Consider the following 1,088,890-nt stretch of genomic DNA (forward strand, 5'->3'; position numbering starts at 1 on the left):
TGAAGATGTGACATGAAAATAAACCATGACATCAGCTGAACATGCTCAAAAATCCCCTCTGGTCTATTAATAACTTCTTCTAACCAGAAATGTAAGCGGGGCATGCTACCTTCAAACTAGCCACCTCTGCGCATGACCTCGCTCTGACTGCTTCTGTAGAGAAGGTGTGTACAGCTGTGAATCGGTTTCTGATGGTGGAAACTTCACTCCTAGCTTGAACAGAGGAAGACTGGCCAAGTCACAAGCCATGAGCAAAGAGAAGATATTTTGTGAGGACAGTTCTAGAAAATGAGGGTTATGTGTTAAATGCAAATAAAGGAAATGCAATCTTGCTTTATAAACTGCATATTGTAAGTCACTTTGGATAAAAGCGTCAGCTAAATTACATGTTATGTAATGTAATAATGGCGCGGGAGTAGCAGAGCAGAGTGAAGCCAAACTGTACAACTGTCTGTACTTTGTCGACAACGTTACTGTTCAAGGTCGTTGTAACTGTAACATTATTGACGATGAACTACTGCATTGAGTATCTTATTGCTTTTATAATATGGTTACTAGCAACATTATACATAGTAAAGAAAATAGTATATAGCTTATGGCGGTAAATCACTGTCAGAGAAAGAAACTAAAGAAAGGGGATAGAAAGTCGAAATTACCAGAAATGTAAGTGGGGCATGCTATCTTCAAACTAGCCACCTCTGCGCATGACCTCATTCTGACTGCTTCTGTAGAAAAGCTGTGAACTGCTGTGAACAGGTTTCTGCTGGTGGAAACTTTACTCCTAGCTTGAACAGAGGAAGACTGGCCCAGTCACAAGCCATAAGCAAAGAGAAGATATTGTGTGAGGATCTTTAAAATTAGCTATAATGCAGCGGGAGTAGCAGAGCAGAGTAAAGCAATAAGTACGAGAGGCTGCTGCATTTACAGTCTTTTTTGCCACCGGGCGAAAAACAGAAATGACAACTGACGGTCGTGCAAAATCAAATTGTTACGGGTCGATGTAAACAGTTGTACGGTACATTATGTCTCAATGCAGTACACCCTGTGACTCTCAACCAATCAGAATGCTTGATTTCATCTACCCGTATTATAACGTCATATAATGTTAAAATGCAATATAACAACTCAAATATTATAGTGGATACAAACGGAGCATTTCATAGAAGTCTGGCCGAGAACCAGCTGCTCTCTGCGAGCTGAGATGAGGCTGACCGTCCGGTGCTGAGGGACCTCACACCTCCAACAGCCTCGGAGCAAATTGTTATGAAGGTTGACTGTTGACAAACCGACTGCATAAATGTTGCTTAAACAACTAACTTCCTCTAAAAATGTCCCCTCTATTAAGGGACAGCTGTCCCCTACAAAATGGCTGCTGCAGACAAACTGCAGCTCCCAGAAGGCATCAACACTTACACAGGTGTAGGAAGGATTGGAACAAGAAGGAACTCGCGGCAAGGACTAAGCCTGGTGAAGTTGTTTGTTTTGAGTAAGAGCTTGTTATCTCCTTCGGGACGCTTTAAGTTATTTATTTTTGGCTGTGCTGTGAGAGAATAAAGCTTTTTTTTAACTTTATTTGCAACTCTATGGTGTTTTTGGTCAACCTGCATGCACTGCTCCTCCCTAGCAGGCCGTAAGGTCTGCCTGTGACCTTACAGATGGTGGAGAATGCGGGCACTGGGGAATGAGTGAAGAAATTGATGAGTTGACTGAGATGTTTCTTTTCTTTGACTTTGAATACGAGGGCACCAATTCCAAAAAGAGCCCCTGGTGCAGAGGCTGTTGGAGAGCCAGAGGGCTCAGCAAGAAATCAGCGCAGCCTCGTTGCAACAGCAAATGGCAAATCAACTCAAAGAGCAGGAGCTCCAACAGGTACTCACACAGGTGAAACCCAAGGTAGCGGATTTGATCCCGAAACTAGGAGTGACCAACGATGTAGAAGCGTGTCTGCGTGCCTTCGAAGCCACAGCAGCTCGCAAGGAGTGTCCGAGGACCTAGTGGGTTGGACTGCTGGCGCTCTCTAGCAGGCCGAAAGGGCTGCCCCTGACCTTACAATATGTTTACAGCCTTTTCATACGTGCGTGCATGAGTGTTTCAGATAGATAAATATCATCGTTTCACTTGTATGCATGTAAGCATCTCATATGTATGTGTATATGACGCAGTACAAACAGGGAGATAGGAGGCTACCTGGGAAAGGCACCGACTTGAGTCTTCCTAACTTAATTATTGCCTAAGCTTTATTTAAAACCATCAGGCATTCAAGCCGCAAAAAAAAACTAACAAGTCAAGTCACAAAGCTCTGTAGTCAATCTACGACCAGAGTAATGAGAAGTTGAGGGAAAGTTGTTACAGATTAAACATATTTTAAAAAATTAGCAAATCCTGATATTGAGTGTCGACTGAGTCAGAAATCCAGAATAAAACATCATCTCGGCTCATAGACATTCTTCATTTTATATGTTCTCATATTTTATCACTTTTGGGGATGTTAAAGATAGATCATAGGACCAGATGTGTCTGTATCGGTTAATGATGACAATCTTGAGCCAAACTGAATTCCATTGAAAGTTTATTATTGTACAATACTCTTTACATCTGGGATCTATTTTCCTGACATTCAGTCAGTGCTTTTTTTAGGAATGTCCACCGTAAAACAAAGTTATAATTGTCACAATCAACAACATACATTTCATGCCATATTGGAGGCCATAAGGTGACATTTACAACTTCAATTTTAAATAAACATTATATGCACTGAGTGTGTGTGTGACTCTGTAACTGTCCACAAAGTCTAGTAATGGAGGGGGTCTTCATTCCACACACTGGGATCTATTTTTACCAAATGCTATCAAATATACAAAGATATAGAGCCTCTGCTTCTACTGACACTTTTCTCACCCCATAAAAATCTGTTCAACCTAACTTTACTCTATAGATGTAAGGAAGAGTGTTTCCTAAGTAGGACGTACAGCACAGAGTCACTTCGGGTTGGCCAATCACAAGCAGTCTGTCTCTAAAGAGTGGAGAAAGTTTTATGATGATCGTCATTCAACAGAAGAATTTGAACACGATGTCATCTCCAAGGTTTGCCGTCTATGTGACATGTTTGTTCTTGTGGAAAATGGGTGAGTTGGGTTTTTAACTTTTCATGCTTATCTTTATATACTGTACATACATACACATGTATTTTAGATGTATATTGAAATACATATATATATATAAAATGATGTGTATTTGCTTGATAGGTCTTTTCACTTCATTTTATACATAATATATGTTAAACATATATATTATATATATATATATATATATATATATATATATATATTAAATTATATATATACTGTATTTAAGAAGCAATTGTGTCTTTTTGGTATCTCTTTACACTTTAGCTTTTTGAGTTGTGTTTTTGTTTCTAACTTTGGTAGAACTTTGTTTTCTGTATGTATATATATATATATATATATATATTTGTATATTCATATAAATAAATAAGAAAATAACTATTGCTTGGTATCTCTTCTCACTTCAGCTCATGCAACTGATCCTAAATTGTCGTCACCTGTGCGTCAAGAAAGAGGTTTTGCATCAGTCGGTGTTGGAGACAACATTACTTTGGAATGTTTCTATCAGAATAACGATGGAGCGTGGCTTCACTGGTTTAAGCAAACGCCGGGACAGAGACCAAAGCTGGTCTCCACCTTTTATACGTACAGCCCAAAAGGCAGTTTTCATCATGAATTTGAGAACAATACACGCTTTGCACTGGATACGGATAAATTAGGTGAAAAAGTCATTCAAAATCACTTGACAATTTTTTATTTAAAAACTTCAGACTCAGCAACTTACTACTGTGCATATAGCAATTCATTTATGTTGACTTTTGCCGAGGGCACAGTTGTCAGTGTGCAGGGTTCTAGTACAAACATCCCAGCTTTGCTCCATCAGTCACCATCAGAGACCATCCAGCCAGGAGGCTCTGTGACTCTGAACTGTACAGTACAAACTGGGACCTGTGATGGACAACACAGTGTTTACTGGTTCAAAGACTCTGAAGAATCTCATCCAGCACTCATTTACTCTGATGGAGGCAGCACTGATCAGTGTGAGAGGAAATCCAACACACAAACACACACCTGTGACTACAACCTGCCGATGGAGAGCCTGAATCCGTCTCATGCTGGGACCTACTACTGTGCTGTTGCCTCCTGTGGACACATTCTGTTTGGAAACAGGACCAAACTGGACTTTAAAGGTAAGTTATAATCCAGCTCATTAGATAAATAGTTTTTAAATCAGACTTGATATGAACACAAATATAAATATACAGGTGAAACTCGAAAAATTACAATATCAAGCAAAAGCTCATTACTTTCAGTAATTCAACTTAAAAGTTTCACCTGTATATTTAGTGAATATATATATATATGTATATTATATATTTTATAGCCATAATCATCAAAATTATATCAAATAACGGCTTGAAATATCTCACTTTGCATGTAAGGAGTCCATATAATATATTAGTTTCACCTTTTAAGTTGAATTACTGAAAGTAATGAGCTTTGGCACGATATTCTAATTTTTCGAGTTTCTTACTCTGCAGACAAAGGTGACCATCTTGTCCTGGTGTATTTATTGAGTGGAGCTTTGATACTCACCACCATCTTAGTTTTTTTACTGGGGTTTTTTGTCTACAAGCTGAACAAGAAAAACATCTGTCAGTGTTCGGGTAAGTTGTTCTGCTTTATCTGACACATTGTATTTATTAAATATACATTTTTTAAAAAGGAGAATTTCTATTTTTCACGATTAGATTCTCACGTCACCGTATCAGCTCCCTCCACAGGAAACACAGAGGTAAACTTCAACTAATAACTTTAATTTTCATTGTGGATATTGTTTTATATTTTGATATCTTAATACTGTTTTTCATATTTTGTCACCAGGGTTACCAAAGCGCACAGAGCCCTTATTATGCTGCTTTAAATCTCAATGTTCCCAGTGGATCAAGGAGGCAGAAGATGAACATTGATGCTAAATGTGTGTACTCTGGCATTAAGCAGTAAAAGAAACTTTAAGATTTAATTGTATTTTAAATGTGAAGTAGATATCAGTGTATGAATTCCGGTATAATTAGGAATGACGTTTACATTTAGACCTCAACATTTAGTACAAGGGCAGGAACGTTTTTTTAAGTTCATGCCAAGCCATTTTGAAAAAATTAGTTTTGTATCATCCTTAATGATCAAATATAGCCTATATAATACTTTCAAAATATTATGTGCATGTGTGTTCATTTACTGGAGAATTTCCCTTGGTTTCTTATTCATTGAGGGGATAAGTAGTAAAAAATGTTCTGGTAAAGAAAAAGGTATCAGGAGCATCCCCAGACTGTGAGTTATCATTTATTGCTGGATTGTTTGTTTTCAAGCATTCAGTAGGTCTGACTGGATGGTCTTTGTGTCTTCTCCTGACAATCTTGCTGCCCTTCAAAAATTGTTTGAACACTCTGAAGAATCTCATTCAGCCCTCATCTAGACTGATGGAGGCAGCACTGATCAGTGTGAGAGGAAACCCAACACACAAACACACACCTGTGACTACAACCTGCCGATGGAGAGCTTGAATTCGACACAGGTAGGAGATGGGTTTGAGAAACAGGAGCGTATGTCAGCTATTTGTTTTGTAAAATAGATGACAAAGTCGCCAGGAAGAAGGGTGCAGGTTTGGGGGGTTCGAGAAGGTTGGAGAAGATAGAAAAGAGTGGTTTAGAGTTGGAGAAAATGACTCAATTCTGGATTGGTAGACAGAACTTTTGGCAGCAAAGATAGAGGAGAGTTGAGAGGAGAGTTGAGAGGAGAGTCTCTGCGACAGCGTTCGGATGCAAGAGTGAGAAAGAGTCCGTTGAGGGGATTGCTGATAGAACAGAGGAGGCCAGAGAGGATAGAGAGAGGGCGTGAATGTTGCAACAAACAGGTACAGAGTCAGTTGATGGAGCGGGTTCGTTAGTTATAGAGAGTGGCAGAAAGTAGGAGATGAAGAAGTGGTCAGAGACGTGAAGTGCAGTTACAGTGAGGTTAGTGGTAGAGCAAGTTCTTCGAGGAAATGACTCGCTTTCTTAAACATTCTTTACACATGTTTAGCAGAGAGATTGGTTTACCCCACCAACAGTGTTGTGCCTGAACGCGTTCATTGAACGATAGTTCATGAACTCGTTCATATTTTTGGCGAACGTGAACTGAACGTACTGTGTTAATGCCCGATGAACGTTACTGTGAACTCGTTCATTCTGGTGTCTGTGAACGGCGCGTTCTTTCAGGTTAACGTTGTTCAATTAGGATGCCAGATTTCTATAGAAAACACACCAAGAACGCGCCTTAATAAGTAGCGGAAAAAACACCCAATCTGGCAACACCAGCCACCAGTGTCGCACCGCGCATGCGTCATCAAAAAAAAAGAAATGCATGGAGGCGACAGCAGCGTGTAGCAAAGAGGCGGCGTATAATCATTTAAATGAGTTTTATGAAGTTACTGACAAGGTCGGTGAGGATGGGAGGAATCTGACCTTTCTTTGCAAGCATTTGTACCTTAATGATAACTGTCATGTTTTTGTTCCTTATTTAAAAAAGACCATTCAAGCAGCATGTGTGTGAGAATGTACTGTAGGGGTGAACGCTGCAGCTGCTGCTAGTGTGGAGTGAATGGACAGCAACATTAAAGCAACAATCCCCTCAATGCTAATGTAAACCCTGGTTGGATAAGGATTCAAAATTGGATATGAAGATTAAATCTGATGCATAGCTTCAGTGTTAAAACTGATAAAATAATTGCTGTCTGTGGTTCTGGGTTGTGGCAATCATTTTGAAAAATAATAGCTTGCAGCAACATATGGAAAAAAAAGAACTGGACTAGTTGGAACTGTGAACTTAGTTCAAATATTTTGAAGTTTGAACTATGAACTGAACTAGTTCATTTTCAAATTTGTGAACTGGACTTTGAACTAGTTCATGTAGAAAATGAACTTTCCCAACACTGCCCACCAAGTGGTGACAGGAACAGGAAGGTGCTTTTTTGTGTGACCTATAAGCCTGGTGCTGTAGCTGAGAATCTTCAGTTCAAAAGTGTGACTAATAGACTAGTGAAGTTGTCTTCTCTCTCATAAGAAGAAATGTACTTCACATCAAGGCACCACTAAAACGTGATGATGCAAAACATCCTTGTACACCCTTAAAAGTTTGCTGGATTTGCTCCATCAGAGTATCTCCTTCCACAGCTTAAAAATGACCCTCATGAGCCATTCATTCACTTGTGGAACTGCTGTAAAGTGAGCCACTAAGATCAAAACAACAACACCGGAAAAGAAAGAAGGAGGTGTATATGGGATTCAACATTTTAAAGCATTTTAGATGGACTATAGTCAAATGAACAGCCAGGGAGAGATTAAATGTTAATTTTAAACATGTTTATGTATCAAACCAAACATGAGAATGAAAATGAAAGTGAACAACATGTGTCTCATTTAAGTCCATAATAGTTCGTAAAGTTTTGGTAGCACTTCATGCTGGTGAATAAACTGATGAAGAACTGTGATTAATACATTTACATGTCTAAATAATAAAGTACTGTTATTGTTTAATCAGTACATTTTTATGTCTCCATACTGTAGCTTGAAAAGACACCTGAGTGTACTTGATAACAATATATAAATATAAGTAAAGATGCTTTGAGGAAACTGCCTTAAAACATGTTTATTTTTTAAACACATTTGTTATCGTCCACTGATTTAAGTTGTTTTAATCATATATATTGAATTATCTGAACAAGTTGCGCAATACAATAATTTGACACAATAGGTGGCAGTGATCATGTGATCGTGTTTCCTGAATAGGAAGTAGTGTCACTTTGGTTGGCCAATCAAACACAGTCTTGTGAGTGAAAAATGTAGAAGGATGAAGATTGTTCTCATTCAACATAAACATTTCAACACAATGACATCTCCAAAGTTTATCTTCTATCTGACGTGTTTGTTATTGGGGAAAATTGGTGAGTTGTTTTTTGTGACTACAGTTTAAATCTTTGTGTGTGGCCACTGCTGATGGCATTTAATCAAATGTGTTGATTCAGAGTATCATGAAGTGTAATCTCTTCTTCTCTTGTATCACTTCAGTACAGACGACCGACATGGATTCTGTTCCTCAAGGGCAAAGTTTTCTATCAGTTCAAACTGGGGAAAACTTGACTTTAAATTGTTTTCATGAAGCCGGTTCAGCAGTAAAGCTTCACTGGTTTAAACACACTCCTGGACAGAAACCAAGGCTCATCTCAACCTCCTATCGGTATTCAATACCTACATTGTATGATGAATTCAACAATCAACGCTTCACATTAGATGCTACAAATAATCTGAATCACCTGACAATAACAGATCTGCAAATTAATGACTCAGCTACTTACAATTGTATAAGCGGTGATACATACAAATTGGATTTCTTGGCGACAATTACTGTCAGTGTACAGGGTTCTAGTATAAACATCCTAACTTTAGTCCATCAGTCACCATCAGAGACCATCCAGGTAGGAGGCAATTTGACTCTGAACTGTACAGTACAAACTGGGACCTGTGATGGACAACACAGTGTTTACTGGTTCAAAGACTCTGAAGAAACTCATCCAGCACTCATTTACACTGATGGAGGCAGCACTGATCAGTGTGAGAGGAAACCCAACACACAAACACACACCTGTGACTACAACCTGCCGATGGAGAGCCTGAATCTGTCTCATGCTGGGACCTACTACTGTGCTGTTGCCTCCTGTGGACACATTCTGTTTGGAAACAGGACCAAACTGGACTTTGAAGGTGAGGTTTTTGATCAGAGGATTTGTTATTTCCAACTCAAAAAGTCTGTAAAATACTTTTAAGGCAAAATATCATAGAAATGTATTTGATATATGTCATCATTTTGATGACTTTTCATTCAACTATTGTCTCCCAATAAGACTTAAGCTGTGTACTGTCTTTGTTTCTCTACAGATAAGGACTCTCGTATCTTGGTGTATTTATTGAGTGGAGCTCTAGCATTTACCACCGTCCTTAATGTCCTTCTGGTTTTCTTGCTTTGCACGATGAACAAGAGAAACCGCTGTGAAGATACAGGTATTGTAAAAAAAAAATGTGTGTGGCTGACAGTGTGTGCGCACTTCACACGTTCTTATAGTGTGAGCACTTTTATTTTTTATTTTTAGAGTCTTTGGCAAGATGTTCAGCTCCCTCAACACCAAATGCAGAGGTAAGGTAACAATCCTTATTCAGGGCACAGTTATAGTGTCTATAAAGTACAATATTGTGGTTTTTCTTTTATTGTTAGGATGAACGAAACAAATCAAACATCCAATATGTGGCTGTAAGAGAACACAAGATCAGCAGATCTAGCAGACAAAGGAACAACCTTGAGATTGAATGCACATACTCAACTATAAAGCCATAGGAGTGTACGTGCTTCAAAGGGGTACCAAGCAGACACTGAGGTCATTTTATCACTATGTCTTTCTTGTGACTACGTGAAGAAGCAGAAACTGTTGCTCCTTTCTGTAAAGATGTGTCGATTCAACCTGTTACTTTAGGGCTTTGCTACGGCATCCGTTCACACTGATTTAACTGTATTCAGAGGGGAAAACTTAAATCTGCATCAATTTCACCTTTTAGCAAATCAGATAGCTAAATCCTTTTGCAAAAAATGCTTCATATTTATGTCTTTGTGTGTGAGATAACTGTATGAATCAAGTTTTCAAAGGAAAAGAAACAGGAAGGAAGGTATGTCATGGAAAGAACAGTTTCAGAACTAACATCAGATGTATGACCCTAAACGAAACGATGAGTCAACGTGCTTTTGGCTTTAAGGTTCACTGAGCTTTTAGGTCAATCTTTTGGGTCACCAGTTGAAGGGCTTTTTGTTTGTCAGCTTGCTGCTGTGAGTTTAATCAAACATGATGATAGTACGGTGGCCGAGAAGGTTCAGACAAATACAAAAGCAACAACACAACCGCAAATGCCACAACGCAACACGAACGCCACAACACAAAATACAAAAGGCACATCACAACTGCAAATGCCACAACACAACACGAACGCCGCAACGCAACGCGAAAGCGAAAACGGAAGTAGCTGCCCACGGGAGCGAGCGTATTTTGGAGGAACGCCCACGGGAGCGAGCGTATTTTGGAGGAACGGAGCTGGAGGATGCCAGATCGTTTAAGAAGTAAGTGAAACATGATTCCTTACTTTAACTGTAGCCGCAAGGAATCATGTTTCACTTACTTCTTAAACAATCTGGCATCTTCCAGCTCCGTTGTTACGTGCCTACTGGTTTTTGAACCTACTGGTTTGGCTACGCGTTTAGATGTTATTAAGAGAGTAATCCTACTTGGGCAATGTGCTAGAAAACCTGACAGAACTATGTATTTCACGCTACGCCACCAAAAACCAGTTGTCTTGGCTCACCCTGAACCAAAAGATGTTCTTGCCACTGACGATTTGCAATTTCATGATAAGTAGTGAAATCAGTAGGGGCATTTGACAGCTCGGTTGGCCGACGGCGTAGCGCCGCCGTCTTATAAAGTTTTGCTATTTTGCTCGACTGCGAGTTCGAATCCAGGTTGTGGCGATCTTTTAATAAACGTATGTTCTTTTATTTATTTCTTTATACGTAGCAGTGATGTAGTGCTCACTTATACAATCATAATCGCTGCATTGGATATGGGATGCATTTTGAACATTTTCAGAAATATGTTTGCGACTGTGTGACGGATCAGGTGACCGAGGCAGACAACATCTGCCGCTGTCGGGGCAAAACAAACACGCACGCGTAGCCAAACCAGTAGGTTCAAAAACCCAGTCGGCACGTAACACCGGAGCTGGAGGATGCCAGATCGTTTAAGAAGTAAGTGAAACATGATTCCTTACTTTAACTGTAGCCGCAAGGAATCATGTTTCACTTACTTCTTAAACGATCTGGCATCCTCCAGCTCCGTTCCTCCAAAATACGCTCGCTCCCGTGGGCGTTCCTCCAAAATACGCTCGCTCCCGTGGGCAGCTACTTCCGTTTTCGCTTTCGCGTTGCGTTGCGGCGTTCGTGTTGCGTTGTGGCATTTGCGGTTGTGATGTGGCTTTTGTATTTTCGTGTTGCGGCGTTCGTGTTGTGTTGTGGCATTTGCAGTTGTGATGTGCCTTTTGTATTTTGTGTTGTGGCGTTCGTGTTGCGTTGTGGCATTTGCGGTTGTGTTGTTGCTTTTGTATTTGTCTGAACCTTCTCGGCCACCGTATGATAGTTGTGGGAAAATGTGTTTAAAAACCACACACAGACACAAACATTCCAGATCAGCTGTGCTTTATGTGTTAAACATGCAACTTTTCTGATGTAAAAATCAATAATGTTATATGTGAATATGAAATACTACCAATTGTTAGTATGAAGTAATAACTTGATTGTATTTCGTGCAATGGTAATAAATGTATGTGATGAATAGTCAAGATTTGTTGCCTTTGAGCCTTAATTTCACACACAAAACCTTCTGGCCTGTCACAATATTCACTGATGGCATTAGAAATAATGCAAGTTCAAAGTCCTTCTGCAGCTGCTTCACTTTTCAGAAACAAACTTTGCTGCTTGGGTGCACCACTCAGCACTAGATGCTTTAAAAAAAACAATACACGACGTGCTCCACTGCTCATTTGCCTTGTTCATTTGTTTTGCTGAATTAAAAAAAAGCAAAGCCAAATTATACGCTTTTTCTGCAATTCTTCTGTGTATGACAAAAAACATTATATTTAAGACGAGTTGAAACATTAATCTAAACCATTAGAAGGTTTGTGAAAACATCCTTCAATCAAACTCTTACTTCTTCAGGAGCTGCCATCTTTGTTTTGAAAGGACAAAGAGTTGACGCAATGTTGCATCACACTCACCGAAACCACATCCGTAGCTGTCAGTAGCATTAGCAGCAGTAGTAATATCCGCTGATTGGTCCCCATTTTTCACATTATATTTCACTAAGAACTCTGTCTGCACCCCAATACAATAAGATCAAAGGGATTTAAAAAATCAGTAGAAGCACTCATTTTACTAGAAAGGACCACAGCACCAACTGAAAGTATCCATCTGAACCACGTTCAGCAATATGAGGACGAAGAACCAATCAGGACAGAGGGATGTGGGAGTATGTAGGACATGTGGTAAAATGTGTTTGCCACCAAGAAGCAGTTCATACCCACAGTATATGTGGTTTCCACCAAGGACAGTAGATGGAAAAGAGAGAAAAGAATACAAAATGCATGACAGACTTTAGAAAGATATTCAGATCTAAAAACTGTCTGGAGAACGATTTTTATTCTGTTTCCATGCTTTTGTCAATGGAGTTGACAATCTATGAATATGTAGTCACCTTAGCGCTTCCTCATGTGTACTATGTATGGTCAGTACATTAAAATGAGTAAAATACAATGCTTTTAAAAATTTATTGTTTGAGCTTGTTTCTTTGTAGAAATAATACATTATACAAATTTCCTAGGTGGCTATGCTGGTTCCTGACGACTTGGTACAACTTCAAGTAAGTAGGCCAGATACCATACATCTACTTCTCCAATCGCCACACAATACGTACGAGTCCTATTCCCCGGCTGGACAGTCACACATAAGAATAGATACTGCAAAAAACAATCAAGGAAACAGAGGCTTTGGACCTGAACTTGAAGTTCTGAGATTTACAAAAGAAGCCTGCGTGTTTATACTTGCAAAAGCATGTGGATCCAGAGTGTTCACAACTCTCCTAAATGTCACAACCAAGTCCATCTACCTTCTTGGCTGAAGTTTCAGGTTGTTTTGGGTACAGAGAATGTAGTTTTACATAGTTATTCTCTGCCAGCATCTTCAAGCATCTTTATGGTCTGACTTCAAACACCTGTTTGTATAGTAACTACTACTAAAATAGATTTATTCTACAGAAAAAACAAAAAAACAAAAGGGTGCCGAGAACAGGTCTTAGCCAGGAGCGGGTAATCCTCTTGTAAGGCCAGTCAGCAGGTGAGTCAGGGTCCCGGTACTCTAAGAAAAAAGATCCGACAGGTAAGTAACAGTGTCTAATTTGCATAAACGACCAGATGGTCTGTACATATAGCTACCGCTCGGATGACGGAACGATCTGGCGGCGAATGGCAGGAAGCCCCAGGTTTATGTAGGGCCGTCCTTGATTGCAAATCCCCGTCAGCTGTTTCAGCCACACCCTCTGCAACAGAGCAAGGGGGAGTGGCTCTCTCCTGTTGACAGGCCTGGAAAACTAAGTTAATAGGAACAAAAACACGAGGGGCTGCTGGGCTGACAGTTGACAGCATGACACTAAGACTGATAAACTTTTTTCATTTTCACCCTTTTAGTAGGGTTTTCCCAAAGCTCTGCACAAATCCTTGAGCCAGAACTTTGTTTCCACTGGTGGCAGAAGCATTTTGGTAGAGACCCCCTGATTTAATGTCGTTGATGGGTCTCCACAGCTTTAAAATGGAACATGAGAAATTGGTCATTGTTCTCTGCAGAGCGTAAATGCTTTTTTAAGCATGTCCGGAACAGTTTCCTAACATTAACGCATGGTTATAATTGTTACCATAACCAAAAAGGTCCTTTGACCTTAAAGGTATATTTAATCCAAACATGATATTTACTTAACCTGAACAAATAACTGTCAACCCAGATGTGACAATACAGAGCGTCAGTGCAGCAGCTGTGGTTTTCAGCAGGATGTTGATAATCTTTCACAGCCATCTAGAAGCTCCTTAAATCATAGACCAGTAAAACATTCAACAGCAGCGACGGGCTTTTAAAATGAAAATACTGCAAAATCTGAAGCTAATACAGCTACTGACGGCAATTCTTAGAAGGAGAAGACATTAGAACTTAGTTGAAATACTATTAGAAAGCTACTTTCAACAAACTAATCGCATGATAGAATTAATATGTGGTTACGGGCAATGAAACATCAGTAAATGAGAAGCTGACATTAAAAAATCACTTGAATTATATGAGTTAATGATAGTAATAAAAAGAATATGATCTGAGCTTGCATGCGTATCATTTTAATTTTATATTCCCTTCAGCAAAATTCACCAAAACAATGATATTGAGAGTGAAAAAACCCGGGTCGATGCATCATTTTGGCTCAGAGATATTATTCTTTTTACAAATAATAAACATAACATAATATTCTTTTGTTAAAGTCCAACAAATGTACATTATTTTATATATCTGATCTACAGAGCAGGATTTCAAACTCCAAACTCATAAGAGACACACAGAGTCACATGGGGTTGGCCAATCAAATGCAGTCTGTCTCTAAAGAGTGGAGAAAGTTTTAAGATGATCTTCATTCAACACAAGAATTTGAACACGATGTCATCTCCAAGGTTTGCCGTCTATGTGACATGTTTGTTCTTGTTGAAAATGGGTAAGTTGTGTTTATATTTCTAACTTTTCATAGAAATGCTTATCTTTATATACTGTACATACATACACGTTTAAGATATATATTTTATATATATGTTTATAATAGATAATTTCCTATTTTCTTTTTTGAGTTGGGTTTGTCTTTGTTGGAAATACTTATATTTACATACAGTATATATACTGTATATAGAAAATAACTATTGCTTGGTATCTCTTCTCACTTCAGCTCATGCAACTGATCCTAAATTGTCGTCACTTGTGCATCAAGAAAGAGGATTTGCATCAGTCGATGTTGGAGACAACATTACTTTGGAATGTTTCTATCAGGGTAAAGAAGGAGCATGGCTTTACTGGTTTAAGCAAACGCCGGGACAGAGACCAAAGCTGGTCTCCACCTTTTATACGTTCAGCCCAAAAGGCAATTTTCATCATGAATTTGAGAACAATACACGCTTTACACTGGATACGAATAAATTAGGTGAAAAAGTCATTCAAAATCACTTGACCATTTTTTATTTAAAAACTTCAGACTCAGCAACTTACTACTGTGCATATAGCAATTCATTTATGTTGACTTTTGCCGAGGGCACAGTTGTCAGTGTGCAGGGTTCTAGTACAAACGTCCCAGCTTTGCTCCATCAGTCACCATCAGAGACCATCCAGCCAGGAGGCTCTGTGACTCTGAACTGTACAGTACAAACTGGGACCTGTGATGGACAACACAGTGTTTACTGGTTCAAAGACTCTGAAGAATCTCATCCAGCACTCATTTACACTGATGGAGGCAGCACTGATCAGTGTGAGAGGAAACCCAACACACAAACACACACCTGTGACTACAACCTGCCGATGGAGAGCCTGAATCCATCTCATGCTGGGACCTACTACTGTGCTGTTGTCTCGTGTGGACACATTCTGTTTGGAAACAGGACCAAACTGGACTTTGAGGGTTAGTGACTTGTTTTAGTCGAGGTTGTTGTATCTAATTGGTGCTTTAAAGAGACGTGTTTCTGCCCTCTATCCATTTGCAGATGAGCTGGACTCTCCTTTCTTTGTCTATCTCTTAAGTGGATATTTGGTATTCACCAACATCCTAGTTGTTTTACTGGCTCTTTCAGTGTGCGTGATGAACAAGACTAAAAGCTGCCAAAGCACAGGTAACTATAGCTGTTTGTATGTGACAGCTTGGTTTCACTTAATGCAGCTTTTTGAATAAAGAGCTTTTTCTGTTTTCAGAATCTCGAGCAAGATATCCAGCTCCCTCCACGGCAAATGCAAAGGTGAAAAAGAACTATTCAACTGAGGGACCTTTTTACATTTGTTCTGTGCATTTTCTCCTGAATATTGTTTTATGTAATAATGATCAACTAATATGTCATTCATTAGGGTGACCCAAACAAAGAAATCCTGTATTATGCGGCTTTAAGTGTCCACCTGCACAACGGATCAAGAAGACAGACGGATCAGACCTGGAGTGAATGTGTTTACTACAGCGTGACACAGTAGAACTGGACATGTGACAACGTTTTATTTTTCTTTATTTTTAAATTGTCCATCCTTTTTATCAATAATTGTTTTCTGTCTTGACGTATATTTAGAAGCTTAGATCCAACAGCATCCAGATCATCTGATATGTTTTGTGTTCAACTTCATTGTTTTTTTCTCTAACCAAATCAATTGTTGTTTTTTGTATGTGAAAACGATGTCATCAATGATAACAAATAAATGTAAGAACAATTTGCAGCACTTTGAAGTTCATCTTTTTTTTAGTGTGAGTAAGAACAAGTGGTGACAGGAGCAGAAAAGGAGCTTTTTTTGTGACCTAAAAGCGTGCAGCTGATGATCGTAAATCCAAAACTTGGACTAACACTGGACTAGCGAAGTTGTCTTTTTTTTCTAAGAAGAGGAAATTGTCTTTACAGCAATGTAACGTAATACACGTAATAATGCAAAACCCATTTTTACATCTTCAACCTCCATCCGCTCAAAGAGCCGGAAGCAGTTGTCTCAGTACAGCGGGTGGGTTGGAACATTGTGTGTCCCTGCACACAGATGATCTTCCGTTGTATGTGAATTACCCAGTAGCATCCTCTCCCACAATTAAATCCATTTTGATGGAATTAGATTCATTTTCAGGGTATAATAATAATAAACTTCAAAAAGAGTGATTTGTACCCAATAAACAGTTTGAATGGTTCTCAGTACCTTTTCTTTGAGCCTGTTCAGGTTTCAGGTACCTTGGTGTGAACATAACCGGCAGTCAGACCTGTCTTCAAACCAAGCCAACTTTAACCCGTGGTTGAAAACATGAAAAATGATTTTCTTTGTAAAGCAACCTGCCCCCGTCGGTACCTGGAAGGATGCAGTCTAAAATATATGAATGTATTCTCCAAATTTCAATTTACCAATATTCTTGTCAAAGTCATTTTTCCGATCTATTGATACAATTATTTAAACTTTATCTGGAGAGGTAAGTCGCCACACATAAGCCTTTCTCCAACGTGTCAAGGACACGGGTGACCTGGCTCTTCTTAAATTCATTTTTAATTTTTGGGCCACTAACATTCGTTGTCAATTAATTCTTTGCTGTTGAAACTGTTTTTTTCCCGAAAAATTCTCTAACTCGTTGACTTTATTCATCTGACTTGTGGTGAGGACTCACACACCCTCACAGACCAGGAACTTTCAGTAACACACACCCACAGAACACCCTAGAGATTCAGATCCTTCAATTCATGGAGATTTATTGGAGCAACATACACTTGAATAAACCAGGCTCTAGTCTCTTGTCAGAAAGACACTAACGAGTCAATGATATAACACCTTAGTTTATACATTTCTTTGACTATTCCACTGAGTTAAACCCTCCCCCTCTATCCTAACTGCGTAATATCTTCTTTATGTTTTCATCACTATGCTCCCCCTCGTCCTCCATTAGCCCTACCTTTCTGGTATGTTGAAGCTAGCCTGGCTCCCTCATTCTGGTCCATTGACCCTGTCTCGCTGCCCCCCCCCCACCCCCACCCCCTCCTCTGTCTCCTAGCACCTACTCACACACTCATGAGACATGTGTCCCACTGCTAGTGTCCCTATACTATCTCTTCCTGGGCCAGACACTGCTCTAACCCAACTGTGCTCACTAAACTTTGAATTTGGATTCAATTTCATCTTCACTTCAAATTTCAAACTTCTTCTCTGGGTCCGATCAATAATCTATTTTCGTCTTCTTTAGTGGACAAAAGCTTCTTACAGAGGAAAAGTAGAAGACGGAAGTGTTTCAGAGATCTTGACCACTATGACCACTTCTCTAGTTTCTACTCTGTTTGTGTAGAGGTGACCTGGACCGTTCAAATCTCTTCAGATACTTTCAGGTTCACCACTTTGTAATGAACCCCCCCCCCCCCCCCCCTCCCCCCCATACCCTGAACTCCCATGCAAAACTATTACATGCAACTCAGAAGGGACTAATCACAAGTTTTTAGACAGATTATCACTACAATTGATACTTTTTCTAAAAACAAGACCAAATGTCAAAGTGAGTTCAATTATAGGGTTAACAAATCTTGTGCCAGGCTTGGTCTTATTCCAGGTAAAAAGTGGTCCACAGGATGCACCTAAGTAACAGCAGATTAGCCAAAATATTACAATATCATGACTCGGGATGTAAACCGTGTGATTGTCTTCAAGCAGATCTATTGCACATGTTTTGGACCTGTACTAAACTAGAACATTTCTGGTGCTATATTTCCTATATTTTAACTATTGTTTTAGGGACGAAGGTACAACCATGTCCTCTTCTGGCAGTCTTTGGAATCCCAGCCAAACACACATATATGGTACAAAAGAGAAGGGTACTATTGCCTCTACCTGTCACGGTTTGGCTCTGCTTCACGTCTTATTTTGTAGTTTTCTTGTCTCTCGTGTCTCTGGGTTAACTTCACTTCCTGCCTTGTCTTGTGATTGCTTGAGTGTTTCCACCTGTGTCCAATCACCTGCACCTCCCTTGTGTATTTAAGCCCTGTGTGCCAGTTGTTCTTTGTCGCGTCATTGTCCATGTCAGTCCTTGTTGGTGCACGTTCTGTTTGAGTTTTGGTTTGAATAAATAGCACTTTGTCGGAAGACCCTGCGTCTGAGTCCTGCCTGCCTGCCTGCCTGCCTGCCTTCAACCTGCACCAGCACCAATCCTGACACTACCACTCTCCTGACGCGTCGTACAATACTTCTTGCTTGGTAATCTCCATAATCACCATCTCAGTCTGCCTGGCATAAAGATGTGATGTTATTCTGAAGTCATGAAAATGTTAAATATGCACTCAGAGGCTGTAATGATTATTTCACAAAGAAATGGCAACCTTTCATTTTATCTTTCCATAATCTATCAGTGTTTTGCACCTCATGAAACATCCTAGCTTGGCTCCATCAGAGACCTATGAATATGGAGTCACCTGAGCGCTTCCTCATGTGTACTATGTAAGGTCAGTACATTAAAATGAGTAAAAATACAATGCTTTTACACATTTATTGTTGGGGCTTGTTACTCCATTTGTCTAGCAATATGTGATTGATGTTTATATTTCTTTAGTATAAAGATGTGAAAACAAACCCTGACATACAGCATTACAGCATACAGAAATAACCCTTCTAACCAGAAGCAACCTTCAAACTAGCCACCTCTGTGCATTACCTCATTCTGATTGCTGCTGTAAAAAAGTTATGAACCACAGTGAGACGGTTTCCACTGGGGGAAACGTCACTCCTAGCTTAAACAGGAGATGACTGGCCCAGTCACAAAACATGAGCAAAGAGAAGCCATTTTGTGAGCTTGACAGCTCTAAAGAATTAGGGTCAAGGTGTTGCAAATAAAGGAAATGCAATCTTGCTTTACAAAATACAATAATGCCGTGGGAGTAGCAGAGCAGAGTAAAGCATTATGCTACGAGGGTCTGTACTTCGTTGTGAATGTTACTGTTCAAGGTCGTTGTTAGGCCCGATGCGTTGTCGAGGGCAAGCAAACCCTTGAACTGTAACACCGTTGACGACAAACTACTGATTTGAGTATCTTATTGCTTTTATAATACAGCTGCCAGCGACATTATAAATTGTAATGGAAATAAGTACATAGCTTCCTTTCAGCACAAAAAAGTTGTAGAGGCATAAACTGTCATCCATCAGCCAGTCAGCATCTGTGAGATTTTAAATAACTCAGGATGCCACTGGAAATGACTTACGATGAACGCCCTGCGTTCATTCAAAGGTCTGTGGGTATGGAAGTAAATCTGTGCCATCGGGGGTTGAAATAAAAAGTTGATTGAATTTCTAGCACTGAATATTTATGCATTGAAATTATCTACCTGAATGTTTTTCAACATTAAAACACCGCAAAAAAATTCAACCTAAAGTTTTTTTTTTGAAATATTCGAAATGGAGGCTACAATATTCAACCCCAAAAAATTCAACCTTGGCACACCAACATCCGGAGGTTACAATATTCAACCCAAAAAATGTCAACCTTGGCACACCAACATCCGAGACGCTAAGGAAGAGCAATCGATTCTAGATTCAAGATCAGGAGCGTGCGTCAAGCTAAAGGAGCGAGCACCCAAAACACCTTCGGCTTCGGATTGTAGCCATGTCCAATAATAACGGGGCTTTAACTCTTCTTTATGCCATCAGTGTGGTTTGTGTCTGTAAGATTCCGTAATAGACAGCTGACATTTGTACATTAACAGACTGTATTGGACATGAACTAAGCGGAAGTTAAACGAGAGCGTACAGCCGCTCACAATACGCCTCTTCTTCTAGTTTTGAATTCATTTAATGATGCCGAGATCCTTCGACAAGCTGTTAGTAGTGATTGGCGGAGTTTTGAATCCAGGAACGCGCTTGAAGAGGGACATGAGCCGCTGTATCGTAGTGGGGGGGCAGCGGCTTTAACGGAGCGTGCAGACGCATAAACCCAACAGGACATGCAGGAATAACTGCAGTAGCGCCGAGTGCGGAAAGTGGTCGGTGGAAGGATCCTTTTTCTGAGCGGCACAAGCCGATCTCAGTTGGGTATTAAGCGGCATTCAAAGTCCACGTAACGTTAAATGAGTCTTCATGGCCATGGTTAAACTTTATTGAGGATCTGGCACAACACAGCGACCTGCAAGTAGCGCAGAGTCTTACATAAAGGGGTGTACGTCTTAATGCGAGGCTTTAGAATTTAACTCAAAGGGATCCTGTATTTGCTCATAAAGTCTGAAACGAGAACCCATTTTTCAGTGACGGTGTTACGTGCCTACTGGTTTTTGAACTACTGGTTTGGCTAAGGGTGCGTGTTTGTTTTCCCCCGGCAGGCAGGTGTTGTCTGCCTCCGTCACTTGAGTCGTCACACATTTGCAAACATATTGTGCTGAAAATGTTCAAAAATGCATCCCATATCCATTGCAGCAATTACGATTGTATAAGTGAGCACTACGTCACTGCCACGTATGAAGTAATACATAAAAGAACATTTATTAAAAGTCCGCCACAACCGGGATTCGAACCGTGTCACGCAAAATAACATTGTGCCACAAAGCGGCTGCGCTACACACTCAGCCAACCGAGCTTAAGGGATTCTGATTGATTTGTATAGTTGTAATAAAGTTGTATATCGTCAGTGGCAAGCAAACGTTTTGGTTCAGGGTGAACATTTGTTCTATTATGTATTTCTTCATACGTTGCCACACTGATGGCATGAAGAAGAGCCCCGTTATTATTGGACATGTTTACAATCCGAAAGCCGAAGGTGTTTTGGGTGCTCGCTCCTTTAGCTTGACGCACGCTCCTGATCTAGAATCGATTGCTCTTCCTTAGTGCCCCGGATGTTGGTGTGCCAAGGTTGACATTTTTGGGGTTGAATATTGTAACCTCCGGATGTTGGTGTGCCAAGGTTGAATTTTTTTGGGTTGAATATTGTAGCCTCCATTTAGAATATTTCAACATTTTTTTTTTTAGGTTGAATTTTTTTGCGGTGTTTTAATGTTGAAAAACATTCAGGTACATAATTTCAATGTATAAATATTCAGTGCTAGAAATTCAATCAACTTTTTATTTCAACCCCCGATGGCACAGATTTACTTCTTCTACTGTGGGTCTTGAGGGGGGAGTGCATATGATCTGAAAGTTTCCACAATTCTAACCAGCCCTTCATGGCTGACATTATGCACACAGTGGGGACAAAGAAACCACAGAATATTCTTTGCACGTTGTTTATTGTGCATGTTGCCACATAACCAAAGGTATGCTGCTACTGTGACTGTGTGGCGTTCCCGGAGAGGGGAGGTATGCCTGCCCCCAACAGGCAAAGCCTAAACGTGCTGATATGTAAGCTGCGTATTAAACGCATGGCCTACCCAGTGGAAGATTTAGGGACTGCAGATGCCAGCAAAAGCTGCCCTTCTTAAATTTGCGTGGATGTGGAGGGTTGACTTGCCAGACCCAGTGTGTGAAGTCCTGGGGAGCTGCGATTGTGGTTGATGTGGAAGGAATATTCTTTCCCAGATGTTGGAGGTAAGCCTTGGTGGTGTTAAAGGAGCTGACTCGTGCCTGAAGGGTGGAGACTACGTTTATGTCTGTCCTGGATGGTCACGGAGTCGCTGGTTGAGAACATGCACAGGTTCTAGCATTCTTACTTAGCCTTTCGGATTTATTCCTGATCCTGATTTCCTCGCCCTTTTCCGTCCTGATTCGGGTGCAGTTTTACCAAACACACACAAGGAAAGTCAAGTTAACTGACGTCATCGCGAAATTGGCATAATGGTAATGTGCGCTGTAGGAGAACATGCTCTGCACCTGCCGCAACATGCGCTGTGATTGGTCAGTGAACCAGCATGACATTTGTCCTGAACATAAAGCTATCTAGCCTTTTGCTGTTTGGAGCCTGTGAGTCAAATGCAGACATTTATTCCAGTGTGTCAGTGAAGAAACATACATTTCTCGAGTTGGCAACACTGTGGAGGTGACGGGGAGGGATCGACTAGCTCTCTGCCAACTGAAACCAGCCTCTAGCTCCAGCTGTCGTATGCGTAGCCTTGCCTCTTTGTCAGCCTCTATTGTCAGTCTTCTAACCTCTAATTCAAACTTTCTTGCCGGTTTCTTGTCTCGTTGCTCTATCTCCAGCCAAGCTAATCTCAGCTTGAGCTTAGCGGAAGAGGAAGCAGTACCGCCCGAAGAAGGTGACGGGTTGTATTTGGGAAAGGTGAATGTCCCTCCTGAACACCGTCCTCCGACCATGTAGGAGAAAAGCCAACCACCCGTCCATCTGCAGTCTCCTGCCCTGAGACTTCACCAAACTCACTCTCCCCTCCCTTCAATGAACAGAACCCTTGTTCTATCAATCCCTTCTGGACCAACCCCAGAAGTTCAGCCTTAAGGGCCTGCGTAGGAACAGATATTTTGTAATGGTCGGCTATGGCATAGAGGTCTGCCTTACGCAACCCTACCAATTGACCAACAGAGGGCGCTTCAACAAAACTGGAGATGGCTGAAGTAGCCATCATGTACACTACTGCGACCTACCGAACACAACTGAAAACCACACGTCATCCAAACTCACAACCCCTACTACTATACCGTACTCACCAGCCACAGAGCTCACTGCAGCAGGGCCAGAGGGGAGCCAAGCAAGTTGGATCCCGGACGAGCCCCCACTATGTTACGTTGCCTCTTGGGGGAGGAAACGCAACGACCCGCCGCTCATGACCTCAATGCAGCATGGATGAAAAAGGTGCGGTGTGTGTAAATGCACTGACGACCAAACACATATAACCCGTAAAAAGGAAATGTTTATTAAAAAAAATATATATACGGGTTGCTTGGGTAAAGGGGCTGGACGGAAGCCAAAACAAAGAACGAAACAAAACAGTCCCTCTTGCCTACCTGACCTGAAACACCCCCCCCCCCCCCCACTAACCTAGCTTTGAGAACTAACAAGGCTTGGCTCACTAAGCAAAAAAGTGTTTGTAGACAGGAGAATGACTGTAGGCCCATTGGCAGCTTGCCTACACACTCCCAAGGTGCTTCCCCTTTTCCCTGGGAACAAAAAGACAGGTAAATACAAAACTGAAAATACTTCTCACAGAACAAAAGTCACAGAACAAAAGTCAGTCACCTCTCGCTCTTTCTACCCCCACACAGGACACAAGAGAAAGAGAGAACCACAACAAAAGTGATCTCTTATATATCCTTCCGAGGCTGGGACACCAGGTGCTGCCACTGACGAGTGGGTGGGGCCAGATCTCCAATCTGGGGACGGCTGCTCCTGGAATCACCTGAGTTTTGGAAAGACAACAAGCAGACACAGAAACTGGGGTACGTAACACTTACGAACTCACGCATGGAGAAAGGGAGGCCAAGTGTTGGGACTACGCCGTTCTTAATTTTTTTGTCTTCTTGCTCGTCTGTCTGGGAGCTGCTGCTCCTCGTAAGGCGAGTGCAACACAGGCCGCTCGGTGGGCTGCTAATCCCTCTCTCGAGTTGTTGACCCAGTCTTCTCCAAACTGGATCGTCGTCCAAATCGAACCTTGGTCTGAGTTGCCAAAAAATGCCATGCTGTCAGAAAAGCCAAACTGGTTGGCTAGTACTAAACGAGCCTGCCCCCGATCAGCTGGCAGCGTACCAACAGGGAGATAGGAGGCTACCTGAAGCAGGCACCGGCTTGTTGAGTCGAACTTAATTCACGCCTAAGCTTTATTTAACACCACCAGGCTTTAGAAACGGCAAGATAACAAGTGACAAAGTTCTGTCACGATCTACGAACAGAGTAAGGAGAAGATGAGAGAAAGTGACTACGGGGGTAGATAGACGGGTCTACACAACGTTGGAATTGGAAATAAGAAAATACTCATTGTTTTTTTTTTTTTACTCAGAGTCAATCTTTTTTTTAAGCATGTCCCAACAGCTTCCCAACCTTAAAATGTGTTTATAATTGTTACCATTACAACATCACAACAACCTCAATGGTCATTTTTATCTAAGCATGATATTCATTTAACCTTAAGAAATAACTTACTTTAACAAACCAACTGTGTGACCCTGCAGTAATGTTTTATGTACCTGTTTTTCCCGTCTATGTGCAATACAAAGTAACAGAGCCAATGCCATACACTTCTCTCACGTTAAATCTTTTCAACCTAACTTTACTTGATCGGTGAAGGGGAGCATGTTTCCTCAGCAGGACGTACAGCACACAGAGTCACATGGGGTTGGCCAATCAAACGCAGTCTGTCTCTGAAGAGTGAAGAAAGTATTGAGATTCTCTTCATTCAACACAAGAATTTGAACACTATGACATCTCCAAGATATGGCGTCTATGTGGCGTGGTTGTTCTTGTGGAAAATCGGTGAGTTGGGTTGTTGTTTCTATATTTTCATGGAAATGTTTATGTACTGTACATACATACACATGAATTTAAGATGTGTATATATAAAATAGTTGTTAAGATTAGGTTACTTTTCATGGAAATGCTATTCTTTATATACTGTACATACATATATTTGACTGGTTTTGTATATATATTTACTGTATATGAGAAATAATTGTGTATTTGCTTGGTATCTTTTCTCACTTCAGCTCATGCAACTGATCCTAAATTGTCGTCACCTGTGCATCAAGAAAGAGGTTTCGCATCAGTCGATGTTGGAGACAACATTACTTTGGAATGTTTCTATCAGAATAACGCTGGAGGAAGGCTTTACTGGTTTAAGCAAACGTTGGGACAGAGACCAAAGCTGATCTCCACCTTTTATACGTACAGCCCAAAAGGCAATTTTTATCATGAATTTGAGAACAATCCACGCTTCACAATGAATACGGAAAAAAGTCAAAATAACTTGACAATTTTTGATTTGAAGGTTTCAGACACAGCAACTTACTACTGTGCATATAGCACTTCATATGTGTTGACTTTTGCTGAGGGCACAGTTGTCAGTGTGCAGGGTTCTAGTATAAACATCCCAGCTTTGCTCCATCAGTCACCATCAAAGACCATCCAGCCAGGAGGCTCTGTGACTCTGAACTGTACAGTACAAACTGGGACCTGTGATGGACAACACAGTGTTTACTGGTTCAAAGACTCTGAAGAATCTCATCCAGCACTCATTTACACTGATGGAGGCAGCACTGATCAGTGTGTGAGGAAACCCAACACACAAACACACACCTGTGACTACAACCTGCCGATGGAGAGCCTGAATCTGTCTCATGCTGGGACCTACTACTGTGCTGTTGCCTCCTGTGGACACATTCTGTTTGGAAATGGGACTAAACTAGATATTGAGGGTAAGTGATAATCCAGATCATCAGATGAATAGTTGTTGGATTTTTTTGCAGTCAAACACAAAGATAAAAGCTGGAAGCTTATTTTCTGGTTTCTGCAGACAAAGGTGACCATCTTGTCCTGGTGTATTTATTGAGTGGAGCTTTGATATTCACCACCATTCTGGTGGTTTTACTGTTTTTTTTGGTCTACAAGCTGAACAAGAAACACATCTGTCAGTGTTCGGGTAAGTTGTTCTGCTTTATCTGACAGATTGTATTTATTAAATATACAGTTTTAATAAAGGAGAATTTCGTTTTTTCACGATTAGATTCTCACGCAACCGTATCAGCTCCCTCCACAGGAAACACAGAGGTGAACTTCATCCAATAACTTTAATTTTCATTGTGGATATTGTTTAATATTTTTATATCTTAATACTGTTTTTCATATTTTGTCACCAGGGTTACCAAAGCGCACGGAGCCCTCATTATGCTGCTTTAAATCTCAATGTTCCCAGCGGATCAAGGAGGCAGAAGATGAACATTGATGCTAAATGTGTGTACTCTGGCATTAAGCAGTAAACTTGCTTTAATCAAAATTATATATGTAATTTAGTTATGGAAATAGATTTTGGAATTATTATAAATGATGTATATGTTTAGACCTAACACTTCCGATGCCAACATTTAGTACAAAGGCAGGGAATGTGCCTTTTTGTAGTTAGATGCTAAGTATGGCCAGCAATTTGTAATTTGCTTGGAAATGATGGTCATTAGTGATCAAATATAGCTGATGTATGATACTTTGATTTTGGCACAATATCATGTGCTTTTGTTTTATTTACTGTATCATCTCCCCTGGTTTATTAGTTATTTTGGGGATAAGTAGTGAAACAATTCTGGTAGTAAGTCAAATGGATCAGGAGCATTCACAGACAATAATTATCTTTTACTGCAGGGTGAGTGATTATTGGTGAAGCAAATATGTCTGTAGTATTGAACCACCACGTTGGTGTCTTTCAGTAAGTGTTGCTCCAATAAATCTCCAAGAATTGAAAGATCTGTATCTCCAGTATGATCTGTGGGCTTGTGTGATTCTGAAAGTTCCTGGTCTGTGAGGCTGTGTGGTGTCTCACCACGAGTCAGAGAGATGAAGTCAACTAGTAAGAGAAAAGCCAAAAAACAGCTAAAAATGTTATTTAAAAAAATCCAACACAACATTTGGCAAACTAGCCAGGAGATAGGGAACTAGCATTGTTACGGGAAAAGCAGAAGAGCACGCTTAGTGGTGAAAATGTCTGTGATAATGATTAGTGATAGTATTATAGTTTGTAGTGGTGTAATTATAGTGTGTTACTAGATATTAGTTATTACATTTGCAGATTATTAGCTTCCATATTAAACACAATTTATCGTCCTATAATTTATTTAATTACTGTACACATAAAATCCTGGCACAATATAACGTTAAAGCCTAAGGTAAGGTTTGTATTCCTTCCTTGATGGATTTATTCCACCTTCTGTCCCCAAAAAGGGGTTTTCTTTCTTTCTTGTTAGTGTGTTTCCGCCTGTCCACCTCCACTAGCTGCTGCTCCAACTGCCGCCGGCCCCTGCACCACACCAGGCTCGTTAAAGGGGCAGAGCGGCGCACCTGCCGTCAATTTCGGAAAGCACCCGTTGACCCCAATGAGGTGCACTTTTAGGTATTTAAACAAATAAAACCGCATCTGCAATACTACATTAACCACCACACACAGATAATCAAAACATGCAAACGATCAAATTTGATAATAAAAATGGAAGTAAAAGCATGCAGATACAAAGATCTAAAAATGACTGTATAATTAAAACAAAATGGTCTCTAACGGTTACACTATCTCATGTTTCTTGTTCCCCAGTGTAAGGTATTTTCTACTATTCCTTGACATTTTCCCTGTGACCCTCACTTGGTTGCATTTTTTAAATTTTTTTCTATTTCTGGCCTCAGGCCTACTTTTTCCAAATGTAGCAGAGGGGAGCTTATATTACTGGAAACCCCTTTAATTACCTCGCCAGCCAATCATGGGTTGACAGGCCTCAGATAAATACGGCGGGAATTACCTTAGCCCCACTCTGTCTGAAAGTATTGTTTCTGCACTGATGTCGTACCCGGGGATCTGTTGTCGCTGGTAGCAGCATGAACCCGGCCTCCTACCGCCATTTGGAGCCGACGGATATTGCCTGATCTGGGACTTTTAGCGGGATTCGAGCGGATCGTTGCAACCGCGGTGGCTATGGCCATCGACTTTCATTCCAGGAACGCTGCCGTTTTGCCTACGATTCTTTTCTGTGGACCAACGGTTTCGCCTAAAAGCAGGTCTACCATGTTTTTGATTGGTGCAGCGTCGCCCACAGAGTCGGACGCAGCTCTCACCGGCACTGCGCCTGCATTGTTGTGTCTTGATGTCCAAGCGTTAGAAGTTTTAAAGAGACCGTTCCTTTTAGATTGAGCCATTTTAGCGTGCCCTCTGACAGGGAGTGTCAAGACTCACTCTGGCGTCGGACTTATGTGAGGTGGCTAACTGAGCCGCCCCTGGGGCCTGTACCATGAAGCTGGTTTAGGTGGCTAGCCAGCTATGTTTCAGTTTAGTTTCCACCAACCCTGGGTTTTAGGTACTATGAAAGTAGCTCAGCTTCAATCGGTATTCGTTGCCATGGTATCTTACGCTGCACGGCTAAACTGCTGCGAGTCAGGTTATGTTCTGCATTCGAGATCTCAGTCAGAAGTTTGACCAATCAGCGGTGAGCAAAGAAACATATAGATGACGTAATTAATTCCGCTTCAGTTCTCTGTTGCAATCATTAAAATGGCTTCACCTTTTCTTCCAAATCCTGTGGACATCTCAGCGCAAATTGTTAGAAGAGCACTTCGTAGAGACAGAATTTTTAGGGACAGACAACATCCCCTTGACTTTCCAGATACTTACTTGTATGAAAGATACCGATTTTCCGCGGAAGGAATAACTTATCTTTGCGATGTAAGCCGCAGCCCTAGACTTAGTTTAATTGACGTATATGGCTCTTTGTTTTAATGAAGCAATAAGGTACGAGAGGCAGTACTTTATCGTCCAATAATGTAACCGTACGAGTGTGATGTTAGGCCTGACGCGCAGTAATACGGTTACCAGCGAAATTATAAATAGTAAGTAAATAGGTTTCTTTCAGCACAAAATATTTGTAGCCACCAAACGTTTTGTATCACATTTCATCAGTTTAAAGGAAAAATAGTCCCTGTACAGCATTGGGTCCCGCCCATCTCATTCATTCACATCGCTCATGAGGTCCACCTTAATTGTCCGGTTGCGAAAGCTGGAATGGCCTGAAAACGATCATTTGTGGGGTTTCTGGGGGGTTTTCGTTGATCGCCACCAAGCTAAAAGCTAAAATGTCAACTAATGGATGCACATAATCTCACCTGTTACTGTGAGTGCACAGTGATGTGGAACGTTCGGGTCAATGTGAACAGCAACTGTACATTATCGCTCAATATTGCACCCCCCGTGACTCGCTCTCAACCAATGAGAACGCTGGATTTCATCTACCAGTATTATAGTATTGTATATGTAACGTGTCCTTGTGTCCTTGTATAATAAAGTCTGGTTTGGAGTGGAACCACGTCTCATGCTACTCTGTACAAAAGAGTGTCTTAAGACCTCTTGTTACTGTGTGGGCAACACCTAATCCATTGGTGAAATTTCCTAGGTGGCTTTGCTGGTTCCTGAAGACTTGGTACAACTTCAAGTAAGTAGGCCAGATACCATCTACTTCTCCTCTACCTGTTTGTATAGTCATTTAAGCATGTCCGGAACAGTTTCCTAACATTAACGCATGGTTATAAATGTTACCATAACTAAAAAGGTCCCTTAACCTTAAAGGTAATTTTAATCCAAACATGATATTTACCTGAACAAATAACTGTCAATGTGTGTTGTGCTAAAAAGCCCCCCCTCTCCTACCCAGATGTGACAATACAGAGCGTCAGTGCAGCAGCTGTGGTTTTCAGCAGGATGTTGATAATCTTTCACAGCCATCTAGAAGCTCCTTAAATCATAGACCAGTAAAACATTCAACAGCAGCAGAGGGCTTTTAAAATGAAAATACTGCAAAAGCTGAAGCTACTGATGGCAATTCTTAGAAGGAGAAGACGGAGTTGAAGAAATTAGAACTTAGTTGAAATACTATTAGAAAGCTACTTTCAACAAACTAATCGCATGATAGAATGAACATGTGGTTACGGGCAATGAAACATCAGTAAATGAGAAGCTGACAAAAAATTACTTGAATTATATTAGTTAATGATAGTAATAAAAAGAATATGATCTGAGCTTGCATGCGTATCATTTTAATTTTATATTCCCTTCAGCAAAATTCACCAAAACAATGATATTGAGAGTGAAAAAATCCGGGTCGATGCATCATTTTGGCTCAGAGATATTATTCTTTTTACAAATAATATACATAACATAATATTCTTTTGTTAAAGTCCAACAAATTTACATTATTTTATATATTTGATCTACAGAGCAGGATTTCAAACTCATAAGAGACACACAGAGTCACATCGGGTTGGCCAATCAAACGCAGTCTGTCTCTAAAGAGTGGAGAAAGTTTTAAGATGATCTTCATTCAACACAAGAATTTGAACATGATGACATCTCCAAGGTTTGCCGTCTATGTGACATGTTTGTTCTTGTTGAAAATGGGTAAGTTGTGTTTATATTTCTAACTTTTCATAGCAATGCTTATCTTTATATACTGTACATACATACACATTTAAGATATATATTTTATATATATGTTTATAATAGATCATTTCCTATTTGCTTTTTTGAGTTGGGTTTGTCTTTGTTGGAAGTACTTATATTTATATACAGTATATACAGTATACTGTATATAGAAAATAACTATTGCTTGGTATCTCTTCTCACTTCAGCTCATGCAACTGATCCTAAATTGTCGTCACCTGTGCGTCAAGAAAGAGGTTTTGCATCAGTCGATGTTGGAGACAACATTACTTTGGAATGTGTCTATCAGAATAACGATGGAGCATGGCTTCACTGGTTTAAGCAAACGCTGGGACAGAGACCAAAGCTGGTCTCCTCCTTTTATACGTACAGCCCAAAAGGCAGTTTTCATCATGAATTTGAGAACAATACACACTTTACACTGGATACGAATAAATTAGGTGAAAAAGTCATTCAAAATCACTTGACAATTTTTTATTTAAAAACTTCAGACTCAGCAACTTACTACTGTGCATATAGCAATTCATTTATGTTGACCTTTGCCGAGGGCACAGTTGTCAGTGTGCAGGGTTCTAGTACAAACATCCCAGCTTTGCTCCATCAGTCACCATCAGAGACCATCCAGCCAGGAGGCTCTGTGACTCTGAACTGTACAGTACAAACTGGGACCTGTGATGGACAACACAGTGTTTACTGGTTCAAAGACTCTGAAGAATCTCATCCAGCACTCATTTACACTGATGGAGGCAGCACTGATCAGTGTGAGAGGAAACCCAACACACAAACACACACCTGTGACTACAACCTGCCGATGGAGAACCTGAATCCGTCTCATGCTGGGACCTACTACTGTGCTGTTGCCTCCTGTGGACACATTCTGTTTGGAAACAGGACCAAACTGGACTTTGAGGGTTAGTGACTTGTTTTAGTCGAGGTTGTTGTATCTAATTGGTGCTTAAAAGAGACGTGTTTCTGCCCTCTATCCATTTGCAGATGAGCTGGACTCTCCTTTCTTTGTCTATTTCTTAAGTGGATCTTTGGTATTCACCAACATCCTAGTTGTTTTACTGGCTCTTTCAGTGTGCGTGATGAACAAGACTAAAAGCTGCCAAAGCACAGGTAACTATAGCTGTTTGTATCTGGCAGCTTGGTTTCACTTAATGCCGTTTTTGAATAAAGAGCTTTTTCTGTTTTCAGAATCTCGAGCAAGATATCCAGCTCCCTCCACGGCAAATGCAAAGGTGAAAAAGAACTGTTCAACTGAGGAACTTTTTTACATTTGTTCTGTGCATTTTCTCCTGGATATTGTTTTATGTAATAATGATCAACTAATATGTCATTCATTAGGGTGACCCAAACAAAGAAATCCTGTATTATGCGGCTTTAAGTGTCCACCTGCACAACGGATCAAGAAGACAGACGGATCAGACCTGGAGTGAATGTATTTATTACAGCGTGACGCAGTAGAACTGGACATGTGACAACGTTTTCTTTTTCTTTATTTGTAAATTGTCCATCCTTTATCAATAATTGTTTTCTGTCTTGACGTATATTTAGAAGCTTAGATCCAACAGCATCCAGATCATCTGATATGTTTTGTGTTCAACTTCATTGTTTTTTTCTCTAACCAAATTAATTGTTGTTTTTTGTATGTGAAAACGATGTCATCAATGATAACAAATAAATGTAAGAACAATTTGTAGCACTTTGAAGTGGAACATTTTTTTGTGTCAGTATTCAATTCAGGGGCTTCTTTACACATGTTTAGCAGAGAGGTTGGTTAACCCCACCCCCAACTAGTGGGGACAGGAACAGGAAGGATCTTTTTTGTGACCTAAAAGCCTGCAGCTGATGATCTGAAGTCCAAAACTTTGACTTAAACTGGACCAGCGAAGTTGTATTTTTTTCTAAGAAGAGGAAATTGTCTTTACAGCAAACTTCAAAAAGAGTGATTTGTACCCAATAAAAGGTTTGGCGTGCCACAATGACTGGTTCTCGGTACATCGCAGTCTGCCTGGCTTAAAGATGTGATGTTATTCTGAAGTCATTCAAATGTTAAGTATGCACTCAGAGGCTGTGATGATTACTTCACAAAGAAATGGCAACCTTTCATTTTATCTTTCCATAATCTATCAGCGTTTTGCACCTCATGAGACATGTCTGGTAATTCTTACTAATTTATCTGGCCCACCGTCGTTCTCTCTGATTAATTGTAACTAGATTTAACTACTTAACCATAGTTTTACAACACTGTGCTACAAACTCTCTGTAAATGAATGTGAATGTGTGTGTGGGTAGGTGTGTGTGGGGGTATTTTGCTAAACATTTGTTTGTTTCTGTTATGCTTTATGTTAATTAGCTTTTCCTTTATTTTATTGTATTTTATTTATTTTCTATTTTTGTTTGTTTGCTTTGTCTAATGTCCTTTTCTTCTTCATCTTTGTAAACTGAATTCTACATACACCAAACATAAAAAATACTTGAAACCTGTTTGTCATATTGTGCATTCTCATCCATATATGTAAGTATCTCCAACTACAGCTTGAAAAGGACCTTTAAAAGGTGCTGCCTATTTTCCTCATGATCCGTTCAGAGCAGACATGACATCTCAGAAGGGGGACTCAAGGATCAGTGTGTGACATTTCAACGGATCTATAAGCACGAATGGAATTTTGATATCATCATTATGTTTCCAATAGTTTAATCACCGAAAAATAATGTGTTTTCATTAGCTTAGAATGAATCCTTCATCTACAAAGGAAGCTGTTCCTCTTCACAATTGTTTTCGTCTTTCGGAGTCATGTTTGTGCTTTAGCCCTGAACGGACAAATTAAACATTGGCTCTAGAGAGATGCTTCCAATATTTGACCTTACCTTGAGGCCACCGTAGTTGGCCAAGTGAGCGGCAGAGTCCAAAATCATGGAAACACCAGCCAACCGTGTGACTTATGTATCGCGTGTATGTCAAGGATGAAAAAAGGCTAACAGCTCACCCCGATATAACAATGAATGTGAAATGTGTCCCATTTAAGTAACCAATAGTCCATAACAATCCATATCATTTTGGTAGCACTACATGCTAATGAATGAACTGATAATGAGCTGTGATTAATACATTTACAGGTCAAAATAAGAAAGTTAGAATATTAAAAGTTATTGTTTATTCAGTATATTGTTATGCCTCTGTATATGTATCTTGAAAAGTGAGCTGAGTGTACTTGATTTCAGTATACCAAGTATAGCTACTTTGAAGAAACATTATTTTCCACTGATTTAAGTTGCTTTAATCATATCTATCTAATAATGTGAACAAGTTACACAATACACTAATTTGACTCAACAGGTGGCAGTGAGCGTTTGATCGTGTTTCCTGAATAGGAAGTAGTGTCACTTTTTTTGGCCAATCAAACACAGTCTTGTGAGTGAACAATTTAGAAGGATGAAGATTGTTCTCATTCAACGCAAACATTTCAACACGATGACATCTCCAAAGTTTATCTTCTACCTGACATGTTTGTTTTGGGGAAAATGGGTGAGTTGTTTTTTGTGAGTACAGTTTGAATCTTTTAAAGTGTGTGGCCACTCCTGATGGCACTGCTTCCAATATAGTGATTCATAGTAAAATAAAGTGTAATCACTTCTTCTCTTGTATCGCTTCAGTTCAGACGGCCGACCTGGATTCCTCCTCATCTGTTTATCAAGGGAATAGTTTTCTATCGTTTCAAACTGGGGAAAACTTGACGTTGAAATGTTTTTCTGAAACCAGTAGAACAACAAAGCTTCACTGGTTTAAACACACTCTCGGACAGGAACCAAGGCTCATATCTACCTACTCCAGGTACACAAAAAAAGCTTTTTATGCTGAATTCCAAAGTTCACGCTTCACATTGGATAATGAAAATGATCGGAATCACTTGACGATAACAGATCTGCACATTAATGACTCAGGTACTTACTACTGTGTGAGCAGCAATACACATACATTGGATTTCTTGACGACAACTACTGTCAGTGTGCAGGGTTCTAGTACAAACATCCTAACTTTAGTCCATCAGTCACCATCAGAGACCATCCAGCCAGGAGGCTCTGTGACTCTGAACTGTACAGTACAAACTGGGACCTGTGATGGACAACACAGTGTTTACTGGTTCAAAGACTCTGAAGAATCTCATCCAGCACTCATTTACACTGATGGAGGCAGCACTGATCAGTGTGAGAGGAAACCCAACACACAAACACACACCTGTGACTATAACCTGCCGATGGAGAACCTGAATCCGTCTCATGCTGGGACCTCTTACTGTGCTGTTGCCTCCTGTGGACACATTCTGTTTGGAAACAGGACCAAACTGGACTTTGAGGGTTAGTGACTTGTTTTAGTCGAGGTTGTTGTATCTAATTGGTGCTTAAAAGAGACGTGTTTCGGCCCTTTATCTCTTTGCAGATGAGGTGGACTCTTCTTTCTTTTTCTATCTCTTAAGTGGATCTTTGGTATTCAGCAACATCCTAGTTGTTTTAATGGCTCTTTCAGTGTGCATGATGAACAAGACAGACAGCTGCCAAAGCACAGGTAACTATAGCTGTTTGTATCTGGAAGCTTGGTTTCACTTGATGCAGCTTTTTCTGTTTTCAGAATCTCAAGCAAGATATCCAGCTCCCTCCACGCAAATGCAAAGGTAAATAAAAAACTATTCAACCGCTGCCTTACAATTTAGTAAAATAAATGCATCTTCCTCGTTTATTGTTTAATTTAATATTGATCAACTAATATGTAATTTGTTACTAGGTTTACCAAAACAAAGAACTCCTGTTTTATCCAGGTTTAAGAGTCCACCTGCACAACGGATCAAGAAGACAGACGGATCAGACCTGGAATGAATGTGTTTACTACAGCGTGAAGCAGTAGAACTGGACATAAGTCCAGTGTGTCCCGCAGGATGACTTTGCTATTGTGAGAATTACAGAAAGACATACATTGGATTACTATAAAAGTAGCTCCGATTCCAAAAAAGTCCACTGGCGGTCGCACTCTGTGAGTGAGCGCATGCGTTAGACCTCCGCACCTCCGCAAGGTAGTTCCTTTTCCATTGAGGAAAAAAAATCACGTCAGGTCACCGCGCATGCGCGATCGCTTCTGAAAGGAGAGTCTCATTGGGGTGTTTTTTATGTCCGATGTGTTGTGCGCTCCCTGTTGTTCCGTTTGGTAACCCGCTACTGCTCCTGGTTGTTATTACTCGGGCGAGCGCCATGAGTTGGATTGAAAAGTTGAGTGAAAAGCAGCTCGCGAGCCGAAAAGTCTGTGGACCCCTGCGTTAGACCTTTTGCAACCACGGCGCAGCAGCACCCGCGTGAAAATGACTGTGTCCCCCGTCGTCCGTCCGCGCCCCTCCCCCTATGATTTTGAATGGTCTGGCCCACATGAGATCACAGTGGTATCTGGCCCAAACCTAACGTGAGTTTGACACCCCTGTTCTACGTGGTCTACAGACAATCAGATCATCTGATGTTTTGTGTTCTACTTCATTTTTGTTATCTATAACCAAAACAAATGTTTTTTTGTATGTGAAAAAAAAAAAAAATTCCACTTCAAAGTGCTACAAATTGTTCTTACATTTATTTCTTATCACTGATGACATTATCAGTGATAAGAAATAAATGTAAGAACAATTTGTAGCACTTTGAAGTGGAATTTTTGTGTGTGTCTGGATTCAATTCAGGGGCTTCTTTAGACATGTTTAGCAGAGAGGTTGGTTAACCCCACCCACCAAGTGGTGACAAGAACAGGAAGGTGCTTTTTTGTGTGACCTATAAGCCTGGTGCTGTAGCTGAGAATCTTCAGTTCAAAAGTGTGACTAATAGACTAGTGAAGTTGTCTTCTCTCTCATAAGAAGAAATGTACTTCACATCAAGGCACCACTAAAACGTGATGATGCAAAACATCATTGTACACCCTGAGCCTACAGCGGGTGAAAGAGTTTGCTGGATTCCAAGGGCGTAACCATGGTGATAGACATTGAGGGGGGTCCAAATGAATACCCTTCCCCATAATTATTTTTTGTTAAGTGCATTGCCTACAAATCTATATTTATACATGAAAATGTGCACATTTAGAACACAGTTTCAAGGACTGCATTGAACATTTGAATTCACATCTAAAGGAATAAAAGGAGAACAGATATTTTACATTTGTTGTGCTGTATATTGGGGGAGACGGATTGTTTTTTTTTCTCAATATTGGGGGGGACACGACCCCCACAAGGAATGCGTGGTTACGCCCTTGCTGTATTAGCTCCATCAGAGTATCTCCTTCCAAAGCTTAAAAAATGACCTTTAAGATGCGGCCTCATTTTCTCATTAGCCATTGGAGCAGACAGTGCTTTTTGGGGGGGTCGGGGTGGGGAAGTTACCGAACAGGGTGTGACATTTCAAGTGATCTATTAGCAGGAGTGAAATACAATATTCATGATTATGTTGTCATTAGTTCCATGAAGTTAAGAATGTGTTTTCAATAGCTGAGAATTAGTCCTTCAAATCTACAAGGAGAGCTGGTCCTCTTCACTAAATGTTTAGTGTTTCACAGCCATGTTTCTATAGTAGCAAAGAATATTTGCACAGATGTTTTCAATATTTTACATTCCCAGGAGGCCACCGTAGTTTACCCTCAAACTTATGGAACTTCTGTAAAGTAAGCCGCCAAGTGCTAAACCGTGGAAACACGCAGCCAACCACCACAAAAAACATATTTATGTATCAAACCAAATATAAGTATGAAAATGAAAGTGTTCAACAAGTGTCTCATTTAAGTTACCAGTAATTAGTCCATAATAGTTAATAAAGTTTTGGTAGCACTTCATGCTGGTGAATAAACTGATAAAGAACTGTGATTAATACATTTAAATGTATAAATAATAAAGTAATGTTATTGTTTAATCAGTACATTGTTATGTCTCCATACTGCAGCTTGAAAAGACAGCTGAGTGTACTTGATATCAATTTATCAAGTAAAGATGCTTTGAGGAAACTGCCTTAAAACATGTGTTTATTTTTTATACAAATTAATTACATTTAGTTACAATCATATCAAATTATCTGAACATGTTGCACAATACACTAATTTGACTCTATAGAAGGCAGTCAGGATGTGATTGAGTAGGATGTACTGTCACTTTGGTTAGCCAATCAAATGCAGTCTTGTGAGTGTGAAATGTAGAACAAATGAAGATTGTTCTCATTGAACACAATAATTTCCACACAATGACATCTCCAACGTTTATCTTCCATCTGACGTGTTTATTCTTGTGGAAAATGGGTGAGTTGTGTTTTTTGAGACTACAGATTGAATCTTTTATAGCGTGTGGCCACTCCTGAAGGCACTGCTTTATATGTGTTGATTCATAGGATCACAAAGTGTAATCTGTTCTTCTCTTGTATCGCTTCAGTTCAGATGACCAACCTGGATTCCTCCTCATCTGTGCATCAAGGGCAAAGTTTTCTATCAGTTCAAACTGGGGAAAACTTGACTTTGAAATGTTTTCATGAAGCTGGTTCATCAGCAAAGCTTCACTGGTTTAAACACACTCTCGGACAGGAACCAAGGCTCATCTCAACCTACTCCAGGTTAACAAAAGCAACTTTTTATGCTGAATTCCAAAATTCACGCTTCACATTGAATAATGAAACGGATTGGATTCACTTGACGATAACAGATCTGCACATTAATGACTCAGCTACTTACTACTGTGTGAGCAGCAATACACACACAATTGATTTCTTGACGACAACTACTGTCAGTGTGCAGGGTTCTAGTACAAACATCCTAACTTTAGTTCATCAGTCATCAGAGACCATCCAGCCAGGAGGCTCTGTGACTCTGAACTGTACAGTACAAACTGGGACCTGTGATGGACAACACAGTGTTTACTGGTTCAAAGACTCTGAAGAATCTCATCCAGCACTCATTTACACTGATGGAGGCAGCACTGATCAGTGTGAGAGGAAACCCAACACACAAACACACACCTGTGACTACAACCTGCCGATGGAGAGCCTGAATCCGTCTCATGCTGGGACCTACTACTGTGCTGTTGCCTCCTGTGGACACATTCTGTTTGGAAACAGGACCAAACTGGACTTTGAGGGTTAGTGACTTGTTTTAGTCGAGGTTGTTGTATCTAATTGGTGCTTAAAAGAGACGTGTTTCTGCCCTTTATCTCTTTGCAGATGAGGTGGACTCTCCTTTCTTTTTCTATTTCTTAAGTGGATCTTTGGTATTCACCAACATCCTAGTTGTTTTAATGGCTCTTTCAGTGTGCGTGATGAACAAGACAGACAGCTGCCAAAGCACAGGTAACTATAGCTGTTTGTATGTGACAGCTTGGTTTCACTTGATGCAGCTTTTTGAATAAAGAGCTTTTTCTGTTTTCAGAATCTCAAGCAAGATATCCAGCTCCCTCCACGGCAAATGCAAAGGTAAATAAAAAACGATTCAACTGCTGCCTTACAATTTACTAAAATAAATGCATCTTCCTAGTTTATGGTTTCATGTAATATTGAGCAACTAATATGTAATTTGTTACTAGGTTTACCAAAACAAAGAACTCCTGTATTATCCGGCTTTAAGTGTGCACCTGCACAACGGATCAAGTAGACAGACGGATCAGACCTGGAGTGAATGTGTTTACCACAGCGTGACGCAGTAGAACTGGACATAAGTCCAGTGTGTCCCGCAGGATGACTTTGCTATTGTGAGAATTACAGAAAAGACATACATTGGATTACTATAAAAGTAGCACCGATTCCAAAAAAGTCCACTGGCGGTCGCACTCTGTGAGTGAGCGCATGCGTTAGACCTCCGCACTGCCGGTAGTTCCCTTCCATTGAGGAAAAAAAAAAATCACGTCAGGTCACCGCGCATGCGCGATCGCTTCTGAAAGGAGAGTCTCATTGGGGTGTTTTTTATGTCCGATGTGTTGTGCGCTCCCTGTTGTTCCGTTTGGTAACCCGCTACTGCTCCTGGTTGTTATTATTCGGGCGAGCGCCATGAGTTGGATTGAAAAGTTGAGGGAAAAGCAGCTCGCGAGCCGAAAAAGTCTGTGGACCCCTGCGTTAGACCTTTTGCAACCACGGCGCAGCAGCACCCGCGTGAAAATGACTGTGTCCCCCCCCCCGTCGTCCGTCCGCGCCCCTCCCCTATGATTTTGAACGGTCTGGCCCACTTGAGATCACAGTGGTATCTGGCCCAAACCTAACGTGAGTTTAACACCCCTGTTCTACGTGGTCTACAGACAATCAGATCATCTGATGTTTTGTGCTCTACTTCATTTTTGTTTTCTATAACCAAAAAAAATGTTTTTTTTAATGTGAAATGAATGTCATCAGTGATAAGAAATAAATGTAAGAACAATTTGTAGCACTTTGAAGTGGAATTTTTGTGTGTGTCAGTATTCAATTCAGGGGCTTCTTTAGACATGTTTAGCAGAGAGGTTGGTTAACCCCACCCACCAAGTGGTGACAAGAACAGGAAGGTGCTTTTTTGTGTGACCTATAAGCCTGGTGCTGTAGCTGAGAATCTTCAGTTCAAAAGTGTGACTAATAGACTAGTGAAGTTGTCTTCTCTCTCATAAGAAGAAATGTACTTCACATCAAGGCACCACTAAAACGTAATGATGCAAAACATCATTGTACACCCTGAGCCTACAGCGGGTGAAAGAGTTTGCTGGATTCCAAGGGCGTAACCATGGTAATAGACATTGAGGGGGGTCCAAATGAATACCCTTCCCCATAATTATTTTTTGTTAAGTGCATTGCCTACAAATCTATATTTATACATGAAAATGTGCACATTTAGAACATAGTTTCAAGGACTGCATTGAATATTTGAATTCACATCTAAAGGAATAAAAGGAGAACAGATATTTCACATTTGTTGTGCTGTATATTGGGGGAGACGGATTGTTTTTTTTCTCAATATTTGGGGGGACACGACCCCCACAAAGAATGCGTGGTTACGCCCTTGCTGTATTAGCTCCATCAGAGTATCTCCTTCCAAAGCTTAAAAAATGACCTTTAAGATGCGGCCTCATTTTCTCATTAGCCATTCAGAGCAGACAGTGCTTTTTGGGGGGGTCGGGGTGGGGAAGTTACCGAACAGGGTGTGACATTTCAAGTGATCTATTAGCAGGAGTGAAATACAATATTCATGATTATGTTGTCATTAGTTCCATGAAGTTAAGAATGTGTTTTCAATAGCTTAGAATTAGTCCTTCAAATCTACAAGGAGAGCTGGTCCTCTTCACTAAATGTTTAGTGTTTCACAGCCATGTTTCTATAGTAGCAAAGAATATTTGCACAGATGTTTTCAATATTTTACATTCCCAGGAGGCCACCGTAGTTTACCCTCAAACTTATGGAACTTCTGTAAAGTAAGCCGCCAAGTGCTAAACCGTGGAAACACGCAGCCAACCACCACAAAAAACATGTTTATGTATCAAACCAAATATAAGTATGAAAATGAAAGTGAACAAAATGTCTCTCATTTAAGTTACCAGTAATTAGTCCATAATAGTTCATAAAGTTTTGGTAGCACTTCATGCTGGTGAATAAACTGATAAAGAACTGTGATTAATACATTTACATGTCTAAATAATAAAGTACTGTTATTGTTTAATCAGTACATTGTTATGTCTCCATACTGCAGCTTGAAAAGACAGCTGAGTTTACTTGATATCAATTTATCAAGTAAAGATGCTTTGAGGAAACTGCCTTAAAACATGTTTATTTTTTATACAAATTAGTTACATTTAGTTACAATTATATCAAATTATCTGAACAAGTTGCACAATACACTAATTTGACTCTATAGAAGGCAGTCAGGATGTGATCGAGTAGGATGTACTGTCACTTTGGTTAGCCAATCAAATGCAGTCTTGTGAGTGTGATATGTAGAACAAATGAAGATTGTTCTCATTGAACACAATAATTTCCACACAATGACATCTCCAACGTTTATCTTCCATCTGACGTGTTTATTCTTGTGGAAAATGGGTGAGTTGTGTTTTTTGAGACTACAGTTTGAATCTTTTATATCGTGTGGCCACTCCTGATGGCACTGCTTCAGATGTGTTGATTCATAGGATCACAAAGTGTAATCTGTTCTTCTCTTGTATCGCTTCAGTTCACACGACCAACCTGGATTCCTCCTCATCTGTTCATCAAGGGCAAAGTTTTCTATCAGTTCAAACTGGGAAAAACTTGACTTTGAAATGTTTTCAAGAAGCCGGTTCAGCAGCAAGGCTTCACTGGTTCAAACATACTCTCGGACAGAAACCGAGTCTCATCTCATCCTACCTCAGGTTTACAAAAGGCACTGCTAAATTCCAAAAATCACGCTTCACATTGGATACTGAAAATGATCGGAATCACCTGACGATAACAGATCTGCACATTAATGACTCAGCTACTTACTACTGTGTGAGCAGCAATACACACACAATTGATTTCTTGACGACAACTACTGTCAGTGTACAGGGTTCTAGTACAAACATCCTAACTTTAGTTCATCAGTCACCATCAGAGACCATCCAGCCAGGAGGCTCTGTGACTCTGAACTGTACAGTACAAACTGGGACCTGTGATGGACAACACAGTGTTTACTGGTTCAAAGACTCTGAAGAATCTCATCCAGCACTCATTTACACTGATGGAGGCAGCTCTGATCAGTGTGAGAGGAAACCCAACACACAAACACACACCTGTGACTACAACCTGCCGATGGAGAACCTGAATCCGTCTCATGCTGGGACCTACTACTGTGCTGTTGCCTCATGTGGACACATTCTGTTTGGAAACAGGACCAAGCTGGACTTTGAAGGCAAGTCATTTTCGATCAGACGTTTTGTTATTTATTCCTCTTCATATAGTCAGTACAATACTTCAAAGGAAATGTACAATAAATGCAAAGCATTTGTTATTTTCTTATTGAATAATCACCTCGGAAAGGTTAATTTAATGTATTTTCATTCAACTATTGTCTCCCAATAAGACTTAAGCTGTGTACTGTCTTTGTTTCTCTACAGATGAGGACTCTCGTATCTTGGTGTATATCTTGAGTGGAGCTCTAACATTTACCACCGTCCTTAATGTCCTTCTGGTTTTCTTGCTTTGCACGATGAACAAGAGAAACCGCTGTGAAGTCACAGGTATTGTAAAAAAATATTCTGTGTGGCTGACAGTGTGTGCGCACTTCACACGGTCTTATAGTGTGAGCACTTTTCTTTCTTTTTCAGAGTCTAATGCAAGATGTTCAGCTCCCTCCACACCAAATGCAGAGGTAAGGTAACTGTTAGTTTAGTGTTAAAACCATCCCTATTCAGGACACAGTTGTATTGTCTATGCAGTTCAATTTTGTGGTTTATCATTTCTCGTTAGGATGAACAAAACGAATCAAACGTCCAACATGCGGCAGTAAGAGACGAGATCAGCAGATCTAGCAGACAAAGGAACAACCGTGAGATTGAATGCACATACTCAACTATAAAGCCATAGGAGTGTATGTACTTCAAAGGGGTACCAAGCAGACACTGAGGTCATTTTATCACTGTGTCTTTCTTGTGACTACGTGTTGAAGCAGAAACTGTTGCTCCTTTCTGTAAAGATGTGTTGATTCAACCTGTTACTTTAGGGCTTTGCTACGGCATCCGTTCACACTGATTTAACTGTATTTAACAGGAAAAAGTTACATTTCCATCAAACTCACAAATAGCTAAATTATTCTTGTTCATGCTTGTATGTGAGAGATAACTGTTTGAATCCAAGATGTTTTATGAAGGAAAGGAAAAAACTGCAAGCAAAGTTTAAACGTCGAGAGGAGAGTTAGAAGACTAAAATCAAATTCTACTATTTTTTTGTGTGTGCTGAGAAACAGTCAGTAACGCCCAACAACAAATCATGCCACTGATATTTATACTTACTCATATGTACTTTCAGATGTGCCTTGTTTTGGATTTGTTTTGTTTCGTTGTTGTGTTTGTGTAACGTGGAGAAGTCGCACCGAGTCTCTAAACTAAACTTATATCATGATGGTAATTGTTGGAAAATGTGTTCAAAAACCACACACATACACAAACATTCCAGACCAGCCGATGTTTTGTTATGATGTCAAAATCCTTTTGGACACAATGTTATGAGTGAACATGAAGTACTAACAATTTCAAGTTTGATGTAATAACTTCATTGTATTTTGTGCAATGGTAATAAACACAAATGATGAATAGTCAAGATATTCTGCCTGTGAGCCTACTCTTTTGCTTTCACACATTGAGGAGGTTGTCTATATGAATACATCCATGAATATGAACGTCAACTTTAAACTCATGTGTGTACCATGTACGGTCAGTCAATGGGCTATAGTACGTTTTATTTAAAGAGGAAATAATAAAATGCTTTCACACATTTATTGTTCAGGCTTGTTCTTCTGTACAAATAAGACAGTTATTACGTAGGGAGAGAGTTTTTTTGAGATCACAGAGATCCGTTATGACGTCGCGATGACGTCGTGTACGCACCATCGATGCTGAAGGCAGAAGAACACGTTACGTGATGAACACCACACACTGCAGCCGAGCATCCACTGTCTCTCACACGGTCTCACACACGGTCTCACACATGGTCTCACACACTTTATCTCATACAGTCTCACACACTGTCTCTCACACTGTACAGTGTTGCGATGCAGAGAACGTCTGGAAAGCTTCTGCATGTCGTTTACTGCTTCAATTTTCTGATAATGATTAATAGATACATACTGATTCTATACACAGATTCACACACACACATAGTAAAACACCTAGTTCCATGTGGTAATTTATGCATACATGTACATACGATGCAGCCATTTTCACAGAGTTAAATTGACTCTGTGAGATTCTATTTTAACTCTAAGCTGATGTTTATATTGTCCCAATCTTGTCAGTGTTAAATCAACACTCAACACAGTGTTAACAATGTGATAAGTATAAAAAATAAATCTGCTCATTGTTAAATATATTACATGTCAATCAGATTGACACAGGAAAAACTCCCCCAAAAATGAAAAAGCATTCAATAGGGAGAATAAAGGGAAGAAACCTTTAGAGAGAAAGAGGAAAAAAGTTTTGGTCCCTATTATGTAATGCAACAACTCAAATATTATAGTGGTTTTGAAGTGTTGTAGCTATAAACTGTCATCTATCAGCCAGTCAGCATCTGTTAAATTTGAATAACTCAGGAAACCACTGCAAACGACTTGGTATTAACGTCATGAGTTCTCTCTAAGGTCTGCGGTGCTGAGGGGGGGGGGGGGGGTTAATGCTCTGAAAGTTTCCACATTTCTAACCACATCTGCAATACTACATCAACTACTTCAAAGCTATAATAATATTAAACTTTATTTAACAGCATCAGGCTTTCGAGCCGCAAAATAACAAATAACAAGTCAAGTGACAAAGCTCTGTAGAGTAAGGAGAATGTGAAGGAAAGTTGTTATATATGACAAGGGAGGGACTGAGTTGTGGATCATACTTAGAGCAAAATGCAGTTAGAAAGCTTTTCACTGAGGGTTTGCGTACAACAAAAGAAGAATGGCAAAGGTTTCTGACACTGCTGATCCTCCTCTGAAGGAAGCAAATAAATAAGGCAATTACAAATGTTTGACCTTGACCTTTAGGCTTTTCTTTGTATCTCTGTCAGTGCAGCAGTAGTTTTCAGTAATTGTTATGATCAAAATTGACTTAACCTTAACAAAGAACTTAATTTAGCACTCCAATGTCACCCTCCAATAAAACATTACATACCTGGGTTTTATTTTTCAAAAAAATGTACAATACCAAGATACAGAGCCAATGCTTCTACATACATTTCTCTCACCATGGAAATCTTTTCAAGTTAACTTTACTCTATAAAGAGAGCGCGTTTCCTCAGCAGGACGTACAGCACAGAGTCACATGGGGTTGGCCAATCAAACACAGTCTGTCTCTGAATAGTGGAAAATGTCACGACGCAGGGTCCGAGGGCAGGGAGGGAGGACTCAAACGCAGAGTTGATGAAAAATAAAAGGGCTTTAATAGTCAAAACTCAAAATCAAAATCGCTCCCACCAAAAAGGGGAGGAAGGAGGAGAAAACAAAACCAACAAACAAAACAGGGACCTGGACTTGAAAACACAAACTTGACTTACGTGACACATGAACGGTCGACATGTAATGACGCCACACCAGACAAGGGACTCACAGGGCTTAAATACACAAGGGAGGTGCAGGTGATTGAACACAGGTGGAAACGATCAAGCACGGCAGACAATCACAAGGGAAGACAGGACAAGGCAGGAAGTGAAGTTACCCAGGAACACCAGAGACATGAAAACTACAAAATAAGACAGCAGACCCAAACCGTGACAGAACCCCCCCCTCAAGGACCGAATTCCAGACGGTCCTAAAGGGGGGCAGAACCATGAAAATCAGACAAGGGGCGGGAGGGTGGGGACCCGACAGCTATGGTCCGGCGGCCTGCCGGGGCGGCGGCCGGGCGTGGGGTGCTCTGGGGGTCTGCCGGGTCGGCGGCCGGGCCTCAGGGTCTCGGGGGGTCTGCCGGGTCGGCGGCCGGGCCTCAGGGTCTCGGGGGGTCTGCCGGGTCGGCGGCCGGGCCTCAGGGTCTCGGGGGGTCTGCCGGGTCGGCGGCCGGGCCTCAGGGTCTCGGGGGGTCTGCCGGGTCGGCGGCCGGGCCTCAGGGTCTCGGGGGGTCTGCCGGGTCGGCGGCCGGGCCTCAGGGTCTCGGGGGGCGCCGAGCTGTGCGGCTCCGGCGTCGTCGTGGCGTGGGGCGCAGAGCTGTGCGGCTCCGGCGTCGTCGTGGCGTGGGGCGCAGAGCTGTGCGGCTCCGGCGTTGTCGTCGTCGTCGTGGCCGGGGGCGCCGACCCAACCCCTGACCCCACCCCCCCTTCAAGGACCGACTTCCAGGCGGTCCCAAGAGGGTGGGAGGGAGGGGTCATGGTCGGGGGCCGTGGGGACGGGGCTGGAGGGGTCATGGTCGGGGGCCGTGGGGACGGGGCTGGAGGGGTCATGGTCGGGGGCCGTGGGGACGGGCCTGGAGGGGTCATGGTCGGGGGCCGTGGGGACGGGGCTGGAGACTGGAGTCTTGGGGCCGGAACGGGCGGAGACTGGAGTCTTGGGGCCGGAACGGGCGGAGACTGGAGTCTTGGGGCCGGAACGGGCGGAGACTGGAGTCTTGGGGCCGGAACGGGCGGAGACTGGAGTCTGGGGGCCGGAACGGGCGGAGACTGGAGTCTGGGGGCCGGAACGGGCGGAGGCGAGGCTCTGGGGGCCGGAACGGGAGGAGGCGAGGCTCTGGGGGCCGGAACGGGAGGAGGCGAGGCTCTGGGGGCCGGAACGGGAGGAGGCGAGGCTCTGGGGGCCGGAACGGGAGGAGGCGAGGCTCTGGGGGCCGGAACGGGAGGAGGCGAGGCTCTGGGGGCCGGAACGGGAGGAGGCGAGGCTCTGGGGGCCGGAACGGGAGGAGGCGAGGCTCTGGGGGCCGGAACGGGAGGAGGCGAGGCTCTGGGGGCCGGAACGGGAGGAGGCGAGGCTCTGGGGGCCGGAACGGGAGGAGGCGAGGCTCTGGGGGCCGGAACGGGCGGGGGTCTTGGGGCTGGGGGCGTGGGTCTTGGAGCTGGGGGCGTGGGTCTTGGAGCTGGGGGCGTGGGTCTTGGAGCTGGGGGCGTGGGTCTTGGAGCTGGGGGCGTGGGTCTTGGAGCTGGGGGCGTGGGTCTTGGGGCCGGTTCGGGCGGAGACGGGCGTGGTTGGCGCCGTCGCTGCCGCCGAATGCGGAGGTCCAGGGCGTGGGGGTCGTACCTGGCCTGGAGGCGGGCGGCCAGCTCCAGCACCTGTTTCCAGCGTGCGCTGAGGACTGGCGGCTGGACGCTGGCCTCCATCGGCGAGGCCCAACCTGGGTCTGGAGAGCGGCGAGGGCGGTGACCGGGGCGCTGCCTGGAGCCTGCTTTCGAGCCAGGGTTGGCGTTGCGCCGGGCAGCCAGCTGCGTGCCGTGTGGGTCCCCAAATGCCAGGCGAGTTCCCAAAAACGGATTTCTTGGGTCAAACCCTGCTGAGTCCTTAGGTGGTGGCGTCATTCTGTCACGGCGCAGGGTCCGAGGGCAGGGAGGGAGGACTCAAACGCAGAGTTGATGAAAAATAAAAGGGCTTTAATAGTCAAAACTCAAAATCAAAATCGCTCCCACCAAAAAGGGGAGGAAGGAGGAGAAAACAAAACCAACAAACAAAACAGGGACCTGGACTTGAAAACACAAACTTGACTTACGTGACACATGAACGGTCGACATGTAATGACGCCACACCAGACAAGGGACTCACAGGGCTTAAATACACAAGGGAGGTGCAGGTGATTGAACACAGGTGGAAACGATCAAGCACGGCAGACAATCACAAGGGAAGACAGGACAAGGCAGGAAGTGAAGTTACCCAGGAACACCAGAGACATGAAAACTACAAAATAAGACAGCAGACCCAAACCGTGACAGAAAAAGTATTGAGATTCTCTTCATTCAACACAAGAATTTGAACATGATGACATCTACAAGGTTTGCTGTCTATGTGACATGGTTGTTCTTGTGTGTATATATATATATATATAATATATATATATATGTATATTTAACCTGAGAACATTGTTATGTCTCTATACTGAAGCTTGAAAAGACAACTGTCTGATATCATGATATCAAGAAAGGATGCTAAAAACATGTTTATATTTGATAAAAAAAACTTTTTTTTTGTTTAAGTTGTTTTAATCATATATATATATATATATATATATATAATTTTTGAACAAATTGCGCAATACACTAATTTGAATGAATAGGTGTCAGTGATCATGTGATCGTGTTTCCTGAGTAGGATGTACTGTCACTTTTTGTTGGCCAATCAAACACAGTCTTGTGAGTGAACAATTTAGAAGGATGAAGATTGTTCTCATTCAACACAATCATTTCGACACGATGACATCTCCAAAATGTATCTTCTACCTGACATGTTTGTTCTTGGGGAAAATGGGTGAGTTGTTTCTTGTGACTACAGTTTGAATCTTTTATAGCGTGTGGCCACTCCTGATGGCACTGCTTCAAATGTGTTGATTCATAGGATCACAAAATGTAATCTGTTCTTCTCTTGTATCGCTTCAGTTCAGACGGCCGACCTGGATTCCTCCTCATCTGTTCATCAAGGGAATAGTTTTCTATCAGTTCAAACTGGGGAAAACTTGACGTTGAAATGTTTTTATGAAACCAGTACAATAGCAAAGCTTCACTGGTTTAAACACACTCTCGGACAGGAACCAAGGCTCATTTCAACCTACTTCAGGTTCACAAAAGCAACTTTTTATGCTGAATTCCAAAATTCACGCTTCACATTGAATAATGAAACGGATTGGAATCACTTGACGATAACAGATCTGCACATTAATGACTCAGCTACTTACTACTGTGTGAGCAGCAATACACACACATTTGATTTCTTGACGACAACTACTGTCAGTGTACAGGGTTCTAGTACAAACATCCTAACTTTAGTTCATCAGTCACCATCAGAGACCATCCAGCCAGGAGGCTCTGTGACTCTGAACTGTACAGTACAAACTGGGACCTGTGATGGACAACACAGTGTTTACTGGTTCAAAGACTCTGAAGAATCTCATCCAGCACTCATTTACACTGATGGAGGCAGCACTGATCAGTGTGAGAGGAAACCCAACACACAAACACACACCTGTGACTACAACCTGCCGATGGAGAGCCTGAATCCGTCTCATGCTGGGACCTACTACTGTGCTGTTGCCTCGTGTGGACACATTCTGTTTGGAAACAGGACCAAGCTGGACTTTGAAGGTAAGTGTAATCTCATTCCAATTAATATAGTCAGTATAATACTTTTAAAGGCAATATTATATATATACATTCAACATTCAACTGTTGTGTCTCCCATTAAGACTCAGGCTGTGTACTGTGTCCTGTTTTTTGTTTCTCTACAGATGAGGACTCTCGTATCTTGGTGTATTTCTTGAGTGGAGCTCTAGCATTTACCACCATCGTTACTGTATTTCTGGTTTTCTTACTTTGCACGATGAACAAGAGAAACCGCTGTGAAGTCACAGGTATTGTAAAAAAATATTCTGTGTGTCTGACAGTGTGTGCTCACTTCACACGGTCTTATAGTGTGAGCACTTTTCTTTCTTTTTCAGAGTCTCATGCAAGATGTTCAGCTCCCTCCACACTAAATGCAGAGGTAAGGTAACTGTTGTTTTATCATTCAAACCTTATTCAGGACACAGTTATATTGTCTAAAATGTACAATATTGTGGTTTATCATTTTTTGTTAGGATGAACAAAACAAATCAAACGTCCAACATGCGCCAGTAAGAGACGAGATCAGCAGATCTAGCAGACAAAGGAACAACCGTGAGATTGAATGCACATACTCGACTGTAAAGCCATAGGAGTGTTTGTACTTCAAAGGGGTACCAAGCAGACACTGAGGCCTCTCGGCACAGTCTGTCCCGTCTTTCTCACTGAAAAAGGTAAATCTCCATCAAACTGATAGTAGATGATAGTAGTTGTGGGAAAATTAGGGGTGCAAACTCTTCAACTTTTTGGTTATCTGCCGTTTTTGAGGGGGGGAGCCCTCCAAGTAATATATATATATACATGTATATTCAATATTTAAAAATATATATTCCCCAAGGAGCATGCCCCGGAGCCCCCGAGGGGCTTGACACCTTGTCACCTTTTTCTTCCCTGATGAGTTTGCACCCCTGGAAAATGTGTTCAAAAACCACATGTATATATACACACATTCCACATCAGCTGTGGTTCTTCAGTGTTAAACATGCATTTATTTTGACGTAAAAATCATTTTGGACACAATGTTATATGTGAATATGAAATACTACCAATTGTTTCAAGTGTGATGTAATAACTTGATAGTAATTTGTGCAATGGTAATAAATACAGATCAAACAAATCTTTTGCCTGTGAGCCTTCCATTTGTGTTTTTTTTTTATATACAAAACCTTCTGGCCTCTCACAAGATCCCCCTGAAGTTCAAGTTCCTTCCACGTTGGCTCCACTCAGCACTAGATGCTTCAAAAGCAAAACACAGTTATCCTCCACTGCTCGTTTGTCATGTTAATTTATTTCACTGGACAACAATTTAAAAAAAACGAAGGCGAATTATAAGCTTTTTCTGAATTCTTCTTGTGGCAAAAAACGATCTTTAGGAACACAGATCTAAACCACTAGATGGTTTGTGAAACCATCTGTCAATCAAACTACTTCAAGAGCTGCCATTTTGGTTTAAAGGACAAAGAGTCGACTCAATTTTGCATCACACTCACATAAATCACGTCAATAGTCAGTAGCATTAGCAGTAGTAGTAATGTCCTCACAGGACCTGATTGGTCCCCGTTTTCACATTTTTGTCATTAAGAACTGTCTGCACCCCAATACAATAAGATTTTAATTAAAGGATTAAAGAAATCAGCAAAAGCAAAAACTTTTATTCATTTGAATAATTCCTTTTATTGCAGACAGGTGATGAACTAATCGATGTGGTAACTGATCCCATTTCCTCAAATGAGCCAATATTCAGCCTCCTGTAACCTAACAATCTCTGGCAGCCATATGAGGGCCTCTATTCCCCCCCAGCCAGTATAGATATTACATATAGCCTCCCATCCTAAAGCTACAGTGAAATACAGTGGAGACTCTGTCGTTTATTCTGACATCAGACATTGTCAAAGGAGATGAAAAGTGTCATCTCTGCAATGCAGACAAACCAAAGAGATTGAAGACTGATCAAATGCAGATCTCCTACCTGGTGGTACATAGACGAGTTCAAAACACATCCAGGAACTCTGTGTATGTGTATACATCTTTGAATAGGAAGTCAACCTAGCACTTCCTCATCTGTACTATGTAAGGTCAGTCAGTGGACTCTAGTTTTTAAGGGTAATAATGAAAAGCACATTTATTGTTGGGGCTTGTTCCTCTGTATAAATAAGATATTACTTAATTTGTAAGTGTAACTGTAACTGTACTTAACTTAACTTAACTGTACTGGCACGGGGCGAATAGAGGCCCTCATATGGCTGCCAGAGATTTTTAGGTTAGAGGAGGCTGGATATCTGCTCATTTGAGGAAATGGGTTCAGTTATCAGCTGGTGGGTTCTACCTACATTTCAGCCAGTGTAAAAACGTCAGTGCACAGACTAGTCAGGAGTCTTATCTGTGTCCAGTGACTTCTGCATTAAGGTGCCTGCTGTGTTAAGTTGTCTAACCTAGTTGTAAAAGTAATATGAGCTCAGTTAGATGCACCAGAAAGAATTGTATCCTCTGAATCTTGTGCCACCACCCCGATTTGGAGTGAGTACTGTATGGTTTATTCCAAAATGTTAATTTTCTATTTCTTTAGTTTAAAGGTGTGCCATGAAAATGAATGCTGACATAAGCTGAATATGCTAAAAAAAACCTCTGGTCTATTAATAACGTAACCAGAAATGTAAGTGGGGCATGCAACCTTGAAACTAGCGAGCTCTGCGCATGACCTCGCTCTGACTGCTGCCGTAGAAAAGGTGTGAACTGCTGTGAACAGGTTTCGGCTGGTGGAAACTTTACTCCTAGCTTGAACAGATGAAGACTGGCCCATGAGCAAAGAGAAGATATTTTGTGAGGACAGGTGCAAATAAAGGAAATGCAATTTCACTGTACAAACAGCAATAATGCGGCGGGAGTAGCAGAGCAGAGTATCATCAAAGGTTCAGATGCCTACAATATAACAACTCAACTAAAATATTTTAGTGGTTTAAAACACTGGTGTAGAGCCATAAACTCATCTTTTAGCCAGTTAGCATCCGTGTGATTTTAAATAACCACTGCAAAGATCTGTGGTGCTGGTGGGGTTATATGCTCTGACAATTTCCACAATTCTAACCAGCCCTTCATTGCTGACATCATATACACACTGAGTTGTTTACTTGAATTTACCTTAAATAATTAAAGTTAAGAGTTGTGAACCATTTTTTTTTTCAAAACCCGTCACTTAAAAAAACATATGAATAAATGGTGACATAACTCCTTTAGCTTGACGCACGCTCCTGATCTTGAATCTAGAATCGATTGCTCTACCTTAGCGTCCTGGATGTTGGTGTTTTTGCGGCTGAATATTTTGGGCTTAATATTGTAACCATGATTTTTTTTGCGGCTGAATATTTTAACAGTGATTTTTTTTTAGGTTGAATTTTTTGCAGTATTTTAATGTTGAAAAACATTCAGATACCTCATTTCAATGCATAAATATTCAGTGCTAGAAATTCAATCACCTTTTTCTTTCAACACCCGATGACACAGATTTACTTCCATAAATAACATTACAGCTACAAAGTCAATACTCAGAAATAATGAAAAGCAATCAAAAGGAGTAGTTGTTTATCAAACCCAAAAGTCTCTCACAGAGTGTCCATCGAATCAACATTTAAAAAAAAAATACAATTCAGAGTCTGATATGAAATCTAAATTAGCCTAAATCCAATAAAGGAAATTATGTCTTAATAAACCTTCAAGCTTGCTATTCAGGAGATTGTTTGTGAGTGTGTGAAGGGATTCGGGGGAGGGTAGAATGTGAGACGACACCAGAGTTGTTTTGACGCCATATAAAACTTTTTAGTCTTCAATTTATTGAAAGCTGCTAGTGGTGCGGACCAATTTTTGAGGAAAGTATTTCTGAAGTTGGCCTTTGAGTGTTGAGTCTCTTACATTTTTAGATGATAAACTACCAGAGAAGCCTAGCCGTGCACTACCCTACATGCACCCATATGGGTTAATTCAGTATACACAGAATGAAATCCTATCCTTATGAATTATCGTAGTCGTAGTTTGTAAATGATATTTGTGTCAGCGTGTAGTCCAGTCTTATAAATAAGTTAAAGATGAAAAATGAAGCACAGAAGAAATTATTTTATATGATGGGATTTAAAAGTGGTGTGAACAGAAAAACTACATTTCATTGTAGGATTGTTAGAATTACCACCATGCAAAACAAACCATTGCTTCTCTCACATATTTAGCATTAGTGCAGCACTGCTGCACCTGGCCAAACTGCACGTAATTATTTAAAGGTCCTTATAAGTAGAGTATTTAGTTATTCATCAACTAAAGACAACCTAAAAAACAAATGAACATATTTTATACGTGTAATATATTTGTTGGGTTCAATGACATTTCAGCTTTCAACAGGCCACTCCTTTCAGCGTCCTTTCATAACTACACTGTGGTTTTCAGAGGAGACCTTTTCTCTGAAAAGAAAGAGCATGGTGACTCTTAACGACCCTTCACTTCCTTGTGTGTCTGTGCCTGGTTTCGAGCAGGATGTCCTCATTTTGTTTTAGGTTCCCTTGTGAAGCTTCACCACTAAAACTGTCGGTAGATCAGAACCTTCATGTATGATCAAACTATATGTTTAGAAGTTGTTCCACAACAGCATGATTCTCTGCGTTTAACCCCACACAGCTTGTTAAAACTCAACAGATATGTGGTTAAGATGATATGGTTCCATTAGCTGTTAGATAAACACCTGCTGACACAGACATGGACACACACAAAGCATAATTAAAAAAAGCATACATACAGTTAATTTGCCCAAATTGTTTTATTGAGAAAAATTGAATACATTTAGACAACAAAATAGCTGGAAATAAATCATTTTTGTTGTTTTTTTAATTTTTATTCAGAGCTGAATATTTTGAGCCAAACATTTAAGACATCACCGACTCTTACTGATCTCCACCAGGAGACAAATAGTTACCAACAAAAAGAGAGTCACAGTTCTACTGATGGAGAGCCAGACTAAAGTTGTCATCGGTGCCCTTGGGTCTCCTTGGTTACCATCTTTGACGAGCAGCTCGCTTCCATTACCGAGCAGCAGCTCCCCGCAGGAGGCCACGGCACAGTAGTAGGTTCCAGCATCTGAGGAGCTCACGTTCACCTTCTGTAAATGGTAGACGCAGCTTTGTGAAGGAGACCCTGGTGGTGCGGAAAGGTGCTCACACTCATCCACGCGGGTCTTGAGGACGCCTCCGCGAGATCTGTGTTGGAACCAGTAAACACTTTGATCTCCGTCACAGGTCCCGGAGTGTATGGTACAGTTGAAAGTCACAGTGTCTCCCGGATGCAAGGTCTCAGAAACTGGCCACTGGATTATTTCTTTGAGGTTGACTCCTACAACACACAGAAAAGAAGTCTCTATTTGTATTTCATCTACGGAAACATATTAAGTGTATGTAGGGCCTGCGTAATATAGTCTCTTTTTTATCCAGTTATTTTTCTGTGATAATAAATGAATTGATTGGAAAGTTCCTGGAACTGGTCATACAAATTGTTCTATAATCAATGATTCTTATTTCCACGATTAAAGATTATGAGCAAATTCATACTGACAATTTAGCATACACATGAGGTCATTGAAAACAATTCAGATCATTTATTACCGCTGCATTTAATCTATGAAAAATACAAGGATGATACCTTTGACGCTAAGAAAGACCCCGTCTCCAAATTCCGCAATGTTGGAGTGGGAGCTTCCACAAAAGTATCTGGCTGAATCTGATAATTGGACGTCAGAGATGTTTAAATGATTCATCCCTTCCGCCCTTTGCACGGAGTAACGAGGGTTCTTCAACAACCAGTGGTAGACTTTGGATGGTTCGTCGTGCTTGTAAAAATTGGACACGAGCTGCGGTCCGCCGCCAAAGGTTTGTCGGTACCAGGAGAAGTGCATTGCCACTTGGGTGTCGTAAAAGCAATGTAAAGTCACATTGTCCCCAACAGTGGCAGATTTAACCCCAGTGTCCTGTGTCACTGCTGCCGACTGGATCCCTGCCAGCAGGTGAACTAAGTGAAAAAGAGACAATGTTATGAAAGCATAGGCTCACCTTAAATTGGTTGCCTTAACTAGACACTCATACTCTGCAAATGTTTAATACAAAGTCACTTACGTACTCCACCAATGATCAGATACAGGTGCATCTCAGAAGTCTCAAGAACGAAAAAAGGAAGAAAAGAGGACAAACCAGGGTAGAAATGGGGTTACGTTTGATTGGTTGCAAAGATGGGTCAAACTGTGTGGCACTAAAACCTCCGCTATTCCGTCAGTGGAAAATAAATTGACATATTAGGACGGCAAAACATGTAGAAAAACGTTCGCAACGCAGGTTGGACCATTTACAAAAAGTGAGATGCAATTTATAACTTTTTCCGCAACTACTTGCATAATTCAAAGGATTATCACAAAACGTTTGGGTTATATTTTACTTTAAGCTGCCTTACAAAAAAAGCATCATTTCAGGATGTTCCTCTCTGTTTTTGTACAGAGTTGCAAAGAGGTTTCATAAAACAGTAACGTTTCTCAGATTAAAATGATAACAATTTGTTATCATTTAATATTTCGTATCTTTTAGATTTTCAGACCCTCCTGTGGTAAAATAAGTGGTTTTCTAAATGGATTATTGTGCAGGGAAAAATCACCGTGGCCAGAAATCAACAAAATATGAAGGATCCTCATAGTAGCTTCAAAATGAGATGGAAGTTAAGCACAAATTTCCCTATTTTCCCGAGGAAGCCTCTGTAGTGTCAAAATCTGCTCATGCATCTTTCTTCAAAGTGAACCTGAAACATCTAACTGAGGTAACGCCAGTCCAAATGGAACTCTGCTTGTTGGCTGCAATGGAAAGAAAGAGTGGGCCAACATGGCAGACAGAGATCTGTAGCACCACCTCGAGGAAACAAGTTGGACTTGTGTGGTGAGCAGGAGTCAACTGTTTACACTAGAAGAGGAAGAATGGCAGTGTGCCCATGAGCAGGGGCCCCTCTGATCTGATGAAAGCAGCCGTTGGTATTTAATGTGATGTCTGTGGCTGTTCGTTCCTGCCATTTGGTCAGCACCTCACTCGGCTACTTCTTGAATTTTACACACACAACACATTGTGATGATTGCATGGCTACATTTTGAGCTCCATGATGCTGACCCTTGGTGCAACACATTCTCAGTCCCTAACAGTGAAATACTAACAGCTTGGTAGGGGGACCTCTTCAGTGTCATTGCCACCGTGACAGATTCCATTCCATTTCTAAATAAAAGTATAATATATGTTTACTCACTTTTAGGTTTAGGTCTGAAAGTATTTTTGTTAGGTTGATGATATTCATTGTGATGGATAAGTGTGTAAGTAACATAAAAAAGTAGCATTAATCAACCAATAAAGAGCGGCCTTGTGATTGAGAGTCCTGTGTTTGTTCAACCGAACATTCTCCCTAATTAGACTTGTTGTTCTTTTACTTTTTCAGTCGTACTATTGGGGTTAGAACAAGCCGGCGCATACAGTCGCTAAAGGAAGCCTCAGTGAGTTTCTATCAGGCGTTGACGACAAAAGTTTGGAATACGATGAGTTGTGAGTGAGAACCGTTTGACTGGTGGCCCTCAGGGATTCCTCCTCAGCATAGTGCTATTCACACCTTTAGTAGCGAGCAGATATTTTGCCACTTTCAATAAATGACACAGAAGTAGTGGACTGATGTGGACAGGTCAAAAGAGGTGGCTATAGGCAGCAGAATGGGAAATATTGTTTACCTATCGGACTGTCTGAGGCGCTTCTTTGCTTAAATTGCCTCTGGTAGAGAAACGAGGTTGTGAAAGGTTGGAGCTTCCTTACCCAATTGCCCGCCCCTTTTCAATAAGATCCCCTTTACAGGTTTATATTGTGCACTTGCTGTCACATGGTTAAATTCACAATGGAGGGAGTGAACCTAATTACAGCCTTGCTTCTGGGAAGCCTCAGTGAGTACTGATATTAAATTACCGTGATGGGCAAATACTATTTTAGTCCCTACATCATCCAGAAACTAAACTTAACTGCGCACAAATTGGTGATCTAATCTGATGTTTTGATGTCTCACAGCTGAGCAGTAAAACTGTTTTACTGCTTTCTGTTTCAGGCTGGATGTCTGTCTCTGTATCCGAGCCTCAGAAAGTTGTCCAGCCTGGTGAAGAAGTCACACTGACATGCATCAACATTTCCACCTATCCATCTCACACAGAGTGGTTCAGAGTGACCGGCAGGACCAAGCCCACCTGTGTCGCCTCTATGTACGGGTCTGATGGCAAAGTTTCGACCTGTGTGGGATTTGAACATGGATTTAAAATGAGCTCCGACAACATGACCATTTATCTTAAAATCGAGCAAGTGGATTTGTCTCACTCTGGACTGTATTTCTGTGGATTCTACAATGCCAGACATACAATCATTGCCAACGCAACTCTTTTGATTGTTCAAGGTAAGATTGTATTTCAACCATAGTTATAAGCTCATCATTTTAAAAGTACATCTCAGATATATTGTATGGGAAAGAAAAAAGAAAAAACAATACTGATGATTAATATTATTTTATTATAATTAAATGTTATTTTATATTTTATTTTTATGTTAGATAACAGTCAATCTGGTGGTGGAGCAGATTCTAATATTGAGAGTAAGTTCCTTCTTTTTTAAGGTGCAAATGATCAGAGCCTCTCATACAAATGTTAACTGTGTCTTCTTTTCCTCGTAGAAGGGCCTGATGGAATGACAAATCTAATGAGTGTGATCCTGGCAGGTCTAACTCTTTTCCTCATCATAGTTGTTATTGTTCTGGCTGTTAAAATCAAGAAACTTCAGACAGGTGCAGTGGACTTATAACATGTTTAGGAGACATCCAAAGCAAGATATATGGTCAGTAATAATGAACTGATGACACTTTTGTCTTTTGCTGTTTAGCTGTGAATGAAGAACCAGGAGCAGAAAGAAACAAGGTGAATCAACTCATTAGCTTATACTCTACTATGTTTGGTTGAATCGTTTGTCCCGAGCTGCTGAAGATCGTCTTCATTCATAATGGCGACTCGTAACAGCTCAGTGGCAATGTTTTTTTTTTCTTTTGCGCCACATAAGCCGTATTATAAAAGCAGTGTTAAGTATATGAAAGCTTATGCAGAAGGGGGATTGAGAACACTGGTGCTAGAGAAATTAATTTTTAAATATTATTCAAGAGTTCTCTCAAACGGCTCCTTTTATTTACCGAATATGATTTTACAAAGCAAACATTGCCCTAGGTTGTCTTTAGTAGTGTCATTATAGTAATAACAGTGGATCAGGACTGATACTCAGGCGCAGAGGAACGGGGCAACGAAAAAAATAATTAGTTTTGGATCTTTTACTGGCAAAAACTCTACTTTACAAAAGAAATCAAAGTAGCACAGGCATGAGCGGACTTGACACCCTGGAGAAAGCAAAAGGCCTGGCAACAAAAAACAGGCACAAACAAACTGCGTAGTTTGGTTCACATGAAAGCAGACCCTGTAAAAAGAAGAGTCACCAATGAATTGAAGCTTGGGGTCAGCGTGAGTCGGGATAGGGGCTGAACAGAACCGCTTCTTCAAGCCCTGAAAGGCCTGTTACGTGGATGTGAGAGCATGAAGAGGGGTTGCGGCTGTGGAGCTGTAACTACGGATAAAAGTTTGCAAACCCCAGGAACCTCTGGAACTGTTTGCAAGTCCCGGGTTGAGACCATTCTGCTACTGCATTAACCTTTGCCGAGTCCATTCCCACACTTCCTGAGGAATGGCCCCTCCGGTACATGAAATAAGGACTTTTCTTCCTTGACAACGAGCTGATTCCCAACCAGTCTTTGGAGCATATTGAATGTGCTCCTGCTCACATCTGGAAAGGATTAGTATGTCATCAAGATAGACAAACACAAATCTGTTGAGCGCATCGCGGAGTACATTGTTCACAAATAGTCAATTACAAGATGGTGAAAATTGTAATATAACCATTCTAAAAAACATCTTTTGACCTTTTTCATACATGTGTCCTCATGTTGTTTGTACAACCTCTGCTTTAATAACTAAACTGATTCATGTGTTTTTTAATCTCAATTACGCAACAACGGTGAGGTTGATTAAAAATCACGCCCCAGTATTTAGAAAACTTCTATTACATATAATTCCTTCGCTTGTTGACTCAGATTGTGTGTTTGTAACACAGATTGTGACTCTTTTTTTTTTTTTTACAGGATCTGCGCTCAGATGAACCGAACTACGCGGCTATAAGATTCCAGGTGAATCAAAAAAGAGGCCGAAGACCTGCATGTGAGAGGGAGCTGGAGACAAATGTTGTGTATGCTGCCACCAGATAATAGATTGTGGGTGACAAATACAATTGATGCTTTTCGAATTCATCTGCTGGTGTGATTTGATGTGGACGTTTAGTGACAGGAGCCACTGGTAATAAATACATTTTAAATATTTGTTTTCTCTCACTTGTGCTTTTTGCTGTCACTCAATAGTGTCTATACCTCCTTGCATCTGTGTGTTTTGTTTAATGTATGGTGGAGGATGATTCAGACAGGAGGGAGCAACGCAAACATCAAATAGACAGTGTAGAAGACAGTGTTGGTTGATAACCACTGCGCTTCTAACCATATGCAGTCACACTTCTGTGGAAAGCATGGGGGGAAGCTGAGAACTGAAGACCGAACAGAAAACTGGCCAACTTGTTAAAAACAAAATGAAACTAGCTGCTGCACTCAAACGTTTGTGAGAAATAGGTGAGACGGAAAGATACAATAAAACAATTCCACATTTAGAAGAAATCTTCCTTAATTTAAACAAACATACTGAGCTAAATTACCTTAAAAGTAACATCATGTCAGCCTCTGCTTTCGAAACGAAACCAAAAGTTGAAATGCAAATGGTACATCTTTACCAGAATATGCTCCTCTCAGTTTAGACCGTGCTCAGCCGTGATCTCAGGTTACAGCCTTAACTATTAGGTTATGGATGTTGTCTTGTTCACTGAAGTACTTCCGCTCAGATGACTAGATTAAGCAGCGAAAAGTAAGTAGCAAAAGTAGAAAGTAGAAAAAATGTAGAAATTGTGTTGGAACCACTGCTTAAATGTTTATTTATTAGTTTGAAGTTCATTACGTCCCTTCAATTGTCAACAGATCAGATCTTTCGATTATTGTCCTTTCAGAGACTAGTATGCTTGTACTTGATGATTTATTAGCTAATTTCTTTTTAATTGCACTACATTGCATCTTGTTTTTAGGACATTTCATTTCATTGTCACATAGACAGCTACAGGTAAAAACAAAGTATCCAAGCTTGCTCTCCACACTTGTTGAAGTCTGTATTTGTTTGGATACGCGGCCTTTCAAACTTTTTTTGACTCCATTTTAAACTGACAAAGTCAAAGTGTAAATGAAAATTACAAAAAGGGGTGGCTGGCCTGGCCGGGTATTTGTGCACATGTGGGCAACAACACCTCTTGTGTCTCCTCCCCCGTGTTATTTTCCACTGCGGTGAACACTTAGTGCACCAGCGAAAGCCACAGGAAGACTGGCCCTCTGCTCTGCAATAAAACCACAGGCAAACAAAAGCTTTAGTGTCGTCGCTGAAGATGTGATGTGACTTTTAGAATCCGCCAACCTGTTAATCCCTTTTCAAACTGTCCCTTTCTTTGCCGAACGCCACTGACCGATTTTCTCACACTCATTTCGATCTTTTACCCAAACGCCTCGTGCTTGCATTAAAAAGCGCCTTGAGCATTCTCACACCTGAGCCGACGTTTGACTTGTCTTCCTCATTTAGCTGAGACGCCTAAAAATGTATCACACAGCTCAACAGATACTCAATTTTATTTGGGGGGTAATTTGTTGTCTCTATTTCGGTCAAATAACACACAATTTTGAGAGTTGTGTGTAACCAGTTTGTAGTGATATGTATTTGTTGTTACTTGAGTCTTAAAGGATTTGTAAGTAGATTGTAAAGGATTACATACATTGACTACATCAAAAACACAACTCACACTTTAAAGGTGCTCAAATAACTGTCTACGATTCATCCATCCATCTTTTGTAGGCGTGTGACTCAGTAAGTATACAAAGATCTATTTTAAATGAATCTGCATTCAGAGTTAGGTCCCCCCCTGCCCCCTAATGGTTCGTTGCTTCAATGTCATTAAATTAATTGCTTTATGATATACAAACTATAAAATAATATTTTTTCCTTCTAAATGACATTATATTACCTCACTTTTCCGCTTCCGTTCATTTTTTTTATTTGACTTTAAAAAAATAGCAAACAAAATATTTCCCAACATTCCACAGCAGGATCATACCGTTTTTTGTATCTGATTATGTTCACATGATCAGTGGTGGATTTCCTCGTGTCTTCAAACTTTGAAGTGGGCTTCAAACCGCCTGCCGCCAGTATTTTGAGACACTCAACCCAGTCTCCATGGCCGTCCGTAGTGCTTGTAAGGCCCAGGACATCACTCCTTGCAACGACTGCCAGAAACTCAGAGGTGGGAAGCCCTTGTTTTGGTTATTGTGATAGAAAACCCTTTGTGTGACTTTTTGAAACTACCTACTTTCCCCTGGAGCAGCTGCAGGGCAACACTCAAATTCGCCAGCAGGTGGCAGTAGCGGGTTGGCAGGGATGACTGGCGCTGTAACACGTGTATGGGACAACTCAGACCAAGGTTGGCAGGACAGACAGTCGTTTTGAGCTTGTTTTTGACTGTTATCTTCACAATGTGTAACACACACTACACTAATTGTTAACACAATCCACAGATTCCCGGGCCACATTTAAGACCCCCCCCCCCCTCAAATAATCCCTTTACAGGGAGTAATCATCAACCGGGTCTGATAATTGAGGGTCAACTATTCACCTTCAGACTTTAAAAAGTTTAACTGACTTCCAAAATGAGGACACTTTTAAGGATTTATGGGGATGAATTGACAAGAGAAATGCTAAATTAAATATAAAAGTAGTCTTACCTGCACAGTTATCGTCCAACTCACAGCCACTCCGCTCAGCAGGTGCTCCTCCTTGACTCTCAACCTCTTTCAAGCTCTTCTGTTGCCACAGACAGTAGTTTACTTCTCCAACAAGATTCCTACCAAGTCTATTTCCTCCAGCAGTTGAAAAATCAAAGAGCTCGTTCGCCACAGTTTGGCTTTAGAAGTGGTTTCAAGTTTGTGTCCAAGTCAAAGTGCAAAGTGAACGATCGGAAGGTCTGCTGACCTTGAGTAACCTTGTTTGGGTAATCTGTCCGTTTCCATGACTTTCAGTGACACGCGTGCGTCTGTGCTTTCGTGAATGTGATGGAGAAGGAAGAGAGAAATATTTGTTTTCTCACATTTGTTAAGTTGGTCCCGGGTCATTTAGAGAATGTGCTGAGGACGGGGGCCTGGAGTGTGGGAGGAGACTTCATGGTCTGGGCAGTGAGCAGGAGACACCGCTAAATGTATACCTGGAAAATTGTTTGACTTATCTCCACCTTAGAAAAAGACCCAGCTGATTAAAATACCCAAACAGGAACAATGACAGTCGTTTGACAGAAAAAAGCCAGTGTGTTCTGAGCATTGTGAGTAGAATGAAACAAGAAGCTGAGTGTTGTGAATTAGTGCCATCAAGCAGACACAGATCCAGTCTACACACAGTCCATCACCATAGCCATTTCGCTTATTTCAGACTGGTGCAAAGAAAACATTCAAAATACACATGTAATCAATATTTTGAATATTTACACAAAACGAAAAAGAAAAAAGCGAATTATGAGATTTAAAACTTTTATACGTTCACGTTACATTTCCAAAAAACTGAAGTTTTGTGGAATAAAAGTTCTGACCCGGTTCTCCTGGGGTGTCTCCCCTCAAATGTCTGATTGTGCGTCATCTCATTTCATCTGGTTGTAACATTGTAATGCTTTGTGTATCTGGCAAGCAGGACAAGGCGGCCTGAGTGATGGCGGGGAGCAGTGAGGTCCGAGCACTGCGGTCCTACACCAGGCCCGGCTCGTTTTTGTCTTTGTCGTGAGAAACGGTGCCGTGAGTGATCGTAACATTTAAAGTCTATGCTGTTATAAAGTTTGTACCCTGGAAGAATAGAGCTGGCTCAGGTTTATGTCGGACGCACTAAATAGTAAAAAACGCATCCAACACAGCATACTTACATTCTTCAAGTATTATGGGACTGGGACTACGGAAACCTAACTTAGCAGTGTTCAAAATAAATCTTAGTCATATTAGATATGGAGGATGGGTGACATCTACTGACTACTATCAAATTAATATATCTGCACTTAAGTGACATTGGGAATACAACCTCATGAAAAATGTTTGTGGTCACGGTCATGTTCTGTAAGACCAACTAGGTCTATTCTAAAGGGAATCACAAATAACACAATGCATTAAAAACGGAAACAAGATGCTACTCATGAAAACACTAGAAAAGTGTAATGCCAGTACATTAGCGAACAGGGACACTGATTTAGTGATTTACATTTTATTCATACAAGTCAACTTAATCCAACTCAATGCAGAGAATGGTAAATAATTATTGTGTACAAATTAGTTCATTTCATTGTCAATGGATTTCATGTCAACAGGTTATAAATGTCTGCAAGACAGTGTTGAATTTACTTCTGCTTGTGTCCCAGGTCTGTTTTGTCAAACCAAGCATTCCTGACGGCTTCTCAGTAATGATTTCATTTGAAAAATGAAACTCTTGCAGGAAGATTAACATCCTGCATTCAGACATGTAGTCCACATTCCACTCAACAGCAATGCCTACAAATGGACTATACATGCAACTTAAAGTATTTCTCCAGAAAACACTGGCTCTAAAGAGGAACATAGCTGTCTTCATAATGAATATAAACATGGAAAGGGTACATGTGAGTGTGTGCATTCTGTGGTACTTGTGGCATCAGTAGTCCTTAAGACTTACCTGTTCACTCTGATGGTCTGCAGCAGCCTTTGATGTCCTCTCATCCCTGATTCAAGATAAACTAGTCCTCGTTAAGCAACCTCACCTGGTGGGAGTGCAGCAGGTGTACGGTGTTGCACCCTTCTTCCCTTTAGACCTAGAGTGAACAAGTCTCACATTTTTTACACTAAAAAGGGGAAAGGTTAAGATGTACGCGGGGAATGAGGAAGGCTGCATTGTTCCAAAGTCGGGAGATATTATTTAAATCAGCGGAACGAGTTCAGCAAGTTTTTTTTTCTAAACGTTTGAATAATGGTATTATTAAATATATGCGATTATCCTTTGAAGGTATTAGTGTTCGGAGAAATTTAAGCGGTTACACTGATGAGGGACTTTTTGAGCGCAAGGTAGGAGTTTGGGCACATTTGTGAACAACATTACTGCACAAATCCGTTTATTAAAAACAAGTACGACAATGGACAGGTACATGTGAACGCTTTGCGGTAACTGTCCTATCGACAGGGGCTTTCTACATTGGTCAAACCCATACGTCTTGGCAGTTTGAATTTTCACAGCAACACCACATGGCGTTTTTTTTTTTTCTCGATGGGAAAGCGTAACATAATGGAAACGACGTGCAGATTAGATCTAATTTCTAACATGATTTAGTCCATTTAAATCTACAACCATAAGTATCGCCTAGTCTGCTGCGGAAATCAGCAGCTTTCTACGGTCACACACAACATCAGAACACGATTTTTTTTAAACGTAAATGTACTAAATAAAAAAACGCCTAATTCAGACGTCAAGCATAAAAAAATAATACTACAGCACAATGACAAACTAAAACAACCAGAGGAGGGAGGGCGAGTAAAAACTGTCCCAAATTAATAAAAGAAAAATCAGACGTGGACGTCTGTAATTCGGTTCCTCCTGTGAGCATCGCAGTGGAACGCAACGCGCTCAGCCACAGACGAGAGGATAGTTTCACGAGCATCAGGAGGCGGCGAGCGGCGACGCAGTCGACGACGATCCTGAAAAAAGAGCAAATGACACAAATGAACCGCCTGCAACTGCTGGTATGAAGCACGCTGTTCCGTCTCAGAGATCTGAATGTGGCGTTCGGTATCGAGTCACGCTTACCCAGACCGGACACTTATTAGTCGGATTACGTCACAAATGTACTATTTTGATGATTTATTTTTTATTTTTATGTTAGCTGAACCCCAGGAGAGTGCACGGTCGTGCATTAGCAACGCATTTACTACTTCGTACGCATGCTTTTCCAAACCTTAGTTTTCCCCCCCACTGGGACTGGACCGTGCAGCGACAGGCTGCCTCTGCCTTCACAGGGACGCATGGCAGATTCAGGGAAGATATGAACACCAGTCTACCAGGACCTATTCTCACCTTTACGTGCCTGGGCCTTGCTTAATAAGCATATCGGGCAGGTGGTGGCGGAGGCAGCCGCTCTGCGTAGGGGTCCCTGGGGCGTGGAACTCCGTATCCCGGGACTCGGGAAACCGGACTGAGACGAGACCGCTCGTAGGGGAAGCCGTTATTAGCGGGGGGCATTGGCACGGCGGGCGCCCTCCTTAGAGGACTGCGATCTCGGGGGTAGTACGAAGCCGGGGGTGGTGGGAGGGGACGACGCTCATACGGGTCAAGCGGCGAGGGCATAAGACGGTCTCGGGCGACGGCTGAGGGGGGAGGGGGAGGAGGAGGGGCGCCGGCACGCTGGTCCTCGTAGGGAGCCATGCCATACGGACGAGCTCTGTATTTTTCATAGTAATCTACAACGCCGTATCTTTCTCTGTCCCCCTCGTAGGGACGTTCAGGATAAACTGCTCGTCTAGGCGGTGGGGGCGGCAGAGGAGGAGCGGGGTAACCTGGGGGCATGGGGCCGAGGCGGCCTCTCATATAGCCCGGTGGGGGAGGCTCGTGCCTCTCTCCTGGGTAGTGAGGAGGCCAATAGCCACCCCTGTCTGGGGGAGGAGGAGGGTAGTCCTCCCGTTCGTCATGTCGGGGACGGCTCTTAGAAATCTGGACATGGATGCGTTTGCCTAAAAGAAAAAACACAGATAAAAGAAAACGATTTGGTTCACTACATCAAAAGGATCACAACCACAGCATTTAACGTTACAAGCCTCTCTCACCTTGAAATTCAGTGTTGTCCATTCCCTTGATGGCATCCATGGCCTCGTCAGAGTTGGACATGTGAACAAAAGCAAAATTCTTGACTACAGCACACTCTGTGACTGAGCCGTACTCTTCAAAGAGAGCACGGAGCTCGTCGTCTGCGCCCTTTTCTACGTTAGCTACGTGGAGTTTGACTGAGCCCTGGTTCTTCCCATGGCTGGCCTCCACGTTGATCGGTGTGCCGTGAAGCTTGTGGAGGTGCAGGACCTTAATGGCCTTGGTGGCGGCCTTGCGGTCATCCATGTGGATGAAGGCATAGTTCTTTATGATGGCACATTCTGTGACTGTGCCATGCTCAGAAAACAGTGCCTTGATTTCCTCCTGGTCCGCCTCTCTGGGAAGGTTTCCCACAAAAATCTTCACCATTGTTAGAGGTCTGTTTCAGAGCAGAAGAGAGAAAATTGAATGTAGGACTGAGGGACAAAAACATTAAAAATTGCACCCACAATATGTGAACGGTATGGTGTTAGTTACAATATAAATAAACAGTTTATCTACACACAGATATTTTTATCCGATACTAGTGCCCCCGGCTACAAATGAAATTGGCCTGTAAATTTAGAAAATGGCGGATGTCAGTTTTACGCTGCAAGTAAGAGTCTAAATTCACAAAATGTTTGGTGTGAAAAAACGCCTATGTTACGTGTTATTACTATAACGCGGCTATATACAGCACAACACATTTACTGGTCCAGGTTAATGAAATGTTGTTAGTGCTAGCGGTTAGCTTGCCAGTCAAGTCACGCTATGACACAAAGCGCCGCTGTCCATACTCGCACAAACGTAACGTTGAGTTATGGCGTTGAGCTCAACTACAAATATTCCAGATTAGTAAATATTTCGGGATTTGTATCGCCCCGAATTATATAAGCAAATGAATGGTCTGTTAGGCTCAAGTTTACCTTTATATCATGCGGCCTCGACAAATGAATCAAACCGCTTTGAGCAGCTTTCCTTAAACTAAGTCGATTTCCGCTTAGCTTTTCTCCGCTTTGCAATATCCTGCTCGACTGCTATGGGCAATGACCCGCCCTCCTCTGCTTCTGATTGGCCGTATCTCGTTACCGTCCTTGTTGGATTGGTTAAGTTTAAACTCCAAGCTTGAGATTCGTTAGGTTCGAGGTAAATATAAAACGGTAAGCCAATCTCGAGGCAGAGGGGGTGGGTTATTAATTCTTCTTCGTGTGCTTCACAACCAAAACCAGCAGTCAATCCATAATATCTATGATATCACCGCCCACTGTGGTTTAATGGATAATGTCCACAGAAGTGTAACTTTCGCATCCACCTTGTTTTATGCTGTGGATACCATGCAAGGGATTTAGTAAAAAGTACCGTGTGCGTATTGATTGACGTGTAACACAAATACGTCTCCTTAATCAAGTATGCTGACGAGTTACAAAACGAACCGACAAAACAGGCCATCCGCTGGTTTACTGACAAGATTACCCCAAAAATGTAATAATGTATTTGTTATACTACCATTTACTTCTTCATTAAACCTGGCACTACGTGAATATAAGTTATAGAATAGAAGCAATAAGTTCTGATAACCAATCGTCCTGTGTTAATATGTGACTATTCATTGCAGAGTTTATAGTTTCCCGCAACTGTTGTATGTTTTTCTTCCAATCTCACTGGTGGAAAAAAAGGATGACCGAGCACATACACGGTATAAATATAAACTACAGGGTGTTTCTGTTTCACATTGCATCAGCGAGGGACTTTCTGTAGTGAAATGGAACGTTCACGGGCTGATCTTAAAATGGTATTTTAGAGAACGGCCAGGTTTATGATACTTGCGCTCAGTCTTCTAATCTAAATTTTGTCATTTAGATACAATATGATGATGAAAATAAATGCCCAATGAATTTATGCCCAGTATTATGAAACTGAAATGTATTCAGTTCTAATTATACAAACAGATATATCTGCCAATCCCTTTTCAGAAGCGTGAATGGGTTACTTGTTGCCATTTGTCTTAATAAAAGATGATTAACATCAAATTGTCTTAATTGAACTGAATTTTTGTACATTCTCTGCACCTAAATGTTGCCATGACATTGGGAAATAATTTGATTGCTCAAAAAACATTTGAATTGATCGGATGGTCATCATACGTTTCAATTGCGTTATTCAGTGGTAAATTTGCTACTAGAGTGGCGAACTGAGAAAACCCCCTATTCAGTTTCCAAACGCCTCATTTAGATGTTCGTCGTTTACGCGTTGGCACCTGAAAGCAGCATTGCTTTGGGTCTTGTGAAGATGACGAAACTCGGAAGATCAGGTCAGCAGCTTGAAAACAAAGCAGCGACGCAAAGCCTCTCCCACCACCAGCACCGTTACTTGGTCTCCTCTAAGTCACACGACATATGTGCTCCCTCGCGTCTCTGGACTGGGTCAAAGCGTCTCCTACATTCAACTAGAACCTCAACATACCGGTAAGACACGTCTTTTACAGCAGCAATTCAAGTGTTACTTAAGTTTGGACTGGTAACATACACCGCCTCACTGAATTCCTAAAATTTTCTTCTCCTGTCCCAGCAGCCTCTCATTTTCAGGAGGTCGATAGGTCAATCTGTCCTCGGGCTGATTTCACCAGGAGCTATTCCTTTCCACGATGAATGTGTCCCAGACAATGGAGACAGAGGAGGACCTCCTGACTTGCCTCCACATCAAACTTTACCACCCTCAGCAGAGTTCTAAGGGCCTTTACGGGCTGCTTCCTCTGGGGACCAAGAGCAGACACCCAGCCGATGAGCCTCTCAGGCTGGGACGTGACGGCCAGGTCTGCACCTTCGCCCTTGTCGACGTCCGGGTGTCCCGCAAGCAGCTGGCCCTCCTCGCATACCGCAGCCCGCAGAGCCCAGACACACTCTTCTCCGTCCAGAACCTGAGCCAGAGGGGGCGGCTGGCGGTGAACAGCGCCACGCTGGACTACTTGGAAAGGATGGACCTGCCCGACAAGGCCCTGATCCGGTTCGGGGAGTATGAGATGCTGATCACACGGGAGTCTGGCGAGGCCAAGGGGAGTTTCGAGGTAGACTTTGAGGTGCTGGCAGTACCTCCGTCCAGGGAGACATGCACAAGCGTGCCCAGCACGACGGCAGTCATGGAGACGGGTGGCCTCATGGTGACCAGCTACCCAGGAGAACTCAGAGTGGGGCTACTTGGCCCCTTGGAGACAGATGAGACCATCTTGTATGATTAGTAATGTTGCGTTTTAACATAGTCATTGGTTTTCATCTGAAGCGATACTTCTGTTACAAAGTATTATTTTACATTTATTGTATGTCTGTATATATGTTACTCCATGTCTATAGATTACAAAGCTGTCATTTTAATACATCACCTACTTTTAAATACACTAAATGCTGTGACTTATTGAAGTGGTTCATGTCATTTTCAACGTGAGCACATTAAACTGTTTCTTTCTTTGTGCGCACTTTGTGACTCAGTTCAGTAAAACTACCCCATATATCAATAAAGCATATGTTGAAATATGTAACTAGAATATTAACAACATTCAGTTGAAAACAGTATATTTAAAGTAGTTGTTTGTAACACAAAGCTTTTAGATGAATATGTAGTGGAGTAATTTCAATTTAAGTAGTGGAATTAGGTAGTGTTGTAAGGAAATTCTGAAGTACAAGTACCATAACTAATTAAGTACAACACTTGAGTACTTAGTTATTTAACACCTTTTTTCCTAGCAGTTGCTTATCAGATTCAGCATGAAGTGATGTTCAGTTGGGGGGATCTTCAGTTATGGGAAATCTGTTTACGGTTTGAACAAAGTCCAGTTTTTATAGAGAATCTTCAAACGTCTCTTGTTAATTTAACAAGCAGGACAGTAATGTGAGATCTTTTATCTCCTCCTGGAAGCAGATGGGCAGGGTTTAAGTAGAACAACTGCACCCTTGAGGAAGCTCATATAGTGACAAAAGCTCAGACAATGATGGCTGGACCAGTCTAGCAAGTCCTATGCGACCAATGGTCAACAGTAAGAACACGCCAAACAACACGGGTGTTTTACCGAAATCTGAGCGCCGCAGAGGGAGGGTGCTAGAAACAAGATGCCACATTTGAACTGCAATAACCAGTAGGCAAACAACTCACTTCCCCCCACTACTTATTCTTTAACAGATGTGGGAGGATTTCTTTTCCGCTTCCCTTTTGAGTCACGTACAGACGCCTTGGTCTTGGAACAAAATCTATCCAGCCGCGGCTGGGTACTTAGCCAGGATTGATGATATCCAATATTTCTGGGAAATCTAATAAATACCCCATGATTGATATAAAATATATACACAAATAAAAAATATATAAAAACTTTGCTACTACTGTAACACAATTCAGACTGATTTATATAAACATCACTATGTCAACACCTTTACATCAAGGCGAAAGATACCCTTGCTTCTGTATGCTTAATAAAATATAAAGGCAAGTGAAGTTTGTCTAAATAAAGTAGAAGACCAACATGTTTTCAAACTGAATAATGTAATTCAATAAAGGAAATTTATTAGGTGTATAAATCCATCGAAATAAATGCTACAAAGAAACAAATACATTTTGTGTAGGTCATGCCACAAATAACCAATGTGGTTTAGCGATACATGTAGATTGTGGTGGTTTGAGGGAGCCGTCAGTTTGAGACGTCTCAAGTTCATAAGAGTCAATCCCAATTGGGACCTGTAGGGATGATCCAACCAGTTATTTTGGTTTCATCAACAGCAGCAGAGAAACCAGTGAAGGGGTTTTCCCCGGTCTGGACATTCCCTCCGGATTCCCCAACGGACACAAAAAACCTTCACTTTTGGAGCAAATTCACTTCCTGTAAAAAAATTAAAAAAAGATTCACTTAAAGCTCACCAAATTGATAGGTCTGTTGTGGACTTCGTAGTGAAATTGTGTTGCTTTACCTTAAAATACATGGACGTCTGAGCACATCTTTCCCCAAATCATGACGTTGAGGTAATTCACTCCATGGGTCGTTGCAGTTGACAGAGCAGAAGGCGGCCTGGAGACAAAGACAGTCAGAGAAGCCACTCATCCCACCAGAGCTTTGCTACCTCATACTCTATTATTAACAAAGGAAGACAAATGTGACTTTTTATGCTGTGCTGGTAAAGTTAAATGTTCTGATCTTTAAAATAAATATTCAAACTGCATATCATTACAAAAACACAAGAGGGAGTCAGGAGACAATTTGTCACATTAGAAAGTGGTGTTTAAGATTAAAAAAACAATGCCTACCTTTGTTCCCTTGGAGGCTGCACATCTTCCTCCTCCGAGGACTTACCATGATCTGGTATCTCCTGCACCGAGCCTAACAACCTACAAAGAGCAAAAACACTAAGAACACCAACACTGCATGCAATTTGTGGTACAAATGTATAGCTGACAATAGCTGGATGTGGGACTGTAGTGAGAACTCAATGGACAGAGAAATGAAAAGATTTCACTCAACAATTGTCGCGAGACGACAGAAACATGACCTGAACTGATGGGCTTGGCACAAGGCAGGCAACGGTTGCTAAGGACACACGCAGCTCCATGCGAGTCGGGGGCGACGCGCCGCAGCAGATGGACAGGCGTGGAAACGTCAGCATCTAAATCTACTTTATCTACCGTCAAACACTGGGGAAAATGGTGATGAATTCAACCGTCAACGTTAGCCGCTCTGATTATTTATCCCCTGCACGCCGCCTCGCTTTGCATCGCAAGCTCGGTTGCTCAGGTGACGGTGACTTTGAGAGCAGTTTGGAGTCGCAAACAACTGACCACACACCCCACCATGTGTCAAAGGGGAGTGGAGGGTTTAATGCCCGGGTATTACAGAGTACACATCTGGACCGGTGAATGGCGGACAAGTTGGGACTAAAGAGGCCTAGCCCAACGAGGAATGACTTGACAGTTAAAAACGGAGTGTTTTGTTTGATTGTTTTTATTAAAAACCCTTCAAAGGAAAAGCAACGTGTAAAGTAAATAAAATCAAACATAATGGTGCTATATTCTTTTTTCGCAAGAAAAGAACACAAAGTTTAAAAAAAGAACAAAACCAAACTTTTGATTCGTCATGCCACTACACTGAATAATTTTGATTTCGTGACCAAACGTTGGTTAAAGACTAAATTTTTTTTTTTAATTTGAATGACTTCCCTTATGAAATTATGTCAGTTTACCAGAGTCCATATCTATTTAGAAAGATTTATGAGCGGAGGGCTTTCTGCCATTAACAGTACTGCGTCTCACTGAAATATACTAAGCACCTCAGACAGCAACCTTTCCTGCTAAACAAATAAAGTATTTCAATAGTAAAACAAGCAAGAGGAACAGAAGAAGCATAAACAGCTCAGAAAAATACGTGAACTGTAGACATGGAATCATATGTTTTAAAGTATGGGGGCTGTCTGCAATACAGTATCTTCCAGTAAGTCTCAGGCGAACGCAACGCAATCCGCCAAAGACGAGGGGGATGTATAGCGCCACGCACATCAGCAGACGACGATCTTGTCATATTCTAAACCTGGAAAGAGAGCACACCACACATGTCAAGGAGCGGGTTTTAGTCAGGAGCCGCGCAAGACTGATCTCTGATGTTAAAGCAACAATATATTGGGTAATGTTAAAGTTCTTTATTATTGATCTCTTGTCGGACTAGATCTACAGGAATTAAGAGGTCTGGCAGATGGTGATGGGTGCAAACGTGGTTCCTTTTCAACTTACTAATTAAGCACATTGATTTCAAAGGTAGTTACATGTTTGGACACGTTATCATGCCTATATACGGTATTAATGCAAGTATTAATGCTAGAGCCATCGTGTCAGAATCCGTCCGCTCACTGTTCTCACCTTGAATTGCGCTCTTGTGGGCCTAGTAGCCCGGATATCGAGGGGGCGGCGGCGGTGGCTGTGTCCCGTCCGAGAAGGGGTCCCTGGGGCGGGGAGCTGCAAACATCGGCCCTGCATAGATCGGAGCCCTGGCCAGCGGGGAGAGCCGGGACCTCTCGTAGGGGTACCCGTTAGTAGCAGACATCGCAGGCGGAGGCGGGGCTCGTCTGATGGGGCTCCGGTCTCTGGCCATGTAGGAGGGTGGTGCAGGAGGAGGCCGGTCGTACGGGCTAGGGCCCCCCATTCCGAGGCGTTCCCTGACCAGGGCCGAGGGAGGAGGCGGAGGAGGGGGGTTGGAGGTGGGGCGCCTGTCATCGTAGCCCCCTACGCCGTATGGACGGGCTCTGTATTTCTCGTAGTAGTCAACCATCCCGTAGGGGTCTGCGTCGCCATAGCCGCGGTCGGGATACGCAGCTCGTCTCGGGGGAGGGGGCGGCGGAGGCAGAGGAGGGTAAGCCGGCATGTGGTCTCTGTAGGGAGGCTCGGGCCTGTCCCCCGGGTAACGAGGAGGATAGTAGCCTCCTCTGCCCGGCGGAGGTGGATATTCCTCGTCCTCGGGTCCCCCTCTGGGTCGGCTTTTTGATACCTGAACATGTATGCGCTTTCCTATGAGAGAAAATGTATGTTTCTCAAAATCCAGAAAAGCAGAACACCCAAATGTATGTCACCCTACCAAAAAGAAAAAAACTTGCAATCCTACCTTGAAAATCTGTGTTATCCAGGCCCTTTATGGCATCCATGGCTTCATCAGAGTTGTCCATGTGTACAAAGGCAAAGTTCTTGACAATGGCGCACTCTTTGACTGTGCCGTACTCTTCAAACAGCACACGGAGCTCATCGTCGAAGCCTTTTTCTACATTGGCTACGTGGAGCTTCACGGGGCCCTGGTTCTTCCCTCTGCTGGGCTCCACATTGATGGGTCTGCCATCCAGCTTGAAGAGATGGAGCTCACGGATGGCTTTGGTGGCGGACTTCCGGTCGTCCATGTGGACGAAAGCGTAGTTTTTAAACTTGGCGCTTTCGGTCACTGTGCCATACGGAGTAAACAGGGCTTCAACGTCTTCCTTCCCGGTGTCCTGAGACAGGTTGCCAATGAAGATCTTGACCATGGTTGCGCCAGTGTAGTTCTCTAAAACGGAAAGACAGTGTGAGACCACACAGGCCACCGTGTATCAGGAGCGAGCAACCAGTGAGAGCGAATGGTGGATCCGTAACGTCATTATCAGGAAATAGACACTTGTAATCGAGAAGACCGCGAGCTCAGGGAAAACAGCAATATTAATCTTTGTCCATATTGAACTTTAGCCTTTACTGAAGCAGCTGAACGACGTTAACCACAGCTAACGCATTAAAAAAGCTCGAGTATTAGAAGTTCCCGTGTTTTCGCTTCCTGGTCAGAGAGCTTCTAGCCAGGCTGGTTGCATATGAATGGCTTCTATTAGCAAGCTAGCATTAGCTTAGTTAGCCATTTTGTCTCGTGTGACTAACCGATTTAAAGCATGATCGGTCACTGATATAGTAAGCAGTTACGGTTGAAACACATTCAATTACTTGTTAGCCAAGGTCAAAGCAACGAATGGGGGAAGGCCTATATTTTTAAAAACTAACGTTACTCACCTCTTTCTTCTGTTCGCCGCCACAACGAAGTCGAAACTCCCCAGAATAAGATTCAGTGGATTACCAGCTGGCGATAAACGCAAACATAGAAATCTGATTGGTGGATGGACGTGTCGCTCTAAAACTACGGGCTGTGATTGGCTGAAGATTTGAAGGTCTGCTTTATGCGGAAAGGTGTTTCATCATGGCTGCTCGCTCAGAAAGTTTTTTTTTCAATTTTCAACTATTTCCAGGTGAATTACGACCACTTTATTTTCTTTCAATTATATTTATATTTGTTTTGCTTTCACATATGGATATATTTGATTGAAGCCATATAGTTGCTTTATCGTTTGCCACATTACATTATATACAGGAGGTGATCAAGGATTCGATCACCATGTTAGTTGAACATTTTGTCAGTGGAGAATAAATGAGTTTACCTGTTACATTATACAATGAAAGAGAGACCACGGTTGAACGGATTTAAGGACGATATATGATGTATGTGTCTACATCATGCGTTTGAGGGTATTCCATTGTTCCAGTCAAAATATTGATTAGTGCAGTTTTAATGTGTGTGTGTATAACCTTATAGACTAGTTGCAAGAGGAATGTAAATCTTTTTTAACTGAAATTATAGTTACCGTAAACATTGTTAGAACATTTTTTCTTGTGGGAATAAAACAAGTGCACGCTGCACCTGAATTTCATCTGGGCAGAAAAGACTAATCTAACTTTAGATGTTCAGATTTGGATCAAAACCACTATATGAATGCAGTTATTACACAGTAAATCCATGTATGTAAATGAATTACCGGCAATTTGTAAATTTTGTCAAAATATAAAGGTACGGAAATAAGGTGAATACTTAGTTAAGATTCCTGCTTTTTTATTTATAAATACTTATAGATGGTTCAAATGTAACTTGCATCCTCCTCAAAAAAGCTTGTGTAAGAATTGATTAATCCCAAAAGCAAAATTAAAAAGTATTCCTGAAGGATACTTGTTTTAGGGCTTACCATGCTGCCATAAAACTGGGACGGGTGAAGCTGGGTAGCCAACAAATGCAGCATGTCCACTGGGTCGCAGACATGCAGTCCTTCTTACCAAATTCCCCTCACTGCGGGTATTTTCGTGTCACACTCCTGTCCGCCGTCACAGTGGTACTTTAATCATTTTTTTTTTTTATTGGAAAGGGCAGAGTTTCTCACCTCTTTCATTGAAGTGGATTTGTTTTTCTGTTAACGTGTCAAAAAATGTACTGTGTTTCAAAAAAAAAAATTTAAAGGCAGCAGAAATTCTTACATTATCACCCTTTTCGGGGTTTCACATTGGAGACAAAGATAGATGACACATGTTCACACAAAACAACCATTTCCATTAGCCGTCGCTTGGCTGCTGGGTGAGTTATGGACTAAATCAAGAATAAACTGTTCAGAAAAGATGTATACCAAACAATGAAAAGTCCTTTATTGCCATCAGAACATGAGAGAGAAAACCAGAGACAAAATCTGACAAGAGTGAGGACCGACTGCACACACACACACACACACACGCACGCACGCACACGCACGCACGCACCTCAACAGGACGCAGGGGTACAGATACACAAGGGTAGACAGTACTCACACTGAGGTATAAAGGTAAACACAAACAAACCAGACAGGGGCTTCGTCCTCCACTCACACACATGCGACTGAACCGGAGTACAAATACTCAAGTGCTCGTTCATTCTTTAATAAAATCACAATATACGGGCGAGCAGAAATGTACGACAGCAGCATCTGGGTCATCTCAACCACAATCCCATTCACCTGGCTCACTAAACCTTTGGTCATGTGGACGCCTGCTTGTCAAGCACAACGTTGCCCTCCTAAAAAGGTAATACTTTGAGACTCCGACAACTTGTGAGCGAAGGGACAGTGTCCCTTCCCGAATGCTATCCACGGTTAAAAACGCAGGCCTTCTTGACAGATCGTGGGCGGTGGTTGGGGGGGGGGCGGCGGCGGTCAAACTGTATTTGAAGTCACAAATAGTTTCTCTTTTCAAGATAAGAGTTTCTAGGTTAGTTGGACATTCAATGTGTACATTAGCAGCAATTATAGTGAATGAAACAATGGCTTGGTAAGTCAGATTAATAACACCCTTTCCTCATGCACAGGACAGGCACCACTTAATACTCGCTAACTAAATACCATGCACAATAGAAAAATAGACTGCAAACTCACAAGACATACAAATCAAAGTTCGTCTCCAGAGAAGAGGTTGATTTCACTTAAATTTTTTTATTTCATGTTTTTTTCTAAGTTGTGGAAATAGCAACAAAAAAAAAAACTTGTGAGCGGTAACCAAGACAACAGTAACAACATGAGCAGAGAGCCGCTGAGGTTTTCGATTTCCTCTCGTACTCCCACTTGTCAACCCAAAGCCGTCAGGTACAAGACCGACACCTCGCTAGCTTTGTTTGGTTTTTCCTGCCGCCGACCTCTACTTGGCGCCACGCAGGCGAACGCGTTGACTTGCACGCGCATGTATCCTGCTAGTGTGGGCCTGTGTGTCTTCGTGGCTCTCGTTTCTTTTTAAGCTATCCCGATCCCCAGTCAAGAAGCCCTCACCCCCCCCCTCCCCCTCCCCGTCCACTAGCAGCACCCGTGCCCAGAAAGGTGGTCGCCCTTGTGTGCATCTGGAGCTGTGCGCTGCAGTGGTTTATCAAGACACTAGTGTGGCTGGAAGCTAGCACCGCCGCCACAGAGAAAGAGGCACGGTATAGTTCTCTTTAAGTCTAAATCTATAGTTCAAGTCTGCCCTCGGTCTGGTCTCAGCCTGTTCTGTTCTACATGGCTGCATGGGAGCCGCCCTGGACCCTCAAAAGTCCTGGAACGCGTTAGGCGGAGGAGGAAGAAGACGACGACCCCACCCCTGGCCTGTCAACAAGTAGCGACCCCTCGCTGTGCGACCCGCCTCACGTTTTGTTACCTCACCCTTTCCAGTTTTGCTCCGTGGTTGCCAAATATCTTAACTGTGCACACAAAAACACACACGTACTGACCCCTAAGCCGTCCACTCTATGCGGAATGAGGACGAGCGCCTTGAATTTCGTGTTTGGCACGGACTTGTTTTTGCCTCGCGTTGGCTAACCACTCCTTCCTTTTCTGTTCCCTCTATTCACACATTTTAGTCTTCACTCATCTGTTCTCTTTTCCGACCCCCACCTCCTACCTCTAAAAAATAACTAAACCTGGTAGAATACCTCCCGCTTTTTTTCTTCCTCTTGGGAAACAAAAACAAACTTAAATGGAAAAGCTCAAGTTTTTATTTTATTTTTTATTTTTTCAAATTCAAGGCACAATGTCTATCAGTATCCCGATCTGTCTGCCTGCCTGCCTGCCTCCACCCAGGTTCAGTGTGCGGACATCGCGTCACATAAGCTATTGAACTGTCTGCTTGTACGCCGCTCCCTACAGCTTACATCCCTCTCAACTGCACTTTAAGAGACGCGACTGTTTTGGTTGAGAGAGCGACCCGCCAAGTCCAAACCAGTGATAAACAATGAACGAAAAATACACAAATAAAGACAACCGTTTCAAAAAACAAACAAAAAATAAAGTCTCGTCCTGTTTCTCGTATTTCAGTATTTTAAAAATCAAGTCATATCCACCAGCTCTTTTTGGCAAGCTAGTTTTCTTTTTTTTTCTTTTTTTCTTAAATAAGCACTAAGTACTGATAGATAGGATAGCATACACCGGTAACGTGTGTTTTTAAGTAGATGCGTTTGTTGTTTTTTTGTACTTTTTCACTCATAGTATGAATTCAGGTATTTTGTCAGGTACTTTTCACTCATCAGTTTAAGGTTTAAGTTAATGCAAGCAGGGACAGAGTTTGCCATGGAGTCTTGCTCTAGACTTGGGTTCGCGAGGGGCATGGCCGTCTCCTTACGAGACCCCATTGACCAAGGTCAGGGTCTCACTAGTTGCGCTCATGCCTTTGTTAGGGGAACCCTTTGAGGGCGTTGGCTCATCCTTAGTGGTACTGGTCCCGTTCTCCTGGGGAAGAAAAAGGGTGGGGGGGGGGGGTAAAAAGGTGAGTGTCTGATTTATATCAATAAACCTAGGCAGGTTTCAATGTTTCATCCAGCCTGTACCTTGGGCTCTGGGCCAGTGTGGTTTTCCTTCTGCGGCAGGTTCTCTCTACTCTGGGACTCCGCACGGGATATGTAGTCAGCAACAGACACTGGAAACATGTGGATCTGTTAGCTAGAACACTCGCTGGAGGTGCACACACACAGCAGATGGAGTCTAAAAGCCTCGCCAATAACTCTGCAGCCATTAAGTCCTATCCTGTTCATCTCAAAGAGGAAAATGTTAACTAGTATAACCTAGCGACTCACCACTTTCTGCTGTCTGCCTGTCACGGCTGGCTGAACCTCCATCTGGGCGGTTGCCACGGTTGCGGCGGCGGCGGCTTCTGTTGCGGCGCTGAGGTCGGGCCTCATCATCTAACAGTCCGATGAGAAAGCAAGGCAATCAAATCGTTATCATCAACAAGCGTTGGGCTCTTAATAGCAGAGATTTTAAATGTGCGTTTCTGTTTTACGACAAATGACGCGTGTACGGCACAACGGTACTGCTCACCCAGTCCGTTCTCGCTGGGGCCGGCCTGGCTGTCCGACTCTGTGGCAGCGTCCATCACGCTGGGCTCCTGGTCGTTGCGGCGACGGCGGGAGCGCCTGCGGCGTTCTCCTCCCACGCCGTCAGCATTGTCTGTGTCGGCCAGCTCTCCCTCACCCTCCAGCAGGGAGTATGGGTTACTGTCTGGGTCCTTCAGCACTGGATACAACACAGAACATTGTCATTGCAACCAAACCGCTCTCAGGTGTATCGGTTTACATTTGATTTTTCACACCGACTGACTGAATAAAAACCATATTGTGAATCTTCTTGGGCAACATAATACTTTGTTTTACTTTCTCATCCTGGTATTGCTATTGTCGGTAACCTGAACACCAGCTTTACATACCCGAGCTAATGGAATTGGAGGGCTTGGATGCTGGCCCCCCACGGCCTCGTCCTGAGTTAGCGCCTCGGCCCCTGCCGCCGCGTCGGGAGCCTCTCTCATCTCCGCCAATGCCGCGGGGGCGCTGCTCTCGCTCGCCAACTTCCTCTGGCTCCGAAGCATTGGACAGCTCAGAATTTGTGCCTGGATCAAGCAGAGACAAGGCATGTGAACACAAACATAAGCCCACGACAGACTCTTCTTCCATTTGACACATCACTCTCAAGTGTGTTGCCCTCATTCTCACCATATCCAGAGTGCTGGCTGTTGGAGGCCCTGCGCCCTCTGCCGCGGCCTCCATAGGTACGAGAGGTGTGGAGTGAGTTTGTGCTGTCATCTGTCAGGTAGCCTTTCTCCCGCTCAACACCGGGTCCCCCGGTTCGAGTGGGAGGTGCCCGGTACCCGACCCCGATCTGGCGGAGCTGCTCGTCGATCTGGAGACGCTCCATGCGCAGCTGCTCCACCTCCTGATAAATGTAGACGGTGTTCATTTCTGAGCCTGTTCCTCGACACATGGTTCATTTACATTTTTCTCCTCTGTGTCTCCTGTCCTATGGTACACCAGCTACAAACGGTGAATAAAATGTTTCTAAATAAACCACAATATTAAAACACTTTTTTTAAATTTAAGTGAGCTCTCAATGTCCGTCACCAACATGTAGGACTTATTGCACCATCCTCAACATCAAGTAAAACACACAATTGCTAAGCCACCTTTGTGGCCACAACCACAAGTTGACCTGGAACAGTTTTAAGGCTGGTGCATGGTTCTGCAACAGAGTCTGCGTCTTTACGCGCAGTGGTGTCGATGGACTCGTTTCAATTCATGGTTCTAAAAGGCTTGCGCGTGTAGCAAAGCAATTCACCGCCAGAACACTTTGTGGAGTATCGTTTTTTTTGTCGAAGACGACCTAGAGAGTGACATCTTCGTGTGTGGAAGTTGTTGATTTGTTTGCTGCTTTTCATCGCTATTATTTCCCCAGACAGTTGTCCCGTATTTTCCTCCATAACTTTGTACACCGCTCAAAGCGATGTTTGGGGAGATCTTCCTCCATGAATTGGAGGCCATCCGTGAGTCCTTATAGTCTGCCAATGACTGGTTGTACAAGAGTGGTCATATTTCCGTATTTCTCATATACAAAAGCTCTTTAGTCCGATTCATTCGCTGTTCAAAAATTTTCCTTTTAAAAATGGCGGTATTATGCTATGAAAACGAAAATGTGGGACTCGGGAAAGGATGTAGTTAGCACACCTATCACAGCCTTGCGGGTTGCGTGAGGCTTGCGTAGCTTTTAGGGCTATTGGTCGAAACACGCAAGAAGTACGCAGAACCATAAACTAGGCTTCAGTCTGACAAAAGTTGTGTGTAGTGCTTCCATTGTATGCAGATTATCCAACTAACGGGTTTGAAACCAGCCATGGTCTTTAATCATCTGCTGTGGGCCCAGGCGGGCTCTGTGCTGGTTATTACGTCGCCTTGCCACCAAGTGGCAGCAATGCATTAACTTCAGGGTACTGACCAGGTAAGACTTTGGGCAAATTCAACTCACTCAAAAACAAAACAAAAAAAACAGAACCATCGGTACGGAGCACCGGTCAGATGCAGAGTGAAAGTATTGTTTTGTGGTGATCAACCTTCGGAGAGATAAACAATGTCCGCTCACTTTTTAATCTCTTTGGACATTCATAACAACAGTCTTTTAAACAGTTTTTATTGTTAACCGTCACTCACATGACCGCTTTTAAAAAGTATTAAAAAAAATGTGCAGCAAAGCTGCATATGCCATCTTCATTAATGAGGGGGGTCTCAGTTCACTGTGTGACAGCTGCCTCCACCAACGACAGCTGAGCCTCAAGGAAGGCGTGAAGGAAGTGAGGCAGGCCTGGGGGTCTGCTGTTATTTTTGGAAGCTGAGGGTCCAGATAGCTGGTAATCTAAACTCTCTGTACCCTTCACCCCATCCCAGAGAGTGAGGCTATTTATAAAAGTACATGAGGTAGGTGCAAAACGAGGTGCTCTCAGCAGCTTTCCTCATGTGGTATTGAGCAGGGGGGGGGGGGTGGAAACAGGCGAGTGACCAATATAAAAGGACCCATCACATACGCCCACAGCGGCCTCATGTCATGAAGGACTAGTGTTTCTGAGGAACATGTTTCCTCAACTACTGTCCAGATATTGTCGAGGAAAAACACATTTACAGAACCAAAGTCTGCGATGCACAGGAGTCAGAATTTTCAGAGCATGTGGTTCTATTTAATGTGACGTTTTCTAAATGACTGGAACAGAAAAGGCTAGTGCCGCCATCTACTGGTGAATGTAAAAGGTGTACTAACCTGGAGGTAGGACACATGGTACTCCAACAGAGCCTGGGCGTTGCTGATGTTCTCTTTAGTTCCCACAAACACAAAGGGAACCAGTCCCTGATAAAACACAAAGGGAGATGAAGAGCCGAGTTTATCATTTAAAAAAAAAAACAAGCTCAAAAGGACTAATGCAGTTGCAGTTTTTACGCTTTGATCTTGGGAGGGCAGGGGGATTTGGGGAGGAGGTTAGGAGACTCTTAAATCACCTCTTTGCTGCTGGCAGTGTCCTCCCTGACCGCCGCCGGCCTGCCTCCCTCCTCCCGGGGAAGCTTCTTGTCGTTGTCTCCCTCAATCCGCACGCGGACCACACCCGACTTGTCCACAATCTCCTGAATGACTTTGCCACTTTTGCCGATGACTTTACCTGCGTGGCAGAAAAAGACAAAGAAGAATGTCAGGCTAAAATGTGGCGAGCGGGACAAAATGAGCTCCCTTCTCGAATGTAGCTCACTCACCAACAAGGTTCCTGGGTACCTGAAAGTAGTCTTCTTTGAATTCTAGAAACTCTCTAGCCTGCTTTACTGCCTCTGGGGACTGCAACACAACACAACTATTAGGCCAGATTCCATGACAGCATATCCGTGCAAACATTGGGACAAAACTGAAAACCAAGCTCATTAAGCGGCGTACCTCTCCGTAGATTCTGAATGTGCAGCTTTCCTCCTCCAACTCGATGGCTGTGACACCGGGCACCTTCCTTGCCTGCTGGATGTTGGCACCATGGGAACCGATGGCTAGGCCCATCAGGTCCTCCCTGACCTTCACCTCCTCCTGGTACGCGGATGCTAACTGCTTACTTGTCTGGGAGAGGGGGGGAAACGCATGAGTGGTTTGTGTGCAAACGTACAAAAACTAAACCTGACTGGTTGGCTAGGGTTTTTCCTTTTCCAATGACAAACATCCACACACAGTCTATATTAGGTTGATTTTCAAAAAGATGCATGCATTAAAATATACAGAGTAGGTTTACCTCCAAGTGTTTGGTGGCTTCTTCGTTGCGGGACATTAGCATGAGTTTGGTACGGATGCTTCGGAAATGCATGTCGCTCAGAAGAGATGCACGCTTTACTGTGGTTTCATTTGTAGACTGGGGGAAAAAAAGTATAAAGTTACATTTTATGCAGAATTTTCAAATCCCTGTTTGTGAATATAAATGTATTGACAAACATAAGAAATCTTAAATAAACAAAAACATTCTATAACAATTTTGTATTTCTTTTGTCAAAAAATAGGATCATCCAGAAAGAAAGGCATGATTTAAACACGCATCTACAGTAGAGTTACTACAGGTCCATAGTACAATTTTTTCATCAGTTAAAGTGTCACAAGGCCATTCACTTATTCATGAGGTCAGACCCAGCTGAAGTGTGTATTCCGACTACTTACCAGCACAATGAGTTCGTGTGTTTGGGCACTGTAGAAGATGCAGTTGGCTCCGATTGCTTTCCTGAACTCTTTGTGAATGTTATCATTTTCACAGCTGTCAAAAAAAGCACGCACAGGAGAATCAGCTTTGTCACAGATTTTCTCAATGCTGATTTTAATTTAAAAAAGAATCACTCTTCAGGGTGTAAACTTGACACTCACATGTCCCTCAGGTCTTCTGGGATAGGGATGGGGACCTTGTGAAAGGAGTTTCGAGAGGAAGGGCTGTTGGGGTTGAGGGGCCTGATGCGCTCCGCTGTGACAATCTCGTTGTATGTGGCGTCGCATGCGGCGTATTCTATCACGTAGAACTGAAAGCGGCACGCAAGAGATAGATTTTTAAAATAATGTAGCCAGAAATGTTAAAAACACATGAATGTTGGACAAAATAAAAATAACCAATGTGAATTGGGAAAAAAAGCAGCACTGCTGAATTCAATCCATCTAAATAAAAAAGATTAATCGACGTCAGTTCTCAACTAAAAAATGAACTGATGTTCGCTCTCAAGTTAAGAAATTACCTTTCGCTTCAAAATATATTCATTCATCTTGTGAATTAAGCTACACCCTTTTGCACGTTTATTCTCTTTTTGGGGAAAAACAGAAGAAGAAAAAAATAAATAACAAGATGTGCCAGAGTGATAAGAGCACAGAAAAAGCGTAACCGAGGGTATAGTGAGGCAGTGAGATGAACATTGCACACTCCATGCTCAACAGAATAGAATTGAAGCCATCAGTCAATGCTAGACATTCCTGCAGGCTCTTATCAGACTGCTCCAAATAACAGCACTACACCAGCAGCGAGCCCCCCCTGGCACAATAGCCCTACAACGCTATCCCACTGACCCCGTTTAACCTGCAGCTCGGGCTCCTGGTGACTAAGAGCCAGTTCCGGTTCTCGCATATTACAAACAAAGAAATATGTCAACTGTGCCAGCTGCCAATCCATTTAGTCGCAAGAAGTCAGTGTGAGAAAAAGCACTGGGTGTATGGGAAATATAATTTCAATGCACAACGTCAGACCACATCAGGAAATAGTGGCTCTTTAAGCTCATTACTGTGCATTACTACAGGCTTGTATCTTCTCAATACAGCAGTACCCAGAGTGCAATAAAACATTACTGGAAATAGAAAAAAACACTGACTGTAAAGCAAAAGATACTGGCTACATAATAAATATTGAGAGCCAGAGGAAGTTTGCCTGTCAATAATAATTAGAAACTAAATAGCACAAAGGCTCATTAAGCGCAAGGAGCTAAAACTCAGAATCTGACAAGTCCGAGCATTGGCGTTTCCACAGCATTCAAGCCACGGAAGACCACGGAAGTCAAGGAAGACCACATTAAAAAACGGTTTTGCAAATATGCTGTTCTTTGTAATGTGCAAACAAGAACACATTTAAACCACAGTGTGTTGTTTAAGAGTTGCAGAGGTGCAAAAGAGATATGAAAAGCATGTATATGAAGTGGAGTCAGATTTTTTTCTCTCCATACATTTTGTTAAATGGTTACGATCCTTGGGTCATGGAACCACTTACCTCTCCCTTCATCATTCGGACTCGGGCCAGCCACCAGCCACATGGCTCCTGTTCGTTGGCCCTCGAGTAAACCTGCGAGGAGACACATAGTGAATTACACACCGTAACCATTGGCTGCAAAAACAGACAGGATGCCGTCTACCTCTGTATGCCACAGAGAATAAGCAGGGTTAGAGGTAAAAAGGTAGAGGTGGATTTAATGAATAACAAAGACTCAAGTGCACAACGTTTAAAGTTATAATTTACATCTGATTGTACAAAAAGCAACTTATATATATATATATATATATATATATATATATATATATATATATATATATAAGTTGAATATATATTATTCAACTGTTGCACCTCGCAGTAACTTTATCATGTTCAATACCCATATAGCATGAGATGGTTATGATCAAAAAGCTATTAAAAAGAATGCAGATTACAGGTTTTCACCAGCCAGATGATGAAACACTTTATTTTAGATTTTTAATAAATTAGCCTTATAACTGTACTGAAAAAAGGAGTGGTGCTTCTGATGAGGTGCAAACCAAGACCTCGAGTCACGAGGTTAGTGAGAACTCTGCCTTACCTCCACCTCCTCTCCTTCACCAATATCCTTGTTGTATTCCGCTGGAGGAGGCAACCGCACATCGCTGAAGGGCAACTGTCTCTCTGGCTGCCAGCTACAGGAAGACGACAGACAAAAACAAAACTTAATGTTGTTCAAGCTGTCTATTACCAATTCGCTGCTGTGCAGAACACAAGTGGGCATGATAAAAACAAAAAGGTTTACTGTGTATTAAAATCTGTGTCTGGACAGTTATGTATTATGAACATCAGGCAATTTACATTTCAACTAGAAACCTGCTCAACAGGCCTGGCTCAGTCAGTATTGATATCTAACAAAAAAGCAGACGCTAATTTTCATTAAGATTATTCGTTGTATAAAATATGCTACTCTGACAACGCCATGTGCTCAGAGAAGGTAAAACGAGAAAGGGTGGAGGGGGGTCTGTCGTCCAAAAAATGACACAGGCCACTAGACTGCCACCCCACCCACCCTGCATACCTTGGGTGACTATTTTTAGTGGCACTGCGATAAAGACTGACCAGGGGGATGGGTGGGTAGTGAAACGGGACAGTAGGTGGGGCTATGAGTACATTCTGTCAGACTGGCAAGGGCAGGAGGGATCAGAGCAGGAGGTAAAAAAAAAGAACAGTTAAGAGACGTGTATGGACAGCTGCATGGTAAGTAAGGGTGCTGAAGAGGACCATTTTGAATGGGTGAAGCTGGAAGCACTCATCGTCATTCTCAATTACTACCATTCCGTCTACAGATCCATTTTCTCCACATATAGGGACTATTTATAATGAAGCAGGTGCACAGAAACTTACTTGTTTTCAAAAACAATTGATAGCGAGTCTTCGTGGACATCTTTGATGTAACCCTGAGAGAAAAACAGAGACACATTTTTTTCCTCAATGAATACTCATGACAGACTGTGACGTTTGAATTTACAAGTAAACCATGTAACACAGAGCATCTGAGGGCTTTTTCGAAAGCCGAGACATTTCATCACAGACACAATTCTCTGGCTGCAAATGTTGTGCTGGATAAAGTGACAATGAACACTGACTCCTCCTGACAGCCTGGAAATGTCTCACACACTCATAGTATTAAAAGGCATGAGCTTCATTTATTTGTTCAGTGGGAATGAATACTGTAGTTTTTCAAGAGGCATTATCACGAGGGCAATCTACACACCTAGCCTGTATGGATATCCTGTGTAAGAAAGCCCAGCGACAACTACTACTAGAGAGATCACTTAAACATGTTATTTGTCCATCAAGGCCCTCCGTAAATCGGTCACAGACAAGCCGACAAGCCCCCACCACCAGGCAAAGACGAGCTGAGAGGCAAACGGTGGGTGTGGCATGTCTCAGTGTGACAGTACCTTATATGGGACAGAAACCCATGCAGCCATACATGCTTTGGGGATACTCCTGTCAGTACTCCCAAAAGCATGTATGGCTGGCAGAGTGGGGGTGTGGATTCACCTGCTGTGAAGGTGCTGCCTTTGCACTGACAGAGCTGGCTAGGGTTTCAGCCTGGGTCATGGGGGAAAGTGTGAGTAGCCACATTGGGATTTTTTTCCCATAACTTTTCAGCATTCCAATTGCCGTGCTGAGATGGTCCCAGTTATTTCCCAGAACATGCCTCTATCTATAAGAAACCAGCAAAGTATTGCTTCCACCAAATAATGCCAGGTCAAAGAGCAGGCAAGACCTCGGTCTAACGGGACATGACTGGTAGAAAGGTGGGGGCAGAGAGGGGTCCTATTAAGCTTTGTATTGATGTCGCCTCAGCCACAGGCCAGCAGCCATATGCAGGTCCACATGGTGAGCAAGACATTTTGCGAGCAGAGGAGGCAGGTTTGCAACCTGCCTTTACAAAAAAAAAAGATTGCCCGCTTATAATAAAATCAAAATGACTGTGCCAAACTGTAGATTCTCATTCTTGCAAGATGCCCAGTCAAAACATCAGTGCTTACTTGCAATTAACAGACCAGAATTTTTTTAATCCTCATTTTTGCTTCCATCAGCTTGCCTGTCATGTACTTGCTGGTGCAAAAGATACAGCTTTAGGCTATACGAGACCATGTGCCAGTTTTCTTACAGGTGCTGCATTGCCCTGACAGATTCATAAATATGATCCTGATCCATATTTAAAAGAAAACACTGTCTCCAATACCACTAAAGTAAATGAAGCGCATTCAAACAGAACATTTGAATTTTCTCAATCACAGCAGGTAAAAGGAAACACTTTACTTGGAATAGGATATTTTGAATGCTATGAACACATTTAAATGTCCATCTCATTGACATCCACAAAATGAGAGCTGTGAGATAATGGAGGTAGTAGAGCGAAGTGGGAGAGTTCATTCATGCCAGAGCTAAACTGTCACCCTGTAAAACGGAACGACAGGTGAAGCACCATGTGGGGAGTAAATATAGGCTCCTCTAAAAACCACCATGCGGTCGCTAGACTATCTGAATACCCAAAGACAGAAGAGGAGCACATTAAGAAAACTAAGAGCATTATAATAACATCTCACAATGGCTAAGACTAGAAAGCAGGTTGAGGATTTAAGTGAAGTTTACATATTTGATGAATTATAGGAATTATATGTTCAAATCCGTGTGACTGACAAACACTTTTATGCTGAAGAGCTCTTTTAATAACATGGGCATATGGAATTAGATTTGGAGCCACAAATTGGGGATCTCAATTTAATGTTTGAAAAGAAGCTGTGAGACAGCGGCCGTAAAATCTTGAAGTCACGTGTCTAGACATACAACTTTCTTTCGAAAATGAGGCAGAAATGAAACAGAAACTGATCTTTGGCAGCGCAACACACAGAAGATCTGAGATCTAGTTGTGTAGCTGGAACCTGGGTTAAGGGATACAAAGGATATGAGGTAGCCTATGTGAGCTTTGACATATCATCTCACCATCCTTGCACAACAGCTGTCTGATATAAAGCTCGCTTCATAATATATTAAACTATTAACCATATTTCGAGACAAAGCAACATGCCAAGAAAAACGTCATGACGAAACTACGGGAATATTGTTCCTTTGTTGTGCGCTCTATGAATGTTGACTTGTTTAAAAACAACATAATATAGGCCATACATGGGGATGTCAAGTGCACTAGCTTAACAGCTAGCTGAAGCTAGCTACCCAGCCCACAATGGCCAACGGTAACGGAACGCAAAACCATCCCCTTTTGTCAAAACGGGACCTACGCTAATATCCGTCCAGCGGCTCGCGTTAAGCAGGACCTGGGCTCAGGAAAACGAAATCTAACAGCTCACACTGAAACAAAACTTTTAAATGGGACAACTAGTAACTACGACTGTAACCAGGTTACCTTGTAGAAGGCCCCATTCGAGCCGCGAACTTCCACGGCGAGCCCGTCCATACTTGTCGGTAGTTCCCCACAGCTGAGCTTCTCTGTAGCCGTTACGACTCCCGGCGAGTCGGGTACCGTAACCACCCCCAGCTTCGCCGGCCCTTCGCCGCTCACCGGCCGCTTGTGGATTTCCAGTGTTTCTGGTGGTGGGACAGGGGCAGAGGTGAAGGGTTGGGGAGATGGGTGTGATGGTGCCAACTAACGCAAAGCAGACGGCGTCTCCGGCAGCAGCTAGTTCGGAGGCTCCGTGGTCCGTTGGTTGGATTTGGTGCTCGCGAGCTGAAAGGCACCGCCACGAGCAACGTTCGGTTCCGACGTGCGCGAGGTGGAGAAGCAAGCTAATAATGCTATGGAAGGAGGATGCTAGCTGATGGGTAATTAGCTGGGAGGCTAGCTATCAACACCTTGATCCCGTCCGTTTTCAGGGATGCTAGCTGGCTAGCATTTGATAGCCTGGTTGCGTTTGTTGGTTGTGCGTGTGGCGCAGTCGTTACGTTGAATAATTTGACAGAAGTCTGCGGGGGTCGTTTCTTCAGTCTGTAGTGCAATTTTCATTTGCGTTTCTTTCCCAAAAAGCGTTTGAGATGCACAGCCGCCCGGCGACTCCTACTCCAACAACCCGTCCCCAAAAACACACGCCGATAGATTGAATCAGAGTGGTACTGAATGACCACGAACACCCCACCCCTCGATGACCAAACCCCGCCTATTAGGAAAGCCAGGCTCATGATTTGTCAAAAATCTTCGCAATCAACACTAGCTTGTATTAATTGGTTTAGAAAATAAGGGCTGGTCCATACCTGTGGCCAATCAAATCCACGGATATTCATCCGAACACAATCCATTGGTATGTCACCGTGTCAGTTATTATTTTATTGAAATCAACTGGCTCACATATCTAATTTTGCCCACTCATTGATGAGTGAGGACCAACAGCTATAGTGTAAACAGCATTACAGTGACGTTAATACACATATAATGAACCGAGCATGAATTACATTATATGCTTGCAACACAGCAAGGGAAAATTAAAACGCTTTTTACTATTATACATTGTCATTTGATAAATAAGTTTGCACTGTTTTTACAGTGTACACTAGTATTATATATTCTTTACCTGCATCTATCGATCGGCCCAACTCCCAAATTATTATTTTCTATTCATGTGTAACTAAAGAGACTTAAAAATAATTAATATTCCTTGTCTGAGTTTAACCCAAAACTAGTAAAGTGAAGAATAAATCTGTGTGGGTAGAGTTGGATGTTTTATTTCCATACTATCATGAGTGTTGCACCAAAAAGAAAACATGGGCAAAGACGGTTACAAAGAAACTGCTGAGAGAAGCACATGGAAGAGGCCAGAGGTCATGACGGAAGGGTCACACTATACAGGAATACTTACAGTTGCCGAAGCTCAATATGGATTGGCATAGATGGGAGAATTACCTTCTCTATTCATTTATTAATATCTAACCAGCCTCATAGAAACTGCAGGTAAGATTTTGCATAGCACTGTAGGAAGGTGGCTGTGGTCTTTGCAGCCACAGACTCAATAAATGGCAAGGTATATTGTTTCATCACTTCTCATCAACTTTCAGGTAGCAACACTAAGACTTTTTTATTGTGAGCGGCACTCCTCACGCTACTTCACTAACCGCCTGGGTGGCTCCTGCCACAACTGTATTGTCTTTTTCTTTGAAGAACTGCAAGGGCAAACAAAAAGAGAGGAGTAAAACAACTTCAATGACCTGCATTAAAGCAAAACAAGAGGTTAATCTTGCCTCTGGCTGGAATGTCAACAAGTCTCTCGAAGCAAGTTATTCTACGGCCAACACTGACAGCAACAATTATCTTTGCGTTTTCCAGGTGATGGCCGGATTCAAGAGCAAGAATATCAGAAATGAAATAATATTGAGAACATAGAATATTATAAAAAGAATCAAAATTCAACAAGAGACACTAAAAATGAACGGTGGGATTCAAGGAAAATGTGTGTTTCATCAGAGCCCATTGTTCACAAATTTAAGTGCGTGTTATTGATCCATAAATACCCAGTACGTCATTAGGAAGAGCATTCACTGCTGTGAAGATGAAGTGTGAAAACCTTTATTTTGTGCCATGTTATGCCTGGTTTTAGGACTTTTCTGGGAAACTACTAGAATACAGAAAAAACTTTTTGGGATTTGATTCTAATACAGACAACATACATATTTTGTAATCATGAATTGAAACGAAGATTAGGTTATTGTTAAATGATACTTCATTCAGAATAATTAAAATATCACGTTAACATTTGCAATGTGCGCTCCCGCGAGCGGCATCCAGGGCTCAAAAGGAGGCAGAAGGGGCGGGACTCTGTTGAATTGACCACATGGCTCATTTAACCAATGGGAACCAATCTTTCAAGCGCGCGCAACTTGATTCAGGAAGTACGTATTTTGTTGAGTTTACGAGCTAGCGAGAAAAGTCTTCACAAATTATAAAACGCTTAAGTGTCTTGGGTAACAAGAAACAGAGTTCAACTGAACATGTCCGCTGCTTCCGACTCCACGTATATATCGTCACTCGGCAAGGGGGACAGCTTGCATCATCAAGGTGAGAAAAATAAGTTTAGCTACAGACTTAATTTAACGTTAGCTGCTGCTTAACTAGACAAGTAACGTTAACTAAAGTTACCTCTTATAAAATGCGCATTGTTACGTGAAACCTAAAACAAGATCAGAGAAGAATAACGCTGCATATTTCTTAGTCATGCCCCAAGTCCAAAGTAATACGATTTTCTAAACAGTTATAAATATGTCAGTAGTCTCCATCCATTAAGTTTGGCCATCGATAACAAGTTTTCTGTATTTACTCTCATCCCACCCAGTTGTTGCCTCCCTGCCTCTGTGTGACATTACAGAGGAGGATCTGACTCAGAACCCCCAGTTGTGTAAACTTCTGGCCACCCTGTCCCAACATGTGGACCCACATGGACTCACGGTCCCACTAAAAACAGAGCTGGAAAAGGTATCACAAGGGACCTCGTCATACAAAACTCTTTATTCACAAACCCATGAAGCTTCTTGCTTTCCAATGGACGTATTTCATGGTGCTATTTCAACTAAACCTGTCAGACCAAACCACTTTATGTTTGCCACTTCAAGAGAAGAGGGATTTTACCTTTTAAATAACACATTAGTCTGTGACTTACCGACCTCCACTGGTAACCAGTAAGAATTGCATTCACAGAGATGGAACCTGTTGTCTCCTGCGCCGGCCTGAGAGTGTTAGTGTTTATGTTTTTGCGAGCAATTACAAATGCTTTATTCCAGGCTGAGCAGAAGCTGCAGAGCCAGAGGCGTCACTGGCTGCGCTCCGAGAGCCTCCACAAAGCGCTGCAGGAGATGATCCAGGACCACTGTATCAGGAAGCACCATGGCACTGTGCCCCCCGACCAGAGCATGGTACTTTTCACTTGTTTACACAATCACCCGTCCATGAATCATGGGTGACACTTTGCATTATAATTACTTTACTATTATTACTTTGCGTGTGTGTGTGTGTGTGTGTATGTGTAGTTTTTTGATACAATGGAGAAGTGTCTGTTGGTGGCGGAGTGTGTCAGACAGCTGGATCCCAGCAGCACTACCGACCAGGACCAGCCCTCCGTTCTGGGTCTGAACCCTGAACAGATTCTGGAGCTCATGCCATCAGAGAAAGTGAGTCAGAAAAGCACAGAATAATCACCAAAGTCCTACCACTCCATCATAGGGTATAGTGATTCTTCACTGACAGATCTATCTGGTTTACCATCATTTCTGCATTTATTGTCACCAGAATGTTCAAAGAATGAAACAGAGTCTTCCCAGAGAGTTGGAGAAACATCTGAAGAAAAAGTGTCTGAGCCTCCTTTCTTACTATCAACCTGAATGGGGTGCAGTAACTACGCAGTATCTGCTAAGTAAATATCCTCACTCTAACTATATCTACTTTTTTGATATCACTTCACTGTTTTCCAATGTCATTCTAGAAAATGAGAGTGAAGGTCTGAAGAACAGCAAGTTGTCTCATCTGTCAGCCCAACTTGTCAATGAAAAGAAAAGAGCAGAGAGTCTGAAGGAGACGTCCCGTGAGAACTCAGTCCTCCTGCAAAGACAGACTCATCTCTACCTCTCTGTAAGTTTTCTCTTGTTTTTGGCAGTTTATTACATGTTATTTCTTTGCCGCGTATTTTGCAAGTTCACTTTTGGAAAAATAGTTTTAAAATGACAACTATTTTGGTATTATATATGAACATTTTACATAAATATTTTCCTTTCATTTTTTGTACTTCTTTACTTGTGTCCAGGAACTGATTAAGTGCATTCAGCTTCTGCAGTCCCTCATCTTGGACCACAGGTTAAGGATCCAGACAGATCTGGACCGAAAAAAGTTGGACTATTTTGAGGGAAAATGTGAATTAGTCTTACAGAAGATCAGGTAAGGAGTTTTCATTTCATTGCATGCTTTCATATTTTGCTATTCCTTTGTATTTTCTTGTGCCTTTATCTAGAAATGCATACTTCTACAAACAACTCCAATTCTGAGATCAGCAGATTCACATTAATTTCATTAATGTTTTTCTCTTCTCCCTTCAAAGGACTGAAATGGCGGAAATTCAGCTGGACACGTACACAGTGGACTCAATATCTGCTCACAGAAAAATCAGGCAAGAGGGTTCTTATCTATTATTCATATTGCTCCAGTCTGACTTTTTAAAGGCAATACAGTGCTAGTTTAGGGAACGTATATGTTTTTATAATTTAAAAACTCTTGTATAAACTGTAAATTCCTGATTAGAAGCCTACTTCTTATAAAAACTACATTCTGTCTGAGACCTTTCCTAAAAACATGACAGTCGGTCGTTGTGTCTCTATTTTCAGAGGGACGTTGGAGTCTGAGCTGAAGGCCTGTCAGGTGGAGAAGCAGTCTGTTGAGATGAAACTGGCCTCCTTTGAGATCCTGGGAAAAGAGTTTGAGGCCCTGGCCAAGGAGTACTCCAGATTGCGGCAGGAGATAGAAATGAATAACTGGGCTCTGAACGAGTTCAGCCAGTACACGGACAAGTGAGGATCCTGCCTGAGGCCAGGACAACAGCCAGCCCCTACCTTGGCATATTGGGCCATTGCTCACATTGACATGCTGGCTTTTGGACACTTGACACACAAACACTTGGACTTTTGAACTATGTAGCATGTACATTAGTGAGTGGCCTAACTCGCATTACAGCTCATACAAATAGATTATTTTTTTCTGAAAATGTTGCAATAGTAATCAGCATTTCATCTGACTTTATTTCTGCCACAACCCATTTAGAATTCAAGGTGTTTAGCATCCATTACTTTTTAAAAATAAGATACAGCCTTACATTGAGCAATATCTTACATATGATGACTTTTGATTACTTTCTGCATTTCTATATGAAATAATAAATATGATGTAATAATTCAATACATGGTTAAAAGTTTGGAGTTCATTACTATATGTGTTGTAAAATATGAATAAAACGTAGCAAATCAGGAGTATAAGTAATGCTCATATAACTCGATCCTCTGAGCTGATATGGCTTCTCTCCCACAAATGTGCATGATAGTTCAGTAAGCTGCATCCTCTCAGAAATTATGTGAGTCATCCAACAATCAGTTTACTTTTTTTCTGTCTGCTGTGTGTTTAGGTACACATTTTAAAGATTGTTGATAAAGTGATATGAAGTTGCTATAACTTTGTCCTTCATGAACCTCATATATTGTCTGCTCTATTGGTGATCCGTATAGGAATCTCGTACAACATATTGTGCTATCCATATTGCCACAATGAGGAAACGTGTTCGGTAAAACACTTTAGGAAAGTAAGCAGTTTAGAGCTTAAGCCACACGATGGCGGTATACTTTAATTTATGACAGAGGTCATATTTCCTACTGATGATTTCATAACGCCCTTATTGCTTTTCTATACTTTTTAAAACCAAAGACTGAAAACGGTTTATGAAACACAAAGCCATAAACATAACACGCAAACATATTTCAAGATACATTTTAAAATGAGCTGATTTCCTTCACTGGACACATGACAAGACGTGGCATTTCTTAATTATTTCCATGTTTTATCACTAGCACATTCATATCTAGTTTATTCACATCTATCAGAAAATAGACTTGTCTATGGTCCCGATACGTTTTTTAAATTATTATAATCTATTCATGCAGTTTATAGCAAAGATGAAAGGGAGGGTGTTTAACATTTCCATTTGGGTTGTCTGCGTCAGGTTAACGCAGGCTACTCTGTCTATAATTGACGATCTTTGGTTACATCTGCCGCTCTGAGTAGAAACGGAAGTGGGTAAGAGTGAAACCTCTTTCTCCGTTAACCCCTCTCTGCTCTCCCCTCATCAGCAGCAGCAGCAGCAGCAGCCGCCCCGCCTAGCGACGTGAACCGCTGGCTGGTTCTCCTCTAGCCGACTCACTCCAACATCTGGCTGTCACACAAACGGCGCTACCGCGGCATGCTCGTATTCCCACCGGGGCACACGAGGTGGATTACAACCAGCCGGGCGCTATGTCTGAGGTGCGAAAATTCACAAAGAGGTTAAGCAAACCCGGGACGGCCGCGGAAGTCAGACAGAGCGTGTCGGAGGCTGTGAAGAGCTCCGTGGACCTTGTGGTGAGCAGAGCTTTAACGCCAATGCCGTCTGCGGACCGGCGGCGGTCATTTTTTGAGCCAACGCGGATGATGTAAAAACGTTAACGTGTTACCAGCTGCCCCGTTCTCCTATAGGGAAAATGTCATTTTTTTTTTCAATTAATCCTCTACACCGCTAATGGTCAAACTCGTCTACGTGCACTCTTGTCGCACTTTTTGTATTCGTCCTCCCAGTTTTCCATTCGCCGCGCGCGCGTCCCGCCAGCCTTTCACGGTAAGCCGCAGCTAACGGGAAGCTCCGGTAACGTCAGCAGTCAAACGGTTCTTTCCGCGTTTACTGTCACACGTTTCCCCATTCTGCGTGAAAGACGGGGCTCTGCTTTCTAAATTGCCGGCGTTACAACACTGCGTGACATTGTGCGCAGGAACACATGTTTTAGTGAAAAGAAGAAACACGGTTTGGGTCACGTGTCGCTCCTTTTGTGTGCGGGCGGATGAGGAGCAGTGACAGCGGGGCAGCTGCAGCATGGCCCCCCTGTCCTCTAAGGGGGGGAGAGAGAGAGGGAGAGAGAGAGGGAGCCTCTGTATGTCTGCTAGAAAGAAGGCATTGGATGCATGTGCATATAATTGATGCATATTTGTGCAAGATTTCATTAAAGCACCCCCACCCCCCTCCCTTTTTTAATCAATAGCCGGTGGCTGATATAGTGCCTTGGAAAATACAGCGATAATGAGGGATTAGAGCGCAGTGGTTCGAGATGAGTAACACAGAGGATCCTGCTGACACACCGTGTGTGTCTGTGTGTGTGCGTGTGTGTGATAGAGAAATTATGTGTGCGTGAACTAAATTTGGTCAGTAAGACTTTAGACGTTTGTCTTGAGGCCTCCATTGAAATCAGGGCAGATTTCCTTGTTTGTGTTTCATCTGACAAACATTCCCACTTTTGTCATTGTGAAACTCTGGATCTGGTTTGTACGAGAGAGGACTTCTGGTTCCTTTGGGATTAGGCTGTAGTCTTATGATGATGAGGAGGAGGCGAAGTGTGACGCAAAGAGGTCACTAGTAATCATGTGATATGGCTTCGATTTCCGCAACATAGGTGGGAGTGTGTGTCTGTGTGTTGTTTATGGGTCTAGCCACGTGGGACTAGTGTGCACCGATGTGTTTCTCCTCCTGTTTTGGCTGCTCGTTTTATGGAATAAACGGTTGGCTTGGTAACAGAGAACAAACGTTGTTTTGTGTCTTTTTGTGTGTGTATGTGTGTGTGTGTGTTGGGGGGGATTCCCCTTAGGCCTGCTGGGATGATGCTTCCTGTGTGACTGTCCGGTTGTGCATTCTGGTCTTGCATGTTTCTGAGCACAGAGTACTTTCGACTTTGGAAAAGGACGGAGCACATTGAGCACTGGACTCAAGGGGATAATGTAGAGTGACATTTTCGAGAAGTCACACATTTGTGACCAATAACATCCTGTCCTAGTTGCTGTAATATGCTGCTGTGGTTACAGGCCATCACAAATGTCTCCACTTCCACATGCGCTTTGTCTTTTCAAGTCAAAATATCTAATGTGAATCTGCTTATTTTGGATGGAAAAAAGAGAAGCGTTGTTAATTATGACATCGTTTTGCTTCCGATCCTGAGTTCAGGGGGCCTTGTTAGAGTGAATGCACTGTCGCCATATAGGGTGTCGAGGACACATCCCCCATGAACTCCTCACTACACTTTATCGGACATGTCTGTGGTCAGTAGAAAAGTCACCCTATGGGGATTAATCTATCAAAGCATTCCACTGAGTCTGCTGTATATACAAATGTATGGTCGTGGAGAAACAGAAAGGACAAGGGCCTTCTTTTATTTAGGCTTAAATATCCATAACAAAAGAGAACCTACGCTGTTTTTGTGGCGTGATACAACGTTTTCACTAGACACTTTACTAATCATTTACCATAACTACCTCATGTGAATGTAAAGTTAAGCGAGGGAACCACAAACCTAATGGAAACGCTCCAGTGTGTTCAGCTGCTGCACATGTGTTGGATGCGTGAAACCAGCTTTTAATCAGGTGTGTGAATCCATTAATGCAACGAGAAGCTCCCTTTATAGAATAGTTAGGAACAGACAGGGAGCTGGTCCACAGCGGACTACTGATTCCCACTGTGTGCGACTTTCATGTCAACAGTGTGTCTGTGTTTTGAGTGTGCGCACAGCCGGTGTGTTTAACTTTAAATGTCCTGAGCCAACGTGCTAAAAAAAAAACCTGTCCACATCTGCTGAACTGTAGCAAGGCGCAGACATCTGGATAATTTCAATTCAATTCAATTCAATTCATTTTATTTTGTATAGCCCAAAATCGCAAATTACAAATTTGCCTCAGAGGGCTTTACAGTCTGTACACATGCAACATCCTCTGTCCCGAAACCCTCACATCGGCACAGGAAAAACTCCCCAAAATATGAAAAAAACCCTTCAATGGGGAAAAAAGGGAAGAAACCTTAGGGAGAACGTCAGAGGAGGGATCCCTCTCCCGGGATGGACAGACTGCAATGGATGTCATGTGTACAGAATCAACAATGTAAAAGATGTACAATACATTCAATTTCTCTAACTGAAATGATACAAGTAATTGCAAGTAGCAGAAGAGGTGTACGGCAGGACCACTGCAGGGACAACCTCCATCAGATCGAACCACCATCCACAGAGGCTTCTGTGGGGAGGGAGAGCAGAAAGATGTTGGTTTTTGATGACAGTAATATGAATCATATTTAAAGTAATGATGATGGCAGCAGCAGGTGTCAGCAGAGCCATGAGCCAGGAGTCAGAACCGGGGTCCGCACGAAACTATGATCCACGGAGACCTGCTAGGCGAGAAAGCACAAAAAACTCCCGGAAAGAAGCTTAATTAGTGATGTACATTAATAAAGCATGGATGATTGTGGGAGGAGAGAGTGAGAGAGGGGCTCGGTGTGTCCTAAGAAGTCCCCCGGCAGTCTAAGCCTAGAGCAGCTTAACTAACTAACTATAAGCAATATCAAAGAGGAACGTTTTAAGCTTTATCTTAAATGAACTGACCGAGTCTGCCCCCCGGACTGAAAGTGGAAGCTGGTTCCACAAAAGAGGAGCTTGATAACTGAAGGCTCTGGCCCCCATCCTACTTTTTAAAACTCTAGGAACCACAAGTAGCCCAGCATCTATGGAGCGTAGATGCCTTGTAGGACAATACGGTGTAACAAGCTCTTTAAGATAAGACGGTGCCTCACCAGCAAGTGCCTTGTAGGTGAGGAGAAGTACCTTAAATTCTATTCTTGATTTAACAGGAAGCCAGTGCAGAGAAGTTAATACAGGAGTTATATGATCCCATTTCTTAGTTCTTGTTAATACACGTGCTGCAGCATTCTGAATCAGTTGGAGAGGTTTAAGCGATTTACAAGAGCAGCCTGATAACAAAGAATTACAGTAATCCAGTCTAGAAGTAACAAATGCATGAACTAGTTTTTCTGCATCACTTTGAGACAGGAAGTTCCTGATTTTTGATATATTCCGTAGATGAAAAAAGGCAGTCCTTGAAGTCTTCTTTATATGAGAGTTGAAGGACATATCCTGGTCGAAGAGAACTCCAAGATTTCTGACGGTGCTGTTGGATACCAGAGCAATTCCATCCATAGAGACTGTATCACGTGACAGCTGACTTCGAAGGCGCTCTGGGCCTATCATGATAACTTCCGTTTTTTCCGAGTTTAACATCAGGAAGTTGCAGGTCATCCAGGTTTTGATGTCTCCAAGACAGTCCTGAAGTCTAACAAGTTGGTTGGTGTCTTCTGGCTTGATCGATAGATACAGTTGAGTATCGTCTGCATAACAATGGAAGTTTATGCGGTGTTTTCTGATAACGTCGCCCAAAGGAAGCATGTACAGGGTAAATAGAATCGGTCCAAGCACAGAACCTTGTGGGACTCCGTGACCAACATTCGTGGTCCTCGATGATTCACCGTTCACAAACACAAACTGGGATCGATCCGATAAATAAGATTTAAACCAGCTGAGTGCAGTTCCTTTGATGCCAATCAAGTGTTCCAGTCTCTGCAGCAGGATACGGTGATCGATGGTGTCAAATGCAGCACTGAGGTCCAGCAATACAAGAAAAGATACAAGTCCTTGGTCCGATGCAAGTAGAAGATCATTTGTAATTTTCACCAGTGCCGTTTCTGTGCTGTGATGCATTCGAAATCCTGACTGGAAATCCTCGAACAAAGCATTGTTTTGTAGAAAGTCACATAATTGATTCGCGACAGATTTCTCCAGGATCTTAGCGAGGAAGGGAAGATTAGAGATGGGTCTGTAGTTAGCCAACACCTCTGGAGCTAGGGTAGGTTTCTTCAGAAGAGGTTTAATTACAGCTACCTTGAAGGACTGTGGTACATGTCCTGTCAACAAAGACAGATTCATAATATCCAGTAGGGATGTGCTAATTAACGGAAAAACTTCCTTAAGCAGCTTAGTTGGAATCGGATCCAGGAGACAAGTGGAAGAGTTGGATTTCAAAATTGTAGAAGTCAGTTGATCAAGGTTGATGGAAGAGAAACCATCCAAGTAGGTATCAGGGCCCACGGCTGCGTCCAAGGATCCTACATCCGCGGACGGGTTGGCTCCGGTTGGGGGTAGTAGACCATCAATTTTCTCTTTGATAGTCAGAATCTTATTATTGAAGAAGTTCATAAAGTCGTTACTACTGAGGTCCACAGGAATACACGGCTCGACAGCGCTGTGACTCTCTGTCAGTCTGGCTACAGTGCTGAAGAGAAACCTGGAGTTGTTTTTATTTTTCTCGATTAATGATGAGTAATAAGATGCTCTTGCGTTACGGAGAGCCTTCTTATGTTTTAACGCTGTCTTGCCAAGTTAGCCTAGATCCTTCTGATTTGGTGGAACGCCATAACCGCTCAAGTTTCCGCACAGTTTGCTTTAGGTTCCGGGTTTGAGAGTTATACCAAGGCGCGAACTTCCTTCTTGTTGCCATTCTTCTTTTGAGGGGAGCAATACCAGCCAGCGCCATTCTCAAAGAGCCTGTGGCAGTATCGACAAGATGGTCGATTTGTGACGGACTGAAGTTTTCACAGGAGTCTTCTGATATCTTGAGACAGGACACTGAACTTAGAGCAGAGGGAATGGTTTCTTTAAATGAGGCTACAGCGGTGTCCGATAAACATCGACTGTAGAAACCCTTGGCAGGAGGAGGAGATTCTGGCAGTAGAAATTCAAAGGTTATCAGACAATGGTCGGACAGGAGAGGGTTCTGTGGAAAGATTGTTAAGTGTTCTATCACAATACCATACACAAGAACCAAGTCGAGGGTGTGGTTAAAACAATGAGTTGGTTTGTTTACAGTCTGACAGAAACCAATTGATTCCAGCAAAGAGAGAAATGAAGTACCAAGGCTGTCGTTATCGACATCCACATGAATGTTAAAGTCACCCACTATAATTACCTTGTCCGTTTTAAGGACCAAACTCGTTAAGAACTGTGAAAATTCACATAAAAATTCAGAATAAGGACCTGGGGCCCTGTACACTATTACAAAGAGAACCGGCTGGATTATTTTCCAGGTTGGTTGTGAAAGACTGAAAGTCAGACTTTCAAATGAGTTATAATCCAGTTTAGGTTTAAGGTTTATTAAAAGGCAGGAGTCATAAATAGCTGCCACTCCACCCCCTCGGCCTGTGCCTCGGGGGATATGAGTATTAACATGACTTGGAGGAGTCGCTTCATTTAAGCTAAAGTACTCCCCATCCGATAGCCATGTTTCAGTAAGACAGAAAATATCAACATGGTTGTCAGATATTAGTTCATTTACTAAAACAGCTTTAGAGCACAGAGATCTAATATTCAAAAGACCCCCTTTAATTCTCCTAGTTTGTTGCACAGTTGTATTGTTACATTTAACTTTGATTAAGTTATTAAATATAACTCCTCGGTTGTTTACCTTTAACTTAAATAACGGTGTCCATGGGGCAGAAACAGTTTCTATAGAGTTAATTACGCTGAGTGACTGCTCGGAATGAAGCGCAGAGAAGTGTGTAAGACTGCGACTCTGCTTCCTGGTCTGAACTCTGGGTCATGGATTAAGTCCATTAAGAAACTGGGTCAGGTTCTTAGAAATGAGTTGAGCTCCATCCAAAGTTGGATGGATGCCGTCCCTCCTAATCAGACCAGGCACTCCCCAAAACGTTTTCCAGTGATCAACGAAGCCCACATTATTTACTGGGCACCACCTCGACAACCAGCGGCGGAATGACGACATGCGGCTATACATGTCGTCACTGATCAAGTTTGGGAGGGGGCCAGAGAAAACTACGGTGTCCGACATTGTTTTAGCGTATGTACACACCGATTCCACGTTAACTTTTGTGACTTCCGAGTGGCGTAACCGGGAGTCATTACCGCCGACATGTATTACAATCTTACTGTATTTACGTTTATCCTTAGCCAGCAGTTTAAGATAAGACTCAATGTCGCCCGCTCTGGCCCCGGGGATACAAGTGACTATGGCCCCTGGTTTCGCTAACTTCACGTTCCTCAGAATGGAGCTACCTATAACCAGAGTTGGCTTCTCAGCGGGTGTGTCGCTGAGTGGGGAGAAGCGGTTTGAAACGTGAAGTGGTTGGTGGTTAACCGTGTGCTTCGACTTAGACTTATGCTTATTCCGGACAGTCACCCAGCCTCCCGGCCGCTCGGGGGTTGCCGGGGGACGGTTAGCAGGAGCAAACGATACGTCTATGTGGTCCGCACCGACTATAGGAGATGGCTGGTTAACAGGATAGGCGGCATTACTTTCAAACAAAATCATCATCATCATCATCATCATCATCATCATCATCATCATCATCATCGTGTCCTTCGTTCCCTGGAGGCAACACCTGGGGTCGGCTTTGCTCTCTGTGATTGGTGTTTGAGTTTTGTCAGGCCTGCTCGCGTCACGCGGTTACGCCCAAATGTTGGCCCATGTCATTTCATGTTTTACCATCCTTCTGTTTCTCAAGCAGCGAGACTGGCCGCACAGCTTGTGATCACTCAGCTGCTTACCCCTTTTATGAAAAGGAGATCTCTCTCTCTCTCTCTCTCTCTCTCTCTCTCTCTCTCTCTCTCTCTCTTCCCCCCCGCCCAAGCCCTCTCTGTAACACGATCAGCGTTGCAGTGGAGCCACTGTGCGCTCTGACTTGCAGCGCTGCGGTTCAGCTTGTTGCACATGACAGGAAGCAGAGCCGCTGCTCCGGGGTGCAGAGCCATGTGTAATGCTTTCAGCAGATTGGAAGGTTTCTGCGCTGGTCGCTGCTTGTCCATTCAGCACTTGAACCCCATGGAAAAAGATCAAAGTGATCGCAACATCAAGGAGAGGAATCTGCAAATGCCTAAATTTCCTTATTTGAAAGTATGATTGAGGTTGTGGAAGTTACTTTTCATACAAGTGGTCAAAGAAAAAACAAAACAACCTAATGGCAGGTTTCATGCGCCAGACGGCCAAGTCGGGGTCTGGTGGAATAATTTGCAGGGAACATGTACTTGTAACCGGCTTATTTAACAGACAACTTATTGGTTAGAGGACACTGAAAGGAAGAACTTTTTTCTTTTCCATACTAGTGTACTAATGGAGCTGTTAACCCCTTTATACTCCACTGGACGAACACTCAACAGCCAGACGGCGTTCAAAACCACACTGCTTCATTTTCCGAATCCTCAGGAAATGTGGAGTCTTGGGTTGGAAGATTTGAGGCGGTGTAAACGTCAGGGTTTCACTGAGAAGTTGATACCAGCTGATACATAACGTGTAATATCAGACAGTGGCCTTTAGTTGTTTTTTCATCTTTTTTTCCGGCTGCTTACAGCCTCTGAATTTAACCCAGATAGACTCAGCTCCTACTGTACACTTTTGGAGGGGCAACTGTGGCTCAGTGGAGAGCAGGGTCCTTCAACCAAGGGGTCAAAGGGTCAGTGGTTCAATACCTGGCTCCGCTATGGAGATTCACACGCAAATTTCCCACAAAAACAAGCATAGATGTATCTATTAATTGAGATAGATGGGTGATTGATGACATTTGTTTTTACTATTCCTTGAGGAAGCAACCAAACTCCAAGTTGCACCCCGTCCCTTCACAGCAGTGCATTAAAAGCAGAGGTCCAATTTCAGGCCAGAGCAGTAGGAAAGATTTAAAAAAAAAACCTGCATTGACTTCAATGTTTTATTGCCCAGCAGCGGTACAGCAGGAAAACAATGCGGTGCATCACAGCTGCATGGCTCTTCTCTCCATGGAAATATGAAAAAGTGGAACATGACCCAGTCGTCTGTCTCCATTTGTCAGGGTTTCCCTCTCCGCACTCCTCTCACCCCTTAGACGGCGACCAAGGCCATGCATTTACTGGCTAAGACATTCATCACTGTGGTCGCTTCTTAGCTCAAGCTTAAAGGGGCACCTTCTTGGAATTAATTGTGAATCTTTCCAAGTGGTTTAGGTTGTGCTTGTGATCACATCTTGACCTAGTTGTGGAATGCTAAGTTTTGGCTGGTTGGCCCCTTTAAGACAAAATGCAGAGAAGTTGATTTCATAGCCACTTCTCTCTGAAACTCATAACAGGAAGCTGTGATGTTCTGCCGTGACATGTGATTTATTTATTTTCATTATTAAATTCACACACTGCATGTGAAAGCGGATAACTATCAATTCAAATATCATGATTCTCGGCCCCTTCCGTCTTTCCAGATGTTGTTGTTCTCTTTTTTTTGCCATCTTTTTAACCCCCCCCCTCCCGCCCTTCCCCCCCTCTCCGCACCTCCCATAACACTGATCACTGTGACACTGCTCTGAACCTGTGTGATTTCTCATGGCTCTGTTTTTGCATGCGCAGTGAAAGGTCCTCGGGGTGAGCCCTTGTTAACTTCTTTCCATAAAACCAGGTCAGGTGGGCTCGAAGGGGCACAAAGTCACATGTCTTTGTGTTGTTTGTCTTCCCCTTTTTCAGGAGCAGCCAAAGATCATTGAACCTCTGGACTATGAAGCTGTGGTGTTTCAGAGAAAGGCCCAGATCCACAGTGACCCCCACCGAGACCTGCTGCTCTGCCCTGTGGACGATGTGTCGGTGAGTCCTCTCTCCTCCCTGTTCAAGACAGTCTGAGCCCAATGGGAACAAAGTGCTGCAAAACATCAATTTCTAAATAAATGCTTCCCATCATCAGTCACTGTTCACCCCCAACACTCAAATATTTACAATCCAGCCAAGTGCCTCTGCTCTGCACTTCCATGTGGTTTTGTTTAGAAGCACCTCTCATTTTTTTCCATCTGTCCCATTGTATCTGTGCCTTTTGTTTCCTCATTCATCTTGTTCCCTTTGTTTGTGGCTCCCTGCTGTCTTAACATCTAACGGGACATCCAAAACAACTGTCACCATAACGTAGGTTCCTTTTGGTCCCGTGTGCACGCAGGAGTCCCAGATTTTGCGGCAGAGGAGGACCGTTGTTCCCTCGGTGCCTCAGAACGCTGAGCGGGAGGCCCGGAGTCTGTTTGCCAAAGAGGTACTGCAACCCAGCTGTCCTCTGCGTAGGACTTGGCTGCACGCATTCTCATACGGAAAATTTGTAGCAGTTTTTGTAGGAAAGAAAATAATGAAGGGATTCATGGCTGACATTAAATCTCCTTAGTAATAGGACGTTTTCCCTGAAAATTAAGAGACGTTTCTTGGAGACCGTTTCCCCAACCTTTATGAAAAACGCATGAGACGCAGACTGGACAGGCGAGTAGTAAAAAGCCTCTCTACGGATGATACCAGGTTCTAGCAATGAGAAACAGACTCTTCTGGTATGATGTCTGAATAAACTGCTGCTCTGCCAGGCCCTGAATGTGTGTGCGAGGGCCAGCTCTCATGACTGTGACATAGCACGGAAACAGCTGTCATGGATTGGGAACACCGACGCAGCCTCTCCTTAACAAAGGTCCTTTCAGCTGACTTGATTGGGAATTTCTGCTTGGAGCTTTACATCGATTAAGAAGCAATATGCACAACAAAAACCATCTTGAGTAATATCGAGCCAAAGTCTGTTCTTGTGCCACTTTATTTACTTGTTTTAAGTTGATTAATGTGATGGGGCTGGACCTGGTTAGGTCCCTTTGCTTTTGCAGCATGCTCCTTGTTTATGAGTGGATCTGCTGCTTCTAATCCGGCTCTCTGGGTTGATCTGTTTGGCAGTGCATCAAGATGTATAACACCGACTGGCACGTAATCAACTACAAGTACGAGGCGTACTCCGGTGACTTCCGCATGTTGCCGAGGTAAGGAAGCTACGGGTGGAAGGTTGGGGAAAAACTACATAGGGGTTTTTTTTTTTGCTGCCAAATCTGTAACATGTACAAGAAGTTTACTCATCACTCTCATATGGGTCTGCCGGGTGACCACTTGTGTCCGTATGTTGACACTACCTGAGGAAATTAGTTCTATCCCTGTGACCTGCACAAATAACCTATAAATAACTCAAAGGGAAAAGATATAAAGACAATATCAGACGAGGTGAAACCCACAGCAAAGCATGTTGCATGCTTTACAAAGACGTAGCAGGATAGCAGACTTCACCACAGGGGACATGCAGTGGGTAGAAGGCTGATTCATTGAAGACTGCTGACCCTCACTCACTGTTCCTTTTTAATCAATAGCAAAGGCCTGAAGACGGACAAGCTGCCAGCTCATGTGTTCGAGATCGACGAAGACGCCAAAGACGAGGTGAGCAGCGGGGCCTGAGCGGCGTTAGCTCGCACACGTGGATCACTGCATTGGGGATGAGTGTTCTGTTGTTGAATCACCGCCCTTTAAGGACAGATTGTCCCAACGCACACATGCACAGCTTTCAGGGATGTGCTACAGCCCCCGGCTTGGGAAAATTGAAATGATTCCCTTTAATCTTTTTAAATCGCGGAGATGTGACACATACTTTGCTGGGTAGCCTGAAAAAACAAGCAACCGTTCCCGGGACTCTCTGTGACTTATGGTCAGTCCGTCCTTTAGTCCATCCAGCAGTGTGATTCCTCAGAGACTGAGTGCTGGGCAGTGAAACCAGTAGCATTACGTCTCCTATAAATAGCCCCCATCGATCCCTCTCCCTCCCAACCCTGTGCTGGATGAGGCTGAACTTAGACAGAGAATGGGTTTAAGTGAAGGTAAATAAATGCTGCCAGGACGGGGCTGGGGGTGGGGGGGGGTTGGCAGGCTGCAGGGGATGGCTCCATTACTTCTGGAAACAGACCATTCTACTATTACAGTCTCTTTGCATCTTCATTTCCGGCTGTGATGTATTTGCAGGCTGGCAGAAAGACCAGTTAAGAAGCAAAAAAAGAGAAAACACGTAATAACCTTTTACATCCATCCACAGGCCCCATCAATACATTTGTATCAATGCAGTCATGGGCATGGCGGATTTAGCTAAGTGCAACACCGTTGTTAGGGGCAGGGTGTGGCGTGTATGTGTGGTGGTCTGATATAAGGATGAAGGAAGCTGGGGAGAACAACAGCCAGCCAATCAGACTCCAGGACAAGGCTGGGGAGAAAGACACATGCACACCTCAACCCTTTTCATGATGTGTGTGCCTCTGTGTATGTTAATTAGCCCCGCTTGTAATGTGAATTCCTCTGTGGCTGCCATGGGCTGATCAACAGGCCCATGGCAGTTATGGGAGGGAACGGCTGCAGTGACAGGACTGAGGCAGAGTTATGATGAAACCTTTTATGGGAAGCCAAAGAAAAGCTGATGAATTGATTGCACTAGAGAGCGCCTGATTCAAATTGATGGTGGTTTGTCACAGACTGTATAGAATCTGAGAACGGTGCTTAAAGGGATATTGGGGCTTTATGAGGTGACGAGTCAGTGTATCACCTGTAGCAGGCAGACAGAATCACAGGTGTATGTACACAAGTAATGTTCCTTTTTTCTGACACGTTTTAAGTGCACCCTTTATTTAGAATATTTTCACAACTTTCTGTTGCCGTCAGCTCCCAGACTATATTTATCTTTCAGCCTTACCAAAGATGCAAAATAACATGACTGCACTTGCCGACTGGGGAAGCGTTACACCAGCAGTGCATTGCTGTGCTCCAGTGCTGCTACTCATTTGTTACTTGTCTGTTTCTCCAAATTACGGGCGTGTCGACCGCCGTCTCCTCTAGCCGGCTACGTGGACCCCTCACACAGCTCCGCTTAAAACAAACCCAGATATATAGAGCCAGTAACCCAATTGACTTCCAGCGTATTGTTTTTGTGTCCGTCAGGACACATCGTCGCTGTGCTCCCAGAGGGGAGGCATCATGAAGCAGGGCTGGCTTCAGAAAGCCAACATCAACAGCAGCCTGTCTGTCTCCATGAGGGTGAGTCACCACCAGCCTTGCAGTCTGTCATTCACACACAACAGCAAAAAAAAAAACGACAGGGGCCAATCGTGGCGTTTCCCAAAGAGAGATGACACTGGCTTAAAACTCAACATTTCACCGTCATCTTCTGCGTTAGTCCATACAATCCTATTGTGCTATATATTGTATTTGAGAATTGTCACATGAGCTACAGCAATGTTTTTAAATCCGGCAGCAAAAACACTGACATTTCTGCAAGCTGTTCCTCTGACTTGATTATCTGCTACTCTGAATTATAGGTATTCAAAAGGAGGTACTTCTACTTGTCCCAGCTCCCTGATGGCTCCTACATCCTCAACTCCTACAAGGATGAGAAGAACTGCAAGGACACCAAAGGGTCCATCTACCTGGACTCCTGCATAGATGTTGTTCAGGTACTGAAAAAATCAACAAAGTCTCTAATGCAGTTAAGATTAAGGCACAAAATATGGAGCCCCAGCACTTTCTTCACCTTTTCAAACTCTTAAAAAGGAAAGTTTGGATGTTTAGAAATGAGAACTTATTCATAGTCTATGAGCGTAAGTTAATTTCTGTTGTTGACGGGTTGAACAGAAAAATGTAATTTACCCCTTTTTAAAAAGTAAAACATCAACTTGTAATTGTTTACTATGTTTAGAATAATACATATTTAATATAAGAACATTGCTTTTCTCCGCTGCTGTTACGGTTGATTGTTTCTCCAATGGAATTTTTTTTGTATTTGGGTTGATGACCCAAATACAAAAAAATACAAATGCTGTGAGGGTTCGGTTTCTCATCCTCGTGAAAGTCGGTGTGTTCCCCCGTCTCACGGCGCTCAAGGTTCTTTCAGTCGCTATAATCCGATGGTACAGGCCGGTACCTCTTTCAGGTCTGCGATAAGCAGGGAGGCTGCCAGGAAGCTGTCAGCCTAATGAACACATTCAGAAGTCGACAAAGGGGAAGCGTGAGGAGACTCATTGTGGCCACTGAAGCTTGAGTAATAGGTCGGGCATTTGGTCAGAAAATGAATTCAATAAATTACTCTAATGATTAAAACCTTGAGGGGAAATCCTGTTACTGTAAACTATTTGTGTATTGTGTGTGTTTGAGAAAGACCGTTAAACTACAAAAGCATATAAAATCCAATGATTCTTCCCAACTCAGAGCCCTAAAATGCGCCGCAATGGCTTTGAGCTGAAGATGCAAGACCGCTACAGCCACTTCCTGGCCGCCGATAGCGAGGCGGAGATGGAGGAGTGGGTGATCACGCTGAAACAGGCTCTGCAGAGCACCACTGAGGCCAGCCAGGACCGGAGGAACGGTGCAGAGACGCTGGACTGTTCCCTGGGTGAGTTATGCCGTACAATATACTGTATGTTCGTCCAGATCATCTTTCAGCCAACCTATTATTTACTATCTTATTGGATGGTTGCTGTACTGTCAGCGTCCAGCTAGCTAATAATAATGGCATGTTTTTGCCTAACCTCTGACCCTGTTTTGGTGCCAACCAGAGTTAAAATAATCCCTCTCCCTGGTAGTGGAGGGAATCCAAAACTCAAGAAGTCCACTGGCTGTTTTTTCTCATGTAATGATATAGTCTCTCCAGAATGTTCTAGTGAAACTCAATTGGCCGAGCATGGTCGGAGATGCTGAAAAAGGGCCGGGAGATAGATGGAGGTGGGGCACGAACTTTGGGTTTCACTCAGTCCATCATGTGTCACATGGGAGTCAGCAGAATAGTGAATAGCCTCGTTCTCATTTGGCCAGGAGACTAAGATATTAGTTTGCAAAAAGGCACATAGGAAGCCTACAGGGATGTTGTGAGAGTTCACAGGGTTCTGCCTCCTGATGACCTTCACTCACGTGTGCTCACTGTCCCGTTCAATCAGATGACGACGCTACCAGCCAAGGTAAAGGTGAGAGCCTGCTGGAGAGCCTGGGGAGGAGCTTACAACCTGAGCTGATAAAGGTATGGACAAAGGAGGGATGGATGGTTGATAAATCAACACACTGATTTGCTTGGTTAATGAGAAATAGAAATACAGAAATTTGCAAGTTATTCGCTTTTCAATTGTATTTTTCAGCACTTTTTCACCGCATTCATCACATTTATAATCTCATTGATACCGGCATGATGGAAGAGCCATATTAAAGCAGCTCTTTTGTTGAACTCTTTTTTTTTTTTTTCTTTACTTGCCTTCCTTTGTCCGAGTTTATTATTTAAGCTTCAGAACAGCAGCGTTAATTCTACGGAGACCGTCCTGTTTTAATATGTCTCTAAAGCCAGCGCTACACACAGACAACAAAGCCCTCTGTGCTGGTGGTTCACTGCCGTTTGCTGCGGGCCACTGCAGCTGAGTCTGTCTGCAGGCCGGGCACAGGGAGAACAGGGAGAAGGGAGAGGAAGGGTGGGGGGAGATGTGGATCAGGGCTCTTACCGTCACCTGAGGGGTTTGATATGTTAGACTCCATTAGATGCCCTTTTTATCCTTTAGTCTGGGTCTATGTTATTTGTCACAATGGATGGGGGGCAACATAAATTTTCAAATAATAGTTAGACACATAGCCCCATATTTCTACAAGCGAGACAGCGATGTCTTCAATAGAGCATCAGCAAACATGACCACCTAATACATTTATTTCCCGTCTGTTTTTTTTGTGTGTGTCTGTAGTACGCCAGGGAAACGGACCAGCTCAATAAAATCAACAGGAATGAAGGCAGACCAAAGCTGTTCTCTCTGGATTCTGAGACACAGGTACGCAACACCTGCTTATCCTACTTATTTATTTATTTTACCATTGATTCAGACAATTTGATCTCTCCTCCCTCCTCCAACATGTTTCCTTCTCCTTTGTCCTTCTGCTTCTCTCCTCTCCTCCGGATCAATCTTTCTCTTGTTGACTTGTCTCCTGCCTTCACACCTCCCTCTTCTCTCCTGTGCAATATCCAGAGGCTGGACTTCTCAGGCATCGAGCCAGATGTGAAGCCATTTGAGGAGCGCTTTGGCCGTCGCATCGTGGTCAGCTGCCACGACTTGACCTTCAGTCTCCAGGGCTGCGTTAGTGAGAAGGGAGACGGCGTCCTCACGAATGTATGTCGTCGCCTTTTTACTTGGCTCTACTACTTTCTATGTTTCGCCATATACCGCTACCAATGATAAACTTTAAAAGAATATTTTATTTTAAATATCCGAGTTGTATGTGTTTCTTATTTTACACATAGACAAGAGTAAATACATTTGGATAATATATGAATCCAAACCAATACGTTTTTACAGTCAAATGGAGGACCTTTTGATGGTTTATTGAATAAAAACGGGGTTAGAATGTACAGATAAACAAAATAAATTAAAGGGCATGTTGGGAGACTGAAGATATATATATTTGTTTCATGAAAAGGAAAAATAAGTATCAAAATACACACTTGGTTTTGTCAGTATGCACTTAAGCATTATTAATTCCGATGCACAATCCTCTTTCTCTGCCCCAGAAAACACACCTTCATATTTCATGTTGTCCTGTCTGGAAGCAACGCCAACGTCTCGGCCGAAAGATAACCCAACTAGATATTGTTGTGATTGATTAAAAGTCAGTTTGCGTCAAACCTTCCGTACACTGATGTTGCTGCATTGTTTTCCCTTTCTGTCACCTGAGCTTTACATTTTAAACAAAGATTACGAAGTCAGTCTTCTTGTGATTTCCATAAAGGACGTGTAGAGGCATGAGACAGCAGTTAGAACGTGTGTGACCACCAGCTTTCTCACAGGGGCATTGCAATCTGTAGTCATAAAACATTGAGGGGCTTGCTGGTGCTGGTTGAAGAAGAAAATGACTCATATGTGGTTTGGAAGCAGCTCTCTCTCTCTTTCCCTCCCCCTTCATTCTTTCCACAGCCACTTATTGGTTTAATGTTTATTGGATGGTCTGACGTGCAGGAATCCTCCATCCTGGAATAAGTGCACGGTCATCCAAAAGTGTGTGGGTGGTAGCACTGTGGCACCAACAATTGCTTCCAAAATAGGGATGAGCAAATATTTGCTTTGATTATAATCTTCAGAGTTTGGATACATGTCCTGCCACATATTCCATAAACATGCGTGTATGTAATAACAGCCCTACTGAAAGAAGATCATGCATCCAGATATTAGGTGGGGAATAAAGTTAGCAGGAAATGTTATGTGCAGTAAACGAAACCCGGGGCATTGTCTGTGAACAGCTCATAACCGTCTCTTTGTTGGACCCCAGGTGGAACCGTTCTTCATCAGCCTCGCTCTCTTTGACGTCTCCAAGAGCTGCAAGATCTCGGCCGACTTCCACGTTGACCTCAACCCGCCGTGCGTCAGAGAGATGCTGACCGACGCCGCGGGACAGCTCTCCCCTTCATCCGACTCTGAGGGCGTAGGAGGAGTCGGGGTGGAGGGAGGCGGAGTCACAGTGAACGGAGACTCCACTAAAGGGAACGGCCTGCCGGTTCTGCAGAGGGTGTCGGAGGCTCTGATGCGCTTCCCTACACAGGTAGAAACATGAGTGTGACTACTGAGTTGTGTTGAGAGTGACACACCGATGGTAAGCGGCCAGTCAGAGTGGAGGGGGGCGGGTGAAGCTGAGGCATTGTCATGTCAAATCAAGCTCCGATCAAGGTATGCCCAAAAAAAACTGAAATCAATTGGCCTGAATTCATTTTTATTGTCATGATACTTAGTAATTTTATATGAAGAAAAATACTTTCAAATAATAGGAAATACAAATATACCAATCGTTAATTAGTAAAGAGTTCATCAAAACAGGATCAGAAACCTTGATTTAAAAGATTTTGATAATTTTGCAAATACACATTTTTTTTTAGTAACAACCTGGAAGCTCTCAGTTTTGTTGTCTTTGGGACACCCGCTTTATAATTTTGCCACAGGCTCCTTTACAGTTGTTACCTCATTGACGTCAGACGGGGACATTTAATTCAAATTAAAATCTTCAGGATTATTAGTTAAAGGCGAGCTTCTTTTCTGTGGCCTAAATAATATCAAAAAGTTTTCAGTGTGTTATTTCTGCGATCGGTTCGTACAGTTACAAACTTAGATCCACTGACTGCTGATCTAAACAAAGCTTCTTAATAGAGGGTTTGTGTCTACAGGAACCAATGCTGTGTGGTGTGTCCTCAGATGACCTATCAGTACCTCTTTACAAACTTAATTCTCACAGGGTTTTCCAGATGTTAAGTGTGTCTACAGATGGTGGTTGGTTTGTGTCCAGCATGAGGGCCTCAGTTTAACGTATTAAACAAGAGAATCCTTTTGTTAGAGAGCTTATTTGGAAAATGATGATGGCCCTGAAGTGATGATCTTGGCTCAGGAAAACTGCTGCAGGTGCTGTGAGACCAGAAAACACACGCACATGGTCTGTTCCTCCCCTCACGGCCCGTTTACTCGCAAGGGAAACGAAAGATAAATACTGAGTCAAATAAGTACTCTGAGGACAAATGGCATGTTTTCTGCTGATCTCTTATTTCGGATATCTTATCGAGCTGAAGAAGATAATGCATACAGTATATCGTTGAGTCAGTCCCCATTTCCATTTCTCTGAAAAAAATTATGAAATGTTTAACGTTAAATAAAGACAAAGATTAAATACATTTGTTCATATTAGGTAAAAGAGTTTTAAAAGTTAACTGAGAACATCTCTATCTTACGCCTGAGTCGTCATACATTTCTAGACCTCAGCTGTATACGTAACAGACTGCAGCAGCCCAAAATAAAAGTCTTAATTCAAGACACACACACACACACACACACACACACACACCAGACTGGCCTCCACATCTGTGATGAGTGTGCTGTTATAGCTCGGGCAGACCACACTTTAATTTCGGTGCATTGGGTGTGGTCCAAGGATGAAGCCTGCAATCCAATGCATTTCCCTAAGTGTAAATGTTTGAGGGTTTTATAAAACGTGCGGCAGCAAATGTGCACCATTTGGAACCCGAATCAGCTGCATGGCTGTATTAAACGATGCAGATTGACTGTGTAAGGACGGAGTCATGGCTTTGAGTGCAACCAGGAAGTGTCGGTCTGACTCTTCCCCCAACATGTCTATTATTGATGCGCATTTTGACGTCTGCAACTATTCAGATTTAGACCTGCATAACCCTCGAGACGGTGCAACCGATCCCTCCGTCTAACACTGCAACCTTTTATGATTTCGAATTACTTTCTGCTGCTTCAGTCTAGATTGTCTTGCTGACAGAGATTGTAAATGCGACCAGCGTGGCAGAGTTTATTTTCTCTCACCTTAAGGTTGTGTTTGCTCATAAAGACCGGCCCCCTCTCACCAAACCCAAAATAGATGTGAGCGCCATGTGGTTTTCTTGTAGAAGCAGCAGCCACTTCCCCAGCGCTTGCAGAAAAGCAGTGAATGGATTTGCAACTGTTTGAAATGCTGAGGATGAGTGCTCTAATTGGCTCAATTTCTCCACCCCCCCTCTCCTTCAGGGAATCTTTTCTGTGACCAACCCTCATGCAGATATCTTCCTGGTGGCCCGTGTGGAGAAGGTGTTACAGAACGGCATAACACACTGTGCCGAGCCGTACGTCAAGACCTCCGACATCAACAAGGTCCACTGCCCTCACACACACACACACACACACACACAATGAAGGCAGCTGTGAGCTTTCCAAGTCGCCTTTGCTGCTCTGTTTTGGTTCATCTGTCCCCTGTCTGTCCCTGCAGACGGCTCAGAAGGTTCTCAAAGCTGCCAAGCAGACATGTCAACGATTGGGCCAGTACCGGATGCCGTTTGCCTGGGCTGCTAAGTAAGACAAGAATAACCAAAGACTGACAAATATACTTTGATTCAACTTTGGAATAGCCGTGAAATGTGTCATTATGAAAGTATATTTATTTGAGTTTTAAAGTTTTGACCTTAAAGTCCATTCATTTGTTGCCAGGCAGGTGTTCAAAGACGCCCAGGGCAGCCTGGACATGGACGGGAAGTTTTCTCCTCTCTACCGCCAGGACAGCAGCAAAGTGTCCAATGATGACATCATCAAGCTGCTGGCCGACATCAGGAAGTAAGTCATTAGAACGTTGCTATAGATCAGAAGTTTCATCCCGTTGCATATACAGTCTCTGTATTATATAACAATATTTTCCTCTAAATGGATAATGTACTTGTAATGTAATGTAATCTTCTTGTTTTTTTACATACCCTTTTCCTTGTCAGACCAGAAAAGAGCAAGCTTCAGAGCATCCCAGGACAGCTGAATGTCACCATTGAGTGTGTCCCACCTGACTTCTCCAGTATGTTGTCCCTTCGTTCCCCATTTCCTAACGTTTGCATAGCTGGCCTTTAAAACACACGCAACCATGCACAATGTATAGTAGACCCTTTTAAAGGCAAAATATCCCCAATAAAACATATGTTCCTTCTTTCGTTTGCACTTTGGGGCAAATACTTCCTGTTTTTCTCATTCTCAGGCCCAAAGGTTTTTCTTTTAAATAGGCCACAGGGTTTGATTAGAATAACAAAAATGAAACCGTTCATTTGATTGACAGGGTCTCAGCTGTAATCCATGTGTAGCAGTTTAGTATTTGCCGTGTACTAAGCTCACAAACGTGGCGGTGGGTTTAGTGTCGGCTTAGAAACGTGAACACGGTGGCGGAGGTGTGGCCCCCCTCTCACGCGTGCCTTCTCCCACACAGACACGGTGACTTCCTCTTACGTTCCCGTCAAGCCCTTCGAGGACGGCTGTGAGCGGGTGTCCGTGGAGGTCGAGGAGTTCCTTCCCGACGAGGCCAAGTACAACTACCCCTTCACCACCTACAAGAACCAGCTCTACATCCGCCCGCTGCAGCTCAAATACGACAACCAGAAGACCTTCACCAAGGTGTGTGACTCGGGTATAAAGTTAATGCGAATGGGGAAAATGTCATTGTGTTTTGTGTATTGCTGATTATCTGCTCCGCTGTGTCACGTTTCCTCCTCAACAGGCGAGAAACATCGCCGTCTGCATCCAGTTCAGAGATTCAGATGAAGAAAGTGCACCCTCTTTAAAGGTGAGTTGTATGAACTGTATCTATTTGATGAAAACACAGAATTTCTTCCCGTAGAAACTTTTTACAGAATTCCAAGATTATGATTAAAAAAATCGTATAAAAGTGAATACATTACTCTTCCTTGAGGACCCGTAAACTGTCTTAACAAAGAAACTGAAACCTACCAGAGACTTACTTCAGTAAATCCACTGCATCACACAATCCAATGAATTATATCACAACCTATATTAGACTATCGGAAAGAGGTAGGAGGTATTTTATATATGTTTGTATTTCTACTTCCGGCAATATAGTACATGCACCGATAGATGAATAGATAGATATCCGGAGAGAGTGGGGACGAACACCAAGTCTGTTTTCATCAGACAGGCAGGGGCCTAAAGCAAAGGTTGTGAATACTTGCAGCATGTTCCTATGTGAAATTGGATCGATAGCGGCAGCCTCAGACACAATTCCTTTTTTTATTGCTTTTGACAAAGTGGAAGTCAAAGTGCAGGAGAGAGGCACCGCTTACAGAAGCTGATCATTATAGTGGGCAGGGGAATATAATGAATGGTCTTCTTTTTCTCCCTCCACTTCCTTGCGATGTCTCTCTGGCCCCACATCTTAAAAATGTGTGGGTGGAAACAGCCATCAAAGCGCAGTGGATTGCTTCTCTCTTCAGAAAAAATATTTTTCAATTCTGCCGCCAAAACAATGGCCCTCGATGCTAACCCGATTCATGTCAGACGGGCAGATCAGCACCCGGTCATGCGCGTCGTACTTCCGATACCAACAGCACAATGAGCTTGAGCCAGCAGCACACTCCTCAGGAGATTTCTTTTGGGGAGCAGGAAGCTGGATGTTCCACAAGATGGGATTTCCCAGGGGCTATGGTTTAAGAATTCCTCAAACATCTGCCTGTTGACTAGTCATGATCTCAGGTCAGATTCTACCTGAAGCGTTGGTGCAGGCGCTTCGAAAAATTGCTTGATATGATACACGTGTGAACAGCACAGCTTCTGTGGCGGATAAGATCCGGGGCATCTCCCCCAGCCGGGCCTGGACCCTCATCACCATTTGAGGGGCCCCTGAAGGTTTTCCATCCGCTGCTCAGCGCCGGCAGCCCCATCGGGCGAAAGAGGTTCAACCGTGTCCTCAGAGCCTCTCCCTCACTCCCTCCCGGGTCGAATCAGTCTCAATTTGAAATGGTTGGCTCCAGGACTCTGTCCTTCCTCTGGCGGGCACTGCTCGTTATTGTTCATTAGAGATGACTAAAACTGTTAGCATCCTAATTACGGCATCAAGACCAGCCAACAGAACAGGGCTGATTTTTTTTTTTCTTTTTCTCTTGCGTTCTGTCACCCATTGTTAGAATTGTTGGGACCCGCTCAAACATGACCTCGATACACAGGTTGATATTTCTCGCAGAACTTTGGCTCTTCTGATAGAAAGTAGAGCTTTGTGTGTCCAGTCGGAGGCCATGCTTTGATAATTTCAGCCTCGCCTCTCTGGTTTCTCAACTCTTTGTTTAATGTCTGGCTGCTCCGAAGATGCATACAAATGAGGGAAACACCCCCCCCCCCCCCCGTAGTCACAAATCACCGACCACTCACTCACCGCTGTGTGGCAGTGGCACCCGACATCAAAGCGCCACAATTTGATGACCGATTTTTGTTTTCTTGCCTTCCAGTGCATCTACGGCAAGCCGGGAGACTCGCTCTTCACGAGCAGCGCCTACGCAGCCGTCCTGCACCACAACCAGAGCCCGGAGTTCTACGACGAGGTGAGACGGTTGGTTACATTGAGCATTCAACTTTTCACAGAAAAGGAAGCACTCATTCATCAAGTCATCAACACTGAATTAGACCTAACGAGGAAGAAGGAGGAAGAGGAAGAACTAATTTATTTTCCAGTCGCTGTGTTCAGTGCTCAAATTCCTCGGCCAGCGCTAAAATAATCCAATAAATCAGTCTCTGTTATCTCACTCTAATCTGGTCAAACAGTCACTGACGCCTCCACACACACATGAACCCCGGCGCTCAGCGACAGAGGTCAGGATGCCATGACAGAGGTGAATTAGAGGTTGGTCCATATGGTCCCGACATCAAACGGATTAGGATCTTAAAAGTCCCTCATTCTCACACGCAGGCAAGATTTACCTCCCGTCACATCGCAGAGAGAATTTCTGCTCAAACACGGACAACGCTGATATTTAGCTTTTCATATGTTTCGCCTTGATCTTTTTTATCCTCCAAAGAATCTTCAAATACGCTGACAAGCGCTCTTTAAGATTATTTTTTTGTTATTTGTTTAATTATAGACCGGCTCGGATGTCCTTAAATGCTGTCTCTATCTAAATGATTCATACTCCAGTCATAATAATCATTCAAGACCTTCTTGAGCTGACAGTTGGTTACTAGAGCCGGAAAAATGTATGTCTCTTCCTGCGAGTAATTCACCAGGAGCAGGACGCTTGCAAGGGCTGCCCTCTGGTGGTCAGCTCAGAGCGGTCTTCAAAGTGCTGATGTTTCTGATAATCTGGTGAGCTTGAACTAAACTAAAGATTATTTAAACTGAACTAAAGTTTATTTATTTTAAAAAAAAGAAACACAGGAAGTGTATGAGTGAGACTGTTACGAGGATAGTTTTCTAAAAAAACTGCATATTTACCCTTGTAACAATCATTTTTGTAGAAAATACCCTGAATCATGACTTTAAATCTATTGCTGGTATCAGTTTGTTCTGATTGTGACGTCGGTAAGAAGAATGACAAATGTCTGATTTATCAAACTTTAAAAAAAGCAAACCGTTCCCCGGTGTCCAGGTGAAAATTGAGCTGCCGGTCCACATCCACGAGAAGCACCACATCCTCTTCACCTTTTACCACATCAGCTGTGAGTCCAGCAGCAAAGCCAACAGCAAGGCCAGCAGCAAGAGGCGCGAGGGAGTGGAGTCACTGGGTAAGTGTCTCTCTTAATTGGCTCATCATTTCTTTGGCCGTGTTATGTTATGTGTCCTGATGAACGAGGGCCAGTAAGCCAACACCGACGCTCTCCTGTGCTCCAGTGGGTCACTCTTGGATGCCTTTGCTGAAAGACGGGAGGATGCAGTCAGCCGAGTTGCAGCTTCCTGTAGCTGCCGCCTTGCCTCCTGGATACCTGTGTCAGGACACCCGGAAGGTACAGTCATATCGCTTAAACCAAGTACTGGGACTCCACTGTTGCTCCATAATTAAAAGTGAACTACATTTTTCTTATTTGTCTGTACTTCCAACAGTCCCAGCCAGATATCAAGTGGGTGGAAAACGGCAAAGCGCTGTTCAAAGTGAGGAGTCATGTGGCATCAACAATATACGCTCAGGTACAATACTATATTATTCAACCCTTCTATTCTATGCATTGGGGGGCATGTATATGTACCCCAATGCATTGTTGTAGTTCACAGTATCCATAGTCATTTATTAGTAATGTTTGGCACAAGTGTATGCTTTATTCAGAGTATTTGCTCCACCTCGCTGTCAGACCCTCATTTTCTACACAGAACCAAAGCAGTTTTTCGACGCTCTCTTCTAGGTCAAAGGACTCCCTTCGACAAAATCAGTAACTTTACCTCACAGGACAGTTTGTTATTGTGTGATGTTGGCGTATCCCAGATAACCCTTTGAAACACCAGAGCCACACATTATCCGACCGAGGCAGCAGTAGACCAGACACCTCTGTGTTCTGTGCAGTAAATTGGTTGTTCTCAGTAGTGCATCACTTTGCTCCTCCTGTCTGTTTCCTCCAAACTCAAACTACTGTTAGCCGTACACAGTCTATGGTGTAAAGTGCGGATGGTAGTGACATTGAGCGGTTTCACACACAGGACCTGCATCTTCACAAATTCTTCCAGCACTGCCAGCTGATGAGGACGGCCACAGAGGGAAGCCCAGCAGAACTTATCAAATACTTGAAGGTGAGTGAACACAGTCATGGAATTAGTGAAAAAGAAGAAATTATAATGGTTTAATTCTACTTGATCCGATTCTAAAAAAAGATGTATCAATAAATATGAAAGTTAAAGAACTTTTGACCCAAGGTCCAACTTTTGTATCAGAACTAATGTATTAGCTCTTTCGTTTACTTTGTATTAATTCAAATACGGTTACCTCCCATAATATATGTCTATTCTTTCTTGAGTCTTTTTGGACCTTTGTCAAGTCTGTTCTACAGCTTGAGTGACCAGAGTTTTGCCTTTAGGAAAACCTTCTTGAAGACCCCAACTATTGTAATCTGTTGCCTCTGCAATCCTTGTGAAATCGTTGCTCATTAAAATCCAAGTTGAAGTTACGTGTTATTACTCCTGGTTTTCTCTTTCTCTCTTCCTACAGTGCCTGCACGCCATGGAGACTCATGTAATCATCAACTTCCTGCCTACGGTGCTGATGCAGCTGTTTGGGGTGCTCACAGCAGCGACCAAAGAAACCCATGAGATTGCTGTCAACTCGCTGCGGTCAGTTTTCTCACCTTGGTGAAACGTGAATGCGGTAGATGCAACAGATGCTGAAGGTAGACGCTCACTCTGCCCTGCTTCTGTTCCTTCAGTGTGATCATACATATAGTCTCCAGATGTCACGAGGAGGGCCTGGAACACTACCTGCGCTCTTTTGTGAAGGTAACCTACCAACACAAACGCTGCCCTGGGGTATTAATAAAAAAACTGAAGTTTTCCAGAATGAATGTATGTGTTGTTTGTTCCCTTCCTAGTATGTGTTTGTGACCAACAACCCTTCATCGGGAAACTCCGCAACCACACATGAGATGCTGGCCACCGCTGTAACAGCCACCCTCAAGCAAACTGCAGATTTTAACACCAGCAACAAACTGCTCAAGGTGTGCGCTCTATATTTGTTTTACGGGTCACCTGTAGTAGTACTTCTATTGAACAGCAGGAGGCATAGCTTCACCATGACCCTTTAAAAAGAGAGGTCAGTCTTTGTGATGAGAGAAGAATCCCAGAACCATAAAGCTGCTTCTGTCTTGTACTGTGATGTTATGTATTAGGTATTTATTGTATTCCCATACCCCGGTTACACTATTGTGTATTCCTCTTTTATCCCGTTCTGTAGTACTCCTGGTTCTTCTTTGAAACCATGGTAAAATCCATGGCCCAGTACCTGCAAGAAGGCAACCGCATCAAGGTTGGTAACAAGTGATTTCTTCTTCCTGTAGTCAACTAAAGTGAGCAGCTCAGAGTCAAATTCTGTGTGTTTAACAGGCAGTGTTGGGATAGTTCACTTTCTACATGAACTAGTTCAAAGTTCAGTTCACAAACTACTTCAGTTCATAGTTCAAACTTCAAAATATTTGAACTAAGTTCACAGTTTCAACTAGTTCAGTTTTTTTTTCCATATGTCGCTGCAAGCTATTATTTTTCAAAATGATTGCCACAACCCAGAACCACACACAGCAATTATTTTATCAGTACAGAAGGACACTGAAGCTATGCATCAGATTTAATCTTCATATCCAATTTTGAATACTTACCAACCAGGGTTTACATTAGCATTGAGGGGATTGTTGCTTTAATGTTGCTGTCCAATCACTCCACACTAGCAGCAGCTGCAGCGTTCACCCCTACAGTACATTCTCAACAAATGCTGCTTGAATGGCTTGAATGGAACTATCGTTCAATGAACGCGTTCAGGCACAACACTGTTAACAGGGCGAGTCTTTGCAGGAGAAAGCGCAAATGTATATATTTGGCATAAACCTCTAAAGCAGACACATACCAAGTGATGTTATGGATCATGTCAACACGATTAAACAAAGTGAGTGGCCTGAAGCAATTACAACTGGTAGAACTGGAAAAAAATGTGTTCCACACCCTGTGTGTGCGATGTCCTCGTTTGTCACGTCGACCTTTTGCAAGCGTTCTGCCTACATGTGTCATCAGATGCCGCGGGCCCAGCGCTTCCCTGACAGTTTCCACCAGGTACTCCAGTCACTGGTGTTGTCAATCATGCCGCACATCACCATCCGCCACATGGAAATCTTGGAGGAAGCTCGATGCATCAACCTGAGCCTGGCCAATTTCATAAAGGTCTGACCCAACCTGCTTTACTACACTGAAGGCTGTTTGATGGGTCATTCATGGCGTCTTGGACTCCTTACATGGCTCCTCCTGACACTATTCGTTTTTATTTCTAACTCCCCTCCAGAACAGAACATGTGTTTGCCGTGTCTGTTCCCTCAGCGGCACATAATGCGCTAACCACGTTTTCTCTCCCTCAGAGGTGCCTGACCGTCATGAACCGGGGCTTTGCCTTCAGTCTGGTCAACCACTACATGTGTCACTTCGGTCTCAGAGATCCCAAGGTACAGTGTACATATACATCAGCGCATGCTGAAAAAAATGGGTGCAGATTTTCCTATTTCTAACCTGCATTGAGATTACATCTCCAAGAAAGACGTTCTGAGATGGTTTATTTGGTGTATTAGCAGAGAAATTATTATCAAGCACTTTTTTAAATTCTAGTGGAAAAAGTACTATATAAATAAAGAATTATATTGAATATAATCTCTGAGCAAGTGAATGTATTTTGCTGAGAAGATACTTGTTGCGTATTTGATTTGCACATAACAGACTTAACATGTGCCGAATCTCTCGCGCTACCTGGAGGCTCATTTGACTAACAAATTCAACCAAATTAGTTCCTAGTGAACTGTATTTTGACTTTTAGAAGCGATAACTGCGGCGACGAGTATTGTATTTGAACAATGAGGAGAATTATATTGACTCTGGGGCAGTTAACATAACTTTGCATAAACCGTGTGTGGGGGGGTCATTCAAATATTCGTTTCTTTTTTTGGCACGCAGGTGCTGACTGAAATGAAGTTTGATTTCTTGATGGCCGTGTGTAACCACGAACACTTCATCCCTCTGAACCTGCCCATGACTTTCGGGCGCACAAAGATGCAGCGCGTACAAGGTGAGAAAGTCCCACGTCACGTCCTTCCATTTGAACGCAGTACGCTTCCTATCACACATGTAACCACTGACCGTCTCTCACATGAACCTCCCGACAGCCTGCTTCTGACCCACCTCCAACCACACGCGTCCCTTAACCTGCCTGACTCTTTGGTTTACGCATACATGTGTCTGTCCACTGGTCACATCTACCCGATTCTAATTGACACGAATACACACGCAAACAACTGTGAGCTGTGGAAATGCTGCATGGATTGTTTACAGTTTCACCTCCCGATTTATTTATTTTCAACAACCCCCTCCCTATTTTGTGTTTTGTTTGAGGTCAGATTTCATACCGTATGCGACGGAGCTTTTTGGCCCTGTAGGTAGGTGAAGCTCAACGCACCACCCTGCACATCATCGCCACAGAAGTTTGCCGCCGCATGCAAGCGATTTGCACCTCCTTGCTCTGAACTGCACTAACCTCGCCATTCTGTCAGCTTCACGCCCTTTTCTCCTCATAGGACCCCCACCCAATTTCACTCAGCACATGGCAAATGATTTGAATGCTCATGCCTGAGCCTGTGTGTTGCCATGGAGAGCAGCGTGGCAACACACTGTGGCCGTTGTGGAAACCCGTTGGCCTTTCTTTTCATAGTGACGTGATACTTCTAAATATTTTCTCACAATACTGCAGTTCTCTTCCTCTGTTATTTTTTTTTTTCTCTCTCTCTCTCTCTCTCTCTCTCTCTGCCTGTGTATCTCCGTCATTAGGGAAGATAATTGCTGCAGACGGCACTCAGTTTCCAGCCTGCAATGCCTGCTTGGATATTAACACAGCATTATTGTGAAACAGTTGTTTGTATGGCGAAAAATACCACTTCTCTTTTTAGTGGCACAAAAGTAAACAACTTTATACATTACCAAATGTATGCATTGAGAAATAAATGATCTCAAAGGATAATTTCATCCCAAGATCCAAAACACTGATGTATCTTACCTTACCTTTAGAATCTACAAGAATATTAAATGTTTTAGAGTAAGTTTAGTGTTTTGCAGCAATCAACAAAACTGATATCTGCCTTATCTGCAATTTAGTGGAGATAAATTACCCTCGTGAAACAATCTAGATAAATTAATACAAAATAAATATTTTGCCTTCATGTCTCAAATTACAATGTTTCACTTTTTCACAGTATTCCGTGTACGTATTCCGGACAACATGTTATTATATTATTATGTAGTGTATATATCCAATCATACTCGTCTCTAATTATATTTAGAGATATTCTATGTAGTGGAGATGCAGTTTGATTTCTTTCTGTGAATACCTACTAGTTACTATACATCTTCACCAAAAATACATTTCTGGTTGACATGACTGGTTATATTTTAGCACTAGGAAATTGACCTCAACAGATTATGCCCCAATAAGCCATATTTTATCAGCATCAGCTCAGCTGCTACATCTCTACTGACAGTTCCCCTCTGGCCCAACCACAGATCAGTGTCTGGAGTTCAGCCTGACGGAGGAGTACTGCCGTAACCACTTCCTAGTGGGTCTGCTGCTGAGGGAAGTGGCTGAGGCTTTGCAGCAAGGGCCCGAGGTCCGACAGCTGGCCGTCAGCGCTCTCAAGAACCTTCTTATCAAGCATGCCATGGACGACCGCTACACATCATTCAAGGTGAGGGAGGGCAAGGCACTCGATGATTGGAGGAAGAAGAGGCGTGTAGGTCAACAAGTTACTTTTAGGAAGTCACCGGCGCCTTATGCCTTTTTATAAGCTGACATTGTAGTACAAAACTTATATTCATCAGCACGCCATGTCTGGAAATCAATGTTTCCTTAAAAAACAATGTGGAAAACCACTATGTATAAACCAAGACAATGCAAAATGCTTAATTAAAAAAGCAAATATAATGCTTTTACCCCAAATCCTGCCACATGGCAGAGTTTGTGAATCAGCCAATCCTTGTTGAAAGAACTGAAGACTTTGAAAGAAAACATTTTCCCCATTATCTTTAATGCATTCTGCTGGCTGAAAGCTTTGTGCAGCAGCACAATGTCTATAATGCTGTCTTATTATTATTTATTGGATTATTGTCCTTCCAACAAATGCATTACAATACATCATAATGATCGGGACTCGCTGGCAATTGTGTGCTATGGTCTTTCTTAGAAAAATTATGTTTGTACAAAAATTGCAAAAAATCAAGAAGAATTGCCCCGTGCAAATGAACGGAGTTTCGTCTGTAAGAGAGAAAGAAAAAACACACTAAACTTATAATAATTTGAAGCTGCAACATGTGGAAAATATTTCTTTTAATATATATTTTTCGGCAGTCTCAAGTCTCTCACAATATTCTTATTTTTTGGATTGGAGTAGTTTTGCATCTAGGAGCAATGTTTGACAGGTCGTTTCATGAAGAATCAAAGTTCCTTTATAAGCGTGTGAACGATGCCAGCTGCACCATCAAAATGACAGCCACATGCAAGCACTCACTCTCTGGCCCAGTCCCAACCGGCACCCTTAGGGACCCGCAGACTTTGGGACACAAACCCGCTGTCTGAGAGATTTGAACTGTCCCATTGTCAAATAGTTGGGCAGTTAAGGGTCTGTGGTAAACGGTTGACTCCTTGTGTGAACCGTTTCCATAAGTCAGCATTAGTTGCTGACTTAGCCCATTGGAATTACATTAAAAAACAAAACAAATCAGATGATATTCATTCATTTTTTTTTCTTTCATTTTAATATATAAAATGTTGCTATTGAAGCAATTTTGACAAAACACTAAAACATTATTCATAATTACCCCTCAAGAAAAGGGCCTGGAAGATGTTCATATCGAAGAGTAAAGAGTATGAAATACAAAACAGAAATTATAACAAGATCCAATTCACCCTTAAACTAGGTCATACGTTGACCTAACCACGTAAAGGTCCTGGTGACATGCTATTCTGCTGAAGCATTATACGTTTCCTTATACCAGAAGCACTCAGAAGAACAGAAGTGGTAGTTGTGATTCATGGTCAAATTCTGCATTCACATATTTTCCTCTTATCTTTTAATTTTCTCCCAGGAATGAACACAAGATTTTAGTTGTCATAAATAATACATTTTTTCTAACAGTTATTTTTGATGGAATGAGTGTGAGAAAATCCTGTATAATGTAACTGTATTCTAAGGTCAGGGCTAAGATGCCTAGGATGCCAAGGATGCCTTCAAGGTGGATGCTGAGTCACATTCAGGTTTATCCATCCATCATGTCCAGGAGGACTTTCCCCATAACAATGCCTGACACTTATAATGACAGAGTTCTTATTAACCCATTTCTTCGATGTTCCAGTTATTTTATGAGAGGAAAGTTAATGTTTGCATTCTGACAGGTTATTGTTTAACATGGGTCTTGCTCTGTACATATTGTAAACTGCGATAAACTGTGTGCTCATGTCTCGGAAAAGATAGCAATGTCTGTTATGCAAACCAGCCAGTGTTAAGAGTTCACTTCAATTACAGTCTACCTCCGTAACTTCATTTATAAGTATCACCACATGTGTCTGACAGTTTAATCGCCGCATTTCATGTTTTCAGAATCAACAAGCCAGAATATGTTTGCTCTACCTGCCACTCCTTGAGCTGCTCTACCAGAACGTCAAGCAGCTGTCTGCCCAGCCACACACCCCCAGCCCCGGGCTCGGCCTCAATGTGAGTCACCAAAATGAAATGAATCGAAAAGCACAACGAGCCTCTCGTCTGTCAGAAGCGACCGCGCATGCGTGGGGACCTTTCTGTAATTCCCACAATAGCAAAGTCATCCGACGGGCCGGATTTGAGTTTGACACATATGATATAGGTTGTCAAAACTTATTCAGCTAAAAGGACGTAAATAAACCCATTGACATAAACATTTTGAGTGTAGCAGACAATCAGTTTTATGTTCCTTACAATAGGCCTCATGCAGCAGTGCTCTGAATCAGACACATCGGTATAAATTCTTTATTATGGAGACCTGAGAAGTTTCTTGATGATAAATCCTTGGACAAGTTGTTTCCAAGTCCTGTTGAGACACAAATCCTTTTGTCCTTGAGGTGGTAGAATTCTGAGCTGGAAAATTGGCTTAATGTTAATGGATTTTTCACTGACTTGGGTATAAACCCCTCATCCAATTCCGATCTCTTTAACAATAGACCAGAATTGACTTGTTCCATCTTGTGGATGTCCAGGGCTCCAGAGATGACCTGATATCAACGATGTCCACAGACAGCAAGAGAACCAGCACTGCAATTGACAGAGACTACGGTAAATTCCCAGATCACTCATTATCACCACCACACTGGCTACATGTATTTTACACAGGACTCCGCCCATTAGCAGCACTCCCTCGACAACAACGCACTTACCCGAGGCTGGCTTATTCTGGGGATAACAAACTTTTCATCATGTTGTCAAGACGAATGAGAAGGTTCATTGTCAAAGTTTTGTAAGAGTTTCCTAGTATTACATTTCACAAGATGTCCCAAGAGACAGATTGAGGCTAGAGAAGATACCTTTAGTTTCTCGTATGAGTCTTTCACACCGTCTGTCACCAGGGATTCTTTTCCCTGGTGACAGAACCATGGTTTGTTCTGGGACTTCTCAAAGCTTTTTCAGAGCCACAGAAAAATGTATACGCCCCTTGATAGGTGGTTTATGAAGAGCTCTTAATCTGCTAGATATGTTCAGACGAGACCAAGTATGCCCCTTATTGAGCTTGAGTCTCTCTGTCAGGTGGCAGCTGGAGCAGGTTGCAGGGAGGACTCCTCGAACAGAGTGCTCTTTAATCAGACACAAAACCCAAGAACGTGCACCAACAGCGACTGACATGAGACAATGACGCGACAAGGGACAACAGGCACACGGGGCTTAAATACACAGGGAGGTGCAGATGATTGGACACAGGTGGAATCAATCAGGCAATCACAGGACAAGGCAGAAAGTAAAGTTACCCAGGAACACAAGAGACATGAAAACTACCAAAATAAGACAAGCAGACCCAAACCGTGACACTCTCTAATGTCACTGACATGGGGCTCGTTAGAATCGCGTCATGTGTTTTTGTTAATGTGCTGCTTTCGTTTAGCATTAAAACTGCACTGTGTTGGCTCCAGGTCTGCCGGTTCACAACGGCCATGTTGTGAGGAGAGAAGACTCCCGGTGCTCCCTGTTCGTGGACACAGGAACGTTAGACAGCACCGAGGTAAGAACCTTTCAACCCAGCAGAACCGCAGCTGAACACGAAGCTCCAGCAGAGCCAGACACGTCCCTGCTGCTACCAAAAAACGCAGTTTTCTTTGTTTTCATGTAGAGACATTTGGTGTGTCCTGTCAATCCCTTTTTTATATTTTGATTCTTATTTGATTTTATGTGATTCTCTCAATGAAACATTAGCTACGGCTCACGCACACTGTTTTGGATTTAAATCTCTACAGTGCTTGTCCTTATAACAAACCTGGAAAACATCCCATAATGCTTCTGAAAGTTTCCCCGGTTTTTACCGTCTCAGAACTTATTGCCAACATAACAAGCCAGTAGTGCTGAGCGACACATTTGTAGGTCTGATTCCAGAGCTGAATGTGCATCATCCCAGATGTTGAAGGATAGACAGACTGCGAAAGCTTATTTATCAAATGTGTAAACAGTCTTTTCAGCACACCGTCTTCGGTTTATGGCTGTACGTTACTTGAAACAGTCTAATGTTTAAAGCTTGCTTTTACAGATGCTACATTGTGACACTTCTTGCCCCCAACATAACCTCATTTGTCTGCTCCAAACTGTATATAGATTGATTACTGACGTTAAAGGTAACGATAAAAAAAGACCCTACTTGCTTGCTCACTCTATTTCAGTATGATGACACGTGTCCTATATACAAATTCTTTACAATTCACAACCGTTTTGTAGACCATACGTGGACATGAGAATCTATAATAATATTAACATTGTCTTTTTCCTGTCGCTGGAATTGATGAATTTACAATAAAATACTTTCGTACTCTAGCCAATCCTCTGAGCAGACCAACCCACATCTCAAAATAAAAGAAAAGGTTACCATATACAAGACTTCTTTTGCTTGGCTGAGTCAGCAATGTTGTTTTCCACCCCATGGATCTGAATACCTCATCATTAAGTGTGTTTGTGTTGGTCCAGCTGAACAGACGTGGCTCCACCATGAGCAGCAGCCCCATGCCTCCCATCAGCAGACTGGGAGAGTATGAGATCAAGGGCCTCCTGCTGTCCTTCCTGCACATCGTCAAGACCTTGTCAGAAGGTGAGTGATGATTTTTAACTACATGACCGGTCACTCACCATGCACCGGAAAGTACACGACGTTGGGCTGTTTGCGGATGGAGTCCACCCAGAACCGGCTCAGCTGTTACACAAACAATGAGGTTGTCAGCCAGGCGTCAGCCATCAAGGATGTGTCTTTTGGCTGTAGTGGTCTGTCAAAAATCCACAGGAACCATTTATTTATATCTCATTGCATAATGATTAATGTTGTCTTAAAAGGAAAAACATGCATTAAAGAGTTTGACTTTGTATTTGACCGCAGACACTCTCATGGCCTACTGGAACAAAGTCGGCCCTCAAGACATCATGAACTTCCTTAGTTTGCTCGAGTGAGTAGTGGTGAAAGGAAAATAATTCTTCTCACATAATGGTCTGTTTGCAGTGAAAACTGTTTTTCTAATGACATATTGTTACAGTGAACAGTTTTTGGTGCCTTGGCAAATTGTTAAATAAAATAAGCTACCTAGATCCGAATCATTTACGAATGTGTGTCAATGATGTGCACTTCTTAATCATAAGTCAAAGCTAGCCATTTTTCTGTTTCCTTAATAAACATTAATGCATTAATTTATCCTTTAACCTTATTTCTCATGCTGATATCTTGTATTTTTTTCGCTGTCCCTGTAGGACCTGCGTGGTTCAACTCCGTTACATTGGAAAAAGGAATATTGGGCGGTACGGCTTGAAAATATCTAATACTACATGTGAATGTCTTGTTTGTGCATTGCACTGTTGCAGTGTGGTTTGGTTTATTATTACTTCACTCATTGCTTCTGGTGATGTGTTCAGTTACGTATCTTATGTTCATATAATAAATCCGACCGTTAATCTCCTTATTAGTCATTTCTTTTTTTCAACCAAATGTCTTTTACGTTTTATTTAAACAGGAGCCAGGAGATGTGTGCGTCAAAGCTGTTCTCCTCAGACCGGAAGTCTCAGACGATGCCGGTGATGCGCTGCAACCGAGCCAGCCTCATGCAGACTAAGTTACACCAGTTCGGCACCATGGAAGCCTCCTTCACGCTCAATATAGGTAACCACAGACAAATGTATGCAAAGCTTTAGGATACACTTCCTCTTCTCAACAATTTGTTTAGCAGAAGGGTATTGATCTGTTATTGTAATGTTCTAGAAAGGCAAGCAAGGATACCAATGGGACAATATATAGGATGACCTGTCCAGGGAAGCATTAAAGGAATGTTTTGAAGTGGGATTGTATGGGATGCTTATCCACAGTTGATGGAGTTTAGTGAAACAGGCCGAGTACCATTAGAGTAGCAAATTAAAATACGTATATCTTCTACAATATCAGCAGCAGACCAGAAACCCCGGTGTTGTGAGAAGTAAAAATGACAATGGTCTTGCACCTTTGAACAGACCTCTGATTATGGTTCCTTGTGGGAAAATATTATTTGTCTGCAAGGGAGAGATTTGATTCTGAATATAGGGAACATGCAAACTAACAGATTGTTTTTAGGTTTCTTAATCAGGTTTTACTACTCACCTCACCAACAGCAGTAAAGCACATAACATTACATGTCATTTAGCTGGCGCTTTTATCCAAAGCGACTTACAGTGCATTTCATTAAAACTTAATTTCATTAAATAAGCCAATTTACAACATGCTATAGATAAGAGCCATTACAGTACAATTTAAGTGCTACACTGAAAAGGTATGTCTTTAGTTTTTAGTGGAAGATGTACACTCACCGGCCACTTTATTAGGTACACCTGTCCAACTGCTCGTTAACACTTAATTTCTAAGCAGCCAATCACATGGCGGCAACTCAGTGCATTTAGGCATGTAGACATTGTCAAGACAATCTCCTGCAGTTCAAACCGAGCATCAGTATGGGGAAGAAAGGTGATTTGAGTGACTTTGAACGTGGCATGATTGTTGGTGCCAGAAGGGCTGGTCTGAGTATTTCAGAAACTGCTAATCTACTGGGATTTTCACGCATAACCATCTCTAGGGTTTACAGAGAATGGTCCGAAAAAAAAAAAACATCCAGTGAGCGGCAGTTCTGTGGGCGGAAATGCCTTGTTGATGCCAGAGGTCAGAGGAGAATGGCCAGACTGGTTCGAGCTGATAGAAGGGCAACAGTGACTCAAATAACCACCCGTTACAACCAAGGTGGGCATAAGAGCATCTCTGAACGCACAGTACGTCGAACTTTGAGGCAGATGGGCTACAGCAGCAGAAGACCACACCGGGTGCCACTCCTTTCAGCTAAGAACAGGAAACTGAGGCTACAATTTGCACAAGCTCATCGAAATTGGACAATAGAAGATTGGAAAAACGTTGCCTGGTCTGATGAGTCTCGATTTCTGCTGCGACCTTCGGATGGTAGGGTCAGAATTTGGCGTCTACAACATGAAAGCATGGATCCATCCTGCCTTGTATCAACGGTTCAGGCTGGTGGTGGTGGTGTCATGGTGTGGGGAATATTTTCTTGGCACTCTTTGGGCCCCTTGGTACCAATTGAGCATCGTTGCAACGCCACAGCCTACCTGAGTATTGTTGCTGACCATGTCCATCCCTTTATGACCGCAATGTACCCAACTTCTGATGGCTACTTTCAGCAGGATAATGCGCCATGTCATAAAGCTGGAATCATCTCAGACTGGTTTCTTGAACATGACAATGAGTTCGCTGTACTCAAATGGCCTCCACAATCACCAGATCTCAATTCAATAGAGCATCTTTGGGATGTGGTGGAACGGGAGATTCGCATCATGGATGTGCAGCCGACAAATCTGGGGCAACTGTGTGATGCCATCATGTCAATATGGACCAAACTCCCTGAGGAATGCTTCCAGCACCTTGTTGAATCTATGCCACGAAGAATTGAGGCAGTTCTGAAGGCAAAAGGGGGTCCAACCCGTTACTAGCATGGGGTACCTAATAAAGTGGCCGGTGAGTGTAGAGGCTCTCTGCTGTCCTGATGTCATCAGAGGGCTCATTCCACCATTTGGGGGCAAAGATGGCAAAGAGTTGCGATCTTGTCGAGTGTTTTGCAAATGCAGAGCGGCGTGTGCGGGTTGGGATGTAGGGTTTGACCATGTCCTGGATGTAGACTGGTCCCGATCCATTCACAGCATGGTATGTGAGCACCAATGTTTTGAACTGGATGTGGGCAGCCACTGGTAACCAGTGAAGAGAGCGGAGGAGTGGTGTGGGAGAATTGAAGAACTTTAAAGACCAGTCAAGCTGCTGCATTCTGGACGAGCTGCAGTGGTCCAAGGCTGAATCAGTTCCTGCACGGCTTTCTGAATGAGAAGGAGTCGTATTCTCTCGATGTTGTAGAGCGTGTATCTACAGCAGGGGTGTCAAACTAATTTCAGGGGGTGGTGGCACGGACGGTACGACCGACAGGGGGTGTGTGCAAAACAAATCAGTACTAAAAAACACATCCAGCCTCTCGTCTGTCAGAAGCGGCCGCGCATGGGAGTTTGACATATTACATTACATGTAATTTAGCTGACTCTTTTATCCAAAGCAACTTTCATTGCATAATAACCCATGCGTTACATTTTGCTTGGGGAGCAATTGGGGGTTGGGTGTCTTGCTCAGGGACACTTCGACGTGGCACATGGAGCAGCCGAGATTCAAACCGGCAGCCATCCGGCTCCCAGCGCATCACACTACACCATGTGCCACAATCGCCCCCGACACATATGTGATCTACAGGATGGTATTGTTGCTGTAATGTTGAGAGAGTTGGCTGTCAAGTGTCACGCCGAGGTTCCTGGCAGTCAAAGTCTGCGCTATCACGGAATTGACTGTGAGGTCCAGTGAGGAGAATCTTTCCCCGGAAAGAGAAGTAGTTCAGTTTTGTCAGGGTTGATTTTCAGATGGTAAGCGGACATCCACTGAGAGATCAGTCAGACAGGCAGAGACCAGTGCTGCCACCTGAGTGTCTGAGGGAGGAAATTAGAGAGAATTAGTTAGGTGTCATCAGCATAGCAGTGGTAAGAGAAGCCATGCCGGTAGGGCTGCAACTAACAATTATTTTGATTTTAAATAATTTATCGGTCGATTTATTTTATTGATTAATCGTGAAGCTTTAATTTCCAACCTTTTATTCTAAAACAGAACAGCTAATTCACATTTCAAAAATACTTCAGAAAGTACAGGTAGCTCCTTGAACATCATAATAATTTATAAAAAATAAAGAAAAAATGAGAAAATTGAACATTTGTTTTAACGTCAGAACTATACTACACTCAGACGCACACACTCTGAAACACACATCCCCAAAATGTATACACCACATCTAAATACAGCTAACAAATGCCCAAGAGCTATGAGAAGAATTTAAAATGGCATTTGTAAATAAATGCATTAGAGGCTTCTTAGTTAGCAGCGCTGGTTTAATGGATCACCGTGTGTCAGGCGTAACATCAACTACCGTACAACCCACCGTATATTAAACAGCATTAAAAAGTACACATACAAATGTGTCAACAATAACCCAAATGGGACAAACCACAAGACAACAGATTGAAAAATGAATAGTCCAACAAAGGCGAGTAAATTAAAACACGTCTTTAATCTTGCTAAACTGCTTTACTGCTGTCATTAGCGGGCTAACGCTAGCTTGATCAGCTGGATGAGGAGTAAACAACTACAACAGCAGCAGCATATGGCGCTGTGTTTCTCCAAACTCCCTCAACTGTAGGTAAAACACTGTTTATGAATAAGTACCTCATAAAAGCCCACTCAAAGACCTGAACCATCCAATAAATATTTACAAAGGAACCTTAATCTGGACATCAACAGATCTGCACAACCATGTGACTACTGTAGAACATCCTGGTTCTGGTATCTCTCTTGCATAGTTGTTGCCATGAAATATTCTCAAAGATTATTGTAAAAACCTGAATCACTAAAACAAGACCTAACAAGATGTTACTCAGACAAACCTAATAGTGAGTAGTCCCCCAGCAACCACACAAAAAAGGGGAAAAACATTTTGAAGACCTTTTTGAATCATCCAAACAAGTAATCAAAACTGTTTATCTCTGACTGAGCCCGATCTACGTGTTGGTACCTGCAGCCTTGTACCTCGTCAGTTGCACCAGGAGAGCCTTAGTGACAATACTGCCAGACAGGTTGTCAAGTTTGTCTCTCAACAAGTCAGTCTTAGCCTGACTTGTTGCTCAGCTGAGTTCTCGTAAAAATCAAGCACCAATGTTGTGAGAGACCCACAGTGAGCAGTTGTCATATCCCAAACTAACAGACTTACACCAATGCACAATATGGTGTTCAGACCTGAGTGGGCAATCGCTGAACGGACTCTGTGCAGTTTTTAATTTGTTTATTTTTTTATTCATCCTGAACCTATTAAATATCACCCACCACATTGTGTCAAGATTAATAGCCTCTGAGCTAAATATAGTGGATTTATGGGTAAAATCCCATTAACACTGAAACCTCATGGGAGATTTGTGGTCTATTGCAGAGGTGAATGTGCAGGACCAAGTCCATGCTGACCAATTCTGATGCCATAGAAACCACACATGTCTTAATTATTTCAGCATTACATTGTTATTTTTTTATTTTGTTGGACAGACAAATTATTATGACCCTGACAAGCTGAATGATAATATTGGCAGAATTATGCAAGATGATTTGTGTAAATATTTGTCAACTTCAGGAGCATAGTTGTTGCACTATAATCAGTGTTATCAAATGTATTAAAGTCAGCAAATTAAAGATAACGCTGTGAACTGACACAAGCAATAATCTGCTGCTTTTTATACACAGACCCGACTATTGGATGTGTTTTTTATTGTATCGTGAGGCCTTATCCTAAACTGTCTTTCTTGTGTGCGTGCCTGTGCGTGGGTTCTAGGGTCAGGGCCTTCAGAAGCAGAGATCCACCATCAGGCTCTACTTGAGGGCAACATCTCCACAGAGGTCTCTCTGAGTGTTTTGGATGTCCTCTCTCTATTCATTCAATGTTTCAAGGTGAGAGCACACAAGAAAATGTATTGAAACATTTTGATGACCTTCACTGGGCTGTATTTTTTTTTGTATTTTTGTATTGTATTTCCCTGAACTAAAGGTTTTGAAAAAGTGAGCATAACCCCTACGTTTCTCAACGTTACGCTTAGCCACTGACTCCAAAATCTACTTTTTTTTTTTATCAGTTGCTCAACTGTTTCTCAATGAACTTGTTTATCTTTCTCCAAACGAACAAGCGCACACATGTAGCAAAATGTCTCTGTCTCTCTCTCTCTCTCTCTCTCTCTCTCTCTGTGTGTGTGTGTGTGTGTGTGTGTGTGTGTGTGTGTGTGTGTGTGTGTGTGTGTGTGTGTGTGTGTGTGTGTGTGTGTGTGTGTGTGTGTGTGTGTGTGTGTGTGTGTGTGTGTGTGTGTGTGTGTGTGTGTCAGACCCAGCTGCTGGACTGCGACGGTCACAACCCCCTAATGAAGAAGGTGTTTGACGTTTACCTGACCTTCCTTAAAGTGGGCCAATCAGAAGCTGCCCTCAGACACGTGTTTGCTGCTCTTAGGGCTTTCATCAACAAGGTAGGTGGGCACACGGCGATATTGAAACCAGAATGACTGTCACAGGCTTTTTGTCGTTGAGAAAGAAGAATTTCCGCCACCAGTAAACAATCAGAAGTGATAAACGTCATTGGTCTCTGCCACTACTGTTATTGTGGCAGTCTTTTTCTCTCATTGCACTATTAATAACATCCAAAACTTGCACGTAGTGTATTGTCAAGTGAGCGGATGCATAGAATAAACGTCAGTTTCCTGTGTTTGTTTTTGTTGCTGCTGTCTTCTCTCAACATTCACGTATTATCTGATAACTCTCAAGAAATATATTTTTAGATTTGCAGCTTATTCCGATTTACCGTAATAGGATCACAGAGTCCTGGTGGAACATGTCCTGGAGCGCCCAAGGAAGGCGAGCACCCACTTCCCCACTAGTGTACTCTGAAAGCGTCAGAAGGCATGACAAGCTGCAGAAGTTGCTCTGTTCTGACATGTTTTGGTCTTGTTTATAGTAAGATATGGAGACGAGATGGCCATGTTGCAATTTTGATATTTAGGAAGACATGATCATTCATTCACTAAAGTTCTGGGATTCCAACGTGTAATAATTGCACGTGGAATAAAAAAAATATAACATTTAATTGACCGTGCAAAATAGTCCCAAATATACCTGGCAGCCCTCCTTTCATACTAACCATAATCTTCCCATCCCATCTCTGCCCTTTAACACACTAACTCGTTGTCCCGTCAGTTCCCGTCGGTGCTGTTTAAGGGCCGCGTGACGCTGTGCGAGGCCCTGTGCTGCGAGGTGCTCAAGTGCTGCGTCTCCAAGCTGGGATCTCTGAGGGCCGAGGTGTCGGCCCTGCTCTACCTGCTGATGAGAAACAACTACGAGTATACCAAGAGAAAGACCTTCCTACGCACGCACCTGCAGGTAGAGGACCGGCCACACATGTCATCCTTCAAACTGGCCCGGATCAGCTTCTGGTGCATACATGTTTGATTCTCAGGGAACAACATTAAACACTGTTGGTGGTCTGTAACAAGGTCTTGCATGAGCTCAATACTTGTTTGCCCTGATGGTGACCTTTGACCTTTAAAACTTTTTCCGCACACTGCTCCGGGTAGTTCAGATGCTTCCCAGTGGGTGGTGGTGAATGAGGAGAGTGTATACAGACTCCATGCTTATTTTCCGTCTCCACTGCTAACATTAGCAGAAGGCCATCCAGCTTTCCATTAGCTCTCCTTCTACCAAGTTGATCTGCGTTTACCCTCCTTTCATTTTCTGCCGAATATATAACTATTTCCCCTCTCTATGCCTCCCCTCACATTTTTTCATCTAGATCATCATTGCTGTGAGCCAACTGATCTCTGACGTGGCGCTGACCGGCAGCTCTCGCTTCCAGGAGTCTCTCTCCATCATCAACAACTTTGCAAATAGTGACAAGGCCATGAAGGTAGAGTAAAAGGGAACGAGTGTTTGTGTGTGTTTGTTTCTTCTTTATTTAGAGCAGCCACTTTCCCATTTGCGAAAACGGCACACAAATCTCACATCTGAGATAGATTTTGTAGCTCTAAATACAGTTAAGTTATAATAAAGTTTCTTTTATAAAGAGCTTAAGTGTTCTAGCTGTGTCGAGATTTGACTGTTGTGGGTTTTTGGCATAATGTATCAAATGTGTCCAAACATTGGGAACATTGAGGTTCGCAAGATAAAGCGACACTCCTAACCGTGCCATTTATGAGACTCCATGTGAGTTTGTTGCCTCTGTGCATGCTGAGAACCAACCTCAACTGCAGTCACTTCTTTGGCACAATAGCAATTAGAATGATGAGAGTACGCTGTGATTGATGAGAACTTTGTCCAAGACTAACAAATCTGTTTGCCAAATTGCAATTTAAATGATTGGTTATAGCCCAGCAGCAACGTGTTTGCTTGGATTTGAAGCTCATGCCCCTTCAGGTATAATCCAAAGAGATTCAATTTTGATCTTGTGTGTGTGTGTTATATCTTCCCACTGCGTGATGCAGTCCACAGCCTTCCCCACTGAAGTAAAGGGGCTGACCAAGCGGATCCGCACGGTGCTGATGGCCACGGCCCAGATGAGGGAGCACGAGAGAGACCCAGAGATGCTGCTGGACCTCCAGTACAGCCTGGCCCGGTCCTACGCCAGCACCCCCGAACTGAGACGAACCTGGCTGGACAGCATGGCCCGAGCGCACCTCAAGAACGGAGATCTCTCTGAGGTATCAGCACGGCGACTTGGATGTTTGCTTTGTGTCATCGGTTCATACGCCTGCCTCTTCTTATCAAGGCCAAATAACTCACTGTGGAAATAACATGATCAGGTTTCGAGTGACGCCGAGTGCGAAAAGTGGTCGGTGGAAGGTTTCTTTTTCACATTGGCAGGTGCTGATGGTCGGTTCCTCTGTCAGAGCGGCAGGTGCTGATGGTCTTGTTGGACTACTACCACTAGCAGTGCCGTTCAGAAAAAGGATCCCACAACTAGAGGAACCGACCACTGCAACCACCTGCCGCTGTGAAAAAGGGAACCTTCCACCGACCACTTTTCGCACTCGGCGCTACTGCGGGTTTCTGTTATCGCTTTTAGAAATCTTTGCAGACGGTCCAACCGCCTGTCTGCATCAAAGTATGACAACAACGCATATTTCATATTTGATTTATTTTAATATGTTATACTCTTTTGTTAGAATTTAGTGCATTAAAACACTTTAACAATGCTATGAATTTAAAATATAATGATGACTTTACAAATAAATACTCATTAACTTTCCACCTGGCATTTGCCATCCATTTGTACGTGTTATTTTCACTGGTGATAAGCTACCAGTATAGACACAAGGTGTGGCCTGTGAGATATGAACACAATAAACCAGTCACCATACTGATAAGTAAAGCCATGCAGGAGTTGCTGACTGCAGTCTCACATCGGTCTCTGACTCCCTTTTCAGTTCCATATGGAGCTGCACATCTCCACTCTTGATCTGTTTTGGGAATTTGGTCTAAATCTGCTGCTGCTTGTTGTTGTCTCCACAGGCGGCCATGTGCTACGTCCATGTGGCTGCACTGGTTGCAGAGTACCTGTACAGGAAAAGTAAGGCCCTCCGCCCATCTATTGTGTTTGTGTACACACGCATGCACGCACAAACAATGCTTTCCACTTCAATTATGGCCTAGACTAAGTAATCACTAAGCAATGTGTCCAGCATTAAAGGGGACCTTTTTAGTGCTTTTACACGTTAATTCGGGTATCTGGCATGTTTACCGACCCCAAAACCCTGGAGAAAAACACAACTCCCACAATTTGTTATGGTTCTTGTACGTCAGAAACGTCATGCTTGAGTGACTGAGAATGAGCTTTCTTCTCATTCTCTCGTCACTATGAAATGGGAGTCTCTCCACTACGGCCTCCCCCCTACAATCACTATAGATACTGTAACATCTTGGGTGTAGAGGCTCACCCACAACACGGAGGCGAAAAGAACGTACCAGTGAGAAGACCCTCCCTCCCCCCACGCTATCTCTATAATCTGTTTCTTACTCTGTTATTAACCAGAACTCTTCTACTTCTACCTGATCTCCCCCAATCACTGGCCGCCCCCTGCCTAGCATTTACAGTGACTCACGCCGGAGTGAGGGGGATGACGTGACACACAGAGCTAACACACACACACACTCCTGAACTGTCAGAACGGTTGGGGTGGCGTGTCAGGAAGGAGGACTCGGGTGCGGAGTTTGCACGAACAAAATATAGTTTAATAGTCAGAAGTTCAAAAATCCCAGAACTCAAAATTCGAAACTCAAAGAATCCAGAAAGCCGAGGGTGGGAAATACATAGATGAGACGGGGACCAGGAATTAACAATAGACAAGAGTACGCACTTGACATGGCACGAGGACTACAGACTAGTAGACACATTGACACCCACAACATGCAATGACGCGATAAGGGGCACAAGGGGCTTAAATACACAGAGGAGGTGCAGGTGATTGGACACAGGTGAAAACAATCATGGACATTGCAGACAGGGAATGACAGGACAAGGCAGGAAGTGAAGTTAACCCCAGGGACACGAGAGACGTGAAACTACAAAATAAAACGGGACATGAACCCAAACTGTGACGTGAACAGGGTCGCTACAATACGATACTTTCCAAAGCACTTTATTTGTTTTTGCAATCCTCGGATACACTTGGAATAGCTAGCTAGCAGCATTAAGCAAATTAAGCCATCAAGATGTGCTGTGGTCGGCTGCACAGGGGAGAGGGCATAGGTCACTCAAAACAGGTCACTCTGTGGAGGGCTGTTTTAGACAGGGTCAAATGTGTGCTGTTTTAAATTATCCTTGTGGTATTTTGACCAAAGTATGTTACAGACATTTCATTAAGACCCACCACATGATTCATGAATTTTTGATTTTGGTGTGAACTGTCCCTTTAACCTTAAACATGACTAACAATACCCAACCTTCACCAGGAAGTGCTTTCCTCATAGCGCTTTGTCCGGGAAGATTATCACATGGACATGCCAGTTTGTAGACTCACTGTTGTTGGATACAGTATTCAAACCTTCGACAGACTGCAGCACAGAGGCATTATAGTATAAACCAAACAAATGTATTTTTTCATTATTTAGGAATGTCAACGGACAAAGACATTTATTGGGTGTGTGGCAGCTTGGCGGCCTCTCTAAAAAAAAATTTGGCATCTAGACAACAAGCAGCAGTGACTAGGCAGTCTTTTATCATGTGATTTAATAGGAGGTTGTCTCAAACCAGCAAGTTATATTTTAGTTTTTTCTATGATACATGTCTCTTGAAACCAAAGATGGGTTACGGTCACTTTATTTTGTTGTGGTTGACATGTATTTTCCACATGTTTATTTTACTTGTCTTTGCATTTCATCAGAGTTGTTTCCCAGTGGCCTTGCAGCTTTTAAGAAGATTACCTTGAATATTGAAGAGGAAGCTGCCATGAGGGAAGACACTGGAATGCAAGACGTCTATTACACTGAGGTGTGGCCGTCGTCACATGAATTCTTCCTTTGCAAATAGCAATGCGAAGTCATTCCAGATACCCATTTATTAACTGACTGACAACAAATGGCTTGGTTGTCATGGATTTATACATTTTCATACCCACTCAGGCTGGTATCTAAACGCCACACTTGAATGTAGCAGTGATGTTAAAAAAAAATTGTTTGTATCGCCAAGAAAAAAAGAAAAATCATATTTGTGAGATCTTTAACGTCCTCAAAAAAACCATACTTTTTGTAACTTGGCTATTGAAAAAGCAATTTCATGGGCACTCAAATTAAAAATCATCATGTATTGATATTTTATTGTCATGGTAATGTTAATGTGGATAAAAAGAGATTCCTTTCCGAACCCTTTTTAGGAAGTCCTGGTCGAACACCTCGAGGTGTGCGTGGAGGCCCTGTGGAAAGCCGAGCGCTATGAGCTAATCACGCACATTGCCAAACTCATCATCCCTGTCTACGAGAAGCGCCACGAGTACGAGGTACCGGTACATCATCGCCACGCACTCTTAACAGATATCCTGATGAACATAAACAAACTGCCACTGTTTCTAGCCTGTCCTTGCAAAGTAATCCATCTATGTCAGGACTTTGCTTTGTCTTCATATAAATACACGCGTGTAACGTTTACCTTACTCATTTTCCACTCATCAGTAAAGTTCCGGGCTTATTTCACTTGTTGACTTGCACTCACAACGCGGGTAAATGGACCTCGATTGACAACATGAAACCGCATTCCAACTACATTTAATTTCACTCTCACTCCTTGATAAGGCAGCTTGGCTTTGAATAGCTCTTCCTTGCTGCATCCTGTTGGGGGAAGCTTAGGGTCAGAGAGGCTTTGGGCCTTTAAACATCCACTCTGGAGGAGAAACAAGGTCGCCAAATTGTAGTTGGGCTCATAGACTAATCTAATGTGAAAATGACTTTAATTATTGTTTGTTTGTTGAGATGTAACATATATATAGTAACCGTAACGCATGTGCATGTTTGTTTGAAGAAAAAGAAATAAACAATCAAAAAATAGAACCCACTGTGACGCCATTTGTCTCGCCGTTTTTTACACAGAAACTGAGTCGACTGTACGACACTCTGCACAGAGCCTACAACAAGATAATGGAGGTCATACACTCGGGACGGAGGATGCTGGGGACCTACTTCAGAGTGGCTTTGCATGGACAGGTGAGGACTGCCATTTGTTGCTCTATATTGTTTTGTTTGGGTGGAGTCCAGCTATGTTGCTACGGCTATGGAAATACAAATGTATGATTGTTTTTTTGTTTTTTGTGGTTTCTTATGCAAAAATATATATATATATGTGTATATTATTTGTATATGTTTGTTTGGAAAATGCAACTGAGAGAGAGACACAGTAACTCGGCATGCAAAGATTGCATTTAGCACAACTAACAGGTTCCAGCCTGTGGAAGTAATAAAGTTGGGTAACAAATAGCGCCAGTGACACGACAAGTAAGCAGACGCTTTCAGGAAATGTGGCATGCAAATGTTGCAAACTCGTTGTTTCAAACGCAAAAACATAAACAAACAATTCAGAATAAATTGAGATACCCCATTTAATTGGATACTTTAATTTCTTTTGAAAACACCAGTAACTGAACACACTTATTATATACGTATATTACACTTATTGAGCGAGCATATATTTTTTTTGTGCAGGGCTTCTTTGAGGAGGAGGACGGGAAGGAGTACGTCTACAAAGAGCCGAAACTCACGGGCCTGTCCGAGATCTCTCAGCGGCTGCAAACACTCTATGGCGAAAAGTTTGGGCCGGAAAACGTCAAGATCATTCAGGACTCCAACAAGGTGCATTAGGCGAATGAAGGACGGAGACGTTTACAGTAGAGAGCCTTGATGAGAATGCAAATGAGATGCAGACAGAGATGACAAGTCATTTAGCATCAAAGCCATTTAGACAGTGTCAGTTTCTTCATCATTGTGACGTCTCTGTTGACAAGCTGAAAATGGATTTCTTTGACTGCTGTGTTGTGATAGTAGTTTATAGTCTTGATAGTACCTGTGTTGTAGTACTCTTTTGAAGAAGATGGGTGTTTTTATTACCTTGGGATAATACAGGAAAATAAAGGTTGCTGATAGACTGATAGCAATTACTACTCAGCAAGTCACAGCCCAAATGATCTCAATGCGGCTCTGAAATGCAGGGATTTGCAGGGCTACTTTGCTCAAGGTGACTGCTGTCCCACAGGTAAATCCCAAAGACCTGGACGCCAAGTTCGCCTACATCCAGGTGACGTTCGTCAAGCCCTTCTTTGAGGAGAAGGAGGCTCCGGAGAAGAAGACCGACTTTGAGAAGTGCCACAACATCAACCGCTTCGTGTTCGAGACACCGTACACGCTGTCGGGCAAAAAGCACGGCGGGGTGGAGGAGCAGTGCAAGAGGAGGAGTGTGCTCACAAGTACGCAACATTCTTCTTAAAAAAGCATTAACATGCTTGTTTTATAGCGGCTTGTTGAATTGGCACGCGAGAGACAACCAGTTTTGCCTGTCCTCTTTATCGCCAGCTGCCAACACATTCCCGTATGTGAAGAAGCGCGTGCAGGTGGTGGGGGAGAAGCAGGTGGAGCTCAAGCCGGTGGACGTGGCCATAGATGAGATGAAGGCGCGAACGGCGGAGCTGACCAAACTCTGCTCCAGCCAGGAGGTGGACATGATCCAACTGCAGCTCAAACTGCAGGGATGCGTCTCCGTGCAGGTGAAGGTCACACCCAGACACAGCTGAGTGAATCAACAAATAAGAAACTAACTGCTCCATTAACAAATGTCCTGGTAATCAGATCACGCCCAGATCGCATATTTAGGATGGTGAAAAAAGATGGTGGCAATTTTTTGTCGCAGTTTTATTTTCCTCCCCGGTTATTTACTAGGAAAGGCAGAAGAGAAAATGAGATCTCACTGCTGATCAACCGTCTTTTTCTCATGCTTGTCTTCCCAAAAAATCCCCTTTATGACATTCAATATTTTTGTACAACTCAATCTTGGCCAGACAATCTGAAAAAAAAGGAGAAACATAAACCACAGTTGTTGCACAAGGCTGTGCTGGGAGCAGTATTTGGGTCATGTGAAGAAGAACAAATGTTACGTGCCAACGGTTATCTGAGCACAGATCAGAGGACAGGAATGCTCAACACTCAGGCATGTTTTGCTCCAGGTGAATGCTGGTCCCATGGCCTACGCCAGAGCATTCCTGGATGACAGCAAAATCAACCAGTCAGGCCTCAAGAAAATGAAAGACCTTAAGGACATATTCAGGTACTGTTTCAGCCTGTTGGTTCTTGTTTGAATTTATTATTTGCATATCTTGTGTTGTTCCTTCTTCTTTGTTGCTGGCCAAAAATTATTTTTGAATGATTTGATAAATAGTTTTTTTTTTTCATTTCATTTTTGATGATTGCAGGTGTTTTGTCCAGGCTTGCAGTATAGCTCTGGACATAAATGAGCGTATTATCAAAGAGGACCAGTTCGAGTACCATGAGGGCCTGAAGGCCAACTTCAAAGACTTGGTTAAGGAGCTATCTGACATCATCCATGAGCAGGTACTATCAACTTTTCTGTGGGATTTCTGTGTACTCCCCTGTTACACATTTTATGGTCGGGAAATGAAACCCATCCCTCTATTGTCTAAAGCAGAATCAAGACATATGGCTTCAAAACAACACCACACAATACAAGTTCAACAATATTATGACAACCTACACACACACAAAGTAATTTGTTCCTTTCTTTCCTTGTAAACATAGCAACCTTTTTGCTCTGCGCTGTATTTGAACGAATAGGTAACAGAGCAACAAGCAGTAAACCTTTGTCAAACTTGCGGCCTGCAGGCCACATCCGCCACCCCCCCGCCCGGCGGCTGTACCGTTCGCCGGTTGGATATTTAGTGACACGCCTCTATGATTTTAATGCTCTGGCCCGCGTTCGGTCAAAGTGGGCAGTATCTGGCCCGACCCTGAAATGAATGACACCCCTGCTTTACAACATCACTGGCCCAGAGAGAGCCATTACCACCGCACCTACCCTGCTGGTTACGGTTCCTAAAAGTAGCCTGAGGTGGTTTCTAGAAGCTTTCAGCGACGTTAATGTATTTGTGCCTGGAAAAAAAAATAGATCTCTCTGAAACGTCTTGATGATGAGTCGTAATGAGTTGCGGGAGCTATTTAACATCCTGGAATAAATGAACAGTTTCCCATCATGTGCTTTTCTGCTCTTAAAGTCTTTGTTAATAGATTTGAGCATATTCTCCCAAGGGGCACCATGTCTCTAATATCTTGTTGCAATAATTTGAAACCGAGGAAGTGCGTAGCTATTGCAAATGATGATGTGTACTTTCTTCTCTTCCCATCAGTACAATATGGAGTGGCTGTGTTGCAACAGCATTGTTCTGACTGCTGACATTTGATATCCCTTTAGATGCTTTGAGTTGAATGAAATAACTGGTATACCCTTTTCTCTCCATTGTGCTGGCATTTAGCTTTAAGGGAAAAACAGGTAATGTGATCACCGAGTGTCTTGAAGCTCCTTTTTGTCCTTTTTTAAACCATGATTTATTATTTCCCACCTTTTTATGTTAATGTAAACAAATAGTAAATATGCAGAAAAAGGATTTATTATAGTGTGAAAAAAGAGAATGAATAGGTCAAATTCAGCAGATCATAATAGTCCATAAAAGTCCTTGACAAAAGTCTTGTTGCTTGGGTACATGTTGACCTTAAGTGCCCCTCAAATATATCAATACATTTTCTTTTATTTTTTTTACAAGAAATTACTCATTTCAATCCCAACAGCTTTTGAAATTTTTTGTTGCCAAACAAAACTGCTGAAAACCTTCAAAATGCCTAAGATCCACCAAAAGACCAAAGCGTTGATTATCAAGAGGCTGAAGACCAGATCTACTGCTGACGTGGTTGACATCTTCATTTTGTCTTGGCATCAAGTACAAAGAATAAGAAAAATATTTGAAGAGACTGGAGATGTTTTTGACAAGCCTCGGTCCGTCAGACCCCGCAAGACAACTGCTCGGGAGGTCCGTTTGTTGCCTTGAAGATCCAAGGCCAGATCCTTTTCCACTGCAGCAGAGCTCCACCCGGTCACCTCAAGTCCCCGTGTCAACCAGGACGGTTCGTAGAGTTCTGTCTCGAAATGGCCCCCATAGTCAAAATCAGTGCCAAGAAACCGGCACTAAACAAAAGGCAATTAAACAAAACGTGTGGCTTTTGCCAAGGCCCACAGACTGCTAAAAGGATGGATGCTGAAAAAGTGGCAGATGGTGGATTTCTCAGATGAATCTTCGCTTACATCACAGCCGCCACAAATATTGCAGGAGACATACTGGAACCCGCATGGATTCGAGATTCACCCAGAAAACAGTTACATTTGGTGGCGGTAAAACCATGGTCTGGGGTTAAATCCAGTGGGGATTGTACGAGAGATTTGCAGCGTGGAAGGCAATATCATTAGCCTAAAATATTAGCTACTTCTTACAGTCCCAAACGTAAAAGGGGTCAAATATTGCAACAGGATGGTGCTCCATCGCATACCTCCATCACTACATCAAAGTTCCTCAAGGCGGAGCAGATGAAGGTGCTCCCAGTCACCTGACATGAACATCATTGAGCATGTCTGGGGTACAATTGAAAGGAAGCATGGAAGACGAAACCAAAGAACCTTGATGGACTCTGGGAGGCATGCAAGACTGCGGTCTTTGCTATCCCTGATGACTTCATCAATAAATGGTGTGAATCATTGTCGAACCGCATGGATGCAGTCCTTCAAGCTCATGGAAGTCATACAAGATATTAAATATGGATCTCACAGCACCACTGCTTAATTCACTGATCTTATGCAACATATTTTTGTATTTGAAGTCAATTATTTGTTCAATTCAAATACTCTCTGTAGGCGACAAAACTTTTGCCTTGCTAAAATCTGACCTTGTGACGAGACTTTGGTCAGGGACTTTACATTTAAAAAGAACAAGGCACAAACCCCAACACAAGATTGTGGCCAACGCTGGCACCACATGTGTTATTGAAAACAATGCAAATGACCCATGGCCATAACCAAATAATGTTTAGTGTCCGGAACATTTGCATGGCTTCACATGTCAAAAGTACATCCTGGTGATAGATCTACTGTTACCTCAGTGGTGCCAAAACAAACTTGGGTGGATGGCTTGTGTCAAGCCATGCAGAAGAAGAGTTGTGTCTTTCTCTGTGTGCTTAAACAGAAGAAGTAAACTGTGTAGATCGCAGGTAGAATGTGATGTTCTGTGTAAATCAGCAGCAGAGTGTTGGCAGCTTCACGAGTCAGCCGAAGACTGAAGTGGGCTAAAGTGATACAGAAAAGATGAAAACAAGGATATTGAATTAGCAGATGTGACTATAATGGCCTTAAATGGTTGAATTATATATTTGATGACTATCCGACATAAAACCAGATGTATACATGTAGACTAAACGTGAGTGGGTTTTTTCGGCAGTTCACTTGGTATGGTGGCATGGTGGGGTTCGAGGAGACACATCATGTATTTATGGTCACATTCCCTTTTTATCCACCGCCACCATCAAACGCTCTGATGAAGATAAAAGAAATAAAGATCTGGCATTCCGGTTTGTTTACCACTCATGACTCATCGTGGGAGCCATCCACAAACTGACAGCAGCCGTTAGTTTTCTACAGTACCGTGACGATTTTGGAGGGAGGCCTGTATGGACATGACGCTAAACGCTTAAAACTTGTTTCCATTTTGTGCATATTAAAAAGTTGCCTTTGATTTGAGATTAGAATGACCTTGATGACGTGTCTAGATGAGCCTGATCAAATAGTTCAGTACGGTCAGTGTTATTGTAACCTGCGTAGTTCAATAGCTGTCCTTACGGACCTGTCAAGTGAGTGCTGACCTTTTAAAAAAAAAAAAAGGACATAAATAAAACCATACATGCATTGCGCTAGCAGGCCTTGTTTTTTTTGTTTTTTTTGCATGTCATTGCACATCTCACTCACTGTACATTTAGATGTCAATCCACACTCTCCCAGAGGGAGGAGAGGTGCGTGTGTGTCTTTCGTTTTTTTGCATGTCATTGCACATCTCACTCGCTGTGCATTTAGATGTTATCTCATGTCAATCTTCCCTCTCCCCGTGGGAGGAGGGGTGTGTGTGCTGAGAACTCTGCATTAAAGAGTGAACTGTGTTTTTCTCCTCTCCCAGATCTACCAGGAGGATATGATGCGTTCACTGTTACAAAACTCCCTCCATGTGTTCCGTGCCATCAGCGGGACGACCACCAACCTGGGCTGACCTCGGCCCCGCACGTCCCCCATAAAGACCTGAACAGGATGAGGTGGGGAGAAAGCCCCCTAGGAGATGGATCGTAGTGAAACCACAGCAGCAGTGTTTCAGAGAATGTGTCGCTCAGGCAACACCAACTAAATGTCAGCATGTCGGCTATGTGCGAACTCGGGCCACACTTTCCCTTTTTTCCCTCCCGCCTTTACAACAAACTACAGGATCAACCGTTGATTTTCACAGGGAGAGACTGTGCTACAGCAGTTTTTTTTTCCTCCTGCTTTCCTCTCTCTGCAACATCTTCCCTCCAGATCTATGCACTGCATCAGTCTTCCTCCATTTGTCTTTTTCCATACTCAATTTGTAGGAGGGTGGAGCGTTCCAGTCTGGCTGTAATGAACAGACAAGTGACGTAAAGAGCAGCATCTTCAAGCCAAAGGGACCGCCCTGTTTATTGTCATGACTATTTCCTTCTCAGCGAGTTCCTGAGTTAAAGAAAGGAAGGACTTTGAGGGTCTAGTCGAATCTGTGCGATAAAGCTGCTCCTAAGGGCTTTGCTTGGTTTTAGAAGCTCGTTACATTGTGAATGTACGTAAATACAAATATTTTGGAGATAACAATGTCATAAATAATGAGACACCAGAGAAGAAAAGATCAGGAATACAAATTGTTTCCGAGCTTTGGTAAAATGAGAGAAACAAAATAGTTTAGGTGGGCTGATGCACGCGGAGCGCAGCTGTGTGATGATACGCACTTCAGTACAGGAAGTGAAGAGCTCCTCTTATGTGGGTTAACATCCAGTGCCTTTGTGCTTTGCCTTGTCAAGATACTTCCCCATTTTAAGTAATCATGTACTTGTAATAAGACCGTCATCACTCGCTGGTTATTTACAGTATTTCCCAAGTGCTACACTGTATTTAACAGATGAATAATATTTAAGCAAAATGTACATAATATGTTGCCAGGTTGTAAAGTGAATTCTGCATTGTGTATGTACTGTGTCTATATTTGGAACAGTTTGAAATATTCAGTCCAAAACTGTCCAAGCAGAGAAAGCGATTTTTCTTTTTTTTTAATGATGTGCAGCTGCTTGTCAAAATGACTTTGTAAAGACATTTTCCAATAAAACATGGAGAAAATAGACGATGCACACTGATCAGTTGACAAACCAGTCCGACGGGAACATTCAGTCTATCGTGTTAGACTTCGTTGAATCTCCCTCCTGCCGATGTTAACCTTGAGTAATACTAACGTCCACAACAAAGTCCACAACAAATCCTTAACATGCACTCTTCTGGAGTTTTGGTATAACAAAACTGGTGTTACAATATGGGTTGTTTAGCATCCATCATGTTTGGAGCTTGTCTCGTACTAAAGACTTGGGCCCTTCGCTTCTGTAGTGTTGATTTTGACTTTTTTTTTCCTCGCAGTATTATCCCCAACTTTATGGCCAACTTCATACAAAATTGCTTGAGTACATTCAACTTTTTAGCCATTTAGAAACAACCCAAACGCTGCGTTGGAACCATCTTTTCAAATGGTGTTTAAAAAAAAAAAAGGGACTCTTCATTCGTACCCTGCACCGAGCTCTCCGTCCATCTGTAAGTGGCAGAAAAACGATACACAAACAAGTTTCCCTCTGACTTCCTTCCATCAGTTTGGACGCGCTGTGCCTGAAGCCATTAGCACAGGAGCTAATTGACTTATCGATTCCCTGACTCATTAGGAGCCCGGCGACTTCCCGTACACACGGATGGACAGTTTTTTTTTTTTTTCCCCTGACGGGGTGGGTGGTGCGGGACACCGGGAGTTGACAGCAGTGGGCGAGGAAGCATCGCGTTCCCACTCGGCTACCGGCTGTCCTCCCACTTCCACAGATACTCCGCCCCGCTCCTCCCAGTAGACACCGCGAAGCCACTCACGGAGACCGACAAGGTGGCCGCTGCTGACGTCGCTCGCTTTTACTCGCGGGGACTTGTCGTCGACCTCATATCGTCTGACAGTTACCGTCGCGGGGTGCTGTGTGTACTCTGCTGCCGGAGGACCGAGGTGTGTGTGTGTGTGTGTGGCCGCGCTTTCAGTCCCGAGGAGACAACACGAGTCGTACTATGGAGTTTGTTACCCTCCTGACCCTCACCGCCGTCATGTTGGCGGGCCGCGGTGACGCAGGTAAGGACTCCATTAACCGAGTGTGCTGGTCGCAATGGAACCGTAATTGGAGCCTGTTCGTTAAGTGGTTCAGTGGTGCACGAACCTGAGGACGCACGTTTGGCAGCTTTTAATGGCGCACCTTTCACCTGCGTTTATGTCGACTTTCATCTTCTAAAGAGCTCTTGACCCTGTGACTTCTCATTCAGGATTTTTCCATTTTCCTATTTGCTATTATCGTTCTGGCCCACTCAACGTGGCCCAGGTAGACCGCCGGGTTTAGGGCTAAGGTGTACCTGTCTTGTATTTTACCTTTTGAAGATGATGCCTATTAAATGTTGAAGAATGAATTATTATCGGCGAGATATTATACGTTGTTTTGCGTCCGGCGCTTTTAATGAGCATTAGAGTGATATGACTCATAAGCTGGAGCTCTTAACCTTCTATGGAATATGTTTATAATCCAATTTCGGTGACTCAAACACATTTTCAAAAGTAGTTTCATAGGAAGGAACTGATACTTCCGTGGCTTTATTTCTAGAACACAATTCCCGATGGAGGAACCTGTTAACCCGGATTATCGCACTACTTGACAACACATGAAGATGTTTTTACCTTCCGTCACTGAGATCTTATTAAGATAATTACTATCTATCAGAGGAGGAAAGAGTAACAACATTTTGTACTCAAGTAAAAGTACTGTTACTCAAGTAAAATTTTACTGAAGTACAAGTAAAGTTACCAGTCTAAAAAATTTACTCAAGTAAAAGTATAAAAGTAGCTCATTAAAAATCTACTCAGAGTAAAAGTTACTGAGTTACTTTTTTAACAGCTGGGTGGGGTGCGGGATTCTAGTGTAGTTAAAAAAAAGACAAGGGAAAATAAATCTCAATCTAGATGTTTTTAATTGAAGGAAGACCTTTACAAATTAAAGTGTAATAGCAAAAATAATTAAATTAAATTAAAAGCGATGATTTTCGTGCAGATCATCCAATAAAACATTTTTAACATTACTGCAACCACTAAATGTGGCACGAACTGTGGATTCAGTAAAGCAGGGGTGTCAAACTATAGATACCAGATACTGCCGACTGCGACCGAACGCGGGCCACTGACGATCGGCGCGAACGGCTGACGGGGCGGTGGCGTCGCTGACGGGGGGCGTCGCTGACGGGGGGTGGCGCTGACGGGGGGTGGCGCTGGCGGTCCGACCGACGGTTCGCTGACGTCGGGACGTATGCACTCCAGTGGCGGACCGTTTGCTCTGCGATCTCCTTAAACTGTCTCTGCTCTGCTCACTGAAGCAAAACAGTACGTGGAGAATGAATATCAGCGAGTGTAGTCACCTACTGCTGCTAACACATCCCCTCAGACTAGGATTATTTATTTATATCCGTTAATGAACTTTTCTCCTCTTGTTACCCTGGTAACCGCTGTCATTACAGGCGGTTGCGTCGATTCTTACTGTGAAAATCTACGTACTTCCGGTCTAGCGGCTACGCTTCGCATTTTCATTCGATTTCAGCTGGGTTTGCGTTTGTTTTGTCTGTCTCCATCATTGTTGTTTAGCGCGTTCGTTCTTCTCCCGCTCATCACTCAATCAGTGCAGTAATGTTAGTTTCCTGGGCGCGATGTTTTTTTCCTTTGCAATTTTTTTTCTTTGCATTTTTTATTACACAGTAACGGATATGATTCAAGATGTAGCGAAGTACAATACTTCAAACAAAAAATACTTAAGTAAAAGTAAAATTACAGTAGCTACACAAAAATACTACTCAATTACAGTAACGCGAGTAAAGGTAATTCGTTACTTTCCACCTCTGCTATCTATGGTATTGGTTTTTGAGCTATATAGATAGGAATCTATTTTAATTTCACTAAAACTGAAAATACTTTGTTGGAGAAAGCTGACCCATCAAGTACGGGGACCGGTCCTGTAAAGACGCAACAGCAATACAAAGTGCGTCAGCTACGCCAGCGACTTAATCTGTTCATCCGTTATCATATTGTTTGAACTGTACTTAAATCTGAACTGTACTTAAATCTATCTTCGAATGACACTAATTCTCCGTTTTTGTCTCGCTCGCAGAAGGCGTCCCCCCTCCCACGGGTGTGTCCTATGTTTGGCTTGATCTCCTCACGTTGCGCGTGTCCTGGAAGAAGCCCATCGGGAACTTCCAATACATGTACATGGAGAAGTCAACAGGAGAGCAAGATAAAGTAGGGAACCTGCTTAAATCATGGGTCTGTTAGGTTCTGTTTCACATTATGTGATTGATGTATCTGACTATTTAATTATTGTTCTGTTCATTGTTGTTGATTTATTAGTTCTTTCACCAAGAAAAAAACAATTATGCAAGTATTTTTCTTAATGTACACAAAATACCCCATAATGACAAAGTGTAAAGTTGTTGTTTTTTTTCAAACTGAAAATAAGGCACAACATTACTTAAATACTAATATTATTCATCATATTATTATTATAAGTATCCTCTGTAATAAAAAACAAACACACCTGAGAGCTGAATTTCCCCTGCATGAGGCTGTTAAATTATTCCATCTAATATCTCTAAAGCATCTAATACTTAAGTAGCTGTGCAGATAAATAAAAGTACGTTTTTGGATAAGACTGAAAAAATGTTCTTGCACAACGCGCACTGTTTAAATGCTAAAAATGCACCCACACGAACGGACAATACATGAATTACTGTCAAGTCAGTTTTGTATGTTAAGCTATGAGGGGAACAAATGAATGAATGAAATGGTAAATGAATAAGCATCTTAACGATGAAAATTGTAACAGTCCTCCATCCCGAGGCAGTGTTTTAATGAGTGTTAGCATAACCCGTTTTTTTTTTTTCGGTCCTCCAGCAGAGCACGCCATGGAGAAATTTCACAGTGGAACTCCTCACAGAAAATATGGTCTCTGACAATTGGACGTACCTCATTCAGACGGTTGGTGGACCCAGTGTGTCCCAAATCATTAAATCCCCTAAGCCAAGAGGTAAGAATCAGAAAGCTGTCCGGTGAGCCCGTGACGATGACCCAAAGTCCTAACTGAATCCCGCTGCTCATCTGACTTCTTTGTTCTTGCACTGCGCAGCTGAAGTGAACGACATCAAATGTGTCATCCACAAGACAAGTGGCACAGGAATTAACTGCTCCTGGATCCCAGGGAATCAGATGTTCAATTTATCCTATAGGTGAGAATACAGCAACAATAGATGATGTGCAATAGTGATGTAATGGTGGCTGCTCTGAGGAGCTAACTGTTTGAACCTGCCTGGTAAAGACTTGTTCACACAAGGACAATAGTGGAATCAAGAAAAAGCTCAGCCTGGACAGATGTTTATGGTCTGGAGGTCATTTGTGAGCTTCATGAACAGGGTTCGAAATGAGGGGAGTCTGGGGGGGGGTCCCAGACACCCTATAAGTCATTAGGGACCCCCTATAAGAATTTATTTTTGGATTTTGGGGGGTCCCCGACAAATATTTTTAACATTAAAAATGATTGTGAAAAGGTCTTTAGTGACGTTTTATATTCATAACAATAATTTATTTATTTCCTAGCGCGATTGGGCAGCAATCAGGGCAGCTAATAGCATCACAGATAGTTGTTGTGGTCTATGGCGCAGACACGTAGGTTATTGTTGGACGTAATGATTAGAAGAGTGCGTTTGTCAACGTTTCTTGCTGTATGTGTATGAAGCCAAACAACCTGCCACCTAACAGCACCACATTCACAAACATATTGCTGAAAATCTACAAAACGCATCACAAATCCATTGCAGCGTTCACTATTGCAAAAGTGACCACTACATCACAACCACGTATGAAAACATGTATTCAAGAAAATATATTTAAAAAAAGATCGGAACGATCGGGATGCGAAGCCGGTGGGTCAAAACATCCTAAAGCCAACGAGCCCACTGCTCTACGCAGTGAGCTATGGAGATTTACAGGTTCTCCTCTTTGGTACAGGTGTCTTAACGGTCGTTATCTACCGGACCGAATAGCAACTCTGATTTCGGTGCCTTATTTAGATGCCAGGTACAGTCTTTGTATACATCATTATTATTCAATCCAGCGGCTAGTTGTTCCATTAACATAAAGGATGAGAAACGCCAGTTGTATTTGATCAAACCGGACTTGATTGAAGGTGCATGGTGCTGCCATAATGAGTACACCTGGTGGATTTAGGTAACTTAGTTAACTTCCTTGCTCAAGGAAAGATTGACCTGTTATCCACTTTGTCATGTCAGAGATTTATATAAGGTGCTGTAACTTTGTTGCTCCAGAATTAGAGGGTTACCTGTTTGATTATAGCCAATCCACTTCTCCAGACACCACTACAATACTGGGACTAGCCCAAACCATGAAAAACATCCCAAGACCATTATCCCACCTTCAAAATATGTCAATATAATTTTGCCTGCAGTATATAGTGTAGCAAGGTAGTCTTCAGTATTTTTTATAGTTACATTTTAGGGGATTCCCCAAGAGTCCTAAGTCATTTCAAACCCTGTTCATGAACATCTGGCTGAAGGAGTTGCAGAAGCAAGCGTTTCAGCAATGTTTTCAGCAGTCAGTTTCCCCATTTTCTTCTTCTATATATCTTCTCATTGCAGGGTTTTTGGAATGAATTCGAACAACAACAAAAAATTCACACCGTGCACTCGGCCGTACAGCAGTCCGACCAGGAATGGCTGCTACCTGGATCATGCTAAAGCCGAGGATAGTACCTGCATGCTTTTCGAAACTCAGACTGGATACAGCACCTATGAAATGAAACCAAGTCAGTTATAGTATAAGTTCATTATTTATATCATTATACGTTGAGAAAATAAACGGAACACAATTGCTGTTCAACTACTTTTACTGCCAAGTGCATGTGAAAAGACTTATACAGTTTTTTGTTGTTTTACACTTCAGTGGTAGATCCGCCGGAGTTGAGCATCAAAGAAGAAGGTGGTGAACTGAAACTGAGCTTTTCAAAACCAAAGGTTCCACAAAATTGCATCTGGACATACAACGTCTGCTACAGCAAATGCAATCACCCCAAAGTGAGTAGTGGAATTGAACTGGTTTGCAGACAATTTGGCAGACTTAAAGTCTCTCCACACCTGACTAGTGCACCTCTGTGTTTTTTGTGTGCTGCACTGTTTTAGGAGTGTCAGAACTTCATTTGGAACAAAGAGCCGATGTTTGTGCCCTACAAGAAAGACTGCCGTTACGACTTCTGGTCCAGCATCAAGGCAGGCAAAAGTTGCAAAGGAGTTTTCAGCGACTTTGGCAAAGTCGTGTCTTATAGTAAGCGTCCAACCATTTATACTCACACTGATTTCTCATTCAGTGCCCAACAACAAGATCGATACCAAAATGTTAAATCTAAGTGGATATTTCTTTGCGAGGTGTATTTGTTGTAGATAGCCATGCTGCACATTGTGTTCTGCACTGGGTACTTTTCACATTATTAAGAAAATGGAAAAGAAATACTAGAAAATTTGATAAAATTGATCCTGATTCAAAACCGATGTGTTGTGTGTGTCAGATCAGGAAACATTTATTGCCATAATATGTCAGACATACATGGAATTTGACTTGGCGGTTGGTGCATGACGGCAGACAGTACAGTAATGGGCAACAGACAGACAACGTAGTGCAGGAATAAGATAAAAATATAATAAAATATATGATAGGGGTTAGTACGCTAAAGCTATGCGTTTCCTATTCTAAAGCACTAGTGCCACTGTGAAAATACTTTACTGTATGTGCTGCATTCAAATCTGACTTAAGTAAAATAGTGTATCTGCAAAATACACTTCAAGTATTGAAAAGTGAAAGTACTCATTGGATTGTAAATTGTTCCCTTGTTCCCTCTGTGTTTTACGGTTCTATGTGATAGTGTTGGATTCAACACTCTAAATCTAAAAATTAATTTGTCCAAAACAATTCTAAATCGCAATCCGGACCTCAGGAGCCATGAAGGAGTTAAGAAATTGAGACATCTACTCATGTAGTCAAGTGAAAATTAAGACTAAAGGTGTGAAGTTGCATAAAATCATTTTACAAGTAAGTATTCCTTACTTGTATGCTAAAACTTTTTATCTCATTTAAGACTCCACAGCGACTAACGACACGCTGACTGTGGTTTCCATCGTCCTCCCCATCGTCCTGTCCGTCTGCATCTTTCTGTCCTGCTACTGCTTCAGGAGGTACGTTTTTGCACATCGCACAACAGGGCAGATTTTTTTGAACCAACATTCTATTTTTAATAAGTGCATGCCTCATGGTGTAGCTTTTACGCAACGCCATTTGAGATGTGCAGCAAGGAGCACAAGCCCCATAGATCATTGTCTTGTTCTTTTAACGAGACTGTCCTGGACTTCCTCGAAACGCTGCCACTGGAGTCATTTAGGGTTCAACAAGTGTGAGTGTGCGTGCATGGCACATGCCCAACAAACACGCCTCACATAACACTCCCTGAGTCACATGCAGGGAGTGTTAAAGGTTCAGCTGCAATAAGGTACAAAGTGTCATAAAACGATGTCCACGGTGCTTTAAGTTATTTTGAAGTATTCTCTGCAAACACTTCAAGAGCCGTGCTCTACTTTCACTTGTAATTTTCTTCCATAAACACCGGCCATATTGTAGATTCCAGGTCGTGGTGGTGGAAGCATTGTGTGTTGGTTGTGCTGATCTCTGGCACAACGTCTGTTTGCAGGTACAGCTCCATAATTTGTCCCGTCATACCAGATCCGTCAGCGATATTCAAGGAAATGATGATGAATGGAAACAAAGAACTTAAGGTATGTTTTAGGGACAGATAAAAGAAAAAAAAACATTCCAAAAGACATCTATGCTCTGCCCACAAATTCCCATGATCCTTTGTTTTTGCAGACAACGGGGACTCTGTACGCGCCGGTTCCAGAGCCCATTGAATCCTGCAGAGTTGACCCTGTCCCGGATTACATGCTGAAATCCTGACGTACACACGTGCGCTGCGACGCCTGCTGTACCAGTCGGACTCCCACCCTCGGCGGAGTCGTGAAGGAATGTTTTTACAAAGTGTGCTTTACTTCTGGATTGTGTTGAGGCCGAGCGAGCTGTGTCACTGCAGCCCAGGGACAACTTCCACCCCTGGAGGCCAGCAAATGACAAGATATTCAGCAGCTTTCCTGCCAACTCGACCTCAAAGCGCTGTGCAGATTTGCGCCGGTCGGTCAGGCCCGAATAAGGAAACGCATTGATCCTTCAGGGAGGCCCTCAAAAACTGCACACAGAGGGCCACCAGGCTGTGTACCCGGCAATGATGACAAGGCAAGAAAGTTTCCATGCCTGTGATGTACTGATATTGTCCTGTTGATCGTGGGGGGGAGCAGAGGCTGTATTTAAGTCGGTGAGCAGATGACTGTCCCTGGATTGCTGCTTTACTAGAAGATGACAAAAGGATAAGAAGTGACTCGTGTCTTGCCACAGCAAAGGTCTCTGTTGCGGGAATGAAAGCAACTGCCGGAAAGTCGTCATGGCAACTAGACAATGGGCAGGAAGCAATAAGTGGGAAGCACATAGTTATGAAATCTAGTGATTCAAAACAGTTAATTTATCATCAATTAATCTGTACTTGAAAATGTGTCTTGCGCTGTTAAAGCTTTTCAACCTTTGTACTCAACTTTTTGTGGAAAGACAACGTAGTTTTACAGAGTTAAATGCGTTAACTTGGCTTTCAGGCTGCTGGTTTTGTGTAATCTGGCTGCTTGTTCACAATGCTGTATCACTGTTGGTTACACACTCCTTCCTTCCTCAAACGCAAGCCGTCCCTTGTTGCCTTCTCACATTTACCAACACTTCTGTGGGGAAATAGTGAATTCCTGCTGATAATTTTAATTCAAATAAAGAGAAAATAGTTTTAGCTGCTTGGTTGTGATTGCCTGACACTGCTACGGCCTTCATTAGTGTTCCTTGAGTCCACACGAGGAACTGTTATTTCACATGTGTAATTCAGAATCCAAAATTACAAAAAAGAAAACCCACAAACATATTGTTGATGGGTTTTATTGTTAGTTGGCAGGAAATGGAATGTGTTAATGTTAACCATACTGAAGTAATGCTCCAAGATATCCACACCAGCACTCTCAAGATATTGAATCTCATACATATGTCTTCATTAATGTTATTAAATGATACTAACAAACTGTTATTACAGTTAGATCAGTCATGTCAGCACGGCTAAATACAGGGGGGGGGGGGTTTCGTCGTTGCGGGCAGACCGACGCAACGGGGTTATGGGTTGGTGTCCACTGGTTGGCGATACTGCGCAGTGAGGAGTAAACAATTGTAAACGTGAAGTCCCATTCACTGGTGTGTTTCTTCCTCCACCATGATGCCCATTTGAACCACGTGCTTGATGAAGAAGTGCTGGTATGGAGACGTGCTTTCAGACGTGAGAGGGTGTTTGGGGACAGATGTGGACCAGCACGAAGCTCTCACCATCCCACAGATGCTCTGTATGACACTGCGCTTTTCTTTTTTTTTGCCGGATCTGTAAATAAAAAGGCACTATTTGCCGTACTGTCAGAAGTGTGTGTTTGGCACTGAAATCCTTTAGTACACATCTTTATTACCTTCCCTGGCCACAGAAGAATGTGTTATACATCAAAGAGGATTTCCACATATGCGTATAAATGGTTGATTGGGTTTGATGTGCAGTGCTGGAAAATGAAGAGTCAGTAGCTGTCCCGCCCTGAGTCCCTTCCATCACAGGCCTTCCTTAGTTTAAAACAAGGGCCAATTCCTAAGATGGGGTGAAGCCTGCAATGATGCTGGTGCCCCCCAGTGCCAGACAAATTAGCCTTCAGTTTAGATCTAATATGTGAGCAGGCATCTTGCAAAACTGTTACTAGCCTGCAAAATGTTTTATTTGTTATCTTGACCTGTTGCCAGGATGTCTTCCAGTCTTGTTTGTTCTGTGCACATAATAGAAATATATTTAGAATTGGACACAGCTTATAGAGATTTGTGCATATTGTAAAACATATTCTTGCATTGTGAATAAAGGTTTGCAATGAGGCCTAGTATTTAGGGTACATTTAAAAGCAAAGTATAGACTAAATAATACATATTATCCATATAGTGCTTTACATGGCAGGTTACTCAAAGACACTTTACAGTAAAACCGGGTACATTAAGCAGATGAACAGACACAGTAATAATAAAACCAACACATAAAACCATCATATTAAAAGCATTTAAAACAGAGTGTACAACTTTCCTATTAAGTAAATATTTTATATCCCTTCCACATTGTCAGCATGTGACGGTCTTCAGCAGATTTACTTCCGCTTCAGTAAATCTGTGATCGATACCGTGGGCTACTTAAGAAAGCCACTTATCCTGGATATGTGAAGCTGAATCAACTTAGCTCCCCAAACCTGGCTCTACAGGGGGTGAAGTAAGTATTGAACACGTCACCATTTTCTCAGTAAATATATTTCCAAAGGAGCTTTTGACATGAAATTTTCACCAGATGTTGCTAACAACCCAATTAATACATACAGACAAAGAAACAAAACAAGGAAGTTCAGAAATTTCAAAATTTCCCTGTGTCATTTCACATTTATTACACATAACTTCTTGGTTATGGTTCATTTCTATGTATGTATTACTTGGGTTGTTAAAAAAACATATCTGGTGAAAATTTCATGTCAATAGCTCCTTTGGAAATATATTGACTGAGAGAAATGGTGACATGTTCAATACTCATTTCACCCTCTGTATGTTCCATCTTGGGTGTTCTTGACATGACCATAAAGTCCAAGCTACATTCCTCCAGGATAAGATGAATATCCCGGCTTAATCCCTTATCCTGGTGTTGTGCAATGCCCCCCTGCAATATCAAAACTGTCAATAATAATAATAATAATAGTATTCAACAATCCATTTCACTGGTGTTTATACCATTTGTAATCGAGATGACTTTCTTTTAACTGAAGAAATAATTAAAATGTATAAACATCAGATGTGCTCAGAAAAATGGTAAAGGGATATGAACTGAAATAATGAGACTGAAATAATAATGAACATTTTTTAAAAGTCAATAGAATTTCGAGAGAGAAACTTGAAAAGATATAGCAAGTTTTAAGAAAAACTTCCTTTTATAAAGAGTTCACCATACATTTGAAGTTGATTGTATTTGTATAGTTTATATCAAGTTTCATGTATATTCTTTGAATCCAGACAGTGAAATGGGGGTAGTTTTTGTCATGTGATGTTAAATAGACCATATGTAATGAATAACTTTACAATGAATGAATGAATGTGTGGGATTAAAAAAAAAGAAAAATAGGGTACGTTATATACACAACAAATACTTTCATCCGAGTCTCAAAAGAAAACAAAATGTAAGCAATTCAGAAAGTACCCCGTATGCTGTTCTGGTGTGGATTCCACATGTTTAAGTAGAAAATGAACACAACCAGACTTGCAGCTAACTTTCGGTGTGGGAGGATGCTTCCGGCCCAAAGCAATCCCTCCGCCCCGTTCTAGCCTCCTGACCACTAGCGACACCTCTCCTTCTACGTCCAGCGAACCGCAGCGAAACACGGACATTTACCTCCAGGCTTTGCTCAGAACCTGGACATCACGCGGAAGCCGCAGGAACCGTTAAAGCACGATAAAGGATCTCCTCGAAAACGCACTGCAGGACCCCTAAACCCCTAAACGCCCCCCTACCCTCCACCCGAGCTAAAGATGGCCAGGACCCGCCTCAGTTTGGACCTGCTTGTTTGCTGCTGCTTCTTTCTGACAGTGGGATCCCAGCGAGGTCAGAAAAGATCCATAACGTTGTGTCTCTTTGTTAATGGAAAATGTAACGCAGAGTAAAAATCCAAAGGAATCCGCAGACTAGGTCACGGTGTTTCCCGGGAACTGACGTCACGGATGACTCTTAATCGGTGTTGCGCAAAACAACGCGTACAACGTGTAAACATTTCAGTTCAAGGAACTAGATGATGGACGTTTAGTAGCATGAAGTAAAGAGTAACTCTCATTTTGTGTGTATATTCTTTGGCTGAAAACGCGAGTTCCTGTCTTTAACTCATCCGTGGAAGTTCGGGGTTATTCTGACCACATTTTCACTCACAAATCGATCACTTTCACTGTTATCAATGGGGCGAATTTGTGAATAGAGATGTCCTGGATTACACCTGGAAGAGTTCTTTCGGTGTTTTGTAAGACGGGGTTTACGGATGAAAAAAAAAAAGCGATGTGAATGCACATGGGAACCAGATGTAGATGTCTGTCTTTTCTCTCTCTCTGCACATAAGCACCCGTCTCACCACCACGCGATGTTTCCCTGGTTTGGATCAACGAGTTCTGGGCCCAACTGTCCTGGGCCCCACCACCGCATTCAATGGCAAACTGTCATTATGAAGTGATTGGAGAAATACATTTAGGAGAAAAACTTTTCCATGTGAGTATGCATATATTTCTCTATTTAGAATTATATAATTATTTTTAATGACTATCATTATTATAATTATTATTAATAATTAAGGCCCTGCAGCCACAAATGAACTTAATGCCCAGTTCCTATAGCCTATTAAATGGGAGTATAAGGTACAATGTGGAACGCCTCACAATTCTACCAGCTTTGGTGAAAATGTGCTTCACCACATTCCACCGGCGTTCTCATCATATGTTCAGATATTTGTCGTGACAACGTGTCAGAGTTCACTGTATTTGAGGCAATGTCGGTCTTCTGTGCTCTCTGCTCTCTTACAATATGAAATACCTCGCGCCCGCTCGACAAAGCGTGTGCTGCCAGTGCTACTAGTGATGGCTCCCTTGTTCACGCACCTTTTTCTTTTTTTTGTCTTCTCGATAGAGTAAAAATGTCAATACTCAATACTTTAAAAGGAAAATTGTCATGGAGGGAGGCTTTCTGCAATTGCGTGTTCAAACCACCTGCAGCGGCATCCACAGTGAACCAGTTGTAATGATCCTCAAATACCCAGGTAGCTCATTCAGTCGACCGCCGACTTGCATTATCACTGTGATTTTTGCACTCAAATTTTGGATGCTTTTCAAACAGACCAAGCCATGCCCTTTTTGAACCAGTTATGGGCTGCATTTTCATGTGTGTATCTCTCATTTCCTCTCAGACCTGGTGAGGAATGTGCACTGCTACAGCTTTGCCGCCACAAAAGGTCACTGCTCCTGGTCCCCAGCCAGCCAAGCTCCAGATCTTCGGTTCTTCTACTGGTATGTCTGTTTATTTTACACACATTTTGTATTTACACAATCTCTGTGGAGCTGTACATAAAACATTCACGCTGTACATGAAGAATATGTATTTTGTTTTTTATAAAATCTGGCACCATGTAGGAGTAATAATCTGGGGTTCAGCTGAACTCTTCACATATTTTATCGCTCCAGGGCTCAGCTTAGGAATTGTTTGTTGACCATGTGGCACTTTTTTGGGACCCATGCCATATTTGGTAATACATCAGTATTTTAACAAGCTGGCTGGGCATAAACAATCTTTGGCCAATACTAACATTCCTATTACTATCTTGTTTGCCAGTATCGTCAGTAATAAATTCTTCTGTAATGTTCAAAATGTTCAAATTCACACGGTAAATAAATGCATCCTCTCTGAGGACATTTATGAATAAGCTCCTGGGAAGAAGCCAACACAAATAAAGAATGAATCCTACGAACAAACATTGTGTGCGTGTTCAAAGCTAACACTAACTCTCAACGGTGATTCTGAGAAACGCAGCAATATGGAGCCATGAATTCATTTAAATACGTCCTTGTGCTCCTTTTAACAGAACAAGGCCTCGGTAAAGGATAAAGGAAATCTTTTTCCAGTATTCCATTTTTTAGTCTAGTGCCCCTTTATGTGATACTTCTGAAAATTTGGGCCTCAAGTTCAAATATTTATGAATTGGTTCTCAAGCTTCTTCCCAGTTAGCAGAAATGTGGGGAATTTGAACCACATAGAAGGCCACCACGAAGCCTGTGACTGAATCCGGGCCCCAGGGGGCTCCTCTGGGAACATTAGATCCTTTCCAAAATGTCGAGCTATTCCTTTAACTTCCTTCAACACTGGTTTATATGTGTGTATGGATTAGTATGCAGCATGAGAGTAAACTACCTTCTACTCTTTCCCCAATCTTTCCCAGGTTAGTTGATGATTATAGTGAGCCACCTGCCGATGAGACTTCGGTCAACATACAGGAGTGCCTATCGTACAATTACACTGGCGCTGTCAGGACTGGTTGTAACCTGGAGGCGAGAACGGACCAAATCATCTACATCTTTTTTAATGCAACGCTGATGGACACCGTTCCCAGGAACACCTTTAAAAAAGAAACCTTTGAAGACGGTGTGCAGCCAGTGGAAAACCAACTGATTAGTAGCATGGATCCTACCATGGAAACGTTCTGATGAAATACGTCGCACTTCCCCATTTGCTTCAAAGAGAAGTAGCCCAGTGTGCTTTCTCAAAAATGGTTTTGCAATTAGTGTGTGTTTGTGTGTGTGTAAAAACACTGACTTTCAACTTTGTACAATATCGAGCCATCTTAAGGAAGAGTTACTTTTCAAAGGGAGCCCGATGAGCCGCAGTATTTTATGACGTGTACGACTGGATTGTAGTTATTACATCTCTGTCATGTCTGTCTCCCTGCAGTGCGACCTCCTCCCCTTGAGTGGACAGTCAATAAAACTGGGGATAAGTTCGCCATTAGTTGGACCAAACCTGATATTCCAATAGATTGGAGTATTATTATGAGGTACACTGAGTGTGATGAAACAAAGGTAAGAGACACATTATTAAAAATGCGGTTTAATGTCACAACATTTGGTTCATGTCCTATTTGCCACAGGATGAATCCTACTGACTATGAGGTTAACATCTGGGTTTTGAGGGAAATAGCTGTCAAACTATTGACAGGGTTATAATGTAATTTGGTAGACGGAGGGCACAGAGATTCCACAGGATGCCTGGATGTTGGATGTTGACTAGCTGAATAGTCGCTGTAACTGTTTGGCCTTCATTGTCTTACAGAATAAAACCTTTCAGGGGGATAAGCCAGGCGAGTTGGACCTGGTCCCTCACTGTCCTTACTGTATGGCCCTTATTGCACACTTCGTAAATGGAGCGACACCATGGACCAAGGAGAAGTGTTTCGGTACGGCCATCGCCTCCCTCTTTATTTTATTATGTTGTTGAAGAGCTGCATTGAGAATTAAGTGTCCAGAAGCTCAAAGCCACCCTGGTCCAGATGTTCTTCCCTACGGCTGTCAAGTGTTTGTTTGTGAGGACCAGCGGCAGATGTATTCACACCCCCCCCCCCTTATATTGTTTTTTCCCGGTGGTGGGATGTACGTTTACTCAAGTAGCATACATAAATATTTCGTTTTTAACCGGATTTAATTTGTAACTCTAAAATACACTGCAGTCGTATACGTTATGCTCAGGTCATAACGTTGCTGATGTTTTGGTGTGCAGATGCAGACATAGATCCTAAAGCGTGGATGTTGGCTGCCATTATCATCCCACTGATGCTTGTGGGCCTGTTGGCGCTGATGTTCGGGTGTTACAGGAAGTACGTGAAGCCTTCATCTTTTTGCTTTTGCTCCTATCAATTGTGGTGGTTTGCCTCTGATATTTAACTTGTTTTGTTCAGGAATAAGGAGTATATTTTCCCCAAAGTACCACAACCCCGGGACCTCCTCAGCGATATTTCTGACAACAACAACAAGGTGAGTACGTCTTGAGTAATAGGGGGAAAAGGGTAAACAACTAATAGACATTACATTGAAACTCCCCCAGGAGATTACTTACATGAAGACAATCCTTTTTAGGGTTCTTCTCAAACATGTGCTAATATGCATCCATTTGCAGAACTGAAATTGTAACATTATTATATTTTTGTTGTTGACCGGGTGATTTCTAGTGTCACACAGCCCGGCTCTCAGACTGCAACAAAACAGGGAGACAAACGAGCGAGCTGCTAAGACGAAACAATTTGTTGCTAGAAAAAAACAATCAAACAATGTCATGTGGTGTCAGTAGTGCAGTGTGTGTATGACAGTGAGCACAAAACAGAACTCAAACCCAAACACGGCACCGGTGTCACGCCGGTCTTCTTCTAGAGGCACCCCAGGTCCCCCCCGGTGCCAAATGGAGAATGTGTTTAAGGCAGGGCCCCCTCGGCTTAGGTGTGGCTCATCCAGCAGACGACAACAAACCCCTCAGTGAATACATTTATACGAAAAATATAGATATTAAATCAATTAGAACGTTTGGTGGATGTAAGTACTACTGAGGCGGATGAATCCTGCTCAGAGTATTGTGAAAATCATTTTATGAAAACAGACAAGAATATTTCTGGTTAACTGATAGATACCACGGTGAAGCGTTCACAGTAAATTATATACATTAAGACACATATTTTTTAAGTACAACTTAATTCCCCTCAAAAATATTGTGTTGAACATATTTGAATGAGCTATTGATTGAATAGGGTTGTCTTTCTGTATTTTTCTCAGAGCACTGTTCCCGACCTGTACATCCCGATGGATGAAGAAGCAAACTGTAAGATCACTCTGGTGGAAGACCCCCTCATCAACACATAATCTCATAATCCTGCTTCCCAATACTGGGTCAAGAACAAATGTGGAGACTTGACCATTCAACTGATGAAGCGGGGCGATTATAGGTTTGAAGGCGTCGACCTGCACGTCTTCAGAAGAATGGTTGTGTCCTGATTGTTGGATATCTGCTGGGACAATAACGGAGACCTTGGTTTTAACTCCACTTGGACACAGAGCCAACCTTGAGGACCTCCCCAATAGAGTTTACAGACACTTTTTAAAAACGTGTAAAAGACTAGAGGCATTATTTATCTTTTAGTTATCTTTTTTTAACCCTTTATGTGACGTATATTACCAAAGGACAGAATTTGCTCAAATAGAGCTTCTATTTAAGGGCACTGGTTTGGCGTAATCTGAAACTTTAACTCTTCCAATGATTGTTGGTCTGCTCTTAGAGAAGCTCAGAGACTGTTTTGGTGTGTAAATAATGCAAAAAATAGTAATAAAAAAGTTTGAATATTTTGTTGATGCGGCCAGATTGGCTGGGTAGGTGGTACTTATGATGACAAGTAATCTCATCATTGGCCACCAATTTTTCACTGCTAATTGCATGATTAAATTAATCTCCCAATATGGACCCCAAGTGTCACCCTGAAAACCATTTGGCCAAATAGACCTGGACATCCTCATCTAGTCAAACCTGCAGAAACAAACCAACTAATTCATTTTGAGGTTGAAAGTCTAACAGACATTTCTTCAGCAACTCTTTATCAAGAGGTGGATGTGTCAAAATGTGGTATGAAATTGCTAAATGTTGCAGGGCTCTGAACTTTTTTGTTACAATCGGCTTTCCGACAATCCTCGATGAAAGTCCCCATGAAAGGACTTGTGTCAGAGGATTAACAGTATGATTGCACCGACACAATCATGACCGCCTCCACGAACCCTGCTGCACGGGACCAAACCTGGCTCTGTGTTCCACCTTGGGTGTTCTTGACATGACATATGCGCAAAGATGATAAAATCATGATGGTGTCATGCTGTGATTGAGGCCACGATTAGTTTTCTGAAGCAATGGTGTTGTAACTCTACTAGTGTAATTCCACGGAACAATCCACCCACCCTCCCCTGGGCGGGACTACATGTTGAACCGTACATTTCTCCATAATATACACTTGATAAAACTTCTTTCCAAAGTGCGATTTCTAGATCTTCTTGCATCACAAATCAAAAACACATTAATTTTCTCTCTGAATTGCATTAAATTGTCTTCCTCGTTTCGCTTTTCTTTCTAAATATGTCAAATTAACGATGCGTAACCCAACAAATATTATATTTCAATGTGAAACGGGTGACACAAAGCTCCGATTGGCACTGTTTTGACTCGTGTTTTCTAGGGACGAGCTGCATACAATATCCCCGGTAGCACAGTTTCAGAATTAAAGTCCGCGGTGTTACACTAGGTTCTCGTGTATTTATGTGTATATATACACTGAAAGTACGTGCATGTTTCTCATGACAATGAATCCGCATCAAATTGAATTAAGTTGAACTCAAACGGCGTCAACGTTGAGGTGTCTTTTATTTTTTGGAAACGCGTGCTCTGCACTTCCTGTTGCACGCCGGGTAACCTGATTTATCTCAGAGGGGCACCTCGTCCGACTGAGCAACAGCGCCATCTAGTGGTTGGAACCAGGTAGAGCAAACATGTCTGCCCAGACTGGTCCTGATGCTGCAAAGGTACAGAGAGGAGATATGGAGATATATATATATATATATATTTAAACCGTGCCCGCCTGCTATATGATGGCGCAGTCTCTGTGGCGCAATGGAATAGCGCGCTGGACTTCTAATCCAGAGGCTCCGGGTTCGAGTCCCGGCAGAGATGAGCTACTCTGAGGATGCCACACGGCAGAACTGTGGTCATTTTTGTTTTAGAAACGATGGTGATGTTTTGGTTGCACAATGCTAGATTATAATCGTTCCTCACCTACGCAGCGATGATGAAATCTGTAGTGAATATACATCACAACTCCTTATATGCACTATACATGCTTTTTATTCTCTTCTGGTAAATTTACACTAGCTGTGAAAAAATATCCATTATAGAATTACGTTCATATGTATTAGGTGTACTCATCTGAGTCCACTGTTCTTTAGTGGTAGCATTTCCTTTCTGTACATATACATTTTCTATTTATTTGCATTGTAGCTTACATTTTATTTGACTTGCTTTAATATTGAAAAAGAATGGGCTCATCTGTTTAAAAAAATCTCACTTGAGAAAATCCTCAAAACATGATACCTAATGTTTGCAAACAGGAGTCAGACACACACACACACACACACACACACACACACACACACACACACACACACACACACACACACACACACACACACACACACACACACACACACACACACACACACACACACGTGTGCCAAGGCTACTCAAACTCTTGGGAGCAGTAATACATAGTACATAGTTGGAAGATAAACATGCAACATGCTAAAACAGGAGGGGGCTGGTAGTCAACCTCGGATGTAGACGATCATCTTTGGCATCAAAAGATTATAAACATCGAAGCACACGCTTGCTGATTTTTAGATGACCCAGATCTGTACAAAAGACTTTCTGTGGTCCAAGTGATATTGACTAAAGTGGATTATTATTGCAGTTTTTACAACATAATCTTAATTTAAATCATCTTACTTTTTCAGCTTGACTTGTGCCAAACAAGGAGCTATTAAATCGTAAAAGGAGTAACGTGGCAAAAAGATTAGAAATACTCTTTCACAGGATCTCTTGTACAAAAACCCTTGACATTTATCGGTGTGTCTTGAATTAAACCTCATACAAAAACATAATACAACATAAAAAAAACATAAAGATTACACACTGTTTTTTATGAACCATTTGCCACACGTTCCTATATGTATAATTAATTTTAGTTATCTTCTGTAATTACAGCCCTTCCAGCACGTTGTCATAAAGCAGAAAAGGTGGACATAAACCAAAATATTCTTGTATAAAAATAAAGACAAACGGATCTGGTGTGTGCGCGTGCGCAGATGTTTTTGGACCAGTTGTCCTCGAGGTACATGGACGGGTTGTCCTTGGTCCATGACGCAAGTACCAGCGTAAGTCCCTTTCCCGGATCACTGTGCCGACCTGCGACGACGTCAATCTCATGAAGAACCATCACCGAAATCTGTAGCCTAGATTACATGACAGGAATAAGGACATGGTCCTTTTTATTCAGCATGTAATTGGGCTTTACGGTGACATCACCGTCTTTCCCCTCTAAAGAGTCACTATTCTCGGAAGGTGTCAAATTACTTTGGCCTCCTGCAACTGCGTTCAAAAGAAAGTATCTACTTTTAATATCAATTCAGATTAATTCAATTCCTCAGAGCTCAGTGTGACATTACGATATATTATGAAAATATACTCAATTATGTTCAGTAATAACTGACCTCATTCATGCTATATTCCGATTGATGGTGTATCTGTTACATCTCCACCATTTTTAAAAGAAAACGTTTTAAAGGAATTGGTGTTCAGATGTGGAGGTAGGTTACGATTTCCACAATGACTTCATCGCCCAAACACGAGGAGCAGTGAAATCATGCAATCCCGATCATAGCAAATGTGTCAAAAACGATTACGCCCTTCTAAGCGGGTTTATTTAACATTTTTTTCCGAATGTATTTTTTGCCGGGGTTGTTCTGTGAAAGATCCAGAGGGAGAAGAAAAACGGGGCAGTGCTGCTGACGTGAGAGAGATAGAGAGAGAGAGAGAGAGAGAGAGAGAGAGAGAGAGAGAGAGAGAGAGATAGAGAGAGAGAGAGAGAGAGAGAGAGAGAGAGAGAGAGAGAGAGAGAGGAATGCCAGTTAATGAAAATATGACGTCAAAAAAACAGATTACAACAAGGACAATACCGGAAGTAAAACGTTGCTGCATTGAGTGAACTTCTATTATATTGTATTTTGCCAAACATCTTATTGTGTAAAAGAAGACATTGTCGATGTTCTGTTTCGTTTACCAAATTGTTTTCCTACCCAATCCTTACATATATAGGTTATATATTAAAGTATTATGATTGGGGGATATATTTATTTCCAGGATTGTCATTTTTCAAGAGTGTGTAGTAAAATTTTCCTTTAAAAGTTTATTAGCAACTTCTCTATCCAAGTGAATATATAGTAATCCCTCAATGTCTCCTGAAAGTGTTTTGGGGTTGCAGTCCACACCTACACTCATTATTATACTTTGGAAGAAAACATTCTATTTGAAAGTGACAAATATTTGATTGAGGGTTGTACAGGACTGTGCAGTGTGATAAACATTAAACTCACTTCACACACACATTAATGTATCGTGCTTTAATTGCGATTACTAAGTTGAATATTAGTTTTATACATGTATATACTTAAATAAATTCTCTACAATTGTAAACTGTACAACATCTCGTGCAGGGTGAATTTTATTTTGAAAAACAAACAGCCGACGGTTTCCGGTGAAACTGCCGCTAGCTTACCGCCTCAGCACACAGCGGAACACTGACGGACGCTGAAGAGCAAAGAAGAGGAGAGAGGCGGAAAAAAAAGCTGTGAAATGCTGTAAAAGCCGAGCCCGGGGACCAAGGCGCAGGGACGACACAGGGGGACTGTTCTTTCAAAGCATAATTATTATTAAACTCAGCAAACTCCCGCTTTTTGATGCTGTCCACACGGAGGTCTGAGCCAATAACGGACTTATCGGTCGGTTGAACCATGCAGAGGCTGCTGCTCCTGAGTTTGCTGTTGAGTTTTCAAACTGGTAAGGCTGCCTTTTATCCCCTTTTGTTAGCGCACAGCTCACGGAATAATGTGTGAATGTAATGTGTGAAACTACAGAGGCTTTAACTCGGATAGAGAGCCCCTGCGCCTTTTCTGTCGGGGCGATGAGAAGAGACGAGCATATAACGTGATTTCATAGCGTCCCCCACATGAGCCGCAGCAATGGATCACCTCCGGCCTGCGTGCGTGTGTGCGTGTGTGCGCGCGCGCGTGCAGCTTCGTGTGAGCGCGCTCGCGATAGCGTGTCCCTACCGCAGCAATGGATCACCACAAAAAAGCCATATATATTTATATATAAGTGACCTTTGCGTATGACAGCCCCCCCCCCCCCCCCCCCACGTGCAGGACGTGACGGGAATGACAGTGATGGACCAGCGCTGCTCTACATGCCAGCAGCACCTCCACCCTGCTAACGGGGCTCAGTGGCTTGTCTGGCATTGAGACCACCTCCTCCAGTACCTGGTATGAAAGACCGTTTGTATGGTTACCCCCCCCCCCCTCCCAGACAAAAACAGCACCCACTTGGATGCTCCTGTCCTTGCATCCTACCTGTGAGCTTGACACAAAGCCGATTTGCATTTCATTGGGCACAATAAGCAGCCCCCCTCCCTTTCATACCTGCCAGGTAGGCTATTGGTGTGTGATGAGCCATTGGGGGGGGCGATGGCTGTCATTTTTAAAAGCTACCTGTTCGAATGGAGGCCTATTTGTGCATCGTCGTGGACGCGCCTCCAAAGCCTCTCCACAGCCCCCCCCCCACACACACACACACCTCCCCATTGTCTACCTTGGCTGACCGGGAGCGTGCACGCGTCCAGTCCACCACTCCATCATAGGTGGCGGGGGGGGCGGGGGGGGAGTGTTCAGGGGGAGGGAAGGTATGGAAGGGGATGATGTCACCGTGTCTGCCAGGCTTTGTATCGCTCAGCCAGGCTTTTGCCGTACTCTGCATCCCCCCCCCATAGCGTGTTGTTGAGGTTCACATACCGTGAAGAGCGGGCTCCTCTTCATCGGTGCTCCAATCCATGTATGACACAATTTGCTAATATACCCCCCTCCCCGTCCTCCCCGTCCTTCCCTGTTCTCTACATGCTGTCACATGGTGTTGCCCTGTTTGTCCACTCGCAAACTGTTCAGTCCACATGACTAGCTCAGTGACACTGATGATGTTCATGAACACATACACACACACACACGCGCACACACACACACTGATAAACTCTGCCTATTTACGTGCTCAAAGCCATGTGCCCTATTGTCTGTGTAGGAGCCGCTGTAACTGTAAAGTCCGTCATTGCTCGAGCACAAAGACATTTTGCTCCTTCGAAGAAGAGATCAGCGCGCTGCATGTGGAGCTGCGTGTTGTTCAGTTCGATGGGAAATGGTGTAGTAAATGTACGTCCCGGGCTTTTATAAACAACAACAAAGGAGGAGTAAACATAACCCAGAGAGAGCTGGAGTTAATGTGGCCTCAAAAGAGGCGATACTTATCTTAGGTTTTGGGAGCATCTTTCTGAAGAGTCTCAGACTCTTATCTTTTCATTAGACAAGTAAAGCAGCATTTCATGGCCTTTAATTTGCACACACGTAATTGCTTACGAGTGCTAATGATTGAATGGTTAATTAGTCAAGCGGCTAATTAAAGCTTTGGTGAAATCCGAATGTTTTTTTTCTAGTTATTTTCAATTCGGTACGTGGAACAATGCCACTGGTTTGGTATTCATTGAGCATCCCAGCCTCGTATCTACAAACCAACCCGGTCATACGTCCGCCGGTAATGCAGCTGCATAATCGACCATCAGACACACACACACACACACACACACACACACACACACACACACTGCTTTCGCTTCCCTCAGACCAACAGAGCCTTGAGGTAGGACCCATACAGCGGCACCGGCTCGAACCCTGACTCGGACAAAGGTGTCACAGAGACAGTATTCAGATTTGGTGGAGCCAAGACGCGTTAGTGCATTACAGCCCAGCTCTAGTTCTCTATGACCCCCCCCCCTCTTCCCTGTTTCTTCCGACAGATCTGAACATGAGCAGCAGAGAGCCACCTACAGAAACTCCAACTTGTCACTGTCATCTTACGGATCTCATGGGTCATGACTTACACAAATATGCACGGCTGCACGAAACCTCTCTGGAAGCGCCGCGATGCCGGGGGGTTTCGTTGCCATCCAACCATTTTGTGGCGCTGTAGCAAACCGCCCCGAGGATAACTGTGGAGTGACGCATGTAGCGGGGGTCTGTTTTAAATTGTGATCCCAGCACGAGGGAGATGTGGCTCCCTCGGAGCATCGGACCAGTAATACGCAATTTTGAGGCCAAGCTGTTTCTATTTCTTATTTTTAAGCGATCTGAGTGAAGCCCCTTTACTGCGAAGCATCTCCTAATTGACACGAGCCACTGAAAGCAGCCAGTGGACCTGTTTGGGGACCCCGGTCTGGGAATGGAGCCCGTGGTGTCACAGTGCACATCCTCGCCTGTGGTTTCTCATTCAACACATTCTTGGCTCTTCTGTCGCGGCGGGTGTTTGTCCGTGTGCGACATGGCGACCGCTGCTCCCAGCAGACATGTTTGCCCGAAGCGCATTCCAGGGGAAAAGTTAAAAAAAAAAAAAAAAACCTCATCAGAAAACTTTTCATCATCCAACTTTCTGTTATCAAACTCTGAGATGAACAGCTACATGAACGTTTTCTCCAGTGAAGCCCGGAGAATTTAAAAGCCCCGGAGTCTGTTTGTGTTTGACAGGTGCGGGGCATCCGAGTTAAAAAAGACAAAGGGTAAAAAAAAAAAAAAAAACACACACACACTTCCCCCTAAAATGTTCCTTCATGCAGTCCCCCGAACAAGAGAGGAACCCTTCATCACATCTGACTGAATCTATTGGCCTTGTTTTCACAAACCACGCGGCCACATTCTGCAGCGAGGACCGATTTGGGGTGAGGGCCAGGGAGGGGGGAGGGGGGGCGGCTTGCGAAAGAAAGTGGTTTTTGGGGGAGAGGTGCGAGGGAAAGACGGGGGGACAAAGAGGGGGTAATCTTGCGGGCAGGTGGGTGAAGCCTGATGGAGAGTGATTTGACTTCTTTTGGTCTGTTTTAAAAGGTGGGTGAGGTAAAGGGGGAGCCGGTGGGGGGGGGGTTTAGTGAGGAGGGTGCGCTGGATGAAAAGAAAAGCGAGCCGGCGTAGAGGGGGGGGGGGGGGGGGGGGGTCGGGAGGCCAGCGGCTGAGAGAAAGGGACTATTACCCAGGCCTGACTGCCTCCTCAGTGAGGACAGTGAGGCTGCTCGTTCAGACAGAATATGGTCGCGTCCCGGGCTCAAAGGCGACGCAATTCGCCGGGATTGAACCCGCGTCGGAGGGGCCGGCAGAGCTCTCGCCCCGTCCCGCCCTGGCCCGAGGTTAATTGGCTTTGTTCACTTTCTTCTCGGCTTCCTCGCCTTTCTCTCACAAACATGAGCCTCTTTCTAATCATCAGAAGTTTATTTGGTCTCTCTTTCTGTTCCGACTTACTTCTTATTCTCTTTCCCCTCCTAACCCCCGCCCCCCCTCCTCCCCCTGCACACACCATTACTTCTCCTTCTCTTTCCATCTCCCCCTTTCTCTCTCTCTCTCTCTCTCTCTCTTGCTCTCTAATAAGTTCCAGATGTGGTTCCTGCATTCCTCTGGTCGGTGGAGAGAGAAAGAGAAGAAGGGGAGGGGGTGGTATGAGTGGTGGGGAGGCAGTGGGGGAGGGGACAGGAGGAAAGGCACATGAATTAAAACAGGGAGAAGAGGAGCCTGTACTGGGACAAAAACGCACGCACAAACACACACACACACACACACACTTGCAAACGGGGCTTTTTCTTGACCGTGTGTGTGTGCGAGTGTGTGTTAAAGGGAATGGGGGAGGGGTGATGTCGGTCCTGTAACCTCAAAAGTTTTGGGACATTCTCCTCCTTCTATGACCCCCCCCCTCCTCCGTCCTCCCCCTCCCTCCGGAGGAATGTGGCTGAAGCTGATGATGTCACTTCATTTCTCCACTCTCCCAGTCCAGGCTCCTCTACAGGGACACGAGAGGGAGAGACTCGACTTGCTCCATCCATCTTCCCTCTACGATAACAACATTAGGGTCAGCCGACCAACTAAATCGGTTACCACAGAGCGGCGAACGCTCGCCGTGTAATACAACAGCCTGCGGGCTAAATGTCTGCAGATTGCAAATAATGAGTCAACCATCTGTTTGCGGTGATAATCTTCAATGGCTTTGAAATCCAGTCATTAAAACCATTTGGTTTGGATGCATTATTTTGGGCAAAGACTGCCAGATTGCCAACCTAATAATACGCCCTTGAAGCTTACCTTTACATCTCGTCATTTCAACTTAATGGAAGGTTCTACATGGCCGATGACATGTGGGCCAGTGGGGAAGCGTACTGTAGTCCGAGATATAACTCATCATCGAGAGATATCGTGGTTGGCTATTTCAAGCTGAAGAGTGGAAATCATTGCTATTCTGAAAAGATAAAGAAAAGGTTGAGGACCACTACATTAGACCCATTGCCCCCCCCCCCCACATCCTACACCCCTTCCCTTTGCTTTCACAACCTTAAGCGTTTTCGCTATCTACAAAGAAGCCTCCTCTTCAAAGCCACAGAATGCGGTGGCGACGATACTGGCGAGGGGCTCTAAATGGACGTTACTGTGCTCTACGAGGTCAAGGCCTCCGATTTTTATTGGACGGCTCAGAGACAGATGCCAACGAAAGAGGCTACAGCACATACCAATAAAATTAGATTACGCTGGATTGAATTAAAGTAGACCTTGGAGGAGGTGATTTATCAATGGGACGCCGCTTGTAAAATAGTCCCGCCGCTGGATTCCATTACCGGGCCGTGAAAGCTGTCACAGCCGATGGCGCCGATGTTTAGGTGACATTTGGAGGTGGGGTTGCTTTCGGGAACGGGTCGCTGGCCCGAATCAATTGGGAACCACTGCCTTGAATCATGGACTCGTCACGATATCGATCGTGCCAGTTGAATTCTGCGGCGACCCTCTGTGCTACGAGCTGCACGGCGCGCCGCTGCAGAGGGGACGGCTTGAACTGTAGGTATCCTCCTGTCGAAGCTTATCCGCAGGACGGCTATTGTTAGTCCCTGTCACCCTTGGTTACAGCGGAGTCTCCTTTGTCAGCCGCGCGGCATGGTGGCCGCACAAAGGCTCGTGGATTACCAGCGACGGGCCGGCTTTCTAGCACTCGAGCGTATCCGTGTGCCCGTGATGTGTCGGATGCCTCGTTCACAAATTATCATTTTACCCACCGCTGATCCTGGGGTTGCCATGGCCACTGTGTCATTGTGTCAGTGGTCCTCACTGGCTGTAGCTATGGTAACAATATCTGTAACAGGGGTTTGGTTCAAATTAAACTCTTGAGATGTAAAAAAAAAAAAAAAGAAAGCTGGATAGGAAATGAATGTGCACAGCTTTTACGGGACCATGTGCGCTTTCATGCATTAGTATCAAAATGGAGGGACAAAGCTCTGGAGTAATTTCCCTCCCGCCATTTCCAAATAAACGGTTTCTACAGCAACCATTTTGATAGTAATGGAGGGAAGGAACGACGAGGGGGGGGAGTGGTGGAGCGAGAGAGGCAGCTTGCAGGTGGAAAGGTAGCCCGGGAAGGGAATATGGCTGCAGGTGGATGGAAGGCGAAGGATTGATCACTTCTTATAGATGCCTGCCAGACAAAGGGGTGCAAGTGCATGTGGAATGAGAAGGGGGCAAGGCCACAAAGGAGATGAAGAAAGAGAGAGGTTGCTGACCGCTAGTAAGGCAGAGGACGGCGAGGTAAGGTGACAGAAGAAGGCAGCGAGCAGGCAGACAATGCGGCAGACAAAGGGAGGGAGTCTTTCTCTCTGTGGGTCTTTGGCCCCTCTCTGCCCCGATCTTCCCTCTCTGCTCCGTCCCACCTCCAGGAGTCACCTTTGTGTTTGAGTGACACGGTGTCAGCGGACTCAGCGGGACGCCTCCTTTCACTCCCCTCCATCGACGTCTCTCCCTCGCTCCTTTAGCCCCATTGCCATGACGACGGGTTATTATGTCCGTCCTGCTAGGCGGCCATGTTGTTGAAGGATGGCACATGTGGATGAATTCCCACGGTCAAATTAATAGAGGGAGAAACTGCCTGCACTCATGCACTAAGTGTATTACCTTGAAAGGGGAGATGACAACTTATGGATTAGTTGGCTGACAGAACAATAATTAATCCAAATGAACAAAATTATTTGTTCTGTTATTCGTCTGTTTGCAAGAAGAAGTCTATTAAAGTCTAAAAATGAGAATGCCTATTCTCCCTTCATTTATTGCCTTAAACATGACATAACTTATTCAATGCAACAGGAAGTTTATTTAGACCACAAAGCAGGCTTTATGCTTTAGGGATGTAGCTACCTTTTGATTACATGGTTGTTACCCCTGCGTTGTGCGGAGATTGAATGTGTTTTCTTCTCATAACTGTAGTCCTTTCACAGTGCGTTTTCAGATGGTGAAAGTTATTTGTCAGATTGTGTCACAAGATGGCGGCGGCAAAAATACTGTAGTCCACAAACCACTGTGTGAAGTCAGGGAAACGACATCCACTTCCTTAAAAACAGGGACAAAACAAATAACATCATTGTTGACTGGAGGTGAATCAATAATTAGGTCGTGAAAATCATCACACCGGAAAAATGCAACTTCAAAAAAATGTATATTTCATTTTTTAAATTGAATGGTTTATTCAGTTGCCTGGTAGGATTTCTGGAAATTAGATGTAGTATTTTGCCCTCCAAGATAAAAAAAAATATCAAGATAGTCAAGATGCATTGTTTTACAGTGTATTTCTTGCGTGTCTAAATATGTTACATGATAATGCCTACAAGATGCCCAGAGTGATAAAAACAGATGTAGGCTACCGCGCATGAATAATGCATGAATACAATTCCAATGCACATTGCTGCACTGCTGTCACAGCTCCGGGTCGACTCGTTACGAAAACAAACACTGGGTATTTGAACACGTTTTCTGAATGAAAAAGGAGGATCCAGTGGTGAAGACCAAAAGCTCTCCTGCTCACACTGACACGCGCACAGATTTGATCTGACTGATGTATGTACAGTCATCTGCAGAAAAACGGGGGAGGGGGCGAGGGGGGAGTCAATGCCGCATGACTCCCGTGGCTTCAACTTTGTCCTGAAACAATGATGTCATCCTCCCCCGTTACACCTCAGCGCTCTGTGTCTGTGGACCTCGCCGTCTCTTTGTTCCCACTATTCCTGAAGCTCACTTCCCAGCGGCCTCTCGGTAACACCGACGCCTCGGCCTCACGCCGACCACGATATGGAATTAAGACAGATAACAAAATCAATTTGGGGGGCGGATTGACTAACGGTGTAGCGAGTTGGGTTGGTGGGGGTGGGGGTGGGGGGGGGGGGGGGGGGGGAGTGAAAGGGAGAACTAATGAGAGACAAGTGTGGCCGCCTGACTATTAATTGGATCGGTGGATGGAGGATGAGGTCATTGAAAAATGGGTGTACCGGGAGCTGGGGAGGATTTCATCAGAAACCCAGATGCACACACGCGTGCGCTCTCGCAGACACGCTCGTATACAGAAAACTTTCGAGCAGTTCATTTCCACGTCAGCTGTTGCTATGGCGACGCAAGTCTGTGATCCAGTCGAGGCGCAGGATTGGCTGGGGAGGAGCGAGCGAGGGAGGGAGGGGCGGGCAGGGGGGGACTTTGTTGGAGGCATGCAGAGGGGTACGGGGAGGGCGCCAGACACAAAGATAATTACATCGACGCATAACAATCCATACAAATGCCATTTGCTTTAATAGCGTCTGATTTAATGACACCAAATGCCATCAGTGAACATTTCCCAGAACCCTCCACTGCATGCCGTCACTTCCCACCTCGTCTGCTGTCCCGTAGATGGAAGCCAGGCCAGGTTTGCATTTGAATGCTGTTAAGCAAGCTTTGACATTTGCCACCTAACAGCAGGGTGTGTGCCAAATCAAGAGATGCGGAGCTGCATGAGCAGCACACTTGCTAAAAATAGCTACCAAACACCGCTGCACCCTTCGACCCTTTCAGTCATTTCTGGCCACGTATTGACGGTTCATTACCTTGCTTTGAAAAAACACCATCGTGTGGAGCAAGGGGTGCTCCACGGGGCCAATTTGCCGCAGCGGTTCACACTATGGCGGCGTGTCGGCGTGCTTTCGGTGTGTCACCCCGCCAAGCGGTGCATGCGCTCGCCTCCGGCTTTGTGTCAGCTTTGACAAGCCGAGGTTGGCGTCACAGGGTCTGCGGGGGTGGTTGTCCTAGGCCCCGGCTTAATCCTAATCCCTTTCTAAACTTTGACTACGTTTGTATTTAATCCTAGACTAAACTGAGATCCATTCCCAACAGACCCCGGAGATGCTGTGCTGCGGCTCCGAGTCCGAGTCTCTGTGTAATCCGTGTGCAGGAAACCACCTCTACATGTCGATTATATGTCTGGGGTTGTGTTTGTGTGTGCTGGTTAGCCCATGTGGTGACGGTTAGGTCCTCCGGCGCTGCTTGTTTTTGTTTGTGCGGGTGTGTTCGCGTGGTCACGGTCGCGGCTCCCCGGGACCGTGGTCTTTGAGTGGACCGGGTGCTCGGAGTCTCCTGCTAGTGTCTTGGGGATCAGTGGCTCAAGGAAATCAGGACACACTCTAAATTTGTCGCTGCCGCATAACCCACATAATGAAAGAATACAAGCTCCCTCACACACACACACACACACACACACACTCTTGCATTGCGTTTATTTTAACTGCTTTCTGCACGTGATTCCTTCGTTAAGCACGCACACACAAGCACATACAGTCATGTTGAAAAGTGTTAACTGGGCGATATGGAAATCAGAAGGCGATGAACACATGTTTAAATGAGTCAGTGTTTTCAGTGCTCTGCCTTTGCGTGGTTGTTTTTTTTTTTCACTGCAGATTGTGTAGCCTACACTCGGGAGGGTTCAGTTCGGATTATGTTTGTGGTTTACTGAGGCAGTTGAGGGAATACCTCCAGCTAGCATATCTGAGGTGGTGGAGGAAAGGATTTGCTTGCCCTCAGGCTATTGTCAGGTTTGCGTGGTGGTTTAAACCCAGCTAAACTCTCTTTACACTCGTGAATGTATGGGAAAAGGCTTTTCTTGCTTTTTAAGATAGTATAAATCCTCACTGTATATTCCAGTAATTAGTGTTAGACAGGGGAGTTTTATTAGATGAAGGTGCATACAGGAAATGAAAGCAAAAAAAAAGAATCCTAATGTCTAGAACCTTTTTGTTTATGGTAATTTTACTGATCCAGCATTATGTAACTTAAATAAATAACCCCTAGAATGGGCCTGGGACATTTATATACCAGATTTCTCTGAAAAATAAACAGGTGAGATAAGCAGCATCCCATGTCTGGAGGAGGTGGAGAAGGTGAAGCACCCCCTAAAGACCGAGCTTCATAATATTTTTTTACTTATGTAAGAAGCGTCACACGTGATTACATGCATGCTGAGAATTTCATTCTTCAGCTCATTATTTTGGCAGCTGTTCTCAATGAAACCGCTCAGACGGACTGCACACTACCCCCCCCCCCCCCCCCCCCCCTCCATCACCAAATTGCAGAAACAGATCTGGTGAGCACATCAGTGAAGCATTTTGACAGCTAAAGAGACACACAATGTCAAAAGAGTTGTAGACAATTAAATAAGTAGGAGAAAACAACGGCGCTCATTCTGAATTCAAATCCAAGGCTAAGATATTCGCCATGCTAACTCATCATTGAACACCCCTAATTAACTCCACAGAAATGCAATAACACTCAGCCAAACTCTCTTTTGGTCCTTTCACTGTTTGATTTAAATAGACTCTTTTAATAGACTCATTAAGTTAGACGTTAAGACTTTACTAACCTCTTGGTGCTATTGGGCTAAAAAACGAAAATCTCTGCCGATCACTGTTTTCAATGCTTTGCCCAATCCTAGTATTGTTCAAGCAAGCCATTGTAAATTAAAATGTTTTGAGACATAACAGTAAAGCCTCAACAGAATGCAAACACCACCATCTTGATCAACTCTGTAAACTTTGTTTATCTTCAATATTAATTAATCATACATCAACATTTAAAGATTGTGAAAAAAGGGATACTTTGCTTTAGTGAAATAGGCTTGTATAAGGTACCTCTCCATCGTTTAGGTGAATGCCATATTCAGAAGGCTTTCACCATTTTTCTGACAGGCCCAGACAGTTGTTGTTGTTGTTGTATCCATATGTCCTTACAGCCACCAGACTTTGAGCCGTGGTGTTTTTTGGGGTTGTGAAAACATACATTGTTGTGGTGTTTTGCCAGTGTTTACCGCTAGTAATTCTTTTTGAAATATATGCCATTATTTTCATAGCCAATTACTGTTGCTACGTTGGCTTTGTTGATCTTATTAATCCAGTTAACTTGGTTGATCCTCAGGGAGCAAATTAAGAGCCGCTATTATTATTATTTCTGGTTCAGTGCTAAATTATTCTAGGTATGCGTGCTGCAAACCTCCATCCGCATCGGATTCCATTTTCACCGTGTATCCTTGCCCATCTCCTTTATCTTCAGAATATTAATGTGCTGCACTGTCAGAAGCCATTGTTATGATTGGTAAGGAAATCTTTTTGCATGACTGGCTTCCTTTTGCGTTATCTTACCTCTGCAAATTGCACCAAATCGGACATGATGGGGAGAGAGGGCACGCCTGTGTACGTGGAAGAGATGGGAACCGTGAGGGATAGGGGCCGAGGGTCAGGATGGGGGAGGCGGGGGACGTGGGGTCCACAAGAGGCATATGAAAGTTGTTAAAAAATAGTGCGAGAGATGGGAACCTTCAGCAAAGCGCTGGAGGGCTCAGAGGGAGAAGTGTGAGGGAATGAGGGAGGGAGTCTATGTGAGGGAAAGGGGGGGGAGGGGGCAAGTGTTAAAAAAAAGTGGAGAGGACAAGTGAGAAGGAGGGATGTAAATGGTAGGAGGGGAAGAAAAGGGAGTGAGGGAAAAAAAGTGAGAAAAGAGAGACGGGTGAGCAGGGTGGGGGGAGAGAGAAAGTGCTGGAGGGCTGATATTTAATGTGATAAATGAGTTCTGACAGTCCGCCTCTAACCCCCTTCCAACCAGCGAGGAGGAACACAGAAATAGAAAGCATTATGGGTAAGAGCACGTGTACGCCATAATGCACGGATACAGAAAGGAGGGGGTGCATACGGTACGCACTGTAGTGAAGGAGAAGAAGGGGGGGAATCAGTGCAGGCAAAAGGAAATTCATACACAGCATCATGGCTGTACAAAGGAAGGGAGGAGCGAGGGGGGGGGGGGTGCATAAGGAGGAGAGAAGTTAAGCAATGTGGGTAAAGGACATACAACAGTAGAGAAAGAGAGAGAGACAAAAGAAGGGGAGAGCTAATGGTTGAGGAGGTTGTGTGTGTGTGTGTGTGTGATAGGGTTACTACTATGCAGCATCGGGCTACTGATTTACTGTACGAATCGTCCACAGTGTCCGGCTCTCCTCTACTGTTGGGGGTGTTGTGTCTTCAGGGGGCGGCTAATTACAACTTGTCCTCGTTGCGCGGAACAAAGGCGCAGGGGGCTCTCTCTCTTGTCCCTCCTCGTACTGGACTGGTCTGCCTGCTGGGATGGAGGACTGCAGACTGGAGGGAGAGCGTCCAGGAGACAATGACCACCACTGTAGTTTGGGTTTGCGGAGTGGAAGCCTGGGAGATGACTCATAGGGAGGAATAAAGTAGGGGGAGAAAGAGAGACGGGGGCGTGGGGGGAAGGGGGGGGGGGGGGCAGAGAGTTTTTAAGAAATGAAAGTCAGGCCCAAGAAGAGAAGGAGAAGAGAAGGAGAAGACCCTATGGCCACGTCTGTTTGATCTCCCAGCTCCGCTCTCCTGACTCAGCGTTATCCACCTCTTCCCCTTTGTCTTCCCTCTTCCTCTTTCTCCTTCTTTCCTGATTTCCCCCTTGTTTGACACCTCCGTCTTTCCGCGCCGCCCGGTTAAAGATTGTAAGCCAAAGATGCGATCAAAGATGGAATTCCATTTCCTGCCGCGGGGGGGGGGGCAGAATTCAATCAATTTACCATAAAACCATGGCTACAATAATATGCTAATGCATGTGGTTGATTTTATAGTAGCGAATTGCAAAAAAATGACAAACTTGACAAACCCTTCTCTCCCATTTCCCATCCTCTGTCTGTCTCTCCAGTGTGGACAGCGAGGTTCTCTCAGGAGCCGGCAGACCAGTCGGTGGTGCGGGGCCAGAGGGTGCTCCTGTCCTGTGTTGTCTTCAACTACTCGGGCATTGTTCAGTGGACCAAAGATGGCCTGGCTCTGGGCATCGGAGAGGACCTGCGGGGTGAGACATCACACTCGGGCTTCCTTCACTCCTTTCAGCATTTTACTCAAATCCCCTTTTCGCAAAGCTGATGCTGATACTTTTGGATGGAAGCTGCTGGTGGCGGACTTGAGTTCTTTCTGGTTCTCTCTGAAACCGCAACTGCAAAGACGCCTCGGCGCTTGATCGCTACGCCACATTTCAGAAGGCTGAGGGGCGACATATGTTAAATGTATGGTGTCTACAGTGTCTCAGCTGCAACATCTGCAGGGCTCCTCAACTGTGCTCATACTGAAACCACGGAGCTCCCCCACGTAACATTTAGGGGCTATAAGACTGGATCCAGCTTCAGACCTGACGAATACTACAAATGCACAAACACCACTGATATAACATGCATGCCAACTATACTTTTGATACCAAGTGCTGTTCATCCGCGGCCACTTGTGTAGCCCGAGGCGTTTTGGACCAGGAACCAGACTAAGAACCCTGTAGCAGCCACAGTTGGCACTTCAGCTCCATACTTGTTAGCTATAGGTTTATTGTAACAATAAGCACTAAACAACTAGCTATGATGAGGGTGCAAACGGCTCGCTCCTATCTCAAAGGCCTTAACTAATAGTTAAAAAAAATGTATATATATAGTATATGTACTGTATACAGTCTTTAGTAAAATATTCCTTGACGGAGCCAACGGTGCCATTTAATGTTTTACAGACGTGGTTATTTTTTTCCCCCCCAAACAGCCTTTTGAGTGGCCCACTGTGACGTTGCGTGCATGTTACTGCGATGGGAAATGTATGCTGACTAAATGTGTTTGAAGTTACAGCTAGATGGAGGCAGCCAGGAGACAAAAGCGTGCTCTTACGCGGGCTGGTGGCCGCCTCCTTCTGCACGATTCAGCCGACGGCATATGGGAAGCTCTTCGCTCCCTCGGGCACATTTTACAGATTGACACCCTTCAACTCGGTCAGGAAGCATCACGTCATCATCTCACTGTCGCATCGACAGTGGGCGACATCAACTTATAACCGTTAAAAGTCTTATCTATTTTTAATGAGAGTCTGAACCAACCAACTGATTTGTGTACAGCCCTCATTCCATCATACAGCTGCCCTCACTTCTGACTCTGCAGGACCTTTCCGGTCTGATTTATTAAGTCTCCTGCCAGTCTGTGTGCCAACCACAATCTAACCACACAGCTTGTCTTTTTGACAAAACTGGGGGGACTGATGCGTCTCATCGCTCCACGGATGCATTTTCTGTATTGCACTGATTAGACCAAAGGGTGCCGTGCAATTACGGGTTGGAGCCAGTGGGCGCATTTTGAACTGATTGGTCCAGAGGGAGACTGCATCATTCGGGACATGCTGTTGCCTTGTGTTTGGTTGATGTGGTTTTGTTTTGTTATGTATTTATTTTCCACCCCTTTCCTCTTGCATCCTTTAACCATGGTTTATTTATTTTCCTTTCCTTTATTTTTTACTTCCATTCTTCTCCTCATCCACTGTATTCTATGACTTTGGCCTTCATTAGCCTTTCCTTCTGTCCTCTCCTTTGGGCTCCTCCTCCCCTGTCACGCTGTTCCTCTGCGACCTCCTCCTTTATGCTCCCATGTCCCTCTCTCTCTTTTGCACTGAGCTTACTCTCTCCTATTCTCCATTTAACTTCACATCCATGTCTCCCTCCTCACTCTCACCGTGCTTGACACACTCTCCGTTAATGCGCTCCGCTTTCTCTCTGTCAACGCTTCTGTCCCTTCTTTCGCTCCTCCTCCCAGTCCTCGTCTGTCCTGTCTCCATTCCTCCTGCCCCTCTCTTTCTTCTGCCTTTCTTTCTTTGAATCATATTGTTACTGTTATGGTCCAGTGCTTCAAGCTTTTAAATAAAAAACCTGAATGAACGCTGGCCACTTGGTGCATACACACACACACACAGTTGTGAGTTTGTGTATAAAGCTCTGTCCCTCTGCCACCCCCCCCACCCCCCCCGCGCGCCCCTTCCCGCTCTCTGGGCTTTTCATACGTTTTTCTCGCTCTCAACATTTCACATGCAAATGCACATAAGCACACACACTGACACGCATGCATACAGAAGCAAGGACACACAAGGTTAGGCAAGCAGCCAGATGAAATGGGGGTCGGGGGGGTGGGGGGGCTGCACATGGAGACGACATAGCAAATTTCACATGCAATCTACGGCTGGGCAGCAAACAAATCTGCACCATGGACTGGAGTCGCTTTGAGTCCTCTAAAACGTTGCTGCTGTCATAATGCATTCATCCTTTACCCTGCTGGTGAGAGAGAGCATGGATGCCACCTAACGGTGAGAACGTATGACAGTGACACAGCTGGGCTGTGTGGTGGATGGGGGAAGGGAGAAGAGGGATCAGAGAGGAAGGGCCCTGTGTGTTTGATTGTGTGTGTGTGTGTGTGTGTGTCGTGTGAATGTGTAGGTTAGGACACCCAAGTGTGTTTGTGAATGTCAATGACACTGTGTGTCCATGCATCGCTCTGGAGTCGAATCTACTCCATTCATGAAACTGACCTGATGTTTCTGTCAGAATAAACTACCCCGCGCTGCCTGATGTCATGTTTTATTTTGTTTTATCACATGGCTATGTGGGGATACCGAGTGACAAATTAAAAGTTTAGGTTTGAGAGTTTAAATAATATAGATTGATTTTTGTGAGGGAATGTAAAGCTAAAACTGCAGAAGGCTAAATAAATCCATCTGAGTCCCTTTAATGTAATAATATTAATAATACATTTAATTTAGTGTTCTCGGTTAATAATTCTTAAAGACGCTTTACAAGATTTAAAATCATTGTCTAGAGCTTCCTACAGAAAAACGTAAAACACACAGCCTTAGTGAGATATTAAAAGAGTTTTCATTTTAGTTGAATAAAAAAACTGTAAATAGATATTAAAAGCCACCTGTCAGATATAACGTCAGTCCAAAGTGGATCTTATGTGTGTGATCTTGTCTTATTAACTGAAACTAATATGCCTGTCTCTGTGTCCCAGCCTGGCCCAGGTACCGCGTGCTGCGCGTGCAGGAGTTGGGCCAGTACAACCTGGAGATCTTGTCTGCTGATCTGTCTGATGACTCCCTGTACGAGTGCCAGGCCCCCGATGCCGCCCTGAGGTCCAGGAGGGCCAAACTTACCGTGCTCAGTGCGTGTTTGTCAGCGCACATCTCCATTGAAAGCATGTGACATGTTGCGTGTGTTTCTAACGCTCTCTTCTCCCCGCCCCAGTCCCCCCAGACAACCCAGTTATCGATGGGGGTCCGGAGGTGTTGCTGAATGCGGGGGAGTCCTACAACCTGAGCTGCGTGTCCCGAGGGGCCAAACCCCCTTCTATGATCGAGTGGCTTAAAGACGGTCTACCTGTGGATGGGGCTGCCAGCACCACTGTGAGGCCGCATGCACACGTGAACACGCGCGTTCATGAAGCATTTCTGCGGTATTTTATCCGGCTCAAATGTTTGAGCAATACCTTTCTGCCTCTGGTCATCAGGAGGTGCTTCCGGACAGGAAGAGGGTGACCACGCATAGCTACCTGCCCATCCAGCCCGTCGACTCCGACACCGGGAGGAACTACAGCTGTGTGGCCACCAACCTGGCTGTTCCCACGGGAAAAAGCACAACGGTCACCCTCAACGTTCATCGTAAGCAATGAAGTTATACGGCGATGATTGTAATCCAAGAACTATATATTCATTACATTCCCAGTGCAAGAAGAATGCCCTTTTATCTCTATATACAGTTACACCACCCTGCTAATTACCTCTTACATTTTTTACATTTCGCACTAATTAAAAGCCACATGGCGTCCTATTGTGAAACGTAAAACATCTGCCAGCCGCTGAATGTTTTATAGATATGACTAAGTAATGCATAGCAGCCATTTTGTAACAAACCGGAATGCAGCGTTTATTAGATGCTTTAAGGCTGCCGTTGTGTGAGTCTCTCTCTCTCTCTCTCTCTCACTCCTTCTCTTCCAGATTCCCCGACAGTGACCTTGTCCATCGAGCCTCGCTCTGTCCTGGAGGGGGACAGAGTCACCTTCACCTGCCAGGCTCACGCCAACCCTCCTATTATGGGCTACAGGTCTGCATCCACGCACAGACACATTTGTTTGAAAAGTCTTGATGGCGGGAGATTTATGTGACAGCAAATGACTATTTGCTATGTGAAGATTTGTGGAGTAATGTCTACTTGAACAGAGGAAGAGTTGATTCGTGTCCCAAATATGGCAGGCTTCATTCAGTGATTGCAAATAATCAAACCAGTGCGTGAAGCTGTTGTAGACAGACATGCTCCGAATTCAATTTAAAGAATATTTCATCCGATTTTTGTTACAAATGGATGTGGTTTGTGTTTCTCCATTTTGAAAGAAGTGGTGTTCATGTTTTCCTTGTGTATAACCTTTTAACCCTAGTTGGGCCAAGGGCGGCGTGGTGCTACAGGGCGCCAGGGAGAGCGTGTTCACCACCAAGGCCGACCACTCCTTCTTCACCGAGCCTGTCTCATGTCTGGTTTTCAACGCTGTGGGAAAGACCAACGTCAGCATCCTGGTAGACGTTCACTGTGAGTCACACAATACTCATCTCACCTCGCTCACTCGTCATGGCCCACTTCACTCGCTCCAGTGTGGAGTCAGATGATTAAAACACACCATTGATGTGCTTCCTCTGAGTCCTTTGGCGTTATTACCCATTGCTCAACAAGGATCATCTCTCTGTTTCTGTGTTTCTCCAGTCGGTCCAATTCTGTTGGTGGAGCCGCAGCCAAAAACAGTAGACGTTGACTCTGATGTCACCCTAAACTGCAAATGGGCTGGGAACCCTCCTCTCACACTTACCTGGTTCAAAAAGGGTTCGAACATGGTAAGAAGCTAAGAGCCCATGCATTCTTGTAGTCATAATGTTCTTACAGTTCACTCTATTATCTCCGGTGTTTAGAAATGCATCCTTTCTTGCAGTGGCATGTTGGTACAGACAGGTTTCTATGCCACAGTTGGACCAAACAGGTGTAGCACAGTGAAAGCAACTTGCCTCATGGACTGACATACACCTATGTCTAATCCTCTATCTAATCCGTCTTGTCCTGGTATCTCTTTGCCTCTAGTTGTATCATATTTATATTATATTTTCCCACAGCTAATTCCAATAATTACAAATAGATGTGGTTGCTAGGGCAACTGTAAAACCTTTATGATAGGGTTAAAAGAGGATGTGCAATTTTGTATTGTTAACCAGTCAGCGTAGGGGAACAATGGCCACACGTGCAGATATGCAGCATGATCAGTGCAATACATTAGCCTCCCTTCTACTTGTGTCCATGTGGGTTTCAATTTTGTTTATCTCTGTCTTGTTCATATTTGTGTCCTTTTTTCCCTTCGCCACAGGTTCTGAGTAACAGCAACCAGCTGTATCTGAAGTCAGTGAGCCAGGCGGATGCCGGCCAGTATGTGTGTAAGGCCATCGTCCCGCGGATAGGAGTAGGAGAGACGGAGGTCACACTCACCGTCAACGGTTAGAAAACATCCATTCAATTAATGGTTCACTGCCTGTGGAAAAGAAATGTCCAAAGTGGTGGCCATTTATTTGGACGAAAACACCAGGCTTGAATATGTAGTTATCATTTTCTTGTTAGTAATTTATTATATTTCTCTCCTTCCCATGCACTTGTATGTCCTCTCACGTTTCACCCAATGCAGGTCCCCCCATCATCTCCAGTGATGCCGTCCAGTATGCTGTGAAAGGAGAGAGAGGAGAGGTCAAATGCTACATAGCCAGCACACCACCTCCAGATAAGATTGTAAGTGAAAGCCCAAGACACTTTGAGAAAAGGAAATACTGGCATCAAACCAGCAATGATGATTTTAGCCAAGAATCAATTATTCAGACGTAAGAAACAGACACAGAAGAAAAAGCTTTGATCACATGGAGTTCTGAGGTCTGACAGTGATTTGTCTTTCGGTGTTCCTAAATGGCTCCACTCCTGCACAGTAAAGGCTTTTAGCCACTGTCCCCCATTCATTTTGAGTGGTGACTCACCCTTAAACTCTCACAGAATTGTCCCTTCCTTGCCATCACATAAACAAACCAACACTAACAGTAAGCCGCTCCACTTTCAGCTCCTGCGTCAGAAATCAGACCAGATGCTTTCCCCGCTCGGCCGTATCACAGAGAAGCAGAAGTAGTAGTTCCTCTGTGACTGATCCATCCTGACTCACAGTGCACGCTCCTAATGCGAGCGACGGAGGTTGGGACAGGGAAGATTATGAAATATAAAGGAGTGGAGAGGAACAGTTGTCCCGGTAAACGCCACAGCCAAGAGACTCTCCTTTTATGGAATAAATGGGCAGATTATGGGAACATGTGGGTTTATGCATAATTAACTTCGCTTTAGTACATTACTTCATTGCTGAATAATACAGCTGCTTTTAGTGGCTTTAAAATTGGAGACTGTTCAAGATTCACACCAGCTACGTCATCCCCACCCACCCCCACCTCAGCCTGCAGCATCACACAGGCTGTTGCCAGTCTTAGCAAGTCACGCACAGAGTATGTCTACATGTGGGGGGTGTAAATTCCTTCCCCCTCATTAATGAATAGATCTACAATTCTGTTTTATTTTCTGTTTTCATCCTGAATGAGATATTGTAAAATTGGCTCCAAACAAATGTAAAACAGAGGAGGAGAAATAACCTGTTCCAGCATTGATGAACACAAAGAGAAATGTGTCGTGGATGATGATCAGGTAGGGGGGGCACGTGCGTACGGTGCGCTTGACCTGGTCCCCCTGGTCTAACGCATGCGCTCACTCACAGAGTGAGACCCCCAATGGACTGATCGGGAATAGCAGCTGCTATTATAGAAATACAATTTATGTCTTGCCGTAATTCTCAAAATAGCAACGCCATACTAATAAGGCCGCACTGGACCCCCCTGCCCGCCTTGAGTCTGACACCTGTGATGTGGGGGATTTATTGGTAGAGGGCCTGTGTAGTAACCATTCATTTATGATCAAATCTATCAAAATAAAAATCTATTCGGGCATGAAAGAGCGAATAGAATTTTTACAGAACTTACTCACGGAGAAGTCAACCCTCCCAAATAGCACTCATTGTGATATAATCTAATATGGCCCTCTGTGTGTGTGTGTGTGTGTGTGTGTGTGTTTTCTGCAGGTCTGGGCGTGGAAGGAGAACGTGTGGGAGAAGGAGAAGGGGACGCTGCTGGAGAGGTACACGGTGGAGCAGAGCAAATCGTCTGCCGAGGGGGGCGGCGTCCTCTCCACCCTCACCATCAACAACGTGATGGAGTCAGACTTCCTGTCCAACTACAACTGCACGGCCTGGAACTCGTTCGGCCCGGGCACCATGATCATCACATTGGAGGAGACGGGTGTGTTTTATGTTATCTACATTTTCAATTTCTCTAGCTCGGACAAGACAGCATGTAATATTTCCATCCGGAAAAAAGCAAAGGAGACAACGGCTGGGTTTACAATGACAACGAATTACATCTTGGACAAAGGTTTATAGGTTTCTGTATTGTTAAGAAAAAAGAGAACCCCCCTTTCCACTTTATTTGTTTATCATATGTAATTTAGGTTAGAAAGATTGTTTTCCATTAAGATCTAGATTGTGAAGCTATTGGCAGACATAAAATGGCATCTTAACTGAACTCTTTTTCCCTTCCCTTATTCCAGAGGAAGTCCCGGTGGGGATCATAGCTGGTGGGACGGTGGGCTCTACCATCCTGCTGTTCATCTTTCTGCTGGTCCTCGTTTTGATCTTCTACCGGCAGCGCAAAGGCAGTGAGTCATTTCTCCATGTGCTCCACACATGCACCATAAAGACCAGTACATGCACAGTACACGTTTACATGTTTGTCATCATCACGAGACCATATCATCCGCAGCAGACCAAAGAAAATCCAACCCCCCCAATCCCCCAGCTTGTGAAAACACACCGGCCGCGGCGCGTGTGTCCAGCTGTATTCAACCTTTTGCCGTGTTTTGCTTCCAGGTCGGCGCGGGGTCACGCTGGGTAAGCCCGACATCAAGGTGGAGACGATAAACAAGGAGACCCACAGCTTAGAGGAGGACTCCGGCAGCGTGTCCACGGCTTCGCGCATGGTCAAGGCCATGTACTCGGTGAGAAGCGGCGGGATACGTGTGCCTCGGGCCGCACACTGTTTACACAGCCTGTGGTTGTAGAAAAGAAAAACCTCACATTAACTTAGTCACCTCTCCCTACACCGCACCTTTTGGACTAAAAACAAACTGTGTTTTCCCCTGTAATCACTCCTTTTAACACTTTGAATTCCATTTTCTCTTTTCCTGTCATACTCTGTTGCCTCCTTCCCTCTTCCGTTTTGTTATGACACATTCTCTCCTCCTTTTTGGTTTTGTTTTGTTTTTTGACGGTTTAGTTTCTCCCCTCTGTGTCCTTCTCTCCTTCCAATCAGCCCTTTAAAGATGACATAGAGCTCAAGTCTGACCTCCGCAGCGACACCCTGGACACCCGCCAGGAGTATGACCTGAAGGTGAGCTCATTAAAAACCTGTTTGCGTCAAATCCGGAAGCAGATTGTTTACCAAATCCAAACTAGCTGGCGCTTTATGCCAAAAGCCAAAATGATTCAGTGAGGTGGTGTAGTACCTACATACCTACCTGTTTTAGCTTTACCTACCTATTTAATACCTATTCCACTCCACTGTACATACTATATACCTATTTCACTCATTTTCACTAAATATACTGACATACACTGAATATACTTGTATTGTGCACTTCTTCATTTCTTTTCTTTTTTTCTATTTAATTCAATATGTTCGGCTCTGCTATTGTATTGTGCATTTTTAATGACTGTATTGCTGCTACTGCTACACACAAATTTTCCCCGGGGGAATTAATAAAATACATACTCTCTGAGTAACAGTTACAGAAACTCTACTCCGATGACACCGTCATTGCAGCTACGGGTAGCTAGCGACCCATCTACCTACCAACAAATAATATATTGTTCATAGTTTGAAGTTAAAAAGTTTGATACTGTAGTTTGAAGCCAAATGTTTTGTATATATTTATATTCACACTATACTTTAGAAAGTTCCTATATTGTTCAAGATGCAGAAAAACATTTGCCGTGGCAATAAACAGACGTCAATCATTGTTTTGTGCTTTTACATTTTTATTTTATTTATTTATATGTAATCCCAAATGATAATTGATTTGGTCTCAAAAAGTATTTATCCTTCTTTCTGTCCTCTAAATGAGTGACCTTTAAACTTAGTGTTTGAAATTGCCCTCAACATCTGTGACAATACTAGAGAAGAATATTTTAGAAAAATATATTTTTGCAGTTTCTTTTGTTGCTGCAGGCCCTTTTCTTCTCTTCCCCTCACGCTCAGTCCAGGGCACTGTGCAGATTTACTGATCGCTTAAAGGGTTGTCTCTCTGATTTTAAAGACGCAAAACAAAACAATTGGAAATTTTTTTTAACGATGAAGGCTGTTAAGGCATACCCTGCCCATTCAGATGGCATGAATCATTTATATACGTTTTGACACTGTGGGGCTGCGATTAGCTGATGAATGTATTTTCACGCGTAAAGCTGCCAAAATGTTCGGTTGAACACCCCCTGCATGAATATTTTGTGAGGGGCAAACACCAGCCCTCCAGGCTGAGTGCTGCCCTGGATCACTTTGAAGAAGCACAGACATGAATCCACCCCAGGTGATGGTTAGATCACCCTCTGACAACAGCCGCAGTAAGACTTTATTTCCCCTTTCCCCGCTGCCTGAAGCAACAAAGCAGTGAGACAAAGTTGTGTGGGGGTAAAGTTGGGTAGATTAGAGGCAATGAGGGGCCAGAACCACGTTAGAAATAAAAGCAGAACAATATGATGCGCGTGTAGTGAGGAGGGAGTGCGTCCTTCCCGTAACCACACAATCGTGTTGTGTTGTTGAGGGAAGGACGTGTTCAACCACACAATGTGGGCAGGGAACCACCCTGCTGGGGAGGCCAGGAATAAAGTCATGAAAGCAGAAAAGAATTACAATTTTGTAACCCATTTATCTCGTCCAAAAATACATTTTGGACACTGGCGTATGAAAAATATATTCATACCTCTTGTTAATGCCTACTCTGTGCTTCTGCCTCTTGCTGTTCTTCTCTGCCTCTGTCCTCTGTCAGGACCCCACCAATGGCTACTACAACGTGCGAGCCTCCACCCACGATGAAGGGCGCCCTGCCTCCCGCTCCACCTTGCACTATTCCGACTACCGCTCCCCCGCGGGGACACCGGGGGGGGCGGCATCTATCAGCAGCAGTGCCGGGGGCTCAGGAGCCACGGCCAGCGGAGGAGCCCCGGGTCCCCCAGGCCCCCTCACCTCTCCGGGCCGCCCGCAGGCTTGCTATGACCCCCGCCCCCCCTCCAGACTGTCCCACATCAGCTACGCCCAGTTCAACACCTTCACCCGCGCAGGCCAGAGCCAGCAGCAGCAGCAGCAGCAGCAGCCGCCACCTAACCCCTCAGTGGCCAGCGACTTCCCGGGAGACTGCAGCCTCCTGGACTCCACCTCCCAGCTGGCCTACGACAACTACGGATACCCCTCGCACTACCAGACCTACCGCATGGGCTTCGCCCCGTCCAGCCTGGCCACGCTGGAGGCCTGCCCATCCTATGAGATGTACGGGTTGGGATCCGGGGTGGGACCAGGGGTGGGACCAGGGGTGGGACCAGGGGTGGGACCAGGGGTGGGACCCGTAGTGGGACCCGGGGTGGGCCCCGGCTTGGGGGGCCCGGGGGTCGCCGTGGGTCCCGGAGGTCCCGCTCCCTCAGGATCAGAGACTGGACTAGGGAAGTACGGCAGCTCCACTCGCTTCTCCTACACCTCGCAACACTCTGACTACTCCCACAGCCGACACACACAGAGGATGCAGACTCATGTGTGAGGCGGAGGGACGCAGAAGACCCTCACAGTCCAAGCGGAGCATGAGGAAGCATCTTATAAATAGAGTCACATGCAGAAACACACACGATCCTAGATTCACACGCACACATGTGCACACACCAACGCAGACACATACTGCAAAAACATCACACGCAGATACACCCATGCACAGAGCCCGAAGACCCGTGCCCACGAGACACAGATAAACAAGAGACTAGCGGTAAAGAAGGAGCTTTAGTGAGACAGGGATGGGAAATTCCACACAATTTTGAATTCCCTCACTCCCGATGTGTTTGTATATGCTCTGAAAGAGCGGTCGGCGAAAGTCACAATCAAGACTGGGACAGAACGCAAGAAGCAGAGGGGACGAGCGTACGCAGATCTTTTGCTATGAACTGACTTTGTAAATGATGAACGAGGAAGAACTGACTGACTGTCAAATAGGTTAAAAGCTGATCCAGTGGAAGTCATTTCTGGCCATCATCTTTTTTTTTCTCCCCCCGCTGGTTATCTTAATCAATCCTCGTAGAGCACATGTATAATATCCCAGAATGCCCTTCTGTACAGTGGTACGTGCCATTACACCTGTTGGGCGAGTGTGTTGTGGCTCGGATGGGGGTTGGATGGCGTTGTCATCGGTTTGCACTGCATCTACAGTATTCATGCTTAGACGTCCCTTATCTATATCTGTGTAATGTCTTCTTTTCATTTGCACACCAGACTAAAGCTTTGTATTCTATTTTTTAACATTACAGAATTATTTTTGTCAGTGTAAAACATGTAATGTGTATGTACGGACCAAACGTTTGAACGTGAGGCTGCTTAACCCGGTCGTCTGCCTGGGTGCGTTTTGTCAACAGCAGAGCCTGAATTTTAGGCAGGTTATATCGGTGCATATAAGAAACCTAGTGCCAAGTGTTCATATTGTTTCTTCACCTTAGACCATGTATATGCAGTAGATGCTCCTTCTATTGGTGACTGTTGCTTTCCAAAGCAGGCTTGCGGCCTTGACTCATTCCCAGACATTTTTCGTAGGCTGGTGTTCTTTTTTCTTTTGAGCTCCCAACTACAAGTGTGTTGCAGAGACAGAGAGAAAAATACGGATGTTGGATTTAGAACTGAGTGGCCTTACAGGGGATCATGTCGCACATTTCCATTTTGAATCATTCCTCATCGTCTGTCTGCCAAAAAAACAACAAAAAAAACGGCCGGAGGAGAATGTGTATGAAGAGGTTCAATGAAGGCTTGTCCACAATATTGACGTGTAGTACTGTATGACTGCGAGTGTGTGGGTGTGCGAGTGTGAGAGAGAGATCAAGAAGGAGCGTGCGGGCATTGGCACGCACACGGCTTTGTACAGTGTGTTTGTATGGAAGTGTGAATGACTGCGTATGGGAAGCATACTGTAAACACGCAGCGCTCGACTCGAGGAGTGTGCGTGCGGCTGTTGTGTGCATGCCTGTGTGTATACAGTATGTGTGTGTGCATGACTGTGTTTTAAGTGTGCGAGTGTGTGTTTCAATATATGTCCACATCATTTTCTCTCAAAATCCTGTACTTTTATACCTCTGGTAGGACTGTATCCTGTATTATTGTGTCTTTGAATTTAGAAAAATCCAATGTTAATCTTATTGTACTGTTCTTCGTAGCAGAGACAACTGTTCAAAAGATGTACAACAAACATTATCAAACTCTCATTTTTTAATTTCATTATCTTCAATATTTTTTAAAAATGGTATGTAATTATTTTTCCACAGTATTACATAAATAAAAGCACTGTTTTTTTATAGAATCATAGTGTTTGGAGTGGTGTTTGGGAAGGTTGGGATGAGCAAGTACCATTAACATCCTATGTACTGATTACTGATAAGTATGGGCTCCAACTAATATAACTGTTAGGTATTTTAGGACTTGAGTGAGTATTAATTCGTTGAATATCCAAATCAATTATACAGTGTGATAATGTGTGTTTTGTGTTATCATTCTATATGAAGCGAAGAGGATGTTTCTTGGGACCGCAATTTAAAGACGCAGGTAATCAGTAATAAGTGCCAATATCATTTTTTTTTTAAATTAGTATTACCTTTAAGGATTCCTGTATTTATTGTATAAGATAGTTACTTTATTTAGACGTACGTCTACATACGTCATTTTAGTCAAATTAAAACTAAAGAATTTCAGAAAAAAGTGCACTACAAATTATGAACGACCAAGCTACTTTGCGCATTTGGATCCATCAAACCAACAGGTGGCGGTCACGCACGTAGTGCGCTGCTACAATAACCAGAGAAGAAGATGCTCCCCGTGTCATAAGTAGGTGGTTCTCCTTGCAGCCAAGATGGCGGCCACGATGCTAAGGTCGCTTACTAAACTAGGACGTCCTTCAACGAAATTAATATTGAATAATAATTTGCTGAGTCCTGGCTGCACTGTTGTGCAAAACAGGTAAGACTTGAAAAGAAACCTTGAATGTATGTGTAGTCGAAGCTTGAAGTCCTTAAACATACTGTAGGAAAATGCTAGCATAATGCTAGATATGCCGACTTTCCCACGAAATAATACTACTCGCATGCTATTGTTTATATTTCTTTCTGACTGGGGAGCGTCTAAATAAAGGTTGCATAAGCGTATTATTCCAATTTCACCTTTGCTGCTGGATGAAATTGACATTCCTGCTGTTTAGAAGCTAACGTTAGCTAACGTTAAGCTTTAAGTTAACGCTACTGGTAGTCGTCTGATTAGCTCATGTACGATTCCATCGGTTACCGCTCTGTTGTTGACGTTTATTGCGCTGTGTAAAAATCAAAGACTCCCAACCAAAGGCAAGGGCACTTGAACTCTCGGTATTGTAATTGATTTATTTTGATACTAAGAGTTTCGCTGGAGGTTCTTGTGTAGCCACGTATCGATGTTCCAATAATTGGCACTAATCGGAAACTCTCACTTGGTCATCAATGCATAGTCCTTCTCTTCACCCTTCTTTATGACAGACAGAACAAAATGAGACGAAAGTAACATGCAAGAAGTCTACAAGGTGGCCCCTATTTAACACTACAATGCAATTGTTCTATACTCAAAACCAGTGGCTTACTAACACAACTCTACCTCACGTTAAGAATACATTTAATAGTTTGTTTGTTTTACAGGCAGAAACAATGGCAGCCAGATGTGGAGTGGACGGAGCAGTTTGCTGGGGCGGTGATGTACCCCACTGCCCTCAATGAGAAGTGGGTCCCACCCCCCTGGAATGGTAGCCACACACACACACACACACTCACACTCCCTCACAGGATACTACTTGTTTTAAAAAACTTTTTTTATTCGAAATACATTTTTCCAGTTATAATAAAAAAACATTCCAGTCTATATAAGGGAAAGAAAGTTTGGCCGCCTTTTGGCCTGAATGCCAAGCGTCATGTCTGGAGGAAACCAGACACTGCTAATCACATGACCACTACCATCCCGACAGCATTTTGGTGGTGGCAGCATCATGCTGTGGGGGTGTTTTTCACTGCGGGGAACTGAGAGACAAGTCAAGATGGAGGGAGAGATGAATGCAGCAATGTACATCCTCAATGACAACCTGCCCCAGAGGGCTCTGGACCTCAGACTGGGGCGGCGGTTCATCTTTCAACAGGACAACGACCCGAAGCACACAGCCGAGACAACAAAGGAGTAGCTTCTGGACAACTGTGTGAATGTCCTTGAGTGTGGCCCAGTCAGAGCCCTGACTTGTACCCGATTAAACATCTTTGGAGAGATCTAAAAATGTACACAGACGCTCCCAATATAACCTGATGGCATTTGAGAGGTTCTGCAAAGAAGAATGGGAGAAACTACCCATAAATAGGTGTGCCAAGCGTGTAGCATCATACTCAAGAAGACCTCAGCCTGCAATTGCTGCCATAGGTGCTTTAACAAAGCATTGAGCAAAGGCTGTGTACATATATATTTTTATATTTAATTAATTTGAAGAAAAAAAAATCACGCTTTTCATTTTGTCATTATGTGGTGTTTGTTCTTTCCAGGTGCACAGTCTGTGTGTGAGGAAAAATGGTTCCAATTTACAGGCCTCACTGGATTGAATACTTGGGTGTTTGCTGGGCACCATGATCTATGGATCAGGGTTTGACAGTATGATAATTAATGCTAATCAAAATCTGAGTGATTTATGGGGTTTTGACCTGCCGTTGTATAATTTAACCCTAAATAGTATTATAAATTCTTTCACACTTTTTGTACAGTTAAAAGTGTAAAGCAAATGTAAAAGCTTCCAAATTAAATCAGCTTTTTGGCAGAGTACGCATACGAGGAATTTGACTCTGCTTCTCACAGAAAATCAGATCCTCAAGCATTACCCAGTTTTTTTTTAACCTCAATAAAATAATTTGCCCATCCTTACTGTGCTGTTATGTTTTCTTCTCATAGACAAAGATCCTCCTGCAGAGAAGGATGTGTCCAACTTGACCATAAACTTCGGTCCCCAGCACCCTGCTGCTCACGGTGTGCTGCGTCTTGTCTTGGAGCTCAGCGGGGAGTCCGTCAAGAAATGTGACCCCCACATCGGCCTGCTCCACCGTGGCACAGAGAAGCTCATAGAATACAAGACCTACCTGCAGGTACCGAACTGTAAAGACTGTTTCTGTAACTCGTATTGACGAGGTAGTTGTTTGGACTGCCCCCAGTGTTGCTGGTTTAGAAAGACAAAACAGTAAATGGTGACTCCAAATCCCATTTATTGTGTTTGACGACACACGTAGAAATGGCTGTCAAAAAATGTGTTGACATAATAGACGGTGCGAGTGTAAGGGAATATCTCGGCTCTCTTAAAATAGATCAAGACAGAATCTGGACGTCAATTGAAGGAAACAAAATAAAGAGGATCTTCTATCCTGTGTTACATAACTTTGGGAAGTCCCTTACCCAGTTCCTCTTGTTTTAATGCTACAGGCGCTGCCCTACTTTGACCGCCTAGACTATGTTTCCATGATGTGCAATGAGGAGGCCTACTCTCTAGCAGTGGAGAAGCTGCTCAACATCCAAGCTCCCCCCCGTGCAGAGTGGATCAGAGGTACAGACGAGGAAGGGATTTCTGCTACGTCAATACTTTTTATTTAGATGTAGAATTCAACAGAGCTTATTTTGAATATTTAGGTAAATGAATACTATTGACTGATTGAGGAGTTTGCAGTCTGCGACAATGGTTTGTATTAGCATTACATAGACCCCATTTTTTGGTAATTAGCCCCAATGGTCCGTCTCTGGGGCCCGCTCTCTTCGCGGCCAGGTCTGGCAAGTGAGGCTGGCTCACTGCAAGGTGCACCTCTTGTAAGCAGTAAATCCATGAGACCGTTCCTCATGCCACTTCCCTATTATCAAAGCTACTGTAGCTAGCTGTCATCAACCGAGGCTGCCTAACAAGTCACCCACAGACTGTATGTAAGATGTGGATGTTGTCATGGCGATGGCACGTGTTTTGTGTTCAAGCCTCCACCCATTTTGGATAACTGCTTTCGCAATGTTTTCGTTTTATTCGGCCTCATTCGTTCGGCTTCATTTTCCCACCCTGCAAGTTAATATTAAAAAATATATTTTATCCAACCCACATTTAAAATCCTATAGATATTTAGTTTACCCCAAAGATAATTGTAAATATTTATGCAGCTGCATTCTGTAAAGTAGTGTATTTGCTTGAAAGGCAACTTAATTAAAAAAAAAATTGACAGACTAATTTTAACTTTAAACCACTGGGTGTGTTCTGTGTTTGCAGTTCTGTACGGAGAGATGACTCGCATCCTGAACCACATCATGGCCGTCACCACTCACGCCCTGGACATTGGTGCCATGACACCCTTCTTCTGGCTGTTTGAAGAGAGAGAGAAGGTCCACGTCATTCTGTCTGCCTTGTTATTAATCATTTTGTGCTTTTTTCATGACTCCCAACAGTTTCAACATAAATCAAACATAATAACCTTCCAATAGGTTGGATTGATTTCATGGCTCGCGTGTTAGACTGCGTTAGTTCTTGCTGGATATCTACGGACACCTAGGCCTTTGCTTGAAGTTGTTCTGCTGTAAATCGTTGAGCTTGCTCTGTCCCTTCACACCACTACTTTGATAACCAGTCATCTCACAACATCTTCCACAATCAGTTTGCCCAAAGACAAATGTCCGTTCAGAAAGTAAAGTATCCATCGAGCTCATCTTTTTGTAACATTGACTACTTGGGCCCCTCTAATGAACTGCGTGTCCTTTGGTTTTGTTTCAGATGTTTGAGTTTTATGAGCGAGTGTCTGGAGCCCGGATGCACGCTGCATACATTCGACCTGGCGGTGTGCATCAGGTACAGAAATTCATTGAATGATTTGTGTGGCATATTTTTTATAACAAAACACTGCTGGCGTTCGAACTGCAACATATCGGATTCATCTATTCATCAAAATGAGCATGATCTGACTTTCTGATGAATTTAATTGTGTTGCAGGATTTGCCCCTTGGTCTGATGGATGACATCTATGTGTGGTGCAAGAATTTTTCCATTCGGATTGATGAAGTAGAAGAGGTGAACAAAATCTACCCAAGTCCTTAACATGATCCAAATGTCTGTAAAGGTCTTTGGTTAGAGTTCAAACCTGTTGACTTGGCTCTATTCAGATGTTGACCAACAATCGCATCTGGAAGAATCGCACCGTGGACATTGGGGTGGTTACTGCTGAGGAGGCCCTCAACTATGGCTTCAGGTAACCCACGAATGAAAGTCACAAGATCTCCCCTTTAGTTACCTTTCATTGAAACGATAGCATATTTGAATTAGATGGTGTATACACTGATATTTATCATTGTTCTCCCTTTCCACCAGCGGAGTGATGCTGCGTGGGTCCGGCATCAAGTGGGACCTGAGAAAGTCTCAGCCTTACGACAAGTATGACCAAGTGGAGTTTGACGTCCCCATTGGAAGCAAAGGAGACTGCTATGACAGGTAGAAGATGAACAGATGGCAGTATCAGACAAATCTAGACATTGGTAACTCCTGTGAAAAAAAATATTTATTCAACAAATAATAAAATTAAGTGATACGTACCGTGCTTCAGCATTCCAATAACAGATAGAATGGAGATTTTACATTTATTTGCCTTTATATGGAATCTGTATTGAACCAGCACATAAAATTCTGCAGTGTGCATGCTATACCAAAAAAGCATATGTAAATAAGTCATAGTTTAGGATGTCTGAGCTTACAATGACGCATTAGGGCCATTGGAAGTGTGTGAACAAAATTCTGAGACTACAGTGGTTCATTAATGAGAAAAACCTCACTGGTATGTTGTTTTTTTCTGAAAGTACCCAATTCACAGTAATGCCTCACCAAGTCGATGTGATAAAAATAATCTGGTGATTCTGCGCCAAAGTCACAACCTTTTAAAAAAAAAAAATCAAGATTGAAGTATGATTTGGGTCAGGTATCTACTGCAGGCAAATATTCTGCATTCAGAGGCCACTGTGGTCTGAGGTTGATGACATCTTCTAATGTGGTTCCCTGACAAGAAAACATTTTAGTTTAATCTTTAAGTTATTTGCCGTTTGTAAACGTGCTAGTCAGAGGGGTCTGCAGATAGACATCACCTCCCGCTACTACTAAGTGATGATTGAAAGGTATTCCTTTTTGTTATGGCCATATTTAGTTTTTTAGGAAATTGATATTTCATTTCAAGTGTTTTTATTGTGTATCTATAATCCTTAAATCTAAGATATTCTGGGAATGGTGTGTGGGAATTGTACCCAATATGTCAATTTCTGCCTCAGTAATTTATTAAGTTATTTTCCCCACTATGCCGTGATGAACACTCACACGTCACAGGATTCAACATGCTATGTTGGGCGATAATTAAGAGAAATTGCCACATCTGTTTGAAAGGACGGACCCACAGTTTGATCTCTGTGGTGCAGGTATCTGTGCAGAGTGGAGGAGATGAGGCAGTCTCTGCGGATCATGCACCAGGCGCTGAACAAGATGCCAGAAGGAGAGATTAAGGTGGATGATGCCAAGGTTGCCCCACCCAAGAGGTCTGAGATGAAGGTGAGCTCAGTGGGGAAACAAGTATTTTTCCTCTCTTCCTTTCAGCCTGTGGGATGCTTTGTCTTCCCACTAACCGGCTTAACAGAATCAGGCCAGCTTCTGTAAAGTGCCATTTAGTTTGGCTGCAGGACACCTCTAGTTCACCTCAGTTCAGTGTTTTAAATTTCAGTCTCAATGCTCAAGATTCCACCTCCTATCACTCGTTTGTGTTCTCATCATTTTCAAGACAACTGCTGAGACAGACCATGTTGTATGTGCTCCTTCTCCTAGACCTCCATGGAGTCTCTTATCCACCACTTTAAACTGTACACAGAGGGCTACCAGGTCCCCCCAGGGGCCACATACACTGCTGTGGAGGCACCTAAGGTGAGACCAATCATGAAGTAGATAACATTCCTAGTTTAAATTGTCTTTTTTAGGATTTTCCTGACTAACCAGACAAGTAAAGTAATCTGTAGATGTTCTAATATATTTTAACCGAGCAAACAAAGTGTAGGTCTCTGCGGAGCCTCTGTATACACAAGGTTTTTGGAGTCTTAATTAATTGGAAAAGCCTTTAGGGTCCTGTCATGTAATGTGCTTACTAAAGTGTATTTTCTTGTGTCGCTTGCAGGGAGAGTTTGGTGTTTATTTGATATCAGATGGCTCCAGCAGACCCTATCGCTGCAAGATCAAAGCTCCTGGATTCGCTCACTTGGTGCGCACTTACAACTTCACAGACACTGTGAAATATTAAACACACCGGGTATCAATTATTAAAGCACTTTTACCGGCTTCTCCTGGAGGCTACTTCATTAAGTAGATTTTATAAAGTACTAAAGAGGCAATTTTAAAAGCGTACGGAACCCCCTCCTTCCTGCTCATACTGAAGCTCGTGGACATGAACTGCTGTGTATTGTCTTCATGTTTTAATTTGCTTCTTCAAGGATAAAAATGTCTTTAAAGATGCACAAACAAACTAATTGAAGTTAGTGCATTAACCAGAGGCTATAAGCATACATTAAGAATATTATCGAATATAGTGGTCACCTTCCCTGGTTTGCTGTTCTTCAGCTTTTCTTAATATTATTGTTTCCTTCTTTTAGGCTGGTCTGGATAAAATGGCCAAAGGACACATGCTCGCTGATGTTGTGGCCATTATTGGTAAGAGTTCCATCCTCAGAAGGGAAATACTACTTCTATACAAGAACATTAGCTTTTTTGGTACTGAGCCTCTTCTTCTTTTTCCGACAGGCACACAGGACATAGTGTTTGGCGAAGTCGATCGTTAGTGTGGCGCTGCTAACGGGTTGGTCCTCTGAAGAGGAGAGTTCATCCTCTCCGTCACTCAACTCGTAGTCTGGTTCTCTTCCTGTTCACTTTTGACAGATGACTCTACTTATAATTGGTGATGTACAATGCCCAAATACTCCTAATAAATATTTTATGACCGAACAGAAAAGTTGTAAGCTGTATCTTTTTACCATAACATTGCAAAAGGGGGATTTTGGAAGGATTTTAAAAGACATTGAACACCTTTTTTCTTATGTTTCATTTCTTGGACTTGCTTCTGAAATTCAAATAATACTCTTAACTGCAGAGACCGACGTCCTTCCTCTAGTTTGGTGGTGAAAGGGGAGGGGTGTGATGATATCTGAGACAAATGGACGTAGAGCTCACACCACAACTTCCCCTGCAGCCTGTGAAGTAAGCCACGCTCAAGCCTTCACAGGAACGCAGATGAGATAAACCCACCCGCGAGTCGTTGTGTTTTCTGTGTGCTGGTCACTTCCAAGCCTGTGTTACCATGACTGGGGGGGGCAGGAGCCCGTTACTGCTGGTCATTTCTCTGTGGATTAGTTTTGGGAGAGCATCTGGTGAGTTGAGACCTCAAACTGGGATAACTGTGTAAACTAAAGTTTGTATCATGTTATGGGGGAGCGGGGAGGGGGGGGGGGTTCATGTCCATAGACATCCCCATGACTGCTTCATTTGTGACTGAAACGACCCTCCCGCGAGAACCCATATGTGCTGAAAGCGTTATGCACATATGTTAAACTCGCGGCCCACATCCGGTGCCGCCGGGGCGTCCGGAGCGGCCCGCCCGCCGGTGTCCTGCAGCCCGTCCGGTGCGGCCCGCCGCGGGAGTAGGTACGTCCTGCCGGGTGGCAGCCGCGCCGTCCGCGAACCGTCGGCCGCACCGATCGGCGGTCAGATTGCCAGCGGCACCCCCCCCCGCCCCCCCCGCCCCGTCAGCCGATCGTCATCTGGCATCACTGAACAGAAGCTACAATGTTCAGTGGAAATAATTAGTGTTTTCTCCTTTTTATGATCAATTGGATCATGCAACATATGCTGTCGAAAAACGTGCCCATAATAAGTGATGTTTATTCGGAGCAGAGAGGTTTTCTAGTAGAGCAGGCAGCTGAAATGTAGTCTCTATAAACGGTTCCTGTTGAAGAGAAAGAAAGAGAAAAAAAAAAAGCTGACCCTTTTGGTTCCTCTTAGTTGCTGGACTGAGGCAGGGCCGTTTTTTAACTGTTGAACCGGTTGTCAGACACACCTTTGGACAAATACGTTCTTTTTAGAGAAGTGTCGTGTTTCTCATATTTTGGACGGCCTCTGACGAGTTTCTACGGAATTTAGTCGGATATATTTTTCAGTATTTATTCTGTATTTTGTGGCTGCTTACATACACTGTTAGACTACTGTAAAACGGTTATATTGAGATTGATAAGTAAACAGAACAACGGAACAAAAAAACCTTCTCAGAAGGGTATATCAGGCATCAAAAGTTGCTTTCAATTGCGGGGGTCTAATAGGCCAAGAAAATCGTTAAAAGTTTTAAACCCCTAATTCATTTGAGTAATTCTTTTAATGCTTCCACCTCTTGATACGTGGTGATTTGTTTCTTTTTCTCTCTTTGTTTATTCCTTGGCTCCCTTATACTGGACTTATTGATTCACAATTTTAAATATATATCATGTTTTATTTCTCTTTATATTTTTCAAGTTATTAGTTGATGTATTAAAGAAATTATTTTGACATTTGATTAGTCAGTCATCAGACAATTGATTAAAATACCCTAATTTACAATGAATTTGTTTTGCGCAATTGACATATTCAAGCATGGTCATTTAGTGCGTAAGAGACATTCAAGCTTGGATAGTTCCGTTTTAATTCAAAACCACAATTGATAAAAGCATACTTTTTTTTTTTCAAGGAGAAAATATGTGCTATCCATTTTGTGAAGGTAAAAACCAATGGAGGTTGTCACTGAATGTGCACACTTCATTTTAAAACTTGTTGGCCATGTTGATGCACACTGTATTAATAACCACTTGTAAATATAGGGCTGCTAATTGGGCAATATGTTGAGTTGCATTAAGGTCAGTTATTTTTGGGGGCTTACTCGGTGTTTGCCATTTCCTATGCTACACAAGAGTAACGGCAAGCGAAAGAATTCGATAACAAACTGGTCTCTGGCTAAACACATGAGGCTAAATAGATGCTTTCACATCACACATTTTGCGGACTCCTAAAAAAGCTCGTCTAGTGGGTAATTACATTGAGTCAATTAGTTATTCCCTTAATTGTGTGTCAAAAAAGGTGGTAAAGAAGACAGTTCCATTATTTTGTCTGAAATGTATTCATTATTTAAGAGAAGTTTGACATTTACTCTTCCGGTCACATATTTCCTGTCAAACGTTTTTATAAGAACTGTTATGATCTCATCTTTAATTTTGATAGTCCAACCCACAGCACTAAGAGCGCTGATTGGCCAGTGTTGTTGCAGAGTTATTTTCACACCTTTTCTGTGAAATTGAGATTCTCTTTTTATTTGCCCAATCGGCTTGGAAAACATGAATTGATCAGTTTATTTGTTTGGTCTAAGGACTTAAACCTAATGGATGTAAAGTGTGTACAAATAAGAGGTGCATACGATGAGTCTAGGAGCATTTTGAGGGCCTCTCGACTGCTCTCCTGTATTCACCTTCTGTCTGAGACGTTCCGTTTTAGCACCGTTTCTTTATGCCCCCTCTTGCAAACCAGACCAATCTATGAGGAAGACCAGCGTCACATGGGCCAGAGTGGGAAAACAGTCTGTTTCACAATGATTTGCGCAACCCCACAGCTTTTGTCCCAATTCTTGCTGGGACAGGGTCTTCATATATTAAATTAATTCATTTTGTTCTCTGCCTTCTACGTCTGGGACGCGATGTAGAGACGTGTGCAGAACTGAGCAGCACACTACAGCGCATTTTGAGGGTTGAGTGCTTCTGTGGGTAGTGGGGATGTGGTGAGGGGAGGGCCATGGCCATAAGGGAGACTTGCTGTTGGTCTGACGACATCCGCAAACCCCGGAACATCCAAAAAAAGTTGTCTTAATTAGTATGAATTCTTTACAGGAATCATGAAATCAAGTTTTTTTTCCAGCGTTTGGGGGTTGGTAAACACGCCAGACAGCCACATTATCGTGTCAAGTGGAATCTTTATAATATGACCCCTTCAATGGGGGAGGGGGGGGGGGGGGGTAAATTAGTTAAATGACGACATACATAGTGTGAGATTGTCCTACATTCATGTTATAATACAACTAATGTTTTTTCTTGATAGACTGCCGACCTAAATATTGGCCATATTCAGAAATGCATTACATGTTGAGCTCGGCGTCAGATATTTACACGATGTGAGAAAATGTGAGCGCGTGTCGCTTTTCTTTTAAAGGGAATTCATTTTGCAAAAAGACGCAAAAGTTTCCCGCAGTGGGAGTGATTCAAGTGAACGAAAGGCCGAGCCGCTTTTTTTTTGCCTGTAATCAAAAATCTGTGTTAGATAAGATAGTACAACTTTGAGGCTGAATAAAACACTGTCTACGTGCTGTGTTAAGGAAGGGAGGGTTGTGCATTGCAGATTGCAATCGGTTCATCATTAAATTCATGGTGGTGCTTATAATGTTAGATAAAAAAACACATGTAGAGCTTCTTTTAAAGTTCCACCTGCTTTAAAGTTAATGAAAAAGTGGACACTGTAGCTTTGGAGCCTCAATGATAATAGTGATTGAGATGTGTGTGTGTAAAGAGCATTACTTTGAAACCTATTATGGTTGCATATACAATAAGGCTGACCATTTAAACAGTAGCAGCTGGTAGACTTTTACTATTCCTGCAATCGGTGTTAAAGTATTTTCAATGAAATATTGAAACCTCTCATGTACCACAGATCATCGAGCAGCATTGTGTGTGTTCCCCACTTCGTTGTCTTTGCTGCCTGCAAGTATCGCTTCTCTATTTGCATGTGCAAGATAGTGTGATTCTTATAAAAGAAGAAATGAGAAGTCTTAAATGGTGACATTGCCGTTACTCAATAATCCAGTTTCGTAAAGGACAGCTAAGCGGCCTCGTTGCCGCACAGCAGTAGTCATCGCGAGACATACAACGGCTCAATTACCAGATAAAAAAAAAAGGAACAAGGAAGAGTCAAACTGAAAGAAGAAAGTATGTAAGATTAATTCTTAATGATAATGTTAGTCCCACGCCATGAGCCTCTACGATGTCGCCAATTATTCAATTTGCATCATCAACATACACAAGGGCTGTCATGGTGGCATCGCTCCTAATAGAGTGTCCTTCTGTGTTCCCTCAGCGACTCTTACGGAGCCGGAGATCTGCTACGTGCTGGATGGAATCCTCTTCCTGTACGGCATCATCCTGACGGCTCTCTACTGCAGAATCAAGGTACACATGCTACATATTTGCCTTTTGCAGAAAGAAGTAGCCTATCATTGGCAAAAGGAAACGTTATGAATGACTATTCACTCTTGACATGTAATGTATCTGTGGTACAAAATAAAATCTTCACTGATGCACTAACATACAAGGTCAGAAACATGGAGTTTGGATTATTTTAGCTGGCTCACTTGTTTCATATTATGAAGGGGCTGTGCCATATTGCCAGGCCCCTGGAGTGAATGGGTTACGCCGTGCGAGAAGCAGAGCCAGTCCCGGGAGTGGTTTAAAGCATGAATCATTTTCAGCTGTTTTTTTTCTATATTAAATGTTTCTAGTGTGTACAGTGTTGTACCACAGGGCTCAAGTGCCTTGTTGGGTTTAGACCCGTCAAGACTGAGCCTCTAATGCGCTCTCTTTTTATTCTCTGCAGAAGGCTGTGGTCCACCCACTGTGTGTCATGCTTATAATCTGAGTGCAGCTTTTGTGTAACCAAATATGGAATTTCAAAACTTTCACTCCACTGCAGTTTGCAGGGATGTGTGTCTTAGAATTATGGTGTTAGGTTATATATGTTGTTAATTACTAACATAGACCACAATAAAAATGAAAAAAAGGGCACTGTAGCTTTTTAAACACTCATCATTTCTGATTGTCAAACACTAGTTTCACTATTCCCTAATCATTTAACTCTTCGTCTTCTACAGATCATCAATGCCAATGCGGCTGCAGCTGAGAACACAAAGGGCAAGCAGGTAAGAATGAAAACCCTGACTTAAATACACACCAAGACATGTTGTTTAAAAGGGATGTAGAGGGGTTAGAAAAAACTTGATAGCTGAGAATACAAGTCAGCCTTTTAAACGACCTGCCCTAGTTTTCTGATCACAGACCGACAGAAGTTACTGCTTCACTTATTTTATCATATTATATCCTTTTATTAGCCAAAGAACTGAACTCAGCAAGTGTCTTGAAGGGTTCAGCTCATGCTGATTCCTGCCCTGCACTTCTCCTGTACATTCTTCTTTGCTCTTTTTACAGAGTCAATGCGTATCTCCACCCTTTAACCAGCCCAATGTGTGTTACTGTAGTTATACTGATCTTTATTGTCCTTTTCTGCCCCTGACAGACTGGTGATGAGGGCATCTACACGGTGAGTTTTAATGCTGTGAATAGCGGAAAGGAGATGAGTGACAGTTGATTGATTAAACCAGAGAGTGAGAGTTCTTGACATGGTCTTTTTGGATTAAAATGTGTGTCTTAAAGGAGCCATCAGGGCAGCGAGTTTGTGGTGTCACAATGTGTTTAAAACCCCTTTGAAGACAACGTCCATGCAGATGGTGAAAACACCTTGCAATCAGAAGGGACCAGGCTTTTTTGATAGGGGGCTAAAGAGACTTTTGCTAAATCAGAACATTACAGACATACATACGTACTAGGTACTTTCCAGGCGGACAGTTTGAGGAAGATAACGTTCTTTTTTTTTAAATGAAAGCATCTAAACTTCCCAAATTCAAGTATGAAGCTGAACATGTGCATGAAATGCCTCCTTTAAATTATTCTGTTCCTTTTTCCCTTCAGGGATTGACTCCTCGTGCCCAGGACACTTATGAAACAATTGGCACGAAGAAGGGACACAAATAAGTCCAAGAAGCATCAGTTTTTTTTTTTTTGCTCTTGTGGAATCAATGAAAACTTCAGAAGGACAACACAGAGCCAAAGTCTTATCTTTGCCATTATAAATATCTTAGTTATTTTTGTTCTGTTGCAAGTATTTCATTTTTATGCAAACATATTTGTAAAACTGCGATACATACGGACCAAATAAGGATATGTGGTGGATGGATGTAATATTCTGTCTGCGTAGTCTGTCCATCTAACTTCCTCTTTTCGGGCATTTTAAAGATGTCGCTTTTTTTTTTTCATGGCTCCAAAAGTATTCTAGTGTTGTGCAAGATGGTAGGCGATGAATAGTAGTGGCCTCAGCTCTGTAGAGGCCCTGAGCAGTTTTTCCTGCACACCACACGATGGCAGTGATGGTGCCTCTAGTTAAGCTCTTACCTGTCCTTTCTTAAACGCAAACCTGAGAGAAAATCAAGCAAATATCAGAGACTGCTGTATAGTTACCAGTGTAAACTGCTGCCTGTAGGATGCATAGAACTTGTATACCTAATAACTGTTAGCTTATTAAACTTGCTTATTAAAAAACGTTGTCTGTCTTTGAATTGCAGTGTTATTTTAGGTAAAGCCTGTGTCCTATTATGTTATGCAGAGTGGTAAACCTCTGGCCATCATAATCAAAATAACAAGAATTATCAGTAGTGTGGTTACTAGCAGTTTGTATAACGCTCTTCAAGATGTTTGTCCGTCTGAGATGATTTTATCTGTTACGTTTAACCCAAGTCATACTGATTTGATGTGTTTAATATAATAAATAAATGAGCAACTGTGATCAAGTGGACCCAATGTCCAATGTCAAAACAATTAAAGACAAAGCAGAATGTATTGCCAGAATTTAACAGGAGAAGAGGTCTGCAACAGCTATACATGAACAGAATGGCAGGCTTCTTCTTGATGTTTGAGAGCAACACATTCCTCACGATCAAACTCATGATTAGCTTTGGACATGAATCTAATAAAACCTTAGGGCATCATTATATTTTACCATTACGTCCCAGTCAAAACTAAACATGGAGGAGCAGTGTTCAGTCATTCTGCTCCACATATCTGGAAGAAAGTCCTAGAAAGCCGCAGGTCTGCTGAGTCCCTGCGCTCCTTTTGGATGTTTTTAATGGTTTCATGTAACGCACTTTGAATTATCTGGTTGTTGAAATGTACTATACAAATATAATGGCCTTGCCTTGATATCCAGGCTGCGTTACTAGGACACAGTCATAACTGTTTCCTAATCTCTGTTTTCACCCGCCTCTCCTCTGAGCGCAGCATGTAAAGACAAGAAAATAACTGTCATGTGGCTCCCACCGGACCGGAATGGTGACTTTTGCACGTGTGTGTGTGAGTTTGTGGGTTGGTCCGTGTGTGTCTGGGAGAGAGAGAGAGAGAGAGAGAGAGAGAGGTGCAGCTCTAACAGGTGTATCCCAAACAGGTAAAGCTGCTCCTTCTCATTTCAAAGGGCAAACATGATGGCGTGTGCTTAAAACCCAACACACAACCAAACCGAGAGGAATAACATTTTCCATAAGGACTGAGTTTTTACAACCAAAACACTTTTCTTGCCGAGGACGGGACTTTGGAAGGGATCAAGGATGGAGGCATGAGTCCGCCTCTGTGCCGTATGCATGTCTGCTGTTTAGTACACCGATACCTGGACTGATGAGCATTTCAGTGGTGAAATTGTCCCAGCTTGTGCACAGTTAACAGTAACTGCCAAGGAGAATGACACCTCTACCGACCGGACTGTCAGTGTGTGTCTGTGTCCTCTGGATCTTTGGTAAGAAAGCTGTCTGTGTCTTAATCCTGTATGGTGTCCGATGTGATATTCCCTTAGGGCCATAGCATGTGAGCAGTCCTCAACAGCATGTTGTGACCTTATTGTAGGCTGTTTCATATATATTTTTAGTTTTTATAGTTTTCTTGCTTTGAAGAAATGTGCCCCCCAGTATCTCATGCATATTCACGAGCCACACTCTTTACAGTGGACTCACTCAAAGTCTTAGATGGAACAGTGCAGTTGAAAAAAACAAACAGGAAAAACAGGGTGCTGTTGATCAATTCTCCTCCTGTCTGATTCAGGAAACGGTGTGCATGGGCCCTTTGAGTAATATTGTGTCTGTGTGTATGTGTACATGCAGTAGGTCTTTCTACTGTTTAAAAAAAAAAAACCTAAATTTATTATAAAAACATTTGTTGGTGTATATATTAGTTGAGGTTGATAAGAAAATCTCCTGAGTTGCAAACACTTACAAAATGTCAGAGAATGATTGTTAAGAGGAAAACGTTTACAATCCCATACATGGAGGTGGATAAAGACCCAGTGTTATTCCAGTAATGTAGAACAGGCAGATTCCACAGTCAACTGAAACCACACCTGCCTTCAATGTACACTCATCGGGTCTGCTGGTAATGTGAATCACATATTCACCCCAAATCACATATTGAATTAACACCTGTGCGAAGACACGTAAACACCTGAACCGGGGCACGTTGTACAAGTAACGTTGGTCATTTTGGAAAGTCTGAAAATGCTTCAACAGGAAATCCGTGTGGATCAACAAAATCCGGTATATGACAGGAAGTGTTACGCTCTGACTCAAATATTCTGTTCACACATGAGGTGAAAACTGTATTAACACTTTGTGGTACAGTAGTGTGCCATGATGTTAAAAATATAAAGTGAATTTAAAAGTTACACAAGTTATAGCTTAGACTTTCCTGACGTTCTGTTTTATCACCGTGTCAAGGGCACAGCTTTTTTGCCCTTCATTGTACCCAGTGGAGGATTGTTATTACTATTATTTCCTGACTTTTTGCTTACCTCACCATGTGGTTCACCTGTGGTCTTCAGGGTCTCAGCAGCATTTGGATATTCATTTCCCCTTCAGGATGAACTGCTTCTAAGATTTTAATTTTTCATCTAGCGCAACCTTTAGATCAAAATTTTATTATGTGAAATACTCCGATTTGTGGCTTGGTTCCCTTGATACACAGTTAATGTAATGTGATCTCATTTTGGGTTATTGCACCGAAACAATTCAGTTACAAAAAAACTATTATGATCCATACATATTTTGTTAAGCAAAACAGTTGAATGAACACCACATTTGCGACTTTTGAAGCATGAATACAATTGGCAACGATGACAAGCTAACGCTAGAAGATAAACAAACCACACATGACATGGTCACATGACCTTCACATTAGTACCCTGCAACTTTCAATGTGTCTTATTATAGCTTATAGCCACTATACCGCTTGTAAAGGCAGACAGAATGCTATGAGTGGATTTATTATTAGTGTTTTGGAACAGTCCACCTGCAAGCTGCTTTCCTTCAGCGCCAAGAGTGTCATGGTCAGCAACAACTCAGGCCCGAGGCCTAGAGCGGCAACATAATACCATGATGATGAATCCCCTGCCCATGCTTTTGGGTGGCGAGCATTCCCCTCATTTTCATGAGTGGAACTTTTCACAAAAAGGATGATATTTTAGCAGCTCCCTAAGGCAAATATTCCCCTCAGACTTGCAACAAACTCTTGCGATTCCCCATAAACCATACCATACAGGTTGGTGCAATCAGCATCTCATGAATGCCTATCGGTTAAGTGTGTCTGCAATTTTTGAGATTTCTTGAGTACAGCAACGGAAATGCTGAAACTCAAACTGTAGTCTACATCAAACAGAGGGGGAGAATAGCAGCATAAATTGAAGAAAAAAAAAGACCAACCGAAATGCATGCCAGCGTTTGTGGTTTCAAAGTGTTTCAGTGTGTAACCCAATACACACACGTGTGTTTTGTGTGTTTCCTGAAATCTTGAAAGGCTCTCTATGTCCAGACACTCAGATACACTTCTGTTAGTCTGCCGTGAAACCTTATCTTGAACAACGCGTTAAGCAACATATCTTCCCTTGTGCTAACTATGATGGACAACTTGTTTTCGCTCTTTTCCCTCTTGTCTGTCTTCACTATGTTTGCACTCTCCGTAGCCTGTTCATTCGGGCTAGAATGGAAATTCTTGCAGTCAGAACATGTATTATCTTACATACACTGTTTATCTGTATTTCATAAAACCATTGGACAACTTTGACTGTGAGGGATCATGACTGAGGCTCAGACGCAGAGGAATGAAACATCAGAAATACTTTTTTACGTTTAGGATCTTTACTGGAAAAAAACGTTACAAAACAAAAGTTAGACTTGACGTTAGAGAAGCAGAAAGCAAAAGGCCTGGAAACAAAAACAGGAACACCAAAATAAATAAAAAGAACCTCTAGGGTAACTGCAGGCTTGGTACATACAAAATCGAGGTCAGCGGTGGATAACCTGACCTGATGGATAGAGTGACTGATTGGGGCTTAAATATAGGTGGGATGATGGTTAACTGAATTCAGCTGTAGGGGGATGAAACTAACGAAAGACAGGAAGTGGTTCTTGAGGGATGAGTGTGTGGTCAAAAAAATAAAACAGGAAGTTACACTAGTTTTGCAGTCTCTTTAAGAGTCACATGAACTTTGAAACATTAAAACACACTATATTGAATTTAGATATATCAGAAAGGATGCTTTTTTTGGTCTCCGGTTGAGAGAGTGAGACGTGTACCCCACTGCTAAGCTAAACCAATTGACTGCATGCCAAGGCTTTAAACTGTATTAGTCGGAAAATATATGGAAGTTGTATCCAACTTGTAATCTAAAATTTCATCAAGACAGCATACAGCATTTCCTTCTTTCCGTTTTAATGCTATTACCTTCACACGCCTCTCAACATGGTGGCCATGAGCATAGTGAAGCATGCTCACATGCAGTAAAAGGCACAGGTAGAAGGCCCTGGTGAGTACTCGCAGCACAGAGACACTCAATTAGCAACACACACAGCGGGAGAGCAACTTCATTCACTGCTCACGTAGACATTCCCGCACTATATATTTACAGACCTAATAGTTGTTTATTGCTATAATTATGCTCTGGATGTTGTAGAGAACCTTTCATTTACTTCCCTGACAAAAAAGAAGGAGGTCTGACTAAATTGAATGGGACATTATTTTCATTCACTCGAACCGTCTTCAACTTGAAATGTCAGCAAAAAAAATGTCTAGACCTCATTCTTCAGTGGACGTGCACATGCTTTTGTGATATATTCTTCTTCCTATGATGTTTTTTTTTTCTATAGCTATTGTAATTGTGAGGAAAAAAGCTTCAGACTGTAAGTCATAGGTCACTTTGAGGGATATTGTAGAGCTGGAGGACATTGAGTGTTGAGTTCAGCATCACTTGACTGCGCACTGTCACAAGGAAATTATTCCTGTGTCTGCATTTGTTGCACACTTGTTGGTAACGACTCACCGACTCCGTTCTTCTCTCAGTAACAGGGACATGGGGAGACTTTGTGGACGTCTCTCAAGCTAATCCCATACTGTCCCGGGCTGAGGAGCAGACGGTCCTGGCCTGTCGCTACCAGCCAACTGATAAAGTGGTGGTGGTCCAGGTCACCTGGTACAAAGAGAAACCCGATGCCACCAAGGAGCAGATCATCACTGCACACCATAGTAACGGACAGACTGGTCAGTTGGTACCGGGGCTCTTGTGGCGTTCTCTTTGCCGCATGCTCAAAAAAGTTTCTCAAAGAATGTTTTCACAATGAACAGCGTCCTCTGTCTTTCTCATCACCCGCTGTTCTATGATCAGTACAGAGGGCAATTGTCTAGTTTCGGGTTCACACTGCTCCTCAAACTAATGGAGCTCAAAGGCACCGGTTTACACCCATCTAAACAGTTTAGGGGTGAGTGTGACACATGCCGGATCACCCGCTGAACTAAACCCCCAGAGTGTAAATGTAATCTTCAACAGGCATGTAGATACAACGGAAAGTGACCAAAGGAACCCCGAGAACTTGCTGGACTTCCTTTTCTGTGCCACATCTTATCCTTCTAACTCTCTCTCACTTTCTCCCACTGTGTCTCCCTCCCTCTCCATCTTACCATACCTCCCCGCAGCGTTTGGGACCTGGCATCAACGCGTGCACTTTAAAAGCAGCGAGCCCACCGTGGACTCGTCTCTGGTCATCAAGAGCACGGAGGTCTCTGATGAGGGGAACTACCTCTGCCGCATCAGCACCTTCCCATCAGGCAACTTTGACAGAGAGATGTCACTCATCGTGTGGAGTGAGTCCCTTCCTCGTGGTCCGTACAGTAGAAAAAGATTTGCTCCGTCGAGTTTGTGATGGAGGCAGAGGGGACAATATGTCGCTCACCGAGGGAAACTGATAATATTGCAAATGACTTTTCAGTCTAAGTGTGAACACAATGGGTTTCAGTACAGGCCTCACAATATATAATAACGTTATCACATATAGATACTTAATTATTACCTTGTTTGTAAGTAGGCTTTCATGGAGCATTTGTTACACTCCGTATAAGCTAATAATCCACCACGCAGTAAACATAATGTGGTTTCATATGATAAGGGAACTCCCTCAATTAATACTGATGATATTTTATTGGATTTATTGGATAGTTTATTTTCTTCGACTTGCCCAAAACAAATGATTTTGTAGTCTACTTGCCAAATTTATTAACAGGCTGTCAAAAGGTCCTGGGAGCAGTTCATCGTGTATTCTTCAAAAGAAGAACTTAAACGAATGAAGAAGTATTTCTCAGTATACTCAGCCTTCAGCGCAACACTTCGAACTGTCAAAGCTCCGCGTGGCTAATTTTAAACATGTCATTTCAGTTTTTTGTATTGTAAGCTGGCTAGTTTTTTTTTTAAAACACTTGCAAAAAGGGAACACTTAGCATCGATTCCCCCTCAAACAATAACACCAACAAAGCGGTCGCTCATGGGAAATGAATAAAATGTTTCTGAATAATGACGAGGTCTGTGTGTTCATGTAGGTTAATAACTCTTATAAAGACACTGCTTGGGAATATATGTTCACAGCTCATTCTAAGTCTATGTGTGCATTGAGTTGTCATCATTGTCTTCATTCTGACCAAACCTTGTCGTAATCGACCCTCCAGCCGTTCCGATCTCCTCCCTGGACCCTGTGGTTCTGGTGGAGGGACAGACCTACCGACAGGCCGCTTCCTGTCGCTCAGTGGCCCGTCCGCCTCCCCGCATCTCCTGGGACACCGAACTCAACGGCCAGTCCGTCAATCGCTCCTCCGACAACGGGGCGGTGTCCTCGTATTTCTCCCTACACCCCCTCAGGAGCATGAACGGCCAGAAGCTGGACTGTCTGGTGTGGCATCCGACTATGGAGGCCCCACGCAGGCTGCGGAACCACCTGGTGGTGCACTGTGAGCATTCATCTGATTCATACAAAGGCTTTGGCACCTGTATAACTCTACATAGTGTTGCATTATAGAACCCAAGATTGAATTGCTACTTTGTTACTAATCTGAAAAATCCCCCATATATGGCCATTGTGACGTTACAGGATACTGTTTCCTGTGACTATGAACAGTGAAAAAGATTCATTGTTTACCCTTTGCGACATTCGCTCCATTCTTTTTTTTTTTTTGCCTCACGTGCCTCAGCTGAACAAGTCATTTGTTGTTCTGCCTCCCAGTTCCTCCACACGCGGAGATTTCTGGCTACAATGGAGACTGGTCCATGGGTCTGGAGAATGCTGCCCTGAGGTGTGTGGGTGGAGGAAACCCCAAACCGAGTTTCACCTGGATAAGGTATAGGACCAGCCTCCTGCTCTGTCTGTCTGGTACTCGTGTGACTAACTCTGATGTCTGGTCCCTGTAACTTTTCTCACACAGTAATTAGACCAATTATTTCATGGAAACTCCCCAATTCAAGGGTACAAATAGGATGTTCATTTCACCCATGTCCTCCTTGTGGGCCAACGTCAATGCCAAAATTATATTAAAACGCGTCCAGTTGACCTGGGTGTTTTTATTAATGCTAATGCTGTGTATCGCAAAAAGCAGGTCTTTCAAAAACATCTTTACATGCAACATCAATGTTGAGATGTAGAGTGGGTTTGCTGGTGTTAAAGAGGATTGAAATGCACTCAGTATTTTAGTGAGGGGGAGATCTACTACTGGAATACTCCACCCACATTTGATTGTGACATACAGAAATAACTTTGGAATGGTTGAAGTCAGCTTTAGTCTGAATATATTAAGACTGGGCCCGTGTTACTATAGTTAATTTTCTGAAATCTTTTTAGATTAATTAGTTTAATGTAAGCTTTGAATACTGAATACTGAGCCTTATCTTATCCTGACTCGATTCAACTTGAAATGTTTTGCCACCTTTAAAAAGGACTATTACAAATAGTGCCAAGAGTACAGTGGTTATAACATGCGCTAAATACATCATGGATAACAGCTGTGTTGGGCCGTGCATTTCACACCAAGACCTACAGTGACGTCCTACACAGTCCTAAATACCTTTAAATACCGTCACTATGGCTCGACAGTATCGGGGTTATCTAGCTTTTCTTGAAAAGTCTCTCTTAAAAATGGCGTTGTAAATATGTCTGAAAACAAATCGCTTCTTCTCTCCTCCATCAGCCATTGTGGGTTGAAAAAATAAAAAAAATAATGTGTTGATCTACACAATTACATCGTTCAGGTTGCCGCAGGGTCATCAGGTCCAGTTTGCCAGTAGGTACGTCTGCCCCGGCGTCGCCAACTTAAAATCTGATAATTAGCTTGACGCCACCATTTCATTTCCGTTCACTATCCTACAAGCGCACACACTATTGATTTTGTCTTGGACCCCGGAGACACATGACGGATTCAATTAAAAGAAAGCTATAAGAAAAGAAGACTTTGAATAATTTAATATATATTTGTGGAATAAATATATCAAAATGAAAATGTATATTCTGATGATGTTCAGGCTACAAAGGAGGCCTCAGGCACCCCACAACTGGTTAAGAGGGATTAAGGGGTCCCTCGCCTTGCTTTGAGCAACCTTCAGAATTATACTACTTGTTAACGCATCCTTGACATCTACAGATTGCACTTCAGGTTAAAATAACTTAACAGAGTACTGGTGATGGTTTCCCACCTTTTCCACCCGACTTAACTAAACATGTCATGTCATTGTCACCTCCTGACTCTGGAAACTGACAAACTCAGATGTTGTGTCATGTAAAAATGCCCATGTCAAACTCATGACAAGGGTTTGAGTCAGATGGCGGACTTCTTCTGCCTGAGTCACCTCGTGTCATTTCTAAGCAGTGTCCTTTTGGTGCGTAAAGGTATTCTCAGGGTGTGGCATAGAGTTTGGCAAGAAAAATGGGAGCCACAAAAAGTGACTGCACATCTCCCACGGAATTGTGAAGTGACAGTTAGGCCTCAAGGGGAGAATTCCCCATCTGTTTGATGGGACAATATAATGACATGTTTAAATTACTGCTGGAAAAGATTTTAAAAAAAGGTGAGGTTTCTTCTGATTGGATTCTGGCCGGATTTTTGTGTGTTACATACACTTAATAAAAGGAACACACCTCGGTAAAATTAGCTTTTGTAAGGAAAACACACCTCATGCGTAAAAGCATACACACATGTGGATTAGCATATACGTACACACACACACACACATATGCGCAGGCCCAAATCCAGTTGCGGCACACCTCTCCTTACTAGGCATTTCACATGAACACGCACAGATACAATCAGCGGCTGCTGATGGGGCAAACCTGTTGGCTTTGTCAATAACAGGCGGCGGGTGAAGTAATAGTTGGTGTCACAGTGTCGTGTTGCAGCATGTGCTGAAAGCAGACAGATGAGACAGTTTCGCACGAAGGAGGGAGCTAGAGGGGGGGGGGGAATCAGGAAAAAAAAAGCGAAAGGGATGAGCGGCCCCAATGACGGAGGTGAAGTAGTGGGAGCAGGATTACAGGGTGGGGGGGGGGGGGGGGGGAGGAGTCGATAGGCTGAGAGAGAAGAAAGAGGAAGTGCAATTTGTGTGCGGTGTTATCATGAAGCTGGTTCACCAAAAGGTTCCTCTTCTCTTCTGGTGTCAGTCAGTGAAGTCTCTGTGAACATGAACTTTGGTTAGTTTCAGTGCATCCTCTAAAACTGGAAATGCAGTCGGTATTTCTGGGGCAAGGCAGGTTAATGTGAACAGGCAGGGATTAAGATCAAGTCCCTCAAAACAACAACAACACTGAGGCAACACCCTGGAGTGAGTTGCTCATAGGTTTCTAACATGTCTTCCCTGAGTCACTCTACCAGGAATGTTAAATCAGTTTTAAACAATGAAGGGGCATCATGGAAATATGATTGTAAAAAGTCAACAGTTTCAATTCAAATGAATAAATGCTCTTTCATGTGTATGTTAAACAAGTCAGTAAAAACCGCGCCGCCTACAGAGACATCGGCTTCATAAGACTATTTCAGAAAATGTTATCTTATGTATTTTTGTTTTTTGTGGAGTTAAACGTCTCCCATTATTAGGGAGGGGTCAGTGGGAGCCGGCTTTCAGTATTCAGCACCCTACCCGTCTGCTTTTCAATGATTCCCACTCGTTAGAGGATAAATATATTCCCTTCTTAAATTGCTTTAAAATAATTGTATGCTATATGAATTTCCGGAAACAGAAAAAAGGAAAAAGTGAGGGACAATGTTGGATCTTTGTTTTGTTTCTGTCTGTAGAATCGGGGGAGAGTTGCCAGAAGGTGTCATCCCCGACCCTAACGGATCCCTAGTTTTTGGACGACCCCTAAGCTTGTCAGACGGCGGCACCTACCAGTGTGTGGCAAAGAATGACGTGGGAGTCGGGAAGATGGAGGTGGCGATCAGTGTGGCAGGTAGACGACAGCAATGTCAACATCACAGACTGACCTCACTTTGAGAATAAATCTGTGCATCCATCTAATCCGGCCACCCGAATCTTCATTTGACAGAATCTTTCCAGAAGGACAGCATGGGCGACAACATGCTGATGATCATCATAGGGGGCGCAGCTGGGGGGCTCCTGATCTTGATGCTCATCGTTGTCATCACCCTCACTTGTCATCACAAACGCAAGAACAAAAAGCTGGAGCGGGAGCTCACTGTGAAGAAGTACGTGATTTTTTTTTAATTTTTATTATACTATACTCAAGATGAGATAAGAAGAGATGAAACCTTGATGACCTCTGCAGGGAAGATTTAGCCAATTTATAATGGCTTATTGGTGGTTAATTGGTGATTCTAACTTGCCGTTGGTGTGTGATTGAGAGTGAATTGTTGTTTGTTTATATATGTCAGCCCTGGCGACCAGTCCATGACGCGATGTTTGCTGGGATCGACTCCAGCGCCCTCCGCACCCCTCTAAGGATAAGCGGTGTAGAAGATGTGTCAAGAGCACAAGCTGTCACATTAATTTGATCAATGGCTGTGCATTCTGCATGTGCAAAATATCAGCAAGAACTAGGCATGCACTCGGAATAAAATGTGAAAAATAGTCAGTATAAACTCCGTAAAAGCGAATCATTAAAATCCCTTTGATCTCTGTCTCTGGTTTCTCACAGGGAGGAAATAAGCACTCTCTCCAGGCAAGCTTCTTTCCGGAGAGTGAACTCTGCCAGCACAGATGCCAGAGGAATGGTACTAAACAAAACTATTTTTTTTCAAACCTAACACGCAGTCCTACTGCTGCATGGTCTTGGGTTCACTCCCATGTGTCTGAACCACCAAAGCCAGGCTGTGGGGCCCATATGTGGCATTAAAATGATATTTTATTGCCTTTTCTATCGCCTTCTGTGGTTTGTCTGTTACTACTTTGGCTCAAAATGCATGGAGCTTTTTTTTTTACCAGTGCCACAAATAATCCAACCTTCTGCATCTTGTCATTGCAGACCGAGGAAAACATCCCTCTCACGCTGGAGGGAACAATGATGTCCAGCCAGTCTTCCATCAGGGTCAGTCCGCTTATCGATCTTGCTGTGCATGTAGGGCCGGGGGGCCGAGGCTTTACTGTCCAGATGCCAGACTGCCAAATTCTGAGCTTTCACCATTTTTTTATTCTGAATGTAGGGCATTTCTGATGTAAATTACAATAACAACAACACATCCGTGAGCTCATTCTATGCACCTCTAATTTTCTAGAACATTTTGAATTTCTGAAAAGGAAAAGCAAAATGTCAAACTGTCTGATTTCATCTATAATGTTATTTCATGCTGCTGGCGTGGTGTTTCCTAGAAGGTTATTACAGTTCAATGGATTACTCTTGTAAGCACAGCATCTTACACACACACGTTACACCTCTAGCAGCACTGTTGAAACAATGACATTCAAAGTTATGTCGCCTGTAAAAAGCAAACAAACACATTTTTGTATTGAGCTGACATGCTGGGCACTGATTTAAAAGCACTTAATTGGTAGTGGGTCTATTTGACTACTTTTGATCTTGTCTTGAGACAATAATTCTTAAAGGGCTAAGCTGCTTCCACCATTGGAGCAAGAACAGCGGTGTAATTGTAGCTTTATTTTCCGCAAACAGATGTTGTGTTCTCACACTCATCTCACTCTTGACGAAAAAGTGCACATCAGGAAACGCGAAACTGTTGCTTCGACTGATTAATTTGCATTAGAGGTGTATTACCTCTGTATGACTTGACCTTCTTCATAATGACTTGATAATGACAGTCACTTCATCTTAAGATAAGGGTGCGATAACGACAATACAATCTGTGCAGCTTATCGCTGATTGAGTGAACTTTCCCCACACTGACAGGACCAGGCCAACTACCGTGACAGCCGATCTACTATCTCAGGTGGACGGGGAGGAGGGCGGGCGTTTGATGACCTGGGCAGGCCAGTTTTGTACAACAACTCGCAGAGGTGGAAGGACAGACCTCTGGACAGAGACGAGGACCGCAGACTCAGAGTAGAGTCATACGTGAGAACCAGCGCTGTAAGTGTGTCTTTGTGTACACATACATTCTGGTGACAGTGTCAAACCCTGAAGGCACCTGTTTTTGCATTATCAACATCTGCACCTGTACTTATAAAGCATTTCTTTGCAGCAGGAAACTCATTTACACCCTCCCCTGACACCAACGCCCTTCGCAATGGCGCAGTCCATGGAGATCGTAAGACAGCTCAACGGCAGCGCCATTTTCCCGGCAGACGGGGGTTCGAGGCCAGGAAGCGTCACCAAGAGTTACCAGCAGCCTCCTCTGACCAGAAACTTCCCACGTGTAACGGATGACGAGGATGAGGAAGATGAAGGTTTGGGGAGTCCCGCCAGTCGGGAGCATGCTGACGACAGGGACAGCGAGACAAACAGCTCCCAGGTGTCCGAGGCCCACAGTGCACGCTACCAGAAGACTAATGGCACACTCAGGCCAAAATCCCGGCAAAGCCACACTGGGGTCGGTCCCCATGCCTCTGTGATCCACAAGGCCCAGATAGTTTAGCGGGCGGGTGCAAGACATCATGTAAAACTGCAAGACTGGCCAAGCTGTGGTCTTTAGGAGGTGGTTACAAAGCAGATTCAGAGGTATGACTTCAGTCAAGAAAACCAGTGCATGGTCAGGTATGAACAATCTGCACCCTGACTGCTGCACCTTCTTTATTGTGTGGGAATATGGTGCAATAGGATCAAATCTTAAAGGGAAAACCTCCACTCTGAAGCCTTTCGTGGACATTTCTGCGCTGTGTACTCCAGCACAGACAAAAACAATATCACAGCGTTTAATCACGGACAATATTCCTTGCTCATCTTTCGCAATTCGCTATGTAACGAACAGGTGAATTGCAGCTGACATGCCTTTCGTGGGGTATGTCAAAACGTACTGTAGGAAATCAAGAAATGCAAGAGAATTGTTGGAGTCTGTGGGAACGTTAGGACATCAGCAACGTACATTGCAACACCTCGATAAGGAGGGAGGATCTGTGTCAGTAACTGTGCCAGTTTCAGGTTGCATTACACGCGGTTTGGGATCCGATCCAAATGTTTCTGTCTTACCACACCGGCAACATACCTGCACATTGTCTCCGTATGCCTTTGACTTTTAGCCCTGAGACATTTTTAGCAGGTAAAAGCTTCATACAGATAAAACATGACTAAACATGTCTCAGGATTTCTTAATCTGTAAATCTTTATTAATATGCAAATGATGCTTTCATTTTTTTTTATAAATAAAGAAAACTCCAATTATTAAAGTGAATATTAAGGCATAAACATATGGCAAATGAATCAATCAATCTTCCCTGTTCCGGCTGCTATGCAACAATAGTATTTTTAACATATTAAACATCCACACACTCTAAATAAATATATCTCTGTATATGCACACACATATACAATGGATGAAAGCTGGGAAAATCTAGTGCATGTTTGTACAACTTTTTTTTAATTGATTGCGGGCTACTGTTATGAATACATCTGGACTTTAGGACTGGATACCAAAGAGACAAAGTAAGGCAGCCACAGTGTCTGTGCGTTGCAACTTTTCTTCTGCCAGCTGGATTTTTTTTCAACATCGAAGACACAATGCCTCTCCAAGGAGAATTTGACATAAACCAGTACAGATGTTTAGTATTGTGGTAAAACCAAAGATGTATTGTATATGTGTAGATGAATACCAGTGGACATGCTTTGTATTGTGTTCTGTTACAGCCCCGATATGGGAAGCAAAGTGCCATCGGGAAAATATGAAAAATATCACTTTTGCTTTTTTGGCAAATATGAAGTATTATTTCGTTCTCCACACATGTATTATGCCTTACGTTAGAACAGGAATATGACTCTTTGGCAAAGGCGATGTACAGTATATAATTTACTGATAGAAACAGATAAGTGGTGTTTTTGTGTGAATGTTGGTTGTATTTGCTGCAGACAGTGCCTCCTGATGTTAACTGCTGGAAAGTGCAGGGACCTGAATGAGCCTAATGCAAAAGAGTGAACTATGAAAGACTCTGCATTCCACTGTGATTTTGGAAAAACGAGCTTCTTGGTCAATCCCGGATTTTCATTAAATGTAAGGGCTATATATGGGAATCAGCTTGAATTAAGGGGTTGGAAATAAATGTTTTTTGTAAAACTTTGAAGTTCACTAAACCTATTTCCTGGATCTTCCGAATAAGGGAAATGACACGGACATATATTCTGACTTGCCAGCAACCTGTCTCATGAGACTCCTGTCAAGATTTTGCAGGGGTTACTGTGCCCTGGAAAGTTCCTGCAAAAGGACCAAATAAGCTGTGGACCTGACTAACCATTCCTCAGACTATGCGTAGTTTATGTGTCCTACTACATCATGCTGGGTAATCTGTTTATGTTTTGCATTCATGGAAAACGACATGTATGCAGAAGATAAACAAAAAAGGGATTTAAAACATTTTGACACAGGGCCATTCATGGCAAGAACATAACTGTAACATAACAATGTATAAAGGCAACAGGTGGCTGTTATTAGGATTTAGTTTGGCTAAACAAACCCTCACCAAGCAAATGTGTGCTTAATCAAATCACAGCAAACAAGAAATACAGTGTGGCCCCTAGGGGTACTGGGAGCCTTAGTTGGTGGAATAGTGCAGGTAGCTATTAAAATAGAATAGTGTTTGGGTGTAAAATCAAGGTTTTTCTTTGGACCACTTTAGTTCAATGATGAGGGGATAATTCACAGTATTCACCAAGTCTACTTGTTCGTAAGAGCCTCAACATGAAAGGACGTACAAATGTTTCACACCGGACAAACACAAAATGCACAAAACAAGCCTCGGCCGGAAGTGTGTAATGAATGAGGTCAAGCGGGAGGAGGAAACAGATCTCGATAGCTAAGATGGCGGAGGAGCAGCAGGAATCATCACAGGGAGAGGTGGAGGGTGAGAGGAACACTTCCAACGTCGACTGCCCGACTAACAGCGAAGCCACTTCTCTGGCAGCCGAAGCCCGCGTGAGCGCGAGGGCTCGCGCGGCGTTCGAGCCGGGGCCTCGCGCGTAACCAAGGGGGCTGACATGCAGCGATGAGGGGGAGACAGAGGCCAGAGCTAACGTTAGCTAGCTGCTACTGCTACACAAAGAGAAAACGCTTGATTAGTTACTGGCACGGCGATAGCAAGTGACAGTCCCCGAGTGTCTTACCAAAGCAAATGTTAGAACTGTACATTTGGTATCTAATGTAGGACAACCGGTTTTTTGGTTTCAAAACTGAACCCATTCGTCGCGACGAGAATATGTTTTGTTTACGCACAGGTCGAGCTGCGTTAGCCAAGTGCAGCGCGCTGACGCTAGCTGGTGTTGTGGATTAAGTTGTTTTCATGTTAATTGCTGACTGGATGAATGTGCCCGCGGCTGCTTGTGGTGAAAAAACGCAAGATAAAATGTAACGTTAGATGTCTTCATGTATGCGTTGTTTTGGTCGTACCTTATTAAAACCCAACGTCACCCATCTGATTTGTTGTTATTTATGTGATTGCAATGCCGTTTACATCAGCCAGGGCACTCGTATGTATTTTTTTATTTCAAGAAATTACGTAAAAAATAGACGTATTAAAATACATGGTTTTACACTGCGTTATAAAGTGTCCCTGAACGCACCTCTGCCACCTTTTGAAGCCGTCCGTTTTGGAGCTGCATTATGTATCATTCAGCCAGATTTATTTGTATGATCAAATACATGATTCCTGATACTTTCATTCTGTCAGAAATTGATGCCTGTGGTATGTTTTAGTTACCGTCTTAACACATGTTGCGGGTGCATTGATAACGTCATGTTCCATGGGTCCATGTCCATATTTAATGGTGTACCTTTCTTGTATGTGAAACTGCATTTGGGGTATTGTAAATCAGTAGCACCAATCTTTTTTTTATAATTCAAAAAAATGGCAGTGGTTCCACTGATATTTAAACCTGACCAATGTTTCATTCTGATGTGCTTCATAAACAATGGCATAAACCTGAAGCCGTATTGTTAATCTCTTTCAGGGGGGAACTGCCTTGCATATGATGAGGCTATAATTGCTCAACAAGACAGAATTCAGCAGGAGGTGAGAGCAAATGTCCCCAGATGAATGTTGTATTTCAGTTTTTCTTAGTTGATCACACATTTCCATAGAATATGCTGAATAGAATTTTAAGCCCAGTAACTAAAGGCATTGACTCGCTATGACCTTTTCGTAAAATGCGTAATGTGATAAGATTGGATGTTCTTTATGATGAAATGTTTAAATCCATCGCTTTTTTCTGTCCACTTTGTAACCCTTTTTCAGACTACACGAATAGCATGGTCATGGCAGATGCACCCATGAGTGAAGTTTCTGTCTGTGCATGGCCCAAATATTCTTTTTTTGTGTGAGTATCCAGATAGCCAACAGTAGTCCGTTAGTATCGGACAGACAGGATCTGGCGGTGCTGCAGAGGGAGTACGCTGACGATGACGCAGTTTATCAGCTCAAGATCAAGGTCAGTGAATCCACACCGCCTGCTCTTAGGTTACTGCTCCCACATCGGCGTGCATTTCCTCCACAGCGCAGGGTGTCTCTTTATCCACTGCAACAAATTAATATGTTGTTGACATACTCAAATGCCTATTTGATTTTGTACGATTCTTGTTTTTCTGCAGGACTTGCACAAAAAATACTCGTACATTCGCAAGACCCGACCAGATGGGAACTGTTTCTACAGAGCTTTCGGCTTCGCACATCTCGAGTCGCTGCTAGATGACAGCAAAGAACTCCAGAAGTGAGTGTTGCAGTTTGTGCTGTAGTAGCTTTGCGCCTCTCACACCTCTGCCATTTCGGCCCATTAAAGTCTGTGTTGGGTCTGTTTAGGGTTAGTTTTTTCTTCCAATGGCAGATTTTATTGCTTTTGGTTGATTTGTCCTGTGGTCAATATTCTTCATGATACTAACAAAGTTTTTAAAAAAACGCTTGTGCTGGCCGTAATATTATTGGGAATATTTAATTTATCACTGCAGGTTCAAAGCAGTTGCTACCAAAAGTAAAATGGATCTGGTTAACGAGGGCTTCACCGAGTTTACCATTGAAGACTTTCACAACACCGTAAGTAAAAAGAAAAAATCCATTTTATTGTAACCTATAACCTAAACCTCAATGCTGACATTTTTTCCTTTATTACTGAAGTAGCAAATAGCGTAGTTTTTCTATATATTTTATAGTAAACAGTATTCGGTATGAAAGTAGCTTTAAGAGGATTAAGCTTTATGAGGGTTTTATGATTATGCAGGTGAGCAACTTGTAAAGTGATCGTTGCCCTGGCAACTCTGAATTGTCATTTAGGAAAGAACATGATGCATTTGCTCTGCTTGAGAAGACAGGCCGAGATTGGTTCAGCTTGACAGTAATTTGGCAGGATTGACACGTCATTATTAATTTAACTTGTGTCAATAATGTCTTTGCTTCAAGTTCATGGACCTGATCGAACTGTGTGAGAAACAGCCGAGCCTGCAGGAGCTGCTGAACTCCTTCAACGACCAGAACGTGTCGGACTACGTGGTTGTGTATCTGCGGCTGCTCACCTCGGGCTACCTGCAGCGAGAGTACGGTTTCTTCCAGCATTTCATAGAGGGAGGACGCTCTGTCAAGGAGTTTTGTCAGCAGGTGTGTTTTGTTTTTTTAAAAGATTGCAATGTTGAATATCTGAACATTGAAGTTTTGTGATCACATTCCAACACTTCCGACAATTTTCTTTTTCAAGGAGGTGGAGCCGATGTCTAAAGAGAGTGACCACATTCACATCATCGCCTTAGCGCAGGCCCTAGACGTATCCATCCTGGTGGAGTACATGGATAGAGGCGAAGGAGGAACAGTCAATCATCACGTTTTTCCTGAAGGCGGCGACCCACGCATTTTCCTCCTCTATAGACCTGGCCATTACGACATCTTGTACAAATAACACTCCCAACCACAGCCCACCTCGTTCTCCTCCTGCTGTAGGATACAGCAGTGGATTAAAAAAAAATCAACTGCCACGTTGATGAAGCATACATCTGTGTATAAGCTTACACTCATGTATTTGAAAATAATTTAAGATAAAATCACATTACACGCCTCCCTTACCCCTCTTGCCTCAACCCAACTCCCAAGTCTAAATGTCATCAAAATGGTTGATTTAAAATTGTTTGGGAATAAAATAGAAGTGACTCCAGGCATTTAGAGTTGTACAGGTTTTTTTTCTTTTGTGGTTGTAAATGTTATCTACTTGCTTTATGTTGGACTATTTTCCTTTGTTACATTGCGTTTCATTGCGTTTTATTAAAGGGATTTACATCTTATTTCTTGTGTTTTTATTGTAAGGAGTCAGATTGAATATATGATTGTGATAACTGATAACTTTAGATTATCAATTCATCACTTAAATGTTTTGTCACTGAAGACGGAAAACACTGGAGAAAAAAATAATTTCTGTTTGTAAATTGAAACAAATGAATATCAAATAAAGCTCATGTATCATTAACTTTTTATGTTTGATAGTACAGGAACTGCACACAGAACTGTTTTATTAGCTTGTTCACCATGGGCATATACACTCACCGGCCACTTTATTAGGTACCCCATGCTAGTAACGGGTTGGACCCCCTTTTGCCTTCAGAACTGCCTCAATTCTTCGTGGCATAGATTCAACAAGGTGCTGGAAGCATTCCTCAGGGAGTTTGGTCCATATTGACATGATGGCATCACACAGTTGCCGCAGATTTGTCGGCTGCACATCCATGATGCGAATCTCCCGTTCCACCACATCCCAAAGATGCTCTATTGGATTGAGATCTGGTGATTGTGGAGGCCATTTGAGTACAGCGAACTCATTGTCATGTTCAAGAAACCAGTCTGAGATGATTCCAGCTTTATGACATGGCGCATTATCCTGCTGAAAGTAGCCATCAGAAGTTGGGTACATTGTGGTCATAAAGGGATGGACATGGTCAGCAACAATACTCAGGTAGGCTGTGGCGTTGCAACGATGCTCAATTGGTACCAAGGGGCCCAAAGAGTGCCAAGAAAATATTCCCCACACCATGACACCACCACCACCAGCCTGAACCGTTGATACAAGGCAGGATGGATCCATGCTTTCATGTTGTAGACGCCAAATTCTGACCCTACCATCCGAATGTCGCAGCAGAAATCGAGACTCATCAGACCAGGCAACGTTTTTCCAATCTTCTATTGTCCAATTTCGATGAGCTTGTGCAAATTGTAGCCTCAGTTTCCTGTTCTTAGCTGAAACGAGTGGCACCCGGTGTGGTCTTCTGCTGCTGTAGCCCATCTGCCTCAAAGTTCGACGTACTGTGCGTTCAGAGATGCTCTTATGCCCACCTTGGTTGTAACGGGTGGTTATTTGAGTCACTGTTGCCCTTCTATCAGCTCGAACCAGTCTGGCCATTCTCCTCTGACCTCTGGCATCAACAAGGCATTTCCGCCCACAGAACTGCCGCTCACTGGATGTTTTCTCTTTTTCGGACCATTCTCTGTAAACCCTAGAGATGGTTGTGCGTGAAAATCCCAGTAGATTAGCAGTTTCTGAAATACTCAGACCAGCCCTTCTGGCACCAACAATCATGCCACGTTCAAAGTCACTCAAATCACCTTTCTTCCCCATACTGATGCTCGGTTTGAACTGCAGGAGATTGTCTTGACAATGTCTACATGCCTAAATGCACTGAGTTGCCGCCATGTGATTGGCTGCTTAGAAATTAAGTGTTAACGAGCAGTTGGACAGGTGTACCTAATAAAGTGGCCGGTGAGTGTATGTATGCATGCTTAATACAGCAATAGTGTCCATTGTTTTACTGAAATGACCACGGGATAACAGTCATGGTCATACACTTATTTACACCTGGATCTACACATGCGCAGGACGCGACACATCTGCGCGTCTGACGTTATTCATTGAAGATCGTCTATTTAAGGGAAGCACGCTTTCTCGCTACAGTTTTTGTGGGCGACGCGCTGCTGCTGCTAAGCAGCGTGAGAGACAGAGTGAGACCTCCTTCGTCGGACACGTGTAAGGACAATCAAAGTCGCCGAGGGGAAAATGTCTCCGTTTACTAGGTCGCTGACTTTGTTTAGTGGGAGAATAGTGGCAGCGCGTGCAGTCCGGTATCACTCCTCGCTGACAGGTGGGTTCAAAGGCAAACGTCCTAGCGGTCATCTTAATTAGTAACAATGACTGTAACAATACGTCAAAGCTCTGCTGTCACCTGGCTGCGTTTAGTTAAGCTAGCCATAATGTTATAATACTGCAGGTAATGGGTTAAACTAAAACCAGGACTAAGCTAACGCTGTTTGATATGTCACGTCACTAACACAAGTGCAGTTGTGTGTGTATAAAGTACCACTTTTATGAAATTGTGCATTAATGTTACCCTCGGTGGCTACCATATTAGCACCACCGAGCTAAAACTAATGCAACACAACCTGGATACTCGGGTTTAAACTGACAATTCCAGTGTTCATAAAGAAAAGGATTTAAAGCAGGACCGTCATGTTTAGCTCTGCTCAACACTAACTAATGGACTCGCTGCTGAGCTTTCTCATTTTCAACGACCAATTTCAGTCACTTGATTTCTTGATTGTCAGCTGGGTTAATCTTCTATTTTCTTCATGCCACGTTAAGTGTTTTCTAAGGACCAAAGGAAATGTAATATGTTATAAGAAAACACATTTTTCACATGCATGTGTTTGTTTAGTCACAAAAAATATGACATAAGCATGGCAACAATAAGGGAAGTTGTATCTGTGACCCCCCATGTGTGTGTGTGCCTAGCTGAGCTGATTGAAAACATGGATAAGAAAGCAACCTGGGACCGCTTCTACACCGAGAGCAGCAGCAGCAGCCGGACGGCATCCTTCAAAAACTTTGAGTGGTTCTTCGGCTTCGACGCTGTCAGGGACTTCATCATGCCCCTCTTGCGGACCGAGCCCCACCCAGGTGGTGTTCTCCGAGTCCTGGACCTGGGCTGTGGCACCTCTGCTTTAGGGCCCTGCATATACAGACACTCTCCCCTCCCGGTCCGGGTCACTTGTGCGGACATTTCCCCCGTAGCTGTGCGACTAATGAAGGAGCACATCCAAGCCGAACCCATACAACCTCTCAATCTTTCCTCTCGGCTTGAGTTTGTAGAGCTGGACTGCACACAGCTCCACAAGCACTATGGCAGTAGCAGTGTGGACCTTATCGTGGACAAGGGCACTACAGACGCCTTGTTGAGGTCCAAGGAAGGACGACAGAAGGCCGGACTCATGCTGAAGCAGTGTTTGAAGGCGCTGCGGCGCTCTGGAGCTCTGCTCCAGTTTTCTGATGAGGACCCTGATGTCCGGCTGCTGTGGTTGGAGACTGAGGCGCAGGAGTCGGGAGTGATGGCCGTGGATGTTGGGGTGCAGGAGATTGGGGAGCTAAGGGGACTGTCTTATTACTGCTACAATGTGAATCCTCGGGCCATTGTATAGCAACTTTTTTTTCATGGGCTTTCTAGTGTGTCGGTGGTTTCGCCAGCACCCCAGAGCTGCCATCCTCGGCACACTCTATCCCTCCTAATCCTGTTTAACCTTGTGCTCATCACACCTGCAGTTTATGAGTGCCCCTTTCCCCCACACTGCTTGTCTCTTTCCTCTGGTTGCTGCGAGCTTCTCATCGGTACTTTCTAGTATCCGTCTGGTTGGATATGTTTGAATGAACTGGCACTACTATGGCTCTGGGTATGCGTTTAATAAACACCTAAACTTCTTTTCTGCCTCCTTTGTCTGCTTTTGGGTCCAGTCTGGATCTTCTTAGTTGTGACAGCGTTATTGTTTCGAATAGACATACCAAATAATCTTTCAAAATCATTTGTTGTTGGTTTTGGATTTTACCAATAAGAGAAGCATTACATGATTACATCACTACAGGCATGTAAGAAGGATATTAAAACTGAAGAACACATTATTAAAACCTCATTGTCACTCTTAAGATATGTACATTTTTTTTCCATATTTAAATGTAGGTCCTACATGTTCTATAGTCAGATTATTTACATTTGCATAGATAACCACTACGTCAGTAAAATTCAGAAGGAGCTGTGTTTTAATTTCCCTTGATTTTCAAATGAGAGTACAGTAACATTTGTTTGTCCATACACTAAGTCACAGTTAGCAGCATCAAGGTGGAGAAGATCTGAGGGCAATTGCACGAAACCCGGATAAGGGATTAAGCCGGGATATTCAGGTTATCCTGGAGGAATTCAGCTCTGACTTGGCTGCATGAAAGCAGGTTGAATTAAACCCGGCCAAGTAACCATGGCGATTTATTCTTTGAAGCTAGCCTGCTCCAGACCAGACTAAGAGCCAGGCTAAGATTAATCCTGCAGCCTCATGGGTTAAATCAGCTGCCGCTCTGGTCCAAAACAAACGGGTTTAACAGTTATTCCGTTGTTTTCTGAATGTGTTGTGATTTATTTTTTATTTACATGCATCACGTCACTATTGATGTCACCAGTTTGTTTTTAAACTCTACCATTGCAGTTGTTTAGATCAGTGGTCCGTTGGTGGGCGAAACTGCGCACTGAGAAGTGAACAATTAGTAAACGTGATGAGGGCGATATACTGTATAATGTCCATTCACCGGTGTTTCTTCCTCCACCATGATGCCCATTTCTGAACCACGTGTTGGATGAAGAAGTGCTGGTATGGAGACGTGCTTTCAGACGTGAGAGGGTGTTTGGGGACAGATGTGGACCAGCACGAAGCTCTCACCATCCCACAGAAGCTCTGTATGGCACTGCGCTTTTTCCATTCCGAAACTGTAAATAAAAAGGCACTATTTGCCGTACTGTCAGAAGTGTGTGTTTGGCACTGAAATCCTTTAGTACACATCTTTATTACCTTCCCTGGCCACAGAAGAATGTGTTATACATCAAAGAGGATTTCCACATATGCGTATAAATGGGTGATTGGGTTTGATGTGCAGTGCTGGAAAATGAAGAGTCAGTAGCTGTCCCACCCTGAGTCCCTTCCATCACAGGCCTTCCTTAGTTTAAAACAAGGGCCAATTCCTAAGATGGGGTGAAGCCTGCATGGTGCTGGTGCCCCCCAGTGCCAGACAAATTAGCCTTCAGTTTAGATCTACTATGTGAGCAGGCATCTTGCAAAACTGTTACTAGCCTGCAAAATATTTTATTTGTTATCTTGACCTGTTGCCAGGATGTCTTCCAGTCTTGTTTGTTCTGTGCACATAATAGAATGATGTTTAGAATTAGACACAGCTTCTAGAGATTTGTGCATATTGTAAAACGTATTCTTGCATTGTGAATAAAAGTTAGAAATGAGGCCTAGTATTTAGGGTACATTTCCAGAGTAACATTAATTCCCTCTGCTCACTTTTAAGGCAAAGTATAGACTAAATGATAATACATGTTATTCATATAGTGCTTTACATATTAGGCTACTAGGCACTTTACAGTAAAACCAACACATTTAGCACATGAACACAGCAATAAAGCCAACACATAAAACAATCATATTAAAAGCAATTAAAACAGAGTGTACAACTTTCCTATTAAGTAAATATTTTATATCCCTTCCACATTGTCAGCCTGTGATGGGCTTCAGCAGATTTACTTCTGCTTCAGTAAATCTGTGATCGATACCGTGGGCTACTTAAGAAAGCCGTGCACGTGCACATAATACTAGTAGTTTAACTAGATGGTAAAACACGTATGACCAATTAACACTGCGTGGAATTTTTTTGAATGACACACATGATACATTATTAACCATTGATCAGTTTCTAAAATAACTGGAAAAGTTGACAAAAACACACATACTATCCATATACTTATTTCTTGTATTTCCTTGTGTTTTTATTTCTATTTTGGGAAAGACTACATGGAAAACATTAACAGTGCAATTAGGCGATCTTCCATTTAATTTCACATTTTCAAAAATTGAAAAGTCAGAATGTTGCTGTTTTTCAGGAAACTGATGACCAAAAATAACTATTCTATAACTAATCTAAATGATCATCACTGTGTTATTGTAACTTTGGAGTTATGTATCGGCACATCAAATCCCACAGTCAAATTTAAGCTAAATGCTGCTCTCTTGTGTTAGCATGGTATATTGCTGTGGGAAACATGGGAGGCTCATGACTGCATATTGAATAGGCTGCACCAAAGTGATTCAGAAATGTCTCATTCAAATTGCCAAAACATTAGATTTTGTGAATAAATGTTGGATTAGTATTCATTGAAATATTTTTTTTACCTTACACTGACTATACTATCAAGAGCACGTAATTCTAACTCAGTTCTAAATGAGAATATATGAAATTCAACACTATCACATTCAAAATCTTTTTTTAACATGGGTTTGTTTAATATTTCTTCTTCCCTTTTTCATCCAGTTTGCAGCTAAATCTTCAATAAAATTTTAAAGAAAATCACAGATGAATCAACAAAGACAGTAATCATAATGTACAGTCTTAAAACTGTAATACATTCAGATTGTATTGAAGCTAAGTCACTTAACTTACATATATGGAAGTGAACAAAAACGGGTATTTTGCAGCAAGGTCAAGCCTGCTTACTCCCAGAAGATTTTCAAACCTGATACATTTTCATTCATTGGAATTAATTGAGAATGACTGGATTTTTACAGACTGAAACAAATGCTACTACACTAATAACTGCCACAAAACACATTAGACAGTGCAAAGAGTACATAAAGTGACAATCGCATAGCAGTGCATTTCTGAAAATATCCTATTTTCAAAACAAACTGAAGAAGGTCATTGGATCCTCGTCACGGCTCTTTTCCAGCTCAACGCCTTGACAGAAACGTGGAGGGATGAGCCTTTGAGGTTCCACTAGTCCGATGACGTTGTTGAAGAAGCTGAAGGTGAAAAATAAAAAAAACAGTTGAGCAATTCATAGATTAAAAATGCAAATGTTTTTATTCTGTGTAACAGAAAATACAACTAATAAAACTAGTCATGGGGTAAGCAATATAGAAGATGCCTGACTGACTTCTTATTCTTTTCCATTTTACACATGTGTTTCTTCTGTTAAGACCCTTGTGAGTTGTGGTGTGCATACACTCACTTGGTCACCATCCATCCACTTTTGTCGGTGTGAAACAGAGTGCTGACAGGGATGCATCCGAACTCTGTGACAGTGCTCATGTACTTTGCTGCAGAAACAGAAATGGATCACATGGGAGCTGAAGCAACGCAACCAGAAAAACTTGAAATACAAGGGCAGTGATTCGACAAAATAATTCATGTCATGTGCTGCAGCACACCACATGACTTCCCCTTTTTTTTGGTTTGTTTCCTCTTTCTGTACCTGGTCCCTTCTTCATTTGCAGCTCCCCCCCCCAGGTGTTGACTAGGACTCCCTGTCCTGGACCCGAGGAGCTGCCTAAAACAACCTGTCCCAGCAGGGACGCATTGCGTGGAATCTCCAGCGGGTGGAAGTGTGCGTTCAGTGGCTTCTTCAAACATGTTTGGTTCTTCTGGTTGATCTTATACATGACCCCCTGCAGGACAGAATGGCATTATACAGCAGTTTGTGGTGGACAGAGTTCCGATATCTATGGCATGTTGTCATTACCTGTCTGAAGAGCAAAAGTACATCAAGATGGAAGGTCTTATTTTCATAAGCTCCAAACTCTGTGATGCGGATGCGCTTTCCCAGGGCGTCATAGCTGTACTTGGCGTATGCCATCAACTTCTCACTAGCTGTGGCCTTCAAAAAACACATAGAACATTTACAGTTGTAATAAAACGTTTGGCAGTAAGCAACGCTTTGGATATGACGACTTTGCTCAAACTAGAATTATTTTGAACGATACTAATTCTGTAATACGAGTTACGTAAGGAGAGGAAAACTTACAACACTGAGGCTACCGGTCAGCAGCGGCGGGGATTCTGTTGAAATGAAATGAGGGATTTCGTATAAAGATTCCTCGAATTCAGAAGCAAAAACGTAACAGAAAAATCCAAATTAAGCATCAGCTTGCAGAGGACAAACCAGATTTACAAACAAACTAAGCGCCTGTTAACATACTCACCGCATGGATGTGGCCTCTGAGCGAGGCAGCCCACGGACAGGCACACTAACAGGACCAGAGCTCTCATGCTGTTCTCGGGTTGGTAGATAATCCGTTCCCCTGCACACGGATGCAAGTATGCTGCTGTGTGAGAGCGCTCACTTCCCTATAAACCGGCTGGGGAGGCTCCCACTGGGACTCCATTGCCAGGTTTTCTTTTGAGCCCAGTAGCTTCAACACCTGTCGTGTCATAATAAGACACCATTAGTGACACCACGGGTGTGTCCCTGTGACTCAGGTGACACTGTTTTGGGGGGTTTGAACCAGGTTTGAAATCCTCCAAAAGGCTGCTCTGATTAGGCGTGAGGTTAAGATGACATATTCCCAATCAGATGTGGAGACTTTGGTCGGCGGAAATGAACTGAGTGCTTCAGGAAGTAGCAAGTAACCAATGACACTACGGAGATAATGTTCTACTAACTATCATTTATTCAAACTGAATAAATGACTTGATTGTGAAGCTGTTTAAATTCTACATCTAATTCTAACAAATTGTTTGTTAATATCCACAGATGCATATGAACAATTCAATTTGCTATTAACACACAAAAATGGAGTTGCAATGCCACAATGTTTGAATGCTGTTTATTTTATGTAGTCATTGCACACAGTGAAATAAATTAATCTGTGTTTTATTTCTGTATGCACATCACTGAAAATTACATGTGGTCACAGATTCTTTTGTTTTCAGAAATATGTTAGTAAAAAAGGATTCTAGCACATGGTTCAGATGCTTCAAACTACATGTGTTCTTGTAGAGTAAATGAGACGTATACCACAGAACACATTCTCAAATCACTTAAAGGAGGCCCTCAGAGCTTCTTAAGGAACAAGCTGAGGAAGTCTGTTTGCTCTTCTTCATCAGCACTCCTCTTTCCACCCAGGCAGAAGTCCGGAGGGTTGAGCCGATCAGGGTCTGATATCCCAAGGACGTTGTTGAAGAAGCTAGTAAACGAGAAAGATGGAGACATAATGACTTGTTTGGCCCGATACAAATTCTTCCGATTTTCCAAAGTCACACAGTCCTTCCTGCCATTAAGAAGGATTTTTTACAGTGTTGATGTTGATTTACCTTGTCACCACCCATCCAAACTCCCCAGTGTGGTACGCAGTGCTTATAGGGACACAACCGAATTCAGGGACTGTGCTCATGAACTTCCCTGTACGGTCCAACGTGAGAAAAAAATGTATTACAAGACTGTAATGAATGAATAGACAGTTCAAACATTTTCATATTATTCACTAACCTGCTTTGCCGGGCAGATCTCCCGTCCAAGTGTTGACTAGGAGGCCTTCTCCGGGTCCAGACGAGGTGCCAAGAACAACTTGGCCCAGCAGAGACGCATCTTTTGGGATTGCCATAGGCTGGAAGTCTGTCTTCAGGGGCTTTTTCTTGCATGTGCGGTCATGTTTGTTAATCTCATACATGCTACCCTGGTGGATGAAAGTAGTGGGATTAGGGTGACACTTAAATGTAATACAATTATTTCCTGTGCAGAAATAAAAACTGATTAAATCCATGATGAGTGCCAGGAAGGGACCAGAAAGTAGTGAACCGCTAAACATGGATTTCTGTGATCTTTTTTGTATTTTATGCTCACAAACCTTCTTGTCTTGTTGTGCTTCTTAAGCTGATTTTTGATTCTTCAGGTGAATTTATGAACGTAGATAAAGAGATTGAAGGCTATTAATATTGTTACAATTAAGGACTTCAAATCGTATATTCACGTGACTACTTTGATTTATGTGACATATCTGAACCCATATGTGGTTAACACTGACACATTTAAATTCAAAATGACTGTTGTGTGGATAACTTAAGGACCTTGCCATATGTAAATCATTTGCAAGCTCCACAAAACATTTTTACTGCCATAATAAACTCTCATTGCACTTCTGCACAACAACTTGCCAAATGGGAACTACTATTGTTGCTCCATTGTATGGAAGCCCATGGCAGATTTTGTTTAAATGGTAATGTTAAACCCTGAAAATGATCATATTTTATTTAACAACAGCATCATAATTGTCCGTGTCAATATTTGTCATTTGAGTAAAAAGGAAAATAAAACTCATCAATCACATTTATTCGTTTCAGATACATGCCTGTAGTATTTATATGGCCCTTTGGAGGGGCAGGTGCGTGCATGCCGCCATTTTGTCCGCCATTTTATAAGATAAGTGTGTGTGTGTGTGTGTGTGTGCGTGTGTGTGTATGTGTGTGAGAGAGGTCACAACCTTGCATTATGTTAAGGGCTGAATGAGTAGTGATAAAACAATAACATAGATTATAGACAGGATGACCAGGCACATACAGTAGGTGTTATCAGAAAGTGCTTATTTGGGCGTTTAAATATTCAATTTGAATTGGATGTCTACTCTTCCGTTAATACAAATTCTTAAAACAGACCTCATTTGATGTCATTTAGTTGGCGCTTTTATCCAAAGCGACTTTTATTGCATTATAACCCATGTGCCTCATTTTAACTGGGGAGCAATTAGGGGTTAGGTGTCTTGCTCAGGGGCACTTCAACATGGAGCCGACGGGATTCGAACTGCCAACCTTGCAGCTCCCAGCGCATCACACTACTCCAAGCACCACCATCTCAACTACATACTGTTGGTACAATCTGGCTGTAGATGTTGGCACTCCTGTTCTTGTACTTTGCACTTCTAATCGAGAACGACTTCACTCTAAGACAAACATTGGACACATTCACATCAGTGCTGTGGTCACCTCTCTGTAGAGCAGAAGAGCGTCATAAGTGAATGACTTATTCTCGTAGCTTCCCAGCTCCATGATCCGGACCCGCTGTCCCAGTGCATCATACAAGTATCTGGCATAAGTCCACAGCTTTTCATTCTGTGTAGACTGAAGAACGGGAGTGAGTGAGATTACATCTCCTTGTTTCACATTCTGTCATTGTGCTTGGTTGTTATGCTAAGGTCGAGGCCAAATGTATTATGATCACATAAACCATAATGATCACATAAATCTCAGAAAAAAAGATCACTCACCACAGTGAGGCTTCCGCTCAGAAGAGAAGGACTAGCTGTATTATGGGAGAAGATGCGTGAAATTACACGATGGCTTGATTTTACAAAAGCACACAATGACACATTACAACATTACATGAGTCTCTCCCTAGGTCAGCATTGGAAAACTTTTAGTATAGAGAATGCATGACAAATGTCATAAGTAATAACAGCTGAGAGATCTGTTATTTAACTTACAGCATGGGTGAGGCTTCTGAGCAAGGCAGCCTGCCAGTAAACACGTTAAAACCACCAAGAGCAGCATTCTTTAGGATTCCACACTGCAGCCAGCCACAAACACTGGTGCTTGAAAGGGGAGTCACGTCCTTATAAATAGGGAGAAAGGCTCCAGGAGGAGGGTCTGCTTCCAGGGTTTTATTTTTAACCCCGCAGCATAAAATCTGCTGTAATCGGACTCACATCTAGATAAAAGGCCACGTATCTCTCACTGCAAACAACCTCCACCGTATCGTAACTCTAGGCTGCTTATGCTTGTGTGCATGTTAAAGATTCTGCATGCAGCAACGCATTTAGCTCAGCACAGAATGTATAAATGCACAACCTCTCAGTGTAATATGTTCTTTTCATAACAACCATATAGACACAGATTATGAAATCGGTGTAAAGTGGGCCAGGGGTAAAGAATGTTGTTTGTGTCCGGAAAAGACGGAGGCTAATAAAGCCAGAACTGGATTTTCAGCTGAATGGACAGGGAGGCCCATCACATGACATCACTGTCATGTGATGTGGAGGTGTGTCACTGTTGTAAATACAGCAGCACCTGCTTGTCCTAAATTCCTTGTTGTACACACTGTATCCAACAACAGCCTTACATTATACATTCACTGCGTTGTTTTACTCATTTGATTTAATATTTACACTTAAAAGTTGAGGTCATTCATCAAAGGCTGCGTCATTATGCTGCGAGTATGATAACAACACATTATCCATGTATGTATGCCGTTAATTTGGTTGTGATTCTATTCTCAGGCTCCAGTATCATATTTTTGAGGGTGAAAAGAGCAGCAGCTGCATTTACAAAGTTACACAATTATCAGTTTTGTATGTCAATGACAAAGATATCTTAAAATTAAAAGAATTGGTTGAACTTAAAGGTGTACAGTGGTGCCTGTGACTGTCATTTCTGGATAAGGATGGCTGCATTTGATTCATTCATAGCCTGCTTACATTTTATATATATTTTGAAAGTCACTTATCACGTTGGACTGTAATTAACGGTAAAAGCTCATTTCAATATGTTAAATTTGCAAAAGAGCTGAATAGCTAGAAAGTGTGTGAATGGGCGCAATGCAAGATCAGAGCTCTGCGGTGCCAATGATGGAACCGGTTCTGGATCTGAACACACTCAGGAGCGGAGGAAAACACAAGAGAAGGGCTGCGGTAGTAGGCAAGGTCATTTATTCGGCGCAAGGTAAGGGTACACGGAAGGTCTATCAATGGAGGCAAACAATTCCAACAGGGACCAGGAAAATCTAAGAGTTGAGAGCAGGTCAAATTCAAACGACTGATAGGAAATACTGGAGAGCGATGAGTGCATAGAGACAATCTGACAGCCAAAAAGGGAAAGCACAGGAGTATGTATGTCGAGTATAATTACTGACAAAATAAAACTGGACACACGTGTATGTTAATAGAATGCAATTTTTGATAATTTTTTGATATTGATTTCTACTTTTCTACGTTGTTCGTTATGTCGTGCTATTGGAACAAACGGTACTTTGATTGATCATTTCATTATGAAAACACAAACTCCTCAAAGTTTGTGAGGCTGTCGGGGCATTGGAGGTAGTCGGAGCAGCTGGCACACCACATTGCACTCTGGCCCATGCTGCTCCTCCAGGAAGTACCTGAGGCCTCTGGCAGCAAAGTTGGAGGGGCCTTTGGGGGCCCTGGTGGAGTGAATCTGGGGGTCAGTGAGGTAGGTCAGTCCTTTGCCATTTGCTGTCACCCACCCTGCAAGTGAGGATAGATATAGATGTAGCATTAAATGACCCTATTAAGAATATACCAGGAGCATATCAGTAACACACAAACATACCTTGCAGGTCTACAACAACTTCCTGGTAGTCAGAGAGCAGGCAGGTAAAGTGTCCGAAGGCGATGCCATATTCTGTAGCTTGTATACTCTTGTCCTTCTTTACCGTGTTGTTGGTCAGTTTGACAAAGTCTCCTAACATGTAGGGCTCCACTGTTACACAGCCTGCGATCTGATTTCCGTTCAGAATCTATTCAAAGTTAGAAAAACAAGAGGGAAACATTAAAAGAACATCTTTGTGTGCAACATGTTAAAATTGCTGTAGAATATCATCTTCTCCTGAAATCCTGTGGCTCTAAATACTTTTTTATGTGATGTTCAATGATCTTTCACCACTCAAATTATTCCCCAGGAAAGTGTTGCAGTCTTACTACATTGGGTTTCATTTAAGAGGAAGAATTCAGGCCCAGATTGTAAATTGAATCCATTACAAATACTTCGGGCCAACATTCATTTGATGGTGCAGAGACAATCAAGAGAAAACAAAACACTAACTATTTGTACCATTAATTCCTATTTAACGGCTTGTAGTACATCATAGTACTAACTAACAAAGTATTGGCTCTACTACAGAGAGCATAGAGTTTATTTCTGGCTATACTGGATGGTATAATGGGATTACATTTGAATTTCCACCAACACTGCTCCAAGGCTGCTGCAGGCTCCTCTACTATCTGCTGCCTCTAAGTTGTGTATTGTGTGAATTTGCAATTAGAAATGATGTTATTTTAATACAAATGTAACCATTGAACACATGTATTTAATGGTATCTGCTGTCGCCTCACCAGCAGAGCTTCTGAGGGAATGAAGTAGATCTGAGCTGTCATTTCCTTCTCATAAAGACTCTTGTTGAACGCAGTCACGTAGTGCTGGGCTGTCATCTGTCGCTCCACATCTCTCAGGTGAAACTGGATGCCCTTTGGCTTCAAGTAGTCTTTTCCTACATAACTAAGGACATGCGTGCACAGACAAAGTGAAGAAAACACAAATCAATTATGTTTAGGTCAGTTTGTCCCTTGAACGTGTGGCGGCATACCTGCTTAACCTTTCCTCCTGGTGTAAAAACTGCACCCATATAGCCGCTCTCTGCTTTCCCTCCATCCCCATCGGCTCCCCGATGTAAGCACAGGTCTCCCTGGCTGTCCACAGTCCTGTGGCTTTGGAGAACTTTAAATGAAGAGCACCTAAGAGGTACGACATTAGGATATATTAGCAGATTGGCATACAATTGCAATAAATGTTTTTTTATGGAAATTACTTATTTGATGACTTACTAATTTCTAAATGTAAATGTGAAACGCTGAGAGCTAACTGGTATTGATTGTGCTGGTTTTGATGCAAAGGCCTGCTGGCTCTATAATAATAATAATAATATTGAGGCAGAAGTACAAGTCGATAGTATCACCAAGGTCATTCAAATGTATCCATTACCATGGCAACCCATGCTATTGTTGGGATATTTCAGTCTGGACCAACGTGATGGAACTACAGACCAACATTGCCCTCCGGCTAGAATGGCTAAAAAGATTAACTCGTGAAAGAAACCTTTCAATGACTCTGGGAAATGAAACTTACTGTGAGCAGTTCTGTGTGTCTTAAGTTTGAATTGTGTTTTGTCACCGTGAAACCTCTTCAGCAGACATTCATAGCAGACTCCAGCCAGTAGAGCTTGGTAATCATGCTGTGACAACACATAAGGACTCTCAGGGACAACGTCAGCTACAATGCTCTGCTTCACACAGCTGTAGCACGAGGAGTTCTTCATTTGAGGGGCAATTCCATTTTCTGATGAAGTTACTTCACCAGGTTCGTCTTCACTTCGATGGTCCTCCAGCATCTCAAATGAACTCTCGGTGGAGGTTTCAGTGGCGGCACACTGTTCTGGGACAAACTGGGAGACGTTTGGATATGGGGTTGCTGAAGAGTTGTTGCTAGCAGGTCTGGATTCCCCTCGGGATGTGTGGTTTTTGTGCGTGGGATCGTGAGCAGAATCATTGGTCTCAGAATCAAGGGTCTCCAAGAGGAAGAAGCTCCTGTCAGACTCTGGTGACCTGCTGCTTTGACTGGTTCCTTCTTTTGATAGGCTCCTCAGCTGAGGTTTTCTGATTGTGGGAGAGTTTGGGTCAAGGGAAATTTTCTCCCATGATGACTGGGAACCAAAGCTGTCATTGAGTGAGCTGGAGAAGGTTCCGAGAGCTAGCTGGGATAAGGACTGTGCTGCTCCCACAGTGGCTGACGGTTTTGCCACCGCATCGTCAATTACACAATTCTCCTCAGTGTCCAGTGTCTCTATTCCAGCTTGTATCACTTCAAACTTATCTGAACCACAACTCGCATTAGAAGAGGAAGTGGAAGGGATTACAGGTCTCGGGATAGTTTGGGAACTGACTGGAGACTTGTTTTCATTAGTGAAGTGAAGAATGCTGCCTGACCAGTCATCATCCTCAGTGGTCAGACAATTCTGATGACATACATCTGCTTGAGGTTCAACAGCCTGACCTCCTGGGAAGTTGCTGCAGCTGGGCCGAGGAGACCCTGAACTGCTCAGGGAAAAGTTCTGCCATGAAGAGCCAAAGTTATCTGTGCTTCCTAAAGTGGAACACGGGTCAGACCTCTGAGTTGGGTGCACAGAGGTTGTTTTTGAACCCTTGTTTTCTGGCTCCTCTTCATTGGGGGACACTTTGGAGGACTCGGTGCTGCTTTCTGTGTTGAGCGTACCAATGGTCGTACCCATTGCAGTTATACATAACTTTGACCCCTCCATCTTGTCCTTGGTCCTCTTACAGGTTGCGTTGGTCGTCTCGCACAGTGATGCGTGATGCTTTTGTAACCTCAGCATCACCTCGGCGAAGCCTTCCAGAGTAAAATTGACCAACGTGTCTCTGATGTTTCTGTAGCTGTCAGGGATAAAAGACCCCTCATCTGAATTAATGAAAGGCTCCACCCGCAGCAGAAGCTTGACTTGGGTGACCAGATGCATGATTTCAGCACAGAGGCCGTCTTTGTCCTTGATATCTGCATTGCAGTAATCATAGAAATTTGCTAAAGCTTTTTGGCAAGCTTGATTTGCTTGCTCCACAACTTCCACAGGGGCACCGAGCCATTTGTGAGTGACAGTGAGAGAATATGCAGCCTTCAGCAGGGTGTGAAGCTCCTGCTTGCTGGTGACCAGCTCGCCTTCTGCTTTGGTGAGCAGACCGATGGAAAAGGCCTCTCTAGCCTGCAGGAGGAAAGACCGCCGCTGAGAGTCAGGGCACTCCACCGAGAAATTGTACGATAACAAGCAGGTCCCTTGAGTTGCCTGAAGAGATAAAGAGGGCAGAGAGGCACCATGAGTGAGATATAAAACTCCTTAGAATGGGTATCTTATGAAAGGGGACGCCACGGTAAGTCTATGCCGAAATTCTGTGACATTTTGAATGATAAATCTGTGTTGAAATTGGTAAAAGAGGCGTGAGTAACGTTAGCTGTCAGCTGCTAATGTTTATAAAAGTTGTATGTATTGAGGCACATCATAATGCGTTCACAGTCTATTCAGCACAAAATAACATTACGTTATGTGTTCAAATGTAACCTTGTAACATTTAGTTTTCGGTGGATAATCTTTGAGGTGACTCATGGGTGATTGATAATAGTATATATATAATAATTTGAAAAAAGTAAATAAAAGGAATTTCACTGGTATTGTTATAGACTGATGCACTCGTGTACAATGCTTTTAACGTACATGCTTTTACTGTACAAGTATTTTAACGTTGAAAAACATTCAGGTACATAATTTCAATGCATAAATATTCAGTGCTAGAAATTCAATCACCTTTTTCTTTCAATACCCGATGACACAGATTTACTTCCATACTTAACGACCCATCAATAGAAAGACTTACCACATTGGTCAACACATAGAGGGGAGTGTACTGGCTGTACACCACCGCCATCTTAGCTGCCTGGGCTGCCGAGAGGAGACGATGACTCCTGTCACCAAGTAAAGACTGCTCCAAACAGACACGGACAATAAACTATACGAAGGCTGCAATTTAAAAACAAAATAAAAAATATTACATTTATCAAATATACTTACCAAATCAATTTGTGGATTAGTCCTAAACGCGTGGAAGTCCTCATCATTCATAGATACCAATATGTTGGCCAGTATTCCAAGAGAGGTTCCAATGCCCTATCAAAGCAAAGGTTTTCAATGGTGCGCATGTCCACAAGCTCACAATATGGCAACCGTGATAGCAATATTGAGGTTGCATCTGGCCTACCTTTTTATCAGGTTGTGGAAGTGCGTAGTAGCCAACAAGAGAGGCCCAGATTAGCTCTGCAGCCTCACGCCAAAGGCCTGACACACAGCAAAAAACAGCCATAGCCTCAGTGTGTCAAAGTTCTCTTCTACCATTCAGAAAAAGACTCACCAAGCTTCTGCAGAACCATCCCACGTACTTGAACACTAACTGCTTGCACAAGAGCCCTGTCACTTTCATTTTGGTAAACCCAACAACCTGTATGAGAAAGCAAAGCTATGGTTTTTAATTAGCCTGTGAGAAACATAATGCATAAATGGCAATAAGTGTTGGTACCTACCGGTGGCTCCGCTGTTGTTAATCAGACTGCTCAGAATGTATTCTGCCTTCTGTAGTTTGCCTGTAGGGAAGATGATTGGAATGTCTTTCCAGATCTTTACCACTTTAATTGCAGTGTGTAATGACGATTTTCACATCTCATATTATGCGTATTATTTCCCTAAACAATGTTCAGAATGATTTATGAAGTATGAATTAATCCGTTAACACTTATTCAGTGCCAGGTGCTCCCCTTGAAACTAAGAATTTCATTAAAGTCGGCCGCTCTCTGCCACACTGCACCAGAGTTAAAGTAGACCCTGGCCTGCCGTATGACCAGCTGGGGGGCCACAGGAGCGTCAGGATGGCATCTGTGGAGCAGCTTGGTGATTTTCAGCAGCCGGCTGGACTCGTCCGTCCAGTAAAGGAAGCGGTCGACCAGGAAGACCACCGCCAGCGCGGTGCGAGCCTCCCGAGCCACAATGGAAGCCTTTAGAACGACCTGGCAACACAGCAACCATGAATATGGGTCATTTCCATTCAGAAACACCAGGAGGAATCCATCACTAGGCCGAGTCATCGTTACCAAGAGCTGAGATATGTTTTTCTTGATAAGGTCACTTAGGTTGGTCTTGTCTTCGGTACTGACTGCCTGCTTATACTGCCACTTTTCCGGTACAAACGGCCATTTCATATCCATTGCCTCCTGCAGGAGAGAGGCCAGTTCTGCACAGAGCGAGTCTACAGGAAAGAAGTGACTTCATAAATTCAACAAAAGCATGTAGTATACGTACAAATGTGTGATACACCTGTACAATACTTTTGCCCACTCTCAAAGTAACCATATCTTAAAAAATAAATTTAAACTTATACCACCCACTATGATCTCTACTCAAACCCAATCATAACCCCCCCGCCCCCCCATGCCCATAGGACGATTGAACAAATTGCACCATCTTCTGTCTGACCTCTGCAGCTGCAGTAGTTCAGCCTCTCTGCCTCGGTGGGCTCGGTGGACTGTTGAGATGGGGCCACTGCTCCAAGGCACTCCTGCAGGAGACCCCCCACCTCCCGGCTGTCCATTGTGGTAAACAGATGCTGCAGCTATGGACTTGGGATTTTCCCCTGTCTTGGCTTCTTCACCCTTTAAAGTGATTCAAGAAAGGGGAAAGCCAGGGAAAGAATCATAACATCAGCTTTGCTTGTAAATCAATAAAAGAAGGAATACCACAAGATAAATAAAACACACCGAAACGGATATTGATATTGTTATTGAGCGTGATTTTTGGAAAGGTATTTATTCACACTATGTATACACTTATTCAGTCTATAATTGGTTCCACTTGTATTTTTTACCACTGCCACAAATATCAATACTGCCTCAAAGGCTTTTATGCCCAAACTGAATCGGCCCAGTTTGGGCATAAAACTGCAACTATTCACTGCACTCTTCTCCTCAATGCGAACCTACAGTCCTGTTTCAGTACATGCGGTTAATCCATGAGCCATTTATGGTCTAAATGGTTGCAAAGAGATTGAGATTAATCATTGAGGACATTAACATAGGACACTATTTTCAATTGTATCGTGTACGAACAGCACTCGGTGAGTGACGCGTTGGGCTTTGAAACACGAAAGCAACAGACTACTCAAACAATGAAAGTTATTTTTTCTTGTGTCACTACATTTACAATTATAAACGTTTACTTTAGAAAACCCTCTCCTTTACTGTTATGTCCACTTGATGAAGCCCTATTCTGATACACATGTATTAAACAGCACCGACTATGTTTTCTTGTTGTCCTCTTCTTCCTGGTCGGGCAGGACTGCACTCTGGTGCATTCAAACGCTATTGGAAATATCCCCACTCGTCCTCTCCACGAGTCCTCGCACATTAATAATGACTCATTATGCTCTTCTCAAACCGACTGTACTTTCCGAATGTGAGTACTGTTTCATGCACCGTAAAAAGTCAATGCACAGTTTTGCATTGGCTGTGATGTTTAAGTGTTTCACTAATGTAACCCCGCATGACTTGAACGCACTGTGTGACGTTGGAAAGGAGCTATGTAGCAACAGGTGGGCTGCTGCTGCTCTATGAACAACATATGCGCTCAATGTAAAACATACCTGATTGATCGGACTAATCAACAATGCCACATGCCCAGGCTTCTTGTCATTCAGTGTTATAACATTTCAAAAAAAAAAATGATCACATGGGTGAATTCCCCCTCCGATAATTGATATCGGCGAGAAGCCAACACGGATTGTCACGGTGCGTAATGACGCGAAGCGGCTCCTACAAGTGTGTGCACCCGGTGGTGTTGGTGCGCTACCACCGATAGGCGGGACTGTGGCTCTTCTGCTGTGCGATTGTTAGCCGCGCATCTGGAACAAGAGCCATGTGCCCGCTGCCCCGGAGTTCATCACATGCACAACGAACTCGCATTCAGAGCGTGCCGGGAAGGAGGACTAGTGGCGGGTGCACCCATTTAGAGAGCCGCTTGGGTCAAGTCCCGAGAAGGATCCGACCTGATGAGTTGTTGAGCTACCACCCTCTCTCTCTCTCTCTCTCTCTCTCTCTCTCTCTCTCTCTGTCTCTCTCCCCCCAGCAGGACCGCGGTGTTCCCACAGCTGAACAGGCGTTTTGAATTCGGTGCTGCTGGTGATGTAACGCTTCTAATCTCAGCGCTCAACTCCACACACTGTTACCACCGCCATCTCCGCTCCCGGAGCATGGGACCCTTCAAACTCTGAAGGTAAGACATTTGCCACAACTTTAAGTGAAGCCACGATGTTTTTCGTTCCGGTGGTCCGCGCCTTGATCCCCCCCCCCCCCCTTTGATCACCTGGTATAGAGACGTGAGTTTAAATTAGAAATACCGCAACAGTAGAGGTCTTGCGAGGACTTGTCTTCTTGCACCATCAGCCACAGAACTGTAAAAACATCATGCTGACGCATGAGTCACGACTGCACATTGCACGTTACAGCTGCTAAATGCATCTAATACTTTAACAAATTAAATTATTTTCAGGAAGAAGAGCATGGGGGAACACCTATTGCTAAAATTAGTTTGAGGTACAAATAATATTCAGGTGGCGAGCAGTTATTGCTTGACCCCTCTGGGATTGCTTGACCCCAATATCCCAAAACACCTGCTGATGGGGATTCGACACTGGATTATACAAGCAAAGGTCAGACCTTTCTTGCTCGCAACCTCCACTCACCCCCCTCATTACCTGTTCGGACTGCAGGTGTCTTTCTGCAGGGATTCAAGGTGATTACCTCCCACCGCTCTCAAAGCAGCAGGAATTAGGAGGCATCTCCGAGTGCCCGGATGTTGCTGATTACTTGCTCGGCAACGTCCTGGCTCATACTTCACCCCTGTCTTATCCAGGCATGTCTTCATGTCAGATCAGTGGGATTTTACTTGTAAGCTGTAACAGCCTTGCATCCTTGTGGGAGGCAGAGAAGATGTTTTTTTTTTTTTTTTACTCTGGTGTGATGGATTTTGGCCGGAGCTGCTTGTTGCTGATTAACCGCTCCTGTTTTGAATAGCAGACAAGCTTGCTTGTGTGCACATGTTTATTCAGATCAGCGTCTGATTCAGTGGATGCAAATCAGGCATCATATGTGACGGACAAAAGTCCATTTTTATCAGACCGTAGCTTATTTGATTGGCAGTGGCATCAAAGTAACCTCATGGTCTATCATGCGCGTATGTGGAGAGGTACTTAACTTGAAAGATTTATAGTGCTTTAAAGAGAACGGATTTCAAGAATTACAAGTGCCCTCGGTATATTAATGAAATTAACAAAAAAAAAGCCTCTGCATCTCTGTTCCTCTTCTCTCTCCTCCCTCCCTCTCCTGCCGCAGTGCAATTATTTCAGGCCTTTGGAGCGGCCACCCTTAACATTTAGCATCACTTCCAGCCACCTCAACCTGCAGCAGTGTTGCACTTATCATGAAAGCCAGCCATAATTGCATCCATTGTGCATGACTGCTGCTTCATACCAAAGGATCAACAGCCACACATCTGGGAGGAGGAGGAGGACAAAGAGGGGAGGAAGGAATCAAACTGAGGCAGAGCAGAGGGACAATACTCAAACAAAAATGACAAATTCAAGGCAAATAGACGATCATTACAGAGGGCAGACAGGAGCAGCAGCTCAGCCAGACGTAGGTGCTGGATGTTCACCATTGTTGAGGTGTAACGTTCCAATGCACTTTCTTCCTGTATCCATGGCCTCCTTTATCTCAAGTACCGTCCGCCAACTCCATCTATTTCTCCACGATCCCTACACTTTCTCACTTTTCTTGCTGGGCCACAATCACAGTTAGCGTGTGTGGGGTGTAAAGCTGAGAAGTGCTTACCCCGTTTCATCATGTGGCTGGGGATACTTCGGTTCCTCCGTTACCTCTTCAGCTCCCATGAAAGGGCACAGACCCTGTACCAATCTCAGCTTGTCTATATTCACGCTGCTCTCCTCACCTTTAAAGGCATGGCGAGAACGCCAGGAGAGAGTGGCGACAGCATGACAGTGGGAGCCATGGGAGGGAAAGGCAGCGGTTGAGGCAGGGTGTCGGACTTGAAGAGCTATAAATCAGGCTGTGGCTGGGATTAAATCAGTCAGGGGGGCGCACAGTAGTAGACGAGGCCTGTGGGAGGGCGGATCGAAACTCACTGGCTGCTGTATCTAACATAGTGTAGTGATTACTTCGGGCAGTGAATTAGCAGTGATGCATGGCCATGATCAGTGCTACAGGTGTTAGGCGCTGCCTCACTTTCAAAAAGATAATTGAAGAATGTACGGCATCCAGGCCCTGCATGAGAAAAAAGTGCATGAATTTTTTTCTTCTCTTTGCCGTTGTTTCATCGGTCTGTTCGCACATTGTAATCTCTGATCTGGATGCTGCATAATGAATTATGTATTATGACAGCAGGAAATTGTGGTGTTTGTGGTCTGCTCAGGGATGCAAGCTGTTTTTAGGGAGGAATACATAAACAGGAACTAGTCAGGGCTAACGCTGTTATAAAAGCCCCCGGGGGTAATGAAGAGCCTGTGTGAATGTGAAACTCCCATGGGCCTAAACTCACGACATGAAACTAGTTCAGAATGACTGCTGCATGAAAGCCCAGTTCAGCTCGCTGAGCATGACTCTGTGAGGCAGACCGAAACGAAGCAGATGAACACTGCAAAGAAAACGCATGATTCTCCAAATGTACAGTGTGACAGTTCGCTTTGCTTAGTTTAAAGACCAAGTTCGCCAGGTGTCGCGTGGAGGCTCCAGGAAGTAACTGGTCCACAGTCAAAAATAGGATTGGGCACTTGGTTTTTGTTTTGCATACACACACACACATCAGGAACTGGTGACCTCGATATGCAGCTTTGGCTGATTTGCGGTAAAGCCAATGTGTAAAAGCTTTAAACCTGCGTTCTTTCTGTTGGCTAACAGGGGGCAACTCCTTTGCTGTTTGTATAGATCTCTATCAGAAAATTTGATTTTTTATTATTTCTAACCTTGGTAAACATAAGTTTATGTTCTCAATCACTAGTATGGCATCTGCCTTAATACAGGTATGTTTATTTTGAGAAGAGTAAAGTTGTTTCTCTCAGCTTCTTTAGCTAAGTGCTTTCACTTTATTTAAGTTAATTGTTTCGTCATCTCTATATATCTTGTTTAGCATTCAGTCCATGTAAGCGTACACACGGTAAATTGTAAAAATAATACAAAATATAATTTGTGAAAGAACATTTCATTTTTCCCACAAATCTGGTTTCTGCTAAATGCATTCTTCTGGCAAACACCACATTTTATTTCTGTCTTCTAATGCATGACATTTGCCCCAGATAACAGTCTGATAACAGGAAGTGAGCATGTTAAAATCAGCATTGCAGCATTCTGGGTTTTACCCCCAAGAAACCAACTTTAATATTCTTCTGCAACAGATGATGTATCACATATGCTCTCCTGCACTCATCATCACAACATATGAAATTGAACACTGATTATAAATTATTGTCTTTAGATTAAAAGTTAGGAGGACAGAGAATCAGGAAAAACCTCCTAATCTAGAGTCAAAATAAATCAATCTAAAAGTAATGACTATTCATTTGGAAAAAGGCACTGCATAAGAGATCGATTTTTACAGTCTAAACAAAAAGGTGTGGACTCTTTTGTCACGAAACCAACACACCCTTCCGTTACTTGTTCGGAGGCAAAGTTTGAGCAGGAAGTCTCATAACAAAGCAATAACAATGATGTGACACAATGATACATTGCTGCGTCTGCGGGGAGAGAGACATATTATAGAAGTACATGGCAGTGCCCTTTCTGTCCCACACATTGCGCTTTTCATTTGAAGTCAGAAAGTTGAGACGTGCGATATGAGTGTGCCAGATGTGGAACAGGATGCGTGACTTTTTCTTGTTTTGGAGGACGCAATAAAACATTACACTCTAACAGCTGCTATGTCCCAGCAGCACATCGTGAAATATGCATATTAAGATTATCAATCTTTTCAACTCTTGGAAATCGTGCCGCTTGGATCCTTCATATACGTATACAATATTAGTTGTGCATCAGAGGCAGATTCGCGTTGCATTTTTTCTTCTTCTTTACTTTGATACAAAGTTCCTCTTTTTTTCCACTCGAGGTCGAGTACGCTGTCTTCCTGCCTCCCCGTCTCTCTCTTTATCTTCCATTCCTCCCTCCGCCTGCCTATCCCCCTACGTCCCTAAGGAGCAACTTTAACGGCTAATCTCTGTTTGCAGCCGGTGAGCCCCCACCGCTGTGGCATTCTACTTGTCCAGGGAAAAGGAAATGTTTCCCTTCCTGCTTTCAGTACCCGGCAGTCCGTAAATAGAGGCTGTCACCAGCCGCTGCGTAGGCCCCCATGAAGAACTATATCCGTCCTATCATGCAATACCCTTGCTACAACTTCCTGAAACAAACTAGTGGTTGTTGGGCAAAGGGTACGTGGTGTGTGTGTGTGTATAACGTGAGGAGGTGGTGTTTTTTGCTGTCTTGTAGTTTTATTCACATGGACTCGTATGAACATAGTGATGAGATAAACACAACACAATCAATGTCCTAACTTGATAGTTGGATACAGTCGAATACGATGCAATGCTAAATGCTGTAAATGTATGAAGATTGATGCATTCAAAAAGTTGATAATACTTAAATATTTAAGCAACGAGCTGCAAAGCTTTTTTTGGTACACTCAACGCAGTATGGATAATGTGTTATGTGTCAACTCCCGATAAGAAGTTTGCTCATAGTGTGAAGTTTGTAAAAGTTCAGATTATTATTCAGACCTTCTAATATACTTCAGTTAACAGAACGAAAATATTGCTTTTGATCGCATCTACTCAGGTACTTAAGTTCAGAACACATAATAATATAATATTAAATTGGAGTAACTTGAAATTGTGTGTTCTTTTAGTTTTCTTAACTCAAAATCCTTTGAAAACATTTGAACATTTTTCAACTCGAAGCATTTAATAACAAGTATACAACAGTATACAGCTTTTTTGCCAGGAATGAACAGGAACCAGGAACAGGAACCAAAACAACTGTATTGTATTGTCTGTAACAAGATAACTGCAAACTGGACATTGGTCTTTAGAAACCTTTTTGACCAAATCGGGCCAACACATCAATAGCATTTAGTCAAAACACACAGAGCATGGATGAGCCCAACAAGGGAAATGCTGTTGAGATGTCGTATACATCATACAGGACAATAACCAGGGCGATGCTTGTTATTGTTGGACTTGAGCGGACCGTTCTAACATCAACTTCAACCACTGTGAGTGCTTGAACTCACACAAGACTCCTGCGGGTCTGTATTCTACAGAAAAACAGAGAGTATAATGAAAAATCACCCCCTTTTTACGATACAATTTTAATGCAAATTTTAAACACTAACTAAACATTTACACGTTAGTCTTACCAGACAGTTGTTCAGCAAGCCGTTCTGCTCCTCACAAAGAAAGGTAGACCTTGTAGAATATAGACTTTCTGTGAGCAACCAAATGTAATTCTAAAGAACGCTGCACAGATCTAAGAAAGGTGACAGGTTTCATGTAAATGGTATGTACAATTGATAAAAATCTTGTTTTGGAACTTTCAAAAGAAGGGAGAACATTTGGCAAACTGTATATCTACACAGGGGTGCTGCTGGTGCAGGTTGAGGGAGGACTCAAATGCAGGACTTTCAGAAAGGTGCTCTTTAATGGATCCGAACAGGCAGACGTACACAGACCACAGCATGTAACGTAGACAATGACGCGACAGGGGACAACCGGCACACAGGGCTTAAATACACTAGGGAGGTGCAGGTGATTGGACACAGGTGGAAACAATCAGACAATCACAGGACAAGGCAGGAAGTGAAGCTAACCCAGGGACACAAGAGACATGGAACTACAAAATAAAACAGGAAGAAGAACCAAAACGTAACAGTGTGTATGTTTACTAACATATAACATATCTTAGTTACCTTAGAAGATGTCCAATTAACTATACTAAGTTTTCTCTACTACTAAAGGTTTCAGTGGATTGCACTACTTATTAGTAACGTTGCTATTTGAAAATTACAAATTTGCCAACAGAGGGCTTTACAGTCTGTACACATGCGACATCCCCTGTCCCAAAACCCTCACACGGCAGAGGAGGATCCCCCTCCTTGGATGGACAGACGGATGTCACATTTACAGAATTAAATATTATAATTACATAGTTCAAAAAATTAATTATATATTAAACACAATTTTGTATAGACACATAGAGCTTAAGTAGCTTAAAGAATATTGTGTTGCTGATTCATGTTTTATAATTCGGGCCTTCATTCATGAGCTTTATTATCATTTATTTGCTATCCTATCAGACCGCAAATGTTCCCAGGCACCAAGCTCGCAATGATTTATGTCAGATATTTCCTCATGACCATGATCACTTGGTCCTTCACTAACCAGCCAACCAAGACTACCATCCCTGACACACCACCCCGAGTGTGACCAAAATACTGGATACTTTTAACGTGTTTGTGTGGGCGAAAATGAACAGACAGTGTGTGTGTGTGTGTGTGTGTGTGTGTTATTAGTGTCTGCCTAATAGCTAATTAGAGTAGATCAATGTGTCCTAATTTTGTAGCTGTTGACTATTTTCCATGAAAACATCAATCAAACTTGTTATACCCAAATGCCAGTGGGGAGGGAATAAACCTAAATCAATTGCTGTATGGGGGGACTTTGCATCAGCTCATGATGTTAACTAGCATAGAAATGAGGCCATTATGGAATATCGATAGCAGGATGGATGACATTATCTGTTTGTTTGTCAGTGTCTGATAATCCATCAGTGCCAGGGTTACTTTTTAGACATGAGAAGGCAATGACGATTTATGCTGCCAGTTTCAATTTGTTCTGTGGACTTTGTTAGAAGGCATTGGCTTAGTCTGACGTGATTAGGACAAGGAAAACACATCAATACAAGAGTTTACTCAATTCAAGGGAAAATGTATACTCAATTATACTCAAGTATTCAAATATGCTGAATTCCACAGCTTTTTATTGATTGAGTCATTGCGTTATAAGAGGTGGACATACCTTTGGGTTGTGGACTACAGTTTTGAAGGTTTTTTGCCGTCCCCGTCTCATTTTTTTGCAACTAGTGAATGGAAGGGAACAAATTCGAAATGATTTAAATATCATGCCTTATTGAAGAAGAATTGTAACTAACTATTACTTAAGCCCTGAATTAATAATGCTCTGAATTTTGAATTTGAAAGTGTTGTCTGAAGAATACTTGACTTTTCATAGGTAACAAATGCATGCTTGTGCAGCAGTCTTCTGGTTGTTTTATGACAACCATTGTGAGGATGAAAAGGACACCAGTGAGAAGTTATCCTTCTGTGTTAAGCCAGAAGATGTGACACTTTCAGTGCCCACTAAACCAGCAGCACACTACAGATTTTAAATGGCCAGGATTGAGCAGGCACTCGGCAACCTCCCTTTATCCCGGCTGTGCCCCGGCCCACCCGTAATCTGCCTGATCGATGGCCCTGGATCGCCGTCACTAGGCAACCATGGATGACACTAAAGCTCTCACAGTGTGTGCTACCTAATCAATCTACCGCCTCCTGGAAGTATGAACACAAATCAGTAATCATGTGGGTGGAATACTTAAAGAATTGTAAGAAAGGCAGAAGGAGGAGGCCCGTATGTTGTCATGAAAGGGTCGCAACAAAGAGCCCCAGACAGCAAGATGATGACTGGATAGCAAGAAGACATCTTCAAGATGGGCATAGCCCGTGCCGCAACAGGACCCTATCCAATGCAGGTTCACCCTATGCACGGGCCCCTTTGTCTCGTTCAGTGTTACGGCCTGTTAGGACCCTGCATCTGCAGGGAAAGTAACATCCTTGGCTTTTGAGGACAAACTGTCCTGAACTTAACGGTAAAAAAATCCTTTTCAGCTCAGATCTAGATTTCTCTTGTTAATAATGTCTCTCGTTGTGTGACAGTCAAAGACTCAAGGCCACTTTGCTTCTGATTATATTCATGAGATTTGAGCAGTGGTGTCTGGATGTCACAGGTCTTGGATGTTTTTTTTTTTCTTTGATGTTTTAGACTATGGCTCAGACGTCTTTCCTGTGGTGACCTTAACATCCTCACAGGAACTTTCATGTCTATCTATAGCAACAGCACATCATTTTGATTGTGGTCTGGCAGTCTGTCGTATACCTGCTATATCTATCTCATCACGTCCTTTTAGAAAGATTTTAAGTCCACTATTACACTCTTTCCTAATTACCATGGCGACTTCAACTTACTCTCACATTGCTGAAGCTTCGGGGTTACTTCCCCCTGTTTCTTGCTACCCTGCCGAAATGTGTGTTTGCATGTGTGTGGCTGAGACGGCTCGTGAAGCCTGTAATTGAGTGTGTCCGCCCACCGCGTGGCAGCAGTGGAAGGCTTCATTGTGTCAGGCACAATAGACACATACACAAACTCATCAGCCTATGCCACAGAACCACAACATTGAAGAGCCATTAGCACGAGCAGCCTGGGGGTCACTTTGTCCCAGCCTCGGCATTACCTTCATGCTTCATCATCAGCAATGGGCCAAAAATATCCAGGAGCTCTCTTTATCTCCCAATTTGCCACCAGATTGAGCTGCGAAACGTACTGCAAATAGGATTAGTCTATTTTACTTCTTCACAAACAATAAACACGTCCAAGATAGCAGCAAACAAAAATTCACATGGGTTGTCACACTTCTCTTGGTAAAAAGATTCATATTGTGCATATGCATCATGGGTAGAGGTGTGTGGTTTGAAAGTGACTGGGGAGTAAAATGTGATTGGCGTGGTTTCCTGCTGAATTTTGCAATCACCACGTAAATGGTATGTTTCTTTCTTAACTTATTTCCGCAACATGTGTGATGCGGCACCATGAATGTTCAACTATTTGCTAAAATGCCTGTAATACGTCATGTGCATGCAATTGGAGATAAAAGAATGCACTGGAGTGTGTCAAGGACAGATAGTTAATTGTGGTTTCCATCTTGTGTGGCTCTCTATCAGTTTTTCTAAGCTGTCCATCATATTCGGCTATCACAATCCCCTTATATGTATGCTGAATTTGTATTGGTGTCTTTCTTAGTGGGTGAATGCGAATGTGACTCGACATTACTGATACTGTATTTGTATAGCGCATTCCTGGTCTTCTGACCTCTCAAAGCACTTCAGGTCGTCATTTACCCATTCATACACTGATGACAGCAGCTGCCATACACCGTGTCATCTGCCTATCAGTAACATTCACACCATTTACACACGGTAGTCACAGCAACAGGAGTAATATTGGGGTTAAGTGCTTGGAATCGAACCGCCAACCCTCTGATTGGAGGACAACCGGGCTCTCCATTCACTCACAGTTGCCCCTCTTTTAGGTGGTATTTTTTGCTTTTTTACTACGTGTTGTGAAAATTAGTAATTGCTTTACTGCAGTAAATTCAGCTGTAATACAGCGTACAAAGAGGCACACTCTCGCCACTGATGCTATGTGAGATTAATTAGGAGACTCATGGGGCTTGTTAGTGTATGTTAGAGAGGCCCTTTTTTTACATATATCGGTCTGTAATAAATAGATACAAGCTGACCAGGATTGTCAAGACAATTGGAGCAATACGGGGCCGCCAATAAAAGCCAAAAATTACTCCTCCCTCAGGGTGATGCTATGGCTGGTCAATTTATCGGCTGACAGATTTTGTATATCATCTCATGATACTATTGGATTACATTGAACAAAAGATTTTCTGAAAATACCAGACTGTTCTAATATTGAACTTACTCATCATATCCATATTGTGATGTCATCACGTATTATATTGTGAAAGTACTATACGTTTACCCTACTACCATCCTAAAATGAATATGTCAGCAGCTCCACATTAAGTGGGTGTCTAACTCCCTGCAGTGTGGAGCGGTATGAAAAATAAATGACTACACAACGATTTCAAACATGCGGCATCTCCCAAAAAGAATTTCAATTTCCTCTCTCTTTGCTTTCTTCATACAGCAATTACTCTCCCTTTGCTCCCCTTTGATCCTTCGATCTTCTTCTGTATTCAGTGGCAGGAACAAGTCAGACCAGCGAGAGAAAGGAGGGGTAAATAATCCAAAAGAGAGCGGGAAGATGGAGTCCATATTGTCAAAGCAGTCGGCCGCAGTGGACGAGCTCGTGGAAGCGTGCATCCAAGCCTTCGGTAGGTCACTTGAAGACTTTCTCTGAAAAGAACTTTAGCAGGTGAATATGTCTTGCTGATGATGAGTGACGTCCCATTTTCTTCTTCTTCTTCTAGATGGGAGCGGCGCTTTGAAGGACACTTCCTTGGTGCGCATGTTTCTCATGATGCACCCATGGTATATCCCCTCAACAGAAATGGCGAAGAAGCTGGTGCTCAAGTATCCTTCAACATTGCATCTTGCTACCTGGGAGATCTTAATGAAAAAGTGTTCTTCCTTTAAAAAGCAAATTTTGCAGCAAAGTGGCACCTTGACTTTGAAATAAGATCTCAAGAGGAGAGCTGCACTGCTGAGCGCCGAACGAGAATATGTCACCTCGTCAAGTAATAAACCCTCAATGTATTTATTACACCTGCTTGTGCTATTCCTTTGTGACCTTTATCATCATGTAGAGCAAGTCAAATGTGGAAAGGTCTTAAACTTGAGTGTCACAGTATTGTGCAGATGTAAACATACTTTAACTTTCCATCCCTTTGTTCTGCCTCGCAGGTACTGGATCTCTGAGTTTCCAGCAGAGTTTAATCTGAGCCCGGAGCTGGCGGACCAGATCAAAGACTTTAAAGACCTCCTGAGCACAGAGGGCAACGCGAGCCAGAGCCAGCTCATTGACCTCGACAGTGTGTGAGTTGCTGAAAGCTCTGCGTGCTGTTGACAGCGTGAATGAATGTCTTGGTCTGTGGGTGTATATGTCAGCGAGCCCTTTCATTGCCTTTTCTCACATTTGAGCTGAGCTACGCGATGCCCGGGTCAGTGACTTCTCCCCTCTCACTTGAAAGCAAAACCTCCATCTTTTTCTAAATCTAATTGAGTAGGTCCTAAATCTAAGGAAATGTCTGGCAGAAAGCCCAGAAGGCAAACCTCTCCCGTGGGCATCTGTCTGTCACATCCACTTTCCTTTAGTGTTGGCTTTGCTGAGGAGATATGTGATTCATTGCAGCTGAGGCCTTTCAGAAATACACTTTGCATTTGAAAAAGAGAAATCTCTTCTTTCCCCTTACCAGGCCGTCGTATAAATGGAAGCGGCAGGTGACTCAACGTGTCCCCTCGGTGTCCAAAAAGAGGAAAATGTCCCTGCTGTTTGACCATCTTGATTCCTGTGAACTGGCTGAACACCTGACCTACCTGGAGTACAAATCCTTCTGCAAAATCCTGGTCAGTTTGCGTGCAGTCTGTGGTGAAGCTGTTTAGACTGTAATGTTTACAGCTCTTGAATTCCTTGAATTCTCTAGTAATGTCACATGAGGCAGGCTTGTTGTAGTTGCTAAGCAATAAGTGGTTAAAATCGACTTATACTGGCAATACATTTGTTTTATGGAAACATTCAGCTCTTTGAGTGGTATTTTGGGAAGCAAAGGCGATGACGGAGTGTAATTGTTGAATGTTTTGGATCGTTTTAAATGTGCTGGCGCGGTGGGGACTTGCGTTGGTGATTTGTTTTACATCCAAAAGCGACTGTGCGTCAACATAAAACAAATGAGTCATAATCAAAAAATACGAAGCATCTTGCATACTGGTATAAACGTACAATCATTTTGAAATACTCTTAAGGAGGAAGGTTTTCTGTTAGTTATCTGCTTTGTTACCAATGTTGCTACCTCAAAGAAAAAGCCCAGCTTTTGGTAACATTTACAAACAAAGTAAAAAAAAAATGATATTAGGGATTTGAATCAGGCACATAGCTCCTTGCTGGATTTTGTTTTTCGGCTTTCCACCTCCGGGACATATGTCATATCAAAAGAACAGCTGTCAAATTCAAAGCATCAAAACAGAGATATCCTGTCTTTTAGTTTTGAAGGATATGGAGAATACTGCCTTCTCCATGTCCCAAAAGGCAACTCCTTTTGTTTTATCTTCTCTGTTAGATCCATTCTGCGGAAACAGCCAACACGATGTATATACATTGGGTTGCGAGCTTTTGGTCCCATCTAAAAGAGTGAAATGTGTAATGCTACTCTCCTCCTTTAGTTTCAGGACTACCACAGCTTTGTGATGCACGGCTGCACAGTGGAAAACCCAATCCTGGAGCGTTTCATCACCCTTTTCAACAGTGTGTCCCAATGGATCCAGCTCATGGTGCTCAGCAAGCCCACCGCCCCGCAGAGGGCCACCGTCATGTCCCACTTCATCAGAGTGGCACAGGTCTGTTAAGAAAAACTTGTTTCTACAGGGTAACCGTGCATTTGTAGCATTACATGTTGGCATTTTATGGGCTTAAGGGGATCTAAAAGTATCCCTGGTGAAACACTTTAAAACACATTTGAAAGAATGATGATCACCTTTATTTTAGAGACATCTTCACTATTGGACATTGTAATGTTATCACCTAACAAAAGAAAATCATTTTCTTCTGCAAAGAATAGAAAAGGAATTAGACACTATTCATTACAACAGTATGTATGCTTGCGGTTGGTTAAAAATGAATAAATTAAGCATACTACAATCAGTGCGCATGTATGCATTGGGCATAACTCACAGCTGCATGTAAATTATGAGGTACAGAGAGAAATAAAAGGTGGGTGGGTAACAAAAACACATTTTTTATACTTAAGCATTTTTAATATGGGGGCTTTTATCAAGGGAAAAGAATACTTTATAGGAAGAATAAGATAAAAGAAAAAAATAGAAAACAGGAAGAAAAAAAAGGGAAACCAAGAAGTCCATGTGGAAAAAACACATAAAGCATTGCCTATATAGGTAAAACAAAATTTAAGTAAACAAATACACTTGACAAAATCTTGCAACACAATGTTGTCTGTCAATCAAGTCAACCTTATATTTCATCCAACATTGTAGGAATTTTATTCTGTTGCTGTTTCTTAGTCTTTGGTCTAAGATTATATCCATGAGATCGCATCTGGCGTTAAGTCTGGTAGTTTTACTTTTGACGCTAGTGAACAACAAATCCAAAAATATATGACAGAACAGAGACATGGTTGGCTCGGTAAGGCAGGTCATCTGTCCAGTCTCTTGTATTATATTATATCTGCCATATATTTGATCTATATTTGATATATACAGGATCTGCTGTCCATATCAACATTGTTCTCCAAATATTTTCCCAGAATATTTGTATCTTGGGGCATCCCCAAAATATATGGTGTTTTTTTTTGCTCTTTTTTCTCCACAAATCTTTCAGCATGTCTGGTTTATTGTAGATACGTACACGTCTTTGTTTTGCACATAGTTTCCCATTGTTTACACTTCATTATTTCTTCTTCTAATTCTTTCTCCTGTCATTAATATATATTGTATTCGCTCCTGTACCCTTCAAAATTCCCTGGTGAACTTTGGAAACTACTGATGTAGAGCTTCCTTCATACACTTACTGTTAATTGGATTACTTCACTGAGTTCTATCATTACCCGTTTATTAATTTCTACAACTGTAACTGTGTGTAAAAAATCACTTTTCCAATATGTATTTTTCCATTAGTATCTTAAAAGTTTTCTCCATTGTTGTACATAAACCAGTAAGACCTTTATTTGTCTAGTACTTGAATCTAGAGTCTATACTGTTTGGTTTTGTTTCTGTACTCAATGTACAGTCTTCTTCTCCCAAACATGTCACTAATCTAAATCTGGTCCCTCGCTCCCTTCGGTGCTTCTCTGCCCATATTTCTTGACTGTCATCCTTTAATGATAGAAACTTACAAGCGGTCTTGGGCTTACTGTCATCGATAACATTTGAGTTTTATTTGATTATTTTGTCTGTCAGGCGGACTGGGTTGTCCCTCTATGCAACAACCATCTCCGCTGTGCATGGGAGCTTCAGTGGATTTTCATCCTAATGTTCTGCAGTGCTTATGTGGATGCATCCTCATTGATTATTGCCAGTCTACTCCTGAACGGTTACCCATTTTCTTCAGTTGTGCAACAAACCAAGGAGAATTTAGACAATTCCTCGGTCTCAATACATCTGCACTTCGACACACATACAGCTCTTGTTCCACCCTTTTGTCTCATCCTGCTTGGACTCTTTGCAGTGTTTCGGGATACTTTGATCGTGTAGGGGTGAAGACAGATGCTGTTTGTGACCAATCCTGATGTATGGGATGAATGACAGCTTAAAATTCTGTCCAGTACCTCCCCCCTCGATCGTTCTGTTTGTTGGATTTAAAATAACCTTCGTCAGCGCCACGAAGCAACTCTGGGATTTTTGCATCCTCCAAATCTATTTGAACTTGTTCAATTAAATATTAGCATATGTTAACATGCAAAGATGCTTAAGTACCAATAATAGTGGGAGTGCATACACTTGTGACTGCATGGACGTGCGTTTAAGGGGGTTTGGAATATGGTCGCTCTAAGCTGGCATCGCTGTAGACTCTTATTAGACTCATATTTTGAATTGGTCCATACATCAGATGTTTATAGTATAACCATCCACATCCTGAACTGGAACCACGATGATTATTAGTGTTCTCCACTTTGAATGTAATGCCCAACTGTCCTTTGGAACTTACATACAGAATGGGTGAACATTGGAGATAGACCCTCCCAGCTGCAAATCCAGCTGTGAATCTGTTGTGAATCTTAAACAGTATTCAGATATGCAGCCCAGTGTGAGAACATGCAGGGGCAAATATTATGGTCTAGCTGATTACAAGTTTATTCAAGGTGGTTCTGACATACTTGACATTTCCCAAAGCTTCCCTGAGGGTGTGCTTGTTGTGTCCTATTTCAGCTTCCTGTTGGGAGCGCAATATAAAAAACTCACTTTAATCCGTCTGGTTCTTGCCTCCACATAAATTGCATTTTGATCAAAAATGCTAAAATGTATCTTTTGCGTGCAATAGAGAAGCTCCAAAGCCCCTGCATGTTTACAATGAAACCTTTCTAAGGCCTTGCCATCAGTAACGCGCATGCACTGCTCTACTCTCGTGCACTGCTCTACTCTCGTGCACTGCTCTACTCTCCGAATGGTCGGCTGCCTTCCACACTGCTCTGCCAATTGATTCCAAAGGGTGTTTTAGCTGAGCCAAACGATCCCCTTCTGGCAGCCCACCCACACTGCTGTGACCCCATTGATTTTCTGTGAGATGCCACGCAGGCTGAAGGGCAGATGCCCTGCGGAGTGCCATTCACAAAGTATTAGCTTAGGGTTCAAAAGTACAAGTTATAGCCTTTAGTAATATCTTGGTATACACCGATCAAGTGTGTGGATGATGTGCATTTAGACTGCTGAACACATCGTTCTGACTTTTTTTTCACACCCGCATTTATCTGTAATGTAATGTATTGTAACTGACTCCTCATGCTGTAAATCAGTTTAGACCCGTGGGGCCTTCTTTTCTTAAGATACTTTTTGGCAGTGGCCTACACATTCATTCTCAGTCTCCAATTTGATCCTAAATCCTAATATATCCCCCCTCCCGTCCACAGAAGCTGCTGCAGTTGCAGAACTTCAACACGCTGATGGCTGTGGTGGGCGGCCTCAGCAACAGCTCCATCTCTCGTCTCAAAGACACGCAGGCCCACATCAGTGCCGAGACCAACAAGGTGCCGTGCTCACAAACCATCACTGATCTATTTGTGGCGCCCACAGCCAAACACTACCAGGCAAAGTCAATGTTCACTGCATGCCGATGTTCCTATATTGCACCAACTGCCAAGCTCCCTGGCTGTGCCTGTTACTCCCACACAGTGAATTTGAGCTCTATGGCTGGAAAGTTACAGTCTTGTCTGTTATGTAAGCTCTCCAGAATGTTTGTGACTCCTATAAACATATCTCCCCAGAGCTCTCTGTTTGCTGCAAACCTCCATCTCCTCCCCCTTCCATTTGGTGCACCCTAAAATTCCATCCCCATGCTTTCACTCAACATGCAGGTTTTCAACAACCTCATTGAACTGGTGACGTCGTGCGGGAACTACAGTCAATATCGAAAGCGCTTCTCCGAGTGCTCGGGCTTCCGCTTCCCCATACTCGGCGTGCACCTGAAAGACCTGATAGCCGTGCACGTGGCGCTGCCAGACTGGGCCGACAAAGAGAAAACGCGGGTCAACCTGGCAAAGGCCCAACAGCTGTACGCCATCCTTCAAGAGCTCGCGCTGATCCAGACCACACCGCCTCACGTCGACGCCAACACGGACCTGCTCAACCTGCTCACGGTGAGTGGACAGAATGTGGATGTGGACAGAAGTGCTGCATTCACGTTGTCTGCCCTTAAATCCAGGAGAACCCGGGCGAAACAGCTTGAACAACTATGGAGCCAAATCCAGGACAAAAGTTTTGTTGTCGAACATTGAAGAATACATTCAAAATAAAAATAAGTGAACGAAAAATATTTTCGGGTTAAATATAGTTTTGACTTTTTTATAATTTTTTTTAATATATATATTTTTTTCATTCTTCACTTGTATTTATTTTTTGATATTCACTATATTCATTTTTTCGGGTTGCAGATTTTATATTTTCAGATTCAAACTTTTTTTTGAAAAAGCCAAAATAAATACAAGTGAAGAATGAAAAAAAAATATTAAAAAAACTAAAAAAAAAACTGAGTCAAAACAATATTTAACCCAAAACTATTTTTCATTCACTTATTTTTATTTTGAATAGAGTGTTGTATTTTTCAATGTTCAACAACAAAACATTATTTATTTTTCAAATGAAGAAAAAACTTTTGACCTGGATTTGGCTCCATATACAACGTGCTGTCATTTATTATGAGGTGCAGATCCCTCAGACAGCAGTGAAGTAGAAGGAAAAACTTTGAGGACAAAACATTTTATTTCCTGCCAGCCGAACAGGCGGTCTGTTTGATGCACAGGATTTGCTGAGATTTGATTGGCTTGTGGTCAAACTGTACAAACTGCACGATTCAAATCTGTGCACAGAGAGATGCTGGAGATTAGTTTTCTATGCATGAACCTTCAACCTCAAAGCATGCATTTGTTTTTGCAGATGTGGTCCAGAGTTGTTTATGTCAATACTTTGTTAAATAGGAACTTTTTGAATTAAATGTCCACCTCTTTCAATGTATTAAAAACTTAAAAACTAAATAAAAAACTGATGGTGAGTTGAAGTGCCCGTGGATAATGCTGCAGTCCACAGTTCAAACCCCAAACAATCAATATCAGTTTGCTGTATTGCAAATAGTTTAATCACTTTACTTTGCCATCAAACAGCCCTTTACCTTGAGGAACTAAAGCCGTTATCAAGGATCTCTTCACAGCCACAAGCCCAGATAGACACACTAAATCCAGCGCTCAGAACGCAGCCTGCCTACCCTTTCTTTTAGTGGTTATTTTACTGTATGACTATTGTGGGGAAAATGTTGCTGAACTCGGCATAACATTTTGAAATTAAGCAGATTTAAGCTTTATTCTTTGCAAATAAGCTTCAACAGTATTGAGTGGAGGCAGTGTGCATGAGATGATTACCACTGCAAACAGTTGAGTTTAACACATCTAGAAACCCAGGGCGTAGGTGGTTTACACCCCTGCTGCACCATTCACTTTCCGAGGTGGTACCTTACGACAAAGATTAAGATAGCAGAGGAAAAAAAGGTAAATCCATGAAATAAGTAACTCAGATAAGTGGCCTCTTGACCCTCAAACATGCATTCTGAGGCAACCCGTGAAGGTGATCTATATGTATATCTTATATAGGAGTATTTGAAGAAAAGCAGCCCTTCTCAATGTTCTTACTTTCACCAACAAAGAGAGCTGCCACATCCTGCAACAGGAATTGAGTTCAGCTATTGGTTAAACTCTGAAATACAGTGGTGCCTACTTTTGTTTAAGTAATTATTGCACAATTTCTGTAAATCCTATAAACTTCATTTCACGTTTTAAATGTCACTGTGTCTGCTTTATAATATATTTAATTGAAATTGCTGTTCCGAACAACCAATGATACGTAAAGGAAAATCTTGAAAATGATGAGGGGTGCCCAAACCTTTTTCACAACACTGAATGTATCCATCATGTAGAAACCTACAGTAGGCTAGGTCACATGGGAAAACATGTTTAGAGGGACTGGATCATTTTCAACCTAAAAAATAAATACTTTGACCAAAAATGGAATATTTGTATCTGAATATTAAGGAAGTCTATTTGGAAGCTACAGAATGATTATTATTTAGAAGCCTAAATAATAATGGACCCAGCCTTGATTTAAAAAAGGAAATTCAGTGAAACAGAGTACTTCTACATTTGTGGTTGGCTGTTATAACTCTATGATTTAGGCTTTTATCCGTGACAAAGAGTTACAACCCCTGTTCAAGCATGTCTTTGTTGAACTTTACTGAACTGGAAATTGCTAACCTGTGCTGACACCTTGTCTCTGTTCCTCTGTGCTTATTTAAGATTATGTGACTTTTGCTGTCACAAAGCATTGGCTCTGAAATAACCTAAAACGGTGGCTCGGAGAAATCCCTCTCTCCCTCCATATAGATATAAAATGTCTTTAAAAACTGCCCTCTCCTTTTCCGTATGTTACACATTGTGGTTATATCAAACTCCGATTTATTGTTTGAAAACAGCAGAAAAAAATGGAAACCTTCACCAGTCATACCATTTGCATAGAGACAATGACCCTTTTTGAGTAGGATTAATTAATGTTATTTCAGAACAGTGAGTGAGACTGAGCATGGAAGCGGGGGGGGGGGTGGTGTTTTTGAACGTCCCACTAAAACCCCAGGGTGTGTGTGTGTTTGTGAAATTTTTTGGCAGATGCAGATAAGATTTTCCTGAATTTGCGGAGCTGTTTGTGTTTACCCAATCCCGATAGATTAATCACTCAGTCGTTTGTCGGAGATTGCAGCTGGTTCACCTTTTTTCATCTGTGAAAATATTAGAAAACAGCTTGACAGGTTGTAGATCTGAGAGGCTGAGGGAACGTTTTCTGGACAGAGTTGGTATCCAATTATCTTATGCCAGTGCTCTGTGGAATTAATCTATTGTGACGTCTCGAGAGGTTAGGATGTTGAGTTTTTGCACAAAATAAAGACGACAACCAATGATTCAAAACAAAGTCTTGTATTCATCCAAAAACGGCCTTTTAAATGGAAAAGATAATACTAAATAATATCCTGGAAGCTTTGCACAAGTTACAGTTCACCCTCACACTTAATACTGTGAGCTGAAGCAGAAGGCTAAACAAGAAGAGAAGCGTGTTTTGTTTTTGCACTCTCATAACACACACACACACACACATTGTAGAGAGAAAAGAAACAGGCCAACAATGGATCCAGTAGATTATTACATGCCGCATGTTAGCAGAAGCCAAACACAGATGCTGCTCTCTCACTCGTTGCTTTAGTGACTCTTTTAAGTGAAAGTAGTTGACAATTCTCAAAACGAATAGTTCAGCTTGTAAGGACAACATCGTGCTAAATACCTAAAGAGTTGCGGGAACAGGTATTTGCGGTTGCACTACGCCTTCACCAGGCTGCTTTGCCTGGAATCTGTGAAGGAGGAATGTATTTGGTTTGTATTTGGAAATCCTTTTCTTGATCAAGGACCGAGAGCTGTGTAAACCTCCTGAAAATATTGCTTTCCTTTATCTCAGTTTATTTAAAGAAATATGTAAATAAAAGTAAAAATGTTCACACAATGGGACTAAGTGATACACAAATGTTGTTTTTTTTGGGAGTTCATTATGATTACAGGGGCAACGGAGCACGTGCCCCCTACCCCTTCTCCCCCCCCCAAAGAAATTCTCGAGCATCATACTGTGGAGGCAGTCAGTCAAATAGGGAGACAGGGTTATTTGAAGACAAAAATAAGTCCTGTGCCGTCCTGTGCGCAGGTGTCTCTGGACCAGTACCACACAGAGGAGGAGATCTACCAGATGTCTCTGCAAAGAGAACCTCGTAAGCCGGCGGTGAGCATCACATCACATCACCTTTCCAGCTCGTTCTCAAAGGCCCCGTGCTTCTGCCTTCGTATGAGGGATGGTCACCAATGAATGCTTATTACAAATTTGTGCCCGTCTTTCTCCTGTGACGTTTAGATCCATCGTCAGAACGCTCGGCTACACAGCAGCTGTCGCCTTTCTTCGTAAGGCGACAGCTGCTCCAATCTGCCCCTGAGCTGACACTAACGTCTCCGTCTTTTGGTTTCTCACCGTTTGCAGCAGAACTCCAGCCCCGCCAGCGCGGCCGACCCCAAGCCCACCATGATCGACGAGTGGGCTGTGTCGGTGAAGCCCAACGCCGACCCGACGATCATCAAGAATCACATAGAGAAGATGGTGGAAGTGAGTTTCTCTGACACTGTTGCTGTCTTTCCCACCGTTACGTTACACGCCATTTTTTATCCAAAGCGACTTACAATAAGTGCATTTCAACCATAAGGATACAAACTCAGAAGAACAAGAAACAAGAAAGTGCAATTTTCTATAATTTGTCAGGATGTTTGGAACTGTGGATGTTGTGGTGACATTGGATAATATAAGTCCTAACCATTCAGCTATTGAAGCTTTTCACTTCTAGAAGAAAGACTCAATAACTTTGTAATGTAAGCAGAAATGGAAGGAATTATCTTTTAATGCCCCACAATGTCAGGTTCTCAGAATTCCCACAGACACTAAACTTCACAACCCTCATGTTCACAGTCAGTCTTCAAGAACTTTGACTCGGACGGTGACGGCCACATCTCCAGGGAGGAATTTGAAGCGATCAGGAACAACTTCCCTTACCTCAGCAAGTTTGGTGAACTGGACAAAAACCAGTGAGCGTTTTTTTTTTACTGCTTCATTCACTGATGAGGAATCCATGCTGTTTAGACAGGAGCTCCACCTCAACCCCTTGTTTTCTCACACAGAGACGGGAAGATCAGCCGAGAGGAAATGATAGACTACTTTATGAAAGCCAGCTCTCTGCTGAACTGCAAGATGGGTTTCATCCACACTTTTACGGAGGCCACCTACGTAAAGCCCACGTTCTGCGAGCACTGCGCCGGCTTTGTGAGTAAACCCATTACCCCCCCCTTGTTATCATGTTCCATGCTTGTGTTATGACCTCGCTAAGAACTGCGATCACTCCCCAAAATACACACCATATGTGCCGTTTCAGTATCCGATCTATAAACCCCACAGCATCCTGCTCAATGTCAAATACTGAGCCTTTTTAATTTAAAATGCATGGATTTCTTAACTGACCCAATCAACAACACGTGTTATACTTTGTGGAAAAAAAAGGACAAAGGTCAGGTGCGCTCGCCCCCCGCTGTTTCACAACCATGTAGCTGTATCTGCACTTTAGCATTCGCGTCGGTAATCACCGGTGGTGCACACCATCTCTCAGAGGCTCCTCCTGTCAGGTCGAGGCGATGCCAATTACTTTGAGCTGCAGCCACATGCTGTTGAAGTTGCATTCTGGGAAATATGGGAGGAAGGTAATTGGGCTAGATAACCCTTCTCTGTGGCAGTGCTTCATCCGTGTGTGTGTGTGTGTGCGTCTGTCCTCTGGCCCTTAACATTCCCCCAAAACCTCCAAGGAGCTCCCTGTTATTTAGAGCCAGACAGAGAGTAACTACTCAGCTGTAATGAGTGTAGAATGCAAGTGTAGAAATAAAGAGCAGCTATATAAAGAGTGCTCCAAAGAGCACCATAGATGACACATATAGACTTTCATCTGTACTCATTCAGACACACACATTCTCCCCGACGGAAGCTGGAGCATTTTTCAAACATCATGACGGGAAACTCTGAAAAGAGGGAAGGGAAAGATAAGGACGCACTCTGGCAATGGCTACTTCCTCTTCTGAATGCTTTGTGCTTTTGTTCAGGCTCATGTGCAGAAACAATATTTTCCAGCAGCCCATATTTCAACACTGCTCTGTATAAGCTTAGCCAGTAAGCACTACAGAGTTCACTCACCTCCACCTTCATGATCTTATATAATAAAAGATCTATAATAAAACAACAAAAGCAGGGACATGTACTGTTTTACAGGTGATCACATCCCTCATACATTTCTTAGGAAAGCTTTCCTTTAAGCATGTGAACCATATACTGTAGGTTTACAGTATAAGGCAGGTAGTATTGACAACACGAGATACACGACAAGACATATTATTCATTCATTGGTGGGGTTCAGAGGTGATGGAAAGCAGATTGAATGTACCTTTGGTTGGAAACTGGCTGTCTCAACCCCTTTGTTAGTCTTTACCCTCCAGCTCCAGCTCCATATTTAACTGAAGTATAACATTTTTCCAAAGGAATTATGCCAACAGCCCTCAAAAAGCATATTCTGAAGATGGGCATAATGAAATGATTATAATGTTAAGTATGCAATGAACAGACTGCTAACAAGTCATTTTGACTTGAAACAATACTACATATCCTTCCGATCATTTAATTTTATTGATTGCAGAATGAGGAAACTAAAAAACCCTACACATTTGAAATCACTTTACAAAAATGTGGGATCCAAATGTTAAACATACTGAAGTGAATTTGAGCAGAGGCCATTTGCAAACTGTCCTTGCTTTGCCTGTTTGGCCCGCAGAATTCCGGATAATAAGAGTTTTTGCAGCTCTTACTTGTAGCACAATGCACTTTTCAGTCCACGGAGGCCGTAAAGGTCGAGGCAGAGCTGTGATGATGCTGTTCAGATGTTCCGGTCCTAACGGACTTCTCTTTGCTGCAGCGCCTCTGGCTGTGCTCACGGTTTCCCCGCTGCGCGCGCGTCTTTGTTCGCGCGTCCATGTGCACCGACGAGTGTTTGCATGCATGCATGCGCGTGGGTTTGTGTGAGTGTGAGGAGAGGTCAGGATATTTTGTGCCTCCTCAGATGTGCCAGGCCGGTCTGTGATCTCCAGCTTGGCGCTTTCATGTCATTGTTCCCCCACTGTCTTTGCTCTCCCCGTGTCCCGCTTGATCTCGTCCACCCTCCGCCCCCTCCGTCCCACCAACCTCCTCCCTCCGTCTCTCCCTTTCTCCGTCGCCCGCCTACATCTCTTTGCACCATGTACATCAACTTTTCTTTTACGTAGCGATTTCCCGGTCCCTTAGCATCAATGGGGTTTATCAGGATATGAGCTGTAAGGGTGTTTCAGCCCATTAACCTCTAACTTCCTCTTTACTGCCAACAGCTTCCTTAAGCACACGTTTTTGGGCTATATATCCTTACCTTGGGGAAGTTTCCATCCATTCGGTTCATTGGTCACTGGCACTGAGAGACGTCGTGTGGATTTTAAAGTGGCTGACAGAATACATAAAAAAGGAAAATGCACAACATGTGCGTTTTAAAGAAAAGACTGATTTAAACTCGTTATTTGGCCACCTGACATGGTGGCCAACAAGAAGCCGTACAAGAAGTGGATGGAATATTGAAAAGTAGTAAATAAATAAATGTGGCAGCATAGAAAGATGTTGAAGTGTAAAGTAGCATGAATTAAATTATTTAAGTAAATTAAAAGTAACTCAAATCTTCACTATTCTGTCTCAATTTTACTACCTGTATATATTATTATCTACAGCTTGCTTTTTTCACCAACATTTCCCAAACCCTCTTACCTCATTAAAAGTATGATTCTTCAGTTGCAGAATATTTTCCAAACAACTAACTATTTTGAAAACGCTATTTTGAAAACACTATTGATAAAAACGTAATTGGGTTAACAAAAATGTTTCAAATCCCTCTGTGTAAATGCTTCTGACCCTGCTGTTCTGAACACCACGGAAATAATATCACACTTTAATTAACACCACAGTCCATCTGTTCCTCTGTGTCTCTTCGCAGATATGGGGCTTCTACAAGCAAGGCTACAAGTGTAAAGGTGAGAGAGCAATGTTATTTAGGTGTGCTCCATCCGAGAAGGGTGAAGACTTCAAAGAAATAGCAATTCCTTTTGACGGCATTGATTTCCCAGCAATCGTACACATGCATGCACGTTCACAGGCACACACACACACACACACTTGCCCCTCTGTAAATAGAGATCAACAGAGCTAAAGTACTGAGTAAATGTCATCACCAAAGAAACCATGGCAAGTAAACAACACTCTTTAAATGCCTGTCCACCAAACAATACACCTTTTAGCAACAGGTCAATTAGCTCCATCACCTCTGGCCACACTACACACAATGCACAATTATTCACTGTTTGATAGCTCCTTGTAGTCTAGGATCTGGAGAAGCTGGTTGATTTCATAAACTTGCGTTTGGAAACACATTTTACTACTCTTGTAGTGGAGGAAATTCTAAGGTAGTAGTGTTACAAAGTTTACTTTTGTAATGTAAATGGTTTTAGATTACTGATGGTAATATATTTAATATTTGATACATTTTCTATATTGTATATTTTAGACTGAAAAGCTTAACCGTTCAGTAATGTTGAAGTTTTTTCAGAGAGGCAAGGCAAAGTGCTTCATATAAAACCCTTAAAAAACCCCATCAAAACATAAAGTAAGGAGATTTAAAAACAGTTGACATCATTGATTGAAACATAAAAGAAAAACGGTTGATAAACTAAAGAAGGATAAAATTTGCAACCCAGAGTACCCAAATCCCAAAATGCAGAAATGGTCATTTAAAGGCAGCAGCAAACCGAAAGCCTTTAATCTGGATTTAAAGGAGCTGTGGGACTCAGCAGATCTGCAGCTTTCTGGGACTTTGTTCCAGATATGTGGAGCATAAAAAAAGGAAAATAATGTCATCATTCCCAGCACTGAAAGACTGCTTGCTGGCATCGCAGGCTGCTTGGAGCAATGCGCATTAACTTTAATGGCAAAAACGTGGGCAGATACTGGCATAGAAATAGAGCCTGTCTGGATGCACGCAGACACAGCTCCTTCTAAGCCAAGAATTGGGATGGGACTCTTTGACCACTCTTTGCGATCAACAACATTTTGATTAGTAACTTAAATTTAGTTACATTTATTTTGAAATAGAATTACATAACGGTGTTGCACTTAACTAGTGACTTCTCAACTAGAGTATACCTGTGGGCAGGGAATAATAGCTTGTATTATTAGGATGTCATGTGTTCACATCCTCTTCATTCTATATTAGAAATACGAGCATGTCAATTATCAAATCTCACCTGTCCATTCTTATTGCCCACATGAACTCCTTCCCCTTAGACAGGTTCATCTCAGATTGACTGAAGCTTATTGAAAAGCTTGCAAATATTTCAGTTGCATAGCAACGAGATCAATTAATGCTCCTTGGGTCCTTTGAGGTCTAACAAAAGGTTCTCATTTCATCTCAGCCCAGTTTCTTTATAATCAAGAAATGTTCTACTTAAATCCAGAGAGGTTTTGTTTTTGTATTCTTTACTTTTCTGATGCGGAGGCCTTGGTTGTTAGAAGATGGGGATGTTTAAACGACAAAAAGAGTGTCACGCAATTTCCCCCCTAACACCACACTCTCCTTTCTCCTCTTCTCCTTGACGGGGTGTACGACTCGGAGTCTGACTGGGAGACTTCGGGCTTGTTTCAGTGCATTAATGAGACCAAGGAAGTCAATGAGAGAGATCCCTCGCCTTTCATCCTCATTACCATTGTTGGCCTGTGCTCAGGGAGGTGGACAGATTGGCAGGGACATAATTAAAACGAATCATCCTTCACAGTGCAGGAGCTGAATGTGTTTGTGATTGTAAGTGTGTGTGTGTGTGTGTCTTAGGAGTTGAATGTGCGGCTGTAGACTTGAGTTATATTATGCTTGATATAAAAGGAATCTCAGTGTGTTTGAATGGGTGTGTTGTAAGGATGCTGGTGTTCTTTGATATCATAGTCTCATTCTGTCTTAGCTCCACTCTTCTGGGGTATTCATCATCTGACTAGAGCTAATGAATACCACTTTCATATGTGTAGGTTAAATATAAAAGTGATGTGGCAGAGTAAAGGCTTTAGGCTAAGCTAGTATGCTATCCAGCAGCTCGTTGCTTAGCTTGCTATTTAATTGACGATCACATCAATCTTCTTGTGTAGCTCTCAGCAAGAAAATAATTTATTGTCATTTTCTAAATGTCTATACTAAACTATTTATGAAAGCCTAATCTCCTTGGTGTGGACATTTTTAAGATAGCTCTAGCTTTGGTGAGTTTTATGGACAAGTGGATGCCAAAGTTATAACAACACAGCAAGGTCAGTGCAACAATTGAGAGGCAATGTGCACTGACCCGTTGAAAAGAAAAGGGTTTTGATTGCTTCCAACTCAACATGTCAAGGGAGGTGGATGAGCATGGATGAAGCGAATGACATTTATTACAAGCATTAAAAATAACCATATAGATAAAGCTATGTTGCTCGCTGATGGTCTATTTTACTAGTCTTGTCTGTTCCATGACCAGTTAGAAATTCCTTATACTACTCTAAATGTTGAAGGAAAAGTATATCGGAGAGAGGAAATGTTGTTCACTATGAGAAAAGTGCACAACGATGCGTGTGTGTTCAGGTCGACTCACGCTGTCATAATGTCTCGCTCATGGACCCATCACTCCTCCCCCCTTAGATTCCCCCAGGTTGACAGAGTTATTGTCAGACACGGTCGACCTCAGTGTGCATGTGTGCCAGTGTTCGTGCGTTTGCATCCCTTGTCGACGCCACCTCCCGTCACCATTGGCTCTTCCGTTCGCCCCCATGTTTCTGTCTGAACCTCTCCCTCTCTCTCCCCCCCGCTCCGCCTCGTCCCCTTTCTTCTTCCCGTGGCGCCTCCTCTCACGGCGCCTCTCCCTCCCCCTCCTCCGGCACCGCCGCCCACTCCTCCTCTCCCGACACCTCTCTTTGCCGCCGTCCTTCTGCCGCCAAATGAATTCCCCGGTGGCAGCTTGCGGGGTGAGCTGCCACAAGTCCTGCCGGAGCCGCCTGGCCGTCGAGTGCCGGAAGAGGACAAAGAGCATAAGCCACGAGACGCCGCCGGCCCTCCAGGCCAGATCCTACAGCTTCCCTCTGCCTGCCAACACCTCACCCAGCTTGCAGAACACAGGTGGTTGGCGAATGAATGGACTATTTTGTGATGCATATGTGTAACAAATACCATTAATCAGTTGTATTACCTTGTTTTAGGAAAGACACACACACATATATATATATATAACATCCTTAAATGTGCAGAAACCCCGGTGGACGCATTTAATGTGCTCTTCATCCTCTCAGAATAGTATAGTGTGTAGAGAGCTGCAGCTCCACTATTCAAAGGGGGGCTTTTGTCTTCCTCCGGGCATGTGGAGCGCTGACATTTGGAAGATATTCTCCAACAAGCGAGTGTAATTTGCAATGGAAATGTGATTGGCCTACCACAGTGACTCATGGATGCAGTGTCGTCATCAGACATTAGAAGAAGTGGTGCCGGGCCCGGTTTTGTATTCTATCAGTATGAATCTGCTTGATCGATGGACCAGACAACGCTGCAAACTAATGAATTGGCAGAGTGAACAGATGGAGGACACACATTTTCATTAGCTTCGGGTATTGTTTAGGAATTTTTAGTTCATTAACCATTAACCTTTCACTAACTCTTACTCACTTTCTCTGTTTCCATCAGTGATTGCTGAAGAGGATGTAGAGACACTGGAGGAAGGAGTGTTTGATGTCCACCTATAACCAGGTGAGAGAGACGTTCACAATAGTTGCAAAAGAAAAGTCCAACCATGATAGTTGGTGACTGACTGTGCTTGTAGTGTAAAACGGTATTGTGTCAAGTGTGTAGTCAACACTCATTAAGGAATCAGTGTTATGTTAAGAACACTAAATAATAGTTCATAGAGAATCAGCAAATAGATCACTCACATTACATTTGACCCAACATCTGCTGCTTGATTGCTGCGCATTAAAAGAGTAGATCAATGTTTTTAGGAAAACCCCAGAAACAGCCTGGCTCTATGCTAAGGGAACAACATCTGCCAACTTGCAAATTTGAAGCTTTTTACATATTTTAATACTCAACACATGCAAAATGCAAGGTGTTTGAGGAAGGTTTACCAGACTATTTCCTGCCAGACAAAGAAACCTCCTGGAGTCATCACCGTGACATTGTTATGCAGCCCGCAAGCAACCCTGGTGTTTAACTTGTTAGCCTTAGGGTCTCTGCTAAGCACATTTAGTAACCTCAGGGGAGAGCTACGCCGGCTTCAACCCTTTTTTCATCTTTTTTCAAAGCTAACCGACCGCTTCACGCTGTTTGTACTGACCATTGGCTGTTTATACACATGCACAACGCGCCCCCACTTCCTCCAACTGTAAAGAAGTGAAGCCAATATAGCTGCCAGAAATAAACAGGAAATTAGGGTATTTCCCAAAAATTTAACTTTTCTTATAAAATCGGACTTTCAAAAATAATAGATGCAAGTCGTAGGAAATGCCTTGATTGCCATGATGCCAGTATTAGGATGCTCAAAGACCAATTTGTATTCATGGATTTGGGATAGCAGGAAAAAAATGAACATTTCTGTCCATTATAAAATTAAAGTCACTGCTCCGAGTTTTCAAGTTAGTTTGCTGCAATGTGATTTAACACAAATGTTTTATTAGAATGTGTGTTAACTGAAATAATAGGTGTTGTAACTTAATAAACTGTAATTTATCACAGTCATATGAGATAATAATTGCTACCTTAAAGCGCATTATTATCTCATTTGATAATATGAGATTATGTTCTAAAGTAAATTTATTCAAATTAGCACACACCACCTGACACACAGTGAATGTTTTGCCTCTGGAGTTGCATTGTACAGGACACTGCCATCATGCACTTTTAACACAGTGCTGCTCTATCTTCATTAAGACTCTTTCAGTATTTAATCCTGTCCCATTGGATTGTAAAAGGCACATTTCTTGCAGGGTCCTTGAACTTAAGTATATTTTGATGAGCAGGCAAGTGACAGTCTCTCAATTTTAGAATCCCTCCCGCGGTTGACGTGTAAGAAGGCAAATCAGCGACTGTTTGGGCGGCAGCCAGACAGGAAGTGCTACAGAATTTCACTTTTACAAGCCTGAACCCTGCTGAGACATTGCACTGAAAACAAGCCAGGACAAGCTGCCACACAGTGGACAGTTACTGCAACAGCTAACTCACAGGAATGTGATGACCAACGTGAATGGAATGTCTTGTGTGATTTTGCTTGTATGATGATTTATACGTCTGCATTTTGATTTCGTCTTGCTTGAGAGTGTTACTGTAAAACTAACTATATATCAAAATGAAAAATAATCGACAAAACCGTATTCTCTGGGTGGAATGTTAAATTCAGTGGAGTTTATAATTTGAGTGCACTCTGCTGCCAGTTTGAATGGCTCTCTACTTTCCTTTTTTCTCTTTTCTTTAGAACACAAACATGGTGGAAAGAATGTTAGCCTGCCACCGAAACAAAGCCACTGTCTTCTTTGTCTGGAGAGCTCTGCTTTTGGTTGTTTGTCATCTTTTTTTTTATAAATGCATTTCAATGGGAGAATAATCGGACCAATTTTTATGTCAAATGAAAAACTGTGGATTTGTGATGTTTGTCTGAAGCATGATGACAAAAGGAACAATTTTCCCAACTAAGGAAACAGCTGAAATGACTGTTGGACAGTAACGATTATGATGAACTTTGGACAATAGTGTATTTTTTTGCCATGTTTACCTGAATTTGGTTAACTGTCCTATAGTTATTGCTGCGGTGATGTTTTCAGTATTACAGTGTTGTCTTGTACCAATGCACTGATAGGTGATCCATCCTCTTGCAGTACAGTGAATGTAGCACTGACAGTGAAATGCTGCTGACAGATGAAGTCTCCATTTAAGACGGCGTGGGAGCAGGACGCTGGTTACTGCCACGGAGTCCAGTTTCTGTTTGTGCCTCGAGTTCTTAGTGTGTCCGTAAAAAGAAATAATCCCGGCGTAATGAAACTTTCACTTGACAGCAGTGAATGAAGCTTATCTTGTTTCTTGAGAATCTGTTTTGATGCTAGTTGTATTTTGCTGTTTCCATCCTGCATGCTTCTCCCTTCGTGGCTTTATTCCCGGGCCACATTGGAGGGTTTTTGAATTTGTTAATGTAGCATGCCAAATTTTGTTTTTATTTATGAAATTCCTGCTTTGTGCTGGAGAAGAGATGAATTCAGACTTTGATTAGCACATGGTTAAATGCTGGTTTTGTCAATGTATGAGCCTGTTTATTGTTCTGTTTAAATATTGCTAAATAGCTTAGTTCCTTCTGTGTCACTGACTGCCTAACGAAAGATGTTTGTTGTCATTCTGTGAATGAATCTTTCAGACTGATGCCGTGCTACTCCTTCCTGTCCACTCAGTCCCCCAGTATTAAATGAAACGTTTACTTATTCATGTTGTCTAGTCTCTTTGGAGTTGGCCACTTATGCTCTCACTCTTTCAGAAGGTGCTTTGATCAACAAATATAGGTACTACTTGCATTCCTGTTAGTACTGGTAATCCCAAATTCTTCCTGAATTGAAGAACGAATGAGTCAGAATTATTCGAAACTTTTCTTAAAATAAAACCTTAATGAGAAAGATCCCTGCATTGAAGGTAAAAATGTAAAATAATTCAGTCAAATAAAACATCAATCAACACAGATTTTTTGGATGATTTAAGGGTGTACTTTCTAATTGCAATATTGCTTAACAGCAGAACATTTTCCCAATAACCCTAATATCCCATTCAAATGCACGCAAACAGCGGCCCACAGCACACTGTAACTTATAATGCAATCACATTTTCAACAACGCGTAACTCTACCCCTTCCGACGTAGGAGTTTTGCAGCAATCGGGACACAACCAAATAAAAAAAAAAAAACATCCCCTCCCAAAGCACACTTATTATAGATGGTAAAATCGATTCTACAACTACCACCACACACTGCTTTCATCCTTCATGTGACCATGATCCAGTGTTTTCTCACTTTCTCTTGTGAACATTAATAACCAGCCCCGAAAGATCCGCTGCAGCGTGTGCCACATCTAATTACTATCAGAGATGAAGTCAGTCTCGGCCTCTGCCTGCACAGCTCCCGCTGTGTATTTTCCGTTCAATGGGAGGACATTGATCCAGCTATATCCAGCCTTCGAGTCGGCTGATAGACCGCTAAACCTCCCGTGTGTCGCCCAACAATGTCCCGGTGAGCAAGAGGGGTGATCTGTTCACAACTTGACCTATTTTCCTTGGTCACAAACACAGACATTCAGTATGAACCGCATTACTATGCAACTTTGATTTATTTGTTTCATGTAATGGCCAACATACTGGGTGCATTATTGTTAAATGAAAAGGAAGTACCTTCCACATAGTTAGGAGAAGAAAAGAAAGACGACTGGAGACAGGTTTGGCAATGTCTTTGCAAGCAATCGAGTCAATATTTCTGCTCAACAGCGGTCGATATAAGGTTGACAAAACAAAGCGAGACTTGTGTCGTACGACGAAATATCATTAAAATATCACTCTGCATATCGCTCCACTGCCACTTTCTCCTCCAGAGCAAAAAAAGCCTGTGTGTATGTTTGTAGTCATCACTTCTATATCATATTTTAGGCATGGTGATTGATACCTCACATTTAGCTATTGAAAAGCCCTCCTAGCTGGCAGGCATTTAGTGGATGGCCCATGTGATATTGATCGGAAAAGCCCAAAATGAGGGAAGTTGAATAGCATGATAGCTAATTACATAGTAATGAGGACAGGAGAGGAATAGCCTAATGTATTGTTAGCAATCTCACACCACCACCTTGATCACAAGGGGAGGAATGATTTGGGGGCCTGACAGTTAAAACACAAAGTTCTCATTTGCCCTCCTCAACAGGCGGCCTATAGTCCTGAGCAATTATGAGCAACAATACACGTCCCCCTGATAGGCTGTTTGTGTCAGAGATATTGGCAGGTTGGCATTTTAGTAGCTATAGATATACTTAAAAGGGTTAAGGGTGAAAAATAATTTGGCATGTTGAGCAACTGAATGCATTATTGATTTGTATGAGCAGCAGATCCCTCCTAGATCTCCTCTTGTAAGACTAATGAACAAACTATTGATTTGACGTCCGCCCATCAAAAACTGGGACCTCTGCCAGCACTGCTATGATCGGACGTCTGCTCATCTTTTTGAACCCACCATGACACCTGCATCTGCAATGCTGTCCCCCTTGTGGTGCACCGACTGCAAGCATCTGGAGACGTTAACCTCACATTCATGGGGTCATGAAATCATCGGCCACTTGGGGGCAATGTTGAGCTATTGAACCAGTGGCCATGCTGAAGCAGTAGTAAGTGGGGAGCTGGCAGTGATGTGGCAAAACACTGAGCCACACTTCCAGGGTTAGTGGTGAATCACACAACAGAATCCCAATGCAGATAACAGCGCTGCATTTATCTGTCGTTCATATGTTGCTTCTCATAAAATGAATTCCCATATGCAAAAAGCGGACTGTAAATCAAGGGAAATATTGGTTGTTTTTCACAGGATGACAGCTCTCTCCCTCTTTTGCCTACACGGAGGTAAACCGACAAAGACCACTGCAGCCGCAACATTCTCAGTAGTCTGACACAAAAATGATGTTGTGCACAAAGATGATAGCAAGTAAAACTAATCAAATGGGCCCCAGTAAAAGCAAACTATGCTTATCAGGCTTTGAAGAAACACCTCCACCAACAGGTTTTGGAGGGAGCTGCATGAGAAGGCTGCAGTCTTAATTGTGTTTAACTTATTGCAGACTCTGGCCAAGCACTCGGCACTATAGGGGGTTGGAATCCTCATTAGAGTCGATGATGAATATTCGTTTCAAGAATATGTAACACAGTGTGATGTGACCTGACCTGCTGGCTCTACTGTGGTGGCTTAAAAAAGTTCAATGAACAGAGTTAACACTGTGGTTAATACCCACTTCTCTGAAATGAGGTCCAGAGGAGATGGTAACCAAGACGTTTTGTTCAAATTTCATACAAAATATCAAGTACCATCAGCATTCAGTGTCTTAGTGGATAAATAATAGCAGTGAAGAAGCACTTAGTGAAGCTTAGGCAAACACAAACTATGCTGCCATCATTGCAACTGAAACATATTTACCTACCTGAAGACATATAGAGTGAGATACTTCTTCCATTCTCTCTGCTCCTATCTGAAGTCTCATTTATCCATTGCTGATACTGCAATGTGCGGGATTGACACAAAAATCAATGGCAGACCATCTGCTGGCGGGGAGGCTCATACATTTAATATTCCTGCAATTGTGGGGAGAAAAGGAGAGAGGCAACTAACACCTCAGCGTATGTAAACTGTATGTATAGTACATACTATATAAACTGATATAGTAGATTGCATCTACACTTTGTATAACCTGCACTGCCTGGTCAAAACTGTCAAGAGTTCCTCACATATAAAAAAAAAGCCACAGTTTTTTTTGTGTTTCATTCCCTCAGTTATTTAGAGATTCAAACCAGGGCTTTGGTGCATATGATGCTGTTTCTTTGAGGTATTCATGAAAGTGCAGATATGATAGTCTATAAAAGTAAGTGTGCATAAATGAATGCTAGGCCGAGCTCTCTCTAAATGCAGCCTTTCATCTTGCTGAAAAAGATGAGTTATATTTGAACACTGAATGCATCAAATTGTGTGCCTTTTATAGTTACTTCCATTCTGTTTGGCGATACTTGGTTCTTTTTGGCTTTTGCTTGCATTTGAATTATTTAAACGTTTGTGGTTTAAATACAACTTACACATTTATTTTCAATTTGTTTCTCATTAGGGAAAATATTCTATACTGATATATCTGTTCCAGACATCAAGCTGGGGTAGAAAACCATTAAAAAAAAAAAAAAAAGCCCTAGTATCTGGCCTACCTCCAAAGACATACCCTGAAACATATGGGAGCGACTGCTTGACCATTCCACAAATGGACGCTAGGGTTAGGAGACATACATTGTTGTCATTGAGAACCGCATCCAAATGCCTCATGCCTCATTTTCTTAAGAGAAATGTAATAATTAAAGTAAACAATGACTACTCACAATATGCACAGCTGTCCAGCTAGCAGGTTAGGGTTGTGTAATCCGTCCGGCCTTGTGGAAGACCCTGGCAGAGGGCCTGTAGATATTTGTTGGTTATAGTCAGACAGGCATGTGGGCCAGATATACCCGACAGCCTTTTAGACAGCCGCAGACACCCTTTTTCTTTGCTACAAATTGATCTGGTTTCATCCAGAAGGCCATGTGTACCTCGTACCTTTGTCTACCTCGTAGCTAAACCTCCAAAACTTGCTGCCAAAAAGGGGGCCTTTTGTACCTTCAAAAGCACACGTAGATCTACAAGTACCGTGAGTCCAGGAAGATCACATCGTATGTGATCCTGAAATTGAATGATTTGAGAAGATGACCCGGGTGCCACGGAGACAGACTTTTTTTTTTGGCAAACTGCCAGATGACTCAGGATCTGCTGATCCTTAGTGAGCTCCTAACCAGGCTTAAACACGCACTTTGGAGGAGGCCACACTGACGGTCTTGGTGGAAACATGGCCTGTGTCCGTGGCAGGGGTCTCTGTGGTAGTTAAAACCACGGCATAGGAACAGGGAGACGGCGTGAGAGTGTGGCACCAAGTGGTGTAAGTGAGCGTCTCGTGGTTTCTAAGTCTTCTATCCTACAGGTCTTTTATTGTCTTGTTATTATCTTTTTTGTCTTCAAGTCAAGGCTTCTCCTCCCTTGTGGGATTGGAAAACGCAATATCCACAACGATGGAGGGACAACAAGGAAAGAGCATCATTCAAGTGAAATCATGACGTTCTTGGAAGCACAAAAAAACTCAAGGAAAGATAATGATATTGTCATTGTGGTAAGCTCATGTGAGAGAATGACTTGACAAAACCTTTCAGGTTATATGAGATAAGGCCCTGGAGGCATGTAAAACCCGCCTTTATTAAAGACCACTTAAGCTGCCTTTATGATGCCTACCAGCACTCGCTAATGGTTACAGGCATAAACTTGCTTCAGCAGGGTTTATGAGCTTTATGGTTTTTGAGTAGAATGGTGTGTGAGGAAGCTTCTGACTGGATGTAAGAGTAAGACTTTCAGAATAATCATTCCTAAAGACTACGACTGGACGAAGTGGCAGGTCACAAGTTTTTTTTGTCAAATAGATTTCGATGATTTCTTCCCTCGTCTTTTAATAAAAATTGAAATATGCAGCCCCCCTTGATTTTGAGAAGGTCTGGATGTTTGTATTTTTCTGATAACTGTAGCCTACTTCTACCATTCAATTTAATATAAAAAGGCTTGTGTAAATTCTGTTTGTTTGATCACTTAAAGGGAAAAAGAGCTTGTTAACTTGGCTTAAAAGTAGTCGTTTCTAAATAAAGTATAATTGTTATACTAACATAAAATATGTTTAAAAAAAATGTGCATGAAATGAATTATTCATCAAATGTACATATCATCCGAATAGCTGATTTACTTCTATAAGCTGTAACGTGATGTGGAAATTGGAGTTCAAACTGATAGGGATGTTCACAGCTATTGGTGACCTTTTGCTCACCTGTTGTTTGTTACACTATTGATTGCTAATGGATGCCATGTGTACAGAATGAACAACGTAAAAGATGCACAATACAGTTTAATTCCTGTGACTGATGAGATTCATTTATTGCGAGTAGTATATGCAATTCTTTTTTTGAATTGCTTTGTGTTCACCAGCTACCACATTTGTAGTCGCAAAGGTGGTAGCTGGTGAACAGGAAGCTATTAAAAAAAAAAGATTTGCACCGTTGGACAGTTTAACCTGCTCATGTGTTCATATATCTGCAGTCAGTTAATCTTTAGGTGTTGAGCTTCATTTAATATTTTATTTCACTTTTAAGGTTACTGTGTTATGAAACAAATCATAACTTCTAGCTGTGGAGTCATAATGAGGCTGTTCTGTGAGGTTATTCAACCGTAGCAAGACGGCACAGAAGGCCCAGGTAGAAAATGCCTTTGACTGAAAGTTAAGCCAAACATGAAGAGGTCTTCTTCTTTGCTCCTGTCTCTCTGCACATACTTAAAATGACTCGGAGGGACGGTAAGGGAGAGGATGGTCACATTCACTTATTATGGTTACATAATCCCCCGGAGAAGGTCTGGCCTGTCCCAAGGCTCACCGGGGCTTTAAACCCAGGCAAGGAATCCCTGACACAGGGAGGTGATTCTGCTCAGAGCCCCCCTCCTCCCGGGCATACGAGCCGCATGTACTGTATTTGAGCGTGCAGCCATCCAAACCCACGGGTCCTGTGGCCGTCCAGGCCTCTTTCTTTCTCTCTTTCTCCAGCAACTCTCATTGCCCCGGCTTTAATTGCTTTGAAGCCGAGCGCTCACCGCAGGGAGCTCAACAGGATGTTTTACAGAGGTTCGAGGAGACGGACTATTAATAAGTAATTCCTCTCCTTTCACCTCGAAGGAGCACGGCAGCTTTTTGTAACCTACAATACTCTCCTGCTCGAAGTTAGGGGGGCAAGACAGGTTAAACCGCCAAATGGTGCATTTCTGTTTTTTTAATCCCTTCCCGTTCATCTATCACTGGCTTTGTAGTCAATCCAGCAACATTAATCATGTAACACATAATTAACCCTGGCGTTATCAGGTGAAATATTTCAAAGAACTTGCCTGCTGTTTGTACATCAGAAACACATTTGTCGCTGTAAGGGAGAAAAGTTATAAGCCCATCAGCTAGAAAAAAGCAACATCAAAACAATGAGTCTAATTGTCATTCTAAATGAAATTGGCATCGTATTGTAAAAAAAACACCCCAAAACCTTTTGAAGCGTTGCTCTCTTTTTTTTCTCAGTTACAGTGGCTTTTTTTACCATATAGAGTTTGGGGATTTTGCTTTGTAGTAACGCTGCAAGGACAGCCTTTACACTCAGGTGTGTTATGTTTTTCATAGCTGGATGGATCTTCTAACGGAGATAAACGCCCAGGAAACAATGTTTGCCTGCCTAGCTACTTCTATCGACCTTCACAAAAAAACAAAATCTAACTCGAACTTTTTACAAGAAGACGATCTGCAACTACTGTTTTGGTTTAAAAGGAAATGAATTTGCATTGGAAATGCAATTAGTATTTTATAGTATTTATATGGTATTATGGTATTTATAGTATTTTCCAATACTTAATAATGAAAAGTATTGATTAGTGAAAAGATGATTGCACTGCAGAAGAGCAGATATGCTCCTTTGTGCTGACAATAACCTCAACAGACCAATATGCAATGCAGCTACAAAATACAGAGTTGCAGCAGATTTCAAGCAGATGCATTCAATTGGGAATGCGAACACAACATTGTGTTCATTTAATAACATTTATTTACTAATGGCATATGAAAAGCAGGCACCGGAAGCACTAATATGAGGCATGTTGAGGGCGAGTACGGCCACCAAATGAAGACTTTAAATCTACAAAATAACTACTGTGAAAGGCAGTTTCTAGCAGGGGACTTTCTTTAACCCTCTGTCCTTTCTGCTTTGTGTGCATGGATATATGTGATTAGCTGCTTTAATGAAGACCAATCTATACCACAGGAGCCCACCTTGAATGTACGGACCCGGCCCCCTGCTCTACTTCTACTCCCCCGGCTGTAGGACTAATTAGATGCATCCTGATGGAAGGAGGAGATATTGAAGTTTAGAAAGGAAGAGGGGCTGGGAGATTGATGTGGTCCTAAATGATAGAGGAATTGATCACGCCTGCATGTGGCCCAGGCAGAGGAGCGATAGCATTCCCTAATGAGGAAGAATAGCCATTAGTAACAGAGTTAACAGATTTGTGGGCACATCTCTCACGCTGATTAAAAAGGCTTATGAGCGCCTTCACGCGTTTGTCCTCCACATACAGCGGGAGTGAGGGGGGAAGGACGCTGACCAGGCCAGCAATCAACGCCAGAGACAGACTTTACGATCAAAGCTGCTAGAATTTACATTCCCATATTGAGCATTTCTTTCCTCTTTACATTGTAGTGCTATGATGCATCTGGCACTTGAAGTGCCTAAGGAATTCATTTTGTACAGATTGACCCAGATTGTCAGTTTATGCAACCTATCTCGCACTGTGTCAAATGTAATACATATTTCAGTTGCATTAGACAAATTTTGACATGTCCAGGTTGTTAATGGGGACATTAAGTCACATGGCAGCCAAATGTCTTGCAGGGATCAAATGGAATTGCTTGCGGAGGTTAAACTTTCACACATCAACTCAAGTTTACCATCAGTAGTTTACCAATCACAGGCTTTCTTAATAATCGGGGTAAAAGTCAAACTTTAAGTGACCGGTGAGAACCAACGAGTCCGAAAGGCACAAACCACAAAGCCACAAATGCTTTTCCAAAAGCTCCTGACAATACAATGAGGTTTTATCATTATGCCTCCACATCCCAAACTTCCATGGGCCCGTGGCATTATGTTTTTCAGATTGTCAGTCTTACTGTGATGTCACAATCAGACGTGAAAGAGTGATATCCACTTTCACCATCATAATCAAATCACTCGTCACATTGATGCGTTTGTGCTTCCTTGACCCCGCCCTCCTCTTTTTGGTTTACTACTGTTTAGGTTTACTGCTTTAATGGGGTCCAATAACTGCAGACAGCGAACACCGCTGTTCACAACAGTGCATTCTTTTGTGCACGAGGAGACAGTTTGAATTTACGTCTCTCAGTGTGCCGAGCTACGGCTCTGCCCTAAACTCTCCATGTTAATGAGATTGAGGCATCAGATACGACCGCCTTCACCGACACAGAAAAATCAATGGGCTGTGGTTTGCATTTATATGGCTTTTGCTTGAATATCACTAGCTGCGAGGGAGCCTGCAAGCAATGGACAAAAAGAGGGGTTGTTAGCTGTATCAGGTGATAGCCATGCAACAGACTTGGCGCTATTGTCCACTTAAAAAAGCACATTAACACCAGTCCCAACTAAATGCTCAGTGTTTTAACACACATTAGCTGCATGCATTAATGTTTAGTGTCACTTTCTGCCAATCACAAGCTGGGGTCATTTCTGGATTTACGCACTGTTTGTTATGTTTATGTGACACCTAAAGGATTATTAGGAACACCATACTAATACTGTGTTTGACCCCCTTTCGTCTTCAGAACTGCCTTACTTCTACGTGGCATTGATTCAACAAGGTGCTGAAAGCATTCTTTAGAAATGTTGGCCCACATTGATAGGATATTATCTTGCAGTTGATGGAGGTTTGTGGGATGCACATCCAGGGCACAAAGCTCCCGTTCCACCACATCCCAAAGATGCTCTATTGGGTTGAGATCTGGTGACTGTGGGGGCCATTTTAGTACAGTGAACTCATTGACATGTTCAAGAAACCAATTTGAAATGTATTTTCGCCAACAGGACTGCCGCATACTGGATGTTTTTCCCTTTTCACACCATTCTTTGTAAACCCTAGAAATGGTTGTGCAGTAACTGAGCAGATTGTGAAAAACTCAGACCGGCCCGTCAGGCACCAACAACCATGCCACGCTCAAAATTGCTTAAATCACCTTTCTTTCCCCTTCTGACATTCAGTTTGGAGTTCAGGAGATTCCCTTGACCAGGACCACACCCCTAAATGCATTGAAGCAACTGCCATGTGATTGGTTGATTAGATAATTGCATTAATGAGAAATTGAACAGGTGTTCCTAATAATCCTTTAGGTGAGTGTAGATTCTGATTCTGAAGAAGGTGACTTCTGATTCACAATGTTAATTTTTTATTTTCAGACGTGAATCCTGCTAATAGGCTGGGAAAAGAACATTTTCTGATATCAGCACAAAAGGCCAAAGTTAGATCACAGGTAGATTTCAGAGCTTGTATCACATGTTTGTTCTATCTCTGAAACAGAGATCTTAATACTCTGACAGAAATCTGGATGAAGCCAGAGAGGGAGGGAGTAGGTGTAAAAAAGAAAAAAAGAAAGAAAAGAAAAAAAGAGAGAGAGTGAGATTTGGCATAAAAGTAAAACATAATCCACAGGTATCAGTGCTAATCTTTTGATTGGGCAAATTTCCCTCTGCAGCAGAATCAAAAGGTCTATTTGCATTTTATTTTTTTTAACAGATGGGGGTTTAATTTTCACAGTTCTGTGGATTACATGAATTCAAAGCTTCCTGTCATAAATGGAAAGATTGCTATCTTCACTTCCCTTCTCTCTCCTCATCTCACCTCTTCTCCTCTCTCACGTTTTTATTTAAGGACGAGGGGAAATGTGAAATGTGAAATAAAAGACAGGCTGGTCTCTTTTGTTTTCTGCAAGATCATTTTACACAAAATTATATTTAGACAGATTAGCTTTCTGTACAAATCAATATGCAAATCAGAGACAATTTCTTTTAGAAGTTGAGAAAGAGAAAGCGGACAAGGAAGATTTCCCTTCATTCTTATTCAACAACTATACAGCCAACAGCAAGGGTCACACATCTGATAATTTAAGTCTTTGGATATCTCTTTTCCCGTACGGCACTGGGACACCTTTATTATACAGGCGTCAGATTTGGCGTGATGCTCCAACACCACAAACATTATTCCTTAGAGGATTTGCTCTCGTTTAAACAACAGCTTTGGATTAAAGGACATGGAGAGTCCCCTGTTGCATAAGGGATGGAGGGACAGGTGGAGAGCAGGGAGGCGGCAACAGCCCGAAAAGCAATTAACATTCACAAATAGCGTGAGGGAAGCTTTCCGCTGGGGTTACACGGGCTCTGAATGTCACCTACTGCCTGGGCCCAATTCCTTCATTACACCGTCCCATAAGGGCAGACACACTTTAATACATATTTGCATGCAAATGCAGTGATTAACCCTTTAAGTGCATTAGCTCTAACTGCCTCGTGGGGCATCAGTGTCTAATCTCTCCGTTTGTCTGTGTGCTTCAAATGAGGTGGAATAATGGTCCTTTATTGACTTTGTTGAATTGACTTCCATTGGTTTCCTCTAGCTGTATTGTTTATAGATTCTTAAGATTCATTATTCCGTTTCTCCAACAATCAATCACTGCTATGCCTGAGTTTTTGTTTGACATTATGACAGTGTGCTCGGTTTGATATGGGAAATATATTCCCATATTGTGTCATAAGAAGCAATAAAACAGTGAAGCAAAAGACATAAAGACGTGTCATTCTTCAAGTCACAATCATGACAGTGGCATGTAATGGTGAATGAAAAAAAAGAGCCTCCTTAAGATTGAAGGTACCCTCACATGCCCAGAACTCCCAGTGGAGTCAACAATCAGAAAAAGGGAGAAAATATCTGAAGATTCAAAGATGCTAGTAATCACATAGTCATTTATTTCTCCACCTTTATTCCATACTTATGTAGTTTTAAGTGTTACGCTGTTCGGTTGCGTTGTTGCGTTATATTGATGCGTTACGTTAGCAGAAACGCAGTTATTATTTCACATACTGTTGGATACAAATGGAAAAGTATTAAACAAGAGATATCTCAATGACTGTTTATCCCCCCACATTCCCAAATCGCACCCCAACTATCTCTTTGCCTCCTTCCCAGCTCGTCCTCCCTCCTCTGTCTATTGGCAGAGCACACAGCCATGAGCACAGCTAATTAAATGCTTCTAAGTGAGTTGCCTTGCCTTCGCATGCCATTCCAGCCCCAGCAAAAGGTCATTCCACTCACGGGCATGAAGCAGACATTTCTCATGACTGTTTTCCTTTTGAGAAATTTAGCAGATTGTTAATTATCAGATTACAAGTTTGCCTTTTTAAAGGCCAGCACGCCGCCCCAAGTGGCATGGCTCGGAAGAGAGGGAGAGACGGGGAAGAGTAAGAGAGAGGAGGGGGTATATGCAGTGTGGATGGCTGGGGGGGGCTTCTCGTCTTTGCTTGAGTTAAATTTGGGGCTATGATTCGTGATCAGACAGAGAAGGAAATTTGAGATAAGCAGAGGAGAGAGAGCTTCTGTCTGACAGAAACCCCTGTGCTCATTGTCCAATCCCATGAGCCCCTAGCAGGCTCTACCTCCACCTCACTTTCTCACCTCCTAAATTCAAATGTACAAGCCTGGCCTCTGGAGCTGTACAAGCACGAGCAAAATCATCACTCATGGAAAAGCACCAAAAACACTTGGTCATTTCTTTTTCACCTTGCAATTGCTCATCCTGATCGCTCCCGCTGGGTTAAAAGAGACATGAGGCCAGAGTAAAGTCAGCCAGGGGACATTTTGCTTGTCAGAGTAAGCAGGGCTTCATGGGAAAAGAGAAACCGTGGAATTTTAGGTGCAATTGCACTGAGGGGTTGGGACTCAATTTGTGATTTTAGACCGACTAACAGAAAAAATGCTTAGAGCCTTCTTAGTGAGTCTCTGAGCTTTTTGAAATATATTTGATTCACTGCCAAACTTGTGAAGTCTAAAATGTAAACCCTTCACTTTGGAACTTTTCCACACATCACCCACCTTTAAAATATGTATCTTTGTTGAAGAAATACTCCCCCAATCACAAAAGGTAAAAGGCAACTAAAAATGTAATTTCCAAGACATTTCCAAGACATTTTGCTCACGTTTAACCAGTGGCGGCTGGTCCATTGAGGGCAAATGGAAACATTTTTTATATTAAAAATACATTTTAAAAGTAGTCAATATTTGTGTATTTGTGTTTTTGAAACATGAATTAGACACCCGGTAATATTTGTAAATTAAGATATGGAAAGACAATCATTTCACAATACATTTGTTTCGACCAGGTGCGCATCGCAAGATTTCTGAAAGAGGAGTGAAAAGAGTAATCAGAAGAGTTGTCCAAGGGCCAAGGACCACTTGTGGAGAGCTTCAGAAAGACCTGCAATTAGCAGGTACTGTTGTCTCAAAGAAAACAGTAAGTAATGCACTCCACCGCCATGGCCTGTGTGCACGCTCACCACGCAGGACTCCATTGCTGAACACAAAGCACATTGAAGCTCGTTTAAAGTTTGCTGCACAACATTTGGAAAAACCAGTGAAATACTGGGAGACGGTAGTGTGGTCAGATGAGAGCAAAATGGAACTGTTTGGAAATGAAAGCTGCTCGAATGGCCCAGTCAATCACCTGACTTAAATCCCATTTGAAATTTATGGAAAGAACTGGAGATCAAGATTCATAAAAGAGGCCCACAGAACCTTCAAGATTTGAAGACCGTGTGGAAGAATGCGCCAAAATCACACCAGAGCAATGCATGTGACTACTTTCTGCATACAGGAGGCGTCTTGAAGCTGTCATTACCAACAAAGGCTTTTGTACAAATTATTGAATAAATATCAGTAAGCGTGTTCAATGTTATTCCTCAGCATTCCATGATCAATTCAAAAATTGATACTGTCGTACATGAGCTCATAAGTGTGTCTTTAATCAGCTGTGGAAATGGGCAATAGCAAGACATTGATGAAAGATCTGTTCTCTATAGCTTGGCCATTTGCACAGGAAACAATAAACACTGCATATTTTATTAGAACAGAATTTAGCCTATTTATAAATGACACAGCCAGTACTTGAGGGAAGCATCTTGGAACATAACCTATATCTTTAAGTCATAAATTACGTACTTGTTGTGTTAGAGAATCCAGCAGATTAAATTTCAGAGTATTGATGAAACTTAAATTTTATACCTCAACTCTACATTTCAAAGAGAATCATTCAGTTATATGTCACTGCAATTTGCACGATTTTACATACAAACCATAAAACAATTGTATAATTCATATGCCATGCAAATATCCAAACTAAACCATCGAACAGTAGATTTAACCACATGAATTTGATAACATTAGCTTTAGCGATGATGATCCTTGAATTTGCACACATTACAATATTACATAATCCTACTTCTTCCACTAGTGCTTGTTTTTAATGTTATAATAGGCTCATTTTTCATACTGAATGCTAATCCACATTTCTTTAGAGCCTTATGAAAGAATAAATGAATGAATATCACATGGTGGAAAATAGTATCAAATAATTTATCTTCTTTTTAAAGTAAAAATATGTATAGTATCATAAAGTATAGATCATTGGGTCATGTCCTGCACACAAGAATGCACAATATTGTTGCATTTCACCTCCTCCTATTCCTCTGTTAGCCTCACGTATTCCTTGTTTTTTGACCTTCACCTTGCAGTGGAGATTTGTAACTAATGTGCATAAGATGTTATTTGTGTCCCTTCCTGGGGCAACCACTGCTCTGTCAAATAGCCCACTGCCTAGCCAACTAAGTAAATATATGGGACAAGACGAACAAATGAATAAGGAGATAGATGTTCTTTTCTTGGAGACATAGAAGCCTAATTTGAGCTAATAAAGGACCACATAAAGCGTGACCCCTTGCTGAGAATATAGGGTCGATTGAGTGTCTGAGAGAGCGGTGTAATGTCCAGTCAATTGCTCACAGGCCCCCCAAGATCTGTCAAGATCAGCCTTTTCTCTTTACAGAAAGAAAGAAAAGGCAGAGTAAATGAGAAGAAGGTCGAAAGAAAAGGGAGGTGAAAGGTGGCTGACAACGGAGAAAAAGAATAGTTCTTAATAATCTTTGCTTTTCAATGAAGTGTCTCATCAGCTCAGGGCTCATTTGGAAAGGAGGCACTTAAGAATGAGCTGTTGTTTGTAATACCATCAATTGATTAATTACCACTATCACTGCAGTGAAATGATGAGTGGTGAAGGGCTGACGAGATGAAAACCCACAGTAGATGAACAGAATTAGTCTCCAACTCTCTTCCTCTTGCCTGTCTTCTGCTCTCGCTGGAGTTGCCCCCTGATCTGTGGGGTGGGGGGTTATGGGTAATCGCCAGAGCACTCCCAGCGCCAGCTGTGATCTGATTTGTGGCAGAGGGCAGCCAATTACAACCATTGCGTCACTTTGTGCAAGACAGTTACTGCTTGGGGGCGGGGGGACAAAGATGCAGAAAGAGAGAGAAGTATAAACTGAAAACGACTTTAGAGCGAGAGGGAGAGGGAGAATTGAGTAAGGATGATGAATTGCAAAGGAGAGAGCACGACAGAGGGAGAGGAGTAATTGAATAATTCAGGGGTTTTTTGGGGTTTCACCTATAATGTTTTTGATCACTTTACAACCATTTGGAGGCACAATATCCATAGAATATCTTCTGGTGGTGGTAGGAATAATATAGCAAAAAAAACAATAACCTTCTTCTGGGAGACCAATGTTGAAGATTAAAGAAAGAATTGGGATCTAATCATCAACAACTTGTTGTTTGTTTCTTTTTTTCAGGTGACTAAATGGTGTGTCCCACTGGGAGCTGAAGAGTCTGATGTTGATCCTTTAGGAAGTAATGGAGACCAACAGAGAGTTATATGTTCATTAGTATCACAAACACTTGTTGTTGTGCATTGATGAGGCGGACGCACATGTAGCGTATAGGGTTCAGGGTTCATTTCTATTTGGCCATCTAACTCTGCTAAGGCGTACAGCGCATGAGCGGTACGATTACTATTAAAAGACTGTTCACTGACATCCAAAAAGCATTTGTACTGTTTTTTTGTACACCTAAATGTAGCGAACCTTTTAATTGAGAACACACAAACGTTCTTACGTAACGTCTCCTTGATACAGGGCTTAAGGAAATCCAACCTTTTCCGGATTTGCCTGAAGAAACGTATGAGCTGGGGACTGTCCAGTAGTGCAGTTATGCATAGTCCGATACTTCAGCAGGAACAGTGGGATCTTGTCCTCATTGTTCAATGAAGTGTGGGCAAGCGTTTTCATGCCTGCCTTGAATGTCTGAGCATACATCTCCTCTTGGCAAAAGTCTGTAACTCATGTAAATGTGGTTGAATCATCTGTCGCAATTTGTTCAGGCAGACGGTAAGAAGAAAAGAGTCTGAGCCTGTTGATTGTTGCTCAAGAGGTGACTTGTGACTGTCAAAATTGTAAACACACCCAGTTCAGTGTTTTCTTCAGCCTCCGCATATTTTGTGTGTTTCTTACCTCTGCCCTGTTGATGCCTTTCACTCTCTGCCTGTGCCTTAGACGACACAAACGTTTAATATGTGTGGTTTAGCCACAGTTGTGGCATTTAGTGTCTTTAAAACGCTAGTCATTTGGCTTGTGATTTTTCCCGCTGCACCTTGTGAACGCTTTCCGCGTCTCTTTCGGCTGTCTCTGGGTTGAGAGGGATCTCAAAAACCTTTGCAAAAGGGAAATCTTTTTCCAAACGTAGTCTCCTTCTGTCATGAATCAGATATGTGTGACCACCGGAGGGCCCCCTCATCTGAGTATTGACTTTCCCGGACTCCATTTCCCATGCACCCCATACAGAGACTAATCACCTGCACAGGTGTTTTCAATTATCTTCTCTACTTGAGCAGCATTCCCACTCATACTCATTGCGATGTCTTGTTTTGGCCTGGCTGACATTTCTAAGCGTTTACGTGGATATTCTGTGACACCGCTGTGTATGATCTTGGATTGTTAGAATACTGTTGATTCTCTGCCGCCTGCCCATGTGATCTCGCTCTCTGGAACTTGCTGCCTGCCCTGACTTTTGGCCAATAATCTGCAAATGGATCCACATGCTTCCGACCCCTCATTACACCTTCCTTATTCCGCCGATGAACCAAATCTCGTAGCGATGAGTCCAAGTTGGAGCGGAACTCACCGTTAGATGTTTCAACTCAGCTACATAGTGCGTCACCAGCTGGTTAGCTTTTTTGGTTACAGTGCTTAGTGCGAAACCGTTCGGCTACTTTGGGCTTTTTCTTTAGGGTGGAAACTGTTTCATCAAATGTCTTATCTTTTGGTTTTCCAGGTTGCAGCTTTCTCAAAAGCCCAAACATAGCACCATTACACTGAGTAGCGTGGCTACATGCTGATCTTCAGCGATGCTGTTAGCTACGAAGAATTTTTTCACGCGTTCAATCTACGTTTCCCGTTGTTAATTTTTTGATTCGAACTCGTCAATTTTTCCAAACAGGGCCACTGAGTGCGTGCTGCACTTAGTATAAAGACACCTTTTTCACTGAGGTCCAAAAAGCATTTCCACTGTTCCAACAATATAACTAAATGTAGTCTAGTTACCTTACAGGAAGGCTATGTCTGGGCAGAACTTATAAAAGATAGTATGTGTGGTAATTTTGTGTTCGTTGTTGTGTAATTAATGTCAATGATTTTGTTTCAAACTAGGTATAAACCAGGTATGCATCTATACATGAAATTATTGTTCCACATTAGCTTTTTATGTCTCATACAATACAATGGTCAGTTCTAGCAACTCAAAAATGGGTTTACAGTGTGATGTTTGCATCAGCCAGCACAGCATAATGTGATAGGAATTGCGTACCAACTCTCATCAAAAACCACACAACCAAACCAGTGGCAGCCAGAGAAGACGGACAATGCGGCAGTGACCGTTATCATCAAAGGAAAGGACCGTGGTGATGGGATTAGACAAGACGATAAGAGAAAAAAAAGTGATGTTAACAGAAAGTCACACATGAGAGCCAAATAAATAACAAGAAAGAGAGGTTGGCTTTTCACTTTTCATGAGATGCTGAGAGAACACAGCGTAGCGCTTCTACACACACATTTACCAGAACTGACTTCCAATCCAACCAGTCTTATCCCTTTAGCCTGAAATATGCCAGGAAACATCAACAAATTACAACTTTTAACCCTCTTCATAAAATGATGGGATGCCCCAGATTCCTATATCCTCCCATTTAGTTTAATTTCCTTTCCACACTTCCTTCATTAGCTGTCATGTTAAGCTTGAATTACTAATACGTTAGTTGAGGGCTTCTTAAGACTTTGTAGGTGACATTGAGAGGGAGATTGGCTTCACATTGTGTGGGAATGAGCTTTGCATAATGTTAAATGGCCATTTATGCTACATATAGTGTAGCAGCAGTGATGGCCTATACTGTCGCACACAGTCAGAAGCAAAATCACCCACACCAACACACGCACAGTTTCCTGCAATGAGTATGTGTCAGTATTAATTAAACACGTTGGCTCCCACATGGGGAGAAGCTGTGTATGTGTGTGTGTGATCAGTCACCTTCTTTCTCATGAACAGAGCTTAGGGTATAGTATATGAAATTGACTTGATTTCTGAGTCAGGATTGCAATTAAGCTATATCACACAAGCACGGGTGTGAGCACACACACACACACACACATACAGCAGAGTGAAGGCTGTTGTCTGTTTTCATTGTAATGTATGTGAGTGTGTGTTTGTGTGGGCAGACAGCAGGGGTGGCCACACAGTTTTGCCTGGCAAGCCACTTTTTAACGACCAAGTCACGGCAATCTGCATAGTAATGGGGCGAATGAGTACTAGCGGTAACCAAAACAAATGGATATTAAAACAACAGGCCTCTCGTCTGTCAGAAGCGAGGGAACGGTCACAAGCATTTCACACGTTCTTGCCATGCAGGCAGGCTGCAGCTGTATTGGGATTCCCCATTGGGGCCAATCATCATGTCATGTTGCTTTGCCCCTCCTTCTCCCCGGGAGGCTTAGTGTTGACAGAGTAGACCCCCATCACAGTCACACGTGTAGATACTTTGCCACCATCGGAGGCCACTACTGTGCCCACCAACAGGCCGCAGATGGTCAACTCAGTGTCAGAAGAAATAAACTGTAAAGTGAAATATTAAAAGGGAAGCCTTGTATGATAATTCTGTCTCTTGAGTTTCTTTTTTGTTCTGGAAATGTGTGTGTGTGTGTGTGTGCGCACGCAAGTATGCTTTTGGCTATCTACTGGACAGCTTGATTAGCTAGCTGTCCGATGTCAGAATTGCTCACAACAGATCAACCTTGAACAACCTTTCCGTCCACTTGATAAGGTCCACTTACCGCCAAAAGCTCTTATCTCTTTCAGTCATTCTCTGCAGTGAAGAAATTGAGCAGAGAGATATTGCAGGATGGTAGCATGGTCTGGGTTTGAAAAGTACTAGCAGTACTTCCCTTAGGCTGACGGCTTGAATATTGGGACTTGTGTTTACTCTTCCTTGGTTTTATTGACTTCATCTCCTCACAGACCACCACATTGCCACCTTTCAGTTGCATTTTCAGCCTGACATTTCTAAACAGAGCACATAATACAGGTAGATAGAGGAGTTGATGGACACAGAATGCCTTTTCACCCTATTTGAAGGACCTCTTCCTGGTTAAAATAGAAAAAGGAGAGAAACTAGCGCAACAGTGAATTATATTTCTTAAGTATTTAGTATTCATTGGATAGTATAGAAAATAGATAAAAACACAAATATGTTCATATGAGCCTCACAGAGAAAAATCTGCAAATTTTGGTGCACAAACATTACTGGATGGAGTTTTTAGTTGTGTTAAGAGTTGCTGGTTGAGCTGCCTCAATTCCTTCTTTTATTCACTCAACCCAGAATTAGACAATGGAGTCAATCTGTACAAACACATCCCCCTCACAGATAATAACATGGATGTGTTCGCAATTACTTAAAATCCCAGTGTGTCCCATACAGATGAAAAATGTATGTTGTGCATCAGAATCAGATGCAATGGGCCAGGACAAAGCACCTATATTTTTTTAAAGCGGGTAAACTAGAGTTTCAGTGGTGCAGGATTGGGCTTTACCTTCCTCAAGCGAATAACCTTCCTGTTATGTTATAAGTTAAAAATGACATAAGTTATATGGTGGGTCAAATTGACTTAACATATTTTAAACACACATACCCACATGTATTTTAATATCAAGCGTGTGGTATTTCAGTTTCAATATGGATGTAAGGCCCGAAGGGAAACATTGTAATTGCAACAACTAGATGGTTTACTATCAGTAATGTTGCAACGGACGGAGAAACCATCCAATCCCTAAAGTATAAACTTCGCTCTTTTGAGAAGCAACCAGTTCCTCTTGCACAGCAGAATCTCCAACAGCGAGGCATGGGCAGGTAGTGAGCATGAATGCATTACAGCAAACCTGGGGGAGGGGCCAGGCCAAGACAGATCAGGTCAGGGGAGGAAATGACACGTATTTAGAGGACCAAGAACCCGGGGAGCTGGACGGTGACGGAAAAGCAGAAGTACTGAATGCTGTCACTGCACGCCTCTCCTCTGCCCTTCCAGAGAACAAGTCACAGCGCATCTAAGACCCCGACCAGGAGGAATCTCTTGTTGTTTTTCGACACTAGCCCCTTTCTCCTACGTTTACTATTAAAGGGATGATTTTTGTTTCCGGACTAATGTCTCTGTCTACCTGATTTATTCTGAAATTTTGCCGCTACGTCCCCCGGGTTTGCCACAACATTCAAAGTGAGCACCGACCGGGAAGTTGTGAAAAACGAATAGTCAAGATTATGGCACTTTACCAGACAAGAAGTGCACTCATTTGAATCTTTTACACCCAATTTCTTCTGAGTTGTAAATGATGTACATTGCCTTTGATGTCTTGTTAAATCCCGAGTAAGAGAAAAAACATACATTTGAAATGCTTTTGAAATACAGAGGGTTCCACTATTTTGCTAAATGAAAATGCGAGAGCCTTACAAATCCAATCACAAGCGGTCTGGAAAAATCGCTTCTGTTCTAGGTTGTAATTCATCTCTTCAGGAGTCATTGCCCCAGTGTGACGGTTTATTTTATCCTAAACTGCCGTATATCTCAAACAAGGCTTACTTCTTGTATGCATGAAGCAAGATTCATAATGGTGAGCTTTTGTTATGAACAAAGAGCACACAATGCAGGATTACCAATACTATGCACGGGTGGAAAGCTGTTTTTACTTTCATCTGCAAGACCCATGTCTGCCCGTCTGCCGTGCTGGACAAGTAGTTATTAAGCAAAGATTGAAAGCGAGAAAGAGATTAGGCAAAAACCCTGGCGGAAGAGTGAGAATGGAGAGAGAAATGGCAAAGGGAAAAGTGACAGGATAAATGGGCCAAAATGACAGCAAGAGAAGAAGAAGAGAAAGAAGCTGCAGACTTTTTAGGAAGCACAGAGAGAGATGGAGGGATGGATTTGACCGAGAAAAGGTGGGCTGACGGAGAGAGCGGAGCCAAAGTGAGATAATGCCCTGGGAGGCAAAAGAGGTGGAAGGAGAGGACAGCTCTGCTGCGCTGCTTGCTATTCCAGGTGTCATCTTTCCAGCCACTGCTGATTAGTCCCTGAACATATCTCCTGGGGAGAAAATTAAATATTGATCTATTTTTCTCTCTTCATTTCAACACCCATCCTCCTTTTTTTTTTTTTACTTGCTTTTTTTCATATAGAAAACGACTACTGATGGAATTTCAAATGTGACTGGTCAGGGATAAGTTGTGTTAGGGAGTTTTCACACTTGACAAAGAAAAACATTTTTATATGGACTAACAGATATTAGATCTAATTTGAAACTGCTCTCAAACTCTTTGCTGTATATATGATATTCATATGGGATGCAAATCTTTTATGATATTGTACTTACTCAACACAACCTTATCACAACTTACACACACTATCAAAAGCCAGAGTTAGCCAAGCACACAATTTCAATAAACAATGTTATTAATCTTGTGATTTCAAAGAAACCACTTGATTAGGTGCAGCCAACAAAACCACTAGGAATAAGCATGGTCATAGCATGGTTTGCCTTAAAAAATAACCAATAAACATAAAAGCGTAACATACTGTAGGACAGGAAAATTCATCGCTCAATTATGTGTGTCTCATACAGACACTGAAATGTGTGAGTTGACATCCTCAGGTCATTAAACTTTATGTTACATGTTAAACATTCCACAGGTAATGTTGTTCATGAAATAAAAGATGTTTCAAAAAGACTCGAGAGACACAGGTGGAAAGTGACAAAACTTGCAGAAAAAAATTGTTTATTTGAAAGAATGGCATACTCACGATTAACAGCATTTTCAGAAATATTACTTGCGTCAAGCTGTTGATACAATTCTTTTCAGGAAAGTGCATGAAAAAGATTGAAGTCTGCATTAGACGGGGGGGTTGTTAGCACTGTTGCCTCACAGCAGGAAGGTCCTTGGTTCTGTGTGGAGTCTGCGTGGGTTCTCTCAGGGGACTCCGGCTTTCTCTCGCAGTCCAAAGATGCTCTGGGGGTGAGGTTAATTGGTGACTCTAAATTGCCCAAAGGAGTGTGAATGAATAGTTGGTGTGGGCCCCGTCCAGGATTCACACCATCTCTCCCCCGATGTTAAGTGGGTTGGACTCCAGCCGCTGCGCAACTCTCTAAGAACCATAAAAGTGTATTGAAGATGACTGACTGAAGTGTGCAGTCATGCAGGAATCTTTTTACTCGGACATAACCATGCTGTGCTGACAGCATGCATGCTCACATACTGCTCACAGTACTTACAATACTGAGGCTGATGAGAATATCAGTAGGTCTGCTTGCGTCTAGTCATAAAAGTGTTAAACAAACATTGACATCTTTTTATCAGATGATGAGAGAAGCCAAGTTAAGCTATGCATATGCAAATGTTGCGGTGGTCATTTCTAGTAAAGTAAAGACAACAACCGTGTTTGTTTTGAGACTCAAAACAAGAGATCCCACGTGATACCATCCGACCGATCAAGTCTGTGCATTCTAGGCAGGGCGATATCATCTCAATACTGCAGACAGAGAGAGCCCAAAGATGGCAGGAAGAAGGCGACATTTGAGAAAAAGACGAGTGAGACGAAGAAAGCGAGATAAAGGGACGAGTGAGAAAAATGAGGAACAAATCGACAGCGAAAGTAGAGCATGTAATCCATAATGGACGGACTCGTTTCTGTTCATACTTCCCACAGCAGCACTAAACCAGTGTCTCATGTGCTCAGAACCCGTTGAAACACAATCATGAGGCTCAGTGAGCTCCTCCACGTGCGGAGGAGAATGGCCCTGATGCATTCAGGGCCAGGTTCAACATTCTGGCAATAAAAACTAGATTATTTGTTCCAAAAAAGTGGGAGAGTGGATGTATTCTATTAAACTGTTAAATTGCTATGTTGCATTATTCATAATTTGCTGGGACTATCAAGTCCAAATGTGAAACAGAAAAGCTTAACTTCCCGTTATGTTATTTTTCTGAATTGTTTAAACATGCAGAAATTTAAATTACTGCTTTTATTTAGTTAATTTAGAGAACATTATATATTTGTAGTCACACAGTTCTTTGTTACGTGAATATTGTCAAAAGATTTTCAGAATTATCATTTGATTTGTTAGTTGTGTATTGATTACATGTAGATAGTGGTACAACTCTATTCCTCTATTTAATCACATTAGTAGTCACATTATGATCTTCTGGACCTTTGCTTTTAGAAATCTTTTTTAACTGGACCGCTTCACATCTTAAAGAGCCCTGGTCTAAAGTCTTTATGGTGAATATATTTGCAGACATTCAACACCAACACACAAACAGACAATGATTCCGGTTCAGGTGTTTTAACCTTCATACCAGTTAGAGCATCATCTGAGTCACAGAGTGCAAACTTCTGAAAGTACACTAGAGACCATAAGAGTAAGACCAGAAAATGTGTCAAATATAAAAGCCAAACAATAAAAAGATGACTATCCTTCACGCCAACTGCATGCATCCCAGGTTGTATAATAAATCCTCCAACTCCACCTGAGTCCTCTGGGGGGCATAAAGAGAACAGCCATGCATGCAAAACTTACACCCCTTCTCCCCTCCTCCTCAACCCAGTGTCCTGGTCTTCTCTGCAGAGCACTTGGCTTTTAGTGTGACGGCATCAGATGTGAGGGCCCGTAGTGGTTGTGACATGCCGAGATAGCAGACGTTCCCCGCTGTCTGGGAGCATTAGCTCTCCTTTTTCGGGTTAACTGGGGATGCCTCCTGGCTTCCACACCTGGCTTCAATGGGTTCTCCACATCAAAGTGCAGAGTGAGCCATGATCAGAAATGGACATGATGTTTAACATTTATCAAGTTTGTTTAGTAAATGAATGTACACGACTGTTTGCAAATACAATTGTAGAGTGTTTATTTTATTATGCCGGCCAAATGAATGAGTTTGGTGTGAATACAGCTCCAAAATGTACCTAGAGGAGCTGCATCTATTTGTTTTAATTAATTTACACGCTAATTTAAGACATCATTCCTGTAAACAAACAAGACCATTGCCGGGAAGACCAGCAACCCCTATTAACGCTCACAACGCATCGTAATGTATATTATGAACAATTTCATTAAACGGATGGGGAATTTCACTTCTGTTTACCTGTAGGCTGCTTATTTTTTACGACTCAAAGTTAATCTCAATTTTTCTCCGTAGGCCCCTTGCAAATTGAGAACAGAGTCTTGCTAAGTATAGGGTGTACAGTGAGCAGATGTCTACGGTCCTCTGAAAGCTGGAAGGGTACGTTGGGTGCTGTACCTTTAACTCAGGCCTTGCAGCCTTGGTACATCTTGCATACGAGGATTTGGACACCAGTGATGGATGAGGTTGTTGTATTCTTGACTGCAGTGCTGATAAGACTGCCATTGTTATTCATTCATGATGTCTATTTGGTCTAATTGGCTTAGGAGGAATTTAATAAAATACGCTGCATGCTAAAGAAGTAAAACAGTAAACATACTAAAGTTTGGCTGTTGATGTTCACCCCCATGAAGGCCAATAAGCCAATGATGATTTGAATCTGCCAACACTTTTCAACAGCTGGTTTCCAAGTGAAAAAAGGGCTGTATGCTTTTGTATCTGTTTTCACCTTACAGCTGTTACGACTTATTGCCATCAGAAAAATGGCTGTAAAAACCTGTACTCCTGTTTGTGTATGTGCGTTTGTTAAGGGTATCTTTATTCAGAGGTTCCATTTGAACTTTCACGCGCCATAAACAGCTATCAAGCCGACATTGTGAACTTGTGAGGTTGAGGAAAAGACAGCACTTGCTTTAAAAGGACGACTCCAGAACAGATGGGAGGCTTTGCTCTGCTGACAAAGCCCAAGGCCTAAGGCCTGACTTCATCATGATAACCAGTCTACCAGGTATTCCATGAGTGAAAAAGTGAATAAATCTCATATTCAATCTTCCAATTATTCAGATTGGAGAAAGTCTCCTCTTTCCAGTCTGGAAAAAAATCCAAACTGGAAATGTGCTTTAATTTCCAGAGGCAGCTAAGAGCCAAGCTTGAATGCCATTTTAATGAGCTTTACCAATGAGATGCCACCTGTTTATCCAGATTATTGGATGATTGACCACCCGAAAATGACCCCTGCTTGGCAAGCACTTTTTCTTTCTTTCTTTGTCATGTATGAACGCAACACCACTCTCAAAACTAACCATGAACATTATATGCCGAGAGCGTATTGTTGCTAAAATTAGAAAGGAATGCAAAGCCAACAGCTAACAAACCAATCAGCTTTTTGTGCAGAATTAGTCTCGTCTTGCACTGCAGACCTTTCCAGCACGAGGCCAACACCTCTGCCAGTAAATTTAGATTAATCTTTTTTTTTTCAATAAGAATACAAATAAAAGTATTGTCCTTCACAACTTTATATGCAGTTAGAGGTTGCTATTGTTTTGGTTCACCAGTGTATAGCAACTAAACCTACTTGGCATACTTGGACTGAATTAGACCACATTTGGAAATGTCTCGGTTTGCTAACAGATCTAACAATAAACTATATTGTACTAATATTGTGAATCCATTTCTTGGAGAGCAGACACCGGATTAAAAAACATTCATCTGACACAGTATGATATACCGTATGACCTACTAAGTGTGCAAAACATAGTCTTAACTTGTGGGTCAGTGCAGTGACTCCCCAACCCTGTCACATCTTTCATCGAGCTACAGAATAGCTTGAGCACTATACTGGTCCCATATAGTCCCTGAATGGTCCAGAAAAGCCAGGCAGGAAACGGTGGAGGAAGGGAGAAGCAAGTTTTTGTCTTCAGCCAGCGAGGCTAGCACTGATGCTAGTAAATAATATGGTAAATACTGACGCTTTTATTCCTAAACACTCCCATCTGTCTGGCCCAAGGAGGGGAAAAAAATACTTGAGGAGTGGAGGAGGGAAAGGTAGTGTGATGAACCATTAGTGCAGCAGATTAGAAAGGCAGACTTGTGACTAGAGGCACGCTGGTTTGAATCCCTCTTAAAAACATTCGGTAGTGGAAAGTGATTATATTAAACTATGTCTACTCTCTTAATCTTAATACCCAAGAGGAATGCTTTTGATCCCCTATTTACCTCAGTGGAGAGCCGATGGTGGTTGACAGCAGATGACGGCAAATGTTCAATTTCATGTGAATGGGTTTCATAATTTGACTATAGGTATAAATAATATTATCATTTAGCTCAGAGGAAAAGCTTGTTATTATTGATGTCTCCTATGTATAGCAGTGTTTTAAGACATGATAGCTTTGTCCACATCAGGAGAACCAGGAGGTAACACAAAATGACTTGTTACCACATCTTACTTTTCTGTATGCAGCCTTTGCAACTTTATTCCAACATTAGAAACGGAATATCATGAAATATGTTCAATGCCTATTAGGAATACAACAGATTACAAACCTCACAGATCACATTTAAGTCATTTATTTACTGTACATATTAACATCATGCCACAATGTAAAGTTAAGACCTGGGGACAGATGAAAATTGCCAGTTCGGTTCTGCTCTAGACCCGAGATTCAAGGGACTGCCTTTCCATTCAGGAGGATTTAGTGGAAACATTCGGAAAAGTTGTTGCTGAAACTGCATCACTTATGTAAATGTTATTTTATTGTATGTAGCATTATTGTAAGATTTTAGGCTTACTGACCTACATAATATATAATACAACACAATATTGAAGAGATAGATAGCCTAATATATGGTTTGACTTGTTTTATTTTAATTTTGTAATATTTCTTACACGGTTTGGATTGGAGTTATTGACATTATATGGCATCTGCCATATAATGCTTCTGTGGTAATCTGTTCTTATTGTGTTCACCTACAACACAGCAACAGGTAAGAGTGGAAGAAGATGAAAGCAAACACAAGACAGAGGGCACCCACCCCACAGATGAGCAGAACCAAAGCTCCACCCAATATAAGAACTATCTAGTTCTTTGGAATGTCCCTTTCCTCCTGAGTGTAGAGATCCATCTTCTTTGTTGGAGAATCTGTGGGAAATTCCTTCCCTACTGCAACAGCTCAGCGGCCCATCTCTGCCTATGCTAAAGCTGAGGAGGAGGTTTGTTGGAATTGGTGGAGCACCTAGTTGTGAGGATCCTCTCTCTCAGGACCCTCTCAGCTGGTGGAGAAAAAATGAGCCCAAGTTGGGCAAGCGATACTTCTGTATTCTGGCCACCGGTGTCTCTGCAGAAAGAGTGTTCTCTACTGCAGGGGATATTGTGACTTCCCAGCGGAGCACACTCACACCAGAGCATGTCGACCAGCTCCTGTTCTTACGCAAGAACTTGCATATTCACCATGTTGCACTTTCATGGTACAGTGCCATGACTTAGATTAGCACTGTTGTGTTATTTCTGTCTAGCACAACAGAATGTAATGTTGAAATGTGTTGAAAATGCAAGTGCCATAAAAAAGCATAACTTTTTCTGTATCAGGGATCAGAGAGAGAAGGTAATTCATCTGTTGATTTTCTTTAATTATGAAACACAGTAGGAAGTGATTAGCAACCTCTAAGTAGCAAACTCAGATTTGAGACTCTGAGTAACAAACTCGAGAATATTTTTTGCGATTTAGAATTGATAATAGCTTTAGAATCGAATCGTTGACCTCAAATCAGTGGAATCAAATCAAATCGTGAGGTGCCAAGAGATTCCCACCCCTATTATTATGCATGCTATGTTATGTTTACATGAAGAAGCTTTAAGCAAAACGTGTGATCATTAAATATACTGTAGCATTAAGTGAATAACGATTGGTGAGGTCAGTGAGGGATTTCAGATTCAACCATCAGATGGAGCCAGGAGGGAGTCATGTGATGCCTTGGAGCAGAAAGGAATTCACGAGGGAGGAGCTGGGCTTGGATGTGGAGCCAATCACATGCGACTGCAGCACAAGGGACACCCCCGGGAGAGTGAAAGAGACGGACCAGGCAGAACCAATATTGATGGTCTTATGTGACTGGACCAGGGGACAAATATACTATTCATACTTTAATTCACTTTGTACTTTTGCACACAACTGCTTCATAGTGCTTACTGACCCTTTAAATTAATACTCAAAGTAGGTTTGTATGGATACAAAAATTATGACTTTGATACAATACTTGCCATAAATATCATGATACTCGATATTTACAATAAAATGCGAGAATTCGATACAACACCACGAATCAGATATATTACAAATATGATACTGGTATATTTATCTATGAGAATTAAACATCTGTATGGTTCACCTTTTTATCAGCTGGTTCCTGCCTGCCTTTTTTGAACACTTCACAAGTTGCACACATTTTAGCCTACAGCAAGTTTAAACAATTTATTTAACAGCTAATGGGGTTAAGATCATCTATTAGAGAAGACACTCATAAAACATAACCCGACCAAATTTTCCCAATGCTGAAGCGTAAATTTATTCAGCTTCTCCTCTAAAGTGGCAATTTGCATTAATATTGAGTAACTTCGACCACAATGACCTCTGATTTACTTGTAGATTGGTTAAAGAATACTTGTATTTCATCTCAACAGTCTTAAGACTCAAAAGGTAAACAACAAATGTCTTTAAGTAGGTTTGTCCCCACTTTTATTATGTGGCACAGCTTCATGAGCAGGTATTACATTACATTATGTCATTTAGCTGACTTACAATAAGTGCATTTTTGTATGGTATGTTAGAGGCTAAAGGAGAATGCAGGCCGTGAGGCCAAGTATTTATACAGGGGATGATGTCTGCAGTGACATCATCGGATCAGACTATTCGGGGGGAGAGTCTGTTGTAATGGGTGTCACCTGTATGCACGGTGCGACATTGAGCAGTGTTGATTGACGGCGCTATTAAAGGTAGAGGACTTTGGCTGTTGGGGGGGGGCAGGAGGAATATTGGTGTAGCCGTGTGCTTGCGATTGATTAGGTTGAGTTTATTCATTTACGTTAAATGGAACTAATTAGATTTGTTTGTATATTTGATTGATGATATGTTTTCCAGGGACCTTCCTTTTTGCAAATTAAACCCCTATGTTTTGCAAGGTCTGAACGGAGAGAAATCGGGCTAAATAGAAGATGCTGGAAACCTCGGTAAACACACAAGATAATCTGGCAGGGAACAACAGCGGATGACAGGCTTAAATAGTGAGTGGCTAACGAGGCGATGTGCTGCAGGTGGGGAGGGCAAGGAGAACCAGGGGAGGGCAATGAGTGTTAGTAAACATGCATGTTGGGTGAAAAACAAACTAAGATTTAGTCAAATGTGTGACAGATTACTATGTAACGCACTTCCAGATTTTGGTTCTGTTATTTTTTTTCCAACAATCCGCGACAGTTAGTAAGAGCTTGTGCACTTCAGGCCAGGGCCCGATTCCTCGTATGTGTTTCAACTAAGTCGATCAAATGTCCCATTATTCAGCTCAAGTTAATGAGATGATTGGTGTCAAGCTATCTCGGTTCCTCAAAGGCTGATCTTTGCTGAAACGTCTCGTTAGTTGGAACCAGATGTCAGTCATCAGGATAATCGCGCGCAAAAAAACAGAATCTTTTCACAGTAGAACAGCAAATAAACTTAACGGAAGAGCATCTTTTTTCTCCGCTGGCGACCAGGAGATGATCATCAAAGCATACAAGCAGATCCTATGTGTATTTGAATAATTTATGTCGTATGAATTGAACGTACTGTTCTTTTATGTTGTTCATTCTGTACACAAGACATCCATTGCAGTCTCTCCATTCCGGGAGAGGGATCCTCCTCTTTTTTCTCCCCATCAAATGCTTTCTCATTTTTTGGGGTGTTTTTCCTCTGCCGATGTGAGGGTTTCGGGACACAGGATGTGTGTTGGGAAAATGTATTTTGTATTCAAAATGTATTCATCTCCTTTTAAGTGCCCCATCACTCCAATTAATCACATTATAGTTCTTTAAATGTGCCTGCTGGCATTAGGCTTCATGGAATATATCATCCAATGAGAATAATGATCTCAACTCTTTCAGAATAAGTAGAAAAAAACAAAGAGTCTAATTGATACGAATTAATAGTTATGAGGATATATGTGCTTATGTATCATATGTATATGTATATACGTATGTGTACATGACCATATAGAACAAGTTTTATTATGTGTGTTTGATTATGTAAATAGGAAAATCAGTATGAATCTACTACTTACTATTACGGAGAGCGCAACATGCAGCGGCTTTCCAGATGTTCTCCACAACAATCGAGGATCTTAAAAAGGTTGGCGTAGATGCTGAAATAGCAATACAAAAGAACGTCAGGATCAGGATTTTCTGAATGGAAAAGATGTTTTGGGGTTTTTTCACAACTTGTACCAGCAAGAGTCTCGTTGATAGTTGGCTCGCCAAATAATTTTCTTAATACTAAAAATGTCTTGCCAAATTGGCGATTGGAGAGAAAATGCAGAGTAATGGAAAAAGCTGGCCAAGTATCAATACCCATCAATTGCATCAAGCGTATACTTACACACACATTCACACACCCTCCATCACAGGGGAGAGGTAGGGCTACATGAACAGTGGCTAGGTTGACCTCTTCTCTTGCTCAGGTGTCTATCAGCTAAGACAGAGAAGGAGTATTGGGGAGGAGGTGAAAGGAACGGTGAGAGAGAGGAGAGGGAGGCAATTGACTGCCAGATTGCTGTGTGGCAGTTCCGTGTGGCCTCTGGCCCTGTCACCAGCGCCGCTTGTGTTGTTGTTGCTGTCAGATGTTGACAGCACACAAAAACAAGGCAGATTTGGGTTACGGAGGACATTGCTGCTAATCTGGAAATATGACCAAATATCTAATTTAATTAGAAATGCTGTCACTTTACACAAGCTGTACTTAATTGGAAATGAAAAATGTGTTCAGATATCCTTGAATTTGTTTAAGCACCCAGAAAACAAGCTCCTACATTCTCCAATGTCTTGAAGGTCGTCTGAAATGTTGTATGTTTAAGAAATGGCACAGTATCCTACAAGTTTATACTGTGGCAGGAGTGAGGTTGCCGATTTCATTCAAATAAAAAAACACCTTCCTTTCCAAAACTGCTATTAAATGAGAAAAATGGTGGTAACGCAGTTCAGTCAGAGGTCATCTGGCTCTAATGTGAGCCAGCGATTTTGCACCCACCGGGTCACTTTGCAGAATTTTTTACATTCAGAACATGACATTTACATTAAGAACTACGTGGACCTGTAGGTTACATAGAAAGGGTAAAGGCCATCTCTAGAGTGAGTGTTTGGTCCATTCTGAGCTACTGCAGAAACTTGCCGGTGTAACTCAAAGGACCATCTTTCCATGAAGGGCTCGTTCTATGCTTAAAAAATGCAGATCCGTATTAGCAGGTGAAAAATGAAAACATAGTTAGGAATGCTCTATTCCGTTCCTGCTGTAAGCCTGAGTTATGCTACAAACTGGACTACACTTTGACTCACACACAATTGTCTCTAATAGCAATAAACAAACAGACTTTTGGTATCAGTGAGTACACAAGTATCAGCACATAGCCATTATTCAACAGCCGCTTCCACCAACACACGGCAATTTGATTTAGTCTGGAGTGTACTGTACTTCACAGCTGGGGGAGAGGCACTCAGTGTCCCTCCCTCATCCCTCCTCCACCCCGCCCCCCCTCCCTGCCGTAGTCTTTAATTCTCAGGCTGAACTCTCTGTTTCTGCCTCTAGCAAAGGAAGCCAAATGTCAGTTCCAGTCTTCTCCCACTGCCTCTGGTTTATTTTGTGTATTCTTTTTTTCATTTGGAGGTTACTAAAAAAATGGTTTCAGAGGTAACACTCTCTCCAAGAGCAAGAAGACAGACGGACACATCAGAAACATAAAGGGTAAACATAGGAGTTTTGTGAAAAAAACACACAATTTGGAGAGTGGTACTATACAGTGGTCTTGCATTGCGACATTTATGTTTGTACCATGTTCGCATGGAGCCAAGCCAGGAAAATGGTCTCGTAGGATTAAAAAAACAGCGAAATATAAATGATTTTATTCAAGTTATTCATTAGAATTATAATAATTTTTAGAGGTCATTGTGTGCAGGACTCAGCTGAATACAGGTTCACATGCTAAATGTAGGAGTTGCATATGAGCTGATCTATACCGGGGCCATTACTCCCTTATGTTCTGTACACTTTCTATTTCAGTGTCCATTGAGACAAGAGGAAATGTCCAAAACTGACGTATTTAGTCAAATTTGAATCAGTAAAATAAAAGATACACAAGATAGATACTAATATATATATATAAGAGTATAAGTTGTTCATCACTTAAACTACAGCAAACTTGTAGGGGGACTCCATTGGGGTCTGGTGCTGAAGAGGACCTTGCCTTCTTCACGACTTGCCTGCCTTCACTGAGCTTGGGGGGCATGATGTTGAACTCAGCTGTCGGGTGTGCAGGCCGAGGCACGTATCCTGGTTTTAGTGCTGTTCCAATTGCTCCCTGGTGGTTTCAAGCTTGCTGCTCTTTTCCCCCAGCAGTTGTCTGGCGTGCCTGAAGGGATCCTTGAAGAAGCTGGCTCGCTGTTTTTGCTTGCTGCGCTTGTGAATGCGTTCAGCTCTGCGTGTCAGGCCGGATTGGGAGGCAGGACTCAGACACAGAGCAGGTAAGTTGGATGGCAGTTTTAGAACGTAGGGTAATAACTGAAGGCGCTCCAATAGGGAGGAAAAATGCAACCGTGCGAAAACCAAAAACAACAACTCTCAAAAACTACAACAAAAAAGCACTCAAAACGAGGCTGAACTATGACAAGAAGGGCAAGGCAAACTGTGGCTATGGCTCCTGGTCACGTGGCTGGTGGCTAAAAGTTCGGTCAGCCCCATAGTCTATGAGCACTCTAATTTCTGTAGTAACAGCGTGGTGTATTACCTCAACGTTCGTGAGGCTCCGGGGAACGGGGCGTGAGGTCTTCGAGTTACCCACCCCGGTAGACCGCCTGGCTGGGAAGACAACAACAAGGTGTCCCATCTCCCCACAGTAAAAACATCGACCCTCCCGCTTTCGCCGCTGTCGCTCCTCCCGTGAGAGTCGTGCGCGCCCCACTTGCATGGGCTTGTTGACCTCGTGTCTTACCTACTGTCGCAGCGCAAGGTTGCTGTTGGCCTTTCTGACCACACTTTGCTTTCCCCTGGTGGATCCGTAAGCCTCTAAATGTGGTCACTTTCTCCCATCTGCATGCACACTTCCGGAGGATCTTCTCTTCATTTTCTGGAGTTCTGGTGTTCTCATTGTCCGTTTCCGTTGTCGTCGTCACCGTATGGTCCGTCCTGTTGGGCCCATCTTTCATCCTGCCTCTCGGTTGTTTTCTCTTATGATTTTCTGTAGTTAGGTTTGGGTGTCTCTCTCATGAGAGACTAGTGGCTTGGGTAACTAACTTTTTATTACCACGACTATGGCTATGCCGGGGCCCATTAGCTATCCATTTTGGTACAGCAGTGACACCCTTTAAAGGTATAGACCACTTTACTTGTATTGTTCTCCAACCATATTACTGGTTAAATGTGTGCAGTGATATTGAGTCCATTGTCTGAATACATGAGCTTCATTGAGCCAACAGCACACATTCTGTGGGTGTTTTTTTCAAGCGTAATTTTATTGTTTTCCTCACCCATGACAGTGAACTCTCATAGAGTAATGTCAGTAAAAACAGTTGCAGCCTTGCATTTAAATTGATAGATGTTTCTATGAAATAGATTTTTTGAAAACAGAGGGACTGAATCAATGGGGGACTGTAGCTGCTGACTGTAATCGGCACATTCTATTCATCAAAGGCATTAGTTAAAGTGACGTTTTGGTTTGTTGATCGTAGTATTCGCTGTGAGGACCAGTTTTTGTAAAAAAAAAAAAAGGAAGAAAGAAACCCCACACATGACCCCACCGGGTGACGGTGGCTCATGGAGTAGAGTTTGCCAGGAACGGCAAGTTTAGCGGTGCGAACTTTAGCTGCTCTATGTCCCATGTCAAAGTGTCCCTGAGAAGACACTCAACCCCTAACTGCTGCCCGGGCGCCCTTACGGCTGCACACTACTCCCACTGTGAGGGATGGGTTAAAAAATGTAAAACCATGGGTTAAAAAGGCAATGCAAGTCGCTTTGGATAAAAGCGTCATCTAAATCACTTGTAATGTAAAGTGTTTTTGTGCTCTGGCTGCAAAACATGCCACACATGTGTTTGCATACATGTGTGTGGTTTTCCACCTGTCCATTCCTGTGTTCAGATTGTTGGCAGAGCTACCTATATAAGACTGTGACGGTTCATCAAAGCCCTGCTCCCAGGCAACCCTGTCGCCTGGCAACACGCATGAGGTTCATCAAGGGGACCAGGCGCGAAGGGAGAGAAAAACAAAAGGAAAAGGGAAGGGCAGGATGTGTTAGCTCCACCTCTAGCTCTCCACCTTTTGTCTTTTTTTCCTGCCTGGCTCTACAGTGTTACACAATGGCATGCTTCAATCTCTTAAACTCTGACATGTCCATTTTGGACATGATTAGCATTATACTGAAAAGAGCCAACACTCCAAGCCACGTTCTCTGTGAGCCAGGTAGGTATGGTGTCACTGTCATTGTGTCTATGGCCTACTGCTCAATAGCCATTGTTAACTCTCGCTACATCAGCTAGTTATAGAACTATATGCACAGGATGACTCTTCATCTCCCACAGCCACAGTGCATGGTCATCCATAGAAGCTCAGTGATCAAATGTGAAATGCATCTTCATTTTAGAGCTGTTACACCGTAGAGCTGCAATTACCCACTGATGCCTGCTTACCGCCAGGCAATCAACACTCCATTAGCCCCTCCACACTCAGCCCTTAAACACATAAATGCACTGACACCCACAGACACACACACGCTCACTTGAATGCACAAATGCACACCAAACCCCCCTTTCTCAGAAATTCCAGAGGGGACGCAAATCTTCACTGACTCCTGTGGCTTTTTTTTCCCTTTTTTGTTGATCTTCCCTGTTCTGTTCTCTACAATCCTTAACATTGTGCATCCTCCTTAGCTTCTGCTTTCCAAACAAATGCTGTTTTTTTTTTCTAAATTTAACATATTCTGGAAGAGGAAACTGATAATGTAATACTTTACCGGAAGGTACAGTGGAGTAAATGTGTTATTCATGGCCATAGGCATTTCTATCATGTTAAGCGGAAAATTTGCCGTAGAGAGGTGACTGAAATACAGGTGGTGCTGAGATTAACGCACGCGCGCGCGCGCACGCACGCACGCACGCACGCACGCACGCACACACACACACACACACACACACAGTATAAACAGACAGACAGTCAGAAATAGTGAGATAAATGTGTAAATCTGCTTTCCTTTTTAAAGTATGTCTCTACAGGGAGCAGCGTTGTGTTTTCCCTCTCTTAACATTCTAATCCAGTTGAGGACACGGGTGCCCTCTAAGTATATTTTCCACCCACAGCACATACCACTCCCAGCGTGTGTTTATTGTCGCTGCCTGCCACCCTTCAAACACTCGAAGCGAGGAGAAGGCCGTCCTTCACTTTGCCTTCTTTGAATTGCCGTTCTTTTGGGTGAACTGTGAACAAACATTAAGCCCAAGGTGTCATTATTCATACTGATGACTCACAAACAAAGGAGATGTTTTTTTTCTGTCTGAACACTGACTACGAGGACATTAATCAACATCCCAGTACCACAAGAATATGTGCACACAAAATCGTATGTAAAAAATAATACATACAGGGAAATGTATTGCCAATTGTCATCACCACTTAATTAAAGCTAATTAGCAAAATTTCGGGAGCAGGACCATGCCTCTAACACGCCGCTTACCATAAATACAGCTCAACCCACTCATTTCGTTCTAGAGTACGCATTCTAAAACAAAGGTAACACGATTGAACCACTTTACGTCATCCAACCTCCAGGACAGAGATGCCATCGCACTTTCCCCTTCAGACGACAACAACATTCTCTCCAAGAAGGACCAGCACAAACCACTCTGAAGTCTCCATGATTCCATATTTCCTATTTGGAGCTAGTATGTAAAATGTAGCAACGTAAAATGTACTATGTAAAAAGGCAACCTAACGCCGTCAAAAATATAAAGCAACGACGCAGGAACGTTGTAACAGGTCTGGGTTCTGGGGAAGGGTTGCTGGAATGATGATGACTGCAAGGTTGGTTTTGATATGGGTTTTATTGTTTTGCTCGCTCACTGACGGCGCTCACTGGCGTCTCTCGTCTCTCACTCTTGTTCGTTCCTCTTGGCCCAGTCGTCAGGTCTGTTCTTTTCGTCTCTCCTACTAGGTTTTTTAAAGCACAATCAGCCTTCACCTGATTACGATTGTCACCACCTGGCACCGTTCCCTGAGCCGCTCCCCCCTCTATCCCCTCTGCAGCCGAGCCCAAAACCACGCCCTCCACCACAAACGTATTGCAAGCTGTAGGCAAGGCTCATGGCACGGAGATGCCCACTCCCCCTACTACCCTCTCCCAGCCTCCCCAACTGCTCGATGTAACCTCTGGCACCGGGATGCCGGAGCTTTGAGCCTCCCAGTTGCACCATTTGTGGTTACAAGTTGAAGCAACCGGCACTGGGATGCCAGCTCACAGCTAACGTCAATGTTCAGTATTTACATAATGTAACAAGGTCACACAAAAGGTATGGAATGCCGTTTTATTCACAATAAATACATGAAATATGCATTTGAAATACATCGTGAAATAAATAAATGAGGCAATAAATACATATATTTATTATAATATTAAATACATTTAATTTCATGGTACTTTTATTTCATAAGTACACATTTATTCATTTCAAGAGACTTTTATTTCATAATGCCACTTTATTTCACGTTCTTATATGCCAATCAGGGGGCGTGGCTATCTCTCACATTCAGAACAGACAACAGAGCTGTGTGCACCATGAAAGATGCAATACCATACGTCCTGCAGAGCTGAATATTTCATGACCTCCAGATTCAAAAGCAAAATTAGATTTTTAGTGGTTATTTTCACATTCATTCAAACCTCAGAGAGGCACATGGCAACTCACGTGTATGAGCTGCAACATACTGGAACTCCATGTAAAATGCCGGTCAAGGTGATTCTGCAAGAGAGCAAACGTTTTAAGTAGCTGCATGTGTTTAATGTGCTGTTGCAAACATTCAAGGTGGAAAATAGAGTTTTTTACAAATAACCAATATTTTCCCTAAGTCACAAAGGGGCGAACGGGATAACTTGTTCAGAGTGTTCCAATCTACAAACAAATTACTGTCAAGTGCACTGTATCTCTTTTGATCCTTTGATTCATTTACTCCGGTTAACGTTGTCACCATAAAATTTAATCAGCATTGTTCCATCTTACTTGTAAACAATTAATTTGAGCATGTCAGTCATGCTCTCTCCCCAACAAGTTACAGGTTACAACACAACAGGATTAACATGACAAGATGAGACATGGTAAAGAAATTCCCATCAACAAGCATGCACAAACCCACACACATGTTTATCATTACAAGGCCCTTCCTTATGCACTTTTTTTGTGGCTGCTATATCGCAGGGGTACCCACACTCGAGAGCTACTTTTCATACAACGGTTAGTATGAAAGGCGCTTCTCATCTCATCTGAAAAACATCACAACAATTCCACACCTTCTTGGTCATTACCTTTGAATAAAATTAAATGTGTCCGTAAGTAAGCAAGGATTGCTAATTAGTCAATTTTCCGTTAGCTCCGGCGCTCGGCCGCGACTGTTAATCCACCTCCTTTCATTTGTCAAAACAAACTACAGTATATCGAGAATAAAACGGAAATAATTAATCACTTTGTTAATTGCTCCGGCCGTATTTACCATGTCATGCAAATAGAGAGTAAATGAACCACGTCGTACACAGAAAAAAGCATTTTTTTTCCCAAATACATTTTGTATAAAATGTGGCTTGAGAGTTAGCCTGCTATCAAGTTCATTAATAGAGGGACGTATTTGAAAATGTGGATTCTGTGTAAACTTTTCAGAATTCATATTTTGCATTGAAGAATAAAATAAAAATCTATTAAAAAAATCTACCCTAGTTCTTGGATAGAATGATTGATAGTTGCATTTATATACATACTATACTACTGGGGGCTAAATGTGGTGAAAGTAACAATCACCAACGGGACTCTCAATGTTTGGCCATGCAATTTTGTAGTTTTAAGAATTGAAAGGAGAACAATTCGGTTATTTGTTTAAGGCCTATCTACACGGAGTGAAATAATTTTGCTTTATCACCCAAAACTAGTTACATTTCAAATAAAAAAGCCTACTTTTAAACAAACATGCCACGAGACAGCAATTTTTGCAATAATAATGCGGTTCTCACTTTTTGCTTGTGAATTGTGCTTGTGACTATTTATATTTCAACATGATTTATTGATCATTCTTTGATCTAATTCATAAACTCTTGCTATAACAAACGGTTTGGTTGTGCTTTGCTTTAATGAAACTGAGAAATGTAACACAGCGCTAACAGCATAAAATATTAGAAACAAGAAGAAAGCAGAGCATCAAATCCATCATCGACTCACTCTGTATAAAACTGAACAGATTCATCTTCACCCAAAATTGAGCACTGATGAACTTTGAAAAAATAAATGGCATTATCAAATAATTAAACATACAAACCAGATGCAGGTAAAATAGTCAAGGGACAAAGACAGGTAAAAGTGTTTCAAGAGATTTCTTGGAAGAAATGTTTTTATCACTGCCTAGCTGTGTTAGCTCATCAACAAGGCTTAATGTAGTTAAAAGAACATCTGTCACCATGGCTCAGAATTGATCAATCCATCAACCAAGTTACTTTCAGTACAAATACTGAGAGCTACTCGACTGGCAGTCTGAAAGAGAAATCTGTTCCTTCTTGTTCCCTCCCTTCTCAGTTCTCTTCCATTTATTCTCACTGAAACCAGCAATGTAAGTAATCTCCCATAGTACTCAGAAGGAAAAACAAAAACAGGGAGAAAAAAGAAAACTCCCACACAAACATCTCATAAACCACCCCCCTGTCAAAAATGAGCCGCATTCCCATCTGCAGTTTTCGATTTGAGTGTCAGTGTATTGCTGAAAGCAGTAATTAGGTTGTCAGGGAGAGAGCATTTCAGAGGAACATAATAAGTAGCACACACACCAACAGCCTGTGTGGAAGGGACAGTTGGGGGACAGAGGAGCCATTACGAGTAAGCCAATGGCAGTGACAACTCTCTGCTATATGTCTTTATTCCTCCCTGCCATAAACATATTGACTTGGTATTGACTTGCGTTGGTAATGCCTGTAGCCTGAATAAATAATAATGCTTCATCGGGTACATGCTTTAATCAGCCTATTTACTCCACACAGGAGGAAATCTTGTGTCCTCCAAAAGGACATTCCCCTACAAATAAAGTGCACTCCCAATTAAATCTCTAGGGAAAGGTATTTCCTAAGGGATTACAGTCAGGGTTTTGAAACAGCTCACAACTGTCCAACTTTGGAAATGAAAACAAAGAAAGAAATTGTAAAAAACAAACTAAATAGTTTGTTGCCTTACTATCATAAAAATAATGAGGCAACAAAACGGCTTGGTTAGGTTTGCTAAAAATCATCTTGGTTTGGTTTAAAAAAGGACTGATATGGATACTAAACCAAAAATACCAGACAGGTTCTTGTTTAGGTTCAGCCAACAAACCTACTCGGTTCATTCGGGACTCTAAAAGCAATTTCTTTGGATGAATTGCAAGCCCTGTTACTTTTCACCCATAGACCATCCTTCCTTCCTATGCTAATTTATAGTTTCTAAGACATCTAAGCCATTTCCTTAAAAAGTAAATCCCACTGCAGTTTTGAAATTAGGAACATGCATTTCATGAGACAGCGCTAAACAAACAACAACATGCATCCCCTGATCCTTACATCATGATCTAGTATCAGACCAGTACTCGGGATCAGACGAAATGTCGAGTCGGGTATTGAAATCAGGTGTAAGTGGGAGATGGTATTGGAGCATCTCTACGCTGAAGATATAGCCAGCACTGCTGCTCTCTCACTTTCTGCAGTAAATACATAACCTTTTTTACATTATTTTGTTTTGGTTTGTTACAACCGGCTCAGGAGCCGCAACACATGGCGGGACACGCAACACCCAAAGTGCACACAACTCCAAAAGTGACCATTTTATTACTGGGCAGGTATGGGGGCGTTTATATAGGTGAAACCACACTTTCCGCAAGGTTCCCTCAATCACTCATCAGGCTCACAGCATCACACATTCACAGTAGGACACATCATTAAATGTAACAGGTTATAGATATTTTAGACTATACCTTTTGAAGGATGCAAATACGAAAGATACACAAAAACTCAAAATAACTGCAAAGCTGCATGAAAAGAGATTTTGCTTAAGTTGTGCATCCTTTTGAATGGGCCGCTGCCCATTTCACAGGGGCGAACAGCTGTCACTGAATTTATATCACCATCATAAAAGGGTGATGCATGCAAGAGGTTAAGTACAATCCTTGCACTGATTTTTATTTTCTGGAGAGGTGGGTCCATGTCTCAGCTGTTCATTTCCATTGGAGCTTGTAGTGGATGACAAAGCACGCTGTGGTAGAGCTCCCCCTTAGCAACACACAAAGGGGTCTATGCAGAGAGCTCTTGGGGATTTGGAGTTTAAAGCTTGAGACTATTTGCCAGAGCCTCCAAAAATGAACAAGTCACGAATTGGGACAAGACTAAATAAAAAAAACACAGTGAGAGAGTGCAAGAGATGCAGGGAATAGTGTCAAACAAAAATCCTACAAAGCAAAGAAGCGCTGTGAGAAACCTGACACTCAATTGGAAGGGTTAGGCACCCCCTGATACACCTGCAAAAGTCAAGGAATTTGAAGTTCCATTTTTACACCATCAGTCTCAATAAATAAATTATCTTTATGGGCCTTGAATATCAGCCCAGTACTGACAATCCACAGAATACGGATTTCCAGTTATTTTTGTTGTTGTTGTTTTGTTTGTATGCCCAATCAAACTGAAAGCTCAAATTGCAGGAAGGGAAAGTCAATCAAATGTGGTTAAACTGCAAAACATGCACAAATGTGTTTGACAACTTACGTATTTTTCCAAAACAATCAGTCAGACATTCACACATTTTGCACGGTTTGACACCATAGACTAGTAAGGGGATGGTCACTTTTAAACGGTTAAAGACCGTTGACTTATACATTGCATGGTAGGGATCTGTCAATCAGATGGTAGCCCCACAATCATCATTCAGAATTATTTTTGCAACTAGTTGAGTCACCCCTTGATGGCCATTAGAAATAGCACTGTTTTTGGCACTGCAGCTTTGCCTTCACTTTTCAGAACCAGTGTTTACTGGTTTAAAAAAGATCTTAAAACAAGCAATATTATCCTCATATTCAACTTCCAAAGGTCACCCCTTTTTGACATCACCAGACAGCTTTTCATCCAGAGATGTTCCTTTGTGTAGGTTGGTATATTTAAGTCTCATCTGGCTTTCTCATTTCTGTTTCCACAGGAGGAAGTTGCCCTGCGACCGCATGCTGAAGCTCCTAAGAAGGACTTTCTCTCCTGATTAGGATCACAGCAGAAGGAGGTGGGAGGGAATAGGAGAAACAGGGGCAAGGCGGAGGTGAGGAGGTAGGAGAGGGCATCAGGGGAGCTCTTTAGGAACACACCAGTTGACTCTGTTGCACCTTTCACAGCAGGAGCTGTCAGTCCAATTATGCCCACAGTCTGGCCCACGAGAGCACACGCGCAAGAGCGTACACACTCCGCCGCTGCTCTGACGTGCGACATTCCACCCACATTTGGTCATGCACACATATACACATGCCCAACCTGAAACATTGCAGACATTTATAAGCTTATCTGCGCACTCTCTGCCCGGACACACACACACAAGCCCACAGCTCCAGCTGAGCCCCTAACTATCACGGCATCTCCTGCGTGGTGCGAGTATCATAGCAACAACATGTGCAGCAGGGGATGTTAAACTCTCTCTCGCTAATCAAGGCATGTGAGCACTCCAATGCTCTGCTCTTGTGTGTGTTTCCTTTGTGTCCCTTTCAAATCCATTCTCCCTGCCCCTTCTTCCCTTTCTCCCCATCTCTTCTCTCTGTCTTGGCAATCGGCCTCTTTCATTACAGTATTTTCTTACAAAGGCAAAGTTAACCCTTTTTTGTGTCTGTTGTGAGCGCAGGCATGTTTTTGTGTGTGTGTTGCATCCTATTGCATAGGATGACTGTTGTAATCGTGTCCTGGATATATCTCTTTGCTTCCCTCCTACGCAAAACAAGGCAAGTTTATGTGTTTTCTGTGCCATAAAGGGGATTAAACACAAGTAATCCCATTCCAAAAATCCTTCCTTCAATCTAAAGAGGTTGGAAGCATTGAAGCTAATACACCGTTAACAATTACTCTCTACATATAGTGCATGGGTGGTCGCGGCAGTGTGCATCAAAGCACACAAACATCCACACAGTATTTGGTATGTCAGTCTCTGCTGCCAGAAGTTTGAATATATAGTTTAATGAATAAGTATTGTTGAAACAATTATACACTGGTCACACTGACATCTGACCAGATGGGGGTTGGGAGTCATGATTCATGTGTCTGACACAGACAACAGTTATCAACTTGAAAGTCTCTTTCTCTCTCTCTCTCTCTCTGGCCTCTGAAAAAGCAAGGAATTGAAAGGGAAAGTGAGGAAACGGATAGATACAGTGAGGAAACTAGCCAGTCTCCAGACCTAAACCCAATAGAGAATCTTTGGAGGGAGCTCAAACTCCGTGTTTCTCAGAAACCTAGGGAAGATCTGTGTGGAGGAGTGGGCCAGAATCCCTCCTGCAGTGTGTGCAAACCTGGTGAAAAACTACAGGAAACGTTTGACATCTGTAATTGCAAACAAAGGATACTGTACCAAATATTAACATTGATTTTCTCAGGAGTTCAAATACTTATTTGCAGCTGTATCATACAAATAAATAGTAAAAAATCATACTTTGTGATTTCTGGATTTTTTTGTTGATTTTGTCTCTCACAGTGGACATGCACCTACGATGACAATTTCAGACCCCTCCAGGAAGTGGGAGAACTTAATAGCAGGGTGTTCAAATACTTATTTTGCCTCACTATATATATTTAACATTAACCACCCAAGTACATAACTGTGTAATCATGTGTGAAAGTTAGTTTGACCTCTCCAACCTTCCTACTATTCTTACTCATTACATAGGTCAGGTTCTCTGACTGTCCAATTTTATCAAGAATGGGTTTTCTCTGTTGGATTGTGTCTCATATCGTTCAGAGGCTACCGGGTTCCTTGTTGGCATTTCATGACAAAAACAATAACATAACATTTCTTGAAATGATACAATATGATGAATCGCAAACAAAATCAGAAACAATTATTTGGAAAGTATGTTGGACATAAGAGGAGTTTGTCAAGGTAGATTATGCATACATGGTATTGAACAAAAGACAATAATTTACAAATAAATTAACAATACATCATAAAGGAATAGAAAAAAATATCGACAATACAATAATGTGATGTGATGGACCTCAGCCTCCCGCCAGATGGAAGGCACACCGACACTGGCGATGAAAAAGGTCGGCCATAATCTTGCTGGCTCGCTTCAGAGTTCTAGAAGCGAACAAGTCCTGGAGGGACGGCAGATTGCAGCCAATCACCCTCTCTGCAGAGCGGACGATGCGCTGCATCCACAGCCAAGACAAGGGCAGGCTGAAGCGTACCAGACGGTGATGGAGGAGCACACGATCAATCAATGATGGCCCCGTAGAAGTGCACCATTATTGGCTTTTTCAGGTTGAGTTTAGTCTCCTTGGGAGTCTCCTTCGCCTTGGGAAAAATCCTCTGCAACCTTCTTGGTGATGGAGCTGATGTTCGGCTCCCACTTTAAGGTCCTGGGTAATGATGGAGCCCAGGAAGCAAAAGGACTCCACAGTGTCAACGGGGGATTTACGCAGCGTGAGAGGGAAGGTGGGGCTGCATTCTTCCTGAAATCCACTACCATCTCCAGTCTGACAGTTACGGACTAAGAAGTCACAGTTATACGGCCCATCTAAAGAATAGCCATAGCAAGTAAAGAAATAATAAGTAAAAAATAAGTAGGACACAAGACCTGAAGGTGGGAACAGACTGAGTGGAAATGTTTCCCAAGAAGTCAAGGGGAAGGTGAGAAAAGATGGGTGATACAAAGAATTTCCCTGAAAGAGGTGTTAAAAAAAGTGGTCAGTAAGAGAGAGTAAAATGTGAAGTGAGGGGAGAGTGAGGGTGTATAGAGGTAGTTTATGGTAGGAAAGATAAAAATGTGGGTCTTTTTAGAGGGTGAGGATAATGCATTTCTCATGTTCCGCCCTCATCCCTTCTAAAAGACATCCGCGTCCACCGCTGCTCACATTCAAAGGTTCGGGCACTCGTCACGAATCATTGCCCCAAAAAAACACTGGTTTGCTTCCATTATGAAATTACCTTTAATGTGAGAAGCTTTTGTTGTTGGGACTTCCCGAATCAGTGGGCTCAGACACACTGTGTATGGCTGTGTGATTCACAAGGACTAGCTGCCTCTCTGCGTCATTTTAAACCTCGTGTTTCAGAGTTGGTGTGATGAGATTTTTTACCGGAATGAAACTGTATTCACACTCTAAGCCTGATGCGACGTATGATAATAAGCTTCATGTGAATGGTTCCCATGCGAGGCATACTGTACATCTTTGTCATTTCATGATGAATGCAGGACCTCTCCCTGCCAGATGATTTTTTTTTTAATTTACTGATTCCTCAGCTGAAAGAATAGCTGTCGTTGTCTCTTGCTCTGTAGTTGCTTTGCTGGACGGTGCTTGCCCTTGTCAGCAATTAAACACCTGGAGAATAAACAGTGTATTAGTCGACACAGCACCACTTGTTCACCAACAATGCAACGGTCCATTTTTAACCATTAACATTTAAATGGCTGCTACGATTGATTGATCAAGTTTGAATGGCAATTTGAACACACAAGCGATTCCTCTCATCCAGCAGCAGCGCTGATGTTGTCACAACAGCACATCGCGGGAGCTTCGGCAATTACGCTTTCATCATGCGCAGTATTTACTGTCAGACACTCTCAAACACCTCCATTAGTAATGAAGTGAATTGTGGCTGAACACACATGGCACGTGAAGTAATGGGGGCCTGAAAAAGTAACCCATGCTGCATGGATAATGTAAAAAGCAGCTAGTCATTGCCTGATGTGATCACTAAATGAGAGTGTGCACTTAGCATTTCAGTACAAGCAGATAGAATTTCAATTTCACCAGTCAACAGCGTGTTGCCTGCTTTTGAAAATGAGTCAACGCGTGTTAAGCTTACGAGGTGATATAAAAGCCAGCCGCCTATTTTACATTAACAGCATCACCCATTCATCTCTTCTTTAAAAGTTTGTAATGGCTTTGATACTTTGTCAGTTTGCTTAGGAGTCACGCCATCCTGATGATGAGGAGGATTCATTTAAAAAAAACGTTTATTATTGCAACGGTAAACATTAATTTATCACTTGAGTTGGCGCCCATGGTAATCTTCCATGCTGTACACTGAATATGGCCTGCTACTGTGTACAATATATTGCAGTAGAAAGTAGCAATGCAATAATTCCAGACACGTTTATTGGGTAATTTGCATTGCATTCAGTAGTCTGCTTATCAGGAAGCATTGACAAGTACATTTTCCGTTATCGTATTACCTGCTTGATGGAGGTCAGGATAGGAGGGATTTTGTGAAAACATTTTAGGGGATCATAAATCAGTATGCAATGTATACTCAAACGGTGTGTATGATATGTAATGAAGAGTTATTGTTTGTTTATACTGTTCCAATGTATGCTGTCAATGAGTCATTACTCAGGTAACAAAAGCAAGTCAGTCAAACGTAGTTTAGCTTTTTCACATCTGCTGCCAAACCAGAAAAGTATTTTGTGTTATTTCAGTATTATTCATTACTCGTTTTCAACAGCCAGCTTTGAAAGTATCCAGTGTGTGAGTTGATGTAGTTTCTGATTAATCCATATCTAGAGAAGACTGCTTCAATGAGCACCAGTCCCTTGTTTTAGAGTAGAAGACTGGGGCTACACTGTGTGGCCTATATTTCCAAGTGTAGGACAGAGCGTGTTCTAAAGCAGAGCATTTAAAGTGAAAAATGTAGAACACAACATTGTACACATTAGGGATTTAATAGCCATGGCTGCAATATAACTGCAATGGGCTTCTGCCCAAACTACCCCTATAGGTGTCACGGTGTGGGTTCGTCTTGTTTTATTTTGTCGTGTCCCTGAGTTAACTTTACTTCCTACATAGTGAAGTTGCCCTGCACACATTCTTGTAGCCTCCAGCCTTCACGGTAGACCTGGGCTGGGTCCTCCAATAAACACATAGGCTGAACCAGGCGCTCTATGAAATGGGATGGTGAGGCCTACAGTGGGACTTCTTGCTTGTGCCTAGCCACCTCCTGCACTTGATAGTAAAAGCTCCAAAATGTAAAAAATATAGATAGAAAAGGTAATCTTCTTCTTATTTCATTTCATTTAGGAAGATATGCTTCACCTGAGAAAAACATTTTCCGGTTATTTTAAATCCAAAATAAATCAGTTAAGTGATGCATTTTGAGCTAAAAGTAATGTTGCAATCTTTAGGCAGAGGAAATCAATCACTTTTGGCAAAGGAAGACTAACTTTGTCTTTGGGCCAAGGTGCTACCAGAGGAAATGCCTTATGTACGGTGTTTATTTTAGGACACCCCCAGATCTCAGACTCAAGTGTCAGCCTCAGACTGGTTTGATGGAGTTTTGACGGAGGGAGAATGATGCTGTTTGGTCTGACGGAGTTTTGTCTAAGAATGACAGAGGTTTTTCTGAGACTGAACAACTTTTGGTCTGAGACCTGACGCCTTTTCGTTTGAGTCTGACACTTGAGTCTGAGATCTGAGGGTGTCCTAAAATGTACTTGTAATCCTAGACCTCCCTAACCCCAGGTTTGTTGCTTGTGTTCTGGGTCAGCGTTTTGCTCCTAGCTAATTTATTCAGACTTTTTGTCTGCGTGAATATTGTATTGTTCAGTAGTTGTTAAAGTCTATTTTCTCTCATTAGCTACTTGTTTGTGCTACTCCCACATTTTGAAGCAAGCAATCTCTGTCTATCTTCCTACATACTTTTCATAGCTTGAAAACCACTTCTCGATTTACTTCACACTTAGTGGAAGGATTTACAGTCTAGAATATGGTGTAATGGGAATAGGGGACATGTTCAATATTGATAAACTTTGAATAAACAAGCAAACAGTCTCTGTGCAGCGGGGGTGGGGCTTCAAGGCTTTAGGAACTGAGTACAGCATGCCGCTGCGGTTGGACTTTGCTGCTGGATATACGAACGTTACAAGTGAATTCTTACCAAGCAATTAGTGGTTTACCATAACTCTGCAAGAAGAACCTTTGTTGCACATGGAATTGGCCTACTACGAAATTGGATTGGATCAACCCCTTACAGGTTTGCAGTCCAAAAACCTTTTCAAACATCACCAAGGAATATGACAACATTCACCAGAATCATGTTATCTATAATGACTATATACCTCTAATTTTTAGAACATTCAACATGTATACCAGGACACCTATACTAGAATCAGTGTTTCACCTAGGTTTATTTGTGTATTTGTGTTTGAAACATGGATTATATACCCGGTAATATTTGTAAATTAATATATCTGCCCAAAATAAATGCTTTTCCTGCACATCTTCCTCTGCTTGTCTGCATGTTTCAGCTCTTTTAGTTTGGGCCCAGTCCCTGCAGTTAGCCAATCAAGTATACAGTAAATGAGTGACACAATTTCAGCGCAACGAACTGGAGTGAAAGGAAAGCTGGCGCTTCTGTAGAGACTTCTACACCTGGGATGTTTAGCCAGCTAGTTAGCTACGTGCTAACGGCAAATATTTGCGCACGCATGACGTCGCTGTGTTAAAGTTGACATCGTTACCCAGCTGTGACGCACAAAGGACGTGGATGAAAACAGGCACACATTCATATTGTAATCTATTTATTATTTAATATATTTAGTATATAATATTCATTGATTTACTGAATTGTTTGAATAAGATGTCCTTATTGTATTACATTGTTGGAATAAATGTTGGAATATTTAACTACTAAAGTGATAATGCGTGTTTGATACACTTTTTTGCTGTGAATCATACTGGGATGTTTACTGAAACTGATTGGCTGGCCCTACCAAAAAATAATCCACCACCCGCCACTGGTCAAATGGTTCAGCCGGGGGGGTAGTAGTCTGACAAACGGTAGGGGGGGGCGTATTAGTCGGGAAAAGCACTCTTGTGCTCTCTGCTTGACTGTTGCAAGTGCCACACGGATATATTGGTGAGATATTCATCACAGTGAGGTACTGCCATGCGTGAAGAAATACATTTATTTTTATTGCAAGTGGGGGGGGGCGGGGGTCATTTAAGGGGGGCTAAAACCTAATAAAAACGGCCCAAACTGTTTTTATCATGATGACGCTAACCATAGCTGCTGTGTGACGCGGTGGTTAGGCCCATTCTTCGACCACATTAAATAGCAGCATGCTAACATACTTTTCATCATCTTAGTCTAGCAGTCAGGAAGCTAACAGCTGCTAATCATGACTAAATACTGAGTGCATCTGAGGTGGATGCAAATGTCAGTAGACTTGCAAAATAAAACATATTGCTTTTAACCAAATTCGTGGGTAAAGTTCATGAAAGGCTGACAGACCGACATGTTGATATTCTGGTTATAAACAGCTGTAATTTGTAAAAAAAAACACAATACATGCAAAATGTAATGTGGAATCAAAACTGCGAGCAGCGTTGGACGGGTCCTCGCTACTCCTTGCACGTCGGGGCACTGGCCGGACGGTTACTAATGCAGCCGAGGAACCCTGCGTCTGTCGGACGAAGCGTTCGCAAGTCAGTGGTGGTTAACTGATCGGAGCAACGGCAGGAATGCCACAAAATGTATCTTTAACATTATCAAGGTCTTAGGACTTTTCTGTCAACGTATAACCAGAGCATTCTGATCTACCATTCCAAAAATCAAAGCCTCTCAAAATACCACACATTAGCCAGTTTTCTTAAAAATCTTTCACGAGACCACAATGTAATGTAGAATAAGAAAGGATCATAAAAGCTACAAAGTCGTCATAAATATGTTGCATGCCTGATGGTAGCGTGGCATAACTTTCCCAACAGACAAGAGAGTGATGGAAACTCTACTCCAGGACGCAAGATGCCAAATATTTGGCTCTTCCATAAAGAAAATTACATTATGCAATGAGAAGTGATCCACATTATGGGAAATAATATACACCTGATCTTATCACGGCACTTTGGAAAAGTGTTTCTGATGTTTTTCTTTTCCAACTAGCAAAATAAATGCAGTGAAGTAGTTGAAAGTTAAGTCCGAGAGCACAGATGAGTACAAACACATCCAGTTGCATTGACAAAGCCACTCAATGCTGCCTTGCACAGCACAAAAGAAGCACTACTGAAAATGTATTTATATATGGATTTCCATTCCCTCTTGTTCTGCTTTTAATTGTGATTTTTGCACTCTAAAATGCATTCACTGTTTGCTTCGCACACACATACACTCACACTGCACATGAGAGATGAACAGAGCAAGTCCTTTCATTGATTTCTGCTTTTCTTTATGCTGGGGCGAGCACTGGGGGTTATTTCGCAAAGCACTCTTTATCACCTGCCTTTTTTTATGAAATTAAAATTACAACCACGGGAGAAAAAGCTTAGACCCGTCGATGTCAGAGCTAATCCAACTGAGTCGGCTGGGACACATTCACTGACACATTGCAGGCGGAAAGACACATCCAAATTGATGGTCAGCTACTGATCTGTGCTTATTCATCTGTAAACTGTTTCCACACAGCATCTAGTTCTTGGCAGCCATCCTAAAGACTGATTTGTTACAAGGAGAAGTCATCAAAATGTTGCCTGTGCGGCCTGACATCGCAGCGCACACCTGCTCGCCATTTCCCATGCTCCCCTGCTTAAGGATTCGTGATAGTGATGGCTGATGTTAGGGGTGTTTTAAAAATGAAAGATTTTTGAAAAATCTCTTTGCATCTGAGTGCCTCGATGCTTTTGCCAGCATTTCTCTACATCCACCGGTTGTTTGTTCTGCCTGTACTTTTCCTTTCACTGCTCCTCAACTCACACCCACTCATGTCCTGACACTACCTGGTCTCTCTCTCTTGTCTGCACATCTTAATGCCCGTTGCTTCATCTCCACCTTCACACACACACACACACACACACACACACACACACACACACACACACACACCATTTGCTGAATCATCCTGCAGAGGAAAGTTTCAACAGACAAGACGCCTCACCATTCCACACGTCGTCTTTGCGCTGCACTGTACTCCCGACTTTTTTTTTTTTGTTCATCTGATTTAACCCAAATACTCTGTTCTTAGTTATTTCCACTGCTACTGGTGGAAATGATACACCCCCTGGACAGAGCTCCCAGCCTATTACTGCTTTGATCCAAGGCCACCGGGCCAGTTAAAGCTCATTTGGACTTTCAATTTTGCAATATAAGAGGCCTTTTCACAGAAAACACTTGATACTTGTCATGTATCAATTGGTATGTCCTGTTTTATATAGTTACTCACCTCTTATAACTCATAGTTTCACTCTTTCCTACAGCATGACGCAGCTTATGTTTCAGCAAAAACACAGAGTGACCAGAATGCAGAGCACGTCCCAATCCACTTTTCTCTTAAATCAACACACCTGCTTGGTTTCTAAGTGGCTCACATGTGGAACACAGGCGATTAGCTCGTGTAATGACCTCTGCAGTGTGCTTACAAGTCACAGTGCCACTGTGGCAGAGATGTTATCTATGTAGATCTGTCAGTGCTCACCTACTCAGGGGTGGGACTTCATTACGGTCTGTGTAAGGGAGTCAGTTACAAAGAGTAATTTGGCCTGGGCGTGTGTGGATGGCATGAAGAGAAGTCATTTAAATGTTTGCAGAGGTCTGCATGAGCATGTATGAATGTGTGTGAGGCTTAAGTGCGTGCTCATGTCAGAGGACCATAGCCAACTCTGCTGCTTGTTGCTCTGTCCCCTGTGGCTGTTTATGTTCTCTCTTTCTCTTTTGCGTCACAGACACACACACACACACACACACACACTTCTCAACAGACACCCAGTCCGTCCTACCCTTCTCATTTTACATCTCTCCACGGAGCTGCCCAAAAGACCAATATTTTAAACAGCCCACTCAGCATGGAAGAATAGCTTATCATGAAAGTCTGCTCTCTGTATAGATATTTCTCAAAAATGTGTATGCAAAAACCCACAGCTGAGGATTTTTGTTTGCGTACAATGTATGCAAAAGAAAATAAATGTTTTACACCCGTTCCCTTTCACCCAGATGCACGTGCAAACACATACACCCCCACTTGCTGTAATGTTCATTTCTCATCTTCATTTCCAACTCCCTGCACAACGAGTGCATCCTTCCCTCTTCTCCCATCCTCCCTGTTATACCCATAGGGGAGATTCACACGGAGTGAAGTACAGCGTTGCCAACATATGTCTCAAGCTATCAATTCATGCCAAAGGGCTATCTCTTTTGGCTTCCTCTGCTTAATACACCACCGCGGAGGGCTGCATGCAGGCCGACTCGTCTGTGTTTCGATCTTGTTTACAGGGAAAAGTAATCTGAATGGAAGTGTTGGCTTTGCGTTCTGTGCTGTATTTATAAGCGTATTGACAAATGACAACAAGCAGCCGGGTCCAGCGTTTGTTATTTGCTCTGAAAGCTGACGCTCGCCTTTGATGTGCTGCCTTCATATCATGACTGCAGCGTTTTTGAACATCGTAGTCGATTGCGGTGACCCGGTAAGTAAAAGTAAAGAGTTGTTTTCTTTAATGAATGAGAATGGGGCTGCGGAAATCAAAAAAGGGACTCTTTAAATGGCTCCTGGCGTCTTCCCCAAGTGGTTTGCTTTCAAGCAAAACAGCTCTGTTGCGACTGTGATAGTGATCCGTCCAGTGTAATGTTAGCGCTCCCTATGTGTACCGTGTCGCCCTACAGCATAGGCTACTCAACAATTTTCAGCACCAGTGGAGTGGACAGTTCCTTGATAATCTCCCCCCTCTTTATTATAGAACTTCTTTACCAACAAAATAAATGCTCTCTTTTAGAGCGAGGGGCAGCAACGCATTAAGAACACAGGAAAGAAGAAGAAGAGAAACAGTGGCAGGATCATTTAACACAGGTGTCTTCTTGTTTCACGGCTGCTGCTGCTGCTCTCGTGAGGAAATATGCCTCCCCTCTTATCTGAGCGGTGATGTGGGATCATTAATTTACCTGCTTCTTCTCTGCCGTCTCACTCGGTTGCCTGTGGTCGCTAAGACAAGGAGCAGAATACAAAGAGCAGGAGCGCAGATTAATGTAGACATGGGCGCACATATTCAAAGAAATCATACAATCGGTCGCAGACAGACATAAATGGCTATACACCCACGCCAACACAAACAAATTGATCCCTTTCATTCTCTCACAAGTATTTCTCACACACGCCAGCCTAATCGCAGCTCCTGTGTAAAATGGAAACCTCCAATGAATAGCTGGACGGACTGATGGACTGTCTTCATTATGTTACAGTCCTCCTGTATAAACCACTGGGAGGAGACGTGGAGGTGGAGAAGGTTTTAAATCACCATAATTCCCCAGTGCCTATTCTCTCGAGCTTTTAAGAAGCCCCTCTTGCTCTCTTTTCTTATATCTCTTCCTATTTGTCCATGTCAAACTACCCATACGAGATAAATAGGTGTCTTTCACTGCAAAATAATGACAGTCTTCCAAGCTTCCAATCAGAACAATGGATTCGTGCCATTGACCCCTCATGGCACCTATCCTCAGTCAAATTGTACTATTATTTTCAGCTTCAAAAGCTTCCATCAATTAGCGGTGGCCAGAGGAATGCTTAGGAAGGCTGAACTACACCTCAGTGATTGCACATGTCATCTTTTATAGATGTTGCTGTGTAAGGCACATCTACCCTCAGAGGGGCTGGTGTGCCAAGTGGTCAGCCGTGGAATCCATTCTCCAGAAGTGGTCCAATAAAGTAGGGGAATAATGAGCGACGGAGTGTGAAGGCGAAAGACTTCGCTGAATAACAAGGTCAGGATTAATGCATGTTTTTCGGTCCTATTGATGCTGAGCCTCAGAGATTTTAGCAAAAGAGGGGTGCCTTTTTCAGAACATTTGAATATCATTTGAATTACGACCAATTACAAAAATTAATATTGATTCTGCTTTTACCTAAAACCAGTGCAGCTTTTAATGAGTCTCAACGCAATTAAAACCTGAATTCATCACGATAAAACCTGCTATTAAAATACTTTGAAATAACCCAGCCTTTTCAGAGGAGTTACAGCTTTCTATAAACTGTAGATTCCACGTTCACTAATCCCTAATTAAACTAATTATGGGTGGAAGAATAAAAAGTAAACTAAGAAAAAAGAAATAAAAATGACAAGATCAGCAAAAGAAGGTTCATTGAAATTAGAGGTAATTACTAGAGGTAATTATTGATTTCCACATGGGACCAAATGAATAGTTCTAAATTCAGATAAATTATTACCAATATAACTTTCAATGAAACAGAAGGCATGGGACAATAGCCTAGACTGCAACCCAACAAGACAGATGACAAAATGACATTTAAGTGATCTGTTATGAAATGACAAATACAATGAATAGAGTAAACTCATGATTCAAAAGCCCATTTATATGTATCTGGCCATCCCACTGATCATTGTTCTCCACACCCAGCTTGACATCCCCCACATAAGCCATTGTCATGAATGTCACCTCACGGAAAAGCAATGAAAATGGTTTCATCGCAGAAAGTTCAGGGTGAGGACCTCCGCTTCGTTCAGCTGCTGCTTTATTATGCTTCTGCAATGCAACGGGCACTCTGCAGCTCTCAGTAGGACCAAATGAATGAGGAGAACTGAAGCCCGGCCATTGGTATTTTGTCAAAATGTTCCCCCGGCTGGAGTACAGCTTCGCAGGAGGCCCCACTTATGAAAAAGGTCAAGTCAGAGTGTGGATGAGACTGTGTCTACTGGTAAGTGTTAGTGGGATTTTTTGAGTGTGCTAAAAAAAAAGAGAAATGTCACAATTAACTGAATCATTTTCAGTAATTTGCACCTAAAAGTCTAGGTGTATATTTTCTATGTCAGCTTCTCAGGATCTTATGAAAGGTATGATATTCTGGTTTGAATTCTTCTTACCGCGGCAATTATTACAATGGCTATCGATTTCTGCTGGCTATCGTTAGCGATCCAGTAGTCCAGTCCCAAACACACACACACACACACACACGCACACACACACAAATACTTTTGGGGCACTAATGAGGAAGCTTCTGCAGACCCCCGGTTATGGAATGAAGACCATTAATTGTTTAAATGTGTGGGGTTACACACAGCAGATAGCCTTGTTCACATAAAAAAAGTTGTGCAAAGACATGGGAATAAACTGTGTCATTGTGCTTTCAATTAAGCTGATAATGAGCTGACATGAAGGTCAAGCATGGACAGTGGCGCAGGACAGCTATGAGCATTAATGAAAATAAACTTTTCCAAAAAAAGACAGCAGTAGCTATTATACTACCATCAAGTAAACACAAGTAGCAAAGAAAGTCCAAGTAGCACATTCAGATACAACCTCCTTGACGATTACAGAGTTAAGACTAAAGAACAAAAGTTACTAAAACCCTGAAAGTTTATAATTGTGTAGCAACAATGCCCGTGCAGGTCAAACTGATGGATACTCATATTTTACAATGTAACACATTTTACTGTTAAATTACAATAAAAAACTAGCTACAGCTTTTTGCATTCAACTGTAATTCTACAGAATACCTGCTCTAAATTACAACTGCTTAATACTGCAAAAATATATTACAGTACGGTGCTGTAAAGGCATTATACTGCTTTTTCAGTGTTACTTCTGTCCATAAAGAGTGAATAACTGTAGATCTATTTACAGTACTTTAGAATATATATTTATAGGATGATAGTGCTCGAATTTTCTCCGCATTGAAAGTTTTTACATGACAGGCTCAAGTTTTGCAGCAGAGGATGTAGTACATTACATTACATGTCATTTAGCTCATGGGAGCTAAATCGTCATCGACGCTTTTTTTTCAAAGCAACTTACAATAAGCGCATTTTAATCATAGGGAAACAAACTCATTATAAACAAGAAAGTGCAATTTCATCAAATAAACCAATTTACAACTTGCTATAGACAAGTGCCATTACAAGTACAATTTAAGTGCTAACATCTGTTTGTGTTTTTTAGTCAAGGTAAAGTCTGAAGAGTGTGTGGAAGATGTAAAGGCTCTCTGTGGTACTGATGTCATCAGAGAGCTCGTTCCACCATTTTGGAGCCAGGAGATGGTAGGAAGTGTACAGATAGGAAGTCTCCAGCAAATGCTAATGCTGACATTGATGGTATTCATGTTACCTGAGACACAGGGGCAAGATGGACGACGGTGTCTGCTGCGCTGATCGACGGCCAGATGGAGCAGCAGGTGTCCACTGGGGGGCTTTGTTTAGAGTCTGATGAAAATTGTCACATTTTATGAGCCTGAATACAATCCCGGATCGATAATGTCTATGGATTTCACTACACTGTCTTTACATAAGTGTGCTAAATATGAAGGTGACACTTGTTGCGACGTGATTTTGTGATGTAAGTAATGCGAGGATTTAGAGTAACACGAAAAATGAATAAATACTGTACTGCAAGTTTGGACAGTAGTGTGCTCAATTTAACTGTATGTATATATATATATATATATATATATATATATATATATATATATATATATATATATATATATATATATATGATTAACAATGACAATTATTTGAATGTCTATTATATAACAGACGTTAAAACAATTGTCATTGTTAATTATTAAAGGCAATAATAATACACTGACTCGCACAGCCCTTATATAGTACGACTGTACTGTCAAGCTTTATTTGAGCAAGTGGGTAAAGAGAAGCCTGTTGAGGAGTAGTTGGCAGTAGTGTAATCCACCCCAGCACTCAGACATGATTACCTCTCCACCCAATTCAATTAGAAGCCCACTATAGTCACCGCTCACCCCTTCAGGATCTCCATAATCATAACAGATGACGTTCTATGAGAAACCCACCTTCGAGAGGCCTGGTGAGGAGAAGATCTGAGGCCCTCATCATGGCACCGCAGAGGATCACATATCTTTTTTTTACCAAATGTCAAAATAATACTTCTTTTGTAGCTAATAATTTGTGCTGCACAGAGGACTATTTCAACATGAGTAAATTCAACAATAGAAAAATAGCTGGAAGATTCTGAGACAAAATGACGTTGCAGATGTTCTCTTTCAAATGTTAAAGAATGGAACAGAGTAACTTGACTGACACTTCAAATTCTTTCACAACAACAATCTTTATTCGGACTGTATCACTCATTATCTGAAAAAATAATCAGTCTTTCAATGTGAGGCTTTTACATTGGCAGTCCGAGGAGCAGCAAGTATCTTTTTTTTTTCTTAGCATCACAGAAATCTTTTCAATCCAATGTATTTTCACACACAACACCACATTTTGATTTAATTTGGATTGTCAACGTCCACTAACATTTCTTCTTGTGTCAACAGTCACGTCAGAGACCGAGTTACTCTTGTTGCCCTTGGCGATATCTAGATTTCCATCCAATCATTCCTACTGAGCTCTTTCTGTGTGTTTTGTTCACGTTCCATTTTTTGCTCACTCTGCTGTAGGCCTTTGAAATGCTTGAGGGTCTTATTATGTACTAATTCTTTGTGGTTTTTCCCTTATTCTTGAGGACGTATGGGTGGGAGATTTGTCTGCATTAATAGATTAGAGGAGAGTCAGTAAATCAACAAACCTCAGAGTGTGTAGCAGTGTTGATGCTGTATTGCAGAACCATAGCAAAGTGTCAAGCTTCACATAAAATTTGGCTTGAGAGTAAACTGGTTTCCTTCTTAATCTATTTCTCATGTAAACCATGAAACCCTTCCCAATGTGTGGCTCATGCAGAATAAATGAGGACCCGGATTTCATTATACATTTTTAAAACAGCCAACACGTCGGCCTCTTTGTGGCGCCTTTGGCAGAGCCACATATCATGTTGTCATGTCGTTGTGAGTTCAGGTCTGGCTTCAGACTCCTGTCTTACTTCATCCCCAACTTATTTCTCATCCCCTCTCCGTCTTTTACTCCAACATGACATGACCAAAAATAGCATGATACTTTTGTCTAAAAAGAGCACTGTGCTGAGTGGCTGTGTACCATGTGAGATTTGCTTGACTTTTTGCATGTGATAGGGAACGAGATCCTCCTGCTGAGAAGAAAAGTTGGCACCAAAGCTCATCTTGGTGTGCACAAAACTCTAGTTGAAAGTCGCGATGATGTATTTTTTGTTTTGCTAAGAAGAGGATGTTCAAAGAGAAAAAAGACCAAAAAAGAGATATTGCCTAAGCCTCTTTTGTTGTCTCCCCCTTCTCTTCTTTGTTTTATGGAGGGATTTTGAGTTTGCTTTGGATTTTGAGTTTAGTTTTTTGAATCTTGAATCTATTAGTCTTTTTTTGTTGCTCAACTCCGCACCGGAGTCCTCCCTCCTTTCCCTCGGACCCCCACGTCGTGACACTTAGGTCTATAATGGTAATAAGACCAGTTATGCATCTTTAGATGTGTTTTCTTCAAGAAGTCAGTCAAGAACTTGAATTAGTTTCGCAATGAGAAATGAGGCTAAATTCAGGTTTAGTTTAGCTTTAATTTAAGGATTGTAGCTGCTATGAGTAAATCTCCAGTCAATGCAATGTCCTCTAAAGTGATGGGAACACAAATGTGTGTGTGTCCGTGTGTGTGTGTTTGTGTGTGGTCGTATCCCAGCATGTGCTGACCCAGCCCAGAACTACTCAAACACTCATAATGTGCTGGGGCCTCTAATCATCATATGCCTTTGAGTCACTTTCAAGTTGACTGTATCACGTTGACAAAATCACAATTCTCTCAATCGGACTTTGTAGCAGCAGTTAGAGCAACTTTGCTGTTTCTGTTGGTGAATGAGGTTTTGTATGCAATGCTCTTAAGGAGGAGAGGCAACATGCGTGCTACAGCAGGGTGGTAACATGAATGATTATCATCAAACATCATCATCCCATTCCATCTTATAACGAGCATCTACAGCCTGGCCATTTCCTAGGATGCGATCCTACAAATAAGGGTTACAGACTTTTTAATGAAAACACTTTTTCTCGTCTTCTCCTCTTCCTCTTCTTTTTGGGACAACATACAAAAGGGCAAACTTTAAATTATTGTAAAAACCTGCTTTGTTCCTTAACAGACCATTGCTTTTTTGTAAAAATAAATGTAAAAATAATGTTTAGTAATAGGATCTCCATATGAAGATGTATGTATCTCTGCATGCGTGAGATGGGAATGCAACTTTGTAGACTGTGTGCATAATAGGATGGCGCCATCCGTTTTACAAAGTTGTATTCACCCAAGCTGCTCATGTGAGAATATCTACTACTGGGTAAAATGTTCAAATTATCCTTTGGTGACTTCATAAAACTGAGGAAGGGCAGTGACTTTTTTATGTTTTTCCTTTTAAAGAGCCATATGAAATTCCAACAGAAATGTCACTCATGATAATTGTTTTTTCTTTGTAAACTGTAAAATAAACACTGTTAACTGTATCACTTTACACAGTGATCATATGATTCCTATCTACAGTGTTAAAGTTACACTGGACATAGTGTCACATTTTAATTGGCAATTCAATTCTGGTTAGACTTGATATTTTTGTGTTGAATAATAATGTAAAGTTATTCTAAAATTCAGCTTCTGCTAAAATGCCCAAATTAGGTATATCAGGTAATTCAGAGAAACGTACTGTCTTTACAGGAGTAAAATGGTGCGATGGTCCAATTCTCCGCTTTGAGTAGAGTACTGAATACTTTTCACAAAACAAAGTAAACAACGTCTTGTAGCAGCTAACCTCTCCATCAAAACTGTTGTAATAACTCTGAAATAGTGAACGCACCACAACACTGTATATTTTACACTAAACCTTTTAACTCTACACTGTAAAAAAAAAAAACGTAAAAAGAAGGTAAATGACTGGCAGCTACGGCTGCCATGCAAAACACCTAAAACTAAGGTAAAATACTGTAATTCAAAAAAATTGCAAGAACCATACATTTACGGTTATTTCCATTTAAGTTTATATATGGAAATACCTTTATTGTACAGCTTATTCCTGTATTATTATGATCAAACACCTTCAATAAAGTGATAATTGCTAAAAATTCAGCATCAAATAAATGTTATTTTATGTATTTTTCCTTTTTTATTATGATGAAACACCTTCAATGACGTGACATCACACAAAAATCTGCAGTAAAACACTGTTATTTTACAGATTCTTCATGTATTACTACGTTCAAACACCTTCATTAAAGGGATATTGCTGAACAACAATGCATTGAAATACCTTATTTTACAGATTATTCCTGTATTAGTATGATCAAACACCTTCAATAAAGAGATAATTGCCAAAAATTCAGCATAAAAACAATGTTATTTTATATATTTTTCCTTTTTATTATGATGAAACACCTTCAATGAAGTGATATCACACAAAAATCTGCAGTAAAACACTATTATTTTACATATTATTCATGTATTACTACGTTCAAACACCTTCAATAAAGGGATATTGCTAAAAACAATGCGTTAAAAAAACGTTTATTTTAGATATTCTTCCTGTTTTTAAAATGATGAAACCCTTTCAATTAAATGATATCTCAAAAAGTTCTAGTGTTAAACTGTTATTCTACAAACCTTTCCTTTATTATTTCAGTGAAACACTGTTAATAACATAATTTCTCTAAAGGTTGTACAGTTAAACACTATTATTCTACAGTTTTCTCTTGTATTAATATAATTAAACACTTTCAATAAAGGGATAACACAAAACAATTTGAGGCCAAAAATGTTACTTTACACATTCTTCCCATTTTATTAGGATCAAACAGCTTCAAAAAAGGGATATTACAAAGTTTTAGCATCAAACACTGGATTCTTACAGATCCTTCTTGTAACACACATTCTTTAAAAAAATATAAGCTTTTCATTTTTACTGTGAAAATAACAAGATAAATTGATACATCTAGAAGATTTCCAATGTTTCAATTAAACCACTATTGATTTAAAAATTTAAATTCAATTATCAAATATCAATTGATTATTCATACATACAGCTTTTTAGAGCCCTCTGGGAAGAATTTAAAAACTAAAAATGGCATTTCTCTATCTTGACTGTTGACCTCACCATTGAAAAACAGGTGGAGAAAGCAACACATTAGGCTGTTGAGCTGAGGGGATTTTTCCAATTCAGTATTATACAGTTATCCATAATATTCTCCAGACCCTAGGTGGCTCCATTTAATTTTGATAATATATGAGCACAAACATTACACTTTGAATCCCAACTAAGCAGTGTATTAATAAGTAAAATCAAAACATACCGCAAAAGGTCAATGAATCTTTACCAGAAGTCATTGTGCAGATAGAAACCAATTGTCCAAAATCCCTCTTATCAGCCTGATCCTTAGTGCATCTGGGGGGGGAAAAAGAGAAAAAGAACAAAATAAGATTCATTGAAAATTCCATAGAAAGTAGGCTTTCATTTTTTTACCATTCCTTTAAACACTTCTTATCAGACGTATCATAGCAAGGTAAACACACTTGTAGCTAAACAAAACAAAACAAACCTAATTTACACATCGAAATCAATCCAACCAACTATGATTGTATTATCTGCAGCTAGGTTTACCATGTATCTTGTGTGCACTGTTCACTTTGCTGCCCCAATCCTATGAATTATGAAATATAAACAAATATCGTATCTTTACTGTTTACTGTGTTAAGGTCATTCCCTTCAGGAATCGTTTATTGGCAAAATATGTCAGACATACAAGGAATTTGACTTGGCGGTTGGTGCAAAACAGCAAACATTACGACAATGGACAACAAATAAAAAAGGGATAAGATAAAAAAATATGCTATGGGTTAGAAAGCTATGGGTTAGTAAGTTAAGACATATAGATAAAAATAAAAAATAAGAATGCAAATTTGAGAAATTGAGTTAGTGCACCAACTAAACAGATAAACACAAGTGATGAGTGACAAGTGAAAGTGACAGTGCAAGTCCATGGAGTGAGAGTCAATCGGGGGGGACCCGGGCTCTGAGCCCAACTGCCGATGGGAAGAAACTGTTAGTGTGGCGGGAGGTCTTAGTCCTGATGGACCTCAGCCTCCCGCCAGATGGAAGGGGCACAAACAGTTTATGTCCGGGGTGAGAGGGGTCGGCAACAATCTTTCTGGCCCGCTTCAAAGTCCTGGAGAGACGGCAGATTGCAGCCAATCAGCTTCTCTGCAGAGCGATGACACGCTGCAGCCTGCCCTTGTCCTTGGCTGTGGCTGCAGCGTACCACACGGTGATGGAGGAGCAGAGGATTGACTCAATGATGGCCGTGTAAAAGTGAACCATCATCCTCTTTGGCAGGTTGAATTTCTTCAGCTGCCTCAGGAAGAACAACCTCTGCTGGGCCTTCTTGGTGATGGAGCTGATGTTCGGCTCCCACTTGAGGTCCTGGGTGATGATGGAGCCCAGGAAACAGAAGGAATCCACAGGGGTGACGGGGGAGTCACACGGGGTGAGGGGAGAAGGTGGGGCTGCGTACTTCCTGAAGTCCACAACCATCTCCACTGTCTTAAGCGTGTTTAGCTCCAGGTTGTGCACCACGTCAGCAGGTGGGCAGACTCCCACCTGTAGGCGGACTTGTCACCACCAGAGATCAGTCCAATGAAGGTGGTGTCATCGGCAAACTTCAGGAGCTTGACGGACTGGTGAGGTGCAGCTGTTGGTGTACAGGGAGAAGAGCAGAGGGGAAAGAACGCAGCCTCGGTGCTGATGGACCGAGAGGCAGAGACATGTTTCCCCAGCTTCACGTGCTGCTTCCTGTCGGACGGGAATTCAGTGATCCACTTGCAGGTGGAATCGAGCACGTGCAGCTGAGAGTTTGTCCCAGGCATGGGCAAACTACGGCCCGTTAGGCTTTTTAATCGTGCCCGCCGCGCATGCCCGCGAACCGTTTGTCGTTACCGCGCAGCGCTGTGCAGTCACCTCCCCCGAATCCCCCCCCGGCCCCTCTGTCTCCAAGGAGGTGGTGAAGATGACTATCCTTATATTTACTCTGTGAACTGACTTTTGTTGACCACTGCACGCAACTCAAGGGGGGTAGGGGGGGGTCGCAGAATTGTAGCCAATCCGTCTGCCTCCCCAAAGTTGTAACACAAGGGGAACACTGAGCCTTCATATAAGCATTACCTTAATCCGTGGTGGTGATGGTAGTGGAGTGTGTACATTTCACAAGATAGTTGTCTGTATGGGGGTTATTTAAGGAAGGAGATCTCCTGGGAATCTTGGCCTACTGTTAGCTATAACTCAGAATATTGTTTGAATTGTATTGATTATTTAATAATGTCTATATGATTATTATGCAGGCTACAGACCGTCATTCCACTGTTGAACTGGATTGAAGTTTCCAATCTGTGAAATCTCAAATATAAAAATAAAATTCTGCTTTTCCACTCTGCAAGGTCCTGCGAGGTGCATGCAGCACACTTTATGTAACGTAGATCAGTAGCATGATGCAAGTCCACAACATGAACATAAACAAATTATACACAAACCTGACTTCATAACTTCAGGAGTCACAACAACAAGCTTGTCCAAGCAGTGTTCATCAAATTTTAGTGTCCCCTGGAAACACTTTAATCTTTTTCTGTATTTTCTGTACTGTGTGGCCTGAATTTGCAGTGTGTTTTCTAAATGCTGCACATGTATTGTCATTTGGGTGAAGTTTTTACTTACTAGTGATGGACTTTGGGTGTTGTTGCGTGTCTGTTCTCCCCACGTTGTTCCAATGCTTAATCTGAAAAATTTAAGACAGTTTCTTATAATTAGCAGTTATCAGTGTTAGAAAGAATTTGCCACTACACATATATAAGTATTCAGACCTGTTCACTTTTTATATTAGAACGATTCCATCTGTGTATATCTTGCCTCTTTTTTGCGTACCTGTCCCTGGGTTTAATTCTGTACGCCACAATCCGGTGGCATGTTGTCAGTCCTGGTTCTTCAGCATTCTCATGAGCTCACGGGCCTGCATAGCGGCCTTTGCTGTGTCAAGTAGTTTGAAACAGTGAAGAAAACTGTCAATTATACTTCAAAACTTCAACCGTAGAATTAAAGACATGCATCTTTTTAAATTATTATAATATTGGGTGTGCATTATTTAAATACTCAGGTCAAGGTGAACAGTACATTAATGCTGAATAATGCACCCTTCCCTAAATCCCCCCACACATTTCTAGACTACTGAAATGAGATTAACAAGGTTTGGTGGCTACAACTATTTTGTGATGAAAGACAGCTATTTACTTACTATTTATAATGTCGCTGGTAAACTTTTACAAAAGAAATAAGGTACTTTATCTTCAATAACGTAAGAGTTGTGCAGCTGCATCGGAACAAACAACCTTGAACTGTTGTCAGACTACATCCTCTCACCTTATTGCTTTAATAACATCCATACTGTTAATAAATCAGTAACTGCGCACCCTGCCTTCAATATGAGTATATTCGTTTATTGTGTTCCAAATAAATATAACGTCCTCAGGCAAATGTGTAACGTTATGCCTGTTGCAGTTGTGCTACAATCCGTTTACAGATGCAGTAACTGTACATTTAACGTTACGTTATTTGAATAAACCAAGTAGTTTATTCAAATAACTGAAGTGAACAGATCCTGTGTGTAAAATCAAGTATGTTTCATGCCAACAAGCTAACGTTACCTGTAGCTAGTTTACCTCACTAACGTTAGTTAACGTTACCCGTAGCTAGTTTAACACTCTAGCGTTAGCTATCGGCTAACGTTAGCTAACGTTAGCTAACGTTAACCGAACTCCTCATATAAACGGCATAACGTTACGTCCGTTCATCCGCCTATTGCATATTTAATCGACTGTAAACTGTTTTAAACAGCGAGGAGATTTTAACGTAGTAACGTTTTAAACATTAAACAAATATTTTAGACTGGGCTACATAACTTAAGAACATCATCACAAAACATAATTCTGTTAGGTTGTTTCAGAAAATACAGGGTAAATGTTTTCTTACCTGATATCTTTGCAGGATATAAATTCTCTTTACTGAAGTGAACAGATCCTGTGTGTTCATTTTCCAGTCTGGTCCGTTGACATCCCACAACTCAAATTCGCATCCATAAGTGAAGTTGAAATCCTCCAGCCGTGCTGCGCTGCGGCGCCGAGGAGCACCTTTCCGGTAGCAGCCTCCCGCTCTAACAGAGTCATTTGAAATGTGAGCGCGCACTATTCTCATTGGCCAGTTGACAGGCAGATTATCCGATCTTGTTCAAAGCAACATGTTGAGAAAGCCAATAGCAATTGTAGGAAAACATGACTAGTTTTAAAATAAACAAAATAAATATGTACATTTAGTTTTATTTGTTGGTAATAATAACTACAGGCTCACAAACAAATTTCCATTAGGTATCGGGATGAAACCCATAGTCCGACCCTATACGCTGATGCACAACATTTTTCAGTCTATCAGACAGGGCCAAGTTGCTCCTCAGACTACAGGAGCTCACTAATGCGCTTAGACAGTTCTGGGAGGACATAACACAAGACACCATCTGTTGTCTCATAGATGGACCACCCTGCAACATAATTTTATTCACTTGGATTTTTGGGGTGTCTATAAAACAAGTCCAGTGGCGGGACTATGACCTTTCCATAACTTTAAACCAAATTTCCACAACCAAACATTTTGTGAAATCCTTGTGTATGTGCACCCAGTCTATCAGGAGGCTCAAGAGGCTGACTTAAGCCTGCGAACACCGTTGATTTTCGATTGCACATTCGCCACTACTGGAACTCTGGGTCCGGGCTTAAGTGGAGGAATTAAAGCCGGCCAACACCACTGTAACAACGCCAGTGTTACCACTACTGCCCTCCCTTCCCCTGTCTAAATGCAGTCTTTAGCCGGATTACGTATGCCCATGACTTCATGCACTGCAGCAGCACTGGCCCTCCATCACAAGGGCTAAGGACACCCTCTTTAGCCTCAGGATGCCCATTGTGGGCAGCCACTTTCGCAGAATCAGGCCTCCATCATTAGGGCAAACTCAGCCTCTTTACACGATCTGGAGGTGCCCATGTGGACATAAACTGTAGCATCCAAGCTATTTTATAACTGCACAATTTCTAGAATGTGGAAAACGTTTTCAATATTCTGAACACAGGGTTCATACACATTTTGACCAATAGATATTCATGACTTTTCCATAACTTTAAACCAAACTTTTATGATCAAACATTTAGTGAAATCTTGGTATACACTCACCTAAAGGATTATTAGGAACACCTACTGTGTTTGACCCCCTTAAGCCTTCAGAAATGCCTTTTCTACGTGGCATGGATTCAACAAGGTGCTGAAAGCATTCTTTAGAAATCTTGGCCCATATTGATAGGATAGCATCTTGCAGTTGATGGAGATTTGTGGGATGCACATCCAGGGCACGAAGCTCCCATTCCACCACATCCCAAAGATGCTCTATTGCAAACGTGTCAAACTCAGTGGCCCGCGTTCGGTTGAACTGGGCAGTATCTGTTTGAACTTTCACGGTCTTTTGTGTTATTATCGTTTATGAAACATTGATTATTGTGAACAATTTTAATAGTAAGTTCCCACTAAATCTGATTTGGGAAAAAAATCCTTTTGAGGTTGAAATTTACAGCATCTTACATTACAAAACATTCTAGCTTTTATCAATAGCAACTTGACAATGAGCAGTTAAAGGTTGAGCAGTTAAAAGTTAAGTGTTTTGCTCTGGGAAACTACAACACCGGACAACAGTCTGCAGTTGCTGTAAAAGACATAAATCGTAATGTATCATTCTTGCATCTACTTCAAAATAAGACTGGATTAGGTCTGATGTAATAATAAAAGCCAAATTGAAATCCACAATTTGTGTTTGAATACACGTTAATATAAAACTTATGATTTACCTTAGTGGAATGTTTGTCATATAAGCACAAATTAAGTGGAGCCCCCTGTCAAGCTAGGAAACATAGACAATTTAAATGTTTTGTTCCTCTTGGGGGTCCATGGAGAACTGTTTTTGAATAATTGCTTGATATTGTGAATGTACACCTGAATACATTAAATCTATTACAGGACTAATCTGTGAAATGGTAGTGTTCTACTGCAAAACTTGATATCACTAACAAGGTGTTTGATCGTAATAATACCTGAAAAATCTGTAAAATTACATCTTTTAGAGATCTATTGATTGTTTTTGAATTTAAAAATACAGTAAAAATCATTAAATTAACATTTTTTGCGGCAGAATATTTGGTGATATCTCTTTATTAAAAGGTGTTTCATCAGAATACAACAGGAAAAATCTAAAAAATAATGTGTTTTTCTGTAACATTGTTAAAGAAAATTCCTGTATATTTATAGTTTTCGCACTCTATTTGATTTAAGTGATTTTAACTTAATTTTAAGGTTTTTTTCTGGCAGCCGCAGCTGCCAGTCATTTGACCGTTTTTTTACGTGATTTGAATGTAATTTAAGAAAACAGGAAAATACTCTAAAATTATTACAGTATTTCTTCCATTAAAAAATGGGAAAAAAAATTAATTTGTCATTATTAGCATTACATGTAAATTTACAGTTGGACTGTTAATTTACATATAATATCTTTATTTTCAAAGCGTTTTTTACGTAATTACAAAAAATGGGAAAACTACTGTAAAAATGTAAAGTTATTTCCCGTAAAATTAGGATCTTTTTTTACAGTGTACATATTTTTATACATGTTGGATATATTTTCTCTTGCTGTTCTTGAAATGACTCTGAATGAGTTCATACACTTTGAAAAGGCACATTTGTCACAATTTACGGTGTGTGAACTTTATTTGCCATTCTTTCAACTTTTGGGGTTTCAATTCTCCTGTCCTGTTAAATACTTGTTAGCGAGAGTCTTAAGGTGGATTTGGATCTGTTTTTCCTTAAACGCTCTGTGATTACTGAATCCTTTATCTTTTTCCACTTTATAACAATAAAGAGTAAAACCATTTTTTGTGGCCACGAAATGCTGTTTCTATGATGTGTTGGCGGTCCCTGAACATCTAATACAATACAAGTAACACAAACAAAGGGACAGATGGTGGTGTTCTGACTAGAGAAACTGTCCTTCAGCAGAATGCTCACGGGACCATAAACAAGCTTCCACCCTGGTGAAGTGTCTTCAGTGGACGACAGAGAGTCCAGCAGCAACATAGTCTCTGATCTGCAGCTGGGAAAATGTCTCCTGTGCACCAGCACAGCAAAAAACACCACATTTTCCATGTTTAGATGTAACAGTGAAATGACAAACTATGAAAAAAAGACAAATTAGAATTTAGGAATATGTGTCAAATATGTCAAATGACAAACTACAGGTAACTTGTAATACTCCCTGTGAAAGAGACCATTTGTTTCAATGCAACAAATTAACAGTTATTTCCCCAGTGCTTCTTGACATTAACTTCTTGCAGGCACAAATGAATTCTGCTTTGACTGTAGCTGTCATTTTTAAGTGTATACAGGTGCTTTAGTGTAACAACTGCAATATTTGCATTCATTATAATTTGAAGTGCCTCATGCACTTCCCAGAGATAATCCAGTATGACTTAATGCTGAGACGATACTGGGGGTTTGAAGAAAGTGAATAGTTGGAAGATGTTGAAGCAGGATCAGCCATCGGTGAATCCAAATTCATGTGGAAGATGTGTGCACCCTCCTCACATAATAACCATGACGATTGCAGCTTTAAGAATGCATTTCAAAAGTGTCTCTGGGCAAGAATAGAACCCTCTTTGGGTGCATTAGGTATCTGCTTAGACAAAGCATTTCTTATTCAAGACACTGGTCACTGGAGCGGATTACACCATACGATGCCACATCCCGCGATGCTACACACCACAACGCCAAGGACATTACTATCCATCAGGACCCAACCCACTGCCAAATCAGTCCTCTCACAATTCTAGCTCAGCTTAATAATGGAGACTAAGAAGCGCCCCATGCAGTGTTTCCCTTCGCTAATGGTCCTGCTCTTTGGGCTATGAGAAAAGAAGGCCAAACTCTTTCAATGTAATCTTCCGCCTCCCACGGCCTTACTTGTTTCTTATCTGGGCTTGGCCCGCTGCTTCCTAATGCAAGTGAGCTGCGGCAGAGCACTTAGCGCCACCTGGGACATATCGGCGCTCAGCTCATGTGACGACGAAGAGGCGAGGAAGAAAAGGAGGATGAGGAGGAGGGGGGGGGGGGGATTGGATCGGGAGCGGCGGGTTACACACGGTGTCTTGTTGTTAATGGGTACACAATGTGCCGAGAGACAAGAAGCAGCACACCCCAGCAGACAGCGCTGTCATCACAGAGGGAGAGGCAAGGTGGGAGGGAGAGAGGGTTGTTATTCTCCCACTTCGTTTATCGGTTATCACTGACGAGCACACAGACAGGGGAGGACAAAAGCCCTGATTGACACACATACACACGTACACCCCCCGAACACATGCAGACAAGGACTCACAAACGAATGAGGAAGTGAGCAGCACACACATTCACTCCCACATTCATTCGCAGCATGGTTAAGTGAATTTCCTAAATCACAAGCCTTTATTCAATTCATTAGAGAGCTCTTAGCAGCTGTTCTTGTCTAACCACATCAAGGCGCAGATTTAACGCATAAATCTGACACTGAACGCTAAGAAAAATCTGCTGCTCCTAAAAATGGGTGGATTCTCTCCATAATAGTCTGGGTGGAAATTGTGATTTCTCAAAGACAGTAGATGAGCGCTCAGTTTGTTGCACTAATTTGAGTTGCACAGAAATGATATTTATGATCTTCGGTGTGCTGTTTTCTTTGTTTCCAGGTTGCTTCAAAATGTTACAAATCCACCGCTGTGTGCAGATTTTTTGGATTACATTGCATATCTTATTTTATAAGTTGTTAGAGTTGTGGAGGATTGGTGCATATTGTAGCCAAAAGTTTCGAATGGTGTGAAGAATATATATTTGTTCGTGATGAGGACACAATAGTCTTTTTTTCGCTCAGTTCTGATTCTATTTTGAGAATCGTTACCCTTGGGTGCAATAGGTTGTTCAAAACAAGTCCTTGTTCATTAAACATGTTGTGTTTTTACTACCAAAACACAACATGGGGGACAGTTCAAGCTGGTGGTGGAGGGGTTTCGAGGTCACATGGAGAGAGAAACAGAGAAGAAAAGGAGGTTAGGAGGATATATTCGAGAAATATGTGGGACTGTTTGTGTGTGTGTTGCAAACGAGTGAGTAAGCAAATGCATATGTTGGTTTGTGAGACAGACATGCTTCTACCAGTGCTGAGGGCAGCGGGATTTTGGCAGAAGCAGCGCTTTTCGTGGGCGAAGGGGAGGAGAAGGGGACGTAAGAGTTGGAGGGACGTAGGAGGAGGATGAGAGAGAGAGTTTGGCCGTGGTACGGGTGACCAGCCATGTGGCGATGGCGGGGCCGTGTCAGGCCCGATTGGCCGCGGCCTTTGATGGAGGTTGACCTTGAGAGCTTGCTGCCTTTAACTGACTGACTGCTCGGGACAAATTCCCGTGTTCTGCGCCCGAGGCCACGGTCAGCAGCCGTGGCAGCCGCACAGGCATCAGCGTGTACAGATGTGCACTTTCCAAACTGCATTCATGCACTGTGGCCGGCACCACCCTAAGCACGAAAATTTGGGTCACATGGACCACATTACAAAAAAATACATATTTTCTCTCTTTTTGTATCAACCAAGTAGGTATACTATTCTTAATCAGCAACAGCAAATTGATATCTAGCGCGACGGAGGTCCCTCCATCTGTTTTGACCAAAATGTTCCCGGAGGGCTCAGCCGACATAAGACATACATTTATCAGTCAGGAGAGGTGTTGTGGGACCCGAAGCATGTTGCCTTACCCCTGAACAAAATGGTACAGACTGACTGAAATAAAGGAAAATTTGTTGGACGCTAAGATTCTAAAAAATGTCAGGACATTCATCCTGACTTGATGCAAGTATTTTTTTCTTTGGCCAGAACTTTAATTCTAAAACATTCGAAAAATAATGTATCAAGAGAAAGTGAAGAAGTGACAATGTGGCTGCTGTAATAGATTGTTGAACCAGATGGCATCAGCCTGCCCTCTCTGAAGGGGCTATGCGAGTCACTATGGAGTGGAAACACGAAAACAACCTCACGCTAACCTTTTCTTCCACGTTGCCAGGAAACTACTTCATAAAGCCAGCAGCAGCCTCACAATAAGGACGAGCCTCCTTTTAGCACTGGCCTGTTAGCGCCGTGGTTCAAACCCCAGCTCGTGGGGCTCTGCCCCAACTCCCCATTGGATCAGCACACATTCTATAGCTGTTGATGCCTAGGTAAGAGCCACAGCTCCGCCAGCATGCTGTGATGGCGATTCCACGGCGCTGAATGAAGCTCAGTCAGCTGGCGCAGCCACAGTCTCCCCTCCTGGCAAAGCAGATTCCAGTCGTCGGGTAGGATACAATGAAGACACGAATTGATCCCTCATCTCTGCCCCTACGAACCAAGCCAATGAACAAACAATAAAACGTGTACCATCCGAACAGCCCACACACGGATGGCTAACGTAAACTTTGGGACGATCCCACACTGGAGAATTAGCAGTTTGCGTTTTCATGTAAATCTACATTGTATGGACCTTGTGGTGAATTTATTGATTTCTTTTGAGCAGCTGACCATTGCACAGTGCACCTCAATTGCAATCAGTTCATAATTGTATGCAGCCCAGTGTCCTGGATACTCTAAATAATTTGCAACCCATTCATCTTCCACCTATCTTTTTCTATTAGGACGGTGGCGGAAATTTCACGCGCAGATATTTTACACACAGGAAGGAAATCTGCATAACTGCATCCCACCAAAAATATGAAAATCAGTTGAGAACAGTCTTTTTTTAATGAGAGTGAACTGCTTTAAAAGATTAAAAATATGATAACGTCAACATATTTCCCAGCTGATATTTATTTTATTAAAAAAATAAAAAATAATTGTTACATTTTTACACGAATGAAATGAATGAAAGCCTCGAAGAGGTTCAGAATGAAATTAAGATTTCAACATCTACTCTTCCTTTGCAAACTCTGTCTGCTGATAAAGACCTTTATGCAATTGAAAGCTCAGCAATAGCCGAATAACAGACCTTGTGGTGAGATCTCTACAATACTGCCTAATTTATTTTTACTCTCATAGAACAGTATGCCCTATACTGTTATAACCTTGAATCTATAAAAGTTTAAAGCTTAGCATAACCTTCAATTACAGACAAAATTCTCCTGAATTGTGTTATCTTGCGAGGAAAAATTGCTAACTCGGAAACAGCTCACAGAATCATGTGTCACTATATCCCGCTGTGAATTATTGTTAAAGCATGTTCTGGACTCCAGGCACCTGTGGGAGTGAGGGTCGAATGTCTTGGTGAAGGACATATGGACGTGATCCTTCCTGTAAAAAAAAACACTGACATCACGTTAGCTGGTGACCAGGGAGCAGTGTTCAGGGTACACCTTCTCTCTCACACACATAGACACCACGGAGCATTTGAGGTGATCCTTCTTCAACATTTGGTTTCTTGCATGATGTGATCCGTGCCACCCGTTTGAGCAATGTGTATTAGAACCAATGATTGCAGAAGGTAAAGGAAATCCTCACATGCAGTCATAAAAAAAGAATACATGACTAAAAGGAGTTTTTAACATGTGTATCTGCATGACACCATCTATAACTGTGTATTGATATTTTCTATACACCGATCAGTAATTAAATTACACTTTCAGTCTTGTTTTCTTGAAAAGCACAACAGATTGCCATGTTCGTTGATTGGAAAGGATAATAATTGAAACTTTTCTTATTCAGCAAGAAGAAAGCCACTCCACTTAATGACCGTCTTTGTTGTTAGCAACTGCCGCTTGTTTTTCAAGCATACGCCTCGAGATAAGTGCAGAGAAATATTGGGATTGAGTTGGTGCCTCTGTTAAAAGAAGAAGGATGACTGTGAGGTTGGAAAATATGACACCTCATGGAATACTTGCTTTTGGGTACTGTGCAATGGTATAAAGAAACTATCATTGCCTTATAAAAGAAAATAAATATTCACTTATTGAGGTTTGAAATGATGGTGACAGACAACACCAACAGCAAGCAGTGATGCAATTAATTGGCTGGACAATAATAATGTGTGATAATGTGTGCTTTATAGTTGCTGTATAGATTAATACTTTACAAGAAAAATAAAACTCAAGCTCATACAGTATGATACATGCTGCAAAATAAACTTCACATCTAACTAGTGGCTGCAACACTTTCAATATCAAAATGATTTGAAACACAGCACAATTACATTTGAAGCTCTGAATCTGTAAATGGGTTTGATAGAAAATGCTTCTGTGACCTACTTTTAACTTTCGATTTAACTTTGAATACAAATATTGTTGCTTTGGATAAACCGTCAGCTAAAATAAAAAATGTAAAAGTAATATATTGAAAAAAGTTTTGAATCAAGATGAATGCCAGTGTGAGACCACCAGTTTCAGCTCTATTCTTTGCCGATGACTGAGAAAGCTTTGAGATCTAATCATTGTTGCTCATATTTTCCATCGGCACTCGCTGAAAGCCGACAATTTACGTCCACTAGCTCCTGGACAAAGGCACGATTGCTGTGATGGTCATGGTTGTTACGACTGCATTTAAAAACAACACATGAACAAGTACATGTTGCCAACCCTCCACAGGAACCTGGAGCCATCATGCAGTCCAGTTGGAATTTCCAAAACAAGTGGAGAATCGAACATGATTTGTCATGCCCCCCGAAAACCTGCTGTATAAGCTAATATCATCAGATGCAATAGTCACACTCGGACATGTATAGATGCAACATTCTATATTATCAATTATTCTCTAGCCTTCAGTGTCTCCTCACAGGCTTTCTTGTCACTACGGGAAATGTAAAAACCTGTATTTTGCATTAATAGTTTTCATATTTATTATACTTAAAAAACACCTTCTTGGATTACAGCTCATTTACAAGTGGAAGATACTTTTTGGTTTGATGTTAAAAGACATGTCATTATGAAATTTAGTGCGCCCCGGATGAATAACTATGGTTTTTAATTGTCATGTACAATTCATCCTATGCATATATTTACTCTCATACAATCTCTGCTGGATCTTCCAGTTTGCTTGGATTTCTGCCCCATCCTTGCACATGGTAAATACTTTGCGACAGACAGACATAAGGGCACCTTGATGGTAAAAGGCCCTTATGTTAGCATGGGAAATGTGTGGAAAAAAGAATAGGAAAATACCTATCTTGCTGATTATATCCAACTAAGCTAAGAGTCCCATCTTTTTTCAAGTGTGTCTCCAGCAAACAATTTTCCTTCTGCAAACCTTTTCTTGCTTATGTCCTGGATCTAAATATAGAGACGGAGAGAAAACCAGGAGTGAGTGAGAGCGAAAAAGAGAAACATCATGGCACGTTGTCAGATCGGCTTTTATTGCGGATTGTTCCAATTATTGCTGAGTGACATGTAGTGGTATGGCAAATGGTAAAGGTGTTGGGAGTTATTCTGCAGACAGTGGTTAATGAGCTTTTCAGAATCTATTTCTGTAATTTCTGTGAGGAAGCAGATGAAAGTGTATATATTTCTTGGAAAAGGCTTCCCAGACATCTCCAATTGCAAGGAAATGACACCTGATCTTTGATCACATTGTCTTTCTACCTCTTTTGTCATTCCTGGAAACATTAAATGGAATCAAATATGATTCATATATGTACAAAGAGGAAACCATCAACGCCGACTGTGTGAGTAGCCTCAAATAAAAGCAGGAATAAAAGTGTTTTACTCTTCCCATCCTCATTGGTTGGACAAAAAGCCTCAATTTCTGCATTTTATTTTGACGTCGTCTTAGTATTTAGTATAAAGGCCCAAATAAACAGGTTTAGTCTGATAGTGGTAGTTTATGCTGACATACATAGACATGGTGCAGGCTTTAGAGGTCTCGCAGACCAGATCTGTTGCATATTTCTCTTAGTTATTGTTTTTGGCAACGTTCTCAAGCTAACAACTCTATATTTAACAGACCTTTGTAATTAAGTGACCTAACCCAATCTTTGACACTACATTTTTAATGAATCAGATCTTCTCCTACACAGATATATACTGTATTCATAGGAAGTACAGCCCAAACATCCTGGGTCGTCATTAAGGTGGGAAAGTCATATTATCCTCAAATTCAAAATCAATTTAAAAAATATTTTTGGGATTGTTGTTTTGAAACTATGATGATTAAGAGTCCAGATTCGAGTGACCATGAGAATCAGCTTCTACAGCACACACACGCTCTGGTCTAGTAGAGTGTGAGCCCACCCCACCTGCCTCAGTCGGGAGGTGGTGGGGTGGTTGGTCGAGGGCGGGGCGGCACATAGCCCGTCATCCCCCACTGATGGATAGGGGACATTACGGCTCTTGGGGACAGGTGCCACTGACGATTAAAGGCCCCAGCCAGTGGCTTGGAAAAAATGGAAGTGGAGAGTGGGGAGAAGAAGGAAAGGGAAACTGTTGCCGCAGAACGAGTAAACACAAACGCTGCAGGGGGAAGCACACTTGGAACGAGTGGCAAGTTGGAGGGGAAGGAGAGGGCGTTCCAGGTAGAGGAGAGACAGATGGCGAGAGCTGGATATTGGGTGGGAGATTTTAAGTGTGATTCAATACGACATCCTCCGTACCAAAACAGTGATCACACCAGCTGACATGCCTGCCAACAGGTGCAGAAGCACTTCTCTGTTTTTTTAATGCAGCTTTACTAATAGAAATTTCTTCTTTACTGTCGCTCTGCGACAATCTTGCAATTGCTCTGGCTGCTCTCCTCTGTGTTGTGCTCATGACCTTTGTTTTTTTACATCTATGGGGACAAATGTTAACTGCCTCAAGAGCATTTCACCTGTCAGTCATTGGCACTCACCGCCTCCATGTACTGTCACCGCATCATGTGCTACAAGGCCATTTCTCCTCTCCATAGTTGTGCCCCATTTGCATGTAAACACACCACAAAGTGTGTGTACCTATTTCCCTCATTAGTGCAAACACAAGTCCCTGGGGATTCAACCGATATGTGGCAAGATGGCTTTAAATTAAGCAGCCATTGTCAAGTCTCACACTAGTGTGTGTTTGCTGCAGATAGTTTGCATAATTGTTTCTATCACGCAGAAGGCGACATAGGCGTTGCTGAGAGGGGGCCATGCGAGTGAAACACAGAAGATAGGAAAGAGAAAGCAGCAATCTGCTGGGAACAAACGGGCCACACGTTGCTGATGCCAAGTTCAACAGACAGATTGTTGAATTGAATCTGGACCGAGGCAAGTAATAATAGGTCCTGGCTGAGAGAATGGCGCAGAATACTTTAGGTTTCACACAGCAATGTGAAATGTACTGCCATCAGCAGAAAAAAGAAGAGGACAGGAGAAGGGGCCAATGGCTATATTCGGCCACAACACCAGTGATTATCGGGAAATTGCTTTGACATTCGGCTGTAATTTGCTTCGTAATGACTGAAAATAGCTGAGGATGAGTCCTCCCAGATTGCTATGCCATCAAAAAATTGTGCTTGTGGAAAACAACATGTTTGCATTTGCAGACAGCAGGGGGAACCACTTCATCATCACCCCCCAACCCTGTTTCAATTTCAGCTGTAGCTTCAATTATTGCTGCACATTCTTCCCTTTTTGTTTTTATTTTTTTCCCAGGAAAACCAAACTCGTCAATGTTTACTCTCATAATGTGTAATGTTTTCTCATCTGTTTACCCGTAATCCCTCAGCACACATTCCCTCTCCTCCTTGGCCTCTACATTAAGGCGCTGACGTCATTGAAAGATTAACTCCTCAGAACTCCTCGGAGAGGATACAAAGCTAAAACATGCTTCTGGGCTATGCCTGGCTTTCTCACCATCACAATCACAGACAATGTCTGTGCACGAGTTTTGTGTTGGCATGTCTGCGTATGTCTCTATGTTTTGAGGTCACGGGTGGCCCTGAAGGAGATAACAAGCTATTATTCCACTCAACAAACTTCACCCTGCTTAGTCCTTGTCGCCAGGCCCTTCTTTATCCAAATCATCCCCTTAAGTTCGGGCCTTCATCAGGTGGCCTAAGCACTTACACCTGTGTAAGTGGTGATGCCTTCGGGGAGCTGTAGTTGGTCTGCAGGCGCCATTTTGTAGGGGGCAGCTGTCCCTTAAAGGGGAAGTAGCACCCATCTACTGCTTGGCCCTGTGCGATGCCACAATGCGTTAATGTTTTTAAAGACACTTTAAAACACTTTTACAAGAAACAACAGCTCTGTACAAAGTCATACAGCTAGCCACTGACTTTTGTACCTTTTTAGGCAGCGAGCCAAGGTCTCACATCATGCGATAAAGCATGTGTTCTTCTTGAGAAGTGCTGTGGCAATCAAAACCAAGCAGACATTACCACCAACCGCTGAAGTTCTTTCAAAGTGCTTCCATACAAGCTAGAGCGTAAACAAAAACTTTCTCCTGGTTGATTGTTAAAACGTGTATCCCACCTTATTATAATGAAAGGAGTGTTCGTTTACCGATAGTCCATGGCTGATAGGTTGTCATGTGGATTTCCACCTCCTCTTGAAGTATCCCTTTATCAGTGAATCCACGGAGATACTGCTCTGAGCCTCTTCCGGCTTATCTCCGTTAGACCGTTAATTAGCAGCAAGTGCAGCAATTACACTCAAAAATCCTAAGCAACAAAGACACAAAAGATGGCCCCCTGCATTACCCAAGTCTGCCTTACTCTGGCCGTATAACTAGCTCCCACAAATGTCAGCGAGGAGAGAGGGTGCGAGGGGGTGAAAATGAGGAGGGAAGATATGTGAGCAACACAAAGACAGAACTCGGATAAGACTACTGTTGTTTTTTAATTGCTTTGTCTCTCCTGAGAGGAGCCCCAAATCTGGAAGGTTTTAGATTGCAAAGCCTCCCCCTATATAAGTTTGCCAGTATGTGCATATATTTTGTGAAGGAACATTTATTTGTATACCACACCACGTGATTGTATAGCCAGCTGAAATTGGCACAAAGGTGACATTGCGGTTGTCTACGGTAACAGATTGCCTCACATGAACTCAACTAAGCGAAACTGTTGAGTGATTGAGAGGCTTTCTGGCCTCTGCTTTGAAAATGGCAGACCCATGATAACAAGTGTAATAGCTTTGTAACTACTTTGTATATTTAGACAATTTTCTGTAGGATAAAAGGGGAACACATGTGAGTGCTAAGATGTGTAAAAATCAGTTTAATGTTACTGGTCAAGAAATATAGCAATATTTCCCACAAAAAAACTAATTTGTAAATTGCCTCAAAAAATATCCAAAACAGCCCTATAAATCCTACTATCATGGAGATACTAAAAATTGCATCTACATGAAAGTCAAGTGTGTGGACAGTATACATCTTTTTATAAGTTGATAAGGATGAACTACTATGGAGGAGGCTTTTGTTGAGACCTCACGGCCCACATACGGGAGAGTTAAAATCATAACATTTGTCTTTAAATAGACAAAAGTCATGGCCGTATCGCCCCATTCAACCACTTTTCTGAATCGTTGCCTCCAAATAAACCCACGAGGAAATGATCGACAACTTCCTGAGCCACTCAGAAGCCAAAGTTGGTTTAAAATTATGCTCAAGTGTGGGGATTGGTAGTCAAATTTGACCATAGGTCCCCCACGAACGCCATTCGAAAGCAACAAGAAGCTGTGTGAGTCATAATGCTGAGTCTGGATGGCAAATGGCCGTATTGCACTGCAAAAGCAGCGGAATCATTTTTGTTTAAAAACGGTGTGTTATTCATGATTTATTCAGTGACGCTTTTTGTATTTTCAATTCAGAAAAGTTTGTCTCAGAGAAATGTTATAAGGCGAACCTGAAACTTTTTCATTTTCGTAGTGTACCATGTACATTTTGTCTGAACCTTCAACATATATACTGTTATTTAGGCACCTGGACAAAACCTTTATTAAGACACAGAGGTTATTCAAATAATCCTTGTTTGCAAAAATATATACTTTTTTATTTTTATTTTGAGCTGGGGCTATTATATGAAAAAATCATGCTATCAAACCATTTTCGTTAACATTGTTTTTGCCATCCCTGTATAATGTAATAATTACACCGATAACCAAAAGCAACAGTCTGCAGTCTGATTTTCTCATTTTATCTCCTACCAAAAAACCAGGGATTTAATCCATTTGCTGTCTGATATGCCCTTAATGACTGTAATCATGACCTCTTGTGAAACCTACAGCTCTACCTCTTCAGTTGCAGTGCTCTCCAGTCTCCTGACGGAAAGATAATTTGCCCTTATGAGGATTAAACCTTATTATACCTAAAGGTCACATCATTATCCTCCACAGACGGGATCCAAATATCCACAGACTGTAACTTCTGCAGACTGTGTGAGCAGGAGAAGTGACATTACCCTCTTTGCCACTGACTGAACCCAAATGTTGGGAACCAGGCTCAGATATCCAAGACACAGTTAAAAGCTCAGATCTCTAAAATGCTGTAGGTTAAAGATTGAAAATAGATCTTTTCCTCAGCGGCTGTAAGAGACACCCACCCTATTTTAGGGAATGTTGCGGCGAAAGAGGCACGCAAGCAAGAGAGGGCTGTGAGAAAAGGAACAAGGGTGCCACATCCATTTGTAACTCCCACTGTGATGTCAGGATGCTGGTGGGGGCTCTCCGACTGTGCACAGTGACGTTGATGGATGCAGGTGAGCACCCTGACTTTCTCCCCCCAAGAGTCATCTGTGAAGTTCTGTCTGTTGTTGTTCCTTTATGAACCCATAGCTGAAGGATTGAGACAGCGAGGGCAGGATAGATGAGTGCGGTAAATATAAAGGTGAGAGCGGAGTGAAGAATAAAGTAGCAGGTGAGAGAAAGGAGGAGGTCTTTAAGGGAGGCGAGGAGAATTGGGAGTGGTGTGAACATTGAAAATCAGATGGATAATGAGTACTCCACCGAGTTTCTATTTCTTTCTGTCTAGACTGGAGCTTTTCCCCCTCAATTCGGTTTAAATATTAAAGGTTCGTAATTAAAAGGTGACAGAGTGGGATGCCTGAGGGGGGTTGGACTTTATTGACCGACAAGTGACAATGTATCACTGGCTGGCGTGCTAGTCTGCATCAAAGGGGGTGGTTTGGGCATCTCAAGGCAAGTGCGTCTGGATGTCGAGAGGTTTTCTATCTGTTTACATCCCTGCAAGAGCTCCGGCAGCCTCCTGGGGTGCACTGACGGATTTGAGAGAAGGTCCCACCATGGCAGAAATGTATTTCTGAGCGTTTATGTATTGCTTCATTTGTTTCTGTCGTCCACAAAGCATTGAACTCGTGCCAAGAGATGACTGGCAGACACTTAAGAGTAGCGCGGAGCGCAGTTCTAATCCCCCTGCCACTGCAGGCACTATTTGGCTTTGGAAACGCACAGGGAAGATATGCACCATGTATGGCGCCCTGCGTGTCTTTTGAATGTTCGCCGATGTTTTTCATTGTCTCTCAACCGTGTCAACATTTTAAAGCACAGTAGGAAAAGTTATTGCCGCGGCCGAGCTGGGAAAACATCTCCTCCAACAACAGACACACAAAGCCAGATGTTGGCGTATATACCACCTCTGAAGAAGAAATAATTATTCCAGCAGCAAATGAACAGAAGCGACTACTGAAAGTGAAGTCAGCTGTCCATTCCCACGCGTCAGAGCAGAGCAGTTGGGTTGTGATGTTGTGAAAGAGGCAGGAATATTATATTTGGTCTTTCCCTTCATAAATCATACATGCCTTTGAGTAAATTCGCAGCTCCACAGATTTAATAAGAGCCATGCTGGTAGGCCAAGGCCGTCTAGGTGTCTCACATATACCATTGTAAGCGAGATCATTATGGTAAATTCTCAGAGGAAGGCAAACTTTAATAACTGCTCAAAATAAATCAAGAGGCAATATGAGAATTGACAGGCGTTTTTTCCCCCCCCAGATTTCAGGTAGGTGTAAAATCCAAACAACACCAAGCACGAGAAGGTTTCAAATGATATTGCTTCTTGGGGGAGATTCTGATTATGGAGGTTAGAATATTATGTGCCACTGCTTTGGGCAATTATTTTGCAGTGCAGCCGGGCTACTAATGCAATCAATCCCAGTTTATGGTAATGACTCAGGAGGAAATCATTGACACCTATGCATCCTGAACATGGGAGCGGCCTCAGTTTGTTACTTTGCTCATCGGAGAATTCTCGAGTTGTGAAAGAAGATGTAAATCTAAGGCAGACGACAGAACGCAGATGACCTTTCTGAACAAAATCTGAGCTGACCTTACTGTGTTAATGCAAATAGGAAAAAGGACTAATACAGTTTCAAAGGGCGCTGTGGCCCCAGATGGAGAATAACTTAGCCCCCAGGAATTTGCTGATACATGTTTATCTAGATGACTCAAGTGCCTGTTCATACCTCAGCCATCCTACGGAGGAAATATGAAGCCTTTTTCTGTTTTTTTGTAAGTAATGCTGAATGTGAACAGGAAGTTTGTCTGATGGATTAAAACAGAGATATTTTCTGTCATCGTTCTGTGAGCAGATCCAACTAATTGCTTAGTTCACCGTGGTTCCTAATATCTGGGTTCACAAATGATACGTATCAGTGGTGGAGTTGAAATGAGAAATATTACAGCATTGAAATGCTGCATTTAAGAACAGTTGGTGTTCAATTCCGGTGTCATACTTTACTGGCAGAATAGCAAAGGGGTGACAACATCGGGGAGTTTAGTAAATCAAGCAGCTTTCTGCAGGAGCTCATAAACAGGCCACTCAACTGAAGGGTGAGATTTTTCCTTTTTTTAATTGCCCCTGCTGCATTTTATCCTCGACTTTGGATAAAATGCAAAGCGGATGTCATGGTTCGCCCTCGCTTTCTGTTTTCCTTTACATTTCCATCAAATCAAGTCTCGTTACAAACTTGCAAAGGAAATGGCAGGGAGAAGGTAAATAAGATGATCCTTTTTTTGGCACGGTTGTGTTTGCACTAATTCAATCAATCTCATCCAGGCGTCACAATCACAAAATGTGTTGTCATTCTTTCCTCATCAACAAGAAAGTACACCTAATAAAAAAATAACCTGACCCTCCAAGCTCCCTTATCACACACAATAGGCTTTAAAAAAGGAAAATGTAATGTAGTTATAGCTTGTGACTGCTGAACGCTCTGGGGATTTGATGGGAGACCTGACAAGCGGTGACAAAACTTCTAGGACTGTCCCTGAAGGTGTTGGGGTGAGCATTAAGCAGATGGAGAGCCTGACCCTATTTCAGTCTCTGGGAGCTGATAACGCTGTGATTCTGAATCACACATTTACAGTCACGGGTATTGTAAAGCAGGGTCACTTCACTCAGGCTCTTCAGATGAAGATTGAAAGCTTGAAGAAAGGCAATTAATTAAGAATGTTGCGTCTTTGTCGCTGTCGGACTACAATTTCAAGGACTTTCTACCGTGATCCTATTGGAGGAACAGACTTAATAAAATTGATCACACCACTGTGCCGTTTTGAACTCACAAGCTTGTGTCTTATGTTCCAAACTCTTGATATTATTCTCTCCCAGTTCTGCTCTAAAATAAATGGTTGCTTTAACGTTTGCAGAAAACGCACATCAAAAGAAACAGGGAAACAGTGTATTTTTGTTCTCACACTTCAGAATGATTTGGAAGAATAACATTTTCTGATCCCACAAACCAAAGTCTATTTGTTTTTTTTGACTGTAAGTCTTGACATTTTGAATAACAAATGTGGTGGTTTTAGCAAAAGATGTTTAGAAGTTAGACATCTTAATGAATGTGCATTCTCAACCCTTTACGTCTTTGCAGTTTAATTCATTCACATGCAGAACATCTGGCCTGTTTGTGAGTCTTTTTTGATATGACATACTGTACCATTAGATATTTATTTTTGTAGGAACATGAATAAAAGACATTAAGACCAGTCGACATTATTTGGAACTTAATTTCTGGCTCCTATTGTTGATTGCATATCTCCTTTTTATTTAATGAAAAGTTATTCCATGTGCGATTTATTTCTGGTCAGTGTGTTAAATAAAGAGAGCTTGGATATGCGATATGATTTATGGTTGTTAGATTAGACCAGTAGTGCAGTTCTTTACGCCTAATTTAAATGATCATGTGCAAAACAATTCGTTGAGTTTACTAATTTTGTTTTGTTTGTCGCATAACATTATGTAAAAAAGTCATTTTTTAAATTTAAGGCTGTTAAGTTGCTACGGCAGTGACGTTACATTGGTATATTATTTTTAAAACAAACCATCATCTTTTTCTAACATTTCTTAAAGGGTGAAAAAAAGCTAATATAAAACATAGCATATTTTTTATCAGAGCTTTAAGTTTAAATTCACTAGTGGACTAAATTATACTACATTCAAACATCAGGGTAGAAGCAAACACTGAATTTTCTATTCATCAAAACGCTGATGGTTCTCATTGACAATCTGCGGCTTCATTTTGTCAACTCATTGTCCTCAACTATTTTAAACTTTGTATTGAACATGTAATGTTGCATGAGAAACCGTTTGTGTAAAGGGCCGAATAATGTTAGGAATAAGGAAATAGACAAGGTCCCGTGGTCATAATATGGCGCCTGATATAAACTGTGGACCCAGAAAGTACATCAGAGTTTGTTACACGTCAGCCTTGAAAACCATTAAACTATAAGATGAATCACGATCTTATACAATATCAAGAAGGAATTCCACTAGTATTCTGCATGTACATAACGGTTACATGAAATTGTGGAGAATGAATTACTTTTCACACGTAGCAGGGCTTCAATAAGTAAACTCTCTTGCTGTAGTTTCATTTCAAGGAGTGAGGCCATGACATTGACGCAGCTTCTCCTTTTCTTTTCACATTAGAAATCAATGTGGTGGTGACCCTCAACCTGAATACGGTGCTCTTAAATCAAATAATTCCCCATATTTCTTTGTGTACATTCCAGAAGCACCCAAGGTCAAAGAAAGTATCGTCTTGCCGATGAAAGAGAGCCTCGTTCAGATAACTGCAAATGCCATAGAGAGAGAGGCCACAGGCACTAACCCGAGCTGCTCAAAGGGAGGGAAACCTCAGTGAACCTTCCCCATACCGAACCAACCTGTGATTGATTTTCTACACAGATCTCTAAACGGGTGTTACTCCCCTATCTGTAACAGTAATGAATTTCATTACAAGGCCCTGGCACACACAGAGGGAGAGAGATGGAGATGGCGGCCGATGGCAGGGGAGAAGGGAAGAAAAGGAGTGCACGGGAGATAAAGGAAAGACACGGGGGTAGGAAAGGCAGGGCCGTCAGTCACAGTCTGTCGGTCAACGGTGACAACGCATCTGGCCGCCTTCAGGAGGCTGAAACAACAGCCAACCGCAGAACAATTATTAAAGCTGCCTACTGCTTTGAGGCAACCTACACGTTCCCTGTTACGGCTGTTCATACATGTTAATATAGACCTATGAGTTTCCACCCTACTTCCTCTCTCGAGCATGCCGTAGTCGGTGTGCCCAGTAACCACGGTGACCAAAGACTTCCCGAGGCTGTGGATGTATCCAGGCCGCAGTGAGTCAGGACGCACAATTGGATGACTCATTGCCTTCTTGGGGCTAAAAAAGCCCTTTCATTATTATCTCTCACTCTCACTGACTCCTTCTTCCTCCCCAACCGCCTCTTCCTCCTTATTTTGCACTTATCTGAACCTCAGTGTTTTCCAGGTAAATAAAAGCCATTTGGTTTTCTCCCAGACACCGGAGAAAGTGTTGTCGTCTGAACCACAGAGAGGGGTATAATGTTGACTTGCTAGTTGCCTTATTTTCATATCTATTCTAGCCTTCTGTTTGGCTGTTAAGGCAGTGAATTTGCAGCCCAATCATTTTGTGGTCATTAGTATTCATGAAGGACCGGGTCAGGTCCCCAGGAGTGATTGGCGCTCATGAATAAGCCAAATGCCACTTGAGAACTTGCAGAAAAATTGTCACTTGAGTTTTGTTCAACATTTCAATCTTAAGTGAGGAGTCGCCACAGCTGATGGCTTGTAATACTCAAAAGCTATTCAAAAGGTTACACTGGTTATTTATTTATTCCTATTATTGTGAAAATCCATCATCAGATTTCCCCTGCTGGACCATTAATTCCTACCTAAAGCACAGTAATTATTTATGCGCCACCTGGACAAAAGTGATTGCTGGCCCCAAAAATGATTTCCCAGGATGAGGCATAATGGCATATAAGAATATCATGTCAACACTAAATATGCACTTTGGAGTAATTTGGCTCATTGTTCTAGGCGCAAATCAATTACTGTCAAACTAAATGAAGCTGTACAAAAGAACCAAATTCATCTTTATGAATGCTTCACCACTTCTTCATCTGTTGTAGATTATAAGGGAACAATGGGTTACCTTCAAGAAAGGGTTGATTTAAACAGTCATACAGAAACCATAATTTGGCATAATTTTTCAATATTCTTTTGAAACATTAAATCACAAAAGCTGGCTCAATTGTTTGTCGGTAGCAATTTGGTAGCTTGCTACGAAATGATGAGGATGCACCATCTCACATGGTCAGTTGACGATTCTTAAACAAACCAACCCATTTACCAGAAACCTGGTGGTACTGTGGGTTTGCAAACCACAGGGCAAGTTGAATGTGTACAGCTCTAAAACCAAAATCCATTTCATGTAAATGTCACAGCTGCCGAGTACCATGCAAGCAGCAAACATTATGGTATTGCACTGGATTCTTGTGTGTTAAACGCAGGGTTTGTGTGGGGAAGTGGTATCACTCTCAGGCTGATTAAGAAAGCTCTCTCAAATGAAAAAATCATTCCTCAACCATAACGAACCCCAAAATGTGTCCTCCCTGTGTCCTAATATTTTTGAATTCCTTCACTTCATTGTCCATATCTCCTGTTCACACTTAGTCACTCTAATCCCTTCCCTCTGCCCTCGTTCTCAGCTTTTTAACACTACATTTCTTTCCTATTTTTCATCTAGAGCGTCTTCTTTTGCTCTAGTCTTTTGACCTTCTGTTCTGAATGTCTGTTCTCAATTTCTTTTTCTTCTCTCACAAGTGTACTCTTTCCATTTCCCTTAACACTTTTCAGTTTGTCCGTCTTACTCCTTTTTCTCTCTATCACCGTTATCTGGTGTTTATTCGTTCCTCCTTCATTGCTGCTGACAAACCGCCGGGCGCTTCTCTCTTTGATCACTTTTGTTGGGACCTTTGCCTTTTGTTTGCCCTCAGAAACTGCACTTTATTTTTTTTTAAACTTGTTTGCAATCCATAATATTTAAGAGCGCTGGGCTGCTTTGAAGAGGACGGGGGGCAGCCTGGGGTTTACTGTGATCTATAAGAGTGTTGTGGTTGAAGAACAACCCACTCTACCCACCAAGGCACAACCAATGTGCATACACTCTACATATATATTGTGCCCCCCTTGGGCGAGTACATGTTTATTTCCAAGCTTTCATTTCATCCTCACTGGTGTTTTCTCAAAAAAACTTGACACCACAGTCAGCAGCTCATCCTCACAAGTATTGCATTACAAACAAACACCCATGCACTTTGTCCCCCTCTCTCTCTCTCTCTCTCTCTCTCTCTCTCTGTCTCTTTCTCTCACACACACACACGCACACGCCAATGCACATGTTGATGGCTTGTCGCCTCGGTGACGTGCCTGCACAGAGGTGACACCGCGTCTGTCACTCTGACAGCTGGCATTTCAAAGCAATCCACCATCAACGGCACGACAGACAGGAGATAGAGACAGAAAGGGGCAAAGAGGGAGAGAGCGAGGTTTTGTGTAAAGCAAAGATCAGCAAAACAATAAAATAAAACATTGCGACAGATGGACAGTTCTGCCTTTAAAATTTCTGCCCTCATATCACCATTGACAATGAAAATGAGGGGAAAAGCTGCACAGTAACATGCAGGCTGTTTGAGGGACATTAAGGGATGAGTTTTGAAGCGTTATGTTAACAAAGCAACATCGTCCCTGACGTGACATTCAGTCTTACAGCATTTGTGCAGAATTTTCTTTTTTGGGTGTGGAGAGGGAGAACATGATCATTATTGAATGAACCATTAAAATAGGATATATATATATATATATATATATTAGAACATACCGAAGTGCTTAATGGAATCATTAGAAACGCTTTAGAAACTGGAGACTAGAGATTTTAGTCTTGTTTAACCATCCTTTCTTTAAAACGCTAAACCTATGTGTGGATAATGAGAAGCATTGAGCCTGCTAAACATCAGCATGTTTGCATTGTTGTTTTGTGCTTGTTAGCATGCTGACATTACAAATGATTTCAAAGCACATCTGTCCTGTGATACAGCTTTACTGAGCTACTAGCATGGCTGACTTTCATAGAAGTGTTTCAAAGAATTTGATGCATTTATTAAACACAATGTAATTGTATTTTTAAACAGCTTTGATGCATCAGGCTGCACATAAAGTTGTAAAGCACTGGGAAAAGAAAAAGTCAGACTTTAAGGAATATTTGAGAATAAAGGTAAAATGAGTACTTCTAGCAGCTATTAGAACAGAAAAGTTTGGGGGCCATAAGAAAGTGAGCAATCTCAGAACCAAGGACGTTCAAGTCATATCAAAAGTAGAAAGCCGTGGCGCACTACACAAGTAATCTCGAAAGGTTTCAGAGGATGAGGGGACAAAAAGTGTAAGTGAGCTACAATAAAACTAAAGTCATTTTATGGAGAATGAAAGAAATGAAAGGGTCCCTTTAAATTGATCAAAATACTCTTCACTCGGGATGATACTATTTAGGGAGATGCAAATCTCCAAGAGAACTACACACAGATTACACACGGAAGAGAGAAAAGAGTCATTGGCTCTGTTTTTTGTCATTTTGAAACCAACAACATAGAAAACAAGACGCAACATGTAATTAAACATAAAGGACACTGACCTCTCCAGAATCCACAATTGTCTGCTGGTAGGGTTAGAAAACTATATACTATACTATGCTCTATACCCCAGGTGTAGAGAGATGCATATGACGCTCGTGAAAGAAGAAAATAAACAGTAGTTGTTTAGAAGTTGAAGTAGATGTCGTTCACTTTTTTGTTAATAGGTTTTCTTTGAGTGCAAATAACATGGCAATACTGTAGAATAAATTACTGATAATAACGTGAGTGGAACTAGATCTTACTGAACTGAAAATAGATACTTCATTGAAAAAAATAGAAGACTTGTCCCTGGTCAACAAGTGGATTCAAATAAAAAGCCTTCAATAGAGATTAGAATAAAAGAAAGGAGAAACTAATAAATATATACATGGAAACAAATAAGAAAAGAATATCAACATTGTGGGGCTGAACTTTCAGCGTAGAGCTTTACGTTAAGTGCAGGAATAGTGACGACATTAATAGGCAATTATAAATAAACCACTGCTGCACAAAACATCATCAAATCTCAAACAATACAAAATTTACATACAAGATTTCCCCCCTTCAGCACAGCAATAAAACAAAGAAAAAAATAAATGTGGGAAAAACAGTGGCGGATGTGCCTAAGCAATCAGTCTAGTTTTAGTTTAGTTTCCTCATCAACAAATTTTGAATTAAACAATGAAACAAATCTTGACAAATCTGAACAAAATGAATAGAATGGAATGGAATAGTGTGACAGCATTTGCACTGGTCCAGCCCTGTCTATTCTAGTAAACAGTGTAATAGCAAGGGGTTAAACAGCAACATTACAAACAGAGGGACACAACTGGCTTACCCTCAGACACACAACCGTCAAACATTTGAAACTCCACCTATAATAAATTATTTAAAGATTAGATGGCCCGCGCCCTTGATCCTGGGCCCCCCGGGGTGGGCGGCCCTGCTGGACCAATATAGGATTGGGGACATTGGATTTCTATGAACCGTTTGTATTAAGGTTTAAAGAGGAGTTTGTTGGCTTTAGACTCAAGAGGGAGACCAGATCAGAGCAGATTCTGTTTTCATTATTGTCTTTTAATCCAGTGAGGCTGCTGCTCTTCATGCAACTGTGCATTCATTGTATTCATTTCAAAAGTAACTGCTGCTGCTGCTGCTACCTGAAACACAAAATGCTTCACTTAACGTGCACCAGACTCTCGTGCATATTATGTGAAGCATTTTGACTAGAGCATTGCAGGCTGGAGATTGTTCTGTGTGTTCACATCTAACAAAGTGACTTTGGGGATAATCTGCTCTGTGGATGTGTGCTAAAAAAAACTTGAAACGTAGTTTCTCATACTGGGATTTACCTGAAGCTATAGTACTTTTATAAAAACTCTACTCCATGTTGAATTAACTCTTTTGCTCAATACACAAGAGTGGGTTTCAAAAGAACACAGAAAACCCTTTTTAGAAGGAGACAAATTGTCAGAATAACAGATTTTCCTGATATGTAGAGAAACATGAGAGGATACTGTTATCGCTAGTGCTTTAGGAACGCAAACAGGCGCTTGTTGGAGATGGCCAGCAGCCTTATCACAACTTCAACAGAAAAACTTTCTCTAAATTTATTTCTACCATTTAGATTGCCTCATCCAGACTAGCATTTCAATCAGGTCTAGCTGGTTAAATAGGAGGCGCCTGCCTCAGAGAAGGGCTCTGTGTGCGTGTGAATGTTCTTTTTATGGTAATTGAATGTGAACGGGGCAGTTTGGGTATTGTAATATCGGTTATTTTTAAAATACCGTTTGGCTCCTCATTAATAATTTTACAGAGCGTGCTGAAATTTGCTTTGCAGAGGACATCTGTCAGGGACATAACCCTGGAGAGGCTATCGTTCAGTCTGTGTGGCTTTTTCTGAAAAACCTTAAGCTCTCTGCGTCAGTGCTTCCACTTCTTTAATTTCTCCTACATCTCTACATTCCTACTTCTTCCTCCATTCCCTCTTTAATCACCTTTTTCTTTACCATACCATTTTCCTGTTTAGCATATGAATTGGACCCGGAACCACAGTGTTGTTCCCTTATTATATTTTTACGAGAATGGATCAAAGAGTGTTGTAATGAAATACACTGGGACATCCGCTATATATTTAATTATGGCTGTGTCTTCAACAGGAGTTCAGGGTTGGTAAATATGTCTTTTGTTATACACTGTAATGTATATGACCTTGCATTATAATTAGATAACACACTGGGATGTTTGCTGAAAGCCAATGTAATTACTCTGCTCTTGTTTCCCTGCCGCTATCTGCTTTGCTCTCTCCAATTTGTGTTAATTTTCTGCAAACGGCTTTATCCACACAAATTCATTCCTGTGTTTACTCCTTATGTGTAGGAAGGGTTAAGTAAATGGCAGTGTTGTGTTTCATCATTGCCTGCTCTTTAAACAAAAACAAACGCCTATGAGTGGGATGAGTTTGTAAGAGCTGAGCTCTTCACCCTGAAATGAGCGACGGTGTCACAGACGGAATACAATTGTTTACTTTTGATCCTTTATTTTTTTGTATGATCATTTGCACAATACAAAGGCTGGTGTAACAGTCATGGCAGCTGCAGGGGTTTGACAAGGTCGTTTCAACCGTATCATAAAAAGGATATAAAGCAGCAGATCCAGCAACTTTCTACCCCACCACCAGCGTCTGGACTCCAAGGGGGATAATGCCTTGTCCGATCTCAGCATCACGACCCCTGGATCACCCAAGGGCAGGATGGAGTCCAAGCTGAACCAGTCTTTGCACTATCCTTATTTAATAAACTTACTGCTAATTTCAAAGAAGTCTCTCCTGATTGAAATACTTAACTGGGTCGCATGCAATTTGTCAATAAATAAATCAATAAAACAAATATCAAAAGGACAGGAAAACTTTTATCATATGGAATATAACACGAGAATAGACACCATAATTACACAAAGTAAGGGTCCTAAACTTTATAGTTAGCATTCTCTGGAGAGTGAAATACATGCTAAGAAACCAACTACATAGAGGCTCAGTATATTATTTTCTTGATTTGGAAATACGATTTGGCTGGAATGTTTGATATGTTTGGGTTGCTTTGAAAGTCCGTAATTTCAGACTTTTTTATAGTTGATCAGTTGTACAAATCGGTATTGAATCAAATATAGTAGGAACCACCCATATATATATATATATATATATATATATACTGTATATATAAAGTAATGTTTTTCATATGTGACAAATATGTGAAAACATTCAGGTATAGTTATATCATATTTAATTCTATATTTAATCCAAAGGCAGAAGAGACAAGACGATTAAGGAAAAAATAACGAATAAACAAATGTGATCCTTTTCGGCTTCAGGGCTTTCTATGTGCTAAGAGTGTGCATGGATGACAGGATGGGTGCAGAGAGAGAGTGTGTTTCTGAAGCAGATACATCACACCGTACACTCTCTCGGATTACTTCCTTCTCACATAGCGTTCCTCACTCATTTCCTAATGAGCTTAATGGACTGAGAGCACAGTCTCACCTCTTTAAACCTGATGAGGTTGAGCAGAAAATTGATCTGCCTGGAGGGTTGATATGTGCTCATGCAAAATTAGATAAATGCTTTGTACAGGGTTTTTTTTCTCAGCCCTCACTTTAAGAGATAAGTGTATAGTCGTGGTAGAAGCAGTTTTCTGGGTTACAATAGGATAACAGCCCAACATGATACAGAATCCTTATGGAAAGAATGGTTTTATGCCGCACTCACGGTTGGTGTCATCCCTCTGATTAAATGGCTACAGTATTTTCAGTGGACTTCCAGGGTTGCCCAGCATTGCAGCCCTTTTCCCTGTCGGTGTCTCCATCATCTCCTAGTTTCACCTTAAGTCAATGTTGAGGTTAATTTTCCATTTGATGAAATCATTGTTTCTGCCAAAGGTCACCTTTTCAAAGAGCAACGAGAAGGCTTTTCTTTTTCCAATTAACACTTGTGCTTTTCTGAAAGGGCCTTTCATAGTGTTTGGGTAGCTGCGTCATAATAAAAAAAAATTACCTATCAATTTAGTGTACAAAGACACCTTTACTGAACAGACATTGTGGAAATTATAGAAAGAGAAGTGTGGCGGAACAGAGATGAGAGGTAAAATAATCAGGATCAGGAAACGTTTATTGGCATTATATGTTAGACATACATGGAATTTGACTTGGCGGTTGGTGCATGACAGAAGACAGTACAACATCGACAACGTAGTGCAGGATTAAGATAAAAATAAAATAAAAGTATAATAAAATATGTGCTATGGGTTAGTACGCTAAAGTGTCCACAGGCTCATACTGGGTCTCCCAGGGATCTGACTCAAGGGAAGGTGTTTAGATCACAGAGCCAGGGCGCCACCGCCCTCTGTGTTGGAGCAAATTGACGACTCAACTTGCAGCTCTAGATATAGAGATATCCCCCAACAAATACAGCCCCTGCCACTTACATATCTCTTTAAAGCGCCACAGCAACGTGAGCTGCCCTGGAGTATGACTGACTGACAGAGAAAGTGGAAAAATATAACTTGTAAATCATCTTTGTAGATGGTACATGTCAGTCACACACAGACATCCACATGTGCCCCCTTTGCTTCCTGATCCTATGACACTTCCAAGACTGTCACTGAGAGAAGTGTACTGTGTTTGCGCGTGTGTGCTCAAATGAGACAAACCACCTATCACATATTTCCTTAGGTCAACTGGCAGCCATCTTGTTGAATTACCTGCACTACAGCCCCCGTGACCCTCAGGGCCTGAAGCGCTCATTGGGGACATAAAACAAGCCTGTTTATTTGTTCAATAAAGTTCTTGTCTCTCGCTTTGTTTCAAATCTGCCACATTGATATCCGGGGAGCACTGATTAAAGCTTTTGCCACCAAGATGAACGATCCATCAAGGTTGTACGGGAGCTATCAAACACCTCAAAGGCAGCGCTTGCCTGTTGGTTTGTTTTCCAAAGAGAAGCAAGGCGCCACATCAAACAGGTGACAAAACCTGGGTAAAAAAAGAATATTTTATTCATATCTGTCAACAAAAGGGAGGGGTGAGATATTTGCAACGGAAGGAACCCAATGCAATTTAGATCCTCACCCCTGACTTGTTCTCCGTTCGGGTCCTAGGGGGAAGGGCGTAATGAGGAAACGGGATCATAGAAGCGGTTGACATGTGACGTCTGTCAGGCCACTGGAGGTGGGAATATTATTATTATTAATATACAGAGATCTCACTTCTACGTCTCTCTCTTGACACTAACCCTTTGTATTTCTTTATTCTCATGTTATTGTTGGGGCAGAGTTCACATAACATAATGTGCTAATTACCTATGAAACAATTGCGATCATGTTGCATATTTATGGCAATTTGAAGTAAAAAAAAAAAACGTTAACAAGGAATGTATAGCTACCAACACAATATTAATGGATTTTCAACTGTCCTTGTTAACTTCTTAAACAGCCTCAAGTTAGCTTGAACAAAAGCAAAAATATGAATTATTCTTGATGCATTGGTCTCACCGGATCTAATGATTGAGACCAAATCATGCAAGTCCACCAGAAATTCCTTCAACTCAGGCTCCAGTGGGAGCACCGCTGACAGACCCAGATTGGGGTTGCTGCCACTTTTGAGCTGCAGCTGGAGCTCCAGAGGGCGGTGTAGAGCTCATCCCCCGGCACCAGTGGCTCCTCCTCTGGCCAGGAGCAGAGCTTTGCCTCACTGCTTCACTTGTCCCCGCTGGGAGCCAACACATACATGTTTCATACAAGCTAAATAGAGAGTCAGCTGATATCTACTACCATAAACCACAAAACGAACGCCTAACATAACGGTTGTTGATATTGATATTTAATGAAAATGTCGCCAAAAAGCCAGCAACTCGGGTCAATTTCCATTTCGTTCTTCAGAGGAAGAAAACTCATCAACAACATCCAAACTAAGAGATGGACGTTTGCTGGATCCTTCCACCTCCACTCTGCCCACCCTGTCTTGGCTTAATGTTATGTACAATTTACATCTACAAACTACGGGGGATTATTTTTTGTAGCTTTAGCTACAAATGCAAGATGAGACCAGCCTGAACCAGAAAAAGGCTGTCTTTTAAAATATTTGTTCCAGCCCTTTTGGACTAAAGAATCTCACCTCTACAGATGTGTAAGGTTTCTGCTCTGACACCGCCAATCATCTTAGGCGATGCTGCTGAGAAAGAGGGAACACATGTTGACTATCGAACTGCCATGAAATAAAAAGTACTTTTATCATCCACATAAGAGAGGACACTGCACCGATCAAACAATATTCACAACTGAGCCATCATATCGAAAGAAGAAAGTGCCCGGGCCAAATCTTTGAAAGGCAGGTTGAGACATGGCAGATGACCTTGACTTGTACAGTAAATGTGTGTTCATGTAGGTGTATGTATGTCTGTGTCCATGCATAAGGTCGTCTGAGGTGTTAAATGCAGACTGTCTGTCCGTGGCAGATGTGTTCGTCTCACTTTTTCAGAAGCTGTGATTGACAGGTCAGGTCGGGCAACATGTGTCTGTTTGTGCTTGTGTGTGTCTGTGTGCGGGTGGGTGAAGGCGAAAGGAGTTGGTGAGCCAGAGGTGATTTGTGAGCGTGTAGGTGTGTGTGTGTGTGTGTGTGTGTGTGTGTGTGTGTGTGTGTGTGTGTGTGTGAGCACACATGTGAATAGGGAGGATTTATGAGTCAGGGACAAATGCAAGCGTGCCGTGCTGACAGTCTCCATCACAGAGGCCTGATGTGAAGGGACGGGCCATGTCAGAACACAGGAGCAGCAGTGTCATCATTCAAAGGCCAGATGGGGGAGAAAAAGGCCAACAAAGACACACAGTCACTTAACTGTATAAGTATTTTTCCTCATGCACTCATCGGAAAATGCATGGCAGATCCGTATTTTATCACATACATGAATAGAACAATAAATCAGATTTTGGGTCAGTGAATCATAGGCGTTGATCACTATTGTGAATAGCAGCAGCGGACCAATGTCATTGCTGTTGCCACAACAAAAGGGCTGCCTTTTTTCTCCTCCACGGGCAAACACACGTGTGTTTGATAAACACAGTACGTCATCCGAATGAAGAAAAGAAATGGAGTAATGCTGAATTCTGCCTGTCTTTTTTTTATTCAAAAGGGTTGATTACCACTAATCTCTAGATGTGAGACGCAAAATATTTGCTGCCATAATTTGGGTCAACAACTGATTATCTGATCATCTATTTAGCACATTTGACCTGGTTCCATGTCCAGAACTGCTCCCCGTTTATCCAATCACTGATGTTGACATGTCCGGAAAAACATTGAGTAAACCTCAATGGCATTCTGTAAACCACGCTTTTATGTTCTTCAAAACCGGAATGACGGACAGGTATTTCCTTGCAAGGTAAAGGCAGCATTACGGCCGTTTAAACTGTACCCAAGAGCTGACACAGAGACCGCCGAGTAGGTGAAGGAGTGGGTAATTAATTGGTAATGGTTGGCAGGGGAAAGGTCGGGTTTGCGCTTGAGGACAGTCTGGCGAAGGAACAGGCTGGTGACTTGTAGAGCAAGGGGGAATCGCAGGTATAAAAAAAAGTACAAGAAAATATTCAAGTTGAAATAAGACACTGAGAAGCCAAGATGCAGACTACCACTGATTAGACAAAACTTGCAATGAAATGTAAAGAAGCCGCCGTAACTGTTTGAGGTTGATGATGTGACTGTAGGCAGGTGGGGAGATGAGCCCAGGTGTCTGTTGAAAGAAGCCGGGCCTTTGCCACACCCACATATAGGAAAACACAATGAATGGACTGGAGCCTCAGCAGAACCACGACGGGCAGCCTTCCAAGTATGGAGCCAATGTCAAAACAAGACACTGCCTGTATGTATAACGCGAAGCACGCTTCACTTTCTTCATCACACAGTAGCCTTTCACACAGTGTCCTTCTCAAATCCCAGTGGTCGCGGTTGAAATCCTCCCGCCCACAGTGCAGCTCCTCATGCAATTAGCACATTTACTGTGAGCAGGAGATTGCTTTGGTCTGCACTCGCCACAGCTAATTATGATGAGCAGATTCCTGCAAAATACATGTGCAAATGACAAGTAAATGCCTGTTCAAAGGCGCATGCCCAAGCCCATTAATGCTTAGGTGGTTTAATGTGTGTGACAAATATTTATTATCTATTATACACTGTAAAAAATATCCTATTTTTACGGAAAATAACTTAAATACATTTTTCTGTTTTTTAAAATTATGTGCAAAACTCGGTAAAAATAAAGATATTATCTGTAAATTAACAGTAGATTTAAGTATTATGCTAATAACAACAAATTAAATGTTTTTTCTCATTTTTTTATGGAAGAAGTACTGTAATTAGTGTATTTTACTGTTTTCTTAAATTACATTACAGGAATTTTCCATAACAATTTTACAGATAAACACTTTTTTTTCAGATTTTTCGTGTAGTATTACAATAAAACACAATTAATAGAGGGTATTGTGTATATACAGCTGGTGAAAGTATTGAACACGTCACCATTTTTCTCACTAAATATACAGTACGTTTTCACTAGATGTTGGTAACAACCCAAGTAATACATACATACAACAAATGTATATATGCATATAAATATGTATATATATATATATATTAGGGCTGTCAAAAATAGCGCGTTAACGGCGTTAATCAGCTGTTTGTTGTTAATTACGTCAATTTTTTTGACGCATTTCACGCATGCGCAGTGTGACAAATTATTCAGGTCAGTAAAGTGCCTCTTCCTCTAGGGAATGCACTTCATCCTATACAACACATTACTGCCACCTGCAGGCATATGTCAGGCCGTCAGGTTCAGCAAGTCGTTTGCGCCAGAGACCCGCACCCCCCCCTCCCCGTTCTCGCGCAGCAGAACAGAGAAAAAAAGCTCCGCCCAGCAGAGCTTGGCTAAGAGCAGCGCTGAGGTAGAGGACCATCGGAGAGACCCGTAATACTGTTCTGAAACATGCGGAGGAAGGGAAGCCAATGCGATCTAAATCCTCCCAGGTATGGGAATATTTCACACTGAAATTGGGGGTGGTAGCGGATTTCTTTGCAGCGCCAGTCGTTCTAATCGCCGCGCTCGACTTCAAGGTGTAACCTTTATTATTGTTCGGTCTGAAACGGCGCGCCCAGTGACGGGTGGTGCAGCAATAATGTTGTTCGTGTGGAAATCGGGAGAAAGGTCGGTCCGGGAGATTTTCGGGAGGGGCTTTGAAACATCGGGAGGGTTGACATGTCTGGTCATGTCTGGTCATCGCAGCCCTGAACCATCAGGAGCACAAACTCACAGCAGAGTGGGATAAACTGCAGAGGCTCGAGACCCTTCTAGAGCCATGCAGGGAAATCAGTCTGTGACTTATCAAATAACATTGCTTTGATTATTTTCTGAAATGAATTAAAAAATCAAATATCAATAACATGTATTTATGTAAAAAATAATAATGATGATAATAATGATAATTATGTATCTGTGTCCTGTTATTTATCTTTAGTATGCATTTCAGAAAGAAAAAATGGTTAGGATTCAGGTGTGATTAATCATGATTAATCCACTGAAAATTCTGATTAATTTGATTAAATTTTTTAATCATTTGACAGCCCTAATATATATATATATATATATATATTACACAGAGTTAATATATGTTGGTGGCATGGTGGTGTGATGGTTAGCACTGTCGCCTCACAGTAGGTCCTGGGAACCCACGACGCAGTACATGTTCTCCCCAAGTAAGTTAATTGGATATTTTAATTTGCCTGTAGGTGTGTGGATATGAGTGTGAATGGTTGTTTGTGTCTGTGTTAGCACTGTGATTGGCCAGGCAACTACAGAACAAATCTCCTGAATAATATTGTTTTACTGCAAAACCTTTGGCCACTATTGAAGGTGTTTGATCATAATAACACTGAGAAAATCAATCAAATAAATGTTTCTCAGTAAAAATTGTTGAAGAAAATGTAAATTTATGGTTTTTCACACTTTGAATTTTGAATTAAGATATTTGACCTCAATTTTACGTTTTTTGTTTGGCAGCCACTGTTGCCAGTCATTTGACCTTCTTTTTACTTTTTTTTCTCTTTAGAGTGTATGAATGAGTGGTTTTACTCTTTGAGTAGTCTTGCAAGTTAAATCCTTTCAAGTGAGCCTTTTGAGTCCACTTCCTGTCTCTTTGCATCAGTGAGACGAGAACATCGTTCCCTTCTGACACCATCATTTGTCTATTGGCTCCTTCCCCAAACTGTAAACACTCCCTCACTTCATGTCTGCAGCTGTGATCTCTAACCCCACTGCTCTATGGGAGATGCAGTCCCACTGGTGTGTCCGCATTCCCGTCACCTCCCGGGTGCTTTCTGGCTGAGTGGAGTCGGTCTTGCACTGTTTCCTCGGGTGAAGGAGACCATGGTCACCTGCTTTGGGACAAATTACTCACCAACACTCTGCTGGGAAAACTTAGCTGACTGTTGGCCATTTATACAGCACATTTATCAGCTATTGGCTGAGGACAACTTGTCAACTGCAATGCAAAGATAAAATGTGTCAGAAATGTGTGCAGCATCCATTGTCAATTCTATATATTTATTTTTTTCCTAAACTTTGGATTTCAGGATGATTTAGACTTAGCACTGATTGAACACCAATTGATTAAATCCTCAGTTGGAGTTACTGATACAATTAAATACCCCTGGTCAGACACTGGAAATGCGAGCACATCCTACACTTACATACACTGACTCCCTCTCTCATTCTGGATTGACTACAAAGGCATTTTTTTACTCTATGTTAAGTTCTTCCTTTAGCTTTAACTTTTTTTTGCAGGCTCTGTCGCACTCTGAGATCTGTTGATGAAGAGTGTGTTATAAATACAATGTATTATTTTGTTATTATTACTGTTCTTCAGATGTTATTCAAACTGTCTAAAGTAAAAAATAGGTCTTAAAGTTTGCTGTGAACTTTGCCAGTGTTGTGCCTGGTATTATTATTATGCTATTGGTAGTAGTAGCAGTTCCCACTAGCTTTTTTTGGCTTGGATGCCTTCATTAAGTATCATGTGGGGGAAACTCACAGCCTCTTAGTTATAATCAAACTGCATGCCATGGATTAATCTTTTATCCAAAATGGCATTCGATCATGTTTGTACAACAACAAAATTGTTGTACACAGCGATGGCCTTGAGCCATTTGGAGTGTGATAGCCAACTAGCAGTGTTTTGAATCTATTTCCCGCCTCCACCAGGAGCCTATGCAGGGCGTGGAGAGGAGGGGTAGTTTAGGAAAACTTAAGTATAAGTTTCAGAGCAGCCGGGCAGGTGCATTTTGCATACGCTGCAGGGGTCATATGGGACATGAAGGCAAACCTGTGAGAAGCGAGTCGGGGCAGTCTGGACACAACATGATAAGCGTTTGGAAGTTGCGCACTCCTCACATAGTGGAGAGTGAATCTGCAGAAGATGGTTGTCGCATTGACAAGCGAAGAATAGCAGGTCACCCAGTGTCAATATCGGGTTCCTCACAGTTTGACCCAGGGACATCCCGGGGCACACAGTGCTAATGAGAAGGTCATGAGGTCAATGAGATGTCTTCCTTGAAAGGCAAAGCATCGCAGTCTTGTCAAGGTTGACTTTCAGGTGGTTGGCAAACATTCACTGAGAGATATCCAGATTTCTGATTGTCAGATTTCAATCTCATCTTAAGGAAACCACATCCAAAGAGAGATACATTAAGCAAGAAAATCACAACTAAAAACTTCTTGGATTGTCCATTTAGTGCTGTCTATCAGGAAATAGGAAATATTTATTTAAAATACTATTTACTTATTTGAAAAAGCTTTGTGCATGCTTTCTTGTACCATTGTTGCAGAATCTTAGACCCAAGCACAAGCTCTTCTTTAGCCTCTTCCCATGTCAATTCTCACCTTATCTCCGTCATTGCACTGGCGCTACAACACAACAGCCACTATCTGAGGTTAGTGAGAGTTCAGTGCTCTCAAGCTCAGCCCCTCTGTCCCTAAAGGACATTGATTCTTCTGACCTATGTGAGACTGCTCTTCTTGTGACCGCGGCTCAGCAGGCTTCCTCGAGCATGCTTCAGTGCACAGCTAATTTCCCAAGGCTCCATACAACGGGCTATTAGCACTGAGGCTAAACACTAGCTGCCACGAGCCGTTGCCTTGGCAAGATCTATAACACGACTAGTGGGAGACCACGAGGGCTCTGACACTGAAAGCTTCCATGGCCTTCTCATGCATGTGGTCGGTTTAGCAATTTCACCAGGTGGAATCTGCTCATAAGACAGCTGCACCGCAAGCTCATATATGCTGCCATACGAAAAGGAGTGCTCAAGGTGTAAATATTCTTAATATCACTTTACTCGGGCATTGTATCCTATGTCAGTTTTAAATTATCAAACAAAACGAGAATGAAAAAAAAGTCATAGAGAAAATTAAAAAAGTAAAACTTAGTAGATAAAACGTATCCATCAATCTTCAAAGCTGCTCATCCTTCATACAGGTGCGGGGGGGATGGTGTGAATCCCAGCTAACATCGGGCGAGAGATGGGGTACATCCTGGATTGGTCACTAGCCGGGTGCCGGGCTGACACAGAGACAACAACTTTTCACACTCACACCCACACAACTACAGGCCATTTACAGTCACCAATTAACCTAATCCCCAGAGCATGTCTTTGGACTGTGGGAGGACCCACGCAGACACAGGGATAACATGCAGACTCTACACACACAGAAAGGGTGGAGACGAACCCGGGACCTTCTTGCTGTGAGTCGACAGTGCTAACCACCACACCACCGTTTTGCATATTTTTTAATTACCGCTCAACACCCTTGGTAGCAAAAGGCATATTTAATATATTAGTTTTAAAACATTAAGAGGTGATAGCCGTTTTAAGATATTGTCATTCTTTTTTTGTCAAAGCTTCCACTGAATCAAAACGTAATATTCAGTAATGATGTATAAAAAAAAATCATTATACCTGTCTATACAACCACACAAACCATTACTGACAGATACCATCTAGCTTTGATCCAGGGTCCTCACACGCAGTCCAGATGGCCAGGAGGACCCCAGAAGGCACTCATGGTTTTCTCCCAACCAATACACAGCCAATGTTGGCCATCCTCACTATGTACAAAGTCAATGCAAAGATGCAAACATCCACAGGACATTTGTGTGGTTCCATTTTGCGGAAGCCTTTCAGGGTTGACCCTGAATTTACTGATGTTGTTGAATCAGAAATGGAAATTTTATTGTGGTTGTCTTTCTTCTGATTTCTATGGAAACTCAAAAAGTCGTTCATGTGTAAAATGCATGTGTATAAACAATAACATTCATGAAATAATTGTGCCAAATGTATTTTTTTGCTTTGAGCCATGTGGTTACAACTCACGTTGACCACCACAGTGTACCAATAACTAAAATGTGTTGTGTAAATATAAATATGTCATTTATGTAATTAAAACATCAGAATTAGCTGTGTGGATGCTGTATGTAAACAAATCCCCCGCAGTATCAATTAAGCCCAAGCTCTGCTGTTCCTGTCCATCTCTCAGAGGTGTGACACAGCGGGGACAAACATTGCCTCCAAACAAAATGAAGCTTAGGCGAAAATTCAGTCAGGAAGACTGGACAGGCGTTGCCATTCTCGGTAGGCTTCCTCTCTCCATGGGGGCACACGGCCAGCTGATTAGGGGCGGGGTCAGGTAGTACCAGCCAACTAGATGTGGGTGGTGTTACCGTAAACCAATTGCATCAGGGCTGGCAAACGCTAAAAGACTGTTCTCTCTCTCTGCTGTCAGTTGTCATTTCAGCGCGCACCAAAGGCGAGTCAGAGCGCACCAGACGTGAGCAGGTGTCATTGCAACGCAAAACCAGATGCGATAGGTTGGCTCTGACTGCGGGGCATTCTCGGTAAGACGATTCCGGAAGAGAAACTATTATCCCTCAGCCGCACGTCCTTGCGCAACTGTGCAGGTGACCGGTTGACGTTTAAATCGAGTTAGTGCTCAGCTGCACGTCCTTGCGCAACTGTGCATGTGACCGGTTGACGTTTAAATCGAGTTAGTTCTCAGCCGCACGTCCTTGCGCATCTGTGCATGTGACCGGTTGACCATCAAACAAGCTATTATTCAGCGGCAGAGAGAACTGGGGAGGAAGAAGAAGGTTGTCCGACACAACAATGTTGCGGTAAACGCCGATGGGACGTCGGTTGATTGCGATCGATCGAAAAGCTAAAGCAAAATCTGAGCCGGCGAGCCACCGGCGTAGTAGCACTTTGATGAGGCGCAGCAGGAAGCAGTTATGCTAAACGTAAGAGCGCTGCGCGGTCCGAGCACCAAGCATCCCTCTGCCCAGGTGTGAGTGGGTAAGGCTCACAGCTGGCAGAGAGCGAGTCGATCCCTCCCTGCCAACCGCACCGAATTGAAACAACCCATTATGTTTTATGTAATTTAGCATACGATTTAATCCAAGGGACAAGAAGTGCATTCAGCAGAGGGTACAGAACAAGAAGCAATAGAGTACAAATAAATCAAGTAGCCAAACTACAAGTGCGGTATTAAGAGCCAGGGCATAAACAGTCGAGGTGTTAAGGACTTAACGGTAGCTCGCGCTGAGGGAGCGTAAAGCACGCGCTCCCGGTACCGATACCAGCCGAGGCATCGCTCCCATAGATCGTGGTAACGCTCCTTTAACTGGAGGCACCGGTCCATTTAGCTCCCCCGACCGAGGACCTGGTCTCTTGACCGAGTAAACACACGAGGCAGTTGCCGCGACTCGCCGCGGTAGTTGCCACAGAGCCACAGGCACCGCAACCTGCAACAGGAAGTGCCTCAACGAGTTGCCACTGCCACTAGCGGCGCTAGCTCCTACTGCGAGAGAGCGCTACACCCCGGACCGGCTCTCAGTTACTGCGGAACATCGAGGACGGAAATCACCTTCATCTCCAACGCCTGGGAAACGCGCAGCTTTCCGTCCAGCAAGCAGCTCCTTGATGGGCTAACACTCGGCAAGTCGACCCTCCGCTTCCATGCAGAATGAAGCAGCTCGGCATTCACAGGCACCCGCATTCCCTGATCGTCCACCGGGTAAGCACGCAGATACTAAGCTGGTAACGTATGGACACGCTCCGCGATGCGAAGCTATTCCCCGGTTAGCACTGTCCGGCTGTCCTCATGTGATGATAGCGCAGCGTCGCGAGGTGACGCTCCGTGGTGTTTGAAGTAAGCGCTCCACGGCGGAGCACGCAGCGCTGGCGTCTACCGTTGTTTACGCGGTGTAATGTAATGTTTACCCTGAGAGGGGGCATTAGCTAGATTCTTACAGAGCTGGGTAGCGAGCTCAGCGTGAACTACGGGAGTAACAGGTCGGCAACCAGTACCGTGAAGCTTCTAAGGTACTCAGGCCGGGTCCACCGTATTGACTACAAGTAATCGATCAGAATAACTGCTACAACTGGACATGATGTTCTAGTCAAATAGGCTAAGCTATAGCTAATGTATAGCATAAATAAATACAGGACCACTAGCAATAAGGGGGAAGTGTCATAATTATGTGCCTATGCAGGTGCATGGCTTTCAAGCTAAAGCAATATAAGGATGAATAAATAAAAAATAAATAAAATAAAAGGAAGCTTGCGCGACTCCTGCATACAGAAACAAGTCCCGGTAAATAGGCCTGGTGGAAATGGAATCACTGCCCAGGACCGCAAGCGACATTCAACTGCAATCTATCCGTGCGGCGCTTTGGGTCACTCAGCTCAGATTGCCCGTCAGCGACACGTTAACCACCGGCATCGGGCTCGCAACAGTCCTAGCAGCGGCATGAGGTCCTAAAAAGCCCAGTTCATGGTCATGCGTTTTCAGAGGAACACAGGGGCATGCATACAGGACCCGGTGCACGTCCGTTCCGTGCTTGGTTACCCCTTCTGGCAGCTGTCAACCAAATGTGCTGGGCTAGCAAGCTACGCAAGCCTCGCGCAAACCACAATGCTGTGATTGGTCAGATAACTATGTCCTTTCCATCCATCCTGTTAGCATAATACCGGCGTATAAAAGTTGTTCAGGAGAAACAAATCGACTTGAAGCGCTTTTTCGGAAGTAATACAGAGCTGCGGTTACCCATTCAACCAGTCATGGGCTGATTATAAGGATGCACAGATGGGCTCCAAACTCATGGAGGGAGATCTCTGAAATTGCCGGTTGAGGGGCGTTAAAGTCCTGGAGGAAACTACGGGACAAACATGGCTGCGGAACTAATAACTGAACATATCAACAACTTCCACACGCAAAGACTTTGTGTTCTGGGTCGCCTTCTACAAGGGCCGGTGTGCCACCTAGGCTGGCGGTGAATGGCTTTGCAGCACGGGCAGGCCCTTTCAAAACCATGGATGGGAATGAGTATCGACTAAACTGCCCATAAAACGCAGCCGCGTTGCAGAACCAGGCACCGGAACCATAAGCTACACTCGTCGCATGATGACAAGAGTTTGCGCGAAGAGGCTAATTCGCCATACGCATTATGCCGCGGGGAAGCGTATTTCCATGCTGCTAGCAGGACATGGCGTCTTATGTATGCAAACAGCCGCAACCGATATGGGAACAGGAGCGGTACTGACGGAGCGTGAGTGGCAGTGGTTTCAATGTGTTAGTGTAACAGCACAACAGCGGTTCTGAATCAGTAACATGGAGGCATGCAGGCCAGCTGTGTTTTGGGGGGGTTTTGGTCAAAGCCACGGCTGGCTAGACCAGGGCCTCCTTTCTTCAGATGATTCCATTTAGCGTGACAATTAAGCGCGGCAAGAAATCTCAACTAAGGGCTAAAATTATTCTTGGTTGGCTGAAATATTTATCCGCTTAAGAAGTTGGCACCAACAGTACGCAGGGCATTCATTTAGGGGCAGCTACTTGACTATAAACCAAGGTATCTCCTCGTCATCCCTGCCTAAGGGTACGTTGCGCCGCGGCAACCCACACATTCTCCCACATCAAGGATGGCGAGTTGGATTCTGGAAGCCTAAGAGGGTCTGTGAATTCCAGAAGGTAATAACTGCTAGATCTGCTAGCCTCCCAGTGACAAGCTCTCAGCCAACAGGGCAGGGGGGTCGTCAGAGGTTGTGACGTTCCTCCGCCCTGGTCGTAGCGCAGTACGTGCAAAGCAAGATCTATAAGCCGTAAATGAGCGGGTAAGCATGCATATAACTGGTGGTGGTGGTGCATTCCCTTTTGGCATGTCGGAAGGCCAGGTCAGCGTCCCCTATGCAGGGGACCGGCGTAGTTCCTCCCAGTCTCCCTAAGAAAATCTAATTTCCTAAGTGAACGTGACCTGACTTAACGTGGCTGTGTTTCCTAGGTTTAACGTTACCTGGCTTAACGTGTCTGTTTCCTGGTCTAACGGGACCACATAAATTTCCCCAAAAGATGTCCGAAAGGACCCGTCAAGCTGACAACACTCTGTTTCGCGGTCTCACGGGACCAGTCAAGCTGACTACCTTTCCGTTTAGCGGTCCCGCGACCAGGTCACTATAGATCAGGGCTAGTTGCCTGTCTGAGCAGGGCCCGGTCCAAGCTGGACCCGTCAAGCGACGCAGGGCTGTTCAGCGGGCGCACAGGATCAGTCAGGTACACCATGTGACCATCTGTTTCCCGGTCTGAGCGAACCCGGTCAAGTTGTTCTGTGAGGGGTCCTCCGCAACTATGTCTATTCTGCGGTCTCCCTTGACCCTGACTGTCCTGTTCTGCGGTCGACCGTGACCACACCTATCTTGTCTGCGGGCTTACATGACCACACCCTGCCCTTGGCGTGGGTCTCTCGCCCCCAACCTATACCGTCCTTTGGTCTCGCAGACCCTCTCTTTTACTTCGGGATCTGTTGAAATCCCACCATGCCTTACTGTGGCCCAGCTAGGCCCTCGCTACGTCCTGCGGCTTCCCTTGCCCCCGTGTCCATGTCTGTGTTTCAACGAGATCTTCCTGTCCTTTCCTTGTTAACTGTGGCCGCGATCGGCTCTTGACTCCCCGTGACCCATGATATGTTCCCCTACCAAGCTACCCCCTTGTCCCACCAGCTCCACTTAAAGTCTGGCTAGGACTCCTCAGTGGCCGTAAGTATTATTTTATTCATCATAAAAATAAACCTGTTTTGGGGATATAGCTCGGCTCAGCATCCCGGCCCCTGGTCTTTCCTACGGCTGGATGGAGTCCAAGCCCCAAACACATTGCAATAACAAAATTAATGCATGTTATAATAAAGCACTGTTCAAACTTCAACAAGTCTCTCCGGATTGAAATGAAGCTTAGGCGAAAATTCAGTCAGGAAGACTGGACAGGCGTTGCCATTCTCGGTAGGCTTCCTCTCTCCATGGGGGCACACGGCCAGCTGATTAGGGGCGGGGTCAGGTAGTACCAGCCAACTAGATGTGGGTGGTGTTACCGTAAACCAATTGCATCAGGGCTGGCAAACGCTAAAAGACTGTTCTCTCTCTCTGCTGTCAGTTGTCATTTCAGCGCGCACCAAAGGCGACCCGCCACCACCCCTGACACCTCCAATCTACAGCAGTACCTGGCACATCAGGAAATTGGAGCAACTTATTCTCTACCACCATCACCAGTGTCTGGACTCCCGAAGGGGGGGATATAGCTCGGCTCAGCATCCCGGCCCCTGGTCTTTCCTACGGCTGGATGGAGTCCAAGCCCCAAACACATTGCAATAACAAAATGAATGCATGTTATAATAAAGCACTGTTCAAACTTCAACAAGTCTCTCCGGATTGAATTACCTATATCCAATCACCGTGGCCAGGGATACAACTGCATGATAAGCAGCTTTTCAACCTGAACTCTTGCTAGGACTCTGTGTCGCTCCCATCCCGTCCAGTGATGACGCCAGTTGCCGGAGGCCAGTGTGAATCTCATATACAGCAGCCGCAATCAGTCGCGCCATCGGGGCAGCCGGTCTCTGTTAGAACAGAGAACTGCGATCTGATTTCTGCTACATACATATGTGCAACAGAATGATCGAACCAATAACACTCACTGGCTTACATGTCATTTAGGCCTTTTTTTTTTTAGCACAGGAGCTCTGAGGAAGGAAATTAAAGAAACCGAGAGGATGCAGCCTCTGCTCTGGATTTCGCATCAATTTTTTCAACGCTGCGTGTCACCAAGAGAGAGATTGTCCAACGCAATAAGGCTCACAGCCGGCGGCAGGATTTTCTTGCCAAAAATATTTGTTGTTCAATAATGTGACTGTTTGTATTACGGAGCGGAGATGAGAGGAGAGGAGACTTTGTGGTTCACATACTGTCTCTGTCCCTCAACTCACCATAATAGATGCCTTATTCTCTTACACAGGGGGTGTAATGAGAAAAGATTATGATTATTATTACTGAACCAAGTCTCCAAGATAAAGTGACAGTTTTGTTCAATTCTGCAAACTAGTATATATATATATATCTAATCTTTACATTTCTGAATCAAAAATCAACACTCTAGATAGACATTTCTGTACTGTTTAATAAGGGCGTTTGAGCAAATGTTTCTGTCATAACATAAACAGCACAGCCGCATTCAATGGGAACATAATTTATTGAAGACCATGCTGAATAAATTTGTCTGAGTGTTTAAATTCAGAGTGAGTGACTACAATTATAACAGGGTATGTGTTAGGGGTTTTACAGTGTTGTCATGGCTAATATTTCTATTGCAACCCTTTTTCTATACCTTAACTTGACCTATTGGAATCGAGCAGATCCCCCTGAGACTCAAGTGCTGACCAGCGCTCCTGGTCGTGGTAATCCCCGGAAAAAGTGCCTGCCCCCAAGGAAAATGTCCTAAAAAGCAGTCTTAATCTCTAGAGCTTTGAACAGGTGCCTTGTTTTTTTTTTTTTTTTAATTGGCGTCTGTGACACATCCTCCAATCCGTAGTGATCCTCAGGATGAACCTGGAAAATGCTACCAATGCTACTGGTTGTCCTTGGACGAGCCAAGGGCAACCAGTAGTCATGTACGCAACAGCTGAACATCAGCAGTTTCGCAAAGACAGAGGAAAGAGTGGGAACAAGTAGATTGGACTTACACCACTGGTCAAATTAAACACACATACTGAGACACACACACACAACCCTCTCCCTTCAAAAGCACAAACATGCATTCACTCAACGCTAAAATTTGGCATGGGGATATTGTTATTGCTGTGGTATCTCAGAGAGTGAAAGTGTGTGTTTGTGTGTTTGTTTGTGGGCCAGTGAGTGAAGGACTCCTTTTATCTCGTCTCTGCTACCAAGCTTATCCCCACTCTCCACACTCCTCCCCTCCTCTAACAGTGGCTGCATTGAAAGCCCCATCACTCTTCAGGTGATTGTTCTTTCTAATGTGATGACGGAGCATGCAGTGTAATCATACTTCTTTATTATCAAAGAGAGAGGGAGGGACTCTAGTGTAGTGACATATTGTAAACACGATGAGAGATAAGGGGAATGAAACAAGTGACATACGCCAATAATAATAGAATAATGATGAATGGAATTTTTCTGTTTCACTTTGAAATTATTTTCCTTGCAGAAGAGTTTATGTTGAATATAACTGGGGGCTTAGCATAATTGGTGTTAACCCCCCACTGTAAATAGATAAATAAATCAATGATGGGTTTAGGCCTTGGCTAATCAAAAATTCATTTCATTATTTTAAGTGAAAAATTAACATTGCATACCCCTAGGTAACATTCCTCCCTTGAGCATAATTAAGCGTGTTTGTGGGTTGGAAGCTGATGACAGACCATGCTGCACCCTTGGTCAAGTCAATTTTATTTATTTAAATGCCTGGACAGGCAGACATGTATTAGATGTTGACCAAAATAATGAAAATACAGTACTGTTCATATAGCTTATGATAAATATTATATATGAAGAATGGATGACATTGATCAAGTTCTCTCAGGTACAGTGGATTTACTGCTCGCCCTGCAGATACACAGTTATGCGTATGCATTCTTTCTAGCATTGTGCTGTAGCACACACTTTCATTGGGTCTCCATTTAAAAGGTGTAACTCTTTTGAGCTTTCCGTTTGCTTGGTTGCAGCAAGAAGCAAGAAGGAATTGTTGGTTTTATCATTAGTATATCCAGCTTCCAGCCAGAAAACCCTGCTGCTGCAGAGCACTGTGCCAACATTTGTTGTGCAAATTGCACCAAATTCCAACCCTGTGTAAAAGTGTAAAATACTTTTGACAAGCAGTTTTGGAAACACTTAACAGTAACGTCCTTCCTTTATCATGTCAGCCACAGCCATCTCCGCTAAGACCACGTGGTGCATTTCGCACAATTGATGTGAAGCCATCGTTCGTACTGTACATCTGGCTCTACGGGTCACTTGAGCCACAGGGCCTCCTCTCCATCATGGACACCATGAAAGAGGACAGACTACACAGACACACCAGAGCAAAGCCAAAGTTAAAAAAAAAATCAATCCCAACACCTGCATCTGCATAATCCTCTGTGGATCCTCTGTGTCCTCATGGTTAAATGGCATTTTAAGATCTGACATCAACAGTTCTGCTACGATCATTAGAAGGTGATAAGAGATTCTAGATATGTTGGGCAAAAGGAGGACACAAGAGGACAGACGGATTCCATACACCCTTCCTTGTGACCTCTCCAGTTAGTTTTCCTGCAGGAAAAGGGACTGAGAGAACTTTTCAAAAACTCAACATTTTGTCTTTGGAAATAGTCTTGCAAATTTGCATTTTTTATCAAAGTGACAAACAAGTGGAACATGGGGGTGGTTTTAAACAATAGATACAGTACAACATGAGGGAGGTAAGTATCAGCACTTTACTGCATTCATTATCACATCTAATTAGCATAATAATGACAGTAGTTTGCAAACCCGTTGTTGGGGAGACCAACAAAGGAAGGTTAGCTCTTATACTATTGACAAGGAGCAAAGAACAGTGGGCACATGCTGCATTTAGCCGACCTTACGGTGTCACTATCAGCGATCCACTTAGTCAACATAAACTCTCATTGTCATCACTCCTTAACTAAACTGAATTCATCTACGGCTTAACAGTGTTCGGGATGTAGTGTCACTTGGACTCAGGAGATGATTTTTGAACTTCTATTCAATAACTGGCTTTAAAAGCACTACATATGCAAAAAAGCCACACATTTCATCAAAGAAACACTCAAACGTATTAATTCACCAACGTATAATCATAATCGCAATGGTTGTCAAGAGATGTACTAATTAAATTAAGCTTTTTGGGATGATGAAAAGTCGTTGGGACACAGTCCAGCTTGCTATTTTTGTAGAAAATAACACTACATTTTATTACAATGACCTGTTCCTGTGTAGAGGTTTTCCAGCAGTGATCTGAGATATCTGACACCAAATTACATTTTCAAAATCACCCAAAACTATTGGAGTTCTAGTTATTTTTTTTGGTGGATATTGCAACATGATAAATCTTATATGCTGAAAACATCTGGTCCACAATATAAAGTTGTCTTTGCAAGAAGAGCTTTGTGAGCACATACATACACATACGGATGCTGCCTTTAGACCTAAAAACACACTGCTAACATCTCCCAGCCGACTATACTTGCCTCCTTAAAGTGGATAAAACATACAGTCAGACAAGGGGGATACAATACAAACAGGCACATCACTAACCTGTTTATTCCCACTAAAGCCATGGGGTATGAAAAGCACCATCTCCCTCATGACACTACAAAACCGAAGACAGAGTCTTTACGGGGCTTATTAGAAAGCTCCCACTCGCTCTCAGAGCACGTTGAAGAAAAAAAGAAGAAACGGAGTGAGAAGCAAAGATGTCAGCTTTAGATGGAAGCTTGCTGTTGATTTATTCTCTGCGATATGGAGTTATCTGTTCCTAGTTACAGATATTGCTGCGGCATACACCCTTTACATTTTTTAAAGAATGATTATGATGACATCAGCAAGTGTGCACACACAGTTTGCCAAGAGAAGTAGGGCAAAAGATGTTAATGCAACCAAAACAAATCCAGATCTGTGTGCTATGAATGAGAGGAATACAGTATATTAGCCATATACAGTACACTGTACATGCATTTGGTAGATAAGAGTGTAACATTACACCATCATGATCATGCAAGTCATCAGATGTTTTAACCCCAAGTTATTTATGGTCGTGTAGAGAACAATAAATACCATGTCATACACTCATGAGCTTTTTAATAGTTTGTGGTGTTTCAGTGTCACGAATGACCGAGTTCAGTCAGTTGAGTGAAAGTCCCCATTTAACACGGCCACTCATTTAACTGAATACCCAGCTACTCTGAAACGATCCTATCGGAATTCTTATTAAACTTGTGTCGGCTGATGAAATATTGATTTTGACAACCAACATCACCAGAGGGGGGCCTAGCTGCGACAATGGCCCGCACCAGAGGCCTTTGGCCCCCTCTTAATGAGACATTTCGATGCAGGTAACAGTACCCTCACACACAAGTAGGCCAGCGGTGTAAGGATGTCTCATCTCTAGATACTGAATGCTGTGCGGTTGGAACACTGACCTCCTACAGGCAGAACAGCCCCAAGTCAACCACAAAGACAGAGAACAGCTTTGACTCTCCTCCTACCTCATACACATGCTCTCCATGTATTATTGTCCCTGCTCCAGTTGAGAGAAGCCTTTTACACTCAACAGGGATTTTCTACCCCCTACTGTTACACATAGTCATGTTGTCTTCTCTTCTCTAAAGGAGTTGGCAGGGAAAAAATAAAAAGGCTAAAGAAGAAAAAAAAAAGGATGATGGTTGTTTCAGAGAATCCAGCAATCCTCTCCTAGTGCAACATGAAACGGCATAATGTAATTCCATCAGTACATCAATTTTTTCAGGAAGAGCCTTGTTGTTCTCAGGCCTGTTCAAGAAATATCTTTAACGAATGGAAATTTCTTCAGGGGATTCTTTAAAAAAACACACACATATGGCTCTTCCACTACTGCTATATATGGTATATAAAACTAGGCTGGAGAATACGAGGTGCAACTGGATTAAACATCGTTTTAGGGAGAGACTGGCGGTGTGTGCCTGCAAAAGTGGAAGTTGAAGTTTCCCAGGATTTTGTGTGAGCTTTTTTTAACTCGGTGTGAGGCAGGGATTGTCTGACATACTGTACCTGTAAGCACACCGGCTGCTCCCAAACTTTCTATATTCCATTTCATGACACAATGACGGATAAAAGGCTAACTGCATCGCCCACCCGCACACTCTCTCCCTCCTCTGGCTCGTCTTTCCTTTTCTCAAGAAAATATATAAGATTCAAACCCACTTGCTCGCTTCCCCCATTTATAACTTTCACAAAACCAAACTAGAATTCAGCAGACATTTACAGCACACTGTAAATGGGAAGTAACAGCTGGAACCTGTCACATGATATGAGTGAGGGTGGAATTTAAGCCTTAATATATGGAAAATGCATCATTTAAATCAATCAGGCAAATGAAAATAGAGGGAAATATAAAAGCAGTACCAAGTCAGCATACATGGATAGCGTGTAGCCAGTTTAATATTACTATATAATTGAGTTAATAATTGAGTTATGTAATGGTTTGCTGGAAGACAATGAAGGAAAAAGCTGAGAGATCGTGGTGTGATGTGATTGTTGCTGCCACAAGAGAGAAACACTCAAAACTAAATGTTCATGATGTTAAGTTATTAAATACACAATATGTTGTTAAATATACATAAATATATGTTAAATACTGTGTGAAAATGTGAAGGACAGTACAAGCAAAAACACAAAGTAATACAAAGTAAAATGCTGGCCACCACAAGGTTGTCAGGGACCAGCTGGTTCCACCAATTTAGACACTTGTCGGTCCTGGGCTCTTCCAACCTTTATGACCCCACCTGCCTGTCCTTCTCCTGGTGCTCTCCTTGCCGTACTTCTTCCTTTGCCGTTTACTTGGCTCTTGCCATGTTTCCTGCCCCCTTTTCTGCCCTGCTCGTGTATGCCCTGCTCATCCTTTGCTCTGCAGTCTGTCTCATGTAGTGGCTGTGATAATTGGGAGGAAGGGGAGATTCACTGCTGCGATGCTATTGGCCAGTTCCACACTGTCAGCACTCCCAATTGGTCCCTGTAAATTACAGGTGATCAGTAACTGCAATCTATATTTAAATGAGGTTAAACATAGTGTCCAATATACACCTGGTAAAATTGTATGTTTTAAAAACATGCCAATAAAACAAACCATGCTAAAATCAATAAAGCAAACCATGATCTACAAACAAAGCAGCCAAATGGACCAGTCTACACAACAATATGGCCTAGCTTCTCCTGATGACATATGCATATGCATAGGCATTGTACTTTTTTTAGAGGTAACAGTATCTATGCCTCTGAAACTATATAAACACAGCACAAATTAGACATAAATGCCCATAGTCAAATGTGAGGAGAGCTGAGGCATAAAAACGTATGTTTTACCCAGAACATTTCAATAGTTGTTAAAAAGTCAATAGAGGTCTTATCCAATTAAGTATCGGCCCCAAACTGAAAAGGCTTTTATTCCTCATTTGAATACTTTTTGTCTTTGACAGTACAGTACTTGGTACTCGTAACTATTCCCATAACTAAAGATGCTTTCAGTTATTTCCCCCTGAAATATGTCAACATGCCGATCACATCATCTGTATGGATCCAGTTTTCAAAGGGAATAAGGACGACCAGGGGATTTATAAACTAGGATGTAAAGGCCAGCGGATTTTTTTGTTGGGGGTAAAAGTCACATTTTCAAAAATAATGTGTGGAATTGTGATGGTAGTTATTGGTTGACTGATTTTTGAACATGTGTGATGTTCTGCTCGCTGGTAGGATTTCCATCTGTCTGTAAATACATTTTTGAATGAATGGAAGATTCACTGGTTTTCTGTTTGGTGTGATGTTAATTAAAGTCTTCATTCTTTTACTTATTTGTACTGAAATGCATCCATGCATCCCTTTTCTTAATCAAAATGGAGCCTCTGTCAGCACATCTGTTCCAGTCATGGCATGCTGTACACCCCCACACTCTACACTTATCCTCTAATATTGTATTTTAAAGTTAACAACGGTGAATTATATCGATTAGAAGTTTCTTCATCAATCTCCACGCTCTTCAAGCCAAGTCTTGTTCCAGATGGTGGAGCTATTTGCAGGGAAAATACAGTAATTTACCTCCCAGGAAGTTGCACGGGACATTGATTGTTCCCTTATTTAATGGTTCAATTGCAATACCGACTCCCTCCTGTTTGAGAGCATTGTTTCCCTATGGTTATTGCGCCATCGGTTATCACAGCGGATGCCTGGCTGACGTAAATGCATACTTCCCATGCCAGCAGAGCAAATTAAACGGCATTGAAAGTGGAGAGAAAGGGAATGGGAAATTAAGTGAGAGATGGCCTGGAGAGAGAAAGAAACAGAGAAAGGGAGGTACAGAAAGATGGAGTGACATTGAAGGAATGGCTTGCATTCTCCCTTTGTAACCACACATACTGACGTACAGATTACTATAATCTGGAGACATTCTTGATTCTAAGCTGGACCCAAATAAATCAAGGTGAAGGGGGGCACAGGTAAGGTGTTAACGTGTGCTCTATTTTAAAATCAAACTTGTCAGCTGGTAAGGTGATGAGGGATGGTGGCTTACGGGTTGGTGTTGGTGCTTCCTGAGAAGGTGGGGGGGGGCGGTAGGAAGCTATACTGTGAATGTGACAGTTCCCAGCATTTTCTTATACTGCAATAGAGAGTGTACTCCTACTCATGGATTCAATTTCAAAACCGCAGTCGAAACTCATAAAGGAATATGCAAACACTTGCAAACATATGCAAAATCTGCCTAGTAAGTGTCTAACTGAGAGTTAGATAAGGAGATCAATCCTAATCTCATCCATGCGTTCTATTCAGAAGTGGCTGCATGAGGTATTTAGCCTCAATTAGGATCATTTTTTTTTGCAGCAGGAAACAAAAATCTTCCTTCAAAAGCTTTTCACTTATGTTCAATTCTAACACTGAGTGAGACCAAGCATTTTGTGATTTCCTTTAACTATGCTGATCTTCATCAAAGCTTCTCAGCCACTATATTCGTGAGAAACATCCTTGAAGATATTCAAACTCAATTGCAAATATTTTTTATTCAAATTTGGCATGTTTGACATTATTATATTTCCACCTTTATTCCACAGTGTAGAAATGTTGGACCGACACAGAGAGAAGATGACGAGCAATAAAGGTCCAAATGCAGGATTCAAACCCACAACTTTGCGGCTACAGATGCTCTTCATGTCAAAATTGCATTTGAAATTCTTTTCCCCCTTTTTTGTGCCTGTCCAAATGCCTTTAACAAACTATCAGTTACACTATTGAAAGCTACATAACTTCCAGTTAACCCCACTGAGTTTGTTTACATTTAGTTTGCAATATTTCCTCTGCCTGATTCACATCCTGATCCCCAGGAGTGCCCACAGAAAGCAGCCCCCCCCCCCCCCCGGGTCCGGGCACACGGTGCACAAAGGAGCGCACCGGGGGACTCTCGACTCGAGTCTCATCCGTGATCCTCACTGCTGTTCATCCCACGTTTTGTTCTTTCTCCACTGTGAGGAATAATAAAAACACTGACTCCACTTCCAGTCAGATACACATCCTGCAGTGTCACCTGCCGCGTATCTTTGTTCCTCTCACTCACCTTCTGGGAAAGCTACTCTCTGCAAATATGCTGATGTTGTCTCTGCACACACACACACACACACACACACACACACACATTATTTCCGAAGGCCTCCTTGGGGTAAATATGTTTGGAGCCATCATACCTCATCATCTAATCATGACTTGGCCTTCAGGGAGCAGAGCATGCCTGCTTCTTCCCTCGCCATACATGCTGATAACACAATTCTCCCACAGTGCCCTTCAAGACTACCGATTCACATCTCAGAGGCAACCACGGACTACAGAAAGTGCTGCTGAGTGAGATAATTGCTGATTTTGAATTTTTCAATCGGCGTAATTATTGTTTGCCACACACAATTGTCTATTCCTCAGAATGTCTAATTCTCAGTGACTATATTGCTTTTCTCAGAACGTTACCCTGTCAGAACCACCATCAAAATATTGGCTTGTTGATTTACAGCTATCGTCTGTACATTTAAAAATGAACAAGACGAATGATAAATAATACATGTACTAATAATAAATCAGTGTTCTTTTCTCATTGAATTTACAAAAAGGGCTGCATTAAATAACGTAATAAAAAAATACACAAAGCTTTTGAAAAATGAAGTACTTGTTTCATTTCCTTACAGCTTCAAGTTTGTATGCAAGGCCTTTATCTGTGGTTGTTGAAAACACTTTTTTCAGCTCCATTTCTCTCTGTTTACATCATTGTTGGGAAAATTGTAATGAGCTCTAATGTTTATTTTTGCAGTGCCTTTCGGATTTAAATGGCTACATTTGCTCTGGTCTCATAGAGAACATTTATTTTTGGAGAGTGCCACGTGGAATAACTTCTCGTAGTGTAGTGTTAATCGGACTCTCCGGTCTGCTTATCAACATACAAATATGAGATTGGCTGAGAAGCATAACTGAGAAGATTTGCAGCACATGGGATTGGTCTGTCAATTTCCCAGACAGCTAAACGAGTGCAGTGAAGGCTAGAATATTTAAATAGAAGAGCCTAGTACATTTTTATAAATTTAGAGGTCCGAAATCCCAGTACAATATTCGCTGGACCTGGATCTAGACTGCAGTCTGCCTATTAGGGACCCCTATTCGAGACTGATTCTGTCATTTTTCTTCACTGCACCGACTTCAGGAACACAGATTAGCAACTGAAGTATTAAACTGCCATTTCTCTTCACCGTGACGCCACGCAAACCTCTGCTCTGCCTTTTCTCCATCATTTGCTGATCATCAATCATCATCCATCAAAGACACAAGAGAAAAGATCCATTTCTCTCCCAGGTGCTAACCCACACCTTTTTGCTGGTTATTGATTTGGATGGAGGCTTTTAGGGTACTCGGTAGAACAGCAACAATTTCACTTTGCACTAGGTACTCATTGATCTGTAAAAACTTGTTCTAACCTGATGTACATGTGTTGTGGGAATAGATCCATCTTCATTGTGAAACATAATACTAAGGCAGAAATGTACGTGACGGTTGATGTGACTGAATTCCGCTTTATTCGTTCAGAAACATATGTCTGATCAAGAGGGAATTGAAGGTAAAACAGCATGTATTGCCTTTTCAAAATAGTCTGCTTTTTTGGACATGATAACAATAATAATAATCCATAGTTATATTATCCAAACATTGTCAATGACATGACATGACAGCAACGGCAATATCACTGCTATCAAATTTTTTGAATAAATAGAAAGGGCATTTCAATTCTGCTAATGGCTCAATGCAGTCAATATGTAGAGTCAGTTATTTAATACAAAGACAATTACTCATAAACAGCTCGGCATGATTTGGCAAAATTCAACCAAACTGCTGAAGCCCAGAGACGGTCAGAAAAAGTTTAACTTAACTATCTAACAGTACGATTGGTGTCGTCCAAGGTTGCTGAAAACTGGAAAACGCACAAGCAACAGAACGATTGCTGAATTGGTGGAGAGTAGGGAGCAGAGGTGGGAACAAGTCACTGTTAGGCAAGTCACAAGCAAGTCTCAAGTCATTGCCCTCGAGTCCCGAGTCAAGTCGAGTCAAAGACGAAGCAAGTCCCAAGTCGAGTCACAAGTCACAGCCAACAAGTCTCAAGTCGAGTCACAAGTCGTACAATTTCAGTTTCGAGTCATTTCGAGTCCTTTTATTATAGTGGGGACGGGGAACCCTGGGTGATGGTGCGCTGCCTCACAGACCTAGACTACGAAGGGAAGGGTAATGGTGGATCGACTGTGACTGTGTTATAGTACTGTAACGCTCACCCCAATGCTGCAGCGTAAATAAGGAGGCGATGACTGGCTTGCAACTCCGCTGCATTAATTTATATAAAACAACTCAACTTCGGTCACTGTTGGCCGTCACCACGCCGAACGAACACTTCCGCATACACGGCCCCCCAAAACTCGGGTTGTCTCGCGTAACTACAGCTGGTAACGGAGCATAACGTGAACACATGCAACATCTGCATAACTGATTAACTAATAACTTTAACTCAGCTCATTACACTACTTTAAAACGGACGTTGACATAATGTTGGCGAGGATTTCCATCGGAGTCTGAATCCGGGTTCAAAAATCCCGATTTTTGTAACCATGAACGAGCTGTCTCGTTGATACGGTCAAATGGACTGCAGTGATTGGATCTCGTGCAGGCAGCGCGCGCTCTCTGCATACAGGTGGCGCACATTTTTTTGACAGATGCAGATAAACAGAGCGGCGCGGTGGTGTGAAAATGTTTTCCCCCAGTTTTCATGGGAAGTAGCAAGTCTTCTCGAGTCAAAAGGCTCGAGTCCAAGTCAAGTCACGAGTCATCGGTGTTCAAGTCCAAGTCGAGTTGCAAGTCTTTGTACGTTTTGTCGAGTCGAGTCTCAAGTCATCAAATTCATGACTCGAGTCTGACTCGAGTCCAAGTCACATGACTCGAGTCCACACCTCTGGTAGGGAGGCCTCCACAAATGGAAACCCCGGTACTCTAAGCTCAGAAGCCCAGCGGTGGCCGGGAGGACAAGACGAGGAAGCAAATTGTTTCTTTATTTATTACACTTTGTATTTAATCCAACAGAGGCCAACAGTGACTCACCATCCCCCTAGAGGAACAACTAGTTTTACAAGCAAGGACAGGCCGGACCTTGCTAGTCGACAGTAGATATCTATCAAAAATACATTCACACATTTGATGTTAACTGTTATTTCGTCACATTTGTTTTATTCATTTTTTTATGTTTTATTGTTCTGTCCGGATTTTATGCCATTCAGCTTAAAACACTTTTATTCAATGTTAGTTGTGGACCTGAAGACAGTATTGAAAGAACAGTCGCAGAATGCCAGTGTAACTAAGCAAATGTATGATTTTTTATTGGCACAATTTAACACAAATTACAAATTACTAAAAAATACATTGAAATACTGATTTCAAAAACGAGAAATAGAAATACTGCCCATCTCTGAGTAGGCAGCACATCTGTCCCAGCCACAGTTTTTGTTTTACATTGTTTGCTGACATATATTATCATCAAAATGTTAGCGTAGATGTACTGATTTCAAGCCAAAATGCACCTTGGGATGATTTTTGATGCAATAACAGCTCTGTCAGGTCTGAGAAAACAACACTTACTTGTGTTCAAACAACTCTCCCTCGGCTCTTTCATGGTAAGCTATTATTTGTGAAATTGATGGAGATGTGATAATGTGTTCATGACAATAACAACAAACAAGGGAGATGGCTTCTTTGGTGTTTTTTTTACTCTTTTTCATGTCTGATTACACGGCACTCTTGATTTGTCTCATTTCAGGGATGAGCGGGACGGAGATGGTGGCGCCGTGATTCCGAGGCTCAGTACCATCAATTCAATTCAATTAGTTTTAATTAGCGCAATGGACAGAGAGTGGAAAAAGCAACATCCTCACAGGGTCCTCCAACAATGAAATAAATTACTCATGAGTGAAAGCTTATCAAATCAGCCAGCTTTGAACGTAGAGAATATTAAATCAGGGCGTTTGAAGAAATACCACAGGAATGAGTTAAACTGATATTTAAACAGCATGAAATGTCTAATGGATTAGAACCAGATCACGACCAGGCCAGTGGTTATTTAATGATATACACTCAGTTGACATCTATCTGTTGTGAGATAGTTTCATTTATTTTTAGATGTTCTGGATGTAGATTGGACCTGATCTGTTGACCGCACGGTACGCAAATACCAATGTTTTGAAACGGATGCAGGCAGCTACGGGTAAACGTGAAGGGAGCAAAGGAGCAGAGTGGTGGGTTGATTTAGCTAGGAGGAGCTGATTATTCTGCAAATGACCTGTCTCATATACTTTAGTCAACAGTTAAGCAAATATGACGTTAATCAACGATAAATACGACGTTTATCATTATTTACTATTAAAAAACTAAATAAAGATATGGTACTTCCATGATGCAACTTTGTATTTGCCACCTACCCTCCACCAATACTCTTTTGATTCTGATACTTACACCTGAGAAATTAATTCCATGAGGTGTCAATAATCTTTTGACAGGCTGCCTTCGCACCACGCGGCTCAATAAGGCTATGATTGATGGACCCCCTGCAGATTCATTGACTTGGACTGTGATTTCTCTGTCGGCACACCACTCGCCTCTGACGTGCACGGGCCTTTAAGCGAGAACCAGCTGATGGCTAGATGGATGGCATTCACTGCCAAATATACTCCAAAGACACATTATTGATTTACGTGTCAATGGCGTTTGTGTGGTCAAAGGTTCATAGTGGTTTCTGATTGATCACAGCAAAGGTGTAAATTACCTATTTGTGGTATTGCCTTTGAATGCTTAAGATTTGCAGTGAAAATTAGTTGACCCAATGAGGAACTTTTTTGCACTCCCACTGAGACAAGACAGAGCAACATACCGCAGTGAGGGCATAGACAGCCGATGAGGAACTTTATCATCCCAGTTTCTGACACTATAAGGAGAGTTAATGAAGAGAAAGTTGGAGCAGGAGAGAATTACAGCCTCAGCGTCAAATGGTTTCCCCTGACTCAAATAACCCCCTTCCCTGCAAATGGTCCCGCTTGTGGAAGGGACACCTTGTTTTTTTTTCACCCAGAGCAATGGCTATGTAGTCTGAGGGTAACAGGTGATAGTGCAGCAGAGAGCAGATGGCTTAGCTGGTCAAAGCTGATCCCACTTGTCCATAAAAATCTGCTGTTGGGTATAGCAATTGTAACAACTGCTTTTAATTAACCTCATGAATGGATGTGCTGCTGCTCTTCAGACTGATTAACTGTGGAACCAGTTGGTACATAACATTAAACTGTATAATATATAACATTTTATTCCGATTTTCTGAGAAAAACCTTCCAGTTCTACTTTAATTAACAGCTCGACATTACCATACCTTTGGATAAAAAACTTGACTGGCTGGCGTTTTCTATTAATTTCACATGAAAAGAAGAAAATATGTGATATGTTTGATCCAAATTTCACAAGTATGTAATATATTCGTCATTAACGTTCTCTTACCACACAGACGATGAAATTGCTCATGAGAATAGAGCAACGTGTAAATATTCATATTTTTGATTCATTCAGGTATTTGCCAATAGTAAATAAACCTTGTTGTCTCTAATGTTTAATCACCTTCTCATTAATCTTTCATGAGTGGAAAGTTTGTATCCAAGTTACTAAACGGATGAGGATTCTGCAATCTATGGAAAAACAATATGTGTTTTTTATGTCTTTATGATGATGCACTGTTTTTTTACATAACTGCCTGTAGAAATGTCTGAGGGCTGAAGCAGTCATTAGCAAATAACAGCAGCAGTGCACCTGCTAGTTATATCCCATAAGCACATGCATTTTGTGACTCATAATTGGAGGCTCCATTTTGCCTTGGTGGGCCCCTGATAGGCTGCCAGTCGATATCCTATATTGTAATTGGAGGCAGCTGTGGCCATCCTTCAGGACCAGAAGCATGTTGTTGGATGACTGTTAAATTGTATTGCGCTCAAATATAGATTTTTATTTATATTTATATTGCTCCTTATTTTTCTTGACATGACTCACTGGTTTATTTCCATATCACATACTTTCATAATCTTCGTGCATTCTGTTTGAATCTTTACAATGTTCCCGTTAGGTCTCATCACTTACATGGGGACGTGAAGTATTTCAGCATAAGATCAGCATAAGTCGGCACCTCCCTCCCGCCTTTCCTCGCGGGTGAAGTAGCCTTTTCCAGCCGGAGCGGGGCGTGTCTTTGGGGGCTGTTTCCTCAGTGCGGTACCGCTGCTGCTCCTCCGCATGCTGCTGTCTCTTCCAGTGGATGCAGGTGGAGATGCATCAAGGCACCCATAAACAACCACAAACCCACTAGAAACCCGGAAATGGTACCATCACAATAAAAGACACCACCGAGACATATTAACCGACGAGTTTTAATTTGAAAAGGATCTAAAGTGGCGTGCTCCGCCTAATGGTTGTCTTGACTGCAGGGATGCAGGTGGAGCGCGTCGGCCAGGACTGTTCACATCTGTCTTGAAGGAAAGAGTGGGGGGGGGGAAACCTGCGATCTGGTCTGCTCAGCGCTCTGGATAAAACATGAGAGGCACAGAGGCGTGAACTGCACCCGAGCTACGTCCAGGGATATTTACAAACCCCCTCAGGTCTGGACAATAATATCGGAAGGATTGCCGCAAACCAGTAAGGACTTTTTTCTTTCTTTGCTGTGAATATATATGCTCATGTGGGGTTGTTGTCTGGCATTGAGGGTTTGCCACTCTTTCAAAATATATTTGATTATAATAAAATACAAATAAAACACTTAGGTTATCAAAAATGCTGTCTGTGGTCTGGTTAAAGAGAGATTCAAGGGCAGCGAACGATGCGTAATGGGTCAATACTTGGAGGAAATTCGGGAGGCGAGTGGATTCGGGGTCTGCTGTATGTTTTCTGCGGCTGTGGGAGCAGACACTTTGAATCCGGTGTTGGTGGAACATGATAGACGTACATGTTTTGAAGCCACGCGTGCCAACGGTGTCCGTGGAGTGGGAGTTCGGCACCCCAAAAAGACAGCACTCGGTGAAAGTCAGTTTTTGTGGTTCTGTAAGCTGTGGATGTGTGCACGCTGACGCTTGAGCGGGGTTATTATTACTATTATTAATGTTGTTATTATTCCAACACTCGAGGTAGCCTTTTAATTGAACAGCCGCGGTTTATAAATAAAACGGCTTGAATTATGGCAGCGAGACACGCTGTATGTTCTGCTGATGATACATGTGGCCTCATTTTCACACACGCGCGGGCTGCTCACTTGCACACTCACTTATCCTTTATTCCAAATCCCCGAAATGATACATTTTACCCACTCGAATTGTATGGTTCATAATTTTCCCATCACCGACTCTTTTTATCCTATTATATCTATCCATCATTATTTCCAATGAAATGCTAAAATAAAGTCTGTGTGACGCGGGAATTAGGCCACCGGAGGGTATACTTTCTTTACTGAACACCTGGATTAGAATTGGCTGCTGAAGGGCAGCATGGCTGTGATCTGACCCCTCCGTGGTATTAATGCCATATCCGTGTGGTTTCGTTCTCTAAGTATATGTGACCAGCCCGATGTGTTCGTATTTGAAATATTTGTGGCTCTATATTGCGCCGACAGTTTGGCGACTGCATGCGACTCCCGTGTCGCCGTGTCGCCAAACGCCCACTGGGGTGCGTAACAGTGTCTCTGCATAAAAATGCCCAAACAGAAGAAAAATAACGATTTGTACAACCGTGTAGAGCGCTGATTGTGATGTTCAAGTCAAGCTGTGGGGTTGGCTGCAGCTAGAATGAAAAACCGGTCTTAGGATGTCTGAATGCAGACCCCACACACGGGTACGCCTTTTTGGGAAACTGACCTACTCCGGTTTTTGTGCTGTAGCTTCGTGGATTTTACACAATAAGTATGAGAAAACAAGCATTTCATTTTGATATTATTTGCATATTAATCACTTTTCTGAAACCACTACCCCGAGTTTTGTTTTTGACTGCAAACAATTTTCTGGCAGGGAAAAGTGCAATTTTCACATAGAGAAATGCCTGCTGCAGTGAAGTTTGGTTAAAAGAAAGAGTGTGAGTGTCCCAGCTCTGCTTGACATGAGGACATTGCTTGAAGAGCTTCTTGAGGAAATTGCACCAGTGGCATGATGCAGAGGTCCAGCAAGGTGATTCGTCTCATTTCCACCTCCCCTTGTGAGGTCTCATAATGTACAGATTAAAGGTCCCTGTTAAGGGACATTGCTGACAGTTGACATCTCCGTAAAATATATATATATATATATATATAAATCTGCTTTCTTTCTGCTGCCTCATTATCATTCAACCAAATAACTGCACCAATATTGTTTTTGCTGAGCAACGTTTTATCATCCAGTTGTTAATTCCCAATATGCAAAAATAAAAACTCACAAAAACAACTCCGCCATGAATCCAGTCTAATGAGTTTCAGACAATGGCTTTGGAAACACCTAAATGACTTCTCCCCTTTATGATAATACACTGAACAGACACCGCTGGCAGAAAATGGGCCAATACATGATTCCACTTTTGTTCTCAGACCTTTCAGTGCACTTCATGAAGGGTGCTTAACATTGCCTTTGTGGGTTGAGATGACTTATAATAATTGCAAATTCCCCTACAATTTGAATAATTTCTCCAGACCTTTTCACAGTTGTTATGCGGTGAGTGCAAAAAGTGGATTCGAGGTTCTGTGCTTCTCTTTGTTTTCACTCTGCCCCCTGACATCAGGCTCCCAACAACTTTTCTGAATACAAATCGGCAGCTTTTCAACTCAAATGTCACCATTCTTGGTCAACAAAACAATCAGCGTGTCATTTGAGCACCCCGGAAAAGCAACGCCTTTCAAAATGAGTAATGCAACTTATTGTAAACTGTCTACCATGAGTGTTTCGGTGGGTGGAATACACCCTATTTTTTAAGAATGGACGATGAAGGAGCTAGATATCATGTGATTTATACAATATTCAGTCACATGCTGGGTATCTCAGATTGGTCAGAAACTCTATCCTTTTGCAGGTCAGTGTTTTGAGTAGCTGTTATTTTCCTTTGACACGGCCGAGTTACTGTCTTCTATCGCCTCTGTCAAAACAAAAGGGCCCCTTCCCACCACAGTGCACCCCTCCAGTTTTAGCACCATAGAGACTCAGCGAGCAAAAATTGGAAGTGAAGAGAATCAGAATGGGTAATCTTTCTCTAATCCCTCGCACGGCGGCAAAGAGAGCAATCTCCCTCATTAACTCTCTCGAGCGCTGTCTTGTCTTCATCCATCTTCACGTCCATCCGTCCACCGTCCACCCGCTGAGTAGGAGAGAGGAGAGGTTAAAGGAGCTTAGGGGAGCCATAAAGAAGACAGCTGCTTTAACTCACATAAAAAAAGGGGGGAGGAAATGCAATTGGAAAATGAAAGATTTCCTCCCACTCTGCCTCACGCCCTCCATTTTAGCTGAGGGTCCATGATGAGGGAAGACGTGCCCCTGCCAGCTCCTTCTCCTTCTGTCGCCTCTCTCCTTTGATTAAGTAGGGGCAGAGTAAACGTGGCCTACAATGGAGAGATGGATTTAAAGACCTCTCATTATTTGAGTGATTGTGTTGATGGATTTGTGTGAGCAAGAGAAGGGGTGGCTGACAGAGAAAAAAGGTGGGAAGAGAGGATCCGGCATGGCCAATCGATCCGATTCAAGTTACGCCCTTCTGTGTGGCCACGGCGTAAGGGTATCCGGGTCTAAATTGGTGCATATATTAGTCCGTCCGGCGGGACATTTATTACCGAGGTTGTCAAAGTTTGTGCATCTCTTTTCGTGATGTAGGCTGCGGAGGAAAAGGCTCAGAATAAAGCATAATGGCACGAGTTGAGTTCAAAGCTCCTTGCGCTTTTAACAACTTGCCTTTAGTCTTTCTAATTGGGAAAGATTTGAGGGACTTGAGTATTGAAAACCCTTGATCCGTGCCACACCGTATTCCATGAGATCAGGTCACAAATTCATTCAGCAGAGCTGGTAAATTGGTCTGAATCTGGGTTGAGGTATTTTTACAGTAGCTGAAAGTAATGTAATCTTAGCCCCTTTTTTACATAGCTGGGTATGCCCAAAAAGCAGGCCAATGAATTAATGAACATGTTCTTTTCATAGCCTCCAGTGGGATGATTTTAAATGTTTGCATTACCATATTTCACGCCTTTTAAAGAGGCTCAGCCTGAATTCCTCAAAGAGGATTGGGGAGCATCAATATTGTAGAAATAAAACAAGCATTTCAATTGTCATGTCAGCATTTTTGTCTCTTTTTGGCCTCTCCTCAAATGTTATCTCCCTCGGGTGTCACCTTACCCTGAACTATGGAAAGAATTGTTGGCTGAAGAGTTTTTTGGGGACTTCTGTTTCAGGTGTGAGACGTATCTCTTTAGTACCCGCAATTGAGCTGCTTAACCTAAATTCCTCCAGCGCAAAGGCAACTGCTGTTTCTCAGGTTTAAAAATATCTACCTTCCCACTTGGAAGGGCAAATTCTGGACACAACGGCCCAATGTAACCTCACTGTTGATGATGCATCATATTCATCTGCAACATGATGACAGTCCTTTCTCTCTGCGTCAGTAGAAAAACTGGTGGCCTTTTGTGCTGCACGGCCAGTTCAACTAAAATGACCCCACTCGGCTTTACAAATAATCATAATGTCTTTATGATTTTTCCATGGTATGCTAAAATGTGGTTCACAGAAAAATGATCCTATTTCAAAGTGGAGCAGGTTGCATAACATGGATATGGGACACAAAAAAATTCCCGTGATAGTTTTATGCTCATAATTGAAGAGTGGGTGTTAGTAACTAATCCCTCTGCTGTGGGATATCAGTCAACCACACTATTTCTAGTTTTGCATAATCATGCAATTTACTTGCATAACACTTGCATATCTAACTTCACAATAGCATTCGGGTCCAATGAAAAGTGCCAGATATTTCGATCATTCACTTACTTGCTTTTGTGGACGTAGCAGTAATTAAGCAATAAAATGCAAGTTAATCCACAATAACCCTTTGATCTTCAGAAAATGGTTGTGCAATATGCATGCTATAAGATTCTTTATCCACACCTGAAAAGAGACAGTTTTGAAGATGCAGTCAATCCAAAGAAAGTTCAGAGTCAAGATTTAAATGTTTTGTTCCCTATACTGATTTGTATATGAGTCACGCATAAACAGTAACATGGTCATACCATCAGGCAAGCTTCCTTGGATCATTTTCTTTTCTTTGAAACTCCTCCTCCATCATCTTGGCGTACTCTCACCAGAGCATCTTAAAAAACTATAAATATTGCTTCCAGTGAAGTACCCTTAAGAGAATGGGTGTTCTCCACCACAGTTAATTTCGCCCTTAGAAATCCATAAAGCTTTTGTCCGTCCTGTCATGCAGGAATATATTTTCAGAGAAACACACCAGCAGTGCAATCAATACAAGTTGTCCAAACCTGAGGAACACATGCTAAAAGAAAACAATCACACGAATCCACCTCTAGCTCCATTCTGATATGTAGCCATTTCTAATACCAGAATGCAGCGGTTTTTTTAGCAGGAAGAGTCAAACAAATAGCCATCCTTATTCTCTCAGTGGTAATGAGCCAGGACCACAATTGAGCAATGACTGCTGACACCATTTTGTTATTAAAAATAGAAACACCGAAATAAAATGAGCACTCAAATTCAATCACATTTAGCTTTAGTGTATTTTTTATAGTTATTATGTATCTTGCTTTCATGCTGTTACTGACTTTTCTCTGCTTTTTTCTGGTGGAGCAAATTGAATGTGTGATAGCTTAGGTGGTAATTTCTGTTTGGACCATACGGTTCGCTCCAGACATTAGTTTTAGTAACTTCCCTTTTTTTATTTTCCTGTTTGTCTGGGGCAAACGAGGACCGTGTCACATTTGTGCCGATGTGCCACTTTAGCTGCCGCTTTCACACTTTTAAAGGGGAAAAGTAGACTTGAAGGCTGAATGTGTCTGAATGATGGTAACAGGAAAAGAAGCGGGGGTGGAAGAATGAGGGGGGGGCGGTGAGAGAGCGAGAGAGAGCAGGCTCACGGACCTTCGTCCCTCCCTCCATCTCACTGCAGCCCCTTCGAACCAACCATTCATGTAGTCAGTCTTGTCTAACTGCTCTGATGCCGTGGAGGCTTTTCTTTAGTCTTGCAGACTCTGTCGTTCTCTTTACTCTTTGTTCTTTCACTTTTCAAATTCTCATTCCATTCTGACTTTAGACTAACAACAAATTAATATGGTAAGTTATATTCGTCGCTAATTTAACTAACTGGATAACAGACAGCACACAATATTGATATAGAATATGTGATTCCAATGTTTCCCAAAAATGTGTATATTTATTTGATTTATTTCCAGCTCCCTCCTTAGTTCAGCGTTCAACAATGTGATCTGTGGAGTTGGAGGATGAGCACTGACCATTTCAATAAACCAGTATTTTTGAACACTCCTGGTTTACATGCAAAGGTCTGAAGATGTCTAGAGCTGTAGCCTCTCAAATCATGGCCATGAAATTAAATAAGCACCAACAAGATTTTTTTTGGGACTACAGCCACTCTCCCCATCAATGGTGCTAATTGTGGGGTGTTTAGCACTCAGTCTCTTTTCCAAGTTTCCAAGTCTCTCTCGCTCTCTGTCTGAGCAGTCCAGGATTCATCAGTGGTATCCCTCTCTTCCAAGCTACTGCGACACACCACTTGGCCTGCGTGTTCGGGGGCCCAGCATGTATGGTGACTTGCTCTTCCCAATCCTGCAGGGAGTCCCTGGAATGACGCCATTTGACACGGGCCCCTGGTGTATAGCAAGCTGGAGAGTTAGGGCGACAGGAAGTGTGTGTTGTGAGTCACACATGGTATTAGCAGCTGAGATGCCCGTGCCTGTTTTTCCAGTGAGGAGCCCTGGGAATGTATCAGGGATTCCCACCACTGCTGTGGCCTGTCTGTCATCCTTTTTTTTCGGTTCCCTGAAAACACGGTTTCTTGATATTTTCTTGAGCTATGCTTGAATAAAGTTGGATACATCACAACCCTAAATCCTAAATCCTAAATCCTGAGTTTTACTTTCAAGATTGCAACAGTTAAAGAGTAACATGACCAAAAGCTCTATGAAAAGAACAGATTTTATTTACAGATTAAATAGAAAGAAATCCAGTTTTGTAATCATTCTCTTCACAAGAGAGATCAATAACATCACAGTGAATAGCTGACATAGAATCATCAGTGAAAACAAGAGGAGTAAAGAGAGGGAAAAAAAGAAAAAAAACACAGGCAGATAATAGGAACCCAAACAACCTTTTAGCTCTTCCGGAGCCGAAGTGTTGAAAAGTCAGCCCAACCAAAAACCTATCAAACTTCTTCACAGCATTATCGATTGAAGGCTCTCTCTCTCACTCTTGCCAAGTCGTTTTCTCCAAGGATCTGCAAGGCGGACACTTTGCTTCGGTTACCCACTACTCACTCGCTAACCCTGCTCTGCCATCAGCAGTGAATCTATAAGACTTAGTCACACCCGTGTGGCCCGGAGCAACTCAATGACGAGAGGAAGAAAGTGAGGGGGTTGTTTTCTCCTCACTGACATCTCCATCTTGTTCCCTGTTTATCCTTGTTGGGTTCTCAGGGAGGGGATCAGGTCCTTGTGTTCCCACAATGCAGTGTTTTTCCCAGGTGCTTTCATAACTTTGCAATATGATCACATTGGCACTTCAAATCACCCCTCATTAACGGCATTATTCTTTTGCTGATGATCTCTGATTACACTTAATAGATGTGCGTCTGGAGATTCCTGTTGGAATTTCTTATTCTTTATATGTTTTGAGCACATCCCCGCATAGATCTCACCGCACATGTCACATATTAAAGGCTACAAAGATCTCGAACTAGAACCAACATTTTGAACCAGGTTTTGTAAATCACAAATGTAAAGGACGGAATATTCTCTGCGAAAACACCATTTATAGTGGGGGGGGGGGTAAGGAGCTTGGCATCAACAGACTGACATCATTTTTATTGATATATCAGTGAAAGAGAGAACAGCGAATCAGGATACTTGATAATGAAACGTCTAGCTCAGCTCAGGCTCAAAATGTGTAATTGTTGTATCTTCATTAAGATTCCCTCAATACTAACAGTTGAACGCTGAGTGTCCGCTCTGAGAATTACGGTGACCTTCCTTGATGTCATTAAGTGCTTGGGGCACATCCCACAGTGCACTGCCACCTCCAGTCTCTCCAGTTGAGAGCCGGAGAGCTGGACCAGAAACAATGGGTGCAAGATGCACTGTGGGAGAGGCCGCGAGGTTTCCATGACCATCGAGGAAGGACATGCTTTGCGCACACGGCCGTTTGGCGTACTTCAGCAACACATTTTTCCCAGGCAGCTCCCAGCACTGCCACTGTGTCGGGAGCTGCTGTCTTTTCCGCATGATGTTCAGTTCTCCACTCACGTGCAGTGGTTCAGCACTATAATTAGAAAATAATTAAAAAACTCTTGTCTTTAGTCATTTGAGTAGTAAAAAATAAATAAAAGATCGGATTTAGCTGTTATGGCCATAAAACAGGCAAGCAGGTTCGTATAGTGTGGGCGTCTGTTGCTGTTCAGGAATCTTGTCAAAAAGTAAATACTTTTAACATTTGTAAATGTCTCCAGTTGTAAAATGTACTGTCTACAAAGTAGCAGAGAGCAAAGATACTATTTCAATAATTAATTAGATTTGGACTATATTAGTTGGGTTACAAAACTCCCAACATCGATTGACTCAGTGTAAGTTGTTGCTATCATATTCCCCCATTGCAGCTCTGGAGAACATGAAACCAACTTTTTAAATATAATTATTTTATCTGTCAATAGACAGTGCAACATTAATGGAAAGTCAAGTATGTCTACTGTGCTATAATAATGCTGCGCTTCTACAGTAAGCTTTTTTATTTATGCAGTTAAACTGTCTGCTCTTCACTCCCAGTCACCCACTTTCGCCTTGGAAATTGAAGCAATGCTTTTTCTGCACTTAAATAACAGTATGTATCGTCTGAACTACTGTGACATTTCTTTTTCAAGAGCACTGTTGATGACACTTTTATACATTTTTTACCATATCAGAAATGTTATATTAACCAGGCCAGCAAGTATACAGTATATTACCTTTTTGTATTTTAAGTTTTTTTTGTTGTTTTCCCTATATCTTTTATCTATGTGTAATATATATATATTCAATATTCAATCTGTGAACCGAATTATTCAGTCAGCAGGGAAAGTAAATTGCATATCAAAGGAATACGTAAACAGTCTGACAGTGGCATGCTCCGTTCACGTAAACATATCCAAGGCCCAAAGGAGAGCCATGCTTTTGATTCATTGCCTTAGACAGTTACTCTCCTCCGCCCATTCTGCCCACACTCTTTCTCTCAGCCAATGGTTTCTGAGGGAGTTGGAATGCCTCAGCACCTTGGATAGCTCTTTATCCTGGACTGCTTCTCACTATCCCTCTGCAACTTTCTTCCTGTTGAAGCGCTGATGTGTTGTTCTTTCAGGACCTGGTTGGTGTGTGTGTGTGTGTGTGTGATAGATTTGGCCTACGTACTCTGAGTCTGTTGTTGGCAGAGCTCCCTATACAGCCCCCCACAGAATGACTGCTGCTCTAGCTTTTTTTTATGACAGATGAGTGGTGTGCATCTGTGTGTGTTAGCATGTGTGTGTTTTTGATGGGACTTGAACAACACTTTTTTGAACTATGCACTATTCATTTTGTGCCTCTCAGCATCTACCTTTTTCTCTCTTTCTCCCTTTTAATTTTTAGTTTGGTTCAGCCCAGTTGTTATTTAGCCCCCAGTGCTCACAGTACTTTTATTCAATGCTGTTGCAGAAACTAATGGCAGGACTCTGGAAGTAAACAGGCTTGAAACAACCCCATACAAAAACACATCATGCAGGTCATTTATTTGTGCGTGTGAGTATGGGCTGGTGACTTAAGCTGCCGTTTTTATTAATTATGGACTTGAGTGAAACCAGTGGGAAGAACTTGCAGCCCTTGTGGGATAACACTACTTAGATTATGACTGATTTTCAGCCCTCAGCCTTTAGTGATGACTGTGCACGACTCTCTCCTCTCTCCCCACTTCTTCCCTTACCTCACCTTTGCTTTGTATCCAGCATGTATTTCTTTTATGACATTTTTTCAAACTCAACTCAGACTGGATACCCGCATAATAGAGGCTTTGGGCGAGAACTGCTGACTGGAGCTCTTTGATGTTTGGGCGGCTGGTTTTGCATTAGGTCATGGTGTAAATGTAGTGATGTGTCAAGCCCAAGCCTCTTAGGGCACTTAAGGTAGCTGTGGAATGTCTACCGAAGCTCTTTTAAGGTGCATTGACTTTAAGAGCTTTTTACAGTGAACAAAATACTGAAGGGATTCATGGAGTATAGTGCTGAAAACCTTTTTTTAAAATATTCCACGCATTGAATTCAATCCACTGTGCACAACAATCATGCAATGTTTGTTCCAACAATAATGATCATCCTTTTTCATTGCCTACAACTCCTGTTTAGTAAAGTTTAATGTGCATACAAATGCCTATAAGTTTATGTGTGTACCATTTTGTGCACGCGAGTGCCCTTTTGATGTCTGACCGGACGCCACCTGTGACCTTCGGAAGAGTAAAGTCAGAATGATGATATGGCAGCTAATGCTGTTCCCAGCCCTACAGATGGTCCCAATAGGCCACGGCATGGGACGGGGACAGCTGCTGGTTGTCACAGAGACAGAGAGAGAGAGAGAGAGAGAGCAAAGAGGGTGAAGGCAAGGAAGCAAGAAGGCATTTATGTTTCTGCTCTGCTGTGTATTGTATTTGACCTTGCATCTCCGAAATGTCAACCGCTCAATACTGTTGTATTGAGCTTTATTGAAATGCATTTTTGACATTTTCAAGGGGGGTTTAAAGTGCACAGGAGCATTTTTTCAACACATAAAGGACATAACACTTGTAGATTTTGTGAAGGTTTTTTATTTTTGACAGCTGAGCAATGTGTCTTTTTCTGCATCCCTTTTTTCCTAAGCAAATTAGTGTTTTCTTAGAAGAATTCAACAATAAGTCATCTCTTGTAGTCTGTGAAAGCAACAAATTCTGTCTGTGTTTGTTCGTCTGTGGAGCCATAGTTATGCCACAAGTAAGACAAAGTGCAGGCGTCTAATATAGTTAGTTTGGAATGTTTTGCTCAAGTGGGGAAGTTGGGTAAAGATGAAAGAGAAATGATGGAAATAGAAAACAAATGAGTTAGTAGGAAATGGAAGTGGTTTGGAGGACACAAGATGATTCTGTGGGATGCAGGAATTAATAGAGGAAGGGGATAAACAGGGGGATATAAAATGTGTCCCCTCTCCACTTAACACAGTCAGAGTTGAGAAAAAGAGACAGAGAGGGAATGGGTTTTTGGTGAGGGTGCAGAGAGCAACCTGTGGTTTGACTTTGGCTCACCTTGGCTGCCATAGAGTTGGAAGAAGGGGTCATCTGTCTCCCCGTGGTCCACTCCCTGCTGGTTTAATGAGTTAACTGAGGCAATGGCTAATGCACTTGTTTATGGAGGTAGGAAAACAAGTGGTTGCAATATTCACCTCTAGCAGTCGTCTCCTGGGGGAGAACAAAATAGTCCCTCAAACTGGGGCTTGTGTGCAATTTCAGTGTGTTTCGCGAATGGAATTCAAATCACGACCTTGGGTATATGTCCCTTGAGCATGCTGTCATTCACCATGACTCATAATGCGTATCATAAAATGCATCAGAAATCTGTTTGATTTTTAGTCGTTTCTCTGAGAAATTCCAGCTTCACAGGTGGGTGAAGAGAACGGTCCCATGGTGACCACATGTGGGTTAAGGCTTTCCTTTCTGCTCCGCCTGTCCGCCTCCGCTTCTGGCCTATTGCTGCCAAAACATCCTACCCTTCATTCATATGCTCCACTGACTGTGCAGCGGTGAATAGGCAGCCCCTGAACACAAGGGAATGTATCCACAGAGAGATGTACAGTGAGCTGCAGGGTGCAGGGGCAGTTGTGGGAAGTGATTTGGAGGAGTGACGAGAATCCATTACTATTAGAGGAGCAGCGAGAGATGGGAGGGACACAATAAGTCCCAAGATGCCAAGAGGGCTCACCATGGGCCTCTGGATGCAACGTGAGCGGGAACATATCACACATAGTCATTTTACGCCAAGGAATAGAGGCAAGGAGAATGAGCGGAGCCTGGGAAAGAGAAAACAAGGGACTAAATCTCGAAACAAAGACCTTTTACCTCATGTGCAGTGTTAAATGCTAAACATGTTTCTGCTTACTGGAGAGCGTGGCTTTCACCGCCCTTCAGGCGTTTTCCTTGGCTCTGACTCCTGAGAGGCGGAGGAATGGTAAGGTGGGCAGAGGACTGGGTATTTCGGAGCGAGCTGTGGGTTGCTTGCCTGCCTGAAATTGCTAACTATCTCCCTTGTCGTCGTTCCATGGCTATAGTTCAGTTCAGAAAAATATAAATGATTTCATTCTTTCTCTTTTCAAAAATGTTTTCTCTTAAGCACAGGGGAGCACTTAAATATGCATTGGTTCAAGTTGAGTGATCAAGCTGACAAGACTTACTCTAACAAGATGGACGGAGTGCATTCCATTGCTAGCAGATGTATAATATAAATGATATAGATCTTCAGAATAATGTGTACATTTCTCTTTGTCAGGTTTCTCCATAGCATATGTTAGTGTATCACTGGCAATTCAATAAAGAGACAGTCTCCCTCAGCAATAAGGTTAGAGAGAGAAAGAGAGAGAGAGACTGGGTATTGTCGATTGAAACCGGAAAGCTCCAATCCGTCTCAAGCATGATCGTCAAAACTACTGAAACATACTAAACAACTCTTGACTTTAATTTACGCATGGAAAACATTTTGAGTAACGCCAGATGGAGAGTTGACTGGTCTTTTCAAAGCCTCGTGGGATTTGAAATTACCACCGTGGATGTTCTAGCAGTCGTATTATGCCCCGCCCCCCCTCCACACTGACAGAAATGGTACAGTCCACACTTCACCTGACGCCCCTAAGCTGTGAAGACGGGAAAGTTTGATTTGGCCCGTGCTGTGGTGTTTTTCAAAGAAGAATACAACCAATTACGCACTTTCAACAATAACCAATATGTTCTGTAAAAGTGGAAGGTTGACTACAAGTGCAAAATGTTAGCTGTCAAGTGTCCAAACGGCTTCCTAATTGTTCGTTGAGGTGAAGCTTGAATTAAAAGGCGTTTTCAGAACGGAGATGGAAGATGTGAAAGTTCAGAACGTCAACATGGTAAGTTACGTGTTTTTATCTTGACATTAAAATTCGTCAAAGTGAAATTATAACTAGACCCGTGTGTAAGGGTTCATTGAAACTTCGACGGAGTCATTACAGTAGAAAAATCTATTTACGTCACAGGAGACCAGGCTAATATGCAAATGATAAGAACGCAGGTGGCTTCACTTGAGGCTAATTAGACCTGTTTAGGATTAAACTATCTGGGTAATTATTATTTTACCCAAATAAGTTACTAATATTTTCTTTTTCCAATCTGACAAACTATTCTGTTAATGCTCACGTTGCTGAGAAGTAGTTATTCATACACAAATAAGTGTGGATTCCCTTTTTATTTTTTTTGGCGTCGTTGTGGTTGGTACTGTAGCGATTTTGAAAAAAGAACTAACATTATTTCAATAAGTGCTTCAATAGTACCCTGTAAGGGTCCTCACTTTCACCCCAGCAGTTATTTTAAATGGAGTTTCGGCTGTTATATTTGTGTAGTTTTCTAAATTTCCATGTAGTGAAAAAAAGTACAGTAACTTAGTGAGGGGAGGGGTACAGTATGATGCTCTTTACCACACAGCGCTGGATGAGATTCTTGTAGTAGGGCCCTTGACAAAACAACAACTAATGACTTTGATCTCCGGGTTCATCTTACTTACAAGTGTGCTACTGTATGCCCATGCATTGTCTTAATGCTACTTTGGGGTTTCCATGTGTAGGTCATGCCAATAGTAGATGTAGCGCAAGTAAGTGAAGGCGTTACTGTACGAGTATGAGCAGACGTGTGGGAGTATTCATGGGTGCCTGTGGGCAAGGAAACATCTTTTCTTGTTCACGGAACGTGAATGTCTGAGGTCAGGCGTCTTTCGCTGAAATGCAGCCCATTGGTATGTGAAGGCTTTATAAATGCATTAGTCCAGGCCGTATGGCCTAATGTTGGTGGCACGCTGAGTTTCAAGGCAACACTGATTTATTATATTTGTGAAAGGCGCTCCAGAAGAATAGCATGTTGAAGTGCTTGTACTTGTTAATAACGGGGCAGACATAGTTACCTGTGTATTTGTGTGGGAGGAATGTGTGTTTGTGCTGTTGACGTCAAAATGAACCACTTTGTTATACTTGTATTGTTCCATATTCAGTGTGTTAGTAATGGGTCTGGCTGGATCTACTACTATGCGGCCACAGTAATGTATTCACCTCTAATGGCCTTCCATCGTTGCTGTAGACAGTGGTTGAAAACTGTACTACTCTTGAGGATATTGGTCTGTATAATAAGGATTAAATCAAAGATGGGTCAGGAGCATTTCAGAGTACAGTGTTGAAACATTGCTGTGGTTTGAGTTTAGTGCATGCACACTTGCACAATGAGAGCGCCAAGCATTTAAGGCCCAATGGCATTGCAAGACACATGCATGATTTAGCACAAAAAGGCGGCCTTCCCCATCCACTTTGCTTTGTAAATTGAAAATTACAATAGTAGTAGTAATAGTAGATAACCAATGTAATAAAATGGCTCTACATGCATGCAAACCTTGGGTGTAGACCGCAAATGGATGGTCTGGGAGCTATATAACAGCTTGGCATATTGAAGTGGGAATAGACTCTAAGTATATGCAACTTTTAGCATTTGGTGAATTAATGCAAAACTAGTGGAAAGGAATTGATCCACTTGTTGATCTTACTTGGAGGTTTACATGATACAGATGGTTGAGTCACAAGGGAATTATGAAAATAATACTTTTCATGTTGTTCCATCTGGCACCGCCAGACATCTGACCACATCCTAGTCTCTGTTTTGAAGCCACTTTGGAACATTAATTAATACGATTTTATAAAATGATGACTTATGATTATCTGGGGAGGAGGAATGAAAAGAGGGAGAGAAGGAAAAGGGGTTGAAAGTCGATGACAACTGAAGCAAACATTTTTGAAAAAAAGGAGATTCCTATAAAGTAACATTTAAAAGTATTTGTGGTGACGTTCTTCTACTAAAGCACCGTGTTGAAGACCCCTGCAAGAGAAATGGCCATTAAAATATTATTTTGAAATTCAACTAAGAAGTGTGTGCTTTCCAGCCCCCCTGGCTTTCTTTCAACAACCCTTCATCCTTTGCTTTCCTGTACTTCTTTCTCTATTTTCTCTGTCTGTTTGTGCATAGCCTCCCCCACTCTGTGTTTTTAATTTTGTCCTATCTATTCAAAGCAAATGGAGCTTGAGGGGGATTTTGATTCTCATGGGCAGCAACTGTGTATAATTGTGATGCATCCCTTGGGGGGGACAAGAGACTTAACACTCTGTCTCTCCCTCTTTGTCCCTGTCTATGAACCCAGGATTCTTGTTTTTCAATAGTCTTCCTAGGCTAAGCAAGCAGCTAACACAGGTAGTTTCAGTTTTTACAAGTTTTTTTCTAGCTTGCATCACCCACAGCTGGTAACTGTTTGGTCTGGTAAATGACTGATCTGTTTGTATGATCTGCAGCAAGTCATTATGGCCGCTTGGGCGACATCTCACTCCCTGTGTGGCATTCCCGGTGACATTCATCAAATGCCTAATGGCCAAAGCAGTTCAGGCCATACTTTCCTCAATAGGTGTGCTTTTTGACAAACGTGTCAATATTTGCAAATGGAAAGAAGATGGAAGGCCAATTAGAAGTCTCTACTTGTGTGCCTGGCATGCACTTTTTACTAACAAATGTTAGGAGGAAACCTTTCAATCCTTTCATGTTGGTTTCAATAAAATTGCATAGTGATACAAACTCAAAAGATTGGTTGTTGCGGTAATGTAAATGATGTAAATCAAAGCATTTAAGCTCAAGAAATAGTGTAGTTTGTTACTATTACTCTCACAAAATGGCAACATTTTTTAAAATACTACTATGATTAAAAAGAACATTTGATTTAAAATAAAGGTCTAATCTCATGTCATTTGACATGTCAATAGATCATTGAAACCATTTTAAATGTTTGTTTTATAAGGAACTCATTAGGGCTTTAATGGGTTCCTAATTTAACATTTTTAACTCAAGCTTGTATCATGACTTGATAAATGTATCTTAACTTCACTGTAATTTCAATATATAGGAATGTATTATCAGAATTTTGGTGTACAAATACGACATAATCAGACTAAGGTTTCTGAGCAATTTCTTCTGTCATCAGCACACCGGTGTCATTCATGTACTTTGAAAACTAAATATGAAGATCTGATTGACTTAAAGAAAGCTAATAAATATCCTAAAACCAACTTGATTTAAAGCTCACACAGTAAACAATCATAGTTTAGTTGGGCTTTTCTGCAGCTTGGGTTTAATAAGTAAGTGCCAACACGCTACTGCTACCTACTGTCAAATGAATATCACACTGCTGCCAACATTTGTGTTGACAAAGGCATTCAACAACTTCTTGAGTGAAACATGTCAATATCATACCTTTCTCTGCATTGCCATGTTCATTCCTTGTGTATTGATGGATGTACTGCTGTTTTTTTTTTTTGAAAGCCGACAAAGGTAGAGCAGTTACGTTATTACATATAGAGGCAGTTCAATTTTAATCACCCATCATCAGAAGCAATCATCTAGGTAAACAGTGCACAGGAATTGGATAATTAATCATCAGTCCCTCGTCCTCAATTAGCTGACATTTGGAAAAACGGAACGGCATATTCCAAGCCCTTATATGCCATGGTGCTATGAAAAATGGCATGTTGATCACATGGTAACATCTTACTGAACAGTCCCTCTGTCGTGCTGAGATCTGGAATCCGAGCAAAGAAGCAACGGGAGAAAAGCTGGATGGAGAGATTTATTGGTGTTCTCTTTTCTGTGCATATGTAATTGGTCTTGTATACAGTATTTTTGGTTGTGCTCAAGCTATTTTTCTATCAGTGGCTAAAAAGGATGAATCAATATGATTGGATAGCGGTGAGCTGGACTGAATCAGCATTTTAAGACTGGAAACCTAAAATCAATCAGTAAAGGGATTGATTGATGATCAGTGGTTCTACAACATTTAGCTTAGGAAACATTCAATCAGTTTAATGAGCATGAGTGTGTCACTTTAGTGATGGCGGTAATGCGATGTAGTTTGCATGTTCTGACCATTCTGAGTAATCTTTTTTTATTTGAAATAAACAGATTTAGTGTTTCATGCATTTCGCCACTTGTCAACTGTCATTATCGTTAAATTAGTTTGCGTTTAACAGAGAAACTGAGCAAAGAGGTAATATTAATCCTTTACCCCTCTCACAGAGGAGACTCTGTGAAAGGGGGAAGGGAAGCTGAGCCATTAAAAGAAAAGTAAAGATTGAACATCTAGTTGACACTTGAATCCTCATTATATGCTTCCGTATAGAAAGTTCTAATTGTTAGCATACATCGCTTTGTTCTTAAATTGTTTTCTATTTACTATGTTTACAAATGTGTTACAGGTGTCAAGGATACATTTTTTCAAACAATGGCGTCCATAAATCCATTAACGAAAAGTCAACCTGATGGCCACTAGTAGATTTACACCACATGTCAAACTCGCGGCACGCCGGATGACTTTGCTATTGTGAGAATTGCAGAAAGGCCCCTACGCATGCGCGGCCGTTTCTGACAGACGAGAGGCTCGCTGTGTCTTTTTTTTTTTTTTATTTCAATATCAATTGGTGTTGCACGGCACCCCCCTCCCGCCGGTCAGATGGTCACTGCCACCCATTATTTTAATGGTCTGGCCCGCTTTTGATCGAAGTGGGCAGTTTCTGGTCCGACCCTGAAATGAGTTTCACACCCCTGGTTTACTCTATTGGAGCAGTTGGCACCATACTGTAAATGTAGTTTAGCCCTTAAATAGATCAATGTGGTTTACAATATTGTACACTCGTAGTACTGCATTATATTTGAACTGTCTCTTGTTCACCCCGTAGCTAATAGTAATAACATTTATTCAAACAAATCATGGTCTCTTTTTCCTCCTCCCTTTAACCCAGTTGCTTTGTGTTGGGTCTCTGTTTGTAGGTTGTCAGCCTGAGCTGCTGTAGTCAGAGGCTTTGGTCTCAAATACCACTCCAAGGTTTCATTCAATCAGTCATTCTCCCTGTCTCTCAGCACGCCATGCATCAATGTTAGTTTGGAGCCCCTCTGCCACAGTGAACCGCTGAATTTGAGGTAGCCGTTGCACAAAATAAGCAGCCATCCAGCTGTGGATTGAAGGGAAGAAAGAAATGTGCACATAAACACACACACGCACACAAGCACTCTGGAAGCATGTTATTGATCCGATCATCTTATTACTGACTGCAATGTAGTGCCTTCCTTTCAAAAGGGATGATGAATGTCACTTCGCTGCATAAGGTGTATTCAATCAAGGTAGCTTGGCTTAGAAAGTATAACATCACTTGAAACACAAAATGATGTTGTTCACACGGACATTTTCTAGCTGCATTGGTGCTTTCTTTTAACGATACTCGGGTGGACCTCTAGGAATAAATTCCAACACATGAGATTGAGTCAACTGGCCGGTGCTGAGAAATATTAAAGCTATGCAACTGCAACTTTTGATGCTAACAATCCTTCTATCGCACCACCTAATAGTGTGAACCGATACTAAAGATACCACGCTATTCGAACGTTAAAAACAATACAATATTGTATATTCATAGTACAGATACTATAAATAGCGCACAATCTGAGTGCACCCCCTGCTTTGCTCTGTTATGCTGCCTGCATTGGCTGAAAGAAGGCGGGGCAGTCCAGCGTGTGATTGAATGGGAGACGTGCACCCAATCCCATTCTGCACTCACAGGTTTAGATTCACTCCTGTTAACGCTATGGGTTCAGTTCTTTCCCATTGTCTAATCCTGCAATCTATCCAGTTTGAGGCCATCATGCAGACATTTTGAGCCCATTATCAACCCTTTCCGTAAATTAGTATTGAATGCTAACCAGTAAAAGCATGGAGATGTAAAACAGACGACACATATGTGTGGATGGAAAAACGCATTCAAACAAAACCTATTTATCCGGTCAACAGAGTATTTTTGACAAAAAACTTATTTCCTCACTCAACAACTGACCAGTTGACATCAGATAAGTCCCTTCTGGGTTATGAGGGAAATGGCACGGATTGGGATATGGCCTCAAGTGTACAAGCTTTTGCAGACGATCCTCGGCTTGTTGGAAAAAAGGATGCCAGAAGTGAAATGTGGAAGTAATTTGGCTACATTATATAGCCATGTATAATCAATGCAGTGATGGGACCATGTAGTTTTCACTTGTATTAATGCCGATTATTCAGCGCTGTGTTCAAAAAGCAGGGCAGGTAAAAAGGAAAACATACAGATGTTTTATTTTTTACCTCTATAGATAATTATACCAGTATTTGTGGCATTGAATTCTGGTATTTTATCAAAGTCATGCTTTTGATATCATGACAACCCTACCACCTAAGGCGAATTAGTTATAAGCTTAAATGTTCAGTTGACCCAAATCATTAAAAAAAAAAATCCTAACTTGTGTTTAGCTTGTATCTCCTGAGTGTACTTTTACTCTAAAATATTTTTAAAAAGTGCCTCTAAAGAAAATTGAGGGGATTGTTTTGTTTGTTCTGCTCATAGAATATCATTTTTTTTAAAAGTAGAATATATATATATATATATTTTAAATTTACTTTATCGCAAATATACTATTCTTCTCTACTCTCTGAATTTCATACAGCAGAGTACCGCCCAGAGTTGCACACTCCCACCAGCGGAAAGAGAGCGTGTGTAAGAAGCTGTGTCTGTGTTTGTCTGCCCCCCCCCCCACATCACACCTCTCAGGGGAAACGCTGCACGTATAACATTTCCTCCTTGGATTTGAAACGCTGAGAGACAGAAAAGCATGTTCCACTGTGGCAAGTCATAAAGGCCAGTTGTTCATTACCAGACTAATGGACAGCGTAAATCCTATAACCTACTTAGAGAAAGGCCTTGTCTTTATGAGCCGTGCTCTCTTCTGCACACGATAGAACAGCCCATTTTAACCAACATGCTGCTTTAGTCTTCCCAGTCTTCTCTTTGGTTTAGGTGTTAATGGACAATCATTGGATTGGTATTGATGTTTTTATGGTGCAGTATAGCTGATACATAACTTTGGCTTTATTAGAAAGACAAGTGTGTACACACACACACACACACAGGCAGCATCAATGACAGTGTAATGGATCCCCCTCAGGTTGCCCCCAGTGGACACATCTACATGAGTGGCCCAGGGCAGGGGAGAGGAGGGATAACAGACAGTGAGGGACAGTGAGAGCTGCAGACAGACTTGTAAGTAAGTATTGCTCTTTCTATTATCCAGGAACAGAAGCCATTTTCATCCCTTTGCACATGCTCTGTTGTGGCAGCACAATGTTTCATCCTGCAGCGTGTTTCAGTTTGTGTCTGTCTGGGTTTAAGTATATATATTATGCATGATTATTTGGCAAGGTAAAAGGCATTTCCATAATATCACTTTGATAATGTTAACCCATAGCAGACAGAATGAAATCGCATTGTGGTTCCTTCGAGAAAAGAGGCGGTACTAATTTGGATTGCTGCATCAGGATATTTGTTAGTAGAGATCTTGGTTATCTGTATGGAAATGGCTTCATTTTCATTCTATTTTGATTCTAACAGTAGCCAGTAAAAACAAATTTTTTTCTTTGCTGTCCATCTCTAGTTCTCTTGTAATCCTACTCTTCCCTTAATCCTCTGTAGGCTCTTGCTTTCATCCAGAGACTTTTAGTAGGGATCATCTCATGACATTACCTATGTAGGCAAGGTAATAGGACCCATGGATGGATTGTTCCTTTCCTCTAGTATGTTTTTTTTTTTTTCCTCACAGGCTCATTTTACAAATCTGACATCTATGGTTCCCCTACCTCCAACAGTTATACTTCATCTAACCCCTAACCCTTCTCCTCCACTGAGAAGAGATTTGCATGAATGAAGGAGCTTACATAAATTATACAAATTTTGACCAAAGATGCAAAAAGCCAACGTTTCAAATGAATCTGCATAAACACACTACTGCTTGTATGCATACTTAAAAAAATAATAATAATAATAAAAATAATAGATGTTGTAGGGATCCGTTTTGTGCGCTGATTCTAAACAGAGTTTTGAGAGTAAGTTCTGTTTTTAAAAATCAGCAGCACTTTTAAGTTATGCTTCCCATACATGATCAAACATTAGTAGTTAGTTCTTAACTGACTGCACCCAGATCCCAGAACAAGCTTATGTCTGAAAAGATTAGCCAAAGCCATGATAACTGTCAGGCATATAATAAGTCTAGATCTGTACAGTGCAAAAGGACATTTTGCTTACACCAAACCGTAAATGTGCTGTGTGTAATTTTGAGATTTCAGTGTCCGAGTAGCGCCTTGTTCCCAAACGTTTTGTTGTATTTTATTGATGAACCCATTTTGCTAGCTTTGTGCTTTCCTTATCTGTGTTGTTTACTCAACTTGGAAAGGCAATTAAATTTTTATGATTGTGCCTCATGATAATATTGCTTGACAGTGAAGTAATTATCCTTTATTTGAGGAGATTCACTGATGGCAATGTTTATCTTTATCAGACCAATTACAAGAATCTACACTTGAATACTTTGTTATTGAGTACTTATATGAATTAATTTGTTCATTGATCAACACAACATAATTATTTCTTTTGCTCAGACTATTTTAAATCTGTTTCTCTTCAAGGGTTTTTAATAATGCATTACTGACATGCCAGTTGTGCGATATATCAGGTATTTAGTCGAGGCTGTGCGTCATGGCCGAACATGAAATGTTTTTTTTGTTTATCCTGAAATTGGAAGGAACAGAACAGTAGCTAACGTATGCTCAATTACCAAGAGCCAAATAACTGCTCACAGATCACAAAAACACACATAAAACCTCTTGAATTATTTATGGTTCTTCACGAGCAAGTTTTTCCCCTTCCTGCTATCATATCAAAGTGTGACAAATGATGACAAAACCCAGCGTGTTGTAAAAGACAATGTACACTCCAAAAGCAAGAGTGGAACCAACTGAACCAGAGCAACTGTATGCTTTACTTGCCTCAACCAGACTCATTATAAAACCGCTAGAGCTCCGTGTTTTTTTATATTTACATTAGTTGAAGCAATGCCAAAAATAATGGAACTGCAGCCGGCATTGGCAATGACAGGGTCAGAATCCTCTTTGGTTTTACCTTACAGTGACTATCAAAGTCCCTATGGGCTACAATCTTCAAAGTAGCACAATACAGTTTTATGTAAATACTGAACTGCAAAAGACAGACATTGTTGGCTATTAATGTCTTCATTGACATATCAGATTTTTTTTACTTACCTGAGATACATGGTTTGAAGTCTGCGGATTGTCATTCAATTGCTAGAATATTAAAAAAGATAAATATATTTAAATGTGGGCAGATATGTGCCTGAAAACATTAAAATGTTGTGGTGACAATACCCAGAAATACTGTGTTCCTCCTTGATTTTTGTCTTATGCCTAGAGATGAGAAATCAAAGTATTATTAAGATATTAAGTATTTTTCAGGTTCGGGAAAAAAAACAATTGTTGGATAATGCACAAGACTAGCTTGCCGGTTTCACTAGAAGTAGGTTTACCTACATCGCTACAGTCGGTGAAGAAACATTATTTAATAAATGGTCCTAATAAACACTGAGGATTCCTTCCAATGAAGCCCACATGAAATCAATTTTGTTTCAATAAATATCTGGTCAGTCAGCCTGTTGGGGTCTGTGAACTCTGCTCCATAGGAGTTGTCTCTGACTGACCAGCAAAGGGTGCATGTCTCACTTCCTGTGAGGATTCCAGTTAAAAGTTAAGAGTATTTATTTACATTTATTAATCATTTTGTTACTTTTCAAATGTAATGGTTTTTGAATGGAATATACATTAAGATGCAGATGCATCTGTACACAGATTTGTTTTAAACTAACCCTTCCACTTCAGCCATTGGCAACAGACTAGGACTCCCTAGTCCCTCCCAACTCTTCCCCTTTTTCTAAAGCTGTGGGACTCACACTGGGCTCCCTCAAAGTGTGGTGATGCAGGATTTAATTTTACGAGTGGTATGTGGTTTTGAAATGTGCATGCTTTTGGAAACTACTGGATACAAAATGTACAACCATGCATTTTATCTATTTCTGATTGAGTTTGTGTGACTTTAACGAGAATCTGATTTTACCTCTAAGGAAAAGTCAAACGAAAACCGATTGAGTCCACTCAGACATTCCCAGTAGTCCTCAGTGCCACTTGTCCATAGTGCTACAGATGAAGAGAGGGAGGAGATGGCTGAAAAGTAGATGGTTAAGGGCGCTTAATAATTGATTTCCAACAGCCAATATAAAAGTTTATCATTACACATGAAATAATGCATCAAACGTCTGCCACCCATGTTCAGTTCGTCTTACATTTTTATTCAATTTACCGTATTTCATCGAATAATTTTTTTTTTCCAAGCGTGGGCGAATTGTCTTGACTGTTTTTCAAGGTTTACTTTGAAGGGGAACGCATTGCAGCCAGGCTCAACCTGCAGCGTGCCAATTGCAGGAGCATATTAACCTCCCCGCCAGTCGGCATCATGTACGCATGCCATTAAAGTAGCACATTTTCTGTGTCACACGCTCTGAGACCCAGGTTTTGAAAAACAAGCTGTGTCTCGAATCCACAAGTATCTTGGGTGAAGTGCAAACTCTCCCTTTGTAGCCTTATGTGCTCTGTGTCTCCTCTGTACATGTGTAGACCTAGGGTTGGGTATCGTTTGAATTTGAACGATTCTGATTCCTTGTTTTGATTCCCGTTTCCCAGCGATTCTCGATTCCGATTATTTTAAGAAGCAGGGTCAAATAAGTTTATCCTATCCATGTGCGATCGCTCTGTTATGACAACACTTCCGGTGGACGCTTCCTGGTTGGTGTTCTGTATCTTGGCTACATCTTGGCTGCTGTCATGTGTCTCTCTGTTGCTTGTTTGCCCTGTAACAGGGTACACCAACTATTTTACAGACTGTGCCTTTCAGGTGACCTCGGCAGGTGTTGTTTGTGCCTCACCTTTCTCTCCCTCTAGACCAGTGGTGTCAAACTCATTCCAGGGCCAGATACTGCCCACGTCGATCAAACGCCGGCCAGACCATTAAAATCATAGGAAGGGTGGATGCGGTTGACCGTGGGGGGGGGGGGGTGCAAAAAGAGATATGGAAAAAAAGGACCAGCCGCTCGTCTGTCAGAAGCAACCACTGCGTGGGGAGCTTTCTGTAATACTCCACACTACAGCGGCGGGCCGCAATGGACACAAGTTTGACCTATGTGCTCTAGACGGCCGTACACATAAGCACACACACACACGGGTAACACAACCAGTGTGTACACAACTGTTGGGACAAAGATTTCCAGGTGTCCTATGCTTTCACTTCCAGAGCTACGGTACTGTTAAAGATTCACCATGACATGTTGAATAATTAGTATAGATTTGTATTTTAAAATATCTCCTTTTATAAAGTTTTCATTTAAGCTAAAAGCCATTGAAGTTTAAAATGTTTAGCGGGGTGTGTTCTCCAATCTCTTAGCTCATGTTTTAAGGCTAGTTTCCATAGCTGTGACCTCATTTCTAGTACCTTATCTCTGTGGTGAAATGAGAAAATAGAAAAGTGGGAATTGACTTACAGAAAACGTAAGTAATTAAAGCCCAAGTTCCTTGGGGGTTTTACAAAGCGGAGACTTTGTTCCACCATATGGGTGTCAGTTTCAGGAAGGAAGGGTTTAGGGCAACCGGCTGTGAGAGGTCCTTGCCCGACAAGTTCCTGGGTCTCCAGCCACTCCTACTGGAGCCTTTACACCTCAGGCCAACCTGATTAGGCCACCTCTGCCTTGTTTTCATCCACTTCCACTTCATAGCTAATTGGCTTTGTTCTCTCAGGTCCACAGACGCACTTGATCAGCAGACCAACCTGTGCAACCCTCGTCTGTTTCTCTGCTTCATTTAACGGTCTCAAAATCTCATTTTTCACACGGTTGCTGCAGGCTTAAATGTATTACGGTATCCAAAAGCTCTTGTCTGTGTGCCATTCGTTTGGTTCTTTAAGCATAATCATTTTTTCATTTCATTTTTTTTATTTGTATTTCTCATGAATTCAGAACAGGACTCTTAAGTAAAATGTATTTTTAGAGGCACAAGTGTTTCCCCTATGTTTACAACATTAGGGGGAGGGGGTGTAGTAGTCGGCCAAAGCCAACCAGTCTGGCCGAGCGGGGGTGTGTAATAGTTTGCTAACCAGGAAGTGGCAGTAGTCGGGCAAACGGTTCAGCCGGGGTTTAGTAGTCACGTTGGTGCTCTGCCACGCTGCTGTGAGCTCACACTGACATAGTTGCGACATATTCGTGTCAGTGTGGAACTGCCGTGCGTGGAATCATTTTTCTTTCAATTTTTAAAAATTGGAGACACTTGCATTAAAAAAAAACACTCATTCCCTCCTCCTGTCCTCTGTCATTGTCCTGCTGATGTGAATGACTTGCAGAGACTGCTGGCTAAGTGAGGTGCTCCTTTTGTCTGCTCCTTTTGTCTCCGCTAGCAGAGCAGGTTACAAGTGTCAACTCAAACACACCATTAGAGTACATGCAGACCGCTGTAGGTTTTACATGTTCACTCATTTGTTAGTAGTTGACCCAGCGCTTTGTACTTGTGTTAACATTTCAGTAGTGGTTTAGAGTCTGCAGTGTAGATACTGCTTTTCTGCATGTTTACATGTAGTTAATTTATTTGTTTGACATATGTCTGTTGAACAGGGCTATTAATAGTATTAACAATTTACCCTTGAAGATTTTATCACACTAAATGTTGTCTTTACGTTTGATTTCATCAATCTTTGGGTAATCTTTCAAGTAAACTGGTTCACTTCATCACTGCCTCTAGTTGTCTTGGGTTGTCTTGGGTCTTAAGAGCTACATTATGACACAGATGAGATGCTGCAGCGTGGTATACCTGGTTTTGATATTCATACCCAACGGATTCTCATAAACATAAATGCGGACATGTCCATTATATCCACTCAAAGTACATTTATTATTAATGTTTACTTTTCTGCATTTAGAAACCGATCCCTTTCTATAAAAGGCCATTACCCTCAGGGCCATGCACACAAATGCACACTCACAAGCAAGGGAAAGTTTTACTACTTCTGTGCTGACGGTGGGAGTCCTCAAACAGGAACCATCATCCCTGACTTATCACTGGCAATATAAACGCTATTATTGACTTCCTCATTTGTAAACTAAGCCCATTTTTTCCAGCTCATTTGGGGCAAGACTTGAATCAAAAAAGAAAATTAAGATATGGGATTAACTCAATACCAGCTAAAAAGCAAGCTCAACATATTTAAAATTTTCCCCATCATATGTCACAACTGAATGTAATACCGCATAGTGTTTTGCGCTAATCTTTTTTTGGACGACAGGTTTCTACTCATCCCTGTCAGTCGGTTCATCGTCGAAACATCTTCAGTTCATATTGTAGCAGCTGGCTGGCAGAAGATCATTGGTAGAATATTATTATGAATGTGGGCAGTATTTATGTATTTCATTGGTCTGGAATAAAGATTTTAATTACTATAGATACCCTGTTTGTGTGGTGCAAAGAAAATATGACTACTTGAGGAAGACAAACTGCACACATAATTAATATTTGCATTGCTGTGTTTTTATTGTTGATTGTCAAACTTTGGTATGGAAGTAAATCTGTGTTTTTGAAAGAAAAAGGTGATTGAATTTCTTGCAATGAATATTTATACATTGAAATGATGTATCTGAATGTTTTTCAATGTTAAAATACTGCAAAAAATTAAACCACAAATAATTCAACGTTAAAATATTCAACTACAAAAAATTCAAGCACAAGATCCGGGACTTCCAGGAAGAGCAATCAATTCTAGATTCAAGATCAGGAGCGTGCGTCAAGCAAAAGGAGCGAGCACCCAATACACCTTTGGCTTGTCGGCAGCATGGTGACCAGATTTAAGCCATGTCCAATAATAATGGGGCTTTAACTCTTCTTTATGCCATCAGTGTGGTTTGTGTCTGTTATGTGCCTACTGGTTTGCCTACGTGTGTGTGTTTGTTTTCCCCCAACAGCAGCAGGTGTTATGTCTCAGTCACTTGTGTCGTCACACATTTGCAAACATATTGCTGAAAATGTTCAAAATGCATCACATCTCCATTGCAGCGATTTAAGATTGTATAAGTGAGCACTACATCACTGCCACGTATGAAGAAATACATAAAAGAACATATATTTATTAAAAGTTCGCCACAACCTGGATTCGAACAGTGTCGAGCAAAATTACCTTACGTCATAGGACGGCTGCGCTGAGCTGTTGGCCAACCGAGCTTGTTGGATAGTATGCTGATTTGTATACTTGTAATACAATTGTACATCGTCAGTGGCAAGAACATTTTGGTTCAGGGTGAACCAAGAGAACTGTTTTTTCACTTGTACAATCTCTGGTGGTGATAATGTTTCCACTTTCAGGCACCACCAGGGGGCTGATTAACATAGTGAGGAAAGGTATACTAATGACTTCCTTGAAAGCGTGCTTCACTGTCCCTAGTACTACTGCACCTTTCTTTTCAAATGGTTTGCTTGAGTAAACCTTTTAGTTTAGTATATTCCGTCCCGCGTCAGAATACAGCTGTTGAAACATAATCCCATACAATCCCCTGTGTTGGTCCCTTTTTTATTAGCAGGAAGTGGTTTTAGTCTCATAGGAAAAAAATGAGAAATTTGGATAAAAGTTGACAAAATCATAAATAATTGATTTGTCTTGCTCGGTCAGTTTTTGTCGGTAATTGTGTGTAAGTCATACATGTCTGGAACAAAATATGACTTTTGATTAACTAAAATACAACTAAGCATAGAAAATATGTACAGTATATGTACTGATAAGCCTGCATTCTTAGAAATTTCAAATCTGCAAACAGGTATGTCAGCATTTTTCTCCATACATGTGTTTTTTTTTTTTTTCCTTGTTCAAACATATCTCACTTGTGTGTATTGCCTGTGTGGGATCTGTATGTATGAAGATGATGATGTTGACTTGGGCAACCATTGGGACGCCATACGATTGTGGTTGCATTGAGAAAATCCCAGTGTTTCACACTTGGGATTAGAGAGGGATTGTGGTGCTCATGAAGAGTTTAAGGGACGGGCAAAAGGAGATTTCATTGTAGCACGGTTTTCTGTTTTTGTTTTGACCGTTTGGAATTTGTCTTTGTCAAATATATTTTCTAAAAGAACAGCATTTGCCCCAAATTCTGCTATATTGTGCAGTGATGGAAAAGTAAACTAAGGGCTCTCAGTTTATAGTATTAAACAAATCAAGGAGAAATGCTGAATTTTAAAATATTGTGCTTGATTCTTTTTTTTCTACTGCCTTTTCAATTAAATGGAATTAGGATGAGCCTTATTGGCTGTGGATGTGTGTTTGTCTGTCGTGTATACATACATAGGAATGAAGAGAAAGCTCACTAGACGAGTTGTTGTGTTCCCTTCTTCGTAGAGAAGCTGATCATAGAGTGTGGGGCTATTGTGGGATCAAAGGCTTTGTCAGTCAAAGCCCCTTGACTCTGTCTCTGCAGAGTAGACTACAGGTAGTCAGGGAGCCATGGACGTGGAATAATTCATGACCAGAGAGGCTAACCCTCAAATGCTCCCTCTGCCTAGAATGAGACTGTGTGTCCGGGGTCACAGCTTCACCTCATCAGCCTCCAGGTATGGAGTTGAACAGCTGCTGGTTTTTGGCTTCGTTGCTCCTCATGTATTATCTGCTTTAACACACATACATCACTGCTTTGTTTGGCACTCACCCACTTATACTGTTAAGTGTTTGTGTGAGGTGTAAACGGCATGTTTTGCATGTATATTGGTAGGTGGATGCCTGGCATAAGATGTATTTTGTGTGTGTTTTTGTGGGTATTTTTTTACTTTTCTACTATCGTTGCAGTGATTCAACTGTAAATACCTTTCTACTCGTAGATCCAAGTTTCAAACAACCGATGTTTGGGTGCACATATGGTAAAGTCATCTTCTGGCCGATCAGAAACATTTTGGCAATCAGCTAAGTTAGACATTGACATTTGCTAGAATCTGAATTTGAATTACCTATTTCAGTGAGAAGTTAGGAAAGATGTTTCCATTTTAGAAACAAAAAGGTAGATGGAGGACTGACCATTTTTTCTTTGTTTGAAATTTGAGACATTCTGTCTTGTTAGCACTTGCTTGGCAGCAAAAGCTCTCTTTATTTCTAGTCTTTGAACTAGCATTGTGCATGCTCATTTTGTGCCAATGGTCAGGTGACAACATATTTATTTCAAATCCAAATCACTTTGGAAGCATGAGTTTTTTTTTCTTCTCCTAATACCTACTAACTCCCAAAAGTTAGGGAATGAGTCGATACTTATTTGTCTGCTCTGCTTCCTTGCAATAAGTAAACGCTTGCAGAACCAGAATTCTATTTATATATATCTATATTTATCTCGCTCTCTCTTTAATTTTCTAAATATTAGAGATGAATTAAAGATGAAAACTATGGGGTCAGATCAGTCTCAATAATTGCAAATGCACAGAACGACTCAGAAATGCAAACTGAATGAGTCACAAATGCACATGGAACAATTCACAAATATATTTGATTTACAAATGCACGCAGGATTTACAAATACATTTCAATGCACACATGAATAAATTATGATTTCATATTTGTGTATGTATTTGTTTGCATCCGCAAGTTGCGTTGTTGTAACGTATGTATTGGTATAATGTAATCAGTGGCATAAGATTTTGTTGCAATATATTGCACATCAAAGGTTTCGTGAGAGCCCTACACGTGGGCATGAAATACATGAATGTACTATACGAAGGTGAGAATACTACCAAGAGATGTGGAATTTGATTACCTGTGGCTCACCAACTGGCCTTAGACCAACATTCATGTCACATTGACAGCAAATACTAACTAATAGGATTTCAGGCTGGCTTACCTTGTGCCCCAGTGTTGTTGGTCAGGACGGCGTCATTCTTTTGCAAAAGCTTTAACTAAAAATATATATATTTTAAATAAAATTGGATGTTTTGGATGAGCGTTTGTCATTGCTCAGTGCTAAAAGGATGAGATAGCTGTTGCACTAGTTTGTGATGGTCCTGATTTCCCGAGGGGAGAGCCCTTTGCTGCCCCTCTTCTTTAGCCGCTCATAGAAGATTCTTGGCCGACATTGCAAAAGCAAGACAACTGTGCCCTTTCTTTTCAAAGTCCTCAAAGAACTGAACAAGAGTTGATTGAGACCGCGGATGCTTTTTAGATTGGCCTGCTGGGGAGAAAGATCAGATAGCTGCCGCTAATGCTATTCATAAAGGGAAAATTTGCTGCTCAATGGTTAAGATAATGTACGGGCTTTGGGGAAACGGTTGCTGCCTTCTTGAAGGTCCATGATATCAGCGTTTTCACATCGCTAAAACAAGCACTGCAGCTTGTACTGTCCAGCCTCGCTGTGCAGTGCGTCCCAAGGTTGTACCTCCTGAATCGCCCGGGTCTAGGAAAAAATATGGTTTGAGAACGTGTCAAGTCAGAGCATGCGGTCCTCACGGCATGAAAAAAAACATTCAAAGATCCAGGGTGCCCCCTCCTTCTCCAATATAATAGTCGGGTGAAGTCCCATCCCTCGAGCATGCCATTGTCCTGTTCAAACTCGGCCTGACAACTATTTGGTTGTGGTATACACTGATGCATTCGTTAGTTGGTTCTGTTTTTGTAGCAAGTATGGAATAATAATATAACATCACTGTTAATATTAACATTCAGAAGTAATTATAATGGATCACCACTCTGGGATCGGCAACCAATAAGCAAACTACAAATTGCGTCTCATGAATAGTGATCACTCTGTTAATTGTCTCACAACTAGTCCACACTAAGAGTAAACAATGAAGCAGTATGTACAAGCGTTACCAGCTATTATCACTTTTGCACAAAGTGCCAGGTCGGTCTGATTTGTTCTCACAAGAGCAACCTGTTCGTGCAAATCGTCGGCATTAAGGCGCCTTCCTCGTTAAGAGTCTAGCCCTTTAGTTGACCGGCATCAAGCCGTCAAGACTGTCTTGTTCCCACCGGCTAAGTCGGATCATAACAAATTTACTGGAGCTGAGCGCTAGTTTTTATCATCTCAAGCCAGAGCACTGGGACTCCCTGGTTGCACCTGGTCCAATGAGACCTCGGTGGTCACTTTCACCATGAGAGATATTGTGCGAGGGTTTTGGTGTAATCCCTCCCTATTGGTTAAAAGCTGCATGGTGAGGGGCCCCAATACCTGTATTGATTACCTCGCAATAGCATTTTTACACTACAGGTAAACTGAGTATAAACACATTACTTTAACATGTCTTAATATTTTTAACGATCAATAAAGACCAACCTGTCTTCATAGTGACTATGTTGTTCCAAAATGTAATTGGTTCTCAAATGGCAGCTGATGGGAAGGTTCACCTTTTTTTGAACTGATGTATTGGCTGCAGCTTCTATCTTTTATCTTTTTAACCTGTTTGCTCTGCCATATCAGTTTGACATTCTGGATAAATCTTTTCAAACGCATCTTGTAGACCCTTGTGTCTGCCTCTTTGAGAAATCATTTGTGACCATTTTGCCTCCATGGAGGATCTGACAGTTTGAGTAGCAGGGGCGTTGGGACTTAGCGAAACGTCAATTGCATACTGAGATTGTCAGCAGCTGGTAAATACAACCACAGTTGGAGATGAACTGAACTCCCGCTGCCCTTTCAAAGACATCCACATACAGTCCCTGCATACATACGGACTTTGCCTCATCGAGGACAGGATAAGACTTTTGAGCAAATACTCAAGTGTTGGCATTTAACACGTCCTATTTTTTTTGGCCACTTGATTGATCTGAGGGGTTAACAAGGGGTTAGGATGACAGGCAGGTTTCACTAATGAGGTTTTTGTGGTGTATTCACTGGATGAAGATTCAAAGGTGCAGGGTGCACCAGAGATGGAATGGAAACTTAAGAGTAGGGCTGCAACAACGAATTGATGAAATCAATTATTAAAACAAATTTTATGATCACACAATTGTTACGTTAATCAATGGGTTGCAGAGATGCGCGCGGAGAAAAAATAAAGCAGAGAGAAGAAAGCGCAGCCAGCAGCTCCAGCAGTTGTTGTGAGTCACATGATGCGGGCAAAGACGTCCAAGGTGTGTGAGCATTTCCCATTGAATGAACTAAACAACAACATTATAACATTACATTACATGGCATGGGAGCACCACATTGTCTCGTTTTGTTGTGAGGAACGTAAGGAATTTACTCGTCATCCAGCTGATCAAGCTAGCGTTAGCTCGCTAATAGCCGCAGTAAAGCAGTTAGCAAGACTAAACACACACCTTTTTTTGGACCATTATTTTTTCAATCGGTCTTGTATATATTTCGTACTTCGTCCCATTTCGGATATTGTTGATATATTTATATATTTGTATATATTTGTGTTGTACTTTTTAATGCTGTTATATACGGTAGTCTAATGCGCTTGTGCATATACTGTGGGTTGTACGGTAGTTGAGGTTATGCCTGTAACGTGAGACACATGGTGATCCAATAAACCAGCGCTGCTAACTAAGAAGTCTCTAATGCATTTATTTTCATTTTAAATTCTTCTCATAGCTCTTGGGTATTAGCTGTATTTAGATGTGGTGTATACATTTTATTAACTTGCACTACAATGATGGTAATTAATGAATGAGCTTCAAGTGAACAAGAGGGTTTGTTTCAGATTGTGTCCGAGTATAGTATAGTTCTGAAGTTCAATTTTCTGATTTCTATTTTTCTTTTTTTTATAAATTATTATGATGTTGATAGAGCAACTTGTACTTCCTGAAGTATTTTTGCAATGTAAATTTACAGTTCTGTTTTAGAATAAAGGGTGGCAAATTTTGCAAAGATTTTTAATGCGTTTTTTTTAATCAGATTCATATATTAATCGAACATATAATTGACCGATTAATCAATTTTCAAAATATTCGTTGGTTGCAGCCCTGATTAAGAGAATTTCTTACTAATCAAGCTTTTTTTCACCATATTGATGGATGAAGCCATGGGTTCTATATTTGTTGATGGCTTTTGGGGTTTTGGTGTCTATAATATGTATAAGAATATGCCATGGTCTTACTCTTATTCTAAAGAGAGATTTTTAACCGCCCATTTATTTCAAATTGGTAATCGCCATTTCCAGCGACACTTGTTTGGTCTAAGAAACCTTGATCACCACACTTGTTTTTAATCAAACTACAGCCCAGATGTTGTAGAAAAGCACAGCCTCTCACAACTCTTTTGTGCAGTCAGGTATCAGGGATGAAATTTTAGGTTAAAATGCCTTAATTATGCGTCGTGCAAACCACTTATGATGTTGGGCAATTACAATTATTGCTCCCCTTGCTTTCTCTGAGGTCCATTTTCATGGAATGGCCTGCGTCCTTCCAGTGATCAGAAAATGGAATAGCTAACAGCTGAGTTTGCTTAAGAAAAGGAAGGCTGCTGAAAGTGAAACTTTGGCCAGAGAAACAGTATTATTGAATATTGTGCTATTGTTAGGGAGGGACACACACAATGGTTAGGAATTGTTTGTATAATTTCTGCACATTAAATCTGGCATAGGTTATAAATTAAACACTGATTCACAACGTGACAAACCACACGTATACAAATGTATGTTGAGAAGAAGAACAGATGGGCACACACATTCTTTCTACAGTCTATTTAAGGTCATATTTGCCCTTGGATAATGTTTCTACTGTATAACTTTCCCATACAGAGGTTAAAAGTTAATGAAGCATTTGCAGGTACAAGCACTAACCCTTGACGTCCGAAGGTGCCAACCTGTGCACTTGAAAAAATGCTTAGTGTTAATTTTATTATGCATTATTCCTCAGGGCAGAGAAGCTATTCATAGCTTTGTGGCCAAGTCAAAGCACCTTACACTGTTAAAAGATACTGTTAAATAATTGAGTTCATCACCCTCAAAGGCAGTGATTTGAGGGTACTCCCTCAAGCTGCAGCTTCTATGAAGTTGTGTTCCTTTCACGCTAATGATTAATTCTCAGTTTTACAAATCAAACATGTCAAGTCGACAACTATCGTTTTGTTATTCCATATTGTGAATGAAATTATGTTTGTACTGTATTTTTGTTTAATGATATCTGATTTGCACAGATCTGTCACAACCAGATTGAAGTGTAAGTTAGGTGAATCCGTCTGCTATTCGGACAATCAATTTCTTTGAGTCCCTGTGCAGTAAGTAAATAAGTTGATCTCGATGGAGACTGACGAGGAGTGGCCCTAAGGACTGTTGCTTTGCCGTCAGCTCTGACTCTCGCTTTGGGCTCAATATCAAGGGTGTATCTCTGCCTCTGGGTCTCCTCGGCAATGCAAAATGGCTGTATTTTTTTTCAACTAGAGCAGTTCTTGATGATAATCCACAATTCCTTTTTGCTTTTTTGCTTACTTAAAGGGTTTGGGTCGGTATTGTGAGCTATCAGAGAAAAATGGCTATTTACTTTGTCGCAGAGCCAATTCAATCATCTTCCCTTTCTATAAGTGCTACCCACGTTAGATTATGTATAGTTAATGAGGACATCATTTGATTTTGGTTGGCCACATCCTTTTGGTGTTTTGCCCTCTAAATCCGTGAAGCAACCTTTATATAATTAAAACCTTTTGTAATTGCTATCAACATGAGATATTTAAAAAGTAGATTCATCCATTGTGTTAAGTACTTTCATGCGATCATTTGTCTAATTGGCAACGTATTATCTGTTCTTGCACTGTCCCTCTAGTATAAATCAGCTACTTAGACTTTCACCCAACAGCTGCAGATATTATCTGTCAAATGTTTATTAAAACATCCACAATAACCCAGCTAGGCTCAACAGCGTTCTTTGCACTTTAAAATGTGCATTTGTAGTAAGGATCTATTATAATTAAAATGAATTTTAAATGCATGACATTTCAGTTAATTTGTAGTTAATATTCTGTAAGGCCATGCTTTTCATGAACAGTTTAATGACATTCAGAAATAATGGAATTTAGATTGCATGCTGATAATTTCATTATATAATCTCTCTCCGTATGATATCAATGATTGGCATAATAAGAATATTATTAAGTGATTTTAAACTGATGATGTAGTACTGTTCATGACAAAACTATATTTGTATGTTTGTGCAAGAAAGGAAGGAGAATATAAAATGAACAATGATGCAGAGTAGGATGGAGGAAACACACAGAACTCACGGAGACAAACGTCTCACCTAAAGCAGCATCTGTAGGCTGCCACTGTAGAGTAGAAGGAACTTTGATAGCTCTTATCACATCTTGTCTCCCCCACAGTTAGTAAGCTGCATTTGGTTTTATTTCCTCAGCAAGATTTTGGGTCATCCCAGTGATAAACAGCACTACACTAAATTTGACATTTTATTTACAGAGACTCTTTGCATTTATTTTTTAATTCCAACGAGATCTTTTTTTCTAACAATGATTTCTAAACTCTATAAAACGCATGCTATGGCCCCTTCTCTCATCCAATTTCGTTCTTTCAACAAAATACCAAACAGACAAAATACTGTATGAAAAAACAAGATGCTGTGCTTCATGTATCTTGTCCAATTGATCTTGAGGTTCAATGTTTACTGCTGTTAGCTGTGATAATGGTTTGATTGGGCCGTATGAAATTCAATGATATGCTTTTTTTTGGAGCCTACTTAGCATTTTGAATATAAACATCCACCCAGTGGCAGATAATGGAGTATTGCACCTCTACCAGGAAACCATCAGAACCATTTTTTTTTTGTTAAATCTTATTTTGCCAAGTGACAGAGGGAATCTTTAATATCTGTTATAAACATACAAGAATATAAAGGCGTTGCAGTTCTGCTGTAATCATAAAAACACAAATGTATTCATTTCAGTCTCTTAATTGTCGCTCAAAATCTGTCCAGGGCTACAGTACTAGTGAAGGTTGGACACACGCTCTCATTCAATTTAATACGAAAGTGTCTTGACTGGTACTGTACGTACATTATAAAATGTAATCTAACTTTAACCACAATTAATTAAATGCTCAGGAAGTTTTATTTAGACTCAAGGTTTGTCTTTTTTTCCATCTATGCTTTTCACATTTTTTCTCCATACAAGGTTTTCTACTCCATTCAGTTGGCAAATGACATGCAGCGCAGAACTGCATGTGGCTCTTCATTTCCAGCCCCTGTTTGACCATGACATTTATCATTTCCCGGCTAAAGGAACAGACACTGAACCGTGTCAAGCTGGCTGTCCACTCCTTTTAGCTTAACTGCCACTGGCTCAGAGTAATGCCTCAGTGTCCTACAGGTGTCATTGGACCCCATTAAAGGAGACTGGCTGGATTGGCTTTGCAAGACACCGTGGCTCATTAGAGGAAATGGAACCGGTGAGATTCCTATTTTCAAAGCTTCTCTCATGTGCATATTGGCCATAGATTTCTCTGTCCCACAGTAAGACTCTCAGCATAAAAGTGAAAAAGGTAACTTTTCAAATGTCATTTCCAAGCAACAATGCACTACCAGCATTTAACTAAAAAGTTAAATGCTTGCCCTCCCTATTTGTTTCTGTAGGATCTTATTGAGAATTCATTCATTTAATACAATCATTTGAAAAATGTCATTCATTTTTTTACGTTCAGATAATTATTTGGTGTATAAAATATCCGAAGTATGTCAAAGGGAGATTACAATATTGTACAAACAAAGAGGACATCTTCAAATGTGTAACATTTGTCTGAGTAAAAGGTTTAAAACTATGAAATATACAGCCATGCAAGACTGCAATTGTATGGAAGTAAATCTGTGCCATCGGGGGTTGAAATAAAAAGTTGATTGAATTTCTAGCACTGAATATTTATGCATTGAAATTATGTACCTGAATGTTTTTCAACATTAAAACACCGCAAAAAAATTCAACCTAAAAAAAAAAAATATTGAAATATTCGAAATGGAGGCTACAATATTCAACCGCAAAAAATTCAACCTTGGCACACCAATATGCGGAGGCTACAATATTCAACCCAAATAAATTCAACCTTGGCACACCAACATCCGGGACACTAAGGTAGAGCAATCGATTCTAGATTCAAGATCAGTAGCGTGCGTCAAGCTGAAGGAGCGAGCACCCAAAACACCTTCGGCTTCGGATTGTATCCATGTCCAATAATAACGGGACTTTAACTCTTCTTCATGTCATCAGTGTGGCAACGTATGAAGAAATACATAAAAGAACATATAATGTTCACCCTAAACCAAAACGTTTGCTTGCCACTGACGATATACAACTCTATTAAAATATACAAATCAACTGATATCGATTAAGCTCGGTTGGCCGAGTGGGTAGCACAGCCGCTCTGTGGCACTACGTTATTTTGCGCGACACGGTTCGAATCCCGGTTGTGGCGGACTTTTAATAAATGTTCTTTTATGTATTTCTTCATACGTGGCAGTGACGTAGTGCTCACTTATACAATCGTAATCGCTGCAATGGATATGGGATGCATTTTTGAACATTTTCAGAACAATATGTTTGCAAATGTGTGACGACTCAAGTGACGGAGGCAGACAACACCTGCCTGCCGGGGGGAAACAAACACGCACCCGTAGCCAAACCAGTAGGTTCAAAAACCAGTAGGCACGTAACACCGGGGGAAAACAAACACGCACCCGTAGCCAAACCAGTAGTTCAAAAACCAGTAGGCACGTAACACCGTCACTGAAAAATGGGTTCTCGTTTCAGACTTTACGAGCAAATACAGGATCCCTTTGAGATAAATTCTAAAGCCTCGCATTAAGACGTACATCCCTTTATGTAAGACTCTGCGCTACTTGCAGGTCGCTGTGTTGTGCCAGATCCTCAATAAAGTTTACCCATGGTCATGAAGACTCATTTAACGTTACGTGGACTTTGAATGTCGCTTAATACCCAACTGAGATCGGCTTGTGCCGCTGTGAAAAAGGATCCTTCCACCGACGCTACTGCGGTTATTCCTGCATGTCCTGTCGGGTTTATGCGTCTGCGCGCTCCGTTAAAGCCGCTGCCCCCCCCCCCCCCACTACGATACAGCGGCTCATCTGCCTCTTCAAGCGCGTTCCTGGTTTTCAAAACTCCGCCAATCACTCCTAACAGCTTGTCGAAGGATCTCAGCATCATTAAATGAATTCAAAACTAGAAGAAGAGGCGTATTGTGAGCGGCTGTACGCTCTCGTTTAACTTCCGCTTAGTTCATGTCCAACACAGTCTGTTAATGTACAAATGTCAGCTGTCTATTACGGAATCTTACAGACACAAACCACACTGATGACATGAAGAAGAGTTAAAGTCCCGTTATTATTGGACATGGATACAATCCGAAGCCGAAGGTGTTTTGGGTGCTCGCTCCTTTAGCTTGACGCACGCTACTGATCTTGAATCTAGAATCGATTGCTCCTCCTTAGTGTCCCGGATGTTGGTGTGCCAAGGTTGAATTTATTTGGGTTGAATATTGTAGCCTCCGCATATTGGTGTGCCAAGGTTGAATTTTTTGCGGTTGAATATTGTAGCCTCCATTTCGAATATTTCAACATTTTTTTTTTTTAGGTTGAATTTTTTTGCGGTGTTTTAATGTTGAAAAACATTCAGGTACATAATTTCAATGCATAAATATTCAGTGCTAGAAATTCAATCAACTTTTTATTTCAACCCCCGATGGCACAGATTTACTTCCATACAATTGAATGGTTTTGTCTTTAGGTATCAATTTTTATTGGACTATATTGAGATCGAAATGACTATGCAAAACATGATTTTGGTCCGTTTTAAAAGTACTGCCCCTCTCCAACCCTCCCCTTTCCTATGTTTTTTCAAAAGCTTACTAATGTGCAATAGAATAGAAAGCATCGGGCACTTCTAATGGTTCGGTCTTCAAAAAGATTTAACTGGCTATGCTATTATTATTTTATGAAGCATTGCTAATTTACTGGTAATGAATTTATAATCCTCTAAATAGGAACTTTTTGTACGTTTTGTAGAAGCCTGAAACTGGGTGAGGGTTTCAGTTACAAACTTTAACGAACCAATGAGACCAGTGAGGTCAGCAGCGTTACGACGCAGGGTTCAAAGTGCTGCAGATGTCATGTTATTGGTTACTTATTCCCATCATTATCACCTTGAAACCTTTCCAGGTCATTGCAGCTCCCTAAAAACACATCCATACATGTGTTATCTACTTGTCTTTCTCTGGTAAGGGATTCTGCTGTAAACCAGTTATTTACAGCTGTGGCCTTGCCTCCCTTCACATGCAATTAAAAAGCTGTTTGTATGCACTCATAGGGCATCTATCCTTCTCCTCATTTTTGCTCACTGTAGTGTAGCTTTTTCATCACGCCACAGATGACATCCTCTTCTTCGCCAAGGTCGGAGGAGGGGCTCTCAGATGATTGTTGTCACCGGTCTCTTCTCTGCATCGGTTTCCACAGTGATGTGCTGATTGAGCCGACACCATATGAGCTATCGCAGAAGGTTGCTTTTGCTCTGCTGCCAGGGGCATATTCTTACGGAGTGCAAAGTCTTTAGCCATGCCATTCTCAGAGTACAAGTGGTGATTTGCAGTGGCTATGTTCCTTAACCATGCTTTTCGTGGGCGGAAAGGCCGGTCCCAATGACTCGGCTTCAACTGAACAATTTTACTTCTGGCCTTGTACCATGTAATGTAATACTTCATGTAGTGTTTTATAGACAGCACTGGCTAAATGCCAAAGGTTTCTAGATGCCACTATTCTCAATTAATATGTAAGTCTGTTATGGATATTGTTGTGCTGATTATTTTCCAAACAGGCTGAAGTTTAAAGGCCCCCCTCAATGTCCAATGTTAATTTCTGCCTACCCTTTCATTTCTTACTGTGAATCGAGGTTAAGCAGAAATTCTCCTCTACTTCTCCTCCACCTTGTTTGTTAACCCCTGCTGTTTGGCTCCACCCCTCTCCATCCTTCACCTTGTCCCATGAGTTCCTGGAGGTGACAGGCAACCAATGAGGACACCCATTGTTGCGCCAGCTCAAACAAAGCCGTGCATTTTAATCCGCTCCGACACTCTTTCTCTGTTTTGTCTCCATCGGCATCCTGTTCCCTCAGCCACAGCTTGATTCACACCTAGCAGAGAGGCATTTCACCTGGGACCACATACCTTAGTGCTTGTGTCCCACTGTGTGTGTTTACATGTGTGTGAATGGCAGACACCACTGCAGTGCAGTTGTGCTTTAGGGCTTCTCAGCTTGTCAGACAGGGGGAGAAAAGGTGATCTGGGCTGGGAGGTATCCAACCACTGACCTTCAGCCATTAACAAAAGGCTGCTGTCACAACGAAGCATACAACAATTTTTTACAGTGTGGGATTCATGTCACTATTTTTTAATATTATTGAAATAATACTATTACTAATACTTTTTTAGTATTAGTAATACTTGTGTGAGTAGATCAATTAAAGACATGGCAATAATTTAGAGTTGATTGAGAAAATGCAAAATCTCAGAGAAACTAAATGCATCCTTCAATGTTAATTGAGGATTTTCTTTAACATTTGATATTTAACAAAACAACAATCCTATGCTATCATAAAGTTCATAATTCATGCAGGTATGTGATGTTGCTGTTGCAAGTAAACACATTGATTCATCAACCCCGAAAAGGACCGCGGCTACCCGAACAGCTGTTTGCCTGCTTTCTGGCCAACTCGCCCGCAACTGGCCAGTGAGTTGGCTTGTTAGCGTCTCCGCTCGTTTGTAGCTGCTAGTGTTGCCTCTAGAGGCAATACCAGCGGCTCCACAGACTTTGCAATAAATGGATTTCTGAACTAACTGTTCTGTTGGCTATACCAAAAACCCTCCAAACAGACACCGCCGATGTATCTCTGGTCTCTCGTTGTTCCTCCTGTATGACTCTTTTTCCGTGTTTTCATGTGGTGAGCTGTACCCAGCATGCAGTTCGGCGGGGTATTTTTATAAATGTACAATTACACATGAAAACACATCACATTTTTTGTCGCAAGCTGCTGTTGTGGTTTTTCACCCGTTGGTGTTTGTTGTGGGTTATTCATTGTTATAAAGTTATAACTATGACTCAAGCTCAACACACGTAAGACAAGTAGCTCCAACCCCTGGGCGCTTGGCGATGACTTGTTGAAATAAATTCTGCCGCCTGCCGAAGAGTCAGTTGCTATAGCGTAACACCGGTATGAACGGTACGTGAAAATTACCGTAAAATCTTATGCGGTTTGAACCGGTATACTGTCCAGCCCGAATTGAAACATTTAAAACAAAAAACAACAACAAAAAAACTTTAAGATTTAACTTTATTGTCATTACACATGCACAAGTACAGAGCAATGAAATGCAGTTACAACCAGAAGTAACATAGAAGAATACTCCAAAATTGCACAATCTGGTGACCTCGCGATGCTCACATGCCGCCTTTTTGGTCTTGAGTGCAGTTTACGAAATTGCAGAAATTGGAAAAGTCTTTGGACTGGTGTAGGTTTTTGTGTACGGCTTTTACATACTTTCACATGGGTTATTTAAATACTCGGTAGTACATATTGTATGTTAAACCTTTTTTAATGTATTTTTAAAACAAAAGGTTAATTGTCTTAACATTCTAAACTGCCCACAAGTCTATTGTTGCTGAAAGGTGTGCGACTGCATGTCGCAGCGTTTTGTATAATGTGGGGGTATTGGTTCTACCAATGTATTTTTGACCTGTTAAAATATACCTTGAATTCAGAGTTTGAATAATTGATGTGACCCAGTCTTTCTTCGCTGTCTATAATGGACCTTGTCCTTGAGTAGTTGTTGGATGGTTGTGTCTGTAATGTCTGACCCTGTCGCTAGTGGAGGCTTCTAATCTGACTTTGAGGATAACCAACATGCCGTTTTGCAACCTACATTTTTAAATTATACAATTTTTACTTTTGTGTGTCATGGTGTTTGACCTTGATAATAAGTCAATTGTGGCTTATTGATTAGTGGTGTTCTAAAGTTATAACTTTTTGTGAGGAGGATCCGCACATGGGTGGGCGGTGTGGTGTTCAAAAATCTTTAGGCTTTGATGAAGAACAGGATTTCTTTCGTTACAATAAAGTTGTTTTAATAAAATAGAGTTTGAGTATAGTCTGAGTTGAGGGTCCCCGAGCTTTTTATATTCACATTCTACAACTGTCTGTGCTTCAGCTCAAAGCACCCCGAATGAAGGAGTACATGAAGGTTATATACCTTTCATCACACACAAAGGGACTTATTGGCTTAAACTTGGTGCAGACGAGTTCTCTCTAGTTGTACCTTGGTGACACCGCCCGGTTCTGTTGCTTAGAATAAAGTTTCAAAAGACATATGTGCTTTACATGTTATGGTATATCTCAGAGCTTTCTATTACTGTATCTCCTTCTTACTCATTGTGTTCTTCAGGTGTAATTACTGATCTCTGATGTGGTATTGGTTCCTCACAATGAGCTGGCCCTGGGTCAATTTATATCCTGGTGCTCCCTTTTTACATTTGTACGAGCTATTCCCTGTGAATTAATAATAATTATATGGACCACCTCAAGTTGCAAAAGGACACAATGCAAGCATTATTACTGAAAACGCCAAATATGACATCTCCACATTAATTATATACAATGTCAAAGATGTCAGTCTCTTTTTCTGAACATTCTGAGCAGATATTTTGTGAGCATGCTGGAAAAGAGTAAAACGGTAATCACACTTTTATCACACAAAATTCAGATACTGGTATTTTTCTTTTTTTCCACGTAAACATTCATTTATTGACCTTGAAAAGGACCTCCATCCATATGGATAGCTTTTCACCCCTTGCTGGCCAACTCTCTCACAACTGGCCTGTGAGTTGGCGTGTTAACTTGTTAATGTGTTGGCTATTGTGGCTGCTACCAGCGGCTCGATCAACTTTTGCAATGAATAGTTTTCTGATCTAACTTGCGCTGTATCTGCTGCCTGCCGAAGAGCAACATCAATTGTTACGACTACAAGCAGATTGATTGTAATAATATGCCTCTGTTTGAACAATTATCATTCAATGTTTATTTACATGGTTCTCATGTGTGTGTGGACACCATAAAAGAAGTAACTACTCCCCCGGCCTGTTCGCCACTCTAAGGGCATTAGTATGCTCTTAATGGCACCATTGATATTGAGCTCTCATCTTTAAATGCTGATGGGTCCCCCCCCGCCCCCTTTCCCTCTTGATGTCTATTAGTTTCCATGCCGATCTCCTTGTGGCGCCCCCTGTCCAAGCCTCCACCTCCCCTGCCTGCTGTTCTCTCTTCTCGTGCCTGAAGACGGTGAATTAGCTCCAGCCTTTAACAGGGATCTGCCTTTAATGAAGCCTTTGTGTTTGTACTCTGAGCCGGCGCCGTTTTAAAATGGAATTGGATGTTTCCCTTCCTGCTCGGTTCCTCTTACCTTTCAGCTCCCAACACGGCTCGTGCTTTTCTGTATCTCCTGTATTTCTCGCCCCAATGCGCCACATTGTGTGCCTCTATGTAGGCATGTTTTTTGAAAGCATGCGAACGCTCTCAGGCACGCATTTTAGTTAAACTGCTTGCATAATGACACACACAATATCAATGTACCTTGTGCAGAGTAAATTACAATGGATCGAGTTATACACAGTCCCATTTTTTTTTTAAATCCAATAGTCAGCCCCTTTTCCATGGCCCAAATGTTCTATTCTGGCAAACAGAGCCCCCTGTACACTCTAGTTCCTCTTTCTGTTCTTCCCTACACAACAACTACACAGCCACTGTCATCAGTGGCTGTGTAGTTGTTGCTGTTGTTTCTGTTGATGTGTGACCGTTCATCCTGACCTTGCCCCATTCTTCACATGTGGTCAGCCTGCCGCCTGGGAAGCAAACAACAGATTCACACTCCCCAAACCGTGCCTGTGAAGCAGATTTTTTTTCTTTTTCTGTCCCTTCGCCATGCTTATGCTCGATCCTTAAGCTTTATCTACACCCCTCCCCACTCCCCCCCACAAGAATACATGTGATGCTTCAGCTTCCTATGACTCTCTCCAATTACACACGTTACTGTATGAACTGTCAAAATTCTAACTTTTTATTATCCCCTATCGTGGTTAATTGCATGAAAATGCCATATTCAAATGGAATTAAATTATTGTATTTATTTTATGATACATTAATGAGACTTCACAATAGCTTTAATTATTCTATTGTCAATTTAAACATGGATAAACAATTTACCAAATGTTATGAAAATGAAATGCACATTTCCTGAAGGCCTTTTTTGTGAATATTTGGATAGGGATGTCAATAAACTCCATTTCTTACTGAAGGTTTGGGTGTATTGGGCTGGGCTTCATTATGGAATAACTGCTGCAACTGGTTCAGTGCTAGTAGAAGGGCACAGTGTTTACTGGCAGTTGTGAAATCCTCCCTATGGCAGAGGCCCCAGTGGTGTCACGCTCTAACTTTCACAGACTGCTGCCAGATGTAAACCTAAAACTGAGAGGAAGTTATTTCTTACTATTTGTTAAAATTGTCGATCCATGGGAATTTGTGCGTAAAGATTTATAAGCCTTTGTTTGTGTGATCCTTTTAGGTTGGAACATTTTTTTCCCTGGCTCACTTACTAAAGGGAAGAGATTTATTTCAAGCAAGCTGGGATGCCTCTTATAACAATTTATGTGTCCCATTTATTGAGGGATGCGTGTGCACACCTATTTGTTGCATACACAAATCCGATCATTATTTTTCTGTTCTTTCTTTGCTCTTTATTAATATTCGTTCCCTTAGAATGACCCAAATTCCCATGAAGATCATACACGTTAATACATAAGCATGTAAATCTATACACTAAATTCAGATAGATATACAAAATCTAATTCATGAAAATATGAGTATAATCCAAATAGCTTTGCTATTTTCAGATGTTGAATTGATTAATTCTTCATTTGTTGGACTCTGGTATGAAAGTAAAAGAAATGTCCTTGCCATAACTGGAGAATTCATATTCTATTTCACCCAAACAACTAGTAGGATGAAGGAAGTGTAACTCGACTGGTAGTTTTTTTAGATTTTTGTATCATTCTAGGGGTCATCATTACCTAAATCCATTTCATATCATCATTGATTGAATTTTTCCGTAGACTCTCTCAAGGTTCTTAAAATGGTGAAATGTTACAACTATTCCTATTTTCATTTTTTTGCCTGTGACATGTCGTGGGTATCTTCCTCATATCCTCAGAGGTTAACAGGTCCTGTCTGCACCAGCGAGTAGTCAATGTGTTTATAGGCTGAAGACTGGGTGTGAGCACAGGGGAGGAAAGGCTATGGTCACTGAAGCGCACAGGCTAGCATGCAGCACCCACTGCTGTCCATTGGCAATGTGCTGCACTAAATAAAAACTGTTTTATGATGCTGGATCAATAGTTGAGCATATCAACTTTAATCTCGAATGTCATCTTGAGAAGGTGACATTACTAAACACACCTTAGACGACGTCCACGCCTCGTATATGATGCATTTGACAAAGTCAGTTGGTGCATTTTGAATTGATCAGATGAACCATCTTCTATATTTTCCACTTTCTTTTGTTACTAAATGCTGAGAAGTTTGAGTTTGGCAGCCAGTGTAATTTTATTTTATTACACTGCTGTTTATCCTGTAGTAGTCCCACTGAGACATTCGAGTTGGATGCAATTTGTCTCGTGAGTTCAGGTTTGATGCTTAAAGAACTCTTCCTGCCTCTTTTAGTGTTTTGTTTCTAGTGTGAGCATTATCAGTATTTACATAATCTGATCCTTTTGTTTTCAGCTGCAGTTTTCCCTCCCACCCTGTTTCCTCTCAGTCCTTCCTGTCGCTTCTCCTCTCTCCTCTGCCTAACCTACTTGTGCCCTAAGGTTCGCACATATGTGCATATTTTGTCCCCTTCCTCCCCCTCTGTTCATGTGTGTACGTGCACACAAGAAGCGGTGTGTCAGCTCATATTGTCTCAAACCAGATTACTGCCACTTTATTCTGAGTCACAAAGCGGCACCAAATGCCTGTGCATGTTCCAGCTCCTCCGGATTTACAGCTGAAGTGAATCAATGTTTTCGGACTAGGGTCAGTTGCATTTTTTTATCAGTTATTCTTAGTTACTCTGCTGGAGAGGCATACTTAATAGTGCAGACTGTACGTGAGAAGCTGCATGAGTGGTATTTAGTAAGACACTGCTTCCAACAATATTGCCTAGATCAATATGCCTCCATAGGAAGTGTACTGAATGAATTGAAAGGCCAATAATGAGCTCAGCGAGTCTACAAGGTCTGTGAAATTAAACACATTGCTCACCTGCTGCAGTGGTTGGCCTTGACTCTTAATAATCAATGTAAGCGCCAACGTCAATGGAAATTGCTAATCTGTAATGTTGAGTATAATATCCTGACTCCGGTTTATTGCTTTTGTCGGTCCACGGGTCTCCAGTGCGCAATGTTTTTTGATTCCTTTAAAATGTTTGCAACAATGAGACCCTCCATCAGTTTTTGCTGGGATATTGAAATGTCAATTCCATTTTACAAATCTGCAAGTGCTATGATATTCTCTAAGTAAGAAAATAAGTAAGTCTCTATATAAGTTTTTGTTTTCCACCCACTGAACATTAAACTGTTGAATAAAACCGTTTGAATAACACTAGTTCGATAGCTAGAGAAAGCCAATGGAGATTTTACCAACAACATTTTCCAACATCATTTCCTCCTTGACACCTCCTTGGCTGATTTAAAATATTCAATAATTTGCTGAGTAAAAAATGCATCGTTCTATATGAAAGAGCATTCAATATACTTTCAATTCAAACTTCCATTTTGTTAATAAATGTCAAGTGAACAATCACAATGCCTTTTGGGCCGTTAATATTCATTACATTGTAGTCCTTTTCCACACTGTACTTCATAGCGACAGTTCTTTTCAGCAGCCTCTTTCACTCAAAATCCCCCAAGTTGTCGATCAGACACATACACACGTAGCTTAAAGGTAAATGCATCTGGGAAAGATCAGGGAGGTTAGGACGTTGACTTCTAAAAATATAGGGCAGCCCCGTTAATAAGGTGCAAATAGCAGACCCGTGGCACAAGTATAGCAAATTTCTTTTTGACAGTATATTTAAGATGGTAATCGACGGCATTTACCACAGCCAATCTGCTCTGAATTGCTACGCGTACTTCAAGGTCCTCCCTCTCTGCTCCATCTCCCGTCCTTTACTCTCTACTTGCTGTCCTTCTCATTTTTACTGTCTGATTCTTCTATCATTTGTTGGGTGAGAAGGCAAAGCAATTCTCCAACCTCACATACAGACGCACACACAAAGCCCAGTAATACCCATAATGATCAAAATGACCTATTATTTTTCATGAATCTACGACTGGCTCTAAGCTCAAGCAAGAGGTTATTTGATGGGGGTAGCTTCTGTTCCTCCATTTTACAGACTTGAACAAGCTGCAACGTGTGAAGTTGCACAATAAACCACACTGGATTGGGGTCAGGCTTTTAAAACAGTTATGTTTATTTAAAGTAGAGTTTCGTGGTTACTTCTATGGTGGTTACTATTATTTTGTGTGATCTGTGATCTGATCAACAAGGGGCGGCAATCTACTAACTTCTGAAGGCGCTTTGGAATATTACCATTACGCAATTGGCAATCGGTATGGTGAAAATAAAGTTGTTTTTTTTAAACAATTTAATTTCCTATTTAAGTATTTTTTCAGCACTTACTGCAATGCAATTGTTGTATATCACTTGGAAAGCAAATTAACTTCCCACCAATAACTTAATTAAAGCTAGAGGTTTTTTAGTTTTTTACCAATATTTTTCATTTTATTATAAAGCTTTACAGTTTGTGGGGGTGAAAAGGGGAAGTGTTGGAATTGGACTCCATCCATAAGACACATTAATAAGAAATGTATATCAGCAATGTGCCCTGCATTCAACTAGCAGCTCTATATTAAGCGCCTTTGTGTCTGACAATATCGCAGATGGCCTCCGTCATTGTCTCACCACTAACGTTGCATTCCAAAACATTAATAACTACGTTTATCTGATAGTTTGAAGCTTCATTCATAATTAAACATTATTAGTAACTTGTGTCGACTTTTCCAACCTCTCATTCCCTGTCACACCCTTTGTCTTACACACAAAAAGCAATTCCTTAGTTCAAACACACTCGCTTCCCTTTCGTAGGTTGGTAGGCTGCTGCTGAAATGCTTCATGTCATTGGCCACTTCAGAACTACACATGGCTTGTAAGTGCTCTTGCCAAATAGCATACAGAAAGGACAGGATGCCTGCCAGAATATACCTTTTTTTAATGGTAGCTTTTGGATGTTTATTTTAGTGACAATCTTGAGTTGTAGTGTAATTGTTGCTGTAAAAGTCAATGTAAGGCTACTGTGGTAAGTCACTAACATGAGCCAAGTGGTCTTTTACGTGTTTGAGATAAGTGTGCTCATTGAGATGCAAACATCGTGTGACAATCTGACTGGAGTGGAAAAGAAGCTTTTTTTTTTTATATAGTTTTAACACTTTCTAATTAATGTTAGGCATTTTGTCTATCAAAATGCAGTACTTTTGGGGGAAAATATATGTATTCATATGAGGTATTCACTCAGATTTTTTTTGTATTAAAACATAACATTTTGTAAGCTTATAATGGAAAGATTCACAATGCGTCTTTTTAAAGATATAATATAGGCTCTTTAAGGCTTTGTAAAACATCTGAAGTGACCAATGATCGTCATGAAGTGACCAATGATCGTAGCACATACCAGAACAAGATCCCCTTGGTTCAGTTTTCTACTTTTTTTTTTTTTTTTTTTCTCCATGTTCTGTCTCTCTCTATCACTTCGGTCGCCTCTCTCTCTCTCGCTCTCTCTCTCGCTCTCTCTCTCTCTCTCTCTCTCTCTCTCTCTGGCTCTTTTCTTTCCTCCCAGATAAGGCCAGTCAAGCTGCAGGCTGCTGGGCTGGTTAATTGGAACGGGAGAGTCTGGAGGCCTGAGCAGTGAGCCTTGTGCTTCTTACCAAAACCTCTTCAGGCACCAAGGCAGCCACACACATGCTGCTGGGTGCACACGCTCACACACACACAAACTTAATCGGCAACACGCCCCCAGCAAACATTTTACATTTCACGCACGCAGAGCTACTTAGAGCGGTTGAGCAGGTAAGGGTTCAGTTTCTCAAGGAAAAGGGAGGAAAACAGCACTTACTGATATCCAAACTCGTATACTAAACATACTGTAGATGGCCAGAACAGCTTTTGATGCGCACCACCTGTGGCTCTAATTGGCTTTTCTAAATGTACCAAACACAAACTCACTGGCTGATCGCGCCCCCACACCCCCCCTCCCCCTCTTGCCTCTATACTGCACTGACTCACTAATATTCGAATGGGACATATATCGACACAACACTAATAAGATGATTGAACTTATCCCGTCGCACAAACAAAACAAAAAAGATTTACACCCTTGACCCTGGCTGCACCTGTAGTCTGCGAGCTCTTGTGCTTCTCTACGTTTGGAAGTAGGTGGAACCTAAAGTGGGTGGATGATTGAGGGCTGGATGAACTGAAAACTGAAAAAAAGGCTTGATGGGAAATCAGAGGCACTATGGGGATGGGAAGAAATGCAAGAAACTATTTAGAGCTTGGATGAGCCGGCATTCATACATTCATTTAGTGTGTGCAGAAACACGCTTTCACTGCCTGCTCCTCCGTCTCACAATGTGATTTGTACATCGCAATCCAGTATAATGTCGCTGGCTGACTGTGTGCAGGTTGATGTGCCTGTGAGTGCATGTGTTGCTGCATGACTGCCTCTCAAGTAGCATGTGTAGTGTCACTCATGTTCTTTCTGTCTTTTTTTCCTAATTTATGCCTGTAATAGTTGCTCTCGCCCTCCCCGATGCTCTCTCCCTTTATTGGCCATTTTCGTGGCTTTATTCTGGAACCAATAATGTCTTTATAATTCGGAGATGTCTGCCTTCTCCTGCCGCTGGTGACCCTGTATGCCTCTTGGTGCAGTATTCGTGCCTCTGTGTCTTCATGTGTCCATTGCCATCACTTATGTCCTGTTGTTTTTCTTCTGATGCTGTCTGACAATAGTACCATCCACAGAGGCAGGTCCACTGTGTCTTGTGTAACCCCTGTCTCCCCTTAGAAAGCAATCATTGTTTCCAGCCAGTGGTTCTTGATGTGACATGAGAAGGGAAACATCTGAATGCCCTGTTACTACAGAACTATGTCTGAAACAATCTGCAGCATATAAAGTATGTGTGGCTTTCTATATATTATTTCTACTACATCTTTTATACAGTTTTACAGTTTGGCCTTTCTGACTGCCTTCTTGTTTCATGGCCATAGCAGTTCAGCTTGCAGAGAGTTTATTTGCTTTCTGAAATTTACCTCACGTGTAACGTGTCACAGCAGGAAGGAGTCCTGTAGAAGTCACTAATAATCGCAAGACTAAAGCCCTTGATCCGTTTCATTAGCATCTTCTCATCAGGGCTTAATGCAGTTAGCACTAACAGCCAGAGGTAGTCACTAGCGGCTTACAACCGACTACGGGTGATCAAAGCCTGGAGTCTGAGGCAGAATAAAGGCCTGCTCAGCCCTGTGTTAGGGAGGACTGACAGGAATACTACATGACTGAAGGATTGCGTTTTAGGGCTCTGTTTCGCAACAGTCAATGCTTCATTATCCTTTGTAAAATGGAACATTTTTTGTTATTCCTCCTCCTTGAGATTTCATGAGTCATAAGTCTGTAAATTGGCAGAATTCCAGTATCATAAATTAGTACTTTCTAGTCCCTAAAAAGCCACTACAAAGAATGAATGTTGCAGCCTCTCAACCAAAAAAATCTAAATCGATAAGGTGCTATAGACTGTAGACCTTGTGTAATGTGTAAACATTTTAATTTCTAATTTCTCAGAAATTAGTGCATTACTTTCACTAGAAATAGTAGCAATGGAATTAGGTGGCAAGATTTCTACTAATTAGCTACAGTCTGTCAAACTACTCTGATTTACCTGAAGACATGAAATAGACAATCTTGCAGTCCATTTGCTACCCAGTTCTGCCAATAATTACCACCTGAAAGTTTTTTTTTTTTTCTCGTTCCTTCCCAACCTGCCATTAATTTAATTTCCTTTCCCCATCTTACTGCTTACAGCATCCTTCTCTCCCATTTAACTCCATATCCCACCACTTCTTGTTTCAAACCTTGTTGACACTGAATATTAAAAGTGGCCCAGTGTGCCTCTGGTTAATTAGAGCACAGCAGTGGCAGGAGCAGCATCGTGCTGATGGATGGTTTACTGCTCAGCTCCTTACTGGCCAGGATTTATGGCTCCTGCCTGACTATGATATGGTGTGTGTGTGTGTCTCTTGGCATGTGAAAACTGCATGTGTTTGTCTTTGCCTGCGTCATGTGACTCACAACAACTGTCGCTGCTGCTGGCTGCTCTTTCCTGTCGGTTTGGTTCTTTTTATTTTTGCTTTGCATGAATCTCCGCATCCGCGACACAACTAATTGATGATGAAATTCGTTGCCAACACTTTCAATAATCGATCTTTAGCGATTCGTTGTTGCAGCCCTAACATGAACAACTTTATACAACAACAGTAAAGCAATGCAAACTAGACACTATTTGAATGTATGTGGGCTGTGAGTGAACAGATTCTGGCTTTAGATCTTCACTGTTAGTTGTGAAGAAAAAAATGTGACCAATGTGTGATCAAATATTCTTAAAATCTTTCCCCATCTTATTGTCTCCTTAAAGTTGGTGCACACATGTAAATTATTTAACATAGCACTTGTTGTCAAGTACCTTTTTAATTACTAATTCGAGCATACAGATACATATGTTCTGACAAATTTGGTCAGCATTTTTAACATCAGACTATGGAATTACTACAGTCACCAGGGAGGTAACACAAATGGAAACCGGGGCATTTTTCCTGCAGTGTGGTATAGCCAAAGACTCTTAAACATTTTGAGCAGATTTTCTGTCTAAGTTTGGCCACCGGGCACATTGCTGCTCTTCCAGTCGAGTCACAAAGCAGCTCAGCCAAGCACTGTGAGCAAAATCAGTTTTATTATTTTGTATTCCTTTGTTATCATTATCTCTCTGATCTTCAGCTGCACCATCAATTAGAGAGGGGGTTATGCATGCATCCAAGAACCACAGGTCGCCTTTGCGTTAAGACTGAGCCTTCTGACTTGGATTTCCACTCTACCAAGTGCCCGAGCTGCCCCTTTATCTTGGAGAAGGAATTGAGGCAGATTGTTGTCCCTCTACTTTATTTGTTGTTTGAAGCTGGACCGAAGTTGGATTCTACATGTCTCCTGTAAAACAATGCCGCAGTCCAGCTGTGACTAAATCCCAAATACACAGTGCAGATGAAAATACTGTTGCAGAAGGACAGTTGCATTGCTAATGTCGACCGCTGCACATGCAGCAAAAATCAATCAAGGCCCTGCAGATACACACACACACACACACACAAACCCTCTGAGCCCTTGAGGCATGTTACGTTTCCTCAGTGTCCTTGGGATTTAATAGGACCATCGGGTGAGCTGACCAATACCCCATAATAGCAAGCAACACCATGCATAGAGGATGAACTGACACAACATTGTACAACTTCGTAAACGCAGGACAGTGAAAGCAGCAGGAAACACTGCTTCTGTCTGTAGCTCCACAGAGTCCCCAACATACAGGAATAACTCAATGAATATTCAATTTAGCCAGGGAATATTCCAACTATATTTACCCTTAGGATGTGGTTAAGAGAATGCTTGATTAAGTGAGCGCACACTCTCGGAATTGTTCACAAAATGCACATTATTTTGGTCCCAGAGCATTCAGGGATTTATTCATGTTTTTGTTGATCTTCATAATGGCAATTAAAACAATGCCATGATCTGTGTGTGTGGGTGTTGGGTAATTTAGCTTTTGTATAGAAGAGCAGGCTGTTAGCTTGTGTAACTGTATACCGCATGTGTGCAAATTGGTGGAAAGTCATCGTTTAGGTATAATAAGGTGCAGTAAACCAACAGGAAGCTTTGCCTTTGAGAGCAAGATAAACATGCCCAGCTTTAATAACTCCTAGAAGCAGATTGGTAAACATTTTGTCCGACCGCATCTCAGGTTCAGCACCAGTCTGCCCTAAAGTAAGTAGTGTGTTCTTTGTTCTAAACATGTACACATGAGATTATGTGAGGAATGGGTATTGTGTGACATTACACCTGGTTGGAATATACTTGGATTTGTTTGCGTTTTTTGAGGTCAAAGGTCCAGGTCGCTGTGACTTCACGTCCACTTCATTCTTGTTGAGCAATATCTAGGGAAAGCATTGCTCATCTATCACAAATATCCACTTGCAAACACAGTTGAGCAGAATACTGTGGTCAAAGTCCAGTTTTTATTTAGACTTTTGGTATGATGCAAGACCCATGTTCTCAGTCAATGGCCGTTAGCCCATCAAATGAGTCTCCATGGCCGAACCTGAAGAAAAATCATTCATCATCAATTTGTTTTTCTTCCCACTTTTGTTTTTCTCTACTGTACCAGTATTGAGCTTCACCCGTCTGCCTTTCTTTCTCCCTCTGTCTGCTTGCATGCTCGCTTCATCCCTGCTGTCACTCTGTGACGAGCAGGATGGCAGTGGGGAGCATGGACAGGGCTGAGCGTGGCTTTAATTGTAAACTGTGATGGAAATTAGATCTCACTCAAGAACTAATGGCGAGGGATTGGGCCCAGCCCCGGGGTCGAGACTGGCTATTCAGACAGCTATCGACTCTGCCGCACTCTACCCTGAATCACGTTGGATTTAACCGTGTGTTTGCATATTTATGTTCATAGTGCGTGTGCCACAGTGGAAGAAAGTGATTTATCAATACACTCTTGCTGATGTGTACGGATGACGGCTATCTTCACTGCATACGAAACCCTTATGTTAAGGTTCAGCACATTACTTGACATATCCATCGGCATCACAGAGTGAGCAGACGAAATGAGACATTCATATTTCAAGTCATATCTCTCTGGGCCCTCTGGGAGGTATGGAGCTATGAAAAAATGTAGAAAGATTATTTATTGCTTTTTTTCCCAGCTTTCTGTCAGCTTTCAAAGGAAAAGAGCTAAGGGATTTTTATAGAAAGTAAATGGTGTCTACAACTGCAGACAAAATGAAACTAAGGGCAAAAAAGATGAGATTAAGTAGCATGTGAAAAGGAATAACTGCTGATATTTTTTTTGTATGGTTGATACTAATGCACAGGAACATGTTTGCATGTAATTCACATCTATTCTTTTTGTATTTCTTTCAGATCCCGACTTGCCACCATAATGATGGGACCCATTCCTGCATAAAGCAGTGTAGTCCTCAAGGTACAAGAGAAGAATGGGTTTTACAAAACAACCATGAAAGCATCGTGTACTCCAGTAGACACCAGCAAGCTTTGATACTGTCTACTCACTCACTTTTGCGCTCCTTCACTCCCGTTCCCGTAAAAAAAATATCACAATCTAATAACTCTCCCCCTCCAAGCTTTTGGTGGCAGCTCAAATGTCCTGGAAACTGAACTGAGATCTGGATTCTAAAGACAAAGATTCTATTTTCAGTCTGGGATCGACCAAGGGGCTTTTGAAATAATCATATCCTCCCCTGTTTTACACTCTCGTGCAATTCCTCGTTCCTTTCCTGCAAGTACCAGAGGCACCAACTGATGGGGAGAAAAAGAAGAGAGTCAGGATAAGGAAAGAAATTAAAGCACTACAGAAAAGAAAAAACTGCTGACTTGTCAAGAAAATTGGCATTGGGTCTCTGAGGGTTACTTCGGGCTGTGAGCTTGGTATTCCAGTTAAGTGATTTAATACACTTATTTACATTTAAAATCTGCCACCCATTTGGGGTTCATTACACCTGTAAGCCATCAAGTAAAGCTGAGGAAACTTGGGAGCATGACAAGGGGGTTAAGATTCCTGAGTTGGCCTTTGGCCCTCTTCAGCGTGCTCACAACAGTGAAGATGCTAGAATTTGGTGGGGCGCCTGGCCAGTGGGCCCGCTACGGACGCTGGGAAGCTGGATCAGTGGGCGAGCTGAGCTTCAGTATCAAGACCAACATCAGCAAAGCCTTGGTGCTTTACCTGGATGATGGTGGCAACTGTGACTTCTTGGAGCTTCTGATCGCTGGCGGCCGCCTCCAGTTGCGCTTTGCCATACACTGTGCCGAGCCGGCCACGCTGCACATGGAGACACGGGTGAATGATGACCGCTGGCACATGGTCCTGCTCACCCGCAACTTCCGTGAGACCCTCCTCATGGTAGATGGTGAGACGAAAGTGGCTGAGGTCAAGTCCAAAAGAAAGGAGATGGCAGTGGTCAGTGACCTATTTGTGGGCGGGATCCCACCGGATGTGCGCCTCTCGGCTCTGACTTCTAGCACGGTGAAGTACGAGCCCCCTTTCCAGGGCTTGATCTCCAACCTGAAGGTGGGTGAGACGCCCCCCACTTTGTTAAACAGCCAAGGCATTCAGAGCGACCTGGAGTACCTGTGCACCAAGCAGAACCCGTGCTTCAATGGAGGGTTTTGCTCTATTCAGTATGGAGAAGTTCACTGTGACTGCACCCACACTCGCTTCAAGGGGAAGTACTGCAAGGAAGGTAAGGAACCATCACATTGCACCTGCTCTTCATTTGCTCTTTCTTGTGCTGTACCCTGGGCACGGTAGAACTAGAATATACCTGCCGCAGGTTGAATTATCCCATGTTTGCTTTGTTACTCACTTTTTTAATTCACTCTCAAACCTCAACTGATCTGAGGTATGTGAAATTGCGAGCCAAACAGTTTTGACGTGAATGCATTGTACATGAAAATTGTCATCTTGACCTTTTCTAGGTATCTTTCAGTGATGGCACACCTGTTTTCGGTCTGTCTGTTTTCTTTGGTTTTAGGCATTAGGGGTTTAATGGTTAAGCTGTGGACCCAGTGAGGGATGAGAGGGACAAAGTGCTCACTTAAAAGGCAGCCATGTTGCTATTTTCAGTGTTCTGTCATGATTGTTTTAAAAAACAAATGTCATTACATGAACACTTTCTTATGAATTGTGTGATGTAGACTTTGCACAGGCACACCTTTGATTATATATTTAGCTCCTTTGATGTTAAAGATTGTTCTAGAAAAACCCAGGCATATTCAGAGTATTGAATGGCCGATTGTCTCAGGTGTACACCCTGCTCCTCCCTTGGTTTGCTCCTGCAATGTGCTCTTTTGCTGTCAGCTCATGACAACTCTGTTCTGTTTTACACTTCTGGCTCCCCTCCCTTCACAGACACGTCCCATTTCCATATCAACTTTGTTTTTTCTCGGCTGTACGTTCATCTGTCTTGATGTTTCTCTTCTTTCCGCAGCCTTTCCTTCACCCACCTCATACCTTCTCTTCTGAAGGCTATCTAGGCTTTCCATCACTCGTCACCTCCCTCCACAGTTCACTCCCCTACTCCACTTATCTCTTTCACCTTTACCCGCTGTCAGCACTTTCTGCTCCTGCCTGTCCTCCCCTTGCAGTTATCTCCCTTCTCTCTTTCAAACTTTAGTCATCTCCACACCTTGCTTCTGAATTCTCTATTCGGCCATCTGAAATTGCTCGTTCCATCTTGATCATTTATTTTTGGGATGGGGTTGATCCAATACTCTCTCATACAAAATATATTAATGATGTTGAGGATGAGGATACATAATCCATAACAGACAGTACACTCTCCAGCTCTTACTTTGTCTAGTGTGATAAAATTACTTGTAATTACTGGATATCCAAGCGATAGATAACTGCTGGAAAAGTAGTCCATGCGTCAATTGTTTAAACTACTGCTTTTAGATGATCTTTTTCAGCATCTTTAAAGCTTATCTTGCCAACACAATATTTTGTTAAACGTTCTTTTTGATAAAGTAAGAAGTAATAAATAAAGAAATCAAATTGCTTCCATGATTTATATCAAAGCCTTTCAGGGGTTTTGAAGTAGAAAGTCAAGCAAAGTCTTAAACAATGCTAGAAGCTGTATTGTTTTGTTGTCTTCCCTCTGAAGGAGCCATTCAAAAACAAAAGCCTTCATTTTTGGTGTGTGTGTATATATATATATATATATATATATTCCATCTCATTTTGGTCAGCTACTTTAATTTGTCAAGCTTTCTCTCTCTTAATCTGGAAGCAGATAGTGCCGCCTGTCCGTTGGCTCGATGCAGAGCAGAATTCTAATGCGGTGCTACAGTGAATGCAGGAAACATTGGTTCTTTTGAAATGGACAGAGTAAAAGAGAATTCAGATAGCGGGGAGACGGGGATCGGCAGTGAGAAATGGAAAGGGCAAGCATAAAGACATTAATTTGTTCAGTGTTCATTTATCCTCAGATGTTCCTGGGATTGAGTGCTGTTAATTGGGTCATTATGGCCGACTGCCATTGCAGCGATGTATTCATTCCTTTTATGTAGCATGACGGTGGGAATTAAAAGGTCTGTCTCCTAAGACTCTTAAGATGGCTGAACTGACACATCAATGTCTCGCGGTGTTAGCGCTGTGCTAAAGGGGCCACGTCATAGCTTATTCTTTAAAGGTCTGCTTCCAGAGCCCTTCAGAGAGGAAGAGGGCAACATTTTCAGTTAATGAGACGTCATAGTATTTTCGACAATAGCCTCTATTGACCTTTTTGAATGACGTTTAAAATGCCTATGTTAGGACATCATCACCCCTCTAAACAAGGAAAAATGTATCTAGAGGGATATGTTTTTTTTGGAGCATATTTACGTATTATATTCATATACTTATATATTATATACTTTATATAATATATGTTAACATCTTGTGAAATTTGGAAATGACAACTAGCATGCAGCATGGTTAAGAAGTAAAGTAAAATAATGCTTTGATGGAATGTATTTCCTAAATGAGTCAAACAATTCAAGCATGGCCGTGCATTATGTATTCCTCCAAACTAGCAGAGAAACTGTGAATATGAACAATTCAGAACGGTTGGTTAACATGTGGATGTTAAAGAAGCACTGATTAGACCAACCAAAACAACAGCTAATGAGGTTTTACAGGAATAAAGTGTTTAATTGACAAGACCGTTGAACATAATTGCCCCACAAGGAAAAGATAGCAGTCATCAGAAGAAAAACAGCAAAAGAGAAAAGAGGTTGATATATTGAATACTTGAAAATATACCACTATACCACCACTATATGTCAAATTATACCTAAATCCAAACGCCATTGGAAGCTGATAACCACAACTGGCCTGGCATAAAATTCACTCTAACTGGCAACTCAAAGTATATTGAGAGGATTTTTAGATGCTACAGTCATATAACCATGACTGCTATGTTGTACAACAATATATTCATCTGGGGAATAAAGTCTAGTTATTAATGAAAATGAATAACAAATAATCAACATTAAGTGAAATAAGTTGGAGATGACTGTAGTAAGCAGTGATTAGAGAAACGGTTGCTTCTCTCCAATTGTCTCCTTTGCTGTTGGCTGCTGTAGGCTCATGCATAAAGGGTTTTGGAGACGGCATGCTTTGATGTACACATGAGAGCTTACCGGGAGAAGATTCCCACACAAAGAAGTTGCTTTTCAAGTGTGTCTTGAGCAGGGAGGGTACGGAAAAGAGCCAGACTTGAATTTTGTGATCTTAACCACGTGGTGCATTCTCCAATACATGTCAAGTCAGTGTCTACTGCTCATTTGATCCAATTGATCCCACACAGCTGTTAGCACCGGTCATCACATGGGTGGTACAGACGGGCTTCAGCATTCTTTTCTTTGGATCCTTTATGTTAATGTCACCCACGTTAAGAGGAAGGTTCAAGGTGATTATTTTTTTACATCATATTCCGACTCTCAAATAGTACATAGGCTTACCGAGAAGCAAACACACATGGTGCCTTAAACTGCCCTAATGTAATAAATGTGGGTGGGTGCCCCTTTCCTGCTATAATCATTGATTTTGTCCCTAGTGGCTTGCATTATGAGGTAGTTATGGGCAGGTCTTTTTCCATTTGAGGTTGTAATTAAAGCCACTCTGGGTCTCTGTGGGCTATTGTTTTTTATAATTAATGCTGACCCTGGCTTTGTTCTCTGATGAACCCCAAATGGCAATGTGGGCAGACACAGTTAAGAGCTCTCATGTCAGGGTAAATAAAGGTTAAATGCATTTTTGAAGACGACTGCTATGATACTAATAAATTTATTTACTCTAAAAACTATGAATTGTCTGAACTTCAGTCCTCCAGAATGAGTCAGTGAGGTAACTTAGCTTTGGCCCTAATGCATTTGTCATACTTTGCCGTATAAACCGCCTGAAAAATCAGACACAACTCTAAATCTTCCTGTGCATAGCCTACGCTTTGTTATCGGTTAACATCACTTGCCCTCAATCCAAAAAGCTTCCAGAAAAAGGATAATGATCCTTTTTGAGCGACTAGCTCCCCGCCTTCTGCTCCTGACATTTGATTTACCGTGTAGTCTGCTCTCTGTTCTGTTGTCTGTCTTTACGCTAATACAGAATCCACTGCCGACAGAGCTTTCTCTGTGGCTGCCTCTGCAGGGTGCGTGCATGACTCCTCCCACCTTGTTTGTCCCTCTGGTGGTTGGTTGGCTGACTTTTAGTGTAGGAAGCACTTGATATGTAGCAGAGCACCCATTTGTAAACGTCAATATCTCTGACGGTCAGGCTCATTTAATTTGAGGCAGCCCAAATCGTGGTTGCGGTTAAAATTTGATTAACTGTGCAGCCCTAATACAAGGCTTTCAAATGCCATTTAAATCCCTCTGCTTAAAGAAACACAAATTATAAATGCTAATTTTTCTTGTTATAGTCTATTGTGATTATTTTCATAAATCCTTCCATTTGAAATTATTGTGCAACAGTAAATAAGTTAGCTTTTGATAGTAAACTACTTTTGGCAGAACATTGGATGATATTTTTCCACATTTGCTGTCCGTTTTAAATAAAAGCTGTATCACTGTTGTGATGTGGAAGAGGTTTGCTGCAACACCTCTTTTCTACTTAGTAGCACTCTATAGATAAGTAAACAGCTGCTTGGCTCATTATTGCCTACTCCTCTACAATTCACTTTTCATCATCACTTTTTATACAAGTCCAGACCATGGCCCTGCAGTTAACAAGCCGGACCCTGATTATTGGGAACCCCCACGGCCGCCGTCTGGCATGGTCAGATGAGATGGTATATTTACCATAATACCTGGGAGTGTAACCTGGGATGCATTGATGACTGAGCATTTCTATCTAAAACGTGAACATTTTACTTATATTAGTGAATATTTTACTTATATTAGATGGTATACTGATTATTCTCAACATCAGAATACCATCTTCTATACTACGTTCTCTGTTGTCCATTGTCTGCTGTCATGCACCAACCACCAAGTAAAATTCCATGTATGTCTGACATATTATGGCTATAACTGATTCCTGAATAAAATGTTCACGTTTTAGCTAGAAATGCTTATAGATTTAACATCTTCTCAAGCAATGGCACAGAAAAGCTCAAATGTCCTATTTTCTATTTTGTGTCGATAAAGCGTAATGACATCAATATTTATAAACATATTATCAAGTTAAAATATATACTGAAATGTATTAATTTATTTTGCAGGAACAATGCACACTAAATAACAGGTGTACTGTAAGTGAGCCAGAATTAGCCAGAGAGGCTAATTTGCAATTTGCTGTCCCCGGCCAGATGTTTTTAAGTCAGCATAAAATAAAACATCAAAAATGTGTGTTTAAAAATGTCCGCAGCGTATTTAAACTAATCTTTTTACACCAACCATTTGATCACTATTTAGCTTATGTCTTAATGTCCCTTGAACCTGTTGTTCTTTGAGACATGCATTATCACCTATTGGCTTTTCTTTCAGTTCATCCTATGGCTTTGTTTGTAATCCCAAGAGCGTTAGCTGCTTTTTACACTGAAAGGAGAGCAGTTTTGCTGTAACCTAATATTCCTTTGGAAAATAAAGCATTCCAGCTAATTTTCAAAAAAGTCTACCTTGATGGCATGAAAATATTTAATGCGACAGTTTCCTTTATGGATGTTGGTAGGATATGCTATACACATCACTTAAAATGTCCCCAGATGGGACTTTAATGTGGCAGGACGAGGGATTTAGATAGATACAGATGGGGTAGCACCGTAATAGAACAGGGCTGGGGCAAAGAGCAGAGGACGCCACAGAGTCGTTCATCATGGCGATAAGTGTGCTATCTCCCCACTGACAACCACTGATGGAAAGAGTTGGGACAGCTCGGGAGAGGGGGTGTGGTCACTGCTTGAAAATTATATTCTCAATGATACGTAAATACATAGTGCTAATGAGGGGGCTGTCCCCCGTTTGGCTGCCTGAAGAGCTTCCACAGATTACCTCATCAGCAACACGTTGGCTTGTGACGACAGAGGCTGACAGAATCCAAGCCTCGTCTCTTTGCCTTTACCAGCCCTGTGCTGATGAAGTCTAATGAAGCCTTCCATGCGTCAAGTCTCTACTGGATCTGATGGCTGAGACTTGGTTGGTGTTCATCAAAGCTGTTGTGTTACAGCTCTGCTGCTACCGTGCTGTTGGGACGTGGTGTTTGTAAAGTAACTGTGGTTACCTTTCTATCAGTATGGCTCTTACCCTCCTTTCCTCTAGCATTTCCCTCAGATTGGAAGACCGACATCTCACCGGCCACTTTATTAGGTACACCTGTCCAACTGCTCGTTAACACTTAATTTCTAAGCAGCCAATCACATGGCGGCAACTCAGTGCATTTAGGCATGTAGACATTGTCAAGACAATCTCCTGCAGTTCAAACCGAGCATCAGTATGGGGAAGAAAGGTGATTTGAGTGACTTTGAACGTGGCATGATTGTTGGTGCCAGAAGGGCTGGTCTGAGTATTTCAGAAACTGCTAATCTACTGGGATTTTCACGCACAACCATCTCTAGGGTTTACAGAGAATGGTCCGAAAAAGAAAAAACATCCAGTGAGCGGCAGTTCTGTGGGCGGAAATGCCTTGTTGATGCCAGAGGTCAGAGGAGAATGGCCAGACTGGTTCGAGCTGATAGAAGGGCAACAGTGACTCAAATAACCACCCGTTACAACCAAGGTGGGCATAAGAGCATCTCTGAATGCACAGTACGTCGAACTTTGAGGCAGATGGGCTACAGCAGCAGAAGACCACACCGGGTGCCACTCCTTTCAGCTAAGAACAGGAAACTGAGGCTACAATTTGCACAAGCTCATCGAAATTGGACAATAGAAGATTGGAAAAACGTTGCCTGGTCTGATGAGTCTCGATTTCTGCTGCGACATTCGGATGGTAGGGTCAGAATTTGGCGTCTACAACATGAAAGCATGGATCCATCCTGCCTTGTATCAACGGTTCAGGCTGGTGGTGGTGGTGTCATGGTGTGGGGAATATTTTCTTGGCACTCTTTGGGCCCCTTGGTACCAATTGAGCATCGTTGCAACGCCACAGCCTACCTGAGTATTGTTGCTGACCATGTCCATCCCTTTATGACCACAATGTACCCAACTTCTGATGGCTACTTTCAGCAGGATAAAGCGCCATGTCATAAAGCTGGAATCATCTCAGACTGGTTTCTTGAACATGACAATGAGTTCGCTGTACTCAAATGGCCTCCACAATCACCAGATCTCAATCCAATAGAGCATCTTTGGGATGTGGTGGAACGGGAGATTCGCATCATGGATGTGCAGCCGACAAATCTGCGGCAACTGTGTGATGCCATCATGTCAATATGGACCAAACTCCCTGAGGAATGCTTCCAGCACCTTGTTGAATCTATGCCACGAAGAATTGAGGCAGTTCTGAAGGCAAAAGGGGGTCCAACCCGTTACTAGCATGGGGTACCTAATAAAGTGGCCGGTGAGTGTATTTCACTTCAGTGTATTGGAATTTTCCCCTCAACTGAAAGCAGTAAAATAGGTAAAGACAGTTTAAAGATTAAAGTGCTTATTAGTGCACTGTAGAGAGTAGCTATTCATTTGGACAATATACATAGGACTAATAATTATAAAGATAGAAAAAAACTAAATTAAGATGAAATATAATAAAGTATACAACTAAAGACTGTTAGGATTTAAAAACAAAATCTACAATAACAGAATATCGAGTGGCATACCGTCATGTGTATTTCCATCAAAAATGTCATTATTATAAGCAGTAATGGCACTGAATTACAGAACCATTCTCTGTGCACAAGCAGCTCAACACCTTCCCTACAGTCTCTGTGAGCTGTCAGGTAATAAAAATGCACATTGTAATGTATACACTAAATTAAAATGTAGCCTTTAAAGAGCTATGAGGTCATTCATCTCTCTGATAACCTTCTCACCACAGTCGATTCTTCTATTACACTTCTAATGAACTACTTATATTAGTAAAGTACACTTTGGTAGAGCTGATCCCTCGATACAGAGCAAAATATATATATTTTTTTACCTCTACTTAGTTTTTACATTGTCTATTTATACAGGTTTTAACAAGTTCACAGGAAAAGGGATCAAGTTCCCTAGAAAGCCTAATATCAACCTTCCGTTGATCGAAGGAGGTAGAGCTATAGACATCCAGCTCTCGCTCTTTTACTAGGTTATCTTTTTGCTGCTTGACGGTACAGTTTTTCTTTTTGAGAAGGGAGACCTTGTCTATGTTTCATAAAAGAAAATTCTGCAAATAACTGCTCCCAATGAGACTTCTTTAAGACCAAAATCCCCTAATTCCTCCCTTCTTTTGCTCAGTGTCAGTACTTCTTGCAGAAGCTAAAAACAAGCATTAATGGATTAAAGTCTGAGGTTAAGTTGCCTGAGTCAAAGGAACCGCCGACTGCAGAGCTGCTCAAAACGTATTTATTTTGACTGGTATGATGCAAAGGTTTGGTCTGGTGCAAACAGGCAAATAGCTTCCAGGGAGGGTGTCAATCACACGGTTTTCGCCCACTGCCTTTCTCACCCCTTTTCTCAGGTGAGTGGTTACTGACTTGAAGGTCTCTGCCTGCCTGAACGGCTGTCACATGCAATTAAAGCTTGCTCTCTACCCCTGCTGTCACTCTACAGGTTGAAAAGAGCGAAGGGTCCTGCTCACATGTCACATGCTATCCCTTTGTGGCTTATCTGTAGGACAAACGATTGGCCCAACAACTCAAGAAAATCAGTCTCTGTAAAGTTGACTCTTTTATAGCTTTTGGGATGTTGTAGTGTGCTCCACATACCGACTTAAATAAACTACTGTTTCAGTCTAGACCAGAACAGTAGCTGTGAAATGTAGATCCTAGTCGATCGGTTTAGCTCTGTAACCCCAAGCTGCTGGTGAAAATGACTGTATGGCTGTATTAAGACTGATAAGAGATATTTACAACTCATCAGCAGAGCCCCTGTGGACCTCACCTGGACAATTTGTTTGTGCATTGAGTTATAAAAAATTAGAACACCGAGGAAACGTTGTGGGGAACATACAGCAGATTGAAAAAGGCATGAAAGAGTATTCTGACCACCGCAATACACAGAAGTGGTGACACAGCGAGAAAACCCTCACCGTTCCTGAATCCTTCTGGGATTCAACTTCAATCACACAGCAGTCAGCTGAGCTTTAGAGGGGACTGCTACCCCCCTTTATCCGCGAACCCAAAATGCCTGCTACCGTAGAAGGGGCATTATTGATATGGAGAAGAGCGGATCCTTATGCCTCCCATCTTGCCCCTTAGCCCCAACTTGAGCCACCGTCAGTACAGACAAAGTGCCCTGCACTGCTCTCAGGTATGCATGGGAGAGACCTTGATCAGAGCATGCAGGACTCAAATTGGGCTACCTAAAGGAGCAGCGATTGAATCACTGCCGATATCTGCACCAACAGGATGGCATTTCTTATTACTTTTATGGATCACCTGTGATCTGGGCTGATTCTGTGACATTTATTTAGCCTCCCAAACAGACGGGACCACCTATGGAGGTAATACAGCTCCGGCGACACCAAATTACGAGGAAATGAGGTCTGATTGCTGATGTGCCTGCTGGTGCACTGCCGTCACTCAAGCTGCAAGCTGTTTGTGCTTGTGGCTCATCAGAGCTCTCCCGTCTCGTCACTGAGTGAGACTTGACAACCTTGAGGATAAAACTTGTGCTTCATTTCAAATTTGCTTCAGCATTTTATAAATGAAATAACTAGGCTCAAAGATCTCTGATAATCTGACACTATTTGTCTGGTTCTGCGGTTTTGTACGGTGGCCCTGAAGTGCAAATCACAACGGCATAATAGGAAAACACGGTGGCAAATACGGAAACAGTTCAACAAATCATAAAACACAACATTAACTTCTTATGGAAAGGGTAAGGCCTCTCTAGGAGAGGATGGACTGGACAGCCTGTCTTAACAGGAAATGAGTAGTAGAAGCTAAAGGCTAAAAAGACAGCAAAATAAATGCCCCAAAACAAAAAATACTTTTATTACTACACTTTCTTTTTACGGCAATTTCTCAGCTTTCAGAATCTGTTGGAATTACCTTGATGCCGCAAATAGTTAAGGAGTTACGGTAATTTCAATCCTCCATGTCACTTTCAGTCGCCGGAGAAAGGCTTTGGATTAAGAGGGTTAAAAGACGGTCAGTTTGTCACTCCAATCAGAAGGGTCTGTCCTCTGCTAGAGAGTGCTTACAGTTTCTATAAGAAGTTAATGTCGTCTTATGATTTGAAGTATTTGAAGCACAGGATGAATTTTTTTTTTTTTTTTCCCATGCAAAGGCCAGTTGAGAAACACTGCCCTAGCGGACCTGGACCAAAAGCTAAATGTGACGAATTTAATTTAAATAAGCTTTTTAATTTTAAGATTTTGTCTAATTGGAGGACAGATGGACATAAGTTTGGCAGCACTGGGGACAAAATTGGCAAACACATTTAGAAGCAGCTTATATCTTTGATGGCTAGTCTAGGTAGATAATTGTATATATATAGATATACTTAATTGTTTGAATAAGATGTCCTTATGTTAAACTGTTGGAATAAATGTTAAATATTTAACTGCATATAATAATGCGTGTTTGATACCCTTTTTTGCATTGAATCATTCTGACATGTTTACTGAAACTAACTGGCTGGCCTACCAAAAAGAAATCCACCAGCTGGGGTTTCACTTTTCTCCTCTCTACATCCAGTTTGCCCACTACCATAACTAAGGCCATATTGACTGTTTTCAGTTTCATCAGCATCCATACAATTATACTAATGCAAGGTAACTGACTGTATTCCTACTTTATGAGATGATTATTCCTTTTTCTCCCCATGGTTTTGCAGCAGTCATAACGTAGCAGTGCATTTATTCACAGCCATCCACCTCAGCGAAAGGACTTAATCACACATTACCATAAACACACAAACACATTGACACACCTCCTCTGGCGTGACTGCTCACAAGTTGAGCAGGGAAGATAAATATTGACTCAGTCTTCTAATTTAAGGGCTTTATGACTATCGGAGCCTGAAAAGAACATCTAGTACACTCATTTTTAATACAATACTTAAAGCAGTGTGTGTGGGTGATCTTGACCTTTTATCATCTCCCCTGTGTAGGTCTATTTCAAAGGGGTAATTTAGACCAACTGGTAGAATCAGACTAGAGGTCATCCTGGATGTGAGGAATTACAGGATTTCACTGTAAATGCAGGGAACACAGTTTGTGAGAAAATACTGTTAATCTTGTTATACCAACAGTTCATGCCAAGTTTTTACAATGAGCTCAGCTTTTAGTCCCATTTCCTCTGCCAACTCTTGTCTCTGCGTTCCACTAAGCCATGTTTTAAAAAAAATCATCTTTACAGCAGGGTTACAATAAAGATAATGCCTTTCCCTAACGCTTGTTATTTAGCTTGTAAATTGTATAATATTGTAAAATTGAAACAGGATGGTTAAAGACTTTGCTCCTGAATATGCAGGCAAGAACAAGACCGACAAGACAGAAAGATAAAAAAGGGGATAAAAAAAATCACAATCTTAAAGAAAATTGTTCCTGCTGTTCAAATCTCCGATCAAGCTTAAAAATGATATTAATCTGTTGTAACTGGAGCTATTCTCCCTGGCATAACTCTTGACTATGCACTGACCATTTCAACACTTTACTATATCGGGTCTATTACACGTTGACAGTCCACCTCTCCCTTTTCCTTGCTTCTACACAATGTGTGTGTGTGTGTGTGTGAGTGTGAGAGAGATTGTTGAATACCAATAAAGCTGACCCTTGTAATTTCCCTTTGAACACAGAATAGTGGAGAGATGGCCGCTCATACACGAGAGTGGGTTCTCTACAAAGTTTCCACTAGGTTTTTATGGGGGGTAGTAGTCGGGCCGACCAGGGGTCAGGTAAACGAGGTAGTCACTCTGATGCTCTCGGCCCTTCTGCTGCCAGCACCACACGGACATATTTGCGACATATTAATGCCAGTGTCGAACTCCAGTGTTTGAGACTTTTTTTAAGGGCAGATAGAGGTATAGATGGATTTGGTGCTTTATTTGTGCTACTCATGACAAAGAGGCCAAATTCGGCCCTTTTTTTAGAGAGAGCAATCTTAAAGTGAAAACAGATTTTCAAATATAAATTATGTTTTCTTTTTTTGTGTTTTATATGAATTGAAATGGAGCTTTGTACTCAATTCATACGCAAAACATGCAACATCGGAGCACAAACTGCTAAGACATGAGCTACAGAAGGATTTGTTTACTCAGTCTTTTCTTCCGCCGGGTGACTACTGTAAAATGGCCTTGTTTTTCGTGTGTGTGTGTGTGTGTGTGTGTGTGTGTGTGTGTGTGTGTGTGTGTGTGTGTGTGTGTGTGTGTGTGTGTGTGTGTGTGTGTGTGTGTGTGTGTGTGTGTGTGTGTGTGTGTGTGTGTGTGTGTGTGTGTGTGTGTGTGTGTGTGTGTGTGTGTGTGTGTGTGTGTGTGTGCCGTCACACTGCACAGGTGGCGAGCAGGAGGGATGGGAGCAGGTAGAATACCACTAAGGCGGAAATAACAGTCTGGACTGGTCAGTCGATCGAAGCCTAGCATGAAATGCTGCTGGTAGTGCTGACTGCACACTGTTGCTCCCACTGTAAGTGACATCGTCCACTACAGGTGACTCCATCTAACTTTGTATATCTGTGCAAAGTCACATGTAGACATGCAGTCAGAAGGCTTTAATAGTGACCATATATACATGATCAGCACACAGCTGTTTGCATTGATTGCTACGGGGAGTATTGTGTAGGCCATCCGGTAAATTAGCATCACACTGGTTCCCTGGATGAAAAACTACTGGGATTCCTCCATTGAATCTTCATGTGGATTGAAAAAAATAACCTTCCACTGTTTCCAAGTTAATGTCAAGTTACACTAGGGAGGCCTGATGTAACTTTAGGATAGGGGTGCCCAATAGGTCAATTGCAATCGACCAGTTGATCTTGAAGGTGTCCTCTCAGCATGAGCCGTTGTTTGTAGTGATGGCAAGTGGAATCATTAATCCTGTTACACGAGGAGTTGCCAATTGTTGACGTAAATAAACATCTTTGTTCAATGGTAGCGGACACACTTCCCATGAAAGTCTTGAATGTTCTTATTTTCTAACGCCAGATAACAGAAGGAATTTAAGGTTACCTTTCCTACAGAAAAAGTCATTGTTTTTAATCAAACAATGTCAATATTCTCATGGTATTCGTCTTATGTACTAAATGCCATGTCATTTGTCTACTTAATCCGGCGTTTACATTTCCCCACTGCTCTGTCGTGGACTGTGTAGTTCCGCCCCGATGCCCACACGCATGCAGGCATACATAGGTGAGTAGACTCCCACCAACCCACAGTATGCTTTGAGAAATGTGCCTTTGTCCATCCGTGTTTGTCCGGATCATTTACAGTGAGGGTATAACGGTGTGTGGTGCGGACAGCTCCAAGTTGGTTTGGGATTTGCATCCTTTGTGCCGTTAAAGAAAATGAGGCCCCAGGTGTGTGTATAGTGGTCTTAAGTGCTGGTAGTGGACTGATGAAAAAAATTGCAACCAGCTGGTGAATATATTGAATTCCAACACCCCGGCCTTGAGGACCTTTGCTACTGAAACATGCTTGACTCTGTCTGACCTGAATACATGAGTGACCAAGCTGTTTGGAGGGTGAAAGTGGTGATGTGGCAGAGTAGGCAAATACAAGAGACCAGTCAACTTCCTTCTGTTCCATTTCCGAAGCCCTGCTTTTGTTCTTAGGGTTTTGGCAGCCAGCCGAGAGTCTGGTCAACTTTCCCTGCAGTGATATGTCTGACACATCAGCAGTCCACAGAGCCACTGAACCCTCCTCTTAGAGAGTTAAGGTGGGGGTGGGGGGCCTCATGTGTGGTCAACTGCAGGAGCTAACAGAAAACTTGGTAGTGGTAATAAGCGATTCTTGCTTACTTACGACCACATTTAACTTAATTCAAAAGCAACCTTTGCTGACTCCAGGGCAAGTCATCTAAGTAAGGTAATGACCAAGAATGTGTGGAATGGTTGTGATGGTTCCCTTTCTTCAGATAGACAAGAGGCTTGTTGTTTTTCTTATTTAGTAGACATTGTCTTGGTCCTCCACTCGCTCAGATTCCTTTTTCTCTATATTCTCTCCTCTGGTTCAATGACTGTCCAATTGAGGAATGGTGAGGCAGCCATGTTCCTATTGTCACATCATGGAATGATGGATGTTACAGTTCGCCATGGGACAGTAAGGGCTTGGAGATGAGGTCAGTAGTGGGTTCAAAACACTGTTAGAAACATTTCCATTATCTCCCACATCTCCAGCAACAGTGTGAGGCCCTTTTGGGTACAGTGCTGCTACAGGACAACTCATTCACATCGATCACACTATGGCTGCCAGAGTGCATTACACCCCAGTCCGTCTTCTATGCCCAGTGCATTCCATTTAGAAAACACTTGTCTTCTCCAATTTTTATGAAAGCTGACAGAACATGTTAGTGAAGGAGGTGGCTGCTAAGTTAAGCTACCTTAGCTGTTGTGAGGATTTTCTCCAAATTGCCTTTGCAGTCATGATTGTTTGCTGTGTTTTGTTAGGATTGGCTGGTGTATGCTGCAGTGCTTGACCTTAACAGAGGAAGCAGTCGTAGTATGAAGTATGTGCAGTCTGCCTCTAATCCTTTTGTGACTTCTTGTAAACCCTGTCTCAGCTTTTTCTGTTGAATTAATTTGAACTCCTGCAGCATTTATTCGATTAGTATGGTTCAATGGGGTAGGTCAGAACAGTGCCATACTTTATTTTCTGATATATTCGAACATGGATGGCACCAAATAACTACACTTGGATGACTGAAGTCTAAGACTAGGTCCTCCTTAAACAAGAAAATCCATGTGATTCAGTTGGAGCGATAATTTATTCTTACCAAAGTAGAAGTCGATACCAAACGACAGGTGAGATGCGATGGCTCTGAGTTACTCATCTTTGGAAAGCCAAGCAAATTAAATTCAAGCAAGCACATACCAGAGTCTAGACTGATCAGCATATCCTGCTAATGTTTCATCTGCTCTCAAACTAAAATGAAGGATACACCCCCACGCTATGATTTTTTTAATTTTTTTTTACCAAAGCTGTACAGTATTTGTTGGTTAAAAGACATTATCACAGCTTTTTACTGGCCTGGTTTTGCACACCAATCTGGAGTTGTTTTTGTGATTAGGAAAGTGTGAATTCTTTAAGAGAAGTCCCGTACAGCTATTAAGGGTTGATTTGAAACAAACATGAATTATGGAACAACCCTTGAAGCTGCTCAAGGTAATTTACATCAGAATTAAAAACAGTAGACTTTGTAATAGCTTTTGAGTTTGGATCTTTTCTCCTCGAGATCTATCGTTCCTGCATTATTGGATTTCCAGCACTCTGGGTCGAATGTAGCGGCCCAGAGCAACTGCTACTGGTCACGTACCCCTTTTTTTCTGCCAATAACCACAAGGAGATAACGGTGGTCCTGCTAATAAACAGCAGGCTGATGAACATCAGGGCCATCCACTGGGTCACATGATCATTATAATCACATTAATTCAGTGTATTAGAAGAGAAAGGAATTTGATAATGGGTGTTTTGCAAAAGTTAAAAGCCCCTTTGTCTCCTTGTTCACATTAAAATACTTTGTATTGTTATAAAAATAATACACAGTGAATTTTCTGTGCTGTTTATATATCAGATATGTAAGTCTCTATTTAGCTATTAAATATAGCAAATATTATTGAGATGGTATCTCACATTTGTTATTTGTAATAAAATGAGCCTGTGTTCAATCTCTATGAGCCGATCTCTATATTTCTGAAATCAAATCAATGTTGAAAGATTTCCAGTAGCACAATACAGCACACATTCTTCCCAAAATGAACTTAGTATACACCTGTGCTATGGTAATTAAAGTCAAAGACCAAAGTACTTTAACTTGTACAGTTTTTCCAAGGGCCTACAAGTTATTAACATTTACAGTTATCCCTTGTGGACACCTGAACCCAAAACCTGCTGGCCTTGCCTGGCAGACTAATGTACTCATTCACTCCAACATTCATCACTTCCTGACGCTAGAAAGCTGGACCGCTGCAGGCTCACTTGCGGACGGCTCTTGCCTCAGTGTGTGGTGCCATTTTTGGAGATCTATGAGGTGTTTATGAGCAGCTTGAAAAGGGCATTTTGCAGATTTATGGATGACAAGGCCAAATGATATATGGAAAAGAGGTGGGGGGTTATTGTGCATTGAACAGGGTGTTTTTGGCAGTGTTTATTTCTGAATATCTTGGACCCTTCCACAGTGGAGTCTGACTGGGACATGAGAGGGATGCGAATGAATATATAAAAAGGTCACGTCAAGCCATTTTCATAAAAGCTCATTAACTTTTATTTGCTGCACAATATGTCTATGTAATTAGAATAACAGAGGTCGAGTTAATGAAATTACAATAAACACTGGTGGAGTGGAACCAACACAGCTCAGGCCCTTCTGAGACTTAACAGCACATTATTGGCAAGTGACCTTTCAAGGAGATAGAGGTTGTTCCTAGGTGTGTTTTGTGAGGTGTGCGTTTAATTTGAGCATGTATGTGTGTTTTCTTGGTCTTAGTTGAATCTTTTGAGCATGCTCTTGTGCAAGTTCTTGTGTTATTGACTGACTGATACAATAACATAACTTTTTTTGTATTGCTACTCCTACTTTCATCCCACGAGTCATTGGCCCCATCATTGTGTTCAGATGAATAAGAACAATACGGCAAGTAATAACAATGGCTTCGCCACAAAAGGCTAAACCAGACGCTTACATGTATCCTAAATTAGCAGGTTTGACAGTGTCCTGATCCGTCATACTTGGCTCACCCAATATAGTGCAGCTACTGCTCTGCCCTTCCTTTAGCCTTGCTGTGTCATGCTGAGGAAAACTAAGACAAAGTAAAGGTCTGGACTGACTTCTCTACTTAGCACAATTTCAGTAAAAGTGAGCTCTGCAGCGATCAGGAGAAGCTGCTCACTCCCGGCTCCACATGATCACACTTTGTGATAACACCCTGCTCACATATATTATTGACAGCTGGCAAGTACAGTCTTCTCTCCGAGTCATTAGCGAGATCTATATGAATGGTAAATGAAACCTGATGTTGCATTTACGACTTGAATGAGAAAAGTTCTCTAAGATGCTTACCGATGCTCAGTCATCTGAATCCCCTCATCGGTCTGGTATGTGTCTAAGACCTTCACAAGGGGAAGTCCTGCACTTTGGGCCGTGATGCTGAGACGTGAACGGAAAGCATACCTGTTATTGATGAATTAGTGCGGGAAGAAAAGTTTATCAAGATTGTAGATGTCCCTTCAACACCACCCATGTGTTGTTTCAACACCTCACCTTTATAACCTGTGTGATACCTGGCTCGGTTCCATAGATATGAGGGTGATTTGTTAGCAGCCCTGTTTGTTCACTCTGTGTGCTCATAGCCTGGCAGGCTGTTTGTTTGTTTATTCCCTGTTTAGGTCAAAGCCGATGCCCTCGCTCCCCTTCTCTGCCTTTTCACTCTCACCAAGCCTCTGAATCTGTCTCTGAACTCATACAGGCTCCTACTGACCTTTTACGGTAACTATATATTGTGTGGGGTAATGTCACAACAACTTCTACTTCTCAGATCCAATATATGTTGTCAGAGGCTGAGGGTTTCTCTAGTGTTGGCTCAACACACAAATCCCAGTGTAACCTTTGAAACGTGCATGAAGGTGAGAAAGTCGCATGGGTCAGCTAAAGCAACATAATTGAAACGTGCCAGCTAGTTTTGTTTTTGAAGTTACTTTGTGCTACCCCATTAGATTTTTCAGCAATGTCCTGCAGAAAATACTTTGAAATACTGAAAGCTAAAAGCTGAAAATACAGAAATAAATTCTGAAATGAAATTCAAAACATTGCAGAAAATAAAGTAATGAGAAAAGCTGAAATGAGTTTTAAATAATTGCTCAAAATACAGAAATGGCAGAAGTTGAAATAAAAAAAATAATAATGCTATGTATTTGTAGTAATATTAGCAGTAGTATTAGTTGTAGTAGCAAGTGATGTTATTTAAATGCACTACAAAGATACCTCTATCATTCACAGAGATGAATATTTGGCTTACATCTTTAAACGCAATCTTGTTCAGAGCAACTTGATGCTCATGGCATACAAACCATTGCTCAGCCACCGACCTCTGCCAGGTTTGTAACGCACTGAAGCTCAGCGTCGCCTGAGGAAACGGGCAACGACATCTGAACAAGTTTCTGATCAGCTTCTCCACTTGGCCAACGAGACCCCTTACCTCTCTTGGCATTGCCCTAAGAACTCCTACAGCTTCCTAGTAGGTAGTGTTGCTTACTGGACACACAACAGGGTAGGAGTCTCCCCTGTCAGTTAGTTAAACCTTTCCCTAAACTGCAAATCCAAGCAGTCCAACAACCTCCCCAAACGTCCTTCAATTTAACTGCTAATCCATGGTGATTAATAACAAAATGCCATCAGAAACACCTCACCTGCAAGCCTGGTGGTCCTGAAGCTGCTGCTTCCTCAACCTGCACTAAATCTGCACTGGATTTGAATTTCCTGAATGCATTTCAAGATAATTCCTTGATTAACAAAATGAGAAGTACATGCAATGCATTGGTTTATTCGGAAATTCTATTTTAATTTGTAAGTAGTTTGTTCAGGTTTTATGGAGCTGTAGTCGGCTTGAATTATCTGTACTGGATTTCTGAGCAATGAAATGCATTTGATTATATAATGCATACATTTATAGCACCTTTTTACTACCTACAAGTATATTTGTTTATTCTGTTGGTGGCATTTCCTGTCCACAAAGGATCATCCTTATCAATGCAAAGCCCAAATGAAATCCTGATACGAGGCTTTATTATTTCCTATTAAGTAGCTTACAGTTTAACTACTCTCTGCACTTTCTACAAGCAACGATTACTGTTTCTGACTCTGCATATTGTTCGCAGGCTTGATGACGCATTGGAATTAGATCAATTTTTTAGCGTCATAGTATGGATAAAAATACAAATGAGTTTGCAAATATATTGTGCAAATTAATTTCTTTAACAGGCAATTCAAATGAAAAAAATATTGGGGACAATCTGTTCTTTCCCAAACTTTGGTCGTGACTAGTTCCTAGGGACCCTATGCAAACATGTTAAAGTTCAAATGGTGACTGTAGCTGAAAGATTGATGGTGAATTTAAAGTTGAAGAACATTAAGGTTTGAAAAAATGAATCTGAAAACAATGTTAAAATCAATTATATTGATTTTTTTCATTCAAGCATAAGCGGTAGAAAGCTCTCCAGCTGGAATGTCCTGAAACAGATGCATTTTTTTAATAGCTGAAAATCTTGAGTTGAAAGGTAGCATGGAAATAGAAGCGGAAGTTGAATAAAGATTTGAAGAATACTTGGAATGCTGAAACAACTTGTTTCCCCATTTAAAGAGCCACGGAGCAGACGGGCAGACAGCTGGCTGTGAGACGTTATTCACTCAATTTGAACTAAAGTGTATCAGAAACCAGCTTCTGCTGCCTTACACTTAAACTCCCATTGCATAAAATCAAGTGGCTGGGTTGGGGGGGATATGAACAGCGAAACATACTTGAACCCAAGCAGATACTAGTCCCAATTTCAGATTACGTAGATCAACTCACCTACTCACGTACAGTACATACAAACATGCATATTATTGATCAATAGTCTTACATCTTTCAGAAATATGGCGGTATGCATCAGGCTGTCAAATGTTTTTCCAGAAACGTCACATTTGACCTGCGTTATTTACTTTAAGTTTGAGTGTTTTCACGAAGATGGCAGTGAGTGAGCAGACTGTGTTGAAACAAGCAATTGTTTTGACAATGGTATGTCTATTTATTTGGGTGGATTCTGACTTTGTGAGCTAGTACTGCTTTCTGCTCTTCACTTCTAACCGTGTTCGCAATTTCTCTAACCCTAACTTGATATTGTACTTGAAAGCTCAGCATTTCATTCACCGCCACGCAAATATCTTTTCTCTCTGGAGGGCAACAACGGCATAAGATTCTACAATGGGAGAAATGATTTAGTGCTAAACCGGTGGTTCCTTAAACGCCAATATTTCACAGACCAGGAGGAAAATCATTTACCTTTCAATTTTGTTTTTGGCTACTGTAATGATATGTTTGTATATTGTGCCATCAAGTGTTTGCTCTGAAAATGGTTGTGCCTGAAAGAAAAATTTTGACTCAGTATTGTCTCAAAATGGGCTTCGGGGGGACTTGAGGCTATAGGATGTTTTCATGTAGTGATTTAGCGTTTCTAATACTTGATAAAAAAAGGAAAACTTAATTGCACTGCAAGTCCCTGAGCGTGACCGCTATCTTTGCATATGTGTATTGATGCAGCCTTCATAGAGCCTACAGTTCTTGGTCACACGCTGTGAACAGATGGTCAACACCAATGCAAGGTAAGAATAGAAATATATTTGATGAATGAATAGATCAGTTCTTGGTGTGAATGAATTTAATTAGAAAGCAATTGGCTGATTCTCTCAAATACAAGGCGATTCATGATGAAAGAAATTAAGATTGGCCTTAGTGCCATTTAGTTTTATACTGTATGTATCCAAAAGTGACGGTGGTGAGACCGAAGGCCTTTAGCAAAGCACTGGGCATACTTTGTATTAGCCATTGCGCTATTGGTTGCCTATTTAATCAGTTTTTGTATTAGTTCTTCGCAGAAGACAAAATACTTTCGGCATCCAGAGGAAAATGATTTTTGTGCTCTAGAGCCCATTGTTGTGCACATAACACCTGATCTTTCAAAGCTGCAGGGAAACAAATCAATACTCCTCCACTGATACAGACTGCTAGGAATAAAACGAGACTTCCAGCTCACCTGTGTTATTGGGCTTTGCTCTTTCTTAAGCTTTTGCAAACAAAGTGAAAACATGTTTCTCTCCACTTCTGCCTTCTTGGTATTTAATTCTCGCACTGTATACTTTTCCGTTTTAGAATCCCTTCGTGCATGTAATCCAGCGGCCTCGGGGGCACACTGGCCAGTTCCAGACAAAGTCCCATTAGCTTCTCTTGACCTCACAGCTCTGGTAATCGGCTCTGGGTGGAAAGGGGGGCTGGAGGTGTTGTCATGGTCCTTTGCAAGAGTTTCATGCTCAATGTTCAAAGAGCAGGGATGCGGGCGTTACATCGGCTTACCTGGAGATTATAGTATCAGCAGTTCTCTCACAATGCAACCCTCTAGGATTTGACTGCGTTTACCCCAGCGTGGCAATTTTTTTTTTTAAATGTCCCCTATCTGTGGCTTTTGGCGATTTGTAGTGACTCCACTGGGCAGTTATCAGAAGAGCGAGAGCTGCGGCTTTCCATCCACACACAATCTGTCAAGACAGACAAGCAGATTTAACCGCCGTTATTTAAATAGGAACATCTTGTGTCTAATTAATTGGACAGTTGGCATCAAATGACATGCTATGATCATTCATTTCCTTATGCCTGCAGTGGCTTTGGAGCTTCTGCAGCCACATGGTAGAAGGCTGCTCATCAAATTTGCACTTCTCTGACGTACCATACGTGTAAGGGTTAGTGGTACACGATGAAACTTGGACAAAGATGAAAGAGACAGGTTCAAGTTCAGACAAGGTCAAAACGGGGAGATTAGTCCGCAGGCAAACAAATCCAGAGGGCCAGGCGGGGAAACAGGCTGGCTCTGAACCAGGATAGCAATAATGCAGGCAATCAAATCTGAGAAGGAAATCTGTGGTTGAGGTCAGACCAGAAGTATATTGGGCTAACTGGGAAAATGCTGGAAAACATTGCAAAAGCAGCACACTATATGGCAGGGAACAACAGAATGTGACCGGTTGAAATGATGAGTGGCTGAAAAGGGAATGTGCTGCAGGTGGGAGAAGCACGTGAGGGTAAAGAGCTGATAATGTGGGAGGATCTGAAATGACAGGAGAATAAGGGAACATGCAGGTGAGATGAAAACTAGGATGTGGTCAAACGTAACAGTACTAAGCCTGTCGCAATATGCAATATATTGACTTATCGCACGGTATAGGAAAATTAGTGCCATCATTTTTGGTGGTGCGATACTCATTTTACATATAGATGAACGTCACCAGCATTTTAACCCATTGCCCTTCCCCCTTGTCTGCTTTCATTGTTGGAGGCGGGGCTTAGGCAGCGGCTCAACATGCAGAGCGGACACCGACAGGGATGCATGAACCCACAGTGTTATGAGGTGTTATGTTTCATGACATCTACAGACAATTAGGATAAACAAGTCCAAATGGACTTGGTAACGAAGCCACAATCTTCAGCTCCGATGTGGGAACATTTTGGCTTTAAGCCAAATGAGAGAAGAGAGCCAATAATGTGAATGAGCCAGTATGTCGACTTTGTTTAGAAACAGTGGCACCAAAAACGGGAAACACAACTAAGCTAAAATCTCACCTCCAACAACAACTATCCACCCATTCGTTCAACCTGAACTCCTGTCTGTTCCTCCAGACTGTCTCTCTGGGGCGGGATGAACGCAGGGCATCGTCCCTGATGCGTTCATCCCGGGCCGACCGATTGTTAGCGGGACCGGGCCGCTCAGTTTCTCCCTGCCACCACGTAGCGCGACGGCCTGCCGGCAGTCAAAACCCACCGGTCATCCTCCCCAGCTGCCGCGGCACGCTTTTCCGCCGGATATAAAATCAGTGGCATAAAATGGTCTGAAAATTGCAATAATATTGCAATAAAATGTTGGTGCAATAATTGGCCAACACAAATTTAATATTGTGTCAGCCGTAGACAGTACACTTGTATTTTTAGGTAAATTATTCCAAAGGCAGGTCGTTCCCTTCATACCGTGCAGTGTCTAGAAGTCTATTTCAGAGATGAGGGGGAGGGAATGAAGGTTGCCAGCTTTATTTTTCTTTTACAAATCCCCAACAATACCAGCAGTGTTTTAGAAGTGGAGACGCTGACTAGCTCAATCCTAACTCAATCGAGGATCATCAAGTATTGTCACTAAATCAGGCCCTTTAGTCTTTAGAAATGCGCTCAATTCATTACAAGTGAATGGACTTTTATTGGCGTGACCATTTTAACGGTGACTCAGGGAGTGTGTGGAAGCTTGTAAGGCCGGATCGACACAGGCAATTTACGAGGGGATCGACGGGCAACTTCAGGCCAAACCAGCACAAAACAAACATCGCCTGAGAGAGCGAGAGCGAGGGAGAGATTAAGAGATTTGTTGCCGCCTCCCCCCCCAATCACTCCTCCCAAACCCCACAGGTCCTTTTTTATTATTTTTTTGTTCTCAGCTTGTTTGTTCTGCTCATCCCCTTCCATCTTGGATACCATTGGTTTTCCACTCTGCTATGTCACTTTTTTTGTGCATGACCCTCTTTTCTATAGCAGGGGTCTCAACAAATTCAATGTCCTGGGATTGAAAGTCAAACCATCATTATTCTCTTTTATGACAGCATTCAGACTGCCCATATCAATTGAACTAATCTTGATTTTGGCAAAACAGCCTTTAAGTGCTCGTTCCCCCACTCATACAACGTAATGTTTAATGCAGTGTGAACACTCAAAGAGGAGAGAAGGGAACACACATGATCCTCTTACAGCGTCTTCTTTTGGGTCATGTGCTTGTTTGACTATCCTGCCATTCTGTAATCTTTACATAAACGGTGTTTATTCTGAAGGTGGCTTCAAAAGCATCAGGACGTGTGCAAAAGTGTGTTGTATCAGAGCAGAAAGGATCGTCTGCAAGACTACCTATATAATAATATCTTGAAATATTCCTTTAACTACAAAAGCAGATATTATCAGTCACATCATTTTATTCAACTGCTTTACACCTCCAAACGGATTTCCAATCAGAATGGTGCATCGGTTCATTATTCTGAGTAAAGAAATGGTATCATATAAGTTAAATAAGGGTAAATAATTGCATTAGTAGGCTGACAGCATGTTAGACAAAGTATTGTAGGATTGTCACTGAATGCTGCAAAAGCTTCTACGACCAGCAGCTAATCTTCGCCACACAAATACTGTTGTATAGTTTACATACCAGTGTTTCCAATACCATTCTAACAGGGGCACATATAACATATATAAAACAATCTTTTCTAAGCCATCATAGTAGCATCTTTAACGCTACATTGTGCAACCAGATGGGTTTTTTTGACACACAACTGTCTTTTTTCATCTTACCTGAAAACCGTTGCAAGGTTATTAGTGAGGGGAGATGGCCTTTGTGATGAGAAACTTTCCTTAACCACAGTCCTGTTAAACACCCCCCCAGCTCTAGGTGGTGGTCTTTCAACCCCAAAATGTTCTCACAAGAGTTTCAAATTTGTTGTTTTATCAAATTGCGTAGATTTTTCTTCAGTGCCCGACTGTCAACACAGCAGTCCTCATCCGGCTTCCTTTTTTTTCATGAAAGAGATAAGCCCTGTGCCAAGGTTCACCCCCCCCCTCCGTACTCCCCTCCCTCCCTCTGCCACTCCTCTTTTCCCATTATCTCCCCCCTCACTCCTATCTCCCCCGTCCTACTAGCTTTGCAGAGATAAGATTTTCTTTTCCAGTGAGTTCTCAATGTTGATACTAATGTGCTGCTATTATCGATAAACTCTCAGACCCTGTCCCTCACCATTCCTCTACTGACCTTTCTGAAGCAAGAATACTAAAAATATCTTATGATGCAGTCATATAAATGCATTCGAAAACCCAGGTTTTAGTTAGTCATTTTCCTTGAATTCAGTACCACCTAAAATTCAGTTTTACAATGCCCCAAGTGATTTATTTATTCATTAAATCATTTTTTACACTGCTGAATTATGCGTGTTTAGAAACGTGCCATTAGGTCACAAAAGAACACATACACGGCGTCAACCTACTCTGTAGAGTCGTGGAGCCACAAACATGCCACTTAATTGTGTGTAGACGTGTCTTTTGTCAGTTGCTGGGCTGAGGGAGCACGCTGAGAGGCCCCAAGCCAACCGTCTGGGACATCAATGACGTAGATGTATCGTCGTTCCCAGTCCTCAAAGTCATCACCATAATGATAATCTATAGATATATTTCTTTACATTTTGACCTTGTAAGCCCGTTGGGACAGACTCTCAAACCCTGGTATCATTACTGCTATGCTCAAGTTTCAGTGTTTCACATAGAAATGGCTTTGCCAGGGGTAAAGAGACTTGAGATGCAGAGCCCAGAGGGTGAAATGTCACTGCAATGCCGAGAATGAGTCGCTCAACTTTTTCTTTACACCAGTCACACAGACTGAGCCCATGAATGAAACATAAAGGCAAATTTCTTTTTAGATTTTACAATCTACTTATGATTTTAGCTGATATGTAATCATTGCAGATGGCTCAGAAAGTAGCCTCAAATAGGCAGAGACTTCACAAAGATTATGCTGGCAGGCTGTGTTGAACAGCCAACGATGTCATCCAAAGTCTTCGTTTTGCAATCGATAGTTGTCAATTGTGTAAATGTTGAGGCTTTATCACAAGCCTGCTGTAGCTCTCTGAAAGAGCCTACAGCCTCTGTTTGATCAGGACTCTTTCCTTCATAACTTGGTTGAAGGCGTACCATTTGATTTGTAAGCACAAATGGCTTCACTGATACCTGTACACGCATCATCATCTACATTAAACAATCTTCACATTTTATGAATAGTGGATATATAATTGCGTATATAAGATGTGTGCTGTAGTAATATAGAAGTGCAGATAAGCTGAAGTACCTCAAGTATGAAATGAGAGTAGAGAATATTACATCCTAGCATAATAGATGATTAAAAACAGAAAAAGGCCCTCCCTTAATCTGAATTTAACCTTGCATGTTTGCGTATTTGTATACTAATCTAACCTTGGTTTTTATCCATTGTTAGAAATAATCTGACAGAGGATTTGAAAGAGCGGGACAAAGAAACATGATCTCTTTATGTCCTTTGATGAGTTCATGATCATAGTCAGAGATTTAAGGAGCAATAGAAGCAAATCTCTTCAGGTCACCCTGAACAGGGATTAGGTAAAGTACAAGAAGTCATTTCAATTCATAATAAAATGTCAGATTTGCTCACATGTAGAGAAAATAGTCCATATTCAGGGAGAACAAATGGCATCTTTAACTTGATCCATACGTTCTTTTTTTAATGTACTCTTAAAAAGTAGTGTTTTATAATAGAAACCACTCAAAGTATGTATGCATACCTGCTCTTAATTTGTCATATTCACAGTTATACACAGATGATACTGAGCCGCTGCTGCTTCTTCCTTCTTCCTACACAGTCAATCGAGGGGAGACCAAACACATTCTGGGATGTAGGTCATAGAGAAGTAATGTACAACTACAAAGGCAGAGTACATCCCTTCCAAATGTAACAATAATCCTGCTGCCAGACACCGTAGCTTTGGCCTGAAGAGACAAATGAATGTTACTTGTACAGACTTTAATCAAATTTAAAATCATGGTTAATGGTAGTAAAAAAAGAAGCGCACGGAAAATCAAGCTGGATAGACGAGAAGGAGACCACAACAACATGGAAATGTATGTGTATTCTGATGTGATTGAAGATATGCATGTTAAGTCGTGTTCTTGATGTTACTGTTGTTTTCAGCTCTATGCCACACAGTCGGCATGTGTTTAACTTTCAAAGTGTTTTCTTTTGCCTCAGTCAAGTGTTCTTTTAATTTTTTTTAACGATTTTCCACTTTACTTCCAATCACCAATACCTGCAGATGGAAATGAAATGCAAATGACCTATTTATATTCTGTCACATTACAAATGTCGTAGCATCAAGGGTACGGTGACGTTTTTATTTAGACTTCCTTTGTGAATATGATCAGCATTGCAGGCATTTTACCCTGCTAAAACTTTTTGTCTAGCTTCACAGAGCAGAGCAGGTTGGAGAGTTATTTGAAAAATTGGATACAACTCCACCCCCCAAACAAAAGCTCTCGCTCGCACACACACACACACACACACACACACACACACACACACAGCTGTATCTTTTGGAGCATCAACAAATTGTCTCTTAACCCTCGTTCTCCCCAGTTGGCTCCTATTAGACAAGCGATCGTCTTATGCTTAATTAGCCTCGTCTCATTTGAAGTGTTGGGAATCAGTTTGTTTTGCTCTATCCTGCTGAAACACATTACTCCTGTTTTCTGATGTAAAAACGACTGAATTAGTCAGACTGATGCTGCTGTAGAGCTTCAGGAAATCTACTCACACAAAATGTGCTTTACTAAAGTAATAATAGGTACGAGATGTATGTTATTCGGTGGGCCTAACACCCTTGAACAGTAACATCATTGACGATAAAGTACTGCCTTTCGTACCTTTTTATAGCTTTCATAATACGGTTCCCAGAGACATTATCAATAGTGAGTAAATACCTGCTTTTCAGGACAAAATGGTTGTAGCCACCAACATTTCACTGGCCAAGAGAAAATGGCCCATGTACATACAGATAGCAATATCACGTTTGTTAGCTTAATATAAAAAATTGGTTGATTAGCTAGGAGATCATCCCACCTCTTCCTCCTCTTTGATTTATTTAATTCCTGTCGGTCCTTGTCTTGGTTTATTACAGACTCACCTTGTGCTTGTGGAACCCACTGCCTTTACTAAATCCTCGAACTTTAACTCAGTGCTGTTATGTCTTTGGCAACAGAGGGGCTCCCATGTCATTTCTCAAATTATGGTTCTGGGTGGCGCGGACTGTACGTCCGGCTGGGGTGGGAGGGGTGGGTGAGTGCAAAACGAATCAATATGAAAAAAAGACCAGCCTCTCGTCTGTCAGAAGCGACCGCGCATGCGTGGCAACCTTTCAGTAATTCTTCACACCCCGGCGGCGGGCTGCATTTCACATATGTGCTTTAAGTACAGCTGAGATGGAAAACAGCCGTTTCTGTCCAGTGAAGAGACCTGTATGTGTCTGTTTAATGTTGCATTTCTCTAATCCTCTCCATTTGACCCAAGCCATTTCCTCTCCCTTTTTGACATCCTATATTAACTGCGGGCCGCTTTAAACATTGTGTTGTTGGTAGATAAATCAGTCAATATTTTATGATTATCAGGATTAGAAAGCCTCTTATTGCACATTTGTAGGATTGAAGTTGTGTTTTGCTGTCGAGATTTGTTGTGAAATCTGAAAATGCCATGTCTTGGGGATTACCTTGTCAGTCACAGCGAAAGTTTCTGATAATGTTGGGGGATTCAGGACAAAGCCCAACTCTGATTAGAATATAAAAAGCACTGTGGGTAGTGTGCATGCACATTTCTATCCAACAACTGTCTTCTAACTAGCAGCTTGTCTATTATATACAGATATTGTCAAAAACAAAGAATGTGGTGAGGGGGGGGGTTGTAATTTGGGGGTGTGGGTGCGCCCCCCCTGTTGTAATGCCAAAAGTTTAAGACTTTCTCAACTCTTAGTGGGCATGTTCACTGGTGTTTATGCTTACTGGCCAAAATAAGTTCATGTTTTTTCTTCATGGATCTACAGTAGTACTAAGTACTAAAATAAGAACATTTTGATGTCTCATGATACAGGGTTTGCAATTCAGACGAATGATTCTTTTATTTGTCATGTGCTGCTTGGCGTTGTGAGGAGTTTGGGTTCTCCTTAGCAAATGGCTATTTTTCTAAAAAAGGCCACTCCCTCATGAAAGTTATCTTTTACAAGGCTTCCCCTACGATTACATTAGCTTTAATCAAAAGGTTGGGAAAGATCCATTTGTTTGAGGCACATTTTTTCTCAACATGAATCCATATAAGAGTGGAATATTGTTTACCTTGCCAAGCTTTAACTGCTTTTACGCAAATCACCAATAAGGATGACCCTTTAACATTAAAGATTTGTTGACATGAATTTCGTAGTACCTACTTAATGTTTATTATCTGTAGGCCTATTAAATACATTCTTAAAATCTTGAAAACCATAATGCCTGGATATTTCCCTTAAGACAATAAGGACATTCAAATTTCAGATAGCGGCATCCCGAGTCACAACCTTTTCTTGGCAAACAGTTTACTTTATAGTACTTCATACGGCCGTCGTGGTTTGCATGTGCCTCTCCTGAGCCAAAGTTTCACATAAATATTCGGTTGCTTTCATGCTGCTCGTGAACTCCCTCTTACCCATGATGTGAAAATGATTCAGATAATTATAGATTACTTTTCAAAAGAAGTCAACTATGGGCGCATCTCTAGCTCATTAACTGCCTGAATATTTCGACACAGAATGGCTTTGAGGGTGAGGGTCTGTGTCCATAAAGCTGTTTATCTCACACTCACTTCTTTTTTTTTTCCCCATCGAGGAGAGCGTATTCGATTGCATGTGGCTGCCTAGAAGCATTATATGTGCAGTGACCGCTTATAGTTAGGATTCTCATTCAGAAACTGTGTGTGTTCTCTGACTGGGTCGTACAAAGACCAGTAGAGTTTCCCTCGTGGATCATAGAAAGCAAGTCGTTCATGAAACACTTGTTCAAATGGGGAATAGTTTGTAGATGTTTTCGTTATGAACACATTTTGAAAAAGTTTTCACTGGGATGAATAGTAAATAGCCTCTACATAATTAGCTGTCTTTCAGGCTACTCAAAGCGCTCCAACACTACATGTCGTCATTCACCCAGTCTCCCATGCATACAGCGAGGACAGGAGCTGCCACACACAGAGCCATCTGCCCATCAGTAACAAAGATTCACAGCTTCAAGGAGCAATGTAGGCCTAAGTGCTCATGGACCCATTGGCATGTGACCAGAGTATAATTGTACGTGCTTTTTTAAAACGTTTTTTTAACATATAATTGAGCTCTAATTTTTTAAGCAATAATCATACTTGTCACTTTAATTTAGAAATGGTGTTGTGGCATGCAATATTCTGCATGTGTCTTGCTCAATCTGTTTTGTGTAGATTCCTTCATGTGCAATGAAATGTGAGGATAGTGACGGAGAGGAGGTTGTTTTTCAATGTAGGCCTGCTTTTCTCCACTCGGTACATTCTTAATTTAGCCTGGTAAGGATTAGGTCTCAAAGTCTCTCATTTTCCTCTCAAGGATTCACCGGGGAAGGAATTCAGCTTCTCTACTGCTTCCATCTAGGGCTGTCAAAATTGCTCAAAAATTACGTTGGAATATTCGATTTAAAAAAAAAAAAAAAAAAAAAATATTGAATATGTGGTGGCGCATTAGACACGTCAATAACAGGACATGTTATCACAAGACCTAACTACTTGTATAGGTAATATGTTTAAACATATTTAACATATTACCTACAGAAAAATAAGTAAATGAAATAATGGCCAAGACCACAGACCTTGGTCTCGCTCGCTTGCACGCACGCACTTTCTCTTTTTCTCTCCCGCACAGTCGCGCTCTCTGCACATAGCGATTTAAATGAATGACAACAATAAACAAATTCTGAGTGCTGATAAAGAGTTTTGTGCAAGCAATTTAAGTTTGTGATTTTTGTTCCCAATATGGCAGGCTTCATTCAGTGATTGAAACAAATATTCTTAACATTAACAGAAGTTTATGGCGTATAGAACAGACATTGAACGCTCTGAGCGAGCTGTGCTGTGGTAAACATGGGACTTTCCTTGCTGTGAAACAGCAAATAATCAAACCAGTGCATGAAGTTGTTGTTTTTTCCATGCAATATGAAGTCAGTACAGCAGCGCGCCACCCGCAAAGCAGGAAGTCAGTTAATTTTTACATTCAAAATTGTTTTTAACTATTTGAATATATATTCAGATATAGAATATTTGTTGACAGCCCTACTTCCATCTGAAAATTACTTATTAATTACCATATTAATTCATTATTTTATTAAAGCCCACGTTGTATTGCTACCTTTTTATACACTTGGTCTCGTTGATTTATTTGACTTACTTACTCGAAAAGTGCTTAGTTAGGGAGACCATCTTCAACGTGAAGAAGATTTGATGTTTTGTCCTTGAGGGTTGCCGTTTTATAGTTGGTGTTCGAGCTCCCTGTGGAGCGTGACAAAAGGAGACCAAAGTGACAGGATTGGGATACATCTCCTGGAGTCATCATGTTATTGTTTATTTTATATTGAAGTGGTTCAGTTACCTGCAGTACCATTTTTTGAACTAGAGACCCTTTGAAGATTCATTTAGTAATTTATTCATGAGCAGATATATAATTTGTTCAATGTTTGGATGATATTTTATCACTTCTGTCTGCCACGGTCAGGAAGAACTGATGAGAGCTAATATATTTGTCTTTCAACTGGGAGATCAACTGTTTAAGTGGCAAGGCATTGTAAAAGCCATTCTATTCAACAAACAATGATCACAAAACTCACCAAACTGTCTTTGTTAGACTGCAACAAGCACCAACTGCAGTTATGGTTGACATAAACCCCAAGTTCATGGTGACACAGATTGCCAGTATACTCTTGCAATGGGCGGACCTTGGTCCAGGCTTTGGAGGATTCAAGAGTGTGTGTTCAATTAAAAGAATATTTTTTCATGAACTGTGCGCATTAGGAAATCCTCTTGACTTTTCAGCCATGTTGTGCCCCAAATGGTGGGTTTCATATTAATAAATTGCTGCTGTTATCAAATCTTAATGCTAAAAGCAGCTATAGCCATCTAGGCTTTTGGATACTATGTACTTATGTGGACAATCTAAAAGACAAAATGTTTTTCTCTTGACCCCATAGTTTTCCATAAATTGCATGCTAGTGTGGCACAAAGTGCCTTCAGCTGTTAATGTTCAGACTGGAGTGTTGTACTTGACTAATACACTGAACCAGTGCCATGGAGAGTCACTTGACCATACGACAACTTGGTAAAGTAGCCACAGTGCCGGGCCAACGCCAAGCTCTCCACAGGGATGCCATGGCAGGCCACATGCTTTTTTTACATTCTCTGGCAGGGATAAACGGTATCAGGCGGCTGTAGTTTAATTTTCTAGTATTAAAGAGGGGAGTAGCTTTTGTGAGAATAGCATCCTGCTGTAGCCTGAATAACTCTGTGGCGGTGCATCATTAAGCCACAGAGAAATGTGTAAGTGTCTCTCAGTCGGGGATCGCCTTTGACCGATGTCTCCTATTCCCAAAGGGAGGTAGTGTGGTTTCTCGCTGAGGGTTTTCTGCACTCCTATTGGACTTTTTTTGATGGAAATAATATAATTGATGGTTAAAGGATCGGGCCGCATTCCAGGTTTTCATTAAAGTCAGGAGAAAAAAAGACTTCTAGGTCTCAAGCCTCATTGGCCTTCTATGTTCAGATTTTCATCTTGCAATGAGAGGACGTTTATTTGCAAAAAACATTTAACGAGTGATCTCCTTGTGTGTGTTCTCTCTTTCTCATGCCTTCTCCTTGGACCCTTCCTGAAGTTGAAGAGTATGCTGTTGAAGGTAAGACTGATCATTTTCTACTCAGGCCCTCTGATGGCTTCACCTAATGCTGTCATCAGTGCTGATGCTGGCTGCTTGTTAATGCTGTGTGCCCTCCTTCTGAGGAGGAGCATTGTTACTTTGGACTGCGGTTATAAGTGACTTCAAGGGGGCCTAAATTACAGTTTCTTCACAAAAGTGAAGGAGTTTCAACCAAAATGATCTGCTCTATTTATTTTTTGTCTTTTCTTTCACTGCAAGGTAACCTCTATAGATATGAGCATATGATTGTATATTATACTTAGGAATATATTTATTCACTCAAAAAACTGGGAAAATATCAGGCCAGTGTTTACCATTTACCAAACTTTCACATTTACATGATGTGGTGATCTTAAGATACGTTCTCCTGCTTAACTTGAACGTATTTCCTACAAAGGTGAATGAAGGCTGCTTTTAGGAGCCCATGACAGGCCTCCTTAGATGTAGGGTCGTGTACTAAACCGGTGGTGGATGGAGCAGACCTTAGGGAGGGGTCAGCATTGGCAGGATGTTGTCTGTCCATATTAAACATTCCAGGCGGAGGTTCAACCACTGGTTGAGGTTGTCAGAGTAGACTGGAAGTAAAGAGATTCTTTATATATTATGTATTGGGTAGTGAACTGATGTCTCGGGTTTGGATGTTTTGGAGGTGAATTTCCTTTTTGGCGAGTTTGAAGTGATGGATTACCCACCACAGGGTCTGAACCAGCAGGAGAAATCACTACGACTAACACCCTTTAGCTCATGTTTTTATTTTTTTCAGCCTAAAATATTCAAAACTGAAAAAACTCTTTACCAGGCAGGTGTTTATCTTGTTGCATATTGAAAGTGTAAAGCATTTGCCATTTGTGGTGCCAATTCATAGCTATCATCCAAAGCAGTGAACTGTATTTGAGTTCTGGGGTGTGTTTGGTATATAGACTGTGTGAAATGGTACAGGCTGACATTTTCTCATTTTGTTCCCCCAATTCATCAGAGATGCAAGTCCCGGTACTGACAACGTGTGCCTACGTGTGTACATATCAATATGATTGTAAGAGGTATTGCAGTCAACCACATGTCAGTACTGCGAAGAACCTTAATGGGAAAATGTTGGGAAAAGTGGGGAACAGGAATAGATGGGGCCAACCACAGCGTTCTGTCCAAACTAATGTGGAGTGATGCAAGATACCGTTTGGAGAAGGTGGCGAATGAGTAGAGGAGGGAGACAAATGTGGGTAATTTTAGTCTGACAGTTTTACTCAGTGACAGGAGGGAGGGTAAGCCGCATGTGCATAAACGGACATTTTTGCATATTGGAAAGCCCATCACATCACAATCTATGCACTATTATCCAGGAATATCCTCAGCCTGGAGGACTGCATTAGTATTGTATAGTAATTATGTTGGCATAGATCTACTTCATTTGCTGGTGCAACAGTTTCACCATTAAGGTTTCTTTAGTAATGACACCAACATTGAATGCAGTGGAAGCTTTGAGTTCAGCAAAATGGAACTAGACTGAGCTATTTTAACCACCTGGATAGATTGCAACCCCTCACTGCACCAGGTTGTGTTGGTCGTGGTATATGGATTGTACCAAGGAGTATTGAAGTCTATAATAAAATAACCCGCCTTCTCGCTTCATTTATCACCTCATTACACTACTGCTACCATGGCTTCCCTTACAAGATGCCAAACCGCTAAACTTGACTTATAAACCGCAGCCTACAGACTAATGGGTGATGCCACAATGACCATCTAGACTTTGTACATACAGGCTATTGGAATGAATCATACTTTAGTTTGAATGTACTTAGCAAATGTAAATAAGAGCATTTCTGAAATGAGTCTGTGTGAACTGTACCTGATGATAAACCAAAGGAATCACTTTGCTTAGGCAAAAAGCATTGTTCATTCAGAAAGCCTTTTCCAACTTGCCTCCAACGGATTGACTGACTGACTGGCAATGACCAATGATACGCCTGAAAGGAAAGCGGCTCATATACATTTGGACAGTGATGAATCAGATCTTACCATAGTCGGTGTGTATGGCCTCTGAGAAGGCTGATAGATACAGTGACCTGGTGCTTTGTTTGCGGTGAGGGACGTTTTGAGCTCCCCGTGCTGATCTTAATCAATCTGATCAAGGCTAATGAACTTTTCTCTCTTAGCCACGCTCAGACCTCCAACTTAATCTCACCCTTGGGGGAAGGCGCTGACATTTATTTTTCTTCTCTCCGGTGGAAAAAATGAGTTTTGATGTTGGCTAGAGATACAGGATTATAGATTTGCATCGGGCATGTAGTAATAGGAGATTACTTTGGCTCATCCAACCAGATTATGGAATTCAAATTTATTTGCTCGGAAGAAATAAAACATAATCATTGAAACTTTGAATGTGTTCTAAATGCAACAAAAGCAGGAAACACAGTGAAGAAAATATTAAATGTACTGATGTTATTATGGTATTAACCTAGATTTAGTGGTTTCTGGAACAAGTGGTGCTTGAATATGATCCTTCAATTACAACTGATGTTATTTTGTATACCATTTGCTAAAAAGAAGAGCACCTGGCTTTGATCTTTGCAGAAAATGATACATTGCTAAATAAATTGGGAACACTAGGCATTTATTTATATAATTGGATTGCATAACAACACACTTTGTCCATTCTTTTCGATCAATACAGCTTAACTGTGCATTTTTCCACAAACGCACAGGAGATTTGCAGTGTTCAAACAAAGCAATCGATTGCGGAAGATTGCGAGCTGGCTTTTTACTCACAAACACTTGAAAAGAATAGAATAGGCTGCAAATCAAAAACAACAAACCAACATGCAGGTACACACTGTAAACCCATTGGATGGGGAAAAAGGAACCGATTTCTATGGTGTCTTTCTACAGCTCTGAAATTGCTCAAGAGCCTTTGGGCAGTAGGGTGCCTTGATGTTGCCTCTGCCTGCCCACCCTCCGCCAGATGTTGCAGTGCGATAAAACATTCTCAGGTCCTGGCGCAGGCAAAGTCCAGCCATGCCTGCTCTCACAAGACGTTCATTTCACCCCACACAGCCCAGACTCCTTTCTCTCGTTCTATTTTCCTGCTTTGTGATAACAGAGTCTAAAGGGATGCAGTGGGCGTCCACTTGTGAGCAACTCCAGATGCTTCAGTGTCAACATGCGTGGCCACAGGCAATACTGTTAGCTATGATGGAGAGATAAATGGATTGAACAACGCATGGCCTGGAGCTCTGGTGTTGTCTAGTATTTGTCTGTGTGCGTGAAGAAGAGCATTCAGTGTGCCAGATTGGGCTGCTCTGCTCACGTTTTTCATTTAAAGACAGGCACAGCACTCTGAAACCTTTCAATGGCCACAAATGCCCACGCTAAAGCCCCCCCCCCCCCTTTTTTTTTTTTTACAAATGCTTAATATATATTTGTAACCATGTGTTCATGAGCTTTGTCAATTTCTTTCAAGCTCTTATGTGCTTTGAACTGACCAAGAAACCACAGGTTTTTTTGTATGAATTACAACTTTCACATCTTATTTTACATTGACAGTAATAATTTTTCATGCTACCTATGACATGCATGTTGTGACTTAAAAATTTAAGCTTTATTGCAATGCCATTGTATTGCAACATGCTCTGGGACAGATTTCGATGCTTTCTTCAAAGAACAAATTTCTCCTGTTCACTTAAATTAATTTGTTTACCTTTTCTTTTGTTGTTCCTGAAAATAAACAAATACAGTCTTGAATCATCTCCTATTGGACTCTTGGGCTATTACGTATTTGGAGTTCATATTGCTCCATTTCTCTTGTTTGGTTGTCTTCACCAACAAATTTATGCCTGGTCAGGGATACAATCTTAATAATACTCCCCTATTTCCGATTCCCTCTAAATCTATCACTGTATGAGTTCCCTCTTCCTTTACCTTTATCCCCACAGCTGTCTTTGGCCTTATGTCTGTCTCATCAGTCTCCGTTTTGTTTAGTTTTCTTGCCACCTATCTGTACTCTCGACACCTCCTCCCTTTCCCTTTATGTTGTTCTCTTTTTCATCTGGGTCATCTTCGTCCCTCTTCTGGTAGATAAACGTATAGGCTGTAGTTAAGAGGCTTATTGCCGAGATGCCACTGTAGGAAACTGAATTGCAGCTTTACTGGTTATTGAAGGATTTATAGAGTCGACTGGAAAAGAAAATATAGAAAAAAATGGAATGTAAGGTGGGCCCAGGTTTTTTTTTACTGCCCTTCTGCATTGGTGTTTCACTGTGACATTTATATTATAACTTCACAGCTATATGTAATTGGATTAGAATATATTTATAGCCCATATTTAAGAATATATTCCATGGCAACTCCTGTGTTAGCAGCCTTTGTAAGTCCTTAATGAAGCTTTTACCTGGTTCTTCTAAAGCCTCTTCATTTTTGACACTATCATAAATGATCATAACATCTAATAAACACAGTAGTTTATTCTCCCAGCACTAGGCTGGCTGGAGTCAGTGTGCTTTATAGGGAACAGCTTATTAGTGCAACATGGAAGGAGTGTATTTTATTGCTTGAGCAACTCACACATGTCGGTCTATTCGGAATCTCTAATGTCAGTCCTGGCCCTTTGCGACTGTCCTATGCTCTTGCATGCTGAGGATACAGGCATGCTGGGGTTATATGTGCAAGCTAACACTTACATTTTTCTATGTGACACATGTGTCACATGAAAAAAATGTGTGACATAACCACATGTGTCTATTCTCAATTCAAGACTGCCTCTTATCTTTTTTTTTCGAGTTTTCGAACACTTTCCTTGTCTACCAGAAGCCTTTTTAAATTAAATTATGCCATGAAATGAAGCTAAGAGTCTATGCTGGCCAGGTGACACTTTGAGAGATTGCATTTGGGAGAGGCCAAATCAAAGTCCACCTTCTGCACTTCCGCTTCTTCTAAGAAAATAAAAGCACTCCCCCGCATCTTTTTTTTCTTGGCAGCTGGGTGGAGGTAAGAGCATTTCTTCGAACCTACCGAGGGAACGGGCAAGAGCTGGACTTTTAATCGGCCTCTGCCCAAATGCAATTCTAAGAAAAGAAAATCACTCGCCTGCACCCAGCTGCCAAGAAAAAAAGGTTGAGTGGAGTGCTTGCTGCCACATTTTCTTCTGTAGTAGGTGTGTGCATGTGTTTAGGAAATTTGACTTGGTAGTTCTTTAGCATGCAAGTGTTTCAGTGCATATATGTGCCTCCGTCTCAGTCCACTGCTTCATTCTCCAGATGACATTTTGTTTTCACTGTCTTATTTGGTCCTGGCCGTTGTTTGTGGTCCAAGATTGATTTAGAAGGGCTCCTGTTATGTATGAAGAGCTGTAGGTGACACTGAGGCAGGGTGGAGACAATGGTCTGGTAACATTGAGATCAATAGACAGGTGAGATGAATGAAAGTGACCAATAGATTAATGGAAATGGGGAATGATGGTATTTTCTCCTCATCCTTCCCTAAGTCCCATAATGGGAAAATAGTAACACTTGAGTGAGCTTGTGTTTCCACTGAGGACCTCCCGTTGCTCTGATGTAAAATGATTCTTTGTGGTTCATTCAGGGTAGGATGGTAAACGTTTTCTTAGTTGGCTTTGTTATTTTGACTCTGCGCCTTTTGCTTTTCAATTATATTATCATAATGTGGTTATCATTCCTTATAAATGTGGTACTATCTGAAGTTAAACATTTCAGTTTGTATGTATTTTTATATTGATGTAAAAGACAACGTCCTGTAAATGTCATTTTGAAATAGTAGTATATCTAAGTACTTCTGTTAGTCTACAACAGGTATTCAATTTGAATTCCACAAGGCCCTGTTAAAGAGATTTCATCATACAAATCTTACAATTATGTCTCTATTTGTGCTATAATATAGTGCCATAGTCAACTGTCAAAAAGTTAATTTTGAATAATATCCAATATCAGTGTCATATCAATTTAGATTAGTGAGATTCAAAATCTAATCCAAAAATGATCCTTTATTTCGAGTAAAATAATTCATGCAGGTAAAAAAAAAGGCTTTTTGAAAAGGTGCGTCAAATACTATTAAGTACTTCATTTTTGGACAAATACATTTTAAATAAGTTTTCTATATCTTTTCATTCAGTTTATTCATGTGTAAAAATAGAAATTCGATCTTATTGTCATGATCTTAAAAAGAGATGTGCAGGGACTTTATCTGTGGTTATTGAAACCAATTGTTTCAGCTGTGTTCCCCTCTGTTAACGTAATGTTCGCGTAGTAAATTTGTGTTAGGAATCTGATCATTTTCGTCTCTTTGATTTATTTCTTTGTGTCGTCATTTTGGATGTGAGTGGGTACTTTTGCCTTGTTTGTGGTGGCGCTTCACATTGTCTCTTTTCTCCTTTGCCTGTATGAGGGGAAAAAAGCTATGATCTCGCTGTCCACTTTACTCTTTGGAGAACACATTGGGAAAAAACTTTTCCTCTTTTTTCGCTCCCATTTCTCCTCTGTGTCTTACTGAAGACACGATGCTTATGCTTATTTTCATTGGCGTAGAATGAAAATCCATCTTGACAAGACAGTCATGTAATTACATTCCAATTTTAAAATTGTTCACTTTTATGTTGCCCCACTGGTTGAAACTAAGGGGAACTTTAGTATGGCTCAAGACATCTTGCACTAAAAAATCCTGCATTTCAATTTATGATGCAAAAATCACGACGTCAACACATTAGCAAACTATACAACAATGCATGTATTCATTTATCACAACCAAGATCCTGCCACACCAATGATTAAATACGTATTTCTAGTAGGGCTGCACAGTATAGCCAAAAATCCATATCACGGTATTAAGATTCTGACTACTGTAAATGACAGTATTATTTTTTGCATAAAAACACATTAATTCATTGACCCCCAAACAGACCACGGCTACCCCACCTGCTACAACTGGCCAGCGAGTTAGCGTGTTAGCTTGTTAGCTTGTTGTGGCTGCTAGCGTTGCCACCAAAGGCACAACATACTTTGCAGTAAATCTTTTTATGATCTGACTTACGTCAGATTTTATAAAATCCAAAGACACATCTCCTGTATCTCTGGTCTCATGGTTTTTCCTGTATTACTCTTTTCAGTGTTTTCATGTAGCAACAGAGTTACTTCTTGTTGTGAGCTGTACCCAGCATGCACTTCGGAGAGGTCATTTTTATAAATGTACAATTATTATTGTTACAAATTGTGTCATAAGCTCTTGTGGGGTGTTTAACCCTGTTAACGTGTTATTTGTGGGTTATTCGCTGTAAAGTTATGCCGCCTGCCATAGAGCAAAGTCAGTTGTTATGTCGTAACACCGGTATGAACGGTACGTGAAACCGTATGGAAATCTTATACCGGTACACCGTGTAGCCCTATTTTCTAGACAGACCTTTTTTTTTTTCCATTAAAGATGTTCGTAAAATTGTTTTAATCAACGCTTTATTAGTATTTGCTTCTGTTTGAAAGCTAAATCCTCAGCTCTTACTCTAGCTTCTCCATGGTGAACCAGCGTAAAGTCTGTTTTTAAAATTTATGTCAGTCCCTGGATTCATGGGCTGGGTTTTCTCAACCCGGGGTTATTGTATGAAATCTTTTTGGCATCCTGTGTGACGTTTTAGACTATTTTATGATAAACTAAACAGACATCTGTGAGAAAAATACATAGTTGAACTGTCCCTTTTACAACATCTCAGCCGACAAAGGTCCCCTGTTTTTTTTTCTCTGCTGTCAGTGTGGCCTTACCGCTATGATTTGTTAGCAGAAACACCATAAATTGTGTGCAGCAGCTGCTATAAAGCCTCTCCTTATGGCTCTTATTTATTTATCTGTCGCCCATCCAATCCTTTGAGGGCCAAAGAAGCTCTAATGCCACAGGCCTTCAGTCCTCACTTAGGGGCTGGCTTGGGCCTGGTCTTCTTGCCTTCTCAACTTGAGTATTTGGAGGGAGAAATGAAAAAATGAAGGGACCGCAGGCCCGATGGGTGCTAAAGGTCAAGGAGGAAAGGAGTGAGAAGAGAAGAAGAAATGCATAGTGATGGGAGACTAGAGAGAAGATGTACATGTGAGGATGATGAGGAGTTGGGGCGAATCTGGAAGGCCGAGTCTTCAAACCAGTGGGCCGTTTGAGTTGGAGCGACGGCCTAGATACTTCACTGTTAATGACCGTTCAGCTAGGCCAGGTTTCATTTTGTCAACTAAGCCAGTGACAACTGTGAAATCACATGCACACTATGTGGCCATTCCGCCCAGTGAGTGTGCTGTGGGGCGGTGTCGCTATGAATCTGACACACCCGTGGGTTTTCAGAGAATCTCTATTTGTTGTGATACAGCTTTGGCTAAGATGTGGTGCAGCCCCAAGCTTTTGGCTTTCAAAAGACATGACATGACAGACATGGACTCACAAATCATCAAACCCTTAATATGGGGCACGCTACTGGGCTATGCAAAATATGCCCCACATTTATTTGGATAACGAGATCACCAAATGTTCCTACAAATACATCTTCTGCTATGTTCTTTGCGCCCGCTTCTATGTGATACCGTTTCCATTTGAAATTCACAACAGTCCTTGAACCATCAGCTTAGTTTTATTTTCAACATTGTTTGTCATCAGTCCTGCAAAATGTGGAACGCAAGTGATTTACGAATCCCGGTGACACAAGGGGCCGCTAAACCAAAAATACAGATTGGGATCATACCATAGCAATTTTCCCTCAGCAGGTTTCCCCATGAAGCCAAAAAAAAGAACCATTTGTTTTCACGCCATGACATTTGAAACTCATCCAATCCCCCAGAAGCCCTTCCTGCCTGTGCCTGTCTGCTTTCTCTGACTTGAGACTGACACACAAACAGGCTTACACCTGTGGAGAGTACTTCCACGTCGCTCTGTAATGGAGTTTGTGTTTGCATGTACGTACACCTGACATAAAGTGGGTGTGTGCATGCATGCGTGGCTGAACAACAGTGTTTGTGCATAAGCAGAGCCCGGATTAAGCTGTCACACAGGCTGTGAGTGGTCCCAGATAGGCTGATCAATGTGGGGCCAGTTTGCAGATAATGAAGTGGTTAGGTCTCCCCTGATGCCTTTAATTGAACAAGTGTCACTGGCTCGGCCCATCTGGACAGCGAGCATCCTGGGAATAGGGTGTTTGCATGTACACCGTGGTCTGAAAGGCTGGAATGGAAGAATAACTTGTGACCCTGCGAGTAGTTCCATGTGGGAGCATAGACTAGCCTCAATAATCGTTTGGCTCTACTGTAAATGTAAGCTAGTTAGTCCATAAGTGTGTACTCTGTCTCAAAGGAATTACATTGTGCTCAGTGATGGCTCTGTGTAAGATAATCAGACATGGGCGGAGAAAGGGGTTCTCGTTTTCTTAGATTTCATCTAAATCCATATGGTTTGACCAGTTTCAGTGTGAAAATACCCCGTCCATATCTCTAGCCCCCAGTGTATGTGAACAGCAGTGCTTGCTGCAAAAAGTTTGTTGAGCCACCGCCTCCTCGGAAGTGCAACAAGTAGACGAAAGCTTCTACTTCTGTCCATGTTTACTGGTGAATAAAAGGGCCCTCGTACCCACATTTTACTTCTACTTGCTAATTTGCCCTCGGTCTGAACTTCATCTTTTCCTGTGGTTTAGTGCTTGAATTTATCCCGTTTTCTTAGTTCCCTGAAAATATGAGAATAGAGCAGTGAGTGAAGGAACATTTACTTACATCCTAGGACCAAAGGCAGAAACATAAACTGCCTCAGGGTATTGCTTCCACATGCAATCGAGCAATTCTTTTATCTGTGTTTTACTGTTTTAATTCTTTCCCACTGTCAACGGTCTTATTTTGAAATATGCATACACTAGAGAGTGCGAGCTGAACAAATCAACGCCTTAAGCGTGTGGCCCGTGTTGAATGAGATAAGGTCAGAGCTCCTCTCCGGATTTAGAGGATACACAGCAGCTCCCATCTGGACACTGGCAAATCTCCCTTCCTTCGCTCTCTAAGCCAAGTCAATGAAGAGACCTTCTACCTGCCTTGTCCGTGTCTCTTCTCTCCGTCGGAAAGAGCCCCTCTAGACTATTCATGGACTTGGTCGGCGGACTGTCTGACCTTTAGGCTGAAATGTTAGGGCAAATTAGTTGTCAGAGTGGTGGATGTGGCGGCCTGCACACCTTTCTTACTTGTTTTCCCTTTCCATAGGGTACCTGCCCTTTTGACTGCTGTAGAGTTAATCTCACAACCAATACCACAATAACGGTCTTCTGAATGCAGAATAAAGTGGGGAGACCCAATCTATTCACGCATGATCCAAAGTTCAGCTTGAAGAGGCAAATACAAGACCAAAAACAACCATTTGGTCCCTTCCTGCTGGAAGCGTTTCCTCCCAACTGCACTATCCATATTCATTAGGTCAATGCTTTTAACTTGGAATTAACAAAACAACTATACAGCCGTCTGCTGTGCGTCCTTTGTGAATCACTGCCCTAACTCAGTTAATGAATCACACATCCTTGAATTACTATCAACCACTTTTAGCCTGAATATACAGCTTTTCATAATGAGCCCAAATGCAAGCAGAACCCTTTTAAAGCACAGTAAACATTAAGCTCGCTGAGCCACTGTCCCCAAGACTCAATGTATAATCATTAACTTACATAATGGCTTTTTAAAAGTAAACAACACTGCATTCAGCAAACATTAGTTTATTCTGTATGGTAATTTTCTGCTTGATACTGGTGTATGTGTTACTTACTGAAATTTTTCAAAACATCAAACCGGAGCGAAAGTTAATAGTTAAGTGCAAGCCAAACATTCAGTTTTCCAAAACACTAGAGCTATGAGTGAATTTTTATGTTACACTCTGGATGTATTATCAGTTTTCATGCCTCTGGATTGTGTTGCCTTGATAGTAGACCGAAGGCTGGAAAGTCATGTGGCAATGGAGGAGCTCTGTAACCCTCAGGCTTTTAGCAGCTTTGCATTATGTACTAGACACTCTCATTTGATCCATGGGCCCAGATACAGGGAGGTTTTCTGTCCATGTTTACTGGTGATTAAAAGGGCCCTCGCACCCACATTTTCCTTCTACTTGCCAATTTGCCCTCGGTCTGAACTTTAGCTTTTCCTGTGGTTTAGGGCTTGAATTTATCCCCTCTCCCGAGAGACCACTTGCCTCAACTTTCTGACCTTAGCCTGACACAAATTCTACCTTTTTGAAGAAGAGCAAAGATTAAGTGCTTTTTGACGGGTTAGTTGCACTAGTGATTGAGCGTTTTTTTTTTTCTTTTCCTTGCATGTCTGTGGTTTATGTGTGTCTTTACCCTAAGGGTCACTGCATGATAAACCTGAGCAATATTTGTCCGTGTACATGTTTGCAACCAGCTCCAGCCCCCCGTTTAGCCTGAGAGGAAATTTATGGCAATGCTGTAAACGTATTGCTAATCAAGCGGATTGTATGCCTGGGAGAGCACTGTGTACACAGGATGACAGCACCACTGAGGTCAGCTTTTTTATCACCCTGGTTACCTCTAGCACCATTATCACTAGTAAAGACAATTTCACATTACATATCATTTAGCTGACGCTTTAATCCAAAGTGATTTATAGTTGCAAAGACGCATTATAACCCATGCATTACATTTTACTAGGGAGCAATTTGGGGTTGGATGTCTCACTCAGGGACACTGAGACATGACGCAGCCGGGATTTGAACCACCAACCTTGCGGTTCTCAGCACACCACACCACACTACACCATGCGCCACTATCACAAGAGCATGAATGTTCCCTCTTAACTTTTTCAAACTTTCTGTCCACATATCGTCAGGCAAAGCGCTGTCTCGTTATGCTCTATTTTTTAACTATGCCTTTCTATTTAAACAACGACTCTCAGCGTCTCCACAGAGCGAGCAGGCAAACCGGCCAGTGTTTACCCATCAGGTACAGTCGCCATATGACATCCCACTTACCCTTGCAGTTTACTGAAGGCTTTGATTACGTGCCATGATGGAAAGCATCAACATCTATATTTGATCGGTGAATGTCTCCCTCCTATTACACACAACAGGAGAAAGCTGTAATCAACATTGACACATACTGTGAATAATTATCTACCCAGATAATAACCTGTTTATGCAAGCACAGAACAAGGTTGGTTCATAAAATATAAAAATGATCTCATTAGTGCCTATGATGAAAAGAACTCTGATTCGGTAATGGCATTACTGATTTCCTGTTGTTTTTATTATTTGGTTTCCTCAGTCCGCCCCCTGGTCTCTCAACTAATGTTATTAGCTCGCTCTACCGAAAAGCCTTTGTCATCTTCAAAACAACAACAGCAGCAGAATAAATGTATCAACACAAAAACAGAGCTCACTGTAATTTGACTGCAATAATGATATCCCATAATAACCCAGTGTCCATTATGCACTCTGGTCACACGTAGACTCAACTGAGGTGTAGATCATGTCTGCACTGAGCTGTGTTATGCTCAATTTCAGAGTCACCCTGTAAACCCTAGATTCTATGAGCTGGACCCCATTTCTGCAGGGCAGCGCCACATTAAAGAGAATGTGGATCCACAAATGAGGTCGGCACAGCAGGCTGTTACATTAAGGGCAAAGGAATCATAGTGTCTGACTTCTACTTATTGCAAATAGAACGTTGCATATATTAGCATATAGAAATTGAGGCTGATCATTAGAAATGATGTATCCGGGCAGGGTCACATTGACACTGTAACATGCACTTTTCTGTTTATTAGGAAACTTGGCTAAAAGTAATCCAATACAACAGTTCTCCTTTTAATTCCTTCCTTAATCAAAATTGCAGTAAGTCTTGCATTGCACAGATTCAATTTGTTTTAGCTAGGCATACATAACATAATAAAAATGTAGTTTGTAGCATTTGAGAGTTGAGTCCTTTAAAACTTAATTATGTGTTCATTTACCAGTAGGAGATGTTGGTTGTTTTTATTTTTTAATATATAAATATATATTTAACATGTGGAACGCAGCAATAGCAACCCTTAGACTTTATTTTTCAGTAGCTAAATAATCAAAATACTGAAAGTGCTATTTCAAACTTGAAATCACACCCTTAAATTATTGATGTGAGAATGCAAACATATATCTGTTTATAGTTCTCATGAAGCAATCAGCTAATGAGATGTAAGTTTGATAAGCTACACCAGTTACTAGTGAAGACGCTTCCCTCACTATTTAGTACAGACTTGCCACTTGCAAAGAGCACAATGTCAACTTTAATCAAGTTAATTACAGAAGTAAAATTAATTATAAACAACTGCTGCTGCTGCTGATGTAATTTCATGTTCCGATTCATCCAGCTATTTTGATCCTTCTGTACCTCATCTTCAAGAAGGAACTTTTGCATGCCCACTTAGAGCACCAACAGCAGCCAGACTAATGTCCCTCTCTTGGCCACTCGCAGCTTTGGGGGATGCTTCCTCAACCAAGATTCAGACCAAGACCTGACAAATGTATCCTCAACATTGACTTCTCTTAGAAGCCACAGAGTAGTTAAGAGCCAAACAAGAAAGGCCTGTAATGCCGCTTTATGCCAATGTGTGTCTGCAAGCTATATCTTGGATTTTTGCATTAACATCTACAACGCTTTGACCCCCTTCACACTAGAACAGCCCAATATTTGTAAAGAAGTTTGATTGCAAGTTTATTGTCCTCCTGTGTAATAACGATATTACACACATAGCTGTGTGTGATAAATATAACTCCTTTTAAACATTGACAAAGATCTGCTACACTGAGTTTACTAATTTGCCCTTATTAATATTAAGTCATACTGACACTTGTTCCTTGTAACATTGTAGAGGAAGGGGTCTTTGTACTACACTTAATGGTGTGGACGGAACTTTTTTGTTAATCAAATGTTTATGTTAAGGTAAAACCTAGGCTTCACTCTCAACATAAATCATTTGGGATTTCTACACAAGTCTGTCGGAAGGAAGCAAACGGCCTCACTAGCCATTAGTCCAAGCAATCCTAAAAACCCCGAAGGGACCAATTGAGCTTCTATTTATTGCCACAACAATTTGAATGGGAGACTGAGGACGCCAGAATTGCATTTCCTGTTGTTGCCATTTACCTGCTTAATTATTTCTAACCATCTGGGGTCACAGACAGTACTGCCCTCTTAGTTAAATTTTTATTTCCCGAACCGGATAGCCAGCGCCACCCCCCCAGTCGGCCGAATGGCGAAAGGTTTTTGACACCAACAATGTCACAGCGGGTCGCGGGCAAGGAGGGAGTACTCAGACGCGGAGTTGCAAAAATAAAAGGACTTTAATAGTCAAAATGCGAAACTCAAAATCACTCCAACCGATGAAAAAATAAACGACATGAACATGAATCCTAGATGTGGCGATGGCGAGACGAGTAGACAATGACGCGACTTGAGACAAGAGACGGACATGGCTTAAATACACAGGGGAGGTGCAGGTGATTGGACACAGGTGGAAACAATCCCTGACACGGCAGACAATCACAGGGGAAGACAGGACACGGCAGGAAGTGAAGTTACCCCCGGAACACGAGAGACATGAAACTACAAAATAAAACGGGAAGCAGAACCAAACCGTGACAAACAATGTGTGGACTAGTTGTGACGGTTCCCTAACTTCTGACAGATGAGAGGCTCCTTGTTGTGTTTAACATATATTTGTTTTGCGCTCACAGTATGCAGCATTGTTTTCCAGTTTAGTTACAGCTACAACGCATTATTATGTATTACAAGCGCAAGTGGCGGACTGCGTAGCACAACTGTCTTTGGATCTTGTATAGTTTTTCCTCAAAAGATTGTTATAATCATTTCTTTTGTCATTCACTGAACCTGCGTCTGTTTAAGAGCAACATGTGTACAACCACTTTTGTCAGAATGCTATGCTCGGGCACAGGGTCATTAGCCTCTCAGTCTTTAAAACTGAGTACATTTGGTGGTGTATTGGAGCCGTTTCACACTGTGTTCTGACTTTCAGATATTCAACGAGTGCTGTGCATTAGATCTGCAGCAGTTTTTGAACAACCTAAGCTGCCAAGTTCCTCAAAGAGTCAGTCTTTTGAATTATGAAACAGACGGGTATAAGCTGCATGTGTGTTGGAGGGGACACTATTATAATGGAAATGTTAAGGGCTGGTAGACAGTGCTCACTCGTGGTTTATTTCTGCCTGTTTAACTTAACTTGGTCTCATCTGCTGTCCTGGCCAAATAAACACAAACATGCAAATACATGATTCAAAATAAGTTGGCATAGGATGGGCTCAAGCATACAGAAGAATGTGGCTGCATACTACAAAACTATCATAGGGTCTGCATGCTTGTTTGCAGCTGGTTCTTTACTTGCAGCGTTCAAAGCACTTTTTCCAGTTCAAAGAGAGGATGGAATACCCTTTGGAGCGTGATCTTGTGCTTGCAGTTGCTTTTGCACATCCCCCTCTGCCCCACACCTGTTTACACCTTCTGTGGTAACTTTTTGACACAACCATTCGTATTCTGAGGACCCCCATTCTAGTCGACTGTATTCTACTTCTGACTTTCTAGAAATACTGAAGTGTTTGCTTTTCTGGAAGGGAACATTTGTTGATGACAATGTAGCATAATCAGGAGGAATTAGGGTTGAGTTTTACCACGATTGTCTAATGGGCAATATGGTATGAGTACAAATCGGCTAGTGGGTGATGTGTTTTCTGTACACGTGTAGCTTAATTTGACACAAGACGTTTTGTTGATATTGGATTGGTGCCTAAATACTGAGACTGATACACAATCTAATGGTTAACCATTGGTTTTGGGAGCAATGGTAATGTTTGTATTGGAACAACTCTATAAATGAGCCACCGTCATGGACATTTTTGGAGTGTCTGCTTTTGGTCATACAAAAAGGATTCTCCCTGGAAATGGGGAAAGTTCTGTGTACCTGCTAGGTGCCCTGAAACAGGATCTGCACCTGCACTTTCTCATATTTGTTCAAGTTGGTGTTCAACCAGCAACCAAACCCCTAGTGCAGTAAACAGTGGAGGAGGTTGATGTCAGTGTGAGGGGGAAGCCAAAAGCAGATGAGAGGGGTTTGCTGTTGAAGAGGGAGACGGCAGGGTACATTTGAGTCACAACTTTTCCTCCTCCCTTATTCATCCAGAGTTCTCTATGGAAACCCCGTTGGTGTTTTTGCTAAAAGGAGGCATCACTCACAACTAAGCGCCTACACATTCTACCTCCTGTCTACGTGTTGAGGTTTTATTTTTTGTCCCTACTTGCTTCTCGCCATCTTTCCTCTTGCATCTCTTCCCCTCTTTTCTCTACATGAAATAGCATCAGACACACAATGAATATTTCATGACCACTGCGCAAATAATGCATGCTCTAAAATTCATAAATACATCTCTTGGTCCTGCCACTGGAGCTGTCCATCAACGAGTGCGTACAATTGTGTGTATTCATGCTGAACTTGTTCTACTTCTGCTATAAAGGACAATATTTGTGTATATTTATGCATGGAGGACCAGTGGCCTCATATCAGGTCAAGACTTGGACACACCAAGAAATTCTTTGCTTTATTTTCCTCTTTGATAGTTCCAGATGTCGAGTTCCTGATGGCCCGACCTCACTTCACATACAAATAATCGGTTCATATGTACTGTGACAAAAATACAGCTCTTGCTTACAAGTTGAATTCGCTTGCAGCCTAGTTGAAGGATTCATAATGCAAAGTTATTGGAGGCACGCTATAAGAAAAATATACTTCTTTAAAATAGTTATATTGCACTGATGAACATGAAATATGTTCAGCCCATTGACAATAATTACCATGTTCCGCAAACACCAACAAAATAAATTTAATTTTCATTGATTATGGTAACTTGGGGCAATAAGAATTTAGTTTCACTCTAGTTAATTTTTGATATGTTGCATTTCTCTCCCGTAGGCATTTTGTGTTCTTTGTAAACAACCCCTCGATGGAAAATAGAGGCCAATTTACTTTACTTACTTGTATCTGGAAGGTGAAGGAATCCTCTTAAATAATATATATTTGTGTTTAAGTACTTGGTGAAGCCATTGTCCTTATTCAGGCAAAATGATGGCCAGCTTTATAAATTTTCCTTTTGCTTCATTTATCTTGAACTCATTGAAAGCAAGTCATAGATGCAGACAATTATTAGAAATGACGAGACAAAAAACGTTGCTTTTATCAAATGTTCTTTGGTGTGACAGTTGCTGCATTGCAGGAACTTTGATTTGCCCCGAAGGACAAAGTGGTTTCTCAAAATTTCCCCAGCTGCAGTGAAGTGTTTGTGTTGTAATAGCAAGTCAGACCCCAGCAGCTATTACAGGCCATTCTGTGGTATTTAAAATGTCCTGGTTTTGTGTCCATGGCCGCGGATTGATGATAAACGAGGCTCACAGACCACTTTTGTAAAGAATGGCGCCTTTCTGATTGTAGTGTGGTCCAGTCTCACCACAGGAACAAAAATATGTTCCTTATAATGCACACGAGTGTCCCGGTTATTTAAAGAAACCAGGTTATGCAGGTAACAACATGAAAGATTCCCATCCACTACTATTTGTGCTGCAGGACAATATTCAGAGTTTCTCATTTGACTTCCATTGCCCCTCTGACGTAACTTCTAAGTCACAACTCAAACATTTCCGAATTAGAATTGACTTTATTGGTCATACATCCAATTTTAAAAGTTTCTACTGTTTCTCCGCATACATACAGATGAACAAGAAAATAAAAAACCCAGACATACGTTTGTGTCTTCTGCTCCTTCTCGGCCCGCTATGTGACGCTGCTCGTCCTGACAGTTGGAATGGATGAATATATAATATATATATATCATTTTTTTTCATTTTTTAAATGAATTTATGTCCTCTTCTTCCTTAAATACATAGAAACCTCTGCTAGAATCAATAAAATGGGAGATTCGCATCACAGATGTGCAGCTGAAAATTCTACAGCAACTGCGTGACGCTATCATGTCAAAGTTGACCAAAATCTCTTTTGGAATGTTTCCAACATTTTTTTAAATGAATGAAGGCAGTTCTGAAGGCAAAGTCCAACCTTTTACTAGCAAGGTGTACCTAATTATATACCGTTATACCAGTGGGGCGGATAGCTCACTGCTTTCTAACGGATGTTAAATCTATTTGACATGACAATGCAAAGTACATGTATATGTGCCTATTGTTGCAACCTTTGATTATCATCTGAAAATAACTACATTTCGTTAAATTAATGTCTCTCAGCCACACATTTACTTTTTCCAATAAATGAGTTGTTTATTCCATTACAGCCTTAATTTCAAGTGTATTTCCTGTTCTCACACGGGCCAATCAATAGCGAATGGACCCTAATACAAAGAACAGAGCAGATCTCACACACCATGAGTGCCCAATCAGCCATTGCTTTTCTAATCACATCCACTCTCGTCAGTGCTGATTGAGGTCTTTGGTCTGATTAAGGCAATTACCGCCATAGGTTACCTTACTTTCCAATAGGGTGAACTCTCATAGTCTGATGTAATATGTCCAATCCCAATCATATGTGCTCAAAACTGGTCACAATTGCATTACAACAAAAGTAGTCTCTTGAAAGCCAACCTGTTTAGTTTGATTTAAGATGTGTGATTATTTATTGTGCTCCTGCAATCAACCTACTCAGTCTTTTAATAGGCAAATGCTTTTGTTCCAAATTGATTTATACCTTTTCTTTTGTTTCCTTAAAGTATTCATTGTGGAAGTGACATCTTGTTATTTTTCCAAGCTGAAAGAGTTAGACAGTGTCTGCACTACGTCTTATTGAATTCGATTTTACACATGCGGCAACCGCATCTTCTATGATTGCTAAGCAAACGCACAAATAATCCATATTCTGATCTCTTATTCAACGGATAAAGAACTATGAATACATCTACCTCTTTTTTTCGTTTGTCTCCAGTTCAGTCAGAGTTGTTCAATCATGAAACTAATGTTAACTAATTTTCACAAAAAATACAATACAAATAGTAATACTTTTTTTGGTGTAAATCTTTGAAGTCAAGTCCAGTAGACTGATTTCCGATATGTTGGAAATTCCTGGTACCTCAGAGTCAATTAACCAAACATTTTTATTGCGTGACGACTACCTGCTGATTTGTGGCACATAGTCGAGATGCATAATTGAGACACTGCCTCCTCCACCCCGAGTGTATATGCAGCAGCTTCTGTGTGATTGCATGTACACGCTCAAAGGCCGGTCTGTATCTACAGTGCGTACAGGTAAGGGCAATCCGTTGTGTGTGTTGTTGCATAGAAAATATTCCACAGAGGATTGATGAGAAAATCAGCCTCGCTAGCCTCGCTATCCCCTGGTATAATCGGCCATGACGTACTTCGGCTGCGTCCCAAAACGCTGGAATGGAAAGGAAAACATTTTGCATTGAACTGAGGGAACAAAACTGTCTTACCTGCGTAAATATATTCTGCATCACAGGTACAACTCCCTGTTAGCAAGTGCTTACAGGGAACAGATGGTAGGTTTGTCACGCACGCTCATGCACACCCACATATACATTCACCAGGGACTGAGCGATTCTAATGGAACTGTCCGTCAAGTCAAATCACTGACAAACATGCAATGTTTCAATCTATTTCAGCAGCAGACCACTTTTGAGAGGGTACGATAACACCAATGCAGTATAGATTCATACTGAATGGATATTTCAGACCATTCAGGAATATTTTTTCTTTCCAGTGCTTCCAAAAGCAATTATACCACTCATTAAACCGATATTTTGGATACAATAGACATTTAAAACGGGGACACTAAACGGTCAGTGTGAGAAACGGCATCCGCAGAGCCAGAGATTGAATCCTTCACACCCAAAAATGAAACTTTTGGGGTGTCATTATTTTTGGATTAGATAAAACAACTAGATCAAACAAATGAACTATGACAGTTAAACATTCTGTTGTATATTAATGCATATTGTGGATATGACATAGTTTATTTGTGGTTATTAAACTTTGCGTCTAATGAGTTTTCCAGTATTCGTACTTCGTTTTGTGTGTCGGCCTTTACACATGCACCTGCACGTGAAATGTAGAGGGATTATAAATCACTATTGCTGTGTGAGAGCATATGTTTGTGTTTTCCTCTCCTTCTCGGCCCGCTACGGGACGCTGCTCGTCCTGACAGTTGGAATGGATAGCAGTCATTAATTATGATGCCGTCCACTCGTCACCGTGTGTTGTCACCACGCAGGCTGTCGGCTGCCACCAGATGGTAAACACACACGCCGTTCAGCTGGTAGATAAGTATATGGTGAACAAAGTGTTCTGTCAGGACTTTCTTCTTCACATGCATGACATTTGCCATTTAAATTGAATAAAGCTCTCAGGCTTACTTGTGTGGTGGACTTCCCCAACTAATTAAATAATTATTATTCTAGATTAATATTGTATTGTATCGCATGTTGCATCAAAGTGATGTTTTATTGTGAAGACAATATATAGGTTTTTAATTACGTTTTATCTAACTAGGTTATTGTATCAGTGTCATAGACCTTTTCAGCATGCTGTGAGGTTAATTGGAACATGATGATACATGATATACATACTGTATATTGGTGAACAGGAGTTTATTTCATAGTGACAAATAGTGCAGCAAGGTAAGGGTTGTTCATCTAACCAAAGCCAAAAAAGGTGTCCCAAATATGTGCAGGTAAGAACTTTGCATATGCAAAATCACAGTTTTGATTATTAGATTTAGAAAACAAATCAATTGTTGCTTGGAGCTGCCATGTCCTGCAAGAAGTCTTGTTCACCGGCCCCATCTGCTTTGTGTTGCGCTTTGGCTAAAATCTTTGTTGCATACATGGATTCCATTTCTTCCTCGTATAAAAACTTACATCGAATGAGGCATATTTAGAACAAAAGATGCAGAAGCAGTGCTCAGTTATTCTGCTCCACATATTTGGAACAAACTTCCTGAAAGCTGCAGACTACAGACCGAAGCCTTTTTTGTTTGCTGCTGGTTTTAATTAAAACCGATTCAAGAGTGAATTTTAAGGGCAGTGCGGATGTTATTCTATCCATAATTATTTTTAATTTTCCTTTTGTCTTATTTTTCATGGTTTTATTGATTTTTAACAATCACTTGGCGTGGTCTGCTGTGAAAATGGGCCTTGCCTTTTTAAAGACACGACAGGCATTTTACATATTATGTGTGGAAGTAGTTTTTTCATCCTACAGTTAAATAGCACAATTGCAACCCCACAAACTATTTGACTGATTTAAAGCAGATGAAGCGACGTTTATGTGTGGTCCTGCATGAAGTGCGAGGTATAACAGAGTAGACAACATAACCCTACTCAGGGAGCGTGGTGGTTGTTTGGTTCGAAACCTTTACCACTTTCTCTGTATTTCTCTCTTTGTACCCCCCTTCCACTCATGCTGTGTGACTCCATGAATGACAACTAGGGGCTCTTTGGAGTGTATGTCGGCAGAGGGGCCTGGCTGAATGAGATAAGGAGACCAATCCACACACACGCATATTGTCCAAAAAAAGAAGATGGAGACCTCAAAACACAAAATCCAAAACATAGTCCTCATATTATTAGGGAAATGTTTTTTATTCTTATTTTCATAGTATATATATATAGTCAAGCAATGGGACAATGCTATTCTTTCAGCTTACACTGTTCCCTAGAAACCAACTGAAAGTGACGTACATTTATATTAGTTTATTTATTTACTACACACCTATGAAGATACTCGTTCTCTTGTTACTGGGGCAGTTCTGAGTACTAAATTTGGGTAGCAGACCCTCGGTCATAATCCAAAACTGATATCATTTAAGTGCCTTTAATTACACACCCCAAACGGCAAACTACATCACATATCATTCATTTCTATTTTAGGCATTCATTTGAATTAATTGTGTAATTTTACAGAAGGTTGAAGCCATTTCAAAGGTTGTTTGTGTTCTCGTATTGAAATAAGTTTTATAATTCCTTAAAATCAAAGACCTTATAAAAATTTGGTAGCATGCGTACATGCGTAGCACTCATTCACTCTGCAGTTTGAATGTATGTTATATCTTTCAGGACAAGATAGGCGAGTTTATTTTAGCACATGATGCTAACGCTTCATCACAAAGATACGCCCAGACACACCTGTTGCACTCCACTACTCTAATACCGTGTGAAAACGCCAAAAGCATTTCACAGAGAGTGCTCCCCCGTAAGCACAGATGCTCATCAATATGTATAAGCATACACAGTAACTTGGGATGATGCGCTCACACAGATATATACTCATATTCTCCGCTGTACCAGCGCACAGCCCCAGCTTGCTGTCCTGCCAGGGGGATAGCAGTGGCAGATGGCGCCTGTTCAGAGCTGCCGGGTACCCAGATCTGTTGGTTGGATCATGGAAATGAAGTGGAGATGACATTGATCACTCGTCCCCCCTCCCACTTGCTGCCCTAGCTCCCTCACTTTCTTCAAATGCAGAAGGGCCGAGAGATACTTGCTGTGCAGAGAAAGGGGGGAGAACGGAGACGGCATGGGAGGTGAATGCGAACCGAATCTCTACATGCGTGCCGTGTCACTGGGTATTGGTATGCAGACGAGACAGGGCTACCACCTTGTTAACTGAAAACAACATGCACAAAAGGAGTTGGATCTTCAGTGATAGGCAAAAGAAAACCTCCCCTTGATTGATTCTAGCATTTGTGAGGCAGCTCTAATAATATGCTTTTGTTACAGACACTGATTAAATACTCGATGCCTCACGCTTTTTCCAAGGCATCCATTCCTCTACAGCTGGTATCCATCTTTCAGGTGCCTTATTAACCTGGACAATTCCTTCTAATTAAAGAAGCTTTTATGGAAATTGATCTGATCTTGATCACTGTAATATGGACTGCTTGTAAGCTACTGCCTCTTTTCAGTGTAGATCCAAATTAACTCAATTTATTCTTTCTTTTTAAAATTTGATTTAGATAACAGTGCATATGTCCTAATATATTTCCTTTTTACGATATTTGATCTGTCAATATCACATTTGTGTTACTGTCCGTACACATTTTGGTCTAAAATAAAAAATACATCCTCAAAATCAAGGCCTTATCTTTCAGTATTACATTACATGTCATTTAGCCAACTTTTATCCAAAGCCACTTACAATTCTTTTTCAACCATAAGGATGCAAACTCCAAAGAACAAGAATGTATTTGTGGCCGGTTTGGCTTGATGTTGACCTTCACCACGTGCTGCACATCACGATGCTTAGCCTTGAATTGGATGGATCAGTGTGCTGTCATGATACTGCAGATAACTTTAGTGTTCATTTACACTGATCATTTACAAAACTAAAAAGAAAATCCTGCTGATCTGATGTTTTAAAATTGTATCAACTTGATGTCTTTCTTGCTCTTTAATTAGGAGAAAAAAAAGCTAAGAAAAAAAGAAGGCATTTTTGTTAAAATGATGTAAAGGGCTATTTATTGTTGATGTGAGGTCAGTGTTACATGATTACGGTTAGGCCTTTCTGCTTATGTTTCATTCTCTAACTTACCAAGCAGGTACATTAACCGAGGCCACAGTCACACCACACACAGCTTCCTGAAGAGCCCCATCAAAGAGAAATTCATGGTCAAAGAAATGCATACTTTTTCAATATCGCCTCTCCTCCCCTTGTCAGAAGAATGTATTTTCTTTGGTATAAGACGCTGTTAGTGTGTAGTAGTAGCAATATAATTGGATTTAGTAGTTTAGTGACCTTGTGGTTGGTTTGTTTGACATAACAGATAATAGTGGAGAAAGATGTTTCTGTACACTGTCTACCCAGGCAAGTATGTTTTAGGCCTCAGAGGGACTAGTTGTTCCAGATGAGTAACGTCAGTCTGATGCCTGGCGACCTGATTTTAGATCCTCAAAAGTGTTTTTTGGTTAGTCCCAACACAGTGGTGAACATCTCCCGACTATTAAACACTTGCTAATTTTATCACTCTTGTGTGATCATTAATCTTTTTATAGTGTCACATAATAGCAAGTTCGAATAAGCAGTCAAGGGCCGCTGGGGATTTGAGTTCTTTGTGCCTGCAGTCGGCACATTTGCATTCATAGAGAATCATGGATTAAAGTGTTAATCCTCAGGATTAAATTGTCGCAATATCTTTGGTGTTAACGGGTCATGGTTAGGGTGAGTATCACCCTCTGTTTTCTCTCTTGCTTTTCTTATTTCATTCAGTGATGCTCACTGTTTGTGCCAACTGTTGCATTTGTTTGATCGCCATAAGCAATTTTTGAGAAGTAGCCAATCCAAATATCCAGTTCACGCCAGATACTGCGATGGGGGAAATCCATTACAAGCATCTTCCTCCATAAGTGTCTTATCTGTACTCTTGGCCTTGTAAACTGGTGACCAAGTAATGACCCCCTGCCGCTACACACAGTATGGGACAAAGGAGCATATTCAGGGGGCTCTCTCTCTTGTGTGTTCTGAGTCACTAATCCAGTTTCCTCTGGGCCCCTTGGATGAGCTGATCCAGCGGCAACTGCATTCAGCCGCTGTCCTACTGCTAGAAATCACTGCCATGGAGGGGATGAGGCCATTTTGTGCTAAATAGCTGGTGACTCAGGATGCAACAAGCCTCTCTGATCTGTTGCCATGAAGTGGAGGGAGTGGGTTGAGTGCAGAAGAGGGTGGGATTGCAGATCATGGGAGGCTTGGCTGCCCACCTTCTGCATCCAAGTGAAAATGTGTGTCAAGCAACATGCAGCTTTATGCTTCAGTTTTTGTCCCGGGCGGAGAAGTACTACACAGAAGGCAGAAATAGCACAGCACAACGATGGAGTTTTAAAAAAAATGTTTTTAAAGAGTTGTCGTTTGGCTGGAAATCGCACGCTGGATCTGAAGTTGAGGTCAGGGCCGATGGGATCGGTGGAGCTTGGCATAACAGCCTTGTTTGATTTAGCAATCCTACACTGTACGAGCGCAAGAGCAATGACCGTCTGTACGCCGTGTACAGTAAGTCCCAGAGGTCCTGACCTTTGTATATGCATACGCTCATCAGGTGTTGCTGTGAGAAGTCTTTTCTTGTTCTCCAGTACGCTCCATAGTAAAACACTACTCCAGTCTTGTTCTTTAAGTTATTTTAATAGCTGGGTGCCATAGAAATAAATTCATTATGATTTATATGGCAATATAACATGTTCTCCTTCAGTTTTGTTTGGTTCCTTTTAGTTTATTTCTTTAATACTCCATTAACTTGTTGATTATAATAATGTAATAAGCTGCTACTTATTGCAACTGAACGCCATCAGTGTTTCAAGATATTTCGACGGATGCTCAAAGTTAAACACAGCCTGCAATGTGGAATTAATGAGCTGTGATTCCTGACTCTATAAAACAACATTTACACCAAAAAGGCAATAGTGCTGCAGTGGTACAATTTATGAATGTACAAGGTGCATTGTTCTATACCTGCAATTTCTGCTGGTATCATGTAATAAAAGCATTCCTATGAATTACTATCAATAGATGTGTAACAAAGAACAGAGCAATGTGAAGCATAATGTAAATATGCCGGTATGGTATGAAAGGATACTGAAGCCAGTTGCTATGCCAACTAGGGTCGGTTAACAGGAGCTCACGCATTTGTCTGAGGCCTGAAAAGTGAGACTTTAAAGAAAGAGAAAATAATCCTCCCCCTTTTAGAAAGGGAAATAAATAAATTTGTGTCAGTGATTTCTCTTCCACTCAAAATATTTCTGGGAAACACAGCTGACACTTCAAGGTGGAACACTCCACATCACTTAGGGGGAAATTATTAATGAGGCAACGAAAGGGCTTTAGTCCTTTTCAAGCCGGTAGGTAGGCTGATGAGCAGAAATATGGATTTGTCTTTTTGGTATACAAAAAATACAGTAGAACATGTTTGAAGTTGTAGAGCTACTAATTCATAATTGATGTTTACTGCCTACAGTGGCTGGCAGTCGGCACGTCCCTAGTTTGGAGAAACAGTTGTGTATTGTGTCCTTGTGATTAGAGCTGCAACTAACGATTATTTTAATAATCGATTCATCTGTCGATTATTTGTTCGATTAATCGATGAATCGGATAAAAAAATAAAAAATGTAAAAACATTAATTTCCAACCCTTTATTGAAAAATAGAACTGACTGTGCACTTTCTAAATATGTTTTGCACTAACAGATTGCTCCTTGAACATCCCTAAGTAAGCAAATAAAATGGACTAACACAAAAAACATACACACATCGCATGATGTATACTTTACAGCCGCCAAATTAAATATATTAGGCACAAAATCATGAATCATCGCCGTGGTGCTCCCGTGCCAAGCCATGTCGCTTTTGCATATCTTACAATCAGACATGTCAACCCTCCCGAATTTCAAAGCCCCTCCTGAAAATATCCCGGACCGACCTTTATCCTGATTTCCACCCGGACATCAATATTGCTGCACCATCACTGGGCGCGCTGTTTCAGACCGAACAATAATAAAGGTTACACCTTGAAGTCGAGCGCGGCGATTAGAACGTAAAACTACTGGCGCTGCAAAGAAAACCGCAGCACCCCTCCCCCCCCCGTTGCCCGCTAGGACCCGCACCCCCCATTTCAGTGTGAAATATTTCGATCGCATTGGCTTCTCTTCCTCCGCATGTTTCAGAACAGTAGTACGGGTCTCTCCGATGTTCTGCTGCGCAAGCGCGAAACTTTTTTTTTCTCAGCTCTGCGCGCGAAACTTTTTTTTAATACTCAAAGATAATAGTCGCGCGACACAACGAATCGATAATGAAATTCGTTGCCAACGCTTTTAATAATCGATTTTAATCGATTTCATCGATTCGTTGTTGCAGCCATACTTGTGATGCAGTGGATGGAGGCAGCAGCAAAACATATTTCACGCTAAGCCAGTATTTATCTATTTGATTATTTTCACTTCTCAATTAAGGTCGCTATAGATCAGCAACTTTCGTGTTATGCAATAAGCGTTTGTGTCGATGGAGTCTGGGAGCCCTGAAGACGGGATGGAGAGGGCAGTGTAATGGCAGTGGAAACATATCGACTTGAATATTTACAGTCTAAAATAACGTACAGTTCTTTAATCCCGTGCTGCTACTTTTTCTTTAAACTACTACTCGAGGTAATACATTCGTTATTAACTCTGATAACAATACTTCATAACGTCCCTTCTATCTCCTTAACCTCTGGTTACATGCATGTGCAATACTTTTGATTAAAAACCGATGTATCAACCTTGTCTTTCTGACACGCCTTCACAAAAGCACACACTTGATGTTTTTGTTTTCCTTCCTGTTGGCTGTTTCTCAGCGCCTGTCACACGTGAAACCTCCATTCCAAATGGAGCTGGTCTATCTCGCAGCAAAGTGGCCCTCTCCTGCACTGTGTTTAACATTGTTGAAATATTTGTTTACAAGGTTCAATGCCGTTTAATTTTCTTATGAGCACCCTCCCTGTCCCTTTCCCTTCAGCTCATTTTCCTCGCTCAAACTCAGGAGCCCTTTTATTTGAATATGCAGAGAAATTCTCACTCGCTGGTATTTGCTCAGTTTGCCTAATTAGAGTTTAGCGAGATGAAAGCAAGCAGCAGCTTTTTTGCTCAGTGGATAAAACAAGATACTGTTTAGTTTGTGGGAAGAAACATCTTGAGATTTGTTTCCTTAATTTAGGATTGAGCTCTGCCATTTTATGGCTTGGCCTTACATTTTACTACTTGTAGCTTCTTACTATACTCTTTGTCTGACACATTCCTTTTGATTTTTCCCATGAACTGAACTTGCATGGACTTGAACTCATTCTATAACAAATAATTAACGCAACTATTTCAATCAAAGGATCTTTATAATAATAATAATAATAATTTCACGACATCAAGATGAAGTGCGTGAGTTGATTAATTCCTCTGATTATTTGATATCTTGCTTTTAAGGACCGTTAAAAGACTACACTGAATGGGAGCCTATGCCATTTAACATGTTTACACAATTTAGCTTTCTGTTTGAGCAACTTCAACTTCTTCAGAGCCATATTATTTGCTAGTTTGCAGCATATAAACGCAGCATTATGTTGTTGTGAGGAAGAAGGATATGCCAGGCAGGAGTTTGCAATCTCTGAATCAAGCTGCGTATTTTGCCCCATAAAGAGTATCCCAGGATCAGAAAATAGGCTCATGAATTATGAATACATTTGTTACACAATTTCCATAAATTTAGCCATACTTATCTTACTCTCAAATGACTCAACTTCTAGGAGCACTGCAGAATCCTTGGTCTAATGGTGTTTACCCGAGCCGATGAGCTAAATGTAGTTAGCGCTTTGTCTCAGTTGGAAGACATTAATTCTCCATTACGGGATGTTTTTGTAGTTACCTGCTGAGACCCACCCTCTGACGCAAGACAGGAAGTTGCCCTAACGGGATGCCACATTTCCAGCAAAAGTCATTACGATTTTATTTTTCTCCTACCGTGAAACTACAGTTCACTGTAGTGCCGTTAGTGGAGAGGAACAGGATGTGTGCTCGAAACGCCGGCTGAAGGCAGAAAATTGTCAAAATGATACATTAAACATCAACAAACGCTCAAGGCAAGGTGGCATTTTACACTAATGCCCCTGTAAATGACTTTGCCTTGACTTGAGCTTCCATGGCTCAGAGGAACAGGGGATTTTTTTTTTCATTGACATGGGTTTACTTTTGCGATTGCAAGCAAAAACTATATAAAAATACCCTTTACCAGTCTTTTAATACTTTGAGGATGAGGAGTTTTAGCACCAGTGAAGGATGATCTTTTCCTTTTGGATGCCTTTCAGTGGGTTTAACACAATTGAGACTTGAAACTGTGTTTGAAACTACATGTTCAATTTGAAAGATGGTAAGAGCCAGTAGTGCAACGATTGAACAAGGATCTAAATGAATTCTTATAGCTTTAAGCAGATAGTGAGTATGTGGTGGATCAAGGCTTTTTAATGGTTTAGTACATAAGAAAAGAGGAGGGAGTGTCCCATTTCCTAATTGCTCACTTGAGGACTTCCTTCACTCCATCAATGCTGGTGTACTCTCGCATCACTTTTGAGATTGCAATTACAGGTTCCAGCATCCTGAGAAAAAAAATACAGTCACCAACGGAATGCATTTTTGTATACCGACTGTAAGCAGAGTCCAGGAGTGTTAATCGGAGGCATTCAGTCCATAAAATGACTGTGGAAGCAGGGCGGATGGAACAGTTGTCGGCTGCATCTGCAGCACTGGCAGTTGTAGATTAGGCGGTGAGGAAGGACGGATGGATGTTCCGGTGGGAGGATCCTAGATCTCAGTGAAGACCAATGATTAGTTTTGACCTCATCAGTGAAGTGGAAATAGAGGTCAGACAAAGAGTTTATTGGTTTCTGCACGACAGACCCAGCAGGGTCCTGTCGGTCGTCAAAGCATTTGGTCACTGGAAAGATACAAACATGTTACACTTTTGCTTTCAATGTTGCTACCGCCCCTCATTTGAGGTACAGGCATTTGGGTTGTATAGCTCCTTTTAGGATCTTAGTCTATTTTGTGTAAATTAGGATGATTTTTTTCACTTTGTGTGAGCTCCCATGGCTGAAACAGGAAATTAGTCAAAGTTCTCCAGCTCGACATACGGAGGATCTATTTATTTATGAAGTGTTTAATTTAGATGGAACGGCAACTGTTCAAATCTTTACTATCTACAGACATATCCCATGACATATTAGTGGTGTTTTAATGAACAAAATGTGTGAGTCAAAGGGATTCACTCAGCATTATGCAGTTAATTAAGAGATGTGTGGGAGTATAATATCTTGATATGAAATATTTTCCCTTCTAAGACTGATCTCCCCCTCGTACAGATTAGAATAGTAAGCCAATAAACAACACTCAGCACTGTGGTTCAGCCCCATTTTGCATTGACTATTTAGTATGAAATGCTGTGCGGTATATTAGGACTGCTTATAAAAACACGTATACGGCCCCAAAAATAATGAAGATGCAGCAGATTGGATTCTCTCTTGTGGTAGGGTTGGAATGAATACCTTCATACCTCGCTGTGGCTTAATTATGTTAATCTTAATTATCTAGTTGGCCCTTTCTAATTATAAGTGAATAATAAATATTGTCATTTGACAGTCTTCCAAACAACTTAGTGCATCTCTCCTGACAGACGATGGCTGCTGTGTAAAGCGGAAAGTGACCATAAAGATTTAATGCTTCACTCACTCGGCTTAAGTGCCTTGCTTTGGGTCAACAGCTCCCAGTGCTATTTCTAATGAAATCAAATACATCGCCCTCACACACACTCTGAGGTGGATTCTGAAATGCTGTGAATGTAAAGTGCAAATTTTATTTAGTGCTAAGAATTTAGGGTATTCTGGCAGCAACCAACACAACGATAAATATACATATTTTTTCAAACGGCGCTCGTATGGTGGGATGGATTTTTAAAATGGTTATTTCTAAGGAACCACATCGGCGGGCGACTGCTACGTCGAGCAGCACGTCTTTCTCCTCTCACTGATATACACCAGCACGTGCTGTCCGTCTGCTGGTGGGAGCGTGTTCATGTGTCCGTTTGTGTCCACCGGGATGCAACTCGCACGTGTGCAGATATCCATGGATAATTGTAAAAATGTGACTTTTTTAGGGGGCCTAATTGAATGGTAGGGGGAATACTGTGTACTCTTTGTAATTCTCATTCTTATAAATACTACAAATACTACAACATTTTATGTAAGATTTCCTAAAATGTTTGTTCATGGATAGCCATTGGTAAAAAATGTGTATAAACACTGTTTAAAGGTGTTGGTATAAGCCAGTATCATGTAATCCACTTTAGTTTAATGCTTGTGTTTTATTTGCCACTATGTTGTAAAAAGGTCCATAAGAGCCTCGTCAACAAGAGCTAAATGCTGTAGCCAATGGGGGAGTCTAGTCTGTAGAACCACAGGCTCTAGATTTTTTTCAACTTTATACTAATGAAAACTAATCTTTAACACATGCTTTGAGAATCCTACGGGTGCCATGCTTTTCCACAGTGTACCGTGTGTGCAAAAGAAAATACACCGCAGTGACGTGCTGACCTGTCCATACTAAGCAGGCAGACGCAAAACAAACACTAACTCCACACTGGTCTATTCTTTGTGGAGCTATTTCATGTGGCGTCAGTGTGCTTAGCTTTTTTTTGGGCCTAAACATCAATAAAACATCTTGACATAAATTACCACCTCAGAGCTCATATGGCCAGTCGGAACGGAGTATCTTAATGACATCCTCAGCGACACGCACACACACACACACACACACACACCTAGAGACAGCTTCTGTGTCATGATGAAAGACACTTTGTGTGAATGCGACGTTTGTCTTTCAACCTTTATTAAATGCACAGGCCGCTACAATCAGAGAGCAATGTGGGCCCAGTGAGCAAGATATTCTATTGATGTCTCTTGATGTCAAAGTATTGAACCGGTTTGTTTCTTTTTGAAACGGGAAAGCTCATTGTTAATAATTGAAAGCGGTGTAAGACATGAAAGCCTTTAACATCAGTCTAACTCTCAGCGAGATTGTGTATGTCTTCTTCGCCTCTTACCTCCCACTATCTGGTTCATTCTCTCTCTCAAAGAATAGATATCCCCAATGAATTATTAAAGCACTTTAAATTCTTCCACAGTTTCTATATTACTTAAGCTGTTCAAAGACACCATACATTATGGATCGGCCTGCCGAGATGAATATTATTCACGTTCAATCCAAGCCATTCCCCCCACATCTTTTAAGCATATGTTTTGACAAATTGCCCTGGATTGTTTCTGAGCCCTTAAGGGCAGTGCAGGCAGTTTTTGGCAACGGGAGACCTACAGCAATGATTACGTTGTAAAACGTTATCTTTTCCCTGGACTAGTAAAAAGCCAGTGATTTGTGCTTGTGTCAAATATTTTAGATATAGTTTTTGTTTTACATCAAGGGCGCGCCCAGCATTCGTTGTTCTTATACTATATTCCCCCTCAACGTTCATACACCTACCGTTATTGCTTTTTTGGTTAAACACTTTCTCACACCAAAGTAATAAAATGCAGTCAGTGTCGTCTAGAAATATGTTTTAACCAAGTGATATTTCGGCATATGCAAGTAATGGTTTTGTGTCAGGGTGGCATGTGCCTTCAGGAGGCATGTAAAGTGCAGTGGCCATATGCTGGGGAGAGTCCTTAGAGGGTAATGCTATTTAACATGCCAGCACCGCAGGGGACCTGGAGGAGAGTATTCCTTCTTCTGACTCCAGTCGATGTGGCCATCTGATGAACAAATGATGGGGGGGGGGGGGGGGGGGGGGAAGTGATCATGTTCATTACTCCCATTTTCCCCCGCCCCTACCAATCGTGTGTTTTTCTGGCAGCCAGCACATCTGTTCATGTGTTTTTGTGCAAGACAGAGAAATGCCTTACAAGGACAATAAAGAACATGTTAGTGACTAATGCATTCAAAACAAAGACATGCAAGAGACTTCGTTATCATCCGTGCAATCCTTTGTACAGGGTTGTTTTTTCAATAAAATGAATGTATGAGTCTGGTGAACCGACTGATACGTACACACTGTTGACATTGCTAGCCTGCCTTCATCTTAATCATGCCGTATCTGACACTGGTGTCTGAGCCACCAACAGCGTGTTCAATCAAATCAGTAGTTTGCTCAACATTAGTGGCATTTGTTCACCAGACCTGAGACCACAGCAGAATAAAGTGGCACTTGAGAAAGGAAAGAGCAGGAGGCAGCTGCAGCTGGCCAGTGGAGGGCTGGATGTACAGACAGCGAGCCAAGAAAAAGGTGGGCAAGTGGGTGAAAAACAGAGCGCAAGAGGAGTCGCCCGAATAAGACGTAAGCACGTTTCCTCCTAATGGCAGAATTATGGCATCGCTCCATCTGCCACTTAATCATAACCAACCAATCGGTGCTGGCTCCGTCCGGCACTCCCATCTGTACTCGCTGAAGATTTAAGGATGCAATGAAATGCTCAGATGTCGAGGAGATGAGAAGACTCGGAGGTGCTCAGATTTGTGTCATGTCCCCAGTATTTGTGGCGTGGCTGTGATGAATTGATTTGTGCTCCAATGTTAACGCAGGATGGAACCTGAGAGAGGCGGAGCGTTCCCCCGTGTCTGTAGTATTCAGATCTCTAAGACCACTTCAATGTAAATCCGGCACATCGTGATCAGAATCTGGCACGAGGTCTGGCATCCCGTTCTACTGCCAAGACAACACAATGCGTGTGACTGGCTCTGTGTGATAGCGTGCGTGCGGTGGAAATGGTTTCGCATGTTGCACAGATGGAATCGCACCTTTCTAATTTCCTGATAGGTTACCTTGGAATAAATGTCTCCGTTCCATGGATTTTTGACTTTTCTGCCATCTGTTAACACCGGCGGTGAACACACGGTTTGACAATGGGCTGCCATTCTGCTCTCCTTTCCTCTGTGCGTCTTTTTGTTGTTGTTGTTCTCCTCACCTTTGTCTGCCTGCTTGAGCTAGAGGTGGCCGGGCGGGGTGTCTGCTGTATTTGAATGACTTCTCGAGCAGCGAAAACATGGGTTTGTTTTTCATTGCAGGAGCCTCCGCCTTATCGCCCTAATGAATTACAAGCAAGGGAACGAAATCAGAGGGAGGCAGAGTGATTGGACTCAGCAAAGGGTCGGCTGCAAACGGACTACAGCCAGATGAATAAAACGCTGCCTGCACCTGAATCACACATGTCATTAAGCAAGAGGACCATTGGGGCAGCTTGTAGTCGAGACTCGTTTGAGCTTCTGTCCACCGGCTGGTTGCTGCTGACGTACACTTGTTTTGTACATTCCACCTGCAGCCGCTTCTTCTCTTGGACATTAGACATTATGTTATAGATACTGGATGATTTAGCAGGAAAGAAGTAGTCAATTCAATTCAATATCAAAAAATGAATCCCAAGCATCAAGGAAAGTCATCTGTGACGTAAATTGGTTCTGGACCCTTGTTTGTTCTTATTCTTGGATGCTGATATTCCAAAACCGGTCCAAGGCAAAACCACGGTGCTTCCTTGATGTGGAAGGGTTTATTTGAGTGAGCTCTTTGCTGGTAGCACCAACAGTCTGTTGTTTGAACCGGTATTGATTAGAGAAAAGACAGGCTGGCTTGAAATGATTCAATCTTTAGCGACTTAGGCCAATAAACATAACGCTTGGTAGTTTGTGCTCCTGCATTTAGGAAGCTGGCGTCAGCGAATACTTAAGACTGTTTCATTTTTGTTCAACAATACAATCTATCTCCCACTTTTAAAAATGTTAATTTTATCCGTAAGGCTCAAACATGTTCTGCCATTATTTGTACAGGTGCTGTCATGATGCTACTTCAAGCAGTGAGAGCTGCTATATGTCATGCAGTTTTGAAAAGCATTTTTCTTCATGCACAGGTGTGTGCGCGTTAACACACACCATTATACATCGAAGAAGACTCTGTGGTGGTGGTTGTTTGGCCTGCTGGTTCTTTTAATGTTGGTTTTCAGTGTGGTTGCTATTCCTGAGGATGATTGTGCTGCGACTGGATTGACTACAACTGTGAATGATCACAGAATGGATGGGATTTTGGTGATAACAGCAAGTTTTGCTCAATCAGGACCTGAACATTTTTTAGATCATGTGTCCTGTTTTAGCTGTTTGCTCGGTACTGTTGTTGGATACCATGTTGACTTGATGTTACAACAGCTGGAGCTCCTCATGGACATCTTTCTGTTATATTTACTGACACGTTGTGTCACTATAGCCTGCAGCTAAATAGTGAAATGCGCTTTGGGTTGAACCGTCTTACCCTGTAGTGTGTTTCCAGGTTTATCTCTGACCCTCTCTATGTGAGACCTTCAGGTCTTTTTTAAGGATTTGTGCACAGTGGGTGATGAGGAATCCAGTTCAAGCCTTTTCTGCCAAACAGTTCTGTGTGTTCCATAAGTACTCCAGAGGAAAAAAAAGCATTTGTGAGAGCAATAGCCTTCGGGGGTTGCACCAAATGAAAATGCTTTTTTTTCTAAACCCCCTACACCTCACTCAAGAAGTGTTTGCTTGTTTTCTGTTACTATCTTTCTCTCTATCTCTCGCTTTCTCTCTCCTCCTTTCTCTGTCTGTCTGTCTCTCTCTTTTTTTTACCCTTGATTTGAACTCTGACATCCAAATCTGCCCCAGGATGTCTGTCACAAACTGCAGTCCAACGTTGTGACAATGCTTTTTTTCTTCCCGTGCCTTTTATGACCTTCTTTTCTTCCTCTTTCTGTTCTTGTTTTCTGTTTTTTCCCTTTCAAGGTCTGGCGCACCTGACGTTAAACGACCAAGGTATGGGTTCATTCCTTTTTTTTTTGGTTCTGGTTTTTTAGAGGAATTGACTCAGCCTCTCCTCCCAAGCCCTCAAAGCTGTTGCTTTTCCTCACAACTTCCCCTTCTGCTTCTTACCTTCTCCTGGTGCCATGTCCCTCCATCTCTTCACAAATCTTCCCTTTAAAAAAAATGTGCAACATCCTCACCTGTTACTGCTTCGTTCTTCTTCTATTCCCACATCTCCTTTTTTTTGTTTGTGACTCCTGCCTCTCCCTCCTTTCCCTTTCGCCATGTCTTTGTGCTTCTCTGTGACCTCCACAAATGTGTTTCCCACCCCTTGTCCTGTCCTATGGCTAACGTCCTGGACCTTCACCTCTGACCACCTTTGACCCCGACGACCTCACCCTGGGGCTGAAGGTAACACTTTTCTGCTATCCCTTCTGCTTGGGTTTAAACAGAAAGTAGAAAAAAAGAAACTGCTGATTCAACATGAAATGTGTTTGTTGGTCAAAGTTTAAAAAGCAAAATGTATCCACAATCCCATTCACTGACACTTCAAGGTGAAAGTGTTTTCGAATGTGCAGAGTTTCTCTTCACCACTCTGCTGACATTCCCATTGTTTGGCAAATTGTTATTTGAAGGGCAATCTGATTCAACCAAATATGTCGGTCTTTTTATGAGAATTTTGTACAATTGCTTTGATTTTGTTATGAACACCGGGTTAGTTTTGATGCTATATTGTGTACATTCCATACCATAGCTGTTGCTATTTGATATTTGCCACACACCTCTCCTTATCTAACACTCTTTATTCATTTGTTTCACCATCTCGCATTTTGTGCTTTTGATGTATTTTTTAAAGCGGGTATTGACATAAAGTAAAAGGCATTTTATGTAATTTAGTTTAATTTACAGTTACACACAAGTCTCCAATGTAAGCATGTCCTATCCTTTACAGTAACCACTCCTCATCCACTGACCATCGTTGACCTCTGACCTCATTGTGAGGGCTGCATGGAAGGGAATAAAAGGGATAAAGCAAAGTTTGCAAGAGAGCAAGGAAGTGAATAACTGCAGCATCCAGTGCATGCTGTCATTTATACTGGTCTTCAATATTCATAGTAACAACCCATCTCTTCTGACTCAGTGCTTCCTTATGAAACATTGATTGCTCTCAAGTTGTTTCTCCATCATCTCGTATACCCACCAATTGATGGAATGGCTCGGGGCTCCTGGTATGTTCAAACACTGACTCGCCTTGTTAAAAAATACAACACAGCGACTTTTAGTGGATCACTTAACCCAGTAAATCTTTCCAAAAGCGCCTCAATCTGTTTGTTCATCTGATGGATTTTAGCCTCACACAATGGGGAGAAACATTTCACTATTGCATCGGTACTTTATAGTTAATTCTCATTGTAGGTTACATTAAACCTGAGATACATACTTAATTACTAATGCAGATAATTTAAACAACTGCAGCAGCAGGAACAAAGCATACTGCGGCAACTATCCCTATTCAATTCAGTTCAATTTATTTTGTGTAGCACCAAATTACAAATGGCCTCGGAGGGCTTTACAGTCTGCACACATGCGACATCCTCTGTCCCGAGAACCTTACATTGGAACAGAAACTCTCACTGTAAGATAAAGAAACCATAGTCTTTGGGAGAGTGTCAGGGGAGGAATTGCTCTCCCAGGTTGGCTAGAGTGCAGTAAGTAAATCGCATCTGTACAGAATGAACAACCTAACTGAGATACAAAGTAGAATAATAGGATAATCATTTAGATCTAAAAATCAAAACGTTCCATGAATGTTGGTTCTAACACTGCAGGTGAAAATTTCCAGGTCATAAATTTGCATCATCATAACCTCTGCATTACTTAAACAATGTCTTCATTGTTTAGACATTAGTTATTGCTACTTGCATCACATATGCACCTTTAGCAATGTATTTATTTAAAATATTCAATGAAATCAATGTTTCCTTTGGTATATGGACAAAATGTCAACTGTATACAATGGCTTTTCTTAAGTTATTGATATAGTCTATAGTCAACAAACCCCAAAACACTCAACACACTTCAGTTAGTTATTTATGTTTCAAACTAAAATGCATAACTTCGAATGATTCTAGAGTCAGATGTTAAGTCTTGCTGCCTTATTTTAAGTTGATCAACAAATTTGAAGCAATCCCCTTCGATTTTCAAACACATAATGATGGGTATTTTAGTTTTGTTTAATCTACGAAAGCTTAATTCATTTATCAATCAAATAACCATCAAACTTATGTCTAAAACTTCTATATGACTAAATCCAAAGGTGGAACACATTCTATCGCCAGCAGACATTCATTTTGACCAGCAGAATCATAACTCTAATCTCTTTTTTTTTTATCTATGCAGCCTTTTCTCTCCCTCCATATAAGTGCTGGGCTCACTGATTACTTCAGTCACTGGCTTGTCGCGAGATGAGCACAAAAAGAAAATAGAACGTAGAAGAATGGAAAATCTGACATTAAGGCATCTATCAGTCTCCCATCATCTCTCCGGAGACACGCATGGATCTCAACATCACACGCTCACTCTGCTGTACCACATCCAGGGCTTAGATGTGGATTCATGCCCCCCCCCCCCTCAACTTGAAAAGATGCTGCAACTGAAAATCCCAGAACTTTCTTTTTCAAATGACGTGCGGGTTGAGATTTTGAAAGATAAGGTTGGAGAAAAAGTTGTAGCGACTAAATACAATCTATCACAAGCACACTGATCCATGCATTTCACTAAATACAACCCTCACTATAACTCTTGTACATGAGTTTCTCAAAAGCAGTTAATAATTGTAGTAATTAAAGAAAAAAAAGAATCTCCAGATGGGGCACAGGCATTCGGAGATGAGATAAAAACCACTGTACATACACCATATACGGATTGTTTTATTATGTTTTCTCAACAGGACTAACTCATTCTGATTAAATAATGGATATTTGTATAAACAGATACGCTAGCTTAATAACCTTGGGATGGGTGCTATATTATTAGAGTTCAAATTAAATCAGCGGATTATGCAAGTTTTATCAAACATTGCCTTGCAAGTATTGATCTGCATGTAGCCAGAATTAATCCAAAGTTTGCTACCAACGGACGGGCAAAAAAATAATCAATAAAGCTCTCTGGCAAAGGCAAGAATGTGTGACATGTTAGTGATTTAGCTGATTTTCACTGGAGGATTTAGTCACCTGTCGGCCCCACAGGCATTGACCTTTCTAAATATCTTCGTTTGTGTGCACACATGTATGTTGGTTATTGGGACAGACCTGCCTCCAACACACAGAACAATACTCTTGGTCAATGTTAACGATCAGAGGGCGGCTGCCTCCGCCTTCACGTAACCCGGCCTAGAAAAATCAATGTCAGTCTCTTCTTAAACCCAAGGCTGTCCTTCACAGCTGTAGGAAGGACAAACCCCAGGCTTCAGTCACTGCTGATCTCTATCTGCCTGTCTGGAAGAGTGCTGCCAACCCTACACCTCAAACGTGTGCTTGGAAAGCAACAGATTACATTTAAAAATGGAACAGGAATGTCATAATTATCACAATAAGCTTTGTGGAATATGATATCTCTGAACAATAATTATCACTAAATGTTCACATAGACAGAATATGTTGGAACAAAATATCAATTGAGAAATGCAAAAATGTATAGTCCGGCATTGTTTAGTGCTTTCCCTACCACTAAGACTTACTACTTACTTTTCAATACTCATTTTTACAACCTTTTTGCTTTTTTTAACTTTAAAATATAGAAGATCTCAATTTCTCATCTTATTGAAAACATTTGGATTTTTACTAAGTAAACATATATATTTTTGATCAGACACTATTTTTGTATGAGTGGCAGTATAAGACTATTGAGAGACACATACTAATGAAATGCTCTCTCCCCCACACTACTAAAGGTTATGAACACTCGGCCTATTTATAGTATCTTGTGTATAACCGCCACGGGAAAGTGGATCGAAGCGGAGCATTTCATAGCAGTTTCAAAGTCTGGCCGAGAACAAGCAGCTCACTGCGGGCTGAGATGAGGCGGACCGCCCGGTGCTGAGGGACTCAGACGGTCCGTTAACTACACCTCACATTTTTGAGTGTCACCGTGGGCGGAAACCGAGATGGGACCGTGAGCTGATGTTTCTCAAAGAGATTCTTTGCAGCAGCACACTAGAGGGAAGTAATTTGGGTTTACTAATGGAGGCAGAAAATAACTCAGAACTTTTTGGGGTAGAAAAATGTACGTTGACCAGTTGCTGCTGGAAATTATTGTGATTAGATCAACAAACCTCTCAAATACGTTTTTGCAAAACATTCACAGAAATGGGAAATAGGGCAGAGCTTGCTGCACAGCTTGATCCCTGGATTGTCCTCATTTGCTTCAGTTTTGTCCAGGTGTTGCAGTCCAAAAGGCAAATGGATATTATACAAAAGCTCTTCCAAAATAGTTTATCTTGTCAGAGACCATACATGGCAGTCCCTAACGACTGTGCACACATGTGGGTCATTTTAATACATCCCGTTTTTTATCATATTAATGGTTTTGAAATGAATGCTTTTAAATTTCAAATTCGAACAATCAATGTTATATGGTAAGGCCACATTATGAAATACACAATATACATTAATGGCAGCATTATTTGTACAGTTCTATTCCTATCTAAAGCTTTGTTGAGTAATACTTTGGTCATGATGCATAACAGTACCACAGCCGTGAAGAGGAACAATCCAGTGTACCGTATTTTCCGCACTACAAGGCGCACCGGATTATAAGGCACACCTTCAATGAATGGCCTATTTTAGAACAGTTTTCATATATAGGGCGCACAGGATTATAAGATACTGCAGTCAAACGTTTGACTAGGGTTGCGTTATGCAGCCACTAGATGATGCTGTGTTAAGTCAAACTTTATTAAGCGTTCTGACAACTCCGTTGGCCCCCATGGTAACGTTCAAACGTTAATGTGGATATTAACAATATGTCTCAACCTCCGACATTCGGTCTTGATTAATGAAAACATTCTTGGCAAATGCTTTCGCTTTAGTCCGTCTTGCGCCGGTCCAAGAATTTCACCTCTAGCGGCACAATACGAATGCCCCCGGGCCGTCCCTCATAATCATGGCTTCAGTTCAGAGGAGAAAACCCACAAAATAGAACCGGAGTCCTATTCCATTATTCCTAGCTGCGGTATTCAGGCGACCGGGCCTGCTTTGAACACTCTAATTTTTTCAAAGTAAACGCTTCGGGCCCCGGCGGGACACTCCGTCAAGAGCATCGAGGGGGCGCCGAGAGGCAGGGGCTGGGACAGACTGTGGCACGCCTCGCGGCGGACCGTCAGCTCAATCCCGAGATCCAACTACGAGCTTTTTAACTACAGCAACTTTAATATACGCTATTGGAGCTGGAATTACCGCGGCTGCTGGCACCAGACTTGCCCTCCAATGGAGCCTCGTTAACCAGTATGGATCAACCAATTAACCAATTGATCCATATATAAGGCGCTTCGGATTATTAGGCGCACTGTCATTTTTTGAGACAAAGGCTTTTAAGTGCGCCTTATAGTGCGGAAAATACGTTATATGTAGTCGCATCGGTCACATGAAAGTCAATAAATAGTGATGCTAACATACCATAGTGTAAGCTAATATAGAGGTAACCTATTTCAGTAGAACAGCATTCCCCAAGATGTTCATTTGCTATTCTAAACATTGGCCCAGAAGGGTTTTTAGCTTTTAACAAACTAATTAAGGCCCTTAAATAATTAATAAATTGCTGTTTCTAATAATAAAATAAAAAACATTGCAAGTTAATTGCTCTAAACTGCCAACATTTCCGGCCCTTCGGCTTTGGAATTTTAGATGTTTTTAAACACGGACCATTTGGTACCTTATTTGATGGAGTCCTCCACCGCCACAAACACCTTATTTTGGCGTGGCCAGCATGACACATGCTGGGAATACATTTACCAGAATTGTCTTCTTAACGGGTTTAATGTTGATCTTTTTGAAGATACTTTGGGGAAAATGTAGGGAATATTCAGCCCAGTGTGTCTCTAGCCTTGAATGTAATGGACTAGGTCCAGATGAAGATAGGAGTTTATAGAGTCTTTGTGCCACTGTGTTTGGTCTAAGCTATTTAAACACACTGAGTGCAGTGAAGCTCTACGTGAAGCCACTGATCTCACACTGTTTCTTTTTACCTATCCTGCATCATTTTTGGAATAATTGACCCAATAATCACAAATTACACTCATCGACAAGGATATTATGTTTAAGCTGTTCCAATAAGCTGAAACAAATCAGGTTTCCATAAATAATGTAGATCACATTAATGAACTCTTTACTGTCGTTTACGATGTGCAGTGATGTGCTGCTGGTCAAGACTTAGATCCTGCTCCTACACACAAGATGGATTGCTCTCAGCTCGTTAATGCTGTGTGAGAGCTTCATAAAACACCTGTATGCTAACAGCTGACATTAAATGAAGAATGAGATGAGGTTCAATGTAGCCAATAGATAAAAAGGCAATACTAATCACTACTGGTCAACACACTTACTATTAATGTATAAACAAAGTTTATCATTGGTGATTTGTTTGTGATATACCAAATGTTATCTACAACATATTGTGAAGCAATAGTTATTTTTTATTTTGGACTACATGTAAAGGACTGACCAATCATTTTTTTCAAAAAAATATATGAACAAAAATAACTATAAACACTGATAATTAAAGGTCTTTTACCCATTGACCTTAACAATTCAACTCCCAAGAAATGTAGATTAGAGATGAACACTTTTTATCTCTGTAACCAGCGTGGGGCTGTGGCTTAACTTGTTGCCAGAGATACGGCTTCACACCAAACTGCTGTTTTTCAACAATTACACAGCAGAGAGGGTAATGGCATGAATGCCAAAGTTTGATTAATTATTAAAGCCACTGAAAAATGTGCCACTGAGCTCTTAAGAATGATTTGATGAATAAGAAATGCAATTCTATTGACAAATGCTATTAACTAAAAGCAACAAAATATACATAGTGTTCTAAGCGTTGGAATTCTATAAAGATTATGCTCTATCCTTTTAATTCATAACTGGACATTTTTAGTTCTTGAATAATGCATACAAAAAAAACCTACCCTGCACATTAAATTAATCAAACATGAATAGTAAATAATCCAGACAAAGTGGAACTCAATTTGCATAGTGAACTCGCCCGAGGAACATGAAATTCTTAGGAAAACTTGACTTAACATTTAGGCGAAACAAAATTCCTCTCTAAATGACGCATATCCTCATTTCATCCTAAGCCAGGAATAAAGTCCTACACATCTCACACAGCATGATGTCATGTCATCTAAAATGGCATCATCGTTGTAAATTCCAAGGGGTGATCATTCAGAATATTTCAGTGACCCCATCCACCCTACTCAGCAGCCTGGGCAGAGTATACTGTCTGGCCTGCAAGTGTTGTGCAGAGACATTAGGCCGGTACGACAGAAGTCCTCACACAGGCAGGAATTTCTCCTGACGCAGCAGCAGGCTTAAATGGAAGGAGCTCCACAGCAGCCTGAATGTGCTGCACACAGTCCCCACAGCCACGGAGAGAGAAGCCTGGGATCAGTAGATGTGAAGCTATGGGGCCAGTATGGCTACAGCATATCACGCCGTACTAGACTAACACGATAATACTGACTGGCCTGCTTCATGGAGGATTATGAAGAGCTTACGCATAGCATGTAGTGTAGTGGGGCAATAGCACTGCTCACCAAATAATAACCAAAATATCCAAATCCTTTGTCGCAGTTGGCAATGTATTAGTCAATCTGTACATGGAGTCATCACAAACATGAGTCTAATGGGGATTGACAGAGCTGGACCGAGGCTACTCTACTTGACCTTCAGTGGTTTCCTCGGGTGAAGCGAATGACAGAGTTTGAGGTCGTGACAATCCCAGTTTCTCCCCCCCCCCCCCCCCCTCCTTTAGATTGATCGGAGCCCGCATTGTGTGTTCCCAGGCTAGTCACGCCTTGCTATTGGCAGGTTCATTTAGACAAATTGACAAGGCGAATCATACACACAGCGGACTGCCGCTTTACAAGGGAATGGATGCTCATTGCTGCTCACATATGGGCTCTCACAGCAAATTCCCTTAGTAAGCTGTTCCCTTTTAAACTTTTGAAACACACATTAGCCACCTGGTAAGTGTTTGACTGACCAATGTTAAATGTTTTTGACTTTGTTTCCCCTTTAGAGATGAAAGATCACTAACAATGCGGTTTGCATAGCAGAAATAAACGATTGACCACACATAAGCTTGTGTCAAACACAGTACAGAATCATATCCTCTAAAGTGAGGATACCGTAACTCGCCGTCACACGTGAGCTGGTCACAGGGAGAGTAAGGTGAAATAAAAACAGTGGGCGCACAATCAGGACAACCAAAAACACCGTACCGTTCAAACCAGGTTTATTGGGCCTATAATACGGTAGTGGGGGAAAAGGGGCTGAGCGGAACCAAAGCAAAGAAATGAATGAAAAAGACCCCTAATCTAAACACACGTTTGTTAAACGCTCTGAAAAGTACAGGTGGGTGGTCCGCCCAGATCTTACCTAGTGTGTATAGACAGAGGTTTATCTACGGGTAGTATGTAAACCCCAGGGTCTCTTACCTACACACTCCCATTGTGCGGTCCCCTTTTCCCTGGGACAACTGAAGAAACAAAAAACTGAATAGTACAAACAATGGGTTAAACACAGACAGAAAAATAAAAAATAGCTTAACCTTGACCAGTACAAAAGTCCAAACACCAACGTACACAAAACAAAATGAAATGGCCCATGAACACCACTCTGCTCAACACACAAGTTTGGTCAAGTTCTCTTTTCACTACAGTCCTTCTGCTCTCTCTCTCTCTCCAACCGCTCTCCCTCTTGTCTCTCGCGACCTCCTTTTAAACCACTCCATCCTGCAGTTGATTGGCTGTGGGTGAGGGTGATTAGTGGCTGCAGGTGGGAGCTGGCAGGGGAGATTATTGGCTGGTGGGTGTGTCAGAACACCTGTGGGAACAAAAAATCAAAACATACACACACCCCCTCCCACCAACAGGCCGAGGCACGTAACATTAGGAATCTGACTTCATTAAAGCTTGACAAAGCTGTACAAAATAAAAAGGATCTTGAAAAATTAGGCTTCAATCCGTCATATTTATTGTGGGATGTAGCTGTCTACCAACAATATTTAGAGCAGCAAAAACTTTGAAAGTTAAAAGTGAAATACATCAATGGATGTTGTTATAGAAATGTCTTGGTGAAGGTGATATCAACAAAGAGGATGTAAGCAGTGTGGATTGGCTGTTGAATCCCTTCCTGTAAAGCCCAAAGCACCCCTTCTGGCCTCTTTAGAGTTCCTCATCCTCTCCTATGAGGCTGATTCCAGCCACCCTACCAGGCAGCTCATTGTGGACGTCTGCGTCTGTTATCTCATTATTTTTGTGTGTGTATATATATTATATATATATAATATATATATATATAAATATATATATATATATTAAACAAATAGTAAATAGATAATATGCCTATTTGCATATGCTATGAGTTGGATTCTTAGTTCAAGATAGCATATGCAAATAGGCATATTATCTATTTACTGCATACAGAGCGGAGTGTCCGCTGGCCAGATGCTAAACTAGTCCATTTTCAAAGTGACTTGTTAACTGAAAGCAGTGTACACCGGAGAGGTCAAGGTTCAAAATGTCAAATGCAAATTTGTGGACACTTTAATGCCTACAATCTAATGCAACGCCATCAACTCTCTAATAGAAGTGTTAATAAACTATGTTTTTTAGCCTCTGTGTCAATGCTGTTAGATATTGCCCCTGACTGTGCAATACACAATGAGCAACGAGTAAACGTTTCTAACTGGTAGGTGGTTGGTAGATGGTATAACACAAGATAATGTTCAACTGCAATAATGTAATGTAGGAAAATATAATTATGTTATCTCAAAATAGCAGTCCTTATCCTAACTCTGGTTTATGTGTATGGAAATACAAATAGCACACCATATGACTGTATAATGTACAAAGTTGAACATGCGAGAGTACATGATGATGTAAAAACAACAATGTTAAAACTTGTGTCAGAGAATATGCCCTCTTCAAAAGGACTGGACTTATTCAGTGACCTAAGAGGTACAGTTTGTGTCTTTATCCTGGGAATGTGAAGAACGATTCAATCATTTTCACATTTATAATCTTTTACTTAATAGACTTGTTGAGCAATTTAATGTGTAGATTCACATTATTAGGTTGTTCAACATGAAGATAACCGTAAGTACTTTGCAGTCACTTAACTTTCTCAGATGATTGGTTGGAATCTTTGCATTTTTTACACAAACAGTCCCATGAAATGTTAATACGGGTTACCAAGGAAACCAAATATTCTGACAACTATTGACTCATTGATGGATGGAGGTCACTAACTCCTTGAGCCTGGCGTCTGCAGTAGTGCAGGAGAGTAAATTAATTCTTCATCTGTAGCTACTGCCCTCTCTCCTTTTGTTCTTTAAAAATACGCTAACCTTTACCCCCAATGTTTTCCCCATGATTCCAAAGTGTGCCCCTATAGTTCCCTCTTTTTTGCATTTGGAGTCCTTACTTGATGGGAGCTTAATTACATGTGGCCAAGGGGCGTTCATCTTGGGGGTGTGTGGTCAGAGATTGAGAATTGAATCCAGGTCATGTTTTTACGTGTTGTAATTAAGGTCACAAGGGGCAAGAGGGAGCGGGAGAAAACCCCATAGGGGAGGAGGGACAGAGATGGAGGGAGAGGTGTGTAAGTGGGAAAGTAAGGCTGTTCCTACATGAAGTTGGAGACGTGGGAGAAAAAAAAAAGAAAACCCGTTGAGAGCCCCGAGGAAGATAAAGGGGGTGATGTAACGGTATATTTAGAGTAGTTGAGGAATTGAGGGACGTGGAACTCAATGAAAGATGGATGAGGGCGATAAGTAGGATGAGCAGCATATAAACTGTAACTTGTCTTCACTTGGTATCTGCTGACCAAATGCATTCTGCTATTCAAGCAAGCGGAAAGCATTCCGTTCTCAATCATTTCCCTGTTAACGTCTGCTTCCCAGAGAAACATAGTGAAGACGGGAGAGATGATGAAGACAGGGACATGGTGAAATGGAGAGGGGGGGGGGGGGTGGAGAGATGAGGCCCATCGGGGAATGAGTGTAACGGGAGTGGAATGATAATGGCCAGTGAGACCTGCTTTTCACCGCTGTCTCCGCGATGTCGGTGTCACCGGGCAAAATCTGCCGAGCATGCATGTACCGTAACGTCTCATCTAGTCCCTGCCTACACGCGGCCTCTACACTCTCCTACTCAAACCAACAGTACAGGAGCTATAAGCTATAAGCTTCACACCCCTCAGGGACCAGGAACTCCCGGCAATTACCACAAGGAACATCAAAGAGGTCACACTCTCATAGAATTAATCATCTCCTTCTCACACACACAGACATACACACTTACCCAGATGAAGCGGTCTTGCTTCATCTCCTATTTCTACAGTTTAAGCATTGTTTGATTGCATAAAGCTCATGAATACCCTTTCCCAGATAAAAGCATTTCAGTCAACGAGGTTAGGCCCAAAAGTTAAAACCACGCTCTGGTACCACACTCCCTCTAATGTTCTCAAAAGCATTTACATGTAGACTGCAGCAAAATTGAAAACTGAATAAGTAAATTATAGGCAGCATATGTAATAGTCTTTTCAGGGAAAAAAGAGGCTCTGGCTGGTCGACTAGAAAGAAATGTAATGAACAAAAATAATCACGTTCTTTCAGTTTCCCTCCCTCTGTCCTGGAGAAAAATATATTTTAGCATTTTGTAAATAAAAGAAAGAAGGGAATGCTAATCTCTTTGGTGGAAGAGGACTGGCTAATGAAACATGCTGACACATGTATTAGTAGCTACCATAATTGAATACGGGGGATTTGGAAGAGGGAGAGAATATTATTAAGCTATGTGGGGATTTTAAATCCTAGAGGGCCACACCAGCGCATAGGAACGTCCCCTTCTTGTCTTTGGAGAGGGAGGATTGGTGTTTTATTAGTCTTGCCTATCTGTGCTATGCTCTGTTTACCTAAAATAAGTCTTTGTGAGTGTGTGGTATCTCTTGTTTAACGGAATTGACTAAATTATGTGCTTGGACCTTTTAGCCTTCATTGTTTTTATCGAAAACTCCTACATTCAACAAACTATAATGATTGCGAGAAATACGCACAATGTCTCTCCCTCAGAGCCAGTCGGGCTCACAATGTTTGTTTTGCCCAGGGGCATAATGAATGGTGTTTTTTGAATTCCTGCTAAGGTGGTAATGACAGAGAAAAATTAGATAACCACTGCTAAAGGAAAATAAAGAAGTTCAGTGAAAGTCAGTGGGTTTGCCTTTAGCTGAAACTAGAGATGCAGTGAAAAACATAGCTATACTAATCCTTTTTTAGACAATTATTAGTACAAGGCACTACGTCTTACTTTAATTTTGTGGCCAGTGTCACTTTTATCACAATCTATCCTGTTAAAGCATAATAGAATAAAAACTGCAGGCAAAGTAGAGAGTTGATAGTGCAGTAGTAGTATAGTCCTTGTTATTCAACTTCTGGCTGTCGTAGTTAAATAGTTTAATTCCACTGATACATTGTTCCCAAAGTACCAACAAAGTCAATGTAATGACACATGCATGTAGGGACAATTGGGGCTCCAGCTAGTGGACAGCTCCAGTCATATGTCCTATCATGTACCATACGCACTGTCCTTCCTCCTAGAGGGACTTGGTCATATGGCCAATTAGTAGACGTTCACATTCTTAAAGCATGTCCTCCCCTTGCTTGCAGTAATCCCCCACTGCATAGCATCTGATCATTCAATGTACTAAAGGTAGGGGAGAATTCATCTTGAGATTAAGAGTACAGGAGAGTGCATGGATAGATGTGGCCTCTAATGGACCCTGGCAAGGTTGTAAAAGTGCAGCTATTTGTTGATGCAGTGACATTTTAAACGCCTCTGTGTGAACAGTTATGAGTAGGTAGAAGTTATTGTAGTCATTGACAGACCGATGAAACTGTATTCAATGACTGAACTACGAAACAATAATATGGTCATTAAACGTGTTCAAATGCATACTTGGTGCTTTTGATGAACAGCCAATAAAGGAAAAGTTTAACCCCCATTATGGACTGAAATATTAATCCCTTTATATCAAAACTATAAACACAATTCCTGAGCATTTATTTTTTTAAACACATAATAATTAATTTAATAATATCCATTAAATCAAAGAAAATACACTATAAATTAGTGAATATGTGTGAAACATCGCAACGTATTATTCTAAAAAAAAACTCACCGAGAGGAGAGATGTATTTCTGCGTTTTGCAGGTGAGCCGACCTTTGCCCGTCAAAACGACACATTTTGAATCCCTTTCCAAACATTTGAGAAATTACTCCCCATGACCATGACAGATTAAAGCTACCTATCTTATCTCCAAATGAGCTTAATTGGGCAGATGATGTCCGTAGTCAAAGGTTTTAACATATTACTGAGGCTTGGTGAACCAAAATAATTCCCCCTGCTTAAGAAAAGAAGCCCTTGTTGAGTGTCTGGCGTGCTTTTCAGTGCTCAGTTACTCTGCGTTCTCTGCATCAAGGTGAACTGTCAAATAAGCCAGACGGCATAATTCCTTTCCAAGGTTACTGTGAAGTAACGGGTTTTTCTTTGGAAAATAAGGCTTCACAATGAATTAGCTGCTCTTGCCTTTCACCTTTTTTGTCACAGGAACAATTGCCAAGTGCATGCACTAATCATATTGAAAGACTTGAATAACGTTTTTACCCTTTATGTCATTATATGGAAAAAGTCCCCTTTATTAATGCAAGCTAATACTGTACAGCATTTAGTTCCTGGCAAATGAAAAGGAAAAGCAGGTAAAAGGATGTCATGGCCTTGTGAAACATTTTACACCAGGCAAATATTCTGCAGCTCAGTTTTCCTTCCCGCTAATTTTGAGAATTCATAGTGTAGTGGGTGGTTTTGTGCTCACCGGAGCATACAAGCAGAGGCAATGAGGCGAGCAAAATAACATTAGATCCCCTTGTTTGAAACTGCGATCCATGGAGCAGGTAGACGGGGAGGGGAGGGAAGAGGGTCGGCGTTTGTGTTGGCGCCTCTGATCAGGTGCATGACTAATGACCGCGGCTCCAAATGCCAGCGGAGACGCAGGTCTACCCCGACGGTCGCTCCGTAGCCGACCAACACTAGAAAAGTCAAATTAAAGAAATCAAAAAAAGGGCTGCTTTTCTCAGCAAGAACGCTGCCACGGGTATTTAATGAGGAGTAAGGCTGGCCGTGGGGGGAGGGGGGGGGGACTGAGGAATTACAGCACATATTACTATGCCTCTAACATTATGTGCAAACTGAATAGTCTGATATCATATTTTTTACAGGGCTGTCACTATTTCAAATCTCTTTCAAGATAAAAACCAACTTCCATTAGCGCGTGAGACAGAAGGAACAGACCTGCTTGTACAGGTAGCAATGCTAGTCTTACCTTTACCACTCTCACAGGGGACTCTGTGTGAGGGCATTGATTTCTACAACAATGCCCTCTTGAGGAAATCTAGAGTAAAACAGCGAACATGCAAAGCTCATTTCAACTCTGTGTGGGTCTGTACACTAATTATTCCCTCTTTCAGTCCACCTATCTGCACTTACTTCTATTTAGCATAATTCACATTTATATGAGAGTATCATAAAATAAATGATTACCAGCTCCAACGGAGGAGGCATTGATGATAAAGTCCTGCTCTGTAACATTGGCATCAATTGCGGGCGTACGTAACATATTTATAATGTTCTATGAAACAAATGATAAGCCATGTAGTTTCATCTTCTACTGTCTCTCCACAAGATGAATCCCATTTAGGGTGTGATGAAGCTCAAAAAACGTAAAACTATAGAACATTGATCAGCAACCTTTATTAGTCTTCTAAGAAACAAATAAAGAACAGTCTGTCTCAACATTGTACTGACATTAGGAAATCACTCCTTTCCCGACTCCTACTTTGTTTTTCATAATGAATCCTCCTCTTCCACTAAGCCTTTGTTGTAACATGATACAAGGTGTTGAGAGATAAGGATTCCTAGTTGTTTGTCAAGCAAAATGATGAATGGACATCAATACTAATTTGCTTACCAGAATGGGCCACATTCACAGAAAGGGAAAACCTCTTAATGTGTGTTTTTAGAGCAGTTTAAGGGACAACGCAAACAGCCGCTTTGTGAGTGTATTACATACATACCACCTGTTCTTTCTGCTGATTCTCACTCTTATATGGAACCCCATCAAACCAAATCCAGGCCACAAGTTTTGATCATTTGAAAAATAAATGTGAACCTTTAAAGTTTCAATTTTGGTACATTGAAAAATACAACAATGTATTCAAAATAAAGATAGGTGGACAAAAAGTGTTTTTGGTTTGAATATAGTTTTGACTCTGTAATCATCATGACGGACAGTTGTGCCGTGCAAAACTTCGGAGATCGATGTGTGGTTAATGAAAGGTGATTTATTGGTCTTATTCTGCGATTCAAGGAAAGTAGTGTCCAAAACGGCTTGCTAAACAGAACTTTGTCACTGGCGTCAATGGTTTTCCATCCGATCCTAAATATGGTGTACAGAAAGTGTTGATTCAGTCACAGTGCTTACTTCTTCTGATGGCAACGCGATCACCCTGTTCCATCTGTTGAGCTGTGCCTCTATACGCCCCTCTGAGATGATGCCACGCCCCCTGTGCCCAAAAAAAAGAAATCCGAATGTTAAAACTATTTGAAACTCGAAAATATAAGATTTAAAATATAAAATCTGCCTCCAAAAAGTATAATGCTGCAAGTATCAAAAAAACATATATTTACACGAAGAAGGAAAAAGTCCACTATATTCCACCTTTCAAAAGTCCACTTTTCATCCATTTATACTTAGTCTGATTATATTGTATTTTTCAATTTTCAAGACCAAAAGCTTTGAAATGTTCAAAACCTTTGCTCTATATTTGGCTCCATATGACACTTTGAGTATGGGCTGAACATTAATAGAAAAAAGGAATATTATTATGAAATAATACAATTATCTCAACTCCTATAAGTATCTTAATAACAACGAAGGAAAGATGAGCTGGTGAATGGAGCAGTTCAAATAGTGATTCTGCATGGATAAAACTCAAATTGGTTAAATCGGTTTAGCCGTTTAACAAGAGACCTCCACAGCGGTAACTCTTCACTCCAACAGTGCAATGAAACTCCCGTAGTGGGGGAATGGATTTAGATGTGAACCCTTTAAAAGAACAGACGACAGAACAGACGGTTTGCTTTATTTGTGCTTTGCAAGTTGAGGACATCAGGGTCGATGCCTTCCCTTCTACACTTAGCCAATGAATCTTGCCCTGCATCCACACATTAATTATTCAGTTGCTGCACCCTCAGCCCGTTACCACCTTGTTGGCTTCAAGATGAGCTCATCAGGCTTTGACACCATTAACTTTTTTTAAGACCTGCCAGTTCTCTTTTCTTCTCCTGCTCACTTACACTTTAAAACAAGGTGTCAGAATTGTGTAGTTGCATTGATGGTATAATGTGTCTTTTTTGGAAGGGTTCTGACATTTACCAGTTTAAAAAAGCATTTAATCAAAAGCATCGAATTCTGGCTGTGAGCAGTGTTTGAAAGTCAACATTTACAAGATAATTAAAACCAAACGACTTTCAGATTTTATTTCTTGGCCTCAAATTACTCATTTGTGATTCATGACGTTTGTAGCGAAATATGGATATCAAAAGGATAGAATATTAAAACATTGATCATGGTGGTTCTATTTTTAGGTTTTTGGTGAAAGTTTAGCTTTCAATACAACATGTACTGAGTCAATTCATCGGCACAACCGAATGTGCTTTTGGCCAAGCCTCCATCTGCTTTACATGCACACTGTGTCACTTGGTCGCTGGGAGAAACTCTGCGTCTCCACTGAAGCAGGTAAAGATTAAAGGTGCGACGACTCATTCCATTATACAAACTCCAAGGCCTTAACTGCTCATGTTTTGAAAAATGAAAACCTGGGCATTAAAACTTGGTCAACACAGAGAACCTCTAGAAGTTTGAAATTCAGGTCCCACTCTTCCACAAGTGAACTATAATTATGCATTCACCAGAATTAACCTATTAAAAATGCCAGGTAATGGGACTGAAAAACGCATAAATACAAAACCAGCAACACAATGAACATTGAAGCCATGATGCCATTTGCTGTAGGATACAGTGCTGAATAGACTTATGACCATTACTGAAACATTTTACTCAATAGTAGCAACACGTGTTTTCACATGCTCTTTGAACGACATTTTATGAAAGACAATTCAAATTAATGTAAAGGAGTTGCTATACAATATTTTACACTTAATTGACACTGAATGTTTATCTTTTAGAATCCAACCTGTCAACTGTAAAGGGCGGTTTTGTGACACGATAGTTACGCAATAACATTCTAGGCATTAGAAATTAAAGTAGTAACCAATTAATTTCCTACTTTATAATAAATACATGCAATGCATCATTAGTGCGCCAAATCCTGGAAGCTTGTGTTTGGGGTACAACATCAAGTCTTCATTGAGGAAATATAATAATCCCACCGCCATTTGTAAGTCAGCAGTTAGTCTCATTTTAAATCACTTGACCCGGCCAATTAATGGGTAGATTAATCAACTAATACTAATAAGTGCATGATTTAATCAAGCAGCAGGGCTCGGCAACAGTGACCCCAGACCATTAACTCGGGTGGAGGATTACAGCTTTAGCCCAATCTCTCGCAGCAGAACGAGCACACTAATCATAAAGAAACCGAGCGGCGGCTTTGATCGCGGTCCACTCCAGTGTTTACAAAGTGCCCTTTTTAACCCCTTCACAAAGCTGAGGGGCTGCTTTGTTGGACTCAGGAAAGCCTTCAAAGTGCCCTTGATATTTCTACAGACAAGTGACACTGCCAAATGCTTTATTTTCTGTTTCCTGACCGGTTTCCTTTTCCTTTGTTTTTCTCTTATTAGCCCCACTATTTGCTCTACAGGAAGGCTGTTGGTCGTATCTGAGTAAAATATTAAATACATTTACAGATGATAAGATCGAACAAAATTACATCGTAACAGGGGGGCATAGAGTTTGAGGCATACCAGTTATCTATTAACATGTAATACGTTTGTTTTGCTGTAAACGTGTAAGTAATTATAGAGCACTTTTATCTGCTTATGATTGTTTTGTTTGTGCACCACAACGAGCCCCTACTCACTCAATCACATCTGCATAATGGTAAGGCATAAAGGAAAGTTGCTTTTCCTTTTTAGCAGATGTCCTCCTCGTAAACAATATATTTATCTAACGTGAAAAAATCTCATTAACCCTGTTAAGTTATTGTTATATGAAATATTTCCTTTTGTAGGAAAGAAAACTCAATTCATACCCAATGTTCAGTATGTGCATTTTGCTCATTACTGACACACTCAGACACTTTTAATGGCAGGCTAAAATTACACATTGTTGTTGCGCGAGCTCAAAATGGAAAATCAGGGAGCACTTTGGAGTTTTGCCATTAAGAAAACAAACTTAATGTAATCAGTAATATGCATGTTTTCACAGTGACAGTATTGAGCATGTAGTCATAAAACAGCTCATTACAGAAAAAGAGGCAGAATGCAGACTTGTGCCATGTGGTCTGTACATGCTGCACTTCAACTATAAAACCCTGAACATAATGTCCCTCCTCCACCACGCCACGAGCACGCCACGATGAGCCATTTGTCAGGGTTTGAGTTTGTGCCTCTTTTATTGTTTACATGTGGATAAGTTTGTATGCAAGCAGGTGTGTTTGCATTTGTGATGTCCAGGAGCACTTGACATCAGAGGAGAGGTACGAGCTGAGGGCAGCAGAAGGGGATTTGGTGAATCACCAGACTGCAGCCTCAGCATCAAGTCCAGAGGATTAGAGCATGGACTGGGGTTCAGGAGAGAGATGTGCAGACACACTAGGCGAAGGGGATCCGTGTGTGTGAAGCATTAGTTAAACCCCCGGCTTCAAGCTCCACCCCACAACCAAGAGGTGCTCTGTCATATATCAGGCGCGCACCCTCAAGGTCTTCAATTCCCAGGATGCCTGATCAGTGGTGTGCAAGTTGAAATTGCTCTGTTATAACGGAGTACGACACTTTGAAAAGAACACTAGATTATTAAGGACGGGCGCAAATTGGATGAACATTCTTTTAATGAAATACACACGTTTGAATTTAGACAAGAGCGCTTTTCCTTGTAATCCAATCTTAACTGAAGGTATGAAAAAGTACATTATAACGGAACAAGGCTTTGGTACGTAACGTTGTTACAGAAAGATGATACTGCTTGGTATATTAGCATATTAATCTTATTCATCACACCTTTCAAAAACAAGTTATGAAGTAAGAAAACAAAAAGGGAGCTCCGGTAACTGCAGGGTTGATGGTCTGAAGCCTGGCTGCTCCATGTCCTGTGTCGCGGTGTCCCTGAGCAAGACACCTCATTTGTAACTGCTCCCCGCGGGCCTTTACAGCAGCACGCTGCTCCCACTGTGTGGGATGGGTTAAACGCCGCGAATCATTTCCCCACAGGGATTAATAAAGGACGATTTCAGACACATATGATTAATACAACAAGAGTAAAACGATGATGTACTAATAAGTGAGTGAACACCAAGTTGAACATGCAAAGTAAAGACAAAAGAATAATCAATTCCTAAGAGAGCAATTCTGAAAAATGTGTATTAAATAAATTTGAATGTAGAACAGCTAGTGTGGAAGGTCATCCAGCAGGACATCGAGCTGCCCGCAGCCTCGCAAGTCCGTCCCTTATATTATGAGGTTTTAGGCCGTAATCTAAATGTAATAATCATCAATGCCAAACACAGAATTCCAAAATTTCTCGGTAATTAGTGCTGGTTGTATTTAATGAGCCGGAAACACGGCCCGTTACAGAAGTTTAAATGTGGCCCTTATAAAAGTGTGGAGGACAGTTTCTACACTCTTAGCAGGTAAAAAAGATCTAATTTCCGAGATAATACAAAATGATTAAACAACTGACTTCCGCTGTTGGTGAATATGAAGTTTATTAGAGATAAGACCAGGTGGCTGCATCATACAGAGTAACTATGAACCAGGTAAGTTACAGTATGCTAACAGACTGATACTCAAAACGTATTGAGATTACTCACGGAATTTTGTAAAGATTTTATAAAAAGAAATACGATTGGATACTTTTTGTTGTATAGACTAATCGTTCAGCTCTACTCACAACTAGCTCTATTTCACCCCAACTATTGACCCAGTATGTCATTTTCTGGAATCCATATGGCATGTTATCTTCTCGAACCCATTTAATTTATTTCACCCTTTTCAGCAACTGCAAGATCTTTCTCTCGCACACTAGTGTCATTGCTTTTTTCTCCAGGGAGAGCCAATCACGTCTCCTGCTCTCTAAGGGCCCAAGGAACCAATGAAAACCGCTGGTTATCAAGTCCTTCTACTGTGTTACTGTTACCTGGCAACAGAGCTGACTCCGCCACCTGTGGACACAGCCGCCGCCATGTGTTAAATGAGAGTGACACTTAGAAATGTCCCTTAGAAGAAATGTACCAGTATACTGGTGTTATGTTTAGTGCTCTTTCACACTGTATGCTTTTCTCCGTTAATGATGCAATGACATGGCAGGGGAGGGGGGTCAAACTCGGATAGGTTTTGACCGATTCTGAGGCAGTCAATACGTGGCAAAGTACACAAACACAATCAGTCACCTGTTGCTGCCTCTTAAATCCTGCTTCCCTTTTCTTCCTTTCTCACCCCCTACCGGGGGTTGAAGATTTAAAATGAATTAAACCTGTCCGTTTTTAGTGATGATCAAAGTCAACACCTTAGTGGAATGACCCAAGACTAAGGTCCCACGATGGAGTTTCAGGCAGTACCGCCAAAAAAATCATTCACTTTCTAGTTCAGAGTACATGTGTAGTCTAAGCCTGAAGAAGGCACATGTACAAAACGTGTCCATCCCTGCAGCGATGTCCCTGCTTTGAGGGGGACACTTCTGACATTGACCGAATGGCCCTTAGTTCAAAGTTCCCTCTGCAGTGAGCCGATGGGCCGTGCCGATGCGTTTAACCCCGTACTTTAGTTGCATTGCAGGCATGAACTGCTTAAAGCACAAAAAATAACTTTTGCTCACCCCTTGGGTCATTGACATTGTAGTGAACGCATAGCCTCGGGGCTTGCTTTCTACCTTCTCTCCTGTCATTTGGGCAAAGATTTTTTTTCCCCAGACACTGATACAAACAGCTCTCAGACTCAGTTATCAATATTATTGGGACTTAATTCAAGTGGAATGTCATGCTTGGTCTACTGACCTAACCTTTACAAACACTGAACATTCATGGGGAGAATGTGAGCTAATTACTTGTTTTTTTTCTCAACAAACACAACCTTTCACTGAGGTGACCCCTTCGTTAAGGGACATAAATCATTTTACAATAATTAGACTTCCACAACAGCACCTTGCCTTTTCCCTGGCTTTAGACTTGATTAGAGCAATAGTGAGAGACTGTTGAAGACAAAGCAAATATAAAAACATACAAAGGGAACAGTGTTATACTATGTGGTAGAATCATAGATACAATGCATAACCCCAGTAAAAAGCACATTAAACTTGGCTGCCCTGCCTGGAATGTTCCCCCTTGTGAGAAATGATTGTTCTGAATTGGCCCTGATGGCTTGCACGGACAAACAGACCTGGAATCTTAAGGCAGTAGGAAGTGTCTCTCTCTCTCTCTATGAATAAAACCTGTTGCCCCTCCCTGCAGTCACTGTGACACAAATTAAATAAACATGATGCAGATTTTGAAACATTCCGTATATATGAATGGTTCTTTGCCATTGTTGCCTATCATTCTTTGACTCAGTCAAACACATAGGAGTTTGAGAGTTGGGTTTAAGCAGAGGATATAATGTGAAGGCCATGCAGTGAATGATTATGTTTCTGTGACATCTTGAGGGGAAATTAAACGGAGGCACAGAAAGTCACATGCAGATCTCTTTGCTCTGTTACCGACTGGAAGCCCCACTGGAAATGCTGTAGCTTAGGAACATTCTGTTCTTTGCACTTGGCTGGAAGAACACTTGACTTCATGTCAGACTTTGTCACGCCAAATGACTGTAGCTTATTAGTAATCTCTGACGTTTTATCTAATACCGTCTAGGGATGTCAAATAATTCAGTTGAATATCTGACAGCAGGTAATTGGCAAGCCAATAAAGCCTGAGGTGATAATGCAGGGAGCAGCAAATTACTGCAACACTTTATCAGCACACAACTTTTGGATGTAATTTATTGTAATGTGTTGTACTTAACGTATTTTAAGTAGTTGCTCCAACCTGCTGGAATTTATATAATTCATGTGGAATCCAAACTGGTGGCGCTGACGGCAGGCATTATGCATACATTCACTAAACCGCTATATGCTGGGTTCCGCATCATCAATTTTAAGATTGCATCGAGGTAAATTTATTTGAAGTTGAAATGTGTCATCCGGTAGATGTATGCCAAAAATACTATTTGATTGGGTTTTAAAAAAAGGCCTTTTGAGGTTATTTTAGAGCTATTTCAATAGTGTAGAGCAAACTCATTTCAGGTTCGGGCCACATACTGCCGACTTCGCCCGAACGCGGGACACTGCCGTTTGGCGCGAACGGCTGACGGGGGGGTGACGCTGACGGTCCGACCGACGGTTCGCTGACGTCGGGACGTATGCACTCCAGTGGCGGACCGTTTGCTCTGCGATCTCCTTAAACTGTCTCTGCTCTGCTCACTGAAGCAAAACAGTACGTGGACAATAAATATCAGCGAGTGTAGTCACCTACTGCTACGGTCGATTCTTACTGTAAAAATCTACGTACTTCCGGTTTAGCGGCTACGCTTCGTATTTTCATTTTATGAAACAAAACAAAAAGAATTAACGGAGTAAAAAGTTGTTGGTATGGTTTTTTACGGTAAAAGGGATTCCCCATTGCTATGGAATGGAGGCCATGTTGCCACTAAGGAAGGCTGCCTATCGAAGGCCACTTAGTTCATGGCTGGCAGGGATGTACTTAGTGGAGCTCTCACCAGCAGCTCAGTGGTCAAAGGATTAAATCTTGAGGAAACTCAAACAGTATATTTGTACACTCAGAGCGATTTAAATATTACAACTTTACATTGATACCTTCATAATACTTATGTAATTATTTTTTTTCACAGTTTAAATGTTATTTTGTGAAATGTCAATAAGCTACACTGTATTTTTTAAGTTTTTTTATTCATCTACAAAAGACCAATCAGTCATCATTACCTGCCATCGGATCACGAGTCACAAACGTCTCATTGGAACTAATGCATCCCTTTCGATGGTGACCAACATTGTAACAATGTTGGTCACCATCGAAAGGGACAACACACACAATAATTGTGCAATTTAAAACTAAACTGTTGAAAACTCAACATCCCTGAAAAGTTCATTGGATGAACCTCAACCCTGAACTCATCTTCACATCTACTGTACCCTAGTTAATATACATAACAGCTGCCATCTTTAATTAGGAGTCCCACCTGGCAGCATGGATCAATATTTCAGATGAAAAAAAATCCATTGTTCTTTCTACTTTTTTCCATCTCTGCATTATCTATCTAAAATTGGAAGGGATCCAAAACGAGATTGAGTCTGGCTCTGTTCCCATTGAATTAACAATGCGGAGGTATTGGGTGGTGCTGTGGATAACTTGCTACCTATTCATACCGGTCTTTCCTGCTCACATCCTTTGTAAGTCTGACAGTAACTGTCTACCTGAGCCATCATACAGTAGGTATTTGTGCCATGTCATTCTTCCAGGAGAAAATAGGCTTACTCTGATTTGAGTATTCATTCAAAGTTATTACAAACTTTGAATTTCTTGATTTATTTCATTTAGCATTGAAATTCTTCTTGGATTGGTGAGCAAGAGCAGGTCAATTGCATATTATGTTTTTTAAAAGTCACAAAAAAACACTGAATGCAGTTAGCGGGCATTCTTTTTTTTTTAAACCTCGACCACACGTGCATTATTTTAATGCGTTTGAGTCCCAGTAATAGTTATTTTCAGAGTAGCAAGGAGTGTAAAGTGAATGTCAAGGAGTTTGCTGTTGAGAGGTCTTCTCGTGACCTTTTAGGACTCGTTCCACAAGGAAAATAGAAATGCTGTCTTCCGAACAACCATGTTAGTTCTTCTTCCTTCTTAGTATATCTGTCGGGGTTTATATGTGGAGAGAAATCTAATGCCGATTGCAGTCTTGTTTTGCGTCTTTACACAGTGCTATTATATATAATTTAGTTATAAGCATCCATCTGTGAGCAGGTGTTTAACTGATTTCTTTCCCCCTCTACTTTCTCTGCAGGTGACTCATCTCCAGTCGGTAAGTGGACATCTCTCTATACTTGTGTCAGCTATGCATGTATTTTGATATTATCCCCAAAGCAACAAAGGGGTTCCAGCCCATCTGGAATTGTCTTTTAATTTTAACTTTTTGTAAAAATGTTCCAGCGACGTACTGTTTAGTGATGAGTAGAAATCACTACACAACTCATTCTTTCTGCCTTTCCCTGCATCCCCTCTCCCATTTCCATTCTGTATGCTTCACAGCTGTTCTACATTATCTTTTATTTCTTTGTTTATATGGAAGGATGCTAAATGTCTACTATGGAAAGATAGAACTCTTAGTCCCTACTTTGCAAGTCTCATAAACTGCATTACTCTCCAATGTAAATGCAAATCTGAAAAGGTTTAAACGATTGATTATGCCGGTTAGGGAGCCCGGGCACAATTCAGTTTGAATAACATTATACTGTACAACGTTGTCATGCTGCACTGACCGCCTTTTAGAATTCAATTTTCAAGTTCCTGAGCTTTGTTAAACTGACTCATGTAGTGGGCCAGATGCACTGTTTCTGATTTGGAGCTCTGTGTTTCAGTAAAAGACTTGCTTTGATATGTGCATAGGGGTTATACCATTTTCATTCACACATTATTTGTTCATCTGCCTCGGCCTGTTTTTAACGCATCACCAATCAGACTTTCAATCTGTGTGGTTGAGTGCTTCCCATGTTTGAATGGGACGTTTGGTTGCAATTGGTTGCTCACTTTCCTTTAGCTAGGCCTAATTTCAAGTAACTTATTACAGGAAGATACAGTTTTGGACCCATTCCATCCTCCATGTTGTTGTGTATCGCGCCTACAGTGCTCTGGACCATTAAAGCTTTTATTAAAACACGGACAGATGCTTTATCTATGAATATGCTGACACGTCACAGTACGCTAGCTTTCTCTCTGCATTTCATTTGAAATCAAAGAGGGGGGGGGGGTGGATTGAGGAAGTGGGATGAGACTGGAGATTGACAAACTAATGGGATGTATCCACACCACACACAAACAGTGAGAAAATTAGTTTAAAACTCTCTCTCACAGCACTTTGCTGCAGCCAACTCTTGCTTTAGTGATGTGTCAGTCTTATCGCTTGCCTCCTAATAATTAGCTTTGTCTAGCTGCAGCACACTACTATGCACTATGAATACGGAATAGTAATCAACATAGCATCATTTTGAGCGTGCTTTTAGGGAAAGAAAAAGAAAAACCGTTCTCCTTACGCAGTTGTGATAAATGTGTGTGCCTACCTTTCTAGCTTTGTCCAGTGAGTTTTTGGTCCACATGTCTTATGTTTTCTGAATACTAATGGTGCTTTTCAACCATCTTTGGCAGTTCGAGCTAAAAGGTTTGGTTAGGGTCGTATTCACGCCTGGGTTAGCGTGGAGAATGGGGACAAACGCTTTAATACCCCGGCCACCGCTTATAACACTGCTAGAATCATTATCCGGAGAGGGAGAGAACGTTTTGTAGATACCACAAACCTGCCATTATACATTTACTGCTCATTCTTTATTTTATTGCTGTAATAAAACATGTGTGTTCTTGCATAGAGTGTGGAGTGATTGAACTGTAGCACTATTGTGCGAAAAGAAAAGTTAAAACAAACGTGCTTTAAGAAAAATTAGATTTGAAATAAGATTAATGAGTACCATTGATAATGCAAAAGTCATAATCTGCATTGAGGAAGTGATTAGCAAGCGATTACAGCGCCATTTCTTTGTCTATCCAATGTGTTGTTGGGTTTGAACATAAAACTGTGGGGACGAGACACATATATTTTACCCAGGTTTATTTCAAATTAAATCAGCTATGTAAAAAAAAGAAGCCTAACCACACGTCACATCCAGCTCCACATCAGGGGTTTCAAAACAATATAATTGCTGGGAATTTATCGCTTCCCTAAAGTTTTCCTATTCACTACCAGGCTTGAAAGGCAGGGATTGGCAGAGGTAATTGTTGTCCCTTAGCTGCATAGGCAGGCACACTGCAACCACAGATCCTTATCCTATTACTGCATTTCATTGGGACTCCAAAAACTGGCGCAGACACATCCTTCTGTGCACATCTCTCTCTGTCTCATCCAAGCCTTGTTCTCCTCACCTCAGATGATTAGCATCTCTCTCGTCCTTTTTTCTCTCTCCCTCCCTTGAATGCCAACCTCAGGTTAGGCAGAGCCAGCAGAAGCCTCTTCCAGCTAATGCTGCAATGGGATTGGCCTGCTCACCACCCATGATGCTCAGCTAACCACACATCAACAATTAAGACCAGGATATGCAGGATATTCACGCTCTCGATCAGTTGGACCGCTTTTTTCTCTACGCTTCCAATTTAAAATGTCCAATAGACAGACAAACCCTCACAAAATTCCCAGAGCTTTATCAAAATCCAGTTATTTTCTCTACAACCCCAGACGCCGGCGTCATGTGTCCTCACACAATTTATTTTGTAAAGCTGCTCCACTCTGGACATTGAAAAGGTTCATACGTGTTGAAATTTATGAATGTCTTTTATCACCTCTGTCATTAAAGTGCTGCACACTGAGGAAAAGTTTGTTTGATCGCGGTGACCTGGGTACTTTATTAAACACTTCTTAAACATCAGCCACAGACGTGGGACAACAGACAACATAAAAAATATTGTTTTCACTGAAAACGCAAACCAGTAGTTTATTTATTTTCCCTGCCTGGTGATAAACAGCACAACAAAATGGCCACACTGCAAAGGAACTCCCAGGCCTGTGGCCACATTTACATTCTAGAAGAAGGCGGTAATGAGATAGCTACCTGAGATAATTGCTACTTAAGGCGTCCGGCTCTTATTCCTTACCACAGGGAACCAGTTTAAATCACTACAATTAAATGTGCACTCATTTGCTTCTGTTAAGGCCTCATTTAAGCCATTTTAAACTTCACTCTGTCTTAGCACATCTGTGGCTCAAAGAGGAAAAGCTTGGACAAGGAAAGGATCAAAGATACATGGATACTGGAAAAATTATAGCTACAGTTGAGTAATTGTAAAACTTTTGGTATAGTTAAATAGCTCACATTTGGTCTCAGTCTGGATTAGCTGGATTACATTTGCAATGATAAACTGTGCCGGCACTTACAAAATGTTCCTTTTGTAGTATATCATCAGATGGCCCCTTGTTTGGCTTGTTAACCACCCATAAGCAGGGATGGGCCTGGACTGGAAACAAACCAGGACTTTCAGATGAAGTGCCAAGATTTATTTGGCAGAAATTTACCCAAAGATCATTTTGTATTTTCATGGTGTAGTATTCTCTTGGCATGGAGTATATGAACGAGAGATGGAATTCACGTGACCGGAACTGGTTAGCCCCCGATACTGTCATCGGTTGAGATGTGTGATGATGCCCCATTGAAGCCAACACTCACCCACATTGCACACCCACTGTGACTGTGTGTCTGCATGTTGATTTGTAAGAAATGATCGAAGGGCAAATAAAATAATACACTTTTTTAAAAGCTGCATTAACACGTGTTAGAATAATTAATGCGTTAACATGAAAACACATTTACGTGCCCAGCACTAATTTTAAATAGATTTTAACTATACCCGTAGACATACTTGGGTGTCATGCTACGAATTACTTTTAAGGTGAATCATGAAAAATATCATGTTTATTATTTCAGCATAATGTCAGGTCAGACCAAGAACATTGGTGCAGATGTAAGGGAAGGCCATTTTATCTGTATTGCACATTTCAACAACAAGGACATTCAAAGTGCTTTGCGTAAAACCATTACAATTATCCAAACATGAAGCAAGTAGATTTACAAACTTAAGAAAACTGATTGAAAAAGATAATACATTTAAAAACTATAAATAGAATAATATTTGTTGGATTTTAAGGAGCTGGGGGGCTCGGCAGACCTGCTTTCTCCATGTTTAGTTTTGACACTGGGAGCAGTAAGTAGGTCTGTGGTGGTTTATAAGGTATCAGCAGATCAGAAACCATTCAGAGCTTTATAAACCAACCGCAGGATTATTAAGTCAATTCTTTGCTTGACAGGAAGCCCGTGTAAAGACCTGAGAACTGGCATAATGTGATCCACTTTCATGGTCCTAGTGAGGACTCAGGCTTCAGCATTCTGGATCAATTGTAACTTTTTGATTTTTACAGAGACATGTTAAACACAGCGTTACAGTAGTCAGGTTTTTCCAAATCTGGATGAGACATTAGTCCTCTAATCCATTATTATTTAGATAATAATAGGCTGATTTTTAAACTTTCTTGACATGGCTGTACAGGTTGAGATCCAAATTCAAAATTCCACCTAGATTTTTGGCTGTTATTGAAGTCAGCGCTGACTTTCAATTGTTCATCTTTGTTACCAAAAACAATTACTTCGGTTTTATCTTTGGTTAATTTAAGAAAGTTGTGACACATTCAGTTTTTGATTTGTTCAATGCATTTATCCAGGCCTTATATCCGGTTGTAGTCCCCTGGTGATAGTTATTTAGATTTGTGTGTTGCCTGAATTATAAATCACTTTTTTCATAATCTGAGCTAATAGAAGCTTGTAGATGTTGAACAGAAGGGGCCCCAGTGTTGAACCTTGGGGAATATCACATGTCATTTTTTTTAGTTCTGATGGTTTAATTTGCTACCGACAAAATATTATTGATCTTTCAAGTATGATTCAAACCAGTTAAGGTCATTACCAGAGTCCCCCCCCCCCCCAGTTGATTAGTCTGTCCAGCAGGATGTCATGGTAGATCGTGTCAAATTCTGTACTGAACTCCAGTAATACGATGGCTGAAATTCGTTTAAGTGAAAAAACACTCAAGGAGATGTAGGTTTGATCTTGGCCTTTAATGTATCATTGTTGCAGGCTCGAAATTAGCCTTCTTTAGATTGGTTTAGTAACAGCAGTTTTCAGATGTTATATAATGTCATCTAGGCCTGTATGGATGATTTAATTCAATTGTGTCATGGTGTTTGAACAAATGTTTTTCTGAGATCGGGATACAACATATCCTGTGTTTGGTTGTTGATTTTTTTTTTTTTTAGTTATTGTCAGAAAAGGACTGTCTTGCAAGTCTCTCTTTATAGATGTCTATTCACGCTTTATAGATCTAATTAAGTGAACTAATTAAAACAACTTGTGCGTTCTTCCACCATAATAAACCATCACGTTGACGCTGTATATTTTCTTTTGCTGTATGAAATAACATTTGCAAAAGGTGTATCTTAATTTGATTACTTTTTAATTTGAGGTTAGCGAAGTTCCTGAAACGGCAATCACTCAAACCTACTGCTCTTATATTTCATCTCTGCCTGGTCTTCAGTGAATAAATTTAACCGTACTAGCTTTACTGCATGGAAAGAGTGTTGGATGGTTCTAAATGATGGCGTGCCTATAGTCCACGATTGCTGAGCTTTGCATATTCTGCTGATCGGTGTGAGACTTCACACAAGAGATGGAGAGCGGTGCTAGATAGACTCACATTGGTTCCAGCAGGGGAAGATTAACAGCATCCGCTTCCATTAGCCTCAGGGTAATTGCTCAGACAGCGATGAACATTCCGTAGCTCTAATCCTCAAATCAAAGAAAATTTGCACAGACCACCAAAATTCAAGTCTGATTTCCTTCACTCAAAAACACGTTTTAATTGGTCCATCTTGTTCTGAGATCACAGAAATGATTTACTTCCTGAATTTTCTAATTAGCTAGCATTTGATTCATAGTTTTTGAAAGATCGTTTCACTTATTATAGAATGGTAAAATGAGTGAAGACCTTGATTATATGATTTTGGTAGCATGATTAAGTGAGTGGAGATTCTTCCACATGCAATAGGGTGTGACCGCGTATACTGTGAGGATAACCTGAATGTTTTGAGAGAGAACTCTGGGCAAAAACAGTATACAAAGATGAAAGGTTCAGGGAGAACAATGCTTGTCAAGGTGGTGAGCTTGCTGTGTAAGAGATGTAGTGTGTGCATGCAGCGTGCAAACACTCTTTTGAAAATGTGGAAGAATTGTGAATCAGGACTGTCAAAATGAAACACTGAAAGACACCCTCCTTCTTAACCTTGCAGCTTATTCTACCATATCAAAAGAGAAAGGAAAAAAAAATTAACTTACTTTCTCCTTGGCCTTGATTCATACTCTCCTTTGGCATTAGTGTGGATGCCATGGCTGGACATCGGTAGGCACATTGCAGATCAAATGGATTGATTTGACACCATGAGGGGCAGAGCGAGAGAGTTGAGATGTGAGAGGGAAAAAAAGGGTGGAGAGATGTGGTTTTATTCTGGGAGCAGCAGGGCTGTGTAGAGCCGGGCCGCTGCTGTAGCCGGGCCTCAGTGCCCTCTCACTCCACAGCTTACAGGGAACGATTATTAGCAATCACAGCTTATTACCAACAGCTGGTGCTGGGACCCGCCCAGGGCCCATCGCATACATTAACGCAGGCCAAGGCACACGTACACATCTGTACACAGTGACTGTTATGACTTTAAAATTGAGTGCACATTCCCTGACCCGATTGTATTAATTTCTTAATTTGATGTATATTATGCTACGAAAGAGATTAGCTTGCTCTTTTAATTATATGACATACAGTGTCCTGTATGTTGCAGTCAATATCCTTTTGATCAAACTGTAATTCCTGTTGGTGTCATTGCTGTGAGTTCTGTTGAGGCAACTATTGTCATTGCACTGGTCTTCTGTTTGCTGCAGCCTCTACATCCATCCAGCGTGTCCCTATGTGTTTGAGTTAGTACTTCATCATTAAATTTGCTCAGTAAAAGAAAGGGACCCATTCAGGCTTGTTGGGCAAAAAAATAATTCTACTAATCATACTGACACGGAGAGACAATCCTAAATGCCAGTACGACTGTGAAGCTTGGTTTTTGCGAGTTGTACCAAAGAGCTTTTTACCAAGGTCAAACACTGAATGTGGAACGCTGTGGATGTTTACCTCCTCGACTTATTTAAAGGACAGGTCAATATTGCCAACACTTCCGGTTACACTTTCATTGATAATACAAGAAGCACACAACTTTGAGATGTTCATTCATAACTAATTATTGATTAGGATTTGACCCTTGAATGAACATCTTTTGTACATCCCCTTTATAATGTTGACATTCCTGCGCATATCTGCTTCCCCAGTCTTTAGATATGAGATGCTAAAGTACTGCACAGTTCATTGGATATCTGTTGCATTGTTTTTTCATGTTTGATAAGCACACAGCTGTCAATTACCAGAGCTGTAGCTGCTTACAGTATACTGACACTATCGCATTGGCAATCATAAATGCCCCTCTGTCTGTGACTCATCATCCGCAGTGACATCAAATGAAATCAATAATGCAATTGAGCTAAAAAGAGCTTGCATTGAAACATTTAGTGCCACACAGAAGACAACATTCAGAAACCGAACAACGTTCAATTCAATTAGATTTTTAATGTATAGCCCAAAATAAAAGAAGTACACATTTTGCTCAGGTTTTTACAGTCTGTACACACGAGACATCCTCTGTCCCGAATCGGCAATTGGCACAGGAAAAAGCGTCAAGCATGGGATGCACCGACTTGATGCAATGATGTACACTCACCGGCCACTTTATTAGGTACCCCATGCTAGTAACGGGTTGGACCCCCTTTTGCCTTCAGAACTGCCTCAATTCTTCGTGGCATAGATTTAACAAGGTGCTGGAAGCATTCCTCAGGGAGTTTGGTCCATATTGACATGATGGCATCACACAGTTGCCGCAGATTTGTCGGCTGCACATCCATGATGCGAATCTCCCGTTCCACCACATCCCAAAGATGCTCTATTGGATTGAGATCTGGTGATTGTGGAGGCCATTTGAGTACAGCGAACTCATTGTCATGTTCAAGAAACCAGTCTGAGATGATTCCAGCTTTATGACATGGCGCATTATCCTGCTGAAAGTAGCCATCAGAAGTTGGGTACATTGTGGTCATAAAGGGATGGACATGGTCAGCAACAATACTCAGGTAGGCTGTGGCGTTGCAACGATGCTCAATTGGTACCAAGGGGCCCAAAGAGTGCCAAGAAAATATTCCCCACACCATGACACCACCACCACCACCAGCCTGAACCGTTGATACAAGGCAGGATGGATCCATGCTTTCATGTTGTAGACGCCAAATTCTGACCCTACCATCCGAATGTCGCAGCAGAAATCGAGACTCATCAGACCAGGCAACGTTTTTCCAATCTTCTATTGTCCAATTTCGATGAGCTTGTGCAAATTGTAGCCTCAGTTTCCTGTTCTTAGCTGAAAGGAGTGGCACCCGGTGTGGTCTTCTGCTGCTGTAGCCCATCTGCCTCAAAGTTCGACGTACTGTGCGTTCAGAGATGCTCTTATGCCCACCTTGGTTGTAACGGGTGGTTATTTGAGTCACTGTTGCCCTTCTATCAGCTCGAACCAGTCTGGCCATTCTCCTCTGACCTCTGGCATCAACAAGGCATTTCCGCCCACAGAACTGCCGCTCACTGGATGTTTTTTCTTTTTCGGACCATTCTCTGTAAACCCTAGAGATGGTTGTGCGTGAAAATCCCAGTAGATTAGCAGTTTCTGAAATACTCAGACCAGCCCTTCTGGCACCAACAATCATGCCACGTTCAAAGTCACTCAAATCACCTTTCTTCCCCATACTGATGCTCGGTTTGAACTGCAGGAGATTGTCTTGACAATGTCTACATGCCTAAATGCACTGAGTTGCCGCCATGTGATTGGCTGCTTAGAAATTAAGTGTTAACGAGCAGTTGGACAGGTGTACCTAATAAAGTGGCCGGTGAGTGTACATACGTATATGTTGTGTCGTGTGTCTTTTGTCATGACTGCTGGTCCAGTGTCATTACACGCATTAGTGCTGCTTGTTCTGCATCTCTGACATACATGCTTTTGTTAAAGGTGAACATGGGCGTGTACTGCTTATGAAATCATAACTTTCCTAATAAAGATAACTTGGTGCAGCATTGCCAACAGTGTGTTTGTTGGCTGGTAATGTCACTCACCAAATCAATCTTTTGAAATTCTAGAATTGTTTTTTTAACTAGTATAGTTGGTTAAAACTGTCCATAATCTTCAGGAGACAATGGACGCCATTTTGTTATTATAACTTTTCTTTTAGTAGATTTTTACGCTGTTCATGATGTTCTTTTTGGATTGCGACTAGATCATTGCGAGAACTATACCAAAACAGGATTTACAATCAGTTGTGACTTTCTACATTTTTTAAGGACTGTACAGCCAACTCTATCACATCGTATAATAACACAAAAGGGGTTTGACAAAATAATTATTTAAGTATTTCACCTTTTTCAGCAGCCAGGTTTATGTTTCATCCCATCTCATAAACCTGCACAACAAAGCTCAACAACAAGGGGGGTACAAGGGCCAGGAGTCTAGTTTGGACTGTGACTGAGGCTGCCGCATCACTGCTCTGCACTTATGGTGGACGAGCTAGCGTTTGATTGGACCACTGTGTGAGTGAATGTCTCCTGGATTGATGTTTTGGTGTCTGACTGCATTTCCTCTCCCTCCCTCTTTGTATATCTCTCTGTGTTATGTCCTTGTTAGAGGTCATAGCAACCAAACCACAGAAGTACAAGCATAAGTATAGTGTCCACTGTGACAGATATTATGCATTTCATTTTGGCATGTGGAGATTAATACATGTTCACGGTTCTTTCATTATGAGAACCACATATAGACTGCCTCAGATACTAGAGCACAGTAAGACAAGGTCAAGACGCTTTAATAATTGCTGCACGGTTGATACATATCTGGATAATTTGTTGTGGGTCAAACTAATTTATCTGCACATCCCCAGCCGCTTCAGCGTTTTCTCGTCCGTCCTGCAAGTAAATCTGGAGTAAAGCATCTGATCAGCCAGTACTTAGAGGTGATGAATGGGGGCCTGTAGAACATGAGTGTTATCAGTGAGGCTAAGGCCTGCGAACTCGGGCTGTAAGGCTAAGGTCGATACATACCAACACGGTAAACATTGAAAATTCAAGTTTGGAATGAACTTAATAATTTGTGTGCGTACCAACAGTCCTCGTACAGTTGGATAAGAATTGCAGGAAGGGAAAGAAGGAAGGGTTCTTCATAAGAGTTTACTGCGGTGAAGTATGTACCACTCTATAGCAGAGATGATTGACTTTTTAAAAGTGTGTGTGTGTGTGTGTGTGTGTGTGCGCACTAAAAAAGGCATCCGCCTGTGAAACGACAAACCAGTTAAATCCAATCTGTTCCAGAAGACCGATGACATCATAAGAGTGCGTCATCTTGCCAGAGCCTACATAATGCCCAGGCACAGATATACACACACACACACACACACAAAAAATTATCACATCTCCTACTTCTCTGGGAATCTCCCCACTATGCTAAAATGTGTACTTGACACAAGCGATCATTATTCCTTGTTTCCTCTTCCTCTGACCTATCTGTGAATGAGAGTCAACGTGTTCTCCTGCTTTCGCCTATTCCCTCGGCCTGTGAGGCTAAAGGGAACATTTTGTGCTCCACAGTGGGACAAAGAGCGTATACATATTGTATCTTAGAGCTTTGCAACAGTAGAGATGATGATACCTTTTTAGAAATATGAGTCTGTGAGCAAGTTGTGTAACAACACCACATGAAAGCGATAAATGAATCTGTCACCATTACGTTATGTTTTGGGTCGTGTTAATGCTGTTTCTCCATCTCTGTCGTCCATCCTCTCAACTGCACTGCTTTCCTTTCCTGAGAGGAAATTATATTAGACATTTAAGCAACACTTATCTTCTTTTTAACCACATTTCATCGCTCTTCTGTTTTTTTTTTTTTTTCAAGCTGTGTAATTACAGATAAAGTAGGCCATACTTTGAACAATAATAGTCCTGTTATTCCATGTCTTGGAACCATTGGGGGGGGGGGGGGGGGGGCTGCTGTAAGAATCTGAGGTCTTGATTCAATGGTTTGCAATTATGTTCACGTTTTTTATTTCATGATTCATGCAAACATATTAATGGTCTTTTCACAAATTATATTATTATTATTATAAATTATATGATGTATTAATATTCCTAGACACTTAGCTGTGTTTGTCTTCTATTTCTCTTGTATTACTTCTTTGTATGTGTGAGTAACCTTCTATGTTACAGTATCAATTTCAGAAAGTGAGAAGGATATTTAATATCCACTGTCAGCCTCCCGGGTGTGGGTTAACTTTAATGAATAATTATCGATTCAGGGAGAGAAGTTGCTTCTTTATTTCAAACACCTGATAAAGTCACCACAAATGTGGACTCTGAGTTAGTGCCCTGCAATGAGCAGGGAAAATAAGCAATATTTTGCTTCGTTTTGATGCTTTGATACATTCATAATAAGCTTCAAGCAGTGTTGTCACGCATAAAGGGATAGATTGTATTTGATAAATCATAGAAGCTGAAGCATACACAGAATCAGTGCATATGCGAAGCTGTCTACCCTGAATTGTACACATTGCACACACACAAACGTGCACTGTCTTTCTCTCCAATCGGTGGTTAGCCTATTCTTTCCTATAGCTCATCTCTTTCATCCTTTCGTGTGTCTCAACTAATTAGCACTTGAGAGAAAGAGGGTGTAACACAAACATCTAGTCCACATACAGTGGGCTTTATTTATAGCTATATGGAGGTATCGTAAGTGAATTTGACAGTGGCTTACAGCATGCAATACACCAGCAATGGCTACTAGTCCCTTGCTCTGAGCTTTTCTCATCTGCATGTGCATGTTTTTCACTACCTAATAAATAGGAAGTCAGCTTATGGGAAGGTGTGAAAGATCCACATCTACTTATAAGACATAATCTGTAGGTTCATCATCAGTGTATGCTGGGAATCGGAGTGTGTGTTTGAGTGGAGCTCAAGTGTGCGAATCTCGGCCTTGCATGCGTATACCACTCCCTTATGCAGCACTCAGGAGCTCGAATTAAAGTGGATTTAACAGAGGCGAGGGCTGGAGGAGAGTCTGGGTTTAAAGCTCTGATTGCCATGCCCACCACTCATAATGAGGCGCATTACAGAGCTGATGTTGTAAGATTATGGTGACTTAAGGGACATGAGCTGACTTGCATATCAGGAGTGAGAGAGAGAGGGGATCAAAACCGGGGGAAAAGAAAGTGAGTGTCTAATAATTTAAGTGTAGGGTAAAATATGAAAATAAGAGGCAAATTGTATTAATATTAACTAGTTTAGCTGACCATATTTTTTCTAATTGATTCATCTCAAATGTGTCTACGTTGTGAGGATCAAAGAAGAGTTTGATAGAACTATGCGGCTGGTGGAATTAGAAAGGAAAGAAACACAGACGGAGGAGAACTAACGTAAAACAGACAAAGAAATAGTTTGCATCCCTGTGAGCGTGTGAGGACGGCAAAGAGCGCTCTCTTATTAAAGACTTGACAGCCAGTGACAACAATATAGCTCCATTCTGCTCTGGCCCCATCACCTCCTTGACTGGAATTTAAAACAGGCCGGGATGTCATGTAGAAGGTTGACAGGTGTTTGTGTCTCCTTCAGTTAGAATTGCCAATAATTAAAAAAAAGGCAAAAAGTAAATAAAGGAAATCTTCTGTCCCTTCCCAGCTCACTGGTTTGGTTTGATCGTGTGGTAAAACTGATTTACTGGGACGACACATCAGGCTTTTTGATAGGCACTGTTATATATGCCGGTTCTGTTATGTTCTCTTTTGAAGAAAAAACATATTTTATATATAAGTACTGCAATGTGAAAGGGAAAACCTAGGATTTGCAAATGAGCTGCTTAGTAGATTTTACATAATTTAGTCTTCATTTATTTTCAGTTCAGACCCACACAATTCATATACTTCCAAGAAAAATCAGTACAGATTATTTTTTTGGACACGATACAGATCTTTTGTGTTTTGACTCTGATCGAGTTGAGAATTAAGCGAGCTAGTTCCAGCTGACCTCTACCACGCATTGTGCCCTTTGGAATGAATTTTCTTTCAAGGGCGCCGTGCCATGCGCGAGGAACATTTGATAAATGCCTGAGGGTGTAACCAAGGACTGCTCTGATCCACCGGGGCCCTGGTGACAAACAGCCTTTACTGTGTAACATGGTTTAATGGGCATAAGAGTGGACGACCTTCCATACGACTTGTTCAACATCTTCATTATTGTGTGTGAAAAAGATGCTACGTGTGGATGGTGGAGGGACGGTTTGCACCTTTTTATAGGCTGATTGTCTTTGACTTGGGGAATGCAGAGTGAATAGCAATGGACACATTGCCCGGATTCGGCTGAGACTGACACTGTTACTCCCAGTTGTCCGCAATAAAACACAGCGTCTGCCGTTTCTGCACAATTTGCATTGATGTGCAGCGGATGGAGAGAGAAGTTCATAATGAATCTTCATTTGACATTTAATGATGCAGAAGCTCAGGATATTTTCATCTTGTGATTCAGGCCAGACCAACTTGGATGTTACTTTTAATGTTTTTTTATTTAGTGTAGTGGCTGTTTATGATATAATGGCACAGAAACAATTTGATGATGCAGAGGTGTCTATAGGGGCTCACAGCTGACATGTACTACAGATGTCGCAACACTGCCTGGAGCATAGTATATGCTCTGAAATGTAGCTGAAATATTTATATTCCAATAGTGATGATGAAATAACCTCTTTTTATAATGCCGAAGCATGGCATAGGCTCATCAAAGTTTGAGGTGGGTAAGTGCTCTGTAAATTCGGTCTACTTTTTTGTTATGTTTCTTGTGCATCTTCATTTGTTTGAGAGCGCATCACATTTGAAATAGATTCATAATAAAGGGATATGTATTTTTTGTCATACTCATGAAGCCACACCAATTTGATAGAAACCACTCAAACCACCTCTCGGTTTTGCCTCTGCTTTGCCACCTGACATTCCCTGTTTCTATGTAATCACCATTCTAAACAGGTTGTAATCAGCGCGTTGAGGCAGAGGCTCAATCTGAAGCCTCCACTCTGATTGCGAATGACAACATGTCGGCATCTCAGCTGATGACGGGGACACTTTTTATTCAAATGAATTCCTTTTGTATTCCTACCAATTATTTATTAAAAATGCTGGCATTGTGGGGCTGCCCCATCAAATATGATCACAATAGAATTATGAAAATATTGCAATGCAAGGAAAACAATTGTGTGACAAATTTGCAAAGCATAAGACACGTGTATATAGGACATTAAAGTGTCACATGCTCGTCTAAAACATCTATGCAATAAATATTAATTCACGAAACAAAAACGCTCCCCTAAATACCATCCATGATACACTTCTGTAAAATAGACATCGAATCAAATAGACATCGAATCGGATGGTGTCATTTTAAATATCAGTTAATCAAGCTTTACATCTCTTACTGTGTATTTGTTACCTTGGCTTTTTTAATAATGTATCTCTTTGCCTAACACAGACGCACACATTATTCCCTACCATTCTGTTGGTATTCATGGGACGCTGTTGAAAGCAGCGAGTCAATTCATTTAAAGTTGTTCACAGCAAGGCCGCCTCAAATGGATTCCTTCACTGCTCCTCTGTGTTTGATACGGTGTTTTAAACACAGTAACTCACTTTCAAAACATGTGTTGTTGTGTGAGGGAGCCGTAAGCCTTTATTATCCAACCAGACTTCTGGCAATTGTTGGTAACGGTGTAGGGGCATTGTTTTGGTTAATACCTACTGTGAAACCACTAAAAGTTGGAGAGCCTGAATCCTTGGTCTTATCATCTATGCCAGTCGATTCGGAAAGTTGATTTCAAGAGATTCTACAGTCTTAACCTTTCATTGACCAGAGTTGGTTCGAAAAGAAAATGTACTGGAGACATATCATCAACGGGATGCGATTTGGAAAGAAGCTTTTTAGAGGAGGAATGCCTCATAAACCCACAGTCGAGAGCACTGAGACCCCTGTGGGGTCTGTGGCTTGACCAATTAGATCTCAGGGCTGTTTCACCAAGAGAAAGAAATCGCACATGGGTGTGAGGACCAATTCGTTGCGGGGGGTTTTATGTCCTGTTGCAGCAGTGCATTACAAAACTCAGCCTGGGTTTTCATGCTTTGGTGGGAGCCCAACACAATGCAGCCCTGATTGTAGTTTTGGACAAACAATACTACTGTGATTTGAGCTACTTTGCCACTGATTGCGGTAGGAGTGGACTTTCTGACTTTGTGTTCTTGTGATGAGACGGCAGGGGACGGCATCCACCTCACCCACAGAAACCACTCACCATTCGGATTTGTTGTGTTTGTCCTTGAGTTCCAAGTTGTTTGCGTTTTTCCCTCTCTCTAACAGCATGTCCCCTTTTTGTTCCACACAATGCAACACTTGTTTATCCGGTATATAATTTCAATTTGCAGAGCCTAATAACAAGGCTATGAAGCATCACTCAGTTTGTGATTATAAGCTACTTTGGGAAGTCAGTGTAACTTTTAATTTATTTAGGGCTGAAAAAAGACAACACACAGTGAGGACGACACAGTGAGTGCAACATCTGGTTTCACCCTCCACTCTGCAGCAGGTGACCAAATACTTGACCCATGCTCAGCCAGACAGAGTGAAGGATAACTGTGTGCCCTCTATGTCACGATACGACTGGTCAGAATCTATGCACACACACACACTAATCACATTCCAACCAGGACAGTGTCCCGCCTCACATAGCTGCCCTTTTGGCTCGGTTTTGCTCAGATTTTTTCAAACCTTTTCAAATCTACGACTTAAATCAATGACAAAGACCGTCAAAGACATTCAGTCAGATTGGAGTGGTGACTAAATGGGACCATGTGCACACTTGCATGACTTTGTGTTTGGAAGTCAGCAGCTAATGAGGCATCCTGACAAGCTTCATCGATCTCAAAGCACACCGTTACACTGTGAGACAGACATTTGATGGATCCGTTCAGCTGCCTCGCCCAGCTACAGGCATACAGGTAGCTTGGCAAGGATAACCAAATGCATATGGATTGCATGTTTGCCCTTTTTCTCACAGTCCTGTTTCATATATTTAAACTCCTGCTCTTCTCTCTAAAAATTGTGCTATTCTTTATTTTACACAACACAAGTTTGACTAAAATATCAGGTATTCATAGGAATCTCGGGCGAGGCTAGAAGGATCTGCTCGATTCTGCACAACAGTTTCATGAAAGTTGGACATTTGGGCAGAAAGAAAGATATTCATCATTGCTGGCAGAGGCCACCAATCAATCACCAGACAATTGGAAGTCATGTTTGGTCCACAGAAGAACAATCTGACAAAAGTGATTTTCAGTTGATGTGACGTTAATTTGATCGTATTTGCCTTGAGTTTTGTTTGTGGCTTTTTAAACATGTTTTTGTTGACTGATCAACATTCATAGCAATGAAATACAGGGGCCAGCAAGCAGGTTCATAGTTTGGATCTGTTTGCGTAGATTCAAACAAATATTGTCATAATTGTTCAAGACACAACCATTTTAGTAACAGCTTTTATCCTTCATTTAGAGAACTTTTATATACCGTGTGTGGATTCACTTTCATCAGGTGTTAATTGTAATTGAGCCTTTTTGTCCCTGCATGTTTTGTTTATTGTGGCAAGAATGAATGGATAATGCCCTTATGAAAAAAAGTACCTTAAGCTTGTTTGTGATTATTTATTATAAATGATAATACGGGTAGATGAAATCCAGCATTCTGATTGGTTGTGAGTGAGTCAAGGGGGGTTCGTTATTCAGCAATAACGTACTGTTGCTGTTCACATTAACCCAAATGTTATCACTGCGCACTCATAGTAACAGGTTAAATTTTGCGCAACCGTTATTCAACATTTTAGCTTTTAGGTACTTGAGGCAGTACTTTATCTTCAATAATGTAACTGTTGCATTATTGGACGATAAAGTTCAGCCTCGCATACCTCAATGCTTTATTAACATATTGCAAAATCATAAAGAATACAGAAATCATCAAACACAAGCTCAATGACTCAATTCAGCTGAACAGGGACGCAGTGTTCCTTTTCCCTTAGAGGAGTAGGCAGATCTGACAAGCTTCTTGGTCTAAAGAGAAGCTTTTAATACACATCGGAGCTCCACGTTGTCCAAACAGAAGGACAACCCCGTACAAGGGAAGGGGAACAGAAGGCATTTGTTAAAGGAATTCACCCTTTCACTTCCCCCCTCTCAGTCTGACTGTAAGCAGAAAGCTACACATACTATGGTTCGGGACATTTGTGCTTCCATTTATGGTAACACTGCCATTGTGTATCATAGAGACAAGACATTACCCAAAGGAGGCTTTAGTATTTGCTACAGATGTGGAAATATTGCAGGAGGACTTAATTACATGTAATTTAGCTGACGCTTTTATCCAAAGCGACTTGCATTGCATTATAACCCATGCCTTACATTTTGCCTTTCTTGCTCAGGGACAGCGCTCCCTGCGCATCACACCACTCCATGCGCCACCACCACCCAAGCAATAATACAATGTGAAATGTGTTTTGTGACTGTTGTTAAGTGGATGGTAAAACTCCAAGTTGGAAGCTTGTGTGTGTGTTGGTGGACTGACTGAGGAGGATGGGGAGAGAAATGTACGAGCAGTGAAGGTGGCATGGTTGCAATGGAGCAGAGGATGGCGAGAAACAGCTTTTTTCTCCTTTTTTTTTCAAAGTCAGGGTTGAAGAGGAGGTCAGAAAAGCATGCTCACTATCAGATTCAATTAACACCACATGCTGCACACAAAGGTGCTGCTGCTGAACTATGGATACACCAAGGTATCACCTCTGATGCTGCTTTTATGTTTTGAAATCTATTCAGCGTGTCACACAAGTACTTTGATTAAAGCTGCCAGAAACTACGATTCAGGGCCTCTAGGAGGTTTGGGGGAGTTTTATCTGTCCATTACTTTGGCAGAGCTACCATACATTTCAACAGACTAAATATCTCAAACGAATGTTGAAATTGTGTCACGCTGCGTTGCAATGATCAATGATTTACTACTTTGATGCAAGAATATCAGTGCTGACCATGGACATAATACATGATACATCCGGAGGGAATATGTACATTAAAGCGGACGTTTTTTTTGCTCTCGTTAGAAGTTAAATGAAAGGCCATAATACGGCTGCATGTAGCTTGAGACACACTAAATATTGCATGATGCAGTGTTAATGCAGACGACCATGGCTGTCACTGTGTATCTACATGGCAAGGCTCCATGTTAAGTTGATAATGGGTTTGAGGAATATAACTCAAGAAAACATGGACTCTTCAAACTGATTTTCAAGATCAAAATTGCAGTATTAAAAGACATCAGATTTTTTTTCCCTTATTGCCTAAGGCCACACTCATCTGGCTCATAAAGTATGCTTTCAACCTTGAAATCACTTATGGAAGAATAAAAAAATATCTTCAATACACTTTGGCCATGTTCCGATATGCGTTGTATTGCAATACTGGTCCTACCCAGTATTGGGGTGGTTGTGTTTCACTGGAAGCCCAGTGTTTCACCATTGATGCAATTGGAAATCAAAAGAAGCTCCTATTGAGGGAATTTTAATTACTCCAGTATTTCTTTCTTTTGTAATGGCATTAGACCCTGCCTAATGAATGCCCGAAGCTACTATTAAAGTCTAGCGTACCATAGTGTGGGATGTGATTTATGTATGCATTGTATGCATGCACGGTTGAGCACATGATGAGTTAGAGGCATCAGAATGTAAATTACTGTGGATCCAGAGCAGGCACCGTTATTTAGGTTGACCTTAAGCTGCCCTAATACAGTGCATGTGCATTATTGTAATGTGCGTTTGAACTGAATTTTGTTCTATCACTCCAAGTCAAGAGTAAGCAAAAGCAGGATACTTCTGGTATGAGAGAGAGAGTACGTTGTTGTTTTGAATGCATCTGTATTTTGTAAATTGTATTGCCCTCCATGTCAGCCCATGCAGCTCATTAGAGAACTCAGAACTTCTTTGGCTCTTGCACCATCACCAGCCTGGCACTTGTGGAGTCTTGTGGAATGTGTGTGTACGTTGGTTTTTATGTGTGTGCGTCAGTGTAGAGTGATGTGTGTTCTTGTCTGTGCGCAAATATAGAACATATACCTCCTTAGACATGTGGAAAGGTTTCTATAGGTTGCTTTCTAAATTGCCATGACCCATGTCTGGCCCTATAGCCACTTGGATGGTCTTGAAAAAAGATCCAAGGTTGTCTGTCTGGAGCAACGGCCCTTATCTACCTGACTGAATTTGTATGCACGGACACATTTGTGATGTCTCAGGGTGGGCTAACCATGAGCTTCTCTCTTGAACTTTCAGAGGCCTTAGAGTTGGGAAGAGATCATTTATTGGCCCGAGTGATCAGCACTAGCTGCCACATGGCAGCGTGATAAACAGGAGACGTGCATCGTGGTTGATTTAAAAAGCCCCTCACACTCACCTCACTATTAACGGAGCCCCAGCTTCTTTGAAGGATGCACTTTCAATGCCTCGTGAAATATGTTGGTTGGCAAAGGCAGACCAAGGGAATGTATTATACAGCAATATATGAAGAAGGGAGGGTTGATTTACTGTGTAGAAATAGAATCAAGTGATGGATTTAAAAAGGCACTCAGTGCCAGATGTATGCATATGTATGTATTTCACGTTTGGCTGTTTGAATTGACAACTGATTAACACACAACTTTCATTTTGTAGCCATGTCATTATGTGGACTGGCAAAAAAAATAATCAAATTACGTGAACAGTGACAGCGTTGTGTCTTTGTGTGTGTGTGGGGGGGGGGGGGGTTGTGTAAGGGGTGTCTGCCTGCAACACTGCCACATTATGTTTGTCGGCCATTGGTCTGCAGTTTATCTCTTTGATTTGTCAGTTTGTCAATACGCTGGCTCCGTTGTAAAAAGGCTGTGTTCACAGTGTGGACCTTTTTAAACCCAGTTGGCTTTTCATGACAATCATTCAACCTGGTGTACCAACTGTCCTCTAGGCTTCTCATAGAGACAGCTGACATGGCTTTTGTGTTTTAATACCTCCAGGGCAATGAATTCAGTAACTCTAGTCTGGGTTTGTGATGGAGCAATAAAGAAATAGCATCAGCATAAGAATGCATTTTTCCTTCGGTGCTAACAGTAGTGTATGCACTTTGTTTTGGACCTTTGGGTTGCCTGTAAATATGCCTTATTCATACAACACAGGGCCTGCTTTTTTGTCACAAATGGATTTTATTTTATGGCCAATGAAGGAGCACTAATCCAGGTCAACTCTATGTAGCCTTTAAATCAAGATTTACAGTGCCTTGTTAGCTCTTTGTACAAACCTCCCCTGACTTGTTTTCTCTCCAGTTTAGTTGTCAGAGAATACACACACAACACATGTTTGCCAGCCAGTGCATTACAAATTTAGTGCTCTGAGAATATGAGACACCTTGTAACTTTTGTACTGTACCCTAACTGCAGAATGTGTGTGCAGCTCATTATTTTGGCTCAGTTTTGTGCTCACTGTATTCCTAGATGGCCTTTTAGCATCTGATGCTAATAAACACTAATGACGATGCTGGGATGGCTGCACGGAGGTTTAGGATGTGGGACGAGAAAATGTGATTGGCATAATGCGTAGGTGAAAGAGAGAAGTAGATAAAGGACAAATTGATTGTGGCATCTCAGTTGGGGGAAAACAATGGATCTGAACTCAGCAATCAACATTAATGTTGATGTTGCTGTGTTTATTTAGATGAATTATCAAGGACAGGACTGCCTCCTCCCCATGTCAGAAGAACAGAGAATTTGTCTGCAAATTGCCTCCCCGAGAAAATTGATGAATTACTGCGTTCATCTGGTCGCCCCCGTTAGCGAGCCCGCCGACGTCCCCATCTCATTCCTGAAAGATGATTCTTTTGGCTTCAGCATTCACTAATTCCCAAATAAAGGAGATTATTTGTTTCTTTATATTTTTCTTCCCTCCACTGCTTGTGGCCTAAGTGAGAACCACTAGGTGTAAAGCTGACCCGTGATGCATCTCACGTAACATCTGACTAGTTAGATAAGTGGATCTGGAGCAGTTGCATCAAAGTGAGTAAGCGGCAGTGTGCACGAATCCCAGGGTATCACCGCTGACAGCTCCGGGTAAACACAGATTAATGTGGTTCCGCAGACACATCAGAGAGGATGTGTTCTTGGGTAATTAAGACGTACTCAGACTATCGAAGCTCTGTCCAGATTGATTTTTATCAAAGTTTTCCACTCACTATCCCGAATCCGTATGTTCCGTGAAGCTAAGAAAGCGTGTTTGGTTTTCAGCAAGGACGAAAACAAAATGACAGGAAGAACACATTTTAATAACTGAGATCATAGACCAATAACCAAGCTTCAAACTAAGTTTCAAAGTGTATGCTCGCTCAAGAAGTTGAATTTAACATTATGAGTGAACACTGAGTTTGAACAAATGCTACGATATCCAGCTTTTATTACAATACACATAGTAATCACAGAAAGCTGCTCTTTAATGTCTATTATAATACAGCAACATGACAGTTGTTTGCCATTTCAGTTTGTAGCTCGGTGGCGAAGCCCTGAAACACCGCAAATGACCGGTTTAGGGCACCTTTTAGCTATAGAGGACATGCAAGGAGACTTGGGATGTTTTAATCAGAGATGTAAAAGAAGGTAAACAAAAAGGACAGCGCATGAAATTTACACAGACAAAGTCTGTCCCTGAGGGTTCTGGCTCGGCCGGGACATTGCGGTTGTGTCTGAGACGAGCTCAACAGAACACCCTGTGTGTACGAGCTTGTCTGTGTGGGTAAGTTAAAAGAATTCAAAAAAGGTAAAAGAAAAACATTTTAAGCAAGGCTGATTCTCGCTGCTTTAAAGAAAACAGAAAAGTCAGATTCAGCAGCTGAGACTCAGTTCTTTTACCTGCTGAAGTGACAGTTATTACCCTAAGGTGACTTATCTAAACAACTATTACCGCAGCAAATATAAATACAATGTCCTCGGTATAAAAAATGTTTTCCCTGGCTCTGTGGTGACAATAAACAAAGTCAATTCATAATGATAGCAGAAGGTGTTTCTTTATGCTATATTTTGCTCACGGGTCAAACTTGTCAAGCTATAGATTGAAACCAAATGCAAAACAGTGAGGATTCATTAACAGCAACCTTCTATGAGAGATGGATGGCTAAGGATGGCAAAGAGGTAGAGAAAGAAAAAGAAGCAATCAGATGAAAAGGTGAAGAAATGCCTGTGGCTCAGGGAAAATGACTAGATATCAGAGAGGGTGCTTCTTGTGCAGAACATCCGTCATGTACAGCTAGAATGGGATGGGGGTCGTGGATGGGGGTGCGCAGGGGAGCAGCGGAGGTAGAGGCTGGGGGAGTGATGCACAGTTGGCCTATCCCATCGAGGATGCCTTCCAACCTGTGCTACAAAGAGGGGCATCCATCATGCAGGCATACGGCAGCACTTTACACAAATGCACAGACGTAGAAACACAGTGCCCTCGTTCCGGGCTCAACCTCACAAAGGGCACCGCCCCCACAGCCAGGGGCCACTGTGCGTCACCCGGCAAACCACCCCGAGGTGTGGGCAGATGTCTCACTGCTGGAGCATTGTGTTTTTAAGGTGCAGGTTGGGTATTGAACTTTTCATCATCATCGTTATCAACGTCTTTTTGTCATCTATCTGTCCTATTTATGTACTCATTTGTGCATTTGTGATTGGAGGTTTTGTGGAAGAGGTTGTTACCTCCACCTCCACCCATTTGTCATGTGTTCACATCTGTGGGCACAATGTCAGCATATAGCTTTTCATCCTCAGAGGAAACGCATATGTTCTCCACTGTGTTGCAGAGCAGGCATTTGTCTGTTCAGCCCTGCCGCTGGGCCAGCAGCATGTCAAATGAGCCTAGTGTGTGTGCGCCTTCTGTTGAAACGGAAGCCCGTTCATCTGGTCCCTCTATGGACGGCCAGTTTGCGATATCGAGGCCGTAAGTGTCACTCCCGGCTCGGCAGATGTTGCCGCTAACGCCGCTCGACTGTTCGCGCTTAATCATGTAGGCACTCTTCAGGCATCCTGCTGCAGTTATGCATTAGTCTTTTCCCGCTGATATTGACTGCTGGGGAGGCTGCAGGGAAAGGCTCATAAAAAACACCTGTGTGTGGGTATGTGGGTGTGGGTGGGTGGGTGTGTGGGTGGGGTTGTGGCATGGCAGGGCCACGGCTGTGTCTTTACACGTCATGGCCTAATCAACATCTGTGAGCCGAATATAGAGCTTGATGCAGGGGTGAAGGTGATGGGGGGGGGCGGGGGGGGGGCTGGTGTGAATGTCAACCACAGTCCAATAAGATGAAAGAAAGGGCAGCAGATAAATGTCACATTACAACAAATTCCAGAGCATGCACACACACATGTCGGACATGCTTCAACTTCTGCGTAACACTGATTAGAGTTTGAAGTCTAAAACGTTGGCCACTCTGACAGAACCTCTGCTGAACTTCAATTCCTACGGAAGGAATTTCCTGGAGATATCAAGCATTATTAAATGGCTACCTAGATGAAGGAATGAAAAAAAAGTTGTCACTACGTCAGCAAGGTGCTATTGGTTTTAAGGCATTGTAGTAGCACATAGCAATCAAGCATGCCCTGGTGTGTGCGTTCTAACCGCCGGCTCATAAACAAGACGTCCCGCTGAGGTATTGCTTGATTGGATGTGTTTGAATCACATTATTTCTGATCTGATGAAAACGGAATGTGTTAATCATGTATAATGAGTTTGAAATATTATTTTTTGCATCATTAATAAGTAGGAACTCTGGCTGGTGGCAGTGAAGAGAGGAGGAAAACTAGGGTTGGAGAAAAGTTGAGCCATGTAGTCTAAATCATTTTCATTTACTGCTCATGAAAACCCAACATTTCATCATTTCACAGCTTTAAAACAAATTAAATGAAATGAAAATACAGAAATTCACTGGGTACTTTAGTTTGAAGAATAAATGGGAAACTGTTCATCCCAACAAGCAGAGCTTTGTCCATTCTTCAATAAAATCAGTCAGGAAGGAAGAAAAAGCAGCAAAAATAATGGGCTATTTTTTATTAGAGATAATTTTTTATTGGAGATATATCCATTCACTCTCTGATCAGAAGTGTCAACACCATATTGACACAGCTGAGTTCTGATCTGGTGTATCCGATCACGACAGGTGTTTTCTTCCCTCTTATAAACATACCTAAGGTCTATTTTTTTTTTAATAAAGACTAATAGAAAAAAAAAAGGTCTCATGACTCCCTTTGGCACATCGTCCTTTATTTTCACACTTTCTCCGAGACATGTTGGTCGAACTGCATCCCCAGACTTCTTTCCTCTCTTTCCGCCAACACATCTCCAAGCTGTTGTTAAACCGTGGCCACACCACCCTAAGTGCTTTTGGCACACGTCTTAGAACTTTTCCCTTACAGACAAATGCATCGGAGGGAAGAGAGGAGAGCTTGAGTTTTGTGGGTAGACAGAGGATCAATATTCTTAGTTAAGCATTATTAAAAATGGATGGGATAATTACTTGCTTTTTCTAACATCAGATTGAGAATTAATGAGGGCTATTACAGAAAAGGGAGTGGAAAAGTATACTGATTGTACAGGGAATGTGAAGAAAAGTGTTGTGGTGCTTTGAGTCTGTGTTGCCATGGAGATCAGTGGGCACTTAGAAATGCGCAGACGGGTTTGAATAGTTCATGCATAATTGATTTCTAGCATCTACGATGTGGTTATGGTGGTGCTGATGATGATGAAGAATTAATAGATTTTTGTGTGGTGAATACTAGAGTACCTGTGTCAACCAAAATAGTATTTATTTGAGGAAACCGATTTGATGTCTGTGATGCACTGTTTCGCAGTGAACTGCTTTGCTTTTTTAAAAGGCTGGGGAAATAAATTGAGTCCATTTGATGTTCCTTTAAATTGTTTTATGGTTTGTTTTATTGTGTTATTGACCTTCACATTTATTCAGGGGTTGTTCCCTTATCAATGGATCTGTCTTCATTTAGTTTGGGCCAACACCTTGAGTTTAGTCTGCAGGGACCATCACTTCAGACCAAACCAACTTATTCAGTTCTTATCATAAATTGACTTTTTTTTACTAAATTCTTTGCCAAAGATGATGGATGCCTTTTGAAGATTGAACGAATAGATTGTCGAGAAAATCGAAAACCCATTTTATCAACATAAATATACATTCATATGTTTGATACATTTTTATTTTTGTAAGATGTTTTTATTTTTTTATGATCTGGATATTGTTTGTTTACATCAAACCCACTCGTCTGTGGTGCTATTCTAGACGACATTGGTGTGTCCCACTTTAATGAAGGGCCTCTTTTTCTGCATCATTAACACCAACTACAACATTGTGGCATGTTGTGTCATTAGGATCAATAATCAGTAGGTGTGATAGGGCACCGGTTTTCATCCATGATTATCTACTCTTACAGTAGTCCCCCTGAGACACATGTATCATGTGTGTTATGGGTATGGTACGGGAAATAATGTCATACTTATACAACAGAGTTACTTATTGACTTCAAAACAGCTTTTAATAAGAAAGTGCATTTTACAATTGAATGCATCGCCCTTTTGTACATCAGTGAATAGTCTTGATCTGTGGTAAAACTCAGGTGCATGGATGTAGGTGGTGATGGCGAGGATAGAAATACACGCACAAAGCAGGATGGATGAGACGGGGTCTGTGTTTCTGACCTTAGGTCACTGACTCTAACTGCAGACATGGTTAGTCGGTATTCAGCAGCGGGTTTCTGACATCTACAGAGGATATGACTACACAAGCTTAATGCATGTGTCCTACAAACAGCTGTCTACTGATTACTCTTAAAGACAGTGAAGTCACAGCGAGTCCCCACAATCCTATTGTGTGTGATTAGACGTAACCAATGAACCAACCAAATGTCTTTATTCTTTTTAGCTGCATACAGATTGATGAACAAGTGCAGAGCTTCACTTACTGGCTTTGTTGCTTCACATCGGTTTCATCCCTCACCACTTTACATTTTTCCGTGGCTCTGATGATACCTGTCTACCAGTCAGGACCCTGTCTCCATGGTGACTGGTTGTCCATGCCACTGCCTGGCACCGACGCTTCAGTGATTTGCTTTGTTTATTGGGCTTGCCGCCAAGCTCGCCTCATTGCAGGTGCCAATGTGGTATACACTGAATAACTGTTAAATCCATGACTGACATACTGTGTGCCGCTCAGTAGTGACTTGTACAGCTAACTTCTGAATGTGTTGGCTGTTCTAGCAGACACACACTTATAACCCGACTGCACACAGTTTGTGCCAGGTTTAGAGGAGAGAAAATACATGGATAATAACAAAAGTAAATTAAAATAATGAATAATGCGACTAAATTTGCCACCATCAATATTACAGCAACAAATAGCACTACTACATCCACTGAGAAATGACCAGGAAAGTGGGATTGCGTTGTCATCTTTTTAATTGAGGAGGATACCTTTTCCAGAGGTTGAATGTAATCCATAAGGACATTCTTTTTTGTTTTCCAGTCCTTGAGGATGGCTTTGCTTTGGAAAGTTCAGAATCCCGTGCAGGAGTAGCATTCTGAGGATATGTGACCTAGTAAGCAGAGTGAGGCGGATAATGGGATTAGGCAGTCGAGGAAGAGGGATAGTGACTCATTGATCTCTTTCCAAAAGTGTTTCCATGTGTGCACCGTGCCCTGTGGTGTGAACATAGCGAGTCAGGCACACACCATAACAAGTTGGGTGTCATGTGGCCATTTCTCAGTCCCATTTAAAAAATGTTTGCCCAGTGAAGTGAGTTTCATTGAGCTCATACTTAGAATGGGTCATAGTTGATTCCGTGGGAGGCAGGCTGGATTGATATGATTAAAATGTTAATGGTTGTGATGACTAATGGTATCTTGGTACTTATAACGCCTTTATTTCAGATATGAGTACATTTAAATAGGTCAAAGATTGTAGATTTGTTACGGTGGAATCCACATGGTAGTTGGAGATTAACGAAGATTATCTTAGTACTGTGTGTGATGAAAATGTGGACTGGGTGGGAGATAGTGGGTATCTTTGTCTAGTCACCCTGTAATTGATAACCGGATTAAAACTGTTTTGCTTTGAGAGCGTTTACCCCATCGAAGCTTCATACCTCCACATGGTGGGTAATGCATTGAGGTAGCAATAGGCTTGTTTCATTGGATGTACCTGTGATAAAACCGGTTTGGTGAAGTGACTTCTTCTATCTTGTGTTGACATAGTGATGATTTTTATGTCTACATCAAAGTCTAAAATGGGACGGTAACTGGATGGCATGGTTGGGTCTTTATTAGATTGTTTTCAAGTTTGCTGGGACTCTTGAACTGTGCTTTATTTCAGTTATAAATGTGTTGAGCAGCTTTGCTGGGACTGACCAGAGGTGTAGTGTACTCATCAGGGAAGCCATTGGGTTCAGATACTTTGTTGTGGTTGCTGTGGTGTTATAACCCTGATGGATGTAGTCTGTTTATTTAGGGTGCGGGACAGAAACAAAATGAAAAATCAATGCAAGTGATTATTGACACAATCATAAAATCAACAGAATACACAAGATGATCAAGATAAGAGTGCATTGCAGATCAAGGTGTATTCGCATATTATTTTAAGCAAAAGATGTTGTAAAAACTGCAACAACGCAAACCTTTGCCATAGCCAACATTTCCTTACTTGTTTCGGTAGTTCACCCAGCAACAATTCTCTCACAAAAAAAACAAAATCAAGTATGAATTGGCCCGAAGTTACTTATAATTCTAAAAACGTTAATACTTTTATTTCTTTGCTACTGAAAATATTTCGTAGTGATTAAACAGGTAGTAAATTTAGAGTTTTAGCAAATTTGTTGGTAGGAAACAACAGCAAATGGGGAAGCATTTCTTTTTTTTTTTTAACCAATCACATCACTAATAAATGGTAGGCCAAAGCCAGAAATTAACCGCTCCAGAGATGTATGCAAACAAATGCAGAAATATCCCATATATATCCAGCTAAGTTAGGGTGGGGAAGTTAGTTTTGCTGAAAATTGATGCACTCAAAATAGTATATTTCACATTTGGTGTCCTCATAAGCAAGTAGTATTAATTTTGATATAAATAAAGTAAAATAACAGCTAGTCGGTTCATCCCCATTATTGTTATAGCAAACATATTGATCAACAAAAGCCTTAATCTTATACATATTAGAATTTTGATCTAATGTAATGCATAGAAAAATGTCATCAAAGATAAACAATACAATGGCAGTTGAATGAAAGCAATACAAAATATATGCAATGTCTTGGTTCTTTCTTGCCCAAAGGTGTCCTTATTAAGGCTATAGCAACATCTTGACAACAGCTATGACACATATTTCTACCACTCTGTGGAAAAAAGGGTGTCCTTGATTTTTACTCATTGACAACCCTATTCATGTCCTCATTAACACACACTCAGAGGCTTTGTTTTCTGCAGCAAACAGTTCCCCCGTGTGCCTCTGACTTGAAGTGAGGGACCATTTCCGGATCTCACGTGTCAAGTTTTTCCCTCTTTCTCCGCCAGCTTGTTTGTGTGCTTTTTGCATCAGCTTCCTAAGGTTTGATGGATGGATAAGAAAAGACTGCTGTACCCTCATTAGAATTAGTTTCATTTTTTACATTAATGAGGCTAATCTCATTCTCTGTCGCTGTCACGTCTGTTCCTTTTTTGTCTCCTTTCCCTCCCACCTTCCTTTCTTTTTCAACTCTTTGTTGTGTACTGAGTCTCTGACTACTGCCACCCTCTGGCTTCATATCAAACAGTCATTCTGGGGAACTTCTGGGCTTAGTGTGCCTGGCAGGATTTGCTGTCTGCAAAAATAATCAATGAACTATTCATATTTATATTGATATCAGATACATATCAGATGAGTCACGGGCTGTTTCAAATATTTCCCTTTATTTAAATTAAACAGCATGTGGAATCTGAGATGTAAGTACTTGTCCCTGTACAAATACAATAGAATAGTTGGTTCAATGATTTAAAATGTTATGGGTTGCTTTAATTTTAGCTATAATAATTGAAACGTTTACGTTTCCATCCTATTTGACGCTGGAATACATTGTACTGAAGCCAAAACCTCAGTGGCTTAATAGCAAAAGTTATGGATTGCCACAATTATTGCACTACCTGTACTATAACAATGACTTTTTACCTTGAATGAAAATGAAAGAAACATTAGGCCTTACTAAATGTTATCACATTAATAATCTGTCATAATTATGTCAACATCATCACTAATTTCATGATCACCAAAAGCTGATTAATTATTCACACCCTATTCAGTATTTACATTTTTGACACTAACTTGCAGGACATTAACTTTAAAGTTAGATCCTGCTCACATTGAATTTAGATCTCTGTTAGGTGTGGCCAACATGTGGCTTAAGACTTGCCGACTGAGACGTTAAGTTACTGCTGATGGACTAACAACTTTTCCTTATTTTGCTGCTTCTGAATAAACCCTTATCTATAAAACTATGCAAACAATATTCCAAAAAGATATTATGCGACTATAACTGCAAAATGTATCCTAGGCTAGTCATTTATAACAGTCAATTTGGGACACACAGATGTGAAACCAAAAAAATAAAACAACAATAAAGCTTCACAAGCACATTGAGGTCTTGATGTGCAGCCGTAATGTCTAAGCAGATCATACTTACTTTGCTAAATGTATGGAGCGTACCACCACCCGTATTTGGGAAGTGTACATGCAATCATGCAGTCTGCTTTCACTACTCCATCTACTCATTATTTATTCTGCAGATCCACACGCTCCATACTGGGACACGCTCAGCTTGTTATTGGTAAAAGGTAGTCTGTGCAGAGGGGGGTGGATTGTAGTGTGTGTGTGTGTGTGTGTGTGTGTGTGTGTGTGTGTGTGTGTGTGTGTGTGTGTGTGTGTGTGTGTGTGTGTGTGTGTGTGTGTGTGTGTGTGTGTGTGTGTGTGTGTGTGTGTGTGTGTGTGTGTGTGTGTGTGTGTGTGTGTGTGTAAAATCAAGTGTGTCGAATTACAAAATGGTAATACATGATTAGCATCTACATAATGATAGGAGTTCATTAGGCCGCTCTATTAGCTGTGATTGGGCTTTCCGGATTGTATGCTACGAAAAAAACTATTTGTTGAGTTTATGGACTGCATTTCAAAGCATTTTCCTTCCCACAAGGAACGCTTTGAAACCTCCCTCAGAGGCGTATCAAAATCTACCCTGGAAACTGTTTTCCCTGAACTCATCAGCTGATTTTCTACTCATTTACTGTTAAACTGTTTGCTGCATATGAACTGTATGACAGAGGTCACTAACTGGCGGATCGAGACACACAAGCCATCGCATCCAGACCTGGACCAAAAGTTTAAAAAAGACTGTTGTGATTTAAACGCTTAAGCGCACTTTTTGACCGGCTTTACGGTAGAGGCTTAAAGCGCAGACCAATTGCATTCGAGTTAAACCAGCTGGACCATTCGAGTCTTTGCATTTAGGACGATATCATCTCCATACTGCGGGCAGACGAGAGAGGTAGCGGCAAATACAAATAAAAAGATGGTAGGAAGAAAAGAGATGAATTCAAGAAAGAAAGAAAGAAAAAGACGAGTGAGACGGAGAAAGTGAGAGAAAGGGACGGAAAAAAGGCACAAATGGACAGGGAAAGTAGAGCATTTAATCATCAATGACTCGTTTCTCTTCATACTTCCCACTGCAGCACTAAGCCAGTGTCTCATGTGCTCAGAACCCGTTGAAACGCAATCATGAGGCTCAATGAGCTCCTCCACGTGAGGAGGAGAATGGCTCTGATGCATTCAGGCCCAGGTTGAACATCCTGGCAGAAAAAATAAGTGTGTGTGTATTATATTTTGTTAAAAAGAAAATATAATGTAAATGTTAATGTACCTAGAATATGATTAACATAAACCTATTTGGACAGTGCAATAGTGTAATGAAGCCAGGTCAATTTTACTATTACCATAGTATTATCAATGCATTTGCTCCTAATTACCCCTAACCCTTAATATCATTTATAGTCTTGCCTTGCAGTATAGTCCAATCGAATCCACTTATTTTCAGTGGGGAATCATGTGGTTCTCTGGGTATACCGACCTGCAGAAAACAACAGAATGTGTTTTTTTACTTTAACATTCAGTGCTGATACCAATGTTGTATTTTACCCGCTTTTATAGCAGCATCGTTCTTTAAAGATAAAGAAAATAGACAGTTTTTTTTTCATTTACTGCCTTAACACATAATTACTCAGACACATACACACACAGACTCCCTGAGTGCTCTTTGGCCCCTTTGTTTCTATCTCTCTCTTGGCCTGTCAACATATCATAAGAGTAGGACAAGGATATGAAGTGGTAAATGACAAGGCATGACCCTTCCTTTCCCCCCTGCACACACACACACACACACACACTCACGCATACACACACTTACACAAATACACACACCGTGAGCTTGTATCTTGCCTGACGTATCCCAGTGGTATTCAGGCACTATCTCTCTCTAACCTTTCAAGGTTTTCAGGTACTGATGGATGGCAAACAGATAGGGTGGAGGCAGGGACAGGAGCAGCCGGACATAAACAATGCTTCCATCTGCAGCATGCCCTTCCTCTGCCTCAGCCTAAGCACCCACAGCTGCTGCTGATCTTAGGACACTCACCAATGGGCCTTGGAAAACTCTAGCTGCTTTGCTTGGGCTGTGTTTTGAGGCCTGTTCTCACATTTTGGGGTGGCCTTTGAGTGACTCAAATTAAATTTGCGATGACTTTACAAGTCAGCAATTCATTTGATCCGTTTCCATGCCAAATCAAAATATTTGATTCCATATCCCACTTTGACGTGTCTATTTCCACACCAGTATACAGTGGAGAAACCTGAGTGTGTACTTTTTGCTTCATATATAAAAATAATTTCGCAGACAACCAAGCATAATCTCTGTCAATGAGCTTTTAATGAAGGACACTCACTACACCGTTTGAAATGTAATTAAGTGGCAATGTGGCCATCCCAGCCAGACCCTTTCTCCACCTCCCCACAGACAATGCACCAAGGCTCTGCTAAATGATTACAAGAAACGAGGGTTAGCGGTACAGAGGTTGAGTGAGGCAATGAGTACAAGGAGAGGGCAGTGTATCTCACCGTGATTTATCTCCTAAATGATACTGTCTGTCTGATTCAGGGTTAATGGTGAAGCTTTGATGCTAATGAAAAATTCACAATTCCACAAATGGCTGTTTTAGATGGGAAGTAAGGTCATGCCAGCCGTGAAACAGCAGCTACTGTTTGCTGCAATATCACAGGGAGTCAAGTTGCCGTCAGCTGCTGGAACAATTTGTATTTGTTTACCTGAGATATATCACATCTGAAAAAAACAACCTGAAAAAGCTCTCATTCACCCTCAGAACAGCCTGTTACTCAAGAGCTTCAAGGTCACATGCTGGGTATCACACAAGGACCAATTCAGTTTGCTGAAAGGGCGCCGGCCTTGCTAGGATTGTTTTCCTGTGGACATAATTAACTGTGAATAGAGATTCGGATTATTTCATTTAGGTAATCTGGCCCAGGAGTCCCCAGCCAGCAGTGTTCGGGCGAGATAGAGGATAAACTGGTAATGTCTTATAATGAGAAGCTACAACAGGCCCGCTTTGGCCCCAACCAGACAGACAAGCACACCGTCGCTCCATTGGCTTTTCCACCCATTGTGTCAGCGACCAGAATGGGAAATCATTTTTCCATTTATTTTTTTAATCATTTTCTCAATTCCTCCCTCCCTACCGTTCATGCCGAAAGTAATTTAATCTGTCGGCCACTTCAAAAGCCATATTTCCATGCACATGTTCACATCCAGCCAAATAACATGCATTCCATGTCTTTCGACTCGGATGCAAATTCACGCGCACATACACACACTCACAAACTTCTTGCGGTTACTGTGTCATTTTGGGTATCCATTTTGTTAATTTACCTACTCATTTATTGCAAAATCGTTTTTAGTTCAGCTTTGTGTTAAGTCAGTGGGGTAATAAAGAGAGGAGCTTAAAAGTTTTTCACATAAATGGGACCCATCATCTAGGAAACTATTCCACCTTGACTTTGGCACACAGGAGATGGTGTCATCCAATAAAAAGTCGGGATAAAATCATGTCGGCTAAAAAATGGCTTTTCCATCATGTCACAGTGGACTCTGCCTTTGCATTGCACACATTGCTAAACAGTTTGTCTGCATTTAAAGCACTGTGGCAAATTCCATTCAACAGGATGATTTCCCTCTCAAGCAATCGCGGGGGTGGGTTGTTTCTGTCTTCCACAAAACACTGGTTTGCTTGCAATTGTATGCTTTGAAGATTTTAGTTTACCCTATTTGTACTTGTACTGGCGGTATAGAAAGCACAAAAACAACAATAAGCAGGGCCCCTGTACATTTTCAAAACTGTATCTGTGTAGCAGACTTCTAGAGGCTTAATCATTTCTGGTGACAAATGGCACAGGAGCGGTGGCGGCCCATAAATATTTAAATACTTAAATACTAGAAATATTTGTCTCTGATTCTAGTGGCTTGGAAAGATTGGCAAAGCACACCCCTACACACATATTTTTGGCAATCATTAAGTTTATTCTTTTTTCTGGTCTGTTCAGATCTCAACGTCCGTGTGAAGTTAATGTACCCTCGGGTTGACCATTTTAGTTATTGCCAAAGACGTCAACTTTAAGAACTAAAGAGAGGACGCAAAGTGTGTACATTTTTTTAAGAGGAATCCCAGCATTCATTCTGCGGTCTCCTTTATTATTCAGCCCACTGACCCTCAGCCACTCCCCAATGGTGCACACCGGATCTCGCCTTCCTCTCGGCTTCTATTGGTTGGTGAATGAGGAAAAATGACTGTGACATTAGCTATTGATTCCACATTAATGCATCGAGCTCCAACGCTGCCCCAGACACATTGATTTCTATTTTGGTTGTCACTGGAGAACACAATAAAGTGAGGGCTGCTCGGCTTTGAAAAATGGATAGGGTGTCCTTTTTTAAAAGGCTACCTGCTCATAACTTGGTGTTCTCCCAGAGCTGGAGGCATCCTAAGTGGCCAGACTTTCTGTATGTATGCAAGTGTGTAGTGGTTATTTTCTTCTCCCCGTTTTAAGCCTCAAGTCTGAAACCTCCTTGAAATGCTCTCTGCACTGAGAAATAGGCTGGGTTGCAGACCTGTTAAAATGGGTTTGTAATGTGTTTCCTGACCAAGATGTCAACCACCTCCATTATGAAGAGCATAACCAGTTAATTTGTGGAACATTGAAAAAAGAAATGCTTTCCTTCATGAAATATACAACGACTAATGCTGCTGAGTAGTCAGATTTTGAACAACTGACAAATATTGTGCCTTTTCTCAGCAATGAAATTCTTTTTTCATATCTTAACATATTTATTCAGCGCTATACAAATCTGTTGCTCTGTACCTGCTGTGGAAGTATCATGGTCTTTGTTCAGCATCTGGCTCTAGGTGTACAGAGAGGCCTACATGCGGGATGATGCTAGGTGGCAATTTCTTTCGTGGCAAGCTAGGGATATGGCGTAGTCCAAAAGAAAGGGGTAAAGAGTGAGATTAGCTAATGTGAGTGGGATTAGCTATATCATTTCCCACAGTCTACAGTTTCTACATGTGTAATTACTTTTCCACTGTCTGAATACAAGGTATTGGTAGGTATAATCCAAAGGGCCGGGTTCAGAAGCCTCTTATGCCTGCTGCAGTGATGTTTAGGCGCTGGCACGGTGGAGGCAGTTCTAAGGCACATGGGGACAGATGCGTGGGCCTGTGACAGGCTAAAGATGTCAGTCAGCACCTCAGTCGGCTGCCCTGAGGACCACGTCTAAGGTTTTTATCATGACCATCTGTCCTAAGTGCATTAATCACGCGTTAATGGCGAGGGACAATGTGAGGCTGCCGCTTTGCGGTAGAAGGTAGGTGGTACTGTAGTCCGTGTTGGGATGGCTTAACACACATGTCAGGGGTCAGACTTGTTACTCTCTTACTGAAGTTTCAGTTGTGCTGCGATCCTCATGCCTTGTGCCGTTCAGCAGTCGGCGGAGCTGTATGTTCATCCACGGCTTCCATTTCAGCTGTCAGCTATCTGATGTTGCATAGTATTATAAGTTTCTTCTGTTGAATATCCACATAGACATAAACCTAGCAGTAATCTCGAACTACATTGGTTGGCGGTGGCGCGTGGCGTAGAGCGGGTGTGGCGGGACCCGCAAGGTTGGTGGTTCAAACGCTCCCTGAGCAAGACACCCAATCGTTAACTGCTCCCTGGGTGCCTTTACGACTGCATGAGCTGATAGCTATGTGCATCTGATTTTGATGCTAAATGCGGAGATGACCATTATTATGTTGTTTTCAAATGCAAACTTCAACTTGAAGTTAACGAAGAGGTTATTCTTGATCTTCACGCAGCCACAGTAATGGCTAATTTCATTACTGGCCTTACAGAAGCTGTCACAGGTTAGGGAAGTGGCTTACCTTGTCATACAATAGGTTCAATCATATGAACTTATTATATTTAAATGAAAATATTTGTAATGCTCTTGACTATTTTTTTATTTTAAAATAAATGCTACTGTATATATTGACAAGGCATGCTGTTAAGTGAGGTTTGACAAGCCATAGAAGTACAGTTTTGATGCCCCAGGGCAGTAGGGAGCATTGTATTTGTGCATGCGGGGTTGTCTGTGTATGTATGTGTGTAAGGGACAGTGTGTGCCGAATCAAAAGGTTGATGAGTAACGCTTACTCAAAGCCTCCTTCGGTCATCCCTTTTCCCTTAGCTGCCTTTCTAGTCAACAATGTCATGCCTGCTGACTGTCAGATGCCTGTTGAGCACTAATGACTCACACGTGCATGCATGTGTTTTGTAGGACAGAGACTAATTCCGTTCCATTTTCCTCATGCATGCTCCTGAATAATCAGGATGGTGTTTACTGCCCTCCCAGTTTTGACTAAATTGGCTAATTGTTCTAGTTCAAACAGTTAGCCCCCATAGGCATTATCCAATTTACTCCATGCCCTTTGGATTTCTGTTTTCTAGTACTAATTTCTTCCTCCTGATGTACCAAAACCCCCCCTCAGAAACTTTGACTCTCACAAACACAATAAGATGTCTGTTGAGGCAAATTGCGACACTCGTATAAAGTAATAAGTAATATTTCCCACCACTTATCTGGGGCCGGGTCGCAGAGGCCGGCTGACCCAGACTTCCCTATAACATTTCCCAACTCATTCTTAGGGATCTCGAGGCGTTCACATGCCAGCTGGGACATATAATCTACCAGTTGGGCGTGCCCAAAAAAACTCCAGAGGGAGACGTCCCAGACCTTCTCAGCTCACTCCTTTCACCACAAAGGAGTAGCTTCTCAACTCCAAGCCCCTCATGATGTCCGATCTCCTGACCCTATCGTAAGGCTGAGCCGGTCACCCCACTGAGGAAACTCATTTTGGCCGCTTGTATCTGCAAGCTTTTTCTTTCAGCCACAACCCAGAGTTTGTAACCCTATGTGAGGGTCAGAACGTAGACCGGCCAGTAAATTGAGAGCTTTGGTCCGGTGCAGTGGCAGCACCAATCTGCATGTTGATCTACCCTCAATCATGAACAGGACCCCAAGATATCGAATAAACTCAGTCCTCCATTTACCTACTGTTGCTGTTGAGCGGTTGGCTCCACCATCCTTGAAGCTCCTTATTTTTGTTGCAAGAACTCACTTGCTGTGTACTTTTGATCTCAATGATAAAACAGGTGTACAATTGCTGATTGCACATGCAGGATGATAAACTGATAAACTCACCTACTGTTTGACCGATGTGAAATCAAGAGTCCATATCATGGTATTTGGCGTAGTGTTGCTGTAAGACCCTTTACACACATTTTCTTACCGGTGTCCACAGACACACAATGTCTGATAAGTTTAGCAGCATATCTGAGAATCACACAGGACGTATGGCCATTCAGGTGACCTGCAGGGAATAAATGCTACTTTAGGTGTTTAGCTCGGTGGAGAGAAGTTTGTGTTTAGGACTATTACAGAACTTTTGTTCTCCCACCATTCTCCCGTCTCAGCACTATCATGGTTCTGTCCAGGATTCTTTCCCTCCTTCTATCCCCAAATCTGTTTTTTATCTGTTCGTCTTACTGCCGTTGGAATATCTTACTGCACATGTGATTGCATAAAGGGGCTAAATAGGATAGTGGAGAGGAACTGGCAGAGATGAAGGGTTAAGGGGGAACAGGTGATACTCATCATGTTAAGGAAGGTAACCATGAAAGGCTGGAAACACACGACAACAGGAAGTGATGAAAAACAAACTATAAAAAACAAGACAAAAAAGGAAAGTTCTGACTATTTCCTGCCTTCTTTATGCATAATAAATGGCTTTGGTGATTTTAAGCTTGACCAATGAGACGTTAACACTCTTCGTTAGATGTTGATGATGAGTATATGTTAGGGCACTCATTAGATTCAAATAAATGATCTAATTGCACATTTTGAAATTTAATTTGTTTTTCTTCTAAAGACTTAATCTTATAAGTAACGTCACTTTAGACAATGTAAGTTTTAGTTGTTAGTCAATTGTATTTTTTTAAACAATAAACAACATAGATGTGATCGTCTTGCAGGCAGAAACCTACTGGGTGGAAAATGTTAAACTAGCCTCTCTCTGTCCTCAAGCCCTCTGCTGTGCTCTCATCTCTCTATCATTTGATGCCTGTGTTTGAAGTACCAACAATCTCTTGACATTTAGCCAGGAAGTTTTCAAACCACTGTCTTTTAGGGACACAGTGGTGGTCCTCTGCAGACTGTGCTGTGCAGGGTAGATGTTGAGATGGAAGTAGCTTAACAGCTAGCTTAGCTAAGCAGTGGCGTGTTTGCTACTCATCTCCTTTCAGTTTGACATGTCGAGGAATTCCTCTGCAGTCTTCCACTGTATGTCACACCTCTGTATGTTTAACTTCAAAAGCAAAGAGCTCTCTCCATATTTTACATGTCATTTAGCTGATCATCCACTGAGAGATGTCAGTCAGTCATAAATCCGTGCCCCCACCTGACTGTCCGAGTGAGAGAAGGAGAGAATTAGTTGGGTGTCATCAGCATAGCTGTGAGAAGAAGCCATGCCAGCGAATGACTGAGCCTAGAGAGTTGGTGTAGAGAAAGAAGAGGAGGAGGCCCAGGACGGAGCCTTGAGGAACTCCAGTAGTAGGAGGACAACGTTCCGACACAGATTCTCTCCATGTTACCCAGTAGGTTCGGCCATCAAGGTAGGATGAGAGAAGGGAAAGAGCAGAGCCTGAGACACCAAGTTCCTGAAGGGAGGAAATAAGAATCTGATGTTTTACTGTGTCTCGGACTCTCCAATTTGACTGACTACAGGCAGGAAGCGGTTTTGTTTTCCCGGTTCAATGCACACCAAAGCTGTTTTATCTGCGTTAGAACTTTTATATTTTAATACGTCTTTAATGTGACGGGGTGTGCGTTGGCCAGTCATGGTTGAGATATCTACACTGCTTTATTTCCCCTCCAACTTTTTGTCTTTTCACTCAAAATCAGCCAACTTCTCGCTAAATCTGACGCTTTATCAAAAGCGACGAGCGCCACTTTTCTGGTGTCTGACTTGAAAGCACTTATCATTCTGCAGTTTGTCCTCAGCGAGTAAGACTCACAGGAGCCCCGGGGCTCGCGCAGCTGTCCCAGCTGCAGTCAGAGCAGAGAGGAGAAACGCTTTTGTCCAGATTGAAAATAAATCACGCATGCGCAAACAGTGCAGTGACCATAAAATTAGAGAAATAAGTCAATGACGCCATTCAGTGTCTCCCCCCCCCCCTATTGTTACCTTTTCCACACCGCATGAGTTTGCAGGTGTGCATTTAAAGATAATAGAAAAGGGGAATAACTACAAGACTACCACATGGGGATGGAAGTATTGTGTACATTTTTCTTCCATCAAAGAGAAAGGAAGGAGTGGGAGGAGAGAAAATGTCACTAAGGAAAATGTTCCCTATATTCAGCAAGAAAGGCAAGTGATTTTGAGGATGATGGTGATGCATCACCAGCACAGTTGATAAAGAGAGAAATGGACGAACGTGGGAAGAAGGAAGAGACGAAATGTCGCCACAATGTCTGTGGCTGCCAGAATGAAGCTCATCAAATGGCACTTGGCACAGCGGGCCTCTGCTCTATGCAGCTGGTGGAGGAGGGAGAGAATGGGCTTTGCCAGCGGGGAGAATGGGATGGGAGGGAGTAAGTGAAGAGAGGTTGCAGGGGGGCATGAGGAACCAGCTTGGAGGCATTGGAAACCTGGGGCATCATGTGTATAGGGCAGTGTGGGGGGAATGTCACCCAAAATCAGAAGTGTCCATCCTTTTGAATATGAAGAGAGGCAGACAAAGAAACGATAGAGGCATGCCGGCATTGTAGATTTAAGTTGCCATAGAGTGAGTGGGAGGCAGGGGGGTGGGGATGAGGAGATGTCCTGTCTCTTTTTAATGGGCTACTACAGTAGATTTAGTTGCATTAATTACACTCATGCATCTTTCCTAAAATAGTTCACTTGAAATGCTGTACTTGTATCCACACAGAGTTGATGTGAAAACACCAACAAAAAAACACACTTAAATGATGTACAATTGCAGAGGCGCAAACTTTCCCAGTTTTTGAGTGTGGGTTGGGAAGTGGTTATATGTGCGTGTGTGTTTATCTGCGTGCGGGTGTCAACGCGAGAGCAGAGTTCAACAGAATGAAGGAAACGCCTGGGCAATTGAAGCAGGGGGAGAATCTTTGCTGGGTCGGCACCAAAAAGGCCAGTCGATGCTTCTGATGCTGATTCTTTGGATAATAAAGCAAGGGAGATAGAGGAGAGGCAGTGAGATAGGGATTCTCATAACTGAAGTATTAATAAAGGAGTGACGGAAGACACAGGAGGGGTGAGGGATGTAACTATAATGCAAATGTCTCCTCTGTAAAATTGATGCTCAGAATTTACTTTACTTGAACAGAACTGAGGGTAACATTAATCTCATTCACAAACACTTTCTCGACACATCTTAACTTCCCAAATGAACCCTTTTTGCCATCTGATAAAACCCGTCCCCATTTTGGGCAATACCTTACATCAGGACTTTGTCTCTTCTCCTTCATCCCTCTTCCTTTGCTGTGTTTGGGTCATACTTCAGAGTACCGTCCATCCATATCTGCTTTAGGGTTTGGAGGTGTTTTAATACCACTAAAATAAATGCTCATACTTCTAATAATGTCGTCATGCCCTTTGGTGCCACACATACCAGTGATATAAATGGATCATTCCACCCTGTTGCTGCATGGTTCCCCCTTGTCCTTCACAAAGAACAGGAAACCAAGCACAGTAAACAATCTCCACTATTTCTTTTCTCCATGGGACAATATTAGCAGGTCAGCATGCTGCGGAGCAGCAGATGCTAACTTCACTGAGAGGGAAGGGTTGACCCAGCACAGTCAGCCTTGTCTTTGCTTTCATTTCCATATAAGATTTTGAATGAGCATTTGTCAACTGTATTTTTTCTGCAACGATTAAAAAACTGGACATAAACCTCAGATGGGGGGTTGAGAGAGTGTGGGATAGAGGTTGATGTTTTTTAATCTAAATCAAGGTTACAGAGTAATTTATTCATTATCTCCACAAAATCTGTTATTGGTTATGAATATCTCTCCAAACAAACTTTTCTGAAGGCGAGGGGGAACATAAATCCTTTCCATAGATGGTATTTACTATATCTCTATATCGCGGAGGGATTAGAAAACAATTTTTAACTCTTTTTGAACACAAGTAGTCTTTCATGCAAAAATGTGAAATATTTCTGTAATAAGCATTTACAAGGTTCTGGCTGATTCTTGATACCAAAAAGATTCAGCATATTATGGATATAGTCAATGTAATTACTTGAAAGACATCACTTTCGGCTTTGAAACCACGATGTACATTTCCTAATATTTTCTGACTTTTTATTGACAAACGATTTATTGATTAATGTAGAAAACAATTGGCTTATCAGTTAATAACACAAACATCTTTAGTTATACTTGTATTATACAGGGAGGAAGTATAAAAGATTCCCTGTTCCATGTTCTGGAGGTCCATTTTTCATTCCCTCCACTGATTTAGGAAGAGGCTGGTTTATGCTTTTTACAGTTTAAAAGAATAATTATCTCAGTTGAGGACCCGGTCCATAGTCCAATTTTTTCGTCTGGTTTTTGGTCCAGTCGGCATGCCGTTGACATACTGAGAAAATAACATTAATGAACTCTGAGATTACCTCTAACCAGAGTGGTGGACTGTCCCAAAGGTGCAGGTGGAGAAATGAAGCTTGTTTGCAACAGTCATGCCAGCATAAATCTTGGTCTTGTCCTCCATTTATTGGGCTGTTTAGTTGTATTTGTTTTGGAGTGATTTATGTTAAGTTGTATTCATTTCAACTGTTTTTGTTTTTAGTTTTTTTTCTAGGAGTATTAATAAACACGCATTGTACATGTAAGTCATGAAGTATATGTGATGTATCAAATATATCTATTTCCGAACAATATCTGAACAAGATAACTAAGAAATGCATAATGCTGTATGTATTAATTGCTGATTTGACAAAACAGATGTGCAAAAAAAAATGATTATAACAAGTCCCCTCTTGTATGTTTTTATTTTTGTTGACTGCAGACACACTTATTTCTCTCAGAAATATGACATTAACATTTCCTTGCTGCACAGCAATAGTTTTGCTGTTTCTTCGGCCTTAACAATGGCGGAAGTTGTCACAATACGCCTGATGGCGTCAAACGTACCTTATCTCTTTAGTTTTTCTTTCAAGGTTAAGAAGTTGAGCCTCGGGTAGGCTTTCAGACGTCTACAGCTTAAAGAGTTGTGACATTGACACAGTAGTCACAGCAGAGTCACGTCTTTTGCGGTTGACAAGGTTGTGATGAGACTGCCATCGTGAGAGCAGCAGGGCAGTTGTCAATGTAAAGCGGACTTGGGCGAGAATGGTGTGTTATATTTGCGGACATTAGGTCCAAAAAGGAAAAGCATATCTTACCCAATGACCTGGGGCAACGCATGCTCTGGTACATATACAATAAAACACCTACATGCCCTCACCCAGCAACCCCCCCACATGCGAGATCATCAAATGTGTGTGTTTGCGCATGTGTGTGAGAGAAGGGAAAGAGCGTGTGGCGTGTGTGTGTGTTTTGTTTCACTGAAGCAGTAACACCCTTCAAGGCCTACAGAAAGTTGGAGAGACAGGCAATGAGTGGGACGGATAGGGCTCAATATCTAATTAGCTCAGTGCCTTCAGAGGATCTATGTGTTTCCCCTTAAATCTAAGGCAAATGATGACCACTGTGAAAAGGTGGGGGTGCGGTGATGCAGAGAAGAATGGCGCTGCACACGAAGCACCGCTGTACTTCATACAAAAGCATCTTTATGTACACTTTAAATGTAGATAAGCTTTCACGGTGCTCATTGTGCATGTGTATATCACTGTTTTCCTCCAAAAGAATGAGGGGTAATTATAGGAAATGAAAGGTCAGTTGACCTTTCCCTGGCTGTGGTAAACCTGCTTTCCGTGGCAGTAGCCAATGAAAAAAATACTCGCTGCATAATAAATTGAAGAAAATAGCAAATAGGAGAAATTGCCTAAGCTGTTACACACAGATTTACAGCAATCGATAGAGAGGCAACATTTCCGTTGGCAATTTGTAGGTGCGGAAACCCGAGCCAGACTGTTCGGCGCGAGAACCCAGCATGTGAGTGTTGCACACTACGCAAACGCCTGATGGGTATTTGCTTGCATTATAGACTGAGCCCTTTTCTGATCTGAAATTCCCTGTGATGCTGCATCTACAGGGTTTGCTCACACCCTTGTTTTCAGTGGAAAGATGTTCTGTGGCTAGTATGACTGCAGAAAATTCTCTGTGTGGCTGAAAAACAAACCCCACTAAGACACAGAAGTCAGGCAGGAAGACTTGGAGAGGCATGGGCTCAGGGAGGCAGTGAATTAGAGTCTTTAATTAGACCAGACACGGTGCTGTCTGCTTGTATCACACAGGCTAGGCCGGCCTAAAGGGAAAAGTGTGAAGGCAAAGTCACTTTCAAGCTTCATGAATATAATGGGACCCATGTGGCACCAAGTGGGGGGTAGATCTTTGTTGTTGCTTTTTCAGTTTGGCTTATTTCTGTGTTTGCTCGCAAGTTCATCTCAGCAAATGTCTTTCTTTGTTGGAACTGTTCGAAGGTTAGCTCAAGCCACAGTAATCGCTCTATACCATGCGGTTAATGTCTTTGCCATCATCATCGGTGACAAAAACAGGGCCTATAGCTAAGCCCAGTGTCATATCAGTGCAGTGTGGCTAAGCAGGCTGTTCACTGAGTTGTGAAATTGAAATGCAGTCTTGGTTATTAGACAAACAGCCCACCAGCCGCACTGCTAGTTCACTGTCAATAGCCACTGTAGCGTCAACTAACAACACAACTCATTTGTTGATTAAGAAAAGCTGTGCATGTTGTGTAGGCTTATGTGTACACGGTCGCTTGTGCAACTTCATGAGTTTGTGTGTGTGTGTGTGATTTCACTTAGGTGCCATCATTGAGGCCACACAAGGGTGAAATATCAATTCTAAGCAGCAGTAAAAATGAAAACATGACTCCTGTTCAAATATACCATTTGAATCCATTAAACTGACAGCAATGTACACATATACATTAATGGTATAGTGTGTGTACAGAGCTGTGTTGTAATATTGGTATGCTCAAATAAAATAAATATCTATTGGATTAGATTAATCCTCACATTAAAATCAAAACAGTTTTTTTTATTTCAAATACATAATCTTTGATTCTCAATTTCCGTTTTTATGCCCAATCTAACTCAACATTCTGCCAAACGCTATAGTCAAGGGGATATAGTTATAGCTATAGTCATTGCCGCAATTGGAACAGCAGCTGACTTGATGACGTCACCACGTCAGTTGGTCTTGCTAATACGTTTTAATAAAGTTCTTGACTGTTAAGTATTTTACTATTATCAAGCATTTGTTTCATTTTTATTTAAGATTAGAAATGGTATATATTATATTGATCATTAAATATATATAATCAGTCATAAAATAATCAGGCAAAAGATCTCAGTGGGTCAGATCAGAGTTGTTATACAGTCCCAACATCTTTTTAAAGCAGACGACGAGGACCAGCTGTAGTTTGTGGTTCTGCTGAACTTTACTGGATTACAATGACAGGTGTATATCTATTATGTATTCATATTGGATGGAAGAAACACAAAACGTTACTTAGGTGAACGTTTAAATTAGGGCTGTTGTATTACATCACACTGCATTAGCTTTATTTTTGTTATGGTTTCATAACAGATGCGGACTTTAGAACAGTACTCGGGCTGCGACTGACATTTCACGAGTCCACAAGAACAAAAGTCCACACAAGAACGCATATTGAGAAGGGGCCTGTGTTTTGGTAGTCCTTTTTGTATGGATATTGGAATTTGATAGTGATCATTGCACATGAGCCATTGAATGGAAGCCCTACCACTTTCCAGACAGAGGCAAACAAACTACATACTCCATTCCATAATCTAATTTAGAAAAAACGTTATCTCAACATCTCAGTGCTTCTTTCTCACTGCTACCATATGGACTTTTTATGTTGCTACATCCATCATCCACAAACCTCCAGAGAAAAAGGTTCGCATTCAGCTAAAGGGCGACCGATCCATCAGTAGATTCCAAAATAGCTCTCACGTTGTTTTTAGCAGTTGTTCATTTTACATTTTACTTTAAATAGATACCTAACAAATTTGATGACTTTCCTAATTTAAAAGGGACAACTGGGAAAACATCAAATCAACATGACATGTTTTCAATGTCCTGTACACATGTTGTACGCATCGGTGTTCTTCTGGGTCAATTTGAACCCAGGCCATTTTAGCTGAATAAAACTAATCAGGTCGTCCACAGGTCAGACACAAAATCTGCACTTGCAAACCCAAGGGGGGGGGGGGGGGGGGTGGAGCTGGGACTGCTACACAACGGGCTGCTGTGACACTGACCACCTGATCAGCAGCCTTCTAAAGCATCTATCTTGGTGCTTTATTATTCTGGGTGGGTGTCTTTTTTTTATTTTCATTGAATGCGCTATTTATGTAGTCAACAAACTAGCACAAAGTTCCTAATACATAAACCTGGGGATTCTTTTTTAATTCTAATCATTTTCTGGGTGTTTAAATTGCTGGCGTCAAATTGACCCCAATGTGTTAGTAAATTTGAAGGTAACAGGAGGGTTAAAGTCACTTCAGGGTGGTGGTAGTAGTCAGGCAAACTGTTCAGCCAACCAGGAGGGGTGGGAGGGGGGGTTAGGTGTATCAGTCTGGCAAATGGGGTGGTAGTCACTCTGGTGCTCTCAGCCCCGTAGCTGCGAGCGCCACACCAACATATTCGCAACATAGTCATTGTGTGGAACTGTCGTGCGTGAAGAATAACAACAAAGAAATCATAAAAATTGTAACTGAGAGCTCTTTCCCTACTTACTTCTGTGACAATGGGAGAGGTGACGTATACATCTACAAGAATGTCCTGATAAATGGCAACACAGGCATTAAAGTTAAAGTTAAATGTAAATGTGACTGCATACATTGTTTACATTGTTTATTTCTACTTACGTACTGTGTCATTGTTACATTTACTCTATTTATTTATTCATTTTTTACTCATGGTCTTCTTTGGAAATCCAATGCAGTTACAGAGGGCGGGTAATGTGTTTTTTGTTAGAAGGCCGTTTTGACATTTGATAAGGTTTATTTTAAAGTAGTTGCGTTCAAGATGCCAAATTCTACTACCGTTGCCTAATTACAAAGTCTGCTTGTCTGTAAACATCCACGCTTCACAGTTCTTCTGTGGGCAGTTTCTTTCCACACCGGGTTCTAGAGGTTGAATGCCTTTCGCAGCAAGTTTCTCTCATTAAAGTTATTCTTCAGTTGCCCAAAAGCCTTATTCGTGGTTTAATGAACTGGTTTGTCAATTTACTGCTTCCAACTGAAATTGGTTTCTCATTTCTTCAAAAAGTGCAGGATTTGACAGAGTTGTCTCTTTCCTGTCTTATTTAATACTAGTTTATAATCCCACTGAAGAAACTGGACATTGTGTGTCTATAGTTTTCCTTTTCTATTTCACCACAGTAGTGCCCATGCAGTTCTTGGCTTTAATGCACGTACTACTCATCTAGCCGACAACATGTAAATAAAAAATTTGCCAAGGATTCTCATCAATTAAATAACCCATGTAAAACATTAGTCCCCCTTCCAAATGTAATTTCTTACAGTAATCTGTAATACAGTGTGCGCTTGATTTTTATTTAAAGTTTGCATATTGTTTTTTATGCAGTTTCTCTACACTTCAATACAACTCTAATCTGTTTTAAGTGTATTTTTTACCGCCGGCCTTTGATTGTTAGTTTTGAGTGTCGTTGTGCATATATGCAAAAGAATTGCTGTCTTCCTTGATGTATTTTCATTGCATTCGAATATAGAGTTAATCACCCAAGTCCAGCCAATGCTCACCAGCCATAGGAACAGAATAGTCCATACCTCAGTATTTCACACGGCCTCTTTGATAATGTGGTGAAATACATGCACATTAGCCTGATCGCTGTAGCAGAGAACGGCCTGCCGTCTGTGATAAAAGGGGAAGTGTTCATGTAATCCTGGAAGTGGGGATGTGCTGAATAAGTACTGGCAACAAACAGGCAGTAAAATCCCCCCCCCCCCTCCCTTATCACTAAAACTTTGAGGGGGGTGGCAGTGTTTAGTACTAGGAGGACACAAGCCCATTGTTAGGCATCCACAGTAGGAGAGAAGAGAACCGATTGAGAAGCATTGAACACCCCAAAAGACTAAGAACCAGTGAAAATTAGAAAGGCCAAGAAGAAGTGGAGGCAGGTCAGGAGGCTGCAGACATGGTGTCTCATATTGCCGTTACAAAATTGAATGTTTGCAGGCGACAATCAATTAAAGACGGCCATGTAATCACGCTTAACTGTTATCTTTTACCACCTTGAACTGCCCTCAAGAGAGGGAGTGACCGTGGACGAACATGAAACTGCTCGACACAAACTTGACGGTGACAGTGAGCGAGAGTGAAAGGTCGAACCGAAGCGCCGCCGCGCTCCTTAACACACAGGGATGACACAGGCCGACTCGAGTCACACCTTGTTTTCAGTGTCATGTCAGGGTCATGTAACCCGACTTACAGTCCCAGTCTACCAGTGGAGAGCAGATTTAGTATGCAAATCACACTCACCTCTGTTCCCAACAGCTCTATGGAGCAATTTACTGTCCTTTTGCCTTTGCCACCTGCACGCTCCTCCAGCGACCTTCAAATGCTGTCAATCAAAGCGACGGCGTAGGGGATTAAATTAAAATGAACCGTGCGCTCTCAAAATTTGACTTGCAACTGCATTTAAACGTGGAGGGGCAAAAAGGAATTGAATGAAGTGTATTAAAGCCCGGGGCTGATAATATACTGTACAACTTGGGCTTCAGTAAGAATCGGGAAAAATGTGTCGGAGAGACTAAATAATATAAAATCCATGAGGGGCCAAACGTACATCTGGGAAGGGGACACTGGAACCCGGCCTAGTTTTGAAAACATCTGCATTGCTTGGTCGTCGTCTTCTCTGTTGCCTAGTCATAGTCTTCCTTCACTCTTCCAAATCAGGGTTTGAGAGAAATGTGTTAAAGAGCCTTTAAACGCTCTTCATCAATGCCTAGAAGTTGAGCGAGTATATTCATATGCAGTGTTGGGAAAGTTCACTTTCTACATGAATTAGTTCAAAGTTCAGTTCACAAATTTTAAAATGAACTAGTTCAGTTCATAGTTCAAACTTAAATATTTGAAGTTCACAGTTTCAACTAGTCCAGTTCTTTTTTTCCATATGTTGCTGCAAGCTATTATTTTTCAAAATGATTGCCACAGCCCAGAACCACAGACAGCAATTATTTTATCAGTTTTAACACTGAAGCTATGCATCAGATTTAATCTTCATATCCAATTTTGAATCCTTATCCAACCAGGGTTTACATTAGCATTGAGGGGATTGTTGCTTTAATGTTGCTGTCCATTCACTCCACACCAGCAGCAGCTGCAGCGTTCACCCCTACAGTACATTCTCAAACACATGCTGCTTGAATGGTCTTTTTTAAATAAGGAACAAAAACATGACAGTTATCATTAAGGTACAAATGCTTGCAAAGAAAGGTCAGATTCCTCCCATCCTCACCGACCATGTCAGTAACTTCATAAAACTCATTTAAATGATTATACGCCGCCTCTTTGCTACACGCTGCTGTCGCCTCCATGCATTTCTTTTTTTTTGATGACGCATGCGCGGTGCGACGCTGGAAGCTGGTGTTGCCAGATTGGGTGTTTTTTCCGATACTTATTAAGGCGCGTTTACGGTGTGTTTTCTATAGAAATCTGGTATCCTATTTGAACAACGTTAACCTGAAAGAACGCGCCGTTCACAGACACCAGAATGAACGAGTTCACAGTAACGTTCATCGGGCATTAACACAGTACATTTAGTTCACGTTCGCCTAAAATATGAACGAGTTCATGAACTATCGTTCAATGAACGCGTTCAGGCACAACACTGTTCATATGCATATCTATTCACATGTATGTGCCCCAAAGTCATGGGATCCAGCAGGCCTGTTTGATTCACACACCCCCCCAGTCCTTTTTCTCTCTATCTCGCATCTCACTTGTTCCTTTATAGCTGTATAATATTCTCTCTGCTAAGTGGATGGCTCCAGTCAGAACCAAAAAGAGGGTGACTAAATAAGCGTGTGTGTGTGTGTGTGTTTGCACATCTGTGTATGTAAGAACAGCGAGGCAATGTGTTGAATGGAATTGTCATCACGCCATCATATGACGTTTGGATGTTTTCACTTGCACTCATACTCACACTTGTCTTCTTCCATTGTCTGTTTATTGATTATCCTAAAACTGCCTAATTATTCCCAGTATCTAATCCAATCGGGCTAAAAGATATATGCTAAGGCTCATTATGCGTTGACAAATGTGCCACATGCGTTTGCAGCTATTCATGCAGCTCATCTTATTAAACCTGCTCTCTCTCGGTCTAAGCTGAATCCAATTTAATAACACGGGCAACATTGCTTTTTTTTCATTGAAATATCCAACCAAAGAACTGACTTAAATGACTTTTTGGGGGCCACATTGACAAACAAAGATTGCGTTTTTGTTCTCTGAGCACTCTATCACAATTTTTTGTGTTTTTTTTTTTTGCATGCAAGCTAGGGTAGCAGCGCTGTTTACTCATCTTGTGGCTCACAAGTGAAGCCGTAGTAGGCCTATTTGGGTACAGTCCAGAATGGATGAGGGATGGTCCTAGTCAGTAGCAGTGATTCTATTTACTTCAGAACAGTGGAGGCCAAGAGTTGCAGAGTGCGACGATAGCAGTGATGCGGTTAGCTATACGGATAGCTGTGACACAGATGGAAGTGGCGGTTGAGGTTATTGAATCTTTGTTGTGTGGCGGATAAAAGCAGTCAGGAGAAAGAGCGGTAATGCCCAACGGAATGGTGAGCATTGCTCAATCTCCAGGAGGGGCAAGAGGTACTTCCAAGGTCTTATTGTTTTCCAAAACTTTACACATAATTATTATATTATAATTATATTAGATTATAATCCGGTAAGAAGTGGACAGGCTCAACTGCAGTGTCATTCATCAGATGCACCTGTAACATATTTGAAGGCATGTCAGATCAGACTTTGGAGTGAACACCAGGTGTGATACTGGGCTAAAGCCTGGATTGATACATCATTTTGTCTCCAGCAGACATCCGATGGCAGCCATAGGGCGGCACTTCAGGAGCTGGTGGGGGTGTTAATTGCTATATTTTAGAAAGAACTGTCCTTACAGTACCACCGTATGACTGCTCAAACCCTCATCTTTCCCTGCAAGCACAAGCTCCAACCATTCTATCCGTATCAGCCGGATCATTGTGGCCTCTCGCCGGAGGTTTATGCAATCGATCGTCTATGCATCTGCGAGTAAGTCGGTGCAAAACACGCGTGTTCTTTTATACTGTCCTTGACTCCCCACAGACGCCTTTCCCTCCACTGCTAACCCGCCTCGGCCAATAGGGGCAACGAATCACAGCATAATTATTATTGATTATTATTTTGATGTGGTGTGTTCAGCTAACTGCTAACAGAACCACCAGTACTTACATGACTTAGTCTCTCAATATCGAATCTGCAGCCACAGGCACATTGGAAAGAAATAAATGACTTCTTTTTTTTATCCGGTGTGTTGGACTGTGTGTTTAGCTTATACAATTTAGCCTCTTCTAACTTATGTTTAAGTTTAATTTTGTTTTTGCCAAATTGTCTCATATGATGACTATGAGGTGACGTTTGTTTGAATAAAATGTAAGACACTGTAGATGCACCTTTCAAGTTTGGTTCTTACGGTCTTTTATTTCCATCGGAACATTTCTGAAGCAAATGAACTACTGAATGTGGCGCGTAGGAGAGGCAGAGTGAGTGTCACAAAAACCCACTGGTGGATGATAAAGACCTCATTGCGTCTGTATAGTCGTGAGGTTGGAATGCTTTGTCTCGACTCAGGGAGTATGACACGTGGCCACTCAAAATATCCAGTACTAAAAGGGCGACCGCCAAAGGCGATGAAATTAAACCCTATTAAACTTTTAAATAATAATAAACACACTGACATGACTTTTTAATGTTGCAGGGGCTTCCTGTGAGGTCAATTGAGACCTTTACAGCGCCTTAGTCTCTGCTGCATGCTTGTGTATCTTCTTACCGCTGGCCACAGCGTCAGCTTTTGGGTTTTATGCAAAGAGGTTTGAGCCAAGTGAAGAGTATAACAATCACCAAAGTGCTACCATGGGAGTGTGAGATGAAGCCGAGTGAGAGGACAATACATGGCATCACTAACTGTAAACGAGATGGACCAGTGTCAGTTTCTGGATAGGAGAGCAATGCGCTACTGGCTTTCTAATTTGGGAAGTGGACTCAGAACCACAATCATATAAACATTAATTTGGAAATAATTTTTTGAGTGGCATTGTTGGCATTGGAACTAGACCCTGTCCCTCCCCGTCCTCTCCCGTCAGCCCCTGATCCTCTCCAGCTTTATCTCCTCCGCTCAGCCTTCTATTCATTAAACAGACGTAAACAAAAGGAAGTTTTCCTTTTGTTTATTTTGGTGTCTCTCTTTTGCATGTGGCTCCCTCTCGCTGAGCTTATGGAAGTAATCACAAGCTGTTTGTTTCTTACTGTTAAACAGCCCGTACTTTGGGAGGGGGTCCAACTTAATTGAAAATGGTCGCTGTGGACCATTTGTTACGCTTTTTGTTCTTCCTACATCAGCAACACAGGCACCGCCAGGAGGCTGCTCCTGGGGGGCATTGTTTTATTTTGTTTTTCCCTCCATGCTATTTTTTCTCTTTCTCTTCCTCCTATGATGCCATGTTTCCGATGACAATTTGTACTGCAGTTGATGTTGTTTGAATATGGATCTTTTCTCTCTGTCCAGATACCATTAGTCCCACACTTTATATGATATATCCCCCCACATAAGATATTTTCTTTTCATATAATTTCACCCACATGATTTTTGCATGTGTGTTGTTTCAAACGCTATAATGTCCTTAGTCCACACCTCCCTTAGAAAAGATATATTACAATCTAAATGGGAAATATCTGCCTAAATAACATTTGAAAGAAAAATACTAGTGACAAACCTCAATTATCTATTTTTAATGTCCCCAACGTGTAGAAGTTATTGTTTTTTTCCCCTGAGCTTAGTGTTGAATAATAATCGGCTTTCCTATATGTAGGCTACAACAGGTTAATCCGTCCGTGGTCAATTCTCAGTACGACGTGCACAGCTTTGTCATCGACACACTAGTGACCATCTCCGCCCACCTCCTCTCACTTGAGATTGCTCCTGTGGAGAACTCGCTCGCTCGTGAAATTTGGCTTTCTGTGTGTCTGCCAGCAGACCAACCCACTGGCCACCCCCAGCCTCTCTCCCCAGAGAAATGCACCCATGTCTTGGAATCTAATGGAACTTCAGGACAAACTAGATTTGATGATCAACCCATATAGGGGCCCCTTGGCAGTTTGAGTTTGGCTCCTCTCTTTCCTGTTTTGTCCTTAAACCTCATTACCCGAGGCCGATTTTATCTATCTTGCCCCACCAGGGAAAAAGGACAAAGGGGAGGGACAGACAAAGACAGGAAGTGGGGCTTCATTTCAGACGGTTCATGTTAGGAAACCGGTTGTTTTGTATGATCGTGTCTTGATTTGTGGTATTCATCCTATGATTATTATTGTATGTAGTTAAGACAAAGCTCTTTTGAACCTTCTGGGGAGTGTCAAGTGACAAAAATAAGCAACTGGCGTAAAAATATCAAATGCATATACACATTGTATGTACATTTTAGTGTCCACACTTTGTGATTGAGGTGTCATCGCTGCAGGGGTACTCTCTGTTGTGACAGCTGCAGGTGTTGGTTCAGTTGCTGACAGATGCGCAGAGCGCCGTCAGGCTGCTGTTTGACATGTGTCCATTGTACAAACTGGCGATTTTGAGGGCCAGTGTGTGAATGAAGCTCCCTGCAGTGGAAGAAGGCCATGTGCTGCCGACAGACTGGCAGGCATTACCAACGTGGTCGGCATCGCCTCTTCCATTTCTCGTTGCCGTCTTCCTGTTATTCTCTCCACTGTTTTCTCTCCCACCACTCTTATATGCTCCCACACCACTCTTATTTTTTCCATACCAAATGCATCCCCCTACACCAGCGGTCTTCTGTGTGCTGTTTTAGTTCATTGAGCTGAACTAATTATATTTTGGCCCTGTGAGGTATCTGTGATGAAAACATTTCTTGCGTGGATTAGAGGTGCAGCAACAATCAGCGCTATGGCGCTGGAATCAATAACCCCATCTAATCAGTTTCATCCGAATGTATTTGACCCATGAGTGAGCCAGGAGGCCAGTAGTGAATGTACTCGGAGGCCATATTTCTGGCCTTCATAAGCTTGAATTTGGCTTCAAAATGCTTTATTCTCCCACCAGGCATATCTTAGGACATTGTAGTGTGAAATTCTGCTTTCAATGTATTTCTTTAAACAATCTTTGTTTTCCCTTTTTTTTTCCTCCAGGTAAAGAGGAGTCAGTAGCCACCTTCAAGGGCAACGAGTTCTTCTGCTACGACCTGTCGCTGACGCCCATCCAGAGCAGCACCGACGAGATCACGCTTTCCTTCCGCACGCTGCAGCGCAATGGACTCATGCTGCACACCGGCAAATCGGCGGACTACGTCAACCTTTCCCTGAAGAGCGGCGCCGTCTGGCTGGTCATCAACCTCGGCTCAGGGGCGTTTGAGGCCCTGGTGGAGCCCGTCAACGGCAAGTTCAACGACAACGCCTGGCATGACGTGCGCGTCACCCGCAACCTGCGCCAGGTAAACACTGCCCGGGGAATCCAAGGGCCAGCGGCGTCGGGGTGGGGCCTCTGTCTGCCACCCGCCGACTCTGTCTCTGCTGCTTTACTTGGCTTTCCATCTTTAGGACTCTCTAGGTTTACCCCCAGCACGCAGAGCACACATGAAGCGTTTCTTACCTGCCTTACCTTCTTTCCTCTCCTCTTTCTTCAAACCCACCTTAACTGACCTTTATTTTTTTCTAGGTTGACAATGAACAGGATGCTGGTGCGGTTTTTATTCATGTCTAGCTTGGCTTCATATTTGATTTAAAAATTACCAAAAATCCATCTCACCTTCATATCCAATTATTGCTCAAAGGTGCCATGTGAAAACACAAAAAAACACAACCCAAGTGAAAATAAGACTACAGCCCCAATCATGATGATGTTATAGTCAATACACATAATAATGCATTTAAAGATGTCATGCACATTAAATGTGCACTGTTTTGTGCTCTTATTAATGAGCAAGTGATGAAAGTGCTCTGTTCTGTATGCATACACATAATGTACTCGACTACACAAATGGAATTTACCTTAATTCATCAAAGCTGACAATGCACTTAAACCCTCTCTGGACAAATTACCTAACACATCTTTACAAACCTCTAATCGTAGATAATGGAAAACAAAGAGCCCCTGAAACTTGAATGTTGAAGCCTGTTCCTCTGATTGTTTGGACCCTGTTTTTTAAGTACAAGGTATATGTAGATACAGTGCACTCTCTAGATGTGCTGGGTCATAAATTGGCAGTATCAGTTACCAGCAGTGAGATAAGATTAATTTCACTTACACTCGCCGTGCTTGGTTCTTCACTTTATTTTGGGGCAATTGGAATTGGAATTAATGGCTTTTTGAACTAGATAATGGTTATTGTAAGTAGTCCTGAATACAAAAATCCAAAACAGCCTGATTTTAATGCATCAGCAAAAGGGTGGTAAATCAAATTCTTTGTCTACGCCTCTGCAGAGTTATCCCCAGGAAGGGAGGTGGGGGGCTGTTGGAGATACGGAAGTACCAAACTGTTGTCCTATGATACATTGAAGAAGGAATATCTAAGAGCAAAGTGATTTTTGATGGGCAGTAAGTGCTTTTAAATTATAGGGCAGCATTTCCATGCCCACCAGGCTCTGCAATTTTTGTTAAAATTGCAATACTTCTATATTTAGTTCCAAATCTGGTCATTTAGACATGGAAATACTCTATTTCTGGAGCTGGTGCTTATATATATATATAAAAAAACACATTCAGAATATGATAACTACCATATTGTAACTAGAGTAAATATCCAATATAAAATGATATAATATATTTTATTAAAGGATAAATGTATTCCAATATAAATATATTCATATAAAATCTATTATAACATGTATATGTACATATTGAGATGCACCTATGAACCTAGTTTGTTAGGGAAACATCCGATCGGTGTGTTGAGGAAAGACCAACTCAAAAGCCCATCACAGAATTTCACACATTGAATTATTTTTGATAGAATGTGCCTGTTTTCATCCACGTCCTGATTGTGTGTCCTCACCACAGTACTTTATGCGTCGCAGCCAGGTAGCTATGTTAACTTTAACATGGAAACATCATCCGCGCAGTGTGCGAATATACAGCGTTAGCATGTAGCTAACTAGCTAGCTAAACATCCCAAGTGTAGAAGTCTCTACAGAAGCATCATATGTGCGGGTTCCATTTCAAGCAGGAAAAGCATATATTTTGCGCAGATATCTTAATTTACAAATATTACCGGATTTCAAAAACACAAAAATGTACTATTTGTAAAATTTATTTTTAATTTAATAAACAACAAAAAAATTGTTATTATTCTTTTTCTTTTTTTTTCTCCCTCATAGTGGGTCCAGTCCCATTGCCCTCTATGGACCAGCCACCACTAGTGGTCACGCACTCAATTACATGGACACAAGGAGTCTCAGACGTGGCATCTTTGACACACACACAAACACCCACATACACAAACATACACATGGCGGGTGGTAAATATGTTGTGCTGCTGATCAGCAGAGTGAGACCAGCTGAGTGTAGTTTGGGAAGCCAACATGGTTTTAAAGATTTACACCAAAAACCAACCCACATAACACCAACTGCTCCATAATGACCATTAGCCAAGAAACTCGTACAATACTGGGTCACTGCTATTTTCACCCATTCACCCATCTCTGCACTGCTTGTTACTAAATGGAAGCTATACAATATTTTTCAATACAGTTTTAACACAATAGTAGTATAGAATAGTAGTAATTGAAGTATAAAGATCACCTAGAATTCAATAATTTACATCAATTGCAGCCGTGCTAAAATAATCTCATTTTAATTACAGATATTGACAAGTCAGGGCCTCTACTCAGGCAATGCCTTGACCCTGGGCTAACCGCCCACACCGTACCGTCCTGGTGATCTCGATTAGCTCACATAACAGCTAGAATCCCCAGTGCATCACTGTAATTGACTTAACGGGCGGCCTAAGTGTTAAAGAGCTCTCTAGATTTACACCGGACCGTCCCCACTGAGGATTACAGGGGCAGGGGCATCAATGATACATCGACCGTCTCTGACCCTGTACTGACTGCCGGGCTGATACCCAGCTGATCAATGACCACTTGCATTCTTCGAGGTCTTGCGGTACACGCATGCAGTCACGCATCTACACACCAGTCAGAGGGAAACTATAGGAGCACCGTAACACGTATGAGGATCTGTTCTTACCTGTGACCGCCAACTCGGTCGGTTAGCTCTAAGAAAATCCAACATGCATTGAGGGTCACAATTATCCTCTAGAAGGATGTATTGTGACATTTAAAAAATGGAGGGAGGCATCGTGGCTCTGAACAAAGTTCCTCTTTCACACTATCCCCACCCCTGAGCTATGCCCTTCTTTCATAACTCATTGAGCTTCACACTCGATATTTTTGGACTGTTTCTCTTTCTATGAATATATTTAAAAACTAAATATATTTAGTAACTTTTCATTTGTTTTACCAAATACAGTACATCTATACAGGTACAAAGATATCATAGAACTGAATGTAATGTGATGGTTAACACAAGATATACTGTGCATGCTATGCAGTTGTGCTACTGTATGTTGACAGATTACAGGATGAAATAATAAAAACCCTATTTTGCAATACCACATTTATATTGCTCAAATAAATATCATTTAGTTGAAATAACCAAAGCAAAATTTGTGTGCTTGTTCCGAAATCACCCCAAAAATATTACAATCTTTTCATTTTCATTAAATAAGGTTTTTTGTAGATATGTTGTCGTCATACAAATAGACAATGGACACGTCAACAACACGCAGGCCATTTCCCACCTACCGTGTTTGGTGAAGAAACTATGAATATGTTCAAAAACGTCATTGGATTACATGCAAAAGATTATTTGTTTCCACTACTCTTCCCATTGGAGTTTACACAATATCTTGCAATGCAAATAGCAGGACTGGATTCCAGCTGAGGTTACCATACGGCCCCAGTGGTGGTCTCCAAAGTCTCATCCACTCTGTCTCTTGTTATTAATGGGTCATGCCTATCTATGGCTACATCAGTAAGCAGCACAATGAGTAGAGCCTGTGAGCTCCTCCCCTCTCAATGTATATATTTGCTGTTTTTTTCCTCCACAAAACCTATGAATTCATCAGCTTTATGTGGAATAAAATGAGGCAGACAGAATTAGGTGAGGTGATAGGGACTCTCCGCCAAGAATGTGGAGAGATGCGGTTAGGGGCGGGGGAGACTTGCCACGCTTCATCCCAATCAAGTGATCACAGATTCAGAGCTCCCCTTGGTGGCATCTGGCAGTACTGCAAATGTGCCCATGGAAAGCAGTGTGTGTGTGTGTGTGTTTGGCTGATCCCTAAAGAGTAGAGTTGATAGGCAGGCAAGGACACTGGCCTTGACCTCATCAATACCCCCCACACCACCACTCCAATACTTCCTCATCCGTTCTACCCCGACCAAGGCATATATTGATTAACATAGCCAGGGATTCCTTATTCAACTCCTCCCTCCCTCTGCTTCCTTTGACATGACAATCTACCAACACTTGTAGACTCAGTCACTGGTGACCGTCTCTGCCTTCTCCTCCTCTTGGATCAAAACCGATACGCACACACTTGCTCATTACAGACAAAAGAAAGGCAAAAAGATGGAACACCTCTAGCTCCAGGTGTCAAGAGAAATAACAAATGTATCCACAACACATTGCAGCAAGGTAAAATCTAAAGTGTGCAATGTCAATCTAGTCAGTAAATTCTGGCAGCGTATCCATGCACAATGCAGTTTACATAACTGATCTTTTTCTACTCTGCTGCATACTCTGAATATTGATTTTCTGAACTAAAATCACAATCTGATTATTCTTAAGCTTTGTTATTTCGCAAAAAACTTAGCAGAACAGAAACAAACGACTGGTGCCTGTGTTATTATGTTCCAACCCATCAGTGTCATTACAGTAACTCAAAGACAATCAATCACTTTGCGTGTGTTGCAGAGTGTCAGTAGATCAAGTGCAGAGGAGGTAGAGGCTGGTGGTCTGATGGTTAATGGATTGCCTTTAAAATGATACATTCAGATCCTTAGATCATCATCAGCTGTAAGGCAGGCTTAGTTCATCAGCCTCCCTTCATAATGCAATAAATCATGTGTAAACACGAACCTGCTATACACAAAGGGGATGTCCGACCACTATGGTTTATTATTTGTTTGGCCCATATAGTACTATGGATGTTAGGGCTTAGGGCTGCTTGGATTTTTACCAATGCAATGTTAAAATAAGCTGCTAAGTTAGCTAATGGTTTACTTGCCCGTGAACATAGGCACACAGTAGTCTATTCACTAATATATTGTTTGAGTAACTTGGTATCATATGACAAATCCGTATGGCCTCACACCACAGCGGCCCGTCTGTGTGCTTAACAAACACTGCCAAGTCAAAAACACCACCAGTACCAAGTCCCATAGGAGGCCGCAGCCAATCAGAGGGAACATGAGACACACAGTCAGGGAAAGGAATATCACACTTTTATGTCTGCATTTCTGTTTGTTCAAGAGAAGAAGAGAAGGCGAGCACATGATCGGGTGCACAAGAGAGAATGGGAAATGAAGTGTGGCGCTGCTCTCTGTGACTAAAGGAATAGTGGAGCAGTGGGAGGTGAGCTCTGGAAGAGAGGAAGCAGTTTGTTCGCTACTAAGAATGGAGGCTTTTCTTTGTTCCCCCAATGTGCACTTGCACATTACTGTCCCCCTTTCCTCCATCCCCTATCATCTGTCTTGTCACTCTTTAAGTCCCCCCAGACATTCCCGCCTCCTTTTCCATATAGTGACCACTGGGTCAATGGATGGATCAAACAGAGCTGTGTGGCTCTCTTAGAGCTGAATGCACAGGCTGCATGTTCAGCTGCCGGCACATGGTCCAGTTGGATGAGGCCAGCTTTGATCTGCATCAGGATGGAGTTCAGCAAAGGCTATGCTCGGAATCATAATCTGTTACTAACACAGTAGTGACCGCTATAAACCATATAACAATCCACTGACCAATAAAAATGCTTTCTTTTTTTGGAGGCTCAGTAGCAACAATACAGAGTCAACTTCTGAAGAAAAACCTGTATATTTGCTTTTGTGCAATCCCTTGATATTAACTGTTGTGGAAACATCAACAAGACTTTCATCTTTTTGAATTAGCAGAAATACTAAAACTATCTGTAGCACAAGCATAAACATCTGTTTAAAATCCTATTTAAGAGGGACACCTGAACACCTGACACCTGCTGACGGGGGAAAAGTAACTTCCAACAATGGCCTGTGACCTAACCGTTGAGACTCAAGCCCTCACTCGCAGTCAGTAATGGATAATAGAACTCGACACACAAAAACTCTGGAAGCGGCGAGAGAACACAACGTGCGATGCGGCAAAGCTAGTTATTCAGTTGAGTGCACACGCACAAACACGCCACATGGCATTCTTAACTTCTCCCAGCCTGCATACGTGTGTCCCATCCACAATGATAATTGCTGCTAGCGACCTGTACAAATTCTCATTCTACACACAGCACTGCTCACACTATGCTTGCATACACCCTGTCAACTTCTATATGGGTGTTGTATGAATAAACAAGCCAGATCTAAGGGGTGGAAGAACTTTAAAAACAATTTCACACAAAAAATAGTGCAATATGAAAATGAAGCAGTCACACACTTGCAATACGACTGACTCGTCTTTATTATTACATCTACATGCTATATGAGCTTCTAAAGAACTCATTCCTTGTGACAAAGGATCACAGGGATGTGCAACAGTGTTCAGTCGTACTCATCACATCACCGTTTTTAGGAATCACACTTGTGTCAGTTCCTGTTCAGGGAACTGTCCAATTTATCTCATATGAGACAAAATAATGAGAACCTCAACCCCTACCCCCTTTAATCAATATGAGTTGCCTGGCCGCCCCCCCCCCCCCCCCTTTTTTTTGCGTTCTTCCATCTCCTCTTCTCCCTGCCTCAGATTTGTCATCTCATTCTGTAAGGCATGATCAACTGCAATTACCGCCTCTCTTCTTCTTCCCCTTTCATCCAACGTTCCTTCGAGAGGCCGCCGCAGTTCTTGAGAGGGAACCAATCAATTCCTCTCCCTCCCCTCTTCTCCTGCTGGTTCTCTCTCATTTTCAGTACATCTCTCCCGTCCATACTAGCTAGCAGTTTGTCACTTAGCAACGGTTATTCTATGCAGCTGGGCGGTGAATTGTCCCTGGCTGCAGAACTACAGTAGTCACATTAGCCATTCCCAATCAACACAGTTCAACACTATGATATTATCAATCACACTGTCAGAAATAATCCTTTTTTTTAGGATCCCTCATGCCTTTTTCAATAATTATAGCGTTAAACAACTGAGCAAAAATGATAACAGAATGAGGGAGACCCCAGTTATCCGACTGTGGAACCTGGCCTACATGTTGTGCTCACACACAATCCTACCATCCACATGTCTCTATAAGGTCAGCACACTGGCCAAATCAAAAAATGCCATTTAGAGTGTTCAGCTTTGATGTACTTTGATGGTCACAGTAGGAACTGCTATTGAAAACAGGCGGAGCTATTGGATTTGCTTGATGCACATAATGACATGTTAACACTCCTGTAATCCTTCCCCGGTTTACTGCAAGTGACATTTTAAGTAATCCTATTGTGCTCCAGCCTAGAGGAGGGGTGCGGGGGCAATCATGGTGTGAGGGGATGCGCTCCTTTTATTTTCCTCTGCTCCTTTCCCCATGCTGACCAGAGGTCAGCACCTCAAGCACAGTGTATGTCTAGATAACCGAAACTACAAACGCCTTGTGCCAAAAATACCGGCCCCGGTTGTTCGTACATTCGAGGGGAAAAGGAGAGCTCATTTGCATCAAATTGCCAATGCATTACCATATCCACCCGCATTCCCACACTCACTCACTCATCTGCCTCATTTGCTGCTACCTGCTCCAGAACTTTTATGTTTATTCATCCCTCTTTCCGGGAGACCTGTAATCAGATGACGAATCTCCACGTCATTAGGACTGTCAAACGGTGATGAAATGCCAGTGGGACAGAAACCGCTACGAGAATGAGGAAGAGACAGTGGGAAAGAACAGGACAAGTTACCAGGGTGAATGTTCAAGGGGGAGGACCAGGGTGAGGAGAGGGTCTAGAAGGGAGTGTATTTTACTAACTTCTTGTATCAGAGTGAATAGTTTAGTTAGATAGCACCCGGACATTAATACGACCATCAAAAGCATCCTTGGCAGTTGCCTGCATCCAAATGAGAGACTGTTGTCCATTGTGCTCCATAACAAGGAGCGCTGTGGGCTGAAAGGGGGGTTGCGGCTTCATCACTAACCCTTACACATAGAAAAAAAAACAAAGGGAAACCAACATGACTACTCAACATACGTTGTGTTCGAACTATGCCCCACCAGAGTGGACCAGCGCAGCAAAGAGGCAGAGAGAGAGATACAGGGAGGGAGGTAGATAGCAAGGTGCGCAGCATCAGAAAGACAATTTAAATTAATATGTATTTATTTTATCAAATAAAACATTTCATTTTATAGATTTCATATATCGTAATTCAATACAAAGGTTTGGGAGATACCGCCTTAAAGAGTGTATATGCATATGATCACAGATGAATCCAAATGTATTTTCAAGAGATGGGAAAAAAAGTTTACAATTAAGTCTACTACTAAGAGCGGTCTGTCTGACAAAAATATTTATTGGATTGCTCTGGTTTAAGAAGAAAACAGTTAAAATTACTTTATCTTTAATGTTTAATTTATACTATAAAAGGAAGCAAAATGTATACTTTGTGGGCTTTACTTGAACTCATCCTGATGGAATCTAAATGGAAACAAGGAGTCAGTCAGCTAGCCAGAGATGGGAAATACAGAAGAGGATGATAGGAGGCTCAAAAGAAAGCGCAAATTATGACATCTGCACTGCAAAACATAATGTGATATTATCCACACACACACACAGTTTGTTTCCAGACTTCCCTCCGCCGTAATTGCAGTGACATTTATATTTGCACCTGAAGCCTGTCTGCCAGTTTCCATTACTTGGAGCCCGATCCAGAGAGAGGGAGGCGGGAGTGAGCGGCGGATGATTGGAATGAACGCGGAACCGAATGTACCTGAAAGAGCAGTTTTGATTCGAAGGCCAGGTGCCCTCCATCTGACAGGGTCCCTCGCCGAGTGTATTTGTTGCAGAGGAAGGCCTGATACACCACGCATGCATAAACACCCAGCACAGCACCTAGGTGCAGTGGGACTTGGGTTCTCACACCAAAACAGCAAATACAAACTGAGCTAATACTTAGACAAGTAACACATACAGATTCACCATCCGTCCTCAATAATTCATCCTGGCTGTGAAATCTACGGCTGGCGACAAATTGTACCTGTATCATCCCATAACACTATTCCACAATATCCCTTTCTAAAGGTGGAAATTTCCAGGCGAGTGGTCATCAGTCAGACCTTGCTACCCTACAATGATGAATCCATCTGCAATGGGACTCTTGGCTCGGGCTGCACTATCTATTTGTCATGAAATATTTATTCAGCTTTTTTGCCGGTGGCCACGGTTCAGTGGCGTCCACTGTGACAAGTGTTTAAAAGATCAGCGACTCAACACAAACAACATTGTAGTATATCTTTGCCCTCTGTGGTCGGTATCCTACAGGTTCAAATAGCACAATGCTAATAGACACTGATTGGCACTGACAGGGTTAGCTGCCGTAGCTCGTTTTGCTAACCTATCCCCCGTATTTAATACAGGAGGCTTTTCCACCCCCAGGAGGCCCCATGAGAGAGATGCAACACACAGTTGTTTGTCTGGGCCTGTGGTTGTTTACATGACTGGGAGCTGTATCCTCCATCAGCAAACATTGCCACTCACCGCCTTTCTTGTCACACATGGGTCAATTACAGACAGGGGGACGACAGGGGGCTCCAGGCATGCCTGGTTGAGGCTAAGTTGATACAAGTACGATACATAACAAAGGAAATTTAGACAGTAGCATCAGTAGCTGGTCTATCTTTGATACTCTAGGACTCCTCCTCCTTGTTGTTGTCAGCCCACTGTGTTTTTCTAGCAATCAATCCATTACAGAAATGATACAGAATTGGAATCTGGCTGTGGTGCACAACTTTGTTAGTAGAATTATGTATCATTCCAGTATTGAATGTGATACATTATGGAAATACATACAATACACTCGTAATAACAATATGAGTCTGGCAGTGGATTGAAGGTGAGAAGGTGCATTGAAGGAATCCACTGCAGCATGTTCAGCAGCTTCTGTCTCAGTTTTCTTCCTCAATGGTCTACTGGCCTACAGCTACTCTCAGGAAAGGCTCATTATAGAGAATATTATGCAGATACATGCCTACACATCTCCAAATAGAATCTCTGTTCATTTCCACCAGCCAGCTTTGCACATGCTGATTTACTTTATCATGTAATTTCAAAGATCATCAGCAATTTTCTTGAAGGATGAATTTATTCACAACCATCCCGGGGCTGCTCCGTCAAAGAACCCGTAGAGCGGGACATTCAAAAATCCAGACATCAAAGCCTGTGGCAATCTGAAACTTGGTGAATTTAAAATGTTGCACTTAATAGTCTCTAATCCTCCCCCCCACTCCCACGTAATTACTGTCTCTTAAAGAGTGAACAAAAGCCGACACACTCATTGTCAGCTTTTGTAGCATGATCAACAAACCAGGTTGCCAGTCGTCGGAGCCTCCTATCCATCATATCCGCTCTGTGACGGGTGCGCTGTTGTTTTTGTGAACTCAACCCAACGACACAGGAGTGGGGGTGGGCATCCGAGTTCACATCCACGTTTGAATCTCATCCACCAAATTAATAGATTAAGGGGAATCGTTGGACAGAGTGGGTGACTGGAAGGCACTTGACCCCAGCTGAGAGTGGCCGTACTACGAGGTTTAGATCGCCTGTTGACCCCATCGGGGAGGAGGGAAATGGGGGGGGGAAGATTGTTTATGGCTGCCATTTAGACTCCCACAGATGGCAAAAGCAGATGATAATCCATCCCAATCAAACACCCACAGACTGCATCTACTTTACACGCTACAGGGGTGGACTCTCTATGTGTTCTTTCTGTCTTAGAGCTTTGTGGGTGTTATATTCAAAACAGCACCATCAAAACTTTAATGTAGAATTCAATCTGTTATAACAGCCTTTTTTTTTGGTAGTGCCCCGTCCCCAATAGATGGGACTGCATTGATTCTGTAGAAATGCTGGGCCCCAAGCCGCTGACACTTTTAACTTCCAGATTGAGGTGTCAGATGTTCCCTGTATGTCCCCTAGTGGACATAAATATTTTTTCGTCGTCACTCAGTAGGGCTTCACCTTGGAGTGGACTGCAGCCCTCACTGTCAGCTGTGCTTTGATTCACAGTATATTCCTTTTTCGCTAAAAGCTTATTAATCGACCTCAAGCGCATCATAAACTATCATGATCTAAAGAATCAGACCCTGGACTGATGGCCTTTTGTGCAGTGACATAAGACACAGGTGATAGGCTAGGGATGTGTCTCGTTCTCCCTCAGTCATTGACATGTTTCAGTTTGCTAGCTCTTCCCTCCCCAGGCAGTCTGGTCTTTATTGTGCAAATGACTTGAGTGACTAATTGACCATTTCTCTCTCTCAGGATGCTGAAGGTGGCGGTACCCTGACTGAAGTCCCTCTCTTTCTCTCTGTCCTTCTCTGTGATCCGCTCTCATGCTTGCGAATATGCTAAAATAATTGTGTTTCCCTGCCCTCGAAGAATTGATATCACTGAAAATGGAATGTTGTTTCTCTCCCAATTGTTCATTTTCGCAATGCAATAACATTTTTTTTTGTTTCCACCACGGATATGTCACATTAGCCCCTTAAAGACTACTTAGTGAAATTCCGTTGACACAGTTGCACCTTTCCGTGTGCCTATGGCGGGATTGGCCTCTCCCGGTACTAAAGGCAGCCTTTTTCAAATGGACTACATCCCAACGCCAGCCGAGCCCACTGACCAGATTAGCCTGCAGAGTGAACCCTTGATGTACTTTTTCTCCTCCCCTGTCCCTCCCTAAACCAACATTCCCATCACAACTAGCCCAATCCCCTCTGTGGAAGTTGATTTTCTAACTCTTGTCTCTTTTACTAACAAGCTTCAGAATTCTTCCAATTTGATTCTTTTCATTGGTGAATTTTCTTTGCCCTTTTTATGATTTCAACAACTAACACTGTGTCATTCACGGAATGTGAACCATCTGTTGTTTTCTCTACTTAACTTGCAACTTACATACTAACAAAATGTATTGTTATCCTTTTATTCCTTTGTTTTATTTTTTAGATGACCCATTTAAAAAAACAATTATACAATTGCTTTCTTTATTTCTTTATTTGGGTATTTTTACTAGATGAATAGGTAAACTATGTTTTCTTTTTAATTATTTTACGAGATCAGATTACATTTTTGTTAGAGGAGCTGGTTTTGCAAAAGGCAGTTTTTCTTTGCCACTTTTTTGGGGGTTGAGGTGTGTTTTCTTGAGTTAAAGGTTTGTCATTATTATTTTTTTCTTTCTCCTCCCCCTGTTTTCTCCTGAAGCACGCAGGCATTGGACACGCTATGGTAAACAAACTGCATTATATGGTAGATATCATTCTAATTGTATTATACTTTGGTTTGCCCTGGGTTTTCCGTTACCTCTTTCTATTCTGTTTGCTTTACTGAAAGTACAATCCGTCATCAATTCCAAGGTAGCAGAAAAACTCCACCTCTCTGTTTTTCTTTTAGCCCTTTTTCTATTTATATATGTACTTGCTTTTTTGCCATCTAGTCCCCCTTCCTTTTCCTGAAAAGAACACTTGTGTTCATCCAAAGAGGTCTGCCCCAAAGCAAAAATAGAAATTACAAAAATTTTGATTTTACCATTTTGTTTTTTATTTTTTTTGCCCCTGTTTATTTTTATATTTTTACCTCAATCACTATCCTTATGAAGAAATAAAGAATTATGATGCAAGATATTTTCTCAATCTAGTAAAGTTTGGTAGGATTTCTTTTTCTTTTTTTGTTAATCCCTTGTTCCTCCCGATTTATTTTTGTTGGAAGAACCCTAAGAAGTGAACGCACACCCCAGATTTCTCAAGCACACAAATGGCTTTTTAGAGCAACTCCAGTCAAACAAAACAATAATCAGTTTGGTATTCATTTTTACAACTTTTGTAACTTATTGTGAGGAATTTCAATGATGAGACTAATTTGCCACGCAGGACCTATTCAGCCTGTTATATGTGCCCTGTTATCTCGGCTTGCCATTCTGTGGTTTAAGGAGTCATGAGGGTATTTACCACTCTTGATTTAATGGCCGAAGCCTCACTGTAAATTAGGCCTCCAATGAGGCCTTAGGCTGATTTACAGTATGATCAAGATGTGGCTGTTCCCACTTCGCACATGTGCACGCTTAATAAAGTGCTTTAATGTGGAATAGGTCCCCTGATATAGAGTGTAGTAAATCAGATCGGGAGTACCGATGAAAGCTCTCGATTGAATAAAAAATTATAATTACACTTTTATTAAGCTGCAGACTGGGGACATTGTGGACATGTAGAAAATGAAGACTGACTCAAACTAGGGATCAGTTTTAAGTAACTGATGAGTCTTACTTGCTTTAACTGGACTTTGTAATCAATGAATGCAGCTGTCTGGCCATTGGTGCCTAAAAAGGGAGCTGCCTGGGAAAACCAGTGTGCAGTGAACACTTCATTAACACTAACACTTATAATTTGTATACTTTACTGGCCTCGTCCCTTGCATGAAAAAACTTGAAAACCCCTTATCAATCTTATTTCTTTTCCCTTTTTTTAATACAGATTGAGAATATATGTATATGTATATATTGTGGCTAACATATATGCATACATATATCAATTTTCCTATTTTAATCAATAAGGCCATTAAACATGTTAGCCACACCCTCTTTGCCGTTTTATTTTTTTGATTTTATTTAATTTTTGATTTTTTATAACTTTTTTACTTCAAAATTAACTTACTAAAATGAATAACGACCTCACACCTCCCGCTTAAATAAAAAAAAGGGAAAGCGTAAAGAGGGGAGGTAGACTTTCATTTTCTTGGTGAGTAGAGGATTGATGCCCCACAGTGTAAATCTGCTTAACGCTTGAGTTAAGAGTCCTCGGTAAGCCAGTGTATCTAGTGACTACCTCAGGTACTCATTTGAAAAAATGTTTCAATGCTATTTCTAAGCAAGTTTAAGCGGAGGCATAAGGACAAAATGCAATCATGTCTGAGGACATATTACTGTTTCTCATCCAACACCATGGAAGACATGGATACTGATTATAAAATAACATAATAACATTGGGATACTAATTGTTCTATTCATCAAGACGGTGGCATCCTCTCTCCCCTCTTTATTGTCCCTCTTCTTTAAAAAAAACTCATTTCAGTTGATTTCATTTGTGATTGGTGACGCTGGTCCCATCGTTTCCCTCCTCCACCGCCCAACGGACAGCGTCCAGTGGTCGTGTCCCTGCACCCTGTCTGCATGTCTCTAACAGCTGGAACGTCTTCCCATCAGCAAACCTGCTTGGTGTAGATGCTGCTCTCGCCCAGTGTCTCAATTGGCTTTTTCTGTTGCATTCTTGTCTCAGCCCTCACATCAGCATCACCAGCTCTCCTCCCTTCCCCATCTGGTGGTGTTGTGCTTCGTAACTTCTCCCCCCCCCCCAAACATCTTGCCATATATGTATATATATATATATATATATATATATTCATCAAATAGTTGGTCTGTTTTGTGTTCTTTCTAAAGGAATCCCCCCCCCCACCACCACTCAAAAAATCCAATCCTCTCTCTTGCAGTCTTCCTTTCCTTTTTAAGTGCACGGCTTGTGTGTTACCCTGTTAGCTTGGATGGGTTCATTTTGTATCCTCTTTACCAAAACAAACCCTGGCACATGAAATAACACATTCAGTCCATATTTTGGACCTGGTTTGAGCAATCAAATCTCAGAGGACTTTTAAAGAATCCTCACCTAACTTATCACTTTGACTAAATTTACTAAAACAGTCTTACTAATCTGCTGTTTGAATCAAACCTTTGTTATAACTGTACTAACAACCATTTTTGTGTCTGACTTTCCCTTACTTACAAAAATACTAACCAATTTTGTTCACCCTCCGACCCTTTTGACCTTTTTCGGCAAACGATTAAAAAAAAGCAAAGATTCTCCCACTTTTCTCTCCCGTGTCCCCTTGACAAACTGTTGCCAAAACCACACTCTCCCCCCATGCCTTCGTCATTCACTAACCTAGATGTGGAGCTCGGTCTTTAGCTGATAAATCACTCCGTGCACGTTGACAAGCTGCCAGACACCTACAGAAGTCCACCAGTCCACCCCTCGGCGGGAACGGCTTCTTGCTCTTTCTCTCTCCAACATCAGTTCCTTCCGGCGTCTCTGGCTTTGACCCCAGCAGATGGGTACGGCCGATGATATGTTGCTTATGTGAGGCTTCAACTGTAATACTCAACCACAGTTGAACCAAATGTAACCCCTTCCTTCTCCTTGAATAAGATCAAATCTAGGTCCGGCGAGGGTAAGTGATATACTTCCAAGGTAAGCATGCTGCCTCTTGGCATGGATTTGATGCTGTAATTACATGTAGGTACGGACAGCTGTCCATAGATGGTTGGACTAGGCTGCTTACATTATTAATGAATGGAGAGACAAAACCTTTGATTTCACATGGTAAAGGACATAATATAGCTTACAAAACCATAACATCTCATACTCCTCATTTGTCTTTCATATGGGGGAGCTCTCGTATTGTTAACAGTAATGTTAAAAATGTACTTTTAATTTAGTTAACATTAACTTACCATTGTATATAACACATTTAATGAGTGCAAAATGAAACGGTTAATTTAACAACAAAATGCATTCTAATAATTAACTAACAATATTGTCATTGTTTGTAAATAATACACAATATTAATATTAATATAATACAAGTATTGTGTAATGAACTATACATTTAAAGATTATTGATTATGGTTATTATAAAGAGTTATTGTTTTACGTTTGCTCACTCGTCCTCATGTTTTATGCAAGGTAGTACCCTTGTCAGCACACAAGAGCTTACTGTCTACTTGAATTGAATAAAGTCATTGGGTAAGCAGCGGTATGGCGGTAAGACGTGAGGTGGATCCACCTCTATGTAAAAGTATGTACAATGTCAGCTCACTAGAATACAAGGTGCTTGGAGTCGATACAGGATTTGGTTAGCCCCATCGTTTGGTGGGTGGTGTTATTGGCCCAGTGTAATCCCAGTTGGAACCATGTTGACCTGCGTTAACTTGACGAAAGGCGGATTCTCCTGTTGGAGCATTTAGCTGCCGGCAGCCTGCAGTCACAGGGCCAGCTATGGTTGATGAGGCAGTAACACACTCGGCTGATCACGCAGCAAGAGTCCAGCAAGGAGAAGCCTCCTGGTTCTCTGCGTGAAGCCTCCTCACAGCAGCTTTGATATTCTCTAAGTAGTCTGTGGTTCGAGAGTAACACGGACAAAGGAAAAAGCATGACTGCGTGGATCATAACAGAACGGGCCCTCTGCCACAGCACCACGCAGGCAGTGCTCCTCATCATCTGGATTCAGAGCTCAGGCAATCCCTTCCCAGTACACTCAGCTGTAAATGGCTCCCGTCTGTGTTCTTTATAGTATTGCGTGCACACAGTTCAGCACAGATCAGCCAGTTCTGTTTGGCTTCTGCATGTACTGAGCTAGAGGAGTATTTGAAGAGTGGCTCAGTAAAAGCCAAGGGACCGAGCAGCAAGTGGGCTTTGTGTGTATGTGTTTTCTTAGATAGTCCAATTGTTACTGGAGTCTAGCCGGCTTAAGCACCTATGAAAGAACCACAGCATGTTTTTAATTTTGAGATTTTTATGGCTTCGTCGCTCTGAATGAATCCAATCCAGTGAACCAATCCAGTGCTACTGAATGAAGCAGAACAAGGAGCTTGTGAATGTGCGATTTAGTATGTTTTTATTTGTCATGCAAGCTCCGATTGTCCCACCAGGACACTGTAGTTGCACAATAATAAATACCTATTGAAAGTGCAGTTAAAGGTATTTTTACCAGCAAAATGCATACTGGTTGTTATCCTACGCAGAATAATGGGGTAAGCCACCATCTCAGAAGTCATTTGGTTCTGTCACTACAATTCCCTTGAATGCAATCTCAATCGAGGAAAGGCAGGCACAGTGGGAATTTGTTTTAGTGACCTGGGTCCAACGTTTTGTGCAGCTGTGCCTGCCTTCACTTAAGAAAGTAAAGCATTGTTTCCACATGCCTAGATAGAAATGCACTTCCTCCAAACTGCAAGGCCTCCTGGCCGTTTCTGAAGCAACGTGGGTTATCATCACCCTTTTACCCTCCTCCTGCCGATGATGAAAGTGCTTGTAATGTCACTGAATGGGTTGAGTTTGGCCTCTGGTGCAGGCCAAGTGTCGCTAGCTTTCATGAATATTTCATATATTTATCTCTAATTTCTGATCCCAGAAAGAATCAATGGATTTGAAAAGGTAACCCCAGGGGATTTTTTGTTTTGGAAATGCTTCAAAGAATGATTTAAGTTGTTGAAGCTGGGACAATGGAGATGGAAAGAGAAAGAAACAATAAACCAATACATTGATTATCTATAATTTCCTCTTTTTGACTGGCTACTTCTAAGGTGTCTGGCAGCTGGAGGATACAAGTTCTTCATGGCCCCCGATAGGCACATGTACCCCTAAAGGTGTAGAAATCCCCACTAACTATTCTCCCAGGTCCAGAGAGCCTGGTCCGGCCACAAGATAAACTATTAAAAAATGAACAGCATTATTTCTATTTTAAAAACTTTACAGGTTAAATCTACCCTTTTATTCTCCTTCCCACCTACTTATTTCGAGAAGAGGTCCATGTCGTGACAAAACCCCCAACCCCCCCCTTCTCCTCCCACGACCCCAGTAAGGTCCTTCTTGTCCCCATAGGGTAACTCAAGGCCCTGCTGAAAGCCGAATCAAAGACGTTCAAGGAAGCCCAACACACCTGCTCTGTCATCCGCCGATTTCTTGTGCTAGATCTCCAAGTAGAAACAGCAGACATAAAAATGAGTTGCCCTGTTTAGAAGGGAAGTACACGTAAAAGAAGACGAGCACCTATCTGCGGCGCCTGGTCTGTTGAGTGCAGTTGCTAAGGTTTCTTTTCAGCTGTGCTTTAGAACGTTTACTGCGCTTCATATTCAGTTCAAATTGATTTTTGTTTCGTTTTGTGTTTAAATCGTTGTAGATTTAAATCAGTTCGATTTTTGGTCCACTGTTGCTCATCAGAAGTGTAGCTCCAACAGCCATATATTACATAACACTAAATGCATACTCTTATTGTGACTGGCCCAAATGTAGGTTTGGTGTTGAGTGACATGAAGATTATTCTTATAAGAAAAACAGATTTTGTACACGGCTCTGGAAGTCCTGTATTTAAGCTCCATTTAAGCAAGACAGCAGAGCAAGAGTATTTCCAACACTTTCTTGAACTAGCTTGTCATCTCTTAGTAGAACATACATTTTCAAAGGACTGGTTCAGCTAAGAAATACTGCAGAACAACTATGCCATTCACAATGAAAGCTGATATTTAAACAATAGTCTTACTTGTGAGATCATAATGTGGCACGGATTGCCGTATTGATTTGACATGTCTTTAAGGTGCACTTAATCCATCGTTGGATGCAGCTACTTTGTCATTAATTACAGTCACCACAGTGCTGTTTGTTTGGTTTTCTCTTAGCAACTGCACTCTACAGTGAAAGCCCCCAGTCTTGAGTTGCACGTAAAGTAACCAACCAATCGGTACCAAGTACAGGACAACCCCACCTGTTGTCGGTATTTAATCCACTTTCTTCCTTGTTTTTCTTCATTCTTCTAATTCCTCTCCACTCTTCGAAATTTTCTGTTTCTCCCTACCTCTCTCTCTCTATCCCTTTACTGTCTCTTTTGGCCCATGCCTATGCCAGGTGACCATCTCAGTGGATGGTATATTGACCACCACTGGCTACACCCAGGAGGATTACACCATGTTGGGTTCTGATGACTTCTTCTACATTGGAGGGAGCCCCAACACCGCCGACCTGCCCGGATCCCCCGTCAGCAACAACTTCATGGGCTGCCTTAAAGATGTGAGTTACTCTCTGCCATTGTGGTGTTTGTGAATAGACATCAGGAAGTATCTTAGACATACAAGGAATTTGCCATGGCGTGTGGTGCATAGCATTGGACAATAAGACAATGAGATGATGAACAACAAGATAAATAACACAGTGTGGGAAAATGTTCTGTTTAGAATTTACAATTTAAATGTTCATATAGTAATCTAATATAGTAGAATATAAGATAAAAAGATACAGATTTTTCAAAAGTGCACAAGTGGACACTCTACACAACTGTATTGTGAGGGTATATAAAATGTATATACAACATGATGATCAAGTGTATTTACATACAGACTATGGAGGGTTATGTAGGGGAGTGGCTGGGAAATAAGGAATGTCAGTCAGTCTGGGCTCTGTTGATGAGCTGAAACTATTAATATAAATATTTAACACTGCAGCACCCAATTGGCTTTGGTTCTGAGAGATACAAACTTTGAAACTGTTCATAGTTTCTGGTGTACGTGTTTCATGGGCACAACTTTTTTCAGCTGTGGTCAAGCTCTAATGACTATGTACACTCATCTGAGCCAGAAAGGTGACCACATAGAAAACCCTTGAGATGAGTAACTGAGAGTGCCAGGAGAGTGTTACAGTAGTGCTGGAAATATAGAGGAAAGTGAGTGGATGGTGGGGGAGAAGACAGCAGTGTGTTTCATCCTCTGTTAGTTCAGTGGCACAGCTCGGATTATCAGTGGTGTTATGGTCCGGGGCGAGACTTTCATGCTGACACCGTGGTCAATCGCCTTTGATACGCATGGCAAGTACCCTCCAGGCAGCAGAAATGCAAAGGAAAGCCACAACAGAAGAAGAGTAAGAAGGCACCAAAAGAGGCAATAAGGCACTATGAGGTTTTTATTTAGTGTGTGTGCTTGTGCATATATGTGTGTGTTCAAAGTCACCCACGCTCTATGATCATACAACGTGTGTGTGTGTGTTTTCTAGGCTCCCAGTCAGAATGGTGGAGTGTGAAATCAGACCTTTGGTCCCGTTTCCACACATTCCCCAGTTCTTCTAAACTTCACCATGTGTCCCTGCACAACCTCTGCCTCTCCATCTTTTGTCAAGATAGACCTTGTTATTGCCAATTACACAGTCCTCCCTATCTCAAGTTTCTAGTTGTAAGTCATTACTTGCCAAGGCAACGGCAATCAATGCAAAGTAAATTTATGCTGTGCATTTTGTCAAAAACTGTCAAGTGTTGATACATATATTAGATAAATTACAAACGCTACAAAAACCGGCTCAGATGATATAGTTTGTGCGTTCATCTGATATTCACTACACAAAGTACATGAAATAAAAATAATGGTTCTTCCTGTTCAGACCTGTAGGTTGTTAGATTTATGGAGTATCTCAATGACAAAAACAAATCAATGGTCCCCCTGAGGAAGGCTTTGGCCCAGTCACAGTCCATGTCGAGGCCAAACACAATCTGATTTCAGAAAGATTGCTGTAGTTAATCCAACTCAGAACACCCAGTGGCGGCTTGCTAAGTCAGTGAATCAGAGCAGGACAAAACTGTTTCCAAACACTTTTAAGATCTTCGACTGATCTTTTCACTAGTAGAAGAAGCCAAAAGCTACTTGTGCGTTCTCTTGGTTTGTTGTTGCCCCTGGCTACTACTTTGTGTATTTTTTTAGCTAGAGAGACACCAAAACACTTGAAGGGGACATATCTTGAAAAACTCACCAGGTTAATATGGTAACACACAAATTGTGAAATAAGATAACCAGGTCAGATTGGTACCGGCTGCTGAGGTCAGAAACACAACCGCACCTTAGCATCCTCCCACACAGATTTTTTTATACTGAGGGTGAATACAAGACTATTCACGTGTTGCGGTTGAATATGTTAAACAAAAAGCTGTACAACCTGGCACACACTTTGCTTGGATCAAACCTTTAAAAAGGGCTGGTTGTGTGAAAGGATGTGGCCACGGATCACAAACATGATTTCCATCTACGACTAACTATGCTCAAGCTGAAGATCACATGTCATCAATAGATGATCAATGCTGATGTTACGACCATCACATTCTGGCAGCCCGCTTTAGTTTTGACTTGACGTTAATGACATCGAATCCCAATCTGTCATTGTTTATGTCTCACGTCTGCCTTATCTACTAGATAGTGCACATTCGCGACTAAGGGACCAGATGTCAGCAACATGCTTTATCTTATTTTAAAAGGCATTTTGAGGTGTTTGATGCAACTATTGCTACAAGTTCATGTAAATGTGCTGTCCCTAATCAGCAATGTGTATTCTACTTTTAGCTATCTTTTGTTCATAGTTGACCTTTTAGGCTATTACCAAGTAGTGAGGGTAATGCAGGAGGAAAGCTCACGCAATCTTTCAAAATAGACTCATCCGCTCATTACCAAAGTATACGTATAATTACACGTTTAGTAAATCAATGTAACCTTACAGAAGTGCTAGATGGTGCTAAGGAGAGGTCATAGGAAATTCCTCTTTCATGAATTAAGAACACAGAAGAAGATGTAATGTAAATCAGGCCTTCATAAGTGCTGTCAAGTATTAAAAAAGGCACAACATCTGATTAAATTTAATTGAAATTTTTATCTTGAACACACAACTGGATTTCATGTTAACAGAAGACAGGAGGACTCAAGCGCAGACTTAGCACAACATATCCAGGACCCCAATTATGGCCTTCACGATTAACTTTCTCTCATCAAAGTGACTTTCCTATTTTAATTAGACCTAAAACGTATATATAGTGTATTCATGAAATTTGACACGTATATTTGTGACATGTACAAATCTAATAAAAAATGACTAATGTCAATCTCCTAGCTAATCATCAACAATCCTTTGGTGATAGGCTAATGAACATGACGTTCCCAATCATGTTTTTCGTTGCATAGCAACAGCCATACATGCAGGGACTATTTTCTCTAGGCTGCTGAAATGTGATACACAACGTTTGGTGGACACAACTATTTACTTACTATTTATAATGTCCCTGGCAACTGTATTTTTCAAGCAATACTCGAAGCAGTACGGTATCGTTTAAGAACTGTTTAAGGCTTTACCTGCTGTCCGGTAAACGTAGGGCTTAACAACACCCTTGCACAGTGCATTCTTGACAATACTGTACTGCCTCTTGTACTTTTTTGCTTAAGAAAAGTAGAACATCTATAATTTTACCCACCTCATACTAGCTCATACATGTACTGGTGATGTGCCATATCGTGGATTCTAACTGGGCTGAGAGTCATCTGGTGCAGCCTGTTGCCAGCTTTATTTCCTGCCTCATCTTTTCCCCTGATGCAGTATGATCTGTTTTGTAAAGCAGCCCACCAGGCTGCGTTTTTTTCTTTTTTGTAAAAACAGATTAGCATGGATTAACAAAAATAAATACCTCAAAATAGTTGAGATGAAAATAAGCACACTGCGTTTTCTTTCTTTCACCCCCTTTTTAAACACCGTAAGCCAGAAGAGCTCACGCTTTATTAGCTGCCAGTTTTAGCATGATCATGGCTAATTACCGGGACTAATCTCCGCTAATGACGACATTATAAGGTGCACAGTGGCAGTGTGGCCAAAGCAAGGGATAAGCAAAGGAAAGCTTAAGTTCAGGAATAACCCAGCATATCAGTGTTGTCGTGATTCATCCTTTGCCTGTGCGTAGGTGTGATGTTTGACAGGAAGGCCGAGAGGGAGAGCTAGAGAGAGAGTGTGCATATGTGTCAAAAAAATAAATACGATTAGAGGGCATATGAAAGAGATACCGTGAAAGACAAAGGGGAATGACTGCAGCAGTCTGTTGAAATGAGATAGTCAGAAAACAACACGGTGAACGGTGGGGCACAAGAGAAGCTTTTCAGTGGTGCAGATAGGCCAAACAGGCAAATGGGCACTTGATTTACAGAAAGGTGCACTGAATAGAGTGCTGATCTTTGCCAAGTGTGTCTGCAGGGACGGCTGCTGTAATATGTGAGACGACGTACTTTTAGCTGACCTCCCTCCTGCCTCCAAACCGCTGAGCTCCGAGTTGTCGTGACGCACAACAACAAGCACAAGCGGCGATGGTTGCAGGCAGTCAATTCCTATTTGTGGTATAAGACATGTCATACATGTCTTACTCAGCTGCTGCGTGGCAATGTATTCTTCATCCTGCCCTTTTTCAATTGAGTCCTGACAAAGAAGGCTTTTTTGTGTCTTCAGACTGTTACATTTCAGTAGTAGACCTCATCAAACCTTAGACTCCTTAACCACGTAGCTGTAACAGCACCACAAAAAACTCTCTATTGCCTGTCATGGAGTATGTGTGGGTGTACAAGGAAGCGTGAAGATCACTAAAATCAAAAGAGCATTCACATACGCACACACACAAATACATGCAAAGGCCTTAACTGCTTCACACTATTGCCTTGAGGATGGCCACCCGGTCCGCGTCTACTGAGTGTTCAACAAATAAAACAAGAACTGAAACAAAGACAAGGATAATTTACTTTGCCTTTAGTGCTTAATCCATTATGAATGCATACAGTGAGTCACAGGCACACACTGAACTGAAACAATAAAGCAGTATTTCATCAAAGGCTGTCGGAGAAATTCACATTAAGGCCGTAAGCAACATTCACTGTTCCTTCTGTCAGAGTTTCGCCTTCAGCCTTTTACGTTTTTTTTTTCTTTCAATTAATTTTCCGGTAGGCTGACATTATTGAGCTACTATCTTTTGTTCAGCTACAGATAGTTCATATGCATTCTGGATCTGAAGAGTTTAAACAGTGGTGATGGCACACTGAACATGTTGGCCCGCTCTCAACCCTGATGTAACACGAGCCAATGGAGGCATGCCTTGGGTAACTCAGTGAACCTGTGTGGTTGCTCAGTGTTTATAAAATGTTCAAAGTAGAAAGGATTTTCCGAATCACGGAGCAACAATAAACTGAGCACTGATATGAACTAAAGAAAGAACAGCTTCTGTGTCCCTGTTGTTGCACACTGCTAATCAACAGAAAGTCATGTTTCTCATGCATGTCTTGATTCATCATTTCCCCATGCTGACATGATTTCCCAGCAGCCACTATAACTGACACTTGAAATTAATTTGGGCAATTAGGATGCATCTGCAGGATCTCAGCATTATTAATGTTCATCTCTGCTCCAGCTGTGTTGTAGACTAATGAGGAAAAGTCCATTTTCCCATATTTATCCAGTTCTAAATGCCCCATTTGAATACATAATTGCACGTCACCACCACTTTATTGAATGGGATTATAACCTGTCGCTCTCTGCTCTGCTCTCCAGGTGGTGTACAAGAACAACGACTTTAAGCTGGAGCTGTCTCGCCTGGCCATCGAGCGAGACCCCAAGATCAGCCTGAACGGCGACTTAGTGTTCCGCTGTGAAGACGTCGCAGCACTAGACCCGGTCACCTTTGAGACCCCCGAGTCCTACATCTCCCTGCCCAAGTGGAACACTAAGAAGACCGGATCCATCTCCTTCGACTTCCGCACTACGGAGCCAAGTGGGCTCCTCCTATTCAGCCACGGCCGTCCTCAGGGTCCCAAAGAGCAGAAGCCCGGTAGGGAGCTGAAGACCGATTACTTTGCCATGGAGCTGCTGGAGGGGTATTTGTACCTGCTGATCGATATGGGATCTGGGAAAACAAAGCTGAAGGCCAGCAACAAGAAGGTCAATGACGGGGAATGGTGCCATGTGGATTTCCAGAGGGAAGGGAGGAAAGGTGAGGGCTCATTTTAATGTAACTCTATATGGGCAAACTTCTTAGTGCATTTCATTCACAAGAGCAGCCCACCTGAAGAGTATAAAGATATGTTGCCTTTAGTGGCTTGAATCAAAAGACTTAAATACCTTCAAGAAAAAGTGCTATAGAATCTGTGTCCGTTCGTTCACTCATGTGTAATATGTTGCTAGCTCCCTGCTATTTTACAGAACAACAGTGACAAACTTGGACTAAGCATGTACTCAATCTAAAACTATTTGCCTGGTGTTTTATAGATTCTTCATGCAGCAGCTTAGAAAAAATAACTGGCTTAATGGTCCAACAGCTTTCCAAAGGAATCCACAGACTAAAACCAAAACTAAGACTGGTTAGGCAATAATAATAATAATGATGCAGTGGTATATCTCAAGGTGAGTTTATTTACCTGACTAGACACGCGGTTCTGTATCTGCATCTGAATGTGGGCAACAAACAGGGACATCTGCATGCTTCAGTGTCTGGTGTCTGATGAGTAATCTGTAGGTGGACAAGCACCTTGGACATTATATCTTATCCCTAATAGCATCTTATAATGACTAAGGGTGTGAATGATTGTGTGTGTGCGCGCGAGCATGCATGTGATCTCACTGCTGCTCCTGCTGTAATTGGCTTTTAATAGAAAATTAAGACCGAGTCGTTAATCACAGAAAGATAGAAGGCCTTTTGTCTCACCTACTCCCTGCTGCATTATGCTTCCCTTCTCCTCCATTTAGCCTATTACAGGCACATTAGACACACACACACACACTTTACTGATATATTCTCTTCCTGTCACTATGTCCCTGTGTCTGTGCTTTATGTCCCTAAATGATCCACAAACTGCTCCTCCCACACTCATGCATTTGCCCACTCACTTAGCCACTCGACCTCACTCCCATTCCCTCCCACTTATCCATACTACCCACTTTTTCTATGTCTTACTGTGTTTGACCATAGCAATTTTAATATTCAATTGACAACTGTGTCTGTGCCTATCTGCCTTTCAGGATCTATCTCAGTCAACAGCCGCAGCATGCCCTTCAGCTCCCCAGAGGGCAGTGAAATCCTGGACCTGGACAGCGACATGTACCTGGGCGGGCTACCCGAGTTCAAGTCAGACCTCATCCTGCCGCCCGAGGTTTGGACGGCGCTGCTCAACTACGGATACGTGGGCTGCGTGCGCGACCTCTTTATCGACGGCAAGAGCCGCGATGTCCGCCGCCTGGCCGAGATCCAAAGTGCGTTCGGCGTCAGCAGTTTCTGCACCCGCGAGCTGCAGAAGAGGTGCAGCAGCGCTCCCTGTGGCAACGCAGGTCTGTGCAAAGAGGGCTGGAACCGCTACATATGCGACTGCATCGGCACCGGATACCTGGGAGCCAACTGTGAGATAGGTAAGGGCGGGTAGGGGCTGGTTAAGGGAAAGGTGGTTTATGGGTGGAGGGACTTTGACGGTCTCGAAGTCATCATACTTTATTGAAAACATGGGCACATCTAGTTTGCACACACAGTACACAGCTGAGTTGTACACAATCCTGCACCAATATTGACTCAAATAGCTGTGTGTAGCTGCAAATGACATATTGAAATATGAATTCCTGTTGGATTTGTCATTCAACAAGTCAAAATCAAGGCTTCAATCTTTCTGACGGGAAAAACCTAACTTCTTATATTTAAGCTATGGCTCCATATAGATGAAACAATGCAAGGTCAAATTGTTCATGTTGTACAATGTCTACACGTGTAAACCCCAGTGAGTACAACAGAATCCGGAGAAAACAAGTGCACAATGCGCTTTTCAACAGTGGGCTCCCTCGTTTTTCACTTAACCAACCAGCGCTATACAGTGAATGTAAGAACTCCGCAGGGACACATCTGAACAGGGGTTGGGGGGCTTGTTGGTGGCCGCTGGCTGGAAGAGGGTGTGAGGGCTGAAGCGCTCATAGGCTGGTACCAGTGTGATAGGCTGGTACCAGTGTGATAGAGCAGCAAGGCCTACCGTCAGCATCTGTGTCGGTCACGCAAATCCAGGTGGCGCCAAAGCCGCAGCGAGGGTAGGTGAGCTACTCAAACAGCACCACGTCTGATTCATTCCAATTAGCTCCAGGCGCCTCGCTCGGGGGAATGAACCATGACAGGCTGGGATTTTGAGGGACAAGGAGGGTAATGAGGGACGGAGAGATTGGATTCAAATCAGGACAGTGGAGGTAGAGAATGAAACGTCTTTATTTTGAAGGGTGATTTATTTTTTTTGTATCTGGGTACACTGGGTGGCAGGTGGGCTTTCAGTGGTGCTCTTTTGCCATCTGGTGGAGCTCTGCGTTACTGCAGGCATGTGACACTGGGACTATACTAATAACCAGCTGCATATTTCTCCATGTCAACAGACAGCACGCATATATTAACAGAGTATAGGGAAAATCAATGATATTGGCCAGAGGACAAGACTGTGGAGAAATTACATGATGCAAAGACACTTAAAACTAAAACCGTCCTGGTGTTTTGAGCCAGTTTTAAGAGAATAATTCATAATTGTATGTACCTTTTTATGTGCTTAAGGTATGTCAGATATGTGTTGGTGTGTCTGCAAATTAATGTTGTTCCCTTTTTAAGTATCAGTGCTCTTACTCACAGCCGAGGTTTGCATGCTCCTTCTCCAACACCTAGATGTTTCTTTTAGCCTGTGACGGTGACTCATACGGGCCTATGATGACGCATATCAACCCACACTGCAACACAAGAGCAGTACTCCGGAAAGTCTTCACAGCATCAGTATCAATTTGTCCTTCGATGTCACTGCTTTTGGTGGTAGATCATTTATCATTAAATAACCAAGACATATTCCCGGACACTTGGAGGTGTAATTACAAAAGCGGAAAAGGAGACCCATCAAGAATGATTTCCATAAGTGTCCTTGTACCTCTGGTGTGTAATGCCTAACCCGCTGCTCACAGTCTGTCCTACGTCGTCTGCCTGACCCCCATCCAGAGGCCACTGTGTTGAGTTATGACGGCAGCATGTACCTGAAGATCATCGTGCCGGTCACCATGCACACGGAGGCCGAGGACGTGGCCCTGCGCTTCATGTCCCAGCGGGCGTACGGCCTGCTCATGGCCACCACCTCCAAGGAGTCGGCAGACACGCTGCGCCTGGAGCTGGACGGAGGCCGCGTCAAGCTCACCGTGAACCTCGGTAGGCCCCCGTGACCCCTGGTGGCTGTCGGTGCATACCTCTCCCCTACGATCCTCTGTTTTCTCATCTTCCCTTTGTGCTTTAGCATCGTGTGCTGTTGAACTTTCAAGGATGTTTTGACACTTTGAGTTTCACTCCGTTGATATGTTTTCTATTGACAGATTTTTGCGTGGGGAAAAGTTTCTAAATATGTCCCTCAGTTACTTTAGACCATTTTGAATGAAAGAGCACACCTGATTTAATAAAAACATTGGTTGAGCAAGCTTATAAGTATCTCATGTCCATCACTGCCCTTTTGGTTTAATTCAGAAATGCGAATATTATATATATTTTGGTTATTTATTTGCTGAGGTACAAATATAGAAACTTCTCCTTTATTGAACACGGGAATTGGACTAAGTACGAATGTAACGGAGTCCCACCCTGTATTTGTCCTCCATATGATTCGAGCCCTTGTCCCACCACATCCCATCTACTTTTCACCCACTTACTTGAGTTACCTTTGAAGTGGCAAACTGGGTTTAAAAGCTCCATCTCTAAAAGTATATCCTCGGCTCATGGGCCTTGCACAACTAACAAGCCTCTCTCCAGAAGCATAAAGGTGCCCCTCCCCCTTGTGGCTCCGCGCTATTCCAGAGGGGAGAGGAGAGAAGACCCCTCATCATGAGTAATTACAGAGAAATAGGGGGTGTAAAGCGGTCCGGGAGTAGACATTGCTGGGAGAAGGTCAGTGAAATGGAAGAGTAGGGCTTGTAAGATGGCCAGTACATCCCACTAACATCAGGGTGCAGGAATCCAGACCTTTTGACTTATTTCAATTTCACTGCAAATATGACCAGTGCTCTGGAAAGGATGGCTTTCACCGCCCAGTCTAAGGACACCTTCAGTCTGAAAACCAGGAGGAGGAGCATGACATAGAAGCATCTCAGCCACTATAGAAACAGGAAGGGGGGGAGGGGGGTTGCTCTCTCTCTCTCTCTTTTTCTTCTACTTTATTTTCACTCACTTTTCTTCCTCCACCTCTCTCTCTCTCTCTCTCTCTCATTTCCCATCAACACCCCACCTCGCCAAGACTTAGAAGGTGGAACTTTTCATCCCTTCAACGGCCTTTATGTCTGCGGCCCTTGGATCAAACAGTCAGAGTGACCGGCTCACAGCTGTGCTTGCACACGTATTTGTCCTTGCTGTCCACAGTTTGACCTCAGCTCAACCACACCAGCTATATTTCTTTATCCTCATTGCTTCGCACAGTGAGCTTTGACCCACCATCCCACGCCTGTGGCCTCGACGGGGCTCAGACGCCACCTGGAAGGAGTGTATAGACGCTGAGCCGCTGCTCAGGATTTCCTCTGCTCTCGTGCAAGGGGATTAATTAGCAGTTAAAGTATAAAACATCCACATGGAATCCTTGGTATCTTTCAAAGCGTTAATCCCTGCCTATTTAATCCCGTCGGGCACAATAAAGGCCGATTGGATTGATAATTAAATTCCTGCTGATTAGTCACTCTGAAACGCTATAATTTGACAGAATTAGCCCAAATGATATTTATTAGTCAGAGATGATAGTGATAACAAGTGTTCCAGCTGTCCATCACAGCCAACATTTTCTTTTATTGATTATCAATAAATAAAATGTACCTTTTCATATCCGGCAGGGACAACTATTACATTTTTCAAATGGATTGCAGAGATATGGATTCTATTCAGAAAACATTGCGGCATAGCCCCAGTAATGGCCCTTAGCTGCATTTCCCCCACCTCTCTACATTGTGACGCTGGTCCCTGGCTGTTTGTGTCCACTATTCTGTAGCGGTTGACAGCTCGAGACCACAACCCAACCACGCTGCCGCATGCACACACAGCTTACAGCAACCCCAACGGATTAGTTTTAGGATATCCAAAGGTAAATACTGATTTGATACTTGAGCATCACTGCAGTCCCTGTTTCTTAACCCCCTTATCCCAAGGGTGGGGGTCAAAAGTCAGGGTAAGCAACAAAAGCTGATGATGATTGACACTTCAACCTGGGTCTTCCAGTTGAAGGGAGAAGCTCTTTACCCGACACTCCACTGCCCCGACAACACATCTTCTATAGTCAGCAAATAGTATGGCGTAGGGTCTTATTTCTTGCGGTGTGTGTGTGTGTGCACTAGGCGTGAGGTGGCTGGGATGTGCAGATCACCCTTTCTTGTCATTTACAATGTTGGGTTTCTCAACCCCAAAGTGCTGCAGAAGGCAAGCAAATCTCACATTTCTGGGTAATGGGGCCCAACGCTAAAGGTGCTAGACACTGCCTCTGCTCTAGTGAGGAAGAAGAGTAGGAGGAGCCCTGGTCAAGAAAGCAAACAGTTATCAGACAATCACATTCTAGTCCAAAACCTTCTATGCAGGTAAAATGATTCTGCTCTATCTGACTTGTTTAATGAGGTTAATCATATCATCAGGAAAATGATTATTATTACATTATTATGTCCAAAGTATATCATGCTTCATATTGTTAGGATTGTTAGGAACAGAAATGGCATTAAACCCCGATAAAAGCTTTGCCAGACGGAAGGTTACATCTTTGATCATATAGAACCTGATAATTCCAACTAAGTCTGTAATCACGTAGATAGAGTATTGCCTTCTGCTGTGCTGCGGGGAATACCGGGTGGAAGGAGGGATGGGTGAAGGAATTGATGGAGGAAAAGGGTGATCCTGACTCAGAGCCTGTCCCCGGATGGTGGCCCCAGAGCAATGCTTGGTTGTCTGCAGAATGTACCTTGAAGGATGTAAAATGTATTTTTTTCTCTCTCTTTTATCCTCTTTCTATCTCTTTCTTGCTCTTTTTTTTATTGTTTATTTTTTTATTTGATCTCACCATTTCCGCTCTCTTTTCCGCCAGATTGTATCAGGATAGACTGTAACCTCAGTAAGTGGTTCTATCCATTTTTCCGACTAAAGTGTAATGTCTATCTCATCTTGATTCTGTGCAGTGGCCCTTTTCTGCTTTCGTCTGAAATGATGAGTGACACCTCTCTCATTACCCACGTCACTCTTCCATTTTATGAATGTTATTCCATGAAGCATATTCTTTTTTTCTTATTGCCATCTGTCTTTTTTGTCTTTCTTACTGCCTCATTTGTATGTTTTCCCTCCACCCGTTTTCCAAATACATGATTTAAGTCATATTTTTTTCTTTTCTCAATAAGTGCTGTCACTTTATTTTCCTTTTTCTGTCACATATTGAATTAGTTTTACTTCTATAATCATTTTCGCTTCTCATCCTGCATCTAACGCATTCAGAAAAGGGCACCTTGACACACCCCTGTTGGATGTTTCTATTTCCTATTATGTGGCGCTCCATCCTGGCTCCACTCGGCTGCACACACAGGTGTTGCTTGTTTTCTATGTGGGACAAACTGTAGTTTTGGCCCGAAAGCCTATTTTCTTATCCATTGAGAGATGGCACCACCTGGTGCAAGCCAATGTTTTTGTGCCCCATGCTGACAGCATGATAGCGCACTGTTATTTCTATCTTAAGCACTGACAATTGAGCAACTAGCCCCCAGGTAAGTGCTGCCAGCCACAGTGACAAAAATGGAGAAAACCTGATGTTTGCAACAGTGTTTGTGTCCCCGTGTATGTTCTTCAATTTGCATGGTCTCCTCGTGAAGGAGGACAACAATTACAACTTGACTTTGATTAACCCCAGCAGCTAATTAGGTAACGTAACAAAGTGGTTTGTATTTGCTTCTTTTTATGTTTGTTTACAATATTATTAATGTGTGCCTTGATTGGGTAGTGATAATGGTTCCAGCTTTTTTGGGATGTGAAACTTGTCTGTGCTTGAGCTGCGTGTGTCACGTCCCTGCACTTAAAATACACTCTAACTCTGTTTATGTCAGACTTTATGGAGTGCAATCCAAAAACTTGAAAAGCCTCCGCTGGGCATGAAGTGGTCTCGGTGTATGACGGATTAAACCACTTATTATGTGTCGAGCAACTGGCGTGACACACATTAGTAGATTCAGGTTGGACCACTAGATGGCACACAAGCACTGGGAATGTCGTTTGATCTGCCTGCAATGGGGAGGATATTTTACTTGTATTTTTTCTTCTGGAACTGACTTGTATTCCACGTTGTTGTGAATAATCCTATTTGGTTGTTGAGGTCACAACAAATTTGTATATTTTGACGTAACAAATGTTGCTTACCAAAAAGCATTTTACATGTCCCTAAAATGTCTAGTATTCATACTAAAATGGAAAGACCTTTCGCCTTTGATTTTATCCTAATTCAGCTGCTGTGTTTGAATATTTGTATTCATTGCTTCAAACACATGGCTTGCCGCACAGGGTTTAAGTGGTTTTACAAGGAACATTTTATTTAAGCATTTTATTATTTGGTTGACTGAGTGTACAGCAGTCCCCTGCCACACACACACACACACCACTTTCTGTACAGGAAGCCAAAATATGAGTTTGTGGGTGCATAAAGGGGGGAGAGACTGTGAAAGAGCAGAATAATAGAGTGGAAGCCAACAGAAAGAGCTACAGAAAACAATTTATTCAAATCCATGACATCTCGCGGTCCATTTCATCTCCAGAGACCGACAGTAACTAAAGCCAGGAGTTTGAGGAAGAAAACCAGTGTAAATGCTAAATAGTCTGTACTTATACAGCACTTTTTTAGTCTTCTGACCATTCAAAGCAATTTTCCACTACATTCACCCATTCATCCATGGCCGGCTTACACGGTGCCTCTTGCCCATCAGTAGCCAACAGGAGCAGCTATCCGCATAGTGCCGTTGGGGTTAAGTATCTTGTCCAAAGACACACTCACATGTGCCCACCCCAATGCCCGAGGGGTACCAATGCCTGGCTGCTGGCTGCTTAGTGCCAATTCCTTCCAGGATAACACTATATTTGTCACTAAATTTAAGTCGTTTTATGTGACTTTTGCTCCACAATGAAACGGCTTGTGATTTAATGTAATAGAATTTGACAACACAAATTGATACAACTTTATCCCAGATGTCTTTAATAGGGGACAAATAAAAAAAAGCAATGTCGATTGTGTCTCAACTGCCTCTCGACAGAAATAGAACTTTTCACTTTTTTGTGACCCCGGTCTCACCTTAATGCGACTGGCTGTGATAGCGAGCAGCGGCGTGGCCCTCAGCTCGTCAGGCCAAGGCGCCGGGCTGATGATATCTGGTAGGAAAGCGGCCTTTCGCCAGCCGGCAGCAGCTTCCCTGTGCGCTGGATGAGATGTATCAAGACATATGGCCTGGCATGTGGGGCGCAAGCTTTTCCGTCTGCTGATGTCGCAGCCTTTGGCCTATCTACCTGCAAGCTCTTACACCAGAGCACACTGAGGCACACGCTCACACTATGTCTGTGTAAACGACGACACGTAACAGACAACAGTTCAGCATGAATGTGTATGTTAGCAAAAACAAATCTTAACAAAAACACACTTACACCTATGAATCATTGGCATATGAATCTTTCATTTTGTTGTGTAACCTGAAAATAACAGATGCTTCCAGGCAATGAAGAGCCAAGTTATTGGCACTGTATGTCCTATATGTTACATAAACAGCATATGACTGTCGTGAAGTTCCACCCCATAGTGATACTTCACCTAGATAGGAAATGATTCAACAGCCAGGCCTCAAGGTAGATGAAAAGTAGTAAATATTAAAGGTGTCAAGGCCTATAGCTCTCAATTAGCCTTGTATTATTAATAATGGTCATGATCAACGAATCACTCTAGTCTTAATATGCGGCCCTCTCTGTCACGCCCCTCAGCTCCATTTTAAGTTGACTACGAAGTTAAATCATTATTACATATATCAACCAAGTGATTTTTGTTTCCTAAACCAATGCCATTCAGAGGCAACCCTTCACTTGTATGCATAACAGGCGTGTTCAAAATTCCAACATCAATGAGCGCACCGTTTAATGTAAAGTTAAAACTCTTCTTTGCTCTAGTACATGGGGATTGCTTAATGGTAGTAATCTGTATTCTCAGATTAGTCTCAAATGAATATAGTTTTCACCGCCCGCCCGATATGAGACCCTTAAGCTTAGATCCCCTGGAAAGGAGGTTAAACTTCTCGCGTCACACTCCGACTGGTCGTTACGCCAGAAAATAAATAAATAAATAATCACGTGAATGTCATGTAGCTGTAGTGACCACACCCAGGTGTGAACTATGAGTTATAAGGTCAGTGCACCACATGTAAGAACACCTCAGCAGTGACGTAAAACAGTCACAGCAAGGTGAGGAGGAGCCAGACATTTCTCTCCCAGAAAAGGCATAAAAAAAAACCATATGTGGTACAAAATCAATCCCAAGTGGCCAACCAAGATAGGAAAAATCCTATTGATTCTCATTTAGTAGTAACTCAATATGGTGGCATTGTTTCACCTTGTCCTCATCCTATAATTGAGTCATTTTCCAGGTAACGGTTTTCGGTTAAATTACTTAAGGCGTTTTCCTTAAGTCCAGCGGGGAAAACCACTGATAACTGCTGGCACCAGGAATGAGTGCATCTAATGCTGCTGCAGTAATGTGAGCGCCCACACAGCCAGAAGTACGCGTGCATGCCTTCACACACGCACACCTCATTTGACACATGTTGTGGGAAGGAGAATGGATCTCGTGTTTTGCCCACACAAGCGCGGCATATTTCTGCCGCTGAAGCTGTCCCCCCTACTCAAGCTTTACTGCTTCCACCTAAATTGCTGTGTTTCTGCCTCCTCCACGCGGGTTGTGCACCCTCACAGCTACTGGAATATGTTGCACTTTTCAAACATCCCCGTAGCCATCGGCATCGAACGCGCTGCCGGTCCCGTGGTCATTTTGTCTTTTAACGGTTGCTTTGTTCCGGTTCAGAAGGTTATTGCTGCCCCCCCCCCCCCCCCCCCCCACCATGCTAGTTATTGCTCGTCTGCAAGCAGATGGCTCACCTACATTCTCGAATATTGAATTTGAATGAGTTTTCAATCGCTCACTTAAATCATGAGTCATCGCATCCTTTTTTAGCCAAAAAGATGTCAGAGAAGCATTTGCTATTGGCACTAAAATTCAGCGCGCGCAACATGCTACGGTTTCTGGAGTCAGAGCATCTATTGGAATTACACTGTATGAAATGTATTTTGGAGATGCTTGGATTGGGATTCGATTTGTAAAGGCAATTTAATGCTCCAATGGAGGATAGCCCTTATTTCTTTAATGTTCATTTCATCCTCCAAAACCCCAGGCCAAATGTGATTTAATGAGACAATAAGAGGAATGTGTTATTAACATAATGCTTTAGATCAGTGCACCCGCCGAGATGGCTACGTCATATGATATAAATAGATTTAGGTTATAAGCAATCATCTTTGTCAGCGATGGAAAACAATGAATTACACCCGTCCCAGTAATTAACACGTAAAAATGAATTAACAGTTTGCGTGTTACTAGGTTAAAGTTAAGCACCAGTGGGAACGAGTATGCTATAGAACCTCACTGGATACAACTATCCAACCTCCCTGCCATTTAATTTAATTTCAGGTTTTGCTGCTCTCTGCATGTTTTAATGACTATAAGCCTCTTAACATTTTGAACAGAAACCACCTATTAAAGATGTCCTTTGAAGCCTGTATGAAATATACAATCAGAAACTATTCTTAACTATAGCTGGAATGAAATGTGTGATGGGATCGGTGTTTATGTCCGTGTATGGAAACATCCGTGTGTGATCATTTGTAATATGTACTTTTATCTTTAGCTCTCTCCCTGTACGCTTGTGTTAATGTGCTGGTAAAGGTTTCTACCAACTAACGTTGGAATCTGTCACAAATACTAGAATGACGTTTAGCTTGAAATACAGTATACAGTCTTGGTTGAGAAACATCAAAGGGATGGTTTGGATGTTTTTAAGTGGTGGTGGTGGTGGTGGTATGGGGTGTATTTACAGTAGCTGGGCCAGAATGATGCATTAATGTGAGCTGGGGAAGCAACCACTTGTATTGTCAGAAACCTACAAACAAATATTTATCCGTTTTTCAGATCATCTGAAATGGCAAACTGTCGAACTAGTCTCTCTTTTGTTAGGGGTATCTATGCAGATTACCACATATGTGATACAATAATGCGTAATTTACATTATTAACTTTATTATATTTCAGAGAACTTATGATACGTGAAAATAATTGCCCTGGATGGATGGAATTAATCCCCTGGGGAAGTTGAAGGTTGAGTTCAATGAGTTACATCTTTGACCTTTGACTTTGACCTTTGACACTTGAAACTAACAACTTTTAAAATATGATTTAAGATTGAAGTCATCAGTTAAATTAAAGAACTTCACCCAGACCAAGGTTTTTTTTATCTTTTTTGAAAAGATCCATTTGTTTCAGGACATATAATACATTGTCAAAATGTATTTGCCTGTGGGACAACACAACTTAAGAATGGATTTAAAACTCTAATTTTAACACACTACACAGTTGCACAGCCTGCATTATATTGTATGTTTTTATAATTAAAACATAGTGTAGTCATTTTAACTCCTATTCCCTTTGTCACGGTGCAAGTGTCTCTTTGTCACAGTAGAATTGGTTTTAGTCTTCAAATATGAAAACAAATGTTTACTGCGTTTACCTTTTTGTTGTATGTGAGAGGCTGACCGATAAACAAAGAGTGCCAGGGATGCCACTGTGCTTTATGTGTAATAGTGTCTCCATGTACTTCCTCTGGTCGCCCTCCTCTCTGTGCACCAGAGCCCCCCCGAGGCAATCTGCTCTCTGACCGACCGGTGTGAGGAGATTGCCTTGCTGCCCTTCTTGTCTAATAAGAGCTGTCCACACCAATGTTCCACTGCCTACTTGTTCTTTGGGCACAATTTCAATTATTAAACTTGGAGAAGGTAGACAATTCTCTTTTTTTTACCTGGGACCTGGTGGTGCACTGTGAACCAGCATGTTTGAGGAGGCGAGGGGGTCCACTGAACAGCTTTTGGAGCATGTTGGGCGTAGGGTGTCCGGCTCGTCTCATTGGATGCCCTCTGGAGTAGATTGCATATTCTGTCTCTCAGGGCCTCTTGGCAGCTTGGTAGTTGAAGTCGTCTTCAGTAACAAGTTATTGACCGTACTGTAATGCGGATTGAGATATTTAACTATTGGCATACTTAACCTCCATTATCGTAAATGCACTTCTGGTGGCCTGGTGAGACCAATAAACAGTAATGATAACTGTATCCAGAATTAAAAACAAAAAGTGGTTTATCAGTGTTGAAGTTCGGAGAAATCAGTCTCACTTAGTCTCCGTCCATCTTCAAACCGCTTATCCTGTACTGAGGGTTGCGGGGGGGCTGGAGTCTATCCCAGCCAACTTCGGGCGAGAGACGGGCTACACCCTGGATCGGTCACCAGCCAATCGTAGGCAACACAGAGACAAACAACCATTCACACTCACATCCATACACCTACGGGCAATTTAGAGTTCCCAATTAACCTAATTCCCAGCGCATTTCTTTGGACTGTGGAAGGAAGCCGGAGTACCCGGAGAGAACCCACGCAGAACATGCAGACTCCACACAGAAAGGCCACTGGATGAAGTTGAACCCAGGACCTTCTTGCTGTGAGGCGACAGTGTTAACCACCATACCACCGTGCCGCATCTCACTTAGAATATTTTCTCAAAATAGGAGCAGTTGTTCATGAAGTTATTGTGGATCTTAAAAGGCGTTTCAGTGCCACAGATTATATGTTGTTTTTCTCGAAAACTTCTGCTGCTTAAAGGACTTTAGCACTTTAATAGAAAGTAGCACAGATTCTCTGTAGTAGATCAACAAATGAGATCAATAAAGGTTAGGTGCGAGGGGAACCTGCAGCTTAGTTGTTCACAAATACATTTGCTGTGTTGTACACAGCATTGTGAAGATCCTTTTACTCCAATAGAAAAGTTTTTCTAAAATCCACATGGTTCAAGCTCCCTGTGCATCTTTTTTTACAGAAGTAACAAAACAGAGATGTCAAAATCGATCACACCGTATCTCAATACCTGCACGGAAGCCCAGACGTGTGTTTTTTTAGGTCTTTGAATGTGTGTTTCTTACTGGCATGGCCTCCGTCCTTGATCAGTCTGCCTTCCTACAGGTTACATGTGCACTCATTACAGACCCTCTAATTGGAATTAGAGGACCGCCAGCAGCCTGAAGCTGTCCCAACCCATCCTGCCTTGCAGGACTGACGGCTATCTCATGGGACCATACTGCCCTGCCACAGCATGGTAGAAAATGCATTTAAAATCATAAATCAGAACCCCCCCAGGGATCTTTTATTGTTTTTGTAAAGCATGAGGGAGAAAGATAGAAAAAAAAGCAACGAGGACGATGCCCAAAGATAAGAAGCAGAGGATGGAAGGCGAGCAGGAAAAGGGGAAAGGATGATGATTGCAGATGCCTTGTATTTAAGCTCCGAAGGGAGCTCTAAAATTCTAGAAGGGACGGGTAAAATGAATGATTCATTCCCTGCACCTCAAAACCAGTCCTCTCCACATCTTACTGACTCAAATATGTCATCCTGAAGTGGCCGTTGAAATTCTAGAAGCTATCTGTGGAGGTTATCTTGTCACGGATTGTAAAGCACCAGCGCATCGCCTCATCCTTGTAGCGGGGGGGAAGAGAAAGTGTGTGGCCCCTGATAGCAAGCAGTGAATACCAATGTGAGCTTTTGAGAGAGGAAAGTACACACTTTCGTGTGCACGTCACACACACACACAGCTAAAGGCTGCTTTATCTCTGTAATTGGCCCGGCCCCCCTCAGAGCGGCAGAGATACTTCTATTCCTTCTATTCGACGCTTCCCTCTCCTTCAGAACCACACACACTGTTTAATGCTCTAACACACACTTGCCCCCCCCCCCCCCCCCCCTTTGTCTCTGTCGTCCCTGTTTGCCCCATATGGAAGATAAATTGGGTGTCTCTGCCCTTTCAGGGGCTTTTATTTACTGTTGTGTCAGAATGAGACAGTGTCCTCAGTCCTCAACTGACTGCCAACCCCAGCCCACACACACACACACACACACACACCTACACATACACATACACACCTACATGTACAAACACCCTTAATGCTTTCATTTCACTCCAATGCACCTTAAAAAAACCTCTCTCTGCCCTGCAATGAGAAATGTATCTTGTTCAGCAAAGGGAAGGAGGCAAGATACTTTACAGAGGGCAGTGCCTGATGGATTAAGGGTGGAGTAATGTAGGTGGGAATGGTGTAACGGGAGAAATGAGCCAAACGAAGGAAAAGGAGCAGTAGACAGAGGGTCTTGATGGAGATCTTCTTGCGTTTCTGTCAGCCTTATCCGCTCATGTCTTTCGTATCCATCACGACATTACTGCAGTTAGCCGATGACTGTCATTTAGATGACACATGTGCAGGCAGGCATGTAGCCACAGACACACACACACACACACACACACAAAGCTTTTCATTAGATCTGCAGTGATAGGCCTCCGCTGCTTTTGAGATAGAGAATATGATATCTTAAGATAGCAGCCAAATAGCATTATTTTCAAAAGAGGTCTTATCCTGATAACTCTGAAGAGTAGAGTAATCCTGTCACTTGCCATGGAAACCATATTAACGTCTTCAGCCTTATGTAACCGTTGCTGCTTTAAGCCCGTAAGGGTCACTCCGTCGAGTACAGCCTCATAAAGCGCACTGTAGAAAAGTAACTCCTACTTCCATTTCTGTGTGTGTGTGTGTGTGTGTGTGTGTGTGTGTGTGTGTGTGTGTGTGTGTGTGTGTGTGTGTGTGTGTGTGTGTGTGTGTGTGTGTGTGTGTGTGTGTAATAACCATTAGTTGAATGAAGCCTGCAGTGAGTGACTGAGTCTAACAAGAATAAATATAACTCCATCCAAACACAGACACACACACATATGGTATAGACCAAAGCATGCTTTCCAATTGGCCTGATTTGAAACTCCAGATCCTTAAAGTCAGTGAAGGCAGTTGACAGAGCAATGAATCCAGAATCCTAAAATGCAACCTGGGTTTCTGAGTATGGCTTCATTCGTTTAGTAACTTCTTTGAGTGGTTAAGGCAAATTATTATAATTATAATTATTAAGCGATTCATGAGATCAGTTTTATAATAACTCAATTGTGCATTGCATTACCTTATGCTAAAAAAAACATGTTTTATCTTTGTTTACATCCTTCTAAATTTGCCTTCATTTTCTTGCTGGTCCATTTCAGCCAACTGTATTTTTATTTTTGCCCTTTTACACATTTGAGCTAATAGCATACAAGTGTAGGCAAGTTGTTTATTAAGATTATTTATTTCCCAACTGAGAAACATGCGGTGGCGTCTTTCACAACATGACTTCCCCTAATTTGTATCTAATATTCCCAATTATTTTAGACCAAGACAAGCCGAGTAAGCAAATAGATTAAAATAACCTACAGACCTCAATTCTGACTCACATTTCAGACAACAGTTGCGAGCCTTTACTTCATTTCTACTAAGCAAGCAGACCTGTTCAGAAGGACCTGTTTTAAAGCAAATAAACTATCTTTTTGCCAAGCCTGCTGAAAGCTTTTGTGAATAGATTAGTCTTTAAAGTATCCCATATGGCAAGAAGACTCCTCCCCCTCAAACCAAAAAATGCATGAGTGCGAGGAGTTTATTAAGAATGATTAATGCAGGTATGTAGTGATATTTTTATAATGTGCTCACTGTAAAGAGATGTAATGTAGCTGTTTCACAAGTTAACATAATGTTATTGTCCAACATTGTTACTGATATTGGTAAAGTCCTAGTTCACTATTCAGATCCATGATTTATTTAGCAGAGTATGCAGACGATGGTGACAAAATGTTATAGAATATAATATCATATTATCTGGCTACTTAAATGTAATTGAAGTCTCTCTCAGTATCCCACTGCTATATGTGCTGAATGGAATCTTGTTTGCATCCAGTTGGAATGTATAGAATCATCTAAAGAGCCCACCGCTTCACAAATAATTCCCATAGCTTGATAGAGGGAGGAATTCGTTGAACCGTCAGAAAACATGGTACTTGATGACTATGCTATTCATTGTCAAATGGTCTTCCTATAACAACTGAATAAATATATTTTTATGAATTTGTTGGGAAGGCAGCTGTGACCCCCCCCCCCATCTCCCCTCCGCCTGTCCAATAAGAGTTGCTTTGATTTTTATTAACTTTTCAATCGGTGTCTTCAATCTTGCATGAACATCTCTCGTGAACGTGGTTAGCGTATGAGAGGGCTGGCAGAGATGGCTTCGCTGTGCATGAGTTGAGGCCCCGCTGTCCAGACACCAGTCGGCTGGAGTAATCAAGTGTGAAGGTTGCGAGGAGCAAAGAGCCATTAACCTACCAAATGCAGAACCGTTTGCAGAGGACATGCGAGGGTGTGTGTGTGTTTGGGTTTGTCAGAGGGGGAATGAGGGGAAATGCCAAATCTGGTGAGTGCAGGGTATGATTATGTGTGCGTGGGCGTGTGCAGCGACATCCAAGTGTGTGCCATGGTGCCGTGTGTGTGCACTTCCAGGCTTTTTCACAATTACACTCGGCCGTTTGTATCTATTTGTTTGGATTTGTGGTGAAATCTTCCTGCACGTCCTGCCTATCTAATATTACCCTATCAAACGGTTCTCCCATATGGCCGTACAGTGTGGCTGTGCTTGGCATGCCCAGGCCCTGCGACCGCCTGTTTGACATGGCCCTGTCAGCTGGTGTGATGCTATGCCATGCTGAACCGGCCCATCTGCTCAGGCCCGGCTGACGCAAGGGGGGGCTCATTGGAGGCAGGGATGAGGGAAAGGGGTTATCCGCGGCTTCCGATATTTCTCCTCAACTACAGCCCCCTGATCGGTCCACGACATAAAAAAAAGAGTGTGATGGAGTGTGAGGGTGTGTTTGTTTTTTAGTGCAGAGGTGACTCTGCGAGTAGATGCACTTATGACGAGTGGATAAGCTGTCCACCTTCCGAGCTCCAGAGTAGTTCCCCTGCGTGAAAACTAAGTCAAAGTAGTCTTAAAAAGAGTGCAACTGCAATACTCCTATTTTTTGGCATATTATAACGATTTTTATCTATGCAGTTTTCCACTACATGTAGATGTGTTCCACCTAGCGATCGCCAAATGGATGTCATAGTTTACTCACCTACTGATTTCTGGTTACATCACAGCATAGAGGTGTACGCATTGTGGGTGGAAAGCTGTAGGATTGAGGTTGTGTTTGATAATGTTTGTGTGGGTTCTGTGAGTGGGTTTGCGAGTGTGCATGTGCGACGAAGGCCCAATCTGGTAGCTAACGCACAAATACCGGAAGATTGCCTTTTTTTCGCATTGATGCAATGCATTGCTCTTTAGGTTCATTTTATGCACCAACAGTTCAAATTCCAATGACATTGAAATGTATTAGGTAAGGTCAGGTACTCATTGTAATTGGGGGATCTTGGGATTTTAGTTTCAAACCCTTTATATCCTGCATTGTGGTGAATTTCAAATTTATGTTGGAAATGCCTGTAAAAGAAAAATTCAGGCTGTAGGTAGGAAAGTGAAAACGTAACCTCAAGTGGGATCGTGAGGAAGTGAACCCTCCATGGAAATTACCTTTGATCTAAGCTATTCATGCTAAATTATTTGGAAACCTGAGGTGACTAATATAGGCCCTCGGAGAAGAGGCTCAGACACATCCCCACACATAAATGTAACAATTAATTTACCGCTGTGGAAGAACACCTCCAAGTCAATACAGATGTGCGAGTATAGGAAATCTTGGGTTGGGTCCAGGTTAACAGTGTGTTTCACACCATGTCAGGTGTTCCTTTCATTGCAGCAACGACCTGCTGTGTTCCGTATTCATGGGATTTGTTGAGTAAGTTGAGAGGAGATCATTCAGCTGTTTGGACTTAACAGGCAGTGCATTGTGAAGTCCTGTTAAAATAAAACTCAAAGCAGATTCAAGGAGATTCGGGGAGGTGTGCCTAGGACAGATGAGTTGTTTGTGGACAGTAGCCCACCATGCTGCAGTCATCAAAAGGTAAAAAAAAGAACGTGCTGAAGGAGGGACAGACAGCAGAACAGAAGGAGACGGGAGAAAGTGTTTAGGTGTTTAAGTGAGTGTGTGCGTGTGTGGGGGCGAGAGTCCTCTTCATTACCGGCACTAAGAAGACATGCCAGCAGCACAGATGGCAGAGGAGAGAGATGGCATGGGTGTTGGCACATAGACTGTAGCACATACTTGCACACTGCATACATTGACAGACTCAAAAACCAACACGGAGAACATGTGGACATAAAGGTTGTTAAGGTTCATTATGCTCTCCTAATGAGTGGCAAATACAATTAAGGTACAAAAAAATATTTAAAGAACACTTGTTCGCAAAGATATCCCATGCCAGGGTGCGCACACACACACACTCACTGTGTCTTTGTGCCAGTGTCTTGGCCTGGGAAAGCAGTTGTGAATGTGGGGCACCCTGTTTGTGGGTGGGAGATGTTTATATTGTACACAGCATGTACTGCTCTCCTCCGCCGGGTTGAACAGAAGAGCAAACTCTCTCTTTCTATACACGTCTGTCTCTCTCTCACACCGATCTCCCACAAATTGTTGAGGCAACAAAGCAATGTACTCTTTATTTCATGCCCTAAAGCCCCTACAGCACACCTTAGGAATTGCCTACAGCGTCACCACTTAGTTCCACACCAGTAGATTTGTTATGTTTATATATTTATTTGTTGTAATTTGTTGACAGGAAACAAACAATAACTTAAAGACAAACCCTAATAAAAGGGGTTTGGAACCCTAATCAGCTGATCTTGATTGTTTTTGCATTTGTGAATTAATAGGGTAAGAAAAAGAAACAATGCATTTTATGGTCATTGTTGTAGGTAATTATTTTCATTTTTTCATTTTTGGAAATTAGTTAAGGTAAATACACAGTTTTGCCAGGTGAAAGCATTTTCTTTTTTTCCTGTTTGAATAATCCACCACAACAAGCAGCACTACCCCATGTTGTAATAAAAGCTTTCCAGTTTGCCCAGATTAAAAAATGTCAGGACTGGTAGGTGCAGGCAGAGGCAGGACTCAAATGCAGTTTTAACGAAAAGTAACTTTTAATAAATCCAAAACTCGAAATTCCAAAAAACAAGGGACCTTAGACGGACATGGCTTAAATACACAGGGGAGGTGCAGGTGATTGGACACAGGTGGAAACAATCATGGACACACAGGGGAAGACAAGACAAGGCAGGAAGTGAAGTTACGCCAGGGACACAAGAGACATGAAACTACAAAATAAAACAAGACATGAACCCAAACCGTGACAAAAAACATATCTGATTATGTTAAATAACTCCATATGTGCTCGGGGTGTATGGAGGAAGTAGAATAAATCAATGATGCTTTTAGTCCTATGGCCTAATGATAAATTACAACATCTCTCAGTTCCAGACAACATTAACGAAATATTCATAAGTCAATTTTTGTGTAGTTTTTACATTTTGCTATATGTGTAGGGTAATATTTGTTACAGTATGGGTTTTTTCTTCTTTTGCATTTTGATTGGAATGGTTAGCAAATAGCATCAAGAAATATGAAATAAATGTTTTGAAAAATCCTTTTGAAAACATGGATAGTTCATATAAAATGGTCAAACTAACACATTTTTATTTGTCTTACTTCTTTCTGTATTATACAACATCTAAAATGATTTTACTTTGCAATTTTTACATCAAAATGTTTACACATTAGTTTCAATTTACAAATAATTTCTTTAGGTATATTCAACGTTTTTGCAAGAGGGTAAAGAGTTAAGTATGTTTATATATAATGCCCTTTCCCAGATGGTAGCATAGGGGGGGCTGCCTAAGGTCTATCATAAAATGCTAATTATTAACATAAATACATTTTACACTGCATATTCACATGAGCCCCACCGTGATTAAAACATCTGTCCGTCTTGCCAAGCAATAGTTTTATGGAGACATCCTGTTTCTACATGAATTCACTGTGAAGCCAGGTATCACAATTCCCCCTGGTCATCATTCGATATCTTGGGTTGACTTTTTATCCCCCTCTGCAGTTCTGCATGAAAAATCGGTTTCAAACAGCTGGTGCAAACCTTTATCCCTAAGTTTTCAGCTAGCTCTCCTCAGTATCCTCTCGCGCCCTGCCTTCTAACCCTCAGCGCCCCCCTTCTTCCTTCAGAGTGAGGCTGCTGAGCTAAGAACACTTTGGTGTGGAGGAGTTTTAATTAAACCGCAGTCCAATGTTATATATCTTTTTTATAATATGCAATTGCAAGTGTGGATGCATGGTTATGGGGGGCAACTATGAACACAAAAGGCACGAGTACGAGCTATGCATAATAAGGTTCTCTTCCAGGGAATCACAGAGCTTGCATTTAGGATGGCAGGCCCTGTCAAAACTTCTTAGAGAGAATATGATGCTCTAGTTGAAAGGGATCTACTGATCTTGTCTAATATAGTATCTTTGTTTCTCCTCCTCCGTTAAATCTGCCATATTAAGGGCACATCATTGTTCGAAGAAAGATAATTCTGTTCCCTGTTGCTTGCTTTAGTGTGGTGATGGCTGTTTGGAGATTTTCTAACACCACAGTGATGTTTTAATGAACATCAACGTATCAAGCCATGACTTCCTTAACCGAGACAGTCATGACCCAGAACAGAATGTATCAACGCCAGGAACAGAGCAAATCAGTAGAAAACTTCCCTGATGAACACCCAGAGAAAGCCAATAAAGAAGCCTCTTCATCCACCTTGGCAGTATGATCAAAAGGCAATGTTTCCTTGTGTTCTATGAGCATTCAAGGTAGAGATCAATCAGACAATGCAATGGCAGTGCAATTGGGGATTGATGTGTCTACTTGGCTCAACACATACAATCCCCACTGGTGAGAGTTGACTTTCTGTCACAGCCTTCCATCTACATATGCTAGAGCCATCATGACAAGGGCTCTAGCCCCCCATGTACGGCCGCATGACTCATAGCCGGCTCTGCTGAACCAGCAGCTGACTTGCCAGGAAGCGCGTGTGGCTCTTTTAATGTCGCGTGCTGTTGTTTTGGCCTCTATATTGGCCTTAGCGGTGATTGCTCCTCTTTGGCCAGCTTCCAGCCCTCTGGCCAGCACCGGGCTGCAGCACGCTCATTAGTTTAATAACCATATTGAAGAAGCTTGCAAGGTCTGAGGCATGAACTAAATGAAACTTGTCTCAGTTTTTTGTTTTTTGCCTGGAAACGGGGTGCTCTTTGTCAGATTTCAAGCGCCCCCGGCTTCTGAGAGGACACACCTCCTGCTTAACTGCCACCTCCCCACAGTCAGAGACGCTCATCTCTCACTTCCTGATTGTCATAATCAAAACGCTGCCACCGTAGACGGAGGAGCCACTTAACTCTCAGAAGTTGGTTTGATTCGGGTTTCGATGTAATGATCATGACACTGCACCTGAGTATGCAATGTCATGCTGCACAGCCTGAATGCAGACTGATGGCAGCAGCCCAAGTGTTCCACTGATCTGATTGCATCCATCTTCTTGTTTAAAGAAAGACCACAGCAACGGGTGATGGGGGGCTCCAGGTAACAATGTAACCGCCTGCAAACATCACACCTCTCATTTATGGTGTGATTACAGTCAATGGAAATAACACACATCTCTCCAGCTCCCATGTGATCATTTAGAAAGTGCAAAATGAAGGAAAAGTGAATGAGGCATGATGATCTGCAGCACCTGTCTTAATGAGCCCTGCATCCCCCTTTGTTGTCCGTTATTATCCGGGACTCCTCTCTGCAGTGGCTGAATTAAAAGCTTGGCGGCGGCCCGCTCTCATCATTGTTGTTTCCAGTGTCACCTGGGCAGTAATACGCCACATCAAGCCTTTGTCATTGTGTGGCGCCGTTGGAATTGTGGTCTCGCTGATACATTCAAAGTTGTAATATTGCTGTTAAAGTTGTGATCTTTGTAAGCTGTTTAATAACCTTTAACCATCTCAAGCAAACTGAGACAAGTGTATGACTCTCTCTGCTTGTCCTGAAGTCTTGTTACTGTGTTTTACAATCGGCCCAAGGCTTGATTTATACCACCCTTTGTCACTCAGACCTTTGTTGCTTGGGAAGTCCCAGCCATAGAAGAATATACACCCGCTGTTAGTGGTGTTTTTGCCAAATAACTCCAGCATGTGTGCAGCAGTGACTCTTGCTCTCCTGCGGCCTGCTGGAGCGGAGCCATATAAAAAGGACACAACCCTGTTTGAGAAGCTAGCCATTCACCTTTATTTGTTCTTCTAACTTTTAACCATCTTACATCACTCAACCGTCGCTGCTGCTGCTGCCCTGATGTTCCTTTTCGGGGGAGATACTTTTTACTTTTTTATTGTCGTTTTTTTGCTTTCCCTCCTCTTATCCGCTCCATCATTGCATCAGCTTTGACTTCCCTGCCGGCCACTTCCATCCACCCATGGCACTCTTTGCAGCCGGTATACCTTTTATATTTACTTCCCACATGGTGTGATCAAAAGTTTCTCTCCAATTTCATGTGGCTAAAGACAAATCACCCATAAAAAGAACAATACTAAATAATAATAATAAAAAATAAATGGGAAAATGATTCTCTAGAGGGCCGTGTGCGTGTTTTTGTCATAAATTGATGATTTTTTTTAAACTAGATTTCCCACACTACTGGGAAGGTGGAAATCAAATTTTGCCAGGGTGCACTACATCATCCAGTCAAGCACCTTGTATAATACTCATGCTTTAGCCAGCCAGCCAACCAGTCAGAAAATAGCCAGTGTCCTGGGTGAAGGGTATGATTTCTAAAACTAGATCTGTATGAATAATCGATCACTGACATTGCATTTCTTACTTCACCAATCACAACGGCCCTTGCCTCCCTCTAGCGTGGCCTGAATGCGTCCCCAAGGGGGCTTTAGGCCCGACTGGTCCCCCCCTGCTTTCTGCAATTTCAGTGTGCCCTGCTGCCAATGAGGTGAAAGTCTCCTCTTATTGTGCGTTTACTTACATAATCCCCTACAACAGACAGGCCTTCATTTAAGCTTCCGCATCCATGTGAGGCGATATTTTTCTGTTTAGTGTCACATACCATACAACTCAAATGAGTTTATTTTTGAACCCTTAAACAGACTTTAAAGCTCCTATTAACCAGCACCAGCCGTTGCCTGGACAATGACCATGAGTTCCATCAACCCCTCCTGCTGCATCAAATGAAGGATTCACAACGGCTGTTTTAATTAAAATCTTAGCCACCGCCACTCCTTCACACCCACAATGTGTTCAGATGTTGGTGCAATAAGGCGCCGTTATTGGCAGAATATAAATGGCCATTTTGGAACTTATATAATTATGTAAATATGGCTCTAAAAGGCACTTCAGTCAACACATATGCCTTTGCATCAAGGTGAGGAAAGAATGCTCTGCTCCCCCTTCAGCAGAGTCCACTGCATGCTAAGATGGGACACGAAACAGCAACAGTAAGATCTCTAGGAGCGAGTCGGCTGCCTCTTCTAATCTTTCTTTTTACTCAATTGGTGATGACTTATTTGTCCCTATGCCCATGAGAACTTTCGGTGGTAACTGTGAGAAGACATTCGATCTGACGGTTTGTCGGGCGGATGTTTGGTTTCTTTAGTTTTCCAGTGTACCGACAGGATCCATAGTGTGGATGTGTTTCGCAAACACCCAGGTTTTCTCCACCAGCACTGTCACCTAATGTGTGTAAACTGTGTGTTGTTGTGGGGGTGGTGGTGCATGAATAGGCAGGCGCAGCTCTTCCACTGTGCTGTTTTTTGATTTGGTCCCCCACCCACCCCACTACAGGCAAAGGCCCCGAGACGCTGTTCGCTGGGCAGAAGCTGAACGACAATGAGTGGCACACGGTGAAGGTGGTGCGAAGGGGCAAGAGCCTGCAGCTGTCTGTGGATAACGTCACAGTGGAAGGTATGCTTTTTTTTTTTGCTACACAGAGATTCATCTAGTGTGACCACGGTGAGTGTCAAAGTCCAATCACAGATCCACATGCATCACTCCACAGCAGCACATCCACCCAAGTGTGTTTGTCCATTTGTCATTAAAACGACTCATTTGAAAGTGGGTATCTAATTATAATGATAATGAGTCCAACATTGAGGTGGCATACTGTTTTTTTTAAATATTTATTATTATTTATCCCCTTTTTAGGGGAAGTGATCAGTATATCTCATTTCTAAAAATGTATAATTCCATTCAAAGCAAGCCCGCACAGATGAGAGGATTATGTATTTGTAATATGTACTAGGCACCAAAAAGAAATGAGAAGTTGATCCTTTTCAAGCAAATACCAATGAAAGTACAAAAGCACTGAGGTACGAGGTCTGACAACTTCTAAGAAAAATAACAAGAGAAGGAAGAAAGGTCAAGAGACGAGACAGAGTCGTGGTTACTTGCAGTATTGTTGCCCGAGGCACAATGATCGCAGGGCAAAGCGTGGTGAGAAAGAGTGTAGGAATGGTTGTGGGCGCGCTGAGGCCAGAAGCCAGGAATGACCCTGGGAATTTCTGAGCATTTCACAAACTGGTTAACACTCAGAAAGAAAAAGGCCTTAGTGCGGACGGCATTTTACTCGGTAGCTCGCCGAGCTCGTTACTCCACGTCTCACTGTAATCACCACGGAAACGGTACTTTGTAGAGATTTTCTGCAACATCATGCAAACATAATTTCCTTCGCAGAAGATGAGACAAATTGACTCTGCTTTTATGAACCTATACATTAAAAAATATACTGTACACATACTGTTTTAATATCTATATTTAAAATCTAATAAGCAAATCCTTACTATTTCCCCCTGGTGACCTTCTGCTACCTTCAGCAGAACATTTCAATGATTGGTTCCCATATTTGTTGATGCTATATCTTTTTCTTTTCCTCCATATCAGGCCAGATGACTGGTGCTCACACACGTCTGGAGTTCCACAACATCGAGACGGGCATCATGACTGAGCGACGCTTCATATCTGTGGTGCCCTCGAACTTCATCGGGCATCTCCAGGGCCTGACTTTCAATGGGCTGCCCTATCTAGACCAGTGCAAGAACGGCGACATCTCCTACTGCGAGCTCAACGCTCGCTTTGGCATGCGCCATATCATTGCAGATCCAGTGACGTTTCGAACAAAAGGCAGCTACTTAGCCTTGGCCACTTTACAAGCTTACGCGTCCATGCACCTCTTCTTTCAGTTTAAAACCACCACGCCTGACGGACTGATGCTTTTCAACTCTGGAGACGGTAGTGACTTTATTGTCGTGGAACTGGTGAAAGGGTGAGTACAATGTGACTTAAATATATGAATAGCATTGCATGTTTTATTTTATTTTGGCCCAGAACAATAAATGGACTTCCCCTGATAGAGCTTAACAGTGAGAGAGTCCACTCTGTTCATAAAAGAGAATAGGATAAATAAGTTCAGTATAACCTCAAAGGTACAGGACTGTGTATACTATGATGTAAGAGGGAAGTAACTCTTATGAACCATAGCATTTTAAACTATAAAAAAAAACCAATATGGCTTATTTCTTTCTTAGCTGTTAGTTATTCTCTAATCTGCCATTGTCAAAGGAAAGCCATAGCTTGTCCTCACAAGTCCAATATATTTGTCCTCTACTGCATCACTTTGCAGTCATCCAGTCATTTGTTGCTGATTCTAACGTGGCTTATTAGGTGAAATAGATCATCACACATATCAAGGAAAAGTCTTCTAAAATAAATCTCATTTAAAGTGGTTTTGGCACAGCATAATTAAATAAAAACAGACGTTTGTTTCTTGATTTAAAGCTGCAATGAATTTGGGTTGGTGGAACAAAAGTGACTTTAATGGAATGGTTGTAATCAGACTCATAACTGTTAATGTAGTGAATCAAGATTATATATTAATTGATGGGCAAAGTATCTGGCACATCTTGAATTTAAAAAGCTAGCATTGTAAGATTGGGATTGTAAATTCTATCCCCCTTAAAATCTGTTATCTGAAAGAGACCTTTGCATGATTATCTCTATAGTAAACACTAATACAACACGAAGCTTGAGCTGATTTTGCCACACAGAGACAAGAGGTGCTGTAAAAGAGCTGGACTAGCACCACAACACATTACTTGAATAGCCTTTACCCAGAAGGCAAGCATATTTATGTGATGGAGGGAACTGTGCCACCTCATCTGGCTCCAGGCAAACAGGGCCTTTTAGACAAAAACAGGTTTCTATATTTACATGTCAGTGAGTAAACAAATGTTGTACCCCAGGCCTCATGTACAGCCACAAACACTGGCACTATTTTTATTTCAACAATATATTCTTGAATAAAGAATCGAATGGGGACATTAGAGACTAAACGGTAGGCCCATTCAGATTGTCCTTGAAGTGAGTAATGTTGTTTGATTTGTATTGACAATGATGGTAATGGTAGCAGTAGATGCAGGTAATTAATGATTGGAAGGATGATATGTTTTTTGTGCCGTCAGGACCAAGATAGATAGATTAAAAATGATCTCAACCCTACTATGCATATAGAGATGTTGCTGTTGAAGTGCATATGTCCACCTGCTGAGCCCCAATAAACAATGACGAGCAACTGCTCCAATGGATCGCAGATAAAGTTATGGACAGGGCTTTTTTTTAACCTTTTTTAAATTGAGCTTTGAATGTCTGTCATAATATTTTAAAACACTGCTAACCTAAAAAGTGTGATTTATTCTGGTTATTTGAATGAAATGCATTGTAGCGTTAGATTGCCACCACACAGACGTTGGTAATAAAGGTGCATTCATCGATTGGGCAAGCACAACTAAACGGCAAAAAATATGGATTGAAGCAGAATATTTGTAGACAGGTATTTACGTAACTTAAACCATATTGCTTGCAAAAAGATTAAAGGTTCTATTATTGCAAAGCTTAGTCAAAGGGTTAGCCACATTTGTCCCATGGCAATCCAATTGGCTATTTGAGATGTCCAGTAACCACGATTGAAATAAACAAAAATTGAAATGATCCTCATCCCTAATGACACATGCTGATGTCTGTCCTCACAGATATGTCCACTATGTCTTTGATCTTGGCAACGGGCCGTCCCTAATGAAGGGAAACTCCGACAAGCCACTCAATGACAACCAATGGCACAACGTGGTGGTGTCCCGGGACGCCAACAATGTTCATACTCTCAAGATCGACTCACGCACCGTTACGCAGCACTCCAATGGAGCCCGCAACCTGGACCTCAAAGGTAAGAGAAGGCTGTCTAGCTCTCAGTGATTCATTCTCCTCAGAGAACATGAGCACTGACAGAAAATAATCATTCCAGTATCACCCTTGGCCTGCCAGCTCAAAATCATCTCCGGCCCACTTTCAGGATCACTTTTGTAATAATAGGTCCACTTTACATCCTGATTCCTATTTCAGGAATTCTTTCATTTGTATTGGAACCATGCAACACTTGCTTTAGATTTGCACATGCAATGCTTGTTTTGTTTTTTTATTCCTAAAGTATGGGACATTCCAGCGCAAGTCCCGAGAATAAACAGAGACGCCAAAAGTATATATGCTTTCCAGAGTGGACAGGGAGTGAAATAAGACGCAACAAAAGCCTGGCAACATCTGTGCCAGCATGTTCTCATGACCTTCAAAGATGCCTTCCTACAGCAGATTGATGGCTTTACAGGAACAAAGCGATAAAAGGGCAATTTTTGTAACAAATTGGTGTGCCGATATGACCTAAATCCAACATCGCAGGCCAAGGTACAAAAAAAGAACCGCACCAGAAACAATAACTGCTTATCCTTTTATCCCGCTGTGCTCTTTTTGCTTTGACCGTCACATCGGGAACGCTTGACTTTTAGTTGCAGTACGATGACTTCTTTTGACGGAGACACCTTTCTCTTCTTTGACTCGCTCACTCATGAGCCATCTAGCCTTGAATAGGTATACCTGGTCTGCTCGGGGGGCTGGGACGAACTGATGGGTATTTTAGATGCTTGATGGTGGCTACCTGTGGAGCCGAAGAGTGACAGCAAAGGAATACCAACACAGAGTCAAAAAGAAAGTGAAAGAAATACTTTTAACAAAGGCCCTGGGATGTCTATCTTGGAAAACGTGGAAGTGTCCACCCGCGGAAATGTTAATATCAGCTCTGGTGATTTACTTTCCTGTGATTTACTATTTTGGTGATGTTCCAGAGTAAACTCCTGAGGCTACGGTGGGTTGTTGTGTAACACATTAGATGTCATGGTACACCCCTGGGGCCACAGGAGGATGTGAGGAGGCAAGAGATCAAGAGTGGCCCAAAGCTTTTTATTTTGGTAAAGACATAATTTGTTGATACTTTTCGTTTTCATTTTAGTCTTTTACTGTTTGCATTGTTCAAATAAAAACCATAATAATTGTGAGGGGAGGCAGCAGGGGCACAACGCCTGTGTCCTCACACTGTGAACGAAGGGTACATAACAAAGAACAAGCTTTCATAGCGCAAAGACACAGGGAAAAAAGAAAGTCAAATGTGACACAGTGGTTCCTGCAGCGAGACGTGTAATCAGCACCCTGGTTTCACCAAATAGTATAGGGAAATGCAAATGAATCCATCATGCACATTACAGATCATATTTTTGTCACATATACTTCACAAGTCTAAATGTCAATAGAGGAGTGCATAATTACTATATTTAATCAATGCTTACCTTTCAAGCTTTTTGAATATATCAAGCTACTGTGCAATATGTTTGTACAGATTGTGCGACGAGTAAATACAATCATACTGTGGTGCACTCATGCACTTTTTGCTGCACTCTAGTCTAGCAATCGATGCCTCGTTTTTTCACTTGAATGACCTCTTTTAAGCTTCAATGACTAAACCAACGTAATTGTACCTCACAGAATGGAGTCTACTCATACCTTGATCTCTTTGTGAATTTTGTAGTTTTGTGTGATTTTAAGTGAATCCAAACTAAACCTCTGAAACACCAGTCATGTGGCGTTGGCGAGATAATTTCTTCTGTTCCCCGTCAGAAGGGGTGCGTAGCGTCTTGGTAGAGTGATGAAACCATTGCAACGATAGCGTAAGCTATTTAGGTGTATATAGTGCATTTTGCTGCTGCCCTTGTGCTTTCATCATGCACTGCTACTCCTTAAGTACCTCATACAATCTCATTTAAAAGAAACTAAACCATCCCTGCATCTTACCCACTTCCATTTACCTACATAATATCCTCCTGCAAACATGTTAAACTATGTCCTTTCTGATCAAGCATTAGTACTTTATAATAACACCCCCACGCAGAAGAAATACCCCCCCCAATTGTTAGTTCAGTTTATATGATGTAAACATGATCTGTTTTTCCATTATTGGGACAAGCAGTTTATTAGCATTCCCTCAGCTTCAGTGATAAATAGACAATTCTACCTTTTTCCTTATAAAACACCACGGCCAAACATCTGCCGGGAAAGATCCCATGCAGCTACAATGGCTCTGTGTGCACATTCAATAGCAGAAACACACTATTGTATGATTTGTCTCTCGAATGAAACATGAGGCCTTTTTGCCTTTCCAGTGTCCAATTAACACAGTGTGGCTGTGGAGTAACTTTCTGTTTGTGTTATTGCTTTGTGAACCAGAGTCTAGAAAGTTCTCATTTCCATGGCTCCTTTTCTTTATCTGAACAACTCTCGCCTGCCGGGGTTATAGTTTATAATCTTCATTTTCTAACCTCAATTCCCTCGTCTGAATTGGCATTAAAAGTTTGCTCTGTAGTGCTGTGACCATTCCTCTGTAGACAGACATTGTAGTGCCATAAGTAGCAGACCAAAACGTGGGTACGTAAAGAAAGCCTTTTGAGTAATGCATGGACAAATGTTTTCATTAACATGATAGTAGAGCACAGATTTCTATGTATTATGTTCCATGGTTTCAGCATTCATACACACAGCTTTGTAAATCCAACACAGAAGGAACAATTTGCCATTTCTTCTAAGCTCTTTGCTCTGTTTTAACACCAATTATGTCTGCATTTCAAGGCAGAAAATAACCCAATTTTCCAAGCGTTATCTGTGTAATTGCCTAAAGAAAATGGGGAGAATGGGTTTTGTGCTCTCTGCCTCCCTTGCTTTGTTTTTGGACACACAAAAAAATCTTGAAGGAGTCCTTCTTTGTCAGATATAGTCTGGTGAGAGAACAACACACACACGCATACACACAGTTCCGGAGGATAGCACTGAGTGGATTTCATTCTGCGTAGGGGAATACCAGTCCAACATGTTGAACGTACGCTACCCAGAGGATACAGCTTTTACATGCTGATGACAACCCACAGAATATAAGTTTTACCCTGAAGAAGCCTTGTAGATTGCACAGTGGCACACAGTTCATAAAAATGCCCGATCAGGTATGTCTGACTATTGGCTGAGATTTGCTATTGGAGGAAATTATAAAACATTCATCCATGCATCTTCTGTAATCGCTTAACCTAGTCAGTAAAACATGATCATAAAGGATGACAGACAATTGTATTAAATATTATATTACTGTTGGAACTTGGAATTCTTTATTTGGATGTGGAAGGAATAACACTGACGACCAGCACATGCAAGTGCAGCCTTAGTTTTTGCTAAATAATTGCGTTGTTCGGTATAGTTGAAAATGGGGTGGAGGGAGCTACATGCATGACTACTTAAGCATATTGCATCATTATTAAACTAGGACTGCTTGTTCGGGTCAGTATGTTCTCACTTCGGTCAGGATGAATGTCTTTGGACGGTAGAGGGGAGCATCTTCTATTTAACAATCGAAGACCAAACGAAAAGGCTGTGTATAACAGCCCTGCTGAAGCTCACAATTTACGTTGCAAATTGGTATTGAGCATGTCATATCGATCCCAGCACCTTTCAAATCAATTTATTCTATTTAGTTCCATATCTGGTCATATTCAAAATGATATTATGGCTGTTCTAGAGTGATGCATACATCATCAGATGAATTAAAGAAAAGATTTCTGCTGCACTTTTCATTTCTTAATAATGTATTTCATTTTGGTGATCTTAGAAGGGAACCCTACCCAGTATGAATTGTTATCAGTTAACAACCCCTCTCCCTCGGCACAACTTTGTTCCAACAAAAGAGTAGTTAATTATCAGTGAATAATTGACATAGCTAGAAAGGGATTTTCCTGATCCCATTGTCGCTTGTGTCAAGCAGCCTGTTGCTTTTTTCATATTGCGAAGGGCTACATTTGCACTTTGAGAAGTAATTTTTCTGATATTTGGCTACATGTACCTGGTGAGTTCATTATTTAACATGTGTGGTGTGAAACTTGTGTCAACTCTAACCTTAGTTCATTTTGAGGCTCTTTGTGGTAGGAAGCATAGGGGTTCACCTGATACATCTTCATCACCTCCGGTTGACCATAACAGGGTGATGGTGGCGCATGGAGTGGTGTGATGCGCTGGGAGCCTCAAGGTTGGTGGTTTGAATCCCGGCTGCTCCATGGGCCATGTCGAAGTGTCCCTGAGACACCTAATCCCTAATTGCTCCCCAGGCAAAATGTGCAATGTAAGTCACTTTGGATAAAAGTGTCATCTAAATGTAATATAATAATAACCCAGTCATCTTTGTTTGGTAATGCTCATCATGCCAAGGTATCACAATGGATTTAACAATGATATATTGATCATTAATTCGTGTCACTTTAATCCAAGGACACTTCATGCTAATTAGTAAATGTCCTCTGACTACAACAAGCCATTAAGAATTTGTGTCCCTCGCTGGATCCTCTTAACATATATTGATGGCACTGCTGTACCATGCAACAGTGTTTCAACAAAAGAGCGCATGTCGTCCACGCACTGCGCTGGAAAGCTGCTCATAAGAAAAACAACACTTTTGAAAAAGTCATTCGGATATATAAATGAATTGTGAAAGGAGAAAAGAAACTTCCCCGGTGTGTATTGACCTTCAGTCATTATCGCAACGTTATCATAGCAACAGCAAAAAATGTACGCTGCACACCTCATAATACAAATTAAGATATCCGTAGTTTCAAGCGTTTGGGAGGAATTGTTCATATTCTGTTATATTTTTATTGATTGATCTCTCTTATAATTTAAATGTCATATGCAAAATTCTTGAAATTGGAACAATAGATTATCAAGCAAACAAACAAAGCACTGCATATTCCAGCCACTGTCTGGTGTTGTAGTGTGTGACATTCAGGCTTTACTGGCGCCCGCTGGCTCTCCTTGTAGTGCGACCACTGGCTCTCTCCTGCTTTGTGTCCTTCCTCTCTCTCTCTCTCTCTTCACCTTTCCCGACCATCCCTATCAAATTAATTGGCAAATGAATTATTGCAGCGATATTAATGTCCTTTTAGCATTTACTGATGGTGACACAAGAATAAAGACAACAGTAATGAAGAGTTGTTTTTTCAGGCTGAGGTAACGTAAGGGGGAGAAATAAATTGCCGTGCAATATTCCAACACTGACTGTCTCTTCCTATTGAAGACGGTTCCTAATGAGGCCGCTTGTGAAGAACTCTAAAGAGATGACATTGAATATGTTCCAATTTTGAACTAAGGACAGAACAAATTGAAACACAATATGGAGGAGAGGTTTGGCAAGGGAGAACGAGGCAGAGAGGAAGACAAACAGGTGCACACTTTTTAACAAGCTCAGCCCTTGCTAGCGCGAAAATGATTAAGATTACCTGTTTGAGCAGCAGTCCAAATCATTTCCCTCTTCATCTTTCTGTTTAATAAAGCCGTGCTTTACTAGTCCTTCTAGCTTGTCTTGTCACGTGCACACTCCATGTGATGAAGCTTTTAGATCACGCAATAGTCAGTATAGGTCGTCCAAGGGGAAACCAATCAACATATATCTATCTTATTACTATTTAATTACACCAATGTGAAAGGCCTGCTTAAGATATATATTATATATTTAATATGATATTATTTTGTTTCCTGAGTTTGTTGTTAGTAAACAATGTTGCTGTTCTTATTATATGCAGTAAGTATGATAGTGACTTCTCTTTGAATGTTTACACCACCATTACAATCATGTGCAAGCATTGTTTAGTCCACTGTTCAAAGGAAGCATAGTGGAGAAGTGTGCTGTTCCTTTGAAAAACAAACTTCTATCGGTACGATACATCGCAATTTGACAGTGCGTTTCAAATCAATAGGTCTAAAACTAGCTAAATCAAGCTGATTTATTTGTGTGCTCCTGAATTGTACCAGCTTCTCTGACACTACACACATCCAAGAGGGATCCGAGACGGAGCGGATTAGCATGTACTTGAGTGCACGTTGACATTTACTTGAACATTCGCATTGGTATTAGTTGTTATGTGAAATGTACCTCTGTAAAACGCACAACATTTGCAGTATTTTATTTTGGATAAAGGCATGCATATATACCGTATTTTTGCAACTATAAGGCGCACCTTCAATCAATCGCCTATTTTAGAACTATTTTCCTATATCTATGTATCTACCCATCTTTACGTGCTTAAATCTGACCTCCTGTCAAGTTGACTAGAGCAGTTATTTCATTCTTTTGGGAGATGATCTAGAAGTGACGTATTCACATAGATAGTGTTGACCGTAAAGCATGATATCAAATAAAAAATGGCTTTTGTAGCCCCTGGCAGATTGTCATCTCCTCCCATCCATCAGGTTACTAGCCCGTCCTTCAGTCGGTCTATTCATCAATTCCTTCCATCTAGCTCTTCTCTGTAAAGATATCTCGAACACAATGCTGATATCCATTAGCAGCTTCCACCTCCTTTGCCTTATGTTGGGGGTGCTCTATTTTGAACGTAATGGCTGTGTTAATGTCTTACTACATAGATACATTTTCCTTGATAACTGACTATAACTTTATTACATCAGTGTGTCAACAGTTTAAGGTCTTGTATCTCAAGAAAACAAATGCAACCTAACTCTGACACAGATGCTGGATGTTTTTATATATTCTTAATAATACTTAAAATGTGTACTGTATAATTGCGCCATCTACAGCGTCTCATTCCACATGCAGTTGTACAGGCGACACCTATTCGCTTCGCCTACTTGTCACTTGCAGTATCAGTGCCGCTGTGCTAAACTATGTCACCTCGTTTCCCCTGTCGCCGGTGCTTTAATATTTTTGCTTGTTCAAAGTGAGCCTTTGTGAGAGCGGACACAAAACATAATCTATTCATCCTGTGACGATACTAATGTATTATTGCATCCTGAGGGTTTTCTTGTCCTTCCATTGAATTGTGTGTCGTAGGAAATGTAATTACCACAAAGCCAGGGTCTACTCTATTATGTAAAAAGAATACATCCCTCTTTTCCTGCTTCCTAACTCTAACCCTTATTACCGCCCTCCTTTGTAACGCAACATTAGTGTGGATGGCCTTTAAAGTCTCCATGGCTGGAGCGACAGAGCATTTATTTCTAGTGAAGGACAAGTCGGCGATGTGGTCATAAAATCCATTGTCCAGCAGTGAGAATTGAAATCCTATTCATTCTTTCATATCAACTGCCATGGAAACAGCATAGAAAATGGTTTTCCTTTGGAGGGCAAATACTAAGCATACCTTTCTTCTTCAATTGTCCTTAAGGAGACTATACAATTGTAGGTTTAAAGGATTTCTGTGTCAAAAACGCTTGACGGCAATATTAAGTGGCCACATTTAAAACCAAGCAGAGCACCACAGCTGAAATCATCTTGGATACAAAAACCTTCAGTTTTTTCGATTGGCCTTTTGGTGCTGGAACATAAAAACCTCTGTATTGAACTCACTGAAAGGAATCCATTTAAGAAGTAACAAGATATATTTTCATCAGCTACTTTCACTTTTAGCTTTTGTATCGCCTCTGTTTGCAAGCTGTAATATATCAGTGGCGGGCAGTGCATATTCTACCTAGGCTTTCTGTGATGTCTAACAACCTCAGTACGGCTCCACAGCTACAGGTTATGTGTTATGTGTAAACCTCGTATTTACAAAACACTTGAACATGTGAACTGTTACATGATGCTCAACACCTACAAATACACTAACTGCACATACACTACACTGCATTATTAGCAGACAATGCATATTGTCAAATTTATGTAATTGACTCAATGACAAGAGCAAGCTGGTCAAATTCATTGCATGACAAAATTCTCCATCAAAACTGCAGCAATAAAACTCTTGAGAGCATGGGGCACTCAAATATTATTTCAATCAAAGGGAACAGCATTAACAGGATGCATTAACTACTGCAGATGTAAAAATACAAACTGTTGACTTACCAAATGCTTTTCACTATTTACAGACACAGTTCATCATGAACTTAATCACTAAACGGTAAGATTTGCTCGCTAGCTTTCTGTTTGACAGAAGTCACGCTGACCAATTAGAGGGTCTATATATATATATACAGTATATGAACGTGAGTATATTTGCGTGTCAGTGTCTACACGGTGGGATGTGTAGAGTTCATGCTCGTTGCTCTGTGCTACAACTTCTCTGCAGACTCCACTGAATTCCTTTTCAACAAAAGGAAAATTAAAACTGAAATAAATGAAAGCATAGTGCCATTTAGTGCAGGCTTAAAAAGCCCTTTAATTGAATGGTTGAAATTATTATGTTACTATTAACTGAAGTGATCGTTTAGTGTGTAGTTTGTTATAATTAAAACACAGTAATATTAATGGGACATTCTTTTTTGAATTGTATGTCTATCTAGTGATTTGCAAGCAAAACACACTAATGTTGTTCATGATCCAGGAAGATATTGATAACAAATGTAGTTTGTTTGAGCACACAAGCTCTAAAATTCGATTTACTGACTGCTAGTAAAAAAATAAATTACTAACCGTACTGTAAATGTACAACGTGTGGTTTGTGGAAGGAAAAAATGGTAATAGATCGAAAAAAGACAAAATCGAGTAATCAAACAAACCATATATGTTGGAAATGGACTTGGATTGAAAATAAAAATCACTTCCTGCTGTAATTTCACTTGCTGTTATTTGATTTCTAAATGGTACTAAAGAATAATGAAAGCACATTTAGCACATTCAGTCTTTTCGTGTGCAATGGGACTGTTTTTGTCCCTCTTCAGCCATAAATCCTTTGGGCCAGCAACACTGACCTGCAGAGGCCAGACCAGTAATAGTGCTCCTGTGATATTGTCATGGGTGCATTTGTTTCCTTTCCACATTCACACATCCCCCTCCTCATACTCTCATAAAGATTGAGAAATAGAGTTTGAACCCTTAACTTAGGGAGGGACATGTCTTTTTATCTGCATAGTCAAATGGAATATCCACCTAAAAGTCTCTCATGAAATCTCTTTTTAAAGCAGCGCAGACTGATTGGAGCGGGACAATGATTAAGAGAATAACGGCTAGAACACTGTGAAGGCAGTGGATTTTACTGCAGTATATGATTACACTCTGTGACTCACAGCTGAGACAGGAAATGGTTTGGATTAGACCGATAAGATCTAGGTAATACCATCGGCCACGGATTCATCTTCAGCAGACCAACTCCAAAAAAAGCCTAACTTTGAAGATTCGCCAAGTACAAAGTGCAGTCTGCACATTCAACTTCTGCCAGCTTTAAAACCAGACCAGGCTAGAATGGAGTGAAGAAAAGAGATAGAGAAAGGTGGAGATGGAGGAAAGACAAGGTGAGGATATAGTCACATGCAGAGAAGCTGAAGACTAAAAGATAGTGGCAGAGCAAAGTGAGAAAAACCCAAGTGCAGTAGAAGGGAGAGCGCGCCGCCAAGTTGAAGTGAAAGGACACTCAATACGGAGTGACAGTTCAGAGAGGGAGAATGGAAGCATGAAAGTGTGTAATGATGCTTGTCTGTGTCACTAAACAATCTTTCTGAAAGTGTCACCAGCGAGCGCCCGGCACATATTCAGAGCCGCCTGAAGGCCTGACACACCGACTGATGGCGCTCAGGTCAATGAAGTAATGTCATTGTTGAAAACTCTTCCACTTAGTTTAGAATGAGGTCAGTGATGTTATTACAACAGACACCACTGCTGCTGATGATTGTAGAGCAGCAAGGATACATTAGATATGTAAAGCTGGCTGTCAGGGGCTTCTTTTAAGACGTGGCCCTGGGTTGATGGGAGAGAGAAACCCAATATTAATGCTGTTCCTGATCACTAAATGAAGAAAGCCTGTAATGTGATCTCTGACAGTGGTATTAATGTCCTTTATACTGATCTACTCTCGACGCTGATTCCTTTGTGACTTTTCCTAGTTCATTGCCTACTTTGATGAGTATCGTGTGATGTCCTGTAAGTTGGGAAACCCTGAGAGCCACGTGGGGAGGAACATTCATGCACACTGAATACAATCCTCAAATCTTGTGTTGTGCAAATTTCAACTCATCTGGATGAAAACTAGATTGCTCTACTCCTATGATGTACATGGCGTAGTGGTGTACTAACACGTTGTGGTTAAAAAGAGCTGACTAGAGCTGTGATTTAGGTATAATTATACAGCTCATGATGTAGCATCAGCAATTAACTTGCAAGCATCATCAACATTTATACTCAAAGCCAATCTTCTTGTTATGCCGTTGTTTTTCGCCGATCCAATGTGCCCCTGTAATTAGCATCACACAATCACTGCATCTTCATGCTGACTGCCGTTGTCCCCGCCTTGCTCAAAAACACACATTTGCACAGCCCACAGCGTGTGTTTGTGTCTTTGCATCATTCAATATTCCTCAATTAGAGTCAGCGTGAGGGCGAGGCAACTTACGCAACAGATCGAGAGGGAGGCAGAGGTTGTTAATGGAGCATTTAATGAAAGTAAATAGTTGGTGTTTTGTTCACTGATAAAGTGCCAAGAAGGAGCTGATCATCATTTAGAGATGGGACCAGGCATATTATGTCATGACCCCCCCCCCCCCCCCCCTCAAACCTATCATGATATCAGATGCAAACAATCTCACTGTATTCATACACATGGGGGTACAGAAACACCCAAATGACAGGGAACGATGAAATACACGACTTGTGTTGAGACCAGAACTTACCATAAAGAGATTTAAACAACTTCCATGATGGAATTGGGTATGGAATTGGGTATCATGGTTCCCACACCCATGGAATGAACCCCCCTTGTAGGTGGCTTAAATGGATGGAAAGAAAGATGTTACATCATAGCATCATCGCTGCTTTGCGGTTCTCTCGACTAGCAACGGAAAAGTATTTCGAACCATAAATGGCATATAACACAGCCAAGGAAGTCGTCTATCACACCTCTAAGAAAGTAAACGTGTTAGTTATCAAGATCAATATTAATCATCTTAGTCTGTACGCCTGTACACTAGAAATCAAAGTGCACTGTGTGAAAGGCCATGGCGGGTCATAAGGCCATCCACCCTTCTCCCTGATGACTCACAAATCAAATTTGCTGAGCAGCAAAACTGTAGAATTAAGTTTTCACTGTGTGTATATAAAAAACCCTCTGAGGCCACATTATAGAATCCTAACATCTTCCATCGACCTCTTAAGAGGTCAGCCAGGTGATCATAAAGATGTAAAGGTGGCGTGTTCTGGCAAAGCCTGGGAGGCTGTCATCCTATCTGTCCTATCTGCATCAGGTGATATTTTCACCCCTGCTAGGACCCCAGATCCAAACACCTTCTGGGAAGAAAAGGGTTTCTCGCTGTTCTAACCTGTTCAGTCCAGTTTTTAAAAACACATTAACACATTCAGTTATTGGCCTCAACCATGTCCATCACTGTTTCATGCACACAGTATGTGGGAGTGTCCTGTGAATACCCCCTAATAATATACCACATGTATTAATCGGAGAATTTTCATCATATAGCCAAATTCATAATATTACATTACATTAGATGTCATTTAGCTGACGCTTTTATCCAAAGTGACTTACATTGCATTATAACCCATGCGTTACACTTTGCCTGGGGAGCAATCGGGGGTTAGGTGTCTTGCTCAAGGACACCTCAACATGGCACATGGAGCAGCCAGGATTTAAACCACCAACCTTCACGCTACTCCATGCACCACCATCGCTCAAACTGAATATGCTGTTTACATGTCCGGTATCAAATTCAGAATATTATGGAACAGTGAAATGTAATGTGTGCACTTAAACACAGTAAGTGATCACAGTGTTAAAACACTTTAAACATTTGATACCACTCACGTGGAAACGCATAATATGTCATGTCAGCCTAAGCTCATGTCTGTTTATTAAAAAGGAGAGGCAATGTGATCACCCAAACGGTGATCCAAGCTGCGCCATGTGCCCAATTTACAAATGAGTAACCCTGTACAGTGCGTTTTGTTTATTTCTCACATTTGCAACATCCTTAGTGATGCTGCAGCTGGGCCGCATTTATAAGCGCGTTGCACACTTCTTCATCTGCTGGATGCTTTGCTCTACTGAAGGGAAACAAAAGTTGCATGACTAAGTCCTTCCTTTACGGTACATCCTGTGCAGCCCCTCACTCTGCTCTCATCTACCCCTGTTGAAGTCAGCCAGTGGGAACTCAAGCACGCCGTTCACTTCTGTAGCCGCTGTGCGGCTTGTTCTCCAGAGATACCGATAATTTTATATTTGCTAAATGTTTTTTTTACAGCCGGGACTTCACGACATCACTCAGCTGGACAGCTAATGAATTATTTGTATTGATTGTAATGCCCCAGAGCTCCAGCTGGGAAATATGAAGTGTCAAGTGCTCATTAATTCCAGAGAGAAGTTGGCAAACATCGACTCAATCCGTTACACAGAGTCTACATATAATTGACCTTGTGGCTCATTGCTTCTCGGAGTGCTAAAGTTGTGATTATTTCATTCTTTTTTGATCTTCGCAGCGCTCTATTCCCACTGTGTGAAAAAGGGTTTTATTGGATCTTCCTTTTATGCCTACGTAAAGATAAAGAAGGAATTCTGACAATGACGCTTAACAAGGCTTGCAGCATTTCAAGCTGTGTTTATACACATGCACCTACATCAAAGGCCTCTTTGTGTTCTTCATAATTTCACTTGGCATTTCCCTTGCTACTCTACAGAACAGAGAGCTGAGAGGAGAAGCAATTTGGCTTAAGAGAAGATGGATTTTTCACTTGAAGTTGTAATATAAAGGGACATTAATTATGCCGAGATATCACAAAACTCCGCTTCATCATTTGGCAGAGGATTCTCAATAGTTGCTTACTACATGCTGAAAGGGCTGCTGGGTATTATTCACATCTTCTCCCTGAACAGTGTATGAGCAGGAGCTTTGACAATATGGTTTCCAAGGCGCCAGGCTTGATACAAAACAATCTGTTTGTCTACGGTATTTAAATCATATGATCTTCAAAAAGCTCCCTGTGCGTCTCTGCACTAGCAGTCATTTCGTCAGGGGACGTCTCTCAGGAGCCCCCTTCCAAGCGGCGTTAAACTGTCAATTCTCTGTCTTAGTGTAATGTGTGCTGTCGTCTACCTGCCGACCTCACCTTCACAGTGGATCAACAAGAAAGGCAATCCAGAAACACATGGAGGGATTACAAGGAACATCATGCAGCCACTAATGAGTCAAAGACCTGCTCAAGTGGTAACACTGAGGAGACTCTTTATGTTGAGCAGCTGGATCACAGACTGGACTGTGTACTGTGTTTGTGAGATACGAGGACATACATTAAGGCTTCTCAGATCTCAGCCCGCTTTCCCTCTCACTGTAAATTGAAGTGTGTTTGTTCATGTTAATTGATAGATGAAAATGTTGTGCTTGAGTGAGAGTACGTGAAAGTGCTACATAATAAAAAGAAAGTTCATCACGTTAATGATAATTCCACATTTAAATCACCTCTCAAAGCTCCTGTGGAAGCCAAAATTAACATAACACTCAAGCATGCATTATTTACGTAAATCGAGTTTAAAACTCACCTAGAAGAGAATATGAATGTTTTTTTTGGTGAACACCCAAATGAGACAAAGAAAATAGATCACTGGATAGTTTTTCCTCCTTGGCCGACGGCATTATACCCATAAGTTGCAGTGCAGTTGTCTCTCAATGATTTACATGATATCAAAATTGGCTTGTAACAGAGTTTACAATTAAAAGAAAACCAGGACACACGCTTCCTTTTAGGGAGGCAGGGGCCGTTAACATGTGGAAATGTGGGTAAGATAGTTCTGCTACAGATTGTCATCTTACTTTGTTTCCAAATGTGTGGGAAATTAAGCCCACAGGCAGTCAGTGATGCCCTAAACAGTAAGTGTGTCAATACTTGTGTGCTTTTGAATTAGCTCATCCATCTGAGCAGGTGGTAGGTCACATTTCGTTCACTGGAGTATGGCCATGGAAGGTGGCTTCTAGATGTGAGGTTCCAATTTTTTTTTTAAATGAATTCCCAAGTTTATTATTTTTTTCAGTTAAAAAATACCACAAATGGTTTGCAGTAGTTCTGCTAATGGAGCTGCTTTTTTTTCCTTTTATTTATTTTTCACTGGTCCCAATCAACATCATCTTCCCGTATGAATTCATGCTGCTCAATCGGATGTATTGGCTTCCATGGCATTGCTTGGGTTCGAAGGGTCATGGAATTTTAAAATGGTCATTTCCAGGCATGGAAAAGTCATGGAAAAAATCCCCAAAGTTTTGGAAAAGTCATGGAAATATGTTATATTTTGACTTGTATGTGGTTAATTTAAGATACGTTTGAAATCATTTATATGCTTTTAAATGTTAGACGCTTAACGTAAGCAGGACGTTCTAATACTCGCAGCGCAAATAATTAGCACCTGAACGCACCTTAACTGAAAAGTTCGGTAGCTCAGGTAGATCATCCACTGTGCCAGGGAAGTGCACATCTAACCGTGGTTGGCTACATATGGAAAGGTGCATGTCATGAGTTACGGCAAACAAAAGACCCGGGACGTGCAGAATGTGAGTAATGTGGAGGCAAAACATTTGATATTTCAAACATGGGAGAGCGGCATTAACTGCTAGCGAAGCTACTACAGGAACCCCATCGGACGGCGACTGCTAGCGAAGCTACACGCCGAGCAGCACGCGTCTCTCTTCGGCCACCGGCTGCGTACGAGACACCGACATTATCGCTGCGGGCGGCAGTTCAAAGTTGTTCTTTCGGTGTTTGTCATTGAGCTGCAGACCCGGGACTTCGTTTGATTCTTTTTGTTTCTCGTCTTTATCTTACGCGGCAAAGCGTTAATACATTGTCACGCGGTAGATAAACGCCATGCTCTCGCGCCTAACGCAGCTCTACTGTGTTGCACCTGCTGCAATCATGACGTCAATACATAAATAATATGTTACAAATCTTTAGTTCCAGCACAATAAGCATGCATTCAATGATTAATGTTCCCCAAATTCCAATTAAAGTAATACATACACTTCCGGCTCTTACAGAGACGTACACGTATACTTTAAACGGTTAACAGTTCGTATATTGTCCATAATTTGAAGGGGAAAAAAAGAAGGGATAAAAGTTATTGGTTCAGTCACTCTTTAGGCACCGGTATGTTTGAAAAGTAGGATTTTATCCCTGGTATCAGGAAAAACCCAAATGATACTCATCCAAAGTGGATAATTGTAAACATAAAAAACAGGCTTTCTTGTGGGTCTAATTGGATTGTAAGGAAAACACTGTATGCCTTCGAATTCTCATTGTTTAAATACTACATTTGTACACTTTTTCATGTATACACCGAGAGTTCACAACATTTTGGTAAAAATTTTTTGAAGACATGGAAAAATCATGGAAATCCATTGGTCAAAATGTGTATGAACCCTGTGTATAGTACCTGCAGCTAGATGATTTTGCAGATACGGCTTTAAATTCTTAACTGTGCAGCAGTGTTTGAAATATGTTTTCACTGAACAACCTTGTGATTTACAGTATGTCACCTCCTTGCATGAGCAGCTGCGATAACTAAAGGATGCTCTACTATTTACTATACATTTGTAATATTTTTGTCTGTTGACAAGTGTCTTAAAGTGATTCTCTGATGATGATTAACTCTCTATTTCCAGAATGTATGCAAAAATCCTCACAGTGGGTTCTTCATGTCTGCTTTCCAGGGGAGCTGTACATCGGTGGCGTGACAAAGAACAAGTACAGCAGTCTGCCCAAGCTGATAGCATCCCGGGACGGGTACCAGGGCTGCCTGGCCTCCGTGGACCTGAACGGGAGACTCCCTGACCTGATTGCAGATGCCCTCCACCGGGTGGATCAGGTGGAACGAGGCTGCGATGGTGAGTGGAAGAAGCAGAGGTCCATCATTCACTCATGTTCACAGAAAACAGTAATGGTCAAAGCTCTGTGTAGCAATGCTTTCATCTGAAAATGTTATTCACCTCCTGTGTCTGAGAAAATGGCTTGGTGCAAAGGAGTAAGAAAATGTAAAGTCAGGGTATGGATAATAAAAAGTGGACTTTTAAAGTTAATTTTGTCATTGCGCAACTGCTCTCCCTGCATCAGCGTTTGCTTTTTCTTTGATTAAGTTTCAGAGGAAATCCATACTTTTTACAGACTAAAAAGTCTCCTGCACAATTCCATTTTTTTGCCCAACCACTTTACCTCAATCTAACAGGGACCCTTACTACTGAACTGTTTATGGTGTTCCCTGATAACAAATTGGTTTCCTTTTTTTCCTACCTGTTCAGAAAAAAAAGTAAACTGGTTTATATAGCCATTATTAATCCATTACATGTGTTCATCTTTGCCCAGCACTTGTTTTTTACCTCTTCTGTGCACAGATCACCTCCATATACAGCATGGCTCCTTTGTTGAGTAGTTAATCCAGAGTATAAACGTAGCTTTTGGCTTTAGCATTTCCCCTTCCAGGCCTTTAACCTCCTCCCAACGCGTCTCAAAGGCATGCAGAGTGTCGAAGAGCACGGACTTGATTTCCCTGAGGGCCGCACTGACCGACTCGATCCAGCGCAGCACTGATCCAGCGTTTTTTTTTTTTCAATTCCTGACCCAGCTGCTTCTGTCAGCCTCTCTTATTACCTGCCTACAGTACAATTGCTGGCCCGAACACTGTTTAAAGCTGCATTTAGCTCACATTTTATCCCCTTCGAAGCCAAGATGGATGCTAATATTAGTTACGGTGTAGACTATTACGTCAACAACTGAGGCTGTGCAAATCAGTGGTATCCCCTTGTTGATTTTAAAGCCATACATCCAAATCTTATCAGATCATTTCTATTTTGATTCATACCCTTTAACTGAAATCCTAAAACAATAGAAGAAGTAGTGAAGACAACCTTCCCACAAGGCAGTGTTGTCCTGACCGCATGTTTCAGGGGTCATGTTAGCTCTTTTACGGGGAATGCACAAGGGTCAAAGGTGGCTGCTGTTTTAGTCTCATGAGACCTAAGCCTAAGTAAAGGGCAGAACATTGAGTTTGTTTTGGGGACTTTCCACTGAGTCAGCAGATCATAACAACAAAGAACCAGACAGGGGAAACAACAGAGTTGAAATGCTAATACTGAAGCAGTGTTGTTGAGTTGCTATAGCTCAAGGCAGGGGGGGGGGTGCGTAAACAAGGCCAACCAAGCCTCTGTGTGGCAAACTTTATGTTGCACCCCTGGTGTAGAGGAACCCAGGGCTCCCAAGCAGTGCTGACTGCCAGCAGGTGTGGAGATGCGCCACATGTGGTGATGAAGGCCCAGTTTTGCGCACACACACACACAGAAGAGAGAGAACACAGAGAGAATACATAACACCAGTGGCATAACCGTGGCAGCGTACACATGAAACTTTGTAGTTGTAGAAGCAGCACCGGAGTTCAAATGAATTTAATCTTTAAGCATTGTCTCTATTAGCCATGAGCGAGCGACACCTGTTTTTTCAAAAAGAAGACTGCATGGAAGTCTATGAGAAAATGACCCTTCTTCTCATTTGTTGACTCAGTAAACCTTTTTGGTTGCCTAAGAATGTCTCTTTCAGCATTTGGATGTACTGAGCTCTATCCCATTGTAACATCCAAGTCCAAAAAAACACAATGGCAACTACCAGATTGTACTTCACAAACCAATGGTTGACGCCACTTCAACAGCATCGACCTCCTTTTTATACCCTTTTATCCATGATGCTAATGTGGTACCTCTACCACCATAATGTCAGGCTTAGGGCCGCTGTCAGAGTCACCTTTTGACTCGTCACTACCTGACTAGTTATTTAAAAAAAAAAACACAGCACAACACGGAAGCTCAGTCCGTAGCTTCATCACAGAACCAGAAAAAAACACTGCCGCTGGGTCCATAGCCTAATGAAGATGTTGGAGAGAATAACCCTTCTTCCATTGCCGGCCTCCTGCTCTGACTTTTTTTTTATCTTTGATGAGGAGCTCTGCTCCAGTTGACTCTCTTCCCTCACCTGCTCCAGAGCAAGTGGGTGGACCCTTATGGCTGGAATGCAGATTTCTTTGATGATACCGCCCCTCAGAACCTCGTACTATTGTTTTAATTTTATTTTAATGAGACAGATAAAAACACTAAAGGATTGGATATTAACTCAACTGGATCTGCACTCTGGCTCTCTCAAGACTGCTAATAAATAAGCAGGTGTTTGAGTTGTGGCCCAGCTGTTGTTTTTTGATGCAGGTGGCAGCAGCAATCCATGTGGGGATGTGTGTACACTTTGGGTTTACAGAAGTGTTAGTCATATTGGTTCTCTATATCTTGGCAAAATTTAGAGCAAAACAAAACAGATGGAGTTTTGTGCTCCAACAAACCCAAAGTACCCAGTAATGGATTGTCAGCCATGTAGCGCTGCTGTTTGACCGATCAATAACTGAAGGCAAATCGAGGAAGTGATTACATGACTGGGTTATTAATTATGACCATATGCTTAATGAGCTTATCAAGGGACCCTTTTATGGGTGAGTAATTAATGGGGCAATTAGTGTACTTAGGAATTACTAATAGAAAAAGCTGATAGAAGATGGCATTGCATCTAAGTGGACATTTTGGAGCAAAAAATAAAAGCACTTGTAGGTGGATGATTTTACGCAAGTGTGTGTTTGGGGGTCAGGGGCTCTCTTTTTAATTGGGTCATTTGCACATGGCAATTTAGTCTTGCACTAGACCATGGTTCTTTGGAAGTGTTTAATCGAGATTGAAAAAAAAATCCCACTCTCATGACAGTCCTAAAATAGTTTGTGTTGTGGCCAAGACTTGATCAGCATCCTTTTCTTTCGTCAAGTATCGAGCTTTGTTTGCTTTTCAATTCATAGAAGAGAACATTATTAGAAGGCTCATTTCTGGTTCTCTGCTTAGTATCTTATAGTTTAAAAAAAGAAAGTTAGTTTATTTTATTGATCAGTAGCAGTATGTATGAGTTTAAGCGGATCATTTTTCCATCTCCTTTCTGAATAAGTGGCCGGAATTCCTAAGAGAAATTACAGCGTTGAAGTTTTCTAATTGACAATTTAAATACTTTTAGCCCCCCCTAACGTGTGTGGAAACGGGACAGCATCCGCCAAAACACACACGAACACACACACACAATCGCCTCGCGCCGATATAATAGAGATGCTAAACAGGAACATACTAAACCACCACTCATTTTAAATGCAAATGTGTTTGCAATTATACATCAGGTTCCAACCTTGAATTAGTGTCAAATTGAATCTGAATACATTTCATAAATCACATAATATTATTTAGTCCACGAAAAAGCAGCATTGCTGTTTCTTAATTATTAAGTCTTCTCACAATACATATACCTCTTAGTAAACAGTGTTTTAATAAAAGAGTTAAGACTTCACAATTTGTTTAGATGAGTCATAAAATAGCAGTCTGGTGTCCTGATGGATATTTGAGAGAGAGGTTTGCTTGCTGCTATCTTCCACCTTTGCATACTTGCCAATGATGGACTGCTTTATATGTGATTAATGGGGGGAAGACTGCACAGATTGACCAAAAATACATTCAGAACTTTATCTGAAGCTCAAGCTTCAGTAGTCAGACAGCAAACTCCAAAGCTACGGAGCTTATGTACAATTCCCTCTGTGTCTCCCTGTTGATCTGCAGTGCAGGGACTGTAACAACAAGTCGGCTTGGTTGTAAATGAGCTGTAATATTTGAAGGTAACATTTAACCTGGACTGCCGTTGAAGCCTCGTTTAAGCTTTTATAAAAAAGAATTGGTACAAAACATAAGGAGATATTTTATTAACCTCAACCCAATAAAAAGAGATGCTTCTTTTTAAATGTTCCTCTGACTCAAAAAGAATTGATAAACAGTTGCTGTTTACCATCTCATCTGTTGAAAGTTGAAAAAGCTGTCAAATATATGCTGATTTATTATTATCAAATATTTAAATGTGTATATATAAATATATGAATATATATAGTATGATATATTTATAATATGCACAGGCTGGATTAGGGAACGATGGATACGTTCAGTTATATCATCAATGAATGAATGTTTCACTTCTCTAGCCACAGTTTGACTCAAAAACACTTCTGATATGTAACATTTTCACCAACCCCTCTTCACCAGCGCATTGATCCTGTGAGATTTACAGTGCTGGTAGTAGAAAACCAGTGGGTGCTCAAATGTAAATATGTATCTCTGAGCCGTCCCACAGAGGAGACTGCCAGCAGAGCCAAATGTGCTTTAATACACTAGCAAGTACCTCATTAAAAGTCCCTGTACATCATGTGGGGTCCTCCCTAGGAGTTTCTAATCTTTTGGATTGAAAACAAACCATGTGCTGCTTCTGCCCCCAGGACCCAGTACCACCTGTACGGAGGAGTCTTGCTACCATCAGGGAGTGTGTCTCCAGCAGTGGGAGGGCTTCACCTGTGACTGCACCATGACGTCCTATGGAGGTTCATTCTGCAACGATCGTAAGTGGAACCTATTCTGTTGCAATGGTTTGCGTGTGCGTGTCTGGAGTGACTGGCGATAGGACCCCGAGTTAAAGTGCCCCACTCCACAATGTATCCTCCTGTCACAAGCACGTGATTCATAGTATCACCTCGGATTCCACAACATGGTTCATTGTGAGATTAGCTTTTTTAATGTGTGAGTGTCATGTTTTCGCCCGCCTGGCGGCTTGTAGCAGGGGAGTTCAGGAAGGAGATTAGGGAGAGAGAGGGGTCCGAATAGATGCATGGCTTAGTGGTTCTAAGATGATTAGTATTTATATGGGCTAGTGCTTTCACTGAGTTCCCACAGTGAAGATCTTTTGTGTATTTTGACTTGGATACACTACCGGTATTGAAAAGACGTCATCTCCACAGGTGAAACTACTACTTTTTTGAGGGTTTAAGAATGGAGCATGTAGCTGATCTCGGCTTGGTAACAGAGCTCTTGTACAATTAGCATTCAGCGCTCCTCCCAGGTTGATTTAAACAGGGGCAGAGGTAGGGTGACAGGCTAATAGACCTGTTTGCATAAGTCTTCATTTGCTTATTAAGTGGTTAAGTTGAGCTGTGTCGCACAAACCTTCTTCACTCATTTCTCTTTTTTTTCTTAAACCACCGTATATTGCAGCTGTGATTGAGTTTATCTTTACTTGTTGTAGTGGTTTATATGTATATGGTGGTTTATTTATATATATATATATATGTGTGGATGATTAGCAAGGTGCTTGATTAGCAAGCAGAGATCCCTCTAGGACAGCAAATGATGAAGAAAGTGAGGAGAGGGGTGCTGATTCCTGCATTTGAGTGGTGGCCTGTTGGACCCCCCCCCCACTCAAAATATGACAGGTAGCACTGTGTGGCACTCGGGCGCATAGCAACATGTGTTCTGTGGAGGGAGCCAGGGGATGTGTGTCTGTTTTGTGGAGTGCGTGGAGTGGAGGGAAGGACTTTGCCCACAGCCTGAACAAACACATTGTTATACTGCAGCAAAGGGAAAAAAAGGACTGAGTGCACCAAACTAGGTCAAACTTCATGAAACTATCTTGCATATGTAACAAAGCATTTCTTAAGACTAATCTAAATGATTTATTCTGGATTCATTTTGGATTTAGGACTGGACCATACTAATTATTGTTCCAAATTCCATTCACCCTATGTACAAATATGTTTATTTCATATTTAAAAAATGGGTGGGAATAAAACTAATAGCAAGTGAGTGTTTATTTTGGTTTTTATTTTATATTTCTGTGTCCATGCACACAAAATAATTTAATTTGCGTCATTAAAACACACTTAATGCTTTTGTTGCTGTAAAGAACCTGCCTCGGTAGTGCACTTCAGCCTTTTTAAAGCATGATAAATTTCTAGAACTCTCACCTGTCAAAATGTTTTATTTGCTAGTTTTCACAGAAGGAAAACATCATAATAAGTACTCTGCCTTTTTGGATCTCTTCTAACAGATTGAAATAAAAAATGGAATAAACTAAAATTATCTTAAAATCAACAGTATTTCCGAAGATTCACTGATTTCATTGTATTCAATCACCAGTCTGAATATACAATCCTAGTATGATGTGTTCAGTGGCTGCTATTTAAAGTTCAATCCCCTCCACTCGCTTTCTTCCTGCAGTGTTTTCTTGCTGAAAGATTGCCATACTGACACAATCACACGCATACACACACCAATAAATGTGTACATTATGCATTTTGTTAATGTGTTCTACGACAGTGTGCATGCATTATTGTTTCTGTTGCTTCCTTCCTTCCTCGAAGCAGCTGCACAACACCAACACTTCTGACTTCATTTCTTCCATCCTGGGAAACACATTTGATCTCTTCACTTTAGGAGCCTTCCCTGAGTTGATCTTTGGGCTCCTTGTCTTCAGCGTCTTCTCTTCCATCACTTTGCGTTGTCCTACTTTTCGCCACACAAGCAACTATGTTTCCTTGAGCCCTTTTCTGGACTTGTAAAATCAGCGAATCAAAATTTGTTTCATCTCGGCAACCTACGTGGAGTTTTTCCTTGAACCTGCTCTGAGATCACAGGTAGGATTTTGTAGCGTTTTGAATTTGGGTATGAAACCGATGCTCGGAGTGAGGACGATGTTTTTATTTTTTAAACTCAAGTTTAAAATGGATTCCCCCTCTTCCCTGTAATGTTGTTTTTATTTATCTTCTACATAGCTAAAGATGGACATCTGGCACATGGCTTAGAGCTGCAAGAATGTTAGTTTATGAATCCTAAAAACCTTATTAAAAGAATGGCAAATACCTTCTGTCCACCAGCAAGGACTGGCCCTTCCTTTATATTCACAGCACTTGGGAGTTTATAGTGAGCATAGTGTCCAGAGAATGGAGGAGTAACGCTGACCGCCCCTGCTTTTCAGACAGTAGAGGAAGGCGATATCGTTATAGAGCACTTATGCATACATAGATGAATAGAGTGGATATTAAACGCAAAGGAAAGACTGCTCTGTTGTGCAGCATCTTATCAACATTGATGTTCCCTCCCAGCTAAAGCTAATTGTTGAATCCCATATGTGCATAACTAAATTGGAGGATGAGTCATTTGACTCTTTAGTAGCTGCTTATGAAAGACACCCATCAGCTCTGACAGGGGTTCACTGTTACTTCGTTTCTAAATGCAATCAGTGAAAAAGTTTTAATGGGTAGTCTCACCTCTCCTTATTGTATGTGAAGATTTATATATATCCAGTGTCTCCAAGCTTCGTATTTTGTACACTGTTACACACTTTTGAAAAGTCACACATGTTAGTGCCCAGCAGCGCAGGCAGAGGACAGAATACTGTGTGACACTCCCAATCCCTCTGTCCAAGGTGTGTTTTTGTTGGCGGTGTTTAATCCATAGTAAAAATAGATTTACCTCCGGGTCCACTAACTGTTAGGAAAGGGTGTTTGAGGTGAAGTAGTTGACTCGGAAATGGTATTCCGAAGCATTAAAATGTTCTTCCATTTGAAAAAAAAATTGCGTAAATGCATTCATCACAAACTATTTATATAAATGCTGCAATACAAGATAAGGTGTCTACGTTGAATTGTGCATGACCTCCTGAATTCTCTGGTCCTGTGAGTTATTTTGAGAGCTCCCACTCAGTCTGAGGATTGAATTGAACTGCCCCACACCCTTCCATGTCATACTAGACGGCAGTCTCCTTGTTTTTTTTCTCCTTTTCCCGGCATTGCCTATTTTTGAGCAGCCACCTGACGTAGCAGATAAGAGAAGACACCAGTGAGAAGGCCTGGCAGTCCGATTGGTGGAAAGTTTATTATAGAACTGATCACCGTGTACCGAAGTTAACACGGTTGCCTTTTAGCCGTGGATAAAGGGAAGCTCCCCGCCGCTCACCCACGCTGAATTTATTTGTCGAGTTCCTGTATAGCGATGCTGCTGAGCAGTGCGACAGCCCATATTGAGATAGCTGGGAATGTGTGAGCATATGAAGTGAATCCCAATCCCTTCTTTGTTTAATATTGTTTGCACCTCTTCCGCTGGTCTGTTTGCCCTGGGGAGGCTAATAGACCAATGGAGGAAGGAGCAGAGACGAATACTTGCCATCCTTTCTACACATACTCAAATGACCTCGAAAGCCACATCCAAACACCAATGCTCTCCAACAGCATTTACTCTCAAATGTATCCACTTTTCTTAAACCGCCTCCATATCTGTTCTCATTAACAGGAGGAGCATCTGCTGCTATTACACTTGAAAAAACACTCAAGTTGAGACTTGAGGTTGTTGAAACACACTGTACTGTTGTGTTCATGCACACAGATTCATTTAAGGCACAACAAATGAAAAACAAGCTATCTTATGCACCCATCACACACGCACACACTCCAAGGCGAGGGAGCATTTGTAATTCAGCAGCAACCCGCGGTGATTGACTGGTCTATTTGTTTCTGCGTAGCGTATAAGTGGGCCACTTGGTATCCTGCCTTATTCATCTGGAACCAGCTCAGACAGAGATGCTGTGCAGTGCAAATGCTTTGTTTCTCTCTCGTCCTCTGTTTATTTGAGGGAAGGGGGGGGGGGGGGGCGAGCAAGAAGGAGACAAAAAGGGAGGTGGAGGAGCCGGCTGGATCCGCGCAACTCTTGGCAGGGCGTTTGCACAACACGTGCATGTGCACAATGAATCCAGCTGCCGGCGCATGGTTCTGTCCAGTGTACTTATTGAGTTTAAAGTCTGTTTGCAGGCAGCACTGCTGATTTCAATCTTCCTCCTCTCCAAATCCTTCATCCCTATTTTGTGTTTTTCTAGATTGATATGGTATTATTTATGTTTTAAATCATTTTATTTAGGCCATACATTAGCCAGAACACAAAGCTAGCTGAGCTGTAGCTCATCAATGGTCACATCTAAACACTTTTTCTGTTGAGGAGTTCAGGTCCGTTTGCCTGAATACTTGTGTCCGTTTACCTGGTCGGTACAGTCCGTAAGTTAGTTAGCCTGTTACGGACCAAAGAACCAGACTGGGAGCTCTTGATAATACGGTCACTCTGATTCTAAGCAGATTCTGGTGCTGATCAATGGGTGAGTGTTAGACCTGCTACTGTTCATTAAGTCCATTAAAAAGCATGTGACAGTGTTCTTCCAGTTATAATCCCCAAATGATCACTCATGATACGCAAAGGATTTGCAATTTAAGAACTATCAATGAAATTCTAATAGTGCTCAAAATCTGTTATTTCATTGTGAGTTTATGTGACATTAAAGAAAATGAGTATACAACTGCAGTAGAGATGCAGACACTTTTGTCAGCCACTATTGCCAGAACTCAACAGCCAACGTGATCAGTCAACGTGAACGGGGTCAGAAATAAAAGGCATACTTTTATTATTTTTTTCTGTTTGGTCAGACCAAATGAAGCGAGTTTCCGGTGTGAAATCACCATAATGTATTGATTATAGGTTTAATGTAATGTAATGTACTCCTTGCCTGATAGTTTTCACCAGGCAATGGGGATGCCTAGAGCCTTTTTCATTCTTACCAAATTTACCAAAACGCGTTCACTCTCATTCTGGCCAGCAACTCTGCAGGCGATAATTTGCTCGGTACATCACTAGCGATGAAGAAGGGACTGAAAAAGACAAAGAAGGAAAGCATAGAAAATAAAAAACAAAGAGAGCCCACTTAGTGTAAAGGACTTGGTTGATGCTTAATATCGATTGTCAGCCCACTTTAATAATGAAGGTCACGCCGGTTTCAGCATAGACTCTGCCGAACACGGTGTGGCTCCTGATGGACTTAAGGAGAGGCTTTAGACCCCTCAGATCCTCATCACCAGCCAGAAAACCTCACAAGGAATAAGTAAGCAGAGAAGACCAAAAAAAAACTGCCTCTGATCAAACCCCCTGATCCAATAAAGGAAATCTCCTTTGACCTCAGAAGCCATCAGGGAGAAAAGCGCGCATGGTCGCACATTCAGACAAGTGTATGACGAGCTCTTTATTTATTTATTTTTTGCTCATATTCTCTCTAACTTATCCAGTCCTCCCACCTCTTATGCGGCCCCTGTCTTCTCTCTGCGCGGTTCGCTAGCCGGCCCTGAGGAGCTGCGGTCCGGACCCAGTAATTATCCGGCCCCTCATTAGGCCAGAAACACTGTGTGAATCCTGAATAATTACTTGGCTTGCTTTTATTTATTTTTTTCATGCCCATTAATCCACACACACTCACACACACACACAAGAATCCACTATACCCACCCCCCCTAAATGAGATGGAGGTGGACCGTGGAGGTTGCAGCTATCTTGCCATTTGCAGACGCTGAGTGTGACAGCACGGGCAGAGAGATGAGAAGAAGGGTGCAAAGCAGTAAGAAAAAAAGAGCCGCTGTGAGTAAGTGTTTTTTGAAGTGAAGTAAGTGTCTCCCGGAAGAGGGCAGTGCTGAGCCCGTTGGAGTTTAGAAGTCCCTGAAGGGGATTGGTTGAGGACGGGCGGCCACGTTCACTGGCACGTGGTCCCGAGGTTGGCAGGTGACTGTATTAGCTTAGATCCACATATCGTTTTGGGAGGAATTGTGCTCTTCACTTGATTAAATTGACATTTTAAATGAGTGCTGATTTTCTCACTTTACATGTGCAATAGATAAGATTTCCTACAATAACTATTACTGAGCACACATCTCCTTTTTGCTTTAAACTACTTTAATGACCACTATGCTCTTCAGATAGGTAGGTGGGAAAGGAAACCCAAAGAAACTGTCCTTTTGGTCTTGATGAATTTCTTTACTCTGTGTTTAGCTAGTGCAGATTTTCACCTCTGCTTTGTTTTAATTAAAGACCGGGTGCGCTTTTAAACCACAGGGTGCATGAAGGGACGATTAATGGGGCTTTTGTAATTGCTTTGAGACCACTCCAACCACTTGCGCACATTATCAAAGACCTTCGACTATACGCCGGAATAAAAAGATCGGTGGGAGGAATGTTTGTGCGTTAATGTGTGCACGCTCTGGGAAAGTGGATCAAAATATAACAGCAGGGTAAAAATTGGGGAAAGCAATTATTTCTCACAGGTGGTTAGATAACACATCTCATGTCAGTCGATTCCTTTGTTGACACTTTGTAAATAGCAGAAACGCATGTGTGACTAGTGTCAATACTGCTGATTGAATTCAGTGGAGCAAAAGCATCCTGTGTGTGTGTGTGTGTGTGTGTGTGTGTTGCTTTTTAAAATGCAATGGTACCAGTGTTAACATGACACGGATTGAAGTAACCGGTAGGCGCTAAAAGCCTCTTAGCCATCACATTCTTTCAATCCATTCAGACATTTTCATGAATAGATGTGTTAATCTATTGAAAGAGCTTACTTTTCATTCTATACAGAAGTGAAAAAATAATCTGAGTTGTCACTAATTATTTCTGAATTATTTTTATATTGACAGGAACAAAACTATAGGAGAAGAGGCGTGTGACCATTGCTTTAGAATAATGCGGCGTGCTGCTTGAGCGTACAATATGGTACTACCAGAGAATGTAAATGTATTGATAGACTGACATTTTTGTTTAGTTACAATGCTAGGTTTTATACATATTAAGGGTCTACATTTCTTATTCCAGTTTTTATTTCATTATTAACAAGAGAATTAAAACATAAATTGGTTTTCAAACGCATAGTATTATGACGGGGTTATTGGTTCATAAGACATTTTTCAAGTGTGCAAATAAATTCCCAAAACGTATATACAACATACATATGTTGTCCATGAGAAGCAAAATCAGCTTCCCCCTTAATGGCTTTAACGGAATGATGTGTGGTTCCATAAGCACTTTTTTCCACCACTTAGATTCGACTGAGTTTGGCAATACATTACATTACATGTCATTTAGCTGATGCTTTTATCCAAAGCGACTTACAATAAGTGCATTTCCACATAGATACAAACTCAGAACATAACAAGAAAGTACAATTTTCATCAAATAAGCAGTTTCAAAACATGTTATAGAAAAGTGCCATTATAAGTACAATTTAAGTGCTACGATTTGTTAGTGCTACGGTTTGCTAGTGTTTTAGTCAAGGTAGAGTCTAAAAAGGTGTGTCTTGAGTTTCCGGTGGAAGATGTAGAGGCTCTCTGCAGTCCTGATGTCATCAGAGAGCTCATTCCACCATCTGGGAGCCAGGACAGCAAAGAGTCGCGATCTCGCCGAGTGCTTTTCTCTCAGTGATGGAGGAACAAGCAGCTTGATGCAGAGCGGAGTGTGCGGGTTGGGATGTAGGGTTTCACCATGTCCTGGATGTAGACATGCAAACAATCTGCAGAGAATGTAAACTTTTCCTCAGTGCATCGGCACAGAGGGACCTTCACCTTGTCATCCTTCTCCTTCTTCCCTCACTCCCGCCCTTCCCTGAACTTGCCCTACCCATCGTTCCCTGTTCAACTCCAATCCCCTCCCCCCCTGCTGCTCCCTGTAGGCTGAGGGAGTCTGAGGGGCTTAAGCCTTTATACATATATACATTAGATATTCAATATTGAGTGGCTAGTTTAGGCAAACTGTATGAATCATACGCTTTGATTTCACCAGGGCACCAAGTGTGCAGCTTCTAAAGAAAAGAAGTAGCGCTTTACTACTACTTTATTTAAGGCACAGACCTGTTCCATAGGGAAGATAACATTAAATGACTTCTGTTGTAATCTAGCACTAGAAAATTCTCAAAAAATTACCTAGACTTTTCATGTCCTAATATAATGCTATGGAAAACACTAATAGAAGCTAAATGACATGTCATTTAATGTAATATATAGATATACAAATACAATCTCTTTTACAAACTGGGTTGAGCTGCTCTTTTTGTTGCTCAATTTGAGCATGTGCCATTGATCTCCTTATGTCCCCAATGCAATGTTTGTATACAGTTTTATTATATATTTATAACATATGTTTATATGTTTATAACATTCCGGCTTATCACGCCACAGTGATAAGCAGGAAGGGAGGCAGCCTGTACCGCCCCCTCACCGGAGAGGGCGTGTGAGCACACAGGCCTGTTCTGCTATTGTTCTTATTCGCATATTAAAAAACATATTTTAGATATTTGTGATTCTGACTTTGAAACAGTCAGTGCCTCCCCAGCCACGAACCTCTAACTCCTACTCGTACTGAGCATGTATCAAACTACAACAGCTCAAGACCCTTTGTTCAACAGGACTCGAGGTCACTAGACCCAGACACTGTTGTGGTCCAGCTGGTTACTTTCCACAAGTGGTTTTATATTGTAGTAGCTTGATTTCTATACATGTTGCAGCTTTCCCTCTCTAAAAGTACCTCCCTCTTTGTTAGATTCAAAGTTCAGTGTTCTGGTTGGTATTGTTTGTATTTGATGCAACTCAGATCAAAAATCACATTTCTTTATTAATGTTGAGAATTTTATGAAGTCGCTTGTTAAATTATTGGCAATCATCCATTCCATCTTTCACCCATTTGTAAATCTTTGCTCCTTTAGTGATAAACAGCAAGTCAGACAAACACCCTTCTTTTTTTTTGTTTTTTGGGGGTCTATGGCAATATCATTTCCACATGAATGCAGTAGCGATAACACATGCTGACGCCCTAAAGATAGCGCCGTAAGTAAGGTTACATCGGGGATGTGAATACAATAATAGATTATTATAATATTATCTGATTAAACACAGCAGTGGATTACCCCCACAGTTAAATCTACATGCTTCATTATACACATCATCCCGACATTGTTAGAGACGATAACAATAATAAAGCTTTAAAAAGTGACATTAGCACTGGATATAATTGCGATCTCTTGCTCCTGTACGTATGTTCATAAATTATCACAGTGACCTTAGCAAGAATCCTCTTTATGCATTCTACAGAACAAATGATCATCCGTTAGCCAGAAGCTATGTTCCTCGTCTCAATCTAATAATTAACTTGTTTCAATAGTATGAATAACCGCTTTATTGTAACAGCAATATATGAACTCAGAAGTTAGAAGTCAAGCTGTACTTCGTATAAGTTTGAGTGAACGTGCTCTTTGTTAGCTGGATGTCTTCAGCACATGATGTAATGCAGTGTGTCTTTAACAGCCAATACAGTTGCTGTGGCGTGTCAATGAGAGTCTGCTCTCGTCCATCCATGGAGCTGTTTAAGAACTAATCATCCAGCCAGAAATTATTTTTTGCCACATAAGTATGTGTTGAATCTGGTGTACATGCCAAAAAATCAGTTCAATGAGATCTAATGGTGTGTGCCTCCATTCAAATCTGTGTAGGATAAACAGACTCCCTGCTGATTACCGGCTGTTGCACGTTGTGCTCTGTTGGACTAAAACTACCCTCACATCCTCCTCGCTCCTATCAGGCCACTGATGGAATTCCACGACCATTTTACAGCGGGCCATGAATCAAGGGGCTTGTGAGATGATAAATGATGGGGCCCGCAGATGGAGCGATAAATCAGGATCATCCCTCACCACGTCCCTAATTAATAATATGTTGAGGTGCATTTCAATGCACATACTGTATTTAAATAGCATTAATAAATTAATTTCATTGCCCTCTCACTTGTCCCAAGTGTTTGTGTGTGTGTGTCTAAAAATTGTCTATCTTTTATTACTACCATGACAAAACGGCATTTTAAAACCTTTGATCAAGACCTTTTTCCTATGCCCCTGTGGTACTTTCCTGGGATGTGCTGTGTTGGGATGCTCTCAGCGCCACTGCTTCATTGAATCGTGTTGTTCTGTAATCTGACGGATGACGGGCATGCAGAGTAAGTGGGATGGAGATAGGGAGAGAGAGAGATGGCATTCTTTGCAAAAGCCCCCCATCGTTTGCTGTTCAGTGGGGGTAGACTATGTCTATTGTACATGCCCCATGGTATTTGGCCCTATTAATTCATGCATTGATATTTCTACAATGTCCAAGTAATTACATTATCATGGAGTAGTTTTCCAGTGATGTACGTTGTGTTTACTTTTCTACATGTGACTCAGCTGTTTTGCTGCTCCTCATTAGTTCATTTGTTTTTGTTGCCACGACGTCTCTGCTTTTTTGTCAGCTGATGTATTGTCATAGCTGCAACCAGCTTACTGTATGTATGTACTTTGTAATTCTTTTTTAGTGCCAGAAATGAACAAAGATACGGCTTCCTGAGCGACTGCTGGCACCCTACAGTGCGGCATATTCTGTGTGGTTGCTTGTTCATTCCTTTCCAGCCAAAGGAAAAAAGCATTTCCTTTTAACTGAGCTTCAGCCTTACTTAGCTTCCGTAGCACAACTAATATACTTCTGGATTCTCTGATGGCCGACGGTAAAATAATGAGCAAAATCAAATGTATTATCAGTGTTACAGAGACGCATCTTGAGCTACAATCAGAGAGAAGTGGTCCACGAGCACTGGGTGGCATTAGTGTAGTTTCTGCACTGCTCAACCACACTAGTCTACCTTCTTTTTGCTCATATGCGTAAGCTCCATCGATCACTGACCCTCCTCAGGCAGACTTATTTGTCTGTAGGAGCAAAATATATAAAAGGCTAATTAAATCCGGAGTGAAACACTATTATAGTAAAACTGAGGGATGTTTTAGTAAAACTGAAATTCTTTCTACTAATTAAAGTAAGATCTTGCTGAAGCATCCAACCTGACCATTGGTGTTGAGGACTCTTCTGTTGTCTCTTTCTCTGACAGATCAGTCCTTACAAATACAGCTATATTGTGCTTACTGACTGTGTTTTCTTACTTGACCTGCTGGAAAAAAAATGCCTGAACCTTTTCCCTACTCCTGTGTCCTCACACCTGTGCTTGGCACCTCCTGTATTATTCATAGCGATGCTGTTCTCTGTGAAACAAATAGTTTTGGCCGCCCAGTCAGCTGGCGTGTATCAGAGGCCTGACAAACAATCACCCTCTAAGAGCTTTTAGAAGTGATGGAGGAATTCTAGCAGAAGCTTGGTACAGTAAAACAAAACGCTGCATCAACTTTAAGGCCACGGCTTAGCTTTCCTGTCCTTTGTTGTATGTTATTTTGTCATCTACGCAAGTTTCTCATGGTTGGCTTTAAATGGACAAAAGACGACCATTATTATAAGCTGAGCAGTGTCATACCTTCACACAGTTGTCTATTCGGAAGCTGGCCATTGATTCGACAGTGTGCCGTCAGCATCCTTGGGTCCTCCATCACGGATGTCACTGTTGTTGTTGCATGCGTCTCTTTCAATGGTCCCTTCTTATCCGGAAATGTATTGAGTTTGTCTTTCACCTTCCTTTTCGGCAAATGAAGGGGCTGGAGAATCACCTCCAACCTACCTCAAGGGCGGATGAATTGATAATCTTATGTGGCTCTGGGATTAGCCTGAAGGCGGTCTAAAGCTCATTGAAATGCTGTGAAAGAAGAAAGGAAAGATTGAATTGTATTTTTCCCTCTCTCTCCTGTTACTACCCCCACTCCTTTTTCCAAACACAAACATCCCACCTCCACCCATGGACCCTGCAGTTAATTCCTATTGTCACTCTCTAGTATCCTCAAATAGCATTCACTTTGTGTTCCCTCCTCCTCCTCATCATATCCCTCGTTTTTCTTTCTTCTAATTTTGCGTTTGCATTAAATGTTACACAAGCATGCACTACACATAGATAGTGTGAGTTGATTAAGAAGTAATGCATGTTCTCTTGCCTTCATACTGGAAAGTAATTTTTGCTTTTCTATCCCCTTGCCCTTGGTAAAACCTGAATTTGCTTGAGCAACACAAATGTTTAGTTGTTCTGTGTATTCTTTATGGAAAACCGTAACATACTAACGCTACTTGACAAATATTCCCTGCCCCTCCTAATTATTTTCTGTTTCATGGTAAACATGGCTTGCAGACTCCAAAAATTGGCCAATATTTGCTACGTGCCGCATGCATGAGTACTCTGCACATAGGCAGTAAGTGTGTTCCGATCCAAAAGAGCCCCTCTGTGTGGCTCTGCTTAGTGTGCAAATGTGCACACAAGCTCACGGCCATGCCCTTCCCCTGCTGACACAAAGAAGACAACACAGCATAATAAACATCATCCTCACACACCCTTTTTTTGGCGTAATTTGGCCCCCTGTATAGAACCCCCTATCGACGGACAGCACAGTTTTGCTTGCAGTTTTAGTTTCTCTTTATCTCACTCGTTTACGGTTTCTCGTTTCCCACGCATTTCTCGCATATCTCAGCTCTCGCATTTGATCAGCTAAGCTAAAGTAGTTCTCATCTTGTGTCTGCAGCCAGAGCCACAAAATGTTTAATCAATCTCATTGGATTTCATTTTTGATCAATTACCCACATGTTGGAAGCTGCTGGGATGGCGGGCCATAGAGGGTGCTCGGCATCGGATTCTATATCACAAAATTATTCATTACTGAGGTGTGCTGATCCGCAACCCTGACTTGTGCTGCCAGTCATCAGCGGAGCTATATCGTGCTGTGGGCAAAAGGCCAAAAAGGGCATATGAAAGCATTTAAGTTGAGCTAGATTGAATACAGCTGCAGCGCTCTGTCATGAATGAGATGCCTCTCGTAGTTTCATTTATATTCAGAAACAATTACTTTGTCTTTTCTCATGATTCATAATGCCCCCTTTATTGAACTGCCTTAATTCAGAAGAATCTATAATAGCAGCTGATTTGCCTTAATGTCGTCCACACTGATATTGCAATTGTTCCAGTGGCTAATGAAAACAATACATCTAGTCTATGGTAGTTTAATTGTGATTGACAGAGGGCTTTCTCTCTCTGCCAATCTCCAATTGCATTGGCTTTGCAGTGTTAAGGTCCGCCTAGTATTGATCAATTCCACAATAACCAAATATTAAAAACAAGCAACTATCTATTATGGAAGTGATTTTAGCTTTTAATAAGAGGCCAGCATTGACTGAGCGGCGCAGTGGCCTCATTTAGAATTTGGTACACTAAGAAAAGAATCTTCACACACACACAGACACAAACACACACACACACAGCTTAGTGTAAACGTAAACGCATGGCAGCAGTGCACAGCAGAGAGGGGAGTCGCCCACTCTGAAGCAAGAAATCTGTTCATTTAAGGCGCCAAAACAGCAGGCTAGCCATCTCCTCCCGTCCTTGTTTTATCTTTTGCAGTTGAAGGGCATTCGGATTCATCTGAAACGGTTTCATATTAGTCAGTTGTGTGATTTGGAAGTGAAGCAGTTTTTATTTATTTATTTCAATAAATAATTGAAGCAGATGAAAGAGAGGTAAAAAAGGATCAGATTGAAGACTGAAATTATGTATAGTCTCAGTATATCACAACCCTCCCACTCATCACTCTTGGCCTCTGGGGTTGTGGAGGACTGGAACAGGAAGAGAATCTGATCTTTTGATGTCCAGTCTGAGCTGCGGTGCTAAAATATTGAAGTTGTTTTCGGTGCATTGTGCAGTCCCCACTGCTTACGTATTCTACTTCAAGATAAAATGCAGACCCCCGTACAGCTGCTAGTCACTTCATTTACTGGGCCGTTATCTCACTTGATATCTCACAGATGCTCTCGTCCTAGTGCACTTATTTCTCTCCTTGCACGTGTGTGTGAGAGAGAATGAGAAACCACCAAAGGTTTCTCTCAAACTAGCTGGTTGGGTTGCTTCATACTCGTGTTCTATATGAGTCAGTTCCCACTGTGCCCTTAAGTGCATATTGGCTCGATTTGAGCACAAATGTGCTCTAACTGACACTCTCACAGCTGGTGAAATGCGTCCCCGACAACTTTCAAGGGCACCCCGTTAACTGTGTGGGCGTCCCGACTGGCCAACATGTGGCTAGCGACGGTAGGAGCACCATGAAGGGCCCTAACTCAGCTTTGATTAACGTTTCTGGATCTACTGCGAAGGTCCACTCTCAGACCTAAAGCCACTGTCTGTGTGTGTCCCGGGCAATTAAACCTGTCTGCATCTATTCTGCTAACAACAAGGGGCAGTGTCCTGAATGCCATGTAGCCGGCAAGCTAGATCCAATCACAAGTGCTCACTCGAGAGACATCGGTGACTCGATGAAGCCAGGTGTGAACTGCTACCCACCCCAGCGGGATGCGGACGCCGTCTGGATGTTTCCAGCTCATTTGCCCCTGGCTACGCTGTGCGAGCTAGCAGTGCTCTGGATTCCCCTCATGTCTATGCCTCTCTCTCGCTTTCCGTATCTGACTCTGACTTTCTCTGCCTACCACCCCGACCCCCCCCCCCCCCTCCTCTCTCTCTACCCTCCTTCTCCCATACAGCAGTGATTCATCACCGCATTGAGGCTGTGAACACAGGGATAGAAGCCAGTGAGTAGCGAATGGTAACTGCAGCTGGCACTTCTTTAAAAAAGCAGACAAAGGTGGGAGGTAGAGAGTAGCGGGTGATGGGGTCATTTTTTAAATCCCATGTCTACACTACCAAATGAGATGAAAAATGAATTGAGAGACACCGAACAGGCAGGAAGGGACAAAAATGGATAAGAAGAGCTAGAGGAGATCCATACTTACTGTATGATATGCTTACTGGAGAGAACTCACTGCTGGAGAGGAGCAGGAGTCAGCAGACCGCACACACACCAATGGCAACTCTGCTTCTTAATAACGAGAGCTATCCTGCAATAGTCTCTGATTCGAAATCATCAAATTTTCAACCTTTTTCCATTTTTAAGTCTAATTGTAACCGTTACTTTATTTGCACCCTCACTCCTTCATTCTTGCCATCTGTTCGATATACTTTTAAAATCGTTTTGTAGAGCCCTGCTGGCCACATTTAAGTGTTTGGATGGGTGAAGGGAAAAAAGGGTGAGAGAAAAGAGAGAGATGAGAGATGAGATAAGCAGGTGATTTAAGTTTAAGAAGCAGTACGTAAGCCAACTGAGAAATCACTCAACCTTTGAATGCTGTCTTTACCCTAAATTATAAAGTGTGTGTGTGTGTGTGTGTGTGTGTGTCTGTCCCTCTGAGAATTTCCAATGAAGGAAGTAAGGTGAGAGAGAAGCACGGTGTCTCAGGGCAAGGGAGAGGAGCGAGACACAGTGGAATACATCTCAGTCTGGCTCGAGTGGAATTCACTCATTTTGGTAACATTTCCACTAACTTTCTCTATATCTGGTAATCAGTGAGCTGTTCTTTTACGACGCTGTATCAGCATCTTGAAAAAGAAATATTGAGCCAGGGGAGGGAGTAATGTTCTGAGAGAAATTAATTTTTAAATATACGGTCATAAGAATGTAAAATCAACTCATTCATGTCAAATTAACTAACCAGTGTATTGTTTTCATCTGAATGGAGACGATTTACAGCAATGTCTCTTCAAAGTATGAATCAAGTAACAAGTGTTTCCTCATTGTCTTGGCCCTAATTGTATATAGTTTGCCTCTTTCCAGGTGATTTATGTCTGTCATCCATTCAAGAACCGAAATAGGAAGTCTCTAATTTGGCATCTTTATATTTTTAAGAATATATAATTTGTTGTGAAAAAGGTTTAAGTCAGACAGCATTGTGTCACAAGGGAACAAAGCAACTGATTGCTTTTTCGGCATTGATTTGACTATACCACAAACAGCGTGATTGATTGGCTTCTCCTGTAAACACCAAATGTTCTTCCTTTGTCCCAGTGAAAACTGAATGTTGAATTACAGCTGCGTTCTAAGGATTACTCGTTTACTCTGGGATTGCGGTGATCTTTTTGAGATGCTGAAAAATACTGCCCCCACATCTGTTGAGATTACCCAACTGGCTGCGAAGTCTCCTGTGCCCTCTTCTTTAGTCACAGACAGATGATTCTGACTCCTGTGCAAATCAGACTTCAGTTTTTCCCCCAGGTTTACAGTTTGTTTGGGGGAGACAGACATCAAAACGTTTTGCCATGCAGGTGGGTGCGTGCTCACCTGTGTGTGTGTGTGTGTGTGTGTGTGTGTGTGCGCGCGCAGAGAGCCGTGAAGTGTAAGTGTAAACGTGTGACCATGTAGAGGCAGATACACCTGTTCTATACGAAAGGTAACCATGAAGGACTTTATTGATCTGGCTCTAAATGTAAAATAAAGCCTTTGAGACTTTCAAGGTGTGCCACCTCTCCCCCGCACACAAATTAATGTTTATTAATTAATTAATTAAAACCATTACTGCTGACAATCCACTCAACTGATTTGGTCCCCTCTCTGTACCACATTTTCATGTTGTGCCTAAACTCGCTACTGTAATTCCTAGAAGGTTTTATTTGTGCTGCAGGATGCCGTGGCTTGCCCAGAAAACAGGTAGTAAATTATTAATGATGTGCCTAAATGAGACTGTTAGTCATTGGCTGAGACGCAGAGGTCTGCTTATGTGGGCTGGCTTGCTTTCAAGCACTGTGGGGATAAACATTAAAAGTGAAAGAAATTGGAGAAACAAAGAGAAAAAGGCTGCAGAAATGGCGAAAGAGATGAGGGTGTGGAGGGGGCGGAAATTGGGATGACGGCGGCTTGCAAAGAGGATGAATTGCATAATTAAAATGGAAGCTTGTTCCTATTGATTGCGCTGATCCTGGGATAGCATTGTGAAGGAATGTCCTGGGAGTTGAGCTGTACCTCAGGCCAGAGTGAGAGATAGCGAGGGCATGGGGCGGGCATAATGAGCTGCTACGGATGGAAATATCCTACTCATTTAACAGGGTTTGATTTTGATGGAGACGTGCAAGAGCTTGAAAAGACATGTATCAGTGCATTCGCCCACAATAATTCAGACGTCAACATGCACAAATGATGCAGATAAAATAAATAATAATTTCTTGCAAATGATTCTATAAGTATGGTCATGCACAAAAAGGCAGGAGCACTTCCTGCTTCCCGAGGAAAACGGCTGTCAATATTGTACTACCCCCTGTGAGGGAGAGTTAGAGTATGGAGAGGGGGAGATAGCGGCCTCCAGTACAGCGGAGTCCATCTGGGTGGCAGTCCCCTCTCGGGGTGTTTGAAGAGTATCCACCCAGGAGTTTAGATTGACAATCCTGGCAATTGTAAGCAATATAGCACCAGAGAAATGAAGAGGATGTTGAAGAGCGCCAGAGAGGCAGATGTTTTTCCGGAAGAAGTCTGTTTTGTAGCAACACAACATAGTGACTCGACACAAAGCCATTTAACGAAAGATGTAACGTTTTATGATATCTCTTGTTTGGCAGGATGCTTATGTTTGATTCTGTGTAGGTTCATTTTGAGAACTGCAATTGGACGTGGAGCAGGTATTAATTTCAGATGGAAAGGCACTATCATTTTCCTCCAAAAATTATTTTCCATTTTCTTGAGCAGATTTTTATTTGATTTAGTTATTATTATTACAAAGTCGAATGAATGGTTCAACTGATACAGGAAATCAAGTTGTATTCATTTATTAATTTAGCTTTTTCCTAAACATTTGAATTTTCTGAAACTATTGGGTACTGGTTAATGTATTCTCGTCCTCTGCAGCTCGAGCAATTTTTTTTTTGTGTTGTCTCTTCAGCTGAAATCTCAAACTTCAGTCAGCCAGGTCTGGTGGGAAAGGTTGGGTAACGGCGTCTTCAGCGGAGACTTTGTGTGAATCAAATGTGCTGGACCGCGGAGGGACACATACTCAAGGATGGAACGGCCCCCACCCACCCTCTACGCATAGACGCGGGTGTAGACACATGCTCTCGCACTGTTTTTCAGGTGCACACTCATTCCCTCCAGTGTCCTTTGACTCATTCTTTCAGCTTGTCTTTGTTGAATTTATCAGCATAATCCTTCTGTCTTTGCTTGTTCAATAGAGAAATGGGAAAAAAACTAAGCCAGAGCGAGGTGGGGAATGAGAGGGAGAGAGAGATGACTGCAAAGTAGTGGAAAAGAGAGACATTAAAATGCATAGGTGCCCTTGCCAGTTCCGATAAAGCTCACAATACACCGGCATCAAATTCCATCAAATGGCCATCATTCCGAACAGTGTTCAGCAGGCATTGGCTCTCTGTGCGGCATCCTAAAGCCCCGTCCATGTCAGGGAGAAAGCGTGTGTGCTTTTGTGCGTGCGTGTGCCTGTGTCCGGACTCGACCTTCCTGCAGGCCACTCTATGTCATTGTGTTTAGTGCGGCCACCTTTTGACCGGCACTAATGGCATAAAGCACTGCCGCTGACACCGGGCTCACTGCTGGCACCGATCCAACCAGTCCCCTGAGCACTTCTCTTCCCTTCCCTTTTAACCACACCCTTATTCGTTTTAAGATTTAATACTCCTCTCATATCCCCGTCCTTCCCTCTCTCCCATTCACAGGCCTGTATACACCTAGAATCCTAAAGGGAAGCATGCAGGAGTGTTGAATCCCGGTGACACAAAGGAACACAAACACGTTTACCAATCAACCGTGGACCCCCTTCGCCTGCTCTTGATTGGCCTGCGGGGGTGTACAGTGTGTTTGCCTGAAGTAGAGTCGGTGTAGGAGAATAGACTGTCAATACAAGCCCTTGGCTGATGCCTAGATGAAGAATGGATTGAGCGACCCTGGGGTCTCTGTTCTTGGTTTAGTGCCTTGATGATCGATCAAGAATAGCCTTGGGTCAGGTCACGTCAGCATGTTAAAATATGCAAGCTGCTGGGGAGGCCGACCTTTGTCACTTTGGGCTTTAGAGTGAGTGTTTTTACAGTGTGTGTCTGGTTCCCAATAATAAGGTGTTGGCTAAGTGTTAGCTAGCATGTTCTGCATGTGTCAATAGTAGCGATCACTCTCTGACAGCAAGATTGATTTCATTTCCCCATGTCTTCCTGGTGTCGTGACTACTTGAGGATGAGGGAAAAAAACAAGCAAATGACACCACCCGCATCTCAATGCAGAGCGATGTCTGAAGAGGCTGAGGCAAGCAGAGAAGCACGTTTTGAGATATGTGCATATTAAAAACAAGGCTATCTGTAAGCTGGTAGAATTGTGTGTTTTAGAGCTCAATATTTGGTGTGAACTGTGACATTTTAACTTTGTAAATAAGAGCAACTAATGGCTCGCTATCTGCAACAAGTTTTTGCCCTTTCACGGTGGCACCCAAGCAACCATAAAGCCGGGGCCAAATTCAGCTGAGCACAAATACCAGAGCACGAGGCAGGGGAAATAAGCACTTTGAAATGCTGCCATGCGCTCTGCCTTATTTCTACCCTCTCAAATGATTGATGGTGGACATTGTTCTCTGGCTTTTAGTTAGACTTGTGACTTGTTACAAATGACAAATTACTCTGTGTCATTACCAGCAACGGAGATAAACAATATGGAGGCTTTAGTGTAGAAGGACAATAGGATGATGTTTACGAAGGGAGAGCGGAAACGCTTTCTTTCCCTTCATTTGACCACAGCTACCGTGCAGACAGAACAACTTAAAGTCAATAGCGTTGGGATCGTTTCATACCTTTGGATGTAAATGACTGAAAAATGTCCCTGCATTTCAGAAAAGACTAGAGCATTAAACAAGTGTAATGATGATCTCTATTCAGCTCATCCAGTCTCCATGTAAACATCCCTCAGGAGTTCTATTAATGTTCCCTGTCTCCTCACATGTCAGGCTAAGTAATGTCTTGGGACATCAGCCGCTGCTCCTTCCTGTCCCCTTAACAAGACACCTAACACCCTCCACCATGAGCACAGCCACCAGCCTTCTAACCATCCTGCCACCACCAGGGACGTCTCCCATACATCACAAACACAAACAGCCGTGCCCTGGGAGAAAAGCGCATCACACCTATTAAGGGCCTGTGTGACAGTTATAGCCGGTTGGTTGGGTTCCCAATCGCCCCACTTCATTTGGCTGTGGGTTTGCATAATAGCTGTTATTTGGGGCGTGCACCAAGAGGCCGGTCAGAGGCCTGACAAGTACAGACCAGCTGACTACTCTGTCATGAGAAAAAAATACAGCTGGTGGCAATTGTTTGAGGTTTTTTGGCAAATATTTTCATGCTTTTTTCCATCATGTTTTTCAAATTGCGTGTTTAACCCACCAGTATATCAATGGCAGTACCTAGCCGTAGCTAGACAATTTTACAGTTACAACTTGGGAGCTGTATTTGATTAACTACCGAGGACTAGAGAATTGACTTGGAACTAATACCTGGGTTCTGTTTTCAAGTTGGAGGTTTAAGAAAATCTGAGTCAAACCCTAAACTCAGAGTTGATTTACCCCAAGATGGGAAACTGAGTTTTTGGCTTCAGTACAGCTGTTTAGACTTTGTTCAATCAACTCGGAGAAGGTTGACTCCACAGTATTAAGGCAGCATGAATGGAGCCATGATACTGGGATTTACCATAGCAACAACCAAGAACAATCAGTCGGCATATTCACCCCTATTGAGCTGGAAATATGAATGCAAGCGTACGGCGAGTATGAACCTGTAATTAGAAAAAACAATACTACTACTGCAGCAAAAGACCGAGAAACGGCGTGTGACAAAACTGCTGCTTGGGTCAACGTGTAAGTTCCAATATGGTGTTGTTAGTATGTAATATACACAAAAATAATAATCCATACGTTTTACTAATTCCCAGTGGGAAAATTACATTTTAGTTTCAATACCATTGTACCAGTTTTTACCAGCATTATTATTGTGATTAAATATGAGCATTTATAATAATGTTGCTGGTAAAAACTGGTACAATGGTATTGACACTATAATGTATTTTATTCAGGTTCATCTTGTGGAACTCCTATTTAATGGCTCTCACTGGTTTGTGTCCGGGGAAGAAAACACGTTTTCACGGCTCTGCATACAGTAGCTTTACTAATATTCTCCACATCACCAATATTGTAAAGGAAACTGCTGTTTGAAAAAAACGTAACGCTGCACAAAGAATGTCCTCGAATGTGAGAGCATGTCCGCGGTGGGGGACATTAGTTATATGAGGTCGGATGAGGTTATGGACATATTTGATGTACTGTGAAGAAAAACGATACCATTCAAACAAGAAGTTATCTGGAAATGACACTATATCTAATCGGGGCCTCAATATTCTCTCCCGAGGTTTAACACCCTGCAAAGTAATACCGCTTCTTCATCAACAGGATCGTCCAGAAAAGGACATGCCATGTTCGAGAAAAAACTCCTTACGTCTTTAACGTAACAGATCTTATTTTGTTGATATGTGGAAACTATGCTAAAATACGCCTGATACAAAGGAATAGAATGAATAAGGAAATGAAAGCGCGCTGTGTCATTGGCTGGGCTGGTGTCAGAGGGAGGAGCCTGTGAAAGAAACTCAAGGTTTCTTGAAGATAACCTGCTCCACACCAGGTTAGGTACACAGGCTCAGTTACCATAGCGACTCACCCTAAGGTTTAGTTACCTCCCTTTCTGAAACAGACAACCTAAAAGCGCTTCTTGAAACTGACCCCTGAAGGGGCAAATTATGTTAGAGTCTGGTAAGCCACTGGTTATATGTCCATTACCCAGTCATTGAGTAATTAAGAGGTCCGCAATGAGGGTGTAACTTAAAGTACTATTCCTCTCTTTTGGCTTTGTTTTTTTTTGTTGGAAGATGCATTTTTACATTTGTCTGAATGGACCAGAAGGCTTTGCACCTCTTCATATATTCTGTCAACACATAACATGTAATTGTGATTTTTGGGTAATGTAGTAAACAAGGGCAAGTTAATTCTCTTGCTTTTATCTGTTAATGATGATAATTTGGGTGGTATTTTTATTCAATGTGAAATTCAAAAGGAATCTTACTTATTCTACTGATGTTCCCACCGTGCTCTGCTCGGAACAGAGATTGAGGTATTTATAGTGATTTCCACTCTTACACACTTACACTCCTGATGTGTCTGGTCTCTGCCGCATGTTTTGATCAATCTTGTATGCAGTGCGCTTTGTGAACGGTCCTCCATTTTATGCCATATGTGAAGTTTTTAGTCAGGAGCGGCAGGCTCGGTGAGTTTAGCGTCTGTTAGTGAAGGACAGAGTGCAAGAGAAAATGGGGAAAACATATATCGCTTGCGAAATATACAACATCAGCTCGGCAAAATGTATCTTTGTTTCTGCCCTACTCATCACCACGAGCAGTATGCTGCAAGTTCTCACGTACTGAGAAGCATGGACGTCCCATTATTGATCGTAAAATCTAACAAATCACAAACCAATATCAGTGTAATGAGACATGCAGTTGTCAAGGGAACCAGGAAACAATAACAACAACAACTTAGATACAGTTCAAATAATAGAGCTAATGGTTTAATAAAAGCAAAACCACCATTGTAGTAATGTAGATGGTTTTCTTTTTACGAGCTGGGTGAAACGAATCCATTCACACATGGCTTTATCCATCATAACAACAAATGAAGATTAGGAGAGGTACCAATTATATTCCATTATTGACATATATTATATTTACGGGAAAAATAATTTTGAATGAATTGAAAATAGTCCTAATGATATTTAAGAGAAACAATTTCCTTTAGTTGTAACTGCTGCATAGTATTCCACAAGTTGAAAACATAATTAACCTTCTGCCTCTCACTGACAGATAATGGGAAGACGATTATAAACACACTCATTAAGACCTGTTTAACCGCATGGGGAGCTTTTATGGTTTGTATAATTTCATTATTCTTTTTTCGCGTATTTTAAACCTGCATCCTGCTATCATGAACTAGATTATATTAGGAAGGCCTTCCTGTTTTTGTCATGGAGTCGTGCTAAATCTGCCTTCAGTCATGAAGAAAAGAATGACGGACACCAACACCACTGACATGCAAACATAAAAGTTGTAGAAGAAGGTGGGAGGGGGGGGAGGAGCGAGTGAAGTTGGCATGTCAACTGGGTGTCTACCTCTCTAGTCCTCTCGTGTCATGCTCTGTCTATGTGTCTGGGTTAAGAGGAGGAGGACTTACACCATGTGGGGAGGTGTAGCGCTTCTGTATATGGTTAACTTCCATAATAGATCATAGGCATGTGGTCGGATAAACGCGTGATCCTGATGAATGAAATTAAGAAACAATAAGGCTTTTGTGGCCTCAAAAGTCTAGATCTTACCGGTACACACCTATAGGAGACCTATTAGGGGAAAAAAACTAGATGGCGGAGTGCATTATAATAAATCTACAAGAGAGATGTGTGATCACACAGGTATGGCTGCACCCAGTCGAAAAACCATTCCAAGTTGCATGATGTCCATTCAGAATACAGGCCCATATGGGTCTCCTCGGAACGGCAGACATACATGCCGCTCTGAAAGCAACCAATGTCATTCTATGTTTCTATGATGTCCCAAATCCATCTTTCCATCAGCGCGCCAAGATTGGGTCGGCTCTGCCTCATCCCCCGGTTCATCAAGGCAGCCGGCTCTACCACTCGTATTTGCAGCAACTTACAAGGGCTGTCTTGAAGTGCCTTATCTATGCATCGAATTGTTGCTCTGCATTCTGAACTCACCCACACAAGTACTTCAAATATCCACATCTAAGAAAAAGGACTTCAATGATCCCATGGCATCTTATTGTGCAACCACACTTTTATGCCCCTGCACACATATTTGTCTTTGTGCCATCTATTCGGTAAATGGCTTCATTTGAACATCTCACCCACCACCAGCTGCGTTGCTGAGCAGGCCTCTATGTAGCTTTTTGTTGACAACGTACCACAAAAGAAGCCTGGGCAGGTCAGAGCTACCTGTGAGGTTCAGTGGGCCTCGGGCTGTGCTGTGGGTATGTTATGCCTCTGTTTCTTTTGTGGAGAACAAATGGTATGCTTGGAGGCACAGCATTTGAGTTTTTTGAAGTTTTTTTTTTCCGGCATTGTAATCACCTTGCTACATTTGTTATTACTTAATATTTTCACATCAAACATGTGGTCCATGCTGAACAGAGAGGCAAGGAACCACGCTACGCAATCAGCAGCACAATGGTATGATAGAGAGCAACTTTTCAAAAACAACAAAAACCACGACTTTAAAGAGGCCTCTTAATAGCGAGGGCAAAATGTTTTATTTCAAACCATTGAATAGGAACACAATAACGGAGTGCTCACTGCTGCGTGGATGTTCTGTTTGAAGGCACTAAAACACGCTCTTATGTTGCTACCTCTTCAAAACGGACCACGGCCCCGTTCATACCAAGAGGTTCCTGGTTGTATTCATTTTTTGGAGCCCTAATAGTCTGCGTTTTCATAGCAGTCTCCATTAACAACAAACTTACCTCGGACAGCTATGTAATTGTACGATTTGTGGCAAAGGGCACACAATTGACTTCTCAGCAGAATTGAGGTGGCGCTTCAATTTGGTGATCCAGATTCATGGTTTCTGCAAATAGCGTTTACCAGTTGGCTTTCTGTGTGTTCTGTTGAGGGCGAATTACATAAATGTTGCCAGATTACCCCAAAACAAGCATCAACTTTATCATCTTTTGCTTGGTGCATATGCCACCGACAGGATCTATGTGTGGATCAAAACTGAAACATATTCAGCCATGTGTACAGTCCTAAAGGTAGATTTTAGTACGAGTCTTTTCAGATGTGAATGGTTGGCTCCATTTCACATCATTCAGCCCAAAGCAGAATTCAAAAGACCCAAAGTATCAGTTGGCCACATTTATCTTAAAAAGTAAAATGAAAAATGAATTGTATACCGTCAGCACAATTCATTTCCTCTGGTATAAAACCTTGGTGTCATTTCTTTTATTAGGCCTTTTGCCACTGTTGAAAAAAAAAAATGTCCTTAGTAGTTTGTTCAGCAATATGCTATAACGGCATCTACATCCCTCCTGTTGAATTTGATATGGCACCGGTGTGAAATCATTGAACAGGGCATTTAATAAATGCTTGCATGCATGGAGCAGAGTTGAAACACATTCAAGTCCAGCATCAAGTCAAGGATTCTTCCCTTGGCTTTGAATGATACAGTCTTTGGTGTCACAATCTGTGCGGAGGGGAGGGCTGGATCAGCTCCCACTGGTTACTTCCACATCAAAGAGCCAGCATTGGCATTCAAGATGGAAGAGGTGGAAGAGAAACGTTTGTTTATAATGAATACAACTTGACAACTTGAGTTCCTTGGGAAACTATCCAGATCCTGCTTGATAAATCATCCTAAGCATCTGTTTATCACAGGAACACCATGTGTCAGTTCAAGAGGTCAGAGACCTTCTGTCCACACTGAACCTTATTTGACTTTTCCTAACACTTCAAGCACATTCTAATCAATTGCGCTGGAGGAAAATTCAACTTTGGTTTTCTGGCAAATACACATTGACCACTAAGCTAATCCTGCTATGCGAGGGGCCGTTCAAATGAACTAAAATGCTTATTCCGCTAATTAATTGAAGAAAGCTTTGCATGCATATTTGTAAATATATGCTCTTTGTGTATTTTGGATTATTATTCGGCGAATAGAATGTTTTACTGGGAACAATTGGTGCCTTGCTTGTGGTTGACATGAGCCACACTTTTTGACGAAACTGTTTTCACCGTTTTATGCCGTCATTGACTCCTGACTCTTCTTAACTCGCCGTTAGGCTGTAAGGGTTCATCAGGGCTTCAACAACATAAGTAGCAAAAATCATGTCATGCCTGAAACAAACCTTGTGCAATCTGTTGCAGGCCACATTTTGACTTTTGTGATTTTGTGTTGAAATTGACCTCCACTGAGTTTGCTCTCATCTGAAACTGGAGAATTCACAGATTTAAAATGTTCTGTTCCACTAAGGTCAGGCATGATAACAGATGAATAAATCACTGGGCTTGTTATTTTGGACGTTATCAATTGCAATGCCATCAATCAGGTATATGTTTTATTTATTTATTTATCTGCGTCTATATCGCCCCCCTTCTGCTTCTGTCTTTCTCTTGTTTCTGCTCCTCTGCTTTGGATCAATGGCTCCCACAACTTATTGACATCTCTCTGCTCTCAGCGTAACAGAACACTGATCAGAAAATAGTCATCATCCAAACTTAACATGGGATTATAAATAGAGTTGTCAGTTGGAGACACATATCTATTATAGTTAGTGTCATGTTTCACACATTATTATGATCACTAAATTGCCTGTCACAGTTCCTTGAGTTCTTCGAGCTTATTTAAAGATAAGCACTTTTTCAGTTCTCTATGGCTATTCGGACTAATGGATATTGAGCACACTAATATTTTTCTGCTCATTTCAATGCATTCATGCACTGCCGCATCAGCTTTTTTTGGGTGGGGGAAGGAGGAGCCTTGGGGACATAAAAACCTCTGCCCTCAAATGAAATCAACTTTTTCTCCATAGAATTTTCTCTTTTAACTTGCCATCTTAGTAGCACTTCATGATTGTTGGGCTGTCCTTCTTCCAGCAATTCAGCATAAAATACATTTTGGCCTTTCAGTCGATTAGCCACACTGTTCTTGTGCATGCATAAAGAACGGAGTAAACGGCAACATTGAAAGACCTGCTCTTGAAAGACATGAGAACAGTGCTTCCAATGACAAACGGAGCAGAAAGACAAGTCAGCAATCTCCCTTCAGGTGAGTGGCCTTGGAAGAATATTGTGTTTGTGGTGATACGAATGGATATTATTGTAGATAGAAGTTCCACGTTTTTTCTGAACCTGACATTATTCTGAATCCGATATAGCTCATGTTAATCAGATCTCAATAAAGTTTGGAATTTCTGATTTAGGCCTCATTCAGCTTATCTCAATAGTGACATGCATTAACTCATCGACCTCTGACTACAAATCTCTAATTTAGTTATGTTATCCAATGTTAAAAGAACAGATTTCTCACGTTTTCCCATCATTATGCTTATTCCTGAGAAAACCATTTCAGTCATATCGCAAAATTGAAAAATTCTATATCCAAGGCATCAACTTTATAGAAAACAGATGCAATGCCTCTTGTTTCCAAATTAGCTTTTTTCACTTTCACAGTCCTATCCTTTAAATGTTCATTTGAGAGCAAAGAAATGGTTCACAATTGATTTGGCTCTGTCTCCCCCATCCCCGCTTGCACTGGGTACCCTCCTGTCTGCCTCAGCCATCGTGGCTTCTCAGTTTCTCAACTTTCTCGGAGTCAGTTGTCCCGACTAAACTAGCTACGCATCTCCTGAACACTTTGGACCGCTATGAAAGGTGTCCTTTTCCAACATGCCTTTGAATATTAGTAAGTAAATAAGTGAAACTAACTGTTTTGGCCGTAAATGCTGAGCCAACCCGACTGTACTATGAAAAAAATCATGCAGCGGATTATTCACTCATTTGCATTTTGCTTATGACAAAGAGCTTTCAGTGAGCCATAGTAAAACATTGCCTGATGCATTAAAACAGGCTTATAGCTTCCAACCTCCTTAGTCGCTAATATGCATGTATACAAATTACAAATCATGCGCTACAATCTCACACGGGCCAACTTCAATCTCCTTCTTCCCCCGCAGCTTCATTTAACGACTTCATCTACCATTAGGACAAATAAGGCCAGGAATTGGTTTGACTTGCTTGGGTAGCTCATGCAGAGTCTTCAGAGTACTGTAGATCCAAAGCCCCATGAATATCCCTTTCACTCAGGCTGCATGTAGGCAGAGCTAGCTGGACTAAAAGCCCGGATCAGTGCCTCTACAAATGGGACCCAAAGCCCCAGGGCTGCTAACCCTTCTTTATTGAAGCTGGTTTACTGGCAGAACCTGGTATGCGCTGGTGCAGACACATCAGGTCAGCTCGGCCTTTTCCCTGTCTGACCCCAATTTTAACTTCCTAGTAATGGAATACCCAAAACTTCGGAATCTTTTAGGTTTCCGGAGGATGGACTCCGCAGTGAAGAGCAATGTCTCAGATTAGCACATCAGCACATCGACTGTACAAGCTTCTGCCATATTATGGTGTCATTACTTAGAGGCCAAAACTATCTATGTGACATTGTCTTTTTCACTGGCTCATTAATCTATTGATGTATTACTGCTATAAAATAGTCTAGTGTTATTCGCTATAAGCATTCTTGGCCTCTGATAAGCATTCTTGGCCTCTGATGACATAAGTGATGAATTGGGGGTGTAGGTCAGAGAAAACTTCCAATAATAGATTTCTTTGAGTTAAGCTGAAATCACCGTCTGTTTTGCAGCCTTATAAATGTGCAGCTTTTCTTCTGTTGCACAATAGTGACATTGGTAAGGTTGAACAAACCTCCATCTTGCATCTCTAATTATTATTGTTGAAACCTACATATTCTGGAACACATTTCTGTGACCCCGATTCATGCCTCTTTCTGTCCCTGCCTCAATCTCAGAGGGGTGGAAATAATTTAGAGAGGTACATGGGAATCTGTGAGTGAGGGCTGTTTTGCATGTTGTCATACCTGCAGGTTTGATTTAGAACTACTTGGGATGGCTTTGGTTTCCCCAAAAACTTTTCACTGCCAACAACCATCCTCACTTTCAATCTTTCTAGCGGGTGTTGAAGTTGTGGTTTGCTCCAATAAGTTATGTCGCTGGAACATGTGCATACTTAGATACTTTGTATTTTATATGTTTGGCTCACTTATGTGTGCAAATATACATGCAAATAAAATGCAGAATATAGGTGGTAATGAACACCTAGCACCCTTGTGTCCATGCCAGCTATGTGCTCTGTATTCTTAGCATCGTCTAATTGCTCTGCCTATCCTCTAATACCCTTCCGGCACTGTGTTTGCTTTCCAATGATTCCGATCCCCTACTGTGCCCTCCTCACCTCTCCCCCTCCTCCTCTGTTGCCATTCTCGGCTAAATAATTGATTAGTTTGAAGCTAGTCTCTCCCCCCTGTCTAACTGCAAGCTACACTGCAATGTATTTCTCTTTAATGTGTGCTTGCGCTTTTACAGCATTTTCTGTCCCTTCGAGATAATTGTGAAGACATGAAATCATTGTCATTATGCTGGCCGCATTTGTTTGGTTGTTGTACCTGCTGCATTTGTACAATATCGACCAAGGCCATTGCCAAGGTTGGAAATGTTACGACGTTTAGCTAAACGTACCACGACCTCAAGATAATAGCATCTCTTATTAGGGTAGGTCTCCACAGGATTGTGTAATAACATGACAGCAGAATCATTTTGCACTTTCAGGGATGAAAACATTATGGGCACTATTTTTTTGTATTTCTAGACCTAAACAGTTGAGTAATCCACCTAAACTGGTAAATGTAGCTAGCCCCAGGTATCATAATGAAGTAACATAGTCAATTCTAGCATATGTTGGCCACAATCTAAATTGTGTATGAACCAAGTTCCTAGAGACACTGGTTTGGATTTATTTATTACACAGGTAATGTCAGAAATGTCTTTAATATTACCAAACGAGAAAATGCTGAGAGTTAAACCTGGTAAAGTCACCCCTTCAGTGTTCAGGTCTGCATCACCTGCACCACACCATGTCACACAAAACTTTATGCGTAGACTATAGTCGCAACAGGCAATCAGTCAGAGGCTCTGTGCTGAAGGCCCTAAGGCAAAGAGAGTCTCTGCCAGACTCATCCACATCAACGGTAGTTTGCCTTCCTTTAGAATCCAAATGCACATGTGAAAACTGCCTGAGTAAAGAAACAGCGGATAACGCAGTGAGTAGTGTATGCTCACTCTTCGTGTGCATGATAACAATGAGGGCCGAGTAAGCTCCTTCTGAAACTGGACTGATTGGCTTCATGAGTTTCCGAAAGCCCTTTCCAAATGCTTGATTGGACGTATTAGTGGTTTTAGCTGGTGCTGCTCTTCAGCTTTTACAACAGCAAAAAATGCAACAGGGAAGTAATTGTATGTGTATTAAAGGTAAATTGAAAGATGCCCCAAAAATCATATTTTTCCCTACTCCTTTTTTTAATGTCATTTTTCTTTTGGCTTTTCCTTTTTGTCTGCTCCCAAATTAAAAATTCATTACATGCGTTTAGCTTTTTTAAATGATTTTCTTTTCCTAATTAGAATGCCATTTCTCTATGTCTCTGTCTCTCCCTTCTCTTTATTCTCTTATTAACTCTGGTCCTCCAGAGAAAAAAGACAAGTTGATTAATTAATTTGACTGAACATTCAGTATTGCTGTTGAAGTACAGAATACAAAATATTTTACATCATTCACGTGCGAAAAACACAAGGCATTTGGCTCAACATAAAAACCTAACTATGAGGACCTGGCTGTCAGTAGTTTTTTGGTTCATAGTTTTGCTAGTAAAAAAGCCTTGAGGTAAAGTTGCTGTGTTTTATCGCTTGAAGGCAGTGCCTGTAAAGTACAAAATGATAAATTATAACAGACCTTACATACCCTAAAAGACCAAAGTCTTTCATGGTAGAACATGGCAGCCTACTAGTTCCATCACATGCTGGACACTTGGTGTGGAAATACTCGCTCAGTTCCCAACCACAGCTTCCTGGATTGTGTTTTTGGGTGACACTAGCTGTGTCTCATTTCGGCGGCTGAATCCTTATGACGCCCCAGGCTCTCCGTGGGCGGGGTCCTTTGACGCCTGCAGGCTGAACCCAGCGGTTGCCGAAATGAGGCGCTCTGACCTACGGGGGGATTTTTCTGCTTTGCGTTTCCTGGGGTACTTTCTCATAGTAATAATGGTGATTAACAGAATAACTGCTGTCAATACAGGTCACTGCAATTATACTACAGACAGGGCATTTTGGTTTGAGAATTGATTATACCCCCTTATCCGCAAAAAGGCTATTTACTGTCAATGCATGCCTCTATCCCTCTCCTCTGGTGAGTGACAGACCTCATAGAAAGCCTCTATTTAAAAAGCAAGAACATTATCTCTGTGCAGATCTCTGTTTATTCTTTATGAATCAACAGAGCTTAATAAGGTGTGATGCTTTCAAATGACCAGAGTCCCTGAAATACAGCGGTCAGAGGCACTAGGTGTTGTTCAGAAACTGAATGCACTGCATGAGGCTTTTAGCTGAGGATGAAAGCATTGGATCTAGTTAGAGAGCAGGTTTGAAAAATAAGTTATGGGTGTCCTGTCAGGTTATTGACTAAATGCTTACTGGGCTGTGTTCATTCTGACATAATCAGAGAGGCTTTTCATGTGCAGACACAGAGCCACTTCAGAGAGCGCAAAGAGCCGTGACATTCACCGGCTCCGTGAAGTTTGATGACTCGCCTCTCATCCTCTGCGTTTACTTTCCATGGTGCCCGGGGCCTGCACAAGATAATGAACCTGTAGACATGTTGGTGAGGAGGAAAGACGGACCTACGCTAAGGGGAATATTGCATATGGGGAAAGGTCAGGGAGTGGAATGAGCAAAGCTGTCAATCCGTACAAATGTCAGACGCACAGTTCACCACGTGTTATTAGGCAACGGGAGAGCCAATTCATCTGGATTAAACAGCACGGTTTTCAAGATGACATAGAGATTTATTTTTAATCCCTCTATGTCATAGAAGCTCTATGTCATAGAGGCTCTATGTCATCTTAAAATCCGTGCTCATAGTCTATGGTGACACGAAGAGTGAAGGAAGTAACATGCTTTGCTGTTTGCACCCTTATATGGGTGTACTTTAATTATTTACAAGTTACTCAAGGTAGGTTATTTTTGTGTGTTAACTCAGGACTCAGGCTGCCATATGAAATTGTGTATTTAAAAAGGGTTTTCCCTGCCATTTTTTTCCCTTGATTATTCTATCCAAATATTCCATTCTGTCACCATCAATCTGTAGTGCTTTACTGCTTCCTGTTTAATTTAATAATTTACCATAAGTGTCCCCAACCATGCACTAGCTTTGTTTATTATTTTTCTGTTTTCCTTTGTTAACCACCAAACAAAATAGCAAAGACATGTGGATCTGTTGTGCAAATTAACAAACATGAATTGATGGATGTTCAGGTCCTCGGCTGACTTTCATCCCACTTGAGGTAGAGGCCTCTAAACTCCATTATGCCAGTTGGCTTGTGACTCCCTCACATGAAAGTATTAACCGTGCAGTACCTGCCACGCCAGCTGTTAGAATGTTATTCATCTTTTAGTATTAGTATCCTTTTGACTCCCTCCCACATGTGTACAAGCATGTCCTGACCCATTCCTGTTCTCTGCGACACATCAGACAGGGAGGGCTGTTCATATCACCTGTTTTGTCAATAGCGGATTCATGTGGGAGATTAAGCGGTAAATGGATGTAAGTTTACATTGTAAAGGCCTCTCAATCAATTCCTTCACTCTTCCTGTCTTCGGATAGTGACACTGCAATCAGTAAAGCAGCTCCTCCTCTTACCCAGAAGTGATTACAGTGGACAAGGGGACATGAGCAGCAGTCTTCTCCTGAGTCCAAGACCTCATCACTGCCAGACTGATGTATTCAATGAAATGGCCAATGTATTTGTAAGTGAAATCAAGTGAGCAGTGAGCAAAAGGACTCAGAAGGTTTGGAAATGTCACCATTTGAGGCCTAATTTACAGAATTATATGTGGTACAATACGTTGTATTTCAAATATCTCTCCAGTGGCCTCCCACTCTGTTCCACCCAATCAGTGCTTACCTTTGTAGCCGTTGCAGGTTTTGTGTTAAATCACTTTAACAGCCTCTGTGTTCCCCGGCTGTTATAATGCAGCAGGACGACTCAGTGTGCCCTGGGTGGGGCGCGCCTAAAAGGCACAGACTGTTGCTGCAGTATGTTGAAGGGTAATTCTTAATGATTCTTATACGGCTGTGACGTCTGAGAGCGGTTGAAGAAGTGTCTTAAGTACTATGCATTTTTAATGGGGCTTTCATTTAGAATCCATCTCGTATTAAGCTGGAGATTGGAAGGGAACTTTTTTGGGTGGAGGAATTAGTGTGTCTTGTGAGGCTCCTTATACATCTTTGTGCCTCTTAGACATAATTTGATACCTGATAGATTCCGCCGTGGTGACTTTTTCTTTTCAACATCTCCTTCCTCTCCTGCCTCATGCCTGGTGCATCCCAGGCCCACCCAAAACATCGCTCCTCCTATCTACTCCCCTTTCTTCACCCCTTTCTCCATCCTTCAACTCTGTCCTGAGGGAGTCGGGAAGCTAATGGCTTTAAGCTGAACCCTCACCATTAATCAGGCCCCCATTAGCCTAGCCCAGATAAAGCTTTGGACTAATGGAAACGCAGGAATGAGCAAAACGACGAGGACACAAGTTTAGAGACTGGGAAGGAGAGAGGGGGGTAGATTCCAGAGGAGGGTGGGCACCGGGCAATGTTGCAGTCTTCCACTTAATGCATACAGTCTCCTCTAGATGTTAAGTCTGTGGCATCGGTCTATTTCTATTTTCAATTTTTTTTCAGTTCATCTGATTTCGAGTGAAAACATTCCTCCATGACGCTTCAATAGAAACAACACTAATGAGATATTTCTAATCACTGTTGCCGTGCAGCTTTAATTCATTTAAATGTGTCAGGTTTTTGCCTTAATGATATTCATCAGCATTTTATCAACAGACAGCATATTCATTTCAAGCCATCTCCATTGGTTGTTTAAAGTTCATCAGTTTTTTTTTAATTTTTCATGCCGCATTAATGGTATTCACTCGGAGCAAGTGTTGGAAGTGTGTTCATATGTAACAAGCTGTGAATGAGAAGAAGACGTTAAGTAACATGCATAAAGCATACGATGCATTGGCGTGACACTAAAATGTCCTTGAAAGGGAGCTGCTCTTTGTTCACCTTCCCAAGAGAGCGTTTTAAAATCTGCCATAGATGTATCCCAGTGATAATGGTAACCAGGCAACCATTTCAGGGTTGGCCTTCACATACCTGACTGATGTGAAGCTCAATTAGTATACCAGTACATACTATCTAGGTTCTAGGCTTGTGTTTTTGTTGAGCAACCGTGGAAGCTGCCACCGCCGGATCCATCTTCAAAAAACCAAAGGGATTATTAGATTGAAAATTGGATTAGTATACCATTGTTTGCCCGCAGTGTGATTCTGGAGTATTTTGAAATTCCCATGTTATTGCACATTAAGCAAACTCCAGTTGAAATCCAGACGGTTGACCAGGGCGGCATTTCAGCTCAATAACAGCGCAGTGTTGTGCTTCCCGAGCGTCGGTGGAGTCCACAGGGATCCTTTGATTAGCTCTGGTGCTCCCTGCTGTTGTTTATGTCTCTCCGCCCATACCTACTGTACACCCAACTTGCCTACGCCTCAATCCCACACACACACACACACACACACGTGCACACACAACAACTTTTCCCTCATTACGACTTGGGAGAAATCTGCTGAGTTGGGTGGATCCAGACAGCAATTATCCGAGCCAGAGATTCAGCGAGCGGTACTGTGCCGTAGGAAGGCCTGTTAGACAGACACAACACCGCGTTCACCCACTCGCATTGTCCTTATTAGATCCCAAGCCACTCTGTGAGTATCCTGTCTCTGGTCGCAATGAACGAAAAGAGGACAAAAACACTCAACAGACGATTTAATAGGCGGCAAAACCAAAGTATTAAAGTGTGGTTGAAAATGGGAAGAGAGATATTCAAAGGCCCTGTGATGTGATATATCACTCTGCCAATAGTAGTGGCAAGTTGGAAGCTGGAATGATGGCGCATAGTCACCTCTTTCTTTGCTGCCTTTCTATTTACTATTAGAATGGAAGAATGGAGCATTGTTAAATGTCCCATTTTGCTTCTTTCCGGGAAGTGGTGACAAGTCTTGTCTATTGAGAGCAGATGGGAATATCATGATTTTGAACACCTGTCAATGTTTTCTGTTACTCAGTTGTGCCATAGTTGCAGCAGATCTTTTGTTCTATTTTTTTAATGGAAGAAAAAATTCTTCAACTTCAATTTGTGTGTCTGCTGTGTTGACGGTGATATATGTGTTAGTATAAATGCTGAGTAATGCAGATCAACAGCAAGTAAAACCAGGGTTCGAAATGACTTAGGACTCTTGGGGGGTCCCCTAAAATGTAACTATAAAAAATTCTGAAGACTACCTTGCTACACTATATACTGCAGGCAAAATTATATTGACATATTTTGAAGGTGGGATAATGGTCTTAGGATGTTTTTCATGGTTTGGGCTAGTCCCAGTATTGTAGTGGTGTCTGGAGAAGTGGATTGGCTATAATCAAACAGGTAACCCTCTAATTCTGGAGCAACAAAGTTACAGCACCTTATATAAATCTCTGACATGACAAAGTGGATAACAGGTCAATCTTTCCTTGAGCAAGGAAGTTAACTAAGTTACCTAAATCCACCAGGTGTACTCATTATGGCAGCACCATGCACCTTCAAAGGGTTTGATCAAATACAAATGGCATTTCTCATCCCTTATGTTAATGGTATTTGTAAAACAACTAGCCGCTGGATTGAATAATAATGATGTCTATAAAGACTGTACCTCCATTAGATGGTTTACTTTGTTTTAAAGTAGTCAATCTATAACCTGAACTAAAATCTTTAGGGACACGTTTAAAAAAAAAGTAAGATATTCTAACATGACAGAAAGCCATTAATATGACAATAATCCAATAGTAACCACATTATTCAAAAACAACATGTTAAGTGACCAGGCACATATTTTATTTATTTGTTAACAACTTCATCAGGTTAGTGTTAACTGGGGTTGGAGAGAAGACCTACAAGGCACCCCTGCTTCTTTTTTTTTAGTTAGTGAAAAAAAAAGGAAACGATAGTGAGCTCAACATTAAATGAATTAATAATGTAATAACAATAACTTATAACAAAAACTTATTTCACCAGTAAATTACTGTTAAACGACAAAAACAATGGGAAAAGGGTATTTTACAACAACTTTGAATGCAGCACAAGGCTGGCGAGGCGAATTTCAAGTGAACGCAACATCTGTTTGTTTTTCAGACAACGGCAGCTACAGACTGTTCAGTAAAACAGACACACTTTACACCGTTTAGCTGTCAGTATATTAACCGTATTTTAACCATCATTTTTAATGTTAAAAATATTTTTCGGGGACCCCCCAAAATCTAAAAATAAATTCTTATGGGGGGTCCCTAATGGCTTATGGGGGGTCCGGGACCCCCCCAGACCCCCCTCATTTCGAACCCTGAGTAAAACCATCATTTTCCATTCCTGCAGGTTTTCCCCGCAGTGGCAGTCTTTCTCTTGCCTGCTTGACAGAGCCTGTGCCAGAGTCTGAAATATATATGAGGGGGCGCGGGATGGCGCGCCATTTAAGGACCTCCCATTATGACTGTGAATCAGAGCGTTCTCCACATGCACTGAATAATTCAAGCAGATGGAGTATCTGCTTAGTCAGATTTGTTCTTTTCATCCCCTGATGTAGAGAATGGACGTGGAGCAGTCGGCACTCGTCCTGAGGGAGTTTGAGATCGAGATTGGGTGAAGGCACTGATAAAGAGAAAATATAAAAAACTTCAATCTCTGCAAATGGCAGATGGATCTTGATTTTCAGGGAGGGAAGAAAAGTTTTATTTTAGTCATTTTGCAACCTGCCAGAAATACAAGGAGAGGAGAGGGTGAGGCCGGGGATGAGCTTGGGTGTTCTGGTGGCCCCTTTATTTATTCCATAGACTCTCAGTGTCCCATTACTCAGGCAGCAGCCTGAGAGATCTTACTCATTGAAACCCTGTTAAAGCCCTGTGTCAGCAACACAGATACTTCGACTCGGGGAGGGGAGAAGACCGAGGTGAGACAAAATCCTCATCCTGGTCTCAGCCCCATTTTTCCTGAATGTGTGTGCCTGTGCCTAGTATCCAAACCTCCATTAGCCTCCATGAATAATGAAAGGGGCAACGAATGTGTTAGCATTGAGCTTGAGCCTCTGCTCCTGGGAGAAAGTGGGTGAGTATTTAGGCAGACAAGGTTGAGAAATTAGAAAAGATCTGCCAAGAATGGCCAGACTGATCCAAAGGGAAAAAAATGAAAGTCTTTTTGGAACTACTGCAGGGTTTGTGTCCGGGTACTCATTATTCATCCACTTCTTATCTGTTATTAAGTGTGCTCTCTTGGGATAGAAAACATTGCCTTTATTAGTTTATAAAGCTTCAGATTGAGTTTGGTATTGCAACAGTTGGAGAACAGGAAAAGGGTTTGAACAAAATATTTGCTAGCAAATACAATGGTATTTTTTATTTACACATGATTATTAAGTTATTAATCAAAGTAACATGTCACGGAACTCTAAGAAAAAGCATGCTCCACTAATGTATATTTTAAACATTCATGAATTTAGGTTATACCAGGCATCAATCAGTTAAGTATCAAATGTGACTTACCTACCTAACGTGGGGGTATAAGAAGTGGATTTTTAAACAAAATTCAGTGGAAGGTATTCCGACCTGATTTTTCTATTTGCACTTTAGACTTTGTGTTAGCCAACATCTCCTTACCCTCTGCTCTGTGAACCACATCCCTCAGCTTTTAGTGCTCACACGCCCTGCCAGGTCCATCTTTATCTCTCATTGTTGTGAGAACACTTGAAACAGCTCAACTCAGACCACAACAAATGGCCTCAGATCTGTGGAAAAAACATAGAAAAAAGGATATGCTCAGCGCAAAAGAGAGGCAGGGCAGCAGTGATGGAACAAAAGAGGAAGCAGGTAGAGGCTGAATGAGGGAATGTACAACAGCCTGAGAAAGGGAAAGACTGGCAGGGATGAACAAGAGACCAAAAAGAGAAAACTAGATTAGAGAGCAAAACTATCGAAAGAGACATAAAAAAAGTACAATCTATTTTTCATGAGCACTGGCTCTCTTCAGCTCCTTGCTCTGGAAGACTGCAGGAGGAGATGTTGGGATAAAGGAACAGAGGCAACTCCAATTTGTCAAACACATGGCACCCGTGCTCAGTTACATCACTTTGAAGAGATGCCTATTGCCCATGTCAGCAGCATCACTCGTTACTGGGCTTGTGATGGATTGTTTTAAGATCCTGAAGATGTTTTGACTTTCTTTACCGTGATAGAAATTGGATGTGAAACTTAAACATATTTTCCTTCCAATTTGATGCGTAGTGTGACAGAGATCCATGCACACACTGCAAACTACCTTTTGGTAATGATTGTGTGGATATAGATATACTTCAATGGTTAGAATGTGTCATGACAGTCTGGGTCTTTTTAAAAATTTTGATAATCCTTCTTTTGTATTAATTCCCTCCGCTACGAGTAGTGGGTCTGTGTGTGTACATTGCTGATCTTGGATTTTGTGGCACAACACTACTGGTTTTATTTTAGTAAAATCTGTGGTCGGTATTACTGTAATTCAGTAAACTCTGTTATACTTAACAGCTCAAACGTATACCTTCAAATGGATGTGTACTTAATTAGTAAATATCCATTATGAAGCTTTACAGTTTGGTTATTAGCCCCAGTTAGCTCAGGGTGATACTGTTATTTATTTTTTGAACTACCTCAGGGATTATTAATATCCATAATTTAGTTTCACTCTTGCCATTAACCAAATACCTCTACTATACTTCCAAGCCCAACACACCTAATAGAACCACAAGTAAACACATATCGCAGCTACTCAGGCGCTGCACATTGAGATCTTTTACTGTATTCATTTGCATTCATTCAACAAGTTGAGTGAAAGCTTAAAATCAGCTCAACTAGCTTTAATCCTCAAGATAGATGAAGATGATGAGCTGTTTTAGTTAATTTTGCCCGTCCTCACCTCTGTTGTGCTTTGAAACTGTGGCAACAGTGATGGTTGAGATCCACGGGTGGATTTCAAAACACCGCACTCAATCGCTAACCTCTGATGTCAGCCAGCGCAGGGCTGCACATGTGATTCCACGCTCGGCCAAGCGTGTTTTCTCTCGATCTTCCCTGCGCTTCATTCTTTTCTCCCTCACTTATTCAGTTGTTCTCAGGGGAGAGGTCAAGAAGGGAATGCAGGTGAAGGAGTATGACCGTCAGCACTTTGCAAACAACATTGTGGCAAATATTACCATTTTAAGAAGATGGGTAAAAGCATGTTCTTAATCCGTCTCTCCTCATCCAACCATTGTTTTATTTGTATTATTAGATGTTCAAAGAAAGAGCTAGCCTAGAGCCCTCCTGTTTGATTACAGAGGGTTTGACAGTGATTGCTGCTGGTGTTCGTCCCTCAGAGAGTTAGACAGAATACGGTGTGCATGTGCAGCTGGATGCTGGTTTACGTGCTCAATCGCAAATCCGCTTTTGAAAGAGGATCTTCGAGAAAAACAGACAACTGCAGAGACCTTTTTATGAGCCGACATGTTGATCCTCAGCACTGAGGACCATGATCACCTAGCAGTCCTTTACATGAGGCCAGTTCTGCTAAGCTCTTACAAAGGTCAACCCATGCAGAAAGGTGAAGGGGGCAACAGTAAGGAGAGCTCACTTCTGCCAAATGGTTTGCTTTTCTATCTGGCGTTGGATAAAATATTAGCATGCATTTAAGGAGCTGATGTGAAAATCAGCAGCAGTTTTAATCGTAGGTATCCATGGGCTAAGAAAAGTACAAAATAAGGATAAAAAGTGCCGCCATGACTGAATAGGTGAACTGTGCTGAGGGGATCAAATGATTAATGACTCTGTCCACCCTTGTGATATTGTGCAGTTCTCATCTTCAGGTGAAGTAAATGACATCACTTCTTACTAGCCAAGTCATTCCCAAAATGATCTACCTATTCAAGGAATCTGCCCATAGTAAACATTTACCAGATAAAAGTTAGAGAGAGGTGAAGGCCAATATAAGAAGTGATTAAAGGTGTAATGGATGGGCCACAGGAGCCTGGGGAAGGGCTGCTCTTGGCTTTCAGGACACGGTGTGGCAGCCCAAAAAGTGACAGAGAAAAATGTTTTTCTCCTCTTCCCTGTTGCCTTTGCTTATCACTGCAAATCAGCCCTGTGTTGTCAAGAACTCCTCAGGGTGCACGACACACTTCATGGACACTACCAAACAGGACCAGCGGACAGAGGCAAGGGAAAAACAAAGTGATTACATCTGGCTAGCCATGTTTAATCAGGCCCCAACTATTCTTTAGATAACTTCTGACCCAGGCTTGATAGGAAATTAAAACGATTTATTTCGGTGCAGAATTAGAGTAGTTTCCTGAAGGACATTCATGTCCTTAATTACATTCTGGGCAATTCTCCATTACAGGGTCAACACAGATGGCCTTATTAAGTTTAAGAAAACAGCTAGTGAATTGCTCTGATTCATCTGGTCATGGTTTCCTCTGATGCCCCGTGACCTCACTAATCACCCATGTGACCCGGGCTATCGCTAAAGGTCCATACTACGGAACCAGATTTTTTCCACTGTAAGAAAGTTTACCTGATTTTCGAAATCCATGTAAAAGCTCAATGATACTTGACACGAAACGTTTCGTGTTTTTGCTGCAGGGAATGTTTTCCTTAAAGGATGGTCCAGTGTAACCTATGCAAAAGGTTTACAGTAGCTTTCCTTACCCAAGAATTCCACCAGCTCTTATCGTGGCTGCTACTTTCTGTGTGTGCTGTGGGTCCTTCCTGTCAGCATTATGCAGAGCAGATGCATACACAAACATTTGCACACTGCCAGCTTCGCCCACCGCTGCCTCCCGATAGGAATACGTATTAAGACATTAGTGGATGTCAACGCACTCGCAAAACTGCTAACGCACACCCAGGAATAGCAGTAGGTCAGAGGCAACCGAGAAAGGTGCATCGATTTCCCACAACTGCCACACCAACTACCTCTACACTCATTGAATCTCATCCTAGAGACTACTTGCATATTGATTTGGTTGAGCTTGGTGAATGAATACTTCTCATTGACAGCGTTCCGTTCTGATGATACTTAACCACTTTGTGTGGCTATAAAGTCGACATGAATAAGAGTTATGATATGATGCTCTCCCACACAGAGAGGTATGCTTCTGGATTGCGTGAGCGAGCTGGGAAAGGAAAGGTCTTCCTCTGCCTGTGGTGCTGTAGCTGGAGAACGGGGGTGTTGGCGGACACAGAGGGGACCGGTAGCTTTCGCTCACTTGTCAGCAGGGCCTAGCTGTATCGGCCTGTGTTACCTTATGGACTGTTTAAGAGGAAATGCAGAGCCTATGGGAATGCTCCAGTTTATATTCATATTTAACTAGCAGACTGGCCTAAAATGTTGTACTACCAAATTGAAGATTATCACATAGTTTTTTTCTTTTTTGTATCATTAGAAATTGCTCAACTCTCTCTTAAAATTCCAGATTTGTCTGTGGCTTTTGGCCTCAAAACCTTGATTAAAAGCAATTTTTGACAAAAGCGACCCATTCCTAGAAGCTCGGCATTCCAGCTTTAAAGCAAACCCATATTGTTCGCTACATGTGGCAGTCAAGAGAAGTATTGTCCTTATAGTTTCTCAAATGAGGCAATTTTTGCATTCGTCAAAAAATAGTTATTACGCTGAATTTGGAAACTCCATTGGTAGATGAATTCTGACGCAGCAAACGTAACTCACCTGACTGTCAGCTCTTTTTCCGCTGCCATGGTCTTATTTCCTAAAAACGCGTGACGGCATTAAAGATGGCCAATACAAGCTAACGTGAATATTACAACTTACTGGAAGCAAATCGCTGTAAATCTCCATCTCTGGTAGGTGGGTTTGATTACTTGTTTTTCACTTTCACTTTTCTTTCACTTGTCAGATTACAACGGTGCAGCCACTGTGCCACTGAAATTGAAATTACTTGCACTTGTAGTCTATCTGAGAGATATGCAAGGTCAGGAGATGTGGTGGAAGTTTCAAAACAGTGTCGTAGTACAGTACAGACAGCCATTTCCTTTAAAACATGATGGAGTGCACCACAGCCTTGGAATAAAGAAGCAGGACGGTGTCAGTAGACTGATGGAGAAGTTGCACTAATGGTAACAGAGCCAGTGCAAAACGACAGAGGTGGCAAGTAAAACGGCGTGTGAAATGCAAAGGAGGAAAGTAAAGATTCTCCAAAGAATTTTTCATTTTCTCTTGTCTAATGAAAGAGATGGATGAAAGTGCCCTTGGAAAAATTCTGAAATCCTTCTCAAAAGTGAATTCATCTTTTACAGCGTTTCTATGTGTTTTACTAGTGGCATGTGGGTACGTTTTCATCAACAACGCTCCTGAAATAACACCGTACTCCAGAATAACACATCCACTCTCCTTTGTTGGTAGCACACATGGACTGATCATACCACCTGATACTGAGATCAAATTAAACCAAATGAAAACAACTCTGTTAGGGGCCTAATGAATGCAATGGATGCTCCTTGCTGCAAGGTGCTAGTAAGTCATGATGAAATGAAAAGCCTTTTTTGTCCTAAGATCACAGATTAGATGTGATATTGTACTGTCACAGAGGGCACTTCGGGACACATCATTGAATGTTCACTGACGATGTCTAACCGCTCCTTAATAATCTTCTAAAAGCCAGACAGAAAGAGCGGGACAGGAACGGCAGTTTTTTCCTGCACATTGAAAGAGACGGGAGGAATCAAAAAAAGCATGCGCAGTTGGAAAGACACCGCATAATTCACTAAGCATCCGCTAATGTTGAAAAGCATTCATAACAAAAATAGCGTCTCAGTGTTCCTGCAATTTGAATGTATTGAAATGAGGTAATATGCAGAAAGGTGCATAAAACAATGAATTCATGAATGAAACAATTTTGAATTCAAAACCAAATCCATCCATGTTTAAATTCCATGCATCATGTTTGCATCTCGTTGGTCAGGACATGTAGCTGGCCCCCTGAACGTTTCGTTTTTCCTTTTTTCCGCCATTGATCCGCCCATTGTGGTATTGGGGCATAGGTCAATATTAATTTAATTATTAATGATTACAAAACATCAATTGTATGATTCCTAACTTTTATTGTTAAACATCTCTATAGACCAGTTGTTGGGTAAGAAAAACAGTTTTAATTTATAAAGTAAGCGTTTTCAACCCTACAAGCGCATACAAGCTAATGGTATAAATTGAGCCCCCTTTAGTGAAAACACGCAAGAAAAAAGGTGCCATGTCACCAGTGCCTGCCCTTTCCCACACTCTCCTCATTCCAAGCAGTTATCACTGCAGGCAAGTAGCGTCAGCAGATTAGTCATGATGTGCGTGTGTGCGTGTGTAAGGACGAGTGTGTGCGTCAAGTGCCCTGGCTCGTTTCAACGCGTCTTAATTGGTGCCAGGATCTGGAGCGATGCCCCTCGGCTCTGTTTGGTTTGTCTCGGACGGAGCAAACACACAGAAACGACTGTCTACGCCATCTGGCTTTTCAAAACCCCCTCCTCCCGGCCCCCAGAGAGACGTGGTGGTAAGAGACAAAAGAGATGGGAAGGGAGCAAAAGAAGAGTTTCAGGGTGTGAAATTGAAGACTGATCTCCACCTGCCCGCTACTTATAGCTAATTGGCCATCAGGCGGTGTGCCAACACGATAGCACCATGCCAGCGTGCGATCTGACTTCCATATTTTTGCTCTCTCGGTTTACTTGTTTGAACCATTCTGTCCTGCTTTATCCTTTCACTGGTTTTAAATTCACGATCTATATAGACTTCTAGTTATTTAAGAGTAATGTGAGCTAAACGGCCAAATCCTAGAAGATGTGAAGATGCAGTCAAAATGCCCTCGCCCCGGGCACGAGAAATGCTTAGGTAGTACATGGCTGTAGCTTTGACTTAGCACCTGGTGTCCTTACACAAGGTGAAGCCAGGCTCACTGTTTAAAAACGGCCTAGTGTGCTTTGCAAACGTTTATGCAGTCCACTTTTCCTTCTTTGAAATAACTCTGTTTGAACCACAATTGTAAAGGTGGTAACCCAACCTCCAGTGTCCTCAAAGCGGTTGGATTTGCTGATCATTTTTGGGCGTATTTTGGAAATATCATTAATATGTTTGTCTTAACATCCCGTTTCCCGATAATTATTTGTTTATAAATCAGGTTAATGTTTGGACACGGGGGGGTTGAGAAATATGGATAAAATAAAATGTCATAATGTCCCTGGCGAAATATCACACTCAATTTTGCAGGGTTGACCTGATTCTGTAGTAGAAACATTTGGTGAATCCAGAAAATGTCATCACTTTACTCTTCAGTATCCATAATTTGAGACCGTGTCTAGTTACTAATGTTCTAACTGGCATATCCTTAAATATATGTGGTACTTTACAGAAAATAATCAATTGGCTTTACAAAATATGTGATTTTAAAGGTTTTGTTTTTCACCACCAAAAGGAAAATATATCTTCAATAAATTGAATTTAGTTTCATTGTCCATTTAGCATTTGGATCATTTTGATGATACCAAAACCAACACAGCCAGAATATATTGTAAATGACATTTGAGTTTTTGATTTGACTGGCATAAATCTGTATTCTAAAAGCCAATGGAAACATTATATATCTAACTTTTTCTGATGGACATGGAAAGGAAGTGTAAATTTGCCAAGTTAAGGTCTAAAGCAATGCATGCAGTGCCTTAACAGAAAAAACTTGGCGAGTGGGTTGGAGTAATTAATGTCCCGTCATAGAGGAGTTAGTGGAGGAGCAGTTTGTTGCATAGGCTAACTGATGCATGGCGGGGAGACAAGGGTATAAGTGTAAACAAATTAAAGTTGTGTGACTTTAACAACCCAACCTTAATGTTAACGGAAGGAGTGAGACAGAGGAGACAGTTTGCCCACCGGGAAGTGAAAGCATCAGTGAAAATGAGGAGACAGCAGAATATGATTATGAGGTCGGGCATTTGAAATTGAATTATTTACTGTACGGATGTGAAACTAAAAAGACCAGATACGAGTAAAGCAGACTGATGGAAGACAGAAAGCAGGAGAACGATAAGCTTGTGTGTATGGTAACATTTTGTATGCATTTTTATAACCGTGCCTGTGCCAAAGCCCAATGCCCCATCTGCATTTTGTCGGAGATATTTGAAATGCACACTGAAGTAGAAAGATCTCTAGTGGATCATGTACTGTGAAAGCAGACGTGGTACAAAAGCAGCAAAGGGAGAAAAACGAACAAAGAGGAACCGAAGCATGAAGTAGATGGCACAGCCTACTGTATTCACACATTCATTTATAGGGCATATAGTTTAAGTGAGCCAAATCCATGCAGCCCGATTCACTTAAATATTATCTCAGCCATTTTTGGTGCCCATGTGTTTTTGTTTTATACATTAACGTTCCCTCTTTAGCTCCAATTGTCTTTGATTAAAGATCCCCTTCCTCGCTCATTTCGTCACGCGTTCATCCGTTATATTTGACATGCTAGCGGTGGTGCCTATCTCTTGGCTAACAAAAGCACATCCCTGCCCATTTACTATTATGAGTGTGGGCGCCTAATGACTTTATCAGACCCTTTCAAACTGTGAACAGTGTAAACCCTCGCACTGCAGACACAGGGCAGAGCTAAATGAGTGTCTCGGCCTTTTAATTAAATGTGTTATCTTGGCATTTCATAAGCCCAGCAGGACAGGCCAGCTATAGGGCTTAATGGTGTGAGGGGAAGACTTGGGGTTGAAAAGTCAGCTGTCCATGCATTGACTTAAGCTGAGCTGTGGGATTTTGTTTTATTTTGCATACAAGCTAGACTTTACCAAATGTCCTAATGGTGGTGGGTAATGGAGAGGATTGTTAGCTGTAGTATGTGGTGTCAGCAGAAATTTCCGAAAAACTGCTGCGGAGATAGTCCAACATCTGAAAGTGAAGAGGGTGTCTTCCCTTCAACAATGCCCAAATATGGATCGAACAAAAGTGCTCACTCAGCCCTCTTACGGTGTCTAAATTATTGAGTGCATACATGGGGTGTGTTTACTTGGCCATGGTCCATATTAATAAATAATGTGTCACGCACAGGGCATGTAAAGAAATATGAGGGCCGGAGGTTTAAAGCAAGAGGGAAGGGGTTCTTTTATATTCATCACCCACACATTGTTTACAGTTTTAATTGCTAATTTTGTCTTCTTCAAAACGCCATGATGTTTGTTATGGTCTCATTTAGAACACTACTTTTCTCAGAGATGCCATTGGCATTGACCGGTCTGGCAGAGTTTACTGCCTGTTAAATTTTGCTTGCCTTAAAAAAGGCATGCTCAGCATTTGGTTGTACTACCACCCTGTAGCGTCTCTTCTGGTTCCAGAAATAGCAGATTGGGTCGGCCAAATTCAAGGCGTCCCAACAGTTGTCCGCAGACCAAGGGATGGCAAATTGTTTAGTACTTCCAATTCTTATTTGCAGTCGAGAATAACACAGTTATAATTTTCTTTCCACTGGCCAATGTTCAGCATTGCTACTGTTGGCTCTGCTGTAGACTTGTGTGCTGCCTGCTGCAAGGCTCCCATTACTTTATCATGGACGCACAGTCTCCAGCCCCTGACACACTACAAATGGTGCAGGGTAAAGCCAAAGCATCTAATGTTCAGAACCATGCGTTTGATCAGTGTTTGTTGGAGTGTGAACGTTGGCTGGTTTGAGTTATGCAGAGGTGTCTAGTGCTTGCAGGCTCAATTATTCAGTGATTGACCCATTTATTGGCTGCCTCCTATCGTGTAATTCCCTTCCACTCAACATCACCAAGCCACTAGACTCAATGTCAACCTGCTCAATTTCCTCTTGAAGTGCCTGTCAAAATGGCCTCCCTCATCTTTACTCAGTTACAGTGCTTTCCCTGAACATATTAAATCAGAAGCAATCTCTTCTTTTGTATTAAAGTGAAATTAGTCGAATGTGTGTGTGTGTGTGTGTGTTTTACTTTTCACACAAATGGTTGCTCTATTTTTTCCTTGTTGCTGGAAATGAATTGAATACCCACTGATACAGCCACTTTTAGTCATTAAGTCTGCTGGAGAAAACCGTGTCTTCATGACTAATTTATTATGTTGGGCGATGTCACCTCATGCCTCAGCTCTTTGTATGTGTTCACGTGACACATGAAGATAAGAGAGAGCGTGAAATAAAATAATACATTTGAGGGGAAAATAATACATTTCAAGACGCTCATTTAAAAGATAAACAAATCTATCCAGTGGCTCAATTGCTTGATTACCATTGCTGTGACTTCACTCCAATTAAAATCTCAGTTTTTCCGTCGCTCCTGAAATGTCGTGCACAGCCCTTTTTTACATCTAGATGGGCAGCAGCAGTCGATACCTCGATGGAAAGTCATGTTCACATATTCAAAACAGCCTCGCCACCAGCCTATTGATAACCTGAGCGTGTTAACTCTCCAACCTTGCATCTCCTGCGAGTCAATAGATAAGCTCTAGATCTTGGCGTTTCCATCTGCCTTGTTCCTAATGAGCCCCTGTGTAGCCACTCGAAAGCCGGCGTGTTCTAAGATGGCTGACGCCCTCTATTGATCTGAATGTCTCGCAGCTCTCAATGGAGGCAGATAATGGAACGATGAGTGAGAGAGGAATGTTCCTGTACAACTGTCTCTGTGTCTCCACTACCATTGTAATGTGCTGTAGAGTCTCCCTTCAGTAGGAGGCCTTGTCAATATGAGTCCATTATATTTAAAAATGAATCGCGATCATTTCCCGACACTGGAGGGCTTCCCACTTATTATTTACCTTTGAATTGTTTTATGGGTGAAAGAGAGCTGTTAATACAGTTTTGTTAAAATGCATGGACTTGAACCAGATAAATAAGTTTGTTCATTCCCATGTCCTACTTTCGATCCCGAGCTTGAGTTGTATCTTTACATCTTGTTTTCAATTGTATTTGTTATTTGTTATATTCATATTGTTATGGGTGTGTCTTGTATGCCTGTCTGGGTTAGCGCCCATTCTGCAGTTTCCCTGCCCCTAGAGCAGTGATTCTCAACTGGTGGGTCATGGACCCGTTTTTAATGGGAAAATAAACATTTGAATTGAAAAAAAAAAAATCCTCCTGTGGTATTATTTTTGAAGGGACCTTTTTAATGCAGCGGACTGTCATTTTTTTGGCGGCTCGCCCGTCCGTTTTCAGCAGCGTGTGCCAGGTTGGGTCAAACCATTCTCATATGGGGGAGACATAATTAAACATCCTGAATATAAAATTCAGCTTATGAACTTAATTTTGAATACATTTGAGAAGTTGAGAATGTTCCTCTTTGTCATTAAGGGGTGATGGTGGGTCCCGGAGCCAGACCAGTTGAGAACCACTTCCCTAGAGGGTGCACGCCTTCCAGTTTGGGAGCCACTTATTCAAGCCAAGAATTTTTTTATGATGTAGATTACTTTGGAAGGACTGAATTGTTTTTTGGAATGGTGATTATAAAAGATATTCTTATTATTACAAGTAAAGCAAAAGTATTTTCTACCAAATTACTTAACGGAATAATCACTAGAAATTGATTACTAAAGATAGATGCAGCCCTAGAAATAGTGAGAAACTGCAGGTTTGCCATGAAACCAGTATCCATAAATGAGTTGGCCTCTGCGTTGCCAGCTTCTGACCCATGACAATCAATAAAAATCCAGTTGGGGGGGGGGGGATCTGTTGAGAGTTGGTGGCCTTGACCTGAACTTTGAAGGAGGCCCAGATACGTTTGATTAAGTTAAAGGTCTTGGATGATTCAAACACCATCAACAATGACAACCTTTGCACCATAGTTTTGTTCAAACAGAACACACGAGGACACATTCTCACGTACAAAGATGTATATAAACACCTCAGCAATATAACCTGATTTATATTGTTTTTTTCCCCGCACAAGTGGTGCCTTCCATGCCCAAAGCGTGTAACAAAGACTGACATGTTGAGGCGGCAGCAGTAACCCTGTCCATTAACTTTGAAATCCTGATTCCCGTCAGTTATGCTGCTAAAAGAGCCTATGCGGCACACAACACTCACTCTCACACCAAGACACACACACACTCGGTCTCAATGTGCAAATTCACCCAAAACTTAGCCTAAAAGGACATTTTCTGCTTCTATTTTTTTAGTTTAGGAGCAAAGTTTAACGTTGCCAGTGATAAGTAAAACTGTATACAGAGAAGTGGGAGGAAATATTTTCCCTCTGAGAGAAAATATGTGTAAAGTGTTTATTTCAAGGATTCTTTCCCTTAGATAAGCAATGACACAAGAAGGAGCAAACATCAGAAAGGAGGATTATGACCAAACTGCCACCCAGAGGGAGCAAATGATGAAGAGTAGAGGTGTTTTTTAAGTCTAAGCTGGGAGCTGGTGTTGGGGCACAGTATTAAAATTGACAGGAATGAATAGAAAGAGAAGATCGGAGTGCCCCGAAGCTGCTGTGTCCGATATCGACATGAATCTACAAATTCCTTGCTGTCTGTTTATTGCCGCTCAGAATCCTGGATAAATCAACTTCAGTGACTAGTTTGTTTGCCACAGAGATACTCTGTACTGTATATCTATGTTAAACTGTATTATATGTAAAAATATGCTAAAATAGATGGTACGAGTCTTGGGCACGATGACCACAATAACAAAGATTTATCCCTGTAAAATAAAGGTAGAGTCTGAAGAGCAAGAACCACAGCAACACTCGTCTCTTTCTCCAGATTGCGTCTGAAGGCAGACAGGAAGTCCGTCTGCAATAGGCAACTGAGAAACTGCCGACTACGGTGCCAAATGTTCCGATTATCAATATCTCTCCTTTACTTATCACGTCCACACAGGACTACATCTAATAAATGTAAAATCAGGATTGTCTTATATTATCTAGTATTATTTACGCACGCTAAGTATTCTATGAATAACACCAAATGTGGTTGCACCACATAGATCCACACAATACCACCAACAAGCAGTGTATCATAACTTCAACATACAATTTTTGCTAAAAAGCTAGGATATATTCCAACCTGAGATTTAATCTGTGTTGGAATGCAGTTGTGTATTAAAAAAATGTTGGTTTCAGCAGTGGTGTAGATTTTCAGCTCAGAATTCATATAATTGGTATGTTTATTGCTATTGGTGAATGGGAACGTTACACACTGCAATGACATGCCCTAAAAGTAAGTAAAAGCGTATGTGTGTGTGGGTGTGTCATCATGGCACAATGAAAATTTTGTTTAGGGAACAATCTAGAAACCTATCTGCTATCGTTCTGCTGGTGCACAAGCTACTGGGCACAAGGGCTAAACTAGGGTTTAGGGTGTAGCCAGTTTATACCCTCAGATCGTAGTCCATTAGCAGAGATGTCAGACTGGAGTTATGATCTGATGAGTGGGGCCATAAACAGTTTACACATTCGTTTGCAAACCAATAAGAAGCTAAGTCGTCAGACAATATCTGGTGGGTTCCCTGATAAAATTTCGGCCAATTTTTTTTGCATTAAACTAAATCCTGCTTGTGTGATTAATCAATGCTATTAACATTGGGAATGAATAACAACAGAGCGATTTTCATACCCAAATCATGTTTTCATATCTGTTTATAGGGATATTTCCCTAAAATGTTCAACTTTTGTGTACAGGTTGCGGTTTTTCCGCACGCAATGGATGGTGGAGGGTGCTATCAGTCGCAGACTCAAGCCATGTATCACTGTGCAGGATAAAGCCAATGGAATTCTCTCCCTTCCAAATACCCGTTTGTTGTTGCGTGTTAATCTTCAAGATAACAGCGAAGACTTTGCGTGCCTTATCTAGTCCAAATCAATAGGCACTTCCATTTATTGAACATGGACCCAAACACAATCACAAATCTCCCTATGTCTTTATTATGCTATTGTACACTTTGCCCTACTTTATTTTTATTCATTATATTCCACACACGTTCACACTCACACATTAACTGCTCTGTCTTCCTGTAGTTTTGGATGAATTGGATATGATTCAGCAGTTGTTTTAAACGCCAAGACTCGTCATACCGTCGAGCCCAGCAATCTGGCTCCCCAGAAAGATGGCTCTTTCTCTTTCTCTTGCGCCAAGCCTCACTTCCCAAACCATCTTCCTCTCCTGCACTGTGCTCTGTCCCCCCCCCTCTGTCACTCCCAACCCCCTCTCCCCAGTGCTATTGTTGGGCCCTCATTGCGTACTGAAATTGTATTTAAAATCCTTAAATCCATGTCAAAATTTCTCCCTGTGAGCAGGAGATTACTGTGAGCCAGTATTATTCTGGAATGGCTTTAGCAGACACTCTTCCCTCCCCACCATCCTTTGAGCATGTTCAATGATTATTACATTCACAATGGCCCGTAGACAGGAATCAGGTCCCAGTAAACCTGCATATCACATTACAAAGATAATACGACGCAAAGAGTAATCACGTTTAGTAGTGGAATGATTTAGTGCACATGGTAATAGTTTCCCTTAGAATGCACAAAAAAAAAATCTTTTACCCTATTGTTTTGGGTCAGTGAGCGCAACGCTCGGGGAGAACCGTTGTCCACAGCTTGAGGTTAACAGAGGGCCCCCTCATAGATACCGAGGATGAGGTGGAGCTAAGCCCATCTGGCCTAGACAGCTGGGTCCACAGCTGGAGGGACAGACAGTGACAGCGGACGCACCCCACAGCGCCAGGCTGCGGTATAGGATGGATGCATGGCTGAAGAGAAGAATAGTGGAGGTGAAAGAGCGGGAAATGGGCAAAGCTTGCCAGCCTACCAGCAGTGGCCGAATTGATGTGGGAAAAGAGAGGAGATCCAGATAACCTAGCAGCCGTCTTGGGTAAATTGGATGTCTTTGGCTAAGCGAGTACAGTGGGTTGTCTTCTATCACAAAAACAGTCCTTGAGACTGAACACTAAGTTGCTCCAAATTAAAATTGCATATGGGTTTTTGCATATAGTGTGATATGTTTTTTTTCACTTGAATCACATGACCTAGCAATGCGTCTGATAGTGAATGATTTTTATTGAGGTTTATGTATCTCTGCCTTAACCCCAAGAAGCTCAATCAGACTGTATTCAGCCTTTTAACTGTTATTTTATTTGACACTTTTCTTTAAGCACACATGACAAATGTAAGGCCTTGAAGAAAGCAATTTGGGAGCATGAATTACTGACCAAATGTGAATTTCAACTTTAAAATGCATTTCCTGCTGAAAATGCGTTTGAATGCTAAAAGCTGAAATTAATTTCAGAAAGTTGCTTAAAATACAGAAATGAAAAATTCTAAACCTTCTACTCTACTAGCAGTTTTAAAACATGTACATGTGTTTTTTTAATTATGTCAGCAGATTTGTATTGGAGCCTATGGTGCTTGAGACAGACTTTGTCTCAAAAAGTAAATAACTGTGGGATTCCATACTCATCTGATTCCGACCAGCACAAGCACGGCATCGTTTTGATCCAAAAATGAAGCCTGAAAAGGGAATATTGTGGCTATGAGGGCAAAAGTGCCTTTTTTTTTTTACTGGATTCTGACACTGCTCTCACTCTGTTTCCTCGGGCTCCACTCTAAGAAACGCAATACACATTAATAGAAAACTCACAAAAGGACCCAAGAACTAATGAAACATAATTAGTCATTATGAAAAGAGTATAATAGATATCAACACGCTGTTTTTCTATAAAATAGTTTACTTTTGTCTATTTTAAACTTTAAATGGTGTTTCTAGCTGAAAGATTGATGAAGCGGAAAAAGTTGAAAGTTGAAGTTTTGAGAGGATTTGAAAATTAACTGGTCAAAATTAAAATTTTAACGTTGATGATTTTAATTAATATAAATTCAATTATTACCAGAAATGTAGAAATAAATATATGGTATGTATTTGTTTATGACTTGTTTTATTATCAACTTTTATTTATTTATGGTTACATTCATTTACTTATATCCATATCTGTTCATATTTGGCCCCACTCCTGGGGGGACTGGAGGATATATTATTTCAAATGATTAAGATATCAGTAACCTTTCCCCCCAGCCAAGCTTACCAGGAGACATGCCCCTTCCATACTGAGGTTTATTGTGTTTACAACACCCTCATGTCCCTTTCATCCCCTCCCCTCTTATTTCCATTAACATAAACACCCTGCTTCTTTTATACTTTTGACTTCCATTCCTTCCACTTTTTTCTTCCCTAAGCCTCTTCATCAAGTTCTCCCTGCATCCAATCAAACCTGTCACTCATTGTACCTCTGAGTACCCGTGGCACTGGTGTTGGTATAAACGATGAGAGGACGTTCATAACTTGTGAAGTTCTGTATGAAAGGCCTATATTTTCTTTCACTTCTGTTTGTGGCTTACTTTTTATCCTTTGTTGAGTAAATGCATTTTTTCTGATTACCAGTATGATAATGGAATAGGGTTGGTCAAAACACTTCTAATTACCACACAGCCTTTTAAAGTAAGTAAACTGTATGATTCACATTACAAGCGACAGTCATGCTGTTCGCTACTGTCTGCCTCGTCGATACAGTACAATCGAGTGTGTATTGCACATATAACATTAATTTAATATTATATAAATATGATGGTCAGTTTACCAACTGCAGCGTATGTTTAAGCTGGCAAATGTCACAGTCCTCCACTGTTGAAATGCTTAAAATGATTTGTTATTGCATTTTCCTTGATAAGCAACCTCTTGAGGTCTTGTACTATAAAAGCCAGTAGTAGTGGAATGTCAGCACTTTTGTTTGTAGTCAATGGTTTTGTGTCTGACCCAAACAGCAGATAACCTAACCTCAGGAAATTGATTATATTTATAATTTCTGTAATGGAGAGTAAAAATGTCATCCTGACAATAGCAGGACAAGGTTAGAAAATGCTCAAATGGTTTGTATTGGAAGGTTATTAAGAATCATATTCTTTTGTTTCAGTTCCATGACTTTACCTGTTTGAGACCATTTTCATCCTTTGGAAAGTTAGCTGTAGGCCATAAGATTATTTGGACGGTTTGTTCGGTACATTGTCATTATGAAAGTGGAAGTCCTTTTTGCTCTCAGGTTAGTTTATTTTTCCAAAAGTAAGCTTTACGGGAATTAAACTATCCAAAGTTGTAAATTGATGAGGTGTGTTTGTTTTCGAGAAAAGGCTTTGAAGTATTCTTGATCAGCCTGTCTGGTAGATGACAGTTGACAACCTGCCACGTTGATACTAAACCACTTTGATGATCTCAGTTTGTATTTGATGCAAACAAGGTTATTTTCCTGTTTGTGCATAAAAGTCCAACAATAAGGCTCAGTCTGGAGGAAGTATCCCCAACAGAGACCTTATGTAAGTGGCTAACATTGGCAGCTCGGTGTGGGAGAAAGCCATTGAATGGCACAAACAAGACACAGGAGTTAAAAATTGATGACTTACTTTACTTACTTACGTGTTTTTCCCTTTCTCCACTGTGCAAGTGCACAGAGATTCAGCATAGACACCTACTTTCCTGACCTAACCAAATAGAAAAATCTAAGCCTTATACTTATGTGTCTAACTAGATCTATACATTAACTCACATATAGCCAGTGTTAGTAATTTCAAAAGAGAGGCTCGTGTTCAAAAATTGGAAGCCTGGATGGGGACGTCTGGAAGAATTCAGCCAAACTACTTCTCTCGTTCTGGTAGATTTATTCATCTGATCACAGGTCAAGTATAAGCGCTGCGTTTGCAAAGGCAGGAGCAATCCTACCGGCCCGCAGGCCGGAAGAACACACACTAACTAACATCAGCAAGAACATGTTTTATAACCCAAAAGACAAAGAAAAGATTTCTATTGGCCCTAAGCTGGCGTAGGGGATGAACCTTCTCCCCCCGCCTCTAAGGATCCGGTCACATCCAATGTCCAGACCACCTTGCCTAACGTAAACAATGAAAAAAGTATGAGTGTTGTATGAAGTGTGGTGTGGCCCTCCCGCCTTATCTTACACATCTGCTGCTAGTTGACCCGCTGACCTTGCTTCCTAAATCAGAACAGAAACCGATCCCCTTATCAATACACACAGAGAAACCTCTGTTTGTCCGTGCGGGTCCCGACTCTTAAATCAAGTCCAGACAGGAACTCCCATCCTGCCAGACTGTCTCTGACTTGAATTCTTCAGCAGGACAGGGCAACATTTTCTAACTTAGCACAAAGAAAGAAACTTTTGATTATCAATCCCCCTTTTTACATAATTCATTATGTAAACCAAAAAATCAAAAGAAACGACTAATCTAAACGCTAAAAATCTATATCAGTGGGTATTGGGTGAATGCAGCAGTCGTGGAAATTTCTAAACATTAAAAAACACTAAGAAATCTATATCACATCTAAACCGATTACAATAGACACAGAAATACATCCTAGCCCCAAAAACTATCACACCACCTACGTGCGTGCATCCACTATATATGATGTGTGCAACAGTTAGCAGATTATCTATTCAGGGACGTTGACCCTAACGGGGTGTCTTCTTCAGGTCCATTGAAGTCGGTTCTTACAATATCCATCTCCTCCATTCTCCCACAGCCCTAACAATTGGATCCTTTCATGTAACAAAACCATCTTGTATGGCAGGGGCATTTTAGCATCTACTGCAGTTGTGATGCATTAAAGACATAATTGTCTGATACAGGGATCTAGTATCCACAAAGGGTGAAGGCTACTATGCTATACTATAGTACAAAACAGTGACATTATCAAACCCTTTCATTGTCCAAAATGTTGACCTAACCAATCATTAATGGGATTGTCTATGCCAGAGTGTTCAGCTTATTTAAAGGACATGGCTCTTAGTCTATTTAATGCTCTAGTAAAGGATCCATCTGGGGCAGAGTTATTTAAAAGGAGAGTGTCAACATATTTGACTATAAAAACGCCTTTTATCCCATGTGATGTACGCACAACAGTCTCGTGTTCCATTATTAACTGGTCTATTTTAGTTTTAGTTAGTTTTTTTTAGCTATGTTCCTTACACAAGTGGGGTGCCATATTTCCATATTATCTAATTTGCCACTATATTGCATCAAAATCTTAATTCTTTAATTTGTTCTACACACCCCCTTTTGAAACAGAACAGAAACCACAAATCTGTTCTTTTCATAAACACCCAGATAAAACAGTTACAATTTGTCAGTTAGGACACAGAAAAAACATCTTCCAGGTTGATGCTGGTGAAACATCTCTCATCAGAGCCTATTGAATTAAACATAGTGTTAAACATAGAATTTGGGGCGTCATAGTGTGTTGACACCACAACTTAAGACTCAAATTGTGCACCGCATGATAATCGAGCTTCTGGTTCTAGGGACCCGATTAATCAAGGTATTCCAGGGGAACCTCGTCTTTTCCAAAACGCCTGCATCCAGCAATCCTTCAATTTATTTTCTATCCCTACTGCTTATTATCCCTTACGGGGTACTAAGGACGGTAAATTTGGACCGTTCCATTTAACCATTTCAATTCAATTACCACCGTTGCAATTGGAATCAATCCCACATCAATCAAGCTCCCCCTTTCGTCCAAAATGTGTCAAGAAATCTACCATGAGTTGTGTTTCCATTGTCAGTGTGTGGTTTCACATGTGTTTCTCTGATTTGAGTTTACTTCAAATGTGTGTGCAATAGTTTAATATTTGTAGTGGGCTCCCAGTCCGTGGCATCAACCCCTGTCTTAACGATTGACCCCATGTTCTCAGCTTCTCCTCTGCTTTGGATGATCAAGGTGATGTGAGGAGCCGACGTCTCTCGTAGCGCATCTGCTACGCCTTGTTTTCCCCACAAAGATGTCACAGACGTTGGATGTCCATTCAAACTCCAGTCGTAATCCACAGGATATCATAGTCCTCCTCAGGAGAAGACAAACAGTTAATTGTACAATGTTCAGTCCGGTGTAACACCTTGAATCAGGAGCTCCAACAGTGAACAGTCTCATGTAGATCAGGTTGGTCTTAGTCTTCCACTCTCTCCCACCAGACGTCTGCCTCTGTCTGTGTCTGCTGGACTTCAGCTTGCAGCAGCTGGCTGTCAGAGCAGGGCGTGGATAGAAAGCAGCCACTCCTCTGATTGGCCCGAAAATCCGGCACAGCATTCCTTGATGGTGGCAGATGGCATGTTCACTGTGGAATAGCACCAGAGTCCAGCATACATCTGTAATGTCTTCCATTGATCGTCAGAGTAACCTCAGGTTCTGGAACAGGTTACCATCAGCCATCGGATCTGGGCACCACTATGGCATCTATTATAGTGTGTATGGTGCTTGTGGTGGATGGACATCATGAGGGCATCGAGCTGTGTTGGACTGAGGCCTCTGGCCTTTAGGTGATTAGGAGCGTGCCCTGGAACAATTTCCAGACTGCCCACAACAGAAACAATTATTTTCTTTGTCTAAACTGCCCCTCATTCATCTTACCTCGGCCTCGGTTGCCCCTCCCCACTGTCTTCTCGGTTGGCTGTAGCACCGTACAGTGGGGCCCCCGTCATGTTCTGTAGTCCTGCTTGTACGAGGCATAAAGTTAGGGACAGAGAGCCTGTGGAGGAGGGTATGCGTCTGGTTGCTGGTAGACGGCGCCTTAGGAGAAGGGAGGGTTATCTGGATAAAGGCTGAATAGGTGCTCACTCTCACCCAGTTCACCTTCTTGGGATATTAAAGTCTGATCCTTGGCCAGAGCTTTGCAACCCAATTATCTTACAATTTAGCTAATTTTCTTAATTTTTATTTAATTGTAGTTTATTCATTAGTCCTGCTAACTGTGGCTGATAAGAAACAATGTTGTACATTCATCACAAAGATAAACTTGTTCTTACTCTCCGGTATCTAAAGCCTTGGTATAATTTCTCTCTTTACTTGTTCAAACATCTACTGTTTTGTTGAACACAATTCAATCAATCTAGAAGGGTTAGGGTTAAAGATCTTTAGGTTTAATATTCAAATTGTATTATAACGTATCGGTGCAATTTAATTTAATTCTGGTCATTTAAACTTGAGGATTGTGTATTGCACAATTAATCCATGCCCAATATTTCTCTCTTTTGTAGTAAGTAGCACAGCAAAACTGTACACACATCTCCATCACTCCTGTTGAGGCCTGTATTAATTTAAAACATGGTTAAAAATATGCCCATATGAAGTTAAATCTAATATCCAAATAACCTCAAGACCTCTTAGGCGATATCTCAAATTTTGTGTTTATCCCCAAAACGAATCTCCCTTCTTACTCTACTATATTTGTTTAAAAATGTTCATTTTTATTTGTTCTAATCATTCTACGTTAAATCCTCGATTTAAGTGTTGCACTTAAAAAGAAAGTAGGTCAGGGCATTCGTTGTTTCCTGTTGAAACACGATCAGCACCTGTTGTGTGTTAACCCTCGAAAAGTTGGAATATATTTGATCAATCTGTTTGTAAAATCCCATCTACAATCCAATTGTTTGTGTAACTTTGTAACTTTTGACATTACAGTAGTGATGAGCCAAATCATCTAAACTAAAAAGGAAAGAATATCCTCTTTATGTCCTAATATTTAAGAAAACTACATAGACTTAATCACATCACTGAAGAATACTTACATTTAAGATTCATTTCATTCAACAGTATGTGTGTGTGTGTGTGTGTGTGTGTGTGTGTGTGTGTGTGTGTGTGTGTGTGTGTGGTTCAAGAATTTGCTTGAGTTGCTCCAAGTGAGCAGGTATCTCTTTGTCCAGCCTTAATGGCCCCACCGTCTCTCCCACGCATCTTCTGACTGCTGTGACCTTGTTACTCCCATAAAACCCTTCAACAAGATCTATTATGTGTCTTCTAGCATATCTTCCTTCCTGCATGTCTACAACTCTAATGATTTCACTTCCTGCATTTTACTTCAGTTCTTTCATTGCTGTAAAACTCTTCAACGTCCTTAACCTTCTTTACACTTCCACTTTACCCTCTGTCATACTCTCAAACACTTGTGTGTTTCTCTCATAACCTTTCAACTTCAATCTCTTCTTCACTTACTTACTTCCCTATTTTCCTTCCATCTAAATAAACCATCCAATGGCCCCCATCATTACAGTCGATTTGCTCTAAACTTGTGAACTACTATCACTAGTGGATGGACATCTGCAGTTGTATCAATCACTAAAACCCACAGTTTTAAACAATGTATCAGAAGGTTAATCCCAAACCACCAGTGAAATAAACAATCGGACTAAGAGACGATAAATTCCGTTTGCAGCAGACCCATCTGGTCAGGACTTCCTATCCTACAGCAGCCTGAGTGTCTCCACTTTTACTGCTTTTCGGCCCAAAAGCAAAACGAAGGCATATCTGTTACTTGCAAACACAACTTAGCTCATGTCCAAGTTGGGATCCAATACATTCACTCATTCATTCATTCAACACTGATAGAGTACAGATCTCTCATGTTTAGCAGTCAAATGCAGTGTGTAATACTTGTTACTTGTTGAACCATTACAAGACGACAGTCTGTGACAAAGTTTCCATATTTTATGTCCTGCTAGTATCAATATTCCTTGATCAGACATTTGCTTCCATCATCAAGATACTGTATCAAGTGTATCGTGCACTATACACTCAATATCAGCACTCAACGATTTACAGCTCATCTCTGAGTGTAGGAGACTAAAACTACAAACATTAATACCAAACGACTGACACTATATACACCTACTCTCCTCATTTCTCATCACTTCTTAGGTTTCAAATCATTACTTTGATGCAGGTTCTGATCCGGCCGAGTTTCCTTGATAACATCACCCTGTCTCATGCTTGTTCTGTCCGAACCGGGTGATTGATTGCTGTTTTCCTCAAGCTACGAGTTGGGGCCTTTTCTGACCATCCCGTGACCTTGTGGTGTGTTTAGATTACTCTAATTGACAGGCTCCGGCTGGGGTCTGTCTTTCAAATACCCAACTTGTTTCTCCCAGAAATGTTCTACCACATTTCCACATTTAGTTACAGTTCTTAATAACCTATTGTTGACCTCATATAGTTAAATCAACATTGGGGTAATAGCTTGGAGTCCTAGAAACTCATTCACATAGAAGTCATTCATGCTTCATTATAACAACTTTATTCACTCTGAAAAAACAGGATAACCAAAACTTTTTGATATCTCCAATTGTTGTTTTGTTTGTAAACCTGTTGTTGGATCTACAATCCCTAACTGCACCGACGCTTGTGCGTGTCTCACCCATAAGGGGTGTTAACATATTAATTTATTCTGATTCGTCAAACTAACTGATTTATGTGAACCCCAAATGACACAAAATCATTAAACCATTACAATCAATTTTTATTTTATATCTTTTTCTTTTGCTACGTCTATCTAATTCACTTCTTGCACTGAACTTTTCTAACTGCCTGTGTGAAACTCTGTCGGCATCAATAATCACACAACTTTATAAGAATTGATCTTCTTTCCACATTGTCTCCCTTTAGCTCCTAGCACTGCGTGTGCTTGTGTGTGTGCTGGCTCCGCAGCCGGCTGCAGCACCCTGCTGGCTGAGTCTCTGTCTCATCATGATAAGGGGCTCCGCAGCTGCAGCCTTCCTGCATCTCTACGTCCCACTCCACTTATTTCTGTTACATGTTTCCTTTTTTAATTTAAATTTTTTTCTTTTCATAAATCTCTCATAGATCTTAAATAGACCCAGAGTGCCTATTTTGCATCATCCCATATCATTATGGTTTCCTCTGTTTTCCTCACAGTTTCACAGGTTATTTTATTTGTTCACACATGGCTTTAGAACACCAGAGAAAGGACACAATGCCCAATACTGTGAACCCAATCAAGAAGCTTCTACTGTATTAGAGGAATACAGCGCTCGATTGTTGAGGCTTATAACACCAGTTCACCTGTATTGTTTTATTTCTCTCATGTTTGTATCACCACTATTGACTATGATTTTCCCTTTTACCCTTTAATACATATCCCCACAAATGTGTAATCCGGTCAAACACTTTTCACTGTCAGATTCTCAGTCCTTTTCAAGTCCTGATCCACAGCTTCTAGGTTCGGTAAAACACCAGGAGTTACACCAACCACCCACACATTTCCCAGTATGAAAAATAACAAATCTTTCCCTGTGTCCTTATTTCGTCATCTAATATTCTAACCTGCCAGTCCCCATATCACACTAATGGGGCTGCAGGACCAGAGGTACCTTTCAACTTGGGTTTTCTTCTGACTAATGATTAACATAAATTTAAACCCTGCTCTGATCTAAACTGCCAGTCCACGACATACATACGTGCAACTGCAATCACCAAAGGGACCGTTTCAACTCTGGATTTCTACCGACTAAGAGTCGACCTCAGGGAACTCAAGTGAGCCCCGTCATTCCTTTTTAAACTCTATATAATTACCTAAAGTTCCCTACCCGCTGAGTCCCTACTCTTACACTGAATCGCCAGCCGTACTGCATGCGAACGTAACGATCTGCGATCACCAGAGGGACGCAAACTTCAACTCTGGATTTCTAATGACTGAGGGTCGACCTTCGATAGCTCAAGTGAGCACCGTCGTTCCTTTTTAAACCCTGTATTTAATTAACTAAATCCCTACCCGCTAGGTCCCTACTCTTACACTGAACCGCCAAACCTACTGCATGCGAAAGTAGGACTGCGATCACCAGAGGGACGCAAACTTCAACTCTGGATTTCTACTGAGTATATATTTAATTAAATTCCCTACCCTATGGACACTCATTCACTTTCCCTAATGTTGAATTCAATGTGATTATGTGCTTATACTTTACATGTGATCATCAGAAAATTTTGAAATTTAGTTTAAATTTAGTGGTCTTATAGGACAGAGACGTATTCTGCAGTTGACAACAATTATTTTAGATTTGTCCAATCGCAGACTTTTCATTCCTTTAGAACAAAAAGGGGCTCGTCTGCTCACCCATTCTGTAGCGCGCTCCTTTGTTGTCAACGCTGAACCACGCCGCCGGCCTTCTGCCTGTTCCGGAAAACGGATGCCCCCTCGATCTTCATCCAGGTCAGCCAATCACGTCGGGACGTCACCAAAATTGTTAGTAATTTCAAAAGAGAGGCTCGTGTTCAAAAATTGGAAGCCTGGATGGGGACGTCTGGAAGAATTCAGCCAAACTACTTCTCTCGTTCTGGTAGATTTATTCATCTGATCACAGGTCAAGTATAAGCGCTGCGTTTGCAAAGGCAGGAGCAATCCTACCGGCCCGCAGGCCGGAAGAACACACACTAACTAACATCAGCAAGAACATGTTTTATAACCCAAAAGACAAAGAAAAGATTTCTATTGGCCCTAAGCTGGCGTAGGGGATGAACCTTCTCCCCCCGCCTCTAAGGATCCGGTCACATCCAATGTCCAGACCACCTTGCCTAACGTAAACAATGAAAAAAGTATGAGTGTTGTATGAAGTGTGGTGTGGCCCTCCCGCCTTATCTTACACATCTGCTGCTAGTTGACCCGCTGACCTTGCTTCCTAAATCAGAACAGAAACCGATCCCCTTATCAATACACACAGAGAAACCTCTGTTTGTCCGTGCGGGTCCCGACTCTTAAATCAAGTCCAGACAGGAACTCCCATCCTGCCAGACTGTCTCTGACTTGAATTCTTCAGCAGGACAGGGCAACATTTTCTAACTTAGCACAAAGAAAGAAACTTTTGATTATCACCAGATGACTTAATAACTTGCTTGTCATCTTTGCTTAGTAGTAGTATTTTGTTGTTTGGATTTTATGAAAAGAGTACAGCACAGGAGCAAAGTAATGTGCTGCTGTGGACGAGTGCAGCGCCAAAACCTATTTCGACACCATAAGGATTTTCAGACTAGAATGTTTTATGACAGTGAACTTAACGCAACCAGACCCATCTAAATTTTCACATCAATGCACCCATGTGGCTTTGAAGAGACTATTGATAAGCTCTGCTTCATAGGTTTTACTGCTGCCCCATCCATAGCTGTACATTACTTGGTTCAAGTCCTGGCACTCCTGTCGGTATCTCCAAACCCCATCTACTGACCACTGGTTAAGTAACTCATACAACTCCAGTTTAAAAAAATCTGAATCTTGTTTGTAATGGTTAGAAGAGGTTATCATGCCATGTCTGAGGTTTTGTTGGGGGAGAAGTCATTGGCTAGGGACATTGGTTTTGCATCACAGAGCTGAGGTAACATCTGTGTGTGTGTGTGTGTGTGTGTGTGTGTGTGTGAGTGATGCAATTAGTATGTTTTTCAGTGTGTATGGAATGATTGTTCGCCGGTGTGTATTTGAGTGCTCGGTGTTCCTTGTTTTTCCTGTGCCGGAGGGGAGTGGAGCAGCAGGTGTTGGCAGTCCTCTGTGCCTTTCATCATAATGAGTTCCCAGTCCACACACTGTCCTCTAAAGAAAAACAGCTTCAATGTTAGGGACAGGTGCATACTAAAGAGGCATATTTACACGTACTGATATTATTCATATGAATTAAGTTTTTTCTTTTATTTTGGCCTTTCTTTACCACACTTTCTTTTAGCTGCATGCTTTATGCTTTTCCAATTTTTTTTCTCATGTTCAGCGAGATTATCTTTTGAAAGTTACTGCCACTTTTAGGATTTTTGACAAATGAACGCCTTTGCTAAACATTAGGCTCTAAGGCACATATTTCAAACTCGCTGACCAAATCCAAGCCACATGAAAATGAGAGTGCACCATCCGCGTACACCCATCACCCGGACCGTTTGCACCCCCTGTGCCTGACGATCGGACTGTCGCCTATGATTTTACTGGTCTGGCCTACTTGAGATCAAAGTGGGCAGTATGTGGCCCAAACCTAAAATGCTTGCTGTTTGTTTTCCTAGCCAAGCTTTACAATGCATTGATGGTCTGCAATTTAATGTTAACGCTGAAAGCAAATCAATGCAAAAAGTAGGCCGTGCTGGAATTGGACACAATGCAAGAAAACACCAGTGCTATATAATTACCTCCATGCCCATTGACTTACAATTACTTCCGCAGATCATTACTCCCAGATCAGTACCCTGGAAGAGTGTAAAATAAAGAAACCTACACCTACCCACTGTCTTCATTACTGTTAATTCAGGTGACATTTCAGAAACACTGAGGCTATTAACATGTCTGACCGATTATTATTATTATTATTAAACGGCAGGGTAAGAATACTACCTTTTGTGGCATTCATCTTGAGTAGAATGTGGCAGGTCTGTAATGTTACATTTCTGTCAAGAAAAATTGGTGAAAATCTGTTAGAGGTATTGATTGGACTGTATGAGTGTGTTGTTGTTTGTTGTATTACATACACAGTTGTCCTTACTTTGTTTAACAAATTTAAAGACTGGTCAAGGCAAAAGACGTCTGTAGGTACAAGCTTTTGGATTTGGACACGGTAGAGTTTGAGATTTTGCGAGAGCTGCTCTCCTCTGTTAGTTTTTTTCATTTAGTTTATCTCCTAAGTTCAGCTGTCAAGTTTAGACATGTCTTGACCCCACGTGTCACATCTCCCTCACCCTTACAGCAAGCGCAGAATTGATGGTCTCCCCAGGGATGTTCCCACCTGGCAGATGTGCTTTGTGTGAGCAAGAGTAGAGTAATAGTCCGGACTCTTTTCTCTCCATCAGCACAGAATACCTGCTCTGGCTTTTTCCTGTTTGACTATATTTCTTTCTTGTTGTTGCTGCCACTGAGGTCTTGTCCCAGCTGAGCTGTGCATTGGCCATGATTTTCTCCCCATCTCTCTCTCTCTCTCTGATTGGAAGGCGTGCTAAGTGAACAGTGTGAGGTGAATTGTTTGATAATATTCTTCTGTTATCTCTGTTATTTTCGGTGTCTTTATGGTGTGTGGTGTATTTGTTTGACTTTTTCTCCTTTTTCCGTGGGCTCGTTAGTGCGTGGTTGCAGTCGATCTGCGTGCTGCATGCATCGATGGACCTCGCGGGGCTGACGCGGAAGCACGTTGTGAAGCATTGGCCGTGCTTTGAGTGCTCGGTGGAGGACTGTGGCCTGGCCCTGGGGGGGTCGTTGGGTCACAGCAGCGTGAAGTCCACTGCATGGATGAACCACGCGGCGGTCATCTTCTTTCTTTCTCTCTCTCTTACTCTCTCTCGCGCAATCAAAGATCCTTGTTACTCTTTGCACTTCTAGCGTTTTTTTTCCCTGCATCCCTGTGTTTCTCCCATGGCTTTTACGGTCACGTTTTCTCCCTCGCCGTAGGTGCCTCTCTTTCTGACTTGCCTACACAATGCTTCCTCCCTTCTCTTTGACAAAGAAGTAGCTGAGTACAATATGTGCAGGAGACAATTAAAGTGCAGAGGGACCAAAAGCCTATAGAAGAAGAGAAGTAAGCATGTATGTGCAGTGCCAAACACTGTACGGATGTGGATACACACACACACACACACACAAAAGTGTGCAATTGTTTTTTGAGGATGTGCTTACTGGCAGCACATAAAAAAAAGGTTGCTCATGTATGTGTTTGTGTGCGCAACAACAAACCCAACATGCATGCGCTCCATCATTCTTGAGTGCAATCTGTACTCCTTCAATTCGTTCCACTCATACCCCTCCCACCCGCTCGCTCTCTCTCTCTCTCTCTCTCTCTCTCTTGCGCTCCCTCGCTGCTCCCACCAGACACAAACACTCTCTCTGTGTCTCCGCTCTGCCCTGTGTAGAATAGTCCCCGTCTGTGCATTCAAAGAACTTGAGTGTGTCCACCTTTTTCTATCGGCTCCGCTTCTGCCCCTGACTCGTGCTTTTTTTGGCCTGCCTAGCGCAGAGCCATGCGCGCATGCCGTTGGGGGGTTTGGCTGACTTAATCGGAGGAAAGGGAGAAGGGAGAACTGTGCGGGCAGGAAGGATGCGCTCGTTGCTGCAGCTTCTGATTCAATTAGCATGAATTTCACAGCAGAGGTAGCAGTGGCAGTAGCGGCAGTAGCATCGTCAGACTTGCTCGGCAAGCCAGCATCAGCACCTTGTGTCGGAGCCCCATCGAGAGGACCGGCTGCTTCTCATCTGCCACCTGCCCCGGAAAGCAACGTTTGAATGGGCAGAGGGAGCGGGATCGCATTCTCAAAAAGGGTGAAGAGCAATCCCATGCAGGACGGAGCTTGGTTATAAGTCTCAAGGATTGGAGTATCGTTGAACTGGACATATTATTCTGGACTTATTCAGAGCTTTGGTTATGGTTCAATCCCGTTAAAGGTGTTTTCTTGGTGCTGTTCTCCATTTCATGACCTACATTGATTTGGTTTGTCAGAAAAGAGGAGAGGGAATCCAGCACCGACGCACTTGGAAATAGCCGACCGCTTTGTCCTCCCTCTCTTCTTACCGTTTTTCTCCCCCAGTCCGGCAGGCTGCTCGGGTTTGGAGCTTCTTCGAAGATTTGAAGCCCTGAAACAGGATTTGGCTGTTCTTTAATCTTTGCAGCCTTCCTTCAGCCCCACTGTCTTCGCCTCTCTTTTTTTCAACCTGCTTTTACCCTCATGCATTTCTCTATACTACCGCTCTGCGTTTAAGTTCCAAAGAATCTCCAAAGGGATGTCGGGATTCCTTTTCTTGGCAATGGAGATTTGGCTAATGGGAGGAGAAACCTTCTGAAGATCCTGCCAAGGTGAAAGAAACCCTGTCTGACAATTAACTCAAAGAGCTGTGCACAAGATATTTTTCAATGAGCTAAGATGGAGTCTCTTGTTTTCTAAATAGGTGCCGCTAAGTTGTGATTATTGGTTCTAGGGTGTCATTGAACTTGGGCGTTAGACAAAAGACGTTAAGTTTTAAATAAACTTTAAATTTATCAGTAGAAGGAGTTGTTTTTGTTCTCGAGAATCCAGACGAAGCTTTTGGATACAAATATTAGACTGTTGGAGGATTTTGGAGTTCTTTCTTTTCAAGAAGGATTTTTATAATTTTTGTTTTTCCAATATTTTTGGGGATTTTAAAACAAGGATTTCTTTTTTTCTTTCTTGGCTTATTTTTTGTTTTTGTTTAAATCTGTGTTTACCTTTCCTCCCTGGGCTGGAAAGCACGGGATCATGGGTCCTGAATTCATCTGAGATGTTCACTTCCTGTTTGTGTCATCTGAGGGGGAGGGGCCTTCTGTTCCTCCCAGGCTCCACCCCCATGGAGCAGGAGCAGGAGGTGGAAGTGGAGGTGGACGGAGGGTTGCTACTGGTGCCCAGGCCAGCTGCGGCGTCACCAGTTGTGTGGGCCAGTCCGGCCTTCCTTTTCCGGCTGGTGCTGTCACTGGCGCTGCTAGTGTTTCCCTGCCCCGCCGTGGCAGCGCGAGTTTCCTCCTCACTCAGTACCACCCACCACGTCCACCACTTCCACAACAAGCATGGTACTGTGCCCATTGCCATCAACCGGATGCCCTTCCTTACACGCGGGGGCCATGGTAAGATCCCCTGTTTCTCTTTTCAGATTGTTGAATAGTTATAATGAGATGAAGCAAAAACGTGAGTTGGAGTTAAAGAACGGAGTCAATGGGTTTATTTGTTGTAGCAATGAACTCTCAGTAGAGTACATAAGCCCATGCATTTGGTTCATCCATCTATTGATCTCTGCAGCCCCTCAAAAGACTGACAGGAGCCAGGCTTTGGCGACCAACTCCACTGCCTCGGCTCCCTACAGGCCTCAGTCTTGATTCACGGCCACAAAATTGGCGGATTATGTTTCCAGAATCTGTTCCCTTCTGGGTTTTTTTTTTCGCCGCCACATCCCCAGCCAGATGGGTCCTCCTACTTGCTTTTCAAGCTCGGCAGCCATCTTGGGTCTACAGTTGTCAACTGTGGCCAATTTACATTAATGTAATCCCCACCCGGTGTAATTGTTGACGCGTGATGGCACCCACTAAAGGAGATTGGCCTTACCTGTTGATATGGTAAATCGCACATGCTGGGTGAGGTTGTACATAGTGTTCTCAGGAAAGATCCATGTATAATTGCCTGTGCACCACTTAATTTGCCCTACTTTCTACAGTATTAAATGTCTGGCTCAGTGCTCTGTAGTGCATCAGTTGCTGCGCTCTTCTTAGCCTAAGCTGTCAGGGACAAGGCAGAGTCTCACTCTGATGATTCCTTTGATGTTCCCTAACCCAAGCTTTTGCCACTGCATTTTTTCCTCTTCCTCTTTTTCTCTGTATCGCTTCTCTTGGCTCCATTTCAACAACGTGCAATTACTTCGACAGGAGACGTTGATATAATGTAGTCGATACTTGTTATTGATTCCTCAGCATGTTCATCCTTATGTTCCATTTTGCAGCTACTTGCTTCTACAAACAAGCGCCACTTCTCTTCCGTGCGTCTCTACCTGCATCTGTACAAGCAAGTCAGATATGCAGATACACGCCAATTGGCTGTGGTTAACCTCCATAGATATCGTCAGGGCACAACGACGTTCCCTTTGCTCCTGTTCCAATTGGTCCTCCAAACCCAACAAGTATTAATCTCACTAATAACTTACTAACTTATAAACCAAAAAATTACTTTTTTGGTTTATAAGTTGCCACATGAAACACTGCATAAAACAGGCTTAAAGATAAAAATGGATTACATTTTAGTAATTTCTTTTGACTAAGAAATGAACTGGCTGTCAGGTGGTGTCAGTACAACTTTGAAAATGGTCTGTATGTGTCTATACTTTTGACCTTAGGGAAGCCAAGGGGCTCTTTTTTATGCTCTGGAGTCAAAATTATGTCAGAAAAACCTTTAACTCTGAGCAGCTGCAGAGTACTTGGTCAATGTTGACACACAGCATTCATCGATCTCTTCTCTGTGTCTGGTGATTAAAACCCAACATGATTCATTTCCACACTCTAGTTCAACACAGAGTAACCACACAAAGGCAGTTTTTTATCTTCTAAAATGGCAGCTTAAACTAGTGTCCTCTTCTCCCTGCTATTTCCCTTTTTCTTATTTTCCTGCCTTCCCTGCCTAGCTTGGATAATTGGATTGCACCTCTCACATCTTGAGTTGCTAAGCTATTTAAATTGACATAATTAACATAAAAATGTTCCCTGGCTCTCTCTGAGGATTTATGGCTGTCAGAAGATATTGGCCTGCGAAAATAAACGGTATGCTGGCCTGTGAAAAGGGACGACTACATTTCCAAGACAGACTTGGGGCTCAGGCCGGGACATCAGCCCACGTTCCACAGACCTGGCCGTCGGTCTTCTGTGTTTGTGCTCAAATGCTGCAACTTTGACAGTCATGTAAAAAGAAGCTGAGTGGGGGTAAAAAAAAGTTGCTCACCAAAAGCGGAGAAGGAGATGGAGAAGTTATATGGTTGGTTGGCTGTATTTGCTGCTCTTTTTTTCCCTCCCATTTGGCAGTATGCCCTCGGAGTTACTAAAATACGCCTACACACCTAACACTGGTGTTTCTTATTCGGTTTGCGTTTTATTTTAGTAGCACACTTCCAGCATTTTTATTATCTACTATAAGACGGCACATGAGCACATTGGAACACTGCTATTATGTGAGGAGTCCGTTTCAGTCGGCATCATAAAAACTTCCATTTCACCCATGCATTTCAAGTCCTTGTCTGAAATACCTGCTCTCCAAAGCATTGTCAACCAAGTGGCCTAGCTTATTACCAGCACTAATACCCACTCCGTGATAAGAGCCTACTTGCTTCAGAGCCCTTTTGGTAGACACTTTCTCAAATGGGTGTCATTTTTTAAAAACCTGTTACAGAGCTTTTGCCACCACAAAACCACTTATATAGACACTACCGCTGCTTTGGTCAAATCTGAAGTCATCTCCAAACCTCTTCACCTCTCCCTGCACAGTATGCCAAGCAAGCTGGTCTGTCTTTCCCAGTGCTTTCAGTTGCCCCCGGGTTTACATCAGGTTAGAAGGCCTTTAGCTGACAGAGGGGGTGAAAAATAAGTAAAAGAAAGTACTTGTCTGTTCATTTTTGGCATCTAAACGTTAGATGCCTGCCACAATTGCAATTTCCCAACAACTAAAATCCTTTTTGTTAAGAAAAAAAAAATTTAATTTGATTTTAAAAAGCAGAGGTGCAACTATCCGGGGCTCTTATTGACCCAGAACAGCGTCTGGCAGTCTTTCTGGGATACTCAGACTCTTTCTGGGACGCTACTGTAAGCTTTTGTATTGAGTTTCTTACACGCATAGTTATCCAGGTGAATTTTTGGTAATCAAGCAAATTATACTTTTTCAAAGTTTAACTTTTTCAAAAAATTATAGTTTTCATTTACAGGTGAAAAGCTCTGAAAAAATGACCCACTCTCGGAAAAATGTACAGATTACTATTTGTATTCTCGTTTATTTTATGATTTTTTTCTGTTTCACTGAACAAAAAATGTAGCAAAACATTGTAAATGACAAAAAAAGGAAATAATATGAATTGAATTAATAGGAGGTTGGCAATAGCTCTTTTTTAAGACAACTGACAACATAACTCATCTTTTCCCCCCTGCATACATTCCAATCTCCCCTCTGTTGTTCATGAGCTATTTGCACTCGTTAGAAAAGTAACAACAAAATAAAATAAAAAACAGGAAAAAGCTCATTTACACACCAACCAAACATGAAATGTATTTTTTTGGTCTGTATTAGCCACATTTAATAATAATTGAATGATGCTAGCTTGCTATTAGGTCGGACCCCCTTAAACTACTGCTCATGCATATGTCCAGCTCTGTGTTTTTTAAATGGATTGTAGCAAACTGAAGGCCAACCTGGGACCCACCATTTGCCTCTCATTGAAGATCTCTATTTTTCTTTTTTGAGAGCTGCCCAATTCAGAGGGCCCTTTCTGTCAGTCTGACAAGGCGACCAATTGCATGCTTCCTGCATTTAACTTGTCTCTCCTTGATACATGGGCAGTTTTGTGTTGTAAGGTACAATTCTCCTCTTCTCTTGCTGGGTAAGATTGTTGCATTTAAAGGACTGCTGTTCCTTTTACACACATTACACAAAACTGACTTCAAAAGTTAATTCAAAAGATTCGCCCTTGATCTTTCACACTGGTGGCATGACCCAAGTTTTGTTAGTGCATCCATTCTTTGCTCATCTCTTTACACACCACATTTGCCATGACCCTGGATTGGGTACAAAGTAACAAAAAAATATTTGTCATGCAAGGTAATCCTTACCTGAACACCACACTGCATAGGGCTAAAGGGATTAAAAAGCTAATTTTGATTCAGGCGGTCTTTGATGTTTTAGATGGAGAGCTTCCAAGAGATTTTACTGCTGGGTGGATCACTTTGTCCTTGGCAGTGGATAGAATGTATCCACCAACGGCTACCAGGAGCGGGCCTGATGTGTCTGCATACGTGTGTGCATTTGCATGTGCCTTTTGCAAGGTTGCGGGAATATTCTAGAAATATTGGCAGTGGCTAAGCGCTACATTTCAAGAATGATCATGGGCCTGATTCAAGTATTTTCCTGTCCATCATAATCTGTCACTTTAGAATGCAAGGACAGACTCAACCCCAGGTGTGTCTGCGGAAACAAAATGAGAGGTTGACCGTGATCACCTCAAACTCAAATGATTTCTGATTCTGACACGGTTGTAATCACAGATACCAACACTTCACCTTGGCCAACACTAAGCTTTAGTTGTTGTTTTTTTGTAGCTTTTATGCATCAAAAAATATTTTCATGTTCAAACCTGAACATTAAATGAAGTAATTTCCATTGTAAGCTTTCCAGCAGAGCTATCTTGACAGCAGGGTTGCTAGTTTAAAAAAGACAATGTTTGACTGGTACTGTATACTGTGCATAATGTCTATCAGGGCTCGCGAGGCATCGTAAAATACACTTCATTCCAACTCAAAATTAGCAGCTGCCCGTCAGCTTGAAGTTTTGTATAAGACCACATTCTGCAATAACCAAAATTAAAGTGACTTCTGGCGTAGCAACAGCTGAGTGGTAGCAATGTAGTCAGCAGGATGCTGAATGGTAGTGGTAAATAGGAATTGAACAATTTCTTCCACAGACTCTCTTGGCAACCAGTGGCGACTTGGAGCGAGCAATGCACTTAGCTGTGTTTTCACTCGCAGCCTCTACTAACTGGGGCCTGGTTAAGATTACTGAATGAAGAGTCAACAGGCAGTCGATGGAAGTATATAACAGGCCATCAAGGCTTTTAAGAAAGTATGAATCACTGCAACCATAAGCGGTCCTTGAGCATGAAACTTCCTGGCCAATTAAACTATTATGCAGTCTGCTGCTGCTGATTGTAGTGATCCCGGATACACCTGAATTACAATTATAATCTGTTAAGTATGATCTGCTTGGGGAATATAATAATAACAAAGTTTTTTTGTCTAAAAATGTATTATACTTTGAAATGTATTGCAAAGGCTTTTTAGATGGCTTGGAATGACCCCTCCTTTTTTACTGGTCTTTTGTTATGATGGCAACCCACAATGTCCTTGAAGTAATTGGAAGGATATTGCACATCCACACATGTTTGACCTCCATGTGTTAATTTAATTCGCCATTGACATTACTGGCATAGATTCCCTTACCTTTTTAACTTGCGAGAGTTAGAAAGGTAGAAGCTAGAGTTTAATTCCAGTGTCAGTATCTCTTGCGAATGTTCCCTTTCTTCCTACCTGTGCTCGTTATGTATTATCCCTCGTCCCTGCCATGATTTCTGCATGCCCTGGTCCCTTTCCTGCAGGAGAACAGTCAATCTTTGAGGTCCTCTAAACCATGTTTTTTGCTTTGCTTCACTGCACACGCATACTGATGAGGTCAGCTGCTGTCTACACCCATCCATCCACCCTTTCCTGAACAAGCAGGCCCACTAGCCCGGTGATCCAACCAACATCTTGTCTGAATACCGTCCAGTGTGTGGCCCGCCCTTCTCAATTCTGGTCCTTTTTCTTTCACTAATAGCCCATATAATACTGGTTACTGTGCCAATGGCAAGCTGCTATGTTTGATAATCGCCACTTTATCTCTTGGCTACAGGGGGAGGTCAGGTGCTGTGTGTGTGTGTGTGTGTGTGTGTGTTCTGTGTAAGGATGTTGAGATGCTTTCCTTTGAGAGTCAAGTCACAACCCTTCTCTTTCAGGGAAGCCATTAGTATTCATTATTCTCTCCTCCCCATCAACTCAAAGGCGCACAACCACATGCATGGTCACGCACATCGTGATGAGAAACCGAAGCAACGTTTTGCTGGCCAATTCTGGCCAGTTGAGATAAGCTTTCTGGTTTGACATTTTCTGTCCTGCCCCTAACACCCCAACCTGCCAACCCCTTTTTTACACCTGAGTATTTGTGCTTCTGTGAAAGAGGATCAGAAAAAGTTGCTGAGACCAAAATTGGAGCGAGTTAGTCATTAGGTTTAATGAGTTCAGAGACTATTGATTGTTAGTCGTGGGAATATGTTACACAGGCTTTCTTCTTTTATTTGAGAACTTCTGTCTCCCAAATTTTAGAACCCAAAACATCCACACTATGCCTAATGTCCACAACCTTTTGAAAGTTTGTGATGGAGCATAGGGAAGCACTCTCGTAAGGAGAGAATACAGCTCCGGACTGTTCGACATATACCAATACACAAATCACCTATGCTCGTGAGCATGTCTCTCCTGCTCACTAGTTAAATTGATTTGCCATATCTTGCTTTCATGTGTTTTGGCATGGACACAAAATAAGGTGTCATACACGACCGCAGGGACCAGATAAATGCGTCCAACACAGCCATTCATAGTTATTTCTATTAAAAGGAAGAACTGAGTGAGGAGAGGAAAGCTTGCACATTTGCTTTGCCCGGGGGCTAAGGATCCTCCTCCGCCTCAGGTTTGATTAATGACCTCCCAAAGAAGGAGAAGCCAGGCACCAGTACATGGCCATGAATGGAAGTGGCATAGCCTGCTGGTATTTGCAAAAAATGTTTTGTTTTTATCATGAACATTTTTGGCAAATCTATCCTTAAAAGCTTAATATCAGCCATCATCGACAGCATCAGATGATTTACAGCTTCTCTTGGGTTTTCACAGTAAACTCTTTCTTTCTTGAGATTTAGCTGTCCTAGAATTTGTTACGTTGTCACTTAGCTCAGGAGAAGTGACGTGCTTACTCTGCAGTGCTGCTGGGAGGTTCTCTCGTTTCTGCTGCACATGAAAGCACCACAGGCACATCCGTGGGAGTGCATGTGCAACGTCTTGTCTTTGTAGATGCCGGAGACGAGGGGATCGTCAGAGGGTGCAGTGATGTAAGCGTGTTTTAATTATTTAGCTGTCAGATATTAAAGCAGTGTGACTAGGGTGCCTGCGCCAAGGATTTTTGTCTCCACTGGGAGTGCTCGCCATTAATAACCAAAAGTGACTTGTATTATGCATGCATGATGCTTTGAAAAACCGCTGCCCCTGCCACTTTACCCAATTCAAAGGACTGTGGAACTAAATGAATGCAACCCCCCACATCCTATAGCTAGCATTCCATACAAACAACATTAGTAGGAACTAATAGGCTTAGAATATTACCAACAATAAGATGCTAATAAGATGAAGTGTATTGGAGACATCCTCCAGGTGTCTGTAACAACCCAGTCTGTGTTTTTCAATCTACAATTTACAAACCCACCGTCTAGACACAAAGTTTCTCGTGACAGAAAGCCAGAGATGCTTCAAATTTCGGACGGATGAGAAATGTTCAATGTGTTACTGTTATGCTCCCTCCATGGCATGAAACAAAGGCTGAGTGCTACAGGCAAGCCCCCGGAAGTAGTACTAATGAGTCTAATGAGCTGTCAATCACTTTAATCAGCCAATCCGTCACAGAGAAATATGCGTTCATACGGGCCAAAACTTTTCTTTAAAAATGTATTTTAAATCTCTACACTGATGTACTGGGATGTATTTAGCAATATTAGTGATATAAAATTATTCTGGAGATCTTGCCTGAACAGAAAAAACCTGTCCTGCCTTTTTAAAAATTCAACTTTTGCACTTGTTTACAAATTTTGCTATGGGTAGAGATTCAGAGCTACAAGCTATTTATTGATAAATATATATATAGTCCATTTGCATACTGAATATAAATTAGTGCATCTGGTGCATGTTTAGGAATCAAGTATTTCATGTTTTTGGTTTTTCTCACGAAACTCAGTTAAAGTAAATATTAAAAACTCAGTGTTCTCATTACAATTTAGTGTAGTTACCAATTACCGTAGTGATCAGTGTCAAATTAACAACCTTCAGTCTTGTCTCCTCACCTATGGTGATTACTTCATTGGCCACTAAACATTTATCTTGAGAGCTGGCTTTGCTCAGCTGCCCTCCTGCTTGTCTCCATCTTGCATTTCATTGTATACGAACAAAAAAACCTCCATGGTTGTATTGCCTACAATTATTTAAATTGAATTCCATGACGGAGAACACTTAAAGCACCAAGGACAACATCAGGGTTTTCCATGTCAGTGTTTGTTTATTTAGTCTGCTTGATGGAAGAAGCAAACCACAGGGGGGGGCAGTATATTGGCTAAGCTTGTTTTATATCCATGATTTATTTTTCCTGCAGTCCTTTGGGGCAACTGATTTCTTGGCTTAATTATTCTTTCAAGCAGCACTATGTTGTTATGGACTTTCAAGTGCGGAGAGGCAAAATGTGATATATTGCTTCAACGGAGGTGTGCATCTTCACTGTTTGAACTAATATGTCAGGATGTGAAATTGAAAGTTCTTTGAGGGAGCTTGACAGGCAGCCACCTCCTGCTGCGACTCTGCATACACCACATCACATAAATTCATGTGTAAACACATGCACACGCCCACCCATGTTCCAACGACGGAATAGTAACTTTGCAGAGTTCCAGTGAACTTGAAATATCCCTGCATCTTCATCCCAAACATCTGTGTCAGGGCTCTGATGGCAGACAGCGGCATCCATCACCACCCCCACCCCTGCCCACTACCCTCCCCTTTGCCTCTAGCACTAATGTTCCTGCAAGTCATCAATGCATGCAGCCTCGGTGTCGAAAGAAGTACTGAACATGGGGTGTCTGGCTGAAATTATGAAGAAATACAAACTGGAGGGAGATTAAGAAAGTAACGGAAAAGGAGAGCTTCCACAGTAGGGGAGGCAAAGGGGGGTCGGGGAGTGAGTGAGGGATTGATACAGTCTTGGCTCTGCATGTTTGAAGCCCTAAGTCATCTTCTCGCACACAGAGCCTTGACACTCTTAAATCTCCTCCCCGGGGGCTTTGGAGGGCTGTAGAGATGAACCAAGGCACGACTGGATCAGAACCAGAGATACGCGATCCCCTGCTATTTCCCACTCTGCTTTGCTTTGCTCCCTACTTATGCCAGCCCATCAGTCATTTCACTGCGGAAAAGGCTAAGTCAGAAGCACGCCCAGGTGACGATCCCATTTGGGGCATCCCGAAAGCAGTCTCAGCTTCGTGGTTCTCTGCCACTCGGGCCATAAGTCTCTGCATTGGAGACCGGCGCTCATCTGCCCACTGTGTGACTGAAATGTGCATTAACAGTCCTGTTCCACACCTTATTACACATGTTAAGGGGGAAAAAAAGTCCCTGATGATACAACACTGTTGAGGGCCCTGTCCTTTGTTTGGTACCTTAGGACTCTTGCATCTGGTGCTGCATTAGTACTAACAAATAGATGTGATTTTCATATTGAGACGGCTAAGGAAGATCCCAGTGATTTTATCTTTATTGTGGACCAGGTCCAGATCCCTAATGGGACGAAGGAGTAGCGTACATCCCATCTGTTGAGAGTGAATCAAGTGAAAGTGATAACTCAAAGTGGCCGTAAAATTGATTGATTGCAGTGGAGTCAGAGCTTTCCTAATGGTAGCGGGGCATTGAAGGTCTACCCAGCGTCAGCCTGTAGTTATGGAGTCTATAATCTGTCTGCAACATTAACTGTAATGTGGGGGGCCTTTATCTGTTAAGGGGGAACCAAGAGGCTTATCGCATGGCCTGTATGTCGGCCATCCCCTACCAGCTTCCCTATGCCTTCCTCTTCGTCTGCTGCATGCCAACTAATGTTTCCTCATTGGGACAGATTATTGACGAGGCATGTGGGCGAACTGCGACGGGCACTCTGGCAGAATAAGAACAGCATTTTTATTGCCAGAATCATCCAATTTTCAAACCTGCACAGCCAAATGTTGGATATCTTCCTAAAGAGAGAACCCTGACATTTGATATTGTTATTTGTTGATGTTGGTGGACTTTACAGCTCCCTAGCCATGTAAACTGAAACTGGCATTGGGTTAATCTCGTAAAAAGTGTGAATTTTCACTGAATTGATCTCTCCAAGCATATTCATCAGTCAGAACAATGGCCATCCAGAACACAGAGTTGTCATTTTCAGCTTGCATAGAAGGCTAGGTTTACCTACAAACTGGGTTGGATTACAACTAACTGTCAACCTGAAACTAAATCCTACAGATTCAAAGCATTATTGTGCTCTAAGTAGGCAATTAGCTATTTTTAGTAACGCTGGAGTCTGTTATGATCCCATTACAAGCCAACTTGCTCTACAGTTTCCAAAACAAAAAGCTTTTTAAAGTCAAACTAATTAAACAAGAATTATTTGCAACAAGGACGCAGCAAAAGCCATTTGGCATTTGTCGAATTACACACATCGACTTTTCAGATGCAAATTAACAAGTAGATATTTCTAGGTCAAGGCAGATGTATGGGTTGGCTTGGAGATAATTAAGGCTACATCCTGGCGCTGCTTAACAAATGACCTCCAACTGGACTCCAATGCTCAGAGCGTGACTTTCCGCCGTCCACTTATCTCCCTGTCTGTGTCTGTCCCGAGTTTGAGTCATTTCCTGTGCGGGAGCCTTGATCTGTTTCCCAATGATTAATTATTGGTTCCTTTTATCCTCAGTTGTATGCTTGATTAGCATTCTTTGTGTGCTGCCATATATTCATTTCTAGTTTTTTTCTTTTTAATTATTGAGGGTGGGATAGGAAGTGTGTTTGCGATGAGTGGCCGAAGTTATCTATCAGAATCTTTTGTGCTGGGCTTTATGCAGAGGCAGCGTTCCCAGCACTGCCCTTACCTTGAATCGTTCCCCCTGCTGAGAGTCTGAGTCCCTACCTGTCAGTCATCCCTCTTGCTTTGTCAGTTCCTTCCCACCAGTCATAGCCCACATCTTCCTTTCTGGACGTGCTTTGTAGTTTCTCATTCAGTTCAGAGAAACAGAAGCTCTCTGGGTATTGATTGTATTTCACTCGCAGGTAGAGGCTATTCTCCAGAAGCCGTACTTTGGGGATTGAAAGGTCAGAGCATTTGAAGAGTAATACACATGATGGATGCTTTTCTCCTGTAAAGGGCCTTTAAATGGTAGATAATGGATGTACTGTTGTACTGTCATCAACTGGAACTTTTGAAATACCTAATTAGTTTAGCTTTGTCTTCCTTTACAAAATGAAGTCTGCTCAGTCTGTGGGGAGCTAGAGATAGCAACAAAATAATAATATAATATAATAATACAATTCATAGTACATTGATCTATCCACCCTTTTACCACCACTCTTGACCATGAAATACATCGGCATTGTTTTCAGGTTGTTTTTGTGACATGATGGTGTGTGGACATTTGCCTAAACACAAGTGCTGGTAGTCAACCTTGGATGTAGACGGCCATCTTAGGCACCCCGAGATTATAACACTTTGACGCAAAAACATCTTGATTATCAGATGACCCAGAACACTATGTGCCTCTGTGTGAAAGAGCAGTCTTCCTGACATATATGTAATACTAACTAAGGTGAAACTTTAAGTTTTTCCAACAGCATATAATTTGTAAACTGATATCCTTGTTGTTTTAGTTTTATTATTTGTTTATTATTACACATACCTTTATTTATGAACTTCTTTGTTTTGGTTTCTTTGTATGTATGCATGTATTGGGTTGTTACCAACATCTGGTGACAATTTCATGTCAATAGCTCATTTGCAAATATATTTACTAAGAAAAATGGTGACGTGTTCAATTACAACACCATGAAGGCATGCTGGGTAATAAAATGAGAGCCCTGATATACTGTTTGCATGTTGTGCAGTAAACACAGAGGTTGATGTAGGTTTCACTCACGCCATAATCAAACTGCTGGCCATCGGAGTCAATTGGTGAGGATGGGAAATGTAACGTGTGGTGTGCATGCTCTGTTACAGTGTGTCTGTGTTACACAATGGCAGATAGATGGAAGGAGAAGGACACAGCGAGGGGGAGAGGATTGATGAATTCAGGCACAGTGAGCTAGCAGATGAGAGATGAAAGCACTATTTTCCCCTTCTCTCAGTTCTGGGAGTTGAACTCTAGCTTAGCGCCATGAAGAGAATGCCACGCGATATCACCCCTCCCTTTTCCCCAGACAAAGGATGAATTTCTTTTATGCCACACTGTACAGAGGAAACTATATTTTTGTGATTTGTGGGTAAGTATAACAAAAGTGATTAATTAATTAGACTGTTGAGCCACTTCAGTGGAGATCCGGTGTGATTCGCTCCCTCCCTCAGTATGTCACTTGTAATCCTCTCTTATTGGTTAGCTGACCCCCTAACTGACTGCAGCGACTGACTTAATTAACAAAGGGGCTGACCAAAGGTCCTGTCACGGTGAGCAACTAACCCGCTATCGTCACTGCTGTAGTGTCATGTTACCCGACAAACGTGTTACTGTCTTCAAGTTGGGTGGCGCATCCATGAGTGTTTGGTTAACGAATTAGATAACACTATTTTTTCCTTTCAATACAAGACCTTCATTTGTTTTACCTAAAACAGCATTCAGTCATTCTGCCCTGTAATGAAATGCTTGCTGTGGTTATTACGGGGCATGACTAAACCTTGTCCTCTAAATCCCACAGTCAAGCTTTTCAGCTTGCGACAAGGTTTGACTGGTGTTAAATGCTAGCACTGTAATGTTAGATTTGACTGGAGGTTCCTTTTAGAGGGAAGTTGTGAAAGGCACGGTGTCGTTAGGCTGAGTTTGTGGACAGAGGGGCCGGAAAGAAAACTTGGTATTTATTTTGTCAACTTCTTTTGTATGAACCCGGGGGATGCTCTAAGGTGCAAGTAAACAGCGGCAGATAGCAATACAAAAATATGTTTGGGGAAGAAGCTTGGCAGTCAGGAGGAGACAGTTGTTGCAGCACGTGGGTTGATGTGCATCCGCGTGCATGTTACATCGTTTGCAGAGTTGAATCTTCTGCCAAGCTGATTTGAGAGTCATGCAACAGATATTGCATTGCATGCGACTAGAATAGATCTGCTAATTGTCATTTCAATACCTATTTAATGAGTGTGTAGCAGGGGAAGTTGAGGCTATCCTGTTTGGAGCAGAGCAGAGGTAAGGTGAGATTTACACATGCAGAAACATGTACACGCTCACGCAGACACACGTGCGAGCACACAGAGGTAGGCACGTTCCCAACAGCGGACACCGAGCCCTTGTCCCCAACGACTACCCCCCTCCCCTCCCGTTGGCCAGTCCCTCCCAAAATGTTTGTTTGTCATTGAGCCCCAATTGAGCTGCAGACGCAGGGACTCAATTCTTTGACTTTTTTTCATTTCGTCTAATTTTACCCAGCAGTTAAATACATATACAAATAATATATTCTGTGACACAATGTGAAAAACTATCCTCTCGTGCCTAATGCCGGTCTTATGTGTTGCACCCTCTGCAATCATGACGTTGGGAAATTGAGACAAACTTTAAACGAAAATGCATTACTTTCAATAATATGTTTTAGCACCGCTGTTAGAAAAAACCCAAACGATACCCATCCCTACTGCTGAAGTATGATTGGTAGGAGAATATCCACTCCAGTTTGACTGCTATTTAATTATGAATTAAGCTTGACACGCTTGAGGTGAACAGACACCTTGTTACGGTTGTGGCAAGAGATAACTGATCATCTTTTCCTCATATTTACTCAAGTCTCAAGGACGTCTTGCACAGTGGAGACGCATTAAGACAAGGGATTACTACGTAAGAGAATCACAACGCTTGCAGTGTTTCTTTTTTTTCCTAACTTGAACAAAGGATATTAAAGATAACCTCATTGATGCATTTGTAAAGCACATGTTCACTGAGCTAGCTTTGAGGAAAAGGTTTGAAAACATAGAGTAAGAAGTTAGTTGAGGAATTCCTTCTGCATTTCTGTTTTTCCTTGTGTTTTTTTGTCAGAACTTTTAGGCTTTGGCTTAAGTGAAGTTAGGATCCTGCTGTTTTTCAGTCAGTCCCTCGCAAGTTTCCTCTTTCCATGGAAATTAAACAATGACATGCTGACAGTTGTTTATAATGGCTATTGTTCAGAATAAATATATATCTGCTTTCACTAAATAGTGCATTTTATTGTGATTTGACTAAAATCAGTTGTTTTAAATATCTTTTTTGGTGCATCTCAAGACTTATTATTATTTTGGTTTTTGCATACGCTAGCTGTGTGTATTTATACATCTATATTTATGTTTGTGTATAGATATAATTTAATATACCCTTCCAAATAAAATTGTTAGATTTCTACAGTACTGTGGATAGCTGTGGAGGGAGCTTCACAGAGAAATGGCCGGCCAGCGTTTCTGAGAATGGGGTGAATGAGAAAAGGTGATGTTGTGATCTTCGCAATAAAAAATCTTTGATTTGACGTGTCAAGTCTTGGGATATCAAAGTTAAAGTCTACCGCGTTTTTATTGCCCGTCCCATTTGTCATCCTTTTGCCCCAAATTGAATTTTCCGCAAGTAGGGCTCCGTTTAAAGGGTTTGTGAAACTGACCCTTCACCAGGAGCCACACAACATCCTGTGCTCCCCATAAAGGGTTTCTCTTCGCCATACCATGATCTCTTGATGCTTTCTGAATGACTGCAGTCTTTATTGATCCCTTCTTCCCTACCGATTCATTGTATCTGTTGCATCCCCCATCGGTGATGGGTAGCTGGGAGGCTTTTCCTGGGTTGGGGTTGGAGCAGCTGTCAGTAGCACAGCACGCTCTTAATTGGCTCCCCTGGGGTCGTCCCCTTAGTGGAGCAGAGCAAGGCCGTCACTGCGAAAGGGCATGCTGGAGAGATTCAGCACCCGTGCAGGAAGCCTTTGTGCTGCATTGCTGTGCTTTATAATCCAGTTGACATTTGACACAGCAAAACAACTTTAACCAGTTTCTAGGATTGGTGATGTCTTTTATTAATGGATTATCTAATGGTGTTCTTTGCCGCTTTTGGAGTTGGAATTTTGATGCATTTGCTTGCAGTTGTCAGACTTTGTGGTTTTATAGAATGCAAGGCTTGACAGTAACGGTTACCAGGTTGCTAATGGCAACCATATTGAAACATCAGCAGCCAAAGGCCTTTGGTTGGTGTAAACCACTGTTTACCATTAAAAAAAATGTGCAGCCCAAAATAAATATTTTTCTTAAATGTGTCACATCTAAGCTGATAATTGTTTAACATCTGGTTACACAAAATATAGGTTGACTGAGTTCCAGCATTTCAGCATTCTTTTCTGGTATTCAGTCATCTTTGCATTTTCCCATTCCTTCTTTTTCATATTGGCTTAAAATACCCGGCCCATCTCTCTTCAGACGTGCCGGCTGTGTGCCGCTCACTGCCACAGTGAAGAGATCAGACGGTGAAACAGGAACTGCTTTCCTCTCTCCCACTCTTTTTTTTTTTATTCCAGCCTGCACCCCTTCTTGCCACATGCCCCTAATCTTAGATTTCCCCTCCATACATCTTCTTCTCATACAATTTCCTCCCTCCTTGTTTTTGTGTTATCTGTCTTGTTTCCGTTCTACGACATCTCTCACTGTACCATCTTCCTTTCATATGTTCTCTTTCTGGTTCTCCCTATGTCTGCCGCTGCGCCAGGGAGGTTTTATCTAAGGTTAAATTTCTCATTGAAGCTAATGCAATGCCATCACTTTTGTTTTCCTCCTCTATGCCTTTCACACCCTTTTGTCTGGGCCCAGACTGATTAGGTGGCATTGCTATAGGACTCTGAAGAAATAAAAGCGTGATTGTGTGCCACCTGCTATTAATTGAGATGCAAGTTGACAGAGTGAGATATAAATGGAGTAAGAATGAATGATACCTGGGAGGGATTGAGGAGATAATTGAGTATCAGACAGTAATACCAATCTCACAAGTTTCTGTGTCTCACTAAATTGAAGATTGGCTTTTTGGCAACAACCAATCGTTTTACTTTTGTTTGTTTTTTCCTCCAAAGATTATTCAGTAAACAAACTAACTTTTTCTTTTCTTTTCTGTTTAACCGTGAAACAAGATATTGGTGTAAGAGACAATTGCTAATATCAAACACACAATGGTGTATTAGCTAATGATAAGCATTCAGTCGCTGGTGTTTTAAATGGTAACCAATTAGCGCTGAGTAGCGCAGAAAAAGTAATTTCAGTGTAATATTTCCATCGCCTGGCATTTTCAACTGATTTGTTAATTAAAGATTAGTGTGAGGCACAGGGCAATGGGTTGGCTGACCTTTTAGCTCATTTTGTTTCCTAGCTCCCGCTGGATTGGGCCTGTGTTTCCCTTCTCTTTTTTTTCCCCGTGTGCAACTGAGCAAGGAGAGGGGCCGGCACCCGGGGGTATCCTGCAGTCTGAATTATACATTCACTGGGCCGGAGTGTTTGTTTACACACTGTGCAAACACACACGTAGTCGTAGCACAGCAACCAAATGATTCATCCGTGTCTGTTCTTGTTAGTACACAGTGCTCATGCACGGTAGGCTTTCACCTGCTCTGACGCACCTGCATTTGGAGACACAACAACGCGTAACTGCTGGGGCAGCTACACAAACACAGATTAGTGAGCGTTTTTTAATTTTGTTTGGTCTGATTTATAACTGCCACACAATTGAAACATAATGGTGGCTAAAAGTATTGAGTAACAATATCCAGGATCTGTTTTTTTGGGGGGGGGGGTCCTAAACTAGCTTCGGTTAAATTCATCATATCTAGTAAGGCATCCAGCTAGAGCTGCAACTAATGATTATTTTAATAATCGATTCATCTGTCGATTATTTGTTCGATTAATCGAAAAATAAAAAATGTAAAAACATTAATTTCCAACCCTTTATTGAAAAATAGAACTGACTGTGCACTTCCTAAATATCTTTTGCAGTAACAGATTGCTCCTTGAACATCCCTAAGTAAGCAAATAAAATGGACTAACACAAAAAACATACACACATCGCATGATGTATACTTTACAGCCGCCAAATTAAATATATTAGGCACAAAATCATGAATCATTGCCGTGGTGCTCCCGTGCCAGGCCATGTCGCTTTTGCATATCTTACAATCAGACATGTCAACCCTCCCGAATTTCAAAGCCCCTCCCGAAAATATCCGGACCGACCTTTCTCCTGATTTCCACCCGGACATCAATATTGTTGCACCACCCGTCACTGGGCGCGCTGTTTCAGACCGAACAATAATAAAGATAATAAAGGTTACACCTTGAAGTCGAGCGCGGCGATTAGAACGGAAAAAGATGAGACTGGCGCTGCAAAGAAAACCGCAGCACCCCCCCCCCCGTTGCCCGCTAGGACCCGCACCCCCCATTTCAGTGTGAAATACCGGGGAGGATTTAGATCGCATTGGCTTCTCTTCCTCCGCATGTTTCAGAACAGTATTACGGGTCTCTCCGATGTTCTGCTGCGCGAGCGCTCAACTTTTTTTTCTCAGCTCTGCGCGGCGCGCGCAACTTTCTTTTCATACTCAAACATAATAGTCGCGCGACACAACGAATCGATAATGAAATTGAAATTCGTTGCCAACGCTTTTAATAATCGATTTTAATCGATTTAATCGATTCGTTGTTGCAGCCCTACATCCAGCTCAGCCCAGCTCAGCTCTGCACAATACAGTATCTTCTTCAACCGCTGGTTTCTTAAGCGCTTTATGTTAAGGATGGTTGATCAGGACGGCATTCTTTCGACTTCGACTAATTTATATTTGTTTAAAAATAACACTTGGTTGGTCCCATGTGAAAAGGGTGGATTCCTGTTTTCAGAAAACTCAAAGAAAATGGGAAGTGGTTAAAGACAAAGGAGAAAACTTTAGAGTGATTGAGAGTGTAAGGCCAAGGCCAGTTTAGCCAGTTAGGCGGATGGTTAGACAACTTGCAGGGGTCTTCCTCTAAATGAAGAAAGAGCGATGGCAGACCCAGACTGACTGGCACAATGACCAGTGAGACTGATGGAAGGTGCCACAGGGAGACAGATGGGGGCACGTTGGGAAATGACCCATGTTGGGCGAATGGTGGCCGAAAAAGGTCAAAGTTTGGGCCACAGCATGAAATGGAATGTGCGCTCTCTGCAATGTGATCAGAGGAATGAAAGCTACTTTGAAGTACTGTCTCGTGGTTTTTCAACCATGAAGCAGACAGTGTCTGGTGGGGGCTTGAAAAGTAAAAAAAATGAACAGCTTGTGGATAATGCCTCCCAAACGTTTTTCGCCAAAAGCACCCATTTCAATGCTTCAGCTGCTATTATATCGGGTTGTTTGTTATATTGTATAAAACAATGGAGTCTTCCTATGAATAAGGCCTCATGAATTAACGTTGACAGGACGAAAAAGGGCACAGCTAGAAGGTCTGCAGTCATTAAAAAGATCTAAAGTCATAGAGAGATGAAGCATGGTATCCTTCTGCCTGACGGGACCCTTCACTAGAGCCCACACACCTTTTCAGAGAAGTGTACACATTAGCCTGAGCTTTGCCAGAACTCGCAATGTAATTGCATGAAGGAAGAGACTGACCATCTAGATGAATGGGAGTCAACATTGGAAGTGAGTAAGTGCAGGCAGTAACCTTGAGCTTAGAGAAGCTGGGTTGAGACAGAGAGGTGAGAATGGAGGGACAGCCAAGGTAAATAATCAACCAATGTGCCCAGTGCAGTGACCAGTATCGGTTGACTCGGATCTCTCTGGGCAGCTCCGAGGAGAACTGTATGAATGTCAGAGAGCTGTGAAAGAGGATGCTCGCTCAGTTGACTGTCCCCTGCATAAATACATGTTTAACAATGCCTACAGGCCTACTGGCAGTCCCCTAGAAGCTATGTGCTTAATTATACCCAATGCTATGCATGTTTAGCCAAATGGTGCCATTACTCGGTGGTATAGGGAGAGAAGGCCAATTTGACCTGAGGGGCTGCACTGAAGGCCAGAAGGTGATTAAAATTCATGACACTCTGCTATGTAGGTTTGATTTGTGGCACCTTAACAACTATTTGTTAGATTGAGACACGGTGTAAAAGAGAGTTAGAGACAAATTGAGAAAGAAATGCTCCAAAGAACTTCCTCACATGTCACATTAATGAAACCCAAGCCCGTAATGACGTTATCTGCTCTGGCACACTCGGTATGCAAATCCACCTCAGGAAAGCAGGCTCCTGTCGCAACACATGTTCACTCACCTAAAGCACAAAAGCTGTTGCACGCTGGCCCAGAAGAACAAGATGGATCATCTCAGTCATGATCATAGACGTTTCTATTCATGCTACCTCTCCCTGTATAGAAACTGATTTCCCTTGCAGCACATCTTTATTGTCTAATACACAATAATGCCTTGGATGTTTTATGAGTTAGACCTAGCACACAGACCGAGAAGAAAGTAATGCTAAGGCTGGTGGATGGCTGGGTAGTTGATAGATCGATAGATAGGATAGGTTGATGGGGGAGAAAACACAGAAAAGTACATTATTGCTATATTTCGGCTGTTCTGAAGTGAGACCTACAGGCGTAATGCACAGTGCAGTGATTCTTGTTTCATTTCTGCGGTGAATACTGAATATGGCCATGTCGAGAATTGTCTGCATAGATGCTTGCTACATAGATTTATTTAGCCAAAACTGATATTAAGCTTGTAGTAAAAATAAGCTGTGGTTATTCATAGACATTGCATATTTCCTTTTCTGAATAACATTCTTTTTGTTTAATTCCAAGGCTTATAGTGTTTGCTCCTGAAGTCTTTTACTGACGGTAAAACCTTTCCATCTGCTGTTGCACCTGTCTGTGTGGAAGAGACAAAGGGTGTTGGCTGAAGATTAACGGTAAAGAAGTTTAATAAATGAAGGAATATAAAAGCCATGATATTTCATATGGTAAGTGCTTCAACATCAGACGTCAGAATTAGTCCATCTTGATATGCGTCACACTCCCAAAATAGCGCATTATGTATCTGCATGCAGCTTTGAGTTCCTTCTGTACTGAAGAAGATGTTAGTTCAGTGGTGCATAGCATGACGCGAAGGGTCAGTGCGTTTGTGGGAGTGGCTTTGTATCTGTATGTCTAATGCTTGCAATGCTTAGCTGCACTAGTGACCCATCTGTATGACCGGAGATGGTCGGTAACAGTTTGATTTCAGAGACATGAGAAGCATGCCGGGGAGCATGCAAGGCACTGACCGTATCCTTATCTAATCAAGCATATCAATGGGTGTCCAGAGGAGGTTGGATGACCTTCCATAAGTTTTACATCCATACTGCTACAGATATCCCTCACTTCTCTTAATTTCAGTCCTAGTTTTCTCAAAGCCCTATGCTTTTTACGCTGGGGAGAAAAGCCACCAAAGCCTTTGTTTTTTGCAGTTACAATTGTCACTTTAAAAGATAATAACTCAATTCTCTTTAAATCTTGGAATTCACGAAAAAATGGTACCACCTGATAAAATGGTCTCAGAGCCAATGAGGAGTTGGATGGCTAGGTTATCCTGTATTGTCTAACAGAGCTAGAAAGTCTGTTAACAGCCATTTTATAATTTTATGAACAGCGTTGGAATTCTAAAGACGTGGTCCCTGTGACATTCAGGTTTTGGCGACAAAGATTGTTTAGCTCGGCACTTTACCCCATCTTGGTTTTGGATTAATAAAGTTTGGATTAAAGTGTCAGTGTCAGAGTGAAGGTAATCTCAACAAATTGTTAAACCAGAGGTATTTTGTATTATGACCATAATGTTAGAAGGAACTTTCATGAACTGAAAACACACAGTGTAAGTGTTTAAGTTCTTAGAGGGAAACAGAGACAACTCATAGAACAGACCGAGCATTATGGTCTATTCCCCTCTAACTGGGACATTTTTTTTTTAAATGACAGGATGTTTTATAGAAGAGGGATTCAGAACAACCACGAGTTGGTGGACTTAGATTTTCCTTTTATATAGAGAAATAAATTACATTTTAAAGGGCTAGTGATTCCTCAGTCAGACAGCCTTTATCACCTTTGTATAATACTACAGTGTGTTGCATTTATTATGGAAAAAGCATACACTTGTGTATATAAGGTTCTACCAGCTACTGAGGGGTAGTCCTAACACACACACACCACACACTGAACCACTCTTATCTATTTAAACAGCCATATAGAGCTGGCTGATTAAGTTCTTGCTTTTGGCAGCCAAATGGGCTGTATGTCTCTTCCATCAGGCACTGTAATCTCACCGCCACTTTTTCCCCATTGTTTTTGTAACGCTGTTAAGTCTTGATTATGACCAAGAGTCGGCAGGGTTTTTATTCATACCGCTGATGGTCAACACTTAACAATCACTCTCTTGAAATTTGGCTGTCAACATGTTATTTTGGTGAAAGTGCTGCTTGCGAACATCCTCTACTATGAGGCTCAGTTTACGGGTGTGTCTTTGTCTGGTGGCTGAAAGCGCCACTTTTTATGATTTAATAACAACAATTATCACTTTGGGAAGAGTGTAAGAAGAGAATAGACAGTTTATCGGTCCCCGGGAAGCTTGAACTGAGTACGCTGCTTCTGTGCTACTGCAATCTCTCTGCCACACACAGACATATTCAGGGGGGCAGGGCCATGTTGGGGACGAGGTGGTGTGTGTGTGTCTTAGATGGAAAGATGTACTGCTGTTGTCTCACTTCAATGTCATCTAGTTGTTTATTTGGCTCATTTCTCTCAATGTATTGCTTCTAAGGCTTTGTGAGAGAAAGACGGTTGGGAAGAAGCAGAAAAAAATGTGGATGAAGACACTGAAAGAAATACAAAGAGACAAAGCGAAAATAGAAAGGTTGCAAAACCCGAAGAAAGAATGGAGGCACTGCCAAGGGAATTTAAGAGAGGGTGGATAAAGAAAGAGGTCGATAGCAGAGAGGAAGTCATCTTTACTATAACATTATCCAGTCTAAAGTTTAAATAAAAGAACTATGGCCTCAGTCCGGCTGAATAGATTCCAAAAGAGACACAAGGGAAATGTGTTAAAGGCAGGTGCCAGGGAAAGACTTGAGTTCTTAAGGACACTTTTTAACTCAGGAAAGGCATCTTTTTAATAGAGACTCTCAACAAATCAAACCTTTAATGTGTATTTTTTATCTATTTTTTATCTATTCTGGGATTCACATCTCATTTCAATATACTTTTAAAACGTTCGTTATTACCACATTGCCAATACATTCTGCGCATTGTTTTATTTGGAATTTGTTGGTGTCATATGTGTTTATAAAGAGGAAAGACATTAATGGAATTTCTAAACTATAATGCCCAAACGATCTAGTTAGAATGTGGCAAAAAAATCTAATCGTTTGGGCACTCCTATATTGTGCAGTGTTTATTGTAGTAGGGGTGGGTTTAGTGTAGTTAGGAAAAAGAGTGTCTTTCAACATATATTGAAAGCTTATTTTTCTCACACAAATATACATTGACCCAGCTGACATATGCATGGTATTTTGCAGGGTACAAACGCGTTTGTGTTGAGCAGTAATAGCTTGTTAGTAGATGGGGTGCATTGTGGCTTGCAAGTACCCTTCACAGGTCACCTCTGTTGTGTCATACAGAGGTTTTACTAATGTTTTTGTCAAACTTTAATGTGTGCCTTGGATGGATGTTGTTATATTATTAGACTTGCGTTCATGAGATTTGGAGAATAGCTTCATTGTATGCTTGTCGAGGAATTGTGTCCTTTTATTTTCTTCCTCTGGCCTATTAACTTTAAATATTCCTTTCAGTTAGTTTGGATTCCAGTTTAATAAGCACAGATTATGTAGCTTTACTAGATTTAGCTCTGGCCCTAAATTAACTTCAGTTTATGGAAATGAACTCTGCCACTTTTCCTCTGTATGGAAATGACCATAACATTTTCGCCTGAAAAGCTTTTTTTTTATTTTTATTTTTTTTTTATAAATGTTCTACTCTGAGAATTACATTAAACCAACTGGAGCCTAATCTCAGAGTGAGCATGAATTCCCTTTAAATTAAATAAGCAAACACCCAAGCAAACAGATTAATGAGTAACGACATAAACAAATTAATTGATAAATATGTTAACACCTCATTTTGCCTCCTCCCCTGTGGCCGCATGGCTCTTCGTCCAATCCCCATCGTATCAATTAAACCTGGAGGAAGTAGCTTGCAGGTATGGAGAGAGCAACGGTGTCTCACACACATACACAAACACACACTATCCTTTTCCCTCCTTTATATTCCTGCCATCTTCTCCACTCTTTTCTTCCTCCTCAGGATCTGCTTGCGCTCAACTCTCCTCTGATAGAGCTTGGTTTAAATGGAGGTCATTGGAAAGAACAGGGGCAATGTAGAGTCCGAATGCTGAACAGTGTGGTACACACACCACTCATTCACACACACACTTCCTGCCTACCTACGCATAGATCAATCACAGGTGGCCACAGCGGGTGCTATCATGGAAACTGATGGGGTGTTGCAAGTCCTTTCATCCGTCCAATTAGTTCCTGGCACAAGCATCTCTTTTATAAAAGCCAACCTATTATAGCCAAGGGACAATTCTAGATATTGCTGTTTTGTGAAAGATCACATTGTCATGAGTTTCATTCTGAAATGTTTAGTACAATCTGTTTTCTTTTAAAGCAACCTAGAATAGACCTCTACACGTTAATAGGAAGAAATAGAAACCTTGACGTGTCATGATGGGTACTGGCCCCACATTTTCAATAGCTTTATATTTTTCGGGAAATGTAAAACATTATTCCAGCACACCTTCCACACAAAATCCAATGAATGGCCACCTGTTTGTGCCATTTAGTTTTCTGCCATTGTCTGGAAGATGATGTTCCCGTAGCACAAGGGCTGCATCTATTTTTAACACCAGTACAAAGTACAATCCAAACGTACTCATGAAACAGCCACTGAGTGTGAACTTTGGTTTTAACCAAAGACTACGCTTGTCACTAGTTGCCTGCCGCAGTGATTCTCCAACCTTTACACGACTTGATGACTCACAAAAATAGTTGAATTTTTGAAATAATCAAATAAGAGCAGTTGTGGTAAGCTGCCTCTGGCATTTGCCAGTTGTTCACCCAACATATTCTCCTGATCACACTGTGTTTCTGTTATAAGAACTGGGAAGCACAAGCATAAAAATTGACCTGGTTTAGAATAAATTAAACCTCTCTGTTTAGCATGCAAGGTATTGTCTCACATTGTAAAATACACCTGGTTTTATATAATCCACATTTTCTTCAGACTTTATGTTTTAGTCTGGCTAGTTTAGAAATTACCAGAAATGTTGGTCAAAGAAAATATGCAAAGATTTGCAAAAACTGGATTTGCAAGCTTAATGTTAATGTAAGTATTTAAACTCTCACCCAAATGTACTAGTATACTTTTATACTTGTTCTACTTATAAGTATTTGCCGGCTACCATATCTTTTGGCAGTTACCGCGGTCTTTATCTGTCTTTATGTATAAGCCTTTTATTCTGACCCACATTGGACATTGACTCGTGAGAGGGCTGCTCGTTTCCTGTGGGAATTCAAAAAGCAATGCATCATTTTCAGATATGTACTTTATATGCATACATAACCATGTCGTTACTCGTTTAAACTGAAAAAATGTGACCTTTGCTTTGACTGATTTTCACAATACAAGCGGTAAATATGTCATATGCCAGTGACACCTATTCTGTGGTTTTGATATGAGAAGAACAGTTTGCAATAAACTACAGTCATGAGTGAATGAATGCCTGTAAATATGTAGAGAACAGGGAGCATGTCATGTAAAGAGCATATCAAACCTGACAAGAGCAAAATAACACTGGCTCAGTCCAGAACTCAAAATGGATCTGCTAATTGCCTCATTAAAACACATCTACCAAACAGCAGCTGAGCATCTCTGTGTTGCGTGAGGTTTCACCGTGAGACTGACTAATAGCCCGTTTGATCTGATTTCATCTTATGATTAACACATCTAAAAGGTTGATTCAATGGCTGTCACTGACTAAGTTCTGCAGTGAAGGGCACTGTTGGTAATAACAGCGGTCTGTTCTATGACCTATTTGCATCCTTACTTCCGAAACCCATTAACACAAGTGCCACATGTTCACTTGTGTTAATAGAGACAAAGTACAACATAATAAATGACTATCAATCATATATTTCTATGCGGCTAGACTCAACTATATATTAAAAATATTGCATTTGCCAGAATGCACATCAGACTCGACGCGCATGTTATAATGGAGCATAAGCGTCGGACTCCTGTTCATTTCTTTCTGATACAGCTTTCAATCCATCGTGCCGCATCCCATCTCCCACACACCAGTTATTACTGTAAGCCATCGCCGCCAATTGGGTCTCATTTTTTCCTCAAGCCTGTAGATGTGGAGACACACATTTACACACATGCATGATGAGAGGTGAGAAGCTGTAATACTTTTAGGCTGCTGTATATCATGAAAAGCATACACTTTTTAAAAATAAGGATACACTATTTTTTTCTTCTTCCCACCTATGTTTTGCTGGATTGATTCTCAAACCTGGCGAACAAACACTCAAGTACACAGTTGTCATGTGCACGGTAAACTCCATCAGTAAAGACTTTAGTGTGACTGAATGACCCTTTTTAAGCAGGTGGTGTTCTGTGTTTTTAGAAGCTAGCTGAGGTAAATAGAGATGGCAGTTTTATCCGTGAAATAGACTCAACCTGTAAGATATAAAAGCGTCTTAGAAGATTTAAAAAACTGCCTTACCATTATTGTCATTATCCCATTATTTTTAATTTTTCTGTATTTTCCACTAGCAGAGAGGTGTGTGTGTGTGTCTGTGTGAGAGTGCATGCGCAACATGTCCTATTTCTAATGTTGATCCAGCAATCCCAGCGTTTACTCAGTCTACTTATCTCTTTTTTGTGTTTTATGTACGCCACCAACAGTTAAATTGAGGGGGAAAATGTCAAATCCTCGATGGTTTCAGACCCAAGGATAGCACGTGATTGTATTTCTTGACAAACAAAAAGATCTCTTGATATTCCCTGTCATGATGAGCCAATGTCGGTCCCTTCCAACGGGTCTCTTGGTGCTCTAAATGCTGCTCTGTGTGTGTCAGTATGAAAATACCAATAGCCTTATGGTGCTCTTTCTGCTCATAATGGCCTGCTCTACTTTACACAGAATTAACATAATGGATCTGCAGGGGGCTAATAGATGATCAATAACAATTACTTATTGATTTGTGAACTTTTGTAAGAACTCATTTTCATTTGGGAACTAAATGCTCTCGTTGGGGTGTCAAGAACCTTTTAATTTCTCAAGTAACCCTGAAGCTGAGTAGGTACTATACATTTATAATGCAATCTGCCATCTACTAGAATTATCTTCAAATAATCAACAAACATTTTTTTTCTAGCGTCATGAATGAAAGTTTTCACCTTGTGGATCATCTGCTAATACACTCGCTTTGCTACTCTATCTTGGAATGTCAGATTCATTACGATGCCTTGCCTGAGGGCCCTCAGACACTTGGCCCCAAACGCGATCAATAACAAGAGGGGGACTTTGGATTGCCTCCTCACCCTTCCGACCTCATTCCTGCTCCACATCCAAGACTACAAATATATACACAAACAGTTCAAAGTCGGCTCACACCATATTCTCTCAGGCTCTCTCTGTCGTACCTACCCTGTATGCTTGAGTGCAAAGACAAATGTTTTGGATCCAAATGAGAATGTTTTTTCAACCCCCATAATTAGTGGTTTTGTACATTTTAATTTTCAATAAAAAAGTGGCAAGGGAGCACCGTTTCTTATGTGATATCTCTTCCCGTGGGGAGTTAAAGGTCACCCAAGAGGAGGGGGAGAGAAGGTGTTACAGCATGAAGCTTATCACCTTGTTGAGGAGAGCCTGCTCCTCGTTACCAGTGTTGCGCCCTCCAGTCCACTGGATCAGTGGGAGGTAGTGGCATGATGTACACTCCAAAGAGGCCACTCACAATAGAACAAACACCTCCGGAGTACCAATTGACCCGTGACAATGATTTCGACCTCCACAGATGTGGCCCGCTGCTGCTCTTCTCTTACAGAAAGGTACTGAGACCATCCTCAAAAAATGCGATTAAAGATTAAAGACAATATTATGCAACGGAAAGGCGGATGAGTGACAGTGCATGCAATGTAGAAGGATTTAGTGACCGGATGGAGGTGAGGGGCCAGTTGATGTGGAGGGCAGGAGTTGGACCCCGTCTTAATGGCCTGTGCAGCCATGAATGGCGAGGTGAATCAGCCTATAAATCCACCTGCTGATGTACTGGGCCAAGGCTTGGCACGGTCCCCTGCCAGCGGGGAGCGTCCCTTTCCACCCGACTTCCCCATTCTCCTGGCTCTTTATTTCCCACTCATTATACCTGTAATCTTCTGGTCCCCCGTCGTGACACAGACACCTGTGGCACCATGTTTTTTGGCGCCACACATATTGGAAACATATGGAACGTTTGATCAAGCTTAAACCTAGCTGTAAAGTTTTATACAGAAACCTCTGTTACAAAACATCCATTTGAGGTCAATGCATGGAATATAAATACATGAATATAATACATTCCAAAACAGTATGGCTCAATTGTGACATAATGTAGCTCATTTCATTTAAGGGCCCATCTATACGCTGGTGGCGGAGCTGCACTTCCTACACATGTACATTAGTTTGCTGGGGAAGGAAATGCATTTATTCTGCATTTGCAACATCAATGTATTAGAATACAGAAAAATAAATGTTCTGTGCAGGATTGCAAAACGTCCAGGCCACAAACGTATGTAATAATGCAGAACATTATTATTAATCATAATAACAAGCATTTTACTTGCATTGTACCTGTAACAAAATACATGTTATTAATACATGCCAATGGTATGTGCAGTGAGCAGCGCTGAGAGCACTCTTATTTTAATTCAGTGTTTCAATCATTTGCAGCTGTTTGACATGTATATGGGGCATCATCCGCACACCTCATTGCCTATGCATCTCACCCAGGGTATTGTGTTCTGCAAGGGGCGCTGACGAAGGCATTTGCATGGAGCATCGCGGCGCGCGTTGTCTTCCTTTGTCCCCCTATCAAGGCATGTCGGAGCACTGAAGCATTCACACTTTTCTCCAAGCCACTGGTTCTCACGATCCAGACTGAAAATACCGGCGGCCATTAAAAAAAAAAAAAAAAGGATGAAGTAAAGCACTGCTGAGCCAGGAATTTGCCCCATGATTGTATGACTGTTTGGGGGAAAGTGAGTGGTGGGTACCTGCTGCCCGTCAGCCTCATATCTCTTGACATTTACTTCATACTGGCCCTGTTTACTTCTGCTCCTTTTCATTTTTGTATTAAAAAGGTCCAATAGCTGTAAAGGTACAGTGCTCTCTCTTAGTTCTGCCGGATCATGTAGCTAAACTCCCCCAGCATGATGCTAAGCTGCACCCAGATGCATTGTATTTAGAGTCTCCCCTGTGGCTTAATTTGGTGTATATCTTTTGGTAGGCTAGACTTGACTAATATGCTGCATGGTGTTTGATAAACAAGCTTTTACCCTGAGTGCATGGGACTAATAGAATCTCCACAGCTGAATAAATAATTGCCTAATAATTTAGTCCCATGTATATATGCGAGTTGAGGAATGAAGAAGCTGGGGTGGGGGACATTAGGCTGCAAAAAGGAAATCTAGGAACAGCGTTAATTACTGCTGATTACTTTTTAACCATATGTGATTGAGCTACTCTTAATTACAGTTATGTCTTTTAACTGACAAAATTTGTTTAATATCAACTGCCAGGATATGGCTTCATTTTGTGGCTGAATTTTCCTTGAAGAACTGCTGTTTTCAAGCGTAGAGTAGCTATAAGTGGCCGTGTTGAGTGGCTAGCGGTTACAGACTGCCAAGTACCACTTCACAGATTACTCAGTGTCTGCGGTGGATTTACCCCGTAGCAGAGTGCAGGATAAGAGTGAAGCAGGATAACAACCTGTGGCAAATGGACGCAGACGAAGGCTGTCTCTTACGTGTGATTGAAGCTGACCATGTGTTGCCGTTCACTTTGCTGCCCCCTCTTGATAAAGAATCAGCCCCAGTTTGCTTGTCTGATGGTTTCCATTAGTTAGCGGTCAGGTGTATTAGAACAATTCCCTGGTGGATAGCAACGTTGATCGTCTTCTGTCACTCTTGTGCCAGGCTTCGTGAAGGTTTTGTCCTTGTTCTCTCCGTTTATCTGTAGTCTTCATCCTGAAAGCCCTGATATATGTTGACGAGGTGAGAATTAATGTCACAGTAATCACCTGGAACCTCTGGTATCTCACGATCTGACCTTATTGTAATTCAAATTGCATATACGTGAGTGTCCTAACCCAGTGTTGTCCCTTCCTTTTATTTATAGGTGTATATATAAATAAAATGTATGGTGGAAATGCACTTATTGTAAGCTGCCTTGGATAAACGCGTCAGCTAAATGACATGTAATGTAAAATTTAGAAGCATATTTGTTTGTTTTTATATCTTTATACATGTGTGTGTGTGTGTGTGTGTGTGTCTGTATATTATTGTATATAAATTTGTAGCGCACCCCGCTAATATGGATGGAAAGTGATTTAGTCTTCCTGAGGTTGAGTGACAGGATAGGCGAGATGCCTTGATTTCTCCACTGCGCCTTGGCTCCATCTGAAGGTAACCTCATACATAAAAAGAGCACCAAGTAGGTGTTAGTTCGTCTTGCCCACCGTCCTGGATTATAATTTCATGATTGAGCTGGAGGACACTTTGCTTACTCTATCTTTGTGGGGTGACTTTATTTGGATCCGGCCTTGCCAACAGAAGGTGATGGCTGGCTAATAGCTGCCAGCTTGAGCAAAATTGCCTGTCAATGAAGGTAATTATGCTACTAAGCCATTGTGTGCACTGTCATCCCCTCCACATCCGGATCTCCTGTACCATCTTCAAAAAAAGTTATCACGGTATACTATATAATTTGAGTCATGGAGAAACCTCAGGTCAGCTGATATTTTTTCTGTTTTACATTGCACATGACTACTGTACTGTACTATTGTTATTCAACTTTAACTGTCAGATACACAGAGCTCAGGTATAATTCAGGAGTCCATGCTGATAGATGCCTTTTTTGGGCATTTAGCTGGATGAGCTGTCACTGGCCCACACGACAGCACCAACTATCAATGTATGCCAGTACTGAAGGAGGAAGGCGAGGAAGGAAATGCATGGTAAAGGTAATTGGTGCTTTGGATTACCAAGAGGCGCTTGGGATCTCAAATACATTCTGCAAGTGTACTATTACTATCAAATTACTCCTAGCTGATAGAAAAAACATAACCCCACAATTTGTGGGGTTTTGCTGCAGCTAAGAACACAACTTCAATATTTAGTGGAGGTGAACCCACAAGTGAATCTCTTAAGCAAGAAAGGAGCAAGTAGTAGTCCTGAGGGGATTTTGGTAGCAAAGAGGGGAAACAGGCTCTACCCACCAGCCATTCTTCACCTCCATAGCTCCCATAAACCAGGAAATGTTCCACTGTCAAAACGGGAAATTGTTTTGCAAATGGCGAAAACTGTGAAACCAGAGACATAACACTGTTGGCAGCTCTCAGCTGGGTATACCCATAAAATACATTGGGGACCACAGTTTGGAGACGCACATCGTTATGCGTCCAGTGTGCCCCGCTGACTGCTTTCACCTCTTAACTCGCTATCCCACCGTACATCAGACTCTTTCCGCCTTCAATCTCGCAGATTCTGCTATTTACTAAGTATTATTTTCTACCTGACCCAGCAACATTTCAACTTGGGATTGAAACCATTGAGTTCTGGCCAAAGTCCTCCCTTGAACCGTCTCCGCTCTGAAGCTGCCTGGTAAAGCCTTCCCAAGGGCCCTCTTTCCCGTGGCTCCTGCCCTATACTTTTACTTCACTTCTGGACTCCATTGCATTTTAAGCTTAAGGTAGCAATAAAGCAGGTTCCTTTTAGTTTCCCTTCCCTTCCATTGGGCATTTACGCTGCTTTAGCATAGCAAAGGACTTATGAAGCGTTGAACTGTTGTCACGTGAAATCCAGTTAATGCCATACGGTCAACGGCTCAAAGGCGATACGGAGGCGCAACAAAGCTATGATATGTTATCTGCTTAAAAAAATCAGAGTGAATTTTAAAAAAAGTAGTTTTTTTTTGTTTTAAATTGAAATTTTGTAAAGCAGTATGTGGAGATTAGATTAGTAAGAAAAGATACTCAAAACCTCGGCTGGGAAAGGCGAACACGGGTGGGCTCCTTCTACAATGCCTGCTTATTTTTTAAGAGACAAATTGTCTCTTGCATCAGCGGCTTCCTTTAAGCAGCTGAGCGTAGGTGACGGCTCTTTCAAATAGCGGAAAGGACTTGTACAGGGATGTGTGGGGATAATGGGGTGTCTGGATTTACCATAGATGTCAATAGCTAGCACAGCAGAGTGCACAATGTGGTCTCGTTGTGTTGTAAACGTGGGCGGCAGGCCTTTTACTCTCATAAGGACTCAACCGCTGTGAAGCTCCCCGAGGCTAGTGTGCTGGAGCAACGCGTATTCAAACACACACACACACACACACACACTCCCACGGTCAGACTGCATGACTATGCCCACTGTACCAAGTGGCGTGCTCGGAGTGTCTTTCTCTGAAGAACATTCAGCATGCCCACACATTCCCAATACAGCTTAATAGCTGCATCAGTCTTATACTCCTCCAAAATTAGACCCATTCATTTTGTCTAGAACATGATTTTTTATAGTAATCATTGCAAAGATACAATTCACCTAATTCATAAGACGATGAACATTCAAGTTCAGCAAGCCCTTGGAAAAGCACCAAAGATGCCCCAGCGGAAGACGTGTAATGAGCTTTCGGTGGTCTTTTTAAAGTCCTAGGTCTTGGTTAGGCTTAAGATAAGATCATGGCTTAAGTTTCAATAAGAAGGCCTGTTGTCTAAATTACTTACACATGTGATAAAAGTTGAGTAAATAACTTACTTGGCAAAAGTAAGTGAACATTGATTTGGTTTCAGAAAGTCTGGGTGGAAGTCGATCTTGTTTGACCTCCAACCCTATCTCGCTTTCTCTCTTTATACGAGGTCAGCTTTTACTGACTTCACAACATTCAAGCTGCAGTCTTAACTAACGCCTTCGTCTACTCCCAGTAGCCCCCGATTAGTTTCACCTGCCAACACAGCTGGCTGTGGAGGGTTATTAGCTTGCCCTGACCGGTGCCATCCCTGGTATACATTATTATTCAAATGCTGAACGAAACAAATGATGCCCTGTGTGGGTGAAAAGTCATCTGTGTAGGTTTTATTGACATGGTGATGGAGAATAGGTGGAAGGAGGAAATAGAGGACAGCGATGAGATACAGAAATGAAGGCTTACGCAGGTAAATTAGTTGTCTCCATTGTCCTGGAAATGTGTCAATTCATAATTTCACTGTAAAATATTATTTTAGATATTAACAGATGGTTAGACACGTCTGCTAATAAAACCAAAAATGCTTTTCTTTCCATTACAGAGAATGTTGTCGTTATTTCTCTGTGCGTAACTGTCCCTCTGCTCACAGGGACGCTGTGGTCTCCCAGGGCGAAGACCTGTGTCTGTCAGTGCATTAAATAAGAGGGGAGACGGAGCACAAGTACTTCTGAGGTATATGAGGCTGCGGTCATTCTACTGTTGTCCGAAGTATGGATAGCGACCTAATGGCCTGGGCACCTTTTTCTATATTAGCAATGCATGGCATCGGCACTCTCACCAGCACAAGCGTCTTTGCTCGCTGCCATGCAATTTGATTGAGGACAAATGATTATCCGGGCTGTATTGAATTTGCTTGAGGTAATCACTGTTTTATTGTGTCAGTGTTTTCTCTTTGGAGTTGATGGAGTGTTGCAGATTAAGTGTGTGGCCGTGTGTTGTGTGTTCACACACAGGCTGCATGTTTTCCTCTGCGATTGATTGAGCGGGTGAAGTCTGCGAATTTGGTTTTTTGAGGTTGAAGGGTGCCTCAAGTTGTTCCAACAAGCAATAGATTGTGCTGTTGCGATGGGAAACTGAAAAGCTTCATGCTATTTGTGAAAAGAGATAAATCACTTAATTGGTTGACAATACTTGCTGGTGTCTTGGATTTCTTCCTTGACATGAAATTTGGGAAGTTAACTCAGCACATTAAAGTGTTTGTTTCTTTCCTGACCTCTTCACTGACATCTTGACAGCTGTCCTTCCACTATTTACTCATCTTCCGGAAACTATAACCTGAGTTGAAAAACCTATGGTCCGTAGATCTTCAGCTCAAACTGATGTGCTGATTCTGCACACAAAAAGTACAACAGAATACACTACTAAAAAGTACTTTGACGTTACCCAATAGGATTGTGTTCCTGTAAACAAAACATGAACTCAAGTCTTTTCTTTTTTTATCACAGAATGCAAAATATGTTTCCAAGGAAATCTTACAGACTGGTTTGGTGGAATCCCATTTTGAATGTTACCAGCCCTCCCGCTGAACTCTTTCTATCACATTTCCTGTCAAATATCTGTCATTTATCCTCTTTATGTACGTGAAGGCTACCTTGAAAGGCTGTTTACTCATCCAGATGCTCTTATTCTACTGTGTAAACAAATTGAATCAAATGTAATGGCTCACTGTCATTTTCTTTTGCTCATACAATTCTCTTACCTTTCCTCGGGCACTCGGCCCACTTTACATCCTCCCCCGCTGTGTCCTTCAGGGGAGGCGGAAGCACTGAAAGCAAAATATAGTCACTCATGCATCACTACAGTTGCAGCATAGTTTGCTCCTCGTCTCTCCCTCCATCTCCCTTTTGTCTTTTAAACATTAGGGCATGAATGTCAGTGGGTCACTGCATAGAGCCTTCACCTTGCAGCCCCTACGTCTCTCTCCACATCTCCATGGCCATTTTTTTTTCTCACATGTTAAAATGTGATTAAAATAGGAGTGTATTATTATTAGTGACACGTTTGATGATGGTATTTAGTCTGACTTTCTCAAGGATATTCTTCCATGGAGAACATTTGCCCTTCACAATTCCCTTTCATCCTTCTGCTCTTTTTGGTGTGTGATGAAGTGGTTTCCAAAGTCCTGCTTTAATAAGTTTGTTTTTAAACAGGATAATCCTCATAACGATTCGAGAAACAAGTTAAAGCCTAAATTTCAGCCGTGCTCTTTTATTTCTGCTAATGCATGTGCAGCAGCTAATTACATTATCAGCAACAAATGCTTTCTAGTCAATGTTATCGCCCTGTTGGATTAGCGACTCTGCAAAAGTCAGGCTCCAGTTGCAGTCTAATGTCTGTGCAGCCTAAATAGTAACATTGAGTTGATTTATTATCATCACTGTCTTTTTTGTTGTGGATTTTTCTCAACCTGTATGGTTCCCCTGCTCACTATTGCAGCACACCTGCTCTTTTCTACACTGTCACTGAGATTAATGTGAATAGCAGCGTTAATTTAAATTCCTGCAGCGGTCCTGCACATAATACGGCCTTGTTTTTTAATGGCTGAGATTTTTCCAACACCAATACGGACTCTTGCAAATTGCATGAATCTATCAGAAATTGCACTAAACCATACTGAACGTATCCTTTCACAATACTCCCTTTAAACAGATTTAAGTGAAGGAGGTAGGTCCAATGATTTTCACAGGGTTCTACACCGTGCCTGTTTGATAAATATTTCCTTAATAGAACAATGCGTTTGGACGATATAAACAAACAGTAGCCTGTACATGCAGCACAAAGTCCTTTGCTGATGCACATGCAACGTCAATGTGGATATCTGCAACAGCATTTTAAGACAAAAAAGCTAAATTAATGATACGTCTAACCATGTGTGCAAGATGCTTGACCTGCGCTCCTTGACGCACCTCCAGGAGAACTTCTGGAAGCTTTCTGTTGAGATTGATTGTGTTCATCATGAAAGCGGAGAGACTGATTTGTAGACATTCAAAATCCCAGTAGTAATACCTCAGGTACTCAGCAGAAATATCCACTTAACAGAGAGCACATGAACCCTTTGAGAAGCACATACACAACAAAAGACACAGCTTGCTAAAGCTAAGTAATGTACATGAAAATGCACAGTAAAACTACACAAATCCAGACCTGCAAACCTCTGAAGCATTGTGAGACAATGAGCCTGTGATCTGACGCATGTGTTGTCTGTGTGAGCGCTTTATCACCGGCCTCAAAAGCAACCACAATGTCAGCCCAGGCCTAATAATGATTCCTAATGGGGAGCAGTAATTGGAAATAGCAACTTCATTAGTGAGTGGCAGCAGAAGGTGATAAGACAGGGGAATACTGTGTAGCCAGTGATGCTAGGAACTCATTATCGGCTATGCATGCCCCACTCCTTAATTATTTGAGAGGATCTTCACAATATTCAACACTCCCTCTCGCCTCTTTAACTCTGGATTCTTAAGTAGTTTCTTTAAAAGCAACATTTGGGGTGCTTCTGTTATCTGTCTTGGGCAGGTAGAGAGCTTTGGAATGAAACTGAAAAGGAACCTTAATAAGAATGTTGTTATGATACGTGGTGTCGGACACAAATGCAGAGAGACCAGGAGGTACCAGGGAACTGATTTATTGTCCAGATCACAGCAATGGAGGCAGATGGGGGAATGGCAGCAAAATCCAGGTGGGGGGGAATCCAGGCGGGGAAACGGCAGACAGACGGAAGACTCGGGGAATGGATTAGTGCAAGGACACAAAATACAGGATCAGGGGGAATGCAGACATACAGTAAGTCAATCTCTGAAAGCACCTATCAAAGCGCAGCCAAGCGTAGTCACTACCTGGTTAGTGTAAACAACGATCTGGCGATGAGTGAATGAAGAGCCGGGGTAGATATACTGCCAGGTGATAGGTTGATTGAATGCAGCTTGGTTGCCCGAGCAGGTGTCCGAATGAGCTTCATTTTGGAGCCACGCCCCTCCACATGATACCAGCAGGAGGCCTGACCTCACTGTGACAAATGTCTGTGTTTTGGCCTTTGATGCACGGGCAAATGCAGCTACCTATATTTCCTTAATTTCAAGTAAGTGTCATGTCAAGTTTTTTTTACAAACGTAGAATCTTATTATTCTGCCACAGCTTCAGCTCCTACATCTTCCAGACCGTTAAAAACATCAAGAAGGGCACATTTAATATTTATCTCCTTGACCTGACCAACAGACTATAGGGCTGTTCCATAAGTGCACATACGACTTCTGAAGAGACTATGAAAGAGGCTGGGCTGAGCAATTGTGTGTGAGTGTGTAGCTAATAACATTTTCTGTAATTTTTTGTATTCTTTTACAGTTTCATTAGCTTGCAATTGCTTCCTCTCATTTGACCCGTGATTGGCTACCACTGGGAGGGTGGTCAAGAAGAGACAAAGGCAGGTGCTAAGATTGACAAATAGAGAGGACATTTGAACTCTTGAGTGGCATCGATGATGCTCATCTTCTTTTCAGAGACAGAAAGGGGCGGAGAGAGAAAAGAAAATATGAATTGCTTCAAATGGGTTGGGAAAAGTGGGGAGTCGGGAACTCTAATGACACCAAAAATACAAGATTACATCTAATTATCTTTGATCATATCTTTTAAGCATTGAGTTTAGAAACAGATTGGAATTGAGTCCAAGAAAAAGGGAGCTTGTGCACAAGCCAGGTAGAAAACCAGGCTGGAAAGGTCATGCTGAGCACGATCTGACATGGCTCTCACGCACAAAGCTCAAATAATTGGGGATGATTGCTCTTCTCTTTGTGTTGTCCTTTATGCCAGCCCCTCCAGCTCTACATGCCTAGAGGGGCTGCCAGCTGTTGGGGTTGAATGACGGCCTACAGGCAGAGGTTGTGACCAATTGCTTCGTAACAAGGCGGCCGCCATTTTACAATCAATACAGCAACATTGTTTAGGATTATGAGTATAGATTGGTAGGCACCACCCGAAAGACGAGTGGATGCAGTGGATCTACGGCACACCTTGCTGTCTGAAGATGAATAGCGCAGCATAGGAAAACACACAGAGAGCCCAGGTTTTCTGGTTCCAATCAGTGGGTGTTTTAGAGGGAGATTCCCGAATCTTGTGGCCATCTGTGGTCGTGACAGGACTAACGATATTGTGTTTACTGCTGGGGACCTGCCAAGACAGCAGCAGGCAGGGCAGCCAAAGAACTGTCGCATCCATCCTGATTGGAATTCAAATGGATCACCGGCACCTTGATCAATACTGCATGATAATGATGTTGTGACATTCTCAGAGAGGGGTCGCTCGCGTGCGTTGATGTGTGTGCTTGCGACCACCCATGTGAGCGGAAAGTCAGTGCATGTATAAGCTAGGGGAGGCCTATGAATTTGCAGTTTTCACTTTGTCAGGTCTTATGGGACTTTAATGGTAATCACTCCTTGCAGTCTTCCTCCTCCGTTAGATAACATCCAAAATAGTGAAAAACAAACATCTAAGTCACCCATTTAGATTATTAGATTATTTTTGTACACAAATACATCTCATCTGCAAACTTGATGGTGATTTTTTTTTTTACACATTGGGCTTTATCTTCAGGTTCCAGGTGGGGCAGCTAACTTGGCATCAGCAATATATCATCAAGGTCCTGGACAGCCCTTGAGCACCATTGATCTCGTCTCCCTGCACAATGTGCATATATAACCCTGATACATCACTAGATAACGCCTCATTAAGAGAGATGGATAAAACACACGGGCAAGCTTGGTACAAAATATTTGAGTGTGCTTGCCCGCTGATTAATGTCTACACAAGGCATCTTAAGGCAGCTTTTCGATCGCAGGATACTGGCAAAGATGCTTTGCTTAGAGCTTTGGCAACGAGTGAAATTTGAATATTATTTCTGCTTGTTTTTTCTTGCCTCGAAAAACAATTATCAGCATCCTCGGCATCCGGCAATTAGTGACAAGAGGGTTGTCCGTTTGCTTTACAGAAGTATTTTTGTTCCTCTCTCATTCTGCTGCATCTGTCCACATGTGCTTCCCATCTGTGTCTCCTAGTCTCTTTTATATCCTTATGCTTACCCCTTTTTTCAGCCCATCCTGTCCATCCGGCTCCCAGAAAGAGATTTGACTGCATTGTAGTGAAACGCTATTAATTACCTTGTCATCCCTCGATAGCAGTGACAGGTTTTAGACCAGCTCTCTGAGGAGGTGGGCGGACACCGAAGGTAAATTAAAAAGCTGGGAGAGCTTGTCATATCCTGTCATTGGTATGTTTAATGAAAAACTGTGTGTGTGTGTGTGTGTGTGTGTGTGTCTAGTCTTGTAGAACAGGGTGATGGACATTGTGAATAACAACCACATGGGCGGTACAAGAGCGTATAGACTATGTGAGGAACCAAGAAACAGCTGGTGGTTACATGGGCAGAGGTCTGGAGACACAGAGAAACAAGGCCTAAACAAACGGTAAAGGCAAAGTGCTACATGTGTCTCCGTCTGTAGTGGGAAGAACAGATGTCTTCTCCAAAAGGCTGATACAGTACGGAAAGTTTTTGGGAATTTGGATCTGACACAACTAGAGATCTCATACGTCTACACATTAATTTATGAACATAGAAGAGACTGATCTTGGATCACCTCGACTACAGGACAATGGTTTAGTCTAAAGAGCTTATAGTCCAGGAATTCTGTTAGCGGATATTGAGATCAAGATGTCTTTTCTTTTCATGTGCTGACCATCTTTTAACCATCTGATTAGCAATCGAAGATGTTGAACTAGTTGCTGATTGCCTTTTGCCAAAAGTTTTTGCTTTACACAAGGATTGTTTAACTACATTCAACCAAAACCTGTTTCAACATGATTGGGCCACTCGGATTATAGAGGGAAACAAGAAATCTTGCCAGTTGGGTGGGTGATAGACGCGACACCGCCGTGTGTCGGGACAGCACTACCAGCAACAAATCCTCTATATTGTTACACTGCAAATATCTGTTTGCCGCTATACCGATGACCGGGGTTAAGAATAAGGTCTCTTTAATTTCGCCAATTTTAAATCTAAAAGCCCAAATATTGTCGATACAGAAAAACAGTTCCAACACCTCTAGTAAGAATGGATACAAATTTGTAAAGCTGTGACCCAGGAGGTAGAGCAGCTTGTTGTAAATTGCTGTCCGCATTTTGATGTGTCCTTTATCAAGGCACTGATACTGAATTTCTCCCAGTGTGCAGGCCAGCGTCTTCAATGGCAGCTTTGCAATTATGGCTGTAAGAATTTGTGTGACAAGCGGCAAGTTGTAAAGAACTGTGTCCGTTAGGAGGGAGAGGCCCAATAAAAATCCAGTCAATTCACCATCACTTCAATTATGACATTAGTCTGTACATATGACTGAAGATCGTTTTGGCTAACCGTGTGTTGTCGTTGTTGTTCTCCCCTCCAACCCTTACAGGATTAATTAAGTAACTAATTATTTCTAGTGCAGTGTTGCTTGCAGCAATATAAACGTTGTGGTCCTCAGCTGCCTTCTGCTTCAGTACATCACATAACAAGCTGACCAAAGCAGCCTTCTCTTGAGTTTCAACCTGGTGAGATATGGAAATTAGTTGTTTATATAGCACTTTTCATCTTTTCCCTCATGAAAAAGACATGTCACCTTTCCCAGGGCTTTCCCCCCTTCTCACTGGATTGGAACATAACATGCCTGCTGCTCTGGAGCGTGTGTACGGGGCACAGGAGACGTGCTCCAGACCTGTGTTTGGCCCGACGACTGTGAACAAGCTGCAGTAGCCCTGGGGAGCTGTCTGTGGTCCTGAAACCGAGGATCTCCCCTCAACTGCTTGGACGGCCTAGCCAACAAAGCTTGGGTTTTTTTTTTCACCCTGGCTATGACTGCCATTATATAAAAACTCTATTTCACATATAGATTACAGGTTTATTGAGCAGTTTTAACAATATATAACAATACAGCCTTAAATCTCATTTAGAGTGAACCAATCGCACAGTTGTGTTCTCTAAGGCTATATGTGAAGATATTGTAGAGTAAAGTGTAGCTGGACAAAGAATGAGGTGCCCCTCTGTGTGTCGCCATCAAAGCATCTCTGTGTATTGTTTATGTAGTCTGTCCAGCTGTGCGTCGATGTTTTTGCATGTGAAGCTCATTGTGTGCATTCCACTACAGAGCGGTGTGAAGTCTCACAATCTCTTGAGTCAAAGATATACAGTACTCTGAATGTAGAGTGCCTCTGAATTTGCTTTGTTACATATTTTTCAAAGTGAATATGAAATGTGCAGAAGATTGTATGCACTTAATTATTAGTCACACATGAATGAAAATCCCCATCCAAAGTTTACTTGGATACTTTTAACCCTGGTCAGTAAAGAAAGGTATCAACCGAATGGACAGTTAAAATGCTAAAAGACCCAATCTAATATCCTCTGTGAATCCTTTAGGGTTCAGGTCAAATAAAGCTTTTCTCAATCCAACGTGTTAAAATGAGGGGAATGTATTAAACTGTCCCACCTAGTGGTGTTTGTTTTAGATGACAGGTGATAGCAGGCCTGGGGGTAAGGCAGCTTGAGGCATAAACGCCGGAGAGAAGGTCTATGGAGAGGAATCTGTTATTTTCAATCCTTCAATGAAGAGGGTATGTTGTCACATCTTGAAGAAAATTCTTAGGATGGTAGAAACCAAAAAAGAGGGGTAGGGGCAGAAAAGAGCCCTGGGAAATCTCTCCCCATCTTGCAGGCGCCTCATCCTCGCTGTTCATCTCACGCACCTCACTGACTTTCAATCGCTGCAGCCAATTTTCTCCAAGAGAAACCCCGCACTGGCGAAAGAAAGAAAGAATCCGCCTCTACTCCTCGACAAACACCTAACCCGCAGCACAGTCCTGCTACAACCCCGCCCTCCCCCCCCACCAGTCTCCCAGCACATCAAACGCCTGGAAGAGGAACATGGGGACTCTTTGCCTCTCCACTCATTTTGTACCGCAGCCTCACTGCTGGTTTTCTTGTGCCAGCTGTGGCCTCGAGAGAATGAGACTGGAAGAGATGCAATGGTCCTCTGCTGCAGTGGTGTCACGAGGAATCGATCAAGTTGGTATTCTTTGAATACCCTTGCCGTCTGTATGCCCCTGCGCAGAAAGCAGGCGCTGCCCGAAGAAGGTTTTATTGTTACCTGGGACCGAAACAATTGAAGAAGAAGAGTTTGCAAAACTGAGTTTTACAAAAACAATTTTGGAAGGTATCACGCGACTGAACATGCTTTCTGCTTTCAGCCATTCTGCGGGCATTTGCGGTAGAAAACAGCAAGGGTAAAAGAAGGAAGAGACTGGAAGGAAAGGCGGAGAAGGTAAAAAAAGAACTGAGATGCTTTTTGGCTGAGGCGCTGGCCCTCCGTAGCACCACGTTAGCAGTTCCAGGGGCTTGAGACTGTAAATAATTTACCGCGTCACCTCAAAGAACACACATACACACACACACGCGCGCACCGCACACTCAGGGCCTCTGGCTCACACACATACAAGCATACTTCATTTAACAAAGGCCATTTTATTTTCTTCCGGGAGTGCCAGCCACATTACTATTTAATTTCATTATTTGTATATTTTCTTTGTTGATATGCAAGGGAGAACAAAGATAAGTAGGGGGCAGAGTTAACTCTAAGGGCCAAGAACAAACGGTGCAATGCGGTGGAGGAGAATCGATGTCTATGTTGGTTCCCCCTTCATGTTACACTTCATTCTCCTGGGAATTGTCAGTCTCCCTTTTGCTTTTTGAAAGACCACCCCGATGGAAACTGCATGGCATCAGCACTACATTTCCTTTGTGTTTGTAATTAAACCCGTTTAATCGCATTTTGAAATACCCTCATGGAGCAACATTGTACACTGAACATTGTAGCGGTTTTATAGTTTTTCTGCCGCTTTCTTAAAAACAATTCTTCCGGAGGGCTTCTTCTGACATTTACTCTATGTTGGGTGTGGGGCGTTGAGAGAGTGGTGTGTAAAACAGACTTGTATGTAGAGGGGGGTGGGTCTGGGCTCGTAGCGTCAGAGAGGGGGATTGTAGAACGGTGTGCTTGTAGAAAGGCACCCAAAATGTCAGCTGTGAGCTGCATAGACAAGTAGGGAGTGAATGTCATGGGGCAGTGCACAGCTGCTGAGCAATTTCCTGGTCATTAGCAGGATACCAGTGACTTGGAGCAAGGTTGTGCAGTGACCGACCTGCGGGCTAATAGAAGGAATGTTGGGTTGATGATGTGCAGAATGCAGACGTTGGCCATGCGCGACCATGTGCAGAGTTGATTAGAAATGTGCTCGTATCACAATAAAGGATCTTTATCATTGTGCAAATGCTGACAGGTTTGATAGAATCCAAGGCAAACCGTGACCTCTACATCACGCTGTGCACTGGTTTTGTTGGAGGTTTTGGACAGGAGACTGCAATTGACTTTCAATTAATGTTTTTGTTTTTATTTAGTCCATTTAGCACACTGACTGGAATAGGAAAAGAGGTTGCGGTAGCGGCATGCAATTACCGGTCATCGGTCACTGGAAATGTATTATTTCGATAGTCGATTGAGTGGAAAAAAAAATCAAACTATTGAATTAACGAGAAAATTACCTTCCGGCACCGAGCAACACTTGACATCGTGAAACCAAACAGCGTGGTGATTTTTATGCCAACGGTGTTTTTGCAGGCACGCTCCCCCTCCCGACATGTTCCCTCTCAAATGCAAACAAATGGTGCAGGCTGTGCAGCAATCCCAGCACCCCTTATGGTCTCACGGTCCCTCCTGGGAGGACACAGATTGGAGCGGGCTGTGCCCCACCCGTGCCTTTTTGTTTGAGCTGTGTTTTGCTGTGATTTTGAAGCGTGTGGGCGCTGGCGGGGACACACAGGCCTCTCCTGACATGGAGTCGTATCATCTCTGCAGGATGATGAGCTAACCCGAGGGTGGGGGGGGGGAATGATAGCAGCAGTACTGGCTGATGGCCGCAACACTACTCGGGGTATGGAGAATTATTTCCACTAGTGTTTAATGATTCATTTAGAGTACAGTCTGCCCCACCTCACCTCTCTGCTTCTTGATGGCACGTCAAAGCGTTATCGAAGGCCAACAGAGAATGCACTCTTCCTCCCTCCTCTATTTCCCACCTTCCCATCTTCACGCAAGTGTGGTACTAATCAGGATGCACAGAGCTAGACCGTTTGTTTGCTATCTGATAAAAAGCGTGGCCCAGGGGGGTGGGGAGGGGAGCGATAGGGGGGCATTGTGGAAATATCAACAAATTGGATTTAAAAGAAGAAAATAAAGAGTATCTGATCGCACACAGACTCGATTCCATTAATGCAAGCGAAGAAAGTAAGGCAGGTGCGCTGCAGGTGTGTGTGTGTGTGTGTGTGTGTGTGTGTGTGTGTGTGTGAGAGATGGTAGTTTTAATTAAAGAGGTAAAACATAGAACAGTTTGCCCCTCCACTGATTTTGCAACAGAAGATACAACCCACTAGCAACCCCCACTCCCACTTAAGCCCTGTATACTCCTTATCCCTGAAAGGAGGCCAAAATGCTCAAGAAAGGAGTTTGTCTGCTTGCTGCGTCTCAAATGGGAATTTTGCTAATAAATGAAGAAGAACCAGCGCCGCATACCAAAATTTCACTTGGAGAAATGCCTCTCCCTTTTTTCTCTCAATCTTCTGCTCACTCTGCCCACGGTTTCCCCCAATCGGCAAGAAAATACACAGCGATCATCGACCGCAAAACCAACCCACACACACACACCACTTACCTCCAGTTCCCATTCTTTTCCATCCCTCCTCCCCTCCTGCAGTCCTCCCAATATCTTCCTTGGCTGACCTAGATGGTGAAAAGCGAGGAGATGGAAAAACCTACATCAGCAGAATCAGAACTCTTTTCAACGGTCTTGCACACTTTCCTTTTGTTATGGGGCTCGAAGGGCAATTGCACATTCCTCCCTCTCCAGATGGCAGTATTTATAGCAAAGGTTGCTGTTGTTCCAAACTCACTGGGTGATGATTTATTTCCCCGCTTCTGCTAAATAAGGCATACCACGAATATTCGACTGCAGAATCCTTTCAGAATCTCTTATCGTATGTGTGTTTTCACAGTCATACCTCGCGGAATCTTTAGGAAATGTGTTTCTTACTTATTTTCTGTGATTTTCACCCAGAAAGCTTCAATGTTTCTCGTCCGAGTATGGTAATTTGTTCCCATCACCACACACTGGCTGTCTTATTCAATCCCACTTACAGAACACAGGGATGTTTGTACTGTACGGCCCCACCAATGCCCTCTGAGGTCATTGGACCCAGCATTGGAGATCCCAGAGGTCTGCGCTGAATAGAAATTGCCTGTTCCCACACACGTTGTAAGGAGCATTCAAGTTGCAAAAATCAATTTGAATCTGTGTTTACTATTTTCATTATTATTTTGACCAGTGATTACTGAGAATATCACGGTAAATAGAGGAAACAAACTTTTACATTACGTGTCCAGAATCTTGTACGGCCTTTGCCGCTTGTGATCTTTGCCTCGGATTTATCTTCTTTCCTGGATGAACGACTTTGGGTGAAGGGCGACATTTATTACATCCTCCAAAGACAGGCCGTGGCTAAGTATGATAAATGAGTGATGAATTTATCAGAATGTGATGAATGCATGGTGTCGTCTAGGTGCATTTGAACTTATAGGTTTTTTTTTGCCTCTCCTTTTCTCTCCCTCATGCTCTCCTCCTGCTCCTACTAATGCCTTGAAAACAACTAAACAGGTAAGTGAAAGAATCCCACTTTGCACACTGAAATGTCAAATTGAGTTATTAGGTTCATTTTATTTGCTAGAAAAGTGGAGCCCGTGTGGCGCCGAGCTTAGACGGCGGCCACAAAAGAGACGCCAAATGTTCCTCACCTGCCTGGTGACTTCCAATGGCCTCGTGGCCCTTTGACTGAGAGGCACAAGGTTTACACGCTGCCTCGGTGCACCTGTGAAGCGAGGAACAGCATTGGAAGAATAGATGTCGCGGGCCAAGCATTCTTTTAATTCAAACCAGCCGCCCAGTTGCTCCCGTGGTCGCGGTATTATCTGGAATCCTCTGTGCTGTCATAGTTTGGCACTATGCTCTTTTAATAACGCATTTAGAGTTTTAGCGAAAACCTGCCCTCGTGGCTTAGACTGTTAAATCCTAAAAGACATAAGGATTGCAAGCTTTCCTTATGTCTTGTGTTGTTTTGTTTTCTTATTCCTCTATGTATCATACTTCAAGAGTCAGGAGAAATTGCAATATTAATACTTTTGGCGGAATATACAGGGGGGGATTAACACATTTGGGATGCAAATTATTTCCTGCATGTGTGAATGAGAGCGGCTCGGGCCGCCTCCCTGATTCTGCTGCTTATTTATATCAAACTGGTTTGGAAATGTTTTTTTATATAAAACAAATGTGTTTTTTTTAACCATGTTCTGGTTCCTTTTTTCAACAAAATAACGAATGGGTTGCTCGTTAAAGCTCACAGCAGACTGCGTCAGAGGGCGCCGTGTGAAACCTCTCTCTCTTCTCGCTCACTTGATTTAGTCTCTCCCTCTGTTTTTATTTGTGCATTCTATCATCACTCTCCTCTTTCTCAAACAGCATAAATGCAAATAGCTCATGGGTCTCTTTGGCTTCATTTCCCTTCCGTCTTTTCATCATTCCCCTCCGTCTCCTTTTGTTGCTTTCATAATAACGAGAACCATCTTTTTCCCGTCCTCTGTGCGCTCCCTGACGCTCTGTGCTGTTATTCCTCTCACACCTCATAAGGCGGGAGGGGGGAACAAGATGGCGTATGCATTGCCTTATAATGGGAGCTCATGTGCTCCAATTGAATTTTCTCATTTGATCTTGTCAAGCGGCTGTATTTGGAATACATGAGCCTCTTTAAATTCATGAGGTCAGACGGAGTGCTTTCTGTAATTGGAATCATTTACCCACTTTCTTGAGGACGCCATCATTGGTGACAACGATATGTTCAGTGCTAAGCTAGCATCCACACAACAAGGAAATTAGAAGCAACAACACTGCATCTCAGTACTCAGGTTTGAATATTAGTCAGACATTTTCAGTGAACAACAGACAGTATCAAATGAAAGTGGGGTAATTAAGCCCTTTACACAGCAATTTCAGATACACAACTGTGAAGATTATATTCATCTGGCCTTAGTCAAGGTTGAAAGGACAGTTTGTTGTCTTCTGTGTTTTTGTTGAGCAGGTGCAACTCAACTTGTTTAGCACAACGTGATTGGTTGATGCCTCCAGATTCTTTTTTTGGAACTGTTTCTCCAAGCTTCATATTTACATTCTGTGTGAAAGCATTCATGACAAATACCAATGGAGAAATATATTTTGATTTTGACTTGTTGGCGTCAGAAACCTGCCACTTTCTATGATGCCTAGAATCCATTTTAAACATGCTAATAACCAAACTTAGAATTACTTATCACCTATAATAGAAATAACTATGAAGCATTTTCTAATGACTAGTGTCTTTTTCTTGCATTTAATGATGTTTTTTCACTTAATGCTAACAAAGACCACCACATGATCCGGTGACTTTTATTAGAATTAGTTTCATACACGCCTGAACCTCAACAATATACTTACTTCAGGACCCAATGATAAACTGTAGTGATCACATTATGAATTCTTTTACGATTATGACGTATTCAAAGAATCAAACTGATTTGGAAATACGGTGGGTGTGACCTGTCATTATGAAATATTCTAATACTTATAACGCAATAAGATCACTGAAAGCTACATTTGGTAAAGTTGGTGAGGCTTATTAAGAGTAATGATATGCAATGTCAGCTTATCTCTATAATATCAGATGTTTACCAGGTTAGCTGTTACAGGTTGCAACAGATAGGGTTCATTGCTGTAAGTGAAGCTGGAGACATCTGGGATACAGGAAAAGAAGAAGATAGGGATACTTGAACTGAAAGAAGTTACAGCAATATCATGTGTTTACTCCAACAGTGGGCAATCGAGTATTGCATTCTAGATCACTCCTCCAAATTTAGCAAGAATGTTTATGCAATTATCGTCGAGGAATTAAAAAGACAATAAAGTCTGCCGTTGTGTTGTTTCCAAACACCTCAGCTGTTAAAACTAATGTCTTGCCACAGTTTGAGAGCAACAAATATCCGCACAGGAATGTCGAATCTGTCGGAAATGGGACCAGATTTTAGCATCACACATTCTTTTTTTTTCTGTTTGGTCAATGAAGGCGTCTGATAGTTTTCTCTGTGCAGTTAAACGTCACAGCACCGTGCTTTAATATCTACCTTTGTTTTGGCAAAGGGAATATTAAATGTTCATATCAAACTAAAGCAAAAGGGAGTCAAAAGAGCAAGCTTTTTTGCTTAAAAACCAGACTGCTGGTGAAATTAGTTGCTAAAAGTGATGCATAAAGTGTAATGTAGCATCACATGCACCAAGAAACCAGCTTTTCGTTGACGTTTTGTTCCTACAAGGCTTCCATTCTTAGAGATGTGTTTGCATTTTACATACGTCAGTCTGAGTGGCAGTGAGATCCAAGTGTTCTCTATTGTTGGATTTGTCACTGTCACAGTCCCTGGGAGACTACCTGTTTTGTTTAGCTGTGAAGAACACTCACAGTACAGTAAATATATGGCACATGCAGTCACCACTGCTTTGCCTTCATTTTTCATCATCAGTCCCTGTGGAGGAAATGCCTTTTGAGGCTTCCCAGTGCATGCTGCCAGCACCATCGAATCCTATTGGCTCTCATTCATCTTGTGATTAATTGAAGCTTCCAGCAATCTCGTCGAGAAAACTTTTTGATTTGAAAATAAATATTCCAGCGCCGGATTTGTCATTCTGACACATGCAAATAACCTCTCCAATGCCATCTTTTTGATGATGTGAAACAGAACAGTATAAAATATTCCTGAATTCTGACTTCTTAAAGCTCACACACAACTTAATTTTAATGTAAAACCATTTGCGTGGGCTGCTTGGATGCAATTATGCCTAGGTCAGAGGCTTTCCCCGGCTTTAATCATGTTAAACACACAAAGCAGCAACAGCAAATAGTTAGAAGCCTAACTAATAATGGCCCCTACATCCTGTGAAAAGTGATCGAATCGCCCACAGCCGGAGTCAGGGAGGTGGAGGGAATCACAGAGAGCAGATGAGCTATCTTCCTGCAAAGGCGACACACATTTGGTTGGCTGTCGGTGCTTTAAATGACCCTGCTTTCTCACTTGCATTAAACACGCTGCCCTGCAATCTACACTAAGCCGGAAGCCTGACGCTATGCAATCCGCTTACCCTGGAGTAGCTCGAAATTAGTAGTTGGCTTTTTCAGTTTACACCTCTGAGGGCCACAGGCGGGTCAAGAAGCTTTTTGATTGGTGTAGACTTGACAGGCCCTGCAAGAGTAGCATTTTTAATTAACTTACCTTAAGGGTGGTTCCCGTCCTGATGCCTTTGATTTATTGGATTCTCGATGGTTTCAGGCGACGGTGCCTGCAAGCCACCTGGGATGCTGTGCTAACAAACAATTCTTTAATGTGACTTCAACAAGCTCCTCAGACCCAAATGGCTCCCTTAAAAGCTGATTGTGGAAAGCGATGGTGATAAGACCTGATTCTTTCCCAATGAATACCTCCTCTCTAAAGCCAACTCTCTCTTTTAAAGCACTGTATATACTGTCAGGGACCTATGGCTAATCTTCTGAAAAGGCACTGCAGCCATCAGATGAATGGAGTCAAGTGGAATTATAAAGACGTATGAAATCCAAATCCAAATGTGAAGGACACAAACCTGAAATGTCTTCCTAGGTGCCGTACTTGAATAGATGTAGCAGCACACTTACACAGTAAACTGATGTCTTGGGGCCGATGTCTCCCGGAGCAATGCTATATTAAGGCTCCCCGTCTGCTGGGATTACAATTACAGGTATTTAATTTGGCGGCTCATCATCGGTGCTTTGTTACGGCGTCAGTCACAGTCGAGACTCCGCCGCCAACGACTGTGACCTGTCAGCAGAGATTGGGGGAGAGAGCTGATTGTGATTATTGATGCAGGAGAAGAGAGGTTATTGGGTTGCATGAGCACTAATCAATGATAGAGAAACATAAAACCGGCCTCAAGAAAAAAGGGAGGAAAGAAAACAAAAGCTGCAAAAGACATTTTGTAGTACAAATGAGTCATCTTAACTTAAAACCCAGTACCCTCTTGAGACTTGTGGATTTCCTTAAATAATCCACTCATATTTGGAAAAACGTCTTAATGCTCAATAAGAGATTAATAAATATGCTAATCTGCTCCTTAACCAGCACTAAATGAGTCTTATATCCTCACTATTGTTCGGGTTCTCCCATTGGTGTTCTTGAAAGTATAATTATGTTTTCAAATAGGGGTCTCTTACCACAAGTGACCTTGATCATCAGCTTCTTCTTCCCTATTTTTGTTTACGCATGCTGCTGAATTTCTTGGCATGTCACTGCCATCTGTAGATCAGTAGAATATTGTGTAACCATCAGTAGGTGGGTGTATTGCTTCGGCCCGTCAGGGAAATGAACAAAATGTGAATGCACTCATTGATAGGCTCTCCGTAGGGCTTCTGGAGGACAAACTTCACAGGGAGTCCTTCAAGGACACATTCAGGAAATTATGCTTATTCGCTTTACTAGAAAACATAAGATAGAAGGATAAATAGCACTTCCATGTCAATGTGGTATAAATGAAGTTTTATGATAATCCACCATTTACTCAATTCAGAAACCAGCACATAACTTCTTTAAACTAAGCTAAACGAATCACAACACACAATCACAAAGGTCTTCATATAGCATGTTAACCATCTAAAGTGCGTCCCATGGAGGTTATGTTTTACAACAGAAATACGCATGTTGTTGTGTTGTCATCCCTCCCATTGGTGTTAATTACTACAACTGTAGGTAGAACAGTCTTGACGGATGTGTAATGCTCACTAAGCCTCAGACAGGATTTGCTCCGACGTTGGCTGCAGTCTTCCAGCTGCTGTACCTTCATGAAGCAAGTGGTGAATAAAATGAAGGAGGAGAGTTTGACCCGGGTCATTGAGCTGAACAGAGCCAGCGGTCACCACGATTAATGGATTGTCTACGCCCATCCCGGGAACATCCGCAGCTGCTGCATCCGACCTGCCACAAAACACACACTGACACACACACACACACACACACACAGACAATCGCACTAAAACACAGACACTCACGCATACATATGGACGTTGAAAAACCAATTTAACAGCAGACAGTTGTGGGTCACGCAATTGATTCAACGGCAGGGAAGATTTGCAACACGCCCATGCTTTTGCATATTACAGCCTGTATAATGCTATGAGTAATTTCCAGGTGACTGTGGGCCCCCCTCAGAGTCTCACCTCCTGCGTCCGGGCGCAGTCCGAGGCCGTGTTCTCGTGTCCCCTTGCCTCTCGTCGGGTGCCGTTCACCGTCTGTTTACCGCCGCGCTCAGCGTCGGCGAGAGTGGACCGGAAAGCCCCGTTCTCTTCCTTTGCGTCTCGCAGGCCTGGCTTTCTATCCACAGCGTTTGCCAATTGAAAAATCGAACACACTTACAACAATATAGCGAGTGGTTTTGGTGCCATTGATTTCCTCCCGCAGCAGCAGACATCTTGCCTCTTGTCAGAGCGAGCTGGTTAATCAGACCCGTGCAGGAGTATGTCTTTGTTGAATATAAGGAGAATGAAGGGCGAGGAGGAAAAAGGAAAAGAAAAAGCCCAAAAAATTGGCACGAAATGATTTTTTGTCAAAACTCGTGCTTCACTAAACACAAAACAGTCAGAGGGGGATGATTTATTGTGTCTGGGAGGACAGTGACGCTGTATGTGTCTGTGTTCTGATGGAGTTGGGGCCCCCAGCAAAGAGGATTTCTAAAACTTAAATCATGTTATTAATAATATTAGGGGATTTGTTGAAGCTTTTACCAATTGAAACTTACTTTTTGATCACTTTGGTCTCTCTCTCTACCCCCCCCATCCTCGGAGTTACATCAACGCAGCTTCCTGCATCCTTTTTATTTTCCCAGACCCTGGAGGCAGGGGGTTGAAGCAGCAGCGAGGGGGTCTTTGTAGTCAAATTGACTCGTGCCCTGTTCACCAAACGGATGAGCCGGGAAGGTCTGCGCCCGCGCTCTATGCTGTGCATGACACACTCATTTGTCATGCATTGGTCTGCACATCGACTCCTGCCAAATCGCTGTCCTGGCCCCGGTCCCAACTCGCTCCTGATTCACCCAGCTCTTAGGCCTGGGGGAGAGACACGGGCACAAAATGGCCGCCGCTGCTCTGTGAGTGAAGGAGGCTGGTGTGCTGTTGTTGTTATTGTACAATGTTCAGAGAAGACTAAGGTGATGCAATTTTCAGAAAGTGCCTTTTCTTTTCCAGGATCATGCTTTACGGTGAGGTGCTTTTTAGCCCAAGCTTTTCTCATCCATTATCATTTCCCCTCTCGTATCCAGGACCAAGGTGAAAGTTTGATGACTTTCTTTAACTGAATGATCACCCTGCTGTGATTTATTACTTCGACCTTAATAATATTTATAATATTGCGTCCCTTTGTCCCCAGAAACGGAGCACTATGAATGGGCTCGGAAGGTTTAAAGGCAGTGTTTACTGCCCTCCAGATTAGAGCGTTATTTGCATCACCCACCACCCTCTCTCTGACAAGTGTCCTCATTCCATAAAGGTTGGTGGTGGGATTTTCTTGTGCTCGACCCCCTTTTTCTCCCTGTGGTTCCGCCACTGTTTCCATTTTTACTCTCTGCCAAAAACTGTGCGGCAGTTATTGAGGCCAATTTCCATGACTCCTTCTCCCCCTCCTGTCACCAGCGGGCCTCTGCTCGGGGGGGAAAATCTATTCTAATGGGAGGGTGGTTGATTGGTGCACCACTAACGGCAAGTCAAGCAGTGTGGACGACTGTGTGGAGTGAGGTTGATTTAAAGAGGCAGGTGTGGCGCAGAGAGAGAGAGAGGAGACGAAACAGAGAGCAAGGGAGAGCCTCCGTTATCTAGCTGTCGACCCAGCTGCATGCTTCCATATACTACATTCATCCCAGCTATTTATATTTACAGTAAATATTCACAGACAACTCGTATACGTCTGACATTTCTGTTTTTACTCTGTTATTAGTGCTCGGTCGGTCTGCCACCATCTCATAGTACACATCACTCATCGCCATTCGCATGTTGTTTGTTTCCCGCTGCGACCCGCCCACTTCTCTTTTGTCCTTTCCACTTCTCTGTCAGCCATTCATGCACAAAGCATTGTTGTTTCTTGACAACCTGAAGTTGTACCCCGACGGTTTTGTCAACGCTCGGTACGTAAAAATATTAAAGATTAATAAAAACATGGGCTTACAATTGCAAATATTTGATTGTCTTGTTAGTTTTCTAGATTTTCTTAGGTGAGTTAAAACTGAGAGAAAAATTGGATTTGCATTGTATGGTATGATCTACAAATTGGAGATAAAGAGATAGCTTTAATAACAATCTGAGCCTGTCCGGAAAGAAAACAAACACCACTTTTATTGGATTACATTTTAGCTTGTTTAGCGGCTGCTGTCTGCAGCGTTCTCACTCAATACTGGAGCAATTTCCAAAATTGTTATCTCCATTAGTCACCTGAACACAAAAACGTGAAAAAATAAGGTTGAAAAGGCTTGAGTTTGCCTCTAAAAGTGCTTTCCAGTGTTACATGACAGAAGTCTTGTCAGGAGCAGTAAGACTTCTGGCAACAAACTCTGAGTATTTGAGCGTGAGCCGTGATGCTTTTATGGAAGATCTTTCTCCCGCCTTGCCAAATCAAAAGTAGGTCATTCCAAAACTGTGTTCCCAAACTGTAAATCCCTCCATCCATGTGCTGTATCTTTGTAAACTCTCATTTTTGCATGTATAGCTGTATGATAACACGGAGATCAGCTCAGTGACGTCTCATGGGTACGCATCCTTAATTCCATTAAGGGGATTTGCTGCAGGAGGCTGAAGGGGAGATCGAGGATTGGCTGACGTTGCGCCATGCAAACCATCTTTATCATGTTAGGGGGTTGTGGGAGTTGTTATTAACCGTGGCAATAACAGCTAATAATACTGAAACCCAGTTAATTTTGGCCCTGTCGGATAGTCGTGAGTTGCTTCCGTCGCACCTGAAAGATGAAGCGGCATCCAATAGCTCCCCCTCTTGCGGCTTTATGCGAGAACAGTGGGTTTAGATAGTAGCTGAGACACCCTACACCAGGGGTGCCCAATGTGTCGATCGCCAAGGCAGTGCCGGTAATAAGCTGCAGAATGCAGGAAAGGTTTGTATTTCATATCACAAACGGGGACCCCGGAAGGTCAGCTGCCAATGGTTGAATCTTCAGCCTAAAAGTGTATAGTTCCAATTGTAAAGGTTTGCCAACATATTGCAAATGTGAAGTATTCTCAGTATACATATAAATAAACAAATATATATTTAAAAGAAATGGATTTCAAATAACAACATTAAAGGGCGATTACATAACATTTTGCAAGAGAACCTTTAACAAGTTATTAAACAGTCCCAATTTAATACTGATGCCTCTATATGACGAATATAAGTTAGCAAGACTGTCAGTGAGAAGAATTGATCATTTTTATGGAACTATTCCTAATGCTAAGGGGAGTCTGGTGCTTTGGGAACGCCACCTTATATGTCCATAGGGTTCCACCAACAAGGACGCAAAAAGAAAGTCCCTGTGGTAGCTTTATGTTAAGGATGTGAAGAGCATTCCAATCCGCCTACAAGCCACCAGAGATCTGACCGAGCCGCTCCGCAGAAGTCCCGAGTTAACAAGCGCCACCAAAAAGAACTGAGTGGGAGTCTGTGACAAAAGGGAGACGCTGGGGAGAGGATGGCACACACACACACACACACACACTGTGGAGGAGGATTATAAAGTCAAGCAGACGGTTAAGAAGACTTGGCATGATGGCTGTGCAGACAGGGCTTTGCACTGTTGCAATCACCATGTGGCGGGCGCTAACTGGGGGCGAAGGAAGCAGAGCGCCACACCACCCTCAGCTCGCTATAGCTGCTGATTACAGCACTCGTCTCATCTCTCTTAGGGGCGGCCTCTCTTTCTCTACTCCCCCCTCTTGAGAATAGATGCTTTTCCCTCCCATCTCAAACGCTCACTAGGTATGATTGAGCAGATCATGTTTAAATGAAACATTTTTTTTTTTAACATTTTGAAGCTACCTGATGTGTCACAGACACACTTGATTAAAGATTTTAAGTAGAGAAATACACAAAAATCTTCATAGGACTGGTCGAGTTTCAAATATGATGAATTCTCTGCGTGTTTATCCAGGCGTTTTTTGACAAAGATTACTCAATTTCCCACATCAAGTCTTAAGAATTTCCCCTTTTGTCTGTTTTTTCTGCTAGAAAAGTAATATTAGAAAACGGAAATTGGTAATGAGTAATGAGCATAAATGTTGCTTTTAAAACTAAAAGGTATTTCCCAATTGTCTCTCTCCTGAAGCACCATCTCCAGGTTTCTACAGAACATCCCCCCAGTAGTGACCTCTCCTCACTGTCTGCCCGTTGGAGGATTAGTTTTATGATTTCATTGATCAAATGTTCCAGTGCAATTAGGCCTTGCCCTGAAGTTACACCGTATACTTCTGAGCCCCTTGAGAGCCAGTGAAGAGCCTCAGATCTTTAACACTTCAGCTGGCTGGCTGTTGGCTCTGCATTGCGAGCCTCAGGACAGCTTTTTATTCTTCCATTGCCCATGTTTTAGCTTGTCTTTCATGTTGTTGCGGCTGTCATCTAAATTTACACTTTCTGAATTATAAAAAAAAAAAAAAAAGCCGGACGTGACTGCAGTTTCAATAGGTCTGGTTCCTCTTGTAACGCCTCTCCTGTTCCTCCGCCTTGGTTCTTCTTCCTCTGTCTAATGCTGCATGTCTCCTATCCCTCCCTCCTAATTCCTCCACCCGAAACCACCACGTTTTGCCGGTGTTGCTGAAGGCGAGCGATGCTGCAGCCGTTTGAAATCACACAGAGGGAATCTCATTAGAAACAGCGAGGCCTCCTCCTCCTCCTCGTATACTTTAACCGGGCTGCAGAAGAAGAAGCCACAACGGGAAGATGAGAACAGAAGTCAGGGCGGAGTTTGAGGAAACAGACAACATAGGGAACAGAGCAGCAGGGGATAGAGGTAATAGGCAAAGGCAAAGGTTTGGGGTGGCAACCTTTCACCCCTCTTCATCTTTCCCTCATCATCTCTCCTCGCTCTGTTTCACCTCTGCCTCCCCGTCTCTTCCCCTCTCTCCTCCTGCCTCCGCCTGCTGGTGACAACAGCTGCGACAGGAAATGAAGAGAGAGCTGCCATCTCATTGCTGCGGCAGCTACTAGCGTGTCTGTTATGTTAGGTTATTTCCGTCCTCATCCTCCCTTCTACCCATGAATGTCACTGTGACTGCTGAAAGTGAACTGTCTTGTTCTGTCCCCATTGGCTCGGATCTTATTTTCTTCATGCGTCTGTTGAATCCTGATTGTGTGATGTTGCCAGATTTCCTGCATTTATTTGTGGAACTAATGTACCACAGTGTTAGGACAGCGGTGCAGACTTGTTGTATTCTTACAAGCTCAATCAACTTGGATTGGTTATTGAGATGCTATCGCTTAATGTGTGTGCATGATTACCTTGAGTTTTCACTTTGCAAGCAATTCTCTTTTTGAAAAAAGAGATGGGAGACGCTTTTCTGTAATGGCAATCAGTGGGCAACTGCTTCAGTCAGCAGCAGTTTAATTGTATATAATTCTATGGGGAAATGACTACTCTATTTTTAGGATTTCTATTTTTGACTTTTTCCTCTGTTTTCTCAAACACAGCAACTACACCAGTGTGATCAAAACTAACTGGACACACATTGGTTTGGCGATGTCTCAACTGCTCACATGGAGGGGCGGGGTTTATGACAAATACAGCCAGCCACCGGGGAGAGATCTGGATGTTTTGGCTTCACACATTTTGGAGCTGTCAAGTCGTCCATCATTATCCACAGTCTATGTGACAATAGCACGTGCAATTAGGTTTGGGTCCAATGAACTAATAGATTTAGTCTTTTAGAGCTATTTTTATTTATTTATATTTACGGTGTTGTTGCGGCATAGTTGATATATTGTCCAATTTGAAGAAAATAATTGCCTTGGCATTAAAAAAACTTTAGCACCGCTATTGGAAGAAACCCAAACGATACCCATCCCTACATGCAATGTATCACCACTCCTCTGTTTTCTGTTACCTCAAACCTGCTATTGTACACCTAATTAATTCCTGAAAGACCACAAACACAATAAGACTGGTGGTTTTATTTTCCTACTTTCAGAGAAATCCTTTTGAGAATATTTTCCTAAAATTACAGTCATAAAATTGACTTTTTGACGCTCTCAAGAAAGATTACATTTAAATAGCATTGTTTTTCAAAAACGATTGTCCCTTTAGCTCTCAATGGTGCAGTTTTCCGTTGAATCTTCAAAGTAATGGTCACTTAGAAACCTCTTCAGAGCGACATCCGTCCATTACTCCTTACCTTCATTTTTTCTTCTTCTTTGTTTTAGCAGGCAAATGCAATTGTGGCTAGAGCATTTCATTGGGTTGCCCCGATAACAGTAAATTAATGCTCAGCTTTATGAAAGAAAAGCGTTGCCTGGTACGACTCCCCTGTGTAGCTGCCTTTGTGATTTAGGAAGGCTACATGCCTTTTCCCTTTTCTCCCTTAATAAATCCTCTCTAAATGGAAGTCAGTGTAGTTTCACAGAGTGAGATGTTACACAGAGGAAAGAGGGAGCGAATACAATGTGAGGTATATGCCTGGTACAAGAGGCTAATACTCCTTAATATATACGTGAAACCCTTTTTCTTTTTTTCTTTTGCCGACTGAACAGTGCTGGGAAGAGAAACAGGAAAAGAGGAAAGAAAGGACTGCCGGAGGTTTTTTTGTGTACAAAATCAGCTCCAGTTTAAAAGTGATCCTCTTTGTTTGTTTTTTTCCGAGGGGTGTTGGCTCTTCTTTTGGTCCTGCCAAGAGGGGCAATCAGCCGTGATGTTTGTGCAATTTATTTTCTTCTTTTTTGACATTTAAAGCATCGTTGTTGCTCGTGTTCCATATAAAGAAGCCGGTTAATGTCAATACACCATGCAGAGATGTGTTCCTTTGATGCCTGCTCAAGGCAGAGAGCACTAATTTAAAACTACGGGTCCAATTTCTTTTTACATCCTTTCACCATGCATACATTTAAGCTACACAATCAAATGTAATGCGTTATCATGTATTCGATGTTTTACTTTTAAAAGCACCGCGGCCCACAGAGACTGGAAGAAGATAAGAGAAAAAACCCAAAGCCAGCAGTGCATGGAGTCCTCCCCACACGACAGCACAAGTATGCTGTGAAAGCTTAAATGTCATTTGTCTCCAAAGCCCTGGAACATCACTGCTATCCCTGTGATCAATGTAATCACCGCTGCTCGGCCACTGTTTGGCGGAAAAGCTAATTACAGACAAAATGTTTGCTGTTTATACCAGCGAGAACCCAGCCCACAGCCTCAGGATGTATTCACTCAAATCCAGGGTGCAGTGTGCTCGTTGTATTTCCTTCGTTAGCAAAGTTGGGGAAAATGAGTTTGGGTTCTTTTGGACCCCTGCGGTTACTGTGGTTTCGGCGGAGTCGCCCCTGGAGTGTGTGGGCGGTTTCGGTGTAGGGACGGCCGTGCCCTTCTTTGCTCACTGCTGTTTTGCTCCCAAGATGAAATGAGATTCATGATTTATTTGCCTCCCAGCATCCCTTTCAACCATCTTGGCTCCAATTCACTTCCACAACCTGTCGTAGCGTGGCGAGACCAGTCCTCCTTACTCAAAAGGCACTTAAATGAGCGCGTCTTCGCACTGGATAGGCACAGCGTGTCTTTTTCCGGAATTAATTCCTCCTTTACAGAACTGCACCGTTGTGACATTTAAGAATTGCAAATGGCTGTGTAACGGCCACGGCCCATCTCACCAGCGCTGCCATGCAGTGTCCAAACATCCTCAACAGCCTCCGAAACTGCCCTGAGCCGAGTGCGTTTCCCCCCGCCCCCCCGCGCTGTTCAAATGCAGAGTCTGCGTATTCATCAACATTGCTTACACTTGAGCGGCCCTCCGGCCTGCGAGCGGAGGAAATTGCATCTAAACGCAGCAGTTTGAAGGTTACATCGCCCTAAGCGCGCTCGGAAAAGTACACAAAATCAGTGAGAGGGAAACATCCAGATGAATCGAAATTCATATTGAAATTTGTGAGCAAGGACATAAAAAAAAATGTGACACCATGTGCCATCCACTCGTAATGAGGCCTCCTTTTTTAGAGCTCCAGTTTTTTGGCTTGATGTTTGTTGTAATACTAAATCCAAACATAGGAGGCTCAAATGCACGCCATGTTCGAAATAAGATTTACTCATATTTTCCACCTGGTGAGGGTTAATTTCTCCTATTAATTTTTTTTTTAATTAATTAATAAAAGGTCCACATTTATGTATTAGCAAGTCATGTAAAAAAAAAAGGCCATTTTAAACAATAACCCTGTCACAACCCTTTCCCTTACTATTCAACCTTTTTTTCATCTGTTCCTAACACAGGCAGAAAAGTTATAGAAACAACTTAGAAAAGAAATCACCAGAAGACGTTTTCTTTCCCCTTGCTTTCCTCCCGGGGCTTTAATACCTTTTTAACTCGTCCTTGCTCTTTTAATTTCCTGTCAAAGATATTTCTTGTGCAGCATTTCTCCATTCAATTTAAGGCTCTGTGGATGGACACAGTCGTATGCTATGTAAATAAATAGTCCCTCCGAGACATATTTGTGACTGTAAATGTGATTTGACTACCGTGACACTTTGCGTTTGCCCCACAGCAGTATGCAGGGCTTTTTGAAAAATGCATGAAGTGAAGGCATGTGCATCAATCTAGCTTTAAGAATACATATTTGAAAAAATATATACGCAGCTCACATTTGTAACAGCCCGAACTGTGTTTGTACACAACACAAATGAACCTGTCACAGGCTTCAGAAGAACCTCATTATTAAACCCAACAGATTGCTTCGCAGTCCAGTTGGCTCCTCCGCTTACATGACGCACCGGCAAAGAAGTACACGAGGCGTCCTCCAGGACCCCCAGTGTTTGTTTTCCATCCTCACACAGTCTGTGTTTGTCTGTTTGTGTGCACCAGCGTCTGTGAATTCTTTTACCCCCCCCCCTCCTCCCCCCTCTCTCTGTTTTTGCCGCCCGTGCACACGGCCGCCAAGAAGTCTCTCGGCACGGGCCAAGAAAAGGACTGTTATGTAACGGCCACAGCCTGACACGATCCACTGCCAACCTGCAGAGAAAGGGAGGGGACGTAGGGACAAAGGACAAAGGGAGGGTTAAGGATGAGGAAAGGGAATGAGAGAAAAGGGACTCAGGCAGTTAGAGAAAAGGGAGAAGGAGTAAGTGACGCGCCTCTGGCTAAACGTTGTGGTTGCAGACACGGCACAGCGACTCTTCTTTTCCGTTCCCCCGCTTTTTCTCTCCCTCCCATCTCCCTCGTGTCTGGGTTTTGTCTCGTTGCGTTATTGGTTCGGCTTGATTTGTTTTCCATTGAAAGGCTCTCAGCAAAGTGCAGACAGACATTTATTTAGTATCTCCTGTCCCCTTGCCTCGTTCATCCGCCAGCTCCCCCCCCCGAATATATGGAATATCAGCTCTGTGACAGGCGCACTCACACAGTCGGCCCCGTCCAGGAGTCCCTCCGGGCCAGTAAGACGGGCGAGGGAGGAAGAAAAGAAAGAATACAATTGCCTGTCTCTTCTTTTATATGGCCACTTCAACACTGATTTCACATCAGAGAACAGAGGCACTAGTGACATTTCATTCTGCTAAGCTGGGTCCTCAGAGAGCTGTGGATAGAAATATACATTTTTTTTTTTTTTTTTGCAATCACCTCTCTGCAGGCCAAACCCAATCTTAGCATGTAGCTAATCAGTGCACGGCTGTGGGGGTGTTTGGCTTTCGAGTCTCATGAGATCAGAGGAGGTGTGGACCACCTTTGCTCTTCTTAGACACACAGCATCGTATTTGCTGGTTTGTTTCATGTTTTTCACTGATCTTTCCGGACTCCGTTAGTCGAGTGAATAGATGATGGACCTTCTATGAGGTGCAGAAATGGATGCACTAGGAAGTCTGAATCTCATCCAGCAGCTTTTATGTGTCAACAACAGTCAAAGCTTCACAGACTCGACCAACCCTTTGTGCCGGCTTCTCACATGTGCGCATCGGAGCCCATTCAACACACAATATTTAATTGAACGCATACACCTCACACATCCACTACAGACAATGTTGTTCTTTCATCTACCCTCTTCATCCGCCTCCACCTTTGATGTGCGATGCCCCGGAGCATGTGGAATACAGTCCTGGGGAATTAAACGGAGTGGATCTTCGCCCTCACTCCTTGGAGGAGGCTTCCCATTGATCCTCCTGTGCGTTTCCTTAAATCACTCACTCCATCACTCACTCTGTCGCGTACCCCCACTCCCCGACACCCATGCGTCCTTTCACCAGCATCCATTAGCGCCGTCTTTCCTCCTCATGCAGGATGAGACTCATCATTGCCCTTAGCTGTTTATGTTGTTCCCCCAACCATCCCTACACCTCTAGTACCACATCATCTCTACACTACACAGAATTTACAATGTTGCTCCAACTTCCGGTCAAGTAGTTTGCGGGGGTCTACACCACGATGAGCTCGGGGGGCGCTGAACTGGAGGTTGGTGACGGTATTGAGGCGTTGGCTTGCTGACTTTGTCTCACTGATTAGTGGCGTTTCTGAGACACTTTTGCATGCGTGTAACAAGCTGGTGGGGTAGAAGGAGACCCATTTATTGCAGTTGGGAATCTCGAGAGTAGCGTGGTACCACCCAGTAGTGTAAGGAGCTGCTCACACATTTTGTCTAAAGAAATATGTGAAAAATGCCAATAGTTTGAGCCTTGGGGATAGAAGGTTGAGCTCCTGTCGCTCCCTTTGTTACTGAGCAACCTTTAGAGGATTGCGATGATAATTACGATAAAAATGTTGTAATTTAGCGGCGATGCTCACAGGCAAAACTAAGCACTAAGATTGTCAGGTTGTCTGACCTTTAAAAAATTGTATCTTTCACAAAAGTAAAGTACCAGTCAAATGTTTAGAAACACATTGTTATGGAATTGAATGAGAAAATGTTCCCATACTTTTGACTGTGTAAATACATATATACTCTACACTGTTATTGGAAAATAAATCTGCTGACTTTGATTGGCTGTTATCTCACACAAAACATGTTGACCTCCTTTGTATCCATTTCATGTCTGTCCACTAAACGGCTCGCTGAGCCGCTTCTAACTGAGGTCACCGCGTCAAGGATGGACCGTCCCACACCAACTTCCGCCTGTTTGTTTATGCACTGTGAAGGCCACTCCAGCGTAATTAGGAGCATGTTAACACTAATGAGTCCGTGGTTATTAAGTTTTATCAAGGGGTGCACACTCGCGCCTCAGAACACACACACACACACACACACACACACAGGCACACTTAGAGGAACACCCCAGCACACTCATATAATTGTTTTGTAGCTGTTACAAAGCAGTGACCTTTACAACTTAGTGGTTCTGTATGACTATACAGTTATGTCTTCATGAAGGACACAGTTTATACCTGAACTTGATAAAAAATGTGCTTTCACTATATCTAGCAGATTTAACATTTTTGGGGGGGGTGGTATAGGGTGTTGCAATGCATACCCTTCCAAATGTGCTTAACGAGCAAACAGCAGAGCCCCGAGCGGCTGGATTCACCTCTCTGTCTGCCGCCCCGGCTCAATTGGAATGCTAATAGAGTTAATGTGAGAGGATGCTGCTGTTATAGTGTCTGTGTGTGTTTAGTTTGTTCAGGCGTGTTGCCTCCTCGGCAGGGGTGCGCAAGCGTGCCATTTATGCTTGTGAGTAGTGGTTATCGAGGTGTCAGGTTGCCTTCTTGTTTGAGGAGGCTTCTACAAACATGGCATTCGTGCATGAGCAATGGGGATTACAACATTGATAACACAATTATTCCAAACCTTGAAACAGAACCAAATGTAGTATTGCACTGAAAAGCTGTCACGAAACAGTTGTTGTAAACGGCCCCAAAACATTGTAGTTGGGTTTCTCTTAAACTAATACCAGTAAAAAAATATCCTAGTACATTTTGCCCACTTTCCACCTCTGCATGTCTTCTTTCCAACATGATTCAAACATCACTGCTACACAATAGCACAGCAATTCACTATGATGACTCATTGTTGTTGTCTTATTGCGAGCAAAAATGACCTCGTAAAACCAAATTAATGTTTTTTAATCCTTTTCATAGTTCATTGGGTATGGTAGAAAAACACCCTGACTCACAAAAATGACTGCTGCAGCAAATGTAGTCCTCACATTTATTTCCCGGGGCTAATAGTTATTTGGTTACAAAAAAGCTCCTATGAACCAATCACTTACCACACAACAAGCTGATTTCTTATACTGTATAGTACTGTGTCATAAACGTCTCCCTCTGTAGTAGCTAGTGAGCGTGAGTGCTTCTGATGAAAGTAAAATTTGCCTTCAGTCTAAACAGCTCTGTTGGACGTAACTGTCTTCAACCACAGCAGACCTATTGAACAGGCAGTCAGACAAGGAGGGTACTCTGCCGATCAATGAGATTCCTGGCTGATATATTTGCAGAACATGTTAGCTGTCCTGGTTCTGCAACCTTTATGAAGGTGAATCTCTAAGTCCAAAAGCATCACTACCTACAAGCCTCCACTCGCGCCATCTCCTTCCTACCACTCCCGCTGGATCCCTCCATTTACAGATATATGGGAACAGAGAGGCGTTTGAGTGGTACCTCAGGAATGGTATTTGTATAAAAATCACTCTGATAGTAGCATCCCGTCCAGGGACATGACAGGCACTTTGAAATGTTTCAAAGAAACTTCACAAACAAATCCTAACAGTCAAAAAGCAAAATATAAGAAACATTTAAATCCTCCTGAATTGCAATTGCTCACTGGTAGAATTGGGGAGGGGCGTAATCATCAGACAACCCCAGCTGACACAAGTCAATAGGCTGATTAGGATTCCTATTCAGACGTAGGCTGTTTTTCTTGCTTGATTTGATCATAATTACCTCTTACAGGACGTTATGTTGAATAAATGCGTGCGTCTCTGTCCACAGGTAATCTCTGCTGCACCGTGTATTTTCTAGACTAAGACTCTAGGCCTCATGTAACGCTTTTGCTATGCTGTTGTTCGTATGTGTCATGCATATGCATGAAATCATTACGCGTTAAGCAGCCATGCAATATTACAGTTACTGGAAAAAATCAAAGATGACATTGAATCTCCGACTCAGCGTTCACATTCCGTTCCAGCAGTTGTTAAAACTCCTCGCTACATTACAATTATTGGCATCAGGATCATTTCAAACAGTCATAGTAACAGCAGTGGGAAAATCGCAGTCTGCACCCAGCCGTATCACAGCACAAGTACTTAACGCTGTGCTACAGCGCACTAGACGATGCTTACATTTCCCCACCAGTGATGCCCAAACTTCTTAACTTCTTTGTCGCTGAATTTTTATTTTCTGCTGTTTTGACTTTGGGCCTCTTCCTCTCTTTCTATTATTGATCCGCCATTGATTTGCATGTGTAAATGCTCGCAATGTGCGTTACAGTGGGCGGATACCGCTGATACGGCTATGTTTGCCAATGTGCGTACATGTAGGGCCCATGTGTGAATTGATTGTCTCTTGATTGACAAGCCTTGCTAATAACACCGTATGTATGCATGAATGGAAGTAAATGTGACTATTGTTTAGTAAAAAAGTGAACCGAGGCACAAACTGGAGCGGAGCGAGTCTTCTAATGACCGTAATCAGGCGAGCAAGTTTGTTACTTGGAGCCACTGTTATTTGTAATGCGTTTGGCGGACAAATACGACAGCTGACGCAGCTAATGCAGCTAACAGATTAAATGAAGTCATTCAAAAAAGGCCAACCCATCTTTTTTAGTAATTATCCCCCTTCTTGGATCCGAAGTAAGACATAAATATGGGATTTCAAGAAGAGGCTGACAATCTATCACCGGGATCGGTTCCATTTTGTCAGTAGCCTATAATTGCATTTAAACGGAGAGGGTTAAGCTATTACTCCCCTGTTATGACAATCATCTTAGAAGCAAATAAGCACCAATCAGCTTCAGAGAAATCAATGACTCTGTCCTTTTGTCCTCCCGAATTATGTTCTGTTGATTGCAGGATTTTATAGTCGTTACAGTCCGAGCTACAATGTTGAGGTGGACTGAACTGCAAAGGCGATGAATTCACACACTTCAAGGATTTGGGTCTTCATTTATACAAGCATTTTATGGAGATAAGAATACATTACGTGGGGGAACATCAATGCAGGAAGTGCTGGCGTTTTTGGAGCTTGCGTTAGAGGAATTGGGAAGCGCACTAAGCAATGTGGCTTTTCACACCCTCCTATGGACAAGGTTCAAGGTATTTAGTCATTAACCATATCCTGTAAGGAATAAAAAGGAGGCATGAATAGAAATGATTTGGCAAAGACTTGCCATCATTAGGTGTTTTTTTACAGTCCCAGCGTGATTGAGCTGACTAGCTAACGATGGACAAATGTCTTTCGGTTGTTTGTAAAAATATTTGGGCTGTCAATAGAAACATTAATGAATTATTATTCATCGCGATTTATTAAAATTAAGTTTGTTTTTCTTCTAAATCTAAATTGTAAATTAAGTAATAACTTTAGAAAACATGAATTTTACAGACTTATGTAATCATATTTTTTTAAACACAAAACACACATGTGATCATCTCATCAAGGCGGAATTATGCCGGGTGGAACATGTTGAATCAGGAACATTTATTGCTAATATATGTTACAAGACATACAAGGTATTTGACATGGCGGTTGTTGCATAACATTCAACAGTAAGACAATGAGACAATGGACAACAAGACAAATTACCTAGTGCAATAAAAGTGTCATGTTCAATTTACGATTGAACTACAGTATAAAATGGAAGGCTAGAGGGATATAGAATAAAAAATTTAAAAAACTAGCGACTCTTCTTGATGTCCTCATGCAGTTTGCTGTGCTCTCAATTCTTCATCATTGATGGCTGTGTTTCAAATGCCAACAATTTCCCGACATTTCCCACCAGGACGTTTTCCAAACCACTGTCTTTTAGGGACACTCTCAGTCCTGTTGTCTTCGGCTGATGACGACAGAACGTTCTCTGAGGCTGCCACTGCAGGTCTCTTCCTGGTGGATAGCTGACCGGTTGTTGAGGAAGTGCTTAATTTGATCTGTTCCAGAGCACAATTAAAATTCAATAATTGTGCATATGCATGTACATATACACTGTTACACATATACACAGGCCGAGTTGCCGTGTCCCCTGCTCAGCTTGTGCCGCAGAACTGAGCGGACCTAATTACCACTGATCATTTAATCAGCCTGTTGATAAGAGGATCAGATCAGTAATCTAAAAGAGAGAGAGGGTGAATTGGATATATGATTCAAGAAAATCAGAACGATCCTAATTGTGTCAGGCACAATAGAAATTCCCAAGAGTTGCAAGAACTATGTGGAAGGAGTACCTGATCAGTCCAGAGCTGAAGATATTTTTAAAGGACTTTCACGAGGAAAAGACAATAGGGGGAGAAAAACGTTATGAGTTGCTCAAGTGGTTTAGAACAACCCATTCAAGCACTTTGAGATTTAGAGTAGACACTAAGCCACAGCCCATTTATCTACAATAAACCAAACCCATTAACACGGCTTGTGTTTTTTACTAACATGTCTCTTTGGAGACTTTGAGGCTGCCCTGATCAAATGTCCTTCCTCATGTAACAGGAAGGTCCCTCTCATCTGCTTCCAAGCAATCTTGCGAAAAGCATAGATAGAAATGAGTATTATACAACCATAAGAGAGAGCGAGAGAGCGGGGATGACTTGCGGTTCCTTCTTGAGAAGCATGCAATCTTTGGGATGCCATTTCTACATTTCCTTATATACCTCCACAGAGAAATAGCTATCAGAGCATGGGCGTGCTGAGGTTGTTAGACTATGAAAAGGGAGCATCTGAGGGTGCGTGGGTGCATGTGTGTGTGTGAGCGCGTCCCCAGAAAAGAGAAAGACGGAAAAGACCCTAACTTGTTAGCAAAGTGTGTGGGGTCTTCACCGCTTCTTGTCGGTGTGTGTGTGTGTGTGTGTGTGTGTGTGTGTGTGTGTGTGTGTGTGTGTGTGTGTGTGTGTGTGTGTGTGTGTGTGTGTGTGTGTGTGTGTGTGTGTGTGTGTGTGTGTGTGTGTGTGTGTGTGTGTGTGTGTGTGTGTGTGTGTGCGCGCGCGCGCTGAACTCTGCAACTTCAAAGCTCAACAGCTGTCTGAAAACTTTTGGCAACCGTCTTATCTCAGCCCCTTGTTTTCTCCCAGTCTTTTTTTTCCCGTCTCGGAAATGTATGTTGTGTCAGAAAAAGAAGTAGCAAGAGACGGATTCATTCATCTTGTTAAAAAGAATCAATAGTCTTTGTCTTTCCCCTCAACGGCTTCAAAGAATCAGTTTCCAGTGATGCAATGATACACAAACGGTCGGTGGAACCATCTGTGTCTTATGAAGTTGTCGTTTGAAAGCCGGTCTGAGGGCCTCATGTACTTACGCTTTCCTCCATTTTTCGGTGAAAGTTCTCCGCCTTTTAAAAACAGGTGTGAATCCGAATCCGGGTTTTCTCGCATATTCCTCCTGGTGGAGTTGCAGCAGTAATCCGAGCCAGACGGTGACATGATTGTGGCAAAGATCCTTTGAGCGCATCTCCTTGGCCTGTCGTTCATCCCCACAGTGGATGGGACTGGCCTAGAATCCACTATTCAAAATCAATGGCCTATTGTAGAAAAGTATCACAAATGATAAGCTCAGCCCCAAATACACCCCACCAACCAACACAGACACATAGAAAGAGTGAGGGGAAGGGTGTGAAATAGCTAAATCAATAGGTTTTTCAGAATAGTCTCATTTTTCAATGAGACTATTTTGATTATTTGTGTTATTGTTGTTTTTTCTCCGTTCTTTTTCAAACCAAATTACCAGCCGGCCCACGTGAATGGAAATAATATTGGAGGGGGCTGTCCTGCGACGTTTTGATTCATCTCTTTGCATTCTCTTCATCTCCAGCTCAGCAGGTGGGATAGGTTTCCTAGATCGATTGTACCAGAGGTAATTGGACAAAAATAATAAATAATTACTCTTTTCGAGGGGGAGATGGGGGAGAAATGCACAAGTTCAACAGAGCATTTCCATCATTATTGTTATTCTAGCAAGAGCAAGGAAGCAGATTGCTTGATTAGAGCACGGTTGACTGAAGGTCAAAGAAATCCATACTCGGACATGTTTTTTCTTTGCCCGACAACTCCCAAGGCAGCACTAATTTATTCTAAACTCCAAGTTTTCAATATAGGTAACAGTTACTGTTTCTGGGAGAACTCAGATGAAGATTGAGTCTGCTGTTCTTAGACACAAATACTCCCATTTTCACAAATGCACAATAAGTGTATGCATTTGGGAATATCTGCAGGCAAATGCACGGCAACAATTGACTATTTTTGACAGCAAAACAGGTTGTTCACTAGAGGCGGGCAGAACCAAGTAAGCCATGAAGGGGTATTGCAATGTCTCTATATTCTCAAGGGGGACCCTGATCAAAAAAGAACCACTGAACAAAGGTGTGATCAGTGTCGGAATCCATCACCTGTCGGATGAAAACAAGCAATACTTCCCTACTAATGTGGCCAGGGGATATCCAGGTAACGAGTATTCAGGCCAGAACTTCCTCTTCCTCACCAATTGTTGATTATGTTTCTGTTCATTAGAAAATGTAAACCCAAGAACAGAGTTTGAATTGAGACAATGTTTCATCTTTCTAAAATAATATCTCTATTTGAATACAGATACATTTTAAAAAATGTTTTTCAGCCAATAGCCATAGGGGTTCCAACATGACATTCTGGCTTTTATTTCTCTCCCCTCTGTTCACCTGTCTTCAACCAAAGCTTGCTCAAACGTGATTGGTCAATGCTACTCAAACTACAAACAGAAACCAGAACACATTCTATACACATGTTGCCCACCGATTCTGCATTCATTTGCAGATTGGTTTATGGAGATTAAAGGATTCGCTTAACATGGAATTACTTGGATGAAGCTATGGTAAGATAATGTCAGTGGTTTAACAAATACAATACAATACTACATAGAATGAATATATTTTTTAGTACACCTAAAATTACAATACATTCCCCAGTTTCAAAGGCAACAACTGCATAGCAAGCACTTAGGGCTTAGGTTTTCAGCACTTCAACCACATCCCGCTATATTGCATTTACTAACCAATCTCTTTTTAGAAGGCCCAGCAGATGTGTATTCCTGTCTTGATAAACACCTTTCCTTGGTCTTTTTTGCTCCATCTCACCTCCCTATTAGTGTGTGCTGCATTGCAGGATGGGGTATATTTTTGCCTCTACGGGGGCAGCAGGTGTTTGCTGGGAGAAGCAGTGACACATGGATGCACCCTGTCAGACTACTCATTAGAGGCTCCGCACCTCTTTTGTCTCCTCACTTAGAAGAGAGAAGACTGCATGCACGTACAAGCGCGCACGTGCGTGCATACAAGTGCACAAGGCAGCAGGTGGCCACCATCTACTGGTTAAAAAGCAAAGCAGGCAAAGTCACCAGCAGCTCATTGGATGGATTTAGCAACATAGAGGACTATTTCAGAGTACTCCTAGAATGTGTTCTTTTTCCACTTTGCCCCTTCTGTGCCTTCAGATATGCAGATTATAAAGACAATATAATAAATGCCGAGTGTGACTGTGACTGTGGCATCAGGCGTACGAGAAGCTCTCTGGGGAAGACCAAGCATATGCTCGATGCTCTGCTTGAGAGGGAGCTCTAATTGATGAGAGTTCAGTTAGCATGAACGTAAGAAAGGCTGTGATGATGCACGTGCTTCATGTCTAATTCTTGGGACACTCTAAATGAGACGTTGTGTTTTCTGAAGTCATGGATGGTATACATTTTTACTATAACTCCCTCATTTAAACTTAACTTACCTGTAATCTATGATGAAGTTTTTCCCTAATATAGTGACAGTTAAAGAAACGTTAAAGAAAAGTAATTTATTCCTGTTTGATTACATATCAAAGCACACAAGCGACCTTAGTGCAGGGGCTTCCAATAGACTCATTTAAAACAAAGATGGATCAAGATGATTGCAGCAGAGGTTGAGATTTAGTTGTCTGGTGCTGAATCGGGGCATGGTCCTTTGGAATGCGCCCATTAAGCATGTACCAATTGTTTGGACCTCAGTATTGCAACCTTTAAAAAAAATATGTGAATGAAAACACTGTTTGCATTGAAGCAAACGTTTTCCCCTAGTTACCATCAGCTATCCCTTCTTTTCCCCCTCCTACATCACAACATGGCTGACCCTTTCTGTTTGTCGACCATTTTAGAAATCATTACTCCTTTTCCTCACAGCTCCCCTTCTCAGCTTCTGTTAATAAACACAGGAAAGAAAAAAATAGAAAAAAAACACCAACTTTCTTCTTCTCCCCACTATCAACAATTCACACTCTCCCCTCCTCTCTCCCACTCCGTTTCCAAACCCTGTTGTCTTTCTTCATCCTCTCTATTTTGCCTCCCTCCTCTGGTACACAACCTCCTTGCAGTGCTTTGATAATTAGTTAGTGCAAAAATAATACAGCCTCGAGAAAACAACACGAGCTGAGCACAGGGCTTAGCTGCGGTGGCATGGAGGAGGGAGGGGGGGGGGGGGGCAGAGAAGGGAAGCAGTGGAGAGGGACGAAAGTTGTGTGTCAGCCCCTCTCAAATGGCTACCAGCGGATTGTTAGATAATGAAAGTGTCGGCTAACCCAGTGATTGAGTGTGAGTGCAATGAGACGGCATATGTCCATTATTTATCAGCCAGCCTTTTTCCTCTGTGGGACTAAAACTGTGTGCAGTGCATTTTGTTGCAGTGCTGTGTAATATTTGCAGGTACAGTATAAAAGACAATAGTGTGCACTACTGTGTGTATTTGTGATTATGCAGCTAGTCAACGGAAAATCTGTTTTTTGGATAATCAACTAGAAGTTTACCTTATTTAGCGCTATAAACCTGTAGCTTCAAAAAAGTGTTTCACATTGGTTTCTAACCAGCGGGGCACTGAATGTGGAGTAAAACTAAAATGTTATCCATCAAGTGCCTAAATGGCAAAGCGAGATTAACAAGATCACTTGAAAAGCAAAATGGCATGTGCAGCGAGGCAAGCACATCTATCAAAAGTGTTATGGAGTTGGGGACTTTTGGTCCAGTTGTAGTTCATGCCAACCCACTTTTCCATGCGATCTTGATTTGGTTGTTCGGTCTGCACCAAGGTTTGATTGACAGCTTTCAAACCAGCCCAAACTAACCGTACCAGGCAAACAGATCGAAGTTACGGTATCCTTTTAAATGCAACTGGGTGGACATTTCAAATGTGTAATTGCAGATTGCTGCAAACATAAACATTGCTATCTACTATTACAGCCTGTGTTTACATGCATTTATGCCCCAGGGAAGACATGACAGCCCACTGGTTAAAGAGCAGTTGACTGTGGCTTCATTGCGCCATGCTAATCAATGCCAACGCCAGTCACCACCAGTGCTCAGTGAAGCTGAGCCAAATCCTAACTCCTGTGTTTAAGACACCAAATTGCACAGCTCATGAGGAGGGTGCATCTTTGGTGCTGCAGCTCAAAAATACTGTTGAGGCAAAGTTCCTTTGACTGGCAGATCTGAGAAATGTCCTTTGTTGATGTTGAGGGCTGCAGGAGATACTGACAGCAAAGCTAACACAAAGTTTTGTCAGTGTGACCTAGTTTCAACACAACACAACTGAGGGGCAGCAGTGGTTGGGGAGAGTGACAACTAGGCCTGGTGCTAGTTACTAGTGCTAAAGCTACGCAGGACTCCCAATAACACATTTTGTTTACACAGGAAGATAAACTCTCTTTAACAAAGGGAATATTCTGGCCCCTGGTTTAAAAAGTTTTGACTGAAATGTAAATGGGACATTTCCCCAATGACAAACTACATGTTATTCCGATAAGCCACCCATTTTCAATTTTTTCAGCCAATTGATTGGCCGTCATCAGGGGTTATCACTACCAATGTAATTCTTCAGATGGTCCAAACTGAACCCTTCTAATTGAACCTCAACGTTGCAAGTTGGAACAAGACTGCGTAAGGTTAAAGTAACGCATCTGCCTTGTTCAAGGAAAAGATGGTAATTTGGCTTATAGTAAGTCAATTTTATGATCTCACAGTCATAAAAATGCAGTAGAGAAGTGACACAACCCAGTTATGAATTATACAGGTGTATGAAGTACAACAGAATGTCATCATTGTTCCATATCGTGAGAGAAGTCCTTACATATTTCTGTTGCAACACAGTGATAACCCCCTTTCTCCATCTCGTTTGTGTTTTTTTTTGCAGCTGGGACAACATACATCTTCGGAAGAGGCGGAGCCCTCATCACATACACCTGGCCACCCAATGACCGGCCGAGCACACGGGCAGACCGGCTGGCAGTGGGCTTTAGCACTCAGCTGAAGGAGGCCGTTCTGGTCAGAGTGGAGAGCGCCAAGGGACTGGGAGATTACCTGGAGCTGCACATAGTAAGATACCGCCGTTGGGATTTTAATGGAGGGGTTTAGAATGATGGGGGGGAATGAATTGACCCCAAGCCACAGTAATATGAGTCACTATGGTAAACCCAGGAGTAGACGGGGGGGGGACAGGACTCTGGAGAAGTGTCAAATTGGGGTTTTAAAGGATGATAATGGGGGGTGGGGGGACTATTACAGCACTTGAGGCTATTTACACCAGTCACAGGAAGACAAGAGAAAGGAGGGAGAGAATAGATTAAATGATAAATTGAGGTTGGAGAAGCAGGAAAGGAGGATGTCAAAAATTGGACCGAACCAAAGGATGAGGAGTAAACCAGTGGCCACAAATAATAAGAGGGAGGCTTAAGGAGAAAGAAGATGAAAGAAACGTTCTTGAGTGCTGAATGAGTACAGTGAAAGGCACTTTGTTTGCAGCTGTGCTTTTTTGTTACACAACATGATTGACAGTACATGAATATTGAAACAAAAAACTATTGAAATGGTAGTTTGGGGCTGGTTGGTCAATATTCTCTTGACTTTAAGTGCGCTCAAAATTGCATTTATTTCTTTGATTTGTACTACTTCCAGATGTTACTGACAGAAATCCGTGTGGGCAGAGTCCAGAAAAGCACTAGGCACAAACATCACATATTTTTATCTCATGTCACAGCGGTTATTGGCCTCATCTCTTTTATTGCTTTCATGTGTTAGGCTTAAAGGTCATTTAAAACCCCCTCCAATTATAACTTTAAATATCAATTAAGTGACAGCAGGCATTTAAAAATGCATTAACACAGGCTGTAATGGTCTCGTTGACCCAACACTTATTCGTCCCGATAATACATTCATAGCTCAGTTAATGGCCAATCATGCCGCAACCTGATGACTCTGATCTATTCATCATCTTGTCCGGATCACCCAGTTAAACATTGTGCACTGCCACATTCTCTACTCCAGAAGCAGCTGGTGGCAACGAATGTCCTAAAGTCCCTCTACACTCACTTAAACACAGTGATAGGAAGCGATAAGTGTTATCCACACTTATCTACTCTCAGCTATCTGAGAGTGTGTGTGTGTGGCGCTGTGTGTGCTCACACCTATACAACAATGAGGTGACCCCAATTTGTTTGGGCTGGCCATACCTGGAAGCAACAGGAACATAGTTGACCCTGCGTCACTTCTCACGAAGTGATCAGAAAGTTGAGAGGAGCAGAGTAAGGGATGATGAAAGAGGTATAGCTAAAATAGTGTTTGTGCTTGAGGGTGCGGGGGGGGCGGGGGGGGCTGGATCTGGCTGGCTAGACAAATTAGATCAAGGCCAATATGAATGCTCCCAACATCAGTGATGGTGATGAATAATGATAAGAACAGGAGGGATGAGGTATTTTAGCAACGGACACAACAAATGACGCTCTGGGTTGAAGTGGGGATGTTCAACCCAACAACTTTAAAGGGTCAGTGTCATTTCCTAGCACTATCTCTGTTGGTTTTTAATATTCGGATGTTTGGAGATAATTACATATGGCGCTACCATCAGTCCATATAAATATGGATGGTATATGACAAAAACAAAAGCTGACCCCCAATATAAATGTGTAGGGGGGTTACGGTGTGCGGACTCAGTTCTTAGATTTCTAGTCATATATTTTTGGTATATTTGCGGTAATATATTTTTTTGTTGCAGATTTTATATTTACAGACTGCGATCTTTTTATCACTCTCAGATGTTTTTTTTCACGTTCATACTTTTGACCCTGATCTGGCGTAGCGGGCGTGCCATCAACTGAGAGGGGCGAGTAATCATGAGTGACAGCTTGACAACTGGGAAAGCAGCATATCATCTGTCCGATAGTGTCCGAGTTCAGTAAAGTTGTCAAGATATTCACAGATTCAGACTTCCTGGTTCAAGAGCTGGTCGGAAAGATGTTGTTGAAACACAAACAATACCCCTCTGTAGCCGTGATGTCTAATTAACCATCATTTTCACCAATAAGCACTGGTCTGCAACATGGATGAATCACCTTGGACTTACTGTGCAGTCTGTGACACGAGTGCGAAGGGGACCGTCTACAAAGCGACATCACTATGGTTAAAGAGAGGTTTTGTTTGTGTTTTATTAACGCTATTGAACCGTGAAGTCCAAATCTGTGAAAATCTCGCCAACTTGACCGAAACCAGACGCCAACTGACGATGATACGCCGCTTCCCCAGTTGTTAGACTGTCACTCGTGATTGCACGCCCCTTTTTAGTTGATGCCCCGCCCCATGTGCCAGATCAGGGCTAAAAGTCTGAATGTGAAAAAAAAAATCAAAGTCAAAACTATTTTCAACACAAAAGTACTTTCCATCCACGTGTTTTTATTTGAAATACATTTGAGACCATAACTGAAAGTGTATGTTTCACATATGTATTTCCAATGATCAAACCTTTTGGACTGGATTTGACTCCATACAAACATCCCACTCCGTCACTCAACAGTCATTATTTGACTTGCTCTTCTCTTGACTGATATTCTCCATCTAACTTCTGTGTCTTTCATTTGCTCCCTCATTCCCCCACGTCGCTCTCGCTCATTCTCGTTTTCTCCCTCTCACACACACATCAGTGACTCCGACACAGCCGCCCTGCTCCACAGCTCCCTTTGCAATTACATTTCATTTGCCGCTGCTGCTCCCTAGTCGCTACCCCTAAATGACTGTGTTCAGCCCGTGGTGGGTGTTTGGGTCCCGTTAATTATGCCCGTCTCTCTTTGAGGTGAGAAGTACACGCAAATTAGACCTGAGAACCTAGTAGCTGTGGACTTTTGTCATCCCACCTGATGGGGGCCCATGCAGATCTCATCAACATACAAATGTTGCAGCGTTAAAGCCGTGATTGTCAATTTATTTGGCTAGTGGGACAAAAAATAGCATTTCATTCTTCATTCCAGGTTAGCTTGTTTTGTGTTGTGTTTTGTTTTAATTTTCTAGTCCTGTGCATTTTTAGAACAGAAATCCATGAATGACACAGTTGATAAGTGTAAATGGTAAAGTTAATGGCTTTTCTTAACCAAGTCAGCGGCCCAAAGACTGATTACGCTGTTGACTGTCGTGACATGATATAACACGGCATGATGGATGCAGTCTCTGTCTTTCTAATTAGAAATACTGGCACTAGTGGGCACGGTTGATAACAAGACGCCACCAGGACGTGATGGAGCATGATTACTTATCTGTGTGTGTGTGTGTGTGTGTGTGTGTACAAGCATGGTCATCCTTCATTCAAAGGACCCCCGCTTCACTTTTCTGCATATTCATGTTAATTTCCCGCTCAGCTGCGACTATGCAGTATGAATGGTCTTGATGTTAAGAACTGATGGCAGGTGGCACAGTGTGTGGTATGAATGGGTGTGAATGATGACACGTAGTGTTTCAGCGACTGGTCAAAAGACTAGATATGAGATATACAAGTTCAGTTAATTTAACTGTAACAAACAGCTTGTTCTTTATATACCTTTCCACCCGCACATGGCCTCCACCTCTCCAGCATTTCTTTCCATTTACCTGACAGACCCTGAGGCAGTAGATGTAAAGTCAAGGTTATGGGATTCTTAATCCTGTGTGTGTCTTTAATAAGGAAATAACCTATCCTTACAAGGTCTTTATTTCTTTTCACCTCCCTAATTATTTGCTGTGGGTTTGTCTGACAGTGCTGCAAACTTTCTAGTTGACATTTTGAGAGTCGTAGATAAAACAGCTTTGTGATTAATTATCTGTAAAATGCCATGGGAATGAGTCATAGCCAAGCCAATCAAACATGACAGTGCACACTGCGGTGCAGTATTGCCCATATGGATGTGAAGATTGTTTACTGTTTTCACCTTAAAACAGTTGGGTTTTCGGTCAATGAAAACCTAACACCGATCTCTATTAAAGGATGATCTCTGGTGTTGACATGTAAATGTCTTCTTGATTATTATTAACCAATACCCTCGGGACTAGACTTATCTACCTTACCAGATGATGCTTTAACCAGTCAATACAATGGTTTGTGTGATTTCTAACTACGAATGTACAGCAACATGAGCGATCAGTGGTCTGGATTTTGGTTAGGTTAGTAATTCCAATAAACATTGATTTCTGCATCCCTCTTTTCCCCCATCCCAAACTCCTCCCTATGTAGACTTAGTCGCTGTATTTGTCCACTGGCTAACTATTGCGTTGGTTATGCACAAATACGTTTTTTACGTTATCTGAGGAAGACCTGTAACCGGTTTTGGGCTGGTGTTCCTTGAACAGCCGGGGTCCACTGCCAGCAATGACACTAAAGAAAACCACAGGTTTTTATTCTTGAGAACATTAAAGAAACCAATTTGGTTTCACCAATGGCGATATAAATTAGATAAGAACATTAAAACTTGTATAAGCTTTTCTTCCAGTTAGTCAACGGGATGTCCCACAGTAGCCTGATGCCTTTGACAGGATGTCAGATCAGCTGAGTTTATTTGGGAGGGCAGGACATTTTTGCCAATCTTGATGACAATTTCCACCATCGGGCCTGGGGCGCGAGAGTCTGGGAATGAAGGGTACTGACAGATATGGGGGTAGGCTGAAAGCTAAATCTCCAATCGGGGGCAGATGGAAAAATAACTGATGCCCTTGTAAGACCTTAGAGGTCCAAATAATTCATAGGCCATAATTCATATTAAAAAACCCAGGTCTAGGTGTAAGAACGTGCTAATTTGATGTAGTCTGACTGCAGCCGACGGCGTGCGTCCCCTTATAGATCTTTATAAGCAGCTGTTATAAGAACCCGTGAGCTTTCAGTCGATACACCACTCAGTTCAAGTGTTGGCGTTGGCGTTTTGGAGTCCGGCGTGTTTCCCCACTGTCACACATCGGTGCAAGGTACATTTGGTTTTGTGCTACCTCAGTTTCAGTTTGGCTAGAACAACTTTTCCCACTCCAGCTTCAAGCTCAGGCTGTTCCTCACTACCTGGCTGAGGTGACGGCACTGCAGCCCACACCCCCATGCAAGTTGTTAAAATCTATGTGACTCTTCACAGTTGTACAAATGTATGCAAGTATGCAGATATGTAGCAATAAAGGCACAGAGCAGCAAATTGCGGTTGTTAGTTATGCACAGAGAGATGAGTTGTTAATAAAGAAAGGAAATATCAGAGCTATTCCCTTCATGAGCTACTCATAAACTTTGTAAATGTCCCAGCAGATGGCTGAATAGTCGCATTGCCTTTTTTGATTGGCGTGCGTTTCTTTCCAGGAGTCTGTTAGCATGTATTGCAGTTCTCACATTTGACAGTTATTACATTTACACCCGTCAAGTTGTTGCTCATTACTGCTCTGTGGGACCGTCTCATCTGCAGTTAGGGGCCTGTGCACCGTGTGCAGCGGGCCTCCCCAAGCACCTCCGTCACTGGCTGTCCGGTCCCAGCTCAAAGCATTCGATGAGGGCGGCCTCTTATTACCAGCTAGCCAGCCTTATCTCCCCAAAACGGTCTGGTTTGAGCCAGGGCGGAGATTTAGTGTAGTGGGTTAGCTGAAGGGACATGGCTATATTTCCTCATCTTTACCCCACCTTTACGCTTTCTTCCTGAACGTGACAACTGCTGATGGTGAAAGAAATCCAGAGTGATTTTCAGCACACAAGTGGAGCGAAGAGCAGCATCTGACTTCATTAGCCTCACTGGGATTTCTTTCCCTCTCCGTGCTGGAAAACGAGAGAATCCTCTTTTTTTTCCTGCACACACCGACATGCTTTTTTTCCTGTTTCCTGACGGCCACGGGTTACCTGTCAAGGAGCTTGAGCTGGCAAACTTGTTTAATTAAGGTTTGAAAAATGCAATCTGACGTGCAACACCATTGGCGAGAAGATGAGTGGCGAGGAGAACGGGGCGGGTGGAGAGTTTGGAGAGAGTACAGTGGGGAAGCGAGAGATGCTGGCGTCAGATAAGGCAGATGGTGATGCGGATAAAACTGTCAGAGAGAGGCAGAAGCTTTTATCCTCTACACCCTGCCCCCCGGTAACACACACACAGTATGCATGTAGTCCTAACTAGCTGTCAGTCATGCGCTGCTCTTAGAGTTGCACACCAACACATTTGCAAGGACACATTTACTTCCAAGACATGTATGATTACCCAACTTCATTTTTATAAATACAGACAATGCACAAGGGCAGCCCCCCACATTTAGATTTAGTTACTTCCCTTTTTAGAATTCCTCTCACACACACACACACACTTCTTTTTGGCGGTCACTTTTCTCGCAGACTCTTCTTTAACTTATTAGATGGCTCACAGCCTATGCAGGTAGGGACAGAGGGGCGGGGCATGGCAAAACATTTAGGGTGAAAGGAAGGCCTTGGTTTGATAAATGCAGCTGCTTTGCAAAGGGGAGTGTGGGCCGCCGTCGGTTATGAAGGTGGGTTTGGCGGGGCTTCTCTCCTCAGCCAGTGGGAGCCTGACAGCATATCGATTAATCTTTGTCTTTGCATCGCTAATTAATTGTCCCGGCGGGTGGAGGATTGATCATGGGTGGCAAGCTTTGCAAGGGGATCAGGAGCCATACGTGCCCATGAATTGCACCTGTTCCATGTGGTTTGGTGGCTTCTTTAATGTCTAACCACTCATAACTAAATCCATCTATTTGACCGCTGGTGCTTATGGAGGGCAGCACGCAGCATGGATTTAATGGCCTCCTCACAGGCCTCACCAAGAATACATCAGTATCTCCGGATGGCCATTTGAAAGCAGCCGGCGTCCTGACTTTTAGATCGCAAGGCACTTCTTGGATCTCAGAAGTAACTCACTATTGCACAGCGTCTTTTATGGATGGACATAACTACTCAAAATTACACGTCAAGGGATTGGACCTCCGAAAGCCTGGACCATATCGTAAGAGAGATCCTGCGTCCTGAGGAGCCCAGTGGAATAATCATCCTACCTACGAGGCGCAGGAGAGGACGTAAAGAGAGGAAGCAGAAGCGTGGAAAGAGATCTGGCCTATATATGACAACAATGACAATAAAAACCTTTAGCCTTTAAGGTTAACCTTGAGCTTTAACCTTGAAGGATGATTTATGTTGTCAGTTTCTGAAAAATTAAAGGATACATTTACAATTGGTTACTAACTACCATAGTTCCAGGAACATTTGCAAATGTTATCCGTTGTGTGTAATTATAAACTTATTTATAGAAGTGTTGATTTACTCTTGAAGAAGATGCACTAAATTTAGAGCAGTTGAAAAGCTTTCGCAAATTTGCTGTCTTTGAAACTAACTCATGATAACTCAATAGAAAAGCATATCATTTTGTCCCTAATGGTCTCGGTAGTATTAGCTAACGTTGTCTATGTATCCTGTGAGAGCAGAATGGTGGATGGGCTTTCCAGATCAATAAGCCATTAGGGTCCAAGAGAACAGACCTGTCTGTATGGTTTTAGTAATAATCACCTGGGATACCCTGCACCTATTCATCTTCATCATTGCCTGCAGTCTCCTTCCCTCCAGTCATCCACCCTTGTACAACAGCACATTGTGCTAAATGTCAAGCGGTCGAATGAATTTCATTTTCAGAAGTCTTCCCTTCATATTGTGATGCTCTGACGTCGTCGCCTTCTCCACTCACAACTTGTTATTTAAGATTTAATGTGCAGCATTATACGTTCCTTGTGTGGGTATTTTTAATCTCTGAGATCAGGGTTTAACTGGGTGAACCCGTGTACAATAAATCTGCACCAATCAAACTTAAACCTGAAGAAAAAGGAAGTGCACACATTGCACTAGTAGTAGGAACGAGGGAGGGAAGAGCAGAGAGAAATGAAGAGAACGTAACAGAGTCTTTTTTTGTCGTTGGTGAGGAGCCTCGAGAAGGGGAACACTGTGAGGTCGTCTCCAAATGTCAGCGCTGCATATCCTGCCTTTAGCTTTCTGCCCCCCCCCCCCCTCCTCATTCGCCGCATTGAGGCCCGCAGTTACAGAACAACTCATGCATTGGACGCAACAAAGACATCATGCAGCATTACTCATTAGACATCACATTTAAATTTGCATTCTGATTCATTCACACCTACTATCACTGCCGCCATTATTGATTCACTGTGATTAATCTGTTCTGTTTGGACACGTAGGTGTCTGCACTATTCTGAATGGTCTGTCCCATAATGAGATACATGAAATCTGCATGTGTGGTGACGCAGATTTCATGGTGGACACGTCATTTATAAACAAATGCAGATTTTCCATTTTCTGCTTGTCTTCAAACTTCCAATTTGACTGTTTATCAGATTTTCTCGACTGTCTTTAAAATGTCCCTCTTAGCATTTCATCTACCTATAAATCTATGTTATACTTTTTGGACTTTGGCTGACCCCTTCTGTGTTCACATCCATAATTCAACAATGCCCTTTCTATGGAAGTTTGCCTATTGACTTTCTGTACTGTTTTAATAGAGCTTAGGTCTTCTATTGATTGTAAAACCACAGTGAGTCCATGCCCCCTTTAATACATAAATAGACCACCAAATGAGCATCCTACATCACTTTTGGCCCACTTCTGCGGGGAGAAAGAAAGTAATGTATATGCTATTGGCCAAACAGAGTGTTGCTATTGGGAAAATCTGCATGAGTCTACGTTTAACTATTTCCCACCCCTTTTTTTGTGGACTGCCCTGGGGAGTATGTTTCTACCTTGAGCACAAAGGAGAGGGACTGGAAGTGAAGCGCAAAAGAACGATGAGTAGAAGGAGAAAGTGCAAAAAGCAAAAGAGCCACAGAGAGAAGGATGGACTACAAGAAAATCTCTCTGAGGAAAAAAATCTGTTTACATCTGCTCATCCAAGCAGGGCACATGGCTATGTTCCCCAGCCCTCGGTGATGTACTCAAGGCTGCAATGAGAATTCTGCTGCTGGCAGAATACTAAAAAGACACTTCATTATTCAGGGCTTTTGTTGTTCTGGAAATGTAAGGCATTAGGAATGAATGGAGTGGAGCCATGAGCGTAAATACGGTCAGAAGAGGGAAGATCTCAAAAATGCTTTTCATTTAACTGTCCAACTTTTGAGGTATAACAAAACTCTTGATGCAAATAAACCCATGTTCAGCATTAAGTTCAATTCCTCCCCAAGTCCTTTTGGGGAAGACAAAGGGGCAAGGGCAAGAAACCAAGCGTTTACAGAGGTTTGATGACTTTCCGTCTCAACCATTCACTTTCAGTTGAGACTTGGTTGCATCTTAAGATTTCTCCACCTTTAAAATCACTGTACAACAAATGCTGCCAAATGCGCCATAACTCGAGCATCTGGGCTGCTGCCAATACCATTTGGTTGCTTGGCGAGGAAAAAAAAAAAATGCCTGAAGAGGGATGATGAGAGGGCTGCCAGTGGAGGGGCTGAAGAAGATTGAAAAGAAGACTGAACAGATGACACAATTCTGGTTTATTGAAATTCCATTTATTTTTGTTTGCCTTCATTTCTATCTAGTGATTTAACAGTCTAGGGATTAATGTGGTTAAATCTGACAACACAGATGATAACAAAACAGCGCATTTTATTTTGTATAGCCCTAAAACCCAAATCTGCCTCAGATGAGTACAATCTGTACCCATGCACCATCCTCTGTCACAAAACCCCACAAATGGCAAAGGAAAAACTCCCCCAAATATTTGTGCTTTTAACAAATATGGTGATTTATAACAGCAGTATTCCCTTTATACGGTAGCAGTTAAAATATTTCTTCTAAATCACAACATAAAATGAGTTTGATCATGACAAAAAGAAAACCAAATCTATTTACCAGTGCAAGGGCTTTAATGTTTTTTCTAGTTTGCAATAGCAGAAAAACATGCATCTTCTGAGCAACAGTTAACATTTATAAATCTGTTTTTTTAATTTTCTGAACAGCTTCCAGTGGAATATTTTTTTCTTTACAAATCCCTTTTCTGTTATTGTGTTACTTGTTGTATATGTATGCTGGCACATTGATGTTCATAATGCTTATTGAGACCAGGTGGGATTTAGGTGAGGAGGGAGACCCTGCGGGGAGAGCAGCATTGCTGGGTTACTCGAATGAATAGCAGATTATTCTCACATCTTGTGTGCATTCAAAAACACGGTTACAAATAGTTTTGGTTACATTAACTCCATCTGTAAGATGAAAATTTCCAAGATTTTGCCACAGTTCTCCATCCGTCCTGTTTTTGTTCCTGTTTTGGTTCAAGTGAGCTGCTGCAGCAGTCATAGGCCCCGCCTCCCAAATTCTCTCATTGGTTCTCACTGATTAACATCCCACCCTCACTGTGACCCACGGTTTGGCTGTTTATAATGCCAGAGCCGGAGTGCAACAAACTTGAACATAATAGTACAAAATAAACTTTGATGTGCAATGAAATAGTTATTTCAATTAAACTCGGGTTTGTCTCAAACCTGTGCGATTTTCTGACCGTTTATTTTTCTTGGACTTGGACTATTTGGTTTTTGTCTGCCTGAGCAATTAAGTTGTTGATTCCAGTGCTATTTTTGCTAGCGCAAATAATGGCCAAGATAATTCATTGGACTGGAATATTATTTTTTGAGCAATGATGAATGTCTTCATAACCCTCACTTTTAGCCACTTTTCTTTTCAATTTTCCCTTGTGTACGGGTCAAGGAGTAGCTTCCCGAGTAATGCAATCCCTGCTATGAGCGACTGAGGTCTCAGCTCACTGAGCAGCCCGGGAAGTGGACTGTCCTGTTCTCCTTTCTTGTTCCGCGAGAGAAGAAATCCTGTTATCAGACCACCGATAAGCGATGCGTGTTGGGCCCCAGGGGGACTGTGCAAACCTGACGCAGAGACCATCCTGAGGATGTTCACTGCTGAATGTTTCATGCGCTATCATCCGGACGATAAGGTCCAAATAGGATTCGCTCGCCGCTGCTCGTGTATTGCTTCGGTATATCTGCTGTAAATACGGTTTCTTGTTGGTTTTGGTGAGAAGGCGGTGATGGGGTTAGAGGTGATGATAGAATCGAGAAAAAGGGGACCGAGTGGATTATGTTGTGAATATAAACGGCTATATGTCTGATGTGCAAAAGGATTCCCCCAATGTGATCCCTCCTTTTGACTAATTCAAGCCACGTTTATGTTCTCCAGATAATCCAATGCTCAGCACCACAGTGTTCAAATTGGGACAACTTAAATACACCCATTTTTTGCAGGAGCTTTATGCTTGTCTCTTATGCAACCTCCCCCGCCCCTTTTCAACAACATTTTGTGTGACCGCCAGTCTATATGCATCCACCGTATCCTCTGTCATGTCATCATTAGTGTCAAATTTGGCTTTGTATTTGAACGAGGGGTGCTAAAGGAAGTTGTGCGGAAAAAGTAGTCAAAAATAATTTGCTCTTGTTCACTCACATTGATTATTTGTGGTTGCTGGACAGTGTCTCACTCTTCTCCCAGGAAGAGGTCAGTTGGAGGGAAACACTTAAGGAGCCAAGAGCTTAGCAACTAGAAGAAAAACCGGCTTTGGTCTCCTTAAGCTTGCATTCACTGTGTAAGCCGTGTGTATCGAGGCCTGAGGAGGGAGCAGATTGTTTCTTTAGTGACACGAGTCAGAGTAAAGACAGATTTTGATTCTCCCCAAGCAACACTGTCTCACACCATCCCTCTGATATTAAAGGGCACAACGTAGGAACCTCTCATTCTCCGTCTCGTGCCATTTTATTATTCCTGACCATTTTAGGAGGAGAAGGCAGTCCACCGTGCATTCATTGGGTGCCACTGATGGGAATTTGATATACCGGCGACATTCCTCAGTTTGGGTTCGGGACAATCAGATCCAACGATCAGCAGCAGCCTTCCGTCATTTTCTGTCTGTTAACACATGCTTAGTCCTGTAAGTTTACATTTTTCTGTGCTTCATGGCCTTGTTGAGTGCACTAAAAGCTACTCAGCTGCATGACTGCATCATTGTAGATTTCTGGTGGAAGAAAAATAAACGGTATTCCCCTGCGAGTCGGCAAAATCATACTTCATCAGGTAGCCAGGAGGGGAGAAACTCACATATAGCTAAATGTGTTTTTTTGAATGAATGAAAAGTTTAACAAAAAGAATCAATCGTTAGCTGCAACTAGCTGCTTATGGTTAGTATTGCTCTCTATCTCTATTTTATTAAATCATTAAATTCATTTTTTTCCCTGAGTCCTTGTACCAGATCTCAGACATGATATGCTGAATAAGTACCCGTTTGTCCGTAGCTGATGTTGCAAAAGGCAGAGGGAGAGTTGGTGCAGGTAAAAAAGTGAAAAGTCACCGGTTTGATCATAATGGTGGAAGGACTTTTTTTATCACTGTTTTTATAAAGTGCCCAGAAAAAAGATGTTCTGACATTATTTCAGCATGAGCGATGTGAGAGGCATTGTGGGTAGGCATGCATATGTATCCACAGTGGCAGAGAATCTGCCATTTCCCAGCAGATCTGTAGTTGAAGAGGACACTTACAGACCTATTAGGGCCACACAAGAAGCCACTCACAAGGCAAATAACTGTGCATTTTGAACACATTGATCCTACCTGCTCTGCAAAGAGCTGGGCCAAGCAATTAAATAAAAGAATAGGAAAACCAGTGCAAATGGCTGAATCCACTCGCTTGTTTGGTGAATATATTCAGAAAAAGAGAGATGAGGGTTTATTTTGCAACCACGGTGGTTTTCTGACTTCTTAGTAACAGGTGTTCACCATGTGTGACCAGACTGCCACTTAAAGTACGGAATCGTCCCGTATTTAAGACGTCACCCCCCCCCCCCCCACCCCGCCGGCCGTAGCGCCCCTTATTTTTCTGTTTTGAAGGTGGCAACCCTAACAGTGGCATCTGTAGGGCATAGCATTAAAAAAGAGTTGCATCTGTGTGGTCCACATTTCTGCTACTGATGGCATGATGAATGGACGAAGTAGCGGACCACAGTCATCTGTGCTGAAAAATGAAGCTTCTACCTGTCTCGCTTGCACGCTGGCCATGTTACACCGCCATGCAATCTCCACTCAGTCGAGTGGAGTGCAATCCATACATATGTGACAGATAGGGCATAGCTTTCAAAGCTGGCAGCCCCAATAATTAGAAAAAGGCAATAGTCAGAGCCAAAGAGACCATTTCCCTGATGGATTAAAGGCAATCGCTTACATCGGCGTCCCAGAGCTGTTTACACTAGTAGTCATGAGGCGGATGTATTGAGCATCAGTAATACCTTCCTCTCGGTCCACTCCATCAGAAGCAATCGGCTAGCTAATTAACAGATACAATGGCAAATAGTGGCAGCAGCAGACATGTTCTCATCAGAGAAAAACACACATGCACACACACACACGCAGTCACACTGCAACACACCAGGGAGGAGGGATCTGAGCGGTGATTGGGATGAAAGTTACACGGAGAAGAGGAGCTATTCTGAGCCCCCCACCAGCTGTTTTAACAAGGCCCAGATCAGGGATCTTTCGCTGGGTCAGATAGCCGGGGGTGGTGACTCCCACCCTGGGTGCCCCCCCTGCCGAGTTTCCAGTAGTGTGAGAGGCATCCCGCTGCACTCTGGCCTTCGTGGGGTGAGCTGAAGGCTCAGTGCTAGCGGGACTCCGGCTAAAATGGAAAACGCTCTGTTCTCATCGAGCTTCACCTACATCAGACGTGCATCCGAGGGGGTCATAAGGTTTAGAAGGGGGAAGTGGTAATGAAAGAACACTACAAACACACAAACACGCATACAGTACAGACACAAGCTTCATAAATCTCCCCATGCCCCAGGCTGTCGCAGCGGGTTGTCTGAATGCTACTCTTGCCATGACAATTAGCTGCACATCTGGCCTGATGATTGCGAGATTCGGCAAGACAGCTGGTACGGACGACCAGTGTTTAATGTGTAAATCCCGAGGGTCCTGGTACAACACAGCTGATGTCATCAAGGGGGGGGGGGGGGGGGGTTATTGCAGGATCTGCAAATTAGCCACTAGCTCTAATGGCAACCGAAACAGGTGGCATAAAGCCTTTTGGGCCTGATGGGAATTATACTGTAAAGTCTGATGTGGATTATTCCTTTAAGAATAATAAGAGTAATGGAAAAATGTGCGCTTGTAAAGGGGTGAGAATACCAATTCCCTTATCTGACAAAACCAAACAATCTTTATTTAAACGGTGAACCTCTTCCCAGTATCCTAAAGCACGTTTAATCTGCTACTTCCACACTGTTCGCTGCAACATGAGAGTTGGTTATCCCCCTAATCACTGGAGGTACCCCGCCCATGGGGTCTCGGGCCCAATGTCGACAGCGGCCATTTTGTATTAATAGGGAGGGAAATTTCCCCCGAATCTGATGTGTATCTGGTAATGTCACGGCTGCGGTGTTCAAAAGCATCTGATAAAGGGAGCGTACACTCTTCGCTGAAGGAGCTGTGTGTCACCCACGTAAGGTGGTTTGAGCGTGCGCCCCCGAGGGACCAGTCCCAACGCATTCCCGTTCGCTCCGTCTCCCGTCCCGCCTGCACCCAAACATCATCCGACTGGGACGTGGCGGCCTCTGAGCGCTGGAATACGGTGCGCGTTGTAGACATGAGCACAGAGACGCCGAGGTCCCCGTATCGCCATCTGCGCTGTCGTTTGACCTTCGTGTCGCTCGGCCGCGTAACGCATGATGACCGCGAGTGCCCCCCAGCGAAGCCTCGTCCTCGGCCTCTCTCACCCTGTTGGTGTCACTCGCCGTGGCTCGGTGTCAGCGGAGGCCAGGGTGTCACGGAACCTTTCCCTCCAGATCAAAGTCACGACGGATGCAACCTGCCCTGAGTCACTTACTGCGACACTCTGTCTCTATTCGTTTGTATCTTCACGTCTACTGTTTTTTTCTTTTTCGGTTGTTCAGTTTTGATCTGTTGAGCATCTTACTTCTTCCAGATTTTTATCCAATATCAAGCCTTGATATGACTGTGGCAGAGGAACCATAAAACCTTCACCTCTGTTGTTGTTTTTTGTCCAGTCAAAGTCTCAATTTGGTCTTTTTAAAACGATGAGGCCTATTTCCATCCGTTGTTTTTCAATCTCAGAAAAGTTGAGAAATTTTGAGGGAACTGGATGTGTTTTTGTTAGTTTGAGCTGGTTGATGTTTTGGTGAAAAAAGTTTTGATACACTTTAATATAACTTTGTTGAATAAATTCTGCCAACGGAAAAATGCATCACTGATCAGCTGTTGCCGCTGAGGATGTCTTCCTTGCTATTACGGCAGCTGCTACATCATTAAACCAAAACATTTACATGTTTCTTTTTTTTTCTTAAAAGAGAGCATATGTTGTTTGCTTTAGAGCGTAGATCTTTACGTTGTAATTGGGGGGTACATTTCAATAAATCAAAACAACACTTTGAACACTTTCCATCTAAAATTACCTTCTTACTTTATTTCTTAATTCTGTCACTGAACTCAATGCACGTTGAAAAAAGCCTGGCCCATGGTTCCAGTTAGACAGGGTTTAGCCAACTCAGTAATTGGCCAGTTAATCCCTGCCTTGCTTTTTCTCCACTTTCAGGGGTGGGTAAATTACTCCTTCGTTTGCCTTGGGCACAAATTGGTTTAAGCAGTGTGTGTTTGTGTGTGCTGCTATATAATGGGTTTATGTTCAAACACACAAGTAGGCTTCAAGCATTTCATATGTCCAAACAATATGAGGAAGTGAAAGGCAAATTGGAGTCTTGATGAAAGGATGCATGTAAAATAACTATAGCTGTGCACTCAGCTGAGCCACCGTGTTATGGATGACATGCATGTATGTATTGGAACAGCTTGGATAGACTTGGGCGCGACTGTAAAACTCAATGCACAATTAGCGCCCTCGGGGTGGGAGGCTGCACGGCTTCCATCACAAAAAAGCGTCTGAAGGCGCGACTCGCCGATCGAGGGGCCCCGCGCAGTACGGATACCTGCAGGAAGCCAGATTAATAGCGATGGGTAGATGAGATGCCACAATGAATTCATTATTCCTCCTTCTAAATAAATGAGCTCAGGGCTGCGACTTCAACCGCTGCCTCCTCAGCTGTAACCCACGCGTTAATAAAAGCTGTCGGGGCACCCATGTGGACGCCCATCTTCGTTCGCTGTGTGCAGACTCCTTCCATAGTGTGACGGCTCTGCACGTGCTGCAGGGAAAGATGTGAAGGAGTAAGGAAGTAGCTCTGCGTCGAATCTTGAATTGTAAGCCGTTTCAGGCCGACGGATCATTCCTTTCTTTTTTCTTTTTTTTTTTTTTGCCTCCAAGAGGCGCTTCTAGTGCACATCCCCACAGCCGGCCTACCGGGAAGGGCTGCTTATGGAAATCTCAACGAGTTTCCCAAACGTTCACTCAATGGATTAAGCAATCACAGTCTGACATATAGCTGTCTGTGTGCATCTACAGCGCCGTCTATTTATTCTACTAACCACGCAATGATTCCCCTCTAAACTGAATTACTCTGGAAATGGCAGCTTTGCAATCCAGTGGAGCATTTTGACACAATTTACCTTTTTTGTAGGTTACCGGCATCCATTCTTCTAAGACACAAAGAGATAAAGTACTTAGTGTTATATGTGACACCAATAAGAACACAGTTGGACTGATGTTGGCTATCGAGTGCTTTAAAAAAACACAGTGGATTTGAAAGTTTTAAGTAATGATAGGATTAAAGTAAGAGGATGTGCATGCGATTCATTGCACGGGTCTAAAAGGCAAAAAACAAATAACACAAACCACCACTGCTGATTCTTGATTGTTGGTTCTTGGTGTACTGGGTCGCAGATCTTTAATGCTGCAGCATCCATAGCTCGCGGGCACAGAGCTGTGCTTGCGTTTGTGTGTGCCATCTCCAAAAAGCCATTGTCACGAAAGCACGTTAGAGTGTTGGGCCTCGTGCCCGATGACAGAGCCCCGCGGCGTTGGTCCCACACGCACAGGAGGGGTGCACACAATGCAAAATAACTGCTGTTGAAATCTGTGCTTCTGTAGAAAAAATGCCCACATCATGTTGTAAATGTATTTTTAACCCAGCTGGACGAGTGCTATTCTTCTCTGTTCTGTCCCATTCAACTGCTGTCCAATCTTTATCCCTGTGCTCCAAATCTGCCCCTTTTCGTCATTGTGTGCTCTTTCACTGAGGCCGCATCCTCGGCTCAACTGTTTCAATGTGGACTTATCCCCCACCCAAACCCAAACCCCCACCTCCTCCTCCACCCTCTTCTTGGCTCTTATTTCCTCATCATGCCGCTTGGCGCCGGCTGCCAGGCTTTTGTCCCATCCTCACTCCTAGCCAAAATGGAAGCATCTGTCTCTGTCTTCTCCGGCACTGGCTCTAGGATGGTTGTATTTACCAGTACAGTTATTGGGATTGAACCTTGTTGGCGTGCATCGTGTGTACAAATCCGTTAGCCCTAAAGAAACCAGTTTTTATTGGACAGAAATCCTGATCAAATGGGCATTGAAGCAGCCTCCATTCCGTAACTTTCCACGTCTTGAATCGAGGAGGCAACCAACTCGACACAATTTTAATCTCACCTTGAAATGTCTTTAGTGTAATGAGTGAGAGCTATTTATATATATATATATATAGCGATATAGTCTCCATTCATCAATGGGAATTTGTAAACACAAGTTGCCTTTCTTCATGTTTGTTATTATATTCCATAAAGAATCCAAAATGGAATAAATAAATGATAAGATCCAACATACTTGCGGGGCAGCAATAGCAACGCATCTGTTTTGTTTCTGTTCAAACAACTGAAGACTTATAACATTAGATTTTCAAAATCAGCCTACTTTGTTGAAATAAATTAACACTGTTAAAGATCATATGCATTTTACTAAACTCTTCCTGGTCATGTTAATTATCCAAAAATCTGATTTAGCGCATGGTTTTCTTTCTCATTTACACAATTAGTAGATGGATTGTTGTGGGTTAATATGTTTTTATTAATGAAGAAGGGAGGTTTGAGTGACAGCAGTGGAACAAATGTGTTTGTGTTAATGCCGCTATATAAGTGGCCTTAAAGTAACCGTACATCACCACACACACATCCACCTCAGAAGCACCATGTCCAATGGTTTGGAGTAAAAGGAGCTCAATGGGCCAAGAGCAACAACATGTGTAAATGCATTACGTTTTATGCAAAGCTGAAAAACCTCTCGGAGTATGCAAAGTGCTTTTTCAAGAGACCAGCATGCTTTATTTTCATGTTGCCCTTTTTTTACTTTAACTATGAAACCCTGAAACCCCTGACCGCTGTTAATTGCCATAACTTATGACTAATGACCTGTCACTCTACTTTTTAATAATGTCTCTCTGATTCTTGCATGTTTAACCCCTCGATCCTGTTGATCGCTATCTCGATCAGTCTGTACTTGTGTAAGTCTGTTCAGTAGAAAGTAGAAAAGGTTCCCTGAATGTGGGTCACTTGTCTCAGACAACCTTCACCTCCCTGAAATCCAACGCTATTCCAACGCCGTGCTTCCCTCTACAACCTGATATTCAACCCAGGAAACCGCATTCAGCAAGAGAGAAAGATATGTTTATCATTTTATGGACAACCAACAGAAAAAAAGACCTCTAGGACCCGTCAATTAGTGAGCACAGTCCTTTTGAAGGACCGCCTCTGGCTACAAACCCTCTGCCCTCAAACCTTTGACAGCTCCATTGCATTATTAATTCCCTTTGTTATAGCACATAGGCATTTCAGTGATGTTGTTTTGATTACTTTGATTGATACTTTTGCAAAGACAAATCTGTGGTAGTGGGTGAGGAAACGGATGGGGGCGGGGGGCACCTGGCACCATTCATTCAGTTGTGAATCCTTAACCTTTCCTACTTGGAGCTTTAATTGTAATGGATCTGTACCATTTAGTGTTACTGAAGGAGCCCTACTGAGTCTTTCAGTTTTTTCACAGAAGTAAATATTACTGGGATATCTGATAGGAAGATACTTATGAAATAATAATGCTTATTACTATCTGGATCCGCTTGCTAGATATTGACTAACCCTTGCCTGGGGCTGAGTCTGTCGGTTCTCTCCTTATAGAACACGCACAGAATGTTCTTTGTTTTTTAAAGGGTTCATTTCCTCATCTAAAATGCAAGACTTTGGTTTTGCTTCAGATTTTTGCATATATTTTAGTACATGATTTTTTCCTCCTGTCTGTCTGCAGTGGGCTTGTAACTTAGTTGTTAGTTCAATCAAGGATGAAAAAGCACCGTGTGTGAACGGCACAGAGGAGCTGTCTAATTACAAAACCATCACCGCACTTCAGCCAGTGCACTTTCAGACAAAGTCTGATGATACGGCAAAAATGTCTTTATTACAAGTTTAAATGATTACAACACACATCTTATCTTGGATAACCGGTTGTGTAACGGACAAATGTTCTATTCTGTGATTTAAGTAATCATGTCTCTTTTTCTCTGCATATTATTTTACCTACACTTGTGTCCCAGCCAATCTTGCACTGAACAACCAGACATAACAAGGTAAGAAAAGAAAATATATTCGGGCTACTCAGCATTAGTCAGAAAGGAACAAAAGTATACACGAGGCTGTAAAACACGAAAGCTAAATAAATCAAACGGCAAACCAGCAGCACTGTTTTTTGGTTGGGTTTATTTGGGAAATTAGCCTGCATTCAGAACAATCCCCTCTCCGCGTGCACTTCATATGGTGTGAGTAATGGCTTCATCCTCCAGTTGTGTCAGTTGCGACAGCTGTGCTGATTAATTTGAGCGGCATAACGCAGCGCCGCATCCTGTTACGCTGTAACGCGCCAGTTTCACAAAGGAATTCTGCCACTGTTCATAACAGCATTAAGAATAATTTAGAAACAGTTTTGTTCACTCCAGGTTTCACTGCGCTCCCCATAAAAAGCTGTTTTACGGCGCTTCATCTGAAGCGCTGCGGCTGATGGGGACTAAACATGGGAGGAAAATGGCTGGTCTAACCCACACAAATTCATACAATTTAGAATAAAATCCAACTCCACCTAGGGATCTTTTGATGCTTTTCTGTGTTCCGCCTGCCTCTCTCTGCCATCATTGATGCCACACAATGGGAGCCTCTACTGCGAGGAGCGCTTCACTTGATTGGGATGATAATCAAAATCTCAAGTGGCTCTGCACCTTGGTGACAATTTGCCCCCTCACAGTCTTAGTTTTTTTTTAGCTTGTTGCCCTTTTAATCTTTGAAGGTCGGTAGTTGACTTTTTCTTTTTTTTCAAGATGAGCAGTGAGCAATTTGAATGTTAAATTTACTTTAGAATTCGAAGTAGAATTTCTCAACAATGCGGCGATGATTTCAGGTCATTCGCAGTGAACCATTTCACAGAGTATCTCACAGCCCTTCACATCTACGACTCAGTCGGCAATAATTCTTCCCAACACCATTAACAACAATAAACTCACTGAGGGCAATTAATAAGGCAAACTGTGAGGTGCTTAAGCTAGTTTTATTTTTGTTGAATAAATTTAGAATATTTAAAATAAACAATAGTGTCCATTGTTATTTGCTTTGCAAACTGTTCAATGAATATGCCTTTGGCTTAAAGCTTCATTGTGTAAACATAACATAGCATGCATGGCGTTGATATCATATAATAGCACATCTTAAATCATCACAGTTCATCACATTTTAACCATTATGTTTAACTCCTTTTATATGGGCTGTCCCACATCCATCGCTCCTAAACGGCGGGTGAAAAACATTTCAAAAAACCCGTCCTTGGGGAAATCCACCAAGGAAGGCTCATGTGTCCTTCCCCCGGCTTTAACTTGTTTACATAGTGGCAGGATGTTATGTGCACAGCAATTAAATGAATGGCATACCTATAAATTGTGTTTAATTCATATTGCAGTTATGAATCAAACATACTAATGTAATAACTCATATCTAATGACACACCAGCTACAATTCTAACACTAATCATTATCACATATGTTACAATTTCCACTGCTGGACGTGCTCTTCTGCTTAAATCCCTAACAAGTGTAACTGTTCTTATGCCAAAATACTCATAAAAAGATTGGAATTAAATAGTTTACTTTTTAATTGGATTGGCTACCAATCAGTGTTGCAAAACTGTATGTAAAACAATAACACTGACTTTGCTCTCCCATCAGAGTTACTCACTGAGCTGTCCATGCTATTCTTTTCTGATCTCCACAATTTAATTTAGCTTTAATTAATACAGCAAAAACTCCCGAGTCACTCAGAGGACAACGCCTGGTTCTGGCTACGAAAACTCTCCCTGAATCCCCTCAACCTAACAAAGTTGCACAAGACTTCTTTTCAGTTTGGCCTTTCAAAATGTCCCATAATGTTAAAGCTTTTGTTAGACCGTCTCTGTCTAAGACGCTTCATCGGTTTGTCCTCTGTTGTAGTCTGAGCTTGTTTTCAACGCACACAGCCTTCCGTCTCACAACCACATGCAAATATTTACTCCATAGCCACGCTGCGGAAGAGGAGACGCTATATTGGCTGTTCGAGCGATGCCTGAAAAGGCTATTAGCGGTGGGCTAAAGTGAGAGAGACGAAGTGAAAGGAGGATATCCATCTTTTATGAGCATTTCCCCGATGCCCTCCATTGGGCCTTCTGTGGCTGAGTGTGTCCAGCCGTCTGCGCTAATCCCATTTAGCAAAAATCGAATTAGAAAAAAGCCCAGCGGAGTTTCCGGTGGCCGGCTCTCTTCCTGCGTGGGACTCGCGCCTGAGTCTGAGGTCATCGGATCATCAGTTTCACTCTCCTGCGCTTCAGTCAGACACGCCTCCCCTCATTGAGTCAGCAGTGCTGGGAGAAAAAAGCCAACCATACTCTTACCACGATCTTTTCCTCAGCCTCACAAAGTAGTTCTCTACCTAATGCTTAAGTCGTTTTATTTTAATTCACCTTTAGTTTCACATACAATCCACAACTTTGGAGATTTAGAAGCTTGGGATGTAGTGATAACCATGAACATTCAGAATTCAGATAAAAACTTGAACGACACCAAAAACTGGATTCATTGTTCTACTGTTCTTCTTGTACTGATGGGTATATGAGCACACGTTTGTGAGTCATGTGATCCTGCAAAACTGATCAGCCCACCACACCAGAACCAACTTACCACTGTGTTCTTGAGGACTAACAAACCTACTTGCGGTAGTTTTGCAAACAGTTTTCATGTTGATGTTTGTTTGAGGCGTGCTTTTTTCTGGACTCCTTATGAAGTGGTTCATGTAATCAGATGAATCTGTACACTTGTTTATAACTTGAATTGAATTTTAAATCAGTCAAACTTTAGTTGTAGCAACATGCCATGATTCAGGATTTTAGCAGCTTCTTTTTGGAAGTTAAATTAAAATATGATGGCAGAAGCAAGAAAAGATTATGGGCCTTTTTTATGAAGGGATATAATATTTATTTATGTGATATTGATTCCGTGAAACAAGGTGTGATTTATTCGAGATGACGTGTTTCACCGCTTCCACTGTTTACTCTTAAGCATTATAAATGAAAATCATTCATGTTATTTGTGTTATTTATTCATGCAGTAAAAGCACATGTTCATATGTCCATCACATCGGCCTGTCAGTCTGCCCGTCTGCGGCCTGCCCCTCCCATTCCACTAACACTTTTTTTCATGGCTGCACGGTGGTTGGAGGACGAGCACAGAAGAAAACATCCTAATCTAGGGCACGCGCTGCATTCCATTAGCTGGGCCTGCCAACCCTTATCCACTGATCTATCCGGATTTGGGAGACTTTCTAACTTTATATTTTGAGGAGTTGTGTGGTGTGGGACTAGCGCTGCGCTGATCTGACAGATAAAAACAGAGATGAAAGAGCTGCATTTAGGCACAGGCCCGGGACAATCAGCAGAGACGAGCAAAGTGGGATCGAGCCGGAGATAAAGGGATGAAGTGGAGGCTGAGGAACGTGGGAGAGGAAGAGGTTTGCCCTCTAACACCGGCAAAGGTCATAGTGTTTAATGACGGAGGAACGGTAAACACTGATAATTCCCCACCTTCACTCATGCACTCACCTTAATTAAATAATAAGCTCTGTGCGATGGGCTTCGTTCCGTCCACTGCATCCCTTATAATCCTGTTTTTTAGAGGATTAAAGACCGGGCTTTAAAAAAGTCCCGCACCCCAACCGGGCCGGGTTTCGACATCGGGCACGGCTGGCTCCGCTCTCCTGGTCCAGCTTTCAGGAGAAGGAAACAGAAAACACTTGAGCGTTTGAAGAGAAGGACGGATAAAGCTTCAATGTAGTTCTGATGCAGGGGAAAGCATGAGCAGGGAGTAGATAGAATTAACGATTTGTGGGGGAAACATGGTGGACCTGCGTTCTCTCGGTGTTCACTTAGCAGCTGTCATGATGGCGCGTTTCCTCCGCCCTCCTCCTTCCCTAAAACGCTCCTTCTCCCCCACAGCCTCCCACGCTTTTTAGGTTGACATGGAAATGCATATGTAGCCAAACATTGCATTAATTAAACACTCCCCTCGGCTCGGCGCTGCCCCTCAGCCTTCACTGACAGCCATTCAGAGCAGAAAATCTGTGGACAGCATCGCCCTCCAAGCGGGCTAATCTCTGCCGATCCCTGAATTAGCTGTTCTCATTATCACATCCTCCCAGAAACTCTCCCTCTCTTTCCGTCATCCTCCCCCCTACCCCAGCCTTTCTCTCTTCCTCTTCGCCCTGCCATTCTCTCCAGTAGCTCTCCCTTTCTTCCTCTCGGGCTCATCCCCCCCCAAAAGTAGGACGACAGAGGGAAAGAATGAGGGGGATAGAAAGCTTAGCCGTAACTTGAGAAATGCTAAATAGCGATGTGAGTGGCTATTGGCGAGAAAATGCATTTTAGTGTCAGCCAAATGATAATTGCATTTCAGCAGTGTTGGCGAAGGGGGGCTCATTACATGAGAGCTCACCGTGTTGGGGTCTGGGGCTGTCACAGAGGTGTTTTGAAATGTGTCCAAGAGAACATGGCTGCATTACTAGAGCTCTACGGCAAAAACCATTTAGTCGAGTCTTTTTTCATCAACCCTCTCACCTCCTCATGGGGCTGTGCAGTCCAAGCTACTGTAAGAGTCCTTGTTAGTAGTGCAGTGGTGAGTGGTGTCGGGTTGGTTGTCTGGATTATTATTCTAATTTACACTAAAAACAGAAAATGAAACAATTGATAATAAACGTTCAATATAGAATAAAGCTATATATGTCCTTATGTTAGTAGCCTTGTCCATCGGCATACGACACATTTTTTGTATGTTGAGTCTTGTTTTCATCGGACACCTTAACGCAGGACATTAACCGAGGCCTCCTGAGTGGAAGTCCAGTGTTTTTGGACCCACCCATCCACCGCAATCTCCACCCTATACAGAGTTTGTATCTATTTACAAACTCTTTTTGAAACGGTTCAACCTGTTAAATTTGTAATGCATGTGTTAAGAATCATTATAGTGTTGGGTAAAATAAAAATTTTCTTATTCAGAAAAGAAACGTATTGCTATAATTGTCTTTAATTAATTATTCTGTAACAATGACTTTTATAAGCAAAAGGTAAGTTACGATTGCTTTAAAATGCTGCTCACTTAAATAACTTCTATTATTCCCGAATGACGTGGCCTCCTATATGTGTGGCATAAAACCGTGATGCAATAAACTGTGCAGTGCAGGCAGGTGCCGAGTATATAAATGAGTCCGAATGGGCTTCAGCTTGCCAGGCGATCTGTCTTTTGCCAATTCCAGCCTGTCTCCTTTAGTGAGGGCACAATGCAGGTTCTGTAGAGATAGCCTCCCCAATGAGGAGTCCTGTCAGCAGCCGGCACCGCCTCGTTGAGTCGTTTCTGAAAGCCTCACATGCCGACATCACTGCGCGTGTGATTTATTATGTACATTAAGTGCATACGGGCAGCTTTCCAAATCTCCCAGCTAATGGCTTTTTGCATTGTGTATGCACATCTGTTGTCTAGGAACGTGTCGCGCAGTGGATGAGTGAGAGGTTGAAGGCCACCGCTGGAGACGGCTCCACAGCACAAAGTGAAGGTGTCCGGGAGGTGGGGAGGGGGAGGAGGGTTGCTACAGCAAGCGCTGGCACTGATAGCACGCTCCATCAATTGTCGGGCCACATGGCAAGTTCTTTGATAGCCGGTGCTTTCGCGAGATGGACCATTCCATCGGAGAGGATGCAGTTACAGGTCAAGAAGACTGATGGACAGCCACAGGATGTCGGAGATGCAACTGAACGGGGGGGGGGGGGGGGGAAGAGATGAGAAAAAAAGTCAGACGCAGGGGCTGGAAGGCAAAGAGGGTTCAGATGAAGACCTCAAATGCCTTCATTATTGGCTGTCAGATGCCAGCGTGAGATAGAGACAGTCCTCCAGACGCTGGGTCAGGACTCCAATCTCCAGCCGGAGCCAGGCGAGTGGGGAAAACAATTCACCACCGCTGACATGCAGGCGATGAAGAAAAGCTCAGCACACTGAGGCTCGTAAACAAGAAACACGGGGCCGGACGCTGCGTCAGTCTGGGTGTTTGAAATAGCATCGAGCAGCAACACACCTGCACTCAACACTCATTTGCAGCTGAAGAACTAACAAGAGAAAAGAAAACAAGAATTCCTCCTCAAACACACACCAGTTATTACGTCACACACGCACACACACACACACACACACACACTGTCAGCGCAAAGCTCTCACTTAAAGACAGACCTGGGGTCTTTTCTTCTGAGCATTATTCATAGAGGCACGTCACTGCATTCCTCTCAGGGCACCATGGCCTCGCTTTTCATCTCTGAGCTAATGATGTTCCGTGCAGCATTTAGGCCTTTTCTTAATAACATGTGGAGAAGGTAGGGGGGGGGGGCGCGTTGACCTGCTTTTTATTAAGAATAGTGGAGCCCAAATGGATCCCATTGGCTCCAATAGTTACCAGGTGGCTGTTTATTTATCACCGGACGCACGCCTCTCGGGAGATTCATAATACACACAGGGAGAAAAAACACATTCAGATCGACATTAATGACCACTCTCGGCGCAGCGACAGTGACATCAATAGCATCCTTTTGTATCTGCAGGTAGTGCCTTTGTTTTATTTGCTTACAGCTCTACTTAAATCTTCATCGGCGGGAGCTAGTCACAGGCGGGTGGCGTGGACAAGAGTGAATTTATCTATTTTGTCAGTGTCCGTTTACAGCCAAGACTTCACAAAAACATCTCCTCCCCCCCCCCCGGGGATTTAAAGCGAGCTTTTTCACCTCATCTAAATGTGCTTTAAAAGCCAAAGCTATGCAGGAAACCTGGTGCAGGTGAGCGCTGTGCCACTGCGCTAGCTAAACCCAAATCAGAAATGTGTTGGCTCTCTGCCTCGGGCGCTGGATGCCCTCAGTCTAGCTGGAAGGCAATAAGATTAAGGGAGCACCCTCTGAATCACAGTAATGTTGACATCACTCAGGGCCCCAGTTCGAGGTGCTGTGCTGCGATCACCACTCAACCTCCACTGAATACAACTGGCTTCAACCCTCCGGCTTCACCTTTTCACTGATTAATGGCTCAATAGTCGTCGATTACTTTTGCCTTTGTGCACTGTACAGACCAACAGACCATTGCAAAAGTCAGGTAGGAGCTTTTTACAGATCCTTTAAAAGAAGACAAATCTCCAGTCTGCTCGTATAACTCAAAGTACTTTGTTGGACTAAACCACAAAGAGGAGGTTTGCAATTGCAAAAACGATATGCCTGACAACACAACGGTGCGTGACTGTAGCTTAGGGTGGGCACCTTTTGTACAGAAAAATAAGGGACGCTACGGGGGGGGGGGGTGTGTGGCAGCAGACGAAGCGGGACGGGTGCGACTCGGCGATCCCACAGTGATTCCTCTCCCAAACCTACTGTAGCTATAACTACACTTTTATCCTGTTCGTATTAGTCAAAGCAACTTGTTTTTGACAGCTAGCTGCCTTGCTAGCACTTCACCACCTGTTGATGCTAATAATGTAATTATTCTGATAGTGAAACCTTGAACTGTGTCTGATTATTTCTCTGTTTTTTGGCTACATAAGGAGGGAGCTTCGTCTGACACTGGAGATACATTTACGGGCGGTGATAATTAACAGCGCCAGCTGTGCGTTCAGAATGAAGAGAGGTGGGCGTTCTTCTTCCCCACGACCCAATCAAAGCGACTGCTATCAGCCTCTATCAGACTGACTCATACTCAAAATGCCGTGTTTATGGTGAGGCATAAATATTGCCAACAAAAATGAAAAAATGTACAGAAACAAATAAGGACGCCCTTTCTTATCCAATCCCAGTGGAGCTGAATAATGTGAGCTATCTGTGGCTCATTACATTCACTAGATTGCAGTCTGTTGAATACGAGCGGTTTTATAATAGAGAGCTCAGTGTCGGCGTCCAGCTGTTGTTGATCGTGTTTGATATGGGACACAGAACCCTCGGGCCCAGCTTATGCATTCTAATCCTCACAGAGCGATAAGGGGGGGGGGCCTTTTAATGTGACAGACACTCGCTCTCCGACATGCGTCGCGGCACGTACAGTTCCGCAAGCGCACACACCAAATAGACACGAATGCCACACCAATGCATTGGCATGCTCACTGATGCCGTGGCATGCGACATGATCCAAGAGACGCCGACAAAGAGACGCCAGCACGCAGTGCAGACAATTGGAGTGTGCTGCCAGATCTGAGTCACCCGGGTTATCTGGAAATCTGACTTTCATCTCACGCCTGTCATCACGTTGCAAAGCTGGGGCTTTGTGTCGTAATGATGAGCGTGTATGATGTTTATATTATGCCCTGGGGTTTGCTTTATTTCCGATTGAGGCACCTGAAGCAACATTCAACATGGTCCCCCCCCCCCCCCCATCCTCTCTGCCTGACACTTCTCTGAAAGTCAGAGCTGCCAGCTACTGAAAGTGCAATCTGACATGTAAACACTTCAATAAGACGCATACATCAGAACAGCAGCCTGGATCGGTGCCGCAGTAATCAATCTCTATTAGGTAATATCTACGTGCTAAGGAACAGACACACACACACACACACACACTAATCTTTGCCAATTAAGTTCTATATTTATTAGGCTAAATTAATCGTGTGCTGCGCGTTGACACAGCAAATCCAACAAGCAAATAAGAGTGTCTGTTCACTGTGTTGAGGTCAAACAAAAGCCCCAGACACACAAAACAAATGATCTGTAAACGCATGTTCTTTATTATATTTCAGCCGTACAAGAATGCTATTTTAAGAAAGCCAGGGTACCCGTTATTATTCAATGTTTTCAGTGCAGGGAAGGAAACGACAACAAAAGCAGCGACCAAAACGCAGGCTGCGAGAGGGATAAATGGAAGAGGCCAGAGTTCAGGAGAGGCGCAGACAATAACGAGCACAAAGAGAAACAGGGAGAGAACGACCAGCTGGCTGGTGTTTATGCAAATTTTTATTCAGCAATTATGAAAATGAATGAGTGGAATACATTCAGGAAAGTTTGAATAAATGGCCTCAGTAGCACGGAGGAATGGAAAAACTGTTCTCTTAATTAGAATAGAAAGGTGTTTTGATGATAATGTGACAGGAAATGAAGTGACAGATTCAAACACTGCTCGAGCGTTTGTAAGTAATGGCCGTCCAGCAGAGCAAGGCAAATTCTCAGGCTGTCATGTAGGCAGAGATAAAAATAAAATGTGGCCAAGCCCACTCCTCCACCAGTAGAAATTAAATCATTGTTTTTTTTTCCCAGCTGAGAAGCCTAATCGGTATTGAACTTTGTAATATTTTACAAAGTTCGCCCGAGATTTCGATCGGCACATCAAGCACGTCGGAGAGGACAGACGCAGGTGCTGCTGGAAACGCAGAGAGCAAGGCGGACAGGCCGAGACGCGAGGAGACGGGAGGCTGGCGGAGAAAGGGAGCAGGCTCATTAGGAGGAATTCAGGCACTTTCCTTGCGCTCTTTAATTAAGGAACGGATTAATGAGAAAGAGACAGATGTGTCTGCCAATGCCACGGCAACAAATAAGCAGAGGAAAAGTTTGTTGTTGGAGTCGGGTGACCGTGTGATTTTCTTGGGTCCTTGTCTTTTGGCGTTATTGTCTCTTTGCATCGTTCTCTTTTGACTTCTTCTTAAGTCTTTCGCCATTCTTAACCCGGCTCCCCGTGTTCCACTCTTTGCTGGAGCTCTCCCTAGCCAACCCTTCACCTGTTTTAAATGAGGCTGCAAGTGGGCGTGTGTGTGTGTGTGTGTGTGTGTGGGGGGGGGGGGGGGGGGGGGCGCTAGGGGTGTGTGTGAATGTTCGTGTAGTTTGAAGTGTTGGAAGTAAACATCAAATTCGAAGCAATTGAAAATGGAATTGAAAACAATGAATTGTCTTTTAAATATCTTTTTAAAAAGGGTTAATTCTGCTGAATGCCTGTCAAACATTAGTTTCAGGTTGTTGTTGTTTTACAAAATAAAATCAGTCAACGTGCGTTCTCATGCGCACAACAAAACCAACCAACCGGCTGTGTGTGTGTGTGGTCCTGTCATACATTAATACATCAGTGTGTTCATGTGAGCGGGCAGCAGGTGGTGTGTGTTGGTGGTGGCTGTTGCAGCGGGGGGCAGGTGACAGGTGCGCCAGCCAAGCGGAGATTGAGGTATTGTGATGTCTGTTTGTAAGATAGGCGATGATGCGCGACCGCTAAGTCGTCGGCTTGAGTCTATTCTTGCTTTTTTTTATGTCTTTATCTCTTCAGGTCACACCCACACACAAAGAGAGATGCTGCAGAGAGCTAGCTGTCCAGGAGGGAATGTTTCTCTTAGATGAGGATCAAAACTGAGCTCATAACACCAGGATGGGCAAATAAAAACAGATTTTTATAGTTTGCAATTTAGTTCTACTTACAAATACCTGTGCAGACTGTTATTCATCCTCAATGTTCCCTCAGGCTTTACCTTTCCTTTCCCCCCACTCACAGTTAATTCTGGCGTTTGTGTTTCCGTCCCGTGGGTTCCATATTGTGGCTGTTGTTCTCTTTGGTGTCGCTCATCTTCTTAAACCCTGTCACTTGTCGTAGAGACTCAATGGGCTCAACAGTGTATTATAGTGTGCTTCACGGCTTACATTGATCTCGTCTGAATGGGAGAATGTTGTGTTATTTTGTCAACTCAATACCACCGTACACAAGTGTGCACTCTCGTGCTTGATGTGTTAAAGGGAATATATCATGCTCATTTTCACTATCATGCTTATTTGGTTTTTACTTAATTAATGTTCTTACTATCTGAAAATGCTGCATTCCAGCGCCTGTCTCTTTAAGCCCTCCTGCCCTCCAAAACATCCTAGTCCGCTCTTATTGACTTATGAGAGAATGTGACGAACCTTTGCAAATAGTAGCTCCCAAGCGTGGGTGGAAATAATCAGATACGGGTGGGATATTCTAATAAGCCTTCTTCTGGTTATTAATAACACAATGCAGAATAAACCCTAAAGTCCTTTGCATTCCCCCCTTGTTGGATTCACCTGTTTTACCCTCCCTCTCTTCATCCCGTCTCCTTCCCTTCGTGGTCCCTCGGCCACAGCTGAGGACATTTACTCGGCGGTGGGGCCGGGGCGACGGGGTGTGTAGTCTGAGGAAGCTCTGTCTTGCTTGATTGTGTGATGAGAAGTCTGGTTAGAGTGCTTTCGTATTGAGCGGGTGAGAGCGAGTGGCGTCTGAGCATCAACTGAGGAGGCTCTCGTGTGCGCTCCCACGCTCCTCAAAGCAGTAATGAGAGAAGTGTGAGCCGTCCTGGTGCCCTGCCAATGATATTTGCTGTGTGATTTCTATTTATCTTCCTTAAGGTTAAGGTCCAACCTTAACCTTCGAGCCAGCACAGGTTTAAGACTTTAAGCACGCATGCAGTGACAGTGAATGGAGGCTTTGGTCAAATTATTATGGATTTATAGGGAGGTGGGCATTGTAGCGCACACGGACACACTCTTATAGGAAGGTAAGTGGTTCTGCCTACAAGGCCAACACTCTGCAGTTAGGGACAGCAAATAGAGCAGAGCACTACCTGTAAATAACCAGCACTACAGCCTTGTAAATCCTCTGCGTGTGTGTGTGTGTCTTTCATTTACTCCCACCAATAACCCCCAGCCATGAGCCACAAGGGCAGATGTGTGTGCGCGCTTTCACTGCACTGATGAATTCAAATCAATCCCGACACTTATTTGTACACTTCTGTCTGTGAATGCATCCATCACCATGAGCTATATTCAGTGGTTACTTGCGTGGGTGTGTGCTCAGGCCTGTTCCCGTGTCTGGTGGTTACGGCGGGCAGTGCTCTGTAGCGCCTATCGGAGGGGGGGAGATGGAACAGGTTGTGTCCAAGGTGTGAAGGCTTCCACACCAGAGGCCAGGGTAACCTTCCTGCCCTTCGCCCTACCCCCCACCCTCACTACCACCACCACCACCCGTTCTAACCATGCTGCTCACCGTCCACGCGGGTCAGGGTGGCATATGTGCACAGTCATTGCTGGCGTCAGGCCACTGATCTGGCCCCCGGAGACCTGAAGGCAGCCACAAGCGAGGCGCTAGCAGAAGCTCGTTGACACAGGATATTTGCCCGTGTGGTCTCATGTTGAGAAAGCTGTTCTCTGCTGAGTTTCCTGTGTTACAGCTCAGAAACATTCACACTCCTCGAGGTCACATCACTGTTTTCTACTGCTTCCATTTGAGCTGTTTTTATGGGGGCTGACAAAATGTTGCTTAAGATCAATCCAATTTCTCTTTCCATTTAGAGATCTCCTACATTTTACATCATTGACTTTTGTAAATATTGAAGGAGGGCGTTTTTACTTTGTAGTAAAAGAAAGGGCGGTGTTAAGGAATGACGTCCGTAGTGGATGCATTTGAAGAAATGTGGCTGTTTACAGAACAATCCAAATGATGTTCATCCCCACTCTCCATCTTTAATGAGACCATTGATTCTTCTACAGAGGAAAGAGTGTAACAAACAAATTGCCAGCCGGTCCTCCGATGTTTGATATCACTGGACGTTTATTTTCTTGACACATGATTTGTCACGGATGACGACCGTCGCCTGGTGGCTTTCTGATCTGGCACGCTCGGGTTGCCACGGTGACAAGAAGCCAGCGGCGTTGGGGATGCCGGGTCACACCTGGTGAGCTGACTATCTGGACGTGTTCTCACAGACAATAATGCTTCTGGTAAATATGTAAGATAGTAATGCAGCACTGTAGTTAAACAATCCTCAGTCTTTGTGTACATAAAAAGGACCAGGCAGTAGCTACACAGTTAACTACTAGTTCTACATCAGCTAGTCTGTACAGACCACATCCTCCATACACATTGAAGGGTTAAATAGATGGGAAACATAATTTGAGGATTTTTCAGTTTTACAGTCAACTTAAAGCTTGAAGAGAAAAAAAAACGATCTGTGCAGTTTAAATCTTCAAATCACCAGTCTACTTTAAAAGAGATCATGGGTGATGGAAATGTATTTTGAAAATTGAGTTTTGTTTTTATGTTTTTGAATAAGTGTCCAAAGCTCGGCATGTGCCACAGGGCTCTATTGTTTCCCAGAAGCTGTGGGGGGAGATGTTTCTTCACACACTCACACTGTAATTAATACATACTCAAAACCACACACACACACACGTGCGTCTGCCAGAAGAAATCGATATTACACCAAATATATATTAATATGTCAGACTTTTCGGGAAAACTAAAACACCCAGTTCTTTTAGGAAAACAATTCATTGGTGCGACCTTTTTTTAAGATGTACGTGTGGTGTAAACTGGACATATGGTTTAGAGCCACAGATATTCTGATGCTATAAATAATAGCTATTACATCCTCAGCCCCTCTTCTCTTTGTGTTGTTCGTGGGGGGACATGCGTGTCACTTGGTACCTCTTGGGCAAGAGACGATTTTAATGCTTTATTGGCCACTTTGTTGCCGTCACCAAAAATGCTGTTCGTTTTTTTTTTTAAGCATTCCCATGTAGTCACAAACAACAGCACCGCTGTGTTTACCTCTGCCTTTAAAATAGCACGTTAATAAGTATGCAGGAATAGTGCACCGCATGCGTAAGTAACATAAGTGGATCGTGATCAGAGGGTACGATACTAATGTGCATCTACCCGCAGTGATTGCAACAACATGCTGTTCATTCTTCATCCACTTCATGTGAGATCGTGAACGCACTCACCCCAGTGAGAGAGGGGGTAAAGGTCAGAAGAAATTGATTCAAACATTTAATTATTCATCAGCTAGTGCAATTAGCCACTTTAGACATCACAGGGCACTTCTATGAGCTCATTAGAGGCTACTTATTTGTATAAAATGCACTTTTTGTTCACAGAAAAACTACGAGAGAATTATTGGATAATTGTGCATGGTCGGTTGACTTTTTTTATGTGTAAGGTCAAAATCTCAATTATTTACTGTATTTGTTGTTACTGACAAAATAATTGTCAGTAGCATTCCAACTCTATCTTTGTGTGTGTCATTAGCTAATTTTAATGATAATATTAACAATTAGAGCTAGAATTTGAACGGCCTCATCATCAAGTCATTGATTCAGTTTGAAAAAATGGATAGTTAGTAAAACAGTATCACTGTGAACTAGTAAGAACTTTATTTTTATGTTTTTTTCCCCTGACCAAATTCTCCACATCTGGTCTAATCTACTTCCTGCTAATATTTACAGCTCTCATCTTGACCTCATGTCTTTATTAATCAGAAGTTGTAGGATTATTTTCAATGTGCAGTTGGATTTACACACACTCACACGCACCCAGATACACCCAAAACAACATGTTTTTTTTAATCTGAGATGTGTGATTGTCCGTCATTGATCTGATTGAAGTGTTTTAAGTGACTTTGTAAGAGCTAACACACACTGCACTTGTACATCTGTGGTTAGTTGTTTTTGTTTCTCCATGGACTTCATATTTCATATTATTATAGTGAGAAAATTGATGTTTGTGTGCAGCATGTTCTTTTTTATGAAAATAATGAGGCACACTAAGGAACAGACATTTTCTGATGTATTTGGAAGCTGCTTTGTTTCCAATTTTTGTTTCTGGTTGTTCTGGCGCAAGTATTTTGATTTTATTGTGTGAGATTCCTCTGATTCCTTCTGTGCTTGTGTTTACCTTGCTGGTGTCTTGTCCAATTAACTGAAGCCATGTGGATTTGGATCTAGTATGAACAAACAAACAATATCTGTCTGGTTTTATTTTTCTATTATTATTAATAGATTATTATTATTAAGAATAAGCTGTTCTTTGATGTTATCTGTAACTTCACCTGCTGAGCACACGTGTCTTGCCCCTACACGGTTCTATTGCACTGCCTTTTCATTAACCTAAAGCTACTTTGAAGCATATTTGGATCATTTTGTTCTCAACCCACAGCTCGAGCTGGTGGACAGGTAGAAGTGGACGTGCTTCAACTGTCGCCACTTAGCAGCCATCAAGTGAACAAGCTCTTCAGCCGCACTCTTCAGCTACAGATTTATTGGATAATTCAGTCAAAGACAATGTTTTCTCTAACAATTGTCTAAAATAAATCAACAAAGGTACTATTAAAGTACATCATGCCGAGGGAAGGCGGAGAGTTAAGGCAAAACAGTTAGGGCAAAAAAATAAATTGAAAAAGATGGTTAGGATCATTACGTTGCTTGAGTAACAAATGGGAGTGCAGTTGCACTTTTAAACACATTTAAAAGTTTGTTTATTGACAGAAAACTACCTGGTTATGTTTACGCAACAAAATCCCTTGGTTAGGTTTAGTTGTTTAGTAAGTCAATGTTTGTCAGTGAACGCTGGTTGTATGAAGGAAGGCAGTTTGTGTCAGTTTTTTTTGTACTTGAACTATTCATTTGAGAGCATGATGTCTCGAAATTGGATATTACCTTTATTATCACCCTCTCACTGGCTTTCCCTGCTCTCTTCCATGCACCCTCTTTCCGATGGTGAATAAAAAGGACAACAAGGCAGACAGACAGCCAGGGAAGGGGAAGGGATTGTGTTCGTTTATCCATGTTTGCTCAGTTAAGCACAGGGCAAATATTAGTCTGTGTGCTCAGGCAGCCGTTCTTCTCTGCTGGGCTCCGAACCCACCCTGCCTGCAGAGGCTGCCAGGAGACAAAAAAGAGGACAGGGAGAAAGGAAGGGAATACAAGGGGGAAGCAGTTCTCAAGGTAACTGATGAACAGATCATGCCATGAGAAATGCACTGATTAAGTCCTTCCAAAGCACCGGAGCAGTTTTCAATCGAAGGCTGTAGAGAAATATACAGAGAAAGAGATAAGTGAGTCCACAAGGACGGAAAGTGGAGGACAGCAAGGGAGACAAAAAACACTTTGCTCTTGATTTTGTCCGAAGGTCACAGTCATTCCTTTCAATTTGGGGCCCGCCGCCTGCCTCGCTCGCTCCTCAACAGAGAGTGACAGGCCGCCCCAGAACACACTCGCACACCAAAACAAACAGGAACTCGCCGCTCGCACACAAAGAAAATAAAATTGACCTGCTTTTTGATCTGCTTTTTCTCGCAGTGAAAACGCCGGCATCTGTATGTGCAGACTTAACAGGAAAAGAGGAGTACGCAGCAATGTTTTGTTCCATCTCTATCCCCAAAACACGGGCTGTTTTTTTGATCATTATGGTCTTAACAAACGGCACGATGAAGATTCGGCGTGATTCCAGCATCAAATAATACGACAAAACAAAACTGTATTAACCCGTCCAATGTCAGAAAGGATTATTATTGTACAAAGCCACCTCACAAAAGACAGATTATAGTGAAGGACTCCGCTATGTCATTTCACAGTTTGGTGACGCGGTTCATGCCGGTTTATGATCTTCAAACCTCTGTAGTTTTTTACTTCAAGCACCTGTCTCCATCAACTCTTTCTCTCAGAGCGCTCTTTGAGGGCAGACAGATTATAAAATTGAGAGAAAGGGAAAGATAAAAGTAACAATAATAATAGAGACATGTGGAGGTGAGGCAGTAGCTGTTCCCTGCATTAGAAAGTCAAACATTTTTTTATTTGATTTTGAAGCCTTAATGGTTGTACTGGGCAGCTACGGCTAAATTGCGAATAGGGCTTGACTTTTATCTACTGCGAAAAGAAAAGGGAGTTGTTGGTAAACTTCAGCAAATAAGCAGTCTAGACTGTATTCTGAGCTGTTTCTGTACATTTCCTCCAGTCATTAGTAATTCTTCCTCTGTGTCCCTGGAAAGGTATTCAGTGTGATTGGTATGATGTCGGTAAATCTTATTGTTTAGTGAAATGATGAAGGATCATGAGCTGGTTGGAGCAAATGATAATTGAACAGTATGAGTTGTAAAGCGATAGGATGAAAGAAAGCGAGTATCTTTTTCACATCAGTGTATATTAATTTCTTCTCTCCTCTCACTTTATTTCCTCCATCCATCTCCAGTCAGCGTCTAGAAGAGGCCTTTGACAGGAAACATCTTTGCTCTTTGAATTCTTCAGGCTTCACTTGTGCATCTTGATTTAATCTGCCTCAACACCTCTCTTGAGAGGAGGAGAGTCAGAGATGTAAGTGATGATTCTATTTTAGTGCAGAGCCATTTGAAAGATGTATAATATATACATATATAAAATAATAAATCATTTTCACATATCTCTGCAGTAAAGTTCAAAAAGTTCCCCCCTTTTAACTCATCAATTATTAATTTTTGGTCAGTGGCCTAAGCAAATTTTCCCTACTCTCCCATCACACGTCAGGTATGGAAGTAAATCTGTCATCGGGTTTTGAAAGAAAAAGGTGATTGAATTTCTAGCACTGAATATTTATGCATTGAAATGATGTATCTGAATGGATCTCAGCATCATTATATTAATTCAAAACTTGAAGAAGAGGCGTATTCTGACCGGCTGTACGCTGACCGGCTGTAATTATGAACATTCAAATATATATTTTCACATTCAAATGCCAACGATTGACTATGCATGGTAAATTCCCTTGGTGTGTGTGTGTGTGTGGGGGGGGGGCTCAGCATAACCCTCGCGTTTGCACGAAGAAATGTGTGAGCAAAGGAGGTCAGACAAGTTTCAAACCTCCAGATCTGATGGCCATAGTGCCGAAGGACACCATCCATCAGCAGGCTTAGTGGTGCTGGAATCGTGTGTGTGTGTGTGTGTGTGTGTGTGTGTGTGTGTGTGTGTGTGTGTGTGTGTGTGTGTGTGTGTGTGTGTGTGTGTGTGTGTGTGTGTGTGTGTGTGTGTGTGTGTGTGTGTGTGTGTGTGTGTGTGTGTTCATGTCTTCAGATTGGAGGCTGACACTGAGTGAATGAGGGGTTTTGGTGCTAGGTGACAACTTGGTCAGGATTATGGGGGTTGATGTTTCCGACTGATTTATATTCCCCCCTCTCTCTTTCAAGTCTTTAGCTGCTTCTCCCTGCTGTATTTTGGCTCGCTGCCAGCTTTGTGTGTGTGTGTCTGTGTGTGTGTGTGTACTCTGGGAAATATGGGCAAACCCAGCGTGGGTCACACTTGGATGGGAGATTCTCACACACACACATACAAAGCATGCATGCGCGTCTAACTCGTAGATTTTTCAATAAGATCCGATCCGGCGTCATTTCAGCAGCTCGACGGTCTCAGAACAGAAAAGGGTAGCTGTGACCACGGTCCCAAGGAAGAGAACAGCTGGGGGAAAGAAAGAGATAAAGTGCTATTAAGATGGGGAGATTGGGTGAGTTCGGGGCGCAACTTTCACAAGGTGACTGCTGAAGATTGTGGCGAGCACATACAAATGAGTTGGCTGAGAGGAATATGAGAGTGGATAGTAAATGGAACCCAGACGCTGCATTGGCGCCTTTTTTCCCCCCCTGTCCCCCAAATTAAAGCAGCACACTCTGTGTGCATGCGTGAGCCAGCCGGGGATAAAGACCCATAATCTGAGTACTACATAACTAACAGTATTCTTTGCCCAGAAAATGACTTTTTGTGTTTTTCCGCTCTTTGTCACACACAATGCAAAGGCGTGGGTGTGAGTGGACGATGGGGTGCTTTAGCCAGTGAGGAGCCTGCTGGTTACGCAACAGCCCATTGCTTCTTACATAACGCGGCAGTTTCACAGTGGAAGATTAGCCCCGCTACACTGTCCTCCTTGTAGCAGATGCAACAGCGATCTCTCTCTCCCAGGCATCAGGCGCACACGTGGAAAAAGCTGATTATCCGCAAGGAGCCAGGATTACCCGTGGAAAAGGGAGACGAAGAGATCCCGTGTGATGGGGAATCTGGCTCATTTGCAGAAGCCTGACAAAATTATTTTTCACCAATATAAATTTGTAACTGCAAATCACACATCAACTTTAGCATTGCAGAAAAAAATAGCTCATGGTATGAAATATGAAGGTTCCTTAACACCACGTAGGAGTGGGATCGCGTGTGGTGGGGTGGGATGGATTGCTTTTCCGTTGCGCATCCAGTAGAAACCTATTTATCAGTCATTTCTCTGTCCATGCCACCCCACTGGCTGACTCATAAGCTAATAAATACTGCAGCTCTGCATACTTAGACTGGTACGTCAAGTTAGGCTCAAGCAGATACAGGCTGTGATGGATCATTATTGGGGAAATGAGAAAGAGTCTGATGAATAGTTTGCGTTTCCACCGCCTACGATGCCATTAAAAGGAAATCTGTCAAACCAAATCATAGGCATCAGCATATCCCCAAACTGGTCAAGCGTTTTCTCGAGGTGAGTTGATGCAGCAAAATGCAAAACCCAGTGACTTAGATCACTGTCTGGACTGCTGAATAGCCTCCAGTCCAGCCACCAGCCGCTCCTCTGTTGCTGCTGTGTTGTCTATCTCTAATTCTAATAAAATGTTTCTTGCTTCTAAAAAACGCACACAAAAGGAGAAGATGCGTGCGGAGGTGAAGCTGCAGGGGTGCTGGAGAATAATCTCGATTCAGCTATCTGCAAAGACATGAAGCTAAGAATTAGAATTCAATCAAAAAGGCATTTCCCCTTTGTCTGCTTCCCCCCCCCCCCTCCCCACACCCCCCACACTTTTCTAAATTGACTATCAGTGTGCACAGCGACGAGCGAACGAGATCTTGACATCTTCAAAAGGGGCTTTGATCTCGGAGCACCTTGAGGCCCTGGAGGATCATCAAGGTTCCCTCTATCCTTTTTACGGCCCCGTGCTGCTCCTGCTCCTCCTCCTCTTCCTCCCTCTTCCTCTCCCGCTCAGCTCTCTGAGGCGGCCCGATGACTCTGTGGCTACGTTCCCATTAGGCAAACAGCGCCTGCCTCGACACGCTCTCGCACCTCGCAAGGTCATGTTGAAATAGTTCCGGAGCGCTCTCTGTGTTTCACGGCACGTCTCATCTGCAACGGCTGCACAGAATTCCGAAGCCAGTTTTCTATGTGTTTGGTAAAAACGGAAGGAGAGACTAATGAGAGTATTACACAAACGTTTTCAACCTACTATTGCTGCACCGAGGGAAGAGAATAGTCTACTTTTGATGTAGAAAAGACTTTTGATTTTTGAGGACAGCGGGTTTGTGCTGGAGAAAGTATAATAATACTCAGGTGGTTCCTGAGATAGGATGAGGAGCTTTTAATTGGTTATGAAACAATGTCAATGTGACAGTGTGACCCCAATGGGTCCCGCACTGGAGGGGACCCAGGTCCGGCTTCACTGCTGCCTTCTAACTGTAGTCGGACCTCCGGTGGATGGAGGGCTCCACCGACTTTCCCTTCAGTACTAGGAGTCAACACAACCAGCTGCCCAGGCTCAGTTAGCTGTTCTAAAGGGACTCAGCGCAAAAAAAAGACTAAACTAATTACTATTAACTATTAATAATTTTTCTCCAGTCTGCATGCATTAACGGTTTAAATTGGATATAATTGAAAAGTATCATACCACGTTTCATAAAGCAGAGCGCCTTCCCTCTGGGGCCCCTGACTTAGACCACTGATTGAGGCACTGAGTGAAAAGTAAAAAAAAAAAAAGAATCAAGACATCAAATTCTTTTTCCTGACATTAGCCGACAGCTGAAGCAGATTAAGGGCTGCTAAGCAGTGGTGTTTAAAGAGCAGCCAGGGCTTATTGTCGGTTACCTAGCAGTCCCTCTATTCCAATGTTGCAGGCTTGACTGCTCCTAGTCATTCCAGCAGTTTTTTTTTTCCTCCTTCTGTTTCCAGAGATATGTTCGCTTAAGGGAAATGGCCATTAAAATGTCATTACCGCTACACAAAAATCATTTTTTGAAAAGCACTGGTTCCCAGCGGCTTCGCGTCATAATGGGTTCAATACATCCCCCCAGCACCGGGAGAACCCTAATGTTGCGGAACACAAATGCTAATCTCTCTGTAAATATCACTCAAATTCCCTCTGCCTTCTGCTTTTCCGTCATAATAGCAGGGACTCGCTCTGCTTTGCCCTCGCAAATTGAATTGATTCTCCAGGCAAAGGTGTTATGATTTTCCCAAGCTTCCTGTGTGTGGGAGGTAATGGAGATGATTCTGGCGATCTACTCGATGCAAAAGCATTTCACCTCGCCCGCTGCCATCTTTCCGTCTCTGCCGCCGCGTGCGCGCCCCCACTAATCACTCCCTGACAGTATTCATATTTTTATCTTCGGGTCGATATTGGATTTTGGCATGCGCCGGGCGAGCGGGCTCACGGGCTGCAGTGGTCAGTCCTCAACACGAAGCAATTGATTAAGTGCCCAAGGAGCTGGAAGCACTTTGCCATTTGAGACTTTCAAGTCCCATCTGCAGAGTGAGATCATCTGCCGAGCAGTCCATCAAGCTCCGCTCTGAGGAACGCATCCCGGCCTAACTTACTTCATGTGGAGGAGTCTGTTTCCTGCTTCCACATTGATTCTCCTCGTTCAGCTGAGTCCGATAGTCAGCCGCTCCCTGCGGCATTAATCAGGGCCCCACCGGCGCGTCCACTTGCGCCGCCATTTGAGCGCGCTCAATTAATGGCCAAATTGAGGTTGGCATCGGTGCATGGCCATACTGTATCCATGCTTGAACGTGGTAACTACTTTATTCAGAGTGCTGGTTAGGATGTACATACATTTGCTATCATTATGCCGCTCATTAACTTACTGTACAACCTCTGCACTTAATTACTTAATTAACTTGTCATTTTAATTTCAGTTAACATTGGGAGATCTTATTTTCCTTTCTTAAATACTTAATCATCTATGAATAATGGGGGAAAAAAGCTACCAGCAAAGCCCTGACCCTCCGGTGGCCAAATAATTGTGCATTGCTAATGAAATAATGGAATCAGTGAAGGTGTTGCTGCGGGAGGCAGATAGAAGTGTGCAAACAAATTGACCCTCTGTGCAAATGAGCTCGATCTGTGGTGACAACGGGGAAGTTTCCCTCGTGTTAATGCATCGGATCTTCTGGCAGTGCAGAAAAAAACCTTTGATAAAATATTCACTGGTAGACCAGTGAATTAGTCTGTGACGATGCTGTCAGGTATGTGTCTCTCACCTGTGTTCTGTCTGGCAGACTGTAACTCTATAAATGACTTTGACCTTTCCCTGGGACTAAGGCAAGGAACCACAGAAGGAGAGAAGAGAGATGGCGGGAGATGAGCGCAGAGTAGGCGGTTGACTGCAATAAACTCAAAGTAGTGGGCGGCTGTCAACACTAATAGATGGGAGAGGGGAGGGGGTCAGCGGGTTGGTGAATACTAGAGGGTCCCTTAACAATCGCTCTGTTCTTTTACCGGGCTGATGTGTGTGAGATATGACGCTTACCCCACCGGCAGTGAAGGACCAGTCCAGGAAAATGTGTGATTTAGATTTTTGCTAGAGGACAAATGAGCAATCTTATCATGTGATGCCTGAATATATGTGGTGCATTATGTAGTGGTGGAGACCCAATGAGTGTTTCTTATGTGATGCCAGCATGAACAAAGCTCTAAATGGAGCACCCTGCAGTAATGATGGCTCATCTGAGGTGTGGTTTTAGGCCTGTGTCAACGTATTAGAACAATAAAACACAGTTTCTATTGCTGTATTTTGAAGAACATGATCACTCTCAGTGGCAAAGAAACCCCACCGCAAGCAAACAAGGTATTTAGTCAGCCAAGTATCGGACCTTAGACAGCGAAGGTGTTGGCTTCTTCCTCTCTTTTTAATAATGTGTGTTTGCTTATGGAGAAAAAGGCTGTATTTTATAGCATGGGAACGATGGAAGATCTAGTGATGATTTGAGTGACACCCAGTTTCATGTTAAAGAGATCAAATGTGGCTCAACACTCTCTATTTTCCTCCGTCTACAGGAACGGGGAAGGATCGGCGTGATCTTCAACGTGGGAACGGACGACATAACCATCGAGGAGGCCGCAGTGATGGTGAGCGACGGCAAATACCACGTGGTGCGATTCACGCGGAGTGGCGGCAACGCCACACTACAGGTGGACAACCAGCCGGTCATCGAACGTTTCCCCTCAGGTAGGAACAGGGGCAATCCGGGGAGTTCTCACTACTTCATTTGAACCTTTGCAGTTTTGAATATTCGATAAACCGGGGGAACACAGTGGAGAGAGAAACAAAGAGCTTCTGAAAAATCAGTTCATTAAGGCAGCTTTCAATTTGTCTGTTTATGTATGATGGCATTCATGTTTAGACGGTACCTCCGTTATTTTAGACGATCATATTCTGTGTGAAACACTAGAGGAGCCGAGCAGCCTTCCAGAGGCAAGCTATGTAACGTCAAAGAGCATCCGGCTCCCTGCTCCCTCCCTTGGGCAGGATGCGGTAAAATGGCCACCTGACGTTGGGTAAGTCATTCCTCGGCTCCAGACGCAGCATCATTACGCATACGGACCTAAATCGAGGGCAAACCACGATGAGTCACTGCTGGGAGTGTGCTAATTCCCCCACTTGCTGGTTAACTATAATCATGGTATTCTATTACTGCCTGAATTATGAGGCTATTTTCAGTTGCGCAGAAGCTCTCAATTAATTTCTCTCTCCATTGTGTTTGCCCCTTTGTTCATGGTTGTTCAAAGGAAGACATTTTGTGTTCCCGTCATGAGTTGGAAGTCAGTAAACACCCAGATAGACCAGGCTTTGCTGCGTACCGTGGAAATCTAATGACCTATATACAGAAATAAGGGTTTGCAAAGCCTTGAAACTCGCAAGCACGCACAGATTTGCAACAGGGTTTTTTTTTGTTTTTATTCTCCATTGATGCTTTCCGACTGGTGAATCCCCACCCCAGCTGAAGTCGATGCCTTCATCTCCATATCTGTCTAAACAAACCTGGCACTGATGTTGCCACTAGATCTACCGCAGTTGACATATAGAGCAATGGGGCCGTGACATTCGCTGTCACAGCAGGTATCCCTTATTTTGAGCCTCAGTTTTGAGAGGAGAGCTTTGTCTGAAGGCCAGACTGATGGTGATGCATCACGGCCAGGAGAGTAGGCACCTGTGGCAGTTCATTCTTTTCACTTGTTATTCAACTGAGGCCCCTTTCTTTCACGGGGGCCCGCGTCTCCAAAAGGAGCCTTTCGACTCACAGCAGCACAAACCGCTCAGAGGACAGCAGCAAGCGGCCTGTTAACATCGGCAAATGGGTGTCATCATCCAAATCTCTGCTTTGTTTCATCAGGAAGTTGTAATGCACAGCTTATAATGCATTCCCTTTATTCCCCGTTGCCTTCTGCCCTGCTCGGTGTTGTCTTTGTCAAACATTTCTTTCCTTTTCCTTTGCTTGATCAACAATTAAAGACTGTGGTTCTGTTGTTGTTTGGTTGAGTTTTGCTCTTGTCTGCCGGAGGCTGGTTCCTCTCTGAAGTTTTAGAAGGTCATGGGGACTGAGGAAAGGAAATGGTTCAACGTGAGATGAGGAGGGTTCTTTGGTGTGTAGAATAAAGATGACTTTATGTGAGCTAAATACACTCATTTGGGCGTCCGCTTTGAAGGCTCCGGCACACACTCTGGGGGTCGTCATCGGCATGCGGGGCGCCCTCCTGGGAAAACAAAGATGTTACACATTAGATAAGCAAAACCTTGGATGAGGCAGAGGCACTAAGGGGCGGAGGAAAAACGTGAAGGGTTGGGGTAGGGTGTGTGTAAAGTCAGAGAGAAAGAGAGAGTGAAATATTTTGTAAAGAGGAGAAATAAAGAAGGATATTTCCCTTGGTGAATCACGCTCCAGTGACCCAGATTGGAGATTTAGGCATCTTCTGATTCTCTAAATGGGACAAAGTACTTCACACTGACTAGACATGTAGACCTACTCAGTTCTCTTGATGCCTGTATTATGCAATATCACCGCAATGCTGTCCCAAAGGAACATTGAATCTTAAAACGTCCGTGTCGCAAGGATTTTAAAGGGAAAATAGAACAAATTGTCATAAAAGTAACTCCGATGGAGAATTTGCAATGTGTTACAGGTACCAAAATGGTCAGGTTCCTCTAACAGAACAAGAAAGGAAACTTTCCGGTGAAGTGTTCCTCCCAAAATGGAGTGTTGTGACCAGTATCAGGAATGCCGTGGCAGTTATTGTTGGTATTTATTCTCCCGTAGTCCTTAGGGAATACATACATATAAAAGTTCCCTTCGGCAGGTTATCTCTCTGTTTTTAACCTACATGTTGTGGTCGCTTCCATGGCATTACAGCCCAGGCTTGCCAGCAGCTGGCTTATGAGCACAAAGCCACTACGGGCTGATGATCTGGAGAGACAGCATGTTGACAGCAGATGTCGTCGTCTCGGGTCAGGCACATTCAATGGCGAAGCAACATGTCTCCCGATGTCACAGAAAGTGATGTTTGCAGTCCTCAGGGCGTCTGTGTGTGTATGTTTTGTCTCGCGTGTACGCATGGTGCACGTGTGTTATTTTCTGTTTCGTGTGTGTGCATATGTGCACATTGATGGATAGAAAGCAGACTAAACGTGTCAGAGGAGCGCGCACACAGCTAATCCGGTGTGTCAGGCAGCCCCGGTGGGCCCTGCAGCAACAGTTATTGGCCCAGCCCACCTCCCACGTCCCCAAAATGGCAGACGGGCTCAATAACAGCATCCTGCGTCCCACTGAGCACCTCCAGCCTGGCCACAGATAGAAAGGCAGATGTTAGCGGCGGTGCCATACGGACTGTAATTTTGCCATTTCATATCCAATTCCCTTTAGTTACTGTGTGTGCCGTGAGCAAAGATTGCCGATACGACGGGAGGAGTGACTTGGTCGGCAATGGTTTATTTGCAATTACACCCAAGCCTGAAGAATTTCTGATTTCATCTCTCAAAAGGCTGGGCAATATTTTTCAGAGAAATACACAGGCAGCACATAGTGGCCTCATCACTATTCAGAAAAAACAACGTGTTCCAATTATTGCATCCAACCGAGTATTCATACCTAAATGAAAAGAAATGACAAGATGTTCCCTACAACTGAGAAGTTAAACTCTTACAAATGAAAACACACCTTAGATTAGTTGATTACACTCAGACAGCCAGACTTATGGTACATTAGCAGTCTTTAGTAGTCTTTATTTGATTCTGTCGGGCGTAAACCTGTCGGGAGATTATGCGTTAGGTTGTGTGTCTGTCCACAGCTCACCTTGCAGACTAAAGGGTTTGTCTGCGTACTTAACTATCACGGAAAAATGTGTTCATTAGGCCATTGCCACATTTTGTCAATGCCATAACGGACGTCCATAGAAATGTTTGGTATGTGTTCAGCAAAAAAAAAAAATGCCTTTGGCCCACTTTACTGTGTAACTTTTGCTAAACTGTGTTCACAAGAGATAAGAGATGTACAGAAAGAAGCAAAGCGGTTTGAGTAATGCCCTGAATACAACAAAAGATACCTAAAGTGTGCCGCTTTAAGCTACTGCTCATATCAGATCAAGTGGCTGAATAATGGTGCGTTGTATTGCCATTGAATTAAAAAAAAAAGTTTTTATAAAGTTGCATAGTCTGGCTTTAATGCTCTGGATGTCTTTTTTTGTTGCTGCTTTGATTTTTTTTCCCAGAATATATACACATATTCAACACATTTAAAAATGTGAAGACTAACACATTTTCAATCTTTTGATTTGCACTTTCAATGTTGTATGATTCTACACCCAACAATCAACTATCAGCAATACAAAAACACCCTATTAGTCAAATGCTGTGATTATAGTGAAACTAGCTTCTTCACTACGATGTTAACCTCTTAACTGATCCTGGTGTTCACGCTGTCAGTGGAGATGTCAGAATTAGGCAGTCGGGGCCTAAACCAGCTTCCCATAAGGGGCCACAGAGCATTACAGCAACTTCTGCCTCAAAAAGAATAGGAATAGGAGATGAAAGAGCTTGTTCGGTAGTGTGTGTGTGTGGTGCTTGTGTTTGTCTATTCTAGTACAGATATATGTATAGAAATATAGGCTCTTTTATAGGCTATAGATGCGCGTACTTACAGGAGAGAATGTACACCTGTGAGCACGTGTGAGGAAGCGGTGTGTCTATGTCTGCGCTTCGTCTTGATGCTTCCACTCCATCACATTTTCTCTCTTTGCAAATTGCCTCGCATTAACTCTTTTTGTGATGGCAGCAAATTCACTGCAGCAGATTACGGAAAGAGAGAAGCTTCAGGGGAAAAAAGAAATATAAATTCCATCCATTTCCTGTGGTTTTACTCCATACTTGGCATTTAGGCGTCTTTGCGGTGCCCGCTGAGCTTTAGATAATCATCACGCATTTTACAACCGCAGTTATATGGTCACCATCGGCGGGGTATTGGCTGTGATTAGCATATTCTGCCGCCTCGTAACCCCGCCGTTAGGGCGAATGGGACCGATGACAGGCGGTCTTTCTTCCACTCTTAACACTTTGCTCTTTTCTGCCAGTGTTTACAGGCAGTATATCTACCATAAAGCTGTCACTTTGCTTTACTTTCCAACCGCAGTTGAGTAGTATTAGAAAGAGGAAGTGGGGGGTATGGATGGAGGGCACGACTGACAGGGGAGATAGAGGAGAGGAGACGCAATAGTGCTCTACAGCGAAGTGCTCGGGATGCATTGCTGCGAAATGATGGACCGAGGGAGAACATGACTGAGGACAGGGGGCAATAGAAGGAAAAAAAAAGGCTGGGAGGAAAAAATAAAAGCGCAGGGGTGGAGGCGAGGTGCAGCGTGCACACTGGAAGCTAGCTTCTGTCACTGCTGTGAAGGATGAGTCTTTGCATCTTACTGAATAATAAGATAGATAACAAATAGGATCGCGTCACAGCAAGGAAGATTGCATTCAAGCAATACAGTATATACATACATACACACACATACAAAAACCCACAATAATCATTTCTGCCACTTGCTGACGCATCTCAGCCTCACCACAGGACGGGGTTCATCCCCGCTCTATACTGATCCCAAATAAAGGGCAGAAAAAGAAAGACAAAAAATACACAGTGCATGGAAAGTGCTATTGTCATGACCCGCTTTCACTCTGTTAGGTGTTTAGGGGATCCGTTCAGCGTGAAGGCTGACCATTAGAGAAAGAGGAACAAGAGATACGTGTCTTCTCTTTTGTGCCAGCAAGGTCAGCTGCAGCTCCTCTACGGGGTTCTTACTCCTCAGATCAATGTTCCGAGAAAAAGGGGTCAGCTCTCTGCTCACACACCTATTTGAACACGTCTCCACTGTCTAGATATCCTTCTTCTTTCTTTGTGACCTTCATACTCAGAGAGAGAGAGAGAGAGAGAGAGAGAGAGAGAGAGAGACCAATTGTGAATAACCACAGAAGATGAATGTGAGGAGGGGAGGTTGAGGCAGTCCAGAACTACTTTCCTCTTGGCAAAAGCAATATGAGAGCACTCAGTGGTGCCAGTTGAAATGCAAAAAGTGGAGGGGATCGACGGGAGTACGACTGGAGATGGGTGCTCTCTGCACAAGCCAGCCCGGATAAATGCCTAGAAGCATACGGACGTTAGCCGAGCGTGGACCAGAGTTCCAATTCGCTGGCTCGGGCCTCCAAGCGGGGAGCGTGGAAGCGGCGCTCTGTGACTCCGATGGTCCACCGAGCAGAAGATGGTTGATGAGGGCTCGGCCCGATGCACATGAACGCAGCGTGGCCTCGGAAATCATCTGCTTCGTCTTGCTTTTTCTGAGGAGCACCCCTACATACTGTTAGCTCGATGGGCTCATGGTCATGAATGGTGCTTAAGGTAATGACAACATGCGCTGTTGCACCAGGCCGAGGGATCGAAGTACAGAGCATCTCCCAAGTCATCGTTAGGGACTGTAATTACCCTCAGCTCTGGGAGACTTGTACTTGATTTGAGTACTTTAGAAGCTTAAAAGAATATGTGATATGCATCTAAGATTAAACTATGATCGGTATATGAAAATAAGATTATAAGATTATCTCCATTTCAAGTAATTACCACATTTTACTCACATTAATAATCCCATGAAATTATCCTCAGTTACCAGTTTGTTAGGTACATCGAGCTGAGATTTAGAAGAAATCGCTCTTAGTTTAACAAAATACAATTCAACATACATTTTTCCAATTATGAATTGATCACATTTACCACTTGAGTCTGAGCCGTCAAAAAGCTGGAGTGCTTGAACGCGGCGGCATTAACATAACTACTCTGATTCTTTTCACTTATTTACTTATTTGGGTCTTAAATGATTCAGTATTTATTTTAGACTGTTGTAATAACTGTCAAAAGTTCATCAAAGTAAATTTACGGACATTTTTAACGTAGTTAAGCAAAGGATTTTACTTTGAGCCTAGTGAGAAGGTGAATTACTGTTTCAGTGGTGCAGATGACAACATTACAACATTAAACATGTTAATTATTTTCGTAGTAATTAATAGTCTCATTGCAGTCTAATAACTCCCCCGAGGGAACTGCAGGTGCTTTTCAAGCAATTGATCTTATAAAATATATAACTAGCATCTGTCACAGTTTGAATTTTGATTTCCCTCATCATTAAATTATTGTTGTGTAGCAAAAAAAAAGTGAGTGAGTTAATTGAGGTCAGCCAGCTGAGACACTTGTCACTGATGGCAGTTCCCCCCGGTTCTGCGGGTTCCCATTGGGCCTCTAGTGCTCTGCGACTGCTTCTGATTGGATCTTGCACTGTTGGAAGGTATCTCCAATTATTGGCCTGTAGCTTTGGGATGACGGTAATAACGGGGAGGGGGCGAGAGAGAACAGACACGGCTAAGTAGTGCAGAGCAGGAGAGGGAAAAGATTGCTTTAGGTAATTAGAGAAGTGACACCTTTGATTTCCATATGAGTGGGGGGGAGGGGGGGGCTTTCCCTGGCTCACTCTGGCAGCCTCCATCGCACACATCCACCGTGGCCGAGATGAAAGGTACCGACGATTGCGTCGTAGCGAGAAGAAATGGAAAGGAGCGCAGTGGATTGATAACTGCTGCTGCACGGATGAAAGATGATCAAGCAGTTACAGCAGTGAGATATCGCTGCACGCTGATACGAGCGGTGGCTGATGTCTTTCAAATGAACAAAGAAGTGAACAGCTACACTCAAAAACACTGTGTACTTTTTATCTAGTTTTGAAGCCTTAAAGTCTTGTTTTCTGGAAGTTTCAGTGTCGACTTTTAGTGGGATCTATTAGCTGCAATGAAAAGTATACGTATAATAGAACTTAATCACCTGAAACTAAGAGTAGTGCTTTTGTTAGCCTAGACAGAGCTGGTTGGAGCCATCAGTGAATAGAACTGGTCATTGTCTGAAGAATTCAGGGTGCACTAATGACTGTGAACCCATTCTCTGGAAATGGATAAGGAAGCCAATAAAGATTTTTTAAACTAACATGTTTTGAAAAAGGTTTTAAATATCTACTTTGATTTCCCCGCAGTAATCTCTTCATTGTATGCCATTACTGGCACCGTAAACACAAGTAAAAACAAAGAAATCATTCTTCACTTGTTTCTCTTGTTTAAAGAAAATAAGACCTCTAGGGACTTAATAACAGACAAAGATGTTTGATAGAATGGGTCGTTCGTTTAGAAGCCAGCGCAGGCCTACAGTGAGAAGAGCAGTGGGTCTCCTTCCCATCTGCTCCAAAATATCCAGTTCATATGAAAGCAATCCATCTAAAGTTACCAAATGAAAAACAGAATGAGGCTAGCTCGACCAGGAGAGGTTTCTGTGAGCGGGAGGGAGAGCGGGATGGCTGGTGGCCAATCATCTCCAGTGTAATCTCTATTCTTGTGGATGGATTTCCGTTCTGGGTGTCCTGTACAAGGGCATCTGGCTGCCCGCAGAGCAACATGATATACAGCTGGCTCCTGGGTTGGTCTCCACACACACACACACACACACACACACACACACACACACATTCACGTGTAGTAACACAGACGCACACAAATCTACTGACACGGAAGGAGACAGAGAGCGAGATGCGACAGTGTGTGAATCATATGCCGGATTATCAGCGAACTAGAAGCCAGCCGTACCAGACAGAGACACGCGGCGCTCTACACTCCGAGCACGCCGCGCAGGTCGCTCTGCCGCCCTCCACCGCGCTTTGTGCCGGTCAGTCAGCACGCCCTTGCCCTGATTTAAGATGAACTACTCATTTACATTTCTAATTAGAATGAACCATTTTTTTGCCCATATGTCCACCAATTACACAGCATGTCTGAGTAAGACGTTTCCTGCAATAATAGATCATGAAAAATAGAAATAAAAACAATCAAATAACGGCAAATGGCCCACAGACTGGTACCGGTCCGCGGCCCGGTGGTTGGAGACACTCTCACATTTCACATTTTGTTGAGTGCCAAGTCCGACTGCATTGTTTTTCTCTCTGTCACATCCAGTGAAGGGAATAATCTTGGGAGCAGAGCGAGTATAATAATGGCGGGAAGGGGGAAAAGACAAGGGCCCAGCTGTTTAATCTACCCCCCCCCCCCCCCCCCCCCATTCTTATGCAGAGCAGGCTTCAGCCGCTGCAGGAGGGAGGCGAGAAGGGAAAAGTTTCACTAGTTCACTCGGAGTGACTTATTTCTCCAGGGAACAAGAGCAAACACAGGCAAACAAACAATCAGGACGCGGAGGAATTAAGATTCTCCAACAGCGGCGTGTGGATGACCTGCTCTCCATGGTCTCCATTAGTTCCCCCGCTTATTCTTCTCCCTGCGCCCCGTTTTTGTTTCAAGCGAATACACAAAACCATTGTTGGCTGATTCCTCTGCCATTGTGTGGCCGTTGATGAGGATGTTGTCACTCACTGGTGTTTACCAGGGAAAGAACACACATGCATTTGCATACAGTCCACACATACTTCACTCTTATTACTTCCCCCACAACACACACTGTGTGTGCCTGTGGTAAGGGATGGCCTGTTTTAAAATGTACCACATTTAAACCAGTAATAATGCCCACTCTGTCACCAGGCCAGTGGGAGGGGGGGGGATTAAACGGAGTGACGGTGAACAAAAGAAAGGGGATTTAAGGGAGAGAGAGAGAGAAGTAAGAAAGAGACAGGATGAGGGTAAGGTACAAGGTATTGACGACAAAGATGGACCGGAGGTTTCATGGGGAGGGGATTGGATGGGAGGAAGGGAGCAAAAGCTAAATAAGGAATCATGTAAAATGAGGGGAATTGGGAGACAGGAGGGAAGTAGTGAAAGTTCAAAATGAGGCTTGGCGGGTAAGAACAAATGCTTTTTTCGAAAAGAAATGAAGGAAAATATTACAATTGATTTGAATAGTAAAGGAGAACCGGCCCAGAGGAAAAAGCGATTTGAGGTATAAATGATCTGCTGCTTTTCCTCTCTGCGGTGTCCACCAGTGTGCCACAAGAGGGAGAAGAACGTCTATCCAGCTGATACACATCATCAACTGTTACATGGTTGGTGAAGAAGCCTCCCTAATTGGAAGTGGCTGCCTCGGTGTGACAATTCAGTTGGAATAGGGAGGAGGATCCGTGGACGAACGTGCTCGCACAGCATTGATTCATCTCACTAAGGACCGCAGCCTCCCACTATTTTCATTTGACTGATATTATTGGGATCGGCTGTTCTCGACAACGTCAGCCATCTCACCCACCCACCTCTGCCTCAGTGATTGCGGCAGAGTGCCCGTGTCATCTCTAGAGTGGGGTTGTGCGTGCGTGCGTGCGTGCGGGGTCCTGTAATTGCGGCACTGCCTTTTTCTCTCCGGGAGGCAGAGTGGTACCTGGATAATCTTCAGTGCAGTGTGAACACGTGCATGTAATTGGTTAAACACGCTGCTGTACAGTTTTCAGAACAGTTTGCTGCCACTGCGGATAGCAAAAAGTTCTCTGAAAGAGGTTTTTAAAAACGCTCGCCCGTAGGGCTGATTGAAGACTCACTGCCCACGTCATCTTATGTGTGCGTGAGTATGTTGGCAGAGGTAGTTGTGTTTTGCTCCAGCCATCCAGATGAGGTAATGAGCTTTCAACATGGAGTTGAAACAGTTGTCTGGTTGTTGCATGTTCAGTCGTCAGAATCAATGTAAAATTAGGAAAAATGAAAGTAATGAATAAGCTGCTTCTTATGAAGACGCCTACATGTTCTGTTGGTGCTTTGAACAGCTGCTCTTACATAAACACTGTTCGGCTGAGACTCACCCGTTAACCCGGTCACTGCACACTATTTGACGTGTGCAGGACAAACATCCTTGTATCTCTAGCACCCTTTTTAGAAGTCAATGAGGTCAAACCTCTGAGTCTGTTTCATGGTGTTTGAGATTCTGTACAGGACCGCAGACAACGTAGTTGAAAGCATCTAGAGACCCTCTGGTGTGATGTTCCATGCCAGGGTTAGGGTTTCCGCCCGATTCATGTACTTATCTGACCGCTAACTCTCCTCCCCACTCATTAACAGCACATGGCTCTGGAACGTCAATTTGTTACGGCTGCGCTTGCCTTTAGTGCTAGGTTGATTCCCCTACCTAAAGATACGTCCTTTACCGCACTCTGGGTGCCTACTTAAGAACGCCGTCATGGACGTACAAACCGTAAAAGGCTCCTCTGCAAGTAAAATAAACATAATTACTGGCATTATATATCATAGATGGATGAAAATATCAACAGACAATCTGTGGTTTCCCGTACAGGACTTGTACTTTAATTGCCAGTTCTCTGTCAAACAATGTCACTCAGTCGTCTGGTACTGTGGTACCGCCTACTGTTACATGTTCATCCAGTTCCCCATTCGTCATTCATCCTTCTGCATTCAATCCTCATTCTCTTTGTGACCATGGCCTTCTTTACCTTGCACAAATTGTTCATACACGGCACACACACCCATTATTGCGCAGGCATACCTGGGTTGAGAGACCCCTGGGGAGTGGAAGTAGGTACTGCAGAAGTGCGAGGTGGTCTATTTTAGATCCCTGCAGCAGCATCGAGCAGTGGGGTGATGGGGAAAAGTATACTGGTTAGGATGCAGGAGAGATTTCAGAGCTGCCTATTTGGTTCCAAACTTTGCTTTGGTCTTTAAAGAGTCTCTCTCCAGATAATTAAAAGCCAATGTCTTTCCAACATTCCATGTCAGACTCACATTCAGGCCCAAAATAACTCATTGTGCAGATTTTGTGAATTACTTTTTACAACATTGTGGTTCTCAGTGCCAGGAGTAAATAGAGGTTACTCGGAGGATGATTTTTTTCATACAGCTTTCATACGGACACTTTCGGCAGGTCCACATTTCAAGGGGCCCTTCCTGAAGCAAACCAAAGTGAGGAAGATACATTGTTTCAGTTCTACAACTGGTCCTGCTTAGTTGACAAAGTCATTACATTTTAAATGATCCAAGAACTGGTCAATAAAAGTCATGTTGTTTTTAAAAATAACAAATGAATTTCACATGTTAAAATGAATCGCAATTAAAAGTAACTATCAGTACCTAAAGTGGTCCATTTACCACTCATCCCTTTTCAGTTTGACACGTGTAGGAATTCCTCTGCACAGTTCTCCCCTGTATGTATTAATATTCTAGCCCATCATTCACATAATGGGTCTTATTAATGAATATTGAAAATACCGATTTTTCTTTATAAAGCATCTTCATCATTTAAATGGTTTCTTCAGATCAGATCTTCTGGACGCATGTCCCTCTTTCAAGTGAGCCATTTGACAACAAAACCATTAAAAACGCCTCAGAGTACATGAATGTTGTAAATTGGATCGCTTCCAGTAAAATCACAGTGAATACAGCGTATTTCTAATGTGCCCCTTCAAGGATGCCTGGGGATTCCCTGACCCCATTTTTGGGGAATCTCTGTGCCGGCCTAGCCTATAAACTGCGAAGATTGCCTCTCAACATAGACAATGAATCCTAATTAAGCTTCTGACTTTGCCACCACATTGGGCTTCATCAAACCCCCAGCCCGGCCTTCATCAGCAGCCATCCTGCCTGATTCCGGCTCCAGTTCTATTGACGGTGCTGGAGATGCACCCAGCATGACCCAGAGGTTGATTAAAGTGAAGTGAGGGATAATAAGTTTGTGCAGCGGTGATGAAACTTCTTTGACACGCTGATGTAGTGATGCTAATTGCCAAGTGCCACTGAGAAGTGCCCAATTAATGCATAAGGGGAGGGGAAGAGAAAGACCGACTCAATAAATAATGTTTGCTTCAGTTGAAGTGGAGCAGTCGGATCCAAGGGAAAGGATGCTCAACGGGAAAAATAGCATCCTGTTGTCGGAACGGTGGGTGATGCAAACAAACTCTTTCTGTGCTGTGGCAACCAAAATGTGTCTTCCTTGAAACAACCATGAAATGTGTGTACTTTCTGATTATATCATGTGAACACACAATGCTGTATTGCTGACATTGAAATGTGTTTTTTCTGCTTTATTCCTTCACACTGTAGTAATTCTGTTGATCGGTGATTGCTGGTTCTGTGTGTGATTCTATTTGAACATTTCATTTCTGAATTGCATTCACTTTGCAGATAGCTATCATAAGTCTCTACAAATGCATTCACACTATGTCTAAATAATTCATAAATCTGTTTTAAAACAAGCACTAAAACTCAAGGTAACTAGAATGCTGTTAACTTGTTTAACCAAACAAACAAGCCCCAAAACACATCCTCAAGTTCTTCCTGTCCTAACTAAAGCTGATTTAAAGTACATAACCTGCTAAACATTTTCCATGTTGCCCTTCTAACCTCTAACCTTTCAACTTCCAGATTTCTTTGTAACCTCTCTCAATTTGTCTTCTCCAAATTTCTTAAAGGGAACTTTGATAATGAGCGCCTGGCTATTGCTAGACAAAGAATCCCATACCGACTTGGTCGGGTAGTTGACGAGTGGCTACTCGACAAAGGTAATAAAACCCCTTTAACTCCACTAATGATCTAACCGCCTAACCTTCCGTTAACCACCACTCTGGAGGAGGTGCAGTGCCAAGCAACGAGGTGATTATCATTTGGCTCTTCAACAGAACAGGTCCCCTTTAATCCAATGCACATGTCTGCTAATGATTGGCCTATAACATACAAATTATTCTTTATCTCCATTGGAAAAAAGTATAAATGTGACTGCGCAGCTTTCCCCAGTTGAGGCAGTTTACTATTCAATAGTTGTCACGAAAAAAGAACATTACATTATCTTGAATATTAATGACATTCTGTGGCATTGGTATGAAAAAACTAGGGGACCAAATCCAAAGCACCTTAAACTGGGGCTGCATCTCTTCAGAGAATTAACCCCCAAATAACCCGACATAACCCCTTAGTAACCTAACTACATGTAAAGAGCCCATTGGTTCCGTTTGCTTCTTTCCTGTGTCTTTTGTTGGCTGAATGTGAATATGCATTGACTATATTTAGTCATTCATGAAATCAAAAAGGGTCGCCGGTTTTTCAAGAAGAAAAAAGGAAAGAATCCCCCATGAAAGTCATTAAAAGTTAAAGGGACTGTTGTTTGTTCAGTAATCTGTCTGCCTTCCTTTGCAGCACGCGGGGCGCACATTTCCCATCCCGGCGTACCACATAACAACATAGTGTGGCACCGACAAAGTGATGATTCTTTAACCCTTTGAGTGCTGAATGTCCCAAACTCTTTGTCTTGTCCCGTGTGTTTGTGCTGCTGAAGGTGGTTGATTCCAAAAATATAAGAGAAAAAGAGCAGATTAAAATAAATCTAAATAAGTCTAAAAGTAGTTTCTGCATTGCCATAAAAGCACTTTACAATTATTTATCATGCACGTCATGTGCTTTTTGTGAAGTCTGTTTTTTAAACAACTACATTTTTATAGAAACTTTGTACTGTAAGTGGACGTTTTTGGTGAAGATTTTTAAAATGTGCAAAAGCTCTTTGCATTATGTTTTGTATAAGAGACCACTATCGTGAATGTAAAGCTTCAATTATTAGGTAATTAGCATTACATTTTGTAAAGGATTTGGAAGGATAACACACACTTGGAGAAATTCCGATGATACAATGCGTCTCAGATAATAACAAGATAAATGCTTAAAGTGTTTGCATATTTATTTCATGAAAACCAAACAATGATCTAGAAGCTGATTCCCCTGCTCTCCTCCAGTACCTCGGGGGGAGTCCTAACTTCCCTAGCAGAAGTTAGGACACAAACAAGAATCAAAAAGTCTCAGGAGATTAAAGTTCGATGATACATCAGATCAATAAAAAATGGCTTATCCACTTTTAAAATGATGAGCTCCTGCCATGACAGAATGCATTATGCTCCTTCTTCTATAGTTTTAAATGAGTCTGCATCTTATCGTTTAGATGAGAGCATCGAGCAAGAGGAAATAAAAAAATAATCCCAATCAAAGATCAAGTGGGGTCTTTGATCAGGGAGCGCTCAGAAAAAATCACGCTTATTTGTTAATATGATTGGATTTGTTGAAGAAATGTCACACACACACACGTCATGGACCAAAAAGGCAAAGCCCTTTGTTATTTTTGAGATACTTTTTGGAGTGAAGACGTGTTTCAAACTAAGGAGGGGAATGAGAAAGGGGACATTTCAGAGCTCAAAGGGTTGAAGCTGTTTCTTTGATGAGGAAGCGCCTCGAACATGACGCCAAGACAATTCTAAGCAGAATCGAAACCACCGAACAGCAAATCAAACTCCACCCACACTAACTGCTGAGGGCCTCTCACGACTCCCTGCGCTGCAAATTGGAAACCATTGGGGAAACTTTACAGCTCTGCCCTATTGGTGAAAAATTCAGAGAGCTCTCAGTTATAACCTTGCAATAAATTATGTTAAACAATTGAACCCAGTTGAAACTGGCTGTCACTATTTGGAAGAACTTGGACAATGAAATAAAAAAAAGCTAACTAAGTTCTAACTGCTACTAAAAGGAAAAACAAACCTCCTGCTTGCTCCCCTAGTCTCCATGTCCACTTGATGCAAAACTCAGAGGGTTAAACAAAGCAAGTAACAAGCCCAAATTCGAAAAATGACGCCGGCTCATTTCAACAAAATACGAATGAAGTCCCTTTAACATTTATTGTTTTCACTAAAGAACGGGTTGATAATGTACTGTGAATGTACTGTGTCATTTGCTATGAAGGGTGAATGGTTGATGAATGTGTGAATAATAATTACAGACTGCCGTGTGGTAAACAGCCTGCACCATTCACCCAGGAATAGTCCAGGCCGTGTTACCAACATGAGGTTTTTGTCTCCATGTGGTGGTTTTATTAGATGAACGCATCAATGGGTCCAATTGACCAGAGTGCAGAAAACGATCAGCCCCACCGGTCTCCTCTCCAAATGCCTTTAATAGTTCATCAATTCTGTGAATTTCAACGAGCATATAGAGCCTCAAAACAAAATAAGAGCTCTACTCATTCACAATGACGGGTGTTGCAGTCACACTTGGATGTAATGGAAGTCAATGGAGTCAGCCGTGTCCAAGAAGAGAGCTGTGCTGTGTGGAGGTTGCGCTTAAAACGACTATAATACCCCAAACCCAAGAATCTTTTAGCTGTTCCCTTCAGGGTAGCTCTTTCCGCAAATAAACCTCTTCTGAGAATTGGAGCTTTGTGGCTTCTTCTGGTGAGTAGTGTCTTCCTCTGGAGCTCCCAAAAGTATGACCATCAAGGTGTGAGTTGAGCTACTAGAGTACAGGGAGGAATACTAGAACACGGGCTCTCTGTGGCCTAAAAGCTATATAAGCTTTAACGTTCAGGGTTCAGCCTGCTGTCAACTCCCTAATTTCACTGATCAAAGGCAATCAAGTTTGATGTGCCAGAGCCCAAATCAACATCTCCAGGCCTGGCGTTGGTGCAGATCAACTATTCATGATGATCCCAGCTTCATGTCATAGATTCTCTCCCATCAGGCTGCAGTCAACAGAGCCTTAATCCGCCTGTCTTTCAGCCCATGGAGAGCTTTTTATCCTACTGAGTTACTATTTTGTTCCTAGTTGATCTCCCTGCATTGTCATGGCCACATTTCAATTTGAACATGCCTGCTTATGAGCGGAAAAGTGGCTTTCAAGAAAAGCATGACTGAAAGGAGGCATGGTCCCCCACCATGAAATGGCCTAAAAAAAAGCAGTCACAGTAGGAGTTAATACATAAATAGAACATTCTCCTGAGCAAATAACCTTGCTATCTCAGTGTGTCTCGAACAGCATAACTTCATTAAGATTTCTGTACAGATATATTATCAGAGTTTGAGCCACATCTGATTTAATCCGGTCGACTGTCTCCAGACGCCCCGTGGAGTCACTGCCACAATCAGACGCCCCGAGCTACCTCCAAGGACCTCCGGGCTCCGTGTTGCCTCACAAGGTGTAGCTCCGTGCCACACTTTGCCGCTCATCACCTTTGTCAAACGCAATTAATTCATAGTGTTGAACAGCCCAACTCCTGAGGATGAAAACCAAAACGCTCTTAATTACCAAAGAGAGCTTTGTGCCGAGGAGATAACGTGGGAACACTTCATTATCGACTTTGTCAGCGTCCAACCCCTATTGCGCTCCAGTCTCGCTCTCTCCCGCTTCTTTTCTTTCCCTGGAGAAGAAAATGAAAAGTTGTTGTTTGTTGATGGGAATACTAGAAATTCAGCAGGGCCATGACGGATCAATCCCGTAAAGGCTGAATTCTGGGCCATCCCTCCCACCTTGCAACTCACAGAACAGAAAACATTGTGGATTGAAAGCTCCTTACAGCCATATGGCATCGCTCCTCTCTGTGAGATAAGAGGAGTAGAGGGAGGATGAGAGGGGCATGATGATGATGGCAAAGGTAGAGAGATGCTGCAGTCCTTTTCATATCACCTGGAAGGGTATGCTTAGATTATCCTCCATACCGACCCCCCCCCACCCCCCCCCTTCAATGTCCTTCATCCTCCTTCAGCAACTAGAGGAGGGGTCAAATGCCTCCACCCTCTCCCTTAAACCCCACCTACATTCACAGGATCTGAAGAGCAATGTGTGCATTAGCGTGTCACAGCCCACTTTCTTAGCCTGGCTTGGTTCAGCCACCTCATTCTGTGTTTAGAAATAATGTCGAGGAGGATGGTGCATCAATGCAAAGCTGTTACCACCAAATTCCTATACCTCTGTTCTCCAATTCGCTCCCAAAGTATTTATAACGAACATTAGACAAGGGTGATGCAATCTGTCGCAACCTGATCGAAACGCTTTTCTCTCAGTGGGCCTGTCCAACCTCCTCGCTCTGTAGTGTCCCTCTCTCTCTCTCTCTCAGGCATTAAAAAAACTCAGGAGCTGCAAAAGAATGTAGATTACATGTTATGAATCACTTCCGTTGATAGTGATGATTTAAAGTTAATCACAGGGCTTCTCACTCGGGCCATAACGCCTCCTAGCTTATTAACCATAAAAGAAACCTGGGGGAACCCGCAGAAGGCGACCGACGTGATCACGGAGAGTAACGCCTTAAAAAGATGTGCCCAACTTCTTTGGCTTGATGCCCTATTTAGACAGCAGTAAGTGGACCGCTCCGAGCCAGAACACTGGGTTTTACCCGGCTGTAGGACAGAAGCAAAGATTTATCAAGCTACAGTAACCTTGAAACACCATTTCTAGCCAAGGGGGAGTCAAAAGACATACACAATATATGTGTTACTGCTCCTCTATTTCTTTATGTTGCTTTGCTCTCAGTCCCCAGCCCCTTTCTATGCATATCCCTTCATAGCTATTTTTACTACGCTTTGTTGTGACAATTTTGAGGAGCACTGTGTTCTACTTTGTGGACTCCATATATTCCCCTATGGAATTTAGAAGAGGACACAATGTGGATTTAAGTGAAGGAAGGACTTTGAGTTAAGATGGAGACCACTTTAGCTGTCCTGAGTCATAAGCGTCACAGAATAGCTACAGTATATGTGCTCCATCTACAGCTGCATCCGTCCCATAGTGAAATCCAGGAAGGAGTGAAAACCTTTGTGTTCACTGATGAGTCGTCTCTGGTATCAATGAAACCGTTTGCTAATAATTTTAACCAGATAGCCAAGACTTACTAGCAGCTGTTTGTAGAGATCGGTGCTCGAACTAATTATCAAGCTGGATGCGTGTATTCTGTTTAGTCTGAGTGCGTTGTACTAACAGTCCATCGCTTGACAGGTTAACCTGTGTTTTAATCTATGCTAGTAGCGCAGCATTGAGTATCTGTTCACCATTTAGGTCCAGACCAAAATACTTCAACAAATATTGAATTTAAAGGAGTAGAATTATGAGGACATTGATCATTCTGACTAGATATACCACAATAATCAGGTCAATATATTCATTTGCCCAATACTTTTTTTTTAATCAAATACATGCAAAATAATATTGACCATCAGCCTCTGCGATACTTAGTTCAGTCTTTTAAATTTCGCATTAATTAAGATTGTGAACATGATAAAAATTGCTGCTAGTAACTACTTAGTTTGTTAGGATAGTAGCCTCTCAGGGGCTGTTAAGTCTGACAACGCCAAAAGAGTCCAAAAGAGCCTTGCTTTTGTTAAATTGTATTATTTGTCCTCATCTCTCATACACTAGGACCTAAATATCTTACGCCACATCCCGAGCCTCTGGCCATGTTTTGCCTGGGAAGATTTGAGGCAGCAGTCACCCAATCCCTAAAGTTGGTACAATGGACTCTCGTTAATATGCAAACCCTGTGTGCTGTGCTGTCTACTACACACACACACTCACACACGCACTGGAGCTGTCCAAACACACATAGAAACACACAGAGTGAAAGGCATACGTAACTAAAAGTCGGGCAAATACACACTGCTTGAAAAGGCCAACTATCACAAACGAAAAGGTCATTTCACTGACATATTTCATAAGTTATTATATACTCGCGCACACCCTCTCCTCTACTGCGGCGCCACATCCAGCTCCGTCATATTAAGCCCTGTGATTGCTTGTCATGCAGTGGCTTCTTTTTTTCTCCCAAACCCCCGCCCGTCACCCCACCCTGCTCCTCCCGACCCAAATTGGCTCTAAAACCACATGTCACTTTTGATTTGACCCGGCAGACCTTGAAACAATAACTTCATCAGGCCCCGTTAGAGTCTCGTCCCGAACAGACAGCCTTAAAAAACAAACGCTGATTTCCCTTCATCTAGCCTGGAGGGCACCTTTCTTTTTCGCTCTGTCTCAAATGGGTTGAACGCACAAATGGCTGTCTCTTGCGCTCCAGGCTTGTCTCCCTACACTTTGTCGCATCCTCACATGCTGAAATAACACAGAATTATATAGGTCACTCAACTGAATCTTAGACACTTGCGTGTGCAGCAACTTTGAGTTGTATAACTTATCCTCACTACTCTGCATCATAATCATAAGCCGCTCCTCAGTATAGCTTAATTATGCCTGTGTCGTTGGCTCTGAGTGTAACTGTGACACAAATAACTTCCCGGGAGTAAACTGTCCCATCGGAACAGATCATCTTCTGACTAGGACGTGCTGATTACACACAGGGAAGAAACATGAGGTGTTTGGTAAGCCAAGAAGACTAAAAGCATTCGGGAATATGAATGACAAAGGGTTCCCAGACCCTTTACTAGAGAGTGGGGGCCGTGTGGGGCTGCTTGAAACAAGACACCCTCAGGGCTTTGGGTGTGTATGAATGTGTCCTTCAGTCAAGGACGATGGAAGATTGTTACAAGGCGAACCGTTTGGTGGACTGAGACTGTAAATGTGTATTTCAAAGTGTGATGTTTCAAGGTTGTATGTACACAAGTATGGTTATTCTCCTGTATTCTCCTTGCTGATGTCCACAATTTGACATCTGTCTCACCCAATCACTTCCATTGCTTTTATTTTCATTACCACTCCCACACCAAACATGCTTAGTGATGAGAAAATAGAGTGAGACTTGGCCATTATGTCAGCGGTGCATATGCCACACATTAAGTTTCATCATTAGGAAGTTAGAGGACGGGAGCGGGCCCCTGACAGGCCTAATGATCTGATAATGGGATGATATGTGCAATGGCCCATCCCTGTGGAATAGATGCATCACTTCAGCACTTTTGTGCAAAACCTACAGATGCACGTATTGTAAATGTGGTTTGATACCCACACACAAACATGCAGTAATGGACATTATTTGTCTGACAGTCTCACCCACCTGGATATTGCACATCCGTCAAAACAAGGGCTCCCATATAGACTGATAATGCATCATATTACACTGATGAAGTACCCTTTCAGCTCTCTTAATAAAAGAGAAATGGGACTCAGGCCTGTCCCATGTGTTTCCATTGTTGATGAGTCCTTGGTGGCTTGCAATCCCACAGAGGGAACAACAGCAACATTCAAGAGATACCCAGAGGATTCATTTGTCGTCATTAAACCCAATTACCAAAAAAAAGAAGCCACTTTTCGGAAAAGCCATGTAGCTAAGGCGCAAATGTGCGGACGTGCCCACTCTTTCAGTAGTCTTTTGGCCATGAAGGCATTAATAGAAATAAACGTTCGCCTTGTACGTGTCTCTAAATCAGACAAAAGATGCGTTTAACGGCGATAGTTCAGCATGGCTTTTAGCTGCTTGTGGTTCTTTTGCCATTTACAAACTGAATTCCCTATCAAATCTAGCTTAAGGCCAAAAAAGAACGACTTCATCAATTATATTTTTGATTTTTTTTAGTTGAGTAAAATGGTCTCCTGGATGAAGGTCTCACTCTCCTCCCTACATCGACTCAAATGTCAAATGTAGAAGTAATCTGGGAGACTAGGCCGCTAGAGGGATCTCTCATTTGCATGCAATCCCCATATTTTTCCCTCAAATGCACACATTAGTGTAGTATCCCTTTCACAAAATGTCATACTCCATCTTTCCAGACACCAATTGATTTATTCATAAAAGCCCTTAGGCTTCACCTCTAAGTAATTACCTCATTGTCGGCTTTTAACCCACATCCTTCCAACAGTATCCCGCAATCCCCAAACCACCACCCACAATCTTCCCTCATATCCACATGTCAAAGTTTGAATTAGTCCAAGTGGCATGGTGAGATGTCCTCATCGAGCAATGGTATTGGCAAAAATAAATGAATAAAACCATCAGCTGGAGAAAATGCAGGCAGAAAAACTACACCTTTTGGACCTACCCCATGCACTCCACCCTGTCACCACAAGTCCTGGTAACACATTAGGATTGGACCCTGGTTAAATGATTGGCGCTATCCTCCCTTCAACCATCTATCCATTCAGATAAATGGTAATGGCCACGGAGAGGGAGAGCCCCTTCTGAATTAAACATTTCCTTGCAATAAGGATTGTATTTCCGTCCCTCTGGATGGTGGAGCAGAGTAACTGTTTTCTTTCTCCTGGCAGAGGTACTTTATCATTGTGCAGCTCAGGTCCACTGGAGGTCAATGACACAGACCCAGCATTGTTCTAATATATTCAATCTCAGGGCAAATTCGATGCATTTTGCTATGAACCTTGCGTATCAGGGTCAAGTTGCAACTGACCCTGCAATTTATTTGACTGCCAGCTTCAAGCCGCTTTTTCTTAGAAAGTGGCACGTGCCTACCCTCATAATGGCTGCACTGCCAGCAAACCAAGGTCCAATCTCCCTAAAGTGTTTTCCAAGAAATCCCATGTGATGGAAACAGTCCCTCTATCTATGTCCCTACGTCTCTTTGTCTGTGTGGTACCCTTGTTCAGAGCTGGCGCAGTGACAATGACTGATTAGTATTCTTTGCCCTTTCTCTCTCTTGCTATCCCCTCTTCCCATGGTTTCACTTCTCTTGCCCCCACTTGCTCTCTCTTCTTTGTCCTTCCTTTTCTGTCACATATCAGGTCGTCAGTTGACCATCTTCAACAGCCAGGCGTTCATCAAAATCGGTGGCGGTGGAGAGAAGGGTCGCCACTTCCAGGGCCAGATCTCAGGCCTGTACTACAACGGCCTGCAGGTGCTCAAACTGGCGGCAGAGGGCGACCCCAACGTCCAAACCCAGGGCAACCTGCGGCTGGTGGGTGACGTGCCCTCGGTGCTCACTACAGACACCACCTCCACCACCCCGCTGGCTGATATGTCCACCACCATCATGGAGACAACCACCACAATGGCCACAACCACCACCCGCAAAACTCGCTCGCCCACCACCATGAGAGACAGTGTCACACAGGTAAGCGACCATTATTGGCTTTTTCTTAAGTCCCTCCAAACTTTGGGTCCTCTCTAGAAATGCCGCACATTTTCCAAAGAAATGGTACGTCCACCGGCGGGTCAAGCATTCACGTCGTCAGCGCAGTGTTTTTGAGACGCCCCGTTTCAGCCACATTGAGACATACAAACAGCCCCCAGCCCCAGAGTTACATAACAGTTTGGTGTGGCAAGCCCTATTAGAATAATCAGCACTGCAATTTGGACAATTTGGACTCTAAGAAGACATGGCTGACTAAACGTGTTTGGATGCTGGAAATTACAGCAGATCCAGGCAGATCAACAGAGGCTGGAGGATGGGGAGGAACGTTTTGAGGAATAGATCCTGCAGCAGCAGCACCACAGCATCTCTGGATGCCATAGACCTACATTTCTGACTCTCCTTCGCACTTCTACAAGTGATTCTTTATGAATCCGATGATTATCCACCACATCGACGCCATGTGTACAAAACCACCTTGACAAAACAATGGAGGGTTTTTTTCTCAAACATTCACCCGAGCACAGCCTTTCAGTCGTGGCTGAGGCTGCCATGTAATTACAAGCATGTGATGTATTTTCAACTCAAAGGTCGATCAAAGCTCCTTTACAGACGACGCTGTCTCCTGCTACGCCCAGTTGGCACGACTTATTTAGATGAATGGTCTGTGGTTTAGAGTTTCTGCATCTTGTCTCTACACATGAGATCAATGTAACCTCACTCAGTCACATGTAGCCTTCCCTTCAGGTCGATATCGTATCTCTGGCCTCCAGGCATCTTGGCGGAAATATTCTTTCATGTTTAGCATATAATGAGCTTTTGTTGCAGCGGTCTGTGATGTGGATTTGGCTGCCGTAGTAGGCCTTGTTTTTAATGAATTGTCTGCAAACATTTTTGGCATAGCGATGTGTTGAACGTTGTCTGTTGTTACAAGCATTAATGTGTTCTACAATTGCCTAGTGATGTTTATGTTGGATCATAAAAAAAGATCAGAGTCCCACCTTTAAAGTGCTTGTTATTGCTAAGAATCATTTTTTTCTGCTTGTAACATCTCTTACTTTATTATTGTTATCATGAACCTAATGGAACATGGTGTAACTTTCACAATAGCCCAAAATGGCATTAAAGGTATGTGCTTGGGAATGAGTAGACGTTGCCGGTGAGTCACCCATTCACATTCTTTAATGATCAAATATGTTTTGCTGTGTGCACAATATCATAGAAGCATCTTCGGGGCGCACAGATGGCTAAAACAATTGTGATCGTTCATATCATTCAGTGTGAGTGAATCATTTATTCAGATTTGCGAGGTGTTGTTGAAGGCCTGGCAATTTCACCTGTTCTTGACAAAGAGAAAAAAGAAAATGAACATTTTTTTAAAAGCTGTAAAGTTGCAGTCAACTAAAATTAAGCGGGAAAAAATGAAAAGCTGACAGTTACATTTATTTCCAACAGCTGTTAGGCAGAAGATAGTGTGTGAATTATCGATATTTGCTCTTCGCAACACTCCTCGCATGCTGTGTCTGTATTGGGGAAGAGCCTGTGGTGCAAAGTGAGTGTTGTCATTTGTCTTTATATTCATGAGAACGACAGCAGTTAAAGAAAAATTAGAATATAGCATGAGTGGTGGTGATTATGTGCTGAACATTATAAAAAGTAAGTTAAAAAAATGTCCTACTAAAACCTTTATTTGTGGATGAAAACATTGATTTCACAGAAAGGAGAAAAAACAAGATTTTTCTCCCTTGTCTGTGTTTTACTAAAAATTCATACAGCTCTAACCAACCAAAACAGAAATAAATGCACTGTTTTTCATTGTGTACAGTAGATTCATACATTGTTGAGCTACACAAATGTTCTATCAAAATGACGAGGACTTCATTGACGGTTTGTTAAGTTAAGGTGCAATTTGACAAAAAGTATCCAATCATCAAACTTATTATTCCACCTTATTTGAAAGGTAATCTTTCAACTTTCTGACAGTAGACTTAGCATTATTATACATATTCCAAGTGAGAAATACATTTTAGGTTAAAGTTGCAGTTAAGCTTCATTTCAACATTCACTAATCTGCTTCGGAGTCAATTTAGAATTCAACCTCGAGACCCGGCACCAGCTATAATAGTCACAGTCATATAGTCCCATGAGGACCACACAAACACAGACACACACACACACATGTATATAGATATATAAAAATATATAAGCGTTCCTTTGGAGCTTTAGTTAATAATCCATCCTATACAGCCTCTGGTGTAATTTTGTGCAAGAGCAAACATTGTAATAGCATTATAAATACCAACAGGAACTATGGGGCTCTAATGAATATCCATAGCACTCACCAAGACACGGCACAGACAGGCCAGGGTGGCAGAAAGCAAGCGAGTAGAAATCCAAACTGAGCTACCCGTCGTGCTGGAGCTTTCATCATAGTCGAATAATGTGCTTTGATATTTAGAATAAAAGATCTATGTCTTGATGTGTGTGTATGTGGGACCTTCCTTTTCCCTCCTCTTCCCCTCTTGGTACTGTGGGTTCCCCTGAAAACCAAGACCGACCCAAATGTGCTGTCGCGGCGCTATAAAACTAAGATCACAAGCCCCGCTCTAGCTGCTACTGTCTAAAGTCTGGAGCTCCCCCGGATGTTTTTGATCTCTCTCCAGTTCGACTGGATGTATGCGTGGCGGATTTGAACTTGTTCCCTTGTGGATTCAACTTGGAAACTGATGAGAATAGTTGTGACCAGTTCAAACTGGAGTTTGGAGCTACTTCCTTTTGCTCTCTGGGCGCCGCGTTGGTGTACCTGGTGAATATTTATCATATTCAATAAATCAGACTGCGTGCTGAGGTTGTTGGTGTGTCTGCGTGTGATGACGCACTGTAATAAATGAATCATTACTCCCACATTGTGAGACAGAAAACACATTATGGATTCAATCAATCATAGACAACATACAACATCACTGGTTGCAGAATTGATATCTATAAATAACATTTTGGGATACTATAGAAATTCTCAAAAACTGATTTTGTGTTGATACTTTTCATTTAAAGATTGTTAGCAAATATCCTTGAAAGTAAGATGTTGGATGTTCGAGAGACTGTGAATAACTGTTCTGATATGCACAACAACTTATTTTTTGTCAAACTATTTTGTATAGCAGTATACTTTGTTAAATATAATTAGAATGGATCATTTGTAACATATCACTAAATATTGAATTTGAACCACTACATGATGATTCGGTCACATCATCAGATTCATGCACAGTATTGTGTATAAGTAGGTATCAGAGAGGCCTCTCAGATGTGCTATGTTGAATGTGTCCTGACTCTTTCTTCTCTGCCTTGTGTCTCTGCTCCTCCAGAATGCCGATGACCTCTTGGTGGCATCAGCTGAGTGTCCAAGCGATGACGAAGATTTGGAGGAATGTGAGCCTGGAAATGGTGAGTCAACTCAGGGAGTTCTGTCTTCATAATACTCGGTGTCCAAAAAAAAAAACTATGCAGTCTAGAAGCAGAGGTAGACTCACCTTAACTACAGCCATGACCCCGTGTGACAGCCAAGCCCTCTGTAAGCAGCTCTGATTGGCCAGATGTGAAACCCGCCATCCCGCTCTTCTTATTTGCCTTCAAAGCAGCAGGCAGCCAGCAGCACTACGGCCCATTAATTGCTCAGCCAAGTGGTGTTCTCTGGCATTTACCCCGCCGCTGCACCAATCTCCTGCCCCACTCGCTAACGAGGCAGGACAGGTCCAGCGTGGGGACGCAGCTTGTTCTGCGCAGCACACAGCTGCAGCATGGCAGACCCGATGGCCGAGGCACTGTTGGTGTGAACAGCGGGTCAAGCAATGTTCTGACACCTTGACAGGAGGCGCGGGTTAAAGGCCACGTGTCTTACCCCCTGTCTTTGTGGGTTTGTTGCTCAAGTAAGCTGCCAAGAACCACTACAGTTGAAGCCGTGTGATTCAAATGACTCCCAGGAATGTAGGGAAGCAAATAGAAATATGCAGATCCACTTTAATTTCATCCTGGAAGATTGTGTCTGACAAGATTTCTGTTGAATGGCGTTAGGGATAGAAATGACTGTTGTGGGTTGGATGGAGGCAACAATCAATGAACACATACATGCTATTACAGTGCCAACTGCTTTGGATTGTCTTCTGGAAACCTGTTAATAACGCCCTGGGAAACAGGCAATCTTTTTAAATTAAGTTCATAAAGGCACACCAGATTTGCATATTCTAGATCGCAGGGCAGATACAAATGAGTCACACACAAAAAAACTTTAGAGACGTATGGTACCGATTTCAACGAAAACAGTTTATTATTAGAATCAAGTTAAAAGTAAGAGACAATTAAAAAGTCATGAAAAATAACTGAACAATTAGCACTTGGCTCATGCATAGTGCAGAGAAGCATGCAGGCTTCATATGCATAAATGATCACTTTAACCAACACACCCAGACCACTGTGGCAAATGCGAGAATGTATAGTTCAGAATGGGCCCATTTCAGGCTTCCACAAAATGGAAAGGAATGTACATAATAATTCAAAATGGATCCATCATAAATAATTCAACACAAAGGGTCCCTGTTAAAGATAATATCATTCTGCTTCTCCTATCATAACTCAAGTTTTCAAAGTTACAAAATCCAATCTTCCTATTACACAAGCTACTGTAATTAATCACGCGATGCTATCGCAGTGACTAAGTGTCCACAGACAGACGTATAAACGCCTGCGGTCTTATTAATAACCGTAGCGAATGCACAAAACTGGGCCTGACAGAGTCCAACGCAAACCAACCTGAAGAGGGAACGTGTGCTCTTGTGCGTAAACTCTTACTTACCCAATTACACCGCGCAATTAGAAAAAATGTTACATGTAAAATTGCTGGTTCATTTGATGGGCACAGACACGACACTCATTAGAGCTCTAGAGTCTGAGTCTCTGATACCAGGGTGGCAGATATTACTGTTTTTTTCTGATTGCTATTTGAAATCATTAGATTGATGTAAACATATAATACTGCGGCGAGACTTGTGATGCTAATTCTAATGGTAACAATGTTGCATGATCCTGTGACTGCAAGAGTACAACGTAAACGAAAGAAGTGCAATTCCTGTGCTACATAATGTACATACATAGTAGCATAACTATTCATGGTCGTGCTTTCATTGATCTTTTGATGTGTGCAGGCGTTTGAAGGGCGTGATATGAGCCTGATATTTGTGCGCACTTTTTCCTGTTGATTTTGGATTTTCTTAAAAGGAAACTGCTCACTGGATGATTTTATGAATCTGAATATATTTCCGAATTTCTACTTACGCAAACATCTAGTGTGGATCTAACGCGCTTAGTTTAAGAGTCACAATAATGTCTGAGTTTGGGCAAAGCACCTCACTTCCCTAAAGTTTTTATTTTTCAGGAAAGGGGATTAGCAGTTCCAATAAAATATACCTTGGACTGTAATCGACAGGAGGTCATAGCAATCGGAATGTTTCTGCGAGGAGAAATGGATCTGCACCTCTCCTGAGAAACTCAAGTGTAGCATTCTCGTGCGTTTTTCTCTCTTGGTGGCAGACACCGAAATAGACGCTCAATTCCCTTCTTATCGAAAGCAGAAATGAGAGTTTTTCACCGGATGTTTCGGCCAGGCTTAATCTTTCTCCCCCTCTCCCGTGTGCCCACACAAACAGAGGCAGACATGCTCACCTTACCAGACAGACACTTGTCTCTCTCACTTTGTGGGTGTGAAGTTTTCTCTCTGCAACTGTCTCTCCTGAGAAACAACAAACGTGCTTGCTGCGCACACACACACACACACACACACACACACACGCGCGCATGCCCCGTATCACACCTTCCAGATGCTCTAGCAGGGTCGGATAAGCCTCTGCAAGAGGAGAATCAACATTGTCCACGAAAAAACACGTCCCCTCTCCATCACGGCTCTGCGCACACGGGGCCGTTGTGTGACAGGAGCAGTGTTTTCAATGCCGCTTCGTCTTATTGAACTGCCTTCAGGTCAGAGAAGAAATGTTAAGCACAGCCGTGGATTTTCTATTAAGACGTGCGAGATATGACTGCTGTCACAAGGATCAATAATTCAATTCATTTTATTTTGTATAGCCCAAAATCGCAAATTTGCCTCAGAGGACTTTACAGTCTGTACACATGCAACATCCTCTGTCCCGAAACCCTCACATTGGCACAGGAAAAACTCCCCATGATATGAAAAAACCCTTCAATGGGGAAAAACCTTAGGGAGAACGTCAGAGGAGGGATCCCTCTCCCGGGATGGACAGACTGCAATGGATGTCATGTGTACAGAATCAACAATGTAAAAGATGTACAATACATTCAATTCCTCTAACAGAAATGATACAAGTAATTGCAAGTAGCAGAACAAGTGTACGGCAGGACAACCTCCATCAGAAAGAACCACCATCCACACAGGCTTCTGTGGGGAGGGAGGGCAGAAATATGTTGGTTTATGATGACAGTAATATGAATCATATTTAAAGTGATGATGATGGCAGCAGCAGGTGTCAGCAGAGCCATGAGCCAGGAGTCAGAACCGGGGTCCGCACGAAACTATGATCCACGGAGACCTGCTAGGCGAGAAAGCACAAAGACTAAACCCCCTCCACGGCACAGGGAGAGGTGCTCCATGTGCTTTACTGACGTACTTAACAGCATCCATAGCACTACTGCACACAATTCAGGGGACGCAACTCATTTTCCACTTATTTAAGCCGGGCGTCTCTGGATTGGCCTGCTGCTCAATGGTCACCCTCGGACGGTGATTGCGGGGCCCCAGAGTGGATGCAAAATAGACAAAGCAGAAAATTAGGTAAATTAACCATGGAGCAGATGAGCAAGAGAGAGCTGGAAAGGACTGGCCACTCGTTAAGATTTGGGTCACGTTCTTTTGCACTCAAAGCAGAAGAGAGAAATGGGGAGTGGAGGAGGCAAAATTGAGAGTGAGCGTAGCGAAATTCCCATGAACGATTCCCGCCTTTCCCCACTAGGCTAATTAAACTCTGACTTTGTTAGGGAGCCTTAATTACATCATCTAATTAAAGCTTTAGTTTGGATCCTCCAGTTGCTGTCAATGAGCATCAGTTGCAGGAGTGACTGAGAAGTGGGGACAAAGATGAAACCTGTATGAGGAAAAAGGCTCACGCATGTTCTTATGAACAGTCGCATACTTGAAAAGTCGTCTATGGACATAAAATGTGTTCACATTGACACACACTCTTTCTCCAACAATAATCCCTGCTCATTAAATCTCTTTCAATTTATCTCTCGCCGTGCTCTACCTCAGCATGACCTCACTTTCCCTCTCCCTCCCTCTCTCCCTTGCATACCACCGAGCTACTTATCAGTCCCAAGATGTTGTATGCGCTATACCGGTTTTGCTCTTGACAAGATCAGAGCTTTGAGAAGCTCTTCAATAATTCATCAAACAACCTGCGAGTGTTCTTTACAGGTCGAGGAGCGAAACCTAGAGATTGGATGAGAGATGAGGGATGACCCCAGTGCCGGGCCCACTCCCCCAGCATGACTCACAGGGCGCGGGGGATCTGTTGGGATCAAACCCATACTGGTCGATGGCTTTGGGTGTCAGTGTGATGCTTTATTGATCTTCCTCAGAATGCCATCCTCCACAAGTAAACAGCCCCAGGTTTATCTTAGAGGCTCCACATGTCAGATGTTTGCCCATGTTTCCTCAACATAGCAGTCCAAAGTGTAGAGATTAGTACGGTAAACCGCCTTCTGATCGGACCGATGTCTGTGAGAATGATAGAGCGCCCAGAAGGGATGGCAGTAAATAATGAGCTAAATGTTCTGAATAGTTTGTTCCCGGGATGTAAAACATACAGAAGACAGAAATGGCCAAAGTGGTCTCAAAAGCCTCTTCCACAGTAATATATGTTTCATCTTATTATTTGAATACTCACATAAATGTATGAAGGCTTCAAATAGAAACTGTGATTTGAAAAATTCGTAAGAGGCTTCAGCAAGAAATTCTGAAATATGGGGATAGTGACATGGACTACTAATTGTTCTAAAAGTACATACAACCCCACATTAACCACATAAAAAGCTGAAATGAAATAAAACATAAATGTAACAATGTTTTGCCTAACTTTGATTAACTAATTAAAATCATGTCATATCATATTAAAAAAACAATTTAGCATAATTTAGCAAATATTAAGGTTTCTCTGTGGAATTGGCATCCATTTCCTCTACAACGGTTGTGTAAGCGCACGGCGCAGTAGCCTCCGTGGGGTCTGTGGTGCACGCTTAGGAGAACGCACGACGATGTCAACCAGCACACAGGGAGGGTGGCCTCCTCCTCGGCTCAGGTCCACATGATAATTGCTCTGAATATTTAATTTAACACCTTTGAATGAACTAATCAACACTTAATTATTTCACCATGAATATTTGAAAGACAATGTGTTTGTAATTGCCATTGAACAGTGTTACAGGCGTTTATGTATGCAATTTTACCCCTTATTTATTTATGCAGATGCCTTGTGACCCTTTTATTTAAAAATGGGCAAGCAGTGCATTTAATCATAAAGTACTTCTGCTGCAAAATTGTATTGAATTACAATTCAAATGTGATATTAACGTAGAGCAGCGGATGGAGAACGGATAAATTAAACTGAACAAATATAGTTTCATCCAGGAACGTGAACTTTTCATTTACAAATACACTAATGGCGGAAAAGTAATAGAGGGATATAGAGCAGATGAAGATTGTTTTTGCTTTTGAGTGCAGAATTAAAAAAACGGGATTCGACTACTACATAATAAATCACATAACAAGAAATGTTTTTGAAAATAAACCCTAGAGATAGACTTGATTGCAGCACCTGGGTCGGGGGAAAATGCGTGTACACAGAGTTGATACTATAGAGACACAAGTCCAATACAAAAGCAGGGAGCTGGTGAAGTCATAGCTATCAGCTCTCTGTGCAGGGCTCAGATTCGCTCCACAATGATGTAGAAAACAAATCCAGCCAGGTTTATGGAGTCGATCCAGGTGCTGATGAGCTGTGGGGATATGACTTTGCCAACATGTGACACACGATATGGGCACGCAATCGGCCCTCGGTGTCAAAACAAATCACTGGCTGAAAGCAACGACAGCAAATGCAGCACTTGTAAATAGTTTATGGAGATGCATGTATGAAGACCCAGGTTACTTCTCCCCCTGTTGCTGCCTGATTTAAAAGCAAACAAGGCAAAATATATTATGCTTGGACGCGCTATTGGATTTTCTATCTACAGACTAATCAGAGCTGAATGGTAGAATGCACAAACACCAAACAACGTTTTTTGCTCGAAATATTTCAAATGGATGTGAGCGGCTGACGTGAGCGACAGAATAACAACGTTTGTCAGCTGACCGACATGGAAAGACCATTATCCAGTGGTCCTGTTCTCCTTTTGGCTGAACAGGGAGGGGGGGGGGGGCTCATGCTGGTATTCTGTCATCATGTGGGCTAAATGGGGTTTAGGCCTTCGCCTCTCAAATCATTACGAGTCTGAATGTCTTTGGAGTCTCACTGGCTTTAATGCTTCTATTACAGTGGTCCAATATTCCAGACGGAGACGCCCACACACTGGATTATACCTCTGTGTGAGCTTTTGGTTCAAACTAAATGTACATTTAAATATCTCACGGTCGCTTGGTTTCATGTAGTACCGTGGTTCTTGGCAGCTTTCACAAGGAGAACACTGTAATCCGTGACGTGTTTATATTTCGTGGGCCTCAGCAACCTGCCTTCGGGGTTTTCACTGAGCAACCAGAACCGCATAGAGAGAAAAGCGTGGAGAGGCAATTGAAGCCGTGGATTGGTTTGAACTATGGGTGTAGTAGGCTTGGGTCACACACACTGGGACGGGAAACGATGGTTCACTCTGTGTGTGAGGGCTGGGCTTCATGTTCTCTACATCAGCCTCAGCCTGCCAGTCATACCGGATGATGGTTATCAGGCTGTGGTTCTACTACGCACTGAGAGCACAGCAGAGCAATCCGTTACTGCTAAAACACTCCTCCAGAATATCGATCATTATTATTGAGCTCTGATATGGAGTTGGGGTTAACTCCAAACTCCTCAAAACAAGCAGCTGGGTCCCTACACTTTAAAACTATGACGCTCTACGTAACCAAGTGCTATCTGTCTTTTGAAAATCAACTTTTTTGCTTACAGGAAAATATGAGGCGCGTTTGTTCCATAGTTATGAATGGAATGTAAATGCAACAAAAAACAAGTCAGCGCTTACTTTTGCTTTTTTAGCAGGACACGGGCGGCAGCCTCTTGAGTTAGAATCCTATGTTCTTGAATCCTTAAACTCCCCCAATTTCCATGCACGGACTATTTATTGGGTGCATCATCGCTGCCGGAGGGCAAAGTAAAAAGTAAAGATAGTGTCACTGCCATCTCACCAATCACCCTCAGTCATTACATTACATGTCATTTAGCTGACGCTTTTATCTAAAGCGACTTACAATAAGTACGTCTCAGTCAAACTTACCTCCTCTGTCTCTGAGGTCTCTTTCATAAAACCACAAATTCCTTAGAAATGCTTGGTCCTTTGTTCTCTAACTGTGACGTGTCGCTCTGCTGTCCTCTCAGCCTTGAAGGTGAAACAGCCCCCCAACACAGAAAGAAAGGATTATATATAGGAATAGCTTGAGCATTGCCATAGAAACTAGCCTGAAGTTAGAAAAAATTGCTGCGTTTTCTTTGTTTACAGCCATTAGCTTTTTGACATTGTGCTGTTTTCTCATATAACTGTGTTATTATATGCTGATATGTGGAGCCGCTTTGTTGACTCAATGTCTGTAACGAAGCCTTTAAAGCTCTTTGAGTGAAAATGTTTAGTTGTATAACTAAGAAGGTTTGAGCGCTGCTGAGCTGGATGCTGGGGGACACCTCCCCTTCAATAATCTCCCCATCACCCCTGAAATGCTTGACCCCCCCCCCCCCCCCCCCCCCCCCATGGGTCCCTCCCTCTGATTTACCTCATCATCTGAACAAAGAGCCAGAGTCATGATTTGATGCTGATGATGTTGGCATATATTTGGTCATATTTTGCTGTTTCCTTATCCTTGTATGTGCCATAATCTAATCCCCCTCCTTCTACCATGTCTACAAATGTTTCCTTGACTGTGACCTTAACACGTTTATCAGATTCAAAGAAAAAAGATGTTATGAAAGTCAAATGTAGTGCTTAAAGTGATATTCTGCCATGTTCTGTTAACAACCCCCTATTATGTTTAACCCTTAACTCCAGCTGGGCTTGTGATAGAAAGGATCCAGAATGAATGCAAGTTTTACAAATGATATTGTTATACGCCCAGTGATATTTATTGAAATTGGGTGACAAGGCTTAAATCTGATAACCGAGGCAAATTCTGGCTCATTATTTAATTGCCACCTGGGTTGGTTTAAGAAGAGATGTCTATGTGTGGTGTTTGGGAGGGGGGGGGGGCGGTATCAGGGGAGAAAAGGGGGCAGTACTGTTTAATGCTGCCTCTGTGTACTGAGGGTTTGGGTTATAAATGAGCCATAGAAAACCACCATGCCCAAAGGGGGGGGGGGAAGTGGGATGGAGTCCATCCTTCATAACCAAAATGAATAATTCAAGTTTCTTAACAACATGATTATTATTCACCCCCCACAAAAAAAAACACAAAACAGGAGAAGAGGCAAATACGTTGGGGGAGGGTGGGAGGGGTTGTTAATAACTATACGAGAACAATCTTACACAGCTTTCTTTTTGTAATTTTTTTTTCATGCAAAAATCATGCGGCCAATTTGTTGATGTAAGTGACCTGAACCTCGCGGTTTGCTATCTTATTCAACCAATCACAGCAGAAACATCTGAGCGTGAGTGTAGCAAGTGTAGGTGAGAAAGTTAGCAGTGAAGCATAGGCTGTATAGTGCAATAGATGTTAAGTTGTTCAGTGTCATTTTGTAGACAAATCTCATCTTGTATTAGCGATATAGCATGTAGGTCCATGCAGCACAGGGACACCAGGTCAGAAGAGCCAGGAACAGGTGCAGGACAGAGTATTGTCATACAGCTTGCATTACATTTCAGAGCTAGTCAGCATATTCACTTTTGAAATAGAACAGACTAAACTTGTATAACTAACCTCATGTAGTAGTGCTGTTCTAATACTGGTGTTGCTGTATTCATTTGAGCTGTTTTATTTGTGTTCATGTGCAGGTGGGGTCTCTCCCAGGTGGTCTCTAACACTGCTTTTCTCCGTTGTCTCTTTCTTGTCCTAGGAGGTGAATTAGTGTTGCCCATAATAACGGTGGACTCCCTAGACCCCCCGTCCATCGCCACCCACTACCCAGTAATCCCCCCACCCCCCACCACCTACCGGCCCTTCCTCACCCTGCTCGAAACCACCAAAGAGTCCCTCCCCTTGCCAAATGGCCGGCCCCCCTGCCTCTTGGACCAGGAGGACTGTGAGGAGGCCATCGAGGTGTCGGCGTACGGCTCGGGGGAGATGACAGAGTCCGATGACGAAGACTATTACAAAAACTCTCCGCTGGTCACCGACAGGACTGTCCTCCCCCCTCCCCCAGCCGCCGAGGGCGGTGTCCAGAACCCCCGAGACCGCCACTTCTCCCGCTCCCCCAACTCCCACCGCCCACCCCTCTCCTCCACCCCCACAGCCAACCCCGACCAGCTCAGCCCGCACATCAAGCCGGGCGGCGGCGGCGGCGGCGGCAGCAGCAGTAGCAACAACAAAATCCCCGCCGGCAAAATGAACACCCGGGACCAAGTGCTGCTGCCCCCGGCCCACCCCTCCTCAGACCCGGGCAGTCGCAGAGTCCCGGGAATAACCTACCCCCCGAATTTCCCCCATGTTCCCACTCCAGACCCCACGTCTCCTGAGAGAGGGCTCCCCGGCGCCGTGGAGGTGCAGCAGTCCAGCAGCACCACAGGGATGGTGGTCGGCATCGTGGCGGCCGCGGCCCTCTGCATCCTCATCTTGCTCTACGCCATGTACAAGTACCGCAACCGCGACGAGGGCTCCTACCAGGTGGACCAGAGCCGCAACTACATCAGTAACTCGGCCACGCAGAGCAACGGAGCCCTGGTGAAGGAGAAGCCGCCCAGCACTGCCAAGACGGTCACCAAGAACAAGAAGAACAAAGACAAAGAGTACTACGTCTGAGGCAGCGGCGCCGCGGCACACACAGGCAGATAGATGCACTCAGAGAAGGAAAGAGATGAGAGAAGGAGGGAGCGAGAAAGTGCGGTATGTGGAAACACAGCAGAGGGGCATTCATTCCAAACACAGTATTGTCAGGTGGCCATTCATGTCAACTCCAAACGACGATTTGTATAATATAGTGTGGATTTAAGGCAATGCTGTTACACCTCTGATCTCAACACACACTGTGCCAACAAGCGTGTACCAAATACTGATCAAACCGCCATGTATGCGTTAGCACGGGACAGGTTAGTAAAGATCGCGAGTACTTTAGGGATGCACCAGAATCAGTATTTGTGTCACGCCACATGTGGTGTGAGCCTTCGCCTTCGAGTATCAACACATCATTTTCCACCTGTTTGAATTTGGCAACTTGACATCCCTCTGTCAGATCAATATACTGCCAGCTCACAGAGACATTGTGTCAATCCCAATTCCCCCCCCCCCCCCCCCCCCGCTGGGAGTGTTCCACGTCTCCGATCTCTCACCTCTCGTCGGATCTCTCTCCCTTTTCCTCTCAGTCGCTCGTGCACCTTGTTTCTCTCCTTGTCTGGTGCACCGCAGCCAACGCGACGTCAAATCTGCCGTGTTTCAAGCATGTAGTATTCATTTATGAAAAAGAGTTAAAAAACTTTTTCTTTCTGTGGAGTTAAAAAAAAAAAACCTAAAAAATCCAACGATGATGATTGATGATCATAACAACGTTTAAACGTAGAAACTTTGTGAGATACCAACCCAATGGATGCCGCCAAAAACTTGTTGAGGCCAAAGCCCCTTGGTCGTCTTTTGTTCCAGCAGATCTGTGTCATCCGTGTTTCTGGGGCTCCGAGGCGCCCCCACTAGTGGGCCAGCAGAGGAACTGTGTCACGTCCTTACAGTACAGTAACTAATAACCCAAACTGAAAAAACCTCCAGCAGATAACGTGAACTCTGTTCTATATCATTATAAATATATGTATAGACGTTGCAGAAGCCTATGGACCTAAAGCGTGAGCAGGTGGAAAAGCTCAAGTTTGCTGAAAATGTGCAGCGAAGACTGACTTTAGGATTTTTTGACGGTAACAGCGCCCCCGTCACCCCCCCAACCCCCCGCCTCCCGCCTCTCATACCCCACACACCCATGAAAAGTACAGCTGACACAGCAAAGCTGCAAGACTCAGTCCCTTTGGTTTGCGCTTTTCTTTTTTTATCCGATTCTTTTCTCTGGAGAATTGAGAGCCTTTTTCTGGAGCATTCTGAATTCCTGCTGGAGTTCCACTGAGGAGAGCGATACCTTGCAGCGGAGGACGCTACCGTGTCTTTCGGTCCCCCCTCTCTAGCCTGACAGGACTGATGGCAGCCGATGGGCAAAGCAAACTTTGTGGGAAGAGCGCACAAATACAAGGTGAACAGCAGTTCCCTGGATGATGTACAACAGGACTCTAGTATTCCAATTTTCTCAACTCTATTAAAAAAAAAGAAAACTGAACCATGAAAAGAAAAGAAAAATCCTGAAAAAAGTTTGTGAAATGTCTAAATATTTGACTCTCATCCCATTACTAAGAGAAATGTGTTTTCCCTACCATCATTCCTGTTTGGAGAAAAGAAAAAAGATTACGGTCCTGGAAAACGGAAATTTTTATGTCTTTTCTTTTAGTAATTGAGCAAATGTGATTTGGGTTATGAAGATGAATTCATGCATTCCCCCTTAATCCATCCGTCATCTTCAATCTGCTTTTGTCCTCCATGTATTGCTTTTTCTGTGTAAGGCAGATTGTATGTTCCCACCCCTTGTGGAGAAAGCAGGCTCTATGCGTTCTCCATGTTTTTTTTTTATTATTATTTTTGTCTGGCGAGAGACAGGATGGCAGGCGGTTTCATTTGACACGCTCCATCAATTCACTCTCCACGTTTGTTAGGTTTCTCTTTCTCCATTCCAAGCATATTCCTCCCAGTATCTTCCTGTTCTTTCTAAATGTTATTGTAAAGTGTTCCAGTGAGATGACTCTAAATATGTGTACATTAACAGAGGGAATACACTTGGTTATATACTTCTTACCCATTGAGTTGCGTGGTCTCTTTATTGTCTGCTTCTCTTCCGGTCGAATGTCAGTATTTGGAGAATTCTTGAAACCTGCATTTAAGTATTAGTTCAATATCAGGATAGTGTATTAAGATGCTGCTTTGCCACCCACATCATTAATATAGCGCTAACCTTTCTCAGTTCGGAGGGGAGGTCCGCGGGTTGTATTTTGACAAAGCAGGTGTGAGCATCACTTACCATAGAAGACAGTACTTATCAACTGCAGCCGTGAGTTGAAACAAAAATACAGTAAATTTCGGGGCTAAGCAGGTCCTGCTGGTGACAGTTTATTCCTGTAGCACAATGAGACTTGCAGAGCTGCTGTGCTGCTCGTCAGGATGTAATAATCCAACGGGTGTTTCTTATCTCTACACATGCAGATGCAGTGTTGCTTGGCTGTGATCACACAGATAATATTTTTAGTGGATCATAGACACATCTAATTTTAATCCTACTGATGAATGCATTTCAAACCCTTACATACTTTGGGTGTTGTGTGAAACGGGGTATATTAAATCTCATCAAAGCCTATTTGTATTTTTTTTAATTAACATCTAATGTTTAAATAGACCTTTTTTTGGAATACTTAAAAGCTGTCAACTGTCAAAGGCAACAAACAAATATTTCAGCACCGTTAAAGGAAAATAGTTTTGACGTGTCATCACAAGTTGCAGAACTTTTAGAAGGCGCGGTGAAAGCATGCTGTCCAGAACGTCCCGCCAAGGACGCACGGAGTGGACGCGTCTTCAGCCAGGAACAGCATGCAGTCAAACACAGGCTCAGGTAAGTGCTGGAATTATCATGATCATGTATTACTTGTTCAAATGTTCAAAATAACTATGAATTCTTTGGACATAATATACTAAATTCTAAGAATGTTCACATGCTGTGCTATTAGTTTTCTATTCTATACGTTGACTTTTTCATGACACTTTTGACCTACTATATTGTCACTTATATAATAAATTATTTTTTACAACATACTATGAGTTTTTGTCCTTGACATAAAATGTTGCAGCAGAGAGCTTTCCCATTCGTATTTACACCATTTCTCACACTCATTAACTTACCAGGTGATGTCCCTGAGGGTTCAGGCCGTCATGCCTTAAGGGGACATTAGGGATTGGTCGAAAAAGTCCTCTGAAGATTGAGAGAACTAGAACGAGACGCTGGGCAACGGCAAGCCTTGAAGTCGTTGTTCTCAGAGATGAGGGAGGGTTTTGTTCCATAAACTCTGTACCCCTCCACTGTTGTTTCGAGTGCTGCATCAGGGAACTTCACACTGTGCTGTGGGACCAACTCTCCATTAATAGGGTTGCACTGAAGAGGTGCTGGGTGTAGGAAAACCTCATCCTAGGACGCATCTGAATGGTTGCACATACCTGTAAAAGACATATTTTCATCTTCAATTTGCAATCGGGCAATTTTAAATAGATTGATTCCTAACACATGCTCGAGTTGGCCTATTTGACTTCGAAGGACTTTAAAATGTAACCGTACGTTTGAAACCAATGAAAATTCGGACAGCTCTGCTTTTGTTTACCTGATAACAAGAAAAATCTCTGGACAATTAATCAAAGGAATCAAATATGCCTCCGGTAAGATTTATTCAGAGAGCGTAGAATGCAACTAAATATAGGTGATATTATTCCATAAGCGGAAAGCTGACGGGCTGACATTTTACATACATTCATCCTTTCATGCTATGAGTACTATTAGCTGATTATAGTTTTACTTAAAGAAGGTGTTGACTTGTAGTACAGCATTTTATTTGCTTTAAAGCAAAAATGTCAAGCTCATGGTGTTGGACGAGAGAAAGTCCTCGAGGGTCATCGAAGTTTATTCTCTGGATACCATGAGCTTCTCTACAACATTTCCTGACCATTGCACATAGCTTAGCTACCGTGTTTAAAGCCCAGCACACTGGGCATGCATGAACATTAATCAATTCATTAATTGATTGATTGCTTAGACAGGCTTAGACATCTCTTTGTCACGCTTACTCTGCCATGTTAATATGAGCATAAATAATTTCAACACCTTGTTGAAAACACACAAGCACAGGGGGGTGTTTACAAGGCCTGTGTCCGTCAAGTGTTAATGGGGATTACACCGCTATGAATGCACCTTCATGCACCAATTAAACATCTGAATCCTCCTCCTTGGAATAAGAAATCACAGTACTTCACCTGTGCACACTACACATTCATACAACGTGTAATTACTGATAAATCAAGAAGCAGAGACATTTGGTCAGGGAAATACACAAGCTGAGGAGGGCCGGGAGGGCAAGTGGCAGCAATTCTGGGTAATTGACTTTTGATATTGTGACAATGATGTAGCAATGGCAAAGTTCAAGAAAGTGGAGTTTTGTGTCGGGCCGAAGTGGCATTGGTAGAGATAAATTGAACATGTTGCTCTAAACAGCCGGCGTTTACGGCAGGCAATGAGAAAATGTTCACTTCACACGCCTTTTTTCTAAGTCTCATGACATATTAGACGGCACGAATAAAATGAAAGGTTCTTCCTGTAGTATTTCATCTATTGAATTAGCTCTAGGGAGGGAATGTTGCTCTGTCATTTGGTTGCACGTACGCAGGCTTGTGCGCACTGTGGGAGTGGACAACTGTAGGCGACCCCCCAAGGCCCCCTGTTCAATGGCAGGGGAAACACTGCTGTTGGATTGATTGCCATGACATTCATAGAGCCGAGGAGATGAATTTTTTTTTTTTTTTTATGTGCCTGTTACTCTGGCAACCCCGGTCATTGAAATATCTTTTCAAGCATTGGATGCATTGCCATGAAATGTGTTTATTGTTCCCACAGTCAAGTATTATAACTTTCATCCTCCAACCTTTTATCTAGCACCATCCTCAGGCCAAAGATATTTTATTTGGCTATCATGGCTAAAAACAGACATTCCCTTCACCCTTGGTTGTACTTTAGATTAGTTTGATGATATCCACTAAATTTTCTAGTATCGTCACCATCAGCATATTGTCTGGCTAATGTGCAAAAGTAAAGCCTTGATGGACTCCTAGTCCTGCTCTCCGTCGACCTGCTGCGTTTACCTGCACTAGCAGTGAAATCATTCTGCTGAGGAGTCCATATCTGCCCTCCCAGTGCATATATTAAAACATATTCATATAGTCAGAATGTTTTTTTGTGCTTTCGCTGGGTTATCACACTCAAACTATAACTGAAGCAACAACAATAAAGGAGGACGGAATATGAGTTGCGTAATCAAACATCTTTGTTCGTAGACCAATATCAAAGCAAACCAATATGGTGTGAAATCATTATGTTGTAATATCGCCCCAGCCTACGGTTTCAATTCTCGCAAAAATCTTATGGGGTTATAAAAGCTGTTACTTGAATATTTATTTTACAAATACATGCTCTAAGATACAATTTGTCAGCAAGCCACCTTTTTGGGGGCGTTTTTTCTCCATCTTTAATCCTCTACATTTTAAATGTATACCTTTTATTATGAGAGTCTGAACATACATGTGCGGTCCTCTTTGTTTACTTTTACGCCTCCATGCCGTCACAGGTTATCCCGTTTGGTCGTCACCTATGATACGAATCACAGCTAAATCTTGGGCAAACATGGAAATAGTTTTTCTATGACCTCTCATTGTGATAAATGTGAGTAATGTTTTAGTTGTGAGTGTTTCTATGCCCTGATCAGAGATTCCTCTGTGAAGCAGTTTTAAAACTTCATGTAGGGCTCTCTGTGGAATTACTTCAGCACGCAGAGAACTTCAAAATCAAAATCAAATCTAAAGCTGTCTGTTTGTAAATGTGGAGTTCAGGTCAGCAAAAGTAAGGGAGGATTGAAGAACTCGGTTTAGTGTGGTGTTTCCGCCGTATTGCATCATGCAATCATCTATCCTACTGTGAGATGTGCCCCGTGAATGCTTTCCCCGTTGACTCACCGAGCTGTAAAATATGTTGCACGGCATGGTTCACACAACAACCAGATATCAGAAATATTCTCGGACTAAACTAGATGGCCTCCTCACACTCGCTGCCCCCCTCCTGCAGAAAGTGCTTTGTTTCTCTGCTCCCCATTCACCAAATTAAACAAAGAGGCAGCATAATTTCCCCATTGGCAGAGAGCTGTGCTATGATCACGCCTGAGGACTTGGCTTTTACAAATAATAGAACATCAGACAACATCTCAGCGACCACGCTAATAATCAGCAATGTCCATCAAGGGAGATGAGAGCATGAGTCAGAGAAGAACATGCAAGCCGAGATTGTGTCTATTTGCCTCTGAATTAATGCTCAAATGGGATGTGAGATGTGTGTGTGTGTTGTTCAGGAAAAGTTTTCCCCAAAGACAGTGTCACATTCTGCCAAACGGCTTAGTGCATGAGAAGACAGGTCCACAGACACCTGCAGATTACAGAGAACATTGTGATGCAGCTTAAAAATAGACCAATGCTCAGTACGATAGAGAGGTATCCTGTGGAGTTCTGACCGCTACTCAGCAATGTGACGTTATGCATCTTGGGATGTATGAGTGGTGTAAACACAATCCTGAAAAATATTCCATGCTGTTCCACTGACAGTCTGTTGCTAAAAGCACAGAAGAACTTGGGAAATAAGATGACTTTTGGCTCGCATGGAGAGAGAGAATGTTTCACAAAATGCTTCGCAAATGCTGCAGATGGCGGCAAGGCAAAAACCAAATAGCAATTCAAAGTGCTTCACATAAAAACATCAGGCAAAAGAAAAGCAAATTAAAAATAATTAAGTAAAAACAGACACCTTTTTTCTGCCGAGCATGACCAAATTTGGTTCGGAACCTGGTCAAAACTGAGCCAGAACTTCCAACCGGAAGTTGGTAGATATGTCCATGTTATTATATTGTTATGATGTCATAAAATGATCTGAAAATTGAAATATCAAAAATATAGCTGGTGCAATGACAGCCCTAATTTTGTGCACAAAACAGTGAGCCAGCATCGAAAGAAGAGACCAAACATTAACTGATTTTGCTTCTTCAAACTAAGCGCTCTCAAATAGGAGGCCTTTATTGTGAAGAGGAGCCGAGCTTTGTTAGTTACTTCTCTCCAATAAAGCAAGTACTAATGCAGAGAGGAAGAGTGGGAAGAAAAAACAATGGAAGACTTTATTGTGTTAAAATGTGTAATCTTTTACAGTTGCTCTTTTGAACACATATGTCCAAACACAGAAATTGAAGCACGGTCAGTTTCATCACGGCATGTCGTTATTCAAAACTTGCAGCGCTGCATTTGCTGACCAAAAATCCATAATATGTCTTTCCCACAATGGAACAAATGCTAAATATTATTGTCAATTACACTTCATCAAATTGCCTGTAGCTGTGGGTTTAAACAAGCTCGGCCTGTTACCAGCTGAGCTTTCCAGTTTCTCTCTGTAAAGTATTTTTTATTTTGAATTCATTCAATTAAATTCATAATATTTTGTATAGCCCAAAATTACAAATTAGCCTCAGAGAGCTTTCTGTACACATGTGACATTCCCTGTCCCAAAACCTTCCCACCGACACAGAAAAAACTAACCCAAGTGTTATATATAATAAAAAACCCTTAGATGAGGAGAAAATTTTTTTTTTCTTTTCTTATGTCATCCGATATTGTCATTACTCCAAACATCTGGCAAACTTGCATTTCCTGCCTAGGTGAAACCCATGGTTACTCATCCATAACAGCATGTGTAAATGTCTACATCCTTGTTGGAGTTTGCTGTTTACCTGACAGCTCTCCAAACGTGCAGCCTCTCCAACAACCAGCGTGAGTCCCAACACTGTCCTACCGACCGCCCTCCTGATCAGTTCATCTCAGAGAGACGTGCCTGACGACACTCGCACTGATCCGAGACCACCAGGAGGTCCCTCTGAGGTGCTGCACCATCAAACCCCTCCTGCTGGCCTCCAAACCGTATTTTCGTAACTTTGTTTTTCTTTGGTTCTCTCTGTACTTGCTAAACCTGTCTCAGTCTCTTCCTCCTCTTTTTCCCCCTCTCTTACTCAATCCTTGCAAAATGCGTCACAGTGTTTGGACTAATTGACAGGACCTCTTGGGCATGACACAAATAGAGCCTGAATTTACAAGTCAAATATGTATAGGTAGTGTGGCGTGAAAAAAGGGGAGCCAGGCAGAGCTGCGGATGCACCAGGAGGGAATAACTGATGTCAAATAACAGATGTATAAGTGTAAGCAGGGGCATAGAAAGCAGCTTGACAAAAGTACACCAAGCTGTACCGAACCTTTCAGCAGTCGACGGCATCAGAAATTCGCATGCCAGCTCTGCAACGGCATCTGCGTTTTCCATCCAGACGGGTTAGCAAGCTTTAGACATCAAAAAGTCTGCTTGTTGCATATTCGGTTGACAGAAATAATGTTATATAAAAGGGAATTCAAGTTCTTTAGAATTCTCACAGTATCAGGACCGCTTCAAAGCAACAAGTGTTTTGGTTTAACAAGGGACTTGCTGGCTTTTAGGCAAACGCATCCGCCATTGAAATTAAACCCAAATCAGTGTGTTCATAAATCAATTGAAATAGGGCTGCAACAATGAATCGATGAAATCGATTAGAATCGATTATTAAAAGCGTTGGCGACGAATTTCATTATCGATTCGTTGTGTCGCGCGACTATTTGAGTTTTAAAAGAAAGTTGCGCGCGCCGCGCAGAGCTGGGGAAAAAAAAAGTTGAGCGCTCGCGCAGCAGAACATCGGAGAGACCCGTACTACTGTTCTGAAACATGCGGAGGAAGAGAAGCCAATGCGACCTAAATATTTCACACTGAAATGGGGGGTGCGGGTCCCAGCGGGCAACGGGGGGGGGGGGGGGGGTGCTGCGGTTTTCTTTGCAGCGCCAGTAGTTTTACGTTCTAATCGCCGCGCTCGACTTCAAGGTGTAACCTTTATTATTGTTCGGTCTGAAACAGCGCGCCCAGTGACGGATGGTGCAGCAAAATTGATGTCCGGGTGGAAATCAGGATAAAGGTCGGTCCGGGATATTTTCGGGAGGGGCTTTGAAATTCGGCAGGGTTGACATGTCTGATTGTAAGATATGCAAAAGCGACATGGCCTGGCACGGGAGCACCACGGGGATGATTCATGATTTTGTGCCTAATATATTTAATTTGGCGGCTGTAAAGTATACATCATGCGATGTGTGTATGTTTTTTGTGTTAGTCCATTTTATTTGCTTACTTAGGGATGTTCAAGGAGCAATCCGTTAGTGCAAAAGATATTTAGGAAGTGCATAGTCAGTTCAATTTTTCAATAAAGGGTTGGAAATTAATGTTTTTACATTTTATTTTTTTATCCGATTCATCGATTAATCGAACAAATAATCGACAGATGAATCGATTATTAAAATAATCGTTAGTTGCAGCTCTAAATTGAAAGCTTTTACGAGTACACCTACGTGTTGTGTTCTTGTTGACATGTTAACAGGGTCACTCATCAAAACATAACACAGACGGCATCTTTGGCTCCAAGCTAATTAACATGGTATCACTGGACTGATTAGTCAAACTTCTGAGTGTACATTATAGTGTCTTTGTGGTAACAAAGTGACTCGAAGTGAGCTAGTGTAATGTTACACATGTGTTCTCCTCCAGATACTAAATAATAGTGTGTGTCTGTGTGTGTGTGTGTGAGAGGGAGAGAGAGACAAATCCAGACAGCTGGGCACAGAGGAAGATGATTGATGAACAGGTAGCTGCCCTCCGAACCTCCGCTGCTAAGATGAAGCCATACAAACACAACACTAACCTATCAATCTGGCTGTCAGGGAATACACTGTGTGACACACAAACGCTACTCACGCCCACAAAGTGTGTGAGGCGGAGAGAGAAAGAAGAGCGGGTGAAACAGACCCTTGGGAGGGCGGAGAGACCCGTGGAGCGAGATCGCTCAGCTTCTGTGAAGGCATTGATGAGGGTGTGTGTTTGTGAGCACCCTCCGACACCCGTCCCCTACGATTTTTGCACAGTTGCCATGGCAACCATTCCCCTTATGCTCGTGTGTGTGTGTGTATGTGCATGTGTTTAGGCGATCTAAAGTCAACAGCGAGGGAAGTAGAACTGCATTGGGATCCACTCAAAGCTAAGATGGCTCCACAAACCCCCCCCCCCCTACCCCCGATAATCCCTTCCACGCCCGACCGCCAACCGCTCTTAGATCATCATTCACAGTTTGAGACTATTCATGGCCTTGGTTATGCAGAACAAATTGAGGACACATAGAAGGACTAGGCTACTCATTAAGGGCTGTTCCAGATAGGGCTCCATTAGAGATGGCTCTAATTAAACTGCTGGGGTATCGAAGCAGCATCCAGCTGACCCCAACGCCTCCGAACACACTTCAGCTCGATCACACAACCAGGATCCACTCGTTACCAGCCTGCACTTTCTCTCTGCTAATGAGTGTGTGTGCGGGTGCATGTGTCAATGCACGACGAGCTTCTGGGGAGGTAATTGAGCTTCATACTGCAGACCTTTACGGTTTCAAATGTTTTCTCATTGAGAGAAATGTTCTGTAGTGGCCCGTGATTCTATTGTTCAACTCTCACAACACGTTTACTGTAAGCAATGGTTGCACATTAAAAAAAAACATAAAGACGTGCAAAGTGCCTAATAGGAAGGTACCTGGATCATAGAAACTGAGCTGGTGTAGCACCAGGCTCATGAGTTAAAACCTTCCAGGTGCGCTGATGTCATCACATGACTGCTACACGCCGGTTATGGATTTCTGTGTGTTTACTTGGAGCATATTTATTGATAGCACTTGTCACGGTGGATGTGTGTGTGCGTTGACAGCACATGGGTGTTTTTCATCAATATGTGACACAAACATTGCTGCAGTGGAGAAGCGATAGCTTCGGCTAACAATTCTTCACTTTATGAGTGAATAAAATGAAAATACCTCTGAGCATAATATAAAGCTGGGTGGGACTGGATAGGGCTTCGTTCTGCCACGCCATTACACCTTAGATATGGGAAATATCCCGCTGTTCTGATTTCACAATGTCAGTTTATCACAGAATATACAGAATCATTGTAGTACTTGCAATAAATGATTAATCATTTCTGTGACCTAGACCTCAATCCACTGTATGTTGATCATTTGACTGCTTATTGTAATAATGCAATTGTGTTCTAACAACTTATACGAAATACAGTGCCTTCAAAGGTGCGTTATCGCACCGCTCGGCTTTCCTCTTTCTTCAGAACAAAGCTGCAAACATTGACTCCTATGAGCTTGGGTAGAAGAACATGCCCGACAGCACTTCCAGACAACAAAGCTCCCTTTTTTCTTTCCTTTTCTTTTGTGACGTTGGAATCCTTGAGCCTCAAACCAGCCCCTTGGAAACACGCTGACCTTCCAGTTATTGGCACATTTGTGACCTTGGGTTTAAAATTCCCCTGATGGTGGAATTCAATGAATATGCAAAATAATAGCATAACACTATCACAGTATGACATGACATAATGAAACCAAATATCAGTTGCATAAAGACAACAATCAAGTATTTTAGGGAGTGGCTTTTAGGGGGGAAAAGACTATGGTCCCAATCTGAATTTATTTTAGAATGCTGATTGGCTAAATTATGGGTCACTCATTCATACATTCAATCAGTAATTGGCTAAACTGCTTCTTAGACCTGCCTCTTTGGGCCAGATCGATTCAGCTCCGGCCCAGCTGACACATGCACACAGGCACAAGAGGACGTGCAGGAAAAGTATATATTTTGCGCGGATGTCTTATTTTACTGGGTATATTCAATCCTTCAAAAACACAAATATTGACTTTTTGTGGCTCACGGTGGGCCCCGGCCCCATTGCCTTCTATTGGCTCGCAGTCACTGATGAAATTAAAAGCTGCTGTCATTCATGTTGTATCGGTCTGTCATGTAGGAGCAGGACATTAGATCTCATTCACTCAACACTTGATCACCGATGGTGCAAAACCATCTTCATTTCAAATTTGCCTGGATGTCATCGTCAATACCTCTCACAGGAATTACTCCAGAATGTAATTTCATATCATTTTCAAACTCATCCCTCAGCTGACCATTGTCACAACCGGCTCGGAAGCCGCCACGTGAGGATGGACACAACACCAAGGCCAAACTACAATTTCTCCAAAGATGGACTACAAAGAAGCAAATCTTAGATGCCTTCGTCCATGTGTCGTTACAGTGCCGAGTCGTGCAGACAACATGAAACTGGTTTAAAGTATTACTTTATTAATAACGTTGCAATATAAATTAGTTATGCTAACGTTTTTCGGACATAATCGCTATTTGTCGTGAACAGCCAAATTACACGTCACTAATGAAATATTGCTGCCGCAAGGAATTGTGGGAGGGAATTATCTCCTTTCCTTTTGTAATGGATAGTCCAGTGGTTCCTATGCTAAAGGAGCTAAGTAGGGAAGCATTGAAGCTCCTTTCCTTATAATTAGAGTATTCAAACAGCTTTTATTATGGCAACCACTTACACTACTTCCGGGTCATTTCACTCAGTTAGGAACCTTCCTAACCAAATTTGACAATTTTAAATCCAGCCACAGATATGCACACACACAACCATTCACAGCAGGACATATAATTACATGTAACACCATGTATTATCTACCTGACATTTAGATTAACAGCACAAACATAATTAAACTATAATTGTTTCCTAATTACTGTTTTCGCAGGTTACTGGATTCTAATAATATCTCTCAAATAGTGACATATCCCTGATCTGACTGGCTAATGAGACTGTTCTATTACAAGAAAGAGTTACAGACTAAAACAGCTACATGTGAAAAATACATACATGTCCATCCTCAATGAGAAGATATGACCTTTGCATGCAAAGTTTAACACAATTTCAAGAATTTCTGCAGAATAAACCATATGAATTCCACTGTAACCTTGACCTTGGATTTTAGTAGTTGCTTTTTGTCCCACTGATCCAAATGGCCATCTTGTGGTGGAATATGTGTTACAGTGCTACTCTGTAACCCATCTTATAAAAGCTGGAACAAATGAATGCCATGCTCTAAAGGGGATATACATGATTAATCAATTATCAAAGGAATTCCAGATCACTTGACACTCACAAGGAGATTTGTGTAGAGTATTCCTTTAAAATAGATAAGCTGTTCTGCATTGCAAATCTTAAAAGGAACATTACTGGTGCAGCTTTCCAATACTACAAGTGCCTCTACTGATTCCAGCAGCCTTGCCAAATGCATGCTGGGATACGATCCAGTTCCCTGAAGCAGTGAGCGGGGTGAGCATGCATAGAAAATTGATGAATGATCCTAGTAGAGGTGATAAACAGCAATACTTTGATTAGAATTTGGTTGAAATAGGACAGTATTGTCTGTGGTTATTTAGTTTATTTGTGCATTAATTGATGTGAACTGCAGAACAAGTGACAAAGTTATTGTAAACATCTGCAAAATAGTACGTTAATATAAAAAGAGAGAACAGCACTGAGAAGGAGGGGTTACTGTGAGGAACGTAGAAGAAGGTAAAGAATGCCATCACACAGTAAGCACAGAGGCGGGTCAACTCATGAGGTCTACATACAGGCAACGACTCAACCAATTTATTATCTCCTAAGCGCGATGAATGGACTTCCCGGGTTTCATTTGGATAAGAAATGAGGTGCAGCAAAGAAAACCGATCCGTCATCATTTCCCTTTGCTCAGGACAGGCTGTGAATGCCTCTTAAGAACACCATTTATTAAGGCTCACTTGTATGATATAGCCCTAGTTCCTCTTAAAATGCTCAATTGCACCACTGCCGGTCATGAATCTCAACATGGACTCAAATCCACCGGGCCTGATTTTCGGGGAGAATAAATAAACATCAGCCCTCTGCAGCAGTACAGCTTACTGGAGGTGAGGATATCATATATAGCCCCAATTTTTACTCTGTTGAGTGTTGGAAGTACTCATTTATTCTCTTTTTATTTATTTTCATCTACCATTGTCCGTCTTTTCTAACCTTATTTTCATAACCAATCCACTCACTCTCAAGCCTTGAATTAAAGCCCAACCGATAAATTATTCATTTTTGATTATCAAAAGAGTATTACAGAATAGAAAAGTCCTCAGCATGTATCTTAGTAATGATTAAATGCAAAGAAGAGTTGATTAGTCATGGAACATTTCATTAATGACATTGTTTACTTAATTTAATAATGAATCATTAATATTGATAATTGAAGTCATTAGCAAAATGCGAAAACTCCTGCTACGGTTCTGAATGTGACTATATGTTGGTTTTCTTAGTCTTCTTTTCTAAAATTGAACAGACACAAGACTTGAAGTCATTTTTGGAGTTATTAGCTTGAGTGTGACATGTGACAAGCTAAAGCACTAGTCACGCTGTAGATGTGGAAAGGTGCCCATCCATTATACGGGTTTCTGTTCAGGGCAAACCAACAAAGCTCCTCAAAGTTCTCCTGTTTGCTCTCTGCTAAATCAGTTTGACATTCTGGTTAATCTTTCAAACACAAATTGTAGACCCTTCTGTCTGCTGTGTTTTACTAAAGAATTAGATCGTATTCCTTCACGGAGTACAGACAAGCTAGAATCGAATTGTCAAAAAAAGTACTTCCTAACTGCTATACCTTAACTCTGTGGAAAACGTCATGCGGTCAAGGACAAGTGGTTTGGAGAATTCATGAGGAAAAGACAGCCACTCATCTCCCCGGGAAACGCATGTCAGTGACACCAGTCAAACTACAATTTCTGCAGAGATGGGACTACATCTTAGATGTCTTCGTCCATGTGTTGTTCCAGTGCTGTATCATGCAGACGACATAAAACATCCAGGTTCAAAGTATTACTTTATCAACAAGGTTGAAATATAAATGAGTCATGCTAACAGGTCATGATCTACGGCCAAATTATATGTCACTATTTAAATATTACCTCGCAAGGAATTGTGGGACGAAATGATCTCCTTCCAACTGCTTCCTATGCTAAAGGAGCCAAGTAGGGAAGCATTGAAGCTCCTTTCCTTAGCATTTACAGAATTCAAACAGCTCTTATCACGGCGCTCACTTACACTACTTCCGGGTCATTTCTCTCAGTTAGGAACCTTCCTAAGCAAATTTAACAATTTGAATCCAGCTTTGGTGGCAGTCAGTGCGCTCTGTTAGCTTTGACAGAGTAGCCCCAGGGGGGCGGGGCTTAGGGAACGGTCAATTACGGAAGTATCTTGTCTTGATAATTGGGCTGCTGCTGCAGTTTTTCAATTGGCATTCGAAGCTGACATCCATTAGTAAATTAACCTAACAATCTGATTATCCAAAAAAGATCCACTACATAATAATTAGACCAAACCCAGTGCCCAGTACATTCATTTATATCTGTCACCCTACATGGTAGGCATGAGAGCAGCTGGAACGTTTCCCAGCCAGGAGCCCGCTGACATACAGTAACCAAGAAGATTTATCCCCTCACTGATGGGGACGTCTCAAGCCAAATCAACAGCAGTAGCTGCTGTCCAGGACCGTTTTTGTCCCAACAACAAAGCATGTAATTGTTTTGTACACATGCACAAAGGCCCGCTGCAATATTTGCCGTGCAAACACTTCTGCCTCTCAAGTCTTTCATGCATGCAGGCACATTTATTCAGGGCTCTCTTATCGGGTTCCACAAAACAGGCAGGTTTTGTTGTGGCGTTGTGTAATTGTTCGAGCACTGCTGGCGTGCACTTCACAGTCCTATCTCGGACATGCTCCTGTTGAAGCGGCTCAGTTGTGAAGTCAAGCAAGAGGATGGATTTCATTTTTTGTGTAACGCTACAGGCTCAAAAACGGTGGGCTAAGTCGGCAAGGAGGGAAGTCAAACATTTTCATATGAATTGGTAAAGTAATTTTTGATCAGTGAGCCAAAATCCCCCCTCAGAATGACTGAGGTGTGTATGCCTTTACCAAAGCTATAGTAATGGTGCAAAATACGTGGATTCAAATGCTTCCTTTTTTCTCCCATTAATACTCCATGAAGATAAGGAGCAAGGACTTTCTGTGTAATATTTTAATTCTGCATACATTTCCATAAAAGACACCTTTGTCTTGGATTTCCATGATCTCAATCTGTCAATCAGCCCTCCTTAGTTATGTGCAGCTCTCTGCCGTGGGAGGACCCGGTCCCCCTAAAAACGTTGTTAGTCAGCCCTGCAGTGCAAAGCGTTTTCTCACAGCAGCTCATCGAAAGTCCTCCAGGTGACTGAGGGAAAGGGGGCGCATGCTCAACCTTAACCCGATGCCCGGTTGATGTACAGCTCAGAGCAAAGCAACAAAAAAGACAGGTTACACTGATAATTAATAGAATAGATGGACAGCTGTGCACTTACACATTGCCCTCTGGTGGTGACATCTGCACAAACTCAACTGAATGGATCTTTTCCTCAGCCGTATGTATGCTTGTGGAGAGAAATGTGGCCTTTGATGGTAAATAGTCTGTCCTCTGTATTTTTCTTTTCTAGTCTACTGAACACTCAAAGGACTTAGACACCACATGCCATCATTCATCCATCCATTCACAGCCATGCATACATACTTAAACATTATACTATGCCACCAAATGTAACCCCTAGATTTAAGTAACATTAAGGGTCTTGCCTAAGAACACGCCAACACTTAAGTGCGGTGCCGGGGTCAAACCGCCGATTTTCTGAAGGACGGCGGTGCTCTCCAAATAATATTTGTATTCATTTTACTGAAAATGGGGCCGTTATCCTCTGCCTTAGATGTCTGGGTTTTCCATTTTTAGTGCCGTGGGGACCTTTTTTAATGTCACTAAGTTCTTAAGATTGCCAGTCTTCGTTCCATTGTCGGGACCTTATGCCTTGCTTTATACCTTCTCACTGCACGTTATTCTTTTGTAAATAACGGATTATGGATGGGAAATGTTTGTGGTGCATATCGTCTATACATCTGGCCCCAGATGTGCGCTCTCTCTCTTGCTCGTATATCAGGCCTGTCAGTCAAATGGATAACACAGATAATGGAGAATCAGCAGCGTCAGCAAGGATGGAGGAACTTTCTGCAACGCTTGACCTTCCTCTACCACGTCCCCAAGGCTCTCGAAGTCCGTACAGCACAGTGGTTTGTCTCCGCATCGTCGTCACTTAGCGCTTTGTTTTTGTTTCTTTTCACCTTTTTATTAAAATAAATGTGTTTCGTCATTACAGATGGATGTAGCAGATTCTGTTCAAATAGAATAAACAGAATAGGATATGTATTTATTAGATTCAATAATGTGTATTAAATCCAGTGACGTGCTGTCGGTAAGTGGCTACGCACTGAGTTATGAAAGCCAGATTTGTTGTTTAGGCCAACACGTTAAAACAGTAAACGTTACGCACAAGCGCGGCGCGCGCACACACACACACACACACACACACAATATCAAGAAATGTCCAATCAGGATGACATATCACTACTATTACTGTCGCTCGTCGCACGCACACACACACACACGCACGCAGGCAAACACATACACAAACCAGTAGTTATTGTCCAGCATCAGAATGCAACCATCTTTATCCTTAATTATAATACGGGTGGATGAAATTAAGCATTCTGATTGGTTGAGAGTGAGTCACGGGGTGTACCGTAATGAGCCATGATGTACACCTGTTAACATTTCCCCAGACCATATCAGTGCGCACACAAAATACGAAACTAAGAAGCTTTCCTGTATTAATTAGACATGGAAATGTTTATATATTTAAGTTATATTCATTAAATTTGACAGGTAGATTCTTGACATATGTATGTATGCTGAAACAAAGACTGGAAACAGCATCCGTTTGGAGCAATGCTAGCTTTTACAACCGATCGTAACATTATTGACCACAAAGTCCAGCCTCTCGGACCTCATTGCTTAATTATTGCACAGCGGACAATGGAAACAAAAACACTGCTGAATATGAAGGCAAATGGCTTGAAGTCGGCATTCATTCAACCACATTCATTTTCTTACTCACCAACCGGTGAGTTTTTGTACATAAAATCCATCCGCCGCTCTTTCCTGGTGACGTCGGTCACAGCGTTGTAAACCCCTTCCTCCAATCTGCGCTATCGTATCCTGTGGACTTTGAATTTCGCGGGGATTACGTTCACGACGTAGCTGGTGTAGTGACGTCAGCTGGCCAGAATCGAGCATTTAATTGGTCAATGTTTGATACGTAACGCAGATGATTACAGGTGTAGATTATTAGAATTAAAATAACGACCCGACGTTTCATAAATTAATAATTAATTAAATGCTTTGGCGTACACCAGGATACAGCCATGATTATGAAACTATAAGATCAATAAAGAATTGAGAATAGTGTAACACCATTGTGATCTTGAAACTGTAATCAATAGATTCATACCAATGCACAGCTATGATTGTAATACTATGCATGTAATACTTGATAGCACAACGGATATTGACCGTGACACATTCGAAATCCGAATTACATTAAAAGCACCAGAAGTCATGTGCCCAGAGGCGTGGACAATGCTTTTCACACTTTTACTGATCTGTATAAATACCTGTAGGCACCCACTGTTCTAGAGTTTGTTGGTAGAAGCAGGAGACAGCCACTATGGGTGGTCAATGGGCTGCCCTGTGGCCTGTTGATTGTGGAGACCAGCGGCTCCTCAGCTGAGATGTTTTTTTTAGCACACTTTTTCTTTTATTAAATACTTTTGATTTTAACTTTCAATCCAAGATGTCTTCTGTCTGACCGGAGTTTCCTTTTTAGAACATAACACTGGCATAAGCTATTCACGTGCAAAGGCACCGCAGAGTTGTGCTTTTTGACATACATGTTGTATACAGGATCGAAGTGTGCATGGGTTTTTTGTACCCAATGAATGAATTTCGTTTGTATTTGATCATGCGTAACGGCTACATTTGTCATCGTAACATCTGAACAATTGGAATAATTGTTGTATATATAGTTATAAGAATGAAAACACAAGTTTATTAAATATAATGTTATAATTTTGGCAGGACAGGCAGCCGACAAACAAAATGTTTTATCAACTGACAAACTTCGCACCAATCTGGTGAACGTACAGAGCATTTAGCTGCTGCACTTTTATATTTGTCAATAATCTTAAACCAGGGAACAAACCGGAGCTAAGAGGAAAGTACATGTTGTACTTATTGGGCTAAAAGAAAAACAAAACGGAAAACAAAATATGCACTGTTTTTTTGCGAGATAGCATGTCTGCGCCTATGTGGCCAAAAATAAGTAAGTGATAATAAGTAAGATATTATAATTGATTACAAAGTACCATGCTTGTACAGTACAAAGTATTTTTTCTACTTCCTCAGCTTTTTGTGATAATGTGATTTATAAAAAGTAATGACAATCAATGCATCAAGCTTTAACACGGTTCATTAAGGGTATATACTTTTCTTTCCCAATGTAAATCTATGGGAAGGTTATTTTTTGCCTAATGGCATCACGTGATGGATCCCAAAAAATTCCACTGTGTTACTACAATGACATTTCTTCTTCAAAGCGAGGTACTCTTCCGCGGGACTCATTTAAAAAAAGCAAATGTGGAAACTGGCAGGGTCTCCCAAAGATTGAATTATTTGTGGCAGCCACAGAACAAATGCTTGAAAAATAGCATTACTGTGAAAAGTAAGACCTCAGGGTCCACGGGAGAATGTGTTGTTCTACAGAATATGCCGTATTTCGTTTTAGTACAAAACAATACATCATGTTCACAACTTTAATACCATCATCAATAATATATAATCCTTGATATGAGTTGTTTGAACATTACACCCAATAAGACAACCAGAAGATGCAGTGCTGAAATACTGCATAGCTGCGAGACCAGGCCAAACTGCAACAGCCTGCATGGCTCCTTAGGCACTATTAAGTCACTAGTAATGTCTCACCTGTCACAGCCTCACTGTCCAGCGCACTGGTCCTGGTGGCGCCGGGAGCGGCTTCTCCTTCACGTCAGCACCCTTTGGCCCACGTAGAGCAAGAACAAATGTCAAAGAGATACACAGCAGTTCAATTAAGGGAAACCATCTTGATATGGCTTGAGTAATACATGCCTCCTACATGGTGTTCAGAAGAATGCCATCCAGTTCTTTTTCTTCTTTCCTGCTTTCAATATCTTCCTTTGCTAGGTGTCATGGCTAACCTTGAAGCTTAGTTGGAGCCAACTCATTCAAAGTAATTAGTAAACCAAGAGCCATTTATTGCCACGTTACACATAGAGGAATTTAAAGTAAAGTAAAATAAATTACAAATTCGTCCTCCATGTTTGGGTAGTTGCACCTAATAGTTAACAATGAGATGCTGCGGAGATGAGCTGGACAGCATTAAAACGATAGAAAACTGTAGTAAAGACTTTTTAATTTCATGTTTGTGCATGAAAGCACTGCTCAGGATCATACTGCAACAGCTTTTCATTAAAAAAATGTTGAGGTGAAAAGATTCCTCGATTTGGGTCGCAGCTTGTCAATGAGCTGCGATGGCGCAGCCAGACCAGTTGAGAGCCCAATGACACGGTTCTGTTGCAGTGGACACAAAAGAGTGAAGTGCCGTCCTCACCTGGTCCTCGCTCTGCCTGTGGCTTTAAAGCAGCAGTTCTGACGTCTGACAAAAAGCCTCCACCCACAGTTACAGTACAGAAATAGAAGACGTGGCACACTGTGTATGTGTTCACTGAACCATAGTGGTCTTCATTCCATTTGATGGACCGCAAGTGATATCAGAAGATGGTGTAATATGATAATAACAGAATGTTTCCTTTTGCTTCCATTCCAAGATTGAGATGGTTTTCAATTAAATATCAACTGGAGCTGCCAACTGAAGGTAATGGCTCACGTCTGCCCTGCAGAGGTGACTATAGAAAGGCAGAAAGGACAAGTGCAGGTCCATTTTTCAAGCCATAGTATTTGTGAGAATCAAAAGAGGCTACAATTCAAAGGCAAGTATTTTCAAAACTGGATTGCCAAAAGCCACACAAGAGGAATCTTTCATTAGGAACATATTTTCTGTTTCTGGGTAATGTGAAATGACTAAAGGCTGCAGAACAGTTACTAAATGGACCTCGTTTTCACAATGTATGTGATCGTGTTAGGCCAAAAAAGAATCTCAATTACATGGCCTTAAAAATAAACAAAGCCCTTTTATAAAGACTCAGAACTGAGACGGCTCAGGGGACATCTGCGCTTTTTTGATGCAGCCCCGGATTTGATGGCTCCACTTCCTCCTCGATAATAAGAATGAAGTGACAAACAATTCAGGAGTGTTACATTTTATTTGGTCTTATCTCTTTTGGAGCTTTTTCCTTTCTTTTTTTTCCACAGGTTAAAACCCATTATAATAGTCAAAAGAAATAAAAACATTTTCACATACTGTATACAGAAATAGTCCTCTTGACACACAACAATAAAAACAGTTGATTAGGCCCAGCCCAGTGCGCGATTTCACAAAAATGCAACAACAACACATTTTTCAAAGCCCGACGACTGCTAAACCTCAAACTCAAATGAGCAGAGACAGTTCTGGAAAGAGATGTAAAAACGGCTGCCAGGGCAATGCAACAATTGTGTTACCACATCACCTAGGCTGTAATAAGACACAAAATAGACACATGGAAAGGAATCTGGAACAATTACAATAGAAGCAAATAGATACGCAGACAGAGAGGAGGTCAACCACTTAAGGGACACAATCCTCATCTCTATCTAGCAGTTTTAAGCACACAAATATCCGCATGGGTGCCTCAGGGAGACAATAGGCTGGGTTTTTTGATCAGGGGTTTGTTGCAATGTACACAAAGAACAGGATTTCAAGCTCCACCACGCAATGTTCTGTATTCACACAAAATGCTGTGGCTTGGAGGAGTTGTTTTAATGCAGATTTGGTCGAAATGAAGAACTGGAATGTAAAGTGAAACCTGCCTCGAGTGAAGCACCCATACACAACATGTTAAATACTCCAGTGAAAACCTATACAACATTTTGTTCATGCGAAGCAATCAGTCCGTCATCCTAACGAAGACCACGGCGTCCACGACCATCTCAGAAGAGAAATAGTTTTCATCCAGTGTGTAAAAAAATGGCCTCTTATAAATATTTGACCCCCCCCCCCCCCCTCCCTCCTAACCCTCTCACCCTTGCGTCGTGTATAACTGTGTATTTCCTTAGCTGGAAGCTGTCCGAAGGAAAAGCTTTTTTTTCAGTACTAGGAGATGATAGTGGAAGAGATTTTCAGATTGCCTCTATGGATCATTTAGAGTTGTTCAAGCCAAACACATTACACCAACACGTTCTGATACATTAGACATTTGGAGAACCGTGGCTTACTTCATTTGGAACTTTACACTCGCCAACATGGTTTTGTCTACAATGATCCAGGGAGCGTGTATTCAGCACTCACTTCCCAATTCCTTTTATCAGAAATCGGAGCAACGGGAGGTCTACAAGGAACAGGACGAACAGTTTTTCCAACCTGATCAAGCTCGATCTTCAAAATCCTGCCACATTCAGTTTCAGATGTTGCTGACCTTTGAGGGGAGGATAATGGGGCTCGCTAGCAGGGCAATGGCAGATTCAAACCATTGTTCACCTCAGAAAGACATTTATCAAATATGTTGCGAGAAGCATCAGGGAATTGCAGGGAATCTTTTTTTTCCTTTTCAAAAATATTGTTAAAGATGAAATGAATACATCACCAAGCCTCAAGGACACCATATTCTACTCGTAGAAGAAGCTTATGCCACCTCACGCGTAACTCGACATCATTTTATGATCTGAACCATCACAGCTCTTTCAACCGCGAGCAATGTTGACGACAAGAAATCATTGGCTGTCTCCATTATGGAGAGACGAGTTGCGGCCCATTCAACACTCAAAACAGGAATTTAAAGCTTGAACAGCTTCATATTCTACAAAGATCACAATGTGTGTGTGTGTGTGTGTGGGGGGGGGGGGGGGGGCAGTGAGTGTGTGAGGAATGAATATCTTCACAGAGAGAAAAAAACAAAACATGTGTATTTGCTAAAGAAAGCACCTGCCTTCGTTTGGAAGGAAACCGGTGCTCCCTCTGTGACCTGCCAGCGCCTCTGACAAGACATTTAGCCCACATCCCTGTAGCGATGTGCAACTCCTGTACAGTCAACAGAAGGTCATATTTGATCATTTGGTCTCGGCCAGTTATTGTCAAACAAAGGCCTGGACAGGTGTTTCACTAAACCGGAGCCAGAAAGAGCAGCGATGTGCAGCTGCCTGTGAGACGACTTAATTGAACACAAGCAGACAACAGCAGCAACAGCAGCGGCAGAGAAATGGGAAACCGCTGGAAATGTCAGCTCATCCGTTTTTGTCCTTTCAGAATTTCCTCTCCACTGACCCGCCAAGGTAAGACTTCCTCAATGAAGTACATGTGACACGTGTTCAGACTGCGTTCCTCTCCCGCTGTCCTCCAAATTCTCTCGGTAACCATGACGGAGTGGAAACATGACCGAAACGGAGCCGCAGCAATTTAGAAGGTCCGCTTGCCCTTCTGAGTCGAGTTCTGTAAAGTCTTACGCTAGAGACGGGAAAGTTCTCACGCACACTTCCTCCTTCCACCTCGCAGCAGTCATCGGGATACAACTCAAGCTTTCAAACTAGTCAAGGGGATTCAATTTAGAATGAGTGTCTTAAGAGTAGAAACAATTATTAATAAGCATGTAAACATAAAATCCCAATGAAGCTTTACGTGTGGGTGCTGATGGATGGTGGCGTCAGGCAACGCATCCCACGGTTACCCTTCACAAAGCTTTTTTCCAGCTCTGATATTCTACAACGCAACCAGCGACCCAATGCAGCCTCTCCGCGTGATGAGGGTCACGGCCCCCGGGCTCGTCTCCATTGTGCCGTCTCATTAGCTTGCATTCATGCAGCGTATTGACCATTTGCCGTTCACTGATTAGGAGCCACGGCCTGAGCTTGAACTCTGAATTGAGCTCGTTACGCGAGGAGCGCTCCGAGTCTCCTCGGAGGCTGAAGGCGGATCACTGGGGCCCCCGATATCGCAGGTTGCGCCGCGGGGATCTGATTTGCAGCGAGGGACGGGCGCGATGCCCGGGAGTGCAGGGCGTCACAAACAACTCATCAGGACTCGCCGTGAGCTCCGCAGAGTAGTGGCGGCCACTGTTCCTGAACGTGACAAGCCCAAACCACCATATTGGACATCCGTGTCAACAAAAGAATTCTTAAAAATGTGTCCCACTAAATCCATCAGCCAACCAGACTAGAGTTCTGTCTGATTCAACATCTTTCTATGCATCTCCCCTACTTCAAATGAACCCCTTCCACTAAGACTGCATCCTGATAATACATAAATAGTACAGCAACTCCTGTTACTACAAGTGATATTTCAGGATAAATTACCAAAAGGGCTCAAGCAAGGCGCAGAACGGCAGGCAACATTTTTCAATATCGGGACTGATGGAAAATTAAAATCTGGCACCCAGCAAACATAGAGCAGGATATGAGTGGCAGGTGGAAGTGGATGCTTGACACGCAAGGTTTCCATCATCTCAATCTCCTTGATGTATCACTTTTGCTCCCAGAGCTCCGGTGACAATAACAGCCATGCAGGGCTAATAACTGGCACAGCACGGCTCTCGTGGCCTCGCGTGATGACACGGAAGCGACGAGGTAATAGCTCATCACTTCTCAAGCTGGTAAAATGTGGGTGGAGGGGACAAGAGAGCGAGGGAAGGTAGGGAGCACTGCTGAAAGAGAGCCAGAATACATCACACGTCCGGCTTCTGCACTACGGGATCCACCGCGCTCACGGGCAGGTAATGGACATGTGAGGCGTTTGATTGGATCAGAGGTCAACAGAAAACCTTTGAAAAGCAGAATGGAAAATGATTTTTTTTGGTTCAGACGACATGGCATTATGTACCTGCTCTTTGCTTCAGAAATATGACTTCTTTTGATGAACTGCCCGTGTCAGGAAGCGGCGCCCGTGTTTTAAGAGGAAACCAACAAACAAATGCGCATGGAGGACCAAGGAGCACGCTGGGACTTTTAACAGGTACTTAGTCTCTTTGTTACTGTCGAATAACACTCGCGTGTCCAGTTGACGATGGACGCTTCAAGGTGCAATAAAAATATCCAATAAAGTTCCAGTTTCATTTTGAAACAAATTCAATTGCCTCCATGAAATGAGCACTTCCCGGTTAATGGACTCTGTCCTAGAACAAATGCTTTTTTTTTGTTCACAGACAGAAACCTGGCTCTTGGTGAATTGAGTGATCTGCAGTGTAAGGACAAGGCTGCCCTCAAGAAAACTTTCCAGACAAGAAGGAAGCAAAGGAAAAAGAGAAAATCGTCTTTCCATCACCTGATGGGGAAGGACATACAAAAGGGTAAATTTTAATCCGGGCACCTGAGGAGCCAGTGGCACCCGAAAACAGAAAAGGGAGGAAAAACATCCGGACCTGTGTTTGAAACTTTTTTTTTGTGCAAAAAATGAAATAAAAAGGGCCCAGCTTAAAGGGAGAGGTTAGCCGAGGAAGCAACTCAATATACACCTTGGGAGGAGGAGGACGCGCGGCATTGACGTAACGTCGGGGGGGATTTAATTAACCAAATATCCGAATGCTTTGTTAATGCTCTCTGCTCTTATCGAGAGGCTAATTATCACTATCAGCTTCCTCTGTTCGTCACAAGGATTATTAGGCTAATCACAAAGCCTTCCCTTTGGAGACAAGGTTTTCACTCTTCATCCGAACAAAGCCGCCGTAGTCCTCCAATGACACGGTGTCACGGATGAAGCCCTTCACTGCAGTATTTGTGCCCCGCAATGCAAAGGAGCGGGTAACAGGGCAACTTTCTTTCAGTTGCATGCATCCCTGACCTACACACCAATTGTGATAAAACATGAGGACCAGCTAATTAAATCATTGGATAAAGATAATTGGATATTCTTTGTGACGTCACACGCATTCAAAGGATTATTTTATGGGGAAGTATTTGTGGCTGATTTTCCCCAACCTGCCTTTCATTGTACATTTCCAGAGATGATTTATGGAAAAAAACGCAGGAGAACGTGCATGAGCATTTGTGATGATAATAATAATAATAATAATAATAATGTGTTAACAAGGTGTGAAAGGGCAAGTTCTTGCTAAAGTGCTTTCCCCTTCTCTGAAATAATATTCCTCTGTATTATTGTTCAATGTTGAACTCCTCCGCAGTATTTATACTGGAACTATGGTGACATGACATTGGTTATTTACAGGAACCCACAGGATTTTCAGAGTGATGTGGAAATGGTTTGGAATGGATTTTTAACACAAAAGAGTTCAGAAGCCAAGCGACTCTTGTCTTGCAAAGCCACATCTCCCAAGCTCAGGGTTGGATTGAGCCAGACTATGGGAGTAAAAATGATTTGATAAACCAACACTTAGATGGTTAGTTTAACGTCCAACAAAGCAGGGCTCTGCCAGAAAATTATTTTAAAAATCCAATAAAATAAAACATAGTAATCAAAATGTCGGTTTTTGTTTAATCAATAGAAGAATAAAACATAAAAGGTTGTGGTCTTCTGGAGGCTAAGAGCATGGCCACCTTAAAAAAAAACATGTCCCTTGTCCCATATAAATAAAAAGAGAAGCTTCAATGCAGATTTATCGTCAAACTAGCAATTTTTCCTTTGCTCCCAGTGTGTATGCTAAGCTGGGCCAACTGTCTGCTGGCTCCAGCTTCATATTGAACAGAACGATTCAAGTGAGGTATAAATCTTTTCACCTCGTTCTTGACCAGAAAGAAGTGTGTTCCCTAAAATGGTAAACTATTCCTTGATCATAGTACAAGGGTAAAGGGGTTTGAACGTTGGCAAACTGATCTGGCTCACATTCTGTTTCAAACTCAACTTGGTGGATTATTTGGGCTTCAAGTCAAGGGGAAAAGGGTTAATTGTGTGTCAAAAGGCATTTTACTTTGCTAGGCTAAGTCAAATGAGCCTGTTCAAATAAATAAAGTAGTAAGTGAAGCTTCCATACAGATGCATTGTAGTATTTGCAAATACTCAAATGTATTTGGTTGAAACTTCCTACTTCAGACAGGAAGATAAGACAGCCTGGTTGATAGAGAAGATACGCACAGAAAAGTACATGTAAAGTCACTTTAAATACTATCTGTGATTGTCTCAACTTTCTCTGTACTGTCCGTTGTGGTGGACAACGCCCATCTGGCACTGGTAAAAACAATGGATTTTCAAACACCCTTTGTCCCAGTTGTGACACACTCACGTGGCATTCTTTGGCATATGAAGGGGACGCAGAGGCCCCCCCCCCCTCTGTCCCGTTTCCTGTGTTGTGACGCCCTCCAGCCCAATGAATCCGTCCAATCCCTGGCATTTCAAGGGGAACGTGATTGGAATTTTATCTGCATCCAAGTGGAATGTCTGGGTCATGGATTCGTCTTGGATTTCATAAGTGGCCTGGAATATTCAGTTCTTTTTCCCATAATGCAACAGGCAGATGCTGCTTAAAAAAAACGGTAAGCTTTCCTCGAACAATGAGTCTAGACATACATGCACATACGCACGCAGACAATATTTCCCTCCACAGCAATGCTAAGCGGATTTGCAAATTCAAGCCAAATTTGTAGCGCACCAGAAAAAGCAGTCATGAATCTTGAGAAGATATATGCTAAAAACACTTGACAAAGTATGGCACTCCATTTTCCCTCTGTCCTGAATGATTTCAGTTTGCAGAGAGTTACAGGCAGATGAAGCTGTGCAAGTCGCCTTATCCACCGCTGCATTGTCACTGTGCTTCAAATGCAGGGCGAGATGAAAGCAGGTGATTTGAGGAGTCTGATAGGATCTAAAGATGGGGCTAGTGATCTGTATTCTGCTCCTTCAAAGGGATAGATAAACCAAGATAAAGAGGAGGGAATGAAATTGGCACCAGCTTTTGGTTCAAAGGCAGCTATCTTACCATCCACTGTACCCCATTCACCTGCTTTATGGTTTCCAAAGCAGGCACATAAAGGACCTGCAATCATTGGGGCTCCCATTTGGGAAATTTCCCACAGTGGGTTGAGTGATCGCTGCTAAGCAGTAAAACGGGTCCTGCGCTGTGCTGCTGTGATTGAAACCACGGCCCTGCCACAGGCACGGGTTTAGAACCTATCGTCTCTCAGTTGCGTTGGAGACTTGAAGGGTTTGAGCCCCAGTGTCTTGCGAGGGCGGGCTCTCTCTTTGGTGCCATCCAGAGGCTTGCTGCAGGCCGCCCAGCCCAGGTCGAGGAGGCCCGAGTCAGCCGGGTTGAGGGCCGCTTTACGCAACGAGGGCAGCGTGGGCGAGCCGTTGGTGGAGCACGGGGCAGAGCGGGAGGTGGGAAAGGGCGTCGAGAAGGGGTCAAAGGGGGAAGCGGTGGCCGAGCCGCTCGAGGGGTCAGCCTTCAGGGAGAACGGGTCGCAGTCCCTTGAGGGGAAGGGGTCACAGTTGGTGAAAGGGTTGGTAGGGGAGGGTTGGTAGCCCAGAGGGTATCCGTCCAAGCGGTGTGCGATGCGGCTAGTACTTGAGTTCGCACCACCTGCCGAGATAAAGCTCCAGGGGTCAATTCGGGGGCGAATGGAGGACGGGCGGGGCCGGGGGATGACGGTGACCTCCAGGCGGCAGGTTTTGGGGCTCCAGACGGCAGAGTTAGGGTGGAGGGACACTGAAGGCTTGTCATCAGAGTCCTGTGTGTCTTGGCATAAGGGCAGGTCCAAAACTGGAAGGAAAAGAGATACAAAAAAATGTAAAAACAAAAATTGAGTATTTAGTACCTTACAAGGATGCAACACTAGCGAGAAACAATAAATAGAAGCAGTGGAGGACAAAATATATTCCTAAAGTCAAGCTTTAAGAAGGGAGGTACCTACATTTCCCATATTGCAGCTCAATAGAATATTTTATTTGACCATCTTTGCCTGTTAAATCCCTGTTTTCAAATTTCCCCATTTTTAACGCGGTTTTCTATGAAATGCTTCAAGTCTCAAGCCTTTCTGAAAATAGCAGGGTTATTTTCTTGGATTCTCCTTCAGAGCCATAGAAGACATTGAATTACTGGTTTCACAGGCTGAGTGGTGCGAGAACTAAACTGACCTTTATGTTGAAAAATCTGCCAGGTACCGCTTTTAACAAAGACTATTTCAGAGAAAGGCTGAACATATTGAACGTCTTTGTCGTCCTCTACTTCCCCTTCTTGCTTGAGGACGCCTCAATTGGTCATTTGCAAATTAGATAAAACTCTCAAGGAGCTGTGTTGCCCTCCTTATCCTTCATCCGCTGCCCTCCAATCTGACATTTTTATTTGATTTCTAGTTCTCAGCAAAACAGATAAACCTGCTAAATGAAACACAAAAGTGGCACATTATTGTTGCCAACAAGGAATGGAACCGTCACCAGCAGAGAATTGAAACAATTAGTCTAAATTAAGCCCATCATGGCCCTGTAAACTAGTTGCGAGTGTAAATTAGGACTGACAATAACAGCTAGACTGAACATTTACTATTTCCAAATGGGATGGTATCCTAATTATTTACATCAACAGCAGCTGTACGAGGGAACGAAGCTATTCATCTGACAGGAAAGAGCCACCGGCAGTCACATGAAGGCGCCTGAGAAACGCCCGGGAAATAAACCTCTCTCTGGGAGAACACCTCTGCGGAGCAGCCAAGGCTTTGTGAGTCAAAAGGAGCCAATATAAGAGGAACGTTACCAGAGGGCACGCCTAAAGCCCTCGTAAAGCCCACTTGCAACACAGGCAATACCCACGCCTCCATCGCTAGGGCTCTGAACTGTGAATCGGCTGTACAGTAGGTGTACATGGTATGCAGATCAGGTCAGCTAGCATGACACTTACATGAATTCAAACAAATCTATTTAAATACACCCTTTTGGCATTATAGTCTCATTTAACTTCAGGGGGGTAGGGGGGGGGGGGGGGGGAGATAAAGGCTAATCCCTCTCCTTAATTGGATCATGTGTCATGCATGCTTTCCTTACACATGGCATTTAAGCATACATTTGAAATGCTGCTGTGTGAAAATGGGCTGGATATGAAGCATCAATACAGCCAAGGGACACTGCCAAACTATCTGGCCAGAAAGAGTATACAGGCTGGGAAGTCAACAAGAGATATTAGCTTTTTATTAATCCAGCATATTCTGTCCGCATGATCTCAGTTGTGCCCCCGGATGTTTTGCATTCATCTCCAACTTGGAAATGGAAGAAAACCATCGCTTCAAAGAGGGAAAAAACAAAAAAAGATTGGTTGCTTGACTTGCTTAGCTGGTTTTGCAGTAATGGGGGGGGGGGGTAGCTGGTAGCTGAGATATGCAAACAGCTGAAGACGAGCTTTGATGTAAATTTAAAAAAAGTTATGTGCGGCATTAAAGCCTCCTTTGTGCCAAAAAACAAAAGTTACAATAATTCCTTTGCGAGAACTATGGAGGCAACATGAAAAGGTAGATTATTCAAGGTTGGATCCAATTTCAGTGAGTTGCCTCCAAAAAACATACTGAGCATTGAGAAAAAATGAATGAATAATGGAAATAAATGATAAACCATATCCTTGATCTAATTTGGAGAGGAGACTTATCTAAAGGGGCCATGTACTCATTCAGCATTGCATATGCATTTGGTAGGCTTGCAAAAGACAGAAATAGAATAAAATAAAAGCAGCAGAGTCATACAACCTTTAACCTCTGGTATGGGTCGTGCTCCAAAAACACTGAGCTTCCCACATTTCCCACAATGCAACTTGATCAAATCTTGTGTTGCACCCCGTCTGGTGAAAAGACAGACTTGTAACATGGGAGCGGTTCCCCTTTTACGGGGGCCACGTCAGACTGACCGAGCTGAGAGGCGTGCAGGCCTTGGCTGGACCTCCTCCTCCTGTCAGCTTTGTGCTCCCACGCCTCACAGGCCAGTTCCCCGTTGGCCAAATGGGAACTCGGGGTCCATTCTCCCAGGCCGGTCTTGCCTTGCTGAAGGGGGGTCCTGGGGCAATGCGGACTGTGCAGTATCCGGTGGATGCTCCTCTCACGGGGGTTCGGCGGAGGTGGCGTCAGGGGCAAAGGCCTCAGTTCTTGGTACTGCAGAGCTAAATCCAAAAGCGGTTTGGGGAGCAGCTCGGAGGGGGACAAGGTGATGAGATCGTCCACCACTGGCGGGTCTAAAATCAGGGGCATCGGGGCAGAGATCTCCAGTTCAGAGGGGGTGTGGCTCTCTAGGCATGGGAGGTTAGTTCGGGGGGGCACCCTTGGGGGAATCTCCAGGCAGCGGCCCAGTACTATGGAGGCCAGGAGGGAGCCGCCGCCCAGCAGGGCCTGGTGGGTGCTTTTAATGAGGCCACCGTGGGATACCCTCTCGGGCCTGGGGGAGCCAGCCGGGGAGGGACAGCCTTCCTCGCTGGCTGAGTCTCGCTGAGGTAGAGAAAGCCGCAGGCAGTCCTTCACTGAGGAGCCTGCGCAGTGGAAAGAAACGATACACAGAAGGAGAAAGAGACGAGAGCAATTCATTATTCATTTAGCTTTTATGCATATTTCACAGTCCTGACAGTGCGAGTTGAAGCAGTGGCTAATGGGAGATCTGCGGCGGTAAAGCCGGTGATGGAAGGTGTCGGGTACCGTTCTGAGCCGGGGGAGGGGTTGGCGCAGAGGGTCGGTACTCCTCAAAGTCATCCTTGGATTCCCCCATCATGTTGCTGTCTGACTCCAGGAGCTTGGCCCTCATCGACAGACTGTAAAAATAAATGTAAAAATATTTAAGCATGGTAAAGGATTGAGCGTGATCAAATCCTACATTTTTCAAATATTGCCTTGTAGAAGAAAAAGGGTCTGCATTACCTGCTTTCCTGGGGACTAAGGCGCAGGACTTTGGGGCTTTTAGGACTTTTCGGGCTCTGGGGCCTCCAATGGGGGCACGATCTCAGGTCGCCATTGGCTTGTTTATGGGAAGGGGCCTCTAGGGGCCAGACCGGGCTCAGACCAAACAACCTGCTGTTGTCACTGGGACTGACTGCAGGGGGAAAGGACAAAAAGGACAGGAAAAGATTGATGACGTTGATGTGATCAGTATGCATGCTGTCTCGCTGTATTTGAATGAGGTGTGCATTTTTAAATGACCAATAAATTGACCTCAACTGCCAATACCATGACCTTTAATTGACTGCTGCAATCGCTAGAATTCCTCTGATTTTTTTAATGCTCATATTTGTGTACAGCTCAGGTCCACAGCCCACGCGTGGCGGCTGCATGGCTGGTAACTTCCAGAGCGATTGGCAGAGCACAAAGTGTAAGAAGAAGGAAGCAAAGCCCCCTCCCCGGGAAAAGATGCACGAGGAGGTCCAGAGTACTTATGAAAAGTTTGAATTTAAGCTATTCACACGCCGCCCCCCCCCCCACCGCTGTTAACACCAAGGGTGTGAGTGCCGCGTGAACGTTCATTCACACACAGCATGTGCAGTCTGTGCTGGGCGTCATCCGACCACGTGCCGACATTACGCAGCCTTCATGACACAACGCGATAAAATAGCGCCAATTCCAGCGAGAAAAACGTCAGAGTTGTGGCGCTTTCCTCATTTGTGTCGTTGAAATTCAGCTTTAGATTTGGGAACGGGTGGCATTATTTTCTTTGGCCTGTCTACTACACTGGGGGCGTACTCCTCTACAAACCCTCAAAAGAAATGTCTGTAATACTACGTATTTTTTAATCACTGTGTGATTTTAAATTAGGCCAAAGGTGGTTCATGTGTCACTTTGTTAAGCCTTGATATGTTTTCAGGCAAGAAAGTCATTATTGTATTCTCAGTATGTGATCAGCTCATTCCAGCATTAAGACGTTTCTGGAGAAATGAGGAACCGGTCATCACAATAGCATATTATTGACACATACTATTAATCCTACTTAAGTGTTCATTTAGTAAGCAGTGTGCAGCTCATCCTAAGCATGTGTGTAGAATAATTATGTGATTTGGAATTCAGAAATGCTCAGATTAAATGCCAGCATGTTGATGTCTAGCAGGATTGCGTTTCCCATGGTAACCATCTTAAAGTGATAACAGAGTGCTGCTGAGGCGGTGCTCCACAATAAGGATTGCCCGCCCGTGCACATGAACACGTTGTGGCAAGAACATTTAGACTCACCATTCATCAGGTAAGCGGTACAAAATATTCAACGCATGTCATTTTTTCAGGAGCGGACGATGGAAAAAGCTGAAGATCAGGACAACTTGCTTTACTCTGACCTTATTTGAGATTTGCACATGCTCAGTACCGATAATGATGCAATAAGTCACCAGGTAAAGGTGTTTAGTTTGGTGGCGTTGGGCAAAACCCCAGATCGATTAAACATTATGCTTTAGTCTTTGGTGTCAACAGTCAATACACAGATTGTATGGTGGTGAGCAAAGATTTGGCTTAGAAATCAAAAAGAAGAAAAGGCAATTACGATGAACACTGTGACCCTGTCAATAGTCATTAGCTTTGTAGCCAAGTTATTACAATTCATCCAGAGGAGGATATACATTTCTGTAACAATCTAGATGAGTGAAGGTGTTTTGAACTCGACCTTGAGGAGTTTGGGGCATCAGCAAATCCTCCCAATCCATAGAAAAAGTGGCTCCACCGCCATCAGTACATAGCTATGTCGCTAAAACTGTTAGGATTTTCTATCGTCAGGCAAACTGGAATGATGTAAGACCGAAGAGAGAAGCTCAAGAATCTAAACTAATACGGCATCCTACGAATAGAACAAAATAACGAGGATAGTGATCAATAAGCTGCAAGCCCATTTACCAGCACACCAACATGCTATGAAGGCGACCTACTACTACTGTTCAAAACATCCCTGAAAAACACGGTAACGTTCATTTTCCTGTTTTTGCGTTCTGTTCACTGGAACACAGACTTCAAGTTACTTCAGAGTTGATTATTCGGTAGGTCTCATTGTTCCCTCCTGTACTCATTTGTAGTAATAGATCAAAAATGCTGTTAAATGGAATACAGAGACTAATGCAAATCAATTTGGCAGTTCTCTAGACAAAAGGATGCTCTGGCAATATATCACTACTCACGACTGAGAGGGCAAGCATAAATACCCACTAAACACATTTTAATGACAGACACACTCACAGTTTAGTGGCAGCCATTAAGGAGAGTCATTAGCAAGTAAAGAAAATCAGTGCTAGATTTGATGAACAAAAGAAGCTTGCACACGTTGTAGATTTATGAACTACTTTTTTATGCTTTTAAGTCAACCACCACTTTTGGGTAATGCTTTAGATGAAAAAAATCCCTTTCACTGCCTGTTGCGACACCACAGATTTCCTCTCAGGCTTGGTTACGACGCCCTGTGACCCACTAGCTACAATTCTTCCGAAGGGAGACAATCCGGGGCCGTTTGTCCGGGGGCCTGAACAGCAGAGGAGTGCTGTGAATCTCTGTCCCTGCTGCTGCCCTTCTCAACCTTCCACTAGAGAAATCAATCCCTCCCTGCGTATTTTTAATTCAGCAAACCGCATTGTAGCCACTACATGCATATAAAACTGTACTCCGTCTGCCTGGAAAATACAGCTCGATGGCTCCCCCCGCTGCAGCAAGGACGAAACTGCAGGGGGGCGGGGGGGGGCGCAGAGCAGGGCTGCAGTGGAAAGAACAAAGCTGCTGAGCAACGTCAAGTGCTGAGCGGCCCGGGAGGAAGTCAGATAATATTTGGACAGTGGAAAAGGGAAAAGGGTGTGTGTGAGAGAGGGAGAGAGCAGGGAGGGGGAGTGAGAGGGACCAACCAGGGAAACATGTGAAGTCAAAAAAAGACGAGTGGGTGGTTGAAAGCACATGAAAGGAGAGAATCTGCAACAGAGTCTCTGTGCACGCAGGAAGGCGATGCATCCCACATTCACTGGTTTGCTCTGAAAGCACACACAAACATGTGCACCTGTGTGTTAACGCAAAGGGGGAAAATCAAGCGCCCTCACGTTGGATCGCACGGAAACGTGGGCCGAAGGAGGGCGAGGAGCCCGACCCCAAATCGGGAGAGTTCCGCCTCTTCTCCAGGCCCGGGGAAGCCTGCACGGTAATCTTGTGGATAAAATCTGCAACACACAAACACATGAGACAGATGTTAGACCACCTACCTGGGTGGCAGACGCCAACACAAAATACAGACACAACTTTGGGTTACATTGTCTACTTTACACTTGTACATTCTAGACTCTTTAGGTTGCAACACTTGTTTTTCAAGCTTCCTTTTTTTCTCTGGGGCCGCCTGTTTTGACTTTTGGAGTGGAAGAATATTCAGTGTAATACATATTCTCAGCTTGGTAACCAATGCCATTATTTACGTAAAATGTTGCTGTCTAACCATATTTCAATAGCTTTATGTTAAGTATATACAGGTGAAACTGGAAAAATTTGAATATCGTGCAAAAGCCCATTACTTTCAGTAATTCAACTTAAAAGGTCAAACTATATTATAGACTCATTACATGCAAAGTGAGATATTTAAAGCCTTTATTTGATAGACTTTTGACGTTTATGGCTTTATAATATATATATATATATACACTAATATATTAGTTTCACCTTTTAAGTTGAATTACTGAAAGTAATGAGCTTTTGCGCGATATTCTAATTTTTCGAGTTTCACCTGTATGTATGTGTGCATGTGCGGGAGAGAACTGGCCATCTTCAACATGGAAGTAACTACAAACATAGCTGTGACTAACATTATGGTAATGCCACTACTTGCTACTAGCAAACACTGCAATAACAAGCCATGGGGCTCAGGGGGGAAACTTTGAAATGACTAATTATTCAATTAACTTGAAGGCTCGTTTTCTGAAGAGCAATTAGCCGCTCGCGGTGACTACTAGCATGTAGCAGCAGTAGCAAGCTAGCACTTGTTGCTGAGAGGAGAAAGAAAGATCGTTACTGCTTGATGGGCACCAGGAAGGAAAATCTAATACATTATTAATTAAGTTATTAATTCATGCCCTCAAATGAATGTGCACTCAATTTCCCCATTTTCTTCCATAAACCCCATTACTTTTTTCCCCTCAATTTGTAATTTCTTTATAGAAATAATGTAATAGGGAATTTATTCTCTTTTCAATGATTGGTGACCCCGAAGTACTAAATTACAATTTAAAATTGCTTATTTACTTCGATTTACATTGCAGAGGTCTATATAGGGAGTTGTTTCATAAAAAAATTATATATAGCTATTTGAATTAATGATATGGTTTCAAAATCAATTGCACAAATTATAAATTCCACAAAAGAAATGCAGTAACTCAATCTTAAATTAGTCAGTTCATGTAATAAAATTATTATTTCCCAATGTATTTGTACTAAAAGAATAACAAATGGACTGTACTTGTATAGTGCTTTTAGAAACACATGATGATAAAAGATGATAATAATATTGGTGGTAAGGAAGAGACAAAGTGAGTCAGACAGGTATAATTAGAAGGAGAATAGAAACACAGACTAGGGATCCAGAGAGGAGAGGAACGAGAGAGAAAGGGTGAGAGAGGAATACCTAAAAAGAAAGAAAGCCAGAGAGAGGCCAGCCTGCAGTGTATCCATAGACAGGAAGTAACAAGGCGTGGTTGGCTCGCGCTCCCCTCTCATCAACCCCACGCACACACTACCACCACATCACCGCCCGCTGCTGCTGGGAAAGGCCTAACCACAACCTTCACACACACGGACACACACACACACACACTGTATTTACGCATGCTTGCTCTGCCTAAAATACCCTCACACACGCATTGAGACCCTCTGGATGTGAACTGCAGCTTGCTGTGTGACTTTACGATAACAGATGATGCAGAGGAGGGTCGCGGACAGTTGGGTGTTAAACAGGAGTGTGATGGTCACTGAGGTCGGCCTTTTGTCCCTTAAACGTCTAACGCTGGTCTCTTACGGCAAGGAAGACTGAACATATTTTTTTGCCTTTAAACCCACACAAATCCTGTCCTGATGGGAACCTTCAACAAGGGCAAGCTGCAAAATTACAGTTGCACCACAAACTCTCTCCTTCTCTTCCTCCTCGTTGCTCTCTCATATTTTTTGTGGCCTGTTGTTGTTTCTGCTGCTTCTTGAGACTGAGCCAGTAATGGCCCTTGAAATGGAATTTCTTGTCAAGACTGAAGGCTGACACAAGCCGGCTTGTAGTTGCGTTGGTGACAGGAAAACTCAAAAAGCAGCTCAAAGAAAAAACACACATACGCACAGACAGACAGACCGACACCCACTTACCTTGAGGCATGCTGATCTTCTCGCCATTCTTGCACTTAAGCTTGTGCTTTTTAAAGGTGCCCTTCCTCTTCTTGACGTTGGGTTTCTCCTGATTCTGGTTCTGGTTCAGGTGCAAGATGAGGAGGCTGAGCTCCCGCTCAAACACGTCCTGCTCCCACTGGGCCAGCTGCTGCTCGCGCTGCCGCAGGAACTCCTCGTGGGACTTCTGCTCCACGGCCGCACGCTTCAGCTCCTCCTCGCGGCATCGCAGCTCCTGGCGGAGGGAAGTGAGGAGGCGGTGTTTTAATGGGAGAGGGTGCCGAACATGTGGGTTGGTTGCAATTACATATTTGAGGGCATCAATGCATTTATTAGATGTTCCACTTATTTGTGTTTGAAGGTGTTGGTGCATGTTAAAAAGAAGCACTTTGGTCTTGTTGTTGAATCTTGAAAAGCTTGATTCAGCAATATTGGTGAAAGTTATGCTAGATTTTGAAAATGGTCAATCCCAGTGTTGCACGGGCACCTCCACGTGGAACTACGGTAGCGTTGGAGACAATATTTGGTGGGTCTGTTCGCCGCTACCGTAGAAACATGGCGCTGCAACATGGTGGACTCCATGAAGACGACTTTCTCCCTACGTAGACGGGTCATTCTAAGCTGACCAAAACACAACCAATCTCCGTTTTAGGGGATTCTACACTAACAGAAACATTAGTGTAGATTATATCTTATTTCTGCAAATAGATCCCCCGAAATGTTACACACCGGCCCTTTAAACGACTTTGTAACGTGACAATTGTTATGTAGCAAAGTGCACGTGGCTGGAAATCTGTTTTGTAAGGGTTTATCTTAAAAACAGTCAATCACTACCTTCTCTTTAGCGCGCAGCTCATCGAACATGTCCTGGATCTCCAGCTTCCAGTCCTCCTGCAGGGAATGGAAGGACTCCTGCGGCATCTCCTCCTTCACCTGCTGCTCCAGGGCCATCAGCTGGGCCAAGATGGAGCTGAAATTGGGTCTGTGGTGGGGGTCCTGGTCCCAGCACCCTATCCCACACATAGCAGGCACAGTCAGACACCAGGGTCCCTACTGTAGCACCTCAGATATAGTTATTACTGCTACGCTCTCTACAGCACACGCGAATAAGAGACTAATAAGCAAGTGGCGGACCCCAGCGGATTGGACTGGATATCAAGCAGCATAGGAATAATTTAGTCTGTAAAATAAGTGGAAAATTTGACATCAAATTCCCCCAAATCCATTATCAATTAGTTTCTCTTCTTTTGAGCATGGGCCTTAAAGAAGGAACTCAAATACATACGGATTAGCATTGACCATAGACAGGTGTTCTTTACAATCTGAAGACTTTGAATCAGGTCACAAAGCGTTGATCATTACCCCACCATGTGCAATAAGTCTCCTGCAACGCCTCTTGTTTTTATTTACACATACTTCAGGCACTTTTGACAGCCTAATCTAGAGTCAAGCTGATCACTTATTCAAAGTGTTATGCTTAATTAATTTTCTGTGGGGGGTTTTGCATAATTTGTTGCATCATAAGCAGATCAAAAAAAAACAATCCGATAATTAATTAATCCTCTGAGGTGGCCGTCAGTGGTTTAGTGCACTGATCATGTTTTGTTATTCATTTCCTAAACAAAAAAGTCATTGAGACAAGGAGCTAATGCTATCTGTCCTACTCCTTGGCAAAGGGGGATGATGTCGGCATGTCAGAAAGTACCCAGGTGACGTATCTTTTCAACTAGAAACTGATCAGAAGAAGAACACAAACGTATTGCTCAAGAAGGTTACAGTGCAAAACACTTCCTCTCTGTGGCCACGTTACTTGCGATACGCAGCACATGGTTATTAATCACATTTTAACCCAGCTATGGGGTCATTGAAGGAGTGCCGGGGACACCAATGTGATGCTCACGCAAGAAAAATCAAATGAAAAAGTGCACCGGGCTCAATGCGACTTCGGCTCCACACCTGACATGAGCTGGGAGAAGGGTTCGGGGCAGGTGGAGGGGATGGGCAGGGTGAGCTTATTGACCGCGACGCCGTAGGCCACGGCGAGTCCATCAATCCCTTTGTAGGGCGCCTCTCCTGTTAGCAGCTCCCACAGCAGAACACCATAGCTGGAAGGGAGGAAGACGGGGGGGCGGGGGGAGACAGACACAGTATTCTTAATTTATTTCACAATGGTATGATTTTCAAAAAATATTCTCATTATCTGCCCAGTTCTTCCTGATTGTCAGTGTCTTTTGTAAATTTTGGATATAGCAAACGTGTTAAAATGAAACCGTATGAATTACATTTCGTAGTACCTCTTATTTGCAAGTTCCATCATTATTTTTCTAAAAGGAAATCTTTCTAAATAAATCTAAATTCAGACTGAACTATAATTCTCACAATATTCATTATCTATTTGCGATACACGAGACTTTGGTAATAGGCCCACAACATATTTACAATATAAATGGTAATATATAAAAAAAGAGAACTTAAATACTGTATATGACATTGCTAAAATAATTTTGGCTCCCTCTGTGTTTCATTGTGATTTTGCCTTCCTACAGCACATCATTCACCTTCACATTACACGGTCGCCATCACAGAGCTGATGGTACACAACCAAGACACATTTGTGAAGTGGAACATTTTTGCTTGGTGTGCTTGTGCAATGTGAACGCATGCATGCAGAATTTGTACACATGCACACACACACACACACACACACACACACACACACACACACACACACACACACACACACACTAAGTGGAGCACGCAGGTCACAGACTTTATTTTAGTTCTTTAATTAAAACTTCCACACACTGGGAGAGCGCTGAGGTGCTGCTCGCCGGTCGCTGTCTTCGCACGGCGGCTTTGGGGACGGATGAGAAAGGAGCAATAGAATAAAGATGAACCTTTTTCAGAGCAGGGAAAATTCCTGCAACATTTTAATTTTTAGCTTTTTTTCTTGTCCAGATTCACGCTGTGATTTGCTGTGAAAATGAGCTTGCATGGGTTTGTTGTTGATAGACGGGGAGATGGAGAGCATGTCTATGTGTCTGAGAGGGATAGCAGGATGACACTGATCCCATTAAGGTAGTTAAAAAAATACACACTGACTAAAAAGGGTTCCTTAATGCACCGGAAAATTCCTTAAGTAGCTTGCACCATAGCAGAACCTTTTAATGATATTCTCAAGGATGCTTTCAAAAAGGTTCTCTGTAACAGCATGTTCGATTGGTTCTACATATGCCCAGTGTGGGTCTGCAAAGACCCATTAAGAGTGGATTAAATGGTCCCAATCCGCTGGATTAAACGTGGCAAGTGAATGTGCACGCACACGCACACACACACACGCGCACACGCACTCTATTTCCATATAAAGGTCTGCGGTTAGGTCTGCTGTGTGGCCTCCTTCTCCGTCTGTGCTGGAGACAATGGGACAGTGTGCACTACAGATGTCCCTCAACAAAGCACAGAGCCGCCCTTTGAAGAGACGCCGTCACGTGGCCGCGGTTCGGTCTCGCTGCGATCCATCATTCTTGCCATCACTCCCACCATCACCTCTCCCCTCTATGTCCATCACGCTTTCTGTCCTCCGAGTGCAGCAGCCAGCACACAATCCACACACAGCTATATTTGTACCAGGCGGCAACCTGCCGTTCTGAAGATGGAAGCCAATGCAGACGCGCCTTAAACTTCAACAGATCTCTCTCTCTGCTTACCAGACAGACTCCTCTGAGGGTCAAAAAAGAAGTCTGGACATAAGTGAGTCTATGTAGTCTTTATTAATAAACATTTTAATTCATGGTCTCAATCTATGATGTTGATGTTATATATGAATTTTCGGCCGTGAGTCACACATTGCACCTTTGAAAGAAAACAGTTTTACATTTCAATAAAATTGTTTGTCTTGCTACGAGACCTAGCTTCTCTCTTGTGTGTGTGTACAGACATTAGGGCTATGTTGGCCTTCAAATGAAAACCCTCTTAAAGGGCGTTTCCTAAAGATACACTTACGTTAAGGTGCTTTGGTAACATAATTCACACACAAGCGCTCACCTCCAGACGTCGCTGCCCTTGGAGAAGGTGGAGGACTTGATGACCTCGGGGGCCATCCAGGCGTAGGTGCCGGCTGTGCTCATTTTGGTGGTCTTGTGCCACTCCCTGGCCAGGCCGAAGTCTGTGATCTTCAACGTCAGACCCTCCATACATTCATTCTCTATGGGCTGAGCCAGGAGGACTGGGGAGGGGAGGAAAGGGAGGGAAGCAAGAGAGGTTGTCAAAACTGAATTATATATATATATATATATATATATATATATGTATATGGGTGATTCAAACAAAACTAGATGCATCGCTGAAAGAACATTTGTCTCTTTCTTCAGTCTGCACATCTTCTCACTTCTCGTTGTCTTTGTGCGACAACAATACAAACTGACCATGACAAATCAAGTCTTCTATGCTACGACTGAGTTCACTTGCATTTTGATACCAGGTGGTTAAATGGGCAAAAAGGAAAGGATAAACCCATTTTGAAAATGAGCGCTTAAGAGTGCAGGAGCTCCTGTGTGATCGCTGTGTAACGTAAGCCAAACACTTCCTGCTGCTGCTGCTGCTTCAGATTAAAAGCTTCCTCCCACCAGAGCTACTACAGGAATAAGAGACAATATGAAACATTTTAAACATACATCTGTGATCTGTGATACATGTTCAAAAAAATAATATTATTAAAATATAATATAGGACATATAATAATCAAAATAATTCTCATTATCATATTTTCTGAGCGGTAAACAACTATACTGTGCATTTTTATAATCGCCTCATTGGAGCATCAGGAAGAAAGCAACACACTAAACCAGCCCATTTAAATGTGTCAGAATGACACAAGTGAGTACGCCACTTTCAGTGACCTCCCGTGGCCTAGATGAAGGACAACATGGTCATTATCACTGTCACTTAGGTGTAACAAAGCATACAACTATTTGTAGTTAAATGGACCAACAACAGTTTTGTCTGCCAGCGTTTTGTCGGAGTGGATCATACTACAGTGGGAGAAGATCCATGATTAAGGTCTGCTGATTCTCTCAGACACAGAGAGACCATCTCCCTCAGCGGGGATCGGCTGATTTGCATTCGTTATTGTGACTGAAGGCCTCAAACGCTTCGAAGAGCAAAAGTACTGTGAAAGAATTGAAAATCTACACACACTCGTAAGCATTAATGAATAAACAATAAGGGATGACAATGAAATGAATGAGAATGTTTGATAATCATTGTTCAGTGTCCCAACTGTTATAAAATAACTGTAAAATAACTATATCCCAGTCGCATTTGCAGAATAATGCTTGGATAACGTGTTGGTCAAGTTTAACCTGACTGCTGAGCGCCCTCCACACGCCATCTCTGGACCTCGCCATGTTTACTAGGAGCATTTTTATTTTCTTTCTTAAACATGACAATAACCAGAGGCATTCGATCAATACAGGGTCCAGAATCAGTTGGATACAGCCTTATTGATTAGGGAGGCAACGTGGTGGATCAATCAGACACCGGTGGCTGATGCTCAGGAACAGGGCTCTGAACATAGCAGAATCCCAAATGAGAAAAGTACACAATGTAAAATGTAATAAGTCTTTAAGTAAACACATTTTGGGAACCAGCCAGTGCTGTGCGACCACACGGCCTTGGAAGCCTTTGTTTCCATGAAAATAGAAGGCAGCGGCGGGGACGTCGGCCCTCTGCGGTGTGACTGTATCACATGGCCTGCCGTGCCACTCTTCCCTTCTGCTGGCAGGCCGGGCGCCGCACGCAGGGCAAGGCCATCAAACGCAGAGAGGGGAGGCACTTATTACAGGGAAGTGAGACTCCAGCTATTTGTAGTCACTTTCTGGGCTCCAAGCGCTTCTTCTTTTCACTGTGTGTTTTGCTGAGAAATCCTCTCGAGACTCTTTTCCACACACACACACACACACACACACACACACACACACACACACACATATGAACGGTCCTCTCGCTTTGTTGTCTATGTCTTTGTGTGTCTCTCTCTCTCTGACATCCTGTGCAGGGCCTCGTAACCCAGAGGCGGAGGGTTTGACGTCACAAAGGAATGCATCACAAGAGGTTGTGTTGTCGTGTGTGTGTGTGTGTGTGTGTGTGAGAGATAGTGAGTGCAAGAATGGGTGTCTCGGTTTTTTAATAACAGTTTCTCACACAGCACATCCGGCACCTTTTTGCTAGATCCACAAACACACAAACACACAGACACACAGACACACACACAAAATAGCCTTTTAAGTGATTTTTTTTGTCCATTCCACCTCAAAGATGGAATGAAAGTGCAGAGACCGACAATCAATGGATGCTTTGACGTCACATCCCTGACAGCCAGACAGCTTCTTTTTCTTTATTGGGGAGAAAAAGCAACATCAGGGTTTGTCCATCACAAACTTTCCCATTGACTTTTGCTTCCATACGTCGACACAAACAACAAAAGTAGCAAAGTAACCAATGGACGAAAAACTAAAAACACCAACATCAATTTCTGTCAATTCAACGTCCCCTTGGAGAGGGATGGGGTGCGGCTGGTATTGGTGTGGAAGGGACTGCTGGTAATTACTGCAACAGGCCCTGATCTCTTAATCTCCTCCTTTTGTCTGCTCGCCAGTCAGCCTCTGGTAAAAACAAGCCCCAGTTGGTCACCCCTATTTCCACTGAAACTCTACTTCCAGGAAGTGACGTGCGCGTATCAGCCACTGAATTCAAATTGTCAAATTTGCTTTGTTCCTAAGTGATTGAAATGACCCGGAGGCGCCGGAAAGGAGCTTCAATGCCTTTCTACTTTGCCTCTTTAGCACAGGAACCACTGGACCATCCTTTAGGAAAGGAGATACTTAAGGTGGCAATATTTACGTAAATAGTGAGGTATCATTTGGCCGTTCAAGAGAAATAACTCCTCATGAATTCTGCCAACCACCTTTCCTTGACCCCGTGACGTTTTCCACAGAGGTCATGAAATAGTGGTTAGGAATAGACGTTAGGGCGTCATTTTTTGACAGTTTGAATTCAGCCGTAGCCTCCAGTAGCGGGGGGCCCTTCCTTAAAATGAAAAGTAAACACTAATGAGATTAAAATTGGATTTTATCATTCTGGCTCGCCGTTGATTGTGCAAAGTATGCCATGCTGTATTTTAGGAAGCGGTGGTTAAGAAAAGTCATGTGACACCAGACACAGGCGTAGTGATGATGGACACAGAGAGAACGGGGGCCATGGTTACCATACGATTGAGAGCTAACAAGGGCTGCTCATTAGAGCGAGAGAGTAGAGGTATACAAGCTCCAACACACACACACACACACACACACACTTTTCTTTTAGCAAGGCATCGAGCTGCACAGAAGCAGCTAAGTGTGAGACAGCCACACACAGACACACGTACGCATGCATGCAGATACACACAAAGGGTGTTGGCTAAATCGCAGGGGTGTACAGTGCGGATGCTAATTCTAGATGATAATTGTTCCTCTTTCAATGGAAACACATCGTTATGAACTAGATAATAAGCAAATGGGAACACAAGTTTCTCACTAAATCTGATTATGTTATAGAAGGTATGAAAGGTGTTAATGTTGGATAGTAGTGACTGGATCTTAATAAGCTGTAAGTTATAGGTTAAGGTTTTCTGTGATTAAACTGTGCATATGTTCTGTGATAAAGGGATGGAGGCGTGTTCAAAAATGAATATAATTTACGAGACTTGAGCTATGGGTTATTTATACCCGTTAGCTCAAGGTGGTGCTCTGTTATTTGTCTATATTGGGAATTAGTTTATGGATTAATTATTCAATAATTTAGTTTCACACTAGCTAGACAGACATGCTCCTCCACAGATCCCAACATATCAAATTCGTATAAATGTCCCCGCACATGGGTGTCCCCTCACCCATGCATGCACATATGGGTCCACAAAACTCTGCACAAACACACACCACTTCCTGAGCGAAGGCAGAGTGCATCCACAGTTCAGCATCGCTCCTCCAACCGCCGCCATCACGAAGACGACGGCAGGCGCTGGACACCGTATCGCAATGCTATTCATTAAAGACACCCAGCGACCACAGGAGGAAGTGTGCGCCGGACATCTTCACCACACTGGAAAGTTCAAAGCAGGGCACTGAAGTCCAGACCGGGGGTGGGGGAGGATCGTGAGAACAAATATTTTTCTTACCGGGTTTATAAGAATTGTATTGGGGTTTTACAAGAAGGATAATAAGGATTTCATCTCTGCATCCTCTGCTATCTCAGCTGGGATAACATTTTGAGGGGATTTGTTCAATAAAGTATCAATCAGAAAAGGAAATCAACCTCTACTTGAAAATAACAGAGTATCATGACTAGATCTTGTGCTCTCCAGACAGTCTTCCCGATGTGAAACCAACAATGCTGCAACAACAGCACCATGACAGATCCCCTAGGCAACAGGACTCTGTTTGGTATTGTTTGTTGTTCTCAAACAAGAGAGTGTCAGTTGCAGACATGACTCGTACAAAAAGCGACCTGAGTGTGGGGCTGGGACTGACTCCAGTCGGTGGTAAGCTTAGCGAGGGTGAGTTCCAGGGCTGATTTTAAAGTTGAGATTAAATGAAAATTCCTCATTTCACTATTTAAAAAAAAATAATTTTGTCAATTTCTTTGTATTTTATATAAAAATCCAATTTGCATTTCTACCTATAAAACAATATCATTTAATTTTGCCCACTCTTTAGCGGCCAAATGCACAGGATTCGATTTAAATCCTTCTTGTTGTCTTCTAGTTAAAGTTGCAAATTTGCCATTTGAAAAGCGTCCTGCTCGGGGACATCTGAGAGGACACGTGGCTGCTGCTGAGGACACTGCACATGTGGAGGACGCTCGCTCTCTCTCTCTGACCACGGGGCCTCGACCCCGGAACACGCCACATGCAGAGGTCCGGCCCACGGAGCCGTTCTCTGCCCTGTCACTCTGCACCTCACTTAATTAGCTTTTCTCCAGGATTCATCGCTCTGCGCTTTTTTTTTTTTATCATTAGACGGATATCTCAGTGTGTAAGTGCAAGGCTGCTATTGGTCGACGTGGCCAAACAAATGCTTAATGCTGTCTGTTTTTAATAAAAAAATAAAAATCTGCAAAAAGAATTAACCACTAACCAAAAGTCCAAATTCTGTCAAATAAAAAATATCTGTATTTGCTTTTTAATGGCCACATTGGTTCAAGCTAAGCCTCCTCTATGCTCGCGCTACCTTCTACCCTTCCCCTCCCCCTCCCTCCCTCCCTCCCTCCCCGCGCTGCACCCGTAGGCGAAAAGGGAGAATTCCACCAGGGCGGGGGCTTTCCCCAGGAAGAACGGGAGCTTTGTCCCCTGAGGGACGAGGCCATAGGCTGACAGACAGTCTGGCAACTTCTGACCAGGCAGCCAAAGAGTGAGAGAGTGAGAGGGAGAGATAGGGCATAATCACAGTGCACACGCCGAAACTAGCGCTGGAGTTTCGTCTGAGCTCTCAGGCACGCAGAGTTCACCGGGTGCAGTCAGCAACACTTTACCTAGAAGATGCTGCCATCAGTCCGGCGAGGCATTTCATTCTCATTCGCTGTAATGTGCAAAGGTTAATCTTCCCGGGTCATTTTGTGCCACCATCGCAATTTCAGAATTCCCCTTTTATTTCGAATGAATAGGTGAGGCTCATTTCGTCTAATCAGCAAAACAAACACAGGGTTTGATATCCATTCAATCTTAGAAGTAGCAAGTATTAGAATAACACAACGATGCAGGCTCCTGCTCACATACAACTGCACAGCACCATTCAAAAGTTTGGACACATCTGTTCATTCAATGTTGTTTCCATATTTTTAAAAACAACCAAAAAACAAACCAGAATAAATGTTATGTTTTAGATTCTTCATAGTAGGCACCTTCTGATTTTATGGGAGCTTGGCACACTTTCAATAATCTTCATGAGGAAGTCACTTGGACTGGTTTTCCATTAACAGGTGTCATCAAGGCAAAAGTACTGGTATATAAAAAAAAATTTTAAAACATACTGGTTTGCACTTTTTTTGTGTTCCTTCATCGTTGGATGTATTGAATATGAATCTACAATGTAGCAAAATAAAGAAAACACATTGAATTGAGAAGGCGTGTTCAACCTTTTGTCTAGTACCGTGTGTATGTAATCCATTAAACCTGACCGTTTGTTGCATGGTAACATCCGTGTTCTACTTTCCTGCTCCACGCAGTGCCTTAACACACTTAACGAGTCCTCTAATGCTCTGCTGTGGAACAGGTTAGTCAGGTATCGCCACTCCGGGGTTGACAATGCCAGTGCCATCTTATATTCCATTGCTTCAATTTAATAACAGAGGTGTTGCTCTACCGGCGCTGAGCTTCTATATGCAGACTCAAACCGCCGGGAACTAGGGCTGAGGAATTAAGACATGTTTAAATAAAATAAAGTGTTAAACACATGTATGGGTATAGAAGTGTTCCTGCAGTCAAATAATATATATTATGTTATAATACAGGTAGATGAAATCCAGCATTCTGATTGGTTGAGAGTGAGTCAAAGTGTGTGCATTATTCAGCGATAATATACAGTACCTGTTCACATTGACCCAAGTGCTCCATATCACTGTGCACTCAAAGGTTAGATTTTGTGCGGCGTTTGGCAATCGCCGCAAAAACCACAAATGATCCTTTTTCAGGCAATGCAAGCTTTTGCGCAAGGACAATTAAGGTGGACGTCATGAGCGATGTGAATGAATGAGATGGTGAGAGATCTTGCAAGGAGACCCAATGCCGTTTCCATTCACATACAGGGACAGTTTTTCTCTATACTACTGAAATGCGATACACAACGGTTGGTTGCTAATACCATTTGGTGCTGAAAGGCAGCAATATACTACATTTACTATGTATGATGTCGCTGGTAACCGTATTATAAAAGCAATGAGGTCAGAGAGGCTGTACTTTATCGTCCAATAATGTAACAGTTCAGGGGTGTTGTTGAGCTGGCCACCCTCGAACAGTTAGTTGACCACTACGTAGTGATCTAGTCTCGAATTAAAGTGACTACAAAACCATATCAAACAAGGCAGCTTCTGTACAAAGAAGTCAAAAAGACTTTGTAACATCCGTCATGTTGGTTTCCTTCCTGTACTCAAAACAAATGAGTCCGAAACCTCACAGCAATTTTCTCTTCCAAAAACACACACGCAGGTTTCTGCTTGTTTGCATGGGAACGGTCTTGTGATCTCTGTGGCGAGTGAGAGAGAGAATTTAGACCGGAGAAGGGAAAAGACAACAACACAGTGGGGCTGGGTTCTGGAAACCTCTCCACTTCCTGTGCGCTCTGACCTTCCACTGTCTGCTCTTCTTTTTCTTTTTTCACCTCCTCCCCTGCAGTTGCTGTTCTGCCCCCTCACTCGTGCGCGCACACACACACACACACACACACAAACACCTTTCATGACTAAGCGTGCTGTGCAGTCATTGTGTGGTCTCCTCTCATTGTGTATAGACAATGTGAGGCCAGGCCACACGGTGCAGATACACGCTGTTAGACTCCCTTACTATGAAACTAAGTAGTGGTCTGCATACATACATTTTAAAGCATTATTAAATATTTATTGTCTGGCTGTTGTCCAGAGCCGCATTACTTTGCTTGTAGTGCATCTACTTTTAACATTATATTGTTATTACACCAATAATAATCGACGCAAAGAATGTGCTTCGGCCAACCTTCCGTCGGCTTCTGTCCGTGCTGCGCCGCGCCGCCCCTCCCCTCCCCGTGGGAACCACGTCCGAGCCCCCACCCAACCTGCTTCCCCTGCCCACCTGAGCCAAAAGCCTCTGCAGACTAAAGACGGGAGGGAAGCCTTATCGCCCACTGACACGCTCACTCTGAGGCAGCAGCAGCAGCACAGGGGAGCTCTGACTCTGGCGACCCCTTCCCTCTCCCAGCAGGACACCCCAGGCCAGAGTCCGATACGCCATCAGCAAAACCACCACCAGCCATGTCCGCGGACAGCAATTTAAAGTGCATTTTGCCGGCACACTTGACATTTGAGGATGCACCTCCTGTTGAATTAAAATACCTAATCGTTGCAGAAATTTGCCCTTCGCGAGGATCAAAAGTGATGAGCTAGTCGAGTAAAGTTTTTTAAGAAGATTGTTTTGGTCCCTCCTATGGTGGACTTTTTAAAACATTTTTTTCCCTGTATCCAACAAGTCACACAGATTAAATGAAGCTGGGTTAATACAAAGTTAGGAACCCAAAATAATATATTTTATAAGAATAAACAGGAGGCTGAAGTAACCGTGACGGTGCAGTGTCTTTACATTACATGTCATTTAGCTGACGCTTTTACCCAAAGCGACTTACATTGCATTATAACCCATGCATTACATTTTGCCTGGGGAGCAGTTAGGGGTTGAGTGTCTTGCTCAGGGACACTTTGACACGGCACATGGGGCAGCCGGGGTTTGGTTCCCAGCGCATCACGCTACTCCATGCGCCACCATCGCCCATCTTAAAAGTGATACGAAATGACTTCATAACCGCCCACAGATGAGAGGTATCATCTGTGAATATACCAACACCTGTACGCTGTGGACACACCATCCACTCCATGACATCGTGGTGGTGAATTTTGTGTGACCAGCCCATGAAAACAATGGCTTCTGGATCAGAAATTTAAGCTTCTCATGTGTCACCAATATGTTGATATCAATCTTAATGTACAGGTGCAGGAGGACATGAAAGGCTGAGGTGCTGCTAAACCCAGGACAGATGGTTTCTTTTGTCAAACAAGGGACGTATTGACATGCATTTATGGGTGATGATGGTAGTTAGCATTATCCATAGGTGCTGACAGAAGAACGCCAGGTGTCCGGATCTCACGGACAACATATTTATTGTGTGTACTGCATTTGATATTTTGTCATTAAATAAGACTTTAAGGCATTAAAGTGCACTGCTGAGGTGAAGCACATTTAAATGGTAATGTGACAGCTCATGTTTAGCTCTGATGAATTTCTGTCAGTCGACAGGGATGGTATTGGTACTCTATTTAATAGCCAGCGTTTTTACTGTTGTTGGCACACATGCTCTGTGGTGATGCTGCTTCCTAAGCTAAGGAAAACAGGTGCATTTATCACCAGGTTTAAAATCCCCCATTTCCTTCCCAACCGAAATGTCTACATTTTCTGGTGAAAAGGGCAATATGTCTTTGTGTGTGTGCGTGCAGTGGTAACAGGAGAGCACACACACACACACACACTTTGGAGTGGGCGGCCCCGAAGGAAAACATGTGGTGGAATGTATCAGATATCTGTCCCCTTGTGGAGAAGAAGACGACACAAAAATGTGTTGATCCAAGATCTGACTGGGGTTTCTTCCTGAGAAAAAGGGCTGTGAGCGGGAGCCCAGTGGGCGCAGTTCCAGCACTTTCCCCTACCATTTCTAACTTTGGGTGTTTGGTGTTTTTACTTCAATGAAGGTCATAGAAGTCACTTTGTGCAGCCCCTGGACTGGATGGGTTGAAAATGTTTAGATAAAAGGAAACCGCAGCAGTGTCTCGTGCCGATATGCAAGGCTTCAAAGACATGTTACTAGAACCATACTGAGACGCTGCTGCTGCCACACAGTGGATGACCGAGTGCAGAAGGTGTGAAGTGTCCCCAGACTCATCCCTGTATCTATGGCAACGCCGGCTCCTCTGCACTCTCTTATGCTTCCACTTTTGCTGGAATTCCAATTATGATTCATCAGCATCTTCTAAAAACATATCAAACCGCTTTCTCTAAACCTCCCTCTTGTGCCATCAATGTTTTCTACTTTTTGGTTAGTGAATGCATCAGTTTTGCCCCTATGCATTGTGGTCCAATTTAGACCACAATTTTGCAGCAGGTCTTGTGACAGATTTTATCGTGTCCGCTACTGCCGAACGCCAACGCTACATGTCAGTTACTGAAAGAAGAACTTGTTTTGCCATTCTGAGGAAAACACTCCACAATGCGAAGACAACCACAAGCGGTGTCGCCTGACGCATATTGCTTAAAATGACCATCTCGCACTTGTGTGTTAAACCGGGCCGTTGGCATCCTAAACCTAACCCCCTCCCTCCCCCTAAAAATCCAGCACAACAGGATACGGCTGGATGGCCCAGCAGGGTTCTGGCTGTGTGGGGACATGTCGAGGCAGGTCAGGGACAAAGCAGAACAGAGAGAGCAAAAAAAGCAGGAGAGCGATACCATCTCCATGCGCACCGAGACAGGGGTCACACACACACACACACACACACACACACACACACACACACACACACACACACACACACACACACACACACACACACACACACACACACACACACACACACACACACACACACACTTTATGTTCCCTGAACCCAACTTTCTTTTGCCGCTACGGGAGAATTATTGTATTAATATATTTGTAGGGGGTTACGACACACGCGGGAAACAACGTGTGAGCAGATGCTGAGAGGTTCGGGGGAGGAAGAGAAGAGCGGGAACAGTTAGGAGGAGTCTGGGAAGACGGTATTCTTAGGCTGTGCTCAATTGGGATGCTCAGCATGGACTTACTGTGGACTGAGGGAGCCACATCCACAGAACCTACAGTGCTGAGTCTTTGGCTGCATCAGTTTAACCAGGAGCAACCATCAGCTCAATCAGAGGGTGGGGGTGGGGGGGTGGGTACAACTTATAACAATAATAATGAGGTGAGGTGCAAAAAGAAGGAGGCGGGGAGGCGGGGAGGGGAGGGGTTGAGAAATCCTCATCAGACAGTTTAACTTTAACAACAAGGTTCAATGCCTACGTGACTGCCCCCCCCCCCCCCCCCCCCCCCCCCATGGCATCAAAGTCCACATTGTGAGTCGTGACAGTGCCTCGTCTTGGCTTCCTGTCCTCAGCTCAGAGCGCCGCCTTTTGGGCTGTCGACAACGCGTAACTGCAGCTACATTTTGGAGAGTCACATGACTGAGCTTCCCACCAAAAACAATGTTTTCTTCTACCAATAAGTAATCTTGAAAAGTACTGATCTTGAATAAATGGATAAATATAATGGTATTACCCCGAGACAATGCTCTGGACCGTACCATTTATAGCACAGGATCAAAAGTAGAGGGATTATCCAATTTCCCAGAGTTGGAGTTAATAATTCTACCGAAGCACGCCACGCCGAGGGAGTTAAAAAGGTTGCCTTTGTTCTACATGTGGCCTTGTGAACACAGAGTGTGTGTGTGTGTGTGTAGCACACCGTGTTCTGTCACTGCCATGGGGCACGTTGCAAGCCCCTCAGCAGGCTCGGTAACTGCGCCCAAGCCCGCCGCCGTCATCAATGTGACGCCAACAACGGCGGAGGATTGGCTCACTCGGCTGGAAGACTTACTGTTGTTGGACTTGAGATCCCGATGGATGACTGGTACAATGGCCTCACAGTGCAGGTACAACATCCCTCTGGCGATCTGCACAGCCCAGTTGACCAGGACGTGCGGGGGGATTCGGCGGCCGGCCAGCGCCCGACTCAGCGGCCCGCCCGACGCGTACTCCATGATGAGGCACAGGTTGGGCTCCGTCAGGCAGACGCCTTTCAGGGCGATGATGTTGGGGTGCGTGAGCATGGCGAACAGACGCGCCTCCTGCCGGACGTTCTGCGCCGTCACGCTGATGTCCTCGTCAGGGTCCTGGCGGGCGGCCTTCACGGCCACCAGCCCGCCCCTCCACGTACCGCGATACACCTTCCCAAAGCCCCCGACCCCGATGACCTCCTCCAGGCTCAGCTCTCGGAAGTCCAGGACGTCGGGTTCGAACTGGGCGACCACGGCGGGGCTGAGCTCTCCGACCACTTCTGGGAGCTTCCCATACCCGCTGGGCTTGAAAGAGCCGTAGTTTGACGGGAAGATGCCCACCTTATTGTTGACTTTCCCGGCCCACCAGCCCTCGTCTCCCGATATCTCAGAGTCCAGAGAGAGGACCTCCACCAGGTCGCCCTTTCGCAGGGTGAGCTCATCTTTGCAGGACGCCTCGTAGTCGAACAAGGCCGTCCACACGGGGTTTGTGAAGTTGCCTTTCTGCGAGGCCTCTAAATTCTTCCAGTTGGACAGGGGGCCACGGCTAAATATGTTCTTCAGTGGCTCCATGGAGCCTCCAGCAGATGTCTACACCGGATCGGATTGTGCACCGCAAAGGGTTGGAAAATAAAGTACAAAGGAGTACTTTATTGCGCCTCGCTCCCTTTCCTGTCTTTCTTGTTGGTTCATCAGGGACCAGCGAAATGTGTTCAGAAGCTCGACCGACAGGCGGGCGGAGGGAGAGGAATCAGAGATGGTTGAGCGGTGGGAGTCTCTCATCTGTCTGGACATTACATGCACAGCCTCCAAACCCCCTTCACCCCACACGCTGGAAAACACAAGAGTGCGTGGAGCGATTGGAGGGAGAGCGTTGTGTTCAGGGGTAGGAAAAAGACACGAGTTTGTCTCCTTTCAAGTGACGCGTGGGGTCCCCAACATGGCTGGAGCACACGGTCCCTTCAACTCTCCTCCTCCATCAGTCAGCCACCTGTTGAGCAGAGTCTCGGAGGACTAGTTCGCGGAGACAGTGATGGCACTACCCAGAGTTTGTTGAACAAAATAACTAACTTCAGTGTTCCTAACGACGGTTCAGCTGTCCATCTGAAGCGTTTATGTATTTTTAGCCATTAAGTGCCGCGGCCACCACAAAGCAGGAAGCGCTGCGAGGCGGAGAAGAATAGCAGGAAAAGGAGCATTCAGTCCTGCCAGTGTTTTAGGACAAGTTCCAGGGCTCAGTAGTTCGCATCAGCAAACGAAGCTCTCACAAAACCGCGTCTGACCGCCAATGTGCGGCGCTCCCGCAGGAAATCCCCGCATCCCGTCGGGCGACGTTCTCCATTCTGGCGGCGTTATCACACGCACGCACCACGCAGTGAGCGTGTGGGCTTTCTGGCGACACAAAACACGTAGGGAAGCGACAACTTTTGGAACAGGAAGAGTTCTCCAAAACACCCGCTTCACTTCCCGCAGAGAAACACGCAGCGGAGACAGATCCCGTTAGTTCCCTGATTGCGGCTCGGCGCGCGGGCTCGTCCGGTTACACTCGGTATCCAAACAGCGCAACAACTCCATCGTAACTTCGTAGAATATTCCGCTATCTCGCTCGGTGCTCACTCATCCGGACCTTGAACCACTTCTACGTCTGCTTACAGTCAGCAGAGGGTGTGGTTTCAAAACTTCTTTCTCTCCCAACAGGAAAAGAGTCAGATGACAGGCCACGCTGAAGAGACGTGCGGTACGTAGTCACATATCCGGTGGGGGCTGTCAAAGTAAAACTCGAGTGAAGGTTTTAGAGGCGAAAGGTTAGGTGAATATGTTCTTATATTATTAGAATATATTATATTATTATATATTATAAGTATATATGTTATTATTCAATAAATGATTTCATGAGAAAAGAAGGATACTCAAATCATATTACACCAGTTCACTAATATTACATCTCGATGTGGATGCACCACTGATTTTAAGCACAGTGAAAAGTTGAAGCAAAGTTTCGGACTCTAAATGATACCCAAAGCCCAAGAGTGCACTAAAAGGCACATTTCTATCGAAAAAAAGTAGGTTATGCATTCCAACAGTTATTTCCGTAAAGGTCAATCATCATTTTTTGGTAGCTATGGATTAGTAATAAGGTACATGTCTGCAACCCATCTGTGTATTGAGATTTTAAGACTTTTATTTTGAATGTATTTTTCCATAAATAGTTTCCTGCTAAGTGACGCTAACATTACAACTGATTCTTGGCTAGAAAGTAAGATGATAAGTCAAAGTAGCAGAAAGTTACAATTTAAGGAAAGTGCCTACCTTCTAATGAAAACAATAAACATAACAGTGGTAGGTATCACAATGGTGTCGAAATAAACAAGACGTGAAAGTTACGTTTTGGGAAATTCGTTTTTCTTATTGATATTCTCTTGACCACAAGGCACAATTTAGCAATTGTTTTATTTTGAAATACCCTGTGGAAGTCCTGCTTGTTAATCATGGTCGAAGATGTTTTGGTAGGAACAGGTGGCTATTCAACCTGAAAAGAAAGAAATGCTCAAAAACATTTGGCAAAAGCCAACACCCAAAAATCTTATATTATAAGGGAAATCATAAATAGCCAGACATTTGTGTGGTGCAGTCACATTGGTATATATGTTTCAGTAGTTTTAAGTATTAATACATTTGTATTTTGTATTGGTTTGTCTAAATCAAGGCCATAAGCTCTGTTGCTTCCTCCACTGATTTGGTCCCATCTGCCACTCACTATCACATACTGCTATCAGCGTATTAAATGGTGCTCCTCTTGAATCAGTTCAGATATTATGATTCAGTGACATTTAGCCCAAACACTCAAGGACAGCAGTTCATTAAAAAATGTTTCTTGTAGTAAATGAAAAGAGAATACTGTCGATGTTCTCTGAGGTTTCTGTGGGGAGGAATTTGTTGAAGATTTTCTTTTGTCTGGGATTGCTTTGAACAACAAAAGGAGCTTCAAGCCTATAATCAAGTAACATCCTTTGGCCTAAAGCTGCTTTAATGTTCTTTATGCAGTTTGATGGGCTACTTGCTCACCCAGGGTGGAAAAGCTGTTAGTGAAATTTCCCTCACGGAGTCAGATCTACTGCTGCTTAAGATAGAAGTCAAATGGCTCATTTAAACGTTTTATTCCACGGAGAGTACTTTAAGTTCCACCTTTGGACACAAAAGTTCAGCCGTGTAGATCTGCAGATTCTATGAAAGCAAAATGAAAAATTCCTTCTGTGATGCAATGACATGTTATTTTCAGTGTGTTCCAGTCTGACCCAGAATCTCTTGAGTTGCAGATATGTGAGCAGAAGGATCAAAGTTCAAGGTGCCCCATTATGAGGAAGTACTGTGTCCATATTTATGCAGCAATACGTGGTTAACAGAATAAGTTATGTTTTTGGAAAGGAGTCTCAATCCAAAAATAAATAAATGACATGTACGTGACCCTAAAAAAGTGGACCTAGCGGACTGCCCTCACAGGTAGAATGACTTGTGTTCTACAGTATATATGGATAGATAGAGATATATAGATAGAGATATACATATTTAGGTATATATATAGATAGATAGATAGATGGATAGATGGATAGATATAGATAAAGATATATATATATATATATATATATATATATATATATAGATAGATAGATATAGATAGATATAGATAGATAGAGATATACATATATAGATAGATAAATATATATATATATATATATAAATACTTATTTGCAACTGTATCATGATGTCTCTCACAGTGGACATGCACTTACGATGACAATTTCAGACCCCTCCATGATTTCCAAGTGGGAGAACTTGCAAAATAGCAGGGTGTTCAAATACTTATTTTCCTCACTGTACCTATCTGTGGGGGATTGTCCTCTCGGTTGTTGTCTTAACCAGTTGAGCTTATTCACTGATGGATCGCTGCAGACAGAAGGTGAACGTCGGAGCAGAAGTAACGTTAACCAAATTAACCCAGCCTCCACCATGAGGTTTACGTTCAGATTGTTGATGAAAGTATTTGACAACTCTTTGATGGCTTGCTGTTTAATTTAAATTTAAATTCAGTTAGCTTAACCACACATTTTAAAGCGACTATTGAGATGAGGAAGAATCTTTTTCAAATGTAGATGTAATAAGTGCACATAAAGGGACTAAATATCCAAACAGTTTGAGAGCCACTGGTTTAGAAGTCAGTGACACCATGGGACCTTTGACCCTCCGACTCGCTGTGTGGAAAACAGTGTGCTTCCTTCTGTCAGCCCTTTGATGGCCGCCCCGACCCCCCCTTGTCCCATGGCGGGCGGGCGTTTGTTTGGACACCAACCTCCTAAAGTCCACTACCTACACCCCCCTATTGCTCACTCACACTCAAACACACACACACACACACACAGTCTGCTGAGTCAACGCTTGTGCAGGAAGGATGCAGTTGTTTTTACACCCCTGCTCAGGGTTGCTTGGTCGGGGGGGTAGATGGTAGAAAATGTACTGTTTGAAAAAGATGGGAGGACGAGGAATGGGGTCCAAGTGAGCCAGTTACTCGGTCTATTTAAACACCCTAATATACGTAATATATATTTATTTAGCAAAATACAGCCACTAAAGAGGTCAGTAAGTGTAGGGAGTCCCAGTGTCAGGACAGCTTTACTGGGCTGCTGCAAGCTAGTGAATGAATAAAAGAAACAACTCGTCTTCTTGTCTCCTCAGAGACGTTAAATCTTCCTTCTCGTAAACCGAGCGCCGTGGTTAACGATGAAGGTCGTTGTAGATTGGTGTGAAAGCCAGTCAGGCTACTCCGATACGGAACACAACAAGCCCAAACAAAAGGATACTTTTTTTTTTTTTTTTTAATTGAAATATGAACTTTATTTTACCCATACAAAATAAAAAGAATGTTAAAAGTTTACAATACAGTGTCAACTTCAACTGTGTATTCGGAAACATTTCATACTGAGACCGACACATGAATGGGAGCCCCATCTCTGTCCCCATTGGATACATTTAAAACTATCTAAAAGAGGCGGGGAGAAAAAAAATGCTGTGAATAGAAATGAGAGGACAAACGGAGACAAACAACTTTAAAAACAAAGTTATGGTCCAAGAGTCACAGTATACTTCTGATGGGCAACTAAGGGGAATTTAATAGTTGTATAAAGAAAAAAAATACAAAAGCCAACTGCCAGAGCAACTGACCCCTGACAATGTGAAAAACAAAAAGAAGTGTAGATGTAATGATTAAACCGCTGATATGGTTGACTTCATGGCTGTGGTCGTAGAGGTTTATAGTTCTCTTGATAAAAACGTGAATTAAAAGTAGAAAACCAGTTCCAGAAAGCTGTGGTTTAGCTAACCTTCAGTAAAAATACACCTGCTTCCTTGTTTATGTTACAGCCGGACTGATTTGACAGACAAAGCCGGGAAGTACACGTCCCAACGGCACTACTTCCAGGCAATGGAACTCCTCCCAGCCTGCGAGTGAGTATCAGAGGCCGGCTCACGGCCCGCTCTGCCACTAACAGGAGACATTTTCCAACTTGTTTGTTCCCTTCGTGAGTCTATAGTGAATGAATGGGGAAGAAAGAAAAGTGCCAAAAGAAGAAGAAAAAAAAGCTACAAAGCAACACAAACTACACCTATCCGGTCTGCGGGGGCCTCACGGCAAAAAGAGTGACTGCCATTTTTTTTTTATAGTCAAAATTGAACTGACTCATTAAAAAACATCCTCATTCGACGAAAAAAAACGTCTTTTTTAAAAAAGGAAATAAAATTAAAACACAATGTACAACCAGTTTTGTGAGTCCTGCAATGGCGTCTTTTTGCATCCGGGGTGATGAAGAGTCTTTCCCTCCTCTGCAAGAAGCAGCCGCCGCCGCAACAACTTGAAAGCAAATTGAAAATAATGTGGGAAGGGGTACGTGTGTCTGTGTGTGTGGGAGGAAGAGGAGGGAGCTAAGAGTCATAGTCTTCGTCGTCGTCGTCGTCCTCCTCGTTTTTGTGTGGCCCGGGGGCAGGGGGAGGCGGTGCGAAGGCCATACCGCCCTCTGGCTGTGCGGGAGCCATGCTGCCCATTTGCATGTACTGGGGGGGCGCGTTTGAGCTGCGGGAGGGGAGGGAATGAGGCAGAGGTGTAAACCAGATGTTAGGGGACAATCAAGTTAAATATACCCCGCTAACCATTCATAAATCAATGTGGTGCCATTTCTTATTTAGGGAATCTTTGCATGTTATGTTAGCCTTATTCCAAAATGGATTGAATTCATTTTTTGCCTCAAAACACCCCATAATGACAAAGTGAAAAAATACCTTTTGTTCAACCAAACCATTTTAGTCTTGACTTTTTCCTGTGCATTGCAGTGTGATTGTAAACTCTTTTGCCCTGGTGCACCTTCAGGGAAGCATACTTTTTTTAGACTGATATGCCGTAATAAACAAAGACTAAATATGTTTTTTAGCCATGACGAGACAGGACCAACCTGACAAGGGTCTCAATATCAAAAAATGCCCATCTGAGGAAGGAAAAAGACAAGACTAAAATTGTTTAGTTTAATAAATATATTTTTTTTAAAACACTCTTTTCTTCCCATCACCTTCTACCTTCTCTCTCTCACAACTCGAGTAATGTTTTTTTAAATACCCATACCTAGAAAGCTGTGTTCTTAGTTGTACTGCAATGTTTCTATTAAGAAGCTGCATTACACTCAGTAAAACAGCATCTTTATTAATCAGATGATATTAAACAATAATACACTTAATTTGGGTCCGTACCTGTGGAACTTGGATGCGGTCTGCTGATTTGTGCTGGACTGAGAGCCGTCCTCCTCGTCCCCATCAGTCTCGCTTTCTTCAGAGTCGTCCTGTGTACGGCAGAACAAATGCCCCAGTCAGCCAGTGACACACACAGACACACAATCAGATTATTCTGCTTGTGATGCGCATTTCTCCTCTAAAATATAATTTCAGTGCTCCAAAAGGAAAGCAAGATACAACTAGACCCCCACCTCTTGCTCAGACTCTGTACCGGACAACTTCTTGTCCTTGCTTTTGGAGCCAGCTCCACCATTTTTACGACCAGACCCAGGTTTTCTTCCCCTGGAGGTCAGAAAAATGGTAAAAGAAACAAAACGTTATGTGAGATAAGCAGACAAGGGAGAAAATGTAGTCAACACTGCTGGGGAAATTACTTTTACCATCTTATGGTTAAAGGGACAGTTTCTTTGAAAAGCTTAGACTATGCCTCTAAGTATACAAAAGTACTTTAAATTTAATCTGAGAAAAGTTAATTTATGTGTCATTATCCGCCAAGCTGCGATGCTTCATTTGACAGACAATTCTCTGCAATCTCGTGTTTTTCGCTTCCTCTTTCTCCGGTAATCCACAATCATGTGAACAAAAAGGAAAACAGTGCTAGAGTAAAAATCGGAAGGATGACAAACATTTTGCTTTTCTCAATTTCTTTTTACAGGAGAAGTTGTTCCTGGAAAAGGCAGCAATAACTCTCCCCGAGTCAATGTCAACAGGATTAATGAGTCAGAATCAGCAGTGCATGTGGAACAAAGCCTTTCCCGATGTCGGATTCTACAGCGTTGACTGTAGACCCTTTAGCAGTATGCTGTTAGTGAATGGGAGGAAGACATTACCCCATGGCACCGACTCTGCCTGAGCTTTTTAAATTGCATATGTAGGCACTCCATACAGGAGCATACTTCATCAGTCGGGTTGAAAGCAACACCGTTGATTGCTAGTTTACCGGACCACGGGTTATACCGACACATTTCTACTTTGAAAGGGTTGAGACCCCAGAACATCAGTCAACTTTTCAAATATTGATTCAGACAAATATGCGACAACCAGACATGTAGCTCGTGACAGTTTTGATTCATGATTTAAAGCTTGCTAACATTGGATGTAACCAGGTCTAAACCTACATGTTGCTCAGAGAGAGACAGAGACGCGCACACATACCTGCGTGGTATTTTTTCTCCTCCCCCCTCCGTGTGGTTCTCATCCCCCTCGCCCTGCATGTCCGGTACCGTGGCAACTAGGTCTTTCAAGAAATCAAACTGTTGCTCCAGCTCAATACACTGCTTTCTGTGGACACACAACATTAGATCAGTTTGTGGATGCTGAAAGTTTACAAAAAAGTATTAATGTCTCACTCACACACACACACACACACACACAGAAAAGATAAATGGCAACTATATAGTAATTTCAAAGGAAGTAAGCATATTTTCAGCTTAACGTATGCAAAACCAAGTCCCTTAAATATGGGTTCCTGTTATTATTTGGCTGCCTGATTCACATCTGTTGTTAATCGGTCACAATGAACTGTGCAGAGGATGACCCCCTTAGAACTAGTCTAACTCCAAAACATTGCAACAAAGAGCAGATTTGTTATCAAGACGCACACAAGATACGAAAACTTACAGATGCGATGTTGTCATCGTCTTTGCATTCCTAGACTGGGTGACTTGACAGGCCTTTGTAAGCAATGATTCCAAAAAAAGCTCCAGGGCTCTCGCTGGCATCTTAAATGAAGGAAATGACGATGCAGGAGGTCTGTGTTCCTTATTTGAAATAAGACCAGAGAGAATGCCGATCCACCACTTGTAGAGAGTCAAGCTTGGATGACATTTTTCAATTATAGATTCCTAAATGTTTTGTCAACATACTCGTAGTTTAGACATTGTGAAATATATTATGCACATTACAAGTTCCCAAAAGTCCAAAATGCCTTAAAATATCTGCTTTTCTCTGGACACCATTCCACAAACCCGTGGGACATGCACACAGGAGATTTTGGGCAAGAAGGATACAAATAATAACAGGTACTGCTGCAGCCACTTTGCCTATTTCTTCATCCGTCTGCATAATCTTCTTAATCCGTGCCTGAAAGGGGGAAAGAAGAAGTGTTACGTCTGTTTTACCTGGACAACCTTACACAAACTTCTGATGACAAATCCGACTTTAAAGACAAATGTATGGATCAATCCCCAACTCTCGTTATCTAAATTAACAATAGACGGTGAATCAGAACACAAGTTGAGATCGTTGCGATGATCTAACAACTCCAATGGCATGTACCGTTGTAGAACTATTCCCGACTCTACAGTCTATGCAGTCAAAAGTTTGCTAAATGTCCCCACACAAACAACACACAGCTCAGATGTAACAGCCTTCAGGCTCACTTAGCCTGGCATGCTAAAAACAACGAGAAGCGGTGGAGCCGCTAACTTGCGCCGCACGGCTCAAATGTACCATAGCTAACTCCGGAGAGGAAAGTAAGTTGGTCCATTGCATTAATGCAACAAAGTATATATGATGGCACGAGTACATTCAACATTTGATTGGTGACGGCTCGCTTTAGCTGGTTAGTTTGTGAGCACTCTCGGCAACACAATAGGCCGAATTCCAGTTAAGCTAAATAAGTTAGCTTTCCTCCATACAGTTTGCTAACGTTGTACAGTCTTGACACCGGTTCGGCCCAGTTTAAACTTACCGGAGGGAATCTGGCGTTGTATTTCTTCTTCTTGCTAGGCATAATTAAATCACGTAGGTGGCTGACTTAAAATAAAATGCAATATATACTGGAATATGGGTCTATGTCATACATAAATCACCTCCACCTCACACACACTAGACAGCGATAGCTCCCAGCTAGCTCGTTAGCACATCGTCAGCCGTTGCCTGACCGGTCCGCCTAGTTCCGCAGGGTCACAGCGCCGTCTTTTTTGGTGCCACTTTGTACAGAAGTTTGATGTTTGACGTACGTTACTATTATTTTTAGCTAAAAATGTTAATCAATTACAGGGCACTAACGATGACATGTACAATTATATATAGGCCATAACATCTGGTATATTGTAATTTAATAGTTTAATGGTATGTTATGGTTTAAATCAACACTGCTTGAATAAAAACTCCTTTGATTAGTCATTACAACTTCAGAACCATTCGACTTTATTTCTGTCGTAGGTCATTCACCATAACAAACAGCATGTTTTCATTTCGATCTCTGATTTCGAGGACGTGTGAACTGCAGAGCGAGAATTTACCGCACCGCGACGTAGCTGCGAGCAAATAGACGCCCACGAATACCTTCACCCAGTGTTGCCAATCTAGCAACTTTATTGCAAGATTCAGCAACTTTTCAGAGTTGGGCCATAATTTTAAAAATTATAAGCACCTAGAAAATGTTGCTATTTCAACTTTTGTAAAGTGGCTCAAATGCAAAAATACACGCAGTTTCCCTCTAAATGATAGCAGAACAACATATGCCTGGCTGCAAAAGTATATTGTAAGTGGCTTCAAACGCATGCGCACAGCTCGTGCACACATCATTATTTGAGTTAAGTTGCTTGTTCAATAAAATATCATATATACCTTGTACCTATGTACCGTGTACCTATAATTGTTGATATGTTAAATGTTTCATCAGAGCATGTTAACTAACTACCAATAGACTGCTTAAAACGTGTTCAAAATTGTTCCGAATCCGTAGGTTACTTAAAAATAAAAAAAATTAAATGTTCAATATGTGTATCGTGCAATTGTTCAATGAACATAAATGTTGTGTTTAAAATGTATATTACTTCTACAAATAAAAATTTGAGATAATAAACAAACTAAACTAACAAATGTCAAATCATATTTGTTGCCACGATGGACAGTCAATTTGAGTAACGATAACTTGTATCCTACAAAATGACGCAGTTTAACGCAATGATGTCATCACGCAATGACATCACAACGTCATTTGGTGACTAGACCTCAAACAACTGCCCCGGATAATTTGTTGGCGACACTGCCTCCACAAGCCGTGTTGTGCGAAGGAGCAACACTGGACAACAAGACCCAACACCCTCGGGTAGGTTTGCCCTCCGGCTGCGGAGTCTGTGACCATGTGTTAAGTCTCACTTCGTCTTCATGGACGTTGTGAAGTCACGATGATCATAAACTGTCTGTAAAGGGATAGAAACTCCAAATGAAATAGTCAAGAAGACGAACATGATCGATCGGCTAGCTAGCTGGCGAGCGACAATTAGGATGGCGGGTCAATTTAAAACATCGTGTCTAGCCAAACCTCGACTATATATTAAACACAGACAATGTGGATAGACAGTTATTATGTTTTGTTAAAATTATTAGTAATGGATAAACGTTAGCTATTGAGCAGTTGTTGCTAATGTGGCCGGCTAACGTTAGCAGGTGGCGTTAGCAGCTCTAGTAAAAATCCACTTTTGTCTCGATTCAGAAGTGCCGCATACTATTACAGAGTGTGCACCTGTGGTCCAGTGCAGTTTATAATGCATAAGAAGCCCCCTCTTCCCACAGGACTAGCGCTGTAGCCAGAAACACCGACTCCATCATGGAGGAGGAAGGGCCCCCTGTAGAAGGCGACGCGGTGACCCCCTTCGCTGCAGAGACTTACGCCGCAGAGGCCATGGCTGCCGACATGGACCCGTGGATCGTGTTCGACTCGAGAAGAACGCCCAGGTCCGAGTTCGATGCCTGGCTGGAGAACAACGGGCCCTCGCAGGTGAACCGATTTGGCGATGAGAAAAGTGGTGTCAGTCCGGTGGGCTGGATCGCGGTACTGGGCCTGAACCACTGCCCCAGCAGCGGGGATGTCGCGGGTCTCCAGGAGAGCTGGGAGAAACTTTTGGCCAGCGGCCGGCCGGTCAGCTTCCAGACCGTGAAGGAGCTGGCTCTGAACCACGGAGTGCTCTCAGGCAAGTGGCTGATGCACTTGGACTCTGGTTTCAAGTTGGACCACGCCTGGGAGTGTGTTGCCAGAGCAGCCCTGGATGGCAAGATCTCGCTGGTCAAAGTCAGTCCACACAATCCCAACGGAGAGGGCAAGCAGGTCATTTGTGCCTACAACCAAGACTTCACTGACGAGAGCGAGGTGGTAAGGCTGGACAACATCATCCGTGCCACAGGGGTCAAATGCGGCCTCACCTACAAGCCAGACGTGTACACGTACCTGGGAATCTACCGAAACAACCGCTGGAAACTGTGTCCAACCATTTATGAGAGCAAATTTGACCTGGAACGTGTGCCGCGGCGTTCTCACATTATCAGCAGAGTCACCAATCTCGAGGTGACTTGAGCTTGTTGGAACAGGAGGATTGTGGAATGAGTAAATGGAGTGACGCCGGGCTGTGCAGTTAATCACCCACGAATTTTGATCTAATTTTTTATAAACGTAGCATAAGATCTATCTTAACTTTTCCAATTGACCTGTTTATTTTGTGGGGGGCAGGGCGCGTGTTTTGAGAAATTTCAGAGAAATCTTAATTTGTAAGCAGAGGAAAACATTTTGTTTACAGTATTCATTAGTTGGGCCAGTGTTGCCAAATAAAACCTACTTTTGAAGACCATCTTAGTATGTTGTGGTTTTTATTTTTTTTGACTGAATCATTTATTACAGCAAGAAGGCATATACTATAATCTGCTAGATCAGAAAACAGCGTTATTTTACTTGAAGCATCTTTTACTACAGAAAATTAGGTAGATACAAAATCAGCGCTATAAGCATGCACTTAATTGTTTGATAACTTCTGTGTAGACCTTAATTTGGTTCAAAACACATTACTACATTTTGTTGAGACTCAACAAAGGCACCTGTATGAGAAGGTGGTCAGTGACCATCAGAAAACATTCATGGAGATACTGAATCACAGGGACGATAGGATCATTTGCATAGACACCTCAGACCGACCACTTTGTTTGAAATCAAAAGGAAGACCAAACGTACACATTTCAGAGTGAATTACAGTAACACTGACGGGAGCTACCCAAACGGCTTCAATGATGAGTACACAAGCATGGCTAACTTGTTCCACAGGAATCTGAAAAGAGGCCACTGGCAGAGCATCTGCTCACACTGCGTTTAAGAATTGATTTAAGGGCGATGCAGTTTCAAAACAATCCTGTAATATCATTACCAGCTAAACTATACAAAGCAGGATAAGGGCACTAATTGAAAAACATAAAGAGCCTTTGCCTCGGAGAGCAGTTTTGCTACATTCTGCCTCTGAAAGCTCTTATGTTTCAATTCAGAACTTAAAGGCCAGATTTGAGTGGTCTATGTAAATATGTCCTTCAAAAATAAACATAAAAAGAATCCCTTTGTGACACTTTAAGTTGGGTGTCCGGAGACAAACCCAGCTTGGCTTCCACTGTTAAAAATGGAAATCAGGCGGTCCTCGTCAGCCGACATCAACTCGTCGAACTCGTCCAGCATAGCGGGCCGTTGGTTCATGTTGCCGGATGCCATGTCAATCATGCCCTCGTTCTGGAGCAGGTGGACGATGCTATTGGGGTAATTCATCCAGGTGCTTCCTGGGATGCTGCCAGCGTCGCAAGTGTTCTGGGACGCCGCGATGGAACCGCCGGGCGGGGCGGCCTGCTGACACGAATCTTGCGCCAACATCGAGGTGCCATTCCCGCACTCGTTCAGGAGGGCGGGATTCAGGAGGTCCTCGAAGTCATCCATGTTGAGCTGGTCCAGGGTGCCTTGCGCCTGGGCTTCGGAAAAGCTAGGGAACTCTGGGATATCGTCGTCAGCGATCGGCGGGTGTAAGGCCGGAGAAGATGTGGTGTCCTGTACTGGGGCCGATGACGCCGGGAAATACTGGTGGAGGTCTGACAGGTTGACGGTTGAGTATACCTGGTCGCCAGTTGACGGTGTGGTAACGGAGCGGGAGGTTGGGACCTGGCTCATTGTAAAGTTGGGCACTGGGGTGGCTTTGGGGCCCAGGTTTAGGCTCTCCATGATTGCCCACGTCGCGTTTGTGGTTGCAGCGGAGTTGGAGGCCTCCACCTTGGGCTGGACCGAAAGCTGACCCGGTTGATACAAGTACGAAGAATGGGGCTTCGCTCCACTGGCACCAGGGGGGGGCGCCGCTGATGGAGACATACAAGTGTTACTGCTACACGTATTCAAAAGCCACCTTGCCGTCTTGCAGAAAAATGAAACGACAGACTCACTAGCTTGTGGGTTCATTGATTGAAGCTTGGCTGGGGCAGTCCTCTTTGGGGTGATGTGGCGTCTTTCTTGTGGCCCGGTCACTGAATTAGAAATGGATGTGGTTACATTACTTTTCAACAAAAAATAAACCTTCACTGATGTACTTTATTATAAATAATGCAGAGAAGAGAGACAGATCTCTGATCTCATCAACCTACCACTAGATAGCATGGACCCCAGCTTCAGGCTCTGGAAAATGTCCCGTGTACACTTTCTCTTCTGATTCAGCAAGTATTCATCTGAAGGGGAGCGTATTTAATAAGCAATTAGATAAGGTCAAGCAGAAATGTCCTGTTGTTCCTGTTCAATACCTTTAGGAAGAGCTTCCATCAGTAATGTATTTCACATCCTATGGAATGAACATCGGCTCTCACCTGGGTCAGCCGGCAGGTACTGGAAGTCCATGGGTTCGCTGACCTCGCGGTCCGAGGGCCGGCGGAGCTGCATCTTGACTCTGATAGGCTCCCTGAGGTTAGCTTCAGGGTACGGAGGTGTGCGGAACACAATAGCCACCTGCCTGTGGACGTCGGCCTGGGAGAAAGTGCCCTTCCCCTCCCAGGAGTCCTGGAAGAAGCGCACCTCGATGTCCTCTGCAGAGGAAAAGAACAAATGGGGAAATTCAAGCGGCAGTTGCCCCACTGGCAACAAGACCTCAGGTTTTGGTTTCCAAATCAGGAAATACAGTCGCTATTTTCACCCTCGATTTTGAAGTTATCAGGTGCAGTTTGTGTCAGCTTGATAATGAAAATGTAACACAGGGGATAAAAGCTTTAATACACAAAAATCTTATTTGTACTTAGAGTTTATATGTTACTAAGTGTTATCAGCTATTGGTTCCCCCCTGGAGTCCTGGTCTACAACCTCTTAGTAATCTTTCAGTAAAGAAAGAAGAATAAGCCAATTTCAGGCAAAAGACTGATCTATGAGAACAATTCTTTGGTGCTCGGTTGATAATAAAAAAAAAAAATTGGAAGCAAGTATTTTGGTGAGAGATAATCCAAAGAAGGGAAACAGGAGGAGAAGTTGCCACGACGCAGGGAGGCAGATTGTTTAAACAGCACGATTAGCGTACTGCCAACAACATCAGGCACGCACACACACACACACACACACACACACACACACACACACACACACACACACACACACACACACACACACACACACACACACACACACACACACACACACACACACACACACACACACACACACACACACAATGGGAGGCGGTTAATCAGCATGATACACATATCACATATATTTATTAGAAAGGAGAAGCGGAAAAGTGGAGTGTTTGTGATTGAAGAACACAGAGCTGATGTGTCTGCTCTGCATTGCCCAGCACCGTGTGACAGGCAGCGAAACCTCACAAGTGGTGGCCAAAAATATACTTCATACGGGTTGTGTGGAGAATGTGTTATTGAAGAGCAGAGTTTTTTATTTCGATGAAATGTATATTTAGAGCACCAAACTTTTCATCCCCATTTTGGCCCTCGATCAAGATAAAAAAAACACAAGTTTTAGGTAGTTAAAATGTTTTTTTTAAGCTAAAAACACCATAAATGATGCCAGCTCTTGGGACAGGAAAGCACATTAAAAAAAGCCTCAAACAGAGTGGCTTATCATTCTTGTAGGGTCATCACAAGTGTAACACATTTTATATTAAACATCAATGATCCACCATTCAAGTAAAAACATGTATTAGTGTGGCTTAAAGGTGCTTTATAGAACATTCAGATTATTTGCATAGCAGCAAAGAACTATTTTGTGGTATTGACCCACCAGTCGCCCCTCAGGTAAACACTGTTTTGCTCTGTTACCTGCTAACCATCGGCTAAAATTCCACATTTAGCTCCCTTGTGATCAATTTAGAATGAATGGTCACTAATAAATAGGACAATCCCTGCAGAAAAAAACAAAGGCTGAACCATCGTATTACAAATATATAGAGTATGCAACTCCGTTTCATCAATAGTGATATAGAGTCATTCATGACCCGGCAGGGTGTGGTCAACCGCCATTTCATCACCTCCACTCATTGAACATAGAAACCCAGTGTGAACCTGGAGGCAGTCAGCGCATGTTTCTATCTGTATTTCTGACCAGTACACACAGTATAGACGTACTGTACCTTTTTGCACTTTATCACACAGCAGAAAGATTTCGTCGCCTCCTTTGCAGCTGCCAGAGTTGCGGTTGACTCTGCAGATCTTCAGCTCAGCTGTGTTTGGGGCCCCTTTAAGAGAGGTAAAGCATTCTTTTATGCATAGGGATACAAATGAATACAACACACAGGCTTTAGGTTTACAACAGACATCTTTTAAATGAAGAGGAATTTGGGCTGCAAAGGACAAGTTAATATCACAGAGCTCAAGCTGCCAAGAATTTTCCTTCCCTTCAATTGCATTTTTACCGGTTTGTAGATAAAAGCACTGGGAGCAGTTTAAATCGTTAGTGTTTTAGGCAAAACGCTAATTGCTCACTTTGTCTACTGTGAGTTTAAAAGCATCATCATTTTTATTGAGCATGACTGCCACACAGCACCATGGAAACTCTATAGACACAATACATAACTTTACTAATCTTAATAAATTAAAATGGCTCCAGGCCAAGGGCCTGCATTCTTTATACATAGACTATGTCTAAATAGAGCTCTTTATTGGGTAGCGCTAAGCAGAAGAAGAGGAATTGATCCGATTGAGGCTTGTTTTTTGTACATTTTTAGGCTTACAAGAAAGGTTCCAAAGCAAAGAGGAACAAACAGTATCTAAGTGTGTCAAAGGTTACAAAGCAAGAACAGGTTGGAGTGGGAACCTTCTTACAATACATGTTGGAGATGGGTTAGTGCTTGTGTGTGCACACGTGTTTGTGTGGCCCACTTACTGTTGTCATAGATGGGTTGCGATACCACCGGCTCCAGAGGGATCTGTTCCCCTGAAGCCAGAGTGAATGAGGCCTGGAAGCAAAGACGGACCGAGTTCAAGTCAAACTCCTCCTCCCACACCTTCGCCTCGGGGACTGCAGCCAAGACACACAGAGGAAATGGAAGGACGCCCAATCAGGCAAACACAGCGGTGCGGCAGAGCACTGCATCCTGTCATGTGTAGGTTATCAGGGTTAAATCAGCCAGGAATGATGCTAACACATCAAACTTCCTGTTAAACCCCTGCTTTTTGTAAAAACACAAAATGATGAAAGGCTTTTAAAGTTTCTTTTTGGAAGACGGTGAATAACAGAAATAGCCGTTGGAGCTCAGAGACGCGATGGACTCTCTCCACGCAGCACATTTACTTTGGTCATAGACGTGGCAGAGAAAGGCCAACACAGAAAGTGCTTTGTGCACCCTCCTCTTTAAGCACCGCCACTTACTGTTGAAGGGGTTATTATTGGTCTGCAGCCTGCAGGTGATGGCCTCATTCACATCCTTCTTCTTTACACACTGAATGCCCAGATTCTGAAAACTGTAATCAAATGCAGTGTTGGCAAAAAATAATATAGATTACACTTAAAACTGAAGATCAATTTGTAGGTGTCTAAAATAGGTCTTGCTGCTGCCCCCGTCCACATCACTGGTTCTAACCTCTTATCAATGCGTTACCATACATTCTTCGATGTGAACAGGTGACCTAATCAGTCCGTATCATCAGGGCAGTGCAAGCTGTTAGTTCAACCTTCATCACGCTCTTGGTAAACACAGCTCTCTGTGCTCAGAAATATGGTCAAAGGATGTAATATGAGGTTGAACCGTTATCTAAATAAAAGTATGTTGTGGGTTGCTGCGCTTTCTTTCCTTCCTCTTTACCTTTAACATCATCACACAGGACACCTTTCAGACTGAAAGGCAGCAAAGCAAGGAGAGGTCACCTCGACTTGGTCGTTAGGTGGGTTACGCGGTTAATGTTTCACTCTTCTCCAAACCCTCAAACTTTTAGCACGCCGACAGCAAACACGTCACCTCCCAAAAATGATGCCGTCCTTATCTAGAGCGGTCTTGAAACAAACGCCACTTTGTTTTAATGTCGAGCTGCAGCTCACCGCACCCCCCCCCCCGCCCGACCTTCCGCGGCCCCGTGTACCTGTGTACTCGTCTCTCTTGCAGGTCCGCCTCGTAGTAGCCGTGTTTGCAGTCTTTCCCCACCAGTTCGTGGGGGTGGGGCTTGTGCGGTGCATTCTTTGTCACTAACGAGATGCGCACACGCAGGGGGCCGCTGTAGTTGTGAACCTGTAGGAGGAACGTGTTGCATTTTAATGACTCCAAATGTATCTTGCAATGTAATATAGTCCATATTCCACATTGTCAGGAAAGGCTAGCTTCTTAAACTGGGAACAATATTTTTAAAGAAAACAAGTAAGTCCAAAGGAGTAGAGTGTGTGGGATATATAATATTATTTCATCTGTTTTACTATATGAATCCTACATATAAATGTAAATGACAATAGACACAAACCTATAAAGTATAAAGAAAAGAAAGTGAAACAATGATAATAATAACAGACCAACAAAAGAAACAACTCCTTAATAATAATAATAATAATAATGGGACAAGTACTAAAGAAAATTAGCCGCTAGCCTGATTGTCCAGATCAGAAAGAAATGTAATCAACCTACAGTACCAGCACCTTTTTGATTTATTTGTTATTGTATAATCTAAGCTACATTGAATGGATTCCAGCGGGAAGACATGCTCAAGCTCACCTTGATGGCTGGGTGGGTCTTAGTGCTTTCGTTGCTCTTCTCTCCGGGGATGCTGCCGGCTGAACGTCCCTCACACTTGTACCTGAACCTCATCCCCCTCTGCTTCGGCTGCTCGATGATTTCTATGTAGGGGCTCCCTCCTTGTACTGGGAGAGAAGGACACTGTGGCATAACTGAGGTGACACTGTATTTTTGGGCACATACAAGAAAACCCGCAGCATTCACATTGTGGACCCCTCCCTGTCTACACCGCTTAGCTCAAATCAGTGTGTCAACACAGCAATCGCCGGCACACACAGTGTGGAAATGTTTACTTGTGACGTCCAGTGCTGGTTCATATAGAACACTGAGAGTTTACGGGAACTTGCTTCTTACCTGGGTTGAGTGAGGGCATGACCCATCCGTACAAACCTGTGGTGGACAGAAATGGGAAGAGAAAAAAAGACTTGTCAACCAGTTGTTAGTGCAGTTTCTTTAGAGCGATTAGTGGTGTACCACCCGCAGTGCACGGGGGCAAAATCCCACGGCTGCTTCCAGCACATACTTGTGGTTTAGTAACAGTTTGTCATTCGTGCTATGGTCTGGCTGGAAATCTAACAGACAGTGCAGCATCAAAGGAGGTCAAAGGGGTGCTGAGACAAGCTAAATGGTTACTGAAAACCAGAATTACAAACTGTGTCAAGCGCAGAAAGTAAGTGAATAAAACAATGTGGAGGTGTAGGGTGGAGTACCGGTGTCCAATTACTCGCCTCGCAGCAAGGAGCCTCCATTATGGGCATCAAGCAGGTTCTGTTCTCAGGTTAATAAATTGTAAAGATTCATAAAAGTGAGGTGTGACAAAGGATGAGTTGTTCAAAGCTCCACCATTTAGCTTGTCGGACGTGTTTGATGTAGAAAGTATGAATGAGATGTTTTCCATGTTGTAACATCCTGCAGTCTTAACTCATAGTGTGGATCAAATGAGAATGTGTCCAGTCTTTTAGCTAAAGGATAACTTAAGGATACATAATATGGATTTTTGAATTAGACATGGTAATAGAGACAATGAGTGTGTAATAACTGCACTTATTATTATTTGAGACATCCTGGCCTAGTTACTGGCTCTGATGCAGTGAAAGTGAAAGTAAAATGTCGACCACCAGTTGGACTATTTAGCATCCAGACATGTGTGTGAGTCACTTTCACTCAGATTGCCATAACAAATGCGTGTCACTGATTTCACATATTGTTGCCATTTTTATGTTGATTTATTAAGTCATTTATGTTGTGTAATTTTCATTACTTTCAAAATCCCCCCCACAAATATGTTTACCACTGCAATAATATGTATATAACTACTAATAATACATCAAATTACATTCTTCACTCTTCTGATGAAGTAGAAACATGGGATGTCATTTAATCGGCCCAAATTAGTTTCCACCTTGGTATTCCTCTGTCCCACTGCCCGTGTGACACATGATTGACACCGAATTGAGGATGCATCCAGATAATTACCGTCCACTAATAAAAGAAGGTGGGCGGTTGCGGGCGGCGTGGACCAATCTAAATATAACGTGGTTTGTATTTGAAACCAATGCTACCTGGTGCATTATATGTCAGCGGAAGTAAATTCATTAACAAAGACAGAGTTTATACATTTGAATGTGTTTTGGACGTATTTACAATTTAAAAAAAAGACGTAATACCAACGAGGTTCGGCATCTTCAGGGGCCTGAGTGCACTTTATCCACGCGCAGTGTGAACACACGCCGCCGACATTACACACGTATATAACGTGTAATAAAAGTACAGCCACTCTTGCACCGGCGCGACGGCTCACTGCCCCGGGGAGCGGCAGACTCCTCCCGTTAGCGCAAACCCAGAGACAGCGGGGCTTTCCCCGTGCGCAGAAACAACTCCCCGTAGTTTCACCTCCACTGTCAGAAGAGAGTAAACAGGCCGAGAAGAGCGCCGCGATCCACTCACCCTCCATGGCTGTGTGCGCGCGTGTCCGACTTCCGCTTCTTCGTCGACGCAACTGTTTATCTTTAGTTTGTTTATTTGTTCGTTTCAGCTAAAACGAGCCGCAAGCACGACAGCGAGGACTCGGAAAACTTCTCGACATTGCTGTTGTGCCTCCGCCCACCTCTGTGCACGACGGCGGACCGACGGTAAAGCTGGACGACGCGGCGCCACTGCACGGCTTCCGGTGAAAGGTGCACACATAGTTTAGCTGTGTAGTTTTTTTACACATTTATCCGAAAATGTATGTGAATTCTCAGTACATCGGAAAATGCATACGTTGTATACACATACATGTGAAGTCATTCATAATAATAATAATTATAAGGACAAAAATGCTTGAAATGTGTGTTTTTTTTAATGTAGTCTATTGTATATAATCTGTGCACTTTGTATAGTAGTTCAAAAACTGCTTAAACGAGATTAAAAAAATGCATTTCTTATGAACTTTGTTGAAAGTATCAATTACATACCATTAAAAAATCTTCAAAGCATAAAAGTGCTTGACAGTTTTATATTTAATAACTAAGAATCAGTCGAGAACTAACTGATTAATTGAACACATTAATGGCGATGACACTTTTCAGTAAACAGTGATTACGTTACTAGTGATATTGTATGTAGTACTAACTAATAGTAATTGAACGTTTTTGTTTTGAAACTTTTATTCTGAAGGACAAAACTCATCTGTTTTCTTTGCCCTTGCTCTGCACTGTAACTTGCCACCACCCACTGAATAGTGCGGAAATACCCAGATGACGCACTTAAACAACAAGAAAATAAGTTGTGAGTGGGAGAGGCATTAACTTCAGGCTCTAGTCGAAACCTGGAGTGTTAGACTGGACCTCTGTGTCTCGGTATCGACAAGTAGTATCAATAAACACATAGGGCTCCTCCTGCTTCTGTTTAATCATTGTTATTTGTGTTTCACTTTATTTGTTCAACGGAATAAAAAGTCATACAAATGATGACCCCGCATACATACAATTCATGTTCTGACCAGAGGAGGGCGCTGTAGATGAATGTATCAGCACTCGACTTCTGCTGCCATCAACATGCATGTCCCAAATCATATTTGGAGACTCGAACTCAAATATTTGTTTTCTTTTCGATGTTTCTTAATTCAAAACTTGATGTAAGTAAATAAAAGTTTATCATGAATAAGCCAAAAAAAAACCTTCAATCAAATACATAACGATGTATATATATATTGTAGCGTTCCGTGCCAATAAGGAGTCAGGTTTATAATGAATTGGGTTTATTCTCTTCACACCAACCAAACACAGGTCTTCCAGCACACCCGACCCCCAACATTCGCGCCCAAAATCCCCGGAAGGGGCAGCACCCCAACCCTGGTCCACGCGACACTCACAGTAACAGAACCATATACATTTTGGAACTTCAGACACGCTACATTACCCCCCCCCCCCCCCCCCCCTTCTTAGGTCCTCGTCCCCGAGGACAAAGTCTTTAAGCCACAGTGGCGTCCGCCGCTTCCTCCTTGGTCGGCCCACGGGCGTCGTAATTTCTCGTTGCTCCCCGGTGTGTCCCCGGCCAGGTGGCTCCAATGCCGCAGGTGGCAAACTGCGTGCACTTGCGGTGTCCCCCGGGCTACCTGCGGCGACTTCCCGGTTAGGTGATGCTACGACGGGCATCCAAGGCGTTTCCTCCTCTTCCCCAGCTGTCTGAGGGGAGGCAATGCCCCGGTAAGGCGCCAGCCTGTCCCGGTGTAACGCCACCCGGCGCCCCCTGCCAGGCATCTGCACTCGGTAGACGACCTCTCCCAGCCGCTCCAGGACCAGACACGGCCCCACCCAGTGGCTATCCAGCTTAGGGCACCTGCCTTTCTTCCGTTTAGGAGTGTAGGTCCACACCAGCTCCCCAGCCGCGAAGTGTCGGCCCTTGGCACGGACATCATAATTTCTTTTCTGCCGCACGCCCGCACTACGCATTTGCCTGCGGGCATATGCATGTGCCGAGTCTAAGCGGTCCTGTAGTCGCCTGGCGTAGTCTGGGCCCGCAGGGACCCGCGGTGCATCCGGGGGTCGTCCAAAGGCCAGCTCCGCTGGCGTCCTCAACTCTCTGCCCAACATGAGGAGGGACGGTGTACATGAAGTGGAGTCATGGACTGCAGTGCGACACGCCATCAGGACCAGGGGCAAGTGCATATCCCAATCGCGCTGATGGTCGGCAGTCAGGATAGCTAGCTGTTCGCCCAGAGTGCGGTTGAATCTTTCCACTAATCCATCACTCTGGGGGTGGAGTGGTGTTGTACGGGTCTTTGTGATGCCCAGACGTGTACACATTGTGGCGAAAATCTTTGATTCGAAATTTCTCCCCTGGTCGCTATGGATTGACTCTGGCACCCCCAGCCTACTGATTATCCCCTCCACTAGGGCATCAACAATGGTCTCGGCCTCCTGGTCCTTAATGGCATAGGCCTCAGGCCATTTAGTGAAATAATCCACAGTAGCGAGTATGTAGCGATTGCCTCTGTCTGTGAGTGGGAGAGGCCCCAGCACATCTACCCCCAGCCGCTGCATGGGCTCCCCCACTGGGAACTGCTGCAGCTGAGCCCTGGACTGGCCCGGTGGTCCTTTGCGAGCAGTGCAGACATCACAGCACCGACAAAAGTCCTCAACGTCTCTCCTCAGCTGCCCCCAATAGAAGGCTTGACGGACCCGCCGGAGTGTTTTGGTCACCCCAAAGTGACCAGAGCCTGCAGAGCCATGCATGGCCTTGAGAACAGCCCCCTGCATCCCACTTCTGACACCAGTTGTAGCGTTCCGTGCCAATAAGGAGTCAGGTTTATAATGAATTGGGTTTATTCTCTTCACACCAACCAAACACAGGTCTTCCAGCACACCCGACCCCCAACATTCGCGCCCAAAATCCCCGGAAGGGGCGGCACCCCAACCCTGGTCCACGCGACACTCACAGTAACAGAACCATATACATTTTGGAACTTCAGACACGCTACAATATTTTTAAGGATGATTCTTATGATGTTATCGAACTGACCTGTTGCGAAGCCTGCTGTGTTGATGCTTTCAGGTGCTACGTGAAATTACAGACACAGGTTGTGAAAACAATAACAGCATGCAGTTAAATTGTCTATTACATTTTTGTATTGAACGTCAGTTGCCACCTGTTTGCATGGGGGTCTGTGGGTGCTCTTTCTCAGTGACACGCTCCGTCAGACTCTAAAGCATATGTCTATGCTCTAAAGTAATGCACGTAGTTCCGTGACTTGCAAAAGATGAATGCGTGCTGCGAAAAGCGTCAACAACTGTGATTCGTCGACGTATCATACTGATTTGTGCTGGTGGTGGTATTGTTTTCATGGCTTTTATTTATCATGCGGCTGGCTGTCATATTTTATTGAATTGTTTAACCCGTAACAATAAGGTTATAAATATTTGTGTCCGACAATTTGTTGATTTGGGGAAATTAATGGAGACCATGACCATGATTGGAAATAATAATATGTATAGCTATCCCTCCAACTCAGATCTTCTCTCTGCGATAAAAGCTAGACTCTCCGAGGTGCACCTGAACGCAGCGCAGGAGCGGGAGTGAGTGGGAGGAGGTTGGCGGCGCGTTTCTGTGCCTGCTGCTCAGACTGCGGCCACTGCGGGCACAGCTGATTGCTTCAGAAATGGCGGAGGGGGAGTTGGACGTCGACTCGCTGATTTCCAGGCTTTTGGAGGGTGAGTTTTCAAAGCAAACTACTGTCGTTTTACCGGGTTTTGGAGCCTTTAAGCCTTCGGGGTGGTTTCGGGTTGTTTTGGCCACCAGTCGACTAGAAAAAAAAGCCCGCTTTTAGGGTGTCCCGGTGTGTCGGCATAGCGGGCCAGCCCCGTAGAGAAGGTATTAAATCATACCCAATGGCACGTAAGAGTTGTCATCCTCTGAGTTGTGTGTTCACAATTTTTTGAAAAGTTATAGTTCGAGGACTGTCGGGCTGAGGAGAGGACGCGACCCCAGAATTAACTCTTAAGTTAGTGGATGATTGTAGCCTTCGTTGATGTCGTAATACGTGTGACACACTTTGACATCACGGTGACCCGCACCTTAAAACCACCAGCTAAGAAGCGTTCGCATTAGAAAACCCCCGAACGACACCCCCCCCCCCCCCCGCTCCTCTGCGCTTACATTTACACCCGCTTGTCCCAGTGTTACGCGCCGCACATCAACAGTTCAACCCTAAAGTTGACATGTCCTTTGTTTTTTTTTTAAACCAAGAGCAACTTTGTGAATAGAGTATGTCAAATATGTAACGTTAAGCACAATGTTGTGGTCTGTGAAGACCCTAAACATTCGGGTTTTAGTGTGGAAATGTAGTGTTTTCCCTCCGCCGTGAGGAAAGATGCCAAGTTTTCAGCTGGGATTCGGCGGAAGGATTTGTCCGCTGAAGAAAGTAGGCACGTCACAGGGTTATGGTATTCATATGGGAGTATTGATGAGTGGTAATGTTTACTCAAGCCACAGTCTTTGATGACATTCCACTTTAGAAATGGACCTGCGGAGTTTGTACCCTGTACCTGCTTGTTTTGCTCCGTATTTTTTGTAATTCCATATCCAGTGAGGTGGAAGATTAATATATGAACCAAGTCTAGTTTTTCAAGGCCTGACATGATTTCTGTTTGACACAACACACCGTACAGATGTGAGCTTTTATCCTTTAAAAGAGTTCATATTAATCATCACAGTGGGCACATAATCTCCTGAGCTTTATCATAATGGAGACAATGAATTTTTTATTGTATGTCACTGATAAAAGGAGGTTTTTGATGTCAATGATTTAAAAAAGGGCTGGTGATTTCTTGTCCATTCACTCAGGCATTTAACTCATTTGGATATAACGTGGTTGTTTTGAGACCGCAATAAGTAACTTCAGTGCTTTCTAAGAATCCATTGTTGTCCTCCACCATCGCTATCTGTGGACTCTGAGCAGTGCTAAATAAGGGAGCCTGACACAACGGAGCTGATCCGTCCTCCTGATGACACAGAGACTCTGTCCCTCTGTGTTTGCGAGTCTCAATAGTCGCCCCCCCACGCACAAATTCATGTGTGCATGTGAAACGTACACAGTCTGGCAGCGTGCATGCTAATGATCCAGCACAGATGTGCACCAGCCTGTCAGTATGACCTAATCATCTGGGTTGATCAGGACCGGTTATATAATACTGATTGGTGTGTGTCAGCTGTACAGTAACAGCAAAGTGAGCCTGGGGCTCTCTACAGTAGTTTGTTAGCTGGCTGCATATTTATCTTCTTTAATGCTGCGGCTAGGAAACCTCGGTGGAGGAAATTGGAGAAATCTGGCGCTCAAGTTTCTCCAGATGTGAGCTGTGAATACCACCAACCAGCCGCTTTCTCTTTCCACTTACAGCTAGTGTGTTTCCGGCTGGCTCATTTATGGTGTGAAAATACCAACTGGGAGGGAGAAGTTCCTAACTGCTAAATCCTGACAAACTGCAAGCTGTTCAAGAACTTTGGCAGAACACACTTATTAAAACTGGAAAAGTAAGCTTCTTCTCAAAATAGGAGCGTTCAAATATCTTTGAAGGGTATTTCTGTCTCTTTCTGGCAAAAAAATGTCTTCAATCTGTATGGTGCCAGGAGGGCACAGCCTAATGTTTTATTAATTCATTATGAGGGCCGCAAAGAAAAAGTGGTATTTGTCACACTAGGAGACTTATTTGAAAAAAAAGTGTCTTGTAGGGTTAAAAATAATACATTTAATTTACAAAGCTGGAGGAGGGGCCAGTTTTAACAATAAAAAATAACAATAATAATCCCAAAGTTTCTTTGAATTTACATAATCTTTACCAACTAGCTTCCTATAGAAGTCTATGAGAAAATTACTACTCTCTTGATTTTTTTTTTTTTTTTTTTTCAATCTCTGGTTTGTTCTTCTTCAATACAGAATGTGTTCATTAAGTAAATAATGGTCCAACAGACCATAAAGCAGGGTACGCTTTAGAGCTGGGCAAGCGTGATTGACTGGTTTGTGCCATAACTGGGGCAGTACGTGGCGTCATTGCATCACTCCTCCACATTCCAAATATGCTAATATGGTAACTTCCATTCATCGTTTTCAAAAACGACAACATTGCTGAACTCGAGGCTCCAAAACATCCGTCCACTTTCCAACTGGGGACATTATCAATTTTCTACAATTGAGAAAAACACACCTTTTTTTTTACTAAAAATGTTCTTCTTAAATCTATGCAGTTTTTTTTCTTCTTCTGTGGTTCTTGTTCTTCTTGTATTACCTTCCCCCGGACAGAAATCCACTCAAGTTTTCATGAGGGCGTGACCTTTGAACACCTCACAGGCTGTGCCTCACTCAACAAACCTCGACATTCATCAAGTCCGTTCACTTAGTTGGGGGGTAGTAGTAGTCTGCTCAGTCCCCATGCGCGCTGACACGGTGCGGAACTGGCGTTCATGGGAGAGAAAGTTTAGTTTTAGACTTTTTTTGGGGTGAGGGGCCCTGTTATAATGGTAAGGTAAACACGGAGCTCCAAAGGTCATAACTAAGGATTCCCTTTGTCGGCTAACAATAAGAGCCCTTGCTGACGGCGTCTCCTTTTTTTAACATTTAAACGCAGGTTGATCTCTCAGTACTTCAGTGAGCTCTGGTGCCAGTCGGGAATCTACGTACTCGTGCACAGTGCATGTACTGATCTCCTATTAAATGTCAACAGGCACAGCTGTCTCTGGTAGAAATGAACTTACCCTTTTGGTGACACCGCCGGGGGAGGAGGGGAGGGGTCTTTTAATATAGAACATTGATGTGTATGTGTGTGTGTGTGTGTGCGGTTGAGGACCCCCGGGCAGGATGCCACGGACCTGCATCTGACCGTCTCTGAACAGTAGAATAGCCTGAATTGGCAGAAAGATATTGGGATGCCTTTCAATTACCCAAATGCTATGACTTCCTTCTGATAAAAAGTCACAAAGCGTGTATGTTAAAGGGATTTATTGTGAAACGTAGGAACAGAGGGGCTGGTTCTGGTATGCGCTGCCTTGGTCAAGGTCGAAAGAAGTAATGAAGTTTTAGTCAAAGTCGAGAATGCGACCCCACTGTCACTTCTACACAATGTGATTGCTTGATGATGTCAGGAATAAACCTAAGCATTGGAGACATTGTCGCAGTGTGTTCACACCTAGACACACTCATGCACGCAGTGTGCCGCTTGGTGGAGGGGTTGACGGTAGTCGAGACGACGGCCTGAACCACATCAACTGACGACATGGTTCAGTCACCGCAGCCTCCTCGGGGACCTCAGCGGGCACATTTTCTAGCCTCTCTGGTTTCATTTGTCATCCGTTGTCCCATGACATGAATGAAATGGCATTTATACTGTCTACCTGTATGTAGATGTTCTGCCATCTGAGTGGCTACACTTGTCCTGTCACTGGGCTCTAACCGCGTGGTGACCTTCGGTTCCAAAGAGTGAAGCCAGTGTAGAAGTGCCCTTAAACCTCCATTATTATTATGTATGTCCATCAGGGGGCAGCGGCTCTGGTTGTATAAAAGCCAATGAGAAAGAGAGTACTTCTCGCTTGATTTATGCATTGTAGAAAGGGTTTCAAAGGGGCGGATAGTTTCCACGGGAATTTGGGAGATTTTGAAGGGGAAAAAAGTGCCTTTCGGGGTGCAAAAAAAGCGAGAGTATGGCAACTCACACTGCAGCATCTCATTATTTAGACTTTTTAAGTAATATTTTCGACTTTCTAACCCTTCTTTTTTTTGTGGCGGAAATGGGCTTCCATAGAGTGCGAGGAAAAAACAATGGCGGAAAGTTGATCTGTTTCAGGGTGACAAACCACGGCCCCTCTCAGTCACGTCTGGCGCAAATACACAAACTGACCACAAATGTACCCCGAGAGTCCTGCGGGCGTTTAGAGCGTCTGGTCACTGTTTGGGAGTCAGATGTTGAGGAAGTAAGGAGGACGTTGATGAGGTCCAGGGAGAAAACATTTAGAGAAATGAAATGATACAAAAAAAGGTTTTTGTTGTTCGATGAAAGAATAGCGTTCTACTCACAAAATATCAAAAAAAGTAAAAAATATAATTTTTAAAAGTTGTATTAGAAATGTTTGCATGCATGTCTGCTTATGACAAGGTAAATACAGTTAAATTACCCCAGAATTCCCGTAGAAGGTTTCCATCTTTGAATATTCCCAGAATTTTGCAACCCTAATTGTAGACAAACGTTTATTGTCTCAATCTCTGGTTTCAAGTCATCTTCAACGCAGTGATGTTATTTAGTAAACTAGGGTGCATTTAGAGTCAAATCCAGCATAAAGCAGGGTAGTTATTCAGGACGGGGATGCTCTGATTGACCAGAGCCGTAGACACAAAGCACATTTCAGAGAGTTAAAATGACTCTGTGAGATTCAATTTGAACTCTAAGCTGGGGTATATATTGTCCCAATTTTGTCAGTGTAAAAATCAACACTCAACAAAATGTTAACAATTTAACTCTGAATAAGTGTCAGTGACACTGGTATATAGTTAGATTTCAAACCTAGTAGTCTATTTAACTTTACAAAGTGTCGAAAAATAAATATGATCAGTGTTAAATACACTAAGTCCTTGACACTGGATAATAACTCCAGCTCTTTTGTACAATTGACCCTGTAACAGTTAAATCAACTTTTTGCAGTATGATTTTCAACTCTGCAGAGAATTTCACTCCTCCATAGTCTTTAGGTCACATCCCTTTTGATGGTTGCAAAAACCCAAGATGAGGACGGGCAAGATGTCATGTTCGAGGCTTCAAATAGCTGTTGACAAACGGGACAGTGGCAGCGTCAAGAAAATGCCGTAGTAATGTGGCACGTATTGTGACCCGCTCAAACTTGTAAAACATCATCCACCTTGCAAAAGGGTTCACGCCTCTTCCAATAGGTCACAGCCACATTCCCCAGGCATTTTGGGAAACCAGTCCGTCATCTGCTGTTGTAGTATCGGCAGCGTGTTTCACATTTTACTTCCAAGTCAGAGCTGACATTGCAGGTCTCACAATATTCTCAGCAATCCTTCATCAAGCAGGACTGTCCATTTTCTTCCCTGTGCACCACCGAGCCGTGTCCGTCACACAACGGGCCCCCTGTCCGGCACAGGTGTGGCCCAATCTATCCGTCGGCCCCATACACCCACCGGCAAGAGCGGGGGAGGTGCGATGGAAAGATACAGTTAAATAAGCTAAGACGCAAGCCGAGCTGTAACCCAGTATGAGAGCTGGACTTCTTTCTAAAGGCCATTACTGTCCCTGTTTACCTGTATGTCTCAGGCATTTGTCAATAAGGAAGTTTGAGGCGGTAGCGCTCTGTTATTACAAGTACATTTTAAAATATGGCTACAGTAGCCTCCTTTAAAAGGGCTCTGAAAATAAGGTTAAGAAATAAATATTCTAATTATAGCGCACAGTTGAACTAATATTGATTTGATAATTCCTAACGAAGCGGTACCTCGTTCAACCCCACTCCACAGAAATCAGAACTGGCCTCTTTTATAGGGTCTCTATTGTGGACTATTATTGCGGCCCTCATTTTCGGGAATGCTAAAACGAAGGCACGGGTGAAGAAAAGTCATAGCTGAAAAGAAAAAAAAAAAAGCTTTTCATGTAGCAATAAAGTAACAACTTGTGAGGCAGGGTAATTTTTATGAATGTACAATCATTAGTGTTACAAATTGTTCATGTGTCACAAGCTGTGAGTGAGTGCTTGTTGTGGGTTATTTACTGTTGTTATAACCATGACACACGTAAGACAAGGCGCTCGTCGATGACGTGTAAAAATCACTTCTTCCGCCTGCTGAAGAGCAACGTCGGTTGGCATGGCGTAACACCGGTATGAACGGTACGGGAGAAATTCATACCGCACGGAAAAGGTTCTGTCATGGCAACGGCAACGGTGGAGCCTGTGTGGCGGGGAGCGTTCACGCCCCGGCACCGAACGTGGCACCGAGGGGCTCACCCCGAGCTCTTCGGCCTACTCCCTTTTCTCTGCGCCCCCCCCCCCCCCCTTCGCTTTCCTTGCCTCCTGTTTGTTTGTGCCCTCTCCATTTCGTCCCTCTCTCTGCGGCCCCACAAAGACGCCATTCACCCCGGGGCACTTGAAGGCGAACAAAACGTCCTCTGAATAACGCCACCCTCGGGATTCCTGCTCCTGGGCTCCTCGCCGGAGTCCGCTCACTGAGGGGTCAGTGTTTTCCATCGGCCCGCATGTGGGAGAGGGTCAGATGGGCCGCGGGGAGGGGGGGGGGTGGAGCTGCTGGCCTCGAGCCCGGTTGGCAGAGCATGGATGTGGGGCGCTAAAGAGGTCTGACGGAGCATCTTTGTTGGTGCACAGGTCACACCTACTCGTTACTCCCAGCTGTGCTCCACCCGTGAGAACATCCTCGGCACATGTTTGCTTGGCAATTAGAGAAAATTTAGTAGAGTATTTTAGTAAAATTGTGTTTTTCTCCACTTGAAGTGAAAACTGTTAAAGCCGAACAATATCAACTCGTATAAGAAAAAAAAGTTATGTATTATGAGAGAAGAATTTTCACCTGACTTTCCACTCTTTGTTTTGGTTCAATTCCTGGCTCATCAATCAACTTTGTTTCCATCCGTCAGCTGTTATTTCTTAAAGGGACAGTGTGTAGGATGGCATTTAGCGGTCTAGAGGCCTTCAGTTCACATTGTTGTTTGGTTCATTCTACACAAACACAAAGTCCTGATTTAATTTCATGAAAATAAAGTTAAGAATATTATACTCTATGTCTACAAATAGATCCCATTAAATGAAATGGTGTGAAAACACAATTAAGATCTGCGACATAACATAGTGCAGCAGCTGAAATAAAGGATTGTAGAGTGATAACACTGGGACCGTGAGTCGGGTCACACAGAGGCCCGCTTTGCTTCTCTTTCCCTCCCAAACAGGCTTCATGGGCCCCCTCTGCGCCCTGACCTACTCGCTCACTTCCTCCACTCAGGCCATATATGGTAATGCCTTCAAGAAGCTTGCTATCTCTCTCTCTCATCTTAAATTGGTCGGTTTTGTGTCTGTGTGTCGACACGCAGCACAATGGTGGGTTGGGCAGCAACCGAGAGATCCTCCCAAACATGTAGCTGGACTTTACCTGTGTTTCTAGAGTCATCAAACCCTGTGACGGCTCAGTGAGCGTAGCAACGGATCCGTGCTCTGAATACTCCGCTAAGTCCTCTCGTAGAGCTGCATTTCACCAAAAATCACCAACAATTTTCTGAATTATTAAACAACAAACATTCGGTGGTCACAGTTTTTGGTAGGTGCAAAGTGAATATTTGTTTTAGGGGGTTGGGCTGTTTGTTTAATATTGTAATTTGTTTTGTTCTACTATATTGACTTCGAAATGACCTTTCCCACTGATTCATTCTGTCCACATTACATTACTGATGATTTATCAAATGCCTCACTGTATAAACACCAATGCACAACTCCAGAATATGATCATAAAAAAATACATATTTATACATATTGCCACTTCACATTTTTTACGCATTTACTTATTTTTTACTTCAAGACACTTAAGTACTTTTGAAAGGCAGAGGCAACTGTGTGGATGTGTGTAAACTGGATGTGTGTGTCTGTTGTTTTCCCAGCACTGTGCTGTCTGGGTTACAGTAGAATATCAAGTCACTCATTGTCTGCTTGAATTGTTGTTTTTAATGATGGTCCTTTTTGGACCACAGAGGACAGAGCGGTTTGTGTCTCTGTGTAATGGAAAAACAACTGTGTCCTCTTCACGTCAGCCAGAGGAGGAAGAGGAGCTTCAGCGAAGAATGCAACGTAACGATAAATAGACAAAGAGGTCAGAGGGCAACCCGAACTCAAACGATTCTGCGCCCCGACCAAATTAGGAGACACGGACTGGAGAGCTTTCTCAGGGGAGGACATTTCTACGGATCTTTTCAGAGAGCCGGAGTGATAGAAAAGTTTCTGATCCTGCTAGTGTGAGGGCTGAGAGGAAAACCCATCCCACAACTTATCTCCCAAAGCCTTATTCTTTGCAAAGAAGGTTCAATGATCCTACGTGAGAAAAGGCCGCTCTGTCGTCTAGTTATCAGATACAGAAACCACGGTGGGTTGGCGGTTTACACTCCTGCTCCCATGAGTACTCGTAAGACATAACCTAAACATTCTGTGGTTAAACTATCCGCAACCACATTTAGTAGCTGGTTGATGCACCGCAGACCTCCTTTAATAGTCCCACGTTCACCATCAGAGAGCTGCAACGTCTTGCTACCAGAACTGAGATGAGTTTGTCCTTTTCAAACCGGAGGTCAAATACCATGCGAGCTGCCAGGTCCTGACAGGAGTCCTCGGCCGGAATCAAACCCCGACTGTCGCACGCTCTCCTTCACGTCCGTCACTTCTTCTCCTCCTCCTGAAAACCTGCTCCTCCTGTGGAGCTGCAGGGTTCCCCTCACCCCGGCGGTTTGATTCCTCAGTGAAGAGGCGCTGCACGCCTGTTGGGATGTCCGTCATGCTGCTGCAGTATCATGTGACAAGCAGTGCTCTCGGTCCGCTCTGTGTGTGTGTGTGTGCCTCGGTGGACCGCAGCCCGGTTAACCAGAGTATGACTGACACGATGCAGGTGCACATGGGTTGGCTTTAAGAGAAGTAGCTATCCTCTATTCGAGGTGTGCAGGCCATAAGTGTCGGACTAGCAGGAATATTAGTTTTCCATTTATATTCAATTGAAGGCTGCATGATTTTATCTGTGTAATTCTTTTTTCATTCAGTTTAATTATATTAAATGTACATACAGGAAAAAGCTGTAAAAAAAGATCTCCAACACAACAGCAACAGGTCCGACACCCACAAACTCTCCATTACAGTAAAAGCACACCAAGCTCCCATTGTAGGAGCTGGAACATATATAATAATATAAAACATGAATCGCTGGTCAAAAGGTTATTGTACAGTAACTGTATTTATGTGCATAGGTTTCTTTTCTAAACTGTATGTAGCACATTAATACTTGTAGTAATAACGGCTGAAAATTAGTACTTGCATTGAAATAGAGTTGTGAGGCTTCTGTTTTGTTAACGAGGTATCAAAGCTCACGCTGAATATCCCGATGATTAAACCTCCACCGTCTACTAAAATCATCCCGTCCTTGAACAGACTTTCCCTCTTTGCCTCACTTATCCAACAGGAAGTCGTCTCCAAAACACTCAACAACCTCAACAATATCCACGGCAGCTATTTCTGTCCTCTGCCTGTTGACTAAACTCTGCTCCCCATATTTAGTTCTTGTGTACAGATAAAGTCCCAGAGAAGAGCGTTTCTAGCAATTAGCCCTAAACACTATTAATGCCCTGCAGCCTGGATGACTATATACCTACTGCTCATGCTTGTCCTGAATACACACACACACACACACAGACCCAGTTTATGACCCATGAACTGTCGTCCTCCCCCCCCCCACCAGTGCGAGGATGTCGTCCAGGGAAGATCGTCCAGATGACGGAGGCGGAGGTGCGTGGCCTCTGCATCAAGTCCCGGGAGATCTTCCTCAGTCAGCCCATCCTCCTGGAGCTGGAGGCCCCGCTCAAAATCTGTGGTCAGTACCTCATCCTAAAAGTCCTTTCTGGTCCCCCCAGCGGGGGTCGTCACGGCTCACCCCCTCCTCCCTGTCCCCCAGGTGACATCCACGGACAGTACACAGACCTGTTAAGGCTCTTCGAGTACGGCGGCTTCCCACCGGAGGCAAACTACCTGTTCCTGGGCGACTACGTGGACCGGGGGAAGCAGTCCCTGGAGACCATCTGCCTACTGCTGGCCTACAAGATCAAATACCCCGAGAACTTCTTCCTGCTCAGGGGCAACCACGAGTGTGCCTCCATCAACCGCATCTACGGCTTCTACGACGAGTGTGAGTGCTCCCCTCACGTAGGATTTGTATTGTGCATGACAGGACACACACACACACACACAAATCATTTCTGGTTTATTGTGTGCAGGATTGTAAAATACACCAATGAATGTTGGGATACCAAATAAAAAAAACAAAACTAATAGCTACTCAATAAAGAATAAGCCGATTATTGCTCGGGTTGAGCCCTTAAATTATTCTTTCACAGGGGTTATTTGGTGGATATAGGGGGAAGGGCTTCAACTAAGCTAAAGTTAAGTAGCAGCAGGATACGTCCATTCTCCACAGACAACTACTAAAAACTACTGCAGAAGATCAGTCTTGGAAACACAAATCCACCGACTGGAATTGAACTTGGGTGTAAATGGACTGTGTGGAAACAATTCCACCTTATTGTGGATTCAAAACATTGCACAAAGCTAAGACACGGCTAACTAGCACCACCAGCCCTACTAAGCAGGGTACGAATGCAGGAAAAGCCAATAACTGGGCCTGAGACTCTGTTGGTGCTGTTAAAGATGTCGGAATGACGTGCAGCAAGAATCCCCAAATACTCAAAGATATGGTTTCTAACAAGAGCAGGAAGATCATGGACATCCTGATTGAAAGTCAGCATTGAACTTCAATCACTGATGTTAAAAACCCAAGACCAAGCCAGAAATCTAGGTGTAACTATGGATTCGGACCTCAACCTGTATCTACAGCTGTATCAAGACCATTACAAAGTCAGCCTACTATCACCTAAAGAACATATCAAGGATTAGAGGACTTGCATCGCAACCAGATTTGGAAAAACTCCAAATGCATTTTATCTTAAACTACTGTAACTGTGTGTTTACACGTCTGTAAAAAGTCAATCAGAAGGTTACAGCTGACCCAGAACACAGCAGCCTGAGTCCTCACTGGGATCACATCCCAGTTCTCAGGTCTTTACACTGGCTTCCTGTCAAACAAAGAATTGACTGAAGTCGATTTCTGATGCCTTATGAACCACCACGAACCCTTAGGTCGCCTGGGGCTGGTCCACTTTTTTGTTCCCAGAGTTAAAACTTAACATGGAGAAGCAGCGTCCAGTATCTCTGGAACGAAGTCCCAGGAAGCTGCAGGTCGGCTGAAAAGCAAACTTTTCAGTTTGCTCCTTTTCATTGACCATTTCTGCATATCGGAATTCTTGAACTATTATTTTACTATAAATTTGTTTTTCTATGTTTCAATTGTCATAACTGTTTGTAAATCTCCTTGCTTTGTTTGGATCGTTCTATGTGAAGCACCGTTTAATTGCCTTGTTGAAATATGCTATACAAATAATATTGGCTTGCCTTAAAATTGATTATCAGATATACTATCATTGACAAATGTATTTATATGGACGTTGTAGCCTCACTCACTGTTCACTGCAGGCTGTGCTCTCGCTCACCACGTCTCTGCTTCCTCCTCCCTGCAGGTAAACGCAGGTTCAACATCAAGCTGTGGAAGACCTTCACCGACTGCTTCAACTGCCTGCCCATTGCCGCCATCGTGGACGAGAAGATCTTCTGCTGCCACGGAGGTGTGTGTGTGTGTGTGAAACCCAGCCGATGGCCTGTTTGTAACGGGGAGTCACGTGGGTGAATGTGAGGTCGGTGCAGAGCAGTCGGTCCGCTGCTGTCGGGGTGTTGCCTGATGAATGAGTGGGAGTGCCACAGAGTTCATGGAGTTCTTCAGGTTGACGGATCTGATGTGAAGGAAATGGGTCACGCTGAGTTTATGGCTCTACGCAGAGGGGAGTGACTTCTGTGTCGTCCACAGGCCTCTCCCCTGACCTGCAGTCCATGGAGCAGATCAGACGCATAATGAGACCCACAGACGTGCCCGACACAGGTAGGTCAGCGCACACACACACACCAACAAAAGCTGCTAGGTGAGGTTGTGAATAATGGCAACGCTAGCACTAGCTGAGACGTTAATCTTTTTATCTGAACCTATGAAGCGATGGGTACATCTGCTGAAGATATTGCATTAGAGGAGCTGCTCATCATGTCATCGTGTATGACGATGAGGTTATTAAAAGATCCTGTGTCTCATGGTGTGCTCCTCTGTAAGTCCTACTAAACCGGTGGAGTCTTCACTAAACCGGCGGCTTCCTGTCCTTATAAGGCCGTCAGTGTGGAGGCTCCAGCAGATGCCGTCCCTCAAGTCCTCTTATGGTCTTTCAGGGAGACTGTGTGTCCAGAGGACAGCGAGGCAGTGTATAGACATGGCTTTTTAGTACGGGCCACACTGTAAATGTATCACAAGCGACTTGATTCCTAGAAGAGCCCATTGTTTTAACGCAGGGCCACAGCGTGAGGGTCCCGATAATTATTCAGTTGATCTTCTTCCCTGCAGGCCTGCTGTGCGACCTGCTGTGGTCTGACCCCGACAAAGACGTCCAGGGCTGGGGGGAAAACGACCGTGGCGTCTCCTTCACCTTTGGAGCCGATGTGGTCAGCAAGTTCCTCAACCGCCACGACCTGGACCTCATCTGCAGAGCCCACCAGGTACAACACCACCCCCGCCCTCCTCAGCAGGGCACCACTCAAAGACCTCCTGGAAACATAACCCCCCGCCCCCCTGGTTGTTAAAAGGCAAGCCCCACTGCTGGGAGAAGTGCAGTGTGCCGCTCCCCACCCGACTCACGATGCTGTGTTCACGCCCCCAGGTGGTGGAAGACGGTTACGAGTTCTTCGCCAAGCGGCAGCTGGTGACTCTGTTCTCTGCCCCCAACTACTGCGGGGAGTTTGACAACGCCGGCGGCATGATGAGCGTGGATGAGACCCTGATGTGCTCCTTCCAGGTGGGACGCAAGCCCAGAGTAGTGATCATGCAAAGAAAGTCCACATACCACTGCTCTAGATGCATCACCATGCTTGTTCTTTCTCAAAGCAGTAAATAATTAGTTCAGATGGAACACAAGTCCAGACCTGGGTCCTCTTCTGTGACATCATCACCGTGTACAACAGTGTATAATTGTGTATCCCGTGCTCTTTTTTTTTTTTTTTTTTGCTTATAGATCCTGAAACCATCTGAGAAGAAAGCCAAGTACCAGTATGGAGGGATGAACTCGGGTCGGCCCATCACTCCTCCCCGCACAGCCCAGCCCCCCAAGAAGCGATGAGGACGGGCGGAGTGAGGAGGAGGAGACCTTTTTCCAACATGGTGGTTTCTTCTGTGACACAAAATAAGCAGCATGCGGCAGAGAGGGAAAACAGACAAACAAAAATATTGTAAAAGCTGTTTCCTTTCCTGTCTTCCCTCCTTCTGAACTGCTGTCCCACTCTCTTCATCTTCCTCCTCCAATTATTTGTTTTTAACTGCATTTGTGTATTATTTTAAAAAGCAAGTGTTGAAACTTAACAAGAGTGGCATTCTGTAGCATATCCGAGTGCTTTTGTCTTTTGGTCTTTTTTACTTTTTATTTTCTAGACAACAGAATGACGACTAGTTCAGTTTACCACATCGCCCTACTCCCCCGCCTGTACAGACACACCTGGTATTACTAACGACTGCTGCGTTTTCAATAAATAATAAAGGAAATGACTGTGGTTCCTTAAGTTCAACCCAAAGATCAAAACTTGAGTTGCGGGGATATATTGTATTATTAGAACACAATGAACTTAAACACTAATTCTACTAGCATTATGCAATCCAAATTCTAAAGTACATAAAGAGGTTTCTCCACATTGTCATCCAAGAAATAACAAACTTGTAATTGTAGTTAGATTGACTTGCATATGATGTGCCTGAAGACCAAGTCACCTGATACTTTCAAAGCCTGTGTCTGTATGAAAATGGACAGCATGATTTTATCTGGCCTAAATAAACAACGCCGTGTTTAGAGATAAGGGGGCAAAGAACAGCGAGGTCCTCAAAATTGATACTTTGTTACAGACGACACCAGCAAGCTCAAAGCATCCATTTATTGACATCCAGATCTACAGCGATGCACCATGTACAAGCAAAGGCACGAACTCCCTTTTCCCGGTGGGGGGGGCAGTGTCGATCCTGGGTCCCACTGTATCCCACCACAGAAGAAACGGCAGCATGACGTACAGCTCTGAAGGTGTGCTGCTGTCCTAATTACCACCATCAGTAGGAACCCAGTATTAACCCTTTAAAGCAGGTTCCTCATTGTTATACAGCTTTATACAGCGGCTATGCACCGCATGAGAACCACCCAAACCCACAACCTTTAAACAGCAGCTGTAGAAGTAGAGAGGAAATGGGAATCCCTGTCTGGTGCTGCTGTCATGCTACATGCTGTAGGAAATAAGTCTGCTGTAAACCATTTGGTCAAATAACAAATGGTCCAGTACCCATTGAAAAATCCCTGCTTGAAGCACAAAACAAGTCCCGTATGTTTGCCATCGCTCCCTTCGTCAGGACTCGTCCTATTGATGCCTTTGAAGCACCAGCTGTAACATCACGCTTCCTTTGTTCAGTAAACCTTGTGAATCGCTGTGTTGACAGATTCACTCCTGTAAATGAACACTAAGCATATAAATCGATGTAATCGAGCACTTAAGCTTAATAAAACAGATCCAAAAGCTAATTGGCCAATATAAAAACGAACAACAAAACACATTATGCAATTTAAATATGGCACATTGTTAGAAATGTAAAAAATCTTAAATGAACAATAACATTGGACTATTTCCACTTTACCGCTTACAACTACATCACGTCTAGTATCCTTAGAAGTTTGAAGGCTTAAATCTATTTTCTTGTACTGAGAAGAGTTACGTCACAGCTTCATGTCATTAGAAGATCGTGACCTGGATCTGCAGGTGTCAAACTGCATTGGATCAACCTTTTCCTGTGTGCATTTGTACCATATCAGAAGGAAATGAAAGGATGAAAGCTCTGAAGAGCTCCCGTCTTATCACCAGTAGATGGCATAAAGAGCCTCACTGCTGGAGAGACACAAGTGATGCTGCAACTTTGCGTCAGCAAACCAGAGAAGTTCACATCATGTCTCAATAAAGTGGACAAATAACACCATGCAGAATTGTTTTTTAGGAAAAAAAGTTGTAAACACAAAACTACTTAGTGATTTTGTCTCTCCTCGGTCACTTTGTGGTGGTCGCTCGCTCTATGGTCATTTGGATTATTTTTGTGGTCACTCTTTGCACTGTAATTTGATTTTCCTACAATTGTCATTTTAAATTAAGGACCCCTGACCCCTTGGGGTCTTGAGCCTGTTCTCAGTTGACTCCTTTAGCAGAACATAAATCCCAATGAGCCTGGTCTTTAACCTTTTTCTTTTGTTCCAATATATGTAACAGAGCTATTTCATTAGAAAATACAAAACAAACCTAGGAAGAAAAATACATTCAGATACCTAATGTAAATCATACTACAAATATAATAATTCCTAACCATCAATAGGATAAAATAAAAAAAGTATCATAATGCACAGAAACCTACACATAAATAGATCTAAAAATGGAGAATAATATGTCAACATAAAAAATCTCAAACATTGGCCAGTATTAATTCAGAGCAAAAACAGTATTTCCCTAGTCGCTTCTTCCAGAGGGACCATTGTCGGTCAATAACGGACACTTCAGGATCCCGTTTTCACAGCATCATGGAGGTTCTCTCACTCACACACTCTCTGTGTGTGTGTGTGCGCGTGCGCCTAGACTAGAGCCCGCAGAGGGAAGGACAGGGCGGCTCCTAAGGACAGGCCCAGGGCCAAGAAGAAAGTCATCAAGGCCCCTGCTGTCTCTGCATCCTTCTGCTCCACCAGCCTGAGGAGAGAGGTGGGGTCCAAATGACTTTTTAAAATCATAAATAATCAAATTAAAACACTTTAGCCAAATAAGGTCCTTTTTAGGAGCAGTATTTCTATTCTAGTGAATCTTACTTTAAAACAACAACGTAGTCAAATATTAAACCAAAACTATTTGCCACTGCACTGACGTTTTTTTTTTTTTTAAACATTTCTAAGTTAAGGTACCAGCATAAACAGTCTATCCATCTATCAATCTAAGTGTTGTTAAGACGTATTGCTAACATGAAGAAGGCATTCCATGAAGTGATGTGTGTTTCTATAGTGGACTCACTGCGGCGCGTAGGACATGGACAGACATACGAAGTAGCCACTGGACAGAGAGAAGAGGGCCATGATGACGGTGAAAGCAGCGTCGTGGTGGAAGACGACGGGGAGGAAGGAGCGACTCTGGACGTTGCAGAGCATCAGCAGGGGGACAAACACCACCCGGGAGATCACGAGCGCCGGGAACAGGCGGGACTCTTTGCGAGGCTGCACAGGGGAGATTCAGCAAAAGGAGGGAAACAAGTGCCCAAAGGTCCATGAGAAGCGGATTCATTCACAACAACAAAGTAGAAGCGGGGAAGGCACACTCGCGTGGTTAAGCTTTTAATAGCAGATTATATTTAGAACTAATACATGACGTTGATACGGAACATTTCCGCAGAGAATAATTCCATTTGTGAATCAGCTTAAGCTCAGTCTTGTTTGTGTCATCACCTACAGGATGTAATTGATTGTAATGGAATATTATGCTACAGGGGAAGGGGAATTACAAACTGCTGTGCAGTCATGTGAGATGAATAATATGCATAACAAATAAAGATATATAAAGAATAAACACATACGCACCCAATGTATCAAGGTAGTGACGGTCCGACCGAACCAGTCGTTGATGTTGAACACCAGGAAGCAGCACACGGAGATAAAGTAGCGGTCTGAAGCGAGAAAGGACAGAGGTCCTGATGTCTGATAACAACAAGGATGACATCTGACAAACGTGTATAGTTAAATAATAAGAAAGGTCAGATGTGAGACGGGGTTTTCCTCTAGAATCGCCCCTTATGTATGTCGGTTTGGTCTTGGCTACACATGTTACACCGGAGAGCATTTGTGGCTTCTGTTTTTTTAAGGTTTCTTTGTGAGCATCACACTGGTTTTGAAAAACAAGGGAATATTGAAAAGAATCTTGTTTATAGCTCTCCTAAAAGCAGGAACGTGGGACCTCAAACGTCCCCCTCGTTGGGCTGAGAACCTCCAGCGGCGTGGCAAATCAAAGAAGGACTCGACCAAGCAGAGCTCTAACCCTCCGAGTTTAAGGAGCGTTAACATTCTCGAGGACACAGAGAGGCCACAGGCTACTTAAAGAAACTTGGTCTAATTGTAATTCATTCTTACTTTAACCGATCCAGTTTTACTCAGTGATTTATATTGACCAATTTGGTTTCATTCTTCAGCTGAGAAAGCCCAACCGTTCAATACAAAAGGATTCATTTAAGGTCACAGGCTCCTGACCTGAAAAAGTTTTTAGCGAACTATGCAGAAAAACTATTGATAAACAAAAATGGTGTAATGTTTTCAGGTGATTTAAAGGTGTTAAAGTAGGTGTTAGCTCCATACCTTTCGATCCAAATACTTACTTAATTATGAAAGTAAAAATGTTCTTAACCAGAGTCGGCAAAAGGACGCCAAGACTGGTGAATTAGTCGTGTAACGCTATAGGCATGACCCGGACAGACGTCCATCGTCATTGTAAACATTTTATCCATCATTATTCACGGAGATTAAACATTGGTTCCATCTATCAATAATAATTTGTTATTGTTTGTTAAAACTTCTACAAGCAGAAAGAGATCAAGGGAATTTGACAATCACACACATGTATGTACACTGGTACATCAGTATGCAGATGAGACATACCCCAATTTCCTGGACATGAGGTCCTGACATCTGCTGTGACAGCAGGGAAGACGGACAAAGTGACGGTGAACACAAAGGTCACACAGAACGCCATCACCCAGATCTAATGAAAGAAAAAGACAAGATCATTATAGATAATTATTCACTTTTGGGAATGAAATGCTCTTATTATTCGATAAATGGTGTTGCATGAGATACTTGTCCATAGTCAGTGCATCACAGTCGGTGGAGTTAGGAGGGCCAGCATGGGAGCAACACAACGTACCGTTGTAGACAAGGGCAGCAGGAAATGCAGTCTATGGACACCTACATGATTTAACTGTATCATGTATTTATATTATTAGACCTTGTTGTCAGACAACATGGAACTGAAGACTTTATATCCTTCTCCACTTTGTCCAAAGCCACTAGCTGCCTTTGTAATAGCTGTATGTTGACCTAGCAGAGCCCAGAGGGAGCTGGTCAACTACTGCTTTGATTGGTAAGTGAGTTTGTCTCATTGTTTGACCTTGACGCTTTAAAATAGTTTTTCAACCACACAGTGACACAAACTGACCATGGATAATACATTCTGCATTAGTGCATTGCTCTGCCCCGTGCTGGTGCTCCTGTAGATCTCTCTCACACACACAGAGACAGAGAGAAGAACCTCCTACTCAATAAACCACAATAACAAGTCTCACACCTTTTTGAAGACCTCAAGGACCGAGGCCTTAGCTTGTCCCTTCTCGACCTGCTCCAAGGACAGAAAGGCCTTCTTTGGGCCCTGTGGACCGGGGTCCACCTCGGCCTCCGCTGCTACACCCCCCTTGGTTGGGCTGCTGGTTGCTGAGCCGTTAGCGTGGCCAGTCGGCTTGCTGTTCTCCACTATGCTGCTCTCTGTAATCAAATAGATACAGGTTAGTAGATAATGGTCCCCTGGATTGATTTCATACACCCAGACAGTGAAGCACAGACTCGTCAAGTCAGTGGTAAGCAAACAGATTCCTCTCTCTGTCAAACACAGGTTTGATCAGCTGGATTCTGCAGAGGTCAAAGACCTTGCCCCTCCAACTCGGAGACGAATGACAATAATTCGGAGGGTGTAAAAAAGTCTCACCTTTCAGCAACTCGTCCGTGGTGTCTGCCTCATACTGGTGCCTTTTGTCCAGATAGTACTGAGCAAACTCCTGTGTGGAAAAACCAGAAAACGCAAATAAGGCCTGCAGCTTAAACACAAATGAAAAGATAAAAACAGGATATGTGCAGCTGGGTTAATAACTGTAGGCCTTGACTATCTAAGACAAAATTGAACACGTTTTACTCTGCCAGAGGCTCCAGTGTCCCATTAATTCCTGTAAATTCCCGTGGAAAGTTTCCAACTTTAAATAGTCCCGGAATGTTGCAACCCTGATTTGGGGCAATGTAGTGCTGACTGACCAGGCGTGGCAGCAGCAGGTAGCTGAAGAGCGTGACTAGCGTCCCCACACATGGCGTGATGAAGTAAACCAGCGCTGCTGTCTCAGAGTCTGTGCCACCTGAGTGACAAACACACAAGTTACATCACTGCAGCAGAGAGAGAACCAGGTCCTTCAAACGTAAACTGTGTGGCCTCGTGCTGCTTTTACTAGCTCGACAACTGCTTTCAATGTCCTCTCGTTACTAGGCAACCAGGGATTCGGCACCAGCTGGCCGCTTTGTGTGCGTGTGGGTGGCTCACTGGCTATGGCAAGCAGCATGGCGATGGCAGCGAAGGTCCCGGCGAGGCCCTGGCCGCTCATGAAAATGGCGCTGAATTTCTGAGGGAGAAGACCCACCAGGCCGAAGAGACTCCCCTGCAGCACGGCGCCGAACGCTGGGGAGGAGACGCATCATTTAAGTAAGCTCAGATCTGCTTTGAATGGGTGCATGAGAGTATCCAGAGGCAGTGCATTACTAGTAGATGGAGTTCTGAAGGGCTGTCAGACAGCAAAAGTAAAGCACCAAAAATATCCCAAATATAGCTCACACAACTGATTCACCTTAAATTCCGGACCATAAGCTGCTACTTTTGTCCCACGCCTCTGCTTATACGACAGTTTGGCTAATGTATCATTACGGGTTAATGAGAGACAGACAGGTGCCAGCTATCTGGCTGTCGGAGAAGGAAACAGAGCATCTGCACAAACTTGACGTTTTTCTACCACGTGAACACCTGCGGCTTATAGGCCGATGCGGGTTGTATATGTAGACATCTTTTTTCGTTCCAAGTTTAAGTGGCTTCTAGTCAGGGTGCGCTCTATAGTCCGGAATTTACGCTAGATGTTTGTAATACCCTCTGCTACTGCTTTCATGACTGTGGAGGAAATGCTCACACTACGGCTGCACGGTATCAAGAGACATTCTGACGGTATCCCGGTATATCATGGTATTGCTTTTTCAAGTTAACACATTAATTCCTTCGACGCTCACTGGCCAACTGTTCTAACATAAGTTGCTTAGATTTTCCAAAACCAAAATCATCAACAGAGACAGCTCCTCTCATGGGCACAAGCTGTGTTGGTGCATCTCTGGTCTCTCATTGTTTCTCCTGTATCCTCTTTTCAGTGTTTTCATGTAGCAACAGAGTTACTTGTTGTGAGCTGTACCCAGCATGCAGTTCGGCGGGGTAATTTTTATAAATGTACAATTATTAGTGTTTCAAATTGTTGTGTTGTGGTGTTTTACCCTGTAAAGAGTTTGTTGCGAGTTATTCATTGTTGTTATAAAGTTATAATCATGACTCAACTCCCAACACACGCTCTGACTGTCGGGCGGTCCAAGATGACGGGTTAAAATAAAATCTGCCGCCTGACGAAGAGCAACTTCAGTTATGGCGTAACACCGGTATGAACCGTGCAGCCCTAGCTCACACAACAAAAATGTACATGCATCTACTCTGAGCCTCTCAGCCTTTAACACAGTCACAACTTACAGTTGATGAACCAGATGGTTGCCATGGTGACAGAGAAGAAGCGGTCTTCGTCCATGGGCACTTTGACCAGCACCGTTGTGAGAATGAAGAGCAGCAGGATAAAAACCAAACTCCCTGCGATGCGCACTGTCTCCGATATCCTGAAACAAGAATATGTTTTAACAAAGAGTGGAAACCTGGACAAGCTATTCCACCACAGATGAATAATTCGGCATGCAGGTCATACATGCAACATTAACTCGATGAATGTCTTTTGGGGGAAATTGACATCCACGTGGCTCTGGACTAACCCGATTTGACGGCGGGTAAACATCCCACTGACCTCTGGTAGAGGAAGGAGTTGAGCAGGGTGAACACCAGCAGGGGCAGCTGGGACAGAAGGGTCATCCAGTTGTTGAAGTAGTACTCCGTGCGGACCACCGCTGTGCCGTTACTCCATTCTGTTGTATTTAGGCGACCCTGGAAATACTGCAGAGGAGACGGGACTGATGTCGGGATTCTCTTCCATGGAATCATGTTCTGTATTTACACATTTTTCAGCATCTTCTTACTGCCTCACAAGTTGTTTACATTGGTGAACTCAGAATAACTCTCCGAATCACTGTGTCATAAAATCAGAAACATGTATTTCTGCTTTGGTATTCTGATAGGGGATCATTTTAAAACTGTACTTGTCATTTCTTTGTGTTAACAAGGATTCAAATGACTTTGTGTAACATGTAGACAAACTCCCATGTTAACACAAAGTCACACAAAGCCTTCGTCAAGGCTTGGTTCTAGAGTCGAGCAGCTCATTATTTTTGCTTTTTACAGCCATCACCTTTGTATAACAAGTCCTTGTGAGGTGATCTCTGAGCTGACCTTGAGTCACATGATCGACTGTGCAGCTTAATGGATCCCAAATGATTTGTTGTATGTTAGCACATTATACATCAACAGCAAATCACTTAAACCACTACAAAAAATAAACTACAATCCAATCCACTTATGGTCATTACCATACTTTTTCTAGACATGTCTTTGATTTGTATAAACAGCTTATTGCCCATTACACCATTGGCCCCCATCCAGCATGTGATACTTTAAGAGGTTTAATGAAACCACCAGACCAACGATTTCCTTGCCGTCATTTCGGCATGCCACAAACTTCCTGACTGTGCCTAATGCTTCTTAAGAGATAGAACATGAAAGCAGAAGGAATATATAACGTGTGAGTTTGGCTGTCTTTGATGGATTTAGTAATTGCCATCTTTTTACCAATAGGGCCGTCATGAAGAAGTTCCATGGCAGCAACGTGCCCAGGCCCAGAATGAAGAAACAGATCCCCACCAGGCAGCCCCTGTAGACAGGAAGTGAAGGCTGTTACCACATACAGCCCCGGCCCCTCCGTGTGTTTACTGCACTCTCTACAAAATGGATCTAAAGTGCTAATTATTATTTTTCCAAAAGCCATCCCAGCATGAAAAGGCAGTAAACTGCTTCAGATTGACTGGGATGTTTTATTTAATATATGTCTGTCTGTGCAGGATGACTATGTTCCCCAGCTGGAAGGAATAACCCACACGGTACTTCTTCTTTTCGTTTCACTGAAGCCTGATTGTTGTGCCTTTGTTCTTCTTCTTCTTCTTCTTCTTCTTCTGCTTTTAAAAAAAAAAAAATTACTAAATGGACAGCGGTTTACTTTTATCGCATTTCTATTTGCCTATTTGTGATTGAGCAACAAAAAGTGATCAAGCTACGTTACTTTAAAGCTCCTCTCAGAACTTCCCTTCAGTGTTGCTTTTAGAAGTCCCTGTGGAAATAGAGGAAGGGTGTTTTCGAGCACCGCTCACTGCTGGTCCTAATATTATATTATTATAAGTAACATTCCCAAACCTGGTAGCAGGGCTGTATTAAGCTACTGCTAATGTGCTACTGCTTCATGAAAACGATACAAGCGCTTAACAGACTCATGAATGCAGTTAAATTACTACATCGTCGCCCGAAGAAAGCGGAGAAAGGGAGAGCTTCTGGTGTCCATCCGACTGTGACTCACCGGTCCTGAGGAGCATCTGTCCGTTCCTTCATCATGCTGTAGGGCGTACTGGTGATACTGCAAGGGGAACAGACCAAAAGTCAGATGCATCTCTACAATAACGGAGCGACGACTGCCACGGTTTCACTTCTGCGGGATGCAGGAATCGGTTTACATTTAGAAGAGAAGCTGAAAAGCCACATCACATGTGTGCAAAGAAGCGCTACAGAGGCCAGACACCAGTCTTGGGGCATAAACACTTAAGTATTGGACCAAACTAAAATCTCTATGTGTAGAATGTGAGCATTGACCCACAAAAGTGACCTCTTTAATGAGTATAGTGAGGATCGTGAGAGTCCAGTCACTACGTACACACCACAGGGCTGAAGGGGGCCAGGAGAGCGGTTTTCTTCGCCCCCACAGTAGAGGCATTTGTCATTATAACAGCCCCCCGCCCCCGGAAAAAGCATTTAAAAAATAAACAAAATGTATGTCTTTTATATTTTACTTCCCCCCCCCCCCCCCCTACACACAAGGCAGTTCCACACTGGCATTATTAATATGTTGCAAATATGTCCGCGTGGCGCTCGCAGCAGAGTGACTACCCCGTCACTAGCGCCCAACCAACTGATACACCGCCCCTCCCCCGACTAATAGCCGGTTTGCCCGACTACTACCCCCACCCCTGAAGTTGTAAACCAAGGGGAAACACTGGGCTGTTTTGCTTGTCGTGACCTGTTGAGCGTTTGGACCCATAACAGAGGTAGACTCACATCTGTCCTTCTTTTGGGAGCCAATAACACGCAAAACAAGTTGCCAAACTCCAGGAGAACATCGGACCACAAAAGGAAGTGCCGAGTTGCTTCCACTGAGGAAGAGGACGTGGACAACTCGTTATCCCACTGACGCCCGACAGCTGCGTCGGCCCCCACCCCCCTCCGAGGGGACACTTTGAGCGCCACACAATTCAGTTCACATTCGTCTACGTCCTTCACACGCCTTTTGTTTTTGACAGATCGCAGGAATCACACACACACACACACAATGTCCACAACATCTCTGATGGGAGGGTTCAAATAGGAGCCTGGGGGGGACGTGGTTGGAGGAAGCGCCCGCCTGCGTCTCAGCCTGACAGAATGTGCTTCATACTGTCAAACTAGAAATACAACAACCTTTTAGTCGGCTGGGCAGAAACAATTGGAGGCAGCTGGCAAATCATGAATAGATGGCCATATAAACTGCAGTTGCATTCATTTATTCAAATGGGGTAATGGAGGGCGATGGACAGGATATGAGGGGAGCAGACTCTGAGCAGACTACAATAATAATGACACACACCTGCTGCTTCCGAGCTCTCCCAGCTCTGTTCCTGTGACCACCATGAGGCTGCGTCGAGGTAAACCACACATTGTGTCCTTCTTAGCGGGTACAGTGCGTCCAACACGACTCACAGGGTCTACTTTCTGTGAGTGGGGGACGCGGGCGAGGCCCAAGCACGAACACTGCACACGGCCAAGAGGCCGGATAATGACGAGAGGGCCCCCCCCCCCGTGTCAACAGGAACGTCAGGTGTCCTCTCCGCGAGAGCCTGACACGAGCTACTGGACAGTAAATAAGCATGACCAGAGGGAGTGTTCTGTTGAACCACAGGTCGGTGGCTCTTTGAACTGCATTTGGGCCGAGTGAGACCATCAGACAAGGGAAGCTTCAGTTGATCCCCGGAGAGGAACCTCATGACTGCTGGTACACAAACGTTGTTATCATCACAACCTGTGAATGTGCGCAGTGAGGAAGAGAAAAGTGTAGCAACAATTAGCAAAACAGCAGAGGGGAACTTTCTAGTTCCCTTTCTCTGCAAGTCTTTGTTATTTAGCTGGAGGTTTCCATCCCTGACAGCAAACTGTAAATTCAGTCTTGCTGGGGCCACTCTTAAATTATCCTCACCAATAAGCTCTCACTTATAGTAATTGAAGAACACAGACGCACTCAGCTCATTCTAATCAGTAGCAGCAATCAATGGGTGCCAGGAAGGCCGTCCCATTTAAAAAAAACACACTATGCTCTACACAGGCACGTTTTATCACAGCAACCACAGACCACCAATCCCCTGCTTTGAGGTTGATAGGAGACAGCTAATCTCTTTAAGTAAACTGGGATTGTGTGCGAATCCGAGCTGGAACAAATCAGAAGGATGGCAAATGTAAATCCAAGAACACGTGATGGGAGGGCGGGAGAAGGTTGGCACCCAAAAACCTAAAAACAAATCAGTAAAGGATGTGCTGGTTTATACGCGGAGTCGCTAAAGTTACCCCTAAAAGGTGGAGGTCAAAACCTTTCCAAGCAGCCGAGGGTTTATCCTCCACCTTCCACGCTGAGTCACCGGAGATTACTGTCCCACACTGAGACACACCGAGGCCGTGTCCGTCTGAAGGATGGGTTACACGGGATTAATAGCATTAATACCGCGACCGGCGAGTACACCAATTCCTGTTAAATAAAAGTGTGTAGCCTAAACTACTAAGGACTGAGTATGAGGGGCCATATCATTTAAAGGCAATTAATGTGAAGGAACCGCGGTGTTCACGGTCTTTACACCTGCTCCCCCCCAGAAGCGAAGAAACACGAAGAGTAACGTAACAGCGTAAAAGGACGGAAGTTACATGTCGCTGTGGAACCGCGCACAGCTGCGGTAAAGAAACACGCGGGAGGCGTTGCTACCGCAACGTGAAACTCACCTCGAGTAAAATGTTGCTCTTCGTCACTGTATCTTCATCCCCACGGAATCAATTCAAGCAATTCGTCCTATCTGCAGTGCACCCAAAAACGCATTTGGGTGGGGGTGAACGAATAGCTGACGTTACGCGCATACACGTGGCGGGAATCAAAGACGGGAGCAGTTTTTCCCGACGTCATCCCTTCAAAGCTTCAGCGTTGTCAAGCAGGTTCCCCGCAACAGAGTGCTTCCGGTGTCATGTTAAATGTGGTATCCTCGCTGGTTGGTGATTCGTACGCGGTAGCCGTCTGCGCTGCTTGTGGTCCGCAGCGACAGCAGGTTCCCACTGTATAGCTGTGTCTCAATGTCGCTGGGCTGCATCCTTGTAGCCCCCAGCCTTCACGCCAGACCTGGTCCGCCTAAAAAACCGCATAGGCTGAACCGAGCGCTGTGTGAAATGGGACGGTCTTGCCTGCGGGGGGGACATCCTGTCAGCGTCATCAACTTCACCTCCACTGCAACCTGCGGCGCTTGACTGCGCTTGACATTCAAAACACAGAAAAGGATAATCTTATTATTTCATTTAATTTAGGAAGATATGCTTCTCCTGCGGAGCATGATATATTTCAGGCTGCGTGGAGAACTTGTTTTGGTTATTTTAAATTCAAATGAAATCAGTTAAGCCAAGTTCTTTCAGCGAGAGAAAAAATAAATGCACCAATCTCAAACCAGAGGAGATTCCATCAATACTGTCAATAAAAAAAAACAGCAAACACAAGTCCTTGCATACAAGTCGTATTTTTCTATTGCATATACAAGCTATTTTAACTGTAACCGTAAGATATTACACAATGTGTCCAAGCTACAGTAGCTGAATATCACCACACACATTGTTCTCCTTCCGCTTGATGCTGCTTGCTCCTGGCTCCATAAAATACAACTAAATGTAAAGTTAGTTTAGAATCACGAAGTAGCAAAAGTAGTAAAGCAAGTTCAGTTTACTGACTTGATACTGAGGGATATCCATTTCTGTGCATGTTATGAAGTATAAACTATATATAAAACCGCCTCAGCCTCAGTAAGATAATGGTCACCCAAGTGTGAAAGTTAAGCCACTAATAACTACGGGCGGATGCGGGCAGACGAGCTGCCGTTAACAGCGGCTCCCGGTAACGTGAGCTGGTCGTTGTGTATTCGTTTTAAATGTGTGTTGGTGTATTGATGTTCATAAAAACAGTACATGGACCGAGGAGGGGTTCAGGTGAGAGTCTGGATCAGATGCTGCATGGCGGCAGGGGAGTTAATGTTATTAGCGTCTCATGTGTATTTAAAAATACGACATCGGGTCACATAACTAAGATGTGATGTTCTATATCATATTATAACATTTAGATCGGTTGATATTCGAGTGGATTATATTACTTTACGTTACATTTCAAAGCAAACACGTTGGGGGGCAGGTGCTCAAACCAAAACAAAAGGGCACTCATCGCCAAAATTATTTATGAAATTGAAAATAATCATTATAATTCAATAAAAAACACAGTAGAATATTTTCAACTTATAGATCAATTTTTGTTAACAAACTAACTCAAATTATCAAATTGAATAAATTAATGAATATCAGGCAAAAACAGACAAAACAAGGACATAGCTCAACTTAAGACCTACCTTTAATTTCAATAATAGAATATTAAACAAAACTACTGAACTAATTTATCGAACAATAAAACTGCCTTTAAATTCTCTGTCTGTCTTTCGGTATCTCTCACCCTGTTCATTTAACAGGACAAACGTCAGTAAACAGCTGGACAAGGCTTTGAAATCACGTATTTCGTGAGTTTTTTGTTTGTTTATTTTTTAGGAAACGTCGGACCAGTTGCGACGTAATGTTTCCAGAGGCGCTAATGTGGTTAATTTATCACCTAACAGCGTGGGGGGATTGCACAAACCGTCATTACCTGTTGGTCTGATGCTGCAGCCGCTTGCAGCTCAGAACGAGCTCGAGGAGGAGGAAGAGGAGGAAGGAGAGAAGGAGCATGTCGGGCGAAATTGTCACAATAACTCAAATAAATGCCCCGTCAGATATCTAAACACATTTGCGGGGAATTGATGACAGAGAGAGTTATTTTTATTCTTAAAATCGATGAATGAAGAAAAAATTGGGCTCCAGCAGAAGGGGCTCTTTTCTCACCCAGGGCAAAAGGTGCTTGAGCACTATCAGCGGTCTAAACTAATCATGGAGTTATTATAAGCGAGCTCTTCCGCGCCCCCTATGGTCAGATCACTTGCCTCCGTCCTGAATCAATGTAAGTATCGTCGGCCCGCAATGCATGCTGGGATGTGCTGGGCCGCAAAAGGTGGATCAGATGTCTCCTCCAAATCGGCTGCTGGAGGTCTGCGTCCCCCGACCGCGTACAGAGGGGCCGGTGGAGAGTGACAGCCGGTTTGCAGCGGAAATGGCGTTTGTTGTTGACAAATGCGTCCTAAACATGCAGCCTGGCGCCATTGGGACAAAGCCGTTGCACATATTGCCGGCTGTAATTGGTCGGACGGCCATGATGCATTTTTGGCAATTATTTCTTTATGCCCTTAAAAACCTCTCTGGTGCTAATAGTACTTATTTTATTTAAAAGTCTAACATTTACATTTTATTTAATTTTTGTATTAATTTATAAACTATTTTATGTGCGGCATAATCCCCAACACACACAGCTCAGAGGCCGTAGTATTTCATATTTACTGCACGTTTGTAAATGTTGTACTCCCAATCATAGTATGTGTGATACTTGAACACATACAAGCATGAATATGATACAAGCCTCTGTTTTCTGTGATGTTGCTACCGAGATTATGGTTGTCACGATACCAAAATTATGACATCGATACTATACCTGCAAAAATATTACGACACCCGATACCTATGACACGATACCACAAATACTATACTGGAATATTTATCTATGATAGTAATAAATGAAACATCTGTAAGGTTCCCTTTTTACCAGCCGGTTCCTGCCCAGCTTTTTGAACACTTTAACAACTGCATTTATATTAGTATTAGCCTACAGCACAATATTAATGAAAACAACATCTGACTATATGAATTACATCATTTTACAGAGGGGTGTTTGAGGTGGGAAAAAAATCTAAAGCTATGTGGTTTGGGTACATTAAAGATGGAAATTGGATGTGTGGCGTGAGTGCGTGTGAAAACATGCAAAAGTGTGTGTCACACGGGTAAACCGCGAGAAATGGCAGCTGTGTTGGCTTGACAACAACTTCCCTAACAGTCAAACATCAAGTAAGTGCAACACAAGAAAAAGCAGACATTCTCTTTTACCCAGACGTTTCCTCTTGTCGAGACTTAAAAAATGCGTAAAATAATAAATACTTTGTACCTGAAGTATTTCCAGATGTCACGTCTTGTATCTTTTCTTTCAAGGACGGTCGGCAACAGCTCCTGCACATGAGGACATGTCTCCGCTGAGATGACTCCCTGTGACGCTGCCTGTTACGCTGCCTGTTACGCTTTTCAACGTAATGGTACCGCGGTACCTTTCTAGAACCGGTACACCGTGCATCATTAACTGAGCTGCTGATGTCCTGTGCCATCTGCTGGTACAATCATGACTTGTTCAGAGCGGACATGCAACGCTTCTTTTGAGTCAATAACTGGGTCGACTGTGATGCACCTCCAAATTATTCACATATTTGATCCCAATACATCTCTGTGTGCACGCGGGTACAATGGGTACAATGATATAATCATAATTGGAGTGAATGTGGCGCCAGAAATTTGACTGTATTATGTGACTCAGAATGAATTAAATGTTATTGAAGTCATACACAGCTCATTAGTGTAGAATAGAATTTGAAAATAGCCTTGTTTTACTGTACAACAATGGTTGAGCTGTGAGTAGAATGCAAGTCAATGCAGTTGAGAGTGTAATAAAAAAGAAAATGAATCCAACCCGCCTCCACAGAATAACACATAATTGTATGTGAGATTCAATGTCATATTATCACATTATATGTGATCTAACATAAAATCTCATATGGTTTACATTTTTCTTTTCTATCCATTAAAATTCAGAGAAGAATTTAACTCTAGCTCTAGAAGAGCTGACAGCCCCTGGGTGGTAATGAAGTGTGATAAAAAAGGACCACCAAGGTGAACAGACTAAATACGTTGTTTATCTGTAAAATAACAGACCGGACCTCGGGCTCTCTGAAGGTGTGAACACTTCACACTCTGCACTTTGTGGTTTAGAGGTCTTCCTGTTTTCAGCAGTGCACAAGCTCATCTATGTGTTGTAGACTATGAAAAGAATGACCGCATTAAGCAGGCTTTCTGTTCCACAAAAACAGTCAACTCTAAAGCCAAACTGTCCCATAGATAAGAACCAACCTCCGTGGACCTCTCATACCCTTGCATGCATGTGTATTCTTGTGAAGGTTCTATATTTACATCAATCTTTAAATATCTCTGATGGTCGCCCTGCAAATGAGGATGAGTCCAAGTGTACATTGTTGTGTGCTTGTGTGTGTGTGTGTAATGTGTGTGGGAGTATAAGTGCGTGTGCTTGTGTGTGATGTGAGGGAGATTTCTCTGTAAAGAGATGACTGTCAGTGTTCAGCAGTGGATCGATAGTAAAGGATGAAGCTTCTACTGAGCAGTGTGCTACTCGCCTTCTTCTGTGCACGCTCGAGTGAGTAAAAAACAATGATTCTTGATCTTCATATTCAAAGTTCATCAATTTCTCAATTCAAGCAAATTAATCCTATGGTTTTAGACTTTTGGGTTTGAAATAATTATAACAGCCTTCAATACAAATTAATGTAGCAATTCATGAAGTCAATTGCAATATAACTGACGTTTAGCTTTATTAAAATTTGAAAAAACACCAAATATGTTATAGCAATTATAGAAGAAAATTTAATTTCAAAATCAGCTTTAGCTTCTCAAAAACACAGCCTTTTGAGAAGACATTAGCGTCTACAAAGTTACTAAAAGTTACCAACGATTCATGCAGCACTAAACTGCTTATAAATATGAAACAAGCTATTTTTTCGAGGACAGTTCCAAATACGAAAGGAAAACAAGCTCAACAATATCAACCAAATGAACAAGTGACCCTATAAATGAACTGCTTATTTTCTGTTTCTTCCTCACCGGGTACAGAGAAAAGTGTGTTTCAATATTATAATGTCTTCATTCTGAAAAAATGTTCCTTGCATTCACAGTCTGCTGTGTAACTGTATTACTTATTACAAGACATTACATGTCATTCAGCTGACGCTTTTATCCAATTCAACCATAAATAACAATAAAAAAGAAAGTGCAATTTAATAAAATAAGCCATTTACAACTTGCTATAGATGAGAGACATTATTTCAATGAATCGGTGGTTGACTTGCACAAAAATTATTTCAGCGCAGATCCAGATTTAGATGAAAAGATGAATTTACCTTCCGTTTGGCTTCTGAAGCAGTGTAATGTTTGTGGTGTTATGATGAACAAATAAATGATGTATCACCTCGTTGTCTCTTCACAGGTGTTTCATCTGCCGGTGAATCTGCTGTTAGGCAGAGCCATGATGTCTCTGTGCTGGAGGGGGAGACGGTAGAGATCACCTGCTGCTGGACACTAGAGTATGAAAGAGGGAGAGTTAATTGGCAGAAAAATAAAACAGAGTTAACGAGGAAACAGATGATCTTCAAGAATTACTCTTATGGATCACTGCAAAATAAGACGTCTAACTGCTCACAACTGACCTTAATGCATGTCACAAGAGGCGATTCAGGGACATACATCTGCAAGGTGAGAGTGGAAATACCCAGTCTCAATGAGGTGCTAGGAAATGGTACCGTCCTCACAATCACTGCCAAGGACATCACAGGTATGGTGACACAACACCCGTGGCATTACAGTGTTGCATAAAGGGTTTGCCAATGGATGAGGACAAAATGTGATGAAAAACAAAGACAGTATATATTATATACAGTCATGGCCAAGGACAACACAGAGCAGGGTAGGTCACTGTTGCCCCATTAGGTGCTGTACGTACGCCCTGTTATATATGTAGTTTAAGCTGGTTGCCTCTGTGGTTACGTTTCAGGTTCTCAAAAAGTGCTTGCTCATGTCCTGAGGAGCCTGCCCCTCCTTGCCCTCATCATCACCGTGTTCTCCATCCACATTTTAGTGAGGAAAGCTCAGCAACAAACACCAGGTACAACACAGCTCCCACTCAGTTGTGGTGAAAACAGTGTCTATCACACGCAACAACAGCAGCATACGTTTTACACTACATTATGAATAATGGAAGAATAAAATCATGTTTCAGCTGCGCCGCAAAATCTACACACGACGGCTCAAAGAGGAAAAGAAAACGAAGAGGAAGTGGAAAGAGATAATATGGAGATAGAAGCAGTGAGAAGGACCAAGGCCATACAAAAGAATCATTCATGATTAAGACAAATTAAATGTAATAAATGTGCACCGTTTCTCTATTTCTGTGTTTCCTTTCACTCAGCTGTGTTCCTGAAAGCATGCCATTAAAATCAATGGTTACGGGGCCAGTGTCATTTTTTCCCCCGGATTTTATAAATAACCCGATACACCCGATACTCGCTATACAAACACAGAACTTCAGTAATGAGAAGAAACAATGTATGATTTAATCTGTAGGTGGAGTCTGATTGCACTTAGAAGACCTCTAGTGGTGGCACTAAAGAGATCACTATAACACGCAATGATTCATGACCCGTGCACACAGACAAATGGTACGGACGGTTTAAAGTAGAAACAGATAAACGGTACCAGTTCACACCAGACTTGTCTCATTTTTCTGTAAACAACAACTCAAACGATCAGAGTGATGTGAAAGATGGCTTTTAATCTCTAAAAAACTGTAAACACATGGGTTTGAAACTAAGAAATACTATCCATTGCACATTTTCAAACACTCCAATGCTGGTGTTTAACTTGCTATGCAGACACTAAAAAATATCAGGGGAACTCGGGAGGAGGTTTGAGAATAGAGATGGAGTCAGACCAAACTGGTGTTTGCTGGTAGTTGGAATACAGGGCCACACAAAAATAACCTTTCAGTCATTTTGACTTCTTTGAAATCCCTTGAAAGTTATTTCTGTGGAATTCAGAGCGTTAATATGGCAGCAAAAAACGATTTTCTTTGTGAAGAAAGAAGTTAGAGGTGATCACACAGTCCTGAGTGGTGGCCTCCAGTTCCCCCTCAGTTCAACACCGTCAGCTTTTTTGCACTTGTCTCTCACACTGTTAGCGTGGTTAACAACGTCAGCTTCTAGCCCCCGTTGGACTGTGCGGAAGCAATACGCGATTTTTAAGAACCTTTTCCTCTTCTATTTGTTTGCGGCCTGTTTGAGTACTGCCGTGTGTGTAAAATAGACTCTTATCAATTGTGATTATCTTTCGCAGAACCAATCGCTGCTTCTTATGTGAAAGAGGGAAGTGACACACGACAGCTGTGTTTTTTTCACACAAAAATACAGAGCAAAGCAGAAAAAGAATGATGTCCGGTGTGTGCATGTGTGTGTTCCTGTGTGTGTGTTCCTGTGTGTGTGTGTGTGTGTGTGGGGTGGGAAGGACTCAGAGCTGCTGTGAGCAGATGCGTGTCAGTCATCAGCGGTGAATCAGAGGGGGAGGATGAAGCTTCTACTGAGCAGTCTGCTACTCGCCTCCTTTTGTGCCCTCTCATCTTGGAGTGAGTAGAAAACGCAAATTAACCTTAAACGTCAGATGTTTGCTCAATATATCAAAAGCACAGCAGCCTTTTATGATTACTGTATATTTAGATAGACAATCTTGTAAGTAACAAAAAGGGAATTTGCCAAAGAAAACCAAAGTGACCACTGTTCTTTCATTGTTGTAGTGACATTATCGCTTAACTGTGGTTGACTTGCACAATATTAGGATTAAATTACTGCGACTTACAATAAGTGCATTTCAACAATAAGGATATAAACCCAGAAGAACAATAAAAAAGGAAGTGCAATTTAATAAAATAAGCCATTTACAACGTGCTATAGATGAGAGACATTATATCAATGAATCGGTTTACTTGCACAAAATTCAGATTGAATCACTGCGATTTATTTCAGCGCAAATCCAGATTTTGATGAAAAGATGAATTTACCTTCCGTTTGGCTTCTGAAGCAGTGTAATGTTTGTGGTGTTATGATGAACAGCTAAATGATGTATCACCTTTCTGTCTCTCCTCAGGTGTTTCATCTGCCGGTGAATCTGCTGTTAGCCAGAGCCATGATGTCTCTGTGGTGGAGGGGGAGACGGTAGAGATCACCTGCTGCTGGACACTAGAGTATGAAACTGTCAGAGTTATATGGCAGAAAAATAAAACAGAGTTAACGAGGAAACAGATGATCTTCAAGAATTACTCTTATGGATCACTGCAAAATAAGACATCTAACTGCTCACAACTGACCTTAATGCATGTCACAAGAGGCGATTCAGGGACATACATCTGCAGGGTGATAGTGGAAATACCCAATCTCATTGAGGTGCTAGGAAATGGTACCGTCCTCACAGTCACTGCTAAGAACAACACAACAGGTACGGTGACACAACACCCGTGGCATTACAGTGTTGCATAAAGGGTTTGCCAATGGATGAGGTCAAAATGTGATGATAAACAAAGACAGTATATATTTGCCTCAAATACTACTAAATTACTACCTTTTTTTCAAACAAACATATTTTCCTTAAAGAAACAAAAGTTAAATTTAGTTATCATTGTAATATTTGTGTTTCTCTTTTTTCCTCACAATGTGGCCATCCAGGGCCCAAGTTGCCCCTCATCACTTCCCTGGCTGTGGTGTCTCCGTTGCTCCTCATTGCTCTCGTGTGTGTCTGCGCTCTGCAACGAAGACAAGGTACACGGGAAATATGTGACACTCATATGATGTGGATCGTTTTCACTGAACTTCCCTTGGACTCCTCTCCCTTCTTCTTAGATAAATTGAGTTGAATCTAATTTGTGTGATCAGCGTTGAAAAATGACGATAAATTATTGAATTAAACTACATTTATTGTTCCAGACAACACAACGTGAAATCAGAATGTGGGAAGACATTATTAATGTCGGTCAGTGGAGCAAACTTATTGTTAGAAAGACGTACAGCAGCAGGTGCTTGATTTGAGCGAAATATTTTTTTAAATAAGAGTTCAGCAACTGCTTTTAAGATAAGTACACTGACATATTATCACATTATGTACAGTAAACAGTTGCCCATCAGCAGGTGAAAAGTTCAGATATAATCCACGTTGCAGGTTGTAAAGAAAAACAACGCAAAATGTGCTTTTAGTTGTGCTGACTGAATATAGCAGTGCTAATTATCTTCATTTGCTCCATGGTCAACATAAAAATACGCTGAGGAACAGTTATTAAATCTTCAGTAAAATCGTGGCTGCTGAACTCTTTAAAATAAATAAGAGAATCAGAGAACCGATTGAGACCAAACGGCATTGCGACATAATTTATAAGGAGTATACAAAAGACTTGTGAGTTGAATTATCTCTCGATATAACTAATTCATGCTCGTGTTTGATTTTTACATGGGACTCTATCATGGTCTCCTTAATTATAGGGGGTCAATTATAGGGGGTCTCCTTATAGCAACACAGTTCAACACAAAAAGTTCACATTGTGTGATCTCAGTCAAAAATATACAGGAACAAAAAGTTATACCTGTGGTACACCAAGTACAATGTACTACTAAGAATGATGAAAAATGCTTGTTGGAATGCAGTTAACTCCTGTATAGATGTATGCTGCCGAAGGAGGGAATAATGGAGGCCTAGTGGACCTTCTTGGGTCGGTAATATAGCAGCTAGTTGCAAAAAGATAAACAATGGCAGAGACAGTAGTATCTGCATTTTCCAGCTAAATTGAAATAAACCTGAAGTGTCTTGATTCTATGTATTTTGTTGCTGCACAGTTTTTTTTTGTTGATGCAACAAACCTTACAATTGTTTGTGTTTGTGTGTCGCGGGCTCAGTGCATGCCACCAGGGTGATCTACGAGGTTCCCCACATTGACTCTGAGGAGGTAGAAATGGACAAACACAGCACCAGCTCATCCAGAGGGTCTTCTCAGTGGGTGAGTTTAATGGCATCCAGAAAAATATTGTGTGTTGGGTAACAATAACAGTGACAACTGGGCAGTGTCCTCGTTTTTGTTCAGTTTGTGTAAATCTGGTGTCACTTTGTAGGCTTTAGTGGGGGATTACACAAACAAACATAGAGCACTTTTTTTCTCAAGCCATTCTTGAGATCTTTGCCGTAGCAGTCATATTGTTTTCCCAAATGTCTTTTATTCAGCCTTCTTGTCAATTTGCCTAAACGTTTCCGACCTCTTTATAGAGTTGCTTTGCGTGTGAAGTGAAAGTGTGCGAGCTGAGGTGTGAGGTGTGAGTGACATGTTGAAGGGAGTGAAATGTGTCTATTTCCTCTACATATTAGCACCAACAATGGTTCTGTAGATCTGTAACGGTGATATATGCGTCACTATTTATGCAACTGAAGTGGTGTTTTGGACCCAGCCATGCAGACAAATTAGCAACGATTAAACATCAAATAAAAGCATCAAAATATTTGGTTGGTGGTGTGTTCGGTTCTCAGAATACATACTTTAATATTTATTTAATTAAAAAAAAAACTACTATTTTACTAACTTTTATGTTATATTTGACTGCATTGTGTTATGAGGTTCTTTGGATCACATTTTAGCTGAAATAAGTTAATGTTTTCATGGTACCTCTGATCACTCTGTTCTGGTCAAACGGCAGCTTTAGCAGCTTTAACTTCCAGGAACTCACTATTATGAAATATGACATCCCTTTTGAGTAATCGTGTCTAACCTACTCATTATTACATTGTGACACAAGGACTTTGGCACAAGTTGATTTACTGGTTAATTCCCCTGATAAAGTAAATTGTAAGCTTGCTTAATGTTTTTATGTATTTGTCTCTTTCAGTGTCAGGTACCAGTGTATGAATCCTTCGATTACTTTGAACGTGTCGAGACCAAAGAAAGTGGATGAGGATGTGCTGATCATGGAAACTTTCCCATCTTTTGCTAGTTTTGATACTTTTCAGCATGTATATAATGTACATTCTTTCACTCACCTTTACTTGAATTGTGTACTTTTGTATATTAGGATTTTACATGAAATATATGTAATATGTAAATATTTTATATTTTTCCATAAACTCAGTTCTCGCTATCTTTGTGGTCTAAGTTTATTTCATTAATGAGTTTGAAGCCAGTTGTGTGTCCATTTGTAGACAGGTTAACTTGCATGATTACTTTTGTTTTCACTTGATGGCAGTGCAACCTGCCGGGTGGTCTCCAGTAGGAAGTGCGTTGATTCTGTAGCAACGACGCAGGTTTCACAATGACTTCCAATCACAAGAAGGCCGCTGGGTGGAAACTGTGGTTCCACAGGCTCGCGCATAAAAAAGGTCAATGACAGGAAGTGGAAACATCTCGCACGTAATCGTTTCTCCCTGGCCTTGACGCTCAATACGGAGCTTCGGGGTTGTCAACTGGACGGGCAGCCGGACGCCCCGGCGGGCTGGGTTTGGTTTTAATGTGAATTAAGCACTCGGGCCTTGGTTTTGACACATGTGTTCTACAATGTAAAATCTGGAGTAACTAACTTACTGTAAATACATTAGGTTTCTTGAAGGTTTTCATTCAGCTCTAAATGTATGTGCTCTGCATTTCAGGTTATGTGTTGATTTTCAAAAGTTTCCTGTGACCATGTCATAATTGAAACCACAATTACATAATTAGAATATATTGCTCAAACTAGCCATAAAAGAAGGCTTAGACAATATTGCCACACCTTAAAGACTATACTGGAGAGCTGGATTTTGGGAATGTCGCTGGCTTTTCGACCATTAAAGGTTTATCAGGATTACAGCATGTTGCACATGACATTTAGTGTACATCTGTTCATCCAAAAGTGCTTTGAATGGTTTGGGTTAGGATCAATATCTCAACTAAATGGCTGTCTTCAGTTTTAGCTTTAGAGTTAGCAACTATGAGACTTGTAAGATATATTCAAAGTAGCTGTACTAGCCTACAACAGCCCCCTAAGTTCAAGATTGACCTCTCCTCTCTAAGGATAGAAATCATTTAAAAAAATGATCATAATCCAAAGGATATGAAGGAAACTAACCAGAATGATAAAATGTGGGAAATTTGTGACAAAACAATATAGAAATCCAACATTTTGAAATTTTGTATAACACTTTACCTTCCTACTTCAACTTTATACCCAGTCATTTAACTGTTGTCTTATTCACAAACACAAGAGGTGTTAACTAACCCGTAATATGAGCGGAACCTTTGCACGCATACACATTGCTGAAACCAGTTTTTCTCAGCTTCTCAATGGTGTCGCAACTTGTTTAGTGGTATGTGCTATTTAACCATGTCTGGAAAGCTTTTTGAGTAACACTGTTATTATGTTCTAGTCATGAACATTTCAAAGAGAGACGCTACAGATGAATAGGATAAACGTTTAGAGTTTAGAAATCACCATGAAACTCCCACAGTTGATCACTTAAATAGATATTAGTGTTTTTCACATTACAAGTTTTCTGAGGTTTTGTCACAGTGTGGGTTCATTACCTCTTTTATTTAGAAGATTCCTGCCTCTTGTGTTTTTTTAATCGCATATAATGTATATTTGAATATTTCATGTCATATGAATTGAACGTATTGTGCATCTTTTACGTTTTTCATTCTGTGGCTCCTTCGCAGTCTCTCCATCCCGGGGGAGGGATCCTCCTCTATCTCTCTAAAGGTTTTTTCCCTTTTTTCTCCCCATCAAATACTTTTTTATCTTTTGGGGAGTTTTTCTTGTACCGATCAATCAGATTATATTTTTTCAAATGTGCCTGCTGCAGCATGCTTCATGGAATGCATCATCATCCAATGAGGTTTCTGGAAAAAAAACCTCAACTCTTTCAGAACAAGTAAATAAAAACAAGCCCAAAGCGTCTAATTGATACAAATGAATAGTATGAGGATATATATTCTGTACCAACTTATGTATCATATGCATGTGTAGATGACCATATACAACTAGGAGTTTTAATTTTTTATTGCTCAAAATGTGTGTGTATGAATCTGTTTATGGGCGAGCCAGTATATAATCAGAAATTTGATCAATTGAAGCAATGAAACATGGAACATCCAAAAGTTTTTAAGCGACAAATAACCCATATGAGAGACAGTGTGTGAGTGTGTGAGAAAGTATGAGAGACAGTCGATGCCCGGCTGCAGCGAGTGGTGTTTGTCACGTAATATTACGGCTCCAGAAGGTCTTCTTGTAAATAAATGATTCCTTGTCTTCAACCTCGATAGCGCTTGTACAGGACGTCATTGCGATGTCATAATGGATCTTTGAGAAATCTCTCTCTCTATAAAACGTTAATCTAACTGATATTGCTCCTTTATCAATGAGGAAGAGAGCTGCCCTTTTTTTTTTTACGGGGGAGTGGCAAACTAATCCAGTTGGCCTGGATGAACAAATGAACCTGCGGCGGAGCTACGGTGTTGCTATGGTGATTTAGCCCAACCTCCCCCGGGGAACCAAAAAGTCTGATCTGCGTCATCTAATCCTGAAAATCTGGTTTAACTCAGTTAGCCGCGTTCGAGGAACCGGGCCTTTGTTTGCCTCTAGGCAGAGATTAGTTAAGTATTAGTTATTAGTTAAAGGTATTTTTGTTTTGATAAAACAGTTTTCATGACAAATATTGTGAAATTGTGTAGAAAAACATCCTAATGCATATCAAACTCAAAGTTTAGCAGCTGAAAATAGACAATGTATTAAAACAAACAACATTTTATTTCAACCAGTGGAAATATGCTTTTGCCGTGGTTGTTTCCCTTTTTATATCACTTTATGTTTTGTTGGCCTCCAATATCTTAATTGCATCCTGCAGGTAAATAATGGGTACATATATTTTTTTTTTGTAGTGTTTTATTTATTTCTACCAAAGCGGTGCTGTAGCTCAGTTGCTTATCTACAGCACTACCTTTATACTGAGTATTGTAACAGAGCGCTGTTTCCAGGAAACCAGCAAAGCGAACACGTTTGCTCGTGTGCTTTTACACAGTTCAAACTTTCCTCTCGTGGTTGTCCACTATACAGGCACAACGAGAAAGCACAGGTGTGTCCTAGTGATGACACCCAAAGAAAAAAACAGCACAGGGTTTCACAAAAGAAAGAATAGGAGTTTTTTCCAAGAATCAATTGTGGTATATTTTATGAAAAGGCCTCACCTTAACGACTAAAGCTGCATGTTGCAGGTAAGGTGTGTACACTGGGCGTTGCCGGGCTGCAGTTGTGTTGACATTTGGAGCCAACACCCAAATCATACGCTAAACCAAAGTCACCTGACCTTTTTTTTTTTTCTTCCCAAGTTTTTTTTTCGCTGTCTTTCCAAAGGTATAAAAGGCTCCTCCCTGAACTTGCACATCTAGCTCTGTTCATTTGTGTTGGTACCATTTTTCCATTTTTCCAACCCGCATTTAAGCAGCAACCATGACCCAGCTAGAGACAGCCATGGCCATCCTGATGAAGACCTTTGATACATATGCTGCTAGCGAGGGCAGTAAGAGTAGCCTGAGCAAAGGCGAGGTCAAGACCCTGCTGGAGAAGGAGCTGCCTGGACTGCTGAAGGTACGTGGAGAACTGTGCTGTACTGAAAATGAGTTGTCTTTACGGTATCAATTGCCTCAAGCCCAGTCAGACCTTTTTTTTTAACAATGAAAATATTCCTAGATTAATTTATCCTGAAGAGGGTGTTCTGATTTTGTTCTAAAATTTTTCTAAATGATTGGCCTCAAATTGTTTGTGTCCACCAGGTTTGGTGGCTGCTTAATTCAATTAAGTAGATTAAGTAGCTTTAGTGACGCTGGCATTTGGCAGCTGCCCATTTACAGATTAATTGACCAGTTTGAAAGGTTTCTCATCTCATTGCATCATGCCTCAACTTATCTGCTCCCATAACGTTATCATTGAGCATGATTAATACATTCTTGAAAGGAGGGGCATATATACAAATCGGTGTGCAAAGCCATTAGAAAACCCAAGCCGTCCTCCTTCATGGTTCTCTTTTTTTCTCTATTTGGGGCGACCGGCGTATGGCAGTATTTTGTAACATTTTAGGAATCTATCAGTATTCATCTTGATTTCTTTGTCCCTGCAGTCGGCAAAGAACCCAGCCGATGTTGACAAGCTGCTCAAAAGTCTGGATTTCAATGGAGACTCAGAGGTGGACTTCAGTGAATTCGTGGTGATGGTAGCTGCTCTCACATGCGCCTGCCACGACCGCAGCCCCAAGAAGTGAGCGTGGCGACTGCACCCTGGGGTGGGGCCCGGAAGATGGCAACAGCCATTCCCTCTAATAATCAATGACGTGGTTTCTGTTAAGAGTGAATAAACCGATTCATTTACTTTTACCTGCTTGGCTTGTCTCAATGTGTGAGCAACGTGAAATTACAAGGTCCTTTTAGGTAATACGTAGGTGACCCCATACTCAAATTATTCCCCTGGGGTAAGGTAATAAAGAAAAACACAATATCAATGACCAAAGTGTACATTTTACTCTTTGAAATCAAATATTTTGCTTTGGATGGAGGAAAAAGAGGTGTAGATATCCATGTTATGGTTTTAATTCTTTTAAACTAGTAACTACCGACTCATACTCACACACCAAAACACAAAGCCTTTTTTCTTTTTTTTACAGAAACAGTACCTACAATGACGTACAAGTTACAAAAAAGTTCATATATAAGAATAAAAATACACATGAGCAACAGACCTTAAAGCATTCAAAGCCACAATTAATAAACTATGTTGCAACGTGCTTCTGCAGCCGTACAGACCACATTTCATGTGTTGGTTGCAACAGGAAATCTTTTTTTGATGGTCAAACGTCCTCGCCGTGTGTCAACTAGAACAAGCGCACATACGTGTACATACTGAGCTGCCTCTTCTTACAAGGGAAATTACATTGTCATCGTAACTTCAAAGTATTTAGGAAAGTTCATTGTTGACAGAATACTGCCACGAATGCGTTGACCTGAATGCGTGTGTCTCAAGCTTGAACACACAAATTGGAAGGGTTTAATCCTACAACTTGAAGGATAGACACCATCGAAGCCCGCCAGAGACACGGTGCGAGTTAAAGCGTGTTTTCAGAGAATCGGTTTTGTAATGAGCCGAACATGTTGCACTAACTGCATCTTGCGAACACAATTGTGGTAAGTTTGAAAAGCCACAGAAACAAGATCTTTATAAAGAACAACAAAGTGTAAGCAGTGGGGAACAGGGCAACAGATATCCGGCATTACATTAGTCTGAGGTCAGGTGTGCTTGAGTACACAAGTTCTTTCATTGTACGTAAACATAAAGTTAAAACATAAACATTAAGCAGCTATGTCTATATCTATATAATAATGGTTAAATATATATTTTTTCAACAGCAACATAAATTTCCTTTGTAGACATGGATATAAGCTGTGTTGGAATACGGGATGACTCATGTAACAGGTTGCTTTGTGTAGATGGCGTGGGAGTGACAGACTCTGTGTGGAAAATACCAAAGATCTTTACACAATTATCTTACTGTTTTAAAGACCACACATTATTGTGCCATATAGTCTTTCAGGTCTAAAAAGTCAATCAAAAGGTCTCACATACCCAAGAATCCCCTGTATTTCACACACTGTTTCTGAATTATAATTCACAAATATAATTGCGTATTTCCACTGAGAAATATCTGATTTACAGATGAGCAGGGTGCTTGTGCTTTGATATTGGATCGTTCTGTGGATCAAGCAAAAGCAACTGATGTGTCTTCTTCTTTTTGCACACAGGCTCTGTGGCGCCTCTCAGAGGGGAGAGACTGCATTGCGGTTACTTTTACTTGGCTAAGTGTTGAGAACAGACTGGACCACTTTGGTAGAGAACTAGATCAGCAGCTGCAGGTTTAACTTGCTGGCATCCATTGCTGGGCCTTCTTCCTAATGCTGTCTATAGCCGGGGCCAAAGGTTTTGGGAATGACACATGTATTGGTTTCACAAAGTGTGTTGCTTCAGTGTTCTTAGATCTTTTTGTAAGATGTTACTATGGTATACTGAAGTATAATTACAAGCATGTAATAAGTGTCAAAAGATTTTATTGACAATTACATAGTTTATGCAAAGAGTCAATATGTTGACCCTTCTTTTTCAAGACCTCTGCCATTTGTCCTGGCATGCTGTCAATTATGCTGTAACTGTGTGGTTACAGAACGCCGGTGCCACCCTCCAGCTTAATGCAGAAGTGCAGAGCATCATTTTCATCACACGTGTACCAGGCTCCACTGCCATTCTTATCAATGTGCAGGGGCTCGTCACCTCTTTGCTGGCTGCGGTTGTTTTGACGGTGCAGGCAGAGAGTGCAAGGCCTCACAAGGCTTTTTCTGCAGCGGAGATGGTCTGTAATCGGCTTGCAAGGTCATCAAGCTCAGACTCCCCTGTCTCGCTTTCTCTCTGTCCGGGGCATTATAAGGGCTTATGAGGATTAGGTATGCAGAGTGGAGGAGGATGTGGCTCTCGAGTCGGGGGGGTTCAGGTGGGAAGAGAAGGTGTGACATTTTGAAAGACTTTACCTTCCTTCTTCAACTTTATACCAATAGTCATTAAACTGTTGTTTTATTCACAAACACAAGAGGTGTTAACCAACCCGTAATATGAGCGGAACCTTTGCACGCATACACATGGCTGAAACCAGTTTTTCTCAGCTTCTCAATGGTGTCACAACTTGTTTAGTGGTATGTGCTATTTAACCATGTCTGGAAAGCTTTTTGAGTAACACTGTTATTATGTTCTAGTCATGAACATTTCAAAGAGAGACGCTACAGATGAATAGGATAAACGTTTAGAGTTTAGAAATCACCATGAAACTCCCACAGTTGATCACTTAAATAGATATTATTGTTTTTCACATTACAAGTTTTTTGAGGTTTTGTCACAGTGTGGGTTCATTACCTCTTTTATTTAGAAGATTCCTGCCTCTTGTGTTTTTTTAAACGCATATAATGTATATTTGAATATTTTATGTCGTATGAATTGAACGTATTGTACATCTTTTACGTTTTTCATTCTGTGGCTCCTTCGCAGTCTCTCCATCCCGGGGGAGGGATCCTCCTCTGTCTCTCTAAAGGTTTTTTCCCTTTTTTCTCCCCATCAAATACTTTTTTATCTTTTGGGGAGTTTTTCTTGTACTGATCAATCAGATTATATTTCTTCAAATGTGCCTGCTGCAGCATGCTTCATGGAATGCATCATCATCCAATGAGGTTTCTGGAAAAAAAACTCAACTCTTTCAGAACAAGTAAATAAAAACAAGCCCAAAGCGTCTAATTCATATAGATGAATAGTATGAGGATATATATTCTGTACCAACTTATGTATCATATGTATGTGTAGATGACCATATACAACTAGGAGTTTTAATTTTTTATTGCTCAAAACGTGTGTGTGTGAATCTGTTTATGGGCGAGCCAGTATATAATCAGAAATTTGATCAATTGAAGCAATGAAACATGGTACATCCAAAAGTTTTTAAGTTTAATGAGAGACAGTGTGTGAGTGTGTGAGAAAGTATGAGAGACAGTCGATGCTCAGCTGCAGCGAGTGGTGTTCGTCACGTAATATTACGGCTCCAGAAGGTCTTCTTGTAAATAAATGATTCCTTGTCTTCAGCCTCGATAGCGCTTGTACAGGACGTCATTGCAATGTCATAATGGATCTTTGAGAAATCTCTCTCTCTATAAAACGTTAATCTAACTGATATTTTTACCTTTATCAATGAGGAAGAGAGCTGCCCTTTTTTCCCGGGGGAGTGGCAAACTAATCCAGTTGGCCTGGATGAACAAATGAACCTGCGGCGGAGCTACGGTGTTGCTATGGTGTCTGATCTGCGTCATCTAATCCTGAAAATCTGGTTTAACTCAGTTAGCCGCGTTCAAGGAACCGGGCCTTTGTTTGCCTCTAGGCAGAGATTAGTTAAGTATTAGTTATTAGTTAAAGGTATTTTTGTTTTGATAAAACAGCTTTCATGACAAATATTGTGAAATTGTGTAGATTTGTCGCATATGTACAAAAACATCCTAATGCATATCAAAATTAAACTTTAGCAGCTGAAAATAGATAATGTATTAAAACAAACAACATTTTATTTCAACCAGTAGAAATATGCTTTTGCCGTGGTTGTTTCCCTTTTTATATCACTTTATGTTTTGTTGGCCTCCAATATCTTAATTGCATACTAAGTATACTGAGTATTGTAACAGAGCGCTGTTTCCAGGAAACCAGCAAAGCGAACACGTTTGCTCGTGTGCTTTTACACAGTTCAAACTTTCTTTTTGTGGTTGTCCACTATACAGGCACAACGAGAAAGCACAGGTGTGTCCTAGTGATGACACCCAAAGAAAAAAACAGTGGTATATTTTATGCAAAGGCCTCACCTTAACGACTAAAGCTGCATGTTGCAGGTAAGGTGTGTACACTGGGCGTTGCCGGGCTGCAGTTGTGTTGACATTTGGAGCCAACACCCAAATCATACGCTAAACCAAAGTCACCTGAACTTTTTTTTTTTCTTGCCAAGTTTTTTTTCACTGTCTTTCCAAAGGTATAAAAGGCTCCTCCCTGAACTTGCACATCTAGCTCTGTTCATTTGTGTTGGTACCATTTTTCCATATTTCCAACCCGCATTTAAGCAGCAACCATGACCCAGCTAGAGACAGCCATGGCCATCCTGATGAAGACCTTTGATACATATGCTGCTAGCGAGGGCAGTAAGAGTAGCCTGAGCAAAGGCGAGGTCAAGACCCTGCTGGAGAAGGAGCTGCCTGGACTGCTGAAGGTACGTGGAGAACTGTGCTGTACTGAAAATGAGTTGTCTTTACGGTATCAATTGCCTCAAGCCCAGTCAGACCTTTTTTTTTAACAATGAAAATATTCCTAGATTAATTTATCCTGAAGAGGGTGTTCTGATTTTGTTCTAAAATTTTTCTAAATGATTGGCCTCAAATTGTTTGTGTCCACCAGGTTTGGTGGCTGCTTAATTCAATTAAGTAGATTAAGTAGCTTTAGTGACGCTGGCATTTGGCAGCTGCCCATTTACAGATTAATTGACCAGTTTGAAAGGTTTCTCATCTCATTGCATCATGCCTCAACTTATCTGCTCCCATAACGTTATCATTGAGCATGATTAATACATTCTTGAAAGGAGGGGCATATATACAAATCGGTGTGCAAAGCCATTAGAAAACCCAAGCCGTCCTCCTTCATGGTTCTCTTTTTTTCTCTATTTGGGGCGACCGGCGTATGGCAGTATTTTGTAACATTTTAGGAATCTATCAGTATTCATCTTGATTTCTTTGTCCCTGCAGTCGGCAAAGAACCCAGCCGATGTTGACAAGCTGCTCAAAAGTCTGGATTTCAATGGAGACTCAGAGGTGGACTTTAGTGAATTCGTGGTGATGGTAGCTGCTCTCACATGCGCCTGCCACGACCGCAGCCCCAAGAAGTGAGCGTGGCGACTGCACCCTGGGGTGGGGCCCGGAAGATGGCAACAGCCATTCCCTCTAATAATCAATGACGTGGTTTCTGTTAAGACTGAATAAACCGATTCATTTACTTTTACCTGCTTGGCTTGTCTCAATGTGTGAGCAACGTGAAATTACAAGGTCCTTTTAGGTAATAAGTAGGTGACCCCATACTCAAATTATTCCCCTGGGGTAAGGTAATAAAGAAAAACACAATATCAATGACCAAAGTGTACATTTTACTCTTTGAAATAAAAAACATTTTGCTTTGGATGGAGGAAAAAGAGGTGTAGATATCCATGTTATGGTTTTAATTCTTTTAAACTAGTAACTACCGACCCATACTTACACACCAAAACACAAAGCCTTTTTTCTTTTTTTTACAGAAACAGTACCTACAATGACGTACAAGTTACAAAAAAGTTCATATATAAGAATAAAAATACACATGAGCAACAGACCTTAAAGCATTCAAAGCCACAATTAATAAACTATGTTGCAACGTGCTTCTGCAGCCGTACAGACCACATTTCATGTGTTGGTTGCAACAGGAAATCTTTTTTTGGTGGTCAGACGTCCTCGCCGTGTGTCAACTAGAACAAGCGCACATACGTGTACATACTGAGCTGCCTCTTCTTACAAGGGAAATTACATTGTCATCCTAACTTCAAAGTGTTTGAGAAAGTTCATTGTTGATAGAATACTGCCACGAATGCGTTGACCTGAATGCGTGTGTCTCAAGCTTGAACACACAAATTGGAAGGGTTTAATCCTTCATCGAAGCCCGCCAGAGACACAGTGCGAGTTAAAGCGTGTTTTCAGAGAATCGGTTTTGTAATGAGCCGAACATGTTGCACTAACTGCATCTTGCGAACACAATTGTGGTAAGTTTGAAAAGCCACAGAAACAAGATCTTTATAAAGAACAACAAAGTGTAAGCAGTGGGGAACAGGGCAACAGATATCCAGCATTACATTAGTCTGAGGTCAGGTGTGCTTGAGTACACAAGTTCTTTCATTGTACGTAAACATAAAGTTAACGACAACAAAGCCACACAAAGTTAAAACATAAACATTGAGCAGCTATGTCTATATCTATAAAATAAGTGTTAAATATATATTTTTTCAACAGCAACATAAATGTCATGGATATAAGCTGTGTTGGAATACGGGATGACTAATGTAACAGGTTGCTTTGTGTAGATGGCGTGGGAGTGACAGCATCACAGAGAGCACACACACACACACACACACACACACAGTACATACTGTAGATACCAACTAGACTCTGTATGGAAAATACCAAAGATCTTTAGACAATTATCTTTAGTTTTAAAGACCACACAGAAGGTCTCACATACCCAAGAATCCCCTGTATTTCACACACTGTTTCTGAATTATAATTCACAAATATAATTGCGTATTTCCACTGAGAAGTATCTGATTTACAGATGAGCAGGGTGCTTGTGCTTTGATATTGGATCGTTCTGTGGATCAAGCAAAAGCAGCTGATGTGTCTTCTTGTTTTTGCACACAGGCTCTGTGGCGCCTCTCAGAGGGGAGAGACTGCATTGCGGTTACTTTTACTTGGCGAAGTGTTGAGAACAGACTGGACCACTTTGGTAGAGAACTAGATCAGCAGCTGCAGGTTTAACTTGCTGGCATCCATTGCTGGGCCTTCTTCCTAATGCTGTCTACAGCCGGGGCCAAAGGTTTTGGGAATGACACATGTATTGGTTTCACAAAGTGTGTTGCTTCAGTGTTCTTAGATCTTTTTGTAAGATGTTACTATGGTATACTGAAGTATAATTACAAGCATGTAATATGTGTCATATGTGTATTGACAATTACATAGTTTATGCAAAGAGTCAATATGTTGACCCTTCTTTTTCAAGACCTCTGCAATTCGCCCTTGCATGCTGTCAATTAACTTCTGGGCCACATCCTGACTAATGGCAGCCCATTCCTGCATAATCAATGCTTGGAGTTTGTCAGAATTTGTGGGTTTTTGTTTGTCCTGCCTCTTGAGGATTGACCACAAGTTCTCAACGGGATGTCAGGATTACTAAAAATCAAATGATGTCACAGATCTGAACACCTGCACCGCAGGTCTGAGGTGGTCTTCCTCCTCCTCCTCTGCTGTGATGCTCTGTGTTTCAAGGTCAGGTCAGCCCACCAGGAAGCAATGGCCAAGCGACACACTTCTACCAGCTGCTGTGTGGTTACAGAACGCCGGTGCCGCCCTCCAGCTTAATGCAGAAGTGCAGAGCATCATTTTCATCACACGTGTACCAGGCTCCACTGCCATTCTTATCAATGTGCAGGGGCTCCTCACCTCTTTGCTGGCTGCGGTTGTTTTGACGGTGAAGGTCATCAAGCTCAGACTCCCCTCTCTCGCTTTCTCTCTGTCCGGGGCATTATAAGGGCTTATGAGGATTAGGTATCCAGAGTGGAGGAGGATGTGGCTCCCGAGTCAGGGGGTTCAGGTGGGAAGAGAAGGTGTGTTGGGGGTGTGAGGACTCGACTGTGTTTTGTGGTGTGTGCGATACTACTTATTTGTCTTATAACATGCTGCTATTAAAGCAGAAGCAAAAATATATGACATGGAATTGCATATTTGTTAAATTGCCAACACATTGTGCTATGTCTCTCATTATGTCTCACCAAGTGGCTTTAGAAACAGGTAACTGACACACGTGCCATTGTTCTGATGGCTCACTACACCGAAACACTTTGTCTCATTGCCCGACAACCTGTTTTCCCATGAGCACCAATTGTTTTGGAGGCTCCAGAAATACAACAAGCAGCATGGTTGATGCTGAGGAAACATGCGGCGGAGGAAACACTTATGGCACTAATTCATTTCAAAGCCCTCTCCCTGATGGTACAAGCATGGGGCTCTTTGTCACGTGCGGGTGAAGGCAGAAGCCGGAGGACTCAAACGCAGACTCTCACAAAAAATACTTTAACAGTCAAAATTCAAACTGTCATTAAGGGAAAACCACAGACGCCACGCACCACAGGCTTCAGACTACACACTACGTACATGCAAACACCACAACATGCAACGGCGCGACACAAGACAAGAGACTGACATGGCTTAAATACACAGGGGAGGTGCAGGTGATTGGACACAGGTGGAAACAATCATCGACACTGTAGACAATCACAGGGGAAGACAAGGCAGGAAGTGAAGTTACGCCAGGGACACAAGAGACATGAAACTACAAAATAAAGACATGAACCCAAACCGTGACACTCTTTGTACCTGAGCTGTTGAATGTCCCTTTAAATTACAGCATTCAAACCATCTGTAATGGCAGAAATCCAGCATGACTTGACTAGCTTAGGCATTCATTTTGCATTGCAAAAGAGCAGAATACCCGAGGAACATTTTCTGAACAATGGCTGAACAGATGGGCACGCCATTACATTTTTCTTTAAAACCTGTCTCCCATGAAAGGCCTGTTGTGTGTGGAGGGGAGGTTTGTGCGCCACCTAATGAGGTATCGCCACAGCTTTTACAACGATGCCTCGCATACCGAGCATTCCTTTCAAGTTAGTTTCACAGAGGCCATTTCTGTCTCTATCGAACAGAATGCTGGCGTCTGGTGAATTTATGACCTCTAAACACACCACCGTCGGGCTGATCCCTTCTTTATATGAAATGTGTGACACTGATAACATTGGCTGTGTTTTCGGTATTGGCGGGACAGAGACGCTCATAAAGTCTCTAAGCCTGATAGTGAGGGGAACAAAATGCAAACAGTCGTCATTCATACCAGACAGTGGCGTCAGCGCCATTAACTTTGACCTGCAAAGATTAAAAGCAGGCTTCCTTGTGCAGAAACTTGGACATCTGGTTCTGCTTGAAACCGTTGGGTGCACAATAGCTAGTCGTTATATAATAGGAGTCATCAATGTTGCTCATGTTGAAGTTTTTCTTAACTTTCTTCGGCTCAATGAAAAAAAGGATACATTTATACTTTTGATATGTTTGTGTACCACAGACTGTTAAGGCTCTGATCAAAGAGAGAGAAACTAGTCCGTTTGACTGAGAAACACCTCTCAGTGATCATTCATTACTGCAAATGTGCAGACAGCTTGACACAAGGCTGTGAGGACACCTCATTTGCATTGAGAGCACATTCATGCCTGTGCGGTGCTGATAACAGGCTCTCTGTGGATAGATTGTGACCAAATGATGTAATCCACAGTTACGCGCTGTTACAGCTACTTGCCTATGACGTCGGTAAACTGTTTGTTCATCGCCCTGATGCAGACAGGCCGGCTCTGTGTCGTATTCCTTTATTCACACAGGCAAACACATGACAGGAAGACTTTGTCCTTCTTTACCAGCAGCCACGTTTACAGACTATCAGAGCTATCTCAGCATTACATTGCTGTCATATCTAAAAATCATCTGAAGCTTTTGGATCCATGGCAACGCTCTACATTTTTTCATCACATGAGGTTTGGCATCAGGTGTTCGGTCAATAAACCCCTTATCGTCCAGGGGGTAGATCATTACTAAAACGATCATGTGCCCTTCCTACTTCACTTATTGCCTCATCGATGACAATAAACATTCTTTACCTTGCGTAATGTCAGTTGTTAGTCCTGACGCCATCAGACCTATTGATCTCCAATATCTCTGATTAGGTTTACGATTGAATTGAGCAGATTAGCCCCTAAGGATTGCGTGCCAATGAGTCTGCTGTCAACAACGGGTGGAGATGCGAGATGCAGCATGACTAAGTGATAAAAGAATGGTGTAGATCGTTAGCACTGCAGGTTCACACAAACTTCCGTCTACTGTTTGTTTACATTTTGTTCACTGAGTGGTCTCAGGTGAGGTTTGGTCTACTGGCTACTGGCTACTGGTTTAGGGCCAGTGGGAGTACTGGGCTGTTGTAAAACACAGAAAGGAAAACAGCACCGAGAGGCGAGCAAACCTGTCACTGTTACATGAATCTGTATGAGAGTACATACAAGTGCATGTCTGCAGAAAGCAGACGGTGCTCTGGAGAGCAGAAAGGGGAAGCAAAGTCATGTGGCTTTCTTTGGGGCACTTGTTTCTCCTGCAAAGATCCCGATTGGTCTTCTTGAATAAGGGCTCACGATTGGTCACTCAGAAGGGAAGTGTTTCAAATCTATAAAAGGGTTAGTTTCGCAAGAAGTATGTCAATGTAACAGGAGAGGTGTTTGCAGTCCCTCTGATGAATCCTGGACTTGATGCAAGAGTTTGGTCATCATCTGGATAAATAAACACTTGCGTAACAAGTCAAAAAGAAACAAATCTCCTCATGGACGAGAGGCCTTTGCGTTGTAAAATGTACCAGCGTCTAGTTTCTTCTGAGCTGAGCTAGCAAAAAATTCCTACACGAAACTGCTCCCAAAAAGGACAGTGGATTATCATGCGATGAAGGAATTGGAATTAGATTGAACTATATTTTTCTTAGTACTATCCTTGGTCAGGACAGATGGATTATCAAAAAACAACATGAAAAGAGAGAAGACATGAGCTATAGTTCTTATGAGGAATACAAGTTGCATTTACCATTTGATGTGTTAAGACTGGTGTTAACTGGCACTCGTCGAAAAATGCAGAACAAAACAGAAAAGGTGTCACCTTTTATTGACAGCATTAAAAACGCCCAAGAGATTAAGTTAGAACACCAAGACAATGTATCCAAGTCGGCATGCAGAGTATACCACGTGTCTATTCATCTCGCCTGTGAGCTGTGACTAATAAAGGATTTACCTCAATGACCCACCCTGCCGATGATAACCAGCTCAACCTCAGGCGGCTCTGTGAACTCCTGATGAGGTGGAAAGCAACCGTAACGCTTTGTGCGACACAAGTTTTCACAGCGTTGGAGCCAAATCACCACTTAGCCCACCCCACCCCACCCCCTGCACCGCCCTCACGCTAACACTCTCTGCGAGAGGATTATGAGGCATCTTTTGGCCCTGCCATTTGCTCCACACTTTCAGTTAAAGCCGGAAAGTGAGGAAGCAGTGACCGCATGGACCGACCACGTTTAGATGCTGGTCTGCGGATGCTAAGTATTCACATCTTTCTGTGGCTGGGGCTCATGGAAATTGTATCAGTGGCAGGATGGTGGCGAAAACCAGCACAACTTCCTCATTGATCAGGCCTCAGTGTTGCAGAGAATCAATTTGTGTTTGGCCTTTGGCTGCACAGCTCTGGTTTCCAATGAAGATCAAAAGCAGAACTCATAATCAGTCTGTTGACAGGCTCTGGGAACCGTAGCTTTGCACACGCGCAGACTTCACATACTCTGGTCTTCATCTCTTTTGCTCTCTCTCTACGTGCCCCAAATAGATTTAAAGACAATTGGATCTGTTAATGGAGCGTGTGAGTGCGTGTGTGTGGTGCCAGGAGTGTTCATCTTTTCTAAAGACTTTGACTCATCTCATCTCAGAGGTCATAACCCCAAGGCCAAGAAGGGCACATGAAGTACGCCGCACAAAGGACCCTCAATCAGGCGCAGGTGCTCAGTCTGCAGAATAGGCCCCAACCCCCAACATTTACTCACACTCTTCATGGTTAGTGGCTGCTTTACAGCTTTGAGAGGAAGAGGGGCTTTTTTAAATTACAAAACCAATACTGATGTTAGTAAAATTGCCTGAACTCGACTGAACTTGATTTAAACTGTGGTTCATGATAAGAATAGAAGAACCTTAGAAAACTAAATTAGTATAGCTATGAATAAGGAATACCTGGGAAAGGGCAATTCCTATCAAAGGAAAACATGCTCTCCTGGTCTATAACAGCAGCATAAATCAATGAACAACTTGTAAATTGGTTGCTTTGTCAAATTTATGAATGAAAAGTGTCATGTTTTAAGGACAATTAGTAGTGGTTCAGTTTGTGCAAGAATTCAAAAACTAAATGGGCTATTTGAATGGATAAACTACACAAAAGTGTCATTTCTGTAGTGGCATAACTTATAGATTGATATGTTAACTAGGAAAATACACGAACACGTTAAGTAAATATTTATAACAGTAATTAAAAAAACATTTTAGTAACTCTAACAATATTGTTAGGTGTATTTTGTAGCCATTTATTTATTACTATTTTATTTATATATTTTAATGGGTTAAGAGATATTTTTGTTAGTGGGGTTTTAATTTCGCATATTTAAAAGCGCAATAATTTAATCGTTAATTAAATTAAATTTCCTCAATGTGAATCCACATTTGAATAGTTTGAGTACAAATTATAAGTACTTGTTGGGCTTCTGACGCAATACCCCAGCGGAGGAATCAAACCAATTTGAATAGAACGGCAGAGGTTCGCCTTGTTGCCTGGATACGAACGCGGAGGGTCGGGCTTTCGGTAGTCCCTCTCTGAATGAAACAAGCTTTTGGATAGCGGACATTGTGGTTCTGGGTATTAAGTGTCATCGACGAATGACCTTCCGCCGGCTTGAGCCGAAATGTCGCCGGTTTCCTTGACGCTATTGATGAAGCACTGGATGTGAAAACAGCGCCATTTCTATCGGCGTCCATGATACGCGATGCTACCGCAGCGGATTCCAGAGCTCGAGCTCGGAACGGCAGCGGGAGAGAAATAGCCGCTCCCCTTCCTCCTTTACTTCAGCCCACGGCAGGTAGGCCAACCAGCAAACCGACTGGGGTTTTTTGGCTCCCTGTTAGTGTTCGTGTTTAGACAGGCTTACTCTTTCGCTGTATGACGATATGGCGTACATTTTGAAAGGGAAACGTCTGACAGTGCCCTGGCGACGTTCGCCTGCCGGGGCAGCCGCTCCTCCTCCCGTCGGTCACAACAACAAGCGTCGGTGAAAGCTAACGTTAGCTAACGTTCGTTGTTTATATTTTCATCGGATAATATTTTGCCGACTTTTGCCGAAACGTCACGTTTCCCAGTGAAAGTTTAGATACGGCCTAACCTAAAAGTGTTGCTGCTTGCTAGCTGCCGCTAACTGTTAACTAACAACTAACGGAGAACCGCGGAGGCTCTAATGTCACTCGATCGAAAAGCCTGGGTTTGCCTCACGGACACACAACGTTACCAAAATAACGTTAGTGCTGATCGGAACCGGGGGAACATCGCTATTGGCATTACATTAATTGACGTTAGATCGCCATGCAACGTATTCTGTCCAACCTAAATCCTGCTTGTCAAGTAACATTCACTTTAAACGTGTAATAATAAACAGTCCAATGACGACAGGCGAGCAGTTCTCGGTAACATTAGCTCATTAGCTAACGTTAAAGGTCGGTGGTCCAGCTAACCTTGTCATTTGACTGCAAAGTGACGCTTGCTAACCGACGTTAATACCACGAATCAGAACCACGTCAGTGGCACCACAGCCGTTACCTAATTGCTCACTCTGTTCAACTATCTTGACAATGAAAGTAATAACGTGACTTTATCTTAAACATATACCCTGGATTTTCTGGGATTGCATTGCCGCACTGACATTACATAGACAAGCAACATAACGCTAATGTCAGTGACGTGAATCCATAACGTCACGTTAAATATTTGAAAAGCGTTACCACGCGCCCACTGTAAAGTATACGGAACACTAGTCCACACCGCACAGACAGCATTATTTTGTTCTTTTTATTTGAAAAAAATGATATATAAGCGTTGGTTGAGTGATAAGTTGCTATGTGTGTACAGTGCAGAGCAGCGCTAGCTGTCAGCGTAATGTGCATATAAGGAACAGCTGGGTTGTAGACACTGGTCAGCCATATTTAGCTTTAGCAATTATCGACGAAGCTAGCTAACCTTTTTACCCCGGTCCATCTGTATTTATTTCATTCATACTATCTCTACCATAGGCTAGTGCCTGCTGAACCAGCATGGTTGCATAGGGGGAAAGTATTGCCCCTTTGACGCCTCAATGGTTAGCTTTTAATATCCAACTGATGAGTGACAACCGGGCCAGCCAATCACATTTGCGCAGCCTCCATTTGCTCTTCACGCTGGTTCCCTAATCCGATGGCTGTCATACGCAACACATGCACTTGACAGCAAGTGTCCCACTACCGACTGTTTTACTCAGTTTACGTGCTCGTCACCACTTGTCTCATCACTTTCTTGTGTTGCATTGGCGAAGGGGAGGAGAGACCGTAAACATTTAAACGTCAATAAGCTTAACCTGTTAATCACTTTAAAAAGAGCATAACTCTAATGTGTGATCATGATTGTGACTGCTGTCTGTTATTTAAAGAGCTCCTGCTCTCTCAGGAGCCCTTGAAGGCCATGAACAAGCTATATCTTTTGCAAGAAGGAACACAATTTGTATGCTGTAGTAGGATCTTTATTAAAATTTGTCTCACTGTCATGGCATCTTTTTAAGTCATGCAAATTCTATTATCTCTTGACGCATTTAAGTATGAAGAAGCCTTGATTCTGTTTTGGGTCGTGTATGTAGTGTTTTTGACCATTTCTTGTTTTGTTTTGTTTTCCTAGCGCTTACATTGAAGATATCGCAGCGTAACTGATGCTTTTTCGCTCTGTTTCAGGTTTTGCCGTTGAAGTAAAACAAAGCCCCAAAATGGACTCTTCTGACTGAGAGGCAAACACGTCCCGTGTTTTGCTCAGCAGCTGAGATCTATCAGCAGTACAAGCCATGCCTGACGAATAAAGTCCCCTTTTTGCTCAAAGCAATAATACAGAAAAACAACCATCCTACATGCCTCTCCATGTAGAGCCCCCTCAGTGCACCCTGCTGGAGTGACTGCTCCCTCATCCCAAGGCCTCATCTGCCTCGTCCTATCTCTGTACCCGCCTCCACCGACCACCCTACAGTAACTACCCATCACAATGTCGCTTCACCTGAGAATGGCCAACACCTGAGGTCCCATGCGTCCAGTGAGCACCGATTCAGACGGTCCTGCTCCTTCTGAAAACCTCTCTTGCCCCTACCCCTTTGTGGGCCCCCTGTCTGCCTCAGAGATGTCCCTGCTCCAGTCGCTGGGTCCAGTACAAAGCTGGCTCGGCCAGGAGCTTGAGAAGTGCGGGATTGATGCCATGATCTATACCCGCTACGTCCTCAGCCTTCTCCTGCATGACAGTTACGACTACGACCTGCAGGACCAGGTGGGCTCTCACAAACCTTAAATAGATATATTCATTGTTGAGTCATTGGCATTGTGTTTTGCTTAGTCAGATTAGTGGTCAGTGGGCTGTATTTGGAAAGGGAATCAATGTATGTATCAATATAATTGCTTTGTTAGACAGAGACTCTTATTTTCCAGTAAAAGGTTAACAGTGGAGTTTTTCCGTTCACATCATAGCACTTTTACCAATGGCTAAACTGACATATGCCGGGTTCATACAGAGATTCCAGAGTTCTGAGCTGGGTGTGTTTAAAAGTGCAATATGCAAGTTTGTTATGGTATAATAAAGCCTGTATAGCAATGTTTATCATTTATTAAATAGTTTGTCATCTTTCTACGCTTTTTGAAACATTTGTTTTAATGTTAGACCATAGTTTTTCCTTTTCCTGTTACTGACCGTTCAAGTTTTCTTTGCTAAAGGAAAACGACATCTTCTTGGGCTGGGAAAAGGGAACGGGGAAGAAATGGGGCAAGAGTAAGAAGAAAGGAGGGACCGACCTGAGTCTTGAGGAAATGAAGAAGCAAGCTGCTGTGCAATGCCTCCGCTCTGCATCTGATGAAGTAAGCCCCACCACCACCACTCCGCCCCAACTCTTTCTGCTGTATGAAATACTAGTGAACTTGAATCACTTTGGCTTTAGAGATATGCAAACGAGTCATCGGTCACCCTTTGAAGCAGGAGCAGTTTGACTCGCCTCCTCTTATATTAAACTGTAAAATAAACAACCTACAGTACATAAGGCTTGTCAGTAACCTTTTATTGTTGTATTCTATGTTGTTTGTAGTGGTGCAGTGATGCAGATATTTGGATGAATCACGGTGAATAGACACCGAATAAAGCTAGTTCAATCTGCAAGGCTGAAGCATTATCAAGGAAACCTATTTATTGACCATGCATCTTCACCTCATTTTCCATCGTGGCCAAACTTTCACTCAGTCTTTATTACAAATGTTATGATAGCATTGGTGTTGACATGAGACCAACGCTAACCTCACTTTTAGTGCATGCATTCAAGAATATCTCCCAGGAGTGTACTCCTTTTATTCCGTACCTTTTGTGGGACTGAGGAAGCTACAGAGCGTCTTGCTGACATTGCCTTCGGTGGCCAGCGGTAGTGAGGGAGATGTGATTTAGTGTTTAGAGTGTCTCAACAAAAAGCCGGACAGAGGGGGGGGGGGGGAAGGAGGGTCTGCAAGGCAAAAGGCAGAGTGTATTCTGCAGTGTATTTTTTAACCTGCACACACTGCACAGAATTGCAGCAGTGAGCGTAGTCGGTTGGCTGTCAGCTGACCGGCATTAGCACAATGATGCAAGAGGGAATGAGGGCAGGAGAGAACATTACTTGACTTTTTATGAGGTGGCATGGTAAGTAATTTTATTTTCTGGAAAAGGGAACAGTAAGCAAGTGATCTAAAGAGTCTGACAGGCTTGGTAATGAAGAGCAGGTCCATTGCCGGTGGGATTTGTTTGGAGGCCATTTGCTTCAACAGGGCCTTCTTGATCTGAACTTTTTTGTTTTTCACACATCCTGCTCAGTGTTAGGGGGAATTATTTTCTAAACAGGATATTTAGGAAATGTTCAGTGTCTTAGAACATAGTGACGCAATTCCTGTTGCTTAGCCCTTTTTGTTATTTTTTTTGTCTTTTTCTAACAGCATTTCTGCACTATAGCTAAAAATAGCAACGTCATGGTCAAGCCCGCCTAAGCTCTCTCAAGTCAGCTGGCTTGACTTGTGTCAACACCAAGCCTTTCATTATTCCGTTGCGTCACTTTAGGGGTCAATGTAGCGTTTGTAATCACTAATTGTTGGATCCCCGACTCGTCCTCTCTGAGTTCCATAATTGTGTCGAGAAAGACACAGGACTAAGTTGCTTTTTAATTCCTGTTTCATTTGTTGCTGCATTAAAAAGGTTTAACACTAAACTAGTAATTAATGTTAATCTTAAAGATTAATTTACCCACTTGGGCTTTGTTAAATTAATGACGAATAACAAATCAGTAAATGATCATACCATTTATATATTTAATTACGTGTTTTGCAAAGTTAGCAAAGTAGAACGAAAGTAAAGTCTGTTTCCTTACACATAAACGAACTCTCCTACTCACTTCCACACAGTGAGAAATTCATCTTACTCATCACTAGTCTCGGATCAGTACTTTGTACTGCTGACAACCAAAGCATAGGTATTACTATCACAGTGCTTCCCCTACCATTAGAAAGTTTTTTTTTTTCCACGTACACAGCGGTTCTGCCCTGATGAACACTTGGAGACACAGGTGAGCACGCTCCCACTAAGGGACGGAACGTGCACCCTCCCTCCCCCCCAAAGTTGTAAACCTAGGGGAAACACTGTATCTGTATGGAATGAATAAGTCAGAGTTGTGCATTCCCATTTGTCATGTTCAAAAGTATACAAGAACATCATGGAATGAGAATTATATCAACTATTAACATTATTAAGTTTCTTCTCTCTGCCATTTTTGCAGAACTCTGGAATTGAGAGCCTGGTTGAAGAGCTTTGCTCCAAACTAAAGGACATCCAAAACAAACAGAAAGGTCTGTTTTACTCATTTTATTATCATCATATTTTGAATGTTTTGCTAAAAAAAGTGGAAAAATAATGTCTGTAATAATGTTTAATGCTTTTACAGAGGAAAAACAGATCCAAAAGAAATCTGATGGCTCTCAGTCTCCAGAGCGAGCTGAGTCCCCCTCTTCCAAGGACCAGGTGGAAATGTAAGCTGATGTAATGTGGATCTGTGAACATGAGTTGTTTATCTTTCCTGACCTCAATACATTTACATCAAATTGTCTCTCTGTCTGTTGTGACTGCAGGTATTATGAAGCCTTTCCTCCTTTGTCAGAGAAAGCTGTTTGTCTCCAAGAGATCATGACGGTGTGGAACAAGGCCAAGGCCTGCACATACTCAAGCTCATCATCTTCCGCAGCTCCACAGACCAGCACAGACACCTCCTCCCCAAAAGATTGCAACAGCGAAGGAGAGACTGCAAAGGAGCGACACCTGGAAGCATGTGGCTCCATCACTGCTGTGACCAACGAAAGAGGCCAGCTGCGACGAAGCAAGAAGGAGAAAGAAAATCGATACCACGGTGGTGGTGGAGGTGGTGGTGGTAGTGGTGCAGCAGCAGAGGAGGAGAAACCAGCCGTCCACTCGAGGAGACAGACGAGACACAGATCTGAGGGCAAATACAGACCCAGATCCTGGTCCTCTGGCTCTAGCGAGGCGGGCTCAAGCTCAAGTGGGAACCAGGGTGACTTGAAGTCATCCAGAAGCAAGGCAATTAGAATCAGGCACAAATCCAGGGAGGCTTCAAAGAGTAAGAGAACACGCAACAGCGGGCAGGTGAAGCTTCAGGTGAAGGGGATTGACAGAGAGGAGCGAAGAAACGCAGCAGGGAGCAGCAGCAGCGCCACTGGAGGCGCTGCCAAACAACCACAGCTCTACAAAAAGGGGAAGAGACCTCTGAAAGAGATTCGTAAAGATCCAGGCTGGAAGGAGGCAAAAGAGTCCGCAGCTGAGGCCACAAAAAAAAAGGAATACATGGAGGAGCCACTTTGGTACACTGAGCCCATCACAGACTATTTTGTACCTTTCAGCAGCAGACAAAGCAAGCTGGAAACAAAATATCGGAACAAGGTAAGCTCCCCTGATGGCTTTGCTCTGGCAACCGACACAGAGAGGCTGCCGGAGAGAATCCAGGGCATCTGCTTCGCCAACGAGAGCTACCAGAGAGCATACCTAGCAGCAGGCTCGTTTGTAGATGGCCACTTTGTGGAAGGGCCCGGCGAGGAAGAAGATGAAACCGTTGAACTCACTGGGACCTCGAGCTGCCCTCAGCCAGAGGATAGTAGAGATTTAGATGACAAGCATCTGTCAGAATTCACTCACTTCTATGAAGTTGACATTTATCAATCCATATTGGATACTAGTGCCTCAGACTCTATACAAGAGAGTCGGATCTTAAGCATGATTCGACAAAAAAGCAAAGAGCAAGGAGACATAGAGGCAGAATGTTGTTTAGTGTTAGATGGCCTTGAGCGGCAAGGGAAAAGTGCAATATGGGCCGACTCGCAGGAAGCTCCGGGATCTTTGGGATTCTTAATTGAGGACCTGGAAAAGGTGGCTCCAGTGTGGGGATGTTATTCGCCATCTACTTCAGAGGACATAGACGGGGAAAGCTTTGTGGGAGACTCTCCCGTCCGACTCTCCCCACTCCTCGATAGCGTTTCATTCACCCTGAGCAAGCTGTCTGGAAATGTGGAGGAGCCCGTCATCTCTGAAGCCACTAGTGAGCCATCCGGTTTAAACTCGTCCTGCTTCTCTCTTTTCGAGCTGCAGTACGACAGCCCCACTCTCCCTTTTACCCGCGACTCGCTCGCCGCCGGTCACGAAAACAACACCGATTCTAGCAGCTGTCTCGACCCGCTTTCTAACAAACAGTCTCGTTTGCTAATATGGACCAAAAATAGTGCCTTTGACGAAACTGAACACTGTTCTAATCTTTCGACGCGAACTTGCAGTCCGTGGTCCCATTCGGAGGAGACTCGGTCCGACAACGAGCAAGGAAACGTTCCGACGGAGGAGGCCGCTCTGATTGCCAACGAGGAGATCGACTGCATCATCCCTCCTATTTCTGGTACATATCTGGAGGATGAAATCTTGGATTTTTTGCAAGCCAACTCTGGCCCTCAGTGTGACGAGGTCAGCGGCAGCACAGCACCCAACAAGACCCTCACCAAAAAATCCAAACTGGAGTCCATTTGTGGTATCGCGTTGGAAGAGGATGACAGTAAGCAGTACAGCACTGGCATGTTTTCGGACAATGCAAGCCAACACAGTGATGACTACAGCTCAGGGATCATAAAGGACATCTGGACGGCTCTCGGAGATGACAAATCTGCGCCTTCGAAGCCGGGATCAGAACAAGCGAGTGGCGAGGGGCTGTTCTCTGATGAGTCAGGCGGTTACTGCTGCAGCTGTCTGGAAGTGCAGGCTAAAGAAGTTCCTATTCGGGGGCCTCAGAAAAAAGCAGTGCAGAGGTCAGAGTATCACCTCTGGGAGGGCAAGAAAGAACAAGACTCGGCGAAAAACAAACTCTCCAAGGTAGACGGCGCTGGGGATTACATGACTCCGTCCAAGCCCTGGGACTTGACCGCCGACAAGGAGAGCACGTCGTTCATCCTCGGAGGGGTGTACGGCGAGCTGAAGACGCTGAGCGGCGATAAGAACTGGGCTGTCGTGCCGCCAAATGACAACCAAGGCAGCCTGCTGCAGTGTGCCGCTGCAGCCGCAGCTGCGTCTGCTTCCGGCTCCGATATGCTCACCATCACCGGCACGGACGTGTTCATGAACGCCGGCAGCTGCTTTGCCCCCGGGCACAGGCCCCTGTGGAGGCCCCTCGTGTCTTTCGGGCAGAGTGACCAGGCCATGAAAGCAGGCGGAGACGGATTGAATAAGGGATTTTCTTTCATCTTCCATGAAGATTTGCTTGGATCTTGCGGAGGCTTGCAAAGTGAGGAGCACGGTTTGGAGTACCCGTTTGCGTCCTTCAACCTGAACAATCCCTTCTCTCAAGTCCTCCACGTCGAGTGTTCTTTTGAGCCCGAGGACATGGCTTCGTTCAGCCCGGGGTTCAAGCCCAAATCCATTCTTTGCTCGGACTCTGAGAACGAAGCCTTCCACCCGCGAATATATGGCATCAACCGGACGCAGTACAGGGCCATCCGCATTTCCCCCAGGACTCATTTCCGACCGATATCGGCCTCTGAGTTATCTCCTGGTGGAGTGAGTGATTCGGAGGCGGAGACCGACAAAGAGCAGCCGAGTTATCCCGTCCAGGCGCCGATGGACGCCTTCGATGATCCCCAGGCAGATCTCAAACCTCTGGAAGAGGATGCGGAATGTGAGGGCCCTTATTACGGGAAGTCCGAACTGGAATCTGGTAAATTCTTACCCAGACTAAAGAAGTCTGGCATGGAGAAGAGTGCCCAGACCTCTCTGGATTCACAGGAGGGCTCCGGTACCCTCCCACCAATTGCGGAGCAGGAGATTTGCTTGGACTGCGAAGCGGCAGCGGCCGCACCCACTGCAGGTGGAGAGACGGACGTCTCCGTCGGCAAGGTCCAAAGAGAGCAATCTGCAGGAGAAAAGCAGTCCTGTTCATCGGCACCCGGAGGTCACATCCCCAAGTATGGGATTGCTTATGACTTTGTTGGAGATGTGTCAGAGGTGAGGGTTTTCTTAAATTGATCTCTGAATGGTTCTTAATATTTTGTAATCATTGAGACTTTTAACTAAAGTGCTGTCCTAACCACACAGGGGTTCATGATCTGTGTTCCCCCTCGGATGTTTCGACCAGTGGTTACATGAAACTCACTGAGCACTTCTTATTTGTCTCGTTCAGTTCCCCCTCAGCCACCAGGACGAGTGCTGGTGGCAGAACACGCTCTGTTCCCCCCTTTTCCCTGGATCCCAGTGCACAGGTCAATCAATATTTACAAATTGAAGTCAACAGGGAATGCTTATGGAGCACTGTCTCTGAACGCCTACAGAATGTACTGCTCATATCTATAGTGGGGGAAACCTGTATTGAGCATGCCATTAAACCTGCACACAATATTTATTATTGTAATTATTTTTACAACATCTTGTTTCTATCCACTAGCAAAGTCAAGGAGTACTGTCTCAACCACTTAATTCCTTATTATTGAATTAGTTTCATGACACACAAGGAGCTCAATGGGAGAAAAGGCTGATGGATTGGTAAAATATGGACGAGGCGTTAATAGGACAGTTTGGATTTTAAAGGGTGGTAGATGACAAGACATATTGAATACTTCTTGTCTCTCTTTACTGGGATCGCATAAAGGCCTTTTAGTATGTTCAGTAATAGTCTTCGTCTGCATTAACAAATCCTGCTCTTTTTGCCTGTAACCATGTGCTACTAGTAGCAGAATGAGTATAAACAAAGCTTAAGGACCACGTGCAGTCCCTTTAATAAGCTCTGTATTGAACGCCAAGGCCAGGGAGAAACGATCAGGCAGGAGATGTTTCCACTTCCTGTCATAAAGTTCTGAGGATGTCTAACCTCTTTGCCTGCCTTCTTTGTCCAGGGAGCAGCAACATTTGAATTCTCCAGTTTTGCAGAGGACGTCCGTCACAAGGGGGAACTCATCCTCTCCTTTGGTGACTGGACATCTACCAGCAAAGATTCAGGGTCATCTCAGAGCTGGAAAACCTGATGTAGGCTAACTATCTGACATATCCCTCCAAAAAAAAAGAAGAAAAAAAAAAACACTCATAACCCTGCAGGTTTTCATTTACTAACTTAAACCCTTGTGTAATCAACAATCAGATCAACAAAAAGTAAGAGAAAACTCAAAAAATATGTTCTGTCTCTGAGTGATGCAATGTGCAGATGTGCATTTTAGAGTTTGTTCCATTTGATTCTTCTGTACACTGGTCCTCATTCAAGTCTCACAGTTAGGTAGTTGGGACAATCTTTAGTTCTATCCTCGTTGGGTTTGTTCCACCCTTTTTGCTTTTGAGCTGGGATCCTAGCAGTCGGTGGTGTCCGAATGGTTGTGCATGTGTGTTCGTCCAGCCAGCCTCACTCCTCTTTTCCTACTTCAACATTACGCCGTGTGAAATTACTGCTGTCGCATCCTCTACTTTCCATTTTGTGTTGAGAAATAATACTACAAGGATGTTGACCTTTTTTGAGTTGTGTAACAATTTGAGAATTTAATCTTCTTTTTTTTTCAAACAAAAAGTGTGATTGGGATGTGTACGGTGTGGGTGCGTGGGGTTGAAGACACGGCACAGGACCGCAGGGTGGTGGGTTTCACAAAATGCTTTTTATTCGCACAATTCATCAATTAATTCGTTCGCTCGGTCGGTCGGTCCGTCTCCTCCCTCCCTCCTCGCTCGCCTCACTGTTTATAGGGGCGAGAGGAGACCCGTTAATTCCCCCCAGCTGGTTGCCAAGTGTTTCCACCTGGCACTGTTCCCCGAGCCACTCCCCCTCTCTCTCCCTCTGCAGCCGAGCCGAAACCACGCCCGCCACCACATACCCCCACCGCCCGACTTAGGCCGGGGAGCCGTCCGGCCTAGCTTACTCCCCCCCCCCTCCCTCGAGAGGGCGGGAGAGGAAGTCCGCCACGACCATCTGCGTCCCCGGCCTATGGACCACCTTGAAGTTAAAAGGCTGCATGGCCAGATACCACCGAGTGATCCGGGCGTTAGTATCCTTCATGCGGTGGAGCCATTGGAGCGGGGCGTGGTCCGAACAGAGGGTGAATGAGCGTCCCAGGAGGTAGTAGCGCAGGGAGCCCACCGCCCACCGGATGGCCAGGCACTCCTTTTCCACCGTGCTGTACCTGGCCTCCCTCTCCGATAGCTTCCGGCTGATGTAGACAACGGGGCGGTCGACCCCCTCCACCTCCTGGGACAAAACGGCCCCCAGCCCTCTGTCCGACGCGTCGGTCTGCAGAACAAACGGGAGAGAAAAGTTAGGTGTGTGGAGGAGTGGCTCCCCACAGAGAGTCTGTTTTACCTTCTCAAACGCCCGCTGGCACTGCTCCGACCACTGGACCGGATCTGACGCACCTTTCCGGGTCAGGTCGGTCAAGGGGCTGGCGAGGTCCGCAAAGCCGGCGATGAACCGTCTGTAGTAACCCGCCAGCCCCAAAAACCGCCTCACCTCTTTTTTTGTCTTAGGGCGCGGGCAGGCTGCAATAGCTGCCGTCTTGTCCACCTGAGGACGCACCTGCCCACCCCCCAAGTGGTACCCCAGATACCGTACCTCCCTCCGTCCAACTGCACACTTCCCCGGGTTGGCGGTGAGCCCGGCCCGCCTCAGCGACTCCAGCACCGCGTCCACCCGCCGCACATGCTCCGCCCAGGTGGTGCTGTGGATGATTACATCGTCCAGGTACGCGGCCGCATATGAGGCATGCGGACGCAGCACCCGGTCCATGAGGCGCTGGAACGTGGCCGGGGCACCGAACAAGCCGAAGGGAAGCATGGTGAATTGGTACAAACCATACGGAGTGGAGAAAGCCGTTTTCTCTCTGGACTCTGAAGACAGGGGAATCTGCCAGTAGCCCTTAGTTAAATCCAGGGTCGTAAAAAAACGTGCAGTGCCCAGCCGGTCCAGGAGTTCGTCGACCCGGGGCATTGGGTAGGCGTCGAATCGTGACACGTCGTTTACCTTGCGGTAGTCCACGCAGAACCGCACAGTCCCATCCTTCTTGGCCACCAGAACGATGGGGCTGCACCAGGCGCTGTTGGACTCTTCTATTACCCCCATCTCCAACATAGCCGCTAATTCCTCCCGAACCACTTTTCTTTTGTGTTCGGGTAGTCTGTAGGGTCGTGACCTCACCGTCACCCCCGGGGGTGTCTCGATTCGGTGCATTATCAGGTCGGTGCGGCCTGGCCGGGGGGAGAACACATCAGCAAACCGCTTCTGCAACTGGGCAATGTCCGCTCTCTGGTCCTCAGAGAGATGACCCTCACACGGGAGCGGGGTGGGATTAGCCGCTTTTGGCACCTCCGGCCCCAGGTCCTCTCTTTCCGATACTGTGGAAATCAGAGAAACAGACTCCGCCTCCCTCCAGGGTTTCAGGAGGTTGAGGTGGTATATTTGTGTAGCCCCGCCCCTGTCAGACCGCACCACCTCATAATCAACATCCCCCACCCGGCGTGTGACCTCGAAGGGCCCTTGCCACTTAGCCAGGAGTTTTGAGTTGGAAGAGGGAAGTAATACAAGTACCTTTTCTCCCGGTGTGAATTCTCGCAGCTTGGCCCCTCTGTTGTACAGCCGTTGTTGTCGTTCCTGGGCCTGGAGCAAATTCTCCCGTGACATCCTCCCCAGTGTGTGGAGCTTTGCTCGCAGGTCCAGGACGTACTGGATCTCGTTCTTTCCGGGGCTCGGACCTTCCTCCCAGCTTTCTTTAATAAGGTCCAGCACCCCTCTTGGTGACCTGCCAAACAGAAGCTCAAAGGGAGAAAATCCCGTGGAGGCCTGGGGGACCTCCCGGACTGCAAACAACAGAGGGTCAAGCCATTTGTCCCAATTACGTTCATCGTCGCTAATAAATTTACGAATCATGGACTTCAGCGTCCTATTCATCCGCTCTACCAACCCGTCGGTCTGGGGGTGGTACACACTCGTGCGGACGGACTTAATGCCCAGTAACCCGTAAAGTTCTCCCAGTGTGCGCGACATGAACGAGGTGCCCTGGTCTGTTAGAATCTCTTTCGGGATTCCAACCCGGGAGATGACCTGAAACAGAGCCTGCGCGACGCTCTTTGCAGAGATATTGCGCAATGGCACTGCCTCCGGATACCGGGTTGCGTAATCCATGAGGACTAACACAAAGCGGTATCCGCGTGCGCTCCGGTGAAATGGCCCGATGAGGTCCATGCCGATGCGCTCGAACGGAACCTCCACCAACGGTAGCGGCCGCAGCGGGGCACGTGGTATGGCTGGTGAATTAACCAATTGACACTCCGGGCAGGACGCACACCAGCGGCGCGCGTCCGCCCGGATGCCTGGCCAATAAAATCGGGCCATTATCCGGTCTAGTGTTTTCCCGTATCCCATGTGACCCGCCATCGGATTATAGTGAGCCGCCTGGAAAACCATTTCCCGGCGGCTTTTCGGTACTAACAACTGGGTGTTTTCCTGCCCTGTTCGAGTGTCACGACTCACTCTATACAGTCTGTCCCTAATCAATGAGAAGTGCGGGTACGACTGTGCTGCGTCAGGGCGCACCAAATGACCATCAATTCTTATCACTTGGTCGTAGGCTGAGCGTAGAGTATCGTCACGAGACTGCTCGAGTGGAAAATCTTCCATGGAGCGGAACTCGGGAACCGCCGGGGTCTCCTCGGGAGGCTCCGCCGGTTCCCCCTCTTCCCCGGCGGCGTCGGACGACCTCGCGTCACCGCTGAGCACCGCACACATACCGCATGTCCCTGTCGGTCGTGAACGCACCCCCGCAGCCTGCCCCATTAGCGTGTTAAATCCCTCCCAATCCGTTCCCAAAATTACGGGGTGCGTCAGGTGGGAGCTAACCGCGACCTTTATTCTATATTTTTTTCCCCTGAACCGAAGTTCGACGGACACTATGGGATACTCGTGAATGTCCCCGTGCACACACCTTATTTTCACCCGCGACGCTTCTACCAATGCCCCTGGCCGAACCAGGCTCTGGTGTATCATGGACTGCGAACAGCCCGAATCCACCATCGCCTGGCGTGTACCCCCCTGGATTCTTACCGGAACGCGGTACGTCGCTCCCGGGCCGGGGGAGGGTGATGGAGCGCCGGCAACCCGGATCACCTGCCCCACCTCCATCAGCGGGCACTCCCTCCGCAGATGGCCGGGCTGCCCACACTTCCAGCACTCCTGCCCTGGCGTTTGAGAACCTCCGAGTGGGTCAGGAAGAGTGCCGGCCCCGGTCGGTGCTGCGTGGTCGGCCCCCCTGGTACGAGCTGGTGACCGCGGCGTCGGCAAGGGCCACCCTGCCGCCGGCTGCTGGGTCCTCCTTCGCGGCGTGGGGACCGGCTGCGGCGGCGCGGGCGGGCGCCCGGCGTCGCCCCGTCCGCCGGGGTGGACCGCCAGGTGATCCTCTGCCAGGGTGACCGCGGCCTCCAACGTCGCCGGACGGTGGTACTGGACCCACGACGAGGTCCGCGGCGGGAGCCCCCGCAGAAACTGCTCCGTCACCACCTTCTCCACCACCGCCGGTGCGCCACCCGCGCCCTCCGGCTGCAGCCACCTGTTGGCCGCGTCCCGTAGCCGCTGAGCAAAGGCGAACGGACGGTCCTCCGGACCCAGCCTCGCCTCCCGGAAACGCCGCCTGTGGTCCTCGGGGGAGAGCCCCAGCCGGTCCATGATGGCCCTCTTTACCCCGGCGTAGTCCTGTCTTGCCCCGGGCGGCAGACCCAGGGCAGCTGTCTGCGCCTCTCCGGTCAGTAGTGGCAGCAGGCGGATTGCCCGTTCGTCCGCCGGCCACCCGCATGCCTCCGCCATCGCCTCGAACATTTCCAGGTACGACTGTACCTCGTCCGCCGGCGTCATTTTATGCAGCACCACCCCCGCGTACGCCGGGGGACCCGGTACCGGTGCTGCCGCGGCTGGCCGGGCCACCAGCTGCTCCAACACCCGGGTCTGCCGATCCGACTGGGCTTGGAGCGCCCCCAGAAAGTGCCGGTTGACCTCGGCCTGCTCCCGCTGCATCGCGGCGATCTCTCCCAGCATCCGCCCGAGCGCGATCGCCGGCTGCGCCATCCCCTCCGCCTGCTGATCGCCGGGTTCCATACCTAGTTGGGCGCCACTGTACGGTGTGGGTGCGTGGGGTTGAAGACACGGCACAGGACCGCAGGGTGGTGGGTTTCACAAAATGCTTTTTATTCGCACAATTCATCAATTAATTCGTTCGCTCGGTCGGTCGGTCCGTCTCCTCCCTCCCTCCTCGCTCGCCTCACTGTTTATAGGGGCGAGAGGAGACCCGTTAATTCCCCCCAGCTGGTTGCCAAGTGTTTCCACCTGGCACTGTTCCCCGAGCCACTCCCCCTCTCTCTCCCTCTGCAGCCGAGCCGAAACCACGCCCGCCACCACAGGATGACTTTCTGAATGTGAAGTAGAGAATGTGAGCAGCTTTCTTCTCAATATCCCTGAATTCCCCTTGTGTGAAAACTTCTCATAAATGAGTCTGATTTTTGAATGGTGATAGTCTTACAAAAGCTAGTCGTAGACATAGTCTGGTTTGTGAGGCTAAATAAATAACAGGAAATAAAAAGGAGTTTTGTTGGGACAAAAATACTAATAATCTACTTAATGCAATGCTGTAAAAGAATTTTGGGAAGAAAAAAAAAAAGTTCCTGTTTTGGGGTAAGGACCCGTTATGAAAAGACTACAGCCATTTCTGCAGATACCTGTGTTAGAACTGAATGAAACTGTTATCATCTCGTGTCGTCTCTATGGTACAGACTATTTGGTGCTATAAATATGTTCAAACCGTTTTTTTAAATTGCAGTTTCATAATACGGCTATGACAAGAAGACAACGTAGCCTCATTAGTAGTCTAGACCGTCAGACTCCATGAATACCCTTTTTTTAAAATGGTTAAAAGAAACAAATAGGGTTAAGCCTGATTGCGGGTCTTGCTTGTCTTCCTGGTTTTGCTTCATTTGGCTTGGTTCTTACTCGGAGGTAACCTCTTATTTGTGGAAGCAGAAATATAGCAGGTATTAAATCTCCCGTTACTACACTTCTATTCAGTCACTCGTCCCGAGCAGAAAGCACAGCCGCTGTCTGCTGTCCATGCTGCAACTAGACAGGTGTGTAACACAACAGGTGGTCAAACCAAAAACATGGCAGAATTACACTAAGGTACAAATGCTTCTATTTCTTCAAACAAGGTGTGTTATTTTTTGGTTTATAATATATCTTGTTGAACTATTGAGTAATGTGTGTGTGTGTGTGTGTGTTTGAAACTTGTGAAGGCACTGGTTTAGAATGAGTGTACTATAAGTTTAACTCAAAGAAACGTGAAGGTATGCAGAGACGTACTGTCACAGGGACAAAGTGGCTGTGGAGCCCTGTGAGGTGCGGTTGGACTGGCCCTTCCTGCGCTGTTACAATGAAATACCTTTCCATCTATAAGAACAGGTTGGAGCATTTATTGAAATGGGAAATTGTATTGAAGTAAATATAGAATGAATAAAGGCCACCGTTGACTATTTCAGGACGTGAGGACAGTCCCGTGCCATCAGTGAAGTCCTCCCTCCATTAGTGGGCGTATAATGTGTGAGGGGTCTCTGTTGGAAATGGCTTCAAACTGCAAAGATTGTATGCACAGCCAGCAGTTTTTTCAACTCAATGCAACTCCATTTAAAAGATTAGAAAAACCGCGAAATGAAAGGTAATCCAACTTCAGGGCCTTGTCACGTTTCTTTGACCGTCATCAGACACTCAGGAATTTTTGATATGATCATAACGCATAATCTACACTCAGACCTGTGACCATTGATGCATTCATGTCAAACCTTTCTTTGATTGTAGAGCAGAAATTATTGACTGGAGTTCCTTCTAGAGATGTCCGGACACCTTTTTTCTTCCCGATTCCCACACCCGAGCTTGCTTATCCGCCCACCAGTACCAGTACCAGTCCAGTTGTTACATGCAAAGAATGGCCTTTCTGTACTATTTTGGCAGGTTTGTTAGCGTACAATGTTGCTAGCACTGTAACACCTTGGTTGCTCTGGCTCTTTTCGCTAGTGACTTTCAACAGAGATGAGAAAGCGGTGAGATGGCTCACTCGTTGGCTGCTTCTGTCGACGGTGTTTATTTTGGTTTGTTTTTCTTCTTCCTGGAGCTTAGGATGGAAGAAGCCCGTGAGGCGAGGTGTCACACTAGTGTCTCATCCCTGCTGAAAGCTGCACGTGCGCAGTAGCAATTGGGCAGATCCTCTACAACGTAAATCATAGAACTTTATATTGAATTGGAAGCCTTTTTGCTACTGATGTCAGAACAACTGTGGTTCTGGCCAAGCAAACCTCAGAGGGGACTGTCACTAATTCATAGCTGTAGATTTAAGGGGTGTGGTGGGATAAAGCCATTGTAGATTCCATAAGCAATGTGGAGGGGAATTCAAGTCCTATGCAATAGCTTGGCGCATGTAGACACAGATATACAGAGAAAAGTCATTGACTTCATTTTTGCATGTTAGTTCCTTTTAGACTGAGACCTGAGATAAACAATTGCATTGCATTGTCTCTTAAAAATACAGCATGCAAACATCACACCCATTTATTTTTTTTGTTGGATTAAAAAAAAAAAAAAGATTTTAGTTTGAAAAACAAAAAAAATACAAGTGAGTTTCAATCAGGTTTTGGAAGAATGTTCAAAACCGTGTGAATCTGAGTGAATGTGTGCTAGAGGCCGAGTCACGAAAGGTCCTAACCAGGGATTTAGAAGGAGTTTATCACGCCTTTCTCCATTTGATTCTTCCATTTTGATAAGCTGCGTTAAAAAGAAACAACAAAAAAAAAACATGTATGCGGAGAAAATGCATTCAGTGAAGGTATGCGCTTTTTGAGTTTCCATTGCGCCGTGTAGTGAAGAATATGCCCTGCATTGACACCCTGATTTCCTCTTGTCTTTTCACCTCCTCTTCCTCCGTGTCCCCACCTATCCCATCTGTCCCGAGTAGCGGCGTTGTTCTGATTTCATGTACGTCCTGAGGAAGTTATTTTGTTTCATTGTGGAGTTTTCTTAACATCTAATAAAGGAATAATCCAAACCTCAATCTGCCTGTGTTTCTCTTAGCTTTTTGCACAGCGTGTTAATCTTCTCAGACCGCAAGCTCTACACGTCAAATCCGTGACCTCGTGGTGACACTAGAGGGCAGGGTGACGACGCCGGAGGAGGAACCACCTGCTTGTTCTACATTTCAGATATCAGCCTTTAGTTCGATTCTACTGGTGCTTAGCGTTGTAGTAAAAGAGCTGTTTTCTTGGAAAGCCACATTCTAGACATGTTGTGACCACCAACAATAGGGGCGTTTGTTTGGTGAACTCTCTGCATCCACCCAAACTGAAAACCGTACTGAAATCTCATAACCATTTATCAGGTTTCACCTGATATTTAAAGGCAATGTTTTTAATAGTCTATATAGGATTATGGCGTCTTGATATATACTGCAGACTTACTTAATTTAAATTCAATACAATTTCTGTGATCCGGCACAAATGATTAGAACTAAGTGATGCCTAGTATTTAAGTTGGTGTGCATTTTATTTTATTTTTGAGTGTGAGTGTGTGAGTGATCAGTACAAACTTAACTTCATTGAGGACATTTCTTAGTTTCTATATTATAAATAATATTCAGGCTCACCATTTTGGAGCCTGCAACGCTATTTCATTCAAATAAAAAAATATATATATTTTAACCTTCACGACAGTTGACGCATTTACAATCTCGGGTAAGATTTGAGTTCCGTGTAGTTGGTCCTGCTCCCAAAACCGTCCTCATCATAGGACTCGTTACACAGGTTGCGGGGTCGATTATTAATGCCTGCAGCCGCACGCAGGTATATGATCGATGGGGAGCATTCATCACTCCATTACACCACACTCACGGCGCAAGTTTGATTTTTAAAATGGCGGCGGAAGCGTCTAAACAGGTATGAAATGTTATCGATACTGGGTAAACTTTACAAAAGCGCTTGTCAGTAACGCCGAAGCAGCGTTGCGTCTCCCGCGGTGCAGCAAGAACACGTCTCCGGCATTTTGGACTTCCTTTAAACGCACTCGAGGAAGCGCTGCGACAACCGAGTCGAGTCGGCGTCAGCGGCAAGTGCGCCCGAGGGGAGTCCCGGTGGATGCGGCCCCGCTCCTTCACCTGAGTTCACTGCACGTGTTCGTCCCGACGAACGAGCTCACGCCGGTGCGGCTTTTGTCCCCCCGAACTGCGCTGAGGAGGCAGGGAGGTGAGGGGCGGGTGTCAAAGCATCATCATCATCATCATGGACCGCTGCGTCCGGAGGAGACCTGCAGCCCACCTGTAGCATCGACCGACCCACCGACCCACCGGCCGGCCGGCCGGCGGCGACATGGCGAACACGGCCCGCGGTGCCCAGGAGCGGAGAGACGGCCGCGGGGGTAGGTCACGTCGATGCGCCTTACCACACTTGCTATGCAGTTTCCCCCGTTAACAGGTGTATTACCGCACGGACCACTGCGCCGACAACCACCCCCCCCCCCTCGCTGACGTCACAGCTCACGCCAAACCGCGTTTATAAATTCTTTGAAATAAATGAAACGACATGACTTGAAGCAAGTATTTTAAATCATACATGCGAGATGCAAACGGCCAGTTCCGATTACGAATAACTTTCTTTACTTTTAAGTGATTGTTTGGAGCCAGTCTTGAAGAATGCATTCAATGACGGTGAATATCTGCACGTACAGATGACTTTTTAAAAGACCGTCAGAAACATAAGCAATGCCGTAAAGGATTTTTTGTTGATTTTTTTTCAAACCATATACAGCTGAGTTGGTAAAGAGTCTTCCAGACTGGCCATCCCAGGCCATTTGTCATGTGCCCCGTATTATAAGCATCACACCATGCATTCCATTCTATGGCCCCCGAGTGCCCTTTTAAAAAATTTGGATTGCCTCTCAACCCAACCGGAGGACCACTTTTCTTTTAAGAAAACAAACAGCCGTTTGGCCACATGTGTGAAGTCATGTATAAAAGTGATGCTAGTAATTATAAAATCAAGACTCGCAGAACAAGACTTTCGTGTGTGTGTGTGTTCCTATTCGGGTGACAACAAGAGCGTGCACGTCTGAATCGGTGTGGCCGCACTGTGCACCACTAAAGCGGTTTAATGTGTCATTAAATCCTACGCGCGGCGTTGCCTTTTTATTTTTAAATATTTCAAGCAGGTTTTCAGCTGCGTGTGGGGATAATAACTGAGTTTCCACAGAGTGTGATTTTTTTATTTCCACAGTGGCACAGGAACAACCTGTTGCTTTGTTTTGGGACAAAGTCTGCCACACTTGCGTGACTACTTGCAGGTCAGGGTTTAGAGGTTGGGTAAGTATGAGCTGTGTGTCAACCAATCTGGGTGAACTGTTACAGACCGGGTTGACTTCAAGTCATTTACTTACCGATTTTAGTAACCTATTCATTCCACCCGGGGCGTATTTGACTTCGGGAGCCGTAGTGTCGGCGAGCGCGGACAGAATTTCCCGTGGAGTCGCCTCCCAGATACATCTGCATCAACTGCAGTGAACCAGGAGCAGGGACGGGTGTCTTTTTGTTCACGGGGCACTGACCGACACACTAGCTTTAGCTTAGCTTCCCAACTGGTGTTCACGTTACAGTACCGACTCCAGTTACAGCCTGTGAGATTAGTTTTCACCTCTAAAGGCCTCCACACCCAGATCCTCTGATGCGTAATATTGTATTTCGCAGAGCTGACATTGATGATTGGTTGTTTTTCTGGCAATGATATAAAAACAATGAATTAAGCCGTTCTTTTGTGTTCTCTCAGTCATTGCTGATCTAATTGTAGAGTGGTAACGTACAGCATAGTGTTTTGTGTGAGCCACAGTAACAATAAGAGTAATGCGTAGCTCCTTTCAGCAGATTAGTTCAATTTACCACATTTTAGGGAATATTTTGGTTGAAATAGAACATGGTATTGTAATATAAATATAATATAATAATAAAGTTGTTGGTTTTTAGCCGTTTACATCTCCATCCAGAGCAGCTCTACAGTGTCTCAGAGTGGAAAATCCCAGGACTGTCTCTATAGGGTTTTCCCTATAGCCTTATATAGAGCATGTCCTATTCTTGCCTTGGTAATGCAGTTTCCCCCCTGAAAACACAGCTTGAAAGCTGTAGTGTTCAGTCATTTAGATTATTATATCGCTATACCAATATCCTAACTGATGGTCTTTATGTTCACCAGATAGAAGCTTAAGCATTACATTAAGCCTGTTTCATAGCCAGGTAAAAGTTCCCTTCACATGTATAGAACTTTTACTGTAGTATATGAACTACTTCAGAAGAAACTGTATAAAAATCAAACTACATTAATCTCTTATTCTGTTTGAAGGTGTGTCTGCAGAGGTCATAGTGGAGAACGGCTGGGTAGTGACGGAGCTGACTGCTTCTGACCTCCACGAAGGCACCAACCATCACTGCCACAAACCCATCACAACCCTGCACAGGGAGTCCGTCCTGCCCAGTTACGTGCCGTCCTGCTCCTCCACCCCCCCCATCTCCTACTGCAGCCCCCAGAAGAGCCAAGCGGACCTGAGCCAGGACAGCCACAGCTTGACCTCCCAGGACTCTGGTATCCCAACTCTGGAGATCAACCCTCCAGAGAACATCCTTCACGGCCACCATCGGCCAGGTGACGGAGGCCTCCTACCGGACTCCAGCTCCTACTCCCCAGCCACTTTGACTTTAGATGATGATCCCTCTGATGGCAACGCCATCCGGAAATCCTCCACCTTCCCCCGCAGCGGGTACGACTCCGTCCGCTTCTTTAACCCCGCCCTCCGACTATCCGCAACCACAGGGATGGGTCTCGGGGGCGGAGGTCTGAACCGAAGTGATGACATCTCTGTGTGCAGCGTGTCGAGCATGAGCACCGAGCTCTCGGTCTCCAACGAAGACATCCTGGATCTCACCGTCACCTCCGACTCTAGCGCCATTGTTACCATGGAGACCGATGACAGTAATTTCTCCGACGTGACGCTGTCATCGGAGAGAGACCTATGGAGCCCAGCAGGAGCACATCCGCGGTCCGTTGTCATGCAACCGGAAGAGGATGGCAGGCAGAAGAAGATGGGCCCTCTAGCAAGCTTGTTCAACAGGTACGTTGAAGGACATTTTATTTGTTCAGCGTAAGTCAATCGCACAGCTTCCTAACTCTTGATAACTCATCAGTCCTTATTTTTAACTGGGCTCCAATCATTGAATCGGGTGGTCCAATTGGGCCTCAAACAAGGAAGGGATGTCAAGTTTGCTTTTGTGATCAAAAATTATTTGAGATCAATGACTTCATTGAGTCATAAATATTGTTTCTGTATTGTTTGATGCAGCTGCTTTTGCAAACAAGCACTTAACTCCCCCTTATTTAACATAATGTACCAAGTTATGTATTTAAAGTAATTGGATGGAGTTTACTCATGAATTAGTCTTTATTCAGAAAGAGAGGAACAATTTTTGAAGTTAGGGAAAATCAAACAATTGTTAATGTATTTGCATCTATATGCAATTTTTTGGATGTCCAAGCGTTCAGCGTTGTATGCAGCCCCAGCCTCGGTCTGTGCTCGCTGCCATCACACACTCTTTGCCCCGAGGGCTTGTTGACACCTCACTGAAGACGACGTTGCTGAAAGCTACTTTACAAACCTCGCCCAGCACTCCTGCGTACTGCAGCTCACTTACAATGTGACAACAAGCTGACAGGAACGCAGCGGGCAAACCTGGTGGACTCCCTGCTGCAGAGAGTTTGCATCGTGGTTGCTGATTGGCTGACAGGAAGGCTGCATCACCCTGCTGCTGCTCTGTCTGCTCAAAGAGGACACTGAAGCGCTGCTTCCTCTTACACACACACACACACACACACACTCACCCACGTGGTGCTGCAGCAGAGTTGCCCCACAGGAGCTTTAGGCTGCTTCCGCCAACGCGACCGTCTGTGGACACACACCCACGATGAGGCACAGTTAGGTCTGAAGGTTGGCGCTTTTTAAGGAGCCCTCGGACACCCCCACTTTATGCCCCTGGGCCGATTAGCTGCTCTCCAGCTTACTGTGTTTCTTTGGTTATCTGTATGGTTTTGTTATTATTTTATAATAGTAGTTTATAGTAGTTCTAAAATAAGCAAGAAATCCGCACCCTTTTATTAATTGGTTGATTGCCTAAGGTTGGTTAATAATCATAAGGATATTGGACAGCAGAGCAGAGTAATGGGGTCACAGGTCAACCTATTGAAAATGATTAGCAGTTTGTATTTAGCCTTTGAGACTAAGAAATAAGATAATCCTTTCACTAGTCCTGCAGCAAGGAAGTTCACAGGATTTGCAGCAGCATATAAGTTTAAGCGCAAGAGACTTTGATCAAAAAGTTTTATAAATAAAGAGTAATACAATTTCTATAATCATGATTGATTTTGAGCAGCTGAGCTCTCTGTGGAGGCTGTGGTATTAACAGAGGGCGCTGACGGAGCAGGTCTGGCACCACCTTGGAGTTCAGCAGCTGGTCCGGAGCTCCTTGAAGTGGTTGGTTTCAGGCTCAGTGGCCGTGATCACATGGGGCCATTCATCAGCCAGGAGGCTGTTCTTTTCCTCTCACTGCTTCGTCACATTCCACTTTCCATTGAGGCCTGGATTTATCCTTGAATCAGAATTTTTACAGCGCCTTGTCAAACCGGTATTTTTATTTTTGGACCAATCTGCTGGTAAAACCTTCTGTATCCTGACACCTACTGTGATCACATGGTTGTTTTGTGTGTAATTGAACATCGTTCGAGGTTTCATTTCAGGTTTCAACACATCCAAATTACCTGCAGCCTGAAGCCATAGCATGACAGAGTTTGGTTGTTACATGTTAATTGTAAAATCAGATTTTCTGTCCGTTGATTGTTTCAACACTAAGAAAAGTCCTCAGGTAATAATTTCTGACCCAAAGCCAGGATTGATCCTTTGGTCAGCGTAGTGGATCTGAGATGAAGCCTTTAAGCTGTCGCGCTTTAGCGGGCCGCGCCTCCCAGTTATCGAAGTTACTCATTTCCCTCGGTGCCCTTCAGACTCCGTCCCCTCCCCTCTCACCCAGCCAGGCCTCTCGTTGCCTGTTCCTCCACAATCTCACTCTTTTCCAACCTGGCAGCAGAGTCTCCTTTCAGTAACTAAAGCTATGGAAGGCTTGGGCCTGATTTGCTTCAGTTCCCGCTCTCTTATCAACTCTTAACTTTTTTTTGAGCGCTCCACCTCCAGGTTCCTGGTTATGCTTTTTAGGGAGGGAGGAAAGTGATTTAAATTCAGCGTTTTTGCCATGTTTCTGTGTCACATGCATCACTTCTCCTGTACATTGAGAGGTAGGACCCCAGCAGAGGGCACGCAATGTTTGCTCAACGTTCCTTAACCAGTGTGGCCTGAAGCCGTTCATTCATGAGTTTTGTAGCTCTGATCAGAACTTTATTAATAATCACTGTGGTATTAATCCAGCTTCAAGTAGCCCACCTGGTGTCCCTTTCTAATGGGGGAAAAACTCAATGTACAATCCCTCAGCCTCTTGTGCTAGCTTGTTTGGTATTTCCATGCCAGATGTCCCTTGTTTGCACACACTGAGGACTCAACGCAAAGGTCGTAAAATCCTTCCAGATTCCCTGGAGACTCGAACCTGAGCGGTGCAAAGTCACAGCCAGGATGGAACGCACAAACAAGCAGCTCGACCGGAGCCGTGTTAAACGTTAGGACCTTAAGTGAGGTTTCACTCTGTGGCCTCCGCTCTTTGAGCTATGCAGCATTGTTTTAGGAGTCTAACTTTTACGCTCTTAAACAGTCTTTTTCTAGACCTTTCGACCGTGTTCAATGGACTTCAAGATCCGGATCACAAATGCGTTTAGCCACACTGATGAAAATTGTGGAGAAGAAGAGGCTTGTAAGCAGACTTTGATTCACAAGGGTGTTCTTTCCTGTCAATTTACTGTTTGTTGGTCAAACTCTTGGATCATATTTTGTATCTTTCTATCCTCCCTTTGCTTCTGCTGCCTTGTTCCTTTTTATTTGACCAGGAGTGGTGGGGTGACTGATCACAGCAAATAGTATAAATAACTGACCTGTTCCCTTAACCGCTCTGTGTGAGCGGCTGGATTGACTACTGCAGAGTTTCCTGGTTTATCAATGAACAACCGCGGCACCTTTTACAATTACTTGGTGAAACTTCCTAGGGGCAATTTTGCAGATTTCAATATGCATCAGGATTCATGTATGTATTCTTTATCTTGCCAGTTTTTGGAGGAAGGCCTTTCTCTGCTTTTAGACAGATGACATTCCTCATTGAAAGCAGCAATATTGGTTCGTTATCGCCCCTGTCATGGGTTTACTGCTTAGTGCTATTAGTCCCCGGACCCTTCCAGCTCATGTGAGGTCTCATAGGGGGCAAAGATGCTCTTATATCCTCAGGCTGATGTGAGCTGATCTCTGTAGTGACGCACATAAACACACACACGCACACACACTCTTCACACAGCTCTGCGGGGGCCCACACAGGGACCCAGTGAAGACTGCAATCACAGCTCCGCGTTCTACATTTTGCTCTAGTGCTACGATGACTGAATTTGTTCCATTGGTCTCTCAGGAGCCTCTTTGCCAGGAGGGTGAGGGACAGTCATCCAGCGGAGCAGAGGGATCCCGGCTGGAAGCTGTTTGGAAAAATCCCTCCGAGAGAAGGCCCCATTAAGGACCCGAAGAGAATACAGAAGGTAGAGTCTATCACATCAGGGAACAAAGACCGACAATGTGTACGTGGTGGCTGTTTCCTACCAACCAACAAATTCATTCTGGTGTCGTTTTGAGTCATGATTTGGTAAAAGTGTGTTCTACACAGCCTGAGAGCTCTGATCGCACCAGGAGTCCCTCCTCTTTCCTTTAGTCTATGAGTTTTATAACGAATTTTGTTGAAATGTTTTTGTTTGAATTTGCGCTGCGACAGGCAATTTCAAATTCATTGATCTGGAGTGCAATCGCCGCAGTCTATGAAATTCACCTTAGTGTATTGCACTGAGGCCATTTCTTCCACACATTTTCAGATTGGGGCTCGTCCGTTTTTATTTTAAAGCTCTTGTGGTTCGAGTATCCTGAATATCGCACAAAAACAGTTCACCGACATCTAAAAAAATCAGCCAAACCTCACTCCTTTGGGCTTGTTGTTCACAGGGCAACAGCTGAATCTCTGCTGTGCGGCGTTTTGTGTAGTATGCTCGAGTAGATATTAATTGCATGAACCAACAATAGCGTTGCTGGTTGCTTCTCACCGATAATTGGTTTGGGTATCTGCTTATTCCAAGACCATGGCTGTCCTGACTGATGGCAAAGAGCTGCCTCCTCTAGGCAGCTCACTACTTACTGTGGTACAAACACTTTCTAATTCTTTTTTAAATTTATTTTAAATACAGGTCCTTTAAAAATTTTGCAATAATATTTGGTCTGTAAAACACTTGCTTTACGGCACTATTCCCCTTACTCCATAGCAGTTGTAAAAGAACATGATGGCAGCTTGTAATTACATCCTGTGGAAGCCTGTTATTGTGGATCTATTTACCTGGGCTCTTTGAAGGCTGGTTGAATGCCAGTTAATGTTCCTCCAGTTTACACACTGGCTTTAAATTGCCTGCTATGTATGCGCCAAGGGTCGCCTTATTTGACCTTGGTTATTGTTCAGCTGCTATGAGACACAGCTAGTTGAAATAACCTTTAGCTGGTCACAGCTAAAGAGAGCAATTGTTCTGTAGCTTCAAACTAGCATGCACACAGATAAGTAAGGTCTGAAGATGACCATTGTAATTTAAATCTTATCAATTCAAATAATAGTCTGCATCAATTCTGTTGCAAAAGTCATATTTGTATCAGAGTTCATTTTTCATGTCCCGATGGGTGAAACATGAAAAGGAAAACCAACATCTCTTGATGAGGTGCTGGTTCACCCTGAGCCTCTAGAACCGCTTCAAGGCTCTTCAAACCACGAAGCTTGGAGATTTATAAAAAGAAATACTTTTGATCATTGAATCCCTACTGGTTTGCCATTGGTATATGCAGCAACAGAAATAAACTGCGGGCAATGAGCGGCAACCTTTTTATAGGCTCGCTGCTGAAGACCTTCCCGAAGCCTCACTTCTACTGAACGTGTCACGTGTCCAAAATGCACCAAATTTGACAAAGTACGCCACGGATTGCTCAGCGATACGTCCTCCAAGTGTGAAGGCGAGGCAAGTTCATTTGTATAGCAGATTTCAACAACAAGGCAATTAAATGTGCTTCACATAAAACCATTAACGCATCAAAACACATAAAGCAAACGAACATTTCATTTAAAAACAATTATGAACTTTTATTGAAACTTTGTAAGCAGACATTAAAACAATACGTCAAATACAAAAAATGGTTTCCGTGCAGTTTATAAAACAATCTGTAGTAAATTACAGAAATAAAGAACGACGGTTTAAGGTTCCCAAAAGGTTTCCTTTTATTCCGGTTTCAGATTGAAACCGGAAGGCCAGACGACCTGAGGGGTCGGAATGGTTTGTAAGGTAACTGGGTCCCACGTAACCCTTCAGTGATTTATAAATCAACAGCAGGATTTTAAAGTAAATTATTTGTTTGACAGGAAGCCAGTGGAAAGACCTCAGAACTGGAGGGACGTGATCCACTTCATCAGCATTATGAATTAGCTGTAGCCTTCTGACTGAAATCCAGTTTTTGAATATTTTGTTGCATTTATCTAACCTGTGTATGCAAGTCCCCTGGTGATATCGTCATGTATGTAGATTTGTGTGTTGCCTGCATTATTAGGATGGCATACTTTGTTTCTCTTGTGAGGATTTTGTGTCTGTATCAACCTCTTGAGACAGGCCGCTCTCGGAGGTCCATCATCAAAATAACAGCCCAATAGCTGGTTCAATTTACATCAACTCAATGTTTGTTCTACAACATAACCCAGTGCTGCCCCAGTGTGAGTCATAAATAAAAATATTCAATTGAATGGAACCTCGAGGTGATCAAACTCGACAGCCTGGTGTTTCCCAGTTCAGCTGTCTGACCCAATCCCACAGAGACTCTATTTTCAAGGTCCAGTGAGTATTTCTGCCATTTTGTCTCTGTACGCTTGTCCAACCATTCAGCTCGGGGATTGACTGAGACCGCTGCCCTACTCTTCATACCTCCGCAAACCACAAGCCTTGTCGGATTTACTTCTTCCTGCACTTACTGGCCACACTATGTAATGCCCCGCCGCCTTGTCCCCAGGGCATGCATTGGAGGGGAGTTTCAGAAATCTAGGCATGCTTTTACGATTCTGTTTAACACTTTCCATAATCTAAACCCCTGGAAGCATGTAGATGTTAAACAGGAGTTCCCAGAATTGAACCTTGGGGAACACCACTTTTAGTCCACTCTGATGTGTAAGTCGATACAAGTATTATTAGTCCTTCAAGTAGGATTAAAAATCACAAATGAACTCCATAAATGCCATGAAACCTTATTTTTTACTTTGGCAAAATTTTACACTGGGAAATCTGTCGAGCGGCCAACATTTTGCTAGTTCCGACTTACGCTAAACTTTTTGCTAGTGCCTGTCCGATTGCCACGGCATGAGCAACGTTCAGAGATGAGATGAGAGTTCAGTCATGGATTCCTGACGTAGTGATTCTGCTTTATGGAACTAGAGGTGATGAATGTGCCGTCTAACTTCTTTCTTTCTAATCGCTGCTGACAGTTGATCATGTGCACTAACAGATCCTTTGTTGCGTAAATAAGCTAGTACATGGTATGTTTCGCTGTCTTGCAGACATATTTTATTCACTATTGGTATTTGAAGAACTCCGCTCTACAGAGGCTGCCTGCTGCTCTTCAGGATATAATCATTGGCACATTGACCCAAGGAAACTATGACATAGGAGGGGGGGGATCCAACCGGGATGAACCGTTCAAACCCTGTATGGATGCTATACTTAACCAAGGTTGACAATGACAAAAACAAGTTCTAAATACTTCTGAGTCAATTAAAACATGTACAAGGCTGAGAGGCAACCATTACACTGATAATCATCCAATAATACAAGGAGAAATCCTCCCAGAGACCAACCCTTGTAACTCTGTATCAGCATCTTGAAGGATGAGCGCCTGAAACCCGATCTGTTACTCTGAGATTGATTAGAGCGGCTGCCAGGACGCGGCAGAGCGCTCTCGGTGCAGCGATGGTGACAAATAACAAATGCGTGTGTGACTTGCAGACACACACGCATTTGCAACAGACTCGATGCAGAGCCGCTCACTGGAGGTGTATCATCATCATGCTGCTGCATCGTCTCCAATGAGGGCTGTGTGTCCCTCCCATTGCAGCTTCACTATCCCTCTTCCCTCCTTTTTGATCTCCTCCCCGTCATCTTCTCGCTCCTGGATGTCTCGTTGCCAGGAGTGAGCTCCCCCCCCTCCCCTCCCCCGCTCCCCCTACCCCTCTCCTCCTCTCAGGAGCAGCAATGACGCTGGGCTGAGGTTTTGTAAAAAAAGGAACCCTCACCGGAGGACAGGCCGGCTGTAAGAACAGCAGCGTTCATGGTGAGTGAGCGAGCATTTCGCGCAGCGAGGACAGGCGGACCGCGTCGGGGAACCTGCACGTCTTTCTGCTTGTGCACCGGCGTCAGAGGGCATCGGCGGGCGGCGCGTGAGAGGGAGGGGGGGAGGGTGGGCGACGACGGCGGCTAGGGTGTCAGATAAAAGGCTCCTCAGCTCACCGGGGGGGTCCGTGCTTCGCTGTGGGGAGCGGATTGATAACGAGTCAGGGATGTCTCTAGAAAGACGAACGTCTTATGTGGACTCGATTCCTGCACTGGGGACGACGGGTCTTTATTGCACGTTACTCGATGTAATGTCCACAAACTTAGTACAACAAAAGCACGCGCAACAACGCTATGGGGGGGGGGGGAACCGTGTCGATGGATTACATCCTGCTGTTCTACCCGATGCCGTTAAAGAGCCTCAGGGCTCAGATGACAGCTGAGTCAGCAGATTTCTTTCCACTCTCCAGTAAAGCATGCTTCGATGAAGGATTAAAAAGCACTTGGATTGTATCCCAGCGTTTGTTGCCAGGGCTCCTGGTTCCGTCTGTTTGTCTGAATATTGTTTTCCTCACTTTGTCTCTACAAAGCTGCCAGATCCTTAACAGACCCCTTGGCTTCCCTGTGGTGACAGCAATTCAGCTCTTAGTGTGCCAACCCAAATATGACTATTTGTTAAGTCATGCATTCATTACTGTATCGCCTCCTGAATCGGTGCAGTGTTTCCCCTACGGGCGGGCGTCTCTGGTGACAAGGCTATCTAGGAGGCGCTTTACCAGCACTTGTAACAGTCGGGTTCTTTCTAGTCCTTGTTACTCCTTGTTTTTTGGGGCATACACTTGCATATCATGACTTACTTAAGGTGTACTTAAGTATGCAAGTGTAAGACTCTGTAATGCCACATGGTGTGAGGCTATGTGCAGGCAGATCTGTACCAGAAAACAACTTCCTAGTGTGCATATTTTTAAAGTAGCCAGCATGAAAGCCTATCACCCGAAAGCCCCTCCACCACGACCAGGAAATTAGAGAACTGAGAGCCAGCATGACAAAGCCTGTTGCCTTGGCGGCAGGTTGTCATGGGATCCAATGGCGAATCCAGAAGCTTAAAGCCATCACACACAAAGACGGTAACGTTTCATCCTCGAAGTGAATGCATGGGAGGGGTTTCTGAACATTGTTTAGCAATAGATAACACTAGTTTTATTCATGTCGCCCTTTGGGGAAGGACTCCGAGCTTCTGTCACAGGCTTCACACATTTGTTTATTCAAAGTAAACTATGAGCTGAGCTTCCCTATCTGTGTGCATCAGTATGCTAGTTTGAAGCCACGTATCCCAGTGGCTGTATTGGTTTATTTTTATGTAATCATGCATTCATTTTGTCGGATTTATCCGTTTGCTGCTAAATCTCCAGGGGGAGCTGTGCGAGTCCCCCGTAGGACTGGTTGCTGGGGGGCAGAAGAATGTACTGTAACATGGCCTTTACAGGATACTGCTCCTCTCTTATTGTATTAGCTAAGCGTCTTATTTGGGGTCTCACCATGACATGCTTGAAATGCATTAGCAGTCACTTCACTATTTGCGACGCCTGTGTTTTTAGATCAGCTCCACTCACATCCTATCTAGTGATGCATTACTGCATAGCAGTTTTCCTTTTGCTTCCAGCTTTTCTGCTAAGCTATGCTATTTTTCCCCTTCACATTGAAGAGATGTGAGAGTTTAACTCTTCTTCTTGAGCACGTCTCAACAGCACACACAATAATTGCATGTCCTGGTCTATTCCTTAAAACTAAGATACTGAACCTAGTAAACATGATCTGCTCTCATTGTGAGTGTGTTAGCGCATTAGCACTTCACTGAAAGCCTCAGAGCTACTAGCATGGCTGTAGACTTGTCATAGCTTTTTCTACTTTTTCACGGCATTTCTATCACTCTTGTAGAGACTGACGTTTTGTCTTTTATGTGGCTGAACCTTTTATGAATAGATTCACCTTTTTATTTGTCTCCAAGGCTCTGGTGCAACAGACAGTAACACAAAGGCCGATTCATAACACAAACAGTCATGCACACACTCCTGTAGGAATGGGTTTTTGTGTTTGTATTGTGGCCTGTGCTCATCAATGTGAACGCATGTGTGCAGGCATAGTGTTAAGCTGATTGGCCTTCAATATTAACCACCTCAACGTACACTGGAGACCTTTTTGGACACAATGGGGTGTGTGCTCATATTGCACTTGGCCCATTGCTGTAACTTCCTAATAAGCTAGAGGGAAGATGCACAGTTTTAGTTAAAACTCTGCTAAATGTATGTCTTCCCCCGTCAGGAATATGAAACAAAGAGTGGCAGAGCTGGACCTGGCAACCTGACGTCTCCCAGGCATGGTATAAGGAAAAACCTGGACTTTGAGCCACTCTCCACCACAGCACTCATACTGGAAGACCGACCTGCGTATGTAAACACATGCAAACACACAGAAACGCGCACCCTTGAATCGGTGGAATGCCAGATTATCCCACATTCTTCTTTCGTCTCTCTCTGCCAGTGGAGTATGCTTATTGGACAATAAACCCAGTCTGTTGCCTTTCTACCTTTTTTTTTCTGCCCCTTATTCCATCTTCATTAGCCTTCCTTCCGCTGTCATTAGACTCCTTCGGTATTGTTCCATTGTCTCTGCTTGTATCACGGGCGGTAAAGGAGAGGTGCTGCTGAAAGTTTAATAGACCTCCCTCCGCATGGCTCAATTACCCTTTCTTTTTAGCATGTCATATTTTGTTACCATACAGAAACCTTCACTTGGACTCTGTGGTTCTGCTCGGCCACAAGCTCAGCACTTCCGTTTGGGCAACATGGCGAATGACAACAAGAGTGTAATGTAGCCTGATTTCCTGTGTGTACACAAAGCCGTTTATTTTGTCACACCATGACTGGCAAAACTCTGCATGCAACCTCCCACCTCTTTTCTTTACTGTCACCCCCTGCTGGTGAAAGTCATCCAGAAAGGCACACATACTGCATATTGTAGTCAATGCTTTGGGGTCAGTAAAAATAGTGTAGTTCCATCTATTTGTATTTAGAAAAGATTATGAGTATTATATTATAGTGCAGTTATGACATAAGCATTCCATGCTGAGATTTAGCATGCTGTAGCAGACCACCTCCTTAAATCCCACAAACCTCTACTGACAAAAGGGATTAAAGTGCCAAATGCAAGATGTGCAGGTTGGTGATATTTGCAGAACAGCGCAAATACTAAAATGGTTCAACACAAATTTAGAGAATGAAAATGCATAAGAAAATCTACAGTTCCAGTTTATAGCAATTAAGCTAAAAAAAAGCCTTCTTAGTTGCAGATAACTAATAATTCCACTACTTAGATTCCAGTGGTAGCTATGTGGGATTGTTTCTGACTTGTGTCCAAACATTTCAACACCTACTGTCCATATTATAATATCAATATTATTGAAAAAAGTTGTAGATGTTGTCCCGTCAAATATCTACAATCTGCTTTTATTCATCATCTATTTCTATTTCCTATGTATGTGCATTCCAGTAATCTTCCCGCCAAGCCAGCCGAGGAGGCGCAGAAGCACCGACAGCAGTATGAGGAGATGGTGGCCCAGGCCAAGAAGAGAGGTGAGCTCACGTGACAAAGTCGTCAGGGTTCCTGTGTTGAAGCTTGGAACACTATGACTGACAACTGACCTCGACTGACTGACAACTGACCTTGACGGACAAGGTCGCTCTTCAACCAGCTTTCCACCTCTTAAAGTCCCCTCTATTTTGTATCCACCCAACTCCCCCCACACCCTTTTGTGTAGAGTTAAAGGAGGCTCAGAAGAGAAAGAAGCAGCTGGAGGACCGCTGTAAGCTGGAGGAGAGCATCGGCACCGCTGCCCAGATCTGGAACCTGGAGATTTTGCCCAACTGGAGTACAACGTGAGTACAAACGAGAGCTTGAGATCAGAATGCTGAATCAACTGAATAGACCTTGGCTTGTTGTGGATTGAGAGTAGCGGACAAAGCAATATGGAAAGGGGCAAGAAGTGATGCATGATTAGATGTCTGAGGGGAGGCATTTCAAAAGGCGCAGCAGTGACAGTCTGTCGAAAATCGGCAAAGCTTCTCCTTCCTCCTCGTCTCGAGCCAACTGTCGGAGTTATGGTGCGTTCACACCATGCGTAGATTAGAGTGGGGTTATATACAAAGTCTATGCACAGATACAATGGAGTGATGCGACTCTGCAATGCCGCGTTTCTTGCGTCTAGTTTGTGACACAATTTCCGGCGAAGTTGCATTAAACGAGCAAGTACAGGTTGAAATATTTCAACTTCGGCGACAAAATCGGGTGACGCTGCAGCGGCAAACGTTCCCTAAATGTAACTGGACCAAGTTGAAAAGGGGTCTTTTGGAAACAACTTGAAGCTCGTCACTTGGAACTAAGTACAAAGCGGAGTTGAAGGCTGGCTTGTAGTTTAAACATTCAGTAATAATAATAGTCATTACGACATGTTGATTTGATTTTACCTTCAGTGTTCAAGCCCTCTGTCATACAATTATGTTGGTTACAAAATGTAAGTTTCCCTTTAGTCAGGGAGGTCTTTGCAACATGTGTGTGATCTTGTTTTACCAACAACAGTACATGGAATAAGTGAGGAACCGAAGGACACTTGGGGTTCTGATCAATAAATCAGCGTTTCCTCCATGAAGCTCCACTATCCTGCAGCCTGTAGTGTGCTAAACCTTTTCAAATGTGACTTTGTAGGTGCACATCTAGACGGGTGAGAGACCTCTGGTGGCAGGGCATCCCCCCCAGCGTAAGAGGCAAAGTGTGGAGCCTGGCCGTGGGCAACGACCTCAACATCACACATGGTTAGTGCGTGCGTGTGTGTGTGTGTGCACGCTCATCTGCACTGTTATCTGATTGTTTAGACCAACATGTAACCACAACCTCCAGTGACACACACACACTGGGTTATTTCGGTTTGTAGTGTCCAAACATTTCCTTTTCATTTCATTTCATTTTTTACAGAGGTTGGCAGGTCATTCTCTGTTTCAGCCTCAGATCGGTTCTCAGGGTGCTGATCCCTCTTCATTGTTCTGTATGAAGGGACAGAAAAGAAGACAAATAGGGGATGTAGATATTTCAAGCTTATTACACAAACACATTTTTGGGATTGTTAACACATTAACTAACTTTTAATCGATTGAATTTATTAAGTAATTGATCTTATTGACAAACTGGATTGCTGGCAGATCGGGAAGAAGTTTGGTTGAGATGCGAAGGAGGTCACAGAGATGTGTGTCGGTGAGTCTGGTTCTCAGTCTGCGTTAAGAGAGAATGTTTGCTCTCTGATGCATGTGTTGCCGAAGAGACTCATCATTCGTTTTGCGTGGCGTCTCATCAGAGGAAACTTAGCCTTTTTCGGTAGAAGTCAGGTAGGGAGAGATGCCAATGCTGATTCTTCAGAGAATCACCACACTGAATTTCGATCAGTTGCTCTGACCGCCGCACACTCCTCGATGACGTGTAAAAATAAATTCTGTCGCCAGTTGTTATGGCGTAACACCGGTATGAACGGTACGTGAGAAATTCATGCGGAAATCTTCTACCGATATACAGTTTGAACCGGTATACCGCCCCGCTCTGCCAGCTGCTCTTTGCCTTGTAGTCTCCCATTCACGGTGTTGAGAAGATTGAAGATAGAGAGGTCCCTTTACTTTGAAATTTGATCAAAGGGAATAAAACCACTGCAGCACGGAGCGGCGACTGAGCCTGCGCACTTCAGAATGGAGGAGTAGGTCCCCGTATTCAGCATCGACATCAGAGAGGAACGCTTGAAATGGTCTGTGGTAAAGCCCTTGTGCCTGAATTATGTTGACAGTTTTGACAACGGTGTTCAACTAAGAAGTGCAATACAGTGGGCATAGTCCATTATATGTTTAGACTTTGATAGGGGCCCCAGAACACCCCTTAAGGGTAGCGAGATACGAGGCCCTAACGAAGACTCACATTGTGCATGACCCATTTCCTAACCTACACGTTGAGGTTGACCCGTTGTGCGAGAGCTCTCCATTTGCAGAAGAGCGCTCGCTGACTGCGGAGCTGATCCTTTCTGCTTTGCACTACTCGGCCTCTGGAGAACAGTCCTATGATTTATCATTGCACACACGCACTCCCACAAAGCCTAATCTCCTTCAAAGATGTCCATGCTATCATAAGTAGCAGCTCAGTGACGGTATTCCCCCCCCCGTGGAAGTAGCTTTATTACTGCTGACAATGCTATTACTTACATTTTGACATTTCATCACTATAATAAACTGGAGAAATACAATTTACTGCGCTTTAAGAACTATAGACTATTTACAAAATGATTTACAAACACGGCTTGAGAAACGTTGCTTAGCAAAGGTTAATTCAGACACAGTTTGACAACAATAATGGGTTTTTGTTGTAGTAGTAACTAAAAAATAGTGAACCTGAAAATGATTATATGGCACTGTCCTCCTCCCTTTCTCTTATATATTGATGATGCTGCAGAGCTGTACAGCATCTGTCTGTCCCGGGCGAAAGAGAAGTGGAGGAGCACGCCGACACATTCGGTAGAGCCTGAACCTGAAGGTAAAGACATAAGAGGTCCTTAGTCCGTCTGGACTGACAGAAACATTAAAGGAAATGTCAAATTCAAGTTTAAACTATACATGTTCTTAAGATTTATCCTGTTGTTTTTAGTAATGGTTTGCGCTGCCTTCCAGGTCCCGGTTCGTCAGATCGCGAGTCGAGTCTGGAGCTGATCAAACTGGACATCTCGAGAACCTTCCCACATCTGTGCATCTTCCAGCAGGTCAGTGAAAAAGCCTCAGCCTATTGAGAAAATGTCTCATTCTGCCTTTTTTTAAACAATACAATGTACCAAGGGAAGCCTAGTGACATTAGTGTCATAATGTTGTATCAAAGTCACTATGAAACCAAACCTTCTGGGAAAGGTTGTGTGCGAGTGTATTTTGTCCCATTGTCTTCATTATTTCTTTGTCAATTGTCAGGGCGGGCCATATCATGACGTGCTGCACAGCATTCTGGGAGCATACACTTGTTACCGGCCAGACGTTGGCTACGTAAGTCGCATGCACCACACATAGCATGATATCCTGCTGTGATACAGAAGCACATCTTATGATTAAAAAAAAACAAATAATTCACATTGTATTCTACTGCCGCTTGGCTTCACGTTGACCTGGAAAGTAGGTTAATATGAACTATTACAGGTCTTCATGCACTTTTTACATGTGGTTTATCTCTGAGATATTGTGTAGTTTCTACTTAATCAGATAGTTACAAATAACACAGCAAACCCTTGGATCTCTCACAAAACACCACCGTTGTCTATAATTATTTATTATATTACATATCAAACGTTTGAATGTGGTCTGTATGAGCTGCATGTTTCCACTGATTGGGTGCTGTCGTTTAATGATTAGGTGTCACATTACATTTATTGCATACTCCACAAGACATTATTTATATATAACCATTTTATTTAATTGTGAGTATTTTGTGGCATTGTCTTTTCCTGATATTTGACTATTATATATTTGACTTGGTATATTTTACTAATGTTATTTGGTCTATTTCTCAGTATTTTCACAATACGTTTTTTATTTATTTATTACTACTAAGTCTACAAATTATTTTGGGATATTTTTAAAAATATTTGACTAATATTTTTGCACAACAATTTCCCCCATATTTTAGTAACGTCTTATACTTTCAGGTATTGTGTTATAAGTACCCTAAGTATTGAAGAAACGGACAATCTCAATATTAACAGACCACATGATTCATCCACAGGAATTTATCAAATTAGGCCAGTGTTGAATTCACAGTAGTCACTTCTTCTGAAGTTCCACATTCCTCATAAAGCCTCTCACATCTTTATCCACCCACTGTGAAACGTGTCCAATTAGCTGCTGTGCTCTTATAATGAAGCCATGTCTGCAGAATGTCTCATTCTTCAAAGCCACACGGTTTCTTAGAGATGCTGCGGTCTGCCTCGCTGCTCCTCGCACCAGTAACACGCTGTGTGTGTTCTGGTACAAATGACTGTGACTTCCTGCACTGACCCCAACTCCTTTGCTGCTACACACACACACACACACACACACACACAAATCTATGCATTCGCCTGTGTGCAGTTATTACTACTTTGTTTTATGCATCAGTTTGCATCAGCATTTCCTGTCTGTTTCCATCTTAAATATCCATCCTGAAGCTCAGCTGCTTTAAATGTAGATTAGTTTAAATGGGATCAAATTTAGGGCGCAGTGCAAATTTAACATCTAGCAGGTGTTACCTTGCCGCTGTTTTTTTCCTCTGCCCTTGCATAATGAACGGAAAGTCAAAGTATATGTTGAATAATAACACCTTTTTTTCTTGCAAACCCCCTCCAAGACCACAGTGTTTTTTTTGCTTCATGTTTACTTGTACAAACTGCGTTTGTGTGTGTGTGTGTGTGTGTGTGTTTAGGTGCAGGGGATGTCGTTCATCGCAGCAGTCCTAATCCTGAACCTTGACACAGCGGACGCCTTTATAGCTTTTGCCAACCTGCTCAATAAGCCCTGTCAGATGGCCTTCTTCAGAGTCGACCACAGCCTTGTCAGTACACACACACACACCACCAAATGTGGATAGAAACTTGACATATGATGCATGCTTATACACACACTTTGCACATGCCATTGGCAATCGTCCATTGGACACAATCCTGGTTCCTTACTCCCAAGTCCATCTTCCCCTCTCTCTGCAGATGTTGACTTACTTTGCCGCATTTGAAGTGTTCTTTGAAGAAAACCTACCAAAGCTCTTTGCACATTTCCAGAAAAACAGCCTGACGCCCGACATTTATTTAATCGACTGGTGAGTTTAGAGCCCCCACACCCTCTGCACATGGCCTCTTGTTTCCATCCCCCATCCTTTTCCCTGTGTGATGCTGAGCGCGCTTCTCCCCTCGCCCTTCCAGGATCTTTACCCTGTACAGCAAGTCGCTGCCGTTGGACCTGGCGTGCCGGGTGTGGGACGTTTTCTGCAGAGACAGCGAGGAGTTCCTGTTCCGCACGGGGCTGGGGCTGCTGCGTCTCTACCAGGACGTCCTGACCACCATGGACTTCATCCACATGGCTCAGTTCCTCACTCGCCTGCCCGACTTCATCCCCGCCGAGCAGCTCTTCCAGCACATCGCCGCCGTTCACATGACTAGTCGCAACAGGAAGTGGCCGCAGGTAGGACAATGCAGCTTTTTCAATTTTCGGGGTTCTAGGTTACTTTTTTTTTTTTCTTTTTTTTTTTTCTTCTCTAACTGCACCTCCTTCCATTTCCTCAGGTCCTGCAGATGTTACAGAAAGATCCGGAGCGAGGCAGCCCGGTGCTGAAGCGCTGAGTCTTCACACGTTACTGGACTGTGTGAGGGCCCTCGATGGAGAGAAAGAACCTTGAAGCGCAGCTGGACCTATCGGGTTGTAGCCTCTGTGATAAAACCTCTTCACCAGAACCAGGACTCTAGAGGGGGATGAGAGTGGGGAGGGGAAAGGAAGATGAGGCCTTATTTATCCCCCTCAATCCCTCCTGAAGAATGTATCACACACTCCCACATTCAGCAGGAAGAGACACCACTCGTCTCAGACTGGAAGCCGACCATCTTTCTAGCTCCACTCCCACTTGTCCTTTGTTTTAAGTGACTCTCTGATATTGATACCGGTACCGGTCAGGGAAAGTGACAGTGATGTCTTGAAATTTCAGCTCCACAGTCTGACGTGTGAATGGCGGTGGGAAGTGGAACTTCAGCTCGGTATCGGTCTCATTCTGTGTCTTGCAGCTTTTTTTCCCCTCCAAACTTTAGTCAGTCCTTCAGTTAGATCTTGTCCTTGTGAGCTTTTCGTTTGCGTGTTTGTTTTGTTGCTACAGACTTTTTTTTTCCTATCCTTTCCATGAATTCAACTTCACGGTTCATTTATGTCGATGAAACTGGAGTGAAGGATGCTGCTGTCATACAGACCTCTTTTAATGTTAGCCGTGCAGTAAGCGCAGGGGGATGTCTTTCGAGTGAATTTATTTAATATTTATCAAAAGGAGACGAATGAAGCGTTGTTACTTAGCCTTTGTCCCGTCCATCGTACACTTGATGTGAATAACGCGTACACTGGAGGATGTGATGGTAGTCGATATGCACTGCAGGCGCACTGATCTGAGGGCCTGGGCACTGGACAATCGGCTGCTCGGTCTGCGCCTGGCTGACCGTTACCTCTTGTTAGCACTGTCTTTTTAGTTTTTTTCTACACGATCTTTCACCTTTTTAGCCCCGTTTTGTGGACACCTTCTCTGCCTCCAACTTGAGGCAGAGAAAAACATTCCACAGATAAAAAGTAGTTTTTTTGTTTTTAGATCACACGTTTTTCCGTCATTGTGCATCTGTCAGCGGTCAGTCTGCCTTTTTGGTGTAGCCGTCATGAGGCAAGCTCTGTGGCAGCGTGTCAGGGCCCTGCCTTAGTGAATGTCTTTTCTTCCTAACTAGCAGTGGGCAGGGCCAGTATTCTCATCACTGTTGGTTGGGGTTTTATTACCAGCATTGTTTTTCACCATTCGTCATAGCCTAGACAGTACACAATACTTTTTGATCATTGGTTAACGTTTTTCTGTTTCGCTCATAAATTTCTTTATGAACTTTATTAATGAATTTGTGTTTTTCTCGATTTCCCCCCCCCCCTGCACCTCTTCTCCCCTTAAGTGTTTTCTTTTTACTTAAAATGGCCCTTATATGCGCTTGTTGTTGAGCCCATAAGGGAATTTGCACAGACCGACTCATGAGATGAACTTTTAGAAGTGCAGACAGATCTACCCTTTGCTAACGTTGATGCCTGGACCACGGACGCACTACAACACATGTTGTGAGTAGGAAAACCAAACTAACAGGAAGCTTGTTGTGTTCATGCCTGCAAACGGGCAAACATCAGCTTAGCGCCACACTTTCTCATCATCAAAGTCCCCCACCCACCCAGTGTGGTGACACACTGCAATAAAGCTTTTTGCACATATATGTAAGCTTTTGAGCTGTGCCTCGCATCATCACTTGTCTTCACTCTCAGGTTTGAAAAGGGTTTTCATTTTAGTTTTTATTGTGCTTTAGTAGTCACAGCAACAGTTGCGGTGTCTGTGCTTTATGTGCATGTGTTTAGTGGCATTTTCAGATTAAAATAGGTTAGTTAATTGTTAGTTGTATCATTAAAGACTGTCCCTTCCAGCTCCACCAACACTACCCACTTTCCATCACCCATGCACACACACACACCCACACAAACACTGCGGCAGTTGCCAGAAACCACATTCAATCCAATTTGAATAAAAATGTAATCTGCTGTTATTCTTTTTTTTTTTTTTTCCTGAAGAGACTTGTTGTTCTGTTAAGGAGTGATGGAGGAACCTGGAGACAGTAGAGGGCTAACATGCAACTTAATCTCACTTGAACTGTATATAAACAGTGGTTTTATTAAAATAAAGAGATATACATCTATTTAACCAGGAGCAGTGGGTCTTGTAACTCATTCAAGCATTTTACCGATTACCCCACAGGTTTATTTGGGCTTGTATGATAAACATTCCCAGGGTATATGTATATAAAGCTTTTATTGTGAAAGGTACATTTTGGATCCAACAAGTGACGTTCCAAAGAAATATCTGCCTTGTTCCAAGATCAATTATGATATTTTACATTAAAACAATATTGTATTTGTGGGACAAACTACAGTAATAAAACAAACTTGTAAATTAATAGCATGAAATAAACCTCCCTGTTTAACAGTCATCACTATCAAATAAATATTGATCAGTGCCGCTTTAGTGGTCTTTTCTGGTCTGCAATGTATCTGCATTGTTTATGATTGAAATAACTAGGATTAATTCATTTGAGGGTTTTTTTGTATTAAAATGAATTTATTCTCTAAGTCTACTAGCAAACACATGACCCCAAATACAAAAACTCCCCAATCTAATACCTAATTCCACTTTCTCATCAGGTCTCTATATTTTGTCTTAACTTTGAGCTACATCTTCTGGCTAACCACAAATGCATTTCCTGTCATCTACCTCAACCTTTTCTAAACTGACTGGAAAGTTTCTAAAACCACAGCTGCACCCCCCCCCCCCCCCCAAACCACCTCCTCCTCACGAGTGACACCTTTTAGAAAAAAAATGAGTCCTATTTCAAACTTGATAAACCTTTCAAAGCAGGACCTTTTGTTCAGAAGCCCTTCACTGAAGATAAAGCGCAGCTGTGGTCTCCGTCATTACATCCAGAGGCACGTCGAGTCACCATGAGGACCACTCACATCCTTCTGCTTTGCATCCTGGGAAATGCTCTGATTGCGTCTGTGATCTGCAACAGTAAGAACCTTAGATTTTATCATTGAAACACTGTGTGTGACCAGTAATAAATTCATTTTTCTTCCCTCAGGTGGAATTGGCCCTGATGATTGTTGCTTCACACCTTACCCGAGGAGACTGAACAAAAAACTCATCAGCTCATATTACTTCACTGATCACCGATGCCCCATGGCTGGAGCCATGTAAGTTCAGTCTAGGCTTATTCTGAATGCTTTTTGCAATATACAGTGAAATTTAATAAGCAGATTGAGTTGTTACTTAGTGTGATTCTAACTTGTTAATCAATATAAATGTCTCATTAGATATCTGTATATTACATACAATCTTTTTAACATTGAATTTCTGATAACAAATCTGAATTTATTTTGGTCCCCTTTTTCATTGGGTTCCTTCAAGTTTGTTTATCATCATTTGCCTTAATTATCGACCATTGTAATGGAGTTTTTTCATCTATTTATTTCAGTCTGATTACCAAAAATGGTCGTCACATCTGTGTAGACCCGGGCCTCCCCTGGGTTGTCAACATCATGAAAAGTGTGGACCAAAGTACCTTTTGAAGCAACTTGCTCCCTGCTCACATTCCTTCAAAGTCACTGCGGCTTTCGTTGGTTCATCAAAAGGCTCCCTGTGAAATGCATGTTAGTAGAAAAATCTGTTGATTTGGCCTCCAGATGGAGTCACTTTAAGCTTGTATTTGCATATTGAGCTACTTCTCCTGTTTGGGAGGTATTTTGGATGCTTTGTAATAGTCACATCATTCTGTATCAATCTCATACAAATACAGTTGTTCGTGCTAAGCCTTGATTTGTGTCTTCTCACTGCCTGTATTTGTAATATGTTAGTGCAAAAATGAATAAAAGGATTTTACAGGTAGAACGTTATTTGTTGATAATGTGGGAGGAATAAAAATATATTATTGAAAAATAATTATATATAATAAATAATAATAATTCTTTTTGAAATAGGTGTTAAAAATAATGAAGGAATAAATAAATGATTAGGGAGTGAGTGAATGTGAATATTTTGATTAAATTGATACCAACATAACACAGCTGTAACAATCTCATGGGAAGAAAAGACAGTTTACATGTTTGAAGATTTAATTTAAAGGGGTGATGGTAACACAGCTGTTCCAAAGCCTCAGCAAATCTAAAATGCAGTGTGAGACAAATAAGGGTCACTGTGCAGTCTTGTATGAAACAAGTAGGGTTTTAATTAATTGCAACCTTTGTAAAGACCGTAAACCCTTGGGTGATGTGGGAAGAGACACTGTCCCAATGTGCATGTGTTTGTTACCAAGAGCAAGAAGGAGTCGTTAAATCCAGCAATAACGGAGCAACGTAAATCCTATATCCATTTTTTAAGTTTCTGGTTTCTTCTAACTCCTTCCAAAAATAGGCCTAGCTGCTAAGATTTTACTACACACAAGTGTACAAAGAGTTTTCAGGGCGCTTTAACATCCGCAGCCAAAAACAATATTCCAAGAACAGTTAAAGTGAACCAGAAAAGTAAAGTTGTGGGCCGGACAGCTAATAATGAGCTAAAACTCAAAACGAGTGTAAAGAGTTTGGATGGATTTAGGTAGAGACGTGTGTGAGGTTTGACAACTGCGTAACTGATTTTAAAGTATGAAGCTACGACTGGCAGCCAGTTAGCTTAGCACAAATACCAGAACCGGGCTATCTCCAGCAAAGTCTAAACATGGCCAAGAAGTAGTCTTTCTTAACCGTACGTAAGAGATGGAAAGAAATTATGTTCAATAGAATAGAGTATGCAACGTGACTAATTCTGTCTAGTTAACTGTCATTTTGAGTAATACTGCCCCCTTCTGGTGGAGCAGTTCTCCCAAAGTCATAAAGGTTGTCTTCAAAATGTTGAAAGCAAGTTGTTTACCCCCCTCCACACATTGGACCTTTACTTCTTTTTTTTTTAAATCTAAGTTTTCTTACACTGGAACTTAGAATTCTCCAAATGTATTCCAGCAAGATTAAACCGGGGGCCATGCACACAACCGTGGGTGTTCTTATCCGTCATCTTGAGGTCAGAGTATTTTAGAATTAGAATATCAAGAGTGTCTTCCTGTGAGATTATATATGCTTAACATTAGCACAAGTAGTGCTGGCACCGATCCCCAATTCAAATACCTCGTATCTGCAAACAGACGTAGCAACAAACCAATTCTGGTTCTGGATGTTGAATAGGTTCTGTATCATGGTGGCCAGCATAAGGCCCCACTACACAGCCACATCTTAATCATCTGATAGACACACATTTGGGTGAGCAGATTTTAGAAATATCTTATAATTTAAACAACTGTTGATCTACTGGCATTTAGATTCAACAATTATATAGACACTAATCTATCTTATTTAAAGTTTAAAGGAAAAGAGCGGTCTATCTAAAAAATAATATTTTAGTAGTGTTTGAGTTGAGGAACAGAGTCGTTTATTAAAGTTTAAGTTTATTAAAACACAGAACTTTCATGAACTCAAACCCAAATTAAAATAGAAGGCACCAATATATCAGGGAACTCAAACGAAATTGTATACTATGAATATATACATATGAAATTTGCAGAAAATAAGTAAATAACAAATAAACCAAATAATAAATCCCAAATACAGCCGACTGGGTTCAACTTGCCTCATTTACCCAACAAAATAATTTGTAATAAGTTCATTCCTCAAGTCTTCTTGCAATAGAGCGAAATTAGGGGTCAAAAACAAAGGGTTACCCTTAAGATATACTCTCTGTGACGCCATCGCTGCGCGACCGACTTGTTGGTGGTTCACATGAGAGCGAAAAAATCTGCAGTGATCCGGCTTGGCTCGTCCCTCGTTTCCCATAGACCATATCAATCGAAATAGATTCCTCCTGACGATTTCATGTACATCCTAAACTGTGATCCACCCGTTCTGTTGAGTGTTTGCGTTTTTCTTTGAACCGGACGACGTCAAAAAAAATCAAAGTTCGCAAGGAGGTGACAGTTTGCTGCTCCACACCTGACTTCATTGAATGAGGTTCAACACCAATTAGCATTTGTTTTGGTTCGATACCCACAGAAAATTAAACACGCCCAACATTCAGTCGGACGCAGCTGGACACGCATTCATATAAATCTGCAGGCTAACGGTAAGGATACTATTACAAAACTCAGCCGTGTAAGGAACACACTAAGCCGGGCGTTTTATTATGTTTTTGCTAGCATGGTGTCTAACGCCTAGCTAAGTTAGCGAACGACAACATGGCTAACAGCTAACATGTTAGCACGGATCGATCAGCGGATTATTGACACTCTTGTTATTTCATATTGTTATTAATGGCTGTGCAGGCTTTTAGGCTATGCATCGTTTCGGAATAAACACGATTTACAATGAATGCGATTTTTGTTACGGTTTTAAGGGTCGAAACCATGACGATGGGTCTGCTAGCGCTCAACGCGCACACGCTAGCTTTGGCGAGGACTACTTCCTGCGCCGGAAAGAATCGTTCTCATCCCGGAGCCGCTTTTCTCAAACAGTTTCTCCTGCACAGGAGACAGGCCGCATCAAATTCTACACCGTAGTAAATGGCCGTTTTCTCCGTGCTGTGTTATTCTTTTACCAGGGCTGGCTAGCAGGCTAAATGACATATCCGCTGCATGGCCAGGTGCACATGGTAACACGAGTCCCGGTGTTAACAGCAGGTATTCTGCCTGTGAAAGGACGCGGACTTGTGTTCTGGATGAAACATTGACAATATATCAGTGATATTGAGAGCCGTAGTCTCAAATTCCCATCAAAGACATCCCATGCTTTTTGTGAATGAACACATTACAACGGTCCCTTTTGAAGGTCTCGCTCCTGTTGTAGGAATGACGCCTCATTAAAAGGCTCCGGAGGCGCTTTGATGGCGTCTTTTATTTACCAACTGGACGCTGTAGCGACACATGATGAGATCAAGCTGCGGCTTGCACCCCAAATGGGACTTTGATCAACCCACAACTGTTATTCGGTCCACTTCAATTCATGATTTTCACACTTTCCTCCTCTCCCCAACTGTGTATAAGTTAACGCCATCCTAGTGGCTAACTCGGTAACTAACTGTAGACATTTCAAATGGAAACGTTGGTTTAACTTCGGACTATCCCGTTTGGAGATGTGATCCACTGGATAAAAGGTGAGAGTAGTAGGGTTTACCTTTCAGGATTGCAGCAGTGTGTGAATCCACACTGACTTTGGATTTCAGAGGTTAACATGACTAGTGTCTGGACTTCTCCACCTGTTCCTCCACCCATGCCATACAGAATCGCTGCGTGCACAATAGCTGCTTTTCATGGATTTGATCTTGACCTTGTTTATGAAATATATATATATATATTTGGAGTATGGATTTGATCATATTCAAAGGTGAATTGCATGCGGAGATGCACTTGATGGGGGGAGAAATATACATTTCAATAAATTGCCATGTGACTCGTGTGGAGTGAGAGTAGGGCGCTACGGAGGGTAAAGTTCTTTGGTGTGTGCAGGTGACGAGCTGGCGCAGGTTGCGGGTTGTCCGTGGAGAATGCGAGACAGCGGCGGGAGCCTGGCCCAGAACCGCTGGCAGGGAGACCTGGGTCTGACCGCTGTGGGCCAGGACGACTCCGGAGGAGGTAGGCCTGCGACTTCCGCTGATTGGTGTTCCATAACATTTGATCATATCCAAATGGTGGTGCAATGGTTCATAAAACCGTGTGTCTGATGGGGTCATGGAACGGAGTACCGGATCAAATCAGCACAAAGGGAGCATATACGAGATCCCGTATAATAAAAGCAGCATGTCTACTTTTTTTTGCAACTGCTGAAATATAATTTCAACCACTCCTGAAGTCTGTGTCAACAGTTCTAAATGGTATTATTTTACTTTGTTAATGGGGGCCTTGTCATTAGCGGTTGTAATGATGTATTGTAAGCTTCTCATAGTGTAAATGGCTCACAATTCATTTCTAATATCTATTTATTTGGTTTTGAAAACATCTTCGTACAACTGAATTTAATGACGTTTCTAACCAACTACATTTTCTGAGATTACATGCGAACAGTCAGTCAGTCATCACCAGAGACTTTTATCCTTCATACAGGGTCACAGGGGAGCTGGAGTCAATCCTAGCCAACGAAGGGTTGTGAACATATATCATTATAATTTACCTCCACTCAATACTTATTATCACTGAGCAGAGCATGAACGCATCATTATGTAACCATCATTATGTTCTCCATCTGTCAATCAAGCACTAATTGTTGTTTGTTGTTGTTTTTTTATCCGGGATCAGAAAACTAAAAAAGAGTGAAAGCCGATTATGATTGCTTTTTGACATATAATATGATATGATTGTCACGTTAAACCGTGTGATTGAATAATAGTAGTTTATTATTTTATTAGTTTAATATTGTAATATAGAATCTATTAATCATCATAACATTATTGCTTCCCACGTGAATATGCCAAACATTTCATAGTTCCAATTGTGATTTACTGCTCAGTGATATCATATATAACTTGAACGCATCATAATATAACTGAATGGAATGAATATTTGACTGAATGTTGTTTATCAATTGACAAAAGTGTATTTCACACGGTTAAACTTAAGTTTTAAATCCACGTTTCACACGCGCCTGAAACCTAGACTAGGGCTTTGAACTGATCCTGGATCCCCTACGGTCCGTTGCACCATTAAAACGTGATATCACATTCCATTTTTGCTATTAGATCACCTTATATGCTCCATGGTGGACCTTTTTAAAATATAAAACTGAAGGACATTAGGTTATGTTGGTGCGTTGTTGATCACTGCTCCTGTTTTGTGTTTAGGTGGGATTCCTGGAGACCACCTCATAGTCCCTGTGTCAGGCAACAGTGTGCCCAGCCCCATGCAACTCCGACTGGGGCAGAAAGAGAAGGCGTGGACAGGCGAATATGTGGAGGACGATGAGGAGGACGAGGATGGGGGGCTTGGTAGGGTTATGGAAATGGGCAATGACAAAGAAGAAAATAATCTGGATGGTGAGGACGAGGTAGAGTTTGAAGGCAAGGATTGGGGTGACAATGAGGAGGAGGATGATGAGGAGGAGGATGAAGAAGAGGAAGGCGAGGAGGAGGAGGACGACGACGACGATGACGGCGCCGGCGGCGACAACGGCGAGCTGGAAGATGAAGGAGACCAGGCAGAGCTGGAGTGGGAGATTCCAAACTTTCCCACCCAGTCCACGCAGCACCCACATCACGGACCACAGCAGAAGGCGGACGAAGTCTGTGCTGTCCCGCAGGACGGCGTATCGCAGGTCGCAGCGGGGGACCTGCTGAGGTCCCACCTGAGCCGGTCCCGGGCCATGCAACGGCTCCGGCGCTGGCAGCGCCTGCGTTCCCACGGAGGCCTCGGCTTTCGGCTCACCAAGCACTGGAAGAGCTGGCGCCAGCGGGCGCAGTGGGTGTGCTCCCAGGGGTACCGGTACAGCCGCAGGGCCCAGCGGTCCCATCAGTACGGCAAGCAGCGGAGGATAAAAAGGTTTCCTCAATCCCCATACAGCGAGGAGGAGGAGGACAGCAACGACGGGAGGTTCACAGAGTCTGAGAGAGGTACTGCCACACAGCACTGATGGAGACTATTGCAGCCAAGTGTCTTTAAGACGGCACCACATAGTCTGTCCCTCAATTTTGTTTTCAATAAACTTTTTACTGTAGATCTACATCTTTGAAAGCAGCTCACAGATAGTTTGATTTTTAAGCCCTTTTGATTTTATTCTTCATCTTAATACACTTTTCAGAACTGTGATAAAAAGCCAGATAAACTTGGAATTGATTGGAGGCGGTAAATGTTTATTCCCTTACTTCAGCTTTTTCTTAAATGTTGTGTGTTGGTAATAACTTCTGTCAGCCGTAGGAAAGAACAACAACAACAACAATATCAAGTCCCTTTTCAACACGCCCAATGCTTTGACCTCATAACCTCTTAATTAAGAGGTCACACGATTAACAGAGCAACATTACCCCTCCACATCGTTTCACCTTCACCATGCTGCTGACAGGTGAAAGATGTCAGCGCAGAGGAAAAACGAAATGTGTGCCTGTAATTTGGTTCCTTCTCTCTGGCAGATGAGCTCACAAACGGCTGCTCTCCCGACAAGCAAGAGGACAGAGGGAGGCGGGACATGGAGGTGAAACCTGTGGAGCTGGCCCTCACCGAGGAACACATGAGCTGTGTGACAGGTACGGATGGCAGGCTCCGGGAGTTGGCTCAGTCTGATTAGACAGGCCTTCAAGAGCGCTTGCAGTGTGAGGATAATGCCTCAATGTCTTCTTTCAAGGTATCCTTGAGGAGTCCCTAAAGCAATACGGCAGTTTGATCCCCATCCATGTGGACGACATTGTGGAGAAGCTTCAGGACATCTTCAGCGAGAGCTTCTTCCAGCCGCACAGGTGGGCTTATTTATTTAATTATTTATGAAAACAGTGGAAAAAAGGCGTGCTCACGCATGTTTTACTATCAATCCGGTGCAAGTAGATATCGAACATACCATTTATGACGTTTGTGTCATATGAATCCTGTAGAAATCTATTTTCAGAACATTTCTTAGACTGATGTCTGATGATGACCTAACTGTCCATTAAAGCGCAGTTTGTGACAGAAGAATGAAAGGAGAGTTGCTCACCTGGCTCTGTAGGCAGTAGACTCCTCCACTAACCCGGAGGCTAATTAAACCTGTGGGAGGAGTTATTAGTTCAGTGAGTAATGTGTGTGTGTGTGTGTGTGTGCGCGCTCCCTCTGTTGTCCATCAGGAAAGCAGTGGTCCAACACCTCATACAATCCTTCCAGCGCTCGTCCGGATCCGCCCTGGCCAAAACATTCAGAGTGAATTACAAGCGCCACGTGCTGACCATGGATGACCTGGGCACTCTGTATGGACAGAACTGGCTCAATGACCAGGTAGAGCGCCACAATTTGTTTTTAAATGCTTGTTTTTTTGTAATCAAATTGTTGTGCTCAGCTGTCTTGAAACACTTTTTGGTGTGATGTGTCACGGGAGTCTTTACCAGACCAAAACACCTTTTATTAACCGTAGTTTCAATAATCCACTACAAACTATCCTCTCAGTTCCTCATGCTAACATTAGCTCTCACCCTAAAGCCAATTCCTCATCTTTACAAATGCAGAAAAGAACCGATCACCAGTTATACTGTCACTTTATAAGATGTTCCCTAAAATAAAGTAAGCACCTTTTTTTTGCTGTTTGTGTTATTCAGATTATGAACATGTATGGTGACCTGGTCATGGACTCTGTGCCTGAGAAGGTAAGAAAATCAAAGTGGCTCTCTACATTTCCATCCTCTCATCATGTGGAGCAACACTTGTTTTAAAAACAGTGATGCAAAAATGTAATGTTTCCTGTAAACACCGCAAAAACCAATTTGAGTAATAACAGCTGACTCAAAACCAACCAGCATGCAGGATTTCATAAATGGAACGCGTCATTGAAACGGTTGATGTGCTTGCAGTTCTATCATAAACAAGAATATTTGATTATTAGACCACACTTTTAGTGTCGCTAACATGGAAGGTCAAATTCTTCATTTCAAACGCAATGAAGAGACTGAGACTCGACATAGACATCGAGGCTAATCATTGGAAGGTGTAGCTGTGTTTACGTTGACAAAACAGAAACCCAAGTGACCCCTATTCTTGTTTCTCTCTTCTGTCCCTCAGGTTCACTTTTTCAACAGCTTCTTTTACGATAAGCTGAGGACAAAAGGCTATGACGGGGTCAAAAGGTGGACAAAAAATGTAAGTATTGTGAGGTGGGATATTCTTGTTGCGCTAGACCATAGGGGCCAGACTCAAGTCTCTCCCCTCTGTGCGTACTTCGCTCAGGTTGACATCTTCCAGAAGGATCTGCTGTTGATCCCCATCCACCTGGAGGTCCACTGGTCCCTGGTCAGCGTGGACATTCCGCGTCGGGCCATCACTTACTTTGACTCTCAGCGGACTCTCAATCGACGTTGCCCAAAGGTAGGACAAGAGAGCCGCACCAACGCACACAGCTATTAATGATGCAAATAAAGCCACGGAGGGAACAACCTCTGTTGATTGCCTTGTATGTAAAACAATAGAAAAAAACAATTACGGTATTTATTAAAACACCTTGAAATAGACAGAAAGTAGTCCACCCATAGCCTTTGGACTTTAGTTTTCCGTAATCTATTTATATGTAATTACATGATTTTCAATGTTGATCAAGTTTCTTATTGTAACTGATTATCTTATTTAATCATCTAATAATCCTACTTATTGTATCCAGCACATTTTTAAGTATCTGCAAGCAGAGGCCATCAAAAAAGACCAACAAGACTTTTTGACGGGGTGGAAGGGCTTTTTCAAAATGGTGAGATGGCTTTTTTTTTCCTTCTTTTTTTCAAACAATAAGGTGGCTCATTTCCCCAAACTACTGTCATTGTTGCTGTGACTGTTATTTCCTTGGCCCTGCTGCGTCTTGCTAACGTACCGTGTGCTCGCTGCAGAATGTGGGTCGTCAGAACAACGACAGTGATTGCGGTGCTTTCGTGCTACAGGTGAGTTTGTTTGTGATTTGTCGATGGTCACACACAGGTGTAACTTTCGGTACGGTAATTTCTTCTCTGCTGTTCCTGCCAATAACTTTTTTCTTTTTTTTTTCCACCCTCCGTCTTGCAGTACTGCAAGTGTCTGGCACTAGGTCAGCCCTTCATCTTTGGCCAGCAGGATATGCCACGGCTGAGGAGGCAAATGTACAAAGAACTCTGTCACTGCAAGCTCACCCTGTGACACGGCACCACCCAACCCCACCCCCCCCATCTCCACCTGCTCCCACCTCCAAACCCTAACTGGATGGAGAGGAAGGTTCATATGACAAGAGGAGGGCAAGTGGAGCAAACGCTTGACTGGGAGAAAAAAAAGGGAGAGAGGGAGGATTTTTTTTTTTTTTTTTTGCCAACAACCAGAGAAATTACTTCTACTGTAGGTGATGTCATTGTTTTTTACCTTTATCCCTCTCTCCTCGCTTTCTTCTCCACCCTTTTTTGAGAACTCATGATTTAATTTCTATCTCATGGTTATTCCTTTGTGGTTGACAGAGGCCAAGTCTAGCTTGAGTTTTGGGAACATGCTTATTGTCCATCCTATCGTACACCACTTTGAGCATGAAGACGTCTGAAGGATACGGTCCAGATGAAGAGTTTGGACCACAGTCGGTCCAACCTGACTACTATTTTTCATGGCGGATTAATTTGAACCAGTCGACGTAAGCTTGTGGTGAAATAGTACCAGCGGATGTCCACGCCTTCCATCAGTGTGTTGTGTTGAAACGAAAAGTGTGAAACTCTCAGCAAGAGCAACATAAAGCTACACTTCCCCATGCTACAGCCGAGGTCATGTCGATGAGTCCATCTATCCAGTCAGCACATGTTTGCCAACGTATATTTGTTTAATAATTTCCTACAAGATGTTAGAACATGGGTACGGTGAGAGTGGAACTGAAAGTGCTGCCATGTAGACATCAGAAGACAACTCCGAAGTGTGAAGAGCCATTCTACTGCATTTTCCCTTTTTTTATTTTACTGTGGGGGGAACAAGCATCAAATTGGCCACTTGCACTGGAAACCTCCTCTGCTTCCGTCACTCATCCCCAAAAACCCTCCTTCATGTGGGAGGCTGGATTAGCAAACCAGAATGACACATTGGTCCAAAGAACGGACTAACTTTACGTTGCATTTATCTTTTTTTCCTGTTTTATCTCATTGATAAATGTGTTATGCTTATTTCTTCAAACAAAAGATGTTAAAAGGAGGACTAATTTGCGTCATTTTGGGGGGGGGGGGTTCAAGAACTGATCCTCTGGTTGGTATTTCTTTGGAAGTTTGGGGCCACACCACAACAGAGGGAGAACGTTCATAACGGAGTTACAGCACCCTGCTCTTTTCTTTTTTTTTTATAACAAAAAAGTTGTTGATAGCTGTGTTTTTTTTCGTTTTTTTCAAACAGGAGTTGATGCAACAGAGTTGACAGTTTTATATATCTTCTACAATGCATTATGGTTGCTGAAAATAAAAATGTGCGACAAACAAGGGATTATGTGTTTAATTCATCTGTCTGGCATCGGCAGCATCTGCTTACATGTTGCCCAGTGGAGGGAAGGACCTTACTCTCTGAACTCGAATACATACTTGTACTTAAGAATGTATTTAATGCTACTCAACACTTCTGCTTCATTGTGCCTTTTATCATTTATATTTTGGGTAAAATTTTATTATAGCAAATTTACATAAAAACACCTATATGCCTATACAATTTAATGCATTGTTACTGATTGAACTATAAAAATTAAACATTCTATAAGCACCTCCTATACTTCTTCCTCTTAAAAGTAATACCACTTTTCCCTTTAACATGACGTTTTGAATCAAGGACCAAGTCTGGTTTTGCTACCAGACATCTCATTCCCAGACAGCATAACATGTGTATACATGGATATCTCAAATCCAAAAACTACAGATATAGTCATAGAGCCTGCCTGTCAATGAGTTAAATTGTCATGAATTAGGATATTAAATCTAAGTTGCTCCTATAGGAACACAAACTCATAACTTCACCCTCATAAATATCCTCCAGATGACTACACCTTGAATCATCCAAACTGTTTCACAATGTTAAGATAACATCTCTGGCGACGAGATGTGTCACTAAATTAAAAAATCTGGTTCAGACAGTTAAAGAAATCCCAAGAGAGGCATCTGTTCTCCGCGTTGAGGAAAGGCTGAACAGAGACTGGGATGCCTAAATATTAATACCAGCGTAGCACGGGGGAAAAGGCTTTGTTACCTTTGGTAGAGTTTATATATACAAGTTGAATTACCGCCCGACTGGCATGCCAACAGTGACTATATCGAGCGCTACCTTAGACTCGACAACCCGCCTACTTATATGTGACGTAAAAAAACGGCGAATCGCATGTCTCAATGGGCGGGACTACAGCTGAATGACGGCGACCTGTTGCAATGAAAAAAGCCTTTTTGTGTGTCGTCAACGTATATAACACATCTCTGCCGCAGTTTCTTTCTTTGGAATAATGTCGGCTGAATATGATAATAGGTAAGGAAAAGTCAATGGATTCACCAAGGAATTCTATGCGTCAGAACATTAAGAATATGTTTCCGTCGATATATTAATATTTGTTATCGATTACTCTTGAAAAAGTAGACGTTACATCGACTTTTCTTTGGTTTCTGTGCTCTTTAAACGGTTAGGCCTTGGATAGCCTGCTTCGGACCAACGTCTTCAAAATCGACGGCTATTAATTACGTGCTGTCGTTTTGTCCAAATGTGTCACTTTGAATAGGTGTTAACGCGTTTATTTGGTAGCAGAAGGGTGTATTCGTTGTTTTAGCTAAACGTAGCCGAAGATAACTAAATCGCAACCGGTGCCTCTGGTAGCACGTGAATGCGCCTGCTTTAGGCCTTCGACGTATTCAGCGTAAGGGATTCCACTCGATCCTCGTCCATATAATAAAGCGATATAGTTAGATTGGAATTTGAGATGTTGTATAGTAAATTAAAAAATTCGCTAAAGCACAGAAGGCAGTGATACAGAACGATGTTCTCTTCTACGACGGGCGCACATGGCCGCGGCAGTGCTAATTGGGGGCTTGGACAATGCCGTTAGTGCAGGCCGCTAGACGCATTCCGGGATTGCTAGCGCATTAGCATGTGCTACGTCCACTAACAAATATGGTGTTTGCGCTGACACTACGGCAATGGGTTTCGCTGACTTTATCAAAAAAATGATAAAACGTTTGTAAGAACGGGCATGTTAGCGGAGTCATGGCGGGCCGGGGGTTACAAACAGACGCGTTTTTGCCGGTTTTAGCCATCGCCTTTTAATATATTGTTTTTAATATTAAAGTTCTTAATCGCAACTCGTATACGCCGACTAAAACATTATTCCATCTGTATGATTTAAGCCGACATTTCCCGAGGCAAGGCTACCCTCCATTTGACTCGCTTCCGCCTTCTATTCTCCGACTGGAGAAACGACCATCTTGAACGTATGCAGTAATGGCGGACTGTAAAAAAAAAAGGGGGGGGTGGGGGAGCTTGTTCGACAACTAAAGGGTTGAACGGATCGCAGTACAGAATATAATCGTTAAATGTGTGTTGTATTAAATATATGAGTCTTAAAATCGTTTGAACGACATAGTTCATAATGCGTTTGGTATCGGTACCACGGCGTGATCCGAAGTGGAAAGCAAAATGACAATGACAATGACTTGTTGTTTCGTTTACAGAGACAATGGCCCTGAGGGCATGGAGCCAGATGGGATCATTGAGGTGAGTCCCTGTAACTGTGGAACTGAATATGTATTTACATCCACAAATTCCTTACTGTGAAGCCTAGATGATGTGTATTGAATAGCAAATCCAGATTGTCTGTTGGGAAGCTTTGTGTTTGAGTCAACGCATTAAATAATGCATGTTTTTGCCTTCACCCTTTCAGAGCAACTGGAATGAGATCACTGACAGTTTTGATGAGATGAACCTGCGTGAGGCTCTTCTCAGGGGAATTTATGCCTATGGTTTTGAGAAGCCCTCTGCTATCCAGCAGAGAGCCATTATGCCTTGTATCAAGGGTAAGGCACTTTCTAAAAGATTCCCTATTTTTAGGTTGAGAACCTACTAGCTGCATTAGAACGCCATGTTTGTGTATATCGATCTTAGTGCTGTGTTATGGTTGAGATTCAAGTGACAAGAACTGGTTTAGCATTCTGTTATATGCTGGAGTAAGTAAGCTCATAATTGAGGGTGGGGCCGTGTTAGCGTGTTCTTATCTATACCAACTTGCACTCTGCTATCTACGTATACAGGCCTGAGGAAGTATCCTAAGCAGCATATTGTCCAGGGTCGATCAATCACCACCTGCATTGATGAATATGAATTTGACAAATGGAGTTGTGTATATTTTTGTGTTCACACTATAGTAACAATTCTTTCTTGTCTAGGATATGATGTGATCGCTCAAGCCCAGTCTGGCACTGGAAAGACTGCCACCTTTGCCATTTCCATCCTTCAGCAGATCGATGTGGAAATGAAAAGCACCCAGGCTCTGGTCTTGGCTCCCACTAGGGAGCTGGCTCAGCAGGTAGGAAAACTGTCAATGAAACGCCCACCAGTTTGGAAAAAACCGCCAAACTTGGTGCATGCTGCTATTTTCCCTGTGACTGAAGAGAAACCGCGTGTATATACTATATCCCGAAGAACCAAATGAAAGGTTGACATGTCTGAAGCTATTAATGTAAATTGATTACTGTGCCATGTGTGTGATCCATATGGGCCATAAATGTATTTGAGCTCAAATTTGTCAGTCCTTCAGGGCATGACTGAAACTTTGCCTTGATACAAATGCATGGCAACTGCTAGGAAACCTGCTGTATAATGATGAAAAACATGCGTGTCAGCTGACTCTGTAAACCTCTGCTGTGTTGTTGCTTAGGTCAGCGTTTTGTTGACCCAAGTCTTCAGGGCAGCAGAGCTACAGAGACATGATCATATTTCACTACTTCTGAATACAGCACAATCTCTATACTTAGGAGTCATCTGAATAGGAATTAATCTTGGAATTTGCTAAAACATTCGCAATACATGGCCTAAACTATAAATTGATATGCCTGTCAATCAAACATGCCGCTTATGACATGTATTGGCAATAATATTAAATCTTTTTGTTGATTTCAGATCCAGAAGGTGGTGCTGGCTCTAGGTGACTATATGGGAGCCAATTGCCATGCCTGTATCGGAGGGACCAATGTTCGCAGTGAAGCCCAGAAGCTCCAGGCTGAATCCCCTCACATTGTGGTGGGAACCCCTGGCCGTGTCTTTGACATGTTGAATCGCAAAAACCTCTGTAAGTTACTACTGAATAGATAACGTACAAATGTTTCCATCAATTTTCTCTAAAATTTGGACAAAATATTCCGGACCTATTCTAGCATAGTTGCTATCTGTTAGTAACTTGGTTACATTTAGATTTCGTCATATGGAAACCTGCTGTATAATGATGATAACCATGCGTGTCAGCTGACTCTGTAAACCTCTGCTGTGTTGTTGCGCAGGTCGGCGTTTTGTCAGCCTGAGTTTTCAGCACAGCAGGGCTACAGAGACGTGATCATACTTCACTACTTCTGAAAACAGCATTACTCAACATTGGTTGAGTACACACAGAATTAAATGCGGTGTTCTAAACTGGAACTGCCATTTTCTTGCAGCTTCAAAGTTCATAAAAATGTTTGTGCTGGATGAGGCTGACGAGATGCTTAGTCGAGGATTCAAGGACCAGATCTACGAGATTTTCCAGAAACTGGCAAGCAGCACGCAGGTAAGACAAATGTTTGTGCATATATGTCAGATGTGATGATGAGTACTAAGTGCAGTCCAGGGTTCCCTCTCCTCCCATCTGCTGTGTTGGTGAAGGACTGAATGTTCCTTGGTACAGAAGCTGTCTGCCCTCCACTGTAGCTGGGTTCATGTCCTTGACTCACAACTAATTGGCGGATTACACTTGGTTTTAGCCTTCCACTACTTTGTTTGTGTATGTATACTTTTGAGATGAAAAAGTGATATTCATTAGTGACTGTTCTAATCGTCTGTCTCTGTTCAGGTTGTCCTTCTGTCAGCCACCATGCCTGCCGATGTGTTGGAAGTCACAAAGAAGTTCATGCGTGAACCAGTTAGAATCCTGGTGAAGAAGGAGGAGCTGACCCTTGAGGGCATCCGTCAGTTCTACATCAACGTGGAAAAAGAGGTAAACAGTTTCTAGTTATGGAATTTGGTCCATCCTGTACAGAAACTTGCTGATCATTTTAGCTGTTTGTAGTTTGGTTTGCTCTTGAGGCTGTGTCTTACCTGGCGTTTGTTCTCAGGAGTGGAAACTGGATACGCTGTGTGACCTCTACGAGACCCTGACCATCACACAAGCGGTCATCTTCATCAACACAAGGAGGAAAGTGGACTGGCTGACTGAGAAGATGCATGCCAGAGACTTCACTGTGTCTGCTCTGGTAAGGGCCTGATCTCACTAAAGGATTCCTTATTCATTTTTTAATCAAGGTTTTGTTTGAGCCTGAGAAAGTACTTGGATAGTTTATAAACCCCACAGTTGTTTGCCTTTAATTACAATTTCTCTAAATTATTGCAACAATGTAAATGGTGTGATACAGCTGCTTGGTGTCAAAGGCCCATGTGTTCATAGTGTTGTCTCGTATCTTTTCTCTAGCACGGTGACATGGACCAGAAAGAAAGAGACTTGATCATGAGGGAGTTCCGCTCTGGTTCCAGTAGGGTCCTCATTACCACTGACCTGCTGGTATGTACAGTATCTTTTTACATTGGCTATGTACAACTGACACTGTTTAGTCCAGGGTTCCCTCTCCTCCCATCTGCAGTGTTGGTGAAGGACTGAATGTTCCTTGGTACAGAAGCTTGTCTGCCCTCCACTGTAGCTGGGTTCATGTCCTTGACTCACAACTAATTGGCGGATTACATTCAAATGTTTTATATTTAATTAATGTATCAACTGAACCATTGTATCATTGGAACACTGTTACACAATTAAATGTACATAATCAGGAATTGGTAACATGTATTGCCACAATGTTAGACATTTGTTGAGCATAATAACATTGGACAACTTCAATTAACTACAGTATAAAAAATAGAATTAATAGTTGTACAAACTAAGTGCACTGGCAAACTGAAAGTGACAATAGCTGTTTCCAATAATCAATATGGTAGTAGAGGGTTAAACGGTTGCACTGTATGAATGCAGATGACTAATGGTGGTTATGCTCTCTCAGGCCAGGGGTATTGATGTCCAGCAGGTGTCCCTAGTCATCAACTACGACCTGCCGACCAACAGGGAAAACTACATCCACAGGTAAGATGGGAGGTGCACTGCTAAGAATCGTAACGTTTAAATCCACATGTCCTGCAAGTGTGTATCGTGTATGGTATTTGGAAACTGCCAGACTCTTTTCATACTGAAACTGATTTTTATTTTCCATCAGGATTGGTCGGGGTGGTCGGTTTGGCAGAAAGGGAGTTGCCATTAACATGGTTACCGAGGACGACAAGCGAACCCTGAGGGACATTGAGACATTCTACAACACCACGGTGGAGGAGATGCCCATGAATGTGGCCGATCTTATCTAGATGACTCCACCGTCCACCCTCTCCCCACTTGTTTTAGCAGTCAAAACCTTGTTTTCTTATACAATCTGAATTCTAAGAACGTTCTTTTGCTAAATTCCACATGACTTTACCCTTTACATTCTTGGGGAGGGAAGAATATGGCCAACGTTCCTCCCTTACCGTTGACTTTTTTGTTTTTTGGCCATTTTGGAAGGATGGAATTACTGATCTGCTTGCCATAGTCCATTACCCCACAACCTAAATTTGTTCTCCCTCCACTCCAAACCATAACGCTTACACAAATGTGTTTTTTGAAACAAGGACTTTTAATATCAAACAAGCAAGTTTGTAATTTGGTCTCACACGTGCAAAAAATACCCGCGTTTCCAAAAGTGCATTAAGAAAAAAACATGCCCCAGTAAATTTGATGTTTGGAAATAATCTAGTTTGGTCAGCGGAGGCTTTAAAAAAACATTGAGGAAAAAAAACTGCTTAACGTTTACACTAGCCCAGAGATACCTGACGCTTTTGTGAAATGTGGCTATAATTTGCACCCGGATATGAACGAGGGGCTTAAACTGCAGTTTAGTTTGGACTCTAAGGCACCATTGCTCTAGATGAAATGGGAAGTGCTGCATTTGACCAGATCAGTATTTAAGCAACCTTCAGTGTACTGCAAACAGCCTTTTAACTCCCATCCCTGATCATGTTAAGAGGTTTCTGGGGCTAGAGTACACAGGGCATATTCAATAAAAAGACCTATATAGTAAAATCCATCATGATTGAGTTGTTTACCATTTTGATCCTTTCTGCCGTTTCATATATATATATATTTTAATTGCTATTGTACATAGCGCTTGTATAGTCGCGTGTGCATTTGCATTCAATTGAAGACTGGCTGGGGGCCACAGATGTTCGGAGGCAAACGACAACGGTGAGTGCTGTGGAGACTTTGCCTCTCAACCCTGAAGACCTGGTTGGATTTTCATCTCGACCGCTTCAACACTGTTAATTTAGCTATTTTTCAACAAAACCTGGATTTTTGATAAGGTGGCGAGTATCTATTTGTAACCAACCTTGCAAAAAATGTTGAGCTGGGGGGGGGCGGGCGTTAGCGAACATGAAAGGACCAAACTAGAATATATGTAGAGACCCCCCCCCCCCCTGAGCGCTGTCAAAATACCTGTCGTCATGGGGTTTTGGTGTGTAGGATAACCGTCATGTTTTGAGGTGTGTAGTCGGTGCAATTTTTTTAAATGACTGCGGAATTGTTAACCTTTTGAGCTAGACACAGTATCACGTTTTCTACATTGGATTGTGTATAGTATTTATTTTAATGGTCTTTAAAAAAATAAAGGTTTCTCCCCCATGACAGTGTAAACTGGCTTCTGCATTGTTGAATAGCATGAACTTAGTTTGTGGCCGATTCCTTGGTGGAAGGGTCGGAGTTTACTGGACTTGAGGTCGAGATGACAGCTGCGCTGTGATTAATTGGTCTGATTGGCTAGCGCGTCAGGTTTGGTCCAACTACCGCTTTTTAGATATGCGTGCCCACTGAGGTCTAATATTCTCGCGTTTTTCGGCCCAAGTTTGTCAAATGTTTAAAGACTGACCGAGGCACGATGGTTTGTCACGTGGTGTCTTTTTCCATTGCCTTCACAAGCCTCGTCTTCGACAAGGGGCAGTCCCTCCCTCCGGGGCTCCATTTAGCACATCGTAGCATGTCATTACCGTCTGTAGATGGTCTTTCTATGGTCGGAGCTGATTGTCGTAACATAATAAACATTGCATTTGACGCTGGTGTGATGTCCATTCAGTTACGTGCTTAATATATTTTTTTTAATATTAGGTTTCAATCATTAAGTAATACATGTTTGCCATCTACGCTTACTATGCGTAGGTTAGGGTTATACTGCGGGTGTTCCTTTACTAAACCTGAATGCACATAACTTGTCTTGGCGACCAGGCCTCCGTAGTGCCCCCAGAGGTGAGGAGATGAAACAGGCGCTGACGCGTCTGCCGTGATCGTTCCTGACTGCTGTAAAAGTCCAGGATAGAGGGCAGGCTTGATCAAGATCAGATCTTAAGGCAGCCTAAAGCCTAAAGAAGAACCCAATGAAGTTAAAATAATGTTAGTAATGACATTTGGCAACAAGCTAATCCTTAAGGTTGTATTTGAAGGTCTTGTATGTGTTTTGTGCCCCAGCATTCCCTGAGTGAGCTGCCTTCACAGAGAATGTAGATTTGCTTGAAGCAGATCTAGTCAGATGAAGTCTGCTGTTTAAAGCTAACCGTGGTTGTCTACCAAATACAAAAGTGTTATTTGCTTAAGCATCTGAATTAATGAGTGTAATTGGTTGAAGGTTAATCACAAAAAAGTATCTTATTCTGTTAAACACCCTCAGTGACGTTCACTATCACTCCACCAGAGGGCGACCCGGTTCTTTCGTTCCCATGGAAAACCTTTTTCTGGAAAAAGTTAACTGACTGAAAAAAATCAAATTGGAGGTAGGCAAAACAAGGAACAGTTGAATCTCGCTCAATTGCCCCTTCTGGCTACCTTACAGTCAAGATTGCGGCGGTAATAATGGATTTCTTTTATCAAAATGTATGAATCGCTATAAGGACGAATAATCTTTGAGTACACGTGATGAATGAGATCAAATATGAGGCAGATGGATGTAGCAGTATGAGGGTTCACACCATCTCCTCACAGGCCTGGTGGAATTATCGATAGAAGCTACACATGAACCATCCAGGCTGTAAAGACAAGTGAACATGATGTTGAGGAAGGCTGCCGGTTTGATTCCCCCACTAACTGGATAAATAGCAGCCCTGGACTCCCTCATTAACACTGCTGACGTGCCCTTGAGCTGCGCCTAATTTGCTGCAGTGGAACCGCTCGCCAGCCCACAGATGACACAGTGGTTGTGCCGGGGAGCCCCTGGGTGTTAATGTGAGGGCCACCCACTCAGCTGCAGACGAGGCTGTTTTATGTCAGTCCCAGACAGACTCAGAATTCATGAATTTGTTTAAGTGGTTTAAGTAAATTTATTTCTTTTGAATGGCGGGCCGTCCTGCACATGGTCCAACTCCGGCTGAGCAGTTACCGTGCAGCATTCTGGACAATACTTGTCTGAAGCGGTGGGTTTGTGTGTACTAGCACAGTGTCTTAGGAATAACGTTAGAAATAACATCCTAGAGTTGTACCCCACATATTTAGCGGGGCATTTATTGTGCTTGTCTTGGTGCTGTATCACCTTGGGTTGTTTAACAGTGTTCACATTGGAAATTTGTCATTCAATTCATTTTATATACTTTTTTTTTTATAGCTCATAATCACATATTAGAAGAAACCATAGGGGGGACCAAAGAGGCGGATCCCCCTCACGATGGATAGAATGCAATGGATGAAATGCGTACAAAATGAACAACATAAAAGATGTACAATAAGGTCAATGCATATGACAGAAATGATTCAAATATTGAGAATAAGTCCGGCATAAGCAGGACCCCCTAGCCACCATCAGATATAACCACCATCAGATGTAACCACTATCCAATATTAGCAGTATGAGATATAATTACAATCAGATGTAACCCCAATCATATAAAACTACAGTGAGACCTCATGAAAGAAGCAAAGTTGGTATTGTGCATTTATGATGAAAGTAATAGTAATGTAATTCATTGAGGTCAAATGTTGTCCCTTTTGGTTACCTTTGTGTGCTTTCAAATACTCCCCCAATTTGGCGTTAACACAAGGGACGATATGTGTGAAAGTGAATGCAAAAGAGGAAACTATCAGTGAAAGATGGAGTTTGACGTTCAGTGCTTTTTCAGGGACATAAGAAATGAAAGTGGGCCGGGAAGGAATTGGTTCACTAAACTCGAACATTTGGGTCTGTGAATGATGTCTTTTTTTGGTTTGTTTGGACGTCCGTCATAAAAAAAAATGATGTCGAGTATTATGACAGCAGGCAGGTTTGGACTCATCCAAGAACAGTTATGATCTCATTTTAAAAAAGGTATTCAACACCAAACTGGAAAGCACATTTCTTCTGTCATGGAACATGGAAGTCTACAGTCTACATTTGCTGCTCCCAGGATCCTCTTTAACTTTGATGTTGAAATATCCGGTGCAGAAATATCTGTCTTCTCTCCATCATAATGGGAGTCCAGGAACTGTCCCTTTTGCATTTTCCACACATCAAATTACAGAAAATATAACTTTTTAAGTATCTAGGAGATTAAATGTGATTGGATGTGCTGTCTGAGGTGGCATTAACCAGTAGTGTTAGTGTTACCTTAATGCATTCACCCTCCATTTAAGATTCCCCATACTTTGATTAGGGCAGAATGAGTGGGATTTAACATGCTGCCTGGCTTACAGGAGGAGAGTGACAGTGCTGGTCTGTCGGCAATAGGAACGGCCGAGGCTTCATGTGGCTCTCACATTTACATCGTCGCTACCCGCAGTGAGACTTTCCCTAGCCTACCGTCTGAGTGTTCTCCGTCTTATTCATGCAGCATCCGCACTCCTGCATTGTCATGCACAGTGAATGTCAATATGCGCCCTGCACCAGCACGCACAAATGACGCAAATATAAACTGCGCTCCCTCCAGCTGATATTGACTTGCAGCTCTGAACCAACATTTTCAATGCCCACCTGTTCTGCTCCCCAAACACACACACACACACACACACACACACACACACACAAATACACTCACTCACTGACAGTCAGTCAGTCACACACTGCAGCCCAGGCAGGTTAACCCCTCCTAACCTCCCAGTGTCCCAATATGACGTCCATGCAGCCTCAAAACATGTTAGGTCTCCGCTTTTTTGGGTCCCGCTCTCAGCCTAGGTGGCCCGTCTTCCACAGGCACTTTGGCGAAGATACCCCCGTACCCATCCCCCCAACAGCCCAACACACACATGCACACACAGACACACACACACTGCTGTTACCCACTCCACCCCCTGTTGGGTGCTGGATTGTGGGGTTGAGAGATGGTAGGGTGGAGGGGTGGATTATGCGAGTGTGAGGCTCGTAAAGGGCCTGCCATGGTCTTTCTGTTGTGTGACGGATGGCTGGGAGGCTGAACAGGCCTGTTTTGCATGAGAAGAGAAGCCAGCAGAGGGGAGAATAGAGGTCTATTCAATGAGGCCTGTCACCCAAAACCACCCTCCTGCACTGAACCCTCACACCCCACCCCTTCATCATCCATCCCTTCATCCTTTTCGAGCCTCCTCCTCCTCTCTTGTTCTCCTTCGCCATCTTGGTCCCCCCCTTTCTTCCTTCATTTTGTGGCTTTCACTTGCCCGTCCCCACTGCTTCTTTCTCACCCTATAATCTACACCCCACCCCCACTCTGCTGCCCTCCTTACTTTTTGATTTCATCCCACTTAATTTCTGTTCATTCAGATTTTCCCTCCTTTCCATCAAGATGTTTTTTTACCCTGGTGAGTTCCATAACATTTGAATCCTC

The 1,088,890-nt window shown here is 42.5% G+C and overlaps 43 protein-coding genes, 5 long non-coding RNA genes, 3 other non-coding genes and 1 pseudogene across 92 annotated transcripts; 38 read left to right on the forward strand and 14 right to left on the reverse strand.

The window, feature by feature from the left end:
* The first annotated feature begins 3,070 nt into the window (after window positions 1-3,070).
* LOC134127013 (immunoglobulin kappa light chain-like) lies at window positions 3,071-5,575 on the forward strand. The gene is made up of 5 exons (XM_062561583.1): window positions 3,071-3,125; window positions 3,533-4,255; window positions 4,607-4,732; window positions 4,817-4,860; window positions 4,950-5,575. The coding sequence occupies exons 1-5, from the start codon at window positions 3,071-3,073 to the stop codon at window positions 5,067-5,069; spliced, it is 1,068 nt and encodes a 355-aa protein (XP_062417567.1). The 3' UTR covers window positions 5,070-5,575.
* A 2,416-nt stretch (window positions 5,576-7,991) lies between these two features.
* Window positions 7,992-9,995, forward strand: LOC119222258 (uncharacterized). Its single transcript, XM_037478749.2, has 5 exons — window positions 7,992-8,046; window positions 8,171-8,863; window positions 9,038-9,160; window positions 9,250-9,293; window positions 9,372-9,995. The coding sequence occupies exons 1-5, from the start codon at window positions 7,992-7,994 to the stop codon at window positions 9,489-9,491; spliced, it is 1,035 nt and encodes a 344-aa protein (XP_037334646.2). The 3' UTR covers window positions 9,492-9,995.
* A 4,443-nt stretch (window positions 9,996-14,438) lies between these two features.
* LOC119222266 (uncharacterized) lies at window positions 14,439-16,160 on the forward strand. Its single transcript, XM_062562103.1, has 5 exons — window positions 14,439-14,493; window positions 14,719-15,441; window positions 15,524-15,649; window positions 15,729-15,772; window positions 15,879-16,160. Exons 1-5 carry the CDS (start codon window positions 14,439-14,441, stop codon window positions 15,996-15,998), a joined length of 1,068 nt encoding a protein of 355 aa, XP_062418087.1. The 3' UTR covers window positions 15,999-16,160.
* Window positions 16,161-18,627: 2,467 nt separating this feature from the next.
* Window positions 18,628-26,821, forward strand: LOC119222262 (immunoglobulin kappa light chain-like). 2 transcript variants are annotated; one of them, XM_062561576.1, is made up of 7 exons: window positions 18,628-18,722; window positions 23,655-23,828; window positions 24,673-24,858; window positions 25,089-25,796; window positions 25,895-26,020; window positions 26,105-26,148; window positions 26,238-26,821. In XM_062561576.1, exons 3-7 carry the CDS (start codon window positions 24,804-24,806, stop codon window positions 26,355-26,357), a joined length of 1,053 nt encoding a protein of 350 aa, XP_062417560.1. In that variant the 5' UTR covers window positions 18,628-18,722; window positions 23,655-23,828; window positions 24,673-24,803; the 3' UTR covers window positions 26,358-26,821. The 2 variants fall into 2 exon arrangements, with proteins under 2 accessions (XP_062417560.1, XP_062417563.1); XM_062561579.1 differs by having other exon boundaries at window positions 23,655-24,858; window positions 25,990-26,020.
* A 3,520-nt stretch (window positions 26,822-30,341) lies between these two features.
* Window positions 30,342-32,125, forward strand: LOC119221714 (uncharacterized). The gene is made up of 5 exons (XM_037477765.2): window positions 30,342-30,517; window positions 30,748-31,470; window positions 31,553-31,678; window positions 31,757-31,800; window positions 31,907-32,125. Exons 1-5 carry the CDS (start codon window positions 30,430-30,432, stop codon window positions 32,024-32,026), a joined length of 1,101 nt encoding a protein of 366 aa, XP_037333662.2. The 5' UTR covers window positions 30,342-30,429; the 3' UTR covers window positions 32,027-32,125.
* Window positions 32,126-34,037: 1,912 nt separating this feature from the next.
* Window positions 34,038-35,465, forward strand: LOC119222261 (uncharacterized; annotated as a pseudogene).
* Window positions 35,466-37,864: 2,399 nt separating this feature from the next.
* Window positions 37,865-38,702, forward strand: LOC134133161 (immunoglobulin gamma-1 heavy chain-like). Its single transcript, XM_062566358.1, has 2 exons — window positions 37,865-37,868; window positions 37,999-38,702. The coding sequence occupies exons 1-2, from the start codon at window positions 37,865-37,867 to the stop codon at window positions 38,700-38,702; spliced, it is 708 nt and encodes a 235-aa protein (XP_062422342.1).
* A 65-nt stretch (window positions 38,703-38,767) lies between these two features.
* On the forward strand, window positions 38,768-39,733 carry LOC134128556 (uncharacterized). The gene is made up of 3 exons (XR_009956205.1): window positions 38,768-38,905; window positions 38,985-39,028; window positions 39,139-39,733. It is a non-coding gene; the product is annotated as an uncharacterized LOC134128556 (long non-coding RNA).
* A 1,814-nt stretch (window positions 39,734-41,547) lies between these two features.
* Window positions 41,548-43,915, forward strand: LOC119222257 (uncharacterized). The gene is made up of 4 exons (XM_062561587.1): window positions 41,548-41,602; window positions 41,733-42,428; window positions 42,634-42,887; window positions 42,986-43,915. Exons 1-4 carry the CDS (start codon window positions 41,548-41,550, stop codon window positions 43,100-43,102), a joined length of 1,122 nt encoding a protein of 373 aa, XP_062417571.1. The 3' UTR covers window positions 43,103-43,915.
* A 4,680-nt stretch (window positions 43,916-48,595) lies between these two features.
* Window positions 48,596-50,289, forward strand: LOC119222562 (uncharacterized). The gene is made up of 4 exons (XM_062566359.1): window positions 48,596-48,650; window positions 48,779-49,480; window positions 49,624-49,746; window positions 49,834-50,289. Exons 1-4 carry the CDS (start codon window positions 48,596-48,598, stop codon window positions 49,884-49,886), a joined length of 933 nt encoding a protein of 310 aa, XP_062422343.1. The 3' UTR covers window positions 49,887-50,289.
* A 3,997-nt stretch (window positions 50,290-54,286) lies between these two features.
* LOC134102882 (uncharacterized) lies at window positions 54,287-56,987 on the reverse strand. The gene is made up of 3 exons (XM_062561598.1): window positions 55,639-56,987; window positions 55,169-55,534; window positions 54,287-54,862 (listed from the first exon to the last, which is right to left on the reverse strand). The coding sequence occupies exons 1-3, from the start codon at window positions 55,667-55,669 to the stop codon at window positions 54,408-54,410; spliced, it is 852 nt and encodes a 283-aa protein (XP_062417582.1). The 5' UTR covers window positions 55,670-56,987; the 3' UTR covers window positions 54,287-54,407.
* A 10-nt stretch (window positions 56,988-56,997) lies between these two features.
* On the forward strand, window positions 56,998-59,903 carry LOC119223819 (uncharacterized). Its single transcript, XM_062561602.1, has 5 exons — window positions 56,998-57,973; window positions 58,127-58,168; window positions 58,247-58,357; window positions 58,453-58,487; window positions 59,750-59,903. The coding sequence occupies exons 1-5, from the start codon at window positions 57,640-57,642 to the stop codon at window positions 59,870-59,872; spliced, it is 645 nt and encodes a 214-aa protein (XP_062417586.1). The 5' UTR covers window positions 56,998-57,639; the 3' UTR covers window positions 59,873-59,903.
* Window positions 59,904-60,620: 717 nt separating this feature from the next.
* On the reverse strand, window positions 60,621-62,690 carry LOC119223818 (uncharacterized). Of its 2 annotated transcripts, XR_009955961.1 has the most exons (4): window positions 62,522-62,690; window positions 62,110-62,187; window positions 61,858-62,036; window positions 60,621-61,089 (listed from the first exon to the last, which is right to left on the reverse strand). It is a non-coding gene; the product is annotated as an uncharacterized LOC119223818 (long non-coding RNA). The 2 variants fall into 2 exon arrangements; XR_005120977.2 differs by having other exon boundaries at window positions 61,015-61,089; window positions 61,858-62,187.
* Window positions 62,691-65,039: 2,349 nt separating this feature from the next.
* On the reverse strand, window positions 65,040-67,690 carry LOC119223278 (RNA-binding protein 4B-like). Its single transcript, XM_037480494.2, has 4 exons — window positions 67,556-67,690; window positions 66,611-67,029; window positions 65,865-66,517; window positions 65,040-65,488 (listed from the first exon to the last, which is right to left on the reverse strand). Exons 2-3 carry the CDS (start codon window positions 67,017-67,019, stop codon window positions 65,886-65,888), a joined length of 1,041 nt encoding a protein of 346 aa, XP_037336391.1. The 5' UTR covers window positions 67,020-67,029; window positions 67,556-67,690; the 3' UTR covers window positions 65,040-65,488; window positions 65,865-65,885.
* A 1,085-nt stretch (window positions 67,691-68,775) lies between these two features.
* tifa (TRAF interacting protein with forkhead associated domain) lies at window positions 68,776-70,335 on the forward strand. 2 transcript variants are annotated; one of them, XM_037479189.2, is made up of 2 exons: window positions 68,776-69,094; window positions 69,198-70,335. In XM_037479189.2, the coding sequence occupies exon 2, from the start codon at window positions 69,274-69,276 to the stop codon at window positions 69,862-69,864; it is 591 nt and encodes a 196-aa protein (XP_037335086.2). In that variant the 5' UTR covers window positions 68,776-69,094; window positions 69,198-69,273; the 3' UTR covers window positions 69,865-70,335. The 2 variants fall into 2 exon arrangements, with proteins under 2 accessions (XP_037335086.2, XP_037335085.2); XM_037479188.2 differs by having other exon boundaries at window positions 68,870-69,094; window positions 69,201-70,335.
* Window positions 70,336-71,002: 667 nt separating this feature from the next.
* On the reverse strand, window positions 71,003-75,282 carry LOC119222479 (RNA-binding protein 4.1-like). Of its 5 annotated transcripts, XM_062561613.1 has the most exons (6): window positions 75,168-75,282; window positions 74,251-74,679; window positions 73,512-74,156; window positions 71,913-71,993; window positions 71,579-71,676; window positions 71,003-71,490 (listed from the first exon to the last, which is right to left on the reverse strand). In XM_062561613.1, exons 2-3 carry the CDS (start codon window positions 74,657-74,659, stop codon window positions 73,534-73,536), a joined length of 1,032 nt encoding a protein of 343 aa, XP_062417597.1. In that variant the 5' UTR covers window positions 74,660-74,679; window positions 75,168-75,282; the 3' UTR covers window positions 71,003-71,490; window positions 71,579-71,676; window positions 71,913-71,993; window positions 73,512-73,533. The 5 variants fall into 5 exon arrangements, with proteins under 5 accessions (XP_062417597.1, XP_062417595.1, XP_037335084.2 ...); XM_062561611.1 differs by having other exon boundaries at window positions 71,579-71,993; XM_037479187.2 differs by having other exon boundaries at window positions 71,579-73,185.
* A 1,313-nt stretch (window positions 75,283-76,595) lies between these two features.
* On the reverse strand, window positions 76,596-90,162 carry fxr2 (FMR1 autosomal homolog 2). The gene is made up of 17 exons (XM_037479130.2): window positions 89,452-90,162; window positions 86,913-86,965; window positions 86,107-86,200; window positions 85,527-85,598; window positions 84,152-84,300; window positions 83,951-84,044; window positions 83,535-83,651; window positions 83,195-83,365; window positions 83,020-83,098; window positions 82,771-82,928; window positions 82,535-82,621; window positions 80,449-80,668; window positions 80,166-80,345; window positions 79,781-79,975; window positions 79,537-79,644; window positions 79,291-79,379; window positions 76,596-79,192 (listed from the first exon to the last, which is right to left on the reverse strand). The coding sequence occupies exons 1-17, from the start codon at window positions 89,500-89,502 to the stop codon at window positions 79,082-79,084; spliced, it is 2,028 nt and encodes a 675-aa protein (XP_037335027.2). The 5' UTR covers window positions 89,503-90,162; the 3' UTR covers window positions 76,596-79,081.
* A 1,735-nt stretch (window positions 90,163-91,897) lies between these two features.
* Window positions 91,898-94,699, forward strand: haus4 (HAUS augmin-like complex, subunit 4). Of its 2 annotated transcripts, none has more exons than XM_037479324.2 (9): window positions 91,898-92,088; window positions 92,363-92,502; window positions 92,808-92,939; window positions 93,054-93,194; window positions 93,313-93,436; window positions 93,506-93,651; window positions 93,824-93,954; window positions 94,115-94,183; window positions 94,398-94,699. In XM_037479324.2, the coding sequence occupies exons 1-9, from the start codon at window positions 92,022-92,024 to the stop codon at window positions 94,582-94,584; spliced, it is 1,137 nt and encodes a 378-aa protein (XP_037335221.1). In that variant the 5' UTR covers window positions 91,898-92,021; the 3' UTR covers window positions 94,585-94,699. The 2 variants fall into 2 exon arrangements, with proteins under 2 accessions (XP_037335221.1, XP_037335222.1); XM_037479325.2 differs by having other exon boundaries at window positions 93,313-93,409.
* A 1,206-nt stretch (window positions 94,700-95,905) lies between these two features.
* Window positions 95,906-149,894, forward strand: dock11 (dedicator of cytokinesis 11). 2 transcript variants are annotated; one of them, XM_037479476.2, is made up of 54 exons: window positions 95,906-96,174; window positions 105,162-105,278; window positions 105,622-105,711; window positions 106,383-106,465; window positions 106,844-106,910; window positions 108,450-108,545; window positions 108,827-108,961; window positions 109,713-109,896; window positions 110,438-110,517; window positions 111,221-111,304; window positions 111,500-111,640; window positions 112,794-113,063; window positions 115,034-115,156; window positions 115,272-115,354; window positions 115,490-115,612; window positions 115,765-115,841; window positions 116,244-116,428; window positions 116,532-116,597; window positions 118,270-118,362; window positions 119,404-119,539; window positions 119,646-119,758; window positions 119,856-119,939; window positions 120,444-120,533; window positions 120,949-121,070; window positions 121,163-121,232; window positions 121,325-121,450; window positions 121,687-121,758; window positions 122,514-122,660; window positions 122,852-122,935; window positions 123,438-123,549; window positions 123,878-123,916; window positions 125,034-125,215; window positions 127,124-127,237; window positions 127,756-127,831; window positions 128,680-128,768; window positions 129,719-129,839; window positions 130,122-130,188; window positions 130,487-130,534; window positions 130,747-130,892; window positions 135,718-135,833; window positions 136,259-136,396; window positions 137,121-137,303; window positions 137,713-137,826; window positions 138,401-138,616; window positions 139,428-139,485; window positions 141,299-141,405; window positions 141,788-141,910; window positions 142,497-142,610; window positions 143,106-143,252; window positions 143,653-143,863; window positions 143,970-144,160; window positions 144,617-144,717; window positions 144,863-145,001; window positions 148,673-149,894. In XM_037479476.2, exons 1-54 carry the CDS (start codon window positions 96,070-96,072, stop codon window positions 148,760-148,762), a joined length of 6,288 nt encoding a protein of 2,095 aa, XP_037335373.2. In that variant the 5' UTR covers window positions 95,906-96,069; the 3' UTR covers window positions 148,763-149,894. The 2 variants fall into 2 exon arrangements, with proteins under 2 accessions (XP_037335373.2, XP_037335374.2); XM_037479477.2 differs by lacking the exon at window positions 123,878-123,916.
* A 760-nt stretch (window positions 149,895-150,654) lies between these two features.
* LOC119223678 (interleukin-13 receptor subunit alpha-1-like) lies at window positions 150,655-158,810 on the forward strand. 2 transcript variants are annotated; one of them, XM_037481071.2, is made up of 10 exons: window positions 150,655-150,919; window positions 152,988-153,118; window positions 153,773-153,902; window positions 154,002-154,101; window positions 155,527-155,693; window positions 155,831-155,961; window positions 156,067-156,208; window positions 157,017-157,113; window positions 157,623-157,707; window positions 157,799-158,810. In XM_037481071.2, the coding sequence occupies exons 1-10, from the start codon at window positions 150,859-150,861 to the stop codon at window positions 157,883-157,885; spliced, it is 1,131 nt and encodes a 376-aa protein (XP_037336968.2). In that variant the 5' UTR covers window positions 150,655-150,858; the 3' UTR covers window positions 157,886-158,810. The 2 variants fall into 2 exon arrangements, with proteins under 2 accessions (XP_037336968.2, XP_037336967.2); XM_037481070.2 differs by having other exon boundaries at window positions 150,657-150,919; window positions 153,770-153,902.
* Window positions 158,811-161,428: 2,618 nt separating this feature from the next.
* On the forward strand, window positions 161,429-167,026 carry il13ra1 (interleukin 13 receptor, alpha 1). The gene is made up of 10 exons (XM_037480876.2): window positions 161,429-161,720; window positions 162,223-162,368; window positions 162,783-162,912; window positions 163,060-163,159; window positions 164,086-164,288; window positions 164,595-164,722; window positions 164,973-165,096; window positions 165,417-165,513; window positions 165,595-165,670; window positions 166,460-167,026. Exons 1-10 carry the CDS (start codon window positions 161,648-161,650, stop codon window positions 166,544-166,546), a joined length of 1,164 nt encoding a protein of 387 aa, XP_037336773.2. The 5' UTR covers window positions 161,429-161,647; the 3' UTR covers window positions 166,547-167,026.
* Window positions 167,027-168,318: 1,292 nt separating this feature from the next.
* trnar-ucu (transfer RNA arginine (anticodon UCU)) lies at window positions 168,319-168,392 on the forward strand. The gene has a single exon. It is a non-coding gene; the product is annotated as a tRNA-Arg (tRNA).
* A 2,649-nt stretch (window positions 168,393-171,041) lies between these two features.
* On the forward strand, window positions 171,042-196,528 carry kirrel1a (kirre like nephrin family adhesion molecule 1a). Of its 2 annotated transcripts, none has more exons than XM_037479257.2 (15): window positions 171,042-171,329; window positions 183,632-183,781; window positions 186,786-186,935; window positions 187,019-187,176; window positions 187,281-187,431; window positions 187,768-187,873; window positions 188,205-188,353; window positions 188,525-188,652; window positions 189,174-189,300; window positions 189,486-189,586; window positions 190,962-191,178; window positions 191,486-191,593; window positions 191,805-191,932; window positions 192,211-192,324; window positions 193,976-196,528. In XM_037479257.2, exons 1-15 carry the CDS (start codon window positions 171,284-171,286, stop codon window positions 194,735-194,737), a joined length of 2,595 nt encoding a protein of 864 aa, XP_037335154.2. In that variant the 5' UTR covers window positions 171,042-171,283; the 3' UTR covers window positions 194,738-196,528. The 2 variants fall into 2 exon arrangements, with proteins under 2 accessions (XP_037335154.2, XP_037335155.2); XM_037479258.2 differs by having other exon boundaries at window positions 192,247-192,324.
* A 500-nt stretch (window positions 196,529-197,028) lies between these two features.
* Window positions 197,029-204,254, forward strand: ndufs2 (NADH:ubiquinone oxidoreductase core subunit S2). Its single transcript, XM_037479602.2, has 14 exons — window positions 197,029-197,181; window positions 197,883-197,986; window positions 199,165-199,355; window positions 199,687-199,807; window positions 200,507-200,619; window positions 201,005-201,079; window positions 201,221-201,298; window positions 201,391-201,476; window positions 201,596-201,715; window positions 202,684-202,813; window positions 203,084-203,179; window positions 203,427-203,510; window positions 203,899-203,956; window positions 204,047-204,254. The coding sequence occupies exons 1-14, from the start codon at window positions 197,075-197,077 to the stop codon at window positions 204,082-204,084; spliced, it is 1,401 nt and encodes a 466-aa protein (XP_037335499.1). The 5' UTR covers window positions 197,029-197,074; the 3' UTR covers window positions 204,085-204,254.
* Window positions 204,255-204,459: 205 nt separating this feature from the next.
* fcer1g (Fc epsilon receptor IgFc epsilon receptor Ig) lies at window positions 204,460-210,732 on the forward strand. The gene is made up of 5 exons (XM_037479603.2): window positions 204,460-204,669; window positions 208,439-208,530; window positions 209,229-209,276; window positions 209,651-209,674; window positions 210,103-210,732. Exons 1-5 carry the CDS (start codon window positions 204,600-204,602, stop codon window positions 210,163-210,165), a joined length of 297 nt encoding a protein of 98 aa, XP_037335500.1. The 5' UTR covers window positions 204,460-204,599; the 3' UTR covers window positions 210,166-210,732.
* Window positions 210,733-211,600: 868 nt separating this feature from the next.
* On the forward strand, window positions 211,601-225,198 carry nectin4a (nectin cell adhesion molecule 4a). Of its 2 annotated transcripts, none has more exons than XM_037480196.2 (11): window positions 211,601-211,972; window positions 215,560-215,757; window positions 216,190-216,357; window positions 217,213-217,491; window positions 217,764-217,878; window positions 220,816-220,970; window positions 221,067-221,226; window positions 221,676-221,751; window positions 222,003-222,065; window positions 222,882-223,061; window positions 223,174-225,198. In XM_037480196.2, exons 1-11 carry the CDS (start codon window positions 211,918-211,920, stop codon window positions 223,564-223,566), a joined length of 1,842 nt encoding a protein of 613 aa, XP_037336093.2. In that variant the 5' UTR covers window positions 211,601-211,917; the 3' UTR covers window positions 223,567-225,198. The 2 variants fall into 2 exon arrangements, with proteins under 2 accessions (XP_037336093.2, XP_037336094.2); XM_037480197.2 differs by having other exon boundaries at window positions 223,177-225,198.
* Window positions 225,199-225,854: 656 nt separating this feature from the next.
* Window positions 225,855-229,389, forward strand: LOC119223111 (ubiquitin thioesterase OTUB1). The gene is made up of 7 exons (XM_037480198.2): window positions 225,855-225,979; window positions 227,082-227,143; window positions 227,460-227,558; window positions 227,719-227,837; window positions 228,073-228,157; window positions 228,521-228,715; window positions 228,813-229,389. The coding sequence occupies exons 1-7, from the start codon at window positions 225,895-225,897 to the stop codon at window positions 229,008-229,010; spliced, it is 843 nt and encodes a 280-aa protein (XP_037336095.1). The 5' UTR covers window positions 225,855-225,894; the 3' UTR covers window positions 229,011-229,389.
* Window positions 229,390-231,036: 1,647 nt separating this feature from the next.
* Window positions 231,037-232,842, forward strand: cskmt (citrate synthase lysine methyltransferase). The gene is made up of 2 exons (XM_037480958.2): window positions 231,037-231,234; window positions 231,882-232,842. The coding sequence occupies exons 1-2, from the start codon at window positions 231,150-231,152 to the stop codon at window positions 232,562-232,564; spliced, it is 768 nt and encodes a 255-aa protein (XP_037336855.2). The 5' UTR covers window positions 231,037-231,149; the 3' UTR covers window positions 232,565-232,842.
* A 2,599-nt stretch (window positions 232,843-235,441) lies between these two features.
* Window positions 235,442-237,626, reverse strand: epdl1 (ependymin-like 1). The gene is made up of 6 exons (XM_037477653.2): window positions 237,161-237,626; window positions 236,983-237,017; window positions 236,701-236,835; window positions 236,434-236,626; window positions 236,191-236,278; window positions 235,442-235,981 (listed from the first exon to the last, which is right to left on the reverse strand). The coding sequence occupies exons 1-6, from the start codon at window positions 237,225-237,227 to the stop codon at window positions 235,858-235,860; spliced, it is 642 nt and encodes a 213-aa protein (XP_037333550.1). The 5' UTR covers window positions 237,228-237,626; the 3' UTR covers window positions 235,442-235,857.
* Window positions 237,627-237,768: 142 nt separating this feature from the next.
* LOC119221652 (ependymin-2-like) lies at window positions 237,769-240,590 on the reverse strand. Its single transcript, XM_037477652.2, has 6 exons — window positions 240,434-240,590; window positions 240,218-240,252; window positions 239,937-240,071; window positions 238,447-238,633; window positions 238,272-238,359; window positions 237,769-238,144 (listed from the first exon to the last, which is right to left on the reverse strand). The coding sequence occupies exons 1-6, from the start codon at window positions 240,498-240,500 to the stop codon at window positions 238,012-238,014; spliced, it is 645 nt and encodes a 214-aa protein (XP_037333549.2). The 5' UTR covers window positions 240,501-240,590; the 3' UTR covers window positions 237,769-238,011.
* Window positions 240,591-241,637: 1,047 nt separating this feature from the next.
* alpk1 (alpha-kinase 1) lies at window positions 241,638-250,204 on the reverse strand. Of its 5 annotated transcripts, none has more exons than XM_037477646.2 (14): window positions 250,097-250,204; window positions 247,825-248,000; window positions 247,443-247,597; window positions 247,160-247,358; window positions 246,879-246,938; window positions 246,710-246,796; window positions 246,560-246,636; window positions 246,373-246,468; window positions 246,179-246,283; window positions 243,867-245,592; window positions 243,328-243,475; window positions 243,077-243,239; window positions 242,295-242,481; window positions 241,638-242,209 (listed from the first exon to the last, which is right to left on the reverse strand). In XM_037477646.2, exons 2-14 carry the CDS (start codon window positions 247,937-247,939, stop codon window positions 242,010-242,012), a joined length of 3,318 nt encoding a protein of 1,105 aa, XP_037333543.2. In that variant the 5' UTR covers window positions 247,940-248,000; window positions 250,097-250,204; the 3' UTR covers window positions 241,638-242,009. The 5 variants fall into 5 exon arrangements, with proteins under 5 accessions (XP_037333543.2, XP_037333542.2, XP_037333539.2 ...); XM_037477645.2 differs by lacking the exon at window positions 250,097-250,204 and adding an exon at window positions 248,987-249,095; XM_037477642.2 differs by lacking the exon at window positions 250,097-250,204 and adding an exon at window positions 248,564-248,692.
* On the forward strand, window positions 249,437-279,895 carry LOC119221651 (RAS guanyl-releasing protein 2-like). 3 transcript variants are annotated; one of them, XM_037477649.2, is made up of 17 exons: window positions 249,437-249,615; window positions 259,504-259,637; window positions 259,734-259,836; window positions 259,944-260,000; window positions 260,167-260,298; window positions 260,679-260,829; window positions 261,643-261,816; window positions 265,059-265,175; window positions 265,503-265,784; window positions 269,431-269,505; window positions 269,758-269,880; window positions 270,238-270,353; window positions 270,447-270,588; window positions 273,371-273,407; window positions 276,401-276,559; window positions 277,118-277,180; window positions 278,413-279,895. In XM_037477649.2, exons 2-16 carry the CDS (start codon window positions 259,568-259,570, stop codon window positions 277,174-277,176), a joined length of 1,797 nt encoding a protein of 598 aa, XP_037333546.2. In that variant the 5' UTR covers window positions 249,437-249,615; window positions 259,504-259,567; the 3' UTR covers window positions 277,177-277,180; window positions 278,413-279,895. The 3 variants fall into 3 exon arrangements, with proteins under 3 accessions (XP_037333546.2, XP_037333544.2, XP_037333545.2); XM_037477647.2 differs by having other exon boundaries at window positions 278,471-279,895; XM_037477648.2 differs by having other exon boundaries at window positions 278,898-279,895.
* A 58,990-nt stretch (window positions 279,896-338,885) lies between these two features.
* LOC119221692 (uncharacterized) lies at window positions 338,886-344,296 on the reverse strand. 2 transcript variants are annotated; one of them, XR_009956005.1, is made up of 4 exons: window positions 344,049-344,296; window positions 342,948-343,049; window positions 342,741-342,801; window positions 338,886-340,421 (listed from the first exon to the last, which is right to left on the reverse strand). It is a non-coding gene; the product is annotated as an uncharacterized LOC119221692 (long non-coding RNA). The 2 variants fall into 2 exon arrangements; XR_009956004.1 differs by lacking the exon at window positions 344,049-344,296 and having other exon boundaries at window positions 342,948-343,483.
* Window positions 344,297-401,308: 57,012 nt separating this feature from the next.
* On the forward strand, window positions 401,309-894,972 carry nrxn2b (neurexin 2b). 15 transcript variants are annotated; one of them, XM_037480221.2, is made up of 23 exons: window positions 401,309-401,521; window positions 455,735-457,071; window positions 489,397-489,417; window positions 524,826-524,855; window positions 549,467-549,484; window positions 602,890-603,191; window positions 615,385-615,408; window positions 621,849-622,010; window positions 627,321-627,759; window positions 628,785-629,168; window positions 630,763-630,966; window positions 633,854-633,880; window positions 651,846-651,965; window positions 652,941-653,322; window positions 655,085-655,275; window positions 671,100-671,273; window positions 675,767-675,886; window positions 814,920-815,101; window positions 857,391-857,562; window positions 870,303-870,392; window positions 879,319-879,647; window positions 883,034-883,112; window positions 891,995-894,972. In XM_037480221.2, exons 2-23 carry the CDS (start codon window positions 456,369-456,371, stop codon window positions 892,894-892,896), a joined length of 5,055 nt encoding a protein of 1,684 aa, XP_037336118.2. In that variant the 5' UTR covers window positions 401,309-401,521; window positions 455,735-456,368; the 3' UTR covers window positions 892,897-894,972. The 15 variants fall into 15 exon arrangements, with proteins under 15 accessions (XP_037336118.2, XP_037336131.1, XP_037336127.2 ...); XM_037480234.2 differs by having other exon boundaries at window positions 892,598-894,972; XM_037480230.2 differs by lacking the exon at window positions 870,303-870,392.
* Window positions 530,008-711,237, reverse strand: LOC134127280 (uncharacterized). Of its 3 annotated transcripts, none has more exons than XR_009956008.1 (2): window positions 711,228-711,237; window positions 530,008-530,324 (listed from the first exon to the last, which is right to left on the reverse strand). It is a non-coding gene; the product is annotated as an uncharacterized LOC134127280 (long non-coding RNA). The 3 variants fall into 3 exon arrangements; XR_009956007.1 differs by lacking the exon at window positions 711,228-711,237 and adding an exon at window positions 629,609-629,618 and having other exon boundaries at window positions 530,008-530,318; XR_009956006.1 differs by lacking the exon at window positions 711,228-711,237 and adding an exon at window positions 629,609-629,618.
* A 19,302-nt stretch (window positions 894,973-914,274) lies between the features above and the next one.
* On the reverse strand, window positions 914,275-947,722 carry LOC119222283 (mitogen-activated protein kinase kinase kinase 11). Its single transcript, XM_037478792.2, has 10 exons — window positions 945,783-947,722; window positions 934,390-934,570; window positions 932,302-932,450; window positions 931,180-931,355; window positions 930,328-930,580; window positions 928,038-928,154; window positions 924,910-925,081; window positions 924,691-924,803; window positions 923,916-924,527; window positions 914,275-921,788 (listed from the first exon to the last, which is right to left on the reverse strand). Exons 1-10 carry the CDS (start codon window positions 946,531-946,533, stop codon window positions 921,193-921,195), a joined length of 3,120 nt encoding a protein of 1,039 aa, XP_037334689.2. The 5' UTR covers window positions 946,534-947,722; the 3' UTR covers window positions 914,275-921,192.
* A 3,425-nt stretch (window positions 947,723-951,147) lies between these two features.
* Window positions 951,148-955,739, reverse strand: drap1 (DR1-associated protein 1 (negative cofactor 2 alpha)). The gene is made up of 7 exons (XM_037480656.2): window positions 955,484-955,739; window positions 954,801-954,873; window positions 954,412-954,505; window positions 953,947-954,072; window positions 952,983-953,073; window positions 952,750-952,838; window positions 951,148-952,081 (listed from the first exon to the last, which is right to left on the reverse strand). Exons 1-7 carry the CDS (start codon window positions 955,523-955,525, stop codon window positions 951,934-951,936), a joined length of 663 nt encoding a protein of 220 aa, XP_037336553.1. The 5' UTR covers window positions 955,526-955,739; the 3' UTR covers window positions 951,148-951,933.
* A 962-nt stretch (window positions 955,740-956,701) lies between these two features.
* c1h11orf68 (chromosome 1 C11orf68 homolog) lies at window positions 956,702-958,367 on the forward strand. 2 transcript variants are annotated; one of them, XM_037479151.2, is made up of 2 exons: window positions 956,702-956,851; window positions 957,319-958,367. In XM_037479151.2, the coding sequence occupies exon 2, from the start codon at window positions 957,353-957,355 to the stop codon at window positions 958,094-958,096; it is 744 nt and encodes a 247-aa protein (XP_037335048.1). In that variant the 5' UTR covers window positions 956,702-956,851; window positions 957,319-957,352; the 3' UTR covers window positions 958,097-958,367. The 2 variants fall into 2 exon arrangements, with proteins under 2 accessions (XP_037335048.1, XP_037335049.1); XM_037479152.2 differs by having other exon boundaries at window positions 956,724-956,851; window positions 957,303-958,367.
* Window positions 958,368-958,369: 2 nt separating this feature from the next.
* On the reverse strand, window positions 958,370-966,873 carry rela (v-rel avian reticuloendotheliosis viral oncogene homolog A). The gene is made up of 11 exons (XM_037479150.2): window positions 966,687-966,873; window positions 965,094-965,129; window positions 964,719-964,864; window positions 964,099-964,244; window positions 963,392-963,483; window positions 962,906-963,040; window positions 962,154-962,258; window positions 960,394-960,609; window positions 960,178-960,258; window positions 959,980-960,060; window positions 958,370-959,895 (listed from the first exon to the last, which is right to left on the reverse strand). The coding sequence occupies exons 1-11, from the start codon at window positions 966,691-966,693 to the stop codon at window positions 959,129-959,131; spliced, it is 1,812 nt and encodes a 603-aa protein (XP_037335047.2). The 5' UTR covers window positions 966,694-966,873; the 3' UTR covers window positions 958,370-959,128.
* A 3,399-nt stretch (window positions 966,874-970,272) lies between these two features.
* On the forward strand, window positions 970,273-984,477 carry LOC119222288 (serine/threonine-protein phosphatase PP1-beta catalytic subunit). Its single transcript, XM_037478801.2, has 8 exons — window positions 970,273-970,432; window positions 980,212-980,343; window positions 980,425-980,655; window positions 982,100-982,204; window positions 982,444-982,515; window positions 983,023-983,174; window positions 983,336-983,470; window positions 983,687-984,477. Exons 1-8 carry the CDS (start codon window positions 970,381-970,383, stop codon window positions 983,789-983,791), a joined length of 984 nt encoding a protein of 327 aa, XP_037334698.1. The 5' UTR covers window positions 970,273-970,380; the 3' UTR covers window positions 983,792-984,477.
* A 252-nt stretch (window positions 984,478-984,729) lies between these two features.
* Window positions 984,730-996,576, reverse strand: LOC119222287 (equilibrative nucleoside transporter 2). Its single transcript, XM_037478800.2, has 13 exons — window positions 996,051-996,576; window positions 993,337-993,393; window positions 992,559-992,640; window positions 991,624-991,769; window positions 991,302-991,441; window positions 990,069-990,203; window positions 989,789-989,886; window positions 989,469-989,538; window positions 989,055-989,248; window positions 988,370-988,472; window positions 987,302-987,387; window positions 986,742-986,941; window positions 984,730-986,426 (listed from the first exon to the last, which is right to left on the reverse strand). The coding sequence occupies exons 2-13, from the start codon at window positions 993,369-993,371 to the stop codon at window positions 986,315-986,317; spliced, it is 1,401 nt and encodes a 466-aa protein (XP_037334697.2). The 5' UTR covers window positions 993,372-993,393; window positions 996,051-996,576; the 3' UTR covers window positions 984,730-986,314.
* Window positions 996,577-1,000,416: 3,840 nt separating this feature from the next.
* Window positions 1,000,417-1,002,631, forward strand: LOC134102892 (uncharacterized). The gene is made up of 3 exons (XR_009956016.1): window positions 1,000,417-1,000,740; window positions 1,001,587-1,002,261; window positions 1,002,376-1,002,631. It is a non-coding gene; the product is annotated as an uncharacterized LOC134102892 (long non-coding RNA).
* Window positions 1,002,632-1,003,537: 906 nt separating this feature from the next.
* On the forward strand, window positions 1,003,538-1,007,311 carry LOC119221715 (uncharacterized). The gene is made up of 5 exons (XM_037477766.2): window positions 1,003,538-1,003,773; window positions 1,004,292-1,004,639; window positions 1,004,867-1,004,959; window positions 1,006,085-1,006,185; window positions 1,007,063-1,007,311. Exons 1-5 carry the CDS (start codon window positions 1,003,716-1,003,718, stop codon window positions 1,007,126-1,007,128), a joined length of 666 nt encoding a protein of 221 aa, XP_037333663.2. The 5' UTR covers window positions 1,003,538-1,003,715; the 3' UTR covers window positions 1,007,129-1,007,311.
* Window positions 1,007,312-1,010,576: 3,265 nt separating this feature from the next.
* On the forward strand, window positions 1,010,577-1,011,567 carry LOC119221712 (protein S100-P-like). Its single transcript, XM_037477762.2, has 2 exons — window positions 1,010,577-1,010,785; window positions 1,011,315-1,011,567. Exons 1-2 carry the CDS (start codon window positions 1,010,648-1,010,650, stop codon window positions 1,011,453-1,011,455), a joined length of 279 nt encoding a protein of 92 aa, XP_037333659.1. The 5' UTR covers window positions 1,010,577-1,010,647; the 3' UTR covers window positions 1,011,456-1,011,567.
* A 4,236-nt stretch (window positions 1,011,568-1,015,803) lies between these two features.
* On the forward strand, window positions 1,015,804-1,016,803 carry LOC134127297 (protein S100-P-like). Its single transcript, XM_062561698.1, has 2 exons — window positions 1,015,804-1,016,021; window positions 1,016,551-1,016,803. Exons 1-2 carry the CDS (start codon window positions 1,015,884-1,015,886, stop codon window positions 1,016,689-1,016,691), a joined length of 279 nt encoding a protein of 92 aa, XP_062417682.1. The 5' UTR covers window positions 1,015,804-1,015,883; the 3' UTR covers window positions 1,016,692-1,016,803.
* Window positions 1,016,804-1,024,060: 7,257 nt separating this feature from the next.
* kiaa0232 (KIAA0232 ortholog) lies at window positions 1,024,061-1,034,163 on the forward strand. Of its 2 annotated transcripts, none has more exons than XM_037479710.2 (8): window positions 1,024,061-1,024,348; window positions 1,026,237-1,026,813; window positions 1,027,254-1,027,394; window positions 1,029,323-1,029,392; window positions 1,029,488-1,029,572; window positions 1,029,672-1,033,086; window positions 1,033,262-1,033,340; window positions 1,033,971-1,034,163. In XM_037479710.2, exons 2-8 carry the CDS (start codon window positions 1,026,577-1,026,579, stop codon window positions 1,033,985-1,033,987), a joined length of 4,044 nt encoding a protein of 1,347 aa, XP_037335607.2. In that variant the 5' UTR covers window positions 1,024,061-1,024,348; window positions 1,026,237-1,026,576; the 3' UTR covers window positions 1,033,988-1,034,163. The 2 variants fall into 2 exon arrangements, with proteins under 2 accessions (XP_037335607.2, XP_062417658.1); XM_062561674.1 differs by lacking the exon at window positions 1,024,061-1,024,348 and adding an exon at window positions 1,024,436-1,024,549.
* Window positions 1,034,164-1,042,887: 8,724 nt separating this feature from the next.
* Window positions 1,042,888-1,065,159, forward strand: tbc1d14 (TBC1 domain family, member 14). 5 transcript variants are annotated; one of them, XM_062561677.1, is made up of 15 exons: window positions 1,042,933-1,043,536; window positions 1,045,504-1,045,918; window positions 1,046,027-1,046,269; window positions 1,049,763-1,049,886; window positions 1,056,058-1,056,182; window positions 1,057,285-1,057,367; window positions 1,057,553-1,057,670; window positions 1,058,497-1,058,603; window positions 1,060,273-1,060,353; window positions 1,060,488-1,060,576; window positions 1,060,776-1,060,847; window positions 1,062,256-1,062,384; window positions 1,062,536-1,062,645; window positions 1,062,749-1,063,007; window positions 1,063,109-1,065,159. In XM_062561677.1, exons 1-15 carry the CDS (start codon window positions 1,043,488-1,043,490, stop codon window positions 1,063,163-1,063,165), a joined length of 2,061 nt encoding a protein of 686 aa, XP_062417661.1. In that variant the 5' UTR covers window positions 1,042,933-1,043,487; the 3' UTR covers window positions 1,063,166-1,065,159. The 5 variants fall into 5 exon arrangements, with proteins under 5 accessions (XP_037335608.2, XP_037335609.2, XP_062417661.1 ...); XM_037479711.2 differs by having other exon boundaries at window positions 1,042,888-1,043,536; window positions 1,045,504-1,046,269; XM_037479712.2 differs by lacking the exon at window positions 1,060,776-1,060,847 and having other exon boundaries at window positions 1,042,928-1,043,536; window positions 1,045,504-1,046,269.
* An 835-nt stretch (window positions 1,065,160-1,065,994) lies between these two features.
* On the forward strand, window positions 1,065,995-1,067,037 carry LOC119222811 (C-C motif chemokine 4 homolog). Its single transcript, XM_037479715.2, has 3 exons — window positions 1,065,995-1,066,161; window positions 1,066,232-1,066,343; window positions 1,066,625-1,067,037. The coding sequence occupies exons 1-3, from the start codon at window positions 1,066,092-1,066,094 to the stop codon at window positions 1,066,716-1,066,718; spliced, it is 276 nt and encodes a 91-aa protein (XP_037335612.2). The 5' UTR covers window positions 1,065,995-1,066,091; the 3' UTR covers window positions 1,066,719-1,067,037.
* Window positions 1,067,038-1,068,924: 1,887 nt separating this feature from the next.
* On the forward strand, window positions 1,068,925-1,077,198 carry senp3b (SUMO specific peptidase 3b). The gene is made up of 12 exons (XM_037480414.2): window positions 1,068,925-1,069,293; window positions 1,070,672-1,070,797; window positions 1,072,000-1,072,764; window positions 1,073,281-1,073,394; window positions 1,073,493-1,073,604; window positions 1,073,965-1,074,112; window positions 1,074,430-1,074,477; window positions 1,074,890-1,074,967; window positions 1,075,055-1,075,192; window positions 1,075,482-1,075,565; window positions 1,075,702-1,075,752; window positions 1,075,874-1,077,198. The coding sequence occupies exons 2-12, from the start codon at window positions 1,070,710-1,070,712 to the stop codon at window positions 1,075,982-1,075,984; spliced, it is 1,737 nt and encodes a 578-aa protein (XP_037336311.2). The 5' UTR covers window positions 1,068,925-1,069,293; window positions 1,070,672-1,070,709; the 3' UTR covers window positions 1,075,985-1,077,198.
* A 1,009-nt stretch (window positions 1,077,199-1,078,207) lies between these two features.
* eif4a1a (eukaryotic translation initiation factor 4A1A) lies at window positions 1,078,208-1,084,170 on the forward strand. The gene is made up of 11 exons (XM_037478900.2): window positions 1,078,208-1,078,306; window positions 1,079,500-1,079,542; window positions 1,079,709-1,079,841; window positions 1,080,211-1,080,350; window positions 1,080,944-1,081,112; window positions 1,081,474-1,081,583; window positions 1,081,866-1,082,009; window positions 1,082,128-1,082,265; window positions 1,082,481-1,082,570; window positions 1,083,061-1,083,140; window positions 1,083,271-1,084,170. The coding sequence occupies exons 1-11, from the start codon at window positions 1,078,284-1,078,286 to the stop codon at window positions 1,083,413-1,083,415; spliced, it is 1,215 nt and encodes a 404-aa protein (XP_037334797.1). The 5' UTR covers window positions 1,078,208-1,078,283; the 3' UTR covers window positions 1,083,416-1,084,170.
* Window positions 1,080,639-1,080,778, forward strand: LOC119223830 (small nucleolar RNA SNORD10). The gene has a single exon (XR_005120988.1). It is a non-coding gene; the product is annotated as a small nucleolar RNA SNORD10 (small nucleolar RNA).
* On the forward strand, window positions 1,081,258-1,081,397 carry LOC119223831 (small nucleolar RNA SNORD10). The gene has a single exon (XR_005120989.1). It is a non-coding gene; the product is annotated as a small nucleolar RNA SNORD10 (small nucleolar RNA).
* Window positions 1,084,171-1,088,890: the final 4,720 nt, after the last annotated feature.

This window comes from Pungitius pungitius, chromosome 1 (assembly GCF_949316345.1).
Source record: "Pungitius pungitius chromosome 1, fPunPun2.1, whole genome shotgun sequence".
Classification (NCBI taxonomy): domain Eukaryota; kingdom Metazoa; phylum Chordata; class Actinopteri; order Perciformes; family Gasterosteidae; genus Pungitius; species Pungitius pungitius.

Bases quoted from the DNA above. Each gene is read 5' to 3' on its own strand.
- LOC134127013 (XM_062561583.1), top strand. From the start codon at position 3,071: ATGTCATCTCCAAGGTTTGCCGTCTATGTGACATGTTTGTTCTTGTGG. The intron at 3,126-3,532 runs GTGAGTTGGGTT...TTCTCACTTCAG, and splicing joins TTTGTTCTTGTGGAAAATGG to CTCATGCAACTGATCCTAAA. The intron at 4,256-4,606 runs GTAAGTTATAAT...CTTACTCTGCAG, and splicing joins GACCAAACTGGACTTTAAAG to ACAAAGGTGACCATCTTGTC.
- LOC119222258 (XM_037478749.2), top strand. From the start codon at position 7,992: ATGACATCTCCAAAGTTTATCTTCTATCTGACGTGTTTGTTATTGGGG. The intron at 8,864-9,037 runs GTGAGGTTTTTG...GTTTCTCTACAG, and splicing joins GACCAAACTGGACTTTGAAG to ATAAGGACTCTCGTATCTTG. The intron at 9,161-9,249 runs GTATTGTAAAAA...TTTTATTTTTAG, and splicing joins AAACCGCTGTGAAGATACAG to AGTCTTTGGCAAGATGTTCA.
- LOC119222266 (XM_062562103.1), top strand. From the start codon at position 14,439: ATGTCATCTCCAAGGTTTGCCGTCTATGTGACATGTTTGTTCTTGTTG. The intron at 14,494-14,718 runs GTAAGTTGTGTT...TTCTCACTTCAG, and splicing joins TTTGTTCTTGTTGAAAATGG to CTCATGCAACTGATCCTAAA. The intron at 15,442-15,523 runs GTTAGTGACTTG...ATCCATTTGCAG, and splicing joins GACCAAACTGGACTTTGAGG to ATGAGCTGGACTCTCCTTTC.
- LOC119222262 (XM_062561576.1), top strand. From the start codon at position 24,804: ATGACATCTCCAAGATATGGCGTCTATGTGGCGTGGTTGTTCTTGTGG. The intron at 24,859-25,088 runs GTGAGTTGGGTT...TTCTCACTTCAG, and splicing joins GTTGTTCTTGTGGAAAATCG to CTCATGCAACTGATCCTAAA. The intron at 25,797-25,894 runs GTAAGTGATAAT...TGGTTTCTGCAG, and splicing joins GACTAAACTAGATATTGAGG to ACAAAGGTGACCATCTTGTC.
- LOC119221714 (XM_037477765.2), top strand. From the start codon at position 30,430: ATGATCTTCATTCAACACAAGAATTTGAACATGATGACATCTCCAAGG. The intron at 31,471-31,552 runs GTTAGTGACTTG...ATCCATTTGCAG, and splicing joins GACCAAACTGGACTTTGAGG to ATGAGCTGGACTCTCCTTTC. The intron at 31,679-31,756 runs GTAACTATAGCT...TTCTGTTTTCAG, and splicing joins TAAAAGCTGCCAAAGCACAG to AATCTCGAGCAAGATATCCA.
- LOC119222257 (XM_062561587.1), top strand. From the start codon at position 41,548: ATGACATCTCCAACGTTTATCTTCCATCTGACGTGTTTATTCTTGTGG. The intron at 41,603-41,732 runs GTGAGTTGTGTT...GTATCGCTTCAG, and splicing joins TTTATTCTTGTGGAAAATGG to TTCACACGACCAACCTGGAT. The intron at 42,888-42,985 runs GTAAGGTAACTG...ATTTCTCGTTAG, and splicing joins CCTCCACACCAAATGCAGAG to GATGAACAAAACGAATCAAA.
- LOC119222562 (XM_062566359.1), top strand. From the start codon at position 48,596: ATGACATCTCCAAAATGTATCTTCTACCTGACATGTTTGTTCTTGGGG. The intron at 48,651-48,778 runs GTGAGTTGTTTC...GTATCGCTTCAG, and splicing joins TTTGTTCTTGGGGAAAATGG to TTCAGACGGCCGACCTGGAT. The intron at 49,747-49,833 runs GTATTGTAAAAA...TTTCTTTTTCAG, and splicing joins AAACCGCTGTGAAGTCACAG to AGTCTCATGCAAGATGTTCA.
- LOC134102882 (XM_062561598.1), bottom strand. From the start codon at position 55,669: ATGCACCTGTATCTGATCATTGGTGGAGTAC. The intron at 55,535-55,638 runs GTAAGTGACTTT...TTTTTCACTTAG, and splicing joins TCTGATCATTGGTGGAGTAC to TTCACCTGCTGGCAGGGATC. The intron at 54,863-55,168 runs GTATCATCCTTG...TGTGTGTTGTAG, and splicing joins GGTCTTTCTTAGCGTCAAAG to GAGTCAACCTCAAAGAAATA.
- LOC119223819 (XM_062561602.1), top strand. From the start codon at position 57,640: ATGTCTGTCTCTGTATCCGAGCCTCAGAAAGTTGTCCAGCCTGGTGAA. The intron at 58,358-58,452 runs GTGCAGTGGACT...TTTGCTGTTTAG, and splicing joins AATCAAGAAACTTCAGACAG to CTGTGAATGAAGAACCAGGA. The intron at 58,488-59,749 runs GTGAATCAACTC...TTTTTTTTACAG, and splicing joins CAGGAGCAGAAAGAAACAAG to GATCTGCGCTCAGATGAACC.
- LOC119223278 (XM_037480494.2), bottom strand. From the start codon at position 67,019: ATGGTGAAGATTTTTGTGGGAAACCTTCCCAGAGAGGCGGACCAGGAG. The intron at 66,518-66,610 runs GTGAGAGAGGCT...TTTTTCTTTTAG, and splicing joins GGACAACACTGAATTTCAAG to GCAAACGCATCCATGTCCAG.
- tifa (XM_037479189.2), top strand. From the start codon at position 69,274: ATGAATGTGTCCCAGACAATGGAGACAGAGGAGGACCTCCTGACTTGC.
- LOC119222479 (XM_062561613.1), bottom strand. From the start codon at position 74,659: ATGGTCAAGATCTTCATTGGCAACCTGTCTCAGGACACCGGGAAGGAA. The intron at 74,157-74,250 runs GTAGGATTGCAA...TTTCTCTCATAG, and splicing joins GGATAACACAGATTTTCAAG to GAAAGCGCATACATGTTCAG.
- fxr2 (XM_037479130.2), bottom strand. From the start codon at position 89,502: ATGGACGGGCTCGCCGTGGAAGTTCGCGGCTCGAATGGGGCCTTCTAC. The intron at 80,669-82,534 runs GTTAGTACACCT...TACATTTATCAG, and splicing joins ACCATGTGTCCTACCTCCAG to GAGGTGGAGCAGCTGCGCAT. The intron at 79,380-79,536 runs GTGAGTCGCTAG...ACATGTTTCCAG, and splicing joins CAGGCAGACAGCAGAAAGTG to TGTCTGTTGCTGACTACATA.
- haus4 (XM_037479324.2), top strand. From the start codon at position 92,022: ATGTCCGCTGCTTCCGACTCCACGTATATATCGTCACTCGGCAAGGGG. The intron at 92,503-92,807 runs GTATCACAAGGG...GCTTTATTCCAG, and splicing joins TAAAAACAGAGCTGGAAAAG to GCTGAGCAGAAGCTGCAGAG. The intron at 93,437-93,505 runs GTAAATATCCTC...ATGTCATTCTAG, and splicing joins AACTACGCAGTATCTGCTAA to AAAATGAGAGTGAAGGTCTG.
- dock11 (XM_037479476.2), top strand. From the start codon at position 96,070: ATGTCTGAGGTGCGAAAATTCACAAAGAGGTTAAGCAAACCCGGGACG. The intron at 118,363-119,403 runs GTGAGACGGTTG...CCCGGTGTCCAG, and splicing joins GCCCGGAGTTCTACGACGAG to GTGAAAATTGAGCTGCCGGT. The intron at 125,216-127,123 runs GTGAGGGAGGGC...TCATGTTTTCAG, and splicing joins ACCGCTACACATCATTCAAG to AATCAACAAGCCAGAATATG.
- LOC119223678 (XM_037481070.2), top strand. From the start codon at position 150,859: ATGGAGTTTGTTACCCTCCTGACCCTCACCGCCGTCATGTTGGCGGGC. The intron at 153,903-154,001 runs GTAAGAATCAGA...TGCACTGCGCAG, and splicing joins TAAATCCCCTAAGCCAAGAG to CTGAAGTGAACGACATCAAA. The intron at 157,114-157,622 runs GTACGTTTTTGC...GTCTGTTTGCAG, and splicing joins TCCTGCTACTGCTTCAGGAG to GTACAGCTCCATAATTTGTC.
- il13ra1 (XM_037480876.2), top strand. From the start codon at position 161,648: ATGGCCAGGACCCGCCTCAGTTTGGACCTGCTTGTTTGCTGCTGCTTC. The intron at 161,721-162,222 runs GTCAGAAAAGAT...TCTGCACATAAG, and splicing joins GACAGTGGGATCCCAGCGAG to CACCCGTCTCACCACCACGC. The intron at 164,289-164,594 runs GTGTGCAGCCAG...GTCTCCCTGCAG, and splicing joins AAAAGAAACCTTTGAAGACG to TGCGACCTCCTCCCCTTGAG.
- kirrel1a (XM_037479257.2), top strand. From the start codon at position 171,284: ATGCAGAGGCTGCTGCTCCTGAGTTTGCTGTTGAGTTTTCAAACTG. The intron at 171,330-183,631 runs GTAAGGCTGCCT...CTGTCTCTCCAG, and splicing joins GCTGTTGAGTTTTCAAACTG to TGTGGACAGCGAGGTTCTCT. The intron at 186,936-187,018 runs GTGCGTGTTTGT...TCCCCGCCCCAG, and splicing joins GGCCAAACTTACCGTGCTCA to TCCCCCCAGACAACCCAGTT.
- ndufs2 (XM_037479602.2), top strand. From the start codon at position 197,075: ATGGCGGCCACGATGCTAAGGTCGCTTACTAAACTAGGACGTCCTTCA. The intron at 197,182-197,882 runs GTAAGACTTGAA...TTTGTTTTACAG, and splicing joins TGCACTGTTGTGCAAAACAG to GCAGAAACAATGGCAGCCAG. The intron at 203,511-203,898 runs GTGCGCACTTAC...TCCTTCTTTTAG, and splicing joins CTCCTGGATTCGCTCACTTG to GCTGGTCTGGATAAAATGGC.
- fcer1g (XM_037479603.2), top strand. From the start codon at position 204,600: ATGACTGGGGGGGGCAGGAGCCCGTTACTGCTGGTCATTTCTCTGTGG. The intron at 209,277-209,650 runs GTAAGAATGAAA...TGCCCCTGACAG, and splicing joins AGAACACAAAGGGCAAGCAG to ACTGGTGATGAGGGCATCTA. The intron at 209,675-210,102 runs GTGAGTTTTAAT...TTTTCCCTTCAG, and splicing joins GTGATGAGGGCATCTACACG to GGATTGACTCCTCGTGCCCA.
- nectin4a (XM_037480196.2), top strand. From the start codon at position 211,918: ATGACACCTCTACCGACCGGACTGTCAGTGTGTGTCTGTGTCCTCTGG. The intron at 217,492-217,763 runs GTGAGCATTCAT...TCTGCCTCCCAG, and splicing joins GAACCACCTGGTGGTGCACT to TTCCTCCACACGCGGAGATT. The intron at 223,062-223,173 runs GTAAGTGTGTCT...ATTTCTTTGCAG, and splicing joins CATACGTGAGAACCAGCGCT to CAGGAAACTCATTTACACCC.
- LOC119223111 (XM_037480198.2), top strand. From the start codon at position 225,895: ATGAGGTCAAGCGGGAGGAGGAAACAGATCTCGATAGCTAAGATGGCG. The intron at 225,980-227,081 runs GTGAGAGGAACA...AATCTCTTTCAG, and splicing joins ATCACAGGGAGAGGTGGAGG to GGGGGAACTGCCTTGCATAT. The intron at 227,144-227,459 runs GTGAGAGCAAAT...GTGAGTATCCAG, and splicing joins AAGACAGAATTCAGCAGGAG to ATAGCCAACAGTAGTCCGTT.
- cskmt (XM_037480958.2), top strand. From the start codon at position 231,150: ATGTCTCCGTTTACTAGGTCGCTGACTTTGTTTAGTGGGAGAATAGTG. The intron at 231,235-231,881 runs GTGGGTTCAAAG...GTGTGTGCCTAG, and splicing joins GTATCACTCCTCGCTGACAG to CTGAGCTGATTGAAAACATG.
- epdl1 (XM_037477653.2), bottom strand. From the start codon at position 237,227: ATGAGAGCTCTGGTCCTGTTAGTGTGCCTGTCCGTGGGCTGCCTCGCT. The intron at 236,279-236,433 runs GTACAGAAAGAG...CTGTTTCTGCAG, and splicing joins GCAAATGAAGAAGGGACCAG to CAAAGTACATGAGCACTGTC. The intron at 235,982-236,190 runs GTGAGTGTATGC...TTTCACCTTCAG, and splicing joins AGTGGATGGATGGTGACCAA to CTTCTTCAACAACGTCATCG.
- LOC119221652 (XM_037477652.2), bottom strand. From the start codon at position 240,500: ATGCTGCTCTTGGTGGTTTTAACGTGTTTACTGGCAGGCTGCCTTGCT. The intron at 240,072-240,217 runs GTGAGTGATCTT...CCCGTTCTTCAG, and splicing joins TGAGCGGAAGCCTCACTGTG to TCTACACAGAATGAAAAGCT. The intron at 238,145-238,271 runs GTAAATCAACAT...CTCGTTTACTAG, and splicing joins TTTGGATGGGTGGTGACAAG to CTTCTTCAACAACGTCCTTG.
- alpk1 (XM_037477646.2), bottom strand. From the start codon at position 247,939: ATGGACAGCCGGGAGGTGGGGGGTCTCCTGCAGGAGTGCCTTGGAGCA. The intron at 247,359-247,442 runs GTAACGATGACT...CTGTGTTGCCAG, and splicing joins AAAACATATCTCAGCTCTTG to GTCGTTCTAAAGGCTTCCAT. The intron at 246,284-246,372 runs GTAAGTATATTT...TGTTTGGAGCAG, and splicing joins CTAATCCACAAATTGATTTG to TCTTTACTTGGTGACAGGAG.
- LOC119221651 (XM_037477649.2), top strand. From the start codon at position 259,568: ATGGAGTCCATATTGTCAAAGCAGTCGGCCGCAGTGGACGAGCTCGTG. The intron at 260,830-261,642 runs GTCAGTTTGCGT...CTCCTCCTTTAG, and splicing joins AATCCTTCTGCAAAATCCTG to TTTCAGGACTACCACAGCTT. The intron at 270,354-270,446 runs GTGAGCGTTTTT...TTTCTCACACAG, and splicing joins GGTGAACTGGACAAAAACCA to AGACGGGAAGATCAGCCGAG.
- nrxn2b (XM_037480221.2), top strand. From the start codon at position 456,369: ATGACAAGGGGGTTAAGATTCCTGAGTTGGCCTTTGGCCCTCTTCAGC. The intron at 615,409-621,848 runs GTAAACAAACTG...TGCCTATGCCAG, and splicing joins CAGGCATTGGACACGCTATG to GTGACCATCTCAGTGGATGG. The intron at 675,887-814,919 runs GTAAGTGGAACC...TTTTTTTTGCAG, and splicing joins AGGTTCATTCTGCAACGATC to CTGGGACAACATACATCTTC.
- LOC119222283 (XM_037478792.2), bottom strand. From the start codon at position 946,533: ATGGAGCCACTGAAGAACATATTTAGCCGTGGCCCCCTGTCCAACTGG. The intron at 931,356-932,301 runs GTGTGGAGCCGA...TGTGTGGGATAG, and splicing joins CTTCTCCCAGCTCATGTCAG to GGTGCTGGGACCAGGACCCC. The intron at 921,789-923,915 runs GTCAGTCTGACG...TTTTCCTTCCAG, and splicing joins CCTGCACGCCTCTCAGCTCG to TTTTGGACCTGCCCTTATGC.
- drap1 (XM_037480656.2), bottom strand. From the start codon at position 955,525: ATGCCTAGCAAGAAGAAGAAATACAACGCCAGATTCCCTCCG. The intron at 954,874-955,483 runs GTAAGTTTAAAC...TCCCCCTTTCAG, and splicing joins ACAACGCCAGATTCCCTCCG to GCACGGATTAAGAAGATTAT. The intron at 954,506-954,800 runs GTATCCTTCTTG...TTAAGATGCCAG, and splicing joins AGCAGTACCTGTTATTATTT to CGAGAGCCCTGGAGCTTTTT.
- c1h11orf68 (XM_037479151.2), top strand. From the start codon at position 957,353: ATGGAGGAGGAAGGGCCCCCTGTAGAAGGCGACGCGGTGACCCCCTTC.
- rela (XM_037479150.2), bottom strand. The intron at 964,245-964,718 runs GTGAGCTTGAGC...TTCCTCCTACAG, and splicing joins AGACCCACCCAGCCATCAAG to GTTCACAACTACAGCGGCCC. The intron at 959,896-959,979 runs GTGAGTCTGTCG...TGTCTCCATCAG, and splicing joins ATCAATGAACCCACAAGCTA to CGGCGCCCCCCCCTGGTGCC.
- LOC119222288 (XM_037478801.2), top strand. From the start codon at position 970,381: ATGGCGGAGGGGGAGTTGGACGTCGACTCGCTGATTTCCAGGCTTTTG. The intron at 982,516-983,022 runs GTAGGTCAGCGC...TCTTCCCTGCAG, and splicing joins CACAGACGTGCCCGACACAG to GCCTGCTGTGCGACCTGCTG. The intron at 983,175-983,335 runs GTACAACACCAC...TCACGCCCCCAG, and splicing joins TCATCTGCAGAGCCCACCAG to GTGGTGGAAGACGGTTACGA.
- LOC119222287 (XM_037478800.2), bottom strand. From the start codon at position 993,371: ATGATGAAGGAACGGACAGATGCTCCTCAGGACCG. The intron at 990,204-991,301 runs GTAAGTTGTGAC...TCTCCTCCCCAG, and splicing joins AACCATCTGGTTCATCAACT to CGTTCGGCGCCGTGCTGCAG. The intron at 986,427-986,741 runs GTGAGTCCACTA...CTCTCTCCTCAG, and splicing joins TCCATGTCCTACGCGCCGCA to GCTGGTGGAGCAGAAGGATG.
- LOC119221715 (XM_037477766.2), top strand. From the start codon at position 1,003,716: ATGAAGCTTCTACTGAGCAGTCTGCTACTCGCCTCCTTTTGTGCCCTC. The intron at 1,003,774-1,004,291 runs GTGAGTAGAAAA...GTCTCTCCTCAG, and splicing joins TTGTGCCCTCTCATCTTGGA to GTGTTTCATCTGCCGGTGAA. The intron at 1,006,186-1,007,062 runs GTGAGTTTAATG...TGTCTCTTTCAG, and splicing joins CCAGAGGGTCTTCTCAGTGG to TGTCAGGTACCAGTGTATGA.
- LOC119221712 (XM_037477762.2), top strand. From the start codon at position 1,010,648: ATGACCCAGCTAGAGACAGCCATGGCCATCCTGATGAAGACCTTTGAT. The intron at 1,010,786-1,011,314 runs GTACGTGGAGAA...TTGTCCCTGCAG, and splicing joins AGCTGCCTGGACTGCTGAAG to TCGGCAAAGAACCCAGCCGA.
- LOC134127297 (XM_062561698.1), top strand. From the start codon at position 1,015,884: ATGACCCAGCTAGAGACAGCCATGGCCATCCTGATGAAGACCTTTGAT. The intron at 1,016,022-1,016,550 runs GTACGTGGAGAA...TTGTCCCTGCAG, and splicing joins AGCTGCCTGGACTGCTGAAG to TCGGCAAAGAACCCAGCCGA.
- kiaa0232 (XM_037479710.2), top strand. From the start codon at position 1,026,577: ATGCGTCCAGTGAGCACCGATTCAGACGGTCCTGCTCCTTCTGAAAAC. The intron at 1,026,814-1,027,253 runs GTGGGCTCTCAC...TCTTTGCTAAAG, and splicing joins ACTACGACCTGCAGGACCAG to GAAAACGACATCTTCTTGGG. The intron at 1,029,573-1,029,671 runs GTAAGCTGATGT...TTGTGACTGCAG, and splicing joins TCCAAGGACCAGGTGGAAAT to GTATTATGAAGCCTTTCCTC.
- tbc1d14 (XM_037479711.2), top strand. From the start codon at position 1,043,488: ATGGCGAACACGGCCCGCGGTGCCCAGGAGCGGAGAGACGGCCGCGGG. The intron at 1,043,537-1,045,503 runs GTAGGTCACGTC...TTCTGTTTGAAG, and splicing joins GCGGAGAGACGGCCGCGGGG to GTGTGTCTGCAGAGGTCATA. The intron at 1,062,646-1,062,748 runs GTGAGTTTAGAG...TCGCCCTTCCAG, and splicing joins GACATTTATTTAATCGACTG to GATCTTTACCCTGTACAGCA.
- LOC119222811 (XM_037479715.2), top strand. From the start codon at position 1,066,092: ATGAGGACCACTCACATCCTTCTGCTTTGCATCCTGGGAAATGCTCTG. The intron at 1,066,162-1,066,231 runs GTAAGAACCTTA...TTCTTCCCTCAG, and splicing joins TGCGTCTGTGATCTGCAACA to GTGGAATTGGCCCTGATGAT. The intron at 1,066,344-1,066,624 runs GTAAGTTCAGTC...TATTTATTTCAG, and splicing joins TGCCCCATGGCTGGAGCCAT to TCTGATTACCAAAAATGGTC.
- senp3b (XM_037480414.2), top strand. From the start codon at position 1,070,710: ATGCGAGACAGCGGCGGGAGCCTGGCCCAGAACCGCTGGCAGGGAGAC. The intron at 1,070,798-1,071,999 runs GTAGGCCTGCGA...TTTTGTGTTTAG, and splicing joins CCAGGACGACTCCGGAGGAG to GTGGGATTCCTGGAGACCAC. The intron at 1,074,478-1,074,889 runs GTAAGAAAATCA...TCTGTCCCTCAG, and splicing joins TGGACTCTGTGCCTGAGAAG to GTTCACTTTTTCAACAGCTT.
- eif4a1a (XM_037478900.2), top strand. From the start codon at position 1,078,284: ATGTCGGCTGAATATGATAATAG. The intron at 1,079,842-1,080,210 runs GTAAGGCACTTT...TTTCTTGTCTAG, and splicing joins CATTATGCCTTGTATCAAGG to GATATGATGTGATCGCTCAA. The intron at 1,082,266-1,082,480 runs GTAAGGGCCTGA...TCTTTTCTCTAG, and splicing joins ACTTCACTGTGTCTGCTCTG to CACGGTGACATGGACCAGAA.